Genomic DNA, 877,038 nt, shown 5'->3' on the forward strand with positions numbered 1-877,038 from the left:
GCGTGCCCTTGGCTTTCTCCACAAGTCACACGCAGGGGTCAAACAGCAGCTCGTAGGTGCTAAATGTGAAGAGCCTCTTTGGCAAAGCAAGGTCATGAACCATCCCCACCTTTTCTCTCTCTCTCTCTCTCTCTCTCTCTCTCTCTCTCTCTCTCTCTCTTTCTCACAGGCTGGCAGTGGAATGTGACTACTGAGCCCATCCCCAATCCGTGCAGAAGCAAGGAGAGGGAAGGGTGAAGGGATGCACCCTGTGTTAGGCCACTTCCATTCTAGAGGTGAGGGGGGGTGGTATCCTAGTCGGGATTGCACGAAAAGACCGTATCTAAAATGCTGAATGGACGATTAGAGCACATTCGGCATAGGAGATAAGATCTATGCCCATAATATCGAACAGGAGTGCGGGGGTGTCCCTCGCACCTCCAGTTCAGTATTATGGGATGCAGGGTTGTCCCCCGCATATATCATAGGCTGTGTGGGGGACAACGGCAAAAATCCCAAAAGACCGAATTCCAAATTGCAGGCATGAAAACATGTTTTAGCAAAACAGTCATATTTCTGGGCACTTCTAAAATACAAATGTGTTTTAAAGGGCAACCCTGGCATCTATTGAGCACAGACAACATGAACATGTTTACCAAGGCAATGTTGGCATCTATGCCATGCTGGCATCATGTAAGTCTGTTTTACAGTTGCATGCTGGCATATATTGGGCACAGCCAGCATGAACATGTGTTGCAGTGTCAATACTGGCAACATGGACTTGTGTTGTATTGTAAGACACTGACAGCATTTATATTTTTTTTTCAAGACAATGATGGCATTTATTGTGTTAGACAGTCCTCCAGGTTTTTCTTTGAAGGCAGCCAGCACGAGCACATGTGTTGCAAAATGCTCATGTGTACTGTTAGTGCCTGGCATATATTTCAGTTTTTCATGAATTCCCTCTAACGAACGAATTGAAAATGCTGACCTTTGCACTCAAATTATTTGACGAGTGCTGAAAAATACACCTTTTAAACACAATAATTTGAAAGAATTTCTTGGAGGGAGAGCCCCACGGTTCAGCCTCATTCACTGCTCTCATTCACTCGAGCTCATTCCAGGAAAATATTTACATATCACCAGTGAAAAACTCCTCAACTGCATCTTCCAGCTACCCTGCTGGCCATCTACAGATCTCCTCCTTCTCTCCCAAATCCCTCATCCCCTCTCTCTCTGCATGCTGCTTCTCCGCCAGGGCAGGGATTCTGAGGCCAGGACATTGCCAGTCTCAGCCACCCTGCTGACCATCTGCAGATCTCCTCCTTCTCTCCCAAATCCCTCATCCTCTCTCTCTCTGCGTGCTGCTTTTCCTCCATGGCAGGGATTCTGAGGCCAAGACATTGCCAGTCTCAGCCACCTTGCTGACCATCTGCAGATCTCCTCCTTCTCTCCCAAATCCCTCATCCTCTCTCTCTCTGCATGCTGCTTTTTCTCCATGGCAGGGATTCTGAGGCCAAGACATTGCCAGTCTCAGCTACCCTGCTGACCATCTGCAGATCTCCTCCTTCTCTCCCAAATCCCTCATCCTCTCTCTCTCTGCATGCTGCTTTTCCTCCATGGCAGGGATTCTGAGGCCAAGACATTGCCAGTCTCAGCCACCCTGCTGACCATCTGCAGATCTCCTCCTTCTCTCCCAAATCCCTCATCCTCTCTCTCTCTGCATGCTGCTTTTCCCCCATGGCAGGGATTCTGAGGCCAAGACATTGCCAGTCTCAGCCACCCTGCTGACCATCTGCAGATCTCCTCCTTCTCTCCCAAATCCCTCATCCTCTCTCTCTCTGCATGCTGCTTTTCCTCCATGGCAGGGATTCTGAGGCCAAGACATTGCCAGTCTCAGCCACCCTGCTGACCATCTGCAGATCTCCTCCTTCTCTCCCAAATCCCTCATCCTCTCTCTCTCTGCATGCTGCTTTTCCTCCATGGCAGGGATTCTGAGGCCAAGACATTGCCAGTCTCAGCCACCCTGCTGACCATCTGCAGATCTCCTCCTTCTCTCCCAAATCCCTCATCCTCTCTCTCTCTGCATGCTGCTTTTCCCCCATGGCAGGGATTCTGAGGCCAAGACATTGCCAGTCTCAGCCACCCTGCTGACCATCTACAGATCTCCTCCTTCTCTCCCAAATCCCTCATCCTCTCTCTCTCTGCATGCTGCTTTTCCTCCATGGCAGGGATTCTGAGGCCAAGACATTGCCAGTCTGAGCCGAACTACATGTCAGTACATGGGACAGAGGATTGCATTGCTGTAGACTTTCTTGCCTCCCTGGTGATGTCCCGAACTACCAAGGGTCTTTGGGGTTAAGAGGAGCACATAGGGTGAACATTGAGTTTACTATAATTGGCTGGCTGCATAATTGCTGCCTGATATAGAGCAGGTTTAGCTTATTTTCCCCTCAACAGACTCTGTAGCGGTTGAGAGACTCTCTTACACTACCATCAGCCCCTCCAATGCTGCACTGGAGCTGAGCTGAAACCACATGGACAGATGTGCTTGTGTATGTAAAGGATTGACAGGGGCGTGCCATTATTTTATGTAGAAGGGGGAACAAACAGCTATACAAGTTAACAATTCTGGACATATTTAGGGTCTGATTAATAGAATTTGTGCGCCGAAAAACAGGGATTTGTGCGCCATTCTGCCCGCAAATCCCTCTTTAACAAATGGGGTTTTGCGGGCAGAATGGCGCACAAATCCTCGTTTTTCGGCGCACACATTCCATGAATCAGCCCCTCATGTTGAAGTTTCCATGTTAATCACGTGCATCGCCCCAAAATCGGTCACTGTTTTTATTTTATTTTTACATTTATAGCTGCGCGCCAATCCCAGAGACATCAGGGCCCTAGTTAGAGTTAGAGGTAGGATTGATTACAAGTTGCAGGTTACAGGACGCAAAAATGAGACAGTCATTCAAAGGAACAACAAGAACAAAGGTCCATTAAAGTGCAGGACTATATGAGTTAGAGTCTCTGGAAAATAGAAGGGCACAACCCTGCCTACTGGATCCAGACACAACCCTGCCTACTGGATCCAGACACACCTACTGGATCCAGACACAACCCTGCCTACTGGATCCAAACACAACCCTGCCTACTGGATCCAGGCACAACCCTGCCTACTGGATCCAGACACACCTACTGGATCCAGGCACAACCCTGCCTACTGGATCCAGGCACAACCCTGCCTACTGGATCCAAGCACAACCCTGCCTACTGGATCCAGGCACAACCCTGCCTACTGGATCCAGGCACAACCCTGCCTACTTGATCCAGGCACAACCCTGCCTACTGGATCCAGGTCTAGGTACGGTGGTCTGGTGGGGTCACACAAGGCTAATCACGGGAATGGTAATACCATGAAGCATGTAAGGTAGTTACCATTCTAAGTGGGTTTACAATTCTAAGTGGGTTTGCAAGTAAAAGCAGTCAAACCGAAAACAGTGAATCGCTAATACTACGCAGTGCAAGACATGGTGGTTTGAAGTAAGGACGCACATGGCAGGCAGGTAAGTGTCAGCAGACGGGGTATCGCACTGAAACGGACCCCATGGCCGCCCAGCCACCAAGCCCCTTCCAGCACTTAAGAATGTGGAACCCTGGCCAAGAGTAAGCACGCCAGGGTTCCATTACAACACTCCCCCCACCCCTGTTAATGATGCCAACACAAGGAAACGGGGAACAACAGAGAAAACAATTACCTTAACAGAAGTAAGTTAAAGGAAAATGGTAGCAATAGATGAAAATATCCACAACCTAGCAGAGTACATATTTATTTATTTAATGTATTTATTAATAAGCTTATAAAGCACTGAAAGCCCGCAGGCATCGGGCGCATAAACATGAACACAAATAATAACACAATAAATGAGAACGTACACACAACATCCTATGCACACAAAGCACACAAGGCACTTGCACTGCCCACAGTGCCATAATCACTTTCCTGCTCCCCGCCAGATGTAGTCTCTCAATTTGACTGGAGGCAACCTGATCCTCGGAATTCAGCCACTGCATGTCAGGTTCCCTGTCTGGTCCGGCTACCGACTCCCCCCTCATTGCCCTTTTGGTCCACACATTCCTTCGTAGCCACTACCACAGGACCATTCACAACTCCCTCATCAAGCACACCCTCACACACCTGTTCACCCGCAGAACCACTCAAACAAGAACTTAAACTCAGACCCAAGATGAAACCAGATGTGTTGCTCGGCACTGGCACCACAGGTGCTTCTTTCTCCACCACAATTCTCATCTTGTTCCATCACGACCCATCATCCAGATCCACATATACTGCACCCACCTTCACTACCATCCGTGGGGACATGTAAACACTTCCACCTTTTGGTACAAATCTTGGGTTTTTCACGCACACACAATCATAAACCTTCACTCCAATAGGTTATTTGTTTATCTGTTGCATCCTTGCTCCCTCCTGTTGCACACATACTCCCTTCAACACTTCTGACATATTCGCTTCAGTGAAAACTCTGTGCCCAAGAGCAGCTGTCCTTAATTTTAAATCCGCTTTCATACCCCTCATGAGTACAAACAGTGAGCTGCCTGTTAAGGATGGCTGTGTACGCCTATAGGCCACCAACGCTTCTGACACAAGCCCACTCCAAGCCAGGCCATTGGCCATTGGCAACAGCCAGTTGAATAGCCCCTTTCATGAATCTATTAATCCTCTCCACTAACCCATTTGCAGAAGGATTATATAAAGAGGTCCTATCATGCCTGATACCGAGATTGCGCAAAAACTCCTGCATACGGGACAAAATGAACTGAACTCCGTTGTCCACAACAATACTTGCAGGAATACCTTCCCTGTCAAACACCCTGCTCAAAAACTCCATAATTTTCTCAGTTGTCACTTTTTCCAACGCAGTGGCCTCCACTCACCGTGACATGTAGCCCACCAAAACCACTACAAACCTCAACTCACCACCAAGGCCATCCATAGGACCCATAATGGTTAATGCCATTTTTGACCACACTTCACCTGAAACCTCTACAGGATAAATTGGCTGTGGATGCAACACCCTGCTCTTATCACTTACAGCACAAGCCACACATTCCTTTACAGCCATCTCCACATCCATACCCGCCCACCAGTATGACTCTCACAATCTCCTTTTTGTCAAAGACCTACCCAAATGTCTTTGGTGCACCAACTCAACAGAGCTGGGCCTCAAACTGAGAGGCAAAATCAACCTATCAACTCTTGCAATGCCCCAAGGACCCTCTGCCAACTCACTCAAAGTATCACTATAGGCCTTCCCTTCTTCTCTTTGGCATTTACATTCTCCCAACCGACATGCAATCCGTCCTTAATCCATGCCAAAGTCACATCATTCGCACATTCCCTCTTCTACTCAATTTTGTCAACAGCGCGGAGTACACATTCAACTTGCATACTCGTTTCGCACTCCCCATCCTGACCTGGAACTACGACTGGCAAGCGCAACAATCAATCCGCAACCACATTCCTCGAACCGGCAATGTTTTCTACTCTAAAATTTAATTCTTGCAAGTCTACCATCCATTTCGCTATTCTCGGAGACACAGACCCCATGCCTTTAGTAGTCAACACATATGTGAGGGGTTTGTGATCTGTTCGAATTACGTCTGGAATCCCCACAAACACGTCCTGAAATGTTTAGATGTCCAGAAGGTGAATAAGGCCTCCCTCTCAATCACTGCATAACGCCTCTTTGTATCTCTGAGAACTCTTGACACAATCGCAATGGTCCTGAACCTACTGCCCTGCCACTGCTCCAATGCCGCACCTAGACCTACATCACTTGCGTCCACAGTCAGTACAGTTTTACTTTTCGGATCAAAAGAACACAACAAAGGAGCCTTGTCTATGTCCTCTTTCAGCCGAACAAACTCCTCTTGGCAACACGCTGACCACTCAAGCCTGACATTTTTCTTCAATAATGTACACATGCACACAGTCTTTTCTGCATACGACGGGATACATTTCATGTATTACTTGGTCATTCCCAGAAACAACCTGAGCTGCTCTTAATTCTCTGGAGAAGGTGCCTCCCTCATCACCTTAACCCAACCTTCCCTGGGTTTTATGCCACTCACATCCAATGTGTGCCCTAGATAAGTAACACTGGGAACACCCATCTGGCATTTTGCCAACTTCACGTTCAACTCACTCGTCTACAAAATTTGCATCACTCGAAGCACCCTCTCGTCATGCTCACATCGATCTTTACCCCAGCCCAACCAAAATGTCATCTTGGCAGTAACTCACACCAGACATTTCCCCAAACAGTGTCTGCATTTGCTGCATGGAAACGGCTGATGCGGATGCCAAACCAAATGGCACATGGCAAAATCTGTATACCCCAAATGGCGTGGCAAACGACGTAAAGGGGGTTGTGATTTTTCGTGTAGGTTTATCTGATGATAGGCCGAAGAGAGGTGAAACGTGGTAAACCACTTTGCTTGTCCTATGGTCACCAAAAGTTCATTTATATTAGGCAAAGGATGCCGATCCACCCAGATGCTCGCGTTGAGCTCCCTGACATCAACACACATCCTGAGGCCACCATCCTGTTTGCGTGCTAATACTACAGGCGACAACCACTCTGAGGACTCCACCTCCTCTATTATCCATGCCTCCTTAAGTTTGGCAAGTTCACATTTTAGCTCTTCTCTGGCCAATACCAGTACCTTTCTGACATTATGAGCCCTAGGCAACATCCCTCTCTTCAATACAATCTTATAATATAAAAAAACAGTAGGGTACCTGTTCCTCAAATGATCCACTGTTACACTGCCCTATGGCCACATTCGCTCCCCATACAACACAGGAACAGGCTTACCAGGGTGAATTTCTATTTCCAACGCTGCTTGCTCTCCTCCCATCCCAGGACACTCTCATCTTTGTGTACTACATACAACTTCCCTTCTGTACTTCACCCTTTGAATTCAATTCAAGCCCACTCATATACCAGAACTTTTATAGGTACTAGTCGATACGCACTGGGGTTCATGTCAGGCACTTTGAGGGCTGACACTTGTTTTCCATAACTTCTTTTGTACAGTTCAGGTGACATCATGGTGTATGGTGACCCGGAATCTACTAACATTTCAATGTGTACTCCAGTTACCATTAGCATGTCCCACTGCCCTTTTTTGGGTGCCCCTTCGACATGTCACAGAAACCCTTCACGTGCCATATTGCTCACATTTCCAACTATGCCACCAACACCTCCTTCCACTTCCACCATGCTGACAGCCTGCATTCCCTGCACAATGCCACCCTCACCATTCAACCTGCACATCCTAGTATAATGTCCCTTGGTATTGCATCTCCTGCACTACACATCCAAAGCCGGGCACTCCTTGGCTCCAGTGGAGTGACCCGTCCATCCACATTTTCTACACCCTTGTCTTCCTACAGCCCCAAATGGTCCTTTACTGTTCTTGTTCGTGTGGTAATACAGCTTTTCTGACCCATTCTTACTGTCTCCACCACTCTTCTTGGGTACTAACACAGCCTGCACTGTCTCCTTTGAGACATCTGATCAGCGATCTCTGTGACCACTTGTACCCTGGCACAGGACTCTTCAATTGCTCTTACAATCTCAATCACTTTGTCCAAGTCAGGATCCCTGTCAATCCATAACCTCTCTATCACTTTAGTACTGCTCATTTTCATCATCACTTGGGGCCTGATCACGACTTTGGTGGTATTAGCCCTACCGCCGAACTCCCCGGCGCTAATAGCGCTGGATCATGAGTTCGGCGGTAATGTTAATCCCCATTCCCCATTGAGCCCATTCGGGAATGCCCGATTCCCCATTGAGCTCAATGGGGAATTTTCACGCTCTTACCGCCGGCGGATTTCCCGCCGGCGGTAATAGCGAGAATTTTCAGCGGATTTCCCCCCAGCTCAGAGCTGGGGCGAAATCCGCCAAAGTCCTGATTGGGTTGACCCTTAAATCCAGCGGTAATAGCGCTACCGCCAGATTTAAGGGTTACCGCCAAAGTCATGATCAGGCCCTTGATCTCTTATGTTCTCATCCAGTAAACTTTCAAGTGGAAATGAGGGTTCACAAAGCTGTAACATAAGAATCAATCAACTCGCCCTCACCTTGTGCCGTGGAAAAGAAGTGATATCACTCCAATACTACGTTGGGTCTCTTCCCGAAATGCCCTTCCAATTTCTTCAAGGTACTCTTGTATAAGCTCACCACAGTTTCTCCTTCCCCACCGCCAGGGATTTGCACCTCCTCACCGGGCAAATGTCTGAAAACTCTTAGACCTTCAGTGCCTAAACAATTCAAAGTGCTGCCTCCTTTTCATCACCAGTGTACTTGGTGCCATCAGCTGCCCTCAAGTAGGGCTTGCAGGCGTCTACCAAGAGGTCCCACAACACTGGAGGCTCACCAGGCACTGATAAGAATGCAGGTCCTCCATCAGACTTCTTCTGCCAAATGTGCACTCAGACAGGTTTCATTAAATGAGGAGGAGGTGGTGGGGGAGAATGGGGCAAGCCCTGCCTGTTGAATCGAGGTAATAGTGTGGTGTAGTAAAGGGCGCAGCAGGCTGATAAAAGCATCAGTAGAACACAGCATATGCTAGAAAAGCCACACCTGAGCGGTTGGAACTACATCAGCGGTGCAAGCGAAGGAGTCAAAAGTCAAGGGTAAGGTGAAGCAAAAGCTGTAGCAGGCTAAGGATAGGGATAAGAGGTCAGGTAATGCAGGATTACACATAAGCATGATTGGGTGGTAGATTGGGAGTAAAAGGATTACAGGATTGCAGCAGGGGAATCGCTACAACAGTGATAGAGTAGATTGTTAGGCGACATGCCGGGAAAGCGGCTCCCAATGACACTAGGGGCTACATCGGCTGTGCAAGTTATTCAAATTTAGTGGTCGTCCAGTGTGGTACACCGAGCATGGTAATAGCTACTTGGGGTGCTTTTTTAGGAGCGTTGAGTTGACTTAATTTCTAAACTATTATATACTGATTAATCCTGAACACCTTCGATGGGGTCTAAATGTTGATTGGTGGCACAGAGTTTGGGAGCCCGCTCAGAATGCCAGTTTTCTTGTCAGAACAAAAAATAATGGCACCAGAGAGGCTACCATAAAAGGCCTTTAGGCACAATCAGTGGAAAGCCCATAGCTGACTGGGTAATATGTAACACTACCAACCTCAGTGTGGTGGCTTCAAGCCCCCCAATCAGGTGAATGCAAATTGCACAATTGAGGGCATCTAACTACCAGGTAAATGTTCTTCCAATTTAAATAAGACCCATTCTTAATCCCCTTAGATGATGTCTGAGGATCAAATTGCTACATTGGAGTGAATGGCAATGGCAGATGCCAAAAGGGCAGCCAGATGACACCACCATAACATCCCTGGATACTGGCACTCACAAGAAGGCTGAAGTAAATCCAGGTGATTGGGTTGATAACAGTACTCTGGATGCCACACAAATGTTTCTATATTTGGTATCAGAATGCATGTACCTGAACTTAGAGTACCTGGCTGCTGTTCCCCCTCCAGAGCAGAATCTTTTATAGCAATTCAAAAACTTAACAGCAAGAGCTTTCTCATCCCAAGAAGATTTGGGAAATGTGCGCTCACAGCAAAATACCCTGACCACATTAAGTTGGATGATCAGCTCGGCTTTAGCAGACAGGCTGCCTTCAACCGATGTGAAGCCACCCAGGCAAAACCTGTGGTTGAAAAGATTGATAATGCCATGTGCAGGACCTGTTGGGGACTATTGGCCCAAAACGTATGCCTGTATTGGTGCCTGTTCGAGTTAGACAGCTCAGCCCCATCGATTTTCAGGCCTTGTATGCCGCCTACCAAGGAAGAGCTAATATCATGTGATGAAAGCTCTTCATTCATAAACCTTAATTAGAATGTGTTTAAATAACAAGGGTCGGATGTTGCTACCAGTTAAGACTGACTGCGGCCTAAAACAGGGTTTTGTGCTGGCCCCAATCCTTTTTAATGTATTCATCTCTTATGTTGGTGCTACTCTATACACTTCCTGCTCCCTGCCCCTCGTTTGGGCCAGTTGGTTCTTAACTGGTTGGTATATGCCACCGATTTGGTGCTCTTTGACCAAACTCTGGTTGGCTTATAACACCAATGACATGCCTTAGAACGATATATGAACTCTAATGTTTTGTCTCTGAATACAAAGAAAAATAAGATTATTATCTTAGGTAGTTCTAGGAAAAGAAAGTGACCCCAAAATGGTTTGTAAATAAGATCGAGTGAGAGCTGGTCAGCGGTTTTATATACCTTTGTTTTAATTTATCAGGGATCCGGAATAAAGGAGATATGATCCTTGTGATGAAGCATTCATTAAATGGGTTAGTGGCACAGGCCAAGCTCTTTCATAAAAAACATGGCAGTTATCCCACTAGTAAGATTTTATAAGTCAAAGGTGGTATCTATTATCACCTATGGTGCCGATACCATCTTGAACATGGACAATACTCTTGGGAAACCTTTGAGGGAATTTTTGAGAAAAGAGTTCTCTCTCTGCCGAATGGAACTCCTAGAGCTCTACTACGCTATGAATTAGGCCTACTGTCGAGAAATTAATTACAACATGGAAGCACTTAGCTCTTTACAGGAAAATTCATGCTGCTGGTGCAAAAACCCTGCTTTCTAGGATGAAGGAAATAACTGACAGGAAGGAAGAGGTGATAAATAAGTGGACCTTTTGTGAGTCCACTTTAGAGTCCTTGGATGTAACCTTAGAAGGTTTAATCTGTTCAGTGTTAAAATGAATCTATGGACGTCGGATTGGATTCAAACCATAGGGAAATGAAAAGAGCTCATGCTTAGCTCCAATATCATGCTGGATGGTAAATAATGTAACAATTTGCCGGCATATTTTATGAATTTCCCTGATGCTTGTTGAAGGTTGCACTTTCTAAGGATTCGACTAACTCTACTTCCCACAAATGAAATTCTAGGAGCGCGTTTGAAAATTAAGAGGAAATTGAGATTTTTCCGATTTTGTAAAACCTCCAGCATTTGGTTCTTGAATGTACACATTTTAGTGAGGCCAGGCATTTGTTTTTAGGACGTTTTCTTGCAGAGTTTAGAGCATGCTCGTCAGACGAGGTCTTGCATACACTTCTTGAAGGTGCACAATTAGGTAGGAAGTTGCCTCTAGTGAGATTTGTAAAAATCTTGTTTCCATCAAATTTATTTTAACCTCAAGAATATGCGTTAGAGTTATGATCAGAGCTTTATCTTTGAAGGAATGTGATGAAATTCTTTTAGTGTCTTTTCTTTTATATCTATAATTAGTACCCGCCGAGAGTCAACCAGAATGTAAGAAACATTCTGTTTGGCTCTCACAGGTTCGTTACCCAGCCGGAAATCCCTCGGCCTGGATTCCACGGCATTGTTCCCGGCAGGGGGTGTGGCAGAGGCAGGTAACGTCCCGAGGGAACATGGCTTGCACTGCAATCCTTGCAAACATATTTAATGACGTTCTTATGGTACCACAGGTTTCTGTGATTTTGACTGCAGATTCCACTCTTAAATGTTGGGGAACGACCATGAACATACATGCAACTGAAGTCCACTGGACTTTTGTGAGGAAATAAGCTTGTCTGGCCGGAAAGAAATTGCAACCTCTTCTGGGCTACACAGCACTTTCACATGCTTGTGGAAAACAGTTGCGTTCTTGTCCACACAGACAACCAAGTTGCAAAGGCCAACATCTACAGACAAGAGGGGAACTCCCTCTCATCTGCTGTATAACCTTTCAGCTCTGATGCTTCCCTGGGCAGAAGAACATGTTGAGTGCCTAGAATCTGCCTACCTACCAGGATCACAGCCCCAAGTAGAGGGCACATAGAGCAGCCTTTTCCCTCATCAGTGGATTTCTGGATTCATTCACTGGTGTTTAGTACTCTCATGGCCCAGTAGGGATACTCTTGAATAGTCCTAGTTACACTGAAGAGCAACAAATGGTCTACTTATTATCATCTCTCCTTTTTCAATTGCACACTGGATGATCATTGATTTCGAATGTGAGTGTGTCGGGGCCTTTCTTGTGGCCTTCTAGAGAGATGAAAGATGCCTCTTCTCTCCTCTTTATTCATTGAATATGTGCAAGGCACCAATACAACAAATGGTGTTTCAAGGCGCCACAAGACAAAAAAACGGTGGGGGACAAGGGAGAAACATAACAATAACGGTCCTACTAGGCCTTGTGACATTGGGATTGTGCAAGTGCAGTAACAAGAAGTTCAAGGGAGTGTGGGTGAAGTGCCAATCCGCCTGAATGCAAAGTGCTAGGGTGGCAAGGGAAGTGCAGGGTAAAGAGGATATAGTGCAAGTAAAAGGGGAGGAAGCGCAACAGGGGCTAGGCAAATGCCAAGGGGAGATCAGAAGGGTAAGTGCCAGGGAAATGCATGGGTTTCAGGGGGTGAAGGTCCACATGCTAAGTGCGAGGAGGGTGGTGGACTGGACGGGGGGGGGCTGGTGCCCTGTAGAACTCAGAGGGGACCAGGCAGCCAGTCACTGCGGCAGGCAGGGGTGTTCGCAGGGGAGGGGGAGAGGAAGGAAGAAGAGAAAAGGAGTTTCTTGAGGAGCTTCCGGGATGTAAGGAGATCCGGCTTCAGCCTGAGATGGGCAGGGATACCATTCCATAGGGAGGTTCCTGCGGAGGAGAGAGATCTACCCCCATGCTCTTCTAAGAGAAGCGTCTGATCTGCAGAGAGTTGGAGCAAGAAGACTGAAGGTCTCTAGCAGAAAGGTGCTTAGGGAGAGAGAGTTAGTTGTGGTGGAGTCCCAGGCCCCAGAAAGCCATGTGGATGATGCAAAGGGTCTTGGACATGATCCTAGTAGCAACCGGGAGACAGTGGAGAGATTTTAGGGCTGGAGAGATGCGCTCTCTGGAATTGAGGCCAAGGATAAGTCTTGCAGTCCTATTCTGGATTCGTTGAAGGGGACAAAGGGAGGATAAAGAAAGATTGAGGAAGAGGCTGTTGCAGTGGTCCAGCCTAGAGAGGATCAGAGCTCTGGAGACATTGAATTTCTGAGGGAAAGTGAGGAAAAGGAGAATTCCTCTGAGGAGATGCAGTTGATAGGGGGCCTTCTTGGCAAGGTCCGCGATGTGAGGAGATAAGGAGAGAGAGGAATCAAAGATGGCACCAAGGCTTTTTGCCTCACATGAGGGTGAAGGGAGGGGGCCGATAGAGGGTGTCACTGTGGAGAGGGAGGCGCACCGTGAAGTACTGCAAAGTACTGTTGACTGTGGCATGGTGCTTTGCGGGTGCTGACTTTCTGGTCTGTGTGTTCCTGTGGATTGGATATTGCGCTGGGCTGCGCGGTCAGCTGCATCCCTGGAGGATTCATTTTGCAGTGACACCAAAGGGTTTCTGGCCCTTTAACAACAAGGTTTCTATTTGTCTGGTGGCTCCGCCCCTTGAAGGCCATCACTCCCCTCCACCTCGGCCTCCACCCATTAATACCCAGAAGTCAGCGCACCCGCGCGCGCACCGTGAAGTACTGCAAAGTACTGTTGACTGTGGCGTGGTGCTTTGCGGGTGCTGACTTTCTGGTCTGTGTGTTCCTGTGGAATGGATATTGCGCTGGGCTGCGCGGTCGGATGCATCCCTGGAGGATTTATTTTGCAGTGACACCAAAGGGTTTCTGGCCCTTTAACAACAAGGTGAAATCCCTGAGCCTCTCTGGACTAAACGCTTGAGTCTTTGTCTAACGCTCGAGTCCTTGTTAACGCTCGAGTCCTTGTTAACGCTCGAGTCTTTGCTTTTGTATTGCAGTTCCTAAGTCCTATTTCTATATATTTTTTTTGTATCAAGGTTTCTATTCGTCTGGTGGCTCCGCCCCTTGAAGGCCGTCACTCCCCTCTACCTCGGCCTCCACCCATTAATACCCACAAGTCAGTGCACCCGCGTGCGCACTGTGAAGTACTGCAAAGTAATGTTGACTGTGCACAGCGCGTGGTTTTCTGAGGTCTTGTTTTGGTTTTGGTTTTGTTTCTGCTGTGGTGGCTTGAGATCTTTGATAACTGCCTGGTAATCCACTAAAGATGATGCCGTCCACACTTAAAACTGGCATGCCTCCGAGACTTGATCCCTTCTTGTCACGTTTGAGTCCTGTGCGACTCTCTCGGTCCACTAACCATGAATATTCTACTCCTGTTGGAGGCAAAAGCAATGGCCCTGCACTGGTTAATGCCGATTTATGTTTGTTTTGCAAGGGCTCACTATCGGCCCATAGAGCCAGAAACGTAGCAGTAGAGAACACTGCACCTACTCTCCAATTGAGTGGGAGCAATAAGAAGACCATACCTTTTCCTGACTTTGAATTATCTAAATGTTTGGTGCCGGTGACATCCACTGCAGGTTGTTCTATTTCGGCGCAGTCTAGACAGTCACATACAAATACCATGTCTTTAACCGACACTGCAATTTTAAAGTCTTTAGATTTGGCTTCTAAGGCACCTGATGTTGCCCCTGGTGTTGCACATTCCAACAGTGAGTTGGCTCACTTAGGGGGAGCTCCTGGAGCCTTGGCTTCTATGTCCGGCTCTGCTCTTCCCTCTGAGGATGTTGCTATCATTGATCTTGATCCGGAGGATTCTGTATTTTCGGACAAGTGTCTGTCCGAAAATCTCTCAGGTTCCCCTATGATGTTCTCTGAAGTTTCACGTATTTCTGTTAAGTCTGTCACTATGTCAATACATTCTCAGCCCAACATTGCCTGTACTCTCACACATAGTACTAACACATCTGTACAGCGGTGCAATACTGATTTTCAGACTGAGGTCACATTATCAGCGATGAATTCAGCTTTGCTCGCTTTAGGTAACTTATATAATGTTCTTGATCTAAGGTTATTGGCAAAAGAGGAAATACAAAAAAATCCTATCTTTGCAAGTAGAGGGGGCTGACATAAATAAACAATTGCTTATGACATGTCCCCATTCTATTCCTCCCAAAATATTTGTTTCATCCATTGCCTGCCAAACAAACGAGGTATGTGCCACCAAACCTACTTTATGTTCGGCTGGTGTCCTACTTTGCTTTGAAGTAATCATTTATGACAGCGTGGATTATCCTCCATCTCTGTATGACTCTTTGCTCCCGACTCCCTCCACCCAGGTTCCATTGGTGGCTAACTTGAATAATCAGCCTAAAAAGCTCTTTTCAATTTTCACCCAATCAAAGGGAGGAACCAAGGCGCTTGACACACCTTTAGCTTCTAAAAAACCTTGTGAAGATTCAAGCAATGGTCCTATTGCTACTTCTAAACTATCTAAAAATCAACCTCCGCCTAAAAACACTGGGAAGACTGGAGAAAAACAATTCTTTAAGGCAATTACAATGCCCTGTAAGAACAAAATTGCTATATCCAAAACTATCAAGAGGAAATATGTTAATGAATCAGGCCAAATCGAAATGCAATCACTTTGGACTTAAACCAGTGCAGGCCTCCTCATATCAACCTCTTGATGATTTAGTAAGGGAAATCTCTCTCCCGACTTCTGTGGACTCTATTCCATCGACTAGTGTTCAGACTAGTAATAAAAAGAAAAGAAAAGGTGCAGTCATGGATAAGGGTTCGAAGGGGATCGTGACGAGTGAAGTGGCAAGGCACACAGCTGAAATACGGAGAGCTGTAGATGTATGCATGGCTGGTCACATTCCTCCACATTTAGATACACTTGTGAAATCTGTTCCTTGTATGCTAGCACAGACATCAGCCAACCAGACTCAGGGCACAAGTCTACCTGTCTCTAAACAAGCAGCCGTATCTCTTGTCTCCCCCCGTGGTTCTTTTACAAACCCTTTGCCTTCTGTGGAGTCCTGTTCTAATTTAAGTAGTGCTCCTGTGTCCCTAATTTCCCCTTTCATCCCTTCGGAGTTCTCTGATGCGATCTTGACTCTCATTGAAAAAGCCTTGCCCAATTTTACAGCTGTTGAATCTCATAAAGAAATGGCTTCTAATGTGGTTAATCCAAAAAAAAATGAAGCAAAATGGGATAGTTTGAAGGCTAGGAAGAGGCCTGCTCTATACTCTTTAATCTTGAAGTGTAGACCCAGCCCGTGCACCCAATTTGATCTGAATCGCAGAGCTGCATTGGCGATTTTTTCTGATATTCAATCATTGGAAGACATAGTGTCCTCTGACCTAACATTAGTTGAGTTTATCGATAAAAGAAATCTTAATGCTGTAAGGTTATGGATGCAGTCGAGGGTGGTCCAAAACGCAATATTTGTATTTGTATTTATTTATTTATTTGTATTGCTCATCGGGGCACTGGGACAGCTGAGCGCATATCTTGCATACATGTTATGCATACATTGACATTGTACATAAGGATATTTGCAATTTACAGTTTACAGTATTGTTTGGCCAGACTGGCGGCAGTTAAAACATAGAACATTTGCATATATACAGGTGTGTAAACAGGCGCCACGAGGACGAAGGCTAGGTGTGATTTTGGTTCCAGAAGCCTGACTTGACTTTGTTCTTAAAGATCATGAAGGAGGGTTCAGCTCTGATGTTAAGGGGGAGTGCGTTCCATTTTTTTGCAGCAAGGACAGGGAAGCTGACTCCGCCCGCACTTTGTAGATTGACTCCAGAAGTATTTATGCAATGGGTTTGGGCTGTTCTGATAGGTCTGGCTGAAGTGTGCCTAGTAAAGGTGTCACAAAGGTAGGAAGTCGCTTGATTGTGTAGGGATTTATGTGTTAATGATAGGGCTTTAAGGTCGATTCTTTGGTTGATGTTTGGCCATTTAAGGTTTTGCCTAATGGTGGAAATATGTTGATTCCTTGGGATATTACAGGCTGATCTGATGGCATTATTCTGCATTACTTACATTTTGTTTAGGTTTTGTTTAGAAGTGCCTAGGTAAAGCGCGTTGCAATAGTCTAATTTGGATAGCACTAATGCTCTTGCGACTGATACGCAATTGTTTGTGGATGGTAAGGGCGACAGGCTGTGATCAGCTTGCAGGTATAAGCTGTAGCTGAGGCATTGGTTTGTTTCTTGAAGTATAATGCAGCGTCAATATGAATACCCAGTGTTTTGACACTGTGTGCTACATTAATGGTGTTACCATCGATAATAAAAGTTTTGAAGGCAGTGTCAAGTTTACTTAATTTGTTGGGGGAACCGAGTAGTAGGAGTTCAGTTTTGTTGTCGTTTAGACATAATCCTTGATTAGCCATCTAGGTTTGTATTATGCTGTAGATATTGTTCAGGGTATTGCTGTCTGCTGTGTAGTCCCCAGTGATGGGGATAAGGATCTGGGTGTCATCAGCATAGTTTGTATCCGAGACACCCAGATGGTCCAAGATATCGAAAAGAGGTTGTTATAGAGTGTGGGTGATACATATGATCCCTGAGGGACTCCACAGGTTACTGGTGATGGTACGGCTGAGGCTGAAGGGGCAAAGACACGCATGGATCTATTGTTAAGGAATGATCTAATCCATGTGTTGGCTTGGTCGGAAAAGTGTGCAGCGGATGACAAGTGCTTGCATAGTATGTCGTGGTTGACTAGATCGAAAGCCGCAGATAAGTCGAGTAGTAATAGGAAGGCCGATTTACCTTTATCTTTTAGTGCCTGAATTTGGTTTTTGAGATCGACAAGAGCAGTCTCAGTCCCATGTCTGGGTCTGAATCCAGATTGTTTTAGGCCTAACAGATTGTTAATTTCAAGGTAATGCTGTATTTGTAGATAGGCGGCTCGATCCAGTATTTTCAAAAGAAAGGGTACTGTGGTGATCGGCCGGTAGTTAGATGGGTTGTTTGGGTCTAGCGTGGGATTTTTCAATAGTGGGAGTACCCAGGCATCTTTTAGGCTCGTAGGTACAGAACCTGTAGCAAATGAGGCGTTGATGAACTTAGTTATGAACGAGGAGAGCACAGAGGCTGCTTCTTTGACTAAGATGGGTGGGGAGATGTCGCCCTTGCAGTTTGAGGGTTTAAGTTTAAGTATGATCTGTTCAACTTCTTTACTGGAGAGAGGTTGAAAGTTGAATTGTGGCAGTGTTGCTCGCAATGGCGAGGGTAGATTCGGGGGTAAAGTATTGTTGATGAGATTTTTTTTGTATTGATTTTCTCTAGTACCATTGTGATTTTGTTTTGGAGCGCATTTTGAATATTGGTGCACCATTGGGTGTCTTTTATGCAAGGGTCAGGTATGGGGGAAGGAAACTCGAGTTCTTTTAGTATATTGAATAACTCCTTTGTATCTGAATTAGCTTTTGCTATACGATCATTGCAATTATTTTTCTTAGCTTGGATAATGGCTGATTTGTAGTCAAGTGCGATTGCACTGATTATGTCTTTGTTTTGTGCAGATGGGTGTTTTTTCCAGTTTGATTCTGCTGCCCTTTTCTCTTTCCTGAGGGTTTTTAGGTGAGGTGTGTACCATTTGTTTATATGGGCGTGCGGTTTAGCTTTCTGTTGTTTTAGAGGAGCAAGTGTATTGATGGCTTTAGTCATGGTTTCATTATATAACTTCACTAGGTCGGATGGGTCGGTATGACTAGGGTTGGTCTGCGTGAGAGGGTGTAGTATGGTATCAGTTTTTCTAGGGTGAGGTTCCGTTTACTTCTTGCCATTGAGGCTGGTGCCTTAGTGGGGGAGGTGAGGGTGACTGATTGGTCGATGGCGAAGGTAATTAAGTGGTGGTCGGTCCAAGCGCATGGTGTGTTTCCTAATAACTTAATGGAACAATTGAGATCTGCTAGCCAGTCGAGAGTTTGGCCCTTGTTGTGAGTTGGGTTGTTTATATGATGTGTGAATCCCAATTCTGACATAGTGGGCCTCATTACGACCCAGGCGGTAAGTTACCGCCTGGGCCGTGACTTTACCACCATGGCGTAAACTACGTTTACGCCATGGTGGTTGGCGGACTTACCGCCCCATTCCGACCTTGGCGGGGCGTTAAGTCCCCAATCCCCATTTACCCTTCCCCATTCCCATTTTTGCCCCATAGGGCATAATGGGAGTGGGGAAGGCGTTAATTACGCCACCGTAAATTACGGTGGCGTAATTAACTCCATGGTCCCTTAGCGCCATGGATTTTAACACCTGCTAAAAGCAGGTGTTAAAAGCACCATGGCGCTAGGGGACCTCGTAATTGGCGGTAAGGGGTCGGCGCAGCTAACGCTGGCGTAAACCCCTTACCGCCAGGGTCGTAATGAGGCCCAGTGTCTTTGAGTGAGAAGGCTTTGCCATCTTTCGGATCGTCAAGACCTAGGTTGAAATCACCTAGCATTATCACTTGGGATTTACATTTGGTGTTTTTTCGGATAGTAGTTGTGAAATGTCATTTTCAAAGGTGGTAGCTCCTCCTGGAGGTCGGTAGATCAGATGCATGGTAATGGTGGCTGTGGCAGAGGTGGCGAATTTGACCGTCAGTAGTTCTGCTGATGGAAGGTGATTGTTATTCATTATTCTTAGTTCTAGCAAAGTTTTGTAAATAATAGCTACTCCACCTCCTTCGCATTGATTGGAGTCTCTATCGGCTCGGAGGATGGAGTAATTGTCCGGTAGGGATAGTGCTAAGGCTGGGCCTGATGTAGGATTCAGCCAGGTTTCTGTTAATGCGAAGATATCTAGGTCGTTGGCACTGACATGGTGTCACCTGTGCCTTGTGATGTGTGCCTTAGGGTGGGTGCCGGCTTACGCCTTCCGGCGTGGGGTTGTGGGTCAAAAAGCTTCGGTGAGAGAATCAGCTGCTCACCAGATGCTGCGTCGGCGTTGCGAGGCAACCGATCTAGCTTTCGGATCGGCGCCCATTTCGCAGATATCCTCGTGGTGGGGAATGGCTGCAATCATGGCCTCGGGATGAAAAGTGAGCACACAAATAGCTGTGCTGAAGAGTGCAGGTACCGGAGCTTGCTTTCAACCAGATGTTGTAAAGGTGACTGTGTTTGGTAGCTTGTTGCGGCTTGGGCTCTGATCTGTGTTGCTGCTCACGTTGTGAGCGTGAATCCTGGGCTGGGCTCCAGCCCACCCTGCTGCTTCGTTGCTTCATTGCTGGAACTGACCTTGGCACGGTGGTACCTGCGTGGTAATATGTCAGTCTAAGGGTTTGCTACATGATTTAGGCTTCATGCTTTGTACTGATGACAGTGGAACCACTTCATTACCTGGTGTAAAGGTGCAAGCTAAAACTCTACAAAACAAATCTCACGAGGCCAGAGGGCTAGAGAAGTCTCAATCATCGTCTCCAACATGTGGTTGTGTATGCGGTACAAAATCCAGTTAACTAGTCCCCGTTGTCTCGCAATACACAATAGCTCTCTTGATCTGGAACACAAGAGGCTTTAGACATCTCTTGAACAATGACCAACACAATCTGAGTCAGTATGACATTATCCTCTTACGGGAGACTTGGTTGGCACACCCGCCCCTTTGGGTCGGACACGAGGTACATTTAAACCCTGCATCAGAAGCCTCCTTGGGAAGACCCTCACCTGGCCTCTTGATAGCTGTTAAAATCAAAAATGGTTTGTGTTCAAGTTTTTTGGGCTGCACCCAACAAGTACATGTTGCTGATCAAAGTGAAACATCTTAATGACACTTAGGCAATTCTCAATGTGTATTGGAATGTAGTTGGGATTTCTGATGAGTGTTTTTTTAGAGATTTGAATCGTTTGCTGGATTTGATATCTCGAGATGAGAGTATCATGTATGTAATCTTGGCGGGTGATTTGAATTTAAATTGCTTCATGGACAAGGGGAAGCGGCCCAGTGAGAGACTCTTATGGTGGAATTGTCCTGTAAAACAGAGGAGTATTTTCATGTTGAATGGTGCCTTTTCATCTGATATCCCTCTGGCTTCAACCTGGCACAAAGGCAATTTTTTACCGACAATTGATTACATTTATGTAAATGTAGCCTTGTGGTCAATAATGAAAGCTTTTCACATCCACACTAATGAGGTAAGCAATCACAACATGCTCTGTGGTGAATGGCTTGTCAATGGTGAGGATCAACCTGCCAAGCATTCACTAGAGAAGGGCTGCTTAGTAGCAAACTCGGGTAGGAATCATCTCTGATGGACAGAGGATGCCTTGATTCATTTTAACAAATTATTAACACAATCAAATGTTAAAAATGATAATAAAGGCTCTGAGATGGGGCTAATTTATAGCAACACAATTCAAGCTTTCAGCCGTCGGAAAGTAGCGACGGGTGGATATGTGAGTCATCTTCACACCTTTGATAAATAAGTCCAACTCAGGAAAAATTTTTATCGTGCTGAGATGAGAAAGTTCGCAAGGCTTCCTCCTCCCATTAGAGGGATTCCCTCTCGAAAAATTCAAACAACTCACAAAAATTGGATGCGTGGGCACAGGGCTTTGTTATATCAGAATGACAGTGCTAACATGTTGAAGACACTAGCGGAAAAAAACACTGCTAAAATGTGGACCGTATTAAATCAAGCCCTTGGTGCGCATCAATTTGATCTTCAAATCACTCAAGAGGAAACCCATCAGTGGGTCTCCTATTTTGAATGTTTATATTCACCCCCACTTGGGTTTAGGGTCCACGAGTCATTAACACATGCAATGGAGTTTTTTTTTTGAGATTGACAAAAGTGCTATCCTGAGGTTGATAAAAACAGCCAGTAATTTGCAGGCCGTAGGCCCTGATGGCTTTTCAAATTATGCCATGAAGTCTCATCCAGAGATTTGGGCATCCATACTGGCCAACATTTTTTCGGCCATTAATCAAAAACAAAAACTGCCGAAAACATGGACACAATCGATCACGGTCCCAATTTACAAAAAAGGTGACCATGCACTGCCTGTAAGTTATCGGCCTATTTCATTGTTAGATGCCCCTGGAAAAATCTTTGCAAGGTTAATTTTGAGTGAACTCAATATATGGGTGGATACAAACCACTTGAAAGACCCCTTACAATCAGGCTTTGTAAAAGGATTGGGCACAATACCTAATATTCTTGCCCTTAATGTGATGCAAGCGCATCTAGCAGCGGGTGGCCAATCGTTATACTTGGCCTTTATTGGTTTTAAAGCTGCTTTTGATTCAGTAGACAGGATGCTGCTATTTGCCAAATTGCATAAACATCATTGCCCTCACTCTCTACTAGCTTTAATAATGTTGTTACATACTGATAAAACCATGCGGGTAAGAACGGACCTCAATGGCAGTTTGTCTCCAACTATAGCAACTCGAAGAGGACTGAAGCAAGGTTGTGCTTTAGCCTCTTTCCCATTTAAATTCTTCATCCTGGATATTGGGATGTCGATTAAGAACTGTGTGGGTGACCCACCATTATTGGGGGATCTACAAATACTGTATTTACTCTATGCGGATGACTTGATATTGCTGTCTAAAACTCCTAGGGGTCTCCAAAATATGCTCGAACAGCTTGGATCCTATGCATTAGACAACAATTTAGTCATCAACACACAAAAGAGCCAAGTCATGGTTTGTGATGGGAAATCAGTGAGGAAAAAAACTATACACAAATGGCAACTGCAGCAATGTGATCTCTTAAGTGTTGAACAATATAAGTACCTTGGCATAACTATTCAGCACAACCATTGAGGAATACTTTGATATAAATACGGGCAGTGTACGCTCAATGGGCACTCTGTGGGAAGCGTTTAAGGTGGTGGTGCGCGGGGTGGCCATTTCTAAGACTAAAGGGCTCCAGGGGGGTGTAGAAAAGGAACTCCAAGCAGCGGAAAGGGAGCTAGAAGACCTTACGCGGTGTGAAAACACCGCTCATGGCAACAGAACTAGGATAAAAGACTTGCAGACTACCTGCAGTGAACTCTGGGACAGGCTGTGCAGACTTAATCACAGGAGATACACGGAGAGGATACATGCAGGTGGCGACAAGCCAGGCAGACTGCTGGCCTGGCTATATAAGTGTGAGACTCCCCGCTCGGTGATCAGTGAGGTCAAGGGCGATGGAGATTGTATGTGTAACACCCAAGTGGAGGTAAACAGGCGGTTCCATAAGTTCTATAGGCACCTGTACGAGGACACTGGGGAGGACATGGGACAAGTTATACGGGATACATTGGAGGACATAGAGTTGCCCACCCTGGATGACCTAGAGCGTGCAGAGTTGGACGCACCTATCACCTCTGATGAGCTGGAGGTAGTGATCCAGAATCTGCCCACATGTAGGGCGCCTGGCACAGACGGATTGCCCGGCGAGTTCTACAAAACATATAAGCAGGAGCTAATCCAACCACTGCTAGCTACTTTTAATGAGGCCTACGAGCAGGGCGAACTCCCGTCGTCCCTCCGGGAGGCCGTGATCATCCCACTCCTGAAACCAGGGAAGCCAGCCGACGAGTGCGGATCTTATAGACCACTGTCCATGCTCAACCAGGACAGCAAAATACTCACGGCGGTGCTGGCCAACAGGTTGAAGAGGGTGATTGGGAAGCTGATACACCCAGACCAGACAGGTTACGTCCCGGGTAGAAACATTACAGATAACCACAGAAGGCTACACCATGTTATTGATCAGACTGAAAGGGAATCGGGTGAGCAAACCATAGTGTCACTAGACGCAGTCAAGGCCTTTGACTCGGTGAGATGGCCCTGGCTGAAAGCGGTCTTGAAGGGATTCGGAATGGGACCGGGATACCTCAGGTGGGTTCAGCTGCTCTATAGCGCCCCGCTGGCGAGAGTTAGAACTGGGGCCATAATCTCTGACGCCTGGCAACTTAGTAGAGGGACCAGACAGGGGTGCCCTTGGTCGCCTATGCTATACATACTAGCATTAGAACCGTTGGCGGTGTGTCTGCGTCACCAATACGGGGAGGTGGGCATAGGTACGAATAGCGGCACGCACCTGATATCACTATATGCGGATGACATGTTGCTCTACCTGCGTTATCCAGAGGAAAACCTGCAGTATGTGTTAGAGGTAATGGAGCGATATGCCACCCTTTCTGGCATATCGGTGAATCTTGGAAAGTCCAGCCTCTTTCCTCTGGGCAGATACAGGAACGTCCCGCCACAGAGGTTGCCTGTCGTACCGATTCCATGGCAGACAGAAACGTTCAGGTACCTGGGATTAAACATCTACCACAAAATAGAGGCAGAACACAAACACAATACGGAAAGAGCGCTGGAAGGGATTAAAAACAGCATGGTTTTTTGGGCCAAATTGCCCCTGACCATGATGGGGAGAGCGGCCTTGCTCAAGATGGTGGTCCTGCCTAGACTTTTGCACTTTTTTGTGAACATCCCGTTTCTGATACCAAGAAGCCTATTTGTTAAACTACATAGCACGTGCAGGGGTTTTCTATGGGGAAGCTCCAGGAATAGGGTGGCCCTGTGGAAGCTCCAGAACCCGTACGACAAAGGTGGCATAGGCCTGCCAAATTTTGAGCTCTACTACCTTGCGGGGCAGCTGTTGTATGTGGCTAGGTGGCTTTCAGTGGAAGACTCGGCAGAGGTGCGACTTCTGCATGGAGATTCGGCCCCGTACTTCCTGCAGGAGGTGGTGTGGTTGCGCAGGGATCAAATGGTGGGCAGGGGACGGCTGTTGAGACTGGGCTGGGAGATCTGGCAAAGGACTTGGAAGACGATGGGTGATCGAGAGCCATACTCCCGGCAGGCCCCGCTGGTGTCCCTGTGCGGGGACGACCCTCAGCTATTCGAATCAATCCGAAGATACTGGGAGCAGGTAGGCCTGGTCACCCTCGGGGATATATGGCAGGGTGATGAGGCGCTGGGCTTCCAGAGATTGCAGGAGGAGGCGGGGGTGCATGAAGGCCAATATATTACTTATGCCAGGCTTATTAATAAGACTAGAGAAAGATGGCCCGAGACAGAGCTTGCGAAGGACCCTGAGACCTCCCTAGAAACCATGTATGATGTGTCAGAGGGCGGGCACGAAATCTCGAGAATATATGAACTCTTACGAGAGAGGGCGGGGAAGGAGTTGCCCCGACTAAGACAGGAATGGGAGGAGGAGGTGGGAGGACCTATGCTGGATGGGCAATGGGAATGGGCACAGAGATACCATAAAAAGGTGTCACGCAATGCTAGATTTCAACAGCTTCAGCTGTATGTTACCCACAGGGCCTACCTGACCCCGGGGAAGATTGCAAGGTTCGGGGGCCCAGCCACGCAGCAATGCCCTAGGTGTGGGGAGGTGGACGCGGGGTTGCTGCATATGTTCTGGGCCTGCCCGGAAGTGCTCAAGTTCTGGAACGAGGTCAAAACGAGGCTGGCTGGCGGGGGAGTGGCGCTGGATGTAGAATCGGCTTGGTCATGCATGCTAGGGCTCTTTCCCAGACCCAGGCACTCCAAACACATAAGTAAAATGAAGGACTTGGCCTATGTTTTGGCCAAGCGCAGGATCGCAATGGGCTGGAAGGCGGCCCATCGACCCAGGGTGGAACTGTGGTGGGCAGACCTCTTAAAATGGGCGGAAGCCGAATCTGTTGTCTGGTTTGAGGCGGTCACCAGGGGGGGCGAAGAGGAAGTGGGGCCCCTGCTGGCCTGGCGGCAATTGGTGTCCTCCATAGCTAATTCCTGCCGGAGTAACGATGAAACAGAAGACTTGGGCAATGTCCCTTTAAACACTGCTCTGCCCGATAATGCTCCAGCAATTGACATGGAAGATTTGGCTCTAGTTGAAGGGGGGGGGGGTGAGTTGGGGAGTTCTAATGGACACGAAATGACACATGATGCTTTTTGTATATTGCAACAATCGAAATGTATGTTTGGTTTTAAAAAAAAAAACTTTGAATAAAAATATTTTTAAAAAAAAACTATTCAGCACAAGAACTAATAAACAATTCATGTGTGAAATTGAAAATAAATGATGACCCTTAATATCACAATAAAAGATAATACAAGCAAGGTTTGGGAAATTTTCGCTATGCCACACCTTAAGTTTTTACAAAATGAAAGTCATACCAATCATTTTTTATGGTGTGGAAGCTGCACTTCCTCAAGGGCGTTTGTTTTGGGATTGCAACTATTGGAAAACCCTCCTACATTTACCTCGTAGCACACCATCTGTGATACTAAGATATGAGTTGGGTGCTTTGTCGCTTTATTCACAGGTGACGTGGAAGCAATGTGCCCTCCTTCGTAAAATGTTAGACGGTTTAAAAAAATCAACCATCTTGGCTGCTTTAGCAAAGGACCTTATATCCTCCCACAAAACCTTTGCCTTGAGGTGGCGGACTCATGTTTTGAATGCAGCAGCTGATGCTGCGGTGACCATAGACCTTCTAATAACTAACCCAGATAGGGCAAAGGTCAAGCTATTCCAGCATGATTGGTCTGAAACTTTAGCAAAATGCGCTGATCATAAAGATTTAAATTTTCATCTATTTGGCCCTAAAAGATATGGTATCCTGGCGAGTTATCTAGCAAAATGTCCTTCTCAGCACTTTCGGAATAAATTCATGAGATTTAGACTAAATCTGTGGAACACCAGAGATATAATATGTAGAAGGAAGCTAATTACCCCCAAATTAAACTTCTGTCGCTACTGTTCACATGTCCATCAGAAAGAAACCTTGCAGTATTTGATAATTGAATGTATTGAATTAAATGATGTAAGACACAGATGTTTAGAGAAAAAGCTACTTGTACAGGGACATGTGGATGGATATCAACTATGGCATCTTTTATTTTCAAACCCACGAGTTACTATACAAATAGCGATAGTTCAATTTCTTGATATTGTGCTACCAATGAATGCACCTGGGAACAATTAAGGACTAGCCATCCTATTTTGGAAATGTTTGATAGTTGACTCTTTAAGCAACAATATCTTTATGTAACAATACATTGTGTCACGTTGCTACTCACAGGATGGACGTAATGCACTCATTTTATTAAGTGTATATTTTATGAATGCACCAGATCAAATCAAAGTTATTGATGATTATGCTATCTGTGTTATGTTGATTTCCCTCATCATCGTGTATGAGTTACGATGTAGGGTTGTTTCAATCTCTTTCTTTTGATGGTAGGGTGTATATTGTTATATTGTAATTGTTGTGTTTTATGCTTGTTTTATTGTCACTTTTGGCAATTATGCCTGTCTTATGCTTGTTTTATGCTTGTTTTATGCTTGTTTTGTATCAAAGAAAAAGATAAATAATTTGAAAAGATGTATATTAAACTAAACAAACAAAAAAAACATAGAGGGTGGTCAGAGGGTAGGAGGGAAGGAGGGAGCAAGTGTTCCAATGAGAATCATTGGCAGCACACCATACCTGAATAGCAGCCACACAGTCAGGGATGAGAGAGGAGGAAGAGGGGGTATTAGAGGGAAGCTTGAAGGAGATCTGTGTGTCTGTTACATAACACTGGAAGTGAGGAGAGGAGGAGATCAGATGGGCCAGAGGGGTGAGGTAGATGTTGAAGAGTCATGGCGAAAGGATAGAGCCTTGAAGGATGCCGCGGGTAGAGAATGTGATAGGGGAGAGAAACGGGCCCAGTTGAACCTGGGAAGGTCAGTCGGAAAGGAATGAGGCCAACCAGTCAAGTGCTAGGCCTGTGATGTCAAGGGTGTCATGGAGCCGATTAGTCAGGGTACATAATTGACTGTGTTGAAGGCAGAGAAAAGTTCACGAAGGATAATAATGCATGGTAGAGTTGGAATGGAGATTTGAGAGAAAGTCTTCACAGCTGTTCAGTAGAGCAGTTTCCATGCCTCTGGCTGCTCTGAAGCCAGACTGGTGGTCGTGGAGACAACCAACAGATTCACAGGGTAATTCATAGAAATTTGCACAAAAGTGGTGCACGCGGCTGGCGCACAGTGTCCCCGTGCGATACACTGCGCCAGCCGCATGTGAAAAAATCCTTTTCATCGCACAGCGTATTCATGGATTTTAGCCTCCGAAACCAGCCGTGGCGCAGAGTGGCGCAGCGACCCTGCAGCAGCGCCAGTTACGCCCCCAAGAACACCCTCGCACAAGGAAAAGGCTTCAAAATCCCCAAATCATCGCAAAGGGCTGCGCTAACCCTGTACCAGTTCACAGGGCTGCCAAACAGCAAACGCCAAGCGGAGAACGTGTATTTCAGTGGTTCGCGGGAAGTTTCACACGCGATTGTCCTGGGTACGTGTATATCAGGGGTGCGTGGGAAGTAACACACGCGATTCCAGCAGGGCACGTGTATTCCAGGGGTGCGCGGGAAGTATCACACGCAAATACAGCAGGGTACGTTTATTCCAGGGGTGCGCGGGAAGTATCACACGCAAAAGCAGCAGGGTACGTGTATTTCAGGGGTGCGCAGGAAGTATCACACGCGATTCCATCAGGGTACGTGTATTCCAGGGGTGCGCGGGAAGTATCACACGCAAAAGCAGCAGGGTATGTGTATTTCAGGGGTGCGCGGGAAGTATCACACGCAATTCCATCAGGGTACGTGTATTCCACGGGTGCGCGGGAAGTATCACACGCAAAAGCAGCAGGGTACGTGTATTCCAGGGCTGCGCGGGAAGTATCACACGCAAAAGCAGCAGGGTACGTGTATTTCAGGGGTGCGCAGGAAGTATCACACGCGATTCCATCAGGGTACGTGTATTCCAGGGGTGCGCGGGGAGCACCACACGTGAATTGCACGTGTGGGTCCACCCAGGTGTTCCCTCTACACCCTCCACGGCCCCTGCAGATGGCCCACACCACAGGGGCCTACCCTGCACATGTCCCGCAGGCACCCCATCTACCATGGCCATGCCCCCCAGCCAACCCACATGTCACCTTGCACTACTGCCCACCAACGCATGTCCCCCTGCATCCCCAGCCACCAGGGGCACCCTCCACCAGGCCCCCACTCATGTCTACCACCACCCCCACCCCACAGCATCCAGGGGCACCCTCCACCAGGCCCCCACTCATGTCTCCCATCACCCCCACCCCCCAGCAGTGCAGGGGCAGCCTCCACCAGGCCCCCACTCATGTCCCCCTGCACCCCCACCCCCCAGCATCCAGTGGCAGCCTACACCAGGCCCCGACTCATGTCCCCCTTCACCCCCACCCCCCAGCATCCAGGAGCACCCTCCACCAGGCCCCCACTCATGTCTACCACCACCCCCACCCCCCAGCATTGCGAGGCACCTGCCAGCAGGCCCCCACTCATGTCCCACTCATGTCCCTCTGCACCTCCACCCCCCAGCATTGCGAGCCACCTGCCAGCAGGCCCCCACTCATGTCCCACTCATGTCCCCCTGTACCCCCACCCCCCAGCATCCAGGGGTACCCTCCACCAGGCCCCCACTCATGTCTCCCAACACCCCCACCCCCCACCAGTCAGGGGCACCCTCCACCAGGCCCCCACTCCTGTCTCCCTGCACCCCCACCCCCCAGCATTGCGAGGCACCTGCCAGCAGGCCCCCACTCATGTCCCACTCATGTCACCCTACACCCCCAACCCCCAGCATCCAGGGGCACCCTCCACCAGGCCCCCACTCATGTCTACCACCACCCCCACCCCCCAGCATTGCGAGGCACCTGCCAGCAGGCCCTCACTCATGTTCCACTCATGTCCCTCTGCACCCCCACCCCCCAGCATTGCGAGGCACCTGCCAGCAGGCCCCCACTCATGTCCCACTCATGTCCCCCTGCACCCCCACCCCCCAGCAGTGCAGGGGCAGCCTCCACCAGGCCCCCACTCATGTCCCCCTGTACCCCCACCCCCAGCATCCAGGGGCACCCTCCACCAGGCCCCCACACATGTCTCCCACCACCCCCACCCCCCAGCATTGCGAGGCTCCTGCCAGCAGGCCCCCACTCCTGTCTCCCAGCACCCCCACCCCCCAGCAGCGAAGGGGCAGCCTCCACCAGGCCCCCACTCATGTCCCCCACCACCCCCACCCCCCAGCAGTGCAGGGGCAGCATCCACCAGGCCCCCACTCATGTCTACCACCACCCCCACCCCCCAGCATTGCGAGGCACCTGCCAGCAGGCCCCCACTCATGTCTCCCAGCACCACTACCCCCCAGCAGTGCAGGGCACCCTCCACCAGGCCCCCACTCCTGTATCCCAGCACCCCCACCCCCCAGCAGTGCAGGGCAACCTCCACCAGGCCCCCACTCCTGTCTCCCTGCACCCCCACCCTCCAGCATCCAGGGGCACCCTCCACCAGGCCCCCACACATGTCTCCCAGCACCCCCACCTCCCAGCATTGCGAGGCACCTGCCAGCAGGCCCCCACTCCTGTCTCCCAGCACCCCGACCCCCGAGCAGTGCAGGGGCAGCCTCCACCAGGCCCCCATACATGTCTCCCAGCACCCCCACCCCCCGGCATTGCGAGGCACCTGCCAGCAGGCCCCCACTCATGTAACACTCATGTCCCTCTCCACCCCCACCCCCCAGCATTGCGAGGCACCTGCCAGCAGGCCCCCACTCATGTCCCACTCATGTCCCCCTGCACCCCCACCCCCCAGCATTGCGAGGCACCTGCCAGCAGGCCCCCACTCCTGTCTCCCAGCACCCTCACCCACCAGCAGTCAGGGGCACCCTCCACCAGGCCCCCGCACATGTCTCCCAGCACCCCCACCCCCCAGCATTGCGAGGCTCCTGCCAGCAGGCCCCCACTCCTCTCTCCCAGCACCCCCACCCCCCAGCAGTCAGGGGCACCCTCCACCAGGCCCCCACACATGTATCCCAGCACCCCCACCCCCCAGCAGTGCAAGGCACCCTCCACCAGGCCCCCACACATGTCTCCTAGCACCCCCACCCCCCATCATTGCGAAGCACCTGCCAGCAGGCCCCCACTCATGTCCAACTCATGTCCCCCTGAACCCCCACCCCCCAGCAGTGCAGGGGAAGCCTCCACCAGGCCCCCACTCATGTCTCCCACATAGCTCTCAACTCACCCGCTTTTGGCGGGTGTCACCCGCCTTGCAAAGGGCTGACTCACCCGCCAAGTCTCCTGCACGCCCATTCATTTCAATGGGCGTCTCACCCTCCAGAAACAAAATCGGGTGATTTCACCCGCCTTTGCGAGACAAATGGTTGAGAGCTATGCTCCCACCACCCCCAACCCCCGGCAGTGCAGGGGCAGCCTCCACCAGGCCCCCACTCATGTCTACCACCACCCCCACCCCCCAGCATTGCGAGGCACCTGCCAGCAGGCCCCCACTCATGTCCCACTCATGTCCCTCTGCACCCCCACCCCCCAGCATTGCGAGGCACCTGCCAGCAGGCCCCCACTCCTGTCTCCCAGCACCCCCACCCCCCAGCAGTGCAAGGCACCCTCCACCAGGCCCCCACTCCTGTCTCCCTGCACCCCCACCCCCCAGCAGTCAGGGGCACCCTCCACCAGGCCCCCACACATGTCTCCCAGCACCCCCACCCCCCAGCATTACGAGGCACCTGCCAGCAGGCCCCCACTCCTGTCTCCCAGCACCCCCACCCCCCAGCAGTCAGGGGCACCCTCCACCAGGCCCCCACTCCTGTCTCCCTGCACCCCCACCCCACACCAGTCAGGGGCACCCTCCACCAGGCCCCCACTCATGTCTCCCATCACCCCCACCCCCCAGCAGTGCAGGGGCAGCCTCCACCAGGCCCCCACTCATGTCCCCCTGTACCCCCACCACCCAGCATTGCGAGGCACCTGCCAGCAGGCCCCCAACATGTCTCCCACCACCCCCACCCCCCAGCATTGCGAGGCACCTGACAGCAGGCCCCCACTCCTGTCTCCCAGCACCCCCAGCCCCCAGCAGTCAGGGGCACCCTCCACCAGGCCCCACTCCTGTCTCCCAGCACACCCACCCCCCAGCATTGCGAGGCACCTGCCAGCAGGCCCCCACTCCTGTCTCCCAGCACCCCCACCCTCCAGCATCCAGGGGCACCCTCCACCAGGCCCCCACACATGTCTCCCACCACCCCCACCCCCCAGCATTGCGAGGCACCTGCCAGCAGGCCCCAACTCCTGTCTCCCAGCACCCCCACCCACCAGCAGTGCAGGGGCAGCCTCCACCAGGCCCCCACTCATGTCTCCCACCACCCCCACCCCCCAGCAGTGCAGGGGCAGCCTCCACCAGGCCCCCACACATGTCTCCCAGCACCCCCACCCCCCAGCATTGCGAGGCACCTGCCAGCAGGCCCCCACTCATGTCCCACTCATGTAACCCTGCATCCCCACCCCCCAGCAGTGCAGGGGCAGCCTCCACCAGGCCCCCACTCATGTCTCCCACCACCCCCACCCCCCAGCAGTGCAGGGGCAGCCTCCACCAGGCCCCCACTCATGTCTACCACCACCCCCAACCCCCAGCATTGCGAGGCACCTGCCAGCAGGCCCCCACTCATGTCTCACTCATGTCCCTCTGCACCCCCACCCCCCAGCATTGTGAGGCACCTGCCAGCAGGCCCCCACTCCTCTCTCCCAGCACCCCACCCCCAGCAGTGCAGGGCACCCTCCACCAGGCCCCCACTCCTGTCTCCCAGCACCCCCACCCCCCAGCAGTGCAGGGCACCCCCCACCAGGCCCCCACTCATGTCTCCCACCACCCCCACCCCCCAGCAGTGCAGGGCAGCCTCCACCAGGCCCCCACTCATGTCTACCACCACCCCCACCCCCCAGCATTGCGAGGCACCTGCCAGCAGGCCCCCACTCCTGTCTCCCAGCACCCCCACCCCCCAGCAGTGCAGGGCACCCTCCACCAGGCCCACACTCCTGTCTCCCTGCACCCCCACCCCCCAGCAGTCAGGGGCACCCTCCACCAGGCCCCCACACATGTCTCACAGCACCCCCACCCCCCAGCATTGCGAGGCACCTGCCAGCAGGCCCCTACTCATGTCTCCCAGCACCCCCACCCCCCAGCAGTCAGGGGCAGCATCCACCAGGCCCCCACTCATGTCTCCCACCACCCCCACCCCCCAGCAGTGCAGGGGCAGCCTCCACCAGGCCCCCACTCATGTCTACCACCACCCCCACCCCCCAGCATTGCGAGGCACCTGCCAGCAGGCCCCCACTCATGTCCCACTCATGTCCCTCTGCACCCCCACCCCCAGCATTGCGAGGCACCTGCCACCAGGACCCCACTCCTGTCTCCCAGCACCCCCACCCCCCAGCAGTGCAGGGCACCCTCCACCAGGCCCCCACTCCTGTCTCCCAGCATCCCCACCCCCCAGCAGTGCAGGGCACCCTCCACCAGGCCCCCACTCCTGTCGCCCTGCACCCCCACACCCCAGCAGTCAGGGGCACCCTCCACCAGGCCCCCACACATGTCTCCCAGCACCCCCACCCCCCAGCATTACGAGGCACCTGCCAGCAGGCCCCCACTCCTGTCTCCCAGCACCCCCACCCCCCAGCAGTCAGGGGCACCCTTCACCAGGCCCCCACTCCTGTCTCCCTGCACCCCCACCCCCCACCAGTCAGGGGCACCCTCCACCAGGCACCCACTCATGTCTCCCACCACCCCACACCCCCAGCAGTGCAGGGGCAGCCTCCACCAGGCCCCCACTCATGTCCCCCTGCACCCCCACCCCCCAGCATTGCGAGGCACCTGCCAGCAGGCCCCCATACATGTCTCCCACAACCCCCACCCCTCAGCATTGCGAGGCACCTGCCAGCAGGCCCCCACTCCTGTCTCCCAGCACCCTCACCCCCCAGCAGTCAGGGGCACCCTCCACCAGGCCCCCACTCCTGTCTCCCAGCACCCCACCCCCCAGCATTGCGAGGCACCTGCCAGCAGGCCCCCACTCCTGTCTCCCAGCACCCCCACCCCCCAGCATCCAGGGGCATCCTCCACCAGGCCCCCACACATGTCTCCCACCACCCCCACCCCCCAGCATTGCGAGGCACCTGCCAGCAGGCCCCGACTCCTGTCTCCCAGCACCCCCACCCACCAGCAGTGCAGGGGCAGCCTCCACCAGGCCCCCACTCATGTCTACCACCACCCCCACCCCCCAGCATTGCGAGGCACCTGCCAGCAGGCCCCCACTCCTGTCTCCCAGCACCCCCACCCCCCAGCAGTGCAGGGCACCCTCCACCAGGCCCCCACTCCTGTCTCCCTGCACCCCCACCCCCCAGCAGTCAGGGGCACCCTCCACCAGGCCCCCACACATGTCTCACAGCACCCCCACCCCCCAGCATTGCGAGGCACCTGCCAGCAGGCCCCTACTCATGTCCCACTCATGTCCCCTTGCACTCCCACCCCCCAGCAGTGCAGGGGCAGCATCCACCAGGCCCCCACTCATGTCTCCCACCACCCCCACCCCCCAGCAGTGCAGGGGCAGCCTCCACCAGGCCCCCACTCATGTCTACCACCACCCCCACCCCCCAGCATTGCGAGGCACCTGCCAGCAGGCCCCCACTCATGTCCCACTCATGTCCCTCTGCACCCCCACCCCCAGCATTGCGAGGCACCTGCCACCAGGACCCCACTCCTGTCTCCCAGCACCCCCACCCCCCAGCAGTGCAGGGCACCCTCCACCAGGCCCCCACTCCTGTCTCCCAGCATCCCCACCCCCCAGCAGTGCAGGGCACCCTCCACCAGGCCCCCACTCCTGTCGCCCTGCACCCCCACACCCCAGCAGTCAGGGGCACCCTCCACCAGGCCCCCACACATGTCTCCCAGCACCCCCACCCCCCAGCATTACGAGGCACCTGCCAGCAGGCCCCCACTCCTGTCTCCCAGCACCCCCACCCCCCAGCAGTCAGGGGCACCCTCCACCAGGCCCCCACTCCTGTCGCCCTGCACCCCCACACCCCAGCAGTCAGGGGCACCCTCCACCAGGCCCCCACACATGTCTCCCAGCACCCCCACCCCCCAGCATTACGAGGCACCTGCCAGCAGGCCCCCACTCCTGTCTCCCAGCACCCCCACCCCCCAGCAGTCAGGGGCACCCTCCACCAGGCACCCACTCATGTCTCCCACCACCCCACACCCCCAGCAGTGCAGGGGCAGCCTCCACCAGGCCCCCACTCATGTCCCCCTGCACCCCCACCCCCCAGCATTGCGAGGCACCTGCCAGCAGGCCCCCATACATGTCTCCCACAACCCCCACCCCTCAGCATTGCGAGGCACCTGCCAGCAGGCCCCCACTCCTGTCTCCCAGCACCCTCACCCCCCAGCAGTCAGGGGCACCCTCCACCAGGCCCCCACTCCTGTCTCCCAGCACCCCACCCCCCAGCATTGCGAGGCACCTGCCAGCAGGCCCCCACTCCTGTCTCCCAGCACCCCCACCCCCCAGCATCCAGGGGCATCCTCCACCAGGCCCCCACACATGTCTCCCACCACCCCCACCCCCCAGCATTGCGAGGCACCTGCCAGCAGGCCCCGACTCCTGTCTCCCAGCACCCCCACCCACCAGCAGTGCAGGGGCAGCCTCCACCAGGCCCCCACTCATGTCTCCCACCACCCCCACCCCCCCAGCAGTGCAGGGGCAGCCTCCACCAGGCCCCCACACATGTCTCCCAGCACCCTCACCCCCCAGCATTGCGAGGCACCTGCCAGCAGGCCCCCACTCATGTCCCACTCATGTCCCCCTGCACCCCCACCCCCCAGCAGTGCAGGGGCAGCCTCCACCAGGCCCCCACTCATGCCTCCCAGCACCCCCATCCCCCAGCAGTGCAGGGGCAGCCTCCACCAGGCCCCCACTCATGTCTACCACCACCCCCACCCCCCAGCATTGCGAGGCACCTGCCAGCTGGCCTCCACTCATGTCCCACTCATGTCCCTCTGCACCCCCACCCCCCAGCATTGCGAGGCACCTGCCAGCAGGCCCCCACTCCTGTCTCCCAGTACCCCCACCCCCGCAGTGCAGGGCACCCTCCACCAGGCCCCCACTCCTGTCTCCCTGCACCCCCATCGCCCAGCAGTGCAGGGCACCCTCCACCAGGCCCCCACTCATGTCTCCCACCACCCCCACCCACCAGCAGTGCAGGGCAGCCTCTACCAGGCCCCCACTCATGTCTACCACCAGGCCCCCACTCCTGTCTCCCAGCATCCCCACCCCCCAGCAGTGCAGGGCACCCTCCACCAGGCCCCCACTCCTGTCGCCCTGCACCCCCACACCCTAGCAGTCAGGGGCACCCTCCACCAGGCCCCCACACATGTCTCCCAGCACCCCCACCCCCCAGCATTGCGAGGCACCTGCCAGCAGACCCCCACTCCTGTCTCCCAGCACCCCCACCCCCCAGCAGTGCAGGGCACCCTCCACCAGGCCCCCACTCCTGTCTCCCTGCACCCCCACCCCCCAGCAGTCAGGGGCACCCTCCACCAGGCCCCCACACATGTCTCCCAACACCCTCACCCCCCAGCATTGCGAGGCACCTGCCAGCAGGCCCCCACTCCTGTCTCCCAGCACCCCCACCCCCCAGCAGTGCAGGGGCAGCCTCCACCAGGCCCCCACACATGTCTCCCAGCACCCCCACCCCCCAGCATTGCGAGGCACCTGCCAGCAGGCCCCACTCATGTCCCACTCATGTCCCTCTGCACCCCCACCCCCCAGCATTGCGAGGCACCTGCCAGCAGGCCCCCACTCATGTCCCACTCATGTCCTCCTGCACCCCCACCCCCCAGCATTGTGAGGCACCTGCCAGCAGGCCCCCACTCCTGTCTCCCAGCACCCCCACCCCCCAGCAGTCAGGGGCACCCTCCACCAGGCCCCCACAAATGTCTCCCATCACCCCCACCCCCCAGCAGTGCAGGGGCAGCCTCCACCAGGCCCCCACTCATGTCTACCACCACCCCCACCCCCCAGCATTACGAGGCACCTGCCAGCAGGCCCCCACTCATGTCCCACTCATGTCCCTCTGTACCCCCACCCCCCATCATTGCGAGGCACCTGCCAGCAGGCCCCCACTCCTGTCTCCCAGCACCCCCACCCCCCAGCAGTACAGGGCACTCTCCACCAGGCCCCCACTCCTGTCTCCCTGCACCCCCACCCACCAGCAGTCAGGGGCACCCTCCACCAGGCCCCCACACATGTCTCCCAGCACCCCCACCCCCCCAGCATTGCGAGGCACCTGCCAGCAGGCCCCCACTCCTGTCTCCCAGAACCCCCACCCCCAGCAGTGCAGGGGCAGCCTCCATCAGGCCCCCACACATGTCTCCCAGCACCCCCACCCCCAGCATTGCTAGGCACCTGCCAGTAGGCCCCCACTCATGTCCCACTCATGTCCTCCTGCACCCCTACCCCCCAGCATTGCGAGGCTCCTGCCAGCAGGCCCCCACTCCTGTCTCCCAGCACCCCCACCCCCCAGCAGTCAGGGGCACCCTCCACCAGGCCCCCACACATGTCTCCCATCAGCCCGCCCCCCAGCAGTGCAGGGGCAGCCTCCACCAGGCCCCCACTCATGTCCCCCAGCCAACATGTCACCACAATGTAGATCCCTGGCCCTTATGGTCAGCCTCCAAATGCCAAACACCCACCTGAGTATTGCATCCACCCACTTAGAAATGGCAAAAACATGATAGAACCCCAATTGCAAGTTTAGAAATGAACACGTCCCTCACATACACCCAATGGGTGTAAGTGAATGTCAAAACCCATATCATGATATGCATGAAACCAATGAGATGATACTACACATAGAACTTTGAAGAAGAAATATGTACTAAAAGCAACATAAATTGAATCAAAAATAAACAAACAATAATGGAAATTTAAAAAAAAAAAACCCAGCAGGTCCGTGAAATAATGCAAAACCACAAATCATAATGCAAAGGAAAGGTGTCCAAAGTCACAGTCCACAAAAGTAAATCAAATGGAAAATTAAAATCGAAAACCATTGCTCCATGGGGAAATCATAAAAAAATGTGCAAATCCAAAAGTCAACTATATAAAGATAAACAATCCAGGGTCCATGATCCCAACCGAAGAAATGAAACCTATCTAATAACACTACCTAAAAAAAAAAAACTATATACAAAAATGTGGCCCATTGTCCAAAAGGTCAAAAAAAATGCAAAACCAAAGGAAACCTAACACTAACTACAGAACTATTTACAAGGGCAGCGGGCTAGTCCTACGGCTCACTTCGGGATGTTCCGGGCCAGGGCATCATCGAACTCCTGCTCAATGTCCCGGAGGTGGTCCTCCTCCATGGCCCCGAGGGTCCGCAGGGCCGTCCACATGTTCATCCCAAACTCCCTGCGGATTGCCTCGAGGCACTCGGCCAGCCTCCGGGCCCTCCGCATGGAGTTCTCCGTCCTGACCATCGTGAGCCGTGCCTCTTCCGCCCGCTGCCGCTCCGCATCTATGGCGTGGCCCAACCGCTGCCACACAGAAGACACTTCCCGTCCTGGGTCCTCCTGCCCTCCGGCCGATGCCTGCCCCTTCCGATGTCAAAGGCCCCGAGCCATCATGGCTCCCACCACGTTGCTGCTGTGCCTCTGCCCGTGCACTGCCTCCTGCTGCCTGCACATCCTCCACTGACTGGGGTGCAGTCGTTGATGTGGCCACCCCTGCTGGACGTCCGACTCCCGACTGTGGCAGGGATGCCTCCTCCACCAGCCTGGCCGCACCGTCAGAGGCAGCTCCACAGGGCACGCAGGTGACTGATGGGTGGGAAGATGGCACGGAGGACGACTGGCGCATAGGGGGTTCAGTTGAGGGGGGTCTGAGCAAGCCCCATCAAACGGAGGAATCTGGCCTGGGTGACCTGTCCCAGTAGGCCGACGCGATGAACGAGCCATTCGAGATGACGTGCAGTCTCCTCATGAAAAAACTGCAGGTCACCTCACATGGCCCGCTGACGCAACGCCACACCAGTCAGGAGAGGCTCAACCCGGACCCGGATAGCCACGTCCGCAGGCAGAGGAAGGCCAGTTGTCGTGAGCTCATCCCCTGCCTGAAAACGGGTCTGGACGTAGGCATCTCTGCTGGTGCAAGATGATGCAGTGACAGGGTCAGGGACAGGATTGCACACAGGTACCTCCGCGGCGAACTGTGCTGCCTCCTGTCCCTGGTCCTGCACTGCACCACTAGCACCAGTGGAATCCCCACCTCCAGACCCCGTCTCTGTTGCTTGCACGGCCTCCTCCTCCACCAAACCCCCCACCAACCTGGATGACTTCGTGCCATCTTCCCCCGTTGGGCCCTGTGGGGTCCCAGCTGCCCCTTCTGCTGCCAAGGAGTCCAACTCCGACCTACGCCTCTTGGACCTCCCCCCGGCAGCTGCGGCCTGGGACGCGGCTACGGACTCCTCACTCCCCGACGAGATCACAACCTGGGAGGGGAGCCGGGCCTTGCGTCTCCGGCTGGCGGTGCGATCCCCGCCGCTGTGCTCCACAGCACCTTCTCTGCCCTCTTCATCAGTTGACGCTGCAGACAGGGAGAAATAAAACACAGGCATCAGGGCACTGTACAATGGACACATACACACATGACAGTTGCACATGAGTGGCATTGGCAAACCTCAGACATGGCATCACAATCGGCAACACACATGTCATTTCAACTTGCACACATGAGCCATACCACAGCCACATCGCAACTGCCATAACCATCCATACACATACAACAGCATGAGCAGGCAAAGGTGAGCCAGACATCACATGCAACACAGGGAGTGCACTACACATGCACGCACACCACCACACTTGCATGCATGTGTACACCTCAGCCAACTGTTGCAGTGTTCCGATGGGCATCCATGTCACATCTGCCAATCAGGCTTCCAGATCCCGCTGTCACATGCTGTTAGGGAGAATTCTCTGTTCAGGCTGAATTTCCTAACCTAGTGAGTCCCCCAGCAGCTTTGCTGGATTTCTGGAGTTGGGTTTTTCCATCCTGCCAAGAGTGAGACTCTTTTCCCCCACTCTTGGACATGTATGTGTGAAATTCCTTTGAAATGTCAATGTGTTCGATGGGCTATGGGGTCTTTTACTCCATAGGGTCTCATATGTTTTTCTATGTGTCTTACACTGCACCCTACGTGTCGTAACACGGGGGCGCCCTAGCGGGTCCCCCACCATAGACTCCATACCCGGGGACTGACTACTGTCTCCCCGGGCATGTAAAGTCACCATTGGCTTTACTAGACCTAAATTTACTAACAGAACTAGTACCAACCATCTTATTGTGGACGTACTAGTAGGAGTAATTCGATTACTCCTGGATCTGTTACTCGAGGGGGCACTGTCCCGTCCCCCCTTGTCGTGTTTTGGCTGGTGGCAGTGGAAACTACTTGTTATGTTCGATCCCGAACATAACCCTATGGGATTCGTCCCATTGTTGGAGATTGATACTTTTTCTCATTTATCTCTGATGTACCACCGATCTACTTATCTTAAATAAGTTTATCGAGTGGTATTTTCTGCCAGAACTCGGTTTTAAAAATGGCGTCTGTGTTCGTCTCTGTGACTCCTAAACCAAAGGTTGAGCCCTTTGTTCCACTTTTGGCGGGCCTCTGTACAGAGACCCTCCAAGGTGGTGCCATTCTGTCTGGGTTACCTCAGGGGTGTGGGAGGGGATTTAGGCACCCTGGACCGAGTTGCCTTGCCAACTCAGGTCGCACTCTGGAGTGATTGGCCCAGGTGGTGAGCCTTCCCGCTCACCACTTAGCATGTGTTGATTGACAGCTAGGCTGAATGAATGGGGGTCTTCTGCATAAAAGCAGGGCTTTTGGGACTGGATCTTCAGAAGTCGCCACAGGACCTAAGAATCCGACGAGGGTAACGCTGAGCCGACCTGCAACGACGACACCTCCGGTGGAGCCCTGCTGAGCCGACTCACCACTTCCCGACGACAGAGGAGATCTCCCTGCCGGAGAATCTCTTCCCCTGACTGGTGGGACCAACCAGTGCCCTTCGCTTTTTATTTGCCTCAGGATGCAGTGGTCAAATTGCCCGTCCAGAGCACCACGGCAACCGGATAGCCACTACCCCTGTACCGCGACCAAAAGGTAGTGCCTTGTGACGGAGCATTCCGCGGCTGGTCTCTTCCCTGGTGGTGCACCGGACTTCACTTTCCTTCGACGACGAGATCATCTCTACTCTTGGCCAAGACCCGACGTGCATCCACCACCAGGAACAACTGCCCCCGCCGGAGCTGCGCTCCACAACAAGGTACCGTGTCCGCCTGGCTTCCCTTTCGTTCGGTTCGAATGAGGTGTCTTAATCCTCTCCGTTCCGCTGGGTCGCCTGCAAGCTTTGCTTATTCTTTGTTCTGAACTGGTTCAATCTGCCGATAACAATTTGCTATAAAGACTTGAATGCATCTCCACTAGAGACTTTTTGGGACATCGCCCCTTGCCTCTCTCCGAGTGGGCCTGGCCTCTGAACTTTACGATCTATTGTGATTCTTGCCTTCCTGCCTTGCATTTTATCCGCATAGGATTGAACTGTGTTGATTTCATAACCTGCCTATCTTTTTCTCTCCCGTCCTAACTAATATTCGAGTGTCATCTAGGTTGAGGTATACACCTCTGTCTGGAAATAAGTGGTACCGGTAGAACCTAGAGTTGTCGATATTTTGCTAGGGGGATTGATCGTTTTCTACTTCGTAGATTAATTGTGTTTGATTTGTTTGCCGTGATTTGCTTTAGTGTTTTCCATAGAGGTTGTGTTATAAATAAATACCTTACTATCTTTACACTAAGCCTCGTTGCGTGTTTGCTTGTCTTGCTGTGAAGAATTGCCCTATGTTGTATACTCCACATACTGCTCAACTTTTCTTGAGAGAAGTCTGACTGCTCAGCCACAGCTACCAAGTGAATCTGTGTGGTACAGACTGCTACCAAGTGGGTTCACCGCCAACGCCTGTAGTCCTAAATCTTTTGCAGTGGTCCCAGGGGGAACTGCAAAGTTTTTCGCCTAACACTGGTGTACAGCGGTGGGATTTGTATCGAGTATACAGTTTAGAGTGCTTTTTGACACTGTAGGATAACTAACCACAAAGCTTAGCACTAAAAAGCAACTTTCACAAACATGTCTACGATGGAAACTTACAGTCAAGAGTCCTTGTCAGGTGAAAATACTGAGAGTTTGCGAGCTCTCTGTAGGCAAGAGAATCTTTCTGTAAGAGGCAAGAAGTTAGAACTAATAGAGAGATTGCTGGCGAACCAAAGTCTGGGTACTGGTTCAGAGGAACCACTCTCCCCAGCGAATGTAGACGACAGTAATGGTGTTGATCTGAATCGTAATTCTGATAATAGCGATGAAGAGGCTGACGAGGACGGAGAGGCTAACGAAACTGTCTCCCCCGCTCCTCTACCTGCCTTACCAGCTGTGCCTACGGGGCCCATACCAGGTCCCACAAGTAACCCTGCTTATTTTGAACTTGAAAAAATGAAGCTCGAATTAGAATATAAACGGTTCTTGGCTTAATCTGAACGAAACCAAGAGCTCGAGTTCAGACGGATGAATGCCCAGGCTGAGCAGAAGCAAGCTGAGTTAATACTCAGAGAAATAGAACTTAATCACGAGTTAGAAATGAAAAAAGTTGTCTATGGAAAATGCTTCTCTCTCCTCTGGTTCCTCTAGGAGCTCCGGCCCCAGAAGACCCCGGATGCCGAAGGAATTAGTGGGTATGTATTAACCGAGATTGGATTTGTTGGATTGGTTGAAACTGTTTGAATACAATCATGGGCTCCAGGACATCACCGGGAATGCGTTGCTTCCCTGGTTGTTCTCTAGGCTCCCTCCTGTTGCGACTGATGTGGTAATGGAGTTGGGGGAGGCGGATAAGACGGATTACGAAAGTGTGAAACTAGCTTTGATAGCTAGATTCGGGAAGACCCCTTCCCAGTATCTTAAGAGGTTTAGAACCCTCAAAAAGCATGATGGTATCCCTTGGGCTACCTGGGTGAGTGAAGGGTTGAAAAACGTAGAGGGATGGATTAAGGGTTACAAAGTGAACACTTATGAGGGTATGAGAAATCTTTTTATGTTGGAGTCTATTAATGATGCCTGTTCTCCTGAGCTCAGACAGCACTTGGCTGATTCGAAGGAATTGGATTCCAGGGCACTAGCTAAGGCTGCTGACTTGTGGGTTGCCAACAGGGCTACTCATAAGGATTCTGGGGCAACTCAGAAAAAGGATGAGGGAAAACAGCCTAAAAAAGACTCAAAAGAGAATTCGAATAACTCACATTCCAAAGAGGGCCCCAAACAAAACCAGAAGGGTAAGCCACCGGGAAAACCACAGCAGAATAGTGTGTCTTCTGGTGCCAAACCGGAAGGAGGTCAGAACAAGCCACCATTCCAGAAAGCATTCGGTAAATGCTTTGTTTGTGGCTCGACTGACCACGTGAAAGGAGATCCCAGATGTAAGGGTAAACCTTCAGGGGTCCAGCTTGTCTCCTTAGCCTTCGCTCCAGAGGAGGAAGTCCAAATGGCAAGTGGAAACTTTCTACTGCTAGCTGACGAACCCATTGGAGTCTCAGCCAGTGTTTCTTTAGTATCTCTGGGGTTGTGGGAACAACAGAATTTAGATGTCTATAATTCTATCCCCGATAATACTAAAGAGTATTATAAGGACAGTGTCCAGGTGAATGGTCAGGAGACTCCTGCCATTAGGGACACTGGGGCCAGCATAACTGTGGTGGATAAATCGTTTTTTCAGGCTGAGGATGTTGCTAAGGCACCCAAACGCCTCACCAAGTTAGCTGGAGGGCCTGTGCAGATGCTTCCCCAATTACCAGTTCTCATCTAGTGTAACGACATGACTGTGAAGATACCTGTCAGCATACAGAGTGAGGTACCAGGACGCGTACTGTTGGGTAACGATTTGAAAACTCTCGGAGTTGTATCGCATACTCCCAGACCTCCTAGTAAACGGTTACAGGAGCTAACCAGACTCGCACGAGAGAGGACCATGCGCAGTACTCTCCCGGAGATGATGAAGAAAGAAATCACTCCTGCTCCACTGGAATTGTCGGCCGCTGTCTCCAAGAAATCAGAAGCGAAGGGGAAACCTAAGACTTCTATCCCGAAACCAGCCGCCAGCATTCCAGTGCAGTCGACACGGACTTCCCCGCGGTTGTCCAACGTCACACCCGTAACTCCACCTCCAGCCGAGGCTGAGAGGGAGGTACAACCCTGCGTGGTAGAATTAGACTCTGAGGAAGAGCTAATGGAAGGCCAGGAACTCATTGGAGATCTGGATCCTGTTGACCATCCTGAGCTGCAGTCTTTACTGACAGAAGGTGGACACAGCAGGGCAGACTTCAGTAAGGGACAGAGAGAATGTCCAACTCTGGAAGGTCTTCGCCATCAGGCAGAAGCTCAGGCTGAAGGGCAAGAGCCTGGGAAATACAGGTTGCACTGGGAAGATGGCCTCTTCTACAGTGAACCGACCGAGTCTGCACCTGGAGACTACAAACGCCTTGTAGTACCCCAAGAGAACAGACCACAGTTCTTGCAGTTAGCCCACGAGATTCCTTTGGCTGGTCACTTGAGTTTCAAGAAGACTAAGGAAAGGCTCTCGCTCTACTTCTATTGGCCAAAGATGGGGGCCGAAGTAGAAAAACACTGCAGGAGCTGCCACACCTGCCAGATCTCTGGTAAGGTTGGATCCAAGAACGTGGCACCGTTAGTGCATCTCCCGGTTGTGGGAGTCCCATTTGAGAGAGTAGGGATTGACATTGTTGGTCCCCTTGATCCTCCAACCTCCTCAGGCAACAGGTTTATACTTGTTGTAGTAGACCATGCTACTAGGTATCCTGAGGCAATTCCTATGAGGACTGTTACAGCTCTGGCTGTGGCTAAGGCCTCCTTGGTATTTTTACCAGGGTCGGGTTTCCTAAGGAAGTAATCTCTGACAGGGGGTCAAACTTTATGTCCCTCTACATGAAAGCCATGTGGAAAACCTGCGGAGTAACTTACAAGTTCTCAACGGCTTACCACCCACAAACCAATGGGTTGGTAGAACGGTTCAACCGAACCATGAAGAGCATGATAGGTGCTCTAGAGGAACCCCTTAAGCGTAAGTGGGACCTTCTATTGCCATGCCTTCTCTTTGCTTATAGAGAAGTCCCTCAGGAGGGAGTAGGTTACTCTCCCTTCGAACTACTCTATGGTCATCCCGTCAGAGGTCCATTGGCCCTGATTAAGGAGGGGTTGGAGAGTGCTCCTTCCCCCAAGCCAGTCAGAGTGACTGACTACGTGATAGGTCTCCGGAGGAGAATGTCGCACATGATGACTGAAGCAAGCGATAACTTGAAAGCTGGACAAGCATTGGTCAAGCACTGGCACGATCAAAAGGCTAACATGGTTGAGTTCGCTCAAGACCAGCTTGTTCTCGTTATGATCCCAACAAGGCAGAGGGCCTTGCAAGATAAGTGGATGGGACCCTACCGAGTAGTGGGTAAACTCGGAGAGGTTAACTATCTGGTGGACTTCTGGCAATCCCAAGGAGGCTCCGACAGTCTTTCACACCAACCGACTTAAAGCGTATGTCTCACGACCTGATGTAGGAGCGTTGCTTATAGCATCATCCGAGGAAGAAGAAGAGAGTGAAGCTCTTCCGGATCTCCTCAAAGGCTTACCTTTAGATGAAAAATTGAAGGAGTGAATCTCTCCTCCAACCTGACACCCGAGCAACAAGAAGAGTGCAAATTTATGTTGAATCAGTTTGCATCTCTGTTCTCGCTTTCACCAGGCTTGACCCCTTGGGGCCAGCACGACACACTCACTGGTGACTGTCTGCCGGTCAAAAGCAGAGGATACCGCATGTCAGAAAACGTACGAACCCACATCAAAGGTGAGGTCAGCAAGATGCTTGATCTCGGGGTAATAGAGCCCTCTACTAGTCCCTGGTCTAGCCCAGTTGTGTTAGTACCAAAGGCCGGATCTAAAGAACTTAGATTCTGCATGGATTATAGAGCTCTTAATGCAGTCACCAAGACTGATGCCCACCCTTTGCCAAGAACAGATGAGTTGGTGGATAAACTTGGCGCCGCCAAGTTCCTCAGCACATTTGACTTGACGTCAGGCTATTGGCAAATAGCCCTGACAGACCAGGCCAAGGAGAAAACTGCATTTTCTACCCCTGTTGGCTTATACCAGTTTAATGTAATGCCTTTCCGACTGAAGAATGCACCTGCTATGTTTCAACGGATGGTAAACCAGGTTCTGAATGGGATGGAGGACTTCTGCATGGCATACTTGGATGACATTGCTGTGTTCAGCAATTCCTGGGAAGAACATGTAATCCACCTGAGAGATGTTTTGCAGGCTCTTGGACGAGCCAATCTGACCATAAAGGCAAGTAAATGCCAAATTGGACAGAGTAAGGTAGTCTATCTTGGGCATGAGGTAGGCGGTGGAGAAATAAGGCCTTTGCTCCGTAAGATTGAAGCTGTGCAAAATTGGACAACACCGACTACTCAAACCCAGGTGAGAGCCTTCCTAGGCCTCACTGGGTATTACAGGAATTTCATAGAGAACTATGGGACCATAGCTTCTCCACTGAATGCCATCTCCTCGCCCAAATTTCCTAAAAAGGTTAAATGGAACGAGGAGTGCAATCAGGCTTTTGAAAACCTGAAACAGGCTCTTTGCCAAGCCCCAGTACTCAGAGCTCCTGATTACCGCCAACACTTCATTGTGCAGACAGACGCTTCCAATGTAGGGATAGGTGCCGTACTCAGTCAACTGGATGGGAAAGGTAGGGAGCACCCCGTTTGCTTCATCAGCCGCAAGCTGAAGGATCCTGAAACAAGGTGGGCAACAATCGAAAGAGAGTGCTTTGCTATCGTGCGGGCTCTGAAGAAGTTTAGGCCGTACTTGTATGGTTCTACTTTTGTTATTCAGACTGACCACCAACTCTTGAGATGGTTAATGCAAATGAAAGGGGAGAACCCAAAACTATTGAGATGGTCAATCTGCCTGCAAGGGTTTGATTTCACCATTGAGCACAGGTCAGGGTGTCACCACCAAAATGCTGATGGTCTCTCTAGGATGTATGTCATCGACTAGAGGTATGAGATTCATCCAGGAGTGGATTAAATCCTCCTGTCCCTTAGTCTGGGGGGGGGGGGCGAGTGTTAGGGAGAATTCTCTGTTTAGGCTGAATTTCCTAACCTAGTGAGTCCCCCAGCAGCTTTGCTGGATTTCTGGAGTTGGGTTTTTCCATCCTGCCAAGAGTGAGACTCTTTTCTCCCACTCTTGGACATGTATGTGTGTAATTCCTTTGAAATGTCAATGTGTTCGATGGGCTATGGGGTCTTTTACTCCATAGGGTCTCATATGTTTTTCTATGTGTGTTACACCGCATCCTACGTGTCATAACACGGGGGCGCCCTAGCGGGTCCCCCACCATAGACTCCATACCCGGGGACTGACTACTGTCTTCCCGGGCATGTAAAGTCACCATTGGCTTTACTAGACCTAAATTTACTAACAGAACTAGTACCAACCATCTTATTGTGGACGTACTAGTAGGGGTAATTCGATTACTCCTGGATCTGTTACTCGAGGGGGCACTGTCCCGTCCCCCCTCGTCGAGTTTTGGCTGGTGGCAGTGGAAACTACTTGTTATGTTCGATCCCGAACATAACCCTATGGGATTCGTCCCATTGTTGGAGATTGATACTTTTTCTCATTTATCTCTGACGTACCACCAATCTACTTATCTTAAATAAGTTTATCGAGTGGTATTTTCTGCCAGAACTCGGTTTTAAAAATGGCGTCTGTGTTCGTCTCTGTGACTCCTAAACCAAAGGTTGAGCCCTTTGTTCCACTTTTGGCAGGCCTCTGTACAGAGACCCTCCAAAGTGGTGCCATTCTGTCTGGGTTACCTCAGGGGTGCGGGAGGGGTTTAGGCACCCTGGACCGAGTTGCCTTGCCAACTCAGGTCGCACTCTGGAGTGATTGGCCCAAGTGGTGAGCCTTCCCACTCACCACTTAGCATGTGTTGATTGACAGCTAGGCTGAATGAATGGGGGTCTTCTGCATAAAAGCAGGGCTTTTGGAACTGGATCTTCAGAAGTCGCCACAGGACCTAAGAATCCGACGAGGGTAACGCTGAGCCGACCTGCAACGACGACACCTCCGGTGGAGCCCTGCTGAGCCGTCTCACCACTTCCCGACGACAGAGGAGATCTTCCTTCTGGAGAGTCTCTTCCCCTGACTGGTGGGAACAACCAGTCCCCTTCGCTTTTTATTCGCCTCAGGACGCAGTGGTCGAATTGCCCGTGCAGAGCACCTCGGCAACCGGATAGCCACTACCCCTGTACCGCGACCAAAGGGTAGTGCCTTGTGACGGAGCACTCCGCGGCTGGTCTCTTCCCTGGTGGTGCACCGGACTTCACTTTCCTTCGACGACGAGATCATCTCTACTCTTGGCCAAGACCCGACGTGCATCCACCACCAGGAACAACTGCCCCCGCCGGAGCTGCCCTCCACAACAAGGTACCGTGTCCGCCTGGCTTCCCTTTCGTTCGGTTCGAGTGAGGTGTCTTAATCCTCTCCGTTCCGCTGGGTCGCCTCCAAGCTTTGCTCATTCTTTGTTCTGAACTGGTTCAATCTGCCGATAACAATTTGCTATAAAGACTTGAATGCATCTCCACTAGAGACTTTTTGGGACATCGCGCCTTGCCTCTCTCCGAGTGGGCCTGGCCTCTGAACTTTACGATCTATTGTGATTCTTGCCTTCCTGCCTTGCATTTTATCTGCATAGGATTGAACTGTGTTGATTTCATAACCTGCCTATCTTTTTCTCACCCGTCCTAACTAATATTCGAGTGTCATCTAGGTTGAGGTATACACCTCTGTCTGGAAATAAGTGGTACCGGTAGAACCTAGAGTTGTTGATATTTTGCTAGGGGGATTGATCGTTTTCTACTTCGTAGATTAATTGTGTTTGATTTGTTTGCCGTGATTTGCTTTAGTGTTTTCCATAGAGGTTGTGTTATAAATAAATACCTTACTATCTTTACACTAAGCCTTGTTGCGTGTTTGCTTGTCTTGCTGTGAAGAATTGCCCTATGTTGTATACTCCACATTCTGCTCAACTTTTCTTGAGAGAAGTCTGACTGCTCAGCCACAGCTACCAAGTGAATCTGTGTGGTACAGACTGCTACCAAGTGGGTTCACCGCCAACGCCTGTAGTCCTAAATCTTTTGCAGTGGTCCCAGAGGGAACTGCACAGGTTTTCGCCTAACACATGCATCCATGTTGCATCACTGTTGCACCCTTGTCAAATAGACACACATGCACATATACATAGTGCTGATGCATGCAGCTGAAAACAACATACATGTGTGACATCACAAACATGCCTACTTACATACACATTCATCCAAACATGTGTGCCCACACAACTGCATTTGGCATGCAAGCCTACACACACAAGCACCATCCATGTCTCACACATGACAGCCCTTGCATGTGTTAGGCTCATGGCCCTGTACACCCCCACCCACACTCGGCCCCATACAAACAGATGCGCAACCGGCACACTACTGGCACATCACCCCACGCACAGCTTACAATCATGATGCATGTACACTTACCGCTCGACTCCAGACGGGTCTGCCTCTCAAGGACCTGGACATGGAGTGCTGGGGATATGCATTCCAAGACCCTCATCTGATCTTCCGACAAGTGGCCCCGGCGCCCCTTAGCATCCGCTTCCTTCAAGAGGCGCCGGGCCTTGTTCAGGGTCCTGGACCTGAAGTCCTCCCAGCGCTTCTTGACATGTTGGAAGTCGCGGACTGCCACCCCCTCCGTGTTGATGGCAGTCACGATGTCCGTCCAGATCCAAGTCCGTCCTTCCTTGTCGGCGCGCACACTTCCGAAGAGGGCATCATACTGCCCCAGGTCTTGCTCCACCAGGACACCAACTTCCTTGGCACTGAAGCTGGTGCCCCAATGCCTCTCTGGCCGGGGGTTGTCAATGGTGCCAGATGTTGCAGTGCCCGACATGACAACCCCAGAGGCAGGAGTGGGTGGGCAACTGGGTCCTGGGGCTGGGCTGTGGAGCGATGGATTCCCAGTCGGGAGTCTTCGGTTCCAGCAGGGGTGGTCACAGCAACAGCACCCCTGGCTGATGTGCAGGCAGCAAATGGCAGGGCACGTGGGCAGCAGGCAGTCAGGCAGCAGCAGATGGCAGGTGGGAGCGTGCTAGGGCCTCTGGGGGGCAGTAAATCGGCTTTCTGGGCAGGAGCATGGTCTTCCGTGTGCTTACGCGTGGCCAGCTTGATACGGAGTGATTTGGCACGTGAAAATCCTGCACGTCTGCATGTAATTCGAGGAAAGGCCCTTAGCGCGTAAGCGCGTCTGCACGCATACGCGATTTCATTGGCCCAACGGCCCCCATGCGCAGCTATGACGACACGCGCATGGCCGTAGAGAATGGCACGTGTAAAAAAAAAGATACACGTCCGAGTGTCAAAGCGTGTAATTGGTGGAAATGGCCTCATCGCGTATGCGCGTCTGTGACGTGTGTATAAAAGGTACGTGTAGAACGCCATTTCCTTGTACGTGCTTTTCGTGGAGAGCGAGTGGGTGAAATCTGTACTTCTTGTCGGTTCACACGCGATTTACTTCACGGCGTTTCAAGTTCGTACTCCCTGTTACCTCTGACAGCTTTTTCGCTTTTCCTCTTTTTCCTGGGCCTGTTTCCTCAAACAGCGTTCCCTTCTACTGTTGTCCTGTCTCCTCAGACAGCGTACAATTCTTCTTTTGTTGGGGGTGTTTCCAACGCACACACGCGCATATTTTTCACGCTTTTGTTCCTGGCAGACGGTGAGTCGCACACGTATTTAACATCTGTGCTTGCCCCGTGTGTCGCATACCCCTTCAGAGGTCATTCTAGGCTGCGTGTGACACGCATACGTTCATTCTTGTGTTTCTGGGTGCCACAGCGTAGTGCAGGTTTATTTTTCCACACATGTGGTCTAGGAGGGGTTGCGTGCACCTTACTTCCCTTTTTTGGGGTGCCTGTGGGTTGCGTGACCCGTCATCTTTCCCCAGGGGTGACATCCAGCCTTGCTAGAGCACTAGGGTACGATTACCATCTGGTACCCAACCCCTTTTACCCCCAATTGCCCAGGACAATAGTTCACATCGACTCCCATATGCACAATAACATCAGTGCCATTGCTGGGAGGCGAACAAGCCGTAAGGGTGGCAAAGGTGGCCGAGCCCCAAGTGGTGGCCGTGGTGGATCTGGTAGGGGACGTGGCCGTGACTTGCAGGGTGCCCCTAGCCCCCCATGTGTGGAGGAGCAGTCAGGGACACACATGCCTCCCCCCCTGGTTGAGGGTAACGTGGCTGACACCATCCATGCTCAGCCCTTGTTGGACCAGCCCACTGTGGAACCAGACCTGGCACAGGGTGACTCCATGGCTGATTTCCAGGTCAGCAGGTCTAGGCCACGTGCGCCGGTGCACGTTGGTGTCATCAGGCCACATGGATCAGGGGCAGCTAGGTCATCTGCTGCCCCGCGTAGGCAGGCTGGGGAGGCTGCAGGGGCAGCTGCGGCTCCATCCACCCCACCTCTCACACACCCAGCCAGGACAGTGTTGGTCCAAGTCCATCATGCTGACATTCCCCCTGACACCATCACACTTGAGCTAATGCCTGCACCAACTCCCATGCTGAGTGTGCAATCCCACGCTCCTGCCCCATGTGTCCAGAGCGGCGTAGGACACTCAGGATCCCCACCACCTTCCAAGCGGAAGAGGAAGAGTGCTCGTCCAGTAGAGGCTGATGCCCCAGACACAGCTACACAGTCCGGCCCGTCAAGGAAGCCCAGCATCAATGAGGCCGAACTGAATGCACTTGTAGAGTATGTGTCCGCACATGACCACAAAATGGTGATTGTTGCAGGATCCAAGACCACACCTGCACAACGTCAAGCACACTGGCAGACCATCGCGGACATCATAAGTGCCCTTGGAATCGTGAGGCGCACAGCCACTGAATGCTACAAGCGCTGGAATGACCTGAAGCGCAGGGCAAAGAATAAGCTGGCCTCAAGTCATGCCGCAACTCTAGTGACTGGAGGTGGGTCTCCAGCAGAGGACATAGAACTCACTCCACATGAGCAGGCTGCTGGGACCTACGTCACGGAGGAACAGATCCAAGGCGTGGGAGAACTGGCAGATTACGAGGCATTGTCCGGTGAGTGCACATGCATGTGTGTGTCATCCATGTGCATGGTGTGTGTGGGAGGGCTTCTGTTTGGGTGCCAGGTGAGGGTGTGTGTGCCTGAGTGGTTTGGGTCACCCATATGCCTCATTCAATACATTCTGCGCACCAGCATTTGGGTATAGCAGTATCCCTTCTGCCAACATTAGACATCCAGCCCAACACCACGCCATTTGCCCTTGAAGTGTCATCTTGCCACAACATTGTTGCTTATTTTCCTCTGTTTATTCAGGCAGATTGTTTGCATACCACCACTTTTACTCAGCATTTCTCAGTCCTATTGTCACATGTCTGACATGGCTATGGTACAGTGGACTGGCTTTGTTTCCTGGACATGATTTGTTTAGACATGTCCCTGTGCTATAGGACCATTTTGGACTGGCAGCTCCAGGTTAAACATTTGAACCATTTCAATGAAAAAAACAATTTCATGAGCAAACTGGACTGAATGAACAATTGGTGCCCTCCTCTCCCTCTTCACTTTATGGCTAGGGTACATGCCATCTGTGTGATGGCATGTGTATTTGACCTGCCAATCACTGGCCAATGTGTGATGCCACTGCTAGGCAGCATGCAGCAAATGTGTTTTTCTTCCATCTTGGTGTCATCAATGTGTGCCATCTGTCTACCCTTCACACGCAGTGACGGTGCATGCATGGGAGGGTTTTAGTCTTGTGGGACATGTGTCCATCAAGTACTGTTTCTGTAGCCTCTCAGCCCTAATTGTGTGCCATAGTGCTAATGCCTGTTTCCATTTCTTTTATTTTATGTCTTTGCAGGGGATGACACACTTGATACTGCTGGGGTTGTGGAGATGGTGCAGACCCAGGAGGGGTCTGAGGCCCGACCGACCACCAGTGAGGGACGTGGTGTGGTGGTGGGTGAGAACCCACAACTGCTGCAGGTCGTGCTCTCAAGGGGTGTCTCTGGCTGCACCTCCCCCGAGCTGTATTCAGGTGTCGATTCGGATGATGAGACCTATGTGCCGTCGCAGGTGAGTGTTCCTGGGAGGGATTCTGTTCTGTCCGACCCACCTGCACCAGGGTTAGAACCCTCAATGGGGATGTCAGTGTTGGCAGGTACGCCTTTGGTGGTTACGGATGCAGGGTCACACTCCGCAACATCTGATCCTGTTCCTGGGCCAGCAGATCAGAGGGGGAATGCAGTCCTGCAGCCTCAGGCAGTGCCGGCACAGCAAGGCGCAGTTCGCCTTGCCCCAGACAGGTGTGGTGCCCGCCGGCGTGGTGGCCGTACGCCACCTGGCAATACCGCATGGGAGCAATCCATATACGGTATGGCAACCCAACAGGCAGCATCATCAGAGATGATGGCTCAGGCCATGGATAGGGTGGCCACTTCCATTGTCCCCCCGAAAGGCTGATGGAGCGACTACAGCAGGCAACAGACTCCATCTGCCAGTCACACAGGGAGGACATGTTGGCGTCCGACAGGAACAGGCGGGCGGCACTGGCGACTCTGCGGGAAGCCATTTCCATAGAGTCCCAGGGCCACAGGGAAGCCCTGAGGGTGGAACTCCTTCACCTCAGGACGACTCTTGATGGGCTTGTGGCTTCAAGAAACAGGACAGAACAGCAGCTGGAGCGTCTCACACGTACGCTCTCAGCTGAGATGCAGGCAACTAGGGCGGAGGTCCGGGCATCCCGTGAGTTGTTGCATGGGGACCTACGCACAATTATCCTCCAGAACGAGACCTACCACACCCGCATGCTTGCTGCCATGGAGGAACAGACTAGGGCTTTGCGTGGGCTGCCTCCCATAGTGCCACCACCTCCTGATGCAGCTGCAGAGGGTGAGGAGAGCGACAGCAGTGATTCTCCCACAATAGGGTAGCCATGTAGGCCATGAGCCCATGGAGGTGTTTTTTTCCGCAAGATCCACACAGGTGGGTTTTGGTGTGCACCCTGTCCTCCCCCACCCCCTGGGCCCATTAATGGCCATTTTTGATTATTTTGATTTTTTTTTTTTGTATTTTATTTTTTGGACAGTGTGTTGCCTTGTGTGGCTCCTGGCTGGGCACATGCAGGCTTGTCATGAATTTGGTTCAGATGCTTGGGTTTGTGTGATACACACCCCTCCTGCATCCCGTTTCCATGGTCTTGCAAAGGGTGTGCCCAAGTGACATTGACATACATGGTGACGTTGGACTCCCATTCGATGTGTGGGCAGTCTGTAGTCAATACTGTGTATACATTCATAGTGCATATTGTTGTTGTATTGTACACTGCATGGTGTATTGATATGCGCCTCTGCATCCATCTCATCCTCCTAATTTGCAGGTCCATTTCTCATGTCTTCACAAGGCGGTCCACCTTGGAACTGGAGTCCATGTTGTAAGCAGTGCACCTACACTCTTGCGTGGCGCTAACACTGTATACTTGGAAGTGTTCGAAGTGCTGGCATCATCAGGTAGTGAGGCTAGCAAATTTTGAAGTCTGTAATGTCATGTTTAAGGTAGGTTGAAGGTTGTGTAGGTGATTGGTATTCTTGGTAAGTATTTGGTAATGTGTGTTGTGGGTCCTGCATTACTGTGAGCATTTCATGTGTGACCATGTTTCCATAAGGGACACTGTAGCTGGTGACACTTGGGGCATGTTGTGGGGATTATTTTTTTTGCTCTCACATTGCATGACATGACATGGTGTGTCGTGTGGCCGTGCCGGGGAGGGGATGGGTGACATGGCACTGTACTCAGGTAGTATTTTGCAAGTGGGTATTCATTTCTGCAGCATGGAAGTGTGTCTTTTGATGACACTGCTTTGGGGGTGTTTGTGTAGGTAGGGATGCACACATTGTGACACTTCCACATGAACAATCTCAGGCTGCTATGGTTCTGACAGTTGACTGTCCCTTTGTTCGTCATAATTGTCAGGTCGAGTCATCATTGCTTATCAGATGGTATGTGCAGGGCTGTGTGCACTCCATAGGGGTGTGATTTCTATATGAAGTAATTAGCCACCAGCTGCGTACGGGCTGCCTCACCCCGTGCCCTTTCCCCTCCCATGCGCAGCGGGCATGCATGTGGTTGTGCATGTGGGGGCACCACCATGTCCACAGCCAGGCCCCGGCGTGTTGCAATATTGTGCAGGACACATGCTGCCACTATGATCCTGCACACTACTGGGGGCGCATATAACAGCTGCCCGTCAGAACGGTCAAGGGAGCGAAAGCGTGACTTGAGCACTCCGAATGTGCGCTCCACTATGCCCCGGGTTGCAATATGGGCTGTGTTGTATCTTACCTCGGGAGGCGTGATGGGGTTCCGAATTGGCGTCATCATGTGGGTGCTCAGAGGGTAGGCACTGTCCCCTGGTGAGGAGGTGATGGGTATCATTAGTGGGGTAGTGACATAACTCTGCATCTGACATGCATGCATGTGCAGTGGCATTCATACTCACCAAGCAGCCATGTATCGCCATGCCGCCCAGCTTCTAGGTCCCGGCTTAGGGTAGACATTCGGAAAATGAAGCTGTCGTGGGTGGACCCTGGATAGTTGGCATATACTGAGGTGATGATTCCCTTGGCATTACATACTACCTGCACGTTGATGGAATGCCAGTGCTTGCGGTTCCTATAGATGTGCTCAGATGCCCTGGGGGGACGTAGTGCCACATGGGTGCAGTCAATGGCACCTAGCACTTTGGGGAATTGTGCCACACCGTAGAAATCAAGGGCGGCAGCCTGCCTTTCTGCAGGTGTCCTGGGCAGGTATATGTGCCTACGGACTGATGGGCGTGCAGTGATGATGTTCAAGACCTGGTGTAGGCAGCGTGACTGCATGGCCTGTGACACCCCACCCACTATGGCACTTGTCCGCTGAAATGATCCTGTTGCCAAGAAGTGCAGTACATTGAGGACCTTCTCCAGGGGGCTGAGTGCTTGGGAGTACAGGGTGGGTGATGTGAGGTCATCCTCCCACTCACTGACCAGGTCCAGTATTATGTGTGGTGGAACCTGTACCTCCCATACACCTGGTCATCAGGCATCCCAAAAAGCCTGGTTCTGGGAGTGAAAATTCGGGCCCTCACTATCCTCCTCCTCCTCCTTTGGTAACCCACGGCCACTGCTGCTAGGAACGGTATATTCATCCTGGCGTTTATGCTGCGCGGGTCGACGTACGCCTGCTTCATGCTGGCGTACGTGTTTCAGGATTGGACCATTTATTTTTCGGCGCGTTGTAGGCGAATGTGTGAATCTTCCCGCCCATCCCAGAAATACACGTAACATGCTCTCCCAGGCCCAGTCGCAAGTAAATATTCCTGCCCACCCCTGGAATACACGTACCCCACTCTCACATGCCCAGTCACGTGTGGAAGTTCACGCGCACCCCGAAATACACGTACCCAGGGCAATCGCGTGTGGAACTTCCCGCGTACCCTGTAGTTCACGTAGCCTGCTGGTATTGCGTGTGGAAGTTCACGCAGACCCATAATACACATACCCTGATGGTATCGCATGGGAGACTACCCGCGCACCCCAGGAATACACGTACCCAGGCAAATCGCACAGCTGGGGGGTGGGGTGATGGGAGACATGAGTGGGGGCCTGGTGGAGGGTGCCCCTGGATGCTGGGGGTTCTGGGTGCAGGGGGACATGAGTGGGGGCCTGGTGGAGGATGCCCTGCACTGTTGGGGGGTTTGGGTGCAGGGGGACATGTGTGGGTGCCTGGTGGAGGGTGCCCCTGGATGCTGGGGGTGCAGGGGGACATGAGTGGGGGCCTGGTGGAGGGTGCCCTGCACTGCTGGGGGGTGGGGGTGGTGGGAGACATGTGTGGGGGCCTGGTGGAGGCTACCCCTGCACTGCTGGGGGTGGGGGTGATGGGAGACATGAGTGGGGGCCTGGTGGAGGCTGCCCCAGCACTGCTGGGTGGTGGGGGTGGTGGGAGACATGTGTGGGGGCCTGGTGGAGGGTGCCCTGCACTGCTGGGTGGTGGGGGGGGTGGGAGAAATGAGTTGGACATGAGTGGGGGCCTGGCGGAGGGTGCCCCTGGATGCTGGAGGGTGGGGGTGGTGGGAGACATGAGTGGGGGCCCGGTGGAGGGTGCCCCTGGATGCTGGGGGGTGGGGGTGCAGGGGGACATGTGTGGGGGCCTGGTGGAGGGTGCCCTGCACTGCTGGGGGGTGGGGGTGTTGGGAGACATGTGTGGGGGCCTGGTGGAGGGTGCCCCAGGATGCTGAGGGGTGGGGGTGCAGGGGGACATGAGTGGGGGCCTGGTGGAGGGTGCCCTGCACTGCTGGGGGGTGGGGGCGGTGGGAGACATGAGTTGGACATGAGTGGGGGCCTGGTGGAGGGTGCCCCTGGATGCTGGGGGGTGGGGGTGGTGGGAGACATGAGTGGGGACCTGGTGGAGGGTGCCCCTGGATGCTGGGGGGTGGGGTGCAGGGGGACATGTGTGGGGGCCTGGTGGAGGGTGCCCTGCACTGCTGGGGGGTGGGGGTGATGGGGACATGAGTGGGGGCCTGGTGGAGGCTGCCCCTGCACTGCTGGGGGGTGGGGGTGGTGGGGGACATGAGTGGGGGCCTGGTGGAGGCTGCCCCTGCACTGCTGGGGGGTGGGGGTGATGGGGACATGAGTGGGGGCCTGGTGGAGGCTGCCCCTGCACTGCTGGGGGGTGGGGGTGGTGGGAGACATGAGTGGGGGCCTGGTGGAGGCTGCCCCTGCACTGCTGGGGGGTGGGGGAGGTGGGAGACATGAGTGGGGGCCTGGTGGAGGCTGCCCCAGCACTACTGGGGGGTGGGGGTGGTGGGAGACATGTGTGGGGGCCTCGTGGAGGGTGCCCCTGGATGCTGGGGGTGCAGGGGGACATGAGTGGGGGCCTGGTGGAGGGTGCCCTGCACTGCTGGGGGGTGGGGGTGGTGGGAGACATGTGTGGGGGCCTGGTGGAGGCTACCCCTGCACTGCTGGGGGTGGGGGTGATGGGAGACATGAGTGGGGCCCTGGCGGAGGCTGCCCCAGCACTGCTGGGTGGTGGGGGTGGTGGGAGACATGTGTGGGGGCCTGGTGGAGGGTGCCCTGCACTGCTGGGTGGTGGGGGGGTGGGAGACATGAGTTGGACATGAGTGGGGGCCTGGCGGAGGGTGGCCCTGGATGCTGGGGGATGGGGGTGGTGGGAGACATGAGTGGGGGCCCGGTGGAGGGTTCCCCTGGATGCTGGGGGGTGGGGGTGCAGGGGGACATGTGTGGGGGCCTGGTGGAGGGTGCCCTGCACTGCTGGGGGGTGGGGGTGTTGGGAGACATGTGTGGGGGCCTGGTGGAGGGTGCCCCAGGATGCTGAGGGGTGGGGCTGCAGGGGGACATGAGTGGGGGCCTGGTGGAGGGTGCCCTGCACTGCTGGGGGGTGGGGGTGGTGGGAGACATGAGTTGGACATGAGTGGGGGCCTGGTGGAGGGTGCCCCTGGATGCTGGGGGGTGGGGGGGGTGGGAGACATGAGTGGGGGCCTGGTGGAGGGTGCCCCTGGATGCTGGGGGGTGGGGGTGCAGGGGGACATGTGTGGGGGCCTGGTGGAGGGTGCCCTGCACTGCTGGGGGGTGGGGGTGATTGGGACATGAGTGGGGGCCTGGTGGAGGCTGCCCCTGCACTGCTGGGGGGTGGGGGTGGTGGGAGACATGAGTGGGGGCCTGGTGGAGGCTGCCCCTGCACTGCTGGGGGGTGGGGGTGATGGGGACATGAGTGGGGGCCTGGTGGAGGCTGCCCCTGCACTTCTGGGGGGTGGGGGTGGTGGGAGACATGAGTGGGGGCCTGGTGGAGGCTGCCCCTGCACTGCTGGGGGGTGGGGGAGGTGGGAGACATGGGTGGGGGGCCTGGTGGAGGCTGCCCCAGCACTGCTGGGGGGTTGGGGTGGTGGGAGACATGTGTGGGGGCCTGGTGGAGGGTGCACCTGGATGCTGGAGGGTGGGGGTGGTGGGAGACATGAGTGGGGGCCCGGTGGAGGGTGCCCCTGGATGCTGGGGGGTGGGGGTGCAGGGGGACATGTGTGGGGGCCTGGTGGAGGGTGCCCCAGGATGCTGAGGGGTGGGGGTGCAGGGGGACATGAGTGGGGGCCTGGTGGAGGGTGCCCTGCACTGCTGGGGGGTGGGGGCGGTGGGAGACATGAGTTGGACATGAGTGGGGGCCTGGTGGAGGGTGCCCCTGGATGCTGGGGGGTGGGGGTGGTGGGAGACATGAGTGGGGGCCTGGTGGAGGGTGCCCCTGGATGCTGGGGGGTGGGGTGCAGGGGGACATGTGTGGGGGCCTGGTGGAGGGTGCCCTGCACTGCTGGGGGGTGGGGGTGATGGGGACATGAGTGGGGGCCTGGTGGAGGCTGCCCCTGCACTGCTGGGGGGTGGGGGTGGTGGGGGACATGAGTGGGGGCCTGGTGGAGGCTGCCCCTGCACTGCTGGGGGGTGGGGGTGATGGGGACATGAGTGGGGGCCTGGTGGAGGCTGCCCCTGCACTGCTGGGGGGTGGGGGTGGTGGGAGACATGAGTGGGGGCCTGGTGGAGGCTGCCCCTGCACTGCTGGGGGGTGGGGGAGGTGGGAGACATGAGTGGGGGCCTGGTGGAGGCTGCCCCAGCACTACTGGGGGGTGGGGGTGGTGGGAGAGATGTGTGGGGGCCTCGTGGAGGGTGCCCCTGGATGCTGGGGGTGCAGGGGGACATGAGTGGGGGCCTGGTGGAGGGTGCCCTGCACTGCTGGGGGGTGGGGGTGGTGGGAGACATGTGTGGGGGCCTGGTGGAGGCTACCCCTGCACTGCTGGGGGTGGGGGTGATGGGAGACATGAGTGGGGCCCTGGCGGAGGCTGCCCCAGCACTGCTGGGTGGTGGGGGTGGTGGGAGACATGTGTGGGGGCCTGGTGGAGGGTGCCCTGCACTGCTGGGTGGTGGGGGGGTGGGAGACATGAGTTGGACATGAGTGGGGGCCTGGCGGAGGGTGGCCCTGGATGCTGGGGGATGGGGGTGGTGGGAGACATGAGTGGGGGCCCGGTGGAGGGTTCCCCTGGATGCTGGGGGGTGGGGGTGCAGGGGGACATGTGTGGGGGCCTGGTGGAGGGTGCCCTGCACTGCTGGGGGGTGGGGGTGTTGGGAGACATGTGTGGGGGCCTGGTGGAGGGTGCCCCAGGATGCTGAGGGGTGGGGCTGCAGGGGGACATGAGTGGGGGCCTGGTGGAGGGTGCCCTGCACTGCTGGGGGGTGGGGGTGGTGGGAGACATGAGTTGGACATGAGTGGGGGCCTGGTGGAGGGTGCCCCTGGATGCTGGGGGGTGGGGGGGGGGTAGGAGACATGAGTGGGGGCCTGGTGGAGGGTGCCCCTGGATGCTGGGGGGTGGGGGTGCAGGGGGACATGTGTGGGGGCCTGGTGGAGGGTGCCCTGCACTGCTGGGGGGGTGGGGGTGATTGGGACATGAGTGGGGGCCTGGTGGAGGCTGCCCCTGCACTGCTGGGGGGTGGGGGTGGTGGGAGACATGAGTGGGGGCCTGGTGGAGGCTGCCCCTGCACTGCTGGGGGGTGGGGGTGATGGGGACATGAGTGGGGGCCTGGTGGAGGCTGCCCCTGCACTTCTGGGGGGTGGGGGTGGTGGGAGACATGAGTGGGGGCCTGGTGGAGGCTGCCCCTGCACTGCTGGGGGGTGGGGGAGGTGGGAGACATGAGTGGGGGGCCTGGTGGAGGCTGCCCCAGCACTGCTGGGGGGTTGGGGTGGTGGGAGACATGTGTGGGGGCCTGGTGGAGGGTGCACCTGGATGCTGGAGGGTGGGGGTGGTGGGAGACATGAGTGGGGGCCCGGTGGAGGGTGCCCCTGGATGCTGGGGGGTGGGGGTGCAGGGGGACATGTGTGGGGGCCTGGTGGAGGGTGCCCTGCACTGCTGGGGGGTGGGGGTGTTGGGAGACATGTGTGGGGGCCTGGTGGAGGGTGCCCCAGGATGCTGAGGGGTGGGGGTGCAGGGGGACATGAGTGGGGGCCTGGTGGAGGGTGCCCTGCACTGCTGGGGGGTGGGGGCGGTGGGAGACATGAGTTGGACATGAGTGGGGGCCTGGTGGAGGGTGCCCCTGGATGCTGGGGGGTGGGGGTGGTGGGAGACATGAGTGGGGGCCTGGTGGAGGGTGCCCCTGGATGCTGGGGGGTGGGGTGCAGGGGGACATGTGTGGGGGCCTGGTGGAGGGTGCCCTGCACTGCTGGGGGGTCGGGGTGATGGGGACATGAGTGGGGGCCTGGTGGAGGCTGCCCCTGCACTGCTGGGGGGTGGGGGTGGTGGGGGACATGAGTGGGGGCCTGGTGGAGGCTGCCCCTGCACTGCTGGGGGGTGGGGGTGATGGGGACATGAGTGGGGGCCTGGTGGAGGCTGCCCCTGCACTGCTGGGTGGTGGGGGTGGTGGGAGACATGAGTGGGGGCCTGGTGGAGGCTGCCCCTGCACTGCTGGGGGGTGGGGGAGGTGGGAGACATGAGTGGGGGCCTGGTGGAGGCTGCCCCAGCACTACTGGGGGGTGGGGGTGGTGGGAGACATGTGTGGGGGCCTCGTGGAGGGTGCCCCTGGATGCTGGGGGTGCAGGGGGACATGAGTGGGGGCCTGGTGGAGGGTGCCCTGCACTGCTGGGGGGTGGGGGTGGTGGGAGACATGTGTGGGGGCCTGGTGGAGGCTACCCCTGCACTGCTGGGGGTGGGGGTGATGGGAGACATGAGTGGGGCCCTGGCGGAGGCTGCCCCAGCACTGCTGGGTGGTGGGGGTGGTGGGAGACATGTGTGGGGGCCTGGTGGAGGGTGCCCTGCACTGCTGGGTGGTGGGGGGGTGGGAGACATGAGTTGGACATGAGTGGGGGCCTGGCGGAGGGTGGCCCTGGATGCTGGGGGATGGGGGTGGTGGGAGACATGAGTGGGGGCCCGGTGGAGGGTTCCCCTGGATGCTGGGGGGTGGGGGTGCAGGGGGACATGTGTGGGGGCCTGGTGGAGGATGCCCTGCACTGCTGGGGGGTGGGGGTGTTGGGAGACATGTGTGGGGGCCTGGTGGAGGGTGCCCCAGGATGCTGAGGGGTGGGGCTGCAGGGGGACATGAGTGGGGGCCTGGTGGAGGGTGCCCTGCACTGCTGGGGGGTGGGGGTGGTGGGAGACATGAGTTGGACATGAGTGGGGGCCTGGCGGAGGGTGCCCCTGGATGCTGGGGGGTGGGGGGGGTGGGAGACATGAGTGGGGGCCTGGTGGAGGGTGCCCCTGGATGCTGGGGGGTGGGGGTGCAGGGGGACATGTGTGGGGGCCTGGTGGAGGGTGCCCTGCACTGCTGGGGGGTGGGGGTGATTGGGACATGAGTGGGGGCCTGGTGGAGGCTGCCCCTGCACTGCTGGGGGGTGGGGGTGGTGGGAGACATGAGTGGGGGCCTGGTGGAGGCTGCCCCTGCACTGCTGGGGGGTGGGGGTGATGGGGACATGAGTGGGGGCCTGGTGGAGGCTGCCCCTGCACTTCTCGGGGGTGGGGGTGGTGGGAGACATGAGTGGGGGCCTGGTGGAGGCTGCCCCTGCACTGCTGGGGGGTGGGGGAGGTGGGAGACATGAGTGGGGGGCCTGGTGGAGGCTGCCCCAGCACTGCTGGGGGGTTGGGGTGGTGGGAGACATGTGTGGGGGCCTGGTGGAGGGTGCACCTGGATGCTGGGGGGTGGGGGTACAGGGGGACATGAGTGGGGGCCTGGTGGACGCTGCCCCTGCACTGCTGGTGGTTGGGGGTGATGGGAGACATGAGTGGGGGCCTGGTGGAGGGTACCCCTGCACTGCTGGGGGGTAGGGGTGGTGGGAGACATAAGTGGGGGCCTGGTGGAGGCTGCCCCTGCACTGCTGGGGGGTGGGGGTGGTGGGAGACATGTGTGGGGGCCTGGTGGAGGGTGCCCCTGGATGCTGGTGGGTGGGGGTGGTGGGAGACATGAGAGGGGGCCTGGTGGAGGGTGCCCTGCACTGCTGGGGGGTGGGGGTGGTGGGAGACATGAGTTGGACATGAGTGGGGGCTTGGTGGAGGTTGCCCCTGGATGCTGGGGGGTGGGGGTGATGGGAGACATGAGTGGGGGCCTGGTGGAGGGTGCCCCTGGATGCTGGGGGGTGGGGGTGGTGGGAGACATGAGTGGGGCCTGGTGGAGGCTGCCCCTGCACTGCTGGGGGGTGGGGGTGGTGGGAGACATGAGTGGGGGCCTGGTGGAGGGTGCCCTGCACTGTTGGGGGGTGGGGGTGGTGGGAGACATGAGTTGGACATGAGTGGGGGCCTGGTGGAGGCTGCCCCTGGATGCTGGGGGGTGGGGTGGTGGGAGACATGAGTTGGACATGTGTGGGGGCCTGGTGGAGGGTGCCCCTGGATGCTTGGGGGTGGGGGTGCAGGGGGACATGAGTGGGGGCCTGGTGGAGGGTGCCCTGCACTGCTGGGGGGTGGGGGTGCAGGGGGACATGTGTGGGGGCCTGGTGGAGGCTGCTCCTGGATGCTGGGGGTGGGGGTGCAGGGGGACATGAGTGGGGGCCTGGTGGAGGCTGCCCCTGCACTGCTGGGGGGCGGGGGGGGTGGGAGCCATGAGTTGGACATGAGTGGGGGCCTGGTGGAGGGTGCCCCTGGATGCTGGGGAGTGGGGGTGGTGGGAGACATGAGTGGGGGCCCGGTGGAGGGTGCCCCTGGATGCTGGGGGGTGGGGGTGCAGGGGGACATGTGTGGGGGCCTGGAGGAGGGTGCCCTGCACTGCTGGGGGGTGGGGGTGGTGGGAGATATGTGGGGGGCCTGGTGGAGGGTGCCCCTGGATGCTGAGGGTTGGGGGTGCAGGGGGACAGGGGTGGGGGCCTGGTGGAGGGTGCCCCTGGATGCCGGGGGGTGGGGGTGGTGGGAGACATGAGTGGGGGCCTGGTGGAGGGTGCCCCTGGATGCTGGGGGTGGGGGTGCAGGGGGACATGTGTGGGGGCCTGGTGGAGGGTGCCCTGCACTGCTGGGGGGTGGGGGTGATGGGGGACATGAGTGGGGGCCTGGTGGAGGCTGCCCCTGCACTGCTGGGGGGTGGGGGTGCTGGGAGACATGGGTGGGGGCCTGGTGGAGGCTGCCCCAGCACTGCTGGGGGGTGGGGGTGGTGGGAGGCATGTGTGGGGGCCTGGTGGAGGGTGCCCCTGGATGCTGGAGGGTGGGGGTGCAGGGGGACATGAGTGGGGGCCTGGTGGAGGCTGCCCCTGCACTGCTGGTAGTTGGGGGGTGATGGGAGACATGAGTGGGGGCCTGGTGGAGGGTACCCCTGCACTGCTGGGGTGTGGGGGTGGTGGGAGACAAGAGTGGGGGCCTGGTGGAGGCTGCCCCTGCACTGCTAGGGGGTGGGGGTGGTGGGAGACATGTGTGGGGGCCTGGTGGAGGGTGCCCCTGGATGCTGGGGGGTGGGGGTGGTGGGAGACATGAGAGGGGGCCTGGTGGAGGGTGCCCTGCACTGCTGGGGGTGGGGGTGGTGGGAGACATGAGTTGGACATGAGTGGGGGCTTGGTGGAGGGTGCCCCTGGATGCTGGGGGGTGGGGGTGGTGGGAGACATGAGTGGGGGCCTGGTGGAGGCTGCCCCTGCACTGCTGGTGGTTGGGGGTGATGGGAGACATGAGTGGGGGCCTGGTGGAGGGTACCCCTGCACTGCTGGGGTGTGGGGGTGGTGGGAGACAAGAGTGGGGGCCTGGTGGAGGCTGCCCCTGCACTGCTAGGGGGTGGGGGTGGTGGGAGACATGTGTGGGGGCCTGGTGGAGGGTGCCCCTGGATGCTGGGGGGTGGTGGGAGACATGAGAGGGGGCCTGGTGGAGGGTGCCCTGCACTGCTGGGGGTTGGGGTGGTGGGAGACATGAGTTGGACATGAGTGGGGGCTTGGTGGAGGGTGCCCCTGGATGCTGGGGGGTGGGGGTGGTGGGAGACATGAGTGGGGGCCTAGTGGAGGGTGCCCGTGGATGCTGGGGGGTGGGGGTGGTGGGAGACATGAGTGGGGGCCTGGCGGAGGGTACCCTGCACTGCTGGGGGGTGGGGGTGGTGGGAGACATGAGTTGGACATAAGTGGGGGCCTGGTGGAGGCTGCCCCTGGATGCTGGGGGGTGGTGGGAGACATGAGTTGGACATGTGTGGGGGCCTGGTGGAGGGTGCCCCTGGATGCTGGGGGGTGGGGGTGCAGGGGGACATGAGTGGGGGCCTGGTGGAGGCTGCCCCTGCACTGCTGGGGGGTGGGGGCGGTGGGAGACATGAGTGGGGGCCTGGTGGAGGGTGCCCTGCACTGCCGGGGGTGGGGGTGATGGGAGACATGAGTGGGGGCCTGGTGGAGGCTGCCCCAGCACTGCTGGGGGGTGGGGGTGGTGGGAGACATGTGTCGGGGCCTGGTGGAGGGTGCCCCTGGATGCTGGGGGGTGGGTGTGCAGGGGGACATGAGTGGGGCCTGGTGGAGGCTGCCCCTGCACTGCTGGGGGGTGGGGGTGGTGGGAGACATGAGTGGGGGCCTGGTGGAGGGTGCCCTGCACTGCTGGGGGTGGGGTTGATTGGAGACATGAGTGGGGGCCTGGTGGAGGCTGCCCCAGCACTGCTGGGGGGTGAAGGTGGTGGGAGACATGCGTGGGGGCCTGGTGGAGGCTGCCCCTGCACTGCTGGGGGTGGGGGTGATGGGAGACATGAGTGGGGGCCTGGTGGAGGATGCCCCAGCACTGCTGGGGGGGTGGGGGTGGTGGGAGACATGTGTGGGGGCCTGGTGGAGGGTGCCCCTGGATGCTGAGGGGTGGGGGTGCTCTGCACTGCTGGGGGTGGGGGTGATGAGAGACATGAGTGGGGGCCTGGTGGAGGCTTCCCCAGCACTGCTGGGTGGTGGGGGTGGTGGGAGACATGTGTGGGGGCCTGGTGGAGGGTGCCCCTGGATGTTGAGGGGAGCGGGGGTGCAGGGGGACATGAGTGGGGGCCTGGTGGAGGGTGCCCTGCACTGCTGGGGGGTGGGGGTGGTGGGAGACATGAGAGGGGGCCTGGTGGAGGGTGCCCTGCACTGCTGGGGGTGGGGGTGGTGGGAGACATGAGTTGGACATGAGTGGGGGCTTGGTGGAGGGTGCCCCTGGATGCTGGGGGGTGGGGGTGGTGGGAGACATGAGTGGGGGCCTGGTGGAGGCTGCCCCTGCACTGCTGGTGGTTGGGGGTGATGGGAGACATGAGTGGGGGCCTGGTGGAGGGTACCCCTGCACTGCTGGGGTGTGGGGGTGGTGGGAGACAAGAGTGGGGGCCTGGTGGAGGCCTGGTGGAGGCTGCCCCTGCACTGCTAGGGGGTGGGGGTGGTGGGAGACATGTGTGGGGGCCTGGTGGAGGGTGCCCCTGGATGCTGGGGGGTGGGGGTGGTGGGAGACATGAGAGGGGGCCTGGTGGAGGGTGCCCTGCACTGCTGGGGGTTGGGGTGGTGGGAGACATGAGTTGGACATGAGTGGGGGCTTGGTGGAGGGTGCCCCTGGATGCTGGGGGGTGGGGGTGGTGGGAGACATGAGTGGGGGCCTAGTGGAGGGTGCCCGTGGATGCTGGGGGGTGGGGGTGGTGGGAGACATGAGTGGGGGCCTGGCGGAGGGTACCCTGCACTGCTGGGGGGTGGGGGTGGTGGGAGACATGAGTTGGACATAAGTGGGGGCCTGGTGGAGGCTGCCCCTGGATGCTGGGGGGTGGTGGGAGACATGAGTTGGACATGTGTGGGGGCCTGGTGGAGGGTGCCCCTGGATGCTGGGGGGTGGGGGTGCAGGGGGACATGAGTGGGGGCCTGGTGGAGGCTGCCCCTGCACTGCTGGGGGGTGGGGGCGGTGGGAGACATGAGTGGGGGCCTGGTGGAGGGTGCCCTGCACTGCCGGGGGTGGGGGTGATGGGAGACATGAGTGGGGGCCTGGTGGAGGCTGCCCCAGCACTGCTGGGGGGTGGGGGTGGTGGGAGACATGTGTGGGGGCCTGGTGGAGGGTGCCCCTGGATGCTGGGGGGTGGGTGTGCAGGGGGACATGAGTGGGGCCTGGTGGAGGCTGCCCCTGCACTGCTGGGGGGTGGGGGTGGTGGGAGACATGAGTGGGGGCCTGTTGGAGGGTGCCCTGCACTGCTGGGGGTGGGGTTGATTGGAGACATGAGTGGGGGCCTGGTGGAGGCTGCCCCAGCACTGCTGGGGGGTGAAGGTGGTGGGAGACATGCGTGGGGGCCTGGTGGAGGCTGCCCCTGCACTGCTGGGGGTGGGGGTGATGGGAGACATGAGTGGGGGCCTGGTGGAGGATGCCCCAGCACTGCTGGGGGGGTGAGGGTGGTGGGAGACATGTGTGGGGGCCTGGTGGAGGGTGCCCCTGGATGCTGAGGGGTGGGGGTGCTCTGCACTGCTGGGGGTGGGGGTGATGAGAGACATGAGTGGGGGCCTGGTGGAGGCTTCCCCAGCACTGCTGGGTGGTGGGGGTGGTGGGAGACATGTGTGGGGGCCTGGTGGAGGGTGCCCCTGGATGTTGAGGGGAGCGGGGGTGCAGGGGGACATGAGTGGGGGCCTGGTGGAGGGTGCCCTGCACTGCTGGGGGGTGGGGGTGGTGGGAGACATGTGTGGGGGCCTGGTGGAGGCTGCCCCTGCACTGCTGGGGTGATGGGAGACATGAGTGGGGGCCTGGTGGAGGCAGCCCCAGCACTACTGGGGGGTGGGGATGGTGGGAGACATGTGTGGGGGCCTGGTGGAGGGTGCCCCTGGATGCTGAGGGGTGGGGGTGCAGGGGGACATGAGTGGGGGCCTGGTGGAGGGGGCCCTGCACTGCTGGGGGGTGGGGGTGGTGGGAGACATGTGTGGGGGCCTGGTGGAGGGTGCCCTGCACTGCTGGGGGGTGGGGGTGGTGGGAGACATGAATTGGACATGAGTGGGGGCCTGGTGGAGGGTGCCCCTGGATGCTGGGTGGTGGGGGTGGTGGGAGACACGAGTGGGGGCCTGGTGGAGGCTGCCCTGCACTGCTGGGGGGTGGGGGTGGTGGGAGACATGTGTGTGGGCCTGGTGGAGGCTGCCCCTGCACTGCTGGAGGTGATGGGAGACATGAGTGGGGGCCTGATGGAGGCTGCCCCAGCACTGCTGGGTGTTGGGGGTGGTGGGAGACATGTGTGGGGGCCTGGTGGAGGGTGCCTTGCACTGCTGGGTGGTGGGGGGGTGGGAGACATGAGTTGGACATGAGTGGGGGCCTGGTGGAGGGTGCCCCTGGATGCTGGGGGGTGGGGGTGGTGGGAGACATGAGTGGGGGCCCGGTGGAGGGTGCCCCTGGATGCTGGGGGGTGGGGGTGCAGGGGGACATGTGTGGGGGCCTGGTGGAGGGTGCCCTGCACTGCTGGGGGGTGGGGGTGGTGGGAGACATGTGTGGGGGCCTGGTGGGGGGTGCCCCAGGATGCTGAGGGGTGTGGGTGCAGGGGGACATGAGTGGGGGCCTGGTGGAGGGTGCCCTGCACTGCTGGGGGGTGGGGGTGGTGGGAGACATGAGTTGGACATGAGTGGGGGCCTGGTGGAGGGTGCCCCTGGATGCTGGGGGGTGGGGGTGGTGGGAGACATGAGTGGGGGCGTGGTGGAGGGTGCCCCTGGATGCTGGGGGTGGGGGTGCAGGGGGACATGTGTGGGGGCCTGGTGGAGGGTGCCCTGCACTGCTGGGGGGTGGGGGTGATGGGGACATGAGTGGGGGCCTGGTGGAGGCTGCCCCTGGATGCTGGGGGTGGGGGTGGTGGGAGACATGAGTGGGGGCGTGGTGGAGGGTGCCCCTGGATGCTGGGGGTGGGGGTGCAGGGGGACATGTGTGGGGGCCTGGTGGAGGATGCCCTGCACTGCTGGGGGGTGGGGGTGATGGAGGACATGAGTGGGGGCCTGGTGGACGCTGCCCCTGCACTGCTGGGGGTGGGGGTGGTGGGAGACATGAGTGGGGGCCTGGTGGAGGCTGCCCCTGCACTGCTGGGGGGTGGGAGAGGTGGGAGACATGAGTGGGGGCCTGGTGGAGGCTGCCCCAGCACTGCTTCAGGGGGGTGGGGGTGGTGGGAGACATGTGTGGGGGCCTGGTGGAGGTTGCCCCTGGATGCTGGGGGGTGGGGGTGCAGGGGGACATGAGTGGGGGCCTGGTGGAGGCTGCCCCTGCACTGCTGGTGGTTGGGGGTGATGGGAGACATGAGTGGGGGCCTGGTGGAGGGTACCCCTGCACTGCTGGGGGGTGGGGGTGGTGGGAGACAAGAGTGGGGGCCTGGTGGAGGCTGCCCCTGCACTGCTGGGGGGTCGGGGTGGTGGGAGACATGTGTGGGGGCCTGGTGGAGGGTGCCCCTGGATGCTGGGGGGTGGGGGTGGTGGGAGACATGAGAGTGGGCCTGGTGGAGGGTGCCCTGCACTGCTGGGGGGTGGGGGTGGTGGGAGACATGAGTTGGACATGAGTGGGGGCTTGGTGGAGGGTGCCCCTGGATGCTGGGGGGTGGGGGTGGTGGGAGACATGAGTGGGGGCCTGGTGGAGGGTGCCCCTGGATGCTGGGGGGTGGGGGTGGTGGGAGACATGAGTGGGGGCCTGGTGGAGGCTGCCCCTGCACTGCTGGGGGGTGGTGGGAGACAAGATTGGGGGCCTGGTGGAGGGTACCCTGCACTGCTGGGGGGTGGGGGTAGTGGGTGACATGAGTTGGACATGAGTGGGGGCCTGGTGGAGGCTGCCCCTGGATGCTGGGGGGTGGTGGGAGACATGAGTTGGACATGTGTGGGGGCCTGGTGGAGGGTGCCCCTGGATGCTGGGGGGTGGGGGTGCAGGGAGACATGAGTGGGTGCCTGGTGGAGGCTGCCCCTGCACTGCTGGGGGGTGGGGGTGGTGGGAGACATGAGTGGGGGGCTGGTGGAGGGTGCCCTGCACTGCTGGGGGTGGGGGTGATGGGAGACATGAGTGGGGGCCTGGTGGAGGCTGCCCCAGCACTGCTGGGGGGTGGGGGTGGTGGGAGACATGTGTGGGGGCCTGGTGGAGGCTGCCCCTGCACTTCTGGGGGTGGGGGTGATGGGAGAAATAAGTGGGGGCCTGGTGGAGGCTGCCCCAGCACTGCTGGGGGGTGGGGGTGGTGAGAGACATGTGTGGGGGCCTGGTGGAAGGTGCCCCTGGATGCTGGGGGGTGGGGGTGCAGGGGGACATGAGCGGGGGCCTGGTGGAGGCTGTCCCTGCACTGCTGGGGGGTGGGGGTGGTGGGAGACATGAGTGGGGGCCTGGTGGAGGGTGCCCTGCACTGCTGGGGATGGGGGCGATGGGAGACATGAGTGGGGGCCTGGTGGAGGCTGCCCCAGCACTGCTGGGGGGTGGGGGTGGTGGGAGACATGCGTGGGGGCCTGGTGGAGGCTGCCCCTGCACTGCTGGGGGTGGGGGTGATGGGAGACATGAGTGGGGGCCTGGTGGAGGATGCCCCTGGATGCTGGGGGGTGGTGGGAGACATGAGTTGGACATGATTGGGGGCCTGGTGGAGGCTGCCCCTGGATGCTGGGGAGTGGTGGGAGACATGAGTTGGACATGTGTGGGGGCCTGGTGGAGGGTGCCCCTGGATGCTGGGGGGTGGGGGTGCAGGGAGACATGAGTGGGGGCCTGGTGGAGGATGCCCCTGCACTGCTGGGGGGTGGGGGTGGTGGGAGACATGAGTGGGGGGCTGGTGGAGGGTGCCCTGCACTGCCAGGGGTGGGGGTGATGGGAGACATGAGTGGGGGCCTGGTGGAGGCTGCCCCATCACTGCTGGGGGGTGGGGATGGTGGGAGACATGTGTGGGGGCCAGGTGGAGGGTGCACCTGGATGCTGGGGGGTGGGTGTTCAGGGGGACATGAGTCGGGGCCTGGTGGAGGCTGCCCCTGCACTGCTGGGGGGTGGGGGTGGTGGGAGACATGAGTGGGGGCCTGGTGGAGGGTGCCCTGCACTGCTAGGGGTGGGGTTGATGGGAGACATGAGTGGGGGCCTGGTGGAGGCTGCCCCAGCACTGCTGGGGGGTGGGGGTGGTGGGAGACATGTGTGGGGGCCTGGTGGAGGCTGCCCCTGGATGCTGGGGGGTGGGGGTGCAGGGGGACATGAGTGGGGGCCTGGTGGAGGCTGTCCCTGCACTGCTGGGGGGTGGGGGTGGTGGGAGACATGCGTGGGGGCCTGGTGGAGGGTGCCCTGCACTGCTGGGGATGGGGGTGATGGGAGACATGAGTGGGGGCCTGGTGGAGGCTGCCCCAGCACTGCTGGGGGGTGGGGGTGGTGGGAGACATGCGTGGGGGCCTGGTGGACGCTGCCCCTGCAGTGCTGGGGGTGGGGGTGATGGGAGACATGAGTGGGGGCCTGGTGGAGGATGCCCCAGCACTGCTGGGGGGTGGGGGTGGTGGGAGACAGGTGTGGGGGCCTGGTGGAGGGTGCCCTGCACTGCTGGGGGTGCTCTGCACTGCTGGGGGTGGTGGTGATGGGAGACATGAGTGGGGGCCTGGTGGAGGCTTCCCCAGCACTGGTGGGGGGGTGGGGGTGGTGGGAGACATGTGTGGGGGCCTGGTGGAGGGTGCCCCTGGATGCTGAGGGGTGGGGGTGCAGGGGGACATGAGTGGGGGCCTGGTGGAGGGTGCCCTGCACTGCTGGGGGGTGGGGGTGGTGGGAGACATGTGTGGGGGCCTGGTGGAGGCTGCCCCTGCACTGCTGGGGGTGATGGGAGACATGAGTGGGGGCCTGGTGGAGGATGCCCCAGCACTGCTGGGGGGTGGGGGTGCTGGGAGACAGGTGTGGGGGCCTGGTGGAGGGTGCCCTGCACTGCTGGGGGTGCTCTGCACTGCTGGGGGTGGTGGTGATGGGAGACATGAGTGGGGGCCTGGTGGAGGCTTCCCCAGCACTGTTGGGGGGTGGGGGTGGTGGGAGACATGTGTGGGGGCCTGGTGGAGGGTGCCCCTGGATGCTGAGGGGTGGGGGTGCAGGGGGACATGAGTGGGGGCCTGGTGGAGGGTGCCCTGCACTGCTGGGGGGTGGGGGTGGTGGGAGACATGTGTGGGGGCCTGGTGGAGGCTGCCCCTGCACTGCTGGGGGTGATGGGAGACATGAGTGGGGGCCTGGTGGAGGCTGCCCCAGCACTGTTGGGGGGTGGGGGTGGTGGGAGACATGTGTGGGGGCCTGGTGGAGGGTGCCCCTGGATGCTGAGGGGTGGGGGTGCAGGGGGACATGAGTGGGGGCCTGGTGGAGGGTGCCCTGCACTGCTGGGGGGTGGGGGTGGTGGGAGACATGTGTAGGGGCCTGGTGGAGGGTGCCCTGCACTGCTGGGGGGTGGGGGTGGTGGGAGACGTGAGTTGGACATGAGTGGGTGCCTGGTGGAGGGTGCCCCTGGATGCTGGGGGGTGGGGGTGGTGGGAGACATGAGTGGGGGCCTGGTGGAGGGTGCAGGGGGGTGGTGGGAGACATGAGTTGGACATGATTGGGGGCCTGGTGGAGGCTGCCCCTGGATGCTGGGGAGTGGTGGGAGACATGAGTTGGACATGTGTGGGGGCCTGGTGGAGGGTGCCCCTGGATGCTGGGGGGTAGGGGTGCAGGGAGACATGAGTGGGGGCCTGGTGGAGGATGCCCCTGCACTGCTGGGGGGTGGGGGTGGTGGGAGACATGAGTGGGGGGCTGGTGGAGGGTGCCCTGCACTGCCAGGGGTGGGGGTGATGGGAGACATGAGTGGGGGCCTGGTGGAGGCTGCCCCAGCACTGCTGGGGGGTGGGGGTGGTGGGAGACATGCGTGGGGGCCTGGTGGAGGCTGCCCCTGCACTGCTGGGGGTGGGGGTGATGGGAGACATGAGTGGGGGCCTGGTGGAGGATGCCCCTGGATGCTGGGGGGTGGTGGGAGACATGAGTTGGACATGATTGGGGGCCTGGTGGAGGCTGCCCCTGGATGCTGGGGAGTGGTGGGAGACATGAGTTGGACATGTGTGGGGGCCTGGTGGAGGGTGCCCCTGGATGCTGGGGGGTGGGGGTGCAGGGAGACATGAGTGGGGGCCTGGTGGAGGATGCCCCTGCACTGCTGGGGGGTGGGGGTGGTGGGAGACATGAGTGGGGGGCTGGTGGAGGGTGCCCTGCACTGCCAGGGGTGGGGGTGATGGGAGACATGAGTGGGGGCCTGGTGGAGGCTGCCCCATCACTGCTGGGGGGTGGGGATGGTGGGAGACATGTGTGGGGGCCAGGTGGAGGGTGCACCTGGATGCTGGGGGGTGGGTGTTCAGGGGGACATGAGTCGGGGCCTGGTGGAGGCTGCCCCTGCACTGCTGGGGGGTGGGGGTGGTGGGAGACATGAGTGGGGGCCTGGTGGAGGGTGCCCTGCACTGCTAGGGGTGGGGTTGATGGGAGACATGAGTGGGGGCCTGGTGGAGGCTGCCCCAGCACTGCTGGGGGGTGGGGGTGGTGGGAGACATGTGTGGGGGCCTGGTGGAGGCTGCCCCTGGATGCTGGGGGGTGGGGGTGCAGGGGGACATGAGTGGGGGCCTGGTGGAGGCTGTCCCTGCACTGCTGGGGGGTGGGGGTGGTGGGAGACATGCGTGGGGGCCTGGTGGAGGGTGCCCTGCACTGCTGGGGATGGGGGTGATGGGAGACATGAGTGGGGGCCTGGTGGAGGCTGCCCCAGCACTGCTGGGGGGTGGGGGTGGTGGGAGACATGCGTGGGGGCCTGGTGGACGCTGCCCCTGCAGTGCTGGGGGTGGGGGTGATGGGAGACATGAGTGGGGGCCTGGTGGAGGATGCCCCAGCACTGCTGGGGGGTGGGGGTGGTGGGAGACAGGTGTGGGGGCCTGGTGGAGGGTGCCCTGCACTGCTGGGGGTGCTCTGCACTGCTGGGGGTGGTGGTGATGGGAGACATGAGTGGGGGCCTGGTGGAGGCTTCCCCAGCACTGGTGGGGGGGTGGGGGTGGTGGGAGACATGTGTGGGGGCCTGGTGGAGGGTGCCCCTGGATGCTGAGGGGTGGGGGTGCAGGGGGACATGAGTGGGGGCCTGGTGGAGGGTGCCCTGCACTGCTGGGGGGTGGGGGTGGTGGGAGACATGTGTGGGGGCCTGGTGGAGGCTGCCCCTGCACTGCTGGGGGTGATGGGAGACATGAGTGGGGGCCTGGTGGAGGATGCCCCAGCACTGCTGGGGGGTGGGGGTGGTGGGAGACAGGTGTGGGGGCCTGGTGGAGGGTGCCCTGCACTGCTGGGGGTGCTCTGCACTGCTGGGGGTGGTGGTGATGGGAGACATGAGTGGGGGCCTGGTGGAGGCTTCCCCAGCACTGTTGGGGGGTGGGGGTGGTGGGAGACATGTGTGGGGGCCTGGTGGAGGGTGCCCCTGGATGCTGAGGGGTGGGGGTGCAGGGGGACATGAGTGGGGGCCTGGTGGAGGGTGCCCTGCACTGCTGGGGGGTGGGGGTGGTGGGAGACATGTGTGGGGGCCTGGTGGAGGCTGCCCCTGCACTGCTGGGGGTGATGGGAGACATGAGTGGGGGCCTGGTGGAGGCTGCCCCAGCACTGTTGGGGGGTGGGGGTGGTGGGAGACATGTGTGGGGGCCTGGTGGAGGGTGCCTCTGGATGCTGAGGGGTGGGGGTGCAGGGGGACATGAGTGGGGGCCTGGTGGAGGGTGCCCTGCACTGCTGGGGGGTGGGGGTGGTGGGAGACATGTGTAGGGGCCTGGTGGAGGGTGCCCTGCACTGCTGGGGGGTGGGGGTGGTGGGAGACGTGAGTTGGACATGAGTGGGGGCCTGGTGGAGGGTGCCCCTGGATGCTGGGGGGTGGGGGTGGTGGGAGACATGAGTGGGGGCCTGGTGGAGGGTGCCCCTGGATGCTGGAGGGTGGGGGTGGTGGGAGACATGAGTGCAGGCCTGGTGGAGGCTGCCCCTGCACTGCTGGGGGGTGGGGGTGGTGGGAGACATGAGTGGGGGCCTGGTGGAGGGTGCCCTGCACTGCTGGGGGGTGGGGGTGGTGGGGTGGTGGGAGACATGAGTTGGGCATGAGTGGGGGCCTGGTGGAGGCTGCCCCTGGATGCTGGGGGGTGGGGGTGGTGGGAGACATGAGTTGGACATGTGTGGGGGCCTGGTGGAGGGTGTACCTGGATGCTAGGGGGTGGTGGTGCAGGGGGACATGAGTGGGGGCCTGGTGGAGGCTGTCCCTGCACTGCTGGGGGGTGGGGGTGGTGGGAGACTGTTAGGCGGAAACCTGTGCAGTTCCCTCTGGGACCACTGCAAAAGATTTAGGACTACAGGCGTTGGCGGTGAACCCACTTGGTAGCAGTCTGCACCACACAGATTCACGTGGTAGCTGTGGCTGAGCAGTCAGACTTCTCTCAAGAAAAGTTGAGCAGTATGTGGAGTGTACAGAATAGGGCAATTCTTCACAGCAAGACAAGCAAACACGCAACGAGGCTTAGTGTAAAGATATCAAGGTATTTATTTATAACACAACATCTAGGGAAAACACTAAAGCAAATCACGGCAAACAAATCAAACACAATTACTCTACGAAGTAGAAAACAATCAATCCCCCTAGCAAAATATCGACAACTCTAGGTTCTACTGGTACCACTTATTTTCAGACAGAGGTGTATACCTCAACCTAGATGACACTCGAATATTAGTTAGGAAGGGAGAGAAAAGGATAGGCAGGTTATGACATCAACACAGTTCAATCCTACGCGGATAAAATGCAAGGCAAGAAGGCAAGAATCGCAATAGATCATAAAGTTCAGAGGCCAGGCCCACTCGGAGAGAGGCAAGGCGCGATGTCCCGAAAAGTCTCTAGTGGAGATGCATTCAAGTCTTTATAGCAAATTGTTATCGGCAGATTGAACCAGTTCAGAACAAAGAATGAGCAAAGCTTGGAGGCGACCCAGCGGAACGGAGAGGATTAAGACACCTCACTCGAACCGAACGAAAGGGAAGCCAGGCGGACACGGTACCTTGTTGTGGAGGGCAGCTCCGGCGGGGCTGTTGTTCCTGGTGGTGGATGCACGTCGGGTCTTTGCCAAGAGTAGAGATGATCTCGTCGTCGAAGGAATGTGAAGTCCGGTGCACCACCAGGGAAGAGACCAGCCGCGGAGTGCTCCGTCACAAGGCACCACCTTTTGGTCGCGGTCCAGTGGTAGTGGCTATCCGGTTGCCGAGGTGCTCTGCACGGGCAATTCGACCACTGCGTCCTGAGGCGAATAAAAAGCAAAGGGGACTGGTTGTTCCCACCAGTCAGGGGAAGAGACTCTCCGGCAGGGAGATCTCCTCTGTCGTCGGGAAGTGGTGAGTCGGCTCAGCAGGGCTCCACCGGAGGTGTCGTCGTTGCAGGTCGGCTCAGCGTTCCCCTCGTCGGATTCTTAGGTCCTGTGGCGACTTCTGAAGATCCAGTCCCAAAAGCCCTGCTTTTATGCAGAAGTCCCCCATTCATTCAGCCTAGCTGTCAATCAACACATGCTAAGTGGTGAGCGGGAAGGCTCACCACCTGGGCCAATCACTCCAGAGTGCGACCGGAGTTGGCAAGGCAACTCGTCCAGGGTGCCTAAACCCCCTCCCACTCCCCTGTGGTAACCCAGACAGAATGGCACCACTTTGGAGGGTCTTTGTACAGAGCCCGCCAAAAGTGGAACAAAGGGCTCAACCTTTGGTTTAGGAGTCACAGAGACGAACACAGACGCCATTTTACAAACCGAGTTCTGGCAGAAAATACCACTCGATAAACCTATTTAAGATAAGTAGATCGGTGGTACGTTAGAGATTAACGAGAAAAAGAGCCAATCTCCAACAATGGGACGAATCCCATAGGGTTATGTTCGGGGTCGAACATAACAAGTAGTTTCCACTGCCACCAGCCAAAACTCGACGAGGGGGGACGGGACAGTGCCCCCTCGAGTAACAGATCTAGGAGTAATCGAATTACCCCTACTAGTACGTCCACAATAAGATGGTTGGTACTAGTTCTGTTAGTAAATTTAGGTCTAGTAAAGCCAATGGTGACTTTACATGCCCGGGGAGACAATAGTCAGTCCCCGGGTATGGAGTCCATGGTGGGGGACCTGCTAGGGCGCCCCCGTGTTACAGCACGTAGGGTGCGGTGTAACACACATAGAAAAACATATGAGACCCTATGGAGTAAAAGACCCCATAGCCCATCGAACACATTGACATTTCAAAGGAATTACCCACATACATGTCCAAGAGTGGGAAAAAAGAGTCTCACTCTTGGCAGGATGGAAAAATAAACTCCAGAAATCCAGCAAAGCTGCTGGGGGACTCACTAGGTTAGGAAATTCAGCCTAAACAGAGAATTCTCCCTAACACTCGCCCCCCCCCAGACTAAGGGACAGGAGGATTTAATCCACTCCTGGATGAATCTCATAGCTCTAGTCGATGACATACATCCTAGAGAGACCATCAGCATTTTGGTGGTGACACCCTGACCTGTGCTCAATGGTGAAATCAAACCCTTGCAGGCAGATCAAGCATCTCAATAGTTTTGGGTTTTCCCCTTTCATTTTCATTAACCATCTCAAGGGTTGGTGGTCAGTCTGAATAAAAAAAGTAGAACCATACAAGTACGTCCTAAACTTCTTCAGAGCCCACACGATAGCAAAGCACTCTCTTTTGATTGTTGCCCACCTTGTTTCAGGATCCTTCAGCTTGCGGCTGATGAAGCAAACGGGGTGCTCCCTACCTTTCCCATCCAGTTGACTGAGTACGGCACCTATCCCTACATTGGAAGCGTCTGTCTGCACAATGAAGTGTTGGCGGTAATCAGGAGCTCTGAGTACTGGGGCTTGGCAAAGAGCCTGTTTCAGGTTTTCAAAAGCCTGATTGCACTCCTCGTTCCATTTAACCTTTTTAGGGAATTTGGGCGAGGAGATGACATTCAGTGGAGAAGCTATGGTCCCATAGTTCTCTATGAAATTCCTGTAATACCCAGTGAGGCCTAGGAAGGCTCTCACCTGGGTTTGAGTAGTCGGTGTTGTCCAATTTTGCACAGCTTCAATTTTACTGAGCAAAGGCCTTATTTCTCCACCGCCTACCTCATGCCCAAGATAGACTACCTTACTCTGTCCAATTTGGCATTTACTCGCCTTTATGGTCAGATTGGCTCGTCCAAGAGCCTGCAAAACATCTCTCAGGTGGGTTACATGTTCTTCCCAGGAATTGCTGAACACTGCGATGTCATCCAAATATGCCATGAAGAAGTCCTCCATCCCATTCAGAACCTGGTTTACCATCGGTTGAAACATAGCAGGTGCATTCTTCAGTCCGAAAGGCATTACCTTAAACTGGTATAAGCCAACGGGGGTAGAAAATGCAGTTTTCTCCTTTGCATGGTCTGTCAGGGCTATTTGCCAATAGCCTGACGTCAAGTCAAATGTGCTGAGGAACTTGGCCGCGCCAAGTTTATCCACCAACTCATCTGTTCTTGGCAAAGGGTGGGCATCAGTCTTGGTGACTGCATTAAGAGCTCTATAATCCACGCAGAATCTAAGTTCTTTAGATCCGGCCTTTGGTACTAACACAACTGGGCTAGACCAGGGACTAGTAGAGGGCTCTATTACCCCGAGATCAAGCATCTTGCTGACCTCACCTTTGATGTGGGTTCGTACGTTTTCTGAAATGCGGTATCCTCTGCTTTTGACCGGCAGACAGTCACCAGTGAGTATGTCATGCTGGCCCCAAGGGGTCAAGCCTGGTGAGAGCGAGAACAGAGATGCAAACTGATTCAACATAGATTTGCACTCTTCTTGTTGCTCGGGTGTCAGGTTGGAGGAGAGATTCACTCCTTCAATTTTTTCATCTAAAGGGGTTCCTCTAAAGCACCTATCATGCTCTTCATGGTTCAGTTGAACCGTTCTACCAACCCATTGGTTTGTGGGTGGTAAGCCGTTGAGGACTTTTAAGTTACTCCGCAGGTTTTCCACATGGCTTTCATGTAGTGGGACATAAAGTTTGACCCCCCTGTGAGAGATTACTTCCTTAGGAAACCCGACCCTGGTAAAAATACCAAGGAGGGCCTTAGCCACAGCCGGAGCTGTAACAGTCCTCATAGGAATTGCCTCAGGATACCTAGTAGCATGGTCTACTACAACAAGTATAAACCTGTTGCCTGAGGAGGTTGGAGGATCAAGGGGACCAACGATGTCAATCCCTACTCTCTCAAATGGGACTCCCACAACTGGGAGAGGCACTAACGGTGCCACATTCTTGGATCCAACCTTACCAGAGATCTGGCAGGTGTGGCAGCTCCTGCAGTGTTTTTCTACTTCGGCCCCCATCTTTGGCCAATAGAAGTAGAGCGAGAGCCTTTCCTTAGTCTTCTTGAAACTCAAGTGACCAGCCAAAGGAATCTCGTGGGCTAACTGCAAGAACTGTGGTCTGTTCTCTTGGGGTACTACAAGTCGTTTGTAGTCTCCAGGTGCAGACTCGGTCGGTTCACTGTAGAAGAGGCCATCTTCCCAGTGCAACCTGTATTTCCCAGGCTCTTGCCCTTCAGCCTGAGCTTCTGCCTGATGGCGAAGACCTTCCAGAGTTGGACATTCTCTCTGTCCCTTACTGAAGTCTGCCCTGCTGGGTCCACCTTCTGCCAGTAAAGACTGCAGCTCAGGATGGTCAACAGGATCCAGATCTCCAATGAGTTCCTGGCCTTCCATTAGCTCTTCCTCAGAGTCTAATTCTACCACGCAGGGTTGTACCTCCCTCTCAGCCTCGGCTGGAGGTGGAGTTACGGGTGTGACGTTGGACAACCGCGGGGAAGTCCATGTCGGCTGCACTGGAATGCTGGCGGCTGGTTTCGGGATAGAAGTCTTAGGTTTCCCCTTCGCTTCTGATTTCTTGGAGACAGCGGCCGACAATTCCAGTGGAGCAGGAGTGATTTCTTTCTTCATCATCTCCTGGAGAGTACCGCGCATGGTCCTCTCTCTTGCGGGTCTGGTTAGCTCCTGTAACCGTTTATTAGGAGGCCTGGGAGTATGCGATACAACTCAGAGAGTTTTCAAATCGTTACCCAACAGTACGCGTCCTGGTACCTCACTCTGTATGCTGCAGGTATCTTCACAGTCATGTCGTTACACTGGATGAGAACTGGTAATTGGGGAAGCATCTGCACAGGCCCTCCAGCTAACTTGGTGAGGCGTTTGGGTGCCTTAGCAACATCCTCAGCCTGAAAAAACGATTTATCCACCACAGTTATGCTGGCCCCAGTGTCCCTAATGGCAGGAGTCTCCTGACCATTCACCTGGACACTGTCCTTATAATACTCTTTAGTATTATCGGGGATAGAATTATAGACATCTAAATTCTGTTGTTCCCACAACCCCAGAGATACTAAAGAAACGCTGGCTGAGACTCCAATGGGTTCGTCAGCTAGCAGTAGAAAGATTCCACTTGCCATTTGGACTTCCTCCTCTGGAGCGAAGGCTAAGGAGACAAGCTGGACCCCTGAAGGTTTACCCTTACATCTGGGATCTCCTTTCACGTGGTCAGTCGAGCCACAAACAAAGCATTTACCGAATGCTTTCTGTAATGGTGGCTTGTTCTGACCTCCTTCCGGTTTGGCACCAGAAGACACACTATTCTGCTGTGGTTTTCCCGGTGGCTTACCCTTCTGGTTTTGTTTGTGGCCCTCTTTGGAATGTGAGTTATTCGAATTCTCTTTTGAGTCTTTTTTAGGCTGTTTTCCCTCATCCTTTTTCTGAGTTGCCCCAGAATCCTTATGAGTAGCCCTGTTGGCAACCCACAAGTCAGCAGCCTTTGCTAGTGCCCTGGAATCCAATTCCTTCGAATCAGCCAAGTGCTGTCTGAGCTCAGGAGAACAGGCATCATAAATAGACTCCAACATTAAAAGATTTCTCATACCCTCATAAGTGTTCACTTTGTAACCCTTAATCCATCCCTCTAAGTTTTTCAACCCTTCACTCACCCAGGTAGCCCAAGGGGTACCATCATGCTTTTTGAGGGTTCTAAACCTCTTAAGATACTGGGAAGAGGTCTTCCCGAATCTAGCTATCAAAGCTAGTTTCACACTTTCGTAATCCGTCTTATCCGCCTCCCCCAACTCCATTACCACATCAGTCGCAACAGGAGGGAGCCTAGAGAACAACCAGGGAAGCAACGCATTCCCGGTGATGTCCTGGAGCCCATGATTGTATTCAAACAGTTTCAGCCAATCCAACACATCCAGTCTCGGTTCATACATACCCACTAATTCCTTCGGCATCCGGGGTCTTTTGGGACTGGAGCTCCTAGAGGAACCAGAGGAGAGAGAAGCATTTTCCATAGACAACTTTTTCATCTCCAATTCGTGATTAAGTTCTATTTCTCTGAGTCTCAACTTCGCTTGCTTCTGCTCAGCCTGGGCATTCATCCGTCTGAACTCGAGTTCTTGGTTTCGTTCAGATTGAGCCAAGAACCGTTTGTATTCTAGTTCGAGCTTCATTTTTTCAAGTTCAAAATAAGCAGGGTTACTTGTGGGACCTGGTATGGGCCCCGTAGGCACAGCTGGTAAGGCAGGTAGAGGAGCGGGGGAGACAGTTTCGTTAGCCTCTCCGTCCTCGTCAGCCTCTTCATCGCTATCATCAGAATTACGATTCAGATCAACACCATTACTGTCGTCTACATTCGCTGGGGAGATTGGTTCCTCTGAACCAGTACCCAGACTTTGATTCGCCAGCAATCTCTCTATTAGTTCTAACTTCTTGCCTCTTACAGAAAGATTCGCTTGCCTACAGAGAGCTCGCAAACTCTCAGTATTTTGACCTGACAAAGACTCTTGACTGTAAGTTTCCATCGTAGACATGTTTTTTGAAAGTTGCTTTTTGTGCAAAGTTTTGTGGTTAGTTATCTTAGAGTGTCGAAAAGCACTCTAAACTGTATACTCGATACAAATCCCACCGCTGTACACCAGTGTTAGGCGGAAACCTGTGCAGTTCCCTCTGGGACCACTGCAAAAGATTTAGGACTACAGGCGTTGGCGGTGAACCCACTTGGTAGCAGTCTGCACCACACAGATTCACGTGGTAGCTGTGGCTGAGCAGTCAGACTTCTCTCAAGACAAGTTGAGCAGTATGTGGAGTGTACAAAATAGGGCAATTCTTTACAGCAAGACAAGCAAACACGCAACAAGGCTTAGTGTAAAGATATCAAGGTATTTATTTATAACACAACATCTAGGGAAAACACTAAAGCAAATCACGGCAAACAAATCAAACACAATTACTCTACGAAGTAGAAAACTCTAGGTTCTACTGGTACCACTTATTTTCAGACAGAGGTGTATACCTCAACCTAGATGACACTCGAATATTAGTTAGGAAGGGAGAGAAAAGGATAGGCAGGTTATGACACCAACACAGTTCAATCCTACGCGGATAAAATGCAAGGCAAGAATCGCAATAGATCATAAAGTTCAGAGGCCAGGCCCACTCGGAGAGAGGCAAGGCGCGATGTCCCGAAAAGTCTCTAGTGGAGATGCATTCAAGTCTTTATAGCAAATTGTTATCGGCAGATTGAACCAGTTCAGAACAAAGAATGAGCAAAGCTTGGAGGCGACCCAGCGGAACGGAGAGGATTAAGACACCTCACTCGAACTGAACGAAAGGGAAGCCAGGCGGACACGGTACCCTGTTGTGGAGGGCAGCTCCGGCGGGGGCAGTTGTTCCTGGTGGTGGATGCACGTCGGGTCTTGGCCAAGAGTAGAGATGATCTCGTCGTCGAAGGAAAGTGAAGTCCGGTGCACCACCAGGGAAGAGACCAGCCGCGGAGTGCTCCGTCACAAGGCACCATCTTTTGGTCGCGGTCCAGTGGTAGTGGCTATCCGGTTGCCGAGGTGCTCTGCACGGGCAATTCGACCACTGCGTCCTGAGGCGAATAAAAAGCAAAGGGGACTGGTTGTTCCCACCAGTCAGGGGAAGAGACTCTCCGGCAGGGAGATCTCCTCTGTCGTTGGGAAGTGGTGAGTCGGCTCAGCAGGTCTCCACCGGAGGTGTCGTCGTTGCAGGTCGGCTCAGCGTTACCCTCGTCGGATTCTTAGGTCCTGTGGCGACTTCTGAAGATCCAGTCCCAAAAGCCCTGCTTTTATGCAGAAGTCCCCCATTCATTCAGCCTAGCTGTCAATCAACACATGCTAAGTGGTGAGTGGGAAGGCTCACCACCTGGGCCAATCACTCCATAGTGCGACCGGAGTTGGCAAGGCAACTCGGTCCAGGGTGCCTAAACCCCCTCCCACACCCCTGTGGTAACCCAGACAGAATGGCACCACTTTGGAGGGTCTCTGTACAGAGCCCGCCAAAAGTGGAACAAAGGGCTCGACCTTTGGTTTAGGAGTCACAGAGACGAACACAGATGCCATTTTACAAACCGAGTTCTGGCAGAAAATACCACTCGATAAACCTATTTAAGATAAGTAGATCGGTGGTACGTTAGAGATTAACGAGAAAAAGAGCCAATCTCTAACAATGGGACGAATCCCATAGGGTTATGTTCGGGGTCGAACATAACAAGTAGTTTCCACTGCCACCAGCCAAAACTCGACGAGGGGGGACGGGAAAGTGCCCCCTCGAGTAACAGATCTAGGAGTAATCGAATTACCCCTACTAGTACGTCCACAATAAGATGGTTGGTACTAGTTCTGTTAGTAAATTTAGGTCTAGTAAAGCCAATGGTGACTTTACATGCCCGGGGGGACAGTAGTCAGTCCCCGGGTATGGAGTCTATGGTGGGGGACCCGCTAGGGCGCCCCCGTGTTACGGCACGTAGGGTGCTGTGTAACACACATAGAAAAACATATGAGACCCTATGGAGTAAAAGACCCCATAGCCCATCGAACACATTGACATTTCAAAGGAATTACCGACATACATGTCCAAGAGTGGGAAAAAAGAGTCTCACTCTTGGCAGGATGGAAAAAACAAACTCCAGAAATCCAGCAAAGCTGCTGGGGGACTCACTAGGTTAGGAAATTCAGCCTAAACAGAGTATTCTCCCTAACAGAGATATGATTGGGGGCCTGGTGGAGGGTGCCCTGCACTGCTGGGGGTGGGGGTGATGGGAGACATGAGTGGGGGCCTGGTGGAGGCTGCCACAGCACTGCTGGGGGGTGGGGGTGGTGGGAGACATGTTTGGGGGCCTGGTGGAGGGTGCCCCTGGATGCTGGGGGGTGGGGGTGCAGGGGGACATGAGTGGGGGCCTGGTGGAGGCTGCCCCTGCTCTCCTGGGGGGTGGGGGTGGTGGGAGACATGAGTGGGGGCCTAGTGGAGGGTGCCTTGCACTGCTGGGGGTGGGGGTGATGGGAGACATGAGTGGGGGCCTGGTGGAGGCTGCCCCAGCACTGCTGGGGGTGGGGGTGGTGGGAGACATGTGTGGGGGCCTGGTGGAGGCTGCCCCTGCACTGCTGGGGGTGGGGGTGATGGGAGACATGAGTGGGGGCCTGGTGGAGACTGCCCCAGCACTGCTGGGGGGTGGGGGTGGTGGGAGACATGTGTGGGGGCCTGGTGGAGGGTGCCCCTGGATGCTGGGGGGTGGGGGTGCAGGGGGACATGAGTGGGGGCCTGGTGGAGGCTGCCCCTGCACTGCTGGGTGGTGGGGGTGGTGGGAGACATGAGTGGGGGCCTGGTGGAGGGTGCCCTGCACTGCTGGGGTGGGGGTGATAGGAGACATGAGTGGGGGCCTGGTGGAGACTGCCCCTCCACTGCTGGGGGTGATGGGAGACATGAGTGGGGGCCTGGTGGAGGCTGCCCCAGCACTGCTGGGGGGTGGGGGTGGTGGGAGACATGTGTGGGGGCCTGGTGGAGGGTGCCCCTGGATGCTGGGGGGTGGGGTGCAGGGGGACACGAGTTGGGGCCTGGTGGAGGGTGCCCTGCACTGCTGGGTGGTGGGGGTGGTGGGAGACATGTGTGGGGGCCTGGTGGAGGCTGCCCCTGCACTGCTGGGGGTGGGGGTGATGGGAGACATGAGTGGGGGCCTGGTGGAGGCTGCCCTGCACTGCTGGGGGGTGGGGGTGGTGGGAGACATGAGTTGGACATGAGTGGGGGCCTGGTGGAGGGTGCCCCTGGATGCTGGGGGGTGGGGGTGGTGGGAGACATGAGTGGGGCCTGGTGGAGGGTGCCCCTGGATGCTGGGGGGTGGGGGTGCAGGGGGACATGTGTGGGGGCCTGGTGGAGGGTACCCTGCACTGCTGGGGGGTGGGGGTGGTGGGAGACATGTGTGGGGGGCTGGTGGAGGGTGCCCCTGGATGCTGGGGGGTGAGGGTGCAGGGGGACATGAGTGGGGGCCTGGTGGAGGGTGCCCTGCACTGCTGGGGGGTGGGGGTGGTGGGAGACATGAGATGGACATGAGTGGGGGCCTGGTGGAGGGTGCCCCTGGATGCTGGGGGTTGGGGGTGGTGGGAGACATGAGTGGGGGCCTGGTGGAGGGTGCCCCTGGATGCCGGGGGTTGGGGGTGCAGGGGGACATGTGTGGGGGCCTGGTGGAGGGTGCCCTGCACTGCTGGGGGTGGGGGTGGTGGGAGACATGAGTTGGACATGAGTGTGGGCTTGGTGGAGGGTGCCCCTGGATGCTGGGGGGTGGGGTGGTGGGAGACATGAGTGGGGGCCTGGTGGAGGGTGCCCCTGGATGCTGGGGGGTGGGGGTGCAGGGGGACATGTGTGGGGGCCTGGTGGAGGGTGCCCTGCACTGCTGGGGGGTGGGGTGATGCATAGCTCTCAACCATTTGTGTTGCAAGGGCGGGTGAAATCACCCGATTTTGTTTTTGGCGGGTGAGACGCCCATTGGGATGAATGGGCGTGCAGGAGGCTTGGCGGGTGAGTCAGCCCTTTACAAGGCGGGTGACACCCGCCAAAAGCGTGTGAGTTGAGAGCTATGGGTGATGGGAGACATGAGTGGGGGCCTGGTGGAGGCTGCCCCTGCACTGCGGGGGGGTGGGGGTGGTGGGAGACATGAGTTGGACATGAGTGGGGGCCTGGTGGAGGGTGCCCCTGGATGCTGGGGGGTGGGGGTGGTGGGAGACATGAGTGGGGGCCTGGTGGAGGCTGCCCCTGGATTCTGGGGGGTGGGGGTGGTGGGAGACATGAGTGGGGGCCTGGTGGAGGATGCCCCTGGATGCTGGGGCGTGGGGGGTGCAGGGGGACATGTGTGGGGGCCTGGTGGAGGGTGCCCTGCACTGCTGGGGGGGTGGGGGTGATGGGAGACATGAGTGGGGGCCTGGTGGAGGGTGCCCCTGGATGCTGGGGGTTGGGGGGGTGGGAGACATGAGGGGGGGCCTGGTGGAGGGTGCCCCTGGATGCTGGGGGTGGGGGTGATGGGAGACATGAGTGGGGGCCTGGTGGAGGCTGCCCCAGCACTGCTGGGGGTGGGGGTGGTGGGAGGCATGTGTGGGGGCCTGGTGGAGGCTGCCCCTGCACTGCTGGGGGTGGGGGTGATGGGAGACATGAGTGGGGGCCTGGTGGAGACTGCCCCAGCACTGCTGGGGGGTGGGGGTGATGGGAGACATGTTTGGGGGCCTGGTGGAGGGTGCCCCTGGATGCTGGGGGGTGGGGGTGCAGGGGGACATGAGTGGGGGCCTGGTGGAGGCTGCCCCTGCACTGCTGGGGGGTGGGGGTGGTGGGAGACGGAGTGGGGGCTGGTGGAGGGTGCCCTGCACTGCTGGGGGTGGGGGTGATGGGAGACATGAGTGGGGGCCTGGTGGAGGCTGCCCCAGCACTGCTGGGGGTGGGGGTGGTGGGAGGCATGTGTGGGGGCCTGGTGGAGGCTGCCCCTGCACTGCTGGGGGTGGGGGTGATGGGAGACATGAGTGGGGGCCTGGTGGAGACTGCCCCAGCACTGCTGGGGGGTGGGGGTGGTGGGAGACATGTGTGGGGGCCTGGTGGAGGATGCCCCTGGATGCTGGGGGGTGGGGGTGCAGGGGGACATGAGTGGGGGCCTGGTGGAGGCTGCCCCTGCACTGCTGGGTGGTGGGGGTGGTGGGAGACATGAGTGGGGGCCTGGTGGAGGGTGCCCTGCACTGCTGGGGGTAGGGGTGATGGGAGACATGAGTGGGGGCCTGGTGGAGACTGCCCCTGCACTGCTGGGGGTGATGGGAGACATGAGTGGGGGCCTGGTGGAGGCTGCCCCAGCACTGCTGGGGGGTGGGGGTGGTGGGAGACATGTGTGGGGGCCTGGTGGAGGGTGCCCCTGGATGCTGGGGGGGGTGGGGTGCAGGGGGACATGAGTGGGGGCCTGGTGGAGGGTGCCCTGCACTGCTGGGGGGTGGGAGTGGTGGGAGACATGTGTGGGGGCCTGGTGGAGGCTGCCCCTGCACTGCTGGGGGTGGGTAATAGGAGACATGAGTGGGGGCCTGGTGGAGGCTGCCCTGCACTGCTGGGGGGTGGGGGTGGTGGGAGACATGAGTTGGACATGAGTGGGGGCCTGGTGGAGGGTGCCCCTGGATGCTGGGGGGTGGGGGTGGTGGGAGACATGAGTGGGGCCTGGTGGAGGGTGCCCCTGGATGCTGGGGGGTGGGGGTGCAGGGGGAAATGTGTGGGGGCCTGGTGGAGGGTACCCTGCACTGCTGGGGGGTGGGGGTGGTGGGAGACATGTGTGGGGGGCTGGTGGAGGGTGCCCCTGGATGCTGGGGGGTGGGGGTGCAGGGGGACATGAGTGGGGGCCTGGTGGAGGGTGCCCTGCACTGCTGGGGGGTGGGGGTGGTGGGAGACATGAGATGGACATGAGTGGGGGCCTGGTGGAGGGTGCCCCTGGATGCTGGGGGTTGGGGGTGGTGGGAGACATGAGTGGGGGCCTGGTGGAGAGTGCCCCTGGATGCTGGGTGGTGGGGGTGCAGGGGGACATGTGTGGGGGCCTGGTGGAGGGTGCCCTGCACTGCTGGGGGTGGGGGTGGTGGGAGACATGAGTTGGACATGAGTGTGGGCTTGGTGGAGGGTGCCCCTGGATGCTGGGGGGTGGGGGTGGTGGGAGACATGAGTGGGGGCCTGGTGGAGGGTGCCCCTGGATGCTGGGGGGTGGGGGTGCAGGGGGACATGTGTGGGGGCCTGGTGGAGGGTGCCCTGCACTGCTGGGGGGTGGGGTGATGCATAGCTCTCAACCATTTGTGTTGCAAGGGCGGGTGAAATCACCCGATTTTGTTTTTGGCGGGTGAGACGCCCATTGGGATGAATGGGCGTGCAGGAGGCTTGGCGGGTGAGTCCGCCCTTTACAAGGCGGGTGACACCCGCCAAAAGCGTGTGAGTTGAGAGCTATGGGTGATGGGAGACATGAGTGGGGGCCTGGTGGAGGCTGCCCCTGCACTGCGGGGGGGTGGGGGTGGTGGGAGACATGAGTTGGACATGAGTGGGGGCCTGGTGGAGGGTGCCCCTGGATGCTGGGGGGTAGGGGTGGTGGGAGACATGAGTGGGGGCCTGGTGGAGGCTGCCCCTGGATGCTGGGGGGTGGGGGTGGTGGGAGACATGAGTGGGGGCCTGGTGGAGGATGCCCCTGGAAGCTGGGGGGTGGGGGGTGCAGGGGGACATGTGTGGGGGCCTGGTGGAGGGTGCCCTGCACTGCTGGGGGGTTGGGGGTGATGGGAGACATGAGTGGGGGCCTGGTGGAGGGTGCCCCTGGATGCTGGGGGGTGGGGGTGGTGGGAGACATGAGTGGGGGCATGGTGATGGGTGCCCCTGGATGCTGGGGGGTGGGGGTGATGGGAGACATGAGTGGGGGCCTGGTGGAGGCTGCCCCTGGATGCTGGGGGTGGTGGGAGACATGAGTGGGGGCCTGGTGGAGGTTTCCCCTGGATGCTGCGGGGTGGGGGTGGTGGGAGACATGAGTGGGGGCCTGGTGGAGGCTGCCCCTGGATGCTGGGGGTGGTGGGAGACATGAGTGGGGGCCTGGTGGAGGTTTCCCCTGGATGCTGCGGGGTGGGGGTGGTGGGAGACATGAGTGGGGGCCTGGTGGAGGGTGCCCCTGGATGCTGGGGGGTGGGGGTGCAGGGGGACATGTGTGGGGGCCTGGTGGAGGGTGCCCTGCACTGCTGGGGGGTAGGGGTGATGGGAGACATGAGTGGGGGCCTGGTGGAGGGTACCCCTGGATGTTGGGGGATGGGGGTGGTGGGAGACATGAGTGGGGGCCTGGTGGAGGGTGCTGCTGGATGCTGGGGGGGTGGGGGTGATGGGAGACATGAGTGGGGGCCTGGTGGAGGGTGCCCCTGGATGCTGGGGGGTGGGGGTGGTGGTAGACATGAGTGGGGGCCTGGTGGAGGCTGCCCCTGCACTGCTGGGGGGTGGTGAGAGACATGAGTGGGGGCCTGGTGGAGGCTGCCCCTGCACTGCTGGGGGGGTGGGGGTGGTGGGAGACATATGTGGGGGCCTGGTGGAGGGTGCCCCTGGATGCTGGGGGGTGGGGGTGCTGGGAGACATGTGTTGGTGATAAGTAGTGCAAGGTGACATGTGGGTTGGCTGGGAGCATGGCCATGGTGGATGGGTTGCCTGTGGGACATGAGCAGGGGTGCAGGGTAGTCCCCTGTGGTGTGGGCTGCCTGCAGGGGCCGTGGAGGGTGTAGAGGGAACACCTGGGAGGACCCACACGGCCAAATCACGTGTAGCATTCCTCGGCACCACCGAAATACACGTACCCTGCTGAAATCGCGTGTGAATCTTCCCGCGCACCTTGGAATACACGTACCCAGGCCAATCACGTGTGGAACTTCCCGCACATCCCGAAGTACACGTACCCAGGCCAATCGCGTGTGGAACTTCCCGTGCACCCCGAAGCACACGTACCCAGGCTGATCGCGTGTGGAACTTCCCGCGCACCCCGTAGTACACGTACCCAGGCTAATCGCGTGTGGAACTTCCCGCGCACCCCGAAGTACACGTACCCAGGCCAATCGCGTGTGGAACTTCCCGCGCACCCCAAAGTACACGTACCCAGGCCAATCGCGTGTGGAACTTCCCGCGCACCCAGGAACACACGCACACGCTATTTTTCACACAGCGGGTGTCTGTGTTTGTCGGTACCCCTTTGCACCTAATTTGTCCTAGAGGGCCACTGTATAGACCATTCATCATGGTTGTATATGGGTGCTTTTTGTTAGCGCACATTTTGGCGCACAGTTTTTTTCAGGCGCAGGGACGCTACCACCTGCTTTCTTGTGGCGTACTTGTTTGGCCCTGTGCGCGTCTTTGACCCTGTGCTGGTTTGCCCTATTCGATTCCATGAATACAGGTTGTAGGCGAGTGTGTGGGCGTTCCGCGCACTTGCCTCCTGTACTTCCCCCGTGATGCCCATATTTTCACGCGTTGTTCCCCATTCCGAGTGTTCCGCCCCGTGTTCCGCCTACTTTTGTGATGTGCGCTGCGCTATGTGCGATTTTGCAGTGGCCGTGGCGCACGCTGTTGGATGACCTGTGCGCCGGCGTGCGCGGCGCACTTTTTCAGTGCACATCCAATGTTTTTCTCGCGCACGGACTTCCATGAATCGATGTGCGCTGGTTTCCCTGCGGTTTTCGCACTTGCACTGCGATTTTCACACTTTTACTGCGAATCGCACCTTTTGGCACCTCTGTGGGGGAATTTTCGGCGCACATTAATTCCATGAATCGACCCCTCAGTGTGTTAGATCAGTTGGGAGATGACCAGCTCTCCAGGAGTTTGCCAAGGAAGGAGGTAATGGAGATACGGTGGTAGTTAGCAGGGCAGGAAGGGTCGGCAGAGGGCGTTTTGAGGAGAAGATGCACACAAGAGTGCGTGTGGGATAGCAGGAAGGAGCCAGTGGCAAAGGAGTGATCACAGAAATTGGCTAAGGCTGGTGCAAGGGAGGCAATGTTGTACTTGATGGTTCTGGAGAAGCAGGGAGCACCTGTTGGGAGGAGACTTTAATGGAGAGGAATTGTCAAGAGAACTCATTCAGTGGTATGGGCGAAAAAGAGGAGAGTAGGAGGGAAGGGGAGATGAGGCTAAGGGAGGCCAGAGATCAGGGGAGGGAGGGTGGAGGAGAGTAGAGGAGAGTATGGACAGGATGTCTTGAATTTTGGTTAAGAAGTGGGGGGCCAATGAAGTACAGAGGGTCAGTTATGGCAGGTGGGAAGTTGAGACTGCAGTCGTATTTGTGAGTTCCTTGCAGATTTTAAACAATTTGCCTGTGTTAGTGGCACCAGAGATGCAGGCTTTGATATGGGCCCTCTTCTTCGAGCAGGTGGAGAGGAGCAGGCGCCAAGCCAGTCCATTAGAGGATGTGCCTGACGCCCACCACTTCCCCTCAACAACTCTTCACTCGCGTTTTAGAGAGGCTAGGTTGGAGTCATACCAGGTGCTACGTTTGGAGGCAGGCTTCTTGCGGATCCTCATGACTGGGGCAAGGATGCCCAAAGTGTTCGTGATAGAGAGATGAAGGCAGAGTCAGTGTGGCAGTCTGTGGTAGGAGTGGGAGGGGAATGAAAGTGCTAGCAAAAGCAGCAGCTGACACTCGCTTCATCGGTCGAATGACGGAGAAGGAGACTGGCATTACAGGCAGATGCTTAGCCGAGGGACCTAAGAGATCCAGGTGAGAGGAAAGGAAAGCATGGTCATGCCACGAGAGGGGTGTAGTGAGAGGGTTGGAGATGGGGATGTCTGTTGATATGAGAGCATAAAAGGTATGTCCAGCTGAGTGTGTTTCTTGGACCGGAGGGATGAATGTTGAGGGGAAGAAAGTCTTCTCCTATGTTTCTGACATACAAGGACCCGTCTTTCCTTCCAGTGGTCCCGTTCCTGCTAAGACTACTTATCCTTCCACCAATGGCCATCAAGTGACTTCATCTGATGTCTGTTAGGAAAGATTAGTAAAGGAGCCAAGTGTCCTGAATCGAAGAAGCAGATCTGTGGAACCGCTGGTGACCCGCTTGCAGGTTTGGCACCCTGAGCCCACTGTTATCCCGTTGGACCCCCTGTTCCGGATCGAACCTAGAAGGCCTGCAAGGGCGCTTTGACCCATTGGAATAGTGGGACCACCTTAGCCTGCAAACAAGCCTGCTCAGAAGTGTTCCTGGACCACACAGTGAACTGACCAGCTCGTACGGGACCTTTGACCTGGATCTGCCACCATCTCAAGTATCGACGTGAGCTTTTGGAGACTGTAAGTTCTAGGTATAAGGCACTCTCCTGCTGAGTTTCGTACAACTAGCATTCCTAGGATTGGAATTAGTAGAGTACGCCTGAACGCGAGCATACACAGTCACTGTGTCACCCAGCTGGGGTGACGTACTTTGTGGGTGCCTTGCTGCTGTGCCCCCCTGTGCCCACAGACTCCCTGCAGCAAAACTGGCCTGATCCCATCACCAAGAGCAGAAGAATTACAACTGTCCTGCCACAGAATAGATCCTAGAATGCACCCCTGCAAGCTGCAGAGACGAGCACCTGCAGGATTTGAACCTGTGACCGACGTGGACTCGACTGCCGAAGTTTGGTCCAGAGTGCTCCGAGGGTAGGGAAGCACTTGCAAACCTTACCGGTGGCCCCTGGCGTATCCACCCATTTTTACGCACGAGTGTCCCCTGAGGACCACTCTTCTGTATTGAGGTAGCCTGTGCTACCAAGCTATTCCCAATTCTTGGATCTTGGTCTGCCCTCTTGGGGAGACCCTCCTCGAATAGTGGGAACTTATTCTTCACTATCTTACCCACCTTCCTGAGTCGCTACAGCCGGTTGAAGATCCCCATTTTGACTCTACTGCACGATCGTGTGCATCAGCACCGAAAGTACTTTTGAGCTCAAAACTCTACTCATCTTAGGGACTGCATTGCCTCTTAGTTAGGGTTTGAATTGTGAAGGACTACCTAAATGATATTTGCAGTGTTTGACCCCTTTCTTTGCAGGTTGCGGATCTCTACTGTGTAATATTCCTTTGGGTAAACTGTTTGCTAGTTAAGATTGTGTTAGTTTGGTTGCTATTGCTTTGATTCTATTGTGTGTTTTACTTAAAAGGCCTTTAATAAATGTATATGTATTTTTGAAATATACACCTGACTGAGAGTAATTTGTAGTGTCGTTTACTGTGTGTGCTCATTGTGGGCTTTCGATCACCCTCAGCTCTCCTGAGACCTAGTCTTGACCGCCACCAATGCTACCCTTGATTGGTCTGGCTTGTCCCGAAGGTTATCATGTTCCAAGAAACTAGACTGGACTTCTGAACCTCTGCCCACCAGGTCAGAGTTCAGAAATCCATCTTGACAAACTTGAGCTGGAGTTTTCCTTTAAAGTGGCCAAGGAATTAAAGGAAACCAGACGCACGTCCACATTGCCACCCGATATGCCCCCATTGGGCTTACTTCACAAGTTGGTGCACAAAAACAGAGTCACCAGTTCTATGCTCCAAAAACAGTTGGCAAACTGTTGTTTTTATATCCAGTGGTTTTAAAGCAACATTGACGTTTTCACTCTACGTATCCAAGGGGCGGTTGTCAAGGCATTTTTTTTTAGTCCGACTTCTTTGATGGCTGATATGTAACCCTTCTTACTGTGACCTTTTCAAGAGTTTTGAATTCCAGACACCTTCCTAGAAACATGCCTTGCCTCGTGCAGTCTTTTATTTATGCTTGGACATGAAGAAGTAACACCCTTTGAATCGATGGAGGATCTGTCCATCAGGCTCATTCCTTGGGAAACACTGATCCTAGTAGCCATTTTCTGGACCAGAGTCAATGGTGAGATAGGAGGTTCTTGGTCTAAGTAGAACCTAAGCTACTCTTCAATCTGCAAATGGTCATCCTGTGTACAGGGTCTTCATTCCAATAAATTGAATCAGGAAGTGGTCCAGACAGTTTACATCCTGATCGGGATACACCAGTGGACCAGTTGCACCAGTCCTTATACCTGGTAGGTGTCCTGCAGTTATTTTACTATAATAATTCCCTTTCAAAATCAGAATCCCTGTTCATCATGTTTATAGGCAACTTTAAAGGAAATTAATTGCTAGCAGCAACTTTGAGTCAATCTATACGGTCCGCTATCTCCTCCTTTTGTGAAGAGGCTACAATCCTGCTTCCAAGGACTCTCTACAGATGGTCTACTACAGGAAAGGCACCTTCTGGATGGAATTGCAAGGTTTCTACAATGCTGCAAACTGTCCTTCGTAGCTCCTTCATAAGGCATTACTGATAAGGCGGTGGGGGATGTCTCCCTGACTGCAGATTGTGTATCTATAATCCTTCACACAAGTTCCCAAAGAACTCTACTAATTAATAGTTTACAGAAGTGAGCAGAATTTCTGAGAACTAGGGTGGTTTCTTACAATTCTACCAGATTGTTCACACTGCTTGCTGCATCTTCATTAAGAAAGGAATGTGATGAGGAAGGGGGAACAGGAGGTAATGGCAGATTATGTATGGTGATCATCATTACTCTTAGTCCTCATGGCTTCTCATATTCCGTTTGGCCCTCCATCCTCTCCCTGCTTTCTATTATCATCTGTACTTGTTAAAGGAGGAAAGCACAGGATGAAGCCGAGATGGGTGGGGCCTTATATTCCTTCTAGGAATCGAGGGATGGCTGCAGAAATATTGGTTGACTGCTCGGGAAGCTGGATTGCCTTCATTAAGAAAGAAATAATAAGAGTCAGAAGCACTAAGAGTACCATTTGTGACCTGCTACCACAGTAATCACTAAAGAGTGTTGCTAGAAGGAAACCCTTTGTTTTGTTAAATCTCAGCTTTAAGTTAAGAAAATACTTCTAATTTGGCTTCAGTATAATGTAATGTAATTTGTCATTTGTATAGAGCCTATTCCCATTGGTATGATCTCAAAGCACTGTAGATGAACGCCCTCGGGGGACCGAAGTCCAAGGTGTGGGAACATTCATCAGAGTAGTTTAGAATGCGTGTGTACATTTTAGCAAATGCAAAGGTGGGTAGAGGTGGCCAAGTCCCTGCTTGCATGTGGATGGGTGCTTTGAGGTCGTCTGGAGAGTATGCTAGTGCAAGAGACGCATTATGTGTCCAGCTAGACCACATTTTTGTCCTGGTGGATAGCTGCTTTCTAATGACAACAGTGTTGTACGATGTGTCATAAAAATGGTTTATGATTACAGATGCGTGCAGGTGGGAGGCCTTGCCTTCGGCTATCTTCAATAAGCATGGAGTGTGATACGCGCCTGTGTGTGCTGGTTTCTTGGTTTAGTAGATGTGGCAGAGATTATGTTGTCTGCTGGAGTTTATTCTCACCGTCACTACGTCATTTCATGGTGGTTTCATTGCTGCCCTGGCATACCAGAAAGGGTTAACTAGCCCGAAGAGGGCATGGGTTCGTGAGGATGCAGTAGGGAATAGCCAGGTCTTGAGGGCCCTCTGGAAAGGCAAGGTGATTCTCTATGCACTGGGTGCTAAGATGAATTGAAATCCAGATTGAGGGGGCTTGGACTGAGTAGGAGGCTCCCCCTATTCGACGTGATTTGAAGTGAGGGATCACAAGGAGGAGTGCAGTGCCTGAACAGAGGTTTTGTTTGGGTTGGTAACGCATGAGTTTCTGTTGAAGGTATTCTGGGCCTGTCTTGTGGAGGGCACAGTGGGTGGTACACATAGCTTTGAAAGTGCCCGTAGCCCAACAGGGAGCCAGTGGAGGACCTGGAGGGCAGGTGTGATGTTCTCCCCGGGGCCATGAGCAAGGAGGGGCCTAGCTGCAGGGTTCTGGACCCATTGGAGCTTTCTGAGTTGATATGCAGGGGTGCCCAGGTAAAGGAAATTGGCGTAGTCTAGGCGAGAGAGTACGATGGCCAAGATTGCAGTGATTCTGTGAGGGTACAAGCAGTAGGGGAAGCTGCATCTGGGAAAGCAGAGGTGTAGGTTGCAAGATTTAGACAGTGTTAATATGATGCGGGAGTGTCAGGTCAGTGTCCATGGTGCATCCCAGGTTCTTTACTGCAATGGATGCAGCGGAGGGGGCTTGGGAGGATGGCCAGGAAGTGGATTTGAGGGAAGATAGCTGTCTTCCTGCACATCATGATTTCTGTTTTTCCAGGGTTGAGGAGGGGTTGGTTGGCCGTCATCCAATGGTCGATGTCTGTTGGGCAGGATGCAAGCACAGGGTGGAGGCGGACTTAGGGATATTAAAGATGATTTGGGTGTCATCAGCATAGTTGAAACAGGTTAGGATCTTTGAGAAAATAAGGGCAAACAAGGGGCTCATGTAGAGATTGAAGAGTAGGGGAGATAGGGCGGCACCCTGTTGGACCCTGCTAGTGATAGGGCAGGGGGACGAGTTAAAGGGAGGGAGGTGGGTGATTTGTGATCTCTTGGCAAGGAATGAGGAATTCCACATTAGTGTTGTGTCCCTTATGCCAAGCAAGTGGAGTCTGTCAGTGAGGATGCTGTGGTCAATGGTATCGAAGGTCGCTGAGAGGTCGAGGAGTATAAATGTGGTACAGCCCTATGCGTTGCCATCAGATGGTGTCTAGGGATGCAGTTCCAAGGAGGGGTCTGAAGCCGGACTGGGCGGGGTCGAGGAGGCGGTTGGATTCAGTGAAGAGCTGGGAGTAGGCCTATCGTGTAGCAAGTTTGGCTAAGAAGCGGTTGTTAAAAAATGGGTCTGTAGTTGGCTGGAAGGAGGGGGGTCAAGCAAGGTTTTTTTGTAGACAGGTTTGTTGTGTGATGTCTTGAATGCTGCTGGGAGTATGCCTGAGGTGAGGGAGGAGTTAATGAAGGCTCTTGCAATGCCGACTGCACAGGTTGAGGTAAAGATTTTTTTAAGGAGGGCATGAATCTGTTGGGGATCCGGACGGGTGCTGCTAGCCAGTAGCTTATTGAATTTGGGTCAAGAGATGGGAGAGAAGGAAGAGAATATGGGGCGGGAGGTGGGAGGGATAAAGGGGTCAGGACAGGGTGCAGGGGCATGGGGTGGGAGTGCTGCTAGTTCCATGCCATTGGTGCAGCTTCTTTCTAACTAAATGTTGTAGAAATGGTCCGAGTGGGCATCACAGAGTGCTTGGGCGATATGAGAGGGGGTGGAGTGCAAAGGTGGGTCTGTGAATTCTGAAATGATCTTGTGGAGTTCCTTGCTGATGTTACGGCCGTTAGAGATTCTGTTCCAGTAGAAGAATATTTTGGCCTTCTGGATTCCTGACTTGTAGACATGGATCTGATGGGCGAGGCACCTCTATTGTGGGGACATGGTTCAGCCTGCCATCTGTGTTCTAGGGTGCGGTTGAGTGTTTTGAGGGATTTGAGGGAAGGGGTGAACCATCTAGGCAAATGGCCCTGTCTGTGGGAGGCCGATCTGGAGGGGGTGAGAGGTTTTAAGGTGTTGGACAGCCATCGGTCGAAATGGCTGATGGAGGGTGGACCCCCTGCGACCGACAGATTTGAAAGGGAGGAGAGAAGAGAGTCTGCCAAGTCTGGTGTTACTCTGACCTTGTGCCACAGCGGGAAGTGGCTGCATGGTCCATTGTTAGTCATGCATTGAGAAGGGATGGGAGTCAGAGGCAAGAAGGAAGTGGATTTGTGGTCTGTCCATATGACCGGACAGGGAGAAGGGGTGGGAGGGAGAAGGGGTGGGGGGCGGTGTGGAGATAAGGTTGAAGGAACTGAAAGTTGCGCCTATGGTATGTCCTGCAGTGTGTGTGGCACCTGATACCTGCTGAGTCATGTTGAGGGCTTCCAGGTTGTCTAGGAGTGGTCGTGTCATGAGGTTTTGCGGGGCATCGAACCATATATTGCGATCTCCTAGCATGGTGAGGGAAAGGTGTGTGACCAGGATGAGCTCTAGGGAGGCGCTTATAGCATTAGCGAAGTGTGTGCTGTAGCCGGGAGGTCTGTAGATGAGTAAGAAGCTGTGGGTAAGAGAGGGGTTGATGAGAAATTTCACTAGGAGGGATTCACAGTCTGCGTTGCAGACTTGTTCCTTGGAGTGTGAGACTGAGATGTGTGATTATTGGAGGATGGCAATCCTGCTTGGCTAGTTCTGTTGTGAGCCATGTGAGTGTAGCCTGGGTGGAATGCCTCGTGTGCAATGGGTTGGAAGAAATCAGAGAACCAGGTTTCTGTGATGGAAAGGATGTCTGAGCTTTCTGAGGAAATAAGGTTGTGAATGTTGTGTCGGTTTTTGGTGACAAATCTGGTGTTAATGAGTATGCAAGAGAGTAGGATGGAAGGGCGGGGGTTCTTAGCCAGAGGGCGGGTAAGGGTAATGAGGGATGGCAGAACAAGGGGCCCCCTGATCGAGGCCCTGAGGGTTGGTGTATTGTGAAGAAGTAGGAGGGTAGGGAAGGCGGATGGGGGGAAGAGAGGGAGAAGGGAGAAGGGAGAGGGGAAGTATGTGATCGGGGAAGGTGGAGAGTCTTTATTGTTGTGGTGTTGGGGGAGGCTCTGGGCATTCTTGGAGTGTGTGAAAAGAGTGCTTGTGATGTGTGGTTTGTGGGGAGCTTGTCTGGAGAGGTGGAAGGGAGAGGAGGGAGAGTGTGCGAGGAAATTGCAGGAGTGGGGTCAGAGGAGGGAAGGTGGCCGGCTAAAGGGGAAGGGTGGTGACAAGGGTTGCCGAGAGGGATGTTGACGAATGGAGGAGGGAAAGAGGGATGGGTGTGAGCTGGAGATGGCGACAGGGTTGCTGATTTACAGCAGAGTGTTGAGAGGGCTGAGTGAGGTTAGTGCAGGGGTGTTGAAGGAAGTGTTGAAGAGAGATTTCACTGGGTTGGGAGAGTTGGGTGATGTTGAAATGGTGTAAGTGAGGGGTACCGCTAGGGATCTGGGGGAAGATAGGGTGAGGTGTGCAGAGAAGAGATGGTCTTGGAGTTGCAGATTCTGTGTTTGAGGGGATTTTTGGGTGCCTGTGGCATGGGTGTGGGGTTCGAGTGGTCTTCCGAAGAAGGGATGTTGGTAAGGGAAGCCCGAGCATTGCTTAGGGGTGCTAAAACTGAGGCGGCAGGTGGTCGGGCGGGCACGAGGGTGCAAAGGTTAGAGGGAAGCTCAAAGGGGGGGGCAGTGGGAGGTGTTTGAGGGTGTGTGTGCTCCTTCCAAGGGCTGAATGTGTGGAGGGTCTGGAGGCAAGGGGTGGGCAGAGGAGTTGGCTATGTTTCTGGTGCGCCAAAGGGCCCCTCTGGTCTGGGAGTTGGTTGGAATGATCAAAAGGCTGTTGAGTCTGCTCTTGTGGCTAGAATGGGTTATTGGGGGAGGCGACTGCCACACTAGCAGCACACTCAAAGGAACCTAGATTGGAGAAATAGAAGTAGATGTAACGCAGTAGAAAAAATTCAAAGAGCAGCTAGATTAAATACAGTGGCTGTACTAAAGAATGCAGCTAAATTAAAAACTGTGACTATACTGAAAATGCAGCTGTGCTTAGCTTGGTGGAAAAGTTTAAAGTGCAGTTAAATCTTTAGTACATGGGTTATATTCAAAATATTACACAGTAGCTATACTGAAAGATGCAGCTAAATGACAAAATGTGGCTGAACAAAAAAGAAGCTGCAAATCAAAACGGTAGCTGTACTGAAATATGCAGCTACGTTCAATGCAGTGGCTATGCACAAAATGCAATTGAATTCGCTACAGTGGGTATACTCATATGCATCTAATTTGAATACAAATGCAAAGTTCAAGTGCAGCACATTTTACATAGTGGGAGTACTCAAAGGGCAGCTAAACTAAATGTTCATGCAAAACTCAAAGTTCAGCTGAATTGTTATGCAGTGTCTCTACTCGGATGCAGCTAAATTGAACACAGTGGCTATACAGTGCAGATCAGTTCAACGCAGAGGCGAAAAACAAGGAGTGCAGCAATAGTTTAAAACGTGCTACCACTATAGTTCAGTTAGTTACAGGACAGCATCAATTGTCACACCTACAGAACTGGGTATGCAGCCTAATTGCCATCTCTTTCCTTGAATTAGCTGCAGACTGTTTTAGAGGCCTGGGCGGGGTGCCCATGGTGGACAGGTGATGGAGGTACCAAAGTAGGTGCTCTTTGCTGTGGCCATTAGCTGGCTCTCCTAGGTGAGCCTCAGAAGAAGTGGGGGTCCGGTCATGTGGGAGAGGCTCTGCCCAATCCAACCAGTCTGGGCAGCTGGTGGGTGGGGAGTAGGCAGAACATAGGAAGCTTTCGAGGCTGAGGATCCTTACCAGGGTTGTTCCGTCCATGGATGCAGCCAAGAAAGTTATTACAGTTGCTGTTAACCTCCGTAAGAGTGGGGCCATAGCGCTCCTCAATTGGTTTGACCATCTTATTTCCGATGGTGCCTTCCTGATTGTTAGCTCCCTAATTGGGCAGGTTTCTTCAGAAAGAAATGTAGTGCTAGTAAACTACCAGACATTTTGGTTAGTTCCACTGGTTTCCCCTCGTTAGTGCTAACCACAACACTGAACTCTGCCAGCTCCTCAGTCTTCTGAGCCTCTGTTAGGGGAAAAACCAATATCGCTCTGTGATTTCAACTTCTTCTTTTTCTTGAGATTCTTTGTTTTGGGTCCTTTAGAGCCTTTTTGTTTAGATTTAGATTTTGTTATTGGCTGCTTCGTTTGCTTCCCTAATAGTGTGCACCGCTCCTCCGAGTTTACTGCTCCTGCCAAAGACTCAACAATGCCTTCTTTGTGATCCTTTGTGTGTAAAACCGCAGGATACTCCTTGTGCTGATCTTGTGCAGGCAGTGGCAGTTACCATGTCAATGGTCGGTTGCTTCCAAGTAAGTGGGGAGGCAAACTGTCTCCACGATATCAACCAGTTTGGATGCATGAAAACCAGTTGGGATGATTGGAGGACCATGTTTAGGGCTCATATTGATCTTGCCCCCAAAGAGGAGCCATCTCGGATATGAGGAAACTCAGAGAAATCCTAGTATTGAGGAGTAACCAAAGAATTGCTTCTAACCACTTCAATTTCATCAGTGTTATTATGGAAGTGATTATTTTGATTACCTGATGGAAAAAAACAGGCACTGTGAAGTAATTTAAGTTAGTGGGTTGAACCCCCCAGGGGTGATTTCATTCCCCAAGCTTTGCCAGGCTTCAAGCAAAGAGGTATTTTGAAGTGAGGATTGATGGTCTTTATGTATGTCAGACCTGATGTTATATTGGGCACTGCTCAGACCCTCGTCCTGGGCCCTTTCAGGGCTTGGATTCTTTCATGTTACAGATTGACTATACACCATAGCTTGTCGTTGAGTCTCCTGAGGGGGAAAGGAACTGGTAATTATTGCTTTGGGCTAAATTATGCCAGACTGATAACCTAGCTAATTTGAGTAGAGCCTCTTTACTACTTAAGATTAGATTAGATTTTATTTACACTTTCGAATCATTGAGTCTTTCGTGACAGGAGAATATATTGCAAGCAGTAAAAAAAATACAAAAACGTGCATTTATCATAAAACTATAAAAACCTGTCACAGAATATCATCACAGACAAACATTAAGAATATCAAAAAGTACACAATACACAATCATTCTAAAATCACATAGTTGGGCCCTACCACGTGGAGAAAGACCTAGCTATCAGAGCGCTCAGTCTTGGATAAGTAGCCCTTATTGCGCTTTTGCGGGCTCAGTTTCATGGAATGTGGTTAGGACCCTGAGAGAGAGGCAATGAGGATATTAGTCCATTGAGGACCTTATCTAATCTTGGTAATTGCCAGCCTTTTCAGCTCTCTGACGCCAGGCACCGAAGATAAAGCTTACAATAGCTTTTGTTATGTTACTGTCCTGATCCCCCAGGAGAAAGGTCATGGCGTCATCTGGATTGTCCAAAAGAACTTCATTTCTTGAATAAGGCAGGATATATTGGGCCCAGAGAAAATCATTGGCAAGGCACACCAAGAAAAGATGGGGCAAATCCTCTCTGCCATGCACATTATACATTCTGGGTGCGAGTCGCCCTTCCATTTGTTGGTGATGGCAGCAAGGGGTAAGATGTTAGCTCATGCAAAAATAAAGAGGCGTCTCATCGGTGGGTTGCGTCTGTTGATAGGCACGGTTGGTGGCCTCTCCCTCCTGCAGATGTATCTCCCCAGGGAATGCGTGGCAAGCCAACAAACTCGTCTTCACTCAGCTTCCCTTATCTTTGCTTTTGAGCTTCATTCAGTTTGTGCAATAGGGGCCCATGACTATCAGTTAAGTGAGAATCATAACTCAGTATATGACCAAAGCCTAGTTCGGTAGGATCCTTTGGCAGATTCTTCCTGTATTGGGAGATCTAAATTTGTGAAAAATGTTCATGCAATGCCAGATCCACCAATTCTTTTTTCTTAGCGGTTGCCTGCTTGACCGCATATCTGACCGGAGTATCCAACACCCTTCTCTCTTGTTTCTGGAAGTTGAAATCTGCATGGAAAACAGCCGATGAGAAACTTTTGAGTAGACCAGCCCTTCACATGTGCCTTATTTTGGCAGTTGATTTTTCAAGTCCCCATAGCTCTGCACCATAGGCTATTGTACCTATCAACTTTGCACAGTAGGCTTTTACAATTTCTGCAGCATAATTGTCCCTACATTTACAGGCCAGCTAGATAATGGGTCTGCCTATGGTAGAGGGTTTTCTGGAAGCCAGCTCTATGTGGACATTCCAGCAAAGATTTGGGGTGAAGGTCACACCCAGATAGGAGAAGCTGCCCATAAATTCTATTGAGTCCCCCTCTAACATGACACTGGGGTTTGATCTGCCCCTGTTCACGTTGCCGTAGAACATCACTTTTGACTTGAATTTGTTCAAAAGGACATGATTGTGTGAACAGTAAGATTAGACTGCCTGTAGCTGGGCCCTGGAGGAACTGGGGGTCCTGGCAAGAAGGACAGACTAGTCGTCAGCAAATAAAAGCATAGACACAGTCAGGGATGTCTCTTGTGGCTTCCTCAACATGTCATTTATATATAAACAGAAAAGAACTGGGGCAAGTAGACATCCCTGTTTCACGCCTCTTGCAGTTTGTACATTTTGTTTCAATTGGCCTTCTGCTCCAATCCTTATTTGAACGGTGGTCTTATTATAAAGGGCCCTAATGATGTTGAGCTGGCTTTTTCCTCTCCCCATAGCTGCGAGTTGTACCCACAGCCTTTCTCTGACCACTAGGTCGAAGGTGGAGGAAAGGTCTGAAAATGCAGCATAAAGTGGTATTGTCTTTGCCATGGATTATTTACATGATAGATGCCAGAAGACAAAGGCGTGGTCCACAGTGGAAAGCCCTGGTCTGGCACCGCCCTGGGCCTGTTCTAAAACTTCATTTTCATCAATCCATTTGTTTAGTTCTGGGAGGATAATGTGACAGAAATTGTTACAGTCTATGTCAATCAGACTAATGGGGCAGTAAGACTTGACCTCATTTGTAGGGTCCTTCTTGTACAGGGGGATGACAATTGAATCTGACAAAAGACGATGGATATATCCCGCTGCTGGCAAAATAGGGGAAGAAGGGGCTTTATTCATTAAGTTGTAATGGTGTGTACTGCCTTTCATTGTCTCTTTGGTGGAACTTCCCGCTCAATGAGAGGAGAGCTACCCTGGTCGTTTACAAAACCTGTGGCAAGTTCTTATGGGTTTCAGCCACCATAAATCGAACAAAGTGTCTTAAACCCTCTAGCTTTTAGGGCTTTCTCTGTATTTTCATTAAGAAAATGGTTCCTTGACAGTCCCCATGTAAAGAAAAACAAAGAGGAAGGGCATGGGCTTACCTTTAGTCCGCTGGCGGAGTAAGTCTACCGAGGTGTTTCTGCTGGGCTTACTTGCTGTTCATAGAGACGTGACTGCAGCTGGCAGCAGACCACTGGCAGCAAGACCCTATTCCCGCACAATTCGATTGTGTGCTCGCTCCATGCAGCGTTGAAGATTACGTAGAACCCCGCAGGTGAGTGAATTTGGGGAACCAGCACCTAGATCACAGCATTTCGAAGTAAAGTCAGCACTTATTTCTACCGTCTGGAACCTCGGAACATATCGATCCATAATTAACCCTTTGAAGGACACAGAAATGATCGAAGAAAAGAAGACATTGAAGGGTGCACCACAGCCCCGAACAGCATAGAAGAAACGCATTAACATGCAGACAGTTGAGTTAGTATATTGTCTCAGATTTTAGAGCCAAAGACCTAAAAGTGGAAGGCATGTGCAACTCTCACAGAGGAACTTTGCATTTCTAAGGCTAGGCAAAGATAAGCTGTCCCCCCTTCCTGGGGGGACAGCTCAGTTGGCCAAAAAGTACTGCTAGTCCATTGCCACAGGCCCAGTGCTGCCTTGGTCTTTTAATGTTTTGAAGGAGTAGCCAATCTCATGCTGCAGGTAGCAAAACGGTAGGCATCACAAGTAGCCTGCCCCTCTGCTTTTATTGTTTTAGTACCGAACTAAAAACTAAGAGAGCCTTTAGGTGTGTCATTGTGGAAGACCCCACATAGGTCGCCCCAAAGCATGCAAACCCAGAAAGTGCCACATAAGAGCAAGGTTAGGTTTCCTGTTGTGCTATACCATTGTTTTGTCATGCTCTTAAGCACCAGGAGACAAAGCTCCCAACCTCTAAAGTCGGCCACCTCACGCAAGTCCTATAGATTCAACCAGGGGTGTTGCCAGGTCTGGAAAAGATCTGGGGCTACGCTAATGTCGGGACTGTCAGGACTCTGGGCTAGCTAGCTTTTTGGATGTAACCCCTGAGCTTCTATCCGGGGATACAACCAAAAGACCCAGGGCTATAGCCAGGGTCAGACTGGGTCATAAAACTGTTTCCGGCACCAATGAAAAAGTGGCCCATCATTGCAAAAGGCTATTAATTCCTTTTGTGACATAGTACCCATGGGCAGGGTTTCTTGATAAAATGTGATGAAAATTGTGCATTTTAAAGAATATATATTCAATGGTCAAAACTATTAGCCCATAGTGAAGTAACTCATCAGTCTGGCCCACATTGGCCAAAAAAGTGTCCCACTTTGTCCATAGAAAACTGGCCCACACAAGCATTTTGAGTTTTTGGTTCGGCCATGGGCCTAATGACATATTGGCCAGTCTGAGCCTGGCTATAGCCCCCTTAGTCCTCACCTAGCAGCGCCTCTGGATTCAACGTGACGATGACTTGCAAACACACAACTTTTATTTTTTTATTTTTTTATTGATACCGTGTGTTTCAGTTTACAAGAAACTTTTCACACCATAAAACATGTAGGAAAAAGAATAAAAAGTACAAACACAACTTAACATAAAATACAAATATCAAAAAACCCACAACTTAAAATCTAATTTTTATCTTTAGCATGTAGAATATTGCGATCTACTCAACATAGCAAAAATCAAGATAACCAAAAAGAATAGGTTTAGAAGCTCAAATTTACCATTTGAAGCCCCCCCGCGTTCTAGGACCTGTATGTTTAAAGTCATTCAGTTACAACGCAATTCATTTTTTCTAGCAGTTCTGCTTTCATTTTAAACAGTAATCGTCCCAATGCACACATACATGATTTAAAGGGGTTATTCATACATTTTGACCAAAGAAATTCCCTCGCGAAGATGGTACTAATAACATTCTTTTCCCCCAAACATACAATTCTGTCTTTGTCGAAATAGCTGCAATAGATAAACAAGTGCTTAATGGGTTCTGGTTGAGACTTCACATTACAGAATCTACATCCCTCACCAACAGCAGATGTCCAATGTTTAATTTGTTCTAACGTATGCAACTGGTTCATACGAAATCGCATATATATATTACGTATTAGGGCATCAGGGAAGCACTCAATGTACATTAGTCTCGGTAACCTTTTATGTGAATGATGTGCGAATTCCTGATCTAAATCATAGGAACCAATTTCCTCTTGGGAGTCGACCAAATCCATTTGATATTGTTTTTTTTGGCATAGCCAGCACGTATAACAATATATTCTTTAGTAATATTAATACGCACTAATGCACATTCCATTCTTTTCTTAAAGAGTAGGACATATGGTGGATGCTCTAGTTAAAGCATCTTTGCAAATTCAGTGTAAATAGAGTTCCTAGGGGGATCTAGCATTTTGGCAAACGTGTTCATCTGCCGCCACAGAAAAGGCAAAGATAAACTTGATAAAACCAGTTCTATCCGAACATATGCATTAGGTACTGATTTTGCTAGACCCAAGGTTTACTTCCATAATCGTGCTTGCAAAGTGTTAAGAATCTGATCAATGTCATGAAGACATAAATCCAACCCATACAACAAAACAGCTTCAATGTTTAACAAATAAAATTGAATGGCAGGACTTAATGAATATTTGCAGTATTTATACAATATAATCCTTAATTGAGACTTCAGAGGACGCATTTTTACTACTAAGGACTCATACCAGTGTTTTTTAGAGAAGGTATTTGTAGCCTCAAAGCCCAAGTATTTAAGAGCTGCAATTCTTTCCAGCGCAATATTGTTAATGGTCCAGTTGTAACATGGTAGTTTTTCCCCACCCGAGAATACTAGGATCTTTGACTTTGCTACATTAAGGCGCAGATTGTGATCGTTTGCAAAGGAAGCAAAAGCTTGCAATTTATTTTGGAGTCCAAAAGGCGTTTTTTCGAATAACAAAATGTCATCTGCATACGCCAACCGATTTAGTTTTAAATGGCCAATCTTCGCAGGGAAACAAAGTATTTGACTCCAAATACGATCAATGTCTACCAGATACAAATTAAACAGTGTTGAAGCAAGGTTACAACCTTGCTTCACGCCTGTTCAAGTCCCAATGTTCTCTGTTACGTCTCTTTGCTGATTAATTCGAATTTTGAAGTGGGTATTCTTGTGTTGTAATGCCAACAACTGAATAATGATCTCAGGGAAACCCCCCTTTTGCATTTTACACCACAACAAATCACGAATTACACAATCAAAAGCCAAGCTCAGATCTTACGCGGCCATATAGAGTGTACCAGCTGAGTTTTTTTATTGAGAATAAAAGATGTGACAGAACAGTTGCATTAGCTGCCATGCTAATCTGTTTTCTAAATCCTGTTTGATTCTGGGATAAAATATCATGAGTTTTTATTTGGTTTTCAAGTTCTTGTAGTAGCAAAATAGTAAATACTTTGTACGATGCATCCGTTAACGGTATGGGCCTATAATTTAACGGCTCATCAGGATTCCCTTTTTTATATATAGGGACTAGGGACTATCAATGCTGTGTGCCAAGAATAGGGGATAATGCTGGTGTTAAAGATGTTTTCGAATTTCAATATCAAGATTCTAGCCCAAAATGTAGCATCAGTTTTTAGGGCACATGCTGGAATACCATCAGGGCCAGCAGCTTTCGAAAAAAGTTAAGTTTGCCAATAGCCCAGGTCACATCTGCGATGGTCCAAGTGATACGTGGAAAGTGTGATCATTTTCTCTTTACAAAATGTTGATGCAGATGATTATTGGGGAGTTTGAATGTCTCAGAAATGAACAAAGACCATGGGCCTCGTTACACGGTAGGCGGAGGACCAAGGTGCTATTAGCACCTTGGTCCATGCTGGTAAAATACCGGCACCGCCTTGGAGGAAAGGGGATTTACCACCCTATTCCAAGGTTGGTGGGGCGGTAATTCCCCCTTCCCCCATTGCCCTTCCCCATTCCCATTTTTGCCCCATAGGGCTCTATGGGAATGGGGAAGGCGCTAATTACGGTGCCGCAAATTGCGGTACCGTAATTAGCACCCTGATCCCTTTGCGGGTTGGTACCAACCCGCAAAGGGACCTCGTAGTAAGGTGGTAAGGGTTTACCGGTACCGGTGCCCTTACCGGTACCGGTAAACCCTTACCGCCATCTGTGTAATGAGGCCCCATGTTTGTGCTGAATTGCCATTATGTAGCTTACATCTGTCCACATAATCAGAATTCTTAAACAGGTGCCAGATTGATTAAGTATCCTGTTTACATAAGTATCTGACTTTTTGGTTATCAGAAAGATGCAGTAGATAACGATGGCTTTGGCAAGCGTAAGTATATGCCTGCACAATATATATATTTTTTTAATAAGTTATTTGCCTTCAGAAATCCTTTGGCTTGCCAAATTTTTCAGATCTTTGTGTTTCTGTTTTTTTAGAGAGGCAATATACTCGTCAAATTGGTGAAAATTAGTACTCTGCTTAGTTTGAAGTGTACCCATGAGCATGGCCCATTGTTCTTGAATGATGAAATTATTGCATCTTTCCAACCAGAAAATGGGCCTCATTCCGAGTATGGCGGTAAGGGATAGCGGCCACCGGTAACGAGACCGGTGGCAGTGATCCCTTACCGCCATACTCCGAGTTCCCTTTGCGCCCTCGCCCTTAACGCCTGCTTTGAGCAGGTGTTAAAGCCGAGGGCGCAAAGGGGCCTCCAAGCCAATAACGGTGACCGTAATGAACGGTCACCGTTATTTGCATCTTCCCCATTCCCATTGAGCCTTATGGGGGCTCATTTGGGAATGGGGAAGAGCCTTGGTGAATGGGGAATTACCGCCCCGCCAACCTTGGAATGGGGCGGTAATTCCGCCATCCACCAAAGCGCTGCCGGTCCGGGTACGGCGTCAACCAAGGCGTTAATAGCGCCATTGGTTAGCGCTGTACTCGGAATGAGGCCCATAATGTCTTGCACAGAATATCTAATCAGAGGGTCAAATAATGTAAACCTTTCCAGACTTTTCACAAGTTACTGACACAGAAATGCATTCCAATGAATTGTACTCAGGCAACGCTCTATTTCCACCAGAGCCAATTCCGGAACTCTTGTCAAGATGAGCACATAGCAACTCTAGTTCTAAGGCAATTAAGCAGTGATCACTGAATCCCAAGTCAATTGAAGTAAGGGGAGTACATAATTGTAAGAAATTCTGAGCTATAAAAACAAAGTCAATTGTTTAAAAACGGCCGCTCCTTGTGCCATGTGTACTGTAGAGTGTTCGCTTCAAAACCGACAACCTCCATATTCCAACGAGCAAAATAGTCAGTCCAACGTTGACCTGTCACAATAGCATGTCACTCATTATATAACAAAAGTTTTTACAAACACAGTCTCCTGTAGGAGAATTATGGCTGGAATATCAAATAGGGAACTTGAGTTTAAAGCAGAAAAGAAGTTGTGATATCCACATGTGTTCCAATAATACACAACATCCTTTAGTCCATCACGTAGGTGGACATACTTTTTTATTATGGGTAGCTGCACTCTGAATAAGACTTCTTAAACATTTTGAATCATGTTTGGCACATTTACATTGTATTCATTTATCTACTTTTATGAGAAGCGATAAAAAAGCCATTGCCATTTTTAAATAAGGATTTAATTGAAATGTATTACACACGAAATGTAAAAGGCTTCTCAAACTTAAATTGCTGTATAAGTTTGATTGCTGCCCCACTACATTCCTCCTTCACATCCTAGATTGTTTGAACACGGTATTAACAGGCCGATTCATGGAATAATTAGCGCGGCGCAAGTGGGCAAAAACGTGCGAATCGCAGTGGAATTGCGAAAATCGCAGTGCAAGTGCGAAAATCGCACGAAAAGCAGCACACATCGATTCATGGAAGGGCGTGCGCGAAAAAACCATCTGATGTGCTCTAAAAAAGTGCGCGGCGCACATTGGCGCACAGGCCATCTAACGGCGTGCGCCAGGTCACAGCGAAAATCGCACAGGCCACAGCGAAAATCGCACATAGCGCGGCGCACGCAACAAAAGTAGGCGGAACACGGGGCGTAACACTCGGAATGGGGAACAACTTGCCAAAATGTGGGCGTCACGGGGGAAGTACAGGGTGCAAGTGCACCGAACGCCCACACGCTCGCCTACAACACGTATTCATGGAATCGAATAGGGCAAAACAGCGCACGGTCAAACCAGCGCACAGGCACAAACACGACCGCCACAAGAAAGCAGGCGGTAGCGTCCCTGCGCCTGTAAAAAATGTGCGCCAAAAGGTGCGCCAACAAATAGCACCTATATACAGCTATGATGAATGTCCTATACTGTGGCCCTCCAGGACAAATGACGTGCAAAGGGGTACCCACAAACACGGACACCCGCTGACTGAAAAATAACGTGTGCGTGTATTTCGGGGTGCGCGGGAAGTTTCACACGCGAATTGGCTGGGTACGTGGATTCCAGGGGTTCGCGGGAAGTTCCACACGCGATTTGGCTGGGTACGTGGATTTCAGGGGTGCGCGGGAAGTTCCACACGCGATTTGGCTGGGTACGTGGATTTCAGGGGTGCGCGGGAAGTCCACACGCGATTTGGCCGGGTGCGTGGATTTCAGGGGTGCGCGGGAAGTTCAACACGCGATTTGGCCAGGTACGTGGATTTCAGGGGTGCGCGGGAAGTTCAACACGCGATTTGGCCGGGTACGTGGATTTCAGGGTGCGCAGGAAGTTCAACACGCGATTTGGCTGGGTACGTGGATTTCAGGGGTGCGCGTGAAGTTGCACACGCGATTTGGCCGGGTACGTGGATTTCAGGGGTGCGTTGGAAGTTCAACACGCGATTTGGCCGGGTACGTGGATTTCAGGGGTGCGCGGGAAGTTCAACACGCGATTTGGCTGGGTACATGGATTTCAGGGGTGCGCGGGAAGTTCCACACGCGATTTGGCTGGGTACGTGGATTTCAAGGGTGCGCGGGAAGTTCAACACGCGATTTGGCTGGGTACGTGGATTTCAGGGGTGCGCGCGAAGTTTCACACACGATTTGGCTGGTTACGTGGATTCCAGGGGTGCGCGGGAAGGTTCACACGCGATTTGGCTGGGTACGTGTATTTCGGTGTTGCGGGGGAATGCTACACGTGATATGGCCATGTGGGTCCCCCCAGGTGTTCCCTCTACACCCTCCACGGCCCCTGCAGGCAGCCCACACCACAGGGTACTACCCTGCACCCCTGCTCATGTCCCATCCACCATGGCCATGCCCACCAGCCAACCCACATGTCACCTTGCACCACTGATCACCAACACATGTCTCCCACCACCCCCACCCCCCAGCCACCAGGGGCAGCCTCCACCAGGCCCCCACTCATGTCTCCCACCACCCCCACCCCCCAGCCAGCAGGGGCAGCCTCCAGCAGGCCCCCACTCATGTCCCCTATTACCCCCACCCCCCGCAGTGCAGGGGCACCCTCCACCAGGCCCCCACTCATGTCTCCCACCACCCCCACCCCCCAGCAGTCAGGGGCAGCCTCCACCAGGCTCCCACTCATGTCTCCCACCACCCCACCCCCCAGCCACCAGGGGCACCCTCCACCAGGCCCCCACCCATGTCTCCCACCACCCCCTACCCCCCAGCAGTCAGGGGCAGCCTCCACCAGGCCCCCAATCATGTCTCCCACCACCCCACCCCCCAGCCACCAGGGGCAGCCTCCACCAGGCCCCCACTCATGTCCCCTATTACCCCCACTCCCCCGCAGTGCAGGGGCAGCCTCCACCAGGCCCCCACCCATGTCTCCCACCACCCCCTACCCCCCAGCAGTCAGGGGCACCCTCCACCAGGCCCCCACCCATGTCTCCCACCACCCCCTACCCCCCAGCAGTCAGGGGCAGCCTCCACCAGGCCCCCACTCATGTCTGCCACCACCCCCCACCCCCCAGCCACCAGGGGCACCCTCCACCAGGCCCCCACTCATGTCTCCCACCACCCCCACCCCCCAGCCACCAGGGGCAGCCTCCACCAGGCCCCCACCCATGTCTCCCACCACCCCCTACCCCCCAGCAGTCAGGGGCAGCCTCCACCCGGCCCCCACTCATGCCTCCCACCACCCCCCACCCCCCAGCCACCAGGGGCAGCCTCCACCAGGCCCCCACTCATGTCTCCCACCACCCCCCACCCCCCACCACCAGGGGCACCCTCCACCAAGCCCCCACCCATGTCTCCCACCACCCCCTACCCCCCAGCAGTCAGCGGCAGCTTCCACCAGGCCCCCACTCATGTCTCCCACCACCCCCACCCCCCAGCCACCAGGGGAAGCCTCCACCAGGCCCCCACTCATGTCCCCTATTACCCCCAACCCACCCCGCAGTGCAGGGGCACCCTCCACCAGGCCCCTACTCATGTCTCCCACCACCCCCACCCCCCAGCCACCAGGGGCAGCCTCCACCAGGCCCCCACTCATGTCTCCCACCACCCCCACCCCCCAGCCACCAGGGGCAGCCTCCACCAGGCCCCCACTCATGTCCCCTATTACCCCCACCCCCCGCAGTGCAGGGGCACCCTCCACCAGGCCCCCACTCATGTCTCCCACCACCCTTCACCCCCCAGCCACCAGGGGCAGCCTCCACCAGGCCCCCACTCATGTCCCCTATTACCCCCACCCACCCCGCAGTGCAGAGGCACCCTCCACCAGGCCCCCACTCATGTCTCCCACTACTCCCACCCCCCAGCAGTCAGGGGCAGCCTCCACCAGGCCCCCACTCATGTCTCCCACCACCCCCCACCCCCAGCCACCAGGGGCACCCTCCACCAGGCCCCCACCCATGTCTTCCACCACCCCCACCCCCCAGCAGTCAGGGGCAGCCTCCACCAGGCCCCCACTCATGTCTCCCACCACCCCCCATCCCCCAGCCACCAGGGGCACCCTCCACCAGGCCCCCACCCATGTCTCCCACCACCCCCTACCCCCCAGCAGTCAGGGGCAGCCTCCACCAGGCCCCCACTCATGTCTCCCACCACCCCCCACCCCCCAGCCACCAGGGGCACCCTCCAACAGGCCCCCACCCATGTCTCCCACCACCCCCACCCCCCGCAGTGCAGGGGCACCCTCCACCAGGCCCCCACTCATGTCTCCCACGGCCCCCACCCCCCAGCAGTCAGGGGCAGCCTCCACCAGGGCCCCACTCATGTCTCCCACCACCCCCCACCCCCCAGCCACCAGGGGCAGCCTCGACCAGGCCCCCACTCATGTCCCCTATTACCCCCACCCCCCCGCAGGGCAGGGGCACCCTCCACCAGGCCCCCACTCATGTCTCCCACCACCCCCAGCCCCCAGCCACCAGGGGCACCCTCCACCAGGCCCCCACCCATGTCTCCCACCACCCCCACCCCCCAGCAGTCAGGGGCAGCCTCCACCAGGCCCCCACTCATGTCTCCCACCACCCCCCACCCCCCAGCCACCAGGGGCACCCTCCACCAGGCCCCCACCCATGTCTCCCACCACCCCCACCCCCCAGCCGTGCAATTTGCCTGGGTACGTGTACTTCGTGGTGCGCGTGAAGTTCCACACGCGATTGTACGTGTACTTCGGGGTGCGCGTGAACTTCCACACGCGATTTGCCTGGGTACGTGTACTTCGGGGTGTGCGTGAACTTCCACACGCGATTTGCCTGGGTACGTGTATTACTGGGGGTGCGCGTGAACTTCCACACGCGATTTGCCTGGGTACGTGTATTACTGGGGGTGCGCGTGAACTTCCACACGCGATTTGCCTGGGTACGTGTACTTCGGGGTGCGAGTGAACTTCCACACGCGATTGGGCCTGTGAGAGTGGGTCACATGTATTCCAGGGGTGGGCGGGAATATTTACCCGCGACTGTGCCTGTGAGAGCGTGCTATGTGTATTCCTGGTGTGGGCGGGAAGATTCACACGTTTGCCTACGACGAGCCGAAAAAGGGTCCAATCCTGACACACGTACACCAGCATGAAGCAGGCGTACGTCGACCCGCGCAGCATAAAAGTGCGCGAAAACCACAAACAAGCTCATACGCCAGGATGAATATACCATTCCTAGCAGCAGTGGCCGTGGGTTACCAAAGGAGGAGGATAGTGAGGGCCCAAATTTTCACTCCCAGAACAAGCCTTTTTGGGATGCCTGATGACCAGGTGTATGGGAGGTACAGGTTTCCCCCACACATAATACTGGACCTGGTCAGTGAGTGGGAGGATGACCACACATCACCCACCCTGTGCTCCCAAGCACTCAGCCCCCTGGAGAAGGTCCTCAATGTACTGCACTTCTTGGCCACAGGATCATTTCAGCGGACAAGTGCCATAGTGGGTGGGGTGTCACAGGCCACGCAGTCACGCTGCCTACACCAGGTCTTGAACATCATCACTGCACGCCCATCAGTCCGTAGGTACATATACCTGCCCAGGACACCTGCAGAAAGGCAGGCTGCCACCCTCGATTTCTACGGTGTGGCACAATTTCCAAAAGTGCTAGGTGCCATTGACTGCACCCATGTGGCACTACGTCCCCCCAGGGCATCTGAGCACATCTATAGGAACCGCAAGCACTGGCATTCCATCAACGTGCAGGTAGTATGTAATGCTAAGGGAATCATCACCTCAGTATATGCCAACTATCCAGGGTCCACCCACGACAGCTTCATTTACCGAATGTCTACCCTAAGCCGGGACCTCGAAGCTGGGCGGCATGGTGACACATGGCTGCTTGGTGAGTATGAATGCCACTGCACATGCATGCATGTCAGATGCAGAGTTATGTCACTACCCCACTAATGATACCCATCACCTCCTCACCAGGGGACAGTGCCTACCCTCTGAGCACCCACATGATGACGCCAATTCGGAACCCCATCACGCCTCCAGAGGTAAGATACAACACAGCCCATATGGCAACCCGGGGCATAGTGGAGCGCACATTCGGAGTGCTCAAGTCACGCTTTCGCTCCCTTGACCGGTCTGGCGGGCAGCTGTTATATGCGCCCCCAGTAGTGTGCAGGATCATAGTGGCAGCATGTGTCCTGCACAATGTTGCAACATGCCGGGCCTGGCCGTGGACATGGTGGTGCCCCCACATCCCCAACCACATGCACGCCCGCTGCGCATGGGAGGGGAGAGGGCACGGGGTGAGGCAGCCCGTACGCAGCTGGTGGCTAATTACTTCACATAGAAATCACACCCCAGTGGAGTGCACACAGGCCTGGCACATACCATCTGATAAGCAATGATGACTCGACCTGACAATTAAGACGAACAAAGGGACTGTCAACTGTCAGAACCATAGCAGCCTGAGATTGTTCATGTGGAAGTGTCACAATGTGTGCATCCCTACCTACACAAACACCACCAATGCAGTGTCATGAAAAGACACTTCCATGCTGCAGAAATGAATACCCACTTGCAAAATACTACATGAAAACAGTGCCATGTCACCCACCCCCTCCACGGCACGGCCACACAACACACCATGGCATGTCATGCAATGTGAGAGGAAAGAAATTAATCCCCACAACATGCCCCAAGTGTCAGCAGCTACAGTGTCCCTAATGGAAACCTCTCCACACATGAAATGCTCACAGTAATGCAGGACCTACAGCCCACATTACCAAATACTTACCAATAATACCAATCACCTACACAACCTCCAACCCACCTTAAACATGACATTACAGGCTTAAAAATTAGCTAGCCTCACCACCTGATGATGAAAGCCCTCCGAACACTTGCAAGTATACAGTGTTAGCGCCACGCAAGAGTGTAGGTGCACTGCTTACAACATGGACTCCAGTTCCAAGGTGGACCGCATTGTGAAGACATGAGGAATGGACCTGCAAATATGGAGGATGAGATGGATGCAGAGGCCCATATAAATACACCACGCAGAGTACAATACAACAACAATATGCACTATGAATGTATACACAGTATTCACTACAGACTGCCCACACAGCTCATAGGAGTCCAATGTCACCATGTACGTCAATGTCACTTGGGCACAACCTTTGCAAGCCCATGGAAACGGGAAGCAGGAGGGGTGTGTGTGACAAAAACCCAAGCATCTGAACCAAATCCATGACAAGCCTGCATTTGCCCAGCCACAATGCAGCGTATGCCCACGGGAACCACACAAGGCAACACACTGTCCCAAAAAAAAAAAATAAATAAATAAAAAAAAAAAATGGCCATTAATGGGCCCGGGGGGGGGGGGTTGGGGAGGCCACCCAGGAGGTCCGAGGACAGGGTGCACACCAAAACCCACCTGTGTGGATCTTGCGAAAAAAAAACACCTCCATGGGCTCATGGCCCACACGGCTACCCTATTGTGGGAGTATCACTGCTGTCGCTATTCTCACCCTGTGCAGCTGCATCCGGAGGTGGTGGCACTATGGGAGGCAGCCCACGCAAGGCCCTAGTCTGTTCCTCCATGGCTGCAAGCATGCGGGTGTGGTAGGTGTCGTTCTGGAGGATGAGTGTGCGGAGGTCCCCATGCAACAACTCACGGGATGCCCGGACCTCCGCCCTAGTTGCCTGCATCTCAGCTGAGAGCGTACGGGTGAGACGCTCCAGCTGCTGTTCTGTCCTTCGGTCTGTTGAAGCCTCAAGCTCAACAAGAGTCGTCCTGAGGTGAAGGAGTTCCAGCCTCAGGGCTTCCCTGTGGCCCTGGGACTCTATGGAGATGGCTTCCTGCAGAGTCGCCAGTGCCGCCCGCCTGTCCCTGTTGGACGCCAACATGTCCTCCCTGTGTGACTGGCAGATGGAGTCGGTTGCCTGCTGTAGTCGCTCCATCAGCCTTTCGGGGGGGGACAATGGAAGTGGCCACCCTATCCATGGCCTGAGCCATCATCTCTGATGATGCTGCCTGTTGGGTTGCCATACCGTAAATGGATTGCTCCCATGCGGTATTGCCAGGTGGCGTACGGCCACCACGTCGGCGTGCACCACACCTGTCTGGGGCAAGGCAAATTGCGCCTTGCTGTGCCGGGACTGCCTGAGGCTGCAGGACTGCATTCCCCCTCTGATCTGCTGGCCCAGGAACAGGATCAGATGTCGCGGAGTGTGACCCTGCATCCGTAACCACCAAAGGCGTACCTGCCAACACTGACATCCCCATTGAGGGTTCTAACCCTGGTGCAGATGGGTCGGACAGAACAGAATCCCTCCCAGGAACACTCACCTGCGACGGCACGTAGGTCTCATCATCCGAATCAACACCTGAGTACAGCTCGGGGGAGGTGCGGCCAGAGACACCCTTTGAGAGCACGACCGCAGCAGTTGTGGGTTCTCACCCACCACCACACCACGTCCCTCACTGGTGGTCGGTCGGCCCTCAGACCCCTCCTGGGTCTGCACCATCTTCACAACCCCAGCAGTATCAGGTGCGTCTTCCCCTGCAAAGACATAAAAGAAAACAAATGGAAACAGGCATTAGCACCATGGCACACAATGAGGGCTGAGAGGCTACAGAAACAGTACTTGATTGACACATGTCCCACATGACTAAAACACTCCCATGCATGCACCGTCACTGCGTGTGATGGGGAGGCAGATGCCACACATTGATGAGACCAAGATGGAAGATGGACACATTTGCTGCATGCTGCCTAGCAGTGCCATCACACATTGGCCAGTGATTGGCAGGTCAAATACACATGCCATCACACAGATGGCATGTACCCTAGCCATGAAGTGAAGAGGGAGAGGAGGTCACCAATTGTTCATTCAGTCCAGTTTGTTCATATGATTGATTATTTTCATTGTAATGGTTCTAATGTTTAACATGCAGCTGCCAGTCAAAAATGGTACTATAGCACAGGGACATGTCCAAACTAATCATGTCCACGAAACTGAGCCAGTTCACTGTACCATAGCCATGTCAGACATGTGACAACAGGACTGAGAAATCCCGAGTAAAAGTGGTGGTATGCAAACAATCTTCCTGAATAAGCAGAGGTAAATAAGCAACAGTGTAGTGGCAAGATGACACTCCAAGGGCAACTGGCGTGGTGTTGGGCTGGATGTCTAATGTTCGCCGAAGGGATGCTGCTATACCCAAATGCTGGTGCCAAGAATGTTTAGGAAGAGGCACATGGGTGAGCCGAACCACTCAGGCACACACACCCTCCCCTGGCACACAAACAGAAGCCCTCCCACACACAACATGCACATGGATGACACACACATGCATGTGCACTCACCGGACAATGCCTCGTAATCTGCCACTACTCCCACGCCTTGGATCTGTTCCTCCGTGACGTAGGTCCCAGCAACCTGCTCATGTGGAGTGAGTTCTATGTCGTCTGCTGGAGACCCACCTCCAGTCACTAGAGTTGCGGCATGACTTGAGGCCAGCTTATTCTTTGCCCTGCGCTTCAGGTCATTCCAGCGCTTGTAGCAATCATTAGCTGTGCGCCTCGCGATTCCAAGGGCACTTATGATGTCTGCAATGGTCTGCCAGTGTGCCTGACGTTGTGCAGGTGTGGTCTTGGATCCTGCAACAATCACCATTTCGCGGTCATGTGCTGACACATACTCTACAAGTGCATTCAGTTCGGCCTCATTGAAGCTGGGCTTCCTTGACGGGCCGGACTGTGTAGCCGTGTCTGGGGCATCAGCCTCTACTGGACGAGCACTCTTCCTCTTCCGCTTGGAAGGTGGTGGTGATCCGGAGTGTCCTGCGCCGCTCTGGACACATGGGGCAGGAGCGTGGGATTGCACACTCAGCATGGGAGTTGGTGCAGGCATTATCTCAAGTGTGATGGTGTCAGGGGGAATGTCAGCATGATGGACTTGGACCGACACTGTCCTGGCTGGGTGTGTGAGAGGTGGGGTGGATGGAGCCGCAGCTGCCCCTGCAGCCTCCCCAGCCTGCCTACGCGGGGTAGCAGATGACCTAGCTGCCCCTGATCCACGTGGCCTGATGACACCAACGTTCACCGGCGCACGTGGCCTAGACCTGCGGACCTGGAAGTCAGCCATGGAGTCACCCTGTGCCAGGTCTGGTTCCACAGTGGGCTGGTCCAACAAGGGCTGAGCATGGATGGTGTCAGCCACGGTAACCTCAACCAGGGGGGGGGGCATGGGTGTCCCTGACTGCTCCTCCACACATGGGGGGCTAGGGGCACCCTGCAAGTCACGGCCACGTTCCCCTACCGGATCCACCACGGCCACCACTTGGGGCTCGGCCACCTTTGCCACCCTTACGGCTTGTTCGCCTCCCAGCCATGGCACTGATGTTATTGTGCGTATGGGAGTTGATGTGAACTATTGTCCTGGGCAATTGGGGGTCAAAGGGCTTGGGTACCAGATGGTAATCGTACCCTAGTGCTCTAGCAAGGCTGTATGTCACCCCTGGGGAAAGATGACGGGTCACGCAACGCACAGGCAGCCCAAAAAAGGGAAGTAAGGTGCACGCAACCCCTCCTAGACCACGTGCGTGGAAAAAAAAACCTGCACTACGCTGTGGCACCCAGGAACACAAGAATGAACGTATGCGTGTCACACGCAGCCTAGAATGACCTCTGAAGGGGTACGCGACACACGGGGCAAGCACAGATGTTAGATACGTGCGCGACTCACCGTCTGCCAGGAACAAAAGCGTGAAAAATATGCGCGTGTGCGCGTTGGCAACACCCCCGCCAAAAGAAGAATTGTACGCTGTCTGAGGAGACAGGACAACAGTAGTAGGGAAGCTGTTTGAGGAAACAGGCCCAGGAAAAAGAGGAAAAGAGAAAAAACTATCAGAGGTAACAGGGAGTACGAACTGGAAACGCCGTGAAGTAAATCGCGTGTGAACCGACAAGAAGTAAAACACGTCACAGACGCGTATACGCAATGAGGCCATTTCCACCAATTACGCGCTTTGACACTCGGACGTGTATCTCTTCATTTTTACACGCGCCATTCTCTACGGCCATGCGCGTGACGTCACAGCTGCGCATGGTGGCCTTTGGGCCAATGAAATGAAACTGCACGTCCGAGTGTCATCGCGTGTAATCGGAGGGAAGTGAGCGTACACGCGATTGGCCTGGGTACGTGTATTTCTGGGGTGCGCAGGAAGTTCCACACGCGAATGGTGGAAATCCACGTGTGCTCTGTCATCACGTGTAATGAGGGAAACACCCGCGTGCCTCACGTCACAGACGCGCTCACGCGCTAAGGGCCTTTGGTCCAATTAAATCGCATATGCGTGCGGAGGTGCATACGCGCTAAGGGCCTTTCCTCGATTTACACGCAGACGTGCAGGATTTTCACGTGCCAAATCACTCCGTATCAAGCTGGCCACGCGTAAGCACACGGAAGACCACGCACCTGCCCAAAAGGCCGAATTACTGCCCCCCAGAGCCCCGAGCAGCCTCCCACGAGCCATCTGCTGCTGCCTGCCTGCCTGCTGCCACTGTGCCCTGCCATTTGGTGCCTGCACATCAGCCATCTGCAGGGGTCCATTTGCTGTGTCCACCCCTGCTGGAACAGAAGACTCCCGACTGGGATACCATCGCTCCACAGCCCAGCCCCAGGACCCAGTTGCCCACCCACTCCTGCCTCTGGGGTTGCCATGTCGGGCACTGCTACATCTGGCACCACTGACAACCCCCGGCCAGAGAGGCAGAGGGGCACCAGCTTCAGTGCCACCGAAGTTGGTGTCCTGGTGGAGCAAGTCCTGGGGCAGTATGATGCCCTCTTCGGAAGTAAGCGCGCCAACAAGGAAGGACGGGGCATGTCGCAGTGTGCTGGTTGTCTGATACTTGCCTGTATGTGTGACATAGCCCATGTATGCATGTGTGTGTGCAGGGACGTCATGCATGTGAGACCAGTAATGTGTGAACCACACGGTTGGTGCATGTGTTCAAATGCAACATGGGTTGCCCTATGCGGAATGGCCACATGAAAGCATGCCAGTCTCTGTTCCTGGACATGGGTGAGGGTGAGGGATGGGTGCTGATGCCATGTACATATATGCTGTCGATGTCTGTGTGTCTGACCAGCGTGTCTGTGACTTGTGAATGCCTGGGATGCATGACACATGTCTGTGGCAATGTTCCGGTTCACTGATGCAGCCTAGTCATCCTTGTATCCACTGTGTCTGTGGTGTACGAGGCCAGATGGATGAAACTAGGGTGAAGTGTGTGCATGTGATAGGCATGGCACATGATGCATGTGAGTTCCAAAACAACAGTGTATGTTTAAAGAATAACTTGGACATGTATGCTAATGTCCATAGCATGCGCCATGCCTGTTACTGCATGTGTTTTACCTGCACTGAGCCATGTGTTGTGGAGGGACATGATGGAAGTGATCTTTGACAGTGCCACTCATCTGCTATTGCTTCCTGTCTAGGGGACCATTGTACAGTACCCTGATGCTTGTGTTCTATGTCTCCCTCTACACAGCGCCACGTGAAGAAGAGGGCGGAGACGGCTCTGTGGAGCAAAGCGGCAGGGATGCCCCCACGGCTGCAGCGGAAGGGGTGGGTGAGCCCCCACAGGGGCTTGCAACGGCGGAAGACGGGGTGGAGCCATCCAGGTTGGTAGTTTCCACAGAGGAGGAGGAGGCCGCTACTGAGGCGCACATGGGGCCTGGTGGGGGCATCCCTGCTGGTGCAAGTGTTGCAGTCCAGGGGCAGGGGCAGGAGGCAGCACAGGTCGCCGTGGAGGGGCCTGTGCATGTCACTGTCCCTGACACTGTGACTGCACCACCATGCACCAGCAGGGATGCCCCATCCCAGGCCCGTCCGCAGGTAGGGGGGATGTCCATGTCATCTGACTCCCCTCCACCTGCGTACGAGGGGACCCCTGGCCGTATGGAGAAGGTCCTGATTGGTGTCGCGTTGCGCACAGGTGCAATTCGTGAAGAGGTGCGTGCTTCCCGGGAGGAGCATGCACGTCATCACGGAGAGCATCATGCCGACGTGGCCCAGTTGGGAACGGCCATGGTCGGGGGTTTCCTACATGTGTCGGCCAATCTGGCGACCCTCTCCTCCTCTGTGGAGACTATGCACCAGTCGTTCTCCATGCCGTCTTCCGGCCCAGATGCCACCAGGGCCCCCTGTGGACCTGCCCCAACCAATGCAGCCGGCTCGGTGGGGATCCCATCCCTGCCACAGTCGGGAGTCGGCGGTCCAGCAGGGGTGGACACACCAGCAACTGGACCCCAGCAGATGGAGGATGTGACGGCATCATCGGGCAAGGCACGTGCACGACGGCGTCGGTGGATACCATCAGCCTGGATGCCGTCGTGCTGGCACACGCAGTTGCGTCGGAGGCAGCGGCAGGCTCGATGTGGGAGGCATCATGGCTCGGGGCCATCAACATCAGGGGTGCAGGCATCGGCCGGAGGGCAGGAGAACCCTGGAATGGGAGTGGCTTCCGTGTGGGAGCGGTTGGGCCAGCGGATAGGTGTGGAGCGGCAGCGGGCAGAGGAGGAACGGCTCACAATGGTCAGGGCGGAGAACTCCATGCGGAGGGCGCTGAGGCGGGCTGAGTGCCTCGAGGGTCTTCGCAGGGAGTTGGAGCTGGACACTGCTTTATCCCTGCGAGACCTCGGGGCCAGGGAACATGCCCGCCTCCAAGCCATTGAACAGGAGTTCGATGATGCCCTGGCCCATGACAACATCCAGTGAGCCGTTGGACTAGCCCGCTGCCCATGTAAATAGTTATGTAGTTAGTGTTAGGTTTCCTTTGTTTTTGCTTTTTCTTTGGACCTTTTGGACAATGGGCCACATTTTTGTATATAGTTATTTTTTATTAGGTAGTGTTGTTAGATAGGTTTCATTTCTTTTGTTGGGATCATGGACCCTGGCTTGTTCACCTGTACATAGTTCACTGTTGGATTTTCGTTTCTTTTTACCATTTACCCATGGAGCAATGGCTTTCTATTATAATTTCACATTGGATTTTCTTTTCTGGACTGTGACTTTGGACACCATTCCTTTGGATTCTGATTTTTGGTTTTGCATTTTTTCATGGACATGCTTCTTTTTACTTTTTTTACATTCCCATTTCTGTTAGTTTATTTTTGATTCAATTCTTGTTTTCTTTAATACATATTTTTAGATCAAACTTCAATGTGTAGTATCATCTCATTGGTTTCATGCATATCATGATACAGGTTTGGAGATTCACTGACACCCATTGGGTGTATGTGAGGGACATGTGTTCGTTTCCAAACTTGCAATTGCAGTTCTATCATGTTATTTCCATTTCTGAGTGGGTGGATGCAATACTCGGGTGGGTGTTTTGCATTTGGAGGCTGACGATGGGGACCGGGGATCTAGATTGTGATGACATGTTGGCTGGGGAACATGAGTTGGACATGTGTGGGGGCCTGCTGGCAGGTGCCCCACGGTGCTGGGGGGTGGGGGTACAGGGGAACATGAGTTGGACATGTGTGGGGGCCTGCTGGCAGGTGCCCCACGGTGCTGGGGGGTGGGGGTGCAGGGGAACATGAGTTGGACATGAGTGGGGGCCTGCTGGCAGGTGCCCCACAGTGCTGGGGGGTGGGGGTGCAGGGGAACATGAGTTGGACATGAGTGGGGGCCTGCTGGCAGGTGCCCCACAGTGCTGGGGGGTGGGGGTGCAGGGGAACATGAGTTGGACATGAGTGGGGGCCTGCTGGCAGGTGCCCCACAGTGCTGGGGGGTGGGGGTAATAGGGGACATGAGTGGGGGCCTGGTGGAGGCTGCCCCTGCACTGCTGGGGGGTGGGGGTGGTGGGAGACATGAGTGGGGGCCTGGTGGAGGCTGCCCCTGGTGGCTGGGGGGTGGGGGTGGTGGTAGACATGAGTGGGGGCCTGGTGGAATCTGCCCCTGGTGGCTGGGGGGTGGGGGTGGTGGTAGACATGGGTGGGGCCCTGGTGGAGGCTGCCCCTGGTGGCTGGGGGGTGGGGGTGGTGGTAGACATGGGTGGGGGCCTGTTGTAGGCTGCCCCTGCACTGCTGGGGGGTGGGGGTGGTGGGAGACATGAGTGGGGGCCTGGTGGAGGCTGCCCCTGGTGGCTGGGGGTGGGGGTGGTGGTAGACATGGGTGGGGGCCTGGTGGAGGTTGCCCGTGCACTGCTGGGGGGTGGGGGTGGTGGGAGACATGAGTGGGGGCCTGGTGGAGGCTGCCCCTGGTGGCTGGGGGGTGGGGGTGGTGGTAGACATGAGTGGGGGCCTGGTGGAATCTGCCCCTGGTGGCTGGGGGGTGGGGGTGGTGGTAGACATGGGTGGGGCCCTGGTGGAGGCTGCCCCTGGTGGCTGGGTGGTGGGGGTGGTGGTAGACATGGGTGGGGGCCTGTTGTAGGCTGCCCCTGCACTGCTGGGCGGTGGGGGTGGTTGGAGACATGAGTGGGGGCCTGGTGGAGGCTCCCCCTGCACTGCTGGGGGGTGGGGGTGGTGGTAGACATGAGTGGGGGCCTGGTGGAGGCTGCCCCTGGTGGCTGGGGGGTGGGGGTGGTGGTAGACATGGGTGGGGGCCTGGTGGTGGCTGCCCCTGCACTGCTGGGGGGTGGTGGGAGACATGAGTGGGGGCCTGTTGGAAGCTGCCCCTGGTGGCTGGGGGGTGGGGGTGGTGGTAGACATGGGTGGGGGCCTGGTGGTGGCTGCCCCTGCACTGCTGGGGGTGGGGGTGGTGGGAGACATGAGTGGGGGCCTGTTGGAGGCTGCCCCTGCTCTGCTGGGGGGTGGGGGTAATGGGGGACATGAGTGGGGGTCTGTTGGAGGCTGCCCCTGCACTGCTGGGGGGTGGGGGTAATAGGGGACATGAGTGGGGGCCTTTTGGAGGCTGCCCCTGCACTGCTGGGGGGTGGGGGTAATAGGGGACATGAGTGGGGGCCTGTTGGAGGCTGCCCCTGCACTGCTGGGGGGTGGGGGTGGTGGGAGACATGAGTGGGGGCCTGGTGGAGGCTGCCCCTGGTGGCTGGGGGGTGGGGGTGGTGGTGGACATCGGTGGGGGCCTGGTGGTGGCTGCCCCTGCACTGCTGGGGGGTGGGGGTGGTGGGAGACATGAGTGGGGGCCTGGTGGAGGCTGCCCCTGGTGGCTGGGGGGTGGGGGTGGTGGTAGACATGAGTGGGGGCCTGGTGGAATCTGCCCCTGATGGCTGGGGGGTGGGGGTGGTGGTAGATATGGGTGGGGGCCTGGTGGAGGCTGCCCCTGGTGGCTGGGGGGTGGGGGTGGTGGTAGACATGGGTGGGGGCCTGGTGGTGGCTGCCCCTGCACTGCTGGGGGGTGGGGGGGGTGGGAGACATGAGTGGGGGCCTGTTGGAGGCTGCCCCTGCACTGCTGGGGGGTGGGGGTAATGGGGGACACGAGTGGGGGCCTGTTGGAGGCTGCCCCTGCACTGCTGGGGGGTGGGGGTAATAGGGGACATGAGTGGGGGCCTGTTGGAGGCTGCCCCTGCACTGCTGGGGGGTGGGGGTAGTAGGGGACATGAGTGGGGGCCTGTTGGAGGCTGCCCCTGCACTGCTGGGGGGTGGGGGTGGTGGGAGACATGAGTGGGGGCCTGGTGGAGGCTGCCCCTGGTGGCTGTGGGGTGGGGGTGGTGGTAGACATGAGTGGGGGCCCAGTGGAATCGTCCCCTGGTGGCTGGGGGGTGGGGGTGGTGGTAGACATGGGTGGGGGCCTGGTGGAGGCTGCCCCTGGTGGCTGGGGGGTGGGGGTGGTGGTGGACATCGGTGGGGGCCTGGTGGTGGCTGCCCCTGCACTGCTGGGGGGTGGGGGTGGTGGGAGTCATGAGTGGGGGGCCTAGTGGTATCTGCCCCTGGTGGCTGGGGGGTGGGGGTGGTGGGAGACATGAGGGGGGCCTGGTGGAGGCTGCCCCTGCACTGCTGGGGGTGGGGGTGGTGGGAGACATGAGTGGGGGCCTGGTGGAGGCTGCCCCTGCACTGCTGGGGGGTGGGGGTGGTGGGAGACATGAGTGGGGGCCTGGTGGAGGCTGCCCCTGGTGGCTGGGGGTGGGGGTGGTGGTAGACATGGGTGGGGGCCTGGTGGAGGTTGCCCGTGCACTGCTGGGGGGTGGGGGTGGTGGGAGACATGAGTGGGGGCCTGGTGGAGGCTGCCCCTGGTGGCTGGGGGGGTGGGGGTGGTGGTAGACATGAGTGGGGGCCTGGTGGAATCTGCCCCTGGTGGCTGGGGGGTGGGGGTAGTGGTAGACATGGGTGGGGGCCTGGTGGAGGCTGCCCCTGGTGGCTGGGGGGTGGGGGTGGTGGTAGACATGGGTGGGAGCCTGGTGGAGGCTGCCCCTGCACTGCTGGGGGTGGGGGTGGTGGGAGACATGCATTGTTGATCAGTAGTGCAAGGTGACATGTGGGTTGGCTGGGGGGCATGCCCATGGTGGATGGGCTGCGTGCGGGACATGAGCAGGGGTGCAGGGTAGTCCCCCGTGGTGTGGGCTGCCTGCAGGGGCCGTGGAGGTTGTAGAGCGAACACCTGGGAGGACCCACACGGCCAATTCACGTGTAGTACTCCCCAGAACACCTGAAATACACGTACCCTGCTGAAATCGCGTGTGGAACTTCCCGCGCACCCCTGAAATACACGTACCCTGCTCGCACGGGGCCAATCGCGTGTGGAACTTCCCTCGCACCCCTGAAATACACGTACCCTGCTGAAATCGCGTGTGGAACTTCCCGCGCACCCCTGGAATACACGTACCCTGCTCGCACGGGGCCAATCGCGTGTGGAACTTCCCGTGCACCCCTGGAATACACGTACCCTGCTCGCACGGGGCCAATCGCGTGTGGAACTTCCCGCGCACCCCTGAAATACACATACCCTGCTGAAATCGCGTGTGGAACTTCCCGCGCACCCCTGAAATACACGTACCCTGCTGGAATCGCGTGTGATACTTCCCACGGACCCCTGTAATACACGTTCCCCGCTTGGCGTTTGCTGTTTGCCAGCCCTGTGAACTGGTCCAGGGTTAGCGCAGCCCTTTGCGATTATTTGGGAATTTTGAAGGCTTTTCCTTGCGCGAGGGCGTTCTTGGGGGCGTAACTGGCGCTGCTGCAGGGTCGCTGCGCCACGCTGCGCCACGGCTGGTTTTGGATGCGAAAATCCATGAATACGCTGTGCGCGGAAATCGATTTTAGCGCACGCGGCTGTCGCAGACATTCGCACGGGCATGCTGTGCGCCAGTCGCGTGCGCCACTTTTGTGCGATTTTCTATGAATTACCCTGTAAATTGCTTGCACCAACACCAACACTCGGTCACTCCCAAATACCAGATCGTTGAGATAGCAGGAAACTTAAGCTTCTTTATTCAGTTTCTCCATAGATGTTACCTGGACACAGGCTGAATAGGAGCCATATCAGAGCTCCACCACCCAGGCTGCATACTTCCAACTGCCAGGGCTGGAACATTCATTAGCAGCCAATCAGGTGGCTAGGAAGGCAGGCTTGAACCGCCGGTGTAAGCCAGCATTCCAAGCCATCTGATGGTCAGCTCCCCCCATGGCCATCTTCCCCGTCCCCTCTTTTGTATTTTTAATCCCACCCCTGCACCAACTTATCTTATTGAGGCCGCAGCCGCACTGGCCGCCGCAGCCACACACGCCGCCACAGCCGCACTCGCCGCCTAAGCCGCACCTTCCTCTATGCTCAGAACGGTGGCCATGGAAAGGGAAGAGGGACTCCGTACCATGTTGGTAAAGTATTTTCCTTCCTACAACGGAACGATCTTTTTTTTTAACCATCCTGGTTTGCTGCTTTGGTAACCAGTGGTGCCAATCGCCTTAATACGCGATCGAGCCCGCCGGATCGGTGTTAAAGCCACAGTCACCCGCTGCCATTCCAGACACTAACAGAACACTCTCTCCATGACCCCACTCAGACCATGCATACACGAAGCAGGGAATAAACAAGAAAACAAGTCATAACACACCTTCCTTCTTTTTACAAAGACACTCATTTACACAACAGGAAAACAGGTGTTAGTTTTAGCAGTGTACGGTGGTGGCCCGAGTTATGGTTGCTTATCTTACCATAACTGGTGAATTTCTGAGGTTTTTGGGTTTCTTGTAACCATAATGTCACTTTAACAAAGTTTTTTTCAGTGAATTTCATGGGTTTTTACCAGTGCATGCTAATTTCCTACAACTTACTAATATCATACGTACCCCAATATCGTAACATTTCTGTCCAATTTACAAAATGTCACCATAAACTCTGCCATTTCCCATGTTCTAGCATCATTTGTAACACTTCTATGCACTTTTTGCAACCTTTTCGACTTGTTTTTTGTCCGTTGACCTTCGCGAACATCTGCTGTCATCACGGGCCTTCTGAACAGTGTCACGTGACCATGCACTTGTGCGTGGCATGATGATGTGTTTGCGAACGCGTCCGCACTTTGCAATCTGGTCAGTACTTCGCGGACAGTTTGGAACTGCATTTTCTACTGATCTAGGAACTTTCAAGCTCAAAATCCACAGCTCCTACACCTATTCTTACTCATTATCCCTTAACAATCTAGTACAGAGCACATACTTGGAAGAATATTAGCAAAACTGTTATTTATCTTAAAAATGGCATCAGCTATTGCCATCCCTTCCCCCAAGAGCCACCACCACCAGCTGTAGGACCTACACAACAAAAAACGTGCAGTACTTCCAAAGACAATGAAGAGGAGCAAGAAGATGAGGTAGAGGAAGTGCCTACCTCTAGCACCAAGAGAGAATCATGGGTGTGGCAGTTCTTTTCCACTATTGGGAATGTACCAAAGGCTAAAGCTACCAAAGTGAAATGCACTAAGTGCTCGGTCACAGACTACCTGGACCACCTCCATGCGCCGCCACAACCAGTGCAACCACCGCAATGCTCTCAGAAAGGCTGTTCCTTTCTTAGTAAGTAGTAGGCTGTCTTCCTCCACCTCATCTTCCCCAACCAGTGCTGTAACCACACAGCCTACTTCTGTGGGACACAAAATCCCACTAGCTACCTTGCAAACAATAAAAGAGGCTGTTGATCCATATCTTTTTGAAGACAACATTCCTCTGTATATACTGCAACACACCACTGTGCAAGGGGGAGCAATTTTGAAATACTTTTGAAGCTGTTATCAATGAGCATGAGAAACACTGCCCCTTACCTTTGATGTAACACACGCGCAACATCTTCCCCTGTCCACCTGTCATTCCATATTGGTACTTGGTGCCTCTTCCCTCATTTCCCTCCTCACCTTATGTCTAACCTCTCCTGTAGAAAAAAAGAATAATCAAAAAACAACAAAAAAAGGTTCCTTTAGTACCACCTTTCACAGTTAATAAATAGAACAAAAAAAACGTATAGACTCCATCTACTTTAGTAAAGTACATAGACTCAATAAGATTTTCCAGGAATAATGTGGCGGTCATCCTCTGTTCCAGGTAACGGGACGGGGATAATGGCCCGCCAGCCCAAGTTATCGGCCCAAGCGACGCGAGGGCGGAAACGAGGACTCTGGACCGATATTCCCCGTTCCAGCCCCTGCAGTGAGGGATGAAGGCCATTAGCACCCCGGGTTGCCAAAGGGGTAACCCAGGCTGCTAAAAAAAAAGGTTTTTCTTCCTACACCGGGATGCACGCAGAGTGCCACTGTAGGAAGGAAAATCCTTTTCTAAGATGGCCTCCATGGAAAGGGAAGGCGGGGCTCTGTACAGAGCCCCTCTTCCCTTTTCAATGCCAGCCTGCAGAAGGCGAAGAGAGAACCCTATGATCATATTATCACAAGAACATTTTTTTCCCTTTTAAACCTATCCCAATTTCGAAAAACTTTACCACATAGCCAGTCCCTGCTGAGCATGGCTACTTTATCCCCATTGGCCGTCCCTTGTGGTCATGGCCAGTAGTCAGATTGTCCGGGTCATGACTATGCCATGACCCGGACAATCTAGCCACTGCCCATGACCACAGGCTATTCCTCAGTCTCCAAAGGTACATAACTATTTTTTGTACCTACATTATGAATGACACTTGTCAAAAAATTAAACACTGACACATTTGCTAAAACATGCTTTCAGGTCCTTTCCAATGCTCCTTACATGAGTTTGCTGGAAATTCGGCCATGTTTAAGTTTTTCAAAAGTGTCAAAATGTACGTACATGCAATAGTGATATAGCTTAGGCCCCATTTCACAAAATCCATTCAGACTTTGCACAAACATTCAAAGTTTGGTCTCTAATCTTTCTGAAAACGTTTATCCACATTCGTCAAATGGCAACAAAGTTATAAGCCATCTAAAATGTTGAGACTCCCCCTCTAATTTATCCCCCTCTTTACAAAATCCCACCAAACTTTGCAAAAACATTTATATCTAGATCTTAAATCATTTTACAAACATTTGTGCAGATTCGTCAAATGGCACAACATTTATAAGCCTTTACAATATTTTGGGGCCCCCCCTCTAATTTTCTTCCCTCTTTACAAAACAGCACCAGACTTTTTGGATCCATTCAGAATCGGGTCTAGAATGAAATCCCAAAATGTCATGCAGTTTCATTAAGTGGCGCCAAAGGTATAAGCCATCCAATAACTGCTTTTCACCAAGCCTGTAATGCACAAATAAGCATAGATGCCCCCGAACATCTAACATGTTCGCGAACATCACAGGACTGCCCCAGACTGTTAACGGATATCGGAGAAGAAAAGGCCATATGCCATCCCATCCTCATCACCCCTCACCTCCCCAGAGATTATTTCATTAGGTTGACAAGTGCAATGTTGTATTTTTTTTAATGTTTTTACCGCGATGTTCGCAGACAACGGGCACTGTCCGTGAATCCAATACGGTGGGTGTTTCCAAATATCTGACGCACCTCACATTTTGTATTGACCAATCAGGGGGCCTGTCCGATGTCCGCAGACATCATGTCACCCTCTAGACCAAATGGATGCCCATCTGCTGACCGAACGGGGAAGTGAGCCTGCGGACCGAACCCAGATATCACTAATTTTTGTTACCTACTTTTTGGTTGTTTTAAATAAATAACTACTAGACGTATTTACACCAAATTTACAAAAGCACGCTTTTGGGACCAAGCCGCCGCTGCTGCTGCAGATTTGATGACAATCCGTCCAGTGGTTTGGGCTGTAGACGTGAGCACAATTTTCTTCCATTGCGTCTATGGGAAAAAACCACACATTTTGGGACACCCCCATAACTTTGCCCCTCCTTGACGAAAGCTCACCAAACTTTACGGGAAAAATCTGAAGGGCCATATACTTGCTTTGCAAAGTTTTGTGAGGATTCGTTCAGGGGGGCAAAGTTATATGCCGCCCAAAAAATTCTGTTCCTATGGGTTGAGCAAGGCCCTGTAAAATATATATATACATATATATATATACAGTGAAAAAACTTTGTTAAAGGGACGTTATGGTTAAGTTGCGCTACTAAAAACCTATGAAATTCAGTAAAAAAACTTTGTTAAAGGGACGTTATGGTTCCAAGTAAACACCCAGGATATCAAAGATGACATCACAAATGTCATTGATGACATCACTGATGACATCACATGTCTGACTGTCCCTTTTTTCCTTTCCTGACATATCTAGGCCACATGATTTTCTTCAGTAACAGTCAGGAACTAGAAATTGTAAATGCACTATATTCGTAGCCTTATCCTTCAAGTATGTTCTTACAATAATTCCCTTATGGTCCAGTCATATCATATGAAACATATACATAGGGGAAGACACAACCTTGAAAGACAGCAATCCTTTTTGTGCATTAAAATTATCAGTAGATTTCTCAGCACTTTCTGATAGTTTTGATGTTTTTTTATTACTGTACTTTCCCTGTATATGCTCATATTTTTATATGTTGTACTCACACTATTTTCCTTAGGGTCCAAACACATCATGTGATATATATAGATAGGGTAAGTAACAGCTTTGAAACAGAGCAATCATTTCTCTGCATAAAGGTAATCAGTTAGGTTATGAACACTTTCTGCTACTATTGTTGTTATTGTTTCTTACTTCAATACCCTTGTATATATTCATATTTGTATGTAGTGTTGTCTCTTTGTGATTTGTCTATGATAATGCAATTATGTAGCAAGTGGGTTTTATTACCTATTTATCACAAGTTTCACTGTACGCAAAACTCTAACATGAAAACAGTTATCATGTCACTATTCAACATGGCAAGTTTATGAATATTGCATCTCCATCATGTATGCTGCACACAATGCCTATGTTTCTACATGAGTATCTTAGTATACTGGATTGAAATTAATAATAGAATGCTATTTATATCAATGCATAGCTTAATGCACTGATTAGCACTTGATGTTTATTCCAATAATACTTGACACTGTTTTTATTAACATTACACTAAGAATCTCTTGTACAGACTTTTCATGAAAGGTAAATGCACATGTGATGTCATCAGTGATGTCATCAATGACATGTGTGATGTCATCTTTGATGTCCTGGGTGTTAGGCTTAGCAGTGCACGGTTGTGGCGCGAGTTATGGTTGCTTAGCTTACCATAACTGGCGAATTTCAAGGGTTTTTTCGGTTTTACTTGGAACCATAACGTCCCTTTAACAAAGTTTTTTCACTGAATTTCGTAGGTTTTTAGTAGCGCAGCTTAACAATAATAACTTTGACTTTATGTACATGTAATATGGAACATACTGAACCCCTTCTACTGAACTTGATGTCCGCGAACTCTTTTAATGTCCGCGGACATGTTCGGAGAACAATACCACTACCTAAAAACTCTAGGGGGGGTATGTTTGATTGGTATATCATAACATAGGAACATTTAACAAATTCAGAAAGCAGCACACATACACATTATATGTATTAATACATAAGAAATGTAACCCATATATGTAACACACTAACCATTCATTTAAATACAATATGTTCTAAAATGGAATATACCAAAAGAAGATACATTGGCTTCCAACATAATTACCTCACAGACACTACAGAACTAAGAGCAAGACCAGACCTACAGAGTACTTAGAACATCATTTACCTGAAATAGTAAGTGTACTTCATTTTATTCATATATTTATAAACATTCTGTATTAGATTAAAAAAATATATTATCTTTTTTTTTCACACAGAAATGTCTAGTACTCTGGAATGGCTAGAGGAGCATTTCCCACATGAGGAAATGTCAGAAGATAGTGAAACTAATGGTAAACACTTTACAATATAAACCATTTAATTATTATTATTTTATATACCTTTAACATATATATATATTGTTTTGTACAGAGCATACCAAAATAAAAAATACCTCTGAAGAAACTGTTATGGATAACACTCTTGACAGCATAAAAGAAAAAATGGATTTATTGCTGACCAATTTTAATAATTTGAAAACTTTTGTTGAAGATCATTTTAAAACAAAAACCTCATAGCATTGTCCCACATGTACTTGTCCCCCATCACCATATCCCTGTCAATTATCCCCAAATCCTGTCCATAACACAAAACGTTTCGATGAGACTTCCATCCCTTCTTCACCTGATACCAATCATGTTGAAACCCCTAATTCTCCTGTTTTTGTTTCTGTTTCTGTCTCACCTTCTCTATCATAAATTATTAATATATGTTAAATAAAGTTACATTTTTATACTGTGTTGTAATTAGTTTCCGTTTAAAAAAAAAAAACAATGTAGGTGTCCGCGGACAGCGCGGGTGTTCTGAAATGTTCGTAAATAAATGAAAATGGAGGTGTCCTGAAGAACACTATACCTGTCCGTACTGTTCGCTAGCAAGTTGAAACTGTTCTAAGAACACACGCGGTGTCTTGAAATGTTCGTAAAGAAACGAAAATTAAAGTGTCCTGAAGAACACTATACCTGTCCGTAGTGTTCGCTAGCAAGTTGAAACTGTTCTAAGAACACAATTGGTGTCCTGAAATGTTCGTAAATAAACAAAAATGGAGATGTCCTGAAGAACACTATACCTGTCCGTACTGTTTGCTAGCAAGTTCAAACTGTTCTAAGAACACACGCGGTGTCCTGAAATGTTCGTAAAGAAACGAAAATTAAAGTGTGCTGAAGAACACTATACCTGTCCGTAGTGTTCGCTAGCAAGTTGAAACTGTTCTAAGAACACAATTGGTGTCCTGAAATGTTCGTAAATAAACGAAAATGGTGATGTCCTGAAGAACACTATACCTGTCAGTACTGTTCGCTAGCAAGTTGAAACTGTTCTAAGAACACACGCGGTGTCCTGAAATGTTCGTAAAGAAACAAAAATTAAAGTGTCCTGAAGAACACTATACCTGTCCGTAGTGTTCGCTAGCAAGTTGAAACTGTTCTAAGAACACAATTGGTGTCTTGAAATGTTCGTAAATAAACGAAAATGGAGGTGTCCTGAAGAACACTATACCTGTCCGTACTGTTCGCTAGCAAGTTGAAACTGTTCTAAGAACACAATTGGTGTCTTGAAATGTTCGTAAATAAACGAAAATGGATGTGTCCTGAAGAACACTATACCTGTCCGTACTGTTCGCTAGCAAGTTGAAACTGTTCTAAGAACACAAGTAGCGTCCTGAAATTTTCGTAAATAAACGAAAATGGAGGTGTCCTGAAGAACACTCTACCTGTCCGTACTGTTCGCTACCAACTTCAAACTGTTAGAACACATGCGGTGTCCAAAAATGTTCGTTTGACGTGTGACACACTTTTAATTACTTCAGGACCCGAACAGTGTCCGTAGAACATAAACGCGCATGCGCAAACCAATGTCCGTGCATTTGGTGTCCTGCGGACAGCCGCTTCCTTCGCGAACATGTTCACGAAGCGATCATGTGACCGCACCCATGCTGATCACGTGTTCTGAATGCAGACACTGTTCGTGTCCCCGAACAATTTAAAAGTACATTTTCAAGTAATCCACAATATTTCTCAATAAAAACTCACCATAGAACAAGTCCCACATACTAATCCTGAGTTTCTACATACTTTTTGAAAGTTTTTGAACCTTTTTTAATGTTCGATCTGTCCGCGGACTGCGCGCATGTCCGCGAACCACTTACAAGTACCCCTATAAAAGACCACGCCCTAGAGCTTATTCTCATTGTGTTTCTGGCTATTCTTCAGAGCACAGCTATTTTTCCTGCAACTTGCAGATTACACCATCATCGAGATGGCATCCATGGCTGCACTACTGCCACCTGGTGCTGCACCTGCTTCAGCACCACCCCCACCCCCTCCACCACCACCACCTTCCCAAGGGCCTGAAGAGGGGAACAGGAGTGAGGATGCTGAGGAGGAAGAAGAGAATGACGAGAATGAGGTAGAGGAAATCCCTACTACCTGCACTAGGCGCACTGGGTGTGGCGGTTGTTTACCATTCATGGGAATGGTCCTAAGGCTCGTGCGAACCGTGTCACCTGCAATGAGTGCAAAATGATACTCAGTCGCGGGAGGCATGGTTCGTGCAGCTTTGGGACCACTACCATGAAGCGACACCTAAGGTCATTTCACTCTGGGGCCATTCGTAAGGTTGTACCTTGCGAGGAGCATTGTAGGTTGATTTCCTCTACTTCATCCTCCGTTTCTGATCCTCTCACCACAAGGACCACCTCTGTGGGACAGCGTCTTCCTCAAGCTGCCTCACAGGCCATACAGAATTCTGATGACCCTTACCTTTCGAGGGTCACAGTTGTATGTATGTACTGCGACACAGTACTCTGCAGGGGGGAGCGACTTCGCAGTGCTTTTGATACTATCGTCTCAGAGCATGAGAAGACCTGCTCACTACCCAAATAAAACCCACTCTACATCTTCCTCTCTCATCTCGCCCTTTCTTATCCCTGTGGTTGGTGTCCCCCCTTTATCCTCCTTTCCCCTCCTCTCCTATTGTGTCGTGTATAAAAAACCACAAAAAATACAAAATAACAACAAAAAAAAAAATAAGGCTATTTTCAGAGCCGCCTTTCACAGTTAAAAAATAGAAGTGAAAATAAATGAAGCAGGGCCCTTTGCATTTTTTAGAAGTCCGCGGACATCTTAAAATTTGGGGTGCTACCCTATCATAACCATTGCAATTTTCTCTGGGAGGAAGTGGTGGCTCTGAAAAGAGCCCTTGGGAGGTGTTTGTATGTCAAAAAATATAAATACTCAACACCTACTTCAAAATGGATGCTGTAATTTGAAAAAAGGTTGCAATGCATTTTGTACATTTCTCAGAAAAATCTGATTGCCAGCATAAGTAAGATGGACTCCATCTCTGCGAAAAATGTATGTACTACGAAACATAATATTTTCATTGTGAAAAGAGGACATGCCAAAATCTCTTAGAAAGGCACAAACAGCCTTATTAACATTGCGCCTTGCTTTTTCCATTTGTGGACCAAATGAAGAAGAACGAAGCCACATTTGTCTCTGCGCAATTCGTGGAAATATTACTTGAGAATTAGAAAACATGTCCATGACCTTCCCAAGTCCTTCTTTCATAGCAAATTGCAAAGAAATTCCAGAAACATGTCCTAAACTGTTCCCTCCACAATGAATTAAAATTGTGTCTGGATGTCACTCTGTCTCCAAAGTAGCACAGAGAGGTAGCAAGTCCAATCACTTCATTCCACGTACTCCATGCCAGTGTACTTCCACATGTGGAAATCCAAGATCTACAGCTACTCCACAGCTTTCTGCATGCACCTTCAACCAATGTATCCACGAATCTCCCAAAATCCAAACAATCTGTTTTCTGAAACACACAGCCATAGCTATCTGTTGTTCTCTCAGCAAAAAGAGTATCTGAGAAACTCTTTCCTGGCACAACACACCCACTAAACTTTCCTGACCAATCCCTTTCAGTGCTCATTCTAATTTGCATGACTTCTGAACCCAAAAATCCCTGGATGTGTAACACCCGATGTCCGCGAACTACCGCCATGTCCGCGGACATATCGTAACATGAACAGCCCTTCTACCATTTCCACTTCACTCTCTGTGCCATTCCCTCATTGGATGTAGCTAAGAAGTCACATGACCATCCACCAATCACATTCAAGACCTCTACATCTAACTGCATCATCATAGATCAGCACTGCAAATGTACTGTGAATCTCTCTGAGTACAAGTGTCATATCATTGGCAAGCAGCATCTACAAGAAATACTGTACAAGTCTCCAAGATTTCTACTTGCAGCTCCATACATATCCATATGCATGAACACAAACTACAGGTATGCTTATTTTCTGTACAGTACATGAACACATTTTCAAACTGACTTTTAGCTTGTGTAATCTGTAAAATGAATCTACTGTCTTTATTCAATCCCCTAAAATCAACTGTCACTTATAAACCTTTATACTATTTACTTTCTTTATACACACACACACTCAAATCATGTTAAACTAACATTTTTGAAATGAAATATATAGACTACATATATTCAAACAAAATTGCATGCATGCACACTCTATGTTCAAATCTCAAAAAATAATACTTATACAATTACATATATTTTTTTATTTCTTTATTTATTTAATTACTTTAATTTAAGCATGACATTGAGGCACTATTAACTGGAAGAGCTTAGTTACAGAAATAGTGGTATTCGGTGGTACATTATGAATTTCACAAGACATAGGGCCTCATTACACGATAGGCGGTAAGGGTTTACCGGTACTGGTATTTTACCGGTACTGGTAAACCCTTACCGCCTTACTACGAGGTCCCTTTCCGGGTTGGAGAATTTAATGCCTGCTTTTTGCAGGCGTTAAAAACCAACCCGCAAAGGGACCAGGGAGCTAATTACGGTACCGCAATTTGCGGCACCGTAATTAGCGCCTTCCCCATTCCCATAGAGCCCTATGGGGCAAAAATGGGGAAGGGCAATGGGGGAAAGGGGAATTACAGCCCCGGCAACCTTGGAATAGGGCGGTAATTTCCCTTTCCACCAAGGCAGAGCCGGTATTTTACCGGCATGGACCAAGGTGCTAATAGCACCTTGGTCCACCGCCATCCGTGTAATGAGGCCCATAGTAAAGATATTTTGTTTGCTACAGTTAGTCATTGCAATACAATTTGTTCATTAAGAAAATATCATATGTATTGAACTGGTGCGACGTATCTTATGTAAATAAGATAGTTTTAATGGTTTTGAGGAAGGCTCTGAGGATTTCAATTAAAAAAATCAATGTCTAAATTAAAAACAGTGCTACATACAAAGAAAATTACTAATTTGTTTCTTTTACAATTGCAGTGAAGACCATTCTCCTGAAAAGAAGCAGCCGAATTTGAAGAACAAAGAAGAACTAAGAAGTAACCTGTTCATTTTAGAAAGAAAGTAAGTAGAATATCACCATAATATTTGTATTATTACTCAAACACACTGTAAAGTTAATTCATGCTATTTCTGTGCCTAAAAGCAGAGATTGTGCACCATTCTGTCCAAAAATCCCCATGTTTTAAACAGCGATTTACAGCCAGAATGGCCCACAAATTCCTATTTTTGGACACACAAATTACCCAACTCAACCGCTAGAATTTTGATATTATAGAACAAACAACAGTTTTAATTGTATACATTAGATTTACTATTTGTACTTCTCCACACCACTAGCTTACTTTTTTCTGTCATCTGAACCCCAGTTTAGTAGCACATAGATTCAAGAATACCCATCCCTACTAGTTGTAGTTCCCAATGCACAATCACACACCATTACATACATCTTTATCATCTTACTCAAACACTCATGCACACAGCACACATACATTGCAGAACACCCCAACCCATACCTTCTTTATTTTTTTCAACAGACCCTAAAGAATGCCTACCAAAAGTCAAATCTGTAGAAAGCAATGCAGAAGTAGAGCAAATGAAAATAAAAGTGTCCAACATAAGCATCCATCTCTAGCAGAATTTGTAAAAGAAAGTTGAAACAAAACAGATAATAGTCATTTAGTGAAACACAAGAAGTTTCACGTACAAAAACATTGCCTCCTCTATCAAAATGTAAAACAAACCAAAAAACAATTAGTAGAAAATCAGCTATCACTACAGATAAAACTGCTTCTTTAAATCTTGATATAGTTCAAAGTAAGCATACCAAGAAAAGTATTTTAGCCAAAATGTTCCGTCACAAAGTCCTTCAAAATTGTATAAAAACAGGAGAGAAACCAGGTTCAACGCTTAAAACCTATCGTAGGAAATTAATTTTAGAAGCGTTGATAGAAAGTGCAATTCTTCTCAAAAGAAAGTTATTTATTTTAGTGTTAAACAAAATGAAACCACTAACAAAACTAATAACTAAATTACAAAAAAGACTTCTCAATAAACGAAATGTCAACAGAAAGAACTTCTTAAGTATCTGCGGAGGTGAATGGAATCACACTACGAGCACAGAACCATACTTTAATGAAGAAGCGTACAAACAAAAGCAAACAAATACAATTGCCATACTTAGCAGTGGTCGAGGTTATGAAAAAGTGAATAATACCATAATGGAACAACAAGTACTCCTTACCAAAATATGCCCTGAAAACTTAGAATTACCCCTTCATTCAACTGAATCAGAACATCTAGTGTACAAATGGCCATGCACGTCAATGTGTAACATTCCCAAACAATTTTTCAAGTCTTTACGCCAATTCCTCAATCAATATGTAAAAAGCAAAGACAAAATCAAAATTAAACTACTGCAAAATATGGATACCTGTCCAGTGCGCAAGTACACAGGACTACAAGGACATTCATTGGCCTGCATTACAGGACCTACTTGTAAAACCACCTTCCATGATATCAAAAGGATATCAACACATCATTCAACTATAAGAAATCTAGTCTATAAACTGTACTATGCTAAAAAGTCCTGCTTTAGCACTAGCAAATTTAAATAACATTCTTCTATATGGTACAGCAAAAGACCTACTTCAAGAAATTGACTATATCCAGAAAAAATATTTTGGAAGTGAAAGCCACTTACAGAATGAAATAGCTTTAAACTAAATTAGCAACAATTCTACACATGCAACCTTTTACTAAACACATACAAAAAAGAAATAATAAAATTTAAAAGTACATCAGCTGAAGTACCAAACCATGTGTGTGTATGTTGCCGCACAACTTTTTATAAAAGTAACACAAAAACTGTAGACCTATCATACAAAATAGAAGACAATGAAGATTCTAAATGGTTTGAATGAGCTCTCTACCTTGTAGCAGAAAACAAATATGAAATAACTGACCCCTTAATACTTTGCAGTTACTGCACTACAAAACTTGACAACAACCAAACTCCTTCACGTGCTATCACAAATAATTTGGAATTATACCCACTACCAAAACCCCTACAACAACTTAATTTATACGAGAGCATCATAATTCAAACAGTGCACCCATTTCAAGCAATAATACGCCTTCAACCAAAAACAGCAAAATTACCTGCTTCTGAATTGGTAAAAGGCATTCCTGGAAAAGTAGTTTATTTACCATTAGATCTAAAAGAAAATGTGCATACTCTAGGAGGGCAACGTCCAATGCAGCAATCTTTAATTATCTTAGTAAATGGAGTACCTACAAAAGACAAAAAAAATATGTCAACAGCTTGTAGATTTACATAAAGTTAGACAAGCCTTGCAATATCTTAAAGAGAATAATGAATATTACAAAGAAATTAATATTGAAGAACACCTCTAGGATACAACTGAAATAATTCAAGAAACACAAGAAACTGGTCAATTTGAGCTCCTAGATCCTGATACAATATCAAATACTTTAGACCATTATACAATTCGTCCTTTGCACTCTAATGACACCATAGAAGATGCACTGGAAACATACCAAATGCGTCAAACAAAAGGATCACAAATCAGCATATGAGAAAAAAGTATAGAAGCACATGCTTTTCCTCTACTCTTTCCTACTGGCAAAGGAGGAAGGTACGATGATAGACCTATTCAAATATCAGCATCAGAATACTGCTCATTACGGATGTATTCTGAAGATCCCAGATTTAGACAAAATGTGGAATACATATTCCACCTACTCTTTGAAATTGAACTAGCAACTTTATGTTACGGAGTTGCACACATATTAAAATCAGGATTACACTTTCAAAATATGACAGCTACACAATTATTACAAAAAGTGCAACAGAAGGATGAGGGTTTACTATCAAATATTACAAATCTATTAGCAAATATGCGTGGTACTAAAGAGTACTGGTTTCGACGTCATGGAGATGTACGTTGTATGATCATAAACCTTGGCCCACCAACTTGGTTTGTTACATTAAGTTGTGCAGAATATGCATGGGAAGATTTACATGATTTCCTACGCATATCAAACAAAAACAAAACAAAGATAGATATACTAACACCTGGAGAACTTTGTTCTTTGGATCCTGTTAATGTTTCAAGATATTTTCACCATCGCTTCATTGGTATGCTACATTTTATTTGTAATAAAACTGTTCCTCCCCTTGGAGAAGTGCAATACTTCTTTTGGAGAAAAGAATACCAAGCCAGAGGAGCACCACATATCCACATGCTTTTATGGATTAAAGATGCTCCTAAATTTGGTCAAGACATTGATGCCACTGTTTTACAGTTTATTGAAAAACATGTCATTTGTGAAATTCCATTGGAAGCAACAAATAGTGATCTTCATGCACAAATTTTACAATTTCAAAGACACAAATGTGGAAAATATTGTCGTCGCAAATACAAAAACAAAGGGAAATACTACACCAAAAGCCGATTTGGTTTCCCTAGACCAGTTACAAATACAGGTCAAGTGAACATCCTCATGTCTTCAGTTAGACATAGTGTTAAAGGTAAGTCACCTAAAAATACATATTACATAAAAAGAAAAGAAGAAGAAAAATATATCAATGATTATAATGCAATCATTGCCCACTTATGGAATGCAAAGATAGATGTGCAGTACATTGCAGACAATTCTACTGCAGTTGCACGATATGTCACAGCATACTTAACCAAAGCAGAAAAGACAGAGCTCCAAGACCTCTGGAATGACCTGTCATCAGATAAAACAGTGTCTCAGAAATTATACAGCTTGGGCATAAAAATGCTCTCCCATAGAGAATGTGGATCATATGAAGCAGCTGATCGTTTAACTGGTACTGCATTGTATGGTAAATCTGAAAATATAGTATGGCTAAGTCTTGGTCTAGCTAAATCTAGAAAAAGAGTTCTAAAATCATACGAAGATATAGAAACAATAGCCAAACGTGATCCCAACAGCCAAGACATTTTTAAAAACAATTTATTGGACACATACTACCCAAACAGAAGGAATACTTTGGAAACCATGTGTCTATACCACATAGCCCAAAACTACACATTCAAAAATTATATAAAACCTGATGAAAAAAAAGGTAAATACAGAGTGACAAACTGTGAAGGCAGCTTAGTTAAACTCACCAAACCAAATTTAATTAATCATATCAAATTTTCATTAAAGACTCTTCAACATAAAGAAGTATATTACATGTCCCTGCTACAACTCTTTAAACCATGGAGAAAAGAAGAAGAAATACTAGATAACTATGACTCATATGAAGATGCTTTCAAAGCAAATGAAAGCACTATAACTGATGTAACCTTTACACAGTACAAAACAATGTTGCACAATGAACAGCAACACGAAGAAGAACTCCAGGCCCAACTAGATAAAGAAACTCCTGACAGTAGTCAACCTTCTGTAACAGGAAGCCAAGAACCACTGGGAGAACCACTCATAATAAATGAGGCAGAATTAGCTATGATAGAAGTAGAAAACACCATGTGTCAGTATGAGGATAAAGATGACTTAACTATACTACAATCAAAACTAAACAATGAGCAACATAGCATTTTTCAAGAAGTAACAAAACAAATTGCACATGGTGTACAACATGAAAATAAAGAATGTTCCTGCCATAATTATAAACCTATGCTACTATACGTCAGTGGTGAAACTGGTTCTGGCAAAACATTCCTAATCAAAATCATCAGTAAGTTCCTTCAACAATTGAAAAAAAAAAACTGTCAGCTGTTGTCACTGCCCCCACTGGTTTAGCTGCCTACAACATAGGTGGTGTCACGTTACACCGATTACTACTATTGCCAGTAGAACACCAAAACAAATTAGACTATTACAAACTTTCTGCAGAAGCTGCAATAGAACTACGCAGAGTATTGAAACAAATGAAAATGCTACTAATAGATGAAGTGAGCATGGTCTCCAACCTAATGTTGGCTTTGATTCACCTCAAATTATAAGAAGTACTCAAAACAAACTATGAAGAGCTCTTTGCAGGAAAACACATTATTGTTTTCGGAGATCTTCTTCAATTGACACCAGTAAAAGGTGAGCCTATTTTTAAAACATTAGGACACAAACTCTGCCGTAAAACTGTTGGCAGCATTAGAAATGTCAACCTTTGGCAACATTTCCAATACAGAGAATTAACAGAAAACATGCGGCAATCTGCAGATCTTACTTATGCCAACATCTTAAAAGTATCAGAGTTGGTATACTTTCTAAAGAAGCAGAAACAATATTGAAAACCCGGCTCATGCATGCACTTTATGGCGATAATGCATGTGCTACAGATGTTATGGAACAATTAGCCCACAAAAATGTCAATTGTATGGCCTTAATGCCAACTCTTGCAAGCTGTTTCAAATTAAATAATGTTAAATTAAGAAATGCAACCAATAATGGAAATTAGCACCACAGACAAACTAGATGTACATGGTATGACACTACCCATGTGTGACCAAGCCACAACAAGACTAAATAGTTTAGAAAAATCAATCTCAAACACAGCAGGCTTAGAAAAGATATTAAAATTATCCTTAAATTGCAGAGTAATGCTTAAACATAACCTTGATGTGAACCAAGGACTAGTTAATGGAGCACTGGGTACAGTCGTTGGCTTTGAAACATACCCACGTGACAACAAAACTCAGTTTGTCAATATTCTCTTTGACAAACTTTCAGAAGTAAAAAGGATAGACCGCTCAACAGCTCGATTCCTTCTCTTCAAAGACATGTATGTACACAGAGAACAATTTTCTCTAACTCTTGCATACGCAGTCACGATTCATAAGTCACAAGGTCTTACCCTAGACAAAGCAATGATAGATATTGGCAACACAGTCTTTAAAGAAGGCATGAGCTACGTAGCACTATCACGCTTACGTACACTTGACGGTCTATTTCTAATCAACTTTGATGCAAGTAAACTAAACGCTAATATTCCTTGCATTTTAGAATAAAATAGACTTCGCTCCACAAAAAGTAAAATATTATAAAAGAAAAATAAATCAAACAGAAATACAACAGGATGTCACTGCAAATCCTCCAAAGAGAGTAAAAGAAACTAATACTTCATCAAGTACCACAAGCAAAAAAGAATCAATTAGGGAAAGTAAACCAGGTACTTCTTCAAAGAAGGAAGACAAACTCCAAGAAAAGCAGTCAGATACAGAACTACCTGGTCCATTTAAACTCTCAAATATAGTTGGTGTAAGTTGCTACGCAAATGTAGCAATGAATATTCTATTTCAATTACCACCAATTGTTGACAACATTTACTTACACATTACAGACCCATTGTGTTTGCAAATGTTAGTACTTCATAGAAACGCAACAAACAATCCTGACAACACGTATAGTGTTTATGGAATAAGACAACAATTGGACTACTGTGCTGGAATGGTGAAATTCACTATAAACTCACAGGAAGTTCCACAAGAATTTCTAATGTACTTACTACAAGTACTGGAAAACAAAAACATACCTATAAATGAAATCTTGCAGATTTCATACATGTGGAAACATACATGCACTCTCTGCAACAATGTGACACAAGAACAAATCCCCAATGAACGCTTTGTATATATATCAATACCTAATTGTGAATCCATTCCATTTCAGCAACTTGTACAAAATGCAAACCATGGTAGGTTATGTTCTACCTGCAATTCAGATAATCGCTCCACGTTAGTAATACAAACACATAGTAAATACGTAATACTAATGCTTCTACGTTACAATGCAGATGGTACCAAAACAACTGCAGGCTGACTGGATTCACACATGGTCAAATATCACTTGGTAAGAAAACCTTCACAACAATAGGTATAATCTACCACGCAGGAGCCACAACCAATTCAGGGCACTATACTGCATATATAAAAATAAAATGTGGATGGTTTGAACGTAATGATAGTACCATTACTCGAAAGCAGAGATTACCAGCAAATCTTACAAACGCTTATTTAATGTTCTTAAAACCAAAATTTGATAACTAAACTGTACTTAAACCTTAAGTAAACTTGTAGTAAAAAAATATAAACTGTTAGAATATTCCAAAAGCTATCTAACTGCCCAAAGATTTGGCAACAACTAATCAGATAAATGAATACCACTAAGTTAGAGCAGAAAATAGACAGAATACTCCAATTGGTATCTAACTGTCCCAAAATTTAACAATATCCAAACAGATAAATCAATACCACTAAAATATATCAAAAAATAGACAGTTAGAATATGCCAATTGGTATCTAACTGTCCCAAAATTTAACAATATCCAAACAGATAAATCAATACCACTAAAATATATCAGAAAATAGACAGTTAGAATATGCCAATTGGTATCTAACTGTCCCAAAATTTAACAATATCCAAACAGATAAATCAATACCACTAAAATATATAAAAAAATAGACAGTTAGAATATGCCAATTGGTATCTAACTGTCCCAAAATTTAACAATATCCAAACAGATAAATCAATACCACTAAAATATATCAGAAAATAGACAGTTAGAATATGCCAGTTGGTATCTAACTGTCCCAAAATTTAACAATATCCAAACAGATAAATCAATACCACTAAAATATATCAGAAAATAGACAGTTAGAATACGCCTACTGGTATCTAACTGCTCCAAAATTTTACAATATCCAAACAAATAAATAATATGTTACTGCTCCAAAAAAAATGCAACAAGCCAATGTATAAAGCATTAGCCAGAAACAACAAGTGAACACTGAAAACAAACAAACAAATAAACTGTAGCATAACAGAAAAAGGTTTAATCCAACATGGATTTTTTTTTCTCCCACAGACCCAATGATTTTAGCAACGAACACAGAAACTGAGCAAATTGCACAGTACTCTGGTTTGTAATCTACTAAATATGAGGGCAAAAAAAAAAAGTTGATTATACAATGTAATAAGTCATTACAAAATACTAATACTAACATGCTATTTTCTTTTATCACAGAAATGAACAAGAAATATATGTACTCCAGTTACTAAACCAAACAGTAAGTATATTATGCACTCTATGCCCTGGCCACAACCATCGCAGCATATCACACCCATAGTATCTTATAACTTTGTTCCTTATAAATTTGTTTTTGACCCAAAGTTATAAGCAACTATAAGTGTGATATGCTGCAGTGGTTGTGGCCAGGGCATAGAGTGTTGGGTGCATGGCCAAAAGACCATGCACCCAAAACTCTATGCCCTGGCCACAACCACCACACCATATCACACCCATAGAGTCAAATATATCAACTATGGCCTATGGAAACTTTTAATGTCCGCGGACAGTATGAGTGTTCTTAGAACACTTTCAACTTGACAGCGAACAATACGGACAGCATCTTCAGGACACCCCTTACGAACATTTCAGGACAACGCGAGAGTTCTAAGAACACTTTCAACTTGACAATGAACAATACGGACAGCGTCCTCAGAACACCCCCATTTTGTTTATTTGCGAACATTTCAGGACACCGCGAATGTTCTTAGATCACATTCAACTTGACAAAGAACAATACGGACAGCGTCCTCAGAACACCCCCATTTTGTTTATTTACGAACATTTCCGGACACCGCGAGTGTTCTTAGAACACAGAACACCCCCATGTTCTTTATTTACGAACATTTCAGGACACCGCGAAAGTTCTTAGAACACTTTCAACTTGACAACGAACAATACGGACAGCGTCCTCAGAACACCCCCATTTTGTTTATTTACGAACATTTCCGGACACCACGAGTGTTCTTAGAACACATTCAACTTGACAACGAACAATACGGACAGCGTCCTCAGAACACCAGCATTTTGTTTATTTACGAACATTTCAGGACACCGCGAGACTTCTTAGAACACTTTCAACTTAACAACGAACAATACGGACAGCGTCCTTAGAACACCCCCATTTTGTTTATTTGCGACCATTTCAGGACACCACGAGTGTTCTTAGAACACATTCAACTTGCCAGAGAACAATACGGACAGCGTCCTCAGGACACCCCCATTTTGTTTATTTATGAACATAATACGGACAGCGTCCTCAGAACACCCCCATTTTGTTTATTTATGAACATTTCAGGACACCGCGAAAGTTCTTAGAACACTTTCAACTTGACAACGAACAATACGGACAGCATCCTCAGAACACCCCCATTTTGTTTATTTACGAACATTTCAGGACACTGTGAGAGTTCTTAGAACACTTTCAACTTCACAACGAACAATACGGACAGCGTCCTCAGAACACCCCCATTTTGTTTATTTACGAACATTTCCGGACACCGCCAGTGTTCTTAGAACACATTCAACTTGACAACGAACAATACGGACAGCGTCCTCAGAACACCGCCATTTATTTATTTACGAACATTTCAGGACACCGCAAGAGTTCCTAGAACACTTTCAACTTGACAACAAACAATACGGACAGCGTCCTCAGAACACCCCCATTTTGTTTATTTGCGAACATTTCAGGACACTGCGAGTGTTCTTAGAACACTTTCAACTTGCCATCGAACAATACGGACAGCGTCCTCAGAACACCCCCATTTTGTTTATTTACGAACATTTCAGGACACTGCAAGTGCTCTTAGAACACATTCAACTTGACAGCGAACAATACGGACAGCATCTTCAGGACACACCCTAAGAACATTTCAGGACAACGCGAGAGTTCTAAGAACACTTTCAACTTGACAATGACCAATACGGACAGCGTCCTCAGAACACCCCCATTTTGTTTATTTGCGAACATTTCAGGACACCGCGAATGTTCTTAGAACACATTCAACTTGACAAAGAACAATACGGACAGCGTCCTCAGAACACCCCCATTTTGTTTATTTACGAACATTTCCGGACACCGCGAGTGTTCTTAGAACACAGAACACCCCCATGTTCTTTATTTACGAACATTTCCGGACACCACGAGTGTTCTTAGAACACATTCAACTTGACAACGAACAATACGGACAGCGTCCTCAGAACACCGCCATTTTGTTTATTTACGAACATTTCAGGACACCGCGAGACTTCTTAGAACACTTTCAACTTAACAACGAACAATACGGACAGCGTCCTTAGAACACCCCCATTTTGTTTATTTGCGACCATTTCAGGACACCGCAAGTGTTCTTAGAACACATTCAACTTGCCAGAGAACAATACGGACAGCGTCCTCAGGACACCCCCATTTTGTTTATTTATGAACATAATACGGACAGCGTCCTCAGAACACCCCCATTTTGTTTATTTATGAACATTTCAGGACACCGCGAAAGTTCTTAGAACAATTTCAACTTGACAACGAACAATACGGACAGCATCCTCAGAACACCCCCATTTTGTTTATTTCCGAACATTTCAGGACACTGTGAGAGTTCTTAGAACACTTTCAACTTCACAACGAACAATACGGACAGCGTCCTCAGAACACCTCCATTTTGTTTATTTACGAACATTTCCGGACACCGCCAGTGTTCTTAGAACACATTCAACTTGACAACGAACAATATGGACAGCGTCCTCAGAACACCGCCATTTATTTATTTACGAACATTTCAGGACACCGCAAGAGTTCCTAGAACACTTTCAACTTGACAACAAACAATACGGACAGCGTCCTCAGAACACCCCCATTTTGTTTATTTGCGAACATTTCAGGACACTGCGAGTGTTCTTAGAACACATTCAACTTGCCAAAGAACAATACGGACAGCGTCCTCAGGACACCCCCATTTTGTTTATTTACGAACATTTCAAGACAACGCGAGAGTTCTTAGAACACTTTCAACTTGCCATCGAACAATACGGACAGCGTCCTCAGAACACCCCCATTTTGTTTATTTACGAACATTTCAGGACACTGCAAGTGCTCTTAGAACACATTCAACTTGCCATCGAACAATACGGACAGCGTCTTCAGGACACCCCCTAAGAACATTTCAGGACAACGCGAGAGTTCTTAGAACACTTTCAACTTGACAACGAACAATACGGACAGCGTCCTCAGAACACCCCCATTTTGTTTATTTACGAACATTTCAGGACACTGCGAGAGTTCTAAGAACACTTTCAACTTCACAACGAATAATACGAACAGCGTCCTCAGGACACCCCCATTTTTTTTTTTACGAACATTTCCAGACACCGCCAGTGTTCTTAGAAGAGTTTCAGCTTGCTTGCGAACAAAACGGACACATATTGAGTCCTCAGAACACCCCCCATTCAGTTTATTTAGAACATTTCAGAACACCTGTGATGTCGGCAGACAAATAGAACACAACAAGAACGTCTACCACATAAAAAAACAGAACTTTCAACCTATCTCATACTCTCCCACCCTCCCCAAACACTCCTACACACCAACACACTCTACTAAATACAAATTTTTAACCAAGTTTCACCGTGCTGTCCGCGGACGTCTGTGAATCCAAGATGGCGGGCGCTACCGAAAATCTGACGCGCTTCATGCTCCACACCGTCCAATCAGTGAACACGTCGCCTGTCCGCGGACAACACGCAAACTGATTGGCCAATCAGGACACTGTCCGCGGAGCGAACAGGGAAGTGTGTCCGCGGACCGAACACAGATATCACTCATTTTTTATGACCTACTTTTTGGTCATTTTTCAAAAAACTACTGGACAGATTTTCACCAAATCTGCAAAAGCACGCTTTCGGGACCAAGCCGCTACTCCTGGTCCAAATTTTGTGAAAATCCGTCCAGCGGTTTGGGCTGTAGGCGCAAGCAAAGTTTTTCCCCCATTCAGTATATGGGAAAAAAAATAAGTTTTGGGACCCCCCCTATAACTTTGCCCCCCCTGGACGAATCCTGACCAAACTTTGCAATAACATTCAGAGTGGGCCATATACTATTTCTCCAGGGGGAGCGAAGTTATAAACCGCCCAAAAAGTGCTCTTTGTATGGAAACACCAACTTAACCATAACTACATGGCCACTACCGTGGCCATGTAATGAGAGAAACTTTATACCTGGGTATAATGTATGCAGAGTGCACTCCAAAAAGCAGTCCAGAGAGAGCGATCCACGCCAGACACTGTGCCAAAAAAACAGTTGTAACCGGGCAATCAAATATTCCTTTATTTAATTAAATGCCATGGACAAAATTGAAAACACACGAAAACGACGCGTTTCGCGGTGAACACACCGCTTGATCACTTTTTGTATATACATATATTTAAACATAAATATGCGCAAAAAGGCACAGGGGAAGCACACTACAGCACGTCATTGTAAGAAGTCCCAACACACTGGAAAATCAGTAAATATGCTGTGTAATTTTATTTAAGGCATAAAAATAACCTGCGGGCTACGGCCAGCAAAAGTAAACCCCAGAGCAACGCATTTCGCGCCTCACACGGCGCTTGATCACACAATATGTGCGTGTGTGTAAATGCTATGAGTAGAAAAACCATGCCAAGGAATGCAGCCTGTCCCTGTACATTCACCCATACACAGCAAAATGATATGTTCCCCAAGGAAAGCATATATGTGCTCTCAACTCTTGTACAGTCCTTCTCCAGCAGCGCAGAAATAAAAATTGCTGGTAGAACTCAACTGTCCAGCTTCAAAGTAATTGAAAAGTAATTTGGTATGAATTTCCCTGTAGATAGGTAGATAGATTGAAATTTACATAGGAAAATGCAAAAATGCGTTCTCTTCATCAAACGTGGTAAGAAAGTAAATTGTGAGCAATATGATCATGCAAGACAATTCCAGGAGGAATCTGTACCAGATTCTCAAAAGAAAATGTTGGTGCAAGTGAGGAGATGCACTAGCTATCTCATCACTTGCGCCAAAAGAAAAGCATACCCATTCAGAAAAGGCATTTGAATGTTTGCATCAATAATGCACACATTTGAATGCGCTTTTGGACTTCTTTTGCACATTTGCAGAAATCACGGTCAATTCTGTATATTCCAATGTACCTTGTAAATTCACATCCTAAAATAACACGGCCATTTCATTGGGTTAGGGGGGCATGGGAGGAAGAGAGAAATCTCAAAATAGTACATTCTGTTTCACAACCAACAAATTCATGTACCTTCATATTGTTTACTATCAGAACTCCCTAATGTATGTTTATGATGTTTATGTGATGAGAACATACCACTCTGTGTAGAAAAGTATCGACATAGGACATTCTGACTCACCACAAACCTTATTCTACGGTAGTGCTTTTTATTTATTGTATTAGCTGAATTTAACCAGCTTTTCAATACAGTACAAAAAAACAGTTTTTATAAAATCAATCTAAAATGTTACAATATATCCACAATTTAACAAAATTTGATTTCAGTCAATAAAATGACTAATGCACATAATATTTCTAAGACAACTAAATAATCAACCAAAAATCACAAAATATAAAAACTACTACGGTAGTGAATTTCTCTTGGTAATCTGTAATGTGAAATACAAACAGATAGAGAGTCCTAAAGACAGATAGCTAAATGGGTAGGTAGAGAGATGAAATACAAGCACACAACTAGGTGCATGTGATGCACAGGTTAAGCAGTCAATAGCTAGAGTTTCTCATGCTTTAAAAGGCCAGGTATATAATCATGTTAAGCACAGTCTTTTTGAATGATAGATACATCAATAGCTTGTAAGTACATGAAGAATATCAGGGCATTCCATTTTACTGGTTTGTTTTCACACATGTGGTGATGAGATAAGTTAATATGAATAAGGCTTGTCCCAATCCTCACGGACCAGCCATTCCTAACTGTCAATTCTCCTATGCCACCATTATTGCTCAGATAGAAGTCCAGAGACAAATAGCTAGATACAGAGACCCAAAGATAAATAAAACAGATTGATAAATGGAGTGATCTAAAGTTCCATAAGTGGATAAATAGTGAAGATTGAAGTGACTCCAGGACTCAGCGCCATCAAGTTTAAATCTGCTATATCTACTAAAGCTGCAAAGTGAACATAAAGTTTCAAATGAAAACCATAAGATACATAGACAGAGAAACAAGGATGGGTGAAAGGGAGGATTGAGGGGACTACAGCATGTAAACCTCAGCAAAAGAGGTGGGGACAGATTGAAAGCACTTAGACAAGCTGAAGCACGTGCTATTTGTTCTTTCAACTCGACAGTCACTGGGATTAACAGTGACAGTGAAATGGTGTCATTCCTGTAGTGCGAGCCAATGCCATGTACGGGTTATACATCTGTACATTTCTAATTATCTTATTGGGTTAATCGTTTTGACTGAGAATCACACGGCAGGTTGAATGTCAGTACTCTTCTATCCATGTATTTGGACATTGATATTTATCAATTTTTTCTAATTTAGACTAGACAGCATTATTGATACTTGTATCTAGTGGTGTTGTAGGGTGTGAGTGCATATGGGGACCCGAGATTAGTCTCAAACAGTATTTATGAAATTATCTTCTGGCTTAATTCTGTTGTAATGCAGCATAGTAGCAATTACAAGTGTGAGTTGATGTGACACAGTATTTTACAGGAGCCCAAGCAAGGTTGACAGTGCCGTTTTCCTGCTTTAGACGGCGGTGCTGCTTGGTGCTCACAACACAGGCAGACCGCATATATTTGTTTGGTTCCAGTAGATATTACGAAATCAGGAGATTTCAGTTTGCACAACTAGCCCCCTCAATCGCGGGTAGAATAGAAGTTGGCCGGGTCCTGCATGGTGCTCACAATACAGGCAGACCGCCAATATTTGTATGGTTGCAGTAGACGTTACAAAATCAGGACATTTCAGTTTGTAAAAATAGTCCCCTTAATTGCGGGTAGACTAAGATTTGGCCGAGATTCACTTAATTGTTTCTGTATTTGGCATTATACAGCACACACGAAAGATATTTACCATTATTCTGTACTCAGTACAGCATTGGCAATAGGCAGATTCACCATTTAACAATGGCAGCCTTTTTGTCACCTGTGAGATGATGGGAGGCGTCACACAATGTCAACGCATAGCAACGTTGACATTGGATACGGAACACACTGCACGTCCTAGCAATGTCGCTGGTGGACGGGCATCCGTCCGAGACGATGCTTTCAAACAGTAAGCAGCGCAGTTTTATTACTTAGAGATAGATGAAAGTTCACTCATCGAACTCGAAGGATTAATCATTGAGTGATTTGGATACATGTCCCAACATTTTGGTAGACGTTGTCCGATCACCATGACAACACTTGTCACGTTACCATGGTTACGATACTCTTGCCTTTACAACAAAATGGCGCCAGCAGATGGGAGTCCGTTCTTGCCGACGCGTGGTATTCTTTGGTACTCAGAATCTGGTAAGCTCACGAGACGTACGTGGGCACATTCAGATCACTTAAGATGCAAGGCATAGGAACTGCAATATCAAGCACCAGGTACTTGATTGATGATCACTGTGATGTGTGGAATGTCCAGAGGGAATTCACGCATAATGGACACTGGATTTAAATACGATGTTAATCAACACTGGGAGCACTATTTCCTTCTATGCCCATAACACCCTACCCCACTGATACACTTTTGATTGTTTGTTGTATGAGATGAGGTTGTATAGTTTTCTGACACATTGCGGAGAGACTCATTATGAATGGGTACTTTTTTAAATACGCTTCAGGGAACTATTTTGTGAATTAAGTATTATTTTGCAAATACTCTGTTTCAGACTATATTTGATCTGGGGATTTGGCCCTGCTATTACTACTGAGACAACATGGATTGGTCATCTCCTCTGCGGGTAAGCAGACCTGTGAGATCCTGTATGTCTTACCATGCTGGAATACAGTCCAGTATTGATTTATTTCTAATAATCATACTAATGAGCGTTTGTTTTTGATTTTCGTTTCTTATTTTCTTTTTCCCCCTCCCACATCCTCTCTTTCAATTGTTGATACATGATGTCTTCTCTCATCCCCTCAATCCTCCCTTTCACCCATCCTTGTCTCTCTTTCTGTGTATCTTATGGTTTTCATTTGAAATTATATGTGCACTTTGCGGCATGCTGGTATAATGACCGTTCAAATGCTAAATTACAATACAATTCTTTTTGATTTTACACTATTCTGTATAATATACTGACAATAATGTATGACATGTTGCTATATTTATGGATTTTTTTCATGTGTGTAATTAATAGGACCAGATTTGAAAAAGGCTCAAGGGAGCCGAAACATGTGTAATCGCACATGGGCTTAAACGAATTGTGTGATTGTCCATTAAAATCAAGCAGATTGAAACTTGATGGCGCTGAGTCCTAGAGTCACTTCACTCTTTACTGTTTTTGTCGACGGTTAGGCTTTTTTACCGCCCGAATCCAGTGACCTGCGACCTCCACTGGACCACTTGAATGGCCATAAGGTTATGGCCTCTTATTAACAACTTCTAGTTTGAGATTATTCAAGGGATTGCAAGGAGTCGCCTGTCAGAGGAATTTACACAAAAGCCTACTTTACAAAATATGGATAAATAGTGAGGCTCAAAGACAGATATATATACACATATAAATGTATATATTACATGGCCTGCGGTAGCTATGGTGATGTCATCAATGACATTTGTGATGCCATATTTGATTTCCTGGGTGTTAGTCTTAGCAGTGCAAGGTGGTGGCGCGAGTTATGGTTGCTACCATAACTGGTGAATTTCAGGGGTTTTTCGGTTTAACTTGGAACGATAACGTCCCTGTAACAAAGTTTTTTCACTGAATTTCATAGATTTTTAGTAGCGCAACTTAACCATAATGTCCCTTTAACAAAGTTTTTTCATTGAATTTCATAGGTTTTTATTAGTGCAACTTAACCATAACGTCCCCTTAACAAGGTTTTTTCATTGCGATATATATATATATATATATATATATATATAGATATATATATATATAGAGAGAGAGAGAGAGAGAGAGAGAGAGAGAGAGAGAGAGATATTTAAATTGAGTATCTATTTCCATAGGAAACCCGAAAATGTAATTGCTAATAACTTTTTACTTGAATGATGGATGTGACATGCTTCCTTTCCTCCCTCCCCCAGGCTTGACATTTTGGGGAAGATTCATTAGAAAATGAAAGTTTTTAAGAAATCGAAAAACCACTGTTTCGGCCTACTCTCATTCATTTCCCAAATAGAAAAGTCCACATTTCTGCACAGTGCAAACCAAAACCCACTGGAAAGAATTGGACCAGGTATGAAACAATTTAGGCATGAGCCATTAACTCGATTTCGGGGAGGGGTCTGGGGTTATTCAGTCCAGTAGTTGTGAAAATATTTGATGGAGAAGGGTGTGCCCCTTCTCCCAAAATTATAGCTATATCTCCCATGGTGCTTTGCAGAGAGAGGCTTTTCCACTTTTGTTGTTTGTTCTATATGAGAGACAACCAGGGTTATAACTGGTATAACCGGGTTATCCAAAAAACGAAAAGTGGAAAAAATGCCATTTGGAGGATGATGAAAAAGGATGAAATAGCTCCAGGATAGAGGTGGAGAGGGGGAAGAGGACACCATAAGAAATTGGGGAGTTTGGTGGTTTGGAGGGCAGCGGGACAAAGTTCAGAGCTGAAATGTTTTTGCAAAACCGGGTTTATACTGGGGATAGCCACGGTTATAGTAGAAAACAGGATCTGAAATGAAAGTGTGTAGCATGAAAATAACTGCGGTTATTTGCAGACCTTTACCGGGTTACTTGTAGTATATTGCTAATATAACTGCGTTCATGGGAAAAAAACAAAAGAGAGAGTAAAAAAGGAGATTAATACCAAAAAACAGCTATAGTGAGGTGGCCAGTAATGGGTGTGGCTGACGGATATGGTTCCTGGGTTACTTTAAGGAACAGAATAGTACAATATGGAAAGCAGACACAGCCGAAGGCGGTTGCCACCGGCCATGGTAAAAGAACATGGCTAGTGTGCCCAAAAGAGACCTGGTGGTGTGGCCACGGCCAAAGGCCATGGCTAGTGGGCCCATTTAGGAAGCCTATTGGAGCATTATGTAGAGTGGCCATGGCCAAAGACCATGGCTAGTGAGAGCAGAAGAATTGGGGTAACATGTAAAGTGGCCATGGCCGAAGACAGGGGTCAATGGTCATGGGTGAAGGCCATGGCTAGTGAGTAAGAAAGAAAGGTAGTGTTTTAAAATATACAGTGTGCACGGCCAAAGGTCCTGTCTAGTGGGCACGAAAGACAAATATATTGTGCCCATGGCCAAAGGCTGTGGTCATCTAGTGGGGCCAAAAGAAACATATTGGGGGAACATGTACTGTGACCACGCCCGAAGGCCATGGATTGTGGCCCATAAAAAAAGAGCTATAACAAAACCCTTTAAATTCAATGTAAAACCAAAGTTCAGGTGCAGATTTAACGCAACAAAACCCTTCAACTTCAGCGGATATGTAAAGTCATAACTAGCTTAACTCAGCGTGTTCTCATTGCCGACGTCCAATTTCTCAATATGGCTGCTTTACTCACGTTCTATTTTTTACTTTATCAAGCTTCTATATATTTTGTCTATCTTGAGTTTCTGCATATATACATTCATTACATCTTTTGCCACTTATCTTCTTAGTGTATATGGTTTTTTCATATTTGCATGTATATTTACTTTGTCACTTGAGTCACATTTTCATTCTTTAGATATCCATGTGTTAGTTCCAGTGCATCCTCATGTCTTCTCTTCTTCATGGCGTCACTTTACATCTGCCAGACTTTACTTATAGTTCTTCTATATCCAGTAGAGCACACATAAATTACCTAAAACATGTCATTCACTTTTATTCTGCTCCAGGCTTCGTTCTCGGAGCACAGTAGCGCACACAAGTCTCCTTCTTTTTTTTGGTTTTGTTTGGACGCTCTGATCACAGAGCACACACAAAGCAGGCACTTCCAGTTCTTCCTGATCTGATCACGGAGAACACTGAAATTCACCACAGTTGTGGCCTGGATACACCCAGGGTGGGAGTCACTTTTTTGAAGTACCGATCACAAAGCACACCAAAACTCTTCTTTTATTGAAGCTCTGGTCACGGAGCAAGCTGCATTCACTTCACTGCCTCGCATGACACCTTGTATCATCCCAATACCACATCAAAGATATGAGAGACATTATGCGGTCAGACAACCGTATGGAATGTATCCCCAAACTGATGTGGTAGAAGGAAGTCTGCACAGATATGCATTTAAGATGCAGGTAACATTCAATTGTAACACAGTTGACTTAACATTCGACTTATCAAAAGGACTACTAAATGTTCAGTGATTCAGAACACACACATTGAATCCGGGATGCTCTACTTGTAATGGCACATAACACACAACCCATCAGGGCTGCTATACCTGTGATTGCTCAGAACACAACTCTTCAGGGCTGCTGTGCTTGCAATGGCTAAGAACACACACCTAATCAGGGTGATGGCTCAGAACAGACACATCTAATTTGGGCTGCTATACTTGTAATGGCTCAAAAGAAGCACATCACATGAGGACTGCTATATGTGTAATAGATCAGAACACACACACCTCATCAGGACTGCTATACCTGTGATGGCTCAGAAGTAGAACACGCACATCCCATGAGGACCACTATGCTTGTAATGGATTAGAACAGACTTCTCATTTGGGCTGCTATACTTGTGATGGCTCAGTAGAAGCACATCCCATGAGGACTGCTATACTTGTAATGGCTCAGAACAGATACATCTCATCTGGGCTGCTTTACTTGTAATGGCTTAGAACACACATCTCATCAGGGCTGATATATCTGTGATGGCTCAGAACACACATCTCATATGGGCTCTTGTACTTGTAATAGAATACAGTGTTGGTAAAGCATCTACATTCAAGCAAGTGCTGCATCTGGTCAGACAAACCTCTAACTCTATAATTCCCAGCCTAATGGCCAAAAAAAGGTTTGCACGCATCTAAAAGGAGCACCCAATGGTAAAGTGTCACTAGATTACTAAATAGAAAAGGCATTTCGGCCTTTTTGGATATTTATTGGTGCTATGGTAAAAGACAAACAGAAAAACAGCAGAGGAAGAGCAACTCTAAACCTAAGCAATACAGAAGAACAAAGGTGTGGCAGGGAGGGGGGGATGAAGGGACATAGAACATACTAGACACTCCAAAACAGGAATTTGAGAAACAGGAAGAGAGAACAATGAGCTACATGATAGGGCAACAAAGAAAGTGAGAAGGGAAACAGAGTTAATAATAGGACAAACACACAATAGGAGTGAGGGATAGAAGCAGAGCAGAAGAGACATTTGGAGACAGTAAAGTAAAACACAGATCAACAGCAGGTGGGGAGAAATGGAAATAGAAAAGCAAGACTAGAGAAGTGCAGGCCAATAGCATAAGAGACAGTGCAAGAAAGATAATCAAAAGGAGTAGCAACCACAACCAAGAAAATGAAAAAAACAGATATAGCCAGGGTAATGACATGCGAGAGAAAGTGTAGTTATATCAACCGATATAGCGAGATATAGGAGAGAAAAGCAACAAGAGAATGCAGAGAGGGGGAGGCAGAGTGACAGAGAAACAGGCTGCAAAATGTGGCATCACAACACTTCAGGGTGAGAGGCAGAGCGTCAGAAAGTGAGACACAGGAGAAACAAAGTAGCAAAGGGAAGGAGAGATGGAGCAAAAACATGGAGTGGCTGTCAAACAGGTAGTGCCAGGCAGCAACAGTAAGCCAGAGAGACAGAGAAGTGAAGCTGGTAGAGAACATTTTCTGTCATAGATTTAGGGAAAGTACTTGGGTGAGTACAAGTGCGATCACACAAACCCATCCCTGTACGCGCAGGACCTGCCCTCTTAACCCGCACATGACTGCCACCAAACCACGGGACTAGGCCATGCAGGACAATATAGTAATATGCCACTGATGCATATTACTGCAAAAAGTAATACACACAGAGAGGACTATATAAACCAGAATGCATAGGGAAAACATACCTACACATCCAATATCACAGTTCAATGCATGTAATCTTCTAATCATATGTGTGAAGCCATAATGGAAGGAAAGCAGAAACCGAAAACATGCACAAGAACAACCAATCACGGTGTGTGGCAGTGTGATAGGTGTTACTGGTGTGGAACGCCATGATGGAAGGAGTTCTTCTGCCTCAAGAGACTACTATGTACTATTTCCATTTTCTGGAGGAGGAGGAGCCTACACACAAAATCACTTTGCCTGCGAGGAGTGCTGCGCGGTGTGTGGCAGTGTGTTAGGTGTTACTGGTGTGGAACGCCGTGTTGGAAGGAGTTCTGCTGTCCCGCGAGACTGCTGCTTACTATTTCCATTTTATGGAGGAGGAGCCTAACACACAAAATCACTGTGCCTGCGCGGAGCGCGGCGCAGTGTGTTGCAGTGTGTTAGGTGTTTGGCGTTTGGCATAACGAGTAAGGGTAAGCAAGAAGCCTTCGAAGAACTTCAAGAAGCTCTCCGCTCCTCTAGTGTAACAGGAGCCAACAGAAACGATATCTACAGGAACAGCATTTCTGAGTCCCTCCGACTGAAGATATCTGCAGCAAACCTGCTGAGCCAGTTGAGCTCATGTTTTCTGGAGTCTTGAAAGCGTCTCACAGATTTTTTCCAAGACCATGCATGCGACAGATCTTTATTGTTAAAAACCCACTGTTAACCCACAGAGCAGCGTGGAGGACTCTTTGGGAGGCTCGGTAGAGGAGGTGGCGGTCAGAAACCAAGACATTGGTAAGTCTTCACATTCACCAGTTTATATCATTTCGGTTAATTTCACATACAACCTAGAAATTCTGAAATGGTTGCCTCAACAGGACCACAAACAAGACAACGCACTAAACTGTTGGCAACGTCAGTCTTAATTGCTCCATTCGACCCACCTAACATTACTGAACTGCCTATCCTCCCTTATCAGTCGACGCGCTCAGTTAGCAAATTGAAATTAGAACCCTATGAGCACAAACAGGTAAGTACACCGGTCTGGGATTCGCACGTACAGTGCGAGAAAAATGTCACCTCACAAGTGAAGGTGACGGGTCAAATGCCCTTAAAGACAGATCAAGTCCAAAGAAGAAAAGATATAATTGCCCACCCACATGGAATTAATGAGCAACAAGAGAACACACAAAATTGCGCAGACATTACAGCAAAGGGTAGCCCAGAGGTACTTAGTCAACTATTGAGCAAAATGGCAGAAAAACAAACCAAAAACCCACCGAATAGAAATAAGGTGACAGAAAGCAAAACATCACTTGAAATAGTAAACGTAAATACTAGTAGCATTGAGATAATAGAAGCAGCGAGGAACAATGTAGAGCGAACTTTAAAAGACACATTTACACAAATAAGACAATAGAGAAGGATTTGTCGCAGCAAGAGAAAAACAAACAAATTCTACTGACATCATAAAAGAAAAGAGCCCTGCAAGCAAAGCAGTTATTGCTACAAAACTAGTCAATCTAGTAAGACTTTAACAAACTACAAAGACACAACAATTAAGTCAGAAAAGCAACGTCCTGCAAGGTTGTCATTTGACATCACGGAGATAGAACGGCTGATGAACGATCAAGAGAAAAGAAATTAAGTTTTTGGGAACATACTGCCATATAAATTAGATAAAAGAGATACAAATAGGACTTCAATCCCATGATGTGAAAAATTCAATCAGATTATCAAACCAAGATATATGAAACAAGATGATGATCAATCACACTATGCAAACATTTACGAGTAGCATCAGCAGTAGCATCAGCAGTAGCATCAGCAGTTAAAACAGGAATTGAGAACATCAATGGAAGTTAGGAGGAACAAACCAACTGAGGAGAAATGCCAGTGCGACACACTGAAAGACTAATATATCACACCAATACCATCGACTATGGCCGAATTACAGTGTGCACTGATAACTGCCTCTAGCCAAGCTCTGACACTGCTCATAAAATTATATGAAACGATCAGTAGTTCAATACGTGATCAGTCTACGTTTATTGCCCTCATGCACACAAAACAAGTTGCCATAGAATCCTTTATAATTAAGCTGCAAACTAGATTGGATGTAGAAGCGGAAGCATCTATACAATGGCAACACCATGTATTTGATAGAGCAAGAAGTGATTGGGCGGAGAAAGAACAAATGACCAACGTTCTTCTAAATATACTGAACAACAAACGGTTGGAAAGTGAGACAAGGCTGGTCTTGAATAAAGATATTGATGCACAAAGAATAACTACAGTGAGGTCTCCAATTGAGACACAGAGACACAATGGAAATGCCCGGATCCAAGAGCAGGCAGTGCCAAGCAATCAGATATTTATAAAGAATGACTCAGCTAATAGGAAGATCAATTCTAAGAAAATCAAGCAAACTAATCTGTTGCAGATGGTCCCTAAGCTGGAAGACAAAATAAAAGTTGTGTCACATGAATTGCAATTGAATATGAATGAAAAGAATAGCGCAACTAAGAAAGATAAATCAGATAATGACAATGGACAAAAAAAATAGCAAATGCAAATGAAAGTGAGACTTTTCCAATATTTGACCTAGGTAGGAAAATTACAATCAAGCCAAAGATGATTACTGCGAAAACGCAAGCAAAAAAACAAGGCAAAATAACCAGAAATACAAAGAGAGGATTGAGGGCTTTTTTATGAAATCTAACTATGCCACCGGCCTCGTCTAAACAATCTACAAAAAATGAAATTAAACAGAATGTGATCACAATAGATTTAACAACCAACCCAGATAATAAAGAAGGACCGAAGGCACAAACAAAGGAAAACATATTGGGAGAGAAACTTACCAGACACTTGATGATGAATATGTCGACATATTTGGAGGAGATCTCGATTATAACTAGTGAAGAAAATATGACCATACAAGAATATTCAGAATCCTTATTTATAATTGATGAATATGAGGAAGGCCACACGATACACTCAGATCATGATATACTATCCTGCGAAGACATTTCGGATAACGATTTGGAGTCAACAGAGGATTGTCCGGATGAGACAGACAACAAGGGTGATGATACGATAGAACACAATTCGAGCCAAAGACAAGATCACCAAGACAACAATAGTAACCATGCATCCTTGAGGAATAACAAATCTAGAAATATAGAAAAAGGCTATAAAATATTACGTTTACCTGTCTTCCTCAACCCTTGTCCTTCTGGGAAATCAAATACACTAACCATACAGAGAATAGAGGAAAATAAAGATGGTTTAATATTAAATAGAATCTACTATGACTATTGCATGACATACCATCGCTTGGCAAGATTGAATCCAGAGATATCAAGATAGTAGAATTTGTACAAAAAAAAGATCTGACGTAGTTGAGATACAATTCAACTCCAGGAGAGCAGTGTATAATGTGATGAACCAGGAAGAACAATTCAAACAATTATGCTTTCAATGCCTATCTAAGGATGTAAGAAATAATACCTTTGTTCCATTTCACGAATCACATCAGAAGTGAAAACAATTACAAATCAATAAGGACCAGAAGCGAGGGACAAAGCAAATGAAAAGCATGACAAAAATGGCAAGGAATGAACGTTGCAAGACATATTTATAACAACCATGCGCTCAAAAGAAGCAAACCTTAAGCCTTTGCTCCTGGAACATTAGAGGATTTGACCATCTTTTTAGAAATGAAAACTCTCATTTAGTCGAATTTGAAATTATATGTCTCCAAGAGACTTGGATAGTAGCCCAACCTATATGTGATGGGTACATAACCTATATGAATCCTGCCAAGATGGGAAACAAAGGCCGACCGTATGCTGAGTGGCTAACGCTAATCAAAACAAATGCAAATATACATATGCTGGAATCATTTAATCCTAATTTATGGATTCAAATAACCATAGTTGAATGTAATCATAGAAATCTGAATGATAAAATAAAAAACCAAGAAATTAAACTAATAGGAATTGTAAATCTGTACTGGACTAGATCAAAAAACAATGATGCCATATATATATATATATATATATATATATATATATATATATATATATATATATATATACAGTACTAACAAACATAGATGCAGTAAAAGTAAAATATAAAAATCTTGAACTGATCATATGTGGCGATCTGCATATTCATTTATTCCAAGGAAACAGAGTTAAAATTCCCCATCACAAACTTTCCACAAAAGCACAGATATGGATAAAAGAAATTAACGGAAGAAACCTAATCCTGGCTAACAAAAAACATTGTATCAAACCCAACATGGACAAGAGGCACTTCGAAAGCTTATTTGGATTATATATATACATCGATGAAAATAAAGGTGGAAATAAAAGAGTTTCTAGTGATACCAACAACACAAAATGATCATAATAAGGTTGCGATAAAGTGGACATCCAACCACGAGTCCCTGGGGAAAATAAATATTCCTAATATAGAAATGAACAACAGTGGGAATAGACTTCGAATTTCAGAACATCAGATTTGCAACATCGAAAATAAATTCTCAAATTCCATAAAGAAGGGAAAAGATTAAATCAATTGCGAATGGCTGTTGATACCTTTCATGATAAAGCCGAATGTAAGATCAAACCAGAAAATTATCCATACTCACGCCTATAATGCACAAATAGTGCAAAGGAAAAAACCACTACGGAAGAAGATAAATGAAACAAGAAAATATTAATCAGAGGAAAGGACGATAGCAATTAAAACATTAAAGCAACATTATTGAAATTGGCTTCAAAACCACGCTAGCTAATTTAGCCCAGAATTATGGCGAATCTATGCTAGCGGCACTAAGAAATATAATACAAGGGAGATATGGAAACTGTTGAATTGGAATGCACAAATACAACAGAAGATGATTATGGATGTGCTAGAAAAGGAATGGATTACATACTTCACAGATCTGTATAACAAAAGAAAACAGATCTAATAACCCATCAAAAGAAAAGTCCTGAAAGCAAAGTAAAATGGCATGTTAAATGGGAGTATGATGAAGTATTGAAGCACATAAAAGGCTTGAACAATTCAAGAGCTCCTGGTCCTGAGGGACTCAGCAATGAGATGTTAAAGAAATTCCCTGAAGTCTGGAGCAACATAAGTATGCAAATCTTTACACATATTTCAGAATGTAACTATATTCCGGAAACATGGAAGTCGGCTACGCAGATACCGATCTTCAAACATGGAGACAAAAAGCAACCATTTAATTACAGGCCCTTAGCCATGTTAGACCCTTCGGGAAAAGTCTTTGCAGATTTTTTGCTAACGAGACTGAGCGTAAGGGCCAACTCAAGTGGGAATCACGATCCACGTCAAACGGGATTTATAAAGAATGTGGGAACAAACATCAACTTAGTCATACTGAACTTGCTAAAACTTGAAGCTTTAAAAATGAAAACATCAATACACATAGAAACTTTGGGAAAAACTTAAGAGGTGGAATTGACCAACTGAAATATTGGAACCTATAAAGGCCTTATATACAGATACGAATATAAGGGTAAGACTCTCTAAAGACGGATCAATAACAGCACTGATACAAACTTATAACAGGCTTAAACAAGGTTGTCATTTGCCCGCCACCCTTTTTAGTCTATACCTCTCAGACATCTTAGAAAATCAAAGTGAAACAATTGCAAACCCAGTGAGGCTGAATGCTGTAGCAGTCCCATACATCTTATATGCAGATGATATAGTCATATTAGACAGGGCTCAAGTGGGTCTACAAAAAAGAGTGGTTAAATTGCAAGAATATGTTGAAGGAAATGATATGGTAATAAATACCAAAAAAACGCGCAAGTCATGACTTTAGTGCCTCAACAAAGAATAAGATCAAAAATATTATCAATTAATATGGAAGGGAAAAAGATCAAAACAGTAAAAATCACAAAATATCTTGGAGTCTGTATAAATCAATCAGAAGTAGAAAATAATATGACGGAACATCTAAAAAATAAGGCACGTTCACTTTCCCGCCAAGGATTAATAATCCACAAAGAATTTGGCCAATACTCAATGAAGATGATTATCACATTTTACAGGCAGAAAGCCATTGCAATATTAACTTATGGAGGTGAAACCATATTAAACATCCCAAGACTTACATGGAATCAGATCGAAGGGATTTTCTGGCGTAAGATCCTCAATCTATCAAGTGCATATCCAATATCGAGGATACAATTCGAACTGACGGTTCAATCAATAGAATCTGTAATATCTTGGAAGTATTTGCATCTCTATAGAAAAGTTATCAGTGAAGAATATATTCCAGCAATTGAGATCTTGAGAAGTAAAGAAAAATCTGCCAATACAGTAGCCCTGAATCTTTGGAAGGAAGCATGCCAGAAAATATAAAGGAATACAGGGCTAAATATTGAAACATTGATAAATAGACCATTAGAGGTAAAAAAAAAACGGATCCAGTATAATAATTGGATCAAGAGCAACTACGAAAAAACACAATATCGGATGAACATAACTATGATTACAGAAACAAGAGCGCTAAATTAACTACCACAATACTTGAATATTTTTCCTTGTAGAAAAATGAGATACCTTTTGCCGACTTCGACTTAATGTTATGCCTACACGAGAATACTTAGCCCAAACGAAACAAATACCAGAAAATGAGGCTTACTGTCAATTCGGTCAACAAAAATATCAAGTTGAATCTTGTTATCACATCTTTATGGAATGCCCTGCACTCAGTGATCTAAGATAACAATTTGCAAATATGATACCCATTGAAAAAACACAACATAGCCGTAATGAAAGATGGACACAAATAATAACAGGCACTAATAAAATCTTGATTTATAGGATAATCCAATTCTGGAATGAAATAATGAAGAGCATTGGAGAGAATAGGAATAATTTAATTTAATGAAACACACAGTAATAGGAAAAATGAACACTTCAAGAACTAACTTTAGAAAACCGAATTGTGAGGGGTTTATGGTGGATGTACATGATACAGATTTATTTATAAAGAGGACTTTTCTTGTTTTTGTATCTTAGAATATATGTACTGGATAAATGTAAAAGGTTTGTATGCAAACTATATTATCGTAAAAAAAAACGAAAAAAAAACAATTGCCCATCAGGACACATGCATGATGGCAACGCACAAGCCCAACAGAAGTAACATGCACCCTGCAATGCCAATCATAGGCCATGAAAGTGACTACTGATGGTTGAGAGCTATGTGTACAGTGCAACACGACAATGCATCTGTACCGGCATAGTATATAACACTACATTCAATTACTAGGATGGGAAACGATATTGTGAAGGGTGATTTTTGATGTTCACGCCGGACCGCAGGGGCCTTGTAATATAGGCCAGAGAACGTTGGACAAATATTTCTTGCCTGTACCATGCTGCACAACATCTGCCTCAGACAAAATGTCCCACTGCCCCCTGATGAAGACATGCAACCCCTGGAAGGCAATGACTCACTACCTGCAGATGCAGTGCCGCCACACAGTGAGTGGGAGGAGGGGAGGGATAGACAATTATTACTGTTTACATCGATAGTCACATGCAGCTCTCCTTTGTATATAGCCATGTATTGGATAAATCACATTCACACAATGAGGAATGTCCTAGAATTGCTTTGAGTGAACTGGTATTTAATGCTTAAGTGTGACAACACCCATCCCCAACACACCCTCCCCGCCCCCTCACCAACACCCATCCCCAACACATCTTCCCCACCCCCTCACCAACACTAATCCCCAACACACCCTCTCCTTCCCTCTCCCCCTCACCAACACCCATCCCCAACACACCTTCCCCACCCACCATCCCCTCCCCCCACCAGACGGAATTACTGTTACCGCCAACGGTGTAAGCGCGCTCCCGCCTAGTTGTAAACACAGCGGTAATTCTGCCCGACACTACGGTGATAACGGTTACCGCCGAACTCAAAATGAGGCCCGATGTTTCAAGGTCCAGTTGTGCAGACTCTTCCAAAAGACCAAACAAATAAGGACTGTATCTCTCATAATCTCCCTTTTTCACAGATCTTGGAAAACAACTACAGATCCAATGGTGGGAAAGCTATAGGGAACCCTACCAACAGAATGACCATACCCACGCTAAGAGGTTTCAACCTCAGTACTGCAAAAGGCAAGAGGCCTTTATACCACACCTTCTAACCTGCTGAGACCAAGACAAACATAGTGGACTACATAAAGAGGAAGTCCTACAGTCAGAAAGGGAGAGGCAATCGAACAGCTCAAAACACCACACAGGAAAGAAATCCAAAATGGCAGCAGACCTATTTAAAGTTTTGCATCCCGGCCTCTGGGATACAAAGTACCTCTGGCACAAAGCCTTCTGAAGCAGGACACCTGACCTTTCCAGCCACTCTGGGAGGTGTTATTCAGTCCAAGCCCTGAACAAGGGCAGGCCTCCAGCATAGCAGCGAAAGAGGGTTTCAGAACACAGAGCTAGTGAGTTGTACTATTATAGAGCTATAAGAGTTTTGAAAAAGATGCTAATGCCTTTGGAATGGAGGTTGGGACCATCTGAGGAGTGAGGAAGAGGCAGAATGTAGCACCTGGAAAGTGATGGAAGGTGGATTAAAAGAGAAAACCGAGAGTCTGAATGAAACTGGAGCAAAAGAATAAATCCAGCCCGGAGGAAGGTGAAGTGAAAGAGTAAACCTGGAGGCTAGAGAACAGTGGCGAGAAAGTGAAAGCCCATAAATTTGTGGAAGCTGGCGTAAAAGAGCAAACCACGGTCCAGAGGAAGGTCAAGAGGAAATCCAGAGACCATGCAGAAGGTGAAGTGAAAGAGAAACCCATGAGATCAGAGGAAGAAGGAGAGAAAGCGAAAACCAGAAGAGTGGATTTGGAGAATACCAAGGAGGAGGCTAAAAGGGTGAGTGGGGCAGCTTACACCAAGAAGAGACAAAGATGAGAGGGGCAACTTTTGTTCAAGGAAGAAAGACAGCGGGTGCGGGCCACAAACAGAAAGTGGCTGCAACCGATGACGATGTAGTGAGAAGGTGTGGAGCGGGGACCTTGTCCTCTAAGGCGGAAGCCAGAGGTTGTGGGCCGTGAAAAAGCAGAGACGGTGGCTAAAGAAGAGATGGAAAGTGAACCAAAGGCCAAAGAGAGTGGAAGGAGAAAAGAAAAAGCAAAGGATGAACTGACGGTCATGGAGAAGGCAGAGAAAAAAAAGGCCTTGACCAGAGACATGGAGAAGACAAGCCAGAGGAGTGGGCTGTGCAATACCTCAGGGAGAAGACCAGTCAGAAGAGTGGGCTGTGCACTAACCCAGGGAGAAGACAAGCCATATGAGTGGGCTGTGCAATACCTCAGGGAGATGACAAGCCAGAAGAGGGGGCTGTGCACTAACCCAAGGAGAAGACAAGCCAGAAGAGTGGGCTGTGCACTAACCCAGGGAGAAGACAAGCCAGAAGAGTGGGCTGTGCACTAACCCTGGGAGAATGGGAGAAGACACGCTAGAAGAGTGATCACAAAAGTGATGGGTGGAAGGTGTCGAATGAATCTAAACCACTGGCAATTGCTCTGGGCCAACCTTCCATACCACTGTTTTTTAGCCCATCTGCGCCTTTGCAAAAGGGCACCAGCCATGTGCAAATCAGTCAGCAGCTGCCGCCACCGGAGGTAGCAGCCCAGCCTGAACTGCTAGGCCAGGTTCCCTCTGCACAGAAAACCAAGCAACCCCAGACATGTTTCGGCCTTGTTGGACCTCCTCAGTGAGGTGCAGCCTGGTTCCCTGTGGCGCAGCGAGCAAGAGACCCACGTCTGGGCATACCCTCTCTCACAAGGAGAAACAAACTGATCACAAAAGTGATGGGTGGAAGGTTTCGAATTAATCTAAACCACTGGCAATTGCTCTGGGCCAACCTTCCACACCACCGTTTTTTAGCCAGTCTGCGCCATTGCAAAAGGGAACCAGCCATGTGCAAATCAGTCAGCAGCTGCCGCCACCGAAGGTAGCAGCCCAGCCCGAACTGCTAGGCCAGGTCCCCTCTGCACAGTAAACCAAGCAACCCCAGACATGTTTCGCCTTGTTGGACCTCCTCAGTGAGGTGCAGCCTGGTTCCCTGTTGCACAGCGAGCAAGGGATCCACATCTGGGCATACCCTCTCTCACAAGGAGAAACAAACTGATCACAAAAGTGATGGGTGGAAGGTTTCGAATGAATCTAAACCACTGGCAATTGCTCTGGGCCAACCTTCCACACCACCGTTTTTAGCCCGTCTGCGCCATTGCAAAAGGTGACCAGCCATGTGCAAATCAGTCAGCAGCTGCCGCCACCGAAGGTAGCAGCTCAGCCCGAACTGCTAGGCCAGGTCCCCTCTGCACAGAAAACCAAGCAAACCCAGACATGTTTCGGCCATGTTGAACCTCCTCAGTGAGTTGCAGCCTGGTTCCCTGTGGCGCAGCGAGCAAGGGACCCAGGTCTGGGCATACCCTCTCTCACAAGGAGAAACAAACTGATCACAAAAGTGATGGGTGGAAGGTTTCAAATGAATCTAAACCACTGGCAATTGCTCTGGGCCAACCTTCCACACCACCGTTTTTTAGCCCGTCTGTGCCATTGCAAAAGGGGACCAGCCATGTGCAAATCAGTCAGCAGCTGCCGCCACCGAAGGTAGCTGCCCAGCCCGAACTGCTAGGCCAGGTCCCCTCTGCACAGAAAACCAAGCAACCCCAGACATGTTTCGGCCTTGTTGGACCTCCTCAGTGAGGTGCAGCCTGGTTTCCTGTGGCGCAGCAAGCAATGGACCCACGTCTGGGCATACCCTCTCTCACAAGGAGAAACAAACTGATCACAAAAGTGATGGGTGGAAGGTTTCGAATGAATCTAAACCACTGGCAATTGCTCTGGGCCAACCTTCCACGGTGGCTGCAGCTGCTGACTGATTTGCACATGGCTGGTCCCCTTTTGCAATGGCGCAGACGGGCTAAAAAACGGTGGCGTGGAAGGTGCAGCTTTTGCCTGTACTGAGAGAGGAAAACCCAAACCAGGCAGATATAGTGATAGCTAGGGCTTTATACAAAAGAACTTTAAAACCCAGAAAATTAAATTAGCGGGGCAGGCGTGGCTGAAATTAAAGGTTGCATGTATAAGTACAAACGACAAACCCTAGAATGATTACAAAGATCAGGTGGTTGAGGCCAAATAGATCGGACATTTTTCTTCCCTGTATAGTAAATCAAGTGACGAGAGGGAGGTAACCCTTTAGTTTATGATTCTGGGCAGGCTCGTGGATCTAGATTGGCAGTCTCAATAACCTAGGTAGCCCAAGCTCTCACAGGGACGGTTAAAAGCAAATCCGCTGGACCAGTCTGAACCCTGATTGAGTTCCTTAAACATGAAATGTCAGTGGGGGTGCACATAGTAACCTTGATATTTAACGTGATAATACACCAGAAGTTTGTGCCAACCTCTTGGAAAGAGGTAACCATAGTATCAGCCTCAACTAAATACTAAAGATGTGGTAATGATGTCTGTCCAAAATGAATAGTTCATCGTCCTGTGTCGTAAACCTATTTCCGACCCTTACACTTAGAAAAGAACTAAACTATTAGGTTCCAGTTTTTGGTGTAGGAGAGTGACTCCATTCCTCAGGACAACATCTTCACAGTACTTATAATCCTGAGGGAATGGCTCCCTTCTCCAGGTTAAGTCTATTTTTCTCATGTAAAGCAAGGTTTCCAAGTAGTTCAAAACAAAGTTCCAATGTGCTAAAACTGAAGGTTCCAATGGATATAAACAAAGTTCTAACACATTCTTGACATTCACAAACAAAAGGGGGAATACTTCTCTTCCCCTGTCATACTCTCAGATATTCAGTGCGCCAAGAGGATGCTCTTTGTTCTTGACTTTCATCAACACTATCCATGCATGCCAGGCGGGGTGACCCCTTCCCCTGGTTAGCTTCAAGGCAGCCCAGGTGTACTCTCTTGTCAGGGACTGCCTTGGGTCTCAGACCACTGTGTAATATTTACTCCAATATTGGTTCCAAACCCCTTTTCTTTCTCTCCTTAGATATGGGTGCCAGACCCCTTTACTTTGGCTTTTCACATATGGGCCCAAGTCCCCTTTTCTGTTGCTTCTCAAATATTGGTACCAGGCCCCTCCACTTAATAATGTGACAGACTTGCTAAGCATCCTGCTAAGTACTGGGACTATGAAGATGATTGATGATGTGATCTTCATAAGGGTGTGGGACCCAGACCCATCTTTCTTGGTTTCTCTCTTGGCCTCTTGAAATAATCACCTTGCCTATGTTCCCCTGTTTGGCTGGGTGGGGGTTCCCCACAACTCCCTTCTGCCCCTACCAACCTTCTTGGTCACGCCTGTACCTTTAGGGTCTCCACTGGTTGACTTTGGTCAGTCTTAGGGTCTTTCTGCCTCAGGCTCTGGCTTCTGCAGTCTTCTCCCCTTCTACAGTGTGTTGCGGCGGCTCCACTGCATTTGGCCCCTTGCAGCTAGCATGTCTCCCAGGAGAAGCTGGACGACAAGTATTATCCAATTAGACGTCAAACCCCTATAGAATTCTATATGTAGACAATTCCCTCAACCAATCCCCATCCCTCATAGGTTTTGGTAGCGAAGATTTCATTATGATGTCAGTATGACATGTTTTTCATTTATATACTGTTGTTTTGTATGAAACAACAGTATACATATATACTGTTGTTCTGGGATGCTGCTTCTCCTAGCTGGACTGTCCTTCTAATTTGGACTACTTGGGAGCACCTCTGTAGACTCAGCAAGCCCCTGTTCTGCAGTCCCTTCTGATCACCAGAAGCTCGAGCATTCACCATGCCTGTGGTTCCTCCAGGGAAGGCCAGACCATACTTCCTGGTTTCCCTCTTCTATTTGTACTACCCCTTGGCCAATAGGAATTCAGTAACCGCTAGACTGTTCAATGTCGTTCCCATAGATAATCTTCATGCTCCTGCACTTCTCCCTCATCACAGTACTGATCTTGCGGTTACCTTGTGAGTCAATGGAGTTCTTCTTCATCACAGTACTGGGAAAGGGATCTTCACTTAGGTAATTCCTATTCTTTCTCATCCCAGTACTTTCTAGGGGAATGATAGATAGTCATCCCTAGTCCCATAGGGGGGATCCCTCCCCACGAGATCCTCCTGCTGAGTACCACCACCAGGGGGACTATCGGTTAGTGGCCTCACATCCCTGACCTCATAAGGAGGGGCTCCACTTAGGGGAGAAGGGACGACATCCGACGATTTGTCACACAGGCTAAGCATTTACATCATCACAATGTTATTCTGTTGATGCCTTTCACTAGCGCACAGGAGGTGCAAAGCATGCATTCTTTCCATGCTGTGCTGGAGTTATTATACTGGCTAAGCTTGCACTTTCAGAATCTGTCCCTTTCCTTCACCCCTCTTTGAAGCAAACAAAGTGAAAGACCCTTTGTGATACCTCACATGAGCTGGTGAGTTAAAGGCCTGAAGAAAATTGGCAGTAATTAGCAGTTTCAATTTCCTATTAATGTCTGATGTTCAATCTTTGTGAAGTCTAATTCTTGCACACATCCTAGTCCCCTGTCCTTCATCCTATCCTTTGTCCTAATATCTCTAATTCTAGTTGAAGTCACTCCTCCTGGTCTCCCATTCTGTCTCTCATCCGAGTCTTTTATCCTAGTCCTTGTCTAGGTCCCCCATCCAAGTCCATTGGCCAAGTCTTTTGTACTAGTCTAAATCTCATGGTTTAATCTATCCTCCCAGTCCTAGACTCTTATCCTAGTCCTAGTCTCTTGTACTTCTTTCTTGTTCTAATCCATGTCCCTCGTGCTAGACTCTAGATTTTAGTTTCTTGTCCTAGTCCAAGACACTCCTCCTAGTACCTCATCCTAGTCATAGTACAGGTAGCTCAACAAAGTGCCTTGTCGTAGTCTGTGGTCTTAGTCTTTCTTTCTAGTCCTAGTCTCTTGTACTTGTACTTCATCCTAGTCCTAGTCTTTCATCTTAGTCTCTTGTCCTACTACTTTGTTCTAGTCCAAGTCCCTCGTTCTACTCCTAGTCTCTGTGTCTAGTCTCTCATCTAGTCCTACACTCTCATTCTAGTACCTCACCCACGTTCTGGTGCCTCAACCAAGTGCATTGTTCTTGTCTATGGTGATAGTCCTAGTGTTTCTTCCTAATTCTAGTCTCTTTTCCTAGTATCTCATCCTATTAATAGGTCCTTGTCCTAGTCCCTCATCCTACTTAATGTTGCTAGTCCTTACTGCTCATTCTAGTCTCTTGTTTTAGTTTCTCCTCCTAGTCCCTTATTCTTGATTGTAGCCGCTCGTTCTAGTCTCTTGTTCCTCATCCTAGGTCCATGTCCTAGGTCCTTGTCCGGCCTCTCATCCTAGTCTCTCCTAGTCCTTCATGCTAGTTCTATCTCTTCTACTAGTGCTTTTTCTATTCGCTCACTCTAATGTCTAATTTCTCATCCTAATAGCAGGACAATAACAGGAAAGTCTGCGTGGGGAGGGCAGGCAGCAGAAGACAGCGAGCTGCCCAGCCCCCAAGCTCCTTGTCTTGTGTCATCTGCTCCCCATTGACTGTGAGTGCTGGTAGGTGTCTGGCAGGTACCATCAAGGTGCCTAGTGTGCACATCGCCTACATCAGCCCACAGCCCATAGCAGTTGGGTTGCAGCTCTGGGGGCAATGGGGATTGCACACAAAGAGGCGAAGTCTGGCTCTCACCATAGGCCATATGCTGTCACAGGCTATGACAACTGGTCATTAGGCTGCAACTGACAGCAATTGAGAATATTTTGAGAGTAGGTTATAAGCTGAGCCAAGCTGTAATAACACAACAGCTAATCATCTGTCCGGCAGGGGGGCTGTTTCTCTTTACTACCCTTTGGCAGGTCCTATGTCACATGGTGAAAGTGGCTAGGCTGTTAGGCTGCCAGGCTCTGAACCTTTCTAATTACCATTGTAATTTCCAAATGTGGGTACTGGTGGGGGTGCAATACCGGACCTACGTGGATCCAGTAACTATTAGAATACCTGTCAGTAGAGCTCATGCTATCAAAACGGCATCTTAGCTCTTATTCGAGATACCCTCCAAGGCTAAGTCCCCTAGTTTAGGAGTAAGAAATGGGCTCTTCCAAGAAGGACATGCTCTTTTGGAGCATGACACTTCAAGTTCCCAGTATCCAGTGTGAGTCGACTGTCCAAGGTCTTGGAAAGAAGTGCTCGGAGGAGACAGCGACTCCAGGACATGAGATTCGAATCCTCTGACGATGATGATGCACTAAGTCCAATTTTGGGCACTTCAAGGGTAAGTATGGAGTCAGAGAAGGAAGGAATGGCCAACTGGGTCGACCACCTTTGTGTATCTGGGGAAGTGTCACTGGGGAATCAAGTTGGTCATACTGACTGTTTAGTATCTTCCTTGATTATGGCATTGCAGTCCCCTTTGAAAAGGATGGGGAGGTTATTTCGGAAGTTCTTGTGCAGTCCCCTTTTGACAAGATTGAGATGGATGTTGAATCAATCAATTCAGGGAGATGGCAGCGTATTAATGAGCATATTATACGCAATCTTAATCTATGTACAAATGTTGCAGAATTTTGCTCATCGGTTGACTCATTTGATATGCGGGTACTAAAGGCACATCCTGACAGGGCTGATAAACTCTGCTAAACTGATCAGAATTATGATAAGTTTGGCCAGTACTGTCAAACTAACCTAAATTAAACCAGTGGAATGGGAAATTATAGTACAGCAATTGTTGAATATCAGGTAGAGCCAGCACGTCCAGCTTCTGGTCCTGTAGTAGAATCTTTTAGCTGTGCTATTTCATCATCTTCAAAACCTGATGGAACTGTGCCCACTTCACACAGAACGCCCAGCTCTTCAGTTCCGAGGGACATTTGTATTAGAAAATCCCAAATGCCAAAGATTACGGATATGAATTTAAGGGGGTTTATTATGGATCAGAGGAATATTATAATAACCAATGTGAAGAAGCCTGAGAAGCCTGGTCCGAGAGAGGCGCTCAGGAATAAAGTCCTGGCCTAGTTACATCAAAGAGCAGGCCAAAGCTTTATTAGAATGCAGGACCTGGGAGTTCTCTGTAGGGTGCATATTGTTAACTGGTGTACTGTGAGCAATGCAGATTGTACTATGATAGGATGTGGACAGAGTAACCTACCACTGTTTTTGCGTTATGTAAGCAACTGAGCAACACGTCAACTAATAACATGAGAATTATATTGGACTGATCCATCTTTTAGACTACATTTTAACCAAGTCTGCTCAGGAAATCTCCCTTTATTGTTGTTATGTGATTTGTAGGAAGTACTGATTTCTGTTTATTCATCCTAATCTTTGTTAATTGTTCTTGTAGAGTTTGTCATATGCTTTATTTTCATGTCATATGCTGTTGTATGTTTTTATGTTAGTGCACTGAGGCCCATGGGCATGTTGGGCTGTATATAAAAAATAAATATTAATAATAATCCCTCATCCCAGTCTCTTCTTCAAATCCCACATCTTAATCGTTTGTCGTATTTTGCTCCTCCTAGTCCTAGTCCTAGTCTATAGTCCCAGTCCCACGTCCTTGACCTAATCTCTCATCCTAATCATTCCCATGGAGTCCTATGAATAATTCATTCACAGGACTCCACGACAATGGGAACACTGAAGCACCAGCACCGTTGTTTTCTGCCGGTAGGGGCCTGCACTACCGGCAGGTCATGCCTGCCGGTTGTTCAGTGCCCCTACCGGCAGACTCGGAGTGACCCAGTCCAGAAATGGTCCCGGTAACCTTGTTACCGCCACTTTTATTTCCAGACTGAGTCACTCGTAATGAGGCACTATGTCTTTCATCCCTGTTCTAGTTTCTCTCCTTAGCCCTAGTAATTTATCTTTAGTGCCACATCCTTCATCCTAGTCCCAATCCCCCATCTTTGTCACAGTTCTCATTCCTACACTCTTGTTTTAGTACCTCATTCTAGTCCTAATTCCTAGTCTCCTATGCTAGTTTTTCATTTTAGTCTATCGACCTAGTCCAGGCCTGTCCTAGTATTTCACTCAAACATTAATCTCTCATCCTACCCTAGTCCTAGTCTCTTGTCCTAGCCTCTCATCCATCGTCCTAGTCCCTCATCCTAATAATTCTTCCTACTACTTTGTCAGTCACCATGGTTCCTTCTCCTAGTCCCTCATCCTTTTCCCCTCCAAGTCTCTTTAGGTGGTACCTTCTCCCATTCCCTCTTCCTAGTTTCAATCTATCATTCCAGCTCTACGCTCTCATCCATCATCCTAGTCCCTCATCCTAATCACCCATCCTAGTCTCTCTTCCCAGTCCCTCATCCTTCCCTAGTGACTCATCCTTTTTTTGATCAGATGTCTATTCTTCCGACCTAGTGTGTTCACATATTGCTTCAAGTGCCTTTAAAGTCCCACACCCTAGACTCTCTTCCTACTCTCCCTCCTTAGTCTCTCACCCTAGTCTATTCTCTCATGCAAGTCCCTCATCCTAGTCCCTAATCCTGGTCTCTCAGCCTAGTCTCTTGTACTAGTCCCTCTTCCTAGTCCTAGTCTTGCATCCTAGAACCAGATTTACATCCCAGTGTTAGTCACTTATCCTAATCCTGCATTTTACTCTCTGTTGCCAGTCTCAGGGCCTCATCAGGGGTTGGGCGGAGCAGTAAAAATGCATAACCACTTTGCCCAATCCCGAGTTTGGGTGGAAAGTCAGAAACTTACCGCCCTCCACCGCTCCCCCACAACTCGAGATACAGCGCAGTAATGCAATTTGCGTTGGGCGGTATCCCGGCAGTAAAACTGCCGGGATACCGCTCAATTTGTGATGAGGCCCTAAGTCTCTGATCCTATTCTCTTTTCCTGGTCCCTTGCCTCTCTTCCCAGTCTTTCATTCTAGTCCCTCGTCCTAGTCCCTCGTCCAGGTTTCACATCCTGGTCTCTCATCCTAGCCCCTCATATATCTTACTAGTGCCTCATCCCCTATCTAGGTCCTATTCTTTTGACCTAGTCTCTCTTAGTCCCTTGTGCTAGTCCTGGTCCTCATCCTATGTCTTGCGTTAGTATCTCACCCAGTGTCTCATCCCTCGTCCTGGTCCCTAGTCCTTCTTCCAAATCCCTCATTCCAAAAGCTTGTCCTAGCCTATCATCCCAGTCTTAAGTCCTAGTCCCTCATTAATCATACTAGTATGCACTCCTTCCTAATAGCCCTACTCCATTGTCTCTCATCCTAGTGTATTCTCCTAGTTCTTAACACTAGTCCTAGTCCCTTATTCCAGTCCTTATCATAGTTCTCATCCTAGTCTCTAACCCCAGTCTCCAAACCCTCACCCTTCATCCAAGTCCTGCATCCTATTTGCTTAGTCTCTTGTCCAAGTCTTAAGCTCTCATTTTAGTCCTCATATATCATCCATCTCCTAGTATCTCATCCATCTCCTAGTATCTCATTCTAGTATCTCATTCTCGTCTTGGTGGTCTCACTGTGAGTTTTGTGGTAATTTAGCAGTAATACCACCAAATTACCACCAAAATCGATTACTGTTACCACCACTCGATCCCGTGGATTTATGATAGGATTACCTGGGTGGTGGACAGGTGGTGCTCAATCCATTTTTGGAATCCATAAGACTCCATTGGAATTTTGGCAGAATTACCATGAGCTGTATTTCTGGTGCAGTTACTCCACTGATTTCTGGGCCTTAAAGTGGAGGATTTACCTCCAGCATGATGTTGGAAGTAAATCCTCCACTTTAAGCTCAAACTCGGAATTCAATGATGCAGTAAAATATGCGGTAATTCTATTACCACCCAAACGGATTAAGTAACTCTGGTTCTCTAGCATTGGTATCTTTCATAGATTCACATGCTGTGAAAATGCCCTGTCGCCAGGCTGGGAATCCTTGGTAACATAGAGCAGTTTAAGTTTAAACTTAAACTTTCAGTCACTTTAGTGCTCTAGTACAGTCCTCTTTGGGTCATAATGCCCACAGCCAATAGGAACATTTCCCTTAACTCCTCCCCTGTCGGCCATCTTCAGATGTCGGCAAAGATGAGGCAAACAGGGTAGGAGGGACGGTCACATGTGAATCTGTGAAAGATTCCAATGCTGGAGAACCGGTGTAACAGGTAAGTGACTTAATCCTTCTCCAGCACTGGCTCTTTCATAGATTCACATGCTGTGAATAGATAACAAAGCAGTATTAATAAAAACAATACATACGGGAGGAGGCAAGCTCCCAGCATAACTTACCACTGGAGACTCATTAACCTCACACAAAAAGGTTCCTCAGAACCAACAGGCAACTCTAGATTCCTCTGCCGAATCTCTGTCGACACAGTAAAACTTGGGTGAATGCATGCACCGATCTCCAGGTAGCTGCATGGCAAATTGTCAGGCAGCGGGATCCCGGAGAGGAAGGCAGTGGTAGCAGCCAGCGCTCTGGTGGAGTGAGCCCTGTTGATGGCAGAAAGAAATGGAGCCCACAATCTTCCTTGAAATGGAAGACTTCGACAAAGCCTTCCCTGGTCCAGTGCGGCCAAAAGACACAAACAGTTGATCATTCGGACGAATGACTTAGTACGTGCCACATAGTACTTCAGGGTTTGCACCACAGCCAGTGTATGTAAAGCTTGCTCAGCTGGAGACATAGGTTTGCCGAAGAACACTGGCAAAACCACTGGTTAATTCAGATGGAAGGAGGATGGCACCTTAGGCATAAACGTGGGGTTAGTACGAAGGATAGCCTTCTCCTTGTGAAATGAATAAGGCGATTTGAAAGAAAATGCCTGGATTTCCCCTACCCACCTGACCACTGTTATGGCTACCAAGAAGGTGGCCTTCAAGGAGAGATGCTTGATGGATGCATTGTGCAAAGGCTCAAAAGGCGGTTTCATGAGCTTTGATTTGAGAGCAGCACCTTTAGTTCCCATGCTGCAGCTGGGAGACAGAAGGGTGGAAAAGACCTGAACAGCCCACGCAAGAATTCTTTCATTAGCCGGTGGGACCGCAGGGATAGCACGAAAAATGTGCCAAGCCTGACTGACTCAAGGATAACAAATTAGGCAGAATATCTTGCGGCCGGATGGCCTGAGGCCGCAACTGCTGGTTCCTGTACCACACCTGGAAGCTTTTCCACTTGCTCTTGTAGCACCTTAGAGTGGACCTTAGAGTGGATGGAACCCTCACTCGGGCTAGGACTTCTTGGCAGTCTCGCGGGAGAGAGAAGGATCCAAACTGTAAGAACACAGGAGCCAGGCCGTCAGATTGAGTGAGGTTGGGTCGTGGTGTAGTACAGCCCCAAGGTTCCTGGACAGGAGAGCCTGATGCTGTGTCAACTTGAGAGGAGCAGGAGGGTCGCATTACCAAAACTGCTTCGGCCACGCAGGGCCAATAATATCAGTTTGCACCAATATTATCTGAACGTGTGTATCACACGAGGCACCAGGGAATCGGAGGAAATGCATAGAGGAACTTCCCCTCCCATGGAAATGCAAAGGCATCCCCCAAGCTCTCCAGTTGAGGGAATCGGCTGGTGAAAGTCTTGCACCGACTGTTGTCATAGGCGAAAAGGTCGATCTCCGGTGTGCCCCAAGTCTGGAACAACAGGTGAAGTTGATCCTCCTGCAGCTCCCACTCGTGACAAGAGCGTAGCTCCCGCACTTCCTTGGATAGATGTGGGGACCTGGTCCACCCTTGTTTGCAGACATAAAACATTGATGTTGTATTGTCTGTGTAGATATGAACCACTTTCCCCGCTAGTAGGGGGTGGGGATGACTTCAAGGCCCAGAAAATCACCTGCAAATCCAACAGGTTGATGTGTAGGCCCTTCTCTTCTTTGGACCAGAAGCGCCTCATGTGTTTGTCCTGACAGTGGGCACCCCAACCTTCCAGTGGGGCATCCGCTGTGATGGTGGCCTGATGGTCTGGCAGCGTGAACAATGGGGCACCCTTCACCAGGTGCTCCCCCATTCACCACCAATGAAGGCTCTGTTTGAAGGCTTGTGTTAAAGAGATGAGATCGCCCCAGGACCCTGAGACCTGTATCCATCGGGCGTCCAAGAAAACCTGCACCAGCTGCATGCGCAACCTGCGATGAGTAATCAGAGGAATACACAATGACATCATCCCCATTAATTGCGGACTAGGGTCAAGTGGGCACTGCTGAAGTAGCGTACCTTTGCCAGAAGTGTCGCCACTCTCTCATCCAAGGGCCTGGCGGTACAGGTTTGGGTGTCGAGTTTTGCTCCGAGGTAGAGTGCCTGTGTTGCTGGCAGCAGGCATGACTTTGGGAGGTTTATGGAGAATCCGAGCTGCTGTAGACACTGAATGTGGATGCTGTGCTGACCTCTGCCTGTAGGTAGGAGGGGGCTCTCACCAACCAGTCGTCTAAGTACGGCTATATGTGTAAACCCGTTCATCGTAGGTGAGCCACCACTGGTGTGAGGCATTTGATGAACACGTGAGGGGCTGAATGAAGGATGAAGGGTAGGGCCTTGAATTGATAGTGCACTCCTGCTACTACGAATCGAAGGTAGCACCGGTGTGACCAGCGAATAGGGATGTGAAAATAAGCGACCTCGGGGTCAAGAGACGCCAAGAAATCTCCTTGTTGCAGCTGGGACAGGACTTGCTGCAACGTCACCATCCAGAACATTTGCACCTTGAGCACCCTTTGATTTAATATGGGCCTCCAACCCATGCCTTATTGTGCAGTGCCTTTTGTAGAATTCTGTAGCCAATTTGTCCTGTGGCACCTTCTCCACCACCCCTTTTGCTAATAGTGTTGCACTTCTTGTAGCAGGAAGTGTCTGAACTTCTCCAGCTTGTGTGCGGGTGGAATGTCCAGTGGAAAGTGTAGGAACTCCAGCGAGTGGCCCCGCTGGAGAAGGGATAGCACCCATACTTTGGATGTGATGTTTCTCCATTCCTTGACAAACTGTGGCAATCGCCCTCCTACTGGGGTGCTGAAGTGGGAGGACTGGGCCCTGGGCTGGTCATGGTTGCTTGCCGAACTGGCCCCTGGACTGGGAGGAGCCACAGCAGTGCAGAGAACCCCTGTGGGACTGGGATTTCTTCCTGTATTGGTCCCCTGCAGAGTATGGCCATTTGTATGAGGAAGATGACTGTCATGCCCGCTGGCGCAGCCATTGGCAACCATCATGGACTACTTGGTACTCATTGATCCTTCTAATACTCTTTGAACAACTCCTATTCACGCCTTGGTCTTTTATTTCCATTTGCTCAACTTTGGTTCTTTCTTATTTTATTCAATTAACTACATTTACCATAATGCACCTGGCTACAGTCCTCAATTCCTGGCTATTCTCATTCATCGTTATTGGGACCACAATCCCCAGAAGCCCTAGCGGCCAGTGCTGCTTCCCCTGCTCAGGACCAGAGAGGGAGGAGGCAGATTGTCTTCAGGTGTGCTGCTCCAGGTGCTGTCAATTAGCCTGCCTCAGAACAGGGCAGGGCTGTATATAAGCAGCTGCCTGCAGGAGCACAGTGTCTTGCATCTTGAGATCTCCCCGCTCCTGTTTGCCTTGACCCTCTACTTTGTATACTGTTCCTGTTGCTGCATTATCCTGTTTTTATCCGATCTTCCTGCCTTGCAGCCTACTACAGTCCTCTGCAGCCCCCTACAATCAGTGGCCCTGCTCCTCTGGGCTCACTCCTTGCTTCCCTGCTCATCTGGGCTCCTTGCCTTGCAGCCTGCCTCACTCCGGCTGCATACAGTCCTTGTCTTCTGGGCTCCCTGCCCTGCAGCCTGCCTCACTCCGGTTGCCTACAGCCCTTGTCCTCTGGGCTCCCTGCCCTGCAGCATGCCTCACTCCGGCTGCCTACGGTCCTTGTCCTCTGGGCTCCCTGCCCTGCAGCCTGCCTCACTCTGGCTGCCTACAGCCCTTGCAGCTTGCAACCCTCTGCTGTCTTCAAGCCCTTGTCCTCTGGGCTCCCTACCTTGCAGCCTGCACCTCTTCGCTGCCTACAGCCCGTGTCCTCTGGGCTCCTTCCTTGCAGCCTGTCTCCCTTGTCCTCTGGGGTCCCTGCCTTGCGGCTTGCTACACTCCTCTGCCTTACAGCCTGTTTTACACTTAGCTGCCTACAGCCCTGCTCCTCTGGGCTCCCTACCTCACGGCCCTATTCTTTTGGGCTCTCTGTCTGTCGCCTACTACTAATCTCTCTCTGTCCTGTTCTTCTGGACTTCCTGCCTTGCAGCCTACTACAGTCCTCCGCAGTCCACTACAGTTTGCCTGCACCTAGTGCCACTCTTGACTGCAGACCTGCTTCCTACTTTGCAGCCCTTCTGTTTTCCTGACTGCTGCTCCCTGGTTCTCTTCCTTGAGTCCTCTGTACTCCACCTTAGGTTATCTACTTCAGTCTAACTGCCTTTCCTTCATTTCCTTCTGCTATATAGCTCATTGACTTCCTTTTCGCTGGATATTTCTGTTCTTGTCTTCTCATGTGTCTTATGTAATCCCTTTGTACAGAGCTTTCCTGTTGGTTTCCGGCAGGCAACCTCTGCCCCTTCCCTTGTCGCGTTTCCAGTGTTACAGACACCCACTGCTGTTGTTCCCAGCCATGAGCATACAGCGTGGGCCTCTGTTATAGAAATCTGTGCAGAAGGCTGGAGTTTCCTAAGGTTCGTGGAACACTCTTTCCCATTTCAGCATACACCCCAAGCGGGAATCCAGTTTGTTTGTACCTTTGTATCTTTTGCCCCTTTTGGCTCACAGCTACAGTTTCCTACTCTTCTTTCTTGTTTAACTTCCTGCTGTGTGTGCTTATCTGCTACCTTACTTCAGCACAGCCACCCAACACCTACCTGGGTACCCTGTGCCACTCTTGACAGAGTGTCATTCCTGACAATGACTGGTATATGGAACAGTTGTCCCTCGAAGTTCTACTGTAACGCCCTTTACCGAAGCGAAAGGACTGGTGCCTTTGCTGAAGCATGCCCAGGGAGTGATTGCCAGCAAGGCCTTGTAACCTTCTTTCCGAACAGGTCTATGCCGTTGAAAGGCATGTCCATGACTCCGGATTGGACATCAGGGCAAATATCTGTGGCCTTGAGCCACCCTCGTCGGCGAAGGACCGCCCAATTACCAAGCTGGCCAAATCCATTGTCAGCGATATTGACTGATACCGTAATGGCATGGCCTGATGCCAATTCGCTCTTGCAGAAAATGTCCATTGCCTCCTGTTTCTTGTCATCGGGCAAATACTCTAGGATGGGGCCACTTTGTTGCCAAAGGCCTCCAGGCATTTCCCCTCCTTATCCGGAGAGATGGAGCAGGAAGACGGCGGTTTGGCTGACCTTTTCCTGGCAGCAGCGGAGACTAATGAGTCCGGCATAGGTTGAGCGCAGGGATCAGGCAGGGGCGCTGTCTGGTGGTGCTCTGTATTTTTTGTCAAAACATTCCTTTTATTCTGCCAGAACCATTGCGGGATGTGCCAAGGTGACTAGGCCATAATCCCAGACATCCTCCAAAAGCAGAATGGACATTACTGATTTCCTTCATTGCTCATGAGTGCATGGAAAGCTCCCACTTCATCCGAGGGAGAATCTCTAATCGGCATGTCATCAGGTTCCCCATCGGCTGGGATGAAATCGTCAAACTCATCCGTGTGAGACATATGTGTTGACGCCAAATTATCCAGGTGGTCTGGATCTGTGTCCATCCCCGTTTCTGACAGTTGCCAGGGTCTTGCCTCGCGATCAACCATCCTAGAGGGTCGAGGAGTGTCATCCTCCCTGGAAAGTCAAGGGACCTCTGCGGAAGGCCCTTGCGGCAGAGCCAGGATTGGTGCCGGAAGCCTTTGTTGCAATGGTGCCACCAGTGTAGTCAGGGTGGATAAAATATCCAGCGACATGTCCCTCTGTGGAGGTGGCGGTGGAGCTAGCTGCACCAGAGGTAAATCGTTCCCTGCAGGGGATGGGTGCAAGGGTAGCAACACTGGAAGCTTTATGATGCTTGTTTTACCATGTGGCCAACTAGGCTGTTGCTTAGGAGGTGGCGTCTTGCATTTTGGGGAAGTGGGAGGTGACATGACATGTTCCACAATCCCTTCTCCCAAATCTTCAGAGGAAGAGAGACTTGGTTCTGCTATGATGGTTCCCTCTAGCAGCAACCCGACTCCAAGGTCTGGGTATAATGGTTGAGGGAGCACAGCTAGTGCTGACACTATGTTGGTGGGGGTGGCAGAAATGGTCATCACAGTCAATGGTGCAGAGGTTGTGACCATGCAAGAAGATACAATTTTTGCCGTAGACGGGGATGTCGATGGGGCCGTCGACAGGGGTACTACAGTCGTCGATGTAGTAGTCGTCGAAGTCCTCGTCGGCAAGATAGTCTGCTTGTTTGACGTTGTCGTGGTCATAGACGGTTGTGTCGTAGGGGCACTCATGGACAGTGTAGATGGCTTTGGTGTGGTCAAAGACATGGGCGTCGACGAGGACTTACTTGGTGCCGACTTCGAGGATAGCGTTGACAGGGTAGATTTGACCGTCAATGACGAAGAGTGCCCACCAGATTTTGAAGTGACCTTGATTGCCGGGCTTGCATCTGTCAGACGGGGGAAAAGGCCATGGCTGCTTTTTTCCTTAGAAACCCCTTGGGCACTGACCTTGGGAGATGACCGGTCTTCTGTGACGACCTTGGCTCATCATGGGAAGCTTCCCTGCATTTCTTACTGCTGCTGGCGAGGAACTCATGCAACCTAGACCTCTTGCTGGAGGTGGTTCGCTGGGCATCCTGCCCTGCCACAGAGAGGGATGGTTCCACACAGAACTGCAGTCAGAGGAACCATCGTCATCCTTGAGCCACTAGACGCTGGGGACAATCACGTAGTGCCTTGTTGGAGAAAGACTGGAAGATCTCGCAGTCTTGTATTACGTGATGCGGATGAAGACAGTAGAGACAGTCATCGTGATCATCTTCAAATGTAAGCATTCTTGAGCCCAAAGTGGGTACAAGCCTTGAACAGGCTCTTTGTCTTGGATTTGTCCATGAGGTAGGCCCAAACTGCGCAGACGATGAACGTCGAAGATTACCGGTGGCGGGAACGGTCTATGGAGCCACAGCGTCTCCGTCAGTGCCGTTTGTCGATGAGTTCATCAAAAAGTTGATAAAAGTCAATTTTTTGTGAAGATTACATGTGAAGAGAAAATGTGATGACTCACAACACAAATGTGCAGTAAAATAATCTGCAGATGGCCAACAGGAAAGGAGTTAAGGGAAATGTTTCTATTGGCTGTGGGCATTGTGGCCCAAAAATGACTGTACTAGAGCACTAACGTGACTGAAAGTTGACGACGGTGAATATTCACAGCATGTGAATCTATGAAAGATCGAATACTAGAGATAATGCCCGTAACAAAATTACCACCACTTGTTTACTGCACCAATGAACTCATAATAATCATGGGGCCTCATTACGACCCTGGCGCTAATGGGTTAATGGCGCCGTAAAAGGCTGCAGCGCCGTTAACCCATTAGCGCCTAATTACGAGGTCCCTTAGCGGGACCCGACCTTAACGGCTGGTCTAGACCCGCAAAGGGACCTTCGCGGTAAATATGGTACCGCAATTTGCGGTACCGTACTTAGCGCCTTTGCCATTCCCATTATGCCCTATGGGGCAAAAATGGGAATGGGAATGGGGAAGGGCCATGGGGAAATGGGGAAATACCGCTCCACCAACCTTGCAATGGGGCGGTATTTCCCCATTTCACCATGGCGGGCACGTTACGATACCGGCACCAACCATGGTGCTAATAGCGCCATGGTTTAGCGCCGGTATCGTAATGAGGGCCACAATGTTGACAGTCTCTCATCTCAGTCACTCATGAGTCATTCTAGTCCATCATCCCTCCTCATAGTCCTTCCTCCTAGTCCCTCGTACTAGTCCCTTATCATAGTGCATAGTCTTAGACCCTTACCCTAGTCCTGCATCCTAGTCCCGAAATCTCATTTTAGTTCTAGTCTCTCATCCCTCATCCTAGTCCCTTGTCCTAGACTCTTTTCCTAGCCGCTCATCCTATAACTTTGCCTAGTCCCTTTGTTCTCAACATTAGTCTGTTGCCCTAGTCCCACACCTAGTCTCTCATTCCTTGTCCTAGTCTCTTGTCCTACTTTCTCATCCTAATCCTAGTTTCTCATTTAAATCTCTGGCCCTGTTTTCTCATCCCTTGCCCTTGTACCTTGCCCTTGTCACTTGTCCAAGTCCCTTCTCCTATGTGCTCATCTTTGTACCAGTCTCTCATCCTTTTCCTAGTTTACCATCCCCATCCTCGTTGCTCGTCCTACTCCTAACCTCTTATGCTAGTCCTAGTCTCTCATCCTTACTCCTAGTCTCCCATTCTAGTTGCTAGTCCTAGTCCCTCATCATAGTTCCGGTCCCTACCCTCTGATATTAGTTTCCTGTCTTAGTCTCCCTTCCTAGTTTCAAATCCTGATCGTAATCTCCTTTCCTAATCATTTTCAGTCTCAGTCTCTCATCCTAGTTGACGTCACTCTTCCTAGTCCCTTGTCATTCACCCACCCTAGTCCCTCAACACCTGTCCTTGATACTAGTCTCTCTTCCCAAATCTAGTCTTCCATCCAAGTGCCTAGTCTCATCATATCCTCCCAACCCACCCAGAAATGACAGGCACAAGATGCCTCCTGATCAATGCATTTTCTGTCTCCAAGCACTCCTCTGACATTTTTTGCCTTCTGTCCGAAGACCAGATAGACTTACTCTTCATCACATAAACGTGTCTGTCAGCTAATCAATTCCCATTTATCCACAAGAGTATCCCATCAGCCTTCAAGATAATCTGTGCTACTCACAACAATAGGAGGGGAGATGGCACAGCTCTGGTGAACAGAGACTCCTTTGTAGTCTCAACACCCTCCATTGACATCATACCAAACTGTGAATGGCTCGCTCTGACCTGCTCAATCCTTCCCATAGTTACACTAATCTTCCTCTTAATCTACAAACCACCCTCCTACAGCCCACATGTTGCTGTCAAACTTGCTGATGCTTTTTCCCTCCTGTCTGTAGATTTCCAACTACTAACTATACCTCGAGATTTCAACATCTGGCTCAAGAAAGAAGACAACACTATTAAAAAGTCACTTGGAGGATTCCAAGATGGCGGCCGGGCCGGGTAGACATGCGTGAGAGTAGCTCCGTCCCCCCAGCTTGGGCCGCAACAATAAAGAACATAACTTAGCACACGCCAAGCCCACCGAAGCATACCCACCCTCCACCACACGGCAGAAGGTGAAGACAGGGAGAAGAGAGGACAAGCCCCTCCGAATGATCCTGCCCGCAGATGACAGATCAGATCCAGCGACCCGGCCCCAGAGCAGCCCAGCAGCGCGGAAGCCCAGTAGAGAGCCAAATCGCTGGAAGTGCCCCCCAGGTCCCGCTAGCAGCCTGAAGCGGAGAACCGACAGACGCAGAAAGAAGATTGGGCGGGAGAAGCAGAGCCCGGCTGAGAGCTTCGGGCACACCACCAGCGCGAACCCTAACGGAGCAGAGGAGCAGACCGAAGGAAGGCGCCAACCCAGCAGAGCTAGCCGAACACAGAGGAGGCCGGGTCCGGAGGTAGGCGCAAATCCAGCAGAACGGAGGCACACAAGAACGAGGCCTGGAGAGGAGAAGGCGCCGGCCCGGCGGAAGAAGACTCACACCCTGCCAGCCCCGATCAGAAACAGAAAGGGAAAGTGGCCGACGCGAGCAAAAGAGAAGAAAATTGCAGAGCCCAGTGTAGCCGCCGAAACAGCGGATCGCAGGTACGAGGCGGGGGGAGATTCCAGGAGCAGCGGGGTGGAAGCTGCCTCCCCCCACAGACAGCAACAGGGCGTCCCCGGCTATCAACACGGGGGAAAAAACACGAGGCGCCAGGGGAAGGGAAGATAAAAGAAGCGAACGCTACCCGGAACAAAGAAGAGGTCCCCAAATATATTAATCACACCCATAATGATCGCAGGCCCAGTTACAGGGGAGAAGGCCTCACACCCTCCCCTCCCCTCAACCATCGGACGCGGGCCTAGTCCAAAAATCAGAAAGGGAATACAGAGACACTGGGTCCCCTGACCGAGATTCCCTAAACCCGCAAAGAAAAGGTGAGGCACCAACTCCACGGCAGGCCAGGGGGAAAATCACAAACCCCTGGGGTGGCCTCAGAAGGATTAGAGCCCCAGAGAAAGCAAAAAGAAGAAGCCGCCGAGCAACATTAGCAGTCAAGGGAAGGGGGAACAACAACACCCACAAGAGAGCTATAAGGGGGCTCCAAGTAAGCCATCAAAGAAGGATCCCCTGAAACTTAGCCGAATCCCAATAAAGATCAACAAAACCATGGGAGCACCAACATTTGGGGCCCAAGAAGCGAGAAATCCATAACTTCAACAGATAACACGTGGCAGAGCTCAGATAAGCATCGAAGAGATATGGATTAGCACAAGCAAACACTCGAATCTCAAGACCAAAAGTGAACAAACAACAACATAAGAAGCCCAGTCCCCAAAGGAACACACACCTGTCAAAAGCCAGGGCTAGGCACGGGATACAGGCACCATTGGCGAACAAAAGCAAATCCAAACAAGATCAAGATCTGATCCAAATCTGGGGCGTAGAAAAAACAGCATCTAAGCAGATTAATAAACAGAAAAGCAAGGGGGAAGACACATCAGAACAGAAAGAAGATGCAGAAATGGCCTCGAAAGACGACATGAAAACCTGGTTTAAGGAATTTCAGGATCAATTTATATCCTCCACACAGGCGCAGTTTGAAAACATGAAGGGGGAATTGAAACAAGCAGTCCAGGAACTGAAAAAGGAAATAGAAAACCTAGAGAAGAGAACAGATAAACTGGAAAGGACGGTCCAGAATATCGATGAGGAAACTCTCCAACACGCAGAAGCACAAGACCGGCTAGCACGACTGGCATTGGAACTAGAATCCCAATGTGAAGATTTGGAAAACAGATCCTGGAGACCAAATATAAGAATTAAAAATATGCCGGAAACGGTGGAGGATAAAGACCTTCGCACAGCAGTACAACAGGTATTCCAAGACATACTTACGAACGGTACCGGGGAAGAAATTCAAATAGACAGAATACAAAGAGTAGGCCCCAGAAGGACGGGAGAGCCCGGAACCCGTTCAAGAAATGTACTAGTGGCCCTGACACAATACACACAAAAGGAGCAAATCCTCAGGAAGGCCAGGACAATAGAGCAAATAAGAATGAACGGCAAAGAAATGCAGTTGTTCCAAGACCTTGCACAATCCACGCTCAGAAAGAGAAGAGAGATGCTCCAGGTAACAAAACTTCTAACAGAGAAACAAATACATTATAAATGGACCTTCCCATTTGGCCTCCTTTTCACATGGGAGGAACGACAATACCGCATCACAACATGCGAGGAAGGCCTCAAGATCCTGCGGTGCCAGGAACAAGAGACAGAGCCCCAAATGATAGAGAACTCCATAGACGAAGGAGAGAACCGAGGGGATGGCAAACAGAGAAACGAAGAACTAGACTCCAATCCCGCAAACCAGAGAAAAACTAAAACGAACTCTGAAACGAAGGACAGAAGCAAGAAAAGATGGAGGGAGGGTCAACAAAGGCAAGGAAACACTTGACAGGGCAGGTGCCTACATGGAGGTGCGGCAGAGCCATGGGACTCTCTTGGAATCTGCAACACAAGCAGGGTTTAGGACTCCCTGCGAAAGTGTTAACTTGAGATGTTAGAGGGCATGGAGCAAAGGCAGTACACCCGAGCAACCATAGGGCCCAGCGCCCTCCTCAGGGACAAAGTTGGGGGGAAGGACGGAGGGGGGAGGGGCGTAGTTGAAGGGAAAGTTCAAAGGGGGAAAGAGTCAACCACCAGAACTAAAGCATACCACAGCGACCCACACGATAAAGCCCAAAAGAAACTGCAAACTCAAATGAAAGAATGGGGCTAAAAATTTTAACGTATAACATCAGAGGACTGAACACTCCAGTAAAAAGGAAAAAAAATGAACACTTCCTACACAGAGAGAAGTTTGATATAATAATGCTCCAAGAAACACACATACAGAAAAAAAGGAAAGGCCTAATCCGTATAAGAGGCTTCAACCAAATTCTTCAATCCAACGACGAAGAGAAAAAAAAAGGAATCATGATAGCATTCGCTAACCACCTCAATGTACAAATCAAAGCTCCAATGTCAGACAAAAATGGTCGATATTTGTTCGCAAAAAGGCCCAGATAGATAATCGCCAATTAACCCTAGCAACCCTTTATGCCCCAAACACGGGCCAGGAGGGCTTTATCAAAGATACGATGAACAAATTAGAAAACTTTGCTGAAGGAGAAGTGATACTTACAGGAGACTTCAACCTCGCATGGAACCAGATGGAAGACCGCTCGAATCCTAAAAATACCCAACAGGGGATACCTTCACCAGCGCTAAAACAGATGATGAACAACCTGGCACTAGAAGACGTGTTGCAGAGACTTAGAGGAACAACCAAGGGGTACACATATCACTCACACGTACACAACTCAAGCTCCAGAATCGACTATATATGGGCCACAGGAAGTCTAGTAGGAGAGATCTAGGACATAGAGAAAGGCCAAATAGCATTATCAGACCACGCCCCGCTATGGATTACACTCCCCAAAATCCAGAAACGCTCTGGTCTCTGGTGATGGACGCTCCCCAGAGAAATCCTACAAGATCCGGTCTCAAAGGAAACAATCAGAGAAAAGATAGAGGAATATTTCGAACAGAACGACACTCCGGAAGTCTCTCCAAGCACTATCTGGAAAGCCTTTAAAGCGGTGATACAGGGACAATTTATAGCACTGAAAGCACAAAAAGACAAGCTATCATAGAAATGGGAAAGCGAATTAGAGAAAAAACTGGAAGAGATAAGAGAAGAAATGACAAAGAACACATCCTTGAAAATAAAGAGAGCATATCGACATGTCCAGCGTCAGATAGACTTGCTCAGGACCGAAAGAGCGGAAACGCAACTACTATATACAAAACATTGGTATTGGATGAAATTGAATAAGGCAGACAAACTATTAGCAAGACAATTAAAAGGCAAACAGCAAGACCAAATGGTACATACACTAATAGATGGACAAGGAACAAAGAAAACACAAACAAAAGACATCAAAGAAATATTCAGAGACTATTACCAGAAACTGTTCACATCACAGTGCCCGAATGAAGAGGAGCAGGCAGCCTTTCTAAAGGAGATAACATTACCAAATATAACAACAGACGAAAAAGCAGCACTGGACGAACCAATAACACCAGAGGAGGTAGCAAAAGCAATTAGAGACTTACCTAAAAATAAATCTCCAGGACCGGATGGCTACACAGCCGCCTTCTACAAAACATAGGCGGAAATACTAACACCCATCTTAACAAATCACTTTAACACCTTTAAAGAGTCTACCAATATTGCAACTTCAATGAACGAGGCAAAGATACTAGTCTTTCACAAGAAAGGGAAAGACCCAGAAAACCCGAGCTCATACCGCCCAATAGCTCTAATCAACATTGATGCCAAACTCTATACAAAAGTACTCGCTACCAGGCTCTCACCCCTACTCCCCAAACTGATTCACCAAGAACAATCAGGATTCATCCCAAACAGGAAAACCCACGACAACATCAGACGAATAGTACATCTCATAGAGAAAGCCAGAATCACAAAAATCCCATCTGCAATATTATCGGTAGATGCGGAACAAGCATTCGACCGGGTAGAATGGACTATGCTATTCACAACGTTAAAGAAAATGGGAATGGGAAAGGCATATATAAACATGGTTCAAGCCAATTACAATTCACCAATGGCCAGGATTGCAGTCAATGGAGAAATATCGGACCCAATCAGAATAGGAAGAGGCACCAAACAGGGATGCCCTCTATCACCTGTGCAGTATGCAATCTTCCTCGAACCCTTACTGGCAAAGATTAGAGCGGCCCCAGACATAAAGGGCATATAAATGGGAGGGCAGACACACAAGACAGCGCCATATGCAGACGATATGATGATGACCCTAACAGACCCAACCAAGACACTCCCCACCTCATACAACAGATCGACGACTACGGATCAATATCAGGGCTAAAAATAAACAAGCAGAAATCGTCGGTAATGATCCTAGCTGGAGACAAACAAGAGATATATAAGAAAACGAAGGATCTTCCCCTACAAACTGTGGAGGCCGGGTGAGATACCTTGGAGTCACACTGACAGCCACGATAAAAAACCTCTACACGGGGAACTATACGAAACTCATAGAAAATATAAAAAGAGACCTGGACAGATGGAACCCGTAAGCAGTCTCCTGGTGGGGCAGAATAACAGTCATTAAGATGACAATATTACCCAGACTGCTGTACTATTTCCAAGCACTTCCTATATGGATACCAGCAACATTCTTTAAGACACTCACCAAAATAGTAACAAAATACATCTGACAAAACACCAAGACTGTCGCAACAGGTGCTCACAGCACAAACATCAGACGGAGGCATGGCGCTCCCCCACTTCAGGAAATATTACGAGGCGGCACAACTGTGGGCTCTGAATGAATGGATCACCAACACATCAGAAAAATGGTGGGAGGAGCAGGACAGAGCAGTCGCAAGATCAAACTTGCGCTACCTACTATGGAGCAAACGCGAACACAGACATCAAAACGTCAAAATAAGCGAGATCATGAGCACCATCATGGAAATATGGGACAGAGCAACTAAGAAGGAAATACTTACAATATATCCCGGCCCGTTCATACTAATTATCGACAACCCAGATTTCCCTCCAGGTGCGGAAAAGGGAGCATTCCAGAAATGGCGAGACGCAGACTGCACAAAAGTGGGAGACATGTACGATGGCCAACAGATCAGGACGTTCGCAGAATGTCAGGAGCTACTGGGCCTCACGGAAAAGGATAGATTCCAATACGAACAGCTCCACCACTGGCTCACTACACCAAGAATAACTAAGGCATTGACTAGGACCCTGACCCCATTCGAGACATACATGATGACCCAAACGGGAGAAAGGAAATTTGTCCCCACCCTCTATAAATTCATAAACGCCCAGACAGAACATATAACTTGGCAGTACATGAAGAAATGGGAAATGACGCTAGGGAAACAAATCACGAGGGAACAATGGATATACATCTGTCAAATAATCCCTAAATGGACACAGGTGATCCAAACTAGAGAAGCATGGACAAAAATGATGATTCAATGGCACTACACCCCAGAAAGACTACACAGAATGTTCTCTACATTGCAAGGAAAATGCTGGAGGGGATGCAATACTAATTGGAGACACATATGGTGGGACTGCAAAGAATTGCAACCATACTGGTCGGAGATGAAAACACAAATGCAAAATATTTTCAAAGGAGCAGCTAACCTAGGAGAGGAAGTATGGATGTGCGGCATGTGGGACCCCCAAGACAGGTCACTCACAAAGACACAAAAGAGAATCTTCATGGGATTCCTCATAGCAGCATGGCTAGCAATAGCACAAAATGGAAACAAAAGACCCCCCCCCAACCACTCAAGAATGGCTGCACAGGATATGGACATATGTAGCAATGGAGAGAATCACATACAATTACAAGGGGACAGACAGAGATTTGCAACAGACTCGGGGGATGCGATAGAATATCTACAAAGTGACTATATGCTGCAATGGTGCCCACATAAACTCTGCATACTGGACATGTTCACAGGATAAGACTGAAGCAAGAAAATGGGAAGCAGTGGGACAGCTAAGAGCTTTATAACCGGTGAGGAGGGAGGGGGGCGGGATGGGGGAGAAACGGGACTATGTTGAGTCCCGATGTTCACGTTTAAAGAAATGCCAATAAAAATGTATTTTAAAAAAAAAAAGAAGTATCATTGAGAAAACAGTTTACAAGTGGTTATAACATATATCAAAGATAGTATGGTAGATCAATGTGCATGGAAACCCATAAACTGACCTATGAGGATTGAATCTGTAGAGGTTTTCATATGTATTTGCGTATATTTGCAGGAAATAAACAATGAACATCTGCTGTAAAGCACTACATTTAATGTGAAACCCGCCATTGGATGTGTACAACATTTATTCCTGAGTTTACTTAAAGATCATCTGGGTACTGTATTGCCCATTGCTGTTATGTTATCTGGAGGCACCACCAGAGTTATACAGAAGAAAATGTAAATATTGTTTATGTATCGCAAACATATGTGTCAACACCAGCCACCTGCTAGTGGACAACTAAAGGAAAAAGCATCATAACGGGGGTTCTGTCGATTTATGGTCACCGATGGGGTCCAAATTGCGAGTGAAGGCAGCCAACCTGCAACAGAGTTTTCATTGCATTAAAGGCCAGTGGGTGTTTGACAGTGAGCTTTATGAATTTTTGTCAACCATTTCTTTATTATGTATGCTTGCTTATCGACACAGCGAAAGACAATCTGTGTATGAAGTAATTGTTGATACATCAAAATTTGTATCCGAGAAGATCGTTGTGCAACATTCGACATCTCAAGCTATTTATTGTGAATAAAATCTGAACAACATGTTTAAATGTCAAAAAAAAAAAAGAAAAGAAAAAGTCACTTGGAGTGAGCTGTGATAAATTGAGGGAATGTGTCCCTTTTTCCCCAGGGGGGAGCCCCCCTTTGAGTCTAGGGAGGTGAGCCCACTCTGCGACACCTTCCCTAGGGGTCGAGGCAAGTGGCACCTCACCGGGAGCGACTCCCCCTTTGGGGACAAGGACTTTCGTTCCCGTGAGGAACTCTCTGATGGCCTCCAAGTTCTGGCCTATATGGACTCATACAATATATCAAACTGTTATCAAACTCATGAGGATAACGTGAAGTTATATTATGAACGACAAGAAATGGAAGATATCCCTTTAAATTAAAGCCTCCAATGGACTGCCATGAGGAATCTGAAAAGGGGTCAAGTTGAGGGTACACGCGGGTGGTCAGAGTCTCACCCTCTTATTTCAGAAGTCCCCCCACTTTTTTCAGAGGGCACCTTCATATGCTAATTCCTGGTGACACCACATTCAGTTAGTATGTTAATGAGTCCCCCCACTTTATTTTTAGGACTTGACCCGAGACTATACAGCGAGAGCAGAGAGAAAGCTCAGAGCAGAGAGGAGGCCAAGAGCCGAGAGAGAGCAAAGACCCAAGAGACGCAGAGAAAGCTCAGAGGAGAGAGGAGGCCAAGAGCCGAGAGAGAGCAAAGACCCAAGAGACGCAGGGAAAGCGCTCTTTGTGTAACAAAGCAGGAGAAGGCGGGGCTCAGGGAGAATGCGGAGCTGACGTGCGACAGCCACTGCAGAGGGGAACCAGAAATGCTGAGCAACTGCCGTGCGAGAGCAGAAGAAAGCCAAACAAGGCAGAGAAGAAAGAGCAGTGGTGGCGTGGCCATGGAATCAAAGTGGTGGGCAGTTTACCTGCACAACAGTGCCAATACCATCGAGGGGAGTGAGCAGCATCCAGTCTGAGTCATGATCCCTGTGACATCCCAAAGATGAGAATGGCATGTCCACGAAGGAGAAGCCGTAGAGGGTAAGCAGCTGAGTGGCAACGAGAAAGTAAGTGAATCCAAGGGCCTGCAGGCACTGCCAATTTTGCCCCGGAACTCAGAAGGTAAAACAGAGGATAGGAATACCGGCAAACCAAGCAGGACTCATTATAAGTTAAGCAAAACCCCTCCCAATACTAATGGGAAAACTATTGGCAATAATCAGGTGAAACAGAACTGTGAATGAGATGAGAAGAAATACTAAAACCCTAGAGTAGGAAAGAAATAAAGTTGGATGATTCCCACTTTCGGAAAAAGGGAAAGCCCACCCATATCTCGAATATAAGAAAGAGAGCACAAAAAAGAGAGACATTTGGGGAGAACAAACCTGTGAAGCCAGGAAGCCCAAACGCCCAAACTCATATATGAAACTGCACCGTGGGAATTGTAATTGAAACTCAAACTACCATAAAAGAGAGGGGAAGACTGTAACAGAGATTCGTGAATCCTACAATAGGGAGAAAATGAACTTAAATCAACGTAAGCTGACAAAGAAGAATAAGGACCAGGGAAATACCAGTCCCTTAAAATAACTGCAAAACGTGATACAGTGGATGACAAGAGACTATTTGCATTTTGTTTACTGAAAGGAGTGAAAAGAAACTCGTGACAAAACATGAGCACCGGAACAAGGCAGTCATTCTCCTGCCCTTAGCTAGTTATAATAGTGGTAGGGTCCGACAGCTTAGATTGGGACAGAGGACGGATTTGTTTTTGGACATTCATACTGACTGACACGCACTTTAGCTAGAAAGATAGGCAGGGAACACCCCAGAGTTATAAGAGAGATAGGCCTTATTTTACTTTAAATAAACTTCACAGTAAGAACATGCCTTTACAGCGTCCATGTCCTTCTTCTGATCCTCCACAGAGCCTTTCTGCATTTCACCTAAAACAGATAGTTAAAGGACCAATTCACATATATGGACACACTTTGGAGATACACATCAACTCCCTACTAGAAAGAATAGAAGCAACCAAATGCACCGTCCTTGCAGATGAACACACAACCATATTGGATGTAAAACTTCACCACATTCACAACTGGATTATTTCTACTTTGGACGGTACTGCCCATAAGAAACCTTTCAAAAACTGTCAAAAAAAGAAAGAAGCCAAATCACCACCAGACTAAATAACTTCAGAAACTGTTAGAAATCTGGAGGAAAACCAATCTGCATATCTATCAAATTTACCTACATCAACATTTACTCCTTTACAGGGCTGGAAAGAAAGCACAGGGCTCCAAATTCAATGATGTGGCGCATCACAGCAAAAGGGACATGTATAAGATCATCAGAGAATTTTAAAACTCGACAGTCTGCAAATGAACACCTGCCCCTACACAAGAGCTATGTGATAAGATTGGTGCACACCTCCACGAAAAGATCCTCGACATCCAGCATCACCTTGCCAATAAAGGACTCTCCCAACCACATCCCACCAAAGAGATCCTACCAACAGCACCCACTACCTGCTCCCTATTGCCTTTATGCCTTCTGTCTGCAGATGACCTACAAGCTACCATTGACTCATGCAACCCATCAGGATGTGCTGAGGATCCATGTCCACCCGATCTTTACGAAACAATCATGAAATCTCTAGAATTACTGCACATATTCCTATCCTTTCTCAATGACTCCATCAGCACCAGAAGCATCCCAACTCATTTGAAATATGCTACAGCGAGTCAGACATAGGAGACAGACAATAAGACATGGTGCAAACGTAGAAGATTTACAAAAGGCAAGAATACCTCTCCTACCCCCACAATTATGATGGTTGTTTTCCCTAAACTTCAAAGAATATAACAAACTGGTGCTCGTCAGGATGTTTCCTAAAAACACAGTCCTCTTCCCAAACCTAATCTACCCTAGTATAAAACCCTAAAAGTAATAACAAAGGAAACATAATCTTAGCCTAGGAAATAATGACTTGCCCCTTTTCTTGGCTTGAGGTGGTTGGTTCCTGACCCCCACTGAAATATGTCTTTTGGTTATCTCTTTCAGGCCTCATCGTGCTGGTAAAGTTCAAAATAAGTATTGTATCCCTTCTCTCTTTCTATACAAGGGGACTCCAGACCCCCACACAAATGTCCTTGTCAGTTCAAAGAGTTTGTTCCTCAATTGTAGTAACTGGTCCTCTAAACTGGCTACTTACTCCAACATGCTCTAGATGTATGTTTAGAGTGAATCTGTTTCTTGTTCAACCCTTTACAAGTGGTTTATGTCTATACTGGAATATTTAATCCCTTAGCCAGATGTGGGCCTTCTGGCTCTTCATACTGTCTCTGCTTGACACTGTTCTCACCCCTTTGTGGGGTACCTGGTTTCTTAGCCCTGTGTGGGCTATCTGGCCTCAGAGACTATCTGGATATCTTGAGGCTCTGATCGGCGTGGGCTATACAGGGTCTCAGGCCACCCTGGGTTTCCTATCAGTTTCACCCCATCACGAGGTATCTTCTGGCTCAGTCCATTGTGGGCTATCTCCCCGCTCAGGCCGTCTGGGTTTCATATCAGCCTCACCCACATGGGCTATTTTGAGGATCAGGTTGGCTTGGGTTATTCAACTGCTCGGGCTGTCTGGGTTCCTATTATTTTCACCCCCTCGTAGGGTATTTTGGTGCTTCACCACCCTCCTCCCGCTTCTCTGTCAGCTGCGTACCTGGTTCTCAGTGGCAGAGCTCATCGGGAGAGGTGGCTTCTAAATTTGCCTCGGAACTGCTGTGCCGACGTCTTCGTGTCTTCCACTTCAATTCTGCCTGTGTGCGACTGGCAGGACTACAGCGTTGCAGATGCTGAACGCTGCTGGTATGCCGCGTCTGCGACGAGTCAGTCTCTCACTTGCTCGGTGGTCCTGAGCACCTTTGTCTCTCCACCTTCCTGAGTGCAGCAGTGTTCCCCAGGCTCCAGAGTTCCTCTGCCCACCACACCATCTACATGGACTTGCCTCCAGGTGCAGTCTTCTCCTCTGCACTACAGCACAGGCTTCTGTTTTGCATCCACAGGTTGGTTCTTCCCCTCTCTGTATGGGCTTCAACTCTTTTATGTTCCTCCCTGGAATATAAACCTGCTTTTCAGGTATGCATGTTAACAGAGTGGGGTCAGAAACCAAGTCATTCACTCTTAAAGGGCCTTGCATGTTATTGTAGTATTAAATCCCAATATAATCAACACACAATTGGGACTATGCTGTCAGGGGGGGTGTAGTAAAAACTTTACCTAGAGATTCCTTGTCCCCCAAAGGGGGGAGGGTCACCCCCAGTGAGATGCCACTTGCCATGTCCCCTAGGGGGTGTTGCATGTCACCGGCTCACCTCCCTAGTCCCAAAGGGGATGGCTCCTCCTTGGGGAGAAGGGACAAATTCCCTGGATTTGTCACGCTGCATACATCAAAAAAGCCCAGAACTGACCCATATAACCCAGCCAGCTATCACCCTATGTCAAACACACCTTTCATCAGGAAACCTCTGGAAAAATTCATATACTATCAACTATTGGAATTATAGAAACAGCTCTACACTAGATCACCTCCTTTCTCACGGGTAGAACAGAAACCCTTATTTTAGGTCCCTACAATTCTCAGCCCTGCCCACTTACCTGTGAGTACCCCCAGGATCCACATTCCCACTTCTACCTTTCAACATCTACTAGACATCATGAATAAATCTGCAGTATCATGCTACAACTACACGGATGACACACAAATAATCCACACATTTGTGAGCCGCCCATCACCAAACACCCCAGGACATTAAACACTGCCTTGCACAGGGGAATGCATGATGTCAACAAACAAACTAAAACTCCAATCTTGCAAAACAGAACTGATGCTCTGTAATCCTAGAGGTTCTTACGCCACCACAATCCCTGGTCCTGACGAAATGGGCCCTTGCCGAAACCGACTTTAGTAAAGGAATTTTGGAACAACAACAGGCAACATCCTCACTCTTGATCCACAGGTCAAAGCTGTTGTCAGAAGCTGTTTCTCCCACATGTGATTGCTACCTTATTTAACATTCACCCACATGGGCATTGCCATAATTTCTCAAATACTATACAAACTAGACTATATAAACAGCCTCTGTCTCGGACTCCCAGATTATCTAATAAGTGAACTTCAAAGAGTTCAAGATGCAGCAATAACACTACTTCTCAAAATGAAGCGATCTGAACATATCACACCAGCATTACATATTCTCCACTGGCTACCTATAAAAAAAGGGTACATTTCAAAACCATGTGCATCACCCATCATTTATACTATGGTGGTGGCCCTTCCTCCTTCAGAAGTAAGTTTCAACACTACACTCCTTCCAGAATACTTAGGTCCAGCAATGCAACACTAGTTAAATCCCCAACCTCAACAAGAAACAGCGAGGAGGATCCTCTTTTTTAGCTCTAACCATGAAACTGGGGAACACCCTACCCAAACCTCTCCACCTGGAAGTGAACCACCTGACTTTCAAGAAACAGCTCAAGACTTGGCTTTTCAACTAACCACTTTGAAATAAATAAAAAAATAATAGCAACCAACTAAGTACTGTGCACCAGAAACTTGGGTTGATTTAGGACAAGCAATTTTTTTAATGTTTTGCACTACCATCTGCACGAAACCAATTTGATTCTTGGAACCTCTGCTGTGTGACACTGGACCGCACCTTAATCTCAGTAAAATCTACCACCAAGAGCCAGGAAGTGACAACAACATCACCCCAACACTGCACCCCTCTCATCCCTCAACTAACTCCTCACTACTAAAATCTTGCATCAATCAACCGCCCACACTCCTTCAGATGACCTCCAGATCTAGTGTACTTAAAGATTCAGACCCTATTCTTCTTCTAACAACACAAACATGCCGTCCAATTTTGAATGCTGTGCTCCAGGGACTGCCCATTTGGCTCACCTGCCCGTTTAATACCAACCACAAACTACATAGAGATATTCATATCGTCAAACAGGTAGCGGGTACTTCCGACCTTCATCCATCAACTTCAAAGATCTTTGTATCTGCCTTCCTGCTATCTGACAAACACACCCTGCCCTTCTTTCTTACAGAGCCATGTGCTGCTAGGCTCACATTATTGGTATAAGGGTGCAATATAAGACCACTTTACATTACATTCTAAACTCTTGTCCCAGTGCCTCAACCTTGTTATAGTCACTCGTCCTAATCTCTGAATAAAGGTTTAGTATCTCACCTAGTACTGGTCTCTTATCCTAGCCCTTCACCCCTTATCTCACATACACACTAGTCTATCATCTTTCATCCTAGTCCTTATTCTCTTGTCCTAATCTTTTAAGATAGACTCTCATCCTTGTCCCTCACCCTAATCTCTACTATTAGTCCCTTGTCACATCATATTCTCTAATCCTGGTGCTAGTCCTAATCTTTCTTACATCCTGGTCCTCAGCCCTCATCCTAGTCTCTAGTCCTAGTCCCTCATCCTAGTCCCTTGTTTCATTCCTAATAGCTGGTCTCGTATCCTAGTTTCCTATCTTAGTCTCTTGTCCTAGACCTGGTCTTTCATCCTAGCCCTAATCTCTCATCCTAGGCCTAGTACCTCACTGTAGTTTTAGTCTCTCATCCTAGTGTCTTGCCTAGTCTCTTGTCCCTCATCCTAGTCCCTTTTTCTAGTTCTTATTGTTATCCCATGTTGTTGGTCCTAGTCTCTTGTCACTTGTCCTTTCTAGTCATAGTCCCTCATTTTAGCCTCTCACCCTAATACCAGTCTCATACCCTACTTCTAGTTTCTTGTCCTAGTCTCTCATCCCAAATTCTTGCCTCCTGTTCTAGTACCTAGTCTCTCATCACATCCTCTGATCCTAGAACCACAACCAAGACCAACTACCTAGTTCTAGTCCCTCATCATAGTCGCCATCCTAGCTCAATTTACTCATCTGCTGCTAGTCTCTTGTCCTAATCCTTCATCCCTCTTTCTCATATTTTGTCCTAGTCTCTTTTCTTAACTCATCCCTTGTCCAAGTCATCCATCCTTCAAACTACTCAGTCTTTTGTCCTATTCTTTCATTCTAGCCTCTCATCCCAGTCTCTAGTAGTATTCTCTTGTCTCCCATGCAAGTCACTCCTAGTCATTTGTTCAAGACCTGCTTCCTAGTCTCTCATCATAGTCTCCTGTCCCAGTCTCTTGTCCCAGTCCTAGTGTCTCGTCCTGGTGCTAATCTCCCAGTCATAGTCTCTGATCCTAATCCCAGCCTCTCATCCCTCACCAATGTCCCACATCATTCATCCTCTACTCTCGTTACTCATCCTTTACACTACTCACTTGTTCTTGTCTCTTGTCATGAGATCTCACCCTCGACTGTCATCCTAGTCCTATTTTCCGATTTTAGTCCCTCATCCTAGTCCTATTCTCTTGACCTATTCCTGGTCATAGTTCCAGTCCCAGTTATGGTCCTAGTCAGTCCCAGTTTCCTAGTCTACCAGAGTAACAGTCTCATTCTCTATTTCTCTCTCGCTCTTCGCTTCTTTCTCCTTCTACCTTCTGCCCTCACCACTTCCTGGACATTTTGCCAGTTATCATGAAGGTGTGGGTTCCAAACAGAGATGATTTCCCAAAAATAAATGCTACTTTTGAGGGACACCTGCATTCTAAAATTATTCTTTAAACAATAGTAAAACAGGACACACTATGACAATTCTCAATAAGGGGCGATGTAGGTGCTATTGCATTGAGACCCCCATTATGCCCCAATATCCACAGTCTCTCTTGGTCTGAATTATTAAAGAAGAGGGCTATTTCTGTTCATTTAATTCTCTTGTAGAACAGGATTCTGAGTATATGGAACTTCAGTGTTGTAAAGGGCCATGCTTTCGTTTATCATGTTATGAGGGATAGACATTCAATGGCTCAGACTGGCGGTGGCTACTGGTAGATGGAGAAAGACATAGAGGAACATCTCTCAGACCTTGTTGAGCAGGTGCACCAACAGGTCTAGACTCTGCCTACTTTTGTGCTTGCAGCCACTGCCGCAACTACATTGATGGCTCCTGCTTCCATGCCATGTGTGGCCACCCCTGTGGGTTCTTCTAAAAGATTCCAAAGCTGATCTTTTGGATCAGGAAGAGGACTCAGGTGGTGAATCCTGTCAATCATGAATGATGGCTTTATGTGGCTGATTTTAAAGAAGAACTCATTTCCTCTAGAATAGGGGTTGGAATTTTGAGGGTGGATCTACTATTTAGATTCTTGTGGCGATCAGATATCCCAAATGAACCACGTTTGCAACAGGCTGCTATGGAAAACCTGCAGAAACCTCATTCCTCTATAAGAGAAGAAGTGACATAGACCCTATAGATTTACCTAATGAGACTATTTGGGCCGCCTCTAAGCCACTAGTGCATTTATGTGTGATTTCTATTACCTAGTTCTGGGAGAAAAAACAGTATTGTCTGTTCTGCCACTTAATAGGTGACGGAGCGGGGTGGTAGCAGGCTGTTTTCACTGTTATTCTGCAGCACTTGTGAGTGGGAGGCTCCTGGCAGGCTAACCTCACCTAGCACCTACATAAAACCCAAGGCTCCAAGTAAAGCTGAGTGGTAGTGGGCTGTTTCCGCATTTCCCACGGTTCGAGCTTACAGAGATTCACGAGACAGGACAGGGTGGACAAGGGCAGTCTGTGTAGCAAGTACTGTCTATTTCCCATGGAAGTTGGAGGAGGAGGGGCTGTCGGCCTGCACCTCACAAGGTGGGTCTAATCAAACTCCCCCCATTGAAATGCTGCCAGCAAGCAGAGGATATCACTATTCATTCTGGGCAAGGAGATGATGTTAGCAAAAGCAAGGTAGCAGAACTAGATTTGGTGACTCCTGCTGTACCATCACCAGTGCCGGTGAGTATTAATGAAAATGTTTAGCCACAAATTGATTTTTTTCCCATACAGGGATTAACAGATAATGGTAGTATATCAGAAGTAAACTTTAGGCCCCGGGGAGTATAGAGGCCTTCTGTTGTGATCAATGTATTTCAGGGGGCAATAAGGAATCTAAATGTGGGGAATGCCAACGGACCAAAACGGAGGTTATTGAACTAAGAAAATTAGTCAATGAGTTGAAGGCAGAGCTAGGGGATTTGAGGCGCAAAATTAGTGATCTACGGGTAGTATTCCTGAGGCATTCACTTCAGCAGATATGATATGATAGGTTATTTATAACGCACTTAATACCCAGAGGTTTGTATGCGCGGACCCGGGAATCAAACCTGTGTTGCTCTGTGTCGTCTTAGTTTCCAAGGTGAGCACGTTGCCCCTGAGCTATCCTCCCGATAGCAGCAATAGGGCAAAGCAAGGCCAACAGTGTTTCTATAGAATGATCAAATTTCGAAGCTGTTACTAAGGTGATAGAAGATCATGCCAAAATGCATCCCTGCACTAACAGCGGTCTGCCCAATAGGCAAACTATTACTAGGAGATTCACCCAGGGAGCGTCGGATATGCCTAGGCCATATTCCCCGAAACCCAGCCAAACAATGCAGAGCTCGTTCTCCCATTTTGCTGGAGGATTGAGTGAGAATGACGCCCCAAACGAAGATGCAGTATGCCTAACAAATGTTCCTAGGATTGAACAAGGGGGTTGGGAAAATAAGGATAGGTTGACTAATGAGTCCATACATTGGCTAAGGCATAAGAAACAATGTCTCTCGGGAGGGTCGGACTGGGGCATAGAAATGTCTCGGGCACCAAGGAAAAAGTGGCCCACAGGTGCAAATGGAAATTCATTCCTTTTGTGACGCTGTTTGAATAGTACCCGAGGGGGAGGTTTTTGATAAAATGTGATGCAAATTGTACATTTTAAAGAATATTTATTTGGCAACACTGGTCAAAACTATTAGCTGCATGGTCAAGTAACTCATCAAACTGGGCCACATTGGCCAAAAAAGTGACGCACTTTGACCCCAAAAACTGTCCCACACAAGCATTTTGCATTTTTGGTTTGGACATGGGCCTATTGTCCTCCAGGCCAGTCCGAGCCTGTCTCTCGGTGGAGAGATCAAATATTCTGTATGTAGTGGCCTACGCCAAGATAAGACAATGGGCATAGATCATTCAAAAAAGATTTTGAGGAATTTGTTTTTACAATCAGGAGTGTTATCAATTGACACAAGGGCATATCAGCTGACTAATTTAAAACTAGTATGGGGGTGGACCCACATCCATGATGGGAGATAGTTGGGTGGGCACTAACACTTCAAGGCAATCAAACCCACATTCAGCAGTTGATTGCCAGCTCCTGGCTAGGTCTTGAAATACAGCGCCCTCCCTGCTCAGTGGTCTGAATTCAGCAAATCCTGTAAATGAGACTGGTTGTGTATGGACTGCGTTGAAATTTGGATCATGTAAAATAGCAGGCCTCCTTAAACATCTAAAAGAGCCTGGTTGGGTAGAGTCTATTAGAGATTTTGATATATTATGTTTTCAGGAGGCCTGGGCCGCGAGTCAATGGACCCTGAAAGGATTTTCAATGATATTGCGTTTTTTTGCTGACACCCATTTTTCCAACTGGTGTTTTGCCACGGAGTTTTGATGAAAATTCCCATCTAAATTTTTAGGGGGGTAAGAAAGGGTAAATAAAGGGTTAAGGGGAAGACAAATTTAAAAAATAATTAAATTAAGGGCGGCTTGGGAGGGGAACATTTCGATGAGGTTTTTCGGCAAAACTCCCGTCGGAAAAAAGGGGGTCGGCGAAATGACATGCAACCTTTTCAATACATTCTTTTCCGGCTGTTGAGTCCAAAAGCAGGGTTGGCCGACCTAGCGGTGGTTTTGTGTATGGATCAATGTGAACCTAAATGCAGAGGTCACTGTCGTGGAGACAGGATCACATGATATTCAATGTCTAATTTTAAACCTAGATATACGAAAAATAATTCTATCTTTTTAATATTTACAATAGACCGTATGGATACTCTTAATAAACTGAAGAGAATGGTAATGTAAGATCAACAGCATTTTGGGACAAAAAAATAGCTCTATGGTCTTCGGAAGAACTGACTTAACTCATTGATGAGGAAACGGTTTTATGTGGAATACCGGATCATAAACCTCCTGGAAGCAGGGAGATTTATAAATGTGCTCTACGTACTGCAAAGTTCTTTTTCAAGCTTAGCCTTGGGGCCTGTAATGCTGTGTCCTACGTGATATTCCACCTTCACCTACTTTTACTAGCTGTAGTAGAAGTAGTCACATTGATTATATTCTAGTGAGTCTAGAAATGGGATTTTGGTTGACTGTTCGTGTTCGATTTGTTCACGATGAACTGACGGCAATGTAACTGCTTGTGCCAACATTTTGAATGTACATATTTGAAAAGGGAATGCAATGATGTGGGTCACTTTACATACATAAAATGCGCCCCATAGACAGAGTGTACACCACTCGCACCCGCCTCCCCTACTTACCTGCTTGCTCGCCTCCGCTTCTCCTGCAACCCTGTAGCGTCAGACCCATCCCTCTAACGCAGGTCCCCTTTTCTTTTTTACCATTACAAAAAAAAAAGATTTTGTCTCCCGCCTCCAATGTTGAGGAAGCAGAGGACACCCCAGCACCGTCCGAAACCCAAAAATACCAAACATCGGGAGCGGGGGACACCCCTGCAACCCGCACGCTCCATGTTCGGTATTTTAGAAAGATATGCCGGCAAAGTGCACAGAAGGGAAATTTGTACGTTTTAAAAAACGATCAAATGATTCATTTGAGCAATAATGTTCTACAAAATTGGCTAATACCTAGAAATGTGGAACCAGGTTAAATAATGTAGGGCCCACAATCGTAAGGAAAGTGATTACCATCTGCTAGCGTTAATCTTGCATTCCCATCTACCGATTAGGGTCAAAGCGGAGAATGCCCAGAACATTATGGCAACAAACAACAGATGTAGATTGAAGTGGAATGACCCCTTGATTTTCAAAAACATGAGCCATGATTATAATCAGGTTGCACTGGAATTTGAAATTGTGATTTCATCAAGTTTGGAAGATACAAATGCCATTTTCGAGGCCAACGCTAGAATGTTGTCCATCTTTGATAAATGGCTTATGAAACCAGTAAAGGAAGTAAAGGAAATTCAGCTCTGAAGAGAAGGGTGGTACGTCAAGGGCTGTAGGGCTGCAAAATGAAGACTCCTGGGTGCATTAAAGGCTAGAACACCAGGGGATCTAAGTGAAGTTAGAACACTGAGAAATTAATATAAGGCAATTTTGGGCAAGAAAAAAGAGTTACACTATGGGATTCCCTTAAAGACTCCCTAGCTAATAATGATAGCATGGAATTCTGGAGGATTGCATCATGGGGTGAGATGGCTCAGCAAAACAACTTCCAGGCAGCTATTCCTGAAAGAATCTGGTTTTGACCATTTCTTTAGGCTATATAAAGAGAATAGGCTGAACTTTGGTGGCCAGGCATAATTCCCTAGGAGACTGCTTGTGCCACCGATTGAGATAAGCCTGGAAGAGGTAGCGCTGGCTATGAGTTCCCAGGTTCAAGGAAAAGCACCAGGGCCAGATCATATGCAACAGATCTCTATAAAGATAAATCAGAGGTCTGGTAAACTTTTCTGCACAAAATCTTTAACACTGCCCGGAGAATTGGTCAGAAACCAACCTCATGGAGTCTTGCAGAAATTGTGCCGATATTTAAAAAAGGTGACTGGGGGTTACCAGGAACTATCGACAAATGTTTCTACTCTGTGTTAGTAGTCAAATCTATGGGAAAATGTTACAAGTAAGGTTGGAAGACTGGGTAATCGAGCAGGAAGCATTGAGCCATCCACAAGTTCGTTTTGTTAGGAGATTAAGTACATTTGAACAGATCCTGAGATTAAACTTTATTCATTACATGTTAAACTATTTTAGGGTAACTTGTATCTTTTGTTTGTTGATCTAAAGGTTGCCTTTGACATCATTCCACAAATAGCATTGTGGACAGCTCTGTGAAATAAAGGGGTCCCTCTGAACTTATTGAAGGCAATCATGGATCTGCATGCAGATTCGGTAACAAGGGTCAGATGGGGCCTGAGGCGTGAGACAACAAGAAATTTGGGAGTTACAAAGAGAGTCAAGCAAGGTGTGTATGTTAGCACTACTGATTTTTGTTCTTTGTTTTATGGTGTACTGGAGAATTTTCGAATGGACACCTCGGATACACCAATGCTGGCTGGAGAAAGAGTAGGGATCCTGTTCTTTTCTGACGACATTGTCCTCATATCGTGTACCCCAGTGGGGATGAAGAAACAGGTTGCGCACTTTGTTGATTTTTGTTATTCGAAGGGTTTGGAAGTGAATGCCTCCAAAACAAAATATAGTGTGCCAAGTTCACAGGGACTTGGACAAACATGATCCTGGATATAAATGTGGTAGGGTTGAAGAGGTCAAGAGTTTTAATTATTTGGGGGTTAAAATCTCAAGTGAAAGCAAATCGCGAAGGCTGATGCAAACCTGGGAAGGAAATGTAATGGTATATTAGCCTTTGCAGGTAGAGCAAAATGCAATGCAGTGGTCCCAGCTGTCGAGATGTATAGAGCCCAGGTGTTGGCAGGTGCTCTATATGGAGCCGGACAGTGGGGTTCATTTAATACAAATATTCTAGCAGCGACAGAGAATCTGTTTTTTAAAAGGCTAATGTGTGTGCTGGTCTGTACCCCAAAATGAACTGCTCCACATAGAACACGACCTCTTGTTTATTTCGGATGTGATCGCTCTTAAACAACTTTTATTTTGGGTGCAGATCTGGTTGGAATTTCATGAAAAAAGTCGTGCAGCTATGAAGCACGTACTGACCCTCAAGGATGTTCATGCGATTGTGTGGTTCCACCATATAAAATAACTGTTGTAAAGGCTGGACCTAGGTGAGCTTTGGTCCTGTCCAGAAAGTATTAATGCCCCCACAAAAAGATTGCTTTGGAGGCTTTTGAACTATGTAAGTAGGGCGAATATGAAACCACATGCTTGAATCGATCAGTGGGGTCTGAGTATTTTAACATGTGAGGACTCCTTTATGTTGAAGGAGTATCTATGCTTGGAGGATGATCCCTTCAAATGATCTCTAATCATGAGGATGCGGGTGGGAAATATTCCAATAGCAACTGTGAAAGCTAAATGGAATAACAACCTTTCCCCAATGTGCCCATTTTCTGCTTCTTCAAGAGAAACCCTCCAGCACTTTCTTTTTATATGTCCTCTGTATGATGACCTAAAAAAAGAAATTAAGATCTTACCTGCTTAATGTAGGCATGTCATCATTGTCCAAGACAGAACACTTATGTTAGAATATAAGCTTGCCTGATGTCCTTTATGCAATTTCAACATTTTTGGGCATTGCATTGAGGAGAAGAGAGGATTTTTTTAAACGGGTGTAATTATTTTATAGAACTGATTTTCATGGGGCTGGTTGTATGTTTTATCCTGTATATAATATGTGTATTTATGCTTGTATCTATTTTTTGTTATTTAGCATTTAGTTATCTATTTTGTAGGTCCAGTGTTCATCTTTCTGTAACTTTTATGGATTAATTTCCAAATAAAGTTGAAGGTTGACAGTTGATATGTGACAAGAGTCATAGACTCAATTTCCTATTCATTTATATTTAAAATAGTTTGATGAGAAACACTATAAACAGGACACAGCACTTCAGTACTTGTAGAGAATACAGAGAATGGACAACAGAGTTGCAGGAAGGTATAGGGCAGAATTAACAAAATAAATAGTTAAATTGCCTTTTATTGCTCAAGCATCAGTTGGAGAATAGGCCGTGATGAGTTCAGCAAGAGACAGCTGCTGTGGGATTCCAGTTGAGTCAGAGGAGATGCAGTGTCAGACACGTCTTAAAGGTGCTTAGGAAGGATAGGTTCTCACTGGCGTGGTGGGGGGTTGCAGGTGTTGCCGTGATGTTGAGCATGAAATGAACGTAGAGAATCAGCATGATGCTATTTTCAGTGCATGGAATGTAATGTGGAGACTGATGTTAAATAGCCAACAGCCAGCCACGGTGGAGAGTGCAATGACTAAGACAGAGTTTCCATGTCCTGTCAAAGAGATGGCTTTTGTGACATGGGAAGGTAGTATGGTTCCGGTTTTGGGGCAGGTTGAGGGAAATATAGTGCATCTTCCTTTGCTGGATTGAGTGCCAGGCAGAGGGTGGGTTTCCCGTAGCAACAGAGCACAGACACTTGGAGATTTGAGTTTGGAAAGAGCCAGACAGAGAAGGGAAACTAATGGGTATGTGGGTTTCATTGATATTATTCATATTCAGGGCAGTCTGTGAGGACAATAGGAAGTTGTGGTGCGTGGAAGTGGTAAGGCGAGAGCCTCTTTAGGAATACTAATTAGAGTGTGGTGAGGTTTTGGTTTGCAGGTAGGTCAGTTGACTGAACGCATCTCTCGTGAGTGTTTTGGGAAAAAAAGGGAATGTAATGTAATATGGCATTTGCATAGTGCTTATTCCCATTGGTATGGCCTCAAAGCACCATAGGTGAACGCCCTCTGGGGACCGAAGTGCGTGGAATGGGAGATTCGTCAGAGGTGTATAGAATGCATGTGTGCATTTTAGCCAATACGAAGGCAGGTAGGGGTGGTCAAGTCCCTGCCAGCGACCCACATCGAGTTGGCTTGTGGATGGGTGCTGTGAGATTATAGGGAGAGTATGCAAGTCCAGAAGAATTATTATGTGTCCAGCTAGACCGAATTTTTGTTGTGCAATGTGTCTTCAGGTAGCGTGTGATGGCAGATGACTGCGGGTGGATGGCCGTGCTATCTCCATTGACATGGCGTGTGATACGTACCCAAGTGTCCTGTTCCATTTGTTTCTGTCCTGCGGTCCATTATCTGCGTTTCTTAGTACTTTATTTGAGGGTCTCATTGCTGCCCCAGCCTATTGACAGGGAGTTACATTAGTACAGCAGGGGGGTGGATTTGTTAGGTCGCTGGTGGGAAGAGCCAGGTCTTGAGGGCCTTCCGGAAGGCAAGGTGTTCCTCTAAGCGGCGGATGCTGAGGGGAATCGCGTTCCATATTGTGAGAGCCTGGACGAAAAAGGAGGACCCCCTTATTCTGGTCGATTTGAAGGGAGGGATGGCAAGGAGGAATGTGCTGCCTGGTCTTAGAGTTCTGTTGGGTATGTACAGGGTGAGCTTGTGTGCAATGAGAGGGAGAGGCTGGTAGTAGCAGGGGTTTGTGTGGGTTTCTTGTTCAGTGTGAGGACTTGCTGTTTTAAAGACGGGGTGAATAGACCAATCGGGAGGGAAATGGTCAATGGGTGTGCCAGGTGGGGCAGCATTGTGGAGGCAGGGGGTCAAGATGATCTTTTTCCTCAAAGGGTTTGCAAGTGGTAGTGGAGGCTTTCAACGCTTTCAGGATTGGATGAGCTTGGCTGGCAGTCAGGATGAAATAGGATTCAGGGTATCAGGTAATAATGTCCCCACACATAAAGTCGCAGTAAAAAGCCATTGGCGACATTATATATGGTGACATTATGTATGGGGACGTGTTGAGGGGATGTCCCCTGCTACCATTTAAAAAGAAAGGGGTGTTGCGGGGTTTCCCCGCATGCTCAATGTAATAATGTCCCTACAAAAAACAGCAACTTTTTTGTCAGGAGGGACATTTTTGCATGGAACCGGATCAAATGAGTTTACGCGACTAAGCAGAGCTTTGGTTAAGAGGAGCTTCAGAAGCTCAGTGTAAGGACATCAAGCTTTGGGTCTCATTAATTTACGAGTTTTCCATTACTTTGCAGTGTTGCCAAACAGTCACAATGTGCACTATGAATTAAATCAGGCGAAAAGAAAACTGCAAACAATAAAAAGGAGATTGGCAACTGGCAAGTGGGCTGAGGGCGGCTCATAATATGAGAAACAATGTTTTTTTGTTTTTAATTTTGCTTGGCCAGTTCAATTGCTGCGTGAGCAGGAGACAAAAGGACAAAATGGTGGTCAGGTGGGTGCCAATTGTTTGCTTTTCTGCGCTTAGAGAGAAGGCACTGTTTGCCACGGAAGAATGTTGCAAATGCACAGTGAACGTGGATGAAGTGACCATAGCGAGGGTGGTTGGATCAGAACAGGAGCGACTTGAGTGTTCTGGGTAGCTTTCAGAAGTGGTTTCTAAAGAGGACATGGGGATGGCTGCATGTTCCCCTAGCAACAACAAGAAACATAGCTTGGAGTAGAGAAGCAGGTTGAGGCATTGCGTATTTCACCATCAGATAAAAGGGAATGCATGTGGCAGTCCTCATTTTATGGATGGTTGAAATGATCCCGATCTGGGAAAGGAGAAGTTGGGTTGAACACGCAGGGGGTGGAGGGGAAATGCATTTTCCAGCTGTCGATTGAATGGATTAAAGGAGTTGGAGTGTCCAGGAAGAAATCAAACTATATTTCTTGATTCATGCCAGGCTAATGCTTATGCGTTCTGGCTGATTACAACCACACAATGCGGAAATGCCTCAGACTTCATGAAGGTCTTTCCTCCGGTGATGAGGCCTGAGTTTCAAGAAATCATCCAGGGCAAACAGTCAGATCTTGTGAAGTTACTGGCTCAGAGGCACCGTTGCTGTGCTGCTGCACTCGCTGTCCATATAATGGGTTTGTGTCTGCTGTTTGGACATTACTGCCTAATATATGTCATTTGACTGCCATGAATCAGCAATCTACCGGTCTTGTTTTTAATGTACAAACATTGGCTAGTTCATCTGTTCATATGGTGTTTTATATTGTTAAGTTATATTTATAAGTACTCCTAAGACTGTGTCGTTATTGTTTATTAATGAAATACAGTAATTTGGTCTGTGGATCCTCTTTTGACGTGTGGTTAGTCTAAAAAGACGAGTTGGGGTGTTAAGTCCCTTCTGGCTTCAAGAGTTCAATGTGTGGTGTACCTGATGCTCGTTCAACATGTCCTTGCCTAAGGCAATAGTTGAGGCTTCTGTACAATGACCCTAACACTAGTGTGCGGAATAATGGGTTGATCTCAGAATCCTTCAAGTTAAAAAGGGGGACTAGACAAGGATGTCCTCTGTCCTCTCTACTGTTCATCCTATCTATGGAAGCATTGGCGGCGATGCTGCGATCAGATGAAGATATCAGTGGAATTGGTGAAGGTGAAAGTGTGCATAAAATTTGGTTCTACGCTGATGACTTGCTGGTGTTTCTAAGTGACCCAGGCACTGGCATTCCTCACTTAATAGAGGATATCCAGCGCTTTGTTATGGTGTCCGGGTACAAGGTAAACTGGGGCTGATCTGAGATTCTACACATCAACAACGCATGCATGAGGCACATGTGTAGCCAGTTTAACTTTATTTGGTGTCCTAAAAAGATGAAATATCTTGGAGTCTGAATCAGTTCAAAAATTGAGAGTCTGCCAAGACTGAACTTCGATTCTATTATACCCAAACTCAAATCTGACATGGGCAGGTGGGCACCTCTGAAACTCTCACCGTGGGGTAAATTAATTGCACTACAATGAACATAGCAGCAAGAATAAACTACATCCTTTCAATGCTCCCTATTAAGATGCCAATACAGATTTCCAAAGAGCTGGATAGTGCTATACAAACATTTCTGTGGGATAGCAAACCGCTATGGTTGGCCCTATGGAAAATGCAACTGCCACTGAGACAAGGCAGTATGAACCTGCCGAACCTCTTTGATTATCATCTGGCATTTTCCGTCTGACATTTATGTCGGACCTTTGGCACAGAGGAAGAACTTTCAAGTGAGATTGTAGCGGAATGCAATGGTGTCTCACATCTAGCACCTAAAGCCTTATTGCCAACAGTGAGCAGACCGTCTCGAATAAAGAATCCCCTGACAGCATTCTTGCGTGAGTGCTGGTGTAACATATTGCAGCGGATTGAATGTGACCCGTACTTATACTTGAATCCTGCATTGACCTGCAATGGAAAAGTGCTTTTTTGGCCACCATGCTTCCTGGGAGGAGTTAAATACATAAGGGACCTGATTAAGGACGGATATTGGGTCCCCTTTGCATGTCTGTGTAAAGATTTTTACTTGAGCGATTGCACCTACGCAGAGTACAGACAACTCAGGGGAATCGTTGCCACTAAAATTGATCCTGCACAAATGATGTCTCAACATATAGCATGGTCGCACTGGAGCTCTGCAAACGTGCGCTGCATCCGGCGGCCACATTGTAGGCCATACTTGTGTCCAGTCGACAGGGAGACCCTGAACTGACAAATGTTTGGGCTAACGCACTAGGTGAAAGAATTGGTCAAGATTGATGGCAGCGATGCGGCAATAATGTCCGCCTGGTGCGTCTCGATTGGGGAGTGAGGGGGTCGCAGACCAAACTCCTCTTCAGGACTTATTGGCGTCTGGAATGTATTTTCAAAAGACATCTTATTGACAGTGATAAATGCTGGAAATGTAAGCTTGAGAAAGGCACCTTAAGTCACCTACTCTGGGCCTGCACCAAAACAAGAGACTTTTGGAAAGGTGTTTGTGTAAGACTGGGCCTGGTTTTAAATTGCACGATCGAATTGAAGGCATCTATTATGATTCTCGGAGTTACAAAACCATTGGAGGATGTGTCATTTTACAAAAAGGTTTGGCTACTCCGAGCTTGTGTGGTGGCAAAATAAATTATTCTAAGGGGGTGGAAGTCTGCGGCCTCCTTTTGTATTGAAGATTGAGTGGATGAGTTATTAACTATCTCTACCTATGAGACAGCAATTTGCAAACAGTCCGGAAATATGGATACATTTACTGACTTTTGGGGATCATTTCTTGATACATATGGTTAATGCCTACACAATGAGCACCACACACCGGGGGTAACAATAAGCAGCGCTCAGATACCTCAGGGTTCGTAGCGCTATATAAATGCCAAATTATTATTATTAATATTATAATGTAACTTATGTTAACTGTGCGCTTAATGTTTTTTTTCTCTTTCTTTCTTTCACTCTTCTCTTCTTCCTCTCTTCCTTTAATTAATTTATTTGATGCTTGCCTTTGATGAATTTTTATTGTCTATTAGATTCTGTTTGCCAACTTGATAACCTGCACTAACTGTTTGTTTTTAATGTAATGTACCACTTGCGGAATGAAAATACAAATTTAAAACTGGAACATATCCTTGCCTAAGGATCAACATGCACAACTTGGACTCTTGAACGCAACTATCAGATTCGACACTCACAAAACCAGAAGGGAGCACCTCCCTTATCTTTTGGGTCATGTTGACAAGAAGGGTAGTGGCACCAATCGGAGTGAGGCTGTGAACTGGTGGGCTTGGCAGGTCGAGGACTGACTAGGGTTTCATTTCTCTTCACTCTGTTTCATGCACACCTCATTATCCATTGTGGTTCACTGGATTTTTTGTGTGTGTCATTTAGCTACAACTGGCAATGATAAATTGTGTTCACGCGCACATTCAGATTCATAAGCTTCTATTTGCATTTCTCTTGGTCCCCACCTCTTTAATCTTCTTCAATATTCTTCCATCAAGGAAGTTATTGATATCTGAGCATCTTAATCAAATTCTTCTACTGTACAGATGGGAGATTGACAGTGCGTTATGGACCTCATATCAACCACACTGGTGCATACTTACAGGTACATTTAATCTACAGAATGAATTGCAGTATCAGTGTTTCACTATATGGGTTTAACAATAAATCAAGTTCAATAAACTGGGAAGATGACAAATGATGGGCACTTTATTGCCAATTCATCACATTTAGTAAACAGAAATGAGACGGTCCTTTAAATACTAACTATTTTCGCTGCGCCTGTCGCAATCTGTTGGAACAAGGGGTGGTGCGGTGAAAAAGAGTTGATGTATATGTAATCTTCAGATGTTTAGTGAGATTGGGATTAAAATGGTGGCTAATATTTCATGAAGACATAGGGCCTCATTTCGAGTTGGGCGGTAAGGGTTAACGGTCACCGGTAAGGAGACCGGTGCCGTTAAACCCTTACTGCCCAATTCTGAGGTTCCTTAGCGGGAGCCGCAAAGAACGTGTGATCTGACCACACGTCCTTTGTGGGTCCCGCTAAGGGACCAGGGTGCTAATAACGGGCCCGCCATTCCCATTCCTACCATGGCTGCTCCAAACTCGGAATGAGGCCCATAGTACTTGAAAAAGCAGTGTGAATGCGTTTTTAAGTTATATGTCGACACTTTTTGAGATATTATGGTCGTAATTAAAGTGGAATCTTCCGGCCAAATGAGGTGAGCATATTGAATGTGCAAACTGTCATATGACACAGAAAAATTAACTGAGGAAATCCCGAGGTTTGGTGACATTTTCTATTATGATTATATTAATTTGGTGTTAAAATAGTGTGCCACTGATACTGCTGATTCTGTATATTGCAGTTGTGTGAAAATTGAGCGAGGCATCATGAACACTTTTATGGTGTACATTATCATGAAATATTTGAAGGTGTCATTGTTACCCTGCCAGCAGCGGTCCTGATAGGTGTGCGCCTAAAAGAACTTCGCATTTGAAAGTTAATGTTAATGTTAAAGGATATTTGTACCGCGCACTATCACCACCGGAGTGGTCCCCTGGCGCTCTGGCGGTTCTGAAAGAAAAAGGGGGGTGGGGGGTTAGTGGGGATGAGCTGGAGAAGTGCAAGAGAGCAGTGATGTCCTGTTGGCGGCCTCAACCCGGAATTCCGTCGGCTGGGTTTAGGGTGGTAAAGTCATCAAACTACTTTGAACAGGAGGTGGAGCTAGCCAGAGCCCCCCGAGCCAGGACATTCCAGTCGAGGGGCTGGTTAGCTGCCAGAATTATCGAGGAGCAGGTGACAAATATAAGGAAGGCCGGGAAACAGGCTCATGAGAGAGGTCGAAATTAGGTTTACTATGCTACCCATGGGTGAGAGCGAGCAGAAGCAAGAAAGGGGCCACGGGTGCAGTATTAACCTTAATGTCCAGCACGGCTACGCTCCCTCCAGTATCAGACGACATCAGTGGACCCGTAGGGTTAGTGTATACTTCATGGGGCAGGATACTGTTCAACATTTACCAGGGAAAACACTTCAAAATGCAAACTACTAGCCACAGGCGTTGCTAGGGGTTTGCTTAGGGGCCTATAGCCCCGGGTCTTTTGGTTGGAGCCCCAGATAGCATCTCAGGGGCTACTACCAAAAGGCTAGCTAGTCCCGAGTCCTGACAGTCCCGACATTAGCGTAGCCCCAGATCTTTTCCAGAGCTAGCAACACACAGCCAAGCATAAAAAGTCACTCATCCCTTCTATTCTCTGCACGCACAAAGGATACAATGTCTTACTTGCCAAGAGGCAAACATCACTTGCCAATGGCTAAAGGAGAGTGTAAATGTTGAGGCCTGCATGGTGTACAATAGGGTCTGTTTGGTCTGAGAACTCTAGAGAGCTGAAATGGAAGCTATTGTGCAGGGGTACTCCTACTTAAATTTTACCTTCATAGGTAGAGTTGCTTACACAGTCCCACCAACAGGGTGGTCAAAGGCTCGATCTCGGGCAGCTACATGAACTTTCAGGTGGCTACCTGCCCTAACGCCTGCTCTTGTATCGATTCACAGGACACTCCAGAAGATCCTGCAGTATTTTGAAGAATGGTGTACTTGACCATCACAAATGGAATGAGCTTCCACGAGAATTACCTAGCAAATAAGAGTTAGAAGATGAAAGTGATATTTAGACGAGAGAAACCACCTCTAACATTCCCAAGAAACAAGAAAGAAAAAAGATTCCCTGTTGCAAGAAGGAGAAGCTTACGAGTGAATAATCCAGGCACTCATCACAGAGGGGGTGATGATGTAAGTGACAGCTAGGTTGCTTGTTGGAGTGGACCGACAAGAAATAAGGGTTTCATGAGAGTCAAAATGAGAAGCAGTACTGTCAGTGCTGGTCTTTTAAGGCATTGGCACTGGAGTTCGGTCTAGTTTGTAGCTACATGTGATACTAGAAGGCTTTATATATCAAAAGGACATACAAGTTAGGAATGTAGGTTAAGGATGTTTCATGTATTTCCTCATGTGTCTGCCACCACAGCCAACATCTAGTCCCACTAACACTCTCCCCCTCACGTGGGCAGAGAGGGTACTACAAGAGATATGCAAAAGGGGAGGGGGACTTGCTCTCAGTGATTGATTTGCTAAGAAAAGTGTTTTCCTTCTATAATGCGAGTGGTACAATATTTAGGAGGCAACGGACATTAGTGTTTTGTTTTTACTATGCTATTTGTACCTGTTCTCTCATGTTAATAAAAAGATTAAACAAAGAAATTCTTAAAATAGATACATTATATGATCTGAGGGAGCCTAAATGGTAGGGATAATGATAGAGTTATGTATATTCCCACATGTGTATTTGACACATGACATTTATGAGGCTTGGCAGCAAGGAGCAACCTGTCAAGTTACGGAATTGGTGATGGTCTCGCCCCAGCACCAGGGCATTAATATCTGCAATATCTGGACAACGGGTTGGAATAGTGTCCCTCTTCACACAAGGTTCTATGCTTCATTATGTTCTCTTCCTCTTGTTTGACTCGGTTCACTTTGTCAATGTGCTGAGGTTTTTGCCTGTGCCAGACTTTATCTTTCATTTGGCTATGATAGACATTGAATTGGCATGGGCATTTTTCCCACACAGTTCAGGCCCTCAAGCAGGTTCAGATGCAATTTCATCTGCAAAGTCATACTGCAGCCTAGTGTTTAGGTACCACCAGTGGCCATGATAAGAATGTGCAGAACATGACTATAGTTTAGATCACATTAATGACAGGAATCTGACCTCTTGTCAGTCCTGGCCCCCACATTTTGTAGGGACAGACCCCTAATTACCTCAGCCCAATCCGGGGTTCACCACCTGAGGACAGGGCATATTTTGTATGTAAAGCAAGGTTTATTATACAGAAATCGGAGGAGGAGTTGGATAGTCCCATGGAACCAAAACAAACCAAGTCTCAACGAACTACATCAATTGATACATTTTTATACATTTAAACAATAAAAACACTCCAAGATATTTTATTACGACCCACCACTTAAACATGATTGAACAAAGCATTTGCAAAGAAGTTCTTTTTTTTTTTTTATTCATTCTTTCTTATTGGTCATCAACAATCTTTATGACCATTTTCAGATCATATTCAAAGTCTGCCTTTGCTGGGGATTGGTCCATGGTAGGTCATGACATCATGGTACAATGAAACATTCACATATAATATAATTCATTATTTAGTAACGTTAAGTGTAATTGCACATGGTCCGCTCGGATATTGTAGTGATACGAGGATGGCGTGAACAAACTGGTTTCTCTTTGAACTACTGATTGCAGTCTCATCCGCCCCAGACTCCTGGCTCCTCTTAAGACATTCTAATGTATGCAACCACTACTCCAGCACGTCCAGGCTCTAGTTTCAACCTGTGAAAACAATTGATCGCTGCACAACGTGGCCTCAGGCCCCATCTTTATTGCCAGCCCAAGCAAATGGTAAACCCCTCTATGCAACTTCAATGCAATGAGCAAGATTACATCTGTTCCTTTGCGGAACTGTTAAACCAGAAACCTTCATCCTGTTTGCAAGCTGAACTTTTACTGGATGACTCATTCTCCTCCATCAACCCCCCCAAGCCTGAAAAACCAGAAAGTCCCAGCTGCCTAAAAAAAATACATTGTGTAACTGCTCACTGCAAAGTCTAAATAAACTCACAAAACCCCACTACATGCAGATTTATATAAACTACTTATTAAAATTCTTTTATGTTTTTCTGTGTGATCAAAACCTCTTACACATATATATATATATATATATATATATGTATATATATATATATATATATATATAGAGTATATACGTTTGTCAGAAGGTTTGAACAACTAAGACAGAGATCTATCCCAGGGGAAATGACAACATCAGCGGAAAAGAATGGAGAAAGTGGATCCATTTCATCAGCATCTGAATCAGATGCAACTGGTAGTGAAAGTGAAAAGTCGAGCATACGGCTTAATTTTTTAGGCGAAATGAGACTGCTTTGCCAAGATGGCAAAAATCAAAAAAAAGCAAGAGGTGGAGCACAAGCAAACAGCAGAGGCAGAGGAGGCCGAAAAAAACGAGGAGGGGGCAGAGGGGAAACAAGTGTCCCGAGCAGTACTCTGGGCAGATCGCTGCGCTCTGGAAAATAGAAAATACAAGTCAAAACACTGAGACAAGTTTTAAAATCATAAACCTGTCGAACCACACCTTGACTGACAATCAAACAAAACTATTAAGTATGGGCTTGAATTTCTGTCCAACATCGGGTTCTGACTATGTACAAACCCGCATAGACTTTGACCATTTCGTCAGAAAATTACGTTTGAAGAAATGTTTCTCTACCACTGACTTCAAAACACGGAAAACCGTAGTACCAGAAGGCAGAACAGAGATAACTATTGCAGAAATTGGGGTCCTTTCCGATCTGGTGGAGCTTCAGAAAGGTACAACAAACAATGTTGATCAAGAGATGGAATCAATTGATTTCCAAGAGTTGGAGATACAAACAGATTGGACAGTTAAAAGCAAACTTAAACAAAAATCTAAGTTCAATCCCATGATGAATACCGCTAACAACATTGAGGCGTTTCAAACACTGGTAATAGAAGATCTCAAAAAACTCAGGCGTAACAAAGGACATCAAGAAAAAAGTAATCTAACCATGAAGGATAGAGTGGCCCTCAAAGAACTATGCAACCTGACCAACTGCGTAATTAAGCCCTCTGATAAGGGACGTAATATTGTACTCATGACTCGTGATAATTACATTAAAGAGGCATACAAACAGTTGAATGATAAAAACTGCTATGAAAGATGTGATGGAAATCCCACAAAAGAGCTAGAAGAAAAAACAAAGAAGTTTGTAGCAGGTTGGGAGCAGGAAGGTATTCTTACCGAAGAGAACTGTAATTTTTTACAAACGACAAACTCCACCACACCCACTATATATTTTCTTCCGAAAATACATAAACATTGTAAAAAACCACCAGGGAGACCAATTGTTTCCTTAGTAGGGTCAGCTCTGGAGAATATGTCTAAATTTATAGATGAAACCTTGTTTCCTTTTGTCTCTATGTTACCTTCTTATCTCAAAGACACCAAAGACTTTCTGTCACGCATTAATAACATTCCTTGGGAATCAAATTTCATGATGGCAACAATGGATGTCGTGTCCCTATATACATCAATTGAGCATGACTATGGGAAAAAAGCTTGTGAAAAATATCTGAACACGAGGTCTCTCAATTATCTTGAACACACGCAGATGATCTTAGAGATGATTGACCTCTGCTTAACCCACAACATTTTCATCTTCAATGAAGAATACTTCAGGCAAACACAGGGCACAGCAATGGGCACTACATTTGCCCCGTCGTATGCAAATCTAACTAAGGGTTTCTGGGAAGCCTCTGAGGTGTGGACGGACCAAAATCAAGAATCAAGTGAAAATGTGGTCATCTGGCTCAGGTACATAGATGATCTGTTCATAATTTGGAAGGGGACCGAACATGGATGGGTCGAATTTGTGAAGCAGTTGAATCAGAATTAGCACAACCTTAGGTTCACTGAAACCCACAGCTTCTCGTTTATCACCTTCTTAGATGTGAACTTACGAATAGTGGAACAATCACTTACGTGTGAACTACACAGAAAACCAACAGGGTCAAACATGCCACTTCATGCCAAAAGTGGACATCCAAAGAGTTTAATTTGGAGTGTACCATACGGAGAATTCGTTAGGATAAGAAGAAACAGCTCTACTCTGGACACATATGATGCAGAGAGTAAAACCACAGCTAGAGGATTCTTACAACAATGTTATCCGAAGAAAGTCATCGAAAGAGCGTACCTAAGAGCTAGAAGTCACGACAGACAAATTCTGCTGGCGGACAAAGAAAAGACAACCACGAAAGAGAATGAAGAGACACGTCTCATCCTAACGTATGATAGTAGAACAACTGAAGTAAAACGCGTGTTGCAGAAACATTGGAAAGTGCTCACTATTGACAAGGACATTGGTAAGTCACTAAAGAAACATCCAGATATCAGCTTTAGAAGGAACATTTCGATTAAAGACAGTTTAGTTCACAGCTTTATGGATAAAGAAATACTCGATGATGCGAGCTCCTGGCTAAAGAATCAGAAGAAAGGTTTCTATAAATGCACAAGGTGTAATATGTGCAAGTTTGCAAAAAACTGTGCTACTTTGGCGCACCCAGTAACAGGGGTAACTGTACACATCAACGAAAAAATCACGTGTGACACCGAATACGTGGTATACATTCTGTTATGTAAGTGCAACAAGTGGTACGTGGGAAGCACCAAGTGCAAATTGAAAACAAGAGTGCAACAACATGTCAGGGCTATACACAACAAAGATGCGAACTATCCAATGGCCAAACACTTTACTGAATACCACGAGAACAACATGGAAAGTTTTGCATTCTTCGGAATCCATGCCATTGATAATGGCCCTAGAGGAGGAGACCGAGAAAAAAAGCTACGACAACAAGAAACTCGTTGCATTCTAGATTTCGAAACAAAACAGCCAAGAGGCCACAACATGGACGAAGAACTTTATACCTTTCTAGGACATTGATTTTTATGATCAATGGTCCTCATGTCTGATATATAACTGATTAGAAGTGATTTCATTAACTGGGTTCCAAATAAGTGTGAATCCAGATTTGTTGCAGATTTTAACTAAATGTTTATCACATGTGTTGTGGTGATGGGTATTTGTGTGCTTTTTTTGGAGAGCCACGATTGTGGATTGTTGTATATTTTTTAAACATTTGGACCAGTATGAACTGACACATAATGTAGGCTAGAGACATGCAGATAACATTAATTGGGATATTTCCAAAAAAATCAATCTGATCCGAGACTGCTAAGTACTAAGCACCAAGCACTTTATGGACAATTAAGTCTTTATGCACGTAAGCACCTGGCACTTTGACAAACTGCACTAGGCACTTTATTTGACAAATGTCGAATGCACTATGCACTTTACATTAAGGCATAAGACACTTTAAATAAAGGGAACAAGGTACTAGATGAAAACCATATAGTACCACACTACTCGGATCAAGTGGAATACTACTCGAATAAGTTGCAGGCACTATGCACTCTATTGCATAAATGGCTAATGCACCATGTACTCTACATGAAGGCATAAAACATTTCATACTTAGAGAATTAGGCATCTTATGGTAATTAGAGATTACCGCACTACTTGGATCACGTGGAAACCATTTAACACACCTGACATCTGCAAGACTAGTACAAAGTGTGCCGTAGAAGAGACCATACCATTAAGAAGTTATCAATAGTTCACGAATGATAGTACTGGGTATTACGAGAGTCTGTAATGATTATTCAATCACTGACTTCACATGAACCAACTTAAATGGGATAAAACACATCACAGGAACTAAGCCTATCTTAAGATGGCCGCCGGCACACAACTAACTAGTTACTAACATGTGAGACCCTTGTTTGTTTCCACTAAATGTTGATCCGCATGTCCTGTTTCTATGCCTACAGTCATGTCTCTTTGTAATTTAACACTATGGTGATAGGATACTGGTGTTGTGAGCAAGCGGCGAGTAACGCTGCGAAACGCGTCAACTTTTTGTTGGGAAAGCCGAAATGCAAGGCGTATTATATACGTGGATGCCAACTTTTAACCAATAAAGAGGTTATAAAAGATATGCTGAGAGTGATTTAAATCTCTGAAGTAACATCCGAAGGCGAGTGCTCCTCGAATGACTGATGGCAAGTCAGTTGCATGGATAACATATATATATATATGTACATATATATATATATCCCTGTGTGTATTTATAAATGTTATTCCTTCTTTACTGCGGGATCTCAGAACAGGCCCCCCTTACGCCTGCGCAATGAGACCCTCTCCATTTTCCAGTTTCCATGTACTTTCGGGCTTCTTGTGTAGATTGTGTTCATGTTACAGTTGCAATTCTAACATTATATCTTTCTACACACGTGCAATGCTAATATGTATCAATTCTAGACAACAGTAATACTAAAAGTAACATATCCCATCCATACTTAACTGCGCTCAATACACAACAGTGCAACATTGTGCCCAGTTTCACTACCACCCCTAGTCATCAATTTGGTGTGGGCAACATGAACCGCTCGTAATAATGGGGACCCTTCCTGACCATCCTAACACTTGCAAGGATTTCAGACAGATCACTTTTGACATGGAAAGGTATTCAGACTTTTGATTTGAGCACTTTTCTCTCCATGGGCTTCAAAGTATTGATCATTAAAGACTCCTTTCAGTATGTTCGAGAACCAACGAGTATGCACAGTGTGGTTTCTCTAAGGGCAACTTTCTGGTTGGAGGGTTTGAAATAGGGATGAAACTTAAGCTCTGTGAAACCTCTAGGCAAGCATTTAGTAGAGTAGCCACTTCAGTTGTCCTGGAAGTAAATGGTAAGGTAACTATACTTCCCAAATGTTTCTTGGACAGAAATGGGCCTATAGCCTTCATGCTATCGGATCTTCCTTACATCAGTTATAACAAGCATGTTTCCATGAAGGTTGAGGCCCTTTTTTGCATTAGCACGGCTGGTAAACAGGTGCTGGATTTTGGTACAGCAGAAAAGTCACACTTGGTCTGCATATTATGCATGTCTGTATTCTTTTTGTTTACTTTTTGGTCCTAAACAGTGCTGGAAATGGAAATTATTAACTGTGGGGTCCCATCAGCGGCAGGAGTGTGGTAGGGGGCAGGTTTTTATCAACCCCCATAAACAAACATTTCATTTTCAGGAGATTGATACATTGGAGGGGTGGGTTCTTGGCCCCCATATCCTCCATTTCCCCTCTCCACACCCCATAAAAAACATTTCCATTACAGGAGATTAATGAATACATTAATAACAAATAGCAAATAACCCAAGAAAGGAGGGGTTTCTAGTAACGCTACAAGCAAATTATAAAAGGTGCACACCTTTTAAAAGTACAAATCTGTACTTAAATATTTTCTGCATACTACAATTCTGGAACTTGTAGTTTTCCTAATTGTCAAATGTGAACCAAAGCTATGTACTCAGGGGTTCTCCGATACCACCACATAAAACTCATACTAAAAAATGAGCACATATGGGGCCAGAAGCAATGCTGTTTATTACAGCTGGACAAGCACAAATCAAACAGCACAGTGGACTGGAACTGATTGATAAGAGCAGATATCTGTGCATACAGTGGGCCTCATTACGACCCTGGCGGAAGACCATGGTGCTATTAACACCATGGTCCATGCCGGTAAGTTACCGACTCCGCCATGGAGAAAGGGGGAATTACCACCCCATTACAAGGTTGGCGGGGCGGTAATTCCCCCTTCCTCCATGGCCCTTCCCCATTCCCATTTTTGCCCCATAGGGCTCAATGGGAATGGGGAAGGCGCTAAGTACGGTGCTGCAAATTGCGGCACCGTAATTAGCACCAAGGTCCCTTTGCGGGTCCCTACTTTAACGGCTGGTCTACACCAGCCGTTAAGGTCGGGTCCCGCAAAGGGACCTCGTAATTAGGCGCTAATAGGTTAACGGCGCTGCAGCCTTTTACGGCGCCGTTAACCCATTAGCGCCAGGGTCGTAATGAGGCCCAGTGAACATTAGTTTTATACTACAAATACAATGGTCCAGGCATTAGACACAGTTACAGAAACTCATTGGCTAAGCTACGACATATCCTTAGAGTTAACATATGTTAGTAGAACATGATTGGAGATAACAGATCAACAGTATCCCAACTCATCACCTCCCGGTGTGGTGCCACATCGATTTGCACCCCTCCATAGAACAGTTTGCAATCAGTAAAATAACCTTTGTGCTGACCGCCAGAACTTTATTTTACTGCCATTGGTCATCACCATTGTGGAAGGAACACGAGATTCCCTGCTTCTGGTGGGAAGGGAGACATTCACATGGTGCTTCCTAGATATAGCCTTCGCAAACCTTGTAGGGATACTTTGAAGGCTGGCCACCTCCCAGAGACATCGAAACCTACCATTTGATTGGTCCTCCTAAGAACGCCATTCCGTACAGTTTGCCCTTCCCATAGCCACCTGCCGATAAGCACTTGTGGCCCAGTGAACAGTGCTCTGGCTCAAGTCCACTTTCCCTCTACTCCTGAGTGCCCGCAGGAATGGCCTGTCACCCTGTCATTATATCACCCAGTGTTATGCATGTGACACGCAGCTTGAGCTCTGTCTCCCTCTGCCCTGGCCAGCAGGGTATGTATTCAGAGCTGGGTTTCCTGGGCAGGGCCCATCCTGGGAGCATCCCTGCTGAATGTGTTTGCATGGGATATTTCTTTCCTATCTTGTTCTAATCATCGAAAGGTCCCTTGGGCTGAAGGTACACACAGAGCATCCCTACCCCGGCATTTCCCCGCAAGGCCTTCTTTCATTGTGTGACTTCAGTTTGTTTGTGTTCCCGTGTTTTTCTCCCTTAGAGGGTGCTCCATCCCCCCTGCTTACTGTCGAAGGTGGTATGTGCCCCCCCTATCTGGTGCTGAATTAGCACCTTTAATACATTCCCTCCTTCAATCTATCTCTTGATCGACATCCCCTTCCTGCTAATTTCCTCACCCTTTTCCTTGCGCACCCACACCCGTGTGACCCTGTTCATGTCCCCTTTCTAGATATTTTCAAAATACAAATATCTTCATCCCATCAGGAGAGCGCTCTCCCCAAAGGATTTCAAGGTTTTCTAAGTCTTGTGGGGGTGCTGTAAAAATTAACTCCACATCATCTTCACTCTCATTCACGCTTGGAGGCTCCTCGCCTAACACTTTACCAAGCTCAATTTTGTTTGCTGACATTATGTAACATGCTTTTCTTCTGTTGCAATTGCCCCACCGGCTGATGGAGATGGCGACAAGCATCCCGATGAGCAAAGGCACAGTTATTTTGAATATCGCTGCCAGCCAATCCGGGACACAGGCAAATAGTGCGTCCAGCCAGGTGCTTGACGTGATGGCTTGTGTCTCTTTCATCATTCTTTCATGTATTGTCTGTATCTCCTCGAATAGCCTCTGTAATTGTTCTAATGGCTGAATCGTTAACGGGTATTGCTGAGCAACACGTGGTACTCATCTTGTGGCACACGCCTCCTTTCATAGCAGTCATAAGGTCCAATATATTACGATTTTGCAGGGCCATTAGACGCAAAGCTCAGAGCTCTTCTTGCACTGCATTCGGTCCTTTTTTGGTTGCATTGGAGCAGCTCTAAGCGTTATCTGAAGCCATTTTGCATTAGCCGCTGCTTGTACCACGGGTAGTAGGAGCAAGCTGAAAAACACGGACGCCTTACTGAAGAGTCTTAGATGTGGTGGAATAGTGTCCAAGCTCTGGGTGTATTCTGATGATATATTATTGCTGGCCCTCTTCCTCCCTGTTATCTTAGGTTGTTCTTCTTGTGTCTCCTTTGGTTTTGGTCCTCTTGCTTTATTCTTCCATCTCTGAGTGGATAGCTTGTTGAATGGCAACAAATCTGCATGGGGCACCACCAATGCAGGGCTGTGGAGAGTCACAAGTGCACAGACTCCTCCACAATCTGGTGGCAGCTTTGCATACGCTCTTGTCCCACAGGCCCACCATACGTCCATCACTGCTGCTGTCCCTTTCTGCAAAGCGGCAATGCTTGTCGTCCTCTCACAGCCAGTGTTCATCCCCAGCGCCAATGTCCAGTTTGCTCTAAAACATTAAGAATATTGTGTGAGCGGTTTTATGTAGACTGGGTGGGGTTTTTCAGCTATCCATGTTAAGCAATGTAAATTTTTTGGGTGTTTTTTTTCACTTGTGTCTGTCTTTATTCATTATTAAATTTGTTTTATTGGTTTTCAAACCATCAATGCAGTCATCACAGCACAGCCATCACGATAGATGACATATATTAACATTGTTCACTCTGTGAAGAGATTACAGCAATAGTATTACATAGTATTACAGTGACATTTTGATACCAACTGGGTGCTTAACGGTAATAAACAGAACAGTAGAGCTAATTCGGCCATATCTACAATAAGTATTTGGGTATTGGGGGAGGAGGTCTTAATGCAGGTAATTCAGGGGTGAGTGCTCCAAGATGGGTCATCCCAGGTCAATGAGAAGTGTTTCGGTAATTGCTATCCATACAGTGACTCTTGGCCAAGACACACGCCAGGTCCATGAATTTAATCACATGTCTACTCTTTGCATGCCTAGGGTTTATTCCCAGGAGGCATTCCAGTGAGTTCCATTCAAACCTGACCACCCACTCCCGCGCCCCCACATTTCTGCCCAATGCGCCCCAACAAATATTGCACCTTTGTGCACTTACACAGCATATTCATTAAGTCTGTCTCTTCCTCGTTGCACCAGGGGTATTCAGGCACTGTTTCTTTGCCAAAATGTGCTACTCGTTTGGGAGTCATATACGTGCAGAGCAATATATTTAGTTGGATAAGGCGGAACCGTGCATTTCTAGACACATTTTTTACAAAAGACAAAGCCTGCTCCCATTATTTTTCTGTGATTTGTGTGTCGATAGCACCTTCCCACTTGCGCTTCAGCCTTTCTTGTGTCGTGTTAAATTTACCCAGGAGGCATGCATCCTTGATGTCGGCCTACAACCATCTTCCAGATCATACAGCAGGGATAAGAGTTCTTCCTCCTCTGGCTCGGCAGGCCAGCCATGCAATTTTTATTTAGCCACCTTTCACACCGTTGTGTACCATAAGAATTGGCCGCTGGGCAGCCCCTCATTTAACATCAGGCTGTCCAACTCCCTAAATTCCCCAATAACAAACATGTCCCCCCATGTGTGTATTCCATGACTTACCCAGTTTCTTGCCACTACCAGGTCAGCACGATTCGAGCAGGTGTCCGCTATGATGGGGGCATTTCATGAGTAGGGGTGCGCTATGTCAGGAATAGGGTTTGGGGCAAGCCAAGGAGACAGTATGTGAAAAAATGAGTAGAAAACTACACTTCACAGCATGCCTAGGGGCGGGTTGTAGTTTCAAGGACTTTGCGCCGTGAGCCAGCTGTAAGTCATTAAGACTGTATTTAACAATGGGTTGGATAGAACTCTGAAGGGAGCTGGAGGCGGCACTGTTACCATGCGGCCGGGACGGTGAGAGGGTGAATTTCACTTTGCTGTGCTTCGGCTCTCCTTGGGCAGCGGCGGTGACTCTCAGAGGCCAGGTGATCTCGTGCTCACAGTTTGAAGTGCATTTCCTCCACGGCCGCGGAGGTCACTCTCAGAGGCCAGGTGATCTCACGCTCACAGTTCGGAGCGCATTTTTCTCCCTGGGCCGTGGCGGTGAGCTAGGACATCCATGTGTTCCGCGCCCGTAGAGGCGCTAGATAAGAAGTCTGGGCAGTATGCGGCAGTGAACCACAAGAGATCACAGCGTCTCTAAGGCGGCATGCTACGAGGTCCGGGTGAGTTTTTGAGTCACCCGGACACTAAGATAAGTGAACAACAATTGTTGGTTTAAGGAATTGTGAAGTATGTTATGAGTTTTACTTTCAATTAATGAACTAAAAGCTTTATTTCTTATGGAACACGTGAAGTTATATCCAAGCAGCGAAAGGTTGTTTGTAGTTTGATGAAAAACCGGAGTATGATGCAATACTTGCAGGGAAGAGTGGTATCTTTCCTGATGCTGCAGGGTACGAGGTATGGAAGGGCAGAGAACACCATGCTTTATGTTTTGCGTTATGTTGAATGTTAGCCCAACGGGCCATGCGTCATGTTATTTAATTCTAGGGAAAATTCCCTTGTCTGTGCCATACAGTTTGTGGTTTGCTTCATGTTTGCAATGTGGTGTCATGGGGCCTCATTACACGGAAGGCGGTAATGGTTAACGGCCACCGTTAATGGTAACGGTGACCGTTAACCATTACCGCCTTACTACGAGGTCCCTTAGCGGGTTGGTGCTTTAACGCCTGCTTTTTGCAGGCGTTAAAAACCAACCCGCTAAGGGACCTCGGAGCTAATTACGGCACCGCAAAATTGCAGTGCCGTAATTAGTGCCTTCCCCATTCCCATAGAGCCCTATGGGGCAAAAATGGGAATGGGGAAGGGCAATGGCGGAAGGGGGATTTACCGCCCACCAACCTTGGAATGGGGCGGTAAATCCCCTTTCCGCCAAGGCGGTGCCGGTAATTTACCGGCATGGTCCAGGGTGCTAATAGCACCCTGGATCACCGCCTTCCGTGTAATGAGGCCCATAATCTTGTTTCCTCGATATGTTGACACGTTATCAGGTATGGCAAATAACAAGCAAGGTTATTAAACTGCTTCAGCTTCAGTAAGCAGGAGTAGGGCTTGAAGTGGTAACTAGTGTGGAGAGCAGGATTAAGATCACAGTCTGTGGCAGTATTAAGTTTTGATGTTAGATGTATAGATATGCATGTTTGTTCTTCCCTACCTTTCCCTTGTCAGTCCACCTCCTTTCCCTAACTCTGTCTTCCCCCCATTGGCTGCCACATGTTTCTCTGTATTATTAACATTCAGATGCCCGTGCCAACCACGGTGGGAGGGTCGATCTATACGGCTTCTGTGGTTCGGGAGAGGGGTCGATACCCTTTCATCCCTTCGTATACTTGACACGCTATGCAGGCCAACTTCAGTGCTCTGGCCCAAATCTTCCTTCCTAGTCTCATCAGGCTTCGGGCTCCCATGCAGGTTCCCGGGACCCACAGTATTTCCTTGAGTTTAGCTGGCTTCACTGTCATCTGCAATAGGTTGGTTTCTGTGGTGACTTTGTCTGATAGCCATAATGACACATATTGCAATTGGTCAGCCAGCTAGTATAATTAGTAAGTTTGGGAGTTGTACCACACCCTGTTGGTAAGGTAAGTATAGTGTCTAAAGTGCTATTTTGCGACAGCCAGCACCCCCACAGGAAATCTCTGATTATAGTTTCTAGGTTCCTGAAGAACTTTGGCTCATGTAATAGTGTACATTTGAAAATGTGTAAAGTAATCTTGGGAAGATAATCATTTTTGTTATTGAGACTCTACCCATAAGTGAGAGTGGCAGTCGGGCCCAGAATTTAATTGACTTCCGTATCCCATATGTTATTCTGGTTATATTGAGTCAGCATGAGTCTTGTGGCGTGTGTGTTATCTGAACCCCTAGGTATTTCAATGTAGTCATCTCCCATTTCAATCCCAGGTCCGGTACCTCCGCTAAACGTGATTCCGGACAGTTTCGCTAAGGCATCTAAAACCCCCAGTATTATGGGGAGATTATGGGAGGGCTCACATATGTATAGCAGGACGTCGTCCAAATATAGCGATACAAGATGTCTTGTACCTCCCACGTCTATGTAGGCAGCCAGATATTCCTGCCATAGGTACACTGCCAGTGGTTCCAGCCCCAATATATATATAACATCGGCGAGAGAGGGTCTCTCTTCATATGAACCCTGGCTATCCGGCTGGTGTACAGCAATTTAACTCATTTAATATATGCTTCACCAAATCCAAACCCTTTCAACACTGCGTATATCCATTCCCAAAACACTGAGTCAGATGCTTAATGTTAGAGGCCGTACTGCGTCCTGGTACAAGTCCTTTCTGATCTGCAAGTATGATGGTGCTTATAGCCCTGCGCAGGTGGCCGGCCAGTATGGTTGTAAGTATTTTAACGTCATAATTGAGCATCGCGAGTGGGCGATAGGAATCGCAGCGCTCCATGGGCTTCCCTGGTTTAAGTATAGGTATCACCATCGTCTCCCGCATCCCTGGTGGTAAGATACCTTTGTCGTATGCCTTCTCATTGACTTTTAGAAGCGGTGTTGCTAATATTGAGCTATACGTCTTGTAAAATTCTGATGACAGACCATCGCTCCCTTTGGCATTACTAGTGGCAAGCGCAGTTATTGCCTTCCACACCTACACCAGTGAAATGAGTTTGTCTAATTCCTCAACCTGTGTGTTTAATAGTTGTGGGAGCCGGATCAGGGCCAGATCAGATCGGATCAGAGCATCATCGATTTCCCCAGTGGGTAGCTGCGTGTCATGTCCATGCAGCTGGGAATAATATACGGCGGAAACGTCATTTAAAGCCATTTGGGATCTCCATGGGGCACTCTTATCTAGCAGCAACGTGGGCAGCACCCTGGGATATTCCTGTTTGCATAACCATGTTAACATCCTGCCAGATGTATCCCCTTCAGCATGTGTCTGTGCCACCCGTGTTTCATAATCAAATTTAGAAAGTCTACCCCACGCCAGTTTCATTTCTGGTAGCTCTTTTTCAGACTGACATATCAGAGGACCTCGGGCTTCCAGCTTCACTATCCTGTCTTCTAATGCCTCCAGTCTGCCTTAAGACTTCTGCGTGTACCCCCAGATTTTTTTATGATGTCTTCCCTGACTACCACCTTTAGTGCCTCCCACATTCTACCCCAGCAATCCACAATGCTGATGTTGGTTTCCAGGTATTACACTATGATCTGATGAAGTGCATCTCTAAATAGCCTGTCTCGTAGGGCATCCGTGGGCATACCCTATGTCAGTGAATGGTTTGACATGGTGCATCCCATATATTCTGTGCAAATAAATTCCAATAGGTGTTCCTCCCCTAAAAACATGTAGCCAATCCTAGTATACAAGTCATGTGGAGATGAGTAATACAAGTATCCCTTAACATTCGGATTTAGCTCCCTTCAGACATTTTTTAAGGCTATCGCAGACAATGCTGCATTCAATGCATCCGTAGCTGGGGGAACCTCCCCTAGGGGGTGTGGATCTATCTAGGAGTACATCCCACATGCAATTAAAATCACCTCCCCAGAGAAACATTGCGTCTCTTCTCAACGCCAGCACACTGCTGAGTGAGCGTGCATGAGCCGGGATCGAGTTATTAGGGACGTAAGAGTTTACAATGCACACTTCCCTTTGGCTCAAGTGGCTGCATGGTATCACATATCTTCCATCTACATCTGTCACCACCTCCGATACCTGTAGGGGAACCGTTCCATCCACCCATATGAGGACACCTCTGGCAAACTGTGAAAAAGTAAAGCCATAGCCTATCCCGCCCCATCTCGAGAGAAGCTGTTCTTGTCCCTCTGGTAACAAATGGGTCTCTTGTAGTAGTGCTATGGATATACGCTTCCTCTGGAGGTATGAACTCACCCTATTTCTTCTTATGTATGAATCCAGTCCCCTCACATTCCAAGATAGAAACTTTAGTTGTGTCATGGTATTATTTAATGTTCAGCCATGTCTCATCTCTTATACATGCCCATATGGACTGTGTTCCAACTTTGCTACTCTCCTCGTTCCAGAAAGTTATTCGACACCCCTTCAGCATTTTCTCCCCTTGTGTCAAGTCATATCTTTTTACCCTCCCATTGCATACCTATTTTGAGCTCTAAGCAACAAACAAAGACAGATTAAACAGCTCCTTAGATCCAGGGGTTAAACCTCCCAAAAGATAATCCCTGTGTGGGCATACCTGTGCAGCCAAAGCCATACTTAGCCTTTGTGTACCAGGCCATGTCAGCAAACTGCCGGCCTCAAATAGCACCAAGTGCAGGGTTGTCCAAGCTTCACCCTTAGTGGCACTGCCAGCCCCCATTGTGCACAGCTTTCATGCAGCGGCGTTCCCACAACAATGCATGGTTCGGACAATTGAAGTCTAACATATTGCCATTTTCTGCACCTCCAGCACTGCTGGGGTATACTCCTCCAGTTCGGCTGATTCCTTTAGTTGCACTGTGACAAGGCCACTTCGGCAGGCTGTATGTGGAGCATACCAGGTTAGACCAGTCACTATCCACTTGATTCCTGTTGCCAATCAAAAATCAAATAGGCAGTTCTCTACGGCCCCTGGCGTACTCTCCGTCCCCGTTCCCCAAGTGGTTGTGTTCAAGCCACATGTTTGCTGCTGCTAGTGTCTCAAGGAAGTGTGTTCTACCTCCATGAACAATCTTCAGCCTGGCCGGATACATCAGCATATATTTTCTATTCAGCTGACGTAGCTGTGCTTTAATAAGTACAAATGTATTCCGCCTCTGCTGCACCATTGGCGTATAGTCCGGGTGTGTTGCTATTTTGGCATTGCCTCTCCGTATTGAGCCACCTTTCCTGGAGAATCGGAGCACCACTTCTGTGTCCCTGAAGTGGAGGATTCTCGTGATGATATGGTTTCTTCTGAAGGGACCCGTGTGCCCTTTCCACCGCAAACCCTTGCAACAGTTTCACAGGGCCAATTTCTTGCAGCAGCACGTTCTCAATATAATCTGTCGGGTCTCGACCTTCTGTATTTTTAGGCAATCCCAGTACCCTTATGTTGTTTCTACGAGATCTGCCATCCTCAGCTTGTGATTCCAGCATGACATTCCGTGACTCCAACAACTCCTTTATCCTTGCTGTTAAGTCACCAGTGACTGTAGCTGTGTAGCAGGGTTGCCTCCACTGTTGTGACCCTCTCGGCGAGTGAGCGTACATCTTGTCGTATAAGCTGCATGCTGCTGCTATGGTGGCCAGTATCTTGGATTCCTGTGGGTCTCCCTGTGATGCCACTGGTTCACTCTGTGCCAGTCCAGCCAAAGGAGTTGCAGCTTGTGCTTTCACCTGCCCCCCAAATGAGTCCATAATTGAGCCTTTCTGCTTGTTCTTTGTAGTGGACATCCCAGGTGCGTATTATGCCCTTCCTGCGCTGCCTGCCAGTGAGAACTTGCTTAAGGTGTGGAGTGTGCTACCAGCGCCACGTGCCCTGTGGCGCATCCCAGAGGCAGGATGTGGTTCATGCCCCAGTGCGGCCAGTAACGCGCGCAAGGTCTGGAGAAATTGTGCTTGTGTATCGTGCTCCAATGCAGTTATTGACAATGTTTGGGCTGCTGCCCAGCAGTAGACCTAGAACGCCTCAACTGGTGCCCCAGCTCGATATTTCGTCCTCAATGGGTGGGCCTTTATACCGAGTTTGCCGCGATCGACAGCATGTGAGGCCCCGTGGCCGTGCTGGGTCCCAGGTGTTCTATAGTCTTTAATTTCGGTGAGCAACAGGCTCCCTTGTTGTTATAGCCTGTTTCACTGCTGCCGCCCAGGCTCCTCCCAGGCCGTGGCTTGTGTTGGTGTAACCCCCCCCCCACCTCAGCCGCATGTTCCTGCTCGGACCAGGCTCCAGCTGTCCTTCCTCCACATGAATGCTATTGAGCTCAGTTTTTGGACTCAGTGGAGGGGGGGCAGCGATCCCCTGGCTCACCCGTAATTATGGAGTCAGGTCGATCCCACAATGCTGTTCCTCTGGCGGAGTCACCCTGTTGCTCCTTTCCCTTGCGTTGAGCCGCACTAGCCACCATCTTGTGTTCCAGCGCGTTGGTATTCCGCGCATCTTCACGGGCTGCAGGCACTCCGATTTCCCAAACAAAGCAGATCGCTGCACAGTCCGGGATGTGCGCTTCCTTTAGGTGCCCAGTTTTAGTGAAAGAATGTTGTATCTTGCTGTATTGAGGATCGTAGTGCAGGATCACGACGGAAGCTGGTGGAGGACACGTCTCCTCTACTCTACACGAGCTCAGGCCATGCCCCTCAAGGCGTGTACATTTTTATTCCATATTTTCCTACACCCCTGTTGTGCTTTTACCTGGCCCTGTTGGGGAACACCTTTGACTTACCTGTCCCCAGCCCTTACCGCACAATGCACTGTTGGACTCAGACAGGCAAAAATAAGACACGTAACGGCCAATAACAGTAATTATAAAAGGCTTGTTATAGGCCGTTTATTTTCCATACACTGGTAAAGACATCTATTGATATATATATGTATATAGATATGAATAGAATAAACACCCAATAAACATACAATTGGTTATACACAAACATAGGAAAGAAATATCATCACCATCATAGCTGCAGCCGAAGACATCTTCATCTAGGCCAGTATGACACTGCTTAGTCCCAGAGCAGGTAGGCAAAGAGATCACGCGCAATAACGGGATCTGAAGCGGAGCGTCCTCCCTTCCAGCGAGACTACATCAGCAGGCGATCCAAGTGCTGACTCTCTTTTTTGGCTTACAAGCCTCTTCTCTTTTTATGGGGGCTTTTCCCTGCATCTCCTGGTTATGGCTGCCCTCGGCCGAAGAGCAGATCACAAGGAAAAGTGGCAAAGAGTAGAAAAAACAGCTAGAAGTGGAAAACCCCAGCTCTCCTATCCTTGCATTAATTCTCAGGACCCCTTATCACTGCACACGCGTTGAGCTCTGACTCCCTTTTTCAGTTTGTCCTTCAACGGACAATACCATAACTATTCTCCACAGTAAGTCCATTCGGCAACAATATTTATGTGACCTTGCTTTGCCTTTGCTACCAAACTGCATGCATACTCTGCTGAGCTTGCAAAGCCAATGAGGGACATATGTGTTATTATAATGATGGAAAGTGAATGTCCAATATGGTCGCACATCAGCACCATTTTGTTTCAGCGCATTCAAGCATTACACTCCACCCCTTGGACAGTCACTTTACATAATTTTCAGGAGGAAGATCAAGAGGCACCCATAACCGTTTAACCATACTCCACAAATGTGGGATACAAGAAGCGCAACAACAAAGACCTATTATTGAGGTAGAGGCAACAAAATTCCAGGCAAATGCCGCCTGCACTGCTTCGGGAACCCACACAAACCATTCCTCCCACCAACTTCCAGCCCTACTCTGTGTGACTCGGGCCGCCAATTCTTGCAGTGTTTTAATATGCTTTTCAATAGACCGAGAATGGTCTCCTAAATCAAAACAACACTTGCCTTCCATTGCCTCACAACCCAAATTATGTTTCAAGAACAAATAATCTATTGCTGCTCTGTTTTGCAAAATATCTTTCCGAAAAGTTCTATTATCTAATAATAGTTCAGTTAAAGCCTGTGAAGTCTCATTAAGACCCTTAACTACAAGGCATGCTAGCTTAATCATAGTTTTATAACCCCCAGCCACTAAACCCCAAATCCCAATTATAGAAATCGCTAATGCTAACACTTCAGCCTCAGAAAGTAAATGCACTTCTGAATTACAGTGAGGCGAAAGAGCAGTATAGGAGGCAGCACGTATAGATTGCCTAACTGTAGGCTGCAAAGGGAACATCATCAAACCGAGGCTGGTCAAAGCACAAGGGCCACCTGAAAAGTTAGCAGGAATACATGAGGAAGTAAAGTTACAACAAGAAAGTAACCAACCCGAAGGGAGTTTTACATGATTGAGGTGACTAGCAGCTAAAATAGTAAATATACATAACATATTGCTGGATACATCTATACAAACAGTCATTGGTCTTGCACATAAACGTTGCTCAAATATTGAAATGTTCCCATCCTTGTCCAAGGTTCGCTGCTGGCATTTTCCAATAAGAATCAGATCACAAATCATTTGATAACAAACATCCACAGGAGCAATGTCATGAGTAAGGATACAAGTCATGTTTTTCCATCTGTGGGATGTTTCCACACAGAAATTACAGTACTCATATAAAGAGAAAGGATTCCTGATATCTGAATGCTCCACCAAAGAATCATTATGTAACACCTTGAATAACACTTGTAAGGCCGAGGCAGCTGTCAGAATAGTTATCAGAAACGTCATAATCAAGTTGGCAGAATTATGCACGTCTGCCAAACAAAAATGCGAGATGTTCAAAACATGTAGAGCCAAATACACCCAAACGTTTTCTGGTTGCTTAACAAAAGCTGAATAGCCATGATGTGAAAAGGACGTTGTAATTGTAGAAGGGAGCGAGAGTAGAGTAGTTTGTTGCTGCCCCTATCGTTTCTTCAAGATGCTACGCTACGCTGCCACAGTTGCATCGTCTCCTGCGAGACTCCTAGAAAGTATTTCAGTTCTGCTCCATATCCCCACATTCAGCGGGAGAGTAGAGACATCTGCCACATCTTCCGACATCTTCCCAGACCCTCCTGAAAATACTCCACCGTGCCGCACACAGGCACTCAGCATACTCAGGATCTAGAACAACATAATTTGAAAATATCAGCAAGGTATATTACTCACGCAGATAACACTTGTCAGCGGGAACATGAGACTGCTTCCTTTTTCCTGGTTCTAATACAAGCACCACCTGATCCTCACCAGCAGCAATTATGTCCGCCAAAGAGGGGGCTGGGGGGCATTAGGCTTTTATTCATTTATTTATTTATTTATTTATTTATTAGCATTTATAGAGCGCACAACAGCCCTTGGGCCTTGTGGTGCTGTTACAAAGACTTGCTGGTTACAATGAAACTGGTGAGCATATTGGTTACAGGCAGTAGCTGGCATAGTGGTTACAGGGCAGCTGCTTTGGTTTAGTGGTTACAAAAAACATAGTATACATAGTAGTTGCAGGTTACAGTAAGAATTAGTTACAGTTGAGTTTATATACATGGTTGACTTACATAGGATTCAGTAGATATTAGTTACATTCATGACTTAGAGGTTGTTTGGGCACCAAAGGGGCATAGATATGGATTTTTTAGGCGAGCCTGAGAGGTTAGTTGAACAGAATAGTTTTGAGGGCTTAGCGAAAAATGAGGAGGGATGGTTCTGCTCTCAGTTCGCTGGGGAGAGCATTCCACAATTTGGGCGCAATGTGTGGGAAGCCTAGACCTCCAGCATCAGCTCTTTTGATGAGTGGGTCTTGCAGTTGGTTGGCAAGGTGACTTCTTTTGGGATGGGTCGAACTGACTGTGTTGATAGTTTCAGTTAGATAGGAAGGCGTTGTGAGACTCATACATTTGTGCGTGATAGTTAGAATTTTGAATTTTACCCGTTCCTTAACGGGTAGCCAGTGAGCAGCTCGCCTGGCTGGAGTAATGTGTGCTCTTTTGGGGATGCTGGGAGCTGCACGTAGTGCATTGTTCTGCACTATTTGGAGTCTGTTAAGGTTTTTGGCTGAGGTGCCTGCAAGGATGGCATTGCAGTAATCCAGCTTAGCTCCGATAGTGGCACAGGCGATGGAGAGGCAGTTTTGGGGGGAAAGGAAGGGTTTGATGGCATTAATGATTAGTGGTGTGAGTCGAGGCTGAGGCAATGGCGCTGACTTGTCGAGTCATAGAGAGGGTTGAGTCTAAATAGACGCCAAGGGTTTTTATGGTAGAGGAGACAGGGATGATGGTGTTGTCAATAGTGAAGTTGTCATATTTTTTGTTGAGTTTGGGCAAGATTTCTTTGGGACCTAGGAGTAAATTCTCGGTTTTGTCCCCGTTGAAGCAAAGGCCATTTATTGCCATCCAAGGTTGTATGGTGGTGTAAATTTGAAGGAGGGCCGCTGCGTCTTGGTCGTAGTCACCAGAAAGGGGTACCAGTACTTGTGTGTTGTCGGCATAGTTTGTGTATGCTATGCCGAGCGACTCCAGTAGGTCAAACAGTGGCTTGGTAAAAAGGTTGTAGAGGGTGGGGGCAGTGCAAGATCCTTGGGGTACTCCGCAATGTATGGTATCAGGAGTTGCGTTGGCCTGATCGGAGTAGACTTTCATGGCTCTGCCTTCTAGGAATGTGGTTATCCAGGATGTTGCTTCTTTGGAGAAGTAAGATGCGTTGGAGAGGTGGGAGGTCAGGATGTTGTGATCTACAAGGTCAAACGCGGTCGAGAGGTCCAGGAGAAGCAGAAGAGCTGGTTTGCCCTTGTCCATGATGTTGGTGATTTGGGATTTAAGATCTAGTAGGGCGGTTTCTGTGCCGTAACCTTTCCGGAAGACTAATTGTCTATTACCCAGGATGTCATTGGTTTCTCGATAGTGTTGGATTTGGGAGTGGGCGGCTTTGTCAAGGATTTTTAGGAGGAAGGGGACAGTGGTGATGGGACGGTAGTTGTCGGGGCATGTGGGATCAAGTGAAGGTTTCTTAAGGAGTGGGCGTACCCATACTTCTTTGAGGCTTTGCGGTACAGTTCCAGATGAGAAGGAGGCGTTAATGAACGCAGTAATGATAGGGGTAAGAGTGTTGGCGCACTTATTGATGACAGTAGGTGGGAAAATGTTTCCTTTGCAAGTACAAGGGTTGATATGTTGGAGGAGATCAATGACTTCCCTTTCTGTGATGTCTCTGAAGGAGAAGAGTGGGGTATCGGGATGAGGAGGGGAGGATGAGCGGGGGTGAACTTCCCTGGTTGGGTAGGGCTTTGCGTTGAGAGTGGATTTTTCCTTGAAGCAGCTTGATTTTGTTAAGGAGGGCTGCTTGAATGCTGGAGCACTAGGCTCCGTCTTTAGATATTTCGTCTGACTTGGTGGGAGGGGAGATGAGGTCTTTGAAAATAGAGAACATTTCCTTAGTTTTGGAGTTGGCATTGGTTAATCTGTGATTAAAGGATTCGGATTTGGCTTTGAAAATAGCTTTTTTTTGTATGTATCATTGCATCCGATGAGCCAAAACCTTTATCCCCACGGATAGTTAATATCGTGGGAGGCTCTCCTTTTTGTACTGTAGGTAATTTGACAGGTTCCAGTATTAATTCGTCAACTCGATCCCCTTTATGTGTAGGTAGAATATTTTCACCACTGTTCATGAGAATAACCTTAATCTCCCCTTGATAGTCAGGATCCACAATCCCACCTAATACTTGAATGCCCTTCAGGGCCAATCCCGATCTAGGGGCAATTATCCCATATGTTCAGATGGAATTTATATCCCAATGCCCGTATCAATCACAGCAATGCCTCTTGCTGCAAGATGAATCTCTTCCCTTTGCCAGAAGTTGTCAATACCTTTTTCATTTTGGGATTGTACGTGACTGCTTTCCAATGTCGTTCTATGCCCTCATATTTAGCCGAACCATCGGTAAACCATGCATGTTCGACTTGATCATTAGTTATTTTTCTGTAAGAGATCCCCCATTGAACCAGAGATTCTTCAACAGTTAACTCTCCCTCTGGCTCAAAATCTATCTACTAGTGACACTCCTGCCACCTGCTCATGTAATTTTGCCACACCACTCTTCCCAGTTTTAGCACGGTCTTGTATGTACCATTTTCATTTAATGATACTGGCCTATTGGGCATGACCTATTCAATGTCTTTTAAGGGAACTTAATACCCATTGCATGATTGGTATTTCAGGACAAATCAGTACATGATGACCCACCGTCATCTGTTTGGTATCAATCAATGCCCAATAGCATGCTAATAGCTGTTTCTCAAATGGAGTATATCGGTCACCTGCATCAGGCAACTTTTGACTCCAAAATCCCAAAGGCACATGTTTTCTATCCTGCCTGCCTCTGCCATAAGCTCCAATTGGCATATGTATCTTGTACAGATACATTGAAGTCCACTTCAACGTCCCTTAATGGCCATAAATCAAGTATTTTTTGGATAATATCTTTGGCCAGTTGGAACGCTTTCTCTTGCTCCTCACCCGATTCAGAATTGAATTTTTTATGTGTCACTAAAGGGGTGCCAAAATCTGTACCAGATGTGGGATATGTTGTCTCCAGAATCCAAACAGTCCAATGAACTGTTAAGCCTGTTTTTTCTCAGGGTTGTAAACTCAAGAATCCTTTGCTTGGCTTTGCTTTGCTTGGCTTTTGGCACCATTTCACGGTGTCCATTATGCCATTGTATTCCCAGAAAAATCACTGTCTCTGTCTCCTTGTGTTTTGGCATCATTAATCTCCCACCACTCCTTACGTAGACCATCTGTGATAGGTTCCAAGTGTACTCTCACACTGTTTTCATCTTTGCCTTGAATCAAAATGTCATCAATGCAATGAACAATTTGTACATCCGGTTTGCATGAAATTTTATCTAAATGCTCTGCCACCAGCCGGTGACAGATCATGGGATTATGCATGCAGCCCATTGGTAGAAGTTTAAACATATACTGCTTCCCATTCCAGGAAAATGAAAACTGTTCTTGGCATTCATTCGCAATAGGTACGGTGAAGAAACCATTAGCCAAATCTAACACTGCATACCACATGCCTTCACATTTCTGTACATTTTCCACCAAAGTCAGTACATCTGGTACTACCGGTACTAACAGAATGGTATGTTTATTCAATTCACGATAATCCACTGTCATCCTGTAGCTACCATCTGGTTTTTTGATAGGCCAAATCGGATTGTTCTAAGCCGTGGTTACAGGATGTAACACACTGGCTTCCACATATTCCTTAATTGTTTCAGAGATTTTTGGCCCCCCAGGAATACGGTACTGTTTCATAGACACTCTTTTAGTAGCTATTGGGACCTGCACCAGAGGCAAATGCAGCTGTCCAACTATTACGGGTGTGCAAGTGAAAAGATTTACGCCAAATTGGTATAATTTACCTCCTAATCCTATGGTTAATCCTTCCAGAATATTGAATCCAATAATGTATTCGGGAACGGGAACAATTAATACTTGATAGCTGTCTTTTTCTTAATGACCCATTTTCATATTAACTTTGGTTTGGACTGCAGGAGTCTCCTTGCCTCCTAATCCGGTAATCATGAAATGTCTTCCCTTGAATCTAGAGCAATTCCCATGTATCAAGGAGGCCTGCGCCCCGGTATCAATTAAGGCTCGGACTTCTTGAATATTTCCTGATTGCCAAAATAATTTCACCTTTACATGAGGTCATCTGTCCACATTAATATGGGCTGTTGTTACCGGAGTTTGACCCCCATCATATTAGTACTTGGAGTGCATGTATTTGGATTCTCTTTCCACCATCGCACTCACCATCTTCCTTAAACCTGCATAGGTCGGTTGAGAGGAGGCGTATTCGGCAGTTCTCTCCTCATTTCTCCTCTCTGGAGGGGGTTCAAACGGATCCTCCTCATTCTTTGATTTCAATATTTCCTGTTGTTTTACTTGTTTGTAACGTTCCTTCCCATTTCCTGTATCTGCACCTCCTCGGTTAAGGGTAGAAACCTAGAAGAATCTGTCGCATCTACCAGAATACCCGCTGCCCCTCCATCAAACAATCGGACCATCGAAGCTAACAAAGATTCACCAGCTTTCTGTTTTAATCGAGTGATGATCTCCCCAACCTCTTGTTGTGAGTAATCCTCAAGCGCAGTCAGATCTACCACGCCTCCTCCTGGAACCATTGCGTCTACACACTACTGGTTTAGCCATTACCTCCTTTCGGTTAGGATCTAGTGTGGGAACAACCACGGGTTTGGAACTACTATCAGTACTAGTACTGTCAAATACATCTCCGTCCATCTGTCTGGGTCCCAATCCATTCCTGTGCAGGCAATCACTGTTGCCACCTTTCTGCAAATTCACTCTTCCTCGTCTTGTCCGATATTTATAACAGGCAACTCTGACCGCCGCCCTCTCAGCAACTGCTTTATCGTGATACAATTTCATTCAGTTGCTGCATTAATGCAATCTGCTTTTCAGCTGCCACCTCCTTTTCTAATCTGAAGTTGAAGACGGAAGGTAAGATCAGTGCGCAGATCCCAAAGTTCTTATTGAAAGTCCATGAGACAAAGTGCAAATTTGGCTCCAATTTATTGGCCACTACACAGCCGACACGTGTTACGACCTATCAGGTCGTTTTCAAGGCTGTCCACTGGTAAACGTGGCAGCAATCTTTGCATGAAATTAAGGAAACATGAATGTAAACTTATTTGCCATTTTAGATGCACTACAGTTGGATTGAATTTGGACCATGAAATGCATGTCTTTTTAAGAGGATCTATCAGATGCCACTGTTTTTTACTGGTGTTTACTAGGGGGCACCAGTGGAAGGGTGCCAGAGCAGCAGACCATACTGTTTTTTAAATTTTGGTATCAACTAGCGCACTGACTATTTATGACCCCCAGCCCTCCTTACTGTTGTCCTTTTCTAATCTGTCAACTTCTGCTTGCAGCTCTACATTCTGCTGATGCATTTTTCAGAAAGCATGCAACACAATCCAATCCCTTCTTCCCAGAGCTGAGCACTCTTTCCCTTTTTTCACCGGCATTTGCAATAGGCATTTTATCACTTCATCCGGACTTGCCTCTCCTATGCTAATATCCCAGGTCTCACTCAACCCCGCACCACATGCCCACGTTTTTGCAACTTTATCATATGGGCTCTTAGTCCATCCTGGAATAGTTACCTCTGGACAGTTTCCGCCTGCATAACTCCCCAGAGTCTCAAATGGATTTTTCACTTCCCCTATGAACACTCCTGTAACACACACACACCTTGTTTTGTATATAAACAACAGCAAAAAAGAAAATTATTATTTTGTGCGGTTCCAAGTCCAAACAACCTTTAAAATGTTGCTTAGCAAGGTTCATTGGCATCAAGAATCAGCACAAGAGCCCTGCTCACAGCGCCAAAATGTTGTGATTTTACCTGGCCCTGTTGGGGAACACTTCTGACTTACCTGTCCCTGGCCCCTACAGCACAATGAACTGTTGGACTCAGACAGGCAAAAATAAGACACGTAACAGCCAATAAGAGTAATTTAAAAAAGGCTCGTTATAGGCTGTTTATTTTCCATACACATGTATAGACATCTAGACATCTAAAACATATGTATATAGATATGAATAGAAAAAAATCCAATAAACATACAATTGGTTATACACAAACATAGAAAACAAAAATCATAACCGTCAAAGCTGCTGCCGAAGACATCTTCATCTTGGCCAGTACGACACTGCTTAGTCCCAGAGCAGGCAGGCAAAGAGATCACGCGCAATAACTGGCTCTGGAGCGGAGCGTCCTACCTTCCAACAAGACTACATCACCCGGGATCCAAGTTCTGACTCTCTTTTTTGGCTTACAAGCCTCTTCTCTTTTTATGGGGGCTTTTCCCTACCTCTCCTGGTTATGGCTGCCTTCAACCAAAGAGCAGATCACAAGCAAAAGTGGTAAAGAGTGGAAAAAAAACAGCCAGAAGTAGAAAAACCCAGCTGTCCTTTCCTTGCATTCATTACAGGACCCCTTATCACTGCACCTGCATTGAGCTCCTACTCCCTTTTTCAGTTTGTCCTTCAACGGACAATACCATAACTATTATCCACAGTAAGTTCCTTCGGTAACAATATTCATGTGACCTTGCTTTGCCTTTGCTACCAAGCTGCATGTGTACTCTGCTGAGCTCTCAAAGTCTACGAGAGACATATGCGTTATTATAATGATGGAAAGTGAATGTCCAAGAAGGCTGCGCTCCAGCGCCATGTTGTTTTAGCGCATAAGCATTACAACCCTGTATCTATTTTCTTCATCATTTTTTCTTCGAACCCTGGCAGCCCTTCTACACGGTACTGTACCATTCCCCTTTCCCACTATGATACACCAAACCTCGGATTTGCATGAGGGGCCTGGTGTGGCACCATGGTATATCATGCCCTTCTGCCTTCTTGCAGAATGTTCTCTTGTGGGCAGTTACCACCTGCTTTCCACTCTGTGCCCTTTCTGTGTTGTATTCTAATATCATGTGCTTGGTAGCTTCTCCCCTGGACATGCTGTCTAATTGCATAGTGTTAAGAGAATTCTCATTTCTTTGCTAATTCCATTCAACTTTAGAGACCCCCAGCTCTTTTGCTGGTCTTTAGGACTTTTAATTTCTACTCTGGAGTGAGACCATTTCTCACTCTCTCATGTATTTTGATCTGATTTAGAGTATGTAGTTCCTCTGTTTTTTGAGTCTGACATACTCCAAAGGCATCTACTTTTTGTATGGTGACACACAGCACCTTCCGTGCAGTGTCACAGAGAAATCCTTTAGATTTCTCCTGAAGTTTAAACACATTTTCTTTCGGTGAACTACTGTTCCCAAGAATAGTAAAGTGAAATTGACCTTACTTACCATTTCTCTTTGTAGGTCCAGCACCCCCAATCTTATGCAGAGTGCTGGGGGGTGACTTAGCAGCCCCTTTTCCTACTTACTCATGTAGCATTTTGTATGTTACCCTCACTACTTTAAATGGCTGGTAGCACTGGTTTAATGTTCCTACCATTGTGCTTTTCTACCACAGGCTGAATCCTCAGTTGCAACATAGCACCCATGGGTGACCACTGTATCAAAATGGTCCCGGTCGTCTTTTTTTGCCATTTGTTGTTTGTGAGGTCTTCCTTGGGTCTTACTCTGTGCGCCAAACCAGGTTTAAGCCCCTTGTTCATTTTGCCTTTGGCAGGCTTCAGTACTGAAACCCACCTCTGGCTCCGGTGTGTCTGGCAGGGCAGAAAGTGAGGGACATGCCCGAAACTCCCCTGCCTTTAGTCTCCAGGGCAACCTGAATGCACCCAGTCCTGATTGGCTGGCTGTCTGTCCTTGTAGGATAGCCACCCTGCTGTGTGAGTGGCAGCTAGGCTGTGCATGAATTGGAGAAACCTGCATAAAAGGCGAGGCTTCTTGGACTGAAGACAGTGTCGACCACTGGAAGAAACATCCGATTAAGGAATCATAAAGAGAAGCTTGCTGCATCCTCCTGGACCGTTGAACTGCCTGGTGAAGCCCTGCTGCTTTGCTGCAACTCCCTTTCCTAATCGACAAGAGAGGTGTAACGAAGTGGGTTGGTAGCACAGATCACCACTTAGACCAGCTAGTACGTTTATGTATATTTATTCTTGTATATAGCATAGGTCAGACCTAAGTGCACTGGCCATCCCATCCAGCCAGCAGCGATATTCAACTGCCATACATAGAACCAAGGTACGTCACTCACCACCACAAGGAGCAAGACCAACACAACAGCTTCTCATCCATAAACGTGCGGCCAGCACGCTAATGAACAGGAAACCGCAACACAGTCCAGATAGAAGCATCAATCCACAAAACCCATGACACCACTTGACAACCACACAACCTCACCACTGTTCACAAAACTCCACTCACCAGACGTAAAATTCCTACGTGAGCACTGACCCACTACAAAGCACACATGGCCAACAGAAGAAAACACAAACGTGAAACCAACTCCTGCTTCCTGAAACCAACTCCAAACCAACTCCTACTTCCTGAAACCAACTCCTCCTTCCAACTCCAAAACACACCACAAAAAGAACCCTTAACCAACCAGGAGAACCAGAACCGATAACCCTCTCCAAGAGCGAAAACACCACAACACCTACCACAACTACCCGAAATATCTATCAAAACAGGAAAAATGGCCATACTGCAGAATGCAACAGAATGAACCCAAGAGAAACACAGCCTGCCTGGCCATCCCTGGCCACCCCAATAATTACTCCTCAACAACACTTCAAACTCCACCAGCACCACAATCTGACTCAATGTCACAGCCTCCACCGTAATAACACATTTGATCAAATTTCTACATGACCCCAGGTCACTGCCACCACCATACTCACCAACACTACACCGCACCAACGCGACACCACAAACAGGTTTCACCAACTTAACCCAAATTCGCCACCCTAGACAGGACCCGGCCAGAATCCTGCTGGAATCCTGCAGTAGACGAATGGTTGAGCTCTAACCACACTACAAATTTGATGCACCACAACCAATCACGCAGAACCACCCGGCCCTCTGTGGACCCCTCCTGAGAGGCACTACACAATACCCAAAACACCAACTTAAGAACTTGCTAAACCGACTCATGAGTATGGCCTAACTCCACAGACCCACCCGGGCCATCTGCTGGCACCTCCCGAACCCAAAGTCCGACCGAGGCACCGAAACACAGGGATCCCACAAAACACTGGAACACTGAACTGCAACCCCAGGCCCGCCTGAACCCACCAGGCATTCAGTACACTTGGGAAGCACTGAACAACTTTGAAGTAAATGTACATGCATTGGAATAACACCACCATGCTCATGTGAAAGTCAATTAACCTGGAACCCAATGCCCCCGACCCACAAGTCCCCACCCACCTGCAAAGTAAAACACATTAATTGGTCCCGCACCCACAAGTCCAAAACCACCTGGAAGAAAAACACAGGTTACAGCATAATTAAACAAAGTGCAGCCTAACTCAGCTAAGGAGACGGTAAACTCCAAGGGTCACAACATGAACACACACACAGGAACAGGCCCGACGACTGCTTAACCGAAATAGGTCCAACAAAAAACTACCCATAGGCCACACAACATGTACACTCAAGACAACACACACACAGGCCTCACCCAACGCCTACGACTTAGTCCTCTACCAACGTGAGCCTGTTTATGGTCGCATATAAATCCCACAGCTCACGATCGAATTCCTTCAGGCCCCGAACCAGAACACTGCATCTGTCACAAATCATTTTACTGAAACACTCATCCACAGCCCATATGGAGCACGAATGCAAGCACGTTGTTTTCCATGAGCTAAACGAGGCTCTGTACCTCCACTCTGGTCAGTCACAGACCATTTCCTCTTCAATTTAGTTCCTCTTTCACCATTTACCACACCGGAAATCACAGCCACCTCTGGTGCTGCTTCTTTGTCATGCTCTGATTCGGTAACACTGCAATCCTGTCCAAGAACGGAAACGCACCTCCGCCCCAAGCCCTTGGAGGATGCGCTGCGTTCCACACCAACGTTATTGACATTGCGTTCCAGCTTCTGATGCTGGAACGCCCCTTGGGGAGCAATCTCCTTGCACTCCAATTCTCCACCACCAGGATTCTGTAACGGAACAAACACGTACCTCCGCTCCTCGCAGGATGCGCCGCATTCCACAAAGATTTGCTTCCAGCAGACGTTGCTGGAACGTGTCCTCCGGAGCTGGCGACGTCATCATTCCAGTCACCGGCTCCATGGAGGGAGCACCTACACAGTCACAAACGCACCAGCAAACTACCCCTTGCTGCAGACGCTGCACCTCCTCTGCACTGGCGACATCCATGACTGGGAAAGTTTGCTGGTACTCAGTGTCACACCGGTGCCCCAACACTTGGGCTTGACAACGCTGAGGATCTCCAACACTGTTCCTCTCACGCCTCGAAGTGCTGCTTACAAGTCAATGGGAGCACTTCCCTGTCAGCGCTGCCCGGCTGCTAGCCAAACACCATGCTGCCTCCAGGCCACTCACCATGGGGTCTCTCTACAAGCGCCGCCCGGCCGCTATCCAAACACCTCGCCAAATCAGCCCCTCGCAACGGTTGCTATGCGAGGCTTAATCAGCTGGGTCTCCGTTCTCCGTTCCGGCTCCAGGCTATCCACCCGGGCCACAACACCTGCACTGGCCTCCGACGCTACGCCTGCAGCACCTGGCTACAGTGGGGTCAACGGAATGCTCTGCTGGCAGCACCAGAATGGGATGATTCAATGGAGGGCATTGTCCCAAACTCGCTCTGCGCCCCCCTCCGCAGCAGCTCCAAATCCCCGTCGCCATTGTAACGAAGTGGGTTGGTAGCACAGATCACCAATTGGACCAGCTGGTACGTTTATGTATATTTATTCTTGTATATAGCATAGGTCAGAGATAAGGGCACTGGCCACCCATCAAGCCAGCAACAATATTCAACTGCCATACATAGAACCAAGGCACATCATTCACCACCACATTCTACACCCACCTCACATTATAGATACATTATAACAAGAAGCTACGGAAAGGACGACTTCTTCCCTTGGGTTAGTGGGACCAACTAACCCCAAGACAAACTTTGCTGGAGGACCTTCTCCAACTGGCTGTACTTCTTTGCTGCTGCTGGAAGCAAAGCAAAGAAGTACAGCCAGTTGGGGAAGGTCCTCCAGCAAAGTTTGTCTTGGGATTAGTTGGTCCCACTAACCCAAGAGAAGAAGTCGTCCTTTCCGTAGCTTTTTGTTGGAAGTAGAGAAATCGGTAGTCAAGTGCAACGTCTGTAAGCCCAGACAAAAGCTACAGGAGTCTCCTGAGGACCCTCCCGAAGCAGGACAACCCAAGCTCGAGTTGCCTCACCAGAGTGCTGGACGCAAGGAGCAAAGGAAACACAACCGGTGTCCAAGATCCATGGTGGTGCTGTTTACGGCGTGCTGGAACCGCAAAGTGCTGCTGAATTAAAAAGAGCCTGTAGCTGCTGCCGACCTCTGAACTGCTGTGTAGGAGTCCTCCAGGCATTCTCCCTCTTGTCCCCATGACTGAGGCCTAGGGACACAGGATTTGCAACACTGCAACCAAGACAGAAGCCAGCTGGAAGCCAGCTGGATCCTCTTCTTCTTCTTCAGCTCCATAGACGTTGTTCCAAATTGACTTTGACTGTCCTGGCTCTCTACAGACTCTTCTAATCCATTGACTTTGATTCTTACTGTCCCTCATAGGTCTTACATTGGTTTCTAACTAATATTGCTGGGAAAGGTTTTGTTCTAGCCTATATAGGGAGATTTAAAAGTGCTCACATGCGCTGAGAACCTTTCTTAACCTTTCCCTCCTAGCAACCTCAGAATTTTACAAAGTACAAAAGTGATATATAAATGCCAATACTGCCCTATTCAGTGAAGTCACCTCAGGGTGTAGGACGCTTGTATGAAGCATCTCTAAAGAGTATCTACTTGCTTTGCCTTGATTCTGAGAAAGTGTTTTGAAGTGTATTTTCATTGTTGCACATTGCCTTTTTTAAAGAATGCTTATTTAAAACTGACCGTTAAATAAATAATTATTTTACTAGGAAACCTTGATTGTAAGTGTTATTTGCATACTTGTATTGGTGAATTTTGATGCTACAGCTCTAGAGCTCACATGTACCCCTCTTGAGATAAGTCTGGCTGCTCTGTCACTCTAACAACTTGTGTAGTACAAACCTATACCAATAGGTGGGTTACCTAATACCAAGAGGACAAGACTTGGTTACTGGATCAATTCTTGCCTTACACATATGGTTATGTACACGTCCTCCCCCTCATCTCTCCATTTTACTTCTACAGTGTGCCCCTGAAACAGCCCTCTTGCTTTGCACAGACAGAGACATATGCATCAGACATCCCCCTTCCTCGACTGTTACCTACTGTGGCAGGAATTGTTTCTGTGTCCCCATGTGGTGTGGGATGAGTGAGCACATATAGCATGTGCCATTGGTCCTTCCCCGCCCCACCCTCTTCATCTCCTTGTACCATACCTTTTCAGATGCGAGATCCCCTCCTTTCCCAATTGCACTGTAGAACCTTTCAGTGCTAGATATACTTCTTTTTGTGTGTGTGTCCCTTACACCATCAGCAGGCATACTCATACTACCCCTATGCAAAAGGAACCAGAAGAGGAGGAGAAGACAGAAGACAGAAACACAGAACAATCCAACTCCTATTATATTTGCTTTGAGTTTTGTTCTTCTCCCATTCCCCCTAGTGTTCTCTTGCCCATCTTCTGTTTCATATAAGGACCTTCAACCAAGTCTTATTGCAGTACACAATGTCAATGTTAACTGGTTTATACATCCCATTGAGTGACGCTTTGTCTTTCAATTGTGCTGATGTTGTCTTTGCGAACGTCAGACATATGTATCTATGCTCTTCTTTCCTTTATCTTCACTGCTGTTGGGGTTGAGCAGACAACTTTGAAAGGACTGCAAAACCTGGGTTCCTTCCACTTTCTCACCACGTTGCAGACAAGAACTTGGTCCCCACGGTAGAGAGGCTGGGCTCTTCTTGGTGGGCACTTGTGTGCTCATCAACATGGTCGGCCAGCATGTAGGTAGCTGAACCTGGTGGGAGATGTAGTAATTCTTAATTTCATCGCTGAGGATCTCTGAGCTAGGGGTTAGCATCTGAAATTGAACATGCAGGAGGAACAGGCGCATGCATCCTCCTACCCATTACAATTTTGTGCAGCGTCAAATGGTGATCCGCACTGGGTGAGTTGCGTAGGGCAAAAGAGCAAGGGAGAGGCAAGAAAGTGAATTTTGACATAGAGAAGAGGTTAGCTTCGCCAAGCGTTCTTTTAGTAAGCTATTGAGCTTTTTGACAATCCCATTTGCCTGCAGCCGGTACACTGTATAAAACTTGTGTTTTATACCTAAGAGACGCGTAATTTCATCAAAAATGTCATTGGCGAAATGCTGGTCATTATCCAACCTTATCTCTTCACATATTCCCCACCATGGAAACACTTCCCTCTCCAAGAATTTGGCTGCAGATTTTGCATCGTTTTTTGCACAGGGTCCCGCCTAAAGCCAACATGAGAATGGACAGACAACAGTTATCATGTACCTGTAGGAGGCACATAGATCTTGCATGCCAACATAGTCGATATGCAAGTGCCGTAAGGAGCCTTCCGACTGAGGTATTGTTCCCCTGATTGTTTTTAAAGTGTTACCAGACAGAAATTGTTGACAGATTACACAGTTTCCCATGAACTCCACCACTCTTGCATGCAGATTTGGCAGATACCATGCTTAATTAATTTCTGCCAGTATACTTTATTTTGCTGCATGCATGGGAAAGTGCAGCTGTTCTAGTGCTAGACTTAGCAGTTTTTTGGGCATTACAGGCTTCCCGGTGCTATTCTGCCTCCAGATCAAGTCGATGGGTGAGGATGAGCACCCACGCTATATCCATAAGTCTTTTTCCTTTTTTGGTGCTTCTCCTTGCAACTCTATAATTTGGACGATGGTTGTTGTGTTGAAACTCTCCTCTCTCTCTCTTCCTCCCCACCCAACTTCCTTTTCGCTCCCAGATGTGGGATGAAAAGACTCGGGATGACAACCTTTGGATAACTGTTCTCCAACGGGACATTCATAACGACAGAACTACTGAAAGAGAGGGGGGAACTGTCAGCACTAGGCGTGTCTTATACTACAGGTTATGTGTAACTTTGCAGCAGCTATTCTCATCTTTCCCCAAACAACCCCAGACCGCACACACATTGTGGATAAGATGGTACAGGGGAACCTTGGGCGCTGAGTAACGTCCGAACTCTGTGCTATGGCTTTAACTAATAGACCCGCAGCTACTACTTCACCAGGGGAGCCCTGGGGGTGGAGAGTAGGAACGGAAATATCAGAGGTGGTATAGGGATACTGCTGATAGATGATCAGGAAAGGGGCAATCTGCACAACATATAAACTGATCCATTTCAATCATTTACATAATACTATTACACCCCAGCTCAACTGAAAGACTTCTTCCCACAAACCTCAAGAAAATGCATTTGATGCAGGCGCAACACAGCAGGGTTTCTCCACGCAGCATGGGAGTGCGGGGGATCAGGCAATTTTGGGAACAGGTCTTCGAGGTGATTGGGGGTATCACAGGACAGGTGATAGAACCTGACACAGGGTTTGCACTAGTGGGCTACACCAAATTGATACCTACAAGTGTTAGGAAACTGGTGGGTCTCCTTCTGATCTTGGCCAAACGGAGGGTGGCAATGGTATGGTGAACCCCAATAAATCTAAAATGCAGAATCACGCCCACTAGCACACAACTACCCTTCTGAGCGGATGCAGTGAATGACATTTGGAAGAGGGCGGTATTCCCAGGGGTGACCATCAGTGACACCACACACAACGGGGCAACATTTGCAAATTGCAGACACGCACTATGTCAAGCACTGAGGGTACAATATCCAGACACCTCAGACATTGGGGCAATAACATCATGCAAAATGCGCGAGAACGAGGACCCGGTTAATTACATCCAGGAAATACAGGAGAGGTGGCGTCTGGAAACGCGGGAGCCATGGGACAAAACATTAGCAATATTTTACCACATACTGATACAGAGACTCCCAGAACCAGTAGAGAGGCAGTTGAAAAAATTGGTGGGAATGGAAGCAAAAGCATGGCCAGAAATACAGCTAACGATAGTACACCACTGTAGGTTGTGGCAAGAAAATATGAAACAGAAAGAAGAAGATAGAAAGGCAGATGAGGCGAAACTGGTTCAGAAGAAACTGTCAAAATATGCCATGGAAGGTGCACTTATAACAAGCCCCACCCCTCCGACACCAGCCATTGCACAGCAACCACTAGCAAAACCACCACAGCAAGCACAAATTACGACACAGCAACTGCCACCACCACCTCCATACACAGCCCAACACATATACGCACCACCAATGGGGGGAGGATACACGCAAATGGGAAACGCTTACACAAACTACTACAGAGGGAGGGGTGGGTTAACAAGAGGGAGGGATTTGGTCCAGCGGCACACCAGCCAGGGGGAGGGTTCAGAGCGTATAACCAATACGGACAACAGGGGTATTTAGACAACACTGGAGGATACCCATGGCAAGCACGGGAACCATCCACGTGCTGGACTTGTGGATTGGTAGGACACATGTCACGCACATGCAGGGCAAGGCCGACACAAGCAGGGTGGGGAGAGCAAGGGCCACTGGGTTACAGTGGGGGACCAAACAACTATCAACAACAACAACTACAGCAAATGGGCAAAAAACACATGCAACAGCAAGAGTGACTGACACAACAAATGCCAAAACAACCACAGCAGCAAACATATGTTACAACCACCACACAACAAATACAGCACCAATCAGCCCAACACCAAGTACAACAACATGTGACGGCAGCACAACAACACATCCAAACAGTACAACAGCTCACACAAGTACCAGACAACACACAGCACTAATGGACACATCGATACCACAAACACAAATGGGGAAGGTAACCATAATGGGTAACAACCTCTACACAGGGAACGGACAATCATTATACCCCCAATAGGACAGCCCACAGAGGTCCTTGTTGTGTCCCATCCTGTTGGTTACACCTAACCCTGCGGAGGAAGCACACATAAAGGTGGCGATAGGTGACAAAACATTTTCTTTCCTAGTTGACACAGGGGCCACTAGATCCTGTATCAGGGAAGGGAAGTTCAACCTGTCAGGCGATGCCATGCACACTCAAGGATTCTCTGGGGCTCGAGGGCTGGTTGCTTTTACTGATAACATCTCCTTATCTGTTGGAGATCATGACCTATCTCTGCCACTGCTATACTCAAAACAGTCACCAGTAAATATACTAGGGAGCGACATCATGAGCAGGTTGAATATGACTATATCCTTCACTGACAAAGGGATAGTATGCTCAACACCAGGCATACACATGCTCACCGCACGACACATACTTCAGGCTTACTGTGGCAAAACAGTGGCAAGGGCAGAGCCAGTGGATGGAGAGATCTTCCAATACGGAACAGACATGGCAATAGCATGGCTACCAGGGATTGAAGGTAAGATATGGAGGAGGCTGGCAACATACCTTTTCAGACCGTAGACGCCCACTAGTGAGGAGGAAGGGACAATAATATCAGTGCACATCGAGAGTATTGTGACTACTAAAGATTACATTGCAGTACATGCCCAGGATGTGGAAGGGAAAGCATGGAGGGCAGTGATAGCATTGGCTGAAGGATGCAGGCTGATGCAGGTGTCAGATGAGGAACTGTTCTCAGACGAAGCACGAGATGCAGAGATGGATTTTCCAGATGAACGTCTACATGTGGTTGAGAGTGACATTCAAGGAGGTGGCCCAGAAAATGGCAATGGCACTAGAAGCGGCCGCCCGACACAATCAGTCTTGTATGAGGAAGACTTAGCAGCTGTACCCGCCTCACTATGGACTACTAGTACCTATGATGTGAGATGCATAAAAAGTATTGGAGGGGTCAAAATAAAGCTGAAAAAGGGAGCAATGCTGCCCAGAGTAAAGCAGTACCCACTATCAAAAGAAGCTGATTAAGGGATTTATGAAAAAATAAGTGCCTTAGTGGAAAGAGGAATATTGGTACCATCAGAATCCCCATGCAACACTGCGATATACCCTGTGCGCAAGGCTAAGAGAGGGTCCTGATGTTTCATACAAGACTTGAGACCACTTAACCACATTGTGGAGGCACAATACCCAATAACAGCTAACCCTGCAACAATATTGTGCGGGATACCAGCAGAGGCATCAAGGTTCACCGTGATCGACCTCAAAAATGCGTTCTTCTCAATACCACTGCACCCTGACTCACAAGATTTCACATACCGCAACACAAAATGGAAACACACTAGACTACCCCAAGGATACTGTGAGTCGCCATCAATATTTAACAGAGTAATACAAATGGACCTAGGGAACATCAACATGGAGAGCACGGTGCTGCAGTATGTAGATGATATCAGCAGCACCACCGAGGAAAAGTGTAGGAGGGACTCTTTAAAGATGCCCACAGTACTGGCTGAGAAAGGGTACAAGGTCGACAAAGAGAAATCTGCTGTACTGTCAGGAGCAAGTACTATACATAGGAGAGAACCATAAAATTGTTTTAATTAAGAAACAGCAACTAGACCTCGAAAACTAAGTTTAACTTAAACGCACCAGCTAACGGTAATAAAAGAACATTGTCAACGAGATCTGTAATATACACCACACTATGTAAACGCATGCATGCTCCCTTCTCTCATTTTGTCTCGCACATGCAGGAATCGTGCATTGTAATTGTTGTATGCAAATATCTGATAAAGAACATACGCCACTGCCCAGGGACAAATGTTACCCACAGACGATAACCCAGAAGTACTGTCACACCAATTTGTATATGTAATTAAAAGGCCAAAGTACTTAAGGCCCCGGAGAATACGCATTTACTATAACGCGTTTCTCATGCTAATATTACATTCGTTTCCACACCTCCACGCAGAATTACCTGCCTTGAGAGATAGGATGGTAAGGAAAGCGTGGGAAGAGCTTTTGCCTGTGCATTGAACGACCACTTGATGCGCAGGGCTTGAATAACAAATATTAACGAAAATAATACAACATTTTTAGAGATTTGCAGGCACGCACCTATATCATCTAAAGTAAAGTAGCTGCAGGACGGCAGCACAGGTAAGAGAAAAATGCCAGTGTTAATAGCAACTGTAATAAAGATGTTGGGGATATTTTTCACCACTGGTCTGATAACTGGCACTGTCTGGAAGGCCCTTAGCAAGCTTTCAGAGTGACTGCAAACGCCAATACTAACATCTCCCTACCACCGCTGCAAGGAGAACTATGTCAGGTGGTACAAGTAGCACAGGACATAACGTAAAATGAGGTAAACATAGTATTTCTATAGATGTACATGGGGTGGGCACATACCTTACAGAATCTGCACACGTCTCTAACAACATGTGGTATAAACACATGTTCAAAATTGGTAAGGACACGACAAAGGACAACTGCTATGTGTGCCCGTTGATCTCATACGCTATGAGCGCCTCCAGGACATTTGTGGCTTCTCAAGTACCAGCAACGACAGCAGAATGCCTCTTATATTTAGCATTATTCCAAACATGAGGATGATTCAGGTTAAACAGTCAACACTAAGATGGAAGACACGGTAACATGCCGCTACGAAGACAACTTCATCAAGACACTACCAATGTTTGACAATTCTTGGCAACTGACTGAAGGACTTCAATACATAACTGAGGGACTCGACAAGGGAGACACAAAAAAGTGACATTGAACTACCTGCCATGTAAATGGAATGCAAGAGAGGTTGGAGGTGAACCAGGGTGCTGGGAAAGACCACTAATATTAATATATGGCAAAGTATATACAAAGAACGGATGGGTGGATGGAGTAGTAGGAAGCAAGAAAGTGACATTGGCAGAATCATCAGTAATGACAGTACAAGAAGAAAATGAAAAGTGCTACAAAGAATGGACAAAGAGTGCGGCGCTATTAACGAAGTTAGACAAAGAGCAGCAACCCATAACGATAATACCCGTTGCAGCACCTACACTATGTTACCAGCACGATGGTGAGGTTGATGTTGGAGTAAACGAAGGATGTAAAAGAACAATAAAGATTCCTGAGGGGGGAGCAGGAACAGCAGTGCTGATGGACCACTATTGATACCTGCGGAACAAAAGCTTACAACAGCATACCACAACCATGGAATGGTGTATGTACCATGGTACACGTCAACGTACCATCCCTGGTAGTACCGCAAAAACACATCAACCTGGAGAATTTCCCTAAGATGTATGAAGGAAACAAAAGGAAAAGAAGGTCCCTGGAAGTAGCAGGGAGCACCTCAAGGAGTGACACCACTAAAGACAACAAACTATCCAGAGTGAAGAGACAAGGAGACCCACTAACTGACAATTACCTCTGGGGAAGGTCAGAAACAGCACTGAGTGAGATTCCACCAGCTCACAGGCTATTCAGCAGAGCAGCAATGTTCTTTTCCTCCGTGATACATCCAGGAGTGCAGGCGTATGTGAACGGAAAATGGCTACAGATAACAAGATGGGAGCTAATGATGGCGCTTAACTCCACAGTTAATGGATTTAACACAATAAAAGAGGAACTGAGAGCAATAAGGATGGTGACCCTACAAAATAGGTATGTGCTGGACCTTCTAACAGCAATGGAAGGAGGTGTTTGCACAAAAATTGGAAGTTCCTGCTGCACGTTCATTCCTGCAAACGACGAGGACAATGGCACCCTATTTGCAGCCTATCACAGTTAGCCAAGATGCATGCCAAAAAGGAAGAAGTAGTAAAGGGGGTGAAGAAGGATGGTAGCTGGTTTTCATACCTCTGGTCGTGGATGCCATCATGGTTGTCGGATGGCCTCAAGGTTGTGGCAGGGTGTATGATCTTGGGAATGGCTTCACTGATGCAGATAAAATTTGGGATGGCAAGATCAAAGCGTACTGCCGAGGAAATGATAGGCATGCATGTGCTAATGCCCGCTGAAGACGACAAATACGCAGATATCATCATCAAAGAATGCGAACGGCTACACCAACAGATAGTGGAAGCAGACCTATACCCGCTATCCATTAAAGTTGAGAACCCACGAAACCCGAAGAGCTATGTTGGAAAATGGATTTATTGCAAACCCGGCTGCGGATGTGTGTATATGTATTGGTTATTTGAAGATCACGTGGACCGGTACGGACACCTGGCAGGAATAACGAAGGTATGGCGAGTAAGAGGAGATAAAAGAGTGGATAATTTTGTGGTTGACAAGTCGACCAGAGGGGGGACTGAAGAGGGAAAATGGGACGATCCCTTCCCCCGATTCCCGTCCAGACCATGGCCAATGACATCCTGACCTAAGCACCCACCACAGGATGAGTTCGACCCTATCACTGCTGCCTCAGACGTCAAGATCCACCGTGGCCACACCCAGCCCGCACACAAAGCACGTGGTAGGACATCAGGTGGAGCTGAGGCCAATTATATAGACCAACTCGACTAGACGTCACCAACCCATACTGCCATCGTTAGAGATGACATAACGACATAGCCACAACAGACAAGAACACACGTGCCACCAAGCACTTAGATCAGTCACACACCAACCCACATGAAGAACATACTCAGTGCTATGACGTAGGGGACCGCTCACACTCACACACATGCATCGTTGTTATTTTTCACAAAGGTTAACTACCGCACCACAGAAACGCAAGACGCCAGAAGAGCTTGTGTATATACTTGCAGATGCTTTTTGCTACTAACACGCTGAAGATATCACCCTGTACATGGACTAATGTATAAGGATCGAATCCACACCTCGCGACCCTCACCTTATGGACTGTATGCCACCACCCGCGACTAGGCCAAGTTAGGCCGCAAACCAGAGTCCGCAGGCCCGGAGCAGCTCAGACGGAGTTGCAATGTGCTGATCATGCAGAACAAACCCTGACGGGATCCCCACAGCCCAGGCCATAAAGTTGCAATCTACACGCCACGCTCTCAGCTCCAAGGTTACACCTGCCACTGCTAAACACTCCTCGGAGCAGAAATACAAATCAAATCCCCATAATTCTGCTTCAGCCAGAGTCTCTCAACACGTGACCAGGCTGACCTGATACAATGCCAAGCTCCAAGGACCAGAGAAGCTCTGGGGTCTCACGTCTGGGACCCAACTGCAACAACAAAGTTACAAGTTGTACACCGGCAGCGATGGGAAAGGAGCACACAACAGTCAGTAGTAAGACATGCCCATTGTCCGCCATTGACACATAGTCACACATTGTTGCCAACACCAGGTGCATTGTGAGCTGGGAACGACGATGGTCCCAGGCTTGTGGGCTCGCGGATGAACCAATCAGAATACGAGGGGCTAATTACTGATGACACTATAATAAAACCAATCACTAACTTTCTTCATGTAACACTTTCTAAGTAACCATTTTTAGGGACGACCCAAGCATACCACCTGACCCCCTCTCCACCACTAATATTCTCTCCTATACTGATCCATACTGACCCTACCACCCGGGGAGCCAACCCAGGGTAGCATTAGGGTTAGGGGCTAGTTTTCCCAGGTGACGCATGTAGTAGCGTCATCCGGCTAGAAAAAGGGCCTGCGAGCCCATCACGGCTGAGATGTTCCTTGGGTACCTATGCTCCGAGAACCTGTCCCTGTCTGTTTTGTGCAATAAACAGCAGTAACTCTTTGCTCTTGTGTGTGCCTCATACTCCTTTGGGACGCGGGAGGAGTTGGGGCCTCCCCAACCCCAGAGGTCCGCGGACAGCCCTGCCGACCCCCGGGAAATTACCCCAACAAACTGGACAAGGTCTCTGTATCTGAAACACCATCTCTCCCTCCTCTTCCTCATTGGATTGTTCAACCGATAATCCTGTTATTGCCAGTGTTGGGTTGATGCATAGAACTGTGCATCAATCCATTTTTTCATTGTCTGTCCCACACAGGATCACCATGTCTTTGCGTATCACTACCTCCTCTAGTTGTAACACAACTGTTTCCCCCTAGATGTCATCCTTTTGGCAATGTGGTCTAAACAGGAATTCTGAGACCAATCAGGATACCTTCCCTTGTACCCTCGGTACCCAGCCTATCAGGATCTCAACCCTGTACAGGAACATGCTTGGGTACAAGGGCTGTTCTCACAGGGCACTCTGTGCTTGTGCCAAGAGGAGTGCGGCCACGCATGTGTTATAAATGCCTAGCGTGGTGCACACCATCCCTTTCTCAGTGAATGATATTGTTGCATTTAGCTTGCTGAGAAAATCTCTCCCTAGTATATTGATAAGAGTATCTTTGGAATATAGTAGTGGAGCCACAATGTGTTGCATCCCTATTGTTGAATCTTTTGGAACTGGAACCGTGACCACTGCCCCAGAGAAGTCCTGCGTATCCATCACCTTGTTTAATAATGGTAATTTCCCCTCCCTGATGCAGGATTTGGTTGCTTCTGTGTCTATAAGGAAAGAAAACTCTCTTGGTCCTATTTTCACTGCTACCTTGGGTTCCTCTTTGGGGCCATCAGTTACTGCTAGGACTGGTCATGCCTGGGATTTCTGTGGGCCCCCATATTGTGCCGGGTTACTTCATGGGTAAGGGAAAGGATTTCCCCCGACAACACTGACCCCGGCGTAGTGGGGCACTGCATTCTGTCCTAGCACCACTTTAGTCCCAGCCCCCACTGCTGGAGGTTGTGTCACAGCTGGGGAAGCTATCCCACCATCCGGTGTCCCTCTTTGTATCTACCTACCACCCTGCTGTATTGGCATCTGTGTTTGTTGTGCTGGAAAAAGCTGCCGCTTTGGCTGTACGGTGCTGAACCTCTGTTGCTGTGCCACTTGGATCATCTGTGCTTGTTGCAGGAAAGGGCAGGTGCACGCCAGGTGCCCCATGTTCTGGCATATATAACACGTTCCGAAGGCCCTGTAACCTAACCGTCTATATCCCCCTCTTCCTCGTTGCAGGTACCCTCTTCCCACAGGAAAAAATCCCTGTGCATGTAATTCTCTTATGGTGGTGTTCCCCATTGTGGAGTATATTGCGGCTGCACGTAGCATCCATTGCTTAGGCATGTTCCCCGCAGGAAACCCTCCCTGTGGTGCAGGCGCCACTGCTGCAGCATCATGAATAAGCAGTGCCCCTTCCATTGTGTATTTGCCATTTTCTTTTGCACTCGTTTGTTTTCTGCTTCGGCAGCATTTTCTGACGCCTGTCTCTCGCTTTCGTGTTTTCATTTGCAATAATGAACTATCGTTGCCTATATTTCAGGCCAGCCCTTAGCTTCAATGCTCACATTCTTGTCTAGTGATGCCTGTACTTCTGTCGGCAGTCCCTTTTGCCAATATGTGATAGAACAAGGGTACCCAATTCATCCAAGGAGTTTCGCTTCACTTGTGTCCACAGATCCTGCACTTATTTTATGGAATCTGCTGGGTCATCATCAGTATTCATTTTATGAGCCATTACCATCCCTAGGTCGTAACCATCGGGATACATACTTCGCAGAACCTCCCAGATGTGTGCTCAACAGATATTAAATGGAGCTCTGTCATGAGTATTTGTGCTTAATTTCACCCCTTTGCATCATGCCTGGTTCCATATTTTGTCTGCCTGCTCTCCTATCATTGCTGCAAATTAACCTTTCAAGTCCCCTATGGCTAATGTCACCCCTGCCGTCTGTTTCTCGAGTGCCTGTATCCATTTACTGGCCCCTGCCAAGAGTAAGGGCTGGCTTCATATTAGATTGCCTCTAGCCAATGTTTGCCATGGCACATAAAGCGCGTCCCCTCTCCCTTTCGGTAGTAATGTCAGTACACGTGTCTTTGGACCCATTCCTCCTCCCACTGTGGTTGGTACGGAGGGAGGTGGACCAGTCCCTGTCGCTCCCGTCACCGTCCTGTCGCTTTTTCCTCCTCCCCGCCTCCTTGTTTTATTTGGGCGTCCATTTGTCACTATCCTCATCACTCCAGTCGTCCCCTAGCAGTCCTTCACCTGACCCTGCATCGTTGTCGCCCCCTCCTGCTGCTTCTTTCTTCTTTCCATCTTACTCTTCTTCATCTAACTTGAATTGTATTCTCCCTGACAGCCATTCCCCCTTATCTCTGTTACTTTTCCTCCATGCCTCCTCTTCTTCTTCTATCACTCTCTCTGCCTCACTGAATAATGCAGCCACCTGCTGTCGCGTATTCTTTTCTATGTCCGCTAAGTATTTTCTCTCTCCCCTTGTGTGCAGCTCCTCCCTTTGTGCATCTCTGTCATTTTCCACTGTCATTTCTACACCATCCCCTCCCAAGGTCTCTCGCTGGGGGGTGGCATACCCTGCTGCGGGCCCTAATAATGGGTAGACACAGTAGGGCGGGGCGGAGAGCTTGGTCTGCCCCCTCCCGCAGTCTCCTCTTTCCTCCTTTTACACTTTCTCCCCTTTTGTTTCCTCATATAAATTCCAGTGCCCCAATATGTTCTGTCTGATTTTCAACTTTGAGCCCTTGTATGTTGTTAACAAATAGGAGAACATATTTTCTATTATTTTGCTGTCAAGTCAAATGTTCCTTCACCGGGCCATGCATGGAAACACTGACCTTGAGGATGCATCCTAGACCCCATAAATATCTACCCCTCCCCGGCCGTGGACATGCAACCAATATGAAGCAAGTTCTTGCAGGATTAAATTCACGTCCTAGAGACCCTCGATTCCCCTCGGCACTGAGCCTCCAGCACAAGCTCATCCCTCAAACTCATTGGCTTAGCTACGTCATATCCTTAGAGCTAAAGTATGTTAGTAGAACGTGATTGGAGCTAACAGATCAACATTATCCCAACTCATCACCTCCCTGTGTGGTGCCACATTGATTCTCAACCCTCTCAAGAACAGTTTGCAACTAGTAAAATAACATTTGTGCTTACCACCGGAACTTTATTATACTGCCATTGGTCAGCACCATTGCGGAAGGAACACAAGACACCCTGCTTCTAGTGAGAGGGGAGACATTCACACGGTACCCGCTAGATATCGGCTTTCACAAACCTTGTAGTGGATACTCTGAAGGCTGACCACCTCCCAGAGGTATTGAGACGTACCATTTGATTGGTCCTTCCAGGAACGCCTCTCCGTCCAGTTTCCCCTTCCCATAGCCACCTGACGATAGGCACTTGTGGCCATGTGAACGGTTCTCTGGCTCAGGTCTATTTCCCCTCCACACGAGTGCCCGCAGGATTAGCCTGCCGCCCTGTCATTACATTACCCACAGTTGTTTTAGCTGCTTCCGTCTTGCCTGTGACGTGCAGCTTGAGCCCTGTCTCCCTCCTCCCTGGCCCGTGGGGTGTAGATCTTGTGTTCAGAGTGGGGTTTCCCAGGCAGGACCCATCCTGGGGGCATCCCTGTTTAATGTGTTTACCTAGGATATGTTTTCCCTATCCTTGTGCTAATCATAGAAAGGTCCCTTGGGCCGATGGTACACACAATGCATCCCTACCTCCGCATTTCCCTGTGAGGCCTTCTTTCATGGTGTGACTGCAGTTTCTTCTTGTTCCTGTGTGTTTCCCCCCTACAGGATGCCCATGTAACACCTTGCTTAATTTCCAAGATGGTAGGTGTACCCCCCTATATGGCGCTGAATTAGCACCTTTAATACATTTACAAGTCCCACAACCAAAAGGGAAGAAAACAGGACTGGATGGCCTTCTCACGCATGGGCACGGGAAACTTCTTGAGAGCTTTGAAAACAGATTGTTTGGGGTTGATACCATACTGTTCTGTTGGATATTTTTTACAGGCCTTGGTAACTGGGGCCTGGAGTGTTTTAACATTATGGATGTCATGCAACATTTTATTGGCCTCTAGGGTCATGCCTCAGCTGCTGATATAAATGGTTACAAGTATAGTATTTAATCAGCCAGCAGAGGCTATCAGCTCAAATAGTAATAGTCAGGTGATAAATAGCCCTTGAGTTTACATGATCTATGAACAGGGACATTGTGTATAGGTCAAACATAAAAATGCAACTATTGGTATTGTCATTGCTACTTTATACAATGAAGACGCACAGCGTTATAAGAAACCAAGCAGTAGCTGAATATAAAGAACACTGTCATAAGAGGGTGGTCAAGGCAAAGCGAAACATTGGGCCATTTTGAAATGGAAAAATTGAAGAGAAAACTAAGGAAATTTGCAGAGATATAGCAAACCCAGGTGTTTTGTTTCTTGCGAATTCTAGAAAAATTATATCAATGTTATCTCCTGAATTCATTTTATTACACTGTAAAGTTTTTAGAAAAATATACTTATTTGCTTCAGTTTTCGCATGGGAATAAGATAACATTTGTCCCTAAAGGTGTTGTACGGGATTCGCCAACTGTGTATTTGTAGCCCCACCACTCATTTATGTAGGATACTTCCACGCTCCTACTTGATCAATTTAACATTGCCTTTCTCAGGAGATGGTCTCTCTTTGGTGTTTATGGCGAAGACGTCAGAGTGCCTCTGGGTGCGCCACGGGGTCGCGCAGCAGACAGGAAGAGCATACGCCAGATTGACAGAGCGGACACTGGCCAAAGCTGGAACGCTGACTGGTGCAATAGAAATAGAGGGGATATTACCACCTTCAGGAAGAAAAATATGGTAACCGTCACCTGAAATGAAAGCACTGCAGGGATGAAAGGTAGACCTTCTATTGAAAAGGAACTCGTGAGAGAGTTTCACAAATGATAAGGCAACTCTCGTGGAAAGAGATAGCTCATCGAAGAACGACTATGCAGACGGTGGTCCTTCCTAGGGATAGACAGCCTAGAAGGAACGAGAGTACCACTAAGGAATTAAGAGCTCATTGGAAATTGTAATGTGCTGCAAAGAGTGAGTCCAGTAAGGGAGCGAGGGCCAGCCCCCATTCTCCTCCCTCCCGGTCAAAGTGTGAGGACCGGAGCCTTCAGCCCGTGGGGTGCATTTTAAGGCCCCAAACAGAAGCCCCTTTCACCTGAACAGCACCATTTAAACACCGCCCCCAAAAACGGCCTTGCTTTGCTTTACTTTCCCTGTCACATGGCAAGCATTTAAACACTGCAAGCAAAAGCGGCCTTAGTTTACTTTTATTTCACATGAGGGGCAAGAGTGTCAACACTACAACCAAAAACAGCTTTTGCTTTTCCTTTTCACATGAACAGCAGCCCTTTAAACACTGCAAACAAAAACGGCCTGGCTTTAGCTCTTTGTTCATGTCAAATGAAAGAACCATGGGGAAAGAGGGCCTACTCATCATCATCTATGGACAAGCAGCAATATAAATTCACCCAAGAAGGAGAAATCAAAGAAGCCTGTGACCTGCAAGACAGGATTTCAAACATTGTGAAAATAACATGACTTTCATGTGCTTTTGGAAGAATTATTCATATTCTTGTCATGGCCACAGGGCAAGGATCACATCACTTAAAGGGTCCAGGCTCATGAAACAGTGTGCTCTGCATGTGTTATTTCATCTCTTGCAGGGCCCCCACGTGCATCCAGGCCGGGTGTGGCCATAGGAATGCATTGGGCTACACGTGCAGCATCTTCTGGGAGTGGCAGGGTGGAGCCATCAACCAGAGCAAAGGGGCATGGCTGGGACCTACGGTGTAATGCTCACCGCCGCATGAAGCGCTTCTTACCTGATTCCAGCAACACCATTGCCTGAAGCGCATCTTACCTAATTCCAGCAACACCATCGCCTGAAGCGCATCTTACCTGATTCCAGCAAACCCATTGCCTGAAGCGCATCTTACCTGATTCCAGCAATACCATCGCCTGAAGCGCATCTTACCTGAGCATACCATCGCCATAAGCGCATCTTACCTGCTTTCTACAATACTATCTACCATCGTCTAAAGCACACTTACCTGACTCCAGCAACTTCATCGCCTGCAGCACTCCTTACCTGCGCAGGTCCAACACTTATGCGGGTGCTCTTCTCTACCAGCATCCCCGCGGCTGCAGCCATCCATCACCTGCCGACAGATCTTCGGACAGCTGCTCCTCATCGGACGTCGCCAGGCCATCCCTGCAGGAGAAAAGGACAAATAAGGTCAGAAACCACATAAAGACAATTTGCTAAGGTTGCGCGCTACACAATCGCTGACCTTAGGGCCGAAACTTACCATCTATTTTGGGACATTGTAAATTCCTCAGGGCTCCGTTCGGACTCACTTCCAGCACCGCGACTCCACTGGGCCTTCATCACCTATTGGGGAGAAAGAAAGACATTACTAGGGATACAAACACTAATCATGGGAAAAAAGACATTGCAAACAAGTACGGACAATAATCATTGTTGAAGAACACTTACCTTCGAAGTGGATCAGTCACAGCCGGTCTGGGCTGCCACGCACATGGACCAGTGAAGGAACTAGGTCCAATTAAAGCACCCCTGCACCTGAGAAGCAGGACGGAGAGTTCATCCTTATAGTTAAACAGGTGAGACTATATGGGCAAACGCATGCTCACCACATTCTGGGAAGAAGGGTTCAAGAATTACAACCATATTACAGCATCCTCACGACCTCTCGTATTCTCACAGGGGCAATTCCAACCACCAGAGCAGTCCACAACATGGGAGCAGGGGAATAAGCCTGATCCAGGGAAGCCAGATCCTGGGAGGGCTGCAATTGTGCCCCAACGTCCCCGCAGAGACCAGGTGAGCGTAACAATTCTGCACATCTGTGAAGATAATTACGGCTTAAAAGAAACCACAGTGGAAATAGATAACACTGCTCACACAGAAAATGTCAGGGACATATGATGTGGGGGTGACCAAAGCAGATCTATACTCTGTTTCAACCCAAAAAATTCCACTCACCTTTGAAGAGACACTTAATGCAGAAAAACCAGTTTGGGCTGAGGTAGGAACTTCATAATGACAAAGCCCCACTTCCCGCTGGATACCACACATATCCTATAACAATCCCGCAATAAAACCTGATGCTGCTGAGGGCGTCATAATTCCCTGTTCTGCAGACATGAAGGCAGGAGCCTAAAGATTTCAAAGAAGGCAAACTGTGGCTGAAGCATGGCCAGGAGGTGTGAGCCCTTCCTGCAACCACGTCAAAGAGCAAACTGCCAATTTCAAAGGGACTCATAAAAATCTCTGATCACCGGCTGAGCCCAGAGGAAGACAGATGGCTGTGGGGGATGAAGCAGCCCTCCCACAGGTGGAACAAGACACTCCCAATTGACATTAAAAGACTGATTTCATTTTTAGGCATTTTGCAGAGCAATCAGGATGAGGATTAATTTAATTTCATGCCATTTTTCATGTAATTTCCAGGCAGTTTTAAAGATATAAATTGCATTTACCTGGGACTTTGCAGACTGAAATGGCCTGCTAGAATAGTTATCTGGCTGATCTGAACAGGTGACATATGTGACAGTTGTTGAAATAATGGAAAATTAAATTAGGAACATGCTTGTTCATTTGCAGATTCATAACTGTTGTACATTTTATGAAAAAGACTAAAAATGGGCCAAATGGCCATGCTACATCATACAGAGTTGGCGATCAGCTCACCTTATTCCTTATGACCAGCTAAAACCGAATATATGTTTCACATGGCAGGGGCTAGTATAATTATGAAGATATGATACATAACTAGTTTTTGCCAAAAAGTGGTAATGAGATCAAAGAATGGTAATAAATGCAAACAGACAGATGATGCTCTCCTCCTCTGAACCAATCCTGTCAGGAGGAGGAGAGCGGAATGGTAACTGTTCTTTCCGGGTGGCAGGGATAATTACAGGGTACTCCTCCTAGATTGTACCATTAGTGATGTCATTTCTGCTATATAAGAGGGGCTTTACTAGGACTCAGGACAGACACCAAAACCGGGGAGACAGGAGAAGGAGGATGGAGAGAAGGCCGCTGACCCTTATCATCTTTGAGAGTGCAGTGACCAGACCCCTTTCCCTATCTGTCCAGAATGTTCTGAGATCCAGCTAGCATTCCTGAATCCTAAACCAAGTCTTGCTTTGTAAGTAGCATATTACCCGCCCTAAATTGCATATGCCCTTCACTTTTGCAGTAGTACATCCAATATTGACCTATTGAAAACCCCACATTGTCCATGTAGTTCAGTTATCTCCTCATAGAAGAAATTCTTATTTGCCTGTGTATGTTAACATATCTCCTTTGAAAAACCTCTTAGTTGTCTGTGTAAATCATTAGTATTTTTGTAAGTAAATCAATTAATTCCCCCATTGAAATTCACGGTACAAGATTGTTGCAATTCGAAATCAAACATCTTGTTCCTGGTGTTTTTATTTGATTATTATAGTCATTAAAGTGTTGCCTAAAAGAATGATTCTCCTTGTTACTAAAAAACAAATTTGTCAGTGTATTGTGAGCATTACCAAATGAATTCTGATTTGCATCTGTCTTAAACCCCAACTTGGTTCATTAGTGTGAGGAATCCCTTTGCCTAGAAGTCTACCTGTTATGTGCCTCTGTCCTTGTCACTGAAAACCGATTTTCTCATTGTAAGCTAAACCACTTCCCTGAGTTGCCTGTCATTGTAAACCTCAGTATAAACAAATGTCCATTTGCCACCGTATTTTCCCTTTGCATTTTCTCAAAACCGACTTTTCCTACTTCATGAATATTTTGCCCAGGTGTGCTCATTAGTATTCTTTAAAATGTTGCCTATCTCCTAAGTGTAAGCAAAACACATTTTATTCTATTCTGTCCCCTAGCAGTTGTCAATAATAATCAAAATCCCATTCTGCCATTTTGTTTCAAAAGCAGGTTTTCCCTTTCTGTGCTGGCTTCCCATCTTGTGGTGGTGGGCTTCACCCCAAATCCGATTTTCCCCGTATATTCCTACTCCTTGCCACTGCCTTCCATTTAAAGGAATCAAGTTTAATTGGGGTTTGGGGTAGAGTGTTGCAGGGAGGAGTACTAAACTGTGGTGCTATCACTTGGTGTGGAATTGTTATTTCCCTGTTTTGTCATTAAAACAAAAGCGAGTGAACAGTCGATTTCAACCTGATTGTATTTTCCTGTTTGTCATTATAACAAAAGTGAATATAACAGCCCATTTCTACTTGGTCGCTCTAGATAGGATATTGCATTTGTGTTGGCACAATTTTGGTGGCCGCTGTATTTTGATTATTTTCCTTTTTTATTAAATAATAAATATCTTATTGGTACACACCGGCTTGGTACCTAGTCCATTGTGACATGGGGTGTTTGTGGAGGTTGGGTGCGCCACGGGTTGGAGGCCTACCCAAAAAGAATCTGCAGTATATTAGAGATAAAAAGTGTGTTATTGTGTGCCACATTCATTGTAGGGGAATGAGTTTGCCAGCTGGGGTGTGCAGTGTAATATCGCATGACAAAGTGGGGGCTCGTCCGGGATTGAGAAATGTGTTTTCAGCCATGGCAGCATAGCACAGCAGACTAGCCCATTGAAGTATTGTTACATTTAGTGGATGGTTAGCTGTGTTACACTGTGAAGGCGCCAGCAGAACTTGTACCCTAGGTATCAGAGCGGTGTGGCCACACAAAATAGTATAACCATAAACTAGGCAGGAGCAAGGTGGAGATTTTGCCCTTGCATATATAACCCACCAGCAGTAGAACACATTTCATAATGAGCACCGTGGAAATTAATATGGCTAGACAGCACCTTCTGCCCAAATTGTTCATTAAAGGGGAATGGGCAGAACAGGGACATGAAGCCTGGCTATCTGGTATGATGCAACAGGTGACTTATATAAATATGGATGTGTGCCAGGACAGTGACCTGTTACATCAACCCCTGACTGACTTTTACATGACACAGACCACCAAAGATGAGCAAACCAAAATGGTCCAACTCACTGCATACATGTACTTTCACATGATAGTTATGGAAGAAAGGTACCAGAAGAGTGTAACCTCTGGGCAGAATCAATCTGAGTTATTGGAGCAAGTAAAAGGGGAGTTAAGGCAGGTAGAGGAAAAGGTGCGAGAGAGCCAAAACTCTGGGTTAGAATTAGGAAACATCAATCAGCAGCTCAAGGAGGATTTGGCAGTTCTGCAACAAACTAATTCAGAGCAGGAGGCCCAATTATCTGCACTGAAAGCGGAGTGCCAAGAATTGAACCAACAAGTGACATACAATAGAGCCTGCTTAGGGCATATGATTGCATATCAAAAGCAGATTAAGCAATTGAAAGAGGAGAAAATTCTGTGGCCTATAAAGGAGGTCCATTCCAAGCAGATTTTGACCAAGAGCGCCCGAAGTTGGGCGCTACAAAACAACAGAGAGGTCTCCTCAGTGAACGTAATAGCAGGCTGTGTCAGGAAAAAGATGTCCTGTGCCAGGAAGTGTGCCAGTTGAAGGCAGACCTGGAGAAAGGAGAGTCAGGTCTTCAGGAACTGACTGACCTAAAAGCATAGTATGAAAAATTGATGGAACATATGAGGCAAATATAATTTGATCTAGAGCAGGCAACACAGACCAAAACTGCACAGAGCGGGGAGATTAATCTCCAGCAACAGAAATGGTCTGAATATTCCCATACAATACAAGAAGCACAGAAAGAAAATGAGTCCCTTTGTGATGAGAACAGGGGACTCCATGACCAAGTAGTAGCACAGGGTAAGGTCATTGAAGCCAGTCAAGCCCTGATAGCAGAGCACAAAGCTCAGGCCTTTGCATACTATCAAGAAATAGGGGGTGAGAAAGAGAAATCAGAGAGATTAGAGAAGGAGTGTGCTAGGTTGAATACGGCAGTGGGAAACCCCAACCTGGTAGGGAATAGGAGGGCAACCCCTGACCTTGGTGTGATGTCCTCTGTACCTGGGGCCACAAGCTAACACACCACCCTATATGCGCAAGGCGCTGCTAACTTCTTGTCTCTTAGTTCACAAGAACCGGGAACCACGAGGCAGCCAGACTCAATTAGGCCCAGCATGATTGAGCCGGCAGGCCAGCGTCCATCAGAGATTGATGGACGTGCATCACTGCTTAGGTTCAAAAATATTTTGGCAAATGTATCTGACCAGGAGGACTCTTATGAAGATCAGGAAGTTAGTCTGGCAGAAGCATCAAGCACAAAGGGACCACCTGGTCCACTTTGCAGATAAAAAGGAGCATCCTGAAAACCTCCACCCAATCAGGGAGGTGGGGGGAGTTCTCCACCAACCCCGGAAGAAGGGAGGAGTCAGATGAGTACTCCCCTGTGCGAAAGAGAGAGTCCAAGTGAAGTGACCCAGAGTGCCCACAATACAACAGGGGAGAAGAAACTAGACCCCATCATTCTGGAAGAGACTCCCACTCTCAAAGAATCAGGGAGCGCCTAGAGGATAGGGACGGGACCTCAAATAGCAGAAGCTCTGAGTCTGAAGGTGAATGGACTCAGGGGCAGTGGGAAAAGAAGGCTGCCAAACAAAAGAGAACTTTGGTAAAAGACCCCATTATACAAATAAAAGCCATTAGAAATTTCATGGCCCTTTACCATAAAAATGCCACGTACTCAGTCTGGAGCTGTATGACCAGATAATGACGTCATTTGGCATAAAAAAATGACCAGCATTCTATGGAGTTTGCTAAGTGGACATTCTCCCCGGAATACTCCAGCTTCTTTTGCTGGGCTGGAGGATCAGAATCATTCAAGGTGGTCTACCTACAAGTCGGCTATCTTGAAGCACTTCTCCATGCACCGGAACCCCCAGGAGGCTTGCAAGGCGGCCTACAACCTGCAGTGCGGAGAGGATCAGGGCCCAAGAGGCATCTGCACAGACCACTAGGCGGGTGCGCACAAACAGTAGGGAGTTTATTAACACCGATTTCCATGCTCTCCCTATGTATATAATGGCACAGCTGGTTACGGCCTTCCACGAAGTAAGGACCCTCGACTGGGTAATAGAGCAAGCTACCCGGATCTATAAGGTCCAAAAGCCTGCAGAAAATAAGAGTTCCCCCTAAACTCCCAAACCATCCAACACCCCCGCGGTTGCCAAGGTGGGGGAGGTGAAGATTACCCCCATTTTGGACCTAGAAATGGGGGGCCTAAAAATACACCTCCAGCTAACCAACCAAACCAGAGGCAGAGAAGACCCTTTGACCAGTCCCAAGCAGGTGGTAGCCAGGCAGGGTACCCCACAAATGTGTCACCTGACTCTACCACCTACATCAGCCCGAGGTAAAAGGGGAACAGACCCATCTTGGGGTACGTATGGACTCCCCCAGCTCAGTGGGGTCCAATCAGGTGAGTACGGCCCCAGGGAACTTCCCTCCAAACTTCCCTTCAAACTTCCCTCAGGAGGGCACTAATCTTCAACCCTCTATTTTAAGTGTCTTCCCCAGTACCCTGAAAATCCCAACATTCAGAACAACCCTTCTTTCTCTCCCCGCTTTCAGGAGTCTAGACCCCCAAATCCGGGAGAAGGGAGATCAAGGATGGAGGACTACCAGGGACACCCTCAATACCCAAGTTACTCTGGGAGAAGGGAAAGTTACCCTTCCAGAGAGCCTCAAAGATTTGACCCAAGACCCCCATATCAGCCAGAGAGGGGGTCACAAGTGGAGTGCCAGGTCCAGAGCTTGACCCACGACCTGAGTCACATGCTGAGGGCACAGCAGGGCCCTCAAATGAACATGTCTGCCCAGAACAGATCAAACCCAGGGTCTGGCACTGCGGAACAATGACGGGGAGAGAACCCCCAACAATCAACAGGTTCCAGAGGAGGCTCGGGAGGAAGGGGGATGCAAAGCTCTATAGGAAGCTTCCTTCTCACCTGTGAAAAGCCCCTAGAAACCTCTGAACCTGAACCCAAATCTCCTACCCCTGAAAAAATGAAACCTAGGGAACAGTGGGTAAGTAGGAGAAACCAAGTGATCAAGAAGACCCATTTTGTGGAGGAAGTCTGTGTCCTCCAGTTTGAAGGCGAAGAATCTCTGGAGGATTCTGGAAAGAAAGTCTTCTCTTTCAAGTATGGAGGATTCCTATCAAAGAAAATGGGTTGCAAAAGACCCTAACTTAGACTGGGTAAGAACCACAAATCCCTGAACCCCAGAAATGTCATCCCGAGAACTCCAAAATAAATGAGGGATCCTCCCCCCAAACCGGTTCAGGTGACTGTCCCCAAGAAAAGGGGGACGGATCAGAATCAAGGGAAAAGGGAGATTGCAAAATCCCCCAAATCTCCGGATGCCAAATTTTGTTCACAGATTCCCGAACTCCGACAAAGAAAATTGCCCACGGTCACACAGTGTCGGAGTTCAAAATAAAGAAATTAACCGCCCAGATGGCCCAAAATGCTCATTTCCTTTGCCTCCTGTAGGAGAAAGAAGGTAGGTTTTATGCCACCGTTCGGGTGCAAGGGTAGTGTGCAATTTCAGCGCTGGTGGATACAGGATCCCAAGCCACCCTCCTGTCCAAAAAGGCATTTGAGCAAATTAATTAAGGAAGGGGGAAGAGTCACTAAATTCTCCTCGCACCTCTTTCTTGACAACTCCAGAACTTCGACCGAAATGACATTTCCGTCAAGGGGACGGCGAATCTGTAGATCAAAATTGGGCGACACAAGGTGAAACACCTGGTTATAGTCATTACTCCAGAGGGAACACCCTGGCTCTTAGGGAATGACCTCCTTCAGAGGTTGTCTCCCCTAATAGACTGTGGCCCTCATTACGACCCTGGCGGAATACGAAAAACGATGGCGGAAATGTAATACCGCCATCGAATACCGCCCGTTGCGATTATGACCCGTCACCGTAAAGTACGATGCGATTAGCGACACCGTAATGAACGCCAACGCTAACTGCACCAAGTACGCGCACGCGCGCCTTACAAAACCGAAATATCCGCCATGGCGCAACGGTACGCGAATGCTGACCCCAGCGGACATTCACCTAACGCCATCAAGCATGGCGGAAAGTACCATTCCGCCATGGCGAGAACTACGGCATCGCGAACCAACCGTAATGGCCCTACTGAGTGCCTGTACTCCACTCCCTGGCCACATTGCACAACTCCTCGTAGGCGCAATGCAGTCACACCATGCAACCAGTGAAATGTACAAGTCACCCATGCATGCCAACGAACAAATGCATGCAGGTGCCCCAAGTGCCCTGTGAGTGGCCATCCACAATTGGCAACACACCATTGCCGTACTGATGCAGCACAGGCATCTGAAGGTGCAAGTACATCAAAATGAACTGAAAATTCCATGACACAAAACAACAACAGTCCCCCATCGCTTGCCACCAGTGTAAACCAACAGTCAAAGCAGTAACCTGAGGGAGACTGCACCAGCCCTGTACACATGGCAGTAGTCAAAACAACCATCAGCATAAGCACGTACCACACAACTGTACCCAGAAGCCGGAACCCAATGCAGAACACCTCACTATACATCGCGCCACAAATCGGAATATGCCACATTACTAGCAAAGAATAACGCTACACGGTTAATATCTGAATATAAATTTAATGCACATCAAAATCACCAAGGCCATACAACCATTTGAGCATAAACTCACAAATGATCAGCATTACTGTGGGCTGCATCCGCAATGAATGACCAGCTTCCCCATGTGTGACGCCCTGTACCTCCATGGCACACAGGGGCTACATCCACGTCCAAAAAGGCAACATGGAAGCGCCTAGGACCACAGGCCCGTCCCATGAAGTAGGCACTAGTCCAGCTGGAAGCTCGGTATGCTGCACCTAGCCACTAGTACTGCGTAAGGGCATGTGGGCCATTGCCGATCGTCCCATAAGATCGTAATGGTGCTCCACTGATTAACTCGAAGCTGCAGGTGTCGACTGTAGAAGCCATCTGCAGGAGTGGCGTACAGATGGCAGCGGCAGAAGGGGAGGAGATACCTGTCACCCAAATGAAAAAAAATATAGTATGGGCATCCGAACTTCATATGTATTACTCACTACATCCAACACACCAAACCTACAACCATATGCATGCTAGCCCACTCATAAGGATCAATTGCACTCAAAATGCACTTGCGAATCATTACGACACAAATCGAGGTGAATACACTATTCCAAACGAGTGTCTGTGTGCATGCGCCTGTCAGAACAGGATCCATCAGATGGGATCATCAACGTGCATAGACACAAGTGATTGAAGGCGCGCCGAGACAGGGAGGGTTCGACAAGGGCAGACAGACGATGGTCCCACTATGGCAGCCTTGCATCACATAGCGCAGGGGAAGGGGATACATTCCAAATAGCCATGTACATGGCCGACTCCCAATTAAAACATCTCCCCATGCATCCATTCATCATTCCCTCATCCCGTAATGAAAACGCCTGAATATTCACTCACATCACATTCGAAATTTCCATTGAGTCTGTGCGTAATGCAGCCTTCAAAATCCACTGTGCTCCTGCCCGGATTCCTTGTGTAGTGAAGTCACATGTATTAGGGAACGTCCTGCCTTATCGTCCACTACGCTATAGCGCATCCCATTCAAATCATATCATACATTGCATTCCCGTCATGGGCCCTGTCCCAAGGACATTCAACAATAGAACGTTACATTTCCAGTCAGACCTGTGGGCGTCTCCACGCCGCTACTTGAAAACTGAAGGCGCTGTCCTTCGAATTCCTAATTTGCAACATCACGTTGAAAAGGCATCTGTGAACGCTAGTATTCACAAATACATCTATGCAGTGCGTCTGTGTGTGAAAATGGTAACTGCCCTCAATCACTGATGGGACTCCCCGCCGTCGGTGAACCTCGGTACAGTGCTGCATGAGGGTCCACCGTTGATCGAGCACTACATTCCGCTGACCCTTCACAAGTCTGCTCGCGAATGCAAATATCGTATGTGCAACAATGGGACCATAGCAGAATCAACATATATACCAATATTCCACAGCCTTCGGGATTATGAACATGAATGCGAATGCAAGATGCCATGCGTCGATTTGCAGCGTCGTGTGCGGGACGTGCTCGCACGAAAGGCATTGCAGCTGACACAGGTGGAATGAATCACCACAGGTGAAGGCTATACAGCCTGAAGACACATAAATTGCACACCCAACCCCCTCCAGAATGCTACCGGCAGGACTAGCGATGTTGGGCCTGGGGGACCTGATTGCACTGCAAGTACTCCAACTTCAAGAAGAAGACGAACGCCAACGACTGCAACAACCGGCCGCACAGAGGAGATGCAGGAGGAGGAGGAGGAGGGCAAGGCATGGCCAGCGAGCCCCACCAGCACAGCCACTACCACCACGCAGGCAGCCCGCAATCCCACGCCTCCGAGCTAATCCGTTCAACCTCACAGCTGAGCAGATCCACACCCTCTACCGTTTGGACCGGGCCACCATAACCGCCATAGTCGACATGACACACGCTGACCTTGTCAGCATGATAGATAGCCCAACCGCCATCCCACCCCTACTGAAGGTGGTGTCTGTACTACACTTCCTGGCCACAGGCACCTACCAGCACACAGTCGGACAGTTGCATGGCATTTCACAGCCCCTATTCTCACGGACACTATTGCAAGTGCTTGATGCCCTCCTGAGGCACTCAGACGACTACATCACTTTACCACGCTCGGAGCAGGAGCTTACAAACACAAAAGTGGGATTCCATGCACTTGGCGGCATACCGGGTTGCATTGGTGCCATCGACTGCACCCATGTGGAATTGGTTGTCCCACATGCCATGGAGGCCCAGTACCGCAACCGGAAACAATATCATTCTATCAATGTACAAATGGTGTGTGACTCCAACAGGCTCTTTACACATTGTTCTGCCCGATTTCCAGGATCAACACATGATTCAATGGTCTTGCGGAACTCTAGAATACCACACTACATGGAGCGACACGCAGGGCGCCGATCCTGGCTACTCGGTGAGTCTCATTTAATGCATGAGTATGTGGGGTAGGTGATGCGTGAATGACCTGGCAGGAAGGGGGGGGTGGTGCGTACGTAGCAATGACATTCCACAAACATCCTTTCTTGTCGACATACAGGTGATTGCGGGTATCCACTGAAGAGATGGCTCCTCACACCAATCCGGAACCCACAGGACCAGCATGAGGAGGACTACAACCATGCCCACTCACGTACCCGTGTGGTCATAGAACAGGCATTCGGCCTACTGAAGGCTCGTTTCCGCTGCCTCAGCAGGTCTGGCGGGGCACTCCTGTACCGCCATGAGAAGGTGGCAAAGATGGTCATGGCATGTGTCATGCTACACAACATGTGCGTACGTAGGAATGTGGCCATGCCCCCCGACGCAGAACTGCTAGCACCTGAAGATGGTCATGATGAGGGTGAGGATGTGGCAGCACCTGAAGGGGTCCGCGAGGCACAGGAGGCCCGTGAATTACGTCAGAATCTCATAGATGCATGCTTCTAGCACTCACGCCTGGTGGCTGTTACATGGACACGGGACTTGTGGCACTGTGTGTGTCTGGAACATGCACAATGTGGACTGTACGCATAGATAGGCCTCGTGCACAATGATCAATGTCCACACATCTCATTGGATGATTGTGAAGAGTTGTATTGCATATGTGAAATGACATTACACACCCAATCGACCCGCCACCCAATGAAGCCCAACACACCCCCTACACCCTCCCACCTCCCCCCCGAACACCAGTGTCCGAAGACGCTCATCGTCAGTGGGCAGACGCTATTGCAAGCCCCCTCTCCGGGTATCAGGGGCACCCCTGCCTGTGGAGCGCCGGTTCCTCCCAGATCTACGTTGGGGGCTGCCCTGGACGGAACTTGCAACGGATGATGTCTCTGCCTGCTCACGTCCATGCATGTCCCTAAGGGTTTGTGAGAGCTCAGTGAGCACACGGCGCACAGCGGCAAGTTCACCACATACGTCTTTGGACGTCGCATGCAGTTCCCCCCTTAGGCTCTCGGTGCTTCTCTCCATTTGTGCCCTTAGTGTCTCTGTACTACGCTCCATTTCTGCCCCAAGTGTCTCAGTAGATGTTTCAATGGCTGCCTTAGAACCCCCACATTCATCTGCATGCTCCTTGAGGAGCGTGGCCATTTGCTGCTGTTGCACTATCATCTGCTCGAGGGACTGTTGCCTCTGCTGGGCCATGCCCATTTGCGGTGGTGTCACAGAGGGGCTGGACGCCTCATGTTGCCTTGCAACAGGCCTTGTGGGGGTTGGCCAGTCGTCGTCTTGTGGGTGCCCCTGCGTGGTGTCCTCATGGTGTATGGGATGAAACATACAGGGGGATTGGGACAGGTCATGGATGGATCCTACATCTACAGCACCGTTTTCTGTGTCGGAGCATGCTGGCATGAAAGCAGTGTCACCTATGGTGCTGCTGCCACCAGAAGCAGTGCCTTCTGTGGCATCCATTGGGGGGACCTGTGGTGCTGCTGTTGTGGACATGCTGGCTGCTGGGGTGCCTGTTGATGTCCCCTCCAGTGTGCTGCCACTCGATTTGTGCTGCTGCCGTGTCTTGATCCGTGCAGCTGAGGTGGAGGGTCTTTGGCCGTTGGTCTTGGCCCTCTTTGCAGGTGTGCTGGTGGGGGTGTCCTGAAGCTCGTCGTTGGAATCTGACCCTGTGGTGGAGTAAAGGAGGGTGAGCGTTATTCATGGGTCTGTGGTAATTGTAATGGCATTTGTATCACATGCATTGGGGTGGTACCTGGGGGTGATTTGGGTCAGGGCCTTGGAGGTGGTCTCATTTTTGTGTGCATTGGGGATGCAGTTGTTTTGCAGTCTGCAGTTAGGGTGTGCATGCTGCACATGTAGAGTGTGTTTTTTGTTTTTTTTAATATTTATTTATTTAATCTGACTTTTAAGGGGCGCTGTCATGGCAATGTATGTGGTCGTTCTCCTGGACATGTGTTTCTAGTGCACTATGGGGACACATGGTACTTCACATGGTTGGTAGTTGTGGATTTGGCATGGTTTTATTTGGGCCACCTACCTGATTCTTCTGATGTCGGCACTCCTTTCTCCATCCCTCCGACTCCCTCTATGCTCTCCATTCCAATGGTGGAGGCACAGATTTCTTCCCAGGGGGTCAACTTGATGGGTGATTCCGATCCTCCCCCGGTAGCTGTGGCAATGTTCCGGTTGGCAGAGAGTATGCTCCGGACGCGTATCCGTAGGTCGTCCCATCGCTTTCTGCATTGCTGTGGGTTGCGGGGTGCGGTCCCCACCGCACTTACCCGCTGTGCCACCAGCGCCCATATGGCCTTCTTGTTCGCAAGTGCCGTCCTGGTCATTTGCGTCGAGAAGACGACGGCAGCGTTCTCCTGCAGGGTCTCTGTGAGCACGGTGAGTTCCTCGTGGGAGAAGTGGACCTGCCGCTTGCGGTCGCACGCTTTTTTAGCAACTTTTCCCATATTTATTTTTTTAACTGGGGTGGCTAACGGGTTGGGATGTGTCTCAGGGTCGGATTTTTAATGGTTGTGTTGGGATTCTGCTCTTATAGGTGTACGGCGTGCTGTTTCCCGTTCCGGCCCCATGTTTTTACTTCCGTTTCCGTATATTTACGGTGACCGTATTTAGCGCTGTCCGCTCATTACGGTGACCGCTAAGATGGGTGGCGGAATTGCACCTAGGGCGACGTACGACGGCGGTAAGGGGCGTTTTGGGGTCATTTCCGCCATCGCGGACTTTGCACTTCCGCCATGGCGTAATGCTCGTGCCCGATGGGTCAGAATTAGCCGCACTTTCCTCCATCGTGCAGTGGCGGAAACGCTATTTACGCTATGGCGGTCATGTCAGTTGATTTCCGCAAGGGTCGTAATGAGGGCCTGTGTAAACAAGCTCCTCTGGACACAGACTAACCGGCCAATAAAATTCAAACAGAGCACCAACTATGTAAGTCTAAACAGCACATGCCACATGGTTGAGCAGTGGTCTGACATAATTGAGTTCCACTTTAGGACCAATCAAGTCCCCGACATAACTGTAATTGCTGCAGGAGAACAAACTGCTGATGGGAACCCTTCTCCATTCTTGAAAATCGACCTTCCTCCCAGTTTTAAGTGGCATTCCACACTGGAAGGAAATACCCTGAAATGTTATACTGATCCACAATTTGAAGAGAACCCAAATCCCATGATAAAAAGTGATGAAAAACCAGCTTCAAGCTTCACTGATATTCAGAAAAAGGGTGAACAGATGTTTCTCCCCATTCAGGTAAATGCACGGTGAGAGCCTGTTCCCGCCAGAGTATGCCTGAATAATGGAAAAATCTTCATCAGCAAAGTGTTATTCAGGAAACCCCCAAATGATCATATAATTCCTGCATTTAAACTGATTGATAAGTATGAAATGGGCCTGGAAATCTAAACATCTCCTGCCTAGCAGGTGCATGCGAAGGATTTCCATTGGTGATAAAAGCATAGAGCATAATTGTTGGGTCATGCGAGATGTCCCCTCTGCCTTCTGCTTAGGCAATGACATTCTCAATCGATTCGCAATTAATTTGGACCTCATTAATTACAAAGTCTGGTCCCGACTGGGGGGTAACCCTATGGGCTTTGACAATCTTTACACAGCATTTCAGTCAGCTCAATTGCTACCATAGGCAGTTGAAATTCAAACTAAGGAAGAGGTCACCATCCCAGGACTGGCCCGATAATTCATAATCCCCCTACAAATTAAGAGACGACAGAAACGCCAAAACCTGGACGCTTATGTAAATTTAAATCATCATCTCCAACAGCAGGGGTTGTATTTGGACTAGACAACCTTAGTTACCTTAGAATACAGCCCCATTAGAATACAACCCCATTCCAATATTGGTGGATAACAGCGACCCTAGGAGTATCACTCTGGGCGCAGACACCTTTCTTAGAATGGCGGTTGATGCCCAGCATTTCTCCACTGACTATGGGAATTAAATCATGGGACAGATCCCCAATGACTGCTATGACTGTGATGACGACCTACCTCCAGAAATGATTTTCACCCGGCAAGGGGGGAATTTCTGGGTGTACTTGTTCTGCCCTTACGGGAGGAAGAGGTGACCTGCGACATCAGGAAGGATGAGATGGTATTTCAAGTAAACAGTGATTGCCTCTCCTACCTGAAACCTCCTGTCCAGGCCAACACCATAACCAGAGATTTCTGCGTGCAGCTGGAGGATACTTCAGAGATTGCAAAACCTGCAGTCTTTCCAGGCTTCAGGCAGATGGTTGATGAATGGATCAAACTTGCTGATGGTTGTGAGAAGGAGGAGCAAAAGCAGAAGCTGAGGCAGGTGTTTCTGGATTTTCAAGAAATCTTTGCTGTGGACTCGTTCGACTGTGGTCGCACCAAGATACATTCTATATTCATAACAATGGACCCTGGGATGACTCCCATATTAGTGAAGCAATATCGGTTGCCCCTCGCGTCTATGGCGTCACTCATAGAAATTATAAGGAACCTAGAGTCCTGTGGGATAATTTGTCCAGTCCACAGTACCTTTAACAATCCAGTACTGGAGATACTAAAACCTAATGGCCAATGGAGACTATGCGCTGACCTTTGGGAGTTGAACAAACGGGTCCACATGTCCCGATGGCCTCTTCCCTATATTGACTAGGGACTGGCCTAGATCCAAGGGTCAAAGGTGTATACCGCCAATGACCTGACCAATGGATAATGGACAATACCTGTGTGTAGGGAAGACCTGTACAAGCTGGCGTTTACCTTTGGGGGCAGCAGTACACATGCACCATGAACTCCCTTTGGATATATAAACTCTGGCAATTCATTTAACATCTTTCTGCAAAAGGCCATGCCCGACTTGGGTGAAAGGGCAAACCTGGCCTACGTGGATGTGTTCTAATTAAAAGCTCAATCGTGGAGGAACATATAGCGGAAATCCGCTATGATCTGACCCAGTTGAAGGAAGCCGGAGCAAAACTGTCCTTCCAGAAGGCGCAGTGGTGTAGGACCCGTGTGAACTTCTTAGGGCATGAAATCACCCCTGAGGGTCTCTGTCCCCAGGCAAAAAAGATGGAAGCATTACTGAAATTGAAAGACCCCACAACTCTGCGTGAACTAAGAAGCCTTCTTGGACTGACTAATTACAGTAGAAAGTTCATAGAGGACTACGCAGAGGTCACAAGACCCCTGGTCCATTTATTAAAGCCTGGGGTCAAATGGGAGTGGGGTCCAGAGCAAGCCGAGGTAGTGAAACAACGGAAGTGAAGCCTCTCACAAGTGCCTTGTCTAGCTTACCCCATCAAAAACAAGGAGTTCTTCTTGGAGACAGGGTTCTCAAATAAATGCTTAACAGCAGTATTATACCCGAAGCATGAAAAGGTCAATAAAGTCATCCCCTATACGAGTAAGACTTTATCATCTGTGGAGGAAAAATTCAACGATTGTGAGAAGGCACTCCTGGCAATGGTGTGGGCATTGAAAAATTACTGCCCGGTCATCCAGGCGGAGCACATCCTCGTCGAGACTCCTCACCAGCCTTTGCAATACCTTTAAAGTGACAGAATACGGGTAGGGAATGTGAGTAATTCCAGAATTACTTCCTGGATGCTGTCCATGCAAGGCTTTCCTGTGGAGGTCAGATATGGCCAAAACAAGAAGAGTCCCCTCGCGCAATGTTTGGCTGACTTGCATGATTGTGCTTGCGAAAACTGCCTCGAGGATGAAAGTCTTAAAACACAAGACATCATGGAGGCGTACCTGAATTCCCTGCACAAAGTCTATGAAGACGACACGTGCCAGGGGATGCCCACAATTTATGTGGACGGATGCTACTACTGTGTTAACAACAGGGAAAAGGAACTGGTGGCCGGCATTGGGAATGCCTGGGTGAATGATGCCCCAGAGCCCTCCGCCGGGTACAAGATCGGTCACCGATGTAGTCAGGTGGCGGAGTTGATGGCGGTTCATCAGGCCATCCTAACTGCCGTGCAACACCGACTCCATGAACTGGTCATAATCACTGATTCAGATTATGTCCGGAACGGGTTTGTGGAACACCTGATAAATTGGAAAACCAGAGGCATGCTGTGTGCAAATAATAAACCACTCAAGCATGGCAAACGAATACAATTCATTGATGATCTGGTCACCTCTAATGAGATGACCATCTGCTGGAAGAAGATCAAGGATTTCATTCCAGAATAGAGGGACCAGACAAAACCGGAAATTACCTGGCTGGCCAGTTGGCCAAAACCAGAGCTATCTATGGGAAGCTCCTTGAGATCTAGTCCCAGATGGTGGAAATCCAGGTCGCTGCTGTCACCAGGTCCCAAACACTTGCCCAAAATGGACTCTCAACTGCCCACTGGAGTAAGGAGACCCCAGATGATGATCTGATCATGGCACAAAAAGGGGAACCGATTATTGGGACATTTTATCAACACATTGAAGACCCCATGAATTTTCCTCTGACCGAAACCGATTACATCGGGAAAGAGGATCTCCGGGTGTTGATGAAGTTTGCCAAAATGTTCCGAATCCAAAATGGTTTGTTGGTATGGAGATCCATCTCTAGGTGTGACCAGTGGGTTGTACCTAGCTCATTCCAAAGTCTGATGCTAAGTCATGCCCATGACGCGGCCACAGCCGGTCATCAGGGGTTTCATACTACTTTTGAAATCTTGCGAGAGGTTGCATACTGGCTACACATGGGTCAGGACCTTGACCAATATTTGGAGGGGTGTCTTGTGTGTGCACAATTACAGCCTAGTTCTCTCACACACCAAGCTCCCCTACAGAAAAGGGGGTGACATGCCTTGGTCAGATTTACAAGTAGATTTAATTGGGCCCGTGATTCGCTCCTCTAAGGGAAACAAGTACATGTTAACAATAACTTGCTTGTTTACCAAATGGGTGGAATGTCTCCCGGCCCCAAATTGCAAGGCAGAAACAGCAGCTGCTCTGATGATCAACCACATCTTCTCGCATTTCGGTCTCTCCCAAAGGATTTAGTCAGACTGAGGAAGTCACTTCACCAGCGAGGTGATGACAAAGATGTGGGAGATACTTGGGGTAACTCCATATTGCTTACTGCCAAGCCTCAAGTGGGGGAGTTGAGAGGTACAATAAAATGATTGTGAGCACTCTTAAGAGGTTTGTGGCGGACTCTGGGCCTAGTTGGGACATCCGACTACCGCTTGTCCTGCTGGCCATCAGGTCTACACCATCTTCTGCTACCAAAATGTCTCCATTCGAGCTAATGACTGGATGAAAAATGGTACTACCACAGCATCCGCTACACAGAACGCAAGAGCAGACTCTGATTAACGCATCCACGACACAGGAATATATTGAGAATCTGAGAAAACAACTTCAGCGTGCTTTTCGGTATCTGGAAAAATCGGCAGAGGGGATGAAAAGCCACTACGATTTAAAGACCACTAAAAAAGAATATCAAGTAGGATACATGGTCTACTGGTACAATTTTCAGAAGAACCAGACCAAAGAGCGGAAATTCCCCCCTCCTGGTGCTTCCCCTTTGAAATTGTAGACAAAATCTCACCTGTCACCTATAAAATCCACAAGGGAGAACAGACAGAAGGAAAATGGGAGCACATCATTCTGTTGAAAAGCTGTCCTCCCAAACACGCTTTGCGACTGATTGATGAGCCAAATGAAAGTCAAGCAGAGGAACCATCTGAAGAATGAAAAGAAAGGAGGAAAAATCAGACAGAAATATTATTAAGATACAAACATATATATATGTATATAACAGGGAGTAATTAACATGGTGTTATTGTACAAATGAAGAAAGAAATGAATAATAATATAAAAATTGTGTATGAAGCTGGAAGGTATTGTAATTGTAGATTATTGTTGTGTGAATTCTTTGTAAATCTTCCAGGATAAATGTCTGTAAAAAGTACTGAAACTTGTTTTTTTTAATCTTCTATTAGAGAACTAACATTCTTAAATTCCAGCCTGGAGAGGAGAACCCCAGGGACCTGGGAGGGAAGGAAGAAGGGGGTGCATTGACACACTCTCCAACCCAAAGATGGAAGGGGATACTGGAGTGCCCGCTCCCAAAAGAAGTAAGAAAAGGGGGTGCCATGCCATAACCCCCAATCCAGACACGGAAGGGTGCCCACTCCTTGATGAAGGAAAATCACACCGAAGGAAACCCCACTCTGCCCTACTTTTCCCCAACAAAGACTCATGGAAGAGCAGGGGGGGTAGTGGGGTGCATTTAAAGGCTCCAAACAGAAGCCCCTTTCACCTGAACTGCAGCATTTAAACACTGCCACCAAAGACGGCCTTGCTTTGCTTTCCCTGTCACGAGTGGCAGGTAATGCTTTACTTTTATTTCTCATGAGGGGCAAGAGTTTTAACACTACATCCAAAAAACGGCTTTTGCTTTTCCTTTTCACATGAACAGAAGCCCTTTAAAGAATGCAACCAAGAATGGTCTGGATTTTTCTCTTTGTTCATGTCAAATTAAAGAACCATGGGAAAAGGTGGCCTACCCATCATCATCTATGGACAAGCAGCAATATAGATTCACCCAAGAAGGAGAAATCAAAGAATCCTGTGACCTGCAAGACAGGATTTTAAACGTAAAAGCAAAAACGGCATGCACATGTCTGAAAATAAAAATGACTTTTAAAAAACCATTGGAAAAAGATAGCACTGTTCACACTGAAAATGTCCAGGAAATATGATGTGGGGGTGACCAAAGCAGATGTATATTCTGTTTCAACCCACAAAATTCCAGTCACCTTTGAAGAGACGGATACTGCAGGAAAAAACAGTTTGGGCTGAGGCAGGAACTTCATAATCACAAAGCCCCACTTCCCTGCTGGATATCTCAAATATCCTATAACAATCTTGCAATAAAACGTGATGCTGCTGAGGGCGTCATAATTCCCTGATCTGCAGATATGAAGGGAGGAACCCAGAGATTTAAAAAAAAAATGCAAACTGTGGCTGAAGCATGACCAGGAGGTGTGAGCCCTTCCTGCAACCACTTCAAAGAGCAAATTGCCAATTTCAAAGGGACTCATAAAAATCTCTTATCACCGGCTGAGGCCAGAGGAAGACAGATGGCTGTGTGGGATGAAGCTGCCCTCCCACCAGTGGACCAAGACACTCCCAATGGACATTGAAAGACTGATTTTATTTTTAGGCTTTTTGCGCAGCAATCAGAATGAGGATTAATTTAATTTCATGCCATTTTCCATGTAATTTCCAGGCGGTTTTAAATATATAAATTGCATTTACCTGGGACTTTGCAAACTGAAATGGCCAGTTAGACTAGTTTTCTGGCTGATCTGAACGGGTGACATATGTGACAGTTGGTGAAAAGATGGAAAATGAAATTAGGAACATGCTTGATCATTTGCAGATTCATAACTCTTGTACATTTTATGAAAAGGACAAAAATTTGCCAAATGGCCATGCTACATCATACGGAGATAGCGATCGGCTCACCTAATTCCTTATGACCAGCTTAAACCGAATATATGTTTGACATGAAAGGGGCTAGTATAATTATGAAGTTATGATGCATAACTAGTTTTTACCAAAAAGTGGTAATGAGAACAAAGAATGGTAATAAATGCAAACAGGCCGATGGTGCTCTCCTCCCCTGAACCAATACTGCCAGGGGGCGGAGAGAGGGATGGTAATTGTCCTATCCGAGTGGCAGGGATAATTACAGGGTATTCCCCCTAGATTGTAAAATTAGTGATGTAATTTCTGCTATATAAGGGGGGCTGTACTAGGACTCAGGACGGACACCAAAACCGGGGAGACAGGAGAAGGAGGCTGGAGAGAAGGCTGCTGAACCTTACCATCTTTGAGAGTGCAGGGACCGGACCCGTTGCCCTATCTGTCCAGAGTGTCCTGAGATACAGCTGGCTTTCGTGAATCCTAAACCAAGTCTTGCTTTGTAAGTAGCATATAACCCCCACCCTAAATTGCATAAACCCTTCATTTTTGTAGTAGTACATCCACTATTTCCCTATTGAAAACCCCAAATTGTCAGTGAAGTTCAGTTATCTCCCCATAGAAGAAACTCTTGTTTGCCTGTGTATGTTAGCATATCTTCTTTGAAAAACCTCTCAGTTGTCTGTGTAAATCCTTAGTATTTTTGTAGGTAAATCAATTAATTCCCCCATTGAAAGTCACAGTACAAGAATGTTGCAATTCTAAATCAACCATCTTGTTCCTGGTGTTTTTATTTAATTATTATAGTCATTAAAGTGTTGCCTCAAAAGAATTATTCTCCTTGTAACTAAAAACCGAATTTGTCAGTGTATTGTGTGCATTACTAAACAAATTCTGATTGTCATCTGTCAGTTTAAACCCCAACTGGGTTAATTAGTGTGAACAATCCCTTTGCCTAGAAGTCTACCTGTTATGTGCCTCTGTCTTTGTAACTGAAAACCGCTTTTTCTTATTGTAAGCTAAACCCCTTCCCTGAGCTGTCTGTCATTGTACACCTCAGAATAAACAAATGTCCATTTACTACTGTATTTTCCCTTAGCATTTGCATTTTCTCAAAACTGATTTTCCTACTTCATGTATATTTTGCCCTAGTGTGCTGACTAGTATTCTCTAAAACTTTGCCTATCTCCTAAGTGTAAGAAATACAAATGTTTTTCTATTCTGCCCCCTAGCAGTTGTGAATAATTATCAAAATCCCATTCTGCCATTTTGCTCCAAAAACGTGTTTCCCTCTCTTTGCTGGCTTCCCATCTTGTGGTGGTGGGCTTCACCCTAAATCTGAGATCCCCCTGTATTCCTACTCCTTGCCACAGCCTTCCATTCAAAGGAATCAAGTTTAATTGAGGTTTGGGGATGAGTGTTGCAGGGGGGAGTGCTAAACTGTGGTGCTATCACTTTGTGTGGAATTGTTATTTTCCTGTTTTGTCATTAAAACAAAAGCGAGTGAACAGTTGATTTCAACCTGATTGTATTTTCCTGTTTGTCATTATAACAAAAGTGAGTGTAACAGCCCATTTTCACTTGGTCACTCTAGATAGGATATTGCATTTGTGTTGCCACAATTTTGGTGGCTGCTGGATTTTGATTATTTTTCTTTTTCATTAAATAATACATTAATAAATATCTTATTGATACACACCGGCCTGGTTCCTAGTCCATTGTGACACAGGGTGTTTGTGGAGGTTGGGTGCGCCCTTGGGAAGTAAAATTCTGGACCGAAAGAGGAACTCCTGTGACCCGACTCTCCCAGAAAGGTAAGGTCCACCAGAGAAGACAACCGCTTGTAGATGGAAGTGATTCAAGAGTAAGACATTTCTTAGCAAAAGGTCTCCCAAAGGACTTGTTAACACATATCCTGCCTTCCAACAGGAGAATCCTTTATGGACACTTCCTGTGTAAATTGTCCCGGATTTCAAAGTGGTGATGTGGAGTTTCACTGCATCTCTCAGTAAAAATAAATCTAGTTTGCCTTTCTCCAACCATCCTTAAAGAGAGGAATGGGGGCAAGTGCATGACATCACTGCCTCATAGTAAAGCAAACATGTGATCGACCTGTGTTAAAGAGAACTATCCTGCCTAACCTTGCAGTAATTCTGTATTGTATCAATTTGATGGCCTCATACAAAAGTGACTAAGCCTAAAAGGTAAACCAAGACTGCCCTCTAAGTGCCTGTTTCTCATCCATCAACAGTGTCTGTAGAACTTAATGTTAATACTTTCCTTTGTTGGTGTGCATCTGTCTTCTTAGAAAGCACCCTGAAAATGTCCTCTGTGTCCAGCATCTTGCTGTGCATCCTTCATCTGGCCATGAGCACGATTAACTGCATCATATTCATCCATTCCTTTGAATATGCTGTTATCATAACATCTATCAATGAAACTCGAACACCTGGGTCACCTCCATCCATCTGTCAGCATGGATATTTTTGTTCCTTCAGCACCCTCAATTGTCTGGACCATGTTTACCATTATATTCATCAAACTTCATATGCCTGGTCACTGCATTTAATATGGTAAGCTGCGTAATTGAGCTATCATTTGATTAATAATCTATAATCTGTCATTCTGCACCCCTCCTCTGGTTCAGTGGCCTATGTTTTTCACCCTTTTTGCATCGAGTGTCTTAGCTGTCAAAGAACATAAATTGCTTCATCCAGCACCCTCCTATGGTACCTTTTTGTCCATCTGCCTCGTCCAGCCACTGTCCTCTTCCAGCTCATTGCTGTTTCCTTACCTCCTTAGTCTTTCTACCCACAAGCCAGTCTACCCGATCCCACATCCTCTGCACCACCTCCCTGAGCTTTCACTTCTGCACAACCTTTCTCATGATAAGTTAAGACCACAGTCTAGCAGTTATAAAATACAAGCACATGCTTGGTCTGCCTGGTGGTGTGACTAAAACTTGCATGACCAATGTATGTACATCTGGCATCAATCAAGGGAGATTCAGCAACACTACTGTATCCTTTGGGGTTACACTATGCTGAACACGATAGGGCAACATTGAAATTGGGATTGACCGATACATGCCAGTCAATGTGCATTCATGCTTTTAGGGGGATTGCCGACTATAAGAAGACTATTTTAATTTGTAAAACTGAATCTGTGCATTCAATATCTTGTCTAAAAGCACAAAATGGACCCCATAGGGAAATGTGAATTCCTGAAAAGGGTTGTCTTGCCGTTTTAGGCTCATCCCCCTTCGTAGTCCCATCATGAGGAATATCTGGGATTCGCGTAGTCACTATTACATTCTTGAAACGGGTTAGCTGTATCGTCTCGAGGCCGTTCGTGAGATGTATACTCTACAAAAGCACCGTCTGACGTGGCCGCCGCTGCCCAAGGTTTTCCTGTATTTGCTGAGCTTTGGCTATTGTGCGCTTAATCCTCCAGCGACACGAATAAAACCAGTTAGTGGTTCCAACGTCTTGTTTAATATTGTATGAATGTGCAGTTGGTGCGCAAGCCGAAGGACTGCAACATTGTGGTGTCGCATCACGTGGGACCCCGTGACGCGGGAGGGCACGCGGAGTAGGGATGGTCATGTGACCAAAGAGAATGTGGGAGGGACGAAAAATAAAGTCCGGCAGTTTATGCCTAAACGCACATCTGTGTGGTCGTCTTTATTGAATGGCGAAGAGCTCGCGTGCCTTCCGGCTTACGCCATAACAAGCATTATCCTTGATGTAGCCTTCCTGCTCCTTCTTTTTTTAAAAAAATGGCTCCTGCTCTCTGCTTCAAAATCTTCTGTCTTCTACTGCTTCCTTCCAATTATCTCTCGGATCGTCTTGTAGCACCATTTTTTAAAATACGATATTAAAACCTCTCAGGATTCATTTTACATTTTTTTTCTCCCCACTATGCAATGATGGGATTCAATCTGCTACGCAATCAATGCTTTCTGTCAGACACCCCGCATCCAAGGATGGTTAAAATGCAACAATGGATAATTGAAGCCATGGAAAGGAGGTCCATTGTGCGGTGAGGGTGTGTGTTGTGAATTTTTATTAGTGTGCTGTACGTGGTGGCTGACATCATTGCATCGGAAATATTTTTGCTGCCCAGGGGAATTGATGCTTTTGTTGGAATGCAAAAATACCCAGCTGTTTTATCCTGATCCTGATCGTTGTGACCCGAGGTTATTCTTTGTTAATCTTGGTGAGTCTGTGGAGTCATTTGAAAAGTGCGTGTTGGTATATACTTTGCTACTCTGGATTTCTGGAAGTTGTGGGATTTCTCTTCGAAGGTGTGCTGCCATTCCTAGGATTGGCTGCCATTTCCCATGATCACTGTTGGCCTCAACCTGCAGTGTGGCTACCTTGAGCTGCCGGGAAAAGTCATGCCATCACCCACAGACTCCAGCCTCTCGCTGACCGCAAGAACCTCCCGCAGCCTTTCCCATCTACGAGTGCAGCGGACCTGGTCGCAGATCTTGCTGGCACTGGGCTTTGTCCAGGTTACCCTGGGGGTCCTCATTGTTAGCTGTAGTCTTGTGGCTGCAACCATCACACCGTCACTGAAAATCAAGCACTCCTGCCCATCTTGGGCTGGCTTCTCGGTAAGTTTTGGCTCAATCTGGTGCCAAGTGGTGGCTGCATGTTTTGCCAATTTGTAGTTGAATTTGACAGGGTCGGCTCATTGTAGAGAGTGGTGCAAAGGTATCAGTCAATGATTGCTGCATACCATAGTAAGGGGTGGCTGAATGCAGTGACAATGGATGGCAAAATGTGATGGCTGAATAGAGCATTCCATTGTGGCAATATATGGTGGATTTGTGGTAGGCGATAGCCAAATCAAGAGGTAAGTGGTGGCTAAATCTGGCAGTAAGCAATGGGTAAAATGTACTAGTAGGTATTGTCTGTGATGGATGAATCTGGGTGTGCAAGTAATGGCGTATTGTGGCCGACCACAGGGGTAGAAATTTGCAATGCACTATAGTGAGTACTTGATGATGCCTGGTCAGATGTTCACATTGGATTCAGTGGATTAGGAGCTGGAAGTAGCTCCTGGGTGTCAGGATTTTCCTCTGACCAGCAGTTACTCATCATGACCCAGGAGCTTTTGAACTTCCGCCTCATGACTGGAGGGAGTGAAAGATGGCAGAACTTGCTGTGTTTCCCCAAAACTCTGGCATGTGCCTAAATTGCATATTCCTTGAACACCTCTTTCATTGCTCTTTTGTTATGTCTTGTGCTCTATTGACTATTTCTGTTGAATCCGGTCTCTTGACATGTTGCTTTACATGTCTTCACTTTTTACGTTATCTTTACATTGCTTTCCCTTTTATTTATTTCACATTTCATTTCTGTCAATTCTTCCTTCTTGCTGTTACCTCATTTAGTCATTACCTACCTTTGCTGCTACTTTATCACTCTGCCACTACATCTGTCACTGCATTCATCTGTTATTGTCTCTGTACTGCACTAACAGTTTTGCCTCTGCTGCCACCTCTTTTTGTGGGATGCTACCTTGCTCACTTTCTTTCTGCCACTCCTGCAGAATGAGGTTCTAATACACAGTATGCAACAAATCTAACTTCCAAATAAGATGCCGCTATAACTGTATCCCGTACATATGACCATGCATGCTTTACATGTCTGCTGGTGGTTTATTATTGCAACTTGCATGCACATTCCCAGATACGTAGCTAATGTCAGATAGGTGTATTTGTATACCACTAGTTTCCTTGGGTAGCCAAATGTAGCTTTGGTGTCAAGCTGACCAGGCTCTTCTAGGTCCTATCCAGGATTTATATAGCTCCCAGCAATTTCGGACCCTGATAGTCAATGAGATATCTCATTGGGATGAGCAGGCATCGTTTGTAGTCATAATCGCAGGGGTGGGCTTCAGGGGGAGAAAACATTTTGTTTGTGTGCCTCACATTCTCTTGTTAATGTCTTTTGTGTGGTAGGACAGTTTAGTGAGTTGTTGAGGCTGCAGTGAGGATCGGTGTGTGACTTGCACTTGTAAATTACGACGTGGCCAGCGCCACCTTGCCTCCTTCTGAAATGCATAATATGAGTTCCGTATAATTGAGTAATCTAGTTTGTAGTGAGCGTTGTGTAATTGCTTGTGTTGTCATTATTAACTGTATGGATTGCTGGGTTTTGCTAAATGGTTGAAATCCTATCATGGGGTCGCATGCTGCAGAATACTAACTCATGTACGCCATTAACTTGCCATTGTATTGCACCTGCATTCATAATTAAATTAATATGTGAACGATATATTCTGTATTTTGAATAGTTTTGTGGAAAGCAGTATCACCGTCTACTAATCACTAATCACTTTATATACCGTTATTACCACTTTCGGCGGTCCTCATTTTATCGACCATGGGAAGTAAAAAAAAGTCGTGTCTGTCGCACCAGAAAACTGTCATGATTATCTGACTGCCGGTGTTGTCGGTTACGTTCGGCATATGGGGTCTCGTCTGTGCAGCATCACACCCCCATGTGGCATCACACACCTATGTAGCATCGCCCCCCGCCGCTCCCACTCTGTCGCCACATGCCTCTCCTGGAGGGTGTCTCCGGCGCACTGTTCCTGTTAGTCACAGCTGTGCATTTCCTTGGCTCGGGAATAGCTCCATTAAGACGAGCACTTTGCAGTAATGGATCCGTAAGTGGGGACCACTTCACCATCAGCCCTCCCCACAATTACCCGTCTCCTTACTGAACACGGCCTCAGCTCAAAGAAGCTAAAGATGATGGTGCGCACCCAGGGAGCAAGGGAACACGCTGCATTATAAGTACTCGGGGCTGGGCAAGGGCGCGGCAAGCACTAAAAACAGCCTGTTCTAGGAAGGGTGAGTTGAGCAGCCCCCGGCGAGGCTTCTCTGCAGAAGGGGGCCTGGCCCAGGGCAGTCTTGTGTGGGGAGCAGAGATGTCTGTTTTTAGGCGCCAATTGGAGGGCAAGGATGATCGCAGGCCTGGCCTTTCCTGGCCGAAGGAAGCACACTTGGGACGTTATTTTGCATTGTGCTCTTTAGGAGGCGAGCATCCGTGTCCTGGTGGTTAGAGAATTGTACAGTAGGGCCCTCCATCTGAGCGCTGTTGTCGCCTGTTGGTGATAATTATGACTCGGCTTGTGGTGCAGAGGCTTTGATCTGGGGAGTGAATATATTTTCCAGTATCATTCAATGTATGCTTATAGATCTCAAAGGTCACCCGACTATTAGCAGTTTCACATTTTTTTAGGCCTTTGTGCCTTTTTAGTTTTGAATAAACCGAAACTATTGCATTGGAGTACAGCTAAGGGGAGATGGCATATGAGGATGGGCACAATGCTCGTAGGTGTTGTTTGGTTATTTACCCCTCCCCCCATTCATTCACTGCCTATTGCCATGTTAATTCCTATGGCTATTACCACCCACTTCCTGCCTATCCCTTGCCCAAAACACACCTTCCTGGGATCTCTGTGAGCTAGCTTCATCAAGCCATAAGAAAAAACTTTGTGCTCAAAGTTCCTGCCAGTGTTTCTTCAAAGCAGTCTCCATAGAGTTAATTGTTTAATGGGAGCTGTAAATGCGCTGCTGGTGCAATACAAATGCCTGAAACAGGTCTGCCTCAAGCTACTTGATTCATAAACCCTATGCATGTCCTTCACTGAAGTCTTGTTAAACACAAGCATTGGCAAAGCCAACAGTTCCTGCTTGCGTAGTTGTATTAAATAGGCATTTGGCATGCACTGCTATTATATGCCCAGGCACGTGCACCATTTTAGAGCATTTATCATTAATCGCCAGTTAGTACCATTATGGCAGTGCATGGGAACTACCTTTCCCTTGTCTACACAAAAGCCAAAACTGTTGGCATTGCCAATGCTGGTTTTACTTTTGTGACATGCACAGAGACTTGTTGCTGTTCTTTGATGTTTCTAGCAAGTCTTCTGGGATGAGGCAGACAATCCAAAATGGCTTTATTTTTCTCAATGAATAACAGTAGTTAACTTAAATACAAAGCATGCACTTGTCACATCTCTTCTAGATACCTCAAATCGAGGCTCTCATCTGATCCATCTGATGAAGCAAATTCATTTGGATGGAGAAAAATAGGTAAAGGTGCAAGCCAGTAACCCCCAAAGAAACACCCTGAGTCCTGATTTTAGAGCAATGTCCTGCCTCGCAATCTTCAGACATGACCTGAAAAAGGCATGGCTCAAGGAGGCTTTGCCATGTTGATCTACCAGAACTAGCCAAACCCCGCCCACCTGCATCCCAGACAGTCCTTACAAAACCACATTATTTCTTGGGAGAAGGGACCTTCTTATTGAAAAATTCTCCTTTTATGCTCTTTTACCCTCGGACTGCTTTACTTACCACCGCCCTCAAAAACCACAGTGCCAACTGTAGCTCTGTCATCTGGCAGACTCTATGAAGTGACCTGAAAATGTCGTTTCGACCTCATATAAAACACTGAAATAAGTACCCCAAATGCTTGAGTATGTTTGTCAAGTTAGGAGAAAATGTCTCCTAGTACTTACCTCTCCCTGGTCAAACTGCCGGAAATTCTCAACTCTGGGCTATGGTCAGTCACCTGCTCTATCTTGTTCTTTTGCCAGTGATTTGGGTTTTTAGCCGCAGTCAGGTATTGTGCAAGTTTTAAGTTTTGCAGCAAGCAATCTATAACATTGCAAGGCATAAATTAGTTTTCCAAAATTGATTAGCATAGTTTGCTAATAAAAATATTCTTGATTAGCAAACAAACTATTTCGATTATCAATGTTGTACTAATATTTTTAATGCCACCAGAAGTTACTTGTATCATACAAGTAAAAACGAACAACAGTGCAGCAGTTTCGTGTACCACTGAAGCAAGACATTAGTGAGATAAGTCAGACCTTGCAAGATCCTAATAATTCTGCTAAGCCTGCAGGTCGAGTAACTTAGGTTACCCACTCGACCGAAGAGAAATGCATTAGACCCATGGCAACGGATGACAACAAATTTAAAAGTTCTTTCTGTAAAATGGTGCATCGCACCCCAATTCCACTTTAGTTTGGCACACTGCTGCCACCCAGAGGCCAGCCCTGCACAGTGAAACTTTTATTTGACATTTACTGCAAACAAAGTAAAATTTAAATACAAATTTCAAACATCACCTGCAAATGGTACTGGCCCTTCTTAAAATCTACTTGACTATGTGAGTGGGCACAAATAATTTGCAAGCCCTGGATGGGTGTCTGTAAAATGTTAGCTGCACAAATGAACACATATAGATATGATAAAAAGGCTCTGAAAACAGTTGGGCCAGCTCTCTAGTGCAGGTGCTAAAATATAATGTAATCATAATCCTAGAGCAAAGCGAGCTGTGGAGGCTAACTACAGTGATGGTAGTGCAGTTTATCTATAGATGCACAGACTGGCTGGAACTATTGATCACTGCTATGCGTAAAAATCTAGTTAGCGTTATGAAAGACGAAAGAAAGTAAGAGACTAGGCACAGTCGATAGTGTAGCAGGCAGAGAACTCGAAAAACTAGGTGGAATATTGTAGTTGGCGACCATCTCACTTTTAGGGTAGCTACTATAAAGCAACAGGGTGATAAGAGAGTGTCAAGGAGCACAGGATCAGCTTGTGAGTTGAGCACCAGCAGCAAGTTGCATGCGCCCAACAGGTTACAGACCTAGGTTTGCCCTCAAAACCATTTGGCCATTTGATCATGTACATTTTCAAAAGTGTCCACTCGTCAATATGATGCATCTTCCCCAACAAAATGAAATATAATATAGTTCACACTATGATATTTAAATACACTAACCTACACTTTACTGTCATGGAGACAATGCAGGGTTTAACAGTAGCAATACTGTAATTACGCATTATGTAACAAATTCCATTTTTAGAAATTGAATTGAATGAGTGCATTAAAATAAAAAAGTTAAGACATACTTGTCTTTGGCAGAAAGGATACAGTTAGCTTAATAAAGGTATTATCCCGATTATTTCTTGCTTGCACACTCACACAGGCCTTTGGCACATAAGCGTAGAGGAGACTGCTGCACTCTCTCCATTAGCCCTTTTGAACTTGCAGTGAAAAGAGGGTGGATGAAGACCTGAAGGCAAGAGAGGAATGCAAGGTGATCTGTGCTTTCATTGAACAGGGTAACTTAAATAGCTAGGTTTGCTACACAAGTGCCAAATTAATTAGCAAACCTACAGAATTGCATAGCAAATTGCTACGTGACACTGCTTATTTTATGCCTTGCATTGTCATTCAATAAACATCCCTATCCGTCTACTTGAAAATGGCCAAGTGCTTGTTCAGAACCTGTTTTAAGTCACTGCAAACTCTATTCTTGCCTGTGATTTTGCATGTTTACTAGGAAACTATGCTCTACACTTGAGGCAAATCACTGGGCCTGAATATATAGAGTGCAGTAATGAGTTTTAATGCCATTGACACTCGCTTGGGGGTGTGAGGGTTGGGGCTATCTTGGCTGTGCTGCAGAATGACATCAATTATGGCTCTGTCTTGTGGTACTCTGAAAATGCTGGACAAATCTTAGGAAGGGCTATAGAGGAAGACAGCACCAACAGCGGGTTGTAGGATGTGTTCTGAAGGAGGGCACACAACTGTGCATAAACATGTGTTTCCTGTGGTGAAGAGGTGCACCATCTGTCTTGGTGTGTGCTCTGTTGAAGCATGTTATCACTTTGCATGTTTTTGGCTTCAGTTGAGCATGCATTGACTTTAAGAGCCCATACGCAAGGTATTTTGAAAGCCTTTTGGAAAGGGTAGGACTTCTGTGGCTCAGCCTAGACCGATACTAAATTCAACATGAAGGGAAACCATGTAACAAGACACAATGGGTACCTCTGGAAAACCTTTAGGTGGCTGTGGCACAATTAAAATATGTGCAGAGCTTAAATACAGTAACAACACAAGTCGCAATATCCAGATTCTGTAATTAAAAATAAAACATTAACCTCTTTAATAAAGCTTAATCAGTACAATGTATCGTCATAGTGACTCTGACACTTCTTAGATCCCCTTGCACCTGACTCAGAATGTCTTTTATTATTAATAAGTATTCATTGAGCATGTACCTAGCTCTCGGTAGCAACATAGCGCTTTACAAATCATTGGGGCAAGGACAGCGTGAGGGAAGTAGAGATACAAGGGAGCAGATGGCGAACAATGGGGGCGGGCAAGGTCAGGCAATTTGGCAGCTAGGGGTCTACAAGCAACCCCTGGAGGAAACTTGCCTCTCTGTGAGTGGACTAGCACCTTTCTGCACAGCATTAGACCTCTGACAATCTACATCGCTGCATGGGGATCAGCAAGATCGTCCTCAGCTGTTTCAAGTCCTACCTTGCTAATTGCCAACACTTCGTACAAATGGATTCTTTCGGATCACCAACTCTACCCATCACCTGTGTAGTCCCTCAAGTATCCATTCTGTCCTCCGTGATTGTTAAACTTTACATGGAACCGCTCAGAGCCCTCCTCGTTCCATAAAACATCCACATCCACCATTACGCAGATGGCACGCAGCTGTACATCAAGACATCCTCCATCGGAGACACTCACTGGCTCAAGACCTGTCTCACATTGATCCAGTCTTGGATGTCCAGTGATTACCTGAAGCTCAACCCCTCCAAGACAGAATTCGTACTGCTGACCACCAACAGCGTACACCCTGACAACCAGATCTCGCTCTCTGCTATGAACCTCAGTGGCTTCACACCACAGCTGGACGCCTGTGCCAAGTCCTTTTGGGTACAGCATCACCAGACACCGCCCGTTCAAACAGCACATAGCAAGGAAGACACAAACGGCTTGGTATCAACTTTCTTTCCTGTGGAAAATCAAACCCTTCATCCCAGTATAAAAAACATTTTCAGATCCGCTGTCCACATCTTGGTTCTCTCCCACCTGGATGGTGGCAATGCCTTTTGGAAGGCCGTCTTGGGACTACCCTGGCACCACTGAGATGTGTCCTGCATGCTGCAGCAAATCTCATGAAGGGACTCTCCAAATTCGACCACATCATCCAACCCTCATCAAACTGCACTGGCTCCTGCTGAAAGCCTGTATCTTCTTCAAATCCTTTTGCATCATCTACAAGGCTGTCATCCTGAAGTTCCCAAGCTAACTCACTGAGAAACGCATTAACTCCAGAGGCCTGCGATCCACCAGAAGTAAGGAAATGTGCAGACTTGAACTCTTACGGTGCTGGAAGGAAAGAACCAGAAGACAGGCTTTCTCTGTCTACGTTCCAAGACTATGGAACCTCCTCCCCGTCAACATCAGACTTTCCCCATAGCTTCTACAGTGCAGGAAGGAGCTCAAGACCCTCCTCTTCAAAGAATGGCTCCTCCCAATCACTTATGTCCATACAACCTGTAATGCCCATCCGAGAGTCAGTGATTTGCTCCCCACTGTCTCCACCCCTGGTTGCTTTTAGATCCCTTTTGGCCAATTGCTCACACTAGCCATTTCCTATTAGATCCCTGCTCTTTTTTCTCTACTTTCCTCACTGCGTTCTTCTCCCTATGATTGTAAAACACCCCGTTGCTTCCTGAAGCTAGGTCAGCGCTCAATAAATACCCTAATAATTATAATGATAATAACTTCCTTATGCATTCACTGACTCCCCTTTGTCAGTGCGTTTCTCTCGCTCTGTAACTATGGGACTTTGATGAATAAGGAGGAGATGGCTAGGTTCGTCTGTAGGAAGAGGATCTATGGACAAGCAGTAGAAATGTCATTTTGATGGCAGCATCTACTTATTACCATATCTAGACCTCTTACCTCAAAACGCATGAGTCAATTTTAAAGCTTAACAACTTACAACGTGGCTGCAGCAGAAAGATAGCTAAATTACATAGAGCACTTTTTCAGAAGAGCTACGAAGATGTGAGCAGCCCATGTGGATGCTTTTTAAATCACCTCAAGGTGGGATTATGTCTCTGAGCAGCGACTGAAGCTACCTTGGGCGTGATCGTATGCACATCGATGCCCGTAAAGGAAGGGATTCTGGCCGTTTCTATGACATTCCAGAATGGAAGATAACACCCATCATACAATTGAAGGCTAAAATGCCAGAAATTCATCAAGGTGCCAGAAGGTCTTTTTTCCCCTTGTTTTTAGAAACAAGGAGAGGCTAAGGAAGGAGAGAAGACATGATTTATGTATAAAACCGATAGTACTTTGGCTAAGTAAGACAACCTTTTCTTTTTTGGGCTCCATTTAGTGCTACAGTAGAAATCCTCCAACTCACTTCCCCCCCACAGCCAACCTCGCTGGGGGTAGCTGCAACTAAGAAAAAGTTCCCAAGTCACCATATTAAGATAAAGAGTGGGCATCTGTTCGAAAAGCTTATTGGCCTATACAGAGATAACTACATTTCGGTGCCTTGAGAAATGTGGAATTGAGGGTCAGTAAAATTGTCTAACCCAAGGTGTCTATATGAAGAATCCTGTACTGTAGGAAACCACCTAAGGGCTTAATTACGAATACGGCGGTTTTGGGACAAATGCTGCATTACCTGCATTGCTGCACTGTCGTTCTATAATTTTGTTGAAGGAAAATCCTCCACCTTACCACCAAAAAGACACCAAAACCGGTGGAATTACCCTGGTGGAATTACTGCTGGCAGCAATTCTGCCATAAACTCCATGGATTCTGCAGGCCCCAAAAAATGAGCATTTACATCATTCTCAGGACCAAGTGTCAGTAACAGGAATTCCGTCTGGTGGTATTCTCGTGGATTTACCACTGAAATACAGCCAAACTTGTAATGAGGCCCTTAGGGTATAATTATTGGCTGTGGGTTTGGCATACTTTGAGGATTATTTAATGATCAATAGTTTGAGGTCGATAGTGTGAAAAGTGTTCAAATCAGGAGGCTGAATTCTTACACCTGGAAAGGGCTTCTGTCTGAAATGTTTGCAAAATGGGGCCAGAGCTTACTAGAGGTCTGATTTCTGTCATCAATGGGATTTCAGCTCTAGTCTTGTGCTGCACTTTAGATGCCACTTGTAGCCAGGATACGAAACACAGGTTGCCATGAGATTGTGTAGATTAAAATGCATCTGAACCTGCTTTGTCGTCTTCCCAGTTTGTTGAAATTGATTTGTTGTCATACCAATATTACTTGAGACTGATAGTGATAATTCTGTAGATTAAAATGACCTGGCTGTATGCCTCCTTGCAGTTTATATGAGGCTGATGGCACATTGTCAGTCATCCGTCTGTAGAGTAGAAGGATCTGTTTCAAATTCTCAGACTTCAAGCACCTGCTTGTTTGAAGAATATTACAGAAGCGGATACTAGAGAAATGTAAATACACACTTGGAAATCCGAATGTCAGAGGGAACACAGTTTATCTTTGCCAATTGTAGCACCTTCTAGATCTCACAGTAGACACAGAGATACCATAAAGGAGAGTGAGTTGTGAATGAAACAGTGAATTTAAATCTGAAATCCTCTGCCCACCACAGAGAGCATACCTCAGTCGCCAAGCCCACCAGTTCAATTCCCTACTCTGGTTCGAGTCACTAGCCGTCTTGTCAACATGACCAAAAAGAAGATGGGGTGTGTTTACTCCATCCCGGTTTTGTTGGTGCCAAAACCCTTATGTAATAGTTGTGACATGAACTCTAATTTAAGACAGCTTTTCATATCTTATACGACCTGCAGCCATGAAAGGTGTTCTTTAAAAATACACTACACTTTTAACATAGAAATGTAATGATGCATATACCATGTGCAACACTTGCTGAACCAGTGTTCGTAGGCTCTGCAAGATGAGCCAATATCCAGGAAATGGTGCTTTCCTGTTCTGGCAGATTAGCCCGACCACAAATGTCAGCTAGCAGCCTGGTTGACTTCGCACCATCAGGTTTTATCTGAGAGCAGCCTTTAACCTTACAAGGGTACGTGTTATATGTGATAAGGATTCAGGTCAAGGGCCATAGGCTGCCATGGAAAACACTTGGTAGCAAGTGAGATAGATGTCCCTTGATAACAGACAGCCGGCTACCTGCAGAAGAATACGGTGCATAATGTTGCAGAACTTCACAAATGCCGTAGAGTACAGTGAAGACATTTAATAAATGGGTGCAGCGATCTCACTTTGAGGTGCAAAAACCCATCTAATGTAGTTTTACATAGGTGTTCTACCTCCAACGAACAAAGTGGTACGCAAGCTCCCTCACTGTTCCAAATAGTGGGCATGACGAACTACCATGTGCAGTGCAACCATGTTACTTGATAGATATATAGCCCAGGACAAGTAGGAAGGGAAAGCAGGAAGCCCAGGAGACTTGCCAGTCCATTCAAGCCGGAGGGGGTGGGGAGGAGTGTAGCAGCCCAAGAGTGAGATAGACAGTTCCAGCTAAACAGAACTCGTCAACCCCAGAAGAAGCTGTTTCATCTGAAGCACACTCCGCTCCAAAACGTGAGTGACAAGTGGATGCTTGCTGGGTGCATGGAGACCGATTGCGTATAGTATAGTATAATATAGTATAGTATAGTATAGTATAGTATAAGGTAGCATAGCTCAATGAGAGATAAAGGTTACCCATGTTGTTCTACTACTTACACATTCAAACTTTCTCTTTGCCCACATGGCAATCTTGTTCATAGGTGTGATGTTATGTTATGTTATACCTGCTTTTTCTTTAGCTTGTTTAATGACAATAAGAACCATCAGAAGATTGGGAGTCATATTACATGCATTAACATGATAACTCCTGTGTCAAGTTTAGTGGTATCTTTTTGAGTTTAAGAACTTTACAATTCCTGACTGTATATGTTTAATCATGTTGATGGGCACATGAACCTAGGCATTCCTGTCTTTTAGCGCTGAGACACGGCCTAGGGTGAGCTTTTACATGAGTGACCGATGACCAGGGGTCTGTTTACACAGCCTCAAACGAGGTGGCGATAAGATGCTCATGGCCACGCTGAAACATAGGCAATCAACACAGGTGGCACCCCAGATAGATGGGACTTCTTAGAGATGACCTTAATAATAACCTCATGCCCCAGTGACGATAAACGGACTGGGTAGAAATAGTTTTTCTAAAAAGCGTTTTCATCAAAAGAGGTTAGGTGGGTACAGAAGATGACCCATCAGGAAATCAATATTCCTGATGGAATTGCATTGCAGAACAGTGGTGTTCTAAAACAGAGGGAAGGACCTGAACATTGATAAAAAAAACACAGCCCTGCAAGCTTTACAGAATGCAGAGTCCACTCACTCCTTGAACCACTCCCAAGACTAAGCGACACACTGACTGGATAGTGGTCCTGTTAGACTCTGGGTCTGATATTTCCATATTCGAATGCAGCCACAAGGCACTGTTGGAGCATACAAAGGCACACAGAAATGCACAAATAACTACACCCACTGAACAGACATTAGCAAATAATTAAGTCTATTTTGTAACCATTCAGCTGGAAGATGAACATCCCAAAGAGATTGAAGCCCTGTTTTGTCCACAGTTACATACCCAATATAAAGGAATTTTAGCATTTCAAGATTGGCCACCATTGTATGTGAAACATGCACCAAGAGGTGAAGAAGTAGTGATGCCTGCCTTTTCAAACAAAGTGAGTGGGGAACTAGTACACAAGTATGCACAAAACCTGGCAGCACTGACAGCAGTACAGCTGTTTAAAAACCATGTAGGGTATGATCTGGAATATTCAGCACATCTGATTACAGTGCTGAAACCACCCCCACCACAGAGGCAGTATCCAGTCAAGCCCAAGCAATTGCCCACATGAAAACCAAAGTGGACCAACCAATGGACCAGGCGATAATTATAAAGCAAGCAAGCCTACATAACAGTCAGGTTCTGCCCCCTTTAAAACCATATGGTACTTATTGTTTTATTGTGGACTTCAGAATTTTGAATGCACATTGTAAGAAAGAGGTAGTCCAAAACCACCACAGTTCTGGACTTCCAGCCCATTTACACAGATGCAAATATAAAACAAACCTTGATCTAGGCAATGGGTATTTCACACAACCTTTAAGTGTAGAAAGCCAGAAATGCACTGCATTCCCTTTTAAGGGAATGCCTTTCCAATTCACTAGAGTAATGCAGGGGTATAAGAATTCACCCAGCACATTCTCAAGTAGAATACCGAGTTTGCTAACTCTTGCCAATATGTAGATGACATTTACATCACGCATGAGAATCTAAATGAACACTTGATACAAGTAGACGTAATCCATCACACATTGGCTGCACAAAGGTACCCGATTAACTTATAGAAATCAAGAATAGCTCATTGTAAGGTTACCATTTTAGGATTCACTCTTACAGATGAGGGCAGAGGCTTGTCAGCAGAATTTCTTGAGAAGTGGGCCAGGATTCGGCTTCCTAATTCACTCAATTGCAAGCCATTTTAGGGCTTTTGAATTTTGGCAGATCTAATTTTGCAGAGCTAGTGAAACTATTGTATGCTTTGATAAAACCAAATTTCAAAGCAGCTCATTGGGTGTCAGTGCACACTCACATTCTGCACCATGTGTACTTGTTAATGACTCAAACTGGTCCTTTGCAAAACAGAAACACATAAAAATACTTAGAAATAAACCTGTTGGTGGGAGATAATGCTTTTACATACACAGTTTTCAATGTAGTGAAGACTAAACCAATTGCATATACATCACAAGTATATTCCACACCTGAATTAAGATTTACACCTGAGGAAAATATTCTTTCTTCATTTCAGATGATCATTCAGAAAGAAAATACACCTTTAGCCCAACTTTAGGCTGCCACAAAAGCTAAAGTGCCCAATGCAAAGGCATTACATACTAGATGGATTCAATGGTCAACATCTCAACATGCTCCAGATGTAAAGTATCATCAAAGCAGAATTGCAAATAATGAGTGAATTGTCTTGGACAATGGAAACAGAACCAGACACCTCACTGCCTGACATGAGATTGTTTGATTTTTTTCCAAATAATTTACTGTGATGGCTTTGCCGTATCAGCTGTTGGTACACATTGCAAATATGCTGCTGCATGTGCAGCAGTGGTAGGACATTTTACACACAAAGAGGCATTGATACATACTGATATTGTAAGAAAGCATCTGGGAGACATGTCTGCCCAGACTGCTAAATTGCATGGATTGCTGCTTGAATTGTGCCAAGCAGACTCGGAGATGCCCACACTAGTAGTCTCAGATTCAGATAACACTGCTAGGGTTTATAACACTGATTTGCATTGGTGGATTTAAAATGATTTTAGAGACATTAGGCATAAAAATATTGCTTCCAGGCAACTCTGGAGACAATTGTGGGACCTTAAACAGACTTACCCTTTGCTATGTGTGATGCACACAAGAGCACATACTTAAGGGCACATTCATAGCATTGGCAATGCATTAGCAGATAAATATGCCAAAGAGCACACAGTGAGAACAACGATAGCAGCCATAACTCGCTCAGCAAGTGCAATGGATGAGGAAATAAAAGAAGCTTGTTTGGGTATTATACCCAGGCCGAAAGGTTTCCCAAGTAATTACACTTATGACATTGAGAATAATAAAGCAGTAGTCACAATTCCTTTGAAAAAAGGGGATCCTATTAAAAAATGAATCCCTATTAGGGCAGATAGGGAAAAGCTAATAGCAGCCACACATGCTGGACTTACATCAACTCATTTTGGGGTTACTGCAACTGCACAGCTGTTCCTTGACAGGTATTGGTGGCCAGGATTAAGGCAACAGGTTAATGTATACATAGCGAACTGTGACACATGTCTGAAAACAAATGTGCAGCACAGCAAAAAACCTAAAGAGGCTCCTTTAAGAAAGGCAACCTCGCCTTTTGAGATTCAATGGGCCTCATCACAAGTTGGGCGGTATCCCGGTGGTAAAACTGCTGGTATACACCTGGGCTAATAGCGTTACCACCAAACCCCCGGCGCTATTAGCGCCGGATCACAGGTTTGGCAAAACGGTAATTACCCACTGGGCCCATTCGGGAATTCCCCATTGGGCCAAATGGGGAATTGTCGGCGGTATTAGCATGCAGTAATAGCACCAAAAATTGGCAAATACGTGGCGGATTTACCCCCAGCTGTGAGCTGGGGGTAAATCCTGCCAAACCCGTAATTTGGCGGACCCTTAAATGCGGCAGTAATAGCGTTACTGCTGCATTTAAGGGTTACTGCCAAACTCATGATGAGGCAGAATATCTGGATCATATATACTCACTACCAGCAACAAGTAAGTACAAATATATTCTCGTAATAGTGGTTTCTTGCACTAGGTTCACCTGAATGTTTCCTAAAAAGAGAGCAGTCTGCAAATCAGTCATACAGGCACTTCGGGGTGTAGTAGCCATGACGGCAACTCAAACACTCCATGCTGATAATGGTCCAGCTTTCGCAGGGTGGGCCCTTAGAAAGGCATTAGGGGCTTGGGGATCAGAGCTGCACCTTTCTAAACCCGTCTCCTTCAGAGATGAAATGGGCTTATAGGAAGGTCAAACCACTCAGTAATGGTGCGCCTGACTAAATGCATCCTTTTGATGGGGGTAACTGGTTAGACCACGTGCATCTAGTTAGCAGAAGTTTAAATACATTACCACACCAGTCTCTATGCAACAGTAAGACTCTATTTGAACTCTTGTTTGGGAGAAAGATGTTTATGCCTGATCGGCTCACTTTCTCCAGCCCCCTCTCTAGTCAAGAGCAACTCCTGGCGACAATGCTGCTGAGGGAATCCCTCAAGGTGGAAGCTGCTGAGTCCAGTCCTGAGACCATTCTCAAAGCAGGAGATTGGGTCCTGGAGAAGATCCATGATAAGACTCTGTTTGGCCCGTCCTACAGACCAGTAGCACAAGTAATCCGATTGAAAGGTTCCAGAACCGCTGTCTTGTCTGCAGTACCACCCAAGAGATGCACTAGACAAGTTTCTGTGGATCACCTGAAACCCGCTCCAGATGGTTACAGCAACATTTCCATGCAATCATCCTCTTCCAGTTGAGGAGCCAGCAGAAGAAGAAGAGATGGAGATATGACAAATGATAATTGGCGTGCAAGATGAGGAAGAATATGCCACTCTTGACTACAACTCAAAAATTCAGGCAAGTACTGCAAGTTTGCCAATCTGGAAACAGAAAGCCTTTCTGGTTGCTAAAGTAATGAAAGAATTATTTTGGCCAGACTTTTCGGAAACGGTGTTATATAATGCTGGCAGTATACTTCCTTCTACTGTGGCAGAGCCTCACTGTGTTTCTCATCTCACTGACCGGGGAATTTTGTTGACAAAGTTTCCATCCCACCTGCAAGCAAAGAAGTTGTTCTTTTAAAAAAAATTAAAATTTAACATACTTTATTGCGGTTTTATAATAGAAGACAGGGGATAAAAGCACATCATAATATAATAATCAACAAATAAATCAAGAGTTGTGCGAGCAAATTACAATGTAAGTCTTGTAAAATATTTACAGGGGGCGCAATGCTCAGAAGACTGAGAAAGGGAGGAAAAACACAAAAAGAAGATAGGAATTAGGGACAAAAGAGAAGCAAGGAAACGAGAGGGGTGATAGAAGGAAAGAAAGACAAAGAAGAAGGGAAAGAAGATGAAAAAAGAAATGAAAAATTGGTTGGGGGGACCTGATGGATATCACACATATAAGTCATTAAAGTAAGTGATTTGAATCCGGCACTTCACCTAAGTCAATGCCTAGCGTGTAATGCACAACTGAAATCCTTATTTATTTGTGTCTAAAAGTTATTTTATTCTGAACGATGTACCACTCATATCAGGCCCCTCTCTTGGAACCCCCGTGGTCACACTGAACCAGGAATCAGGCTGGTTTGCAAAGTTAAAATATTTATTTATGTATTTACAACTTAATCACACTATGTTTAATGGGTATACAATAATCTCCAATGGGTGATGTAACACTAAGCAATCTCCTTAATCACAAGGTGTAATAGTGAGCAAAACAATTCAGCACAGAAATAATACTTTTGTGTGTGTGTTCAGAACAGATAGCAGTGTGGTTACTATTTCCCCCTGCACACCCCTCAAACCCCCAATAAGACAATGTAAAGAGATAGGGGGAGAGAACAGGTTTCAGGAATGGCAGAATTCAAACAATAGATCAATCCCAATTTCCCCCAGCAACACAAGGAAAAACAGAATTGATTGGCAAGCTGTCAAAATGGTTTTTAAAGTTATCTGAGAATGGAATGTGCAAAACGCTAAATATGGGCTAAATTGCTGAAATTGTTTAAATTCTTATGGGAGCCGCTTTAGATAGTTGCAGACAAACACTTGCAATGATTTAATACTAAGAAGTAATGTGAAATCTTAACATTGAGGTCGGAAGCAATCAAAAGCTGTTTTACACAGGATAACTATATGGATTTGGAATGCGAATTAAAGCTGAATTTCGATTCTAGCACAAAAACAGAGGAAGTTATGGACGTTTTAGTGCAGGTCGTTTTTTTCAGATAGGTGCAAGAATGGGAAAACAGGAATGCACTTTTAAAAGACAAATTGGATTTCTTATACTAGAATATGACTATAGAAAAAGAGGATGCCACGCATGAATCTCCACAGTCCTGGCCAGGGACCCTTCACGTGGTGGATACTCACTTTCTTTCTGGGATTCAATTTATTTATTCACAACACTAATGATTTATGATTTTAGAAAACAAATGAGAGGAACTTAGTGCAAGAAAAGTTCTGACAATTCAAAAATACTTCGGTTCTGAATACAAGAGAGGATGGGTTTAAGATAGGGATTAACTAAGCAAGATACATAGACTAGTGACACAGTTCTATCTATAGATACTCACTATATGTATTTCAAACGGAACCTAAGGAATTCTGGTCAGGGATTGGCAGCATCAAGGTGATCTGGTCACAGCACGGCACAACTGGATTGGATCTTTTGGTTCTGGTAATAATTCTTGTTAGCAAGAAAGCAGTAAAGCACAGCCCGGCTGTCTATTTGCCCTTAGGTTTCTGGGGTGGGTTCTGGTTCTTTAAATTTAAGGCCTAGCTGAAAATGGTTCGGCTGTATGATGGGCCTTTCTGCTTTCCAAGTTTCTGGAGTCTGGAGCAAGGAAGATGGATGGCTCTGCTTCAGGGTGCTCCGCCAGCAATCCTAAGTGTGCCCCCTTGCTAGGGATTGGCCAGTGTCTCCCCTCTTCCTTGATAGGAGGAGAAAAACAGTGTTTCATCATGATGTGGTTTTACGAGGCCTAGAGTCCACCCCTCGCCTCTAGATCACAAAATCTACTTTTGGTACAATACATATTTACAAATGTGCAACCTCTATAACAATAACATATATAGATTACATATTTTGTGCAGCAGATACTCCTCCAAACCTCGTCGCTGTAAGATCTTGTGTCTGCTTTTTACAGAATTTCTTCGCCCTTTTTGTCTGGAACACAATGTCCAATTTCGGTGCAAATTTCCACAAATGTGCGCATTGAATATGGGCATAAGTGTATGAAGTTTCACGCTTCTATCAAAAATACATTTTGTGTAATATCACAATTTCCGTCGTTCCTTCCTAGAACATGTCACAGAGTTCTGGCGCCTTTTCACCCGTGCATCCAGAAAACACATTAACAAATGCTGTTATTTCTATAATTTTCACAATTGTACATAGTAAGTTATATGTATTTAAACAAAATGTTCTTTGTGAATGTCCAGCCACAAATGGCTGTTTGCCTCCGCCTCCTTCTTCTCCCTGCAGCTCAGAAGCAGTCTCCTCCCAGTTCCTCCTGGGCTCAGGCCATTTTACGACCCTTCACACTTAGCCTTCCTTTGACTGGAGGAAGTCCATTGTCTTCTTTCCCTGGCAGACCAAATTCTTCCCCCACCCTATAATCATCACATAGGTGTGATTTCCTGGTGGAGAGAGAGGCCTGGCCTCTGGGGGAAGCTGTTATACTGGTTTGGTGGCTTTGAGACTGGTTTAAATACAAAAGTTATTTCTGTTGCATTCTTTCTTGTTTTAAAATAAATTTGTGATTTCAAACTTGCAGCTAGAACACGTATTGCAGATTCTACACCATGGGATTGAACAGTTACAGGCTAGGTTACTCTCAATAACAGGTCACTTAGATTTCTGCCATTAGATTTCAGTTGTATAAGCTTACAATTTTAAAGCAGGCTTCTGACAGATTCCACTGGCAGGCAACATTTGCTGTGGATGTTTTGATGACAAATTCAGCCTTTCAGGGCATTGTAATATCACCATGATTTCTTGAACTCAGTGAATTGTGACACCCAGCAAGAATATTGGATGTTTGTGGGTGTTTTGTACCGGCGTTCTGCAGTTTCAGCAACCAAGAAAAAAAGGATTTAAAAGCAAGATTTTGGATTTCTTTCAGTAAAGCACTGCTTTTCCCTCTGCGCTCCATTTGTACTTGTTGGGCAGCCCAGTGACATGTTTCAGGAGTGCGCTCTCTGTTCCACCACTGACAACATGCATGGCAGATTGGGCAGCCGTCTTTTTGTGTTGCAAAGCGCGATTTCCATAGGTTTTGGTGGCATGAGGGTTTTGCGGCCATTTTGATGTTTCTGGCACCATCAGACACAGGGAGGCCGCATGGTAGAGCAAAAGTGGGTCAAAACATCCCACATTAAAGATATGCCAAATTGCAAAGTATTTATCTAATCTTTTCGACCGTTGATAACTTGTCTTCTCTCTGTTTGATAGGATAGTCAGATCTTGTAGCCAGCCATAAATAGTAGGTCTGGTGTCGCTCTTCCAACAGTTCAGGATCTGTATTTTTGCTATCAGAAGTCCTTTGTAAGCCCAGAAAAGTTGATCAACAGATAATTGGACATCCACTCGGAATGATCCCAACACACACAGACGAGGGGAGTGGGGAAGAGACTGATCCAGCACAAGTTCCATTCGAGGCAAGACCTCCTCCGAAAAGCTCGCAACCTTTACACAAGACCAAAACGTGTGCGAGTAGCTACCAATTACTTTCTTGCAGTTCCAGCATGTGTCCATTTGCAGAAGCTTGCATTGCTTCATTCTCGAAGGTGTCCAGTAAATACCATTCTCTACTGAGTGAACCTCGGGTTCAAATCAACTTTATATCTAGACAGCCCTGTACATATTTGGTTCCAATCCCTTTCTAGTATTACAGAACCCAACTCCAGAGATCACAAAGCCTTACCACATTCTGAAGGAGTACTGCTACATGCCTGTGTCAGCAATTTATAAATAAAGGAGGCAAAGAGTGGGGAGCTCTTGAAGAAGTGGGTTAACAGGGGGTTATGACAAAGTAAGGAATTTCAGGGTGTTAATGCGTTTACAACTACTTCAAAAAGGATTTGATAGTGACCAACTTCAGAGGCTCTCAGCTTACATTTGAAATTAAGGAAATCAAAAGAGAGCAACAAAGCCCCATCGGCCGTGCACTTGCCCCAGATGCCAGCAGACTGCCAGGAAGACCATGACAGGGCAAGGTTATTAAAGCGAAGCTCTGGGTTTCACCAAATCGAGGTGGAACAAAATAGACAATTGATTCTAGAATCCACGTAGTACCTCCTCCAGTCTTCAGAGATGTGTTTGATAAATGGGGTGGATTTATCTGATACCATTCCCTTTTCCATGCTGAGCAGGCAGTCCAAAGGAATTGGCCAGACCACACTCTTCTCTATACTTACCCAATTCGGGGAGCCAGCATCATCGCCTCTCATCCAAAAGTACAAGGTTCGTAAGGAGAATGCTCTGTGATAAGATACAATGGGCCTCTTTATAAGTTTGCCGGTCCCGAAACAACAGTACTGGTAAGCTTGTCAGTACCGTTGTTTCTGTACCGGCAAAATACAAGTTCAGCGAGCGGGTGCCTCTCTGACCTGGCAGGCATAAAGGCACCCGCTCGCAGACCTTGATGGATGCACCAGCACCATTCATGAATGGGACTCAAATGGGAATGGGAGTAATATTTTCCGGTGCCCAGGAATGGGCAATTACCGAGTCCATCAGGGCTGTAATGCCCCGGTAATTGCCCATTCCCGGATGCTGGAAAATTGATGACTCCAGCGGCAGCTGTTCCGGTATTTACTGGCACGGCTACCGCCAAAGTCATAATGACCCCCAATGTCAGGGAAACCGAAACCACCCAAGCGCACCAGTTTAATAAATACATCCATTGGGATCCTAGCCCTCTCTCCTTCTCCCCACAGAAAATTCCATAGAACTAGATCTCAAACCATGTCTCCCGTCAAAGGTAAGGGCAACATACTGAAAACATAGAGTAATTTTGGAAGCAGGGTAATTTTAATAGCATTTATCTTGCCCCATAACGTAAGATTTAGTCTTTTCCATTTTAACCATAACACTGTTATCTCTGCGATCTTATTCCAAATATTGGTTGCTTACAAACAATTTATATGCCTAGTTATTTGTATACCCAGATACCGGAACTCGTTATCTACCCAGCTTTCCCGCCCAACTTCAAAAAGACCTCTGTGGCACGAATTCGAAATTGGGAAGATTAGCGTTTTGGATACATGAATTTCTTTTTTATTATTTTTTTTTTTACTCATTTATTTTCAAGATTTTCAAATAATCAAAAAATACATCACCAAAAGTTCAATAGAGTATAAAAACATAACACTCTACATTAAATAGGTAAGGAAATATAAGTAATCCGAAGCATGTATAAATACTGAAAAATCAGACATTTCAAAACCAATTACTAACCTTTCTTAAAATAAAATACCTAAACACAGTCTTACATTTTGAAAATTCCAACACAGAACAACACAAAAGACATACAGACATCTCACAGACTCACACAAAACAGAACAAAAACAAGACTGACGAAGAATCCTCAATTAAAGCACATATACATTATCAGGTAGTCAGATCCAATAGGAACAACTAATCATCAGATACACAGTCACCATGTAAATCCATAAACGGCTTCCAAAGAGCTCGATACTTACTTTCCTTTCCTTGCCTCACAAACATCACCCGCTCAAAGTTCGATAATACTAACAGATCATTAATCCAATTCTCTACTCTAGTCTTTTTCCTCGTCTTCCATACCATTAGTATTTGCTTCACTGCAACCACAAGCTTTATCAATCCATTGTCCATATTGACGAGCAACCGCACAACGCCCCCTACCCGATAAAAGCAACACCTGCATAGGCATCCTGGGAAAACATATAGACAAGACCGCCTCCAATCTATCTAGCATTCCCACCCAAAAATCTAACACCCGAGAACAATACCATAACATATGAATCAACGTTCCCTTCTCCTTCCCGCATCCCCAACACAAGTTATCACCAGCCAGTCCTACATGATACATACGCAGTGGAGTCCAATACAGATGTCCTAACACTTTGAAATGAATCAATCTCAACCTGAGATCCAACCTACTTCTATATCCTATACCCCACATAGATTCCCACTCATTTTCCGTAATATCACATCCCAATTCCTGCTTCCACCTCTCCAATATTTTCCTTCCAGCATCAACATCCTTAGAACATACCGGCATCAAGCTAGTATAAGTGCATACCATCCGTGGCGATGACATAAGAATCTGACCACCCGCTGATACCGCCTCCAATGGCCCTGTCAACATTGCAAATCTCTCACTCAAAAGTGCTTTCAACTTCACAAACCTATTCAGTTCCCTCTTTGCTAAACGAAACGTCCTCTGCAACTCCTCGAATGACAATATATGGCCATCACTCATCACATCCCTGATACATAAAATCCCTTTCGAGACCCAACTTCTCCAACATAAGGGCTTATTGGCTATTTGCAAGCTCAGATTAAGCCAAATAGAGGCGCCATAGTGCAAGTACAAGTTCCCTTGAAAAAGACTCAACCACCAAACCAAGATCTGTTTAGTCACAGTAATAGTCGGCAGTCTACTACCCCTCTCAGGCAGATGTCCCATTGAGGCAATAGCATGTAATGGAAAACCATTCAATTTACATCTTTCAATTAGTACCCAATAGGGTTCCGGCCCATTCCCTGCTGAAAAATAGTATGCCGCCTTTTTCAAAATAAACCCTTTATAGTATCGTTCCAAATCTGGGTACCCAAAACCTCCACATTTTGTACTACGCATCAAAATAAATTTTGGAATCTTAGGTCTCTTCTTATGCCCCCACAAAAAGTTTTGAAAAACTCTATCAATACTTCTTTTTTGAAAATTTCAAAGGCAAAGATTGTACAACATAAAGTACCTTTGGCAAAAGAGTCATTTTAATAGCGTTGACTTTAGCCCAAATCCCCATCGGTAATCTTTCCCACCTTCTAATATCCTTACTCAAGGTAGGCACCAATTTTTCCACATTGAAATCCACCATATTTTTGACATCCCTAGTCAGATAAACACCTAAATACTTCACGTGAGTTGTAGTCCATTTACAATGCCAATCCAGAAAATAATCACGCACACAAGTTCTAGCGATCGGAAACACCTCTGTTTTGTCCCAATTAATTTTATGTCCTGACAACTTACCCACTTTATCAAAGATACTTTTCAGAACTACACTGCCTCGCTCTGGATCCGTAAGAACCACCACCATGTCATCTGCATACGAAAGAACTTTAACTTCCATATGACCAAATTCCAGACCCCGAATACCTCGTTCTCCACGTATATATGCCAACAATGGTTCCAAAGCAAGATTGAACAAGTAGGGTGACAGCGGGCATCCCTTCCTTGTTCCTCTAGTTAACCCAAAGGCCTCAGACAAAACACCGTTAACCCAGATCCTTGCCTTGGCACCGCCCTGAAGACAACTGATTATCCCTAGAAAACCACTTCCAAATCCCCACCGCATCATCGTAAACTGTAAAAATTTCCAACTCACTCTATCAAACGCTTTCTCCGCATCCATAAAAATCAAAGCTGCGTCCGACAGATCCTCCTGTTTTAAACTCATTATATCAATCAAAGTTCTAATATTATCATACCCAAACCTGTTCCGCAAAAACCCCACTTGGGATGTATGAATCAATTTCCCTATACAGTTTTCCAACCTATTAGCCATAACCTTGGCAAATATCTTCACATCCACATTAAGTAATGAAATGGGCCGATAATTGCTACAATTTTTCCGATCCTTCTCCTCTTTCAGTATCAAGGTAATCATTGCCTCACACATCGACTGACACAGATCACCTTCATGCACAAACATGTTAAACAATCTACATAAAGTAGGAGCTAAATAAGTTTCAAATTTCCTGTAAAATTCCACAGGAATACCATCTATTCCCGGAGATTTACCAACTCCAAGTTGTTCAATAGCCCGTAAAATCTCATCTACCTCAATATCTATTTCCAACTCCCTGCTTTCGTCCAACGTTAATTTTGGAAGGTCCAAATTCATAAAGAAATCCTCCAATTCCACCTGAGATGGGAATACATCCTCTGAATACAATTTCTCATAAAATCCCATAAAACATTTACAAATATCAACATTCTTCACCACCACATCGCCATGTTCATTCACAAGACTTTGAACAAATGGTTTCTCCGTTATAACCTTCAATCTACTAGCTAGTAGCCTCCCACTCTTATCCCCACATACCCAAAATTTCTGTTTCGTATAAAAAATGCCCATCTCAGTCAATAGGTCAGTCTTACTAGCCAACAACTTCTGAGCTTTTAACATCTCCATTCTATCCTTAACTATTCCTGACTGCGCATACATTCGTTGCAAATCCGACAGCCTATCTTCCATACATTTCAACTCACTCAAGTGTTTATTTTTCAAGTGTGCAGTTTTACTTATAAATTCCCCTCGTAGTACAGCTTTAAAACCATCCCACACCACCCTGAAGTCCGCCGACCCTTCATTCTCTTCAAAATACCTCTCCATTTACGTCTGGATATGGTCACAAATCTCCCTATCATCCAAAACCCCAACTCTAAGACGCCACCTAATAAATGTGGGCATCTCCCGATCCATAATCACCTGCAAGTCCATAAGAGCATGGTCCGAAATCTCCCTTTTCCTAATATTCACAGCAATAGTTTTATCCAACAATGTATCAGACACCAAAATATAATCTATCCTAGAAAACGTATCATGCACTGGAGAATAAAACGTATATTCTCTTGAAGAAGGATGAACTTCCCTCCAGACATCTACTAAACCGAACTTCTGCAAGAATAAATCAAACTCCTTACAAATACCAAAATTATTATATCTACATTGACTAGTCCGGTCAATTTTATAATCTCTAACGAAATTAAAGTCTCCCCCCAAAATAATCGTCTCTCCATGCATTTCACTAAGTAAACGTGAAATGTCCTCAAAGAAAGACTTGCTCGGTGAACACGGTCCATATATACACCCCAACGTGATTCTCTTACCACAACACTGAATATCAACAAAAATCATCCGACCCTCCCCATCCATTCATTTTGTAATTCGAAACTTTGCCGAAATTGATCAAAGTCAAAATTAGTTCTTTGAAGGAAGAGTCAGGATCTGAGATAAAAACAAGGAGGTTGTCTGCATAAAGAAGAACCTTGGAAAAGACAAGGGACAACCCTTCCTGATTCCACAACTGATTAGAAAAATGTCCGACAAGCATCCATTCACTGTAACCCTAGCTATTGCTTCTTTATACAGAGCAGCAAATAATTTCAGAAAATGGGGGCCACGATTAATTTTAATCAGCACTTGATGCAAATAAAGACATTGTTCTAAAGCCTTTAAGTTTAAGCACCCGAAGTGCAACAAAGTGTACTGTTCTGCTGGACACGCTGCCTCGCTGCTCCATGCACAGGAGGAAGCGTTTATGAACTAATCCTGTGGAAACGCGGCTGAAGTCCTTTTGTTCCAGTTGGATTCTACTTTACAACGTTCGCCTGGCCCTGCCCACGATTACCCAGGATTCCTATTACTTAGACGTGCCCACGCACCAGTGTGCGCGCACCCAAAGTTCACCAGAGTGTACTGTTCTACTGGACACGCTGCCTCGCTGCTCCATGCACAAGAGGAAGCGTCTCTGAACTAATCCAGTGGAAAAGTGGCTGAAGTCCATTTGTTCCAGTTAGATTCTACTTTACAAGTAATAGACTGGATGGAACTCTTACTTCTACTGTCTTGTATACATCTTTCTACAACTTACTTGAACTCCTTTCTGTTGTAGTGTTTGCCTGGCCCCGCCCACGATTACCCAGGATTCCTATTGCTTAGCCGTGCCTGCACACCAGCGTGAGCGCACCCGAAGTGCACAAAAGTGTACTGTTCGGCTGGGCGTCGGGGTGCATTCATTCAGTACTGCCGTATATTTTGGGAACCTTCTATTTCTGCACTTTAATAGCTTGTTTTCAACAGTTTATTCATTGGATTGATATCACGACCCCTGCTGTACAACAAAATTAATGTGAGTTGCTGATTGTTTTTCCTAACAGCCACTATTTTTAGCCGATTATTAGGGGTACCGTCAAAGTATTTGAATGTTTCAAGTATATGAATGTTTAATATTTTTCTTTGTCCAAAGAAATATAGAAATATAAGTTCAGAGAATTACCCTCAGGTTGACTGTGTTGCGTTAAAACATATGCTCATGCTCTGTTAGTATAACACTGGCGGATCCTACTGGTGGTCTGCATGCGCTGTATTGAAGTACTAGCACTGTCAAACCTCCGCTTGAAGTTTAAAGCACGAGTATCTACAAATATTCCCACTTCAGTATAATACTCTGCAAAATACATTGCCGTTCCGGATTGCACGTACCAATAGCCTACTGTCATAAACCAACGTTATTGCCATGGTAGGGGGTCTTCGAAGCAGTAGGTGCTCTGGCAGTGAACTAACAGTTGACAAATCAAAGCTTCCCCCTAAGATGTGGAGGTTCCGACAGATAGAAATGGAAGTCATATTACGAATCCGATTTGGGATGACAAGACAGCACACAGTACTGTTGCACCTGTAACCATTAAACAGTTGCATGCCCGAGCACAGGTTCACCAACCCTTCTCAACAATTCAAGATACCACTTTATACTCTCTGCAGGAAATACTTGATCTTGACCAATCAGTACTACAAACATATGCAAACAATGATGACTTCTCTCTGAGAAGAACCCATTCCCTTAATGCATCGATCTAAATAATAATCACATGTCCAATCTCTATGTTTGCACCGGTGGTGATGGGCGAGTTGGAAAAATGGGTAAGGCTATCCCTTGGCCCTATCACCCCCTGTGCACGATGCTCTAGTGATATTGATGATATTAGCTTATATTCAGCAAAAAATCAATTTGTCAAACTTCCTAGAACGACTCTAGCGTCTTCCATACTAAAACACAGTGGGCCTCATTACGAGTTGCCCAGTAATAGCGGGTCTATTTCCGGCATGCCGGAATGAGCGTGTCCGTGCACGTATGAACCCGCTAACAGCGGGTGATTACGAGTGCGCGAGCATGCGCGTTCCCCCATGCCGGTAGTGGCAATCCCGCCATGCCGGTAAAGTGCCACCAACCCCCTTATACCGGCATCGCACGGCCCGCCCATAGCGTTACCGCTTCATACCAACACCCGAATACTGGCACGGTGATACTGGCACGGTATCACCGTGTACGTAAAAACCGGATCTATAACCACCACTACACCCGTGTTGTTGAGTGCCACAACTCAATCAGGATGTCGAAGGCCACCAGAAAAAGCACCCAAAGGAAGAGGAAGCAGCGTTTTAGTGATGCTGGACTGACAATGCTGGCAAACACCCTCGAACAGCATGCGGACATCATCAGAAGCACAGACCTTAAGCATGCGGCCCAAACCCGAAAAAAAGAGGTGTGGCAGGAGGTTGCTACGAGGGTGTCGGAAGTGTGGAGCACCCCAAAAAGCGTACGGGATTGCCGAAAGCGCTGCGACGAACTCCGCCTCCGGGTCCGGAAGATCCTGGCGGAGAACCGGCGGGCTGCAATGGCGAGAGGCAGTGGCACACACTCCCCTGTAAAGCTCACCGCATGGGAGGAGACCGCAAGTGGATTTATTGACCCGGAATCCATAGAGGGGATAGGAGACCAGGAGTTTGGCGCAGCAACTACAACAGAGGAAGGTGAGTGAACCATCACATCCACGTATAACAAAACATGATGTGACACAAGTGATGTTGAAGTCAGATTAGGCACGCCAATGCATGTCCCAAGGCGACATCAACACATCAATAGAATAATGAGTGCCACCCCCTGCACCACACGCATGATGAGTGAAAATTCCAATCCCAACAGAGGTGCAACATGACCCAACCATGCCCATGCCCCCCCCAGACACCAAAACAATCCAATGCCACCAGCCATGCAATGATTGCCAACATGTCCCCTCAGTACACCAAATGCCACACAACAGAAATTAAATTGTGCCTGAATGTATGAAAACATCACACCGCAAAACATCAGAGCTGCCATTTGTCAACATCACTGATGACCTGCATCTCTTCTATCTCCCAGGCACCGATGAGGAAGGTGGAACACAGGACAGGGGTGCGAGCACATCCAGTGCACGCAAGGGGACCAAGGCCACCGCCACCCCCTCGTCCAAGAAATTGCCTGCAGCCACACCCAGTGTGCCACGCAAGGCATCAACCCTCCAGGGGGCACCTGCTGCGACAGTGGTAGCTGTTCCGCCGGCCACCACGGACGTTGTGTCCACAGAGGTGGCTGAGGAGGCAGAGGTAATGTCCGGAACGCCCAGCCCAACGCCCATTGCCAGCACCCCCCCACCTGCGGAGACTGAGAGCCAGGATGACCCATGTCTGCATGACTCCGACCTTGGAGAATCGGACATTGTCATCTTCAAGGAGGACAGTGCTCAGGACGAGGACCCCACGCAGGTGCCTTCCAGCACCCCGCCAGCCACCACCCTGCCTTCGAGCACCCCGCCAGCCACCACCCTGCCTTCCACCACCCCGCCAGCCACCACCCTGCCTTCCACCACCCCGCCAGCCACCACCCTGCCTTCCACCACCCTGCCTTCCACCACCCCGCCAGCCACCAGTACACCTGCGGCTGAAACCCCCTTCGAGGTCCGTCTGGCAAGGGTAGAGGCCCGCCAAGAAGAAATGCTCCAGATAATGCGACAATAGGTCGTCGCTGGTGATGAGGCCATGAAGGCCATAGCCACGGCCATTGCTGCCCATACAGCTGCAGTGGGGGCGTCCACGTGTGCATTCAGGGAGTGCATGGGGTCACTGACCCAGGCCTTTCTTGCGAACATCATGCAAGTGCAGCAGCCACACCATGCCCCAGCCAGGGGACTGACAATAGACACCTCCACCCCGTCAACCCCTTCCACCTCGGTGCAATCAAGCCCTGTGTGCTTAACGCGCAGGAGCGCACGGTGCTCGGCCATGGCACTCCCAGACCCAAAAGCCACAAAGAAATGACATTATGGGAAATGGCAAAATGTGAGGAACTACAATGGTGAAGGCAACACTGTTTGTTGCACACATGGGGACATTTGGGATCTGTGGGGTGGGTGAGGGAGTTTGTTGGCCTATTCACTGGGGTATGTGGGGTGGGTGATGGAGTTTGTTGGCCTATTCACTGGGGTATTTGGGGTGGGTGAGGGAGTTTGTTGGGGAGTTCTGGGAGGGGGGGAGTGGGCACAGTTTTGCTGTTACAAATAATACACAAGTTGTGATGAGAAAAATCCATGGCTGGACATTGTTATTTTTCGTGTTCATCCATTTAATGTGTTACGGTGTTCAGTGCCCAACTACCAACATTCCCTTTCTGCATGTTCACATTGGCCCAGTGTCTGACTGACACAAGTCATTCATCGTCCCTGTGTTTCAAAAGTATTCGTCAATTAGTGCTTCGCGTACAGCATGGCCGTCCCGTGCATCACGTACTGGGAGGGGGGCTCCTTCGCCTCCGTCTCCATCCCCTTCATCCTCACCCGGCCCATGCATGTCAATGTTAGGTGGCAGTGGTACATTCCTTCGGACGCACATGTTGTGCAGCATGACACAGGCCATGGTGATCTTTGCCACCTTCTCAAGCCTATATAGGAGTGCCACACCAGACCTGCTTAGGCAGCTGAACCGCGCCCTCAACAGGCCAAAGGTCTGCTAAATCACAACACGGGTACGAGTGTGCACACGATTGTACTCCTCTTCATGGCTGTTCTGCGGGTTCCGCACATGGGTAAGTAGCCACGGCCTCAAGGGATATCCTCCATCACCTGCAAGCAGATACAAATAGGTGTGTGTCACTCTGAACTGCAACCTTCAGGGAGCACGGTCATGCCAGCAACTATTTGGTGTGGGCATGCACATGTCCCTGTACGTGTACCAAATAGTCACCTATTTGGAATGTATACTGTAAAGAGGTGTGGAACACTGGATGGGGTTGAATAGATGATGCAGGGTGTAATCATGCATGCTGAGGCAGATGTGCTGTGGCAGTGCGACAATGTTTAGCCTCCAATTCATGCTGTATACTCTTCACTATGCATGGTCACACTAGCCGCATTGATACAGTTGCCATCCTATTCAGTCATGCATTGCTTGCCATCATCATGGTGCCCCGGTTGTGCCTCTTACTTGTTGTCATCCATATGCATTATTTGTGATATGTGGCCCAGTGATGTGTCATTTTCCGTTTGGCTGGGTCAAGTGAGGAGTGTTTAGCTCTGCATTCATTCTCCACTCACTGGCTTTTGCCACCCAGGTGTACTATTAACCCCCCCTTTCCCACCCTGGTGAAGTATCCCCCCCTTTCCCACCCGGGTGCAGTAGACCCCCCCCTTCTGCATCCGCACACATGAGTACCCCACAGCATGGCCATGGGCCTGTTGTGCAACTCACCGAGCAGCCAGGCACGTGGTCCAGCATGTCGCTCCATGTGACGGGGTAGCGTGAGTTGCGCAGTACCATGGCATCATGTGTGGATCCAGGAAATCTGGCGCAGCAATGGGTGATGATCTTGCTGGAGTCACATACCATTTGCACATTGATGGAGTGGTATTGCTTGCGATTGCGGTACACCGCCTCTATGGCATGGGGGACTACCAATTCCACATGGGTGCAGTCGATGGCACCAACACAATTGGGCATGCCTGCCAGTGCATGGAAGCCTACTTTGGTTTCGGCTATCTCCTGGGCAGTCCGTGGTAGGGATATGTGAGTGCTTGCGTGCATTAGGAGGGCATCCAGCACTTGGTTCAGCATGCGTGAGAATAGTGGTGGTGAAATGCCATGCAGCTGGCCCAATGTGTGTTGGTAGGTGCCTGTGGCCAGGAAGTGTAGCACAGACACCACCTTTAGTAGTGGGGAGATGGCAGTGCGTATTTGTATGTGGCTGGCAATGTCGTTATGTATCATGTCCACTATGGTGGTGATGGTGTCACGGTCCAACCGATACAGGGTGTGGATCTGCTCAGGGGTTAGGTTGAATGGGCTGGGTCTCGTGCGAGGGATTGGTGGCTGCCTACGAGGCGCTGGTGGTAATTGCTGGGCCTGTCTCACCCTCCTTCTCCTCCTGCGTCTACTCTGTGCTGCCTGTTCTTGCTGCTGTAGTTGTTGTTGTTGCTGTAGTTGTAGCAGTATAGGCATGTCCTCCTGCGCCATGATTGCAAATGCTAGTGGTAGCATTTTGGTGTAGGAAGGGGTGTGGTGTGTAGGTGTGCTCCTTTTGTACTGGGACACTCTACATTGCCTACACCTGTGGGGGGGGGTTGTGGTGTGTGCTCAGTTCATACTGGCACAGCCTCCTTTGACTCCACCTGTGGGGATTGTGTGCACCTGTGGCAGCTGCCTTGTATCTTGGTTGCTGTTTGCGGGTGGTCCGCGATGCCTGTTTTGCCGCCATCATTCAGCCCGTTATTACCGGGTTCGCGATGCCGGTATTTGCATGTTTGCGTGGGTTGTAATTGGCACCTATTACCGGCATGCCGGTATTTCCTGCCTGAAGAGGCGCGTGCACGCGCCTATGCCGCTATTTACAGCACAGTAAATAACAGTGCCGTTAATACCGGGTTTGTGGGTCAGAATGCTACGGAACGTTAAATGATGCCGGTATTTACATACCGGCATCATTTTTCCCTTACCGGCATACCTCGTAATGAGGCCCAGTGAGTTGAAAAAACAGGATCTTAGATCTCTACCCCATGGGCTTTTATGAAAAGACAAAGGTACTTTAGGGTCACAAGAATGCGCCTTCTGTGATCCGATGCTAGCAGACGATGGACAGGTGAACTCGTCTCCAAAGGTTATTGACTAACAAGTGATTTTATCAATTCTCAATCTTTCCTCCACTCCAGAGACTCATGACATTCACAATTTTCCAGTTATTACTCGAATCTTAGACTTACTTGATTAAGGGCATGAAGTTGCACACATCAAGAGAAGAGATATCAAATCCTCAATCACAGATATACTAACCAAATTAAACCATCTTGAAGGGTTTATTATTGCCAGAGAAACATGCAGATCCATCAGGCTCGATTCATACCCCCCAAACATCTCATGCAGCTCAGCGTACTCGTAAACAGCTCATCAAACACCGCCACTTAAAGCAAGCCAGACATCAGTAGACGTGCCGGAAATTTTAGACATCAATCCATGCACCTCTGGGGTCATGGATGCTGCCTCTGGTATTAGGCCTACTTGTGTCTCGATCCACCCTTCAGAACTTCAGCAAAGTCTGTTACATATATCTGGCAAAATTAAAGAAATAGAATTGTCAGTACAATTCCTGAAGGAAAAAGCTGTAAATGAATAAAAAAATGACAAGTCGAGCTTGGAGGTGGCACATGAGTAAAAGAAAAGGCAATCAGAGTTGGGAGGCTGCAAGCCTGCTACCTTGGGAGGACGCAGCTCATATTGATAGTCCAAAAGCATTGACTGAGATTATTGACCATGAAAATTTAGATCTAAATGTAAAGGTCTCTCCCGAGAGTTATACTACTTTTCTTTCTCGGAGGAACAGACAACTGAAAATCAGGGCTGACAAATTTACAGAAAACAGGAAGAGATTAAATGAGTCCCAAATTAAGATACCTAACAACATGCCTTTGACCAAAATTAATAGCATAACTCCAATATTAAGAACCTTTGTACAATTAGTAGTGAGGATGAGCTCTTGGACCTGAAACAGTTAAGTGCAGAAAGTAAATCCCACCTACAGCTTAGTGGCGATCAGAAGCAATTGAAGGACTGCATTCATAAACCCTGGAGCAATAAAAAAAAAATAGTGAAGATGTGTGTTATAAAAAACCTGGTTGTAAAGCAGCCAATCCAAATAGAACACCTGATGAAGAGATGGAGGATGTTAATAGCTTGATCCAACAATGGGATGAGTCGAATATAGAGAAGCAGTTAACACTGTTCAACTTTTTTCGTATAAGCGGGAGGATAAGGAGTAATGCCACAAGGTTGTCTTTGCCTAGGAGCTACCCTCCCGTTTCCATCCCCAGTGAAAATAAGCAACCTAAACAGTATCAAGTGGATCAATCTTCGAGATGACTTTCATACGCAGATGTAAGTCGACCTATAATTCCTGATATTACATCCATGCTACCAATTGCATCGACTTTCACTACATCCCGACTCATTTAAATTTGCACAATTGCTTCAAATCCGCTGACTTTTCAATGCCCCCTCCAATCATTCAAGATCATCCAGGGTGTGCTTACGCTGGAAATGCTACATCCCGGTATGTGGGAAGTGGTGGTCAAGGCATGAGGCATCTACAATTACCTCTTGAAGATGGTAGGCTTCCGGCAAATCTTTCCAATTGCCTATTATTCATTGCCCTCCCATTTCAGCTGCAAAGTAATGTTGAATATACTAATTTGTCGCTGCCCTCCATTTGTAATAACCTTGTGGCGGGAGATATTTCCATGGTTAAAGCCCCTGACAACCAAATAACAAATGAAGTTGGTGTTCCAGTGGGAGTAACTGCAGGAGAGTCAGAAAATATCTCTCCATCTTCAGTTGATCAAATGGAAGCAGTGTCTGCCACTAGCGATGATTTGCAATCAGCAATAAATATTATAGGCTGGGAAAGTAATGCAAAGATTCTGGGAAGCGCCTGCCTAAATCGTCCCCTTATATTAGAATTAATTACACAAATTCCCTCATTAAAAATCCTAAACTCAAGGGACTTCAAATGGATATCCCTAGCCGTCACAGTAATAATAGGATGATTTGTCAAGTTAATTCTGTAATTATACTAAAACGCATATAGACCCATCGATCCGACTTCATCAACCTAGGACTATCTTTAAAACTTTTTAAAACGGAAGAGGAAACTCAGGAGTTCCTATTGTACCAGGAAGTTCAAAAGGGTAAAGAGGAAAGGTAAACCACGTTGGGTACCAGTGAAAAAGTTACAGGCAAGGACAATATTTCTCAATTTCTGTCCTTAGCAGGAAGCATTGAGGATTTGTCTTGGGTAGAATCATTAATTAAATCTATTTGTGTACCTAAACCTGCATGAGCAATGCAATACATTTTCAATTTTTTCATGGAACCCTTGTAGATTTAACAACTTGTTAACGCACGTTGCCTCGCTTCAACCTGGAGACATGCCCAATGTTATTTTATTTCAAGAAACGATGAAGGTGGACCAATTACACTTGGATGGTTTTGCGACTTGCTGTTCACTGGCTTCTATGGTGACAGGTGGCCGACCATCTGGTGGTCTAGCGATTGCTGTTAATAATGCAATTAATCTCGAATCTAGACTAATATTCTGCTCAGACCATTTCTTAGCTGTGGAGCTATGCACCGCAGAAAAGGTGAAAAGGTTCTACTTGTTGGTTTGTCTCTATTGGAATCCTCTCAAGATCTCTCAGGATGCTATTTTCAATCAATTGGACATCATTTTAGAAAATGCCTCTATTCAGAATGTAAGTTATGATACAATTGTTTGGGGGATTTCAATTCAAGATGCTTAGAGAATTTCCAAGTGGCCTCTTCAAGGTGCCTGAACTGTGATGTGACTTTGTCCAAGCGAGAGGGAATAAATGGGCTGCATACTTTTTGGAATGGGATATAGGGTTTGTTAATATAGCAGATTCTTGTCCTAAATACTCATGAAAGCGAGGATCAGTTCATTCATTAATTGACTTTTTTTGTGTTTCTCAAATGCTTGTTAATTCTATTGAACCAGTACGTACCCAAGATATTAATCTAAGTGATCATTCACTGGTACAGTTGAATATAAATACTCCCTTGCCAAAGCATAGTGTCAATGTAATGTTGAGTCTGCTTGAAATAGATTGTTTAGCAATATCATTATGATGGAACTCAAGATTGCGCCGTCAAATTACTGCTATGGTTTCACATGATTTGAAAAAATTGGGGGATTCCCTCTTTGAAACGGGTAACTTAAAAATAGCCGATGAAATAGTCACCGATATCACTTCTAACACTTTGAAAAACCTGGCTCGGCAACAGAAACCGCTTTCCCTCCCTCACAAGTTCTTATTCAGTTTGGAAATTAAGCCGCTTAAGCGTAATAAAAACAGAGAACTAAGAAATTTGAGGAACAGTGGCTTTAATTTCACACAGTATAAAGCAAGCACATGATGCATTTTACAATCTTATAAAAATAAAGTGAAATGAATTAAGTTTGAAATTCAAAACACTGAGAACCAAAAAATTATAAAACATATTTGCCAGCATAATACAAAATCCATATCGTCTCTGATCAAACAAACAAACCCCCAGCATAGAGAGTCACATTATTCGTCTATTCCAGCAAAGGTGTGGAAAGAGCATATAGAAAGGGCAATTCAAATCCCTTCATACTTCAGTGGTATACTGTACCAGAAACCATTGAAGTCTTCTGTGCAACGTTTTGATTGGAGCCTACAAGATATAGAGTGGGCTATCTCAAAATGAAATCCCTCTAGAGTCGTGGGTCCTGACGGCATCCCAGCCTGTGTATATAAATTGGATCCAGGCTTGTGGGCTCTAATACTGAAAGCGAACTTTGATCTTATATCTGCGACACTGGCTATTCCTGAGACTTGGTTATCATCAATTATTGTACCCATTTATAAAAAGGGTGACCGCACGTCCCCGGATAACTACAGACCTATTGCTCTCACTGACGCCTTAGCAAAGATATTCTCAATCCTCATCTTGCATGAATTAGACAAATGTATCTCCATTCTCCACACATGATATTTACTCCAAATACCAGGTGGGGTTTCAGAAAAAATGAGCACAGCACTAAATGCCTCAATAATTTCCCATATGTTGGCACAAACTACGATTAAAGGTTCTAATCCAGTGCACATGGCTGCATTGGATATGTTGGCAGCTTTCCACAGTGTGATTCGGAATCTCCTATGGAATAAGATGATCATATTAGTCTGGTTAGTCTGCCCCAGGTGGCCTGCAAGTAACAGTGGCTGCGCGCCATACTGAATTACCCATCTGGTAAAGTACAGTCTACGGAACGCTAAAAAAAAGCTTAGTCCCATAAGGATTGAAGCATTAGATTTTGACTTACCAAAGTTGTTTTTCTGACAATTGTTTGCGAGTGGAAAAAATCTGAAATTTAAATGTAAGCCAGCATCGGAGTGGATAAATCAGATAGATTGTAAGGCTTTTTGCTCTTGCTGATCCGCTCTTCGTTTCTGCTTACCAACTTTAGAAACCAAGTACCTCGCGCACCTTTAGGCTTCTCTGCCGGCGCAGACACAAGCCCTGACACCTGGGAACTACCATTCCCATAATCCTCAAACGTTGCCTTAAGGAAACGTCAGGCGCTTCAGCGCCGGCGCTTCCGCGACGAAGCCGGTCTATGCCGGTCCCGGCGGACCTATACTTTAACCTCAGCAGCACACTTCCTCCTCAAGGTTAGTCTGCCCCAGGTGGCCTGCAAGTAACAGTGCGCTGCGCGCCATACTGAAGTACCCATCTGGTAAAGTACAGTCTACGGAACGCTACACTTTGTGCTTTGTATCTGCACTAGAAATAAAAGCTCAGTCCCATAAGGATTGAAGCATTAGATTTTGACTTACCAAAGTTGCTTTTCTGACAATTGTTTGCGAGTGGAAAAAAATCTGAAATTTAAATGTAAGCCAGCATCATAGTGGATAAATCAGACAGATCGTAAGGCTTTTTGCTCTTGCTGATCCGCTCTTCGTTTCTGCTTACCAACTTTAGAAACAACTGTATAAATATTATAACTATATACAGGCCTCCATTCTTAACATCAGAGTTTAATGATGAAATTGTTACCATTTTAAATAACCTTAAATCCACCAACACAGAAACCATATTGATGGGTGACATAAACAGATGGAGAGGAAACCAACACGACCAACAAGCCATAATCCTAGAAGAGGACCTAGAAAATAGTAATTTTACCATCATTATCAAAGGCCCCACGGCTATCACAGGGAACCAGCTGGACTGGATTGTCACAAACAGCTCCAAAGTAACCATGCTTGGAACTTATCCATGCATTTGGTCAGACAATTTCAAAATTGAAATTTCCCTGACTCTGAACTTTAAAAAGGTAAAACAATCTAATATACCGAAATCAGTTTTCGACCGGAACCTGAAAAAATTTACGAGCAGCATGCTTTCAGCAGAAATGCAGAAAATCATGGACACCACAAAAGATGAAGACCCTTGTGAACACATAATATCAACATAAAATCATGGCATGATAAAATTATTAGATCTCCACGCCCCCCTAAAAAACAAGAAAGTCAGACCCAATTCTAATCACCAAAAATGGTTCAACACTGAAGCGATTGCGCTCAAGAAAGATGAAAGGAATCTTGAGAGGAAATGGCTAAAAGAACCCACAGAAATAAACAAAACGAATTGGAAAAATGCAGACCGCATCTACAAATGTAAATTTATAGATCTGAAGAAAAATTACTATAACGACATCATTAGTACCGCGGCAAACTCCACTGGAAAGCTCTTCAAAATTCTCAAATCCATAGACAAACCCACGACTCTCACTCCACCCTTCCAACCCACCGAAATAGATTGCGAGAATGTTCAAACCGCATTCCATAATAAAATTGTTAAAGCCAGAGAAACCATCATAAACTGCCAGACCACAAATACCTCAATTGACACCCACTTTGTAGAAAATAAGATTGATTCAGAAAATCACAAATTTCAATTCAGGTCCATCACACTAGAGGAAATGAAGAAAACACTCTCCAATATGAGATGCACCTCGTGTATGGAAAATGTTCTATCTCCAAAATTCATTCTGGACAATCCAGATATTTTTGTACCCTTCCTCAGAAGAATGGTACATGCTTCTTTTAGGGACCAAACTGTACCCAACATCATTAAAACAGTCAAGGTCACTCCCCTACCAAAGAAACCGGACCTCAATCAACAAGACCCAGCCAATCTCAGACCCATAACTAACTGCAATTTTCTGCTGAAAATTCTGGATAAAGTAGCTACAGAACAATTCCAAAGCTATGTGGATGAAAACAATTTATTACACCCGCAGCAGTCCGGATTTTGATCCAGCCATAGTACCGAGTCTGCCTGTTAGACCTCCAGACTGAAATGCTGTCAATAATGGATAAAGGCAAATCAGGCCTGTTAATATTATTGGACCTCTCGGCAGCATTCGATTTGCTGGATCACACAAAACTCTGAGAGGCCCTGGAAAAATCAGGAAATTGCTCATCAGGGGCAACCAATTGGATAGCCTCATTCCTTCAAAACAGGCATTCCAGGATTGTCTGGGGAAATAAAACATCAAACACCTAACCGGTGGATTGTGGTGTCCCACAAGGGGCCAGTTTCTCCCCTCTTCTTTTCAACCTTTACATGCACTGCCTTTGCACCATGTTATCCCAAATGGGTATTTTCTTCACAAACTTTGCTGATGATACCCAGCTAGTCTTCGAACTTAGCGGGGATTACAATAAGGACAGTGACATACTCTCATCCCTATACAACACCATAGAATGTTGGATGAAAGAAAACTGGATGTGTTTAAACGGCTCCAAGACCGAGCTTATGATTTTCGGCTCTACACAGGCCAGAAAGAAATTGAGCCCATTCTACTCTACATTCTCTATTAAAAACTCCCAAATTCCGATATCGGAAAAAGTGAAGACACTAGGAGTATATCTTCAAGCCTCGTTAGGTGCTGAAGCACACACAGCCAATCTAAAGAAAAATTGCCAATACCACCAAATGCTACTGAAAAAAATCAGACCATTGCTAGACCAAAAAAACAGCACGACCATCGCTAGAGCCACTATACTATCTAGACTAGATTATGGAAATTCCCTACTCTTAGGAGCAAACAGCAAATGTGTGAAGAAATGTCAAACAATCCAAAATAACGCCATCAGGACCATCACAGGAAGAACCTGGAGGGAACATATCACTGGAGAAAGGAAGGCCCTCCATTGGTTGGCTATGAAAGAAAAAATTACTTTTAAGTCTCTCACCATGGTTCATTGTTGCTTATACGGCAAAGCACCGGCCTACCTCAAGAGACAATTCAAGTGGTATGAGTCACCAAGGTGGCTCAGATCCTCCAACACAGGCCAATTGCAAACCACCATAACAAAAAAGCAGCACAGCCTTGGCAAGGCTTTCCCGACACTAAGCATAAAAAATGGAACAAACTTCCCACCTCACTGAAGCTCGAATCCAACTACATTCTTTTTCGGAAGAAATTGAAAACAGTACTTTTCAACTAACTCCGGGTAACAGGCCCGTTCGATCATGAGGAAATTGGTCATTCACACTCTGTCCTGTTTTTCCACTATCTGTTGTCTTGTCTCTTTATCAGGGCTCTGATGCCTGCTGGCTTTTAGCGCTATACAAACAAATAAATAAATAAAATAAAATAAATAAATATTAGGGATACCCCCTTCGATAATATATTTAATCACGCTATTGCATGTCAATACTTCGTACAAAGTAAGAACTACCCGGGAGGGTGCTATGACCGATTCCATACCGACATATGTGGGTTTAAAGCAAGGTTGTAACCTAGCGGCAACTCTTTTTAATCTATACCTTTGTGATATAGACGATTTTTGGTTAGACTCAAACACCTTCTCGGTTAAATTGGGGACGATTCGTCTACACTGGATTGCCTTTGCAGACGATATCATACTTTTTTTTTTCAATATAGATATTTTATTTATCAATTAAGGAGACAACAGTTAAACAATAGACAACAGCATTGGCAACAACTCAGGAAGGCACAATTCTTTGCAGAGATGAGGAAAATCATAAGTTATCACATAGTTCATTCTATACGTTACTGGGCCGTGGAATCGGGAGGCAAACAGGCCGCCGCCTGACTCGGGAAAAATACGTCGGCTTATAGTTCAGTCTAGCCAACGGGTGGTCGGGGGCTTTTGCGTAAGAGCTGGATAGCGTTCTGCATGGTCCATAAATGGTGCCCAAGTGTTACGGAAGGGATTGAGATTACCCAGACGGAGTGCTGTGACCCTTTCCGCTATGACTATGTCCCAGCACTTGGCCCACCACAATGGGATCGAGGGGCCCTCCGGGTGCTCCCAAAGACGAGCGAGGGCTATCTTGGCTGCTGTTAGACGATGTGTGCACAGACAGGCTGTGTTCCCTGAGAGTGGCATCTTCCCGTTCCCCATTTCCTGGCTGCGATCTTCCAGCTGGCCACCATGTTGCATGTTGCAGGTGGGTTTATGATGGAGGAGGATTTCAGGGATTGGATATGCGGCAAGGCGTGCAGTGGGATCTTGCACCATGCCTCCTCCAGCTGCTGCCAGCATGGTCGGTTTTTGGTGCGGGTCGAGGCAAAGGCGTGCGCTAGTTGGGCCGCACGCCTCTATCTAGCAATGTCCGGGACTCCCAATCCGCCCAGCTGGCGGCTCCGGGTCATTATTTTCCTTGCGATGCAAGGTCTCTTTCCCCCCAGATAAATTTCATAATTTCCCGCTGCAGGGAAATGAGCTCTTCCTCTGGGATACGGGTTGGCAGTGCGTGGCAATGATACAGCACTCTGGGGAGCAGGTTCATTTTTACCGCTGCCGCTCGGCCCAGCCAGGAGATCTCCTGCTTGCTCCACTGTTTCAGGTCCATGCGGAGCGTTTTAAAAAGCTGCAGGAAATTGTGTTTGTAGATCAGGGCGCTGGATTTAGGTATCTGGACCCCCAGGTATTCCAGAGTGGCGTTGGCCCATGGGATGGGAAATTCGGGGCTCAGCATGCTTCTCTGTCGACTTGGTAAGTTGATTGGTAATGCTGAGGACTTATCATAGTTCACTTTGAATCCAGAGATTGCCCCGAATGACTCTAGTTCCTCGAGCAGGGGTTGCAGTGATTCGTCCGGGTCGGAGATGGTTAAAAGGACATCGTCTGCATAGAGCGCCACTTTGTACTCTGCTCCGCCCACAGTGACCCCCCTGATGTTTGGGTTTAGGCGGATTTTCTCCGCGAACGGCTCCATGGACAGGGCAAACACCAACGGGGACAAGGGGCACCCCTGGCGAGTGCCTCTGGAAATGGGGATGGGTTCTGATTTCCTGCCATTGACTCGGACTTGTGTGGAGGGGGACGCATAATTTGCCACATGACCCAGGTTATAAAGTTGCATCCCATTCCCATGTTAAGCAAGGTGCTCCGGATATAGTGCCAGTTTACAAGGTCAAACGCCTTATGTGCGTCAAGGGAAACGACTAATAGGGGGGGGTCCCCTTTCTGTTTGCAGATTCAATGATATTTAGTATTCGTCTGATATTATCATGTGTCCCTCTACCCGGAATAAAGCCTGTTTGATCTTTGTGTATTAACTCGGGGAGGAACCTGCCCAGTCTGGTTGCCAATACTTTGGAATCGATTTTCCCCTCCGTGTTCATCAGTGTTATTGGCCTATAAGATGCCGCCTGCTCAGGGTCCTTCCCCGGTTTCTTGAGTAAAATAGTGGTTGATTCGGCAATATACTACTTTTTAACACAACCCCGTTTGGGCTCCAAAACAAACTACGAATCTTTGAACATTTTGCTCATAAACACAATTTAAAACCAAACTCCAACAAATCAAAGATTATGATTTTCACAGCGGGTAGGAAATTGAAACCCTATAGATGGATTATTGATGGGTCATATATTGAACAACCCTTGAACATCACTTACTAGGGCTATAACTTGCGTAATGTCTCTTCCATTGCCATGTGGAAAGAAATCTTAAATGAAAAATCAAGACCTTTATTATCATAAATGAAAGTGATTTACGCAAAATATTGTACATTTTCAATGTTGCTGTTGATTGATTTGTATACCTTGAAAGTGGGGCCTGTGCTTTTATATGGTTTGTACATGTGTCTGCTTGATATTAATTCATTTTTAACTACTCTACACTGTCGCTTATTGAAGTCTGCACTCTGTTTATCCTTACCTGTCCCGAACTCTGTAGTGCGCCATGAATTTGGTCTAATTTCATTAGCTTCTAGATATACATTGAGGCTTCTTAGTAACTATGCTAAAGTGGTAGATCCTTCCAAGAATTCATTATACGAGGATCTCCACGAAATTATGACCGATAATAGCTTGAAGTATTTCTCTTCTTACTGTACAAAAATGCAAATGTTATTAAACAAACTTGGTATTGTAACCAATGATCTAATCATTCGCCCCGAATTTGCAAAAAAGAATTATACGGAATGGACTGGATTGATACCTCAGAGGAATTGAACAAATATAGTACATATACTGAGTATGCAAACCTTTTTAAAAAGAGAGAACCACACAATCCTCATATAGGGCCTCATTACGACTCAGGCGGTAAGGGGTTTACGGCGGCGTAAACAGCGCCGACCCTTACCGCCTGAGTACGAGGTCCCTTAGCGCCATGGCGGATTTAACACCTGCTTTTAGCAGGTGTTAAAATCCATGGCGCTAAGGGACCATGGAGTTAATTACGCCACCGTAATTTACGGTGGCGTAATTAACGCCTTCCCCACTCCCATTATGCCCTATGGGGCAAAAATGGGAATGGGAAGGGTAAATGGGGATTGGGGACTTACCGCCCCGCCGACCTCGGAATGGGGCGGTAAGTCCGCCTACCACCATGGCGTAAACGTAGTTTACGCCATGGTGGTAAAGTCACGGCCCAGGCGGTAACTTACCGCCTGGGTCGTAATGAGGCCCATAGTCTCTTTTTCTTGCAATAAAGCACATACGTTGTATATGCGCTTCAGGCTGAATCAATTCCACACACAGGAAAGGGTGCCCCATTGGTCACGTGAAAAATGTGCAAAAATCGAGCAGCAATGTAGTTTCCCTAATTGTGTGGAATCCAAAGAAACCTTGAAGCATCTGGTTTTATTTTGCCCACACTTCATTGAGCCAAGACAGACTTTGCTTATCAAATTCATAAACACTGAAGTAGAAGGTGCTGAGGACTTTCTTTGGATAAGAATGAGGTGGAGTGAAACTAGATCTCTTATTTTCGTAATTTATGATATTTGCACGCTTGCTAGATTTGCACAAAAGCTTTTCTTTTTATTCTCGCACAATCATTCACAGAGTTATTTATGAATTTTATGCATGATTTTAATGATACAAATCAAAGTAAGGTTGCACTTATTTTAAATTAAGTGATTATATTATGTACAGCTTTTTGATTTTTATTATTCATCGATTGGTCATCTGCACATGCTGATAAAGATTTTTTGTAAAGGTTTTTTTAAACCACAGACAATAAAAAAAACCTTTAAGTTCTTCACACATGTTAGAGAAAAGAGAGCTCCAAGAGCCAGGAACTCCAGCCTCAATACAAATGTTTCCATTAACCATGGGTAATGTGTGGATGCCATCATTCAAGGTGTTTAATGGCCCAGCCAAGCAGCTGCAAGTTCACACTTTCTCTGTGATTGATGAATCCAGACTGTTTGCACCCAGTAATCCTGTGCCGAGAACATATAGAAGACCATTAAGAACTAAGCTCCAGACATTCGCGCAAAATGCATTGTTTGATGCTTTTGATGATGTTGAGGATCTCCATGAGATGGGGTCCCATGTGTGTTATGTGCGATAGTACAATGCCTTTTTACTTGTCAAACGTGAGCACATCCTGTGGCCCAACTAGACTTTCTGGTACACTTTGAAGTGCCTTTCCAAACCGATAGTCCCTAATTCCAAGCACAGTTCCCATATATTTCACTGAGACCATGCCAAGCAGCGGATTACATGGTTGAAAATCAGTATAAGTTTTCTCCAGAGCCAAATGATGCACAGAACATGTGTGTTGCAGATTCCGTGATTTTTGATAGAGAATACTTTTAAAACATGACTGAACAAACATGACGGGAAACTGTCCCTCTATGGTCTATGTGGGGTCAGCAGATACGGCAAATCAAAAGTGTTCACACGTTAGACATGGCATGTAGATTGCCACATTTGATGTATTCTTTTAATTATACATAGTTCCAGACCACTTGCAGTAATAGGAACTTAAGCTTCTACCCTGAATGGACGAGGGAAGAAGGTGAGCTTTGTAGTGCATCCTATAGAGAAGAAAAAGAACGCAATGGCACCAAGCATCTTACCTCTGCATCAGGTTGTCCTGTGTTATGGGCGTTCGCACAAATTAATGCAATAAAAGAAAAGCAGGAACCAGTGTGGGCTTATATAGGGCTTGGAACTCCCATAATACGTCCCTGACACAAGCTATATCCATAGGTAGGCTGTGCCAAGGAATGCTTTCACAATATCACCTGAGCGAGGTGATACAAACTCTAGATAACTTCATAAAGGAAGAGAATTGGACAGCTATCCTGCAGTCAGCTACTGTTCTGAGGCACACACAGAGTGGGTGTGTCAGGAGATCAGCTACCTGCACCACCTCTGACCCTAGAGTACCTTGTGAGGAGGGACAAACATCAATAATAGGTAAAACCTACACTTGGTGACAAGCAATAATGCAAATCCTGTAGACTGAAAGTGAGGATGTGTGACTAGCGTTTCATGCATCAGATTCTAATGATCAAGCGCTAGAGGAGGGAATCTGTGTGCTAAGAGATGTCATTACAGATGTAGTGATTGGTTCAGAGTGACCTGTCTATGATTAGAAGCGACCAAGAAGCCGCAGTACGCCTTTCTGTGGTAACATATTTTCTGGACACTCTTAGCAGAGGAGTCCCAGATTGCAATGTAATTTCATGGCCAGAACAAATAAATGCACTTAACTTGTCCAAGGTTGCAGTACGCCAGGCAATTCAGGCTCTACGTTCTTGTTGCTTAGTGTACTTACAAAACGTTTTTCAGCATCATCTGCCTGGGTACCAGGCTTGACTAATTGGATTTTGCATGGTGTGTTAAATATTCACCTTCAGACAACTTCATTCCTGGGGTAATGTGCACTTGGTTAATGACACTTGGATCAGGGAAGACTATATAGGGCCTTATTCACATGTATGTATGTCATCTTCAAGTCCTGAAAAAACACTACTCATTACGTGAATGCAAAGGGTGCACTCGCATGGACTGCGCGCTTGCAGAGCCTGTGAATTCCTGTGTCAGTAACACTAAATGCACACTCCATGTTACACCAATTGCATTTTTTCACAGTCAAGTACACAGCTTATCTAATGGCTGATATCTTGTGCAATTCAATGAGTCCTGTTGTCATGTTGCAATTGGGGTTCCAACCTTGGTCACTGTGAGTACACAAGTTAAGTGCTGTGGGTTTATTCTGAATTCATCCAGGCCATCACAATTCAAATTCCTACACTGGCTGAGTCTCAAGTTAAGGCCCTTGCAATTTCCAAAATTGAGCTTGCATAAGGCATGCCTGTAAAACATGCATCTAAGAGTGTGCAGCAGTAAAGAGTCTTATATTGAAGTACACTCATCAGTTGTCAAACAGATTGCATCTCTACTAGCCTCTGAAGATACAATGGAAGAGGCCATGCACTCATTAATCGACAGCTCACAGTTAACTGACATGAATACTGTTTTTTTCTGTGGTTACGACGATTGCCATGAAAGCTCTTCGAAAAGGGCTGACCCCTCTGGACACATTCATTAAAACACTGACTTACTCGCCAATTAGTTCATTTTGTGGACTTCTGCTAATACTTGGACTTTCTTTTTTATGCTGCAAAAGCTACAGCTCGCCATGGGACGATGTCAAGGAACAGGAACCCGGACAGAGAATGACGAAAGCGACGACTATGTCCAGATGTCTCAAGTGAAACAGCTGAGCCTCCAGTCTCAAAGCCTAATTCAAGCCAGGCACAAGATGAAACATGCCTCTGCTCAAACCCAGGGCACCAGGGAACTTTCACAGTCGAGACAAGTGATGGATACCTCTGATTACCGGAGTGCATGGCAAAATGAGCCAATGCCCATGTCCTTGCAGAAATCGAACATACACATTTTGTTTCCTTCACCACTTTGCTTCCTAACACACATCAAATGAATATTATTAGCAAACCTTGAGTTGAGAATGCTTGAAATTCTGCGGAATCCGCCACTACTGGCATTACAATCAGGATCCACAGAACTGAAAATGTACCACATTATACCTCAAGGTACAAATTTGTGCACACAGCATACGCACGTATTGGATAACCTCCACTTGCAAATCACTGTGGGTAACAGAGGCACTCACATTTTGGTGTACCTCCATGAGCACCAATTTAAACTGTGGGTGGTTTACAACATGTGTCGTAAGCTCAAGATAACCATTTCTAAAGTGCATTGGGTCAGAAAGTCAGGAGCCAAGCTATGCTGGTTGTTAATTTCTAATGGGTTCTCAAAGAAACCTGTGTCTTACCTTGAAACTATTGCCAGTAAGGAGTTGTTTGAATTAACCTAAATACCTCACATTAAATACATGCATTCATTCATGTTTTCTTAGCTATTTCCAGTAACAGAATTTTGGACTCATCCAGAATACCTCACTGTTAAATACATGTATTAATGTCAGCTAGCAGCCTGTTTGACTTCACACCATCAGGTGTTATGTAAGAGCAGCATTTTAACCTCCCACGGGTAAGTGTATATGAGATATGGATTCAAGAACAGGGAATTGACAGACACCAACAGAGGCATCTTGCTGATTCGCAAAGTCAAGGGCCATAGGGTACCATGGAAAACACTGGGTAACAAGTGAGATAGATGCCTTGATAACAGTCAGCAGGCTAATATAGCCTGCAGAAGCATACAGTGCATAATGTTGCGCAGAACATCACAAATGCCGTAGAGTTCAGTGAAGACATTTACTAAGCGGGTGCAGAGATCTCACTTTGAGGTGCAAAAACCCATCTAACATAGTTTTACATAGGCGTTCTACCTCCAATGAACAAAGTGATATGCTAGCTCCCTCTCTGTTCCAAATAGCGGATATGACGAACTCACACGTGCAGGGCAACCATGTTACTTGATAGATATATAGCCCAGCACAAGGAAGAAGGGAAAGCAGGAAGCCCTGCAGGCTTGCCAGTCCATTCAACCCAGAGGGGTTAGGGAGGAATGCAGCAGCACACGAGCGAGACAGACTGTCCCAGCTATGCAGAATTTGTAACACCCAGAAGGAGCTGTTTCATCTGAAGCACACTTCACGCTAAACATGAGTGACAGGTGGATGCTTGCTGGCTGCATGGAGACTGATGGCGTATAGTAAAGTGTTGCGTAGCTTAATGAGAGATAAAGGTTATCCATGCTGTTAAACCTAAAACCACCACTTGTTCTAGTACTTACACATTCAAATATCCTCTTTGCCCACATGGCAATCTTGTTCATATGTGTGATCATATGTTATATCTGCTTTTGCTTGAGCTTGGTTAATGAAAATAAGAACCCTCAGAAGATAGGGGGTCATATTAAATGTACTAACATGATAACTCCTGTGTCAAGTGTATGATTCATAGTAATGCATCAGAGGGGTATCCCTTTGAGTATAAGAACTTTACAATTCCTGACTGTATATATTTAATCATGTTAATGGGCACATGAACCTTGGCCTTGTGTGAGTTTTGACATGCGTTACTGATGATCAGGGCTCTGTTTTCCCAGCCTCAAACGAGGTGGAGATAAGAGACTTTTGGTCATGCCTAATCATAGGCAATCAAGACAGTTGATAATTCAAGAATCCAAAGAGTGGCTGTTGCTTATTAGACAAGGGTGTGCCTAACAACCATTAGGAATGTGTGCATTTATGTATGTGTGGCCCCTGCAATCACACCCCAGAACAGTTGGATGTGAAGGTGTGCTAGATAAACTGCAATTTAAAAGATGTTAAAAACAGGAGATGGACTGTGCCTTAACTCCCATCACATCATGTGGGAGACCCCAAGGTGGATTTTCTTTTTTTAGGGATCCCCATGGGGACCCCTTTTTTATTTATAAAATAATATAAACGTTATCTATCCTAAAACCTTTCTTCTCTGTTCCCCTGGCATCATTTCCTCTGAAGGATCTGTCCCGTCAGCCGATCCTCACTTAGAGGGGTCAAAGTTGGACCCTTATATTGGAACCAACGGAAGAGATACCTCCTCTTTTCCTGGCACAATCTACTGTGGAAGAGGGCTAGGAGATGAGGAGATGGCCCGAGTGGGTAGCCGCTACCTCTCCTTCCTGTCTAATGCCAGCGTCCCCTGTAATGCCCCTCCTTATTCACGCGAAGGCTTTCCTAAACTACTACCAAAATCTATATACTTCCCGAACTTAATCATATGCACAACAATCTTAATATATCTAACTATACATTACTTTTCTTTATTTTATATTGTATTTGGTTAACATAACCTTTTTACATCCATAAGAAAGCAACACATAAGGACATAAAAAAAACATTAAAACCCATCAAGAAAATCTCAATGATACATAATACATTAGAGCAGGAAACAACAACACAGGAGAAAGAGAAAAAGGGAAAAACACATTACCTAACATAACATTTTCCCAATTGCTCATTGAAACCAATTTTCAATAAATCATGTCCATAAACCAGATTCAACTTCTTTTCCCCTCCTCACCTAAAATATGTTAAAAAAGATTTCCACAATTTGCGTTATCTGCTTAGCCTTTTAAAAAAAAGTTCACCCTGCCATTCAGAGCACTATTTTACTTTTTTCAAGCATCTGAATTACTGCTATCGTCGTGGCCTGTGAGTGTCTGGAAATCAATCTCTCCCAAAACATTTCTGGGATGTAGTGTGTTGATTCAAAACCAAATTTTCCAAAGAGGGCTGATCTAGCTTGCCAGGTGCCTTCACAATCCATTAATAGATGTCGAGTGGTTTGTGCTTCTGCATTCTTGCATACCTGGCACAAATGGGCTGCTGAATCTCCAAGTCCTCTTTTTGCAAGCAAGTCCCCTGTGTGTATTGCGTTCAACCGCAATCTTAGGAATTTCTTTCTGATTCTCCAATCCGGAATTTCACCAGATATTTGTTCAGAAATCCTAGTTTTTTATTTGCTTTCTGGTTTGGATTGGGCGCCATGAGTACTTCCTCAATCGTTTTGATCCAGTCCATCTCATCCCATCTTTTTTTTAGCTTTCACCGGATTATCTATTAATGTTTGTATCTCAATATCTGCCTCGGCTAGGCAGACTTCCACTGGTGCGCGTAGGTTTGTCAGCATTTTTGATTTGTTGTTGTGCATATGGACCTTTATGTCTGCATAGAGTGTTCCTTCTTGTGCTGTTGCTATAAGGCGAAAGAGGGAGGCTAATTTCCAAACCATTTGCCCTTTTAAAGATCTTAAACCCAATTTGAACCTGATGTTAAACATCGAGAGGCACATTGGTAGCCCAAGACATTTTTCCACAGGAGTCCCTCCCATCTTTCCCACATTGCATTTCATAACTGCGGTTTTGCTTCCACCCTGTCAATATAACTGGAATTGCCTTTGCTTGGTAGAATTCTATTAATGGAATAAGTGAAAATCTGCCATATCTCATTAGTATTTTCTTCATCTGCGAAGATAATTGTTTCACTTTCATTAAGATCTCATTTTCTACTTTGCACATCGCTGGTGAGGCATAGATTTTATAGCCTAGATATGTCAGATCTTCTACCCTTGGGATCTGTTGACCTCCCATTGACCAGCCTTGGTAGACCACTTTTTTGTTTTTCTGTCTGAAGACCATTATCCTCGACTTATTTTGGTTCAGGGCTAGCCCATTTTCTTCTGCATAGCTATGCAACCTATTCAGCAAATGTTGCAGTCCAATAGCTGTACTGTCTAGGAGAACTATATCGTCGGCTTAGGCAAGCCAGTGGATCTTCACCGCATTCACCACTGGACTTGCCAATGCAGACGGAGACAAATATTCTCCCATGTCAGCCACATATAAATTAAAGAAAAAAGGTACACCTAGGCACCTCTGCCGGACTCCCCATTCCACCCCAATTGGCTCTGACAGATGACCCTCTTCGTCTAACTGTACTCTGACCGTGTTATTTTTATGGAACTCCATAATATGCCTTCTGGGATCCCCTTTACCCTGAGCTTTAACCAAAGCCTCTCTCTGTCCACCAGCTTGAAGGCTTTGGAGAAGTCTACCCATGCCCCAAATAACTGCTGATCTCCTCTACTCTTTGAGTTTTCACTCATTATGTTTAACATTATTCCATTAAGGGCAGTGGATAAAAGCTGTTTGGCATTTTGATAGGATCCTCCTTTCCCAACGCTCCAATTCCCCCAGCAAAATCTTCATGAATACCTTACTGTCTATGTCCAGGAGGGCGATAGGACAGTAATTATTTGCCACCGTCCTATCACCCCCCTTGAACAAAGGTATAACGACTGCGGACTTCCATGAAGAAGGCAGTTCTCGTTTTGCCAAGATCTCCCCGAATAATCAGTTTAGAAGTTTTGCCCAAAGGGTGGGATTGTTTTTCAACACCTGGTAGGCCAGGCCATTCGGGCCTGCTGCTTTAGAGGCTGAGCCTTTGCCGATTAATTTGATAATATATTGCTTGTCGAAGGATAGGCTCCAGGTTGCTTGCATGTTATACTGTATTCGGGTTTTCTTTGGTTTCCCAAATACCAACCTTATGTGATAAATCCAATCTTTTTCGGGGACAAGATTACACTGCCTTTTTATTAATTTCCCGTCCAGTTGATGCAATGCGGACAAAAAGTCTCTTGTGTCTCTTTTCCCAATTAGTTCCAACATTTGTTCCCCATCCTGCTGTTGTCTCCATACCTTCCTTGCTACTGACCGGGCTTTATATTGCTGCAGTAGAGCTCTCGATTCTTTTTTACTGCCCTCGCTGCACCTGTTTCCCATTTAAATAGTTCTTAGCCTTTTGTTCAGTTCTTTTTTCCTCCACATCGTTTCTTCATCGAATGAATGTCGATGGATCTGTTTTGGACCACCTTGAAGGGGGGTAGGCGCACCAAACAAACTTTAGAAAACCCTCTGGGTTACAATTCGTTAAAAGGGTATTTTCTGAGATCCCCATTAGGTTGTCATTCAGCTTCTTTCCCTCATATTTGTATTTGAGAAGGCGTACTCTTCCTTTCCTACATTCAATTTTTTGATCAACCCTATCTTGGGGATCCATCAATAAATCCGGTAACACTAGTTCCATCCACCAATGATCACTACCTCCCCCATCTACAACATTTAACGTGGCCTTTTTTTCAAAAAGATCCACTGAAAGAAATAGATAGTGTAGATATAGCTGTTCCCTGGGATCTAGTTGGTTTGGCCAGGATATCCCCCGGTAATTTCCCGTTTGCCATTTTTAGCCCCCAGTCGTTTAGGAACTCTACCTGTCGTCGACCATTCTCAGAAATCCTACGTGATGTTTGATTTGTTTGATCTTTTGTGAGTTGGGTACATTGTGAATTTAAGTCACCCCACAATACTATTGAGGCCGCTTCAAACATAACTCTGATTTTATCCAAAGTACTTGCTAGTTCTTCAAGGAACAGCCGCAACTCTAAACACATGGGGTTCCAATAGATATTAAGAAATATCAGCTCCAAGGCACAGCTTTTTTGTCTCAAATTGACTTTGCAAACCTGAATTCCTTTGATAATCTCTTTAAGTGGGGTAACATCTTTGAATTTGGAATTTTTAAATGCCATACGCAGGCCTTCACTTGGTCTGCCTCTGGATTTTTGCAGGGCAGCCTGTGTGGTTATTGAGTATCCTTCCACTGCAATGGAGTTGACCAACCACGTTTCTTGGAGCATCAAGACGTCCCCCTTCTCAAACAAATATTCTTTCATGTTCTTGGAGGTGATGTTATTGGGACCCCTTGTGTTCCAACAGAATACATTTAAACCCAGATGGTTAAAGAGGTGTTTGGCCTATTCCCAGCTTCTGAAAAACTTCTGATAATATACTGGGCATCATAGACAGTGGGTTCTCTGATGTGGATCTCCCTGACGATTTTTCTTCTTTCAGTGAGGTTTCGGGGTTTGACCTGCTGGCCTCATCATTCCCCGCTTTCAATATCCACTTTGGACCCACCATGGCTGATTTTTTCATCCCTTCAGGCTCAGAGGTGGATACTAAAAGATCCTGTTTCCTTAGTTCAATAAACGCCCCCTCGATTGCTCCATAGGCTTCCCTTGATGCTAGACCCACTTCTGCTACAAATGGATAATTGTGATCTAGGAAAAGGACAAACTCGATGTCTTGTGTATTGAGCAGGTAGAGGTTGGGGACCTTTTTCAACATGGATAGGATCACCCCCTATTTAAGGATTTCACTGTGTTTTTGTTTGAGACGAGAGTGAGCCAGATTGTTGGCATTGCAAAAGCTGAGTTCTCTTTCAGCTCTTTTTTCCCTTGCTTATACTCATTTGGTCGATGTTCCTCATTTTCTGTGCTTTGGCCAGGTAACATTGCCAATCTTATTGATTTTCCTACTCCGTTGTAGTCCATTCCTACAATACTACATTTCCTTTCACCCAATCTGATTTATTCTATTTGGCTCCGGGGTATTGAGCTTTTTTCGCCCATTTGTCAGGAAAATCGGGGCTATCTTTTGGTTGATATTTGACACTCCTTTATCCCTAATTTTGGGTGTTTGTTTCCCCACTATCAGTTTCTGATTCATCTTTGTGAATATTGGGGCTATCTGTAGCACTCCCTCTGGTGATTGTTTATTTTTTGGGCAAGGCCTTCGAGGTACTGTTTCTGGAGTCTGTTCAATTTCTTTCTGTTCCCTAATACTTCTTATTCTTTCTGTACTGTCCGAGATTCCTAGGGTTGACCCATCTGTTTAAAGACCCACAGACACCATTTTAGTATCTGTGCTTTCTTTAGGAGCCATCGTTCCTTGGTGCCCCAAGTTTTTCTGAGCCTTCCTGCCATTCCCCCCTTTACAATTCCTGTTCCACTCCTCATTATAGGATTTTTGAGCTGTGGTGGTTAGATCAACCACTTCCTGTTCCACTGTCATTGCTGCCATTTACACGTTGGAGATTTTTGTTTCTTTGTTTTTTTCCATTTTCTTTCTTTGAGAAAATCTGTTTTAATCTTCTTTGCCTCCTTGCCTCTCTCTTCCTTTCTCTTCTCCCCACTGCAGGCAGGTTGGTGGGGGTTAATATCTTCCACTTCTATGAATGACAAGTCCTTTTAATTTTTGAGGTACTATCCAATGGTATTGATTCCTGTGGCTCCTCGTTTTGATCACCTTATCCCACATTTTCTAATCTCCTAAATTCTTCGAGCACTGATTCCGATAACATAGTGTCATCCATCTGTGAAGTGTGGACCTCAGTATTCACTCTTTCCTCTCTGACACCACTTGTTTCCTTCATAGACTGTAGTTGTGCCTGGATATTCTGCATGATGTGAAGGCTAGCGTCATCTTCCTTTCTCCTTGCTGCTAATGTTTGTTGTATCGCTGATAAGTCTAGGCCCTGTTTTGCTGTTTCCACTTGTAGTTCCTGCAGCCTATACATTATTACAGAGTTTATTGCATTGCTGCAGCCCACCGCTGATCCATCCAAGTTGGCCATTTCCTTCGTAAGTTCTAGTAGTGTACCTGTTTGTGACTGCACTTCTCCCCTCAGCAGCTCAAAAACTGAAACAAGTGAGTTAAGAACGTAATTTAATGCTGATAGGGTGTTTTCATTTATTTGGTTTCCAACTGCACAGTTTTGAGCTATCTGTGGGACATGCAAGTTTGTATCCAGCAGATCCGCGTAGCATCCACTCCCTCGTTCGTTATTTCACAGCTGTTTTGGTCCTTATCTACGTCTGACAAATCCAATCTTTCTGGCGATATCCTTCCCATAGGAAGAGGGCAGAAGTTCAATATTATCTTTTCTTGTGCGCTTCCTGGGCTGAGGAACTTTATGATTGTTTAGAGCCACTTCTTCTTCATTTGCACTTTTGCTTCTTTTTTTGACAAAATGATCTTCTATTTTCCATTGGATTTGTCTCGTGACCGTGAATTCCAAGCCTTTTTTCCAATTTTGTATGATGGTATTTTGGGCTCCTTCTGACTCCCCCCACCCCCTCGCTGGTGTAGGGGGTGCAGCCTCTGTATGGACTAAAGCTTGGATGTTTTGTGCCCCTGATGCGGGGCAGATCTCAGCCGCCACCTGTGATAAAGTACCCATTTGATGACTATCCACAGTTTTTTCTCCCATTGCAGGCTCTTCCCACTCTGGAGCCCTCCGATCTTCCTCCAAGGGGTTGCTGCGTAGTTTCATTTTTTTCGTGTATGCACGTTTTGTTTACTTCTGGTACTACTTTCTGTTATACCTCCAATCTTTTACTGGGGTTGTTGATTGTATTTGTGGTGTTGAGGACTAACTTGCTCACTTTCCCACAGCTGCTGTGCCGTTAGATATCGTATGCCACAGGTTTATCTCTTGCAGCTAACCAAGGGGTACTACACTGTGAGAACTCTCGCTATGATCAAGTTTAAATGTCAACACGGGAATGCTAGATTGCGTGGCAGGAACTAATTTCCTATGATTTTATTATTTTGTTATTCACCCGACTTCCGGTACACCACGCTGTTATGCTGAACTTGTGATGCCGCTTTTACTACAGCCTCTTACAACCTCCTTTGACTGTCGCTGTAGATACTGTTTGTGTATCCGCATGTTGTAGTTTGGTGTTTACCTTTTTGTTCTCCCCAAAAATATCCTTTATGAGAGCAATGGATTGTTCATATAGTTGGGTGATTATTCCCGTTCCAGTAAGGATCAAAGGATTTATTTTCCCACAATCTCCCGTCCGGACGCGCTGCTTAAGTGCCGTTAATAAAGTTACTGTTTTACCAAGCCTTAGTGCACTAGTATAGTCAAATGCGGTGTGTCCTGTATACTGAGATATACACAGTTTACAACGGGTCACAGTTAGCAGTGTTTTTCACAATTTGCATGGTAAGATCATCTTAACAAAGGAGGGGCGTCCACGGAGCAAGATGACAATAGGGGAGGATTTACTGTGTATAGCACCAAGACGTTAAGTTCTCAGAAGTCATCGGGCACACCATCAGGTACACACGCCTCCCCCCACTGAACACTGTGGAACACATCCAACTTCACTTTCGCTTCGCTTTCGCGAAGGGCGGGCTATTTCAAGTCCTGTGTGAATTGCAGCTCCAGGCAATTAAAGGAGACGTTACTTCCAAATGAATGCACAAAATAAACAGGGATCTCTGCAGACACTGTGAAACACTTCCGACTTCACTTTCACGAAGGGCGGGCTATTTGAAGTCCTGTGTGAATTGCAGCTCCAGGCAATTAAAAGAGACATTACTTCCAAATGAATACACACAAAAAACCGGGATCTCCGCAGACACTGTGGAACATTTCTGACTTCACAGTTTCCAATAAATAACTCTTAACTGTAAGTATAACCCTTTAAATGGAAACCTGCACATGTATGGGTGGGGTCTGTTCCCTGGCAATGTCCTTGTGGTTGGTCCCCGTCCACCACATGGGGCACCACCTCTCAGCATGTGTCGCGCATCAGCCACATAATCGCCATCTTTCTAGCAACCCCCTTCGCTATGTGGCACTGCCTACTCACTTTCACCCTGTGGAAATAAGGATCTTCTTTGGTGGACCGATGCTCCGGAAGTCCGCCAACGACGCTGGCACACTGGATCTTCATTGTAACGTTGCCGTGCCCTGGGAGGCTGCCACATTCACCTCTGTGCCCCCCCGGCACACATCTTCTTTGGTGGCCCCCAAGCCCTGCCGTGGCCGCCAGTGTTACCGCTGTACCCACTGAGCTTTACTTCTTCTGACGGCATCCCAGTAGTCATGGGTACACCTCTGGGCCCACGGTGTGTCTCCTGACTTGCGGCCCGCCCCCTCTCTTTCTTGGGTGGCAAAGGGGGTGGGCCTGCAATCTTCGGAGTTCCAGCTGATGTGCCAGAGCTCCCTTCACCCAGGCTGCTAGTACGAGGCAGCTGCCAGGCTTTATCCCACCATCTTCCCTATTCACCCGGGCAGCTCAGGCGGGATGGGCTTTGTATCTGCTCCCTCTCTTCTCTTACCAGGCCTCTCTGGCAGACATCTTCTGGGCCTTCCCCATCTGACCCTGGGGCGGACCGCCTGAGGCCTGGCTGTGACCTGGTTTGGGTCAGCCACACAAAGGGCCCTGCTCCATGTCTTCACTCGGACCACCCTGTGCATGCAGTCCTGGACTTTGTTGTCGGGCACACCCCGGTCTGGTTCCCCTGGGGGCTGCCAGTTCTCCACAACCCCATGCCCACGATAGATGCCAGCCCACACCTGGCATACACTGCTGAGATTTTTTAATGTTCCTCCTAGGTTTGGGGGTATGGGCACCTCTTCGGTCCCTCTCAACCATTTAATTCTCTCTCCCCCGCCCAGCCCACTCCCTGGGGAAGGGAGGTTTTGGCCATTATCCTTTTCTGTTTCTTTTTCTTCATTCAGCCAACCCAATGGGGAGCCGGATGGTGCAGTCCTGGTATCAAACAGATACATTCATTTAGTTTTCACACTCACAGAACTGGTAAAAAAAAATTTTTCGCTACACTCTGGTGTCCTTATTTATTTCCCGCGGGAGGAGCATGTAGCCCTACCTAGCTGAGCCCAATTTCACCACCGGCTACATCCCCTCCCCACTTTGGGAAATTCTCATCCCCCGGAATGCCAATCACAGCAACGCTAGATGACACTCCTGAGGCCCTCTCGAGGGCCTATCAGTACCTGGGTCAGATACAATGTGGTTATGCCTACGCCCGTGGAAACAGTCTCCCCGGTCTGGAAATATAAAGGAAGAGGATTAACCACAGATATCCAAACACTTTTAGATCCCTCGCTTATGTCTATAGTGTGGAGAGTACTTACTGGTAGGAGCTGTGGCCGTAGCCCAGGAAGAATAGGCTGATCAATCTCTCTGCCAGCTCTGGGTAGTGTTTCAAGAAGAGGCATCTCCTATGGAGGCCTGAAGCATGAGGAGGTCTCTATGAGATTAATATAGAATCTCCTAAATGTCCCTATCTAGGAGATCTACTTGCAGGAAAGACGGTACACTATGGTTGACGGGTAGCAAGTCTCTGAGGCTGCCGTCATCCCAATATGTGTCTATGAGGAATTCGAGCATCCGTACAGGGACTGTGCGCTCGCCTGGGCTTTTTTGAAATGTAAGAAATAAAATGATGGAAGATCAACCTCAGAAAATGTGTGGGGTTAATCCGCAGAAATTCTTCTATGCTCACCACACAACACACACATAGCCAAGTGTACTCTGGGGTGACTCAGCCTAAAGGCGGAGTCCTCCCTGTCACATTTGTGACAGCCACAGGTACATCAAAGCATCTCAGGAAGTGGGAAGGCAACACCTTCCTACTGCCATGGACAGCCTAATTAAATACCAAACGCTCCATGGATCCGCCCTGTTCTATTGTAAAATGTCTGTATGGTGGCAGCGCATAATGATGAGAGTTAAATGAAAGCAGGCCTGCAAAGAGGCTTGGTCACAGAGCTAACACATGGGATGTGTTCATTAAAGTAGGCTTAGCCTGTGCTAATCAATGGGCCTCATTTGGCTTTAAAGGAGGGCTGAGCCGCTCTTTTAGCAGATCAACCAACAATTTTGAAAGGATATGATATGACATTTGTAACGCGCCTATACACAATAGTTTCAAGGCGTGACGAGGCAAGGAAGGGGGAACAGAGGGAGAACAGAGACAGCGATCTTACTAGGCCAAGTGACATTGAGATTGCGCAAGTGAGGGGGAGGGGAAAAGTGCCAAGCGGAGGGAGCAGTGCTGTACATGGGATCAAAACAATAACAAGAAGTGCGGACAGCAGGTGGCAGGTGCAAGGGTAAGTTCAGACAGCAGGTGTCCAAAAGTGCTCGTAGGGTTACAGATACAGACCTAAGTGCAAAGGTTGCCGGGAGGCAGTGCGGGTGTGCAACTGGGCGGGTAGGGACCTGGGCCCCAAATCAGAGGGTAGCCAGGTGACCAGGTATCATACAGGAAATCATCAGGGTAGAGGAAAAGAGAAGGCGGAAGCAAAGAGGAAGGTCTTGAGTTGTTTCGGGAACCAGAGATAGTGCTCCTAGAGTTTCAGGGAGGCTGTTCCAGAGGGAGGCCCCAGCCGAAGAAAGAGATCTACCACCAACTTGTTGCTTGGAGAAGCAACTGACCCTGAGGGAGTTGGAAGTGGAGGAGCGAAGAGCTGGAGTATGAAGGTATTTACGAAGAGTTGGAGGTGTTGAGGACCCAGACCCCAGAAGTCCTTGTGGACAATGCGGAGGGTCTTGAACTTAATCCTTGCAGCCACTGGGAACCAATGCTTAGATTTCAGTGCTGGAGAGATACGATCCCTGGGCTTGAGGCCAAGGACAAGTCTCAGAGTCCTGTTCTGGATGAGTTGTAGAGAGTAGAAGCAGGCAGATTTCGAAAGAGGCTGTTGCAGTAGTCCAGCCTAGAGAGGACCAGAGCTCTAGAGACAGTGAGCTTCTGGGGGAAGGAGAGGAAAGGAAGAATACCTCTGAGGAGTTGAAGCTGATAGTTTGATCTCTTACAGACATCAGAGATGTGAGGGGAAAAGGAGAGCATGGAGTTGAAGATGACCTCGAGGTCCTTAGCCTCACAGGTGGGAGCAGGAAGAGGGCCAAGTGAGGCTGGCCAGAGAGTGACAAGAAAGGAGGGTTCAGGTGTGCCGATGAGGAGGATCTCTGTCTTACTGGCATTAAGGCAGAGCTTGTTGGCGGCAAACCACTGCTGGAAAGCAGACAGGCAGAGATGAGAAAAGGAGAAGAGATGGCAGAGGGGAGCCTGAAAACAAGCTGAGTGTCATCCGCGTAGTACTGAAAGTTGGAGCAGAGAGCGACAATGCAGTGGGTGAGAGGTGCCAGGTATTGGTTGAACAGCCCGGGAGAGAGGTTAGACCCCTGGGGAACACCACAGGTAGAGAGTGAGATAGAGTAAAGGAAGGACCCAAGTTGGACCTGGGAGGGTTGATCAGAGAGGAAAGTCGATCAGCCAGGCCAGGGCCTGATCGGTGATACCTAAGTCATCACGGAGATCTGTCTCTGTGCTGGTTGGCGCATCTGGAGCCTGCAGCCGTCCAGCCAGTCTCGCTTCCCGAACTACCCGCTGCATGATAGCCACAGCCGTCTCCCATCTTGAACTCTGTCGCAGGAGCTGCAAAGCACCCTGGAACCGTCTAAACGCTGACCTTTATGACCCCTTGCTCCCTTGGTGCTGAAACCAAATAACCTTAAACAGTCAAGATTGTTTGCTTTACCGGCGATCCTCCTGTCAGTATCCAGAGTGCATCCCTTTTCTTCGTGAAACTGTCTTCCTCTGTGTTCCTTTACAGGGTGGGTTGTATTTTGTAATGTGCTAGAACTGTCTGTTGTTATAAAAATAAAGTAGATATTTTTATACAACCTTGAGTGGCCAGTCCCTTTTTATTATTGGGTAATAATTGAAATTTCGCTGTGTTGCAACTAACCAACGATCCACGAACCTGCAGAGATAAGCCTGCCGTTCTGCCCAGGTTACCAATTTTGGACAAGGAGGTTTATAATGTACTTGTATTTCCAATCTCTCTGTTCGGATCCCTTCTGGTGTACTAGAGGTGTGGGGCTGATTGATGGTTTAGAAACCGATATTCATCCCTGGACCACTAGTGCCTCGGAAGTTGATTTGTCACAGTGCCATCTTGGATACACGCCCCAGGCATCAGAACACTGTCGTCCCAGGATCCGTTGAAAGTTGGAGAACTGCCGTTCCTTTGACGTTTCCCTCCTTCAGTCCTTGGACTCGGATGATTGATGAGAGGTGAGAGCCTAATCAGGCATATCCGATCTCAGCAGTACCACCAATGTATCCCCTACTTTTGTGGCCGCAGAATGGGCAAGAGAGTGAGCCTTCCCCACCTCAGGCCAGAGATAAGCCGCCCAGCAACCACCCCCAGACCAGCTGGATAGGAAGGGGCACTACACCACCTGCAATTTAAGACATGTTCAAAACAGGAGATGGGCTACACCCACAATTCTTACCTTCCTCCAAACCATGCAACACAGACACCAAAGTGGATTTATTTTTTAGGGATAGCCACGGGAACCCCTTTTTTTTAATTTTTTAACACTATACGCCTTACCCACTCTAAAACCTTCTCTGTTCCCCTTGCATGATTCCACTCTTGAGGGATCTGCCCCATCAGCACACCCTTAAACGGGGCAAAGGTAGACTCATAGGGTGGAACCGATGGAACAGACCCCTACTTCATTCCTGGCTCCATCCAATGTAGGGGAGGGCCAGGAGATAGTCCCAGTGGGTGATCCCACCCCCTAGGCTGCTACCTCTCCTTCCCGCCTCATGCCAGGGTACTCCCTAATAACCCTCCTCATTCACTCCAATCCTTACTTAAACTCCTACCCAAATCCATATACATCCCCATCTAAATTAAATGAAGATCCAGTTAATCATTAATAATATGCACAACAATCTTTATAATTATAAATTACTCTAAATATAAACCTACACATACACACTTAAATGCACACACATCAATACATTATACTAGTTTCACAGAGGCACAGGAAAAACACAGAGACCCAAGAACAGTCCACGGATTTGTAATGGTCATTTTGTGGGTCTTAGGGTTGTGCCTCTCTTGTTTGTCTCCCATGGGACCCTTGCATAACCCAGCTGTCCATTTTGCCAGGTTAGTACTTTTGAACGGAAACACCTACTGTCTACATCCTGCCTTATACTTCCGGTGTTCACCCTAAAACCTGGTTTGCTAACTCCCTCAGGGACTTTCTACCTGTCCCTACTCTAGCCGCTTGTTAGATTCCTAATGGGTTGGAAGTACAGAGCATTTACTTTTGTGCAGGGTCACTCACGTGCACGTACGTCTTTTCCTCACTCCCTCTCCATTTTAGTCCACCCACCAATTTTCTGTCCCTCCAATGTTTCATTGTTCCTAGTTTTCGCCTCCACTTTTTCATGTCAACTGTTCCTCCCTTCTACTACTCTCTGATCATGTAGCCCACTTTCCTTTCACTGCTACCATGCCTCCTTCCCACTACTACTACTCCCAATACTACCACTCTTCCTCCCACTACTACCATTCCTGCTCCCACTACTACTCAAACACTCTCCTTTTATTCTGTACCAGCCGCCTCACATTCACACCCTACATTTCAGCACACTTGTCTCCCATGCACGTACACTCACACTGCAGACGCTTTTTCACTCTTTCTCTTGTCCAAACTCGCTACCCAAGTCTAATCCACACGGCCACACGCCGTTGTTACTTCTTTCCTTTTTCTGGTCTCTCACCTAAATAACTCATACTTTCCTGGTACCTATCTCTCATTAAATAGTCCTTCCTTCAGAGAGATTGGTCCTCTCTCCCTGACCAATCGTAGACATCCTGCCAGCCCATTATGTGTATGTTCAGGAGGAAATTTGAAATAGGGGTCCAAGCCCCACCCCCTTTTCCCACATAGGCTCTCCGTATGATGGTGAGAATGACTGGGTAAGTACAGCGTTCCTTGCTCTCTTTCTAGGAACTCCATTAGGGATGCTTTGCCCCTCCTCCTTCCTAGGTCCCTGGTGGCCTGTTGTCTCTCATCAGGGATATGGGGGTCTGTCTTTTCCCTCTGGCAGCACGATATGAGCAAGAATGCCAGTCCATGGGGGGACTGCCACCTTTCCCATTCTTTCCTGTGTGCTGTTTCTGGTTGATCGTGCCATGTTGTCCGGGCGCACTGCCAGCCGCGAGCAGCCTTGTTGCTGGGTGGGCATGGCCTCAGCTCAGCACGGATGCTCCTCCTGCCTCTGAGGAACACTGCCATATTCTGGACTCCACAGTGCAGAAATGCCCCAGCGTAGTTTCTCTCCGCTGTCTGCCGGTGGTGTCTCGCTCATCGGGTATCCAGTGGTTCTATCAGGTAAGAAGAGAGGTGAGCGTTAACACACTCCCCACCCCATACACACACACCCTACACCTTGTTTAGGGTTGTTTGTAGGTTATGTAAGACTCAGACACAGTGCCATTTTCAGTGATTTTTATTAAAGGAAAATGAGGGTTTGGGAGAAATTCTACATGTCCCTAACACTATGAGGGGTTTCCCCTGCCAAAACTAAGGACCGTCTGTGTCAGGATGTCTAAATCAAAAGAATTCTACGTCCAGTGTCCAAAATCCTAAACTGACCCTAACCCACTAAACTCAATATAATGTGATAGGGGAGTGTCTTTGAGCTGTACACCAAAAGGGGTATCTCTTCCCCAGCTCTATCAGCTGCCCACAATATCAAAACAAAAAGGGGGCGTTCTCCAGTTCCTGGTTAACTCTCCTGCCAGGGTCTTTGTTCTCTGCTTACATGGGTGTGAGTACCAGACGCTCTGTATGCCTGGTTTACTCTCCTGCCTGTACCTTTGCTGCTTTACTTACATGTGGGTCCCAGGCTCGCTGAGTTCCTGATTTACTCTCCTGCCAGGCCCTTTTCAGTCAGTTCAATATTTGCACGCAAGTGACAGATTTCCACTATCTCTGCTTGCTCACTTAGACATTGTTACAACAGTGGGAATTCAATGCCCAGAAGGACTTCCTCAGGGAGCCCAGGCATTATGATCATGAGCATCTGAATGTTAGTTACATAACCATAAGGTTAACTGAGCCTGACAATACAGATCAGTATCCCCATGAACGTAGATGATTTGTTTGGGACTCCCAGGCTGCAACTTGTCGAGGGTCCTAGATGGGGTCGTATAGCTTTTCCTTGCTTCCAAGACGGCCCTTGCCGGGTGACCTTGAATTTCTACAGGGAGATGGAATTTTGGTTGCTCTCTCCTGTAGTATAGACTGCCCAGTCTCATCATTCCTTTTTGCCCTCCTCTTCAGGAAATAGGTCAGCTAAATATTCGTGTCTGTTTTTTCTTCGTTTGTTCTTGCAGCTTCTTTGAGTTCCTGTTTTATGTGGATGCCACCCCAGAGAAGACATATCTCCATGGGGTTACTCGGGCAGAACTTGGCTAAATGTCCTGGCTTCGCACATGCATAACACTTCAGAGGATCTGCACACAGGAAAGGTCCTGTCTTCCGCACAGGATGGATCTTAAAATCAATGGACTTTCCTCTCTTTTCCGATCTGGGGGTCTTGCACACCTGGCTTCTTTGCGACTCCCCTGGCCTCTCTGGCATATATGGCTCTCTGGTGTTTGGATAGCCTCTTATAGGGTGGGCTTTTGCATCTGCCAAATTACCTTTTGTAGGTATGGGGGAAGAGAGTTGATAAACTGCTCCAACACCTCTTTAACTTCTTCATAGGATCTGTCTTTTCAGCCATTTGATTATGAGGTCCTTTATTCGATAAGATAGCCATCCCCCTGTCACAGGTATAGGTGTTGTAGACGGAATCAGTAATGTTCCTGATCTGAGCCTCTGGTTTCCGAATGCACAGTCAGTCCTGCTTTGGCCTTGATGCTGGTTGTGTATGCCCTCGGATCTGAGCAGATGCTACTCCTGCCTCCGGGGGATGCTGCCACATCCTGGGCTATGCAGAGTTGATACGCACCAGCAGAGTCTCTCTCTGACTGTTTCTTCCAGGTAAGGAGGTAGGTTAGAGCCTATACACACAGACAAATGCCCCACCCCCTCCCACTCTGCCACTCCCACACCCGCACCCCTGGTATCAGGGGCAGGTTAGGGTTGTTTGTAAGTAGGTTACACACCTTAGAGAAGGGCAAAGTGTATTGGCCTTGTCACACTAAACAAATATTTACATTATATTCCATGAGGATGTCTGCTGCCGTCAGCCAACCCTTTTCAGTACCAGTAGTGCGGCACCCTTCTTAACACAGTGGATAGGGACCTGTCCCCTGGCATTGTCATCCTCCTTGTAGCGTGTGCCTCATCTGCAACATCTCCGGCGTGGCCTGCAAGAAATCACTGTCTTTCAGGTGGCCCCATCAGCCACATGAGGCTGACTGCTCACCAACATGGCCCCAGTGGCAATAAGGATCTTCTTTGGTAACCAAGTGCCCTGGGGGGATGCCAATGGCACTGCTACACCCCGGATGCACTGGATCTTCATTGAGGTAGCCACAGGCCGCTTCAGTCACTTCTGTCCCCCCAAAACCCTGCCCTTAGCACACAGATCTTCTTTGTTGGCCCCCATGTCCTGGACGGGCTGCCAGCATCACTGCTGCACACGCGGTAGTTGCTTCTTCTGGTGGCCTCCTCATTGTCATAGGGAGGATGCTGTCATTCATCACCACGCCCACTGGATGTCATTCATTGCCACACTCTGCTGACATGCGGTCCCACAGTCTTCGGAGCTCCAGCTGGTGTGCAGGAGCTCCTCTGTTCACCAATGCCACTAGGACAAGTCAGCCTGCGACAGGCAGGGAGGACTTCGACATCCACTCCTTCACCAACTCCCGGGAAGCTCTGGCTGATGTGGCCCAGGAGGGCTTATCTTCAGGGCCCGTCTGTCACTGATGGCTCCAGTCCGGGCCAACGGCGCATCAGCCGGGTCGTGTGGTTCGGGCCACCCGAACATGTGGCCTGGGGTAGCTCCATTTATTCTCCCACATCATCCTGTACTACGGTTTGGGACTTTGATGTTGTGCCTGCTCTCCATGGCCCAGTGAGTGCTGTGCTGCTCCTGGAATGCAGCACAGACTCGTAGTAGATGCCGGGCTGCACCTAGCATACGCTGCCTGGCTTTGGAAGTGTACCTAGACCCAGGAGGTGCTTGAGACAACCCCCCGTAGCCCCACCCTGGGTGACAACTTGCTCTGCCTACTTCCTTTTCTTTCCTAATGGACTGTTATTTGTTTTCCCAAGCATTCTTTGTAGAACGTTCTGAAATGAAGCAGCTCCCAGCCTTCTTAGGTTGACTAGCTAGGTTTATTACATCTTTCATAGGTATCTTTATAAGCAGTTTCTTAAATTACATTAAAGTTACATAAAGGACATGAAACACTGGCGGCTCATCACCCAGGCAGAGGGCTAACCAAATTAGCAGGCTAGAACCTTCACCCACACATTCCAGCACTCAAGCATCAACACTCCACATGACATCACAACATTCCTTCTTGCCCAGGTAAGCCATACACAACAAATCTCCCCCCTTTACATTAGCACACCACACACACAAAGTACTCACAACACACCTCCCCTCCTTTGCACTAACACACCACACACGAGGCATAACCCAACACACCTCCCCTCTTCGCATCACACACACAACACACCAGCGCTACAGGACATACTCCACCCACAACAACGCACCACATTCACATCGACTCGCATCATCAGGGTGTTAGGCAGAATCCTGTGCAGTGCCCTTAGGAACCACTACACACAATTAAGACTACAGGTGACAATGCAAGTTTTACCTTTGATACAAGCCTGTACTACTATGTTAAAGTGGTAGCAGTAGCAGAGCAGCCAGGCTTATCTCAAAAGTATATGAGCAGTAGCAGAGATTACACAAAGGAACCACAATTACTGTGACTCAAGAAAACACTGACTCAAGGTCTCAGGTAAAAAATATAAGTACATTTATTTTTAAACCCATAAACACAACACTTCTATTAATTCAAAATCACACGTAAAATACACTACAACCAACCAATTCACTTTGGTACCTCTAACTCAAGGTAAGTACCCTATGTTTTAACGGACCGGTGTTGTGAAACAAAAGACGTTACCGGGAATACACTTGCAATCGCTTTTTGACAGTAATGACAGTTTGGTTTTACTAAAGAAATGCGTATCCGTAGCAAGAAATGTTACCGGGGCAAAAACACACTTAGCACCTGAGTTAACCAGAGAGTGTTGGGGGCAAAAATCATAGGCAATACTTTTGGCAAGGCAGACAGAATCAGAGAACACTGGTTGACAGGAATTCAAGAGTCAATAGGCCAGAGCCAGTGTCAAGTGGAACCGAGTTTCTGTTGTTGAGGATCACACAGTCGGACGGTTCAAGATTCAACGTTGCCAGGAGTACTTGGATATTGTCAACAGAGGAAGCAAAAGTTATAAGAAGGAGGGAAGACAAGGGCAAGCCTTGGAGGCGAAGAAAAGAGGTTCACCCTAGTTCTTCAAGCAGAACACAGTACCTTATTCAATGAAGAAGCTGGTGCCACGGCAGTTGTTGTGGTAGTTTCCTGCAGACCCACGGTTCCTAGAGCTTCGGTGCAAAGGAGGACGTCTGGAGGGGTCTGCACCACACGGGGATGAGGCCGGCAGCAGCGACGGTGAATAAAAGGTGCGCTCCTTAAAAACAGGAGAGGCTCTTCAGATCGCTATCCGGACCACTACAGCTGTGTGCAGCGATTTCGACCAAGAAGAGGATCCTCTGGCTGTGGAAGATGAGCTGGTTATCCCCACCAGGCTCAAAGTAAGAAGACTCCGGACTGGATCTTCTCTGGTCGTCGAAGGGTAGATAGCTCAGGACTGCAGCAGGGCTTCACCGGGACGGGGTAGTTGCAGCAGCCGTCTTCTTCTCCACTTCTCTTTGGTTCCTTGTAGTTGCAGTGGCGACTCTGACTTCTAGCCCAAGAGACCTGCCTTTTATGCGAAAATCCCCCATTCACACAGCCTGGCTGTCAATCGCGCAGCAGGGGGGTTGTCCAGTCCGGACAACCACCTCAGCCAATCATGGCAAAGTGCGACTTGGGTTTCCTAGGATGCCCTGTGCAGGGCGTGACTATACCCCTCCCTCACATTCAGCCCACCTAGACACCCAGGCGCCTGGAGGAGGGCTTCTTGGCAGAAGCCCGGCAAAAGACAGTGAACAAAGGAGGCAAACCTGGTTTGCCGCGCAAAGTAAAATACAAGAAGGACTTTAACAAAAAGAAATGGCGAATAAACCCGACCGGAGCCAAAAGAAAAAGTATTTGGTCAAGCAGGTTTAAGTTCGAGGCTAATATAACAGCCTAAAACAATACCACATTTATATAGTATAATCGCGATAGAAAGGTTAGGGTAGATACCACTGCCACCAGCCAAGTCTAAATGTTAAAAGAGTGAAACAATGCTCTAGGAGGTACAGATAAAAAAGGACTAAGGACTAACCCTTTCCAGTACGCCATGTAAGATGGGGTGTACTGGATCTGTGTTTAAATAACTAAGTAAAGTTAATGGCAACTTTACCCTTTTCTGGGGGACAGTAGTCCGCCTCAGAAAGGGAGTCGGTGGGAAGTCTAAAAGACAACCATGTGTCACTGCACTGAAGGCACTGTGTAACACACAAAAGAAGTGGGCTACTGAAGTGGTGTACTCCAGAGTCCACAATCACAAAAGCAGATTAAATACACATGGCAAAGACACAGGTAAGAGTGGGAAAAAGAGGCACACTCTTACCAAGTAAAACAAATAACTCCAGAAATCCAGCAAAGCTGCTGGGGGACTCACTAGGTGAGGAAAATTAGCCATAAAATGAGAATTCTCCCTAACACAGGGCTAGCACACAACATGTGCTCTGACACTCTACCACTCACCTCATATCCGATGCACTGGCCAGGCACACCAAGACCAACAACCAATATCACTGTGATACTCCGGACCCTGATGAGGGTGGAAAGAGTCATGGAAGCACACACAGTACAGCTAAACACAGCCGCATGTGCACAGAGAGGAAAATAAAATTGTTTGTGGTAAATAAACCACAAAGTCGGGTTAATGTGTGGCCACGCAATGCCTAATACCATAGACACACCCAAACCAAAACCGGGGGTCGCTACCACCCATACACACATACCCCTAACCATGCGTGTCTTATGCTGCAGTCACACCCCTAGACCTACTGGGGGCGCTACCACCCAGATCCCAAACCATTCACCTTGCATGACTAACCTCAGTCACGCCTCGACAATTGGTGGCGCTACCACCTCACAGAGCCATACGTGGGATAACCATGCATAACCTCATTATAGTCATGCCCGAAAGAACTGGTGGCGCTACCACCAGAAACACACGTACACTGTTTAACCATGCGTGACTCATAACAATCACGCCCATACCAAAACCGGGGGTGCTACCCCCTTATACCACACAACGTGGAACCACCTCCCAACCCATACATATACACAGGTACTAAGAGGACCTGAAGGTGCTATGCCCAGACACCACACTTTGAGGCACTACCTGCCAAATGCTCATGTGGCAAACTCATCCACATCCATAACATAAAAAGGATTGAAGGCGCTATCCCCAGTGACCACATTTGAAGGCGAAGATGCTCATCTGGCACTTTCATACCATCAGCAATCCACACTTGTACATTTGGCATAGAAGCTTTATCCAAGCTTACCAGACAAATCGGAGGTGCTACCCCCACAATAAACTGGTGAGAATCCACACCTGTAACACAGGATTGAAGGCGCTACCCCCAACCCTCCCTCTCCCCCACACTCATGTGGGGGACTCCATACCATACCTCGCCACACTCACTAAATGCAGTTCATGTTAATGCTCTGTACTTTCTGCACACCTGCAAATTAACGTATACACACACGATAACATGAAACCCATACCAAATCCAATACTACAAGTCCATATCGCAATTTAGCGATCTAAAAGCTGAAAATCCTCAAGAAGTTGATTCTAGTTAGTACACTCACATATGTAGTAAACCCCAATCTCAGTCCAACCCTAAAGTCGATGTCGCAACTGAGCGACCTAAGCGCTAAACATCCTCAAAGAGTGTTAACTCTATAACTTCACCCATCCAGCAGAATCCATACATCTGAGCAACACACAGTTGGTAACCGTACTAATGATCCCAATACATAAATGCTAGAAGTCGAAGTCACTGACGTGACCCTAAGCTGGAAATCCTCAAAATATTTAAGCCTAGGCTTAATATAGGCACTTCACACCATCACCATATCCAACCCATACCAGAAACCATTCACACTTACACAATAGACACCACTCAAAGTCATCCATGCCCGAAAGGTAAGCAAAAACACAAGGTAATCACAAAAGGATACTTAAAATTACTCTCCTCGTATCCTCAGGAGAAGTAATCCAACAAAGTCTTGTCCAGACCAAACCAAAAGGATCTGTCCCACGCCGTACGACCATTGATCCATTTCCTTAAAACCGCCATACGCCTCGCTGACATACCATGTCCAGACCATGTCCAAACAGGTCCATCGTGCTGATGACAGAAACTCCCTTGCCAGACTGCGTAACATTCACAATCCATCCTCCACTAAAATATACCAGCTGTGACCAGGAACCAGTTCTATTATGCCACTCTCCTTACGACCGCAGAGTACTACAGCCCTGACCTGGCTGTTGCTCACACCAACGCAGACCGGTGCGCTACGATTGCTCTTTCTGGTCACGTTGTGTACGCCATATATGAGGATGGTGCATTTCCGTATCGACGGATCACCAGCAGCAAAGCATCCAGCTCGTATTCAAGGACCCTGAGCGTTCCACGGCTCCACGTCATCCGCAATGACGGATCACCAAAAGCCAAGCGTTCAGTTAGTTTGACAGACCCGAGCATTCCACAGCTCCACCATCTCCCCACACTACCATCGTGACATCATCATTCCACCATAGCTGCAGCACCCAACAGAGCTCGTCTGCTCCAACCGCCAACCTTCCTATGCAGCTCTGAGGTGCCTACGCATGTTGGCGGAAGCTCGTCCAGATAGTTCATTCCATGTAACCATAACCAGCAGGGACAGTAGTCACCCAATGCTACTTTGGCGCATACCCTCAGTTGTAAACACAATGCTCCTCATCTCCACATAAGGACCAGATCTCCTGCCATGTACAGTATGAAGCACATCTACTCGGCCCCTCTCTTCTTCATATGGCTCCCTGCCTCCCGATCCATGGTCCAATCTTTGTTTCAAGAGTTCATATCTATACTATCTTGATGGCATGTGTCCAATCCTCCACCCCAAGACCCAGCTTTTCCCAGCTGCTTTCCTCCTTCAATATTAAGGTGCACTCAGCTTCTGGACGCTGCTTTCCCCACTGGATGGTGGAGATGGTGTCCTTGAAATGCTGAGGCGCTCCTCCTCCACCTTTTTCCCACCCTGGGTGATGGGCCTTACTTCATTTTGGGGGCAGTGTTTTCCTTCTCCTTCCTCCTGCACCCCCCGCAGCAGGTTCACCAGCTTTCCAGCAGTCTCACGTGTGGATCCATCTTCAAAAGACCAGCTCGTCGTCAATGAAATGAAGCAGTTCCCAGCCTTTTTAGGTTGACTCGCTTGGTTTATTACATGCTTCATAGGTATCTTTATAAGCAGTTTCTTAAGTTACATTAAAGTTACATAAAGGACATGAAACACTGGCGGCCCATCACTCAGGCAGAGGGCTAACCAACTGACCAGGCTAGAACCTTCACCAACACATTCCAGCACTCAAGCATCAACACTCCACATGACATCACAACATTCCTTCTTGCCCAGGCAAGCCATACACAACACGTTCTCTCTCCCCTGCTCAGTCCTTCGCAGGGAAGGGTTTGTCCTTTGTTCTCTTTCCTGTTTCTTTTTCTCATTCCATCTAGCCCCATGGTGGGTGGGATGGTACAGTCCAGGTTTCAAACAGGTACTTTTTTTTAGTTAACTCAAACACCCAACATTTAAAAAAAAATGGTTTCTCTACACTCTGGTGTCTGTCTTTATTTCCCTCATGGGGATAAGCATTCAGCCCTATCTACCTGGCCCAATTTGGTCGGCATGTGTACATGTCTTGGAACTCCCCATAACAAAAAAGTGGTCAAACATGTTGCGATCAAAGTGACTTGATCAAAGTTGCAATGTGCACAAATTTCATTTAAGCACATAGAACCGTTTGCACTGACTGCTGTGATTTTGGATAATGTCCACAATATCCACAACCCGTTAGCTTCCCTTCACTATCTGCTCACTCGAAACACCTCCAAGGGTCTATGCTCTGTTGCTATGGGTTAGCCTCCCGCTGCCTGGTCCTTAACCCAGTGTAGGAAAATATTTTATTCCTTCCCTTAACTTGCCCCAAAACCTGAACCATACTACCTTTGGTAAGCGTGTAGTTGGAGGAGACTGACACACAGGTGGCATGGTTGTTGGCAAAAACCTTTATTATACCAGAAATAAAGAGAAAACCTACCTCATATGAAATACTAAGGGCTCGGTCAGGATGTCCTTGTAAATCAAGAGTCCACCGTCCTGTGTCAAAAACTCTGCTTCTATCCCTTACACTTGTAACTAAACTAAAAAGGTAATGGATCTTCTTGTTCCAGAAGAATTGCTCCCTTCTTCTGGACAACGGATCACAGTTCCAATTGTTAGGTGGGATCTTTACCTGAGGAAATTACTCCCTTTCCCGGGTCTCAATCCCTTTCCAAGGCACAAAACAAAGTTCCAGGTTGAAATGCTAAAAATCTGTAAAGTTCTCCGTTCAAACTCAAACGGTAAAGTTCCAGTTCAAACATTAACATTCCTTATTCCCCACAGGTGTTTCTTCACTATTGGGTTCCTGGAGAATTTCTCTCTTCTCCAGGTATCTTTCGCTCAGTGTTTTCCCCTCACAAAGCACTCTTGGTTTCACGATTTCACAATGCCAGAGGAATGACTCCCTTCCCCTCGCCTTCCTTGGCTTTATTTCCACACTCTCCTGGCTTTACATTCACAGTTCACAACACCAGGGGAAATGTCTCCCTTCCCCCTACCTTCACAACATCAAGGGGAATGACTCCCTCTGTCATGCCCGCGCCGCTGGCGCACGCATTGGCAACCATCATGGACTACTTGGTGCTCATTTATCCTCCTAATACTCCTTGAACAACTCCTTTTCACGCCTTGGTATTTTATTTCCATTTGCTCAACTTTGGTTCTTTCTTATTTTATTCAATTAACTACATTTACCATAATGCACCTGGCTGCAGTCCTCAATTCCTGGCTATTCTCATTCATCGTTATTGGGACCACAATCCCCAGAAGCCCTAGCGGCCAGTGCTGCTTCCACCTGCTCAGGACCAGAGAGGGAGGAGGCAGATTGTCTTCAGGTGTGCTGCTACAGGTGCTGTCAATTAGCCTGCCTCAGAACAGGGCAGGGCTGTATATAAACAGCTGCCTGCAGGAGCACAGTGTCTTGCATCTTGAGATCTCCCCGCTCCTGTTTGCCTTGACCCGCTATGTTGTATGCTGTTCCTGTTGCTGCATCATCCTGTTTTGATCCAGTGCCATTTCCGGGCTCCCCGCCTTGCAGCCTGCCTCTCTCCGGCTGCCTACAATCCTTGTCCTCTGGGCTCCCTGCCCTGCAGCCTGCCTCACTCCGGCTGCCTACAGTCCTTGTCCTTTGGGCTCCCTGCCTACAGCCTGCCTTACTCCGGCTGCCTACAGCCCTTGTCCTCTGGGCTCCCTACCTTGCAGCTTGCAACCCTCTGCTGTCTCCAAGCCCTTGTCCTCTGGGCTCCCTACCTTACAGCCTGCACCTCTTCGCTGCCTACAGCCCTTGTCCTCTGGGCTCCTTTCTTGCTGCCAGCTACCTCCGCTGCCTGCAGCCCATGTCATCTGGGCTCCTTCCTGGCAGCCTGTCTCCCTCCGCTGCCTACAGCCCTTGTCCTCTGGGCTCCCTGCCTTGCGGCTTGCTCCACTCCTCTGCCTTACAGCCTGTATTACACTTAGCTACCTACGGCCCTGCTCCTCTGGGCTCCCTACCTCGCGGCCCTGTTCTTTTGGGCTCTCTGTCTGTCGCCTACTACTATTCTCTCTCTGTCCTGTTCTTCTGACTCCCTGCCTTGCAGCCTACTACAGACCTCCGCAGTCCACTACAGTTTGCCTGCACCTAGTGCCACTCTTGACTGCAGACCTGCTTCCTACTTTGCAGCCCTTCTGTTTTCCTGACTGCTGCTCCCTTGTTCTCTTCCTAGGGTCCTCTGTACTCCACCTTAGGTTATCTACTTCAGTTTACTGCCTTTCCTTCATTTCCTTCTGCTAGATTGCTCATTGACTTCCTTTTCACTGGATATATCTGTTCTTGTCTTCTCATGTGTCTTATGTAATCCCTTTGTACAGAGCTTGCCTGTTGGTTTCCGGCAGGCAACCTCTGCCCCTTCCCTTGTCCCGTTTTCAGTGTTACAGACACCCACTGCTGTTGTTCCCAGCCATGGGCATACAGCGTGGGCCTCTGTGATAGCAATCTGTGCAGAAGGCTGGAGTTTCCTAAGGATCGTGGAACACTCTTTCCCATTTCAGCATATACCCCAAGAGGGAATCCAGTTTGTTTGTACCTTTGTATCTTTTGCCCCTTTTGGCTCACAGCTACAGTTTCCTACTCTTCTTTCTTGTTGAACTTCCTGCTGTGTGTGCTTATCTGCTACCTTACTTCAGCACAGCCACCCAAAACCTACCTGGGTACCCTGTGCCACTCTTGACAGAGTGCCATTCTTGACAGAATGCAAGACCCAAAAGATTCTTGTTCCATAGGCAGGAAGGGCACACACAGACCAAAGATGCTTTCTTTTCGGTTCAAGAAACCTCTGCAAAAATGTAAAGTTTTTTTAAGGACTGCAAACAAAAACCATAGTTTAAAAGACAGACTCGCCCTAGTAAACAAAGGTTTACAAGCACAGTACTACACTCACTGGCTCGCTGACCCTTCCATGTGTAACTACTATGACATTTGCAACTATGATCCGCAGTCTTTATCTATAGAAGAGCTACAGCAAGAAAATGAATTCCTGCAGATTTTGTTAGACCAACCAGTGGAAAACACTCATGCGGTTTCTGGCATTTCTTCTGACACTACATTCGACATTAAGCCGGTACACAAACCTTGTATTCCTTTATCCCAGGCTACCCTGTCTCAGGCGCAATGTCGTAACACTGCTACAGCCAAGGATATTGCACTCATTGTGGCAGACTCTCAACCAGAGTACGCTGTTGCCAAAGTGATATGATCAAGATCAGCTTGGCAAGCTACACAACCTCCCCTGACTGCTGTAAACACTCATTTAACCGGACAAGGCGTTCAGTATCCTGCAGTTAGTGCAGCTGGTCCTGGGTACAAAAGACCAATACTGACCATCGGTTGTCTTAATGCTTCCCCAGTAACTACTAACCATGATAACTCTAAGGTCAGTCTTCCTATTGCAACACCCGAATTTTCTGCTGCACCAGATTCTGAAGCTGTAGAACAGGCTAATGGAACATACCTGTTACAAGAACAACTCTTAAGCCTTAAAAGACAAACAGAAGACCTCTATGATGAATTTGTCTATCTGCATTATAAGAATCTAGCTAAGGGACACAATTTACCAGACCATCTGACACTATGTCCAACACCCGACATTCTGTCTTTAGAGTTTAACAGATTAAGGCCTGTACTGGTAACACAGAAGAGGATACAGACTTATAGAGAACAGTTGGAAGACCTGAACTTGGCATATAAATACCAGTTAAAGCTTGACACCACTCATTCACTTACTAGCCACAGTAACACAGGCTGTCGTTCAGATAGTGAAGAATGGACTCCTCCAGTGGGAGAGATCGCTCACACGGCCATTACACCAAAGATCAAGTGTAATCATCTGACTGGACATTCCTCTGAGTAAAAGGATTGTTCCATTCTTGCCCTTGATATCAGTCCTTTACTCCCACTTACAGCCTCTACTGAAGTGACCAGATCTGAGATGTATTCTGCTTCTATGAACATTGGCACTCCTGACCATGAGTCAGATCCTGAAACATACCCAGTACCTGTCTGGAATCCAACTTTGCCTACTGTCAATACCCCAGATCCATGTATCAACTTGGGCACACAAGACTTTGCAGGCCAGCCTTCGGAAGGCTTACCCTTTCCTGGTCCTACATCCACCATGCTACTTGTTACAAGATCTGCTAGCCCAATCTCTGCTGCTCCCCATGCTAGTACGCCTGAATCTGCTACTGATGCCTCATCTCAGATCACTCCTACTGCAGTCGAAGCACCCCCTTCCTCTCTGCCTGCAAGGACAGTACCTGTTGCAAAGCCAGTTAAAAGTTCTCCTATTAAGACTACAGCTCTGGTAGATCCGGTTGGTGCCTCTGCAGCACCTAAACTACCAGTCACGACATCAGTCTCAGTTGCGTCCCTGTCGGCTGGTGCTCCTGTGACACCTAAACATCCAGCTGTTACAGCATCTGAACTTCCTACTGCCATTCCGGATCTTCCTGCAACTCATGGTGTTCCTGCAACATTTGTTACTCCTGAAGTCTCTGTCGCAAATCTTCATGTTGCCATTGCTGCTTCTGACTATTTGGACGACTGTCCTAGAGCAACCAATTCAGCTGAATCTCTGGTTCCACCTTTCATCACTGTACCATTGCCAGTCCTAAGGAAGACCACTTCTTTCAAAGCAATATATGCCATGGAGTCTGCAGCACATCTCCACAGTTCCTCAGTTCATGAACGCACTGTTGGGTTTTTGGTCCCTAAGAAGTTGTCTTTTCTGAATTATACCTCAAAGTTTCGAAACATTGGTAATGTCTCCTCCCTTCAAGACTCTTACCTTGCAGCATTAAACAGTTTTTGGTGCTTCATGATGTGCCTTTTTGGTATAAGACTCTCTCGCGGTGTGACAGGCCTTGGATGTGCTCTTCTTGTTGGTCAGTCTTCAGGGGGCCTGGAGAGGGGCATGGAGAGGGGCATACTGTCATGCCCGCGCCGCTGTGTCAGATGCAACTTGCCCACGTCGTGTAGCCGAAGAGTTCTTCCTCCTGATGGAACCCTCTGGCTCCAGGAATAGACAGCCAGAGCGATCAATCAGAGGAAAGAAAGGATGCCAGATGAGACCCAGACGACCCAGACAAAGACATGTGCCGCAGGAGTTGTTATCGGTGAAGTCAGGGTGGTACGAGTGGCCGAGGACAGGCGTTGGATCTGCAAGTGAGGGGTTAACACAACACAGAAAGTATAACCAACTGCCCTTCTGACCAGACCCGAACACAACAGATTAAGAATGCAATACGTGTTGGTCAAATTCCAATAACAACCCCCTTCCCATGCGAGACTATGGCTTACCGTGTTTTTTTCCTGATCAACGCCGGGGAGAGTCAGGTGGAAAGAAGGAAGGGAAGCAAATCCGAAGTCCACAATCCAGAATCCAAGAAAAGCCCAACCATCTATCCCGCCGGCACGAGGACGCCTAATACGCACTTGTTAGTGTACGTAGCAAGGAAATCCAAGTATCAAGTTTGAACAATCCAAAAGTTCGAGTTCCAAAGTTCAACAATCCAAAAGTTCGAAAAGTTCCAAAGTTCAACAATCCCAAAATTACCCAGACGCAATCCAGGTGAGTGAGGATCCAGAAGACAAACGAAGAGTAACCAAAACAAAAGGACTAATACCAAGATGTCTGTGAGCAGTCCGAGGTCGAAGCACGATGCAGGCAGCAAACAAGAACAAGGCAGTCCAGAATCAAAGCCAGGTAACGGTCCGGGTCGAGGAAACGAGGCAATCAGGAACACAGGAGGGAAAGGGGGAGGGAAGGGTACTGCAACAGGGGTTCAAGGGAACAGGATACAATGCACAATGTACGAAGCGCCACCAATTCTCAATCAGAAGCACCGATACGAAGTGAAGGCGGTGCCTAAAAAGGAGAGGTCACATGACAGCGTTCCGCGGCCTCCAGCGTCGGCCGTAGGAAACGCTGAGAGGACGCCAGCGTTGCCATGCCAACTTCCAGGCACCTGGTTGCAGCGTTCTTAAAGGGCTATGCAGCCGTTTCTTAGCACTGCTTGCACGCCTGTACATGATAGTATCCTCCCTCAAAGGGGGTCTCACCCCCCGAGCAGACCAGAAACGAGACAAAAGGGCCTGAGCATGGACGTTCACCGCAGGTTCCCACGTACGGTCTTCGGGTCCATAGCCCTTCCAATCGACCAGATAGAGACGCCTGCCCCTTCGAACCTTGGTATGCAAGATCGCACCCACCTCGAATTCATCAAAACCACGCACCTTAATCGGCGGAGGACGAGCAGGTAGTCTGGTAGATGGGTGGCATGGTTTCACTAGAGAGACATGGAATACCGGATGTACCTTCCATTTGGTAGGAAGGGCCAATCGGAGGGCAGCAGGGTTAATAACCTGCAGAATGCTGTAGGGACCCACAAACCGAGGTAACAAGGCTCGTCGACCAGGCAAGCGTAGGTTTTTTGTGGACAGCCAGACCTTCATCCCCGGTCGGTAGCTAGGAGCCGGGGAGCGACGTGCATCTGCAGAAGATTTAGTAGGTGACTGGGCCTGTAGTAGCTGATTCTTGACCATAGCGTGGGTATCTGATAGATTCCTAAGACAATCAGAGGCAGCCGCATTGTGTAACGGCCAATCAGCAATACTGGGCAAAGAACGGGGGTGTTGGCCATACAAGGCAAAGAATGGAGATACACCTGTCGCCGTGTACAGAGAGTTGTTGTAGGCGAACTCCGCCAGTGGTAGAACGGAAACCCACGTATCTTGGCGTTGGAGGGTAAGACATCGTAGATATTGCTCCATAGTGGCATTCAGCCTCTCAGTTTGCCCATCAGTTTGTGGATGGTATGCACTGGAGTACCTGCCGTCTATACCCAGCGTCGTTGTCAATGCTCTCCAAAAGCGAGAAGTGAACTGTGGTCCCCGGTCAGTAACGAGAATGGAGGGCAGACCAAATCTTCGGTAGACGTTCTTCAAGAACAGCTCTGCCAAAACAGGAGCAGAAGGAATCCCCTGGCAGGGTACAAACAAGGCTGATTTTGTGAAGTAGTCCACGACCACCCATATAGTGTCGTAGCCGTCGACTACTGGAAGCTCTACCATAGCCAAGGTCTATCTGGTATAGGCATGGGTTGTAGTAGGCCCACAGGTTTGCCCGGTTTATGTTTGCACTGCGCACAAGTGGCACAAGAGACAATGTATTCCCTAACGTCGTGTGACATGGAGGGCCACCAGCACCACCTTCTCAAAAGGTCGATAGTTTTCCCAGTACCTGGATGTGCAGCTACCGCTGAATCGTGACACCATTGTATGGCTATGTGTCTTGTGTCGGAGTCAGGTACATATATTTTACCCTTTTTATAAGGCAATGAATGGATGATCTCCAATCCCAGGCTAGTAATCTCGGAGGGAGTGGTTCTCACCCACTCTTGGATCCTTGTTTTCAGAGAGGGGCGCAAGGTACACCCACACACCACTTGATTAGGTAATAGAAGGGCGCCCTTGAGCTCAGATGGTTCAGGAACTCCATGGATACGGGAGAGAGCATCCGCCTTCGAGTTCAGAGACCCAGGGCGATAGGTAATGGTGAAGTTGAACATGGCAAAAAATTCATGCCACCTGGCATGGCGTGCCGTGGTACACTTCACTGATTGCAGCGCCAAGAGATTTCGGTGATCAGTAAACACTTGAACCGGTTCGGAGGACCCCAAAAGATGATGTCTCCATACCATAAAGACGTCCCTCACTGCTAACAATTCCCGTTCTGTGATCGTATAGTTCCTCTCATAAGAGGTGAGTTTTCTGGAGTGATACGCAACAGGATGTAAACCAGTGGACTCTGGGCAAAGTTGGGACAGGATGGCTCCCAGTGCAACATCTGATGCATCTGCTTCTACAATGAAAGGCAAAGACGGATCCGGATGTTGAAGGACGGGAGCAGTGGTAAAAGCAGACTTTAAGGTCTCAAAAGCCCGTTGAGCGTCCTCGTTCCATTTAAACAAGCATTTGGTGCTGGTTAGTTTGGTAAGTGGAGAGGCAATGGCTGAGAAGTCTTGGATAAACCGCTGATAGAAATTTGCAAAACCTAGAAAGGATTGCAGGGCCTTCAAGGTACTAGGACAAGGCCACTCCAATATCGCGGTAACCTTAGACTGGCTCATCTGCACTCCCCGGCTAGTGATATCATAGCCTAGGATCTCCACCTCGGTTTCATGGAATCTGCATTTGTCCAACTTGGCATACAAGTGGTTCTCCCTTAAACGTTGCAAAACGTTAGAGACATGGACGACGTGAGTGTCAACTGAAGGCGAGTAGATCAAGATGTCGTCTAGATAAACGACTTCATATTGGTCTAGCATGTCATGAAATACGTCGTTGATAAAGTATTGGAAGGTCGCTGGAGCGTTACACAGGCCAAAGGGCATAACGCAGTATTCGAAGAGGCCATATTTGGTTTTGAAGGCAGTCTTCCACTCGACGCCTTCGCGAATCCGTACGAGATTGTAGGCCCCCCTCAAATCCAGTTTAGTGAACACCTTAGCTGCACCCAATTGGTCCAATAAGACTGAAATCAGAGGTATCGGATATTGATTCCTGATCTTGACGGCATTCAAAGCACGGTAATCGATGCAGGGATGCAGGTCCCCCTCTTTTTTAGGGACAAAGAACATGGGGGAGGCAGCAGGTGAACGGGAAGGACGAATAAAGCCAGTACTCAAGGATTTGTCAATATATTCCTTCAAAATCACGTCCTCCTTAGGGGTCAGGGAATATATCCGCCCAGACGGAATCTTGGCTCCAGGAATCAGTTCAATGAGGCAATCATAGGGCCTGTGTGGTGGAAGTACCTCTGCCCCACGTGCGTCGAATACGTCCTGATATTCCCTGTACACCATAGGAAGGACAATGTTGACTACTGCCCCCACAGTACGGGTAGTTTCAGCTAGAGCATGACTTGGACTGGTGGTCTCTGAACTGATAGTTAGGCACTTATTTTCACCGTATTCCGAGAGAAAACATCCCTCCCCAGAATGCCAATCCACAGAGGGATTATGCAATTTTAACCATGGTAAGCCAAGAATGAATTTGAACTGCGGTGCCGCAATGAGGTCAAAATATTTGCTCTCTTGATGACCGCAGTCTGTGATCATGGTGAGATCAGTGGTCCGCTCCGTCACTAACCCAGAGACCAAGGAAGAGCCATCCACCGAATTCATCACTTCAGGACATGTCTTATGCACAACCGGCAGACCCAAATCCCCGGCATAAGTGGCATCCATGTAGTTCCCCTTGGCTCCTGAGTCCAAGACCATCATCACGGCCCATTTCTCAGAACCGGGGAACGACAGGGAAACAGACAGACAATAAGGACTGTAAGCTGTGGGATCTATCGAAGAACCACCCGGCATCTGGACCCCTTCAGTGACCGGGTTTTGGCGTTTCCCTGTTTCTTAGTGGGTTTTTTGGTACATTCTCGGAGTAAGTGGTCTGATCCTCCGCAGTAGAAACATAGGCCGTTCTTCTTCCGGTGTTCCCTAACTTCTGCCGACAAAGGAGTTCTAAGTGCCCCGATCTGCATGGGTTCCGTGGACCCAGCGGCAGGTAAAGGAACGGAGAGAGCAACAGGAGGAGCCGTTCTCTTTTCACCCCTCCGTGCTGCCTATCGGGAATCGATTTGGAGAACCAAATCCAATAATTCCGAAAAAGCTGTAGGGATTACCGGGACGGTGGCCAGTGTATCTTTTAGGGAGTCGGATAGCCCCTTATAAAAGAGAGAGGCCTTCTTTTCTTCGGGCCAACCGGTTTCCGCCACCAGCTCATTGAACTCTGCTAGATAAGACAAGAGAGGCGAACTGCCTTGTTGGAGACTGAGCAGTTCCAAATCAGTAGCTTGTGTGGCGTAACGTGTGTTGAACACACGACTCATAGCCTCAATTAGGGCATCACAATTGTAAAGAAGATGGCTGCCATCTTCCAACAACGGATTGGCACAAGCAGCTGCGGTACCCCCTAAATGGGACAATAGAAACGCCGCCTTGGTAGTGGAATCCGGAAAAGAGGCAGGACGACACAGAAAATGCAGTCTACATTGGTTCAAAAAGGTCCTATAGGTCTTGGGGTCTCCATTGAACCGTTCCGGCGGAGCCAAAGGGAACTGGGCAGTCATATAAACTGGTCCAGCACCCTGTTGGGGAGGACCAGCACCTGCCCCAGAGACACTAGCCAAAGGAGGTGCAGCTGCCCCAAGGAGTTGAAACCCTGCTTGCAACTCATCAATGCGTCGCTGCGTGGCTGAATGAGCCGCAGTCATGTCATTGCGTAAGTCGGCCACCAATTGTAAAATATTGGTCAACGTCTCATTGGCATCCATATTAGAGGCTTCTGATTATGTCAGATGCAAGTTGCCCACTTCGTGTAGCCGAAGAGTTCTTCCTCCTGATGCAACCCTCTGGCTCCAGGAATAGACAGCCAGAGCGATCAATCAGAGGAAAGAAAGGATGCCAGATGAGACCCAGACGACCAAGACGAAGACACGTGCCGCAGGAGTTGTTATCGGTAAAGTCAGGGTGGTACGAGTGGCCGAGGACAGGCGTTGGATCTGCAAGTGAGGGGTTAACACAACACAGAAAGTATAACCAACCGCCCTTCTGACCAGACCCGAACACAACAGATTAAGAATGCAATACGTGTTGGTCAAATTCCAATAACAACCCCCTTCCCATGCGAGACTATGGCTTACCGTGTTTTTTTCCTGATCAACGCCGGGGAGAGTCAGGTGGAAAGAAGGAAGGGAAGCAAATCCGAAGTCCACAATCCAGAATCCAAGAAAAGCCCAACTACCTATCCCGCCGGCACGAGGACGCCTAATACCCACTTGTTAGTGTACGTAGCAAGGAAATCCAAGTATCAAGTTTGAACAATCCAAAAGTTCGAGTTCCAAAGTTCAACAATCCAAAAGTTCGAAAAGTTCCAAAGTTCAACAATCCCAAAATTACCCAGACGCAATCCAGGCGAGTGAGGATCCAGAAGACAAACAAAGAGTAACCAAAACAAAAGGGCTAAGGCCAAGATGTCCGTGAGCAGTCCGAGGTCGAAGCACGATGCAGGCAGCAAACAAGAACAAGGCAGTCCAGAATCAAAGCCAGGTAACGGTCCGGGTCGAGGAAACAAGGCAATCAGGAACACAGGAGGGAAAGGGGGAGGGAAGGGTACTGCAACAGGGGTTCAAGGGAACAGGATACAATGCACAAGGTACGAAGCGCCACCAATTCTCAATCAGAAGCACCGATACGAAGTGAAGGCGGTGCCTAAAAAGGAGAGGTCACATGACAGCGTTCCGCGGCCTCCAGCGTCGGCTGTAGGAAACGCTGAGAGGACGCCAGCGTTGCTATGCCAACTTCCAGGCACCTGGTTGCAGCGTTCTTAAAGGGCTATGCAGCCGTTTCTTAGCACTGCTTGCACGCCTGTACATGACACGCTGGCGCACGCATTGGCAACCATCATGGACTACTTGGTGCTCATTTATCCTCCTAATACTCCTTGAACAACTCCTTTTCACGCCTTGGTATTTTATTTCCATTTGCTCAACTTTGGTTCTTTCTTATTTTATTCAATTAACTACATTTACCATAATACACCTGGCTGCAGTCCTCAATTCCTGGCTATTCTCATTCATCGTTATTGGGACCACAATCCCCAGAAGCCCTAGCGGCCAGTGCTGCTTCCACCTGCTCAGGACCAGAGAGGGAGGAGGCAGATTGTCTTCAGGTGTGCTGCTACAGGTGCTGTCAATTAGCCTGCCTCAGAACAGGGCAGGGCTGTATATAAACAGCTGCCTGCAGGAGGACAGTGTCTTGCATCTTGAGATCTCCCCACTCCTGTTTGCCTTGACCCGCTACGTTGTATGCTGTTCCTGTTGCTGCATCATCCTGTTTTGATCCAGTGCCCTTTCCGGGCTCCCCGCCTTGCAGCCTGCCTCTCTCCGGCTGCCTACAATCCTTGTCCTCTGGGCTCCCTGCAGCCTGCCTCACTCCGGCTGCCTACAGTCCTTGTCCTTTGGGCTCCCTGCCTACAGCCTGCCTTACTCCGGCTGACTACAGCCCTTGTCCTCTGGGCTCCCTACCTTGCAGCTTGCAACCCTCTGCTGTCTCCAAGCCCTTGTCCTCTGGGCTCCCTACCTTGCAGCCTGCACCTCTTCGCTGCCTACAGCCCTTGTCCTCTGGGCTCCTTTCTTGCTGCCAGCTACCTCCGCTGCCTACAGCCCATGTCCTCTGGGCTCCTTCCTGGCAGCCTGTCTCCCTCCGCTGCCTACAGCCCTTGTCCTCTGGGCTCCCTGCTTTGCGGCTTGCTACACTCCTCTGCCTTACAGCCTGTATTACACTTAGCTACCTACGGCCCTGCTCCTCTGGGCTCCCTACCTCGCGGCCCTGTTCTTTTGGGCTCTCTGTCTGTCGCCTACTACTATTCTCTCTCTGTCCTGTTCTTCTGACTCCCTGCCTTGCAGCCTACTACAGACCTCCGCAGTCCACTACAGTTTGCCTGCACCTAGTGCCACTCTTGACTGCAGACCTGCTTCCTACTTTGCAGCCCTTCTGTCTTCCTGACTGCTGCTCCATTGTTCTCTTCCTAGAGTCCTCTGTACTCCACCTTAGGTTATCTACTTCAGTCTAACTGCCTTTCCTTCATTTCCTTCTGCTAGATTGCTCATTGACTTCCTTTTCACTGGATATATCTGTTCTTGTCTTCTCATGTGTCTTATGTAATCCCTTTGTACAGAGCTTGCCTGTTGGTTTCCGGCAGGCAACCTCTGCCCCTTCCCTTGTCCCGTTTTCAGTGTTACAGACACCCACTGCTGTTGTTCCCAGCCATGAGCATACAGCGTGGGCCTCTGTGATAGCAATCTGTGCAGAAGGCTGGAGTTTCCTAAGGATCGTGGAACACTCTTTCCCATTTCAGCATACACCCCAAGAGGGAATCCAGTTTGTTTGTACCTTTGTATCTTTTGCCCCTTTCGGCTCACAGCTACAGTTTCCTACTCTTCTTTCTTGTTGAACTTCCTGCTGTGTGTGCTTATCTGCTACCTTACTTCAGCACAGCCACCCAAAACCTACCTGGGTACCCTGTGCCACTCTTGACAGAGTGCCATTCTTGACACCCTCCCCCTGGTCTTTCTTGGCTTTATTTTCACAGTAACCTTAGTCAAAGCATCAAGTCTCCTTTCTCAACAACTGGCAATAAGCGTGCTTGCCGGTCTGGACCGCTTGTGGCAGCCTGATGTGTTAACTCTGCCGGGAACATGCAGAGTTATTAAGGTGCGTGCACCTAGAACAATGTGAGCCAGTCCTTTTGCTCAGTGACACACTGGTTGAGGGACAAGGCTCAAGATGGAAGAGCAGCATGCATTAAGCCGCAATTGGAACTGTCTAAAAGCATATATTACTCTATGCAGTGGTAACTGCAGGACAAATGCCCTTTAAGCCACAACCATTATTCTTTGTGAAAGGCATCAATTTCTTTACCTTATGGTGACTGTTGGGCTATGCCCTTTGAGCCACAACAAATACACTGTGAAAGGTGCTTACCTTCTTACTTTTTGGGGACCGTGGGGCAAAGCCCTTTGAGTCACAACTAATTACACTGTGAAAGATGAAGTGCGTCTAGCGATTGGCGCAACTGTGGTTGTGATTTACGAGTCTGTTGTGGGGTCAGGCTTCTACCTTCTGAACCTTTAAAAACATTTTACATGCTGCGACTGATATACATGCGTGTTCTACGGAGTGGCAACATTCTCATGCAAACATGGTGACTGATGAGGAAATGATTGCCTCAAAACTGTAATTTACGAACGGGATAGAAATTGTTAAGCCTTTGATAGGTGAGACTGAGACACCTCTGGCCATAGTCCTGGAGGATCCCACAGACCAGAAGACAAAACCCCGTCCCATGGCAATTGAAGCCTTTTTTCCATCTAAAGGATAACATCTCTTGCCTCGAGGCACACAGTTGGGACGATACTACCCCAGATCCCCAAGAGTGTTATGTGCCCGATTTTGACTCTTCAAGCTTCTCGCTCGACACATCATCTTGCTTTAAACCTGCAAGGAAGTCTGATATTCCAAACACTTCAAACACAGGGGTTGATACTCCTGTTTCAAATTCATTGATTGAAATAAACCAGGTATTATGCAATTTGGTGAGCCTACATGAGGGTTTAAAACTTGCAACCAAATCGAAATCAATACTCCTCGAATCTTTGCTTTTTAAATTTGAGAATGTCAAGCTACACATGACGGTGAAAGACTTTTTATTTAATCAAAATCCCTCAAAAAAGCAGGAAGCAGGACAAGACTAAACTGCTGCACACATATCAGTTCCTTATGTGGAGGCTATTAACACCTATGCCGACCAAACATCTAAATCTGCTAGTATGACCAGGATCATATATCCAGTCGGCCCCGAGGTACCATCCAGCACTGCTGATTGTTGTAAGATATCATCTATGCATACACAGACAAAAGAAAATTACTTGTTATTAGAGGTTGGAACAACTCTTCTGGCACCAGTGAAAATGACTGCACCCCTTGAGCAAAACATAGAAGTCATTTGTCTAGATGATATACCAGGGTACAAGAGCATTAAAGTCATTCTAATGGGAACTCATACAAGAACGCTAAATCCACAGTAAAGAAGATTCCACAATTAAAGAAATAAAAAAATTGCAAAACCAAAAAAGGTGAACTCTTATTCCTTCAGTCAAATTGTGAACTTGTTGTATCAACCACTAGTTAAATCAGTCTCTCAAATATCTCCAAAACTATAGGTCCTGGACATCAGTCAAATAATGAGCATCCTGCAATTACATCACAGCTGCAATCCTCTCAGTCACAAACTAAACTGGGTTCTAACCCCACAGCAGTAGGACCGGTTATTACGAAACCTGCTTACCTGTGGAATTGGGCTCTGTTCAACCTGCTGTTAGCCAACTACTGCCGGGTACTCAACAGAATAAGCTTTCCACAACGTTTATGGCAGCACACCATAACTTATAAACAATTGGGGTAACAGAAGCTTCTGCCGGTTTATCATCAAGTCTAGAGGTACTCAATAACCCTCCAATACCACAGTCAGTGGGAACATTGAACCTACAGCAGCCTGGTACCAATATCTGGACTCCCTAAGAGCCTTACCTAGAGAAGATCGCCAAACTACTGGCGATACTAAACAAGTATCTACAAATGAATTACAATGCTCGCACGTGCTTTGTCATGTGTCCCACCACAGCGTCGCCTATTGGGTCCAGGGCCACTGAATAGAAGGGACATTGTACAGGGAAAACAAAATATAACTCAGAATAAATTACCTAACCTTAACAGACTATTAATTGAAAGTGTGATACCAGAGAATAAATGCCTAACTCTGAACAGGACAAATATATTGCACTTACTTCAAGAGATTCTCAGCTTGGAAGGGATCTCAATCAGAGAGATTGGAAGGGTCTTATTTTATGATAGTTACAGGACTGATGGATGTGTTGTCTTTTTAAACTCTAAACTTGTTTACGATCTATATTACAAGCCCGGGACCATCTTAGAACCTATGGTTTTGATCTTTCTTCTTATTTTGATGATAGTGTTTTAGGTATGCAAGATCAACCTAACACTAACCAAGGACGTGATGAAATTGAATCATTGAAGAGAATGATGAGGAACTCTGAAGAAACTCAAGATTGGTCATGGTTGTTCAATGCGACTACTAACAAATAATACACTCGCATATGATAGCTCAAAAATCTTCGATTTGACATGGTCAATACTATCTTGCAACACAAGAGGCCACACTAAACTTTCCACTGAACCCAGTGTGGAGGTGGAATTCATCTTACACATGGTGATATGTCTCCAGGAGACATGGTTGATGTATCCACCATCCCTTGATGGTTTCACTGTGTTGATTTAGTCAGCCTGACGAGGGGACCATGGTCAACCATCGGGAGGACTACTCACCCTAATGAAATCGGATAAGTGGCTTACTGTGGTGTCATCTATCAATTCGAATTTTGGTGTCTTGGTAATGCACGTACAATTACTACGTACTGTTATGGTGAATATTCGTATTGTTTATATCTATTGGCATGAGAAAACTCTAGGGCTGCAAGAAACTTTGGACCATCTGGTATCAACTGTTGAGGGTTGGAGGGAGGAGTTTGGGGATGGGCAAATTCTTGTTGTGGGCGATTTGAACTGTGAATGTCTCAATCAAACTACAGTCATGGAACTGTATAGTTCCCACATTGCCTTCTCTCACAAACAACACAATGGGAGTCAATGGTTGAACTGTCTTTGCGGTCTAGGCCTTACCTATAAAATGGGACAGTAAAAGGAGATATTCACCCAAAACCACTTGGTCTAATGAGACATCCCATTCCACAATAGATTATACCTTAGCTGGAGGATGGCTGTTCGATTTTTGTAGTGAGTTTAAAATTGCTCCTACCTTGCTGAGCGATCATTCAATATTGGGGGCAAAATTCTGCATGGTACAGACATCAAATGGTGATGACAATTTGGGCCCTGTAGATATAAACACTAACTTTGCAGGTAATCATCTAATATGGAGCTGCTCTCTAGTGACTAAAGTCAACAAAACATTAGAAAAGATCATGTCCTCCGCCACTGAGGAGTGCAGGTATTATGCATTCACCGCACACAATTGTGATGGCTTCTTACATGATCTAATTGAGCCACATCATTCACAGGTGCGAAGTCAGGCACCCATAAACCACCAAAAGTTTTGTCACTTTAGAGGTGGCAGCACGTAAGCGTAAGTTTAAGAAATCTGACTAGGAGGGTACCGAAAAGATCTGATTTATAATATGCAGAAAAGAAAACCATAATTAAATCCCTTTCTCAACCATATAAGAACTAGCTGTGGCAGAATCGTGTGAAGAGAACCCAAGTTGTTTCAGAGGCTATGCTTGAGACCCATTTAAATAAATCAGCTCAAGCGTTCTGGCGATTAATCAATAACATCAAGTCATCCTAAGTATGCGATCAAATCAATGCTGTCGCAGAAAGTGTTTGGGTTTCCCGCTTTGAAAAAATATATGATAAACACCACCGATCATGAGATAATTCCCTTAGACATGGACAGCCAAGGGAAAATAGCAACATGCAAGTTTGGTCACAACATTGTTTTTGATATAATTAAAAAAATAATTTCTTCCCGTGCCCCGGGACTGAATAGGCTCTTAAAATTCTATTAAAAGGAAATCTGGACACTTGCGATAGTACGCTGTTGAGCCTTTTTGTCAACATAGTCAACTCAGGCTCCTTTCCTTATACTTGGTCGCTTGCACACGTTGTATCTATTTATAAGGGGGGAGACCGCACCTCACCTCTCAACTATAGACCAATTGCCATTCTTTATGCCGATAGCAAGGTGTTTTCATGCATCTTGCTGTCTCTTTTACAGACATGGACTTGTGAGGTCAGTAGGTTACAAAAATGGCAGACAGGTTTCCGTTGAACTCTCGGTACATCTCTCAATGGTGCAATGGTCAACATTGTTCAACGGCTAGCCTGGGAGGCAAAATATAAAAATCTATACATCGCCTCCATTGATTTGTCTTCCGCGTTTGACGCAGTTGATCGGACGTTATTATGGTCTAAATTAAAGTTATGAGGCGTTACAGACGGTTTGCTAAATTTAATAATTGGCCTTTATTCTTTCTCCAAAATCCAATTACATCTGAATCACTGTGGAGCACTGTCACAACAAATTCCAACTTTTTGTGGCGTTAGGCAAGGGTGTGTATTGACCGCATGTCTATTCAATCTGTATCTTTCAGACATCAGCGAGCAGTTAGAACCAGCCACCTTTATTTCGCTCAAAATCCAACCATTGAAACCCTTTTGGCTGTTTTACGCAGATTACTTTTTGCTGTTTGAATGTACTGCTGTCAGTCTACAAAGACTACTGAACTTGTTTACAATTTACATGAATAAACATGCCTTAAGTTTAAATCCAAACAAATCAAAAAGTATGCAGTGTGCAAAGTCTCAAAAAAAGACCTCTTATCAATGGAATGTTGATGAGAAGGTAATTGAGAAGGTAGATTCACTCATCTATTTTGGTTTCTTTCTATCCTTCAAATCAATCCAAGTTAGCCTGTTTGAATGGTTGAAGAAGCGTGTCCCCAACTTGACTAGTCAATTGGTAAACTTTATGGCAGATAGACTTTAAAGCCAGTCATACAATTCTACGAATGTAAGATCGTACCAAAACTCCTGTATGGGGCCAAGATCTATGCATTAGTACTTTTAGATTATTTACCCACCTTGGAGAGCTTGATTTGGCAGAGAGTGCTTCGGCTGCCTAACTGTATACCGATTGACGCTATCAGGTACGACCTCGGCATTGTGTCACTACGTGCTCGGGCAATTTGGAAAATGTTATCACTTATATGGAAAATACTGTTTCCCTCTGTGGCATCCCTATTTGAAGATTTGAATACTATACTTGAGGCCCAGGGAAGCACATGGCTTGGAGAAGTCCACTCTCTTTGTATTAAACTCTTGACCTAACTGGGTACCGCTGCATGGGGCCTGAGGGATAATCCAATGCATACTAAAAAATTACTATTTGATTTAGATTGGATTGTAACTATTAGTAAATTCCATTTATATCCCTCACTTAATCACCTTCAATTCGATCATAAGAAGCTTGCAACTTTGCCCTCCAGCCTTTCTATATATCCAGCCAAATCCATTAGACATGGTTTTCTAAGGTTTCAGCTGAAATTAGGTAAACAAAACAAATCTTAGCAAGATACAGGATCATTAAAAGTGATGAGGTGTGGTGTTATTTCTGTAAGATCGCCTCCGAATGTGAGACATTAAAACATCTATTTATCTATTGTCTGGCTCTTCATGGGCACATGGGTTATGAAAAAACAGTTTGTTGGCCAAGAGACCATGTGCAAAGTAGAAAGTATGTGGTCCAACTGTTTATCAGGGCACACAACCTCAACAGTATTAGCGGTATGTAACTTCATTACCTCCCTGGCTCTGGAGACTGAATCTCGGGTATATTGTAATAAAACACTAATTAATGATCTTGGACTACATTAAGAATTATACACTTATCGTGGTATGATGAAAGAAGGTTGAATGTAGAATATCTTTTTATCTTTTAAATGTGTTAATAGTCAAAAGACTTAGTACAACGTGTATTGTATTTAAGCAAATGTTCTTAAGATGAGATTAACTGTTTTATGAAACTGGTGATTGATGTTTACCATTTATAATATCTGTTTTATGATTGTAATGCTTTAGAAAGTTTTGTAATATCTATATGATAAAGGTTGTTTCCAACCAAATAACATTAAATAATCTATTTTTTAAATACAATACCAGGGGGAATGACTCCCTTCCCCGTGCCTTTCATGGCTTTAGTTTCACAGTTCACAACACCAGGGGGAATGACTCATTTCCCCTGTCCTTTCCTGGCTTTAGATTCACAGTTCACAGCACCAGGAGGAATGACTCAGCCCCCACCAGTACCTGTGCAGTTTTCATTACCTCTGTTTTTCTTCGGGTGCGTGGTTGGGTCTTCCAGGGGCCTTTGTCTCCATATCTCGGTTGTGCAGGCGTCTCCACGTTTGGGTTCCTTCCCCTTGCAGCTCTGTTGCCTTGCCCTGGGACCGAAGGCTTCTTTTCTGCTTCCCGCCTTTTGGTTCCTGTTTGCTAATGTACCGCTTGGACGCAGGGGGAGAAAGAAGATTGCTGGCTTTCCCAAACCAGGGAGCAGACTGCTCTCTGTTCCTCCTTGTTCCGCTCCATGTCTCCTTCCAACTTCCCAGGCTTCACCGTCCTGCAATCTGGATGGCTGCTTCTCTCTTTCTCATAGTCTTGCTTTGATTTTTATGATGAGTGGACAAAAACAGCTAGAACGTTTGGCTCAGTTCTCATCATGGCTCTGTGTGGCCCTGCACCCCCTCCTCGTCTCAGTATCTGTCAAGGGTGTCCACACCAGGCACTCCCTATTCTTCTTCATCTCAGTGGGTTTTAAGCTTTTCGGCCTACAGACGGTCATGGGAGTAGTAGATATGTTATTGGGTTCCTAGTGTAAGGAGGTGTGTAAGAGGTGGAGTGAGGGTTGTTATACCATGTTCTCCCGAGATGTTCTTCCTGATCCCCAGAGAGGGAGTCTCTCCCCATGAGAGCCTACAACTGAGTACCACCCCCAGTGGGACTATCGGGTAGCGGCATCACCTCCCTGGACCCATGGAAAGGGGCTCCCCCTCAGGTAGAAGTGATGACATCTTGGGATTCGTCACCCCGTGGCTGGCTGTTCGCTACTCAACTTATGGCTCCACATCAACCTCCATGCAACAAAATACCATCATTTTCATAGCAGCCTGCAGTGCATCAATCCAATTGGAATATCTGATATCCACAGTTCCCAAAACTCCAGTCTCTAAAGGAAAGGCATTTTTTCTTTAAGCCCTTGCACACAATCACAGCCTTCATAATGGATGAGATTAATGATCTGAGTCATCACATTTGGTATCTGTTAGTATAACCCACTCGGGCGACCATACATGGTACAGACATAGGAGCCATCGATGTAGGTGTGGGTAAGGACTGTAAGCACAAAAGCAGCTGAAGTCGAAGCTTCTGGCTGCAGTTGCTCAGTAAGGTCTGTGACATACTTTCACATAGCCACCACCAGTCTCTGGAACCGCTGACTATTTATCCCTCATAAGATGATGAATTGGTAAATGGCAGCCTGGCGTTTTGCATGGGCTATTACAACACACAACTTACATATACCCAGAATCATTTCATACAAGAAAATGAAATTGGGGTGGTGGGGAAGAAATAGCCCTCTTCTTATAATTGTGGTTGTAGTTGTGTGCAGAATGGGAATTCGGGCTTGAGCAAAAGTGGTGCACTGTGAAGCAAGATGTGGATGGCAATGTTGCAAAAATCTAAACTGTGCTTGAAAATGGCATTCAATTGAGAGAGTTTGTATGGTTTATTAGGAGTTATGCATTTAGGCTGTCCGATGGCTATTCAGAGTAATGTCTAATCCTCCTCTTTATTGTTCTCCCTCAGTCCATTGAGGTGGGTGGAAAGGCTTTGACACTATTTACTAGACGTGCTATACAAGCAGTTAACATGGCACAACATCATGGTTTTACTCTTCTTGCTCCCTTATTAATTACCTACCTTCCCTATCTTCTTATCTCTCCAGTCCTCTCTTTCTTTCTTCTATTCTTCCCTAAACGCTTTCAGGGATCAAAAAGTGGCAAAACGTTCCATTCAAGCAAATAACATACATGTATTTCCTTACCGCCACTCACACGTCCGCTCCACACTGCATTTATACTTCAGCGCTTTGGGAGACCTAAACTAAACTCACGGTACTTTGAAAAAGGAATCAATCAGTATGCAACAACAGGGGTTAGGAAGTTGAAAGCAGATTAGTCTCACACTGCATCTAAGGAATCTGTTATGATTCCTAAGGTGGAAGTGGTGTGTTGAAGCTACCAAACTACCTTGGCTGGGGTCCATTTTGATATATGCTACCTTTATGTAAATAACCCTTGATTGTTCTATGTCTACGTGACTTTAAGGGATCCTGGCTTGTCTCTATTCGTATGTGGTAAGCACAGGCCATGATAGAAGGGTACAAAACCTACTCCTAATCCTGGATAGACGTTTAAATGCAATTTGCTGCAAGTTCCTCTGCTCCATTTGTCAAGGAGCAGGATTCCTTCGACATGACACCTGCATTTTGTCTTTTTAATAAGGGGACACTGATAGACTTTATGTGCCTTGCTTAAGGTATCGGGCATTGGAAAAAGGCAATATTAACGACTTGGGGTCTTCAATTAGATTGCTGTATTGCTGACAGAAATTCTACCAGCCAATGCCTACTGTTTTCTTATCTGGTCAACCATTACACCCGGGCACACGCTCTTCGCTAGTGTGGCCACAGCTGTCGGTGTACTTGCTGCCCACACTTAATGAGGTTCCAGTTTAATGGGCTTGGCATGAGATGTGTTCCATGCCACTCACACTACTACCCTGAGCATTGCACAGCTGCCATGCACAGAGTCGGTGCAATACCCGGGTTGCTTAATGCATGTTTGCCAGCGCATGTGTGCTCTGAACGAAGCAAGGATCTTTCAAATAGGATTGTTAGATGCATGCAGAGGCATACAACGCTTCTAGGTTTTGACTCCAAAATTACTTTAGGCCTGATTACTAGTTTGGTTGTAAATCCGCCAATTTACTGCCAAATTAATTTGTTGTGAATGCCGCTCGGTGACGTGAGTTTACCACAGGGTTGCAAGTGGTGCTACAGTGGCGTAAATCCACATTTTTGGACTCCATGGTGGTTTTTGGCGGATATATCGTGAGCTGGAATTACTTTGTGGTACATCCTCTGATTTACGCTGGAGGGGAATCCTCCACTTCACCTCCAAACTCGCAATTTGATGGTGCAGTAAAACTTCTAGTATTTCCTTAACCGCCAGTCATGCGCTGCCGCAATTTGACTGCACTGCTGAACTCATAATGAGGCCCTTTGTCTCCTCATAATGTAAAAAGTAGGGTAAAACGTATTGTCTGTACCTCACTTCGCGAGAACTCATCTGTGTGGGTTCTTGCTTTGTTACAGATCCCAAGAAACGCTGGCATAGCAAAGTAAGGATACCTGTAACTGTTGCTGTTAAATTTTCCCTTGTGAAACATTGGCTGACAATCCATGCAACTAATATAGTATTGTTGTGAACCTGTCATTTCTATTCTTTCTGAAGTGAACTAAGACTATTGCTACAAGACAGCAACAGTTTGCACAATTTTGTATTTTTTTTTCTTGCCGGCAGATTCTCGGGCCATATGGTTGTGTGCCAGGGTGGTTTTTTATGCTTCATTTAAAACTGTTATTGTTGTTTTTGTGTTTTAAAGTTCGGTCCTACGTGTCCATTAGAACAACGTTGCAGAACATTCCAGGCTGGAAATGATTACCCTTCATTACCAAAGGGAGTCCGTGAAAATAGTAGTTCCTCAATTATATTATGGCAGTACGGAGCCCCAACTTTAATGCTGCAAGGTTGCTCCTTAACTGTCTAGCAGCTGAGGCTACCTGAGTTATTATTCTTGAACACTATTGTTGTGGGCTGTGTGCACATCATGATGGTGATTCTGTAGAAGAGTTTCTTAATGCTCTCAGGAGTCTTGCAGACCATAAAATAAACGGTGGGTGCCCCCAATATTCACTCAGAGACCGGGGAATGCCGATACAAAAACGTCCTACTCGTGTCTGAGTGAAAAATGATTTATACTAACTTCAAAGAAACTGCTCTTTCAATAGTTTTGCCTAATTTAGAATAAATCAATTGATTAAAAAACATACAAGAGGTTAACAACCGTTTAACTTAAATGTATTCTCTAAAGCATACAGTTAGAGGCCATGCTAATAAATATACATCATATACATCTAAAGATTCACTTGAAATAGATTTTGTGCATAGTCTGTATGTACATGTTTGCTTTTTATAAATTTCTTAGGAAGATCGATTCTTTTTTACCAAAAAACTCTACTCTGGCCTACTAATAATTACTAGTTTCGACAGATAACGTCTTCTTTCATTCATAATCAAGGTCTCGTCTTCTTGAGGGCAATATGCCTTTCTTGGGAATCATTTGCTCCCAGCAGAATAAAGTGTTGCGTTTCGCGTTGTTAATGAAAGCCAGAGTCTATATTACGGAACAGTTCGAGCTCAAGTGTAAAAATAGTAAGAACTAAGGGGAAATATGGCTCATGGGTGAAACCTGATGAAGTGGTAATGCTAGCCAAAGTGAACATTCCATGAGCTGAGTCAAGGAAATAAAGGTTTAAAAAGGTGAACTCTTGCCTGCATAGAAAACTGCTGCCACAGGGTACCCCAGGAATAAATCGGAAGACCCTATAGTCCAAGATAGCAAAGTTGTTGGAAGCCTTTTTACATTGTGCCAATTCCAGGGACTGCCCATGTAAAAATGCTGTGTCTTGTAATTGTAATATTAGATCATCTTGCCAAAGTTTGCAAGAATTATTTTTGGGTCATATTCATTGAGGTGTCATAGTGCATGGGTATGCTTGAGGAAGTGGTTTTGTCCACGAGTGATAGGTGGGAGATGTAAGGGTAAACCTTCTGCGCACATTAGTATTAATCATATTTACTTACAGATTCTAGTTGAATCCGAATGTTCTTACACACCAATTGAGTCTTGCAAATGGGAAACACATTTTTGAGTTCTCTGGAGTAATATTGCTGGAGGAAAGCATTTGTGCCGGAGAATATGGCAATGCTCCCATTAAAATCATTGGACAATTATTTTTTACATTTGAATTCAAAGGAACAATAGTGAATGCACCTGCTAGCATACCAGTATGGGGATGCAGAAACAAATCGATCCCAAAACCATATTGACCCCTATTTAAGTGGACTAAGTGAGAGTGATGGGGGACCTTGAGGAGATTGATGAAGTTGTGTGGTCCTAAAATCCTGTTATGTGTTCTTATAATGTAGAGGAAGGATACTGTGCCTAATTGTAGCTGATGTAAGAAATGCTCTGGTGTGCTTAAGAGATATACTAAGACTGTTGAAGGTGTTATTCAATCTGTAGCCCACAATATGTTTCAGGCTTAATGGTGGCCAAAAAGGATCATGCCCAGATATATCTCTTTATAGTCTTAGGCATTAAACATATAATTATTGAAACAACCTCCATAACAGAACACAGGAGAGTTGGCCAAACTGACTGGCGATGCTGGATGTTTCAGCACATTGGATTTGATTATCACTAAAGTGCACCTCTTTTCTAAATCTCTGGCTTTCATAAAGCCTCTGTGGTGTTCAAATTCCTGAGGGTGCCCCCTGGATTGTTGTCTGTGTCATCAGTTTTCAGTCTACCATGACAATATTAATTCTGGGATACAAAGGGAATATTTTATTTCCAGGATGATATTCCCATGCATGGGAGAGATGTTGATGAGCACAACAGCAGAAAAAGGAGCATTTTAAAGATCTTAGAGGACGTCAGTTTGACTTGGAGGCACAAGAAGTGCTAATTGAGTTTGTGATGCACAGACTCCTAAGGGCAACGACTGACTGAAGACAGAGTTAAACTAAAAGAACTTGTAAAAGCAATGATCAGTGCAGATGGGCCTAGCGATAAGGCAGAAATCTTGCAGTGTTCTGGATTAGCGAAGTCCACTTGCAAACGTGTTTGTTAATTTGTGGGGAAGACAAAGAATGTAATGGATCTTAGCAAGAAAAACACATATTCTGACTGGTATGAGGAGTGTAAGAAGGAGTTCTAAGTTGTCAAGAGGACCCGCTTCCAAGTGTTGTCCCGGTTTGATACCCAGTTTAAGAGTGTTGTCCACATGGATGAAAGGATCATGTATTAGGTGCCATTCTTGCCCATATAAAAGCAGGGTTGAAAAAATTAGTTGCGTATTTTCAAAGAAATGTGTGACAGTTAAACCATGTTTTGGGGGGTTCTAGATTCACCCTAAGAACAGATCAGATTCCACTGAGGCCATTTCCTCAGCGAAAGGAATTCCCTAAAGGATTGCAAGCTGAGTTTCTGCAATGCAAGGTCGTACCTTTCAAGTGCAATACATCCACAGTTGCATCTGGAGTATTTGGACAGAGATGGCAATGTGCAAATTCATATTGTGGGGTTTGGTATTGTATCTAGTGAGGAATGGAGCCTTGGATTGAGGTAAGATGCAATTATCTAGATGGTTGGATGTATGGGCAAAGGATGGTTAGGTGTACCATTTGATGCTGATTGAAAAGCCAGTGTACACGGGCTAAAGTGCATTAAGGAAGACATTTTCAGAGTGTTAATATATTATGTGGCATATTTTAATGTCATTTATGTTAAGAGAGAAAAAAATATTTCAAAGGATTTTGCTCCTGTTACCTGGAGGAGTAGTAACCTCTAACAACATCTCTCAGAATCCGATGAAAGATGAACATAGTACACACGGCCAATTGTTCTATTTGCTCCACTTTGTCTTGGATTCCCCAGGTTTGGAATCAAACATATAATGTTGAGGAATGTCAGAGTAATACAATTCACGTGCAGCATGATTCTCTTTGTTCAAGTTGAAGTATCCTGTTAAAGTGGTAACGCTGTCTTGGGCCTTTTCTGCAGTCAATTGTATTTTATCATTATTGCAATACACATTTTGGTTGCCTGGAAGATGAAATTGAAGTATTATTATTGTATGCGTAAAGACAGCTCCTTCCAGTGGTGACAACAGGTGAAGCGGGCTGTCTCTACTGCACATGACTGCATCGGACAAACATAGATCTGGCCTTTTATTATATAGATATATATAACTTAGAAAGCAGTTGGCTTTGTCACATTTTTAGAATAAGTCCACATAGAGATGTTTGTAAAAGGACATTATAATTAGCACAGAAGGTGAAGGAAAGAGTGAGAGCTGTTTATTGGTGGCCAGGAGTGGATAAGGGAATTGAAGTTCTAGTAAATCAGTGCTGTGTCTGTAGAGAGAGGGAAAAGGTGCATCAAATAGGTACGGTGCCCTTACACCCTATGGAACTAAAGTTGTTTTGGGGATGCTGCTGTAAAGGGCCAGGTGAAGCATTACAAGCATTACAAAGAATATGTATATATAAACAGTTGTACAATGTCAAACTCCTGCAGCCAGGTCCACATCATGGGGAAAGGGAACAAGAAAATGCTAGGCCACATGTTAAAATGGGGAGAGTCACTGAAGAGTGCACATTGAGCAGTGCAAATAAATGCAGTGGGATGGTGCCCTTTTGGTGTATATATATATATATATATATATATATAGAAACCTTTAGTGTTGATGAATGCAGGACAGAAATCCCTGTTAGCTGTGTGTTAGCTGTGTGTCGATATGAAAATCTCTATGTTGTTTGTGGTTGGTACCGGCCTGGCAGGTTAGCCATATGGGCAGACCTCAGATTGTGGAGTGCAAAAATTAACAGTATGGTTGTTCAAAGAAGATGGATAGGGTCTGAATCTGTTAGGTACACTAGACCTAGGAGGTCGTCTGTAGGAATATGGGAGGTGTAAGGATGCAAGATCTTAGTAGTGAGGAGCTAGTTGAGAGGGCAGGAGGATGGAGAGAGGGGCGAGGGTGTTGTCACTGCCTGGCTCTTGGTGGTAGATTTCGCTGAGATTAAAGGTGCGGCCCAGTGTGACGCGTGAGAGGTTCAATGAGTCAGATTGGTTTCCCACAGGTGGCAGTGCCAAGAGTTTCGGAAAATGTTTGTCATAAATCAGCCCAGGTTTCTGGTGTATTTGTTGGTTTCTATTATTTTTCATTTCTTTCAATGTGGATGGTTAAAAAGTCAAGTCTTAAGCTGTTTCCTTGAAGTCAGATGGTTCTCCTCCAGGCGGTAGGGTGTTCCACAGTTTTGTGGCCATAGCTGAAAAAGAGGATCCTCCTTGCCATTTCTTGTTGAGTTTGGGTGCTAGTACTAGTGCCACATTGCTGGACCTACGTGTCCGGAATGAGTGTAGTGTTGAAACATATTTCTGATGGAAGACTGATGGGCAATGCACAAGGTTTTGAAATAAACTATTTTTTTTATGGAAGCCAATGGAGAGTAAATAATGCTGGCGTGATATGTTCAAATCACTTCATTTTGAAAGGTTGTCTTGCCGCTACATTTTAAACTCTTTGAAGTGTCCTCATTAGGTAATCTGGGAGTTTGAGATGGAGGCTGTTTGCATTGTCTGGTTTGAATAGTATTATAGAATTTATAGCCATGGCCCTGTGGGTGAATGTTAAGTAAGGTAAGATGCGGCATAGCATGCACAGCTGGGAAACGCAGCTTCTGATGGTGACTTTGACCTGTGGATAAAGAGTGAGGGTGTTGTCCATTTTCATTCCAAGACTTCTTACTATAGGTGATGTTTTTGCGCAGGGGCCCATCTCGTCAGTCCAAGTGATTGTGGTGGAGTCAGAACCTGTAGTATTACAGAGCATCTGCTCTGTTTTGCTAGGGTTGAGTTTTAGTCTCTTTGTTGTCATCCATGTGTCCACCTGTGCAAGGCAGTTTTTAATGACTGGGGCGTTTGGTGGTTCACAAATGTGTAGATTATTTGTGCGTCATCTGCATAGTTGTAGCAGGAGATACCAGATTTATTATGATGTCTATTAAGGATGTCATATAGACGTTGAAGAGTAGAGGTGAAAGTGTAGATTCTTTAATACCAATATCTTCCAGTCTTTTAAGGAGGATTTTGTGACTAATGTTTCAAAAGCTGCTGAGATGCCTAGCAGGATAGTGCAGTCTCTGTGTTTTCATCTGCTTCAGAGCCAATTCTGTACTCATAGAAAGTAAGTCTAAATCAGTGCTCTGCCTAATTCCGAAGTTGGGTTTGTATCGATAAAGTCCCGGAGTTGGCGATATATGAATATTTCCAGAATTGTCAAAGTGAAAGTTGTGTTTGAGATGGGCCGATAGCTATCTGGGTCATATAGGTCTGCTCTGAGCATTTTGAGCAAAGGTCTGATGTATGCAGATTTCAACTGAGCTGGGACTCTTACTGTGCTGATGAAGTCATTGAGAAGGGAAAGGAAGTTTGGTGCTTGCAGACAGAAGGTGTAAAGACAATAGAGAGGCGGTAGTAGGAGGTGTTGATGGGATCTCAGTGGCATGCAGGTGGGAGCATTCTTTATTGGGTTCCATGTCATTTCAACTAAGTAAATAACTTCACTTTTTGGGTTGGGGCTACCGTTTATTGTCAAGGTGATCCTGGATGTTTAGAATCTTTTGGTTGAAGTATGCAGCAATCTGTTCTCTGAACTCTTGTGTAGGGGTAGGGGTTGTGTTACAGGTTGTCAGGTTCCTAAATTCTTTGATGCTCTTATACATTTCCCTTTCGCTATGATGCGCCAAATCAATGCATTTGGAGTAGTGTGCGTTCTTTGCTTTGAGTACTTCAACCCTGTAAAGGCATAACTGTTGATCATACTCAAACTTGGTAGTGTGTAGATTGCTTTTACTCCAGATTTTTTTCTAGTTTCCGATTTTTCCCTTTTTAAGTGATTTAGTCTGGGGGGTGAACCATTTGGCTTGTTTCTTTTTTTGAGAGTTTTTGAAAGGTTTTTTAGAGGCAATGCAGTCCAGCACAGAAATAATCCAGTTGTGAATGTGGTGGAGTTTTGCATCCAATGTGGTTGTTGGTCCATCTGTGGGTACGGTAGATTTGGTTGCTTCTAATATTTCTAGTAGGGAGTTTGTTCCACGGTCTGGTCATGGTTGATGGTTGTTTTGAAGGTCCTCCGAGGTGTGATATCTCTGTGAATATTAGGAACGGGATAGATAAGGGATCTCGCCAGGTGAAAGGTGTACTGGGGATCAGACACAGATTTTGTTTTCATTACAAAAAATGACATCGACAGTGTGTCCAGCTATGTGGTTGACCATCTGTTGGAGGTGTATTTCAGCAAGGTTAGCTCCTAGTGGCATTGTAATAGTGTTGTCTTATTTTTCGAGTCAGATGTTGAAATCTCCAAGTATAGTTGGAAGTTGGTGAACTACGGACAGGATATCATCCTTGAGTTTGTCATCAAAGTGAGGGCTGTAGGAGGGAGGTCTGTAGATTAAGAGGAAGCTTAGTGTAGCTGTGGGATAGAGGGAGCAGGTCAGAGCAAGCGATTCAGGATCTGGGTTGTTTATTTGCATGAACTGGGGGCCTGAGCAATTAGCACAGATGATCTTCAAGCTTGATGGGATACTTTTGTGGATAACCGGGGACTGATCATCTGAGAGCCAAGTTTCAATGATGAAGAGTAAGTCTATCTGATCTTCGGGGGGAAGGTACAACATGTAAGAGGAGTGCTTGGAGACATGACGTGCATTGATCAGGAGGCAACATTTTCCTGTCATTTCTGGGTGGGTTTGGCTGCTTAGGCAGTGCTTTTGGGTTGTTCAAGGTTGGTTTCATTTGTTTCCCAGAACTCCATGATAAGGCTTTCAGATGTTTCAAAGAGGGTAGCAGGTTCTTCTTGGGATCTCCAACATCGCTTAGCACCTGCTGCATGTGGATGTTGCAGGGTGCCTAGTGATGAATGGAGTAACAGGTATTGTTTCTTGCGGGTCCCGTCTTATGGTTGGTTGAATTGCTGTCTGGGTAAATGCAGGCTAGGATGGTAGATCATTGATAAGTACTGTTTCTTGGCTCAATGTAAGGTCATAGTAATGTGGTTTAGCTGGATGTGACGGGAGGTATCTGGAGATAAAAGTCGTCAATGGTTTCTTGAGGAGAGGTATTGGGAAGCCTGTGGAGTCTCGAGATTCCTGATCGAAGGGGGTAGTGAGGGCTGCTACCAATTCTCTCCTAGTTCTTTCTTCCTTTCTGATTCTGCTATCTTTGCGGTTTCTAGCGCCATTAATAAATGGCGCTAGAAACCGCAAAGATAGCAGAATCAGAGAGGACAAAGAACAAGCAGAGAATGGTGGGTTGACCATCTGTTGGAGGTGTAATTCAGCAAGGTTTGCTCCAAGTGGCTTTGTAATAGCGTTGACTTATATTTGGAGTCAGATGTTGAAATCTCCAAGTATAGTTGGTAGTTGGTGATCTACGGACTGGATAGCGTCAGCGAGTTTGTCATCAAAGTGAGGGCTGTAGGAGGGAGGTCTGTAGATGAAGAGGAAGCTTAGTGTAGCTGTGGGATAGAGTGAGCAGGTCAGTGCGAGCGATTCAGGATCTGGGTTGTTTATTCGTGTGAACTGCCGGCAGTGTAATTGGGGGCCTGAGCAATACATTTTTGGGCCCTGCCGCCAATTTACTGTGTAGTTGTTGAGGATCGGAGGGGGTGATAAGGTAAGGAGGGATGGGAAAGGTGATAATTAACTTTTTAAGTGTTTTTGTGTCAGTGTGAGATGCTCACAGTGAATTTTGAAGACTTCTTTAGTTTTGCAGTGCACAGTAGAAATACATCTTTTGTAGTAATTCTTTTTCTGCCTTAGAATGGTCGCAGGGTAAGAGGTTTGTTACTGTGGGCAAATTAGATTTTCTCCCTCAATGTAGTAAATTGCGACCCACCCTTTCGGTGGAGGCTAGTTAGTCATGAAACCTTTTTGTGGTTGTTTAGGATCAGAGGTTTTATTTTGTACTGCTTTAGGCATTTCACCAAAGTCCCTCTTTGTAAGGTAGATACCGCTTTCTAAAGACCTGAGAAAGATGTATGACAAGTTCAAGTTTATCAATTAGGTCATCGATGCGTGGCATGGGATAGGCATTGAAGTCTGATGTGCCATTAACTTGAGGGAAGTCTATTCAGGATCTCAAGGAACAGTCAGGTTTAGTGACCAACACAATAGACGATAGAAGAGGACCATGGTCTTGAGGAGGGCTGAATGATATTAGCCTTCAACATTTTGTTGACTTCCTCAATCACTATCTGTTTACGTGCCTCTGGTAGGCGATAAGGTTTAATATAACTACTTTGCCTTTAGGGGTTCAAATATAATGGTATGTACTTTTTACTCTTCCTGGTTTTTCTGAGAATACATCAGAGAATGAGACCACTACATCTTTTAGATCTTCTCGCTGTTAGATAGATAACTCGGAAGGAATTAAGTCAAAGTTATCTATATCTTCGGGAACCAGGCAGGCTAGTACTTTAGCATGGGTGGCTGATGGGTTTTCCTTCCACTCTTTTAATAGGTTGATGTGATATAAGTGGACTTTCTGTTTTTGGTCTGGTTGGGCTATTTTATACGTTCACGTTCCCGTTCGTTCTATTACCTCATAAGGTTTGTGCCACTTGGAAACAAGTTTGTTCTCTGAGGTGGGTAAAAGGACTAGTGCTTTCTGTCCAATAGAAAACAATCTCAAATTTACTTTTTTATCATAATTGGCCTTTTGTTGACTCTGGGCCTTTCCCATATGAGTACAAACTAAGTCCCAAACCAACTTCATGTGTTCTCGCATTCTAGTGGCAGTTTTTGATATTTTAATGGGAGCCTCCTCTCGTTCTTCCCAGGTTTCCCAGAGCATGTCCAGGACATCTCTTGGTTCTCTTCCATAAAGTAGCTCAAAGGGAGAGAAATCTGTGGAAAAATGGGGGTGGGGGGCTCCTCACTGCGATAATGCCCATGGGATCATTCGATCCCAGTCTTTCCCAGCCTTGTCTACCAATTTCCTTAGAATTATTTTCAGGGTCTTATTGAATCTTTCTAATAGACCAGCGGTTTGAGGATGGTACACAGAAGTTTGCAATGTGGTAATGTGGAGTAGCTCTTTGACTTCGGTCATAAGCTTACTCATTAAATTAGAACCTTGGTGTGGTAGCTTTTCTTTGGGAAAACTGACCCTTGACAAATAGGGTAGAAGATCTTTTAGGATCTGCTGAGTGGTACTATTTCACATTGGGAATGCCTCGGGATATCGGGTTGCATAATCCACGATCACCAGGACATACTTGTTGCCCAATTTAGATGTTTCTAGTGGTCCTATTATATCCATACCAATTCTAGAAAAGGGCACTTCTATGATCGGCAGCGGGTTCAGAGGGGCAGGTACTGGGATGTGGGGGCTGGTCTTTTGACATATTTCACAGGTTTGTATGAAAGTTTTTATATTGGTGTGGATACCTGGCCAGTAAAAGTTTCCACTAATATGCGCTTGGGTTTTAACATGTCCCAAATGCTCTCCTGTGAGATGGGAATGTGCACTCTCTAGCACGACCTTTCGGTGGCTTTTAGGTATTACCTGCTGGGGTTTTATAAAACCTTCTAGGGAGGTAACCCAAGTTTTAAGAAGAAAAGGAGACTTCCCTTCTCTATGCCTTCCTCTTGTGGAATTGCTTGTTAAAAAGCTTCAGAGAGGGCTGGATCATTTCGCTGGGCAAAGGCTAGGTCGGGAAAGATGGTGGGTTCTTCTCCTTTCCTTTCTTCCATGTTACAAGATTTATCATCTTCTCCAAAGCCTAAGTTACCTCTTTATGTTTTATCTGGTTTGCTTTCTTTGAATTGAGGGAACAGAGCACTTTCCAGAATTCCCTGCGCAATTTGGACTCCCTGGCGTACCTCAAAAGGGACTTTGCCATGATTCTGTAAGAGAACCTTCACATCTCCCAGAAAGCTGGGGTTAATAATGCCCGCTAAGACATCTATCCCAAACGTCCATGCTAAGCCAGATTTTGGGGCTAATCGTATGTAGCTCCCCAGGTCATCACTAGTCCCATAGGGAGTTTCTCTCCCCATGAGATCCACCTGCTGACTACCACGCCCGGAGAGACTATCAGGTAGCTGCCTCACCTCCCTGGTCTTATGGGAAGGGGATCTCCTAGGGCAGAAGTGACGACATCTGGTTATTCGTCTCAATATGTTGCGATTCTTCACTAATGTGTCAGTCTCAATGGTCCTTATTTACCTTTCTGTGACCTGGTCCTTTTCTGGCCAACAATAGATATTGGCCAACCTGTCCTTAGTAAGTGATATACAGATGTTTCTCTTATAAACTAGGTTGATCAATGCTTCTCCAATCCCTGAACATGGAACCAGCTTACCAACTCTCCATAACCAGCCATCCACTATGGACCATTCTTCCTCATTTCCCAAAAACCTAATTTAATCTCACAACATATCTTTATCTGTCCATTCTTGCTTGGCCCCATCACATACTTCATGCATAAAAACACCCTCAGGGAAAGCCTCTTTTCATGACTCTTCTACTATAGCACTGGCTTAATTAAAACAGTAGACTGACCATCACACTACCATCCTCCAATTCTTTATTGCCTTGGATCTCCTGCTCGCCTGAAAAATAATGCTCCCTGATAATATACACTATTGCAGTTTCACAACCACCTTGGCTACACACACACACCCATATCCTCTACCAACACTTCACTGACAAGGCCTCTACTAAGGGCATATATTGCCTAAAATGCAGGACTCCTCTGCAACAAGCATGGAGTTCTCGAACTAGAACTGTATAATGAGCTTTTGTCTCAGATGCTGCTCTAGTTGCGAACTCTATTACTTTTTTTCCTTGTTCGGTGCTCGAAGACAGAACTGCCCTAAACAATTTTTACTTGCGTCAGCTCTGGTTACAGAATGACTCCTGGGGAAAAATTAGCTAGAACAGACCTGTTTGAGATCTTCTTTTTTATTTTCCTGTAATCTATAGAGTGCTCCTCATCCCATTAGAGTTACACGTTTTTGTTAAGTAATGTCCTCAATGGTTGCATACGTTCTTGTGCGATGCTGCTATATAATTCTGTTAATTCCAATATGTTTCTAATCTTCAGGTGAAGACCCACTTCTGTTAACGGACAGCATAGCTAGTCTACTTTGCTCACTCTTATATTTCTTTCCTAATATTAAGACCATTCAAAAGAGAACTAGTTTAATACTTCTCTAAGGGCCTCGTAACATGTCCGGCGGTAATCTGGCACAATTACAGCCGAGCAGAAATAGCGTTAACGCGGGGATGTGCGGAAGTATTAGTGCTGCACCATAAGCTGGTGTGACACGCGCATGACTGCCGCGGTAACGCTATTAGCGCCCGGCAGAAACTGTGCTGAAATAAGGGTTACCACAATAATATCAGAGATAATAGCGCTACTGCCACCGAGGGAGTAGAAATGACGCCAGAACGGGAAGCATTGCGATGGCCATTTTGAGAAACACAATTCATCAGATATGTCCACTTCCTGCAGCCATCTGGTCCTGGAAACAAGCCAGAATGTCTCAGGAGAGGATCAGAGGCAAGTCTGCTGAAAATCGTCTTAGAAAACCAAAGTTCAGGGAGGGGCAGCTTGTGGTACTGACCGATGAGGTTGTTGCTCACACATGTCAGCAGACCCAGAAGCTGGGCCTGCCAGCAGGGTGGAATGAGGGGGTGGCACATCAGCCACCCTCCACAGCAGCCATGTGGCAGGGCACCAATGCCACCCATGTGTGTTACAGCAGTGGGAAGGGGTGGAAAGTGACCTCTGTAAGTGCCGTGCACACCACACCCCTGCTGGTGCACCCTGTGCCAGCGGGATTGTGGTGCATGAGCAACCACAACACCGTGCAGCAGTCACACCAGAATGTTGCAGGCACAGTTGTCCTGCCCTATGCTGGAATAGCAGACAAGACACAGGGAAGTATACGTCCCCCTACACCGACATGGGATCATCTAGCCAATCACTGTATACCACAGCACATCCCTGCTGGCTGCACAGCAGTGCCCCATAGAGCCATGCCAATGCCATGGAGTAAGCCACTACCCCCACAAGCTGGGCAAGGGATGTCTGGGCATGAAGGACACCCTGCCCCCTCACACACATTCCAAAGACCAACTGCCCATGTGTCACACACTCATTGCTGAAGCCATGCTCATTATGCTGGGCCCACATGCAATCTCCCCTGACCAACCATGCCCATCTGCCCAAATGTGTGAGGTCCCACTCTGTACTATGGTGAATGTGTCTTGCATGCCAACACATGTGGGGCAACTATACCGGACAACATTTCCTATGGACCCTACAGGATCTCACGCATCACCAGAGGCATCAGAGGAGAAGGAGGGGGCTGGGCCATCTGGGAGCACCGCATCCAGACCCTCAAGGTCCACCATTACCACCACCACCCGCAAAGGTGCAGATAGATTACGCCAAGGCAGATGTTGCGTTGTGAGACCCCGCAACCCAGTAGGGCCAGGCCGACGTCCACTTCCCAGCCCACCAGAACCACTGCAAGGGCCACTGCACCCACTCCCACAGCTGAAGGGTCTCACAGAGAGGCCACACCTCCAGGAATGGTGACTGTGGAAACACAGGGGGACCCCAGTCTGGCATCACCACATACAGAATGCCCACAAACCCCTGGACGCATTCCCACTGCCAGCGTTCACCAAAACTAGAAAGCAGTTTTAGCACCAGTTTTTGGTGCTAATACTGCCGCAAATGGACTTGAGATGCGGCTGTGATCGCGCTTAGAGTTGCCAGCTGTAATAGCCCCAGCTCCAATAGCACAGAATTCATTTAGTCAGCGGTATTTGCACTGGCTCCTGATCCGGCGGAGTGGTATTGGCAGCTCTAATTCCATTACTGCCACTTTTAAGGGTTACCACCGGACTTGCAATGAGGCTCTAAGGCTTTAACTTGTTTAATATCAGGGCACAATGAACCGGAATGTTGTCTTGAAAGACCACAACCCTGCGTATTCCATATAGCAAATTCACACCCATATGCTGTCAATGAGGTCCCGCAGGTCTATGCAAAAAACACAGATGTTTCACTTGCTTGTGCATCTCCACTATGGGGAGAGCCATAACGCTGACTCTATGGACTTTGAAACTTCTTCTATGACAACTTTATTTAAAGAAGTGTGAAGACATCCAGAATTAGATGTAGAGAAGACAGACCAGAAGGGATGAGCAGATAGAATCTGAGAAAGAAGACAAGGAGAGGACAATTTGGGAGTGGTATGACAAACCATAAGCAGAGATGACAGCCCCAAGAGGAGAAGTATAGATAGAGTAGAGAAGAGGACCAAGCGCAGAAACTTGGGGAACACTGTGTAAAAGGGGGACAATCAAGGAGGACTGACTAGACCAAGAGATGGTGAAGGTGCCATTATTAAGATAAGACTCCAGTTGCTTAGAAAGGAAAGGAAAAAGAAATATAAGGTGAAAGTTAGAAGAGAGAGAGAGAGATGGTTCAAGTGAGGATTTTGTAAGACTTGGGAGAATAGAGGCATGGAAAAGTGGATAAAGAAAGCGAAAGATTAAAGAGCAAGGTCAGATAATTCACAAGGGAAGGGTAGACAATACCCTACGCATGTGGTGGAATGCCCATTCTTACCAACAATGGCTAATACCAGACCATGGGTTGATCTGTCATCCTTGCCCACCTCATTGACATACTTCACCTACCTGCCCTATTTCATCTTCTTGCAAATTTGTGAAAAATGCACCAAAGCCCCAAAATTGCTATATCATGTAACCATGAAGCACTGAGTCTAGTAGCTATGTGGCTGTAACTTCAACACCTAACATACCTCAATTTAGCGCTTTGTGGTGTGCCAACTTGAGGTTCATTACTCTTGTTTACATTTTTCTATTCCTGATCAAATTCGAATGAAACAGACAAATCTCACAAGGCTGCAAAAGATTAGTTTTTTACGAGTGCTTTCATACTCTCATTGCTTCTCAGAAGAGATGTTGTGAGGGATTGTAGCCGTATTGGTTTTGATAGGTAATTTATGTTCGGTTTGTGCAGAACCCTCTCAAAGTCATCAAGTCCATCACCAGATTCTCGGACCATGTGGCAACAGTTATTTTTTTTGTTGCTGATAAATCCTCATGTTCAATTGCAGAAAGATAATTTGCCCAATACTCTTTACATTCCAACTAATGAAGGGTGTGGCACAGAAAACATTGGGTATGGGCCACATTCACATTTATGCTGCAGTGTGATCAGTGGTAACAGCAGTGCTTAAATTGTGGGGGTGCATGCCAGTGCATGCCAGGGCTCAGGCCAGGCACCTATTTCTGAGCCCCAGCACTCAGTTTAATTATGATTTTGGTGTTTTGGCAACTTTATGATTTTAACTTTCCGTTGCCTAAGAAGCACCTATAAAATCAAGAACAAAATGTTAACAATGATTTTGTTTAAAGACACACTTAAACATTTGACTCATATCAAGACACAATACATATGTTATTTTATGGTATGCCGATTGAAATTTGTAAATTCCACATCTGCCATAGTTTGTACATCCTTCAACCCCAATGAGTCAGAGGGAGTTGCAGCTTTAATCCCGTACAAATTGCCAATATCAAAACAACGAAAAATGGTCCCACTGACCTTTGAGACTTGCCAGTTGGATACACGTGGATTTATGCACCTGTTGAATAATGTTGACTCAGTACAGCTTTTAAAATCCCACAATATTTTTATTTTGCAAGAAACATGGCTGGACTGTCCCCTATATATAGAGGGTTACCATACACATTTTGAGCCTGCAAAAAAGGGCGACAAAGGCAGACCAAATAGGGGGCTGATAATAGCAGTTGGTCAGAAATATCGATCTAGGCGAGTGGTAACAGACTCGTTTAAGGGTAGTCTTATGGCGATAGTGGTGGATCAAGAGGAAGCTACTGATTGGGAGCTTGATAAATGTTCCCCCCACCCCTGGCCTGCAGGGCCTTGAGGATATTCAAAATGGTATTGAAGAGATACTGAGGTGGTGGGAAAAATACAACTGAAGATAGTGGGTGGCAACCTAAATTCCCGCTGTGTTGGTACTAAACTTAGAGCAAGCTATAATAACATTGAGCCTAGGAGTGTGATGATACAGCCGAGTGGCAACACTAAAGGAGATAAATGGATTTCCTTTCTTAGTGAGTGGGACATATGGATGTTGAATGATAGAACAGTGGGTGACATCCTGGGAGCCTATACCTGGAGGGGTCGTCAGGGGTGCTGCCACTCTGGACTACCTATTTTGTATTAATGTGTGTATGCAGATGGTGAATAAATTGTCAGTAATACATAGAGTACAGAGCGACCATAAAGCTCTGGCCTTAGAATTTAACCTATACCCACAGGAGGGCACGATCAGTGGGGTCAAGAATACTGTTGAAAACCATGCCGGAAATGTGGTATGCTTGACAGAAAATAATCTTATGAAGTTTGATGATTTACTAATGGTTTATGCTGGGACCTGTCCAAGTATGATGGAAAGAATGAGTGTGGATGGGATCGAAAGGTGGATCTCAAAGTTAACTAAAAAGGCTGCAGAAGAAAAGAATAGAGAGCCTGTTATTTGTAACAAAAGCATACATAGATATGATAAGATAATACGGGATGAAAAACGTAAGATGCGTAGTGAAATATGAAAGCTACGTAAAACAGGGCCAAGTGTCTGGAGTAGGCTACTCAATGTAAAGCAATTGGAAATAGATACCAACTATGGCTCAGACGCAGGAGAGCCTCCATCCAAAATGTAGACTGGCAGTTAATGATTAAAGATCTACGGAGCAACTGCTCTCGGAAAATATGGGCGAAACTGTTAAAAGCAAAAGGTGACGTAAGAACATTGACAGTAAACCCAAAAAAAACCTGGATAGCCTATCTGGAAGATGGGGCTCCTGCACAAGCACCAAATGTGCGCCCTGACTTTGAAACTGGGGGTTGGCCTCTTAAATTGTCCAAAGAGTTAGTCAAGAAAGCAATCGTTAATTTGAAAAACTCCAGATCACCAGGCCCAAATGGATTGGCAAATATTGTGCTTAAGAAAAACCCAGACCAGTGGTCCCTGATATTGAAGGTCGAACACTCGAGAAGGAGGTTTTAAGGTCTTGAACCAGGCACTCGTACAAGAACTTGATCCAAAGTTAAACACCTGGAAAAATTGTTTTTGGTCCATTCTGAAAAGAACTAAACACTTCGGAAGAAACTCTAATGACCAATCCTGTCAAAGTTAAAGAAAAACTTTTGGACTTGGACTAGATTTATACTAGAGACAATGTCCGAATGCTTAAGTTATATGGCCAGAAAGATCCTAACGAAAGGGCAAGAGGAAAACCTCAGGAGTATTTGAAAAAATGTCCATGCAGCAGGTGTAGAAGAGAGTTCATGAGACTACGGATGAATCTAATGCCTACCAAAGAAGTAATGGAAGCAAGAAAACCCAGAGACCAGAGAGATTGCGTATGCAGGTGGTGTAGACAGCAAACGGAAACTCTACAACACCTGATTATGTATTGCCCCACCTTGAACAGTCAGAGTACTAGATGGATGGGAAAAGCTGTTCAAAAATCAACAGCTAGAACATCAGTTGATTGGTGGGGAGTTATCCTTTCTGGAGAAAGTGCCTCTCTGACTATAGCTGTCCTCGGCTTTTTTAAAGAACTAGCTATGTGGACAGATGAAGTTGCTGCAACTACCACTGGAGGCGATAACACTGTACCTCCCTAAAGACATATGACTTATTTACTTCATTCAGTACCTTTAATGCTTCCTTGCTTTCTTATGGTTTCACATTTTGCACATTTTTTATTCCCTTTCTCTTTTTAATCTGTTCGTTTAAATGATATGTTAGCCTGTTAAAAAGCTTAAGGTTAACCAAATGCAAATAAAAAAAAGAAGGTCTTATTTGAGAAGGTTTGCCATACCCAGCACATTCCCTCATCGTGGCAAAAGACGATATTAATACCAGTCTATAAAAAGGAGGACAGGAATCTCCCTGAAAATTATAGACTATTATCTATGTTAGATATAACAGGTAAGATATTCTTGACCTTTGTGCTGGAAGCACATCAAGAATGGGTGAAAGAACACAAGATATTACATTTCACTGAGACTGGATTCCGGGCACGGTCCGGCACGAGCCACAATCTTAGAGTCCTTGATATAATTATTAGAAGCACGCTGGACTCAGGAAGTCAGTCTTTGTATCTAATATTTGTGGACTTTAAGGCCGCTTTTGATAGCATAGACAGGGCACATCTGTGGGAGAAATTACACGTAAGGGGTTGCCTGTATTGGTTGACCAACATTCTGAAGGGCCTGCACCAGCACACTAAGGCCAGTGTTAGGCTAACAAACGAAGGAATGGTAATGGCTATGGTAGAAATGCAGAAGGGAGTTAAGCAGGGTTGTACACTAGCACCAACCTTGTACAACTTATACATGTCTGATCTCCCTGAATGGCTTAAACTAGTGGTGGGATGTTGCCCGAGGGTGGGTGCCGGCCCTATACCTTGTCTCTTATATGCGGACAACCTTATTCTTCTAAGCCACACTTACTCTGGTGCAAAGGCCATGTTCGAGACTCTTTGTATTTACGCGAATCTTAATAAACTCACCATCAATATGGGGAAGACTAAAGTATTGGCTGGATCTGCAAAAAAAGTAACATGTCCTGATTTTAACATGTGTAAAGGGAAGCTAGAATATGTCAATTCGCATCCTTATTTAGGACTGAATATAAATGGTACTAAAACATATTAAAGTATCATAGAAGCAAAGAAGATATAAGGATGACGGTGCAAATACTGAAATTTGCAAGAGATGCAGCGGGATATTCCCTAGCGGGTACACAGATGTTATACAAGCAATGCTTTGCCCCGATGGTGCTTTATGGACTCGAAGCTCTTGCCATGTGAGATATAACTTGGTTAGACAAGATTGAAGGCGGTTTTTGGAAACAGATAATGAGACTCAAAGCTGGGGCATCTATACAGTATATTAGATTAGAACTGGGCCTGACATCATTGAGAGCTGAGTTACATAGAAAACAGGGTCATCTATACATGGAAATTCACGTAGACCCTAAATGTGAGCTGCTCGGTTTATTGGCCGATTCCGGACAGCGTAAAGACAGCTTTGATAGTTTGATCAAATAGGTTGGCGGCCGGATTTCTCCAGGGGCACTACATATGAAATATTGCAGAGTGTCTTTACCAGAAAAATAAAACAATGGGATTGGGTTGCAAATTATTTACATGTGGAGTACCTGGGTAACCATATTTATATGGAAGGGGTATCTCATAGCTATCTCAAACCGCAATTGTACATCAGACAATGTCCGTGTTTGAAGGTGCGTGCCTTTAGGTTGAGGTTACGGATAAATCAGCTCCAAGTATTAGCTTTAGTGGGCCCTCAATTGGGTCTACCTAGCTGTGAGAGATATTGCCGTCTTTGTAAATGACCTGAATAAACTGAGACGCCTAGGCATATCCTGGCGGAGTGTGCTACTATGGGTAGTGTTTGTATGACTTTGTTAGGAGCTTTCATGTCAAATTATGATTGTATTATGAGTGACGATGTTTGGGTATAGTGCTTGAACACAGAGAACCAAAAGGCACATATTGCCCTCTAACAGGTTTGCCAGAAAGAAGTTTGGGCTTGTCACCAGAGGTAACGTACATGTATCTTAATCAAGTAGAATTAAATAGAAGTTGGAATCACACCGATGAGATCGCTTAGTAAAGCATTACATATTTTAATGGTGTACTATACATTTACGATTCCCTGGGATGTGATAAGACCAGGAGAGATCATTATTATAGATAAATTGTATATTGTTAGTATAAAGGAATTAATAGAGATATTGCATTGCAGAGTTTGAATATTTGTAATATAGTTAATAGTAATGAAATGTATTTTAAATCACTGGAATCAATTTCATTTTAATATCCTAATATATTAATATCTTAAGATATTGGGATTGTTGTTGTAACTTTGATTGTTGATGCTTTTAGATTTGGATGTTTGAAAATATTATGTATGTTTTTATGAAGATTTTTTGTTTAGTTTCTTACGAAGCTAAACAAATAAAGAATAATAATAATAATAATATTGACACTGAGGGGAGTAGCCGTGGGTGGTGGCAACAAAGAGTGGGAAGCAACCCGTTCCAATGTATCATTGGTGTGGTAGAAAATATGTTAGCCCTCACACTTATTTTTTCACACATTAAGCACTGGGTAACAGTGAACCCACTTAGGACTTGTGCCCAGACGAGAAAGGTTCAGGTCAATAGTATAATGACATTACTCATAACACAGTACAAGGACATGAATTGATTGCACTGTCACAATAGAAGCAACATGATATAAAGACATAATGAAAAAGTACAATGTAATATAGAGCTAAATATGCAGTTTACAACTGGACTGGAATCCTTTGCAAGTTAACATTATAATTGTGCGTATTCTCTGGGTCAGAATTAGACACAGCATTGAACCATGTGTGGCAGGGTACCATGTTTGACCCTGGGTTCTGAAAAGGATGTTGGAAAAGGGGGCTGGGTGGCACCCTGAACCAGTGTATGCTGGACCTGGATGAGGTCAATTGGGGATCCCTTGACCACTTTCTCTAAGTTCCCAGGATGAACTAGGAAATCATCCCATGGTTTTAGGTTGTGACCAAAACTGATGTCTGTGGGGAACAGTCCCCATGACAGGACTTGGAGAGTAACACAATCTGTCCTCCCCAGGCCCCAAGGAACCTGTCTCTCACTGTTAAACAGAGCTACCTATCTATGTTAAATTTGGTATAGCGCTAAATCACCCATAGGCCTCGAAGCGCTCACAGTGACAGAAAAACAAGACATGAAACACAGAGAAAAGAAGAAAAAAAAGGAGATAAGCAGAGAGGTTAAAAGAACCAGAAACGGCAGGTCAGAAAATGCTTGCCTACCGTGTAAAAAGGGTGTATGTCCCTTTCAAGGGTGCAGCTGTCGGCTCATGAGTATTGTGAAGGCATCATGAAGTAAGACACGGACAACAGATTGTATTTAATTAATAAAAGGGTTTATTTTTCTTAAAGGTCAGGGTGGGGTAAGGCCTAACTTGGATTTCCCAACCTGAAGAAACTAAGGATAGTCTGTGTCAGTAAGTTGAACTCAAATGTCTGTCTGTTCCCAAAGAGGTTGACACAGCTCACAAAGTCTTGGGATTCCCTTCCCCAACAAGTCAGCTCCCCCAGCTTCTAAACTATAGCAGTTCAAATCTCTTTGCTTTCAAAAACAGTTCCAGTTCAATTATGTAATCATTCAGGCTTTTCAATGGTTCACCACATTTCTTTCTTTCTTTCACCTCAGCAACTGTGATGAAATGCAGCTTCTTTATCTTTACTTTCATTGGCTTTTTCCAAACATGGGTCACTCATTCTAGGTGCAGTTGTCGGACCACATGGTCCACCAATCACAGGTCATGCAACCAATAACCCTTGACATTTTAATATGCTTCTCCATTCTCTGGGCTTTCTTGCCAACACAGGGGTTCTCTCTCTGAACCTGTGTCATTTGTCAACACGTATTTCTGATTCTCCTAGGCAGACTCTTGGCTTTGCCACAACGTGTTTTCCACACAACTCACTCTGTGGTGTTGTAACCCTTTTCTACCACCTTGCTTTCATAATATTCATAAGTGTTCATCACTTTCTTTTCACTTTCTTCTATATCTTCATCATATCTTTCCTTCAGTTCGGTATTCAATATTGCTCATTGTACTTTTAAAGTTGTAAATAACACTTTGCAGCTTGTTTGGCATTCAAAACTCTAAATTTGGTTTCCAAAACCAACGGTCATCATTTCTAGCTCGTTTGGCATTAATATATGCCTGCTCATAGCTCCTGGAGTGCCCCGGTATGAGTATTCCCTCTTTTTCACTCACTGGTATTCGGCTGCTCCTGCTGCGTCTTCTCTCTCCTTTCTGACTTCCTTTCACTCCTCTTGTACTTCTTGGGAGCCCGGCGAGCAGCGATAGCCGTCTTCAAACCTTGCTGCTTGTTGCGTGCAGCTCCACTCTTCTTTCATGGAAGCTGCAAGCGGCCTGCTTTGCTCGGGAGCCTTCAGTGTCCCACCGCTCCGGCTGCAACAGGAAAACAAAGATCAGGGTTCTCCAGTGAATGTTCAACCAAGCTTGGACGTGAGTTTAGCAGAGAGATCTAAAAGAGCCTTGTTTTGTACATACTGAAAAGATTGAAAGACTGCAATTCCCCTGTGAGCATAGAATACATCTCTTGTTCTGCTAAACCTTTTGAGTTTCAGACTTATCTTGTGTTTTCCACTCATGGTCATCCAGTGACACACGCTATGGCCAAGTAATCAAGTTATACATTACAACAATAGAAAGCTAAAAGATTAGGCTTATCTGGTATGGTGAGACAGTCTCAGGGGTGTTTTAAGAGCCCTGCACGTGTTCCCTGGCCGTAGCTGTATTTGTTTTGCTTGTTGTAGATGTCAGGCTGGAGCATGTCGTCTGTGGAAGAAGCTGCTACCATGTCCTCTGGTATCTGGGTCATCTGTACTGGGCCCAGGCGGCAGACTCTGTGAGATCCTTTGCAGGATCCCAATGGACCCTGGGATTATTTGGTTTAACCCCTTGGCTGGCTGGGAGTGACAATCTTGATATGATACACCCACCAAGTTAGGAATATCCCCAATAGTCTGTTTCTAGGCTAGCCTTTGCCTCTCGTATAACCCACTGATCACCTACCCTTCCTGGGAGAATGACCTTAAGCTTCTTGGTGACTTTTAACCTCTCCTCCTTTGCTTTCTTTCTTTCTTCCTTTCCTTCTCAATGTTCCACAATGCTCTCTCCTCTCTTTCCCTTATCACCACTCCTTCTCTAATGTTGTCCTCCTCTTTTATTCACGGCTATTCCTCACAGATGCTAGTTCCTCTGCCTTCTCCAAAGGACTACTTCCCTTGTTAATCTCCTCCCTTCTCTATTTATGTTCTCCTCCTCCCCATCAAACTGCACCTCACCAACATCTGTAATACCTCCTCTCCTCCCTTCTCTTTTGGGGATCTCGTCCTACCCTTCAAACGTCTCCTCTCCTCCTCCTCGATCACCTACTTCTAGTTCCTGTCACATTCATTCTTCCCTCTCTTCTATGTACTGCCTATCACTTCTTGACTCAGACTCTTGACTACAATGCTCCTTTTGTCATCTCTATCCCTTTTATGCCCCAGTGTGCAAATGAGCAATTTGATTAAGCAACCAACAGCTGTCAGTATTTTGTCAGTGGTATGACTGGCGCATGCTTTGCTGAACTGTATCTCCAGCTAAATCGAATTTGCGAGCAACCTTCACTCACCAAAGCTTTAATTTACCCTGGTGCCATCTTGGAATTGAAGGTCCAAGATTATGCTTGTCATTGTTCTGTGTGCTATGCACTGCTCCTAACTCTATGCTGGTAAGCAAAGGGATCTCCACACTGCACAGGGCTCGGCAAGGCTGGTACAAGTGAGTAAATGCATAGAATCCACTAGATTCCACAGGTATCCACGAGCAGGCGGTCCACAGCCTGGCACAGTCACTCCAGTCCTCCTGTGCTGGAGGCCGCTCATACTATTTGTTTGCCAGAAAATATATGAAAAGTCAACAACAGTGCTTTGCCTGCATTTCTGTATATATTACCTTCTTAAGGACAGTCTTGTACTCACCTTGAATCACCACAGTGTCAACTTCCCTATGTCGAAAGGGGCTCATTGTACTCAATGGAGAGGTTATAAATACAAGTTCAGTACTTAGTGGAGGTGGACCTACTGTATTTGGGGTACCCTGTGTTGTCTCTGTGAATGGCTTAGCCTGGGGCCCTTTAACTGCTTAGGATGATGTAGAAAGGACATCTCTTTCCCCTCATGCTTTATTAATTTTAAAGGGTTGTTTTTTAAGGAAGTCACTTTTCAGTGAACCACTTTTTTCATACCACACTTACAAGAGATACTAAGATTTTGTCAGGGAGAGATAATATTATGGCTGGTAATGCACTGGGTGCCTGGAGCAGCCACCAGGACCTCCTCTGAGCAAGATATCATGGAGCGATTTGTGTCCACCAGAATTTCCCCAGTCGCATCACCCAGCCGCAGATAAGGGATTTCAACACAGCAATTAATCCTTTCTGTGTGGCTGTGGCAAAATGCTGCCCTAGAATCCCCAGAGGAGTAAACAACCTATGTGGAATTACTCCCTGTGTTCTATGAAACACTCATGGAACTCTCACAAGAGTATTCTGAGTGCTTACCGTAAGGAAACCATGGTGGCAGCAATAAGACAGACACAGGTGACCACAGTTCAAGAGTGTTTATTGAACCTTTGTAAGGATGAGGAAAATCTAAACCTAAATCTAAGATGGAAGCAAGCTTCTACCATCAAAATAAAGAAAGCCCTGTCCTTGCGGTCTCGTGTCAAAGAAAGATGACCTACACTAAAAAAAAAAACGATTGCCACTCCCTACTTCTAAACAACAAATAGTGTGGGGGTGTAGTTCATGAAAAAGAAAGAAATGTTCACAAAATGATATTCAAGATGTTTAGGCCATTGGACCCCTTTCCCCACGTTTTTAGCAAGGGACAAGGCGGGTCACTCGAGCACAGCATACTTCGACTGTTCTGCGCACACAGAAACATACTTGTCAGGAAGTCAGGACATTCTCAAGGCAGAGTCTTCTGTGGGATCTGCAAAAAGGTCTCTTTGCCGTAGAAAGTCTTGCTTTGCGTAAACAGTTTCTATTCCATAACATTCCTTTCAACTATTTGGTGGGAAATCCACCCTGTGTCTCCCTCAGTTTGGTTCGGACCCCCTTTGCTCTTAGCACTGTAGGCTCCCCTCAATTGGGTGCAACCCAAATCTTCACTTTATCAAAGTTCCTTTCTTTATTTCATCAAAGACTTTTGAATGTGCCAGGGACTTTGTCTCAGACCCTCACAGGACCACTTCGATATCCTTCCTTCCACTTTCACTTTTACATTGGAGATAATCTTGTCAGAGACCTTCAATTGGGCATACACGGATGCTGGACCACTCTGCAATTTTGTCTTTCTTTACACAGTTCAAAGGGTTACTTTGTTTCAACGTTCTTGCCGTCTGGCCTTCACTCGCGCCTTTTCCTGAACACGCTATTTCTCATTTCTTCTCGCAACAATGTTGCCGCTCACAACCTCCCTTTCATTCCAGACCGTTATCTCTTAGCTTCCTTCACTCACTGGCTGTAAGGGGGTTTTACTTGACAGTTTCGTCCCTGGAGCCAAGAATGGTTCTCACTCACTCAGGCAGGTGGGTCCCGAATACTTCAAACACACTGGGCAGCGTCTCTCATTCTCCCAGCAGGGCTGGTTGCTGGCTATTTTCCAGTTTCTATGAGTTTCATGATTTTCTGTGGCAAGGGTCAAATGCTTCTCCCTCCTTGCACCCAATCTCTGCCCCTTCGCGTGCGCTCCCTCAATCACCAAAAGTTCTTTAAGTTCACAATGAAGGCTTCCCTCGATTGAGGTCGAGCCTTCCCTCAAGAATTACAGTTCACAGAGAAGGGTTCCCTCAGCCAGGCTCGAGCCTCCTCTCAAAATTTACAATTCTCAAAATAATTGTCTTTGGACTCCCAGTCCCAGAATGCACTGTAAGGATTTTGCTACCACTTCACAGCTCCCCAAAACAGCATTCCATGGCTTTGGGAGCTGCAGGAGCTAAAAGGGGTTGCTGAACTGAGGTCAGGGTCTCACAGCCTGCCCCTCATAGACCTGTGTTTGCCTGCCTGGCCTAGGGGAGGAGTTCTGCTGTGGGTACCGCCAGTTCCCTCTCCACAATGCAGTCTTCTCTCAGGTAACAGGGCCAGTGTTTGGGCGGTTTTCTCCTCCTCAAGGTCTCCCGGGGTCTCTGCAGCTTGCTTGGTCTTTCTCCTGCTTCCCGGGACCTTCCAGCATCCCCAACTCACTCAGAGTGTGCCTTTGTTTTCAACCTTTTATACTGCCTGTGAGAGGTAATTAGGTTCAGGGGTGCATAGTTGTAAAGGGAGGCCAGACTTTGCCTGGCCTCATTACTTGGACAGTCTGCTGATAAAAGGAATGAGTCTGTTTGCTGTGTCTGACTGGGTTTTCCCTCAGCAATCCTTATCCTCCCGATCCCTCTCTTCCTCGTCTCAGTGTTTACATGAAAGGGGGGGTTGGAAAGTCAGTAAATCTTGCACAGTAGGATGGGGAAGAGGTTTGAAAGGAAAAGGGATACCGCGTCTCACCATCAGGTGCCCCTGCCTTACTTCACAAGGACCCCTCATCCAGGTGATCCATCCTCACTGGTCCACCCCCAGGAACTGGATCCACCAGCGATGGCCGTGTCCTGGACACCTCGATGTCAAATCCGCAGGGATCAGTACGTGAGATGCCGTCTGGTTTCTCACATTACCTTCTGGCCGATTCATTGGTTCCTGCGCTCTCACAAGGTTAGGGCTGAGCAATTCAAGCTGGTATTACAACAGAAGGGTTTCACCGAAATTGTAAGTCTGGGAATGACCTCAACCTATGAGATCTCAGAAGGAATTATACCATATTAAACTCTTTACCTTTTTCTTCCCAGCACAAATGGCATATTCAAGTGGCAACATGGCTCACAGATATCACTGTCTCCAATTAAAATATGTGAGGGCATACACAGGTGAGTCTGCTTGAAGTCTACAACTGGCTGATGGCTTGTAGTAGCGCTGCAATGTAGGTGAATACCTATGGCTGCTGGAGGGACTTCCTCTCCAGCCAAGAAACTTGGAAGAGCCGGAGGGATGGGAGTTAGGTTCTTGCCTGTCCGTCACCAATTGATACAAACAAGTTATGAACAAAGTAGTAAGTTACAAAGGGTTCTTTCTTGAGAGCTCAACCCACTGTTGTTACCACGTAAAATGCCTCCCAACAATCGTGCAACCTGTTGACATGCCACCCCCATGATATGTAAAGGTTCCATGAGGCAGATGACATAGCACGAGGATGCTAGAACTTAAGAGTTGTTAGAATCATCCAATGCATCTAACTATTATCTAACTCATTGTTAGACATTTTACCAACCTCGGAAATCTAAGTTGGTCATACAGGATTTTGAATATGTATGTGCAGATTGCACCCAGATCTTAGCGTTTCTCCATAGATTGCTGGACATCGACATACAATGTCTGGCACTAGTACATATTTGTCTTCTATCACCTAATAATAATCTAAATGTAAAATAACCACTGAGTACATTCTGAATTACATCCAATAATGTTAAAAGCAAATGCACACTTTTTAAAAATGTCATTATTCTGCTGGATGATCTTTGTGAAGTAGCTGACCAACGAGGTATCGCGCTCTAATGGTATCCATTCATATTATCAGTGAAAAAAACATGTATTCTAAAAATAGAGTGCAAAAAATATTGTTTATCGTTTGAATTTTTTTTTCAAATTGTGTAAGACATCTTTACATTGTGATTAGCAACAATAATATGACTGGATACTGCGACTATTAACAGGATCACATTGCTTCTCCCCAAAGGGGAGCCCTTCCCTTTGAGGCTACAGCCGCTAACCGATAGTCCCCTTAGGGGTGGTCAAATGTGTGGTGACCTCACAGGGAGAGACACCCTATGAATATAAGGACTCCCGTACTCCCCAATCTTCTTACCCCAAAAACTATGAAACCCTTAAAGGAATGGTTCGGTCAACATTTTTTATTGCCCCTACGGGTCGGCCATGTGTTTTTAAGCCTAAGTCGCTCGATTTTAGAAAAATTTCCTATAGACCTTACCCGAGTTTTCGTCCATTAAACGCACGCGTAAACAGGCATCAGGGAGCTGCCATTTTGTGATAATCCTATCATTTCCCCCATCGTCCTGGTTGACCTGCTTTTGCGGCACTAAATCATATCCCCCACCCCTGAGCCTGACATTATCAAAACATTCATATTCCCCGCCTCTCTCCGTGACGTTTCTGTGCTGCGTAGGCAAACGCGCCCAGTCGTCTTCTACGCGACTTCACACAGAACCCGGAAACCACCACAGATCAATTCACAACACAGCGCGCCACAATTCAGAATATGAAACTGTACTTTAAAATCAAACAGCAACACGGTACATTTGGTAAAGTACATTTATTTGACATTAAATGTTTATAGAATATTCAGCAATTGCCATATGAACTCGGAATGCCATTTATTTTCCTTTATCTCTGTCCGCAAATCCGTAAAAGTTTATTGTGAGTCACGCGCTGTTCCTTTATGGTACACAGGGTGTTGGTTTTCGTTAAAAGAAGCACTTTGGTTGCACGGTGAACCGCAAGGCTGTTCCATCAAGTAGGCACTAGGCCAACGTAAAGGTTGATATGTTGCTTCTAGCCGCTAGTACCGCGTAAGGGCATATGGGCCCTTGGCGATCGTCCCATAAAATCATCAAAGTGGTTCAGTTGTTTACAAGAAGCTGCAGCTGGCGGTTGAAAAAACCATCTGCCGGGGTCTGAAACTGGTGACAGTAGCAGTAGGGAAGGATATACCTGTTTTGAAAACATAACATTTATAATTAGTCTCGCCAGCCGATCTTTATTAATATTATTCATTTTATTTATTACGGCCGAGCTGAAACTATTTGCTTTCAAGGATAGTGCAATGGAGTATGTTCGGCTCTAAAATCAATGCGAAAAGTAACAAATTAAATTGAGGTTAGCACAGAATGAGAAACGACTGTTTGTCTACATGCGTGTGGAATGTGGCCTGCATGCCCATGTGCCCACTACAAGGAAGATCCCACAAACGTTTTCCTAGCTCTTCATTCATTCATTTATTCATGCATCCATTAATTAATTCTTCATTCCGGTATAAAAGCGTCTAAAGAGTTAATTACATTATATCTGCAATTTCCATTGTGTCTCTGCGTATGCGTATTGCACCCCCCCCTTCAAATGAAGTTCTTTTGGCATGGTCCCTGTCTCTCAAGGTCAAAAAACAATAGAACCTTATACTGCCAGTGCGAGTTGTGGGCCTCTTCAGGGCGCGAGCTGAAAATCAAAGCCGCTGACCTTTACTAGAAATGAGCATACATTCTTTCTTTGCAACATCCCGTAGTAAAGCCATCTGTGAGAACTTGAAGTTTCAAATCCATCTATGTACTGCGCCTCAATGTGCAAATGCAAACTGGCTTCTCTCCCAAAAGCAACGGCTCGCTTGGCGCGCTCTAAGGCCCCCAATTTTGTCCTTGTTGTCTGCGAGCTTTGAAGCCCCAAAGAACCATAACTATTGAGACTTTTAATTTTTTGGGGAAGGTCAGGGAAAGTATAAAGTACCCGAGTAGTTGAGTTGAAAGTGAGATTATTTTTTTATTTATTTTTTTATTTGCAATACGCAAGCCTCCCCTCGGTTAACAGTGCGCAGCATTTACATGAGATTGCGAAAATTAGTTACATCAACAAAAATATATACATACACATATAGACAAGGTCATCAATATGAGGTGAATAGAGAGAGAATTCAAAGATGACACCCAGGTTGTTCGCCACCCAGGATGGTGAAGGAAGGGGTTAGGGTTAGCGTACTTTGTATGTACACTGTACAATAACATTTATTTACAAAAAGACAATTGTATTACAATTATTTAAACCGGGATTTGTACTTCACAACCAGCTCTCCTTTGGGTGGACATGGCACAGTGGCAATGTTGGGTGGCAATGGATCAGTGCTCTGCACAGAAACATTCAAAATTCCATATCTGTGCTTCTCTAATACAGCAACAATAAGGCTTTTGACAATGTCGAACTCCATTTCCTCATAGCCTGGTTTGATCACCCATTGCTTACTTCTTTTTGAAAATGCCTTAGTGTAGCGAGGCATCCTTACATTACCCGTAGTCCGAGATTGTTCACGGACGAGATTCTCGTTATGAGCCAAGACGGCAAGTAGAGTCCTATGTCTCATGCCCTGTATGCTGAAATGCAAGCACTTTGGCCTGTACTTTAGGCACATATTGTCGAACATCTCCAAACCTCCTGTGTGACAGAATTCTGTCAGTCCCCTCAAATCTCTTGATAGAGTTTTATCGAAAACAATCTTCTCAATGGCTTTGTGTGTCGGTGAAGATGGATTCAACCACTTCTTCTTCCGTGCCTCCCCTGGGGACAAAGGGCCATGTTCACATTGGTGGAAATGTAGGTTTTCTGACCAGCGGTGCACGTTGGTACAGTGGTGCATCAGTGACTGCCATTTTTCAAATAGTATTTCCACTGACCCTTCACAAGTTTTGGAGCTCCACCAAAGATGGTTGCTGATAGACTGGGACCACTCTGAAATACTTTCCAAACCTTTTTTTTTCCCTGCAGCCGAGATTTTCTTATTGATTGATTTAGCAAGATGCCATACATCAAATTGATGTTTAATATGTGGGAACTGCTCTCTCATTGTCTTGGCAATTGAAACGTGTCTGTCCGTGGCTATGAGGTCGATGTGCATTCCCCTCAATTGTAGATATTTGTTAGGCAGAAACCTGTGCAGTTCTCTCTGGGACCACAGCAAAAGATTTAAGACTACAGGTGTTTGGCAGTAAACCCACTTGGTAGCAGTCTGTACCACACAGATTCATTTGGTAGCTGTGGCTGAGCAGACAGACTTCCCTCAAGAAGAGTTAGGCAGTATACAGAGTATTCACAATAGGTCAAGAGAACACAGTAGAACAAGTAAACACTGACCAGAGCTTGGTGTAAAAGATATATAATTATTTATTTAAAACCACATCTAGAAAAACACACAGATACTAATAGTAAGCAATTAAAAAACACGATCACTAAAAGATATACACTCCCTTAGAAGAATATTAGACAAGTCTTAAGTAAAGCCCCACTTATTTTCAGACAGCGGTGAGCGCTTAACGAAGATGGCACTCTAATAATTCATTTTAAAAGGGAGGGAAAAGCAGCAAGTAAATTGAAACAGGTCCCAACACTTTTACAAGAACACAACAAGAGAGGAAGGCAAAGTAAAACTGTGAAGTTAGAGTTCAATAGGCTGGATCCACTTTGAGAGGATCAAACGAAATGTGTCCAAGGTCACACGGTTGCAGTGCACAAAAGTCTTGAAAAGGTTCAAAAAGGAGTTGGACCACAGAAAGGGACCAGTTAGGAGGTCAAGGCAGCCATCCCAGTCCAGAAGGTTAAGGGGTTATTATTACCTTGTAGCAATCTTTAGAAATGGAGGCCTGGCGGACACGGTACCTTAAAGTGGTGAGAATACTCCAGCGGGGGCAGTTGTTCCTGGCAGCGGATGCAAGTCGGTGCTTCGTCCGGGGGAAGAGAGGATCTCGTCGGGGAGGAAGACAGGAGTCCGTTGCACTGCCAGGGAAGAAACCAGCCTCAGAGTTTCTCAGGTAAAAGGCGCGGTCCTTTGGTTCGTGGTCCAGTGGTAAGTGGCTATCCGGTTGCCGGGGTGCTTGGCACGGGCAATTCGACCACAAGCCGGTCTGGGGTGCGAAGAGAAGAAGGTAAACTGGTTGTGCCCACCAGTCAGGGGAAGAAGCCTCTCCAGCCGGGAGATCTTCTCTGTCGTCGGGAAGTGGTGAGTCGGCTCCGCAGGGCTCCACCCGTTGTGTCGTCGTGGTAGGTCGGCTCAGCTTCTCCCTCGTCGGATTCTCAGGTCCTGTGGCAACTTCTGAAGTTCCAGTCCCCAAAGCCCTGCTTTTATGCAGCACACCCCCATTCACTCAGCCTAGCTGTCAATCAAACATGCTAAGTGGTGATCCGGCCGGCTCACCGCTTGGGCCAATCACACTAGAGTGTGACTTGAGTAACCAAGGTAACTCAGTCCAGGGTGCCTAAACCCCCTCCCACATCCCCTGTGGTACCCAGACAGAGTGGCACCACTTTTGGTGGCTTCTGTGGAGAAGCCCGCCAAAAAGTGGAACAAAGGGCTCGACTTGGGTTGGAGTCACATAAGAGAACACAAACGCCATTTTAGAATCGAGTCCTGGCAAAAAATACCAACCAGCGAATTAATATTAAATAAATAAACCGGCGGTATGTTCGAGGCTATGAGAATTAAATAATTAAAGTTGGTAGCCTCGAACAATGGGAAAATCCCATAGAGATATATTCGCGGTCGAATATAAAAAGTAGTATCCACTGCCACCAGCCAAAACTCGATCAGGGGGGAAGGAGACGTGCCCCCTCGTCTAACAGACCCCAGGGCAATCGAATTGCCCCGACTAGTACGTCCACAATATGATGTTTTGTACTGGTTTCTGTTAATAATTTGGGACTAGTAAAGCCAATGGTGACTTTACATGCCCTGGGAGACAGTAGTCAGTCCCAGGGTATGGAGTCTATTGTGGGGTGTCACTATGACACCCCTGTGTCACTGCACGGAGGGTGCTGTGTAACACACATAGTAAAAACACATGAGACCCTATGGAGTAAAGGACCCCATAGCCCATAAAACACATTAACAGTCAAAGGAACACCATAAATCATGTCCAAGAGTGGGGGAAAAAGAGTCTCACTCTTGGCAGGAAAAAAAAATAAACTCCAGAAATCCAGCAAAGCTGCTGGGGGACTCACTAGGTTGGGAAATTCAGCCTAAAGAGAGAATTCTCCCTAACACTCACCCCCCCCCCCCCCCCCCAGACTAAGGGACAGGAGGATTTAATCCACTCCTGGATGAATCTCATACCGCTAGTCGATGACATACATCCTAGAGAGACCATCAGCATTTTGGTGGTGACACCCTGACCTGTGCTCAATGGTGAAATCAAACCCTTGCAGGCAGATTGACCATCTCAATAGTTTTGGGTTTTCCCCTTTCATTTGCATTAACCATCTCAAGGGTTGGTGGTCAGTCTGAATGACAAAAGTAGAACCATACAAGTATGGCCTAAACTTCTTCAGAGCCCACACAATAGCAAAACACTCTCGTTCAATGGTTGCCCACCTTGTTTCAGGATCCTTCAGTTTTCTACTGATGAAGCAAATGGGGTGCTACCTACCTTTCCCATTCAGTTGACTGAGGACTGCACCTATTCCTACATTTGAAGCATCTGTTTGCACAATGAAAGTTTGGTGATAGTCAGGAGCTCTGAGTACTGGGTCTTGGCAAAGAGCCTTTTTCAGGGTTTCAAAGGCCTGGTTGCATTCCTCATTACACGTAACCTTTTTAGGGAATTTAGGAGGGGAGACGACATTCAGTGGAGAAGCTATGGACCCATAGTTCTCAATGAAATTCCTGTAATAACCAGTGAGACCTAAGAAGGCTCTCACCTGGGTTTGAGTAGCAGGTGTTGTCCAATTTTGCACAGCTTCAATCTTACTGGGCAAAGGCCTTATTTCGCAATCCACACAGAATCTAAGTTCTTTAGATCCTGCCTTTGGTACTAACACAACTGGGCTAGACCATGTACTAGTAGAGGGCTCTAGTAGAGGGCTCTATTACCCTGAGATCAAGCATCTTGTTGACCTCATCTTTGATGTGGGTTCTTACATTTTCTGACATTCGATATCCTCTGCTTTTGACTGACAGACAGTCACCAGTGAGTATTTCATGCTGTCCCCAAGGGGTCAAGCCTGGTGAAAGTGAGAACAGAGAGGCAAACTGATTTAACATAGATTTGCACTCTTCCTGTTGTTCAGGTGTCAGATTTGAAGAGAGATTTACTCCTTCAATCTTTTTGTCTAAAGGGAAGCCTCTGAGGAGATCAGGAAGAGCTTCACTCTCTTCTTCTTCCACTGATGATGCTAGAAGCAAAGCTCCTACATCAGGTCTGCAGACATACGCTTTTAGTCGGTTGGTGTGGAAGACGGTTGGAGCCTCCTTGGGGTTGCCCAAGTCCACCAGATAGTTGACCTCTCCAAGTTTACCCACAACTTTGAAGGGTCCCATCCATTTGTCTTGCAAGGCCCTCTGCCTTGTTGGAATCATAACGAGAACTAGCTGGTCCTGAGTAAACTCGACCATGTTAGCCTTTTGGTCATGCCAGTGCTTGACCAATGCTTGTCCAGCTTTCAAGTTATCACTTGCTTCTGCCATCATTTGTGACATTCTCCTTCGGAGACCTATCACATAGTCAGTCACTCTGACTGGCTTGGGGGAAGGAGCACTCTCCAACCCCTCCTTGATCAGGGCCAATGGACCTCTGACCGGATGACCATAAAGAAGTTCAAAGGGAGAATAACCTACTCCCTCCTGAGGGACTTCTCTATAAGCAAAGAGAAGGCATGGCAGTAGAAGGTCCCACTTCCTTTTAAGGGGGTCCTCTAAAGCACCTATCATGCTCTTCATGGTTCTGTTGAACCTTTCAACCAGCCCTTGTCAGAGGGTGGTATGCGGTTTAGAACTTGTAAGTAACTTCGCAGGTTTTCCACATCCTTTCATGTAGTGGGACATAAAATTTGACCCCCTGTCAGAGATTACTTCCTTAGGAAACCCAACCCTGGTAAAAACACGAAGGAGGGCCTTAGCCACAGCCGGAGCTGTAACAGTCCTCATAGGAATTGCCCCAGGGCATCTAGTAGCATGGTCTACTACAACAAGTATAAACCTGTTGCCTGAGGAAGTTGGAGGATCAAGGGGACCAACAATGTCAATCCCCACTCTCTCAAATGGGACTCCCACTACAGGGAGAGGCACTAAAGGTGCCACATTCTTGGAGCCAACCTTACCAGAAGTCTGGCAGGTGTGGCAGCTCCTGCAGTATTTGTCTACTTCAGCCCCCATCTTTGTCCAATAAAAGTAGAGTGAGAGCCTTTCCTTAGTCTTCTTGAAACTCAAGTGACCAGCCAAAGGAATCTCATGGGCTAACTGCAAGAACTGTGGTCTGTTCTCTTGGGGTACTACAAGTCGTTTGTTGTCCCCAGGTGCAGACTCGGTTGGTTCAATGTAGAAGAGGCCATCTTCCCAGTGTAACCTATATTTCCCAGGCTCTTGCCCTTCAGCCTGAGCATCTGCCTGGCGGTGAAGACCTTCCAGAGTTGGACATTCTCTCTGTCCCTTACTGAAGTCTGCCCTGTTGGGTCCACCTTCTGCCAGTAAAGACTGCAGCTCAGGATGGTCAACCAGATCCAGATCTCCAATGAGTTCCTGGCCTTTCACTAGCTCTTCTTCAGAGTCTAGTTCAACCACACAGGGTTGTACCTCCCTCTCAGCCTCAGCTGGAGGGGGAGTTACTGGTGTAACTTTGGACAACCTAAGGGAAGTCCTTGTTGGCTGCACTGGAGTGCTGGCTGTGAGGTTCATTTTAGAAGTTTTAGGTTTCCCTTTTTCTTCTAGTTTCTTAGAGACAGCAGCTGACATCTCCAGTGGAGCAGGAGTGATCTCTTTCTTCATCATCTCCTTGGGAGTACCTCTCATGGTTCTCTCCCTTGCAGGTCTGGTGAGCTCCTGTAACCTTTTACTAGGAGGTCTGGGGGTATGTGACACTACTCCAAGAGTTTTCAAGTCATTACCCAGCAGAACCCTTCCTGGCACCTCACTTTGTAGGCTGACAGGTATCTTCACAGTCATGTCATTACACTGGATGAGAACTGGTAATTGGGGAAGCATCTGCACAGGCCCTCCAGCTAACTTGGTGAGGCGTTTGGGTGCCTTAGCAACATCCTCAGCCTGAAAAAACGATTTGTCCACCACAGTTATGCTGGCCCCAGTGTCCCTAATGGCAGGAGTCTCCTGACCATTCACCTGGTCACTGTCCTTACAATACTTCTTAGTATTATCTGGGATAGAATTATAGACATCTAAGTTCTGTTGTTCCCACAGATCCAGAGACACTAAAGAAAATCAAAGAAACACTGGCTGAGACTCCAATGGGTGCATCAGCCAGTAATAGAAAGTTTCCACTTGCCATTTGTACTTCCTCCTCTGGAGCGAAGGCTAAGGAGACAAGCTGGACCCCTGAAGGTTTACCCTTACATCTGGGATCTCCTTTCACATTATCAGTAGAGCCACAAACAAAGCATTTACCAAATGCTTTCTGGAATGGTGGCTTGTTCTGACCTCCTTCTGGTTTGGCACCAGGAGGTACACTAGCCTGATTTGGTTTCCCTTGTGGCTTACCCTTTTGGTTTTGTTTGGGGCCCTCTTTGGAATTGGAATTATTAGAATTCTCTTTGGAGTCCTTTTTTGGCTGTTTTCCTTCATCCTTTTTCTGAGTAGCCCCAGAATCCTTGTGAGTGGCCCTGTTGGCAACCCACAAGTCAGCAGACTTAGCTAACTTCCTGGAATCTAATTCCTTTGAATCAGCCAAGTGTTGTCTGAGCTCAGGAGAGCAGGCATCACAAATTGACTCCAACATTACAAGATTCTTCATTCCTTCATTAGTGTTAACTCTGTAACACGTAATCCATCCCTCTAAGTTTTTCAAACTTTCACTCACCAAGGTAGCCCAAGGGGTACCATCATGCTTTTTGAGGGTCCTAAACCTCTTAAGGTACTGGGAAGGGGTCTTCCCAAATCTAGCTATCAAAGCTAGTTTCACACATTCATTATCCTTCTTATCCACATCCCCCAACTCCATTACCACATCAGTTGCAACAGGGGGAGGCCTAGAGAACAACCAGGGAAGTAACTCATTCCCTGTGATGTCCTGGAGCCCATGATTATACTCAAACATTTTTAACCAATCCAACACATCCAACCTAGGTTCATACATACCCACTAATTCCTTAGGCATCCGGGGTCTTTTGGGACTGGAACTCCTAGAGGAACCAGAGGAGAGAGAAGCATTTTCCACAGACAACTTTTTCATTTCTAGTTCATGATTAAGCTCTATTTCTCTGAGTCTTAACTCAGCCTGCTTCTGCTCAGCCTGGGCATTCATCCTTCTGAACTCTAGCTCTTGGTTTCTTTCAGATTGAGCAATAAAACGTTTGTACTCTAATTCAAGCTTCATTTTTTCAAGTTCAAAATAAATAGGGTTACATGTAGGACCTGGTATAGGCCCAGTAGGTACAGTACAGACAAAGGCTCAGAGTGGCTAACTTGATTAGGTTCACTTTCCTCTTCTGACTCATTAACAAGACTTTGATTCAGATCAATACCATCACTGTTTTCTACATTTTCTGGGGGGGTAGATTCCTCTGTACCACCCAGACTTTGGTTTTCTAACAATCTTTCTATAAGTTCCATTTTCTTGCCCTTCTCAGAGAGATTCTTATGTCTACACAATACTTTTAAGCAATCAGCAGTTTTGGCAGACAATGATTCTAGGGTATAACTCTCTAAGCTCTGTGGTTAGTTGTCCTAAAGTGTTCAACAAACACTCTAAAGTGTATACTCAATACAAATCCCACCGCTGTACACCAGTGTTAGGCAGAAACCTGTGCAGTTCCCTCTGGGACCACTGCAAAAGATTTAAGACTACAGGTGTTCGGCAGTAAACCCACTTGGTAGTAGTCTGTACCACAAAGATTCACTTGACAGCTGTGGCTGAGCAGTCAGACTTCCCTCAAGAAGAGTTAGGCAGGATACAGAGTATTCACAATAGGTCAAGAGAACACAGTAGAACAAGTAAACACTGACCAGAGCTTGGTGTAAAAGAGATATAATTATTTATTTAAAACCACATCTAGAAAAACACACAGGCACTACTAGTAAGCAATTCAAAAACACGGTCACTAAAAGATATACACTCCCTTAGAAGAATATTAGACAAGTCTTAAGCAAAGCCCCACTTATTTTCAGACAGCGGTGAGCGCTTAACACAGATGGCACTCTAATAATTTGTTTTAAAAGGGAGGGAAAAGCAGCGAATAAATTGAAACAGGTCCCAACACTTTTACAAGAACACAACAAGAGAGGAAGGCAAAGTAAAACCGTGAAGTTAGAGTTCAATAGGCTGGATCCACTTTGAGAGGATCAAACGAAATGTGTCCAAGGTCACACGGTTGCAGTGCACAAAAGTCTTGGAAAGGTTCAAAAAGGAGTTGGACCACAGAAAGGGACCAGTTAGGAGGTCAAGGCGGCCAGCCCAGCCCAGAAGGTTAAGGGTTTATTATTACCTTGTAGCAATCTTTAGAAAGGGAGGCCTGGCGGACACGGTACCTTAAAGTGGTGAGAATACTCCAGCGGGGGCAGTTGTTCCTGGCAGCGGATACAAGTCGGTGCTTCGTCCGGGGGAAGAGAGGATCTCGTCGAGGAGGAAGACAGGAGTCCGTTGCACTGCCAGGGAAGAAACCAGCCGCAGAGTTTCTCAGGTAAAAGGAGCGGTCCTTTGGTTCGCGGCCCAGTGGTAAGTGGCTATCCGGTTGCCGGGGTGCTTGGCACGGGCAATTCGACCACAAGCCGGTCTGGGGTGCGAAGAGAAGAAGGTAAACTGGTTGTGCCCACCAGTCAAGGGAAGAAGCCTCTCCAGCCGGGAGATCTTCTTTGTCATCGGGAAGTGGTGAGTCGGTTCAGTTCCGCAGGGCTCCACCGGTGGTGTCGTCATGGTAGGTCGGCTCAGCTTCTCCCTCGTCGAATTCTCAGGTCCTGTGGTGACTTCTGAAGTTCCAGTCCCCAAAGCCCTGCTTTTATGCAGCACACCCCCCCATTCACTCAGCCTAGCTGTCAGTCAAACATGCTAAGTGGTGAGCCGGCCGGCTCGCCACTTGGGCCAATCACACAAGAGTGCGACTTGAGTTACCAAGGTAACTCAGTCCAGGGTGCCTAAACCCCTTCCACACCCCCTGTGGTACCCAGACAGAGTGGCACCACTTTTGGAGGCTTCTGTGGAGAAGCCTGCCAAAAAGTGGAACAAAGGGCTCGACTTGGGTTGGAGTCACAGAAGAGAACACAAACGCCATTTTAGAATCGAGTCCTGGCAAAAATACCAACCAGCGAATTAATATTAAATAAATAAACCGGCGGTATGTTCGAGGCTATGAGAATTAAATAATTAAAGTTGGTAGCCTCGAACAATGGGAAAATCCCATAGGGATATATTTGCGGTCGAATATAAAAAGTAGTATCCACTGCCACCAGCCAAAACTCGACCGGGGGGGACAGAGACGTGCCCCCTCGACTAACAGATCCCGGGGCAATCAAATTGCCCCGACCAGTACGTCCACAATATGATGGTTTGTACTGGTTTCTGTTAATAATTTGGGACTAGTAAAGCCAATAGTGACTTTACATGCCCTGGGAGACAGTAGTCAGTCCCAGGGTATGGAGTCTATGGTGGGGTGTCACTATGACACCCCTGTGTCACTGCACGGAGAGTGCTGTGTAACACACATAGTAAAAACACATGAGACCCTATGGAGTAAAGGACACCATAGCCCATAAAACACATTAACAGTCAAAGGAACACCATAAATCATGTCCAAGAGTGGGGGAAAAAGAGTCTCACTCTTGGCAGGAGAAAAAAACAAACTCCAGAAATCCAGCAAAGCTGCTGGGGGACTCACTAGGTTGGGAAATTCAGCCTAAAGAGAGAATTCTCCCTAACAATATTCCACTGATTTTATAAATCCTAGTTTCTCCATGGCCACTGAGGATGTACATTGTGTTACCTGCACGACCACCGAACTCACAATTTTCTTACTATCCATGTCCTGAAAGTGGTAGGTGCAGTACTTGGCAGAAAATCCAGGGCTGTCGCACTGTCCATCGCCGGCTAGCCTGAATCGTTTGCCTTCGAATGTACTTGCTAGAGACAATTGTTCAATTTTCAAAGCATCACTAATGGCCGGAAACAAATAATCATGTTGGTATTTGTAGTACTGCGTTTTTTAAATGAAATGGAGTCCCACAAACTGAAAGAAAGACTCTAACTTTCTAAAACTGGAGCCACTAAAAAGTGATGCAGCTGCACACAGTAGATTGCCTGCTGGCAGTTTCCCCAGCATCGGTTGTACAGACCATGAGAACGTATGATTTAATCTACAGGCGGCATGTATTATGACGTTACTGCCTTGTTTTTGACGAGTCACATGAATCAATGGCTTCCCACATACTTTCTCTCTGACGGAATGCCCACATTTCAGCATACTTATAATATCCATCAAACAACTGTCGAATACTATGTATTTGACCTCTTTCATTAGACTGTCATCCTGATTCAAAGTTATTTCGGCCTGTGACGTTGAGGACATATCACCACATTTGAAAGAAATATCGCTGCTATCAAGTTCTGATGCATCGGTGAATGCTGCAGCTGGTTCATTCTCTGTCATTTCAACATCTGCTACTTCAACATTGATGGGAGAACACAACAATGTCGACAGCTTTTTTGGTGGCAATTTTTTGGCGGGTGTAGATTGTGTGAATTGATCTGCGACTACTTCAGAGCTATCTTCAATGCATCCAGTATCATGTTGTTGTGGTGGTGCAGTCGCACTGTAGTATTTGGTCCTTTACAACTTTACTGGATTCTCCGGACACATTCATTTCATGTTCTGGCCATTAGACATGAGCATCTCTAGTCTCAACACACGGCGTCTGAATTAATAATTCCTCCATAGTGTAAATGGTCTGGCAAGCAACATCTCTCATTCGCTTCACTGTCTGTGTATGTATAGTTCGGACACCCACGGGTAACTAGAGGACAGATTGGAAAACGGATGTTCAGTTTAAACACAAGATAACGTATAATTGACTGGAAAAAAACATAAAATAGTCCCCAGCACAAAAAAAATTCTAAAGTTATGAATTGTTTGTAACTAAGCTTATTTTTGTTTCTTTTCTTTGCAACTTTTTTGACTCGACCTTCAACATCTGTGATTCGTATCCGCATGTCTCCCCTTCCTCCTGCGCTGCAACGACTATATTTTCTGTATCCGCATAGACAGCACTGAATGAGGCTCCATCGACTCCCTGAAACTTAGTATTTTCATTACTGTGTATCAAAATATTGTTAGCATAAAACACACGTGAGGACGAACACACAGGTACATCTCAATAGCCGAACACGATTTAAACATTGTGTGGAACAATCAAGTATTCGAGCTCTGATGACCTAGTCCGATGGAGCTTTCAGTATCCATACCTCTGGCTCTGCATGGACTGCCACAAATGATTGTATTGAAGAGGAGGCATCAGCAACTCCCTGAAACACAGTACTTGCGTTAGTATGGTTTTCAATATTGTAAACATAACACACACTTGGGGTCGACGGCGCAGGTACATATAAAGAGATAACCACAAATGTTGCATTGTCTAAAAGAATCAAGGAATATTTAAATATGATCAGATTTAATCGACTTATTTCTCCGATTTCTTTACATCTGCATCATCTAAATGGGATCTTGTGATTGTAGTGGAAGCTCCATCGTCTCCCTGAAACACAGTACATGCGTTAATAGGGAAGAAAGTATAGCAAATGGAATCACGTTATATGATCACGCTCGATGGAGCTGTCAGTATCCATACCTCGTGCTGCTGAAGAATATCTATGGATGTTGTAAATGTGGTGCGCACTTCCGAAAGCTGTTGCGCCGATTCGTATCCGCATGGTCCTGCTTCCCCTGGATTTACTTGAATGTCAGGTTCTGCATCAAGTGCGTGGGTTGACGCTTCAACAACTGCCTGAAACATAGTATTTGCATTAGTAAGGATTACAATATTGAAAACACAACACACACTTGGGGTCGACCGCACAGGTACATATCAATGGCTAACCACGAATGAAACATGGTGTAGAACAATCAAACGACAAGTGTTCCAGTCCTGATTATCACGGTTGATGGAGCTGTCAGTATCCATACCTCGTGCTGCTGAAGAACATCTAGGGCTGTTGTCAATGTGGTGGACGCTTCAGCATCACCCTGAAAGACAGTACTTGCATTAGTATGGATAACACTAATTATAACTGAAAACAAACACCAGGGGACGACAACTAAGGTGTATATCAATTGGAAAGCACTAATCAAACAATTTGTAAAATAATCACATGATGCATAAAAACTATTACTTGACATGCATAAAACAAGTCTGTAGCGGAATAGCCAAGCAGGATTACCTGATACGCGCTAGAAGTGGTAGATAACTGCGGGCACGTCACGGATGTAGAATGTTCTTGCTTCAGATTCAGTGGATAGTCAAGCAGTTGTAAATGTAATTATTGTTTGATGATGAAATGCAATATAAAAAAATTGCCATGTAAACCGACAGAATACTTAAGAATAATGCTATTGAAAATGCGCAATATAGTACAGTTCCCTGTGCCCCAAAATTTCCTTTGGGGGTTATAAAATCGAAAAATTATTTATTAATAAATGTCATTATTCAAAAAGCTATACACCCATATCAATATCAAAAGTATTACAGGGGAGTATTACAAGGGACACAACACCTAAAATATCAATTAATCCATTCGGCTACCTACACACTACCGCAAGTCCTAAAGCTAAATCCGGACACTTGACTCAACAGTGGCGGAATGTGGACGAATACAGTTGGAATAACCTTTGCGAGGAATTTTCGTGTCGTTCGCCGTTTATTCTTCTTTGTTACCCAAGATGTGGCGTACATGATTGAGGAAAAGTGCCGGCTGCAGATGCGGTATCGATCACCCCTCTTGTCCTGTAAGACTTGTTGGACTCTACTTTCCAGCTCATCCAGTGGATATCCGCAATGTCTGACCCATTCTCTTATTCGATCAACAGTTTTCGCGAATACATGCATTGTAGTGCCTTCAGATTTAGCATGGGTCTTCGAAGGGCAACCGCTAATCGAACAGGCAGGCATTGTTGAAAATTCTGAAAAGTAAATATCAAGATTATTATAAAAACTTGATGAATAAAAATGTCATAAAAAAGTAAATGAACCATACCATGCTCAATGCAAGGTTTGTTTTGGTCGCCGGAACTATACCAGTTCATCATGTGCGGCTTAGTATTTGCATAAATTACAGAAATGTTTTAAATTATGTGACTAAACTCTGAACATGTGACTCGTCCCTTGGATGTTCTGTCTTGCACAAAAAGGAAACATGCTTACATTATAGACTGGACCCCCGAAGGATGCAATTCGATGACAATTGACACAGATGAAAATAAATAGATTTATTGATAGCATAACAATTGAAACTCAAGTCAATAGCAATGAGACCAATGACCATAGCTCTATTGGGTACTGGTATTGCAAATAAATAGAAATGTAAAAATAACCGAAATATGACTAGGATACATGGTTTTACCTTGACCAACAAACAGTTGGATTCAGCAGTATGTTGCAGGAGAACAGGTAGATGGCCACAGGTAGCACACTGACAAGTTTGCTCGAAGCGGTCACAGATAGCACGACGACGAGCAGATTAGCATAGATCTCAGTGCTTCTCAGGTAGAAGGTTCTGGAGTTGACTTGCAAAGCACAAAGATGTTCTCATGAGACATATCAAGTGGTTTATAAAGTATTAGAAACAGGGGTGTGTTTGTGAATGAATGACGTGTGTATGTCGTGGTATTATGTGGATTGCAGGGGGGCGGCCTGCCTCAGGGGAGGCCTGCCTGGAGACACGGGGTCTGAGGAGGCCATGTGAGCGATGGCCCCTGGGCGTGGGATACCTTTTGAAGTGTACATGCTGTTTGGCACTTTGGCCGTTTGCGGCCGTCACAGCCCCCCATGCCAGCGCTCATCCCCGGGTGCGAACCGCCTTTGATCGAGGGGGTGGGATGGATTGGCCTGGGGCGTGCAGATAAGGCACAGGAAGACTGCTGAATGTAGACACACTTATGTGTATTGCAGGGGGGCGGCCTGCCTGAGGGGAGGTCTGCCTGGAGACACAGGGTCTGAGGAGGCCATGTGAGCGATGGCCCCTGGACGTGGGATACATTTTGAAGTGTGCATGCTGTTTGGCACCTTGGCCGTTTGCGCCCGTGACAGCCCCCCATGCCAGCGCTCATCCCCGGGTGCGACCCGCCTTTGATAGAGGGGGGTTGGATGGATGGGCCGGTGGGCATGCAGGCAAGTGTGGGGGAGCGAGGGGCCATCAGGCCCCTCTCATCCTTTACTTCTCAGTAGAAACTCGGACCAAGTGCCTCCAGTAGTGGGTTCGCCCCTTGCCCTTATGTGATGTTAACTTTGGTTGACATTCGCGTAGATGGGACCACTGAGCAGGACACGGGACATCCATTTTTGTACCCCCTTTCAAATCCATCTTGGTGACAAGGCTTCACTGCACACAGCACATGGCTCCCACCCTCGTTCCCACTCTGACTAGAAAACTCCAGAGGTATTTGCAACAGCTAATAAATGTAACACATCACTCTTCCTCTTCGATCACTGTCCTGCATGTGAACCAGCCTGAACTAAGCACATAGCTCGTTCATCTCCACAAACGTGTCCTCAATACCTGCATGCATTATTGAGAATATATTATGTTAGCTTAGATAGTGACCACCCTGCTTCACAGCGACCTGACCTTCACCCATTCAGAGCACAGATGTCTGACGTCCATCCTTGAATGGAGACACACTTGATTCATTTAAAAAATCGAAACAACCGTTGTTAAAATATATGTGGTGTTTTATTTTGTATCTTATTTTGATGACACAAAAATACAAGACTTTACACATTGTACTGGTCAGGTTACAGCACAGTGAGAGAAAATCCCCTGTACTGACCGCTGTCACTCGGGAACGTTTCTCTTATGGCACGAACAGCACAAGTGGGTATTACTCTTCGAACGCGGTGTCGAAGCCTCCCGTGAAGCCACCATGTAAAGGAACGATAGGCCACCAGCCTGTACCACCTGTGAAAAGGAATTAAACACACTGTTTTAAATGACCAAGATAAGTTTAATAAACGTTTGTTGTCAATGACAATTCTTGTAACTAATGGCATTCTGCTCGGACAAATGCTATCTAGACACTGTACACTATTGAACGACTTTCATGCGTTACAATGATATGTATATGTAATTTTGGCTATAGTAGAAGACCATGAAATAGGAGTGGCATGACAAGCAGAGTATACTTACTCGTTACTCGGATTACGAGGACGAACAGTTGCGCGAAGTTCATGCATAAGCACCATCATTATCCTCAACACGGACCATGTGAGGCAGGCTGCCCTGAAGTCTGGCAGCTCGGTGATGCATTGCGGTTGTGGCTCGCCTTCCGAAATGTAGGCCACGCATCCCGAGTTTTCACAGCAGCAGCAGTTCTCGTCCTCGGTTGGCATTAGCTCGCACCGATTGCATGTGCACCAGGTGGAAACACCGTCCATGCGACTAGGTAAAGGCTCTTCAGCTGTTGAATCGTCCTCCCAACTGCCGTCCGAAGACCCATCATTTTTGTGTGTTTCCCTTTCCAGTAGTTCCTCCTCGGTATACTCAGGCTCGTACATGTAGGGCATTATTGTAGCCATTGTGTGTTAAACAAACTAAAATAATTTATAGCGGTGGTACTGGTATCTGTTCACACGGGCTACAAGCAACGAATGTAGCTGACCAGAGCACAGAAACAAGTCACAGAATACTCAAAGTAACACAGAAAGAGGAATGGAATCGAAAATCTGCTGCTGTGTGTTGTGAAACGGTCTGTTTATACTTATTGAGGAAAGAGACGTCCTGCCATTTCCATGGAGACACGTCATTAGCTGAAGCGCAGCGAATGTTGACGCGAGACGTGCTTTGGCGTTGTGAAATGGGCGGTACGCGTCTGCTGATGACAGGCTCAGGGTCTGGGATATGATTTAGTGCTGCAAAAGCAGGTCCGCCAGGGCGATGGGGGAAATAATAGGATTATCACAAAATGGCAGCTCCCTGATGCCTGTTTTCGCGTGCGTTTAATGGACGAAAACTCGGGTAAGGTCCATAGGAAATCTTTCTAAAATCGAGTGACTTAGGCTTAAAAACACATGGCCGACCCGTAGGGGCAATAAAAAATGTTGACCGAACCATTCCTTTAAGATTTGTCAAGGTTCAGGCTGACAGTACTACTGTGTACTATTGTCATACCCCTTCTCTTCCTGTAAGATTAGACACCTTTAATTTGAATACTCAGTCTAAACAGGATTGTTTCTATGAAGGTACTGTGAATAAGCATATTCATGCAGCACACTCATGTGACACTGGGACGAGATGGCCCTAAGGAGGCAAGAGGATTACTCAATTAAGCCTGTTGACGGACTATGGCACTCCGCTAGGGTGGTCCGAGCTGAACAAGATAAAATGCAAAGAAGGACTCACTAAAGGCAACAACATGTGCAAAGCCTGGTCAGACCAGGAGAGAAGACGAGATGTTGCAGGAGCAACCCAGACGCTGGAAGGACACCGGATGCAGACCAGAAAAGTCCTTCTATGGCTGAACAAGAGCAAGCCTTGCTGGAATCCAGGAGACAGTGGCACGACCTCAAGGAGGGGTACAGAGTGGTCCCACAACTTTGCCAGTACCACCTGCCCGGAACATGCACAGAGATACAGCGGGACCACAGAGAGAGAAGAGTCAAGCCGAACAAGTGTTGGCTGGGAATGGCGAAGGATGACACCCCAGGAACAACTTCTGATGTCCTCCGACCAAAGTAAAGGTAACGGGAGCTATGGGAGACTCGGTAGGGGAGTGAGGGCGTATGAAGCCATCCTCGGGAGTAATCTCCCTCGTCTGAGTAATTGTGAGAATAACAATTGTGAAGCAGGTCTTAGGAGTGATTTCCCTCGTCTCAGTAATCACATTAAGAGTAAGAATCGTGAAGAAAGTCTCTGGAGTGATCTCCCTCATCTCAGTAAGCACACTGAGAATAAGAATTGTGAAGAAAACCCTGGGCGTGATCTCCTTCATCTTAGTAAATGCATTGTGAATAAGAGTTCTGAAGAAAGCCTGAGGAGTGATGTCCCTCAATCCAGTAATTGAATTTAGGACAATAAGAATGCCTTGGAAGGAATCACCTTCATTTCAGTAACTGTTCCAACAGTACACAAAGTGAACAGAGCCTCAGGAGCCTCAGGAGCAGTATCCCTCATCTCATCTCAGTAAGTGGGACACCATGGTCAAAGTCAGAGATAAAGAGTGTGGTACATTCAAAAGAGCATTCAGGGAAGTCTGGAAGGAACTAGAAGGGCTCATAAGAACAATTGTGAAAACCAGATAGAAGAGCACATTGAGTCACGGAACCAGGAGAAGGGCATCATTCTCCTGGGTTGCCTATGTTGAATCAGAAGCTAAAACCAAAGGTTGGAAAACCCTGTCAAGAGAAGGTTGATCTTGTGGAGCCAGGAGAAGGGAGTCATTCTCCAGGCATATTCTCTTCAAGGAGAATAATTTAACTAATACAAAGACTCTTGACCATTGCCTCTAAGGCTGATCTCTGCAGAACCAACAGAAGGGAGTCATTCTCCTGATACTAGTTAGGTTTCTTTCTGTTGTTTAGTGGTAGGACTAGAGTAGAGCATATTTTTGGACAGAGGACAGATATTCATTTTGACTTCCATCCTTGTGACGAACACCCCAGTTATTCCTTGATTAAGTAGGAATTACCCTTCAGAACTAGGGAAAGGTAGGTGTGTTCTTCTTTCTTTAAATAAAATCACATTGAAATAACACTTCTGTTTCCAGCAAACCACAGTACCAAGGTGTTAAGTGAGGGGTTGGGGGGAGTGGGGTTTGTGCAAAGGGAAGGGGCAGTAATGGTGCTTTGTGGTTGTTTAAAGAGGTAGGATGGGGTTCAAAGGGGAGGGAAGAAGAGTTTAGGGGGTGTAACCCTGTAAATAAAAAAAAGTATATACTACATTAGATACATTTAATAATATGGGTTTGGGAAATGAGTTTCTTTTATTTATTTATTTATTGTGCACTTGTTAGGCGCTTATACAACAAGTGAATTGTGTTTCAAATCGTCCATAGGGCAGCAGGGAGGGAACATGGGATAGAAACAATGCAATACACTGGAGGATAAAGACAAACCTACTAGGCCTTGTGAGCATTCAAAGCGTGCAAGTGCAGAGAGAGGAGTGGGGAAGTGGGAAAGGGGGTAAGTGCTGGAGTGCCCATGCTCGTGAGTGAGCAGCAGGTTTAGGTGCCCAGTGTAGGAAGTGCTAGGGAAGTTTCACCTGTAAAAAGTAAATGGGTAAGTGCAAGCCTTCAGTGGCGAAGGATAGTAAGTGCCAAGGCAAGTGCTGTGTGTAGGCAGTGGCTGAATGCGATTGAGTTTGGGGGGCCATGGCCCCGAAGAACACATAAGGGCCATGGTCACCAATCACAGCGACTGTGAGATTTGCATGGGAAGAAGGGAAGGAGGTGAAAAGGAAAGTCTTGAGGAGCTACTGGAATTTGAGGAGGTCTGGCTCAAGACGAAGAGGAAGGGGGAGGCTGTTCCATAGAGGGAGCCAGCTGAAGAAAGAGATCAGCCTCAGGCCCTCTGTTTAGCGAAACGCTTGACACACAGAGAGTTGGTCCGAGTGGAACGTAGAGGTCTAGAGGGAGAGTATTTATTAAGATCAAGTTGCAGATAATGTGGCCCCCGGCCCACGCAGCGTAATTGATGATGCAAGGGATTTGAACTTGATCCTTGCAGCAACCGGGAGCCAGTGAAGAGTTTTTAGAGCAGGAGAAATGCGGTCCCTGGACTTGAGGCCAAGGATAAGTCTTGCTGCCCTGTTCTGGATTAGCTGGAGGGGTCGTAGAGAGGAAGAGGGTAGATTCAAAAGAGGCTATTACAGTAGTCTAGCCTAGAGAGAACCAGACCTCTATTAACATTGAGCTTCTGGAGGAAAGTGAGAAAAAGGAGAATTCCTTTGTGAAGGAAGAGATGAAAGTTGTACTTCTTGGCAATGTCCTGAAAGAAAGAGAGGAGTCGAAGATGAAACCAAGGTTTCTGGCTTCAGGTGAAGGAGAAGGGGGAAAGCCCATAGTTGATGGCGAGAGTTAGGGGAAGAAAGAGGAAGGGGACAGTCCCATTAGGAAGGGTCACAGGCTTGCTGGCATTGAGGCAGAGATTGTTAGAAGTGCATCAGGACTGGAGGGCAGATAGGCGGTCCGGGATGATGGAAGATGCAAGAGGGTCAGCAGGAAGTTTGAAGAAGAGTTTTGTGTCATCTGCGTAACACTGGAAGTTGGGGGAGAAGGAGGAAATGTGGAGTGCCAGCTGAGCGAGGTAAGTGTTGAAGAGCCAGGGGAACAGGTTGGAGCCCTGGGGGAGACCCAGGGCTCCAACCTTGACTGTCATGTTATGCCATTAAAGTCCACTAAATGACACAACACAACAGGGAAACAATATACAATGTAAAGTCCAAAACGTTAGGATGTTGTGTTATTTATCCCAGAAGCTGTTTTTCCAGCGATTTAATTACCTATAACCCAATCTGATCCTGTTGGAGCTGGCCACAGCCTTTGAAACGGTGAACCTCGGCTGCTTCTAGAATGATTACATCAATAGTGCTTCAGAGGAGCACTTGTAGTCTGGTTCTATTCTTAAAATATGGGCCAAGTCCAGGAAGCAGCCTGGGAACAATATGAATCCCAGGAAATCCGACGTGCAGCAAGGCTCAGCATTAGCACTGCCGCTGTTTACTCTCTATGTGTCACCCCTAACCAACAGCTTTAGCCTGCTTGGAAGCTGTTGATAGATGGATATGCCTTTACTATCTAAAGTTAAAACAGTGGAAAAACTGAGATCCTTCTGGTAAAAAGCATTTCTGATCAGTGGACAGAAGCGTAGTGGCCACTGTCATGGTGTGATGAGGGATCAATAGAGACCTGGAGACCAAATAGTTTTTAAAAGCAAACATCTCTTTATTATGAAACAAAAAGGAGTTGTGTTGGAAGAGGGTGTTCATTCAAAATGGATGCCTCTCTTTAAGAGCATGAGGAGAAGGAGAATTAAACACTTGCCAGGACTGTACATACATTTCTATCTCAGTATTTGTTTTTAATATTATTTATTAATTATTACTTATACTGCACCACATACCCATGGGCATCGGAGTACACATAAAACAACAATAACAGGCAAACAGCAGTCAGGGGAGGAGAGAGGGAGCAAGCAGCTGCACCAATGCATAACCCAGATTTAGGTTGAAGAGGTGAGTCGTAATGGCTTTCGTAAAGACAGGCAAAGAGGGAGACATTTGAATTGACGGGAAGGGCATTCCATTCCCTAGGAGCCTGTACAATGAAGCTTGCCTCACCAAATCTAGCCACCTTCAATGATGGCTGCAGCAATTTGTGGCAGTCGCTGGAGCGTAGGGCTCTCCTGGGCTGAGCTGCTCTTAGGCAGCTAGTTAAATAAGGTGGGGAAATAGCTGACTGAGATTTGTAGGTCAGTGCAGGCAATTTATGGGTGATCCTGTGGTCAACTGGAAGATAAAGAAGGGCCCGTCTTGAGTGTGTAACATGATCATGTTTAGATAAGCCCTGAATTGCCATGACGGCCCCATTTAGGCACTCTGAAGAGAGTTCAAGTTAGATTGAGATGTGTCCATCAGGAGGCTGTTAAAATAAGCTAATCTTGTATTGACATGAGCCAATGAAAGAAAAGAGAGAATTTTCAGTAGAAAGATATGGTCTTATTTGACACAGCAGTTTGGTGCCATACTGACAAGAAAATGGGAAACCTGAGATTTCATAGAGAGTTCAGCATCCGGATAAACGTTCATACTCGCTGTGCCCAATTTGTGCCAACATTGGATTGTGAATTTCTTTTTTCTGCCAGTTGAGCCCCATCCTCCACCAAACACACATGCACGGGTTGTATACACACACGCCCACACACAAAAACACTCTTCCCATCTCTGTCTTTCTCTCTATCACACATACACGCACAGAGACACGCACACCAATAGGTTTTCCTTCAAACCTCTGGGTCATCTTCGACCCCACACTTTCCTTCTTTCCTCACATCTCTGACGTCTCTAAGAAATCATACTTCTCCAGCATGGGGTCTGGCATGGATTCACATGCTCATGAATATTCCCTGTCGTCAGGCTGGGAATCCTCGGTAAAGAAAAAATCAGTATCAGTTTCGTTTCTGATCTGTCTTTCTTAGTAGTAACCAATCACTGGTCTCTGGGTCATACTGCCCCCAGCCAATGACTGCCCTCTCCATATGCCCCTCCCCTGGCAGCCATCCCCAGATTTTTACCGCACTTTCAAGTGCTGGGTGTCCTTGTGCTATAGCTCTCGAGCTTTTACTGCATTTTCACACTTTTTTCAAAGAGATTTTCTCATTTTTCGGTTAAATCGAGCCTCAAGCTCCACCGTTCTACTTCCGATCAACGGGGACCCGTTTCTGAATTTTCTACGCCCCTCAAGGGTGAAGTTTTCATCGAATTACGCTTCTTGGAGGATTCCAGAAGATCTGATGCCTACCATGAACATGGCCCAGGACAAGGGAAGCTCGACGCCCGGATCCAAACTGTTCAGGAACTGCTCTGGATGCAGGTTACAGAATGTTTTCAAGGAGGACGAGCATTCGAGATGTCTCTACTGCCTTCATGAGGACAAGACGCATGTTGAGAAGGACTGTGCGTTCTACAAGAACCTATCGGAACGGACCATGAGAGATCGTCGTTCCCGCCTCGCCAGCTGGCTGGAGAAGGGCCCAGCAGGTGAGAAGAAGAAAAGGTCTGAGCGGTCTTCTAAGTCCTGTGAGGGCGCCCCGGCGACAGGGGCCCAACAGAAGTCTAAGCACCGCGAGTCCGCGTGCACCGGAAGCCCCGAATGGTCTGGCTCTTCGGCTGCCAGGCAGGGCGCACCTTCCCCGGCACCATCGACCACGAGCCAACGCTCTGGTTCGGGGAAGAGGAAATCCGAGAACCCGGGTAAGCTTCTGGAGGAGCCCCGGTCGATCTTGAAGGATTCGGCCTAGGGGGAGCGAGGCAGTGACCCTCCCCCCATGGTGAAGGCCTCAAGCGCGCCAAAGGTGGCAAAGGCCTTGATTCACCAGGTTAAGGCCTCTATCGAGGGAGTCGCGGCGGCCCTGGCGAAGCCTGGGGAGGCTACACCAGTGGAGGTGATCTTGGGGCCCAGAGTTTCCCTGGCACCGCTGAGGGATTCCTCTTTCCAGCCCATCGACAAGACCCCCGTGAAGATCCCGGTGGAAAAAGAGGGGGGGGCGGTGGCCATCACGGACACAGATTCAGCCTCTGAGGAGGAGCTGGTGGAAACCGTGAAGAGGAGTAAGGAGAAAAAGGAGTAATGAGTAACACTGATAGACGTGGACTAGACATTTGAGTACTTTTTAACGAATATAAATCTAATCCCTACACAATGGCAGAGGCAACGTATTTGGCCTTTGCAGAGGAACTAATAGAGGGAATCCTTGCGAATCCCTCAATATTGGGCGTAGAACAACAAGCTGCGATAGCCACGAAAAGTGATGACTGGAATGAACTGGAAGTGTTATGTAAGAAGTTAATCAGAACCGAACTTCATGGGGCTATTATGACTGAATATCTACGGGCACATATTGCCCCGAATGGACTCATTATCAGGATCGAACCGAGAATCTTCCTCGAAGAATTGAAATTCAGAAAAGATTGGAGTTTTATCTCAAACAAATGCACTAGGGATTGGATTATATTAATAATAAATACGGCCAAAAGTGTATCAGAGAGGTTGATGAACGAAATCATTACCAAACAGGATGCAATAACAACGAAAATGATCGTAGGTGACTACCTTAAGAGCATGGCTACCCTAGATGCAACAATCAAAGAGTTCAAAGAACTAAACTTAAACAAAAAGGTAATTAAACTCAAAAAGGACATTGCAGCATTCTCTCACGAAAAAAAGTATCCATATACAACAGATTCATATTATGAAGAACAAGAGAAAAATGCTACTATGCCATATGCAGGACCCATGAGAGGTAGACCAAATCGACAAAGGAACAGACCAAGACCTGGGAACTGGAATTTCTCGAGTGGGAGCTCGGATGAGGACACGGATAGAGCGAATGGCAACGTCCGATTCGAGGACCAACAACAGAACAGAGGCGGTAATACTCAGGGTTTTCAGGCCCCAAGAGGCCGTGGAAAGGCCAGAGGATGGTGGCAGAATCAATCACCCATAGTCACCAGGAACAGAGGGAGAGGGTGGTACCAGCAGAACGCCAACCCACAATACAACCCTTAGAAATACGAATAACAAATGAGAAACCCGAAAAGGAATCTTTGGTAGTTAACCTCTCTACCTTTAGTCTTTCGAACACACATCTGCAAGTCTTGCAGAAAGGACTTTCGTTTGTACCGACATCCGCTCATGATCCTTTCCACACGAGAATTGAGATTACCCAGTTAATAAGGAAGATACGTCTCAAACAATTCTTTGCTAAAAATAACCATACAGGACCTACAGACGTAACAGGATTGCATAATAAATCTACATACTACCCGCCATCACATGCAATAACTGTTGAATCTCAAACTTTCGAAAAACTGATCCTTAAGAAGCTTGAAGAAATTGAAGCAGGGAATAACTTGAGCACTTTCCAGAATATGACCAAAATGGAAAACATAGCAACATAGAACTACAAACAAATTACGATATAGTCATAAAACCCGCAGATAAAGGGGGAGCCATCGTCATCATGAACAAGACTGACTATGACGAAATGGTAAATACCCTTATAGAAGATCGCACGACATATCAAAAACTTGGGAGTGATCCAACTCAACGCCTCAGGAATATGATCAGCCCCATTATTGAAGAAGCAGAGGCAGAAGGATATATAAGTAATAAAGAAGCTGTGTTCTTAAACCCAAAACATCCAAGGCGACCTGCCTTCTACGCACTTCCGAAAATACATAAGGGTGTCCTCCCTACACCTGGACGCCCGATTGTGTCTGGAATTGGCTCTATTTTAGAGCCACTCTCCCAGTTTACCGACTTTTTCTAAGGGAAGAAGTGAGTAAAATGCGCTCCTACACAAAAGACACAACATCAATTCTGACGTACTTGGATAACCTAATACTTGAGAGTGAAGATATTTATATTGTGACCATGGACATAGAGTCACTTTACTCAAGGATCCCTCAAAGGGAAACCTTGAAAGTCATTGAAAACGTTTTACAAACAAAAACTATCGATATACCCATCCAATTGATAATGCAACTAGCAGAAATAGCCCTGACCAAGAACTATTTTTTAAATGGAGAAAACTATTATGAACAAATAGCAGGAACAGCTATGGGCGCGACTTTTGCACCGACTGTAGCGAACTTATATGTTGCAGACTTCGAAGAAAAACATATATACCCTGCAACCAACCCTTTTGTCAGTAACATAGTGAGTTGGCGACGTTACATTGACGATATTTTTTTACTGTTCAATGGAGACGCTGGAACTCTTACACGATTTATAGAGTGGATTAATGGTTTAAACCCATTTCTCAAATTTACACATGAGACCAGCAAAACGGAGGCCATGTTCCTTGATTTGAAAATCACAAGGAGAGGCCAGACTTTCGAGACCACTGTGTTCTAAAAACCCACGGATAGAAATTCACTATTGGATTACACCAGCTTTCACCAGAGGTCTTTAAAAGAAAATCTACCCTTTGGTCAGTTTCTCCGGTTTCTGAGGAACTGTACCACACGAATTGAATACGATTAACAAGCGGAAAGACTCTCAGAGAATCTGAAGGAGAGAAATTATCCACATAAAATAATAAAACAAGCCAAAAAGAGGGTGAGAAATATACCTAGGGAAATAACCCTCAACCAACATGGCAGAAGGAAGAGAGACGATAACTCTATCACAGCAGTATTTAGTCACTCCCCAGTTATTAACCGTTTGAAGAAAGAGATCCGGAAAGCATGGCACCTACTAAATATTGATGAACATCAACTTACCGAGCCACTTTTTGCGATAAGAAGGAGAAAAAACCTTAGGGATTCACTAATACATACCTACAAAGAAATAACTACTGTGACTGACTCAACACCTAAACCTGTGGGGCATACTCCATGTGGAAATTGTACTGTTTGTAGATTCACCCAACGTACAACAACTGTAGACATAGGCTGGAAATACCCCTGGGAGCAGAGGCAATTTACGAACTGTAACACCAACAATGTGGTATACTTGATTCAATGTCCATGCCAGAAAATCTACATTGGAATGACGACAAGAGCAATTAAGACACGCATCGGGGAAAATAGATCCAACATAAGAAACAACAAGAGGACTGCCCCATTGGTTGAACATTACATTGAAATGAACCACACTGAGAATGACCTGAGTTGGACCATACTAGAAAAGGTCAGAATACCCAAAAGAGGTGGGAATTTAGCAGCTCTTCTCTTGAGAAGAGAACAACAATGGATCTATAGGACCCAAAGCCATGTCACAGGCCTTCATGAAGACATTTTCTGGCAAGCTTTGGCAGTCCTATGATAGAATCAGAATCAGTATGAACATCCACAGTGTGAGGGCAGACAAGTACTTCCACCCCAGATTCTACTATTCATAAGTTACTGCCTCGGAATTTATTGAGTGATTCCCAAGGGCAAAGATTTCGTACCAACCACTATTATGATTGAACCAGGGCAAGTTGTATCAAAAATAACATTTTATGTGTTCCTTGATATAACCGCACACACAACGACATATGATCTATGTCAATGGCCCTGTTAATCCAAAATGTAAACAAAATGGGCACACTACAAATCCCAGATTCCTTCGGGACCGGACTGCACGCATTCACGTGACTGTATAGTTTCTCCCGTCATAACAACATACACACTAACGTAATTCCCTGTTTTACCTCGGTGACCGGAATGCACGCCACCAATCAACAAAGTTGGCTTTCAATACATTAACATTATGAAAATTAGACGCGGCCAAGGGGAAGAGAACTACGGTTCCCGAATGCCCCGGAGTCTGCTGTGTTACGACTTGCGAGCGATTGGTGTTTGCGCTCACATGACCGCGATGCCGCCATTAATTAACAAAGTTAGCTTTCCAAACATTTAACATTATGAAATTTAGACACGGCCAAGGGGAAGAGAACTACGGTTCCTGACTGCCCCGGAGTTTGCTGTGTTACAACTTGCGAGCGATTGGTGTTTGCGCTCACATGACCGCGATGCCGCTTTCAAAACGACGGAGCAGTACCTATGCACGGACGAGAGACAACTACACCTCCCTAGTCACTTTGAGCTGGTTTTGTAGTTCGCGAATGATCATGTGATCAACTCGCGACTACAATCAGATAAATTGAAATACAAAATGGCGCGTAATACAAACACGGACGACAGCGGTGGCACGGAAAAGAAAATAAGGTAAGCGTCAGCAATTACTAGCACCCATAAAAACCTTGTTATCCATCCGGGTGGGTCCACCATACGAGTAATACTTAAAAAGGGAAAGGAGAGCTAGATTAATGTTACACTAAAGGACTGTCTAGGAAGGAATTTAGGTTTAATTCCTTAATTTATGAGATTACATATGTAGTAATGATCAGAATCCGCACAGTGAGCTGGATGCGGTTATACATAGAGACACAGGCGTCGAAAATCAACCTGTACAGAATGGAGAAGAGTTCAGATGACTGTGAGATATAGTGCACAGTACACCTTTGGAAACATAAAGCCCTGTAACTCCCCGTTCTCCATTTTTAGGAATTAATGCTGAGAGACACAGGCTACCTGACAGGAAGAATCAAGACACCTATAGCTGTGTTCCAATAGAGAACAGGTATAACTACAAGTACTAAAACAAGAGGTAAGATGTGCCTCACTTTTGAATGATGACTTAAATACATGTCTAGTAGGTTTTAGAAGTACTCGGAGACTGATGATAGTCCACCTGTCTCTTTTTGTTGTTTGTCCTGTAGGACTCAGGGATTGACCCAACTAAGCTGGTCCGAGACCTGAAGACATCCTCAACATTCTTCCTAGCATTGAAGAATTTCAAAGAGAATATTTAATTCACTAATATTCGTCCTGAAGAAAGCGGCCACTTGCGAATCCCGCTGAAACCGGTTGACTGTTGTTATAGCAGTATCTGGTTGATAACCCAGATCCCAATACCCCTACATATTAAGTAAAGGGCTTGCAAAAAGAAATCTAAGTTATCACAACTCTATTTGCTTGCCACAGTCCTAGTACTGTACAGAGCAAAAAGAGCCTTTTAATAGAGCTCTATGTGACAAGCATGACATAGAAATTTCTTTTTATAAAAACTTGTGTTATTGTTTTGAAATTTGAATTTTGATAAGACACACGGCTGGGAGGTGAAAATATTAAAATACGGATATCGACCCCCAAAGGTGTGCACTCTTTTTTAGCCAATAGGAAAGTGGTTTAGAGAGGATAGGGACAGGTTCGCAACATCCCCTTGCAGTCGGCACATCAGCACCTACTAGGCCCAGTACCTATGGGCACTAGACTGATCACACATAGGGCGAAAAAGCTTTTTTTACTAGGGACCTAGTGTTGGGAATAATTTTGTAAATGAAATAGCCTTCTGTCACATATGTGTTGAAATACTGAGGTATAGACAGGAGTCGTACACCTATCGACTCCATTTCTGTAGTTAGGAAACCGTGAAGAACCTCAACGAGAGGTTCGAGAAGGTACGATCCCACGGGAGGGATCCTGAAGAGGTGGTCGAAGAAAGCGACGGTGACGCCGACGAGGCCCCAGTGGAGGAGCAGCCATCCCTCCCGTCTCAGCCATTGCCCGAGCCTCATTCTGATGGCAATCCAAACCTTATGCAAAGAGATAAGGACGAGATTGCCATGAACCCCGGCGGTCAATCCAGAACCGGGCCCGTCGGGAAGCCCTCCGAACAAGCGGAGGAGAGTTCACCCCTCCCCCCCTTCATGCCCCCACGACCCGTGGAGCCCTCATCCCCCTCACTGGACCCAAGGGATGACACGGCGATGGATACGATGACGGGGACGGATGACGACAGTGGTGACGACGGGACGGACCTTCCATCACCACTCCCTCGGGCTTCCCCGCCCAACGAAATTGGCTCCTTTCACGCCATGATCGCCAGGGCATACAAGCTCTTGCTCTGCCCCGAGGAACAGAAGAAGGAGGGTTTCCTCTATCAACAGCGAGAGGCCAAGAGAAAGACGGTCCTCGCGGTACCGTTACTCGACGATATCTGGGACGAGGGACTTGCGATCCTGAAGAACCCGTCCATGACGCCTGCCAAGAGGGACAGGTACGAGAAGAGGTACCGGGTCTCCGACGCCGCCCCTTTGTGCCTCAGGGCTCAACCTACGCCGGATTCGGTCGTCTCAGCGTCAGCCAAGTAGAAGGCGGCGGGGGCGACAGCCTCAACCTCTACTTTCCCTCCTGACGGCGAGGGTAAGAAATTGGACGCCATGGGGCGATGGGTCATCTCGTCGGCGGCGACGACAATTAAGGCGGCCAACGCCTTGGCGATTGTGGCCCGTTACGACAGGAAGCTATGGTACAAGATAGCCCCCCTACTGGACTTCCTACCAGAGGACAAGACGGCGGAGGCCCTGGAGATTCTGCAGGATTGTGAGGTGGCATCGAACCACGCCATAACGGTGGCAACGGACATTGCCGACACCGGGTTTCGCCAGTTAGGCAACAGTGTTTGCCTTCGACGACGAGGCTGGCTCAAGGCGACAGACTTCCGCCAGGACGTGCAGACCAGGGTTTTGGACATGCCGTTCGACGGCAACAACCTGTTTGGGAAAACAGTGGATGAGTCGCTGCAGGCCATCAAGGCTGACACAGAGACGGACCAAGCCCTGGGAGTCCTTCAGCAACGACGGCCCTTTTGGAGCGCCGGAGGCAGACAGGGGGCATCCAAGGGATCAGGCGGTGGCTCCTCTACGTACCTCCAGGCGGCCCGCTCCTCGTCCCAGGAGGCTTACAGAGGTTGCGGCAAGCAACAAGGATCTCGGCGTCGTCGCCAAGGAGGCCAAGGCGGCAACGCCGCCCCCAAGCAAGATTGAACCGCCCGTAGCGTCGTGCCCCCACCGAAGCACCCCGGTGGGAGGCCGGCTGGCGAAGTTCGTCAGCGTGAGGGAGTCCATCTCCACCGACCGTTGTGTGCTGGATGCCCTGGCCCACGGGCACACTCTTGAATTCCAAAAGAAGTGTCCCTGCATTCCTCCCGTGGCCAGGAAGGAAAATCACGTCCCACAACTGCTGTTGGAGGTAAAGGCGATGCTCAAGAATGGTGCCATCAAGCTCGTCCACAAGAGGCTCCGGGGCTCCGGAGTATACTCAAGATACTTCCTCGTCAGAAAGAAGACAGGCGGTTGGCGCCCCATCCTGGACCTACGTCGGTTGAACAAATACATCAAGGCACAGAAATTCAGGATGGTCACTCTCCAGCACGTGCTGGGATAGCTGGAGGAGGGCGACTTCCTATCGTCGTTGGACTTGGAGGATGCTTACTTCCACATCCACATCCTAAAAGGACACCGAAAGTTCCTCAGATTCGTAGTCCAAGGACGCCACTACCAATTCAGAGCTCTGCCTTTCGGATTGAAGTTGGCACCCTGGGTGTTCACCAAGTGCCTAGCACCAGTGGCGGCGTGGCTGCGCCTGCAGGGGATCCACGTCTACCCCTACCTGGATGACTGGCTCATCTGTGCAAGGACAAGAGAACTCGCCGTCGAGCACACGGCGAAGACCGTCCGCTTACTCACGGAGCTGGGTTTCTCCATCAACTACCCGAAATCCCATTTGGTTCCGTCGCAGGTGGCACTGTTTCTGGGAGCGAAGCTCGATACAGTGGAACGATTGGCGTCTCCGTCGGAGGAAAGGACGAAGGCCATCTTAGGCAAGGTGCAGCACCTGCTAGCCACGGACGTGGCCAGGGTGAGATCCATCAAGTCCCTCCTCGGAATGATGTCCTCATGCATCTATCTAGTGCGCCTGTGCAGGCTACGGATGCATCCTCTACAGGAGTTCCTCAACGCCCGATGGATGCAAGCGGCGGGCAGCTTCGAAGACAAGATCCCGCTCAACAAGGTTTTCCACCGGGCGATTCAGTGGTGGGGCACCCATGCACACCTCATGGCGGGCACAGACTTCCAGACCCCGGCACATCAGGAGATGGTGACGACGGACGCCTCCCTGGAGGGATGGGGTGCGCACACCAGAGATCTCCACACATGAGGCCTGTCATGGGCGCTACTCCCGAGGGGCCAGGACTGGCCCAGCGCCCTCAGAAGCAGACCCGTCTTCCACTACTCCGGACCCAGCAGACCCCTACAGGGGCCCTTTGGACCGTGTCCTGGCGCCTTTGGCGCCAGGCTCATGAAGGGTTTCAGTCCCGGCGCCGTAGGCGCCGGGCTCATATTGATAAACAGTGTAATAATGCTTGGGTGGACTTACCTGAGGCAGACCATGCTGCATATTTACCCAGAACAATCCAGTCTGGTTGAAGTCCCCAGCCATCAGGGCTGGGAGGAACTATTCCCTCCATTCAGGAACTCTTTTCTTACCTGGGTGGAACCGGTGGAAGAACACACACTGGAAGCACTTCTCTGCTATTTAAACCACGCCGATGGAAAACACGTGCTTCGCGTTATTCTGCAGCAGCAGCAGCAGGACGCTCACCTGGTCGGCTCCTGCATTCCAGGTCCAGAGTCATCTTCAGCTTCCGCGCAGCAACCTGTGGATGAAGAAAGACACAGAACAATACTTACCAGATCCTGGAATCCAGTCACCGGCAAAACCTGCAAAGAATAAACATAAGGTTAGAAAAGTGCAACTCGCTCGCAGCCGCGCCCGCTTACCTGATCCATCCGTGATTGCAACGGAGCTAACCGCGGCCTTCTCTTCGGCAGCTTCTCTGCACCTGAAAGCAAAGGACATAATTAAAAAGGGGTTCGGGTGAAGGCAGTCGCATTCATCTTAACTTACCAGTTTTTGCACGCGCAGAAGCGGCCGCATCAACCGCAGCATCCTGGCACCTGAAAACTAGAAAAAGGACATTATTAGAGGTGCCATTAAAAGCGGCCAACGATCATTATACTTACGTGCATCGGCACGTGCAGTGGCAACGCATATAAAGCCTGCAGCATCCCGGCACCTGAAAACTAGAAAAAGGACATTATTAGAGGTGCCATTAAAAGCGGCTAACGAACATTATACTTACGTGCATCGGCACGTGCAGCGGCAACGGAAAGCTACGCCCACAGCATCCCGAGGCCTTAAACAAAGGAAAAGGGACATTATTGAGGTGCCCATCTTTTAAAGCCTAAAGACTACAGTATATTTACAGGCATCCGCTCGTGCAGTAACGGCGGCATCGCTCTTCGGCATCCCAGCACCAGTGCCACAACTAAGGCCGCAAAAGACTTGAGCCTCAACACTGAACTCATCCAGTGACGTAACTGGAATCCATGCACCCCTGCACCAGACGCAGGATGGAGAGCTCAGCATTTATACGCCTAAGGTGAGAGCTCGCCGAGACAAGTAGAAAGCTAGGCTGTGGGAGAAACCGGCGATTGGTGGGAGAAGGAATCCCATCAAACAGTGATTAACCCTTTTTCTTCCACCTGCAGAAAACTTACCCTGCAAGTCAGACATTCGATAAGAGGAAGCCCAGTCCTGAGAGTCGTCCGAGCTCTACGCTTCTCAATTGAAGAAACGATAGCAGCCCAGCCGGGATCAACGCCTCCGTGGGAATCAGATGAGCGTTACAGAACGCGAAGCTGACCAATAACCTCCTACCCAGGCGCTATGGAAACTTCTGACACAGACCAACTGGCCCAGTTATTAGGGGAATTAAGATCTGAAGTTCATGCTGCCCGCCAGGAAACGAATGCCCTTAGGAGGGAATTGATAATATCAAAAGAACGAACTGATGATCTCGCCAGACATTTATTACAGACACAAGCGGGGCAAACCCCGCTACCTAATTCAGGAGGGAGCTATATCCCAGCGGCTTCAGCCAATCCTGTTCAAATCAACCTACCCGGAAATGTGCCATTGGCACCGCCTGAACGCTTCTCTGGTGACCCTAAAAGGTTTGCGGTGTTTATAAATCAATGCCGATTGCACTTTCTTTGTAGAGCTGCAGCCTTTCCGACTGACCAGACTAAGGTAGCCTTTGTGCTTTCCTATCTTAGCGGCAGTGCCGCTGATTGGTCGATCCCTCTGGTTACACAGGATGACCCGATCCTTTGTGATTTCCCGACCTTCCAGGCAAATATGGAAAGACTTTTTGCAAGGCATTCCCAGGGGCAGGCCCTGGACAACAAACTCCTTTTCCTACGACAGGGCAATCAAGATCTTTTGGCCTACATTACATCATTCAATAGGCTAATCGTGGAAACCAGATGGCCTGAGGACAAAAGAATCACGCTTTTTCACAGGGGTTTGCGTGGCGAACTCAAAGACGTCCTTGCCCAGGTAGTGAATCCTCCTCAGGATTGTTCAGAGTACATTGATTTGGTGGTCCAATTGGATCACAGACTACAAAACAGAAAGGCGGATCGATCCAGGTTTGAAACACGAGTGTTCCCTAAGCCTCAAAGTCACACCAAAGGAGTTGAAGCCGTCGAACCTATGCAAATTGGGGTTGTAAAGGGTCCCCTAACCCAGAAAGAACGCGACAGGAGACGACAAATGCAACTATGTCTCTATTGTGGAAATTCAGGACATTTTCTTCGAGATTGCCCGGTGAAACCACCTAAGAAGACAGTAGGAGCTTCTGATAAGAGTTCTGAAAAGCCTGAGCCGGGAAACGACCTCGCCCGACAAGTGTAGAGGTCTGCTTGCCGAGCGTAAAAACCAGTTCTTTGACCTCGCACTTCATAATGCCAATGGTCCTCGTAAACCCAGAGCAACCGGATCGTTTGCATGCAATTAAGGCATACATTGATAGCAGAGCAGTTGGAAATTATGTGGACCGCGAATTGGCTTCCAGGATGAACTTACCTCTTTGTCCAAAGGTGGTTAAAGACGTCATTACCACGGTGGATGGGACGGAAATCGCCTCCGGACCAGTGACCCATACCACTACTGAAGTGACGATACTAGGCCAAGACGGGCATCAGGAGGTAATTGTGTTCGACGTGATCAAGGCTCCTCAATTCCAAGTAATTCTAGGGATTCCTTGGTTGGAGAAACACAATCCTCAGATTGATTGGCGAGCAAAGGCGATAAAGTTCCCAGAGTGCACACCAACTTGTTATCCACGACCCAACATTGGCCTAGCGTCAGTAACGGCTGACGGTCCACAATTACCTCTAGAGTATCGAGAGTTCCAAGATGTTTTTCAAAAGGAACAGGCTAACACTTTGCCACCCCACAGATCATACGATTGTCAGATAGATTTGCTACCCGGTGCAACTCCCCCTTGCAGTAGGATTTACGCCCTTACCGAGCCTGAGAACCTTCATCTGCGACAGTATTTAGACCAGTACCTGGCCAATGGCTTTATCCGTCCGTCGAAGTCCCCTGCATCCTCGGCTCTGTTCTTCGTACCAAAAAAAGAAGGTGACATCAGAACCTGTATAGATTATCGTGCTCTGAACCAGATAACAGTAAAAAACCGGCACCCCTTACCTCTGATCCCGGAACTCCTTGACCAGGTAAAAAACGCCTGTATTTATACTAAGCTTGATCTCCGGGGAGCTTATCACTTGGTACGGGTCAAGGAAGTAGATGAATGGAAGACGGCCTTTCGCACTAAGTATGGGCTATTTGAATACCAAGTGATGCCCTTTGGACTATGCAATGCACCGGCCGCCTTCCAATATTTTATGAATGATGTCCTCAGAGAGCTCATTGATGTCTGCATTGTCGTCTACATAGATGACATTCTTGTGTACTCATCTTCAGAAGCTGACCATCGAAATCATGTTAGGGCGGTCCTTGAAAAACTTCGCCAACATAAACTTTTTGCCAAGCTCGAAAAATGTGTTTTTCATGTCACTGAGGTCGAATTTTTGGGATTTATTCTGACACCCAAAGGAGTCCACATTGACTCGAAAAAAGTAGACGCTATCCTCAAATGGCCGTCTCCTACTTCCGTGAAAGGCGTTCAAAGCATGCTAGGCTTTGCCAATTTTTACCGTAGATTTATTCCAGAGTTTTCACGAGTGGTACAACCCATCACCGCCCTCTTAAGAAAAAATAAACGCTTTGAATGGTCCGCAGAAGCAGAACAAGCCTTCCAAGAGCTAAAGACTAAATTCACCTCGGCGCCAATACTGAAACACCCATGCCCGGACCTCCCTTACATCGTTCAAACCGACGCCTCCAGCTTAGCAATGGGAGCAGTCCTATCACAAAGAGATCCAGAGACTAACCAATTGCATCCTGTGGCATTCTGGTCTCGGAAGTTCTCGGCGCCTGAGATCAACTACACCATCACAGACAAAGAGCTTCTAGCGATTAAATCAGCCTTTAAGGCATGGCGGCATTATCTCCTAGGGGCCAGACACACCGTCACAGTGATCACCGATCATTGAAATCTGCAGTATCTGAAAACCGCCAAGGCTCAATCCTCCAGACAGCTTCGCTGGGCTCTATTCTTTGCTGAATTTGACTTCGTGATCACTTATCGCCCCGGCAACAAGAACGGCAAAGCGGATGCTCTTTCCCGAATTGGAATGGGAGATAACGTTGCCAATCCAGAACCTGTACCAATAATTCCTGAACAAAGGATCGTGGGTCTGATTTCTTCACAATCCATTGAGGATATTGAAGAAAAAACTAAACAACTTGTAACCTCACCAGACTTACTGAACTGGTTACAAAAAGGAAAAGATTTCACCGTAAGCAATGACTTGCCTTATTTCCAAGGACGATTGTTCCTACCACACGCCGATTTACAAAGACAGGTAATCTCCTGCTGTCATGATTCATTAATTGAGGGTCACCCTGGCATTGCCAAAACCATAGAAAAGGTGAAGAGACACTTCTGGTGGCCTTCGTGGAGAAAAGACATAAAGGAATTTGTGATGTCCTGCGGTGTGTGCGCTCAAAACAAGGGTCAGAAGAAGAGGCCGGCTGGTCTTCTGCAACCATTAGACATCCCACCGTGTCCCTGGCATACCCTTTCCATGGACTTCATCACAGACTTACCATCCTGTTCCGGGTACAACACCATTCTTGTTATTGTGGACCTGTTTTCTAAAATGGCCCACTTAATTCCGCTAAAAGGCTTACCTTCAGCATCAGTCATAGCCAAAGTATTTCTTGAAAACATCGTCCGGCTACACGGTTTCCCATCAGTACTAATCTCAGATAGGGGGAGCCAGTTTATTTCCCACTTTTGGCGTAGCTGTTGTCGATTAGCTCAAATCGATGTAAGACTTTTGACCAGCCATCATCCCCAGACCGACGGGCAAACTGAGACAACAAACCAGATTCCCGAGCAATATTTACGATGCATGCTACAACAGTCGGAGAGTAACTGGAAGGACATCCTTTGGATAGCTGAATATGCTTACAACAATTCAGTTCATTCGGGTACCGGGAAGAGTCCCTTCTACATCTTGTATGGGATTCATCCTCGAACCTCCAACCTTGATCCACCTCAAGATCTTGGAACACCTGCCGTGGATCAATTGCACACCGTTATTACCCAAGCTTTTAAGGAAGCGACTGCACATCTACAACAAGCTAAAGAGAGGTACAAAAAAGGAGCAGATCAACACCGAAGCAATGCCCCTCAATACCAGGTTGGGGATCAAGTCTGGCTGTCCACCAAACATTTATCGCTTAAAGGGCCTCGCACCTTCAACCCCAAATACCTGGGACCATATCCAATTACGGCCATAATTAATCCAGTGGTCGTTAAATTAGAATTGCCAACCCATATGAGAATACATCCTGTATTTCACGTATCTCTTTTGAAACCCATGCAACCTGGAACCAGATTGACCAATCCTCCAGAGCCCATTCAAGTGAACGGGGAGCCCGAATTTGAAGCAAAAGACATTTTGGACTCTAAAATCATCAGATCGAAGCTATTCTACCTAATCGACTGGAAAGGCTACGGACCTCAGGAAAGGTCATGGGAACCCTATGACCACATCCATGCTCCTCGTCTAGTCCAGAAATTTCAGCAAACCTTTCCCGATAAACCAAAACCCCCGGGGAGGACAAGTTTGGGAGGGGCCTTTAGGGGGGGTGCTGTCATGGGCGCTACTCCCGAGGGGCCAGGACTGGCCCAGCGCCCTCGGAAGCAGACCCGTCTTCCACTACTCCGGACCCAGCAGACCCCTACAGGGGCCCTTTGGACCGTGTCCTGGCGCCTTTGGCGCCAGGCTCATGAAGGGTTTCAGTCCCGGCGCCCTAGGCGCCGGGCTCATATTGATAAACAGTGTAATAATGCTTGGGTGGACTTACCTGAGGCAGACCATGCTGCATATTTACCCAGAACAATCCAGTCTGGTTGAAGTCCCCAGCCATCAGGGCTGGGAGGAACTATTCCCTCCATTCAGGAACTCTTTTCTTACCTGGGTGGAACCAGTGGAAGAACACACACTGGAAGCACTTCTCTGCTATTTAAACCACGCCCGATGGAAAACACGTGCTTCGCGTTATTCTGCAGCAGCAGCAGGACGCTCACTGAGTCGGCTCCTGCATTCCAGGTCCAGAGTCATCTTCAGCTTCCGCGCAGCAACCTGTGGATGAAGAAAGACACAGAACAATACTTACCAGATCCCGGAATCCAGTCACCGGCAAAACCTGCAAAGAATAAACATAAGGTTAGAAAAGTGCAACTCGCTCGCAGCCGCGCCCGCTTACCTGATCCATCCGTGAATGCAACGGAGCTAACCGCGGCCTTCTCTTCGGCAGCTTCTCTGCACCTGAAAGGCAAAGGACATAATTAAAAAGGGGTTCGGGTGAAGGCAGTCGCATTCATCTTAATTTACCAGTTTTTGCACGCGCAGAAGCGGCCGCATCAACCGCAGCATCCCGGCACCTGAAAACTAGAAAAAGGACATTATTAGAGGTGCCATTAAAAGCGGCCAACGATCATTATACTTACGTGCATCAGCACGTGCAGTGGCAATGGATATAAAGCCCGCAGCATCCCGGCACCTGAAAACTAGAAAAAGGACATTATTAGAGGTGCCATTAAAAGCGGCCAACGAACATTGTACTTACGTGCATCGGCAACGGAAAACTACGCCCACAGCATCCCGAGGCCTGAAACAAAGGAAAAGGGACATTATTGAGGTGCCCATCTTTTAAAGCCTAAAGACTACAGTATACTTACAGGCATCTGCTCGTGCAGTAACGGCGGCATCGCTCTTCGGCATCCCAGCACCAGTGCCACAACTAAGGCCGCAAAAGACTTGAGCCTCAACACTGAACTCATCCAGTGACGTAACTGGAATCCACGCACCCCTGCACCAGACGCAGGATGGAGAGCTCAGCATTTATACGCCTAAGGTGAGAGCTCACCGAGACAAGTAGAAAGCTAGGCTGTGGAAGAAACTGGTGATTGGTGGGAGAAGGAATCCCATGAAACGGTGATTAACCCTTTTTCTTCCACCTGCAGAAAACTTATCCTGCAAGTCAGACATTCGATAAGAGGAAGCCCAGTCCTGAGAGTCATCCGAGCTCTACGCTTCTCAATTGAAGAAACGATAGCAGCCCAGCCGGGATCAGCGCCTCCGTGGGAATCAGGTGAGCGTTACAAGGCCTTTGGCTCCTGGAGGAGAGGTCCCTCCACATCAACATCTTGGAGCTCCGCGCCGTGTTCTGGGCGCTCAAGTCGTTCCGCCCGTCCCTCAAGGGCAAGGTCGTGAGGATCTTCACCGACAACACCACCACGATGTTCTACATCCGGAAGCAGGGAGGCACCAGATCCCCAGCCCTATCCAAGGAGGCCCAGGATCTGTGGCACTGGGCCGTTGCCCAGGGGATGTTTCTGGTTCTCTTCCATCAGGCAGGAATAAAAAAACACCATCGCCGACTCACTCAGCAGGGAGCTGCGCTCGTGCCACGAGTGGGAACTACGCCAGGATCAAGTGGATCGGCTCTTCCAACGATGGGGCAGAACCCAGATCGACCTGTTCGCAACGGCAACAAACTCCAAGTGCCAGAGGTTCGCCAGCAGGTTTCCCCAGCCGAGGAGCATGGGCGATGCTTTCTCGTTCCCCTGGGACGGCCTGTTCCTGTATGCGTTTCCTCCGTTGCCGCTGCTGCTTCGACTCATCAGCCAGCTGAAGAGGTCCCAGTGCAGGATGATCCTTGTCGCACCGGCGTGGCCGAGACAGATCTGGTTCCCGGACATTCTGGACCTCTCAGCGTCCCTACCAGTCAAGCTGCCGACGGACGCAGATCTTCTCTCCAGAGAGGGAGGCGCCATTCTTCATCACGACCCGGAGTCGCTGAACTTGCAGGCCTGGCTCCTGCAGCACTAGAGTATGGAGGGTAGGATATCCAGGCTGACTGCAGAGAGGTTCTTGAAAAGGCCAGGGCGTCCTCAACTCTCAAGTGCTACGGACATAAGTGGAAGAGGTTCTCTGTCTGGGGCCGTGCACAGAAGATCAACCCTCTACGGATTACGGCACCTCAATTGCTACCATACCTACTGTCGCTCCTCCGATACATCACAACATCAGGACGGCCTTCCTTGTGGTCTCATTGACTGGTGAAGGAATTTATGAAGGGACTGTTCTGATCGTTCCCGCCGGTGAAGTCTCCAGCCCCGGCGTGGGAGCTCAACATGGTGCTGACCAGGCTCATGGGGCCGCCATTCGATCCTTTGCATTCGGCTCCGTTGAAGTTCCTGTCGTGGAAGACAGTGTTCCTTGTGGTCATCATCTCCGCACGAAGCGTAGGAGACATTCAGGCCCTATCCTGCAAGCCTCCGTACTTGACTTTTCACGATACGAGGGTGGTGCTGAGGACACACCCCTCTTTCATGCCCAAGGTACCGTCGGACTTCCATCTTAACAAGCCCTTGGTGTTGCCAGTTTTCTTTCCGTCGCCTTCATCACCAGGCGAGAGGACTTTGCACTCGCTGGGTGTAGTTAGAGCGCTTAAGTTCTACGTGGACCGAACTAAGAGTTTTCGGAAGACATTACAGCTGTTTGTGAACTTTGGACCTGTGAACCAAAGGAAGGCTCTCTCCAAGGCTTCCATTTCTAGATGGCTCTCCGGCTGCATCATGCACTGTCATCGGTTGGCCAACCGACCGTTGCCTGGCCATCGGAGAGCCCATTCGACCAGAGCGATCGCTGCTACTACAGCATTCTTGTCTGGTGTGCCCCTGCTGGGCATCTGCAGGGCTGCTACGGGGAGGTCGATGCACACCTTCACGAGATTCTACTGTGTCGACTGGGATTCCAGGGTAATAGTCCAGAGTCGGCCAAGCAGTGCTGCGCAACCTGTTCGCCTGAAGGTGTGCCTGGTGAGGAGGTAAGAGTTGCTTAATGTTGAGTTTATGTAATGCTTAATGTTGAGCCTTTTGCCACCTCCCGTGGTTGTGCATGTGTGTACTGCTATGTATTCTTATATTCATGAGCATGTGAATCCATGCCAGACCCCATGCTGGAGAAGGAACAAGTTACTTACCTGTAACTGTTGTTCTCCAGCATGGGTCTGGCATGGATTCACATGCGAACCCTCCCTCCTTCCCCTCTGCAGCTCTTCACTTGGTCATACTGCCACTTAACGTGCTACCAAATCTGAGGATGGCTGCCGGCGGAGGGGCTTAGGGAGCAGTATGACCCAGAGACCAGTGATTGGTTACTACTAAGAAAGACAGATCAGAAACGAAACTAATACTGATTCTTTCTTTACTGAGGATTCCCAGCCTGACGACGGGGAATATTCATGAGCATGTGAATCCATGCCAGACCCATGCTGGAGAACAACAGTTACAGGTAAGTAACTTGTTCCTACTAGCTGCACCTGCTCAGAGGTGTTCGTCCTTTCCTCTCCTTCCCCCAGAAGATCACTGTCTCCAGAGCTCTGGTTCTCGCTAGACTGGACAACTGCAACAGCCTCTTTCTAAATCTGCCTGCCTCTATTCTCCGCCCTCTGCAACTCATCCAAAACAGGACTGCAAGACTGTCCTTGCCCTCAAGCCCTGGGATTGTATCTCTCCAGGACTGAAATCTCTGCACTGGCTCCCAGTGGCGGCGAGGATTAAGTTAAAAAGCCTCTGCATTGTCCACAAGGCCTTCTGGGGCCTGGGACCTCAATACCATCAACTCACTCTACCCAGATTTCTGCCTTCTCGAGCTCTTCGCTCATCCGCCTCCAACTCCCTCAGGGTCAGTCGCTTCTCCAAGCAGCAAGTTGGTGGTAGATCTCTTTCTTCGGCTGGGGCTTCCCTCTGGAACAGCATCCCTGCCTCTTTGAAACTTGAGGAGAACCATCTCCGGTTCCAGAAGCAACTCAAGACCTTTCTCTTTTCTTCTGCTTTCTCTCCTCCTCTCCCCTTCTGATCTCCTGGCTGAATCTGAAACTGCAGTGGTTACCTGGCTACCCTCTGATCTCTGGCCCAGGTCCCCTCCCCACAAGTTGCACACCTGCACTGTCCCCGGGCAACCCTTGCGCTCAGGGACTGTTTCTGTATCCCTACAGCCCCACCTAGCACTTGACCTGTGATGTCTGCACTTACCCTTGCACTTGCCACCAGCTGGCTGCAGTTTTATTTATTTTACTGTTATCCTATGTACTGCACTACCCCATCCCCTGCACTTGCATGATCTCAATATCACCTGGCATAGTAGGATCATTGTCTGTCTTCCCTCTGTTTCCCCTCCCTTGCCTCGTCGTGCCTTGAGACACTTGTGTATAGGCGTGTTATAAATGCCATTTCATATCATATCATACAAAAAGCATTCACAACATGCAGGCTTACACACACTTTTTTCACAATTACCTTTAAACGTTCTCTCGCTCCAAGGTATCTGCATCAGCTTTCAATCATCATCCTCACGTTGTCTTCTGCCTTCCCTCTGTGCCCACTCTGCGGCAGCATGCTCACTTCTACTGTTGCCTTCCTCTTTGGTAATCATGCTGAGGCAGCTCGGCATGCTCCATTTGGCTCCTTGCCACTCATACGATGCTTGCCACAGAGGTGCACCATGGTGTGTGGCAGTGGCACTGAATGGCAGATTTCCCCTATCTTGCCCTAGCTCTTAGACTTTAACTTGGCAGAACCCTGATGGTGCAAGTCATTGGGGAAAGGTACATGGAGAAGACACTCTGCTGGAAATTGGAGTCTGAGTTTCTAGAGTGTACTGGGATTGCTACGCATAACAGCACACTGCATACTGGAAGGTGGAGAGTGAATACACAGAGAAAGCCACATTGGAAAGGCACCCTGCTTGCTGAAACATGACTTATGGCACTGATAATACCATTTCTCACAACTGCCTGTTGTACAGTACATCACAAGACCTAGCTGACTTCAATGCACTAAAAGGTTCTGCACACAGATGTGCAGAATCCTTTCTGATGGATCGCACCACACAAGTTGAATCGGGTCACTTAAATTCCAAACCCATCCCTCTTATGTGTGTAGTTTCATGGGGTTCAGCTCCCTAACCCTAGCTCAGTGGTCTTCAAACTTTTTTGGCCGGGGCCCCCCTGAGCAAAGTTTGGGCAGGTCGGGACCCCCCAGAAATGCCAAATGGACAGTATATATTGCGCGCCGTCACCTGCTCCCATCACAGTCGCTGGGCTCCCTCATCCCACTCCTACCCAGTCGCTGGTCTCTCCCCACCCCATCACACACCCCGGGCTCTCCCCACTCTGCTCCCACCACTATCCCATGGTTCCCACCCATTGTGCTCCCACCATAGTCCCTGGGTTCCCCCATCCCGTTCCCAACACAGTCGGAGGGCCAGTGGCAGCTGGTGATTATTTTTTAAGTGGAGGGGCATAACTATTTCCGCCAAAAATGCAATAGCGACCGAGCATATTGAGGGAGCTCGAACCAATAAGCGGGGTTCGGGGGGGTTTCCCCCCTGTGAATTTTTTTGAAATAATAGGTTCAAATGTTGCATTGTAGAGCATACTTTTAACAAAAAATGGGTAAATAGCCAAACAGTTTGCAATTGGTGCTGGGAGTCCAGGGGGCAGGCATTGATATTTATATTGATATTTTATTTCTATCGCGCTCGTACACAAGTGTTTTAGAGCGCGACAACGCAAGTGAGGGGAACAGAGGAGAATAAAACAGCGATCTTACTAGGCCCAGTGACATTGAGAACGCGCAAGTGTGAGGGGGAGGGGAAAAGTGCATGGAAGGGGGAGAAGTGGAAAGTGCGAAGCAGAGGAGAAACAGATACATAACAATAAATAAATAATAAAGGCAACAAACAGTGGTAGTGCAGCCAGCAATTTGCAAGTGCTACGTTTAAGGCAGCAGACAGGGTACGTCTGATAAGTGCAGGAAGGAAGATGGTTCTCCTCAAGTTTTAGAGTGGCAGGGCGCTGTTCCAGAGGGAGGCCCCAGCCGAAGACAGAGATCTACCCCCAGCTTGTTTCTTTCATAAACAACTGTCCCTGAGGGAGTTGGAGGTAGAGGAGTGAAGAGTTCGAGAGGGGAGGTATTTGCGGAGGAATAGCTGAAGGTATTTTGGACCCAGGCCCCAGAAAGCCTTGTGGACAATGCAGAGGGTTTTGAATGATAGATGTCCAGTAAAAAGATACCATCCCTGTCCCTTGGGCCCCACTGGTCCTAACACAATCAACATGATTATGTATGTATGCAAGGCGCTGCACATTCATACAGCAATCACTCTATCATTCACATGAGCATCGATCACCATACACTCACTCATAACATAAGCATACACGCATCCATACACATGTTTAAATTAAAACAATGAACATAAACGTACCTTCTGCATTGGCCCGCGTGTGGGTGCTGAAACGGCCTGCTCCAGCTGCTCTGTCCGTATGTGCGAGGAGGCCCTGAGCTCTCAGGGCCCCCCAGGGATGCACCCGCGGACCCCTAGGGGGTCGCGACCCACAGTTTGAATACCGCTGGCCTAGCTGTTCACACATACAAATGCGGTGTCCCTTTGAAAGTTTATGTTCCCAAGTGTGCAAGACCAATTTACCATGCAAAGCTTGGGGCGTTTTCTTCACCAGTCTTGCATGGCCCATTGGAGATACAGGTTGGGGAACTGCTTTCCTGAATATGCAAGGGGGCGCACCTGCACCTTCCCACACATTCAGACTCAACGGGCTGCTGACAAAGTGGCTGGCATGTGCAGGAACCAGGAAGCGCTCTGTTCTTCTTGGTTCCTGTTCTTGTGCACAGGAGCCAGAGGGCCCTTGTCAGGTGAGGCGATGTTGTGGGAGGAGCAGCATCTGGACCGGCCTGGGCTGAAAGTAAGTGTACAATTTTGTATGTATATGGCGTGTATGTTGTTATGTGTGTATGTATGCATTTGTGATGTACGGGTGATTGGCTGCATGTGAATAAGCAAGTGTATGCGTGCACATGTTAATGAGCGAGTGAATGCTATTTGAATGCTGTGTGAGGGAGTGAATGCTGCGTGAATATGTGCTTGAATGAGCGGGTGAATAAGCAAGTGAATGTATGTTTAAATGAGCGAGTGAACGTGTGTGCTTGTGCTGCGTTTGTGCCAGTCCCGAATGCTAATTTAGGGAGGGATGGTGATATTTCATACAGGGCATCCATGATAAAGCGGGCATAAGTGTTGTTAAGGGACTAAACTGACATTTTGATGCAGCCAGTCTAGCCATCTCATACTGTGGAATGACATTTTGTTTCTAGGCATCTGTGGTGAAGCAAGCATGATACGTGTTATTGCATACTTAGACTGGCATTTTGGTGCAGCTGATCTAGTCATTTTTGTAACATGACTTTTTTCAGGCACTTATTAGACATAACGAAATGGGCAACCTAACATTTACTTTTTACTGTGCATCTGCGATAAATTAAGAATGATAAGTGTTATTACATGGATAAATATAATGGCATTTTGGTGTAGCCAGTCTAGCCATTTCATACTCCGGAATGGCATTTCTAGTAAGCATCCAAGATGACACAAGCATGATAAGTGTTCTTACTTGTCTAGATTGGCATTTTAGTGCAGCCACACTGGCTGTTTCTTTATGTGGCATGAAATCCTTTACTGGGTGTGTAAAATAAAAGCAATTGGGCTAATTGTTGCCACCATGAACATGTTTTCTTATAGTATCATTACTGGCATTATGCACAACGCAAACTTGGGTCTTTCTAATAAGGGAATACTAGCATACATGAGGGCACAGCCAGCATGAAAAAAGGTTTTTGTATTGGTATATTTTGTGGGGAAAGGCATCATGAAAATGTGTTGGAAAATGCTCCTGTACACTGTTGGAAACTTGCATCCATTGGATTTCTTTGAAGAGCTACCTTACAAAACTAATTGCAAAGTGTCTGACTTTTTAACATATTTTGCACAGAAAGCATGTGGTATAATGCACCATTTCAACCCATTATTCAAATAAATTTCTTGGGGAAGAGCCTCCCCGCACGAACTCCCTTTGGTTGGTTCAGGCTCTCTCGCTTCGCTCAGTCGCTCACAAATATTCGTAGAAAATATTTACGCCCCAATAAAAAATTCACCATCCGCCACTGCAACAAATATTTAAAAGATTGGAAATCTGACTGCTTAATCACGATCCAAGATTGGATGATTGGGAATAGTCTCTCGTACAGTGCATTTAAAACAGAGATTTTGGTCTAAATGACATCCCGGGTGGCAAGTTCACCCTTTGAATAGTTGAGCATACTGGATAACCTCCCCTCTGTAGGTGACGAGGCCAAATGCTTAGAGCTAGTGTTTGGCAATAGCCTACCTTTCATTATTATTATTATCATCATTATTATTATTATTATTTTTATTTCAGGTAAGTAAATCTGTCAAATTACATAACATATCATAGAATACAATTATAATTATACTGCACACATTTCCATTTTAAAATAGTGGTCTGCCAGACCCTGTAATTTAGAAACAAGCTGTTTGCGTTTGTTAATATGTCTCACTTCCAGCCACAGCAAAAGAGGCTTTAGAAAGCATTTCTGAGAAGCCGCATAGTTTTTACTGAATAATAAAAAATGAATCTGGGATTCATCATGGAACCGTCACAGGAACAAAACCTGGACTTTTTTCTATCTTTCCTGACCTATCTTTCATCCATCCACTCACTGATAAAATCTGCACTCTCAACTTCATGTTCTAAATAAATTCTCTGTGTCTAAAACAATCAAGCCATGGTTTTATCCAGTCTGGATTATTGTAATTGTTAATACCTGACTCCTAAAAACAACCTCATCAAGCAGGTCCAGTTAGTTCAGAACAGAGTGCCACGGAAGATCACTGGCTTCCAGAGGAAAGTGGAATAAAGTGGAAGATCTTATGTATGCCTTCAAAGTCCTTCTGGAAAAAGAACTATCCTACCTTTGGAACCTCCTGATTTATCGCCACCCATGGGTACCTTAATACGTACTGAAGTAATGCTACTCCCCAATCAAGGGCCCACTTTGTGGAATGCCCTGCTAACTGAAACAAAAGACCATGTGGACCTCCTAAATCGTACAAAGGCCCTTTAAAGCAGGCCTTCCAATAACTACTCCTCTCAACCACCCTGAGAGTTCATGCTGTTAACACAAAGGAAAGATACTGACCGTTTACAGAACCATGGGCTATGGGCCTCATTGCGACCCAGGCGGTAGCTGTGCCCTTATTAAGGGCACGGCTTCCGCCGGTAATGATTTTTTACCGGGTCCCAGAAAAGGGCAATAACTGGGACATTCTGACCTTGGCGGACCCGGTAATTGCCCTTTTCTGGGACCCGGTAAAAATCAATCCCCATTCCCATTTGAGCCCCATAGGGCTCAATGGGAATGGGGAGGATGTTAACAACGGGCTGTTAATGACGGGTCCATTGTTAGCATCCTGGCCGGCAAGCGGGTCCCGCTTTTTACGCCTGGTCTGTCCAAGCGTGAAAAGCGGGACCCACTAGCAGGCCTCGTAATAGGGCAGCCCGTAATGAACGGTGCCGGTCCCATACCGGAACCGTTCTTTAGGGGACCGCCAGGGTCCTAATGAGGCCCTATGTTTGAGACTCAGCAAAGAGACAGTGGTCCTGAGTGAATGTGATCTCTTGCCGCTTCATCCCTTTTCTTTCCTCTGCACTTTGAAGTGACCAATGACATTCAGCACTCTAAAAATCACAATAAATAAATAGAAAAGAAAGCGTATTGTATTGTATTGTATGAGTATTTATAGAGCGTCAATAAAGATCGAAAAGCATCAAGGTGCTAAAAGGAGTGAGAGAAAGAGGGCCACTTCAGACGAGCAGGGCTAGAACAGATGAGTTTTCAGAGTCTTTTGAAGATGTAGATATTCAGGAGTGTTACAAAGCTCAGGCGGCAGAGCGTTCCAGAGCATGGGGGCAAGCATTGTAAAAGATCTTCCTCCCGCTCTGGCACGACGGAATCTAGGAATACATAACAGGGATTGGTTAGCCGAGTGAAGTAGCCTGCTAGGATTATAGGGCACAAGTCTAGAGAAAAATATTCTGCCCCAACATTGTGAATAGCATGATGAGCGAGACAGAGGATTTTAAACTTGCCTCAGCTTCTAATGGGGAGCCAATGTAGGTGGTGAAGTAAGTCTTGAGAGTGTGTTAGCCTAGGAGCTCGCAGAGCGAGGTGAGCATCTGCATTCTGGAGAGTAAGTAGGCATTGTAGAAAAGCCTCGGGTTGGCCAAGATAGATGCCATTACAGTAGTCTAGGGAGCCCATGATGGACGCGGTCACAATTTTGGTGCTATACTCAGGCAGCAGGAACGGTAAACCTTTTTTCAGTACTTTCATTTTGGTATAGCCTAGTTTGCAAACTGCAGAGCTCTGGGCGTCTCTAGAGGCCACAGACATTAATTTGATCCCTAGGCTCTTCACTGTCGGAGTGGGTTCAAGACATGGGTCAAGGGAAGTTGGCCAATACTCACAGGTCCAAGACTGTCCTTTGTTGTTTGAATCGACCAAACTGGACCTCTGTTTTATCTCCATTATGTCTAAGCCAATTTTTGGCCAATCCAATCCCCGACCGCAGATAGACAGTCTTTCAGTTTGTGAGGGGGGTCAGATGATGGCACATTGAGGTGAAAAACAATCTGCGTGTCATCAGCATATGAGTAAAAATGTACTCCGTGGCTAGCAATCAAATTGGTCAGAGCCTGCATGCATAAGTTAAACAAAAGGTTGGATAAAGCGAACCCTTGGGTGATCCCACAATTCAAGGCTATGTGAAAAGAAGTGAAAGGGGGAAGTTGAGACCGTTTGAACCCGGTTAGACAGATGATCAAGAGTATCAACGGCCATGGAGAGGTCAAGGAGAATCAAAACTCCCACCTCTCAGTGGTCTTGAAGCAGGGCAATGTCATCCATGACAGCAAGCATCACAGGGTCCCATACTGGGACGGGAGCTGGACTGAAAAGGGTGAAGAAGGTGATTAGATTCCAAGAAGGCAGAGAGCTGAGGGGTCACAATGGACTCCATCAGTTTCATGAGAACTGGAAGTAGTGAAATATGTCGGTATTTCGCCACTGTTGCTTGGTCTAGATGTGCCTTTTTCAGTAGTGGAAAGATCACTGCGTGTTTGAGGGGCTCGGGGATGTGGCCTGTCGAGAAGGAATGTTGAAGCGCAGCAGTAAACAGAGAGATAGACTTGTTAGAAGATGCTTGGAGAGTGCACAGAGGAATTGGATCAGTGGGAGAAGCAGATCTAAGTTTCAACAGTGCAGATGAGACCATAGTGTCTGTCAATGTGCTGAAATGAAAGGCACTGGAATGTGTCTCTTCAGCATTAAAAATTACAGCAAGGGGCTCTACAGGGACTGACCTTCCTATGCTTATCAGATCCTAAATGTTGCAAATGTTGTCCCTAAAAAAGGAGGCAATATGGTTGCATTGTTCTTGTTTTTACAAGGTCTTTAAAGGAGGTCGTACTGGAGTGGTCAACTCCTTAGCAACTTGAATTTTGCAGATCAATGCAGTGGCCACTTAGTAAGGGAATCTGGTGTGCAAATTGTTGGGTAAATTAGCTTCTGGGACACATCATTTCCTATGGTCAGCAAGTTATGTAAAAGCCGAGACATATATATGAGCACTGTTTGTCCGCACGCAAAGAAGTCATTAGCAGGATCATCGGTTGAGATTTAATCCATTAACTCTTGTCACGCTAGGAGTCCATCAAAGCAACCCGCAACTACGTTTATATCATATATATGTATTTACCATATGATACCTAGAAAGTGGGGATTTGTAAAGAAAAAAATTCACAAGATAAATTTGCCAAAATCCAATACATCATCATATTCACAGAAGTGGCACTCAAAGAAAATGATATCAAAAAAATATATATCAAAATAACATTTCTAGTGTTTTACTAAGGAAATGTTTTTCTTGTATACATACAAAGTCAACACATTCATTTACAAGCTTATATATTTGTATGCTTGATAAATGCTACAAACAACAAATCAGAATGACGTACCCAAGACCAAATAATTCAAATAGTCAACGATTCATGTGTTACATTTTAGGATCACAAATAAATGATGTATTGGGCTAACTACACAATGTTGGTTGTCTAATGTTGTCTAATGATGTAACTAATGTCCAATGTTGGTTGTCCTTAATCTATGTATGTACTCTTATGTATTGTCCCCAGTGACTGTTCCATTTACTCCCCTCCACAACCTGGTCAGAATGTCTGTCAAACTCACACCGTTGTAAGAAGCTCACTGCTTTAGTTCAAATCCAAATTCTTATCTATTGTATGTTCTTTTGTGATCAAAAAAGCATTGTTCCTCCTGTATATGAAGAAAGTAATAATGACATTAAAATAATTGGAGTACTAGATAGAAGATTGACATGCATGTTTCGGCTTGTGTAGCATTGTAGACCAATCCTTCATCAGGATCAAGAATTCATCTCAACCAGCAGGTAGATGTTTACATCATAAACAATTCATGACAGTTTAAGTTTTTGTTCTTATTTATTGTTAATTAGTGATGTAGAGAATATATATATCACAGCCACAAGTAAGTAGTAAATCCAAGACATCAGGTAACTTTTTTTACAAGTGCCTAGTGAGGACATTTTGTAATATATCTATGCAAGTGCATGTGTTGTGTGTGTACTAAACAGGATTTGTAAGCAGCCATCTTACCACAGTTGGCCATATTGTTAAGCAGATGCATGTATTTTGTTGTAGATTCACTATTTTATGCCGATCGATCTGAGTCAATAATCTTCCCATGGTGGAGAGGTCAGCAGAGAAAATGCTATTGTGAAGATATTGTACATTTCTGCAACTATTTAATTGTGGAGGTAGTGTGAAGAGTCATAAAACCACCCTTTCCTGAGGCGAACAGTTGTTAAATATGTATGCAGACTGCCTTTATTTAGAATCAATAGTTCTCCTTGTCTTGAATGTAGTGATTCAAAAAGGATATTCATATGAGCTCATAGTGCTTCCTATAAAAAATAAATGTTTGTGTACTAAGTAGCTGTTAATGGGTGTCTGGTTTATACAGGCAAAGTGGAAATGACTGACTAGACAGTTTGTGCATCCCTGCTGCACTGGAAACATTTAGTGGTGTACAATGCATAGCATGCTAAGGTTGTTTAGGTTGTGCAGGACTAGACTTCTGGCCCATCTCATTTGGGTAAGTGATTACTGTCTGACTGCTGGTAAAAGTATCACGGTTCCTTCTTTGACACTGAAGCGTGCCATGCTGGAGGTAAAAATGGTGGACAATATGCAGGGACTGAGAGTGGAAGAAAAAGAATGCTAATGGCCCTCATTACGACCCTGGCGGAATTCGAAAAACGATGGCGGAAATGTAATACCGCCATCGAATACCGCTCGTTGCGATTATGACCCGTCACCGTAAAGTACGATGCCATTAGCGACACAGTAGTGAACGCCAACGCTAACTGCACCAAGTACGCGCACCTTGCAAAACCGTAATTTCCGCCATGGCGCAACGGTACGCGAATTCTGACCCTAGCGGACATTTACTTAACGCCATCAAGCATGGCGGAAAGTACTATTCCGCCATGGTGAGAATTACGGCATCGCGAACCAACCGTAAATGGCCCTACTGAGTGCCTGTACTCCACTCCCTGCCCACATTGCACAACTCCTCGTAGGCGCAGTGTAGTCACACTATGCAACCAGTGAAATGTACAAGTCACCCATGCATGCCAACGAACAAATGCATGCAGGGGCTCCAAGTGCCTTGTGAGTGGCCATCCATATTTGGCATGTCACCATTGCCGTACTGATGCAGCACAGGCATGTGAAGGTTCAAGTACACCAAAATGAACTGAAATATTCCATGAGACAAAACAACAATAGTCCCCCATCGCTTGCCACCAGTGTAAATCAACATTCAAAGCAGTATCCTGAGGGAGACTGCACCAGCCCTGTACTCTTGCCAGTAGACAAACCAACCATCAGCATAAGCATGTACCACACAAGTTGGCAGAGTGACTGAGCAGCCAGGCTCAACTCAAGAGGGGCCAATGGGAGCTGTAGGGCACAGATGGCACGAATACAGAAGCAATTCCAATGGACCTGACCTCAGTCTCCCTCCAAGAAACGCACGCAAACACAGGCACCTGTGACCAGCCATTTTCTGATAATCCCATCATTCCACCAATCCACCTGGCTGACCGGCATCTGTTGCACAAAAGCTAATCCCCCGCCCCTGAGCATGACATCATAAAAACAGTCATAATGGCAGCCCCTATCCCTGACCTTACTGGGCTTCGTAGGCAAACGCGGCCAGTACAGTACCACACAACTCTACTCAGAAGCCGGAACCCAATGCAGATCATCTCACAATACATCGCGCCACAAATCGGAATATGCTACATTACTAGCAAAGAATAACGCTACACGGTTAATATCTGAATATAAATGTAATGCACATCAAAATCACCAAGCCCATACAGCTATTTGCTCATAAACTCCCAAATAATTTTCATTACTGTGGGCTGCATCCGCAATAAATGACCAGCTTCTTCTTGTGTGACGCCCTGTTCCTTCATGGTACACAGGGGCTACATTTACGTTCAAAAAGGCAACATGGAAGCGCCTAGAATCGCAGGGCCGTCCCATGAAGTAGGCACTAGTCCAGCTGAAAGGTTGATATGTTGCTCCTAGCCACTAGTACTGCGTAAGGGCATGTGGCCCATTGGCGATCGTCCCATAAGATCGTAATGGTGCTCCACTGATTAACTCGAAGCTGCAGGTGTCGACTGTAAAAGCCATCTGCAGGAGTGGCGTACAGATGGCAGCGGCAAAAGGGGAGGAGATACCTGTCACCCAAATGAAAAAAAAAATAATAGTATGGGCATCCGAACTTCATATGTATTACTCACTTCATTCAACACACTAAATCTACAACCATATGCATGCTAGCCCACTCAAAAGGATTAATTTCACCCAAAAATCACTTGTGAATCATAACGATATAAATCGAGGTGAATACACTATTACAAACGAGTGTTTGTGTGCATGCGTGCATAGACACAAGTGTTTGAAGGCGCGTCGAGACAGGGAGGGTTCAACAAGGGCAGATAGACGATGGTCCCACTATGGCAGCTGTGCATCACATAGCGCAGGGGAAGGGGATAGATTCCAAAAAGCCATGTACATGGCAAACTCTCAATTAAATCATCTGTCCATGCATCCATTCATCATTCCCTCATCCCAGTATAAAAACGCCTGAATATTTACTCACATAACATTTGAAATTTCCATTGAGTCTGTGCGTAATGCAGTCTGCAAAATCCACTGTGCTCCTGGCCGTATTTCTAGTGTAGTGAAGTAACATGTATTTGGGAACGTCCTGCCTTATCGTCCACTACGCTATTGCGCATCCCATTCAATTCATATCAATCATTGCATTCTCGTCATGGGCCCTGTCCCAAGGACATTCAACAATAGAACGTTATATTTCCAGTCAGACCTGTGGGCGTCTCCTCGCCGCTAGTTGAAATCCAAAAGCGCTGTCCTTCGAATTCCTCATTTGCAACATCACGTCGAAAAGGCATCCGTGAACGCTTGAATTCACAAATGCATCTATGTAGTGCGGCTGTGTGTGAAAATGGTAACTGGCTTCAATCACTAATGGGACTCCCCGCCCGTCGGTGAACGTCGGTACAGTGCTGCATGAGGGTCCACCGTTGATCGAGTACTACATTCCACTGACCCTTCACAAGTTTGTTCGCGACTGCAAATATAGTATGTGAAACAATGGGACCATAGCAGAATTAACATATAAACCAATATTTCACTGCCATCAGGATAAAATACATGATTGTAATTGCAAGATGCCATGCGTCAAATTGCAGCGTTGTGTGCGGGACGTGCTCGCCCAAAAGTTATTGCAACTGGCACAGGTGGAATGAATCACCACAGGTGGAGGCTATACAGCCTGAAAACACATAAATTGCACACCCAACCCCCTCCCACAACCACACCCACTCCAAAATGCTACCGACAGGACTAGCGATGTTGGGCCTGGGGGACCTGATAGCACTGCAAGTACTCCAACTTCAAGAAGAAGACGAACACCAACTACTACAACAACCGGCCGCACAGAGGAGACGCAGGAGGAGGAGGAGGAGGGCAAGGCAGGGGCAGCAAGGCCCACCAGCACAACCACTACCACCACGCAGGCAGCCCGCAATCCCACGCCTCCGAGCTAATCCGTTCAACCTCACTGCTGAGCAGATCCACACCCTCTACCGTTTGGACCGGGACACCATAACCGCCATTGTCAACATGACACACGCTGACCTTGTCAGCATGATAGATAGCCCAACCGCCATCCCACCCCTACTGAAGGTGGTGTCTGTACTCCACTTCCTGGCCACAGGCACCTACCAGCACACAGTCGGACAGTTGCATGGCATTTCACAGCCACTATTGTCACGGACACTATTCCAAGTGCTTGATGCCCTCCTGAAGCACACAGACGACTACATCTCTTTACCACGCTCGGAGCAGGAGATTACAAACACAAAAGTGGGATTCCATGCACTTGGCGGCATACCGGGTTGCATTGGTGCCATCGACTGTACCCATGTGGAATTGGTTGTCCCACATGGCATGGAGATCCAGTACCGCAACCGGAAACAATATCATTCTATCAATGTACAAATGGTGTGTGACTCCAACAGGATCTTTACACATTGTTGTGCCCGATTTCCAGGATCAACCCATGATTCTATGGTCTTGAGGAACTCTACAATACCACGCTACATGGAGCGACACGCAGGGCACCGATCCTGGCTACTCGGTGAGTCTCATTTAATGCATGAGAATGTGGGGTAGGTGATGCGTCAATGACCTGGCAGGAAGGGGGGGATGCGTACGTAGCAATGTCATTCCACAAACATCCTTTATTGTCCACATACAGGTGATGCCGGGTATCCACTGAAGAGATGGCTCCTTACACCAATCCGGAACCCACAGAACCAGCATGAGGAGGACTACAACCATGCCCACTCACGTACCCGTGTAGTCATAGAACAGGCATTCGGCCTACTGAAGGCTCGTTTCCGCTGCCTCAGCAGGTCTGGCGGGGCACTCCTGTACCGCCATGAGAAGGTTGCAAAGATGGTCATGGCATGTGTCATGCTACACAACATGTGCATACGTAGAAATGTGGCCATGCCCCCTGACGCAGAACTGCAAGCACCTGAAGATGGTCATGATGAGGGTGGGGATGTGGCAGCACCTCAAGGAGTCCGCGAGGCACAGGAGGCCCGTGTAATTCGTCAGAATCTCATAGATGCATGCTTCTAGCACTCACGCCTGGTGGCTGTTACATGGACACGGGACTTGTGGCACTGTGTGTGTCTGGAACATGCACAATGTGGACTGTACGCCAAGAAAGGCCTCGTACACAAAGATCAATGTCCACACATCTCATTGGATGAATATGAAGAAATGTATAGCAAATGTGAAATGATATTACACACCCAATCGACCCGCAACCCAAAAAAGCCCAACACACCCCCTCCACCCTCCTACCTCCCCCCCGAACACCAGTGTCCAAAGATGCTCATTGTCAGTGGGCAGACACTATTGCAAGCCCCCTCTCCGGGTATCAGGGGCACCCCTGCCTGTGGAGCGCAGGTTCCTCCCAGATCTACGTTGGGGGCTGCCCTGGACGGAACTTGCAACGGATGATGTCTCTGCCTGCTCACGTCCATGCATGTCCCTAAGGGTTTGTGAGAGCTCAGTGAGCACACGGCGCACATCGGCAAGTTCACCACATACGTCTTTGGACGTCGCATGCAGTTCCCCCCTCAGGCTCTCGGTGCTTCTCTCCATTTGTCCCCTCAGGCTCTCGGTGCTTCTCTCCATTTGTCCCCTCAGGCTCTCGGTGCTTCTCTCCATTTGTCCCCTCAGGCTCTCGGTGCTTCCCTCCATTTGTGCCCTTAGTGTCTCGGTACTTCGCTCCATTTCTGCCCTAAGTGTCTCAGTAGATGTTTTAATGGCTGCTTTAGAACCCCCACATTCATCAGCATGCTCCTTGAGGAGCGTGGCCAGTTGCTGCTGTTGCACAATCATCTGCTCGAGGGACTGTTGCCTCTGCTGGGCCATGCCCATTTGCGGTGGTGTCACAGAGGGGCTGATCACGTCATGTTGCCTTGCCACAGGCCTTGTGGGGGTTGGCCAGTCATCGTCTTGTGGGTGCCCCTGCGTGGTTTCCTCATGGTGTACGGGATGAAACAAACAGGGGGATTGAGACAGGTCATGGATGGGTCCTACATCGACAGCACCGTTTTCTGTGTCGGAGCATGCTGGCATGAAAGCAGTGTCACCTATGGTGCTGCTGCCACCAGAAGCAGTGCCTTCTGTGGCATCCATTGGGGGGACCTGTGGTGCTGCTGTTGTGGACATGCTGGCTGCTGGGGTGCCTGTTGAAGTCCCCTCCAGTGTGCTGCCACTTGATTTGTGCTGCTGCCGTGTCTTGATCCGTGCAGCTGAGGTGGAGGGTCTTTGGCCGTTGGTCTTGGCCCTCTTTACAGGTGTGCTGGTAGGGGTGTCCTGAAGCTCGTCGTTTGAATCGGATCCTGTGGTGGAGTAAAGGAGGGCGATTGTTATTTATGGGTCTGTGGAAATTGGAATGGCAATGTATCACATGCATTGGGGTGGTACCTGAGGGTGATTTGGGTCAGGGCCTTGGAGGTGGTCTCATTTTTGTGTGGATTGAGGATGCAGTTATTTTGCAGCCTGCAGTTAGGGTGTGCATGCTGCACATGTAGAGGGTGTTTTTAGGATTTTTACTTATTTATGTATTTAATCTGACTTTTAAAGGGCGCTATCATGGCAATGTATGTGGACGTTCTCCTGGACATGTGTTTCTATTGCACTATGGGGACACGTGGTACTTCACATGATTGGACATTGTGGATTTAGCATTGTTTTATTTGGGCCACCTACCTGATTCTTCGGATGTCTGCACTCCTTTCTCCATCCCTCCGACTCCCTCTATGCTCTCCATTCCAATGGTGGAGGCACAGATTTCTTCCCAGGGGGTCAACTTGATGGGTGATTCCGATCCTCCCCCGGTAGCTGTGGCAATGTTTCGGTTGGCAGAAAGTATGCTCCGGACGCGTATCCGCAAGTCGTCCCATCGCTTTCTGCATTGCTGTGGGTTGCGGGGTGCGGTCCCCACCGCACTTACCCGCTGTGCCACCAGGGCCCATATGGCCTTCTTGTTCGCAAGTGCCGTCCTGGTCATTTGCGTCGAGAAGACGACGGCAGCATTCTCCTGGAGGGTCTCTGTGAGCACGGTGAGTTCCTCATGGGAGAAGTGGACCTGCCGCTTGCGATCGCACGCTTTTTTAGCAACTTTTCCCATATTTATTTTTTAAACTGGGGTGGCTAATGGGTTGGGATGTGTCTCAGGGTCGGATTTTTAATGGTTGTGTTGGGATTCTGATTTTATAAGTGTACGGCGTGCTGTTTCCCGTTCCGGCCCCATGTTTTTACTTCCGTTTCCGTATATTTACGGTGACCGTAATTTGCGCTGACCGCTCATTACGGTGACCGCTAAGATGGGTGGCGGAATTGCACCTAGGGCGGCGTACGACGGCGGTAAGGGGCGTTTTGGGGTCATTTCCGCCATCGCGGACTTTGCACTTCCGCCATGGCGTAATGCTCGTGCCCGATGGGTCAGAATTAGCCGCACTTTACTCCATCGTGCAATGGCGGAAACGCTATTTACGCTATGGCGGTCATGTCAGTTACTTTCCGCCAGGGTCGTAATGAGGGCCAATGTGTTGTATCATTTTCAATATGTAAGGGAGTAGAAAGTAGCTCTGTTGCATGGTAACCTTACTGCGGCCAAGTGCAGATCAAATGTGCAAAAAGTCAAATAAGCTGCGCTCTCAGTTGGTCTGGTGTAATATGAGTGGTTATGTTCCTGTACTAATTATTACACCTGTAGTCTGAGGTTATATTAAACATTGCTTTCCAACAGGGTGGTAAAGAATGGAGTAATTTGTTGGCATGAGTGAACCCTATATTCGATGGACAAAACACAGCCTTGTGGGTACCTGAACTCTAACTAAGGAGTATTTCACCTAAATGTAGCATGTAGTGACAACAGCAATGTGGGGAACGATATAGGATAGACCTGTTTCCTAAGTAAATAAGTGCAGTGTTAAAAATGGAATGCACATAATTTAACGTGAGGTGGCAGAGGGTTGTGGGCATTCTAATGAAGGGATTAGGGATGGGTGGTGCGGTGCCCCCTATAAGGAGCGGTACAAATAATGGTCCTTCAAGGTGTTTTTATTCCTATATACTCTTTGGTTCACTTATATACAAAGTGCAGAGGCAAATGTTTGGTGTATGAGCAGTTTCATTTATCCAAATATCTGTAGCTAATCCAAGGTTGGAGTTGGCACAATGCAGGAAATGGGGCTTGTTGAATATCAAGATGCCAAGAATGATGTTACTGTTAATCAGAGGTCTGCTTGGTGTGAACCTACAGAATGTTTAAATTATCAAGGTGGTCCAGTCTATCATTTTGTTAAGGCATTACTGGTGTAGCTTAAGGCGAAATATCCAACTGTATTGATGGCTTGTTAAAAATATATCCAGGTTGGTTGGCCAGTTGTCATAAGCCCCTGTTTCAATGACCCACCTTAGGGTGTTGGCGTAGTATGTGAACATCAAGGAAGCACTTGTGTGATGTGTCTGCAGATTCTTCAGTGATATTCATTGATGTGTAAATAATGTATATTTTCTTTGTTGATCACACATAGTTTTAAGCGTGGGCACTCGATGCAGTAGAAATACCGTTTGATTGTGCTACTCCTATGTGACTTTAGCATACATATATTTCTTTGGTTGCTGTACTCTAAGGCCCTTTGTGTATTTTCACTTAGAACAAGTGTCACAGGGGCATGTCCTAAGCGGTTGTCACCATTGGTTCCTGATGTTCTGGCTGGATGTGAGTACATCAGATGGTTTCTCAAGTTCTGGGTATGCTTGAGTGCAAAACAGGGTTGTTCTAAGTCTGCTAATCTTAATTTTACCAGGAGCTAGTGTTTAAAACAATATTTATAAATGTTTGAATCCCTTTGGTGAGGATAGTTACACATATCGATATGGGTAGCCAGTAGGGACGTGGCCACCCGTAAACTCCTTTGTATTGGTCATGATGCACACACGCATTCTAAACTCCTCTGACAAATTTCTCATACATTTGGACTTCGGTCCTCCAAGGTCGTTCACCTACAGCGCTTTGAGACCATACCAATGGGAAAGGTTCTATACAAATGGCAAATTACATTACATAACAACTGCTTCTTATTTTGACTGGACACCGTAGCTGTTATGAGTGTTTCTCCCTTGGAGTATTCTGGGCTCTTCTCTGAGTATGTTTGGCTTTCTTTAGTTGGTAAGATATACTGTATACCATGCCTGAGCCCCCTGTGGCACCCATGCTCATTGTTGACCCTGCACTGTATATTTTGCCTGAGCCCCCTGTGGCACCCATGCTCATTGTTGACCCTGCACTGTATATTTTGACTGAGCCCCCTGTGGCACCCATGCTCATTGTTGACCCTGCACTGTATATTTTGCCTGAGCCCCCTGTGGCACCCATGCTCATTGTTGACCCTGCACTGTATATTTAGCCTGTGCCCCCTGTGGCACCCATGCTCATTGTCAACCCTGCACTGTATACTTTGCCTGAGACCCCTAAGGTCCCCAAAGCCCCACCGGCCACTGTGAAGGATACCTCCAGGCTGACTCACACTCTCAGCTGTGCCTTGGTCAGTGCACACTCAGTTCCTGCCCATGCCCTTGACATTAATGACCTCATCGTCAAGGACAACCTAGACCTCTTAATAATTACTGAGACATGGCTTAATGAAAGTTCTGGCCCGGCATTAGCTCTCGCTATCCCACCGGGGTACTCCATTTTCAGAAAAGACTGCACCTCCCAGAGAGGTAGGGGTGTGGCTCTCATTGCAAGGGAAACCTTTGCTATCAGAGAAGCAGAAGGGCAACTTGATCACCACTGTGGCTGTCTCCCACAACTGCACCATAGCAATGCACATTGTCTACAGACCCCCGGGTCCCATCACAGACTTTCAGGACACCCTCATCCTCTCACTGTCTGACAACATTAAAAAGACGTCTCAAGTCTCCTGGGAGATCTTAACCCGGGGCTTAATGACCCTAAGGACCCCTACGGCAAATCCCTCAAGAAAGCCCTATCTACCTTGTGCTTCTCACATTCTACCTCTGGACCAACCCACATGAAAGGGCGCACACTTAACTGGATCAGCCATCACAACTGCTCTATCGAAATCACCGCCAACTCCCCAATCCCTGGGTCTGACCATCACTATATTCAATTCAACCTTAACACAAAGAAAGGGTCCCCTAAGCCTATCCCCCCCTGTCCTGCAGCTCTCGCAAGGAGCTCCCGCCAATTGACAGCTGAAAACCTAGCACCATTCCCCCTTATTCCAGCTTTGCAGGCCCCATTCCCCAATAACCCAGAGACATTAGCTAACACCTTCAAAGAGGTCATCACTCAAGCAGTGGATGCCATTGCACCACTCGCACTTAAAAAAGCCAAAAAAGCCAAACATTCCAACTCATGCTTTTCAAAAGAGCTACTTGAACAACGTTCACAGAAGAGGCGTGATCTATCCGCATGGAAAACCAACCCTTCTGAAGCTACCAGAAGTGCCTTCAAGGCCATCACCATATCTTATAAAGCTAACATTACCATAGCTAAAGCCGCATCCTACAACTCTAGGATCAATGACTCTAAATCAAGCTCCAAAGAAATCTTCACCATCTTCAGGGAGTTGGAAAAACCTGCCTCTCCTGCCCCCTCCATCCTCAAGGAAGAAAGCTGGTGCAACAGTATTCAATTTGCCATGCTAGACAAACTTGACTTGCTTCAAAACAAAATCCGTGGATATCAAAATGCCCTCAACCGCCACATTGCCAACCTGCACAGCAAAACGCCCTCGACCGCCAAAACCGAGTCTTCCCCTCCCTTTGACTTCAAGGACATGACTGAGTTGGAAGTCATCTCCCTCTTCAAATCTATTAAACCTTCTAACTGCAAGGGAGACGCATGTCCTGCCCAGCTCATTAAAGACTCGGCCCATATCCTAGCACCCTTCCTAACTGCTTTCATTAACTCCTTCCAGATTGGCCACGTTCCAACTGGACTCAAGCAAGCGTGGGTTCGCCTGCTCCTAAAAAAAACCTCCCTAGACCCATCGGTCCCAGGGAACTATAGGCCCATTACCACCGGCCCTTTCCTACTCAAAATCCTGGATAAAGCAGCCTACCTGCAAGTCCAAAAATACTTGGAAGACAACCAGCTTCTCGGCCTGCGGCAATCTGGATTCCGCCCACGACATGGCGCTGAAACGGCTCTCCTGGACCTAAAGAATCAAATGGACGATCTAAGAGACACAGGCAAACCTGCACTCCTTCTGCTTCTTGTCCTATCCGCAGCTTTTGACCTCGTGGATCACAACACCTTGTGCCACCATCTGGCAACTGCGGCTAACTTCTCCCCTAAAGCTTGTGATTGGATTACCTCCTTTCTCCAAGAAAGAGCGATGAAAGTCTTCTCTGACTCAGCCTCTGCCACCCCCAGCCACATTAAATGCGGTGTGCTGCAGGGCTCCCGTATCGCGCCCACACTCTACAACCTCTTCACGAGGCCTTTGTTCAGTATCCTTGACTCCCGGCTCGTCTCGTATACCAACCATGCGGATGACACGCAGGTGCTCATTCCACTCACTGGAGACTATGAGGGAGACGCCAACACACTCACTACCATCTACTCCACTATCCAATCCTGGATAGCAGATAATTGGCTTTGCCTCAATAGTGAAAAAATGGAACTCCTGCTCTTAGGGTCACCCACCACACTCGGCAACCTTGATGAACAGTTCTTATGCTTCACTATTGATAATATCCCCATCAAGGTCTCCAACAATGTAAAGACACCTGGAATCTACCTGGATTCCAACCTTACCATGGACAGACAGGTTAATGCCATCACATTCTCATCGGCCTATTATTTTAAAGTCCTTAACGTTGCCAGACCCTACTTATCATGCCAGAACTGCCTCACAATTGCCAGGGCAATAATTGGCTCAAGGCTGGACTACTGCAATGCCCTCCTCCTAGGGACATCATGCAAAAATTTGGCCAAACTCCAGCTTGTCCAAAACAACGCCCGTAAGGCAGCTGCAGGAACCTCCAGGAAAGATCACATATCGAAGTTAGAAGGCAGGCCCATTGGCTCCCTGCCAAAGAGAGAATTGTTTTCAAAATCCTGGCCATCACGCACAAGTGCCTCCATGAACTCGCATCCCCATACCTTGCTCAGAGAATCACCAAGCACACCGCCACAAGACCCCTCAGGAAGTGCTACTCTAACATGATCATTACGCACAAAACTCGGAAAGCCCGCGCTGGAGGATCTAGCTTCCCCACTCTGGCAGCCACCCACTGGAATGCACTTCCCTTTCACCTAAGAATGATAGACTCTCACCAAGCGTTCCGGAAAGCCATCAAAACCAAACTCTATATCTAAAAACATAATTTCTTCATGCAGGCTGTATACCTAACCACTGTATATATGCTTTTGCTTGTAACCCTGCTCTTCGCTGTTTCGCACACTGTCTATGCTTTCTGTAACCAAGAGACTTCTGGTCACCTGTAAACTTAATCAAAAGTTCTTATATAATCCTGTAACAGTGCCTCGATGCCCACAAGCTGCAAGTGCACTCTACAAATGCAAATAAATAAAAATGAATAAAATAAGATCTCTTAAGAAGTCTTTTAGAAAGACCCTTAGAATTCTGATTAGAATCACATATTTTGCTGTAATTGATCTTTATGTGCAAGGAATGTCTGTGGGGTAGTCTGTCTCTTAGACCCTGGGATTGGAAATTCTGATAATGTAGAAAGTTGTTCTTTTCATTTGGCTTCTGGTAAAGTTTGCACATTAAGGGCCCTGCTAATTAGATATATGTATGTCCAAAAGGGGCATCTTATCCTTGCCGGAGGATATAGTAAATTGAATATCTTGATTGCTAGAATTGTGCCAGGTTGCAAGTTCTCTAGAAGGATAGACTTTCTTGTGCACATGACTCGGCCATCAACTATGTATTTTGTTACAGATATTTATATTGTAGGGACAGCCATAATATACATGCCAATTCTATGGCCAAAAGATGCTCCCATGGTTTTGGTGGGGAAAGATATGTTTGTACCTGAAGAAGTTATATTTCAGAGCTACAATCATTCAATCTACTATGCAATTGATTGGAACTGTAAGAGGTAAAGATCTCTTGCCCAAGGACTCTGTAAAGTATCACAATATCCGTCTGCTCAATGTTGGTGTAAAGGGATGTTATGGCAAGTGCTCCCACTACATGAGTCATTAAAGTGGAGACCCTCCATCAGATTAGTTGTGGTAGTCAGACCTTGGTGGCATGTTTCTATCTCAATTGATAAAAGATGGAGTAAAACATGTACAAACGTTGTTGTCTCAGTGGTTCCAGTGGATCTTTGTTTATCCCAGGTAATCCATAGCAGGGAGTTTCACATGCTCAATATTTAAATCATCAAATTCTCTTTTCCTGATACATCTAATAAAGATTGGGTGAACCCATTATAAGGAAATTGATCTTTGAATTAGGATCACAAGTCAGAGGCCAGCAATGAGAGTTATTGTGTATAAGATTTTCTAACATGTACGTATGTCTGGGACGCCTTACCTGCCCTCATACCTCTATGTCATTGGCTCAGTTTCCTAGGTATGTTGCTGCATGCTACCAGCATGTCCTGACCCAGCTGTCTGTTGTGCCCTGATCTCTGTTTTTGTTCCCCTTACAGTTGGCGTTGTCTGGCCTTATTGGAGTTGTGTCCTGGAAGCGACCATTCACCCTCATGGTAAGTGTCCCCACCATCCTCTGATGCATGAATTGTGGATAAATCACTGTGCCAGGATAGAACGGTTTGCCAAAATAATTTTACAGAAAGACAATCTTAAGTGGGGAATAACCCAAATATGCATGTTTGGTTTTCACCATTTAGTTTGTTGATCAATCAGGTTGGGCCTCTATGCCAGGAATTTTGAATAGTTATGTTTCCAATCCTTGCATAAAAAGACTAGACTTCAAAGTGATCATCTGCCGTTCTATAGTGTTGTGACTGCAGGCAAGACTAGGCTAGGATAAAGTAATCCAGCCATAGGCATGCATTATATGGCTGTAGTGGTAGCCACAGAGAGGTTATGTTAAGTTAGGAGCACATGGTTTACTATCTAGATGGCTTATTGGCTTTATCATTGACACCTGAAGTTCTTGTCTGACCTAGGCTTTCTTCCAGCTTAAACATGTCCCACAAGACAGGGAGCATCAGGTTTTGGTGACTCACCTGAAGACCAAGTGGTGGCCAATTGCTCTGATGTTTGGTGGTGATATATTCCAAGGGAAATGCTGATTGATTGAAAAGATTCTACCTAAATGTTTTGCTTTCTTTATCTGAGCCGCTACCAAGGGCCTTGCATCCCTTAAACGCAACTCCTCATTGTGGTGTAGTGTGTAATTTCACTGCACACATTTTGTGAAAAAGACCTGCATGTAATGCAGAGGGCCTTGCACATAAAGGCCACAGTGTCAGCATGATCAAACCATGATCAGTGAGCTGGCATATAGTCCATGTTCGACATAGATGGAAACCATATCATGACCGCCAAAGAAGTTAAGACATTAGGAGTCTACCTTGACTCCTCACTTACCCTCTCTCGGCAAGTCAATGCCATCACCTGGGCATCATCTTATACTGCTAAATTCATCACTGCATGCAGACCATACAGAAGGGAACCACATCACCCTGGCAAGAGCACTTATCCTTTCCAGGATTGACTATTGTAATGCTATCTTCGCAGGATCCTCCTCCAAAAACATGAAGAAACTCCAAACTGTTCAGAACAATGCTATTAGAGCAGCACTCCATATCTCAAAGTCAGAACACATTACCACTTTCAGAAGAAATGTCCACTGGTTACCAGTTAGAGACTGCATTAAATTCAAAGTACTTACGCTTACGCACAAGCTCCACGTTACCTGTCTAGTTTGCTTGCCAAAACCCAACCAGCCAGACCCACCCGCTCAGTTTACCTAGGGTTATTGAACTCAACAAGATATAAAAGCAAAGAGCAGGTGGCTCCAGTTTCCCCGTCATGTCAGCTAACTACTGGAACGCCATGCCTATGAAACTATGGCTGGATCCCTCTTTATTGTCCTTTCACAAAAAACTAAAAACCTGCCTCTTTATATAGGACACCAAGTCGCATCCTCCTCACCTATAAGAGTCCTTAGGCCTCATTACAACTGAGGCAGTAAGGGGTTAACGGCGCCCGTAAAGGTGCCAGCGGCGTTAACCCCATACCGTCTCATTACAAGGTTCCATAGCGACACCTGCTCTGGACCTCTGGTCAGACCAGACGGCCTTTGTGGGTCCTGCGAGGGGACCAGCATGCTAACAACGGGCCCGGTGTTAGTATGCTCTCGATTCCCATTGAGCCCTATGGGGGCTCAAATGGGAATGGGGATTGTCCGGGTCTGGGTTCCCTGAATGGAGAAATACCGGGCCCTCCAAAGTCGGAATGGCCCGGTATTCCCCCATTCAGGGACCACGGACCCGGACCCGAGTTTGGAGGCAGCCATGCCCTTATTAAGGACATGGCTACCTCCAAACTCGTAATGAGGCCCCGTGACTCGTTTAGCAGATGGATCCTTTGCTATTCGGTACTCAACTCTGTCAACCTTCTATTAGCCGTTACTCATCGTGGCATGAAGACATTACCTTGCAACTGTTTTTTTTTATCGCTGTATTGTATAACGACCTAATTGACCTGTATAACTAAGTATGATCTGTAACCACATTCTTAAGCCAAGCACCCAGATGCCTGCGGGTTAGACGCGTGATAGAAATGCAATATATAAAATAAATAAATACATTTCTGACAACACTGAGGAATTCGTATTTTTGTATTTGCCTTTGGACTTCTATCGCACAAACCTAGCTATGGACCAACATAGCGCTGTGCAATGCTGGTTGATGATCACAACAGAAATGAGAGCTGGCACAAGAGGAGACACATTCAAGCTGTGGATCTGTGAGGTCCTGATCCAACGTGGTGGTCTTCTACCGAGAGCAGGTGATGAGGGTCCTAGGTGTTCCCTAGGTACTCACTGAAAAGCAAGGTCTTGAGGTCCTTTCTCAAATACAAGACCGTTGAGGCCAGACAAATTGCAAGTGTTGGCAGACCAGATATAGGAAGAATACAAGTGACTATAAAATCGTGTAACTCTGATGTGATTTGCTAAATTCTTTGTATGCACTTTTGGGATACTGTATTGGTTGTAGCGCATGGCCACCATATCTTCCCTTCTCAACACTCCTTCTTTGAATCCCAGTGTCAGGGTGTTAGAAAGCCAAAGGAGATGACTAAGAATCCCAGTGTCAGGGTGCTAGAAAGACAAAGGCGATGACTAAGAATCCCGCTCGAAGGCCAAAGGAGATGACTAAGAACCCCAGTGTCAGGGTACTAGAAAGCCAAAGGAGATTACTAGGAATGCCAGTGTCAGGGTGCTAGAAAGCCAAAAGAGATGACTAAGTGTTTCCTTATTGGCTACAGATTGTGAACTGTCAGAATACGTTTATATAAAGCAATTAAAACATAATATAGTCCTTATTTTCATTGCATTGTTGATAGCAGCTGCTGGTATTCTGATGTTGAGGCTTTTGAGTCTTGGTGCCTGTGCTGTGATTGTCAGTGCTATTGTACTCTAAAAGGTAGCGTGTAATATCCCAATTATTGCAGGCCAATCCTGCCATCATAACTAGCTTGATGTAAGAAAATGAGGTACAGAAAGAAGTGAGTACAGTACAGCTATTACAGGATTTCCATGTACTGTCTTGGTAGAGCATGTAGTGTTGTTATCACGTTGAGCGGGAAGGACCTTCTGATCACATGCAGCATCTCTTAATGTCTATGTCTCTCATCAGATCACGTTCTTCACACTGCTCTCAGCTCTCTGCGTGATGCTAAACCTTGCGGGGTCCATACTGTCCTGCCAGAATGCCCAGCTGGTGAGATCGTTCGACCTGTGCCAGCGGGTGAAGAGCTCCTACACCCAGTACAGCCGTATACACACGGATGGTTTCCTACAGGTTTGTTATTCTATGTAGAAGTATCTTGGGTCCCATCTCCCTTTCACTGCTCCCCTGTACCTAGTATCGAAAAACCGGCAGGGTCCTTAAAAAGCCAGTTGGCTTTGAGACAGACTCAGTTGTATACAGAACATGCATAATGATTGGCCCATCAGCGAGTAAGTACTGTATTATGCAAAATGTGTGTGGATACATCCTTGGGTTCCACTCTTCCACCGCCATGCACCCATGCCCTGTAAATGTGGATACACACAGATGATAACCTACTTTATTTTGCCATTCCGATGTGTCCTGAGGTTCAAACCAGTTAGAGAGGATGCAGTTCAGCTACCATACAGAATGCATGTTTTTTTTGTTAGGTACTGAGGGGCATGGGCTCCACAGACCATGCTGCAAAGGTTTCAGAGATTACACTCACTCATTGTATGTGTGCCAAGCTCACTGTTGGATTTAGTATACAGGGCAGACAGACACCGCTGTTGTTTTGTGTTGCAATACCACCCCCCCCTGCACACATGTCATTCAATATGAAATGCACAATAATATCTGACTCAGTGACTGTAAGTTAAGGATCCTAGGCAACCAACTTCAGGATCCACTAAAGATGGATCCTGCAGGTGGTTACATAGGATTGCCTTCAACAGTATGTGCATCACCCAAAGGGACCTTCTGGGCCATCCTTCCCAAGTACCACCATCTCCTACCTTCTGTCCAGGAACCTAGGCTACAACACCAACAGTGGGGTGACTTTCAAGAAGATGCGAACTAGCGGCAGAATTATGTCATCTTGGCCCCCACATTATGGAATGAGCTCCCATATATCCTCTGCCTCCAGGAGAGCCACCAGATATTTAGAAGACTACTAAGGGCACCCCTTAAATTAATATCCCCAGCCTGGCCAGCCGTTTGGTGGACCACCATGCTGCCGGCCTATGATTCCCCTCCCTCGCAAATACCTCCTTATTACATTGACTAGCCTTGAGGGGAGGGTGTCTTGATATCCACTGTAGGCTCTCCAACCAGCAGTTCATCCCATGCATCCGGATGTGTGCGATGGATTATTAGGATTCTATTGGCCCATTTAATGTTACTGACACCAAGACCATCTTAAGGAAGTTTAGGGGCCAGGGCACAGACACCTTTGCCCTCCCCAAACAAAGAAATTAAGGGATCCACAATCTCTGGTCATGTGCCCCCCCCCATGCAATCACAGCCTGTAGCTTGATATGCTCCTGCAGCAAATAACATATGCGTGGGTACTCCCTTCAAGTCCCATTACCCTCTTCAGTTAACAGCTGGAAAATGGTGTGAGTGTCTGCGCATTTCGTAACTGTTCCTGGAAAATGCCTATCTAATAACTATGCACAAGCCAAAACGGTTGTCTTTGCCAATGCTTGTTTTTACCAGGCCTTCAGTGCAAGGACATGAGTACTGCTTATAAATCAAGTGACTGAAGGCAAACATGGTAAAGACATGTTATTTCACCAGAAACACGCTTGCAACTGAAATGTAGCCATTAACCCTCAGATGTTTGATTTGCATAAGCCACCACGAGTGCGACGGGTATGCCAAGACGTGGTCCCGAGCCTGCTAGGTAGTGGGACGGGTATGCCAAGATGTGAATCCCGAGCCTGTTGGGCCTAGAGACCAAAGCTACTCCTCACTGATGACGCCCAATGAGGCCAAAACATGTCTGGGGATGCTTGTGGTCTCATGCAGAAGGGATGTGATCTAGCAGTTCGGGCAGGACTGCCTCTTTTTAAGTGGGGTCAAGCCTGATTTTCATATGGCCTTTCCCCTTCTGTAATGGCTTGGCAGGCTGGAGAACGATGGCCTGGAGGGTGGCCCAGAGCAATACCAGAGGTTTAAGATTAATTCCAGACCTTCCAGCCATCACCTCTTTTGTTTTGATTGAGGTTTGATGTTACAGCTTGGTAAAGAGATCCATGAAGGATGTGTTTTGGGCATGGAGGTGCCGATAGTGGGTGGGAATGGGACTAGAGATTAGCATGGCCAAGAGCAGTCAAAAGATGGGTTATAAAACCAAACAACACATGATGTGTATCCCTCCTCATATCCCATCTCCCTTCTTGCTATACTCCAATGCAATATTAGAACAGAGCTATGATTTTCAAGTTGTATTGATATTAGTCAACAAACAAACCAATTACTTTGTGGTGTGCAATATTTCAAGGGCACTCGTATTATACCTGAAGCAGCACTGTAGCTATTTAAACCATGAGTGGGACATTTGTAAGAGAATACCCGATAACTAAATAATGTTTAGGGTCTGACAACCTGACATTTTTACAGAATGGTAATTTATACAGGTTAGGCATCAAAAGATTAACTGAATTGTGAAGATCACACACGTTGGTTGTGAGGTGAAGCTGGTATTTGAGCCAAGCTACAGTTCTAGCTCTTGGGCCATCGTTTCCCAGTACTTACCATAGAACAAGATAGAATTATTTGTGAATGTTTCCCTTTCATGAACTAAAATAATACCCTGTTTTTGTAGCACTGACTTGGAAAGTACACAAATAACATAATAACCTGACTTGACAATATTTAAACACAAAGCTGTATAGAAGCGTGTTATGCAAAGGGGGAATGATTCCAGCTACATGGTCTCCATCATCAAGGTAGGCATACAAATACCAGAATATCAATGGGTGTAAATTTAAAAGATTTAATCTGTGATTTTCCGTTGTATTTTAGAGCTTTAAATGCACTCAACACACAGACTTGTTGACGGTTATTTGTGTGCTAGGCGTGGCACCCATCATGTCACTGTGAAATGCAGTAACAAAATTAAAAAAATGAATTTCTTTCCTTCTTTGTAGGATAGAAATGCAAGTGAGAGAGCAGTGGTTAATACTGGGAACCTTTCATCTTCAAGATTGTTTGCAGTGTACAGGTGTTGTATATTAATACTTGAAGGAAGACAGGAGCCAGGCAGGGGTTTCACCAGTGTTTTATTTCTCCTGGTTACTCTGGAACATTTTGCATATAAACAGTGCCCGGAATAACAAAAGCCAACGTGGCCAACTGGGGCCGGGCTGCAGTAACCTTAATATTGCAGCTTTAATGCCGAATTAGTCCCGTGCTCGGAGGAGCCGGGAAGACGCAGCTGTCCGTGTCGTCAGCTCGTCCCGTAATGCGCGCGTAGCGCGCGGGGGCGGAGCTGTGGGCACGAGCGAGGTCTCGCGAGAGCGGGGCTCTCGCGACATCTCTACACACCTCCCTTTTTCAATGCGAAACGGGTTCACTGTAAGACATAGTCATTGTATCTCACCGGTCTTCTGTGCTCCCTTCTGGGCCTCTCACTGGTTGTAGGGCACGGTCTCTGCTGAACCGGTTCTGGACTCACATTCTGTTCTTCCCGTTCTGTTTCGGTTTCATCTCTTTCTCCGTCGTTTCCTTCGGGTTCTCGTTCCTCGTTTCTCTCGTCATCTCTTTCGGTTTCTATATGGGGTGTCTCAGGGGTCCTCACTTTTTCTTGCCTTCGCTGGTATAATGCTACCCTTTCAAAGTTCCACGTGCGCCCGTCTTCTGTGCGGACGTGATTGGTTCCTTTGTGAGTTACCTTTATGGGCTGACTGTACCGGGATCTTGTGGCTTGATCTCTTCTTGGCAGTTTGATTTTGACCCAGTCCCCTTTTCCTATGTTGGGCGCTTGCTTCGTCCTTCTTCTTTCGTCACTCCACGATTTCATGCGTGTCTTGTTTCTCTCAATGTGCCATACCACTTCAGTCATGTCAACTGCTTCGTCTTCCCTTACTTTCGACAGCCATGGTGGAATGAGGGTGGATGCCGCACTCCTCCCTCTCAACATTTTGAACGGGGATATTTGAGTAATTCCGTTTGGCGTGAGGCTGTGGGCCGCTATGGCTTCTTTGGTGGTTTTGAGGGGGTCCATACCCGACGCTGTTGCCAGTTGGATGGCCCCTTTTATGAACCTGTTCGCCCTCTCCACAAGTCCATTTGCTTGGGGGTGATACAAGGCCGCCTTCTTTTGTTTGATGTGGTTCCTTCTTAAAAACTCTTCCATGTCTTTGGATACTAGTTGCACCCCATTGTCTGTGACGACTTCTTTGGGGAGGCCTTCCCTTTGGAAGATTTCAGTGAGTACTTCAATGACTGTCTCAGTGGTTATGTTTGGGACAAACTCGGCTTCCACCCACTTGGATAGATAGTCAACCAGCACTATGCCGTATTTGTGTTCCGTTTCCATAGCCTCCAGGGGCCCTATGAAGTCTATGCCCACTTTGGACCATACTGCTTCTGGTATCTCCGTGGGTATGAGAGGTGCTTGGCGGACTTTCAGTCTTTTGTCGCTGTTTAGGCATTCATGGCAGCGCTCTATCATGGAGCGTATTTCCTGGTCCATAGACGGCCACCAGTAAGCTTCTCTCACCCTGCGGCGGGTCATCGTGTTCCCGAGGTGTCCCGCGTGAGCCCTGCAGAGAATTGTGCGCCTCATTCCTGTGGGGGGAATGATTTGGTCCATTTTCATGATTATCCCCTCTGTTTCCGACAACTCATCTTGCACCTTCCAATATGGTCTCATGCCTTCTGGCAGCATTTTCTCATTTGGCCACCCTTCTCTGATCCATTTGCGAATCTTAGCCATGGTTGGGTCATTCTCATCTTCTTCTTCCCAGTGTCTCTCACTGAGTTCCAGGTAGTCAGCTTGCGAGTTTTTCCAGCCTGAGATGTGATGGATTTCAAATGTGTATTCCTGTAGTTTCGCTGCAATGCGAGCTAGTCTGGGCGTGGATGCTTTGGTGCCTCCTGGACTAAGCATGTGGATGAGCGGCTTGTGATCTGTCACCAGCTTGAACTTTGTGCCCCACACGTATGTTCTGAAATGTTCGACTGCCCATGCGCATGCTAGCATTTCTTTTTCAATGGTAGAATAGTTCTGTTCCGCCTCTGATAGTGCCTTTGACGCAAAGGCCACCACATGTTCGGTGTCACCTCTCCTCTGCGTTAGCACTGCTCCTAGTCCGTACACACTGGCGTCAGTGGTAATGAGTGTATCCCACTCTGGGTTAAAAGGTTGAAGACATGGGGCTTTCATGATATGTTGCCTTATGGTGTCCATCGCCCTTTTCTGGGGTTCTTCCCACACGAATTCTGTCCCTTTTTTGAGTAGATCGCGTAGGGGTGAAGTGGTTTCTGAAAACTTTGGTATGAATTTCGCATAGTACTCAGCCAATCCTAGAAATGACCTCACCTCTTCTTTGGTGGCGGGTTCTGGAGCTTTGATGATGGCTTGCATAAGATTCTGTTTTGGACTGATGCCTTTTTCTGAAATCTTGTACCCCAGATATTCAACTTCTTTTACCCCAAATGAACATTTCTCATGACGTAAGCGCACTCCTGCTTCTTGTAGCTTGTTGAGAACCAATTTGAGGGTGGTATCGTGCGTCTGTTTGTCCCTTGCGTAAACCAATATGTCATCCTGAAAATATACCACATTTTTGACTTTTCTTAGCAGGACGTCCATCATGCGTTGAAAGGCTGATGCGGCCGATGACAACCCGAAAGGCATTTTGGTGAATTGAAATGTGCCAAATGGAGTGATAAATGCCGTAAGGGGTTTCGATTCTTCGTGCAGCTGTATTTGGTGATATGCATTTCTCATGTCTAGTTTGGAGAATATTTTGGCCTCTTTCATTAGTAAAATGAGTTTGTTTATGCTTGGGAGCGGGTAATTGTCCGTGATGACTTCTAAGTTGAGGCTGCGTAGGTCTATGCACATTCTTAATTCCTGTGATTGGGGTTTCTTTATCAGGACCACTGGGCTCAGCCATTCGGACGCTTCAATTTCTTCTATCACTCCTTCCTTCTTCATTTTGTCTAGCTGTTGTCTAAGGATGTCCCTTGCTGTGGCCGGTACTGGTCTCACCCGGTGCTTGACAGGGACCGCATTTCTTTTGAGCACAATTTTGTGAATAAAACTTTTAATGTGCCCCGGCTCCTCCGAGAAAAGTGTTGGGTAATCGCTCTTGACAACGGATCCGCTCCTCGTATTGACTGATAGAACTTGATCTTCTGTGCTGGGATCCAGTCTGATTTTTAATTTGTCCTGATCATCCCAGCCCAAAACTGCAGGCCCTTTGTGGCTGAAGTAGACCCTGGTGATGGTTTCTCTTCATTTGAATTCGACTTTGCCGTTGATATACCCTAGCAGTTCGACTGAGGCCCCACCAAACACTGTGGGCTTGTGTCGTGTGGTGAGTACTTCCACTTTCTCTTTACCCACCATTTCTTTGTATGTCCGAAGGGGTAAGATGGTGAGGTCTGAACCTGAGTCTGCCATGACCCTTGTCTCTCTTCCATCGATTTTGATCACGCAGTGGGGCTTCTCTCTCCTGGCTCGTGTGCTGTTCACCATAATGACTGTGGGTCTTCCCTCCTCATCTGAGGAGGATTCTTTTTCCCTTGTGTGATCTGTGGTAAGGCTGGTGACTTTCTTGTTCCTCCATCGACACACTATCGAGAAGTGTCCTATGCGTTTGCAGACGGAGCACTCCTTGTCTCTGGCTGGGCACTCTCTGTCAAAGGCCAGGTGTTTGGTGCTGGTGCACCTATGACACTTGAGGGGTTCTTTCTTGCTGTTTCTCACTTCTCTCGTGTCCGGTGCAAACCTTTCCTTTCTTGGACGGAATCCCACCGCTTGTATTTCAGTGGGAACTTGGGCCCCTGTAAATTCCTTCCTTCTTCCCGCCATTTCCTCTACTGCTCTGGCGATCTCCACGGCTTTCTCTAACTGTAGCTCTTTTTCGAGGATGAACTTATCTTGGACTTTCCGACTGTTGGTGTGGACAACTAGCATGTCGCATATACAGTTTTCCGCATTGGTGCCAAAGTTACACAGGGCTGCTAGTTCCCTTAATTTAGTGACGTAGTCATCGACGGGTTCGGACTGTTCTTGTTTTTGAGTGTAAAACCTTATTCTATGGAGTACTGTGTTCTCTTTGCTGGCGAACCTCTTAACGATTCTTCTAACCGCCTCCTTGAACACATCATCATTGTCATCATCTACCGGAATCGGGGTAAGGCCCTCGAATATTCTTTGCCCTTCCACCCCTAAGGCATTGAGTAGCATGGCCCTGCGTCTCGCCGCTGAAAATCCTGCTCCACCCATAGCTTCCACGTACGTCGTGAACAGGGGCTGCCATTGTGGCCAAGGAATGGTAGGCCTACCTGGCGTTTGTAGAAAGGGTGACGGCGGTGTGGCTCCCTGCATGTGTGGCTCTCGCGACATCTCTACAACAGGCATGTCACGAAAATGATTGAATACCCCTTCAGTGTGACGCACAATACTTTAAAGAAACAGATACAAGTAATGTTTAATTTGCAGAGATTTCTCAGAAACCTATCAGGACACAATAAAAGGCAATGCAAATACCAGAGGATCCTTCTATCATAATGTTGTCAAGTTTGAAAATGTCATATATTTTTATTTAGCATTTAACACAGTCTTTAGCTTGCCACGAAGAGCTTCCAAACTTAAAAGGTGAAGAAACTGAGTCTCATGGTCATAAAATGTACTTAAGCAGCAAAGTTGGGATTGAAACAAAGTTCTACTAAATTCATAGTCCAGAACAAAACCTGTTGATCTTTAAACTCAAAGTCCAGTCGTTAAGAACCAAACCCACACCATGTTCTCAGGATATCCACAGCAAATGTTTCCATTACCTTGATTAAAAAAGGGAGTTAGTTACATAGTCAGTGGTGGCAGTTGGAACTCTAGATCCACATGGAGCGATGGTAAGGGGGGATCGCAAAGGATGCGTGTGAGCCCTAGTGCCAGTAAATGAAGACACGTCAGCCGGGGGATGAGGTTAGCGTGGGACTGCCGGGAGGTTCCGGCGCCTGCCCCTTTATTACGTCACGTCCGTGCATAAATAACTTTCCTCTCCTTTCCACAAAACAACATCAACATTCACGGTTCTCTCCTTGTTCATTATATGACAGCTCTGAGTCCGTATCAACATACATAGTCATTCAGTTTACCTGGGGGCCTTGGGGCCACCCTCTGGTTGAATCGGCTGTGTCGCTGGAGTGCTCTGGTGGTTTGGCTCCCATCTGCTTCACGGTCCGCGGTGGGGCTGGTCGGCACACTTGACGTCCCTCCGTGGTCCTCAGAATCGGGTCCATGCCCAGTCTCTTCCATCGTGCTTTGTCTCCTGTTGGTTGTCTCTTTGACAACTTCTTCCTGTCGCTGGTCCTGGCCTTCCATCCACATGGTTTCGGGGACACTTTTGAATCAGTATGTGTTGCTTGTAATAGTCTTGTGGCCTCGGCTTGCTACTACGTGTGTCCCTTAGTTCTGGCTCACAGTCCATAGGGTGGGGCCATACTGGCACACTAGCTACGACTTTGAGGCATTCCGCAGGACTAACACTTGATCTCCCACCTTGTGTCTGTTTCGCCCGGCGTTTAGTGCTCATGTGCTCATTCGCTGCCACTCTTCTGCAGCGGGTTCGCCGCTGGTTCATGTGGTTCACCCGTTTGCCTGGGTGGTGAGGTAACAAGGAATTCAGGAGGGTCCCGTACATCTGGTTGGCTGGGGGTATGTCAGTTCATATGCACGGTGTCAGTTGATAGTTCCTCAGGAATCCATAGAGCTCGACTTTCCATGGCATGTTCTGGGTCTTTGCTATACGCAGCACTTTATTGATCGTCCTCATGAAACGTTCAGCGTCTACGTTGGCTTGTGGCCATCTCGGGGTCATGTGATGTGGTGATTGTGGATATGCAGGTCGGCCAAGTATTTCGCCAGCTCTCTCCCTTGAAAGGGGGTCCATTGTCACTCATTATGTACTTTGGCAGCCCGTGTGTGGCGAATATTTTTTCCAAAGCCGGAATCGCTGCCTCTTGCCACTGTAGATTGTATGACCTCCACCTCGGGGTAGCGTGAGTAGTTATCCACTGCGACATGGAGGTATGTGCCCTCCTGCACTGTTCAAAAGTCAACACTTATTGCCTCCCAGCGTGTCGTATCCCTTGGAGCGGAATCGGATTGGTTCAGGCCTTGAAGGTGGACTGGTCACTTGGCATGGGTGGTATGAAGATATCACACTCTCGACTTTTGTGTCTATTTGAGGGAACCACACCCTGTGTTGTATGCAGACTTTAGTCATGACAATCCCCTGGTGCTCCCGGATTATGGGGTTGTCTGCCTAGGCTCCTGAGAAAGACTAACACAACAAAGGGAATCCTGCTCCTGTTATCCAGACTTGCTCTTATGTTGGTTCATTTAATTAAGGATGGTCGCCTCTCCAAAGTGATTTTTATGCATAGTGTGCTTTTTGGTGACATTTTAATCAGCCGAGACACATTTTGTGTGCAAAGAGTTTCCTCATGGCTGAAGCAGAAGAAAGTTTGTGTGCAGTGTGTGAGATACAATCACACTATTATGAGTTTCCCTAACGGTGATAAAAGAGTGCTGACTAATTCTCCAGAGAAGCAAGGTTTGGGGGGGAAATAGTGACTAAGATACAAAAACTCTCTCAGAAAATATCATTGTTTAGTTGGTACGAATAACCTTTATTTTTGCTGTGGGCTGTAGGGAAATAATTGTTTGTTTGAATCGCAGTTCCTCCCACTAGGTCTTTCATGAACAAATGTGTGCATATAATGCCCGATTTGAAGTCTTCTTTCTAAGGTTGTTTCTGATTGGTTAATAACAGAATTATAACCACCGGGGTGATTGGGTGGCATCTTGACCCATACCCCTGACTAGCCCTCCTTGGCATTTGGGGAGCAGTAACATGCACTAGGTACGATAGGCAGTTCATTGCTCTGACCTTGTTGAAGGCCTATAGAGATATTTTGTCTTGAAATGGGATTCCTCAAGTGTGCCTAGGGTGCCACACTGGAGGCTGGGCTTGAGAAGAGAATGGAATTTGTGTCATTTATGAACGCAGGGAAAAAGTGTAAAACATCAGTGAGATCTTCGCAGAGCATTTAAAGAGGTGGAGACACGTCCAGCACAACTAATTGCAGATGGAGTATTGATGGAGACAGTCCTTAACATGCAATTGTGTAGGCATATGAGCTACACCTGGGTATATGATGGCTTTTCATGTCAAACTGGTCTGTACATGGGCATAGGCTAATTACAGATGGACACCCGACCAGGTGGTGCTAACGCAATTAACGTTGGGCGGTATCCCGGCGGTATTACCACTAGGATATCCCCCAACTCGTGATCAGGCCCATTTTGCCCTTGACATAATTCTGAAAGAAAACAATCTGGGGGTGGAGGGGGCAAACAGATTTGGATCGTCAAAATGGGCTTGCCCTGAACTTGTGATTACCTTTCAGATTTAGGGACAAAACTGTACTGTGCGGGCCCTTCCTGGTTGTTTCATGTTGTCTCTTTTTTTGCCCCATCCCATCACGAGGAGAAGGACTGGTGCGTGTGTTGCCAGGCCCAGGAAGAGCAGGCGCTGCCCCCCACTTGCCGGAAGGAGGAGGACATGATAACCATGTACCCAAACCCGGAGTGCAAGAGCATCCGATCCGCCCTGAAGGTGAGTTCGTAGCGCAGGCTCACTCCGGAAGTGGGCAAGAGAGTACTGGTGCATGTTCCATTCAAAGGGACAAAGGAAACTGTCTGCATCGCATTGGCACTGAAAGGGCAGTAAATGGCCAAGTACTCCGTATTCACAACCTGGTGGTATGTCTCTCTGCAGTGGGGCACTTCTCAATGTTCATTGGTGGGTCTAGTCACCTGTTATTTGGTTGATACACCCCTCTCGTCTGTGTCTAGTAGAGCCCCCTGTTCTCTGTTTGATAAACCCCCTGTTGTGTGCTAGGCAGATCTCCATGTTCTCTGTCTGTTATATTACACTCTTCTCACACTGGCATATCTCCATGTTACCTCTATGTGTATCCCCGCATTATCCTTCTGGCATGCCCCCCTGTGCTCTTTGTAGTATATTCCCATGGTGTCTCTGCCTGCTACATCTCCCTGTTCTTCTTCTGTTAGCCCCATCCCTACTCTCTGTCTGGTATGTTGCACACACTGGCATCTTCGCCAGGAGGATTTGAGAGAGCGCATCTGTCACAAATACACTGTCGTCTTGCAGGCCTGAGGAAGTGATAAACACTCTCTTGTGAAGGTGTTTGCTTATATCAGAGATCTTTAGCATAGTGGCATTTATAGCCACACAGCCCATTATTATATAAAGATAAGCACTCTTGGAAATCCTCCTGAAGAAGCTGCTATGGTGCAGCGAAACATGTTTCAAGGTTCTCTAATGACTTGCAACAGGTTTGCAAACTCAACAAAACAATATATCAATATACTCAAACTATTGGACATCACCCATACAATATATATATATAGTTAATAAATAAAATGGATCTTCATCTCACTTGAACTATTCAATGTATATGTGATAAAAGCAAACTTCCAGACATAAAAATACTGTTCTCTGTCTGGTATATCCCGTTGCTCGCATCTTTCTATTTACCCATGTTCTGTCATTTCTAGAAATGTTCTCTATTCTCATGTACTCTGCCTGTTATAGCCCCATGTTCACTGTTTGGTATATCCCCATGTTCACTGTTTGTTATATCCCCATGTTCTGTCATTTCTGGGATTACTCTCTGTCTATGTATTCTCATATACTCTGCCTGGTATATCCACCTGCTCACTGCTTAGTATATCACCATGTTCTGTCATTTCTGGCATTACTCTCTGTCTATTTATTCTCCTGTTCGCTGCCTGGTATATCCCTCTGCTCACACCTTTCTATTTCCCCATGTTCTGTCATTTCCGGCCTTTTTACTCTGTCTATTTATTCTCTTGTTCTCTGCCCGGTATATCTTGCTGCTCACATCTTTCTATATCCCCATGTTCTGTCATTTCTGGCATTTTTACTCTGTCTATTTATTCTCTTGTTCTCTGCCTGGTATATCCTGCTGCTCACATCTTTCTATATCCCCATGTTCTGTCATTTCTGGCATTTTTACTCTGTCTATTTATTCTCTTGTTCTCTGCCTGGTGTATTCTGCTGCTCACATCTTTCTATATCCCCATGCTCTGTCATTGCCCTCTATCTATTTATTCTCCTGTTCTCTGCCTGTTATATCCCTCTGCTCACATCTTTCTATTTCCCCATGTTCTGTCATTTCTGGCATTGTTCTATATTTATTCTTCTGTGCTCTGCCTGGTATATCCCCCTGCTCACTGCTTGGTATATCCCCATGTTCTGTCCTTTCTGGGATTGCTCTCTGTCTATTCTCCTGTCCTCTGTCTGTACATTCCGATGTTCTCTGTCTGTCCTGCATGATTCCCCTTTTCTCTTTGTGGGATATGCCCGTATTTGTAGTCTGGCATATCCTCTCCTTCCGATAGATTGCCACGTTTTCTGTTCATAGAACCCCCTGTTCTCCTTCTCCTTCTGGTGTGTTGCCTTGTTCTCCATCTATTGTATTCTCCTTATTTCCTGCATGTTCCCTATGGTCTACACATGGGTTATCTTCTGCCTGGGATTGCCCCCGTTGCCTGCTTTGGGATAGTGTCCTACTCCCCTCATTAAGCTGGGGCCCAATGGTATGTAATCACACAGCGCGTGTGTATGTTCATGTCTTTTCTCTGTACTCACATTGCTGTTTATTTATTGCTGTCTGTCCTCTCTACTCACACTCTGCTCTGTTTTTATGCTGTTTTTGTACTTAAGATGTGTTCTATTTTATCATGTTAATCACTGCACAGACATGATCCATGTGCATGCTGCTATCTGTACTCACACCCGCGCTGTGGTCACCATGTTCTCTGATGCTTTACTCACACATGGCTTTGTGTTCAGGTTACTCAATGGGAGGTGCACTCACATGGCTCCTGGTTCTAATGGCTGTTTGTACTCACACTGTGACGTGTTCACATTGCTCAGTGGATGCAGTGTGCTGTGTTCACGTTGTTCTCTCTGCACGGTACCACTACCATGCTGCATTCTGTCTACCAGTTGCACACATTAGAGCGAGAGGTTCGCATTCTTATTTTTTATTTATTTACATTTTTTAAGCGCTCACACAGCCCGGGAGCATCAAGGCGCTGTTACAGGAATTCCCTTAGTTGCGTATTTACAACGCGCTTAATACCTAGAGGTTTCTAAGCGCGGAGCCGGGGATCGAACCTGTGTTGCTTCGTGTCGTCTTGTTTCCAAGGCGAGCACATTGCCGCTGAGCTATCCTCCCGGGACATGATGGTGGAAGTTCATGTAGGAACACATTTTTCAAAGTTAGGACTGTTGACCCCTGGCCCGCGGTAGGTCTTTATTGTCGAGGGAATTTGCCTGGCCTATAAGATGTCATCAGTGCTGGAAGGATCTGTATTGCACTGGTTGAGAACATTTGCTAGCTTGTAATCAGTAATTGTCCAGTGCTATGCCCTTGAATCAAAGTAGTCCAGAAGACCATGTCCATGACTTCTGCTGGCACCTCTTACGTCTCTAGGCGTGCAGGCTGCTTCTTCATCATCTTCTGTGGCGCGCATGGCATTCGTTTAGTGTTGTCTACCACTGTTTGTGTAGCTTTGGGGACTACCTCTGTTTTCATAGTGGCTCATCTATGTCCACAGCACTGCAGTGATCAAAATGGGCTGCACATACCTTCTATTTCTATTCCACTGGGATCAGCCAGGTGCATCAGCACCATTTCAGTTCTCTGCCTTACTGGTGACCTGTAGAGGTACCCCACCTCCTTAAGGTCTATCTGACTTCCTTTATGATATGATAGGTTATTTATAACGCACTTAATTCCCAGAGGTTTCTAAGCGAAGACCCGGGGATTGAACCTGTGTTGCTCCGTGTCGTCTTGCTTCCAAGGCGAGCATGTTGCCCCTGAGCTATCCTCCCAAGACAATTGCCTGACCCATGGTCTTTCAGTAGCACTTATTTGCAGAGGATACTCAGATCCCGCTGCGAGTCGATGTCCCTTTGGAGGAATTATGGATTTAGCTTTCAGCCTTGATCTTGGACGGAGATGAATCCTGGACACTGGATGTAAGGTTAATTTGGCAAAGACTTGAGATTGTCTTGTTAGGACTGCATCACCTATTGAATAACGATGGAGCCCACCCTTCTCCACCTTCTCGTTTTTGGCCACCAAGTCACATAAAGCTTAAAAAGTGGTGATCTTTTGGGAGGCCGATCAGTGCCTCATCACACAGGTCAGCACGGTTGTGAAATCTTCTTTTTTTCTCTTTGCCAATTGAAACAGCTTTTACCACTCATTCCCAGCTGAACCCATTGGCTTGCGGTAGGGACTTTATTCAACTCCAGGTTGGAGTATGCCAAAGTGATTTTTACAGGTCTCCATGGTTTCCAGTTTCGCCATAATCTTCTGGTTCAGAACTCTACTGTGCATTATATTTTTGGATGAAAAATGTCTGACTCTATTTCTGCCGTCCATCAGTCGCCAGGCTGGCTGCCCATTCACAGGCAGATTGAGTTTAAGTTGTGCTGGCTTATGGCTAGTAAGAGCATTCCTTACCTCAGTGGCGTCCCTGTCTAAATGAGAAATAATGGGAGATTGTACATTCTCTGTTCAGGGCCCTTAGCTCTGGAACGCTCTTCCTCTTCAGATTTGTCCACTAACCATTTTATCCTGTTTCAGGAGGGAACTCTAAAGGTACCTTTTCAGTTAAAACTAGACTCCATGCTCTTTCTTGTACTGTTGTTCCCAGTTGGCTCGGCCATTTGTTTTCATCAGCGCTTTATGAATTATTTAGAACCTTGGAAAATGTGCCTGCCAATCAGGAGGCCTGAGACGTTGGCTGAATGTGCTAGTGACCCCACTACATTCTCTCCTGGCATCCGGCACCTGTCCCCCATGTCCACCATTTTGCTTGAGTAAGCGCTTGAGTAAGTGCTTCCTTGCTCCGAGCCCCAAACCCCGCAGGATTCCCCTCCCTCCCCCACTCCAACTTACCTTCTTGCCTCCAGGCAACATTCAGTCCCTCGTGATCTCGTCTGCCAGCCTCCCCACCTTGGAAATAGTAAGGGAAGTCTGCCCTTTTACTATTCCCATGTCAGCCATCTTGTTTTGTACTGTTTCAGGGAAATTGGGCATGCATAATACGTACGGAGCCCGTTTCACTGAACAATACTTTAAATGTACTTGCATATGCATTTCTGGCTCCATCCTCCTCTCCTTAACACGAAAGTCGATATGAATTATTAACGTTTTCAACCACGGAAATGTGGCTGCGCTGGCTGCCATGGCTTCCCTGTCCACATTTATGTCACAGCTTGCAGAAATATATATAGCACAAGTGATGACCACTGAAATCGTCTTGAAGGTCACAGAGTACCTCTCCGGCAGGGGACGACTCCAGAAGTTACTGGCAGTACATTTGTCCAAAAGCTTTAAAAAAAGTGGACTAATGATCCACCATTAATTCCACCTTGGCCACAAATAGCATTGTCCAAGCAAGAACTTTATATGTATGATCCACATATATGATCCGGTTCTAGGTTAAAACGTTAAAATACCGAATCTAAAACAACGAGGCTGTAAACACCAATTTCTTTTTCGAATTTCCAAAATGCCTTTTAGTTTTTTGCAGTTGTTTTTATTTTAAATACTGGACGGGGGGGGGGGCGAGCCCCTGCAGCCCCACCCACCCCACAATCCCCCTACCTTAATGTTAATGTATTCCCTTGCCCAAGCCCCCATCTATTTTTTCAAGAAAAGGTGCAAAATAATTAAAAAAATTAGATTAAAAAAAGTCAGCGTTTTTGGCCTTGTTTTAGGATTCGTTTTTTGGGGAGTTTACCATATGAGCCGTACCAGCACTCGAAGGTTGAAACATAAGCTGAACAATAGAACAATAGGATGTCCTTCACCCTCCCAGAAAAATGCCTCCCTGAGCCTTCATTACCCACTCCTAAGCAAGCCACAATCATAGGCTTAATATAGGTATTGTGCCTTTTAAGAGTTATTTCCAGCTGAGGTCCTGTTCTGTAATGATCCATAATCCATCTACAGAGTTGTACCATTGCCGCTACTGCCGTGATTCCTGCCTGTGTCAAGACAAGTAGCCCGACACATTACTCAAATTAGTGCGCTACTTGCCTATTGCTGTCGCCGCCTATGCCCCATCTTCTCATTGCCTTAACCTCCACCATGGCCCAGCACCCGCCCCAGAGAACTAACCTGACTCATATGACAATGCCAGATAATTCCAATAACTCTATGCCTCAGCTGGCCAGTTATGATCACCAACCTTGCAGCACTCTTACAAGAAATGAACGGATCCGCTCCAGACTAGCTAAGATATTTGAACCTCTAGCAAGAACACTCACCTATCCAAATAGAAGGAGTATCAATCTACATATAGAGAACCTTAATAACAGAAGGAACTGCCTCCACAACCCCCCTCTGCTTACACACGCGCTACATAATCACATCACCCCTAAAACCCAAGGCACGGAAGGCGCATCTACTATTAAACCCTCCAACCCAGCTCTCAAGGGCGCTTTATGAAATGCCAGATCTCTAGTCGCACATGCTACTGAGATCTCTGACATCATACAATCAGAAAATCTTGGCTTCCTAGCAGTTACCGAATCATGGCTACATGCCGCTGCAGGCCCAGCCCTTTCGCTAGCCATACCCAATGGCTACACTATTCCAAGATCGGACAGAAACGAAGCTAGAGAAAGAGGTATAACCCTTATTACAAAATCAAATTTACCCATTAGACTTGCACCGACCTTGACATCAAATCTTGCGAAAACCTCACTGCCAAGCTAATAATACCCAGACGCTCACGATCCACCTCATTTACAGACCCCCTGGTCACATTGGTACCTTTGAGGAAGATATCTCTAATATACCCTCTAATAATCTAAAAAACTCCTCCCAAATTCTCCTACTAGGTGACATGAATTTAGGCTCAACGACCCGAAAGAGACACACGCGACAAGAGTGCCCAACATGCTAACCGAATTAGGCCTCACCCAGAGAGTACTTTACCCGACTCACAACAAAGGGAGAATACTTGACTGGGTGGCAGATTACAATTGCAATGCCTCCATTTTATCCATAGCTCACCAGATTTGGACAGACCATCACCATGTAACCTTTTCTTTAGCAACCGAAAATCCCATCTCCACGCCAATAGTGTTAGCACCTTCAGTACCTACAAGGGATAAAAAGAATATCACCTGCGATAACCTACTCCCCCTCATCCTCCCCACTCTCAATACACTCCCTGAAAGTATGGGGCCTGATGCATTCGTCAAAGAGTACAATAAAATCATGGCCTCATCTCTCGACTTAATAGCGCCTCTTAAAATGAGAAAAAGCAAGCCGAAAGCATACTCCCCACTTGAAAACATTACGAATAAAAAAAAGACAATTTGAGGTCTCCTGGAGATAATTACCATCTGAGGAAACAAGACCAATCATAGCACTATAACCGCCCTCTACAAACACGAAATACTTCTAGCTAAACGTGAAACCTACAATTCCAGAATATCACAGGCTAAATCAAGCACGAAAGAGCTCTTTGTTATCCTGAAACAGTTAGAAGCTACTATCCCAGTGCCGGATAACTGTGTAAAAGACAAATGATGGTGTTCAAACATACAGCAAGCACTCACCAACAAAGTTAGGACCCTTCAGTCCAAAATCGCTAAGAAACAATACTGCCGACCCACCGCGTTTCAAGTTCTCCAAAGTTACCATACTCGAAACAGAAAAAGCTATTCTCTCACTCAAACCCTCAAATTGCCAGGGTGATCAATGCCCTGCCCAACTTATAAAGGACGTAGCCAGAGACCTGGCCCCTTTCATTACAAAACTCATTAATGCCTCCTTCTCCGCAAGCATGATCCCAACTAACCTCAAAGAATTGTGGGTCCTACCACTACTTAAAAAACAGACTCTTGATCCAGCCATACCTACCAACTACCGGCCGATCATCACAGTGCCTTTTCTGCTGAAAATTATTGACCAGATGGCCTATTCACAAATTCAAAAACATCTCGAATCCAACTTCTTAATAGGAGCACACCAGTCAGGTTACTGGCCCCAACATGGGGTTGAAACAACCTTAATAGATCTGAAGGCTCAGATAGATGAACTCAGAGACAACGTAAAATCGGCCCTCCTTCTCCTCTTAGTCCTTTCAGCTGCATTCGACCTTGTGGATCATAGGGTCTTATGCAGCCATCTGAACTCTGCCGCTCTCTTCTCGGCAGAAGCCATAGCATGGATACAATCTTTTCTAAATAATCGGACTGTGAGAGTCTTCTCCCCCACAGCAGCTGCAGATCCCATCCCTATCACTTGCGGTGTGCCCCAGAGTTCATGTGTCTCACCTACCCTATACAACATCTTCACAAAAACCCTTTTCGATGATCTGGATCATCTTGGTACCACCTACACTAACTATGCAGATGATACTCAGATCCTCCTACCACTTACTGGGGACTATGACAAGGATTTGGCCTTAATGAATAGGGTATATCTCATCATCCAGGCATGGATGGCCACACACGGACTATGTGACGATAGGACTGAGATCATCATCCTGGGCATGACTTCAACCCTCAAAAAACCGAACCCTAACTACGCGTCCTTCAACATCGACAATAATCATCACTGTTACTAAGGAAGTGAAAACTCTAGGGGTATACCCAGACTCTACCCTGTCCTTCAGCAAGCAATTGCCATGGCTTCAGCCACGGCTTACACTTGCAAACTGATCAGAGAAGGTAAACCCTTTTTGTCCAACAACAGTTGCATTACCCTGGCTAGAGCAATTATTTTACCTAAGCTTGACTATTGTAATGTACTGTACTTAGGAGCTAACAAACAAATTATTGAAAAAATCCAATTCCTCCAGAACAATGCCTTAAGAGCAGCACTTGGAATTTCCAGGAGGGAAAACATGTCTCAGATCAGAAGAGCTAATAATTGGCTCTCCACCCAGGACAAAATCAATTTAAAAGTTGCCTCACTTTCATACAAGTGCCTGAACAACGCCTGAACAACGCAGCACCTTGCTATTTGACTGAAAGATCCATCAGGAAATCATCTACAAGAACTACCAGGTGATCTAATACTAACTGACTCCAAGTCCCAAGATTCAAGTTATCCAGAGTCGGTGGTAATAGCTTCACGGTCAAGGCAGCCCAACTTTGGAACTCCTTACCCCCATCATTAAGAGCAGAACAATCCTACCCGAACTTCCGCCAAAACCTAATAAAATGGTTAAAGCCCGTTCTTGACACAAATAATTGCTCCCTCTTCTGCTACCTTGTAAATAACTGCATAAATAGCCACCTACCTATTATACTATACGTATTCTCGGCCAGCCATTGTATATGACCCCTCCTCTAATTATGTCTGTTAGGCAGAATCCTGTGCAGTTCCCTTGGGTAGCTGTGGCTGAGCAGTCAGACGTCTCTCAAGAAGAGTAGGGCAGTAAATAGAGTGTGCACAATAGGGCTAAAAACACAGTAGAGCAAACAAACACTGACTAGAACTTTGTATCAAAAGTATATAATTATTTATTTAAAACACACTTTAGGAAATACACTAGCACTCTAAATCAAAAGCAAGTTAAAACACAGTCAGGTAAAGTATAGACACCTCCCTTGATAACTATTAGACAAGTCAGAGTTAAAACACCACTACTTGTTAAAACAGATGTGAGCGCGTAACCTAAACGGCACTCCAATAGTTAAGTTAAAGAGAGAGAAAAAGGCAGGACATAAAAATAAAACAGTTCCCAACACTTTTAGAAGTTCAAAGCAAGGGAGTAATGGCAGTATACACTGTAGAGCCAACGTTCATAGGCCAGGCCCACTTTAAATGGAGCAAAGTGAAATGTGCCTAAGATCACACAGTTTAGAATGCACTAAAGGTCTTTGCAGAATGTTCAAAAGTTAGAAGGTCTGGGGCCAACCCAGTTGGAAAGCCAAGGATTTAAGGGTCACCTTGGACAAACCGAAGAAAGAGAGGCCAAGCAGAACACAGTACCTTAAAGAGAGAGGAAGCTCCAGCGGTGGCAGTTGTTCCTGGCAGTGGATGCAGTTTGTTGTTTCGACCAGGGGAAGAGAGGATCTCATCGAGGAGGAAACTTGGAGTCGTTGCACTGCACAGGGATGAAACCAGCCGCGGAGTTCATTGGTTAAAAGATGCGTTCCTTTTATTCGCAGTCAAAGTGGTGAAGCTTGGCTATCCGGCCGCCGGGGTGCTTGGCACAGGCGATTTGACCAAGAGACATCTTTGGAAGCCGAAAGGGGTGAAATGGTTGATCCCACCAGCTCAAAGGAAGAAGATTCGTCCAGCAGAAGATCTTCTCTTGTCGTTGGGAAAGTGGTGAGTTTGTTGCAGCAGGGCTCCACCGGTGGTGTCGTGGTTGCAGATGGCTCAGCTTCTTCCCTCTTCGGATTCTTAGGTCCTGTGGCGACTTCTGAAGTTCCAGTCCCGAAGGCACTGCTTTTATGCAGAAAAACCCCCATTCAACAGCCTAGCTGTCACTCAAACATGCTAAGTGGTGAGCTGGGCGGCTCACCACTGCGCCAATAAGAATAGAGTGTGACTTGGGTTGCTTAGGCAACGCAGTCCAGGGTGCCAATTCTCATCCCCACACATCCTGTGGAACCCAGACAGAGTGGCACCATTTTGAGGGCTTCTGTGGAGAAGCCCGCCAAAAAAGTGGAACAAAGGACTCGACCTTGGTGAGAGTCACAGAGTCGGACACGAACGCCATTTGAGAAAAGAGTTCTGGCAAAAAGACCCAACCGTTGATTTAATATTAAATAAATAAACCAGCGGTATCATTAACATTGCACCAAAAAGTGGTGCGTTTAAAATCAATGGGAAAATCCCATAGGAAATATTCCGGTGGAATATTTTGCTTGGTAACCACTGCCACCAGCCAGAAACTCGACAAGGGGGGACTGGACAGTGCCCCCTCGAAAACAGACCCAGGGGCAATCTAATTACCTCCTTCCAGTACTTCCACACTATGATGGTTTGTACTGGTTCTGTTCACAATTTTGGACTAGTAAAGCCAATGGTGACTTTACATGCCCTGGGAGACAGTAGTCAGTCCCAGGGTATGGAGTCTATGTTTGGGGGTCACTATGACACCCCTGTGTTACTGCACTGAGGGTGCTGTGTAACACACATACCAAAAACACATGAAGCCCTATGGAGTAAAGGACACCGTAGCCCATAAAACACATTCACAGTCAAAGGACATACTCAAATCATGCCTAAGAGTGGCAGAAAAAGAGTCTCACTCTTAGCAGGAGAAAAAAAAAACCAAAAATCCAGCAAAGCTGCTGGGGGACTCACTAGGTTTGGGAAATTAGCCTTATAAGAGAATTCTCCCTAACAATGTCATGTTGCTCCGCAGCCAAGCCTGAAGTATGCACAATTTTACCTTTCTGCTTTTGATGCTGCTGCTGCTGTGCTTTCGAACTTGATGTATGTATGACTATACTTTTCTGTTTTGACGTACTTTGTGTACCCTACCTGTGCCCCTGCCTGTGTTTCTCACTACTCTGTTGTAAATCACATGCACTGTATCATATTGTACTGTATTTTAATTGTGTAACTAAGCTGTAAGTTGTCTTATGCTTTGCGCCCTGATACCCACGGGTCTGGTGCGCAATATAAATAATAAAACAAACAAACAAACAAACAGTATTTGGGTACCACTACTTTTCAGGATCCGGGAGCTGTTCTGCCATATGACAACTCTTGGTATGTAGGAATGGACGCTGTTTCCACGATTCCACTCTGCTGCCTTTCGAACAATCCGAAGGGAAAATCCACCAGGGAGAAAACCGCCAGTCCATTGAAGGTCTGCGGTCCATGTTCGCATGACCAGACATACAGAGTCCAAGTGAGAAGCCATAGCACATGAGCCATGGAGGTGAAGTACCAGTAAGAGTTGCAATGTGACTTCCTTTCTTCACAGCTTCCTTAAAAAAACAGGAAGGAAGTACGCAGAAGAGATAACTTCTTCGAATCTTCCCAGCCATCTAACCGAATCAAAAGAGACAGCATATAAAGAAACAGACATCTTGGGAGTGTGAACCCAAATATAATGTTAGGGACTAGATACTAGCAGTTGCTGCACATGCCTGTCACCACGGACCCTAATTCCCCACAATATGAATGCAAAACCCGACTCATGTGGACCCCACTGGAACATGAACACTGCCGCCAGTTCACCCCAAAGCTGCAGAGAACCATGTTGGCTCTGATTCATGCCATTTCCCTAAGTGGATAGTTGTCTGAATAGCATCCAGACTCAGTGGCCTAGACAGGGTTAGTAGATGCCCACCCTTTTTACACCAGGGCCCAGCCTGACTTTCTGGCCCCAGCTTGGCTATGTTCAGACCTGTTTCTGACAGCCTTTGAGCCTGCAAGCCTGGTTGTTAGGTGCACACAAAAATGTAAATGTTATGCATGCTATGTGTAACAAAATGCTGCCAGCATGAGGAAAGCAATGAATACAATCGTGACTTTGTCTCAGAGGCAATTCTGTGGTGTGTCCAATCCTTTAAAGTACAACAACTCACAAGCGAAGGGTCTCACAATGTCGCTTGTATGACATAATCAACCACTTGACATTTATGTCACATAATGATGCATTCTGTTATTTCCGCACACACATATATATATATATATATATATATATATATATATATATTCAAACGAAAAGAAAATGCCCTGAAACAGGGCAAATCCAGCAGATTGCACTCCCGAGAGCAGCTGGGAAATGGACGTCCAGTCTCAGCAAGTAAAAGGCATGACAGCAGGTCCAGGCAGCACAAAAATATCTTTATTATAAAAGTGCAATAAAAGGGAAAACCTGGATGGCAGATGACGCGTTTCGTGGTATTCTGTTCACGTAGGTAGGGAATAACACAGAAGAAGGACTCCTTAAAAATGCTTAACATACTCTATGGTACAAGTGCATAGAAAGTCCCCATCCACAAAAAGGTAATGTGTAGTGAACAATTGCCAGCCATGTTACAACAGTTTAAAACAGTTTAAAACACCTCGGTATAATGTGTACTATGAAAATCAAGTACACACCACAGTCATCAATACATTGTCAAGGTACTGTGTAGTTCAAAATGTTAGAAAGAGTGCCCGAATACTACAATTACATAAACTAGGGAGGAAAAAGCGAAAAAGGGGAGAATGGCGGGAGGAGGAAAAAATAGAAATGAATGCACCGCGCTATGAGTAAAGCAGTGTATGTCAAAAATCACGTACATCTAAGGCTGCGACATAATTAAATACTATGTCTATGAGTATTAATGACTAAAAGTTACATCAGCCAATAAGAAGCCTCCAAAATAATATAATACATACTGGCAATGCTGGCTACCACTGGCCTCTAAAAAATAAAAAATATAGTATTAAAATAGAAGAAGCCTAGCCAGAAAACATCAAGCATGTAAGTGCCCCGTCTGTGCTTTAAGCAGCCATTTCCTCGACTCAGTCCTGTAATCTAGATATATATATATATATTCAATGAAAAAACCTAGTTAAAGAGACGTTATGGTTAAGTTGCACTAATAAAAACCTATGAAATTCAATGGAAAAATGTTGTTACAGGGACGTTATGGGTACAGGTAAAACTGAAAAACCTCATAAATTCTCCAGTTATGGTAAGTTAAGCAACCATAACTCGCGCTACCAGTATGCACTGAAAGGACTAACACCCATGACATCAAAGATGACATCACAAATGTCATTGATGTGGTAATGCCCCAATTCTGGTGTCCACAGGACTCTGTGGGGATTTACTGCTAGTGGATTTACTGCATGGTAAATCTGTGGATTTTTAGAGATAAAGCAAATTCTTGGAGCTAAATCTTCCACTTATCCTCCAAATGTATAATTTGGCGCTACAGGGAAAACAGTGGGAAACTTCCATTACAGACACTGGCAAACTTGTAATGAGACCCATAGACTAAACCTAGCAAGCAAAGAACGGAATGCAGTACAACAAACAGGTACAATGCAAAGAACGAACCAAGGGAGGGCAGGCCAATTCAGAGGGTTGATCCTGTGGTGCTAGGTTCACATAGACGTAAACCTTCAGACATTTTTGTGGAACCTAAATGCCTATGTTCAAATTGTAGGAGGGTCCTTTCTGCCTTTCATCCCTGGGCAGTTGATAAAATGGGTAACATCTACCATTTATGATAACATGAGGGTAAGGAAGCAGGCAAAAGAAATCACTCCAATTAAATAAATCTCTCTCTCTCTTACTTTATGGGAATCCCTCACACCAGACCCACATGAATACTGTGCCGACCCTCCCTATAGAGAATATCGGGCTATGCTACTGTCTGGACTTGGAGCCTTCCCCAACATCTACGTGTGATTTGTCAGCATTGGCCTGTTCCCTCAGGGTTTTTGGTTTTTGAAATCTTCTACATCACCTAATCATTTTTTGCTAGTACGGGTGGGAGCGGAGTGAGGTCTGTCAGGGTGTCCGAGTTCAGGTGGGGTTTCATCCCGGGAACTATGGTTAGGATTCGCAACATTTGAGTGTAATTTCTTTATGTTTGCCTGTTCCATCTATGTGGTAGGTGTTGAATTCTTAGACCACACCTCATTATGATTTGTTACTCTGAGAGTATTCTCAAGCTGGTTATGTTTTGCAACCTTCTATCACACATCAGTGTGATTTGTCAGTGTGGGTGCAGGTGGAGATGAGTTGGACTGTCGAGGTGTCTGAGGGCAGAGCTCATTAGTTCTAGCAGGAGTGTGATTACACAATGGGCATTTTCCCCCAGGATTATCAGGCTTTGCAATCTTCCCTAACACCTCAGTGGGATTTGTCTGTGTGTCCTGTTGCCTGAGGGTGGTCAATAGGGCAATCTTCCACAACTCTGAGTGTAGCTTGGTACTGTGGCTTGTTCCTTCAGCATGTTTAGGTTTTGACACCTCCCATAACTCCTTCCTGTGATTTATCACTGGAGGCCTATTATCTAAGAGTCATTTTGCAACCATACATGGCACGGGAGAGTACCATGTCAATGTGGAATGCTTCCTTTAAGGTCATCTGTTTTGACACCTTCAACAACACCTAAGTGTGGTTTGTTGGTGTGTGCAGTATACATTGGAGGGGAGTGTGTGGTCGGGTTTGCACACCTACCCATTTCCTGGATGTGACTCTCTGGTACCAGGTCCATTTCTTAGCACGTTTGCTTTCATTTTGGTCAGTGCCTTGCATTGGCTCAAGCTACACTTCTTGGAGTCGGTGAGCCAGTGAAAGTGCAGCAAAGTGTTCTGTGTGTGGGAGTGAGAATGTGTGTGTGTGTGTGTGATTGTGTGTGTACTGTGATGAATATTTTGCAAAAAGCTTCATGTCAGACAGTAAAGTCAAGTTTCAGTTTTTTTAGGTCTCAAATATTCATTCTTACTCTATAAATGTGAAAGGGACGTGGCTTTCCTTTAGGCTCTTCCTCAGTCTAGGTTCCTTGTCAGTTCCACAGTATCTCAAATGCTTTTTCAACTTCAAGCTTCAATGTAAGCTTCATAATATATATAAAAGTATTGCGGAAGCTTATCTTGAACCTATATGTGCTCTTGTCAAGCTCCCAGACTTTCAGAGGTTTGGCTTCAAATTCGAGGTTCTCTGGATCTAAGTCTCTCAGAGGTTCAGCGTTGCAGTATAGCTCTCACACAGGTATTATTCCCAGCTCCATGACTTCATTACAGACTCTTTATCAAGTTCAAGTTCTACCTCAGAGGCAGCTTTCACACTCTATCACAGATCTTCATCAGATATGTTCTTCACTCTCACAGCCTTGTCATCAAGCTCTGCATCAGAGACAATTCTCACCCCAATGACTTCATCAGACTTTTTGTCAGAGATTCTCATCAGTTTCTAAGCTTTGCCATCAAACTCTGCATCAGAGGCAACTGCCAACCTCTTAGCTCTATCAGAAACCTTTCATCAAAGACCCCCTTCATTCTCGCAGATTTCTCATCAAACTTTGCATCAGAGGCATCCCCTAGCCTCTTTGCTTTATCATGCCCCATGATGGATATTTGATCAGTGTCTCTCACTTGCAGCCGTTCATTGGGCCTATAAAGAAACAATGAGTCAGAGTCTCATATGGTCAGACTACGTTCCTCTCAGCATCAGGCAGCTATGTGTTCTTCCCTCTTTCTATGGACTACTTCTCTCTCTTCTGTGGCCTCTTGCTTTTCGTAAATGCAACCTCCTGGCTTCCAATTGTTAGGGTTCTTTCTTTGCTTTTCTAGGTAATATGATTGATGACTTAATCTTGAAAGCTATCTCCCTTTCCCATATTCTCTATATATGCACCATGTCACATTGGAAGGTAGAGGAAGGTTACAAATACCTTGGCCATCATTTTGCAATATTGGTGTTTGTTTGGACTTTGTCGTCTTCTGAGATCAATCTTCTTGGCTGCAATTTTCTTTTTTTCCGATGATGATGTGCGTTACCGCTAACAAGATACCTGCTTTCATGTGTGGATTCAGGGCTCAAGTCGAGGGTACATGTGGGTGGACGGAGAAGAAAGGGAAACTCCCTTGTTTAATTTCCCCCAAAATCCCAATGTCTTAATGGCCTATTGCAAAGTAGAACATTTTAGAAAAATTAATTTTGTTGGTAGGGACTTCAAGTCCCATAATTCCCTCAGTACTGAGACGAGAAAGAAGGATGCAGAGGAATACTGCTGTAGTAGCGGTCAGCTAATTAGTGTAAACTACCTACACCTGAGGAAGACTGACAGGCTTAAAAAGCCGACTGAGGTGCAGGCAGTAAAGCAGCAGGAGCAGGAAAAGCAGCAGGAGCAACAAGAGCAGCAAGGGAGGAGAAAGCAGTGCGGGCCATGTATGCAGAGGAAAGTGAAGCTGGATGCGAGAGAAGGCACCTGGACCACTGAAAAGCCAAAAGCAGTGGCGGGTCCTGAGAGCATCTTTACCTCGAGATACTCTTGTTGCAGAGGTTGCACTGCAAAAGCGTGAGAAATGGATGCTTGCCCACTGAAGGCTTGTTTTGCAGAATTTGCACAGCGGCAAGCAGAAGCAGCGAGGAAAGTGTGCCCTCTTTTGAGGCTTCAGGTGGCTGGGTTGCACCTGAACGTCTACGGAGCAGAGGAAGCTGTGTGAGCAGAAGTGGACCAGAGAAGGGTGTTCTTCTGGTCACAAAGAGCCACAACAACAGAAGACCTGCGAACACCAAGCTTGCAAGTGACTCCGGAGTGCTTCATCGCTGTCCACTTGTTCACGGCAGTTTCACTCACGGGTGAGTGAAAGAAGCGATAATACTAATTTTGAATACCGAACTATTCGAAAACCACAAAAGTTGCAGTTATTGAACCAAAGTGACTGTGAATACAAGTGTGTGAGTTGGTGGAAGGCACACAAATCACCTGGAGAAGCTTTAGTGAGAACCAAGCCAAGAGTATTAAAAAACCCAGCAATACCAATACAACAACATTGCCCAAGGCAAGAGGGGAATATTGGGAAACCCAAGAGTTGTAAGACTTGCTGTTCATCTGTTGTGAAATATAGATCATCAGATGATATAAACATCCATTGCCTCAGCCAAGACAGAGACACAGACCATTTCCTGGTCACTATTTGGCTGTTGGTGTAGAGGGGAAAGAAAGGTGGCAAATGGGCTGCCTTTCTGGAGAAGACTATCCAGAGGGAGAGGAGCATAGCTGCAGAGGAGTCCCAGAGAGCACTAATTTATTTATTTATTTATTAGCATTTTTAAAGCATGCAGCAGCCCTTAAGCATCGTGGCGCTGTTACAGAAAGTCTTGCTGGTTACAGAGGATAAAGAGAGCTTAGTGGTTACATAGCTAACAGAGGATACATTACAACTTAGCGGTTCCATAGGATGGTGGTTACATAACCATCAGGGGATACATTACATCTTGGTAGTTCCATTGAATCATTCAACTTGGTTACCACATATAGTGTGTGGGAGTGAAGTGGCTAGTTGAATGGAGTGGTTTTGAGGGATTTGCAAAAGGTGTAGAAGGAGGGTTAATCTCTGAGAGTATTCGGTAGGGCATTCCATAGTTCGGGTGCAATGTGAGGAAAGCCAATGCCTCTGGCATTTGCTCTTTTGACAGATGGGATGCGGAGTTGATTAGTGTGGTGACTTCTTTTTGGGCGTGTCGAGGTGTCTCTGGATATGGTTTATGATAGGTAGGATGGGGCAGTGAGATTGATGCATTTGTGCATTAGGGTTAGTATCTTAAAGTTGATCCTTTCCTTTACTGGGAGCAAATGGGCGGCTCGCCTGACCTGAGAGATGTGGTCTCTTTGGAGGATGCAGAGGGCTGCGCGGAGCGCAATGTTTTGTACTGTTTGGAGCCTGTTGAGGTTTTTTGCTGAGATGCCTGCAAGGAGAGCATTACAGTAATCAGGGTTTGCTCCTATTGTGGCACGGGCGATGGAGAGGCAGTTTTGAGTGGCGAGAAAGGGTTTTATGGCATTTATTAGTTTGGTAGTGTGGGCAGAGGCAACGGCGCTAACCTGTCAGGTCATAGAGAGGGTTGAATCAATGTAGACTCCAAGGGTCTTTACTGAAGTGGTGACAGGTATGTTAGTGTTATCAATGGTGAAGTGGTTATATTTCAGGTTGAGTTTGGGCAGAATTTCCTTGGGACCTAAGAGGATGATCTCGGTTTTGTCCCCATTTAGGCATAGACCGTTGGCTGCCATCCAAGTTTGGATGGTCGTGTAGATTCGAAGGAGTGCAGCTGCGTCTTGGTCGTATGCGCCAATGAGAGGGAAGAGGACTTGAGTATCGTCGGCATAGTTCGTGTAGGCTATGCCGAGCGAGTCCAGCATGTCAAAAAGTGGCCTTTTAAATAAATTGTAAAGGGTAGGCACAGTACATGATCCCTGGGGCACTTTACAGTGGATGGTGGTAGGAGCTGCATTGGCCTGATCGGAGTAGACTTTCATGGCCCTTCCTTCTAGGAAAGAGGTTATCCATGAGGTGGGTTTATTTGAAAAGTGGGCTGCGTTGGTCAGGATGTTGTGGTCAACAAGATCAAATGCAGCAGAGAGATCTAGGAGAAGCAGGAGGGCAGGTTTGCCCTTGCCCATTATTTTGGTAATTTGTTTTTTTTAAATCTAAGAGGGCTGTTTCTGTGCCGTGTCCTTTGCGGACGCCTGATTGCCTCTTGCCTAGAATGGCGTTTGATTCAAGGTAGTGTTGGATTTGATTGTGGGCAGCTTTGTCAAGGATTTTGAGGAGGAAGGGGATGGTGGTGATGGGGCAGTAGTTGTTGGGGCACATGGGCTCTAGAGAGCGTTTCTTTATGAGTGGACGGAGCCATGCTTCTTTTAGGCTTTGTGGGACTATTCCTGATGAGAATGAGGCATTGATAAATGCAATGATAATAGGGGTTAGTGCGTCGGAGCACTCTTTGATGATGGTTGGTGGGCAGATGTCCCCTTTACATGTGGAGGGTTTGATGAGCTGGAGGAGATCATTAACTTTCTTTTCTGTGACTTCTCTGAAGGAGAAGAGAGGGGTTTCAGGAAGAAGAGTAGGTGGGATTGGCGTAGGCGAACTGTCCTGCGCTGTAATTGGATTTTATCTTGGAGAAGCTCGACTTTGTTTAAGAGGGCTGCCTGAATGCTAGAGCACCGTCGATTTTGTCTGGACTGGTGGAGGTGGTGATGAGGTCTTTGAAGATCAAGAATATTTTAGAATTGGTTGAGGAGATTCTGCGGTTGAATGATTCTGATTTGGCTATAAATATTGCTTTTTTGTATGTTGATGAGATATCTTTGAATTCTGATATAGTGGACTGGTTAGGCGTGGATTGCCATTTGGCAAGGGCCCAGCGTTTGGTGATGCGTAAGGCTGATAGCTCTTCTGTGAACCAGGAGTTGGTGTGCATAGATTTCTTTTCTTTTTTTTTCTTCCAGTGGAGCTATGGATTCAATGGCTTGGGTGAGGGTGTGGGCATATATGTTGGCCAGAGAAGTGGGGTTGTTGTCAAAGGGTGGTTTAAGTTCAGGGATGTCAAGAAAGGGGAGGAGGTTGGTCTTGGTTAGTTTTTTGGAGCTTCTGACTTTAGCTGATGGGGCTTGAGAGAGTATTTTGGTAATAGAACTGGTTGGAATAGTGAATTGGACACAATGGTGGTCTGTCCAGGGGAGGGCTGAGATATTGGTAATGGAGGAAGGGCAGTTGTGATCTGAAATCCAATCAATGGAACAACCTTTACAGTGGGTAGGTTCTGTGACTCTATGGGTGAACCCTAGTTCTATGAGTTCCTTGGCTAGTGAGGAGGCTGCTTTTTCCTCTGGGTCATGCAGGCCTAGGTTGAGGTCTCCAAGTAGGATTGATTTGGTGGAGCTCTTTAAGTTGTTCCCTATGATTTGGAGGAGGTGCTTTTGGTAATCTGGGGCTGTGCCGAGTGGTCTGAATGTGATCAGAATATTTATGGTACAGTTGGGAGATCATGTTAGTTTGGCAGTGAGGAGGTCAGCAGTGTTTTCCCATGGCTGGTTGCAGGGTCCAATGGGGAGAGTCTCCTTAGAGGTCTGTCTCAGGATGGAGTATCCTTGAGGGAGAGCAAGAGAGATGGCTGGGCCAGATGCTTCATGGAGCCAGGTTTCCGTGATAGACAGTAGGTCGAGGTCATGGGAGGTGATGAGGTCATTAATCTCACGTGCGTGTGCAGGGAGAGAGCGAGCGTTGATGAGTGCACATTTGAGGGCATAGTTAGGAGTTGGCTTTTTGAGGGTGGGGTTGGGGTGGGCATTAATAGCAGGGCAAGTGGGAGTGGTATCGGTGTGTCTGTGAGGGGTGCGTTTAGGGCTGGTAGAGGTGAGCAGGGGGGTTTGGGAGGAGTGGGGCCGGCGGGGCAGTTGGAGTGTTTGTGTCTGCCGTATGTGTGAGGACATGACGGGGGTGTGAGAGCTTAGTCTGTGGTTTCTGTGGTGTGTGGTGAGAGGAGTGCATGGGTTTACATTCAGCTCTGAGCGTGCTCTGAGCCTGAGGTGCTTAGAGTGTAGGAGGTTCTGATCATCTAATTTGGCAGTGTGGTGGCTAGGACAGGTGGCCTGCATGAGGGTTGTGGTGGCGTGAGACTGGGAAGGTGGTGGTGAGAGGTGTGTGAGAGTGGGAGGCATGTTGCTGTTGAGCCAGGGGGCGGTTAAAATGACAGTTAAGGAGAAGATGAAGAAATGCAGTGTGGTAGCGGTGGATGTGAGTTGGCACGATGGCAATGGCGCTAGTCTGTTGGTTGTGGTGGGACACATTTGCGTGAGCAGTGGGGTGCGTGAGGGTGTGGAAGAAGAAGGGCGTAGAAAGCGGGTGGTAAGGGTGGTGGGGTGCAGGGGCTACACAATCTGGACAGTTACAATCTGAATTGCAATTTTTATTCAATATTCATTACGGTGCGGGTGGTATGACCCAGTTAGGGTGGGTTAGACGGAGCATTCACGATTACAGACATTAATAATTACAAGCAATCAAGTTGGGCGGTTCGGGCAGGGCATATATAAACAGTATTTGCAAGTGTTGAAATCTAAATGTACAGTGTATACAGTGATTATTACAGTGTGGGTAATTCTTACACTTCTGCTATACGGCAGGCAAGATTATATATACAATGGGTACGTGACTAGTATGCATTAATGGTGGGAGCGTTTTTGAGTCATGTTAATTGTAAATAGTACCTTAAATCACTTGCAAATTTGGCAGAAGAGCTCAAGGTTGTGGACTAGGATAGCCGATGAAGTTTGAGTCAAAGTAAGGGCATTTTTTCGAGCATTAAAATAATTGTGAGCTCTGGTGAGGGATCGTGGCGGTCATGGAGTGTGGATCAAGTCTGTGGAGGTGACTCTTATTCAATGTTCGATGTAAAGGGGGTCGGTTACGGCACGGCATGTCACGGACAGGCACAGACAGGTGTTGGCCTTTTGCTAATGGTATTCCTTGTTTCTCCCGAAAGTCCTTTAAAGTTTGATGCCAACAAAACTTTGTGAAGTTGTTGTTCTAAGTTGGAAGTTACCACTAAAGCACACTTTGTTCTTTTGTGAAATAGTGAAAGGGCAGGAGACTGTAACTGTATGGCAAGTTGCTTATGAAGAAGGCCTGCAAGGCTGCAACCAGGTGGTAGTCAATGAATGTGCCGAACTGTGGTTCTAACAAAGACAACTCATTAAACCTGCTGTGGAGAAGCCACATTTCCAGAAAACAAATTGTGTGGCAAATCATCCTGACTTCATTAAATTTGGCATTTTGCATTGATCCTGGTCACTTTAAAATAGAGACTACCATAAACCACACTTTCTGAGTCCAGTCCACTTGGCCTCCATGTTAGTTCGTTGTAAGGCTTACAGTCTGTCATGAGTCTGGCTTCAACCACCAGGTTTCTTGTCACATTCAGTCTTTTAGGGTTTTGGTTTCAACCTAAATGTTCTTCATCAGGATCACAGTCTTTCAGAGACTTGGCTCCAACCTCTGGGCCTCTTCTGATGGTCACAGTTTCAGTGGTGCTCATCAGTCTGTCGGTTTTCAATCAATCAATCAACCATATATGGAGAGATCTTTCACCAAATGCGTCATGGCACTATACAAGCATGGTCAGGACAGATACAGATATTTAGGCAAATAGAAAGTTCTTCAGACTCTGTTTCAAAGCCCAAAATCCTGAAGGCCGCAGCTACCTGCAGGAAGTGTATTGCACAGTATGGGGCCCGCGATACAAAAAGCCTGACTGCCTATCATAGAGGTGGGTATTTTCATCAGTCATGCCCCTGTCGAGCGGAGTGCCCAGTCTGGACCGTACTGCTGAATTTTTTCCTGTAGGGTTAAACAACCCTGTTCACTCAAGGCCCGATGGATAATACACAGTATCTTGAAATGAATTTGGGCCTGCACAGGCAACCAATGGAGTTGGCGCCGAGCGTTAGTGCCATGCCGCCCAAACAGGATACCTCTTACCAGACGGGCCGCTGCATTTTGCAGGACCTGCAACTGATGCAGCAGGTGGGCTGGCTGAGACAGAAACATTGCGTTACAGTATTATAAGCTCCCATTAAGGTAAGCTGCAATTACCTGTGCATGAAAATCCTCTGGAATCAAGGGGAGAATGTTCCCAAGTTCCTTTCACTTGAGAAAGTCCAGTCCATATACCGTATTTATCTGGGTGTCCATTTTCAAAGAGGTTGACATGTTCACCCCAAGGTTTTTCACCACCTGGGCTGGAGTAGGGAGAGGCCCCAGTTTTGAAGGCCAGAAGTCCTTGATCCAGTTCTTGAACACGCCCACTGGGCCAACGATCAGGACCTCGGTCTTCACACCATTAAGTTTGAGCCAACTAGTCCCATCCAGGCTCCCACTGCTGTCAAGCAGGATCATAACTGAGCCGCAGTGCCCGCCTGCCCCAGGTCCAGCCTAAACAGGATCTGGGTATCATCTGCGCACGAGAAAAAGCTAAGCCCAAATGAGTGAATCAGGGCTGCCAGTGGCTGTATATATTTGTTGAAAAGCAGGGGGGAAAGGGCTGAGCCCTGCGGGACTCCACAGGTCACCTTTTGAGGCGAAGACCTAAACGACGCGAGGGACACCAATTGAGAACGGGAAACCAGAAATGACTGGAACCATTCCAAAACCTCTCCTGTGATGCCCGCATTCTGTGGTCCTAGGAGCAGAAGAGAGTGATCAGTAGTATCAAAAGCGGCCGACAGGTCCAGTAAGATAAGGCCTGCCGTACCGCCTTGATCCTTCATCATAGTCATCCTTTGCAGTCAAGCTCTGCATCAGAGACCATTTGCAGCTTCCTTATCGCAGACTGTTCATCAACGACACTTATCAATCTCTCAGCTGCCCCATCAAGCTCTGCATCAGAGACTATTTTTGAGCCTCTTGATTTTATCACATACTCTTCCTCCAAGGTACTCATCAGTCTTTCGGCTTTTTTAAATCAGTGGCTCAGCGTTGCCCTCAAGCTCCGCATCATGGGCAACCCCCAGTCTCTTGGCTTCATCACAAACTTCATGCCAGAGGAACTCAGTGTCTCAGATTTGTTGTCAAGTTCTGCATCTGCGGCAACTCTCAGGCTCTTGACTTTTTCACAGACGTTTCATCAGAGGTAGACGTCCGTTTCGCAGCTTTGTCATAAATCTTTGCACCCTTCCCGCGTTTTGGTTTTCTTACAAACTCTTCCCCCCGAAGCACTCCTTTGTCATCAAGCTGTGCAAAGGCAATTTCCAACCTCTTGCATTTATCAGACTTTTCATTTGAAACACTCATCATTCGCTCAGCTTTATCATCAGGCATCAGTTCCCTGCCTCCTGGCCTTATCACGCCCTATGGAAGATAACAGCAGGGATGTCATTTAGGATCACCAGGGGTCACAACTGTGGCCCCTAAGGTCTCCATTGCTACCCCTGTGGTCTCCCTTGCTACCCTAAAAAAATGTTTTATTAAATGTAAGCTCCTGGGCTGTGGCCAGCGCCATGTGGCTCTTTGCTTCTGGAGTGGCTGGCTTTCTTGTTCAGGTCTCTTAAAAACACACAAAAATAAAACAGGGTTCGACAAGTCGAACACTTTCAGCAGTGACCCTAAATAAGAAAGAATCGGAATACCAAATAATTTTTCTTTCTGGAATTCTATACAATAATTGCTAGATTCATTAAAGGTTTATTCCAGGCGCACTTCAGGGGGTGAGTCAGTGATTTAATCTGATCTTAAACGCCTCAACTCAGCCTTTCATCCTTCTGAGGTTGATAAATGAGTACCAACACAGGTTGGGCGATATTGTATGTATATTTGTTCTATAGAAAGCGTTTAAGTGCAAGTGCTATATAATTATATAATAACACATAATTATCATTTGGCCATGGACATCTGCTTGCATTCACAGTAATTTGGTAATATGGGCCTATACACGCTGATATTAACGATACATATGGCGATCCATCCGTGTATGAAATGTATATACATTATAGTGATATTGTAACCATATTTTTCGTACTGTACTTAGGAACAATGCTATATGTTACCACTTCCTGTTTGGTCAAGGGGTGAAAGGTCGTGTTCCATTGCTTCCTGTGATATTACTTCGGCATGGGCTCAAATTACATCACTTCCTGTGATGTCATCAGAGGTCAAGGGTCGTATGATGTCACTTTCTCTACCACTGGCGTTTTGGTGAAATGACGTCCCTGGATAACAGATCAGTGTCTCTCATTCGTAGTGTTCATCGAACCCAGATCTATAAACAACCAATCGTAGTCTCTCCCTAGTAGCTTCATGTCCTCACTGTGAGGCAACCTTCCTTTCCTCATTGGGCAGCTAGGTGCTTTTCCATCTGTTTTTGGACAGCTTTCTTTTCTTTTCTGTGGGCTGTTAGGCCGAAACCTGTGCAGTTCCCTCTGGGACCACTGCAAAAGATTTAGGACTACAGGTGTTTGGCGGTGAACCCACTTGGTAGCAGTCTGTACCACACAGATTCACTTGGTAGCTGTGGCTGAGCAGTCAAACTTCCCTCAAGAAGAGTTGAGCAGTATGTGGAGTATACAAAATAGGGCAATTCTTCACAGCATGACAAGCAAGCACGCAACGAAGCTTAGTGTAAAGATATTAAGGTATTTATTTATAACGAAACATCCATCAAAAACACTATGGCAAATTCACGGCAAACAAATCAAAACACAATTACTCTACGAAGCAGAAAACGATCAATCCCCCTAGCAATATCTTGACAAGTCTAGGTTCTACCGGTATCACTTATTTTCAGACAGAGGTGTATACCTCAACCTAGATGACACTCTAATATTAGTTAGGACGGGAGAGAAAAAGATAGGCAGGTTATGAAATCAACACAGTTCAATACTTCACGGATAAAAGGCAAGGCAAGAAGGCAAGAATCACAATAGATCGTAAAGTTCAGAGGCCAGGCCCACTCGGAGAGAGCCAAGGCGCGATGTCCCAAAAAGTCTCTAGTGGAGATGCATTCAAGTCTTTGTAGCAAATGTTATCGGCAGATTGAACCAGTTCAGAACAACAAACGAGAAAAGCTTGGAGGCGACCCAACGGAACGGAGAGGATTAAGACACCTCACTCGAACCGATCGAAAGGGAAGCCAGGCGGACACGGTACCTTGTTGTGGAGGGCAGCTCCGGCGGGGGCAGTTGTTCCTGGTGGTGGATGCTCGTCGGGTCTTTGCCAAGAGTAGAGATGATCTCGTCGTCGAAGAAAAGTGAAGTCCGGTGCACCACCAGGGAAGAGACCAGCCGCGGAGTGCTCCGTCACAAGGCACCACCTTTTGGTCGCGGTACAGGGGTAGTGGCTATCCGGTTGCCGAGGTGCTCTGCACGGGCAATTCGACCACTGCGTCCTGAGGTGAATAAAAAGCAAAGGGGACTGGTTGTTCCCACCAGTCAGGGGAAGAGACTCTCCGGCAGGGAGCTCTCTTCTGTCGTCGGGAAGTGGTGAGTCGGTTCCGCAGGGCTCCAACGGAGGTGTCGTCGTGCAGGTCGGCTCAGCGTACCCTCGTCGGATTCTTAGGTCCTGTGGCGACTTCTGAAGATCCAGTCCCAAAAGCCCTGCTTTTATGCAGAAAACCCCCATTCATTCAGCCTAGCTGTCAATCAACACATGCTAAGTGGTGAGCGGGGAGGCTCACCACTTGGGCCAATCACTCCAGAGTGCGATCGGAGTTGGCAAGGTAACTCGGTCCAGGGTGCCTAAACCCCCTCCCACACCCCTGGGGTAACCCAGACAGAATGGCACCACTTTGGAGGGTCTCTGTACAGAGGCCCGCCAAAAGTGGAACAAAGGGCTCAACCTTTGGTTTAGGAGTCACAGAGACGAACACAGACGCCATTTTACAAACCGAGTTCTGGCAGAAAATACCATCCGATAAACTTATTTAAGATAAGTAGACCGGTGGTACGTTAGAGATTAACAAGAAAAAGGATCAATCTCCAACAATGGGTTGAATCCCATAGGGTTATGTTCGGGGTCGGACATAACAAGTAGTTTCCACTGCCACCAGCCAAAACTCGACGAGGGGGGATGGGACAGCGCCCCCTCGAGTAACAGATCCAGGAGTAATCGAAGTACCCCTACTAGTACGTCCACAATAAGATGGTTTGTACTAGTTCTGTTCGTAAATTTAGGTCTAGTAAAGCCAATGGTGACTTTACATGCCCGGGGAGACGGTAGTCAGTCCCCGGGTATGGAGTCTATGGTGGGGGTCCGCTAGGACGCCCCCGTGGTACGGCACGTAGGGTGCGGTGTAACACACATAGAAAAACATATGAGACCCTATGGAGTAAAAGACCCCATAGCCCATAGAACACATTGACATTCGAAGGAATTACACACATACATGTCCAAGAGTGGGAGGAAAAGAGTCTCACTCTTGGCAGGATGGAAAAAACAAACTCCAGAAATCCAGCAAAGCTGCTGGGGGACTCACTAGGTTAGGAAATTCAGCCTAAACAGAGAATTCTCCCTAACATGGGCTCTCCCTTTCCCTATATGTAAACTCCTTGCTGCCATTTGGAAGGTTACATGCCTTCATTTTCTTGGGACTTTGATTTGCGATTTGCTCTCGAGGGTCACCTCCCGTTCCCATATTAACTGATATATCTGTTGGGGCGTCCAATAGAAAAGGAGCAGAAAGTTACAAATAACGTTATAAGACAACACTTTCTTTTTTTGAAAGTTACAAATGCCTCGGCTTCCATTTTGAAATGTTAGAATTAGTTGGCACTTAATGTTTTGAGACCATTCTCCTTGCTGGTAGATGTTTTTCCTGCTGTGGCAGCATGGAATACTGCCAAAGAGGTAACTGCTGTCATGTCTTGGGCATCCTTGCTTTCACCCCCATGTCTGAATATAGCATGTAACACAGTACTTTGTGTTTGTGTGTTTATATCTGTACCTGTATGTGTGTCTGTCTAACTGTGTTTGTGATGTTATGTAATGTTACTGGGCTAGTCAGGTAGTGTAGTGTATGTGTCTGTGTGAGAGAGACCGCTGGCGGGAAACGCTGAACAGTGGTCTTGTCATTGATTTGAACAGCCCCAGGTGGGGATGATGATACCTTTTGTCTTTGCTCACTGGAGCGGAGCCTACCCCTGTGCTCAGTGCACTGTGGTCGGACTCTTCTGCGTTGCTTTGCTCTGTTCAGGTTGCTCTCTGTGTTCACATTGCTGTCAGTACTCATGTTGGGCGGCGCTCGCTTGGCTCTCCGTTCTCACATCATGCTATGGTCGTGTTACTCTCTGTACTCACGTTGTGATGCAGTCACATTGCCGCCTGTACTTACACTGCGCTGTGTCCACGTTGCTCCCTGTGCTCCAGGACCTCCTATTCAGTGTTTGTGGTCTCACCATACTCTCCACCATCATCTGCACCTTGTCGGCTGTCCTCTGCTGCATCCAGATCTTCTCTCTGGATATCATTCATGTTGTAAGTGTGCTGCACATACATGCACGTACCGCTCCAGCTCACCAATCCCTCTCATCAACCCTATTCATCTCTCAACCCAGTATTCCCGCTCACATCTTCACTCACTTCTCTACACCGCTTCAAGACTATACACATTGCAGTTGTAAGTTGATCGCCTTACAATTACCACATCGCATCTCCTGCGTCCCGCTTCCCATATCATGCCTGTAACCAATGTGTTTATCACTTCACTCGCCATTCCTGGGCACCACTTCACTTACCATGGCTTCATAGCATTCCCCTCACCACTTTATTCAGACCCCTGGTTACAACCTCTAAACACCAATCCCCACTTCGCTCACCATACCTGCTTTAAAGAACGGTTCTCCACTTCACTTAGTACTCCACTCCTCACACCGGCTGACGTTTCCATTTGTAACTCCTATCCACCTGCACGCCACCTCACCAAATGCGCCTGCTGACTCTAAACTCATCAATCTTCTTTCAAAGCAACACTCATCAATATAGAAATACAGTAACTGTGCCCTCTTACTGTCATCATTTCTGCATCCGCTCTCCACTCCAACTTCAGAGCACCACCTTCCTGTCACCACGCTTGCTTCCTCGTATCACTCTAGTGCCACTCTCCTTTCCTGCACAAGCTCTCTTGTTCCAGAGACGGCCCCTGGCCCCCAGTTCTGCATGCAACCCCTTGTCCGCAGTGTACGTCTCCCTGTGGTTGATGACCTTTCTCCACCGTGTATTGCATGGTCTCTTACATGTTGGCAAGTGGGGAAGCATGGGTGAGGTGACCAGTTTCTCTTTTTGCCCCCTCAGCTGGTGCCGCAGAGATCAACCTCAGTCAATTTGGAGTGTGTCTCACCTCAGGAGACGTTCCTACGCAGCATCCTGGAATTTGAGGAGTTTGTTCCGCCGGTACCTCCACCTCCTTACTACCCCCCGGAGTACACATGTAGCTCGGAGACTGACGCACAGAGGTACGTGGGACTGGGACCACTATGATCTTGTGATAAGGGTAACTACTTGTGCACCTCAGAGTTGCATAAGACTGTAAGGACATTATATCAAGGGTACCAAAACCTACAGTTTCAAGGTGTTTGTGGAGAAAGCTTTGAGTCCACTGTTGGACTTACAATTGATCACCTGGTCTCAGGAATCCCTTCTGGGGGCTGACTCCCTAGTAAATGGCTTGTACTGGTAAAGTGCTGGAAACGCCCATTATACTTAAGAAGGCGCCCATCAGCAGCCTGTGTCTATGGGCCTGCATACATTAAAGTGAGTACATTTCCCTGCATTCTCAGGCTATATACTCACGGTGACATTGTGATTTATGAAATCCCTTCAGTTATTAATCATTAAAACGTTGCAATTTTGTTTTTTTAGATGTTTATATTTGTAAAAATATATTTAAGCAGCACAATGCATTGTAGGGTGGTAAGAGCATCACTTTTGGAATGTGCTGTAGATCGTTCTAGCAACATAGCTACTGCTACCAGATTGTTATAGTCTCCATTGCAAGGGTGGTGATGGAGTACACTACTGTGACTTGACAGGGAAACGACATCATCTGACAATGAATGGACCAATGCTAGACGTAGAAAAAAAAAACACTGGTTTCATAGATGTGAAATCGTGACTGCTATGACACAGTTCATGGCGAATACAAGTATGTTATTGTAAATCAAGTCATCTGTATTGTTTCGCAGAAAATAGCTTTTACAATTATGGGACAAATGAACAAAACATATACCACTAAAAATCACATTCAAGGAAAACAAATTAAAAAAGCAGATAGGGTTGCCTGGCACGACGCACAAGACCACCTTAAGAATGCGCAGAGTAAATTTGATAACTCCTAAACTTCCAGGCTCTCCACACAAAGTTAGCCTTTGCAAAGGTGACTAAGTAAGAGTTGGCATTGATGGCGTAGAGCAAAGCCAACCTCACGCTTCTAACTCCCTCGTTAATCAGAAGGGGCTTCATCCATCTTGTCTTCAATGATCTGTATCTGGCTCAGAGGAACAGGAAGTGAATCTTAGTTTCCAAGGAGGTTGCGTCGCAGCTACATGGCATGCTGGAAAGCACCCGTTGCCCCAGGGACCCATTACAGAATTCAGAGGCGGAATCCCCAGCACCATATATTGCAAACTCACTTTAGTGCTAGGGAAGGGCAAGGCCCGAGACTCCTCCTAAATTACCTGCATTAAACTCCCCATAATGTTAACCTGCTGGTAATCCCAGAGGCCCCGCTGCCCCAGCGTAACCAACACACCCCTCATGTAGGACAGCTAGGTCAAGGAGTCAGACCTCGACCAACCCTAAATCACAGACAAGTGATCCTTGCAGCGCGCTAGCTCATCAGTAGCCCAGATCCTGGGTGCTACAACCTCACCCTTGAGGAAGGGAATGGACTAAAAAATATCTTTCAGTTGCCTCTTGCTGACCTAAATCAAAAGATCCCCAAAGCTTGCTGACATACAATGTGCCTGCCACTGCCGCGGCCCGATACGCAGATAAAGGGGTGAGAAATGTTCTAGCACCAACTTTCGTATAACATATACAGATGCCCCTGCCCTTGGCATCAGTGCTTAATTTGTAAAAAAATAGGTGCCAGTCCCCAAAAAATATTGGCCCCTTAATGCGGGCCCCTAATGTGTCTGTTAAAGTACACCAAGTATTGTAAATCGGTTACCTCCAGGAAGAGCACCCTCCCCTCAGCCCGTTCTTCAGTCACCTCTTCCAGGTGTTTTGTGTAATCAATTTCCTCTCAAGCCCTTATCAGTCATCACATCTCATAAATGCATCCCCCTTCACCCTTCCTTCAAGCATGAGCATGGTGTTGTATAACTTGGAAAAAGTCATTTCTGCAAGACATAGCTGTGAAATCAACGGCCTGTGCTACTTCTGCTTTAGGGCCTCTTTCCACCTTAACACATATTAAAAAACGAAATATGTTTTGTCACCCAATATTCAGGCGCCAGAGGAGAATGCATATTCGGATATCTTCTTCCCACGGACATGTTCTTGACATACTTCACTAAACTTCGGGATGTAACAGACACCCACCTCCCTATCTGAGGATTGCATGTGCTTTCATTCGGAGCACATGCTCGGAGCGTATTGTACCCAGGTTAAGGGGCCACATCTGGTGTTTAAACCATACATCAGGATAGAAAACATGCGCTGGAATTATGTAAAAAAATGACAGCAAAAGACGGTTGAGAATTATACACGAATACTCAACTAGTGCTTTTATTTATGAAGACATATTAGTGGGTACGTGCACCATGTTTATCCCCGTCTAGTTTCCATTTGTGTATCTTTAAGCCTGAAATGGCATTTCAGCAGTTCGTCTTTGCATGGGCTTTTCTCGCGAAGTGCAGCTGGTTTGGTTTCAGCCAATACGTGCACCGTTCCGGGTCCCCTCTCTGAAGCTCGTTTGTGAACTAATGAGGCCGATAACATTAAAAAGAAGAACGGAAACACCCAGGCAAAAATTCACAGTTCATGTTTCGCTTAGATGAATGCTATCCTATATCGGACTGGGGCATACAATTGTCTCGAGTCGGGCTTGGCACCAATGAAAAAGTGGCCAAAGTTGCAAACAACAATTAATTCCTTTTGTGACAGACACTAGTGGGACCACGTTGCCGCCCGTGCCCCGCCCGGTCCTGGGCTTTTCCCTGCCTTGCCTCAATCACTTAGGCTACCTTCTGTGGGGCCACCACCGCCACGGCCATGCTGAGCCTGAAGATGACAAAAATAGGTACATGGCGGAGCGGCCCCCGGAAGGTAAGATTTTAAAAGAAAAAACGTATATTTGGGCGGCTGGGGTCCATCACTTTCAAAGTGATGGGCCACAGCCGCCACTCAAAATAAGTTATATCTTTTAAAACCTACCTTCCGTGGGGCGGGGCCCCGGCCACCGGCCCCACGGAAGGTCAGGCTTTCAAAGAAAAAAGTAAAACACATAATTTTGGGCACAATCCACGGGCCCGGCCACACGCGGCAGAGTCATCCGACTCAGTCTGCGGCTGCCGGCAGCCCCTGATCACAGAAATTGGCCTGGGCCTGGCAAAGACTGCAGTCAGCAGCACACTTCACGCAGGTCACAGAGACAGAAGACCGGGCGTGGACGGGCCCCGACCTGGGCCTTCCTTGCCGCCTGATCACTTGGCCGTGACAGACTCAGGCTGCACCGCACGCAACAAGTGATTTACCTGATTTGCCGGCTGGGACTTGGTATCCTTTCAGGCCTCAGGGTGGGCAGGGCCGGGTGCGCACACTGGCACCTGCACAAATGAAAAAGCAGACATAAGGGGCCCCAGGAAGCAACTAGGCCGCACCACGCAGTGCAGCAGGGTAGGCTCTCTCTCTCACAAGTCAGGACCGATTACGCCACGCCTCGACACCTTCACTTCACAGTAACTCATAAAATGAAGGTGGCGTCGTGCTGCCTCCTGTGGCAACAACAACACGTCACCATGTAATTTCACTGGCTCAGAAGAACAGCCAATGAAAACTGCACATTCTGTGTTACTATACAGAATGTATCAAAAGCTGCATAGTAACAACAGAATGGTAGTTTTCATTGGCTGTTTTTAGCAGTTTGTTGTCCATTGCTATTGCAGGCACCTCCCAGGCCCAGAACAAAATATACAAATGAATAGGTCCAAGGACGTTATGCTCAAATATACACTCCCAGACAAAAACAACAGTTTGACCTCTGCATATATAAAAAAAAGGAATCACTCTTCACTACTCTCTAGTAGAGGTAAAAATCACTTGTTTTTATATTGAGAATAAATGATTCAGAGAAAGACATCAAAAACAGGTTAGCTACACCTGAACAGGGAGAAAAGTTTTTTGAAAACACACACTGAACCAAAACATTTCGGAACGAACTCCTAATACTGTGTGTATAACATAGACCAAAAACAAATGGAATTTGTCAGCAGATTCACATAACAATGTGCACAGATTTAACATACAATTCTAAAAACATGTAGAACAAATGTAGTAACACAAAATAACATTTTGCTTGTGTGAACAGCCTGAATATGCTGTAGCTTAAGGGAGTAGTGGGTCTACACCAGGTGTTTCAGCCGCTTTTCAGAGGGCTAAGTGTGCCCTGTCTTTGAACACGGCCTTCATCAGGACGGGGTTCAGGGTAGACTGATGCCTTAACTGTGGAGCTATGAATGCCACAGGTATTGGGCTTATACTGCTAAATGCCACGTGGGCTTGTCTCTGTGTGATCCTCACATTGGAGGTGTACATCATCAGAAAACAACAGGGTCCACAGTGAAAGGGTCACATCGACTTTTCACGGGATTCACGGCTTTGTATTAGTTTAGAAAGGGGTGCTCGCCTGCAGTGCTATAGCTGCATGTCCTCCTCTCATGTCAGGTCAGAAGAGACTGCGGGAGTCTGGCGGAAAGCATTGGAAAAACCCAGCCAGCCATGGCCTGCAACCTGCAAGCACGAGAGAGATCCAGATCAGAATGACAAATCCCAATAATTTATAATCAAAGGAAAGTGGAAGAACAAACAAAGCAATTGCACATGCGCTGGCCCCGCATGAGTTCCGGTGCCAAAAAAAGAGTGCCGGTGTTGGGCACCGGCAACCACCCCCACAAATTAAGCACTGCTTGGCATGCAAAGGCAATGGGCCTCATTCCGAGTACGGCGCTAACCAAAGGCGCTATTAACGCCTTGGTTGACGCCGTACCCGGAACGGCAGCGCCTTGCTGGATGGCGGAATCACCGCCCCATTCCAAGGTTGGCGGGGCGGTAATTCCCCATTCACCAAGGCTCTTCCCCATTCCCAAATGAGCCCCCATAGGGCTCAATGGGAATGGGGAAGATGCAAATAACGGTGACCGTTCATTACGGTCACCGTTATTGGCTTAGAGGCCCCTTTGCGCCATCGACTTTAACACCTGCTCAAAGCAGGCGTTAAAGGCGAGAGCGCAGAGGGAACTCGGAGTATGGCGGTAAGGGAATACCGCCACCGGTCTCGTTACCGGTGGCCGCTATCCCTTACCGCCATACTCGGAATGAGGCCCAATCGCCCTTACTAATCTGGCAGAGCCATGCCCCCCTCGGAATTAAAGTGTTGGTGCCAGTTGTGTCAGTTCATAGATAATGCCACTCAGCTCGACAACTAGATTTGATGAGTGTGACACAACTCTCAACAAACTTATTTTCAGAAAAAGCTGCTGCGCAGCTCGTGTCTAGAACGTCTGCCATGGTTTTTTTTAGGTGCTAGTTCAGTCTGCGGTATCAAGTCTATTTGCGGTTATAGATGGCTTTCTGCTCACTTTTATACCACATTAATGCAACTGCGTTTGGTTCATGCTGCTGTTCCATGTACAGTGCACTTTAAAAAAGAAACACTTTGAATAAAAAATAATAGTAAACATGTATTTGATGTTTTAATGCTCAATAAATCAAGGTATTCATAACGTCTTACTTCCAGATACCATTTAACTGCACTGAACACTGACTGGGTCACTGCCAAACATTCCCATGCCATATGTTTCTGGGATGCCCCTTTTTCCCTCGGGGGTAATGTATTTAAACTATACTACTGCAGGTAGCATGTTCATAATCTAAGCACAATGGGCGTGGCCAGATACAAGCACCATATATCCCACTGCATTCCCGTGCAGTTTCACTGGTGTTAAGAGTGGCATGCAGCCAGTGTTCATTTGTAAAAAATGTTGTGTCTTTTCTTTTTGCACCTAACAAAGGTATAACAAAAGCTGAAAACCAGACAATAATGGGGCTCCTTACCCGCTTTTCGGTATACTGTAAAAGTGCAGACAATTCTGGTTATGTTATGTTGTTATTTGGCATTTAAATAGCGCTCTATATATCATTGATATGACCTCAAAGTGCTGGTAGGTTGAACGCCCTCGGGGACAGTAGTCCAGGTCAGTCGAGGGAGTAGGGTGCAATAGGGGGCTTGGGTTCACCGATTATGTGCGCAGCTGATGCAATGGTAGCTGCATTCTAGTATTAGGTGTGGTGGTACTTGATATCAGTTGAATTTGTGCAGTCTGGAGGGAGGTCACCAAGACTGGGTTTTGGCTGCGTTAGGCCTGTATAGGACACGTATGTGTGCAGCTACGCCCGAATTTGGTTGGTATAACTGCGTTTTATCAGAGTGTTGAGGTTTTAATGCAGTATTGTTCGTATGTGAGCAGCTAGGTGGAATTTATCGAGGGTTGTAGCTGCTCTATAATTGTGTGTTTGTGTAGAGAGTAAGCATAGTGAAGAGAGAGGTGAGAGTCAGGGTGGAGTTTTGATCTAACAAGCACAGTATTCCGGATTTCAGGTGCGCGTTTGCGATTGCTGCGTTCAGAGTAAACATATTAGTGACTTAATTGGCGCTTTCGGTGGCGTCATTGCTCCTGATCTCGTTGAACATTTGTTGTTAGGCTGCAGGTCTCAGTCGCCTTACAAGGTCTTAGGGGGTTTTATGGAAAGAGCCAGGTTTTTAGAGCTTTGCGGAAGGTCATGTAGTCTTGGGTGTGTCGAATACCGGTACTCTTACCATTCCGTGCAATTACGAGTTGGCGGTAACACCCTTGCCGGTGTTACCAGTGCTGATATACCCATCACCGGGAATACCAGCACCTGTATTACCGGCACAATAGTATAACCGGCCAATTATGAGAAGGAAAACACCGGCAATCCCGGTGCTTTTAGCCGGTAATAACTGCAAAACGAAGGCAGAGATACCTACACCTCATAGCAGGCAGTAAATGCGCACAGGTAATGGATATGAGGCCACAGGTGCACCCAATCCACCCAGGTGAACCCAATGCACACAGGAAGAGTAAAAAAGGACCACACTTTCCTCAACAACGCTTCCCTACACAACCATGCTGTCAATCATCACTCATCACAGTGTACATGGACATGGAGCTGCTCCAGGTATCCTAGAGCTGCAGGGGCTGGAGGAACACCAGAGACACCAGGAGGCATTGGAGAGGAGGAGGAGGACAAGAAGAAGAGGATTCTGTTTGAAAGGCGATGTCACGCAAGGCATGCGGCCATACCCTGCAAAAGGGCCACACCATGGTCCCTCGCAGACACACAAATCCTCACCCTGTACACCTAAACAGGGAGACGATAACAGAACTCCTCACCCACATCTAGGAGGACATAGGGAGCAGATTCGGCATCAGGATAGCCATATCACCGTTGGTCAAGCTGGTATCAGTCCTGCACTTCTTGGCCACAGGCACACTCCAGCACTCAGTGAGTCACCTGCATGGCATTTCGCATCCTGCCTTCTCCAGAGTGCTGTGTCAGGTGCTGGATGCACTCCTGCGCCATGTGGTCAGCATGCCAGACTGGACATCCCCCTGAGCAATGCAATCCACATGCAACGACTGGAATGGGAAACATTTTGGTGCAAAGACACATGGGAGATGCATGCACAGACTGTGTATGAAGATGCTGCTGTAACAGGCAGCAAATCCGTAGATCAGCAGTCTTTATGTGTAGGTGATTCTGGATACCTGCAGCTACTGTGGCTGATGACCCCTCTGAAGTGGAAGTGGAAGTGGCATACAACAGGGCCCATGTCCAGACTAGGGTGACCATAGAGCACACCTTCTGGCATGATTACCTATTAGGCTCGACCACAGGCCCATTATCTCCACCTCTCTCGAGGATGTGACAATGAACCACTGGTCATCAGTCATAGTCTCTTCTAGATTTTCTCTTGATGACCCTAACCGCGTAATTTGTAATGACTTGGCATTGGGCTATGCAACCTTTGCTAGCTACCAGTCACAAGGCATTTCCATAGTCAAGCCTCGAAAGAATGATGGCTCTGGCAATTGTGAAACAAGTTTTTTCGTTTACAACTGGTCTTATGTGCCAGAGTAATCTTTCGTAGCATCTGCAGTTTTTCTTAAGGTAAGCTATGTGAGCATTTGCTCCTAGCGTAATTTTCAAATACACACCCAGTGTTTTTACTTTGGTAGCAACTGGGATATTGGAGTTTTTTTATAGTAAACTCAGCGTAATCTGGGCTGATTTTGGCCCTGGCCTGGATGGATTCAAAGATCATGAGCTCTGTTTTGCTGCTATTTAAGCAGAGCCAGTTTGTTTTCATCCAGGCCTCGATTACGTTGTAGATGTTTCTGAACTATGTTTGTTATGACACCTGCATAGTTCTATTATTAGCTGGGTATCGTCTGCAAAGTTAGTAAATAGCACAAGTTGTGGAGTATGGAGCTTGACAAGAGAGCCATCATTTTAATAAACAAGCTAAAGTGAAAGCAGATATAACATGACATACGATTATTCCTACTAACAATATTGTCATGTAAGCAAACAGCATATTGAATGTTCAGATAATTGACCAAGTGGTGTTCAGTTCAAAAGCATGGGAAATACATCTCTGACAATACTATACTACACTACGCACATCTAGTCTCTATTGCACAAGAGGAATTCCATTATTACTCACGTTTAGAGAGGGGCTTGCTTTAAAGCCAATGGCTCCTTCTGTGGTTGACAGGCTTTGCATAGCTGGAGCTGGCTGTCTTGCTCTTCTGCTTCTACTCCTCCTCCCCAGTCCTCCGGCTTCAATGAGCATGCAAGTCTACTGGCTCTCTGCGTCTGTCTGTCCCTGTTTGCTGGGCTAACTATTTGTGTGGATTTGTCATATCCGCTTTTTTCAACAGTAAATGGTGGCACATCAGAGGTAGACCTCTGTAACATTACAGAAACATGTACATTTGTAAACTATATTAGAAGGCCTTCTGTTATTGAAAGGTGATATCTTCTTACTCGTTAGCCAGAAGCTGCCAACTGACCGTTTGTAGTTAGCCTGCCTGCTAGGGCAGGAAACGTACCATTTCCTTTTCAATGGATGAGTGGCAGGACTTACGAATGCTTTGCCGCTAAGGCCCAGTCCCTCACGTGTTTAGATTACATGGCTGAGGTAATGCAATGCAAAATAGCAGTAAACATTGTATGCATTATGTTAAAGTCTCTGCACCATTGAAACATTTTAGGGCTACAGGTTAAATTATTCTGAGTTCATGTCACCCCCTCAAGAAAGTAGTAATTGATCAGAGATCTGTCGTGCTTTGAAAACCTTACTGATGCTTTTAGGAGCTATATTTGCAAAACAAGCCTCCTATATTTGTGGAAAAAGTAAAGCATGCACATCATAGCAATTGTGATTAATTATCACTGCATATCCAAATAAATGAGTTGCAGAGTGCATACATGAGCACCTAGAAACATTTTGTTGGTGCTAAGAAAAACATAAATGAATAAATGCTTGTAACTGGAAGCATTCAGAGTAATTTCTACCAGTGGCTATGGCTAAGAGAAAATAAAAACATAAGTGAACACATGTATTCAATTTTGAGGTATTCAGATTAATTCCAATTGTTATTACTGATTATAGCCAAGAAAAAACATGAATGATTACATGTATTTAATGTGAGGTATAAAGGTTAATTCCAATTCCTATTGCTGGCCATAGCCTTGATGTGAGCCGGGGGGGAGGGGAGGTTTGGGGTGAGGGGGGGACTTTGAGAACCTATTAGAAATGAACATCCAGCGCAAATTGGCTCCTGACTTTCTTATACACCAGGCCATGGAATGTGTGAGCTTGAGCTTATGTCTGCTTGCGTAAATTGTCCACAGTTTAAATTGGTGATCCATGAGGTAGACCAATACGCAAATCCCTCTGTCACCCACAGTGATTTGTAAGTAGAGGTTATCCAATACGTAAGTATGATGTGTGCTTAAACTTGGCTTTGAGTTGTAATTCAGTATATTTTCAGTTCATTGGACCCAGATTGTGATGCCAATAGTGGCGGATTCAGCAGTATTTCAGGCTTTCTCAACTCAGGGTTTGCTGCTAATCTTCTCTTGATGCGTGTCAGGAAACAAACTGGTGAAGGAAAACGAATTTCCATTCCAGATTTTTGCAAGGACATGGGCATTGCCTTATTATGTCATGTACTCCTGGAACCAGAAGTACCCATCTCTTGTCTCGAATTGGTTTGCTCCTTGGGAGCCAGCGTTAGCGAGGAAGCCAGTGTCATCTCGTGCATGGCTGAATCAGGCTTTGTGACTTGAGCCCCATTTGTTCCACTTGCTTCTGTGTTGGTTTCACAGGATACATCTGGACATAATCGTTGTTTTTGTCCTCTGAGCAGTTTCCTTTTCCCTGACACAATCCCATGGTGAGCTGTGGTGGCTGGAGGGATTTCAATACAATCACAATTGAACACTTGAAGGAAGAATCTCTAGATCCCATACACTTCTATGTGCACGGACAGAGTCTTGGAGAGTCAAGCTTTTCACAATGCAATTTTGGATGGTGAGATTCTGTCTCCCATGTTCTTGGCGAGAAGCGACTCCTTGGAACACGCCACACATCTAGCAATGCCTAACACCGTCGGCTTGTTCCTGATCAATGAAAAGATCAAATGCTTTTGAAATTGCACACATTGTTGGTACCCCAGGCGTCTGCATAGTTCAGCTTTGAACCAAAACCAGGTCGTTTCAAGGTGCTTCATGACGCGAACATCCATGATTCAGTGTCTACAGCAGCATAAATGAGAACGTCCAAGTATTAGCAGTAGTCCCCACAGAGACCCAAATGGTAAATAAGTCAGTGATCTAATGCAAGCTCAATTTTGGAAACTGTAAGGGTCTTAACTTGAGGATTGGCCAGGGTAGGAATTTGAATCCCAATGGCCTGGGTGGATTCAAAATAAACCCACAACATTTCACTTGTGTACTTACAGTGACTAAGGCTGGTACCCCAACTTTAACATTATAACTGGTTTTATTGAACTGAACAAGATACAAGCCATTTCACAAGCTATATACTTGACTGTGGAAAAATGCAATTGGTGTAACATGTAGTGTGCCTTCAGTGTAATTTACTGGTGCCAGATGCACACACACTATGCAAGTGTAACCTTGGCATTCACATAATGAGTACAGTGTTATTTTTAGGACTTGAAGGTAAAACACAGGCATGTGAATAAGATACTGCATAGTCCTCCCTGATCCATGTGCCATTAATCAAGTGCAAATTACCCCAGGAATGTAGTTCCTGATCAATCAGGGAAGGTGTAGTTTGAAGGGGAATATTGAAACCACCATGTAAAATTAAATTAGTCAATCCCGGTACTCAGGCAGATGATGCTACAAAACCTTCTTGCAAGCACACTAAACTAACAGAAGCTAGAGCATGAAAGTACACTAAGTTAACAGAAGGTAGAGCATGACCATGCCTGGCATATTGCAATTCTGGATAAGTTAAGTGCATGTATTTGTTGTGGCCATGAAATCACATTCCAATCTGGGAGTCCTCTGCTAAGAGTGCCCAAGAGGTCTGTTACAACAGAAAGACTTACTGCTGCTTCTTGGTCGCTTCTAATGGTACACAGGTTATTTTGAACCAATCCTACTACATCTGTAATGATATCCCTTAGGGCATAGAAGCCCTGCTCCAGTGCTTGATCATTAGAATCTGATGCATGGAATCCTTGTTGCACTGCCTCACTTTCAGACTGCAGGACTTGCATTATTGCTTGTGACCAAGTGTAAGTTATACCTGTTACTGACGCTTGTCCCACCTCATAAGGTATCCTAGGGTCAGAGGTGGTGCTAGCTGATCTCCAGACTCGCCCACTCTGTGTGTGCCTCAGAGCAGCACTGTCTGCATGATAGCTGTCCAATTCTCTTCTTTCATTGAATTATCTAGAGATGGTATCACCTCACTCAGGTGATAGTGTGAAAGCATTCCTTGGGACAGCTTACCTATTGATATAGCTTGTGTCAGGGATGTGTTAAGGGAATTCCAAGCCCTATATGGGCCCACACTTGTTCCTGCTTTTCTTTTATTGCATTAATTTGCTTGAACCGCCGACAATACAGGGATTCCTGATGAATAGGTAATATACTTGCTGCCATTGGTTACATGTCTTTACTTCGAAAACGATATATCGAATGAATGTTTTACAGAAAATTATTTACCAAATACACATTTACCGAATTTCTATTAACAAAGTGAAAGCAGTTTAAATACCTAAACATGTTTACCGAAAAACCCCAATATCAATATAGCATTGATAAGTCTGAGAAACCACCACAATGAGGATGAAGGTTTTCAAACTCTAGAAACGGTAAATGCAAACGTTCTGAGCAAATTCACCACAGTGACTTGGCTAATGATAGTGCCAGAGGAGATTCAATTCCCAAAACAGAATAAAGGTAATGAAATATACGGGTAAGTTTAAAACATTAGTCTGCAGTAAAATATTAATATTTAAAACATTACAGTATACATTAGATAAATTGACATGATTCTAAAATACAGTTTCACTACGTACAACAGTATTGCTTTTAACATAAACTGTTAAAACAATGAATGAACACTTACCACTGCAAACTCGAAAACTCAGTTAATGCAAGATTCCACATGGAAATCCGAGAAAGTGCAATCCATCCAGTAGAAAGAAAAAACCCAAAAATCCAAGAACAGAAAAAGTGCTAGAAAGTACTGAAAAAGTAATGAAAAACCATAACAGATCCACCACACACTCCAGGAAAACCATTGAAAAACCATACAAAAATCCAAGTAGCATTCCATGAAATCCGCAAACAAAACGCAAAATCCATCCAAAAAGGTGCAAACAATCCAAGGAAAATGAACCAAAAAACAAAATAAACAGCCAAAAAACCCCCAAGAAAAGCAGGTTCTCCAGAGAAACGCTCCATTGACTACGCCGGTGGAAATCCGAAATGGCCGCAATGGATCCTTTACATCCACATGAAAAATGAACAAAACAGTGATACCAAGTGGATGAAAAAGATATTGTAACGAAATAAACTTTTATTTATTTAATAAGTTAAAATGATAGCATATTATTAATACATTTATTAAAAAATATTAGTATATTAATAGGTTTTTGAGATTAATTATTTCAATATATAAAGCATTCGATATATAAGTATTTATATAAATAATTATTAAGGAAAGAGGTTTCGAAAATGTATTCATTCAAAATAAACACTGCATATCGCTGCAATTGCGTGCCTTTTCTTCTCTATAGGACGCACTCCAGAACTCACCTTCTTCCCTCTTCCAATGAGGGTAGAAGCTCAAGTCCCTATTATAGCAAGTGCTCGGGAACTGTGTATAATATTAAAAATACACCAAATGTGGGAATCTGCATGGCATGTCTAACGTGTGAACACCTTTGATTTGCCATATTTGCTGACCCCACGTGTTCCACAGAGGGACAGTTTCCTGCCATGTTTGTTCAGTCGTGTTTGAAAAGTGTTCTCTGTCAAAAACGACTGAATCTGCAACATACATGTGCTGTGCATCGTTTGGCTCGGGGAGAACTCATACTGATTTTCAAACTTTAACCGACATGGCTTTTCATACGGCCTCAAAGAAGTTTGCAGTTGTTGTAGTCCCCACAATTTGACCCGTGGGAACGATGGACTGAGGGTCCTGAGTGGGTACCCTATCCAGGGTGAAAGAACATCTGCATTGCGATTATCAGTCCCTGGCCTGTATGTAATTAGGAAGTCAAAATCACCAAAAAAAAGTGCCCAACAGAGCTGGCGTGAGGTTTTTGTGGTCTTAATGAACTACAGGTTACAGTGTTCTGTCATCACAATCACGGTGTGGTATGCTCCTAGGAGGTAATGCCACCACTCCTCAAAGGTGAACTTGACTGCCAGCAATTCCCAGTCAGCTAAGGTATAATTGGCTTCAGCTGGTAACAGCTTATGGGAGTTGTATGCTACTGGATGGAGCAACCTGGTCTGTGGATCCCTTTGAGAGAGCACAGCCCGCAAGGCATAAGTTGACAAGTCAGTTTCCACGATAAATGGGTGTGCCAGATCAGGGTCTCTTAGGACCGGAGCAGCAGTGAATGCAGCTTTTAATTGCTGGAACGTGTGGTCTGCTGCGTTATCCCAACAACATTTCTGCCCCTTCCTAAGCAGTTTTGTTATTGGTGTGACCAACTCAGAAAAGTATTTAATGAATCGCCTATTAAAGTGGGTGAACTCTAGGAAGTGTTGGATGTCCTTTACAGAAGTGGGGGCAGGCCAATCTAGGAAGGTTTGCACTTCTCGACGATCCCTCTGCATGCCTGACGGGGTCCAGAAGTGTCCCAGGAATATGACTGTGGTGCGATGAAATTAGCATTTTGCCAGTTTGGCAAAAAAAGAGGTCTCTCACCGGCTGCAGCACAGCTCTGACATGCTTGACGTGGTCCTGCATGTTCCGGAAGTAGATGAGTATATCATTGATATACATGACAATGAAAACGTTGAGGTATTCGCAAAGGACCTCGTCTAAGAACTGCTTGAAGGCGCGGGCACGGTGGAGAGACCAAATGGCATAACCTGATATTCGTAAAGACCACACTTAGTCTGGAAGGTGGTTTTTCATTCATCCCCAGCATGCACATGCAACAGGTGGTAGGCACCTCTTAGGTCCAGCTTCATGTATATGGATGCACGTCTCACTTGGTCTAACAAAACCCGGAATAAGGGGAAGCGAATAACGTTTTCTGATGGTGATGCTGTTGATACCGCGGTACTCTATGCATGTGCGAAGGTCCTCGGTTTTCTTTGGGACAAAAAGAGGGATGAAGAAACCGTTGAGTTGGAGTGACTGATAAACCTGTTACGGTGGATTGGCTTCAATATACTCACATAAGTGTTCGGTTTCCGCTGCGGTCAGGACATAGACATGGCTACAAGCCAATACTGCACTGGGCTCTAGATCTATGCAGCAGTCAAACGGCTGATGGGGTGGTAATGTTTCTGCTGCCTGTTTGCTGAAGACATCATGAAAGTCACGGTATTCTTGGGTTCAGGTACTAAGGTCTATCACGTCTGGCCAAACCACCTTGGCTTCGAAGGCTCTGCACGGCATGTCCCAAACCAAAGGGCTCCGGAGCTGCTTGTATACACTGCTCCTGACAAACAGTGGAGGTTAGCTGAATAATTCCAGCTCACCACTGGATTTATGGGTCATGTTTCTTGATCCATGGGAGTCCTAGTATCAGGCCAAACTGTGGTGTGGCGACCAAAGTTTCAACTTCTGCGTGCATTTCGTTATGGGACCGGAACACAGAGGGGTGCTGGCCACCGCACTGATGGCTTCTGGTTCGTTTTTACGACAAAGGGGGACCCCTATATTGGCAGCATAGGACGCATTGCTAAAATCCCATTTGGCCCCCGAATCCATTAGTATGGTAACTGGGAGGCTCCGATCTAGAAAAAACAATAGGCCAGAGAGTGCAACATGTGGTGCCTAATTGGCGTCGCCAATGGATGGGATTCCCTTACTGCCCAGGCTCGACTTGGTGACGCCTACGACAGCTGAGCCAAGGTATTTCCCTGCGACTTGGGTTTAGACGGACACTCGTGCATGAAGTGACCCATAGTCACTCCCAACGTGGCTTTATTTTAGTGCTGGGCCCAGGTGTTGCTGGGAAACATAGTTCGATAGGCGATTGCCCTGCAGAAAGGGCAGAGAAGCCTTTTATATGGCTTGATTGTCCATTTTAAAGTACACTTTGGTTCTTGCTATCTTTTGGCCATGTCTTTAGCATAGCTAATGCTATGTATTGTTTGTCCGTCTTGTGCGCTGATCAATACGGGGGCTCCTGGTAATGACCCCTATTCTGCCCAGGAGGGCTATATTATCATCAGATACAATTGAGCGGGTCAGTGAGACCAACACAATCCCCTGTAGCACGACTAAAGACACAGATCATGTGAATAACATCTGGTCACACACTGTAGTTGTTTCAACATGTTTCATTTTCATTTTTATTCAAAACGTAAATACATGTTTTCTTAGTAGTACAACAGAACACCAATTTTCGAACACATGGAGCAATATAGATTGCGACACATATATCAGCAAGTTGTATTCCTTGCCGTTAAGTACATAGAGTCAACACAATATAAATCCTACTGTCGAGGTTAGGCACGACAGGGGTCATGTTACATAAAATATTCAGTGGGAATACACAGTAAACAGAAAGATACAGACAGTGAAACTATTATAACACTGTGACTAAATGTCAATGATGATGTCTTGTGTGCTGGACTGCACCTCTGACCCTCAGCCGTGACACCATGCAATTTAGCAGTCTGCGGGGACATATCTCCCAGGTGCTTAAATTGTTCTTCATGTGTAAAATGTCCTGTACATGCAGCCGCATACTTGGAACGTGTTGCAACAGCTGGTATGGCAGAGCCATCACAGTAAAGTATTTGGCAATAATCAAACAATGACATAGCAGGCAATGACATGTCTGGCTCTGTAGCCATTGTCCAAGTCAAACCACTCATTCTTAGCAATTCTGCTTTATAATTATATTTCACATCTGGAGCATGTTGAGATGCTGACCATTGAATCCATCTAGTGTGTAATGCCTTTGCATTGGGCACGCTAGCTCTTGTGGCAGCCTCAAGTTGAACTAACAGTGTATTTATGTGTATAGTTCTATTCAGGGCCTGGGGCCTTTCTTTCTGGATGATCATCTGAACTGAAGACAGGTGTAAATCTTAATTCGGTTGTGGAATACACATGTGACTTATACGTTTTGGTTTAGTCTCTCCTGAATTACAAACTTTGTATGTGAAAGCCCACCAACAGATGTATTTCTAAATCCTTTTCTGTGCTTCTGTCTTGCAAAGGACCAGTTTGTGACATCAATGAGTACAATATGTGCTGTTTTGAAATTTGGTTTTATTATAGCATACAATGGTTTCACTAGCTCGGCAACATTAGACACATAGGATCTGCCAACATTTGAAAGCCCTCAAATGGCCTGCAAATGCCTAAGTATGTTAGGAAGTCGTTTCCTGGTACACTTCTCAAGAAAATCTGCTGACAAGCCTCTGCCCTCATCTGTAAGAGTAAAACCAAAGAAGGTAACCTCACAATGACCTATTCTTGATTTCTTGAAGTTGATCAGGTACCGTTTTGCAGCCAATGTGCGAATGACTAAGTCTACTTGTTGCAAGTGTTCATTGAGATTCTCATGGGTGATGTAAATGTTGTTTAGATATTGCCAACAATTAGGGATTTCTGCTAATAAACTCTCTATTCTACTTGAGAATGTCCTGGGCAAATTCTTATACCCCTGCAGTATTCTAGTGAATTGGAAGTGTGTTCCCTTAAAGGTAAATGCAGTTTATTTCTGGCTTTCCACACGTAAGGGTTGTGTAAAATATCCATTAATTAGATGAAGGTTTGTTTTATATTTGCATCTGTGTAAATTCGCTAGAAGTTCCAAGCTGTACTGATTTTGCACTGCCTCTGTCTTACAATGTGCATTTAAAATTCTATAATCCATAATAAAAACGGTAAGTACCATCTAGTTTAAAAACCGGCAAAACCGAGCTGTTATGTGGGCTTGCTTGCTTCATAATGCTCCAATTGCTCCAAGCTCCAAACGGTACAAAACAATGCTCTCAGGGCTGCCACTGGTATTTCCAAAAGGGACCATACCTCTGAGAACAGGAAACAGGTTCACTGGCTTCCCGTTAAAGAGAGGATCATCTTTAAAACTCTTGCCTTTACGCACAAATTTGTCCATAATCTGGTACCTCTCTATCTGGTTCAAAGAATAGCCAAGCCAATTTCAGTAAGATCCATCAGATCGGCCTACACTAATTGAATTGCCACCCCTAAATCCCAGAGAGTTCACGCAGGAGGCTCTAACTTCCCTACCATGGTCGCAACCCACTGGAACACTCTACCCCCCCCCATATTAGGAGGATTGACTCACACTTAGCCTTTTGCAAAGCGATAAAAACTATGCTATTTGTATAACTTAGCAACTCCTGCTCTTGCTGATGTTACTGTATTATACTGTATATCTGTAACCACCTATGTATGCAATTCTACCTTATTTATTGTTAGGTTCAATGTATTTGTAACTATTAGCGATCTTGAACCATTTGTGTATTTATCCTAAGAAATTCCTATTGTCGGCTGCCCGCTCTATGTATGTAACCCTGAGCAAGAACCCTGAACCAAGCCTTCTTACTTGTAACCAAGACAATCTCATGCAACAGTGCCTCGATGCCTTTGGGCTGGAGTGCGCTTTACAAATTCAAAAAATAAATAAAATAAATAATTAGCCCTTGGTGCATTAATTGGTCCACTATGGTTAGTATGTGTGCCATTGCTTGTGGCTTAACCAGATACTGCCTCTGAGGTGGGGCTGGTTTTAGCACTGGGATCACATGCGCTGAACATTTCATATCATGCCCTACATGGTTTTTAAACAGCTGCACTGCTGCCAGTGCTGCCCAGTCTTGTGCATACTGATGAAAAGGCATTTATCACCACTTCCTTACCTGTTGGTGCTTGTCTCACATACAATGGTGGAAAATCTTGAAAAGCTAAAAGACCTTTATATTGAATATGTAATTGTGGCCAAAACAATGCTACAATCTCTTTGGGATGTTCACCCTCCAGCTGAATCGTTACAAAATACACTTCATTATTTGCTAATGTCTGCCCATTGGGTGTAGTTATTTGTACATTTCTATGTGCCTTTGAATGCTCCAACAGTGCCTTGTGGCTGCATTCGAATATGGAAATATCAGACCCAGAGACTAACAGGACCTCTATCCAGTCAGCGTGTCGCTTAGTGTTGGGAATGATTTGATGAGTGTGTGGACTCTGCATTCTGTAAAACTTGCAGGGCTGCAGTGTATTTTTTCTCAACTTTCACGTCCTTCCCCCTCAGTTTTAGAACAGTATGGTGGCCTCACCTGTGAGTAATTAGATGATCCCTAGTGCCATATTTTTGGGGACTTCTCATTTGTTTTCTGTCTCTGAAATCATAGTCTGTTGGTCTAAAATGGGTTTGCCCTCTTGGTTTACCCCAAGGTCGTCTACCCCTGTGAGTTCCTTGCCACTACTGGGCATCCCTATCTCCTGTAGTTCTCTCATTCTTTGGGTATTTTTCTTCCTCTATCAGGGGAAGCTGTTTTCTCTTTGTCTACCACCCCTTTTCCCATGAACAGATCCCCTTCCTCTTGAGGGCTTCCTTGCTGGTGTGTCACCTTGTCTTACTTACTATCCTTGTTAGCATTTTTCTGTGCCTCTGCAGGTCCCAAGCCTAGGGGATCTCTGCCTAGTGACTGATAAGTGGCAGTCACTATGTCCCCAAATGTCTCCCTTTTTCCCTGTTCATTCAATTGGGACACTTTTCTATGAACTTCTAATCTTGCAGGCTCTCCTTTCAAAAAAGATACAATTATGCTCTCAACCATTTGATAATTATTGGAAGCCTAAGTTCATGACGGAGGCAACGCCCTGTGTTCCCATAATGTCTGTCAATATTGATACTAAAGATGTGATAGACGGAGTGCCACCTGGGTCCCAGCTTTTCTGAATACCACTTGGGTATGTCCTCATTTTTGGAAGGCCATGACCCTAATATAATTTTCAATGTCTGTAGCTGCACTCCTCCTGTGTCTGCCTGTCCTTGTGGCTGCTGGGAAGGCGCTATGCCATTTTGTGCAGCATATTGTAATGCAAGGTTACTCACAGTGTCAAAATGTGCAGCCAGGAGGTGATAGCCTGTTTGTAAAAAGGGTCCTCTGCGATTTGGATGAAAACAGGCTACGAATTCTAGTGACAGGTTGGGTGTCGCTAATGGTCCATGCCTAGAATTTGTTTGTGGATCAACTAGATTACCTCCAAACCAGTTGACACTATTTCTATGTGCTAAAGCCAATGCAGGAAACCAGTATGGGTGATATTGATATTGGACGGCATTTAAGTATCCCCTTATCAGGAGAGGGCATAAACATTGCACACCTTGTTGGCTGGGGTTTTCAAGTAAGTGAATAATGATTCGGCGGACAGACATCCCAATTGGCCAATTGCTACTGTAAAGTTTATATTTGGTCCCTAACAGTTTGATAACCCGAGCCAATCATGCACAGCTCTCCTACAATGGATAGGAATATTGATTTCCAGATGTGCCATCCTCTGTACCCACCTACCCTCTTTGTTATTAAAAAAGCTTTTTTAGAAAAAATATTTTTCCTGGTCCGTTTATGGTGGCTGAGGTTATTATTAGCAATTCTACTGTCATCTGTAAAAACTCCCAACTGGGTGGGTGCCACCTGTTGTGATTGCCTATTAGTCTCTCCCACAGTCCCCTTTTTTCCACTTCTCTCAAGGATGTGGCAACAAACCACTGGTCATCAGTCATTTATGTTTAAAACACCATGGGCCTTCTTTCAGTGCTAAAAGACAGGCATTGGCTCATGTGCTTAACAACATAATTAAACATACATGCTCAGGAAATTAAGGTTCTTGGACTCATTCAGAGATATACACTTGACAAGAGAATCATCATTTTAATGCATTTAATATGATCCCCTATCTGCTGGGGGTTCTTATCCTTATTAAACAAGCTAAAGCAAAAGCAGATATGTTCATTTCAGAAGCATGGAAAATACATATCTCGTGCTATACTAAACCACGCTACATGCCTCTAGTCTCTCTTTTGCACGTAGGGAAATCCATTATCACTCATGTTTAGAGAGGGGCTTGCTTCAAATCCAACGGCTCCTTCTGGGGATGACAGGCTCTGCTTAGCTGGAACTGGCTTTCTCGCTCTTCTGCTGCTACTCCTCCTCCCCAGCCCCTTCGGGTTCAACGAGCAAGCAAGTCTGCTGGCCCTCCACAGCGGTCCATCCCTGTTTACTGGGCTAACTATTTATTTATAGGAAAATGGCCGCCCTGCATGTGTGGATTCATCATATCTACTTTTTTCAAACGTAAAGGGTGGCAGATCAGAGGTAGAACTCTGTAACATTACAGCAACACGTTCATTTGTTAACTATGCTTCAAGGCCTTCTGTTATTGAAAGGTGACATTGTCTTACCCGTTAGCCAGTAAAGATTGGTTACGGGAGCCTTGTTTGTTAACTGGGCAATTTCTGCATCAGATAAGAATTAACTGTGCAATGCTAAAAGCTGCCAACTGACCGTTTGTGGTTAACCTGCCTGCTAGGGCAGGAAATGCACCATTTCCTTGTCATTGGCTGAGCTGCAGGACTTACAAAAGCTTTGCCACTAAGGCGCTGTCCCTCACGTGTTTAGGTTACAGGGCTGACGTAATGCAATGCAAAATAACAGTACGCGTTGTATGCATTATGTTAAAGTCTGTCTTAAAGTGTCTGTCCCATTAATACATTTTAGGGCTACAGATTATATGTGCAAATAAAGCTGTTTTTAATTATTTTTTTGAGTTCATGTCACTTCGGGCCTGTGGAAGGCCCACTTCAGATGTCTACACCATTCTGAGGGTGCGCTAATGTACAAAATTTGATTTATGTGTGAATGTGATATCTGAAATACACTGCACAAAAATAGCTGCCCAACTCCCCACCCTCTACACACCCTCTTCAAACACCCACCATCTATACACCCTCCCCAAACACACACAGTGTACGCCCCCTGTCATTATCCAACAGTTATTTCCTGTGCCTCCTGGGCATGGGGCTCACCTGCGACTTTCCAGTTAAGAGGCGCTGAGAGCGGCACCCTGGGTTCCAGGCAGGGCGCCCTCTGTGGGGGTCACAGAAGTGGAGGCCTCTGACCCGTGGGCCTGCATGTGCTGCAGGGTCAGCTGTATTGCCTGGTTGATCACCTCGGCACTGGCCGAGGAGGAGTCGGTGTGCTCCAGCACTCTCTGGCCAAGAGTGACCATGGTGGTGGTGGCATGGCCAAGAGACCGGGCCATCCTACGGCTGCACCCCTGCATGCACTCGCACATTTTGTGCATTTACTGGAGAAGCTGGCCTGTAAGTTTGGCCATGGCAGACTGGTGCTGCTCAATGACACGTAGACGAGCATCCATGGACCACAAAGTGGGCACAGCCAGAGGTGGAGGGACAACTTTGGACTAAGAGTGTCACCACTGGGGGGGCCACCAGCTCTGCATGTGTACAATCCAGGGCTGCCACCATATTGGGCATACCTGCAATTTTGTAGAACTGTGTCTTGGTGGCATTCACCTGTGCCTGGGTGGTGGGGAGGGAAATGTGCTGGCCCACATGGAGCAGGAATGGATCTAGCACCCAACCCAGCACTCTGGAGGAGGCAGGCTGCGAAATGCCATGCAGTTGGCTCACTGAGTGCTCAAGTGTGCCCGTGACCAAAAAGTGCAGGACGGACACCAGCTTGGCCAACGGTGGTATGGCAATCCTGATTCTGATCCTGCTCCCTATGTCCTCCTGGATATGGTTGAGAAGTTCTGTTATCGTCTCGCTGTTCATGCAGTACAGGGTGTGGATTTGTGTGTCTGTAAGGGTCCCTTGGGGTGGCCCTTTTGCGGGATTGGGCCGCACGCCTTGTGTGGTGGCTTCGTTCAACCAGCATCCTCCTCCTCTTCCTCTCCAATGCCTCCTGTTACCTATCGTGGTACTCCAGCCCATGCAGCTCTAGGGTGACCTGGAGCAGCTCCATGTTCATGTACACAGGAAAGGCAACAAGGTCCATGAGGCAGCAAGATCCGTAGACGCTGCTGTATCAACAATGATATAGTGCCCCATTATGTTTTAAAGGAGGTTCACTCAGAGAAATAAATGTCAGACTACTGCCATCAGTAATTGTTTGGGAAATGTGCAGCGTGCCGCGGCAGCGAGTTCAGAAGCAACATGAAGAGGTTTCTTTCAAATTATCGAATGCGTGGGCAGACCCACGCAGGCGTTTCCCCATCCAAAAGGATGATGTGCACCGACCCCACCAATCTTACACACAGCCCTCACATTCTCATAACTCCTCCCACCACCCCGTCTGCCCCACAAAATCCAGCAGCACACTGCTCCTCTCCCTGCCCCTCACCCCGACTCCTCCCAGCAAAGCCTTCCCACTCAGTTCAGCCACTCCCAGCGCAGACAACCGAACCCTCATCAACTCTCTCTCCTCAACATGCCTCTCACACGCAAGCAGAAAATGTCCCACAGTCTCAGGCACCCCACACACCGCACAGTCCCTCGACTCACGCTTCCCCACTTGAAACAGACTGTCATTCAGCCACACATGCCCTATCCTCAACCGTTTCAGCGTCACCTCCTCCCTCCTCCTCCATTCCAGTTTCCCTGCATCCACCTTCACAGACACTTTCTCACGAACACCAAACATCCAATTGCCCTTCACCCCACTCTCCCACCTCTCCTGCCACTCATCCATAACCCGCTTCACCACCACAGCCTTCACCTCATCCACACTCAAAGGTATCCTCACATCAACCGCTCCTCTCCTCATACCCGCCGCCAAATCCACCAACTCATTACCCAAAATGCCACTGTGACTGGGGACCCACGCCAACTCCAGATCCATCCCCCCACGCACACACCGATCAATCTTCCTCCTGATGTCCAAAATCACATCCTTCCTATCACCATCCCCTGCCACAATCGCCTGCAACCCACTCAATCCCAGACCATTATGGGAGGCGGCTGTTGGTACTCTGTTCGTATTACAATTGCTCACATTTGAGTAAAGCACCGAAATGCGTGGAGATGACGATGCCTTCACGTATGAGATTACGGAAATGATTTAATTCAGTAACCGAGGTCGAAGAAACAGGAAGTGTGTTCCACGACTGTCCACATTGTGAACAATCATATTGACTTATGAAGAAGTGAAGTAAGGAACGCAGCGGCTCATAGATGTGAGCAGCGGGAAAAAAAAAGTTTTGATTTATATTAAACAATCGCTGATAGAAACTCATGATAGATTACTCATGAGTTGTGTTAGTTGTGAAATAGACGTATTGCGAGACTTCATGTTGCACAAGTGGTCACACCTGAGTTTAGTCATATCGAACTAAGTAATGAAGAAGAATATTCAGTATCAGAGATGAAGAGAATTCCAATATATATATATATTTAAGACTACGGGAATAATTTAAAGTAACAAAGACAATTTTTTTTGTAGATGACAATGTTTTGCCCACCATTTGGGATATTTTTGCTGCATATATTGTGATTATTTGTAAGTGTGTTGGCCCTGATCACGCCAGCACACTGAGCTTAGAGGCTCACAGGTGGATGCAGCACCATGCTAATGAAGGAACATTAGTGAACAAGAGACGTGTCCTATAATGCGGCAGCAAATTGCACCTTATGTTGGAAAGATAATGAAACGAAGCAATGTCAAGATAATGCAAAATGTTTTGATTTTTCCAAGTGGTATACAGATGTGTACTTATTTTTAGTGACATTCAAAAGTGTTTTTGGTAATGAAAATTGAATGAATTGATACAGTGGGAATTGAATTTATTTATACAGATATGGGTTATAGGAATATCCAGTGTTAAAATGTATTTTGAAATGGAAATCATATAATACCGTCAGATGTTGTGTGGGGCCGTTGTTGTGTGGCATGTATTATGTGTCATGGCCCCTAACTTTCTTACAATATAAGAAATTAGGTGATATTGTTAGCCATACTGGATGTGTTGTTGGTTTTTGGTTAGATACCAGGGTATATGAAGGTACGGTTTGTGTGTACTCAATGAAGATGTGTATGTAGTGGTTCAAAACCATGAGCTAAAATGGGAGAATGCATTCAACGAAAATGAGTTAGATGCTGCGTCAACTAAACATTGTTCATTGCTTTAAAAGTGAATAAAATATGGATGCTGCGTCAACTAAAAAATGGTTGATCGCTTAAATCTGAATGAAATTGGTTAACCACACTGCATGTGTTGTAGGTGTTTGGTTAGGTGCCAGGATTTATGGTGGTACAAGCCTGCAACTAAGAAGGGTTGTATTGCTGCATCAACTAAAATGATTGATTGCGTACATATGAATATAAAAGTGATTTCAGGTAAAATGTATCAGCCAAGAGGGGCTGTGATGCCCTGGTAAAGTTGTTTAAGGTAAAGTGAATTAGTAAGAGATGCAATGTTAAAGTTAAAGGAAAACTTTTTTTAAGAGTGCACAAAGAATGAAATGCCTATTTAGGTTTTATAAATGCTGGCGCCATGTTTTATCCGTATAGTTTTAGATATTGATATGGTTATAGTTGAAATAGTAGAATATTTCAGTGCTACCAGGAGCACCTCATTTGTTATTTGTTTTATGTGCATGATTGTGGTAGTGCCTGGGTATGTGTGATGCATGCATGTGGTTATGAGTAATATGGATGTACGTGGCGCGGGTGAGTATGGATGTGCTCATCTGTTGCGAGAGGTTGCTTGTGTGTTTTGCAATGCTCCCTCGTTTCACCGTCCCTTGGGTATGTTTGAGTACTGAATGCATGCTGTTATTGTGTGGTGGTGGTGATGTAGTGATAGAAGTGTATGCACTTTGTTGAAGTTTTGATTGGAAGTTGCTTTGTAATTCATATGGTTGATATTCTGTGGGATGTTTGTTTGGACGGAAAGTGTGAGCCGACTGTAGATGATTGTGATGTGATTGCTAGAGTGGAAGTTGGTGGACGAATTGCCCCTTCTGTTATGTTGTTCCTGACATTGGTAACACCAGTCTCCCTGCAGGTTAGTTTTGTTGGACTCTAACGGTTTGGTACCGTTTGGCTCTGCTGTGTCGTGTGTGCAGCATGGTCCTGTTTGGCTCTGCTGTGTCGTGTGTGCAGCACCCGGGTCCGGTGTGGGTCAATCCACGGTCCCCCCTTTCTTGTTCCCCACCCTGGATGTGTGATCAGTGATTTGATGGATACCTGTCTAGTGCCAGAGTGTGTCAGGCTCTGTTTCTGGATGTGGCAGATGCGAAAGGAAGGTTGTTCGGTTGTGGTCATGAGTGTGGCATGGGTGCTTCAGTATGGAAGGGAGATGTTGTGTGTGTGCTTCGGTATGCAAGGTAGGTGTTGTATTGTAAGTCTTGTAGTGTCACTGGCCAGTGATGAGCAGCTCAGGAGAATGTTGAGTGGGTCTGTGAGTGAGTGTTGCATGAATTTCATTTGGAGGCCTGAGCTGGGTGTGTAAGGATGGCCGGTGGGTCTCTCTGTCTTTATAACTAGCTGTTCATGTTCCTGTCAACTGTGCTATTGTACATACAAGAGAAACTGTTTCCTGAACAATTGTAAATATGTACAATAAAGATGACCTGGACAAAACCCCATGGCTCAACAGCTGGTCTGTGTATGGATGTTCAGAGCCCAACTATAACAACAACTTCTATTTATAACAATGTTTTCAAAATTAACATCAGTATCTGTGTTTTTAGGTACATGAGGGATAGAGTGCTTGTTATTAATAAGAGGCTCTCTGTTACCACCGGAAACATCAATCTGGAGGGTAATACCTTACGTTTCTGTGAATTTGGTGTGCATGTCCACTTTTGGTTTTCTAGGGGGATTAAGGACCCATGTTGGTAATTCCCACCATTACAGGCAGGAAAGGACCTGGGGTTGTTTGGGTGTAGTGGTATGGGCTGCTAAGGCCAAGAGTGCACCACCTATATGCACCTCACACTGCTCCCCTTGAGTATAATAGCTCAGCTACCTTACTGGCCTCACCTCCTAGTGGATATTCATGGCTCAGGAGATGGCTCACAGGTGGGAGAGGCTTCCAAATGGTGAGCATGCACTGTGGATGCTGCAACAGTGGCAGGAGGGTGTTGCTGGACAGGTTCTGATGTGGGGACTGGAATCTCAATATCTTCCCTATCTCCTTCCCCATATTTTTGAGAGTTGTCAGGCTCGATCGGACTGGAAGGGCTTGATTCAGCCAATTAATGAGGCAATACTTGTTGGGATTTTCAGCACTTGTCTCCAAGTCATTTTTTACTCTTGAGGTGGGTCTGTTCTCTTTAGTCAAGCTAACAGCTTTCTTCTGCTTTTCAGTGTCTAGTGTGTTGTCAGGATCAGCTTGTTCATGCTCTTGGATTCTCCAGGAATTTTGGTTTGGTGTCCTTCTTGGGGGAAGAATATGGATTGGAGACGTATTTCTCTAGCTCCACTTCTTTTCCTAGTGGTAGGATTTGGTTGCAGGGTAGGGTCTAAACAATCCTGGTTCCAGCATTCTTCTTTCAATCGAAAAACAAGCAGATCTGGGAGCTTGTGATCAATAATGTATGGTGGGGACATATAGCATTCCTCAAGTGTATTTCGTCCTCTCTTGCCAGTACTTCAAATCAGGATTTGGCCCCCAGGCTTGATGGCAGACCTTGGCATCGTACTGCCTCTTGTTATGGCTGCATTTTTCTCTGCAGCATTTTGGGCCAATTGGTTGGCTTGTGTCTGAGCATCTTCTTAGAGGTAATATGGAAACATGCCGGCCTACTTCACTCTATTTAGCACATTTATTTTTTTTGTCACGATTCAAAGTCAGGTCCAGCCATCGGAGTGGAGCCTGCATGGTGAACCATAATTCACAAAGAACCTCTCTCACAGGATCTTGGTAATGGTGATGGCCTTGTTGTACATTGTGGGGTATGCTTGGGCATAGCATGTGAAGTGGTCCATGATGACAAGTATGTTTTGGATTCCACTTCTTTCCAAGTCCAAGCTCTGGAGTTCAACACAGACCATATCCATTAGTCCAAAGCTGAGGTAGACTGTAGGACAGAATTGCTTATTTTCTGGCGATGCAGCAGGCACAATTCTGGCAGTACTACTCCACATCCAGAGCCAAACTGGGCCAGTAGAAACAGGTTCATACTAAGTCCTGAGTGTGCTCAGTTCCAATAGGGGGGTCCTGGTCATGACGCTCAGGGAGTGTGGGGTGCTGATGTTGACAAGGGAGCATCAGGCAATGTTATAAGCTGACTGAAGTCTGGCTCGTCTTGTATAGATTCCACCTTTAATGACCTGGGTCTTGTACTCTTTTGCAAATGCTCAGTTGTCGCAACTGTCCCGGATGTTGGGTGGAACCTCCAACCTATTCTCTTTGGTCTTCAAGACAGCTGTGATGGTGGAGTAGGCTTGCTGGGTGTAATGCAGCTCACTATGGGTCTGTCTTGAGAGCTCTGCTATGATCAGGCTGGTGATATTGCAGTATCCTGAAGGATCCCCAGCAGTAGTCCCTCACAGAAAGTCAGTCAGCCGAGGCTGATCTGGAGTAGTGGCTTCTTCAGCAAGGCAGAGCATCTGCACTGCTGCCACTAGAATAGTGCTCCAGTTTGTGATGTTTTCTGTCTCTGGGGGTTGAGACCGGTGGGACAACACACTGGCATTGATATTACAGATCCCAGGGCAATGCATGAGCTGGAAATTGTATGTGGAAATAGCGACTATCCAGCTATGGTTGGTGGCATCTAACTGTATGTTAATGGGTTGTTGTCCATCCACAAGGTAAACTTCACCCATATAGGCATTCATGCAGTCTCAGTCACCACTCACCACCCACTTGAGTGACACTAACTATAGTCTATGCACTGGGCAGTTCTTCATTCTGGTGGATGCCATAGGCAATGGACTTTTTGGAGCATGCTCCCCTCATACAGCACTGCACCTAGGCCATCCAGACTTGCATCTATGTGGGGTATGTAGGGTAGCTGGCGGTTGGCATAGGCCACAACAAGAGCCTTGGTGATGTTACGCTCACCTGGTTCCCACAGGGGCGTCGATCGGACCCGGACAGCTGCGGTCTCTACCAACTGATGCGCAGTGCCGAGATGACTGTCTGGACTGGCCCGCCTAACCTCGTCTGCTTGATCTGTAGAAATATTCTCCTGCAAGTGGAGAAAGGGATTTAGCCACTCATGGATTTCAGTGATGGCCCCCTCCCACTGTTCTTGTTCTCCCCTCTTGTCACCTCCGATATCCGCTGTTAGTAACCTCACCTTAAGTTTTTAAATGATGAGCTCTCCATCCTGCATGGCATGCAGGGGTGCGTAGATACCAGTTACTTCACTGGTTTTGAAGGTGCTGTAGGAGTTCCGGAGGAATATTGACTCCGGGGTTTACAGAGCTCAAAGAGTTCAATATGTCCGATGTTCACTCTTATTCCATTCCCTTGTTGAATTGCAGCTGGTTCAAAAGAATATTGCCTGGAGTCAGCTGATGGCGTTCAGGTAAGAGTCTGTATTACCCAACACTGTCCGGTAAAAGTTGCGTGAGTTTAACTTGTTGTTTTCTCCCTTTATAGGTGCGGCATTGAAGATGAGGCGTATTAAAGGGTAATGCCTCCGGTGGTAAATCAGGTAAGCCTATGGTGGTAAGAGATTGTATTTGTCGGCTCTCTTGGCTCACCTTGTTGTTTCTTATGTTTTCCCCCCAGGTGCTGGAGTTCGGTGAAGAAAATGATGGAGGCAGCGCAGGATCGAAAAATGCTGTGAGGACTGGTGAGTATGGCGCGGCGCTGCAGCTAGCGATGCGACGTGTGCAGAAATAAAGAACTTTTCAAGTTCGAAGACGTGATGGATCCGGAATCAGGTAAGGATTGAAATAATGTTGGTGTTCTAACCTTTCCTTCTTCTTTCCTCTTTGCTAGGAGCTCTGGATTCGAGACTGGCGTGGCTGAAGACTGGATGCTGACTGCAGGCACGGTGAGCGTTAGTCTGCTGGATGCAGAATAACGCGAAGCGTGTGTTGCTGATCGGGCATGGTTTAAATAGCCTCCAAAGTAGTTCCAGGTAAGAAGTTCCCCAGAACCACACCTGAGTAAAAAATAGTCCCTGTAACAAAATAGTCCCATCCAAGCCTCACGTTGGCTTGGATTCAGTCGCAGCATGGTTTGCATGAGGTAAGTAATGTCTATGAGCCTGGCGCATATGGCGCCAGGACTGATTTCTATTATGAGCCTGGTGCCTAAGGTGCCAGGACTGAACCCAGACAGCCCCTAGCCGGGGCTGTTGGGGTTTTAATAAATATCTGGATGCCTGCTCCCGGGGCTGATGGGCTTGGTCCGGATGCCCGGGGGTAGGCATCATGACAGGTGAGCACCTTGATGAGGTGGACAAAGTTTTAGCTGGATTCAGATGTCCAACTAGACCAAAGGACTCTCACAGACAGTAGTGTGCACACAAGTGATCTTCAATGATAGGCCTTTCTTCTGCAGTGGTGTGAGATCTGTGAGTAGATGAGGCATGAATCTTCAGTAATTATTGCAAAATACTAGGAAGCTCTGCATCTCTCTGAGGCTCTGTAGACTGGTTCAGGTGCATAGGACTTTTGATCTTGACAGGGTCCACACTCACTCCATCAGATGACATGGTTAAAGCGCTTCACTCTGGATTGGAAAAGGAAAAATAACACTTCTCCAGCAACACCTTTAAACCCTAGTGGTAGAGTATGTCCAGAACTTTCAGGAGCCCCTGGTTGTGCTCTTTCAATGTCTTCCCAAAGACAGAGGCATAGTTTAGGTACACCATGATCTCACGCAGGTTCCTTTGGCCCCCATGGTGCACTTCATCAGCAAATAGAATGTGGCGTGGTTCTGAATATGCCTTTGGACATATGGGTGAATTCACAGAACCCCAGTTGGCAGATGAAGGCGCCCTTCCGGTAGTCTTCGGAGCTCTTCAGTCTCTAATAATATTCACTCCACAAATCCAAACCACTAGCTCCCAGTGACACAATTCAGCCTCTCATTGACACATGGGACAGTGTATAAGTCGGGGATGATTTGCTATTCATCCTACAGTAGTCGAGGTACAGGCTTACAGGATTCTTCCTTGCCACCTTGATGGGTGATGTGTAGAGGCTGTGAGGCACCTGAAAGATTTCAGCCTGCATTACCCCCTCCATGTGGTCTGACACATCCCCTGTATCAGCTCAGGGGAGCCACCTCAATCTCTCCCTAAACAGGGGTTACCATTCAGACTGATAATGTGCTCTTTTCCATGAGCTTTACTGATTTCACAATCTCATGTCGAGAAAATCTTGGCCCTCTGTGCGGGTTGCTCTTACAGGTAATCTTTTTCTCTTTTTGGCAAGGGTGAGTTGCTAAAGTTCAGTTACTGCGGTTACTGGGAGAGCACTCTGGGCGATGATGCCTTTGACCACAGTGTCTGCGAGTGGAACAGGGCTATCGACATACCTCCAGGCACATGGATGGATTGGTCTGAGAGGTTGATGACTAGGACATTGATGTTATATAGCCCTCATCCTGTGTCAGTGGCTAGTGTTCTGTCTTCATCTTGTTCTAGTTAATTTTTGTTTATTGTGCGCCCTGGTGCCCATCGGCAAGTGGCGTTCTATAATAAATAAATAAATAATAATAATACAATAACAGACTTCCAGGTATGTCTTCACCTTCAGGTGCCTCCATCGCAAGTCTTTTTAGCTTTGGGATTCTCTCAAGCAGGCGTGTCTCTGTTTTGCCATGTGAAAGGACGACTTGAACATAGTTGGTAGCAGTCACATCTCTGACAGGCACCTGTGGTTGTTGGTGACGTTTCTGTCTCTTTTAAAGCAGGGCTGTTGATATGACAGGTGAATGGCAAGCATGCAAATATACTGCAAGCCAGCCATCTCACTTCAAAGCCACACCAGTGTCCCAAACGTCACAGAGTATGTGGCAGTGACCAGTGTCTCCTCGGTGTTCTAACACCAGAATTGTCAAGGTGGTTTTCACACCAGTGACTTTGGCCAGATGGATCTTGTTTTGTCTTGTCTTGCATAAAGCTGAGGTATCGGCTTGCAATATTGCTATCTTCCGTGAGATTAATCCTTCCAGGAATTTTAGGGGAAATCGGTCAGGTACCTGCACTAATATGACTGTGCATGATAGTGACTTGCAACACACCATCCAGCAGGAGTGCCTTGATACAGCGTACTTCTAGATCCATAGGAACTGTCATGGTAAGTCCAATGAGGCAGGCAGGAATGTTGGTGCTGGTACGATGAGTAGTGTTCAGCCTTGTTTGGTTGTGATGTTTCTACTGAACTCACAGTCCTGACATAGATGGTCTAGTGTCAATCTTGCCTGTGTAGACATCTAGAGCCAGGTGGGCTTGGTTTCAGTAATGGTGGTGTTCTCTGAATGGTTGTTGTCGGTCAACTTGGAATTTGTATGGTATTCAGAGATTCCAGTGCTCCTCCTCTAGGATCTCTTTGGCATTTTCCGGCAACGTACAATATAAATGAGTTTAGGCTGATACTTTGTGCTTTTTTGTGGTTCTTGAGCTCTGCCGTAGGGTTGGCGTTCCTGCTCTTTGGACAGCAGAGCATTGCCACACCTTCATTTCATGGTTTGCAGGTTATTTTCATGTAATGCCAACTTAGTCTGCAACATATTGAAAGTTGCTAGAGCTCTTCAAAATCTCTTGTGATCTGCAGGTGGCTCAAGTGTGGATGTTCTTGCCTGAACAGGGTCGCTTTGCATGCTGACTGTTTTAGAGCCCAATGAGCGGATCGCTCTTATGAGGTCCTCATAAGTAAGTGGATTGCAGAGCGGATCTTGTAGACAAAGTTGAAGGAGCAGAGTTGCAGCAGTCTTGGCACTGATTCAGCTTGTCATTTTCAACGCTTTCCCTGTGGTGGAGTAGGTGCAGGATCTTTCAATGCAGACCACATACTTAGGCAGCTTCTTGCCGGCCTCCCGCTTTGTACTATGGATCTTCATCATCAGCTCAATGCCTTGTTCTGTGATGCTGAATGCTCTTTCCAGGGCATACATAGCTTTCGTTAGAGGATGGGTCAGCAACCACTTGAGGGTTTGTAATTCTGGTCCCATTATACATTTGATGATGCGTTGCCTCTTTTCTTGGTATGGCAACTTCCAGTCCTTCAGCATTTGTTCTATACCGAGCACGCCAAAGCCGCATTCACCCTAATTTCCCAAGAATACAAGCAGGCTCTCATTGCAGCAAAAGCATCAGCCTATAACACTAGAATCAGCAAGGGCAGCTCTAACTCCCAAGACATTTTTTGAGTTCTCAGAGAACTAGAAACCCCCTCCACCCCACCTAACACAATCTCGAAAGACGAGAAATGGTGCATTAACATCCAGAATGCCCTGCTGGCCAATATAATATCTCTACAGCAGAAAATAGAGATATAAAAAGCACTCATCACCACACCCAACACTCTCTCCCTCACTACCGAACCCCAGATAACACCTTTACACTTTAGGGAGATCTCAGAAACAGACAACATTCTCAAAAACCTCAAACCCTTCAGATGTAAAGGAGACATTTGCCCAGCTAATACTATTAAAGATTGCTCAGAAGAACTAGAACAAGGATCATGTGTCTGCCCTTCCCTCTACAACACTTTCACCAGACCACTCTTCGCCCTCCTAGATTCCATCAGCGTATCCTACACAAACTATACCAATGATATGCAAAACCTCCTCCCCTGTCAGATATCCACCCGGATGATTGCTGCACTGTTAACAAAACCTACACCACCATCCAGGGTTGGATGGCCATGAACGGTCTATGCCTCATTAATGACAAAACTGAGATCCTGCTGGGGACGTCCACAGGCGAACTCATCAATACTTCAAACTCACACCTACGAGCTGCCTAACCATTGTCCGGGCAATCATCAGGGCACAACTGGATTACTGCAACACCCATTTTGCTGGAACGTCCAAATAGAGCATCCACAAAATGCAAGTAGTCCAAAACAATGCCCTGCGCTCAGTGCCCAACATTCCTAAAAGAGAGCACACCTGAGCAGCAATAAAGGAAATTCACTGAGTCCTGAGTTACCACTTACCTGGATCCCCGGCCACGATGTCCTATGCGGCGGGCCTCACCGTGAAGTGCGTCAGCTGGACGCTGACTCCGCCTATGTGGGTGGGCCTGGGCAGAGTCCACCAAGGGATTTTCCTGCCTGAAACAAACCACCGCAGAGGAAATATTAACTTCAATGCTGCCAGCAGAGATTATGGGTTTATAAGCCCTGATGAACATTTACGGCTGCCAGAGCCCCAACGAAATTAAAACCACCACCACAGATAAAAAATAAACAATGGGCTTCTTAAGCCCTTCATCACCACCACAGAGGAAATCTGGGGAGGAAATAAAAGGAGGAAATCTGGGTCCCAAACCCTATATGGACTCAGGGCTCCCAAGGCCCTATATGGACTTGGGGTTCCCAAAGCCCAGGAAGCTCAGGAAAGTGCCCTATGACAGCCACCCGCAGCAGAGCGGGGAATTTGGAGATAAACTTTGGAGGCACCCCAGCATGGGTGCTGCAACAATAAGGTACTGTGCACTAGAGCTGTTATGGGACTGACTAATACTGACTGACAAGGGGAGTTAAATGAAAGTAATGGCAGTCTGCAGCTGTCAGGTTTATGAAAAAAGGAGAAATGCATGAGCTGTTTGTAATGGGCTAATGGAAGGGTTGGCATCGGCGTGTGAAGCCTGGGGTATGTATAATCAGGAACTTGGCTAAAGTTCATACGATGGAGGGTTGTTTCATATGGTATCTTCTACCTTGTCTTTAATACGGCGAGTTGAGTGGGAGAAATTAAAGGGGCACACGCTCCTGGGAAAGGAGAGCAGGGAAGAGATGTGTTTTTATATAAAAGTCCAAAAGGGCACCAGAACTCCCCCTCTGGTGTACTGAGCCTTATTTAGGTCCTGGAACTCAGAATTGTGGCACATCTCCTGATTTAATAATCTTTTTATCGGCAGGTTGCCTAGCGCTTCACCAGAACAGGTGGACTGGAATGGTGGGGTGGTGTCAGTGTAGTCCATTCCTGGCTCATAGGATTTTTAATACTGTGCTCACCCGGGCCAGGGACAGGCACACACTTATCCAGAAGTCGAGAACCTCTAAAGGAGAATCCACTATTCAGCTTTAAGTTTGGGCTATTAGCTGCCACCTATAAGTTGAAACTATTGCATTAGAGTACGGCTCGGCAGACATGGCATATGAGGAAGGACACAATCTTGTAGATGCTGTTTGGCTATTTCCACACCCATTGACTTCCCATGGCCATGCTAATCCCTATGGCCATTTCCACACCCTGCCTACCCCTCCCACCCCAAAACACATCCTCCTAGTATTTCATCGAGCTAGCTTTTTTAAGCCTTACCATCAAATGTTGTGCTCAAAGTGTCTGCCAGTGTTCTTTCAGTCTTCTGAGAGTGAATGACTTAATTTTATTTTTTTTATTTTGTTTGGCTGAAACAGTTCAACCTTTCAAAATATTATTCATTATAACATATATGATTAAATACTTTTTACATAGTTTGCAACAATTGATAATCTTTCTCATTAAAAATATACATATTGATAGACATAGCAAGTTTAACCAATATTAAAATTAAGTTGTTCTCGATTTTCACAAAAATAATTAAACAAATATTAGCGAAACATAGATTAAAAAACAAAAAACGAACAACCTATATTTTAAAAGAATTCATAAAATTGTTAATTAAACATAAGAAAAGAATTTCAAGGCAAGACTGATTTTATGAATTGCGTAAGAGCGATATGAATGGCAGTTCGATTGCTCGTCATTAGTAAGCTCCATATTTGATTTGAGGAGTGATCGCAGTTTAATTGCAATAAATTGCGAAAGTAGTGTTTGCGTAAGCCATTCAAAGCCGGGCAATCAACCACTATATGTGCTAATGACTCTAGTTGTTTATAGTCTTTACAGAAACGACAGAAATTTTCATTTTTTGAAATTAGACCACGTCTTGCCAAAATTTGATTTGTTGGCTGAAGATTCAGACGCATTCTTAGCATTTCTGCACATACGTAATGTGATGGAGACTTTAAGAGATAATTGGCCATTTGTTTGAACTTCTTATGTGGAAAGAGATTTAAATCAAAATCCACATAATTTGAACAAAGTTCTTGTGTTACAATCCATTCATGCCAGTATAATCTTTTTTTTTTGCTTGATCAGGGTTTGTAAGTAGCAGGTCAATGGAGATGTCAGCATTTACTAATACTTTCAAAATGTCTTTTACCCATTTTTTGGGAAACACATCGTTGGAAGAGCAGATGTACATTGCAATTGGGCCTATTAAATTCTTGGTGTTAATTTCTAACAGACATTTGCGATAAAAGTTACAAAATTTCCAAAGGACTAGTGCAGATAGAGAGATGAGGCCCAATTCATACCTCAACATACACATAGGAGTACACGTAGGTAGACAAAAAACTGTTTTCCAAAAATTCCCTTCATGTCTGTCCCAATAAATTCTTGATTGTGGAAGCAGTGTTTCAGCTCCATAGATTAGAGTAGGAACAACTTTTTGATTAAAAAAAGTGACAACATGAGCTGAGGTAAATTTACCATACTTATGCAAGATAATTTTTGCTTGAGATATAAGAGTCATGGATTTTGCTTTCAGGGTATCATTATAAATTTGATTTTTCACAGTGCCAGAAAATGGTAACCCTAGATATTTATAAAAGGGTACAATCTTTAAAGGGGCTTTCTGCAAATACCACTGGAAATTCACCAATTTTCTGTGCCTCTTTTTTTGACAAACTACTATCTGTGTCTTGTCCACATTATGATCAGGTTGTTAATGCAGGTATAAGTGTCTAGTTTGTGCAGTAATTCTTGTAGTCCTTTTGGAGTTTGAGAAATAAGGACAAGATCATCGGCATAAAGAAGCCATGTGATCTTTTGAGATCCTAGTTTTGGTGAATCGGATATTACTTGTTCAAAGAAGACACCTATATCAAGAATGAATAAATTAAACAAAGTGGACGCCAGAATGCACCCTTGTTTCAAGCCTCTGAAAGTCTCAATGTGCGCAGATAGTAATCCATCGACTGAAAGTCTTACTTGAATAGATGTTTTTGTATGTAGTTTTTTAATTATAGTTAATAGTGATGGAGGGCAACCATACTTCTGTAGTTTCTGGAAAAGCAATGTTCTGTCGACCGAATCAAATGCTTGGCGAAAATCTATAAAGGCTATATATAACGGTTGATTAACTTCTGCATATTTAGACTTTAACATGTTCAGGGTGATCAAATTCACTGATGTTCCTAAGCCAGCAACAAAGCCGGTTTGAAACGGGTCTCTTTTGAGCTCATTTACGGTCCATTTGTTCAATTCTTGTAGAATGATACGGCTGTAAAGTTTCCCGGGAGCATCTAGTAAGGCGATGGGTCTATAGTTCTCTGGGAGACTCCGATCGCCTTTTTTATGGATTGGAACAATCAACGAGTGTTTCCAAGATGCAGGAATCACTTGAGTTTCATTGATATGTTCATAAATTTGGTGTAGTATTGATGACCATATTACTGGATGTTGTTTAAAAATTTTATTGGACAGTCCGTCAGGACCCGGAGCTCTAGACTGACTTATTTTATTGATGAAATACAATATGTCAGATTTAGAGATGATGATATGAAACCGTTTATGAGGAAAGGTGCTAAGAGTTGGTTCAGAATTGGGCGGACCAGCGTAAACATTAGAGAAGTGGCTAATCCAACTTGCTTCCGGCACACTCTGTAGTTGCGACATAGATTGCACAGGGGATATGGCATTAGTTAAAGCTTTCCATATTTGTGCCGTGTTATGGTCGCCGATGGTTTGCAGCATTAGTTCTCCATCTCGTTGGAATAGTCTACTGCGATGGTGTCTTCGCCAATTTCTGTATGAGGTTTTAACTTGAGTGAGAGCTGTAAACCTAATGCTTAATGGGAGTTTCAAGGCCTCTCATTTTTTGGAATCGAAATTCAGTTTTTTTGATTTTCACTTCTATATCGAAATTATGTGAGCCTCTAAAGGTCTGTTTTTTACGCACCCTATTATCTGCAAAATGTTGTATAAGATCATAATAGGGGACAACAGTGGAGAATGTTTTTTCATGTGAGTGACGGAAGGCAGCATGCAACGAATTATTTAAATCATTTAGTTTGTTCTCATTCAAGATTATTCGATTTAACTGATTAGAAACAGTTATTTGACCCAAATCTGCCACTGTGTTGCATTTGGTAGAAGGTACATTGGTCAACCACTTAATTGTGAGCAAACGATGATCACTATTTGGGTTGGTTTCTAAATTAAAGGAATGGATTTTCGAGTACAACTCGTCATTCACATAGATGTAATCAATTGTGGCTTTTGCAGCACCTTGTTGCCACGTATGAGCTGAGTCACTGATGTCAAATTTACTTCCATTCATCATACAAAAGCCTCTGGAAAGCATAAGTTGTTCCCACTATATGCGTCTCGAATCTCCTAAAACATAATTGGCAGAAAAACAGTGTAGATTAAGGTCACCAGCAACAATTGTGTACTGTATTTTAGGGATAAATACAATGAAGTCCAGCATCGTGGAAACATCAATCAGAAACCTCCGATTTTCAATGCTCTTGGGATTCCAGTATAAGTTGACTAAAGCGTACAAGGTTGACTCTATTGAGGTAACAGTTAGTTGGGCAAAAGGATTTGGGGAGTAGGAGTAAATTATACTGGCACTAGTGCTTAATTTCGAGGCCGTCAAAAGACCAGCCATTGGTCGCCCCTTTTTGCCTTGTAGTGCTGGTGTAAAGTGTATGGCATGATTGTTCCAAGAGGGAAAGCTTGTAAGCCACGTTTCTTGTAATAGAGTCACATCGTAATTATTTAGAGTCTTCAGTGTGTTGTTTATCAAATGACTAAAACCTCGGGTGTTCCATGAGGCGAGGGAAATAATACGTTCATTCTTAACCTTGTACGATAGTTAACTTCTGGAGTCACAATTACAGCAGCATTTGGAGGTCACATTATCCTTTAAGTATCCTTCTGTAGAGTCTGTACCCTTGTTGAGTTCGGTTAAGGCTGAATTAATCCATGTTTCCGCCCTGAGTGATCCGTCAGAGGAGTTGGTTGGACCCAATAGAAGTATGAAACCCAAGGCTAGGAGTTGATTCTTTGCTTCCCATATAAGATTTCTAACAACACTGGACTTCAGCCAAAGACACGCCGTACTTACTGAATTATCATTAACGAACTCTACCTGCGCTATATCTGAAGTTCCGATGTCCTGCAACAGTGGAATATCGGAAAAAATCTGTAGGATACTATGACGGTTTAGCACATATTGTGGATATGGTGCTGGTCGACAACCGAGTACTAAGGCAATATTTTTTTCCTTACCTACTTTTGTCTTCAAAATTGATTTAACAGGTGGATTACTGAGGGAAGTTGTTGTTGTAGAGCAAGGTAGATTGCTAGCAAGAGGGCGTAAAGATTTCAGCAGAGAGGCAATTTCAGCATCATGATCAGACAAGGGAGTGGACGCGACTGCTATTTTCTTGGTGTTGTCGCACTTGAATGAGACCGAAGGTTTAGATCCAGGTCGCTGAATGGATGGAGTATCGGGGCTGAGTGGTGCAAGTAAGGGCCCTTTTAGTATCGGTAACGAAGCAAATCTGCTCATATACGCATCAACTTCCTTCCTAATTTCTGAACGACAATTCGCCAACATCTCTTGTTCGTGTTCAGTCGATGTGCAAGGTTGAGACAGTTTTGGTTCTTTTCATGTGGAGCGTTCGGCAGTCAAAATCGCAGTTTTTTGCACTGGGGTTTGTTTGTCGCTGGGTTCAACAGCCAGTGAGGGATGAAACACTTCCAGACTCGCTTGTTGTTTTTCATAATTTTGGACTGTGTGGACCAAATTGTCCAAAGGTGCATATGAAACTGGGGGTGCAGAATTTTCAGTTATGGAGTCAAGTTTTAGTTTGCGCATTTGACTTAGTTGCGTATACTTTTTTGTAATAGCGCAGGCCGTTTGCTGACTGTGCTTGTTAGGGAGAGTAAGCTTGTTGAAAAATTGCTTCGAACTTGTTGGTACACCAACTTCAGTTTTCTTTACATTTTTAGATTTTTTTTTTACCACCTCTGAATTTTTCTTTTTTAGTTGGAAATTTTTCTCAGAGGATAGAGCTTTAGGGGGTAATTGCGATGTAGTTTTAGAAAAAATGGTGTACGGTTCAAGAATTCGGTCATTCATGGACTCCTCACCTGCACCTTTTTCAGGAACAGGCGCAATCTCTCTGATGACCTGACCAATATACGGGAGAGAGCACAATATACCTGAATTATCTATGGTGATGGGAGACAATTGCGTTTCTGTTTGGGAGTGCAGATTGGACATTTCTAAGGCATTCAGTGGTACTTTTACAAAAGGACTATTATGAGCCAAGGTAGAAGTCATGGTGGCAACAGACACCAGTTTAAGCGGTTTTACACAGTTATCAACTGATGCTGTTGGCAGCACGATAGGCTCATTAGTCATTGGTCGTTGATGCGCCCAAAGTATTTCTTGCTTCGTCTGCCAAGCTAAGATAGATAACAACTGCGCACCCTGTACATCCATTTTAGTATTCAATGTGTTAAACAATGTGATGATAGTTTGTAGAGTTAAGTTCATTGCTCCCAAAGTTAGTTCAACTTCTTTAGACACATTTTGTAATGGTTGGGGCTTTTCAGCTGAAGGGCATTTGTGAGGAGTGGGAAATAGAAAAGAGGAAGTTACATTAGATTTCGTATAACCTACATTTGAAAACATTTTAGGTGAGAAGGAAAAATTTCCAAGTGTTTCTTGTACCGTGAAATCAGAACCAGGGGAAGGTAGGTCAATCACAGCTACATCCCCTAGGGATTTTACTGAAGTGGGACTGAGTTTAGTATCCGAGATTTGAGCTATGGATTCCCCTCTTAGAACTGTGCTGTCAGACAAGGAAGCATGTACAGTGGTGCTGCACCCCACTTGATTATGACTAATTATATTTGGGGGAGGCTGTAAAGTGGCTTTAGAATTTTTCAAGGTGGAGCTTTGAGTTGCACAGTTCGGATAAAAGGAGCGTATATCTTGGGTGCTTGGAGTTTGTTTCAGTGAGTTAGTTACAGGAAGAACAGTACACTTGGTTACAATGGGAAGCTTTGGAGGTTCTACTCTGTCTAGACGGGGTGTCGAGACACATGGAACAGTCTTGGCTTGTATTTTGCTGGAATTGAACAATGCACTTTGTAAGGGAGGCATCCCAGTGCGAAGTGTATGAAGATTTCGTTTCATTTAGGATAAAGATTAGGCAAGAGCCCGTAATCAAAATGTTCCTAAAAACTAAATTCTATAAGTGTTTAACACTCACAGTTTGGGGGCTCTCACACGCTCTCTTTGTAGATGGAAACGAGAGCAATATTGGTAAAGAATTGACCACTAGCCCGCTAGTCCGCGACGCTGCGGCGAAGCGGGACTTCACGGGGCTTCCACGGGTGCGCGCGCGCGGTGCGCGCGGTTCCTGTTCTTATAGACCCGCCTTCCAATCAAGAGTAAAGGCTATACAACAAAAAAAATTAAACAAATATAAGTGTCAGTGCACTTTTAAATTATCTTAAAATTATCTTGAAAGTCAATGTGGTGAGTTAATTCACCTCCTGGTTGTTGCAGTCCAAATAGCAGAAAATCAGCTTGCAAGTGAATAGGCAGCAGAAAAGCGACTCCGGGCAAAGCGGGACTTCACGGGGCTTCCACGGGTGCGCGCGCGGTGCACGCGGTTCCTGTTCTTATAGACCCGCCTTCCAATCAAGAGTAAAGGCTATACAACAAAAAAAATTAAACAAATATAAGTGTCAGTGCACTTTTAAATTATCTTAAAATTATCTTGAAAGTCAATGTGGTGAGTTAATTCACCTCCTGGTTGTTGCAGTCCAAATAGCAGAAAATCAGCTTGCAAGTGAATAGGCAGCAGAAAAGCGACTCCGGGCAAAGCGGGACTTCACGGGGCTTCCACGGGTGCGCGCGGTTCCTGTTCTTATAGACCCGCCTTCCAATCAAGAGTAAAGGCTCCTGGTTGTTGCAGTCCAATAGCAGAAAATCAGCTTGCAAGTGAATAGGCAGCAGAAAAGCGACTCCGGGCAAAGCGGGACTTCACGGGGCTTCCACGGGTGCGACTTAATTGGAGCTGTAAGCATAGGTGTAGTAAAAATGTCTTGCCCAGGTCTGCCTTCAGCCAGTAAATTTATAAGCACTATGCGTGTCCTTCACTGAAACTGTTGGTATTGCCAATGCTTGTTCTTCCTTCCATGCTCCCCTTCCCATCCCCTGCTGAAGCACTTGCAAATGACAGGTGTCTTTCCTTGGCTGAGGCGGCAGGCCTGCAACTTTGCTTTGAGGGATGCTAGGAGCCGCGATTCTCCTTGGACAGTGGTCCTCTCAGACCTCTTCTAAAGAGTTGGCAGGAAATCGCCATTATGTGCAGCCAGAGGACTGACAGGTCTGGTGCCAGGTCTCAGGAGTAGTCACTGTCCCCCTCCTGGGACAATACCAAATGGAGGGAAATGTCTAACTAAGTAAATATTGGGAGTTTTAAAATGTTGCCAATATTTTTCCTCTGGTACTGTATTTACATTTTACACAAAGGCTATGTACCAACATGAAAGCACTACTGACGTACATACAACTCTGTAAAATACTCATTTTTTGCATACTTCATGTAAATTTACATTTTACATATACCACATCTTAATAAAGCTTGTTTTAAAAATAAACATCAATGTATGGGTGCCTTTTTATGTATATGATGGACAGTGTGCTGGGAATTATATTAAATGTACACTACTGGCAAGGGGCTTCTTTCAGTGACCCTAAATGTGTGAGGGATCACATCTGCAATGCGTTACCATCATTTAGGATAAAGATTAGGCAAGAGCCCGTAATCAAAATGTTCCTAAAAACTAAATTCTATAAGTGTTTAACACTCACAGTTTGGGGGCTCTCACACGCTCTCTTTGTAGATGGAAACGAGAGCAATATTGGTAAAGAATTGACCTCTAGCCCGCTAGTCCGCCACGCTGCGGCGAAGCGGCAAAGCGGGACTTCACGGGGCATCCACGGGCGCGCGCGCGGTGCGCGCGGTTCCTGTTCTTATAGACCCGCCTTCCAATCAAGAGTAAAGGCTATACAACAAAAAAAATTAAACAAATTTAAGTGTCAGTGCACTTTTAAATTATCTTAAAATTATCTTGAAAGTCAATGTGGTGAGTTAATTCACCTCTTGGTTGTTGCAGTCCAAATAGCAGAAAATCAGCTTGCAAGTAAATAGGCAGCAGAAAAGCGACTCCGGGCAAAGCAGGACTTCACGGGGCTTCCACGGGTGCGCGCGCGGTGCGCGCGGTTCCTGTTCTTATAGACCCGCCTTCCAATCAAGAGTAAAGGCTCCTGGTTGTTGCAGTCCAAATAGCAGAAAATCAGCTTGCAAGTGAATAGGCAGCAGAAAAGCGACTCCGGGCAAAGCGGGACTTCACGGGGCTTCCACGGGTGTGACTTAATTGGAGCTGTAAGCATAGGTGTAGTAAAAATGTCTTGCCCAGGTCTGCCTTCAGCCAGTAAATTTATAAGCACTATGCGTGTCCTTCACTGAAACTGTTGGTATTGCCAATGCTTGTTCTTCCTTCCATGCTCCCCTTCCCATCCCCTGCTGAAGCACTTGCAAATGACAGGTGTCTTTCCTTGGCTGAGGCGGCAGGCCTGCAACTTTGCTTTGAGGGATGCTAGGAGCCGCGATTCTCCTTGGACAGTGGTCCTCTCAGACCTCTTCTAAAGAGTTGGCAGGAAATCGCCATTATGTGCAGCCAGAGGACTGACAGGTCTGGTGCCAGGTCTCAGGAGTAGTCACTGTCCCCCTCCTGGGACAATACCAAATGGAGGGAAATGTCTAACTAAGTAAATATTGGGAGTTTTAAAATGTTGCCAATATTTTTCCTCTGGTACTGTATTTACATTTTACACAAAGGCCATGTACCAACATGAAAGCACTACTGACGTACATACAACTCTGTAAAATACTCATTTTTTGCATACTTCATGTAAATTTACATTTTACATATACCACATCTTAATAAAGCTTGTTTTAAAAATAAACATCAATGTATGGGTGCCTTTTTATGTATATGATGGACAGTGTGCCTGGAATTATATTAAATATACACTACTGGCAAGGGGCTTCTTTCAGTGAACCTAAATGTGTGAGGGATCACATCTGCAATGCGTTACCATCAACAATGGTGTACATATGTACCTAAATAATCAAAACCAAAAGCTAACAGGTGTCCCAGGTAACCAATGTTGTGGACATTGTCCACCGCCATGTTATAAAAGATAACTGGTAAGAGGGCAATAGCTCATATTAATTAGTGTGCTTGAGGCAGAAGGGCAACCACCCTATTAATGAGATCACCCACAAAGGTTTGTTGGCCTGCAATTTGCAAATGATGACGATACATTTGACGGTTTCAATGCGACAATATCAAGCCCATATTTGGATAAGAAGGCAACATTCCTTGAGCCAAGGTCATATTAAGAGATGAGACGGCATCTTGTGACAAATTCATAAACATGTATGGTTGGGAAATATCCTCTACATATGATGTCACCTTGAAATAATATCAGAGAAAGTGAGTGTATCTTTTCGGTGAAGAGGAAATGTTATAGCGAACTTTGGTCAAAAGTAGTATCTTTGATGTCAATATCTAATCTGTTTTTCAAGATTCTATGAATTAACCATTCATTGTCAGAACTTGACGTGTTAACAGAGCGGACTAGCCAAACTGAGAGGCAAGCAGTCAAAACGGCGAGAAATAAGGGGAAAGACTGACTGGGTGGACCTTTTACAAACAACCAGTTCTAAAGGTTTCTAAAGAATAACAGGCTTTTGTTGTTAAAGGTATGGGCTTGCAAAAACCCTCGGTCACACCCCAAAATAGCAGTCGCCTTTAGACACAATGGGCCTCATTACGAATCAGGCGTTAAGGGGTTAACGGCGCCGTAAACGGCGCCGACCCTTAACGCCTGATTTTGAGGTCCCTTAGCGCCATGGTGAGTTTAACGCCTGCTTTTTGCAGGCGCTAAAATCCATGGCGCTAAGGGACCATGCTGCTAATTACGCCACTGTAATTTACGGTGGCGTAATTAGCGCCTTCCCCACTCCCATTATGCCCTATGGGGCAAAAATGGGAATGGGGAAGGGTCAAATGGGAAATGGGGATTTACCGCCCCACTCACCTTGGAATGGGGCGGTAAATCCGCCATCCACCATGGTGTAAACGTAGTTTACACCATGGTGGTAAGGGTACGACCCAGGCGGTAACTTACCGCCTGGGTCGTAATGAGGCCCAATATATTACAGACCTCTAGAAGACTTACCTGCTAAACAAGGAGATGATTTGTGGAAGTTAATAAGCTATTGGGCTATTTCCCCCAGCAAGATCTCAAATAGAAATGCTGATTATCTTTTCTGTTAAATCACAAGCTGAAGATCCTGATGGGTTCCAAAACACCATATTACGACCGAATGGGCCAATTTGTGGAGCCAGTATACTCAAACTGATGCTTGCGAGGCACAGTCCCTGCAGCATGGCAAGGCAGTATTGTTATGCCTGTACACAAGAAGGGATATAGAACTGACCTAAAAAGCTACAGAATGGTAGCCTTATTGGACTCAACCAAGAAGCTTTTTGCTAGACATCCCCGGGACTGCCTGAAAGGTTGGTCGCCAGAAAGGAATAGTCTCCCTTTCAAGCAGATTGCCAAGCAGTCTACAATAGATAACTGCTTGGCACTGTTGAGGCTACCTGAAAAATATGCTATTAAGAAAAATACCTGTTTCTACTGCACATTTGTAGACTACAGTACAGCATTCAATCTTGTTGATAAAGCATTACATTGGAAGAAGTTGCCTGATAGGAATGTTTCAGATGGCCTTCTCCCTTACTCTTTGTGCCTAATGGAGACAGGTCTACGTTCCTCTACACAGTATTGGGTGCCCCACAGTTAAGATATACACTCATAATTCACTTAAACACAGATTCATTTTGGCTCCATTGTGTTCATTGTTTATGTTTCGGACATTTCAGCACATCTGAATAGAGATAGGGTATTCCTCCTTAGGCTGGGATAATTCCTTGCAAATTTCATCTTAAGCGGGTGTTACAGCTGCATAGACCTAACTCCAATAAGTTGCTAACATACATTAACAAAGCTAGCAGGCTACTCTAAGGGTTCACCTCTCATGGTTTTTGGAGGGTTCATTCACTTATGAAAGTATATAATGGAAATGTCCCTCCCTAAAGTATTTTGAGGGTAAATTCCCCCTAAAGTCCTTTAAGGGTGTGTACGTCTAAGTCCAGAAATGCTACAGAAAAGGACCGTTAGGCGTGGAAGCCTCTACTGAACATTAGCCTATCACTGCTAATATAGGCTTTAAGGCTAGACCTGGGGCTACCCAGAATATGATTTAAACGGATTGAGGATATAATTTGGATTTATTGGGCATTCAAGCATGCAAGACCAAATACTTAAAGAAATAATATACACTGATTTGATTTTGCAAAACAATACTAAGCCACAGTTTCTGATGCTTGTAAAATATCTATTGACTGAATAAGGCATAGAAATGCAAAAGTTTGAAGTGGCAGATTCTGTCCAGACCATGAAATCTACTGTTAACGAATATGTGGCAATATTTACCAATACAAAGGATGCTGATTACTGTCAAACAATTGTGAAATATGACACAATCATTTCTACTGGTAAACGTAGTCTGAAGCGCAATTATGGGATCCTGGGCTGCATGGGTATTTAAACTTAAGATTGGGTAGTTTACCTTTGGAAATAGCAGAAGGAGCATGGGAAGGTATAAACAAATCAAATTGGTTATGTGGCCTAAACAAATTAGGGCTCCAAAATATAATAATCATTATGTTTATCTACCCAAACTTGTTACAAGCTATGCGATATTTCTTAAAATACTTTTTTATGCTACAAAGTACATTCTATCAAAGAGAGGTTCACTCTTTGAATGCCCCCAAATAAATAGGATCTGCATATTCTTTTGAAGTATTTTATGGGAATTGTATGATTATTTGTATCGGATTACATTTTAGTTGGTTATCTTACCTTATGATATTTTGATTTAATTGTTTAATATTTTGTGTGATTTTTGTAGAACCTAGAACAAAATAAAGAATTGGACCATACTAGGAACTGAGTGTGGGAGATGTTGCAACATAGATAAACCTGGCTTATTTTAGAGAAAATGTTGAAATCCTTGCTTTTCTAGCATTCACAAAAAACACAAACAAGCAATGTTTAAAGCAGACCAAGGAAAACATCATAGAAAGATGAATCTGCCAATACCAATTATACACAGATCTATACAAGAATACATTTCCACTGTTAATTAAGTTATTACATTGGTATTCATTGGGAAAAATGAAGATTAGCTTTTGAAGGATTAGCTATTTTGAGGTTTAGCTATTTGTTTGCTTAATGCACAGAATGAGGTTTGAGGGCTCTAGAAAAATACAAACGAACTGTAGTGAACACTGTCCTGATTTCTTGTTTTCTCTTTACATTTTATTCCATAGCATTACCTATAATGGATCGATGGACAGCCCAATTCCTCTACACCCTACCGACTTCCCTCCATCGTATGAGAGTGTCATGGGACTCAGAGGAGACAGCCAGGTAACATGGATCAAAGGAGAAAGACCAGTTTTCAGGACTGATATGAGAGTGAGAGACAAATATCAAGACTAAGAGTTGATGTCTGGGTAATCAGATTTAAGGGAGACAATGAAATAACAGCATGAGTGGAGGCAATCAGGGAACTAGTCTTATAAGCGGATCCTCCCAGCCGTCTCCTACCACTGACTGGAATCCACCTTGGACGCCATCTCCAATTGGACTCCTCAAATTGAATTCCCAGTACCTGTTCCCACTGACCCTATGCGATCCGCCATATCTTCCTTCCACCTCCCCCTCCTCCCCCTCTTCCATCCCTTCCCCCTCCTCTTCCCCCTTCTACTCTCCTCCTTCCTCCTTATGCCTAATCCCCTTCACTATCCTTTCCCCCACTCCTCCAAGCCACCCCCTTCCCCCTCTCACCGTCCTTACCTTCTCTACCCCCCCACTGCTAAACACGCTGCCCTCATGAACATTGCTCTATGGAACGCCAGATCCATCTGTAACAAAGCCGCTGCTACCCTTGATCTATTCTTCCGTTTTAACCTCCATTTCCTCTGCCTCACTGAAACCTGGATTCCTCCTCATAACACCTCTGTCCCCGCTTCCCTCACGACCTCCTCTTCCTCTTTCCTCCATATCCCTCGCCCCTCTGGCCGCGGTGGTGGCGTCGGTCTCCTGTACCACTCCAAATTAATCTCCTCCTCTTCATCTCCAACTCTCCCCTCTTTCCCTTCCTTTGAATTCCTCTACAAGTCTTTCTCCCCTCCCCACCCTATTTCCTTTCTGATCATCTATCATCCCCCTGGCCCTCTCTCCTCCTTTTTTGAAGACCTAGATCAACTCCTCTCACTTATTTCTCCCTCCCCCTCTCCTCTCACCGTACTTGGCGACTTTAATATTCATCTTCTTTCTTCCCCCCAAACTTCTCCCCTCCCCTCCATCCTTGATTCCTACCTCCTCTCCCCCCTTCCTTCATCCCATACGCACTCCTCTGGTTCCACTCTTGACCTCATCTTTAACTCCTCCTATCCCTCCTCCCCTGTCTCTTCTCTTCCTGTTTATCTCTCTGACCATGCCTTACTCTCGTTCTCCCTTTCTCCTCTCTCACCCTCCACTAATACTAATCCCTCCCCGTCAATCTACTCATGTCGCGACCTGCGTAATTTCGATCCTACCCTCTTCTCCCACACTTGCTCTTCTTCTCTTCCATCTCACCAAGACTTTGCACTACTCTCTCCCGATGAGGCTCTCTCCTCCCTTTCATCTTCTATCACCTCTGCCCTAGACCAACTCTACCCCCTTTCTCTCTTCCACCCTATTCATAAACCTTCTCAACCATGGCTTACTTCACATCTCCGCTCTATGCGGCGCCTTCTCAGGCGACTCGAGAGACTTTGGCTCAAATCTCCCTCGCTTTCTAATCAAACCTCTTACTTCTCTTACCATGCACTTTACAATTCTTGTCTTGTGACTGCCAAATCCTCCTACTACTCTAACCTTCTTCAATCTGAAGCCTCCCATCCTCGGCGGATTTTTCAAACTCTTTCCCGTCTTCTCTCTCCTCCCACTCCTGATCCCTCATCCAATTACACACTTTCTCCCTCTGCCACTTTCTCTTTCTGCCAACTATTTTTCCTCCAAAATCATCTCTCTCAGGCAAAAAATGAACTCCCTCTCTGACTCCTTCTCTCCTCACCCCCTTCTGATATCTCCTCCCTTCTATCGCACCTCACTTAAATCCCTTCTCCTCCATTCCCCTCCTTGAAGCCCCCCCTGCCCTCTCGACTCCCCCCCCTGATTTCACCTCTTCAATTCCTCTCTCCCCTCTCCCTTTACACTCTCTCTCCCTTCCTTCTACATTCTTTCAATCCTTCTCCTGGTCCCCTCAACACTCCAACTCCCACTCCACATTCCCCCTCTCAGGTAATTGCTCTTTACACTGTTTTATGGAATGATTCAAGTTGTAATTTTTGCTCATATTGTTAATTGTGTTTATTTCTGTGTATTTGTTGTTCCAATGTACAGCGCTTTGGTGCAAAGCGCTTTATAAATAAATAAATCAATCAATCAATAAGAGACAATACTTGGAGGGGAGAACCAGAAAATGGGCCAAAGAAGCGGGAGACTGATAACCACATTCTGAGAAAAAAGTAATGCAATGGGACTCTAGATAATAATTTAGGTAATCAAACTCAGAAGGGACTGATACGTTTCCAAACTAAGAGGAGACAGCCAAGTAACTGAGAGCGATTTAAAGAGGACGGCAGACAACTAGTTTCAGGGGAAACATGATGGTAGCTAGATTAAAAGGAAACACTCTGCTAATCAGAATACAGCCCAGTGACCAGGCTCTGAGAAGACAGCCAGATAACTGATTTTAGAAAAAATAGGCAGTTAACTGGACACAAATGAAGAAAACCATGAGTATACATACTCAGAGGGGACAACCAGGTGATGGGACTCAAATACAACATCAATGTACAGGACCAGATGAAACAGATAAACTGACTTAGATGGAACAGCATGAAAAGGACCATTAGAGTGGTCAGTCTGACAACTGATTCGGAGGGGAGATTGATGTAATCAGACAAGAACGGTGACCAGTCACAAAGGAGATAGTCAGGTAGCAGAATGCTGTGGAGACAGCCATATAATTGGATTCAGATGAAGCAATCAGGTTATGGGACTGAAAGAAGATGGCTATTTAATGTCAATGGGAAGCAATAACCAAGTTACTGGAACCAGAGGAAAGAGCCAGGTAAAGGACTTGAACATCTAGGAAACCACATTCCGAAGGGATAGCCAAGTATGCACAGTCAGAAGCCAGAGCATGTCAGTGGGGCCCAAAGTAGACAGCAGCTAACAGGACCCAGAAGTGGCAGCCAGGCATCAGACCCCAGTTCAGACTTCCAGTAGAAGAAACTCACAATCAATAGCTAGTGTGAGAAACCTGGAGGTACTCTCACAACCACTCTCTAGGAAACTTCTGTTCAAGTGGCCAGGGAAAGGCCATCGCTTTTGGATCTAGACCCTGGGGGTGGACAAGCTAGGGAGGATGACTGGCTGGAGGATCCTTGGGGATTGGGGAGAGAGGGCCGGACGCTGACACATGGTATCTGTCAAGGATGTGTCCGGATACAGATAACCCCAGCCACCAAAGTACACTGACTCGGGTCTCCTTTCACAGGGAGACTTTTCCCTTGAGAGCACAGCCTGCAGTGAATAGTAACAACCTGACAGGCTAAGGGCTCAAGTGAAAAGGCAGGAGCAACGAGCAGTGCTAGAGGGGAAAAGTCAATACCATGACAGTTGACAAGAAATACACCACCACCCTCTCCCTCATACCCAACTCCTACCTGTTCTTCTCTAGAGAATGCCGGTAACCTATTATGACACTGAAAGCTCCTATGGTCAATGATAGGCACCTTCGTCACAGAAGGATGGATACAGGAAGTAAGTGTTCTTCAAAGCCAAACCTGACCCGTACGGTGCAAGGGCACAATCTAAGAGGACAAAAGGTTCAAACACAAAGTACATCCGGCTCTTGAGAGTAAACACAAGGTCCAAAGCTCAGCAATTCCACCCAGAGTGATCCAAGAGGAAGAAAAAAAAAATCAAAGGCTCTCCAAAGTGTCACAAAAGGAAACAAAAGACGGGCAGAAAAAACACCCAGAATCTCAAAAAAGCACAGTAAATCCAAGCGTTGCAGCACTAACAAGAGAAGCAGCACAATCCAGGAACAAATTTAAACAGGTCTCAAATCACCAAGGAATCAGTCCAAGCGTAACACCAGGTGTCACAGCAGGCAATGGGTAAGAGCGGTAAATCCAGGAAGCAAAACAAGTCAAAAGGCAGAATCAAAGGCACAGAGTAGAACAGGGATATGAAGCTCATTGCACATTCATCACACGTTTAAAGAGCACCGCCTGGCTTTCTGTAGCTGTTTAAATGCAAATCCTTGTAGTATCAGAGGGTTTCGGAGAGCAGTGTGAAGTGAGAGCATCACTGCATCACGTGACCTAGTTCCCAGCTTCACAGGAACTGTAGTCCCACAACTTGCTGTGTGCCGGGAGTGTAAAGGCACAAACCATTGTGTTCTCTGCAGAAGACTTCGCGGAAGGAGCCAGTGGCATCGGGAGTGCAAGGTCAAAGTCCTGCAGGGGGCAAGTGAGTCACAACAGTATCATCCCCTTTCCTAATACTGACTTAACCTCCCTTCCCATAGCCTGTATGGACTACTTTCATTCATGCCCTGTTTTCCCCTATGAGTCCCCACTAAGTATTGAGAAGAGGAAGAAGCAACTAGGAGTAATGCACACTTCCTATTACAAACACCACTCTAGCACTGGGACGAAGAAGAGGGGTATAAAAGTATGCAATACTGAAGGTCAGGCATGACAAGCCAATGACTCACACCTCGGGCCCATTAATAGGACTCAGGTTTATAAAGGGAGGAGACACACACCAGCAGAGAAAGGAGAGCTACCATGGTGGAACAAGACCAGGTGGTTTGAATGCTGGCAACGAGCCCCGAGTACCGCTGCAGTGGAGACGCGAAGAGCCGGTAAGTGTCAGGTGACACAGGAAGAGTGGAGCGCTCCCAGGGGACCGCAGGCAAGTAACAGTCCACAAATCTAAGTAAACGGGATCTATATTGCATACTGAACTGAATGAGAATTGCAGCTTGAATGAAACTACACGATATTCACGAAAACCAAGGCATACGGAATACCGAATACATATTTGAAGTTAAACAGGCATAGTGAATGTCAGACTGTATGTAAGCACTATGCGCAAAGCGAAAGCAGATGAAAAATCGAACAAACACCTGAGTTTGAAAATAACCAGTGTGAGAAAGAACTATAAGTCTATGGTGAAACAAAAGAATGGTGCTGAAAAGTGTTACACTAACCAAGGAGAACATACATGTGAGAAGTTAGGAATCTCAAGCAAAAAAGCCTGTGAAGGAGTCAAACAAGGCCAAGGGGAACTTATGGTTATGTGACCTGTAATGGGATGACCGTGTGATGTAACAACTGCACCTAGGCCAGGGAGTTCCTCACTGTGAAGATCACAGACATCGCAAAATACGCTAAGGAGAAGCACATGGTTCCCGGTTGCGCGATCTATGATGAGTGAACCGTGTGGTCTGACAACTGCATCTAGACCAGGGAACTCTAAATAGTGATAAGTAAAAGACATTGTGAATAAGCCACAACAAACTGTGAATTGAACCTAAAGCAAGCCTAAAGGTGGATCAAGTGGACCTACTGTTTTCTTGTATTGAACATTTGAAATTAGTATAAGTGCTACAGTGAAATCTTGGGGAAGGGAACCCTGAGAACCAAAGGAACTGAGAAATGCTGTCTTTGGCCAGAGAAACTCAAGACATTCTTTTTGTGTGAACTGTGATATATTGAACTTGGGGAAGGGTACCTCAAGAACTGGCAGAATATTAACGAGGCAAGCAACTATTGGAACTGCGTTAAACTTGAGATAGGGAGCCCAAGAAGAACTTGTGAGGGCCAGCACAGGTTTTGACACAGACATACTTTTGATTTGGATTTACAGACACAGACTTCCCTTAGTTTTCTTTAGGTAGGGAAATCCCCACCTTAGTTATAGGGCATGTTAGGCATTTCACCATGCTGATACTTAATAAAGATTATATTGTTGGATTGGATATCTGTTGTCTCTGTCATCTTTTGATACTATGCCTGTCTCACACTAGTCAAAGGTTACTAAGGTACCACAGCCAGGTAAATGCAACTAGAACGGGCAGCCAGTTAATAAGCACAAGGGGATACACTATGTTAACAGATGAGCCATTAAGGTAACTGGACACTGACAGCCAAATCACCAGTCTCAGGGGAGAGTCTGTTAATGAGGTGCCAAGGGTTCAAATAGATAGCTGAACTCAGAGGCGACAAACAGATAACATGACTCACAGAGAAAGGTGGGATATGTAGCTCAGAACTGAAATGCAAGTTGCTGGACTTTGCAGATTCACAGAGGTGACAGAATTCAGAAGTGACATCCAGGTAACCACTCTCAGAAGCAACAACCAAGTAACACTAACCTGATGAGGTAGCCAGGTAACAGCATCCAGAAGTAATAGTTAAGTGGATATGGGAGATGGTCAAGTAACTGAAATAAAAGCAGAGAGTGAAGTAAACAGAATGAAGACGAGGTGATAGCAAGATAATGACAAGTAATGGTATGCCTAGGATACAGCCAGGCAGTGGGACTTGGGTGAGACAGCCAGGTTACAGTATTAGCAAGTTCTAGACAAGTAACCACACTTCAAATAAATAGCAGGTAACATCAATCGGAAGAGAAAAACTCGAAAGGGGCTCAGGAGAGATTGTCAGGTAATGGGACATAGAAGTTGTATACAGCCTCTCTGCGGCCTCCAGGAACTCTTGCAGTGTAATCATGTCTGCTGAACACAGAAGCAGTTGCAGAAATCAAAGGAATCTGAAATTGATTTTAAATCCCTTAACTAGTGACAGGATGATGTATAAGTGCTCACTCTGGGGAATTGGTAGGGTGATGGTTGTGAAGAATGTTGGTGCACTGTTTGCTATAGAGGATAGTGTCCTGTTACTGAATGAGCAATGTTGTATTATTTGTTGTATTGTTGACTGTAGTAGATAATATTGAGTAATTGGCTCTGATAAATGGTGTTGTAATGTTGACTAGGGGATGTTGTATTGCTAGCCATAGTGGACAACAGTAATATTCTGTTGATGTGGTAGGTGTTGTTACATTGTTCGCTGCAGTGGGTAGAGTTGTTTTTCTGTTTGTAATGAGTGGTGTATTGCTGGCTATGGTAAACTGCTGAACTGTTAACTCTTGTCAGTGCTGCTATATTGCAGGCTTCAGCACATGATGGTATATTGTTACCTATAGCTAGTGGTGTTTTATTATTGGCTTTAGATTATGATGGTTTATTGTTGGCAGTAGTGGATGGTGTATTTTTGGCTGTAGCGGGTGGTGGCATATGTCTGATTGAAGTGGTTTGTGGCTTAATATTGGCAGCAGTGGGTAGTGCTGTGTTGCTCGTTAAAGAGGATAGTCATGAATTCTTGAATTGTTGTCTGTGGTGGATGTTATTGTGTTTTTGGCTAAAGTGAATAGTAGTGTATTGTTGACCATATTGATTGATTTGATTTACTGGCTGTAATGGGTGGTGGTGTGTTTTTCACTGTAGTGGGTGATTTGTTGATGTTTTTAGTGAGGAGAGTTGTATTTTGGGTTGTAGTGGATGATGTATTTCTGGCTGTACTTAGTTGTATTATTGGCAAGCTGATGGTGGTGTATTATTTGATGTTGTAGGTGGTGTAATGTAGTTGGCTGTAGTGGATGTCGATTGCTCAGGTTGGTGCTCGGGAGTAAGTATTGAGGAATATTGTTGAAGCACACCCGGTTCAGAACATTGTTCAGGAGAATTGGGGCAGGCCTTCCAACAAAATGCAACTGCTGATGTGTTGGTCAACGTCAGAAAACGGCAACACTTTGTGTTCTGTTTTATTCTGACATATGTAAGAATAGAGTCTAGTTTATGACTTTACTTAGAGCGCAGCTGTGATAAGTGCTGTAATGTCATCTAATAATCGCTGTGCTGAGGTGGCTAAGTGCAGGCTGTCTCCACAGGTGCTGTCATTGGTAGAAATCCCTAAATGTGTACATGGAGCCCTTATAGTAGTTAATTCCATAGAATTCCCCTATAAGTCTTTTATTGAAAGTTAATCATGATTTCTTTTTGTTTCAGGCCACCTTAAATGTGTTTGATGCTCAGACCCAGGAGGGGACCCACCTAAGTCCAAGCAATGGATTCAGCTCCACTGTCCTTAGTGGAGAAGGTGAGAGTTTCTGTTGTGCTAACCACAACCAACATGGTGGATCAAAAATTTGTTTGGCTGGTGAAGCAAAGAGCAGAGGAGAATGGGAGTGTGAGAATGACGGAAGTAAAGGGAAACGATCACTTTGACAACATGACGCTTGTAGGTCTATCATAATGACGCTATTCAGATGAACCCATTGGTGCTTGCATGGTTACCATGATGGCTCTTGTGAGGTCAATGCGTTGATGCTAGTTAGTTGAAATCTCCGGTGCTTTTTGATGCTCGTGAAACTATTACATTGACACTCTTAACGTGTTAACACAAACATTTTTAGCCTGGTGGTGCTTATGGGTTTACTACATTGACCCTGATGAGTTTAAAACATTGTTGGTTCTGAATGAAACTGACAAACTATCTGGAGTTAATCAGTTGATCCTAATAAGTTAAATGTATTGACCCACATGAGTTTCAGCATCTTGAGGCTTGCATGCTTCAAGCCAGTGTGCTAGTGTGCCAGTGTGCCTTTTGAAATCAGTAAATTGAAAAGACACTTTTGTAAGATGTGCTACATGCTCATTTATTGCTATAGATGTGTGCCCATTGGTTAACACTTGTTTCGCCTTGGGGACTTTTTCAAAACCGGACATATACTAGTTAGTCATAAACAATGCACCATCACAATACTTATGCATCTGTCTCTTGCATTGAAGTAAATTATATTTTCAACGGTTCTATGTCATTTCATCGTGGGATATCTTTTTGCGGGCTTTTTTACAGCGGATATTTTTACGAAAAAAACTCATCTAATGTTTTTTTTTCTGGGGGGTTCCCCCCAGCCCCATCCCTTTAATTTTTTTATATATCCACAAACACCCACACCCAATATATATCTTTTTCAACCCCCCCAAAAAAATGAGATGAGTTTTTTTCGGCAATAAAAACGCGGTAAAAAGGCCTGCGAAAAAATATCCCGTGATGAAAGGACGTCGTACCTTTTCAACTGCCAGTCTTGGTATAGTCCCTCATTACTCAATAATCACAGAGCTTATATCCCCTTGTGGCCGCGATCCCATTGGTATCGCGGCCACGAGGGGATCTAAGCTCTGTGACTTAGTAACTAAGTAGGCACAAAATACCTTGGGGTAAACGATGGAAACAGGGCAGATAATAGAGTGGAAAAGATTGAAATTAACAGACCCAATCTACAACAAAAGGGAGCTCCGGCAGAGAATAGGATGTCACATTTTCCACTCATCATGTCGAAAGACAAATATAAAGGGACACCAAAAGACACAAATGGTATCTTGGAAGGCTGGAGAGACCAGAATATTATTTGCCGTTTTAAAGGCTGTACACACGCAAATAAGAACTCCTATGAAAAACATTAATTAAGGCTTTAGCCGAAACCCTAGGAGTCAAGGATCTTTCTTTCAATATTTTCAATGTTTCTTGAATCTTGTCTGATGGAGTGTTTTGTGGAGGCTGCAATTTTAGGTTTGGGGTGGTCAGCCCTCTTTTTAGGGCTTGTGTAATCAAATGCAGTGAAGCATTGTCACATAAGGGTATCGAGGTCTATAAGGACATAAAGCATAATGTATTTCATTTGCATGATACATGGTTAGATCCTATGTGGATATGTTAGGCCGAAGGCCAAACTGACTTTACGCAATCTAAGACCAAGGATCTTCCTATTTCTTATTCTAATAATTGCCTTATCATGGACCAGTCTAAGGCTGTATTAGAACTTAACTTGAGACAAACTCATGCCTCTACTTTTATATCGACTCAAGATAGCATTTCAGTCCAGGCTCGTGAGTCAGTGTACAGTTCTATCACACATACACCTGCGAATTGCCCCTAACAACTCCTTTATTACTAGACACGATAGCTGCTCCCTGGTACTAAATAAGTGCATTACTTTAAGTAGTTGGAACGTGGCTGGAGTTTTAAATAAATTAGGGGATCCAGATTGATAACATGGCTTAAAGAACATGACATAATTTGTATGCAAGAAACCTTGCTGATCAATGAGCGCTGCTTTTAAAATATTTGAATGAGTTTGAAGTATTCTCAGCCACTGCAAGTCAACTAGGGCCAGGCTGCAGGTCTCACAACTCTGATACGCAAGAGCCTTGGCCATAAAGTAGAAAGATATGAGTGCAATAGTAAAGAATGTACCATAGTTTCTCTAGACATTGAGCGAAGCCTAGGGGAGAAAGTTTCATTATTAACATCTATATTCATCCAACATTGTCATCTCAGGACATCTTTAAAATTGGTGGACCTCTTATCAATTTTTTGCCTCATGGTAAAAATCTCAGTTTCCTGATACTGGGAGATTGTAATGCAAAACTAGGGGGAATGGAAGATCTGGACAAGGACCAGGTCAGTCTAGAGAAAGGTTTGTGGTATTCCAAGCCATAGTCCATCTCTACCAGCAGAGAATACTAGAGGGTGTTTGAGTTAAAAAGGAGATGCGCCTGTGATATTCCTCCGAAAACATAATTTAGATCGGGGTGCGGTCCTTCAGTGATAGACTACGGACTGGTAAACTATTTTCCCATATAGAAATATTTTGGATTTTACGGTCATTGAACAGCCTGAGAGTGATCACAATCCTCTAGTGATTAAGTGGAAGATTTTAGCTGAAGACCCAGAGGTGGAAAACGAAGAGAACCAGGCAAACTCAAAAATTATTTTAAAAAGGGGCTGTATAGAAAGTATGTTAAACAGTATTAATATTGGTCCTTTAAAAGCAACTATACTTAATCCTAAAGAGGAGTAATTTAAGGTCATTGGTATGTTTGAGTTCCTAACCCAAAATTTAAAGGAGGTTCTAAAAAGGAGACAAACCAGTGCCTCCATCATCACGAGTAGAAGACGAACTTACGCTCCATGGTTTGACTTGGAGTGTAAGGAGGCAAAACGAAGACTGTGCATGGTACGCAGGGCCAGGACTTTGAGGGCAGGGGAATTATATGTCCTAAAAATTAGATACAAAAGTCTATGCAACAAGAAAAAGGTCACCAATATAGAAAAACAATGTGATACTTTAGACCAGATGGTGCGAAACAACAATACTCAGGGTTTCTGGAGGCTGGTAGCTAAAGGAATAACATCCAGAGACAATAACAAAATTAGCATAATCAAGTCAGAAGTGTGGAGCTTCCATTTTTTGGGGGGTATTTTATTTAACTCCTCACTGGCTCGGGTTCCCAGGATAGGTCCTGGGCTCCCCTTAACTCACAGTATAAAATTCTCTGAAGAAGAGGTTATTGCTTCACTGACAACAGCTGGGGGGGGGAGGGGAAAGCTCCTGGCACAGATGGCATCAATATTGAGGTCATTAAATGGTTCCCAGCATGGTGGGTGCCCTTGCTGTCAACTGTTTTAAGTGCGATAGCGACCTCACAGAGACTCCCTGTGACACGGAAAAAAGGCATCTAATCGTCCCTTTTTTCAAAAAAGGATTAATCAGTGATACACATTGTTACAGGCCCATTTTTCTACTCGATAGCACTAGCAACATTTTCACAAATTGTATTCTGAGAAGGCTAGAGGAATGGGCTAAGATCAACAAAATTCTTCCGGAAACTCAAGCTGGGTTTAGGACAGGATTTACAACATTGGATCATTGCTTTCTGCTGAATACTATTGTAGAAGACAATACCAAGATTAGGAAGTAATCCATATTTGTCACTTTGCTGGATTTAACGAAAGTTTTTGACGCCTTAGACAATGCAATTTTGTGAGAAAAAAAATGATAAATTGAGAGTACCAGCGGGACTACTACAGTTAATCCAATTTATATATGCAGAGACCTCAGCTGTTGTAAGATGTGCTGGCATAGTGCGATATTCAAGGGAGGTTATCACTAATAAAGGGATCAGACAAGGCTGCCCCTTTCTCCCGCTATTATTTATTCTATTCTTATCGGATATTGACCTGTATAAATCCTTAGCTCGGAAAAATCCTTCTACTATTAATGAGGATAAATATGACGCGTTAATGTATACTGACTGATGATACAGTTCTCATTGATTTAACACACAAGGGCCTTCAAGAGTCACTAAATTATGCCCTTATGTTTTTTAACGAGCATAGCCTAGAATTGAAACAAAAATAGTTGCATTTGGAAATTAAAAAAGGAAGTTTCCATGGGCAATACATAATGTCAGTATTTCAGTGCTGAATGAATATAATTATCTAGGAATTCTGTTTCACCAAAGTGGTACTTGGTCTCACCATATTAATAGGACACTAAAACGGACTCAAGCAGGTCTCAGGGGGCTGTGCCGTTTTAATTACAAATATGTTGACAAGAAAATGGACAAATGTCTAAGAGTTGGGGACATTAAAATACACGCTTATGTACTGCACGGCTGCAAAATATGGGGCTATTCCAACTGTAGTAGATTAGATGTGGTGCTGAATACATTCCTGTGAAACATAGCAGGGATTGGCCCCACTGCAACGGGAGAAGCATTACGAGCAGAACTTGGTGTAAAAAGTATTGCAGTCCTCGCTGAGAGCACGCTTTTGGTATTTTATCTCAAAACTAAAACATTTGATATCCCTGATCCGATCAGATTAATCACAGTGCGTAAAAGTATTCTCGCCGCCGGTAAAAAAAAAATGTTCATGGTATAATTACAGGAATTATTTGATAAACAAGTTGGGTATCGTCCTTGGTCAAATAAATTCCCTGACTGAGCTGAAGACTAGGCAATGAAACTTGAAGTTGCTTCTATGAACCGTGTATCTTCTCTACCTTCAGTGGCATTTTACGTGGCCACGTCTCAAAACAGCCACGAGATAGGTGCTGTAAATTCCTTGAAATCACTGAAGCATAGAACAATTATATCAATAGTCTGCCTAAATATTTTGCCGCTGTTAGTGAGAATGCATTGGGTGGGCGATCACAAAAAATGCTCCTGTGGATTAGGATATTCATTTATTTATTTATTGTTTGGTTCGCTTTTTTTTGTTGATATGCCCTATTTTGTTTGGCTTGAGAAGATTGTGTTTTAAAAACCATTTTGTTAAATTGGGAATTAGGGATATCACGAGTACTATGAATATATTTATGAATTTTAACCATCTAAATTTTATATCTGAGGCAGAACATTTTTTAAATAAGGATTTTATGTTTTTTAATTTATGTTATTTGTTATGTATTGATGTTTTAGGAATGTTAATGGCTGACGCAGAATACAATTATTTCTCTCTCTGCATGTTTCATGCATTGCTTCTCTCGAGTGTGACATGTTGGTTCTCCTAAGCTTGCCGTGCTCCTGGATGTAACTGCTCGTGAGTTTACGTGGTGTAGTTGGTTGGATAGCCAGTGGAGTTTTTTTGTATGTTTACACATGTGAATTTACTTGGTGATGCTCCTGAGTTTGTTTCAATTACATTGCATTGAAGTCTGTGGATTTACTGGGTTGACGTTCATTAGTTTATCTTGTTCATGCTCATTAGTTTAACATGTTTCTGCTGATGAGATTAAATTATTTTTGGCTGTGTGTATAACGTGTTGATATGTGTGAGTGTGTTGTGTTGATGTTTGTGTACTTGAGATGTCAAAACAGCTTTTTAAGTAAACAGCCTGTTTCATACACAATGATTGTCTTTCACGTGTTGATACTCAAGTGTTTTAACAAATTGAAGCGCATGAGTTACCGCTTTTATAGGTATAAGGCCCTGAAATTTGTTTGCAGCCACAACCTTTCAAGTTATGGTGGCATTCATTTTAAAACATTTGGCGTAATAAAGTGTCAATATTGTGGCTCCAAACTGTACATTGTGCTGCAATTATTCCTCAATCAAATATCCACGCTATATAATAATTCACGTGTCATGTATTTTTGCTGCCAATTGAAGGCCAGAGTGAGTTGATTCATGCAAATGACGAGTGTGTCACGGGTACGTGGGATAGCCACAGATGGCACTGGTTATGCCTCAGAATAAGTAAAATCGCTACCAAATTTGTGAAATGTTTCAGTAAATTTGAAATTGACACATTTTGCTGGAGGCTCTGTTTTACATATCAGTGCCAGTTTCTTCAATTTGTTTATGCAATGTTTAACCCAAAACGTATACATTTCACATGTCCATGCAGAGATGGCTCACCCATGATAAATGTCTATTTAACGTGTTGTCTGTTTGCTACTCATGTTGCAGTGTCCATGGACAGCGCATCCTTGGTCATGTCGGAGATCATTGACATTCCGGATGACAGCAGCCCATCAGAGGACTCTTGCCTACTGGACATGCAGGGCTCCGTGCGGTCTGTGGACTACGTTTTGTTCCGTTCCATCCAGCGGAGCCGTGCAGACTACTGCTTGAGTGTGGACTGTGTGCAGTGCGGGCACCACCTACGCAGTCCTACAGTTGGCCTTCAGGGGCCTTTCGAAGAGAACCCACTACCCCGGGTGCGGGGTGAACGGTCTTACTCCTGCTCTACACCTGGTGAACGCCATGAGGCTCTGCCTCAGGTCGGCGGAGCTGACACCCGCAGCTGTAACCGCTTGGAGAGCATTGCACACTCCGCTGGGCCTTGTTTTCCGGAGGTGCGTGTAAAGGGCAAAAACTCTACTCGGGGAGCGCGGAATGGAGGTCACGCATGCCCACACCATGGTGCCTCCTGTCAGGCTTCACAATGCCCCCAGCGAAGATATAGCGAGCTATCCCAGCCTCACACTCCAGTTGGGGCCACGGCCCCCCGAACACTCATGAAGTCACACAGTGACCCCGGCATCTCTTCATCTCACGAAGTCGGTAAGTATGACCTGCATGCAAGGAATTGTGCATGACAACATGCCTGCTTCTTACATGTATCTAGCATGCATCTTTTTATAGTGTGTACACAGAGCCAGACTGGTTTCTTAGGCATTCAGAAGATTTTCCAATAGACTTTTGACTCTTAAACACTGACTTTACTCCCTCTGGCAGGAAGTAGTAGATTTTGGCAAAGAAACCCAAGTGGCATAGCTACTATCCAAAAAGGCAGCAGTGCATACTTGCTAGAAAAATAACTGTTCGAGAATTGCTGGCAGAAAAGCTGTAGGTGCTCCATTGGTGGAAAGAGAGTTTTTTTGGGGGTCCACTAGACATAGAAACAATGTCAAACCAATAATCACAATATACAATGAGAAACATTATAAGGCGATACTAATGGCATAATTTCATTTATAATCAATCAAATTAAGCAACGTCGTCATCATTCCTGAATTCGTTTCTCAGTGCCTCCTCCTGAGACTCAGAATCCGGTTACTTTCTAGGCAAAATATGCTCGCTGCATTTGCATCTACAACACATCTGCGTGTCTCATTGTACTTCTAAACAGTCTGTGTCACTGTTTATGTACTTTTATCCCTATCTTTGACGTTTTTGGTGCAATGCTAAATACGTTGTTATGGCAAAGACCTATAAAGCAGAGATGTATTTTCATTACAGAACAAAGGCCATATAAGGCCAGATTCTCAAAACGTTTTGGTGCATCTCTCCACTTGGGTCAAAAAACAATGCACTGTGTTCTGAAAAGGCATCTGAATGCATACATCTGTGATTGGCACATGCAGGTGCCCTTTGCCACCTTTCTGGGCATTTGCGCAAGTAAGGGGCGTTAGTGCACATTTCAATGTGCATTCCAAAATCATAAACAGGATGCGCTTTGAAATGTACAGAAATGAGGCACATTTCGGGCAAATGAGGATGCGCATGACATTGGGCCTCATTACAAGTTTGGAGGCAGCCCTTAATAAGGGCATGGCTACCCCCAAATTTGGGTCCGGTCCGGTTCCCGCAAAAGGGGACTTACCAGGCCATTCCGACCTTGGAGGGCCCGGTAATTCCCTTTCGCGGTACCCGGACTCGGTACGTCCCCATTCCCATTTGAGCCCCCATAGGGCTCAATGGGAATGGGGAGGATGCTAACAACGGACCCTAGCATCCTGTTCTGCTAGCGGGTCCCGCTCTGCACGTCTGGCCTGACCAGGAGTCCAGAGCAGCACCCGCGAGCATACTTGGAATGTTGCAGCGAGGTAACAACGGCGCTGGTAGCACTACCAGCGCCGTTGTTGCCTTACCGCAACGCTCCTAATGAGGCCTGTCTTGTCATGCATTTTCCATCAGGTGTGACAGTAGCGGTCTAAACTGATGCTGTTACACTTGTATTTCCATACCGTAAACAGGCATTGATATGCTTTTTTAAAGTTTTGTTTAAAGTTCACAGTGACGGGCCCTTTAGTGATGTGGGAGCCTGTCCTGCATTTGACACTAATGTATACAAGGGAGCTGGCCAGTGCACCAGGTCCCATTTGAGAATAAGGTGAGCTGTTAATTTCTAAAACTTACGCAAATGAAAAAAAACGCCTCATCTGCACTTTTTCATTTGTGTTAGTTTTTGTGAATCATCCCCTTTAGGCTTTAGCTATTGGTTTCTGCACCATTGGTTTGCACCACCCCGTTTGGTTGGGCCATATCCAAGATGAAGGTACATCCTCACTTTTGCACTCTGTAGCTCAGGTGAGTCATGCTCCTCCGGGTGCCAGGCCAACGCTGGACTCGAGACAAAACTGGCACGTAAGGAAAAAAGGTAGAGGTATTACTGCAGTGCCTGACAGACTGATGCAACTAAAAGTACTGAGATGAGGTGGCTCACAAGAAGGATAAAGAATAGCACAGAGCCATTGACACGTACTGATGTTACGCAAGGGCGGGGCACACTCTTTTATAAAGAAAGTGTTCTTCTACCGCAGAAGTCAGGAGCCCTCGACAGGTACCCGGAAGATACAAACCAGGCGAAGGAAAGAGTGTCAGACGATGCTGATGCTGAAGCAACAGAGGAGCCGGCAGGTTGCTGACTCCTACCGGGATTACCAAAGGAGTGGCAATTCCACACCTGTGGTGAAGTGGACCACTGGGTCCAGTCAAGCACTGTTCCCAAGAAGGAAGCAAGAGAGTGAGACGTCGCTGAAACAGCAGAGGAGCCGGAAGGAAGCCGATTCCTACAGGGATTGCTGAAAGAGTGGCATTCTCATACCTGTGGGGAAGTGGACCATCAGGTCTAGTGAAAGTACCAAAACCATTCAAAGTCGGAGGGACTCGAGGAGCCCTTGGAGAAGGCTGGTTGGAACAGAAGAGGACCGGGCAGGCTGGCAGGAAGAACTACGAACCCTGGAAGAGCCGATGACATGTCCTATTTGGACACAGGTAACAGGGAACGCAGGCGACCCAGCGGGGTGGGGTGGAGAGCCAAGCATAGCCTCAGGGATAAACTCCCTCATCCCAGTGGGAACAGAGATACCACTGGCCACCAAAGAAGGGTCTCGGACCTGCACAAAAACTCAGAGAGAATCGGAGGGAGTCTCCCTCATGCTGGGGGTCAAGTAAAGCCACTGACCACCAGGGAAAGGTCAAGAACCCAAGAACAGAAACATAACGCAAGTCATCTTCCTCGTAGCAGTACCTGGCAGGAAAGCAACCCAGGTGTGCCAAATCAAAGTAGTAGAGAGATATGGGTCTGGGACCTGCACCAGATCAATATAGGTCATCTTCTTCGGGACAGTACCTGGCAGGAGAGTAAACCAGGTCTGCCACAACAAACTAATGGAGGGTTGAACTGTGAAACCAAGTATATAAAACGGCCAGGGGAAGGGAGATATTCCATCTGGTGTTGTGAACAGTAAGATAAGCCTGAGAAAGGCAAGGGGAAGGGAGACATTCCCCCTGGTGTTGTGAACTGTGAGATAAGCCTGAGAAAGGCCAGGGCAAGGATGACATTCCCCTTGGTGTTGCGAATTGTGAAATAAAGCTAAGAAAGGCATGGGGAAGGGAGACATTCCCCCTGGTGTTGCGAATTGTGAAATAAAGCTAAGAAAGGCAAGGGGAAGGGAGTCAATCCCCCTGGTGGTGTGAACTGTGAGAACAAAGTCAAGGAAGGCCGGGAGAAGGGAGTCATTCTCCTAGTAGTTCAGTTTGAAAGGAGGATCAAACCAGTGATCCAGGGGAAGGGACCCCCCTTGTTTTTTGTGTAAACAAAATAGTGAACATTTATATGTAGAGTGTTAAAGGATCCAGTAATAGTTTTATTTGTGAAGTATCCAAACCGGGGGATGGGAGCCATTCCCCTCGGTTAGGACCTTGCTACCAGAACTGTGCCATCCAGTCCAGGAGTAGGGAGTCGTTCTCCTGGGCCAAGAACATTGTGCCACCTTTTAGTTCAGTTATAAGTGTAAGGGACAGAGATAGGGTTGTTTTGACATAGGACGATGGACTCTTTAAGTTACAAAGACATCCTGAGAGACCCATTGGCAGTTTAGTTGAGGCAGGGAAACCCTTCATAGATATAGGGATTCATAGGTTTTCTCTTTATTTTTATACTGACTAAAAGTCACTATGCCACCTGTGTGTCAGTCTCCTCCTTCTGCAACCTTACAGCACACACACACGTCACACCACAAAACAATGGACATCAGCACACAATAATAATAACAGATAGTAGCACACACATACAGAAACAGGTGGGAGTACACACACACCCACAGAAGAGATGGCAGCATACACACACACACACACACACACATATACACACAAGTGACAGATGTCAGCACACATGCAACAGCGATAAAGGGTGGCACACACCCACACACACGCCCACGATCAGAGACACAAACACACATACAGCAACAATGGATGGCAGCAAACACACACACACACACACACACACACACAAACACACACACAATAATACCAACGGATGACAACACATACTCAACAATACAAACTGATGCCATCATGCACACATATAGAAACAAGAACAACAACAGATGGCAGCACACATATACATACACCACATCAACAATCAACTACAACAAACATACAAACAAAGAAATGGCAGCGCACACATACACTCACACACCCACACTCTAAAAGGATGGCAACATACAAAACAAAATGTAGCAGCACACACACATCACCACCATCAACACCATAAAACTGCAGGACACACACGCACCCTTGTGGCAGCACCTCTGCATAAATTCCACACAAAGTACCCTCTGCACAGCTATCTGTAGACAGTGACCTGTTAGGAGGACTCAACCATAACAGTACCCACAACTGCATGCATCCAGCTAGATCTGTGTATGATACACTGCAGGCAGCTAATAATTATCATAGACGTAGGTGGAGATGTAAGCATTAAGCTGACTTAAGCAAGGGCAAACGTTAAGATAACACAGGGAATAGGTCTGAGACCAAATGTAAGGTTAGGATGTTGTGCAGTTTGGCCTAGTCTATTGAGGAGGGTAAACGGGTAGTCTATTGAGGAGGGCAAACGGGTGGTGGACTGGCCTTAGATCATCTCAAGTGTGGCGGGATGCACCATGGGAAGTTTTGGATGCCAGTTTCTCCTAAGGGGTACTCAAAGTTGCAGCCTGAATTAAAAAAAATGTGCTATAACAGAAGACGTTTTCCTTCTTATTGGTTCTCAGCAACATTTCTCCATGAGGTGGAGTAATTGCAAGCTCTAGCCAGTGCAAGGGAATCCATTTTCCAGGAACATGATTTAGCACCAAGAAACAGCATCACATCGATCCTGCACACCTCCCAAGTGACTTCACGCACCTATTTGGTTCTAGGTGCTTCTGTCTACAGCACTCTGGCCTTCACGTTGGGGGGGGGGAAGGATTTCAGGATCATGGAGGGGGAGAGTCTGCAGAGGGGGTTCTAATGTCCCTAGAGGTCGGCGGGTGATGCCCCAACACCTCTTACAGGCTCTCCCAGGAGCACCTGCTCCCTTTTACTTTGCACAATCTCCCAGACCAGGAGAACAGCGTGCAGCCTGTAGATCCACTTCAGGCACTCAATTCCAGGCAAATACTGCATCAAGGAAGCAACTAGTCTTAAAGGGCACCAGGCTGGCAGGATTAGGGTTTACTGTGAGAGTGTGAATGTGTGTGGCTGGGAGCATCCGCCCACATTGCACAGAATACATGATAGACATCTGAAAGTGGACTCAAGGAGTCAGGGTCGCACAATAGGTTATACCATTTGCCATCACCTTTCTGAATGTAATCCAAGATTGTTCGACCTGATGCTATAATTCTTTGGAACCTGGGCTCATGGTAAATGAACGACTCGGAGGTGGCGGTTTTCCAGAGAACCTCCTGATGCATTTACATGTCAAATGTGGGTCACTCTATCAACGAAGACCCAAACTCCTAAACTGTATACCCAGAGAAAGCATGTTTGCTAGGTATCTAAAACTCATGAACCAAACAGGCATGAACTTGGAATGCATATCCCCATGAATGATCGCTGGCTCCATGCCCATGCCAGCTTCCCAAGAAAAGCCAACTGCCACACCACATCTATGCCTACCATACCACAATGTCCTCAAAGTCCTTATGTTAGTCAACGAGAAGGGCAGCAGGTGGTGTACAAAGCATCATAAAAACAACAAGCTTAAATTAGGAGGCATCAAATATGGATGCACTTTCTAAGAAACCAGCAGATGGAGCGGGATAAATGATCCGGGGAACGAAAAGGAGACCCAATAAAGGACGACCCAACATTATCTATGACCAAATATGTGTGGTAAAGGGGAACTAAACATGAGTGTTGTCATGTGGATAGACTGGACTGCATTGTTGCAGCTATTCTGGCTATATTTCCTAACTGCGGCATGGCAGGAGCATGTTCTTACATGGTAATTCTGGCATGTATTGGTACAGCTTGCATCAACATGTATGGGAACGGCCAGGATGAAAATGTTTTTATACTGGCATATATTGTGGGTAAAGTCATCATGAAAATAAGTTGGAAAGTTCGCTGTTGCTGGCTTGCGTCTATTGGATTTTTTTATGTGTTACCCTATAAAACCAAATGTAAACTTTGTGACTTTTGTCCCAATTTTTCACAGAACCTATGCTGTAAAATGCACCATTTTAATTATTTTTGAAATGTTCTCTAGGTTTGAACCCACCCAAACCTCCATTGATTGGTTCCGACTCCCTCGCTACACTGAGTCGCTTCCACAATTTTGTGGTAAAGATTTGATACCCCTCTAATTAAATAATTCATCAGCCGCCACTGCCTCTAACCGTGGCGTTACAGGCATGGCTACCTCCAAACTTGTAATGAGGCCCAATTGTATCCCTTATGCAGTGTTTTGTACCCTGACTGCACAATAATTGTTTCTGACGTGTTCTTCACATATATCTCCTTAAATACAACTGTTTTGGATTGATTTCTTCCACAAATATCTTCAAAAATGGCCATGGGCCTCATTACGACCCAGGTGGCCACGGATTGAACAGTGCCGGTAAGGGACCGGCACCGTTCATTCCGGGCCGCCCTATTACGAGGTCTGCAGCGGGACTCGCTAAGGAACGCCTGGTCAGAGCAGGAGTCCTTAGTGGGACCCGCTAGCAGACCAGGATGCTAACAACGGGCCTGTCATTAACGGGCCCGTTGTTAGCATCCTCCCCATTCCCATGGAGCCCTATGGGGGCTCAAAAGGGAATAGGGATGTACTGGGTCTGGGTCCCGCGAAAGGGAGTTACCAGGCCCTCCAAGGTTGTAATGGCCCTGTAAGTCCCCTTTTGCGGGACCCGGACCTGGTACCCGGTATGGGGGTAGCCATGCCGCTAAAGGCAGCATGGCTACCTCCATACTCGTAATGAGGCCCTATGTGTCGTTACCCTCAGATTCTTCAAATTCTGCCACTATAAAAAAAATACTGCAGATTTGTTTAAGGGGGAAATCAATAGATTTATTATGAAAAATGCTTGTACCTTTCTTTATGAGTGGCAAAGCAGTGCTCTGCCACTGTGTGTTGGAGCTCCCTTGCATGGTGATGTGTAATGCCAGGAAGTAGCTGGGCATGGTGTGGCCGGCCTGCCTGCCTCTTGTGTGCAAAATCTGCGCAGGTCCGATTAACAGCCTCAGTACAGCTCTCAGTCGCAGGTCCCTGCTTCTGGGTCGGTTCAGGACATTTGAGGGCAATCTGTTCAGCGTCTGACGTTTTGGCGCAGCTGTTTTGCTGCAGGTTCCCTGTTGAGGCTCAGGGCCCTGTAGGCGCCAGCACATTTCAGCGCACAGAAACATGCCATCAGTAGGACTCAATAGGACACGTACTCCCTCTAGAGGTCTTACAAAAACACTGATGTGCTGCTGCTGACTACTTAAATGTTTCACCAGAAAAATGTTGCACAAATTGCACAATATCAACATTTCAAATTCTCGCAATGTTTTTTGAATGTGCTGTCATTTTAGAGATGCATTGTTGGTAGATACAACAGCCTGGCCTTGTAAATACTGGAAAAGAGGATGTAGGTCTGTAACACACGTTGTGACTGATCTTTAATGAACTCACCTGGAATAAAATGAAGACGTGTACTGGTACCTTTTGATTGATAAATTATACTTCACAAAATGAACCTGTTGTGCATACCGAAATAATCTTTAAAAATAACAGGGCTTCATTCTCTTAACCACTAAGAATTCAAGAGAAGAGGAGCATAATATCTAAAGTTAAATATCCTTTGGTATTTGCCAATTATGCCATTACAGAGTTTCAAGTGTGAGCTCCAGAGAGACAAGGATACAGACATAGCAAATTCTAGGCAATATAACAGCCAGAGCAAACGTCTAAATTGTGCCTTCTACACATGCACAGCCGACAACCATACCACAAATTCCATCCATTTGATCCAAGAAGAGGGATCACATACAGCCCCGCGTCTCTGGCGCTTCTAACAACAAGGCTGACCACGTTAAAATCTGAAAGGAACTACCCAATCCAGCTGCAGTCTCTACATCGTTTCTTCCCTCCCAGGCCCTCTGCACTGCACTGGCCACCCACTTCACTGCTAAAACTCAGGACATCCTGAGTTCTCTCTCTTCCTACCCCTCCCGTCCTCCCATCCCCCTGCCACCCTAGGCACCTCCTCACCCCTTTCACTCTTTCCTTCTTCTCTCGTATCACATCGGACAAGGTCACTAGAGTTGTCCACTCTATGAAGGTCTCTTCCAAACAGGTCTCCCCTTCTTCTTCCAGAACTATTAAGGATGACAATATCGGCTCCCTTGCCTCTGCACTCGCTGATTTCTGCAATCACTCTCTTGTGACTGGATCTTTCCCCTCTTCCCTCAAGCACTCCTTTGTGCGCCCCCTCCAGAAAAAGACTTCTGTCAGCCCCTTGTGTCCGGCTAACTACCGCCCCATCTCTATGACTCCCTTCCTTGGGAAACTTCCGGAGACGTAGGTCTTTCCACAGCTTACCCAGCATACTGAGCTTGTTGGTGGCCAGCACAACCATCAATCTGGTTTTCGAGCATCCAAAGCCACAGATACTGCTCTCCTGAACACCCGTGAAGAATTGTTTACATCTCTTGATTCCAACTCACCCGCTGTTCTCATTCTACTAAATCTCTCCTCTGCTTTTGATATGGTCTACCACTTCATCCTCATAAAGCGGCTCCATGACACACTTGGTATGTCGGAGCGGGCACTGGACTGGCTGACCTCCTTCCTCACTGACTGTCCCTCCCAGGTTATCCTGGGTTCTTTCTCCTCACCCGCCTCGATCTCCACTTGCATTATTCCCCAGGGCTCCAACCTTTCGCCTTGGTTCTTTAACATCTATCTGGCCCCCCTTGCTCACCTTATATCCACTTTCTCCCGCACTTCCAGTGTTATGCATATGACACCCAACTCTTCTTCAGAATACCCTCTGCATCTCTTTTAACTTCCCCTCTCATTCCTGACTGCCTGTCCACCATCCAGTCTTGGCGCACCTCCAGTGATCTCTGTCTTAATGCAAGCAAGACTGAGATTGTTCCTATCAGAACTCCTGTTCCCTCTTTTCTCCCTTCACTCTAGTCACCCTTTATGGGCTCTCCCCACTCTCCTTCGTCTGTATCAAGAAACCTGGGAGGGCCGATCAGTGAGGAAGGAGGTTAGCTAGTCCAGTCCTTTGACTCCTCTCTCGCTTTCATTCCTCACATCTTGGACCTTGCCAATAAGGCCCATTTCCAACTCTACCTCCTCAAGGGCATCCTCCCTTTCCTACTTTTCCCCAGAAGCTTAAAATCTCCAGAGCTCTGGTACTCGCCAGGCTGGACTACTGTAACAGCCTCTTCCTTAATCTACCATCTTCTTCTCTCTGCCCCCTCCAGCTAATCCAGAATAGGGCTGCAAGACTTATTCTTGGCCTCAAGCCCAGGGACTATATCTCTCCAGCCCTAAAATATCTCCACTGGCTCCCGGTTGCTGCAAGGATCAAATTGAAATCCCTCTGCATCATCCATAAGGCTGTCTGTGGCCAGGGACCACGCTATCAGCAACTTGCTCTCACCAAATACTATCCTTCCAAATCCCTCTGATCCTCTCTGCTTGTCAAGCGTTTCTCTAAGCAGAGAGTGAGCAGTCATTCTCTTTCCTCGGCTGGCTCCCTCCTCTGGAACAGCCTCCCCCTTTCTCTCCGTCTTGAGCCAGATTTTCTCAGGTTCCGCAAGCACTTCAAGACCTTCCTCATCTCCTCTTTCCCTCTTTCCCTCCCGTGCTAAACCCCACAGTCACTGTGATTGGTGGCCTAGACTCTTATGTGTCCTCCTGGGTCCTAGCTTTGTGTCCAATCGCCCGCAGCATCCTCTCTCCTCCCTGCACTTTCCCTTGGGTACCACTGGCCTATGATGTCTTGCAGGCATGCACCTATTGTACTGGCTGGTGACCCTCTTCCCACAAGTGGTCATGGCCTGGCACTCACCTGTTGCCTTTGCAACTGGCTCTCTGGCACTACCTGTCAAGCCTTTCCAACAGGCTTTCTCGCACTTCACCCCTCTGCGGAACCTCTAGCACTTACCCCATTTCCCCTGTTCCCTCTCTCTCTGCACTTACACGCTCCAATTGTTCACAAGGCCTAGTAGGACCGTTTTTGTTTTGTTCTCTCATCACTGTTTTCGTATTCCATTGTCTTCTATTCCCTTGTAAAAATAAAATCCACAACTCACAGCCATTCCCCAGTGTCCTGCCCAAAGCCAGTTTGCCTCTTTGGCCTTGGACACAATCGTGTCATAAGGTGGAGAATATATGGCCACTTACCCAAAGACCTGGAAGTTTGGGGGTGGCAAAAGCACCCATAGTTCATTGTATACACATGCTGCATGTTCTGGCATTATAACTCCGCTTTTTCCAGCCTTCATAAGGACAAAATATTTCCATTTATTAATGGGTCCTCCATTCTCTGCAGAGTAATATTTTGCTCCTCCAATAGCAAACAACACCCACATAATTTATGTCTCACTCAAGCGATCAACATTATGCCCGGTAAGAATGAATCGATAACTATTCCTGACTTATTGATAACAGGCAAGACCTCCTCATGTCTGTATAGAACCGAACAGAGTATATGTAAGCCGCTATAAGTTCTTAAAATGCCATAGATTTTTGGCTTTCTGCGATAATGACTTAACGGGGTGCTTAGCTAAAATACTGTATCCCAAATCACTATTTAAATATTACATTTCATTTATATAATATGGATTCAATATGCCTCGTATCTCCATAGAAGCTGATTACACTTTCCTGTTTAAAGATGGCAGGGCTATATTGGCCAGAGACTCGTCCAGAATGGGTTACACTGCACTGCAGGAAACAGTGTTAGGACACATGTTTTGTCGCCGTCTGGAAGTGACAACATAGGACTTTATGGCCCTATAATCTTATAAGCAGGAATAGAGACGTTTTGAAACAATTTGCCAAGTTCTGAAAATAATTTTGATTTATGAAAACTCAATTCTATTATTATTATTACTATTATTAATAGTGATATAATAACAATGATTTATGTAGCGTGGTTTCTCTTTCCTCTTTTCAAGCTGAAGATGGCTCCTTATTAATTAGGTGTGTGTTTTCCATTTGCTCGCTGCTTGAAGTTTGCCCGGCCCTGAAATCAAAGTTAATGTGTAGAGGTGGATCTTTAATCACCTTAACCCAAAAAAAAAACCACTTAAGAAGCAAGTACATGGTTGTACGTAACGATATGGGTTGTTTGACTGAAAAGAAATGAACTACTGCTGAATTTACCTATTTGTTTTGTCTAATTCTTTTTGACCTACTGCAGGGGAGACCCCCGCAACCTCCCGTAATGCAGTGGGAGACCCACCCGACACTCCCCACCTCAACCTACTCCCTTACCCCACCCCAAATCTATTGTTGAATTAAAATGTACCAATTGACCTACCGAATTCGACAAAAACAATACAGTCAATTCAGAGTAGGTCAGTTGGGCATTAGATCAAATTGGGCAATACCGTACGTAAAGCAAGTTTATTGTACAAAAGCTCTGGGGAGCGGTTAGATAGTGTTGCAGGACCAAACTAACCCAAGTCTCAACAATACAACATCAGTTGGCAGTTTATATACTTTTTGCAACCATTTAAAACACTGCCAGATACTTGTGTTACCCTCAACCCTCCAAATATGATTGAACAAAACCTCTTCAAAGAAATCCCATCTTTCCCAAATTCTTCCATTTTCATTGGTCAGGCTTTTCTTCATTATTATCTTCAGATCATATTCAAAGCACACCTCTTCTTGGAGTTTGTTATAGTAGGTCCTGACGTTGGTGCATGGTTTAAACAGGAGTCTTGAAAACATAATTCATTGCTAGCAATAACTGGCCTAAGAGATTTAACTTTACATATGTTTGCACATGGTCTCGCTGACGTATTTTAGCAAATAGATGAAGGTCCACTTAAATATGATTTTCCTTGAACTACAGATAGCAATCTCCATTCTACAGACTTCTGGTGCCTTAATCTAATTTATGCGGCCACACACAAACTCTTATGACCAGGAAAAATACAAAATCGTCAGACCCTGGCCTCTGCCCTTGTTTACTACTAGAAAACAAATGACTAATCGATCCTAAAGATTTTAATACAAAGGGCTAGATAACAACTAGTTAACCAATTCTCTTTCCTGTCAAGAATGTTCCTGCTACTTTAAGAATGCCTGTGCAACAACTAATCGTGGGAATAAACACCCCATTGTAAATATTTGTGTTTCTGTTGCATTCACAGCTTTACAAATACAGATTTGCAACATTACCCTAGTTTTGCTGTCATCCTCCTCCTGCCATTAGGATGGTGTGCGCAACATGAATAACCTTGCAATAAAGGGGACCCTCCTTGAACACCCCAGCATTCCCCCCTTTAGCTAATACTTTAACTAACAAATAATCATCCTCTTGGGCAACATCTCTAAAACCATCTCTTACCCAGGTCTCAATATGGACATACTCCTCCAGTGAATCAACCCAACACGTTGCCTACCCCTCCACCCCCGCCATTTCTGTAATCTACCCGCCGTTCTACATGAGCATGCACACAAGCATGCCAATTTGATGGGGGAAACCAAACAGCTTCAGTTTGAGTAGTCGTATGGGATGAAGTAGTGGCAGCCCTAGTTTTGGACAGGGTTATGATCATCATGGCCGCACCTGTTGGTACCTGAGCAGAGCAAGTACGCAGAGCGATTTGGCAGGAGCAAAAAAGACAAAAATAGGCATCAGAATCTTCACACAAAGACTTAGCCAGGGAGGAACCAAAGTTTATCCATGAGTCGTTGGTGATCCCAGCCTCAGTTTCCATGACTTCTTTCAGTTTATGCAGAGCAGCAATAGCTCTGGTGAGCGTGCCATTCTCAGTGTCATTTTGAGGCACAAATGTACGGAAGGTGCTCCCCATTTTCCAGCATACTCGGACCTCCATTGCAGTCAAGAGGTCAAGTATGTACCGGTTTTGCAAAGTGATGAGCCTCAGTGCCCGCAATTCTTCTTTAATGACACTAAACACTGGCTAAGAAGTGTTCACAAAGAGCAAGAGTTCAAAACTGATCACCTGGAGCCATTTGGCATTTGCCTCTGCTTGAACGCCAGGTGCCATGAAGGAGGAAAAAAGATTTCTGTGTGGCTAAACAGCCGATATTGATCAGGAATGCCTGCTAAGGCCTGTGATGATGCTGCTGAGAGCTAGTTGGACCTTTTCCTTCGTAATACTTGTCTGGGATTTTCGCAAATTAAACACAGTCTCGGATTTGTCTTTATATGGTGATGAAGGGGATGCAAGGGGCACAGCGGAAGAAGGGGGCACAGATGTAATTTCAGACATTGGATGGGCCAAAATCAAGTGCTCTTCAGGGATTACAAGGTCAGGCACATGAAGGGTAGAGATACTGCACACACCTCGCCAGGCTGCAGGCAACTGGTTACCCCAGAGTTCGGTGCGCATTACAAATAAATAAGCTAAACTAAACTGCCTGTATGCATGCTGACCACAGATCCAGAAGTTGTTGAAAAAGGCACCTGTACCTCCAGCCGAATCCGCAATGCGTAAAGTGTTACTGCAGTTTCCATTTGTATCAATGAGCACTATGCCATTGCCCTTAAAACATAAAGAGAAATGGGTGTCTGTATCTTAACAGGTGTTTCTGGTTCCTTGAGCCACACCAGATACTGCAAATGATTTTTCCATACTGTCCCACACTCTATATTTATTTGTGCCACCCTTTCTTCTGAGAATCCCCTCATTCCTCCATATCTGCAACTCTCCCCCCCTTGCTCCCATCGATCTTTAGAAAAAATAGCTCCTTCCATAATCAATTAAACTCTTTGAGTACACCTAATATGTTTGTGCTCTGCCTGCTCGGCCATTGAACAATCCTCATCACTGGGTATAACTGATGCTGTAATTCACTGCCCTCGAACCCTGCACAGGGCTAAATATACTATTTGTAGCACATCTTCTACCTCTATCTCATTTGGAATAAACACCCTAGAAATGCCAGAAGCATGGGGAATGAGAGAGCAGATGTACTAATATCCTACCGATTTCTCTCTCCCCACCTTCCTGATATGGCCATACCATACATTGTCAGCTGCAAAACCATGTGTATCCATTATGCTATTTAATTTATCAACATTTTTTTCATTTTAACATTTTCTCCTCATACTTCATATGATAAGATAATTCTAATTCGTTTCCATTTGTCATATTCACACGTGATGACCAAAGGACCAAAAAAAACACAAAAACATTAATTGTTACACAATTTACAATCATAAACATTCTTTTTCTTATACCAAAATTATTTAAACTCCAGATCTCCATCCGTACCCCCCTCGTACTGAAATGAATGGTGAATCCCTAGGTTCTACCTAACTTCTATGCCTGCTCCCGTGCAGGTGGAGGGCTGCCGGTATCCCTTTGAGTATCTTTTAGGTGGATTCAACTCTTATTGCCCTCCACCTTCACGGCAGTCAGAGTCGCGTAGACTACTGTATGTGGACCATGAAAACACCACTCATTCCAGTGATGCACAAAGGTGCGGATGTAGACACTGTCCCTGGGGAAGAGCTGTATCTTGTGCTGATTATCGGTAGTCTTGCTGCTTTCTCCTGTTGTCTGTTGGTGAGAAGATACAACTTGTGATGAAATAATATTAACACTTTTTGTTAATGCTGTAAGATACTCCTTGAACTCCTCCCCTAAGACCTCTGTGGTCTTGTGTGCATCTGATGCCATATGTGTAGGTTATTGAGGTGTACATAGCCTACGCCCATTCACGATTTCGTGAGGGTTTAAATGGTGGTCCTTCCCTGGCTGATTCCGTATGTAAAACCAAGCTGGTGGGACGAAGATGAGCCATGATTTATCTAACTCTGCACACAATTTGGCTAACTAGGCCTTGAGGACCCCATTGAGCCTCTTTACAATCCTGTTGGCCTGCATGTGGTACACCGAGCACAACCAAAGCTTTATTCCTAGCAGCAAAGTGATTTCTGTGAACAAGGCATTAAAGAAGTGGGATCCATTGTCTGATTTTAGAACTTCACAAGTTCCCTACCTAATAAGTATCTCTCTCACCAGAAGTCTCACTGCCGGTATAGAATCGGGGTGTACACAGGGACCAACCTCGAACGACTGGGAAAATGGACAAGCCACCACAATAAGATATCTGTAATTACTGCACCTCTTTATCATGTCCACAAAATCGATATGGAGCTCCTTGAATGGACTTGAGGGCCTGGGCAAGACCCCTCTCACTGACCTCATGGTACTCCTGGGATTGAACTCCTTGAACACTACACAATTCCCTACAAATCTACTTACCTGTTCTTGTAAGTAAGGGATAAACCAATCCTCCTGGAGCTCTGTTGCGATTTGTCATTGAGAAGAATATGATGGATAATATAGTTGCTCTATGGCCAAATGAAGCAGCTATACAGGCATTACTACCTTACCCGTCACCTCATGTCCTCTCACGTCTCCAAAGCAAATCTGTGGGTGAGAGAATACATGCTCCCTTTTTTTCAAAATCTCCTGTTCTTCGCTAGGAGCTTTCCCTTGTATTTCTATTATTTGGGGCACTGGGACTGTGGTGTACGGGGCTGGTAACTGTACTTGTTGGGACATGGTTTCCTTTTCTGGGAATCTGTGCAAGGAAAATACGATGCTTCCTTCGCTGCCTTGTCTGCGGCATTATTTCCGAAAGCTATTGAATTAGTGTGGTTAGTGTGGGCAGCGCACTTCACTAGACCTATCTCTGCTGACATGCTTCAATTAGCGCAGCATACTGGACAGGGGACCTGTCAGACCTCCTAAATTCTCTTCTCTGCCCTCTTGATAACCCAGAATGGACAGTGGAGGTGACATACGCGGAGTCAGAATAAACACTGACCGACTTCTCCTTACACATTTCTAGCACCTCTTTAAGTGCCACCAGTTCGGCCACCTTGTGCAGAGTAATGATAAGGCAACCATTTCTTCAATCTGACCCGGTACTCCCCATCCAAAAGACCCACGACAGCTGCGCCCGTATGTCTCTCTCCCGTCTCTGGGTTGATGGGTTCCATGTGATAATGTCCCCGCAAAAATGTCGGCATGCAAGAATGGTGCAGTGTTTTTGCGGCAACATTATCATATATGTTTTTTTAATGGAGCGGGGGGACACCCCCGCACCGCTGCTCCCATTTACCCCTTATATTGTCTCCATATATAATGTTGCCTATGCCAATTCCTGGCGGCTATGTGTATAGCGCCATTATATATATGAACAATATTACCTGATACCCATCAACAAAAATCACCTCACCCGCCTCCGGGCATCATCATTCACATTTACCCTCTGTTCCCCTTTAACCTCATCCTCATACGTGGTGCAATCATGAACAATATCCTTAGGCTGTACCGGCTCTGCTACAAATATTGTTGGATTTACTAGATGACATCACACAGGATGAATTGATGAATTTGATAAAATGACCTCATACCCTGACACTCTCTGAGTTATCAATGTGGATGTTGATTTGTCTAGAATCGCAAAGACTGCATGCTCTATGTACAATGTCACCGGGCAACCCATCAGAATGGTTGAAGACTTGATTTGCAAAAGCCACTGCCGCCAGAGCTTGTCCCTGCATCACTGGGTCTAGGAGTCTGCTGTAATACGCTAAAGGTTTGTGGCCTAGCAATGTCTGCTGGGTCAGGACCACTGTCATCACCTGCCCATTTGAATGGGAAAATAGAAAGAATGACTTCTTGTAATTTGGGGTCACCAGGACCGGAGCATGGCTGATCACAGCCTTGAGGTCCCAAAAGAAAGTCCCCATTCTCTCAGACCACTCTATCAGTCTTTTCGTCTTTTGTGCTTCCTTCGAACCCACAATAAAAGACTCACAAAACTCAAGTAATCAAAAATCCATAATCTACAATAGTTACAAAGCACCAAAAACTGCTGCATTTGTTTCACTGTGACTGGTTGGGGAATATTTTAAACTGCTGTGGCTCTCTCTGACATTACCTTCCTTCCTGCTGGCAATATTACTTGCACCAAATAAATGACCCCTGTCTGACAGTATTGCAATTTCCAATTTATACCCCTTCTCTGCGAGCAGGGTGAGGAGCGTTATTTAGTATCCTCGACACTGCTCCTCTGAAGTGCTGCAGACAAATAAATCATCCACATGCCGAATTACGGTACTGAACACATCTAAATTCCCCAATCCATCTGAACCACCCTGTTAAAAATACTCTGAGATTTGCAGTACCCCTGGTTCAACGTTGTGTGTTCGAAATCTCTGACCAGGATACGCAAACGCTGTGAGGTACTAAGGGAACAGAGAAAAATGCATTCTTTAAATCAACTACTGTGAAGTGGGTCGACCCAGTAGGGATGTTACAGAGAATGGTGGCAGGATTGGGTACCACTGGAAATTCCGCCTCAACAATGTTATTGAGGGGGTGCAAATCCTGGACCATTCTCCAACTGGAACCCTTTGCCTTCTTCCCAGTATAGGTAGCTGTATTGCATGGGGACACAGAGGATTGTATTATGCCTTGCTTTAACAACGCCATAATGGTCTCATAAATCTGCCTGCTTGGACATGGGGTACTGCTAAACCCATGGTAATATTGCACTGAGTTTCATTTTTATCCTCACTGCTCCAACACTTTTTACACTTTTAGCAGCCCCACATCATGAGGATTGCTGGTTCACAAATGGCTTGGCACTTTTCCCAAATCCTCTTTCCAAAAAGACGATGTATCTTTAATGATGAACATGGTCTGTGATACTTCCCTTTGCTCTATCGCTATCTGGCAAGGCACCACAATTTCAAAGACCATCTCTCCTGTGTCTTCAGTGTCTTCGAACAACTGCTCATCAGTCACATCCCTTAGCAATAAGGTTGGATCGATGCACAGGAGTGTGTGCCACTCTCCGCCTTCCCCATCTGTGCCTGAGAGAACCACACTGTTCTTCTTAAACACTACAGCCTCTAAGAGAATTGTAACAGTGGTGCCTGGCGTTATTTCCTGTGGCACATCAGGCCAAAATAAAAACCCAAATGGTACTAGCCAGGCCTGAATTCTGATCCCTAAGACCCAGCTCAACAAAACCATTGACCCATAGAGAAACAATGCTGTATGCATTGGAACCCCCCTAATCTCACTGTCGCTACAATAGGTCTGAAAACGGGATGCTTCCCTTACTGGATACAACCCTGGGGTTGAACATACAACACTTACCTCTGTGAAGGCCATCAACATCTGAAATTTGCTCAGGATGTCTCTTCCCAAAGGATTTGCTGGGGTATCTGTGTAATACAAAACAATGGCTGATAAATTTTGATTACCGACCTTGATACGAAGATTTTCAGTAGAAGGAACCGACAGGATAGCCCCAGAGAATCCCTGAGTGTTCATTGTTTTGCCCGACAAGGGGAACTCACCTTCCTTAATACAAGACTTGGTAAATCCTGTGTCAACCATAAATGAAAACGTTTGGTCACCTACCTGCACACCTTTCCGGGGTACCTCTTCCTGGTTGGTGGTAATGGACAGGCCTGGACACATCAGAGATCCCTAGGGGCTGTCCTACGCCTGGTACATCGTAGCACATGGGAGAGAAAAAGCATTTTTTTAAATTTATTTTATTTTATTGTGCAATAGCCAACATTTGACTTTTAACACATTTACAAGAGATACAAAAGATAAATAGAACTAAAATTCTTCAAACACTTTAGAAAATCCATATCAATAAAATCTTCATCTTAAAAAGAAAAAAGAAAAAGAGAAATAATATAACAAACTGAACACATATTAGGAAAAGAAAAATAGGAAAAAGAATAAGAAGTAAACTGTTCTCACAGAGAAATCAATCAATCTGTAGATCCAAGTTTCACAAAAGAAAATTCTCCAATATAAAAAAAAAAACAGATTAACTACACAAAATCCATTAATGACCCTCCATAGTAAATTTGGCCAAAATGACACTAGTTATTAGGATCTTTTAATTCATAGGTAAGCGAGACAGGATCACTGATTAGATTTATTTCTCTTAGAGCTCTAACAAGTTCCATGGGGAGAGCAGATTCATGGCAGGAGGATAATCTTCCCCAGAACGCATCAGAATCAAGCCAGGATAGTTGGTGGACAAACCTGCCGAATCTTCTGACCCTCATATTCCAAGTGCCCTGACAGCCAGATAGTAGATGCTTTAGGGACTGAAAAACCTTGATGGAGCACTTATCACAATGTGGGTCAATTTTCCCTTCTCTATCTATAGAGGCCAAAATCTCTTGAGTAGGAAGTAGATTTAGACGGAATCTAAGAAGAGATGATCCAAAACTCAGGTCAGGTGTTATTTTTATATAAGCGGGAACCAAGGAGAGAGGTTTATCCATCACAGAAAAAGAGGCAGATTTTTTGTCCTCTCCATGCTGTCGATCGTATCAATCCAGTCTTTGTTTCATCTTTCGTTTTGCTCTGTCTGGATTTTGGAGTAATAGGGTCGAATCACAATCCGCTCTCTCTAAAATTTCCAGGTATCGCTGTTTGAACTTAATCAAGAATAGATTTTTTTACTGATTTAATTCACCTGCAATTTCCTCAAAAAGTGAGTTTTTAGGAGCATCTAGAGCTGCTCTATATAGAGGTAGCCACTTCCATTGAAGCCATGATATAAGAGACAGCAGTCCCAGTTCATAACGAAGAGAGACTATTGGAACGCAGTCCGGGAGTCCCAGGGTACGTTTCCATAGTCTGGCTTCCCAGAGATCCCATTCGAGGTCCATTCCTAAGATGTTATAGTCAAGACCAAACAGAAAAATCGGGATAGCTTTCCCTATATAAAATTTCACCAAGGGGAGAATAGAGAATTTGCAAAACTGGGATTTAATTTTTTTCATTTGTGCTCCCAATTTTACAACTTTCAATTCCAACAAGCGCATCAAGTTGCCTTTCGTTGGGAAGGAGCTGATTGGGACTCCCAAGTACGTTAACTCCGAAACTACCTCAATTGGAAGTTGGTCCAGGGTCCAGACATACTGCTTAATTATCTTTTTCGGATGTTTGAATCTAATTATCTTGGACTTAAGTGGATTAATAATGAGGTTATTATTTCGGGCATAGTTTTCTAGGGCAAACAAGAGACGCTGGAGTCCTACTTGGCAGTTATCAAGAACCACGACATCATCCGCGTATGCCAACCAATTAATTTTTGTTTTTCCTAGTAAAAGAGATATTAAACCTATTCCATTCATTGCCTCACCCAGATCTGCCATAAACAAGATAAACAACAGGGGAGCTAGCACACAGCCTTGACAGACCCCTCTCTTTACACCAATCAGATTTGTCAAAAGGCCATATCTACCAAGCCTCACCTGCATAGAATTGTTATGATGTAATTCTCTCAGTATTGACAAGAGAGTAGGAGGCAGACCCCATTCATCTAATTTTTTCCAAAGAATATCCCTGTCTATCGTATCAAAGGCTTGGGAGAGATCTAACCAAGCACCACAAAGTGGTGGGCCCTCTCCTTGGACAGATGGTGAGATCAGGGTACTCAGAACCAACCCGTTTAGAGAAGTAGATAAACCCTTCCTGAAACCCGATTGTTGTCTTGGGATGACACTCATTTTTTTTCCCCTAAGATGAGCCCTGCAAAGATTTTACTGTCTGCATCTAAAAGGGAAATTGGACGATAATTGGCAGCTTGCGATCTATCCCCCTTTTTATAGATTGGTATAACTACATATAAAAGCATTCCCCCGACCCCAAAAACACTTTCTCCAGTGTAATGCGCAACTGTTCCTTGGGGTAAAGGATTCTTGTCCCATGTCTGCACTGATGCTTGTGCTGGCATGGTCAGTGGGATCCCAAAGGTCTGTGCAGCCCCAGTTTCTGGGTTATGTTCAACCTGAGCCTTCTGCAATTGCACAGGACTTGGGACATATGGCAGGGTCAGGGCTTGCATCTGTTGAGCTCCCATGTTAAAGTACTGTGGCAGTTGATGACAAACCCATAACAAATGCCCCAATATTCCACATGACCAACACTGAATCCCATTAAATCCTCGATAATGATTTCCTGTTGGCCCATTAAACCGGGGACCCATTTTTCCGAACTCACCAAATGACCTGTGGAAATCCTCCTCTACCGCACAGAAACCTTCTCATTGGCCTCGGAGTTGGAACATACCCATCCATCCAACCCTTCGTCATGCCCAGTTCTCTCACTCCTTGTTGTCTCATTTGCCCTTGCTGCCCCCCATAGAATTTATAATTACTGCCCCTTCTAAACTAATCTTTGCCACTTTCTTTTGACCGAGCTTAGCCTCTCCTTTCTGTGCCTGCTCTACATTATCCCACTCTTTTTCCTGTCTTCTCTTGCAGAAATGCACAATGTGTGCTTGAATTTCTGGCCAATTTTTGGCCTCCATCTATACTACTTTATCTAAATTGTGCTGGACTTCTTTCGGAAGTCACTTCCGCATGTGGTAAACATTGCCACATTCTTCTCCCATGCTTCTCCTGTTTCTGCCATCCACATCTCCTGAATTAACCGGATGTGTGCATCAGAATCATCATCCAATTTCATCATTTTAGCTAAAATCGAATTGACATCAAGTGTATCTGGGTACATAATCTATAAGGCCCCCATACCTGTGCCCTAAGATTATTAAAACCTGCTCCATCATCGGTATTTGTATCCAACTGAACTGGACCTCTTCCAAAGTTCATTTGACAGCTTCCCCATTAGGGCCATGAATAAGCTCTTAATGTCCCCGTCAACATGACACCATTAGTGTGTTTCTGTAATGCATAAATCCACTTCCCCAACCCTGCAGTGAGCGAAGGAAGTGTCTTCATCAAATTATTCTGGTCCATGTGTGACCACGGGACATAATACGCCCTTCTGAGACCCTTCTGGAGCAACAGAAACTGAGTCATACCTGTTTTTACTGGGGCTTCCCCCATCTCTCCCCTACCACTTACTACAGCCATGCGAATATCCTTGCATGTCTTTTGGTTCCATGGTGTGTTTTCTATCGCTGCTACGCTGCTACTAGAGTGGGAGGTAGGGTGCCTACACCCTGCTCTCCTTGCTCGACATCCCATTCCTCTCCTTCTTCATCATCTACTCCGACTACTACATCCCCTAACCCTTCTACAAGCAAGGACGCATAATCAGCACTACCATAGGGTGCCATCTCCTGTCCACGCTGCTCAACCTCCATACCCATGGCAGCAACCCTGTTCTCTATGTCCACCTCAACCGTTCTGATAACCGAGCTGTCCAATTTAACAAGAACCTGCCCATATCTCCACCTTCCTCCTTCTATGTCCCTTACCTGTATTCTCACTTCCTCCGGCTCTTCATCTCTCTGCCTCTGTATAGCATCACCTCTTCTTCTGCTAACCGTAGTGCTTCCTTAATCTTTTCCCATCCTTGCGCATTTATTCTATTCTATTTAATTTTTATAAAGCGCTAAATCTACTACTCTTTGCAATCTATCTTCTATCCTCGCAGGAAGAGACCTAACCTTTTCTTTCTCTCTCATTTCCAAACCCTCCTCCGCTCTTCCAACTATCGGTCTTACTCTTTCTTGCTCCTCTACCCATAATCTATCTGCTAATCTAGCAGTTGGGGGAGTTATCCTCTTCCCGCTCCCTATTTTCAACCTCTCTGCAGCCCTAACCATTGAAGGAGTTTCCCTTCCGCTTTCCTCGGAATCCCAGTTCTTAGAAATCGTAACTGATGGAGGCGTCACCTGTGGCTGTCTTTTAACCACTGGGGAAGCTGCTAGGGAAAATGGTGGTACAAACTCAGGGTCTTTGTACCCCTCTGCGGGCGATAAAGGATAGCACCCATATGGGGGGGGTGCAGAAGAAATTCCTGAACCCTCCTTTTTTAGCCCTTCCCCCACAATTTCAACATTATGGCCCTTCTAGCTTTTTTCATACATCTGCCATAATTCCAAGATGTCTAACAGCTTTTCTAACTTCAAGCCCCTGTGCTTTGTAGTTAAAAAGGTATGTAAGTTCTCCAATATCCCCGTATCATAGGATCCCTCAATAGAACAAGAGTTTATAATTTTCCCCTTACTCTTCTGCAACCATTACCTATGATATTTTAAAATGTTCGCCTTATAGCCGGGCAACACATGGCACAAATGATTCAACGGAATCTCCATACTGCAATCCAAGCTATCAAAAATAATTTCACAAAAAATATGATACTAACTGAACCTGCGCAACCAAAGAATGTTCACCCAAGAGCTCCCTTTTTACCCTTTCCCAATTCCTTAGTCGCCCTTCACACTCATTCACTATACTCGCCTATACCACAATTACCTCACTTCACTATTACTCCAATTCTACTTCTCACTCATACACAGAAGACAACATCTTAGCAAAAACACTTGCCGCCCAATATTTCAGAGATATCCCCACCACTCGAGCATAGGAAGGGCTTTCCACTACAGCACTGCTGCTTTTGCTCTTTTTACCACTAGTACGGCCTTCTCTACTACAAAACCATCTCTTCCTGACTACAGGAAGTTTCTCTTCAGTACTTCGACTAACCAAGGAAATCGAGGTGAAGTGCCCCGCCCGACCCGCACAACAAATATAAAAGAATGTCAAGGCCTTCTTCAGAAAGGTATCTACGGTTGGACTTACCCTAAAATACCACTCCACCTTCAGTTGAGGGCTCCAGCCAAACAGACAAGCAAACTAAAGGGTATCAGGACAAGCTTCACACTGGGCGTGTAGGGTAACATAACCCTCACACCTCTAAAATAACAAACTAGGTAAAAATATATACAAAGGACTTACCACACAGAACAGTTCAAACACCATATCAAAAACATCCACTTTTTAGGGGGGTGCTGTTGAGCAGCAAGAGAAATGGCAGCCTGAGAGAGAGCTCCAGCCCCAGCATAATCCTAAATGTGTTAATATCCTGCTGGGTGAAAATTTTTTGTACTTAAGAAGTGAACAGAGGCAGCGGAAGTTGTGAGGCATTCGGTGGCCGAGCGTTGCCCTAATCCAACAAGCAGGAGGGGAGACTTGGACCTCTGAGGGGCCTGTTGCTGCAGCTGGGAGGCCCAACCCTTTGGATGCTTCCACGAGACCTGGAGAGGTAGCTACCTTTGTCTGCGGCGGTGACGGGTGGATTGGGAGAGGGTCAGAAGGCTCAGCTGTCTGCGCTGAGCTGCACGGACTGCTCTTGTCACGGCTATGCACCGACAAGTTGACACATAATTAAGAGGGAGCAACGTGCTGGGGAGAGCAGACAACTGCCGGCGAACTGATCCAGTCCCCGAACGGAGGAGAGTGGCTGCCGCGGCTGTCTCTGTGGATTGGGAGAGAACGGTGTATGTTCATATGAGGCCAGAGTAGTGCACATCATCCATCATTGTCCAGACCTCCTCATCCCTTCAAACTTGAGCACTATCAGGTGGATTCGCCAGCGAAGCAGCAGCGAGCCACATAGCCACACTGAGTGGATGCCTGGGACACACGCCAGGACTGGAAGAAGCGTAGGCACTTTGATATGAGAGGTTAGGAGAGAGGGGCCCTTGGAGATCATCAAAGCCGTGTAGGGAGTGGCACCACCTGGATATATTATTCAGCAGTGATGTGGAGGCTGAGGCAGTGGGGCACGACCTCTCCCTCTGAAGTAGCACCAAACGGCGAACACTCCTGGTGCAGTGCTCCCTCCTGAGCAGGGGGCTGAAGCTGTTCTGCTAGAATATCATTGGGGTTTGAGGGACTGACAATATTTGCATACCTGGATTTTGCTGCCGGCGTCCAGGTCCAATGAAGATCATATGACCTAGTTAAGAGGCTGATGCAGGCTCAGTGAGTCACATATGCCCTTATGTTCCCAGCCAAACTATGGATACCACACGGAGGACGAGTGCACTATTTTGACAATCCAGCTGATGGCATAGCTTATGTGGAGGCATCAATCCCATCACTTCCATTGCCACCACGAGAGCGCAGTTATAATTGGAGTCGAAGCCCGGGAGTGGGGCGGTACTGAATGAAGTTGGAGACTGAAAAGGACATCCTTGTTACTGAGTGTTTGATGATAGAGCTTCAACATAGAAGCACCCAGAACTGTTTACCGATTGATGCCGGTCCACAAGGCCGCAAGGCCGTCACATGAACGCCATGACTGTTCACAGTGCACCCAAGGACGTTTCCCTTGTTAAGAAGGGGACACATCATCAGGTTGGGGGAGATGATGAGGACGGGGGAATGTTTAGGGTTGGTTGTGGATCGGGCAAACCAGCAATAGATGGGTGGGTGGGGTGGATGGACGGACTGGAGGGGGTTACGTTGTAAAAGTTGGCAGAGGAGTTATTGGAGGTGTGCAATGAGATGTCATGGTATTATGAATTTGATGCATGCGCAAGTGAAATTTATTCCTTGAGATTAGCTAATGGGTGAGCCTGTTTTATTTCTATCACGGAACGTACGTGGTCTTTACAACCCAATAAAGGCCAGGAAGATCCTGGTGGACCTTGACTGCCATCGTCCCAAACTTGTTATGTTACAAGAGACACACGCCCTAAGATCACTACATGATGGGTTTGCTCCTCACTGGAGTCGGCCAAGGTACTACACAACGTTGTTCTTGCATGCCAGAGGGGTGCTTACCCCAGTGCAGCGGCCACTACACTTCCAAGCTGAGGAGACTAATGTTGACATGATAAAGATATATGATTGTCAGGGGGAAGACTTCAGGTTTGCAGGTGTGGTTGATTAATACGTATGGTCCAGATTTGAATGATCCAGACCTTTATGGTCATGTGTGTGGGATTGTTTTGAAGGCAGCCGACATCCCAGTTATATGGGGGGTGACTTCAACACTATCCTGGATATGAGCATGGATCGCTCAAAGGCTTCACAGCGAGGTCCATCTGCAGTGGCCCAAATGATTAAACAAATGATGGTGGCCCAGTTGGGATTGTCAGATGTGTGGAGAGACCAGCACACTGGGACTGCTGAGTTCACCTATTATTCATCGGTCCATGATACAATGTCCCGGATAGATTTCTGGCTGCTATCTATGCACTGGGCGTCCCGATTATGGGGCAGCGTGATTCACCCGCGCACCCTGTCGAACCACTCACCCGTGGAAATGTCTTTGGTGTTTGGGGACACACTTTGCCCTCAGCCTCTATGGAGAATGGCCCACACAGCGTTGCTGGATACCATGTTTGTGTCATCATTGCAGGAGAAAATTGAGGGATTTTTTTTAATTAATGAAGGCACAGTGCCACGAGGTGCCACGGTGTGGGAAACATTTAAAGTGTGGCTGCGGGGAGAGTTGATGTCAGTGGCCACTGGGGTCCTGCGAGACACCCGGTGTGAATTGCGAGAGGTGGAGGAAGAGCTGTGCCGGCTTGAAAACGAATACGGGATGTCCAATGATAGAGTTCTGTTAGGGATTATAAAAGAAAATATGCTCAGATTTTGGGAATTGGCAGACACAGAGGTACGATATATATGGTTAAACCTGCTCAAGCACACAGATACGCAGAGGCGACATACCTGGTCGCTTGCTAGCTGGTGTGATGAGGGGGGAGAGAGGACAGCATTCTATTACAGGGATTGAGGGGAGAGCGGGGGTTTCCTGATTAAGTCTGAGGAAATTAACAAATAGTTTCTGCATTATTATGTGGCGTTATACGCAAATGCAGATACAGACACGGATCAGGAGATAGACCGATACATTGCCGAAATCGTCCTTCCGAGCTTGTCATTGGAATCCCATGAGGCACTAGAACAGCCTGTGACAATAGAAGAAATAGCAGAAGGGATAACCTCATCGGTGTTCGCAAAGGCTCCGGGCTCTGACGGTCTGGGGATCGAGCTATGTAAAATGTTTAGTCAGACCCCAGCCCCACGTTTGCTCAGGATTTGGGAGGAATTGTTGGAATTGGGACCGCTCCAACCTTGGATTTCGGAAGCCATTATATCAGTGTTATTAAAGATGGGCACGCTCCCCAGGCGAGATGGCCTCTTATCAACCACTATCCTTGATTAATGCCGATGCTAAAGTGCTTGCGAGAGTGTTGGACACTTGGCTTTTACCGTATATGTCACAATTAATACATCCAGGCCAATCAGCTTTCCACTCACGGATAACATGTTGCAGCCGGGTCACTTCATGGGGTCCAGATGGGTCCGACTAGATTTAAGTACCTGGGTGTGCTGATATCTCGGAAGCATAATTCATTATACGCAGATAACCATGAAGTATATCTTGATACCTTCACCATGAAATTAAAATTATGGGCCAGGTTCCCCATATTCTTAAATGGGAGGCTGTCTATCCTGAAAATGGTTGTAGTCCCCAAGCTGTTGTACTATTTTACTAGAATCCCGATATGGCCGGGTGCCTGTTTTTTTTACAAAACTGCGTGCGGTCTTTGCCGGTCAACTTTGCGTTGTGGGGAGGAGTGCCCCGAATGAGCTATGAGGGGTTGGAGGAACCTTATGAATGGGGAGGGTTGGTCGCACCAGACTTTGAGTTGAATTGTATGGTCACACAGACGCAATATGCTAGGTACTGGTACTCCCCAAACCTGGGTTCAAACATCGAATATTTGAGAAATACAGAGCATCACCGACTGATCTCAAGACAGTCATGCTGGAGCATCACTATGTAGATTCTTGCACCTTTGATCCGTTCCGCACGATTGAGGATGTGTGGTCGCGGCTATTCAAGGGACTGGGAATAATAGCTTGTATAGCGGTGTAGTACCCTTATGGAAAAGCCCTGGTATCCCTCTAACATATGATCCAGATGTGCAGAAATCCTGGGATACGGACAGAGCAATGACTCTGGGAGATTTATACCCGGGCGGGAGGTTCGTAACAGTTGATGAATTTCCTGCAAAGCTGGACAATAACCCTGTTAAAAGGTTGCAATGCTACCAGATGCGGGCAGCCGTGCATCGTAGCTAGCCATCGTTCCCTCAGGAACTAGAGTCTGATGAATGCATTACTGCAATAGTGGCAGGCGAAGAACTGGTCTCCAAACTATACAAAATAGCGCAGGATGTCAGCCACTCCAGAATACGGCAAGGGTGAAAGGGAATGCGACTTCGCCATGGAAGCTGATGAAACAAAGTGGCATAGATACTGTCTTCTTATGAGAGAGGTCTCGCTAAATGCGAGACGCTGTCTGATAGTTCAAAGTACTAACCCAATTATATTTCACGCCATTGCGTCTTTTGCAAATTTTCCCAGATGTAACCAATGTATGTGTGAAATGTGGTGGAATAGGGGCTGACTCAATGCACATGTTTTGGAACTGTCCGATGATCATGCAATTCTGGCAGGAAGTAGCTGATGTGTTGCAAGAATTAGTGGACATTCCCCCAGCACTATCCCCTCTCAAGTATTCGTTGTGCGGCATTGGCAATGTTTCTGTACGGGCAGGCAGACTTTTTAATATGGGCCGCATAGTCGCTGAAAGATGTATTTTGGAATGTTGAAAACCCAGAATTCCACCATCATGCCAGGAGTGGCTCGGGGAACTAACATATGTTAATGAGAGGTATATGTATATTTGTATAGCACACATGACGGACAATACCGTATATCGGCGCAGCTGGAACAAAAACATTTGAGCAAAGTATAACAAGAGTCCACACCAAGGCCAAAGAGAATAGTACTCTAACAAGGGCCCTTATTTAAACAGAAACATCTTCAAAGCCTTACGGAACCGATAAAGTAATTTGAGTGTCCTGGTTTCTCTAGGGATCGAGTTCCACAGCTTTAGGCCAAAAATTGCAAATCTTCTATCTCCCCTTGTTGTGCACACTGAAGGGGGAATTGACAGAAGCAGGCAATCACTAGATCGTAAATCACTCAATTTTTGATATCAGTGAATCTTGTCTTGCAGATTTGTTGGGGCTAAGCTGTTCAAACATTTGAATATAAGGCAAGCCACCTTAGATCTAATACGGTCTTCCACTCCTAACCAGTGCAAAGCACGACGAGAGGGGGAAACATGAGCTATTTTACCCAGCCTAAAGAGCATTCTGATTGCCGCATTCTGGGATTTTTGAGCCTGCGCACCTGTTTAAGTGGAATGCCCATCAGCTGGCTGTTACAGTGATCCAACTGTGCATTTGTCAAGGGACCGACCACAAATGCATGATCATCACTCGGGATGTACGGTAGTACCTTCCGTAATAATCTCAAAGAGTAATAAACTGCCTGGACCTTAGCGCCAACCTGGCCTTCACTGCCCAGGTTATCCTGCCAGACACAGCCAAAATGTTTAACCCTAGAAACAAAACTAAGATTAGATCCTAGCAGGGTCGGTATGGGCTGTTCCTTAGCAGCGTTGAGCAGATGTTTTGGTCCAAACAGAATAAGCTCAGTGTTTTCTGCGTTCAAGCTGATTATCGGACATCCATTGACTCACTTTGTCTAAGCAATGTTTGAGTTTACTGAATGCTTCATCGAAATGAATGATCCTGATGAAAATGTGGGTATCGTTCGCCTAGGAATGAAAACTCATCCTGTGACGTCACTAAATCTCAATCAGAGGACGCATATACAAATTAAACAACAAGGGTGAGAGGGAAGATCTCTGTGGGACTCCACAACTCATCTTGATAGAATTAGAGAGGAACTCACCCAGCCTAACTTGCTGTTGACGATTTGTCAAAACCAGTTAATAGCATGGTCTGAAACCCTACCCACTCCTCTCAGCCGGTCCAGGACAATATGATGGTGCACTGTGTCAAAGGCCGCGGATAGGTCCAGCATCACCAACAGGATAATGTTGATCTGCGGCCTCTAATAAATCATCCTGGACGGATAACAGGGCAGTCTCGGTTCCAAACCTAGTTCTGAAAACTGATTGAAAAGTGTCCAGCAATAACTCTTGCTCCACAAACTCTTGCAACTGACCAGTGACCACCTTCTCAAGGAACTTTGCAGGCCAGGGAAGTCCTGCAATAGGTCAATAGTTCTGAAGAACCTCTTCATCCAAAATAGTTTTTTTCAGCAATTGTGTGATTATGGAAAGCTTTAATTCTTGAGGAACAAACCTAGTTACAAAAGGGGTGATTTCCAATGACAAGTGTTTTGCTGCATAAGCAGGAAATGGGAATAGGGGGTCATTGGTGGGTTTCAGTACCTCGATCAATGAGTGTACCTCTTTTTCAGAAACCTGGTGAAAATCAAAAGTAGGTAACACACTCGGCATCTGCAAATCAGTTGATCCCACTAAAATTTGAACAGTAGCCAATCCAGGTGATGTCGGATCTGATACCCCCATTTTAGATGCAATGCCCGCTTTAATATGTTCAATTTTATCCCAAAAAAACAAATTAAAAAGATTGGCCTGTGCTACAGAAGATTCAATCGGTGCGACCTTGCAAGGAGGTTGACAAAATGTGGAAACTATAGAGAATAGTTCTCTAGGTGCATTGCTTGCTGCCTTTATTTGTTTAGCCAGAACATCTTTTTTTGCTTAAACGATGGTTTGTTTATAGCATATCAGAGCACCCTTTGCCTTTCAGGCCGCATCTGACTTTTTTATCTCTTGCCATTTTTGACCTGTCAGGCTCACCAGTTTACATAGGGGAATTAAACTTTGCATGTACCAGGGTTTAGAAATCCTGGTCTTCTTAGATTTCAAAGGGGCCACCTTATAACAAATAACGTCCATGGTCAAGGCTCCTGCAGAAAGGAATTCTTCACTTGATAGCAGAACATCAACGGAGGCAAGAGCATCCTTAACTTCCGCACCAGTGATCCTGTCCAGATCTTACATTTTCTGCAAAGGAGCAGATGGCCTTTCATTAATAGTGGCATTGTCCCCCTTGGGCAGGGTCAGGGAAAAAAACTGAACAAAGTGATCAGACCAATAAATTGCCATGGTCCCTCTCAAGGAGGCATAATTACATCTTGCTATTAATACATCCAAGCAATGCCCTTTTTTATGGGAGGATTGTATCCCTAGTGGGTGTAGTCCATGATTGTCTAGAAGTTCCCAAAGCTCTTTTGAATTGGGGCAAGAAGGATCATGTAACCAGATGTTGTAATCCCCCATGAATAAGAGCTCCTTACATTTTCTCCCTACCGTAGTTAGAAAGGAGTCAACGTTCTCCAAAAATTGGCTACATGAGCCAGGCGGTCTATATCCCAATACTATATTAATGGATGCTCTTGTAGAAAGATTAAACATTAAATGCCCTACCTGGGCACCATCCCCCCATTCAAGGATATTCAAATGTGAAATTTGTAGGGCAGCCTTATGTATGGCTGCTATGCCACCTCCCCTTTTGCAAGCCCGTTTTATGCATTTTCTGAGATGGTCCTCTCGGACTAAATCATGAAAGGAGCTCTGAGAGGCCTCTGAAAATCAACTCAGCGGTAATAAACAATGTATCCAGGTCATGCTCCTCAATAAGCTGTATTATTTCTGTACCATGAGCACAGGCAGACCTTGCATTAATAAGGGCTGCCTTAAAACTCACTGTCTGTATATCTGTTTCCATTGCCTGAATTTTTTCCCTAGGCTTGGCAATGCCTAATTGCAAGATTTTATTTAATGTTCTAAGAGAAAGGGTACCATGAGCATTATCTAACTTCTTCAAAAAGAGAGGGTCATATATAATTCCCCCCCCCTATGTGGCGATGATCACAGCAACATGTAGGCCGAAAAACATATGGGGGCCATTTCGAGACTACCTTCCCTGGACACAACGGGATGACGAATTGTAATAATGAATGGTATGAAGTAACGATACAGTGATGGGAAGATTGCCCAAACTGGCCTTGCTCGATACTGTAATAATGTGCTGGAAAAATGCGTGATGAACATTGTTATTCGCGGCTGACTTGACAAAAACGCTATGTACTGTCACAAATAACCTTTCTGCCTGTTGCTAAAATATATATATTTTTTAAAACATCCACTTTTCCAAACCCTGTAACCTCAACTAATTTACACCCACACTCCACATCTACCCTTAGTCCCCAAAAAAACAAAAGAAACAAGACCCCTTAAATCAAAGAAACAACCCCTTTTTCCCCCTATTTCCCCCTTGCTTTGCACCCCCAGACGTTCACTCAATGTCAATTCATTGCTAACAATAACTGGCCTAAGACCTTTAACTTTACATATGATTGCACATGGTCTCGCTGACGTATTTGAGCAAATAGAGGAAGGTCTGCTTAAAAGGTATTAAGTGAAAATTATACCGAAAAAAAAGCTTGATTTACAAAGGCTGTTCTCTGACTGCACAGAGCGGTCTTTCTAAATTGAACTGTCAGCCCCTGCAACACAGGGGGGACGCAGGGGCTGACAGGCACAGCGAGACCCGGAAGAGTTGTTGCAGGAGTGTATGCTAAGTGTATGTTGGTCTGTGTGTGCGTGTGTGTGTGTGTGTATGTGTGTGCATGTGTGTTGTGCTGGGAAAGGGGTAGTGGGTGGGTAAAAGGGGGGTTTGGAGGAGTTCAAGCCCGCCGATTACAAATACAACCTGCCGGAGAGGGTGGGGATCACCTTGTGAGGGTCGGGGAGCTGCAGAAAGAGATATTTCTGCATTTTAAAGCCAACACAAAAACGCCCGAAAAAAATATGTCTTTTTTGTGTTTGGTTTTTAAAATGCAGTAATAACACATAGTACCACTTCAAAATTTTCCTTGAGCTATAGATAACGATCTCCATTCCACTGACTTCTGGCACCTAAATATAATTTGCGCGGCCACTGATGACCTTGAAAAATAGTTAACCGGCAGACCCTGGCCTCGGGGCTTGTTTACTACCACCAAATAAATTACTAATCCCTGCTAAAGATTTTAATACAAAGGGCCAGATAGCATCTGTTCCCTTGCAAGCATTGTGAACCTTGAGCTGTTCGTACAACTTTATTACTAGGTAACCAATTCTCATTCCTGTCAAGAATGTTCCTGCTACTTTTAGAATGCCTGTATAACAACTAATCGTGGAAAAAACACCCCATTGTATGGATTTGTATTTGTGTTGCATTCACAGCATTACACAAATGGATTTACAACATTGCTCTAGTTAGGCTGTTATCCCCCTCCTGCCATCAGTATGGTGTGCGCAACATGAATCCCTTTCAATAAAGGGGACCCTCCTTGACCACCCCAACAAAAGTAAATACTGGCACACAAAAAACAATCACCTGGGCTATAAAATGAAGACAGCAAAGATTGAAACATGTTTGTAAAGTGATGTAAACACTACCGATTTCATTGAAGGCTCTGCACTACTAAAATGTCACACATAACATACCTACTGCAAAAGCTGTCTTAGTTGTTTTTCGGTCTATACATCTATCTAATACAATCTATCTTCTAATGTAACAATATAATAAAAGGCCAGATGTATGTTTGTCTGATGCAGTAGCTTCACCTGTTGTCACCGCTATAGGGAGCTGTAGCCTTAGGATATATAGTGGCCCTACTGTGTTAATGAAAACCTGCACTTTGGTCCGTGTACACTGGCTTTTGCACTACTACAAAAATAAATGTGGACTGTTTGAACTGTTTATTAAAACTCTGGCTTCCCGATTTCTCCCACTGTAACACTATGGCGAAGAATGCTGCCAGGGTTATTGTTGATCTAAAAGAGTCAATACAGGTTGTGGAAGTTGAAGGTGGTCTCATCAGGTGCGAGGGTCATTTAGAAATGGCTGCATAGTCAACTGCTAAATGCGGACAGCAGCCGCGCCTAAATGACCAACGCGCCAAAACGTAGCATATCGCTCTTGGGTTTTCTAGTTTACGTTCCCTGTCGCTCCACTGGCAGCTGGTGGAGTGAATAGATAATTACAGAATATCAGCAAACCATTGGGAAACACTTACTATGCGCCCTTTTATGCTCGCCCCACCCCAATTTTCACTCTCCATTTGCAAGTGGAGAGTGGGCATTTTGTGCCCTGTATGTTTGAATTATTTATGAGTTCTGCTATGATGACACAATTAGCTTACTATTCCTCATATGCAATCCCATCCCACCACTCTGGGCAATAAACAGACAGTGATTTCTCAAAACTCAAAGTTTATTTAAAGAATTAAACAAAACCTAAACAAAAGTGGTCTTCGGCTTTATACCACGGAAATCACTACACTGTTTTAGGTACACAAACAGGTCAATAAAACAGATTTCTACCTGCCTGCAGGCATCTCTCTACTGGTTCACACACAAGCATTGATTTCCATAAACAATTCTAAGGATATATTATACTCTAAACAATACTAGGCATTCTAAACACACTCCTTCTATGATTGCTTTTATCTAAGTATCAATGAATACTTCAATATTGAATATTTGACATTTAGAAACATATATTCATTAGCTCTACTGTATACGCATGAGGTTGTGAATGTATTAGCTATGTGCAGATCATTTAATTTTAGACAAGAACCAATTGCATCTAACTCATATACGTTTGGATTAGGGAAATTATATTCTCGGAACATGTGTATGTGCACTCTTCACAGAATATTTATATGCAGCATTCTCTGAAGATTTGTATGGAACCTTCAATCTACATATGTGTGAAACTTTCACTTTATTCCTATTTATTTGGATTCCGCTCTACAATTTTGGGCTGGAGATATAATCTTCTCCAGTTCCAGGTAGCCTGTCAAAGCACCTTCTCCTTGCACATTACACAGAGGTCTGTCTGTGCATTTCAGATAAGGGACTTCAGGGGTTTAACACTTTGCACACTTTTCTATGAATATAAATCATTCTCTGTGTTAATTTCTGTTGTGCAAACATATAATTTATGCCAAGACTCTTACAGGCTGCAATGTTAGCATGATATCACATTATACAATAGTCTAATGTGAAAAGAGGCCTTATTCAAACTTCCATTGTATTTTTCTATACATTTCCTTTAACTTTGAATAACACTGTATATTATTTAACTAAAAATGGAACATTCACCTCAATCTAGCAGTCCCCACCATAGGAGACAGAAACCTTTCCAGAGAGAGGTCATTAGCTGACGTGTGGGTATGTGAGAGGGCTGCAAGTGAGGAGGTGTATAGAGTTAGGGTTGAGCAGATTGGTATTTTTGTGAGTGGGTGGGGGATTGAGTGGAAAGGTGGGTATTTCAAAATGTATGTGTATGTGAGAGAAAGGTTATATATATGGGGAAGGCTGAGGAATGGATATCTGAGTGGGGGTTGAGTGGGAGTGTGGGCATGTAGATGGATGAATGGATGGATGGATGGATGGATGGATGGATGGATGGATCGATCGATGAGGAAGTGATGGAAAGGCCAGAGAAAGGTGGTGGATAAATGGTAAGGTGAGGGGCAGAGTGAGTATGTGGAACGATGATGAAAAGTGTGATGGATGCTAGGGCCATGTGAGCATGGAGTGTGGACTGGAGAGTGTGTCAGTAAAAGGTGGAAGGAAGGGTGCATATGTGAGTGTGGCTAAGGCTGATTGTGGTGTGAACTCCACAGGGAGCTTTGCAGGGAAACCTATCGCTCAAAGTTTTAAAAAATATACATTTTCATTGCAATTTTAATATATAATATATAATTATCATGGTGCATGCTCCAAAACCCTTGGAACTGATGGGCCCACCCCATTCATTGACACCCCATAGGGCTTATCAAGCCCCAAAGGAGCGTCCCAGAACCTCCTGGACTCAGTTCTGGCACTGTTGGCGCCAGGCTCATAAGATGGTTTGAACCATATGGACTACTTACTCAGCCTAATGAGGCTGAGCCTTTCTCATATCCAGGGCGTGACCGAGGGACTACTTTACCTGAAAGGCAGGGTGTGGTAAAGAGACTATTTGCCTGGAACTACATTCAAGGCTATTTAAGCCATACCTGCAGGCAGAACACGCTTCGCGTTATTCCGCACTCCTGCAGCATAACACTCACCGTGTCAGCTCTGTCCTCGAGCTTCTACAGCCACACCCGTTCTGAGATTTCCATCAATGGGTGCCTGAAAGAAGAAAGAGAGAAGAACAGGTGTTATTACAACGACAAAGGCCTTACCTGCAATTCACATCCACCGGTCTCGCCTTCAGCTGATCTTCGGATCGCCGTCCTTGTTGGGAAGAGGGCATCTGCATAGGCCTCCAATAGTCACCCGCGCATCTGCATTCCTCCAGAATAAGTCGGAGCGGTTCTTCCATCCATCATCCTGGGGCCACACCGTGCCTGCATAGAAAGAACAGAAAACAGCAGGTTAGTCGTGCACAAAACAAAAACAAACAATTACTCAGCCATCCAGCGCCACTCACCCGCGCTAATACTCACCTGGAGATAATCTGCCCAGCATCCTAGGAGAGTCAAATCTTCATCCAAACCTCTGTATGAATCCGCACCTGCAAGAAAGACAAAACACGTTTAAACCTTGGGAAATAAAGACATTGAGCACCTATACCAAGCATCCATTGGCATAGAGACTTACCTGCTTAATCCAGATATTCCAGACACAGCGACAGCCACTCTGGACCAGTGAAGTAACTGTGTCCGGGGAAAGACTGAGCTTACTGCGCCCCTGCTGAAAGTCAAGCAGGACGGAGAGCCAACCTCACAAAACTCAAAGGTGAGCCAGAAGAGGAGTTGGACATCAGGAGTCTGAAGGAGGTGGGACCAATCCAGCCCCCACTCAAAAGCTAGTACCATGTTTCAACATTGCAGACAAACACCTCCTGTGGTGATAACAGGGGAGAGGACATCATCATACCACCTGATCTACGCCAGTGCAGACATCATTCGTACGGCTATCCGCTACGCCCCCTGGAGACCAGGTGACGGGACAATAATATACAAGAGCAGAGCCCTAAACATGCAAAGCAGATATATTTGCATAAGTAAGAAATATTATTGTGGCATCTCTGGTAGTCTATTTAATCGTGTGAGGGTAGGGTCAAAAACAAAGACACCGTAAATCGGAGGGATGCTAATTTCTTTAGGCAAATGTATTTAACATGGCAGCACAAATTAAACAGAAATTCCAGTTTACTACGCTAGAGCACCCCACATCATTTCAGATCAACAACGCAGTTTAGAACCCCAGAATTCACCAACAAATAGAGGCAGCTTCTTCCTCAATAACCATGTCCCAACCAAACCTGTGCCACTCCATCTATACCCTCTCCAGAGATCGACAATATCTGCAAAATGTTAATAGGTATATTCCTAGTCCAGTCATCATTTGCAATAATAAGCAACCATTCACCACCCACCTCACTGCTATGGTAATCCAACTCTCAGGTAGCTGTGAGGGGTCAGAAATGCGAGGTGGACAACTTGGTAAAGGTTTTGCACAAGAAGCAATTTTATTAAGTAAAAAGGGTGTGACAAACGCCTCGCTATTCCTAACCTAATGAGGATTTCTCTGCCTATCAAAAGGAAACTAAAGCAAAACACTCTAATACAAAGGAATCTGTCCCTCACACCTATGCATATATTAAACTCATAAAAGTTAAACATAGCAATTCAAGCTTAACAGAAACAACAATTATACTCAACAGGAACCTGATACCAATGTATTTTTGTAGCTTGGGTCGGATCCCCTTCGCCAGGTTCAAAGCAGGATTTCCAATAAAAGTTTCAAAGAATAAAGTTCCTTTTATATAGCCAAGTTCTGTTCATAATGTTCTTCTTACTCCCAAAAGTCTTTTACTTGGCATTTGACAAAGTTTCCACAAAATGAAAGAAAGGTTTTTATCTTCAAGCTGTAATATCTTAATGTCACTTCTTCTTGGAAAACAAACACTTTCACCATTCTTCTGGATTCACAAAAATGGTTTGTCAGAATGGCTTTCTCCTTGAAAAACAAAACACTTCCACAATTCTTCTGGTTTCAAAACAATATTTTTGTCAAGATGGTTTTTACCACAGTTCATAAAACACAACAGCGGCCTTGCCACTTTCTCTCCTTCACAACCTTTAACCGCAATGCAGTACTTCAATGTCTTTTTCCTGGTTAACTAACCTGCCAGGACTAACTATCCCTTTCCTGGTATACTCACCTGCCAGGACAAAAACTACAAACACTATCACAAGTCTATGTTGTAAGGCTTTCTTCACACTCTTAGAAAAGTTCTTGACTTTGAACAACATCAAGATTCCCAAATTCTTCTGTGAGTACACCATACACATTGGTGCTGTTTGTTAGGCAATCCAGGTTATAGTCCTCTCCTCCTTGATACTTCTTACAAGGAAGGTTTCTCTCCTGCCACTCTTTATTTCTTAACTCCCCATCAAACAGCTTGATTATGGGCCTAATTATGGGTGTGCTTCTGTCCTCCCTATTCCCATTGAGACCTATGGGACTCGAATAGGAATGGGGAGTTACATTTCCCAGCGCCTGGCTTCACAGATCGCTGGGGCTGTAATGCCCAGGTGATTCCCTAAAGCCAGGCACCAGAAAAAAACAACTCCGGCGGCAGCCTTCCGTTTTTCCGGCATGGCTACCGCCGGAGTTGTAATGAGGCCCAATGTCTCTTTATCACATTTGCCTTTTCTTGGCTTAGGCAATGCTTGCTGGTGTAAGGATTAACTGTTGCCACTTCCTCCCTCTGTGGGAATAATAGTTACAATTTCTCTGCAATATTGTTCTCATGTTATTTTGCCAATGCAGGCTATATAGGCCTTCTGAAATATTGCCCCTTCTTTACTTTGGCAATGTAGGTCTTTACCTTGTTTCAAGATTGCCCCCTCTTTATCTTGGAAATAGGATTTGTAACATTTCTTTTCTGGTTTTGCTTTAAAGTGAGTATATTGCCAAGTAACTTCCTTACATTAGTTTGGTATTCAAAACATGTTCAACTACAGAGCGTCCCAGGGTTTCCCATCATAGGCCAACTCACCGGCTTCTCTACACGTGTCTGCTCGAACCCTGCCTCTTCTGTGCTTTCCTAAACACCGGACAGCTTTGGTTGCATTCCCGCAGCCCGCGCCACTTGGCAAAGGAGCCTGCCTTGCTCCTCCTGCACTTTGGTGCTGAACAGCCACCGGGACCAGGTGCCATATAAAGTAAACCTCTCTCTCGCACGGGACAGCTTGTCAGTTCAGTTTACCGCTTCCCGCTGCGCAACCTCTGCAGTTCAGGATTTCTCCACCAAAGACGCACTGAGGACCGAACTCTGCGTTAAAGACAGAGTCGGCTCTGGCGGCTTCGTTCCTCTGCGTCTGCTGCTGCAACTATGGCTGGCAACTCCTACTACTGCTCCACGTTCTAGTTCTAATGGCCTGCAACTGAGGGGGCTTTATAAATTCAAAAGTCCCGCTCAGGTGTAGGTCATTATTAGGACATTGCAGTTTTGGGCCTCTGAGCCCCTCTTCCTCGTCCCAGTACTGAGGGCATTGTGGGACTTGAAGTCCCCAATGTTCTGGTTACTTTTTACATTAAAGGCCTCTATCTAATAGGCCATCAAAACTGTAGGGTCTCTAAGGAAGTTACTTAGAGGATTCTCCCAATTATCCTGACCGGAGTCCCCTTCCCTGTCATCCTCCTGCAGAACACCACCCCCAGGGTCAGGATCAGGAAGCGTCTGCCTTTCCCTAGCCACATGAGAAGGGTCCCATGCCAGGGTTCTTGGGATATTCACCTCAGATTCATCACATAGCTCAGTTAACATCATGGAATAGTAACCTATTGATCCAAAGTCAACCTCACCAATAGGACATCTCTCCTGCAGACCTGTCTCTAATACTAATAAAAACAAATCAATGATGATTTCTCATCTACACCCGCCAGCAGACCGGGGTACCCAATATCTACTAACTATATACTACCTGAATCAGCTATGTCAAAATCTATGAACAGAGATGAGAGATGAGCAGTGGCAATGGGAAAGAAGGTCTCAGTGGCGTGATCGAGAAAGCAGCCAGACCCAATGGGCCCGATTCACAAGACGTGTTTTACACATGCATTTGCCAAGTCTGCATACAAGTGAAATAAACTCCCATCTTCTGTGTGTGGCCCGATCTGCCAATGTTAATGCCTTTCTTTGCACTTGCAGAATTGTGCCACCTCGGGATTTGTAGCCCGTGGACATGCACCCCTGGGTCACAATGGGACACGCTTGAGGATGCAGCAGTTTCTGCATCTGTTTCCCAAGCAACTGGCCGCCCCTTTCGAAGGCTAGGCACATGGAAAGCAAAATGCAGGTAGTGGATTGAGTGCTGCTCACATTTATCACCCCCAGTGGGCAGACACATGCAAAGGATGCAATTGGTCAATTGACCATTGTAAGTCAGACGCCACTGAGAATACATCATCACCTGGGTTCGGTGCAGCTATAGCACTCAATTCAAGAAGTCAAAGGCCACCCAAAAGCCAGACCATTTTGGGAGCTTATCTTTTTCTCCACCCAGCAGCGTCCACCCTACAGACGCCATGCAGCCTGCAGATCCCACCTCCCACATTTAAAGACCCATAAACCCAGAGGGACACTCTGCCCCTTAGGCAATCCTCACTCTCTCATGCGCATCCCAATCAATGCCAGGGCCTTACCACACCCCACCAGGCCCTACAGGAGGCCCAGCACACGTCAGAGTAGCCCTGAGTGGATGGGGTTGTGGGATGAGACGGTAGTGGGGTGGATGTTGGAAATTATGCAGTAGAGAGGAAGTGAGTGACTGGCCGGACCAAAGATTTATGCGGTCTCAGGCAAAGCGCCATTTCTGTGCTTCCGACCTTTCCGCAGGGCCAGTGTGTCATTTTGTAAGGCCAACCGGTGCCTCTCGGTGCCCGCCCGTTCCTGCCCACTTGCTGATAGCACTGCAGACAGATGCCTATGAATTCCTTACTGTATAACAGTCCTTCTAGGGGAATGAAATACCAAGACAATAGATATTAAATTAGCTAGTTTAAGGGTGAGAAGATGGGTTAGCATGGCTGTGTGAGTATTAAGGAGAGTGAGTGTATTAATTAGACAATGTATGGTTGTGAGAGTGGACAGAAGAGTGAGTAATATGGTGAATGGCTGGCTAAAGCGCAAGTTGGGAGCGGGTCTGAATGGATGTGTGAATGAGCATATAAAGGAGTGGTTGAAGCCGGGCGCTTGCCTGTGATGATCTTGCACCTTGAAACACTTGTGTATAGGCGTGTTACAAATGCTATGTCATATCATATCCTATCTCTGTGAGTAGGGTGATCCATCCGCATCTCTGTTTTCCCAGACTTGACACCAACATGTGCATGTAGCAATATTACCCTGCATCATCACTTTCCCATCTCTTAAAGATTAACAGTTCTTTTCCCTAGGGGCCATGAGGGATGTGCTTGACCTGCTTGAAGAATTGAATTATAAAACGGAATTAATTTTTAAAACAACTAACGAGGAATTAATGATTACTGGTGGAATAACTCAATAAGGGATAATTGTTGGTAAAATAACTACCTAAAAGGACGTTGGTTAGGAGAACATTTACTTATCGGGAATTCTTTCTAGCAAAGCATACTGTTGCAGTCTATGTGCAAATAGGGGTGCACTACTATGTATTAAGATTCAATAAAGTAAAATAAAATCTGGTAGATACATTTGTTCAGGTGCTCCGGGCTTGCCCTTGCTACAAAGGGAACAAAATACACTTCACATTTATTCGCCAATACTTCTGATGAAATACCCGGTCACTCCTCTCGAGGTAACGAAATAACATCTTCCTTTTGTTTCAAAAAATATATTTGTGTTTATTATGTCAATTAACAAATACTTGATATCTCAAGTTTATCAAGAGGAGTCACTTTTCCTCTTTTACTGGAGTGTTATAATTCAACACTTCCAAAACCATTCAGGTAAACAAACAAATGGATATAATCTTACCCTTATCCTCAAGGGATTCATAATACTCCCCTTCAAATGATTCACAGAATAGTTATTATCACCATTACAATTGTAATCTCCCCACTGTTATGCATTCTTTAAATTGCACATCAAATCAATCACAGTTTGTGTCGATGTAGTTAGTTGAACCACACCAGCAAAACCTTAGTTATTTTCAAAGAATGCACTGGCAACATCAACACCTCACTACGCGTTTCGGGGCCTGTTACCCCTTCTTCAGGTGAAACTGCTACCATTGATCATGGGCTGTTAGAAAAATAAAGATAAGAAAAGGACCCATTAGTCAGATGTCCTCTCTAATTCATTTCAATCCTACGCGTTATCATTTTAACAAGGAACTAACCTGTTCTGTTTCTAAATTTCAGCTCCCCATTGGGATGTAGATCTCCACTTGATGGCAAATATGTAAGAGATATGACATATCTCTTTTAGTAGGGACAATTTACTATGGTCTAACATGTGCTAATGAAAACACTGAAATTACTAGATGCTTATGAGAGTCACCTACTTGTCAAATGGTGAATGTGACAAGCTCTCCAAATCCTGGTTTCACATGGAGACTTCTCCCCCCTCGTTCTGTAACAAATACCAAAGATATGCCTAAGTACATAGTATCCCTTGCTGTGTAAATAAACAGTGACGTATTGCCACTGTTCTAGAGCCATTGCTCTCTATTCTCCTCAAGTCCTACCTTTTCTTAGTTCATCTCATGGACGCGATGCAGGAACAAAGGCACCGCTGTGTAAACAGCATCCCGTCCGCATCGCGCGTAATAAACTACTTCCTGTATGGTCATTTGACAGCACCTTGGTCACGTGATCAATCCTTCAACAGGAGATTATTGTGCGAGCGTAATAATGTTTTGTGATAACTGATATATTTTAACCAAGGCTTATGCATTTGTAACAATTCTCAGGCAAAACGCAGGAACAGTGGCTATCACCCGTCCCGCATTGTCTGCAAATAACCTGATTTCTGTCTGGTCACGTGATCGCAAGTATGTCACGTGATCCCTCATTCAGTAAAATTAACTAAACCTGCACAGAATTGTATATAGGAACCAGCTGTTCTTAAGAGATGGTAAACCAAGTTAATGTCTCTACTTGTTGTTTGGTTTTAATATTGACATCCTATCTGTATGCCGCTGCAAGTAAAGTTATATAAGCTTCACATTGAAAAATATGTGTCGGCCATATTTTACTGTCTGGTCTTACGTGTGTAACACTATTGGTAACACTACTTATTCTAATTACGTGTACTGTTAATGAGTACTCTAGTTGTAACCTCATAGGAATCCTCATGTTGTAATGTCCCGTTCCATCTAACCAATTAAACTTAGTTTTGATAGTATGGTTACAACTACACAATAAACTTATTAACCAAAATCATCATGTCTTTAATATTGTAATTCTAAATTTCCATCACAGTTTAATCTCTAATTATGGTGCTCCAATGAAGTGGTCAAAACCAAAGCTAAACACTAGAATAAATGTTTATTTATTTATTTTATTTTTATTTATTTAAAGTTATATAGTGCACAGCGGCCAAAGGGCATTGTTACAGAATACTTGTTTGGTACAGGCTTACATCAGATAGGCAACTTTAAATAAAATATAGACAGTGGTACAAGTTCCTTGGTTACAGTTGAACAGTATAGGAAGAATGAAAAACATGTTGCAGGTTATAGAGAATTGTCATAATTAGTTGAACAGTTTGGTTTTCAGCATTTTGCGGAAGACTGTATAGGACTTTTCATTTCTGAGTCCATTGGGGAGGACATTCCAGTTTTTGGGTGCTAAGTGTTGAAAACTGGATCCTCCTGCTTTGGCTCTTTTGAAGGAGGGGACATACTTCTGGTTAGTGAGATGGGATCTCGTGGGTCTGGATGATGAGCTGAGGGTGATCCTTTCGGATAGATGGGGGGAGCGTTAAGTGAAAGGCGTTTGTGTGTATTGGCAATGGTTTTGAAGAGAATACGTTCTTTAACCGGCAGCCAGTGTGCGTCTTTCCTTGCCTGGGAGATGTGTTCCCTTTTTAGAATACTCAAGGCTGCTCTGAGGGCATTGTTTTGTGTTACTTGTAGCTTGTTAATGTTTTTGGCAGAGGTGCCCAGGAAAAGGGCATTACAGTAATCAAGCTTGGCACCGACTGTAGCTCTGGCAATTGATAGGCAATTTTGTGTTGATAGGATACACTCCTAATGTTTTTACTGCTGATGAAACAGTGAAAGTGGTATTGTCGATGTTGAAGGTGCTGTATTGTAGAGAGGGTTTGTTAAGTGTTTCTTTGGTACCTACCACAAGGATCTCTGTTTTATCTCCATTGAGACAGAGGCTGTTGGCTGCCATCCAGGTTTGGATAGCTGTGTAGATGTTGGTTAGGGCTGCAGGGTCTTGTTCGTAGATGCTGGTTAGGGGGAGTAAGATTTGCGTGTCGTCGGCATAGTTTGTGTAGGCTATGTCACGACGATCAAGGTCATTGAAGAGAGGGAGGGTGAAGATGTTGTAAAGGGTGGGAGCAGTACAAGATCCTTGTGGGACTCCACAGTGTATGGTGGTGGGAGGATCACAGGCAGAATTGGAGAAGACTCTCATGAGTCTTTCCTTGAGGAAGGAGGCGATCCATGTTATGGCTTGTGGAGAGAAGTGGGCAGCATTTTTTAGTTGCTTGCCGAGAAAATCATGGTTGACGAGATCAAAGGCAGCCAACAGATCTAGCAGGAGGAGAAGACCCGGTTTGCCTATGTCCATAATGTCGCCAAGTTGTATTTTGAGATCGAGTAGAGCAGATTCTGTCATATGGCCTGGCAGAATCCAGATTGCCTTTACCCTAGGATTTTGTTTTCTTCCAGAAATTGCTGTATTTGCATGTAGGCAACCTTATCCAAGATTTTGAGCAAAAATGGTACGGTGGTGATGGGCCTGTAGTTGTTAGCTATCTCGGGGTCTAGTGAGGGTTTTTTCAGAAGTGGGCGAACCCACGCTTCTTTTAGGCTGTCAGGGACTGTATTGGAGGTGAAGTTTTTTAGAAAAGGGGCTAGGGTTTCAGCACGGTCTTTGACTAGTTTGGCTGGTCAGGCATCTCCTTTACAGTTAGATGGTCTGATTTTATTGACTATCTCTACTACTTCGGACTCAGTAACTTCCCTGAAGGAGAATAGTCTTATTTTGTCTCTAGTGACCTTGCTGTCAGAGTGGGAAGATAACGTAGTGTGTTCCGAGAGGTTTTTGTGATGGGCAAGGATCTTCTTTTGCAGGAGCTCAATTTTATTTATATTGTTTTACTCTGATGGAAAGAATATTGGGAGATCCTACTACAGCCTTTGATTTATAATTCATTAAGATCACAAATATCCCTCACTTACGTCTAGTTAGAATTGTTACATCATATAGACACATCTATAAATGGAACAACACCTGATTAAAAAAAAAACATAATGTTAAATAAAACAACTCAAATTAAATTACATATTCATCCCTTTCGGATCCAAGGAACCCAATCTATCAATCCATTGTATTTCCTTCTGTCTTAGAATAGTACTTATTTTGGGGCATTTGACTTGTTCCAGTACTTAGTAAGAAGGAGAAGAGTCAACAGCTACCCCTTTTACAACCGTGCAATAGTGGTAGGCTAAAAGGAGGCAGGTAGCTAGTTCATACAAATACTAGCTGATGCAGGTCACACATTGATTACGAGAGGATTTTATGATGATTCGGTCATATGTTCAGGACACTACGAGCACCATCAAGAAATTAGATACTCTCTCCATTGGCCAAAATGATCTGTTAGTTACCCTCGACGTGGAATCCCTGTACACCAGCATCCCCCAACACAAATGTATCGATGCCTTAGCCACATACCTTGATCAAAGAACCAATTTAGAACCACTAACTGCCTTTCTCCTTGAATGAATTCGGATTGCCCTTACGGAAAATGATTTCATTTTCGAGTAATCTTTTTACCAACAATGTCATGGCACTTCCATGGGAGCTACATTTGCTCCAGATATAGCAAATCTCTTTATGGACTCTTTTGAAGCCAGATCCATCTATGATACCAACAACCCTTTAAAAAAACAGATAGGTTTTTGGATCTGCTACATCGACGATGTACTCATGACATGGAAAGGCAATGAAATGGAACTACAAGAATTCTTCAAATGGCTCAACAATCAAGACACCTGCATCAAGTTCACCATACAGTCAGACAAACTCTCAATCCCATTCCTAGATCTAACCATCTACAAAATGCCTGCCAATACTTTGGCCACCACTCTATATCGCAAACTTACAGCCAAAAACACCCTCCTGGAGTTCCACAGCTTCCATCCGGCAGCCCTCAAAGAACATCTACCCTTGGGCCAGTTCTTACGCCTCAGGCGTAACTGCACCAGACGTGAAGACTACGACACAACCAGTAAAGACATCTCAACAAGACTCAAAGAAAGAGGATATCCTAGTCATATTATCCGCCGAGCTAGAAAAAGAGCTAAACACAGGAGCAGAGAATCATGCCTCTCACCCACCCCATGGGAAGTCTGCAAAGATAAAATGACCTGCATCACCACCTTTTCTCCCTTGAGCAACCAAATCTTCTGATATAATTCTCTTATATCTAACAAATTGGCTGTACGGTATTCTCTCTATGGGGTTTTGGGATGAAAATTTGAGGCTAGAAGAATGCTATTTTTAGCCGTTGGTTTATTGTAAATTGTTGTTTCTAATTTATTGTTTCTTACATAGACCTCGACGTCCAAAAATTGGATCCGAGTGGTGCTGGTCTGTGTCGTAAACTTGATCCTTGGTGCTAATTGAATAATGTACAGGAAAAAGTCCCTAAGTTCTTCTTCTGTTGGCAATATAAGTGATGGCAAATGATTACGGAAAATATGAATGATCATATAATGACTGGAAAAATAACTGGTTTGAATAATTTCTTACAAAAACATGCATGGGGGCATGAGCAATGTCCCATTCACTGAAAAAATATGCTCATGGGCAGTATAACGGAGAGTATGTTTACTGGAAAAATAGTCAATGAGAAATGATTACTGCCAAAATATCTATCAGAGGAGGATTATGCGTCAAGATATTGATAGGGAAACATTTCTGGTATAATTGTGGATGGCGCATGATAATTGCCCAGTTTACTGATAAGAAAATATTACTTGTAGACTAACTGATAGATGGAGGCTCATGGGTAAAATGACTCACAGCTAAAATGGCAGGTACAATAATTGAAGGGGGGGACTGCTGGCACAAGAACTGCCTGATTCACACACTTGGCATTGCAGAAAGCTATTCCACAAAGAGACTCCAATGTAAAAATGTTATTGAGATCATCATTACAATTAATGCACATTGTTGTCTTTTGATGACTTTCATGAAGAGAAAACCACATGTAATGTGGAAAAATAATATCCAATAGTTACCTATTTACCAGGGAAAAGTATTTATGTTGGCAAATGAAATTGAAAGTACTTTTTGGGGATTTTTAAAGTGACTTTGTTGTGCTTCTGCTTCACAGATTTTCAGGATCTTCTTTACACCAAAACGCTGGAGGATGATGGGCCAAACGTCTTCAATGACACCGGTGAGAACAGGATCCAGCCTGTGGGGTACAGAGACTTGACCTTGAGGGATAGGTACTTGGTTGTCAGGGGTGTGAGCTTTATTTTCATGGATAGAGGAGTTCAGCTTTCAGTGGTGGGGATTCTGCACTGGAGGACACAGCCTTTAGGGGTGAGGAGCTTGACTCTAAAAGGTTGTTGCACGGTCTGCGGCGAGGAGTCCAAGACCCGAGGTACAGTCCTTGACCGGCTGAGAGAGAGTGAATCATCCATCACGGCTGTGAGGCTTGGCCCAATGTTGTGGGAGGTTGCGCCATGAGAACTGAAGGGCTCAGCCTGCCAAGGTGTGGTATTTGCCCTCAGCACTCAAAGATGGGGCTCCATTGTCAGTGATGGCTGTCCTGTCCTTCAAGGATACGGAGCTCAGTCCTCCCCATAGATGTTTTGGCTCTCAGTCCCTGGGGATATGCCATTCAGACCTCAAAGTGGACAAGGGAAACATTGCAAAACTGGTTCCTTTTTGTTTCAACTTCGCAAGTGTGAGACCAGTCGCTTTTAAAGAGACAGTGTTCCTAAATGTCCTCATATGTCTGTCCTATCGACTGGGATGGGAACAAAGTGGAGGTTACCACTGGCTCCTCTCCGAACCATCCCCAGGTCCATCATCCACTAGGGTGGGAGGCACCTGCTCCCCTTGGCCACCCCACTAAGTGGAAGCAAAGTAAGGGTTCTTATTTCCGCTTTAGCTTGAACATTCTGTGCAATTCCTGTAGGTCTAGCCGACCTCTGAATTCTCTGGGTACTCTGTTACTCACTTCATTATAGCCACTATTAGGATATGAGGCATTTGTTAAAACAACACTATTACACACGTCTACTCTGGGGTTGGATTCCCACGGTTGAGTTTTCTGTATATGTCCGTTGACACTGTTACCTCTGCTCATATAATCCCTCCTTTCCTCTGTTACTGCCCAGTGTCCCTTATCCCAAGATGTGCCCATTATTCTACTCTCCGCTTGCTTCTGGATCCACGTTACTGCCCTCTACTCTGCAGACCTCCTGGCTAGCTAGTGCTGTGTGTGCTCTGGGTGCCTGTCCTGTTTACCCTCCCACGGCCTTCTCTATTTCTCCAATTTTCTACAACTGTTACTCCACTGTCTACTCCTTTGGGTGTAATTCTTAAACCTCCATGAAAAAAATAGAAATGTCTACCCTTAAATATAACCCTGGGTTACCTATCACAGATGTGAATGTTGCATCTAAGCTCTCGAAGGTCTACACCTGTGGCTCTGCCTTTATTAACAGTGGCACTTGATGGTGTATTTGGCTGAGTGCCCACTCACATTCCAAACTAGTCATCAGTGTATATCTAAACGGGACAGTCATGGCACAGGGGAACCACTCAAACCTCCTCACTTTTGATTGCTTGCTCCCCTTCCTCTTCCCACTGGAGTCCTCTTTCACCCCTGTGGTTGGTGCCCCTATGGGCAACTCTTCTGTGCCAGTCCTTGCTGCTCTGAAATCTGTGCCACCTGTGTCTCAATCCTAGGCTTCCAACAGAACATCCCAAATCCATCCAATATCGGGCTTCCAGAAAAAATCCTTAAATGGTGAACCCTTGATACCAGATCAGCCAAGCAGCATGCCACGAATATATCCACCAAAAAAAGAAGCTGAATAGTTGGTGGAGACCCAGCTCTCCATGAGGCAGAGGAAGTCAGTCACATTTCTCCAAAAATGTGAGGAATGTGACGTTGACTTCCTCTGCCTCGCAGAGAGCTGGCTCTCCACCAACTATATGGTTTCTTTTTTTTTGTTTAGAACATTTATTCAACTTTTGTTTTTCTGATACAAAAGCTAGTCAACAAGTGGTAAAGTGGCCAGGCACGACCAACAATGATCACATGTATATGTGCTTAGGATCATATACTGCCGACAACACCCCATCAGACACTCCCTCCATAACAGAATGTATACTCAATCTTGCTGGAAAATGCCCTTGTTTGCCCCATATAATAAAAGAGTGCAGCCAATCGACCATATGGCAGTTTATAGCAATGAAAAATTAGCACGAGGCTCGGTTCAAAAGTACATGTGGGGACATTCTGGGAGAATTCAATGAAAGGCAGCCAAATATCCAAGTATGTAGGCAGTTGGTCCATTAAACAGGTGGTAATATTTTCAGCCACCAGAATGTCCCAAACCTTCACCCACAATTATGCCACTTTTGGGCGTTCCGGGCTCTTACACCCTCTGACTACGGTAACCTTGCCAGCTACTAATAAGTAAGTGGTGAATTTTGCCATATTCCCATTCGGGCAGCCAACAACCTGACAAGAGGGTCCATGGGAAGGGGGATCCTCATAGTCAGCTTGATATAAGATAAGTGTCGAGACTTGATAGTCATGAAGAGTATAGGGGCCTCAGTCCCCAAGTACCCCACAGGCAGAAGTAAATATACTCTCTGTGCGGTCCTTAAAGCCACAGGTGTGGATGTTGGATTGCCAGAACCTCGCGAGGCCGATACCCAAGGGCCGCTGTAAAGGAAACAGGGATTAGCACAAACAAGCACAGTAATCTGTGTAAGCGGTAGCTGGAAGTATAGCGACTATAAGTCTTACCTAAGCAGGGGTAGTGGGACACTGCTAACCACACAGAACCTGGGAAGGTGCTGCGGGGAGGTCGCGTGAACAGTTCTTCTCTGTTGCCAGTAAGCTGGAGAGGGACCGCCAGCTGCAACACGCCTGATTAGTCCTGACAACCAAAGAATGCAAGACGTGGACTTTGGTAAATTCGTAGTAATCCAAGGGTAAGCAAAAAGAAGTCTGTTATGAAGTTCCGAGGTGGAAGAGCCAGGTAATCACAGAGAAATGCGCCAATGCCAGGGAGTATCCGAAAAGCAGTCCGTAATCCAAAGTCTGTAGTTCCTGAAGTCGAGTAGTATAGATCCTGATCGAAGCCAAAACGCCAAACAGAGTTGTGAAACAGCTGTGAAGCAACAAGTGATTGTGAGGACGTTATTTTTATATCGCCCGCTTCCTTGTCACGTGAACGCGAGCAGGATCACGTGACCAGGAAAGCGTCACGTGACCAGGAAATTGATGCGACAGCCTGACTCTGCCTGACCGCACTCGCCACAGCAATTGCCATTGCAGAAAGGGAAACCCAAGAGACAGCACACGGCCTCCTCCTCGGTTCATAATCTGTCCATGTGACCCCCGCGCTGCAGGTGTTCTAATACTGGTGGGTGCAGGTGTACTAAAGGGGGGTCTAACAGGGAGTGTGTGTGGAACAGAGGGTGCTGTCGGGGTCCTAGTGGGGGCGCGGATGTGGTGCATGACTATGAGATCTCCTACCACAATGTTTTGATTTTAGAGCAGGTCCGGCAAATATGGAAGAAATTCCCCCGAAGGACACAGCCATGCCAAAATGATCAGATGATGAAAGATGCTACCTGTATCATACTTTGTACATGCAGTGACGATCCGTGATACACCGAGAGGGGGAGTGTATTCTAGTCAATACCTCAGACAAAGTGGAGTCGTCAATGCGGCTACCTATATCAGTCTCCCAGTTTGTCATGTATGAGGGTTTAATCACAGCGATATCTCTGTCCATTAGTCTATATAAATGTGATATCTTACCACGTTCATCATCCATCTCCAACGTAAGCTTGAGTGGTGATGGATTTCATTTCACCTCCTCTCTTACTTTGGGCTGTGAGATCCAATGACATAATTGGATATATCGAAATCTCTCTGACACACTTAAACAGACTTTCACTTTGCATTCTTCAAAAGTTAGGGGAGTCGAGTTGTTATAGAGTTTGGATAGTTAGGCAAGTCCCCCAGCTGACCAATGTGAGGGGGAGTTCCCTGTAAGTTCCGGATACAAGTCGGGACTACCGACTACAGGAGATAGGGGACATAGGCCTCGTTTGCAAACCAGCTTTCTTAACACTTTACACAGAAATACAGTAAGGTCTTAGTGGATCACAATAATTTGGCGTTATACCTATTGTCAATAGTATCAATAAGAGTGAGTGCTGATAGAGGTGACCGGGACATGACTTGTTCAATCATGACCCATTTCAGCTTATCGGTTACCCTCCAACAGAATATGCAGGAGACCTGTGCGGCCAAGTTATATAGTTTGAAGTCTGGCGTCCCCAGTCTGCCTTGCCTGACACTCCCTAATGCTACTGCCTTGGGTATCCGTGGCTTTTTACCACTCAAATAAAATGAAGGATTTTCCACTGAAATGCTATTAGGGCTGGGATCTTCACTGGGAGGGCCAGACATAGGTATAGGAATCAATGGAGAATGTACATCTTAAATGCAGCTATGCACCCCATCCAAGCGAATTCCTGTTTGCACCATTTTGTTAGATTGTCTACAAGACAGTAAATAGTTTAGGAAAATTGGAACGGTAGACTTCAAACGGGGAGGATGGAATCTGTACTCCCAGGTATGCTGTGGTACTTGAGGGCCATTCCATCTTAAGACTCGCGAGCGCCTTCTGGATGGATGCTAAGATCTTGGAGAACAGCTTAACATATATGCTTAGCTACGTGGCAGGTCAGTACGATGCACAGTCTAGCGCCGTCTTGCCAGGCTTCAGAATCAGTTTTGTGGCAGACTCTTCCATGGAAGGGGAGATCCTGACTGTGTTGATAAATGAGTTAAGTAACATCGTCAGAGCTTTGAGCAATTGCAGTTTGAAAATTCTATAGAAAGAGGGTAGAGAACCTGTTGGCACAGGGGCTCTATTCTTCAGTGAACCTATCACTGTCTCCTCCTCCTCCTCAGTGATCAGGCATTTCAGATGCCCACGGTCAGCATCAGAGAGTTATGGCAGTTTGGTGGAGCAGACAAAACTTGAGAGGGGCTCGTCTGCCATCAAAGTAGAAAGATATTGGTACACTAACTCAAGTTTTTTATCTTCTGCATATTGGATCTCACTCCTGGCATCCTCCAGGCTGACAATAACGTTTCTGGTATTTGTTTTCAGATTTTATACATCAAGAGTTTATAGGCTTTATTACCTCTCGCGTAGTATGTTTGTTTGGTCTTCCACATTACCTGGGCATTTCTGTCTGCCAAGTGGGCTTCCAGTTTATTCCATGGTAAACATAAGTTCCTCAGAGATTTAGGGAAGCATTATTGTTTGTGTGGCTTCACATTCCAGCACCTCAGCCTGGTCTGAGCGCTATACGCTTTTTAGTATAGGCCGCTGAGTGTGCAATGAGCTCACGTCGGATGATGGCTTTGATTTCTTCCTAGTGTGTAGATTCAGAGTAGATGCTACCAGCGTTTTTGCAGAAGTAATTCCCGATCATTTTAGCAATATTATCTCATAGGACTGGGTCCCTGAGGATTGGATAGTAGAGCTTTCGAAGGGCTCTGGGTATAAATGGAATAAAGGAAGACGAAGTCAGCAAAACCTCAATTCTCGCGAAGTTCCCAAAGACATGTGAAAAGTGGGTATAATTTCTCTTGTCAATGTGCAAAAACTGCCAGGCATCCACCAGTTCAATTTCTGTAACCAACTTAGCAAAGATTATAGCATTTTTTAAATCAACTGATTTGGGGAGAGGTTTTATCGAACTGCCGGTCGGGAACAAAGTGAAAATCAACCTCGACTATCAAACAGCCTTCTACAAATGGTATAATGTCTGCGAGGAAGTCAGTCAATAATTCCCCCAGTCTCTCACTTGGGGCGTAGAGAGCAGTAATAGTGGAAACGTGGCCTAATGGGGTCTCCTTAATTCCCACGTATCTCCCAGAGGGGCACATTTGATGTCGATTTCCTGAAAAGGAATACCGTGGGTAAACAAGATCCTGGTACTCTCCTTCTTGGGCCCACTAGAGACTAAATACTGTCTGGGAAAAGTCTTCTTGTATAACCTATATTTGTCTGGGTTAAGACCCTGTTAGTTGAGGGTGAGAATCTTGAGGTAATTCGGGGTGGGAGTTACTGGGATATCAACTCACGTTTGAGCAGCACACATCTAGTAAAGATATGGGTCAAAGAAGTGGACACATCATTGTCAGTCTACCTGTCCAATTTTGTATGCAAACATTTGTTTCCACAAAACAACAACAAAAAGCCCAACCACCCCACCCACCAATCCACCATCAACCCAGCAAAAGATAATTAAAATATCTCAAAAACAAGAGCTTATTTCTTCATGGCTCAACGGGGTCTCCTAAGGATTTCCGGGCCAGAACCGGGGTACATGTGCAGCAGTCCATGGCTATGGGAACCAGTCGTCAATGTTAAAAAGAGCAGCATCAATTGCCTAATTGGAAAGGGGGGGTTGTAAAGGAGGATAATGACAATAACATTTTAAAAGTTAGCATCTCACGAACGATGGGCCCTGATGGGTTGTCTAATTTTATACTAAAGAGTGACCCCTCGTGCGCTGAATTATTCCTCCCTCTGTTCCATCAAATAGGCATTGAACATAGATTTCCAGATTCCTGATATAGGAGCTATTTGGTTCCTATCTTCAGAACTACAGACCAATATCTCTACTTGATGTTGTAAGTAAAATATCTGCCTCCCTTGTTTCAGATGAATTAGAAGATTGGATAGTCAAAACTGACTATCTTCCCAAAAGGATTTCGGAAAGGGGCTGGGGTCGTCATTGAATGGTTTCACATTAAAACTGTTGTTGGAGCAGACAAAGAGTAAAGTGGAATCCACTTTGTATGCCGCCTTTGTTGACCTGCATTTGCAGGCCAAAGCAGCAAAATAAACTATGGCACTGAGGAGTCCCTCAAGGATTATTAAAAATAATTATGCAGCTCCATACTGATACCGAAATCTTTGTTCAACTAAATTCTGAAGGAGCCTATTCTAGGAAAACCACTACGAGAGTAGGCCTATGGAACATTTCGAAAAACAAGGCCTTCTGCGAGGGTACCATTGCGCAAATACTCGAGTATAATGGAGAAGTGCAGTTCTGTCCGTATCAACCTTCTTTTCAAATTAGGACTGTTATGAGAGAATATTGCTGCTTATATTTGACAACAATAAAACACAGAGCATTTGTATACGGGTACAGGTGATAGATAGCCTGTTGGTTCTATGAACAGTGTCAGTGGGAGCCCTGACAAAATTCTGCAGAGTACGTTGTTGTTAATGAAGATGTGCAGAATAAAACATGTAGGACAATGCATAGTGATTGAATAAATGGTAGAATTACTGTATGAATGTGGGGAAGTGTAAGACAGATGACCAAGAGGGCAGTGCAATATTAGATGCATTTTTTACTATCCCAACTGACACTGTGTGAAGTTGATAATAAGGGAAGATGTTCTGGAGTAATCATGTTTGAATTGTATTGTCTTTCTGTACTTTTGCTATTGATAAATAATGAAGTGTCTAATTAAAGCATCTCAAATTCTATAATAAGAACATTTTTGGAATTGCGTCACCTATGAGTTAAATGACTAAAAGGAGTTTATATGTACTATTGGTGTATATTTTGGAGGGCTAGTCCCTTTACAATTACCCTCTAGTCTGTAGTTGTAAGAGGAGGGCTATGCCCTTAATGCAATGTTGCCACTGCAAAACTATTATCATGCTGGCCATGCTAATATATGACAGTATTCTCACATAAGAAAACTCACACTGGCTTTGCCCATAATGCCAGCAGTAATGCCATGCCACTGTAAGAAAACATGTCCATGCTGACTGCGCGGATTTAGGCCAGTATTCAGACATAAGAACACTCGCTTTGGCTTTAATGCCAGATATAACGCCAAACCACTGCAACAAAACAGGTGCATGCCGGCTGTGCCCATTCATGCCCGTATCTCCATGTAGGAACACTCGATATGTCTTTGCCCATAGTGCCATAAGTAATGCAGTGCAACATGACACGTCCATGCCGGCTTTGCTCATTTTATTTTACCTTTATTGTGCATTTGGTTATACAGCCTTTACTCTTAACACAATAACCCACATTTAATACAGTCAAGCTTCCCTGCTGTATCGATTAACAATCTTTAGTAAAACCTCATCGTACTGAAATTTAAGAACATTGTCAAAGTTGAATAAATAAAATATAAAAACGCTACTATTAAAAATACTTGTAGTTTAAAAGATCCGTACTGTGAACCCAGTGTCAGTCAATAGTAAGCATAGGGACATTTAAAAAAGGTTTAGTCAGTCTTTTGATTCAATTCAATCTATCTTTAATCAAGTTCCATATGTGGAAGGCTGCGGCCGTGATCACCAGGGATTCGGCACAATAGATAGTGCTCCAAAATGTATACGAATCATGGTCCTGAAATTCTGCGTAGCCTTTCTTATATAATGGAGCCAGGAGAGTACAGTTAGTAAGGACATGTTTGGCAGTTTTGATGTCCCTTTTTCAGATTCTGCATAGACGATCCTCCCTTGGAATCCCAGTCCAAGCCCCAGTGTGAACAAATGCAGGTAAAAGTTCAAATCTCAAATATACGATGAATCGTATTAGTGGGCGAGTAACACTTGATCGGGTAACTGCGAGATTTATCTGTAAAACCTCCTTGTTGTGCATATCTCTGGTACTTAGATTTTCCTGAGAGATGTGTTAGTGACTGTATTGTATCCATTTCCCTGGTCTTTTGTTTGCTCATATTGCCAGTACAAATGCCATGCCAGTTCAGAAATACATGTCTGTTCTGGTGTGTACCACCCACACCCTCACCTGCAGTCCTCACTGGCTCGTCGATCACAGCAAAGCTCCTCCTCGGCCTCCTACACAGTGGCTCCTACCCCCACATTAACAAGCATTCGTTCACATGTATTCATTCTCAATCACATTCAACCGGCCCCCTCCTCCACCGCATTCACATGCATTTATTCTCACTCGTTCACTCACATTAACCATCTCCCTTCACCATCTGCATACCATATACATCCACATGCACATACACACTGAACTTTCAGACAAGACACACATTCATGCAGGCATTCACTCATATGTACATACATACATACATGCATAACACACTGACACACACACAACGTTTTACTGTAATAATTTGCTTTCCTACTCATCATTGCTACAGCTCCAGACTGACGCTGCTCCTCCAGATGGCCAGCACAGCACACCTTGCAGGCAGGAACCAGGTAGCAGGGTGAAGTGTCAATCAAATGCCTCTCCCAAGTCCTGGCCTCTGACGTACGCATGAAGTGCAGGACGTCATCGCCCCAGGAACTAATAACCAAACAGGACGCACCCCCGTGCACCAACGAAGCGGCACCGCAAGCATTTTTTCAAATTCCGCCAGCCTTACATGGCTCATTAGGCATGCACAGCTGGGGTACTCCACACATATGGAAACCTTGTTTCCTCCACTACAAATCCGGCCCAAGAGAGTCCCCTCATTTGCACCCTGCAGCTGAATGAGCGCTCAGGTGTTAACTGTGACGGCTTTGGCTCGTCCTTAATGGTTGGTGGGTCTGCGCCCCATACCCCGGTATCGATGAGCTGCCACTGTTAAACACCCATTAGGCAGCTCTCTCTGATCTTACCTCTCTCTTCTCTATGATCTTTCACTCCTATACCGACGACATTCATATTGCTGTCAGACTCGAGAGCTTAAACCTGTCTTTTATGTAGCCATGAATCACATGTGCAAGAACAATCTTTGTCTCAATGCAGCTATGTCTGAAACTATCCATCTGGCTTTTCCTTCCTCCCCTATCCTTTCCCTGGCTCTCTATTGTCCACACTCCCACAGTGGTTCCCAGTGACAGGAACGTGGGTGTTAAATCTTGCAGCTCTCTTTTCTTCGTCACCTAAATCCTTCAGCTAATTTCCAACTCATCCTTCTGAAACATGTCCTGGCCTTTCTAAATTTCCCACACAAAGTAGAAGTGGTCAGACACTTAGCAATCTTTAGGCTTAACTACTTCAAGTCCCTCTCCATGGGCATCCCTAAGCACCTTCTTCCGAACATCCAGAACAAAGCGACTAGGCTTGGTCTGGTCCTCACGCCCCACAACCATATCACACCTGCTTTGAGATCGCTCCATTTAATCCCATGTGAAGGCCAGATCTCATTTAAAGCCTCATTTACATCTCTTTGCAGTTTTCATTCAGACTGTTGGAGGCGTGGGCCGGGTTACCTACAGTAAAGGTGACCATATACTGCCCTTCCAGGACTCTGTGATCATCCTGTTCTAGAGCTGTTGCGGTTCTGTCCTCCAGAAAAAGAAGCATGGTTGAGGCCCTTAATTGCTGCACGGCTGAACTCTGTAACTTTATTTCGACTGCTCTCAGAGAAGAAGAAAGCCACCTCTGCTTCATGGAAGATATGAAAACTCTCTTTTTCCAGGAGTCCTTTGGTCCCTAATGTGGTTTTTTGTCTTTCTCTCTATTTTAGGGTTGTCTGGGCACTTTCGTGCCCTACTAGCCATGCAATTACAATGTGCACTGCCCATGGAGTCTGTACTTACTGGATGATGCTCCAGATTTCTCCTGATCTCTTGCTGATGGGTCTACTTTTGCACTTCTGTTGTTGTGTGGGTTCCTGCGTGTACCTATTGACTTTTCTAATTCCCTTGCGCCTTTCATTTACATGATCCGAATGTGACAAGGCAAATAAGATCAGTTTTCCCTTCTCCATTTCCACATGTGACCCCGCGAAGTGACTGCTTTTCACAGAGGGCACCTTAGAAATCAACTGAAAATAAATAAATAAATTGCATTTGCAATGCAGGTGACATAAAGGACCTCAGAGATGCTTACCTGTTACTTTCCATTATTTTAAGTTTAGAGCGTTGGCCTACTGTTAGAGAGTATCATTTTTAGGTATTTTTCTTTTCTGGAGCCTTGGTTTCACTCTTTAGGAATATGTCCTTGGGTGTTGGAGGTCCTAAGTCATTGAGGATAGTGCTCCATGCTCAGGGATGCCAGGCCTAACCTATAGGGATGAAGGCCGAAGCCCTGATGTTTTGATTTGATTAATTTGTATAGCGTGGAAAAGGCCGGCCAGACTAAACTGCATCAGAGCGCAGATGTTAGTCATTGAGGCATAATACACGTGGAGGTAAATTATGGGAACCCATGAGTTTTTAACTTCTTACAAAACAAAATGAAAGAATCAATGGATCTAAGAGTCATTGAAAGAGAATTTGAGAGATGAGGACCACCCACTGAAAATCCCCTATCACCTCTGATGAGGTAATGAGCGGATGGCACTGACAGATGATGCTGGTGAGCAAATCAAAGGCAGCTAGTAAGATGATAGAATTTAATTCTATTGGCTAGATACGGCGGAGCTAGCTCATGGATGCATTTGAACACCAGGCAACGTAGCTTGAAGATGATTCTTTGCCTCACAAGTAGCCAATGGAGGGAGCTCTGCCATTGGGAGATTGAGGAGTATTTAGGCACCTTGCAGAGTAATCTAACAGCTGTGTTTTGTGTGATATGTAGATGTGAGAGTTGTTGTTGAGGGATGCCAACTGAAATGGCATTTGAACAAAAATGAAGTCTTACTTGGAATTGATCAATGCACCCATGACTGTAGAGCCATCAGCAGCAGGGATGAAAGGTCAGACAGAAATTAAATGATTTGACAATTTCGCTCACCTGCGCTTCACAGCCGAGATTTGCCTGCAAGTAACATCCCAGGTTTTCTGCCTTGGCTGCGAAAAAGCAGGAGAGACCAAACCGAGAAAGAGGTTGGGCATGCGCAAAGGATTTGCCAGCATACGTTTAAGGCCACAAAGATTATGTTCTGTTTTAGAGGGATTCAATTGCTGTTTATTCGTGATCGTTCATTAGTTAACTTTAGAGGTGCAATCAAAAATTCTCTGAAGGTAGTCAGTAGATTTGTTGACGCACATATAAATCTGGGGATCATGCACATATGAGTGATAGGCAATTTTGGATTTTGAAAAATAGACAATATATATGATAAACAGTAGTGGAGACAGGGAAGAGCCCTGAGGCACTCCACATAAAACTGTCATAGGATCAGAAGAACATCTGCTGATTGTGAATTGTTGGCTTCCACAGCCCCAATGGCTTCTCAGAAGTATTGGCCGCTTGGTGACCTTCTCAATTTTCCTCATGCAAATTCTCCCATGGGTATAAAGGGTCCTGCAGTTCTAGGCCAAGCACTTAACAAAGCTTTGTTTCTCTGTTTCTCAGATCTTTGTCCAGAAGTTGGTCCAGCCCGTTCTGGCTCTCCTCACTTGGTGCGGGCTCGGTCTGTTGGGAAGAGTCGGCTGCGGGCAACAAAGGAAGTGGTGCAGCGGCTGTCACAGAGCGGTGCTCTCTCACTGGGTGACTTGAAAGTGTGCCGTAGCACAAAAGTCCTGGTCACCCGCTTCCTGCAAAGATCCAAGCGCAACCTGGCCACAGGCACAGATCATGCTGGGAGCAGTGACTCTTGTCAGAAGCAGGTAAGATGTACCGAAACCTAAGAGGTCAAAGTGCAATACGGCCACAAGTATAGAGAATGTTGTTTTACCCTTTAGTGCCCATTTATTTGATCTTTATTTGTTTCGTTTTTATTTATTTAAATTGCTTATAGCACAAACCTAGCTGAAGAGCAGCAGAGCACTATACAGAGGAAGGTTTCCAGCATTGAGCTTGGCATTTTATATAGCAGTTCAGTGCTGTTTGTTGAGGGAGAGCAGGAATTTTATTCGTCAGGAAGGTGTTGTTGAAAGAGCTAAATTTTTATAGCTGTGGGGTGATCCTTCCAGTTGCATGTTGTCCAGCCATTGTTGCACGAGCTGCTTGGTGGTGCGACTTATAAGGATGAATTCAGTCTTGGTGCGGTTCACAGTTCGAGGTAGGCATTTGACATCCATGTTTGTATAGTAGCTATGTATTGACAGAGACAAGCAATGTCCTGAAAGTCACTAGCCTTAGGCACAGCTGAGTGTTGACAGTGTACTGGTGTATGGCTTTGTTGGCGTGGTTTAATAGAATTCCCAAATGTTCAATGTACAGACTGAAGGTGAAGAGCCTGCAGGGACCCCACATATGACATTGAGTTGTTTGGATCTGAATGAGCCCATCTTCATGGCCTAGTGTATGTCTGATGGGTACAATGCAAACCATTTTACAACAGTTCGAGAGATGCCTATCCTTTTTTTTGAAGAGGGAGAGGAGTGTTAGGTAGTGTACTGTTGTGAAGGCAGTTGAGAGGTCTAAAAGGACTAGGAAGCATGCGTCTGCTGTGTCTGTGATTCGCAGTGCATCATCCACCATTTGAGGAGTTGCAGTCTTGGTGCTGAGTTTGGGGTGGTAGCCAGACTGGTAATCACGGAGGAGGCCAAGCTGGTTGATTTTGGCAAGTAGCTGGGTTGCAACTACTTTCTCATTAAGCTTCCCAATGAATGGGAGGCTTGTGATGGGTCTGTATTTGGCTAGATCCTCCAGGTCAAGGAAGGGTATTTTGAGAAGGGATCATAGGAGGCCTGTTTTCAACACATCTGGGAATGCACCATCACTGAGAGGAGCATTCCCAATACTGAGGAGTACATTAACGGTGCACCAGTGAGTTGTTTAATGAGGGTGGTCTGTGGATATTTGTCAGTGTAAGTGGTAGGTTTAAGGGAAACAAATGTGCCTGAGTGATCCTTAGGAGGGAGGAGGGTGAAGTTGGTCTAGGAGGGCGGTGCCCAGGAGGAGGGGTGAACAGCAAGGCTATGTCTGGTTTTGAAGCATCCATGAGACCTTATCAGTTTTTGTAATGAAGAAAGTATTCATTCTGTTGCATTTTTCTCAGAGACATGTGGGGGAATGGTGAAGGTCTTCCTTACTTCAGATAAGGCTTTGCTACTGTTAGAGGGCGACTCATCCATGGATGTATACTAGGCCGACTTGGCCTCACTCAGAGATCATGTGTCTGGTATGCAGGGATTTGCAGGTTGAGAGCTCCTCTGGGCTGCGGTCCTTGTTCCACCACTTCATAAGGGATCTGATTGAGTGTTTGTTGCTGGCCAACTCAGAGGTGTACTAGGGGGTGGATGGTGCTGACTTTTGCACAACTAAACTTTAGGGCATGTTGGTGTCCACTAGTTCTTTGGTGAAATGGTTGAATGTATGTAGAACGGCTGAGGCATTCCCTTTGGTAGGTAACGTTGCAGCGGTTGACTAGTGGTACATTCCTAAAAGAGCGGTTTTTCAATCGCAGGGTATTGTGTTGTGTGATATGAGAAGGGTGACTGTGGCATGTTGAGCCCAGTCAAGGGGGAAGGATTTCGAGCACAAGAGGAGCATTGAGGAAGTGAAGGCGAGGTCGGGTGTTTGGCAAATCTATTTCTGTCCCTTACACTCTTAACTAACTAAAGAAAAAGTAGGTTCTTCTAGGTCCAGAAGAATGACTCCCTTCTTCTGGACTGGGGCTTAGTGTTCACCTCCTGGTGATGAAATGTATTCTTCAATTGTGCAAAAGAAAAGTTCTAACAGTTCTCTTGGGGGGTTCCTTCATCAAAGGTAAGCACAGAAAATAAAGTCTCTCAAGGTTACTTATCCTGTTCATAATACCAGGGGGGTGGCTCCCTCCCCTCTGGTTCGTCTTAGACTCAGTGTGACAACTCGACAATTGATGGTAGAATGTCTCCCTCCCCCTGGTCTTTCTCAGACTTTGTAGACAGTGCAACAAGTGATGGGGAAATGTCTCTCTTCCCCTGGCTGTTCTCATGATTCTTAGGCCGTTCAACAAGTAGTGGGGGAATTTCCCCCTTCCCCTGGTCTTTCTCAGACTTTGTAGCCAATTCTACAAGTGATGGGGGAATGTCTCCCTTCCCCTGGCCTTTCTTGTGATTCTTAGGCAGTCCAACAAGTGGTGGGGGAATGACTCCCTTCCCCTTCTTAGGCTTCTTTAAGCAGTTCAACATGTGGTGGGGGAATGTCTCCATTCCCCTGGCCTTTCACAGGCGTCTTAGGGTGCCAGAGGAAATGACTCTCTTTCCTCTGGTTCCTGTCCAGCTTCTCGTAACTTCAGGCGGAAGGACTCCCTTCCCCTGGTTGTTCTCTCACTTTTCACGATGGCAGAGGAAATGACTCCCTTCCCTCTGGCTCTTCTCAGACTTCTCTGCTGATCCTGAGGCAGACCTGGTTCACTATCCTGCCAGGTATTGTGTTTGTTCATATCACGGCTTCTGAGATAGTATAGCAGACCTGGTTCACTACCCTGCCAGGTACTGCTATTATTCATATATTGACTGTAATTCCTTCTCTGTAGTTGGGGTTCCCAGAACCTTGCTTCAGCTGTAATTACTCCTTCACAATGTTTCGTGTACTTAAGGTCCCAGACCGTTACTTCATATGAAGTTGTTTGTTTCAAGTCTCTTTCCCAGGCTCTATCCCCAGCCTTGTATTCTAGAGTATTCAAACTCTTCTTTAGGGGGCCCCAGATTTGGCTTCCATCCCCACCAGCTGCACCCAGAAAGCGTCTATCTTCAACGGGGCTTCCGTTTGAGCTCCTGCCAGCTCCAGGACCCAATCTCTTTCGCCCTGCGCTCTCTGCATGATCTGCTCCAGCCACAGTGTCTCCATAGCTGCTGCTTGCCGCTGGACTGCTTTGCCGGCATGAGCTGCACGGTCCCTTCTCTGTGGCAGACCTCCGCAGTCTGCTTACAGCAGGGCGAAGGGTCCTTCTTCCTTCGGCCTTTTTCGTACGATTCACCTTCTCGTCTCGCGACTCGGTTCCCCGAGTTTCCTGTCACTGCACCGCCAACCTGCTTGCGGCTCCTTGAGGGAGGGCTAAACAATATATTCAGTCCTTCTTCCCTTTTTACGTCCCAGTTGCTTACAGATTGTCCATATTGACTAGACTGCTGGAGTTGGTTCAGCGGAACACTCTTTATTACTCTGCGCCTCTTTTTCGTCTCAGTAATTATGCTATTCCTCTCAACTGGGTTACTTGGACTCTTCTTCGTCCCAGTATTTCTGCAGAATTCATACAGGAAGTCCATACTCTTCCTCGTCTCAGTACTTTTGAAGGGGTTTAAATGCTCTACCTAACATAAGTACATGGAAGAGTGTGGAATCATATTACCCTGTATAGGTTAGGACTATGAGGGAGGGTGTGGCATATTCGGGGTATACCACGTTCTTGCCAGACAATCACCCCCATTCCCACAGAGGGATCCCTCCTAATGAGATCCACCTGCTGGGTACCACCCCTAGGAGGACTATCTGGTAGCAGCCTCACCTCCCTGGCCTCATGGGAAGGGGCTCCCCTAGGGAAGCAGGAACGACATCCTGGGATTCGTCACATTTCCATAAAATATCACTTTCCATAACAAAGGTGTGGTTACGCTAATGGCTCTCATACCTCATTCTAGAAGGTCTGGGTTCTTTTCTGAAACTGAATACAATTTAGGGTACCCGAACAGCATGCACTTGGTACAATTTCTGAAAATTCTCTAGTTATGAGAAAGCAATATTTTGTCCTTGTTCTTTTTGGAAAAAAAGACAATTTGGGAAAAAAGCAATTATATGCAATTTTCTAATCACCCTATACAGGTGAAAATTAATTAGCTATTGTGATTCAGTCACTTCTCCCTTTCCCTGTGAGGATAGGGAGGAGATCCCACTATGCAATACCGTCCCTAGGGGTAGAGGAAACTCCCTAACCAACCCACCTATAGACCATCAGTAATAACACCTACCAGAAGAAAACATGAAGAAAAACAGATATTTGTTATTGTCAGGTATAATCTTTGAGTAAACCTGTAAATATATACTTATGTGGTACTGAGACAAAGAAAACCACTGGAGCAGTACAGTGTAGAAGCAAGACAGAGAAGACAGAGAAAAAGGACTTTGACACTCCGCCGGGGAAGTCCCACAGCAACGTCAGAAATCTCAGAGGAGGAGCCCTGGGAATGAGAGAAGCCCGGGCAATCTGAATCAGCTGTGAGGGTGGAGCTGAAAGAGACAGAGACGCATGACTTCAGGTGTTGAGAAGAAGCTGGTGTATGAGTCCGGGCGTATTACCCTCAGAAAAACATGAAGTACGAGAAGCTGAAGCACTAACGCAGTGCCCAAGGAGTGACTGAGTGAGGAGTGATGGCATGACCGGAACCCGGTGGACTTGGTAGACCGTAAACAACATGAAACCACTTACCTTAAGGCCCTGTGGAGCGTGCCAAAATAAGAGCCGAGAAACCAACCTGACAATTACTGAAGAAAAGGCCCTGTGTGAACCGCAAGCCGTGATCCCTGAGGCAGAAAGGTAATGGGGAGAGCGGGAGACCTGGGTGGGGGACCGAAAATAACAAACAGCCGATTCATACTCAGGACCAAGTATGAGAATTGTATAATGAGAGTGGGAATCATTACTGGAACATGTGTTGGAGAAGAGTGAGAATCATTACTGGAACATTCATACTCGTCCCAATAAGAACCAAGTGTAGGAGATGAGTGAGAATCATTACTGGAAGACTCATACTTGTCCCAGTAAGAAACAAGGGTTGGTGAAGAGCAAGAATTATTACTGGAACACCCATACTCGTCTGTAGAGTGTCAAAGAAGGATGCTGACACAAAGGTGGCATGGTTTTGATTATAGACTTTTAGTTTGAAAATGAAAAGGATCCTTACTATCCCTAACTTCTAAGAATGGTTTCACTCCCTTGAGACGAATACTAAAAGGGTCTGTCAGAATGTCCATCAAAGTAAATTCCACCATCCTGTGTCAAAACCTACTTATGTCCCTTACACTACAACTAAAAAGCTAACTAACAGAAAGTTCCTTCTTTAAGGAGAATTGCTCCCTTCTCCTGTTTCTTGGTGGGATTTAACGAAAAAAATATGAATTCAAAACAAATATCCCAGGAGTAATGACCCCTTCCTCAGGCTTGCAGGTTTCAGACAGGCTTTACACAATGTTCTCTCCCAGAGAATGTATCCCTTCTCCTGCTGTGGCTCTGTACATTTTCCAATAGAACGAGGGGCAATGACTCCCTTGCCCTGGTATGGTTTGGTACAATTCACAACAAGGCCAGGGGGAATAACTCCCTTCCCCTGGCTTCTTCACATCAACTCTCAGTTCAAGACCAAGAGAATGCCTCCCTTCTCTTGGTCTGTTTTAGCACAGTTCAACACAAAGCCAGGGAGAATGACTCCCTTCCCCTGGATTCTCTATCACAGATTCTGTTTTGGTACCAGGGTAAGGACTCCTTTCTCCTGGTATAGCGTGATACAGTTCCTTCTTACTGTTTCCAGCTTGATATTCAATTTGTCTCTGTGACTTGTTTTCAACCATGCCCCAAATCGTGTTAGGATCCCAGATGCTTCTCTTATAACTAGTGGACTTTTTTCCACCACTATACAAAGGAAGACTTCCTCTATGCTTTGGCTTACTTCTTTCGGGGTCCCACACACTTCTTACATGGCCAGTGGTCTCCTCTTTTCAACTTGTATGGTTCACAGGGTCCCAGACCCCTCACTGGTGGCCAGTGGGCTTCCCTTTCCCACTGTTATGATGGACAGGGTCTCAGGCCAATCTGCGGTGGCCAGTGGGCTTATCCCTGCCACTGCCTGGTGGGCCAATCCCTTCGATGTTTGCTTGGTGCTGGTTTGTCTCCTAGACCCGTATCTTGTTTGATTTCAAAACCCTTGTCTCTCTCCCTGTTGTTCTAGGCCCACTTGGTTCACTCTCCTGTCAAGTACTGCCACAAAGGAGATTACTCGTATTGGTATTTTCAGTTAACTTGCATTCATACACCAATTTTATACCCCTATCGTTTCCCGCGTTCCACCCGTTACCTTCACTGGCTCCGGGATGCTCTGTCGGATCTCCTGGGGTCATGCTTCGTTTGGGGGCGTTCTGTGAGCGTTCCGTGTCTCCGTTCTTGCTCTGCCTTTCTCCTCCCAGATCTCTGGGCCAGCAGTGTAGGCGCTGTAGCAGGACCGCACGGTCCACCTTTCAGATGTTGCGCCACCGCTTCTCAGCCTCCAGCCATGGCCGCGATCTGTACCACACCACCACATCATGGATTCCTGCCGCCTGCTTGCCGTCTCGAGCAGATGGCAGCTCTCAGCTTCTTCTGAGCGTTCTCTGCATCTCCTTTGCTTTTTCCAGGCTGGGTTGTCTCGCGTGCTGCTCTCCTTCTCTCTCTTGTCCAGTCCTTCTTCTGTTTTTATGTTAGTCAAGTGAACACTCCCCTGTGGAGCACTAGAATGGTCTTTCCAGTTCCCTGGCACTCTTCATGACTCCTAAGAGCACTTCTTCCCAGTACTTGATTGGCAGTCATCTTTATTTCTCGGATGATCTTTTCATCTCAGTTGGTGAAACTGATGTGATGTTACAATAGCACATGGATGTATCAGTGGGAAAGGGTAATAGAGGGTTCAGATAGGTTTGGGTTCGGGTGTTGTGCCGCCTATCCTCAGTAGAGGAGTCCCTCCCCATGATGTCCTCCCACATTAAACCACCCCTAGGGGGAATTTTGGGTAGTGGCCTCACCTCCCTTGCCTCATGAGAAGGGACTCCCCAGGGGGAGAAGTGATGACACCTAGTGAATCGTCACATTTCCCAGTAAAAACCAACTAGTGGAAAAGAGTGAGAATCATTACTGGAACCCTCATACTCATGCCTTTAACGGCCAAGCGTTGAAAATGCCTAAGAAGAGTGAGAATTGTTACTGGAATACTCAAACTCGCAAAGACCAAGAGTAGGACATATTTAAGAAGAGTGAGAGCTATAATTGTACCAGGTCTATTTGTCCTAGCCAAGAAAAGGATTGGACATCGAGTAAAGATAAACCCTCAAGTTTAACCAACAAGAGAAGAAGAGCATTGTCCCAAGAAAAAGGGGGGATAGAAACAAATAAGATCACAAGAGAGAGGAATAAAACAGATAGGAAGAACCAACATAAAAAATATGCCATTGAGAAATTGAAGAGCCCAATATCTGAACTATATGACTTGATAAAAAGTAGTTACAAAGCATTATACTCTCTTAAATTGAACTTGTTGAGAAGCAGCCCACAGGAGAAGGGAGTCATTTGCAGTTGTTTTGATAGTGGCAGGGCCAGGTTAGATTAGTTTGCACAGAGAACAGATCTTCCTTTTGGACTCACTGACAACTGACGAGCACCCAGGTTAGTTTTTTTTATAGGTTGGGAAACCCCATAATTTAGGGAAAGTCAAGAGTTTTTCACTTTTCTTTAAATAAAGAATACTTAAAAATGGAAGGCCAGAGTCCTTGTCCTTCTTCTGACCAGCCACACTATTTTAAGAACATAAAATGTATTTTATATAACTTGGCTTACTGACAAATGTACAATGTGTTGTATATTTGTTAAAAGGAGAGAGTAAAAAAGTGTAATTTAGTGGCTTTTAATCTTTTTTATTGTTTAAAGCGCGGACCTAGTTCTAGAGCCGCAGAGCACTGTACAGAGTGTGCGTAGTCAGCATTTGGGCTGGCATCTTTTAACTGTAGCTCAGTACTGTGAGGTTTGAGTGTTAGTATGTACATCCATTGGAATTAGTCCTTGGTCAGGTGTTGTTGAAACATCTATGTTTTGAGAGATTTGAGAAATTGGAGAATTGTGGGGGCATTCTGAGCCAACACCAGGATCAAGTTCCAGAGGATCGGTGCATGACAAAAGAAGGATTGTTTGCGGGTCCTCTCTTTGCCTGCGAGTTGTGATTCAAGCCGTTTGGTTGATTTACTGTGCGAGGAGCGTGTGTCAGCAGAAATGTGGAGCTGGGTACGCTGGTGTGCTACTCGTGACTGCTTTGTGCAGTAGCACCTATGGGCATTCTCATGCGCAGAATGGGATTACCGTAATAAATTATCTCGGACACAAATAAGTGCCTTGAACATCTTATTCTTTGTTCTTGCACAAATTTGTATTTCCAGCGTCAACTATGTATCATCTGCTTATTGGTGGATGGCATATTGGGATCTAGCGGCATTCCGCCAGAGAACTGGAGGTTAGAATGCAACTAGTTCATCTGCACAGCCTGGTGTCTGCCTGAGAGGTAGCAAGTTAACCAATTCAGGACAGTGCCAGAGAATCCTACCACTTGTCAGCAAGGAGTGAGAGAAGGTTGCGGTGGTCGATGGTGTTGAAATCCAGCTGAGAGGTCAAGGAGGACGAGGTGACATGAGTCACCCTTATAAATGATTTAGAGAGCATCAGCCACCACCTGGAAGGTGGCTGTGTCGATGCTATACTTTGGGTGGAACCCTGACTGATAGTCATTTAGGAGGTGGAGTTCTTAGATTCTGGCGAGTAGTTGTGTAGCAACTACTTTTCCAAGATTTTGCTAACAAATGGGAGGTTTGGGATGGGCAGGTCGTCTGGATCTAGGGTTGTTTTTTTCAAAAGCGGTTGTATGAGAACAGTGTTGAGGGTGTCCAGACCATTTGTCTGTAGAGGTTGGAGCAGGAGCTCCCTCTCCCATCCATCTGCTGGAGCAGCCTCATGCAGCCCAAGCTCTGGGGAGCCAAAGGTAAGCCTGGAGGCTGTACCTTTGGTATTATGCACTGCCCTGCAGTACTTTGAAAAATCGCCACTTTTACTGCCTAATTAAGGCTGCTACCTTGTGCTGCCTTCCCTCTCATTCCTAGCCCCTTGTGCTGTTGGGGTCAAGAAACGAAGTCCTGAGCACCTAAATTCGTATTAGCAAAAACACAAGGTTTTTGCCTTCCTAAGATGGCTGCCGCTGCATTTCTGGTTGTTTTCGACCCCCCTGTTGCCCTCTGAAGACCAACTGCCTCCTGATAGGCTGGCACTGCCTTGATATCCAATCAGGGAGCACCAGCAGGCGTGAGCCAGCCTCCGACAAAGGCAATCCGAAAAAGGCTCCACCTGACTGAGCCTGACCGAGCTTGGACGTGCTCGAGTGGTCTGCACGATCCTAGGACTGTATTCCGAACGTTCTAAGGTGAGATTCACTATACAGGTCCATTCTGCCGTATGATACATCTGCCACGATTGCCCTGGTAACTAGCACCTGCGCACCCACCCGTTTCATCTGCCGTCCCCTTCCCGTTCCGGTGTATATTTAGATCATTTGGCTCCCGGTAGCCGCCCATACTCTTCACGCCGCGCAAGCCTGTCGGATTCCGACGCCGCACCTTACACAGAACTGTCGTGATCAACTCCGCTGCCCTTCGTCTTCCGCAGCCTGAAGCATGCGTACAAGGGTCCTTCCAACGCCCGATCTACTGATCCTCCCACAACATTGGTACAAGAACGCTCCTCACCTTCTTTTGCACATATGATATCTTATGTATGAGCACATGCTGCTCTCCTTGGCCTAAGCACAAACTATGGGCTCATTGAGAAGCACTCCCGATTTATAACTGTCTGTTCTACTGAACTCCTTCTAGTAACTGTATTACTGTTCGTAATGCTTACACGTTTAACCTGCACCCGGCTTCTTAGGACCTGCATTGCCTGCTCATTCACATGATCAGCGCTTCTTATCACCTGCCATAACCTCGCTCTGCATTTGTTAGCACCGTGATCCTATTACCTGCTCCTAGCTAGCGCTTAGTGTTAGTATCATAACTGTCTATAGTATGCACTCCGTTCATTGCATGCCTGCAGCTTGTGTCCTCAATGCCTGCCCGCCAAAAATAGCTTGCACCAACCTTGCTGCCGGCTCATGCATTACTCGTCTGCTTTGTTTTGATTTAGATATAGATAGTATGTATTTCGTTTATTGCGTTCCTGTAGCTTGTGTCTTCAATGCCCGCCTTGCCACAAAATAGCTTGCACCATTTCTTGCCAGCTCATGTTTTTCTGCCTGCTCTGTCTTGATTTAGTTAGTGCCTAGAGCCCATCGCTGCTTGCCTACCACAAACCAGATTAGTACCGGCCTGAACCTGATTACAAGTGCCTGCACCTATCTGCCTGCCATTGGTTCTGAATCCCGCCTCAGCAAGAAGTTAGAGTTTCCCTACTCACCGACCCTACTAGTTCTATCACCGCTGATCGCCTGCCTACCTCTCCTGAGCTAACTGTACAAAGAAAGTCAATCACTCTCTGCCCGCCTACCTTAATCAGTACCGCGGCACCTATCTTCCTGCCATTGGTTCTGAATCCCGCCTCGGCAAGAAGTTAGCGTTTCCCTACTCACCGACCCTACTAGTTCTATCCCCGCTGATCGCCTGCCTACCTCTCCTGAGCTAACTGTAATACGAAAGTCAATCACTCTCTGCCCGCCTACCTTAATCAGTACTGCAGCGACTCCCACCCATACTCACTACTGCGCCCCCTCTTCATACTTGTATTGATTGACCACCAACCTCCTGCTAGCTTTGATTGCCTGCCCTCTTAACAAAGGCTGCTACGAATTAGTGCGACTTATGCCTTTCCTATAAACTGCCGCCCACCACCGTCACTTCTTACTATTCAAAGCTTATGACTGAATGTTAGCTAAAGTTATCAGATGGTGGCTTGCATATAACCCTACAGGTGCCCCTTCACCTCGCTATTATGACCTCTCGAGCCGTCAGCCACTTTGCCTGCATCATAGCCTATATACTAAGCATCACACTCCTCATTATGTTACTACAGACACCCGCCCTGTTACATACTTCTAACCATCAAAATGCCACAACATCCAGACCACTCCATGACACGACGGATTCTAAATCCCTGATACTAAGTTACCCAGGCCCAACCACGGCCAGGAACTTACGTCTCAGAGCCAGACTAGCCAGAATCTATGAGCCCCCTATCAGATCGATTCCTATTACCTTAGGACCAAGACACCTGATATCTCAGCCCTGCCAAATCAGCGCTAATGCAAACTTAGCCCCTAACGACAACCATAGGCCTATAAATAGCCTAACTAAGAACAGCAAACCCAAGGTGTTGCAAATCCACCACCCAACTATCACCCAGAACCCTCAGATCAAGGGTGCCCTAATCAATTCTAGATCCTTAGTAGCACATGCTACAGAAATTGCTGACCTAATCCTAATTGAGGACTTAGATTTCCTAGCCATCACCAAGACATGGTTACACCCTGTAGCAGGCCCTGTGGTCATGCTCGCAGTCCCGGCCGGCTATTCCATACTGAGACACGACAGATCTAAATCCAGAGGAGGTGGCATCGCTATTATCTACAAATGTAGCCTCACCATGAGACTGTCTTCTCCGATTGATGTCCCATCCTGTGAATTGCTTTCTGTGAAAGTCCCACTCTCCAGTGCCCAAACTCTTAACATCCACTTGATCTACCGCCCCCTGCCCACCTGGAACATTTGAGGATGACATCAATACCATCCTGTCTAGCAACCTTAAAAATTCTACACAAGTACTTATACTTGGAGACTTGAACATGGGCTTCAACAACCCACTAGACCAGCTCGCCCTGACCACATTCAACACTCTCTCTGAACTAGGCTTCACCCAAAGAAGCAATGCACCTACCCATATTAAAGGTAGAACACTTGATTGGGTGGCAGACTTTCCCTGCCTTACTCTCTACTCTTAACATGCTCCCAGACAACACAGATCCTGAGATTTTGGTTGAAGAACACAACAAAATTATGACTACCTCGCTGGACTTGATCGCTCCCGCCAAACTCAGGCCAAGCAAACCCAAGACGCACTTGAACAATTGGTTTACGCCTGCACTAAAAAACCTTAGACAACAAAAAAAAAACTGTGAGGCCGCCTGGAAAAAGCTACCCTCAGCATCTAATAAACTTAAATTCACCAAACTTTCCTCCCTCTACAAAAAAGAAATATGTCTAGCAAAACAAATGTCTTTTGACACATGTATTTCTCAAGCCAAATCCAACACGAAGGAACTATTCTCCATCCTCAAAGAAATAGAGACCCCCATCGAACCACTTGACACCAGCATCAAAGACAAAAAATGGTGCTCAGAGATTCAAAATGCATTAGCTAACAAAATGTCCACCCTACAACATAAGATCTCTAGCAAAAGAGCATCCTTAAATAACTCGTCTACACCCATAACAACGGAGAGGATGACTGCTAACGAATCTACCCAATTCAAATTCTCCAAAGTCTCGATCCCGGGAGTGGAAAGAATCATCCTGTCCCTGAAACCTTCTAATTGTCAGGGTGACCTCTGCCCCGCACAACTTATCAAGGATGCAGCTTGCAACCTCTCTCCCTTCATCACAAAGCTTATCAACGCGTCCTTTTCCACCGGCACCATCCCCACTAATCTGAAACAATCCTGTGTACTTCCTCTGCTAAAAAAACCTACTCTCGACCCATCCGTACCGACCAACTACCGGTCGATTACAACAGTACCCTTCCTTCTAAAAATTCTGGATAAGGTTGCCTATGTACAAATCCAAAAACACTTGGAAGTACACCATTTACTAGCAGCTAGACAATCAGGCTTCCGCCCCCAACACGGAACCGAGACAGCTCTTATCGACCTCAAGACCCAAGTTGACGAGTGTAGAGATAACGGTAAAGCGGCCCTTCTCTTCCTCCTAGACCTCTCGGCTGCCTTCGACTTGGTTGATCATACTATCCTATGTAACCGTCTCAACTCGGCTGCACATTTCTCGGACAAGGCAATTACCTGGATTAGATCCTTTTTAAATGGCAGAACTATGAGGGTCTTCTCGCCTACTGCAGCTGCCGACCCTATACCTATCACCTGCAGCGTTCCACAGGGCTCTTGTGTCTCGCCTATGTTGTACAACATTTTTACCAAGCCCCTTTTCGATGATCTGGATCTTCTTGGTGTCACCTACACTAACTACGCAGACGACACCCAGATCCTCCTCCCGCTTTCTGGGGATTATGGAAAGGATTTGGCCTTGGTGAATAGAGTGTACATCATCATCCAGGCATGGATGGCCACGCATGGACTATGCCTGAATGATGATAAAACTGAACTCATCATCATTGGCACTACCTCTAGCCTAAAAAAACTAGGACCTGACTAATCTTCATTTCTAATTGACAGCATTAGCATTAAAGTAGGTCAGGAAGTAAAAACGCTGGCCTTTTATCTTGACTCGAAACTCTCACTTGCAAAACAGGTTAATTCTCTGGCGTCTTCCACGGTCTATACGTGCAAACTTATCCACACAGCCAAACCATTCCTATCTGATTTTAGCTGCACTACCTTGGCCAGAGCCCTATCCTCTCTCGCCTAGACTACTGCAACGCCCTCTACCTTGGGGCAACCAAAGCTACCATTAGGAAACTCCAAATTCTACAAAATAATGCCCTTAGGGCGGCATTGGGCATCTCCATAAGAGACCACATCACTGAGAGTAGCCGCCAGAACAACTGGTTGCCAACTTTGGATAAAATCCACCTAAAAACCCTGTCACTTACCCACAAATCCCTTAATAACGCTGCGCCCTCTTACCTGGTCAACAAATTCCACAGACAACACTCCCCGAGACCCACCAGAATAGCCTACAAAGACTGCCTCTCTATCCCTAACTTCAATCGCTCTACTATAGGTGGTAACAGCTTCCCGGTGAAAGCAGCTGAACTGTGGAACTCCCCACCCCACACATTAAGAACTGACCTTCCCTATCAAAACTTCAGGACCAACACTATCCTATGGTTGAAAGCGAATGCTCACTAAATGTAGTGCTAACTGTAATGACTGCCCCTCAAACGTGTATATTCTGCTATTGTAAATTTGTTATACTATGATAGTTGCTATTGTACTTATGTTATATTATGACTCCTCTATGTATACCCAAATATCTGTATGTAAATTTAAAGTTTTGTAACTAAGCTTTGCATATTCTTGTACTTGCTGCGCACTGTTACCCCAGGGTATGTTTGCGCATTATAAATAATAAAAAAACAAACAAACAAACAGGAAGGATCCTTCTGCGAGGGAGGCATTGATGGTGTCCGGTCAAAGGTTTGAATACAAAAGGTTTGAATGCAATAGGGTCTAGTCAATAGGACCGAAAACAAAAGGTTCGAATTTTTTTTTTATTATATATTTTTTTGGGGTTTTCGTATAGTTAAACAAAAGTGGTTTTTACCACTAAAACAGGGGTTGGGGGGAACCCCCAAAAAAATTTCAAAAATACAAAAAAATAAAAAATGTGAACCTTTTGTTTTCAGTCCTTTTGATTCGACCCTATTGTATTTCGATCCTTTTGATTCAATCCTTTGACCTATAACCGGCATTGATGATGCTGAGGAGTGCATTGAGCACCAGGCCCGTCTATTGTTTAATGATGGAGGACAGAATTAGATCATCAGAGTAAGACAAAGGTTTGAGGGAGGCAATCATTTTTAGGAGATCCGGGGGAAAGAGAGGAGAGAATTCGGTCCAGAGGGGCAGTGTGCATGCTGGGGTGCTGGGGATGCCAATGCAGTGCTAGGTTGATTCGATGGTCTCTCGGATTGTGTAAATTTTTTCAATCAACAAATGTGTTGATTCTGTTGCATTTTTCCTGAATTGCTGGTACCTCAGGATTGGGCGAGTGTTTGGTACAATGCTTTACTACTTCAAAGAGGGCTTTGCTCCTATTAGAGGCTCCTATTAGAGGCTGCTGCAATGGTGGTGGAGTAGTAAGCAGCTTTGGCCTCAGTAACCAGAATCCTATGATTTGAGGTTGGTCAGGTCTCCCGAGTTATGTTTTTTGCACCACCGTTTCTCTAGGACTCTGATTAAGTGTTTGTTGAAGGTTAGCTCGGGGTGTATCATGGGACGGATGGTTTGGTCTTAGCCTGGCTGGATTTTGGTGGAGCATGAGCGTCCGTCAGGTTCATAGCAGAGTTGCTGAATAATTCCAGCAGGCACGAGGCATTCCCTGTAGTGGGTAAGTCTGCAAAGTTTGCTTCTAGCACATTGACTGGGAAGGTTTTGAATGAGTGGTATTGAGTAAGGGGTTGTTTAGCCTGACCTTTGTGAGCCGTAGTCGAGTGGGTGACTGATAATGGGATGGTGGCATGGTCAGACCAGTCAAGTGGGATAGAGTCTGCACAGGTAATGGAGGGGGATTATGTGAAGACTAGGTCTAGGGTGTTTGCCTTTGTTGTGCGTGGTGGAGAGCACAATTGACTTAAGGGTGTGGTTGTCAACCTGTGACTAAGGGATGTTAAAATCACTGAGAAACTTGTGGAAGAATGTATCCTAGGTATAAAGGCCTAGGAAGTTGGCAGTTTATTTTCAGAGACACAGGCAGTTTATAGCTACAGACTGCCTGTGTCTCTGAAAATAAAATATAATTATTTGTGGATTCCTTGTGTGATAGAGGGAACCGGCAGGCGAGTGATTCAAATGAGCTTGTTTTGGGTTAGGGGATGATGGTGCATGGGCAATCGCTCCTGTGGATGATTGCCATTCTTCCTCTTGCCCTTCCTGGCCGGTTGGCATGTTGGATGGATGCAGTAACCTTGGGGTAGGAGGACGTCCAAAACATGTGGGGAGGATGGGGTAAACCATGTTTCAGTGATGAACAGGGCATCAAGATTGTTGTACGAGATGATGTCAGCAATCTCTGCAGCGTGACGTTCTGCTGAGCGAGCATTGATCAACAAGAGAGGGTGTGTGCATGTGGTCCGTGGGTGTTGGATGGGGCAAGGGCAATATTGGTGAGGTTTACTAGGGTAGTTTGCCGGGGCTGCCCAGGGCACTTGGCCATTTGAACCCTAGTGAGAGTTGGGATGGGCTATTGAGGGAGGAGACACAGGGTGGTGTATTTTGGTGAGTAGCAGTAGTAGCGATTTGTTTGTAGGTGAAATGCAGGGTAGCGGGTCAGGCCCTTGGCCCTATAAAGCCGAAAAGGCACAAACAGGTGAGGTCCTGGTCTTCGCACAACCTTGCATATTATATAATCTCAACATTCTAAAGTGTTTGCTGGAGAGTTTATCAGCAAAGTAAATGAAAAGTATTTAGATTGCTACTTAATTTGTTGGTTGAAAAGTCTGCAAATAAAACACTCATTCAGTCCTTCTTGCAAAGAACAAAAGTCAACAAGGAAGTCCACCAGCAAAACAGGCACTGAATCCTTCTTCTTCCTCTTTTGAAAACGACAGTCCCACCTGGAGTCAGACATCATGTACTGCTTGCTCTTGGGAGCAGGAATTTTAATGATGTGATAGTAGGGCCTTACATGACAGTCTTTTCTATTATATAGTTATTAGAAAACGTTTTGGAGAGCAGAGTTGCAGTAGCATTCTGTTTATTATTCTAAAAGAAACCAATTTGCAGGGCTTGAAATGTAAGGATGATGAGTGTTATGTGGCCCCTTGTGAACAATTAAGTGCATGCAGACCTGTTTCTCAGCTATTTGAAGGAACTACTTTTTGCGCCCGGTCTGCCTTAAAGACTAAGGCCCTGATTCACAGAGCGTTTTCCAATGGGGGCTTTACCATTATATTAAACGCTCCAGTGAATTAAGCCCTAAATATATTTTTTAAAGGGCTATACAATTTTCAAAGGACACACAGTGGTTCGGCCAACATATGTGGATATTTGCTATACAATTCATTATTTCATTTGCCGTATTCTGGAAAGACACAGTGAAGTATGCAGTTAACAAGAATAGGGGTATGTTATTGTTACATTCCGTGGCAAATGTTATACTCAAATGTAAAAATCATACATATAATTTTCAAACACATCTGAGATGAAGGCTTCTTTCCAATACAAACAAAAGTAGCAGGGTCCCTGGCGTGTGCAAACACACTTTGTGAACTAGGAATTTTCATTGTGGCAGAGGATGGAGATTTTAAATACAGTGCAATATGACTAAACGTAACTCGTAAGGTTCAAGGCAAGGCGCTCTTGGTTAAAGGAAAATGACTGAAAAGAAATTTTAAAAGTCCTTAGGAAAAAAGAATGAAAAACCCATCACGTTTAAATGTTTCTGTTTTATTCCAGGCCTCTATGCCACTCTGGTGACAGCTTTACAAGTTAAAAATGTTGTATGGAACACGTTATTGATGGTCCATACAACATTTTTAACTTGTAATGCTGTCACCAATGGTTTTCTCAAGGGCCTGTAAAACAACCCAAATTGCAAACTCTATCCCCTCCATTGAGTTCAACAACATTGACATGTCTTTGTGGGCAGTGCTTCCGTTTCCCTGCCCAGGAAGTTGTCATTAAGACTAGGACAGGACTACAAAGGTCCAACAAGCCGTGGCATTAAGCAGGACATATTCCCTTAGCATTGTGTTCACTACTTCATTCACACGTTACGGATTCTTTGATACCTGGAATTCGCAAAGAATGTACAACTCTCCTACTGCTTCAACATCTCCCCCGACACAAAACGTCGTTTAAACATGCAGGTCCATTTGCTCGTTACGTAGGGTCTGGGGTGAGGCAAAAATTTACTAAATTAAAATATAATCAACTGATAAATAATCACTTGATCTTAAAGAACGGAGTGCAACACGGAGGTTAGTAATTTGGAGCTTGAGCTAAACTGTGTCATGTTTTAATATCATCACATTATTATATACCACTCATGTCAGATTCCTCCCGCCTCTAGTCTAGGCATGTAGTAAATAAGTGCCATCATTACCAAATTTAACTATACTCAATGTATCGGTCTAGGCAGCATGAAAGGCTGAGTTAGCCATTCCGAGATCCAAACCTGCCAGTTGCATACACACATCTCTGAGGCAGGAGCTTAACTTGGTGAGCTATCTTACCAAATCTCCGTCACAAATTCAGACTCAAAATGTGCCCTCAAGCACTTAACTTTCGTTCTACAACCAAAAAGGGTAATACTTTTTTAAAAAGTACCCCAGCTCATCCTTGCACAAGTTCTGGTTTGACATAAGCATCCAGCTCTTTCCTTGCTGTTAACATGGATTTCTAGAATCTAGTCTGGTGGACAGATTTCAGGAGGCCACCCTATTTATAGTGGACAGGGAACTCTGAGAGGTAGCCATGGGGAGCAGTCAAGGCTTATTCTCATGAGAGTATGAGTGGGGTCAGAGGCCCTCAATGAGTCCACACAATATGAGTTTAGACAGTCATGTATAATAATACAGTTATTTACTATAGGCCTTCTGAACACACTGACAAATGAATCTAACAGGTGGTTTTATCACACAACACTCGCTGATACAAATCTATACAGTCACCATAGGTTCAAATATACATCAAATTATTTAAACAGCAAAGCAGGTAAGTATTTCAGATGCAGTCAATGCTGGAACCAGATCACAAGACAATAACCTAACATAAGAAGTCCAAACCCTAAGATGTATGGGGCCTTGTGCCCAAAACTCACAACAGGAGCCACAATGTTTCTCGCCAGAATGGTGTCTCTGCAGGTAGGTTTCAAAAGGCTTGTGTTGGTGATAGTTTAAAAGTTCTTCATCTATTTCGCTAAAGTTAAGTAAATGTTTTCTTGCATTACAAACCCAAGGTTAACCCAGGGACAGGATACTCGACCCAGGTTCGACCACCAAAAGGTCAATGGAATAAGGAGACATAGGGACTGGTTCCCAATGTTATCCTATGGTGGACGGGGGGGGACAGATACAGTGCGTTTACATACTCCCCTGACTCTGATTTTCTCCGATGACTTTGTGGATCGTCTGGGGGTACAATCTTCCACCTTTGATTCCGGTAAGAGGTGCCCAGGAGTTGTGGATTCAAGGGTTCTTCCGGTCGGGTGTATCTGCAATGAAGAAATGCAGGAACCACAGATGCAGGCCTCTTCAGGACACTTCATAGGTTGAGGAAAGGCAAGTTCCAGCGTTGGTCTCTGCACACAGGCGACAACAGGTGTTCTTCCAGTCACGGTAACAGAAGCTGCTCCAGGACAGGATCCCTTGATGCTGGGACACTGAAACCCGGGGAGAAGGAGTCTTGTGGCATGAGCTGGCGACCACTGAAGGTCTGAACTTGAATGCAGAATGGTGGCGCTTCTGGAAAGGTAGCCCATGAGAGAGCTGGACAGAGAACCAAGCAGTTCAGGGACACTTTCAAAGGCTCAAAAGGGAAGGATCCTCGAGAAGACATCAAGACCAGTTGGTCCCACTAGTCCAAGGGCTGAAGCACCGCTCAATGTCTTCGGAGATCAGGTAGTCAAACTGTGCCTGACACAGGAAGGGTTGCTGGGCCACTTCAAGAGTTGCATTCGGGTCTTCAACACGCTGTTTTTCTTCAAGTGATTCTTTGCTCCAACGGTGATTTGAAGAAATGGCTGCAGAGGTCCTCTTCTTGTCCAAAATCCGTACTGGAAGCAAGTCCAAGTCCACCAGTGATGAGGATCTGCATCATTCAAACAGCCAGTAGTTGTTCAACCAGGGACAACCACTGGTTTCACATTTGCCCCACACCTAGTCTTTCTGGCACCCAGGATGTGGAGTGGGACTAGACAGTCCCACACCCTTCCTGGGCCACACACACACACACACACACACACACACAGGCAGCACTAGCATGTAAATGCAACAGCTTTCCCGTGCAAGTGAATGACCTTAGAAGGAATTTCCTGACCTGGCAAGCAGGAAGAAGGCCAAACAACAATATGGCCAAAGAAGCAAGCAAAAGTCTCATAGCACGACCATTTTAGGTCACTAGCCACGTTTAGTAGCCAAACGCAGTAAATGTGAATGTGCACACTAAAAATAATGCACAAATTGCAAAAATGCATCTGCCGCCACCAGCTTGTCTTTAGGCACATAAAAAGGTAACCAAAAATACCATGTGTTAAAACCTAGGGTGACATACAAGTATCCCCATTGCACTACACTATAAGGTGCTGAATACAATGTTAAAAAGTACAAGAATTCAAAAAGCGAAACATAGTTTCCCAGTACTGATAGCATGAAGGACTGATTAATCTCCCCATAACAATGAGCAAAAGGCAAGGGAAGTGAAGCTGAAGGCTTTACTTGCCTTAAAAAAGTCAGGCCAGGATAAAAACAGAGCAAGAAGATTGTGGTTCCATAAGAAACTATGGAGGGAAAGTTGCAAAAAGAGAAATCTTTCCTAACACTCTCCATCACAGGGTCTTCAGTGGGGCTCCACTAGTTGACTGCCCTTCATGCCAACCTCCCCATTAAAGCTTATGGCGTTAAGCAACACAATGTCTACTGCTCCCACATACTGCCACCAACACTACCATCAGGGCTGAGATGAGACTGTCTCCAGTCTAAGGCATTTGTGTAACAAATAACCTGGCACGATAATCAGGATTCCTAACATGGAAACGTAGGAGACAAGAAAACCTCGGCTAGAAAGAGAAGTAGGCGGCAATATCTCTGATGGCACTCACGGCTGAATATGTTGCTGTTAAGCAGGTTAGACCATAACCCTAACAACTGTGACAAAGTGCCCAACCTGATCACTTTGGTGGATCATGGAGTCGCCAAGAGGGCTAGGTGCCACTGCAAGTGATGTGATGCTGAGCCCAGGGGCATCATGGAGAGGATTGCAGGGGTGACCACACAATTTCACATGCGGAAAGGAGGGGTTCATCATAGAATAACTGTAGCTACTCCGGCCCCTAGAAGAAAATCGAGGAGCAGCTCCTGAATCCATCTAAAGAAAGTGGGGGTCCTGAGGTAGAATAAGGGATCCCAGAGGCAATCAGCCAATCCCTATGTCAGAGGCACAAAGGGAAAGAGGGAGTTGGTAACTCCAGTATGGTGGATGTGGTTCTTGAAGCTGCTGACCAGACCCATGCAGGACTAGAGAAGTACAACTCCCTAGATCCCTAAACGAAATCAGCACACCTGTATTCCTTTTATCAAGAGAATATTGGGAAGGCAGGACCAAGGTTTGGCAGGCAGAAGGGGCACCACTCGGGGGGAGGCAGGAGCGAATTTCAAGCTCCACATCAGGGTTGTAAGCCATTCCCAGAGACAGAGCCCAGCAGCCAGTCCCCATCCCATTTACCACACCTGATTCCCATTCCACGGCATTGGAGGCGGGAAGGAGTGCGAAAGCCCTATGAATCCTTAAGGGCACAGTCAGTAGACTGTTGAAGTAGGAAGAAGAGGTAATCCCATACTGGCTGGGGAGAGGAAGAGAAGAAGCTGGAGAAGTACCTGAAGAAGGAGGTTCCATAAGAACTCCAGCAGGAGACTGGAGCAGAGCCCCTAAAACCTGGGGTACGACAGCATTGTTTCATTGACAGTCGTTTTTTCGACTGATGTTTTTACGAAAACACTTTGTCGAAACAAATCATCGAACTTTTGGGGGGTGGAGGGCATATATGGGGTTGGGGGTGTCAGGAACAGCAGTTAAAAATAGGTGGGGGAAGGAGGATTTGGGGTGGAACCCCCCAAAAATAAAGATTTCAATGACTTTTTTTGGTAAAATGTTTTCGTAAACAGACCGTCATACAAAAAATGACTGTCGATGATATGACATAGACCCAAACCTGGGGAGAGCTGGAGACAAGAGGCATGAGCGGAGATCCAGAAGTCTGGGGTAAGGAGAGTCAGGAGGCTGTGGAGACGGCCCTGGATGCTGGTTAAAGCAGACCCTGAAGGAAGGGGATCAAGTGACCCAGTGCGCTGGAAGGAACAAGTGCCAGACGGCTGTGGAGGAAAAGGTCAGGGAGGTGGTGGGGGGGATGACCCAGAGGACAAGGATGGGAAGGTCCCAGAGGAGAGGAGGAAAGAAGGTATTCAAAGGGGTGAAGGAGGTGTCCAAAGGGGTGACAAAGTAGAGGGATAGTAGGGAACTGGAGAACCCTAATTACACTGAGGGAGGTGGCCAATGGAAGTGAAGAATGAGAGAGAGAAAGCAGGGAATTGAAAAGCCTGAATTGTTTTTGGGGAGGTGGCCAGTTGGATGAAGAAGATGGGGAGGAGAAAATACAGCTGGTGTGAGGAAATAGTGATGAGAGAAGGATAGTTAAAGAACAAGAGATAGGGGAAAGTGAAGCAGAGTGGGTGGAAGTGTTGAAAGATGTGGAGCATTGGAAAAACCTCAGGGAGGTGCAAGAGGAGGCGACAGAAAGAGACGAGGGGAGACCCTGGGTCACCTCAATGAGGCAGTAGAAAGAATTGAAGAGGTGAGGTCAATGGCCAGGAAAGGACTAGAGGGGGAGGTAGTACACAAAGATGTAGAGTGGAATTATATTGACGAGGTTAGCAGACCCAAAGAGCAAGAGAGTTACATAGAGGAAGACAGGAAATCCGCCCAGAAGCTTTGTGGAAGAGAATCTTGAGACGAGCCCCAGGGGAGGAGGGATTTGAGTTGGTAGCTGTAGGAGCGTAACCCTGACTTAGAGGGAGGAACTAAGGGATCTAGTGAGAACCCTTTCCTAATGGTAGGCTAGCCTCCTGTCATCCTCTGGCACCAATCCCTCTTGGAAGGGCTGTCACTCAGCCCCACTTGCAGAATCCACCTACAGGCTCTAGATACTGAGGTAACACCTGGGACTGGGAACCAATGAGAAAATACCCTGAGAACTGTGGAAGACATGATGCGGGTAGCCTTAAACATGGGAGAAGAGATCCCCAAGAAGTATGATAAATAGGGTGCATGGAACATAGCCATCCTGACAACCTTTAGTTTAATTCAGACGATATAGAGCCCATGTTGTTCCAAGCAGTAATTTGGCAGCAGGGAGCCCTTATGTGTTGACATACACGTAGCCGGCTCCTTGCCAAATTTTCATCATTAGCACGGCAGAGTATAAATGTGCAGGGCAAAAGGCGTGCCCTCCACTGTGCAAAGTGAGTAAACACTGCCTGGCATGCTCTCATGCCAGGCAGCATTTACTTTTATTTGTGAGCACCGGTTGCCACGCTTCCATGGCAAACAGTGCTCACAATCACAGTTGAATGTTTCCCGACCTGTTCGTAAGTCGGGAAACATTTAATTTTCATTGTGAACACTGCTTGCCATGTGCGCATGGTAAGCAGTGCTCACAATTACAAATAAATGAGCATGCAAGCATGACGGGCAATGTTTAATTGTAATTGTATGCACTGCCTGCCATAAGAGCATGGCAGGAAGCCTGTACAGGAAAATCCATGTGAGTTCAAGTGCTGGAGCACGGCGTAAATGAGTGACAACTTTTATTCCTTCCATTAATGTTACGCCCCTTTATGAAATTAGCTCCTATTTGTTTGTTTTGGTCAATCTGTACACATCTATTAATAAAACCTTTTGTCAACCTGATTCACTGGCCTGGCCTGTTCGTCAATCAATGTCTGCATTGTGACATAGGTCATCAGCACCCAATGTTCCTGGACAGCGCCCATGATTTGGATGATGTGTTCCACTGCATGTATCACTTTCCCTTCAATCAGCAAGCATCATCTTCACAGATCCTCTGCACACACAGGACTCTCATCCTGCCACTGGCTCGCACAGGAACTGATCTGTTCTGCCTCCATCTCTTTGGGAGAATCCCTCAGTTCAGGCATGGGCTTTGGATGGATCTAATTTAGTCAATCCCTGCTCTCTGTGTCAAGTGGAGTCCCACTGAAGAACCTGTGATAGCGAGGTAAGAGCTGGATCCTCACACAGATGCATAACGTAGTCATCTGGTGAAAATCTCCCCATCCCCACAATGATCAACCAGCCTTCTTCAGGATCTCAGACGATTACACATTGGTTCATACCATGCTCAATCCAATCAGCACATCTGCGTCTGCATGGTGGAGCAGGCCAATAGCAGAAGAGATGTATGCACACTGAGGTTAGACATGTACATTATAGCAGGTTCCACACAGTTCTCTGTACTTTGTAGGGCCTAGACTAACTAGTTGGCATACCCCACAAAATCCCACTATGGCCAGAAGGCACAAGAGCTCCCCTCACTACTTTTCTGAACCATGTATCTGCTTACACACTAAACATTGTCAACTGGAAAGGACAGGAATTAGGTGCAATTGCAACCTCGTACCTACTTTTTGTAGGAGGTGCGCAGAAGTCTGGTAACAAAATTCATTGCCTAAAGCAAGTAAGAACACCTGCACACGAGGTTAAAGTGTAATCTGTAATCAAGTCATGAATCTCAGTGGCATGGGCTGGAATAGACCGAGCATTGATTACAGCACATTGGATTTGTCTGGTGGTGGGTATGCTGGTATTTCTGATTTTAGTTGCTTTTTGGGACCTAGTATCCTTGTGGATGATATGCAGGATGATAGGACTGGTGGTGGTTGAGGGTAAGAGTAAATGGTGAGTTTGCCTTCCTAGGTATTTTTTGAGTGTGGGTGAGAAATGTCCAGAGCGGGTTCCTAACCTTAGATTCCTCATGGAGAAGGCCATAGGGCAGGTAGGGAACTGTGTACCGACTGGGGCATTCTGTATGTTAGGTGGAGTAGGAATTGAGTGGAGTGATAAGAACTGCAGGGGGTATCCTGTAGAGATGTGTTGGTATGACGTTTTGAAGGGCAGGACAGAAATGTGTTGGTGGAATTGTGTTGGAGCAGGGCATTATAGGCGCCATGCTGGTGAAGAGGATAGCCCTGCTCTGGGTAGGAAGTGGCACCCGCTGAAGGTGTGGCACCTTCTACGAAGCAGATATGGGTAGCTGGTGCAAAAGGACCAATAGGGTAGTATGCTGATAGTAACAATCAAGCAATGCAGAGCAATGAGCTTAGCGCACATGAATTACAAGATAAGGCAGGTAGGATAGCACAGCATACAATGGATGGTGCAGAAGCTAGCAATTGCATGTGGTGCATTGACAATCAGCAAGTAATGCATAGTGTATGATGCTAGTTGTGCACATTATTGCTAACACAAAACGAGTACAGGCTTGGGTGGTAGTAGTAAGTAGAATGCAACACAGGCAAGGAATAAAATAGCAGTGCAGTTAATATAGGTATAACAATGCTTAACAAATAGTTGCGGGTCATGTGAGGATTATGGCGCTCGCTCCTATAATATAAAAACTTAGCCGAGTATCGGCTCTGTATAAGGCCTAGTGCTTTTGTTGTAGGAGAGAGTACAGTTCAGATAGCCATGCCGGAATGCTAGTGGACCGAGTGCTGTGGAGGTTCTTACCACAGTGATGTTCCGTTTCGGTGCGAGCGGCAACAAGTCTGGCGTGATAGTTGTGAGATAGTCGTCATCCGCACGTGTGTAGGGGGCAAGAGATTGGGACAAGTGCGCGTGGGCGGTTGGTGTGTAGAGACGGGGGCTGGATCAAAAAGGGGGCAGTGTGTCTGCCCCGCGGCCGCGAACGGCCCGGACAGTCACAGACAGGCTCAACCCTTAGTGGTGGCCCTTGTTGGGTGGACTGGCTTACACCTTCCGGCGAAGTAGATGCCGATCAGCCTACCAGAGGTTTTCAATGTTTCTTAGCAGTGCGTACACAAATGCGGATCCGCCATTTTGGATGGCCTCCTCGTGGCGTGCAGGAAAGTGCATGGCTGTTGCTCGGCGGACCACTGCAGCTAGGCAAATGGGCCGCTAGATTCAGGGAACAGGTCGTAGGCCGGATCAAGCAGCGGAACAGCACAGTGTTGGGGAAGAGCACGCTTACCCGCCAAACATGGGAAGCGGGCGCTGGAGTCCTCGGTGTCCTTGCTTCTCCTGGTGGTTGCTGGGGAGTAGGGGGGGTACAAATCTGTTTACTTCTTAAAATGACCTATAATCACTTGCTCTTGGTTTAGAGTTTAGAGTTTATTTATTTGTAGAGCGCAGCCAAGCCCGTGGGCATCTGGGCGCTGTTCGTACAAGTTACAATGTAAGATAAACATTACAGAACTGGATACAGTCATAATGAACATAGGGAATAGATACAAGTGTTTACAAATATACATTGGTCAAAATTACAAAAGATGGTCAAGTTTACATATATACAACAGGAGATGAGTGTTTCCAAATTGGCCTAGGTGTTATGCAACCACATTCTGGTTGTAACATTTATGGACTGATATAATCTCTCATTTATCAAGTAGTTGTAAAGAGGTGCTTGTGTGTAAGTGTTCCATGAATATACGCACTTGCAATATTGTGCACAGAAGAGTGCAGACCTCACTACCCAGTGTCCCTGCAGTTGCTTTGTAATTACACCTATCATTGAATCACATATTAACTTGGAGTAAAGTACTCTCTTTTACAAGTTGTAGGGAGATGTTAAGTTGAGTGTGAAGACTATAAAAAGGAATTAGACCCAAGGCAGAGAATCTGTAAAATATTTCAGAACTATGGTGTTATGCACACATGTTAAGCAGTGTTCCTAATTGAAATGCGGGCATAGTTTAATTATAATTGTACACGAGCAATGCAGGCAGCGTGTACAATGGATCCATATGGGGCACACCTACTTTATGCTGGTGCATAAAGCCGGCAAACCCCAGAGGGATCTCCAGCATTTGCAACGGCATGGCTCATGCCTGCACAAATGCCAGAGCTATTGGATGGTGGAGACGAACGGAGGCGGTGGGAACACAAGTTGCATTCCACCCATCCTCTCTGGCAAATACATTAATAAAAAATGGGGTAATGGTAATGGAAGGCATAATAGCCTTACACAAGGCTTTTACACCTTCCATTAACTTTACATCCCCATAGAACATGAGCCCCTAGGTGTTATTCTGCTTAGGGATATCATCCAAGTGCAGGTTTGTAAAGGATACTCTGCAGATATATCAAATAAGCATGCGGCAGGCCATCTTCTGGCAAGAAAATGTTAGCAACAGTCTCCAAGTCACTTTCTTTCAAAGTAGAAAAATATGTGGGAACATACAAGTTCATTCTTTTCTGAGTTCTACAACAGAGTGCGTAGAGGACACAAAGACGAGGCACAATGAGGATATTCTTATCAAGTAATTATGGAACTGTTAGTGAACGTTCACAGTTAAGCAATCCCCACCCTGTTTCACTGTTTAGATGACCACTGCTATTGTTCTCGAGGGATGCTGTGCCCTAAGAAATCATTCTTTCAGGCTACTTCTAATATCACAGTAACCAAAATTCATGGCATTCTGGACAAGGAATTATAAGGGTATATCAGTACTCAATCTGTTTAATCGTTATATTATTGTATGTGCTTCTGTCTTCTATACTTCCTTCACTACTAACTGTCCTTATTTACGGGTGGCATTTCAGATTCCACAGGATCTGTTGCACATCCCAGCCCAGGAAGCCATGCACCTGCAGAGTTGTGGAGACCTCAGCTCTACGTCTTCGCTGCGTCGTCTGCTGTCTGGGGGAAGGCTGGAGAGTGGACGCCGAAGACCACACAGCCTCAACGGGACCTACAAGGAGAGCATGGTGTGATATGTAACATGAGGCCTTGAAATTACCAGATGTGCCAAGATGGAAGGTGACCTTTCTGCAGCCGCCTGAATGCAGGCCTTGCAGTGCTGAACGAACAGGAACTATGGCAGAATCAACAGGATATCTTTTCCAACACACTGGCTCATCTGGAAGGTACTGCCTGATCTGTTCTTGTCCTACAGGCCTTCCAGAAATGTGAACCTGTCCTAGGGAACCTCCTGTTCCCCTTGTAGGACAGTCTTGCCAAGCACATAGTCAATGCCAGTGCAGAACCCCAGAATGACAATGACAGACCCATTTTTTGTCACCATGTGGTTGTCCATTTCCAGAGAAGTTTATGACTTTCCCATCAAGTGAGGCATATCCTTCTGCCTGGTACAGCCTGGTCATCTGCTTGAATCAAGGCTCATCTAAGCCTGACCACCCCACAGTGAAGGAGCAAATAGTGGCAGGTTCTACATCGCCAGTGGCAATCAAAGGCTGCCTCTTTCCTTCTTCCGAACACACCTATGGGCCAACAAGGAGCCATGCTTCTGTCTTGGCACCATGCACTTCTGTACGATGGATAGGCATGTCTAGACACACGGTTGGAGGCAATTCAACTATGTCATTGTGTGCTTTTTGTTCACATCCAGGCCTTGATGTTGAGTTTTACAAATATCCTTTGAAATTATTAAATTAAAACCAATTTGGCTAGCCGTTTTAATTCCCCTGCCAGGGTCATTCTCCATCATTATCATACCCAATGAGAGCCTTCACCATCACTATCATTCCACATGGCCTCCTTGCCCATTAAGGCATGCCATGATGTGTTCTTCCCAGTCAGCCATTTCCCCTTAAGTTTTACTCCATTAAAATCATGTTGCCTTAGTCTCTGCAATGTCATTCACCACTGGAGTCCTTCACCAACATCATTCTTCATCAACATCGTTGTCCATGGCATTCATCATAGAACCGTTCCCTACCAATGCCATTCCCTGTTTATCCCTCGCCCATTAATGCCTTGCCTCAGTGGAGCCCTTCCCCATCAACGCAATACCCTGTGGGATCCTCCCCCGTGAATGCCTTGCCTCAATGGCGTCCTCCCCAATCAACGTCCTTCTCTGTGGGTTTCTCACTCATGAATGCCTTTCCTTAATGGTGTACTTCCCCATTGACATCATACCCTTTGGGCTCCTCCCCATGAATGCCTTGCCTCAATGGAGTGCATCCCCGTCACAATTATACCCTGTGGGCTCCTCCCCACAAATAACTTGCCTTAATGGAGTCCTTCCCACTAAGTACCTTTAGCACAGGAGCTCGTTATTGACCCCATCCGAATCTTTAGCGTGCAGTCAATAACTACTGGTATTGACTGCATTCTGAACATTCTGTGTTCAGAAGCAGACAGGGAAGCAACAATGCAATTTCCAGGCAAGATTTCCTTCAACAAGACACTCCCTCTATGGCTGAACCTTTTTTTCTGCAACATTCTATTTAGCACACAAAAGAAAAAGCTAAAACATTGGAAAATGCATTCACTTTCTTTTTCTTATATAGAAATCGTTTACTTTTACATGACACTTAATGCATGGTCATGTTACGTGTTCCAGTTCAACCAAGTTGCAATTAAAATACTTCAGTTAAGAAGACAACCATGTTATTTAAATACTACAAAACAAAACCACATTTAATTTACTATTTGTCTGTTTACTTTACTCCCTTTTAAAGCACCATTTTTTACTTCTCCTCAAAGCTCAAAATCGCATGGGATAATGATGCTTCGCCAATTTATGGCCTGAGGTGAAGGTGGTGGGTCATTATCCCGCGATAGCGACCCCTCCCTCAGTCAATAAGGCTATATTCTGCCACAATGGATCTTTCATGGATTCACATGCTTTGAATATTCCCCGCTGACAGACTGGGAATCCTCAGTAACATTTTATTATAGCTTATAATTAAGGCTTCCAGGAAATTAATCTGCTTTCTGTCTGTATTTTATTTATAAAAATGGAAAAAAACAGAAAAACAGGTCTTTCTGTCTGTTCTCTATGACGTCACTCATACATCGCAGGCCAATCACATTGCATAATGGCAGCATGGAGAGTTTAAAAGTTGTATAAATAGCATTAAAGGTCTTCAAATTGCTGATAGCATATATCTTAAGGCAGCAGCAGGCACAGGAGCAACAGTTTGTTTTTATGGAAAAAATTGAGCTAGTATTTCTTTCCTATATGGCTGCATGTGTGCTTTAATAAATTAATTATTTTATTAGCATAAATGCAGAAAAATACTGGTTGCGAATTATCTTTTTATATGACAAAAAATGAATGTGTATAAATACAGAAAAAAAGGCTCAAAAATAAATATGGATAAATACAGATGGAAATGGCAGAAAAATAAATACCAGAAAACCGGAAGCCTTACTTATAATAGAACTTTTAGGCTCACTTTAGTAGCCCGTCCATGTCCTTTTGGGTGCATTGTGCCCCAGCCAATGGGACATCGAGTAACAAGCCCCACTCAGGAGGCCATCTTCAGTTTCTAACCACACACCATGCCGAGGAGTCATCAAGGCTTTCTCTCCTGGAGACATAAGGCCAGAAACCAAAATATTTCCTTCAAAAAACCTTTCTTAAAAAAACAGCTAAGTGCTTTTACCGTTCAAATATGGAAGAAATGCATAAAGCTCTTTTCAAAGCATGACAGTCATGTGGAATTAAAATTGTATATGAGGGAGACAAGCATTCTGAATGCATTTATTGTCTATATCCAAATCACATCCAGGAGGATTGCATAATGTGTGTTACATTTAGCACAAAAATCCTCCAAGGATAGAAAGAGGAGACTAGCCCTTTGGTTGAATGAAGGTAGGTACCCTCCTTCAGAGGCTGAATCCTCGAAGTGTGGTGGTGGACAAGTCTGACAGGCCAAAACCCCATAAAAGGGCCAGGTCAGAATACAGAATGTCTTCTCCTTCTTCTGCTACTTTTAAAAAGAAAAAGGAAGGAAAAACTGAATAATCTGTCTGTCCAAACCTGGGGAGAACGAAAACTACGACGGAATCCACAGGAAGCGCTCCGCCAACAAGCGCAACGATCGTCGCCATCGCCCAGAAACCATTGACGGCAGGGCCATGATCGTCCACGACCCACTCATCTTTGACGGCTGATAGAGCATCGTCGTCGGCTTCATCACCGTCGTCGACGACAAAACATCAAAAATGATCTTCACCTAGACACCCGTCAATGCCAACCCAACCATGCCTTTAAAGGCCCCCTCAGCAACATCAGCTCCTCATTTGAAGACGGCATCATCCACAGAAGTCCAAATAACGTTGAAGCAAACGGTACATGGAAAGTTGTGAACACCTCTCCTGCCTGCGCCGTCCACAAGTGGGGGTGGCAGAAAAAGGACATGAAAGCGTCCTCATCCATAGGGACACAGAAAATGTCAAAAATTCGGAAAACTGAAGGGAAGTTAGACAAATTTAAACACAAACACAGGCCTGGAGGCAAACACATGCCTGAAAAAAGGAAACAAGAACCAATTGAAGACTGTGTTCCTGTACAAAGCACAATAGTCCTTACCATACCTGTCAGGCCCCTACACTCACCATGTATCGTAGATAAACAGATCATAATAACCAGAAGTGGCCCATTCTTGCCTCAACCAGATGGAGACACTGATCACCGAATAGTGTCATGATCACCAGTCTCTAATTCAGCAACTGGATACTAGACTGGCTCCGAGCCACCCACAACCACAGGCACCAATAACACACCAAGCCCTTCCGAAGAACGCCACAGGTCTGATACAACAGCAATAGAGACCACCTTAAAGAGTCTAAAGGTAATACACCCACCAGGTGTACAACCTCACTGCAAAGGCCACTGATATAGCCTATGAGGCATATGCAATGGCACTGCTCCACTATAACACGAGGGTCTTCTACAACTAGAAAACAAGGGTCTTCTCCAAGACCGCAACATTCTCCATACAGTCAAGAAGAAGAACTACAGTCCTAGACTACGGACGATGAGGGAGACAACAGGGACACTGACACTTCTACCTCAAAATCCCCAAAGTTAGATAGCTGGAAACCATAGACTTGCATCTAAGCCAAGACGCTGAAGAACCGTCATGTCAGTCCCCACCTGATGACATACTGGATTCCACAATACAGTCCAAAATGCTTGTGAAGAATTTGGTCCAGTTCCAACGGAACAGAAAAAAGATTGCTTCCTATTTGAATTAATGCACAAGCGCAGGAAAGCGGTAATGTCAATGCCCATTCTAGACCATGTTTGGGACAAAGGGCTGTTGCTCATAAAGAAACCTTTCTCAGAACCGGGATTAAAAGCCTGCATAGAGAAAAAATGTAAAGCACAAGAGATGTCCCCAAAATTCTTTACATCCCAACCGGTTTTCACAACAGCGTGCAGAAAATCTAAGACACAAGTTAAAAAATGTGCAGTTCCGCCTGACAATGACAGCAGGAAACAAGACGCATTTGGCAAGAAAATTCTAGCACTAGGAGCCATGACAGCAAAAGCAGCAAATTCACTGGCAAAACTCTCAAGGTACGACCGCAAGATGTGTAACTGGATGGCTCCACTGCTGGAGAGAGCACTTGCCAGAAGATAATAGAAAGCTGACCCTAGATATCCTGCGAGAAGGGGAACACGCCTCAAATCATGAAATCAACATTGCAGTCGATATAACTGAATACACTGGAATAAAGGCGTTGTGCTACGGAGACATGCATGGGTAAAATGCACAGATTTCAGGGCAGATGTTCAGGCAAAGATATTGCACATGCCTTTCGAGGGAGACAAATTATTTGGTGCCAAGAGTGACGATGCCCTAAAAGCCATAAAGTAGACACAAATACTGCAAGATCACTTACCATACTAACAAAGAGATGCACTTTTTGCTACTTCAGACGAGCCTTAGGTCATTCCACAACAACAAACAGAGGTGGAAAAGGGTAGCAAAGGGGAACCTCATATTCACAAACATACTACCAGGGGTATTGCCAGCCGTACCCATACAAACAAAAAAACGACAAGCAAATCCCAAGAAGGCGACAGACAACATCCAACTCTAGGGGCAGGCAGTAAAAACAAGCCTGACTTCAATCAACCAGTTTCACCCACGCCCAACTGCAGTAAGTGGGAGGCAACCTACAATATCATCTACGGCAGTGGCAACAAGTAACCACAGACAAATGGGTGCTAGGCATCATACAAGGTGGGCATGTTATAGAGTTCCAAGGAACCCCTCCTCTGACGCCCCCAATATACCAACACCAACCACAATTAAACATCTTAAAGTTCAAAGTAGAAACACTGCTCTCAAAAAATACAATCAAAAAAGTTCTGAAGCATTAAAGGGGCAAAGGCACCTACTCATGATTCTTCCTGGTCAAAAAACCAGATGACTCTTGGAGACCAATTCTGGACATAAGAGGTCTGAACAAATATGTCAAGAAGCAGAAATTCAAAATGGTCACCCTGGAAGAAGTCGATAAAGGAGGAGACTTCCTGGCATCACTAGACCTCAAAGACGCATATTTTCAAATTCCAATTTGGAAAAGACACCGAAAATTTTTAAGATTTGTCGTGGGCACAAATCACTATCAATTCAAAGTGCTCCCGTTTGGTCTTCGCTCTGCCCTGAGAACATTCGCAAAATGCCTAGTCCCTACAACCGCGTCGTTCAGGAGAAAAGGATATCATGTGTATCCATAACTCGACGTTTGGTTGGTATGCACTCCATCGTGCCTAGAAGCGGAAAAAGCAATCCGGCAGGTGTCCAACACCCTCTTACGCCTTGGCTTTATGATAAATTCAAGAAAATCCTGCTTCAGGCCAACAGTTACAAGGTCACTCACAGACAGCTTGCGGAGGTGGCTCCCACCAACCCACATCACCAAAGGAGTCCCGTTCAGGGATCCCCATTCCAGTGAACCCTAGTAACAGATGCATCACTCACAGGATGGGGTGCGCACACAGATCAGTTATCAGTGAAAGGCTGTTGATCCCCGACTGAGACACCACTCCACATCAACATACTGGAACTCAGGGCAGTAGCACACGCCCTTCGCTCATTCCAGCCAGTGCTCAAGGGGAAAGTGGTGCAAGTGTTCACAGATAACACGACCACAATGTATTACATGCAAAAACAGGGAGGCACGAGATCAAGGGCACTTTCCAGGGAAGCCCAACAGTTGTGGCACTGGGCAATCAAAAACAACATGCAACTGCAAGCTTTTCACTTTCCAGGAAAGGAAAAAAAAACTGCAGATCAACTCAGCAGAGCCAACGACAAGCCACACAAATGGCAACTGGCGGACAGGAAGTTCCAACAAATCTTCAACAAGTGGGGAGCACCAACCATCGATTTGTTTGCTACGTGAGAGAACAAAAAATGCATGCGGTTCGCGAGCAGGTATCTGCACCATCAATCACTAGGCGACACGTTTGCACTGTCATGTGTAGGAATGTTCGCCTATGCCTTTTCTCCAATGCCAATCATATGCAAAGTCCTGCAAATGATTGCAACATACAAGTGCACAGTCATTCTCATAGCCCCGACATGGTCGAGACAACAGTGGTTCTCAGAACTTCTTCACCTGTTTCAGGACAGTCCAAACCCTCTGGGTCAAGACCCCGACCTGTTGACTATTTGCAACCAACAGGTCAGACACCACAACCCAGGGCACTAAACTTAAAGGCTTGGCTCATGACTTCAATGAGTTCGGACACATCCCACTCATGCAAGAGTGCAGAAACATCCTAAGGGCTGCGTGTACAAGTGGAATAGGTTCTGCACTTGGTGCTCCCGACAACAAATACCTTTTACTGTTAACAAAAGATGATTTGTCTCGCTCATCCATCAAATGGCACCTGGCAGCAATCTCTAGATACACCAGGAAGCAAGGGAATGCTCCCATTTTAAGACAACCCATTGTTAAGCACTTCATGAGGGGTCTATTCCGCACCTATCCCCCTCAAAAGAAAATACCACCACACTGTGCTGTCAGCCCACATGAAACCCCCATTTGAACCCATGGCAACTATGGACCTAAAATTAGTGCCGTGGAACATTGCTTTTCTAGTAGCAGTAATGTCCTTCCGACGCGTGTCAGAGCCACATGCACTTTCCGTTAGTCCTCCATATCTACGGTTTGCGAAGAACAAGGTCATATTAAAAACAAACCCTAAGTTTGTTCTCAAGGTGCTGTCAAACTTCCACCTGCAGACTGAAGTAACCCTACAGGTTTTCTTGACACATCCGTCCACACCAGCTGAACAAGCCCTACTCAACCTGCAAAGAGTCCTGAAGTTCTACATTGACAGAACCAAACACTTTCCACGAACATCTCAACTATTTGTGGCTTTTGGCCCTCCTAACAAGGGGTGAGCATTTTCAAAGCAAGGTATTGCCCGATGGGTTTCCACAGCAATTTCCACACTGCACGCCCAGGCGTAGCGACCACTGTAAGGACCAGTCTGTGCTCATTCCACTAGGGCAGTGGGGTCTTCAACAACTATATGGGTAGGGGTTCCCCTAGCGGACATATGCTGCCTGGCAACCTGTGCCATTCCGCACACCTTCGTCAAGCATTACTGCATGGAGGGACAAGGAGAAGCTGATGCAAGAGTGGGAAGAGCAGTCCTACAAAGCTTGTTTCAATAAGGTATGCCTTCTCCCTTTACACCTGCTGCTGAACATTGTTAACTGCTGGGACAAGCTATTCAAAGCATATGAATCAATGAAAGATCCAATGCTGGAGAAGGAGTATTTTTCTTACCTGTAACACCTGTTCGCCAGCATTGCTATCTTTCACAGATACACAGGCGCCCACCTACCGCCCCTCAGGGAGCACCGCTACATTACGCCAACTGTCATCACGATGGGGTCAGAATCTGAAGATGGCCTCCTGGGTGTGGTGTGTCACTCAACATCCAATTGGCTGGGGCACAATGCACCCAACAGGACATGGATGTGCTACTAAAGTGAGCCTAAATGTTCTATTATAAGCTATAATAACATGTTACAAAGGCTTCCCAGCCAGTCGACATGGAATATTCAAAGCATGTGAATCGATGAAAGATACCAATGCTGAAGAACAGGAGGTACAGGTAAGAAACATACTCCTTACCTATGGTGTCCTTTTCCTTCACTATCATTCCTCATGCAACCCTTTTATTAAACATCATTGCCTATGGGGGCCTTCCCCATCAGTGGCATCTTTACCTCTGCATGCGGTGCTTCTCCATCAACATTATCAACATTATCCACAATGTCAGCATTATTCTACCATGAAACCCCTCTCCATTACCATCTTTCTCAATGTAGTCATTTCCTATTATGCATTGCTGTCCCATAAACCTAGTAGTAACATTCTAGCAAAGATGTACCTGTAACATTCAAGTACACACAACAGCAATACCTCAGTAAGGCATTCACATTTGCTCGGGTATTCCTGTGCAGTCATTCTTTCTGCACTGTTACACCCGTGCAGTGGTTTATTTTACACTAATGCCCCTTTTCAGACAATCTACACTGGTACAACGATCTATTCAGACAGTCTCCATTAATACACCTGTACAAATAGACAACCTACAATGATACACATGTCCTCAACTGTGTATTCTGTTTCCACATTCACAGTCTAAACTCACACAACTAGGCAGTCAGACAATCTATTCAGATATAGCTTTAAAGTCAGGCATTCTACAGATACATACGTACAGTGTGGATCCCACAAACATACAAACGATACACATATGTGACCATGCATTCTTCGGAATTAGATATAGTCGTGCATTCTACATTGATACACATGTACAGTCAAACATTCAATACTCAGTAATACTCATATGCATCAGTACCTGTACGGTTATGTCAGTTAGCATAGCTCTAACTGAAGACATGTACCTATACAACCTTAGTGTGCAGCGGGACTACAGCTGCAGATTCACACACACACACACACACACACACTCCCACAAATTTCATTAGAGACATTCGTCAAGCTAGTAAGACAAAGCAGTAAAGTATGCTCCCCCATGCACCCCTGCCCTCCGGACATCTACACACCAATCCTCACACAGGGCGCACCACTGGAATGCTCCAGAAACCTCTTTCCCTAAAACTCGCAACAGGGAAAGTACAATGGTCATTCAAATGGGCACACATCAAACCACTCCTCAAGGCTGTGGCAGGTGACGTGGAAGACCTCTCTAACTACAGACCTATTTGAAACATTTCCTACCGAGCAAAACTGCTAGAAATCCTACGTCTTCGAACTAACACAGGAACACGCAGGAAGAACACGCAGCTGATGGACTAGGCACAAGTCAGCTTTAGACCCGCAAGAGGGACAGAGATGGCACTCCTGTCTATGTCGGATATGACCTAAAGACAAACGAAGACTCCAACACAAACTCTGCCCTGATGCTAATCGACCTCTCTGCAGCGTTCGACACAGTCAGCCATGACATCCTTATCAAGAGACTAGAAGAAATAGGAATAACCGATCTAGCCCTGCTCTGGATTAAATCATTCCTAACAATTACAACAGAAACTGTCTGGATAAAATCCTTCAAGTCCGCTCAACGGGACACCAACTGTGGAGTACCATAAGGATAAACACTATCCCCACTGCTATTCAATGTCTACCTGACTCCATTAATGAAGCCCATCAAAAGACACAGCCTTACGTGCTACAACTACACAGACAACACACAAATCATCTATAATCAGGGGTGTTGCCAGGTCTGTAAAAGATCTGGGGCTATGCTAATGTCGGAACTGTCAGGACTGGGGGCTAGCTAGCTTTTTGGTTGTAGCTCCTGAGATTCTATCTGGGGCTACAACCAAAAGACCAGGGGCTATAGCCCCCCCTAGCAACGCCTCTGTCTATAATATAGAAGATGCACAACGCTGGAAGAATGTCTCAAAGAACTCTACGAATGGATGAACACAAACAGCCTCAAACTGAACCCAGGCAAGATAAAATCATGGTTATATCCAAAAAAATGGAAAATAACCTTTCTATCACATGGCCCATAGAACTAGGAATAGCACACACGCCATTGAAAATAGTAAAATACCGTGGCGTCTTAATGGAAAAGGCACTAACATAGAACCACGAGTAAACACAATAACCAAGAAATGCTTCTTCCTCCTACACTCGATAAAAATGATCCTACCATTCCTCTCCTTCACTCAAAAAACACTAACCATCATAACCCTCATCATATCCAGAATAGACTACGCAAACAGTCTTTTCCTCTGAATGCCGTAACACCTGCTGAAGAAACTGCAATATATAGAAAAAGACAGTGGCCAGACTTCTCCTCAAACTATCACGAAGAGACCTCATCACTCCAGCGCTAAAAATGTTACACTGGCTTCCAATCAAACAACGAATCAAATTCAAAACCATGTGCATAACTCACAGACCAATCCACGGCCAAGGAGCAGAAATCTTACAAAAGAAAATAACCATTTAGCTACCGGCAAGAGCACTCACATCAAGCAACGATATCCACATGGAACCAAAACCATACACAAGAAAAAAACGTGGGGTTCCTCATTCTCTCACCTGGCAGTAAAAACTTGAAACACCCTTTCGAAAGAAAAATGCAATACAAAGGATCACCTAAAATTCTGAAAACTGCTTAAAACCTGGCACTTCACCTCAGAACCAGATGGGAAAAACTAGAAAAACAAAGAAACCAATGGAAATAGAACATGCCACAACAAGCGCACATGGAAGGAGGTATCAGGGGAGGAGGAGAGCCCTGGATACACCCTCTCCCAAGCCGAACCCCTACGTTTGGCAAAGCCTAAGGGACAGTCACCCTAGCTGCAGACCAGGGAGCATTAACCCATAACTAGCACCCAATAGGACAGGGAGCATCTAGGATTCGGAAGGAGGTGACCCCCTCTAGGAGCTCAGGGAGGCAATGTCAGGCACACCCCACTGACGACGTAAGAGCAACCCACAACCATACCGATCTCGACCCAGGGGTGGGGAGGCCTTCACCACCTTGTCGCCCACAGACCACTAGACAGTTACAGAGACATGTCACTGCCACACGTAGAACACAGAACCCGGCGAGCGACTCACCACGGAACGCTCCAGCAGACATCATGGGCAGAGACACCTAACACAGATGTTCAATGCAACAATGTAACCCCACTAACCCAACCGCTAAAACCTCAACTCTCTGCATACACCTCTCAAACGCTAAAAAAACACAACCACATCCTTGCACAGCAAACTGCATGCACTTCACTACACTGCAACAACAAAACAAACCAGTCTTGTACAACAGCACATGGGAGTCTACCGATCCGTAAACCGCATCCATGCTTAGCAAACTGTATTAACTGAACTGAAGCTGTCTACAGGACATCACAACTCTCGCTCTACCCTTGTCCCGCTGTGTCTTACTAACCCATCCTACCCTCTTACCTTTCAGATCCGCCACAGCTCCAGGGCACCACTGTGGTGGTGATAGTGCTCTGTATAAATGTGTTTAACATTATCATGACATATACTTTCCCACCCCCCTTTAGCAGTATTATTGAGGTACTTACATGTCACCACCCTCGCACTGATGTCCACCCATAGTCCAAATATTTCTGATGCACTTACATACAGAAACCATGTACATTGGTACAGATTACTGAAGCACATTGGGTTAAGCACACCTACTTACCTTTAAAGCAACAAACGTGTAAAGGTGCATTCATGAAGAGACAAATCTATGCAACGATGACCACACATACTGTGGTGCATTTGACTATCATGAGGCGTGTAGACTGCTAATACACAGGAAGAGTGGACCACCTGACAATCATGCTACCTCTATGGTAGGACACGCATACAGCATCACACGTGTTAGCCATGGGACACGTGTGCAAACACTCAATGGTGTTATTGCACAAAAAGTCCATCTGCACACTTGTGCACACATAACTTGGTGAAAATCATCACCTCCCTTTCACCAAATGAAGTGTCCTTCACAAATGTAAACAAATGTAATTTATTGTGACTGGTTGCAAATGATTTTGGAAGTTGACTCTTGATCTCCTACACAAGATGGGCAAGCCACTACACTCTACTGATTTCCAAAATGGCCGATTTGCTGATAACTGTCAGACAGCTTTTTCAAGGCATTGCTGGCATTCAAAAAGGGAAGTGTTATTATGTAACATCTATGTGTTTGAACAACCCAGTCGGTGTGCAGTTGCTGCTTCTGCAAATGTGATCTTGTTTCTCTTTTGTGTTGCTTTTCCAAAAAGCAATCTATAACAGGAGAGAGGAGTCAGATTAAATTAAGAATACACATTTAGCACCCCTGGTTGTTGATATCTGTGCTCCAGATATACTTGTCGGAGCTGAGGCCTTGGGCCTTCATCTTCCAGAGATTTCCAATTCTTCTTGCCCACCCTCTGCATGATGAGAGAGATGCCCATGTTTCCACAACCCAGTGTGGGGCTAAATGGGACTCACAGTATTATTTACCTTTGCCTTGAGTGTAACGTGTTTAAAGCATGCAGAAAATCGATGCCGGTGGCTTTGGTCGAGAGCTGGTCTTAGCTTTGATGTCAAATTTGTGGAGCGTTGATGCCAAAGCTGTAGATGGAAAAGCAAGATGATGATACAAAAATCAAATAAAACAATACTTTAAAGGATAAATGTCATGTTTCTGAATGTTCATATCTTTCAAGTAGTTGTCTTGGAGTGTGGCAATGTACTGGTTTTAAACATTTGCACTGTCATTCTACTTTAATTTGTCTGCCAACGGTAGGCAGGGAGAAGCAGACTAGGTCGGTGTTGAAATCTTTTACAGCAAGAAAACGTGCAGACTGTAGTGGACATGGATTTCCTTATTTCAGAGAAATTAGTCTGGAAGTCGATTAATGTTGCCAAAACTTTACCACTGTCACTTTCATTAAAGTAGTAGGCTTTTTTATTAGCATACAATGGTTATATAATATATGCTTTTTTAAAATGTGACATGGTTTTTTTACACAAGTAATCTTACACATAAAAAATAAGATAACCACATAATACAACAATTCACAATACAATGTCATATTCCACAATCAACTAAAAATATCATAAGATTAATAAGATTTAATAAGTTAAAATGTCATAAATCTAATTCCTATGCATAATGGATTCAAATATGTGGACATTTTGAAGAAATCTTCAAACTGTAATTGTTAACTGGGTGTCCTCCCCAATAGACAGTCTAAACCAGAACTCTTCCGTATGTATCCAGTGAATGTTCGATACAAATCTACCAAAGAAAATATTTTCAGGTTCCTAAGATCTCTACAGTCAGTCAAGAGATGTCTAAAGGTCTGGACGTGTGTACCATCATTGCATAAGTGCATGTATCTGTCAATGTATTTGTACTATCAAAATATTTCTTCACTGATTGGTTAAAAAAAGGTTAATTCTACATTAAAAAAAAGGTTTCCAAAATACGAGTTAGGAAATCTAGTAAAATATCTCAGCTGAGTCTCTAAGGGTTTATCCGGAGAAGAGAAGGACAAATGTATCTTCATCCTATGCATCGAGTCAATCGTATTGACCCAGTCACTTTGGTTCAGGAGTGTTTGTACTCTAGATTGGTTCTCAATTAGCTCTTTCCTACTGCAATATATCAGATTTAGAAGAGAATCTGCTCAATTACAAAAGTGAAACCAGGCCCCCTGGCTGACCACGAGTCTCCTCTTTAATAAGCGTGTACAGGGAATCGCCACAAGTGGTCAGAATGATACTATAAAAGGTTAATCCCGTTCAGTCCACATGTCCCCTCATTAAGGTCGATCCCAGTTCCAACTTCACCAAAACTATGAGTAGTGATTTAGGCAGCCACAGAGGTTTTTTTTCCAAATGACCGACTCTATACTATTCCAATTGATAGCGTCAGTAAAAAAACAAAAGCTTCTTGGCTGTATAATAAGGAGGGGATGGTCTTTGTTTTATAAAATGTGATTAGCGGTATTAAAGTCAATCTACAGTACTTAGTTTGGATCCTCCTCATTTGCTCTGCCAGTTGGTTAGCTTTAATGTTTAATCTATCCAACCAAGGGGCACCAGGAGGTCATAGCATCTAAAACAAAGCCTGAATAAATGATTTTATTCAGGACTTGGTCAATATACCAAGTATAGCTGTAAGTGCATAATCTTTAACTGTTCTTATAAGATATTGCAATCCCTTATGGGTACTATCCAAAAGGATAATGTCATCCATGTAGGCTAGCCATTGTATAAGGAGAATTCCTAAACGTGGAGTGACAAAATCATTTGTTGTTAAAACATCACCCAAGTCGGCAAGCTAAGGATTGAATAGGCAGGAGGCCTAAGCACAGCCTTGCTGTAACCCGCTCTGGGCCACAATATTCCAAGAGAGGCAACCCTGCCTATTCATACGAACCTGCAAAAAGGTATCCTTGTGTAACTTTATGAGGATTGAAAGGAGATTTGCAGGGATATGTTTACTCCTTGACTTATTCCATACGACTACGATTAATGGCATCGAAAGCCTGAGAGAATTCAATAGCCGCCACAAATAATGGTGATGCTCCTTTCAACCAGGCTTTCTGTTGGAGGCAGTTCATGATAAAACCATTCACCAAAGTACCCATTCCCCTTCGAAACCCTGTTTGATACTTAGAGAGATATTCTTCTCGGCAATGCATTTAATAGTTCCCTCAACAGTATAGCAGAACAAATCTTGCATTCTACATCAATGAAAGCAATTGGTCTGTAGTGAGAGTGATTCATACAATCGGCTTTTTTAAAGATTGGGATTATAATTGAGCCACTCCATGATTGTGGCAAGGATTGATAGTTAATAATATTAGTGAAGAGTTGCGCAAGAATTCTAGCCTATCAGGCCAAATTAGTCTTTAACACTTAATTACTGAGGCCATTTGTGCTCTTGAGGCAAATGACCATGAGTTATGTGACAACGATGCCTGCTTTGTAGTCTCTTTTATCTCACAGTAGCAAAAGTACCTGAACAGGTTCTGTGGAGAGACATAACATTATCATTAATTGTTGAAAATGAATGATCCTGTAGGTCATTGTTCCATCGTACCCTGGCGTGGTGCCGTTCGTTGCGGTGCATTGCGGTGCAAATATCTCAGAAATCGTGTATCCCGGGCCTTGAAACATGGTTTCAGTTTGGTTCCTCATGTCAGGACCAACTGAGAAATAAAAAAATGTCTTTGCCTTCCCAGTGAACATGGTTCACGGCTTTCTCAGCAGACAACATCTTGCAAAAATCCTTTGGAACAGTAATTTCACCTGATGCAGCAAACATTTTTGTTTCCCTTCCCAGTGAACATGGTTTGCGGCTCGATAGGCAATCACCATCTCGCAAAAATCCTCTGGAAAAATAATTTCACCTGATGTGGCAAACATTTTGAAAATTCTGGAATGCTACCTGCCTTCACCTTCACCTCTGTGGTCCATGCACCTCTCATACATTTTTTGTTTCCCTTCCCGCTGAACATGGTTTACCGCTTCATGGGCAGGCCACAAACCCACACATTTTTTTAACCTTTGCTGAAATCTGGGGGAAAGGGTGGGGTGTCCAAATGTCATGTAGTAGGTAATGTCCAGAGGGTCCTAACAGTTATTTATGCAAAATTAGGTGCAGATTGGTGAAACGGTGTAGAATTGTATAAGGAAAAATGCTTAGCTAAGCCACAAACCCACAAACAAATTTGGACTTTTGCTCAAATCTAAGGAAAGGGGTGGGGTATCCAAATGTCATGTAGCCAGTAATATCTGGAGGGGCCTAACAGGTAACTATGCAAACATGTGGTGCAGATTGGTGAAACGTTGTGGAATTGTGTAAGGAACAACGCTTCGCGCCACAAACCCACGCACACCTTTGGATTTTTATATATATAGATAGGGCAGTAAAATGAGCTTTCCAAGCCTCTTCGGGGATCAGATTACATTACCAGTCTCCATTTCAAGTAAAGAGTTTGTTAATAATCTCCCAAAAATCACAAGCGTTTTTTCGACTAACAGTTTCCAACATGTACTCGCTGTCTTTTTGTAATAGAGAATACTGATGACCCCTAAGCCAGTTGTTGTATTACTGGCATAGTATTCTTTTTTCTCTTCCTTTTCATCGTCAATCATATTCGTTTTAATTACCTGTCGCAGATCGTGTCTCAAACCGGCTGTCCATGCTTGAACAATTTTACCAAAGCACTGAATTAATAAAATTCATGTGAGCCGGATCTCCTTAAGTTCCCGTAAGCTTCTCAAGACCTTCCTTCTCTCTCCCTGCTTCCCTATACCCCTTCCCTGCTAATGTCCCCGTCTGCCTCTTGACTGGCTGCCTGGTTCCTTCAGACTCTTATAGGGCAACAGGCTCTCCTCGTCCAGTCTACCCCTGCACTTGGTGTTCCCTGACCACCCCCTCAACCTACACTTACCCTTGGGGCCCTCCCCCTGCACTAGTCTGGATGGGCCTGCACCCGTTGAGCCCTTCCAGCCCCTTACTTCGCACTTTGCTCGTGGACTCTCTGCATTCCCTTGGCTCTGTCCACCTGGCCTCCCCTGGCACTCGCATTCCCACGAGCCCTTCCGCCCTGACTGGCACTTTCCCCCTGTCCCCCTCTCCCTCGCACTTCTTATTACTGCACCTGCACGATCCGAATGTCACAAGGTCTAGTAGGACCATTTTTGTCATCCCCCTCTTGTCTTGTTGCACCTTGAAACACTTGTATATAGGCGCATTATAAATACCCAATACATAAAATACGCTGCTTATGGACGGGCCTTTGCTACATAATTATGGTCTATAATTAGTTTGGAAAATCCACCTGGGGTAAACATTGTCAATTTATATTCCAAACTGTTATGCTCAAAAGTGTAATTCAATCTTTCATTAAACGCATACATGTACCCAATTCTGACAGCAATTCCATTCCCACCCGAGGCAACTGTTAGATTAGTTGATTGACCTACTATCTCATAACTAGTGTTGATGGAAAGGGAGGGGGAAAGCGCCTTATGATCACAAGCCTTCGTATCTATTAATGACAGGCAGGGACGTCATTTCACCAAAATGCCAGGGATAGTGAAAGTGACATCACATGACCCTTGACCTATGCTGACATCACAGGACGTGATGTCATCCAAAGTGACATCACGGGAAGCGATGGAACATGACCGTTTACCCCTCGGCAAAACAGGAAGCAGCATCACATAGCATTGTTTCTAAGTACATTATGAACACTATGGTTACAATATTACTGTAACGTGATATACATTTCATACAAGAATGGATCACCATATGTATTGAGAGAAAAAAACATGCTATAACTGCAACTTGTGACAAGCAAAATACATAGTCCGAAATGGATGCTTATTTTAGTCTAGATGCTTTTTGGAGGATTTTGTCTGCATTGTGAAATTGAGGTGTTTATGAACACAGTAAATCGGTGACTCACCCCCTGAAGTGTGCCTGAAATAAACCTTTAATGAGTCTAGCAATTATTGTATGGAATTCCAGAAAGACATATAGCTCAAATCGCCACATGGCATTGGCCACAGCCCAGGAGCTTCAATTTGTAAAAAAAATAATAATAATACATTTAAAAAAAAGGAAACTTTTTTTTCTTCTTTTTTACGGGTAGCAAGAGAGACCACAGGGGTAGCAAGGGAGACCTCAGAGGTTACAGGTGCTACCCCTGGTGACTCCTAAATGACGTTCCTGATGACAGATTTTTACAGCGCCCAAATTAACCTCCCAAAGAACTATGTTTTCAATACAGGACGAAACTAAACTGTTTGTCCAGGTAAGGTGGCTGGTATGACCCCTTCCATGTTCCCATTTACAACATGAAGATTCCAGTCCATGAAAGCGCACCTCCAGGATAAGCCGTTTTGGGCATTCTTATCCCGTATGCTGGCATGATCACTTTTTCCTTCAACATATCGATGGTCTGAGTTAAAATCACCCCCGATAATAACGTGGTTACCATCAGTACCCTCTTTATATATGGCTAAGGATATCAAAGCAGGGTTCCAGTATATGCAAATCAACAGAATTATCATGTTGTTATTGACTGCCCTGAAGGTACATTTTGCTGCCATGATTCCATACTAAACGTTCAAGCAGATTTCGTATTAATGAAGATTGCCCAAGCGCACAGCGCAGGAAGTCTTGATTCTATTAAAGACACGGAGGCAAGCATTATGCTTATTCTTCTTTATTCCTGCTTAACAACAGCTTTTAAAATCTTTACTTTCATTTTTTTTTCAACAGTTGAAAGTGCCCAACTGGCATAAAAAACAAAAGTTCAACCCAGTAAACATGACAAAACAAGGGGAGGGAGGCAACTACATCTCCCATGATCCTCTGCAGGCCAGTAGTTCCCAGCATCAGTCCTATCCTCCAATGAGGGGCCCTCTGCATGTATAAGATCCTGTAGCTCTAGGTGCCTTCCTCTTCTTTTTTGTTGCTGACACAGCTAAGTACCCATTGCATATTATTACTGAGTGCGATTTATATTTATGATAGAATGTAAGCTTTTGAGGCGAGTAATATGCGCTTAAATATTGGTATGCCATATAAATATGTCATTAATGTATATTAATCAGAATGCGCCGCAAGTGACTAGGCGCGCTGAAGTGATGATTTTTGGTGACGCGCAAATTTCGTTCCAGTCTCTCTGCGAGTTTTATAGAGTTTAGTTAGAGACCGGCCCGCTAGCAATCTCGCTAGCTCCAAGGCACGGATTCTGTGAGAAGCGCATAAGGGCGCGGAAGGCCCCGGTCAGCTCCGGCGTTCCCGTCATCTGACTGGGGCTGTGGCACACGTTGCCGACAGCCTGCGCATGCTCGCGCTTGCATGGTGGGCCTTTTCCAGTTCCTAACGGTCCCCGCAATTAACGTAGGTTAAAAAGCAGCGCTTTGCTGTTTTTCTATGCCACAGAGATAAGGCATTCTGGCGTTTCAGCTACTAACCAGAGGCACAGTCTATCAAGGCTGAAAAGAAAAAAAATATATATATATTTATTACAAACTAATTACACGAACAAATCTGAAATGCTGAGCTAAGCTGCTGATCGATTTTGACAGACCTGTTAATCTTCAGTGACTTTTCCCCCTGTATTTTACATACGAAAGCATGGCTAGTGACAGGGGAGAGGAATATTGGGAAGAATACAGCGAGGAGCAAGACCTGCAAGAGGAGGAATTAGATCTCTCACTCAGTTTCAAAAGAGTGCTAGGAGATTCCCTGATAAGAGCCGTGGCTCAGGGAGTACAACCAATCCAGGACAGGCTGCAGGTCCTAGAGAACATTTTGGACACCAGAGCTGGTTTACATGACGATCCAGGTGAGGGGACATCCACTATTAAGCCTCTGGAAGACACTTTTAGGAGGTGTAAAGACACCCGGAAGAGAAAGCACTCTTCTACCCCCCCCACCCCCGGGCTCTGATATGGGGAAGAGAGAGAAGCCCCAGGAGGCAGCTGATGCCTTTAACAGGCTTAAAGACGCGTGTCTTGCCAAATCAGCAGTGCCCAGCCTTGTTTCCCGAACCCAGGGGCGAAAAACATAGGGGATGCTCTATCATCCTCTGAGGAGTTCGAACAGGAGGAGGAGCAGGAGGAGGATGACAAGTCTCAGTAGAGAGAGCATAAGAACGCAAGGCAAGTTGACCTGCGAAAAGAAAGCCAGTATAGTGGAAAGTAGCCCAGAGGAGGAGGACATTTCTGATATGTTTGAACCAGATACGATCAGACACCCTAGGTCCACGGAGTGTTCTCCATCTCCAAGAGTAGCCTTATATATGGCTCAGAGGATCAGAAAGCCATTAGAAAAGGAGACCAGATTTATCCCCTCTGCTTGCATTCCGGACTCCGAATGATGGGGCGTAGTTCACCAGATATTGGTGCTTGACTGAGCTATGAGAGCACAGCAAAGGTAAGTCCAGCTGTGCGTGAATGCACCAGGAGCAGATGGGATAAAGGGATATGCTGACGAATAAGCAAGAAAGACGCCCACAGTCTGCTAGCGGGCCTACTGGCTTATGACCTAGTTATTACCCCCCCACAACCCCCAAAAGTGCCCAGGAATGGTTCACAATCTACCGAACAAGCAGGAGTAGTTATGGTTCACGATTCCAGAGTTCCTTTATAAACCTCTTTTTCCTGAAAAGTTGGATAATAGTTCGGGGCAACAATTGAAATAGGACAACACAGAAGTGCTGCGTTAATTGGTACTTCCTCACCCTTGCAAAAAGAGATAGCTGGGCCCTGAGTGTATCACTGAATAGAATATACTTTTATATTCTTTTCTGCTGACTCCTGCTGACTCCTGGCATGTGGGTTACTGTAGTTCCCCCATAAAGGATGTAGCGACATGTGCCTACAAAGTGCTTTGCAGTGACTGTAACCGCACCCCTAACCTGGGGGCATTTATGTGGCTCACGGCTCTCCAGTTTATTCACTCTTTTAATTTTCATGAACTGCTCTTCTAGTAGTCATTTACGTCCCTATAGAATCAATTCTTAGAGCACCTACTCAGCATATCGATTTTCAATATGTTGTGACAGCCCTGGTAGAGAACTCCCTGGCAGAAATGTCCAAATATTATGCTTGCTGATATGAGTCTGTGGCTTAATGACTCCGCCCACATTGCTGTGCAATAAGTGCTGAGTAACACGGGGGAGCTTGCCATGCAGCAGATGTTGACTGATCATTAGTTACAGAATCACACGGTTTACCAGCAAACTAATATTTCCCAATCAGCAATTTAAATTGGTTCTTTTAAATGGTCAGAATGAGGACTCAAATGAGGGAGGTCCAGGTCTTCCCTGGGTGAGTCAAAAATGACTCTCTCCCCACCCCCACCAGCCCCCCCCCCAGTGTATATACCACTTGGTAAGATATAAAAAGAGGACTTCCCAAAGGAAGACTAATAACTACACTGACTTGGGGATCCATTGCTCAGGGAAACAAACTCTAACAAAGAAGACTATCAAATACAAGAACTTTGAAGATGTGGGACAGGCTGTGCCTCACAAAATAAGGACTTCCCCTTTGAAGATATGGATTTGGAGGGACTTTGTAGAAGGCAGCAATTAGTATTTTGCTCAGAGTGAAAGTCTCTAGTGCATAGGCCACCCCTTTTTGTACATAATTTTTGCATCTTTACCTAGTTAGCAAATTAGAAAATGAATCCTTATAATTGATGGCATCCCACCCTAACATTGATAATACTGGTTATGTTGCACCTTCTCTGGACTATTTACAACATGACACGACCGGCTCCCCAACCAGATTTGAAGATGTTGCTTCAGAGTCACAGGCAGTGGAGGGAAGAGTCTCTGAGAAATTGAAGGAAAACAATGTGGCCATCAGCAGGTTTAAGAATGCGTCGGAAGCTACGCAACTGGAGGTCCTATTTAAAACATACTGAAATCTATGGAAGACTGACTCCCTGACTCCTACTTGCAGAGGAGTTTGGCTTTTTCTTCTGAAAACCTCCAAGAAGGTCTTAACGGACGCCTACAAGGTACCCCTTGACCAGACTTCATGGAGATGGAGGGATGACTCCCTAGGATGTCCCTGCTCTTGGTAGAGCAGTCATTGAGCTGCAAAGACAGACGTATTGCTGCTTTCCTTTTTTGCATTTCTAAAGGTGCTTTTGATGTCTAGGTTTGTAGACCTCAAACACTCTGTGTTCATGACGTCAAACAAATAAAGAACAAATGTTTTATGTTAAACAAAATCTGAAGCTCGGCACAACATCACAGCTGTTGCGAATGTGATTCCAGGTCAGTCTCTTTTGAAAATAAATTATTCTGGTGGTGGCATATGAATGACGTCCACGACACCGCGTTTCTTACAATTGGGACATCTCTTTAAGCTAATTTTTGAGTGCACGGTCATGCACTTGCTACTACTGGAATAAACACGATATTTTGGACTAAATGCCTTGAAAAAAACATCAATGCGTTTGAGATGGAAAAGCGTTTCTTCATCTGCTGCCCACACACTACCTGAAAAGTCAGCACTTCCTTTCAACATTAAGGCACAAGTACACTTAACTAATATATCTTTCAATGCACAAGGTACGTTTTAGTAAAACCTGTGTGAAAAATGACGTTATTTATCCAAATCGATCACCCGACTCAAAGTCTCAATACATTTTGTTTTCAAATGAATGTACTTTGAACTGGACAACAAACCAAACGTTTTGGTACAGGTTTTTAAGTTTGTTCCTCAATCTTTTAAAGACTGCTGGTAAATCGGGGGTTCTCAAGTACTCCTTTTTAATCTGGATAATGTGCATGTTAAACACTAGCACAGTTCCTCTCCCACTTCCAAGTCCTAAAGAAATTCTCGATAAATGTGGGTGTTTATGTCCTGATGTTAAACTTCACAGCTGTTGAACACTACACTATTGCATGGATGCCTGGAAAAAAGGAGAGCCTGTGAGATGGAGAATGATGCAGAAAAGGCTGGTGCTGAAAATCTACACAAGAATACCGCCACTTGGTCCAGCGGATTTACTGCTGCATTACAAGCGGCGGTGGTGAGCACATTTTTTCAGGGTCCATTGGACTCTATGGGGCTTTTTCGGCGGAACTACCGCTGCAGTAATTCTGCGGATTCTGCCGATTTTTTGGCAGACAGTGGGAGGATTTACCTCCAGCATGATGCTGGAGGTAAATTCCCAACTCCAGAGCCATACTCGTAGTATCCATGCAACTCCATGGTGAGTTTTGCAAATTTACTGTGAGAATCTGCAAATTTTAGTAGATACAGCAGAGGATTGATCGCCACCTGTATGCTGTTGTTAAATCCTCCATTTCAGCTCCAAAGTCAGAGTTTTGGGGTAACTCGGGTACCGTCAAAGAAAAGTGGTGTGGTAGTAAAGAATTAACACCAAAATGTACCGTACCACCAAACTCATAATAAGGCCCATTCTGTTAACCTCTTTCTGCAGCTGGAAAATAGATGTGCCTCCCCTAGAAAACACATTTGCATTTCTACCACAGTATGCAGACACTCTATGACACATCAACCAAGCTTCATTTTTTTTTGTTTAAATGATTTTTATGATGACGAAGTGTCTACACACAAGTCGTGCTGCTGAACTATCTCAAAGTCAGATATAATTTAACATTTGTCATGACAGATGCATCTCAAAAGACAGCAAAAAATAGCAGCAGTAATCCCCTCGCTCCGTGCAGCCTCACGGCTGGAGGCCGCCATCTTCCACCGCCGAAGAATGAGGTAAGTGGTGTCCCACTTCCCCCCTCCACTACATCTTCCCCCATCCACAGAATTCCCTCCCTGTCCCCTATCCCCACTTACCTTTGTTGAAGTCCATTTCGGTAGCGGACGCGCTGGGAACACTTCTGTCCCCAAAGCGTCCGCTCCCGATCTGCGACAGGCCATCATGGAAAGGAAGAAGGGACTAAAAGTAGTCCCTTCTCTCTGGATTTCATGGCGGCCATTTTTATTGTTTATTTTTTTCAATGACAGCCATGGAAAGCGATAACGGACTTAGTTTTCCCTTCCCCGATGGCCATTTTTGTAACATTGTTTGGCAACAGAAAAAATACTTTTAGTACCGCTGTCTTATGGGCCGGAGTACTAATAGCAATAGGCCCCTCAGGGGGGGGCATTACCACTTCAGGTTCTGCACTACGGCCTTCGTTAAGGCCCTCGCTTGGCTTTGGTCTGTAAATGTGGGCCCCGGGTTATTACCTGAAGTGGTAATACCCCCTCTGCTCAGGGCCTATTGCTTAAGTGTTACATCTCACTTCCATCAGCAGCCGCTTTGGTTTAGGTGGAGGAGGATTCATTCCCTAGGATTCATTCTGGGTATGTTTGCTCCTCCAAAATGGCTGCCGAAGCACCATGCAACTTTGCAGAAGAACCCTTATGAGTTGGAATGCTTTTCTATGATATGATATGACATTTATAACGCGCCTGTACACAAGTGTTTCTACATTCTATTACTATTGCTGTCTTTGCTTGCTTGCCTTTAACTGCAGTCCTGTGTAATTGGTAATCTTTTTCTCCATGCTTGTAGAGACATTGCTGCTATTCTAAAGTATTGCAGGCTTACCGAAAATATTACTTACCTACTCCAGCAACCCTGAACCAACGCTGGGAAAGTCTCTTCTTGCTGAAAATACACTAGAAGAGCCCGGGGCACCACCCACAGCAGACACTTCAGAACGGTAGGGTTTTCCCTCCCCAGAGGGTTTCCCTGGAGTCCCTACAACCCTTGTATTACTGAGCAGGAAACAGCCGGGATACCAGGAAGATTCTTGCTGTCATCACTTACGGCTGCATCATCTGACAAAGTTAGTCCATTGTGAGTGCATTTAAGGTGTTTGGTACCGTGATACAAGATGGCTAACAAATAGTGTTTTACACGGGTCACCAATGCTGCTGTGACATAAGATTAAAAATAAAAGTACATAATATCTTCCCTTAAAATCAAGGAAATAATTAAGCTAATAGGATTGCAAAGTCAAATGATTGAGTACCTGACTCATTACCCTTCCTCATCCAAATCTTTACAATGTTGTGAGTTCCACCATTTTTGATCGCCAACCAATTGGGAATTGTAAAATTCTTTACCACAAGGTAGATGGTTCTGCTATCGCTCTGTAAACCATACCCGTAGGTCACCCTAGTGTTCCCTTATTGTTCAGCTTGGACCTGAAGAGTGGATCCTCCCCTGCTTCCCCCACCCTGAAGGGCGTTGCATACGTGTCTAGGTGGACTAAGTACGTGACCACAGCTCGGCAGTGCTGGGCTTGGCCCCAGGTTTAGCCACAACAGTGGAGGAGTGCTCAGGCTGGATTGAGGTTCCTTCTATGTTCATGAGAATCAGAGCTTGAACCTTGGGGACTGATTGCAGCATGCAGATCTGTTCCAGGGCTTTGGGTACTGCAGGTAGGAGGCTTCCAAACAAGGGCTCAACTTTTACTGCCCAGTAGTCTATGTTTGCATCTACCTGTCCTGTGCATGTCCTCGGTATGTGGCAGGCCCAGTGACCACCATCAGTGGTGCAGCTCACTCAGTGCCTCCTTATAGGCGCTTGAGGAAACATATAAAGGTGTGAGAAGGTTGCTGATGGCAGCTTTCTTTCTGGTGTTTTGGCCTGCCTGTTTGTAGCTCAATGAGCCTTACAGGTGCCTAAATGTATCCCCACGTCTCATTAGACCAGCTCTAGGAAAAAGATATGTGGCGTTAACCAGAGAGACTACTATCTCCAGAGAGTAATATGTAGATGATATAGGCTTCAGGTAGGTGCAAACTGTGTGCTCCCCAAATAGTGAGTTAATCATATCTGCATGCAAATAAAATGCCCTATGATCAGGGTTTATACAGAATACTGCTTGACATATATATTGTCCTAAAGATGTCTGCTGTTTTATACATTACTTGAATCAATCAGATAATCACCCTCTTGCCCATGAACCCCCCACCCCCTCACCCTCCAGCCTTCTTCTGCAGGAGTCTGTCCTGATACATTCTGGTTTCACCATCACCGTCTTGTGGCCAATGCTGGATTTGACTTTTTATGGACTTCATTGATTCACGGTGCGTCACCCTTTCTCAACTCTCATGCTGGACTTCCTTTGCATCTTGTACTCATGGTGGCCCTGAATCATGCTGTTCCCATCTTCATCTTGTATCCTGGCTTGCAACATTATGAGTTACTACTGACTTCTGCAATTGTAATCGCTCTCTCCTCTTGCTTCTTCACTCTTTTTGACTGCTTACTCTCTGTTCTCTCCACCTCTCCCTTTCTTCCCTTTCCTATCTCCTCCCCTCCTCTCCTCCTCTCCTTACTTTCTTCTATGCACTTACTCCATCAGAATTGTCCCCGGACCTAGTATGATAGCAACCTCGTCTGTCTCCCCCTCCCTTCACTTACTTGTCCCCGCCCCCACTCCAACACTATCTGAAATGACGTCAGGCCTAGTATGATAGTTGCTTGTTTTGTTCCTCCCCTACCTTTCTGCACACCTCTCCCTCACCTTTTGTTTTCCTCCGGCTCTACCAGAAATGTCATCAGACCTAGTACGGTAGTCGCCTGTCTGTTTCCATTTCCTTCCCACTCTCCCCCTCTCTTACTTGTCTATTTCTTAGCTCTTGAACTATCTGAAATGTCATCAGGCCGAGTACGATAGTTAATTTAACATCCTTACTGTTCATGGCCTGTAAGAATGTCATTGTATTTTCCCTTGTTCCCTCCCTTGCTTGAAGCGCTTAGAAACACATTAGGCGCTATAGAAATAAACTATCATATCATAACGCACTGAAAGGGAAGCTATCTCAAAGTGGAAGTCTGAGAGTGAATTCAGTGATGCAATTACTTAAAACTCAGTGTCCGCAGTACTGAGCACTTATGGACACATTTGGCCTCATTGTAAGTTTGGTGGCATCTGGGCGGCTAATCCGCTGAGATACCACCAAACTGTATTTCGTTAGCGACACTTGGTTCGGCGGTATTACCGCCGGATTACCAATGGCATTAGGCAGTGTTAGACCACATTATTGGAGTCCGTAGGACTCCATGGGGGATTTTGGCGGAATTACTGTGGCAGTAATTATGCCAGCGGTAATTCTGCCAAAATTTGGCAGAAAGCGGTTCGATCAACATCCAGCTCTAAGTGGAGGTGAATCCTCCAATTTTCCACCGAACGTATAGTTGGGCGGTGCGGTAATGCAGCAGTAAACAGAATTACCACCCACATTTTACCCGCGCTGCCCAACTTTATTTGAGGCCCAATTGTACCTTGTTGTTTATTTGTCCCATGAGGACAAGATAACATCTATGATGAGAGGCCTCAGGAGAAGGGCGATCGTGTGATAGCCTTATGTGATCGTTCACCATTAAGGTATTGTAATCAAATAGGATGCCTTGGTGTAGCAAAAAAGAGAAATAGAGCCACGTTAGGCTACTATTCGGTCGTTACCATCAGTCAAACATCTGTAGGAATGCTGAATCAAACACGTGTGTGGACGTGTACAGAAACAAAAGTAGTGCAAAATGGTGCATTGTCTGAGATCACTCTATTGGAAGCTGCTAGCATCCTTACCAACCAGCAAGGGGATTAGGTCAACAATCTCTCTGGCCTCCTCTTTGGTTCAGGAACCCCTTCCTCCTGGGACTTCTAGCTGGGTGATGAAAGACTCCTAGGGGCATTCATCACACTGTCATGTTGCTTTTTTTTCCTGCATCTCTTTTCACAAAGGCTGCAGCTTGTGTACGCCTCATATAGCAAGGGATGGAATACTGCCTTGATTGCTTACCAGTAATCGCCATTACTTATATTCCTAGGCCCTCATTATTAATTTGGCAAACTTGCCTTACTGTGACCGGCGCCTGATATTCTGGTGTTTTCCCAGGATATTCCAGTTGCCGGCAATGGCGGTAAATTCCCATTTGTTTGTCATATCACTGGCATCAGTAGTAACGGTGCTGGTGGTAGGGTCATTTCTTTGCCAGTAGTGGCCTGAACTCCCGGCAGGTCTGGTCTGCCGGTAGTTCACTGTCCCTACCAGCAAACTTCGAGTGTGCCAGTCTGGGAAAAATACCAGCTCCAGTATTACCGTCCATTTTACAAGCATTTTCCCACACCGCCAAACTCGTAATTAGTGCCCTAGTCTTTCTTGTTGCAGTCTTTATGCTGCACCCTTTCACACAACCAGAAAGTGAGTTTGACTACTTCAAAGCTTGGAGATTGGGCATGGTGAATTATGGGTAAGACCCCCTTTTTATGAGAATAAGAGGGACAAACCTATCAATAGGAAAACCAGCAGAAATCGCAAGTAGGATAGCCCACTGATCAAATATGGAGGTGCCTTTAAAGCCAAGATTCGTTAGGTATTCAAGTAGAAGGGGACAGTGTAAAGACTGCCCAAAGGACCATTAGTAAACAAATGACTTCCAGAGGAGCAGGATATGGAAAAGGCAGTCAAACTGATGACCAGTGAAAGTAATGACTTGTCAACGAGGAGGATAAGGTAAAAGCTGCTCAAGGGATGACTTGCAATCTAATATCATGTTGAGAAAAAGGGCAAAATAAAATCTCTCAAATCATGAGGGCTGCCCCAGAGATGACTAGTAAATAAATGACCTGTCAAGGAGGATTACAAGGCAAAGGCTGCCCAAGTGAGAACGACTAAATAACTGACTTGCAGAAGAATTGGTAGAGAAGGGGGTAAAGGCTGTCCAAAAGACTAATGGCAAATTACTTAGAGTAGTGACTATAAAACAGCAAATTGTGAGTGCTCAACAAGGCACAACTAATGCCTTTCAAGACTGCTTGCACACGATGATTTGTAGATGGTAGTTATTTTAACTGCCATGAATAATAAGGAAGCAATTGAAAATATACACAGGCCACACCTAGCTGGTAGTAAATTTGATACGACTTGTGCAATATGTGAATCACTTGCAAAGTATATCATAAAAGTAAAAAAAGTATTTTTAAAATACTGTGCAAAAGCAACCACACCTTGACTGGATTGAGGTAGTTGCTTTGTTGTGGAAACATTTACTGTTTTAGCACTTCCTGTAGCAGTGTTCTTGTGTTGAGACTGTTCTCTAGCACCTTGAAGCATATGTTGTGTTAAATGGAATTACCAGCAAAATACTTTGGACCCAATAACCGGACAGACTCAAAGGAGATGCTAAAATACTGCTTTAATCTCAAAAAGTAAAGCAGGGCGAATAAACACTCATCAGTTCGACTCATGGAAGAGCACACTGTCTTATCATTTATTTGTAGCTTATATTATGCTAGATGTGCCATCTATGACGTCATTCTACGTGGCAAACTTCAAAAACCTATTGAGGGGTGTGAATGGATTAGGGGATCATGTATACTTATAGAAACTTTATGTGCTAGTTCCTTATTGGTGGTCTCTGTTTGTTTGTTTATTACTTGTATTGCGCTCCAGACCCGTGGGTATTCGGGCGCATGGCATAAGGATACTTGCAGCTTGGTTACAACATGTAAAGTACAGGTAGGTGCAGGTGCCAGTTGGTTACATGCAGGCACATTGAAATCAGGATATATACAAGCAGGCGCATTGAAATCAGAAGATATATACAAACATAATTTCGCATTATAGGTCAGTAGCCGTCCTAGTTCATGCAGTGTAAAATAGGTGCCGGGCACAGTCAATGCGGTGTCTAGTGGATGACTATATACAGAAGAGACAGTAGGTTTCACGAAAGTTTGGTTTAGAGTCAGGCCTAGATGTCGGTGTCTTTGAGCCAACTAGTAATGCTCTGACAGAACTTTTGGTAGGTTTGATCTGTTCTTAAAGGGGATGGTAGTGAGTTCCACAAGAGGGCTGCCTTGACCTGGAAGCTTATATCTAGGGACCCAAAGGTAGTTAGTATTGGAAAGTCTAGTTATTCTTGTTGCAGGCTTCAGAGTGAATCTATCAGACAGGTAGCGGAGTGCTGCAATATTCAGGCATTTATGGGTAAGGGAGGCAACTTTTAGTTTTATTTTGACATATGTGGAGAGCCAGTTGTTGGCTCTTCTTGTATTAGAGATATGTTCTCTCTTAGCAATTCCTAGGGCTGCTCTCAGAGCATTATTTTGTAAGACACTCACTGAGCTATTTTTAACCACGTGGTATAGGTTACTCGTCATAGCAGAAAATGTGTCAGCAGACTAATACTTTGCATCATTGTATGTAAACGTGTATGGCAGGCTATTCTAATTGGTTGGCAACTCAAAACCAGCCTTGGACATTCGGCTTGTTAGCAGCACGTACATAGAAATGAAACCCAGGTGGTTGGAGATATGTGAGCTCTTCCTTTGTTTCCCAATTAGGCCACCCTCTCTCATCGGTAGGCCTTGTGCCAGTGTCTGCTGTTTGAAGATTGACCTTGCCGGTATGCAATGTCTCTGGACATTCAGGGGAGTGTAGGTACACCGCTATCTTAGCTCCAGGCCTAATGAATAGCCCTTGTTTGCAAGCTCCTCATCACGTGTTGCAAGGCCGGGTAATTTTCCATATCAAGGTGGCTTTTAACATCATTTGATTCAATTTATGCTGGGTGCAGTTCTCTTTTTAGCGTTTAGAGACTTGCTCACTTTATCCCATATTGACTTTATGCCTTTTAATCATCCAATATTTGGCATCAGTAAATGTTCTTGTTCCTCCTAATCTTTCGCAAATATGTCCTTGTGCATGGTCTGCTCGTAGGCTCCCTTTGTGCTTTTCTTTTATCTCTCGAAATAGCATCCTTGGTTCAAGAACAATGTTCTCACTTATTTTCAAGCAAGCCAGCTTCTTCATCATCTTTCCATGTTAAAACTCTGGGCTCGTATTTCGAGGTAGTTGGTTTGATTAACATGAGCCGTCATCCATCTTGTTCTGATGGTAGTTCAAAACATTGACTTTATACCTCTCATAAGCAAGCTTCTATGTATTCTTTCTACCTTGCATTTCAGCGTATTTACAGTTATTGACAAGTGAACATTTCATTTTTCTTTGTATTCGTAAATACTGCATCAAGGAGTACATGTTTCTCTTATTGCTTCAGTTACATCGTCATTCTTAAGTATTTTCATATCGTTTCATATCGTTTCAACATAGGTTCATCTATCTTCTTTGAGACATTCTTTTGTTGTTATTAGACTTTGTTTAACGTACATACATGTCGCACACCATTTTATTCATGGCTGCCTTTCGACAACTCGGCAAGGGACATCCTTCTTGATAGGTTTCCTCCATTATTTCAATGTGAGGGTATGTTCTGAATGGCTGCCTGAGTGCATATCCTCGACGAGGTATGGACATATCGCATAAGCTCGTGCATGGGTTCCCAATTGTGACTCCTTGTCTGTCATTCCAATAGGGTGGGGGCGAAGGGGCATTGACTAGGGAGAATGCGTCCACTTGCTCCTCTACATTCCCCCCTCTGGTTGCATTCTCAACCAGACTCTTCGCCTCCTCTTCTGCAATTCCTGTTATCTTCTTCGATCATCTCATCATATTTTCTTTTCTTTGTAACCCCTTTTTTCACCCCCTCTCAGGTGGCCAACATTCTTTATATGTCCATCCATACTCCAGGTCATCAAATGACAATCTCCCTCTGGTGCACAAAATATCCATTGTCCTACATATTTCTTCCGATCACGGGGTTATTAAAACTTTGTTCCTGCAGTTGCAAGAGAACTCTTCTTTATATTTTCTTGGGTACCTTCTTCTGTTTGCATGCGTTCTCCAGTATGTTTGTTAATGGCAATCATTATTTTCATTCCAATAGCTTTCTTGGCTGTCTTCTGGCATTGCCCCATGATGATCCTTATGCGACAGAATCCCAACAAAACTGATAGTAATATTATTCCAAGTAGTTCAAAAGCATTTGCCAACCAATATAGAATCCATCCAATCAATGATGAAAACCAGTCATTTCCTGCTGTTTCATCAGCTTCATCTTCCATCTGTGTGTGCAAGCTCGTCAGCATCGTTATTGCTTCTGTCAATGTCCCATTTTGTCCATCATGAGAAGGTACAAATGTACAGCAAGAAGGTCTGACGTTGACACACACGCCTCCTTCCGTTGCTGTTATCAGATCCAGAACACACTTGTTCTGGAGGATCATCAGCCTGATGGCTCTCAACTCTTCCTTTATTGCATTGAATCCTTTTATTGTTGCATTGATCATCTGCAGCAGCTTCCATCTTGTAATCTGGAGCCACTTAGCATTTACTGCAGCTTGAAGTCCTGATATGAATATAGATGTCATTATCATGGTGGTCTTGCTGAATAGTTTGTACTCATCAGGAATGTTGTTGTAGGCCTCTATTGACTTTCATGAGAAGTAATTCTCTCTCTTTAGAAGATAAAGTGATCTCTTCCTTCTGTTATATTCATTCATTTTTGGGAACTCTTCAATATGAAGGTCATTTTGGGGAATCACTAGTGCTGGGATTTGTACATTCCTTCTGGAGCACACTCCTCCCAAATCCTTAGGCAGCTGCATGTAGGCTCTGGATCCACAAGCCCAATATCGATCCATCAGAACTGCAGTTCCTCCATTCATTACTGGTACTTCAATTGATTCTCCACATCCTTTGTTCTTTCCAACATAGACCTTGCTATTATTCTTGAAGCAGGTTGTTGCGTTCTTCACTTGCAATATATGCACTGGTCCTGCTTCGTTCTCAACCCAGGTTAGTAGGTTTGCATGCTTGACCCATGATTCTAGGCATTCATCATTCAACTTCTGCACCTCGCGGATTGCTTCTTTCTTTAATAGGTATGCAGGGCATGATATTAGGCCATCTTCCCATCCAGTGCTGGTTGCTATGCGCCCTGGTGTGCAGGGCAGAATATTAGGCCATCTTATCATCAAGTGCTGGTTGCTATGCACCGATACACCAACAGCTGTGTCCTTTCCCAGCATCCTGGCTCTCCTGATTTTTCAGTCATGTCTGAGCAATTAATTCTCTTCATATCAACAGCTGGAATCTTCTTTCAAAATTTGGGATGATTCATATGTTTTTTGTTTGTCCACTCTCCATCCTTTTTGTGTTTACATATGTATCTTTGTATGGAAAAGTCTGTGTCGTGTCGATCGCCATCCTAAAGTTGCCCACTTCCCTTCAAATTGGCCTCCCCTAATGCAGCCTGCTAGAGACAAGGCAGATGCCCTCTTGGTGGCTCTGCTCTGAGCACAGAGGGCGGAGAGATGGGTAGACATAATAGAAAGAACGGACGGCACTCTCATAGACGCAACTGTATCATCCCCAGAAGGAATACAAGAGGCGTTTGCCTCGCTCTATGAAGATTTATACACCAGCGACCCCCCCCCCCTCGGGGAGTGTAGACACCTATCTTAAAGAGGCGGTCTCCTTGCACTGTCTCGCAATGAAGCGGAAGCCCTCGACGCAAACGTTTCAAGGCAGGGAAGGCACCAGGGGAAGACGGCTTTACGCCCGGCTTCTTTAAAACGTTCTCCAAGCTCCTTACCCCCTTTCTGTTAACCCTTTTTAATGATATTTTTTAGACGGGCTGAGCACCACCGTCCTTCGCACAGTTTCTTCTGACAGTCATCCCAGAGGCAGGGAGGGACCCGAAACACTGCGGATCATACCGCCCCATCTCACTCCTCAACATAGATGCCAAAGTATATGCGAGGATCATTGCGGCTAGACTGGAAATATACTTGTCGAATCTAATACACCCAGACCAGGTAGGCTTTGTGATGGGGAGACAAGGGCAGACACGATGAGGAAAACATTACACTTGATATACGAAGCGCAGGGGATGAAGGAAGACCCAACATTTCTGTCGTTAGACGCCGAGAAGGCATTCGACAGGGTTGCCTGGGAATTCTTGGAAAAAGTTTCAATTTGGGTAGGTTTAGGACAGAGGCTACGTCGGGCTATTAAGGCAATATACTCATCTCCAAAGACCTCTGTAGCAGTGAATGGTGGCTATTTGAGATGGTTGACACTGGAAAGAGGGGCTAGGCAGGACTGTCCTCTGTCCGCATTACTATTTGTCCTCTCCCTTGAACCACTGGAGCAGAGATATAGTAGGGCACAGGGGGGACCCTCTTTTTTGTTGAAAGGGGGCCTGACTCTAGAGGGTGAATAGACTAGCAATAGTAAGGAATAGAGTCAAAAGCTACCCCTATTCTTAGACGCACTGTACATACATACAAGCTGCAGCATAGGCTAGTTTTAGCAAATATTAGACAAGGAAAGATCACAGAGAAGGGAAGTATATCCACTGGGGTATATTTTAATTAGGCACTGGACGAACATCTAAAAAGACCAGGGACAGGTCTAGATGAAGCAAAATCACTCACAAAAGTAGTCATACATTTCTTGTGGGTTAATAGCAGAAGAATAGTGTGGCAGAAAAATAAAAACAAATGTTCATGTACTACTCAGGAATTGTCAATAAACGCGTACTACTATTCCTGAGTAGTAAATGAAAATGAGTTTTCAGAACTTCTGCTTCATCTTGACCTTGGCATCAATGCTACTTGAGAACTGGGGGATCTGTATGAAGCTAACTTTCCCCAGCTATCCCTCACTATATAAAGGGACATTGAAAGATGGTCTAGACTCACTATTTCTTGGATGGGCTGCTTAAACACGATCAAGATGGTAATCGTGCCAAAGCTGCTCTATTTATTCCAGATGCTCCCCATTTATTTGCCCAAAGAATACTTCCTTGCCTCCAAGAAGACCCTCCTCACTTTCCTATGGCAAAATAAGAAGCCCAGGGTTCCCAGAGCTTTGCTCCACCTCCAAAAAGACTATGGAGGGGTGGGTCTCCCAGAAATAGAGCTGTATTATAGGGCGGCCCAACTGCAAGTGCTAGTTCCACACCTCAGACAGCAGGTGGATCGGCAGTGGGTCAGCTTAGACAATTATCACCTTCGCCCGTTCACTGTAGGAGAATGGCTCTGGGTGCCTGGAGCCAAATTAATGAACAGAATTAAGAATCACCCTATCCTCAGAACCATATGGGCTGTATGGAAACCAGGTAAAGGAATGAAAGGGATCACGACCTGCCCCCCAAGTACAATTATGGGTACCAGGGATTCGAGGTGACATCCTGGACCCGGGGAGTTTCCAGTCATGGTACGAGGCTGGACTTGAAAGGGCGGGGCAACTATAGAGAAGTAAGGCTTTCATCACCATCCAAGAGCTCGAGGAAGCCCTGGGTATAAGTCCGCTTTCGGTGTTCCAGTACTTGAAGCTGAAAGGTGTCATGACACGGGAGACCTGGAAAGAGGTATTACAGAGGGATCTCAAACCGTTTAAAAAAATCCTTGTAACCTGCATGGGCTCCAGGGGTCTTAGTAGTGTGATGTACACGGCACAAGTAGTGGTCGACACAACCCCCTCAGTCGTACTGAAGAATACATGGGAAATAGATCTGGGAAGGCATCTCTACCAGAAGATGCGGCTCCAGATATGTAGGAGGACCTTGAAAACTTCTATCTCATTTCAGTAGAGACTACTGGCATATGTGGTGGGCCAGTAGGGGGGTCCAAACATACTGGGATGAGGTGCTCAGTTGGATTAAAGAGCTTGATGGGGAGAAGAGGGAGAAAGAAGAGTTTATGATCCTATTTGGCTTGGTTGAAATGGAAGAAGCAGTAGTTAAGGTACCTAAAATGATACACGGCCTCCTGCTGGCCACAAGGGCCTGTCTTGTGACAATTTGGAAAAGGGCAAGCCTTCCTACAAAAGCCGAATGGATCGGTGTCTCCAGAAATATATTTAGGATGGACAAATTGACTGCTTCCTTCAATGGAGACCGTGCCTCCATTGACAACGAATGGTATGAATTCCAAGCCCATTATGTCATATAAAGGAGTATGTGTGCGATATGACAAGGTACAATAGACAATTTGATGTCCTGCTGACAATGCCCGCAAAGAGTCATGATGTAATATGATGTGCCGCTGCCTAATTTGATGGTTATGCCAGAGAACTTTACTGCCAATTATTGAGACAATTTGATGTCGCCCACAGTAATACGGGAAGGGGTGGGGCGGGGGGGAATCTGGGGTTATCAACTATTAGAAGTTTTAATGCAAGCTGTTTTTTCATACGGCTGACAACTGGTCTCATGGTCTCAATCCTTTATGCACTTCATGTCAAGTTTCACTAATATGTTTGTATTGAAAGCTGAAATATCCCTTGTTGAAAATCAATAAAATTTCATTTGAAAAAAAACATCAGAATGCCACAGAAAATCCCAACAGTTATTTTAGTTTGGTACATCTTTTTCTCGGAGCTACAGCTGTTACCTCTTGGAACATTTCAATTGTCACCTCTTTATTTTTAATATATATCAGTTTTTTTAAATCTTTTAAGTCATACATTAATAACAAAAACTGCAAAATGATTGCCAAAACAATCCATAAAATGATGAGGCCATTCTTTGGATCTGCGAAAAATGTCACAATGTTTGTAGTTCTTCATTTTAAAGCTGGATAAGATGAAAGTATATATGAGAAAACAGCAGGTTAAGTGGAAGATTGGCAGCATAAAAACTCAAATATTATTTTCCCTCTTTGATTATTTCATAGTTTTCTCTATTACAGTCTAGAGAAGATGTTACAAGATTACTGCAGATTAATTAGTCCATAAATCATTTCTAATCTAAAAGTATTTTGGTTTCTTTATCCAAGTTCTTGACCATTGATCGTGTAGTCATTCTTTGTTGTTCTTCTCTTGCTTCACTGCAGGGGCTTGCTTCGCTGGAGATACTTGCTTCACTTGGGACAGGTGCAGGAGAGGTCAATGTTGCTTCACTTTTATAAAGGTTGACATTGTGTAGGTGGATCCAGGCCCTTCTTCCTTTGAACTTCACTGCAGTAGGACTTATGTACTCCACCTCGTGTGGGCCTTAAAATCGTGTGGTACTCCAGGTGTGTACAAATGTGTGCACTAACACTTGTTCCCCTATATATACTGTTAGTGTCTTTAAAGTGTTTTACAAATTGATAAGCACATTGTCCTCTTTGTTTACATTTGACCTGTCCTGTTGACGCTTGATCTGTTGAGAAATAAGAGAGATACATTTGAGTCATTGTTTCTAAATAATCATACATTTCGTCACCTAGTGCCCTTGCTACACTGTGGGCATCGTGTTTGCCCTTGTTGGGGGGTGAGAGGAGTTCTCATTTGGCGTCCAGTCACCAACTCATGGGGCATTAAATGATGATCTGAGCCAGGTTGGTTCCTCAGTGCATATAATACAAGAGGTAGGCAATGTAGCCATGCTTTCTTTAATGTTAATTTAAGCTTTGCTATCCTTTCCTTCAGAAGTCCATATAATCGCTCACATATCTCATTATGATAGGTGATAGGCCGAAGCAAACTTATGCTTAATGAACAATAGTGAGACTATATTTTCAAAGAGTTGATTCACAAAATGTGGTCCATTATCGGATCGCAAAACTTCACACATCCCCCATCTTGGAAAGACTTCGCAGACTAAAAGCATTGCAGCGCATGCAGCAGCAGGATGCATGCACGGACCTGCCTCAATCCATCCGAAAAAGGGACAAACTACAGCTATCATGTATCGCTAACCATGACATGCTTGCAACATATCCACATAACTACTCCTCTCACCGTTTGCAGGGAGTGCCCTGCTGTGAATCTTTGGCACACAATACAGTTTACAATGAACTGTGACACATGCCAGTCTTCTGCTATAGTAGAAGCTAAGCTCTCTCGAGTCACATGCGCAGGATAGTGAAGCTGCTCCAATGCTACTCTCATTAAGGCTAGGGGCATAACTGGCTTTCCTGTGCTGTTCTGCCTCCAAATTGCCTCAGTGAGGAATAAAGAAAACCCTTGCTTTTTTCCATAGCTCCTTTTCTTCCTGTGATGCTCGTCCTTGTATCTCAATTAACTGTACAATGAACATCATATTAAATCCTTCTTTAACCAACATGCATCACCCTTTCGCTTTCTTCAAATTTTTTAACTCATCTTCATACATAGTTGAATAATATGCAGCAGGTTTGGCCTCTAACGGATTAGTTAGGGAATTCTTCCAATTCACAACAGTAATCCATCCCCTCCCTCCGTCTCTGTATGCTTGGTGGGTTGAGACTACTCCATCATGCCACCAGGTCCCTCTTGTTTATTATCAGGGCCGTTTTAATGAGGCTCTTCTACTTAGCATTGAAACCTGTGTCCCCCCAAATATGCAGGAGTCCTAGGTTGGAACAGTCTGGTACAGGGGACCCAATGATTCTGGATATCGTGTCCCTGATTGACCGCCAAAAGGATTGTATGGCTGGGCATTCCCACATTGTGTGCACGAAAGTGGCACAGTGGCAGTTATAATTCTACATCTCAAACTAAACAGGTCAACTAACCTTCCCTTATGGTGCAGTCTCTCCTGGATGTAATATACCTGGTGCAGAATCTTGTATTGGACCAGGCACAGTTTGCAGGTTATGCCCGCTTCCCTAGTGAGCACAGGGCCTCTACCCAGTCCTCCTCCTGCAACGCCCCAAGTTTGTCTCCCATTTTTCTTTTAACTTGGATAGGGGTTTTGTAGTGAAGGTAGTGATGACCTGGTAAAGCACAGTGATTTCTTTCCCTGTGATTTTTCCTTCCAAGAGGTTAGCTTCTATAGGGGAGTGCTCAGGGATGTCCCAGCTGTCTCTGTTTTTTTGTGTTATGGCATGTTGCAGTCATATATATCTGTGTACTGATCTTTGTCCGTTAGGCCATAAGTCTGCATTATATGTTGGAATGATGATAACTGGTCTTGGACTAAAGCATGCTGAGGTTTCCTGATCCCTCGTGCAGACCACCTATTCTGGAGCCCCATCTTACCGACTTCTGGTTAATGCATGTTTCCCCACAAGGGTGCTTCCAACGTCACTGTACCCCCCATGCCCCCAGCCCTTTGCCCCAAGTGCTTCCCTCTGTTATGCTCACCTGGTATCCACGGGGGCGCCACACGATACTGGATGGAGGTCCAAGCGCTATCCCGGACCCCTCTCTGCTTGGTTATGTGCCAGACGTTGGGTAGCGCCTATAACAGGAGAATGGAGGGTTAAGATACTGGTTCTGTGATGGGTGGACTCTCACCTCCCTCTGGTCCAAATCCCCTCCCTTGGGGTTATTGCTCACCTTAGGTTTTTGTGCGTTGAACTCTCTGTCCTGCGTCTCTGTGTGGAGGCGTGTGGTTGGTGCGGGCGTTCCATGGACCTAGTTGCTTCACTGGTCCGTGTGCCCTTATTTCGGGCCCAGACGGGCTGTGACTCCAACTCTGCTTACTATCTTCCAGGTGAGTTATAATGTCTTTTGCGTCTTTATTCTGTCTCTTTCTTTCCCTCCGTTTTCTCTGTCTTCTCTGCGTCTTGCTCCACTACGCTGTTCCCTAGCAATGTCTCTTTTGTTTTCACAGGGATGGTTGCGATCTCGGAGTTGCCGCGCTGATGGCGAAGACCACGGTGAGTTCTTGATGCGCGGAGTGCTGTGCTGTTTATTGGTGTTAATTGCTAACCTGTGTTCTCTTGTCTTCTTTGTACAGGTTGCGGTGATGTTCCGGAGTGATGAGCAATCGAAGCGCTGCTTGCCCAGGTAAGTGCTTTGTTAATGCTGACCTTGTTACTTCTCCCTTCTCCCATCAGGATCGGGCCGCCGGAGAAGCAGATGAGAAGGAGCTGGACACGGTGAGCGTTACGCTGCAGGAGTGCAGAATAACACGAAGCGTGTTCTGCTGTTTGGGTGTGGTTTAAATAGCCCAGGTAAAGTAGTTCAAGGCCAGGTAGTTCCAGGCCCAGCCACACCCAAAACACTAGACTGCATGGCTTGGTTCTAAAGAACTGAGCTGTGTAATAGGCCTCCATATTGGTATTTCTGGTATTTCTTTATTCCTGATAATGAGCCTGGCGCCAAAGGCGCCAGGACTGACTACATGTATGTTTCTGATGTAGTTTTAAGGCCCTTGGGGCCAGTGTGGAGGGCTTTAGCCCCACTGATGCAGGGGCATGTTATACCTGAGGGGGTCATTGGGCATGGATCGTGACAGCACTTCCCCCTAAGGCACCTCTTAAGGTATTTCCTCCATCTGGCCCTGGTTTGGTCAGATGGTTCCTATTAAATCGTTTTACCAGGCGTGGCGCATGGACGTGCTTTCTAGGCTCCCATGTCCTGTCCTGAGGGCTGTATCCCTTCCAGTCCACTAAGTAATATAACTTGGACCTGTTGAGTTTAGAATCTAGGATGTCTTTGACTTCAGATTCATGTTCTCAGTTAACCAGTACCGGATTTGGTGGTGTTTTGACCCGAGTTCCAGGCTGAACAGGTTTTAAGAGTGACACGTGGAATACGGGATGGATCTGCATATTTGGTGGTAAAGCTAGTTTTACTGCCACTAGATTTATAACAGCCTTGTTGGTATAGGGCCCTAGATATCTGGGATGAAATGTTCGAGCTCCTCTTATGGGCACGTGCCGAGATGCCAACCAGACTTCATCTCCGACTTGGTAGTCTGGGGCTTTTCTTTGGTGTTGATCAGAGAATCTTTTCTGTCTTTCTTTGGCTTGGATCAAGTGTTCTGCTGCCTTTTTGAAGGTTAGTTTTATGGTCGTATGTAAAGTCTTCACCACAGGCATTTCCAAGACCATGGGGGTATCTAATTCGGAAGTACGTGGGTGCCTTCCATATACGGTATAGAATGGACTGGTGTGTAGCGAGTTGTTGTAGGCATATTCGGCTATTCACAGCAGATCCTTCCAGCTTTCTTCCACTTGATGTAACATGCACCTTAAGTATTGCTCTAGTGTCTGTTTCGTCCGCTCCATTTGGCCATCAGTTTGGGGATGGTGACTAGTAGACAGACGAATAGAGATTTGGGCAATTGCACAACTCTTCCTCCAGAAGTTAGACACAAACGGACTCCCTCGGTCAGAAATCAGGACAGAGGGGAGACCATGTAATTGTACGATTTGCTCTAAAAACACCTTTGCCAGACTGGATGCGTTTGGTAGACCCTTAAGCGGGATGAAATGGGCCATTTTAGAGAATAAGTCGACAACCACTAGGATAGTGTTGAACCCTTAACAGGGAGGCAGATCTGTAATGAAATCGAGGGAGAGTGTGTGCCAAGGTACAGGTGGAATTTCCAGGGGTTGAAGAAGGCCCGCAGGTCTTTGTTTCTGGGATTTATTCTGTGCACAAACGCCACATGACAGAATAAACTGCGTAATGTCCTTTCGCCAGGTCAGCCACCAATAATTTCTTTTCACCTTGGCTAGGGTCTTGGGAATTCCTTGATGTCCTTCTATCACAGGGTCATGATAACCAGAAATTACTTGTTCTTGTAGTGCCTTATTCGGTAGATATAAACGCCCTCTGAAATACAGGAGTTGGTTCTTTGTTGTGTAATGTTCACCTTGAGTGGTCCAGTCTTGTAGAGCTTCGGTGTTCATGAGGAGCCGAATTTCCTTTTGGAGTTCATCCAGAGATAACGTTGTTGTAAGTCCTAGTGGTTTGTCACCTGGAATAATGACCACCGGGTCTGGGGTTGAATATGCATTCTCATCAATACCCATGCAGGATAGGGCGTCGGCTTTTTGTTCTGGACTCCAGGTCGGTACGTGATTATGTAATCATATTCTGCGAAGAATAAAGCCCATCGGAGTTGACGGGATGATTGAGCCTTTGACGTCTTGAGGTATTGTAGGTTGCGATGGTCGGTGATTACTGGGATGGTATGTCTGGCGCCTACGAGGTAATGCCACCAAGCCTTAAAGACTTCCTTGATCGCTAGGAGGTCCTTGTCTGTTATTGCATAGTTAAGTTCAGGTGTAGTACATTTTCGTGACCAAAAGGCCACAGGAAGGATGTAACTGGCCTGTTTTGGGATCCCTTTGGGATAGAACAGCCCCCATTGCCATGCTGGAGGCATCTGTTTCCACTACATATGGGAGATCTGGGCGGGGGTGTCGTAGCACCGGGGCTGAGGTAAATCTTTTCTTGAGTTCCTAGAAGGCCTTCTCCGCCTCTTCTGTCCATTGGAACAGTTTGTTGTTTTTTCGTGATAAAGAAGTGATCGGGTGCACAATCTAGGAGAAACCCCAGATGAATCAGCGATAAAAGTTTGCAAAGCCGACCATACTTTGGACACCTTTGACTGAAGACAGTGATGGCCAGCTAAGGATGGCCTCTATACTTTGTGCATATCCATCCGGACGCCTCTGGGAGTGAGGACAAAACCAAGGAACTCGACTTCGGTGGCATGGAAGGAGCATTTTTCAAGTTTGGCATGTAGCTGGTGCTGTCGGAGTTTTGCAAGGACGGAGCAAACGTGCCTGACATGGTCCTATTTAGAAGAGGAGTACACCAAGATGTCATTGATGTAAACTAGGGCACATACGTCGATCAATTCCCTTAGTACATTGTTCATGAAGTACTGGAATACGGCTTTGCAAAGCCCAAAGGTCATCACCTGATATTCATACAGCCCATACTTAGTACGAAAGGCGGTCTTCCATTCGTCTCCTTTCTTTACACGCACGAGATGGTATGCCCCCCTGAGGTCCAATTTGGTGTAAATTTGGGCATCCTTGACTTGGTCCAGCATTTCTGGGATAAGGGGTAGAGGATAACGGTTTTTAACTGTTACCTGGTTTAGTGCGTGGTAGTCGATGCACGTTCTCAAGTCCCCCTCCTTCTTGGCTCGAAGAATAGGGGCGAGGCTGTCTGGGATTTGGACGGCGGATAAAACCGTTTGCCAGGTATTGGTCCAGATATGATTTCAAGTGGAGATTTTCAGGTTCGATGAGTGGATAAATTCGACTACTCAGGATTTGTGCGCCAGTTACGAGGTCGATCTGACAGTCATATGGCTTGTGAGGGGGTAAGGTATTGGCCTGTTCTTTTTGGAAAATGTCTTGGAAATCGTGGTGTTCGTTGGTAGTGTACTTGTTACACCTAGTACCAATGCCTCTTTATCTTGGACAGGTGTCTCTGGGCTAGACGATGGCATTTCCACTTGGTAGCACGCATGAGCACACTCATTGGAGAAGGCTAATTTCTTGGCTCGCCAGTCGATGTTAGGATTGTGAGCCACCAACCACGGCATCCCTAGAATCACCAGGAACTGAGGGGCCTTGATAAGGTCAAAGTCAATGGCTTCCCGATGTCCGTCTTGGCACATAAGGGTCAATTCTGCTGTGCGTTGAGTTACAGGACCAGAAGCTATCTCCGTGCCGTCGACAGTGGTGACCTTCTCAGCTGTCGTTTTCTAACAGAGGGGAAGCCCCATCCTTGTTGCCAGGCCTTGGTCTATGTAGTTACCAACGGCTCCTCTGTCTATGTATGCCTCCACAGCATGCATCTGAGACGGTTGTTGGTGACTGATCAAAATCACAGGCAGGGCAAGGTGTGAGGTCTGTGGCTCTTTTCCTTCGCTCGACAAACTGACCTCTAGGCTTGCCAGGCCTGGAAGTGTTCCAACTTTTGTTCTCCTCCTTCTTTCTCTGTAGCTCCAACTGTTCTCCTAGGGGGTTTCACGGGACATTCTCTGAGGAAGTGACCTGATTTCCTGCAGTACAGGCATAATTGCTGTTGTCTCCTTTTGTCTCTTTCGGCCTTGGTTAATGGGCTCCGTACCCCCCAATTTGCATGGGTTCCGAAGTGTTTTCTAATGAACGCGGACTGTTCTCCTATGAGCGTACATACACAGTCCGATTCTCCGTTCTGGCTCGTTCTGTCCGTCGTTCTTGCTACCTGTGGTCTAGCTGCACCACTAGGTTGATGAACTCTGCACAGTCTTTTGGCGGGTTTACCACTTGAGCTAGGACGTCTTTCAATTCCCCCGTAATCCTCGATGGAATAACGTTGTTTGTTTCTCCTCAGGCCACCCAGTTTCAACTACAAGTCTGTTAAAAGTGGCGATATATGTTAACAAATCTTGGCTGCCTAGGCGGAGGGACAGAAGTTCGTTATACAGAGCTTGGCCCTGGGTATGTCGGACGAACAGCTTCTCCAGCTCCTGTTGAAACCCCCAGAAGTCCCGCAGGAGTGGGTCATCCTGGCCTACTAACGGTATTGACCAATCCGCGGCTCTGCCACTCAGATATGACAGAATGAAGGCAACCCACGACTGATCGTTAGGAAAGTCTCCGGGTCTACAAAGAAAATGGAGGCGGCACTGGTTCATGAATACTGCATATTTTCTTGGGTCCCCCGTAAAACATTCTGGTGGGGCCAAAGGAACTGCCCCAGGGAGGACCACCTGCACTGGATTGATGGATATGGCTGGAACCGACGGAATACTTCCTGGCAACGGAGCCTGCCCAGCCATTGTTTGGAGCAATTGTCTGGCTAATTCATCGATGCGGTCCTTGGTGACAATCAACTCCCTCCTAAGGGCCTTGGTTTCTTGCCAGACAGAGTGCACCTCGGACCATAATTCTCCCAGTAACTCGGCTAGTTGGTCAGTCTCTGATGTTTCCATGACGCCCTAGTGGATGTTTTAATTGAGGCTTCGCGTTCTGTTACGCTCACCTGGTATCCACGGGGGCGCCATACGATAATGGATGGAGGTCCAAGCGCTATCCCGGACCCCTCTCTGCTTGGTTATGTGCCAAACGTTGGGTAGCGCCTATAACAGGAGAATGGAGGGTTAAGCTACTCGTTCTGTGATGGGTGGACTCCCACCTCCCTCTGGCCCAAATCCCCTCCCTTGGGGTTATTGCTCACCTTAGGTTTTTGTGCGTTGACCTCGCCGTCCTGCATCTCTGTGCAGGGGCACGTGGTTGGTGCAGGCGTTCCGTGGACCTAGTTGCTTCACTGGTCCGTGTGCCCTTATATCGGGTCCAGACCGGCTGTGACTCTGATTCTGCTTACTGTCTTCCAGGTGAGTTATAATGTATTTTCTTTCTGTATTCTCTTTCTTTCCCTCTGTTTTTTCTGTCTTCTCTCCGTCTTGATCCACTACTCTGTTCCCTAACAATGTCTATTTGTTTTCACAGGGATGGTTGCGATCTCGGCATTGCTGCACCGATGGCGAAGACCACGGTGAGTTATTGCTGCGCTGTTTATTGGTGTTAATTGCTAACCTGTGTTCTCTTCCCTTCTTTGTACAGGTTGCAGTGATGTTACGGAGTGATGAGTGATCGAAGCGCTGCTTGCACAGGTAAGTGCTTTGTTAATGCTGGCCTTGTTCCTTCTCCCTTGCAGGTTGTGGTGAAACCCGGAGATGGGTGAGGTAAGAGAAGCGCAGGGTGCAGCCAGGACTCGCTGCTTGCCCAGGTAAAAATTGTTATTAATGCCGTCCTTGTTTCTTTACCTTTGCAGGTTGCGGCGAACTCCAGAGATGGGCGAGGTAAGCGAAGCGCAGGATGGATTCAAGGCCGTTTACTTCACAGGTAAGTGTTCTTGCTCGCTAATGCTGATCTTGTTCTTCCAGTTTATTAATGGAATCTGGATCTAGGGCTTCAGGATCGGGCCGCCGGAAAAGCAGATGAGCAGGAGCTGGACACAGTGAGCGTTACGCTGCAGGAGTGCAGAATAACGTGAAGCGTGTTCTGCTGTTTGGGTGTGGTTTAAATACCCCAGGTAAAGCAGTTCCAGGCCAAGTAGTTCCAGGCCCAGCCACACCCAAAACACTAGACTGCATGGCTTGGTTCTAAAGAACTGAGCTGTGTAATAGGCCTCCATGTTGGATTAAGGTCTAAAACTCGTATTACTGTATTCCTGATACTGAGCCTGGCGCCAAAGACGCCAGGACTGACTCCATGTATGTTTCTGATGGAGTTTTAAGGCCCTTGAGGCCAGTGTGAAGGGCTTTAGCCCCACTGCTGCCTGGGGGCTGTTATACCTGAAGGGTCAGGGGCATGGATCGTGACACTCTCCTCGTTTCAAGTGTGTGTATTCCTGATTGGGGAAGTTTGTGCTTCTGTGATTGACCGTATAACACCTGTGGTTTGGGCTGAGCACCCATTCTTTCCCGTTCTACTCTGTTGTGCGCCAGCCCTTGATCACCGAATACTCACTCATTCCATGCAACGAGTGAGAAGCCCAGTAGTATTTTTTAATTTTCGGAAGCCCCAACCCACCTTCCCAAGGGTGGCTGGGAATAGCATGACATGTTTAGATTATTTATCCCTTAGCCGTCTTTTCACTGGTTCGAATAATTGTCTGGCCTTTTGTACCACTCTCGTAAAGTCAGGATATACTGCCACTCTAGCTTTGTACACTAGTATTGTCCCTTTGTCCTTGCAGCTTGCAGGATAACGTTGCAATCCCTGTAGTTCAACAATTTGGCAATAACCGGCTTGAGATGTGTTCCAAGGGTTGCTCCCCTGCTTGGTATCCTGTGGGCCCTTTCCACCGAAAAGAACTGTGAGAGAACATGGGGTCCCATCCATTCCTTAAGCCAGCCTTCCAAATGCAGTTCCATTGATAGCCTCTCTATTTTCGCTGGAAGGCCCAAGATCCTTATATTGTTACGATGTGCTATTCCTTCAGCGTCTTCCACCCGCTACTCCAGTGTTTTCGTTCTTGTTTTTAGTTCAGCATTGTCTTTTTACATTGGAATTAGTGCGTCTCCCACCTCCGAGATTCTGGTCTCAGCCTCCTTCCTTCTGGCCAACGCTTTGTGTATGACCTGTCGTAGAAATCCCACTTCGGCTCCAATTGCATTCATTTTTTATTCCCAGTGTCATTTTAGATTTGTGTATCACTTGGAGAAGGTCATTCAGCGAGGGTGCCGGCTGACTCACAGCTTCTGCCGTGCCGCTTCTCACTTCCAAGTCCTCCTGGGTTGTCTTGGGAAGCACCATGAAGGATCAATTTTCACCTGAAGATTAGCATTTTTTGGCTTTTCTTTTGCCATCTTCTTTAGTACTTCCCTTTGTCTGTGGCATGTGCCCTCACTTTCCGGCTCTTGCAGGGCTGTGCTGGAGAGTTATATATGTTATATGCAGCTGCTTATTGTGCAGGGCCTCTGGGGGGCTCTCAGTTGTGAAAAGCAAATGGCAGGCATCTTCCTACTACTCCCGCCGGGGAACATATTCCGGTGTCTCACACTGCAGTGGCTGCGGTCAATATCGGTCTCACCCCACAGTCCGTTGAGGGACGTGTTGGAATGTCCTGCCTCTTGATCGCCACCCCCTGGGCGTGCGTGCCATGAGTCTTCACGGCCCCTTGTAGGTCCCCGCTCGCCTCTACTGTTGTTCAGGTGGCTGTTGGACTTCGTGCCAATGTTACGTGCTGCAGGGCAGCCCCTTCCCATTGCGAGGGTGGCTCATGGGCAGCACTTTATTCCTGCTGCGTTTCCGGGCCTATGTGGCTCCCTTCACCTTCTGTGCCTATGCTCAGGCAGCTCTTCCGAAGGTGGTTCGCCCATTCGCCGCCATCTTGTCTACCTCGCAGCTATCCTGAATCGGGCCGCTTTCATCTCGATTGCCGATTGTTGTGCCAGCAATTTCACTCGCGCCAGATCCCCGGGCGTTTTGCAATCCCCCAATGTCTAGGGGTCCCAGAAGTTCCATGTTTGGGGGCCTGAACATGCTTCAACGCAGTCAGAGTGGAGCACAATGGGCGCATGTCTATTCCGTTCTGCGGCGCAACAACGCCCCACATCACTTTAGAACATTTAAGTTGAAAAGCTCTAAGTGGGCTTAAAAGGGTCCTGCAGGTAGCAGTTTGTACCGTCGAATGGACCATATTTTCATTCCTTCAGGATTGATAAAGTCAATATTAACATGGTGGTGAGACTTAAAAACTATTAGTCAAGCCCTTAAGGAGAATTCTATTTTGGTATGCAATGCACCCAGAAAATTGGCTCGCCGGTTTCCTTATTGCTATGCTAAGAACAGCACAGGCATTACAAGAGCAAGCTTCCAATACACAGAAAAGATAACGCACTGGAAGCCCCAGTGCGAGCTTTATTCCTGCAATGGGACCAGCACAGGCACATACAGTGCAAACTTCCTACCAGCAGAACAGATGTACAGCACTGTCAGCAGGAGGGGCAAGCTCCTCTCCTACATAGCATATACTATGCAGGTAGCAGCAGAACAGCATTGCCATCCATAGAAAATGTGCAAAACATGTGGCAGCGCAAGTTCCTCCCCCACCCAAAAGAGGTACGCTGTGCAGCACAGGAACTGCTATGCACGCTTCCTTCCCACCAAACAGCTACAGCACGGGTAGTTATAGACTGATCTTCCCTTCCATAAAGTTGGTTCAACAAGCACAGTAGCAGCGCGATCTTCCCTTAGATGGCAAAAGAACACAACCTCCCTGCCTGCGCTATTTCTACAGGGATAGAAGCTCATGCCATGTACCATTTTAAAAACAGATATCTGCCACTCTGTTATTGCCAGCACAGCCGCATCCTTCTCACAATGTCAGTGGCGAAGATGTAGGGCTACAAGGCCCTCCTGAGTGAGAGGCTTCATGTTGAACCCCCATGCCAACCAGTGGGCTAAGTTTGTTTTTCATTAGGTTCAACAACTTAATGAGGTCAAACGGACCTGGAGGGGGAATGACTCTTCGCCAGCCAAACGAGCCTGTCGGAGGCAACCAATTCTTGAGAAAAGCTCTCCTTTTTTGCCTGTAGGCCTATCTTCCTCTGCTTGATCCTGGATCGTTATTCCATTCCTTGGACACATAGGCGTTGTGAAAGGCTTTCCTGCTTACCTGGCAAAATGAGTGTGTTGCACAGGCTGCCCACTGCAGCTCTTAAGTCCCCGCTCACCTTAGTTAAATATCACAGACATGACTCGGGCCTGTTATTTCAAAGAGGCAAAATAAAGGAATATTAGTTACTATGTGATGTCTCTTGATTTTCAGGTGGTCCCACAACTGTGCAAATCAAGATTACGAAGGCTGTTAGCACCGATAGTCTTGATTCTATTAAGGACACAGAGGCCAGCAACTCTTTATTGCCACTTCCCATAGCAGCTATTTTCGAAACTTCACCTTATTTTCAACAAAACATTTCTTATTAAATAGGAAACACAAAAAGCAGTTCACAAAACTACCGTGACGTGGGACTACCAATCCCCACAAGTCCCCAGTGTTCCTGGAGTTTTGATCTCAGTCCAGACACCAATCCTGGACCAGCACTGTCCATGCCTCACTTCCTTCCTGTACTCCTCTTTCTTTGGTGTCCTGTAAACTGTAACAACCGAGAAATCTTCTAACATCTGGAACATCAACTGAACCGCTTCTGATCAAAATCCAACTCCCTGCCGACACTGCCACACCTGCTTCTCCAGCCCTGGAGCACTGTCCCATTCAGCTAATCTTCATCTCGTCTCCTAGAACCCAAACCAAAAACAAATAATTAGGGTGGGAGTACGCAGCCGTCGGTAACATAGTCCCATACATGCAACAAAGCACAAAATAACAGAAATGCCTTTCATTTCATATCCCTCCCTGCGTACCAGGGAGGGATAATGCTCGCCTCTGTGTCTTTAATAGAATCAAGATTACCGGCGCTAACAGCCTTGGTAATCTTCATTCTATGTTAAGACTGGAGGCGAGCATTATGCTTGTTCAAAGCTTTCTAACACCACATTAGCTACAGTAGCAACTGGTTTGAAATTGTCCCTCGGAGATCGCTGATCTATACACCCCTAGTGTAGGAAAGGCTTTCCCCCCCGCAGACATCTCAGTTAAAATATTTAGCACGTTAACTGCAGATGCTTAAACGGGATGAACACATTGCTGCACACACCATTCTTCCCATTTTGCCCAAGCAGCGTCATAGCTCCTAAGAGTGGAGGGGGGCCATGAATCTCTGCTACAGTCTGCAGCTTCTCTCAAAAGGCCTGGCAAGTCCCATTGTCTTGTGAAATCCTGCATGGCAGCAGCTGCAGGGCCCTCGTCTGGACTAAGGGGTGTCTCTGGCCTCTCGGGTCGCACAGCAGGTCCACTTCCCACGGAATCCGTCTCGGGAAATCGAAGAAAAGCTCCATCAGAATCGGAAACGAAGCTTGCAATTTCCAGAGCAGCGCTACCATCACCACTTCCATTCGCTCCCGGCGCATCTTTTCTAGGGTCCTCATTAGCATAATCAATGGGGCAAAGGTGTAATGAAGTGCACCCCCCAGCTGTGTAGGAACGCGTCTGTCCCCAAAGCCCTGGCGTCTATCCTCCAACTGTAATACTTTGGAACCTGCGCATTCAATCTGGAGGCGAACAGGTCTATTTCTACTGCTACTGGACCCCAAACTTCCTGCAACTGCGTGAAAACACGCCTGTGTAAGATCCACTCGCAGGAATTTGTTAGATACCTGGATTTCCGGTCTGTTGTCACGTTCTGTTTCCCCGGAAGATACTCTGCCGCTATCACCAACTTTTTATGCAGGCAATAATGGCAGAAATCCTTCGCTATCTCTGCTAACATCCCTGACATTGTTCCTCCTAACTTGTTTATGTAATGCACTGCAAAACGTTATCCAGCCTCAGCAGAACACAACAATTTACTCTGTCCTTGGCGAATGCCTGAGCTGCAAAAGAACCTGCTAGCAACTCTAGACAATTTATATGAAGTTTCAACTCATCCTCCGACCATCGCCCCCCTGTCTGTAGCTGACCACACCTGATGCCCCAGCTGAACCCGACTGGCATCTGATTCTATGACTATCTCTGGTACATCCCTGAAGATGGCCCTGCCGTTCCAGGCCTCCATGCTCTGAATCCACCACTGTAACTCTCCTCTCCCTTCCTCGTCCAGTGGAACTAACGGATGATACCTCACTCCACCTTGCAAGTGCCTGATCTTCAGTCTCTGAAGCGCTCTGTAGTGCAGCGGCCCTGGAATGTTAGCCTGAATTGACGCTACTAGAAGTCCTACTATGCGCGCCAGACTCCGAACCGAAATATGCGTCTTCCCCATCGCTATCCTCAACTCCTTCTTTATATCTTCTGCTGTGGCAGCTCTAAGGTGGCTTTCCTGGTGTCCACTACAAACCCCAGGAAGTCCATCCATTGCTTCGGACTGGGCTCTGACTTCTCTCTATTGATCAGAAACCCGAAGGAGGAATGCAGATCGCTCACCCAGAGCACTTGTTCTCTCAGGACTACCTTGTTCTGGGCCAATACCAAGATATCATCTAAGTAAATGATCTGTAACGCTCACCTGGTATCCACGGGGACGTCACTCAGCCTGTTCTGACCTCTTACGACCTCAAACCCTTCCCTGGAGTCTACTCGACTGGAGACTGGGCCTGAAACACAGGATTGGTAGGGTTTAACTCCCTATTGTCTCTGTGTGCTTTAACCCCTTCTTCCCCGGGTTCCAACCCTTCCCTTTGATCCACAGCTCACCTTGTTTTCTTGGAAAGTGTGCTCTCCATCCTGCTTTCAGCGCAGGGGCGCGTTGATTGATGCATGCTTGTTGTTGCCTAGTTACTTCACTGGCAAGAGTCCGACAGGTAAGTATAATGAGTCTTTTGAACAGTTCTCTAACTTCGTTCCTTTCCTTCCTGAGATGATGGCCGGCATCCGGGGATGGGGCGTGCTGCTGAGATGAGTAGCGCTGAAGGTGAGTGAGAGCGCGATGCGACCCTTTTGTATTTGTATTGAACTGAGTTCTTTTTCTGTGTCTTTTAGGTGCCGCAATGTTTTCAGCGTGGATGCCAGTTATGAAGAAGAAATGCGGTGAGTAAGCGCAGTATGCGGCGCCTCTAGATGTTTCCACGCCAACTTGGAGTCCCCTTTTCACTCTTGCCAATGGATGAGAAGTTCTGGAGACTTAGTTCCCCCAGAGCGGCTGGGATTCAGGTAAGCGATTGAAGCTCATACAGTCTTTAAAAATAAGCGAAGATTTGCTGAATGCTTACTAATGCCTTTTTTCTGTTCTTTTCCCTTTCCTTAGGAAGCGGCGTGCCAGGATGGGAATGATACCGCCGAAGATGCCAAACAGCATACATTTAGCCACCTCACCAGCTTCATAATTGGTGAGGTCCCCTAATTTACTATCAATTTTCAGCAATAGGCTGCAAGGCCTCTCCGCTGATAGGGCGCAACTGGCATTTCCCATAAAACAGACCACTCTCTGGGCCCAGCTGGCCAGTGTATTCGGATCAACCGGCTCCCCATGTCTCTGGATCTCTCTGCCAAATCCATTATCTTCGCGAGGGGACCTGCTGTATCCAGCACTTTAGCCTAACAGGACTTCCAGGCGCGGTCTACACCTCTTCTGACGCCTTCGTGCCTTTAGTCACAAAAGTGTCCATCTTGGCGTCCAGATCCGGAGTCTACATGACCTTACTCGGGAGATCCGGCCTGGGGCACTCTGCCCTCATTCTGAATCGCACTTCCCTCTGTAGGGGTTTGTGAATTCGTTGAGTCATATATTGAGCTACCCTGGGGGAAGGCAGCCATTCAGAAGAATTCTGGCAGGAAAGAAAGCGTCCTGCTGACGGTTCTCCCAGTACTGTGTCCTGGGTCCCTGAGGCCGGCTTGTGAAGACGCGACCGGCCGCCCAACCTCTCTGGCGACCAGTCCCGACAAAAACCTGTCTGGGAAATATCTTACGGATGGAGGTCTGAGCCTTCTCCAATGCTGTATAAGTTCCCACGAAGCGGGACATCTCCTTGGCGAATGCCTCACAAAACAGCATACCTTTAGCCGCCTCGCCAGGGCGCAACTGGCATTTCCCAGAAAACAGACCACTCTCTGTGCCCAGCTGGCCAGTGTATGCGGATCAACCGGCTCCCCAGTGTCTCTGGATCACTCTGCCAAATCCATGATCTTCGCCAGGGGACCTGCTGTATCCAGCACTTTATCCTGACAGGACTTCCAAGCGCGGTCTACACCTCTTCTGACGCCTTTCGTGGCTTTAGTCACAAAAGTGACCATCTTGGCGTCCAGATCCGGAGTCTACATGACCTTACTCGGGAGATCCGGTCTGGGGCACTCTGCCCTGATTCTGAATGGCACTTCCCTCTCTAGGGGTTTGCAAATTCGTTGAGTCATATATTGAGCTACCCTGGGAGAAGGCAGCCATTCAGAAGACTTCTTGTGCCTGATACTGTCCGGATCGAACATGTCTTCCATGTTGTCTGCTTGCTCTGGACCCTATGGGCCCTTGTCATCACTGTCCACCTTCTCCTCCTCTACGAGGACCTCTTCGACCTCGTCATCCTCTTCTTGTGAGTATTCTCCGCCTTCTTTGGCTGCCCCTGTGTTTAATACCCCTGGGGTAGGAGATCCGAGGTTTGGCACTGTCGTCTTCCCCAACAAAGCTGCTTTTAGCTTGTCGAAGGGACCGACTACCTCACAGGGCTTGCCCTGGGCCCCTGTTGTGTGACCCCGGGGGGTAGAAGAGTGGGGGCTCTTCTGGGTCTTATCCACCCCCTTCTGCGCTGGCACCTGCTTCTTTTGTGGGCCTTGGGATGTGCCCTCTCCCGGGCTGAGCTCTCTCGTCCTCTTCTTTGAGGCCTTCCTTGTTATGAGGGATTACAACACTTATATGCACTCTTGAATGGGTCTCACTCCTTGGAACACTGCTATTGTCAGTGAATCCCCCAGGAGCCTCTTAAAACTAAGAGAAGGGTCCCTGTTTCCTTCCGACTCCTCCTCACTGTATTCAGGAGTGGTCCTTCCCTCCTCCATATCAGTATGGGGAAGGTTGCTTCTGGGTATTCTGCTGGTCTTCAAACCCAAAATCCCTTTGACCCCTTTTATTATTATTATTATTTTCTTTTCTTATGCCTTGTGCCTGGATTGCCAATGCCTAGCAGAAGGCAGTGCGGGCGAGAGACTCTGCGCTATATTTTATCCCTCCAGGAGGTTTAGTGGACAGAGAATGTTCCTTTATCCCTATGCGGTGTAAAATTCACTGAAACGGGCGAAGCGCGCATCCGTGCATTGACACAGCCCCCACGTGATGGAGAAAACAATAGGTCCTTTCCTTTAAGCCACAAAGCGGCTGGAAAGGACCTACGCCTTTACTGCGGCCTCTCCGATACCGCACAGGAGAGCACCGGTCACCTGGAGCGAGCAAGATGACTCACAGCCCCGATGCTCTCCCCGCTTCCAATAACACGCTGATAAAACTCTGTTTGCTGCGTGCACACCGCCGCGGGCTCCACTTGTGTATCTACGCTTCCTTTCCACCAGGTAATCACTCTTTGATATTGACACGACGACTTCTACGTAATATCAACACCTGCTGTGCTGCTCGCAGTCACACCATCACAAACAGCCTCATACACTGACGTCTCTCCAAGCACTCTGAGAGCTAAGAGAAAGGTGACTTATATGATGAAAAAGCAGCAAAGAAAGAGGAAGGTGTACAGGCAGGAAGTGAGGCACGGACAGTGCTGGTCCAGGATTGGTGTCTGGACTGAGATCAAAACTACAGGAACACTGGGGACTTCTGGGGATTGGTAGTCCCAGGTCACGATAGTTTTGTGGACTGCATTTTGTGTTTCCTATTTTACTGTTTAAAAAAAAAATAATAAGAAGAAGAAATGTTTTTTTGAAAATAAGGTGAAGTTTTGTAAATAGCTGCTATGGGAAGTGGCAATAAAGAGTTTAAGCATAATGCACGCCTCCGGTCTTGACGTAGTATTCACCTCAGCACAAGTATACAATCAAAGTTATCTCCATACAACCTCAGCACTTGGTTCACAATCTCAAGTGCTTTGTCCCAGTCATGCTCAGAAGCATTTTTCATAAGGCTACACTCTTTTTGTAAACTTTAGCATATTAAATACATACATAAATAGGAAAAGCTCCAAAAGGTAGAACATATGTTGTGGTTGGGGGTAGCATTTCAAGTAGATGAGACCCATCCACGATGTTTGCCATGAAATCTAAGGGCAATTTATATCCAAAGATCATGTGTATGCTCTTTTCCAGTGCTTGCAGCTCACACACAGCTCTGCCAGTGCACATCAGCCCAGTCCTCCAGCACCCATGTGATTCCAGTGCTGGGAACTCACAACCAGCTCTTCCAGTGCACATGGGACAATTGCATACTTGCCAACCCTACAGATTTAGGCAGTAGGCTACTGCTTTTTAAGCAGTCCTACCCGACTGGAGATTTCAGTGACAGATCCTACTGCTTTTTACAGTGGCAAGTAATTAATGTGACTCTAAGGCAAGCTCCAGGACAAAGCATGCAACACATTAGTCTGTCTGTACAGTGGACTGGTAGGTGATAACTTTGATTGGGCTCAGACCAATCCACAGACCTCACCTGACAGCTACTTGACTAGTCTGTCCTGCACTCTTGCCGGGACAATCCTTGGGTGAACCACCAGTGAAGGCAAGTGGCAGAGTGTAACACCATCACACAGTATCTGCCTCTCAGACCAAGGGGGGTATCAGTCACCATGTCATTCAGAGTTCAACTTGCAATAAATAGTACTGCCTGGGCTGCTGCTACAGAGCAGTGGCAAACGTTGCCTACCAGCTCTGTGTAATTCATACCTTCTGTGAAGTTAGGTAATTGAATTTGGTGCTAAGTTACCATTCAGAATTATACATTTTTTACATTTGAACATCTTTCCATATTGTGCGGTTTGATGGGTTGTGTATTTTAGAATGCTTCAGTGGTGCTGTATGTTTTGTATTTTCCTGTGATGTCATTGTTATGGAATTATTATTTTTGAAACTTCAAAAATTATAATTCTACATCTTTTTGGTCACAGAATGTTGGCAAGTATGCAATTGCAGTCCTGGTATTGGGTCAAATGCACATAACCTCAAACTTGCAATACACTCTATAGTGCAGTACTAACATTACAGATACTGCTCTATCGATACATATCAGTCAGCCCAGCAGCAACCATCTGATTCTAGCACTGGGAAACCAGGCATAGCTCTGCCAACGCACTTCAACCTAGCCTTGTATCAACAACTCTATTGCAGTACTTAAATCACATAAACTGCTCTATCAAGGCTTAGCTACCCCAGCTTTCGGTACCTATGTTATTGCAGTAGTGGGAAGCCACAACCAGATTTGCTAATGCACTGCCCCCTTCCTTGTAGCACTCCTAATACTCCAGGTTTTAGATCCCCTAAACTGCTCTAACAATGCGCACAACACCAGTCGTGAAGCTCCAATTCTATTGCAATACTGGAAATCTGCACACAGCTCTGGCAATGCGCATCACCCCATCCTTGCAGTACCCATACTATGCCAGGTTTCACATCCCATGAACTGCTCTGCCAATGTGCACCACACCAGCCCTCAAGTACCAATTCTATTGCAATAATGGACAATAAATGTGCACACAGCTCTGCCAATGCACATCTGCCAACCCCTGCAGCAGTTGTACCATTCCAGTACAGCAAACCCACACACACCTACAGCTCTACCATTACACATCAGCACAGGCATGCCAAGTGCACACTCATACAATCCTCTTACTGAGACCTCCACACCGCATCCCCGCACACAACTCTGCTAATGTGCTTCTGCCCAGTCCCAGAGCACACATGGAATGCTGGCACAGGAAACCTGCACAAGGTCAGCAAATTACTAAAACCACATCACATCCCTGTTTTGGTTATTCCAGAACCAGACATAGGGCCTCATTACAAGTGTGCCAGTCCAGAAAAAAGGCTGGAAAAAATGCTGGTCATTCCGGCACTGGTACTTTTTCCAGACAGGCCCACTTCTAGTTTTCCGGTGGGCACCGCGGATCTCCCGGCAGGCCTGACCTGCTGGGAATTCAGGCCTTTACCGGCAAATAAATGCCTGAATCACCGGTACCATTACTAACAGTGCCAGTGATTCAGGAAATCCCATCCCCATGGAGTCAGATGGCACTCCATGGGAATGGGACTTACTGGCACTCCACCGTCCACAATATCCTGGTAATACCGGGATATCTGGCGGCAGAGACACTAAGGGCAGTTTGCCGGTATCCCACCGGTAAAACCAGTGGGATACCAACAAACAAAGAATGAGGGCCATACAGTAATGAATACCTACTTTTACATAGCATGGTTCGGAGCTCAGCTGAGCCTGTAGACAAAGCGTTGTCCATAAAAAAATAATTAAATAAAACAAATGGAGAAATGACTGCATTTTTTGGGTTGAAAAACCAAAATTCCTACTTGCTTTTTGCACTGCACCCCTGCCCCTTACCCACCTACCTTAACTAATACCCTCAAACCAAAACTGTACCAACATTTCGAAACAAATCAGGCAAAATAAATGCCGTAATTTCTTCCTTGATTTGTTCAGATTCGTTTTTTCTTATGGATACCCAGACAAAGCAGTGGAATAGTGGCCATGGGACTGTTAGCAGCTTCCACACCTACATTCAAGAGGAATTGGGCCTTGGAAATCCCTGGCACCAAGAACGGAAGACCCAGCCATAGAACAAAGTTCAACTGTCTTTATTACGTCTTCAAATTACAGTGATTGCATCATGAACAATGTAACATTCTCCAAACGCTCTCAGTGTCTAGGAGGTTGTCAGCTGGTTTTGTTAGAGAGTGACATCACAAAATGTGGTTACATCCCAAAAAACATGGGAAACGATTGGTTAGTAAGGTGAACTACGTATATATGTTATATGTTGCGGGATAGTGAAAGGTGGTTGGCCATTGCAACATAGTGTGAACTTATCGTGAATGGTGAGAAGGGAATGGACAAAAAGGGTCTTCTCAGACTTGGCGCTTTGGACAGGTACCAGGCCAAATGCAAAAACTCAAGGTAGTTGGAATGACACCGAAGGTGCTGCCTGTTACCAATAAGTTACCTTTTCTGATCTCCTAAGCCGTGAGACAGAACATTCAGCTTTGAACCTGTATGTCTTATGTATCTTTGTGCCTGTGGGTCGATGGGAACAGCCATCTCTATCTGGCTCAAATGAATAGGCATTATCTAGCAGATTCAGTTCATGTGTGTAGAGACCATGAAATTGACCTGTCTTGCCTGTAATTATGAGGAGTTTTGGCTTGAATTCCCTGAAGATGCTCTGTCCTTTCTGCTATCTGGAAAGTTTCCTTTTCCCTTTGTCCTTGGCTGTCTGTGCACAGTAGCCGCACTGCAAGCCTGTTCTGCCAGCTTCGACTGGATCAGCCTGTCAGCCTTCTCTGTGCCTCGAGTTCTTGATACTTCTCATGTTCACTCCAATGTACCTATAGCATCCATCTTTATTCACATAGCCGTCTCTGTTAGCTGTGTTAAGCGCCAGCAAGCTGTTCCTATGTATTTTTATGCGCCTTGCGATTCTCTGCTCAGCAAATGGGATACGTGTGTCAGTCCTCTAACTATGTGAGTCATAAGCATTTGCTTTGTGTCTATCAGAAATAAACTAAAGTTTCTGTGTAGCTTCGTACATGGATGCCTATGTGCTTCATGTCTAATGTATTTATCTCATAATGTCAGTCGTGATGTCCTCGATGTTCTGTGATTGCAGTCAGTTGACTTGCTCTATCGGTTGCAGGCTCATCTCTTCTGTGACATTGTCAGGGTAGGGTCTGAATGGCTGTCTGAGTGAATAGCATTTCTCACACCTGCGACACATCAACGATGAAGGGGAAGAAGGTGCCACGAGCGATGTACATCTCTCATTCCTCTGTCAACAGGCTGAGAGTGGGATAGTTGCAACGAGGGGTATGTTTAAGTACCTCTCTTCAGCAGCTTGCTTTCTTCTTCCCTCAAATGAAGCGAACCACTAGTGTTTAGCAATTTCTATCACAATGAAGAGCTGGCACTGGCCAGTGATTAGGGCCACTCCAGCCACTAAACTGGTGCTGTCTGCTTTGCCTGTCTCCAGCATGCATAGCCCAAGAATCATGGTTACAATGTATATCATCCCCAGGCCCAGCTTCCTCATTTCTTTTATTAACTCAGTGGAGGCTACCTGCAACAAGACGTGACCCAGGCATTGTCTTAAAAACAGATTTATGTCAGGTTCCAGGCTGCCTGGAGCATGCCCCAGCCCCTCGTGCCTCAGAGCAAATGTGTTGTTTTTGGAAGAGGAAGGAAGGGGAGTCGGAGCTGCAAGAGGTCTCAGTGAACATGGAGACAAGTGCAGCCGTACATTCTGCACATAATGGATGATGAGACTGCTGGCAATGTGTGCACACATTACAAATAAAAACAGGCCCACACTTGGCAAGAAATTTGGCCCACATGTAGGTCAGCTTGTTCGGCCCATGGCCGAAGAGCTGATGGGACAATCCAACAATGGTCACATCAGTAAAATAAATATAAATATCCAAAGTAAATTACAACTTCAACACATCATTGAAATAGTCAATATAATCCAGTGTGTCACCGGTCCTTGAAAAAATGTCCCCTTGTGCTAATAATGACAGCACTGATGCCACTCATATGCTCTCAATACATTAATGTACAGTCGCTCGCTACAGTTCTCTTTTCATCTTTTCAGAACTATGTGAAAAACCTAAGGGCTTTTCCCACCTTACTCCCCTGGAATCTCCTACACAGGTGTTCCGGGAAGGGCCATTGCTCTTGGCTCCCGATCCTGGGGGTGAACTAGCAAAGGAGGACTACCTGGGTAGAGGGTTCTCAGGGATTGAGAATGGAGTGCCCAAGGGTGAGACATGGTATACCCCCTTTCCTGACAGTAATCTACCCAACTTTCCTTCCCGTTCTATGGGACACTACAACTACCATAATTCTTGTTTTCCCTTGGACTGCCAAAGTACTGGAACGAGGAACAGGATGCAACCAAGGACTAAGAGGATTAACTATGGCAGACCTCAATGGTCTTGTTCCACTAATAAGGACAGGCATGGTCTAACCTAACTAATATCTTGAACGGCTGAAGCCTGTTAACTGCCCAGAAGAGTATAAAAGGTGGAACCAGAAACAGCAGTATGAACGGGCTGGAAGTACAGAGAGAACTTGGAGAGCCAAGAAGCAGGAAGGGACAGAGGAAGCTGCCTGGCGAATCCGGAGGGGAACAGAGTGGCGAAGCACAGGTCCAGTGTCTTAGAGGGGCTGCAGCGTGGATAGGGAGCCGTGTCTCCAAAGAGCCAGAGAAGAAAGACTGCAGCCTGCTGGCTGTGTCCTCTGAAGTACTCTTTTCTCCGTGGCGTGTGAATGGAATCCCAAGTGTCAGAGGGGCAGTGAGGAAGACCCCGACCCAACGTTGAAAGCAGCTGAATCAAACAAACCATAACGCAGCAACCGGTGAGTTTTCGTGAAACCAGCGTGCATATGAAAGGAAGCCCTAAAGAAAGCCTTTTTATTACAACTGAAGAATGGAGTGCGAGCAGCACTATTGAAGTCAAGAAAGCAAGGGAAAAGCTATATGAAAGTCTTTAATGTAAAGTTCCATAGCCTAAGGGAAGAAGGCATTGTGGGAATTATAGTTTCAAATGAAAGTGATGGACATTAATGAAAAGTAAGTGTTCCAAAAAGGGAAAGGGGCTGAGAGAAGCTGCAAAATAACACTTATGATAAAGAGAATTGTGTAGAACGAAAAGGCAGGAGCAAAGCCTTATGGGACTTGTAGTCGGAGGACAAGGAAAGCATACGAAGGGTTCCTGGGGCACGATTAACAGCCAGAATATCAGAGGGGACCAGCACAGGGCTGAGTAAAGATACTGTATGCTTTTGAACAACTCTGATAGAGAGAAAAGTGAATGTACGGTTAATGGCAAGGCCATTGTTTAAAGTGAGATGCTGAGATCCCAAAGGGGCGTAAAGTGAATTAGAGAGGACATTTATTAATACATTATATGGAAGTGAAACTTCAGAGGTGCCAAGAAGGCAATTGTGAATTAGGAGTGTTGAAGAAAACACACATACAAGAAAACTACGTAAAGCAAAAGGCATTGGTGCCAGAAGTGGTCGAAGTGGTCATGCATAGTCTTACGTAAAATCTGTGCAGTTTCGAAAGTCTTCGATGTAAAGAGGAAAAGTGACAACCAAGAAGCTTGGGGAAGGAAACCCTGCAAAGTGAATTACGGTTTTGAACCCGATGGAGGGAAACTCAAAGTGAAATGATCTAAACTGTGAAAGTTAAAAAGGTGAAAGATAAAAGTGACAGGCTTGAGACCGACAGAGAGAAAGTCTGTGTTGAATTGTGATAAAATAAAATGTCAAGATTTGAACTGTGCATTTATTGTAAGGTCGGAGGAAGCCTAAATAACTTGTTGAGCTGTGAAAAGCTTGAAGCCCAAGCCTGAACTGTTGAATCGTGCCAGTAAACCATAGTGTGCCATATTGGCAGAAGTCTGCCACCCACCGACCATTTACAGAACTCTTAAAACCACATGCTTTGAACGTGGGGAACGGAGTTGTCACCTATTTACAGAAGCCATTCTGACATTTCTTTTGAGATACTGTTTTCCTTTTCATATCCACTTTTCATACTTGCCATTTCAGAGTGAGGGCAAGGTTACTTTTCTTTTAGTATAGGCATTTTTATTTTGACTAGACTGACTTGGACTTGTTTTTCTTTGTTTAATTGTTGAGCCTACTCGCATTATAGCGTTAGGGCCAGTTAGTAATTCTCCCAACCCTTTGCAATACCAAAATAAAGGTTTTTGAAACTTGCATCCTTTGTGTCTGTTTTTCCTGTTGGTACCATGTCTTCCTCACAACTACATCATGCACAATGCAACAGCAAGCTGCCAGGAAAATCCAGACTTGAAGCATACATCCTAAAATCATGAAATGCAGCAATTCAATCATATTGTGAACTGGCAATACCACCAAACCACATCCAATACCTCAGAGGAGCAGACTACTCACCTGCCAGATAGAAAAACAAACTTTCAGCCTACAGCATGGCAGAGAAACACCAGACTGCTTGTAAAACCATGCTGGAAATGTGGGAGGGGCTTAGAAGGGTTTTTAAAGCATATCAGCTGGGTAGCCCTCCTACTGGGAAAAAAGTAGGCACTGATTGGCGCAGGAAATCAGCTGAGCACTGCAACCATTGTGGGGGTGGGGGCAGACAGTCTCTGCATACAGAGTGCTGCACTATGAAAGCAGACAGCAGCAGAGCCAGAATGTGGGCTGTACGAGTGATGTCGGTGGTGGAGTTGGAGAAAGACCAAGAGACCAGGTGGAGGAAGGACAGCAGAGCAGAGTGTTGGAGCAGCAGATTTCTGAAAAGTTGAGGTATTTGAGAGTAGCGCTCTGTAGTAGAACAGAAGGTGCAATTTCGCAGGTGCAGTAGCCTGCTGAGCAAACCATATCACATATTAGGTCCTTAGAGGGCACCATTAACAGCTAAGACTAATAGCTTATTCAGAGTATGTGCTAAATGCTGAAACAGATCTTTATAGATGAATTAGTAATGTGTTGTGTTAGTAGCGCCTACATTAGTAGCATAAGGAGCTACATTGTGCCGGCCTCAAAGGGGTGGAAGGTTACATTGTGCATAGAAAGGCAGGGCAGAGGCCCAAGTTTAGTAGCTAATAGAGACATGTATTTGAGTGTTTGAAGCATTATAGCACCTATAGCGCCTGTCTTGTAGCACTATGACACTAGCTAGTGAAGCACAGGGCCGGTAAAGCTTGCCCACTAGGGGTTAATGACAAGCTTCTTCTGGAATATTCTTTCTTTGCAACTGTGACGCTGCCAGCCTGGTAAACAAATCCTCTTTAGTATGAGAAGGAATGGTACGGCCTCGCACGCACTGATAAACATTCCTGACTTTGTAGATGGGCTTTGGGGGAAGGAGCACCTTGGAGAGAAAGCAAGTTGGTTTTTTCCATCGATAAACATGTTTGTTTGCGCTGAGCAAGGTCTAGAATGTTTGTTGTGTCACGCTGACTGACGGCATGAAGGTACAAGAATGCATGCACACATGACCCAAGGGGGATTCATCTGTGGACTCGCTTCCAGCAAGTGCCCGGAGTGTGGTGATGCCCTATGCGGCTCCTTGTGGCACTGTCATCTACAGAGATAGCTGGGGAATGACACCTGGTGATGAACAGCAGTTTGTTTCAGATGACCTGCGTCCCCCAGCGCTAATAATAACATACAAGGAACGTAAGACTGTGTTTCTCTGATTCTATGGGATTTCTCTAACTTGAATTCCATCATGTCCACATTGCTTCTACATTTACTGTTCTGTTATATTATGCTTTGTGTCTAATAAATGAAAAATGTATGCTGAAGGTGTGATTTCTCCAACATTGTGATCATGGCCGTTGCATGGGGAACCTGTATGGGGGTGTGATAGGGTAATTTATTGCAATAAGGGCTGGTCCCGGGGGTAATAATACCATTTCCAATACATTTGGTGTCAGAAGTGGGGCCGTGCAAAGCCATGCCATGCTGGAGAAATGACAAATGTGTGAGAGAACACAGTGCAGATTGAGGGGTAGGCTGTCGCATTTCCATTGTTGCCTCACTGCAGCTCTGAGTCAACAAAATGACAGTACTTGTGTGTCGGTTTGCCGCGACCGATAGCTGGTGTAGTTGAGATTTTCCCCTTCAGCAAATCAGTGAATGCTTGGCTGACTTACTGCTTGGCAATGAAGCCAGGGGGCAGAAAGCTATGAGCAGAGTGGGAGATGGCTCTGTTGGAAGCGCTCCGAGGAACGGTGAGGAAGGATTTATTGCTTTGATTTGGAAATACTTTTTCATGCGGTTCTCCTTTTAAATGGTTTATATTTGGATTGCAAAGTGAAACACAGTTCTTGCCCTATTTTGGCATGAGGGGCAGAAAAGTTGCAAAGGTATTTGACATGTAAATTGTGTATGGTGATTCAAACATTGTGATTTAGCACCGGTGTACTAGCAAATTAGTGTGGGGGCTGAAATGTAGACTGGCGAGGGTTAGCCTTTTGAAACTGATGCTTTAAGTATTGACATTCCTGAATATAACGTGGGAATGGTCGAGTTGTTAGGAAAAAGACTAACATCTGTGTTGAGAGGCTTTGTGTGTTTAGCAACTGTAAAATCCATGTGACGGTGTTGAATTCTGTTTTAATTGAACACACTAAATTGTCTTCATTGCATTTAGCTGTGCCAGACATGGTTACAATGAGTGAGAAACTCACTAAAGAAGTGAGTGAATGGCATATGATTATTGATTTGTGCATTGATTTGGAATTGCAGGATCAGTTTGCAGTGGTTTGGGGGGACAGACAATTAAAATTTACTAAATTGCCCCAAGAGTATTTGAAAGTTCCCATTCTATGCCATGGATTGGTTGCTAAAGACATGGAAATGTTGCAATTGAGTGTTGGAAAGATCACACACTGCATCGGAGTCTCATTGTAAGGCCAAACCACAAAGTCACCAGGAAGAAATATGCTTTTGAATGGGACATTGATCAGCAGACTGCCTTTCACCAACCATGCTAAAAGACGCTTTGCAGTATTATAGTGGGTTGAATCTGATGATAAAAAGTGCCTCTTTTGAACTGGAAATTCGTGTCGGCAATGATTTTGCTGTATGGAGCTTCTGGCTTGAGAAGACAAATTGCACAGAAATTCCTGTCATGGGTTGGGTGCGTAAAATTGACTGTGGGAGGAAGGTGGAAAAGCGCAGAATGCCGCTCATGTCCAGTAGAGGCGGTGTTTACAACAGCGCACAAAGGCTGGCAGTATGGGGGTTTCCAAGTTGCTGGAGCAAATGCTAAAAGCAGTAAATCTGAAGGAACTGTCTGAAATGAGTGTCTCCCTTTGAAGTCGCACCCGCCTATGATTTGATGCCAGAAGAAGCAAAGAGACAGGCTTGCCTTGCGAACGGCACTGCCATGCACGAGAAAGAACAGAAACAGTGGCCAGCAGTTGCATTCCATCCCCATCGAGAAACACTGTCAGTGAGAGAAGAAGGAGGTGGGTAGTGCAAGCCAGAATGCTGAACTGAAAGCGGGAGCTATCGTAATTGAGAAGGTGAAAAGAGCACAATTTACCTTGTGCATGCCGATGCACGCATGCTTTCTGACACTAGCATGCAATGATGTAGCAGATCAGATGGCAAAGGATTCGCCCAGTGACAACACTGGAAGAAAAAGAAATGCTGCATGAAATGGCAGACTGGGCGCATCAAGCATCTGAACATTTGGGGAAACTGGGAACCTGTGAATGGGCTAAGGAAAGACAGTTGCCCATTTGAAGAGACATTGCCATGCAAGCTGCAGCCCAGTGCCCCATATGAATTGAAGTAAAGCGCTATGCACTAGAGAAGAATCCTCAAGGCGATTTGAAGAGAAGTGAAAAAACGCAGCCAGCAAAATGCGAGCTACAATGCGAGGGCTGGAGTAACTGATGAGACAGTATGGCGTTCCAGATGAAATCTAATCTGACGAAGGTAGCCATTTTGCAAGACACAACATGCAGAACTGGGCTTTGGTGTATAACATGAACACTGCACATTAGCCATGATCCAGAAGCCTTAAGGCTTTGTGCAAGGATTTGAATGAATGATTAGTTGAAGCAAATAAAGAAATTGACTCAGACTAACGCTCCCAAGGGGTGGTCTAAGAAACCAGCACGCACCCTTTGGGAAACTGACAAGTGAAAAACCAGAGGCTTTAAAGACACTGGGCCTCATCATGACTTTGGCGGTAACCCTTAAATCCGGCGGTCGCGCTATTACCACCGAATTTAAGGGTCCGCCAAATCAGGACGATGGCGGATTTCACCCCAGCTCTTGGCTGGGGGGAAATCCACTGAAAATTTGCGCTATTACCGCCGGTGGTAAATCCGCCAGCGGTAAGAGCGCAAATTTTCCCCATTGAGCCCAATGGGGAATGGGGCATTCCCGAATGGGCTCAATGGGGAATGGGGAATTACATTACCGCCAAACTCGTGTTCGGCGCTATTAGTGCCGGGGAGTTCAGCGGTAGGGCTAATCCCGCCGGCTGTAATACCACCGGCCTTACCGCCAAAGTCGTGATCAGGCCCACTATCTGTATGGAGAACTGGAAAAAATAAACAAGACTGCTTCTGCAAGCAACTGTAGGTAGTATTGGACTAAAAGACTTTACCTTTGAAAATGGGGTAATGCCAGCAGGGCAAACCAAATCGAGATCATGAGACACTAGAAGCAAGTTGCCGGCTGGCACCTATGGACGCTTTGGTGAAAAGAAAAGCATTGATCTATTGAGAGATGTGATCTACTGGGCTACTTATAAAATGCTTTTGCAAACTACACAGATCCATCTGAGGTACCATAGACCCACTATGATCGCATTGCACAAATGAGTTTGTGATTAGGCAGTTACACCCCATATGTTTGAAGGCAAATAAGCCCCCAATACCACACAGAAGGGTGAAAAATGGTTATGGGAGCAATGATATGAAAGTGTGTATTCACCTGATAAGACTTCTGAAGGCGGTGGTGGTATTAAGCGAAGGGGTGGATAATACCGATATTGTACTTTTGTGAAATTCTATCATTTCTGTTTGTTTCTGCTATTAGGCAAAATAAACCTGGGGTTAGACGTGTGAAATTTTCGGGGGCTTCTGATCAGTCAAGCAGACGCATTCTCAGAGAAAGCAGGGTGCCATGTGAACACTGAACATTTCATGCACCGCACTCAATGCTACTGACGTGCATGATGACAATTTAACTACAAACAGGGAAGTGAATGGGCACCACAGGTTAGAAGTCTTTCAAATCTTAAAGTCAATGTGAAGGTAAAAGTATGCAAACTGTAGTTCAGAAGGAGCAGGCTGTGACAAGTCTGGAGACACCCTGACTTAAAATTACAACAAAAGCCCGAGACCAAGTAGGAATACCAGGTCACACAGTCGCTCTCAATGGGGTCCAGACAAGGGCTAATAATTTTTCAAAGTTTGAAAATGTAGTTCTTTTACAGGTATCAAAAGTAAAAAGTAAAAATGAAAAAAGGAGTCTGTTGATTTTTTAAGTAGTAATTTATCCGAAGAAAAACAAAGCTGTCACTAATATCTTCTTAGCGAGGGAGCGGTTGCTGCAACTCATATGTAATACAGACTAAAGCCAATGCATTTCGGAAATTATTTCCTTCTTCAGTGCAAGTCTTATCAATTGCACGTAAATAACATAATGCACCAATGTCAGCATAACAGTTACATATATTTGTAAAAATAATAATGATGTCAACATACCAGTCAGTAGAGTTTCCAAATGAAATATAGAGAAATAAAGAAATAAATGGAAAGAATGAGTTGATTGTCTTGTGAGTAACAAAAACAGAAAGATATGTGAGGAACTGTGGTTACCTTCATAGAGTTGCACAGGCGAAAACGTTCGTTGTTAATGCCCACAGCAGCATGGGTCACAACAATGAGCCGTGGATACAGCGGCTATATTGTTAAACACAATCGTGTTTGTGAATAGAATCTGATGAAGGGAAAGGACCAAAATGAGTAGAACAGCGTGACAAGCAAGAGTTTCCAAAATGGTAGTTTGCAAATATTGCAATCGCGTCTCGTACCTCTGAGCACACGGAGCGTGTGAGAGCTCCTGCGTGCAGTTGCCGGGCAGAATCTCGGACTGCCGTGTTAGGCAGTTGCCAGGACAACGGCTCATTTATGCCACACGTGACCATCTTGCGCCATTAGGTGGCCGGTGGTCACGAAACAAAGTGCATAGCAGGTGCATGACTGCATGGTTAAAAAAACGGAATGATTTATGGGCATACCTGCATGATGTCCTGTATAAAAAATGTATTTAGCCCAGAAACTAAAATCAATGGAAATAGAACATAGAAATAGAAAAAATACTTGAGTGTTAACGGGACCACAATAGGGTCCGACGTGAGCAGAAAGAAAACAACTTGACATACTGAGATACATAAAAAGCAACATACAATTAATAAAGCATAAAACATGAAAATTAACCTGGAGCTCATTTGTGGCGCTCCTTTTTTAGGATACTACACATCTCTAACTAGTGCATTAGTTTGCATTTGAAAAGATGATAATACGTGGAATGACATAAAACCAGCAATGAATGAAAGTACGTCACAACCTCGTCGCGGGTGGTGTCGCCCATTACAGGCGGCACCTTGGGTCCCAGACCAGGGTCCGGGACTTGCGGTGAGGTTGTTGTTGGGGTAACACAGGATCCAAGATGGTACAGGATATGGAAAACATGTTAGTCAATTGCAATGGAAGCAGAGCAGTGTAAACAACAAACATCACGCTTACATTGCATTTTCAGGACATTGGGATGAACAAAGATGTCATGATATTTTAAATCAGATTCAAATGTAACAGTGGTAATTAATTTCTTCATTCAAACCATTTGGGACCAGACTACAAAGTTTATCGATCCAAAATGTTTCTCTTCGGTTTAGACGTAAGCCTAAATCCTCGTGAGGGTTATTTCTGGTTAAGACCTTCAAAACCAGAAACTTGCAGGGTAATTCATAGAATTTTGCAAACAAGTGGCGCACGCATCTGTCGCACAGTGTGCGCGTGCGAATGTCTGCGCCAGCCGCGTGCGCTAAAATCAATTTCCGCGCACAGCGTATTCATGGGTTTTAGCCTCCAAAACCACCGTGTCACAGAGTGGCGCAGCGACCCTGCAGCAGCGCCAGTTACGCCCCCAAGAACGCCCCTAGCGCAAGGAAAAGCCATCAAAATCCCCAATCCAGCGCAAAGGGCTGCGCTAACCCAGGACCAGTTTACCGGGCTGGCAAACAGCAAAGCCAAGCGGGGAACATGTATTACTGGAGTGCGCGGGAAGTTTTACACAGGATATCAGCAGGGTACGTGTATTTCAGGGGTGCGCGGGAAGTTTTACACGCGATTTCAGCAGGGTACGTGTATTTCAGGGGTGCACGGGAAGTTTCACATGCGATTTCAGTAGGGTACGTGTATCACAGGGGTGCGCGGGAAGTTTCACATGTGATTTCAGCAGGGTACGTGTATTTCAGGGGTGCGCAGGAAGTTTCACACGCGATTTCAGCAGGGTATGTGTATTTCAGGGGTGCGCAGGAAGTTTTACACGTGATTGGCCTGGGTAAGTGTATTTCAGGGGTGCACGTGAAGTGTTACACGTGATTTCAGCAGGGTACGTGTATTTCAGGGGTGTGCGGGAAGTTTAACACGTGATTGGCCTGGGTACGTGTATTACAGGGGTGCGCGGGAAGTTTCACATGTGATTTCAGCAGGGTACGTGTATTTCAGGGGTGCGCGGGAAGTTTTACACGTGATTGGCCTGGATACGTGTATTTCAGGGGTGCGCGTGAAGTGTTACACGCGATTTCAGCAGGGTATGTGTATTTCAGGGGTGTGCAGGAAGTTTAACACGCGATTGGCCTGGGTACGTGTATTTCAGGGGTGCGCGTGAAGTGTTACATGCAATTTCAGCAGGGTACGTGTATTTCAGGGGTGCGTGGGAAGTTTCACACGCGATAGGCCCTGTGCGAGTGGGGTATGTGTATTACTGGGGTTCGCTTGAAGTTTCACACGCGATTTCAGCAGGGTACGTGTATTACGGGGGTTCGCGGGAAGTCTCACATGCGATTGGATGCGGGTACGTGTATTTCGGGGGTGCGCGGGAAGTTTAACACGCGATTGGCCTGGGTACGTGTATTTCAGGGGTGCGCGGGAAGTTTCACACGTGATAGGCCCTGTGCGAGTGGGGTATGTGTATAACTGGGGTTCGCGGGAAGTTTCACCCGCGATCTCAGCAGGGTACGTGTATAACTGGGGTTCACGTGAAGTTTCACACGCGATTGGAGCAGGGTACGTGTATTACGGGGTTCGCGGGAAGTTTCACACGTGATTTAAGCAGGGTACGGTTATTTCGGGAGTGCCGGGGAACCCTACACGTGATCCTCCAAGGTGTTCCCTGTACACCCTCCACGGCCCCTGCAGGCAGCCCACACCACAGGGGACTACCCTGCACCCCTGGTCATGTCCCGCAGGCAGCCCACCCAACATGGGCATGCCCCCCAGCAAAGCCACATGTCTCCTTGCACTACTGATCACTAACTCATGTCCCCTTGCACCCCCCAGCAGTGCAGGGCACCTGCCAGCAGGACCCCACTCATGTACCACTCATGTCCTCCTGCACCCCCGCCCCCCAGCAGTGCAGGGCACCTGCTAGCAGGCCCTCACTCTTGTCCCCCTGCACCCCCACCCCCCAGCAGTGCAGGGCACCTGCCAGCAGGCCCCCACTCATGTCCCCTTGCACCCCCACCCCCAGCAGTGTGGGGCACCTGCCAGCAGGCCCCCACTCATGTCCCCTTGGACCCCCACCCCACAGCAGTGTGGGGCACCTGCCAGCAGGCACCCACTCATGTCCCACTCATGTCCCCCTGCACCCCCACACCCCCAGCAGTGCAGGGCACCTGCCAGCAGGTCCCCACTCATGTCCCCTTGCACCTCCACCCCCCAGCAGTGCAGGGCACCTGCCAGCAGGCCCCCACTCATGTCCCCTTGCACCCCCACCCCCCAGCAGTGTGGGGCACCTGCCAGCAGGCCCCCACTCATGTCCCCTTGCACCCCCACCCCCCAGCAGTGTGGGGCACCTACCAGCAGGCCCCCACTCATGTCCCCTTGCACCCCCACCCCCCAGCAGTGTGGGGCACCTGCCGGCAGGCCCCCACTCATGTCCCACTCATGTCCCCTTACACCCCCACCCCCCAGCAGTGTGGGGCACCTGCCAGCAGGCCCCCACTCATGTCCCACTCATGTCCCCTTGCACCCCACACCCCAGCAGTGTGGGGCACCTGCCAGCAGGCCCCCACTCATGTCCCCTTGCACCCCCACCCCCCAGCAGTGCATGGCACCTGCCAGCCGGCCCCCACTCATGTCCCACTCATGTCCCCCTGCCCCCAGGTCATGACGATCCTCAATCATGGCCCTTATGGCCAGCCTCCCCAGCCCAAAGACCCAACCAAGTATTGCATCCACCCACAAAGAAAAGGCAATTACATGATACAACCCCAATGGCAAGTAGGTAAATGAACACATGTCCGTCATACACACACAATGGTTGCAAGTGAATGTGAAAACCCATATCATGACATGCATGAAACCAATAAAATAATACCACACATCGAAGTATGAAGAAAAAGAAAAAAATGTATTAAACACAACATGAATGTAATGAAAATCAAACAAACAACAATGGTAATAAAAAAAGATAAGCTGCATGTCCGTTAAAAACTGAAAAACAAGAAATCATAATCCAAAGAAATCCAAAGGAAATGGTGTCCAAAGTCACAGTCCAACAAAGCAAATCCAAGGGAAAAAAGAAAAGTGAAAAGAATCCAATGGTGAACTATATACAGATGAACAATCCAGGGTCCATGAGCCCAACTGAAGAAATGAAACCTATCAAAAATACTACCTAATAAAAAACTATATACAGAAACGTAGTGCATTGTCCAAGCGCAACCAAAATAAAGAAAAAACAAAAGGAAACCTAACACTATCTAACTATATACAAAGGCGGCGGGCAAGTCCAGCGGCTCACTCTGTGGTGTCCCGGGCCTCTGCCCTGGTCCCGAGGTCTCGCAGGGAGGCACTCATGGCCTGTTCCAACTTCCTGCGAGTTGCCTCGAGGCAATCTGCCCGCCTCAACGCCCGACGTATGGAGTTCTCCGCCCTGACCATCGTGAGCCACGCCTCTTCCTCCCGCCGCCGCTCCGCACCTATCTGCTGGCCCAACCGCAGCCACACAGAAGACACTCCCATTCCTGGGTCCTCCTGCCCTATGGCCGATGCCTGCCCCTCCGATATTGATGGCCCCGAGCCATCATTGCTCCTACCTACAGCCTGCTCCTGCTGCTGCTGCTGTCCATGTGCCCTGTCCGATGGTGCCTGCACATCCTCCATCTGCTGGTCTCCAGTTGTGGTGTCCACCCCTGCTGGACCGCCAACTCCCGACTGTGGCAGGGATGGGATCTCCACCAAGCTGGCTGTGTTGGTCAGGCCAGGTCCACAGGGGGCCCTGGTGGAATCTGGGCCGGAAGACAATGTGGAGAACGACCGGCGCATAGCCTCCACAGAGGAGGAGAGGTCCGCCAGAGTGCGCGACACATGTAGGAACCCACCGACCAGGGCCCCTCCCAGCAGTGCCACGTCACGACGCTGCTCTTCATGATGGCGTGCGTTCTCCGCCCAGGTACAATGCACGTCATCACGAATGTCAGGTGTGCCCAACACGACACCCACCAGGACGGATCCCATACAGTCCCGGGACCCCTCGCCCGCAGGTAGTGCAGAGGCAGGTGACATGGCACTCTCCCCTACCTGCAGACGGGCCTGGGACAGGGCCTCCCTGCTGGTGCATGATGGTGCAGTCACAGGGTCAAGGACAGCGACATGCACAGGCCCCTCCGCGGTGACCTGTGCTGCCTCCTGACCCTTGCCCTGGACTGCACCACTTGCACCAGTGGTACTACCCCCACCAGGCCCCATGTGCGGCTCAGTAGCGGGCTCCTCCTCCTCTGTGGAGACCACCAACCTGGATGTCTCCGCACCATCTTCCGCCATTGGAAGCCCCTGTGGGGGCTCACCCGGCCCTTCCGCCACAGCCGTTGTGGCAGACACGGCACCAGCCCCCTTGCTCCCGGATGATGGTAATTCCTGGGAGGGTGGCTGGGCCTTGAGTCGCCGCCTGGTGGAGGCATCCCTGCCGCTTGGCTCCACAGCGCCGTCTCCGCCCTCCTCTTCACTTGACGCTGCGTAGAGGGAGACATAGAACACAAGCATCAGGGTACAGCACAAAATACCCTAGACAGGAAGTAATAACACATGAGTGGCACTGTCAAATGTCACTTCCATCCTGTCCTTCCACAACACATGGGTCAATGCATGCAACACACATGCAGAAACACTCCCGGCGCCTGCAATCAACATCAACACCCATGTACAAGGGCCCCTGTAAACCAAGATGTTGCCTTCAAAGTCACATGCATCCATGGCGTTTCAAAGTCAAACACACACTTCTCTGGCGCACACACACACACACACACACACACACACACACACACACACACACGTGCACCATACATGTACATGACATCAGCACCCATTCCTCACCCCCCCTCCATGTCCAGGAACAGAGACTGGCATGCTTTGAGGTGTGCATTCTGCATCGAGGTCCCCATGTTGCATTAAAACACATGCGTTGATGGCAACCACTGCGTCATCCCAGATCCTCTCCCATCCTTGTTGGCGCGTCTTGTTCCGAAGAGGGCATCATAATGCCCCAGGACATGCTCCACCAGGACACCAACTTCGGTGGCAGTGAAGCTGGTGGCCCTCTGCCTCTCTGGCTGGGGGTTGCCAGTGGTCTCAGATGGTGGTGTGCCCGACATGGCAACCCCAGAGGCAGGCGTGGGTGGGCAACTGGGTCCTGGGGCTGGGCTGTGGAGGGATGGAATCCCAGTCGGGAGTCTTCTGTTCCAGCAGGGGTGGACACAGCAACTGGACCCCTGCAGATGGCTGACGTGCAGGCACCAAATAGCAGGGCACGTGGGCAGCAGGCAGGCAGGCAGCAGCAGATGGCTGGTGGGAGCGTGCTCGGGGTTCTTGGGGGCAGGAAAATGGCCTTCAGGGCAGGAGCGTGGTCTTCCGTGTGTGTACGCGTGGCCAGCTTGATACGGAGTGATTTGGCACGTGGAAATCTTGCACGTCAGCGTGTAATTTGAGGAAAGGCCCTTAGCGCGTAAGCACGTCAGCACACGTACGCGATATCATTGGACCAATGGCCCTTAGCGCGGAAGCGCATCTGTGACGTATTGTGCATGGGCGTTGCCCTTCCACGTGTAAAAACTTGCTGCGTACCCCTGAAATATACGTACTCCGCTCAACAGGGCCCTTTCGCATGTAAAACTTCACGCTGTACTCCAGAACTACACGTACCCCGCTCGCTCGCACAGCCCTCCGCGGTGTCAAGTATGCTATTTTCTGATTTTTTCTTGGGCCTGTTTCCTCAAACAGAGTTCACTTCTCCTTTTGTCCTGTCTCCTCAGACGGCGTACAATTCTTCTTTTGGCGGGGGTGTTGCCAAAGCGCACACGTGCGTATTTTTCACGTTCTTTTTCCAGGCAGACGGTGAGTTCCGCATGTACTTAGCAACTGTGCTTGCCCCGTGTGTTGCCTTCCCCTTCAGAGGTTATTGTAGGCTGCGTGTATTACGCGTACGCTTATTTTTGTGTTTCTGGGTGCCACAGCGTAGTGCGGGTTCATTTTTTCACGCACGTGGTATATGAGGGGTTGCGTGCACGTTTATTTTTGATTTTGGGCTGCCCGTGCGTTGCGTGACCCGTCATATTCCCCCAGGGGTCACAGACAGCCTTGTTAGAGCACTAAGGTACGAATTCCATCTGGTATCCTACCCCTTTTACCCCCAATTGGCCAGGACAATAGTTTACTGCAACTCCCATACGCACAACAACATCAGTGCCATGGCTGGGAGGCGAGCAAGCGGTAAGGGAGGCAAAGGTGGCCGACCCTCAAAAGGTGGGTGTGGTGGGCGTGGTAGGGGACGTGGCCAGGATTTGCAGTGTGCCCCTATACCCCCATGTGTGGAGGAACAATCAGGGACACCCATGCCCCCCCATGGTTGAGGGAAACGTGGCTCACACCATCCAAGCTCAGCCCCTGTTGGACCAGCCCATTGTGGCACCTGACCTGGCACAGGATGACTCCCTGGCTGACTTCCAGGTCAGCAAGTCGAGGCCACGTGTGGCGGTGCAAGTTGTTGTCACCAATCCACGTGTATGTGGGGCAGCTATGTCATCTGCTGCCCCAAGTATGCAGGGTGGGGAGGCTACAGGGGCAGCTGCAGCTCCATCCGCCCCAGCTCTGACTCTCCCAGCCAGGACAGTGCCCGTTCCAGTCCATCAAACTGACGTTCCCCCTGCCAACATTACCCTGCAACCAATGCCTGCAACAAGGACTATGGTCATTGTGCATTCCCACACTCCTACAACCCAGTCCACTGGTGATTCTGCCCCTACTGACCAGAGCGGCGTAAGCCACTCTGGCTCTGTTCCACCCTTAAAGAAGAGGAAGAAGGGTGCTCTGGCATGACAGGCTGAGACCCCAGGCACGGCTACACACTCCGGTACCTCAAGGAAGCCTTGATTCAATGATTCGGAACTTGATGCACTTGTGAGCTATGTGTTGGCACATAGCCACGAAATGGTGGTGACTGCAGGGTCCAAGACCACACCTGGTCAATGTAAGGCACACTGGCAGACCATCGCCGACCGCATAAGTGCCCTTGGATTTGTGAGGCGCTCAGCTGATGATTGCTACAAGCAGTGGAACGACCTGAAACGCAGAGCAAAGAACAAGCTGGCCTCAAATCATGCCGCTACTCTGGTGACTGGCGGTGGGTCTCCACAAGAGGACAACAAACTCACTGAACATGAGTCTGTTGCTGGGACCTTCGTCACAGAGGAACAGATCTGAGGTGTGGGAGAAGTACCCGATATGACACATTGTCCGGTGAGTGCCCATGCGTGTGTGTGTAATGCATGTGTATGTTGTTTGGGCGACGGGTTCTGATTGAGTGGCAGGTGAGGGTGTGTGTGACTGAGTAGTATGGGTCACCCATGTGCTTCATCCAAAACATTCCGCGGCCTTGAATTTGGGTGTGACAGTATCCCTTCTGCCCACAGTAGTAATTTATCGCAACATTACGGCAGTTGCCCTTGAGGTGGCATCATGCAACAACATTGTTTGTATTTTTCAGTGTTCTTTCAGGCTGATTGTTTCAATTCTCCCAATTTTGCAATGCATTCCTCAGCCCTATTGTGACATATGTGACATGCTTCTGTCATTGAAGAACCCCACATTGGCCCACATGTGTCATCTTGGTAGTTGAATGATTTGACCATTCAGGCTGAATGAGTATTGTCCCGATCACATGATGTTTTTGGGCCTGTTTGAATGTGGAACATGCTAGTTGTTTCCTGTCATGTTGAAGTACACAACCATTGATGTGTACATGGCCCTGGAATCACTGTATTTTTGTACACTGGATGTGTTGCAGTGTGTGGCACATGGCGTATCTTTTCACACTATGTGGCATTTTTCATCTCTTCATGTCCATCTCACATGGATGGGTGACAGTACTCATTCACTGACATATGGATGTACTTGTGGAATGTACCATGGCTATGGTACATGCCATCTGTGTGATGGCATGTGTCATTTATGTGTATAGGACATGCCACTCACAGGCCAATGTGTGATGGCAGTGCTACCCAGCATGCAGCAAATGTGTTGCTCTTCCATCTTGGTGTCATCAGTGTCTGACTTTTGCCTCCCCTTCCAACTCTGTGACAGTGCATGCATGGGAGGGTTATAGTCATGTGGGACATGTGTAAATCATGTACTGGTTCTGTAGCTTGCCAGGCCTATTTGTGTGCTATGGTGCTAATGCCTGTTTCCATTTTTTGTCTTTCATGTTTTTGCAGGGGATGACGCACTTGATGCTGTTGAGGTTGAGGAGATGGTGCAGACCCAGGAGGAATCTGAGGCACAAGCGGCTACCAGTGGGGGACGTGGTGTGGTGGTGGGTGAGAACCCACTCTTGCTGCAGACGATTCTGTCAAGGGGTGTCTCTGGGTGCACCTCCCCAGACCTCTATTCAGGTACTGATTCGGATGATGAGACCTATGTGGCGTTGCAGGTAAGTGTTTCTGGAAGGGGTTCTGTTCTGTCCAACCCACCTGCACCAGGGGTAGAACCCTCTATGGGGATGTCAGTGTTGGTAAGTCAGCCTTTGGCGGTTACGGGTGCAGGGTCACACTCCACAACATCTGATCGCCTTGCCCCAAACAGGTGTGGTGCCCGCCGACGTGGTGGCCATATGCCACCAGGCAATACCGCATGGGAACAATCCATGTACGGTATGGCAACCCAACAGGCAGCATCAGTTGAGATGATGGCTCAAGCAATGGAGAGGGTGGCCACTTCCATTGTCCCCCCTGAAAGGCAGATGGAGCAACTACAGCAGGCAACAGACTCCATTTGCCAATCACACAGGGAGGACATGTTTGCGTCCAACAGGGACAGACGGGCGGCACTGGAGACTCTACGCCAATCGATATCAATACAGTCCCAGGGCCACAGGGAAGCCATGAGGGTAGAACTCCATCACCTCAGTGAGACTCTTGTTGACCTTGAGACTTCCACTAACTTGAGGACAGAGCAGCAGCTGGAGCGGCTCACAATTTCGCTCTCAATTGAGATGCAGGCAACTCGGGAGGAGATCCAGGCATCACGTCAGGTGCTGCATGGGGATCTCCGCACTATAATCCTCCAGAACGAGACCTTCCACACCCGCATGCTTGCTGCCATGGAGGACCATACCAGGGCTTTGTGTGGGTTGCCTCCCATAGCACCACCACCTCCTGTGGCAGCAGCAGAGGGTGTCCAGAGCGACAGCAGCAGTTCTCCCACATTGGCATAGCCGTGTAGGCCATGAACCCATGGAGGTGTTTTTTTTCCCCAACATCCACACAGGCGGCTGTTGGTGCGCACCCTGTCCTCGGACCTCCTGGGTGGCCTTACCCTCCCGCAACCCCCCCACCCCCTCATGGCCATTTTTGATTTTTGATTTTTTGATTTTTGATTATTTTTTGACAGTGTGTTGCCTTATGTGGCTCCCGTGAACATCCACTGTATTCCGGCTGGGCACATGCAGTCTTGTCCTGAGTTTGGGTTCGATGCTTGGGTTCGTGAGACACACACCCCTCCTGCTTCCCGTTTCCATGGGCTTGCAAAGGGTGTGACCAAGTGACAGTGATGTACACAGTGATGTTGGGCTCCCATGAGCTGTGTGGGCAGTCTGTAGTCAATACTGTGTAGACATTCCTTGTGTATATTGTTGTTGTATTGTACACTGCATGTTGTAATTATGTATGCTTCTGCTTCCTTGTCTCCCTCTAAATTTGCAGGTTCATTCCTCATGTCTTCACAAGGCCGTCTACTTTGGAGATGGAGTTCATGTTGTATGCAGTACACAGACAGGTTTTGAAGGCTGCAAGACTACAGTTGGAAGGGGGCGATGTGGTGGCATATTCAGGTTGTAAGACTATGACTACTTTAACTTAGTACTGTCATGTTTTAGTTATGTTTGAGCTTGTGTAGCTGCATTGTATTGTTGGTAAGTATTTGGTCATGTGTGTTGTTAGTTCAACATTACTGGGAGCATATTGTGTGTGGCCAGTTTCCATTAGGGACACTGTACTTTGTGACACTTGTGTCAGGTTTTCGGGATTGCTTTGTTTGCTCTGACATAGCATGACATGGTGTGTTGGGTGGCGGTGCTGGGGAGGGGTTGGGTGACATGGCACTGTTCTCATGTTGTATTTTGCAAGGGGGTAATACATTTAGCAGCATATGTGTCTTTTTGTAAAATCTATTTTTGGAACTTGTCCCTTTCATCAAACTCAAGTATCAATCACACAAGTTGTTACCCACCTCAAGACTTGCTTGGTAACTGGATCTGAAAATGTTGAAGGGAATACAATGAGGTTCCTCCTAGGGACCCCTATACCTCCGACTCCAAGAGTCAGGACGCACAGGAACCCCCAGGGAAAACCCCCAATGGAGGAAAAAACCCTGTGTCGGGCTGCTAGGGTTCGTAGAGTCCTGAAACCAGCCGGAATAAACTTCCTCTGTTCAGGCAAGGAGATGATCGTTAATGGACCCGTAGGAATGGAAACTGGATAGAATAATACACAAAGTAACAGGCTGGTGAATACAAAGGAGTGAAAGGTAAGAGAAATAAAAGTAGACAGAATACACGGATTACCTGGGTCTTATCCGGTCTATCTTAAAGTAAGAACAAGAAGAAGCAGGAATTCTGACCTGATTCTTTAGGGCTAAAGAAGGATAAGTTGGTTAACCTTCCAATAGTATATTACAAACTGTCTTACTACCTAAAAGTGCCTCCCTTACCGTCTTTGTGATTGCAACAAAGAGAGATCCCTGTCCTGTACTTCCGGGTAGAATATCCTACTGATTCCGTGGCTATGGCTGGGGTCGGAAATGCTATTGTAAAGATAACAAAAATAGCGAAGAATAACTAACAAAGGTATCCTTCGGAGATGATGAGTAAGTGGAGAGAAAAAGACCACTAAACGTAGTGTACCTGTGGAAATCACAAAAGGAACGAGGAAGACTCGTAATGAAGAAAGAACCTTTGCCTGCAAGCCAGGTGGGGTTTTCTAGCGTAAAATAAGAAAACACAAATAATTAAGAGAACAGAGTTAAGAGGGTGGTAGTAAGGAGTAGGAAGTAGTGGTTTAAGGCAGATGGAGATCTACGCGAAACTTACGGAGCGTACAGCTTGTCGTAAAGAGAGAAGCAACGCGTCTTGCGACGGGTTGGCTGTCCGGATATACTGTGCGGAAGTCAGGGGGCGTGGTCAACCTTTGGTTGAGATCTGGAGAGAACGCTAGAGCGTTACAGCCCGTTCCGTAGATACCCGGAAGTGTTTGAGCCGTGTTTGAGAGTCGGCAAAACACTGCAGAGACCGAATTAGGTGTAACAGTATGCCCCTTCTCAGATCCAATCCCCCCTGGTTTTCCCAGGTGTCTCGTATGAAAACGTTTTAACAGTTTAGGTGCATGTATTGCAGATTTCGAGTCCCAAGTTCGCTCAGAGGCGGTGTAGCCTTTCCAGTTGACTAAATATTGGAGTCTCCCATGGTGCAGCCGGGAGTCACAAATATCTGAAACCTCATATTCTGGTCCTGTAGGCGTAAAAACAGGAGCAGGCCGAGAGGAGACATGGGGGTGAAAGACACTCCGTCGGTCAGGTTTCAATTGAGAAACATGAAAAACTGGGTGGATACATGCCCATGTCTTAGGAAGTTTCAGTTTAAATGCCGCAGTGCCCATGGGAGCCACCACCCGAGGCCCATAAACTTAGGTGAGAGTTTAGATGGTCTCAGATGTCGCGGGAGAAACCTAGAAGAAAGCCAAACCCAATCCCCAGGTTTCAATCCTGGAGCAGGGGTTCGATGTTGGTCTGCATACCGTTTCACCCTGTCCTGGGTGTTCTTTAGAGCCTCCTTAGCAATTTCTTGGCCAAGGTGGATCTGTTTTAATAGAGAGTCTACATCTGGAATCTTAGTATCCTCTGCTCTCTTAACAGGAAACACTGTGGGGTGAAAACCATAAGTACAAAAGAATGGCGATGTTTTGATAGCAGAGTGGTAGGAATTGTTGTAGGCATATTCAGCAATTGGTAACAAGTCCTTCCAATTGTCATGTGCAGCAGAAATGTAGTTCCTCAAGTAACCTTCTAGAGTTTGGTTAAGTCTCTCTGTTTGACCATTAGTTTGTGGGTGGTAACCCGAACTTAAGGCCCGAGAAATTCCCAGTCTTTGGCAAATATGTTTCCAGTATCTAGACGTATACTGGGATCCTCGATCCGAAATGATGGTATCAGGTAAACCATGTAAGGAGAATACCCGGGTAACAAAAATACGTGCCATAACTGCTGCCGATGGTAAAGCTGCTAACGGGAAGAAATGAGCCTGTTTAGTGAAAGAATCAATAACTACCATGATGGTGGAACATCCTCCAGACACGGGTAGATCGACAATAAAATCAGTTGAGATTATTTGCCAGGGTCGGACAGGCAATGGCATCTTTACTAATGAACCAAATGGAGGATGTCTGGGGCTTTTGGATTGTAAACAGCAGGGACAAGATTCCACATAACTTCGAATGTCCTCTTTAAGAGATGGCCACCAAAAGTCACGGGAAATCAATTCATAAGTGGTAGCATATCCACGATGACCAGCCGTTTTAGAATCATGACACATGTTCAACACTTCTCTTTGTAAGGATTTAGTAGGTACATAGACTTGCTTGCCCCTGAAATAACACCCTTCCTTTTCTGACAGGTTGTTTTGTTCATTTTTTGTGAGTGATTTAAGGTAGGAAGGACCAGAATGTTGTTCAAGACGGTGTACAAAACTGGGAGTTTTAAACAAACTTATTGCTAGACAAGGAAAGATGCGTTCAGGTCTGGTAGCCCGATTGCAGATCCCATCTTTCCGAGAAAGAGCATCAGCCTGCAAATTATTTCTCCCAGGGATAAAGGTGAAAATAATTCTAAATGGGGAAAAGAAGTGAGCCCATCTAGCCTGACGGCTATTACAGGTCTGTGGGTATTGCAGAATCCGGAGATTTTGATGGTCGGTTCTCACTTCAGTGGGATGTACAGCTCCCAACAGTAAATGCCTCCATTCCTCAAAAGATCTTTTAATCGCCAGAAGTTCCTTTTCAAGCACAGTGTAATTCAATTCTGCTGGTGAAAGGGTTTTGGATAGATAGGCAATAGGTCGTTCTGTATCTTGCTCATCCTTTTGTAGAAGGACCGCTCCTAAAGCATACTGAGATGCATCTGTTTCGATGATAAATCCCCGGGATTGATCCAGAGTCTTAAGGATGGGTGCTGTGGCAAAGCGTCTTTTTAAAGTATCAAACGCCTTTTGTGTAAACTCAGTCCAAAGATATGGAACACCCTTCTTCAACAGATTGGTAAGAGGTTGAGTTAGAGTAGAAAAGTTAGGAATAAACCGACGGTAGAAATTTGAGAATCCCACAAATCTTTGAATGTCTTTACATGAGTTGGGAATCGGCCAATCCTGAACAGCCGTGACCTTTTCCGGATCCATGGCAATGCCTTGAGCTGACAAATTATAACCCAAATACGTTACTTTGGGTTAGTGAAAAGAACACTTTTCAAAGTTACATTGAAGATGGTTATTCAGTAGTCTTTGCAAGACTTCTTTGACGTGAATCTTGTGTTCCGAACTGTCCTTAGAGAATACCAAGATGTCATCAAGGTAAACTATAACATAATGTAACAGCAAATCTGAAAATAAATGATCCATAAATCGTTGGAAAATCGCTGGAGCATTAGATAGTCCAAAAGGCATGACTTGATACTGAAAATGTCCAAAGGGTGTCCGGAAGGCAGTTTTCCATTCATCCCCCTTTCTTATTCTGATTAGATGATAGGCCCCCTTAAGATCTAATTTAGTATAAATACTTGCCCCTTTGACGGCTTCCAAGATATCTGGGATCAAGGGCATAGGATACCTATCGGGGATGGTGATTTTATTTAACCCTCTGAAATCTATACAAGGTCTAAGTTCCGTAGAATTTCTTTTTGGAACGAAGAAGAGAGAAGCTGCGGCCGGAGAGGTGGATTCCGTGATCAAGCCGTTCTTCAAGTTGGTATCTAAATAATCTCTCAAAACCTCCTTCTCAGAAGTGGACAAAATGTACATCCTGCCAAAAGGCAAAGGTTGTTGTGGAATGAGTTCAATAGCGCAGTCATCTCTTCGGTGAGGTGGTAATTGAGTATATTCCACCGGGGAGAAAACCACAGAAAATTCTTGATATTCAGTAGGGAGGCCTGCTACAAAATTGAGAGAAGTGACTGGTCCACAGATACCCTGTTGTGAAGTGTGGAATTATAGGCGGAGACAGGCAAATGCTAAAACAATATTTATTCACTGGTTAAGGCAGAAAATGCTGAAAGAATAACTATCAAGTCCTCCCGGTTAGCTTCACCGGTGTCTTGGCCTCCTGTAGCACAGCAGCGTTAGTCCTGGCTTGGTCCTATCTCGAGCCGCTGTCCGGATAGGCCCACCACTCTGGTTCTCTCTCCTCTCTCTTCTCCGTGTCCTGTGGAATGAGAGCAACCCATTAGTCTCGTTTGGTGTGCTTTTCCCACACCTAGAGGTTTCAAGCCCCCACCAATCACTGAGGGTCTGGGTTAACCCCCTTCTCATTGGTTCCTGGGACGTGGTCCCGCCCCTCTTAAGGGTTGCCGTCCCAGGGTGTCGCCATTCCCGTTCCCCTTGTGGTGGTGGGCGGTTGTGTTGGCCATGCGGTTGTGGCCGCGCCGTTTAGGGACGCATCCGGATGCGGGGCGTCCCTCCCCAGCAATGCGCAGCTCTGGCACCGTCAGGAGTAGCACGGGGGCGGCGAGCCGGGTGCCGTTCTCCCGCATCTCGGTGCCGTCGTGGGCACTGCTCCCCCTCCCCCGGACCGGGGTGATCAGGTGAGTACCTGGCGGCCCCGCCGCGGCTGTACATAGCGGCTTCTTCCGCGGCCTTGCCGCGGCTACCCGTAGCGGGTTTCCCTTCTCTTGCCGCAAGGGAAAGGGCGGACATGGCAGTGCCTCCCGACTCGTGCGGGCCGGCTACACGCCGCGGCACCAGCCGAGGCGCAGCTTCACACCTGTCTAGGGGTTTCAGCTTGAGAAGAGAATTCCACAGATCTCTCCTCTGAATGACTGATACAATGAGTTAAACAGAACTCAGATCCCAAAAAAAATGACCCAGCCGTCCAATTTATAAAAGGGTTATTCTTTCGAAGCCATGGTAATCCTAGTATAATGGGGTAATGGGCTGCACGTATGATGTCCAAAGAAACAGACTCCTGATGGGTCGCAATACACATGGATATAGGGATAGTTTGACTGATAATAGGGCCAGAGATGAGAGGGCTACCATCAACACTCTCTACCGGAACAGCCTCTGTCTTGGTAATTCTGGGTATATGATGTTGTACAGCCCAGCCATCGTTGACAAAAAGTCCGGCTGCGCCACAATCCAGTAAGGCTGATACTTCTGGTAGGACCTGGTTTCCAAACTTCAAAGTAACACGTAATACCAACATGTTTGAGGCTGAGGGAGTAATGCCTTGAAAAGTCTGCAAGAGATTAGAGGAACCTAATTTTGTGTCAGGATCCCGGACCGTGGTTCCTCCTACGGCCGGGCGTTGGCGTTTCCTGACTTCCGAGGAGGGGCCACGGTACATTCTTGTACCATATGGGAATTAGAGCCGCAATACATACAAAGACCCTGTAACCTTCTACGAGCCCTCTCATCTGGTGAAAGAGGACCTCTCCCTGTTGCACCCAACTGCATGGGTTCCTCAGAACTAGATCCCTTATTGGTAGAGAGAGGAGCAGAAAAGGTATGAGTAAATCTTCCCTTACGTCTTTCACTACTTCTTTCTTTCAACCTGTAATCTATCTGCATAACTAAAGTAATGAATTCAGTAAGGGATGTTGGGCGAGACACCCTACAAATCTCGTCCTTCAACTCCTCCGAAAGACCCCTCCTAAACAAAGTATCTTGGGCGTCATCTGACCAATTGGATTCACTAGCAATCTGTCGAAATCTAGTGATATATGTCAATAAGTCCTGACTTCCCTGCCTAAGGTCAAGCAGGTGTTCCTGAGCAGCTATTCTTATCTCTTGCCTTCCAAACATTGACTTTACACTGTTGCAAAAAGCAGGATAGGAATCGAGAATGATGTTGTTAGTCGTAACCAACGGAGTCGCCCAGGCAAGAGCTGGGCCCACCATTTGGGAAATCATGTATCCCACTCGATTGCGAACAGTGTGAAAGAAGGCATTCTTAAAAGAAAACTGAATCGAACAGGCATCAAGGAACTCTTTGATCTTGTGAGGATTTCCATCAAATTGTCCCCCAGGCAAGGACCCCGGAGGGACTTCAGAACAATGAGGGACTCTACTTACAGCTGATTGTTGAGCTGCAATTTGAGCGGCCAGTTGCTGATTCTGTTGTGTTTGCCGTAGATTGGCATTCTCCTGTTTGAGGTTCTGTACCTCTGCAGTCAAAGACTGTACTGCTGCTATTAACTGTTGAATCTGTTGATCCATGGTAAATAACAACTTGTAAACCGATACTCAGTTCTAGGCCAATTAGGCGTTGCTTACTGTAAAATCTATTTTCGGAACTTGTCCCTTTCATCAAACTCAAGTATCAATCACACAAGTTGTTACCCACCTCAAGACTTGCTTGGTAACTGGATCCGAAAATGTTGAAGGGAAGACAATGAGGTTCCTCCTAGGGACCCCTATACCTCCGACTCCAAGAGTCAGGACGCACAGGAACCCCCAGGGAAACCCCCAATGGGGGAAAAAACCCTGTGTCGGGCTGCTAGGGTTCGTAGAGTCCTGAAACCAGCCGGAATAAACTTCCTCTGTTCAGGCAACGAGATGATCGTTAATGGACCCGTAGGAATGGAAACTGGGTAGAATAATACACAAAGTAACAGGCTGGTGAATACAAAGGAGTGAAAGGTAAGAGAAATAAAAGTAAACAGAATACACGGATTACCTGGGTCTTATCCGGTCTATCTTAAAGTAAGAACAAGACGAAGCAGGAATTCTGACCTAATTCTTTAGGGCTAAAGAAGGATAAGTTGGTTAACCTTCCAATAGTATATTACAAACTGTCTTACTACCTAAAAGTGCCTCCCTTACCGTCTTTGTGATTGCAACAAAGAGAGATCCCTGTCCTGTACTTCCGGGTAGAATATCCTACTGATTCCGTGGCTATGGCTGGGGTCGGAAATGTTATTGTAAAGATAACAAAAATAGCGAAGAATAACTAACAAAGGTATCCTTCGGAGATGATGAGTAAGTGGAGAGAAACAGACCACTAAACGTAGTGTACCTGTGGAAATCACAAAAGGAACGAGGAAGATGAAGAAAGAACCTTTGCCTGCAAGCCCGGCGGGGTTTTCTAGCGTAAAATAAGAAAACACAAATAATTAAGAGAACAGCGTTAAGAGGGTAGTAGTAAGGAGTAGGAAGTAGTGGTTTAAGGCAGATGGAGATCTACGCGAAACTTACGGAGCGTACAGCTTGTTGTAAAGAGAGAAGCAACGCGTCTTGCGACGGGTTGGGTCTCCGGATATACTGTGCGGAAGTCAGGGGGCGTGGTCAACCTTCGGTTGAGATCTGGAGAGAACGCTAGAGCGTTACAGCCCGTTCCGTAGATACCCGGAGCCGTGTTTGAGAGTCGGCAAAACACTGCGGAGACCGAATTAGGTGTAACACTTTTGATGACACAGCATTGGTGGTGTTTCTGTAGGTAGGGATGCACACATTGTGACACTTCCAGGTGACCAATCTCAGGCTGGTATGGTTGTGACAGTTGACTGTCCCTTATGTCATCATCATTGATGTCTGCTGGTATGTGGCAGGGTTGTGTGCACTCCACAGGGGTGTGATTCTAAGTGAAGTAATTAGCCACAAGCTGCATTCGGGCTGCCTCACCCCGTGCCCTTTCCCCTCCCATGCGCAGCGGGCGTGCATGTGGTTGGGGATGTGGGGGCACCACCATGTACACCGGCAGGCCCTGGCGTGTTGCAACGTTGTGCAGGACACATGCTGCCACTATGATCCTGCACACTACTGGGGGAGCGTATAACAGCTGCCCGCCAGAACGGTCAAGGGAGCGAAAGCGTGACTTGAGCACTCCGAATGTGCGCTCCACTATGCCCCGGGTTGCAATATGGGCTGTTTTGTATCTTACCTCGGGTGGCGTGGTGGGGTTCCGAATTGGCGTCATCATGTGGGTGCTCAGAGGGTAGGCACTGTCCCCTGGGGAGGTGGTGATGGGTATCATTAGTGGGGTTGTGACATTACTCAGTATCTGGCATGCATGCATGTGCTGTGGCATTTATACTCACCAAGCAGCCATGTATCGCCATGCCGCCCAGCTTCTAGGTCCCGGTTTAGGGTTGACATCCTGTAAATGAAACTGTCGTGGGTGGACCCTGGATAGTTGGCATATACTGAGGTGATGATTCCCTTGGCATCACATACTACCTGCATGTTGATGGAATGCCAGTGCTTGCGGTTTCTATAGATGTGCTCTGATGCCCTGGGGGGACGTAGAGCCACATGGGTGCAATCAATGGCACCTAGGACTTTGGGGAATTGTGCCACCCCGTAGAAATCCTGGACGGCAGCCTGCCTTTCTGCAGGTGTTCTGTGCAGGTATATGTGCCTGCGGACTGAGGGCGTGCAGTCATGATGGCCAAGACCTGGTGTAGGCAGCGTGACTGCGTGGCCTGTGACACCCCCCCCACTATGGCACTTGTCCGCTGAAATGATCCAGTGGCCAAAAAGTGCAGTACATTGAGGACCTTCTCTAGGGGGCTGAGTGCTTGGGAGCAGAGGGTGGGTGATGTGAGGTCATCCTCCCACTCACTGACCAGGTCGAGTATTATGTGAGGTGGAAACCTGTACCTCCCATACACCTGGTCATCAGGCATCCCAAAAAGGCTGGTTCTGGGTGTGAAAATTCTGGGCCTTACAATCCTCCTCCTCCTCATGCGGTATCCCACGACCACTGCTGCTAGGAACGGTATGTTCATCCTGGCGTCTGAGCTTGCTTGTTGTTTGTGCATACTTTTAGGCTGCGCGGGTCCACGTACGCCTGCTTCCTGCTGGCGTACGTGTTTCCGGAATAGCGTGTCTTTTTTGGCGCATGCGTGTGGGCGTTCCACGCATTTGCCTCCTGTTCTTCCCCGGCCACCCCAGTAATACATGTACCCCGCTCGCCCAGGCCCAAACGCGTGTAAAACCTCCTGCGAGCCCCTGAAATACATGTACCCCGCTCGCCCGGGCCCAATCGCGTGTGAAACTTCCCGCGCACCCCTGAAATACACGCTATTTTTGACACAGCGGGTGTACGTGTTTGTTGCGTACCCCTTTGCAAGTCATCTGTCCTAGAGGACCACAGTATGGGACATTCATCAGAGCTGTATATACATGCTTTTTGTTAGCGCACATTTTTTTAATGCGCAGGGACGCTACCGCCTGCCTTCGTGTGGCGGACATGTGTTGATGTACATAGTTGACTTTTGGTTTGTGTCATGAGATCGCCATTTCACTGCTGGGGGGTGGGGGTGCAAGGGGACATGAGTGGGACATGAGTCAGGGCATGCTGGCAGGTGCCCTGCACTGCTGGGGGGTGGGGGTGCAAGGGGACATGAGTGGGACATGAGTGGGGGCCTGCTGGCAGGTGCCCTGCACTGCTGGGGGGTGGGGGTGCCGGGGGACATGAGTGGGGGCCTGCTGGCAGGTGCCCTGCACTGCTGGGGGGTGGGGGTGCAGGGGGACATGAGTGGGACATGAGTGGGGGCCTGCTGGCAGGTGCCCTGCCCTGCTGCGGGGTGGGGGTGCTGGGGGACATGAGTGGGGGCCTGCTGGCAGGTGCCCTGCACTGCTTGGGGGTGGGGGTGCTGGGGGACATGAGTGGGGGCCTGCTGGCAGGTGCCCCTCAGTGCTGGGGGGTGGGGGTGCAAGGGGACATGAGTGGGACATGAGTGGGGGCCTGCTGGCAGGTTCCCTGCACTGCTGGGGGGTGGGGGTACAAGGGGACATGAGTGGGACATGAGTGGGGGCCTGCTGGCAGGTGCCCTGCACTGCTGGGGGGTGGGGGTACAAGGGGACATGAGTGGGACATGAGTGGGGGCCTGCTGGCAGGTGCCCTGCACTGCTGGGGGGTGGGGGTGCTGGGGGACATGAGTGGGGGCCTGCTGGCAGGTGTCCTGCACTGCTGGGGGGTGGGGGTGCAAGTGGACATGAGTGGGACATGAGTGGGGGCCTGCTGGCAGGTGCCCTGCACTGCTGGGGGGTGGGGGTGCTGGGGGACATGAGTGGGGGCCTGCTGGCAGGTGCCCTGCACTGCTGGGGGGGTGGGGGTGCTGGGGGACATGAGTGGGGGCCTGATGGCAGGTGTCCTGCACTGCTGGGGGGTAGGGGTGCTGGGGGACAAGAGTGGGGGCCTTCTGGCAGGTGCCCTGCACTGCTGGGGGTGGGGGGGCTGGGGGACATGAATGGGGCCTGCTGGCAGGTGCCCTGCACTGCTGGGGGGTGGGGGTGCAAGGGGACATGAGTGAGACATGAGTGGGGGCCTGCTGGCAGATGCCCTGCACTGCTGGGGGTGGGGGTGCTGGGGGGCATGAGTGGGAGCCTGCTGGCAGGTGCCCTGCACTGCTGGGGGGTGGGGGTGCAAGGGGACATGAGTGGGACATGAGTGGGGGCCTGCTGGCAGGTGCCCTGCACTGCTGGGGGGTGGGGGTGCAAGGGGACATGAGTGGGGGCCTGCTGGCAGGTGCCCCTCAGTGCTGGGGGGTAGGGGTGCTGGGGGACATGAGTGGGGGCCTGCTGGCAGGTGCCCCTCAGTGCTGGGGGTGGAGGGGGTCATGCGTTGGTGATCAGTAGTGCAAGCTGACATGTGGCTTGACTGGGGGGCATGCCCATGGTGGATGGGCTGCCTGCGGGACATGACCAGGGGTGCAGGGTAGTCCCCTGTGGTGTGGGCTGCCTGCAGGGGCTGTGGAGGGTGTAGAGCGAACACCTGGGAGGAGTCACACTGCCAATTGACGTGTAAGCCCGTGCGCTGGTTTGCCCTATTCGATTCCATGAATACCTGTTGTAGGCGAGCGTGTGGGTGTTCCGCGCACTTGCCTCCTGTACTTCCCCCGTGACGCCCACATTTTCATGCATTGTTCCCCATTCCGCGTGTCACGCCCCGTGTTACGCCTACTTTTGTTATGTGCGCCGCGCTATGTACGCTTTCGCTGTGGCCGTAGCGCACGCCGTTAGATGACCTGTGCGCCAGCGTGCACCACGCAGATTTGCAGCGCACATCCCAGATTTTACTCGCGCACAGACTTCCATGAATCGATGTGCGCGGGTTTTGCTGCGATTTTCGCACTTGCACTGCGATTTTCGCACTTGCACTGCGATTCGCACGGTTTCGCCCGCTTGCGCGGGAATTTTCAGCGCACATTAATTCCATGAATCGGGCTGTTAATTCGGGTTGGAGTTCCGGATGCAGGACCGATGTTCGTTCCACCGTATCTTAGCAGCTCTGGTGGATTGGCCCACATAGTATTTTCCACAAGGGCATTTAATGCCATATATAATGTTGGTGCTGTCGCAGGTGCCAAATGTTTTAAGAAAAATCTTCTTGCCTGTTCGTGGATGGACAATAACATTCCCTTTTACTAAAGAGTTGCAATTGATGCAGTATTTTTTAGGGGGTAATCTTGTCTGTATTAGTTCATCCCTGAGGTTCTTACTTCTCTGAAAAGCAAACACCGGTGGTTCAATGAACAAATTTTGTACTCTCGTGTCATTTTTGAAAATACAGTCCTCAGGATCACTAATGATCCTCTTTACCCATAGAAGTTGGCTAAACGGAAGATTCCTGAGTAAACTTGGTTGATGGAAGCTCAGGCGGTGCAACAGGTTGTTGCGATCGGTGGTTTTCTGGAATAGGGTGGTACTGTAGCCAATGTCTTCCATTGCTACTTGTACATCGAGGAATGTGATCTTGTCGCGTGATGACTCTCTGGTAAACTGCACCCGTGGGTCAATACTGTTGATATACCCAAAAAAATCATCGAATACTTCCTTTGTGCCTGTCCAAACACCAAAAATGTCATCTATATATGGAGTCCACATGTGGATGTCTTTCTTCCATTCTTGTTTACTCAATATATGATCAATCTCGAATTTGAACATAAAACAATTGGCGTATGTAGGTGCCATGGTGGCGCCCATAGAGGTACCTGAGGTTTGTAAGAAAAACTGAAAATAAGAGTTTTCAGAGATCAACTGTAACAGAGTCAGAATTAATTATTTTTGTGCACGCACATCCGGTGATTGGAGTAACAACCATTCAACAGCTTCAATTCTGAGGTCATGTGGTATGGAGGTATATAAACTCTTAACATCTATGGTAAACATCGGTTGAAGAAAGAAATCAATGTAAATGCCCAATGGCTGGTTAATACTGTCCATCCCTGCGACTATGGGTCTGCCAGGGGGTTTTGTGGAATCCTGGTGGATCTTAGGAAGTGTATAGAAGTTCGGAATTCTAGGGTGACCATTTAGCAGAAACTAGTGTGTGTGTTCATTTATCCATTCAAGTTCTAACGCCTTGTCAAGCACGATGACTAAGTTGTTTTTGATGGAGATAGTAGGATCATGGTCTAATGTGGCATATGTGGTATTATCTTGAGGTTGTTTTCGACATTCTGAATCGTAGTCCACAGTGTTGAGAATCACAAGCGCACCTCCTTTATCAACAGGTCGAATTGTTATTTTTGTGTCACTATACAGGTCTTTAATGAGCCTCATTTCATGATGTTTGTTGTTTACACTGCTCTGCTTCCATTGCAATTGACTAACATGTTTTCCATATCCTGTACCATCTTGGATCCTGTGTTACCCCAACAACAACCTCACCGCAAGTCCCGGACCCTGGTCTGGGACCCAAGGTGCCGGCTGTAATGGGCGACACCACCCGCGACGAGGTTGTGACGTACTTTCATTCATTGCTGGTTTCATGTAATTCCATGTATTATAATCTTTTCAAATGCAAACTAATGCACTAGTTAGAGATGTGTAGTATCCTAAAAAAGGAGCGCCACAAATGAGCTCCAGGTTAATTTTCATGTTTTATGCTTTATTAATTGTATAGTGCTTTTTATGTATCTCAATATGTCAAGTTGTTTTCTTTCTGCTCACGTCAGACCCCATTGTGGTCCCGTTAACACTCGAGTATTTTTTCTATTTCTATGTTCTATTTCCATTGATTTTCGTTTCTGGGCTAAATACATTTTTTACACAGGACATCATGCAGGTATGCCCATAAATTATTCAGTTTTTTTAACCATGCAGGCTTGCACCTGCTATGCACTTCATTTCGTGACCACCGGCCACCTAATGGCGCGAGATGGTCACGTGCGACATAAATGAGCCGTTGTCCTGGCAACCGCCTAACACGGCAGTCCGAGATTCTGCCCGGCAAATGCACGCAGGAGCTCTCACACGCTCCGTGTGCTCAGAGGTACGAGACCCGATTGCAATATTTGCAAACTACCGTTTTGGAAACTCTTGCTTGTCACTCTGTTCTACTCACTTTGGTCCTTTCCCTTCATCAGATTCTATTCACAAACACAATTGTGTTTAACAATATAGCCGCTGTATCCACGGCTCATCGTTGTGACCCAGGCTGCTGTGGGCATTAACAACGAACGTTTTCACCTGTGCAACTCTATTAAGGTAACCACAGTTCCTCACATATCTTTCTGTTTTTGTTACTTACAAGACAATCAACTAATTCTTTCCATTTATTTCTTTATTTCTCTATATTTCATTTGGAAACTCTACTGACTGGTATGTTGACATCATTATTATTTTTACAAATATATGTAACTGTTATGCTGACATTGGTGCATTATGTTATTTACGTGCAATTGATTAGACTTTCCCTGAAGAAGGAAATAATTTCCGAAATGCATTGGCTTTAGTGTGTATTACATATGAGTTGCGGCAACCGCTCCCTCGCTAATAAGATATTAGTGACAGCTTTGTTTTTCTTCGGATAAATTACTACTTAAAAAATCAACAGACTCCTTTTTTCATTTTTACTTTTTACTTTTGATACCTGTAAAAGAACTACATTTTCAAACTTTGAAAAATTATTAGCCCTTGTCTAGGCCCCATTGAGAGCGGCTGTGTGACCTGGTATTCCTACTTGGTCTCTGACAATTGAACTACAACCTGCAAGAAGTGCCCAACAGACTAGTAACTATTGCAGAACTGCCACGGTGCTGACTTGGCATATTGTCAGACACTTGATGAGGCACAGTCTCAAATGATTCAATGAGTGGTTTTAATAACCTGTTTGATATGTTATGCTTTTTTGTTTTAAGGGTTGTGGACTATGACATAATGGGGCACAAACAGCTGTGTGAAACAGCACTTGAATGCCAAAATGCTGCAAAATGGTTTCATTATTGGTGAAATGCATTTTGAGATGAATCTGTGAAAAATGAAATGTTTTGCTCTTCTAACTCAGCTGCTTTACCCAGAGTTGTTTTTTTTTAACAATTAATATGGGGGACATAGCCAAGAGAATGATTTATGAATTGTTGGGGCAGCAGGGCTGTGCGAGCAGGCGCGTTAGATCCTTTGAGATAATCTGAGTGCGCACACAAGCTATCTGTGCGTATGTTAAGTTTTTGCTTTAAAGAAATGCTGCCAAGAGTATGAGCTCTAATTGGAGATGGTTGAATTTAGCTACGAGGATATTTTTTGCAGCCTTAAGGTGAGTAAATGAAATCATAATGGACTGCAGGTGCATTTTATGATACTATTTGTTGAACCAGCAAGTTTAATTTTTTCTGGGGAAGGCTGTCTCCAGCACACTGATACAAAGAGTTACATTTACCTGCAAATGTTTAGATTAAGCCATTTGCTTTGGACAGTTAGAGCCATAATTTGGGTTTTGGTGCAAATTAGTAGAACTTTTTTTGAACCTGGTGCCCATGTGTTAATCTTGCTCATGAAATTAGATGGTTTCGGTTGGGTTCCACCAACATGGGGGAAGTGTCTAACCACACAGCCCATAGTCACACTTGTGGCCCTGGGAACAGGGGGGTAGGTAGGCCCTCTGAGTGGAAGGATGCCAGGTTTAAAGCTGGTGACCATACATAAATGCAATAGCGCATTTTAGATTAGCCAACACCATATTGCCTTGCTATATTAACCACATGCTGCTTATTAACTAATGATTAGTTGTATTAGTAGAGCCTACATTAGTAGCATAAGGAGCTACATTGAATGTGCAGGCCTCAAAGGGGTGGAAGGTTACATTGTGCATAGAAAGGCAGGGCAGAGGCCCAAGTTTAGTAGCTAATAGAGACATGTATTTGAGTGTTTGAAGCATTAGAGCACCTATAGCGCCTGCCTTGTAGCACTTTGACACTAGCTAGTGAAGCGCAGGGCAGGTAAAGCTTGCCTACTAGGGGGTAATGACAAGCTTCTCCTGGAATATTCTTTCTTTGCAACTGTGGCACTGCCAGCCTGGTAAACAAATCCTCTTTCGCATGAGAAGGAATGGTACGGCCTCGCACGCACTGATAACAAACATTCCTGACTTTGCAGATGGGCTTTGGGGGAAGGAGCACCTTGGAGAGAAAGCAAGTTGGGTTTTTCCATCGATAAACATGTTTGCGCTCAGCAAGGTCTAGAATGTTGCGTCACGCTGACTGACGGCACAAAGGTACAAGAATGCATGCACACATGACCCAAGGGGGATTCATCCGTGGACTTGCGTCGAGCAAGTGCCCGGAGCGTGGTGATGCCCTATGCGGCTCCTTGTGGCGCTGTCATCCCTAGTAGCTAGCTGAGGAATGACACCTGGTGATGAGCAGCAGTTCGTTTTGGATGACCTAGGTCCCCCAGCGCTAATAATAACATACAAGGAAGGTAAGACTGTGTTTCTCTGATTATGTGTGATTTCTCTAACTTGAATTCCATCATGTCCACTTTGCTGCTACATTTACTGTTCTGTTATATTATGCTTTATGTCGAATAAATGCTAAATTTATGCTGAAGGTGTGATGGGGCCTCATTACAAGTGTGCAGTCCAGAAACAATGGTGCTGGTAAGCATACCCTCACCATTGTTTCCGGACCGGCACACTACGGGTTTGCCTGCCGGAGCCGCAATGCCCAACAGGGCAGACCCTGCCAGACGCAGCAGCCATGGTAAGCAAGCCGTCACGGAAGCACTGGCATCATTATTTATGGTGCTGGTGCTTCTGTGGTCCCCACTCCCAGGGAGTTCTATGGGACTCCATGGGAATGGGGATTAACAGAATTACCGGCACCTGACTTCGCGGCCTTTGGGGTTGTAATACTGCGGTGTTACCGGGAAGTCAGGCAGTGGTAATTTCTTTCGGGTACGGCAGCAACCCGCTGGTATCACTGGCAGGGTTACCACCAGACCCAACATGAGGCCCATACTCAGCAGCGGTGGACTGGGAATGTTCAAAGTGGCCCCATATTACACATTTCGGCAAGCCCAACCCATTTCCTATGGGAAATGTGGAAATAAAATAGGTTGCCACACAAAAGAGGTACAGGTTGCAGAGGCCAGTCTACTCCTGATAGTCTGTAACATTTTGTTTCATAGTAGGCCACTAGCACCATCTATGGGTATGCAGTAATAAAATCACGGCAAAACTGTGGCGGTTTGACCTGGTAAAGGTGTACCCCATTATACCATTTAAGGGGAGCGGGGGTTGCGGGGGTTTCCCCCGCTCCCCTTAAATGGTATAATGGGTCTGGGGGTTGCGGGGGTGTCCCCACATCCTTTACATGGATGGCGGCAGCAAAACCACAGCATTTTTGCCATGATTTTTTGTGTAAACGGCCATTTTTGCTGCAATTTAACACCTGGAACCCATCTATGTAGTCGTTCTAGCATTGTTCGTTAGCCCAGATGGGTGGCTAGTTTAGAATCGTGAGACCATTTTAGAGCCAACTGGCAGCCTGTGACAGTGGGGATGTTCAGATGGCCTTGGATAAAGGGAAGTCCTTTGACCATGGTGGCATGTAGGGCATCTATTTCCAAGGTGTGGTCTCTTGACCACTGACTGACTTTTTCTAACAGAGGGATGGTGGCAGTACAGACACAAACTACCATTCTGAGGGCAGAATTTGACAATCATCCTGTGGGATATGTTTTTTTCTGTCATCCTATAGACAGAGCATCAGCTGTCCCATTTTTGGCAACTGGACGATAGGTTACAGTGAAATCAAATCTAGCAAAAAAGAGATGCCAAGTGTTGGTACATTTGGAATGAGCAAGAGTCTGTACGGTTTGGTAGTATGTGTATACGGTTACTGGGTGTTTAGCCACCAAGAGATGGCGTCTCCACACCTTGAAGGCCGGTCTGATTGCTAACAACTCTCGCTCCAAGTTAGTATAATTCCTTTCATGAGAAGTCAGAGAATAGTATTCCACTGGGTGCAGCATATGAGTGTGAGAATATGGCACTGATCGCTACTCCGGAGGCGTCAGCTTCAACTATAAACAGGACCAAAGGATCTGGATGCTGTTAACCCAGAGCTGTGGTAAAAGTAAGTTACTAGTGATCCTAATCGTAGTGTGACACAAATTAGTGGATCCAGTATGTCAACAATTGATTATATTGCAACTAATGAAAGTGCCTATGCAGTGATGTTTGATATGGCAGTAGGGTGTTGTGAGTAAAGTGACCACCTTCCTTTTTATATTTTGTTGCCCACCTATAAAACATGTAATGAATACCAACTGAATGGAAATATAGGTGTCAATAATGCGGGGTATCGGATTATATGGAATCCCCACAAATTAGAAAAAGTTAAACTGATTACAGAACATGAGCTAACAAAATGTATAGAGAGTATGGCTTCCATGCAAGATGAGGGGCAAAATTAAATGATTCAAGCATTTGAACTTATAGTAGCGGCTATTAGGACTGTAATGAGCCAGAAACGCAAATATTTAATCAATCATGAGAGATGGGATTTAAACCATGATAAGAAGAATTCTTTCGATGTTGAAATATACAAAGCAAAAATAATTAAGATCATTAATTAGAGAGATTAAGAACAGTACCTGCAAAGATGCTACTATGAAAATAAGATTAGCCAAAAAATACCATTGTACCTGGCTACGACAGCATCGTACTCACAAAGCAGATGTGATATGGCGTCCTGTAGCACTTTTTGCAAAGAGTAACAACAACAAGGGAATTTGGGCTGTCATCAATGGCTCTAAGACATTTATTTTACCAATAAACAGTGTCGCTGAACAAGATTGGATTCTTCATGTGTAAAAATCTCTTGTTACCTGTGTGTCAGGAGATATTAGTGTGCCACATAATGTTACTATCTGGCAAAGAAATGATACCCTATAAGTCGATTAAGAATCTGCATAGCTCTAGGGCTGTAGGTACAGATGGTACCTGGAACACTTTAGCACGGATGACACCTGAGAAATGGGCACTAGCATTGAGCATAATGTTCCAATGGATAGGGAAACATGGTGTAATACCGCCATCTTGGCGAGAAAGTATAATCCTACCTGTCCATAAAAAAAGAGAATGGAGAGATCCTGGAAATTACAGGATGCTAGCAATGCTAGATATCCCTGTGAAGATATTTGCAAAAATTCTACTGATTGAATTGAATCAATGGATAGTTGAGTCAAATATTCTGCCATCTAATCAATCTAGCGTTATAGCGCAATCATCTACCACGCACAATATAGTGAATTTAGTGACTGCCATTGAGTGCGCCTGGAATAATCGTAAACTTCCTGTATTTGCTGCATTTATTGATTTTACTGCAGCGTTTGATTCTATAATACATGAAAGACTATGGTTTAAACTTAAAGCATGGGGAATACCAGCCGGGCTACTAAGTATGATCCAATTACTCTATAGAGAAACAACTGTGAGAGTACACCTTGATAATGAAGGGAAATTATCTGATCCTATAACGACACTGCGAGGAGTCAAGCAAGGCTGCATTCTTGCAGCAACTTTTTTAGCCTGTACCTAGCCGATCTCCCGGTGGACCTATATGCCATAGCTTCAGATGATATCAAAATAGGCACCCTGAGATTAGGATGGTTGGGTTATGCAGATGACCTCTTGTTGTTAGACAATACCCCCAAAGGTTTACAGATTAAACTAAAGGCCTCGGAAAATTTTGCAGGGATAAATGGCCTAAGAATTAACATCAGCCAAACTAAAATAATCTCATTTTTGGGCAAATCAAAATGCCCAAATTCTATTAACTATAAGTGGATGATTACAGATCAAAAAATAGAAGTAGTAAGATGCTATAAATATCTAGGGGTGATAATTGATCAGAAGCTCAGCTGGAAACAACACTGGATTGATACACAAAGGAAATGTGTGAAGATTGTTATGCCTTTGAGTAATTTTATTGGATAACAAGGTGGTTTTTCAGTTAGTACCATCCTGTTGTTATATTCCTCTAATGTTTTACTGTGTCTACTGTGGAAATCTGGGGTACAAGTTTTATTAGTGAAATGAACCAGTTTGAAGGGAAACTGTTAAGGATATTGTTTAGAATGCCAAAATCATTATCTAGAGAATATCTTTTACTAGAGTGTAATCGTGTGTGCCACTGATATCGTAGAATACAAAATGGCAATGCTATATGTGAAACCGTGTACTATAAATAACAATACCTTCATTGTTGAGTTAATGAAAGGCATCGATATAAAAAAGAATAAGGAGGATTCGAGTGTTATAGCGGCAGTGAGCATGGTGTATTTTAGATGGGCTAAGGAAAATGCACATCTATGGCTGCAATACACTCATGCTATGGTTAAACAGTTACTGAAAACAGTAATATTAAATGATGGTAAAGAACCTGCCATGATTAACCTTGCGACGAAATCTATCAGTCGGTTGTTCTTGGAGTTTTGGTCTAAAGATCTGATAAAACCTACATATCAAGCAGCCTACCTAGATCGTAATACCATTAGATGCTATCTTCTATTCAAATTCAACATGCGAGATACAATGGAGATTGTGGGAGCAAAACTGGGTAATGTAAGGCACTCGAAATTCTGTAGACTATGTGAAATATCAGCCATAGAATCTGCGGAACATTTAATATGTGATTGCGAGAGCCTCAACTTTTTAAGGGCTGAATACCTGAAAGCGTATGACAATAGTAGCAATAATGTGAATATGTACGATATATGGCAATCTCTATTACATGGAAATTATCAGAATCTCATGTCTCACATGATGAACTTTTATGAATTTGTTTTATCTATATTAATGGAACTGTCTACTGGCACTTTGTTTTAATACAATTAGTTTTATATGTATTCGTTTTATTCAATTTAATATTGTACGATGATGAAATTGGAGTTTGTTTGATGATTTTTATATGTAAAGCCTTTGTTGGCTGTGAGCATATTAAAATAAATAAAATAAATAAAAGTAAGTTTCAATGAATCTAAAGTCTTTTGTGCCTCCCCATTCCATTGGAATGAAACAGAAGAACGCATCAAACGAGTCAGAGAAGAGACGATGGCCAAGAACAAACTAATGAAATGCCTGTAAACATTGGCAAACACTAAGAAATACTGGAGGGTTTTAACTGTAGTAGGCAGAGGCCAATACAATAATGCTTTCACTTTGGCTTTACTCATTAGAACGTCTTTCAAAGGCTAGCACAAAGCCAAGGAACTCCACCTCAGCAGCATGGAAGACACATTTTTCCACCTTGGCAAAGAGAGCGTTCTCCCTTAGTTGCTCTAACATCTACTGGACATGAAGGACATGCTGCTCCCAGGAATCCAAAAAGATAAGGATGTCATTGAGATGGATCACCACAAAGGGATCAAGCATATCTCTGTAGATATCATTGCTGAAGTTCTGAAATGTCGATGGAGCGTTACATAGGCCAAAAGGAATGACCAAATATTCGTATGAACCATACTTTGTTTTAAATGTGGGTCTTCCATTCATTGCCCTAGCATATACAAACCAAATTGTAGGCCCACCCCAAGGTCTATCTTAGTGAAAATAACAACAGATTTAAGTTGGTCCAACAGTACCTATGTTACTTTCGACAACTTGACTTGGCACTGTGGCACTTGCTTGCTTCATCCTCCGACTGTAGGGACCATGGTGCTTTTTGGACCATTATTAATAGAACTAAGCTTACCCGACCACGAATTATTGGGGTGTTGCAGAAGGATTGGGTCTCCCACATCATCAACACTATGGGCCTCATCACGAGTTTGTCTGTAACCCTTAAATCCAGCGGTACCGCTGTTACCGCTGGATTTAAGGGTCCGCCAAATCAGGGCTTTGTCGGATTACTCCCCAGCTCTGAGCTGGGGTGAAATCCACTGAAAATTTGTGCTCATACCGCCGGCGGGAAATCCGCCGGCAGTATGAGCGTGAAATTTCCCCATTGAGCTCAATGGGGAATGGGGAATTCCCGAATGGGCTCAATGGGGAATTCCAAATCCGCCAAACCTGTGATCCGGCGCTAATAGCACCGGTGGGTTTTGCGGTAGGGCAGATAGCGCCAGCGCTATTAGCGCCGGCGTTACCGCCCAACTCATGATGAGGCCCTATATGTGCAAATATGAATTAATATATTAATTTCAACCCAGTGTGATGAATCTGTGGCTGTCGTCCCTTACCCCCTAGTGGGAAATATTTCCCATGGGGCCAGGGCGGTGCGTCCACAGTGGAGCTGTACAGTACATGTCTGCCCACAGTGGAGCTTCTTGCGAGAAATAGCTGTTTATGAGTTGAAAAGCCTTTGCAGTTAACCCCTCACAAGCACAGAAGGGCTCTTAAGCTGGTCATCTATCTATGAGGCACCATTCAGCAGCATAAGTTCTATGTAGCATTATGTATGTGCAACAAGCCTTAGGCCTAAATATGCAGCATAGGTAGCTCAGAGGGTTAACACCAGTGCTTCACACTACATTCCACCTCTTTCGAAATGTGGGTAAAAAATGCTGGCTCAGTTCCAAGATTTAGAAGCATATAGAGTGTGCTGTAAGCCTAACAAACGTTTTTCCAGCCCAGTCATTCTATTATAGAGGTAGGTCGTTCTGCGCAAAAACCCAATGAAAATTATAGCAATTAGTATTAGGGCTATAATCAGCCACAACAATGGATGAGGCCTTATATTAAGCAACATTGTAGATGTGGGTGACCAGCCGGTAAATATGTCTCACCAATGATGAGCAGTGAGAGAATGCAGATGATCAGCTGTTTTAATTAGCTGATCTTTGTCTATTGTCATTTTGCACTCTGCAGAAATAACCGAGGTGGCTAAAGTTTGAAAGGCTTTCCAAGAGGCTTGAGCAAATTGTCTAATAGCTTGAAGCCTGGAGGTAATTATCCCATAAGGCAGGGTCCAGTTAAGCATATGTGTGATCTCTGCATGCAAGGTAGCATGAGACCACTGGGTCAATGAATATAATGTGTGTGTAGTGATTTCTAAGATAGTCACAACCTGATCTACACAGAATACTTGAGGGTTCCCCAGCAAACTATAATTGTTAATAAGCAAGGTATGATTAGTAACCATGAAGGCCCTATGCTGATCTATTTGAAAAATGTCAGTTCCATTAATGTGATACTGCATCCAGGTGCACTCCCCTGCTATGGGATGCATGCATGGGTCCGGGATCCTTCCCGTTTGAGGGCACACCCAAACCGGGTCCTAGGGCATACATGTATGACTATGGGTTGTGTAATTTTGGCTGTCTAACCAATCTCCTAGAATTTTCGAAACCACCAGTAGCCATTTATTTCATAGGCAAGATTATGAAAGGGCACCATATTTCCAAAGCATAAGCAGTTCTGCTAACCTGCATTAAAGCGTGGCAGGTATTATTCATGCAATCAAAAGCAAGCGGTTTAATCCATATGTCTGCTGGCAGATCAGTAGGGGAGAGGGGGGGTGAAGGCAGAAGCAAAGAGGAAGGTCTCGAGGTGCTTCCGGAACCTGAGATGGTTTTCCTCAAGTTTTAGAGGGGCAGGGGAGCTTTTCCAGAGGGAGGCCCCAGCCGAAGACAGAGATCTACCCCCAGCTCGTTTCTTTGAAAAACAACTGACCCTGGGGGAATTGGAGGAGGAGGAGCGAAGAGCTGGAGAGGGGAGGTATTTACGGAGGGATAGCTGAAGATATTTTGGACCCAGGCCCCAGAAAGCCTTGTGGACAATGCAGAGGGTTTCTAATTTAATCCTTGCATCCACTGGGAGCCAATGGAGAGATTTCAGAGCTGGAGAGATACAATACCAGGTCTTGAGGCCAAGGAGAAGTCTTGCAGTCCTGTTCTGGATTAGTTGCAGAGGGCGGAGAGAAGAGGCAGGTAGATTTAGAAAGAGGCTGTTACAATAATACAACCTAGAGAGAACCAGAGCTTGGGAGACAGTGAGCTTCTGGGGAAAGAGAGGAAAGGTAGAGTACCTCTGAGGAGGTGCAGGAGGAAGTTTGACTTTTTAAAGACCTCAGAGATGTGGGCAGAGAAGGAAAGTCTAGAATCAAAGATGACCCAGAGGTTCTTACCCTCGCAGGTGGGGGTAGGAGGAGGGCCAAGGGATGTACGGATTGCTTTTAGTCAAGATATAGTCCACAAAAGCTTGGCGGTTACTCTCGTTGCAATCCTTGGGACAAAAGAAACATCAAACATCAAAAAATGGTTGGATCCATTCACTGAAACATTTGGGCCTAGAATTTCCTACACACCTGTGATGTGTGTCAGTGACAAAAGGTGTCCGACAATGTGCCAAGTTAGTACTTTAGCAGTTCCATATGGATACTAATTTGTGGCACTTTTCTCACAGGTTGCGGTGCGATTGTTATCATCACACAGGTCTGGAGCATCAGGTGTAGTGCAAGCGATTCTCAGAGTCCATGTAGCCTCTTGCATCAACCCGTTCTTTACAGAGAAAGCGTCTGCTTGGCAGGACAGGAACACCCACAGCAAGGTCAAGCTTATCCCCATCATGTAGCACTACGTTCATGGTGTGAGCCTATTAGCAGGGATATAAACAGGCATGTCAGAATTTTGCAATAGTACAACATAAGTACTTCCCACTCATTGATTTAGCACTTCCCCAGCCTCAGGTTTTTTATTTGGATGATGGACCCACACTTTTTTCCCAGTGCTACCAAATCCACCCTCACCCCTTTGTGTGGTGCCTGGGGCTTGCATACTCTCAATCACTTGGGGAACAACTGCTTGCTCACAAATCAATTGTGCAATGCGGTCATATTTGGTTAATGGTAGCTCAGATGAACTGCTGTTGTTTAAAAGCACAGAAACGGTTCCCCGATAATCAGGATCAATTTCACCTCCCAAAATGTCAATGCCTTTCTTTGCCAGACTGGATCGTGCAGCAATGCGACCATAAGTGCAAGCCGGCAATTTGATGCCAATGCCCATCAATATCGATTTTGTTTGCCCTGCTGGTACTACATCATCTTCATAGGCAGACAGATCAAGTCCAATACTGCCCGCGGTAGCTTGTACAGGCAGCTTTGCTTCTTTTTCCATTTTCCAAACAATAAGAATCTTTGTTGTTTCTATCTTTTCACTTATCAAGTCTCACAAAGGGTGTTTGCCGGTTTCCCAAAGGGCAATTGTTCAGTTCAAATAATGCTTGTATCAGGTGCTTGAACCACCCGTTGAGTGTGAGTCTGAGTCAGTTTCTTTATTTGTTGTTTGAGCAAGCCATTGCTACGTTCAATAAGAGCAGAAGCTTCGGGATACCGACTGATGTGCAGTGTCCATTTGATGCCTTGTTCCTGAGCCCAATTCTGCACATTGTGTCCCGCAAAATGGCTGCTTTGATCTGATTGGATTTCACCTGGAATGCCATAGTGTTTTATGAGATATCCATTCCTTGTAGGGTAGCCCGTTGATCTGCATGGGCGACTGGATGGGTCAACAGCAATCCGGAATATGTGTCTACCATTATCAACACATAATGCTTTCCATTTTCTGACGGCAAAGGTCTGATGTAGTCAACTTGCCATATGCTGGCTGCTTTTTCACCTCTTCTCAAAGCACCTCAAGGCTTCCTTTCCAGCGGATAGCGCTTTACTTCACAGCACACAGGGCAGTGGGAGGCAGCTTGCTTAGCATGATCCATGGAAATGGGCAGTTGTCTCCTCTTAGCCCATTCATAGGTTCACTGTTGCCCTAAATGTCCTGAGATCTGGTGGGCCCAGTCTGCCATTCCTTGCAGCACTTCTGTTACTTCAGATGTTGTTACTGGGCGAATCTTTGCCATTTGATCTGCTTCATTGTTGAACAGTGCAGCCAGCGAAGTATCAGGTGGTATGTGTGCATCGACATGCCTGATGCAGATCTTGCATTTCTCACCTTTGCACCACATCTCTTCCCAGATGTCTGGCCCTCCCCATATCAGAGTGTTTTTAATCTGCCAGCCGTCTCTTCTCCATGCCAGTGCCCAATGAGTCAGGCCTTGGTATGTAGCCCAACTGTCCGTGTAAATGTATGCAGTCTCTGTGTCTTTCACTTGTTCAATCACGGAAGCCACTGCTTGCAATTCAGCATATTGACTGGAACCCCCCACTCCTTCTCTCATTAGCAGTGTTTCTCGGTGGGGTTAGAATGCAACAGCTTGCCAGTGTCTTTGCCCTTTATCATACTTTGCAGTGCCGTCCGTGAACCATGCAGAATTCTGTGCTTCTTCTGGCAATGTATCATAGGCGGTGCGACTTTGAAGGGAGATTCTGGCAATGCAACAGGAGTGCTCGGTTCAGGTGTTTCTTCCAGATTTACTGCTTTCAGCATTTGTTCTTGCAGCTTGGAAACCCCTGTGCGGCCAGCCTTTGCGTGTTGCTGTAAATACCATTTCCACTTGACATGAGTGGCGTCTTGCGCTCTGCCACTCTTTCCACCCACAGGAGCTTCATGCACCCAGCCCATGTTTGGAATTTGTGTGCAAATTGTCACTGGTTGCTTGATTCGTTCAGTTTCAACTAGCGCCCAGTACACTGCAGCAATTTGCTTTTCAAGCGGAGTATATCTTGTCATAGGATCTGTGAGTGTTCTTGATGAAAAACCTTGTGGCACTCTTTTCTGTCCTTGCTTTTGCCACAGGCTCCACACTGCAACATCACTGTAGACAGGAATTTCCAGTTCAAAAGGATCATTTTGTGTCATGGGACCCAGCGTGATGTAATTCTGCAAAGCGTCTTTAGCCTGTTGAAAGGCAGTCTGCTGGTCTAGGCCCCATTCAAAATCATGTTTTTTCCTGGTAACTTTGTAGATTGGTTTCAGTATCAAGCTCAAATGAGGTATGTGATTTCTCCAAAAACCCATTAACCCAATCACTCTTTGTGCCTCTTTCTTATCCACGGGTTGTTTCATCTGCTGTACCATGTCAATTACAGTTTCAGGGATTTTCTTTAATGAACCAGACCAGATTGCACCCAAAAATGTCACCTCTTGAGCGGGCCCCTGTACCTTCTTGGGATTAATAGCCCACCCACGGTCCTGCATGTATGTGATCAGCTTTTCAGCAGCCTTTTCAGCATGTGTTTTCTCATTACTGGTCAACATTATATCATTGATATAGTGTGCAACATACACATCATCCAACTGCACCATTTTCAAGTCTCTGGTAATCAATCCATGACACAAAGTGGGACTGTGCAAGTACCCCTGGGACAATTTAGTAAATGTAAATTGTCTGTCCCCCCAAGTTACAGCAAATTGATCTTGTGATTCAGCATCAATATCAATGGAGGAAAATGCAAGTCAATAACCACATGCCATTCACCCACTTCTTTTGTGAGGTTTTCAATCAAAGTAATAATGTCTGGCACAGCCACAGCCAAAGATGGCACCCTCATGTTGAAGGCGCGAAAATCAACAGTCAGACGCCATGCCCCATCTGGGCGGCGGAGGGGCCAAACCGGGGAGTTAAATGGACTGACTGCCGGCCTCATAATGCCAGCTTTCACTAGTGACTCAATGGTTTCACCAATCTCTTTGTGCCCTCCCGGCAGTCTGTACTGTTTTATGCACACTGGCTCAGCAGGAGGAGGTAAATGCAAGGGGGTCCATTTTGCATGCCCAACCAAAATAGGGTTTACAACTCACATGGATTTTCCAATTGCCAGAAACAAATTCACCTAAGTCTGTAGTCACAACTTTGCCCAACAACACATCCATCCCCAGTATGTACTCGGGTATGTCAGCAATCAAAACATTTGCAGTGAAAGGCAATCACTCGCCAATTGACATCTTTACATTAAAGGATTTTGCAACAGTTTCCGCTCCCCCATAACCCTTGACCAGGACTCTGGAGCTAGATAATTTGTTGGGATTGCCATTCCGAATTGTCACTTCAGCTCCTGTATCTAATAGAGCCAAAACATGTTTCACCTTGTCATTTAAATACACTCTAAGTGGCACAAAAGGGCGTCTGTCTCTGGGACTGGTTCTCTTTATTAACCGTACCTCAAAGACAGAGCCAGCCCTTCAATCAAAAATGGGGTCGGGGACTTCCCATTTTTCCTTTGACAAAACCTGATACATTTTTGCCCGCATTTTGGGCTTCAACACATCTTCCTCAGGGGGTGCGGTAGGGCTATTTTTGCCTTGCCCCGCTTCTGTATCTTTTTCCATTTCTCAAGCAGCACAGATGTGGGTTTACCGTCTATATCTTCCTTTGGAACCCACATTTGTCAGCGTGTAACTCTAATAGTGTCAGCTTTATCTTTAGATTTTGCATTTTTTCCATGCTTTTTCTCCGAATCAACACTTGCCGCTACTAAACGTGCAGCTTTTCGCTCATCCAGCCCTTCTAATTGCCCAAGTAACAGTGCAACTTCACCGATAGCTTAGCCCTGCACTGGACCCAGCAATGAGAGCAATGCGCCTTTCATATTACCAGGAGCATTTCGCAATAAGTGTGTGCGCATGCCTGCAGTGAAAAGTTCCATATCTGGTCCTGCAAAATTTGCACTGTACATTGCGCACTGCAAACCCATCTCTCTAAGCTGATCTGTAGCCTCAAGCAGTGAATTCCAAGGCCCCCATGTTTCTTCCATGTCCATAGGACTTGCACAAATTTGTTAAAGCAGTCTGAAGCCAATTAAACAACGAATGTGAACCTTACTGCGCAAAATCTGTGCCAGCATTACAATGGTAGTAATTGAACCCATCTTCAATAATTTTTCTGGGGTCAGGAAGATGTCGTCACTACCTGTATCCCATGTGCGCAGAAGCCACTTCAGAACCGGCTCCCCCGCTCTTTGTCTAAACAACTTGGCAATGTCTAACAGCTCTGTCTGGGTGTAATCTCTGACAATTCTAGTATTCTGAATATTTCCACCACCTGCTTGGCCTTTTGATTTATTGGTAATTAATGGCCATGCTGGATAAGCACATTTCTTTTGAGCACATTCCAGCTCCTCTCCCTCCGAACAGTCTGGCTCCGCGACTCATACTTCAAGCGGCTCATCCCAGTCAAAAGTCTGTTCTGACTCACTGTTGCTTACATCGCCAGACCATAAATTTGGATACCATGTATCTTTCCTAATTGATGCTCAAATTCTTATCTTTGACGGATTGCCTCTCCTCTGCTTGCGCGTGTGCGTGGCCACACGCACGGTTAAAGAAGCATATCTATCTTCCATCTGATCAGCCCGTTTAAAGGACAATTCAAGGGTCTCCCTCATTACAATTTGTTGATTGTGGAGCAGCGATATCTCATCATTTAATTTTCGAATCTGTGCATCTTTAAGCAAGTCTTTCTCATGCAACTTTCTGAGCGCCTGCAGGAACAGCCAGCCTATGTTTCCTGCGACCATCTGCTCCTTGCGGCTTTTCCTAGGCCGTAAACTCTCCAAACACTCACTGATTACCGCCGGGGAAACATCATTTTCAAGCATGTCCCATGCCATCGGGGCAGAATACCGATGCAGAATGTCTGCCACAGATGACCATGCATTTGTTACCGGCCACCCCGGAATGTGACAGAGTGCACTATTTCCCTCATTGCATTCACCCTTCCCCTGTTTTTTCCAGAATGGCATTATGCTTGCAAATCTTGAAAAGACTACACCAAATGTAGTAGAAAGGGTATTTGCTCACCCAGGGACCAGCCTGATTGCCCTATAACCCTCTACCACCCCTCACATGTTCGAAGCTATGCGAGTCACAATGTACACAGTCTGGAAGAAACCCACTCACAAGAAGATTTTACACTTACATTTATTTACTAATAATACTAAGTCCAAGCAGCAGTTTTCAGTTAAATGGGATTAAAAATGTGCGTTAAGCAATACAGGTTATCAGGTTATCAGTTACATGTGAGATGCAAAAATACTCTTACGCTCCTAGAAGTCGCTGGTTTTGGCGCAATCTTGTCACATCTAGGACCCACGCCACCCTTGTGCCCGGTGCCTCTCTCTCCTGGAACTGGCCTAGCCCCACTATGCAGCCTGCACGGAGGCGGGATGTGACAGCGAAGAGCCTCTGCCCTTCAGTGCTGGCTGGTTTCCGGGCACTGTTCTGCATGCACGTCTCTATCAAGCATCCCAGGAAGAGTCCTCCCTCCCTAGAGCAGGTAGAGGGTTCGCATTAGGCCTTCCTGTCAATTAGTGTGATGCACTGGATTTTCTAGAAGTTTCTTAACAGAACCCTCTTTGCGCAAAACATGTTTTCTATAGGAAAGCTTCCACTCTCCTTAGCGCTCGGGCGCCCTCCTTTTTTCTTCTGGGAAACTCTCCATGGAATACAGCCTTATCAGTGCACAAGCTAGCGTGGAGCGCAGTGGAAGGCAGCGCTGGACTAATGTCTGCCCACAGTGGAGCTTCTTGTGAGAAATAGCTGTTAATGAGCTGAAAAGCCTTTGCAGTAAACCCCTTGCAAGCACAGAAGGGCTCTTAAACTGGTCATCTATCTATGAGGCACCATTCAGCAGCATTTTGCTACACTCTTCGAATAAGTTCTATGTAGCATTATGCATGTGCAACAAGCCTTAGGCCTAAATATGCAGCATAGGTAGCTCAGCGGTTTAACGCCAGTGCTTCACACTACAAATACCCAGAGGTTGCTAAGGGCTGACCCGGGAATCAAACCCGTGTTGTTCCATATCGTCTTGCTTCCAAGGCGAGCACGTTGCCCCTGAGCTATCCTCCCCCCAAAGAGAGGAAAGTAGAACCAGATAGAAGGAAAACATGGGAAAGGAGCTATACCCTAATCATTGGAATTATACATTGTGGAACATTTCTTTTGTCGTTTTGATCACCCAAGATATTGGGAACTTTTCTGTTGACACGAATTGTCATTACCCGGTTACTTTGGAAGAGATCACCCTTGCACATTTGATTTAGTTTATTAATGTTAGGATCAGAAGAAGGTTTTTAGGACTGAACAGTAGCGAACTCTTTATTTGACATATTCACTAGTTTTCTTTGAAACAGGGGCTCCCCTCTTAGCTTTAGGGACAGAGAAGTGTTTTCCCATCCCTTTACTGGTTAATAAAAGTGTATAACCAAATCTATGCCACCTTTGTGTCCAAAGCTTACTTCTGCACCCTTACACCAGATAAACATAAATGGGAATATTTGCTCACAGTTAAGCAACTTGTAACTATAGTCAAACATTTCAAATCAGCACAGGCAACTGCCCCTGATGGTATTTGCAACTTTTTACTGAGAATAAATCCCTCCCTCTGGGCTGCGGTATTGCATACGCTATTTATCATGACCAGCCATGGCTCCTGTGACAAACCGAGAAATTACAGAATCCTGGCTATGCTAGATGCACCTGCCAAAATATATGGTTGGGCTCTATCAAATTAACTGAACAGACAGATTGAAGTTTTCGGCATCACACCTTTCAACCAAACGGGTTTCTGAAAAAATTCCAAAACATTAAATAACATACTAACTTTAGACCCTACTGTTGAGACTGCATGGAACAGCCGTAAATTGTCCATTTACACTGCTTGTATCAAGTTCAGTTCTGCATTCTATACGGTAGTGAGGAATGAACTCTGGCTCTAACTGCAAAACTGGAACAAGGGAGGGCTTTGAATTACGCTTATTCCTCTTCATTCGAACACCAGAGTTAGAATTTGAACGAATCAACTTGGTGATGTAACGGACTGGGTGACGATAAACACAGGATTAAAGCAAGGCTGCATATTAGTCCCCAACCCTTTTTAACTTCGATCTGGCTGATCTATCTACTGCTCTGATCACTGAAAATGACGGTCCCCTGAAAATTTGGCAGAGTGCCATACAGTGGTTAAGGTATGCCGATGGCATAGTCATTATTAACTATTCTCCTAATGGGTTGCAAGCACAACTGAATCTCTTAAACACCTTCACCATACAGAAAGGTCTAAAAAATAAACATTGAGAAATCCAAGACTATCATTTTTCATCCTACTAAAACCAACCATAAATGATTCAGAAGGACTCTAAACAATTGCCCTATCTCAATGTCAGGCTTCCCTTTGATTCCTAATTTTCATGTCATGGATCAGGTACACACATGAGGAAACGTTCCCGATTCCCCAGTAGATTCAACAGTATACATATAAATTCGGGATTCACATTAAACCCTTGGAACCCTTGTTCGTCCAAGAGTATTTGTTCTTTCAGAGAACGCTATAGGTTGCCCTGGAAACGCTGGTGCCCATTGCATACACGTAGGAAGTCAAGTCTACGGCGGCGCATTGTGCGTGCGGTCAGCTGATCTGTATATTAACCCCGCCCCCGCTGCACGGCGCTGCTTGTGAATTTGTAATTTCTAAGCTTTGTATATTGTTACCTTGTTCCCCTGTTCTTCGATCCCCTGTTCTGTTCTTGGATTTCCCTCGCCTCGTCCCTTGTCATTGCTTATTTGGTATCTGTTGTCGACTCAGAACGTCTAAGGACTGAAACCGCATAAGCCCTTCACGTCTTACCTGCCTGCTGCCAAACCGGAACATTTATTGGACTGCATTCGTCTCATCCTTCACGTCTTACCTGCCTGCTGCCAAACCGGGACATTTATTGGACTGCATTCGCCTCATCCTTTCACGTCTTTCCTGCCTGCTGCCAAACCAGAACGTTTATTGGACTGCATTCGCCTCATCCTTTCATGTCTTACCTACCTGCTGCCAAACCAGAGGACTCTAAAGAACTTAACGGACATTAGCACATCGGCGCAAGGATCAAAAACATAGGCGTCCTTGTGCCGGCGGGAATAGGAAACAAGACTTTGTGTTCCCAGGACTACCACGTAATTACAGCAATCTCCTCTTCAGAATTACTCCAGAACAATCAACACCTTTTCATTGGTAAGCCAGTACTGCCTGGTTCTTTCTTATTTTTGCTACCTTGTACTAATAGTAATAGCTACCTCTCTTGTTTCAGGATACTCACCAATCTAGCTTGGAACTTATCGGTCCCATCCACCATTCTTACTTGTGAGTATCTGCTCATAATCTTGCCTAAGTTATTTCATTGTCCTGAGCCATACATATTAATACTTGGTTACTTTCTCTTGCAGCCATCTGTCTGGGTACCAGGGTGTACCAAATATTTTCGGGCAATACTCACCTCAATCTGTCCTTTTGTACTCTTGAGGGGTATATTGTCAGAAAGACTCAATTGCATCACGACGTGTCAAGCCACCACTGCTGGATTTAGTCCTTGGCATATTCATAAGCCTATAAAATGGAAGAAGCCGCTGATCATTTGGCGGCTTTGTCCAAGGTGGTGGCTGACCTCAGGGCCGACATGACAGCAGCACATGATGCTACTCACCGTCGTATCAATGAGTTACATGCTGGCTTGCAGTCAGGGCTGGAGCGTCTAGTTCTGGTGCGGATACTGCTACAGGAAGGGCTCAATCTAGAACTGAGTCAGGCCCTGTCTTTATGGCAGCACAGTTTCCGTTGGCTCCTCCAGAACGGTTCTTAGGGGATCCTAAGACCTTTCGAACGTTCATTAATCAGTGCCGTTTACATTTCTTGCGTAGACCTGCCTCCTTTCCGGATGCTACTACAAAGGCAGCCTTTGTTTTGTCTAACCTTGGGGGTACTGCTGCAGTATGGCATAATCCCCTCCTGGAACAAAGTAGCCGGCTACTTTATGATTGTGAAGCACTGATCACGGCCATGAACCGTGTCTTTGATACCCGATATAAATCACAGGCTACGGACCTGGAATTGCTTTCCTTGCAACAAAAAAACATTTCCCTTTTGGATTATTTGGCTAAATTCAATCAGCTAGTTGAAGAAACAGATTGGCCAGATGAAAAGAAAGCTGCCTTGTTCTATAAAGGTCTTTCGGAAAGTTTGAAAGACGTTTTAGCAACGGTACCGGTTGTGCCTAGTGGTTTCCCAGAATTGGTTGACCTTGTGTTGCAAATTGACGCTCGCAAGGCAGAACGAAAGGGCGAACAAAGAACAACCCTAGCCGTCCCACCTGTGTTGACACCTGTTTCGACATCCGAGCCAATGCAGATTGGTGCCATTCGAGGCCCACTTACCCCCACAGAAAGAGAGCTTTGAAGGGCCAATCCTTTATGCTTCTACTGTGGTTCATCAGAACACTTTCTGAAACTTTGTCCCAGGAAACCTAAGAAGGAGGGAAACGCCAAAGCTCGACAATAGACGGGGTCCCTTTGTTGAGTCAGGTTATCATGGACCCCAGATCCTCAGCTCCTTTCTTGGTTTTGGCTACCTTGTCTGGTCCATCTGAGAAACCCTGGTCTGTTGGACTCATTCTTGATTCAGGTGCAACCGGAAATTATGTGGACGCTCAATATGTTCTTGATCATTCCATTCCATTGCTTTCAAAGAAAACACCACGATTAGTCAATGCAGTGGACGGTACATCTCTGATCTCCGGTCTGGTGACGGAACAAACCATTGACCTTGTGTTATCCATTGGTGCCACACATTCAGAGGTCATCCATTTTGATGTCATTTCAGCTCCACAGCTCAAGCTGATTCTGGGACTGCCCTGGTTAACAAAACACAATCCCATCATCGACCGGGTGTCACGTTCTGTTGAATTTACCTCGGCCCAATGTCAGGAGTCTTGTCATGTATCTATGGTTGAATCAGGAAACCCTAGTTCCATGATCCTGGATGCAGCCTTTACTGTTGGGGCTATTACTACAGTGCTCCTTCCTAAGGAATATGATTCTTTCAGGGATGTTTTTGATAAAAAGGCGGCAGAAAAACGACCTCTGCATCGTCTCTATGATTGCCCGATTGAACTACTGGCGGAGGCCCGTATTCCTTCTGGTATTATTTATTCACTCACGCAAAAGGAGGACATAGTGCTCAAAGAGTATTTAGACCAAGCACTAAGTATGGGATTCATTCGTCCCTCTAGGTCTCCAGCAGCATCACCTTTTTTTTTTGTTCCCAAAAAAGAGGGAGACCTACGCCCCTGTATCGACTACAGAGAACTGAATGCGATCACAGTCCGGAATCAGTATCCAATTCCCTCGATTTCAGTCCTGTTGGATCAACTGGGTTCCTCCAAGTTTTTTTTACCAAACTGGATTTAAGGGGAGCTTATAACCTGGTGAGAATCAGAGAAGGCGACGAATGGAAGACAGCCTTTAAGACCAAGTATGGTCTTTTTGAATATTTGGTCATGCCATTCGGATTATGTAACGCCCCAGCTACGTTCCAGTATTTCATCAATGATGTTTTCAAGGATTTACTGGACCGGTTCATGGTTGCCTATCTTGACGATATTCTCATTTATTCCTCTACCTACAAAGAACATGTTCAGCACTTCACCACTGTTTTACAGAGATTACGTGAAAACAGTCTCTATGCTAAATTGGAGAAGTGTGTATTTCATGCTGATCAGGTGGAATTCTTGGGATACGACATAACCAGTGAGGGTGTTAAAATGAGCAATACTTAGGTTAAAGCGATCTTGGACTGGCCTGTCCCAACTAATGTAAAATCTCTGCAATCCTTTTTAGGGTTTGCAAACTTTTACAGGCGGTTCATCCATTCCTTTTCTGCTATCGCAGCTCCCTTGACGACACTAACTAGCTCCAAGAATCACTTTGTATGGACTGATCAAGCCCAACAAGCATTTGACATGCTTAAATCCACATTTACTTCAGCCCCGGTGCTCCAGCATCCGGACCAAAAACAACCATTTGTTGTAGAGGCTGATGCCTCTGATCGAGCTATTGGGGCTATTCTTTCCCAGTTATGTGAAGACACAGGTCTTCTACATCCGGTGGCCTATCATTCTAGAAAACCTACCAAGTATGAGATGAATTATACGATCACTGAAGGTGAACTACTCGCAATACGTGATGCATTCATGGTGTGGAGACACCATCTATTGGGTACTATTGCTCCGGTACAGGTTTTCACCGACCACCATAATCTTCTTGCTCTAAAATCAGTACGCTGTACCACCGCCCGCCACACACGTTGGCATTAATTCTTCTCAATGTACAACTTCCAAATCACCTACCGTCCAGGCAGCTTGCATTCTAAGGCAGATGCCCTGTCCAGATTGAATGAAGCTGCACAGACGCCTGTCTGGGAAAGGAAGGTATTACAACCGTCTTTTGTCATTTGTTCTTGTACTGTTGATTCCTCTTTGAAGGGTTTGATTCAATCTTGGATGGCGACTTATCCTCCAGAACTACATGATTGTGAGATGGAAATCACCCACTCACTGCCATATGTACAAGGGCGGCTTTATCTTCCTACACCTGAAACCCGTGTGTTGGCTCTCCAGTGGTGTCATGATGCCTTAATGGCCGCACATCCTGGTAGACGCAAGACTCTTGAGCAACTAAAACGATGGGCATTTTGGCCTACTATGACTAAGGATGTGTCGGAATCCATCAGGTGTCAGTCTAGAAAAATGGATACCTCTCTTGATTGACGGCAAACATATTTTGGTGGTCGTAGGCCAACCGTCTCATGCACGATACGATAGAAATACAGGTTTCCGAGTTTACCAATGAACGGCCATTTTGATGTAACAAGGATCGCCATTTTGTTTTCTAACAATTGCCCATTGCTTTCTGTTCAAATTGCTTTGCAGCACATTTTCTGCTTACACTGCTCGACTGTTAATATTGTTGTCTGAACGTGTAAGGAAAAGGCCGCAGGGCCGCAAGGCTAATAAGAGTTTATTGAAACACAACGTAGGCAGCGCCGGGAAGGAATGCCCGGCTCCCTCCCGAATGTAGCCTTGAAGCAGAGCCGCAGGGCATTTAATCATTTCACAGCTGCCAGCCAGTCTCGTTAGATGGTAGAATATGTTAGAATAAAGCAGCTAAAGGCTTGAATTATGCTCTTCTTACGGCCCCCCTTTACCGAGCCCTGTAGAGCGTGTCTGCTCCCAGGACACCAATAGCACCTCATAGATAGCAAGGTCTGGAATGTGACTCTTCCCCCGTATGTAGCTTGCTTCCAAGAACAGAAGCACTGTGTTCTGTTCAACAAGTAAAAGATGTCTCCGCACTTGCAAAATTGCATATTGCTACTAGAATAGATATTTGAAGGTGTCATATTCGTCAAAAGTGTCCATCATCAAACCGAGTTCAAAGAAACCCAATAAAGGGGGGTGTTAAACATGTCACAGCTGATTGTATGATATGCATTTTGTATATATGTAACTGATGTACGTAATTCGCTCTCTTGCGTCCCTCGAGATCTAGAGATACACGTCGCGGGGCGTGAGACCGAGTTGGCCAACTGAGACTATTTGCTTTGCAATAAACCCTAGCTTTGGGAATACAACCTCGTGTCTGGCGTATCTATCGTGTGTGGTGACTTGCCTTGTTTCCATGCAGGTGACACATAGCTTAAGTACCTGAACTAACAAATTGTGCTGTGGGCCTATCCACTTCCTCTGAGACCTGCAGGCTGAATATCTATTTATGCTTATGGATGCATATAAATTGTAGCCGGTCCGATAGCACAGCGCTCGCTTTGACATCTGTGCAGAGCCTGCTGACGCAGATTTGAATCCTGGCAGGGCCAAACTCAGCCTTTCATACTTCTGAGGTCGATAAATGAGCACCACACACCGTGGGTAATAATAAGCAGCGCTCAGATACCCAAGGGTTTGTAGCACTATATAAATGCTAAATTAATTATATACCGATTTGAAATGCTAATTTGCTCACCATTTATTTCATGCATGGTTATTTAACGTGACCAAAACAGACAGAATAGAGGTGGGGTGAATAATATAGCACACAGAACAGGGAAATCGCATTGCAGCCAATGCAGAGCATGTTAGATTATTAGTTTGGTTTCTGAATCTCTTTAGAAAACAATAATTGACTTACATGTATAATATACATGATTTTCCCCTTCCCCCCTTTTCTCTTCTCACCTTCTCTTCTTCATTGTAAAATATTCACTTCATACTTAATGCATTGTTGTTACTTTTCAGATGAAAAAAAAATATGTCACAAAAAAAAGTCAAAGAAAATGAACGACTCGCTGGTGATTGGCAGGAGTACACTTTTGCTATAATGAGAAGTATGTGACTTTGGAGTAAAAAGAGGGGAGTAGCATATTTGTGTGGCTACTCATGGGTACTCATGAGAATAGCCCTCAGCTACTCATGGGTACTTTGATAATGCACAAGAAATGCATCAACTAGTGTGATTTGAAAACCCACTCAAAGGCTATAATGAGGTGAAAAATATTTAAATTAATTACTAAAACTCTTGGACGAGTGGGGGTGCAGGCTCAGGAGAAAAATCTGAAAATTGAATTGACAGACGTTGTGTAAGTAGACCATTTTGCATCCATTGATAATCTTCCTATATTTTGTTATTACAATGCCAAAAGCTCTGTCTGCGTTTGCTTTGCTGTAAACAATTGTCACCTCGTTTGGGCAAACCCGGTTTCGAACATCCATTGTAATGACCATCCCCGTTTGGTCATTAGGAAGGAACACTGTCCATAGTTGCTGTTGATGCCTCCCCTGCAGAACCGTGACACCATGTAACAAGCACGTTTGCAACAGGTATCTGTGGAAGACAATAACATAATCACATTTAGCCCATGTACCTCATGAGACCCATCTTATTCCCACCCCACCCCTTAATATGTCACACATTACACATATTACTATGTACTGGCTGCATAAGTGTTGCTATGTCAACTGCAACACAATTATTTATTGTAAACTGCTACTTGGTTGCTAGCTATGTACTTTAATATCTCATACATTAACATTGAATCCTACAGTATAATAGCAAGGGTTGCCTCTCACGAAAACACTGGCTGCCGGCCCCGCGGATGTCCCCCTCATACACGCCTCCCTCCCGCCACCTGCTAGGATACTGTGCGGAGAAGGCTGAAGCGTGTGAAAACACAAACGTGCCAGTTTTCAAACAGGAAGAAGCCAGGGGTTAAGCAGAAAGAGCCAAGAACGTAATATCACAGAACTACCCCACAGCGCCTGATAAATTCTCCTCGGCTGGGGGCGACACAGGAGGACAGGGGTGTAGCCTGGTAACACAGAGGGTGAGGGATCCCAATGGTGACACTCTTCTGAATGTACGCCAGACTGCGAGTGGCCGCTTTGAACTCCTGTCTGACTAGTAGCTAGTCAAATAAGTGGTCCCTTTGACCAAACACCACATCCACCCCACGGAGACGAACACCTCCTCCGCCATGGGCAAGGACAGAAACAAGAAATCTACCACCCAAAGCACAATGGAACAGTTCGCAACAGTCATGGCGACTCCCCCTGTGGTGCCAGCAAAACCAGGAGAAATAGGGAACAATGATGAGAATATATCTTTAAGGGACGTGATGAATGCTATCACAAACTCAAGAGCCTCCATGGAAGTGAAAATGGACGGGATAAGCACTGAAGTATCTCTCCTGAGGCATGACCTACAGAAGTTAACTTCCCGCACAGGCGAGGCCGAAACTCGCATTTCTGTAACGGAGGACGGCCTCCACTCCATGGGCAACAAATGAATGGGGTGCTAACCCGGCTCAAAACCCTGGAAGATAGAGTAGAGGAGAGCGAGGGCAGATCTAGGCGCAACAACGTCCTTATACTTGGATTGCCCAAAAATACAGAGGGGCCCAGCATGGAACTATTCCTCGAACAGTGGCTGTCAGACCGGTGTCCGGTCAAAGGTTCGACACCAAAAGGATCGAATGCAATAGGGTCGAGGCAATAGGACCGAAAACCAAAGGGTCGAATTTTGTTTTTTTATATATTTTTTTTTTGGTTTTTGTATAGTAAAAAAAAAGTGTTTTTTACACCAAAAACGGGGGTTTGGGAGAGGACCGCCCCAAATAAAATAAAAAAATAAAAACATTCGACCCTTTGGTTTTCGGTCCTTTTGATTCGACCCTATTGCATTTCGGTCCTTTGGATTCGATCCTTTGACCTATAACCTGTCAGACCTATTCACCCTTAAATCCTTCTTAAATTTTATTTCCATAGAACGAGCGGACAGAATGCCGATGGGGAGAGTTCCACCCAGTGCCTCCCCACGAACAGTGATAGCCAAATTCCTAAATTATCGAGATCAAGACGCCCTTCTTCAAATGGCCAGAAGCAAAGGATCCATCACATTCAACGGGTCTTGTATTGCGTTGCTTCCAGACTACACAAGTGAGGTACAAAAAGCACGGCAATCCTTCGACCCTCTCAAAAGACCACTACAGACCCTCAATGTCGAATATGGCTTAATATTCCCGGCACAACTTAAGATTTACCATAGTGGCATAACTGTGCACTTCACAAACCCTAGGGAGGCCTGGAACTGGGCGGAACAGCACATAGAAGGGGACTGGAGACCGGACAGAAGATCCAGGAACGACAGATCTGGTGCTCGCCCGGGCCGATCACCACCAAGGCGCCCACAAGAGGACCCAGTACAAGAAGTGGAACCTCCCATGGACAATGACTGAACCACGTAACAGTGAATGAGCGATCCCATATCCCTACCCAACGGCCATATAAATATAAACACTATTCTAAGATCACTGTCTGCAACAGATTAAATGCCCCAATGACCTAACTGCTCCTGGCGACTCAGTAGCTACAACCCCCCCCTCGTTGAGCGGCTACCCTAGTGGTGTAAGTGCCGATTGCACATTGTTAAGATGTTCTTGTTCTGGTTCGAGTGACAGATACTTCGGGTTAGGATGGAGTATGGGGAGGGGGAGAGAGGAAACAGGGAAACAGTTACTCATAGTTTGAGTTTTAGAATGTTAGTTACAAGTTTGAAGGAAAGGAGAGATGTATGGAGACAGACATGGATTCGGGTACAATTTCACAGAGCCCTCCCTCCGAGGACCCCACAGGAAAACAACAATAGGGCAGGGCGCGCTACTACTATATGCTTTGATCCTTGCCCAAACCTGTACTCACCTGATGAGCCTACATAACAGAGAAAACCGTGCTCTAAAACACCTCACCTGGAACGTTAACGGACTGGGAAGCAGTCTTAAAAGGAGACTGGTAATGCAGTTACTGAACAGACACACCCCGGAAATAGTCTTCCTAACAGAAACACACTTGGCGTGCACAAACTGCACTCTTTTTAAACGCACGAACTACTGCACCGCGATACAAGCTGGCTTCACGATGGACTCACGAGGGGTGCTCACGTTGGTGCATAAGAGACTCCCACTTTCCCTCTCAAAGGTCCTGCAGGACACCAGTGGCAGGTTCACGTATGTCACGGGCACACTGTGGAATAAAACGATATCCCTCATGACAATCTATTCTCCCCCCACTTTATTGTCAGCACTAATACAAGACATTACACCAATACTGGCCAATGACACGTCAGACACCCTGATAGTGGGGGGTGACTTTAACGAAGTTATTGACGTGGCTTGGGATCGTACACATCTACGGGGGAGGAACCCTCATACCCATACCAATCTAGCGACCTTTGTCAAGGCGCTAGGGCTATGAGATGTGTGGCGTGACCTACACCCTGATAATGTACTCACACCATTCCGGGGTGCATGCTTCACTGTCGCGATTAGATTATTTTTTTCTACCAGCGACTGTGATACACACAGCAGTCCAGGCGAAATTTCTCCCGAGAGGCATCTTGGACCACTCCCACCTCCTTATAGAAATTAAATCCTCAACACTGCTACCTCCATCATCATGGAGACTGAATAGTTACTATCTGAGCTTCCCGGAGCTAACCAAAAGCATGCAAACTGTCACTAAAACATATTTTGAATTAAATGAGGGGTGAGTAGACAGTCCAATAACACTCTGGGAGGCATACAAACCAGTGTTCCGAGGGGAAATAATCTCTTGGACCACGGCTCACAAAAAGGCATACTTAGAGAAACTGGAGGAGGCAGAAGAAAATGTAAAACAAGCAGAAGAGACCCACCTCACCTCTGACCGACCAGACACACACAGATCCCTGATCCTGGCCCAGAAGCAATTCCAGAACATAGCAATGGATAACGCTAGGCAAGCCCACCTCGCAATGAGAGCCAGGATTTACGAAACCAGGGTTGGAACGACGGGACGAGGGCCACAGTCAGGTGAGAGCGATCAGGCCTGTTGATGCTGAAACGCTCACATCGGACGCAGATATAGCAGAGGAATTTGCAAAGTACTATGAAGAGCTGTACCGGGCCCCAAAGACTCTGACTGATACCTCCATACTGGATATGATCACCCTTCCCACCCTGAACGCGGAGTAGAGAGCCACCCTAAAGTTAGAAATTGCGGAAGAGGAGATCCTATCAGCAATGACACAGCTCCAATCTGGGAAGGCGGCAGGTCCGAATGGCTTCCCGATTGAAACATGGAAAAGAATGGGGGCAGTGAGGTAGCCCCACACCTCCTGAAAATGTACCATCAGGCCAGGGAACTAGGCAGCTTACCAGTCGATCTTAGAAAAGCCACCATCATAGTAATACCCAAAACCGATAAACCCCCAGACAAATGCAGCTCGTACCGACCAATCTCCCTTATTAACAGCGAGACAAAAATTCTAGCCAAGGTGTTAGCCACACGCCTGCAACATGTCATAACACAACTAATACACCCGGATCAGTGCGGCTTCATGCCAGGCAGGTCCACTAGAATGAACATTCTACAACTACACCTAGTGCTCGAGCGCACCCGAACACTCCATGACCCCTTAGCTCTCCTGGCGATAGATTTTGAAAAAGCATTTGACTCAATACACTGGGGAGCACTATGGGAAATAATGGGCCGAATGGGGATTGGCAAACAATTCTTGGGCTGGGTGAGGCTCCTTTACAACGCCCCGGTGGCTGAGATTAGAGTGAATGGCTGGTCGTCAAGGTCTTTCAGGCTGGGAAAGGGGGCGAGACAAGGCTGTCCTCTATGGGCGCTGGCAATAGAACCCCTAGCTGAGATATTGAGAGAAGCGCAGGCATGGAAGGGATTCCTGGGCCCAGCTGGGTGGGAAGATAAGGTATCATTATATGTCGATGACCTGCTGATATATCTAAGTGATCCGATAATGGTATGACACGGCTCCTGGAACAATACAGAATTTTTACCGGTCTCAGGGTAAACTGGACCAAATCTACACTTTTTCCTCTCAACAAACTGGCAGAAGCGGTCCCAGAAGACTGCCCCTATAAGATTGAAAAATACTGTTTTTGATACCTAGGCATCTGGATCAAGAGGGATCTTAATGATTACATAACGGATAACCTACATCTGCTCACGGAGAGATTTGTGAGAGACGTAAAGCACTGAATATCCCTGCCTCTGACCCTACCGGGACGGGCGGCTCTGTTTAAGATGTTAGCCCTTCCCCGCTATCTGTACATTTTACAAAACGCCCCACGCCACATACCCATGAAGGTATTCCACAAAATAGACGGCATACTTAGAAAACTACTGTGGGGAGGCAGACACCCGAAGATAGCGCTTCGGACGCTCCAGAGGTCAATATGGGAGGGCGGTATTGGTTTACATAGACTGCAGACATAGTACTCGCTGAGTCAAATGTCAGATGTCAACGAAACACTACATGCCGACGCAACACTACCGCATGTGAGAGCCCTGCCTGTTATCAGCTTATATAAAAAAACACCTACATCAACCCCTTGCACCATGGCGATGCAATCATCCCGAATCTGGGCAGAAATTCATACCTTTATAGGCTGGGACAAAAAGATCACACAATTGCAACAACTTTGGGAGAACGAGAACCTTCCCGAGGTAAATAAACTGCTGAGATGGCCACTCTGGGTGACAAATGCTATAGGGAAAGTGGGAGATGTGATAAAAGATGGTGAAATAGTACCCTTTGAGAAACTAATGGTGGAATTCACACTCCCCGCAAATGAAAGGTATCACTACACACAACTCCGACATGCACTACAGCAACACCTACCTGCCTTAACCGATATGCCGGACTGCACCCCCATAGGAAGAAACATAGTGGTAGAACATATTAATGCAAAGGTCACTATGGTTATGTATGGTGCAATCACCTCCTTTGCTACCTCTGAACTCCTGAGTCTGAAAGCCAAGTGGGAGCGGGAGGTGGGAGAAATTCTACCGAAAGACTAGGTCACAACCCTAATGTACCTGCGAGAGTCATCTATCTCTGCCAGATTACGACTAATCCAATAAAAAAATGTACACAGTGTTTACTATCCAAGGGTGGCCCTTTATCGCTGGGGTAGGGCCGCAGAGCCTAACTGCCTGCGGTGCCGGTCAGAAGAGGGAACATTTTTTCACATACTGTGGGACTGCCCACAAATACAGCAATTCTGACAACATTGCTGCAACACTCTTTGGAGAGTACTGGGTCAGACGATCCCCCGGGATCCCAGACTGATGTTGCTTGGGGTGGAGGGAGAGATAGAACTGTCACGCTATGAGAGATTGTGCTTCTCAACAGCCACAGCAGTGGTTAAATGAAAAATTGCTAGGGGGTGGGACTCGGCAGTCCTGGGTCAGACGATCACCCGGGATCCCAAACTGATGTTGCTTCGGGTGGAGGGAGAGATAGAACTGCCACTCTATGAGAGATTGTGCTTCTCAACAGCCACAGCAGGGATTAAACAAAACATTGCTAGGGGGTGGGGCTCGGTGGTCCTGCCGCAAACTGAACAGTGGGTCACAGACGTTCAGGTATATATAGCTATGGAACGGGGAGTGTATAGAGCGCGCGGGTGCCCGGATAAGGCTGAGAAAATCTGGCAACGGTGGGAGGATGCCATGTGAACTCCATAACCTGTTTAATATAAATCTTACATGAGCATAAAGATGGTACAAGGATTGTTCAACTGCCTATCCGATGTATGACCAGCATGAATCCAGTGTCTTCTTCTACCAGTTGTTGGGGATTGGCTCCAATTCGGAGTCTATTGTTGTTGTATTAAGCATAAAATCAATAAAATCTGTTATAAGAAAAAATCGTCTCTATTCACTCAGTTTTGTGGATTTGTCAGGTCCTGCATACCAGTCCTCCATGGTTGCCGGTCAAGCAGGATGTCAAGGGATTGGCGGGTCCCGTGTCGCCTTGCATAACAGGCCTCCTTCAGAACTACTGTGCCCGAATGCCTGTGCGCTTGCGCATCGTGCGCTCACTCTTATCGGACGCTGTGACGTCACCACATCCTTGCGCCACAGCGACAAGACCATGGCCCGAATCCTGCGTTTTCCCATGATGGGGTGCTTACAGAGGATGGAGACAGGAGGCGCGGTGCTCCTAAATGTCAGATATTTCCATATCTTCCTGTGAGCAGCTTTTTGCCTATTGCCAAGTGTTTTTAGTCTTGTCCTTTTTGACCTGTTTTTCATGGAACGTGGATTGCTGCTTGGATTTCCCTTTTTGGACATGGTTGTCTTCTGGAATTAATCTTTAGTTTTTGAATATCTGCATGTCTTCCTGGATTGCTGTTTGCACTTGGTTTGGGTAATGCATATTGGAACTTTGTCTTGCGCAGATTTTTTAAACTTGGACTTTGGATCGCATTTTACGTTTTGTTTCTTTTTTTGCCTTCCTTGAATTCTTCCTTTCTCCATTAGTTGCCGCCCTCATGCTGCCCGGGTATAGGTCCCTGCGCATATGACTTTTTGCGACAGTCTGACCACATAGCAGCGGGCTGTTTCCTGGCCTAAGGACTGTCATCACACTGATAGGATGGCTACTGTGTTCCTTAGGTTTGACTGTGCTTTATCACTCCCTTTACAGCTTGAAGAAGGAAATTTGGGGTTCTAGAGGGAGGTAGTTGATTCCTCAGGGGCTATATGCTCATCAATGATTTGAATTATCTTTGTCTTTTTCTCCATCTACAGCCTGGGAGAGAATCTCCCTCCGGCCTTTTCACTTGAGCCCCTAACCATCCTGTTTTATCATTCACTCTGCACTCGCAGGAGTGAAGTCTCCCTCAAAGGGAGACCCACTGCCTCACGTTTTTCTGTGCGATAGAGGCTGCAGACTCTTGACAGATTGAGGAGCTCTTTTTTTTCTTCCTCTGTCAAAATGAATGCTGGGGTGATCCTATGGCCATACTGTTACAGGCTATTTCTGATCTTCGCACTGATATGGCGGTTGCCCACGTCTCTCTGAATCAGCGGATTGATGTAGAATAGAATGCTATTCACCCAATTCGCCCAGACAATGAATTTGGGGGTTCTGCTGCTGGTCCTGCTCCCCTGTTGGCCCAGCTTTTGGGATTCTATTGCTGCCTGCTCCATTCCCGCACCTGGTGGGGCTAATTGTCTCGATTCGGGCTCGGCACCAATGAAAAAGTGGCCAAAGTTGCAAACGACAATTCATTCCTTTTGTGACAGACACTAGTGGGACCACGCTGCCGCCTGTGCCCCGCTCGGTCCTGGCTTTGCCCTGCCTTGCCTCAATCACTTAGGCTACCTTCGGTGGGGCCACCACCGCCATGGCCATGCTGAGCCTGATGACAAAAATAGGTGCACGGTGCAGCGGCCCCACGGAAGGCAATATTTTAAAAGAAAAAACATATATTTGGGTGGCTGGGGCCCATCACTTTCAAAGTGATGGGCCACAGCTACCACTCGAAATAAGTTATTTCTTTTAAAACCTACCTTCCGTGGGGCAGGGCCCCGGCCACCCGCCCCACGGAAGGTCAGGTTTTCAAAGAAAAAAGTAAAAAAACATACTTTTGGGCACAATACATGGGCCCTACCGCCCGCGCCAGAGTCATCCGACTCAGTCTGCGGCAGCCGGCAGTCCCTGGTCGCAGAAATTGGCCTGGGCCTGGCACTGACTGCAGTCAACAGCACGCTGCACACAGGTCACACAGACAGAAGCCTGTGCGCGGACAGGCCCCTGGTGGGGTCCTGACTCCTGGGCAGTCAGGACGCCACCAGAGGAGTGTGCCGCCACCCGGGCCCCCACCTTGGCCTTCCTTGCCTGATCACTTGACTGTGACAGGCTCAGGCTGCACTGCACGCAACAAAAAGTGACTTACCTGCTTTGCCGGCTGGGACTTGGTCTCCTCTCGGGGCCTCAGGGTGGGGGGGGGCTGGGTGCGCACACTGGCACCCACACAAATGTAAAAGCAGGCAGATAGGGCCGCAGGAAGCAACTAGGCCGCACCATGCAGTGCAGCAGGGCAGGCTCTCTCTCTCACAAGTCAGGACAGACGACGCCATGCCTCGACACCTTCACTTCAAAGTAACTTGTGAAATGAAGGTGGCGCTGCGCTGCCTCCTGTGGCAACAACAACACGTCACCATGTCATTTCACTGGCTCAGAAGAACAGCCAATGAAAACTGCACATTCTGTGTTACTATACAGAATGCATCAAATACTGCATAGTAACAACAGAATGGTAGTTTTCATTGGCTGTTGTTTGTAACAGTTTGTTGTTCATTGCTATTGCTGGCCCTTCCCAGGCCCAGCCAGCCATGGCCTGCAGCCTGCAAGCACGAGAGAGATTGAGATCAGAATGACAAATTCCATTGATTTATAATCGAAGCAAAGTGTAGTGGAAGAACAAACAAAGCAATTGCACGTGCGCTGGCCCCGCATAAGTTCCGATGCCCAAAAAAGAGTGCCGGTGTTGGGCACCGGCAACCACCCCCACAAATTAAGCACTGCCTGCAGGCAATGTATCCAGTTACTGGGGACTCACCAAGGCATTTGAGCTTGCAATACTGTAACCTGTACTCACGTACTATTACTTTTTGAAGGTGCCCTGTTTTGATTCCCATCACATGCAACTTTTCAGCAGGCACCCCCATGACCTGTTTTTCCACATTTTGTTCACATTTGAGAGCAGCGAGTCAGCGTATGTATGAGTTTTACTATGGGCAGCAAACACATTTTAAAGACTCAACTGATAGTGGGTATGCAGGCACTTAGAGGGGCCCTTGATTTTGGGTCAATGTTCAAGGCCTCACTTGTGACCAGCTTTTTAAAACTGTCCTCCGGCACCCACATTTTTTGAAAGCAGCGAGGCAGTTTATGTATGAGTTTTACTGTGGGCAGGGAACACATAGCAAAGACTCAACTGATAGTGGGCATGCAGGCACTTGGAGGAGCACCGGATTTTGGCTCATCGTTGGAGACGCCACTTGCCACCTGTTCGTTAAAACTGTCCTCCAGCCACCCCCTTCTAAGTTTTTGCAGACTGGCTACACCACTGGGCCATAAGCAATGATCTGTCTTCATAAAACATGTACTGACCCTTTACACTTCAAAGGAATACCTAATCCCTTATTGACCCATTTCCAGGACTAGAGAATTGAAATCCCACCTTAGGAAACTGTGATGAATGCGATGGTGCCATCACTCCTTTCCCAGCTGGGCCCTCTCTTTATGTGGCCAGGGGATGGCAGCCGCTACCTGACCCTGGGAGGCAGCTATATGAGGGAGGATCACATGGGAGGAGGCAACACTCAAAGGAGTGACATGACATCATCGGATGAGACATGGCATCCCCCTCTTTTTTTTCTAAGGATACCCCATCCATTCGCCATGCCTTTATGGCATATCGTCACCCCCACACCCACCCAGGAAGAATGATGAAAATACCGTCCCATATTCTGCATGCAAGTGATCAAGAACTGACTTGCCTTTCAAGGTCAATGAGAACACTGTCCCAGACTTTGCATACAAGTTATCAAAAACTGACTTAAATTTCCCTAAATGCGAAGATGTTGAGCTGAGTAATGAGGATTAATGGAGATCAGGAGCACAAGCCACACTCTAGTTGTTGCAAGAACATTTCTGATGCCGGGAGATTTAAACCGGCAAACCAGCTGACAAGCAGACGCTGGCTGGAGAACTCCAGTCCACTCTTTATAGACCGAGGGACTGTGGCGCTGGTGCGAGATCCGTGGAGCCAACCCGCTCACCGAAGAGGCAGAGGAGAGCTGAAAGAAGGGTACGGTATGCTGCAAGGATGCCCAAAGCAGGAGAAAGGCTCCAGAGTGTCCACAGGTACCGTGAAGCAGCCTCCACAAAGCCAGAGCCTGAAGAGATGCCAAACGGATGAGCCACAAGAGAGACAGAAACTACAGCACTGAGGTGGCATAAGGGAGCGGAAGGCTGAAGAGCAGCCACAGGCATACCGCAGAAGAATCTGCACTCGCCATCAAGAGCCGGTGTGTCCACCCAAGGGAAGCAGGGACAACTGGCGTATTGGCAACCTTGCCGAAAGCAAATAACGGTGAATGCAATCTATAAGAAGAAATAGTCAAGTGAAGGGCATTTAAAGAGACAGAGCGATGTAGATACAAGAGACTGTCAAGTTTCTAAATGTATGCCATATACATATGAGAAAACCCCTGGAGAGAGAATATAACAGGCAGATTCAAGTCACATATTTGAATGAAAAGAGGAAAGCCCTGGCAAGAGCACATACAAGGCATTTGCAAGTGTGTTCATATAAGAAAGCCCTGGCAGGAGAGTATACCAGGCAGTTGCAAGTGTGCTCATATAAGAACACCCTGGTAGGAGAGTCTACCAGGCAGTTGCAAGTGTGTTCAAACAAGAAAGCCCAGGCAGGGAAGTTTACCATGTAGTTGCAAGTGTGCTCAATAAGGAAGAATGGCAGGCGAGGATACCAGGCAGTTGCAAGTGTGTTTATATGAGAGAGCCCTGGTAGGGAAGCACACCAGGCAAGGACAAGCTGAACAGTGTATATGAAATACATCACCTAAAGAGGTCCTCAAAAGGATATATCAGGACTAGCAAAATACTGTGTTAAGACATATTGAAGAGGAGTGAAAACCTGACAAGGGAGTACACCAGGTATCGTACCAAGATAAAGAATCACAGACAAGTTGTTTTGTTTACCAGGTTAGTTGTTGATCAAGAGAAACGTAAGAAACTAACATTCTTGGAAGTATAAAACAGAGTGAAGAGAAATTCAGGGGAAGGGAACCACCCTCTGGAACAAGGAAGTCTATCCTTCTAGAACTTGTGTGTTGATGTTACACATTTATTTTTTGAACATGTGTACACTACTCAAAACCAAATGACATTTCCATTTCACTTTAGAATTAATTTTTAGAATGTGAGGGCCTGAATATTACTTTGGGCACAGGAAGTTTTGCTTTGAACATTCTGACATCCGACTGACCCTTACTTTTGTTTGAGGTATGGAAACACCTCTTAGTGTAGGAACAGAGAGACATTTCCCAACCCCCTTTTCTTTTGTCAATAAAGGTTTATGGCCAAAACCCTGTACCTGCGTCTCATTCCTGGCTCCCCACAGAACCATATAATATACTGCTCTTAATTCTACAAATCTATGATCATGGATAGTCTACTATGCCATAACTACCGCAAACACTGAAAGAAATGGATTTCTCAAAAACAGTTACACCTCAATATGAAGGCTGATAGCTTGGCACTGGCATGAAACTATTCTGATATGTCTTACCTCTTGTTAAGAAAAGGTATGATACTTACAGTTTTTTAACAGGCTGCCATGTGGTGGACCCTCACAATTTATGTGCTTAGTGCATGTACCCATGGTTCACTCAAATACTTCTGTGCGAATTCAACAGGAAACTACTATATATGTTTATGGGCCACCCTTTGAACAGAATCCATACACAAATTAGTATTCTAGTACAGGTACAACGATCACCTCAGAAAGAATGGCTTTCCACCAACATTGTTATCTGCTCAAATAGATTTGCAATCCCTTGTCATTGGCATGCATAAAAAGGCCATTATAATATATGCACAATCACAGTCACAGTCAATGATATACCCGTTCATTTCAAGGAATACCCAAAGTTTATTATATAAATTATGCCCAAAGGGCACTGAAAATTTGATAAGATAATAAGAATCTATGGAACAAAATGTAGTAGGAAATGTAACAATATCACACCACATGTTCATTTAAACCCGCCACTTAGCTGGGTGACAATGGCAGAATTTTGAGGACGTTCTATTGGTGCAATGTTTTTGGCCAATGTTTCTGCATGTGGTCAAAATCCTGTTAAAACCATGGGCCTTCTTTGCCAGGACTATTAACACCAGATCATAAAACTCAAAATTTTCAAAAACTGGCTGAGCAACCTACTCATTATTTTGTTTAGTGAAGGCTAATCCATAACACAATTCACCACCAACTTCCTTTCCCATTGCACCACCAGCGGTTTTTGCCTGCTGTATGCACTCGTTTTAATTGTGTGCCAAAACTGTTACAGTGTCCTTGCCTCAATGCCATTGACACTGAAATGCAGCCTTTTGAGATGGTATGTGTGGGGCATGTTATGGGACACCTCCAAACCACCAGTATGTCAAAATTCTGTGAGGACCTTCAAATCTCTGGTCAGTCTCTTGTCGCACACAATCTTCACAAGGGCTGTATGAGGGAGTGACCCAGGCTCCAGCCACTTATTCATCCTCTGCTGTTCCTCATTCAATGATGGATGTGCACAAGCATGTGTGGCAGGTCAGAAGAAGAATACAGACTCTGAATTTCCATCTCACTGCTGATGTTTATTAAATGAAAGGTGAAAACTCCTTTCTTTGCCTATGCGAATGGTGTCTCCTACCTAACAAAACTAAGGTGCTCATCAGTCATCAGTCAGAGTCCAAATCCAGATCAGCCCACTGTCCAAACAAACCTATCCTAACCCTACCACTATTAGTACAACAAAAGCAGAGAAGAATGACTCTCGTTTCCTACAAGGTGGCTTTTCACCAAGTTCAGTTCAATAAAGTATCCTTAGGTAGTTCTTGGTAACTACATTTATCAAATAACACAGTTCTGATACTGGGTTCCTCAAGGTCTCAACTGTCTCTTTCACTCAATTACTCTTTCTTTCCTTCTTGTTCTCTCCTTGTCTTATTCCAGTTGGGTTGAGCCATTTCCTTCTATGGGAACGTGTTTCCCTTTATTCATTGTCAACTCTTTGGAGGTCATTACAAGTTTGTCGGTATCCCGCCGGTAATTCCGCCGGAAAGGGCAGTCAGTCACCATTCCGTGGAGTTCTATAGGACTCCACACAGAGGATTGCCAGTATTTTCAGCACCAGAAATACTGGCTCTGGAGATACTGGCTGTTTTCTGGCAGTGAGGGCCTGATTTAATTCCAGCAATAGGCTGGAGGTAAATCAGTGAACCCCCACCAGCAAACGTATAGTTTGTCGGTCTGGAAAAATTGACAGTCACAGAATTACCGCCATTATCCTCGACTGGCAAACTTGTAATGAGGGCCTTTATCTTGACTGGGACGTGTTTGGTGGTTCCAGTTTTGATTCTCTTGTCCCTCGTTCACTCTTAATACTGTATCTGGACTGGGACGAGTATGAGTGTTCCTGTAATGATTCTCAGTCCCTTCATTTTTTCTTGACACTTTATCTCTACTGGGCCAAGTATGTTCATTCCAGTAATGATTTTCGCTCTCCTCATGAACTCTTGATACTTTGTCTCAACTGGCACGATTATGAGTGTTCCAGTAATTATTTTCAGTCCCCCTCCCGGGTCTGCCGCTTTCCTCATTACCTGGATTGTTCAGGGATAACATCCCCAGGGTTTTCACCAGGCTGCACCCCTCTCTTTCACTTGCCAGGTTGGCTTCTCATTTCTTCGGTACTGTGACATACAGTTTCTCTGTTCTTTCTGTGGTCAGTTCGCTCCGCGATACCTTAATGGAAGTGGTATCGGTAATGTTCACGAACTTCCAGGTCCACCATGACTGGCTTGTGGTCAAGCCACCACCTATCTATCGCTCAGGCTCAAGAAGCCTTGCATCCATCTCAGTCTCTCGTGCCTTCTCTCCAATGCTGTGCGGCGGAAGCTGCATTTCGGCTTCTTTCAAGCATCGGACCCCTCACGTCCAAGTTTCCTTGAGCGTACTCCTGCCAGCTGATTTGAAACATGCGGGTTTTCTCCCTCACAAGGTCTCTGCCTCCAGGTTTTATGGCACTACAGTGGGACTTGCCTGGCTTAGTATCAAAGTCCTTCTTCTCTGTTTGATTCATACTCTGGATTCTTCCAGTGGTTTTCTTCATCTCAGTACCATATATGTGTTCCTTCACAGGTACAATCAGAGTGTTTGACTGACAATAACAGATTCTGGTTTGTTCTTCATATCTTCTTTCACTAGATGTTTTTGAAGGTGCATTAGTGATATGTTGCTTAGGGAGTTCCTCATTCATAAGAATGGGAGCACTTATCCCCAAGGGGGGAGTCTCTCCCGATGAAGTCCCGCTTGCCTCTACCCAGGGAGGGTATTGCGTAGCGTGCTCACCTCCCTAGCAACACAGGGAAAGGCTCCCCTTGTGTTGAAGGGACAGAATTTGTAATATACCCTTTCCCCTAGTTTAATGGCTTCCACTTCTTCACTGATTGGAAATCGACTAAGGAAGTCTAAATGTTCTTGTTCTCGTCCCTTTCGATGTTCCACTGTGAAGCAGAATGGCTACAGGTCTAAGAACCATCTCATGATTCGAGCGTTGGTATCTTTTCTTAGACGCATCCACATCAGGGGAGCGTGATCGGTGACCAGTTTTAAATATTTCCAGTTACATAGTATTTGAGATACGGTTCAGCCCACTTGATAGTCAAGGCTTTCATCTCAATGGCGGCATAATTCTGTTCTCTTTGAAAGAGCTTCCTACTGGTATAGAACACTGGGTGTTCAATACCATTGTATTCTTGGGATAACACAGCTCTGAGACCTGTTTTGGTGGCATCTATTTGTAATATGAACTCTTGATAAATGTCCAGTACCTTCAATACAGGTTCACCACACAGAATGTTCTTTAGCCCATTGAAACTTGCTTAATCTTCCCTGTTCCGTATTCACTTTTGAGGCTGTGCATTTTTTAGCGTGTCTGTGAGGTGGGCGGCTATTGTGGAATAATTTGGTATGAATCGTCGGTAATAGCCGGTTAGCCCCAAAAAAGCACAAAGCTCCCTCTTAGTTGTGGGCATTGAAGTCAGTTGGACAGCCTTAACTTTCTCGCTCTGAGCTTAGACCAAACCATTGCCTACGAAGAAACATAGTTATTTCACTGCTGACTGTGCTAGGTGGTACTTCCGGGGTTTGGCAGTTGGTCCATACTTTCTTAGGGCCCTGACAACTTCATAGAGTAGGAAAACATAGTCTGGCCAACTCTCACTGTGTATCACTATATCATTGAGATATGGCCCACAAAAGTGTGTAAATGGTCTCAAAACCCTATCCATAAGGCGTTGGAAAGTGGCAGTTGCCCTGTGAAGGCCGAATGGTAGGACCTTAAATTGCAATAACCCCTGATGGGGAGAGAAAGCATTTTTTCTCTCGGTCTGTGGGATTAAGAGGGACCTGCCAATACTGTTTCGTAAAATCAATCATGGCGATGTATTTTGAAGACCCCAATTTGACGAATAGATCATCTATCTGAGGCATCAGATAATTATCTAATAGGGTATCGAATTAAGTGTTCATAAATCTATGCAAAATCTCAAGGATTGAACAGGCTTTTTTGTTCCTAGGCTTCAGGTATTCTATAGTGTCTTAAGTTTACAATGTTTCCTTTTGATGTTCTAATGGAATGAACAAAGTTTTTTACTATGCATGGTTGATTAACAAATACATCCTTTGTAACATCCATGAACTGGGCTACTAAATCCCTAATGCCTGCCTGCGGGAATGGTAACTGGTCTGGAGAAATTAAAGTGTTTTCTTGGCCGATATCAGTGAGAAGAGTGGCTACCTTGAATCTGTGGTCCTCACTGGGATCTACTCTCCACTCTGAGAAGATTGACATGATATAACAGTGTCTTTTGTCTCCAGTCGGGTTGGGAAATAAGGTAATCAAAGGGACAAATCTTCTCAAGGACTTTATATGGGACAAATGATTTTGACACCATTTTATTTTCTGATGGTGGCAACAAGACTAGGGCTAATTGTCCTGCAGAGTAGGTGCAGGGAACAGTCTTATCATAGTTGGCCTTCTGGTGTTCTTGGGCCTGTCCTATATGTTTTTGGATAATTTCTATTACTGTTGTCATGTATAGACGCACGTTCTGTGTGGTTTGAGAAATTGGCAGAATAGTCTCCTCTCTCTCGTCCGATTTCTCTTTTAGCATATCCAACATATCCTGGGGCTCTCTCCCATAAATTAAATCAAATTTGGAATACCCTAAAGAGGCTTGAGGTGTTTTCCTTACAGCGAATAGGGCCTACGGGATCATGGTATCCTAGTGTTTCCCATCTGCCTCCACTAGTTTGTGCAGAATCCTTTTTAGCATTTGATTAAAACACTCCACTATGCCATCGGTCTGAGGGTGATATACCAAGGTCCTTGGTGTCTTTATAGGAAGGATTTATTTTACCTCGTTCATGAGGCGGGACATAAAGGTGGTGCCTATCTCATCCAGTAATTATTTAGGAAATTCTACTCGGGAGAGGAATGGTTTTAAATGCTTCAGGATGTGTTCACTAGTATTGTTTTTCAAAGGGAAAGCCTCAGGATATTGGGTGGCGCAATTGACGATGATTAGAATAAATTGACAACCCAACTTACATGTCTCTAAGGATCCCACTGTATCTATCACTATCCAGGAGAAGGGAATATCAATAATGGGGAGTGCTTGTAGAGGGGCCGTTGGAATTGGGGTGGTTGTAGTTCTCTGACAAAGGTTAAATGTCAGCATGAAGTTCTTAACATCTACAAAAACCATTGGCCAATAAAATGTTGGTGTTACTTGACTTTGAGTCTTTCTGACTCCTTAATGGCCTGCGGTCAAGTGAGAGTGGGCTGGCTCTGATACCACTCTCCTATGGCTTTGGGGTATTACTAACTGGGCCCGAGAGGTTCCAGTCCCTGCTGGAGGTTTATCTTTCTTAGGTTTATTGGCTTCACCAAATCCCTGAAAACCTCTATCCATGTTTTACTGGGTTTGTACTTCCTGGTGTATGGGAAATAATGCTTTCTCTAAAATCCATTGGGCAGTCTTTCCCCCCTCCTTTATGGTATATGGCTTGTTCCCGTGATTATGTAAGAGGACTTTAACATCATCCCAATAGTCAATATCAATGATTCCTGCCATCACGTCTAATCCATGTCTCCAGGCTAATCCTGATTTTGACACTAACTTTATTTATGTTCCCTTAGAGGGGATATCACTAGCCTAGTTGGGATTGGATGTCTTTTACCAGCCGGTGTTACCACTTCAGAGGTACTCTACAAATCATATCCAATAGACTCTGCTGTGGCTACCATAGGTGCATGGGCCTTGGTGCTTAGTTTCATAAACTGTAGGGTACCCAAACGTTTATCAGTTGGTCCTGATCCCATTTCTGACACCATACATGGCAGGTCAGAAGAACACATACTCTGATTTTCCATCTCACTGCTGATGTTGATTAAATGATATATATTATATGATATGATGTGGCATTTACAATGCACCTGTACACAAGACAAGGGGGGAGGAACAAAGGGAGGACAAAATAACGATCTTACTAGGCCTTGTGTCATTCATATCGTAAAGGTGCGGGGAAGAAATGAACGGTATAAACTCCTATCTATCCCTATGCTAAGCGTGTTCCCTACCTAACAAAACTACGTTGCTTCTCAGTCATCAGTGAGAGTACAAATCAAGATCAGTCCACTCTCCAACTAACCTATCCTAACCCTACCACTATCAGAACAACAAAAGCACTTCTCCTGTGAGGTGGTTTTTCACCAAGTTCAGTTCAATAAAGTGTCCTTAGGTTATTCTTGGTAAATACGTGTATCAAACCACACAGTTCTGATACTGGGTTTTTCAAGGGCTCATTCATCTCTTTCACTCAATTACTCTTTCTTTCTTGTTCTCTTCTTGTCTTATTTCAGTTGGTTTTATCCCTTTCCTTCTCCTGGACAATTGTATTCCTTTCTCTTTATTCAGATTTAAGACTTCCCTCTATTCAATGTCCACTCTTTATCTTGACTGGGATGTGTTTGAGGGTTCCAGTATTGATTCTCTTGTCCCTCATTCACTCTTAATACCATATCTGGACTGGAATGACTATGAGTGTTCACGTAATGATTCTCAGCCCCTTCATTTGCTCTTGACACTTTATCTTGACTGGGATGAGCATGAGTGTTCCAGTAATGATTCTCACTCTCTTCATTTACTCTTAACAGTTTATCTCGAATGGGATGAGTATGAGCATTCCAGTAATGATTCTCACTATCCTCATGCGCTCTTGATACTTTGTCTCGACTGGGACGAGTATCAGCGTTCCAGTAATTATCTTTGGCCCCCCCCTCCCAGGTCTCCTGCTTTCCCTGTTGCCTGGATTGTTCAGGGAAAACATTACAAGGGTTTTTACTAGGCTGGGACTCTCTCCTTCGCTTGTCAGGTTGGCTTCTCGTTTCTTCAGGACTATCACATACAGTTTCTCCATTCGTTCTTCGATCAGTTCACTCTGCGGTACCTTAATTGAAGTGGTATCAGCGTTGTTCACAGATGTCAAGTCCACCATGCAGTAACGTCACGACTAATCTCTTACTCAGGCTCGGGATGCCTTGCATCCACCTCGGTCTCTCATGTCTCCTTTCTTTTACAAATATGTTGGAAACTGCGCTTTCACTTCTCTCCAGCATCAGACGCCTCGCATCCAAGTTTCCTGCTAGCTGATTCAAAATTCGAGGGTTCTCTCCCTCTCAAGGTCTCCACCTCTACGTTTTATGATGCTGTAGTGTCAAATTCCTTCTTCTCTTTTTGATTCACACTCTGTATTCTTCCAGTAGTTTTCTTCATCTCAGTACCATATACGTGTTACTTCACAGGTACAATCAGAGCGTTTGGCTGACAATAACAGATTCTGGTTTGTTTTTCATATCTTCTTTCACTAGATATTTGTGAAGGTGGATTAGTGATGTATTGTTTAGGGAGTTCCTCATAAGAACTGGAGTCCTTGTCCCCAGAGGGGGAGTCTCTTTGGTGAGGTCCCGCTTGTATCTACCCCCAGGGAGGGTATCGCGGCTACCCTCTCTAGCCTCACAGGGAAAGGCTTCCCTTTGGGGAGAAGTGGCGGAATCCCACGATTCATCACACATGATAATGTTTTCTGGCCTCCCATGAATGATGATGGGCAGTATAGTGGACAAGTGATTGCCACTTTCTGAAAAGTATGTTTTCATGTTTGTGGGACCATTTTATTAGTTCTTCACACCCTTTTCTTCCATGCTGCATTTATTTTCTTGGCCACAGACTTTAATACGTGCTAATTGAAGCTAGATTTGTGGAAACCTGTGTTGCATGTCTTTGGCTATGCTCACGTGCCTATCAGTGGCTATGCATGTCAACCTCTGGAATGAAGTTCCATATATTTCACACAAGCAAGCTTTTCCATTGCAACAGAGGAAATACATTCTGTGACCTGGACCACCACTGAGCGTACTAATTTTAGTGCACAAGTCCTGGAAATTATACATGCAACGCGTTGCACTGAACCAGGAATGTAACATTGCCCATCACATGCCAACCAAAGATTTCCTCCTGCCAGAGAATGCTATAGTGCTGCCTGCTCTTGTAGCCAGGTGCTATCTATCGCAGGGAAGAGGTAATTTCTCTGGTATTTGTAGTAGGAGTTCTTTGACATGAACTGTAGTCCAAAGAAAGTTACAAAAACTAGAGATTTTTGCAAATGTCTACCCTCTGAAAAAAACTGTGCTTGAACTTGGCAGATTGCCTGCTACAACATTCCCAAGGAGTGGTTGAGTGGACCACAAAAGGTTGTAGTGTTCATCCTCAAAAGGAACGGTGAAGTGTCAAGTTGGTTCTAGAAATCAATTGTTTGCCACAACTGGCAGGGTGAGTTAATAACCAGCCGGCAGCCTTCAAACACAATATATTTAGGTTCCCAGAGAATCCCTTTGTTTGGCAACTTACTTTCTTCAGCATTAAATGTGCTAGTCATTTCATCAACACTTGGTATAGTCTGGCTCAATTGCTTCATTATTCATAATGTCTTCAGTCTCTCCTGCAGATTTGAATTGGGATCATTTTGGTGTATGTGATGTGATCGGTGATACTCGAAAAACACTCTCTGAAACATGCTATTCTGGCTTTAAAGGTGTAGATTGTGTAAGATATTGATTGGCTCTGAATTTGGTTACCTCCTCTGTTAATAATGGCAACTAATAAGGAAATTGTGAAAAGTAGCAATGGTCTTTCATCACCTTGCATGGATCTGCACTTGAATGTAACTTTAATTCAGGCCACCGCACATGGGCATCCCTCATGCCAACATTGCCTGAAGTTTTGAATTGCTGCAATATTGGTTCTTCCGAAATCACTGTCATTTGACAGCCTGTGTCACTTGTATCTGGCATGGTCTGCATTTTCCTGTTCTTCTTTCTCCAAGGCCTGTACATGAAAATAACATAATGCAAATGTAAAAGTGTGTGATGTCTTGGAAAAGTCAATTTACCTTTCTAACTAACAATTAGTTTGAAACATATTAATTATACCTTGCAAACTAATTCTAAAAAATAGGTCAACAATGTAAGCAGGTAGAATACAGCAAGAGTTTTGTAAGAAGTAATTTAAAACAGTTCCAGTGCATTTTTCTTATGTACTTAACTTTGTTTTTTGACACAATGGGCCTCATTACACGGTAGGCGGTAACCATGGCGCTATAAGTGCCATGGTTGCCGCCGGTATTTTACTGTGTCCGCCTTGGTGGATGGCGGAATTACCACCCTACTCCAATTCCCCATTCACCAAGGCACCTCCGCATTCCCATTTTTGCCCCCATAGGGCTCAATAGGAATGGGGAAGGCGCTGATTACGGTACCGCAAATTGCGGTACCGTAATTAGCACCAAGGTCCCTTAGTGGGCCCGTTCCTTAACGGCTGGTAAAACCAGCCGTTAAGGTCGGGTCCCGCAAAGGGACCTCGTAGTAAGGCGGTAAGGGTTTACCAGTACCGGTGCCCTTACCGGTACCGGTAAACCCTTACCGCCTACCGTGTAATGAGGCACAATGTGTAAGAACAGCTGAATATGCCTGTGGCAGTCTCAGGCTATAACATTAAAATTAGAAAAATTGAAAATTAGACAAATATCAGTAGGATAAGACTTGGTAAGTCTGTGTGCATCTACACAGACAAATGCAAAAGATCCATAGTATTTAGTTGTGGATTATTCATTTGTTGGAGAATAGCTGCTAGAATAATTACTAAAGCAACACTCCCAACTCCCAACTTAAATTTCACTTTCTCTGCCTTGTCTTCAAATCTCTCCATGGTCTCGCTCCCCCTTATCTCTCCTCCCTTCTCTCTTTCTACTCGCCCTCCCATTCCCTTCGGTCCGCTGACCATTTCCTTCTCACTGCACCTCCGTCTGTCATGATCTCTGCTTCCAAAAGATCAGGACTTGCCCGACTCCCTTGGAAGCAGACCCATAACCCCGGTTCCGAGTGCCAGCCAGTCCCAATTGGGACCTTTTGGACCCTGTCCTGGCGCCAGTGGCACCAGGCTCATAAAGATGCCCAGTCCCAGCGCTGGAAGCGCCGGGCTCATAATGCTTGGGTGGACTTACCTGCAGCAGACCATGCTGCTTACTTACCTGCCAGTTGAACCCCTGATCCTCTTCTGTTTGGGACTACTTTTCCTGTTGGGTGGGGCAGGAGCCACTCCCTAGGTTCAGAACACTGGAACTCTTCTGGAAAGCAGGAACTCTTTTCTTAGGAGTGGCTGTGGAAGGAGACACCTAAGCACTATAGGAGGCTATTTAAACCACACCCGATGGATGAATTTTGCTTTGTGTTTTTCTGCATTCTCTGCATCAGAACGCTCATCGTGTCTTCTGCTTCTGATCCTGGGCCTAAGGGAACAAAGGCTTACCATCCTGGAATCCAGTCTTCAGCAGCACCTGTAAAGACAAAGAAAGAACAGGTTAGCACTATGGTCTTCAGTGGCAGCGCATCTCTTACCTGGTCCATCGGCTGTCGTCAACGCCTCGCGCTGCATTCCGGCATCTGAAAGACAAAGGCTTACCTACTCTTCGCATGCTCCGGAGGTCTTCGCACTGCATTCCGGCATCTGAAAGACAAAAGCTTACCAGCTCTTCGCACGCTCCGGAGGCCTTCGGCGCTGCATCCCGCATCTGAAAGACAAAAGAAGGTGCGTTTAAAGACATTGGGCAACTTTATTACTCACGTGCCATTACTCCTTCCCACGCCGAATCCAGTGGGTATTCCAGCACCCTTCAGCTTCTCTAAAGCTCCGAACTTGTACCTGCAAGATAAAAGGGACAGTTAGTGCGCATCGTGAAGCAGGCTACAAGCGCTTACTTACGTGCTTCCAGGCGCTTCTATTCCTCACGCGGGTTCGATCCTCAACTCTCATCAGCCTGCCATCCGCCATCGCCGGAACCCTGCAAAACAAGAGATATCATTACAAAAGACTTTTAAGACATTTGAAGTGCCCAGAACTTACCGTTCGTGCAGTTAACGACGGACAGCAGTCCTCTGAGGTCAAGAGGCCTGCACCCTTATCCAGTGAAGAAACTGGTTACGGCACCCTGCCCCGAGGCAGATGGAGAGCTCGGCGTTCACTTACCTAAGGTGAGGGTGTTAACCTTTGGGGTTCTACAGGAGAAGAGAAAGGGAAGAGGAGAGAGGCACCCAATAACCCCAGTTCATTAATCCCATATTTTCTATCTGCAGACATCTTACTCTTCGAGTCAGACATACAGTGCACAGAGGTCCAGCCCAAAGAGCCAACCGTGTGTTAAACATCACCTTTGAAGATACGGTATTCACCCAGTCAAGACCGGCGCCTCTGCAGGAATCAGGTGAGCGTTACAGAACGCAAAGCCTATCGCAAAACTCCCACCCAGGCGCTATGGAAACCTCGGATACCGACCAGCTAGCCCAGTTACTTGGGGAACTAAGAGCAGAAGTGCATGCAGCCCGTCAGGAAACGAATGCTCTAAGAAGGGAACTGATTATTTCCAAGGAGCGAACAGACGATCTCGCTAGACAATTGCTACAGTCACAAGCCGGACAAACTCCGTTACCCGCATCAGGGGCAAATCTTCCTTCAACATCCTCTACGAACCCAGTGCAGATCAACCTACCTGGGAATGTACCTCTGGCTCCGCCCGAACGATTTTCTGGTGACCCAAAGAGGTTTGCAGTATTTATTAATCAGTGCCGGTTGCACTTCTTATGCCGGCCAGCAGCCTTTCCAACTGATCAAGCTAAGGTAGCTTTCGTGCTTTCGTACCTTAGTGGCAATGCGGCAGACTGGTCGATCCCTCTAGTTAATCAAGATGATCCGGTTCTCCATGATTTTCGAGCTTTTCAGCTCATTATGGAAAAACTGTTTGCAAGACATTCACAGGGGCAGGCCTTGGACAATGAGCTCCTTTCATTGCGACAGGGTAATCAAGACCTTTTGGCTTATATTGCGTCTTTCAACAGACTGATAGTGGAAACTCGATGGCGTGAGGACAAAAGGATTACGCTGTTTTATAGAGGTCTACGTGGAGAGCTCAAAGATGTGTTAGCCCAAGTAGTGAATCCCCCGCAAGACTGTTCGGACTATATTGACTTAGTCGTTCAAATTGACCACAGACTGCAGAACAGGAAGGCCGATCGTTCCAAGTTTGATGCTCGAGTATTTTCCAAACCACCAACTCCTACCAAAGGAGTAGACTCCGGGGAACCCATGCAAATAGGGGGCCTGAAAGGACCACTAACACAAAAGGAGCGGGAAAGGAGAAAACAGCTGCAATTATGCCTCTATTGCAGAAACTCGGGGCACTTTCTTCGAGACTGTCCGGTGAAACCAGCCAAGAAGGCAGTAGGAGCTGCAGTTACCAGGGTCACAAACTCTGAGCAGGGAAACAACCTCGCCCGACAAGAATAGAGGTCCTCTTGCCGAGCGTTAAAACCAGTTCCGTGACCTCGCATTTTGTGATACCTATGGTCCTCATTAGCCCTGAACAACCGGATCGATTACATGCGATTGAAGCTTACGTCGACAGCGGTGCCATCGGCAATTATGTGGATCATGAAATGGTTTTGAGGATGAATCTGACTCTTTGTCCAAAGGCTGTAAAGGACGTCATTACTACGGTGGATGGTACGGAGATAGCCTCCGGACCAGTAACGCATACCACCCAAGAAGTGACGCTATTAAGTCAAGATGGACACCATGAGAAGATCGTGTTCGATGTGATCAAGGCCCCCCAGTTCCAGATTATTCTAGGAATTCCTTGGTTAGAGAAGCACAATCCTCAGATCGATTGGCGAGCAAGAACGGTTCAGTTTCCAGAATGTGTCTCTACTTGTCACCCTCGACCTGGTGTTGCACTGGCAGCAATTTCCTCGGAGGCTCCTCAGTTACCTCCTGAATACCTAGAATTCCAAGATGTTTTCCGGAAGGATCAGGCTAACTCTCTACCTCCTCATAGGTCTTATGACTGCCAGATAGACCTGATACCTGGATCTACTCCTCCTTGTAGTAGAATTTATGCCCTCAGCGAGCCTGAGAATCTTCACCTCCGACAATACCTGGATCAATACCTAGCGAATGGGTTTATTCGTCCTTCCAAGTCCCCTGCTTCCTCAGCTTTGTTCTTCGTTCCAAAAAAAGAAGGGGACCTTAGAACTTGTATAGATTATCGCGCCCTGAACCAGATCACCGTTAAGAATAGATATCCGTTACCTTTGATCCCTGAACTCCTGGACCAAGTCAGAAAAGCATGCATATATACAAAGCTGGATCTTAGAGGAGCCTACCACTTGGTACGAGTAAAAGAGGGCGATGAATGGAAGACGGCCTTCCGCACCAAGTATGGGCTATTTGAATATCAGGTCATGCCCTTCGGACTTTGCTATGCCCCGGCCGCCTTTCAATATTTTATGAACAATGTCCTCAGAGAGCTCATAGATGTGTGTGTTGTTGTTTACATTGACGACATCCTCGTTTATTCTTCATCGCAAACTGAACATCGGAAACACGTGAAAATGGTCCTCGAGAGATTGCGTCAACACAAACTTTTCGCTAAGTTGGAAAAATGTGTTTTCAACGTGACTGAAGTTGAATTCTTGGGATTCATATTATCACCTAGCGGAGTGCGTATGGATTCAAAGAAGGTCGATGCAATTCTCAAATGGCCATCGCCATCCTCCGTAAAAGGTGTTCAAAGCATGTTAGGCTTCGCTAACTTTTACCGCAGGTTTATCCCCGAATTCTCTCGAATAGTCCAGCCCATCACCGCCTTGTTAAAGAAAAACAAACGTTTTGAATGGTCTACCGAGGCGGAACAAGCTTTCCAGAATTTGAAGACTAGATTTATCTCTGCACCGATCTTAAAACATCCTCGCCCAGAACTCCCCTACATCGTTGAAACTGATGCTTCGAGCCTTGCCATGGGGGCAGTTCTATCACAAAAGGACCCAGTAACCAATCAGTTGCATCCCGTGGCATTTTGGTCCCGCAAATTCTCGCCTCCTGAAATCAATTACACTATTACTGATAAGGAACTTCTAGCTATCAAGTCCGCCTTTAAGGCTTAGCGGCATTATCTTCTGGGGGCCCGACACACTGTTACTGTGATTACAGATCACCGAAACCTGCAATATTTGAAAACCGCAAAAGCTCAATCCTCTAGGCAACTCCGTTGGGCACTATTCTTTGCAGAGTTTGACTTCATAATTACCTATCGACCTGGTACAAAAAACGGTAAAGCTGATGCCCTTTCTCGGATGGGAGTGGAAGAACATTTGATCAATCCTAAACCTGTACCTATCATTCCCGAACAAAGAATTCTAGGTGTAATCGCCACACAATCCATAGAGGAAGTTAAGGATAAAGCCAGGCTACTGGTAACTCCAGCAGACATACAGAATTGGCATCTGCAGGGAAAGGACTTTACGGTGAAGGACAACCTATTATATTTCCAAGAACGGTTATACCTGACCAGCACAGATTTACAGAAAAAGGTAATCTCTTGTTATCACGATTCTTTAATGGAAGGACATCCCGGTATGACCAAGACCTCGGAAAAGATCAAGCGGTACTTCTGGTGGCCGTCTTGGAAAAAAGATATCAGAGACTTTATAATGTCCTGTGGAGTATGCGCCCAAAACAAGAGTCAAAAGGAAAAACCAGCCGGCCTCTTACGCCCTATTGACATCCCGCCTCGCCCTTGGCATACGCTTTCTATGGACTTCATCACCGATCTACCTCCATGCTCCGGATACAATACGATCCTAGTAATCGTGGACCTATTCTCCAAGATGGCGCATTTCATTCCACTCAAAGGCTTACCAACAGCAGCAACTCTGGCCCGAGAATTTCTCGAAAACATCGTCCGACTGCACGGTTTTCCTTCAGTTCTAATTTCTCATTATTTCTCATTTTTGGCGAAGTTGCTGTCGGTCGGCTCAAATTGATATGAGACTTTCGACCAGCCACCACCCTCAAACCGACGGACAAACCGAGAGGACCAATCAAACTCTGGAACAGTATTTGCGCTGCATGCTACAACAAACTGAAAAAACTTGGAAAGATATCCTTTGGATAGCCGAATATGCCTACAATAACTCTGTCCACTCGGGAACTGGGAAGACCCCGTTTTTTCTTTTATACGGTAGTCACCCTCGAACCTCGGAGTTGGATCCACTCCAAGATCTTGGAACACCAGCAGTAGACCACCTGCATTCTACAATCACCCAAGCCTTTAAGGAAGCCGTTTCTCACCTTCAAAGGGCTAAAGAACAATACAAGAAAGGAGCAGACCAACATCGGAAGGAAGCCCCCCAATATCAAGTAGGAGATCAAGTCTGGTTATCCACCAAATATCTACCTCTAAAAGGACCACGCACATTCAACTCAAGATACCTTGGTCCCTATTCCATCACTACCATAGTAAATCCAGTAGCGGTCAAGTTGGACTTGCCCCCTCACATGAAGATACCTCCGGTCTTCCACGTCTCTCTATTAAAACCTGTGCAACCTCAAACCCGACTAACTACATCTCCAAAACCTATTCTAGTTGATGGAGAACTCGAGTTTGAAGTCAAAAGCATCCTGGATTCCAAGATCTCCAAATCTAAACTATTTTACCTGATTGACTGGAAAGGCTACGGTCCCCAAGAAAGATCCTGGGAACCTGCAGAATATGTCCACGCGCCTCGTCTAATCAAAAGATTTCATCGAACATTTCCTAACAAGCCCAAACCCCCGGAGAAGCCTGGTTTGGGAGGGGCCTTGAGGGGGGGTGCTGTCATGATCTCTGCTTCCAAAAGATCAGGACTTGCCCGACTCCCTTGGAAGCAGACCCATAACCCCGGTTCCGAGTGCCAGCCAGTCCCAATTGGGACCTTTTGGACCCTGTCCTGGCGCCAGTGGCACCAGGCTCATAAAGATGCCCAGTCCCAGCGCTGGAAGCGCCGGGCTCATAATGCTTGGGTGGACTTACCTGCAGCAGACCATGCTGCTTACTTACCTGCCAGTTGAACCCCTGATCCTCTTCTGTTTGGGACTACTTTTCCTGTTGGGTGGGGCAGGAGCCACTCCCTAGGTTCAGAACACTGGAACTCTTCTGGAAAGCAGGAACTCTTTTCTTAGGCGTGGCTGTGGAAGCAGACACCTAAGCACTACAGGAGGCTATTTAAACCACACCCGATGGATGAATCTTGCTTTGCGTTATTCTTCATTCTCTGCAGCAGAACGCTCATCGTGTCTTCTGCTTCTGATCCTGGGCCTAAGGGAACAAAGGCTTACCATCCTGGAATCCAGTCTTCAGCAGCACCTGTAAAGACAAAGAAAGAACAGGTTAGCACTACGGTCTTCAGTGGCAGCGCATCTCTTACCTGGTCCATCGGCTGTCACCAACGCCTCGCGCTGCATTCCGGCATCTGAAAGACAAAGGCTTACCTACTCTTCGCATGCTCCGGAGGTCTTCGCACTGCATTCCGGCATCTGAAAGACAAAAGCTTACCAGCTCTTCGCACGTTCCGGAGGCCTTCGGCGCTGCATCCCGCATCTGAAAGACAAAAGAAGGTGCGTTTAAAGACATTGGGCAACTTTATTACTCACGTGCCATTACTCCTTCCCACGCCGAATCCAGTGGGTATTCCAGCACCCTTCAGCTTCTCTAAAGCTCCAAACTTGTACCTGCAAGATAAAAGGGACAGTTAGTGCGCATCGTGAAGCAGGCTACAAGCGCTTACTTACGTGCTTCCAGGCGCTTCTATTCCTCACGCGGGTTCGATCCTCAACTCTCATCAGCCCGCCATCCGCCATCGCCGGAACCCTGCAAAACAAGAGATATCATTACAAAAGACTTTTAAGACATTTGAAGTGCCCAGAACTTACCGTTCGTGCAGTTAACGACGGACAGCAGTCCTCTGAGGTCAAGAGGCCTGCACCCTTATCCAGTGAAGAAACTGGTTACGGCACCCTGCCCCGAGGCAGATGGAGAGCTCGGCGTTCACTTACCTAAGGTGAGGGTGTTAACCTTTGGGGTTCTACAGGAGAAGAGAAAGGGAAGAGGAGAGAGGCACCCAATAACCCCAGTTCATTAATCCCATATTTTCTATCTGCAGACATCTTACTCTTCGAGTCAGACATACAGTGCACAGAGGTCCAGCCCAAAGAGCCAACCGTGTGTTAAACATCACCTTTGAAGATACGGCATTCAGCCAGTCAAGACCGGCGCCTCTGCGGCAATCAGGTGAGCGTTACACCGTCCCCCTGTGCCTCCTCCCATTTCCGCTCCTTCCAACTCCTAGCGCCTCTGCACTGGAACTCCCTTCCTCTTGCAATCCGCTCTACCCCCACCTTCACCTCATTCCGCACTTTCCTTAAATCTCTCCTCCTCCATTCTCCTCCTTGAAACCCCTTCCCCCTTCTGCATCCCCTCCCTCCTTTTTCTTTCCCCTTGACTATCTCTACCCCTCCCCTGCCTCCCCACTCTCACCCTTTCCCTTCCCTCCTCCTACTCATCACCACCCCCCCACTCCTCTATTCTCCCTATCTCCTCCAGTTAATTGCTCTTCTCACTGTTTTGTTGATTTATTCATATTGTAATTGCTTCCACCGTTATATTGTTTATGTTTTTATGTATTAAGTTGTTCCACTGTACAGCGCTTTGGTGTAAGGCGCTCTATAAATCAATAAATACAAATACAAACATGCATACGCTGGTCGGACTTTATCCAAGAGAACATTCTTGTGAATAAACAAAGCATCCCTGAATGGCACACCTGCGCTCCTTGGGATGTGTTGGCTATCCCAGAGAAAGGAGTGGCTATCAAGGTCTCCACCTGCAGAACAAGAAATTAAATGAGGCATGTGGCAAAGGCACAGTTCTGACACAAGGAAACGGCATGGGGCTATACATTACACTATGCCCAGGCACTGCAAGGACATATATCTGTGGAGTACATGCCCTGAATTGTAACCAGAGACCGACCCCCATCCTGTAGTGCAGAAAGCAGCCTAAATTGCATACCTGCGCTCCGTGGGGTTCATCCGATTGTCCAGCGGAAGGAGTAGCGCTCACACTCTCTTCCTGCAGCACAAGAAATGAAATGAGACATGTGGCAAAGGCAAAGTAATGACAAGGAAATGCCATGAGGGTATAGATTCCACTATGCCTAGAGACTGCACGGATAAATATTGGTGACATGTATGGTCACTTACCCACAGAGAACAAACCCCGTAAAGCACAAAGCAACCCCAAGATCCATCCGCCTTCTTCGTTAACTTTGAGGGGGTCACCGAAACATTGCGACAATTGGACTAAATGCATTGCCCGGTTGTTAACAGGGGAGGACCAACAAGCACTCCAGGCCCTAAACCCAGATGGGAGACTCCTTTATGAAGATTTGAATAGGGGTATCCTCGAAAGACTAGGACAAAACCGAGAGATTTATCGGTTTTGCCTACAAAATGTAAGGTGGAAGCACCTAGACATATCTTACAGAGTAAGGGATATACTGCGCTCCATGGGATGAGTCGGATAGTCCAGATAAAAGAGTAGCTCTTATACACTCGTCAAGTAGCAACAAAATGAAGTGGGACAACAGCAGGAGGCAACATTATCACAAAAGCAAATGTGATAGGATAATACTTTCTAATATTCCTAGACCCTACCGTGACAAATATAAATGACAGTGCTGCTCTAAATGGTAGCCCAGTAAAACACATATGCAGTAATGTGCAACGCAACCATCACTTGCACACATGCGTCAAGTGCAAGGTGCCGGAGGGTAACAATAATGGGATGAGGCAATATATTGCACTCGGCCTAGACACTATAAAGACTGATATTGCTGACATTCATGCTCTGAAATGGTAAAGCCAGAAACAGATATGCCAAAGACACTAGACAAGGCAGTGTGGCATACCTGCACACTTTGAGATATGTCTGAGCGTACCTGACATCATGCTCTGCTCCTGTGTCAAAGAAAGGATTTGGGGCAAGAGAGAAAGACACAGCTATGGCACACACAAGAAAATGTGATGGGAAAATACTTTCCACTCTGCCTAATGTGACAAGGTCAAGTCCTTGATGTTGTTAGAAAGGGTTAGGAATACCTCGCTATGGGAAATGCGTGTTGTAGGCTGGAATCCACATCCAGCCCTAGCCTTCAGGGCAAACTCAAGAAGGAGGACCCCAATTCCTGCCCCCTGTGTCAGCATGTATGTTTGCAGATCTTTATCTCCAGCCTTGCCCCTGGGTCCGGATACTGGCCAGTGTTTGATTGTACTTTCTGAAACCCCCAGAACAGAGAAGGCCAAGCTAGAGAACCAGTATCAACGCTCCACGTTCCAAACTGAAGATAAAAGCCGAAAAGCACAGCACACAGCACACCCAATCTCAGCAGCGCACCTACCAGAGAGAGAGAGAAGACACCACTGCTGCAGCCACGCACCAGATCAGAGTGGAATCTGGCATTGCAAATATGGCACAATCAGCAGGAAAGCTCGGATTCTATATCAAAGGTCCCCTAAATGGGGAGGACGGCTACCTTTCCCCAAACGACTGGGATGGGCCATAGGAATGGGCCCGAAAACACACGCTGGGTCATTGGACTTCCTACACAGCAAGAGCCCAAGTGGAGAAAGTAGGCAGGGCTTATCCCACTTTTCAAGACTTTTCCCTGCACATAGACGGACTGGGAGGGGAACAAACGGCCTGATTGGTTAGTTGAAAGCAGTCAATCCTCACAGAGGGAGGAATACTTAAGCAGGGAACAGAAAGCAGGAAGTGTGGGGTTTTCAGGTGAGGTCAGAGGCGGAGAACCTTTTTTAACACGAAAAGGAAATGGGCAGACAAACCCGAACATTGGGCTGTGAGCAATATATACACACAACAACCCTGAAGTGTTATAAAATGTCTCAAAAAAAGGAGACCGACTCCATTAATACGCAGGTATTCGGAGCCACTTAATTGCTCTTCAAATGGGTGTATAGTTAGCCAGTGCCATGTCAAAACACAGAGAGAGACAAAAGGACAGAGAAAATTCTAACTGTACCTGCCTATCATACACAATGTCCTTAGTGTGTGCTGGTGCACCTCCTGTCTATTAATGGAAAGAACCATGATCTCGGTTTCACATTTGTATAATGAAAGCTGGCAACTCATTAAGCCTTGCTTACTTAAAACAGAGGAGATGGGGGATAGACCACCCAGTAAGTATTTATGGCAATGCATAACTTTATTAGCCTACACTCTAGATGTCAATACCAGAATAAAAACAGTAGCTTAACATGAATTAATTGGATTACTATGAAGACCAAGCCAGAGGAGTGATGAGTATGATAACTATGTCTCCCAACTGGTATTATGTAGTATGTGGCAGGAGTGTACCGACCATCCCTACGTGTGTGTCAAGCAGTTTCGGTGGTGTTAATTAGTAATACCTTTTTCAGGACTGTCTTTTAAATTTGAGGCTTGTATACATACATATAGTGGTGTATTCTTCGTTAGCCACAGCTCCCCTGTACCAACATTAAGTTTGGAACAGTCTCACCTTGAATTGCTTTTGTAAGATATGGTTTTGAATCAGGTCACAGATCTCCCTGGCTCCCAATTGTGTGATGGGGTGGAGGAGTACAGTCTCGACAGGTTTCCTTCAACGTGGACAACCCGTGTATGTATCAGTATGTATCAGTGTGGTTTTGCAGCCTCACTCGCATCTATAGTATCGTCAGGGAGCGATCACGTTGGGGAAAACCCACTGAGAGATCAGCAGGAGAAAGGAGGGAGCAGCGGCTTGTAGAGGAGAATTGTGATGAGTGAGTTGAGAGATTAGTGGAAGGAGTGAACGTGAAGTGAATTGGACAGAGCGGAAGGAGGATGCTAGAGTCGTGGTGGGAGGAGGAGAGTAGTAGTGGGAGGAGAGTAGTGGTGGTGGGAGGAGAAGAATACTAGTCGAAGGAGGGGAGTAATGGGAGGAGAATAGTAGTAGTAGTAGGAGGAGAGTAGTAGTGGTGGGAGGAGAGTAGTGTTGGGAAGAGGAGAATAGTAGTGTGGAAGAGAGGAGTAGTAATGTGGAGAAGTGGAGTAGTAGAGAACAGGAGAGGTGAATAGGCTGGGATAAGACGTAACATGAAAGGGTGGAGCGAGGAATAGGAAACAAACATCAGAGGAACGCAGGACCCGTGGTAGGAGTAATAAGGAGGGGTGTAAGAGTAGGAAAAGAGTAGGAAAAGAGTTGAGTGGGCAGGAGTAGACCAGCCCAAAACTAACAGAGTAAGTGCAATGCACTATCCGAACACTAATCCTTGTTTAGAGTAGGGAGAGTTAAGAAGTCCCTGAGGGAGTTTAGAGAACCAGCCTACATTTAGGGAACCACCAATAGAAGAAAATAGAGCTTAGACATTAGGGGGTCAATATTCAGTAGTACTAACAAGGGTCATGGTAGGACGAGGGAGAGAGGCATGGCTCCACAATGAAAATAAAAACCTTAAACTGTCCAAAGACTTAAGAGTGTCACGAATCCTACATTCTGGCAAACTCACCATAGGTCTCCTTCGTTGCTGAGGTTCGAATAAATAAGGTCTGTTCCTGGGGGAAGCCTGTCTTCCACCTCAGATAAGACACACGGTGGCTGGTTAGTCTTCCGAAGCACAGGTCTCAAATTAAGGGTGGAAAACTCGAGGGGAATAAAAAAAAGAATTCTGATGTCAAAGATCCAGAAGTCAGGAAGTAGCTCTCTAGGTGACCGGCAATACCCTTGCCTTGGTGATGGTAGTGGAGGATAGAAGTAACCAGGAGATCCGAAAGGATCAAGGTGAATGGAGATTTCAGTTCAGGAACAGCCGGGATGAATGTTGTGAGGAAGAAGAGGAGGTTCTGAGGTAGGAGGAGACCTGGAGGGCTGAAAGAAAAAGCAGACAGGAAGAAAGCTGCAAGAGTAGCAGAACAGAGGAATCTTGGAGCACGACAGAACAAGTACTAATGTCATGCAGGATATGTGGATCGGTGCTACATGAGGCTTACAGTCTGCTCACTGCCTATGTACGCTGCCATCTTTATTGACATCATCACGTAGTGGTCGCTCTTGGAAGACTAGAGTTCTACCTCCAGTTCCAGAGAAGTGGACGTGCCCACCCCATAACGTATGTTGGAAATGTTTAAATTGGACACATTCATTAGACCACAATACAAAGGTCGGCTATGCCAAAGGAGCACAGACAAAGTATCAGAAACTGGAGATTCCTGGGTAACAGCCAAAACCGAATCTTGGTAGAGAAAGGTCTGGGAAAGAGTAGTAGAGTTAGAATTCCTAAACCTGGACCCGGTATTTGAGGAAACGGAGGTCCCTATGAAGTCAGCCGAGGCAGACAACCCACCAGTCCAGCAATCACTCCATCAGCGGAAAAGACCGTCCTGGCTGAGGGGTCCAGCTGAAGCCTTTTGGAACAAATACAAGAAGCCGCCAGAGAGAAGACCCCAAGCTGGTGGAAGAGGACTACAAGATCTTTCCATCAACTCCACCTTCAGTCCGTGGAGGGTCCCCACTGGTTCAGAAGATGTTACGCTCACCTGGCTCCCACAGAGGCGTCGATCTGGACTAGACTGCTGCGGTCTCCACCAATGTGACGCATAGGGCCGAGATGACAGACTGGACTGGCCCACCTAGCTTCGTTTGCTTGCCCCATAGGAATATTCTTCTGCAAGTGGAGAAAGGGAATTAACCACCCGTGGAGTTGAGCGTAAATCCCCCCACCCCTGTTCTCCTCACTGATCACCTTGGATGTTCCCTCTTATAGTCTCACCTGATGATTTGAAAAGATGAGCTCTCCATCCTGCATTGAGCGCAGGGGCGCGTAGATAACCAGTTGCTTCACTGGCTCGAAGTAATTGGTGAGTTCCAGGACAATATTGACTCCGATATTCCCGGCAAGACGCCGTAAGTATGTCGTTCGTAAGAGTTCAAATGCCTGACTTTCACTTTTGTCCGATTCCTTGCAGGTTGCAGCTTGACCCTACTGAAGAGTTCCTCGTGGCAACCGGTAATGTTCTGGTAAGGATTTGTATTATCCAACACAGTTCGATAAAATAATGTCCATATGTAACCTGTTGCTTTCTCCCTTATTGAGGCGCTGAGAGAAAGTATGAAGTCTCAGGGAATAATGCCTCCGGCGGTAAAATCAGGTAAGTCTTTTGTGGTGAGGAGGGTTCCCCTTGTTAGTCCCTTCTTTCACCTTGCTGTCCTTTTGTTTCCCCTCATGGGCCGGGGTTCGGCTAAGATGCAGTGGAAGCTGCGCCGACCTGTGAAGAAGAATAGTACCCCCGGTGGTAAAATCAGGTAAGTCTATGGGGGGTATTCATCTGTGTATTCCCTTGGCTCACCTTGCTGTTCTTGTCTTCCCCTTAGGTGCCGGAGTGCGGCGGTAACATTCAGGAGGATGCAGTGAAATGTGAAGATGCTGCGAAGGCCGGTGAGTTCAGCGTGGCGCTGCAGCAGGTGAGGCGACGCGCATAAAATAACTTCTTTCTTCCAGCTCGAAGGCGCGATGGATCGGTAATTCAGGTAAGGATCAAAGGTATTGCTCTTGTTCTAACCTTTTCTCCTTCTTTCTCCCTTTTTCTAGAAGCTCCAAACTCGAGGCGGGCGTGGCAGAAGACTGGATGCAGACTTGCAGGCACGGTGAGCGTTACGCTGCTGGATGCAGAATAACGCAAAGCGTGTACTGCTCTTCGGGCGTGGTTTAAATAGCCTCCAAAGTAGTCCCAGGTAAGTATTCTCCCCAGCCCCACCCGAGTAAAAAAAATAGTCCCTAGGTAAAATAGTCCCTTCCAAGCCTCGTTTGGCTTGGAGCTCTTGCAGCATGGTCTGCATCAGGTAAGTTTGCAGCATGGTCTGCATCAGGTACGTTTTTATCTATGAGCCTGGCGCCTATGGCGCCAGGACTGACTCTCCATATGAGCCTGGCGCCATAGGCACCAGGACTGCACCCAAATAGCCCCTAGCGGGGGTTGTTGGACTTGCTTGGGGTAACTTGATGCCTGCTTCCGGGGTTGCTGGACTTGGTCTGGGTCCCCGGGGGTAGGCATCATGACAGAAGAGGAGAAAGAAATAATACTTCCCCCTCCTGTGGATGCGGGCAAACCAATTTCTTAAGATCCTGATAAAGCTAAGATGGAAGACCTATTCCGGGCCCTGGTCGAGGGCCAGTTAAACATCAGCTGTGAACACCAGGAGACTTTTTTTTACAGCTTTTCATGGTATGATAGAGAGGTGAGAACAGCCATTGGTTCCCCTAACTATTCTACAGAAGCTGGGCACTGGCAAAGATCCATCCGCCTTCTTTGTTAACTTTGAGGGGTTCACCAAAACATTGCGACCATTGGACCAAATACATTACCCCGTTGTTAACAGGGGAGGACCAACAAGCATTCCAGGCCCTAAACCCAGATGGGAGACTCCCTTATGAAGATTTGAAGAGGGGTATCCTCGAAAGACTAGGACAAAACCGAGAGGTTTATCGCTTTTGCCTGCAAAATGTATGTCTACATCAGGTGGAAGCACCTAGACATATCTTAGAGAGTAAGGGGTCTACTCAACAAGTGTCTGTCAAACAAAACATATGAAGTGGTAAAGGATTTGCCAAAGTTAGTACAGTTCATAGGTTCACTGCCTCCATCTCTGCAGAAAGTGGTGTGGCAACTGCAAGAGCCTAACAGGCAATACAAACGGCAAATCCATGAATGCCGGAGAAGACAATGGTGCACAGAACAAACCCAATGAACTCAAATAAATAGAATAAGGAAGAGATGAGAACCAAAGCCCTAGTATCCTGATCCCCACTGGGAGCAAACCCAGAACTCCTGTGACGAACTGGAAGAAACCAGGATCTTCCCCCTGATCCAAACCAATGAAATACTACACCTTTGGGAAACCTGAACATCTGGCCCAATTCTGCCCAGAAAAACCCAAAGAGGAACCAATGGAAATTGGTCTCCTCCATGCCGCGCCCACTAAAAAGCCGAAGGCCAGATCTGGTGGTCCGAGCAGGAACTAGATCCCGAGTATGTTGCCAATCTACTTGCAGAAGAGGAGGAAGGGGTGGACCCGGGAGCCTGGGCAGTAGGCACCAAAGAGTAGACTGACAAAAAATTCTCCCATCTATGTGGCAACAAAAGCCCTCTATGACAAACCCAGGGAGTTTGCCTCCTCTCCCCAAGGAGGGCCCACCCCCTGTGAGACTAGGGTGTTAAGCCTGCTAAGCTCATTACCTCCTAAGGGACAGGGCCAGCAGGATCTGAATGGAGTGACCCTCCCCCGCCCCTAAGAGGACAGGCTATCCATAGATAGGGATATGCATTACCCTCCCTCGTCTCAAGAATCCCATATGTTTGTTAGTTGCATGGTGTGAAGGCATCATGAAGCAAGACCCAGACAACAGATTCAAATTTCAAACAGAAATGATTTATTAACTCAAATGTCAGGATGGTTGAAGGCCTAACTTGCCCTATACTAAGGTGGGTTTTCCATACCTAAAGAAACTAAAGAATGTCTGAGTCAGTAATTTCAACCTAAAAGTCTGTCTGTTTCCAAAACCTATACTTGCCCTTACAACTGAAGCAAGACAATGTGTAGGGATGTCAGCAACAAAAGAAATAGTGTTCCAAATAAAGTTCTGAGCCTCTTCCAGCTCCTGGCTTACTTTTCAGATCCCCTTCCCCAAGTTCAAGACACTTCCACAAAGTCTCAGGGTTCCCTTCCCCAAGTTCAAGACAATCAACTTGTACGTCTTCTCAATCTTTCAATGTTCAACAAAAACAACTCCATATTGATGTTATACTCCTTCTGGTTTCTTAACAGTTCAATCAGATTGCTTTCTCTTGTTTCGCTTCAGCAACCTCTTTGGCTCTCACAAATAGGGTTTCCCCATTCTGGGTGCAATTGTCGGACCACGCCGTCCACCCTTTACAGGTCATGCAACCAGGAACCCCTCGCTCTTTAGCCCACACAGGTTCCTCTGTATCGGCACCTGTGTGATGGTTCACACTCACTTGGCTTTCCTTGCAAGCCTCGTGGCTTTGCCACCCTGTGTTCTTTCCTTTGCCAGTCTCTTAACTTTGTCACAATGTGTTTTCTAATATAGTTCACTTTGTGGTGTTCTTGTTCCTTCACCACCTTGCTTTCATACTTTCTCGCAATGTTTCATACTTGCTTTCCACTGTATGGCATACGGTTCATGCTTTTCTTTCAATATGCAGTATATGTATTTCAGAAAAACGTATCATCTGGTCACAGCTTTGCCAAAAGCCTTCCTTTAGTTCAGTATTCAATAACTTTGGTCTTTTACTCTGTTGCTTGCACTTTATATTGTGCTTATTATTCCTCTCAACCCCTTGCCTTGGGTTCATTTCATCTTGTGCATACTTTTTTATTCATTCAGCATCTAATTTGGCTTCCCCATAGCACCCAGGAGCACCCCGGTTCCAGTGCTCTTCCCTTTTCACTCACCGGTCCCTGGCATCTCCTCTGGGCAGATGTGCTCTCAGCTTCTGCTCCGCCGACACACTTTCCTCAGACCGTGAGCGCCACTTGCACTTCACCTTCTCTCCATATGTTGCCGGCAGCTCTGCTTTCTCCCCGCGGATGCTGTCAGTGACTGTTTCTTTCTTCTGTGTCCACAGCTCTGTCCTGTCTCTCCTGCAGGACCCACCTCGGCTGCCCCCTGGGATTCAAGATTCTCCCTCCAGGCCCACCATGATCGGCTTGGGCTCGCTCCTGCTGGTCGCTCTTTCCCACTTGTCGGCTCCACCTTTTATACACCTGCAGCCACTTGACAGGTTGCAGGTGTGAGTCCATAATGTCAATTGCCTGGTCGTAATTAGTGGAGCACTCAGGACATCCTTGACCTTTACAGCAGTCTGCAGGCCTCTTCCTCGTCTCAGTAGTAGAGTGGTGAAATGACTTACTAGTATTCACTACTCCTACTTGCCTCTTCCTCGTACCAGTACTATTGTGGTTTGAATGAGGGAAAAGAAGGTGAGATGGTTTGCACCTTTTATACACCTGCAGCCACTTGACAGGTTGCAGGTGTGAGTCCATAATGTCAATTGCCTGGTCGTAATTAGTGGAGCACTCAGGACATCCTTGACCTTTACAGCAGTCTGCAGGCCTCTTCCTCGTCTCAGTAGTAGAGTGGTGAAATGACTTACTAGTATTCACTACTCCTACTTGCCTCTTCCTCGTACCAGTACTATTGTGGTTTGAATGAGGGAAAAGAAGGTGAGATGGTTTGCAACAGCCCATAAAGGTAGAGGGAGGGGGAAGTTGGTTTTCATAAGGAAAAGGGGGACACCCTGTTTCGCCTGTGGACCTCCTCTTCTTCACCCTCCTCCCAGAGTTCCCATAGCAGCCTGAAAGAGTTCCCATATTTATAATATCTTCTAGTGTCTTTCCGGGCAGAGGGTAGCAATATCCCATAAATGCAGATGTATCTGGGGAATACCGCGTCTGACCTAAGGACACCCCTGCCATTCCCCAAGTCTCCTCTACCCAGGTTATCCTCTCTCGCTTTTCCACCCCCAATGTCGGGAATTGCAGTGTATGGGGACGTGGAAGTAAAGGTAAGTAAATCACATTATATCTATTAGCAAGCTGTTTCATATATATTGAGCCCTCCAGTGTTCATGTCCCTCTCCATGTCCAGTCCGAAACATCAGCTTTCCCTCTGTTCCACCCCTGGAATCCCAGCTCGTCATCCAGCAGAGTGGTTACCAGGGCATCCGTGTGGCATCCCAAACACAAGCCACACTACACAATCCAAGAACGATGGCCCTTCCCTGGCCACGTGAGCAGAGGATGATGGGGAGGAAGAAGTGAATACGCCCTCAGGATCCTCACAATGGGGAGTGACAAATGAGTTACCAATGCATATATCTAAGGTTGCCCTCTTAGGGCACCATGCTCAAGTTGACCTAGAGAACGAGATATAAGCCCTCCCCTTCACTACAGAGGAGAAGAACCCATTTGCATTTCAAGAAGGTCAGAAAAAGGAACGTGGAGCCACACACGAGAGACCTCCTCCTGGTAGGTGTGGCCTAGAGAGAGATGCTGGTACCAGGCAGGGTGCATAAACCCACGAAGAAGCCCTTGGAATGCTCGGCTGATGAGCTGCAGCCGAAGATAAAGAGGTCTGGAGCAAGCGGCCCATCGAAGGTAGCTGGAGACACAGGGCCAGGAGGTAGTGTGGAGCTGCCGCCAGAACCCTGCTAAGACTTGGCAGGAAGGAAGCACCTGCTCCAATCAAGCCGAATAAAAGGTGACAAATAAGACCCTGACATGCCCAACCAGAGGAGCACCATTTAACGGCAAAAGGTATGCAGTTGCTCGGGGGAGTCGGGAGGTGGGCAGCATGGTCGAGATACACATTCCCAAAGCGGGTTGAAAACCTAATGACTCCAAGATGGGGTAAGAACCACACAACCCCAAAGTGGGATGAAAGCCTGACAACCCCAGGATGGGGTGAAAGCCTAATGACCCATAGGTGGGGTAAGAACCATGTGGCATTAAAATGTGATGAAAGCCCACCAAACCCAATATGGGGTGAAAACATTATGACCCCAAGGTGGGCTGAAAACCAAACAACCCCAAAGTGGGATGAAATCCTCACAACCCCAAGATGGGAGTGAAAATCTAATGACCCAAATGTGGGGTGAGCACCAGATGAGCCCAAAGAGGGGTGAAAGCCTGTTGACCCCAAGACAGGGTGAAAACCTAATAACTCCAAGGAGGGGTGAGAACCACACGACCCCAAAAGCAGCCTGAAAGCCTGATGGCACCAAGGGGGGGTGAGACCTTCATGACCACAAGGTGGGTTCAAAGCCTAATGACCCCAAGGTGGGGTGAGAACCACACAACCCCAAAACAAGTTGAAAGCCTGAGTACCACAAGGTGAGGTGAGAAACTAATGACCCCAAGTCAGTGTGAAAACAAGGAATCCACTAGGCGGGGTAAACAGCAAATGGCCCCAAGTCTGGGCAAAGGTAAACCAGCCCTGAGGAGGGCCAAAGAGAAAAATACCCCAACCGGGAGGTGGGGGGTGGGGAATTCAACTCGAGATCCCAGTGACGGCTAAACAAGGGGAAGAATGGAGCGGACATTGTTGGAATCCTTCACCTATAAGCGTGGTGACGACTGGGTACAGGACTTACAAATCTCAAGGGTATCACACACCCAGGAGTGGTCGAAGTGAACTATCAGCCCAAGAAAGGGGGCTGTGAAAGAGACCAGGCAGTGAGGTCTTAACTGATTACTCTTGAATAACTAACCACTGAGAGTCTCGCTCAGATTGTTTGGGCCCATAGGAATATCAACCTCTACCCACAAGCTACTCTAAGACTACAAGTGCTTGACCATGAGGTCTGGATGCCAAATACTGTAATTCCTAGACTCCCAGAGGAGGTTCTATTTGGCACAGATTTTCCACTATTCAACCAATATCTGCAAAAAGTTAATGGGGATAAAGAACTTCAATTCACCCAGGAGAATCAGTTAGCCAGCAGTCAGAGACAGGGGAAAGATTGAAGAAAAGGGTACGTGACAAATCCAAGTCATTGACCTTGTCAGAAGGGGTTAAGAACCTTTTCCATGGGTGGTGAGAAGTACAGGGTGAAATCCAAAGCCAGCCCTAGCCTTGAGGGCAAGCCCAGTAAAGACGGTCCCAATTCCTGCTCCCATCCATCTTGGTGCCAGAATGTATGTTTGCAGATTTTGATCTCCAGCTTCCTCATGGGTCTTGATACTGCCCAGTGTTTCTTTTTACTTTCAGGAAATCCCACAGCGATGCAGAGACACAAGAGAGAAGGCCAAGCGAGAGAACCAATATCTTCTCTCCCACTCGGAGTGTGGATTGCTCAGTCGAAAAGCACAGCCACAGCCACCTGTGAAGACCTGATCTCAGCATGCGACAAGCCTGAGCAGAGAAAAAGGTGAGGCTTAGCCCCTTTTTCAAGTTTTTTCCCTGCACATAGACGCCTTAGGAAATAAAGAAAGGAGCATATTGGTTGGAGAAAACAGCCAATCCTCATAGGGGGAGGAATACCTATGAAAGGAACAGGAAGCAGGAAGGGTGGGTTTTTCAGGTGAGGTCAGAGGTGGAGGTGGAGAAACACCAGGAGACCAGAACGAGGAAGAAGTGAGAGCAGCAGCTTGTGGAGAATTGTGGAGCAAGTGTTGTATTGGCTTAGGAGTGATAGTGGTTCTGCAGTGTAAATGTCCCTGTCTGTGGGACGAGTGACTAGAGAGATTAAAATAAGGAGTGCATGTGAAATGAATGGGATGGAGTGGAAGGAGGAGAGTAGTGGTAAGGAGAGAGTACTAGTTGGAGGAGGAGAGTAGTAGTAACAGGAAGGGAGAAGAAGTGCAAAACAGGGGTGGAGAAGTGAAGAGAAGTGGGAGGAAAGGTAACATCAAAGGGTGGAGGCGAGGAATAGGAGGAGTGAAACATCTGAAGGATGGAGGAATGGTGGGAGTAGTACGAGCGAGGGGTGTCGTAGTAAGAGAAACGGTTAGTGGGTGTTTATGAACCAGCTCGTAACTAACATAGTAAGTGCAGGGCACTATTTAAACTGCCATTAGAACACTAATCCTTGGTTAGAGTATGGAGAGTTAGGAAGTCTCTGAGGGAGTTTAGCTAGCCTGCATTTTGGGAGCAACTAGTATAAGACGAGAGAGCTTAGACATTAGGGGGGTCTGTATTCAGTAGTACTAACTGAAGGTTATGGACACCTGACTTAGGGAGAAGGGTCGTGGCAAGTCGAGAGATGGGTGGACGGCCCTATCCCCCACAAACAAAATAAAAACCCTTGATCTTTCTCGCAGACTTTAAGTGACACTACACAATCCAAAGACAGATATTAGTGAATTACTACCTCTCAATTGCAAAACATTTAAAAAAGCAAAAGTAATCCACAAGACAACTGTGACAGCCATACAAAAATGGAGTGAAACTTGTCGGTGGGTAACCAAACACCAATGGTAGCAGCCTTCTTTTCTTGCGGATAGTAAATGAAATCAGGCATGTGGCAAAGCAACTGTTAGCAAAAGAGCAAATGGAAAAGGGAAATACATTGCACGTGGCAAGGACAATACAATGAGATATAATAGTAGCATAGATGTTATCGACAGTAAGACCAGAGTCTGTTTTACCTAAAACAAAAAGCAATGATGAGTGGCATGCCTGGGTGCCCTCCGATGTGTCACATGGGGCAGTGAAAGCAATGAATGTCCCACTCTCCCCTTGCAGACAACATAGGAAATAGGGCAAGAGGCAAAGGCACAGATATCACAGAAGCAAATTTGATTGATAAGTACTTTGCAATCAGTCTAGACACTACCTGGACAAATACTAGCTACATGACTGCGCCTAATTGTAACGCCTGAGACTGACCTCCCCAATGCACAAAGCAACCAACAGTGGCATACCTATGCTCCAACAGAAGTGTTGGAGTGTAGTATGACAGCACTGGATGTCCTAGGCTCCTGCTGTGTCAAAGATTGTTTTTAAAAAGGCTGTAAGGTAGCAATACACTTATGATATAAGCAAATTTGATGTGGCAATACTTTCAGCTGGGCACGGTCACTCCAGAGTGCAATATTTGTGACATGACGTCTCAGAAGTATAACTGACTAAAGGGATTTACTATAAAGGAAAAACAACCATGACTGGCAACAGAATATATTGGAGGGAACAGAAGCAGGAAAGGTCGGTCAAGTTTCATGCATTGGCCAATTAGAAAACTGGGTCATGAGTCCAAGTCAAAATGGATACATAAAAATACACTTGAAAGGGGGGTAATACTTATGAATTCACGTCACTGGTCTATATTGTACTAACTTGTGCATGATCATGTGTAAAGTTTGTAGGCACAGACATTGCAAGTTATCTCCGAGTCAGCCTATGGCGGCCCGTCTTTGAATATTCAGCTAACTCGCACTTCTCTGCACTTAAACATTGAATGCAAAGACTGTCTGGATTTCCTTACACATCTTACAAGACAACATTGGTTGAGCTATCTATTTCATTTGATTGAACACCAAAGTTGAGTAGCCATTGTCGGATCAGTGTAACATCTTTTAGGAAAATACGTCGTACCATCCCAGACATCTTGATAACGTAAAACAGCCATTTTGCATAACAGAAGCGAGTTCTGCAATATAGAAAAGTGGGGTTTTAGTATACAATGTAATTGCACAACCCAAAATCACATAACATATAAACAATGGTCCTGGAATTGAACAATTACAGAAAATAGCAAATTTGCCATTTCAAATATTTTAAATCCCAATTAAAAACCACTTGTAAGAATGTTTTTTGGTATTTTTTGTAAGTGGTTAAAAGAATAAAGAGGAGGTAGCATAGTCCATGGGGCCATCTTTATCATGTCAATATATTGGAAAAGTAATATCTTACCTTGGGTACTTGGTGACATGGGAAATTGCGGTCACAGATAGCAGTGTGTTCCCAGTAGGTTATTCAGTAATGATTGAATTTTTGAATAATACTCTTTGCTCGACACGGGTGTATGGGTAATGTGGGCAGATACCAGAGGGGCAGTCCTTTGTTCTTTTTTTTTGTGTAGTCCACATTTGACATGCCAGAAACACATTACGAGAACACCGTTTGTGAACAGGGAACATTGTGGAATGCCTTTGACGCTATTAAACAAAAGGGAACAAAGGGATCAATGTAATCAAAAAGTCGCTTGACCTCATCAGGATTACACGTCACCAATTAGGAATTGTGGCCACTTCAAACAATTGTACCAAAACCTGGTAAATCCACTCCATGGTGTGAGTTCATTCAACAAGTGCTACTGTTTACAGTCATCTCTGGCTGTAGATAGGTGACCTTTTGGTGTGGACAGCATGGTCCGTTTGATTAGATTTTTGTATACTGGCCTTTTGCATTTGACCATCAAGAGACACTGGGCCTCATTACACGTTGTGCGGTAAAAATCGCAAATTAGCGGCATGGCGCTATTAACGTGTCCGCCCTCGCAAGAGGGCGCTAATAGCGTACCATTACGAGTACGCGGACACGAGCATAGCGCCATGCCGTTAATGACCCTACCGCCATGCCGCTAAAGTCCCCAAAAAGTCCCTTACCGGCTTCCACGAAAGTGCAGATAGCACCTCCGCCTTCGCGCTGCATGCAAATAGCGGTCACCGCTATTAGCGGTGACCGTTAAAATGCGGAACCGGAAATAGCGTCATCGCACAGGAACGGGAAAGAGCACTGCGGCCATCTTTAAAAACACAATCCATTGCCATCCTCTGCCCCCTGGATCTGTTTTGAGTTGTGAGCAGTGCAAAATCATCTGGGACACCTGCATCATGCCCAAGGCATTTAAAAAAAACCACTGATAGGCAGCGCAAGGAGAAATATACAGCTGAGGAATTGATCATGCTAACACAGACCCTGGCTGAGAATGCAGAGGTCGTTTTTGCAAATGACATGCGCCGGCCAACCTTACTAAAAGAAAAAGCCATCTGGGAGGAGGTAGCAGTCAAAGTCAGTGCTGTGGGCACCAGCACGCGCACTGTGCGCGAATGCAGGAAGAGGTGGGACGACCTCAGACTGCGGGGGAGGGGCATCCTGGCTGAAAACCACCGCATTGCCAGTGCCGGTGGAGATGGTTCACCAATCAGAATGAAAGAATGGGAGGAGACATGTTCCAACCTGATTGCTGTTGAATTCATTGAGGGAGTAGGCAGCATGGAGCTCGGCGTGGGTACCACTTCAGATGGAGGTGAGTGAACACATGACAGGATGCGATGTGAATGTACTGTTCCCCCCATATGTGAGCACAGACTCCTCTCATGCATGGACACACATCCACACATGCATCCATCCCTCACCATGTCAGTGTCAGACCCAAACACACACACATGCACACATCACCAGAGACAAGTTCCAAACACAACCATGCATGGATGAGGCACTGAACTGGCACATCACCTGCATCCACAACAACTAAGTCCCAATGGCCACAACTGCATTATTTATGTAATCTGCATTAAGTATATTGAAACGCAACCAATGCCATCCCCCTTCTCGTCCCTGACAGGCTCACATACAGATGGTGAGGATGCTGCTGATGCATCCCAGGCACCAGCTACATGCAAGAGGCCAAGGGCACAGGAGCCGGAGGACACCCCAACAACATCCAGGGGCAAGGGGGGAAGGTCACACCTGACGAGCGGGAAACATCATCAGAGTGCCACTGCCAGGGCAGTAGTAGCTGCACCACAAACTGCAGCCCCACCACCAGAGGTGAGCCCACTGGCACCAATGCCAGCCACTGAGGGCCCACCATCAGCTGTGGCAAGCTCCGCTGGTGAGGCAGCCGCCACTGCCCCCCTATCTGATCCGGAGGACACCCTAGTCCAGCCTATGGAGATGCACACCCCAAGCCCCCCTAGAATCCCAGAGCCAGCACCATTCCAGACCCCTGGGTCTGATGTGACTGTTGAGGACAACAACCCAGCAATTATGTCCCCCATGTTAGCTTCACCTGCTGCAGTGGATGCATCTGAGGGCACAGCATCCAGTACACGGTCAACCAGCACTGCCCCCCAACTGACCACCATCCTGCAGCGTCAACACGAGCTGACTGTGCTGGTTGGCCAGCATGTTGAGGAGGCTGCCCATCTCAGGGAGAACATTGTGGAGACGGCGAGGCACTCCACTGAGAGGGTGGATGCAAACACCGACAGGCTATGCAATGAGATAGCGAGGCTCAGGGAGGTCCTTGTTCGCATGGCCGACACCATGGACCGCCACTTTTCACAACAAGCCCAGTCTGCCCCATCATCATCTTCCGGGTCGAGACAGACAAGCCCCCTCCGGCGCTCTACACGCACCACCAGGTGCACGTCTGACCATCCTCAAAATGCTGCCAAAGACAATGGCAAATAGGGTGTTAATGGAGATTCCTCTGTGTGCATTGGCCAGGGCAAACATGGCAGACACACGAGGGACTGTTGTGGGGGGTGGGGGGAAGGGTGTTATGGGTCTGTTGTGGGGGGGTGGGAGAAAGGGTGTTATGGGTCTGTTGTGGGGGGTGGGGAGAAGGGTGTTATGGGTCTGTTGTGGGGGGTGGGAGGAAGGGTGTTATGGTTCTGTTGTGGGGGGTGGAGGGTAGGGTGGTGGGATGTTTTGGGACTTGCACTTCTACACCTTTCTGTTACTCAATACACTGGTTTCTGATCAAAACACAGGCTTGGACATCTTCATTGTGTTTGTGTACTTTATTGGCGACAGGGTCCATTGCGTGCTTCCAAACATACACCAGTGCATTAATACCCATATCCATGTGACAGTACGAAAACATGTTCCTCAGAATATTTAATTAATCAGATGCTGTCTCACAGCACGTCCCTCCTGCCCATCCCCTCTTGCAACACCTGCACCCCCTTCACCTCCGTCCTCATCACCATCATCATCCTCATCAGGTGCTTCTATTTCAACCTTAGGGGGCAGTGGCACATTACATCTGGTACACATATTATGCAGCATGACACATACCATGGTGATCTTGCCCCCCTTCTCATGTCCATACAGGAGAGCACCACCAGACCTGCTAATGCACCTAAACCGTGACTTCAAAAGGCCAAAAGTCTGCTCAATCACGATGCGGGTACGGGTATGTGCACGATTGTATTCCTCCTCGTGTCTGTTCTGTCGGTTCCGTACAGGTGTGAGGAGCCAGGTCTTCAGGGGATAGCCCGCATCACCTGTATAGGGGAACGAACGGGGTCCTGTTACTGTTCACCTCAAGAGCGGCCTGTTCATATCACACAAATTGACATTGCATTGTGATTCAAGTACACAATTGACAGCATACATGCAGATGGTCTGTGTGACAGCAACGTGCAAGGGGGAGGTCGACCCTGCAAGTAGACATGCCACATTAATGCCTCCAACAGTAATTGACATGTCCTGGGTGAGGCGAGGTCTTCCGTGTCCCTGGGCCCAGGCAGATATGTCTCCACACTGCTGGTGTACTGCCATTCCAACATTGATGTTGCCATGCAGAGAGGCATCACTTCAGTGGTGGAATAGGTGCGTGGTGAAATGCTATGGCTAGGGGTGATCCCTTTGCATGCATTATAGGGCACATAGCATTATTGATGTTGTGCTGGACTAATTCAGGATGACTATATTGATGGCATGTGTGAAATTTTTGTATTTTGTGGCGTGGAATGTTGTGCAATTTGTATGTGGATGGATGTTTAATGTTACTAGGCCTGGAATGTCATCTGTGTTGTGTAGCTTATACTTGCATGTCGGTTCATCTCAAGTACGTTGCCGCCTTACCAGATGGACATTGCCGTACATCTGTATGTGCATTTTGCCCACATACGACAAGCTACACCCAGTTGGAGTATGTATCTCTCCCCCCCATTCACACCCAGTTGGAGTATGTATCTCTCCCCCCCCATTCACACCCAGTTGGAGTATGTATCTCTCCCCCCCATTCACACCCAGTTGGAGTATGTATCTCTCCCCCCCATTCACACCCAGTTGGAGTATGTATCTCTCCCCCCATTCACACCCAGTTGGAGTATGTATCTCTCCCCCCCATTCACACCCAGTTGGGGTATATATCCCCCCCCATTCACACCCAGTTGGAGTATGTATCCCCCCCCATTCACACCCAGTTGGAGTATGTATCTCTCCCCCCCACACACACCCAGTTGGAGTATGTATCTCTCCCCCCCCATTCACACCCAGTTGGAGTATGTATCTCCCCCCCATTCACACCCAGTTGGAGTATGTATCTCTCCCCCCCATTCACACCCAGTTGGAGTATGTATCTCTCCCCCCCCCCATTCAAACCCAGTTGGAGTATGTATCTCCCCCCCCCATTCACACCCAGTTGGAGTATGTATCTCTCCCCCCCCATTCACACCCAGTTGGAGTATGTATCTTTCCCCCCCCATTCACACCCAGTTGGAGTATGTATCCCCCCCCCCATTCACACCCAGTTGGAGTATGTATCTCTCCCCCCCCATTCACACCCAGTTGGAGTATGTATCTCTCCCCCCCCATTCACATCCAGTTGGAGTATGTATCTCTCCCCCCCAATCACATTGCCATGTGCTTGCCCTGCTACTCACCAAGTAGCCACAAACGTTGTGCGGTGTGTCGCTCCATGTAGCGTGGGATAGTTGAGTTCCACAGGACCATGGAATCATGGGTTGATCCGGGAAATTGGGCACAGCAATGTGTGATTATCTTGTTGGCGTCACATACCATTTGGACATTGATAGAGTGGAATTGCTTCCTGTTTCGGTAGACTACTTCATTGTGATGTGGGACCACCAATTCCACATGGGTACAGTCGATGGCCCCGATGCAACTTGGGATGCCTGCCAGTGAATAGAAGCCAACTTTTGTGTTTGCAATCTCCTGGGCAGTCCATGGCATGGATATGTGTTCAGGTGCATGCTTCAGGAGGGCATCGAGTACCTGGTTCAGCGTGCGGGAGAATACTGGTTGTGAGATGCCATGCATCTGTCCCACTGTATGCTGGTAGGTGCCTGTGGCCAGGAAGTGGAGCACACTCACCAACTTCAGTAGCGGGGGGATGGCAGTTCTGATGTCTATGAGGCTCATAATGTTGTTGTGGATCATGTCCACGATGCTGGTGATGGTAACCCTGTCCAGACGGTACAGGGTGTGTATCTGCTCAGGGGTTAGGTTAAATGGACTGGCTCTGATCCTGGGGATTGGTGGGTGCCTCTGTGGTATGATTAGGTGCCGTGGTGGTGCGTGCTGTGCCTGTCTTGCCCTCCTCCTCCTCCTGCGTCTCCTTTGTGCTGCCTGTTGTTGTTGCAGCTGCACTGCAATGAGGTCCTCCAGGCCATGTAATGCTGCCAGTATTGGCACCGTCTTGGTGTGGGAAGGGGTGTGGGAAGGGGTGTGGTGTGCTCCTTTTGAGCTGCCACAGTCTCCATTGCCTCCACCTGTGCTGATTTTGTCCACCTGTGGCAGGTGGGAACACTGCTCAGTTCTCTTAACGGGTGGTTCGCGTTGCCGGTATTAGCCCCATGGCGGTAAGGGGTTTGGGGGACTTTACCATGCCGCTATTAGCATGTCCACTGGCCTTGTGATGCTGTGCTAATAGCGGCATGGCGGAATTTACGGGATGGAGGGTCGCGCGCACGCGGCCTGCCCGCTATTAGTGGCACCGTACTTAGCGGTGCCGCTAATAGTGGTGAGCCGGGTCGTGATCCTTATGGGGATTTAACGTTACCGGTATTCCATTACCGGTAACGTTAAATCCCTACCGCCATCTGTGTAATGAGGCCCACTGTGCCCGTAAGGGAAATATTTGCATGTCATTGAAGCTTGTATCTTTTTCAGTAGTCAATTGACTGTGAAAAGAGCAACTCAGACTTGTAGCACACCCAAGTGAAATATCCTGCCAAATTCAATTAGGTAGTGCTATTGCTTAGGGTTTAAAGTGGTCGCTAAATGTTGTGAGGCGATGTGTAGTCAGAGCCAGGAAGGCCTTTTGCAACATGTCTGTGTTCTGATATGGTCAGGGACTTGATCATGGTACAGGGGAATAGGGACCTCTCCTGACCAGGGTCATGAGACGACACGGATGTTTGTCAAAGTCAGCATTGACCCAGACAGCATATTTGCATGACTCGTTCAAGCTTTGTTGTAATCCCATTTGCCAGTGGCGGCTGGTGAATTTTTTAATTGGAGGGGCATAAATATTCCCCACAAATAAGCCAGAGCGACCAGGCGTAGTGAGGGAGCACAAGCCAACCAACGGGAGCTCATAGGGGGGAGGGTTGTCCCCAAAGACTTTTATTTTGATATTGGATTAAAATGGAGCATTATAGAGCACACTTTCTGTGAAAAACTGGGAAAAAAGCCAAACAGTTTGCAATTGGTTTTGCAGGGTAACTCCAATCCAAAAATGCAATATTTGCAAGTAACAAACAGTACACGGGAGCATTTCCCAACACATTTTCATGATGCCTTCACCCACGATATATGTGCCAGTATAAAAACATGTTCACACTGACTGTGCCAATACATTTCCATGCTAGCAGCACCATTATATTCCAGAATTCCTATGCATAAATACAAATAATGGCAACATTGATACTAAAAGAAAACACACCCACATTGGCTCTGGCACTATAAGGCAGTATCCCCACCAGTGAACATACTCCTATTGACTTTGCCTGAAAAAATGTCATGACATAATAAGAAAACACATGCTAGCTGGCTGCACAATATAATACAGTTTAGACACGCAATAACACTTAACATGCTTGCTTTATCATAGATGCCCAGAAGAAAAAGCCATGCCACAGTAGGAAAGGGCTAGATTGGCTGCCCAAATGCCAGTGTAGCCAAGTAACACATATCATGCTTGCCTTATCTTAGATACCAAGAATTAAAAAAATGCACAGCAAGAAAGAGCTAGACCGGATGCATCAAAATGACAGTCTAGCCAAATAACACACATCATGCTTGGTTTAACAATGATGCCCAATAAAAAAATCTTCATGCCACAGTAAGAAAGGGCTTGACTGGCGGCCCCAAAATGCTAGTCTATTAGTGATGGCTGGTGCATATTTGAATTGGGGGGCTTAAATATCGTGCAGGAGTAACCTGGTAAAAAGCCACCCAGTTTGCAATCAATTTTGTATGGCAGCACATGGAAAAACCCAACAGATGCATGACACCAACGTTTTCATGATGCCTTTAAACGCAACAAATGCTGGTATATGAAACATGTTCATGGTGGCTGTGCCCTATGTGCTGCACCAACATATGCCAGTATTACCATATCCTCACTGTGGAAAGTTGAATTTAGAAGTGTGCCTAATATCCTCACTGTGGAAAGCTGAATTTAGAAGTGTGCCTAAAATTCTCACTGTTGAAAGTTGAATTTAGAAATGTACCCAATATCCTCACTGTGGAAAATTGAATTTAGAAGTGTGCCTCATATCCTCCCTGTGGAAAGTTGAATTTATAAGTGTGCCTCATATCCTCCCCTTGTAAAATTGAATTGGTTACCTAATATCCACACTGTGGAAAGTTGAATTTAGAAGTGTGCCTAATATCCTCACTGTGGAAAGTTGAATTTAAAAGTGTGCCTAATATCCTCACTGTAGAAAGTTGGATTTAGAAGTGTGCCCAATATCCTCACTCTGGAAAGTTGAATTTAGAAGTCTGCCTAATATCCTGTGGAAAGTTAAATTTAGAAGTGTTCCTAATATCCTCACTGTAGAAAGTTGAATTTAGAAGTCTGCCTAATATCCTCACTGTGGAAAGTTGAATTTAGAAGTGTGCCTAATATCCTGTGGAGAGTTGAATTTAGAAGTATACCTAATATCCTCACTGTGGAAAGTTGAATTTAGAAGTGTACCCAATATCCTCACTGTGGAAAATTGAATTTAGAAGTGTGCCTCATATCCTCCCTGAAGAAAGTTGAATTTATAAGTGTGCCTCATATCTCCCACTTGCAAAGTTGAATTGGTTACCTAATATCCTCACTGTGGAAAGTTGAATTTAGAAGTGTGCCTAATATCCTCACTGTGGAAAGTTGAATGTAGAAGTGTGCCTAATATCGTGCCCTGGTTGACTTTAGTAGTACGAGTAATATCCTCTTCATGTGACTAATACCCTCCCTGTGCAAAGTGAATTTAGAAATGTGCTTAATATCCTCTCTGTGCAAAATTGAATTTAGAAGAGCTGTGCCTAATAGCATACCTGCTCGCTCTTTGAGTTATGCATATTAACGTGCTCTAGCTGAGTTCAGACGTGTGCCTAAATACCCTCTCTGAGTGCCTAATATCCTCCCTGTGCAAAGTTGAATTTAGAAGTACTCCCTAATAGTGCATTTAGAAGTGTGCCTAATAGCGTGCTCTGATTGAACTTAGAAGTGTGCCTAAATATCATCTCTGTGCAAAGTTGAATTGAGAAGTGTGCCTATTAGCGCACCTGCCTCAATCCTTGAAGTGCACCTAATAACGTGCCCTGGTTCAACTCAGAAGTGTGCCTAATATCCTCTCTGTGTGCCTAATACCCTGTCTGAGCAAAATTGAATTTAGAAGTGTTCCCAATAGAGTTTAGAAGTGTGCCTTTAGCGCGCCTTACTTGAAGTCTGAAACTTCCTTAATAACCTCCCTAAGCAAAACTGAATTCTGAAGGTACCTAATAGCGTGCTCTGATTAAACGTAGAAGTGTGCCTAATATCGTGCCACGATTGAATTCAGAAGTGTGCCCAACATCCTCTCTGTGTGCCTAATACCCTCTCTGAGCAAAGGTGAATTTAGACGTGTGCCTAATATCCTCTCTGTACAAATCTGAATTGAGAGGTGTGCCAAACTATCTTTATCACAGTTACTAACCATGAGTACACCCAAGCCACCAAGGTCCCTTGGAAACCACCCATGTGCACCACCTACTCCCTCCAACCAGCCCTGCCTCCCGTCCCACCTCCCCAAATCATCCCACCCTCCACCACATCCCCTTCCCTTCCCCTTTCCAAACACCAAGCCAGCGCGGCATGATGGCGAGCCAATCACCCTAAGACCTCTGCCCCTCCGAACCCCTCCACCGATCAGCCGACTTTGATCATACCCGCTCCCCTCAATAGCCTACTGGGCACACACTGCCTAATCATGCACCCCCGGCTTCTCCCATTAACCCCCACCATCATCCCCCCACGCCCACACCCCTTCCCAATCATGCACCCCATGCTTCTCCCATTAACCCCCACCATCATCCCCCAACGTCCACACCACTTCCCCTCCCTAAAAACTGCACGCATAGCCCTAGCAAGATCACAAGCCTCATCCCTCTCCCCCTCTGACCCCCCTACCCTATCCCACACACCAATTGCCACAAAGGCACTAAAGAGGAAACGCACCTGGTCTCCCTCAATCTCTCAACACTCATCGCCTCCCCTGTCTCAAACCACCACCTCATCCCCCCAATCACCACCCTCCCCCCACGCCTCTCCCTGCCTGAAACCCCTCCCTCAATTTCTCAATGGCCACAACAGAATCTCCTATCCCCCCACACCGCACCCTCAATTCCCCCGTGCCAAACCCAATCGTCCCAACACACGCATCCATCCACCCCCACCCGAAACCCACCAGCTTTTCTGCTCGCCCACTCTTCCCATCGACCAGCAACCACCCCACCCCTCCCGCTCTCCTGTCTCCACCCCCTTCACCTCCACCCCCCATCTCTGCAGCTCCGACAATATCCTCATCCACTGAAGTGAAATGCACCCTGTTTAATGACCGATTCGTAGCAAAAAACAGACACAGCATCTTTGACCTCCTCTCCTCTGACAAACCTGACCTGGTCTTCATCACCGAAACCTGGTCTGTCGTTCTCCCACAGCTTCCTAATAATTTACAGACCCCCTGGATACGATGGACAATTCTCAAACAACCTCTGCGACTCTATTGCCACCCTCCAACTAAACCATCCCAACCTCACCCCTTTAGGCGATTTCAACATATGGCTGGACATTCCCACCAACCCTATGACACACTCTCTGGTTGACGGCCTAGACGCGATCAACCTCCAACCCCACATAAACAGCCCAACTCACTATAAAGGACACACTCTTGACGCCATCTTCAGCACCCACAACCGGATACTCCTAAAACCCCCCATCCCTATCATCTGGTCCGATCACTACATTGTTCCTTTCGCCATTCGCTCACCTGATCCGCTTCCCGTTCCCGAAACAGAACCTCTGAATCTTTGCAAATGCTGGAAAAAACTAATAATCCTTCCTGACTTAGCCGAAGCACTCCTCCAGTCTCCTCCACCTACCTGCCAACTCAATAAGCAACTAACCCCCGACACCTTCGACTCATGGCTCAACACCTCACTGATGCCGCTCACACCTTCTTGCAAACCATCAGTCCACCGTGGCCTTTTCCCTAGATGGTTCACACCTGAACTGAAGCCCACCAAACGAGCATATAAATACCTGGAACGCAAATGGCGGAAAGACAAAACCCCCCTGAGCAGATCCACCTTGACCCGGCACCTTCATCAGTACAAGGCCGAAATCCGGAAAGCAAAAAAGGCCCATTAAAACTCCCGAATCCTGAACTGTAAAAACCCAAGCAAAGAACTTCACAAAATCATCACCAAATTCACCAAACCATCATGCACTACCACTGTCCTGACGCCATCACAATCGCTGTGCGAGTCACTCTCTCTCTACTTTTACACCACAGCTCTTGAAAGAACAAACGCTCTAACCAACAAACTGGCTCTCTTATACCCAGCAGGCAACCCACCACCCATACCAGCCAACCCTCTGCCTCCGGCCACCACCCAACCAACTTTCGACTCCTTTAGTCCAATATCACCCAACCAATTCCTCAAACTCCTCTCTGCCTGCAAATCTTCCGGCTCTCCACTAGACCCTTGCCCGCCCGCAACCCTCAAAGAAATTTTTGCTTTCACCTGTGCATGAGAACACACAAGATCCATCATAAATGACTCACTTTCCTCCGGAATCTTTCCTGACGCATTCAAAACAGTTCATGTCAAACCACTAATAAAAAAAAGACCCTCGACCCACTCGAGCACAAAAACTATCGCCCGATCTCAAACACCAGATTCCTTGCCAAACTCATCGACCGAACTGCCTACTCTCAACTAAATGCCTTTGTCGAAGCCAACAATCTCCTAGGCCCCGCACAATCAGGTTTCAGAGTCTGACACGGAACCAAAACCACCCTAACCTCAATCTGAGATGACCTTAAAAACACGGCAGACTCTGCAGGATGCACCCCATTAATCCTTCTTGACCTATCTGCCACCTTTGACACAATCAATCACTCAATCCTCCTTGACCGCCTCCGCTCCCTAGGAGTTCGTGGAACCGCTATCAAATGGATAGCCTCGTTCCTCAAAGATAGGTACCAGATAACACTTCTCTATACCTATTCCTCCGAAGCCCGACCAGTCAACAAGGGAGTTACACAAGGAGCATGCCTATCTGCCCTCCTGTTCAATCTCTACTTGATCACCCTCCCACCAATAATTCGCTCACACAACATCCTGTATTACAACTACGCCGACGACACGCAACTAATTCTAAAACTCCTGAACTCAAAATCCAACTGCCAACCTGACCTCGCTTCCTGCCTCCTTGACATAGAGCTCTGGATGACCAGAAACCACCTCTTGCTAAACCCCTCCAAAACCGAAATCATGGTATGTAGCAACTCTGAACTTCTTGCACACCCACTATGCTGGCCATCTGCCATGGGCAATTCACCGCTTCCCTCCAAGTCAGTAAAAAACCTTGGTTGCACACTTGACTCTGACCTTACACTCTCGCACCAAGTCAACAATGTCTCAAAATCCTGCCACTACCACCTTAAAACTCTTAGGGATCTTTCCATACCTCTCCTTTCCCAGCAGACTCTCCGCGGTCCAATCAATTGTTATATCAAGACTGGACTACGCTAACCCACTCTACCTCGGAATCCATGCTTACCAACTGAATAAACTACAAAGAGTACAAAACGCTGCAGCCAAACTGCTACTAGCGCTTGGCCCGAGAGACCACATCTCCCCAGCCCTCAAAACTCTGCACTGGCTTCCGGTGGACCAAAGGGTGACTTTCAAAACCTTATGCATTTCTCACAGAGCTCTGCACAAAACCGGGCCCAAATACCTTCAAGACAAGCTAAAACCCTACCACCCTCCACGTACTCTAAGATCTAGCTCAGCCGGCCTCCTAGTCATACCTAAAACAAACTCTGTCAGGCTAGGTGGATCATTATTCTCAGCCTTGGCCCCCACGCTTTGGAACGCACTGCCACCCCACATCCGCCTAACTGAAGATCTAATGTCTTTCCGCAAATTACTGAAAACTTGGCTCTTCCTCTGAAACCAACCCTGTACTCAAACTGAATAACAGCATCGCAATGACGCCAACTCAACAAATTACTAGATCTCGAATAACAATAAGACAAATAACAATCCAAGTGAGAAATCCACAACTAATAACCGCTAATGTAAACTAAAAGGTGAAACAGAATAGAATGAGGAAAGTAGACCAAAGCAATGAAATGAAAGAAAATAAAAATCGTAGGAAAACAGTAATCACGGTTTAAATTAACAAAATGGATGTAATGATCACAAATGGACAAATGAACAAAATTAACAAAAGGTATAAAGAGAAGACGATGGAAAGATGAATACGGGAGACTGATGAGAACAGTCTGATGACATGGAATGTATGAGTGCATGGCATAAACACTTGTGTATAGGCGCGTTATAAATGCCACATCATATCATATCATATCATATCATATCATATCATAAATGGAAAATACAGAGTAGAATGGATGAGTATGTAGAGCGGATGAGTATGTAGAGCGGATGGGTAGTGAAGGGTGCGTAGTGAGGATGAATGCATAAGAACCAATGAATGCATAGAGTGGACGCCTGCGTAGAACGGACAAATGTATAGAGCAGATGACTGTATAAAGCAGATAAGCATGCAGAGCGGATGAGTGCGTAAGTGCTGAAGAGCGTGTAAAACTGCAGGAGTGCATAGAACAGATGAACGTGTAGAGCGGATGAATGCATAGAGCGGATGAATGCATAGAGCGGATGAATGCATAGAGTGGATGAATGTATAGAACGGATATGTGTATATAACAGATGAGTATATTGAGCGGATGAGTGTGTAAGAACAATTGAATGTATAGAGCGGATGAGTGCATAAGAGCGAAGAACTATGTAGAGCAGGTGAATGCATATAGCAGACGAGTGCGCGGAAAGGACGAGTGCATAGAGCGGTTGAGTGCGTCGAGTGGATGGATGCGTGAAACAGAGAAATCCATGGAGTGGATGGATGCGTGGTGCAGATGGGTGTGTGTTGCGGATGGGTGCGTGGAACGGATGTGTGCATGAAGCGGATGGGTGCGCGGAGCGGATGGGTGCGCGGAGCGGATGGAGGCATGGAGCAGATGGAGGCATGGAGCAGATGGATGCATGGAGCTGATGGATGCGTAGAAGGAAGGTGTGAGTAGAGTGGTTGAGTGCGTTGAGCGGATGAATGCGTTGAACAGATGGGTGTCTTGTGCGGATGAGTACGCAGAACGGAAGGCTGCTTAGAGGGGACAAGTGTATAGAGCGGACTAGAGTGTAGAGCGGTCGAGGGTGTAGAGAAGTCTAGTGTGTAGAGCGGAATGGATAGGTGCGCGGAACTGTAACTAAGGCTCTGTCCGATGCGCAGAACCGGATGGGTGCGCGGAATGATTGGCTGTGCGGAGCAGATGGGTATGCAGAGCGGAGGGGTATACAGAGTGGACGAGTGTACTGATCGGACGAATGTGTAGAACAGACGAGTGTGTAAGAGCGGATGATTTCATAAGAGCGGATGTGTGCGTAAGAGCGGATGAGTGCGTAAGAGCGGATGAGTGCGTAAGAGCGGATGAGTGCGTAAGAGCGGATGAGTGCGTAAGAGCGGATGAGTGCATAAGAGCGGATGAGTGCATAAGAGCGGATGAGTGCGTAAGAATGCATGAGCGCGTAAGTGCAGATGAGTGCGTAAGTGCGGTTGGGTGCGCAGAACTGATGGGTGTGGATGAGTGCGTAACAGCGGATGAGCACATAAGAATGGATGAGTGCGTAAGAATGGATGAGCGCGTAAGAATGGATGAGCGCATAAGAGTGGAAGAGCGCGTACGTGTGGATGAGTGCATACGTGCGGATGAGTATGCGGAGCGGATGGGTACGAGGAGCAGATGGGTGTGCAGAGCGGAAGAGAGCACAGAGCGGATGAGTGCGTAAGAGCGGATGAATGCGTAAGAGCGGATGAATGCGTAAGAGCGGATGAGTGCGTAAGAGCGGATGAGCCCATAAGAGCGGAGGAGTCCATAAGAGCAGAGGAGTCCGTAAGAGCAGAGCAGCGCATAAGAGCGGAGAAGTGCATAAGAGCGGAGGAATACGTAGAGCGGGCGGGTGCCTCGAGCGGGCGAGTGCATAGAGCGGATGAGTGCATAGAACGGGTGAGTGCATAGAACGGGTGAGTGCGTAAGAGTGGGTGAGTATGTAATAGCAGGCGTGTGCGTAACAGCAGGTGAGTGCATAAGAGCGGAGGAGCCCATAAGAGCGGAGGAATGCGTAAGAGCAGAGGGCTGCATAGGAGTGCGTAGAGCGGATGAGTGCGTAGAGCGGATGAGTGCGTACAGCGGATGAGTGCATAGAACGGGTGAGTGCGTAAGAGCGGGTGAGTATGTAATAGTACGTAATAGTGGGCGGGTGCATAACAGCAGATGAGTGCCTAAGAGCGGGTAAGTACGTAAGTGCAAGTGAGTATGTAGAGTGGGTGAGTGCGTAGAAAGGACAAATGCTTGGAGCAGATGAATGCGTCGAGCGGACGAGTCCATAGAGCGGACAAGTGCGTAGAGCGGACGAGTGTGTAGACCGGATGAATGCGTGAACAATGGAATGAGTGAGGTATGTGGATGGAATGAGTGAGGTATCTGGATGGAATGGGTGATGTACGAGGATATAAAGGGTGACTTATGTGGATGGAAAGGATGACTTATGTGGATGGAATGGATGAGCTATGTGGAAGAAACGGGTTTAGTATGTAATAAGTATAGGTGAAATATGTGGAAGGTACGGATGAATTGTGTTTATGGAGTGCTTAAATCAACCTAGAATACACTCAACGGATCGGAGTACATGGAACGGGTGGTGTGCGTGGAACTGACTGGAGTGTGTGGAACGGACTGGAGTGCGTGGAACTGACTGGAGTGCGCAGAACGGACTTGAGTGCGTGAAACGATTGGAGTGCATGGAACTGATTGGAGTGCATGGAACAGATTGGAACGCTTAGAATCACGCGACATACATGGAATCGTTTGGGATGCATGGAACGTTTGAAAGAGCATGTAAACCATCATATCACATCACTATGCTTACTCTCTTCTTTCCACCACCATTCAACTAGAACACAGAGATACTATGACACCATTCGGTATAACTGTTCTCATACTAACATCCGCCTCAAACTACTCATCACTCTAAGTAAACACTGCTGGTTACGCACTCTCCAGCCAGGCGTTCTCCTCAGGCCTAACGCAGCCAGAATCGATCTGGATAAAACCTGCCGGATCGAACACATACTCCTAATCTCACAACCACCACACCTAACGCTAAGAAGCGGCTATGACACGAATGCCACACCAGCTGCACACATATATGGTGCTCACACGCACCTTAGACTCCCTACTCTCTCTACTGACTTGAACTTCGGTTCCCGAGGGCGTTCAACCTACCAGCGCCTTGAGACTATACCAATGGTACATAAGGCGCTATATAAATGCAAAGTAACATAACATAACATAACATAAAAGGACTCACAACCAGTAAAAATATGCCAAACCTCAGAAATTAAGCATATCCACACTGGCTATACAAAATGTACCAAATAATCAAACCATCCCCTGCACAGAAAGTGAGATTGATTGTCGCCCTTGCCTCCACACATCATAACATTACATGGATTTGGTTTAGCAGGCTGATCCTATCACCCTGCTGTATATACATCGTTTTGATGTAATGTATGCTTCCCACCATTTTATAAATGAGGATAAAAATGCATTACTGTTTATTTAATCCCGTAGGCGCTCTCCTACACACAACTAAAACACCAATATCAAAGCACTTACAAGAAGTCTCCTGAAAAAGCTGATAGACCGGCCTGAGTAATACACGATTGAAGCAAGACTAAAGTTAGACCCTAATGGGGAACAGTAGCTTCATGATATCTGGTCTACTGAGCTAGCAAGCCAGCTACGCAAAAAGAACACTCTGCCACAGCTGCTTCCTTTCAGGTTATGCAATGAAATGGAAATGTGTTATTCCTTAGGGCTGCTCACTGGTGGCTTATGCACCTACACAGGGCCACGCACTCGTGGAGGCCTTGGAGGCCTCTGTCGCAGACGTGTTCTTTAGGACAAGGAGGCAACCGGCATCATATACGGTTATATACATGAGTGACCCCGACAGTAGGAATTGATCAGTAGGGAGTGACCAGTGCCAGATGTACCGAAAACATTTCAACATTTTGGCAATAAAAACCGATGGCCACATTTCCATCAGAGAGCGTCAGAACATCTCATGTTAGCTACTCAAATCCCTGCCTTTTTGTAAAACAGAGTGGGAGGGCGTGAAGGGAACTGGGGGGGCTGGGGACAAGACTTACCTGATTCCCCGGGGAGGGGAGATGGCAGCCGCCATTCATGAGGAGGCTCAGGGCAGCGGGATTACCATGTGGTAATGCCCGCATTCTGAGCCTCCCCATTGGCTGGTACTAATTTAAAGAAACCCTCAAATAACGTTTAAAGATTATGGGCCTCATTATAACTCGCCTGGTATTGAAACAACAGTGGCGGTAAACCCGCCGCCACCGTTGTCTCCATGCCGGGCGATCACAACTCCTGCAGGCGGAGGCGTCAAACCCGCCAGGTCTGACCTGGCGGGTTTAACACCGCCCGCCTGCAGGCGGACGAGGAAACACCGGCACCATCACGAGATGGTACCGGTGTTTCCATGATCCCCATTGAGTCCTATGGGACTCAATGGGAATGGGGATTAACACCATTCCGCCTCCGGAATTCCCGGGACACCGGGGTTGTAATGCCCCAGTAATTCCGGGAGTCACGGAGGCGGAATGGTAATACGAGTCCGGCGGTAACTAGGCGGTTTTACCGCCTCGGTTACCCCCGGACTCGTAATGAGGCCCTATATTGGACTTCATACATAATAATGGGCATTCACATATTGCACATCACAGCTTTTACTGCGCCTTGGCAATCATGGTGACTTCTTTTAATGTAACCTCCTGTAATGGCTTTTAGTATTAAATCGGTAGACCCTAGTAATACAAAATATACTATTAAAAAAGGTCCCGTCTTTTAAAAGTAAATGCAGCGGTCAAATGGCAAAAACAAGCAGCTTCTCTTCTTGCTCCCTCAAAAACTATAGCTTAGATGATTGCAAATACTGCTCCTTTTGTTCATGAAGATGCTGCATTCACAGAGAAAACACATGCATGCTTCTCCTTTACCTTCCTCTAAAAAATATAGATTCAATAATGAGAGGAAACAGACTAGCAAATAAATGCTCACTTCGTTACTAATGCGCAGGTTTCATACAGCAAAGATGGACAATTTCTTCCATCCTACACTCACTGGATCCTACACCAACGATGGTCGTTCCCAAGTGGCGTCACTAGAAATCAGTATTAGGGGGGGTCAAACCAAGGGGCACAAATACAAGGTGGGGAGAGGTGGTGGCACTTCAAATAAGGGTCAGCAGGCCAAATTGGTTTTAGTATACCTATATTTTACCAAGCTGGTTAAAAAGAGGGTTAAAATAGACAATAAGCATATTCAGAGCAGGTTTAAAGCAATACTATTTTTGAATCAAGTTAATAAACATCCTAACAAGTTAACTCATGTTCAACAGTTGCAAAAATGCCCTTGCGCTCAGCAAGAGACTGCATTCTTTTAACTCAAGCAAACATCACTCCAAACACAGCTACAAATAATGTGTAGTTAGAGGTGGTATTTAGGAGAAGAGACGCTGGCTGCACCCATTCATTACCATGATTGTTCCACCAATTTATGTATGGAGAAAAAAAGGATATGAAATTATTTGAACTCACAATCACGGTGACTACACCTGTTCTCAAAAACTACTAAAAAGCTATCACAATGAGTCTAGTATGTTGGGTGTCTTGACCCACGTTCAAGTTATTATGCTGCAACATTTGGTGCTGTGGGAACCAAATTCCAGACGTGACAGTAATAGCAGTAGGACAACAGACTGGTGATGGGGGGTCCTCTCTATCTCTGAAAATCAACCTTCCTTCCAGTTTAAGGTGGTATTCCACACTGGAAGGAAACACTCTGAAATTCTTTACTAATCCACAATCAGACATTCCCACTGCGATAGTCCAGAAAGATGTGAAATCAGCTCAGAGCCTGGCTGATATTCAGCAAATTGGAGAGCAGTTGTTCATCCCTGTTCAGTTAAATGAGGGGAAGGTCTCTGTTCTCGCCCGAGTGTGTGTGAACAACGGTAAGAGCTTCATCAGCGAAGCCATGTTCCGCCAACTCCCAAAAGATCCAGCTATTCCCACATTCAAACTGATAGACAATTGGGAAATGGATCTGGAAACACCCAATTCCAAACATCTCCTGCCAAGCAGGTGTATGCTCAAAATCTCCATTGGCAACAAGAGCATAGTCCATAATTGTTGGGTCGTGCGAGATGCCACTGCCGCCTTTTACTTAGGCAGTGACATTCTCAATCGCTTTGCCATTAGTTTGGACCTAATAAACTTCAAAGCTTGGTCCCAATTAGCGGATAATCCCATGTGCTTTGATGATCCAGAAAAAGCATTTAGGTCAGCTCAATTGCTACCTTGTACAGTTGAAATTCAGGTTAGAGAGGAAGTCACCATCCCAGAAAGGACCCGACAATTCTCCCTGGAAGTGAAAGTTAAGAGGACAAAAATTGAAAAACCCTGATGCTTATATTCATCTAAATGCTTCTCTCCAACAGCAAGGGTTGGGGGTAAACCCAACACCATTAGTCAACATAGAACATGACACCATTCCAATAGAGGTGGATAACAGCAACTTAAAGAGTATTACTCTAGCCGCAGGCACCATCATTGGAATGGCGGTTGATGACCGACATTTTTCCATTGATTTAGAAAATGAACTGTTAGGACCAATCCCCAAGGACTGTTTTGACAGTGACAGTGATGACAATACAACACCAGACAGGATCTTTACCCGGCATGGGAGGAACTTCCTGGTGTACACTTCCTGCCCTTATGGTAAGGAAGATGTGACTTGTGACTTCAGAAGGGATGAGGTGATTTTCCAGGTCCATGAGGGCTACCTTTCCCACCTGAAGCCTCCAGTCCAAATCAGCACTCTGACCAGGGACTTCTACACCCAGCTGGAGGAGGCTGCTGAGATAGCAAAACCAGAAGTCTTTCCAGGCTTCAGGCAGATGGTGGAAGAGAGAGTCAACCTAGCTGATGCCTGTGTGACTCTGGAACAGAAGCAAAAGTTGAAACAAGTTTTCTTGGATTTCCAAGATCTCTTTGCGGTAGACTCATATGGCTGTGGTCGCACCGACACCCACACAACAACAATTCCCACGGACCCTGGCATGACTCCAGTGTTTGTGAAGCAATATCGCTTGCCTCTCGCATCCATGGAGTCCCTTACTGAAATAATTAAGAACCTTGAGTCCCGGGGAATAATCCGTCCAGTCCACAGCACCTTCAATAATCCGGAGCTGGGAATATTGAAGCCAAACGGCCAGTGGTGGCTCTGCGCCGACCTTAGGGAGCTCAACAAACGGGTCCATACTTCCCGATGGCCTCTTCCCTACATTGACCAAGGGCTGGCCCAGATCCAGGGGTCACAGGTATTCACTGCAATAGACCTGACCAATGGATACTGGACTGTGCCTGTCAGTAGGGAGGACCAATACAAACTGGCTTTTACCTTTGGGGGCCAGCAGTACACATGGACCCGGACTCCCTTCGGATACCTCAACTCCGGCAATGAATTCAACATTTTCTTACATAAGGCCGTGCCCGCCCTGGGTGCAAGGGGTAACCTGGCTTATGTAGATGATGTCCTCATCAAAAGTTCATCTGTGGAGGAACACATAGCGGAGATCCGTTATGTTCTGACACAGTTGAGGGCCGCCGGAGCAAAACCTTCCTTTCATAAAGCACAGTGGTGTAGAACCCGTGTTAATTTCTTGGGGCATGAGATTACTCCTCAGGGTCTCTGTCCCCAGGAAAAGAAAGTGGAAGCACTTCAGAAACTGAAAGACCCCACAACTCTGTGGGAAGTAAGGAGCCTCCTTGGACTGACTAATTACAGCAGAAAGTTCATTGAGGGCTACGCAGAGATCACCAGACCCCTGATTCATCTCTTGAAGGGGGGGTCAAGTGGGAATGAGGTCCAGAACAATCCGAGGCTGTAAGACAGCTCAAAAGAAGCCTCTCACAAGCGCCCTGCCTACCTTACCCTGTCAGAAACAAGGAGTTTTTCTTGGAGACAGGGTTCTCTAATACATGCTTGACTGCAGTATTATATCAAAAGCATGACAAGGTCAATAAATTAATCTCCTATGCGAGCAAAACTTTATCCTCTGTGGAGGAAAAATTCAACGATTGTGAGAAGGCACTCCAGGCAACGGTGTGGGCATTGAAGAATTACCGCCCGTTTATCCAGGGGGAACACATCGTAGTGATCATAGTGAAGACTCCACACCAGCCTCTGCAATATCTTCAAAGTGACAGAATCCGGGCCGGAAATGTGAGTAATTCCCGAATTACTTCCTGGATTCTGTCAATGCAAGGCTTTCCTGTGGAGGTCAGATATGGCCTAAACAAGAAGAAGAAGTCCCTTCGCGCAAGGTCTGTCTGACTTGCATGATTGTGCCAGAGAAAACTGTCTCGAGGACGAAAGTCTAAAAATCAAGGACAACATGGAGGCATACCTTAATTCCCCACACAAAGTCTTTGAAGAAGACAAGTGTGAAGGAATGCCCACTGTCTATGTGGATGGATGCTCTTCCCATGTTGACAACAACGGGGAAAAAGAACTTGTAGCCGGCATAGGGAATGCATGGGTGAATGAGTCCCCAGAACCCTCCGCTGGATACAAAATTGGTCCCTGAAGTAGTCAGGTGGCAGAATTGATGGCTGTGTATCAAGCCATCCTCACTGCTGTCCAACATCAACTCCACGAACTGGTCATAATCACAGATTCAGATTATGTACAGAACGGGTTCGTGGAGCACCTGGTTAATTGGAAAACCAGAGGCATGTTATGTGCTAATAACAAACCCTTGAAACATGGGAAGTTAATTCAAAACATTGATGATCTGGTTACTGTGAATGGGATGACCATCTACTGGAAAAAGATCAAGAATCATTCCAAAGTAGAGGGACCAGGCAAAACTGGAAATGACTTAGCTGATCAGCTGGCCAAAACCGGGGCCATCCAAGGGAATCTAATAGAGATTGAGTCCCTGTTGGGGGAAATCCAGGTCACTGCTATCACTAGGTCCCAGACAAATGTTCACAATGATCATTCAACTGCACAATGGAGTAAGGAGACCCCAGATGCTGATTTGATCACAGCTCAGAAGGAGGATCCAATAATTGGTAAGATTTACCAACACATTGAGGACCCTGAGAACTTTCCCCTGACGGATACCGATTACATTGGGAGAGAGGACCTTAGAGTGTTGATGAAATGTCCAAAAATGTTCCGAATCCAAGACGGTTTGCTGGTAAGGAAATCCCAAGCTGGCCATGATCAGTGGGTGGTCCCTACCTCATTCCGAAGCTTGATGCTAAGTCACGCCCATGATGCGGCCACCACCGGTCATAGGGGGTTTCATACAACACTTGAGATCTTAAGAGATGTTGCTTACTGGCCACACATGGGGCAGCACCTCGACCAATACTTGAAGGGGTGTCTTGTGTGTGCACAATTTCAGCCAACATCCCTCACACACCGTGCGCCTCTCCAAAAGAGGGGGATGACACTGCCATGGTCAGATTTGTAAATTGACTTCATAGGCCCCGTGATTCGCTCCTCTAGGGGAATTAAGTACATGTTGACGGTGACATGCTTATTTACTAAATGGGTGGAATGTCTCCCGGCCCCAAACTGCAAGGCAGAAACAGCAGCTGCCCTGATGATCAACCACATCTTTTCGCTATTTTGGTCTATCCCAAGGATTGAGTCAGACAGAGGTAGCCACTTCACCAGCGAAGTAATGACTAAGATGTGGGAGATACTGGGGGTTAAAAGGATGCTACATATTGCTTACCGGCCAGCCTCTCCTGGTGCAGTGGAGAGATACAACAGAACCATTGTGAGCATATTAAAAAAATGTGTGGCAGATTCTGGGCCAAGTTGGGATATCCGATTACCTCTTGTCCTAATGGCCATCAGATCTACCCCTTCATCTGCAACTAGCTCTGTTTGAGCTGAAGACTGGATGCAAGATGGTGCTTCCCCAGCATTTGCTCTACAGGACCCAAGAGCAGACATTAATAAATGCCTCCACAACTCATGAATATGTTGAGGATTTAAGGAAACACCTCCAACATGCTTTTGCCTATGCTCAGCGGAATCTACAAAGATCAGCCGAGAGTATGAAAACTCACTATGACCCGAAGACTACCATGAAAGAATACAATGTGGGAGACCGGGTCTATCTATACAATTTCCAGAGGAACCAGGCCAAACAGGCCTGCGAAAATTTTTGCCTACATGGAAGGGACCTTTTGAAATTGTAGACAAGATCTCCCCAGTCGCCTACAAGATCTGCATCCCCAAAGGTAGTTCGGCAGAGGGGGAAGATAAGTGGGTCCACATTAATCAGCTAAAGTGTTGCCATCCCAGGCACACTCTGCAACAACTGGAGGAACCTTCTGGAATCCCAGAGGGGGCCGCCCCAGATCAATAAAAACTCCAACCCTAAAATATTCCACAGATCAAAAATATAGTAACAGAATGCAAATGTCTCCTGATTATATCTTGTTTTTAAAATAAGAATGTAAATGTCTCTTGATTTATAAAATGTATATGCCGCCCCACTATATCAATAGTGGGGGAGAAATGACTATGAATAGGTATTGCCGCTTTGCTTTGTCATCCTAGGAGAGATGAAACCATGGAGACTGACCAAGGAGGACGACCCGTGGACCGAGAGCAAAGATCTGAGGGGCCCAGGGTACCGCCAAATACTCCCATGAGGACCAGCAAGGAGAACAGATCGATCGACCCTGATGAAGGAAAAATGCTGAACTGTGCCCTCTGTGGAATCGGAAAAGATGCTGAACTGTGCCATCTGCGGAATCGGAAGAAGATGATGCGGACATACCAGCGCGTGGATCAAAACATCCTTTGCACCCGACTCCCCTTCGACTCGAAATCAAAGTGCAGTCGGGCGGGGGGGCTTGTTGGGTGTCTTGACCCACGTTCAAGTTATTATGCTGCAACATTTGGTGCTGTGGGCTTAGAAAAACCAAGATGGCCAAAAAGCCCACATTTGCACCAGAATCCAGGAAAACCGCGCAGTTTTGCGCACACCAAAATGGTCGCCTGACCTGCCACCCACCAGTGCAAAGAAAGATGGTTCTGTTCAAAATCTGTTCTTATTAATGTCAAAAATTGCTAAGATCATGGGCACGAAACCACCAAACAAAAATCCAACTCTGGTTGAGTGTTCTACTTTACTCTACTGCAGATCCACATCAATGCCATGTCAAGCAAAGATCATATACTATCAAGTAAAATCCTTTCTTTTTGAAATGTATTAATTCAAGACAGCTCCCAAAAATAGGTGCAGTACCGGCATTGGACACTAACCGGCGCTAGCGATCTAAACTCTGATAGGAGAACTGTATTTCAGGAGTTGCAAAAGGATCCTGAGCTAGCTGGGACTTCAAAGGCTTGCTGATTAATGAGAATTCTCACCCCCTGTTGTTCCCAGGCCGTCACAAGAAGACAGTCTGATTCAATTAACAGTTCAAGAGGCCTCTGTTCATGGGAAGCATTCACACCAGCCCTTACCAGCAACAGCCCAGGAGATCACATGGTCGTGTTAACCAGATGCAGAGTGGCCTCCTGGTCTGCTGACCTCAGTCAACACAATAGACTCTTTCTGCTGAATAGAATATGCTGATTTTGGGTGTTTACTGTCAACACTGCTCTGGGGAAGGAGAGACATTTGATCTCTGAGTCAAGCCAAGCTTCTGGGGGCGGACACAGACTCATATGTGAATTCAATTAAGGGCAAATGTATGTTTGATTAAATTGCTTATAAAATCTTGTATTAAGCTCACAGAAATGTACAATTTGGGGATCCTTAGTATGAAAAATGCCATCACGATTTGAGACCAAACTCCACTTTGTTCGGTGTTCTGGGACCAAACCCCACAATTTATTAATGCTGCAGACACTTTATTTATGCTAGAGACATGATCACTTATATTAATATGCTCAGGGAGAGGGTACAAGTCTGTGTAAAGATTTGATGAAAAACCAATGTTGCAAAAGCTACCAAAAACGAAAATATGTTGTCATTTCTTAACCCAAGCTCTTAGAAACATCAGAGTTGGAACAGAGACCTACCCTAAGTAATATATGATGTGTACATGTAATTTCAACAAATTGTGTATCTGGGAAATATGTGTTTTGGGTAAAATTGATTTTCTAAGTGAAACCAAAGGGGAGGATCCTCTGACCTCATCACGATGACACTCCATTTCCTTCCCCCAATCAAGGGAGAGAGGATAACTTGGGCAATGATAAGTTGTGAGGGGCAGGCTTAGTTATGCCTACGCACACACCCATTTTCAAAAGACATAAAAAGGAACACTGAAACCCAGGGAGGGGATTCACTTTCCACTTTCTTGCGAAGCATTTTGCCGGACGACTTCAAAATCCAGACAATCTCCAGAGATCCAGAACTCAACTCCAGGTAGATCCAGAACCAAGCCAGAACTTAAAGCAGAGAGGCCTAGTCCACAAGCTGAATCCTTTTCAGAGGCCTCAGAATCCAGCAACCTAACCAAACTATTCAACAGCCGGGTGAGCTGTTGGATTTTTTGCCAAGAACATTTGCCAGAACCGGTAGCAGACCCAGCAAGCAGTACTGTATCCAGAGAGACCAGACCAGAACCAGAGATCCTGAACCGCAGACCAGACCCAGACCAGATCGCACTGAGCAGAACCACTACTAAAGACGTCTGTGGCGAGAGAACCGCAGCCAACCTGACCAGATCTTGACGGCCTATTTCAAATTTATAATGTGAGTACCCAGCCAGAACTGTGCAAACCAATCTCTTAGTCTAAAATAATCTCATCCCATCCAATTCAACCTATCTAGAATTGCATAGACATCGTGTGTCCATTCTGTCATTTCAAAGCTGCAAAACTGTCATCTGTCATTCTGAAACTTTAATTTTACTTCTGAAAATCTAACTCCACAAAAACGTCCAAGCCTAGAACCGACTTTCTATTCCTTATAGTTTTTCCGTAATCACGCTCAACGCACTCGGAAAAAGTGCAGCGAATTGCAATTTGACCCAGTTTCTTCACCTGTCAAAAATAGCTGCTTTTGCTTGAGCTGCTGAAATTCGGTTGCAACCTGATAATCATTCATAGAGCCTCGCTAGGGTTGACCTGAACCAATCTTAAGTAGCTCTCACCTACCCTGAATCTCCTATAGGGAATTAAAATCATTTTTGCCATATTTTCACTTCAGTACAAATCACATTAAAAATATTTCTGCATATTTTAAAAGCATACCGGTTGCTCCAAGATTACTAGAATTTGAACTGAATCTGTATCGCATGTTGATTACATTCCTGAAAACTGTGTGCTTTCCTTCCATCTCTTTATATTGCATAGGGGGGGGTGAATTGCCACAAGGGGAAAAGTGATTATATTATCCCTGGTTGAAACCATATCAGTTTATTTCTGTGCTGCATTCTTTCCATCAATGTTTTTCCTTGAAACCATAAAAGTATTCTCTGCTACTTTATCCTTTCTATACCAACTCCTAAGTGATTAAATAAGCGTACAATTGTCATATTATCCATTGTTGATCACGGTCATATTCATAAGTGTGCGATCAAATATTAATTTATTTATAAAAGTGTGATATATATATATTGTTTAATTTTCAAATAAATCTTTTAAATTGCAAAACAAACCTACTTCTTGGCTCAGTGAGGTCATGGGGATTCAAAGAGGGCATTATACAAGGGTTTATCATCCAGATTATAACTTGTCGTACAAATATATAAATAAGTGCTTCCCTTGGGCCTCCCAGACCAGGCATTGACTTAGTTGGAGTGCTGAAAAGTCCCTTAACAAGTAGTACAATCACAGAAATTGAATTTTACAAAATGCATTAAAAACATTTGTAGACCTACATACAATCCACTACAAACATCACATGCATGGTACAATACATAAAAAACATACATTTTCAAAATTTAAATCAGCCACATTGGGACAAGCAGATGTATAATAGTCCAATTAATGTGTTTATATAGTCAGCCCAACATGTTTCAGTCCTTTCTCAAACAATTTATAGGACATTCATCAGGGGCTATCCACCCAGAATAGCAGTTTTTTGATAGGTGGGACAAGATGGTCTCCACAGCATAGCTACCACATTTATTTAGAAACTAAAAAATAAAATAAAAGAGAGCAAAGAAAAGTCACCAATTTAAAATCACAGCAAATAAATTGATGCCACAGTAGATACAATTGATTCCATAAAATCAAATACAATCTGATCAGTGATTACTGCACACAACAACAAACACTCATATTTGAATTAGGGGTACCTGCTCACTGTGCATGGTATCCTCTAGAAACAGAGAAAATGCAGACAAAGTCCTTCTTAATAGGACTGATGTAAGTAAATCAATGAAAAAGGCCTCCAATGGCCAAAAACACCAGATAGTGTAACACAGAAAACACAAAACCCACTGTGATGAACCATCATGCTTATTGGTAGTCCACCTGAATTCACATAATATGTTGCAAGGTCACCCCAGGAATAACACCAAAAAGCATACCTTGCAAACACAAACAGCTTAACCCAGGTGTTTTCAAAAGCTTTTCGCAAACACAGGCAGAGTTCCAGAAGTTCCTATACCTATACCTGAAAAACAAACCATAAAGAGGTTGGTATTCTTGCATGTGCAAACCACCCCTATATCTAGGGAAAAGTTCTATAAACCACCCTCCACCACCCCATATACTGTGGACTGTGCCTAGACACCATGGCAGACGCAATTGCTGTTGTGAATTACGGCGGTGTTTTAGTCCGACGCTGACACAACACTCTCATTACATAAGGCATACACTGAAACCACCATGTGTGCGTCAGAAAAACGAACACCTCATGGGCTTCATTGTGGCCAAAAAATGATACTGCCAACATGCAAAAAATACACAGTTTAATGGTATACATGTGCTTACTGCTGTGGTCCATCAATCACAAAATGTGTTTTGGAAAATTCCTACACAGGAATGCGTCTCCGAGTCCAGAGGGTTTCACCCACTTATCTCCCCAAGGAAACCACGAAGCACATAGGCATCAAAAACGGACCACCCTCACGCGGCAACAGAACAAATAGACTCCAGCAGGGCGCAATTTTGGCACAGCTTACTACAAACAGTAAACCCATTCACTGGGGACAAACAACCGTGGCAGGAATGTACACCCCAGTCTCTAAACTCTTCACTAGATGGAAGACATCAACCAAATACCTTCAAAAGCATTGTGTGTGGGAAATGTACACGCATTTACCATTTTTTGGACAGAAAAGCATTTTTCACATACTTTTTCCTCTAATTTTTCATCAGCAAAAAGGGTGCGATTGCAACTGGTGGTACATTTGTTTCATTAAATACCTTCCAGTGAACAAAACTATTTTGTCTAATACCTCCTAGCACATAGCAAATTGGATTTTTGGTGTACAGAAAAAATTCAAAATACAGAGTCATCCTGCAAGAGCATTCTAAAGGTCTCAAAAACATGGTCCAAACTCGCTTATCACGCTGTATTCCATACGCAAGATCCTATTCACATATGGCAGTTTCACATACTTTTTTTTCATTAGCACTGTAAAATTAGCAAAAAGGGAACGATTACAACCGGTGGAACGTTTGTCTCATGAAGTACCTTCCTTCTGATACCTCATAGCACATAGCAAATTAGAATTTTGGTTTACAGAAAAAGTCAAAACAAACTCCAAGAACATTCTAGAGTTCTAAACAAAAAAAAAGGGGAACATAGACCACACTCGCATATCAAACTGTATTGTATACGCAAAATCTTGTTCACACATGGCAGTTTAAACCATGACTGTGAAATCATACACGCCAAACTCATTGGACATCCTAAACATCTCAACACATGTCTCATTGTGTTGTATGTACATGATGCCACTCAAGCCCTTTATTCAGCCCCAATAGATGGCTGTTCATTCTAAAAAACATTTTTTGTTCAAAGGTTAGCAATCAATGATTGATTTTTTCTTTGTTTGTGCCTCTAATCTTCTTCAGTATGACCCACCATATATTCTCATAGGTATGCCTTTTTCTTTATAGTGTTTAACCAATGGGGACTGTATGATGTTATTCTTGATGCAGCTGCTGTGCTCTATAAGTCTAGTTTTGCACTTTCTATTAATTTTTCCTATATAATGCAAACCACAGGGGCATACAGTCATATAGACCACTTTTAGCTATTACAATTAGTTTGATCTTTAATAGCCTATTTTTCATGTAGATCAATATCCAATACCTCTAGAATGTTCTTGGAGTTTGTTTTGACTTTTTCTGTAAACCGACATTTTAATTTGCTATGTGCAAGGAGGTATCAGAAAAAAAGAGTTACGTTTGCAGCAAGGTACTCTAGAATGTTCTTGGAGTTTGTTTTGACTTTTTCTGTAAACCGACATTTTAATTTGCTATGTGCTAGGAGGTATCAGAAAAAAAGAGTTACGTTTGCAGCAAGGTACTTCATGAGACAAATGTACCACTGGTTGTAATCGTTCCCTTTTTGCAACTTTTACAGTGCTGATGAAAAAATGTAAGTGACACTGCCATATGTGAATAGAATGTTGCATATGGAATACAGTGTGATATGCGAGTTTGGACCTTTAGAATGCTGTTGTAGGATTTTGAATAAAGGGCTTGAGTGGCATCATGTACATACAACACAATGAGACATGTGTTGAGATGTTTAGGATGTCCACTGAGTTTGGCGTGTATGATTTCACAGTCATGGTTTAAACTGCCATGTGTGAACAAGATTTTGCGTATACAATACAGTTTGATATGCGAGTGTGGTCTATGTTCCCCTTTTTTTTTGTTTAGACCTCTAGAATGTTCTTGGAGTTTGTTTTGACTTTTTCTGTAAACCGACATTTTAATTTGCTATGTGCTAGGAGGTATCAGAAAAAAAGAGTTACGTTTGCAGCAAGGTACTTCATGAGACAAATGTACCACTGGTTGTAATCGTTCCCTTTTTGCAACTTTTACAGTGCTGATGAAAAAATGTAAGTGACACTGCCATATGTGAATAGAATGTTGCATATGGAATACAGTGTGATATGCGAGTTTGGACCTTTAGAATGCTGTTGTAGGATTACTCTGTATTTTGACCTTTTCTGTACACCGAAATTCCAATTTGCTATGTGCTATGAGGTATTAGACAAAATTGTTTCATTTCCTGTAAGGTATTTCATAAAACAAATGTACCACCAGTTGCAATCGCCCCCTTTTTGCAATTTTGCTGATGAAAAGATATCAAGGAAAAAGTATGTGAAAAATGCTTTTCTGTCCCAAGAAATTGTAAATTTGTGTAATGGTCCCACACACAATTTTTATGAAGGTATCTTGGTGATGTATTCCATCGAGTGAAGAGTTTGGAGACTGGTGTGTACATTCCTGCCATGTTTGATTTTCCCCATTAAATTGGTTTACTGGTTGTAGTAAGATGTGCCAAAATGGCGCCATGTTGGAGGCTATCTATTCTGTTGGCCGCATGAGGGTAGTCTGTTTTTTATTTTTTTAGTTTTTTATTTATTTTTTATTAATTTTACAACTCAAAGCCATGACACATAGCCGTTCATTATTACACATCTGCAAACATGCTCAGTCTCTTTCCCACTTGTCCCTCCCCTGTCCCCCCAGCTGCCACATTCCAAAATGAAACTCTGCGGGTTCAGCCTTTATTAAACCACCCATAATTCAGGGTCCATCTTACGTCTGGCAGTGGCACCCAGCCCAGTGGGGTTCTCCTTGGATGTTCTTACTCCTCCTGAACAGCTTATGAAGCATAATTCTCCAAGAGTCAATGGACCTCATTACAAGTTTGCCAGTCCGGGAACTACGGTACCGGTAAGCTTGCAGGTGCCTTTCTGCCTGCCAGGTCTGACATGGCACCCGCGAGCACAGCATGTTGGATGCACCGGCACCGTTCATAACGGTGCCGGTGCATCCGGTTTCCCCATTCCCATTCCCATTGAGACCTATGGGGCTGAAATGGGAATGGAGAAGAATTTTTCACGGCACCCAAGAATGGGCAAATAACGGGTCTGGCAAGGTCGTAATGACCCGGTAATTGCACATTTCTGGGCGCCGGAAAAAATAAAATACCGGCGACACAGGCACGGCTACTGCCAGCCTCGTAATGAGGCCCAATGTCTGTCGTGTTTGCTCCCTGATCCAAGCGCACCGCTTCCTGCCAGACAGCGGTCTCTGGCAGTGTCCATTTTTGCAGATCACTCCACCATTGTCTGGCGTCAGGGTCAGCTTTTTTTTATCCACCCCATCGCTATCCTGCGCTTAGCAAGTGCATACCACAGGTCTTTTTGCTTTATGTCGTAATTTCCTAGACCTCAGGAAAACGCCCAACAAACAGGCCATGGGGGAGTGCACGTTCAAATCCACATCTGCCTTTGACAACAAATGTGCCACCTTGTTCCAGTATTCTGCCACCTTAGGACATGCCCAGAAAATGTGAACCATGTCAGCATTAACCTGTTTACATTTTGGGCAACATTGTTCCTTAGTTTTATTGAACCCGGCATTCTCATAGGAATCAGATATGCCCGGTGGGTCACATACAACTGTAGCAGCTGACATTTCGCATTCCTAGAGACCTGTTTAGGGTACAACAGCACCCTCTCCCACACACCCTCCTCGAATGACTCCTTGAGGTCCGCCTTCCAGCTTAATCTAGTGCTAGTAGTCATATCAGTCTGTTGGCTTATAATTGGTTAGTAAATTCTAGACACTGCGTGCCCTCCCTCCGATTTATCGTATATTGTTCTAACCCCTTCCATTTCCTTGAGCTCTACTCCTTTGGTTGGCCATCATAGGTTTATACTATGCAGTAGGGAAGCGTGTGTTAAATGTTGGCCTACATGTAAACCCGCTGCGGCAGCTAATGTGTTAAGTCCCTTAGTTTGCCTTTGTACAGGAGGTCACCTACTGTGGCCACTCCAAAGGGCTCCCACTGCCTCTGCACTATCAACCTCTGCTGTTGACTATCAGCATTCAGTGCTACTAAAGGAACTTGGGGTGCATATGGTGTAATGATGCCCATCAGCGTACAGGCCCTACGCCACATGCACTTCCCTAATGTGAGTAGGAGGGGCGGATTACTCAAAAATGCATCTTGTATCCAGACTATTTCCTTCAGAAAGAATGGGCTGCATGCTGTATGTAACAGAGGGGTGTCTTGGATCGGCTCGTCTGACAGCCGATTCCACTACAAATTGCAGCTGGCTTGCAACATAATATATTTCAAAATTGGGGATCCGTATCCCTCCTTGAACGTGCGTACCTTGCAGCCTGGTCAGGGCTAGTCTATATCTACCACTGCGCCACAAAAAACTCCTACAAAAGGTGTCAAGCTGTTTGAAAAAACTCTTGGGGTAAATAGAACGGGATGTTCATGAAGCAATGAAGGAGCCTAGGAAGGGCTACCATCTTCAGAAGGGAAGCCCTACCCATCAATGAAAGGGGAAGCTTCGCCAAGAAATCCATAGCTTTTTTCAGACCACTAACTACCATCAGTGTGTTTGTATGCATGTTCGTCCTTAGGTTCATGGTATACCCGCTAGTCGGGAGCATAGGTAGCAATCTCATTGTCTTAGGACCAAATCCTGCCAATGGAAACAGACTTGACTTTTGTGTACTTACTCTAATGCCCGAGAGTTCTGCATAGTGTTCCAACACTTCTAGTACATATTCTAAATTAGTCTCAGGTTGCTGTAGGTATAGCAACATGTTATCGGCAGGCCACTTGCCCCGAACATTAATTCCTGCCTCTTTAAATTCTTTCCGGAGATATGCAGCTACTGGCTCTAGCGCTCGGACAAAAAGCATAGGAGACCAAGGGCATCCCTGTCTAGTGCTCTCCCTTAAGACCCATTGTTCCGAATTTGACTACCCGTTTTGACCTTGGCTACTGGTAGGCTATACAATAATTGCACCCATTTGATATAATTGGGGCCTACCCCAAACCTATTCAGAGTGATTACCAACCGGGCCATCTTACTGAAATAAACGCCTTGATTGCATTAAGTGAAGCCACTGCATACTGGTCAGTACTGTCTTTGGTGTAGTCTATTATATGAGGCAACCTATGCAGGTTGCTTGTAATGCTCCTCCCCGGCACATATCCTGTATGTACAGGTGTATTAGTGTGGCTATTGAGGTTTTTAATCTATTCGTCAGCAGCCCAGTTAATATCTTACCATCCTGGTTTAGTAGTCAGAGTGGTCTGTACAACCCAAGGTCGGTATCAGGTTTATTGGGCTTAAGAAGGGGTACGACAATGGATTCCCTTAATGATGTAGGGAGGACTCCTAGCGTAAATGCCTCATACAGCATGGCCAACAATGGAGGTGCAACTTCTTTAACATATTCATTATAAAACTCACTAGGCAAGCCATCAATGCCTGGCGTTTTGCCTGTAGGGAGTTCTCTAATCGTGGTAACTAGTTCTTCTAGGGTTATGGCCGCCTCCAATACTTCAGCTGCCCTAGCGTCTAAGGTGGGAAACTCTATTTGCGTGAGGGCTTCCTCCATATCTGATGTCTTCACTTCTGAAGTGTCGTCATACAGGGACTTACATTATTCCACAAAACCCATTTATCTCAGTTTGTGTTACCTGCAACATGCCGTCGTCCCCCACCACTAATCTAATCGCATGGTGCTGCGTATCACTCTTATACAACCAAGCTAGCAGTCTGCCTGGTTTGTCTCCTACAGCGTGTTGTTTCTCTACATATTTTGACTAACTTATCTTGCTTAGCCTATCCCAATGCTTTTAGAAGTGCAGACCCCTGTATCTCCTACACATCTTTCCACTTCTTCAAATGCGGCTTCTGACCTTGCCAACTTTTTTGTTATTACGGCCTGCAACCCACCTATCTTGATATAGCCAGTCCTCTTACCATAATATCCCTGCCGACGCCACGCTGAAAGTGTTGTGTGAGAAGTAGTCTACTATACCCTCTCGAAGATGTTCTCTAAATGCACTATCCCTCAGGGCCTCACCTCCCAACCTCCATGTCTGGATACAGGCTCTTGGAAGGACTACCTGCCATGTGATCAGCAGCTGTGCGTGATCTGATTGTATTTTCGCTTTGTGATCTGCTCGTGCGATTTCCCCTATCGTTTCCTCACCTGTGAAAATATAATCTAATCTAGTGTGTATGTCCCGGGGGGGCTACGTAATGAGAATATCCTCAGGTCTGCGGGTGGAGGCTACGTCACTTGTCCACCAGGTCAAAGGCTTACACTAATGTATTGAGTGCTTTAGCTGGTGGGGCTGGATGCGTGTATTTAGAGTCAGACCTGTCCATTTTAGGGTCCAGTGTACAATTGAAATCTCCACCCCAAAATATGGTACTGTGCCTATAAGGGCCTAATTTGGGATACAAAGAATGGAAAAACCCACCTGCGTCGGGCATAGGTATTGACAAAGCACTTCTCCCGTTTCTCTAGGAAGCAATGAATGAAGAGCATCCAACCCTCTTTGTCTGTTACCGTTTGGAGGACACGGAAGGTCTCTGACGGGGCAACCCTTAAAAGTACCCCTCTAGCATAAGCTGAGTAGGGCTACCCTGTTGTGCTTCCTCTCCATTTAGAGGCAAGGACTTTCTGTTTTTCTGGCGTTAGATGCGTTTCCTGTAGGAGGGCAATATCCACCTTCTGGCGGCGTAATAAGGTCATTATGCGGTTTCCCTTGATGTAGTTATTCAAGCCTCTGACGTTCCACGTAATCACTCGGTTCTCCCTAAGCAACCTGGATTTGTCTCTTATATTTGCAATATGTCTTGCGACTGTGGCAGCTAACTCCCAACATTTCCCCAAAACCCCAACTTCCCTATCCCCTCCCTGCTCCCCACAGCCACAAATTCACTTAACTTCCCAACAATTGCCCAGCTATGTTCCCCATGCTCAGCAATTCCCGCTTTTCACTTCTGCACCGACCAAACCTGTCCGCCTTCGGTGTCGGTTGTGCAGCTGGCCGATACGTAACCAGTAGTATCCAAAACAAAACGTGATCGCGGGTAGAGCGCTATTCCTCACCACGTCCTCCCCTGTGTCTTCAGGGGGAGGGGTGCGCAGTGTTCACTCCCGTGTCTCATAACATCATGAGCCTAAAGTACTTGCATCAGCTGTTGTCGTAGCTCTGACGTGGGTCTGTGCACCATGTAATGCTGATTCTCGCCGGACCAGACCGAAGTCAAAAGGTTACTTATTAGCAGTCTCATCCATTTTCTCCTCCATCCTCAACGGCGGGCACTCTCCATCCATCTACTTGGGAGCATCCTCAGGGGTGTCAAAAAAGAAAGCGCACTCCTTGTGTCTTGTGTATTATTTTAAACTTTGCCGAGTACAGCAGCATACATTTCAGAGTGGACTTGTGGAGTGTTCGCTTGGCAAAGGCAAATTGCAATCTTGATTTTTGTACCTGGAGGGTGTAGTCGGGGTACGCCGTGATGTTTGCTGATGCCCGCTGTCTCGTGCCCCCTTGCCTAAAAAATTTCAGGATTTTTTCACGGCCTCTGTAATTCAGGATCCTCGCGATTATGGGATGTGGAGGTGCCCCGGCGGAGGTTTGCGAGCTAGGGACCTATGTGCTAGTTCTACTGTGAAGCCCTCTGTCAGGCACCCAGGGCCTACTTCCTGCAGTAACATGTTTTCTATAAAATTCTTTGGGTTTGCTCCTTCGTCCCCTTCTGTAAGGCCCACAATCCTGATATTGTTTCTCCAAGCTCTCCCCTCCGCATCTTCCACTCTCCCTTCCAGGTTCTTTATTTGATGTTGCATTATTGATGCCATTTTCATAGACTCTTGGAGCTGTGTCGTATTTGCGTCTACCTGTTTCTCCAATGTCCCTGTTCTGTCCGACAACGCTCTATCTTGCCTCAGGAGGTTAACATCCAGGCTAATTGTGTCCATTTTATATTCCAGTGAGGCTTTTAGGTCACCGATGGCTGCTAGGATCTGCTGGTCATTACCCGCTTGTTCCATGTTACCAGGCGGTAGCTGTGCACCTGCTGAGGTCTGCATCGTAGTGCCCCCTGCTTTCGCAAGGTTATCCAGCGTGGGCTGTTTGAATTTCTGCTTTGGCGCCTTGGATGACACGTGTGGGGCCCCAAAGAGCTATTGGGTCTGCACTGGGCATTCGTACTGCTGGACCACCAGAGGTGTGTTCGTGGAGACAGAATCGTAGATGTGCTTTACCAGTCTAAGCGGGATTTCTGTGGCGCTGTCACTCGTGGTTACTTGTGTCAAACGTGCTGCGCATAGCTTACTGTCCGCGCCGGGACTGCTGGCCCTGTATTCTTTGTTCCAGTTCAGTTGTTTGCAGCTATGGGGGGGCCACTGTTCCTGGCTAGGCCTCCTTATATCATATTTGCATCCCACTCTGGACACCTCAGTCTATGTGCAGCCCTTTACGCAGCTTTCAGGCGCTGCCCGCTACCCTGGGTGTGGTGCAGTGTTTGCTGTATGAGAGGTAGGGTGAATAAGGGGCCACGTGCCTCTACCAGGCCGCCTCCTCCTCCTCCGATGTCTTGTAACACTCCCAAGCTGCACACTCCGTCCAGTCGCTCCTAACAGCGCGTGCAAAGTCCTGTCGCGCAAGATCAGGGGGGACCCACACACACCTACTGGGCCATCAGATTAGAACTGTGCCTTTCCCCTCTATTACTCCGCTTCTCGTGCAGCAACTGACAAACATCCCGGTACTGCCCCGATGCTCCAGGCGTAATGTGAGATGTTTATGAACACTAGCAGGGTGGGGGCTGTGAGATGTCTTAACCCACTGGTCCAAGCTCTGCAACATCACTGTGCATTGCTGGCAGCAGAAACCTCAGAAATGGCAGCTGGAAAGCATGCTGCTCGCTAGAAATCACCAGAAAGTGTGCAGTGAAAATCTGAGAAATAGGCCGCCATCCACTTTTGCCTATGTCAGTGGTAACACAGGAGACCACTGCCAAAACCCATCATTTGGCTGCCCACAGAGCAAAATCATTGCAAAAGAAACAGAGCCGTTATAAAAATCCATTTTTATTTGTTGTCAAATTTGCAAAAATCATGGCTCGCAAACCACCCAAAAAGCTCTAACCTCCTTGTGGGGTGGTCAACATCATTCTCCTTCAAGAATCTACATAACTATAAGGTCCACAGAAGTGTATGTTATCTGAACAAAGTCCACTTTTGAGGATTGCTTGCTGGAAGAAATCTGTCAAAAATGGGTGTAATACCGTTACTCACCTCTATCAGAAGCCGGCAATTTAAAACCATCATGTGTAAAGTTGTACATTGAACTCAAACTATGCCAAAGAAAGACTTGCTATCAGAAGCTTAAGAGGCGGATACAATTCAAAACTATATTCTGAAAAGGCTTGAAGTAAGAAATTGTTTGATATATTTGTGAAAAATGTGAGTTATATTTTAAGGCAAGACAGTTTTTAGACATTGGATTTAGGAGTTAAAGTTTCCCACACTGTGCTTCAAACAAATTCCACACTTCCTCCCTGAACAAAGGAAACTTCCCCCTGCCCTTGGCTAAGAAATTGACAGGCTGTTGTGCGAAGGAACTAGGAGGGGCACCCTGGCCTGTTGCTCTGAGTGAAGACAAAGGAGGCCTTGGGCTGAATAGGAATGCTAATTCGGGTGTGACTTTTAACAAACTGCTGGCAGGAAGAAGGACATGTGACCCTCTGAGTCAGCCCAGCTCTGGAGGCGGACCAGACTAAGGATGTGGATTTAACATTGGATTAAATATATGTTTTAGAAAAATGCTTATAACAAATTGCACTGAACTGACAAAAATGTGAAACTTTGAGATTGTTAAAATGAAAAATTTGCTCACAGTTTAAGACTAAGATGGAATCCGTGCGATGTTCTGAGACTGAACCTCGAAAGTTTTTAATATTGTAGCTACTGTGTTTATGCTGGGAATGTGAAAAATTACAGAAATGTGCCCAGATGGGGTGTGCAGGAATGTATAAAAATTGGTGCAGAACTAATATTGAGAAACCCACCAAAAGCGTGAAAAAAAGTTGTTATTTCTGAACCAAAGCTCTTAGGAAGATGAGAGTTGAACAGAAATGTACCTTAGGCAATCTGTCATGTAATGTATGTAGTATTAACAAGTTGTGTATATTGTAAATATGTGTTTTATGAAAAATAAGATATACTGTACAGACACAAAGGGGAGGGTTTTTCCCTAAGCCATAAACATGACACATGATGACACAGGATGACACGCTGCTCCTTTCTCCAATCAGGGGGCAGGGAATCCTCTGACCTATAAGATCCTTCGAGGGTTGGGCATAGAGAATAAGCCTCCCCACCCACTTTGGAAATACATAAATAGGGACTGCTGAGGACAGGCAAGACACACACATTCACTCCTCAACTGATTTCTTGGTGAAGCACACTGCAGGAAGATCCAGGCTCCAGGAAGATCCAGACATAGATCCAGAAATCAGACTCCAGAACCAGGCTCTAGAACCAAACTCTAGAACCCTAAAGCAGGGAGGCCTAACCCAAAAGCTGAACCCTTCTCAGCAGACCTCAGAATCTTTTGCAACCTGATTCTACCCCTAAACTTCCACGGGGCCTAGCCAAACCATTCAACAGCCTGGCTGAGCTGTTTTGCTATTCTAGCTAAGAACGCTGTGCTAGAACCCAGACCCAGACCCAGATAGCAGAGCTGTATCCAGAACCCGTCAGATCCAGTCCGAGAGGCCGCACAGACCTCAGTGATGTGCTGAGAGCAAAACCCAGTGCTGAGACCTGTCCGGTGGCGAGAGAATCCCAGCCAAACACTTGACCAGATCTTTGAAAGGGCCCACTCCATTCCAAAGCCATAGGAGTGAGTATCTAGTCTAGAACTGTCCATAGTCATCTCTTAGTTTAAAGTAACCCAATCCAACCATTTCAACCTATCCAGAACTGCCTTTTAGAATCTTTTGTTCATCCTGCATTCTTCTCATTATATTGTCTGTGAGAATTGTAGCAATAATCATCTTGGCGCTGATATTTTTCTGAAGAGGGACAAGTGTTTTGATGGACAGAAGACAGAGCGGAGGCGCCGCTCTTCTGGTGGCTGCCCGTTGAGTGTCTTGCTTCTTCATAGCTCCTTAGTATAAGCCTATCCTTGTTGGTAAATCTTTAAAGTGCATCTTTCATTTTGAAATCTTGACTCTGTTTCTGAAAAAACTACCTTTACAAAAACCTCTGTAACCGAAATTTAACTGTCATTTCAAAGCTCCTTATATATATAGTTTCCGTAATCGCGTTTCACGCACGCGAAAAGTTGCTGCGAATTACATTTTGGTTAAATTTCACCACATGTCAGAATAGCTGTTTCTTGTTTGCAACTGCTGAATTTCGTTTTCAATCTGATAATCATTCATAATCATTGCTAGTGTTGACCTGAACCAATCCAAAGTAACTCTCACTACTGCTGAATCCCATTTAGCGAATTAAAGTCATTTTTAGCATTTTTCACATTCATTGCAATCACATTCATAAGCATATTGACCTGTTTTAAAATCATACCTATTCTCTGTAAGCTTGCTGGGGGGAACTTGGATTGAACTGCATTATTGATTGTATTCCTGAAACCTGTGTGCCCTCATTTCCATTTCTTCATATTGCATAGTGGGGGGAGCAAGTAGTCACAGGGGAAAGAGAGAGTGATAATATTGTCTGTTGTGGAAATCATATCAAGTTTTATTTCTGTGCTGCATTCTTTCCTATTATTGCATTTCCTTGAATCCATATAAAGTATTCTCTGCTGCAGTATCCTTCCTATTCCTACTCCTAACTGATTAAAGAGATTGTTGCTATTGTAATATTACCCATTGCTGATCATTGTTCATATTCATAAGTGTGCTATTTAGATATTATTCTATTCATAAAAGTGTGATATATATATTGTTAAATTCTTCAAATAAACCTATTAATTTGCAAAACAAACCTACTTCTTGGCTCAGTGAGGTCGGGGAGATCCAAAGAGAGGGGCGTTATATAAGGGTTCATCATCCAGATTTAAAGAACTTTTGACATCAAAATATATAAATAAGGGTTTCCATTGGGCATCCCAGACTAGGCATTGACTTAGTTGGAATGCTGGATTGAAGTCACTTACAGGGCGTGGCCCTTACCTACCAGATCTTCTCCTTCTGTCTATATGCAGCCCGTCTGGGCTGGCACGCTCAATCGTGAAGTGCAGTACCTTGTCTTACGCGATGGGAGGGAGACACACTCCTCGCTGGGACGAGGCCTTCTTTCCCTCGCAACTTCCAGCGTGCCTTCGCTGTAGGACCTTACTGGATCAGGAAATCCTCTCCAGCTCCTCCTTTGTTACGGCGCGGGCCCCTTTCACTATGGCACCCGCATCCAGGTCCTCGGCTCCTCACCCCACATGTGGGACGAAATTCCACTGGACAGGAGGTATGCCTTCACAGCATTCTGCAACCCCGCTGCATGCAAGGGTTAACAATGCCGGTATCTTGTGTTTCATCTGGCGGCCATCTTGTTGCTGGCTCAGGGCTCCGTGCCGGGTCCTCAATCCAGCGCCCTTGAATTTCGTACTTCCACACCAAGATTTTCTGCTGCGAAAAACTCTGCTATGCTTCAGCCACAATGGGCTTATATTGGGCGTCAGTACCCACGGTTACGCTATTCTATGGCCAGGATCAGGACGGATCACTCAGGAGCTGTAGTAATTGCGTCTGCACAGCATGGCAGTTGGCCACGCCTCCCAGTAGTCCATTTTTTATGCCCATCTGCTTTGTGGTTTCCTTAGGGAGATAAGAGGTGGTTGAAACGCTCCAGACCCAGGGACGTGTTCCCGTTTAGGAATTTTCCAAAACACATTTTGTGATTGTTGGACCACAGCGGTAAGAACATTTATACCAGTAAACTGGGTATTATTTGTATGTTGCCAGTATTATTTTTTGCCCACAACGAAGCACATGAGGTGGTTGTTTTTCTGACGCACGAGTGGTGGTTTCAGTGTATTCCTTATCTAATGACAGTGTTTTGTCAACGTTGGACTAGAACACTGGAGTAATTCACAGCAGCAATTGGCTCTGCTATGGTGTCTAGGCACAGTCCCGCATTCCCCGGTATATGTGGTTTTGGAGTATGGCTTGTAGAACGTATCCCTAGATATAGGGGCGGTTTGTACACACAAGAATACCAACCTCTTTATGGTTTGTTTTTCAGGTATATGTATAGGAACTTATGCAAGTCTGCCTGTGTTTGCTTTTTGGTATTATTCTTGGGGTGACCTTGCAACATATTATGTGAATACAGGTGAACTACCAATAAGCATGATGGTTCTTGACAGTGGGTTTTGTGTTTTCTGTGTTTCGATGTCTGGCATTTTTGCCCATTGGAGGCCTTTTTCATTGATTTACTTACATCAGTCCTATTAAGAAGGACTCTGGGCCTCATTATGAGTGTGGCGGTTGGAATCAAGGGTGCCGGTAAGTTTGCCGGCACCCTTGTTTCCAGACCACCACACTCTGAGTGTGCCTACCGAAGGTCGCTGCACCCGACAGGTCTAGACCCTGCCGGCGCAGCGGCCCCAGTAGGCAGACTCATCATGGAAGCACCGGCACCATTAATAATAATGCCGGTACTTCTGTGAACCCATTCCTGTGGAGTCCTATGGGACTCCACGGGAATGGGGACTAACATTTTCCAGCACCTAGCTTCCCGGTCCGTGGGGACTTGTAGTGCCCCAGTGGCACCAGGAAACTAGGTGCCGGAAATGGTGTTACAAGGTCGGCCGCAACTCACTGGTGATCTTTATCTGTATTTATTCTGTTTCTGGAGGATACCATGCGCAGTGAGCAGGTACACCTAATTGAAATATGAGTGTTTGTTGTTGTGTGCAGTGAGCACTGATCATATTGTATTCAATTTGTGGAATCAACTATATCTAATGTGGCAGCAATCTATTTGCAGTGATTTTAAATTGGTGACTTTTCTTTTATCTCTTTTATTTTGATTTTTAGTTTCTAATATTCTCATGGAATGGTAGCTACACTGTGGAGACCATCTTGACCCACCTATCAAAAAACTCTGCTATTCTGGGTGGATAGCCCCTGATGAATGTCTTATAAATTGTTTGTGAAAGGACTGAAACATATTGGGCTGACTATGTAACCACATTAATTGGACTATTATACATCTGTTTGTCTAAGTTTGGGTGATTTAAATTTTGAACATGTATATTTTTTATGTATTGTACCATGCATGTGGTGTTTGTAGTGGATTTTATGTAGGTCTACAAATGTTTTTTAATTAATTTTGTGTTCATTTCAATTTCTGTGACTGTACTACTAGACTCATTGTGATAGGTTTTTTGTAGTTTTTGACAACAGCTGTAGTCACTGTGATTGTGAGTTAAAATAATTGCATATCCTTTTCTTTTCTCCATACATATATTACTAGTGTGACCTAGACAGTAGAGAAAAGGTTCATTTCCCCTTTTGAGGGAAGTGTCTGTGGATTTTTTTGTGTCCTATTCATAATATCCACCAATATATACAAGTATTCCCATAGAAGCACATATTCATGTTTTCTTTGTGCATAATGCCAGTAATGCTACTATAAGAAAACACGTCCATGCTTTTTGTGCCAAAATTTGGCAGTATCCCCACGTAAGAACACACTCCAATTCACTTTACCATTAAAAATGTCATGCCACAGTATCCAAACGTGTCCAAATTGGCTGCATCTAAATTCCACTCTAGCCACATAATAACACTTATCATGCTTACTCTATCAAAGATGCCCAATACAAAATATCATGCCACAGTAAGAAATGGCTAAACTGGGTGCCTTAAAATGCCAGTCTAGCTACGTAATAACACTTACCATGCTTGCTTTATCATAGATGCCAGTAACAAAATGCCATGCCTGCCCTCTGAGACCCCCAGGGCCTCCGACACACACATAATATGATTATGTGTGCATGCAATGCGCTTGGGGGCCCAAGGGGCAGACATGGTATTTTTTAATAGGCATCCATCCCAGTAAAAAAGTACAATGCCTGCCCCTGATGCTCCCTCTCTCCCAGCGCCTTGCACGGGGAGCTGATTTTGGCTGCTGTGGAGGGGGTTGCAACAAACCTCCTCCTACTGAAATCAGCTCAATAGTCCAGTACCGACACACGAGCGAACACATTCACACAACCTTCGTGCGCAGCATACTCTCGCTCATTCACACACACACCAATCATCATACACTCACTCATTACACACAAGCATACATGCATACACCTATTTAAATTAATGTACCTTTTGCCCCGTTCCTGATGTTTCCTCCTAGCAAAGAGGGCTTCCTGGTTCGTGCACATGCACGCAAGAACCAGAGCGCTGATGACGTACTGCCCCGCTCTGTTTGTATGTGCAAGGAGGCGCAGGAGTGCCTCCCTCGCTCATACAAACATGCAATTCCTCAGCCAGCATCCCCGATGGGCCATGCAAGGTTGGAGAAGCAAAGCGCCCCAGCTTTGCATTGCTCATTGGATATGCAAGGCTGAGGAACAGATGTCAAAGGGAAACTTTGTTTCAGTTCAAGTTCAAGCCAGCAGAGGAGCACTACCTCAGCTGCGAAAATCAGCTCACGGTGTGCTCAATGTTTACACTGGACTGGCTCCTCCATAAGGAGCGAGTGGGCCCGTGGGCCAGTGCCCCCCTCACCCATTATGGAGAAGCCTCCACAGTCAATGAATGTATGCACAGAGTCAGTGTGGTTGGAGATAAAATACTGTTGACTTTAAAGTCATGCACAAGAACTGCACTGTTGGTAATGCAGTGATTTGTTAACACATTAAAGGATCCATAGACATGCCCTGAAGAAGAAGGCTACCAGGGTAGCTCGGAAGGTTGAGTGACTGTTGCTAAGATGATATATATTTTTTTTAATATTAATATAGTGTGTTATAGTTACAAAAAAGGAACTTTTCACACTTAAAAATTCAAATTCAAATTCAATTGCATCATTTAAAAAGTGTATCAGCAAGTTTTATGAACCAAAAGTATAAAATAGCTCAAACTTATACAACAGTGATATTTAACATAACCACATAAAATACAAACATTAAAAATTTACCTAATTCTTACATTGAAATATTTACACCAAAGATCCAACAAACTTCTGTCATTAGTAGGAGATAATACACTTTTTCTAAACCACTTACTAACAAACAAAGAAAATACTTTGACCGCACTAGATGTTCATTTTGTGGCAATATCAGAGTCATTCATTTTTCTAAGAAGTTCATCTTCAATTTTAACTAATAATCTAACGAGGGCACACATAAAGGCAATATGAGGGTTACTCATACATTTTCGCCACAGCATTTCCCGATAAGAAATAGAATTTCGAACATTTTTGTCTCCCAAATACCTAATTCTGTCGTCTTCAAAATAACTGCAATAAATGACCAAGTGTTTTATGGTTTCTTTTTGTGGATCAAATTCACAAAATCGGCCAATATCAGTTTCAAAATGCAACCATTGACCTATGCGTTCTTTCGAGTGTAATTGGTTTAGACGAAAACGCATATACATATCCCGTACTTCACAGTCTGGAAAACACTCTATATACATTAGTCTCGGGAATTTTTTATGCGAATGGGAGGCAAATTCTTTGTACAACCGATATGTTCCAACCATCTCCTGTGAGTCAACCCAGTCCATTTGGTACAGCATTTTTTTACAATATCCCACTCTCACCACTAGATCTTATTTTGTGATGTTAATCCGCAGTAAAGCTGATTCCATCTTTAGTTTAAACATTACATGGATAGTGGATTTTCTAAAAGAACATTTTTACAAACTCAACGTACATTGAATTTCTAGGCGGATTTTGAATTTTAGCGTATGCAGTTATTTGAGGCCACAGAAAACGAGAGGCTAGACTTGATAAACCCAATTCAACACGTATACAAGCGTTAGGAATTGAGTTTGCCAAGCCCAAGACCTGCTTCCACATACGGCCCTGGACAGAGTTCAATAAGTCATCAACATTGTGCAAATACAGATCCAAGTTATACAAAATTATAGGTTCAATCTTCAACTGGTAGAAATGAAGAGCGGGATTTAATGAAAATTTACAATACTTCCTATATATTATTTTTAGAAGTGAGATTAGAGGCCTACCTTTCTTTGTTATCACTTGAAACCAATTTTTTGGGGAAAAATCATTAGAGATGTCAAAATCTAAATATTTTATCATAGTAACTCTCTCCAATTTCAGATTGTTAAGTGTCCAAACATATCGTGTAATCTTTTTTGAGCCTGACAAAATGAGTATCTTGGACTTATCTACATTTGCACATAGATTGTGATCACTAGCAAATGCAGAGAACGCTCCAAGTTTATTTTGCAGCCCAAGGGGAGTTTTATCAAAAATTATGATATCATCAGCATATGCTAGCCAGTGAATCCTGAGGTGCCCCAGATGCACCGGGTAGCACAGAACTGTTTACAAATTTCCCCAATATCAACCAAGTACAAGTTGAAGAGAGTCGCACCCCTGCTTCACCCCGATGTAAGTGGGAATGCTGTTCGTAACATCACCCTGTCTGTTTATTCTTATCCTGAAAAATGTATCAGAGTGCAATAGGGCGAGTAATTGAACAATATTCTCAAGAAATCCCAACTTTGTTAATTTGCACCACAGTTTGTCACGTACAACCCAATCAAAAGCAGAGCCCATATCAAGGGATGCCATATAGATGTTACCTGTTTTTTCTTTTTTGCACGAATGTAGCATATGAGATAAAATCGCTGCATTGATCGACGTTCCCATTTGTTTCCGAAAGCCGGTTTGACTTTGGGACAGAATGTCATGTGATTCCATAAATTGCTCTATATGATATAGGAGTAGAATAGTAAAGACTTTGTATGAACAGTCCATTAAGGAAATTGGCCTGTAATTATTTGGATCCGCAGAATTGCCTTTCTTATAGATGGGCACAATCATAGCTATATGCCACAAACGAGGAATAGACCCTGTCAAAAAAATGTTCTTAAACTTTAAATACAATATTTTTGCCCAGAATGTCGGATCAGTTTTAAAGACACAAGCTGGTATACCATCGGGCCCAGAGGCCATAGAAAAATTCAGCTTTCCAATGGCCCAGATGATATCTTCAACTGACCACTCGAAACAGGGCAGAGAGTTTAATCTTTTCACTGTGAAAGATTTCACTGCAAACGATGCTGGCAATTTAAAGTTGTCACCAACAAAAGTTTCCCATCTATCTGCAGAGACTACATTTGGTAAAGCAATTTCAGTTATACTTTGTTTTGACTTATTAAATATCTGCCAGATAGATTTGGTATTATGTCTACACGGGTATCTGATGATCTCCTGATTATCCTTTAAGTGGAGGGATTGACGATAAATTCTACAGTTTTTACTAAATGAACGTAGGATTTGCTTTTTGCTGTTTAAATATTCACCTAAATCAAGATTTAAGGTTTTAAGATGTCTTAATTTGCAGTGTTTTTGTTTTTTTAACACTGCTATATGGGGATCATATTGGCGGGGATGAGATTTCTGCTTCATCAAGTTGCTTTTAGAAAGTCGATTTAGTGACTCATGTATAATAGGATTATTACCAGATTCGATATCAAAAAGATCTTGAGCTGTATATTCAATCTCAAGGTTATAACTGGTTAAGCTGTTTAAATTTTCAACCAATGTTAGACACAAATGTCTATTCCAACGAATAGTACTCGACAGACGCTCTATTTCTATTGGGGCCAATTCAGAGGAATTTAACAAACCCATCCATGGAAGATCTATTTTAATTGAGATAATACAGTGATCACTCAAACCCACATCGATGGAGTGGGTTGAGGAACTTAAATTTAGCTGATTTTCAGATAGCACAAAGAAATCAATTGTAGATACAGACTTCTCCCTATGCCACGTATATTGTAGCGTATCTGGATGTAATCTTACAAATCTCATATTCCACGGACGGAAAAAGTCCTTCCATCTTATGCCAATTTCAACAGATCTTTTTTTATTGAAAAATGTGACCCGTGCTTGCATATCATACATCTGACCTAGGCAGCTTGCATTAAAGTCCCCACCAATGATTATGCCTTCATACTTATTATTCACAGCAGCATCTTCAAATATTGCATCAAAAATATTCATAAGTTCTTCAATCTCCTGTGTTTTGGGGTTAAAATACATATTTATAATCAAGAACATTTCCTTCTTCCCCACAATTAGTGCGATGTCAACAGCCAAAATATTAGTTGATGAATAAGATTCATTATAATGTGTGTTGATCCTATTATTGATCAAAATTGCGAGGCCACCAGCGGGGCGGCCCATCCCATGACTACTCGCAGGACTAGATATCACACAATATCCATCAACTAACATATGTTTAGAAAGCATTGTCTCCTGTAACATAATAATTTAAGGTTCAGTAAATATGTCATTTAACGTTAATGCTGAGACAAAATTGCAATAACCGCATACATTCCAGGAAAATACCTGGATAGAATTTCAGCTACCGTGACAGATTTGCCGAATTACTGTGAGTTACATCATTTACCAAATTACCTATCCAGGACCAATCCTTTATGTTAGATGCAATAGTTGCTAGTTGGGCAATAGCATCAGACATTAAGATGGGAGAGATACTCTCCCCATTGGTGGTACCAAAGGTAATCACATGTTGAGGAGCCACATAATTCAGGTACTGAAGAGCCTTTTTCTCATTATGTAATAGATTTAAGTGAACCCCCAAATGAGCGAAATCATCTTTAAAGTCCCATATCTGTTTTAGAATGAAAGAGGAAGGTACTTTACATAACATTCTTCCATTATTTTCGTTTTCCAACTTAACCCATTCTACATCATTTGAGTTTATATATTGAAAACTGGCTGTAAATCCTATGACTTTTTGCAATTGCTTATAAAAGGTAAGTGTTATAAAATGTGTTAAGCCAGGGCATGGGTTGGGCTGGTAGCTTGCTTATATTTAGGGCAGGGTGGGGAAAATCTCCACACCCATAGTGGAAATCTAAAGTTGGCACCCATGAACACCGTTATCTTCTGTGAACTAAAGGAAAGCAGGATTCAAAAACCACACGGGCAGGGACGAGGTTTGGAAGAACATGCACTTTATTTAGTTCAACCTCTCCGTAACATACTACGCCGGAACTGGCGTTTGTCCCTCTACCCCTCCCACATCCACCCACTTGTTACCTCACACGTGGTCTGCCTTTGGGGACCACAATCTCAATTTAAGGGGCAGGGTCCTGCCATTTAACATCTCCCCCTCATAAATGTCCTTACATCACTTTAACATTCTTCCAACTAAGCTGTACCCCGTAGCACCCAGACAGAGGGATGGATATGGGCAGAGATCGCAAGCAGATAGTTCCGCCGAGACCAAGACCAATGATACAATTATTGAGACAATCTAATGCAACATATCGATAGAGATGAGAGACAGCCTGGTCAGGCTGAAACTAGAACACTTTAAGGAAGAAATAATTTTTGACTAAAATCCCGAAAGACGCGCAAATGAATGTGCATTTTCTCCATGCAACAATACTAATAACCAACCCTACTAAAAGCTCACCACTCTTCACACACCTTGCAAACCCTAACCAAACACAACCATACCTCTTAAATCGCAGCAACCCACATGCACTTCACCACACCGCAACAACAAACACACCACACAGAACCCCACATAACAGCACACAATGGATTCTGACCGGATACCACACCAAAAAGCTCAGGGAACCGTTTTAACCGAACTGAAGCTACCAACAGCAAATCACAGCTCCCTTGCTCTCTCACTCCACGCTGTATTCTACTAACATGCCCTTACCGTCCCCCCTTCTTTTTCAGGACCTGCAGAGTGCCAGTGGACCACTACAGTGGTGTTAGTGCGCGGTATAAATATCCTTTAACATTAACACCCACC

General features: G+C 46.6%; 2 protein-coding genes across 6 annotated transcripts; one reads left to right on the top strand and one right to left on the bottom strand.

Annotated features, from left to right (window-relative positions):
• Nucleotides 1-152,762: 152,762 nt before the first annotated feature.
• ENTREP3 (endosomal transmembrane epsin interactor 3) lies at nucleotides 152,763-680,987 on the top strand. 5 transcript variants are annotated; one of them, XM_069650116.1, is made up of 12 exons: nucleotides 152,763-152,797; nucleotides 153,402-153,473; nucleotides 475,844-475,900; nucleotides 479,027-479,191; nucleotides 489,616-489,744; nucleotides 518,492-518,652; nucleotides 565,962-566,061; nucleotides 573,836-573,926; nucleotides 580,089-580,685; nucleotides 628,141-628,206; nucleotides 640,344-640,597; nucleotides 668,111-680,987. In XM_069650116.1, the coding sequence occupies exons 2-12, from the start codon at nucleotides 153,450-153,452 to the stop codon at nucleotides 668,279-668,281; spliced, it is 1,815 nt and encodes a 604-aa protein (XP_069506217.1). In that variant the 5' UTR covers nucleotides 152,763-152,797; nucleotides 153,402-153,449; the 3' UTR covers nucleotides 668,282-680,987. The 5 variants fall into 5 exon arrangements, with proteins under 5 accessions (XP_069506217.1, XP_069506213.1, XP_069506216.1 ...); XM_069650112.1 differs by lacking the exon at nucleotides 152,763-152,797 and adding an exon at nucleotides 152,872-153,114; XM_069650115.1 differs by lacking the exon at nucleotides 152,763-152,797 and adding an exon at nucleotides 152,872-153,036.
• Nucleotides 680,988-770,001: 89,014 nt separating this feature from the next.
• Nucleotides 770,002-770,460, bottom strand: LOC138506020 (uncharacterized). The gene has a single exon (XM_069625445.1). The coding sequence runs from the start codon at nucleotides 770,458-770,460 to the stop codon at nucleotides 770,002-770,004; it is 459 nt and encodes a 152-aa protein (XP_069481546.1).
• Nucleotides 770,461-877,038: the final 106,578 nt, after the last annotated feature.

Source organism: Ambystoma mexicanum, chromosome 1p, assembly GCF_040938575.1.
Source record: "Ambystoma mexicanum isolate Mex_15411 chromosome 1p, UKY_AmexF1_1, whole genome shotgun sequence".
Lineage (NCBI taxonomy): Eukaryota > Metazoa > Chordata > Amphibia > Caudata > Ambystomatidae > Ambystoma > Ambystoma mexicanum.

Bases quoted from the DNA above. Each gene is read 5' to 3' on its own strand.
- ENTREP3 (XM_069650108.1), top strand. From the start codon at position 290,541: ATGATCACTGTTGGCCTCAACCTGCAGTGTGGCTACCTTGAGCTGCCG. The intron at 290,817-475,843 runs GTAAGTTTTGGC...TTCCCCTTACAG, and splicing joins CATCTTGGGCTGGCTTCTCG to TTGGCGTTGTCTGGCCTTAT. The intron at 573,927-580,088 runs GTGAGAGTTTCT...CTCATGTTGCAG, and splicing joins CACTGTCCTTAGTGGAGAAG to TGTCCATGGACAGCGCATCC.
- LOC138506020 (XM_069625445.1), bottom strand. From the start codon at position 770,460: ATGGAAAAAGAAGCAAAGCTGCCTGTACAAGCTACCGCGGGCAGTATT.